This window comes from Myodes glareolus, chromosome 17 (assembly GCF_982192425.1).
Source record: "Myodes glareolus chromosome 17, mMyoGla1.1, whole genome shotgun sequence".
Taxonomy (NCBI): Eukaryota; Metazoa; Chordata; class Mammalia; order Rodentia; family Cricetidae; genus Myodes; species Myodes glareolus.
Window position 1 is genome coordinate 678,499 of NC_142042.1, and position 1,108,380 is coordinate 1,786,878.

The 1,108,380-nt window shown below is 39.6% G+C and overlaps 5 protein-coding genes, 5 long non-coding RNA genes and 1 pseudogene across 25 annotated transcripts; 6 read left to right on the forward strand and 5 right to left on the reverse strand.

Moving 5' to 3' along the window:
- Nucleotides 1-71,921: 71,921 nt before the first annotated feature.
- On the reverse strand, nucleotides 71,922-141,536 carry LOC125412735 (uncharacterized). 2 transcript variants are annotated; one of them, XR_007235682.3, is made up of 4 exons: nucleotides 141,488-141,536; nucleotides 136,412-136,493; nucleotides 76,493-76,632; nucleotides 71,922-72,162 (listed from the first exon to the last, which is right to left on the reverse strand). It is a non-coding gene; the product is annotated as an uncharacterized LOC125412735 (long non-coding RNA). The 2 variants fall into 2 exon arrangements; XR_007235681.3 differs by having other exon boundaries at nucleotides 71,922-72,548.
- A 134,697-nt stretch (nucleotides 141,537-276,233) lies between these two features.
- Nucleotides 276,234-740,830, forward strand: Lrrc7 (leucine rich repeat containing 7). Of its 7 annotated transcripts, XM_087897453.1 has the most exons (27): nucleotides 276,236-276,863; nucleotides 368,926-369,023; nucleotides 409,478-409,553; nucleotides 465,059-465,261; nucleotides 492,148-492,265; nucleotides 507,898-507,976; nucleotides 519,182-519,271; nucleotides 522,432-522,488; nucleotides 579,729-579,792; nucleotides 601,605-601,679; nucleotides 608,673-608,817; nucleotides 613,755-613,827; nucleotides 631,310-631,439; nucleotides 632,624-632,739; nucleotides 636,762-636,831; nucleotides 638,386-638,485; nucleotides 640,903-641,027; nucleotides 642,960-643,208; nucleotides 647,767-647,967; nucleotides 655,498-655,609; nucleotides 655,812-655,992; nucleotides 657,836-659,516; nucleotides 672,287-672,406; nucleotides 685,793-686,014; nucleotides 694,823-694,915; nucleotides 711,569-711,643; nucleotides 724,312-740,830. In XM_087897453.1, coding segments are annotated over exons 3-27 (4,488 nt in total). In that variant the 5' UTR covers nucleotides 276,236-276,863; nucleotides 368,926-369,023; nucleotides 409,478-409,552; the 3' UTR covers nucleotides 724,420-740,830. The 7 variants fall into 7 exon arrangements, with proteins under 7 accessions (XP_087753580.1, XP_085533619.1, XP_087753578.1 ...); XM_087897454.1 differs by lacking the exon at nucleotides 409,478-409,553 and having other exon boundaries at nucleotides 276,234-276,863; nucleotides 711,586-711,643; XM_087897452.1 differs by lacking the exon at nucleotides 409,478-409,553 and having other exon boundaries at nucleotides 276,235-276,863; nucleotides 655,872-655,992.
- LOC125412741 (GDP-L-fucose synthase pseudogene) lies at nucleotides 589,267-590,355 on the forward strand (annotated as a pseudogene).
- Nucleotides 740,831-740,917: 87 nt separating the features above from the next.
- Nucleotides 740,918-771,533, reverse strand: Lrrc40 (leucine rich repeat containing 40). Of its 3 annotated transcripts, XM_048453505.3 has the most exons (15): nucleotides 771,340-771,533; nucleotides 767,425-767,606; nucleotides 766,428-766,501; nucleotides 763,684-763,813; nucleotides 760,104-760,227; nucleotides 757,467-757,609; nucleotides 756,292-756,464; nucleotides 754,240-754,327; nucleotides 754,077-754,122; nucleotides 752,420-752,531; nucleotides 749,598-749,705; nucleotides 746,503-746,613; nucleotides 745,150-745,227; nucleotides 744,230-744,415; nucleotides 740,918-741,863 (listed from the first exon to the last, which is right to left on the reverse strand). In XM_048453505.3, the coding sequence occupies exons 1-15, from the start codon at nucleotides 771,488-771,490 to the stop codon at nucleotides 741,758-741,760; spliced, it is 1,812 nt and encodes a 603-aa protein (XP_048309462.1). In that variant the 5' UTR covers nucleotides 771,491-771,533; the 3' UTR covers nucleotides 740,918-741,757. The 3 variants fall into 3 exon arrangements, with proteins under 3 accessions (XP_048309462.1, XP_048309463.1, XP_048309464.1); XM_048453506.3 differs by lacking the exon at nucleotides 746,503-746,613; XM_048453507.3 differs by lacking the exons at nucleotides 763,684-763,813; nucleotides 766,428-766,501.
- A 57-nt stretch (nucleotides 771,534-771,590) lies between these two features.
- On the forward strand, nucleotides 771,591-799,944 carry Srsf11 (serine and arginine rich splicing factor 11). Of its 6 annotated transcripts, none has more exons than XM_048453512.3 (14): nucleotides 771,591-771,702; nucleotides 779,990-780,078; nucleotides 780,432-780,628; nucleotides 784,982-785,115; nucleotides 788,842-788,951; nucleotides 789,812-789,904; nucleotides 790,440-790,489; nucleotides 792,030-792,157; nucleotides 793,663-793,744; nucleotides 795,371-795,502; nucleotides 797,161-797,250; nucleotides 797,959-798,075; nucleotides 798,385-798,523; nucleotides 798,625-799,944. In XM_048453512.3, the coding sequence occupies exons 3-14, from the start codon at nucleotides 780,447-780,449 to the stop codon at nucleotides 798,817-798,819; spliced, it is 1,452 nt and encodes a 483-aa protein (XP_048309469.1). In that variant the 5' UTR covers nucleotides 771,591-771,702; nucleotides 779,990-780,078; nucleotides 780,432-780,446; the 3' UTR covers nucleotides 798,820-799,944. The 6 variants fall into 6 exon arrangements, with proteins under 6 accessions (XP_048309469.1, XP_048309465.1, XP_048309466.1 ...); XM_087897457.1 differs by lacking the exon at nucleotides 771,591-771,702 and adding an exon at nucleotides 773,439-773,556; XM_048453508.3 differs by lacking the exon at nucleotides 779,990-780,078 and having other exon boundaries at nucleotides 771,599-771,702.
- Nucleotides 799,945-803,122: 3,178 nt separating this feature from the next.
- Ankrd13c (ankyrin repeat domain 13C) lies at nucleotides 803,123-853,126 on the reverse strand. 2 transcript variants are annotated; one of them, XM_048453724.3, is made up of 14 exons: nucleotides 853,033-853,118; nucleotides 852,181-852,895; nucleotides 840,261-840,302; nucleotides 836,100-836,204; nucleotides 831,204-831,289; nucleotides 830,269-830,314; nucleotides 827,978-828,044; nucleotides 824,627-824,771; nucleotides 818,358-818,489; nucleotides 815,397-815,558; nucleotides 811,025-811,104; nucleotides 809,588-809,686; nucleotides 807,088-807,188; nucleotides 803,123-805,296 (listed from the first exon to the last, which is right to left on the reverse strand). In XM_048453724.3, exons 2-14 carry the CDS (start codon nucleotides 852,611-852,613, stop codon nucleotides 805,166-805,168), a joined length of 1,629 nt encoding a protein of 542 aa, XP_048309681.2. In that variant the 5' UTR covers nucleotides 852,614-852,895; nucleotides 853,033-853,118; the 3' UTR covers nucleotides 803,123-805,165. The 2 variants fall into 2 exon arrangements, with proteins under 2 accessions (XP_048309681.2, XP_087753582.1); XM_087897456.1 differs by having other exon boundaries at nucleotides 852,181-853,126.
- Nucleotides 853,127-873,030: 19,904 nt separating this feature from the next.
- On the forward strand, nucleotides 873,031-899,224 carry Cth (cystathionine gamma-lyase). The gene is made up of 12 exons (XM_048453514.3): nucleotides 873,031-873,253; nucleotides 876,630-876,711; nucleotides 877,405-877,500; nucleotides 879,123-879,232; nucleotides 882,454-882,585; nucleotides 883,282-883,339; nucleotides 883,859-883,936; nucleotides 885,622-885,774; nucleotides 886,825-886,946; nucleotides 888,852-888,904; nucleotides 895,615-895,753; nucleotides 898,700-899,224. The coding sequence occupies exons 1-12, from the start codon at nucleotides 873,089-873,091 to the stop codon at nucleotides 898,706-898,708; spliced, it is 1,197 nt and encodes a 398-aa protein (XP_048309471.1). The 5' UTR covers nucleotides 873,031-873,088; the 3' UTR covers nucleotides 898,709-899,224.
- Nucleotides 899,225-1,027,805: 128,581 nt separating this feature from the next.
- LOC125412747 (uncharacterized) lies at nucleotides 1,027,806-1,028,551 on the reverse strand. Its single transcript, XR_007235684.3, has 2 exons — nucleotides 1,028,249-1,028,551; nucleotides 1,027,806-1,028,036 (listed from the first exon to the last, which is right to left on the reverse strand). It is a non-coding gene; the product is annotated as an uncharacterized LOC125412747 (long non-coding RNA).
- Nucleotides 1,028,552-1,061,514: 32,963 nt separating this feature from the next.
- LOC146891144 (uncharacterized) lies at nucleotides 1,061,515-1,064,466 on the reverse strand. The gene is made up of 2 exons (XR_014997497.2): nucleotides 1,064,316-1,064,466; nucleotides 1,061,515-1,061,886 (listed from the first exon to the last, which is right to left on the reverse strand). It is a non-coding gene; the product is annotated as an uncharacterized LOC146891144 (long non-coding RNA).
- Nucleotides 1,061,890-1,066,889, forward strand: LOC148119306 (uncharacterized). The gene is made up of 2 exons (XR_015735236.1): nucleotides 1,061,890-1,062,163; nucleotides 1,065,803-1,066,889. It is a non-coding gene; the product is annotated as an uncharacterized LOC148119306 (long non-coding RNA).
- A 15,225-nt stretch (nucleotides 1,066,890-1,082,114) lies between these two features.
- On the forward strand, nucleotides 1,082,115-1,084,065 carry LOC146891145 (uncharacterized). Its single transcript, XR_014997496.2, has 3 exons — nucleotides 1,082,115-1,082,280; nucleotides 1,082,352-1,082,441; nucleotides 1,082,945-1,084,065. It is a non-coding gene; the product is annotated as an uncharacterized LOC146891145 (long non-coding RNA).
- The last annotated feature ends 24,315 nt before the right edge of the window (nucleotides 1,084,066-1,108,380 follow it).

The window sequence follows — 1,108,380 nt, forward strand, 5'->3', positions numbered from 1 at the left end:
AACCAAAGGATGCCGCTAGTAGGTGGAAGTTATCAGGGATGTTTGAGTGGCCTCAGATTTCAGATACATTCTGTAGAGTCACACGTTTTTAAAACCTTCCAACATCTGAAGACACTTAAAACTGTACTTGAATAGCTACTCTCACCCTAAGATGTTATTGCTAACTGCACTGCCACTGGGGCTGACACAAGTGTTCATGTAAACACAAAATTGTTTGATGCCAAAGAACCCAAAACCATGCATGGAGAAATTAAAGTGGAAAAAATAATTCTTTGCTTTAGGAATAGGAAGGGGTATGTTAATTTAACTGACATGTCACAAGGCAAAATATGTATATTACTGCTTTGCTGTTGCTAGAATTTAAATAGCGTAAGTGGTCAGTGGTATAGAGGCTGATTTAGTTCATTCAGGACATATCAAACTTCTGAGATCATATTATGCTATTAAATACACACACATTTTTCAAAACTAAATAAAATGGGTCAATTTTTTTATGTGTGTATCTGTGTGTGTGTCTGTGTGTATGTGTGTCTGTGTGTAAAGAAAAATGCACTTTTGTTTCCCAGTTACCTAGACCCAAATAATCACACAGAAGCTATATTAACTACAACACTGCTTGGCCTATGATTTAGGTATATTCCTAGATAGCTCTTGTACCTTAACTAATCCATTTCTATTAATCTAAAAATTGCCACAAGGCTGTGTCTTACCAGTAATGTTCTGGTATCTTTCTTCTTCATTGGTTATATGATGTTGCCTGGTTCTGCCTGTTCTCTCTTCTCTCTCTCTCTTTTATTCAGATTTCCAGCACGGCTTTACTCTGTTAAGTTATTGACCAAAACAACTTTATTCATTAATCAATAAAAGCAACACATATACATAGGGACATTCCACATCATGTGTGTGTGTGAATGTGCTCACGTGTGCATGTACAGAACATCAAATATCTAACTGATGTCCTATTGACCTATTGCAAGGTTTAGCCAACTGTAGTAGTTAAGGTAGTTTTCCACAATGTTTACCCCACTCCTTTATGAAACACATGCTTTAACTTTTGTTCTTCGGCACTAACATGTGACTCTTGGCCAATAAGATTTAGATAGAAGTAAGGATATACCAACTTCAAATATGTCTCAACCATAAGACTTCAGACTTGACAGACTAAAAGATGACATTTCCAGTTAAACTTGAAAGTCAGATAAATAAAACCTCTTCCAGGATAAGTACATGGTTTATCAAATTGAAGAAATTATGTTTATCTGAATTCTAGCCAGTCAGACTCTTCCTTGAACTGGCCTTTACTGTCATGTACAGCATACATACACATGATCATACGTATTAAAAACCATTTATCCCTCACAAACATTAAAGGCTCTTCCTGACATATATTAAATCTTCAAAAGGAATTCATTAAAATTTTGCTTACTTGCCTAATCTCAGAAATGAGACTGTCAGTCTTTTCATTTGAGGGCCACATAAGTTCACTTAATTTTCTTTTAAAGATAAGTAATTGACCTTTTTCTTTGTAATTATAACAGTATGTTAATAAAATAATTTTATTAGCAAAGTATGTGAAATATTTTATTATATGATTAAAGCTCTATTTCTCACTTTTGTTCAGGGTTATAATTCTCAAGAGATACTTTTGGCTTTGAAGAAAATATCCTAACATTGACTATCCAGTTATCTGTATTTGTTTGATTGTCCTTCTTAAATAAAGTCATACAGTGAAAGGTGAATAAGTACACAAGGAGAAAATCTATGCACCAAAAACAAAACAACAGAAAGGCTGGACACACTTTGATATTTCATTGTTGTTAGAAAGATTTTTTGGAAGGTTATGACTAGAATTACCTGAAACAACTCTATTACTCAAGAAAAAATATAACATTTGAACTTATTCCTAGTGGGTAAGTGTGAATCAATATTTTTTTTTGGATTAAACTGAACTGAGTTGAAAATCCTCACCTGCAACTCTTTCATCCAGAGACCTTGTACTATCACTCAGGGAAAGAAAATTTGGTAATATCACGAAATGATAACCGTTTCCAAGTTCTCTACTATCGTTTTCCAAGCTCCCCACTTCCCACAATCCCTCTAAACACCTTTCTAACTTTGATCATTAATCTCCTATCTAGAGCACCAGAAAATGGGGCCAATTCACAGATGGAAAGTTAGAACTTGGGCCAGACAGCTAATGTATTCATCCACAATGTCCCAGAGTTAGCAGAGCATGTTCAGCTGGTTGAGCATAATAGATTTATTAATACAACACAGTATCCTAATCAGTGAATTGAGACTAAAATTTCTTTCAACAGAAATAATACTACACCATCACAATTCATGTTCCACAGACTCCATGGGGAAAAGCTTGTGCCTGCTAAAACTAAGATTTCCACAGCATCCAGTAGGGACTTTCTCACAAACAGCAGGACAGATGTGTTCTGTGTTCTGTAATTTAGATCTTATTTCCTTTGGAGAACATTCAGTCAGGGTCTCATAAGAGGGTCACAGGATAGTTTTACATAGTTGAAAACAGACAGCAATGTTCAAATTTAAATACTTTGAAAATATCTTGCAGTCCAATATGAAACAAGGTAGAAAGCCAAGGATATAAAAATCACAACTATCACTTTTAAAACTCTGATTTAAATAAATTCATAGATTTGGCACATAACTTACATTGACTAAGAAACAAGCAGGTGTGGCCATTCTAATATCTAACAAAATTGACTTCAAACTAAAATCAATCAGAAAAGATGGAGATGGACATTTCATACTCATAACAGGAACAATTCAGCAGGAGGAAGTCTCAATCCTGAATATCTATTCCCCTAATATAAAGGCACCCACTTATGTAAAAGAAACACTTCTAGAACTCAAGGCAGTCATCAAACCACACACACTAATAGTAGGAGACTTCAACACACCTCTCTCACCAATGGACAAGTCAATCAGACAGAAACCTAACAGAGAAATAAGAGAATTATTGGAGGTATTGAATAAAATGGACTTAACAGACATCTATAGAACATTCCACCCAAATAGGAAAGGATATACCTTCTTCTCTGCCATAATTTTTTAATTACTAAAAAACTGTTTTGCACGTCATCCTACCAGACGACCTGCACAGGGAATTAGAGAAGAGAGGCCATTCTAAAGTTAACTAAACAAGCAAACAAAACACTTGTACTTAAATATCTAAAGGAGTTCAGGTTTAAATAAAAACAATTTAATTTTTTTCTATTTTTATTTTATTTAAAAAGTTATCTTTTTCATTTTATATACCAATCCCAGTTAAAATTCCTGCTTCTCCTCCCATTCCTTCCACCTTCTCCCCCACTCCACCTTCATCTACTCCTCAGAAAGGGTAAATCACACTACTTTGAGGAAGGACCAAGACCCTCCCTACTATATTTAGACTGAGCAAGGTATCCCTCCAAAGAGAATGGATTCCAAAAAGTTGGTACAAGCAGTGGGAATAAATCCTGGTCCCACTGATAGTGGCCCCACAGTCTGCCCCAACCATACAACTGTCACCCACATTCTGAGGGCCTAGTTTGGTTCCTATGCTGGTTCCTTCCCTGTCTGACCAGAGTTCATGAGCTCCCATTAGCTCAGGTAAGCTGTTTAAAGCTGTTTCAGTGGGTATCCCCATCATGGTCTTGACCACTTTGCTCATATTCTCACTCCTCCCATACTTCAACTGGGTGCTCTGCCGTGGTTCTCTGCCTCTGTTTCCATCAGTTGCTGGATGAAGGTTATATTGCAACATTTAAGATAGTCATTAATCTGACTACAGGGCAGGGCCCGTCCCGGCAACCTCACCACTATTAGCTGGGCTCATCCTTGTAGATTCCTGGGGATTTCTCTAGTGTCAGGTTTCTTGCTAGTTCCATAATGGCTCCCTCAATCAAGATATCTCTTTTCTTGTTCTCAGTCTCTGTCCTTCCCCCATCTTGATTATCCTGTTTCCTCAAGTTCTCCTCACCACTTCCCTTTCCCCTTCTCAATACAGAATTCTCAACAGAAGAACCAAAAAAAAAAAAAAAAATGGCTGAAAGACACTTAAGGAAATGTTTAACATTCTTAGCCATCAGGGAAATGTAAACCAAAACTATTCTGAGATACCATCTTATGCCTGTCAGAATGGTTAAGATCAAAAACACCAATGATAATTTATGCTGGAGATGATATGAAGTAAGTAGAAGCACTTTGCCATGTTCTGATCTACTCATGTCTTAAGAGACATATTGATATGCATGATTTCACATCAATTATTGGCTCTGGCTAGTGGCTTAGTCGAACTTAAGAAAAGATCCATGATTAGAAAACTGGGAACAAACAAATGAGCGGCACAACTCTGAATAGTCAAGAAATGTCATAAGCATTTGCTCTAAGTTGTGCTGAATATACTTATGTTTGAAATACCATTGTTTCTCTCTTCTCTTACGCCCTTGAATACAGCATATGATACAGACAGTTTATTCCACAATGTCTCAGGTTCTTTCCTGTTACTGTGATCAAATACACTGTTGAAAGTAACATAAAGAAAAATGACTTATGCAGTTTGCAAAAGGGAGTTGTAACCAGTCAGTCTATAATCGCAGGGAAGTCACAGAGGCATGGTCCTGAGAGAACTTGAGAGAACTGGTCATATCACATCCACAGCCAAGAGCAGAGAGTGACAAAGGAAGGTGTCCCTGCTACTGTTGGCTTCTCATTGGTTCCAGATCCCAGGGCATGAAATGATACAACCTGCATTCAAGATGAATTTGCTCACATCAGTTAACTCAATTAAGAAAATCCCCCCATATACAGACATGACCACAGGCCTACCTAATCTCGACAATGTTTTGTTGAGACTGGCTTTCCATAGTTTGTCTGTATCAAGTCAGGCATTAAAACTAAACATCATGGTACTGGAGAGATGGCTCAGAGGTTAAGAGCACTAACCGCTCTTCCAGCAGTCCTGAGTTCAACTCCCAGCAACCACATGGTGGCTCACAACCATCTGCAATGAGATCTGGTGCCCTCTTCTGGCCTGCAGCATATATTCAGGTAAAACACTATACATAATTCTTTTTTTAATACATAAATCTTTTTTAAAAAATCTAAACATCACATACAGTATTTAAAATTTATTTTTATTATGGCATTTAAATTACTGGATATGAGATAAAATAGTAAATATCACTCAATAACTCTCCTAGAAAGAGTAAGGGAATTTTTAGTTGAATGTAGAATTGTTGTACCATATTAGGTAGATTTATTAGCTGATTATCTTTGTGGAGGGGTGTTAAGGGGTGTTAAGCAGATACATATATATGACAAATTGCCAAGGAGTGGGAATTTTTTAGATCTGTCTTTAGATTATGTAAATGGTGTATTTTGTCTACAAGTATGTTTGTGCACCATGTGCATATAGTGCCCATGGAATCCAGAAGACGGCATCAGATCCCCCTGGAATTGGCATTACCATGTAGGTGCTGGCAATCAAAACCAGGTCTTTTACAAGAGCCCAAAGTGTTCTTAACCAGCTCTTTATTACCTTTTATTAACTTCCCCAATGCACACACATGCACACACATGCACACACACTCACACACTCACACACACACACACATGCACTTAGAAGTAATTTCATGCATCAACTTGACTAAATCATAAAATGTCCACTATTTCTGAGTATGACTGTGAAGATGTTTCCACTTGACTTTGCATTGGTTAATGAACTGTGAAACAGGAAGCCCTCTCTAATGTGGCATCATTCAATTCACAGTCTGATATAGAACAAGCAGACAGAGGGAGGTTGAATTTGTTCTCTAATTAACCGCTTAGCTGGGACTTAATCTTTACTAACCTGAAGTCCTCTGTGTGCTCAGACAATTCAGGCTAGAACCTACAGCTTAGTTTGGGGATATATGTCATTTTACTCCTGGTGTCCTGAGTCACTAGTTTGCAAATGGAGGACTAAGATTTCTAACATCCAGACTCATACGCTTCACCAGTTTATAGTGAGTAAAATTTGTTCCATTTTTCAGAATTTTTAGTTACAAATATGTAAAATAGAAGACACAAACAACTTTCAAAATGTTAAATGAAGATGATTTTTAAAGGCAAAATGAATTCTTCGTTTCTTAGAGTCCTTACTATTTCTGACTTTCTACGTTTTCACATATTTATGTTATCTGCTGGCTCTCCCAGTTAATAATTTTTAATTTAACAGTAAACTTAAATGATAATGACCTAAACTAAGATTTATTGTATTTTAGTACAAAGATTCAGAATAATACAAAAGGTGAAACCTGTGGAATTGGAGGAAGAAGGATAAAATGAAAGGTAATGTATAGCTAGGATAGTTGAATCTGAGTTACTGAAACCTTATAAGACAAGGAGAACAAGGATGGGAAACTGACCTGAAAGAAGAGAGTTAGGAAAAGAGACTGAAGGCGGGGGTTCGTGTACATTCCTTGCCCATTTTTGTCATTTTTCTTGTCTGGGATATTTGATTATGAATTATAGTTAGGGAAAATGGAGGCAATAGTGTCTGTTTAAACTAACATGGTACTGAGAGAATCCCAGAATTGCAATAAGCTCATCTCAGCCTCCACTTTTCAAAAGAGAAGCAGGAGAGTCCATCATGACCAAGCTGACCTGTGACAACCTCCAGCAGTCTAATCATCTGGGTCTCCTTAAACTCAGGCATTGCTCACATTTATTTAGTGGATGTTGAAGAATTATTTTCACCAAGCAGTGCTATGGCTTGTGTGTGTGTGTGTGTGTGTGTGTGTGTGTGTGTGTGTGTGTGTGTGTGTGTATGTGTGTGTGTGTGTTGTAATCCAGTTCCTAAGGTTATGGTATTTAAGAGGTGCAGTCTATAGAGGTAACTAGCAATGCATGGGGTTATTGTTCTTATCAATGTTGACAAAGCCCTAGGATTCCCTTTCAGCATGTGAGGACACAGGGAAAGAGCAGCACCCTCAAAGAACACTAGTCCTCATCAGACTACATGTAACTTTGGATTATAAAACATATTGTACTTCTTAATACTTTTTAATTATTTATTTTACTCACTTATTTGATATTTGAAGACAAAGTTTTTGCTATGTTGCTCCGGCTGGCCTTAAATTTATGGTCCTTCTATTTCATAAGTCCCCAGTGCTGAGATGGCAATATTTTCTAATAAACAAGCCTCTGTTTTAACCATTTTTAAGTATATCTCTAAGTAGCATTATAAATATTCATTTTCCTTTACAGTTGAGTGACATCTCATTGTGCATATGTGTTATATATTTCTTATCCATTCAGATATGGATTGATATCTGGGTTTATTCCCTTTGCTAGGGACTATTAATACAACCATGTAAATAGATGGAACTTGGAAGCATTATACTGAGTGAGGTAATTCGGGCAACAAGACAAATGTGTGTTCTTTCTCATATGCAGATCCTAGGTTCAAATCTTTTGTTTCACAAGGTTAACTTGGAATCAAAGTGGATTCCAGGAAAATAGAAAGGAGATTTGGGGTGAAGTACAAGTTAGAGAAGGCACATAGCAGATTATAGGCTAAAGGAATGTAGTGAGGTTGAATACTGGGGCAGAAATGCTTATACAAGGATAGGTGTGGGAGAATGGAGAAATCAAGGGATGAAGGGAAGTGCTAACTAAAAGGAAGGTGAGTATATAAAGCCATAAAGAAGTCTCTGTCTTATAACTCTGCATACCTAAATAAATAGATGTACCCACTGGGACTGGGCTATACAACTCTGCATTTTGATTGGTTTGGGTCTTTTGTAGTGGTCGCCATCTGTTGCAAAGAGAAGTTTTCAAAATGAGGAGTGAGGACTGCAGTTATTAATGGATACATCCACAAAACACTCCTACACTCGAAACTCAGGAAACATTACAGAAGAGAAGGCAGAAAGATTGTAAGAGCCAGAGTATCAGAGAGTTTACTCTGAGGTTGTGTTTCCTAGTAATATCACAAGTGACACTCACAATGTCTCACCAATATCACTACTACAAGTGTGAGCCGAACAAGTATGACACCAGTGAACATGTCAAACTGGGCAGAGGACATGTCCAGGAGGCCTCAATCTTACGCAGAGAACTGTAGGCAACTGAGGAAGGCTGAGGGCAGGAGAGGGAGAAGTGTTCTTCCTCAGGGAAAAGCACACCAATAGATTGTCTAGTGATAAATCATTAGCCTTGAAAACACTCATACAAATAACATTATACAAGCTGAGCAGGTTACATTTAGAAATACACGTGTATATATATATATATGTATATATATACATATATATATATACATGTATATATATAGTGTGAGTATTTACATATGTATCTATCTATATACACACATATATATACATGTAATAAAAATTAGTGAAAAAAGAGACCATGAATTTAAAGAAGAGTGAGAAGTGGTAAAGAGAAGATTTGGAGATAGGAAAGGGAAGAGAGAAATGTAATTATATTATAATTATAAAATAAATTTTAAAATCTGAAATAAGTGAAGGATGGTAGTACACATATTAAATAAAAACAGAAGGGGCAATGCTACAGGCAGTAAATTGTTGGAAGCAGACAAAATCGGTCATTGAGTATGTAGCCACTGGTAGGTTCCTCAAGCTTCATTGAACCGTCACAGACCCATGCACATTGGGGTAGCTCTGAATGCACTTGGGGAGTTGGGAAAAGAAGAGAGATGGGGAAGGGGATGGTGAGAGAGAAAAATAAGAATGGAAGGAAGGAGGGAAAGAGAAAGCGAGAGAGAGAAAGAGAAGACATGGGGAGGGGACGTAATGTTGAGAGCATGTGAGGGAGTTGCAAGGGAAAACCAGGAATAGATATGATCATATTTCTCAAAAATAAAGTGGTGTGGGAGAATTGTCTGTATTCTGTCAATCATGTATTTTAATAAACCACTGATTGGCCAGGCAGGCAGTATAGGCGGGAAAGCCAGACAAAAAGTAGGGGTGGAGCAAAGAGACTAGGAGTATTCTGGGAAGCAGGAAGCTCCCTCTCCATTCCTTCCCAGGCCACCGAAGAGGCAACATGTGAGCTGCCACGCTGAGAAAGGTACTGAGCCATGTGGCTAACATAGATAATGATAATGGATTAATATAAGTTACAAGGACTAATAAGAAGCCTGACCTAATGGGCCAATCCGTTTATAACCTTATGGAGTCCTGTTTGTGATTTTCCTTGGGAGTTGCTGGTTGTGGGGTACCGGTCGGGACAGAAACCCCAACAAGCCAGCCGTCTTGTTACAGATGGCACCCAACGTGGATAACTGAATCCACAGAAAGCTTGAGAAAGCTTGGAAAAGAATAGAGTACAGCATGTTTTCTTGGTAGGTGAACACAGTTCTATCCGGTAAAGCGAATGATTAGAGGTCTTGGGGCTGAAACGATCTCAACCTATTCTCAAACTTTAAATGGGTAAGAAGCCCGGATTGCTGGCGTGGAGCCAGGCTTGTGGAATGCGAGTGCCTACAGCAATTTCTCGGGTCTACTCTGCTTGCTAGAGGCAAGCAAGTGCTCTCATCTAAGAGAGGCTTCCTGATTCAGCTTTAGCTTTAACATCCTGCAGCTCTTTTAAGAGGTCCTGCCACTAAACACTTAAACGGTGTTGATGAAAAGCTAAACACATGCATGTGCCTCTAGCACACCTTTAATCTCAATGCCTGGGAGACAGAGGCATATTGACCTCTGTGACTTCTAGGGGTAGAGGTAGATTGACCTCTGTGACTTCAAGGTGTGGTAGTGCACACCTTTAATCCCAATGCCTGGGAGGCAGGGACAGACAGATCTCTGTGAGTTCAGGGTGTGGTAGCACACACCTTATTCCCAGCACTGGGGAGGCAGAGACAGAAGGATCTCTGTGAGTTCAAGGACAGCTTGGTCTACAGAGTTATTCCAGGACAAAGATATACAGAGATCCTGTCTCAAAAGTAAAAGTAAAAATAGAAGAAATAGAGGTTAAAATAAAGATGGAAAATATACAAAGAATCTTGATACTGTATGCTATTATGCTCTCTTTGAATTGTTTGAATGCTGAGGAAGGAGCAATAGCTGCTAAAAGACTTTTGTTTATAAATGCTGCTGAACTAACCCAAGATAGGCATTTTGAAAATACCTTGGCTTCAAAACTGAAGTCAAAAGGTATGTTACTTTGGAGAAGAGATTTTGCTTTTGTTTCCACAGAAAATGAGAGGCTGTGGATTCATTCTGAGTTAAGAAAAATTCAGTTTGACAAAGGACAACTACCAGAGAATCCTCCGGTAGGAACAGATGGCCCAGATGACAGAATTCTACATCCAGAACAGGTTCAAGACTGCTGCCTGAGATGATCAAGGCTCACAGGATACTCCAGTCAGAACTTGATTATAACTCTAAATTTTCTTTAGGTCCCCATAAGATCATCAGCGCCCCCAACCAGCAGGAAGTAGCCTGAAATACTATGCCCACATTCCCAACAAATGGATTATGGGTATTTTCCTTTGTTAAAAAAAAAGAGGGAAATGTTACAATAAAGAAAAAATTAAAATTTTTGAGCAACAAAATCATGAATCTTCAGAGCACTTTTCATCTTGCCAAACTAGGACTATGTTTCCAGAAGAAAGAACCTTCAAAGCCCTCTCTGCCCACCCATCCCTCAACTCTACTTCCCCAGTCCCCTCTTACTGAGTCCCCAATGCCTCAGCTCCCTCTACCCAGGAGCCAAAGCCACATCCGGTCTTCATCAGACTCCTTTCTTTCAGTTCCCTCTCCCTTATTTCCCTGTTGCCAGTTACCAATGCTTCAGCATCCATTTTACCCTTCCCAGGCCCTGGAAACCATACTTCTACTTGTTCACATGAAAGACAGTGAGCTTGTCTCTTTGTGCCTTTTAACCACAAAGAGTTTTATTCTTCACCCATATTTTTGTAGATTTCAGATTATCTTCTTTGTTAATGTTAAAAAAGAAAAGCTTCTGTCAATTTCTATATATTTGTTTATGACTTATAACTTCCCCGTGTCCCACATAACTGTCTTCTTTCATGTCACCTGATTTTTGTAATGAAATGCATAAATCATTTTTGCATTTACTTTTGTGTATGTGCTATACATATTTTATCCGTGGTAACCATGGGGATTATATTTAGTCTTTTGAAGTCATAGTGCTCTAAGAATATGCAAGCTTAATTTAAGTATTATACACAAGCTATTCTTTATTTTTCTCCTCCTACCACTTTCAGATATTGATGTCAAAAATGAAACATTTATAAATTGAATGCATTAGTTTCTTAAATTATGTAAGAAAAATATTTGCAACTAGTTGATATTGTTAGAATGCTGGATTTTAGATTGGTAATTGCCCCCTAGCACTGTACTGTCCTCTTCACTTCTTAGAGAGCAAACAGTGGAGTCACCATACTAACTTTGCAGTTGCTCGTGATCCCAAATTTCAACTTCCTGGAGGAGTCACCTCTCTTCACAGAACCTTGGTTGTTGTGTGCTGTCCTTTGATTCAGCAGTGGAACTTCCTTCTGCAACATTTTCTGCAGTGCACCCTTAATTTGAACAACTTCTGTGCATGTGACAGTGACTTAATTCTTTAAAACTTTTTAAGCATTAGTTTTTTTTAGATTCAGAATTCTTGGAAATGTTTTCAATACAGGATTTGGGACTAATAAGTTTTGTTTCTGTTTCTTTACATGTTTTGAATATGTAAACTTCTTGCTAACTCTTGTCCCAAATTGCTGTTGAGAAATCTTCCAACAACCTTAATGTAGGTCCTTTATATGTGGCAAATAATTTCCTTCCCTCAAGATTCACTTGATATTCTTTTGAATGTTGGGTCATTATGTTTATAAACATTATTTCTTCAAACAGTCTCTGTGATTTTGTTACCTTTCTTTCACTGTTGGCTCCTACACTGGATATTTTATTCTACTTGTTGGTGTCCCATGAGTGCCTTAGCTTCTCTATCGAACATAAAAAAATCTTTTATTCCCCAGATTTGATCATTTCTATTGTCCAGTCTTTAAGTTTGGCATTCCTTTTGCCTATTCAAACACCTCTGGATTTTTTCTTCCTCTCAGTTACTTTTTAACTCCAGCACTTCTTTTTGTTTTCATTCAAGCCACCTGTTCCTTCATTCCTATTATATTTTATATGCTATTGACCTTGTCCATGTCTTTGTTTACTTCATGAGCGCCCTTTTTTATTTTTGAATTTTAACTATCCTAGACAATGTCAATGTCTGTACTGAGATCTAATATAAGGTACAAAATTAAAACAATCTCAATTGTTTTAAACAAACCCATACATTCCTTAGGCATACACATTTTCTTTCATTGTTTCCCATTTATGTCTTCAAGTGCTTTGGTTTTCAATGTCTAGTTTTGAGGGAGGACAAAGTAGAGAGAAGAAAGGGGATGATCAATACTCTTTCTTTAAATATCCTAGGATATCCTGGCAGCTGGGAGGGGATGAATTACCAGGAAAGAAGACCTGCAGCAGCCATGTTACCCCTTCTTTCTCTGCATGCTTGAAGAGGACAGGTACCATTTTATTCATTCTAGGATGCAGCCACTACTCAGGAAACGAATGCAAATATTATACTATGCTTTTGTTGATGATTTGATTAGTTCTGTAAGACCACGAGACTCCACCCCCACCTTATAATTGGAGCTAAGTAAATAAAGATAGACTATGGTCTTAGTTGTCTTTTAATTCATGCTTTTTCAACCCAAAGGACAGTTTAAGAACTTGTCTTTTATTGACTCAACAAGAAAGATCACTTATAACTTTTCTTTCATAAGTTCTCTTTCTTCTATTCCTGGACATGAAGTGTTCTGGTTGATCTCTGAAACTACATCTATTTGTATCTCTGTTTATTTGCTGTTTGCTGAATTTATTTTCCAAGAAATTGATTTATTCTTCAGCCTTTTTAGTCCCTTATTTAGAGTATCTTCTGACTTTTCTTTATTCAAAGTCATTTGCATTTCTCTGGTTCTTCTTGTAGGAAAACTTCCATATTTGTCATTGTAGTATTTTTCATTCATTTTTCTATTCAGAATGGTTATTTGTTTAGCAAATCTCTAATTTTCCCAGAATTCTATCATTTTTCATAGTCAAACTGTTCAATGTATCTTCATATACTTTTTCAGTCCATTGCTTACTTCAGATGTTTGTTTGCTACAGTATAAATAAGAGTCTCCTTTTCTGGTGAGTTTGTGTCATCTCTGTCTTCTCAGTGGGTTGGCTGCTTCACTCCATGCTGATTTGAGGGAAAACAGAGTTGTGTGTCTATGTTTCTACCAATTGGCAGGTTAGTGGTTTGACTCTGAGGTACTTCCAATGACTTTCTTTCTGCTTTGAGACACATTTCCATCTTACCCCCTTGTATTTCCACTACTATCTTTTCCATATGTTGCAGTGAGATGACTGCTTACTTTATTCTCATCATATGACTTCCAAAGCCCACGTAAGGAAGAAAAAAGGATATTCAGTGGTTCTAAAAATAAAGGCTTTGCATGACATCTCTGCAGAACACTCTTTGGCACTTCATACACCTGAATCCTACACCTGGGAGGAAAAAGATGACAGAGACAGGCATTTTAAAGATTTGAATTACTTGATTATAGGGAATGGCCCCCAATTACGCAAAGCTGATTAACAGGCTGTTGACTCAAAGGTGTGATGATAATATAGTGTGAGTCCCGTAACATCTTAGAGGTGGAGATCTCTCTCTCTCTCTTTCATTTTTCTCTGACCATCACTCTTTTTGTCTGTTTAGTTTTATACTTGGCTAAATGAAGCATGCTTACATAATAGAAGATAGAGTAATTGCTTAACTCAAAAGCTACTTATTTAGATGATAACTTTGAGTTAAAAATTTATTTATACATTCATGTACTATGGCCTCCCTGGTTTGATATATAAAACTAGCTTTTCTTGTTATATGTACTAAGAAACATTTGAGTTACAGTTGCAGGAATTGAAAATCCTTATTAAGTTGTATTTTTATACTTTAAAAATACTTTTTAGTTTAAAGAATAACATCTACATTTCAAGAATAACATCTACCTAAAATTTTGGGTTTTTTTTCTATGGGATATAGGTGACACGCTAGTCACTTTTAGAAGTACAGCTGTTGCACTTTGATAACTCTGAGTGGGTTTTTCAAATTACTATTGCCTATCAATTAAATATAATATCAAATTCTCAGTCATGGTCACTGATATTCTTGAGGAAGCTTCCACTCTTCCTTGCTGCTGTTTTTTAAATTTCCATTCAAAAAAAGACATTCCATTGCCATGTCTACAATATAAAATATATGCTATTCTAAGCATATAAGTAAGTAAGCATATGTAAGTTTGTTCTCTTTTCTCTAATTGGACTTTATGGCCATGTACTTGCCATTTACTTCTCAGTAGATTGAGAGAAGTCCACTTGGCTCTGGGCTGAGATTGAAACCTTCCTTTACTGCAGTGATAGAATGTGCATAGATGTCCAAATGGAGCTTGGTGGCAGGGCTGGCTCACCTTCATTTCTTATACTTTCTTTAGCAAAAACGAAGTCTCAGAATCATATATGTAACAGAATGAAACTGGATTCGCAATTTAAATTAGAAATCTACCAGTTCTTATAACTTATAAGTAGAAATTTATAAGTTCTACTTATAAATATGAAAATGTACCATTCTACTCTCAGTAAAATTTCATCTTTTTAATGGTAAAGAAAGCTGACTTTTCTAGATGCTTCTTTGCTTTATATCCAGGTAGAGAGTTGCAACTGAAGAAGATAAATATTTGAATTATTTTTTAAAAAGAATACTTTCAGTCTTTATGTAGACAGGAAGAAAATCAGACACAGAATATATTTTCTGGTCAGCAAAGTAACAACAGAATTCCCAATCATCTACACATAAGCAATGTTTCAGAGTCTTGACAGAACATCATATAAGAATAGGCCAGGATGAGCTGCTTAAACACCAGTGATCAATACATACATTTGTCTCTCATTGTACTCTGTGGTCTATATCTATTCACGTGTTGTCTTTCCTCTGGGATCCAGGATGGTTTATCACAGAAACATCTAGTGTATAAGACATTGATAAACTCAAAGATATATACACCAGTTCTTAAAGAATCTTTTTAAAGCCGGGCGGTGGTGGCGCACGCCTTTAATCCCAGCACTCGGGAGGCAGAGGCAGGTGAATCCCTGTGAGTTCGAGGCCAGCCTGGTCTACAAGAGCTAGTTCCAGGACAGGCACCAAAAACTACAGAGAAACCCTGTCTCGAAAAAAAAAAAAAAGAATCTTTTTAAAATGAAGCATATCATTTTAGTTCTCATTTTACTGGTAAGTTCTATGATAGCTTGCCATGAAATTATCATCCTCCCCAGTAGTAGTGACAAGAAATCATAACCTATACTTTTCTTAACAAGGAACTAGAAGTCTAGCCTCATGATTAAGAGTCACTTTCAATAGTAGTGACCCCAAATATTTGATTTCAACATTTGTTTTCTAGTTATCCAAGAGGAAACAAGATATTGTGGTGAGGATTTACAGACTAGGTATAGACCTGATAGAGATTTTAATTTATCAAGAAACAGGGTAAATATTAATAATAACTCTATGTCAATGATCCAATAATCATTTCCAAACTGTATTGTTCTCAGCCAGCTGTAAATGACTTTGACTATCAGAGCTTTTCTTTTTGTAATATTTGGTCTACATTTTTTTCTTTCCTCAATTTTCACTAATATCTGCTAATAACATCCCTTACATTATCTAGTAGGAATGCAATTTTATTGGATAGTTCTGTTTAAATATAAAGAGCTTAAGAGTTTTTATTCTGACATTAAAGATTATAGAGCTTAAATTTTCAGTCCTTTCCAATAAAGGAGCTAGCAAAACCGTGACACAAAATAAGACTCGGGAAATCCTTATTCTCTGCATACAGAAGGGCTTCTAGGTGCCTTTAAGGATCATTTGACCTTTATAAAACCTAGAAGCAATGTTTTGCCATTTATAAAGTGCTTTCCAAAAAATTCAATTAATTCTCATTATTATCCTATGAATATGTATTATTACTTTCCTTTCATCATGAATAAATCAGTCAGAACTATAGAAAGTTTTAAACAAATTAGAAACTTCAACAAATAACTTACCAAGTATTTACTAAGAGGACTTTGTACAAAATTTTCAAGTTATTTCTGCATGCATATTACAATGACAAAAGTTTATTCTAGCACACTTTTGTGGTGATGTGATTTCTTGTTTGTACAAATAAAGCTTGCCTGACAATCAGAGGGTGAAGCTAGCAACTAGCTAACCATAGAGGTCTGGAGGTCTGTACAGACAGACAGGAAGTGATATGGCTGGACGAACAGAGGAAGTGATCAGGTAGGAGGAAAGTTCTTTTAAGCTGGGAAGTTGAGAGGTAATATGGCTGTGGATTTGCTCCTTTGTCTCTCTGATATCTGAGCACTTTCCACAATATCTGACTCTGGGTTTTTATTATTAAGACCTAAAAGAACTTGTGCTACACACTTTAGTATTATTATGAGAGTACATGTGTGCCTAATACCTAAAGTATTATTTTAGAGATGTCTTGATGCTATCAACTTGAGACTCCAAAGACAGTCAGCCTTATGTAAATTCCTTTATGATTCTTACATAAACAATACTGACTATACAGGATGGCTAAGAGAGACCAGTCAGTCGTATGATGATGGGGGTTCAACATCAGCCTGACCTCTAATAAAAAGGATGCTAATAAAGATGGAGTTTATCAAAAGATCTATCATTTAGTCGGTCATTCCAACATGCTAAGCTGCAATTAAAACTCTGGACCCCAAAGTCTGAGATGAGGTTACTGGATTGTCAAGATTCTTTAAAAGCACTGTTGTGTCTCCATGCTGAGAGAGGAACCATATTTCCAAGGTCACTTGTCTTGTCACTGCTTTCAATTTCTACTGATTGTCACAAAGTTGCAATTCTATATACAGTGCTGTATTAGTTACCTTTTTGTTCCTGTGAGGGATAAAAGTCCATCATGTCAGGTAATCACGGCAGCGGGCAGCAGAAGCAGCTTTTTCAAGAACTGAATGTTAGCATCCATAACTGCAAGAAGGAAGAAAAGGAAGTGAACTTGAAATGACACTTGGTTTTTTAAACTTCAAGCCAGCCTCCAGTGACATATTTCTACTATAAAAGCCACACCTCTTAAACTTACCCAAACAGCACCACTAACTGCAGACCAAGTACCAAGCCTGTGGAGGACATTCTCATTCAAACCACCCTAAGTTCTAAGTTATTAAATTGTTCTGACTCCTTTTCTCACTCATGCAAGAAACTCACTACTTCTTTCAAATTTACAAAATTGTTGATGTTTAGCCCAAAGATTTTTTTGTTGATGTTTGTTAAAATAATGTAACCCTTATACCTGCTCTGCTCCCATTTTATGGAAATCCATTCATTGGCATTTTGAATCTTCAAAATCTCTTATCATTTCCATCAATATCCACATTTGAAAATAGTAGTACTTAGTTTTCTTCATTTCTTCTATAGATCTCATAGGACTCCATTCAGAAAAATGATCTTGTTTTTTTAAACCTCTTTTACTGGATATCACATTTTGTTAGCGATTTTTTTTTGTTACTTAGAAGTCATAACTCTTCCAAAGTATTCATCTCATTTGTCTCCTTAATCTTAATTTCTTTTACATTTTTGGAGATCTGAGCTTTCCTGACATTTCCTATTATGACTGAACATCCTCCTAGTATTACATGATTTTTATTTTCCTGTGTCACCTTTCTTGAGCCAAGCCCAAGTCTTTTAAATGTTATAACAAGTAACATAAGAGGTCTATAAATACTGGGAGGAAAATCTCTCTCTTGCATCTATGACCTTGGAGTACCTAGCAGAGGCCTAGTCAGGTGGAGTTACACTCCAAGAAATCAGAACTCCTTTATTGGATTGTGGCATATAGGCATATGAGCGAATTCAGTAATGACTGAATTACCCTCCCAACTCTATTCTGTGCCTCTGTCTATTACTTTTATATCTCTGTTCTGTCTGTCTAAAGTTTCTAATCCATATGCCCCTACACTGGGATGTGCAAACCTGTAAAGACTGGATCCTGACAGGAAAATAATAACAGATGATGTAGAACTTAGTGTTGAAAAAAAGATTGATCCCTGCTAGGATGAAGTCGCCAAGGAAATGGAGGAGAACTCACCCTGGTGGTGAGAACAAGGGAGAGCTGGTGGGCTAGCCAACACTGTAACTACCCAGGCCAAGTTATGGGTTTGCCCACCCCAATATCCATCTCATCTGTGATCTGCTGGAGCATGTATGTGAAGGTACCAGTCCTGCAGACCCAAGGCTGCAGGATTCCATAACATAGAGCAACAACAGAATAAGCAAAAGGAGTTCCAGTGAGGTTCCAGCATTGATAATGTAGCAGAAACCAGAGGCCTCAAACCAGACCAATGACTCCTTGCAATGAACACTTGCAAGTAAAGATATAAAGACAAAAAGGGGTTTACTGCATGACTTACTATGGTACACTATAGCATCCACAATGAGAATTTTTTTCTCTTTTTTATTTTCTTTGTTCCTTTTTCTCTTAAATTTTATTTGAAGGAGAGGCTGCAAGGGCAGAGAGCAAATACACCTGATGGGGAAATGAAAGGAACCCAGGTACATTATGCATCAGACACAAAGAAAAAATAAAAAGAAAATTTAAAAACAAAAGGAAAATGAGTAGTGATTCAAAACTGATAATAAAAGGCTTCAAAACACTTCTTTCATAATGGAAAATTCTAGAAAAAGATAATTTTTAATGATATAATCAATAATTCAGTTTAATATGCAATATTGTAAATAGATAAATATATATGTAAATCTACAGCTGTTCAATAAAATAAACAAAATTTTATAACAACAAATTTTATAAAAAGTTATAACAAAAACAAATTGAAACATTTTTGTCAGGGCATATTCTCTGGTCATTAGGTAATCAAATTAGGAATAATTATAAAAGTTGAAATTCTTAGCAATTTGAAAAATCCCAATAAATAAATGTGAGGAAAATATCAAAAATGAAATTAAAAATTATCATAGAACAAGGGCAGGAAACCTTATATTAAAGAAGATATTTATAGAGAAACACATATGGGAATGGGGAGCCTCAGTGTCATTGATTTAAAGGCAAGATAAAAAATTAAGGGACTTAAAATAATGTAAGGATATAATTAAATGGAAGAAAAATTATGTTATAATGAAAAAGTCATGCCACAGTTTTAAATCTAAAAGCAGCTACTTTTAGATCCCTGCTTCCATCCAGAGGGCCTTCCGAGTGGTGAGTTGATTCGGGCCACGGCAGGGGCCCGGCGAGGGGGAGCTAGGACTTTCCCCGACCCCATAGACACCCAGGTCAGCCTGCCCTGCTGGCTCCACCCTGCTAGCTTCCTGCCAGCCATCCCAGCTTCCATCCAGAGGGCCTTCCTGAGTGGTGAGTTGATTCGGGCCACGGCAGGGGCCCCGGCGAGGGGGAGCTAGGACTTTCCCCGACCCCATAGACTCCCAGGTCAGCCTGCCCTGCTGGCTCCACCCTGCTAGCTTCCCGCCAGCCATCCCAGCTTCCATCCAGAGGGCCTTCCGAGTGGTGAGTTGATTCGGGCCACGGCAGGGGCCCGGCGAGGGGGAGCTAGGACTTTCCCCGACCCCATAGACCCCCAGGTCAGCCTGCTCTACCTGCTCCACCCTGCTAGCTTCCCGCCAGCCATCCCAGCTTCCATCCAGTGGGCCTTCGGAGTGGTGAGTTGATTCGGGCCCGCGGCAGGGGCCCAGCGAGGAGGAGCTAGGACTTTCCCCGACCCCATAGACTCCCAGGTCAGCCTGCAGTGCTGTGTCCACACTGCTAGGCTCTCCCGCCTGCCATCCCAGCTTCCATCCAGGTACAAATTTCTATATTTCTCCCCTCCCACTGAGGCCATAAAATTTCCCCAGTTCAGCTGCCTTGCACACTGGGCCTGCTCTGTAGGGGCATCCCGGAAAGAGGGAGTGCCTGTGCTTCAATACCCTGCCTGGGAAAAGGTAGGCATTCTATCAGTGAACTCCCTGCCCAACAAGGGAACCTGACCCGATACCAGAAGCTCCAATAGAGAGCATTGGATCGAAGAGATGGGCAGACGCCAAGGCAAGACCTCCTCCAACAATCTGAAAAACAACATGAAAATATCAGATCCCAACGACCCTACAACAGAAGGATTTTAACACTCTAACCCAGATGAAGTGGAAAAAAGTGCCATTATGAAAGCAATAGAGTCCCTTAAACAGGATATGAATAACTCCCTTAAGGAACTGGTCGAGAAGTATAACAAAAAGTTTGAAGAAATGAGTATAGAAATGGATGAGAAATATAACAAAAAGTTTGAAGAAATAAGTAAATCCGTGAGTGATACCCTGAGAAACCAAGAAAAAACAATCAAACAAGTAAAGGAAACAGTCCAAGAATTGAAAACTGAAATGGAGGCAATGAAGAAAACACAAAACGAGAACCGGCTGGATATGGAAAACCTAGGTAAACGAGCGGAGACTACAGAATCAAGCATAACCAATAGAATACAAGAGATAGAAGAACGAGTCTCAGATTCTGAAGATACCATAGAGAAAATAAATGCTCTGGTCAGAGAAAACGGCAAATCCAACAAATTCTCTTCACAAAACATTCAGGAAATCTGGGACACAATAAAAAAAACCAAATCTAAGAATAATAGGGATTGAAGAAGGAGAAGAACTGCAGATCAAAGGCCCAGAAAATATATTCAACAAATTTATAGAAGAAAACTTTCCCAACCTAAAGAACGATATTCCTATGAAGGTTCAAGAAGCATACAGAACACCGAATAGATTGGATCAGAAAAAACATCCCCGCGTCATATAATAATCAAAACACAAAACATAAATATTAAAGAAAAAATTTTAAGAGCTGCAAAGGAAAAAGGTCAAGTAACTTATAAAGGTAAACCTATCAGGCTTACACCGGATTTCTCTATGGAAACCATGAAAGCCAGAAGATCCTGGATAGAGGTACTGCAGAAACTAAGAGACCATGGATGCAAACCCAGACTAATATACCCTGCCAAGCTACTGTTCACTATCAACGGAGAAAACAAAATATTCCAGGATAAAAACAAATTTAAACAATACGTAGCTACTAATCCAGCCTTACAGAGAATATTAGAAGGAAAATCACTACCGAAGGAATCCAACATTCCCAACACGGCCTACAATAACTCGAACATCTAGCGACCATTCACAAGCACAAATTAAAGAAGAAAAACACATATACTCTACTACCTAACAACAAAAAAAAAATGACCGGAGTCAACAACCACTGGTCATTAATATCACTTAATATCAATGGACTCAATTCACCTATAAAGAGGCACAGACTTAGAGATTGGATACGAAAACAGGATCCAACATTCTGCTGTTTACAAGAAACACACCTCAACCACAAAGACAGACACCTACTCAGAGTAAAGGGTTGGGAAAAGGTTTTCCAAGCAAATGGACCTAAGAAACAAGCGGGCGTGGCCATTCTAATATCTAACAAAATCGACTTCAAACTAAAATCAATCAGAAGAAATGGAGATGGACATTTCATACTCATAACTGGAACAATTCATCAGGAGGAAGTCTCAATCCTGAATATCTATGCTCCTAATATAAAGGCACCCACATATGTAAAAGAAACTCTTCTAGAACTCAAGGCGGTCATCAAACCACACACACTAATAGTAGGAGACTTCAACACTCCTCTCTCACCAATGGACAGGTCAATCAGACAGAAACCAAACAGAGAATTGAGAGACCTATTGGAGGTATTGAATCAAATGGACTTAACAGACATCTATAGAACACTCCACCCAAATAGGAAAGAATATACCTTTTTCTCTGCAGCTCATGGAACCTTCTCGAAAATTGACCACATACTCGGTAACAAAGTAAACTTCCACAGATACAAAAAAATATTAGTAACTACCTGTGTCTTGTCAGATCACCATGGACTAAAATTAGAATTCAACAACAATGCTCCCCCCAGGAAGCCAACAAACTCATGGAAACTGAACAGTCAACTACTAAATCACCCCTGGGTCAAGGAAGAAATAAAGAAAGAAATTAAACTCTTCCTTGAATTTAATGAAAACAAAGACACAACATACTCAAACCTATGGGACACTATGAAAGCAGTGCTAAGAGGAAAGTTCATAGCACTAAGTGCCCAATTAAAGAAAGCGGAGAAAGCACACATTGGAGAATTAACAGCACAATTGAAAGATCTAGAAAAAAAAGAAGCTGATTCACCCAGGAGGTCTAGAAGACTGGAAATAATCAAACTGAGGGCTGAAATCAACAAAATAGAAACAGAGAAAACAATCCAAAGAATCAATGAATCAAAAAGCTGGTTCTTGGAGAAAATCAACAAGATTGACAAACCCCTAGCCAAGTTAATCAAACGGCAGAGAGAGAACATGCAAATTAATAAGATCAGAAATGAAAAGGGGGACATAACCACAGACACAGAGGAAATTCAGAGAATCATTAGATCTTACTATGAAAGTTTATATGCCACAAAGTTGGAAAATGTAAAAGAAATGGACATTTTTTTAGATAAGTACCATATACCAAAGTTTAACCAAGAACAGGTGAACAATCTAAATAGACCTGTTAGTCGCGAAGAATTAGAAGCTGTTATCAAAAATCTCCCTACCAAAAAAAGCCCAGGACCAGATGGTTTCAATGCAGAATTCTACCAGAACTTCCAGGAAGAGCTAATACCTATACTCCTTAACGTATTCCACAATATAGAAACAGAAGAGTCATTGCCTAACTCCTTTTATGAAGCTACAGTTACCCTAATACCAAAACCACACAAAGACACAACCAAGAAAGAGAATTACAGGCCAATCTCACTCATGAACATCGACGCGAAAATTCTCAATAAAATACTGGCAAACCGAATCCAAGAGCACATTAGAAAAATTATCCATTATGATCAAGTCGGCTTCATTCCAGAGATGCAGGGCTGGTTCAACATACGCAAATCTATCAATGTAATCCATCATATAAATAAACTGAAAGAAAAAAACCATATGATCATCTCACTAGATGCTGAAAAAGCATTTGACAAAATTCAACACCCATTTATGATAAAGGTGTTGGAGAGACTGGGGATACAAGGATCATACCTAAATATAATAAAAGCAATATACAGCAAGCCGACAGCTAACATCAAACTGAATGGAGAGAAACTCAAAGCCTTTCCACTAAAATCAGGAACGCGACAAGGCTGTCCACTCTCTCCATACCTCTTCAATATAGTGCTTGAAGTTCTAGCAATAGCAATAAGACAACATAAGGAGATCAAGGGGATTCGAATTGGAAAGGATGAAGTTAAACTTTCGTTATTTGCTGACGATATGATAGTTTACATAAGTGACCCCAAAAACTCTACCAAAGAACTCCTACAGCTGATAAACACCTTTAGTAACGTGGCAGGATACAAGATCAACTCCAAAAAATCAGTGGCCCTCCTATACACAAAGGATAAAGAAGCAGAGAGGGAAATCAGAGAAGCATCACCTTTCATGATAGCCACAAATAGCATAAAATATCTTGGGGTTACTCTAACCAAGGAAGTGAAAGACCTATTTGACAAAAACTTTAAGTCTTTGAAGAAAGAAATTGAGGAGGATACCAGAAAATGGAAAGACCTCCCCTGCTCTTGGATTGGGAGAATCAGCATAGTAAAAATGGCAATTCTACCAAAAGCAATCTATAGATTCAATGCAATCCCCATCAAAATCCCATCAAACTTCTTCACAGACCTTGAGAGAACAATAATCAAGTTTATATGGCAAAACAAAAAACCCATGATAGCCAAAACAATCTTATATAATAAAAGAACTTCTGGAGGCATTACCATCCCTGACTTCAAACTCTATTATAGAGCTACAGTATTGAAAACAGCTTGGTATTGGCATAAGAACAGAGAAGTCGACCTATGGAATCGAATAGAAGACCCAGATATTAACCCACAAACTTATGAACACCTAATTTTCGACAAGGGAGCTAAAGGTATACAATGGAAGAAGGAAAGCATCTTTAACAAATGGTGCTGGCATAACTGGATGTCAACCTGTAAAAAAATGAAAGTAGATCCATATCTATCACCATGCACAAAAATCAAGTCCAAATGGATTAAAGACATCAACATTAATCCGTCCACTTTGAACCTGATAGAAGAGAAAGTGGGAAGTAGTCTACAAGATTTAGGCACAGGAGGCCTCTTCCTAAGCAGGACCCCAGCAGCACAGACAATAAGAGAAACAATGAATAAATGGGATCTACTGAAACTGGGAAGCTTCTGTAAAGCAAAGGACACTGTCAGTAGGACAAAAAGGCTGCCTTCTGACTGGGAGAAGATCTTCACCAACCCCTCATCAGACAAAGGTCTGATCTCCAAAATATACAAAGAACTCAAGAAACTAGGCACTAAAACTCTAATTAACCCAATTAAAAAATGGGGTACTGAACTTAACAGAGAATTCACAACAGATGAACTTCGAATGGCCAGAAGACACTTAAGGTCATGCTCAACCTCCTTAGCGATCAGGGAAATGCAAATCAAAACCACTTTGAGATACCATCTTACACCTGTCAGAATAGCTAAAGTCAAAAACACCAATGATATCCTATGCTGGAGAGCATGTGGGGTGAGGGGAACACTCATCCATTGTTGGTGGGAATGCAAACTCGTGCAGCCACTGTGGAAATCACTGTGGCGGTTTCTCAGGAAACTGGGAGTCAACCTCCCTCAGGACCCAGCAATTCCACTCTTGGGAATATACCCTAAAGATTCCCGATCATACTACAAAAGCATTTGTTCTACTATGTTCATAGCAGCACTATTTGTAATAGCCAGAACCTGGAAACAGCCTAGGTGCCCCTCAATAGAAGAATGGTTAAAAAAGGTGTGGAACATATACACATTAGAGTTTTACTCAGCGGTAAAAAACAATGACATCTTGAATTTTGCATGCAAATGGATGGAAATAGAAAACGCTTTACTGAGTGAGGTAAGCCAGACCCAAAAAGAGGAACACGGTATGTATTCACTCATAAGTGGATTCTAACCATAATTAAAGGTCTTTGAGCCTATTATTCGTGATCCTAGAGAAGCTAAATAAGAAGATGAACCTGATGAAGATTATTTAGCTATCCACCAGGAGGTAGGAAATAGACAAGAGTCCCAGGTAACCTCGGGTGCATGGGGGGGAGGGAGGGTCGATGGAAGAGGAGAAGGTTAGAGAGAAGGGAGTAGGGAAAGAAAGGGGAAAGCTTGGTGGCCTGGGATGGGGGGGGGGAGGAAGGATGAACAAGGGATCAGGGAAGATTATATATCAACTAAGGGACCCATTTTAGGGTTTACAGGAGACTTGATTATATATGGGATCCCAGGTCCAAGGAGAGATCCCCCAGATTGCTCTCTGGACAGAGGAGTGGGTGCCTGAATCGGCCGTGGCCCATGTCCATACTGATGTATATTTTGCTTATCACCATAGATCCTGCATCTGACGAAGGACGGCGATACAGTCGGAGACCCACATTGCAGCACGGGACTGAGCCCCCCGAGGTCCAAATGAGGAGCAGAAGGAGGAAGAACATGAAAAACGAAATCAGTACTGCGAGGGATGCTATCACCCACTGATACAAGGGAACGGATCTGATGAGAGTTTACCAAGGCCAGTTGGACTGGGACTGAAAGAGGACGTGATCTAACCAGACTCTCCGAATTTGGACGGATTCTCTGACTGTGGCTGACCCGAAGTCTTTCTGAAAAGCCATTGACTATGACACTGGGACCTGTTTCCTCTACATATAATGGATTTTGGGGATCCAGTCTGTTTGGACACTCACCTTCCTGGACCTGGAGGGAGGGGGAAGGAACTGGAACTTCCCACAGGGCAGGAAACCCTGACTGCCCTGGGGGACGAAGAGGGAGGAGGAGGGGGAGTAGGGGGAGTGGGAGGGTGTTGGGAGGGGGGGTGGAAATGGAAACTTTTATAATTTAATAAAATTTACTAAAAAAAAAAAAGAAAAAAAAAGAAAACATAAAAAAAAGAAAAAAAATAAAACATAAAAAAGCAGCTACTTTTAATTTTCTTTATTTATAAACGGTACATGACTTGAACACTTATTGTGAAATCAATCTTATGTTCATATGAGTTTAAAACTTGAATATTTCTTCGGCAGAATTACTTAAAATCTCCTAAGCTGTCTTGCTGATTTCTCTTTTTAGGATATATTTAATGTGAAAATAATAGCAAAGCAAAACTTTATTTACCTGTTAGCCATTGACATCCTAGTTTTAGGATATAGCTAGGGAGTGCTTTTCTGGTTTATGTTGGAAGAACAGAGTCAGGGTTCCTTTTACATGGCTTTCAAGCCAATTTCCAGCTTCATGAATCCTGGACAAAATTCAAAATAGCAAGGGCTGCATCATTTCAGATTAGTTAGAAATATGGTTTATTCTTGTGTATCTTCTTGAATGAGTTCTTCGAAGATAATAAATGGCTAAATCCATGGTACCAAAGTGAAGAAAACAAATGATAGACAATCTGTGAGAAGCCATGCAGGCTACTTGGCTTAGCTACACCGTGCCCAGCACTTTGCCAGAGGAAAGGCTTGGAGGGCAAATGAGCAGCCCGAAAAATGGAGTCCCATCTGCTCTGACAGCCTGCGACTCCTAGGGATGACAGCACTGATGCAAGGGTTTGATTGATGCTGTCTCAATTGGCTCTTGACGTGAGAGGTGGCTGAGAATGTCTGAATTAGAAATTAATCTCAGGATCCTGAACGTGAGCCAAGACCAGTGGTTATGAAAATGGTGTAGCGGACAAAGAGCAGCTCTCACCCACATCAGTTCTCCTCAAAAGTAAGCTACGGAGAAAAAGGAATGGGTAAGTAAAGGCAAGAGTAAAGACTAAAAAGGAAACTGTGTGGTAGGACAGAATGAGGCTAGGACATTGTGTACATCCTTGGCCCATATGTCAAATCAGTCATGCTATCTCTCTGACTTTTACTATCTTTAAATGCTAATTTATTTGACATTACCAAGTTATTTCTTTTCAATATTCACATTTCCTGTTCTTTACGGAATTTATTTCATTTAAAAAAATTTAAGACAGCTTTAAGTAATCATACTCTAAAGAATGATCATTTATTTACATATTAATTTTCTACATATTTCCACAGTAAAAATACTTCAAAAGCACAGTTTTATTAATTACATAATGTTAAATACATCTCCATAATTAATTCAAAGTTCTTATTATATAAATGGCTTATGCATTTTAATTTGATTTTTAATTTATTTTAATTTTATGTGTGTGAGTGTTGTGACAATATGTGCAACATGTGCTGCCTGGTGCCTGAAGAGGCCACAGGCTATCAAGACCCATGGAGATGCAGTTACAGAAATTGTGCATTACCATGTGAGTGTGGGAACCAAACCTGAACTTGATAAGAGTTGTAACTGCTTTAAACCTCCAACTCTTCATTCCAGCAGCCTACACATGGTTTCTAATATTGCAGCATTTTAAGCAATATACTATGAATATATGTGGGTACATTTCTTTGTTATTTGGATTGTTTTCTTAGGCTGAATTACACAAGAAAATCTTTAACTAAAATATAACAATTTTAAATTGAATCAATGGTGTCCATTTGCTTCCCAAAATATTTGTAATATTTGAATGAAAAGAAATCTGCAATGATACCAATAAACTGTACAAATCTCCTTTTTTTTCTGCTAGCTTTTCTCTTTACTTGCTTGTGATAATCAATGCTGTATCTCACTATTACTTTGGTTTACACTTGTGAGCCAAATAAGGTTTTATGTATAGTTTCTTGTCTTGTTCCTAGTACAGAATACTGGTGAAAACAACTTAGAAAAAGAACGACTTCCTTTGTCTCACAGTTTGGAGGTACCATCCATCATGATGAGAAAGACATGGGAGCCGGAGCTGTTCTCATTGTGTCTGAGCTTGAAAGCAGAGAAGGGTAAAAGCTAGTACTTACGTTGCTTTCTTATTTTTGTTAATTTCAGGGCTTGAGCCCATGACATGAATCTTCTTGTTTCAATTAATCTAAACTAGATAGTCCCTGGTAGGCATGCTTAGAAACTTACCATCTATAGTAATCTAGTTCCCAACAAGTTGGCAGTGAAGTTTAACCATCATGATAGAGATCTATACATTTTAAAATCCATTGTTAGATTTTGGGTGACTTATTGATCCAAGTCTTGCATGTTTAACCCACTAGGCACAAAAAATAAATCCACTAAATTTTGTCATACTTTAATACAGACTTTGTTTTGCTTACTATTTAAAAGAAAACAATCTCAGTATGAAATGGCTTAATTCATGTTTCTATTTCTCTTCTTAATTTAAAAATATTATGGTAAATTGGTAAATTGTGTTTTAAATGTATTCTCTCATTTCTCAAATCTACCTCAAATTCAAAAATTAAGTGAAATGGGCAGAAGGAAGTTCACCATTTTGAGCCACAAGAAATTCTTCCATGTTTTGTGTTTTGATGAATGGTGTTATCACACAACTGTAGCATGATTAATAAAAACTCAGAGACAGATATCAGGATAACAGAGGTAGAGACAGATATCAGGATAACAGAGGTAGAGGTAAAAGCCAGTGACTGGCTATTTTGCTTTTCTGACCCAAATATCTGTCTCTGGGGTTTCTTTTTCTTAATCGTGCTACACACAACCTTTTGAATACACCAAGAAATTGAGTCATAATTTTTTTATTTTGCAAAATCAGTACCTATCTAGTTTTTGTCACTTTAAATTTCATTGTCATACTTAATACAATCTAAAATCTCAATCAATTCTTAAATAATCTGCACCATTATTTTAAGTATACCCAAGAAAAGTTAATGAATGCTTACAGTATGTACTAACACCTTTCTTAGCCAAGTTAGAAAAGCAGGGTTTCCACACTGTTAATGTCTGTGTCACCAAAGATACTTTGGCTGTCTACTACTAAGACTAATATTGCAATGATTTGAATATAAAATTCCCTGACAGGCTTATGTGCTCTACCCGATAGTGACACTACTCTGGGAGGTTTTGAAAACCTGAGGATGAATTATCTAATTAAAGAAAGCAGGTCACTGGGAATATCCTGGCGCCTTTTTGTCTCTCCCTTTCCTCACTGTAACATGTCTACAATAAAATAGTTTCTACTGCATGGTCTTAGCTGTTCTGCTTTACTGCAGACTCAGAATCAATGGAACTGGCTGGGATTGACTGAGTCCTCTTAACCTGTTAGCTAAAACAAATTCTTCCTCTTGCATTGTTTAAATCAGTTATTTTGTTACAGCAACTGAGAAACATTATATTATTTTCTAAATTTTGCATTATTTTTAGTCATTTGAATGGTCAAAGAGCAGCTAGACATGCCTACTGTTTTAAAAGATAGCACTTCCAGACACAAATTAAAATTTAAAATACGTTGTGCCTCTCATGTCCCCTATCATCGCAATAGACCAAGTTGTATTCATCCTGATTTGACAACTTCAGGGAATATCAATAGTATTATTATATTACTACCTGTTCTTTTTTCTAGTCCTGTCTATGCCTGGCATCCAGATAGCTTCAAAAACTGATTATGCCACTTATGTTGAGTCGTCCTCCTCTGGCTTATAAAAAGACTTCCTATTATATAAGTAAGGAAGAAATTTATCTTCCATCAGCTCTGTGTAGTGGGAACCCTTCTCTCCAGCTTCATTCTGACTTTTCTTCTTCACACTCTCCACCTGGAGAGCAACTCTGCTTCTCAGCTTAATCTTTACACACTCCTGCACTTTCCCAACTAAACTCCCTTCTCCTCTTAGTTAATATACTTTTTATAAAATCACAACTTAAATTACTTCCTTAAGAAAGCATTTATGACCTCTTCATCCAGGAAAAACTACACATTAATGTCATTTGCATGACACTTAACACAATTGTGGTATCACACTATTTCTGTGGTTATTTGGTAAGATTAAAAGTTCTTTATGGGCAAGAATCATGACTTTGTTCACCAATTTACTGTCAGAAAACAATATAAATTTCAAGAAAGACCAGGTGATTCCCTAAGATCTTAACATAGATACAGTTTTCTTGTAAGGACTGACCGTGACCACGACTATAAGAGTGCAAAATTGATTGTTTCAGAAGCAACACCCAGTAAATGTTACGCCTTTCTCTCGTTGACTTATAGTCTTCACCCAGGATCCCTGAGTTCATACACAGTTTTGAAGCATGAACATTTCATATATATTAAATGTGACTAAAATGAAATTACCCATGTAATTTCATTTTAGTTATATAGTTATGTTATAATTGTGCCTACCATGAAACTTGACATAGGTTGTACCAACACTTTTCTTAACTGAAAGTATAGGAAATGAAAATTGTCTGCTGTAAGCAGCAAATTTCTTTCTATAGAGGATGAGACAACAAAAGCTGAATTTACATTTAGAAAGTTCAAGGCTTCAATAGTTGATATCGATTTTAGTTTTTTTTTTTAGTTAAAGATAATTAATGACAATAATTTTTCTTTAAATTATTTGGTATGATAATATGATTTTGAGAGTATCAGAATTTCATTTTGTTCATCTCAAGCCCTTAAAATACTTATTTACCTGACTAAAACTAAATAAACTACTTTTCTTGTTATAAATTTTTTCATAAAACACATTCAATCCCAGGACTTGGGAGGCAGAGACAGGGTGATCTCAGTGAATTTGAGGCCAGCCTGGTCTTCAAAGCAAGTTCCAGGACAGACAACGCTGTTACACAGAGAAACCCTGTTTCAAAAACAAGCAAACAAACAAACCACCATTAGTGTTTGTATAAACACTAACAACATGCCTTTCAACATTATGATTTCTGTGTACATTCCTCTGTTTAATTGGAGTCTTAGATGGCTAGACCGGAACCATCATTCATGTACTGATTATCTACTGGAACAAGATTGGGCAGTACAAAAATGAAAATGAAAATTAAAGGCCTGTAACATAAGCTTGCCCAGGTGTCTACTATTTTGTCTTGCTTTTCACTTCTCAGAACTAGACAGCCTTTTATTTTAAAAGTAAATAGAAAACTCTTGCTGTTTTAATTCAAAGCAAACTAACCAAAACTTAGTGTGACAAGCCACCTAAACTTCTAACCCCTAATCTGTATATATTAGTGTGTGTGTCCTGGTCAGTGCCGTTGTTACCATCAAAGATTCCTTTCCATTCTTTGTCATATGTAACGAAAACCATGTATGTGTCCCTTTTCCAATGATGCTAGGCTTAGTCATATAATTTATTTTGGCCAAAGTAATTTTATTGGTTCCAGTTAGAGCAAGACTTCACATTGACTTGCATGGCTGCGACTACTCATTTGTCACATGAAACATATTTGCAGTATCTGAATAGTTTAGAGGAGTCAAATTTTAAATATTCTAGGGGATATCAGCTCACTTCTTGTCTTACTGCAAGCCTATAAACAACAACAACAAAAATGTCAGAAATTTTTGACATTGGCTTTTAGAATATCTTGTTTACCAGTTGCTGGATGGTAAATTTTCATGGATTTTCTTTCTACTCTGAAGACATATGCAAGATTCTAAATACCCCAGATGCTAAATAATAATGTTTTCTAGGATAGGTAATGAAGGAAGGACTCTAAAAAGAATAGGCTGCTTTGGCAAATCACTTTGGAGTCTAAAGCCAGTATACCAGCATATCTCCTGGCTGCTATGCTGTCGAGAGCCATTGGTCTTTCATCAACTTCTTTTCTCATCTATAAGGTGAAGATAGAGCAATAACATTTAACCTAGACTGTGTTAAATATTTAATGAGATTTTATTTAACATAAATGTGTAAGAAATCTTTCTATGTATGTTCTGTCTGTAAGTACTTTTATTAACACGATTATTGCATTGACTGTAAATATTTCAAGTTATAATAATAATTATCAATGCCATTTCCAAAATTGCTTTAGTATGAAAGTACTGGTCAATATCAAATTTATAAAATTAACAAATAAAAAGTAAATATTTTATATGTCCAACTTATCTATTATTCATCTTGTTAATTTTTTTTACAAAGATTTGAATATTGACAGTGTTTAAAGCTCTGGCTGGTCTGGTTTCTCTTGTGCTTTATAATACAAGAATTGTTTACATAGTGGCAGGTCACAAAACAACTCTTAGTATTATTGCATCCTATCATCTGAGCCTGGCAATTCTTCCAGCTAGGAAAAAAACACATTTGCTGAAAGAGGAAAGGTCCCTTTATAAACAAACAAACAAACCCTAGAATATTTTGAAGATATCTCACTCTAAAGTCTTTATGGGGATAATATTTTCTAGTTCTCAGTACTTTTGTACCCAGAGCCTAAAAAAGCATCCAGTATATTGATAAATTAATAAATAAATAAAATAATTAATTAATTTGTAGAATTAAAGGAATTAAAACATCAAGTATTTTCTCACAAATCACTCCCTTTAATTACAGTAATATCCTTAAGAATTGTCTCTGTTTCCCAAAAAAGAAGTCATAAGTTTTCAAGTAAGTTTTAGGAATCTAAAACCTAATACTTTTTGATTACACAGTATCTATAATTATTGTTTACATGACTCAAGAACTCATCAATTCCATATTATTTATTCTTCTGGTGGTAATTAATTGAATTAGACCTATTTGAAAGAAACTAAAAGAGAAAAAAATATTTTTATATACAAAAAAGTTGTCAACTGTAACTTATTCTTTATTGAGATCAAGATTTTGGAGCCAGTAATAGAGAAAAACTCTGACTATTCATTTTGAGTGTTTAACTTTCTTCATTCTGGTGAAAGCTTACCTATTTAGGTCTGTGTGTTTATCTGCTTGTGTTCATGGACTCATGACTTTTCCAAAGGAAAGCATTTCTGAAATTCTGGATATTTGACAGCCATGTATTGTGTTGTTTTGTTTTAAAATCTCTCTTTGTGAAAATTGGATTTCCCCAGATCACTGAACAAGGCACACCTGAAACTTGGGCGGAGGCTGTGACTGTAAAGTATGATGTATTTGATGAAGGTGAGAGATTAACCCATAATTAGTGTATTCGTGTACTTATTTAAATATAGAAATAATACACTGAAAAATAAAACTTCCTCAAAGGAAATGATTTGCTTTGGTCAAATCATATTGCAACTCATAGAAAGTCATAAATAAGCTGAATTGAACACATTAATAAGGGTTTTCTCTGCTGGAGAAAAATTACCCTGTTCTTTTGGTCAAGGCATGGGAATATATTCCTTAGAGATTCTCTGAAGCCCGCAGAAGAGCGTCAAAGTGTGCTGAATTAATTTCAGGATAGAATTTTTCATTGTCAAATTTATGTGTTGTGGAAATAGAGCCTGTGCTACTTAAGGGACATAGAAGCATCTTCTCAGAACATCTTTTGGGAAAGTAGTCCAAAACCTAGCCAAACCAATTCCTGGAGAAGTCAGATATTCCATCTTAGGCAAATGGACCCATGATGACTGCTCTCCTTTAAAATCAGGAGTATCCGTGCTTTTATTCATGGAGAGCATGATTCAAGACCCGCACTGGATGCCTGGCATCACAGAAAACACCAAACCCTATAGAGTTACTACGTGGCAACAGGAAGGGGGTGTCGAAGGTGTCAATATCCTGCTATGCTGGAAAAAGAGTGACTCATATCTTCCCTGGAAGAATGGAGTGGGATTGTGTAAGATTTTCTCATGAGAATTAGGACAGACCTGCAATTCAAAACTTACAAGTTGCTTATTTTTGAAGTTTTCCTTTTAATGTTTTCCAGATTGTACTTGGCCATGAAAAAGGAGAATTTTGGAAAATATTTAAATATGTACACATATTTATGTGAATCATATATATGAATAATTTTAAAATAATTCACTACCTGAATTGATCACTCATCTTTGGTATTGAGGGAAATAAACCCCCTTGAATTGGTCTGAGCAAAGCGAGAGAATCTATTATGAGTTCAGAGGTAGTTCACAGGCATAAGAACATGGAGTGTATTGAACTTCACAGTCCTGGGTTGTGTTATGAGATATTGAGCATTACAAACCATCAATAAAGTGTGCAATTCTGATATTTCCAAGGTCTAACAATTCTTTCAGTTGGCCACTCCTCAAAATTGTTCTAAGAGTCTGTATGTAAGTATATTTTTGCTAGTCAAACATTGTTGTTTTTGCCTTGCTTTGCTTTGAGACAGGGTCTCATGCAAGACAACCTGGATTTTGCAGTACAACTGAGGTTGGCTTTGAACTCCTGACCCTCACACACCTAAAAAACCTGGTTTGATGTTATTTGTCTCAGTCTGTGTCTTTGAAGCTTCTTTGAAATATACTGTTGACATAGGAAACTTGATCTTGTGTTAACAACTAATAAGAGTATTTTCTCTCACTCCGGTAACCTGAAGAAGCCATAATATTTACTTGCTTCAGATTGTATACAGCTGTTTTTGTCTAATTAGATTGTTTAACTCTGTCATCCTTGCCTCAAGAACAAGAGAAGGCAAGCAGCTTCTACCTAGAACAACAGTTCCTGAGTACAACAGTTCTCTAACATGACCCAGGTTGAATTCATTAATTCCTGTAATTTAGAATGAGTGTTATTTGCTCTGTCTTCAATTATTCCAGACTGACATTTTACGTATGTTGAAAAAGATTAAGAAAAACAATAAATTTAAATCTTGTAAAAGAATAGTGTACATAAGCACCAGGTGATGCAATGAAATCTTGAAAAGCTGTTGAAACATTTATGAGATACTGAACTCACCCTGAAAATCAATACTGATCCTTCAACAGGAAGTTATCCCACAAATAAATGATACAAGTGTTTCTTATTACTGACCTGAGTGGAAATATCCATTTTGTAAAATAGTGAGAGTCTCAATACAAGACCTCTCACGTGTCAAATTTTCACTGAAGTCTCATAGGTGGATGCTATTTAGAAAAATTAGTTTCAAATTTTATCTGAGAGAAAAAATATTATAAGCTATAAGATGATGAGTTCAATTCAGAAGGATATTTTAATTCAGTTTTTAGAATTTTAAATAAAAAGTATAAACATTTGGGTGTGAGGCACTCAGAAATTTGGATCTTTGGCATAGTGAACTCAGGTGACTTTCAACATATTTTTAGAATCTCTTAGATTCCAAAAGTGAAGGAAATAAGTTCCCCTTCCCCTGTGAAATGATTATGAAGAGCTGGTGGATACTTCATATCATAAGTGAATAGACATACTTGATTTGGTGAATGTTCTGATTGTAGTGTTATTATTTATTTCAAAGGGTGGCAGACAGATTTACTCCACATAATAGGATCTATGAATAACTAATTAAATTTCTATAAAAATACATATTCTTTGGCTCATTGTAGACATAAACCAATGGAAAATCTTGGAAATAGTCTAAAGTTTCCCTCTTATTAATCTATAACATGAATATTTTAAATGATTTATAGAAAAGAAGTGATATAGGATTTTCCTCTGTGTGCTGTGATTATTGTTAACAAATATAGAACGGCTTTGAGCCTATAGCAGAGCAGGGTGGGGCAAAGTTAGGCCTGGAAAATTAAGCAGAATGTTGGGAGAAAGAAGGGCAGAGTCAGAGAGAAGCCATGTAGCCTGCGGGAGACAGACGCTGGGAACTTTAGCAGAAAAGCCACAGCCCACATGGCCATACACAGATTACTAGAAATGGGTTAAATTAATATGTAAGAGTTAGCCAATAAGAAGCTAGAGCTAAGAGGCCAAGCAATGTATTTAAATAATATAATTTCTGTGAGATTATTTTGGTTCTGGGCAGCCAGGACAAACAAGTGGCTCCTTGCAACAAAGAAGAAAGAGAGGAATGGGGAATGGAGGGAGGCAAAGAAAGCAAGGAAAGAAAGAAGAAAGAAAGAAAGAAAGGAAGGACGGAGAGATGGAAGAAGGGAAGGAAGAAGGAAGGAAGGAAGGAAGGAAGGAAGGAAGGAAGGAAGGAAGGAAGGAAGGAAGGAAAGAAGGAAATTAGAAAATTCTTACTTTACTTTTGTCAAATTCAACTGTAAAGCAATTTAGAGTAAATCACTGGAATTTGTGACTTTTTTGTCAACTTAAAGTCCATGCTGATATTTTAAAATTTTCATGTTAGGTATGTTTTCATCACTATGACTAAAATACCTAAGCCCCTATGACAGCTAAAATAATTCTAGAAGACGACATTACCCCTCCCAGCAAAGTTTGTCCTCAGGGTTAGGGACATCATTTAGTGTTTGATTATGATTGGCATATGGTTTGGGGATGGGGGAAATTTTATAAGCTCAGGGGTCTTTTTGTAAAAATAAAAAAAAAGAGGGAAAATTGGATGGGATAATAGATTGGTATGGGCTTACTCACACTGATAATAATAGTGAGTAATAAATTGAATATTTGTGAGTTATTATTTATAGGTAATTACATTGCTATAGATTTTTGTATATTGATACAAAATTAGATTATACTGAATATTGTATACATACTTCTACCTCTGCTTAAAACATTTTTATATGTTGATATAAATTTAATATATTTACATTTGGAGGTTATTGTCCTCATTTATTGCACAGTTCTTTATTATCTTAGTCTTTAAGTTATATAGGTATTCAAAATTATAGATCAATAGTCATCTATGTTTGTTATACTTATAGTTAGACTAATCAGGTTCTTTAGTTTCATAGAGATTCTATTCCGTATAGATAATCTTTAACCACTTCAAAGAGCTGTAGAAAATGACATTTAAATAACTTAGAGTTCTGTTGGACTAAGACACAACTGTTCCTGGCAGCACTGATCATTTCCCGAGAAAATATTGAGAACCAATAACACTCCACTTGGAGCTTGTTTTCTTCTTGGCAAAAAATGGTCTTTAGGCAAAGAAATGCCCATACATCAACCACTGACAAAATACATAATATCTGGAAATGGATAAATAGGACTGACAAATCTTGCCAAGACAGGGTAAGGTGATTTTGAAAATTTTCTTGCCTTTGAAAATAGTCTGTCAGTTATTCTAGGCTATAGCCATAGTTGGTTGCTTCAACGTTGCAAATGTGACTTTGGGTGATTGCTCAAGTAGCGTTATTTGTTGCATGTTTTGGAAGTTGTTTGATTGCACTTCCTACTCACTCAGGTAACATTATTTTCCTTCCCGAATCTTCAGTGGGGTTGAAGACTAGTTAAGTGTAGTTACTTTTCTCTCTAGACTTGGCCAAGTTATTTATTATACAAGACTTAAGCTAGTTAGAATAAGATATTTGCTCTTATTGTATACAATTTTGAATTAGGATTAGAACTATCTTATTTAAACAAAAGGGGGAGGTGCTGCAGGAAGGTTTACAGCTTGTAATTACCTGCCTACTGGGGCATGGCCTCTTACATTTTACACCTGGTGCATCCGCATCCTGCCCTTTTCTCCTTCCCCGTGGTTTCCATTTGCTCATTCAGATTGTTTGGATTCCATCTCCATCCACTGTTCAAGCAGAAAATCCTGATTTGTAAGTTTTTCCCCTAAATAAATATCTCTCTGGTTTGATCACATGCTCATTCAGTCCCAGTCCAGCTGGCCTTGGTGAGCTCTCATTCGATCAGTTCCCTGGTATCAGAGGGTGAACGCACCCCACACGGTCCTGATTTCCTTTTTCATGTTCTCTCTCCTTCTGTTCCTCATTTGGACCTTGGGGGCTCAGTCCAGTGCTCCAATGTGGGTCTCCGTCTCTATCTCCATCTATCATCAGATGAGGGTTCCCTCTAGTCCTGCCTTTCTTGCTCACGTTCTCCCTCCTTCTGCTTCTCATTTGAACCTAGGGAGTTAAGTCCAGTGTTCCAATGTGTGTCTCTGACTCTATCTCCATCCATCGCCAGATGAAGGTTCTATGGTGATATACAAAATATTCATCAGTGTGGTTATGGGCCAAGGCCAGTTCAGGCATGCTCTTCTCTGCTGCCCAGGGAACAATCTGGGGACCTCTCCTTGGGCCTGGGAACCCCTCCAGAATCAAGACTCTTGCAAACCCTAAAATGGCTCCCTTAGTTGAGATATATACTTCCCTAGTCCCATATCCATCCTTCCTCCCCCCATCCCATTCCCCCAAGCCATCCCCAATCCTCCCCCTCTCCCTTCTCTCTAACCATCTCCCCTTACTTCCACCCCCCCACCCCCCATGCACCCAAGTTTGCCTGGCAATCTTGTCTACTTCCAATATCCAAGAGGATAACTATATGATTTTCTTCATGTTCACCTTCTTATTTAGCTTCTCTAGGATCACGAATTATAGGCTCAAAGACCTTTAACTATGGCTAGAATCCACTTATGAGTGAGTATATACCATATGACTGACATGGGGGCTGACTGAGAAGTCATTGACAGTGGCACTGGGTCTTGTTTTGTCTGCATGTACTGGCTTTCTGGGATCCTAGTCTGTTTGGATGCTCACCTTCCTAGACCTGGAAGGACAGGGGAGGAACTTGAACTTCCCACAGGACAGGAAACCCTGACTGCTCTTAGGACTGGAGAGGGAGGAGGGGGGGGGGGAGTGAGGGGAATGGGAGGGTATGGGGAGGAGGGGAGGAAGTGGAAATTTTTATAAACAAATAAATTAATTAATTAAAAAATTTCTCTCAGTTCTAAGTTAGTGTGGTATTTCTTTTAAGCATCTGATCGCTCTGACACCAGCCTATTGCTCAGGTTTATTACTTGTCTGTTCTTACAACCAAAATTAACCCATAATTTTTATCTATGTTTAACCACGTGGCTTGGTACCTTTTCTCATTAAGGCATCTTAATCTTGCTTCCTCTGTGTCTGGCTTGCAACTGTGTCTCTGTCTTTCCTCTTCCCAAAGTTCTCCTACCTTCTTCACCCTATCTATACTTCCTGCCTAACTACTGGACAATCAGCATTTTATTAAACCAATGTGAGTGACAAATATTTACATTGTGTAAACGCATTATTTTACAGAATGTTGGAGTATAAATTAATGGTCCAGTAAGTAAGATCCCTCATACACAGTCTAGGAGTAGAAAGAAGCATGTCTGACAACTTTGATGCATTAGAGTTCATCAACAGAAATGGTCATCACAAGCCCACACACATTTCAGCAGCTTTCTAATGCTGTTCCACGCCATCCCCCAGAATGTGATGCTTCTAGACTAATATTTGCTTTTGTGTCTTGTTTCTTGTCCCTCTACCAGACTCTCAATGCTGCACACATTACCTCTGGTACAGTGTTACCTACTACTTACTACCTTACTTACAGATGAGTAAGGATATGCCTATAGGCCCCTCAGCACCTCAGTGCTTTGTCTATCCTCTGCATGAAGTCACAGCCTGCCTCCATGTGGCAATGGCCCCAGGGAAGTTCACTGTTTACTTAGTATTCAACCTCTGTGGTTGATTTCTGCCAGCTTTAATTAGGGGTTTCCTGATTAACATGAAGGGACAAGAAGGCTCAATGCCATAGCTCACAAAGTTACCTCTAATCTACAGAAGTCATAAATTTCCTCTTTGCAGTTTTAGAAGAACCCAGAAATGTGGAGGAATCAATGAAATGTGAAGAATAAGCCCCAGAAAGAAATGTCTCATGGAGCAATACAAGCTCAAAGGATTTTTAAAAATGCATGGCGTCTTTGTCCTCAATCCTCTTCCAAAAACACATCTCTGTTCTTACTAAAGCTTTTTTTCTATTCCCAGACCAGGGCTCTCCAAATACAACATATAATATCTCACATACTTTCTTCTTTTGCAATAATTTCTTAGTTAGTTTAACTTAGTTTTTAAATAGTTAAAAACTAAACTTTTTGTTTGATAAGTTCTGAAATTATCAAGATATAACAGAAACCTATTTTAGTCATCCTAACTAACACAGAAATCACTTTCTGGGAATTAGCATTTACATAGAAAGAATCAAAATATTTGCAATTGACTTAGCAGTAATAGTCCAGAAGGCAAGGATATTGATTTTTTGAAACCTAAATATAGTGAGACCAATCAGATTAAGCATCTAACAAAGGTACCACATGAGATATCAAAGCCAGACATTATATGTGTTGAAATTTTTTACCTATTTCTGGGAGACTAAAACAAAGAGACCAAGTTTAAGAGTCTGTTCTGGTTACTTATGGCTTAATTTCGAAGGCATGACGAGAAAACAATGAGCTCAGGAAAAAGTGTCTTGGGTAGCAAGTATAACAGAATAGTAAAAATCCAAATCTGTGATCTTTCACAGCTGAAAAAAATTTATTTAGCATATTTCAAAATGTGTTATGATATTAGACACACTTTTTATGATTTAGAAAATTAAAGGTGAGTTTTTGCACAATAAAATAGATAACACCCAGAGCACAACAATGAAGAAGTAGGACTAAGATTGAGCTAAAAAAGTGAAAAGGCAGCAACAAGAATAAAGGGAGAAGGTGGAATGAAGTGGGTAGGAAAGACAAGGCATTTGTTACTATTGAAAGAAAACACATAGAGATAATCACTGCCGACTAGAGGAATGGGAAGGGAAGTGGGCTTGTAGATGGAAATAGACTTGTTTTTAGCTTCCTCTCCTAAGGTCGAACATCCAAGAGCATTAATTACTCTGGCTGTGTGTCAGTTAAGATACTACAATATGAAGATATTTCATGCACTGAGTAGATAATGTACCCAGGAATGAACTCAGAAGACTCTTCCCCACAGAAAATTAAAGTCACACTCAGCTTTGAAGCCAAGGCTTACATTGTCTTTTTAATAAGGAGATGTGTGTTGTAGAAATGACAGAATGGAGAATGAGAGGAAACTGTAGTCTCCCAGCCTACTCTATGTTTCTCTTACCAATGCTAGGATATAAACATCCTCATTTATATGTGGAGTACTGCAAAGATTGCTGCCTCTAGTACCTGGAAGAGAATCATAACAGATGATAAAAGTTTGGAAATGGTGTATTAAAAAATAAAAATAGACAAGCAAACACAAAAAACAAACAAACAGAAAAGCAGGACTGAACTGTGGTGGCACACTGCTTTAATCCCATAATCCCTGCACTCAGGAGACAAAGGCAGGCAGATTTCTGTGAATTTGAGGCCAATGTAGGCTATAGAGAGAGTTTTAGGACAGTTAGGTCTGTTATATAGAGAAACACTGTCTAGAAAAAAATGGAAATGTGCTAGAGAATATTGCTTATCAATTCATGACAATCAAAATTCATCTACAGCTTTTGAACAAGAACCATTAAGTAAACCCTAAGTTTTGGCTGTACTTTGAAAAATGCAATTTTAGAGTAAAATCCTCATGATTTTGTTAACATAAAAGTTAATTCAGATTATTAAGGATGTTTTTGATAATGAAGGTATAGGCTAGTTTTCATAGCAAGGAAATAACCTCACTGAAAGTTTATAATTCAAATTAAATTCAAATGCCATTTTTAATTGTGAAGTCAGCACCAAAATATACAAACACATCAGAGTTTATAGCTATACCTTTTAAAGTGTCTACAATATACCAAGTGGATGAAGCCACTTTCTGACAATGTTTCTACTCTTAATCATTATGGGAGGGAAAACCCTATTATTTTCTTCAGCAATGATTAGTTCTAGGAATGTCAGTATCATCACCTCACAGAAAGTATTGTACATTACACACTGCTCCTCTGAAGCTGGCAACACCTAACAACGGTGATTTATTCTTAAACAGCAATAAATTTCAAGAATGGCAGTTGCTTTCAGTAATGATAGAAACAGTTAATAGGTACTATAGACATCAAAATGTCACATGACAGATGTGAAAACTTGCCATGAAAGAACAGTTATACACTAATGGTTTAGTAACTAGCCACAACAGTTTCTAAATATACAGTATTTGAGATGTATACATATTTTAGGAAGGAAATGTATATGGAAGTGTTCGTTGCTGACATAAAAAATAAGATACAAGAGAACGTAAAAATATCATGAATATGTATTGTGGCTAGGTATGGCAACACCAATCACTTAATTGAACAGTACCTACACTAAAATCATTATCAAAAAACTCATATTATTATGAGTTGAGAATATTTATATTTATTACAAATGTATAGAATAGAATTAAGGATATTTGATAACTTACAGTTTATAGATATATTATATAGAGAGATATATAGTGCCATAATGTTGACTTAAATTTTCCAGAGCATAACTTCAGTTTCTATTGAAAAGAGACAAAATAGTTCTATCATAAACCCAACGGCATTTTTCTGTAGAGAAAATCTGTAGACTAAACATAGTATTTAATGTGGCATATCTCAATGTCATATGGTCATAGTTGACAGCTTGAGAATTCAGGGAAGAGGTGAGTTCCTTCAGGTAGATGACCACAGGCATTTAGGGTATTACAAGAATTCTGAAAGGAGGATGAAGTGAGAACAGAGACACCATACTGCTTTGCACTAATCTCAGGGTTATAGGATTAAGAACTACACTGCTCACAGGTTCACTACTTACTCTTAGAGTGCTTAAATACCTGCACTGATTCCTAGGGAGACCAGGTATAATCACTAGATAAAACAAAAATAAAAGTTTTAATGACAGTATGTACTATAAAAATCACAGTGATGAATACAAAAGTAATAATGTCACCTTAGGCATAAGGGTGTAGGAGGGTTTATAAAATGGAAGTTGAATGAAAGCACTTCATGTGAAGAGCACACATAAGACAAACTAGGGAAGAGCTTCTCACTCCAAGGGGTGAGGAATTACGCTGCTGTATCATCTCAGGGATGACCGACCATCCAGTAACAGCATAGCTAAACTAGTCACTTCCAACGATGGCTAAGAAATCACTGGCGCACCAAAAGGGCAATAAAGTCTACTTCTGTAAAAGACTTTCACCCGAAACTCATTCAAGAGATTCGTTGGGAGGGAGGAATCAAGAAGAGTGGCTGCCTCTGCCAGGGTGGAAAGAGGCAACTCCTAAATGAACAGGCACATGCATGGCTTATATCGGGCTTCTTAGGGATGGGGTTTCTCCAGGGTGAAGATTTTCAGGGTAGGAATTGGTGAAAATTTAATACCTGAGTTTGAACAAGCTCAAAAATAGGCTGGATTTTGTGCTCAGGGATTGGTTGATTTCATGTTCGGTGATTGGCTGGTTTTCTTGCTCAGAAACTGATTGGTTTTGTGCTCAGTTGGTCAGGGGCAGAGTGTGGTTCATTGGCTCTGGTTTCAGGGCCAAACTGTGTTTCTTTCACTGGCTTTTTTTAACCTCTTGGCTCTGGTTTCAGGACCAGGTTGTATTTATTTCACTAGTTCTGGTTTCAGGTTCAAAGTGTGTTTCTTTCACTGGCTCTGGTTTCAGAGCCTGAGTGTATTTCTTCAGTTTTTTTTTTTTTTTAATACTGGGCATCATAGTCAATTACTGATCAACCTGTGTTGTAAAGTTTATTAGTGACCATCATAGGCTGCCGAACAAGATCCTGTCATACATAAACTAAATAAAATAAAGACTTAATGAACATGAGTGCACACATACTTTATAAGATTTAAGTATACAACCGAAAGTAAGCTTATCTAGAATAGATATGTTGGTTGAGTTAGAGTCATCTTAAAGTTAAAATTAGAAGGATGAAGGGAAAATCATGGACAGAATCCCAAACTGTGTGAATACACCTGAGCAAAGTTGTGCTTTCAGTAAGAAATTTCCTCCACAGGCTAACTGTGTTTGATCATGTGGTCCCCAGTTGTTGGTGCCTTTGGAAGTCTCTGGAATTTTTAAGAAATGGAGTCTTCCTGGAGAAAGTGGGCATAGAGGTTTTATAAACTATCTCAGGATGTCCTGACCACAGATTCAATGTAACCAGCAGCCTCAGGCTCTTCTTCTATGCTGACTCTGCCATAATAGACTGTACCCCTTCTCAAACTATAAATCAAAAGAAATCCTTCTGTAAGCTGTGTATGTTTTTTGATCAAAGCCACAAGGAATAAAAACACGTGCTACATAAATAATCCTCCCTCTCAGGGTCACAGTGGAGCATGTGAATCATTCGAGAAAATGATATGTGTGGAAAATGATGAACATGTCTGGCCAGAGTATGTTGCACTGACAGCATCACTAAAAGAACATAGTTTTTGATAGTTGGGACAGGATATTTGCAATTTCCGATCATGGAAATGACATGAGATGATAACATGAATTGAAGGTCTCTGAACAAGCTGCACATAAATTAAGTGCCTTACAGATTGTCTGTGCTCAGTGACTGTGAAGACAAGGAGTGCTGGGGAGTTAAGAGCAAGAACTACTCTGAGCTACTTAGCCCCTTTAGCAACCACGTACTTTAAGTTGTACCAACAGTCTACTGACCAATAGATAAAGTTCTAACAATGTGTCATTAAGTTTAATAGGCCTGGACCTCCTCCAACCTTGAAACTGAGAAGGCTGGAACAATATCAAGAATGGAGCTGATAAGCATGACCATGCAGTTTTGTGTAACATCTTCCATGGTGGACTATGTCGTTTAGGGTAACTTGAATTCAAATTCCTGGGCAATAGTAACAAATATTAGGCTCAGAATAGCCTTTAAAAGCTCTTTTATAAAGCACATTTTTATTTTAAAACAATAATAACATGGGAAATTTGTTCTGCAGTGTTCAGATCCTTAAAAATTGTAGGTTAACTGACAGTTGGGAAGTCTTATGCTGACATCTAAAAGGTGTGAATTTCAATCCAGGCCTCTACACCACCAGAACAAACTTCAACAAGATTTTTCATCTCTCTCTCCATCTCCTATTGCTCAGTCCTCTGTCTCCTGGACTCAGATCGTAACTTTCATAAAGCAGGGCCTTTGTTCAGTGTGTTGTCAGTGTCCGACATACAAATATCAGTTAGTGGCGATGCCTATCATCACAGTCTTATTATTAATGAAGGTGAGAGAGGGTGAGACTACAGGAAAAATAAATGATCTATGTAACTGTTGTTAGGTGTCTGGCTTTTTTCCATTCTCAAGAGCAAGTCTTACTGGTTAAGTCAAAGCTGAAACAAGGGGACTTGGATAGCAATTTACTAAATAAATAGACAATTTTAAGTCATTGTCATTCGTACATGCCCAGTTGCTTGAAGGGTCCCCACTCTTACCCACCGCCAGGAGAATTTGATGCTTCACCTTCCAATAGCAGCAAATTTTCTGTAAGTGGTGCTTTAGCCAACTAAATTTTAAAGAAGTGAGCAAGGGTAGGTACCCTCACAAATTTTCATTTGTCACAAGAAGGATATGTTTGGATAGTTCACAATACCTTAATAGAGCCAGTTTCTTTCATGTCCCCGAGGGCAGTAGAGTGACCTCCAGACCTTTGAGAAAGCCCAGGTAAGTTGAGGAGGACTGGTTCCAAATGCAGGTATGATCAGCCTTCCTGGTGCATATGACCAAGATTTGATGCTGTTGTTACAAGGAGTCAAACAAAACATATTCAAAGTGTCTGATTCTTAATTTAGTGGAGGTTGAGACTGAAAAAGTCAATTACCAATAAATATCCATAAACTCCCCAAGATCCATTATACTTTAAAGTTTTAAAATGTTATTTTTTATTTCCAACAATGAAGGAAAGATGAGATTCTGTATGATACCCCAACAATAGGTTTCTTTATGTCTATAACTTTAAAATAGGTTTCCTTTCTTAAATTTTACAGATTGCCTTAAGGAGCCTCTCTTGTATGACAGGCATTAAAATAAAGGACAGATCTAGAGAAGTCCTTATTTTCTTACACTGATAGAAGGGCTTTATTTTTATTTGCATAATGGACTCAAGCAGTCAGTGATTGGTTAAATTGCTCATTCTGTCTCTTGCCTGAGGCTTTGGCTGTGAGCAAGCACCAAACACAAAATCTAACTGCATGGAACATTAAACAGGTATTCTCCTTTTTTAAACTTTGTGATCTCAATTTCCTACAGTTATTCAATAGAAAGCAGATGCAAATTAGGAACTCAATGCACAGAAATAATAGGTGCATTTATGCTGGCTTCCCATGGAGATGCCTCAAAAAGAAATGTGGAAGGCACAGTTAGCACTTCCAAATGAATCCTCATTCCTACAGTTTCCTAAATATCTTGCTTGTTCTCTTCAAATATTGACCTTTCCATGCAGACTACAAGGTGAGTGCAGACTCAAACAGGATGGAATTCTAACAGAGGCTACCTTCTCTAGACCATGAAAATGCATTGATATGCTCCAGTACTGCTTTTTCAGACTGTGAGGAGCAGGAACAGATTCCTGTAATCTGACTTGTGCCTGCTGAGCCGTGAGTGAATAGGCCTGGAAGCCTAGAAGGCTCTGGCTCCTCTCAGCATAACTGGTAAAGAAAAGCCCTGGCATTTTACGTAGTCATTGGGAGAGTTAGTTCTTGTTTGTTTTATATATGTGTTTATTTTTGTTTTATGCTTGCTTGTTCTTTCTCTTTAGTTTTCCTTTATGAGAAAAAAAGCAAACCAAAAACAGAGGTAAATAAATAGTCCTAGCTGCTCTAAGCATTTAGGATGCTTCTTAAGAAGTTTAGATCAGTACAAGAAAGATGGTTCAGTAAACATAGCGCTTGCTACATAACCATGAAGATCTTAGCTCAGGACTCCAACACCCTTGAGAAAATAAAAGCTGAGCACCTCAGCATATGGCTGTAACCCAGAGAAGAGAGGCAAAGATAAGTACATACCTGGAGTTTACTGGATAGTCAAACTCGCAGAAACAGTGAGTTCTGGGCTCAATGAGAGCTCCTGTATCAATCAATCAATCAATTAATCAATCAATCAATCAATGCAGAAAGTCATAAAGAAAGACACACAATGTCAGGCTTTGGCCTCCACATCCTCAAACACAGACCATAGCATTTGGTAAGCACTCGGGTTCCCCTGAAACATTCATGAATTTGTCATAAAAGGAATAGATGATGCTTAGGTTTTTCTTGAGATTTTTTGGTAGCACAGAAATCATCAGTTAAAATGCAATGACTTTTAAAAAGCTACCCACACTCACCTAGTTTTCAATTCTACCTCAGCTGTCTGTTGGCCTTTTATGCAAAGATGATTCATTTGTTAATAGAAGAAGCAAACACCATAATCTGTTCTGTGGAACATCCTATGACCATTATGACCACCATTTCCCCTTAAAGACACTTTAAATTTTCTTTCTTTTTATGTATGTTGGTGTTTTCTTACATATATATCTCTGCAACACATATGTGTAGTGCCTGTGGAGGTCAGAAGGAAGTGTTGGATCCCCTGAAACTGGAATTGAATTGTTGTGAGCCCCCAAATGGGTGCTGGGAATCAAACTCGGACCCTCCACATGAGTAGCTAATTAATGCTCTTAACCACTGAGACATCGCTCCAACTCCATCTTCCCCTTTTTATTTTCAGCCCTTCTTTTTCTCCTTCATTTCTCAGGTCTTATGTTCCAGGCCCAGGATATTGTTTCAGTTGAGAATTCTTTTGGTTCTGCTTCTCTTATATAATTATTGAGTTATTATTAATTATGGCAGATTTTGTAGCTGCTATAGCTAGACAGTGGTGTGGTCAGCTATCCCCTTAACAACCTCACACCATGAATCTTTGACTGTAAAAAAAGAAAATGCTGCATCAAACTTAGCTGTACACACAGACAGGTCTTAAAAATCATATGTATTATAATAGCCATGGCAATAGTGGCTCACTAGGTTATTCTGTACAATGAGAGGCAACAGTTCCCTTGAGACAGCTGTGACGGTCTCTTGAAATCATGACTGTGGATGCAGGAGTCAGTGAGCTTGCAGTAAATACCATGAAGTCACAGCTGATGAGTCCTTCTCACATCTAAAACTTGTCTCTATCATTTACTGCCTATATAACCTTGCCTATAAATTGTTTAATCTCATGAGTATTCCATTCCTTATCTGTAAACTTCCAGTAATGTTCAAAATATTATAACATACAAATCGCTGACAGAGTGTATCCCACCCTGGTGAATAAGAGTAGGTATGTGTCATTATTTTTGGTGGTGTTGTTAATTTTCTTGCTTAATCTCAGGACTATATGTGAAATTTTGAAGAATCATTGAGGTCCAAAAAGTGAAGAAGTTTGTTAATAAGCACATGGAATGAACCCAGACGTGAATCAGATGCAGATTGGCAGCAGGCTGACCTAGCAGTCAGTATAAATGAGAGCTTCTGCATGCAAGCTTGTGCACCATAGATTGGCTGCTCAATCCATGCCTGAATGCCAGAATTGTTATCAGTCTGCAACTCTCATTCATAAAAGACAATGATTGCATGTATAGAATACTGCATCCTGCATATGTGCCGATCTCTTAGGAAGAGAGACTGAAGATTTTGGTGGAAATCTGCATTATAATTCCAACAGAAAGCAATTCATTCTCACAGTGGGTATTCTAACAGTGTCATTGTACTAGTTTTAAGTTTCCGACAGGCCACGTCTGTCTGGGTTGCAATTCTAACTATACTTTTTATGAACCTTAAAACCTTCCTTGCCTCCTGTGTGAAATGAAAGAAAGAAAATATTGGTGGAGGGAGGGTTTTAGCACAGTGATTGCTACATGCTAAATACTGTTACCTAATGAGTATCAGTAGATCTCTGATGATCTACTGATGAAGTCAGCCCATTTTTTATATTAGTCATATGACACAGTACTTGCTCTTGATAGGAAAGGGCACGACCACTGAGCTACCCTTCAGTAAATTTTCTTAATATTCCAGTCATGAGGCAAATATTTGAATATAAGGATTTATATTTATATAGTTTTGTGTCTGATGTGTCCATTACATTTAATCCTAGATCTGAGTTCAAGAAAGGCAAAGTAGCACAAGAGCTTGGTCCAGGCAATCCCGACAGAGCTGAGATAAACGACATCTGATTGCCATTTCGCCACAGCTCCCAATGTAGACAGACATGTCATGTCACAGTGAACCAAAACTTAATTTCTCTTCTCAGGCAGGTCCTGTGAACTGTTTCTGGAGAGTGATATGACTCTAGGGTACCTGTTGATATTATGTGTGTGTCTTCAGGACTCTGAACTCTGGTCAGACCCAAGGTTGTACTATAGAGTCTCTCTACAGATCCAGGAACAGCGAGTTGCCTCCCTTTGTTATGCAGACATTTTGAAAATATTGAATAAGTATAACTTACAAGCTGCTGAGGAAGTTACAAAAAGTAGATTAGAGAAACAATACTAGAGTAGTGAAAGCAAACGTGTTGACTTTCCCATATGTGTTTCAGTCACTGGACTAAACAGTTCTCCCCTGTAATTGCCAAGAAATGGACACCAATGTGTCCTTCATTTCTTAAAATTGAGTCAAAGTGGTACAAAGTGACAGGCAACATGATTACAGAAGGTGTGGTTAACCATCCAACTGTAACACAGCCTTTTCACAGCTCTTCCTAATCGTTAGGCCACAAGCCAACACAACAAAATGCAGAAAACAGTCATTATTTAAGCCATAAACAAGTGCACACCCAATACTAATCTAGGTCAGAGCATCACCCTGTTGGTAGATAGTAAGACAATCTGTTCCCCAACACCTTTCGATGGACTAGAAAACTTTCCCCATATTTTATCTTCTTGTCTGAGTCTCTTTCTAACAGTTCTCCATGTGTTTTCTCCAATTCTATGGCCCAATTACAATTCTGAATTATTTATATGCAGCCCTACAGGACTCTGTACAGTCTTTTCCCTGGCCAGAATACTGTCCATTCTTGTCTTTCCATCAGAGTCTGTGTCAGCTTGATAGTACATGCCATACCTGTACAAAGGAGTAAGTGATTTCTTCTGATAACTTAATTCTGGGAGTTTGTCTCTGACATTGAGACTCACCACCTTTTTAATCACATGTCCCATGATTTTGTATCTTTTTGAAATAGAACATTTGTCCCATCTGTAGGCTGTTGTTTTCACTAATCCCACATCAGACAGAGGTCTGATCTCCAAAAATATACAAAGAACTCAAGAAATTGGTCATCAAAAAAAAAAATCCACATAATCCAATTAAAAAAAGATGGAGTACAGATCTGTACAAAGAACTCTCAACAGAGGAATCTAAAATGGCTGGAAGACACTTAAGGAAATGTTTGACATCCTTAGCCATCAGAGAAGTGCAAATTAAAACAACGCTGAAATTCCATCTTACACATGTAAAAATGGCCAAGATCAAAAACACTGATGACAGCTTATGCTGGAGAGGTTGTGGAGGAAAGGAAACACTTCTGCATTGCTGGTGGAATGCAAGCTGGTACAGCCCCTTTGGATGTCAGTGTGGTGATTTCCTCAGGAAATTAGGAAACAACCTTCCTCAAGACCCAGCAATACCACTTTTGGGTATATATCCACAGGATGCTCAATTGTGCCACCAGGACATGTGCTCAACTATGTTCATAGCAGCTTTGTTTGTCATAACCAGAACCTGGAAACAACTTAAATGCCCCTCGACTGAAGAACGGATAAGGAAAATGTGGTACATTTACACAATGGAGTACTACACAGTAGAAAAAAAAGACATCTTGAATTTTTCAGGAAAATGGATGGAGCAAGAAAATATTATTTTGAGTGAAGTAACCCAGACACGGAAAGACAACTATCATATTTACTCACTTATAGGTGGTTTTTAAAGATAAAACAAAGAAAACCAGCCTACAAACCACAATCTCAGAGAATTTAGACAACAATGAAGACACTAAGAGATATTTACATAGATCTAATCTATATAGGAAGTAGAAAAAGACAAGATCTCTTGAGTAAATTGGGAGCATGGGGACCCTGGGGGAGGGTTGAAGGGTGAAGGGGAGAGGCAGGGAGGGGAGCAGAGAAAAATGTAGAGCTCAACAAAAATCAAATCAATAAAATAAAGAAATAGAACATTTATTAAAAAAGAAAAGGGCCTGGCATTTACAAACCTTGGTTTTCCAAATTTAACAACAGTAAAAATTTGCCTTGCTTACACAGACCACAGAGTTTGGTTTCTCCTGCTTTCTGGTACCAGTCCTGTTTACTCAATGGCTGGGATACACCTGCCAGCATCTGTACTGAAGGTCTCGCAGCCAGAGACTGTATGGAGTGAGAGCATTTGAGACTTATTCACATTTTTATATTTCTTGTACATTTTGTGTCTCTGTCATCTTGGAAGCTATTTATGTTACATGCTGTCACGTGACCACTTTAACAGTCAAAAAGCAGCTAAGGAAAGAAAAGATAAAGCTGTACCTTACCCAGAGGTCACACTGTGTCATTGCGTGTTTATTAATAATTGAGAGGTACCATTTCATATGGGACAATGATCAACAAACAGGAAATGCAAAAGTATCTGTCCATGAGTGCTTTTACATTTTAATAAACTGAATAAATTTTTCCATAGAAAAGCCACCATATTCTCTTAAATATGGTGTTGGTCTTTAAATCTTGAGCCTTCGAAGCAGGATATAATGATAAATATAGGTTGTTTCAGCACTAGAGAGGTGGAGGAAGGCAGATCAAGAATTCAAGGTCATCCTTAGTTATATACTGAGTTTGAAACCAGCCTGGAGACGTGATCCCATGCCTCAAAAATAAATTATCTCATGTTGTGTGAAAAATCATTCATTTTATAATTAGGAGAATTTTGCCCAGGCTTAATTCTCCTTTCAAGTGGACATTTCGTTCATGATTACAATCAGTGTTCTCAAACGGATACAAGGCTTTGGAGCTAGAGCAGGTGAAGGCTAGGAACAATCCTATTGGGTCTTGATTTACGTTCAGACCCAGAGAGGACATTGTTAATGTCATGTTTCCAGTTTTCCTTGAAGAACCGTATTTCTTTCCCACAACCCAGACTTGCCTAATCTTGCATACTTTAGTCTGAACTGTCTTTTCTTGTCTGTCTTTTTGAAGAACCTATTTCTTGTCTCAGTGATAAGATTACAAGCTCTGCACCTATTTTAGTCTTGACACTGATACCAGCCCCAGCTGTCGGGGCTGGTGATCAAGATAGCAATCTTTATATACACACAGTACCTCTGTTTCCTGAGTGAGAGAAAGGTTTGTTATTGGTCTGGAATGGGGTAATCCTTACTAGCCAAGTTTCTTTCCTTCGATGTACAGAAAGGCATTGATTTTCACCCTAAATGGGTAATTCCAGTCATATTTATATTGAAGAATGACCAGTACTGTCCAAGCTTGTATCAAATGCCTACTGCATTACTACCAGCATTGAGACCATTGCCTTGTAATGGTCATCCTTGATTCTTTGCAAAGAGTTTTTCTCAATATTGGCCAATAGCATCTTTCTGTAATGCAAATTTCTTTATGCTGTTTTCCTAGTTAAAATATTTCAGTCTACTAATGACTTTTAGTATTAGAGTCCACAATCTGGAGATTATATGTTAGGCCTTCCATGATTATACATTAGTCTCTAGTTCCATCATCTCTTCCCATACTCCAGTCATCCTAAAGTGTATCTCAAAGTTCCCTAAGTATGCAAAAAGATCTCCTGACTGGGATTTTGCACACGATATACTATTGTTCAGGATGTTGTACATCTTTGTGGCCACTGACTCCACAAACCACAGAACTTACCCAGGCATCATCTTTGACCACAAAAACACTATGGACATAGAGTAAGAGTTCTTTGATTGCACCCAACAATACCATGATGACTTAAGTGTTTCTCAGTTACTTGAGGATCACTATTCATCCGTGTGCCTTGTTTCTTGCATTGAGAAGCAATGTGCGGACACTTGGTATTTACAACTTGAAGCTTATGAATGAAAGCTGTCCATTAGTCGTCTACTTAAAAAGTAGAGTCATCGCATCTCCACTAGGGATTGGCGTTGCACCTATATGCTGGGAGTACAGAGGACAAAGAAAGGTAGAACCCTGTAGGAAGCCACCTGGAGGCACAGGTGGTCCTGCAGTTTGGAGGTATACAAGTCCATACCTGGCTTAGCCACGTGGGGCTGAGCACCCTTGCCTGCACCCTTGCCTGCACATGCTCAGACCAGCAGAATGGCATTAACCAATCAGGACAGCGTTCAAGCCTCTCCACCGTTTAAAAGCAGCTGCCTCTGGGCTCTACTTCCTCTCTCTAAGCTTTCTCTCGTCCCTGCTCTATCTTCCCTTCCCCCAATTTTCCTCAACCAAATGCTCCGAATAAAGACGTGACCAGGGAAGGAATTCTCGTTTTTAGTGGCGTTCATTCCTGCTGGTCAGGATGCACGTCGCAGAACCCCTTTCTCCAGGAATGCACATTGTGTTTAAAACAATCTAAACAAACAAACTCAAGAACAAAGTGAAGCAGGTTGAAGCAAGAAGGTCAAATTTTACAAGGGTTGTCAGTGGTGGATTTCTGGCAAGGGAGGTATGTGAGAAATTAAAATGGCAAGTGCAATGCTTGTTTGACTGGTTTATTTGGTTTTAGAGAAAGAACATTTGAAGCAGAGAAAACAGCAAAAAAAACTTTTAGTGGGGCATGCCCATGTTTAGCATGAGGCACAAATAGAAGACTACCATGTTGTAGTACCAAGGAGCAGTGGTAAAAGAAAATGATCTCAATAATTTATACCACTCCTACTACGTAAGCAAGCACTCTCACGGAAGGGGTGCCAGTGGAAAGAATTTAAGTACCAGGTCATAGGGAAAAGGGCTGTCAAATTTGATCTTGTTGGCATGACCCAGCCATTTCAGTGACGATCTTTCAGCAACTATAGCTGCATACTCTGATTCTACACAAGACTGGACCCAAGTCAGTCATAGAGGGGAAGGGACTCAGAGTGACTTCCCTTCCCTGGTGAACTATTGACTACTGGTAGGTGTTGTGGAATGAAAAGTCATTCTCTTCAGTAGTATACCTACTAATGAGCCTACCAGGTTCCAAAGGAGAATTCCACATTCATGGTCACATGGATGACCATGATTAAAATCAGTATATCCTAAATCAAAACACTACTATGAACTTGCCTCTTATATTCATTTTGGCCCATAGAGTTAGGTATGCTGTGTATTCATTTTCATTCAATTCTAGAAAGTATTTGGCAAGCTTTCTTAATTCCTGTCAACCCATTTTTTTTTTATTCAATAATGAAATTTTCAGTGTTTGTGAGTTTGGAAGCTTTGTTTTCATTGTTGTTGATATCCAGCTTTAACTAGTGTCAGATAGGATTCAGGGTATTATTTAGATTTTCTTATATGTGTTGAGAACTGTCTGAGTAGGTGGTCAATTTTCAAGAAAGTTCCATGAACTACTGGAATATATATATACACACACACACACACACACACACACACACACACACACACACACATTATAAATACCCGTTGGACCCACTTGAAGTTGGAAGAATGGAGGGCGAAGATCTGCAGCTAGCATACTTTCCTCCCTGGTCACAGTGGCCTACAGGTTCTCAGGAAGTACTTGCTAAAATGGTGGACTCTGACAAAGCAAGAAGTTGGTTGAGAAAGGTTAGGAGAGGTAGATCTGTGGGACACACTGAAGATAGGAGCAAGGACTATATTAGGGCTCTTTAGAGTAACATTAGCTATGAAATTTCTCTCTCTCTCTCTCTCTCTCTATATATATATATTATATATAATATATAATTTATTAGAAATTATATATATATAATATATAATATAATTTATATATATAATATATAATATAATATATATATAATTTATTAGAAAGATTTACAGACTGTGGTCTAGGTAATCCAACAATGGTTACCTATGAACAGAAGGACAAAAATCTATTTGTTGTTTAGTCTATAAATTAGTCAATCTTCATTATTGTAGGATCCAGGGCACCTTTGTATACACCTGTGAAGAAAGGTCCTATAGGCCAAAAGGAATGTAGACCTGAGTCTCAGTTTACCCTAAGACAATACCAGGTTCCAAGAAAGAGCACACACTGAGACCACCCATGCTCCACTCAGAAACAAACCATCCAAAGAAAATTCCTAACGTTTCAAGCATTGTAGATAGGATCACCTGCTAGCACATACTCTTTGTTTTTCATGAGGACACCCCTAGACAAAAGTCTGCCAATCATGGGTCCTGAACCTTAAAAATCCCTATACTATTATAAAAACCCCACCCCAACTGTTTTTGGGGCTCTTGAATCGCGCCAATACATTGGACACACAGAGAGTCTGAGTTCACAGACCTGTAAGAATAAAGACTCTTTGCTTTTCTCATATGGGACTCTTGTTGATATGGGTGTCCTTGTTGATTTTTTAGAGGGACTCTGCAGATCTGGATATAACAAATATAAGATGGAATCCCAAAGTATGCTCTAATGCCAGTGAAGGAATGGACTTTCTAGTGAAGTAAGAGCAAGCAGGCAAAGGGCAGAATCTTTCTTTTTCCATGGCACAGAGTGGAAGTGGGTTTTTCCTGCTCAAAAGATCTGGATTAAAGATATATTTTTCTGCTTCAAGTTCCAGATTAAAAGTGTATCTTCTTACTTTAAAGATTTGGGTTAGAAGTTAATCTTCCCACTTCAAATTAAGCAAAATTTCCTCATAGTTCTGTTCCTCCATCTTGGGAATTTAGTTAATTCCAGATGTGGTCAATGTGGGGGCCAGCCATAATAATCTGAGTCTGGGCAGGTAACCCAAAGGAAGTTCTTTACTTCCAACCATTATCACCTGGGACTCTAGCCATCAATAAATTTAAGTAAGAGGCCCTAGTCTCAGTAGTTTACCCTGAAGCAATACCTGGTAGCAGGAAACCACCACAAACTGAGATTACCTGATCCCCACCCAAGAGCAGACCATTCAAAGGAAATGCCTGACATTCCAACCGCTGTAGATAGATAGGACCACCAGCCAGGGCACCTCACCAGGACTTCTCTAAACAAATGTCAGCCAGTCAGGGGTCCTGAACCTCAGAGATCCCTTACCCCCACCTTTACTACTATACAATCCAATTCTAATTGAGCTCATGGCTCTTTGGTTATTCCAATACATTGGACATGCAGAAGTTAAGGTCTGTAGTTAGCTGACCTGTTTCCCCGGTTGGAGAGATTTACTGGTGGCCTCCTATATCAAGAAGACACTGAATATGAAGCAAAGAGACCAGTAAAGAACTTCTGACTGCTGACACCATGGTAGGAGAGAAGGGGGTACTCAGCTGTGCTCTGCTGGATTGGTTGTGAGAGACGCTGGGAGAGCAATCAGTAATGACTAAACTTCAAGCTACCAGCTGAAATGAGGAATAGGGCAAGGAGAGCAAACTTTCACACTGTGAAGTTTTACAGTGCAGATTCAAGGCCCACAAGAAAGCTAAAGGAAAGCATGACCTTGTCGTGATAAGGACAGAGAAGATGTAGGAATGGCATCTTGGGTTCTCTTCTTCCTTTTCTTCCTGTCTTTTTATGTTTTGTTTTCTTCTTATTCATGAAGTAAAAGAAAAATCTGACACCATCCTTGTTAGGAATTTAAGAATGAAACACTTTTAAAACACTCACACTTAAATATAACACCAATTGAACTGTGCTTTTCATTTAACTTTGCATTTTAAATTACATTCCTGTTTGTTTTTTAATGGAAGACACACAGTTGTCAAAAATAAAACTCCTGATGTTTTCTCACTGGATAGATAATACTGGAGAGAGAGAGAGAGAGAGAGAGAGAGAGAGAGAGAGAGAGAGACTAGAAAAATAGCCAACAATTCCATACTAATTGTTCTTCTCTAGGAAGACAAGGGGTGATTTAGATGCTTTTGTAGATGTTCAGAAATTAAATTTAGTGAAGCACAACTAAACCAGTCTATCACATGGAGATGTCTACGGCTTCAATGGGAACAGAGTTTTTCCTGGGATCCTGAAACTCATATTTGCCTCTCTATAGACACTTAAGATGGTTGGAACATAGAGCAGATGTGTTTACAGGGACCAAATAGTGTTGGGAGCCACCTGGAGGCACAGGTGGTCCTGCAGTTTGGAGGTAGCCATGTGGGGCTGAGCACCCTTGCCTGCACCCTTGCTTGCACATGCTCAGAACAGCAGAATGGCATTAACCAATCAGGACAGCGTTCAAGCCTCTTCACCTTTTAAAAGCAGCTGCCTCGGGGCCCAACGCTCTCTCTCTAAGCTTTCTCTCGTCCCTGCTCTATCTTCCCTTCCCCCAATTTTCCTCAAGGGAATGCTCCAAATAAAGATGTGACCAGAGAAGGAATTCTCGTTTTGGTGGCGTTCATTCCTGCTGGACAGGATGGCCCCCCGCAACTGGTGCCGAAACCCGGGACGCTGAGGGACCCTGACAACTACGCCGGGGGACCCTGAGAAGGAAGTGCCCAGCAACGTGTTGCGGGGCGCGCATCCTGTCCAGCAGGAATGAACGCCACTAAAAACGAGAATTCCTTCTCTGGTCACATCTTTATTTGGAGCATTCCCTTGAGGAAAATTGGGGGAAGGGAAGATAGAGCAGGGACGAGAGAAAGCTTAGAGAGAGAGCGTTGGGCCCCGAGGCAGCTGCTTTTAAAAGGTGAAGAGGCTTGAACGCTGTCCTGATTGGTTAATGCCATTCTGCTGTTCTGAGCATGTGCAAGCAAGGGTGCAGGCAAGGGTGCTCAGCCCCACATGGCTACCTCCAAACTGCAGGACCACCTGTGCCTCCAGGTGGCTCCCAACAAAATAGCAAACCTGACAGAGGAGTGAAAACCATGATAACATCAAGTTCTCCAAGAAAATAAGTTACTGCAATCAGTGAACTGAAGGCTTATTATGAGAACTCCTTAGATGGAAGGGAGCTTCCTGAGAGAATTGTCCTCCACAGCTTTAAGACATTGTTTAGATTGTTGCCTAGTCGGATTTTATACTTAAAATTGATTTTCTTTCCAAAATAGGTTAAATATTTCTCCCTTCATTGAAACCTAAATTTTAGTAGTTATGATAAATAAAAAGTAAGATAAATGATCCATTAATCATAGGGTCTTTTTTTGATTAAAAGGGGAATAACTGGGGAATAACTGTTTTGCTGGTAGGTCCTAAGATGACCTAACCTCTCAAATTCATTCCTTTTCCCCTTGGTACAAGTTCAGCCCTGCAGATGTACTTATCAGAGAGACATCTTTCATCATTTTAGAAAATAAATGAGCACCTACTAAACTCCAATGCACAAAGTGCTATAGTCTCAGAACTTGAGACATTTTCTCCTGATACACTGTCTCGCCAAACACTCTGTGTTTCCCTTGTACACCCAGTTCTGTTGCAACAAATGCATCTCTGCGCCAGTCCTCATTTAAACACCTGCTAATAACAGGTTAATTCATATTTGTAGAAAAGATTAAATAACATCCAATATAGCTATAGCTAAGCCATTTCTGACTGTAATGTGTTTATTAATTAATCTCCATTTTGGCTGCTAAATTACTTGAGAACAGAAACACTCATCACTGACTATCCACCACACAGTGCTTTTTAAATATCAAACAAGTGCATATTAACATGGATTACCATGACTCTTTTCATGAATCACATTGAGAGGCTCTTGGATTTCAAAGTCCCAAAGGTCCCAGAGTTTATGTATTATTTTGTCTTATTTACAGTGAGCCAGCCTAAGTCCCTGCTGAAGTTACATTTTAGAGTTCATACACATATGACCACATACACTCACCCATGTGAGTATTTGACCATGTGTACTACAAGACACTTGACTACATGTACCCAGCGCATTCTTGATAATGTGTGCCTATAAGATGCTTAAAATGTACCAAGTACAACTGAGAAAACAGATTCTTAACTTGTTTAACTTGAATTTTAAAACGAGTTTTGTTCAGTTAGGGAAAATTTTAAGTATGTTGGGTATCTTATAGGTATTTAAATCAACATTTTTCTCCCTTTTATTAAATTAAACTCACATATAGCATATTTTTTTCAGAAATTCAGCATAGCAATTGAGATATGCTATGATATTAGAGGTATTTAGATTTTTGATTGTGATGTTTATAATGATTGAATGCTGAGATAATAGTGTGATCTATTACATAAAAGAGATAACTGAGTTAATTTCACTGTTTTTGTTTGCTTGTTCCCATTTTTCACTTTACAAATGTGACTGCTAGGAAGTTGAAGTTAGTTGCTATCTTCAGTACATGAAGTCAGAGAGTGCTGTTACAGAGAGTGCCTACTCCTGACTGGTTATGTACTGCTGTTTATCAATGTAAGTAAAGATCAATTTGAGTACACCTAAAATGATGAGTATGAACATGGTATCCATGGCAACAAAAATATCATTTAGCTCTATTACTTGGGTAGAATTTTAGAGTTGGCATAGAATTCCTACCTAGAACACGTTCTTGAACTCCATAACAAAACAAAAGTCACCAAATCTAAGCGATTCGCTCAATCTCTGTGTCCATGATTGGCAAGAAGATGGATATCAGAAACTGCACATTCTGTTTGAAACTGTTTCTTCCTGCTTCCCTTGCTCCCTTTTATTTAAAATCAAGTCATTTTGATTACAACTGCATATAATTGGATGTATGAACTAAGTTCAAAGTTGCATTTGGTAGCCCCCATTCTGTATAATAGTGACCAATTTACCTTTTATAAAACTACATTTTTATTGATTTATTTTTTCCCACAAAACTAAAAGAAAATTCATATCCAGTCCCATATAATTTTGATAACTTTCTGAAGTGAATCTTCCACTTTGGCTTTGTGAATCCACCTAAGTAGTAAATACCTGAGCTTCCTCTTGCCTGTTGTGCAATGTGTGGCATCCATCACTTGTCAGATGTGAGCTAATGCCCATTGTATAATATGAAATGTTTGTTTGTGATTTGTTCAATGGTTCAAAGTGGGAGAATTTCCCTGGGTACTGACAAGAATGAAAAGAGAAAAGAATTGCTGTACAGTAGGGCAACAGATTATTACAGCAGATTAAGTTTATGATTAGGGAACCTCCATGCTGTCATTATTCACTATGTTACTTAATTTAAATAACAAAAACGCACTTTGGAGAAATATTACTGTTTTATAACTAGAGACCAAGAGGCTGAGAATGGCAAATAGTAAGGCAACATCAAACCTGAACTGTTACAGCTAGATCGCCACATTGTTTTTCTTCCTACAATGTGACGGAGATGCTCAGCAGTGAAAAGTGCTTGGTAAAAAATGGAGTTTAGTTCCCAGCCCCACAGCAGCAGCTTGTAACTGCCTGTTACTCCAGTTCCAGGATGATCTGACATGATGCACTCTTCTGGATTCTTCAAGTAGTACACTCATACACACCCACACATAAGCACACACACACTCACATTAATAAAAATAAAAATAAATCTTTCAAATGGACAATTTTGATGCACTGTAGTTCTCTCTGGAATTGTGGGACTCTTAGAGAAATTGTGGGACTCTTAGGAATGAGGTAGCAGAAAGTACATATAGTAATAAAGGGTAAAATCAAGTATGTTATGTCCATATATAAAATTGTCACCAAAACCACAATGTTTTATATCATTCATAAGGATTGATAAATAACTATGACTTAAAGTACTCAAGATTTAAAGTACTCAAAATTCTCAGTATGGCATTCAAAATCTGTTTAAAATACCATTTTGCACTCATTCATTCATTCAATAAGTGATTGCTATTGGGAAATTCTGTTCTTGAATGTTTAGACATTCAAGATTCAACATGCCTTGGCAGCTGAGAGCATTTATTTCTCTTGCAGATGACTTTAGTTTGGTTTCTGGTACCCACATAATCATCCTTTCTGGCTTCTACAGGCACTAGGTACACATACTATACACATACATAAGCAGTCACACATAAGCACAAATAAAGCAAGGAAATCTACTTTTTAAATTTCTACATGTTGAGATTAATGAATAAGATTCATCAGTAAAAAGTACTTTAAACAACATTTTCAAGTTAATGACGAGAATTATTTGTTTCTTTTTATTTTTAACAATGCAATGATCTCTGTGGAAAGATACACAGATGAGAGAAATTGACTGTCCTCTTTGGGTGTTGTCAACTTGACTGACACACACCTGCACATACCTGGGAAGAGAGAATGTTATCTGAGAGGTTTTCTCTTGAAGACTGGCCTGTAGGCAGTCTGTAGAAAAATGCCATAACTAGTGATTGATATGGAAGGGGCTTATCTAGTGTAGGTTGTGCTATGCCTGGGTAGGTGATACTAACCTGAATAAGACAGAAAGCTGAGCAAACCATGACAAGCACTGCCATAGCTCCTGCTTCAGTTTCTGCCTCCAAGTTCCTACCTCAAGTTCCTGCTCTGATTTCTTTCAATGGGAGTTACAAGCTTAAACAAAGTCTTTCTTTCCCACGTTACTTTTTGATCATGGTGGTTTGTTTTGTTTTGTTTTTCACAGAAATGGGAACCCTATCTAAAACTTTGACCACTCTTCTACCTAAAAGATCAGTTAGGAGCTACAACGTCAGCCCCAGACACCCCTCACTCTTTTGCAGTCTATTGTCTTGACTGGTAGACCAGACATCCTCTCTCCCCACAACTGTTGACATGCTTTTCTTGGTGATGTCTTTGAAAGACAGCTGCAATAATCTTTTAACTCGTCCGCTGACTTCAACCTGAACCTGTTCTTCACAGTAGAGATAGGATCAGAACTCCACTGTGTGCACTCAACCATGATGCCTGAACAGCTGCTTCCCACCCCATGACCCCAACCCTGAACTCAACATCTTCAATTGTTCACAATGTCTCCAACAAGGCTGACTGATGGGGAGCTCCAGGCCCCTGATGGTGTTTCTGCCTGTCCTCAGAATTCACTTTCTCTGCTTCTATACCTAAAAGATACTTCCCGATCTTTCAAAAGCTATCTCAACAGCTTCTTTTTCCACCTCTAACACCAACATTTAGATTAAAAGTGACTTTCCCTTCAAAAAATAAGCAGAAATATCTTACTGCAGTACTACCAATGATGAGCATTTAGTTTTCATTTGCTCAGGAGGCATCCCACTAAGCCCACTTAATCTGTATTTGTATGACTAAAGGACTGTGCTATGCTCAGCTCAGTGTCTAGCATACAAAAGGCACTTCACACTTGTTTTCTGTCAAAATGAACTAACATAATCATTTTTCAGACCTTTCAGCTGATGCCCACAGAATATAACACAAAATCCATACTCTTTTTAGCCGTTCTTTACAACCTTCTCACTTTATGTAGAGTCCTCAGTTTTTGTGTGTCTGTGCATTTATTCATGATCCTGTAAATTAAAATAAACTATGCCCCAATGGGCCTCCAAATTTCAGCCTTCTAGCCCTCAGCTTATCTGAGTTCACAGCTGAACTATTTTAGGATCTACTGAAGACCAAATGAGAACAGGCTTGTGGGAGCTCTTTGTTACCTATGGATCTAAAGAGAGTGGGTGTGCTGAAATGTAGGACAGCTTAAAAAAAAACAAAATCTAAAATGTTCCAGAACCATTGTTTAATACCCTAGGCTGTGCCAATTTTGTCTTTGCTAAGTCCTGAAGATGCTTTGCCTTCTCTGGCATGTTCCTTAATGTTCCCAGCCTTTCTTTCTCTTTCCCCTTCGTCCCTTTATCATCCTTTCTCATTCCTTTTGCGTTTTGTGACATATTTTTACTCTGCCTCCACCTCCACATACAACAGGAGCTCCTGACCACCTTTTTATTCCTCATTCTAACTCCAGTCTCAGTTTCCTGTCTGGCAGGAGCCTTGAGGATCAGTCACCTCATTCCCCAAGAAACTTGTGAGTGTTTTCCCACCCATCTTCTCTCTGCATTCCTCATGAAGTTAGACGTTGTATAAGGGAAAAAAAAAACCACACACACAGCACAGGAGTTTTCTGTGTCTCCCCTGGAGGGAGTGAATTCACTGTACTAGGCTGACTCAGGCAAGTAGGAATGCCAGCACTTCATCCACTGCGAGCTCGTACTCAAATGCTTTGCAAAACATTTGGAGACATTTAGTTTCATGAAAAGAAGTCACAGAAATGAAGGCTATTATTGCTTTTGTTCTTTAATGTGACATACTTCCTTCATTTATTTAGTAATTATTTTCTTGGGGTACTTCTCAAGGCCCCGAAGAAAGAATTAAAGAATGAATGAAGGAAACCTAACTTTTAGCTTAGCTATTTTTCCCAATCTTCCTCTGTGTTCTCCATTTCTCTAAAGAAATAAAAAAAGAGATGAAAAAGTAAAAGACAATGAGAAGAATGTGCTTGGGTGGTTGGGAGTCTGTAGACAGCACTGAGCATCCTCCTCCCTATTCAACACCCAATGGGCTGTGAAAGGACTCAGATAAGCCCGGTAGCTTCGGGATCTATGTTGTCATGTCCCTATCCTATGCTACTTTCTGAGGATTTTATTCCAAATGAAATCATATTCCTTTCTTCCTTTGCTTTTCTGCTTCCCTGATTGGACAATCATTCATCCTGGAAGCTAAGAACACCATAAGACTCTCACTAGAGCAGTTCTCTATAATTTCCTGTCAAGAGACTATAAGGATTAAGGATTCCTTCCTTGGACACACTTCCCACTGGGTCAACAGCAGTTGCTTACCATCCCACCTTCCCATGAGACACATTTGGTGTTCTTTCTGTCTTCTCGATCCCTGGCACAAGGGATATACCTAAACACATCAGGACCAGTAGGCTGACCAGGCATAGCCTCACAGAGGCATGCCTACCTGTCATCTCTTTTCTTCAACTTGTTATCCGAGATGATTATGCCACAGGATAACTATCTATAGAGGCCAGCAGTTACGGTAAATCTCAGCATAGAATACTCACCTTTCTTTTCATTTTGAAAATTCTTGAAATAGATCATCTTAGGAAGTATGATTATCCATGTGTATTACTTAGATATTAAGTCCAGAACATATTTATAGTTGTGTTTCTGCACAAAAGTACCTTACTCATTGTTCATTATCTTCTGACTTATGCAGTTGAAAAGAATATTATGGGTTGCTCTATTGTATGTCTTCTTTCATCTATCAATCTATATATAAGCATCCCCATACATTGAGTAGTACAATAAGTATTGATATATCAAATAAATATGATATGTGTTATATTAAAGCATAACATTTATAACACACAAAAGACTCTTCTCTTTAAAAGGCGTATAAAGTGCTTATGGATTAAATATACAGGAATAATCTTTCAGATAGTTTAATATTTTTATTTAACATTAATAATTTCATATAATTTTAAAATTGCCCCAAGAAAAGGTCTATGATATCCAAGGTCCGACAGCAACTTTGCATACATGAAGCACTCAAAGAAAAGGAAGCACAGGGGCCAGCTTTTGCTTTGCCACAAGAGACACAAAGTTTGTGGCAATGCTTAATTACATCCTTTAGATCCTCTCAGCCTAGATTACATAATGAGGGTGATGTTACGAACAAGCAATTTTATCTAAAAACACATTCTGTCTCATTAATTAGGCAATGCAATAGCTACCTGCTCATAGAGGAGGGCAGAGGTGACCCTTCCCATGGCCTGTAATCAAATGCCGTTACATTGTGAGATCAGACTGGAAGTTTCCAAATGACACCTTAGATTTCGGCTGTTATTCTGAATGGTACATTATGTGTCATTTGATCCAGGAAAAATGTAATGCCCATAAGCACAGTGGAAATGGACTTAATAAGGGAAGATGATCCAAGTTATTATCTAGTTACATTTCATGGTATAATGTTTCTTTCTCTCCATACACATATACACACACTCTCACATACAAATACATATTTTGGTAATGTATAAATGGCCATTCAGAGAGCACAATACTAAGGATGGTCGTAGTCTAAGACACCCCTGAATTTCAGATCTTGTGCCTGTAATAAGAGATGAATAATGCTCAGATAACCACATGGCTATTGTCAACAGTAAATGAGATATTGCATATGAAACATCCTAGTACAATTATGAAAATCGCTAAAAAAATGGTATTCTTACCAAATGACAAATTGACCAGCTGTGAGTGTTAATTAAATGGACAAAGCACTAACATATGAGCCAAAGAATGATGAAAATAGGGTGATCAAAGAAATTTTTGACATGTTTATTGCAATCAATGGAAAAAAAGAGATACCATGAGACTGAATATAAGAAAGGAGTCTCCTATAAATAGCTCTCAATGCAGAATTTTAGAAGGTCAGCAGATGGGGCTCTAAGAGGTGAAATTTGCACAGAAATTCAGGATAAGATATAAGGTTATGTAATAAATTCAAAGAAAGATAAATAATATCTGTAATTCAGAAATAAATTTTTTACCTTGTTAGTAAAACAGAGAGTATGTATAAAGTCAGTTATTTGACCAGGAAACAAATAACTCAAAATGCAGCAGAAAGAGGGGGGCTTGTGGAAACAGAAATAGAGGTCACGATTTGGACCTTGGAAATAATGGCAAACAAAGAAAGTATGGAATTTCTGAAGAATGTGTGCTGAAACTATGCACATAATGTCTGTAACTTTGATCATGCAGCCTCCGACAAGTTATTCAACCTCTCTGAGTCTCATTTCCACGCAGTATAATTGCTGTAATTATATTTTAGAAGGTATTAAGGCATACCAACTCTGAAACTCGATTTCAGGGTTCAAATTCTAACTGTATACCTGAGTAAAATATTTTCTCAAATACTTCATATGTAAATAATAGTATTTCTTCTCTGCTACTCTCCAGCAGCATTGATTTCTGGGGATGCAAGCCTGACTAGAACAAACGAGACAGAAACAAAGAATACTATTATGATTCCAGGTTTAGATAGTGTTAGTTTTAATAAGAAACAAGTATTTTAAATGTTATAGCTTGGTAAATTTTACTAAACTTAATCATAATAGATACAGTAAGGAATCAAAATATCATACAATTGGAAAAAGTAACAGTTATGTCACAAAACACAAAATATCAATATTTATCATGAAAATTTTATAAAAGCAATCCAGCATTCTAGAGGAAAGAATGAGCACACCTTCATTTTATCTTCTACTCATGTTTATCTGAGCAGAAGAAGAATGAATACATTTGCCAATTTTCCCTGTGAGTAACAGACAATGTGTATTTCATTAGGATCTTGTTGGAATACTGTGCATTATTTTGTGAACTATGTGCATTTATTTTATTTTTAACCTTTAAAATTTATTATTATGTGTGTACATGACATGTGTGTGTATAAGTTTGCATGCCATTGTAAGTATATGGTAGTCAGAGACAACTTTGTGAAGTCATCTTTCTCCACTTCCTTGCATAGGTCCTGGGGCTGTAAGTCATATCACCAAGTTTGTGTGGCAAGTGTCTTTACCCACTGATTACACCAGTTCTCTCATGATATTCTTAAAATGAAAATTATGAGAAGGATCTATTTTATAAGGTTGTTATGTGCGTGGATAAATTACTTAGTGTGCCTAGAATGTCATAGGATGTACATACATGTTAATTCTCATTGTTGGTATTATATAGACACATTAGAAAAATCATTGATTGATCATAAAAAGTAGATATTATTTTAAAGTATCACATAAAAAAAGAATTAAGAAAGAACTTTGTTTGTACAGATAAGAACAGAAAAGTATCTCAGAAGAGAAGAGAATGATCCCTAGTGGATTTTTCCCAAAGTGAAATGATTTAGCCCACTGTCATAGATTTAATGTGCCAGTGTTTTTGCTACCACTGTCGCACTAAGTTCACATAACCATCCTACAACTGTTCTCAGGAGAACAGAATGTGCAAATGACAAAGCACATTATCCAGCTCCTTAGGCCAATTCTGTTCATTTCCATTCTGTTATTTTCTCTGTTAATAGGAAAACATTCTGCTTTGTGTCTATATTGCTTTTCCTTTCAATCACTGGAAACCTTGGAGTTCTCAATTCAGAAAGAATTAATAGGGGTGGATTCTTGGTTAAGAGCCTGTGCTGCTCTTGGAGGACCTGAGTTCAGTTCTAGGACTCACATCGAGAAGCTCAAAATTGCTTGTAATTCCGTCTTCAGGGAACTGAACTTCTTCTGGCCTTCAAGGACATGCATTCTCTTAAGCAGAGACACACTCACAGATACATAAATATGTATACACTCACATATAATTAAAATACAATGAAATTAAAAATTAAAAAAGAATCAGAGGGCATTCATAAAAATTCTGTGTCTACAGGAAAGATGTAAAAGGTGCAGTTCAAAACACACACCAGGCTGAAGCCTACCAAGGAAGCCCAGCATACTTCTTTCATCAGCTTCTTACTGAAGAAGCAAAATGCCCTGATAAAAGATTGGTCAACAATGGACTACGGAGAGACTAATCTCTGGAGATCACGCAAGATAACAAAGCAATGAAGCTCTGCTTTCATTGGAAAATGAAAACTTTCAGTGGAAAGTTAGCCACTCAGGGCTAGTTGTATGAGTCACCACATGCAAGTTATATAATAGAAGTGACTGCTTCATCTAGAAAGAATGCTCTGATTATTAACCAGAGAACAAAAGGCATGAGAGATCAAGATGATGGGTAAGCACTGATGACAGATTAAACAGTGCAATGATTCTTATTAGGTGTGTTTTAGAAGACATAAATTACCAACATGAAATCCCAGCTAGGATTAAAAGATACTAATGACCAGATATGTAAACAGATCTCCCTTATAAATGCAGATATCATTTTTAGTGAGCATAACATTTGTTCATGTGCAGCTTAGGATATTACATGTGGAAAATAAACTCAACTACTTCTGGAGCCATGATAAGGAATACACAACAATAAAAATATTAAACCACACATTTAGGTACATTCTGTACATGAGAATGAAAAGGTGATATGGACTTGAGCGTGTTCACAGGCTAGTCAGCATTATCAAGAGGTTAACATACTCACTAAGGAAATTGATAGGATTTATATCAATAGATATTATAATATAGTGAGAGACATTGTATTTTCTGACTATAATATCATAGAAACTGAAATTAAATTTCTCAAAAGGCAGAAAATTTGACAGAGACAAATTGGATCATATCAAATTCCCATTAGAGCAGATAAGTTACTCTTAATGATAAACAAGTTGACAAATAGGATAGATCTTTCAAAATACCCAAGAGTGGTAACATGCTTGGTAGTAAATGATATAAAAAGAGCGTTTCTGAAAAAGAAAAAAAAGTGCCTCAAATTCTAAATATGCATGTAGATATTTTAGTCCTGCATAGCATTTTCAAAATAAAGACACTGGAATAAAAAACAAATATACAAGCCAAATTAAATGAGGCAAGAGTAATAGATAGCAGGGTGATAAGAAAAGGCAAACAGATATTAACTCAACTTTCTTAAGGCATTCAACAGAAAGAATATTCAAATGATGTGTTAAGAGAGAAGTCATATATAAGACTTATTCCTTATAGAATGGTCTTAAAAGTAAGAAAAAGCGCAAGGAAGTGACATTTAGTCAGTAATTTATTCAGTTAGTCAGTAATGAGTTCAGTCAATCAGTAATGAATTCAGTCAGTCAGTAATTCCAGCATCCCCTCATTAAATCAGTAATTCATTCATTCTGTCAGCAATTTATTTATTCAGTCAGCCAATAATTTATTATTTCCTCCAGAAATTCATTCATTTATTCAGTCAATCACTCATTCATTCAGTCATTAATTCAGTCAGTTAGCCACTAACATTTCCATACAGAAACAGAAGGGTTCTTGATCAAAACTTTGCTTTGGGTGACAAGACTGATGAACACACACACACACACACACACACACACACACACACACTTTTCAAGAAACTATGAAGAGTCATGTTGGGAGTCAGTGAAACAGCTTAGTAGGTCAAAACACAAAAAGAAAAACACAAAAAAAAAAAACAAAAAAAGACAAAAAGATTGACCAGGATTAGGGGTGGAAATGAATCCAGTCCTCACCCCCATGAGCAGTTATTACATGCAGTTTGTCATACATTGGACAGAAGATAATGACCCCATATATGAGCTATGGAAGGAAAGTGGCATATTTGGGGAGTTATTACAAGAAATTCTCGGGTATTGAAAAGATTTTGAGCCATCAGAGCATGAGATGTACATCCATAAAAGTGACATTTTATTATGCTGAATTGTTCATAGAACAGAGGGACCAAAACATTGAAGAATAATACTGGGTGGAATTTGCAACAATCTGAATCACTTGTAGTTTTCAAGGGACAGGCAATATGGTAGCTAACAGAAATGGATAACAGAGTAGATTTAAAGTAGAGATGAAGAGAAAAACGTAAAGTACTCCTAAATGTAATGGCTTCTCAGCTGAGCAGGTTGGTTTAGTGTAGTCAAATAGAGAAGGCAGATGTTGAGGCAGTAGGAGTACCTGGATTCAGCCACACTCTCTCACATACTAGTGTCATTTGAGCGAGAATGTGAACACCCAGACACAAATCACTGGAGAAACTTTCAGCTATTTTATATCATTGTGATGGTTAATATTGACTGTCAAGTCAACAGGATCTAGAATGACCTAAATGACTAAACTCTGTGGATGTTTCTGAGAGAGTATCTTTGTTGGTTTAGCTGAGGTAGAAATGCCCATCGTCACAATGAACAGCACCATTCCATGTTCTGAGTTACCAGGCTAAATAAAGAAAATGTGAACTGAACACCAGTGTTTATTTCTCTCTATTTCCAGACAATGAGATCCCATGATCCTGTAACTATGACTTTTTTGCCATGACTGGCTAGTGTCTCCCATAGTTATTATCCAAAATGCACCATTCCTTAAATTGCTTCCGTCAGATATTTTTGGGAAATAAATGAGAAAAATAACTAATAACATCACTATTGTTAGAAGACCAATAAAAAGTAAGATTTAGTAAGACTTTTCTATTGATTTTTATTGAGTTCTACATTTTCTTTGCTCCCCTCCCTGCCTCTCCCTTCCCCACTTCAACCCTCACCCAAGGTCCCCGTGCTCCCAATTTACTCAGGAGATCTTGTATTTTCTACTTTCTACCTTTCTACTTCCCATGACAAACAATGCTGCTATGAACATAGTTGAGCACGTGTCCTTGTGGCACAATTGAGCATCTTTTGGATATATACCCAAAAATGGTATTACTGGGTCTTGAGTAAGGTTGTTTCCTAATTTTCTGAGAAATTGCCACACTGACATCCAAAGGGGTTGTACCAGCTTACATTCCCATCAACAATGCAGAAGTGTTCCCTTTTCCCCACAACTTCTCCAGCATAAGTTGTCATCAGTGTAAGTTCTCATACTTTATCTCAACCATGTTGGTTAGCAAAAATTGTGAATTTGCCTGTAAGATAATGTAGAATGAAAGATGGAACTAAAATCTCTCCTGGGAAGGAAATCGAGGAAGCTATAGGTGATGCTGCCAGTCTGAATGAGATCTATGCTCAGTTCTCTGAAAGATATCAGAATGGCCTTTTTCTCTGTTCTTGACTGCACTTGAAATGACGTAATGACTGAAGATGTAATGGTCAGCGTGATAAAATCAAAGCATTTAATAGTAGCATTTAAGCAAAAATGAAAGGAAGACTTTGTGAAGCAGCAACCTTGCTAGTCTTTGATATGAAAATATTTGAGAGCAGTATCTTGATCACAGTCTTGTAGGAAAACCAACCAAAAATAAAAGGTGACAAAATTAAGAGACAGTTATAAATTTAAGGCAAGAACATGTAAACATAAAGGACTAGAGTGGAGAGAAGTTGGATATTTGTTTTTGGTAAACTGGAAATTTTCTTACTACAATTATATCATGATGTTCAAATGGGTCACATTAAGGTAGGCAGTCTTTAAATCTACTGGGCGTAGAGACCAGTACCTTAGCTTTTGCTAATGATGTAACTAACATTCATGCTGGTACTGGAATTCTAAATATGGGGCCATCAGATATTTGTCTGCCCATTAGATTTCCCTCCACCTGGCATGCTCCAGATGCTTCTAGAACTGAGAAAAACTTGCATTTTATTTCTCATGTATCAAAAATGTCACCCAGGTTCTGGCTACTATGAATAATGCTATTATGAACATAGTTGAGCAAGTGTCCTTGTGGCGTGATTGAGCATCATTTGGGTATATGTCAAAGAATGGTATAGCTGGGTATTAAGGTAGATTGATTTTCAATTTTCTGAGAAACTGCCCTATTGACTTCCAAAGTGGCTATACAAGTTTACACTCCCACCAGCTGTGAAAGAGTCTTCCCTTACTCTACATCCTCTCCAACATGAGCTGTCGTCAGTGTTTTTGATCTGAGCCATTCTGACAGGTGTAGTATAGAGTAATAAAGAGTCACTTTGGTTTGCATTTCCCTGATGACTAAGGATGTTGAGAAATTCTTTAAGTGTCTTCCAGTCATTTGAGATTCTTTTGTTGAGAATTCTCTGTTTAGGACTTGGTCCTGCCTCAGCTAGATGTGCCATGCTTTGTGCAAGCTTATGGAAGGTCTGTTCCTTTCTGAATGGAGATGGAGGAGGAGAAGGGGAGGACATATGGGAAGCAGTAAGGGAAGCAGGGGAGACTGGCAGGAGAGGAGGGAAGTTGTTGCTAAATAAAATAATTGAAAATGTTATTGAAATAAAATAGAAACAAAGTCATCCATTTCCCCTATTACCTCCTATTAAATTGCTTTTTCTAACCTGTCATTTCCCTAATAGTCTCCTGTAGTTTCTTATTTTGTTGACCTCTTCTTCCTCTGATTTATTTCAACCTTTTAGAAAATCTCTTCCTACAAAATTCTTACTTTTCAAGACATTAGGTTAAGGGTGTCCTCCACATGAGATTTGTAGTTTGTTGAACTGTGAATTTTATTTTAATTCTAGTGCTTGAGCAATAAAGTCTATTATGTTGTTTGGCTCTCGTAGAAAATAGCGCAGATGCATCTCAGTTTACAGTGGAACTGTAACAGTAGCATTCCATAAAATGAAATATTTTAAATTGAAAGTGGAGTTGATGTTCTAGCTTCCGAACACAATAGCTGGGTAGCAATGTGCAGATGCAGGCGTACCTTGAGTTATCGGCAGAATCATGGACTGACACAGGGCTCCAGTAACTAGTTCAAGGGCATTGTGTTATGAATCACCAGCCTAGGAAGAGAGCAAAATTAAAATCTGAAGCCCTGTTTCTGTAGAATTCATAATATTGTGCACAGTCTGGAAGCTGAAAAGCGCACGATGAATTGTGCTTTATTAGTAAGAGTTTGCACACTGATCCTACTAGGCAAAGGGTGACTGGTTGGAGTGACATTTATAGCTTCCTCTTACGACTGTGATTATCTGGTTGATAGTTTGCAAAGTGGGAAGTGGAGGGCATGTTTAGCTTCTCCCCCACAAATTTGATTTCTGTTTCTTCCAGGTCTTCTCTTTCTTGTTTCTGGACTTCGAACATTTTAAAATTCCAAAAGTGAATAAGTTCAGGGAGGAAAATCAGCTCAGAATGTTTCTGTCTAGAAATTCATCTAGGAGGGTTGCTTCTAGTAAAAAAAGGAAAAAAATGGCTTAGAAGTGCTGCCAAATTACCTAAATGATACAGTTACTTTAACGATAGCAACTACAATCCAGAGAATAGTGTTTGTGGGAGCATTTATGTATTAGAAAAAAATCCAGGTGTTGTATATGAGTGTCTACAATGATCCTCTTACCAATCTTATGATGAAAAGATCCTTTTATCAATCTTATGATGCACCATGACTAAGAAACATGCTCATGGTAAACCTCTGGCAAACCATGGGGGATAACAGTGAAGTGTGGGCTTTCTGACTCTACAGCTGGTATGTTTAATATTGCCCTGTGTATGTGGAAAAGACTTGAAAGTGATCAAGAATCTTTCTGTAATGAGAAGACATATAGTCAACTGAGGGTGGTGAATTAGTGATCTATAAGACATTAACTCTTAAATTAGTGACATTTCAACTCACATCCAAGAAAAAACTGGAAGATTTTAAAACATATTTCAAAACAGACTTTTTCTTATTTTTCCCCATGAGTTCACCAAAATTCCTTTATTTTATGAAATAAAATACAACTGTGTTTTGGCTATTTCTACAATTGCTTAAAGCAAATTGGTGGCTTCTAATTACATTTTTTAAATTTATTTATATTTTTCTTTTCTTATATTTTTATTGATTATTTAGGAATTTCACACCATGCACCCTGATTATACTTACTTCCCAGTCCTCCCAGGTCTCCCCCTCCCCTTTTACCTCCCCATCCTCCAAAAAGAAGGACAAAAAGGTTCAGTTTGTGTCACTCTTGGGACAAAACAAAATAAGAAGGCAAAGGTATTTTTGCCAGAAACATAATCTTTTAGTATTTTAAGATTCCTGGGTTATCTTCAAAATCCAACACTAAAAATATGCTATTTGATAAACACATGAGACCTAACTAAAAGTTACCGAGAGCAAACAAAAGACCAAAGGAACTGTTTCCACTAAATTTCATTGTTAGAACAGTAATTCCCACTTATTCTATTTATTATTTTAAAAATTTCTTAAATATTAACATATTTCCTTTATTGTTATTTCATTCATGTTCTCTATTAAGATCTAAATCTGGATCAGGTGAAAAATCTCAATGTTCGTGGAATGGAATGTTTTATTTCACATCCTTGGTAACCTAAGTATAGTGATGAAAAGTGCATGATCTGGGACAAGCTGGTCACTCACAAATGAGATCTCAGACAAGATATGAAGACTCTGAACTACAGGGAGAGAAATTTAATTATTATTAATAATATTCTAAAAGGGATGTTGGACTTGTTAGCAGTAAGCATGGATGCTTACATCTTGTTACTGTTATAGTCTAACAGATTCCCCAAATGCCTTTCATGTTGGGTCGAGATTCCTGTTTCTATGGCAACCTGCAGAGAGTTAAGAAGGGTACTGTTAAACTGTACTGCAATTTTGCTTAGTTTTTCTGAAAGAAAAATGTCAGAGGAAACCATCTCTCTACCCATGGTTATAATGGGAGCTCCTCCCTCCCCACCCACCAGCTTCTGTTCTGCTGCTAAAGAACATATGAGAACTAGCAAATCAGAACTCCATTTAATAATTTACTGTCTTTTATGTGAGCTGTGGACCCTTTGGTGGGTTTAGGGCTCGTGTTTCTAGCATGTTATCATAGACATATCTGTAGGAATTGATCAAAACAGACAATGATGCCAAACAGCACGAGAAACAACAATGGGAACACCTGCAATGGCCCGATTCCTAGAGGCTGCTTTTAAATTTGCTAAAACTACTTCCTCCAGGGTGATCTTTCTCTGTTCTGCTTGCGAAGCTTTGCTATTCTTTGTATTTTGAAAGGAATGAAAATATAATGAACATTTCTGTTGTTCTGCAAGGAATCCAAATCAAAGCTCTGACAGGGGACATCCACCCACACGTTTGCTGCAGCTTTTCCTAATTCATTCATTATCCTGCCTCAAGCTTAAGACTGAGCTGTGTCACCCAGAATGACAGAGGCAGCTTGTCCACTGGCAGTGCTCCCAGACCATTGTGTTTAATGATAGACAAATGAAACAATTTTAAAACTCCATCTATTTGCATATGTCATAGAACATTTGCTGCTAATGTTTATTGAACTCCTACTGTGTTGCAGGGATTATGTTAAGTGCTTATATATATCTTCTAAGGGGAGGCTTCACAATAGCAAAATATGTGAAATATAGATAATATCCCATTTTATAAGTCATTAGATTCCTTTGATCATCTTCTACAGGAAACTATCCTAAATAATCATTAACTATTAAGATATTCTAAATAAATAGACTTGAAACTGTCTACTTCTACCTTAAGCATTTTTCTACTGCTTGAAACCTAAGTAAATATATACATATTTCTAAATGTATGTACCATTAGGAGTCTTACGGAAGCTTGGTTCCACACAGGAAGGCAGTGACTTGTGAGTTCTCCCATTGCTTACCATGTTGATGTTGGAGATCAAGAACCTATATTTTACTTCTTTCAAGACATTCTAATAGTCACTGAAATACACACATTTTTTTAAAAAGCTTCAATAAGAAGCTTGAGAACCAAGAATTGGATTGGTGGCTGCCTAGCCGATTATTCTCCATATATTAATGATTTCCCACCTTCTTCCTCTGAAATATCCACATCAGCAGTGACAGTAACAGCACAGAGGACATGCGGAAGCAGGAGTGATAGGGCATCAGGTGTGGTGAGGCTTCCTGTAATGGGGAGCAGTTACAAGCATAGCTCTTAAGAAGATTGTCTACACATGGCTGGGACTCCGTTTGCTGAACTTCCCATAGAAATGTAGTACTTTTTTGTTTCAATGTATTTTTTCCTGCTAAGCAAATGAAGCAGAACAGAAATCTGTTTACTGCTTAATTAAATGAAACTGTATTTCAAAGTCTTGTTCCATAATTTTGTTCCATGATTTTGTGATGATGCAAGTGGCAAGGGTAATTTATTTGGTTAAATGGCAATAATAAACACACAGAATAGAGATGAAATAATTCAGATATTTCAACAGTTCCTACTATTAAAGTTACTCACTATCAAGAATAAATTTTATGTGTTTTATAAAGTATTCATTTCACACAGCAGTCATCCTTCTATGCCCTGAATAGTTTCCTCCAAAATGCAGGTGTTACATGCAATTGTTGTGGATGGAATATTTGTTTAACTATGCAAAGATGTGTTTCATTTGTTTAACTATGTAAAGAGGTGTTCCTTTTTTTTTAATTATTTAAAGATCAGTTGCTGTTTTATCTTGCCTGCCTAAGACACCTGCTTGGTCTAATAAAAAACTGAACAGCCAATACTGAGCGAGGGAAGTAGTATAGGCAGGACTTCTGGGCAGGGAGCATAAGAAGTATGAGGAGGAATTTAGGCTCAGAAGAGAAACACAAGGGATGTCATGAAGATGACATACAGGAAGTAGAAAAGTAGGACAAACAGAATTGAAACAGGAAAAAAGCCCAAGGCAAAATGAAGATGACTAGATAGAGTTAAATTAAGTTAACAGAGCTAGTGAGACAAGTCTAAGCTATGGCTAAACATTTATAATTAATAAGTCTCTGTGTTTTTATTTGGGAACTGATTGACAACCCAAAGAATATTCCAACTACATGTAATTGCAATGAGATGAAGGGAGAGGGGGAAGTTAAGGAGATCTAGGCACGAGGGCTTCTCTCTCTGATAGGGTTATAAATGAGGTTTCACTCAGCCTTTAGTTAGTTTGCTTTTTCACCTTCTTTCTACTCTGTGACAACAAAGTATTTGTCCCATCAAGAGTGACTGCAAAAAGGTACCATCTTAGAAGCAAGGACCAGGCCTTGACCAGATATTCCTATCTGAAATCACTGTGAACTCCTCAGCCTGTGTAGGACTATGAGAATGGTGCTTATGAATTCAGTTGTGTTAAGGAGTTTTCTGTGGCTATAACACAGTACCCGTAACTAGAACCTTACAAGAGGGAAACACTTCATCTTGTGGCTTCCAACGTGTTAGTTATGGAGAGCTGACAAAATTGCTTTGAAGATTGTGGCATTCACCATGGTAGACTCATGTAACAGAGTAGACTGCTTAGCTTCTGTAAGTAAGAAAACAGAATAAAAGGATAGGGCTGAGTCCCAGTATTCATCCTCAATGACCTCATTAACACCAGCCCTACCTCTTGAGGGTTTCTACCATTCCAATCTAGGCACCACACATTTAGTATATTGGCTTTGGCAGTCATTGAAGATCCAGTCATATATAGTCTCTTTGGCAACAAGTAAAAAAAAAAGGAGTTCATCAGTAACCCTGGCACTCAGGAACTGAGTTAATGTAGCTATGTGAAGTAAGGCCAACCTGGTTTACATTCAGTTCCAGACTATCCAAAGCTACATTGTGAGACCTTGTATCCAAACATAAAGATGAAAGCTACAGTGAAAATTATATGTTACTATTATTTTAATATGTTAACTTCTAAAGAGAGAACCTAATGTATGACTATTTCTATAAACAGAAAGTAAAATATTCTGGTTCCCAACTCCAGCTTCATCATCTCATTGGCATGCCAAAGAGCAATGAAACTCTCTTGGGGAGAGGTTATGGACACATGACTGTTTAACAAATTGCTTAGAAATTTTCTAAAACAATGTTAACATTTCGTTAAATATCAATAAATCATTTAGTTGCAATAATATCAGGACATTCCTCATTTTACTACATTCATTAACTGACCAAAGAAAAGACCCAGGATTGCTTGAAAGTGAACTTGATCATAAGAGTAAAGTTCAGTACTCACACTTCAGAAACACATTTATTTAATCACTCATGGATATGACCCTCGCAATGACATGTCAGGGATGGTTTGTTCTAACTTAGCAAATCTACGAAAGACTGCAGCACCAAGCTTCAGAAACAGTTGAATGAGACACAGTCAGTATTGAAAATGTGGGCATACATGGCTAGAAGTAATTACTTATTTTTCTGGGACTCTAAATTTGAGGCAGTGGATTGGAACCAAGACCTCAATCTCCATTTTATTCTGCTTGCATACTGTAGGTCCCATGGTGTACTATTTTTTAGCAATGATAGAGATGATATACAATAATGTATTCAGTTTTTACCATAACCAGATACTCCTTTATATCCAATAACTACATCTTATGTTGAAAGTATAAGTCAAATTAAATTTAATACACCCAACATATCATGTACCAGACTGAGTACCACATTACCCCGTGGAGTGTTAGACATTTCCCAAGAGGCCATTCTCAACTGACTCAAAACCATGACTTTGGTCCTGCCTAAAATCAGGAGAAATTTTCTTTCTGTACTGCCAAACATAAAAACAGAGTATCTCCCCACGTACCACTAGCTTAAAAGAAGATAAAATTAAAAATTCATAGAGGGATTCTGAATTATGCATATTTCTTTATACCTTGACGAATCAAAAAATAATCATTAATTTGAGTACTTTAATTTGATAGCTACTTATAATGTGAGAGGGTGTCAGTGGTTCAATCAATTAAAGTATATTTTAAGTGACAATAGCAGTGTTCTCTTTTCTTATGATTTAATACAATCTATAGACAGATATATAAGAAGGTAAAAATCAAAATACATGTTTGAGAAGGTAGTAGCATTGAAAGGGGTTAGGTTTGGAAATGTTGGCTCTCCTTGTGCCCTAGATTCAATTTATAAATAGGCAAGCAAAGGAAAATTTGAATGTGCAGAGAGCTTGCTTACTTTTCATGAACAGAAGTCAGGTCAGGGAAAAGAATGGAAAGATAGAGAAAAATTTATGTGCAAAAGTTTTGGTTATATTAGCTCCATTTGACAGCAAATGATGTCTGTAGGACTCTGTACCAGCTTTTGATGGGAAAGGTGATGGCAGCTGATCCTGGAAGGTTTATGTATGGACTCTTAACAAAAATCAGAATGGAAGGCAATGCATATCTTAAAATAGCAAGCTAATTATGACCTCATGCATTTGTTGAAAATCATGGATTAATACTTGAGGCCCAATATAAATAAATAGCAAAAACACTATGTATAGAACTGTAAAAACAAAATTCCTTAAGACAAAACATCCCCGATTGACCTGCGATGTTTAGTTTATCTTCAAAGTCTTCATCAAATAACCATGATGGGGTTTATTGTATATAGTTTAATTCAACTTTTTTTTGCTCTTTTTTCATTCTCTGAGTATAATTTAAAGAGTACCAATATTCGTAAAAAGTACCCTTATCAGTAAGTATGAACAGAAGCCCAGCTTTACTGAGAACTCATTAAGACTGTTTATTGAGTCAGGGACAATGGGGCATCTATAACCCAAGCACTTAAAATTCTGAAACAGGGGGATTGTTACAAATTTAAGGATAGACTGAGATATACAGAAAAATTCTGTCTCAAAAACACTGAAACAAACTATTTGACTGAAAATAATAGTGGCCATTCTGAATTTGGTCCATGTTTTTCGAAAGCTGCTTCCCAAATTGTCTTCTCAACTGCACACACAATTACAGTTCTATTCCCTACCATATTGTATACCCACTATGCCTCAGGACCCTAAGTTCTTGGACCCATCCATTGTATTCCAATTTCCTTCAGCAAATGTACCATAATGTATTTTCATTGCTCATTTGTCAAGATAAGATAAGGGTTTAGTGCATCCAAGAAGTTCTTAGCACTCCTAGTCAGAGTGGTCCCTTATTTCTCTCAACCACTTTGTCTATAGCATTTCCCATGTTACACATATAGCTCAATATCTTGACAGGCTATTTGTGTTACTAACTAGTTAATGGATACAACTTGTGTATTTTACATAAGACCCTGGGTTTATGGTAAAGGAAAGGGATGTATCTTATTTGGATCAGTTTGCTTCACACATTAAGAAACAAATACAGACTATGAGTCTGATTTCTTGCATAATCAACAAGAAGTTGGATATTTGGAAAGAAACCCTAGGATCTTTGATAGAGAATTTCTCACTGTCTCTAAGACCCTGAACATTAGTGCCTCTGGTTCAAAACACCCCAGGGACCAAAAACAATTTAAATCAAAACAATAGCAATCTTCCCACTGTGGCAAAAGAAAGTCAAGTGACTGAGGGCCTGTAATCAGAGCCTGTGGTAAAACTAACCTAAGCAATTTTATGAGAGCAGGCCAAAACTTTCCCTTTTCTTCTGTGTTTCCCATTATCAGTATGTCCACATTATAATCTCAGCAGCCTAGAAAGAAGTCTATGTACCTGAGACAGTATGAACTGGATCCTTCTAAAAAAACTTTGTGTACTTTAAAGAAAGTATGACAATGTTAAATAAACTTTCCAGAAGAAGCATAGCTTGAAATCCTTTGTAAGACGTTGCATATTGCCCTTTACAGTCTGCATTGAGTGACTGACTTCCATTGTCAACTTGATTAGCTACCATAATTGTTTCCTTATATGAATTCTTATAGGCTGCATATTTCTGAGGTAGAAAAAGTCTCTTATAATCAAATTTTAGCACCTTATCCAACAGGACTCCAAGCATGTCAGTCAGACGAAAAAAATGGGTGAGTATAGATTAAATCACATCACATTACCAATCATTGACTTTAATAAGTATAGTTCATAATAACCAATACTTTATGAATAATAAATGTATATAAAGTTAACTAGTTTCATTGTAAAGCAAAATAAGTGTGTGTGTATGTGTGCATGTGCTTGTGTGTGTGCGCGTGTGTGTGTATGTGTGTGTATGTCTGTGAATGTTTAGGCTAGAGATCAGCCTTAGGTGTCATCCCTCAGGATCTGTCTGTCTTATATTTTCTGACAGCCTTTCATTGGGATCTGGGCTAGACTAGCCAGTAGATTCCAGTGATCTACTTGTCTTGACATTTCTGGCTCTGGGACCACGAGCATGAACCACCATTCCTAGATTTTTATTTTAATTCTTGGGGGCAGAATTAGATGTTCATATTTGGGTAGCAAACACTTCATCGACTAAGCCATCTCCTTAACCCCAGAGGGACATGAGAAAACAGATAGGCTGAAAACCTTTCCAAAACAAACCAATTTAAGTTAATTATCATTCATACTTTTAAGGACACATAAATATGCTCACTCTCAAAAGTTATTCAGCTCTGTAAGAAGATGGATACAATGTTGAATGGTATAGCTTTATAGTCCTGTTGCCTCTGCTGATGGTTTGATACCACACTTGCTAGCTATATGACCTTAGCTTATAGTCATATGACCTGGACCTCTGCATTTCAGCTTTCTCATTTTAAAATTGTAAGAATGATACTGTCTAATTATAACAGAATCCTTTAAAATAGTTCTAAAGTGTTGATAACAACTTGTGGACATGGTAAATATCAAATATTAACTGTAATACTTTATATACTATAAAGTGTGTGATTTTAGTGACTTTCAGGCTCACACTTGCTATGCGCCTTGTGCTTCAGTACCACTTGATGACATTGTAGTCAGGGTTGGAATTAAATGAAAATGCTGAGTACTAGCAATGGTATATATTCAAAAATTTAAAGGAAAGGTTGTTTTAAAATTACCCATCATTTGCCAGGCATGGTGGTATGCACCTTTAATCCCAGCACTTGAGAAGCAGAGGTAGGTGGATCTTTGTAAGTTTGAGTCCAGCCTGGTCTATAAAGTAAATTCTAGGATATCAAAAGCTACACAGAGAAATCCTGCCTTGAAAACCAAAAGCAAAACAAAAAAGTACCTGTTATGTGCTTTGTGCAGTCACATTCCTAGTATTATGGGATTGGGGGTTGGGAATTGGGGAAGATGTCAAATACTTTTTAAAGCTTTAGCCTAGGCCTTTTCTTTTCCATTTGCCACTGTCCATGCCATTCCTGATCCCTGGCCTCCAGTAGGGAGACTGGTGTTCTGGGTAACTCATCTAGTTGCAAGCTCATAGACTAACTGATCACCATTCCTTACTATAGATGACTATGTCTAGAATTCTAGCAACTGCTGTAGAGAGAATTCCTAGGGAGAAGATGACAAACTAGAGTCAGAGATAGTTAGGAGACACGTGGAGACACAATTAAAACTTGGATTTGGATTTAGCAAATGGGTATTAAATTTAGACAACAGTCTCTACTCTCTGGCAAGATGCACATTTCTTCTGCAGCTGGGCCTGATGGTTTTGCTCTTCTGACAGATCATGTTTTAGAAATCAGTGTCAGTCTGTTCAGAGCACCTTGCTGTGAACAGAGTGAGGTAGCCACAAACTCAGCAATCATTCAGTTCTAAAAAGTCAGACACAGTAAACACAGGCTTAAGAGAGTATTGAAAGAAAGATTTCAATGGAGATAAAAGAAGTGTTCTCAGTTTTGTAAGTGAAATTGCTATGTTGGACTTTTTTTTCCTCTGCAGAACATGAAGGCAAAAAGAGAGAATCCATGTTTCTACATTCATTGTAAGTCAGCCTTGCTTGCTATGTGGCTGAAATTGGTTCATCATCATCCAGGTTTATTTAAAATATTATTGCAAGTGATGGGATATAAGTTCTCATTATTGTTTTTTAAGCAAGGCCACATTGAAAGGAAGTTTCTCAGAAATGGCACATTTGCAAAGAGATACTTATAATATGCTTCGTGACTAACTTTCCATCCCTTTAATTCAGGAGCATAATCACATTAAAGTTTTTTAATGTTCAGATTTCAAATTTTCAAATCTTCAGTGGGTTTTCATTTCTGTTATATAACTGGAAGGTAAAATGTAGAAGCCCTCATTAAATTTGAATTTCAGATAAACAAATAGTCTTTTTACTGTAAGTATGTCTTATGTATTATACACATTACATAAAACATATTTGTATTAAGCAGACTCATCTGACATTCAGATTAAACTGAGAGTTTTATGTTTTTATTTGTTTAATCAGGAAATCATGCCTTAACTGAAACACCTGAAACCAGAGCCAAGGTCTCTGTGGTGTCTGTGATACAGATTTATTAGATGCCACACACCTTTGATCTCACTTGCTGTTCTTTTTGAGCTAATTGCAACCTTTTGTTCTCTCAGCCTAAGCAACATTGATCACACCAAAACCATGTCTCTGCCTCACCAATCAATACTTGTTCAAATCTCCAAAGTTTTCCTAGAAAGAGAGGTTTTACTTTTTATTGGGGTTTTAGTGTAGCCAATATATAAAATCCCTGGTAGTGGGTTGAATTTGTAGTCAATTGAGAGAAAATCCTTGGAAGCAGGTATAAATGAATCAAAGTTGATTGAAGAATATGATCACAAAACTGTATCCAGTTAGGATTCTATTATCTTTGAGTTGACTCGAATTGCCCACGTTGCAGGCGCCTTGAAAAACACGATCCTGGCAAGATTGAACTTCGCTCTAACTGATGAGTCATGCTAAACTAGAATCTGAAGAGAAACTAAGAAGGTACCTTCTAAAGGAAGGGCAGAAAACAGCCACATTCTTTACCAAAATATCGTAAGAACAGTCTCTAGGCCACATGCTAAAAGTCTTCTCCTCTGATACCTCTTAAGCCAGACCCTCGCGGTTCAAATCACCCTCGGAACACTGACTTCAGCATTCCTACTAGTATGGCCCATAAGCCATGCTTAAAGCATTCCGCTGCTTTCTTAACCCAAAACTTCAATGTCCACATCACTCCACCAAAAACATTGGCCTATCACAGCAATACCCCAGTCCCTAGCACCAACTTCTGTCTTAGTGTTTCTGTTGTTGTGAAGAGATACTATGACCAGATTTTAATTGGGGCTGGATTACAGATTCAGAGGCTAAGCTTTTATTATCATGGCAGGAAGCATAGTGGTGCAGAAGCAGATATGTTGCTGGAGAGGTCCTAAGACTTTTGCAACTAGATTTGCAGGTAGCAGGAAGAGAATGCCACTCTAGGCCTGGCTTGAGTATATGAGACCTCAAAGTCCACCCTCTAGTGACACACTTTCTCCAGCAACGCCACACCTACTCCAACAAGGCCACATCACCTACTAGTTCCACTCCCTATGAGACTATGGGGGGCATTTTTTTCAAACCACCATGAACCTCTTTGTCAATCTGACTACATTTATATGGCCTTGGAAACACAACTCTGGAATTAATATAAAGATGCACTGTGGAACTAAGTCCTTTGAGCAGGTTATAACCTTTTCTCTCTTGAACTCTCTCCGCAGTTTTAAACACCTGTACAAGATCTGCATGATAAATAAAGTTCATTAACTTTGCATCATTGAGGTAGGGACTGACTCACTATTCCCTCGGAAGGAATATCCCAAGGACTTTTAGAAAGTTAGTTGCTGGAGAGAGAAATTTTCCTTCAGTGTGTACCTGCCCCAAAGTTGTCCATACTTCTGTAAGTAATCCTTCTTCCAGGCTTCTGTAAGTTACTCCAGTTAAACTCATGACTTCACCAGGTCACACAGCAGTGGAATGTTTCTTTGTTTCTCTCACAGATGCCTTATTTGGCGTGAACAGACATTGGTTCTCATATCATCAAAAGTTCACAAAATATGGTGATGGCAGAAAGATTTAATAAAGGATTGAAGATTTATTCTAAATGTGGGTGGTAAAATACCATGAGTTAGGATCCTAGAGTGAAAAAAAAGAATTATGGCTATTCTTGTCTCTCTGCAGCATGACTTGGATGCACTGTGACCAACTGCCTCTTTCCCTTTCATCACACCTTTCAGTCATGATGGATGAAGCACTAAAACTGGTAGCCAAAATTAACCCTTCCTCCTTTACATTGTTCTAGTCAGGTACTTAATCACAGCAACAAGAAAACTAACACAAAGTTTAAATCCTCCATCTATTTACCAGAATACTAATTTGATTTTTAAATTCTACTTCTTTGAATCTATTCTATTATATTTCAAGATATCATCTTGATGGACTCACAGGGTTTCTTGCTGGTAGGAGTATTTGTAAATGAATTGGTATTAGATAAAGAATTTCAAAAGAGAAAGAAATATGGTTTTGTTCTATCCAGCTCATTGAAGAACATAGCTTAGCTCTAATGTTCAATCCTGGAGCACACACTTTGCCACAAGGAAAATAATTATGCACCCTCCACCTTGGCTCTTCCTTCAAAGGTGAAAATCAAAGAAGTTGAGCTCATATTCCATCAGTCATTCCTTTATTAGGGAAGGCGTGAGTTAGGTGGTGAGGAATCCATAGTATTGAAAAGCATGGAGAAGTAAAGTCCCTGTTCTTAATTCCAAATACCTCCTTACTGTGATGTGAGCTTACAGGCACTCCTCATTTTAGCTGACTTCTGAAATGAAACAGACTTGAAGTCAGGAGTTCCATTTGTTTTCCTACTCAGCACATTCTCAGAAACTGGTGTAATGTGGACCCTGGTTAAATATTTATAGAATAAATACATGGCTGCATGGTGTCATTAGTGTTGAATTCTGGAAAATCATAAACTTGGGTCACAGCAACAGACAATGATATCACCTGAAGGTCCACACTCTAAAAGAAAACAGCACGGCTCTGATATAGAAATGCTCCCTTCGTTACCATCCCCAGTACATCCTATTTCTCATAGTGTGGAATATTAGCCCTAGGGACTCATCAGTTATTCTTTCTATCCTTCTGCAGAGGCAGCAGGGTAATACTATAGCTATCTATCCCAGGAGACCACTAAAGACTTTAGAGAAATATGCTACCTCACAGAATAAATGACAAATTAAGTAGATAGCATAAATTAAAGAACATTGTACTCAATGTGTGTACTTTATTTTTCCTGTGCATCATTTTATATAATAATTCAAGAGCTAAGCTCAACAGTTTAGTCATCATTAAATATAATTTTCTTGAACTGTATATTTGGGGAATGTGATGGATAATTCGCATCCAATTTATGTTTATGAGGAGAAGTATCTGTATTTCAAAAGATATATTGTTAAACACTTTGGCACTAGAAAATGGAACTTTGAATCACAGGGTTTAGAAAGGTGAAATGTACTCTGCATTGGAAATTACCAGGGATTTTTCCTAGCAGAGAATGTAGGAATGAATGCTATTATGGTGAAAGAAGGAACCAGAGACACAGTAGAAATTCTGGTAAAAGAAGGAACATTGAAGGAGAAAATCTGGGAGCCCAGGCAGGCACAGAGATTTCATGGACAAACTTTACTATTTTATATTAAAGCTATTTTCAATATTTCAGAGTAAATATAAATAACTTACCCTAAACATTCAAAATGACATACCATACAGGCATTCACAGATGGCAGAATGAGAAGAAAAACCGGGCAAGAAGAGGGCTACAGGAAATGAGATATGATACAGGCTTCAAGAGAAGCAAGATCTTGGAAGAAAAAAAAAAGAAAGAAAAGTCGGTGCCTACAGGATATGCAGATATGTCAAAGGAGCACTGGATATAGAATAGAGTTCTGGATGTAGGCCATGTTGTTAAACTTTAAACAACAGCTGAGGTCACAAATGAAGAATGACTAGATCTACTGTCAAACAAATGTCTTTGATATGTCATGTTTCTACATGTAAGCCTGCTATGAACAATATGTCCCATTAAAACACCTTGAAAATAAATGTTAGACTTTTATGACAATAAATCAGCTCTTTACACATTTTTATAATTAAGATATTTTTGCATTTCACATAATTTATCTCTTTTATGAAATGATGTTATTAAAATTTGGGTGCCTTATACTTGAAAACTTAGAGAAATGCAGCACACTGACTCTTAATAAGTGACAAAAATAAAGTTCAAAAGGTTAATTAAATAGTAACGTTTCCACGGATGACTGAGCTAAGGGTTAAGCGTAAGTCTCTGAGACTTCACATTTCTGTGTTCTTGTATAAATTGTTTGTTTACACTGCAGTTTAGAGTCAGTTCTGATCCAGCCTCACAAGCCAAATTCCATGTGCATACGCAGGAATGCCTGCTCCTGTCACCAAAGAAGACACTTTCACTGAGATGCAGCTCACAAGACACAGAAAACCTGTCAGTGGTAGACAAAAACAAGCCATGTAGCTATCTGGTTTATTTTTTAAAGATAAGCAGAAGGATCACAACAAGAAAAATAATTCTGAAGGATAGAAAAAAAGTCTTTTTTTTTTTTGGTGAAGCAGGGAAATAGCATAAATTGCCCAGAAATAATGTTTACATTCAAAACAAAAAAGTAAAATAATCAATAATAAGAATAAAACAGAGTTCAGCTCAACCAAAGTGGTTACTCCATGCAGTAGAGCAAGTATATATAAAACCAAGTATTACTGTGAAGTCCTTCATCATAAAATCCAACAAGCCTCTCAAGGAGTATTTACATGGACATGGTCCATGCAAGCCAGCTAAGATGCTGGCTTCCCAAAAATACATTACACATTTTTGTTGGGTCTTAGACCCAAAACCTGATGGTTCATGTCTGAAACTGTGCCTTGCAAGCATAAAGACCTGAGTGTAAGTCCAAAATCTATGTAAAAAAATAAATAAATCTACCCAGGTATAGTGGTTTGTGCTTGGAATCTTAAAATCAGGGAGGCAGAGCCAAGAAGATCCCTAGGGATTATTTGACGGCTAGCCTAATTCACAGGTGGACTAAAGGCCACTGAGCCAAGCTGTTAGGAACAAATGAAACAAAAAGTATGATGGATTGGTGCTGAGGAACAGCATCAATGGTTGACCTCTGACTTTCATGTGTACCCCATACAGGTATGCAAACAAGCATATATCCACATGTACACATGCGTGTGTGCCCACTCACATACACACAATCTGTAAAAGTAATGCGAATTCAAATTTGTCTTGAAATAAAGAGACTGATGGCTAGATGAATGCTAAGGGTGCACGTGGTTAGTGGATTTTTGTTTTAAACTATTTGTCTCCTAGGTTCTTTGCTCCCACGTGATGTGGCTGTAAATGTGGTCCTCTTTAGGAATTCTCACTACATCCATAATCTGATTTCTTAGATGCTATACTTTTAAAAACATTCCATCTCCCAGGCATTTCTCAACAATTTTTGCACCAACTTACTTTACATCCCAAGCAGCTTTGTCCAAATCAATGTCAAGACCACCTGGACTCACTTGCCTGAATAAAACACTACCCTTAATTTATGCTGCCCAGTAACAGTAAAATGGATTCTTTTTTCCTGCTTCATGCAAAGGTTCCTTGTTGAGAGTTAATTCTGAACTATTAGTGTTATTCAGAAGTTATTGGATCATTCAGTCATGTTGGTCTTTACCTAATAGGATTGGAAGTTATTTGAACCTGCATTTGTCTGTATTTTAAACTCTACACATTTTCCTTACAAACGTGGTATTCTCTTATCTTTCCATTCTGCCTTTTATTCTCTCTTTCTGTAACCCTAGGTGAGTGCACACTGAGGACCAGTTTTGAGATGGCAGTTTGGCAAATTAGTTTATCTGGCAAAGAATTTTCAAGGTGTCAAGAAGATTTTCAGGCTTTGCCACAAGAATTATCTCTTTTTAAATAATATTTATAGTAAAAAGTTAACATCCAAAGGAATAAAACAAGAAGATTTCAAAATTTACAAGTTAGAGATTGCTGGAAAAAAACTTAATGTAAAACTACCATGTGATCCAGTAATACCACTGTGGGGATAGACTGGAAGGATGTCAGATCAGTCTTCACAGACTCTTGCACACCCATGTTTGTTACTGCACTATTCACAATGGCCAGAAAATTCAACCAGCCTAGAAGTGCAGCAACACAAGAATGAACAAAGGAAATGTGGTAAGTATATGTACTGGAATTTATGCAGCCATAAAGAAAAATCAAACCATAACATTTTCAGCAAAATGAGTAGAGCTGGAAGGAATTACACCAAATGAAATGAACCAGACTCAAGGCAACTGCTTCACGTTTTCTACCAAATACAGAACCTAGATCTCATGTGGGGTGTGTGTGTGTGTGTGTGTGTGTGTGTGTGTGTGTGTGTGTAGAGACAGTGACAGAGAGACTGAGAGACAGGGCGAAGAAAGAATGTCATAAAACCAGAAAGGGATGAAGAGATTTTAAAGAAAGTGGGAAATAGAGAGGCCAATGGAATACAAGTGGTCAGAAAGCAGAAAATCTACTAACTGGTGAAAGGAGGGGCCACCAAGGAATGGCAGTTAAGGCAGGGAGATATAAATGAATGCAAGTAACCAATTAGCATTCCTATGTGAAGATACCAAGATGAAACCTGTTACTTTTTCTTCCAACCTGTTTTTATCTTAAATTTTCAGTTTGGCAAGAAAATGAGCCCCTCTATGGTTTTACCCAAGGGTGTGATGATTAGCATTGATTTTTTTTTAAAGCCTGATGCTTTCCATCAACAAAATAAAAAAAGGTGTCATGAAAGTATCTCAGGGACTTGTTTCAAGTGCTTCCCAGGGTAAAGTATTAGAGTAAGCTGTGTTGTAGTGTAATGACCACCTAAAGAAACATAGGAATTCCGTTTCACCATGGTATGTTTCCTATGTGCAGCAACCATGTGGTTGTAGTCCTAGGTCAGTTGAGCTCCTGGGACTTCATGCCCTCACAGTGTGCCCAGATGTTGTTCATGAGTATTGGCATTTGGAGTTTCCTTACTTGAACTTGTCTTGATTTGAACAAATCATACTTTTTACTCTCCTACTCATTCATATTAAATGGAAACATCCACATGTGATTCAGAATTTTATTTAAGAAGAATGGAACTCCAATTGTTATAAGAACTCACAGCTGAATTTGACTTGACTGTATGTGTTTATGTATGTATGTATTTTGTGTGTGTGTGTGTGTTTGTTCTTTGACTTTTGGAATCTAAATTAGTATTTTAAATAGTACTAGATATTTAGATATTGGAGATATAGAGATCCTGGCACCTCTTGCTTTATTTCTTGTAATTTCTGACCAGGGGCACAGCATGTTTTCTCTGTCATATACTTCTAGAAAAAATTGTTGCCTCACTGCAGGCCCACAAGTAACAGGGCCAATCAAACATTGGATTGTTTGGCTCAAAAACTGTGAACCAAAGTAAACCTCTTTTAATAAGTTGATTATCTTGAGAACTCCTAATAGTCATGAAAGCTGACTGAAAAAGTGGTTCATAAACAAAGAGGTTTGTTTCTCACAATTATGAAATCTGCCTTAATATTAATAGGATTTTAATTGTTTGAGGGTCCGGAGGGTATCCTTTCAAATAACTAACTGATGGTGTTTACTCTTTCTTCTCTTTAAAGGGAATAAAAAACAGACTATGTAGTTCATCTCATAGGAGTTCTAGTCATGAAACATTAGCTTGGCCCTGCAGAAAGGATCATATCAGATTATCACGAAGTTAGGAGGGCCTCCTGACAAGATCACTTCACTAGATTGGGATGTCAGAGAGCAAGTTTGAATTCAGGTTCTCTGAAGACTAATTCACAAGAACAAATTCTAGGTCCCATATTTTGGGGTTGCTAATCCTGAATTAGCATTAGACTGGCCCTGGAAAAGGAATCATGGCAGATTATCATGATGTTAGGAAGACATTAGAAACTTTAGGAGATTCAAATGTCAGAGAACAAGTTTGAGGACAGTCTCTTTGAGGACTCATTCTCAAGAACTAATTCTGGATCCCTGAGGAGCTACCTTAATCTTCAATAATGAAAGCCCTCCAATAGGGTAATACCTCTTAAAATCCACACCAACTCTTATTGTATTACCAGAACAGGAACCACACTCTCTATACATAAGACACAGGTGTATAAATTCAATCCATATCCAAACATGGCAGACACTAATGAAACTGATGGAGACTTCACTTGGGTGACACAATAAGTCGCCTCTGGCTATGCTTCTTCAAAACTTTACTTTGGAACATCTTAATCCATAATGCTAGGGAAAATAGTTATTTTGTTATTTGATTTCTGCTTCCAGTAGCCCCAATATATATTCTTTTCATGTTCATTAGAATATTCCCAACAGTTCCCAAAGTTTTAACTTACTTCAACACCAATGAAAGATTTATGCTGTGGGATAATGTTCTTGTACCCAGTAAAAATTTGTCACTTGTATTGGTTTAATAAGATACTTATTGGTCAGTAGCCAGGCAGGGAGTATAGGTGGGGCAACCAGACTAGGAGAATTTTGGGAATAGGAAAGCTCACTTTACAGTTGTCTTTCAGACACAGAGGAAGCAAGATGAGAATGCCTCACCGATAAAAGGTATCAAGTCATGTGGCTAACATAGACAAGAATCATGTGTTGATATAAGTTGTAAGAGCTAGTTAATAACAAGCCTGAGCTAATAGGCCAACCAGTTTATAATTAATATCAGCTTTTGTGTATTTTGTTGGGAATGAATGGCTTTGAAACTGGACAGGACAGAAACTTCCATTTACAGTTTCAGTTCTGATGTTATTTAAATATTGACTAAATTAGACATGGAAACAACTGAACTTAAGATTTATACTGAAGTAAAATTGTTCCACACTGTAAATTTGTGAAACCATATTATAAGCTTCCAATATACAGTAGACATTCCCATTCTAAAAGAAAGAGAAAATGGTTACAGATTTCAGTTAAGTCTAATACCTTAATTTAAAAATCAACATGAATCTTAAGTTTGGAGAATAATCTTCCTTGACTTTCTCCTGCCTTCTGCATACACTGGGGTAATGGTTTGACTCAAGTTCTACGAAAGGCCTGATCACCATGGTCTCACTGGACATAGGCCACACTAAAGTTCTCAAATATTGTATGGGATGACTGTACTGCTGAGATAGCAATATACCTGGTGAATCAACTTCCTATGCTCATCGGGCAGTGTCCATAGTGAGGAGTATCAGCTATGTCCTTTCCCTCAGACTGTGTGTCTAAGTTTTGCATTCACCACTTCTTCTTTTGATCTCTATATGACTACACCTTCATGTCTTGTGAACTATTTGTTCAAGCATAATTTACCTTGAAATAATGTTGGAAATGTTTACTATCTATGCCTTCAGGAGAAGTGATGGTGTCTACTCTTTGGGCTTGAAGTCATGTCCTTAGTCTCTGTGCCATTATGAAAGAGTCTACCACCATGAGCTCCAAAATTGGTGTCCTTCCCCCATTGTCTTGACAAAGAACACCCAACTTGGAGATAGCTGGTCTGCACTAATTTCTTATTCTATAGTGCCTTGACAAAGCCTATTCTCTTTCAGACAGAATTTTCTTCTGTTTCCTAATTGTAATAGAGTGAGAAATTTTCAAAAATAGTAAGTTCTGTTTATATTTAAATAATAGTGTAGTTAACCCATTTTCATTTTCTTTCATTTACTATAATCACTCCAGAGAAATCAATACATATGCAATATTGTTTAGAAAATTTCTCAGGTGGTTCTCAAACTGCATGTTTCTCACAAACACTAGAAAATAAATGAAATTGGGTAAGTTATTTGCAACTATTTATACCAAGAAGTTATATTAGTTATTTTCCTTGTTTCTATGACAAAATACATAAAAAGTAATTTAAAGAAGGAAGAGTTTATTGTGACTCACAGTTCAAGAGTAAAGTTTATCATAGTAGAGAAAACATGATGGCAGGCACATGGGGAGTCTGTATCCATGTACAGAAATCAAAAACTGATGAATCCTGGCACTCAGCTTGTTTCTCCTATTTATTCAGTTCGGAACCTCAACTCATGGAATGGTGCTGTCACAATTAAAGTTGGTCTATTGCCTCAGTTACCCAACCTAAAACGATGTTGTTTATGGTAACTTTGAACTACACAGACCGTGTTTATTTAGTCTAAAGGTGTAATATGAGGAGGTAGAGATGATTTGCTTCCTGTTTTGTAAAGGTCATAAACATGGCATACATCAAAACAGTAGCTATAAATCTAAATAATAATGAAATGAGTATCAAGTAGATTTGGGAATTCCATAGAATGGGAGAACAGGTGGAAGAGAAACAAAGGTGACTTAGAAGTAGAAAAGGCTCCATGGACAAACACGAGTCAACAACAGTAGGTAGATAAAAGTTCAGTTTGAGAACAATTTCCAAAAGTAATGATTTTGAAATAATTACATAATATAAAAATGTTCATATTCATAAAGCATTAGAATAGATAGCTAAAATGCAGTAGGTGATTATTAATTTGGTGATATAAAATTGCAGGTGTGCAGCTCATTTTGAACAAGAAGAGAGACTAAAATCATATGCAATGCTTATTAACGTGACATTATGGTAGAAAGTAACTGACACACATAAATGATAACTCATATGGCAGAATATATGGATAAAAACTTAAAAGGGATAAATAAAAATGCACTTGGAGAAGTAGACAGACAGTAACTATCTTGTGGAAAGACTTTGTGGTAAGTTGAATTTACTGAGGAATGGAGAATCTGTGATTTCAAGAACCTATATGTGCAGTGTCCTAAGCATTAACAGTACCATGTATTTGCTGAATGAATAAATAAAACAGTGAAATAATAAATTATAGGAAGCAAAATCTCCATAGGTTTATTCAACAAATATTTACTAAGAACTATTCTGCAATGAGTAGTGTGCTATAAAACCAAGTAGAAATTTATTTCTGCCCTCTTACACACAAGGCTTTTGGAATACATTAGAATTTCCTAACCTATGTTATGTAGGTATTCCTATTTATTTTGTTTGCAGTTTTCACTAAGGTTTGTGAAGAATAGAGTAGGATACATGCAGCAAATAAGATCTATAAGGAAAAGCTGAGTGTGCAAAACCATGAAAAATCAAATGTTCACTGCTGAAATGTGGCAATAGTCACAGAAGTGAATAGGAGCTAAACTCAGAGGTAAAAAAGAAACAAGACCAAAGACAAAACCTTAAGTCTTAGAAAATAAATGTAAGAAGTGAATCTATAACAGCAGCAATTCATAGAAGGGGAAACTAAGCCACTAAATAAGACATGACTGTAGGACTTAGAGCTGAGTGCTTATAAACAGAACTGGAAAGAAGACTAAACTGATGTTGGCTACATAAATTGATATTAGAAATATAGATAGAATGTTAGTCAAGGTTCCCTAGAGAAACAGTATCAAAAGGACAGAAACAAATGAGACAGAAATAGACAGATAATGTATAAATAGATATATAGATAACATATAGTTCATTATATGAAATTGGGTCATGTATTTATGGAGATTGAGAAATCTCAAAATATACTTTATACAACGTGAAACCTGAATAAATCTACTAGTGTAGTTCTGGTCCATGCCTGGGAGTCTGAGGACCTTGTAAACCAATGGAATGCATTCCAGTTGAAATTTGAAAACAAGAGGACAGGAAGAGAAAGAGCTACGTCTTGGACTGATCAGAGTCACTTTCATTCAGGCACTGATGACTTCTGTGGTTAGAGTGATTTTGTGTTACTCAGTTTACCACATCAAACACTAATTTTTTGAGGACACACGCAAAGGCACACAGAGAGCTTTAACAGCCCTTTGTCATTTCAGTCTTCTGCATTCATCTTCTTCCACCCTTTGTAGACTAAAACTCTCATTCCAGAAGTGTCCTTGCAATACCCAGAGCAAAGGAATATTCTTATACTAAGACATGCGGATATGGGATGAAAGGAATCTGAGCAGACAGACTTGATAAACCCTGGGTTATTGACATTATGTCAATCCTCCTTTATGTAATTGTTCTTCTGTTACTGTCTGTTCACACTCAAATTTCTGTACATTCATACAAAGATCTCATTTCTTGCGTCTTCATTTCTGAGGTGTTCTTAGTTAGGGTTTCTATTGCTGTGATAAAAATTCATGACCAAAAGCAACACTGGAAGGTAGGGGTTTATTTCAGTTTATAATTCCCAGGTCACACTTCATCCTAACAGATGTCATGATAGAGATTCAAGGCAGGAACCTGGAGGCAGAATATGAAGCAGAGGCCATTAAGGAACACTGCTTACTGGCTTGCTCAGTCCGTTTCCTTAAACTATTCAGTATTACTTGCCTTGGGGTGCTACTGATGTCAGTGAGCTGGGTATTTCTATATTAATCACTAATCAGGAAAATGCACTAAATTCTTGTCTATAGGCTAGTTACATGGAGGCATTTTCTCTACTGAGAGTCCCTCTTTTCAAATAACTCTAGTGTATGTCAAGCTGACATAAAACTAAGAGAAAGTTCCTGCATCATATAAAACTTATTTTAAATCCATATCTTTCTTGTTATAATTTTTAAAATAGGGAACGTAGCCACAAACCTTGTTTTAGTTCCTTTTCTGTTGATATAATAAAATACTTTACAAAGTGACTTAAGGTAGAAAAGTTTTATGCTAGCTTACAATTCCAAGTTACAGTTTATCATAGTATGGAAATCAAGGTGGCAGGAACCTAAAACACCTACTTATATCACATCCATAACATATATAGGCATGGATTCCAATGGTTAGCTCACATTCTCTGCTTATAAAATAATTTTTATATATTTATCTATTCTGTGTGTTTGTGTGGAGAGAGAGAGAAAGAGAAAGAGAGAGACAGAGAAAGAGAGAGAAAGAGAGAGAGAGAGAGAGAGAGAGAGAGAGAGAGAGAGATTTGTGTTGTATGATTATTATCCAGAGGGTAGCAAAGAGGGCATCAGTAAGATTCCCAGGCAGCTGTGAGTTGCCTGATTTAGAGGATAGAAACTGAACTCACATTCTCTGGGAACAAGAGCTCTTAACCACTGAACCATCTCTTCAGTCCCCATTTTTTTTTTTATTTCTGTAATTCAAGACAGAACTTTAGAGAATGGTATCACCCATTTAGTCTGGTTCTTACTGCATTAATTATTGTAAATAAGACTATCCTCAGCAGACATATCCAGAGGTCAATCTGATCTAGATAATCCCTCACTCAAAATCTATTCCCATATGGTTATCAAATGAATCAAGTTGACAATTAAAACTATCACAGACTTTCACTAGAAAGAAAAGTTATTTCCATTTTCTCCTTACAGAATCTGCCTTGCATTATGGAATAGAAGCATGTATCTTTGTCCTAAAGATCTGCTCTCAAAAAAATCCTTTACATCACTCCACTCACCAACTTTTCTGATTAAGGAAAGCAAATGAGGTTAAAGGGGTGACTGCTTTCTATTTTTTTAAGAAAGAACTTGATGTGTAGTTACCCTTTCCAGAAAGGAAGACAGATCTTGACATTCATAGGGTAGACAAATCTGTAAAGTACTCACTCAAAGCTTTCTCACTATAAAATCATTCTTCTTTCACCTTTTCATGTATACCCTTAAATAAGATATGTGGAAAATTATAGAAAATATGTTTTTTGAATATTGAATATGACAAAACAAAATTACACTTAGGTGCATCTTAAATTCTGTATAAAGAGGATAATAAAAATAAACAAAAATACTCTACTCTCTTGGTAAAAAACAGGTCCATAGGAGTTTGTTTAGATGTTAGTAAAGATCATTCTTTTTTATCGTTTTGATTGAGCTGGCCTTCCTTGACTTCTTAGAACACTGACAAAGACCTAAATCAGTATTTCTTGGCATTCATTTAATGTGGCCTAAGGAAAAGGAAAAGCTTTCACTAGGCTTTTTATATTGACATTTTTAAAATACCGAACTGATTGAAACCAGAGAAATTGAACTACAGTTTAAAACACACGGAGGCACCTATCATTGGGAAGACGCTAAAGTATTTAAAAATTCATAGCTAGAGGTCATGTGTCATGGATTGTTCTTGATTCTGAGATCTCAAGAAAACTAAGACCAGAGAAGTTGGGTAGGCACTAAAAGGAAAAAGAGGAGGAAAAAGTGGAAGTACGTGGATAAAGGGAGAAGAAAGGAGAGAGACGATTTTAGAGTTCGTCTGAGGCCACCTCTAGAGAAAATGGGATTTTGTAGAGGAAGAGACTTCGATGAGCAATATAAACTGAGTATCTCAAAAAACAAACAAACAAACAAAAAAGCCACAAGACTTTCTAGAGGAGGAGAAAGAATGAAGTTTACTAGGCGATGAGAATGAGAAGACCGAGTACAAAGGAAGAGCCTCATGGTTTGACCACAGGAGTCCTTTTGTATTTCTCTGTGGAACATGTCCATAAACACTATAGCTCGGAAGAAAAACAGAAGGGACAGGGAGCTTTAATGAGTCTTTTTTTTTTTAATAAAATGATACATGTAGGAGGGGATAAATGAAGTGCATGTGGTCAAATAGTTCAGAGATTTTTTTTATCAGTCTTATAAGATCATAGCATAATTCTGAAGCATAATTTCCAAACTTGGCCTATCTTGTTGTAATAGGGAAGATGACAAAAATACCCCCAATGGAGATTCTATGCCTTTTCCCTGTGGAGAATCTGTTACTAAGTCTCCAGTATTTCAAGTAGAGAATAGAAATTAAATATTCAAGGTCAGTACAGTTTAGTCATTCAGGTTAATCTTTTTAATTCAGATATATTAGACAGAGAGGTGACACTTATGTCCTATCATTTTTCAAGTCCAGTTAGTTTTTAATCCTAATTATGCCTGACCTGATTTAAAGTGAAGAGAAATTCATCCTTCACTGAGTAAACAGGAACTCCCAGAGCTTTTGTTATTCATTAGAACAAGCCTCTGTCTCCATTCTAATTATTGCTTGGGGTTCTAAGGGTCCAGGTCAAGTGGAGTTGTCAGAGTTCTCTTTGTTGGATAATGAAGTAAGTAACATGAATTAATAACAACAGCTCAGGTTTGGGCCATGTTCTGAAATCTGCTGATATGTCCATTAGTTCATTTAAAACAAATAATGCTGGGCATGAAGTACGCCTGACTCCTCATCCTTTCGGTGGGAGACCTGCCCCCTCCATACTGAGTTGATAAATTTAATAAGCTTGATGCCATGCCAGGAGCATAGAAAGTAATAAATAAATACTTTCTGTCTTTGTTGATACTGCTACTGTGAAAGAGGAGGGGATGAGGAGAGACAGGAAGGACAGGGAGTAAAGTGAAGAGAGGGAGAAGTTTATACCAGTCTTATGACTGAGTGGTTCTGAACCTTGCCTGTTTGAAAAGATTGTTCAGGGCTGTAATGTATCATTAAGCAAAGTATATTGAAGCAGATATATTAGACTGGTATTGATTAACTTTGTAATATACCCTCTGTGATTCAGCAAGGGGGAATCACTTAAACTATGAATATGAATAAAGAGGTTTAAAGAGAGAAAAAATTGAAAAGCCTTAGTCTTAGACTACTGATAACCTATATGAGGTTATGTGTTTGTACTTAATCTATCCAGACACAGACTACACTCTGTGCAATGTGAAACTGAAGAAAACATTCTTTTGTGTAATAAGTATAATGAGGCTGCGGGTGTCAGAAGGCATTTTAGAGTCATTCATGTAGGTTGTATACATTAAGGAAGAAGCTAAATAAATTACACTGCTGTTTTGCTCATATTTATTTAGTTACTTCTTTGCTTATTATCATGTTGTTCATATGAATGCATATTTACATAGCTTCTGGTTTTAATTCTTCTTCTCAGTCCATCTGCTGTGATATAACATACACACAAGCTCAAATTCATTTCATCAATACTACTTTCCTCCCATTAGTGGGACAAGATTTGAGGTACTGTTCTTTTTCTTTTTTCTTATGTGTACTGGGTGACAGGGAGCTAAACTCATTATATAGCCTATGTAGGGCTCAAAGTCATACCTTGTGCCCACCTGTGGTGTTTTGAAATAAATGGGCTGCAAAGGGCATGGTCCTATTAAGAGGTATTGTGTTGGAGTAGGTATGGCTTGTTGGAGAAAGTGTGTCTCTGTGGAATTTAATTTGAAATCTTATATGCTCAAGTGACACCCAGTGTCTCAGATCACTTCCTGTTCCTGTGAGTGAAGATTTAAAAACTCTCAGCTCTTTCTCTACCACCATGTCCGCCCACCTGCTGCCTTGCTTCCCACCATGATGGTAATGAACTAAACTTCTGAAATGTAAGTGAACCACCACAATTAAATGTTTTCTTTTATAAGCCTTGTCATGGTTATGGTGTCTCTTCACAGCAATAAAAACCCTAAGACACCACTCATTTGTCAGACTCAGCCTCTTACCAGCAGTCATAAACCCTATCTAGTTTTTTAACTCAGTTTGGTAGATTTATTGTATATGTCCTTTGGTCTTAACATTTATAACTATTCTTGATGTCTATTGCTTTATGAAGATCATGCAATTGAATATTTAAAGAATAATAATTATCTCAATGCTCACTGGATTCATATAAGTGTTTATACAATGTTTCTGAGAATTTTCATAAACATTTTTAACTCTGACACTTTCAATACTCACAGATAGCATTCCTGTGCATGCACATGCATTTAAAAAAAGACATAGTAATTATTGACTATAGTTGATACATCCAAAGTTATATAACTAGAAAGTAACATATCTGATACTGGGAATAGAGGCTCATGACTTCAAATTCTAGGGCTTAAAAGCTGTATTTACTTTGAGACCCTGATAGATATGCTGATGTATGCCTATGATCCTAGCACTCAAGAAACTCCAACAAGGCCAGCAAAGATGCTTTGATTGCTAGTTCTCTGATCACCTTTATTTTCTGTGATATATATGATTTATAGAATGAAACAAGGGAATTGGGTGGCTCATTTTACTTCAGAAAAATATGGCAAAAATATAAATGACCACAGTACTCTAGAACTCTACGTATTCATCTCAGTTGCAGGAGATTAAAGATCATAATTAAATAATGGGCCCCTGTTATATGATTATTTGTTAAAAGGTATGCCAATACATTCCCTTGTACCCCATTTGTTACTCTAACTGCAGTTATGAAAACTACAACGAAATTGTAGCTATGAATGGAAATATTTCTTTAAAAATACACTATTTTGTGCATACAAGTTGCATATGCTTCAAGCAGTTTCACAGACATCTAGTGAGTGGATGTCCTTATGTCATTATGACACACAAGCTCACTGAGAGCAGTAGGGTCCTTCCAACTTACAATACAAAAGCGCTTGGCTAAACTCAACTCTCCCCCAAACAATTTATAAACATGGTAAATTCCTCATTAACACTTGATTCTTAGTCTTATGATCTGATAGAAGCTTATGTGTAAAGATTCATCCATTATCTTTATTATGTTAATAAATTATGCCATTGGCCACATATGTGAAATGAAGCCCTGACATTATGGAAAGTGAGTTTACTAAAATAGTATGATTTTGTGTTTCTTGAAGGTGAATGAGAAGAATAGAAGTGGAATGACTCAGTCATATTTATGCACTGTGAAAGGTAGAGAATTCGTTTATCACATTGACTGGTCCATGCCTTGCCCTTGCAAGCAAGTTGAACAGAGTTACCAAATCTTTGCCAAACATATTCCTGTGTAGGAAAATCTATGGCAGTTTATTCTCAAAACACTAGTTTTCAAAAGCTTAGGGGAGATCCTCCTAGATTTAGAATGTAGCTTTGTGAATTTACAGTATGTAAGAACACCAGGTAGATAACTTTTAAGGAACATAATGTAAGGGACACAGCACCAGCAGCTCCTGCCACTCAGCCCCAGTTTGTAAGTCAGAGGAGAGAACTCTCAGTGGTCATCTCTACTTGCTTATCTTATCCAGTGGTCATCTTTGCTTTGTTCTCTTATCCAGTGTGGCTTGGACTGCACAATGACTGATATCCAATTCTGACAAGATTGATAATTTTTCCTGAATCTGAAAAGTGACTAAAGGATCTTAAAGAAGTTCCTAAAATATTTTGACTTTAAATTATGGTTTGAAAGGGTTTTTAAAAACATCACATTATTAAAAAAATCAGCCTCTTTACTGATCAATGAGTTTTGAATAGAGACTATTTCTGACTTTATGTTGTCCCCTTTGATATAATTTCTGTGACATCAGTGTTAGTAACTTATATTGCTATTCATATTTTGCTGTATCATTACTAATTACTGCAATCAAGTGATAATGTAAAGAAAGTAAATGTTTATTTTATCATACCCATTCTTTTTATGTAGAGTGATACTTCCTGATTAAAAGAATGTATTAAACTTTCTTTTAAAAGCTACATGAATGGAGGGTGTCCTTGTTTTAGAGGACTTCAGAAGAGTGACTAAGTCCCCAGCTTACACACAGAGGTTGACCTGACTCCTCTCAGATGCTTTGATTGCTAGTTCTCTGATCACCTTTATTTTCTGTGATATATATGATTTATTTGGCTCTCAATGTCCATTTCCAGCTTTTTCTACAGCAACTTACTGTGTCTATAAGGGTAAGGATTATGTTTTTCAGATTTCCTAGCCATCAGGATTCTGGATACAAATTAGGTTCACCAATTAGGTGAGATCACAGATGTCTTGAAAGGCAAAAAGAAGGGTGTGTAGATATGTCCCTATCACATATACTCTCATATAGATGAACAAAAATCCTATAAACACAATGGCTTTTTCTTGACCAGTGAACTAGTGACCAAATTTGCAAATATCAGGAGAGAATTCAGATGATCATGAGAGCTACTGCCTGTTTTCCCTGACCATCTGTGATGAGTCTTCCAACAATAAGTCAGCAGGACACTCCCCCAAGAGATAATTTTGTTATAATTTTAGGGCACCATTCTTAGGGTGTAGCCTGGCTCACACTCACTTAATTACTCCTCAGTGACCCTAAGTACCTAAGTCTGTGGGTTTAAATCCATTCCTTCTAACACTGCCTGGAGTCGTTCCTGAATCCCAGCCTCAAACTTCACTGATTATCCTCATCAAGGCTCAGCTTCCTCATTTGGAAACTGGGGCAAGTAACTGCTTGCTTAATAATGGGAAGAACTAAGTCAGATGGTTTATGCGGAGTGCTTGACTCAACATACAGCACAGAAAATCCCTAATAAATATTAAAAGGAGAATATTTTGTATAGTCTGGTCTCAGGCAATCACATAGCTGAGTTAAATTCAATCACAAATGGTCAGCCATGATCAGCCAAGCTCAGTCCAGGAAAATATTACCAGCTGTGCTGTTTGTACTTCTTCTCTATGTTACATGCTTAAGTTCTGTCTGTCACCACCGTTTTACAAAGTCTTCTTCTTTTGCCAATTGCAGCAGTAAGAAATGGTTCTCTACTCAGTTAAACTATACTAAATCTTGTTTTATGTCTGTGGTACAGCAGCTACACCTGATTTTATCTCTGCCTCAGCAGTTGCCACCCAGTTTTCTTCACATAGGAAGGCAAATGTTTTAACTATGTCTCTACCTTTTTATTTTTACCAACAAAGACTCAGGAGCAAGATGCTGGAGTGAAAAGCTACTAGCTGAGAGAGGCAGAGAAAGCGGCCAGCTCAAGAACTGCCAAACTCAAAGGTACTACCAGCACTACTTTCTGAATAACTTTCTAGCCATCTTCCTGACTCCCTTTTACTCTCTGTGGCTACTTCCTGTCAACTAGTTGCTTGCCCCATCTCTTGACCAATGACTGATTTTATTTAATCCTGTTTAAAATAAACAGAAAGTTCTAGAATTAAGAGTGCATACTAGAGCTGGGCTACGCTTCAGCTAGAAGCAGATTTTTACAATAAATAATGCAATCCCAGGTTCACAGTGTGATCAAATATCCTTAAACAGATTCTAATGTGTCCATATTATTTTTATTTCAACAGTAGGAAAAACTGAGATGAGGACTCCAGATCCAGATGCAGACTCCAGACTGCATCAGCAAAACGCTATAAAACAGGTTTGGTTAGGGAAGAGAGATGTAGGTGTTAACTGAAGCTTACAGAAAAAGAGCCACAACTGTCATATATATTTTACAAGACTGAGTTTTGGAGGGCCAGAACATTATAGGCTGGAAGCCAAAATTACCTTAGACTATCTTTATTCTCTTTATGAGCAATCATTGCTCACACCTGTGTTTGTTCTAACATCCTTGTGACTATGAGGGAAAACCTTTTAGGATGTACAAACAGACCCCTGACTTCCACTAACTCAAAGGCCGAGAATGTCATCAAGAACTATGAAAATTTAGTAAAAATGAAGATTACAACAAATGATGTAAAACCTTTGACACTGGATAGCAAAATATTTTAGGATAAAAGCACTTGATCTCCCTCCAGTACCTGAAATCCTACTGCCTGGTCATTTCCTTAACGTAGAACCATTTTAATGATATTTAATCACTGTCTTAAGTAAAAACTTCCCAGAGGGTTAATTTTAAGACTCATTAGAAGTAAGGATTATGAGAGTATATATAGCGTACCTTTTAGTCATTTTTGCCATCTTTTAGACAGTCTTTAAATTAGGCACTCTTCCCCACCTTCTTCAAGTTCAGTCAATCAATTCTGCCTGAAGTTTTAAGTAGTATCTCTCTATGCAAATTAGAGGTCATGCCAAAGGTGATTAAATTAAAAGAGGCTCTACAGAGAGACTTTAATGGGAACTATTGATCTGCTCATTACTCGGCCTTGAGTTTTTAGACATCATTAGCAGAAGATAGAACTTAACTGAAAAGTTTTATTAATCCTGAGTTGAGCTTGCATGAAGAATATATGAAAGTCAGTTTCAGAGCTCTTTAGTCATATATGAAGCAGAATTTCTGGCTATATCAGGAACAAATTGACTGACATTTTCATGACTTTAATTCTATACCATGTCATTTAATCAATCATTTCATTTTCAACCTCACAGTCAGATACAATGGATCTGTCCACTGCCTAAGATATTCACAAATTTTCTTAACAATGTCACTATCAACATTTTACAATATTGTATGTGGAATAGATTTAACTTTATACAAAATTCGTACATTTTTATGTTAGTAACAGAATAACAACCCTGTTTTAAAGAATTTGAGGATTCAGTTTATTCTGAGCTGAATGGCCCTGACCTGGGAACTTGGGTTCAAGTTATACTGAGCACTCTACTCTGGAGAGATCACAGGAGATATAATAGTCAAAGAACAAATGGAATGAACCAGGAGACAACTTTACCTGGAAAATGCTTGTTACAAAAGAATGAGGACTTGAATTCACCATGTCCTCATCACCAACTGCCTACAAAAAGTTTGTCATGGTAGCATTCTTTGCTTTCCCAGCACTGGGGAGGAGTATATAGATGGATCCCTGAGGCTTCCTAGCCAACCAGTCTAGACCACTATATGAGAGCAAAGTCAATGAGAGATTCTATCTCAAAAGAGAAGATGGAGGACTAGGGAGATGACTCAGTAGGTATGTTCTGCTGAAACAGCCTAAGTACCCAAGTTAAGATTCCTAATAGGCACAAAAACATTCAGGTAAGATTTCAGATAATTGTGACCAAGTGTTTGGAAATAGGGCAGAGAAAAGAATCCAGGTTCAGTGAGATACCCTATTTCAAGGTAATTACTCAGAGAACAAAAAAAGAAGACACTCAATACCCCTCTTTGATTCCCACATTTGTGTGCAAACACATGCACCTGCCTGAACACACACACATACACACACCTTGGTGGACAAATACTGAGGAACAAATACCACCCAAGATTGTCCTCTGGCCTCTATATAGGCAAACACGCCATTGTATATGCATAAACACCTATACCCCAGACACAATATAAGGGTAAAATATTTCATAAATCAACGTATTTGTTACATACACTGATGGATTGTTGATCAGGATACTGATTACTGGAGAATAGCAAGTTTGGGTTTCAGCTATTGCTGTCCAGCATCTTGGCTGTGGGCTTGTGGAAGCTAAGGTGTTAAGCATGAGGATAGAGTATTAGAAGTTTACTAATCATAACAAGAAGGTTAAGTCAGATGTAGAGGTTGAATGTAGGAGCATTATAATCCTCCTTTACTAGACTATGCTGTTCTACTCAGGCACAGTGTTTGGGGATCTTTAGCATAGTTGAGGCTTCCTTTGAGAAGTGAAGCTTCATGTTCAATATTTACCCTGATCACAGGTTAGTTAGCAGTTCATTCAGAGAAAAATCCTGAGTGAGGCAGCCCAAACCCAGAAAAGCAAACATTGTGTGTTTTCTCTTATATGTATGTTTTCTTTTTTAGTTTTTAAACCTTAGACATGCATATTTCAATAAAAATAACCCTAGAAGTTAGGTGGCTAGCAATTTAAAGAGGGGAGAAGGAGATCTTCCAAGAAAGGATAAATAGAATTTAGTGTTATTAAAAGGTAAAGGGGAAACTAGAATAGGAAGATTAAATGACACGGAGGGTTAGGAAGAAATAAATATTAGGAGGGGTAACTAACACTAAAGGCCTTTTGAAGTCATATGGATAACTTCTACCATAGAAGTTGCTTTAAATATAAACATATATGAAAGAAATTTAAATAGAATCATGGAATAATAGAAGAGAAAATTCCTCAAATAGGGCCATCAAGTAAAACTTACAGTTTAAGGAATGGGCTATAACTTGTTGAATCCTTGAACAATGGGGTCCTATATACCTTGTCCCAAATATCACAGTCTGTTGGTTGTCCTTCATAACCTCATGGTAAGGCACACATGAAGAAAACACAATTTACTTATGTCATTGAGCATGGAGAAAACAAGCTGATGCCCAACTAGAAACTTCATGCCAGGATTCTGGAAGGTACTGTGCATACTATTAAAAGACAAAAGTAATCATCACTGTCACACAGCTATGAACCCTGAAACCTACAACAGAGATCAGCCTTCAAGATTTATTGGTGCAATAGTGGCACAAATGTTATAGGGATACACAATCACTTTTTAATTGGATTTAAGATCCATTTCATGAGCTTGAACCCATGCCTGACATTGCTAAAATAGCCAAGAACCAGAGACTGTATAGGACATGAAACCTAGGGAAAACCTACTATACTTTTTCTACAAAATGAACATAGCAATAAAATAATGCTTAATGACATATTGCTATACCCATAGATCAGAGTGTCATTCAACTCACATCAGAGAAATTTCTTGTCATAAATGTAATCAACACAGAGATCCACAACTGGACAATATATAAAAATTACAGACTTTGGAGCACTCAGCCATAAATGGGATATTAAATTCCTTCCTTCAAGTCTCAGGGAGCTATATGAACAAACATTCAGGACAAAAATTTTTAAGAGACAGAGATAATGAATGACTCCAAAGAAAATGTGTCTTGACTCTAATACATATAAGCCCTCACAGAGACTGTGACAGCATTCACACAACCTGCACAGGTTCAAATCATACTAAATAACAGCTCCGAGAAGGGGAAGTGGACACAAAACCCTACACTAGTCATGAAGTTATTTGTAACTAGTATCTGGTGGGAAAGGGATAATCAGTTTTTCACAATGAAGTGACCCTAATCAAGTAAATAACAACCTCATTCCAGGGAAGATTGCATGCCTTGGTTAATTGGCCAAGATAAAATTAACTCATTTTTTTAAATGTCCTATTTGTTTTTGTTTTGTTCTAGTACTTTTTAGTTTATTGATTTTTCTGTTTGTTTTTCTTTTCTTTTAAGGAAGAGGTAAAGAACATTAAGTTTGTAATGGGTAAGGTGGTAGAGACGCTCTGGGAAGAGTGGAGGGAAAGGTAAGGATTGTGGAATATTCCTTTACACTGTGTGAGTGTATGTCATTGAGATTGTGTTAATAAAGAATCTGATGGCCAATAGCTGGACAGATAGCCATTAGACAGGAATTGCAGATGAAAATAGAATCCTGAGAAGACACAGAGAGGAACTGAACTTGCTATACTGATAAAAGGTACTAAGCCACATGGCAGAGCATAGATAAGACATATGGGTTAATTTAAAATGTAAGATTTAGCTAGTAACAAGCCTGAGCTATTGGCCAAGCATTTATAATTAATTGTAAGTCTCTGTGTTTGGGAGCTGACCGATGGCCTGAAAGAGAAACTCTGCCTACAATATATTGTCTGAAAACACTTTTAATTAATAATAAAAAATAACCCATAAAATTATTTTAAATGTGTTTTCTATTTCTGTGATAAATATCATGAACAAAAACAAATTGAAAAAGAAAGGTTTTATTTCAACATATTCTTATACATCAAAATCCATCATTGAGGTAAAACAAGGCATAAACTCAAAACAAGAAGAACCTGAAGTCAGGAACCTGGGGCAGAATCTGTGGAGGAATGCTATTTATGTCTCACTCCCTGACGTCTATCCTGCGCAGCCAGCTTGCGCACACATCTCAAGCCCACCTGCTAGAGACGGTGATGCCCACAGTGAACTTCACTCTCTATCAAGCACAAACATTTCTCACAAATGTGTCCAATCTGGCCTTACCCCTAAGGTTCCCTATGTCCTGGTGACTCTTTGTTGTCTCAAGTTGACAATAAACTCTAAGCATCAAAAGTGGTTTTCAGTCTGGATCCCACTGAAGCCTAGGTTACCTCTTAAAGGTCTGCAAATAAAACTAAAAACAAATCTGCCCTCCATTTTTCTTGTTCACAAATTTCATTTATGTCTTTGAATAAAAAAATAAGGACTTTTATTTTAAAAAGAAAGGATAGGGAAAGTGCTGATATTTGAGACAATTCCTATCTCTGCAGCTCTCACACTCTAGAAGACTGGTACCCTCATCTATCTCCTCCTTTAGTAACATAAGACCTGTCAGAAGAAACTTGAATTAGAAATGGAAGTAAAGGAATAAGAAAGAAGTCATACTTTTTTTTTTCCAACGAGAGAATACCTTAGTGAAATTTTCTACTGTGTCAGTGCATGTTGAGATCACCCCAGTGGGAGAATCTATTCTGTTAGAATCAGCAGACGAAATGTGGAAGGCCAAACACACATCTTGTAGTCACATCTACTCAGCCAACCAATAAATTTGGCCTGAGGTCTTACCAGTGGTCTCAATTCTGGGCTCTGGGAATAAAAACATATGACTAGAATACATTGATTTCCTGGAATTTTCAGTGTCATGGGAGCCAATAAAAATAAAGAAATGAGCAAAAGCAATAAATATCTCCACTCTCCAGTTTTTATTTTTATTATGAAATACATTTGAATTTTCATCTATGATACCAAGACAGAAAGGCCCAGTGTTCACCTACATATAACTGCTGTTGTGTGGAATTGAAATGTACCACAGTATTACATGTGTTTGAACACTGGATGCCCATTCCACTGGTGAAACTGTTTAGCAAGGTTCTGGAACCCTTAGAGGTGAAGCCTTACTGGGTAAAATATGTCACTGGGGTCAGACTTTGGGGCCAGGCCCCATTTCCTTTTTTTCTTTCTGCTTCCTGAGTGCAATCTCAAGGAGATCAGCCCACTTCCTGCTCCTGCTCCTCTACCTTCCCTGCCTGTTCTGATGTCTTTTCCGCCATGATTGACTACATCTATCTGGGAATATAAGCCAAGAGCACAGCTGATTTTTTCAAAGATTTATCACAGCAGTTGAAGGGGATTGATATAATAATCATGGGGCATTTGTTAAAAGGAGCATTAACCTTTCTTAGTAAATACTACTAATGAAACCGAAGACTATTTGGATTCTTCTAGTGATCACAGTAATGTCTTTTCTGTGACCTTGCTCTGAGCAAGCAGATCTTGCTCCTAGCAGACTTCATCCTTTCATCTTTGAGGATTTCTCAGTTTTCCTTCGCTTCCAATAGCCTTGCCATATTTGGATAGTATTGATAATATTCTCTTATGGGATATTATTCACTTTGGCTTGTCAAACATTTTTCTTTATTTTGATTACAGATCCTACTTTGAAAGCATGACACCCAATTGATATCAGGAGATACTCTGTATTTCAGTAACATTTTGTTCTGTTCTTTAGATAGGAGTCTATAAATTCAGTTTACACTCAAGGTGAGAAACTGAAGCTTTACCTTTTGGAAGAAACAGTGTTTAGTATCTATAATTCTTCTCAAAGGATATATTGTCTCTTTATTCCATTCATAATAAACTGCTTTGTAAGTGATAAGAAAATAAAGGGAAGACGAGATATGGGAAGATGGGAAGCAATCCCTGCTCTCTCTGTCTGTCTGTCTCTCTCTGTCTCTGTCTCTCTCTCTGTCTCTGTCTCTCACACACACAGTGTATGCATGTATGAATGTTTACATGCACATATGTGTATGTGTACATGTGTATGGAAGCTAGAGATCAACTTCAGAATGTGTCCATCTACTATTTTGAGATAGGGTCTCTCTATGGTCTGCAATTTTCCCATTTCATTAATATTGTGCTCAACAACTCTATCGATGCTCCTGTCTCCTCCTTTCCAATGCCAGGATTTTAGGCTCACACCATTATGTTTGGATTTTATGTGGGATCTGGCAGTTTAACCTCAGGTCTCATGGTTGTATGAGAAACACTTTACAGAATGAGTATCTCCACAGCCCCAGAAGACCTCTATGAAGGAAGTTCTATGAGCATGAGATCAGCATAGACTTGTGGTCAAGAGAAAAACAACAGAGAAAATGATGGGAGAAAAGTATGTCTCAACTTATTGTTTCTCATCACCCATAACAGAGACCATTTACTACCTGTTCAGGATCGGTGGTACTAGGAGACAGCAACAATAAAAGAAAGAAGAGTAGAAGGGAGGAGAAAAGAGGAGAGGAGAGAAGAGGAGAGGGGAGGAGAGAAGAGTAGACGAGAGAGAAGAGGAGAGGAGAGCAGAGCAGAGCAGAGAAAAGAAAAAGAAAAGATTCTATTTTGGATATGAATAGAGTTCACAAACTGAAGTGATAGTTATCATTCAAAGACAGAATGTCTTGAAGGAATTCTTACAGCTATAATTTGAGCAAAAAAAGCATAGTGATCACAGTATATTTTGTTTTAGAATGTTTCTGGGATGATTGTGTCCTTGTACATTCTCCTCAATGTGTATATTAAACCCAGTTGCTGTAAAACAGCAGAATTGATAGCATGAAGTGCTTCATTAGTCTCTGAAAGTACAATCTTGGACTTGTACATATTAGGGAGCTAATTTTGAGAAAGTAGAAGGAAACAAGATGAGAAGGCTCCTTACATCTGATGAGAAGAGAATGTGAAACTTCAATACCCTTGTGAACTTGCTAGCACTACCCAGAAATTGAATACAAATATAATCAAACCAATGAAATATAAAACCACAGGAAAATTAGTATTTTTAAGTTTAAGAATTAAGACTATTGAATTAAGAGATTAAAGAGAAAAGGGATTGATTAGGTAACGGGTACCTACATACAGCAGGGAAGCAGATGAAATAAGTAGATAAAAGTGCTCTCTAATCGTGCCTGCCCTTATTTCGTGTGCTCTTAACTTTTCCACAGTTCTCAAACCTGTGCCCTATTTCAGAATCATTTCCCCCACTCATCTTCTGAACCTCAGGACACTGAGGGAATCTGATGTTCAGACATTTTATTTTTAGGATATCACATTATGTAATATCTTGGGTTGGTGTCATTCATTTCAAAAACTGCTGTTTTGAACAAGAACTGAGAAAAATGTACCCAGTAGATATCAATCTTTACATCTAAACCATAAAATCACCTCAAACAAAAAGCAATCTTCCTGGAAGCATTTTTCTTTTATCTATTAACAAATACATATGTGACTCGGGGTTCATTTTCAAAGTCAGATTCCTGCACCTTTATTACTGGCAGAAGTTTTCAATTAATTAACATTCCTGAGAGAACAGTTAGGTACATTATTCAAAAAAAGAACTTTTATTTATTTTTCTTCCCCACTATATAAAAATGTTCCCACTGCAGTATACTTTACCATTTAAAAACTGGCTTCTCTTTTCTCCCATCAAGGATAACCATAAAAGCAGATTAAGAGAAAAAAAACTTACAAATGTCAAGAACAATAAATTTTGCTTCCTTTATACTGAGGTTCCAATATCAACAACCTATACTGTGTATCTGCACTCACATTCGCTCAACATACAAAGTGCTCCTTTTACCTTAAGGAAATGTTCTGTGGTGTCACTGACAAAATCAGTGTTAATTTGAGGGTTTTTTTTTTTGCATGGAAAATAATAATGAGCTTCTGATCTGTAGTTTGTCTCCTGGTGTCACACCAAATTGTTGGTGTCACTTTGGCTTATCTCTATCAATCATTTGCTACTTTAACCAGTCTGTGGTTAGGCAGAAATGTGTGTGGCAAAGTGGAGCAGCCACCCTAGAGCACACTAGAGATGCTGGTGACCAAGTCAGCCCAGTCGTTAACTTCATCACTAACAAAGAGGAAAAGCATGTGTGTAATTACATGGATTGTAAAGCCAGCAACATGCATTGGCACCAGGGACTGGTTTCCTGCCTCCACTGTTCCATGAGGACCAGAAGCTGCCTGCAAGCTTTCAAAGGAAAAGGTGTGGGTAGGAGAAAATAAGCATGCATTCTCTCTCCTTCCACTGTAGGTTATTGTTTCTGCTTACACAATTTTCACTCTCTATTTTCTGCCAGTTCAACCAATTTTAGAAATCAGTGAACTCATTGAGTCTGTGATTTTAGACTTCTTATGAAAATTCTAATATTAATATATTAGTAGTAGATGAAAGTAATAATAATATTTGCAAGAATATAGAACAAGAAGCGAAGTTCAGAGAAATCTGCATTGTTAAATTTGTGTGGTGCTCGTTACCAGGGAGGAAATACTCAACAACTTCGTGGCTCAGGCAGTTGGCATGCCACTAAGGATCAGAACTAGGGAGTCCTATAATTTGGCCATCTTTGGGGATTATGAATGTTTGTTTTGTCTGGTTTCTTTGTGTTATGTCATAGCTCTTTCTTTTCCTGGGTGTTTGCAAAAGATAGCAGGCATTATTTGCCAGCATAGTTCCCTGACTAAAGCAAACATCCTTACTGCTGTGGATATGTCCTTTTCTCTTCTGGTTCAGTAGGAGAGTTTACCCTTATAATCTAAAGGTCCCTGACCAACAATGACTTGGGTACTAAGATTTCTCTATAACATGTAGTCTGATGCCAATTCTACTGTCACCAAAGGACAGATATTAATACTGAAGGTCAGTTGGTATATGAGAATAAAGTTGTAACTGGTAGGTGAGTTTGCTCTGGAGTTCTACAGAATTTTTTTGCAGTATCCTTCGTTTCTTTGTTCTTTCCTTCCTTCCTTCCTTCCTCTCTTCCTTTCTTCTTTCATTTCTTCTTTCTTCCTTCCTTTCTTTCTTTCTTTCTTTCTTTCTTTCTTTCTCTCTGAAAGACTAATACATAGTCTATTCTGAAACCATTTTAAGTGACTATGGCCCACAAACATAAATTTAGGTTACCCCAATTTCTAGGTTCCAATGTAGAATCAGTTTCATGAAATCATATACTTTACAGAACAAGGAAAGTCACAAATAAAATATAGTTTAAAATACATTGATGGGTATATCATAAAGTTAATGAGAAGAGAGGGCAGCTTTTTTATGGGACCAACATACTATCTGATCTTTTGGAAGTTAGTAGTCTTCTAAGTTAATAGATAGACTCAAACTGGCTTTTATTTATCTGTCACAAGATATTAATTCCAAACACAGGTGGGTAAGGAATATCTGTCTGGACGGGTTAGAACTAGGCTGAGACAAGACAATTATCCCCTGAAAGTTACTGTAGTTTCCTTCCTCCAGGAAATCAGACTTTGTTACCATCTTTGATTTTGTTTGTCTAATCAAAATATTGATTGATCATAAAAAATCATTTTCAGTGCAAAGGTTTGTTAACAAAGAAGGAACAGGTCTTGTAAGCACTGTCTATCTGGGATGTTAATGAAATGAAATACAGGCATACTGAATAATGATACCAGAGCTCCAAATGGTGTTGTGGTTTGAAGACTCCCTGTGACCACTCAGGAGTTCATAGACACATCTTTAAGCCTACAGCCTCCAAGGATGGATAAGCATTGTGAGTTACTCCATTATAGACAGAAGTTGATATACATAAAATGTAGGTCGGATCATTCTATTTAATGCCATATTTATCTTCAGAACATGGAACATGAGGATATTTCTCCCATATTAAAAAAGAGAAGTGATAAATGAATAGGCAACTACATTAAGTTTCTAAATTATCACTGAAATGTGAATTCCACAAGGAAAATAAACTGTATGTTTTGTTTACTGTCATCTGTGGTGCTTAGGACAGAGTTTGTCTCCTGCAAGTTTACTCTCAGATACATGCAGATCTAGTTATTTAGTTGATGATTCAAATCTGTAACTTTACATCAATTTATTTATTATTGTTGTTCTCTACTAAATTCATTTTACAATATGTGGGAGGGCTATGGTTTTTACTTGTACTTATTCTATGCCTAGGTGAACAGACAGTGAACAGAGTTTGAACAGTGAATAGATAAGGGACCCGTGAACTGTGGGGAGGTTCCCTCTGGACCACAGACAAGCACAGACTGCACCCAAACACCAATTTCCAAGCAAAACCCAAATCTAAAAGGTCCTTTATAAATCAAGGCAAAGAGACAAGGTAGCTGAATCTGAATCAGGCAGAAACAGCAGCAAACAGCTTTCCAGGTGTTAATTTTAAGAGGGAAAAGACGGAGGTCTTTAACTGAGGGAGCTAGAACACGTGAGTAAATTCTGACTGGGTATTTTAATTAGGTAAGTCAAAATAATGAATTTGATGACTAGACCTTGATATTTTGATTGTTGGGCCCTGGTGATCAATCTCAGGAATGAGCCAGTGGCTAAATAAAAGAATAGACCTTGGTGGCTATCTTTAGAGACGCAATCTAAAGATTACATGGTTTAGCAAGGGAGAGAAGGTAAAATCTGTCAGCACTATGTTTACCATGCTCCAGCCTGTATTTGTGATGGGCTGGCCTGCTAGAGCCTTTCAAACAAAATGGCATAAGAAAAAGATGCTCTTTGGGCTGGGAGGTATCCCTATAGTCTCAGGAGTCGATGGGCTGAGGATTCCAGGAGGTGGTGTGTATCCGGCCATTGGGGACTAAATAGAAGGTAGTTACATTTTACCCATATGCAGTTAGAATAAGAAAATGAGATATTTTTTTTTCTTTGGGAAATGTTGTTTCCAAAGATTAAGCCAGTAAAAATATTCTTCTTTTCCTTTTTCTTCTTTTTAAAGTGGTTTTAGTTGTAGTATTATTCTTTATGAGGAGGTTACTGAAGCTATATCAAAGTTATCCACCACAGATATTCACTTTACTTGTAAAACAATACATTTTATCTCTGAATTTGAATTTAGTTATGTATCCAAGTGTCTAGACTTTGGTATGTGTAGTAATACAAGCAATATGGGCACTCTCATAGATAACTCAGAGGATAGAAAAGGGAATGCATGAGGTGCTCCTGGCACAGAGTGATGGACACAGTGGCTAAAACATGACACTGGAAGAAGAAGAGTTATTAGAAGTGGGAACAATTCATGAAATCAAGGAAAGTAACAGAAAGTGAATTAGTATATGTTGCTGTATAAATGTCAGAACACAAAAGTTTAAAGATATATGTGGATTTCAACAGTAAGAATTTAAAAGAAAACAATGTGGAGGTAACTGGAGGATTGACCATGAGGAATAGTCCGATACAGTTATGTCAGGCTACAGCAGTCAGTAAACATTGCTGGAAATCCTTCGTTAGGGATGTGGAGAAGGAATTTTAGGCTAAGTAAGTGAATTCAGAGAGCTTCTAATGATTGCAAACCTACTGGACATAGAATTTGCTGTTTGCGTCTTTGAGACTCAGATATTCTACTTGTTGCTGAGATAAAATGATGTAGCCAACACTTTCTCAGAGAGATGCTAAAACATTCATCACGAATTCATTGAACTACTTGAATATTCAGGAATGTATCAAGAAGTGCTTGTCTTTTATACAAATAATCTTCTCTATATCTCACTCTTTTTTGTAAAGACAAATTTTAACTATTTAACTGCTATTGAAATATTCTTCCTATAATTTGTGAAAACAAGAATTTGAAGAGTGAAGGACATGGACAAACAATGTTTTGTGTTCTTCAAAGTGATTTATTTGGTTATTTAAAATTATGTTTATTTTTAATTTTGGAAAGGTTTGTTGTGGGTGTATACATAACTGTCAGCTGACAGAAAGAAAGTCAGTCAGTCAGTAACTGGCCACATTGAATTGGGTAGAAATATTTAGAGTCAACAGCTGATTACTATGGTCAGTGAGTGCTAATGATTGCTGTTATTATGTTATGTGCTGAAATTTACATGTACAACAGCAGTTGTTCCCCTTTAATTACAGTAAAAAATAATGACTAGAAAATGACAACAAATGAAAAATCATAAACTACCAGCTATTTTATATGCATTAAAAATTCATATGAATTATTTTCCTAACTAATTTCCTCATTCTCAGAATCTTTTATAGGAATATGAGCTATCCACACTGTTATTATTGCTATTATCAATTCTGATCATATTTCAAACATAGGAGAACTTGGTGTGGCAAGTTAGCAAGAAAACCAGGGTTGGAAATATTTTTTATCTTCTATTTAAAATCAGAAGTTAATATTGATCTTGGTTCAAGTCTAAGCCAGGCAATGGTAGCAAATTCCTTTTATCCCAGCACTCAGGACTCAGAGGCAAGCACATATCAGAGTTGAGGGCAGTCTTGACTACAGAGCGAGTTCCAGGACAGCCAGTCCTACACAGAAAAACCCTGTCTTGAAAAATCAAATATATATTGATCTTGATTCAAGTCTAAGAAGTGTACTATACAAATAAAGTCTAGAAGAAGGCTATATAATAGTAGGCAAATTCAGAGATTAAAGTTGATTCTTCTATAAGTAAAATTATTTTTGACAGATGGTTTCAAAGTTTCAACACCTTATAAAGAACAATGCCATGAATCAAACCACTTTGAAAAGAAGAGAAAGAACAAAAGCAAAGATTAAAGAAACATAGAAAATAGATGGAGAGAAAAAAGAGAAATCTCTGGAGCATATTTCTGACTATTCTGGGATGAGTTTGCGTCACTCCTCAGCTATTTCTAAATTTTGTATTTTAAGCATAGAACAATTGTTGCAGGCCATAAGGAATGTAGTTGTTTAAATTGTCAATTTACTTATGTGCAACAATGAAATCAAAATAACTTTGTAAGAAAATAATTGATCCTGGGTTTTCAGAAAATAAGTTTCTGTGTGATGAGTGTGGTATTGGGGACCCAACCCAAGGCTTTAAATGTGCCAAGGCAAGCATTGAACTGTCAAACTGTGTGTTTGCTGTTTGTGTTCTCTGTGGCCACAGGAGTCTTTATATAGTCTGGGCAATGTAAATACCCATATGCTAGGATATTGTCAGTGACCAAATTTATGAACACTGCAACTCAATATTTTCCAAGCTTTTTGAGATATGCAATATAAAATTTGAGCAGAGCAAAGCAGTCGTTTACCTTTCCAGATCGTCTATATATGGAGTCAGGTCCCTGAAGAGGTAAGCACAGAAGGTTTGTCCATGGAGATGTCCCCAGCTAGTTCCTTGGGCAGCTGAGGAGAGGGAGCCTGAAGTGGCCCTATCCTATAGCCACACTGATGAATATCTTGCATATCACCATAGAAGCTTCATCTGGCAATGGATGAAGATAGAGACAGAGACCCACACTGGAACACTGGACTGAACTCCCAAGGCCCAAGTGAGTAGCAGAAGGAGGGAGAACATGAGCAAGGAAGTCAGGACCGCGAAGGGGTGCGCCCACCGACTGAGACAGTGGGGCTAATCTACTGGGAGCTCACCAAGGCCAGCTGGACTTGGACTGAAAAAACATGGGATCAAACCGGACTCTCTGAACGTGGCGGACAATGAGGGCTGACTGAGAAGCCAAGGACAATGTCACTGGGTTTTGATCCTACTGCATGTACTGGCTTTGTGGGAGCCTAGTCTGGTTGTACACCTTCCTGGACCTGGATGGAGCGGGGAGGACCTTGGACTTCCCACAGGACAGGGAACCCTGACTGCTCTTTGGACTGGAGAGGGAGAGGGAGGGGAGGTGGGGAAGGGGGAGGGAAATGGGAGGTAGAGAGGAGGCAGAATTTTTTTTAATAATAAAATAAATAAATAAAATAATAAAAATAAATAAAAACCAAAGAGCCTCCAATTTTGACTTTTCTAAGTCCTTGCATGATGTGATGGTGATGATACCACCACCAAACACCCACATAATAAGAGACAGTCTTAAAAATCTTATTCAGCACAAGATTAGTGTGAATAATGTACAAACCACGAGTTAAATATAAGGATACAACAATAAAGGAAGCAGAACTAGTTTCAACTCTGAAAAATCTAGAGCAAGGTGCAGATAACCAGAGAGCAAAAACACCACACTGGGAGTCTTGACTTTAGAGGCCCCCTCGAGAGATATTTAGCTGTAATCACAGGATAGGAAAGAGGTTGCCAAGAAAAATGATGACACCAAATAGTCAAGTCTGCTTGAGAACACTTCAAATCAGAGATATTGCTATTCACAGGAAAACGTTTTCAAAGTGACCCTAAGAGAAAGCATTAGTTTCCTGCTAAGCACTTCTTATGGGGGAAGTTAAGCTACTAACTAATGACTAGGAGTTTCTTCCAGATTTATCTTTGTTTCATTTCTAGCACCTGCTATGTCTCTGGTTTTGTTTAACCTTTACATTTTGAACAGCTTATTTCATGAAAGTGACTTTTCTGGTTACTGATGTAGGTCCTGATCACTGTAGACAAGTCACAACCAGTAATGCATACAAAAAACTACAGATAAAAATAAATTGTTTAGAAATAACCTTAAGCCACCTACAAATAACAACATAATCAATGATCCAAGTGTAACTATTTAATTAAAATATACAATATTTAAGCAAATTTTCTATTTATAAATCATTATGTCATTAAAAAACCTTTCTGAGAGTTATTTTGCATTTTAATGGTTATATATGTTTACTCTCTGGAAGTGTAGTTTATCTAATACCAAATTTTCAAATATTATATTCTTTCCAAAATCAGTTAGCACACAGAATTTAAGCACTCTTAAAATAAAAAATGTGTGTATTTTATTAACACACATCTTTTTTTATTTCTTTTGGTTCTCTTTTTGTCTTTGCATAATGCATTTTTAATTGTTAGAATTTGTTTTATAAATTATAAATTGAGAATGAAAAATAATCCCAAGAACTATCAATCAGATAACAAGCTTACACATTTCTGAAACTGGTTTATATGAGTTTTTACCATTTCCTCCTGGGTGCTTCACAGTCTGATCTGGGAAAGATACTATTTCCAATTTATTTTAGTTTGGGCTTTTACCTCATATACTGCTGAAAATTATCTTTATAACATATTAACACCCAGTAGTGCCTTTCTATATGACGGTACCTTTGGTTAAATTCTTGGAAAAAGGGAGGGGAGGAAGTGGAAATTTTGAATGGAAAAATTAAAAAATACATAAAAATTAAAAAAAAATTCTTGGGAAAAAATTTCATCATGTCCAGACCTATAAAATATTCACAGAAACACACAAGCACAAGTGAACTCACATATACAAACAGAAAACACACATTCTTCGGTTGGGCTCCATATTTTAAATCTCATTCTTTTTTTTATTTTACAAATCCTTTAATATATTATTATGGCATTTTGGAGAAAATTATGCATATGTTTATAACACATTTATTAAAAACCCAAATGCACAAAGAAATAGTTATATTGTGTATAAGATAATAAGTTCTGTGGGAGAGAAATAACAATAGTAGGTGTCAAGAGTGCCTGTGTCAGGGGTAGCTGTGGTCAGGGTTTTTGCAGAAAGTGAGAACTGAGAAAAGTTATGAAGGTGCTGAGGGAGTTAGTAATGAGAATATCTTAGTAATTGCTTTTCTTTCTTTCTTTCTTTCTTTCTTTCTTTCTTTCTTTCTTTCTTTCTTTTTCTTTCTTCTCTATTTATATACTTACTTTACATACCAACCACAGTTTCCCCTTCTTTCTCTCCACTAATTTTCTCACCCACTTCTCTTCTAGCTCCCCCATCACTCCTCCTCCATCTCCATCAGAAGGGGTAAGGCTCCCATGGGAGTCAACAAAGCATGACACATCAAGTTGAGGCAGGACCAAGTTCCTCCCCATTGCATCACCATAGGGAATGGTTCCAAAGAGCCAGCTCATGTGTCAGGGACAAGTCCTGGTTGCACCACTAGGATCTGTCCCTGACACATGAGCTACAACTTACACAACTGTCAACCACATGCAGAGAGCCTAGGCCAGTCCCATACCGACTCCTTAGCTATCAATGCAGAGTCCATGAACTCCCACAAGCTCTGGTCAGCTGTCTCTGTGGATTTCTTTGTCATGATCTTAACCCTCCCTTGCTCATGTCCTCCTTCCTTCCTCCCTCTCTTCAGCTGGACTCCCAGAGCTCGAATCAGTGAGTCTCTGCATCTGTTTCCATCAGTAACTGAATAAAGGTTCTATGATGACAATTAGGGTAGTCATCAATCTGTTTACAGGGCAAGGCCAGTTCAGGCATCCCCTCCACTACTGCTAGGAGTCTTAGCTGAGGTCATCCTTGTGGATTCCTGGGAGTTTCCCTGGCACCAGATTTTCCCCTAACACATAATGGTCCCCTCTATCAAGAAACCTTTTTCATTACTCTCCCTCTCTACCCTGCCCCCAACTCAACCACCCTGATCTCTTATATCCCCCACTCCCTTCCCCTCTACGACTCCCCCAACTCCAGATTACCAGGTGATCTCATCTATTTCCTCTTTTCAGGGAGATTCATATATTCCTCTTACAGTTATCCTTGCTACTTAGCTTCTCTGAGGTTGAGGATTGTATATCTAATATCCACTTATGAGAGAGTAATACTGTTTGTCTTTCTGGGTCTGGGTTACATGTTGAGTAGCATTTCATTGTGTAGATATACCACATTTACATTTTCTTTTCTTTTCTTTTTTTTTTTTTTTTTTGGTTTTTCAATACAAGGTTGACAGGGTTTTTCTGTAGCTTTGGAGCCTTTCCTAGAATTAGCTCTTGTAGACCAGGCTAGGTTTCAAACTCATAGAGATCCGCCTGCCTCTGCCTCCAGAGTGCTGCCACCCAACTATACCACATTTTTCATTATCCATTCTTCACTTTAGGGACATCTAGGTTGTTTCCAGGTTCTGTCTCTTATGAATAATGCTGCTGTGAACATAGATGAGCAAACGTCCTCTTGGTATGATTGAGCATCCTTTGGATATATACCTGGGTGGTAGCCAGTGCCCTGCATAAAATACAAATACAAGTGGATCAAAGACTTCAAAATAAATCCAGTTACACTGAAACTGATAGAAGAGAAAGTGGGAAGTAGCCTTGAGCACATTGGCACTGGAAACTACTTTCTGAAAATAACACCAGGAGCACAGACACTGAGAAGGACAATTAATAAATGGGACCTCCTGAAACAAACAACAAAAAAAAAACCTCTGTAAGGCAAAGAACACTGTCAATAAGACAAAATGACTGCCTACAGAATGGGAAAATATCTTCACCAACTCCACATCTGACAGAGGACTGATATCCAAAATATATGAAAAAACTCAAGAAACTAGATATCAAAATACCAAATAATCCCATTAATTTATTTAAACAGAATTCTTAACAGAAAAATGGTCAAATGGCAGAAATCCACTTAAGGAATTGTTCAACATTCTTAGCTATCACAGAAAGGCAAGTCAAAATGATTCTGAGATACCATCTTACACCTGTCAGAATGGCTAAGATTAAAAACACTAATGACAGCCTATGTTGGAGAGAATGTAGAGTAAGAGGAACACTCCTCCACTGCTAGTGGGAGTGCAAGCTCGTACAGTCTCTTTGGGAATCAGTATGGCAGTTTCCCAGAAAGTTGGGAATCAATCTACCTCAAGACCCAGCAATACCACTCTTGGCCATATATTGCAGAAATAGATACTATAGCTGCCTCCAGGTCAGAGCACGCTTGAGGTATTTGACAGAAAACAAGGCAGTGGGTGCAGTTGGAACTGGATAATAAAAACGAGAGAAGTTGATTAGGACAGAATGTGGACAGAGACACAGGTTAAGCATAGGGAGATTTTACAGTGCCAATCTGTCTATTATGCTGAGGTTAGATTCAAAGGGAGCAGAACAGAGACAGGTCAAGCGGGGATTCCCGGTTATTGCTGAGCCAGACAGGTAAGTGAATCTACTCTTTGTGTATTTTGAGGGATCAGCCAGTATAATTCTGGAAAAAGACAAATAAATATTCTTAGAGTAAAGAATGTTTCTTCATATTGAGAAAAGTTCAATTTAATACTATATCAAGTTACATTAGAACAAGAGTAAAGAAGATAGTCTCAATTATAAATTAAAATATGACACTATTTGGACTCCCATACACAGCTGTAGTACAAATTTAAATGACCATTTGGGAAATAACTTAAAGGTATTTACTGGCATTGAACATATGCATTCTCTATGGCCCAGTAGTTTTACTTCTACCTACATGTCTCATAGAGATGTGTGTTCAGGCTCACTGAAAGGCATATTTAAGTATTCATAAAAGCATGTTTGTAAAATCTAAATTGAATTCTCCTTAGTAGTAGAATGTGAATTGTAGAATCATCACATTATGGAATACAATGCAGGAATAAGAAGGAGACATTTCTTCATGTAAAACTGTATATTAATTCTCCCCACAATCGCATGGATTCAATTTATGTAAGTCTAAGCAGGTTGATTGATTTACGGTTGACAAGTCGAAAGGAGAGACCATTTGTGTGGGGATTTGGGACTGTTGCTGCCGAGTGCCTCCTTTAGTATGCTGGTAACTACTGCCCTATGCCTGATGCCAGTCACAGGCAGTTGTTCAGCTTGTGGAGAGTTGTTTATTCATTTGTGGTGGCTTTCCTTCTCTCTGAAGTCCTTAAAAGTGATGCTAAAGCTCTTTCAACTATGAGAATGTCAGGAATAGAAAATAAGTATTATAGTAGGTTTATTACAGAATGAATATAAATCAGAACAACTTCTATGGACAATGTCTTTTTTTATCTTATCAAATACAAAAACCAACTAACACATGCATTATTTTTTCTCACAAATCTTTTCTAAAGATTATACAATCTTTGACTACCTTAAAACACAAGCAACATGATATATGTGTAAAATTATTCTTTGAAGCACTGTGTGGCTCAACAAGAAATTAAAATAACTTCAAAGTCCATCAGTGCAGATTCATTGAAATTAATCATGACAATAGTGGTTCAATGGAAAATCATGGGGCTGTGAAAGGCATGAGAAAAAGTACTAAGCTTTAACTTTAAATAACTGTCAAAGTAATATTGTTAAGTTTCAAAAAGGAGGGAATAGGTGGCCTGGCACACACTATTTATATGCAAAAAGTACGTGTTTGTACATGCATAGGGAAGTATGATAAAAAGTAAAATTTTTGGCCTCCAAGTGGTAAAACATGATGAAAAACTGATGGTAGAGGTAGAAATATTTTTATTAGCTTAGGTGAATGTATCGCCTATTTGAAACACAAATGTAATATGTACTAAAATGAAAAGTTGCTCATTGTGGAGAAAACAACCCCCCCATCACTGAATATTATGGGAAGAGCAGGGAGGTTTTAAACCTGTAAAACAACAAGGTGACTTTGGTATTATAAAATGGTATCCTTATATTCTTTAGTATAAAATTTAATAAATAATTGAGGGCATTCAAAAAAAGGTAATTTTTAAATCAAATTAAAATTATTTATTTTAATTTAATTAAGTTATTTAATCAAATACAGGGCACCCTATTAGATGATGTCCTTCTCGGTGTAAGAGCTTGCCTATATCTGTATCCATTGAATTGAAATGGGAATACATCATTTAGCTTGTAGTTAGTCTGCATTTGCCTTTTTTCAGTTCATCATAGTTTAAATGAAAATGTTGCAGAGATTTCCTCAAAATGTGTATGCTTCCTCGGTACTTCATATTGGAGTGGGAAGACAAAAGTGCTGCAGTTTTAGCTGTGTTTATTTTCAAAGGAAAACAATGTTCTGGTTTCAGCAATGCGGAGCCGCAGCTGGCATGTGTGCATCCTCAGGTTATCAGGACCAGCTGACATTTTATTCTCCGGTCACAAACACACTGGTTCTTATGGAATACACTCAACAGAAAGTCAGTAGGATTTGCAATAATTTATTAGTGTACTACATATTTCCCTTTGTTTTGGTGACATTAATTTCACTTATATTCAAACTCACATATTAAAGAAAACTTAACACACTCTGATCCAATATTTTATAATATTTATAATCTAAATTTTTAAATAAGAGTATCATCAAGAAACTGAATGAAGAACTTTTAAAATTTTAAAGAATTGAAGTAAATAGAGCAAAAACCATTTAAAGTAAAACACTGTATTTTTAAAATACTACTTTACTCAACATACAAAATATAAAGTCTTCCATGTAAATAAAATTTCACTGTATAATAAATATCTCTGACTGCAGACACGTTGCACAGCATATCTCTAGACCATACTTATCCTGTTTTTCTGAGACTTTATGCCTATTAATTAGCAATTCCTCATTTGTCCTTATGCTCTAGTTCACCCTCTGTTTGATTCCCAAGAGCAGAGATAATTTGATATCCTCTGTAAATAGAATTATACCAGATTCATCGCCTTATATTTGGGTTATCCCACTTACCATAATGTCCTCAAGGTTGACTCGTGCTTTGTTTTAGAAAGGTTTTTTTTAATATTGCATAATTTCCTTCTAAGGCTAAATACTATTTCACTGTAGTGTGTATACAGCAACATCTTTATTCATTTATCCACATAAAGGTACTTGGCTTGATTCCATATCTTTGGCCCTATTAACAAAACTTTAGTGATCATAGGAAGGCTAATCTCTCTTATACATTCTAATTTCACTGTGGAGGAGACATTTCTAGATGTGAGATTGCTGGATTTTTGGTAATTTTATTTTTAATGTTTTAAAGAACCAAGCTACGATCTCCTTTTTCTTAGTATTTGCACAAACTTAGCAGTGTATGAGACTTCCAATATCCACTTTTTACTAATACTATTTACTGCTTCATTTGTAACAGCTATCTTCGTGGGGTTGGGAGATATTCATTAAGGTATTTTTCATCTCCCTGATATTTGGTGACATTTAACTTCTTCCATTTTGTCTTCTTCTTGGCGTGTCTATGCATTACATATTGTACTGACATAGACTCAGAGCAACAGGAAGAAGAAAGACTGAAACCTTGAAACTTTCAATGAAAATAACCTTTTCAATTATTAAGATAATTTCCTCAGATAATTTATCACAGTCATAGGAACCTCACCAAGCTAAAGAATTCTTTTATTTCTGTCTTGCTCTGTTTTAACAGTTCTGACTGAGCATTTTAAAGTTCCAAGTGATCTCACTGTGGACTCCAGAAAACACAGTTAAGAATCATACTCCTCTTTCCCTCCCCCTGATTATTTCAAGGGGTATACGTAAACATGTATAGACTTTGTTCTCTTGCTTATTTAGCCAGTGTCTAGTAAGTACTTGATGGCAGAATCACAATGCTGCTATAATCTTTAAACATTATTATTCTAGTCATAGAACACTTGCCAGTTGTTAGGAATGGTTACCTCACTTGACTACCTTTTTATTTCCCCTGTTGGTATGACCATAATTTTATTTCATTTACACATCATATTTCTATGAAACTCTATGAATCAACATGAACTCCATCCTACTCTTTGGTGTAATGCCAATGCTTTTTAATTAGAAACAGGGGTAGGACTACTTGAGAGTTTTCTTCAGCCATGTCTAGGTCTTGATACTGTGTCTCACTCATATCTTCTGCCAAACTTCCCCTGCTTGAAAGACTGCTGATGTAGCAATTGCCTGGGGTGGCTTCTGATCCATCATCCCTACTGTACAGAGGTGTCTGTACTCCTCTGTTGGTGGAATGCTTTGGCAGAATTTGATTTTATGCTTGCTTGCAGCTTTTCCCACAGAGAGTGGTAGCTGTACTAGATAGATGCATGCTGGAATGCTGTTAGGCTAGATCCATTAGTAAAGCAAAAAGACTTTAAATTTTCAGTGTGGTGTTTTTATTTTGAAATAGTTATTCTGGTATATTCCTTAAGATTAAAGTAACTACTTACTGAGCTTGCAATTAGTGGTTATTAAATAGGAAAACCAGAGGCCAACAATTAAATACAATTTAGAAAAATTAATATATTCATGATACATTTAATACATAGTTAATTTTATACTATAACCATCAAACATCAATGTGGTTTCCTTTATGCACCCTGCTTTAATGAGGAACTTCTTTCAGTCTACTTGGCAGCTTGTCCATTTTCAAATGCCAAATATTATTTGCTGAAGCAATTTAATTCCTACGTGTGACATTTTTCTTTCCAAATAAAGAATACGGATATGAATGCAATCCAAAATCATCATTTTAAATAATGCTTTACTCAAAAGTCTCACTTGGGAAGATTCTTCTTCTACTGTACTGATTATATACCTCAATATCAGATAAAATTCCATGCTTAAGACTGGTAAAGTCATCTGCTAAAAAGGGCTCATTGTGAGCTGACTATATGATGTTGTGATAAAGGCTGGAGATGATTGACAGTTGTTATTTGCAGAGATTTCCTTGTTCAGCAGTAAGCAACAATTTAAACAAAGTATTTTTTATCAATGCTTATATATTAGAAATGAAAATGTGGACTACACAAACGGAGGAAATTACTCCCTTCAACTTGATATATAAAGAAAATTTTATATAGTAACATAGTCTCACCTGTATGGAGAGGCTATTTCATATAAACAGAGCATAGGCCCTTCTACAAAGAAGAAAAAAAACATGTCCTGTCTGTAACTATAGCCTGTGGGAAGAGTGTACTGAAAGTTTTGAATGAAGCGTGACCACAGCACAGAGAATATGTGAAAAGGCAAGTCAGAGAAGCCACGGAAACAGGGGAAACGAGTGAGATTTGGGGATGGGATTATGGACCCAGAAGTTTGGAGGAATTCATGAATCATGGGTTATGAGACACATAGATAACAGCACTATTTGTTAAATGAAACCAAATTCCCCAGTACAGCAATGCAGAAGACGATGAATTTGAAATGAGATGAGGAGTTGCAGCAATGCTGCTGAAAGTCATAGTGGTCTAGACTGAGCATTTACAGCAAAGCCTTTGGAACAGAGATGCAGAAGTATTTGAATGTAAAACTGAAATGATTTCTAGTCATCAAAACAATGTATATTTGTGTGTTCACTAATTCATTCATTCATTCATTATACAAATGACAGTTGATCATTCTTCATGGGAACTCCCATGACAGGTCAGCCACTGCTTCTGCTCATAGCCAAATTGTGGCTTACACGTGGGAAAGAAAGCTGAATTTAAATACCTGAATGGAGGGATAAAAGCTGATTAAAGTCTCATGTATGAGTAATTGAAACATAATGTCTAAAAGAAACAGACTACTGTAAATGCATAACTGATTGCTACATAGAATGTAATGCTGATTTCAGATATTGATATATTTCACAAGTTTGTCAGTAAAAAGAACACTGGTTATAAGTCACAAGTAGTGAACTATTTTATTGCTTTGTGGGAAATTATTTTTCAATGTTAATTATTTTCAATATTAAAAATTCTCTTTTGAGGGTGCTCATTCTGGTATGGGGAGAAGTTAATACACATCAGGAAACAAATATGAGCAATTAAAGGAGTAAATGAGATAGTTTGAGAGAGTTGCATTTTTAGGACAGAGTTTCTCATATACAGCATGGATCTTGGTGCTTTCTGTGGAGCCCATTTTTAATAAGACATAAATCATTAGCAGAAAAGAGGTGGGAAGAAGCCAATGTTTGTAAACATTTAGAAAATGCTTGCCTTTAATCCCAGAACTCAGGAGGCAGAGGCAGGTAGAGCTCTCAGTGAATTCAAGGCCAGCCTGGTCTACAAGGAAAGTTCCAATGCAACCAGGATTGTTATACAGAGAAATCCAGTCTTGAAAAGAAAATCACTGAAAAACAATAGAGTGTTAAGAACTGACACATGGCTTCCTAGATGCTGACTCTAGAGAAGGCTTGTGTGCTTAAAGCTTTTTGAGCAAAATAGAAGCCATAATTTCTGCCTTCCATGTTTATCAATATATGTAAATTACTTTAAACAAAGCTTCACACAGAGTGACTATTCTGGATTTTTCAGATCACTACAAGCATACAAGAAATATGACAAGTAGCTTCACATGGTAAAAATCTCGTAGCCCATGTTACAATTTTGGTTCTCAGAAAATATTGGCTGGAAAGAAATGAAATAAAGCTGAAAAGGATAAATGAAATTAGAACCTCACTCTTTACAAGAAAAGGGTTTTGAGGTTCAGACCAGTGTGATATACTGAACAAAATGTGCAAGAGAAAGTGACTCACTCTTTCTGAGCATGAGAACAACATCATAATTGTGTTTTGAGTATTCATTTGTTACAGGTGTACAAAATGAATTGAAATTGAGATAATGAAAAGTCATCAACATTCAGTATGTGAATGAAAAAGTATCACAGATGGGGGATAATGTGGTTAGCATTAGGATGATGAATGGGAAAGAGGAGATGACCACATGTATTTCCATAATTACTCTAAGAATGCAGAGAGAATTCTGGGAAGAACAAACACTGGTGTGAGCTGTCAGCATCGGTGATATTGAGAATTCAGGAAAATGATAACCTGTCAGTACCATGTAAAAGATGAAGATAGATGTGGCTGAGCAGAGACCATGGGCTGTAGTTATTTAATTCTTCTCTGAGAGAAATGATAGGTCTGAGATTGTTACCTAAGTACATTGACAGAAAAGGAAAGAACACCGAGTTTGTGGAGAGGCATGTGCTAGTCTAAGCACTCAGGACAATTTGCAGAATAATTTTATGAACAGTGACCACTATTTATATGCCCATTTTACAGATGAGGAAATTAAAGTCTAATGTGTTTCTTTTTTTTCCCAGTCTTTCACAGTTAATATCAAAACTTGGACCCACATAGCCTTACATTGAAGCTGTGTGCTTGCCTAATCACAAATCTGTACCACATGTCAAACAAGGAAATAAAAACAAAATAAGATAAATGAAAGCAATGGTGTTTTAATTCCTGTTATTGAAAAAGTTTAGTGATCTTTTGAAAAAGTTGAAATAGTGACTATCAGAATAAAATCCTGTGGTTATTGAATGGAAGTTTAATTACTCAGTTTCTAAAATGCACCTATCAAAACAAACCAGGATGAGATTTTGGCAGGGGGACTGTCCAGAGAGCTGCTTCTATTTGTGGTAAAGGTGGTGAGATGCTCTGGCTGCTGTCATGCTGACTCTGGTCCCTGGCTCTGGGTGGGACAATTCTTCTGTGTTGTCCTGTGAACCTTTCCCAAAGTGCAACCCTTAGTCCACAGGAGTTTCAGGTCTTCTAATGTTTTTCGTCAATATCAAATTACCTCTGTTAAATCCCTTTCTACTCTGCCTGGCTGGTGAAATTTCTGTTACAGGACCATAACTATGCTGGTTAATTCCAACTTTCAATTTCTCACAGTCTTCAATAACTTGAAAAGAGTTTTTATGAAAAGTTATTTAAATCATGTTGTGACGTGATGTGTTTTATGGATTGTAGATATGACTTAGGAGCCTTGTCTTGGTTGTTACTTGATGTAGAAAAACCCAATCCACTGTGGGCAGCACCATTCCCTGGGCAGTAGCTCCTGAATCTTGTAAGACAAAAGCACACAGGCAAGGCTGTTTTCCTCTACCTATTCTTGTCTATAGATGCAATGCTTTAAGTTTCTGCCTTTGTGCCTAGATTCCCCAGAACAATGGACTGCAACCTGGCATTGTAAACAAACAAATGAAATACCATTTCTCCCCAGTTGTTCTTTGTCAATATTTTATTGCAGAAATAGAAACAAAACTAAGATACTAACATATCTCATTTAACACAAAAGCAGTGAAATAAATTATCAAGACAAGTTTGGTAACAGTAGAGTTCTAAAAAATTTCCCAAAAATCTTTTCTCAAAGTTCTCTGCAAGACAACATGATGCATATCCAACCATTCTGGATTAAAAGACATGTTTTAAGAGTATATTTGCCAAAGGAGTAGAGAATAAGGCCATTTGTTGACAGACAAAATTTCTCATGTTTAAGATTTTTGTTTTAGGATATTATTGCTCATTTATGGAGCTTTTATGATGTGTTGGAATTTAAAGAAAATATTTTAACAAATCCTGCCCAGGAACTATCTATGATGATTCTATCTACATAAAAATAAAATCCAGGTTGCTCCAGAACATCACAGGAAGGAGGGTGCATGCCAGGCATTCCTCAGATAGTCCAGAACATACTTTGTAGGGTACCATAAAAAAGAGATATATGTTTGTTCAGAGTTCTAGTTGGAGGCTCAGTGCCTTCATCTGATCACAAGATTTCCCTGGCTTAGTCCTAAGGTGAGAGAAAGTACTATGTGGTAAGAGAAAGAAAGAAAATGAAACAAGGCCACAGTGATGATCATGGCCACATTCACTCGTCTACTTGTAAATCACATGAATAATAAGGAAGAACTCCACACAAATCTTTTGCTCGCTTGCTCTCCCTCCCTTCCCTCCCCCCATGCTCTCTCTCTCTTTCTCCCTCCATCCCTCCATCCCTCCCTCCTTCCCCCCCTCCATCTCTATTTCTCACACACACTGTATGTGCATATGTATGTATATGGTTTCAGACATAGTCTCTTGCTGGCTAGAACTTACCAAGTAGACTAAACTAGCTGATCAGCAAGCTTTGTAGTCTCCACCTTCCTTGAAATGTGGTTACAAGCATAGACTGCCATGCTCAGCTCCTTTCATGGGCTCTGAGGAGGGGAGTGTCAAACTTTGGTCCACATGCTTGCAAAAAAAGCACTTTACTGACCAAGTTATGACTCTACCCTTGCCGCCACTTCTTTTTGTGTCACGAAGGTGAGTATTTACATCCACACATCGACAGGGACAAATGTTCACACCATAGCCCTTACTGATAGAGTTTGGGATTTTTCTGTGCTTTCTATTTTTACTACACTTGGATTATCATCTAATAAAGAAGACTTGTGCTATTTCAAATTTGGAATTAAATAATTTTTCTTTGCACTTTAATTTATAGTCCATCATTATAACTATGATGACCTTTCTTTCCTGCATTTACTCAAAGATATATATTTACTTGCCTTCATTAAAGACGTTGAAATCTGTAACAGGTCTTTCTTTAGACCACCAGCTGCCAAATAATGACATAGAAACTTCTTATTAATTATGAAAGTTTGGCCTTAGTTTAGGTTTGTTTTCAACTAGCTCTTAAAACTTGAGTTAACCTGCTTATATTAATCTATGTTCTGTCACATGGTTCATTACCTCTCCTCAGTACACTACACCTTATTTCCTCCTGCTGTGGTGAAGTCCCCTCCATCGGGTTCTTCTCCTGAGTTCCCACCCCCTTCCCCGAGGTCTGCCTAGCCTCTCCTACCTAGTTGCTGACAAGTCAGCTCTTTATTAAGCCAATCAGAAGGTGACTTAGGCAGGTGTGGTAAGAGAGAGACATCTTCACACAGTGTGGTAAATATTCTGCAACAGAAATATGGTCTGTTTTACTTATCTTTATTTGTGAACCATAGCATGGATGAGAGGGATGTGTTTCTGTGTTGATTTCCTTCTACTTCTCATGCACTCCTTGAAGGCTTGACTTTCAGCATTTCCATAAGATGATATTTAAGAATATGAGATGACTATATATTATTATGGATTTGAAAATTAAAATTTTAAAATGTTGCTGTCTGTGTCATTTCATTTATCTCACACTTTTGTCAAAAGAAGCTTAAAAGCAAATACCCACTTAGGCTGATTGAGTAATCATATTTAGAAGCCAGTCAGTGGACAGTGAAATTTCCTCATCCACCAATTAGTTCCTTTCTAGTCAGCCTCCTAAGTTTCCTGTTAGAAAAGTGGCCATGCCAGGGTCATAAATTGTTTGCTCATTTTGTCACTAATATGTCCATAATTTGAGGATTAAAATTCATTTTGTGAGCTTAATTCCCTCTATTTAATCTCTTCAAAAACTGATATTTCATGTATTTTCCTTCATTTAATCAACTTGATAGATTCAAGCATTTTGTTTGGGCTTTTACTCCTGGAAACTCTTATTTTTCACCACATGCTTAAGAACCTCATAATGAATTTCTTAGTTTTGCTGAGTGTTTTTTCTAAGTCTCATTGGGAATTAAAACAGATTAATTTTACTCATCCTTAATGCTACCTTAACAGTTCATACAACTCTTAATAAACTCCAGGAAGGGGCAGCTGTGTGGTGATAAAAGAGGGTGAACTTACTAGGCATTTTCCATGACAAGTGTTTGTGACGTCACTCAGTTCAAATCTCCCCTTCTGTGCATGTGTCTTAATGATGCCACCTTCCAGCATACACACTTAGCAATCAGGTTAAAATTTTTTGGGATTTTTATTATTGCTTGCATTTGATGGGCAATCCTTACCTCTGAAAGCATCTTTTTACAAAGACAGTGTCTTCAGATTCTGCGTCAATCCTAATGATGAATGAATACATAAAATAACATGTGTAATAGAACTTGGGGAAGCTATGCTTCTATTTTTTAATGTATTTATAATTTATCAAGTCAGTTGCTTTTCATATTTATAAATTAAATTTTATTACATTCTCAATGTTCATGGTTTCAAAGTAATTCCCCTATTCAACTTAAAGTCTTAGTAATTTCAAAATCTCAGGGATGAGCTTTGGCAGTGATGTGCCCATTCCAGGTGGTTGGTTGCAGCTCCTTCTCCAGTGTGTGAATATGTGATCAGTCCATGCAAGATGCACTCTCAGTCCTAGACTGACTCTCAGTCACCTCAGAATATCCACTGAGTTCTCCTCCTCTGTCAATTTCTTCTCTGATTCTTCTGACATTGTACTACCCCAATTTCCATTGTCTGCTTCCTCATATTCTCGTGACCTACTGGCTTGTTCTTTTTGGTCCCTGATAGCTAGTAGCCAATTATTTACACTTTTCTTCTTCACCTATGATTGCTATCACAGTAACAATCACTGTGAAGATCAGCTGTAAAGTATATAGAACTGTCCTTCCTATCGCAGTTACTCAGATAAGTATAGCATTTTCAAAAGCACAATGTGAAAAAAAATGCTTTCACCAAGGCTATGTACAATATTAGTAATGAAAGCCTTCTTTCTGCTTCTGAACACTCACACTGGATAGTCAGTTGGACTCAACTTCCATCCATATATAGTAGCCACCCAGCTACACAACATAAGTTTCTATCCTTATGTTTTCAACATCAGATTTGCAATAATTGTCACTCCTAATAAATGGCCTCTTGATTATAAGCAGGCCACAGACTCAGAGTCTCTCAAGCATCCTCCTGGCCTTCCTGATTGCTTCTGTCCCACATAAATATTTCACATGTATAATCTCACACAAAAGCACTTAGAATGAGATATGTAAGCTGCTTTGGGACACTAAATATTGTTTCCCGTAAGCAAACGATGAATGTATATTTTATATTAAAAAGCCACTTTATATACAATATGCAGAATTCTAACTCACTAGCATTTTAAACCTCAAATTTTTTGCTTGTCATTAACTACCAAAAATTAAGTTTATAAAGTCAGAAGTAATGTCTTTTTATATGATTTCCAAAAGCATGTGAACAAAACTTGCTAAGTATTTTTAAATAAGGTGGAAATCAAGTCAGGTCTGTTTAATCCCCATGAGGTTATAGAGGAATACTGATAACCTGAGACAAATCTCTAAAGTGATCAGTTCCACAAAACCAACTGTCTATCAGTCTCTGAATATAAATGGCCCTCATATTCCTCTGTACTAGTCACAGCCTTGTATAATTTAAAGGAAAATTAGAAGAACAAAACAAAACATAATCTGGTTGGTCCACAGACACTTGGTAAGTTTTTGAACTGTTAGAACTTATAATATCTTAATTCAAATCTAACTTATAAGAAAAGACATAATCATGTATCTTGGGTTTCAGTATTAGAGTTTCTCCACAGCATTTCTCCCACCCCTTTTCTTCTTATTTTTGTCTACCATACCTACAGAGAAAATACCAAGGTCTGTCTGGTCTAGACATGACCACAAGGTCAATTACTTATATTTTAGTACCAAGTCCCAACCATGTGCTGGAGGACAGGTGTAAAAGGCTGTGCACATCACAGCATGTGAGGTAATGTGGTGTGTGTGTGTGTGTGTTTACATATGTGAGGTATATGATGTGCTTATCTTTGCATGCATATGGAAGCCAAAGGTTGATGCAAGGTGTTCTTAGTAGCTCTGCACTCACTAAACCTGAAGCTCACTGACTTGGCTAGATAAGAACAGGGGATCCTCTGCTTCCTACCAACCCAGAGCAGGGATGTTCACTGTTGCTTTGCTTTATTGCTGTTTGATTTTAATGTGACTTCTGTTTATTGGTCTCAGGTACTCACATTTGTGGATGCAGAATGTTACCAGTTGAGCTGTTTCCCTAGTCCCCATCCACAACCTGCATATTTCAAATATTAGAAATCTTTATATTATAAATGCCTGAGTTTTTCTCAAGGAACTATAAAATATTATAGACATGAAGCAGGAGCAGTTGTTTTAAATAAATTGTATAATTATTACACATTGGCATTAAGAATATAGTTTTGGTTATAAACATAAAATCATTTCCTGGCTTTCTTCTTAATACTGTCTAGAGAAAGGAATAAAGCTCAGAAATAAGGTGAAAAGCTGCTGAATGTCTTTTCAGTGCCACACATAGATATTGTTTAATAGAATCACAGAAATAACTTATTATTTTAGGAGAATTACTATTTTCTGTTATTTAAAACAGAGTTAAGACTATGAGTTTACATGTGAACTTAAGAAATTTTATTGGAAGAGGTGCAAATGATTTCTTCTGCAGAAAAGCGAATTCAAGGTTGACTGTTTCTTTAATTCAAGGTAAACTGATTCTTAAATCCATCTAGTCTTATTTTTTTTTTTAGTTTACAGCATTGCTGTTGTTTTTTGAGGCAGGATCTCACTTAACAGTTCAGTTTGCCCTATAATTCGAAGTCTCCCTGCCTTTGCCTCCGACGTGGTCAAAGGCAGGTGCCTCCGAGCTGGGTCTGAGCACTGAATCATAAGATGCTCTATAACTGATCTATTTCCTAAGCGCCTTCACACCATTCCTCATAGGTACGCTGGACACATTGTTCTTATGAGGCTCAAGGTTGGCACTTTGTAAGCATCATTCTTTGCGAATGTAAGTTGTGCTTGGATTCTAGACCTCTTTTGGAAGTGATCTTAAGTATCTGTGGAAAACGCCTCTGTAAACTCAGATCATTACTTCTCTGCAGTTCGGGTAACTGACAAACTTCTTCAAAATGAGGAAAAGAAGACCCCCATCTGTGAACTGTGGGTGCTCTTTATTACAGTGTGGACTGTGATCTAATCTGTCCTCCTGGGCTCCCTCACAGAGATGTCATTTATGTAGAATAGATGGAGGCAGTGGGCTGACATGACCCTGGAAGGTTCAAATGGAATGGTGATTAATGTAGCTTCCAGGCTGCCTCTGACCACCAGCTTCCTGCAGCCTTTATTTGAGTATGCTATTTTGAATACTGTTTTATTAACATTTCTTTCCTAACAGATGCTTTGATTTAATATTTTGGGGTTTATATTAGTTTCCTCCGCACAAACACTTTGCTTTCACTGTTGGCCAATTAGCTCAAGTGCCAAATGAAACTCAAAATATCACAACGCGGTTGCTAGATTCTATTTTGTGAATAGAAAGAATTCAATAGAAAACAAAATAAAGTCTTTTAAGGAAAGAAAGAACAGGTGAATAAGTAGCTGGGTGGAAATATTTTAGAACTAAGCAGGTGTATTTATTACTACTGCTAAAATTAAAAAGGAAGTTTGACTGTAAACTAAAGGCCCCAAATCATCATTAAAATGTTCCCATGGGTCAGATACAATGTTACAGGCACCTTGTACCCACATCAGTGACTTTGAAAAGCACAGAGGGTTTGAGGAATGCTTAAGTGGCTGTGTTGTTAAATCCTAAAAACAAATTCTCAATGTGCTTTGTAGAACTCCAGGGCAATTATTTACATAGAATAGAAATAAATCACTTTCTCATGTTATCTGTGTGAAACATTCCATTTATATCTTTCCATTGTGAAACAGAGGCAGTTAATTTGTTCCTACAGAATATACTTGAAGCCTTATATAAACACTTTGTGTATAAAAACAAGCCCATATGATGGAATTCCAAAGCTTATTCAGAAAATCTGACTATAGCAATTGCAGTCATCTCTCCAAGGGAACACGACAGGCATCTCAGCATCTGCTCAGTGGCAGCAGCAGTCCCTCGGTTCCCAGTCTGCTTCTGTCTTAATTTTCTGCCCTCTTTTTTGTTAGCTTATTTAACCTACAGTTTTGTAATTAAAGTACAATGCCTGTAAGATTCTTGAAAACTGTCTCACTCAATCTCATTCATCTCACCTGGGTCTTTAGCCCCAGCAGACTTGAAACAAGTTATAGTAGCACATCTGTGCCTTGGTGTTCTTCTGAGCTTGCTCATCATTCAGATTTGCAAATGGAAAGCATGGGAAGGGGGAAAATGTGCATGGTTCATGGTGTGTTTAGACCAAAGGACTTGAGTTTGATTCCTTGAATCAAGTAATCAACCTCCAAATAAACAATACCAGGATGCTGCTTAGTATAGCATTCCAACTGAGTCTTTTACTATGCCAGGCCTGGCACAGATGTGGTCATGCTTCTTCTCCATAATTGAAAAGACTGCATGCCAGAATGGAGTCCACGTTATTATCTTTTTATCAATTCCTGTGTTTAGTACTTATTCCTTACATGTTGATAGCTAGGTTTAATTCTCACAAAACACTGTTTTCTGATTTCAAGGGTTTAAAAGCATAAGTTCACTTGCAGATGCCAGTAGTATCATCTCTGTGTCTTTTCTTTTAAAATTTTATTTCTACTACTTAATTTTTCCCCATAATGGTAATCATAAGATACTTATTGATATATTATTCAGAATCCATTTAGATGTGAACAATACAAATTTTAGTAAGTTCAAGCAAAAAAAAAGCCATAACAAAATATATACATTCTGTTGGGTGGCAACCTGACTGTCTCCCCTCTAAGATCCTCATGCCCTTTTTCCTTGCTTAAATGTAGCCAGGAGGTGTCTTTTACTATCCAAACAAGCAGACTATTGTTCTGTTGGCACACACAGTAGTAAACATTGATTATTATGGTTTGAATGAAAGTGTTCCCTCAGACTCATGTGTTTGCCCAGTTGGTAACGCTATTTTAAGAGGTTGTCAAAGTTTCTGAGATATGAGAACTGGCAGCTGTGGGCACTAGTGGTGACCCTTGGAGGCTATAACATGACACCACTTGTGACCCATTTTTTTTCTGTTTCCTAGTCCTTAGAGATATAAAGAAATTTCACCATAAGTTTCCATTAATGTGGGCAGAGATGAACTGCACTCTTTAAACAATGTGTGAAAACAAGCCTCTCCTCCTTCAAGTTGTCCTGTCAAGTCTTCTCTCCCAGCAACGAGAAGAGAAACTAATTCATTAATCACCACTTCTAAGAACCACAGAGGATGGAGCTCTGTGTGCAGTAGCTACACTCTTCCCTGTGTATTGAGGATTTGTGTTTTTCCTAGCCAGATTAAAGGGCTCTTTGATTCCCCCTTTAAATTGATGCATAAATTTAGAGCCAGTCCTACCATTGTTACTGGAACTAATGGCAAGGAAATACATATTCAAAGTAAATAACGTATTCCTCAAACAAGAAGGTGTACAGAAGAGTGACCATAGAAACAACATGAGTACATAAACCATTGTCAATCCCTTCATTGCAGGCACTCACATTTTTACTCCTGCCTGCAATGATTCACATATATAGTATAGTGCACTGACCACTTCTATAACAAGAATGAATTTATTTTCTTATTATTATAACATCTTACCATCAGTTCATGATCACTGAAGGATGAGTATCACACTTGTGAGACCTTAATCCAGAGCCTCATGTTCAATTATTAACATAATCTGCAAACACCAAAGGAGAAATAAAAGTAAAATGTACCTTTTTGAGGAGTTAGGAAGATGCATCTGTCAGTAAAGTACCTGCTGCATAAACATGGAGACTTGAGCTTTATTCCCAGAACACATATAAAAGTCTATGTACAGAGGTATGTGTGCATCTGCAATTCCAGCACTGGGGAGATGACAATAGGAGATCCCTGAAGCTAGATGACAGCCAAACTGATATGCTACAGGTTTAGCTAGTGGCCCTAGTTCAAAACTTGAAATGGGAAATGACTGTGGAAGATACCCAGATATGCTCTGCACATACGTGTCTGTATGTGTCCATGCATCATTACGCACACATACATAACCATAGAAACAGACAAAAACATTTATCTGAAAAGAGGAAGCTAGAAATGATAGTGGTCTGGAAAGCTTCTCCACTCACTCAATACTTTCTGCTAATGTCATCAAGGAGCTAAGGACACAGATATAAAGCAGATTGCTGAGATGGTCTCCTCACTCAGAGGCTCTCAGCTACATAGGACTATGCAAGCTAACTGCCTGTAAGAGCTTGGTCTCCACATTGTGTAGTGAGCATAGAATGGGCCCAATGTGGGAATAGATACACAGATCAGTTAAAAGTGTGTTCTGATCTTTCAACTCTTGCACAGGACCTAAGTTTGGTTCCCAGTTCTCACGTCCATTATCTCACAGCTACTCAGAATTCTAGTTTCTAAAAATCTGATGTCTCTGGTCTATGTAAGCATCAGCACTCATGCGCACATGCTGACACATACATACATATTTAAAATAGAAAAACACAAGTATTTTAAATGATCCTAATCTTATATATGTTGTAAGGAATGAAATAATCAAAATGTAAAACTATTGAGTCTTTATATCAATGCTGGTTTTCTGCTCTTTCTCCTCCATTATACCTCCTTCTGTTTCTCCCTGCTTCCTTCACTGTCTCTAATCTACAGCCTCTAGGATTTAAACCAGATGTCATTTGAAGGTGATCACTTTGTTTCCTAAAGAAAGCTATGGATTTTTTTCCTTGAAGAAGCTCCCTTGATTAGTTTTTTAAATCTACCTGCCATTAAGCTCTGGCCATAAATCCATTTATAAAGTAGATACAGACACTTGATTTGATGTGGAAAGAAAAAGGCCACAGTCAAACGGATCTGGCCATTAGGATAACTGTATTGCTATCCACTGAAAGTATTTCTCTGCATTAATGAACAGTAATTCCTACTTCTCTCCCCTTGCCCACTCTCAGAGTGACAACCCTCCCAGAGTGTCACAGCTGTGTTCATGGTAGCAGAGCTGCTCTTGAGATGTTCTGATGACAATTTCTAGGAAACCCAACAACCCACCCCTACACAGAAAGCTCCAAGGGGACGCAGAGAGAATTAAGCCATATATGAGGCAAATGATGGCTCAGGATTCTTCTGAAACAGGAAGCAAAATTTGTCTGGTTGAAGTGACAGCTCTGCCTGCTGATTCTATACTAATATTATGAGGTTGCTTCTTGATTTTGAGATGATATTTTTCCAACTAACCCTGAGAGTCATCAAAGTCAAAATCACTTCTGTATTTATGATGACTCAGAATTTTTTTTCTATTTTCAATCACAAAATTCTTTGTAATGCAAAGTCATGACTGGTTGATTACTCTCAGCCTAGGGGTTGTCAATGACATGAGAATCCAAATACACTCGTTCTTTCATGTCTTACAGTTTCATCTTGAGTATGTCAAGCTCTTGGACATCTATTGCAAAGTGAAGAGCTTGAGTTTTAAAATGCTTAGAAAGTTATTACAGCTTCCTACAAGTTTTTGAATTTCAGGGCTTATTTTCTTTGACACTTTTGGGGTACTTGACTTATTAATAATGATTAATAAATACTGAAGTAGGTTCATGCTAATGTCGATGAAGTTAGCAGAGAGTGAAGAACAATTTTGGCTGCTAGGTTTTAAGGAATACTGTATACAGAGTTTGGGATGCGACATTTCTTTGGTGTATATCTGGACTCCAGTAATGAATTGGTAAGTCTGACTTTTTTAATAATAAGGATGCAAGTTTAAATTCACTAAGCAGAATGACAGATTTTATTTCAAGAGTTGACAACAGAAATCATGGGTCACTTAAACATAATCACTTGCATAGAAAGTTATGTGCAACAATCTGAATTATAACTTGCATAACTTGTTTATAAACAGGAATGACACACTTCATTTTTCTAGTTCATTGTTGAATCAAAGGCTTTAACAATTTTCTAATATTATGGAGAAAGATTTTGTAAACAAATGAATCATTAAAGCATAGAAGTTATAGCCTTCGTGTATGTGTGTGCCATGTGTATACAGGTGTGCCAGAAGAGGGCATTATGACCCTGGAAATAAAGCTGCAGCTGGTTGCCAGCTGCTCACCACTGATACTGGGAACTAGACTAGAGCCCTCCAAAAAGGCAGCAAGTGTTCTTAACTGATGAGCCCTTTCTCTCGTCCCTAATTCATATCTTTAACAGAGAAATTTCCTGTAATGAGATGAATATCAGTGTTCTCAGTATACAAATAAACCCACATAATGGTTTGTTTACAATTGATCTTTTTTGTTGTGAATAATAAAATAAAAATTAAGCATGGATAATGTTCACCAGTAATCATCTACTTAATAGTCTGCTTCAAAATTTCTCTCTTCTTCAGATCCATTAGGGCTCATTGAATCCATCATAGGAAAAAAGGGTTCATATTGACTTCTTTTCTGTAATTATTAACTCACAGTTGCTCTCCTTATTTTTCTTATAACACGAATAGTATTTCTTTCTATACGCATATCTTAACTTATTTAAATCTTGTATAGATATAAAGTTAATATATGTTCTATTCCAATAATTCATTGTCTCAATGGGTTTTGTACAGGAAATTGTTATGAATAAAGCAATGTGTGTTTTCATATGTGTACACCATAAAGTAAACACTTTGATTGTATTTATATCATATTTTCAAAGATTTGTTTATCTGTGTATGTGTTTGAGTGAGCGCATATACATGTGTATGTGCAGGAATGCACACCCACGAGCCTCTGAGCCATATCTCAAGAACTCATTTCATTTTTAATTCAATATTTTACTTTATTTAGTGACAAATACATTATTATAATTTATTTTTCAAATTAATTCCCCATTTCTGGACATTTTAATTATTGATGAGATGTTCATATTAGCATATATATTGCTCTTAGAACTCTTACATCAGATTCTGCACACACATCAGTAATTACAGGTTATGTATAACTTTTCCTAAATGTAACTTATGATGTCTCTGTTTTCATATTTTTCTTCTAATATCTACATTTGTCCTTTTGAACATCTAGCCCATGCCCTCAGCTTTACTGCCCATTTCTCCCTTGTCATAGAAAGCTGGGTACAGATAACCCATACCTCTTGATTCCATAATAATGTCCTTGAACTGGGGTCACATCTTCCTTTGGAAGCAAACTGCTTTCACATGTATCCACCATCATTTAAAAGACTGCTTTATTCTCAACCCTGGACTCCAGATCATAAAGTAACCCTTCTCCACAAGGGAGGTGCCCTTCTGAAGAAACACTTAGACACTTGATTGGGGTTCTGAGATATGTCTGTTGTCCTCAGAAGGATGGCAAGAGACATTCAGTGTTGAGAGTGAGTTTGTTTTCCTGTCCCAGTGTTTGCTCTTTGTTCCTCACCTCAAAATTTTCATGTCTCTTGAATGAATTATAAACGTCCACCAATCATCTAGATGGGTTAAATCCCTTTTTATTCAAATTTCTTTAGCTTAGAGACTGAGTTTTGCATCAAACTGAAGAATTTTTGGCAAAGTTTTACTATATATTGAATTTCCAGAAATTAAAACACTATGCAAATTGCCATTTTTTTCTCAAATTGCCATTTTTTTTTGCAGCATTCAGAAAACTATCTCATCATTGGCAATGTAGCTCAGTGTTTGAGTTACTTACAGTAGCCCCATAGGTCTGCAGTCATAGCTGCTGTAAGCTTTTGTGTGAAAAAGGGATTCACTTCACTCATCCATTCTTGGAAGAATATTAACTTTCTCTCCCATTTCTATTATAATTATCCTAAGAGTTTATGTATTGGGGTGAATATTGCTATATTTGTATTAATTTGTTTCTTTGATATTTAAAGGGTTATATTCATATTCTTGATATCTAAATTTTTCATTTCAAGATAAACAAAGGAAGAGTAATATTCATGTAAAAAAGGAGGTTGGAGTCTGATAAAAATAAAAACTATTGACTTAGAATAAATGTTAAATTCTTGTTTTTCGTAAAATGCTGTCAAAGTCTATATATTCTATGTTCATGAATATTGTTGTGTTTACAAACTTTATTGTTATCTACCCATCAACTTATATGAACTTTACATAAATTTATCTAATTTTTCCTTGAAAGATAAACTGCATTGCTCTAAAAATCTATGGACTTTGGTAAAACTGATTTAGGTTAACATTTTATCTTTTTCTCTTAGTTGCATATGAACTTTTTACTCTTAAAAGAGGATAAATCACTTCCACAGGCAAATATTCACAAGTGCACACACTGTAACATAAAGATTAATAAAACATAGATAATATGCCTGCTCTATTAACATAAGCATTTATTTACTATAGTAATTCCCCTTCATTTCTGTATGCTGTATAGCAGGAATGTAACTGTTCTACCTTCTCTGAGAATCTTTCTTGCAGTATTATATTAATGTTGTAAAACCATGTGACATCAGGCTAACAAAATATGGCCACGGTGATTACCACGTAGTTTTTGGAGTAGGTACTCATGGGTGTGTTGCCACAGAAGTAATTAAAAACTCCTTTAGTAATAGTCTTTTCATGACCTCTGGAGGAAAATTTTCATTACTTCTCCAATAATCTTTCAGATAAATTTGATGCTGGGTATTCACAAAAATTTTGTTTCCCATCTGAGCTGCCATTTCTACTGAATAACAAGAACTTACTTATTTTCGGCTTACAAATTGTTATGAACTGTGTTTCCATTCAATTTCCTTTCACCTGAAATGGAAATGTGAAGTATTTACTGAAAGTAAGACTATTTTTGCTTTGCTATAAATGAAACATTTCTGAAAATTAATGCAGAACTCTAAGTTAACGGCAGTAAATTAGATTCCTGCATGGATGCTGCAGACGGGACTTAGGGAGCTTAAGTCAATTCTGCTATTATTATTATTTGTAAAACTCATTTCAGAAGTTGCTTATTTCTTCCAGTTGGATTTCCTTATCTAAAATATTAATCTACAAAATAAATTCTCAGAAAGCTAATGTAAAACTTCAGGCCTGACCAGTTTCTTAGACAATGTCCTTATACTGTTAGGGACTTGTGGGGAATATTCTGCAGAGAGGATCAGACACAATTGCAGGAAAGAGAACTAGTTTGGGATGAAAAAGACAATGGGAAATCTTGTCTCTAGCTAATAATGAAGAGTTGGACTTCCTTGTAGAACCTACACAAAGAAGCATATGCTACATTCTGAGGTCACAGACAAAACTGTAAGACTCTGGATTAACAAAGCCTTGTGAGCAAAAAGGGGACATCACTCCAAATACTAAAAATTTTGAGTATTGTCTCGCATGACAATGTCTAGTAATTTAAAAACATAACATCACATATTTTGTTAACATTGTGTTGTTATATTTATATTCCAATACTATAAGTAGATATTTTTATATTAATGGGCTATGTAGAAAGACTCTTTTATTTTAAGTGTATTCCTCCAAAAGAAACAATTTTGATTTTCTATTTCCAGTTCAAAAAGGTGTACTACCAGAGATGGTGAATGACTAGCTCCCTTCTCAAGGGCAGGTCTCTAGAACACTCCAAAACACTAGAAATTAGTACTTGAGTTAGTAACAACCATGTTGGGAGTATATGATTCATTTTACAAACTTTGTACCAAACAATCAGAATGAGTTTCTAAAATTAATCCTATTAATAGAACATATAAAGTTTTTCTTTAAAATGTTTTTATTCCATAAGTTCAACCAACAGATAAAAGATTGAAGAAGTAAGTCATTTCAAACCTGTAATAAATAATTTACATGTAACACAGACTGAAAAACAAAGAAGGCTAAAGCCAATTCTTTACGTCCATTGATGGACAAATCATTTGCCATCACATACTGACATCAGTAAGCATATTTATTATATTTAAAACTAGATTGATTGTTTAGAGGCATAAATTATAAAGCAAGATAACTAAATTAGAGGAGCTTTAACAAATATTGGCGTTTGGAATTTCTTAGAAAACATCCAAAAGCCTCACTGCCAAAGCCTGTGTACTCCATATTGGCTGTAAGGCAAGAGTGCAGGTGCTGGTCCTGGAGAGCTCGCTCTCTCTCTCTCTCTCTCTCTCTCTCTCTCTCTCTCTCTCTCTTCCTCCCTCCCTCTCCCTCTCTCTCCCAGTAGAAACTAGATTATAAACTCAAAGCACCACAGGTGAGCCCAGGTTGAAGAGAATCTCCATCACCCAAGCCATATCCTACTGAAGAAGATGATGACTTGGGATATCACTTAATAAAGTCATTTGTTGACTCTACAGATACAAAAGAGTCAAAGATACTGTTTAGATATTTTGAATAACTTTTCAAAGCTATGATAAGAGAATTCTCTTTGATCAGAGAATATCAGGCAGCTCCCTTTAATCAGAGAATGTGAGTGACTAGGTCATAGACCCTTGACTTGGTTCTGCTAAGAGGAAGAATTGAAAGCCAAGGTAAAGAACATGGCCAATTGAACTAGCATGCAGGCCCCATATCAATTAGGTTGTGGCTTAAGTTCAAGGTTTCCCCATTCACAGCATCTTCACAAGTCAGTTAAGAAGTTATTGAGGACACAGTAACTGCTATTGTTGCCTCTCTGTCGACATAGTTCAGATATAGGTGAAGATGCTAAGATCATCGAGTTGGCAAGAGAACCCCATCACAATGTTATGTGAGATATGAGGATCCATTCATCTTTATTATAGATAAGGAGGACTTTTTTGTTTTGTTTTGTTGATTTGGTTTATATGGCTGGAACTGGTCAGGCCTACACAACTGGAGGCAGAAGCAGTAGATCTCAGGGAAATTTTATTTCTCAGGTATCCTTGCCCTGTTATGTAGCTGCCATACTCTCCCATCTCTGGTAGGATTGTGTTCCATACAAGGAATGTGTCCTCCATCCAAAGAAGTGACACAGAGCAGGGGACATCTTGCCATGCAACAGTATTGTAAATTTGACCCATTTTATTCAAGCATTCAATTTTTAATAAACGTGTTTAATATACTTGATTTGGGGTATTATTTTACATAAACAAACTCTACATTTACTTTAAATGTGTTTTAACTTACTGGTTTTAGGCTTAATTTTGATAATATATAAGAAAGACTCTATACTGGAAGATATAAACTGAACCCTTTCTCAAAGCTTTCTTGTCTCTAAAAGAATTGAAGTTGTACTTAGCATGATTACAAACATAATTCTGAAAACAATAAATAATTTGACCATGCATAAGGTGAATGTCCATTAACTTGCAAATCTTAATTATCATTAAGCGTTTGCAACAAGTTAATAACTTTTATAAGATTAGGATTTTATAATTTTATATCTACTAAGTTTGAGCCTTAAAACTTTATAACTTTTTAAAGTAAAGATCTTTTAACATCAAAATTTTAAACCATAAATACAGGCCATAGACAAATCAGGAACCTCATTTTACAAAATACCACAGTTTTTTTTGGGGGGGGGTTGTTTGCATATGACTCAGTTTCTGCAAGTAATTAAATCGTAACAAAGTTAACAAAGACATAGTGATTAGACATACATTTTTATGTAAGTCTCTGCTAGTCTGAACAGACCATTATAACCTTAGAAATTCATACCTTAATTATCAAGCTAATATCTACCGTAATTTATACCTCAATTGTCAAACATATGTTGTTTCTCTGTCTCATTTTCCACAAATCTTGTTCTTGGCTGTATCCTAATTTGTTATTTTTCACTCTCAAAACAAAAATCATCATATAAAATTCAGTCTAATCCAAAATATCTTAGAGACCTGCTGTTGCCTCCTTAATGTGGAGAAAAGAAAATAAATCAACATTTTTGTAGGCCTTATTTTGCTTGCTTTGTCTAAAGAAATGAGACAATAAGCAATGGGAACTCTCAGTAGAATGATGAATTTTATGGCTGCTGCTATAGTTGGTTTATATCACATGGTCATATTAACCAAGACAATGGTGAATATTGTCTTTCTTCTCTATAACCTTAGTAAAAATGGTGGCCAGGCACACTGTTGCTTTCAAACTGATGAGGTCATTAGACAAGATGGCAGCAATCCACACCACGTGGCTACTATATACTCACACACACACCCTTTTCTTACTTTTGTCTTCAAAAACATTTATTTTCCTAAAAAAGTTGAATTCAAATTGCATACATAGTATGCTGCAGCAAATTAAGATTATTTATGTAAAGATAAAAATCATCACTTTGCTACAAGTTTTCAACTGACTATTTTTCTGCTTGCAATTCAACAGATTTGTTTTTAAATCACACCCAATAAACTTTCAAATCCTAAAATACAGAAAGCTAAACTTTATACTTCAACAAAAGACTCAAAGGTTATAAATAAACCAAGGAAAGGGATGTATTTAAGGGGTTAAGCATCTGTATCATACACGTTGCCATTTGTAACCTCTATAGGAAATAGTTTACCTCTTAGCTATTGTCAAGTACATAGTATTCTTTCCTGGGTTGTTTGACGTTGTTCTCTGTCTCCATATCACAGAGTTGGGTGGCCATCCTGACCCAGGACAGATACTGTGGAGTAAGAAGGACGTCAAATTCCTGCTCTAGGGCCAGCCTTTCAGGAGATTAGAAGAGCATGAAACAGTTTTCCATTATTATCCATACCCAAAAGACATTTTAATCTCTGTAAAACTGAACCAAGTGATCTGTATAAGCATTTCCAGTTTGTGTGTGTTTGCAGTGAAGACTGAAATGCTTAACATATGTTTTCGAAATGATAAAGATAAAATCAGGCTTTTTCAGACTTGCAGAGGCAGAAAAACAGGTAGGTCAAAGGCATGCAGCCAAAGAGACATACGGTAAAGGAGTCTTGTCCCATTTCAGGAATTATAAAGGTCCAAATTCAGAGGCCCAGAGCAGTCAGGCTCTCAGCATGGTTACAAACCAGAACCTTGAGAAAGACTAAAGTAAAATGGGAGAGTTATAGGGAAAGAAGACTCATATTATGCTACCATTCTGTCTTTGGGGCTATGTAAACTCGTTCAGATATTAAAAACAAAAGTTTCAAACTTGTGTCAACAGTGTGGAGTGTAAGGTTGGACTTTTTTTGGACCACCATCTCCCAGAAGCTTATTATTAAGTATGAAACCTTGCTTGCTCCCAACTAGCAATCAGAACCTGAATTAACACGTTTATATTAAACTACATTCTGCTACGTAGTTTGTTACCTCTCCTCCATACTCTACGACTGACTTCCTTCACATCTTGCTGGTGAATCCTCTGTGCCTCAGATTCTTCCCAGAGTTCCTATCTTTGCCCGGAAGTCCCATCATAATCATAGGCATCACAAAGTGGAAGAACACATTCCTCATTCTCATATGGTGAAACTTAACTTGGACACAAGGTTTGACACTGGTGTCATTATGCTCTCACTTGAGATTTTGAAGCCCATTTTCTAACAGAGGAAAGTGCCTAGCAACTGTGCTGGGCTGGAACTAGAACTGCTATGTAAATTGTCTTCACTCTCTATTCTTGAAGCGTTCTGCCATATAGAAGTTTCTCTAATAATCTGAATTGGATAATTGGATATTATAAGATTTGTGTTAACTTAATACAATGGTGTATTGTCAGCACTAACCCTTTTAAAATTATTTCCCTCGATCCAAAATAAAAAATTATACACACACACACACACACACACACACACACACACTTATTATATATTTGTTACAAGGAAAGAGAATGGAAGGACAGAGAAAAGAAGATAATGGAGAAGGGAAAGAAGGGATAGCAGATGACTATAAAATTCTTTAAATTTTTATTTCAACAATATTAATTGAATTATCTAGAAAACAGAAATCCTGCCTCTCCTTCACTGTAAACTAATGGTCTAAACCATACTCTTCTCCTGAAAAGCATCAACAAGCCTTACATCTGGCTCCTTCTGTGCATCAGTTTCTTTATAGCATCTAGAAATTATTTTCAGATGAGATCTAAGGACTTTGTTTCATTGTTTATAGGTTTAAAAAAAACTAGAAGTATAACATGAAAATAAATGTTCACCAATTCTACAATAAAAACCTTATGTTTCTATAAGCAAAACATCACTGATCTGGTGGATAGACAGTCAGGGAATAGTGCAGGGGCTTGTTTATCAAATTATTCTTGCTTGTAAATTAAGATGCCCTCGAATCACAGTAATTATTTAACATGCACAGCTGCTCCAAGGAAGAGGAAAGAGGGCTTGAACTAAACACAGTCTGGGTTTGAAAAAACCAACCTAAAAAGCAAATGCTTCCCCTAGAAAGCAATAGGACTTTCATGCAAATCACATTCTATAGCTTCAAATTGATAATACAGTTTGATAATACAAATTGATAATGTAACTCTGTAACATCCCTTATTGTCACTAGTTGTCAACCACGTGTTAAGTAACTTTGCCAAGTCTTAAGCACAGGATAGTGACCTGCGGGGGTGGGGGTCCAGTAAGAATCATATCATTTGTTTAGGGCATTAAAGTTTTTCCATGCATAAAGAAGTGTGGTTTCCAATTATTAAATGGATTTTTGAGGTCCAGGTCATGTGTCTCTATAACTGAAGTTGCAAAAAAAACCTCAGAAGCAGAAAACTAAACATCAATTAAAAACAAGAAAAAACTATGATGCTTATGTCAGGTATATTGTTTGTTTGTTTCTCAATTGAGCAATACCTGATCTGGCATTATCAGTAAGGGGCAATGTTTCTGGGAGACATTGCTGAAGCCTAACAATATCTTGTGCTGTGGCTGTACATTGTGGAAAGAGCTCAAGTATCAGACTGTATAGATGAGGTGCTAATTTTCTTATGTACTCCCTCATATTAGTGGATTATTATGCTAAAATACTTAATCATCTTGAGATTGCATCCAAATAAAAATGATGAGGGATGTATCCCAAGTTCTGTAGTATAAGCTGAGATATTATCCATAAATCACCTGGTAGAATCTCTGGTGAAGACTTAGATCTTCAGGTGTGAGGAGGGGTGTAGGCTGAAATAGTTCACATGAAATCTGTGCAATAGAATTCCTTATATTTGACCTTTCTCCTACCAGATAACGTGTGTGGTCACAGAATGTATTCTTAGCAACATCATGTTTTTAGGAATCAGATTTATCTAATCAATAACTGAAGTAATTCATTTGCACTGCAGAGTGCAGTTTCAGTGCATGATAACAACACAGGTATTTATCACACAATCAATCAGCATCTAAACATTAGTTTATTTTCCATCACAGACACTATTGCCTTCCATCACCCTCTGCACAATCGATCAATGTGCACAGCTGGGAGTGGAACTGCACCATTTTTAGAAGCTAGAGGAATCTCTTCATGAATGCAGCAACGTTTGTCAAGTCATGCTCCTAGGATGAGCCTAGTCATTGCCCAATATGCATGGCACCCATTGGGTCCTAAGGAATGCCTTCCTGAGGCATTGGTGTGCCTCTGTGATAACACCAGGCTGGAACATCTGTAATATATATATATATATATATATATATATATATATATATATATATATTGAATATATATATATATATATATATATTCAAAACCATTCGTGTGCCAGGAGTGCACATGTTCTGTTTCAGTGTGTTCATTTCTTTTTCTGTTGCTGCAGCTGATTGGTTGTGAGGCCATTATCCGTGTTGGTTAGACATGCTGTGACATTTACTCAGTTATTAGCTTGAATGTGTTTCTTATGTTGCCTTTTGAAGTTCTTAATTTTACCTCAATAATATTTTCAGCAGTTATTTGCTTTATAATTTTTATGTTTTGTTAAAACTCTTCTTTTCCCCAAGATTAGGAAAAAAGTCCTACCATATCAGTAGGTTTCCATTTCTATTTTACTGACTTATGGTTAAGTCTTACAGTTATATAAGAAGTTCACTTAAAGTATTTTCTTTTTTTCTTAAGTGAGCCAACAGCAATCCAAAACCAGGCACTGAAAATCTATTCCTGTGTAATGATCCACAGGGCCAACAACATAGATTCCCTTCATTGTGCCCTATCTCCACTCTGCTCCCTTTGCTGGAATTCTATTCTCAGTCCAATTCCAGTCCATTAAAATCTTTATGGCTTTTTAGTAATTTTTACCATAGTGAAGGAAATATTATTCCTTATGGCTATTTTGGTTCTATACACTCTTAAATAATCTTAAAAACAGGTTTGTAAAACTTCACAGAGATTCGGTGGGGCTAAAGTCTAGAACTATTCTCCAGAAATGTTTTTGAAATTAACAGCACTAGCTAACAACATGAACACTCCATATATTTTATTCCTCTATTACCCTTTTAGATAAATATTATGATTTTTTTATGGAGGTAATAAACTTTCCTTTTGGCTTTATTCCTGGATATCATGTCTTTTCCCCTTCCCATTTATACTGCTATTTATGTAAAATTACACTTCATAATAAAGTTTAATTATTTAATTTTATACATTTTAAATGAAAATAGAATCATATCACTTACCCACTTTCCCTTTCTTCTCTTCATTCTAGGTTTCTTCCTTCCAGTTCCTCTCATGCGTCCCTGAACTCTCAACTTGATATTCTCTTTTTCTTTGATTATTATTGTTGCATACACATAGCTGTAATTTTTAATAGCAATCATCTCATCCTCTATCCTGGAAGGTTGTTTAATTTTTAATTCTTTCTCTCATCATAACTGATTTCTATTACTTTGAGGCTTACCAGACAGACCTTCAGTAAATACTGAAGTGGTAAAGACTGTATGTACTTGACTTATCCTTGATGATAAACAGAATGATTTCAATCTTTTACTTTATTTGCAGTGTCTGTTGCAGACAAGTGTTTAGACACTCATAGCTTAAGGTATTTCTTTCCCCTTTTGATCTGTATTTTCGGTAAGGTCTTCACTTGGTGTTCTTAAATTTCCAGCCTTAGAAGTGGCCAGGGAAAGACCTTTTCTTGTATGACCCTTGTGTGTCTTTGCTATAACGCTTCCTATCCCGTTCCTACCCTCAGCTTCAGTCACACTGCACCTTTTTTTTTTTACTTCTCTATATTCCAGACACTGTTGGTGCCCGTAGGCCCCAACATAGAAACTGTTTACCCTACCTGGACCGGTATGGAGGCACAAGAAAATAACGGGACACAGTTCACACAGTCATCATGAAAGGACAACTCCCACTTCCTCTAACCTGAAGATCTACCTGCTTTTATCATACAAAACACCTTTTATCCCCCAGGTAAACCAAGGTGAATCTTCATTAATATCCTCTTTCTCCGGGACTCAGGGCTAGGGAAACACCTGCAACCTGTAACTTAGTCACCAGCTTTGAAAAACACCTCTCCCCAGGCGATCTACATATTTAACAAAGGAGAAGGAGCAATACATCCTGGCCTTTGTTAGTTGGCTAACTTGCTTGTTTGGCAGGATTGCAGCTGCCTAGCAGCCAGTGAGCCTGCCTGTAAATTATTTCATAAGAAATATGGGCCCACAAGACACATATCTGTCTAGTAAGTATTTCTGCTCTGCTGTCTCCTCCAGATATCTGCAGGGCAGCCACATCTCCACATTTCTAGGTTTGGGGCCATTAGTGGAAAGTCTCATTCCCAAGATATGCGAAAGCCACTCCCCTCACCTGCACCTTGACATCTTCCATTTCCCTCCTCACTTTCACTTTGACATTTCAGCTTATTGTGACGTGATACATTTTTATCTTGCTATCGTCTTGTTAACGAGAATTTTCTCTTGAGAATTCATCTATACCTTCACAAATAAATCAACTGAGAATATGCCTAGCAGACAAATAGACTCCATTTTGTTTCTTACATGAAATGCTCACTGTATCCTGCATATACTAATTATTATTTATCAGAAAGGAAAAATACATGGAGACATCTTTCACTGATATGCATTCATCCAGAAGTAGGTATCTGTAGTCTTTTGGAGTGACATTTTCTACTTGTTAATTTGCCTACTAAGCACAACAACTAAATTAGGATTTTTAGCTGTTTTATAATTTTTATATATTTCTTCTTATAAATAATGACTGTCTCAAATATAGGAAAATATATTTCCTTTCCTAGTTAAAATGATGTAGAGTAGCAAAAAGTTATTTTTAATGTGGAACAGATTGACTGAAGCTATGTTTCTATGGCTACTAAGATCCTTGAACAAAAGATGAAATAACAAACACATTACTGAATGCTATGGTCTCCATGAATTTTGCTTTCATGAGCTTGTATATCTTCCAAGCAATAGCAATTGTTTTCATTTCAAATGGAGAAAAATGAATGAATTTTCACTTCTCATGGGGAAATTTCATAATGGTAGACAAAACACACTAGCATCTTTCTGTGATGTTGCCTTGTTGTTGGCAGTTTCACCACACAGAGAAAGAAAAGCAGGGTGAATATTGAGCAGATAAAGGGTAAACTCAGCCAAGCCTAAAGGTTGTCTTGTCAAATTCCTTCCAGGTTACTCTATGGAAGAAAATTCTCCTCCTCTCCTCCCCTCCCCTCTCCTCCCCTCCCCTCCCCTCCCTTCCCCTTCCCTCCCTTCTCCTCCCCTCCCCTCCCCTTCCCTCCCCTCCCCTCCCTTCCCCTCCCCTTCTCTCCTCTCACAGTGGTTCCACAGTTGGCCCAAATTTACTGAGATCTTACACCAGAAAGACCTGGAAACAAGGTATTCAGGCTCTGACCCTGCAGACCTTGGTAAATAAACAGCAAATGTCTTATTTTTCAATTGTGAAGTTCTCGACAAATCCCTGGAACTATCAACAGCAACTAAAGCACAGCTAGGACTACCTGTTCCACCCAGATGTGAGGAAGTAAAGACTGGAGTATCACACCGTCATCTTTTACTAACTATAAGTAAGAAGAGTGGGTAACATATAGCAAGGACTTGGAGGTGATCTACAGGAGAAGAAATGGCTGGTTCTGGAGTTCCTGGAGTGGACACAGGATGCTATGGCAGACATGGGGCATGTTGGAATTTAACTGAGCATTTTAGGGTACATTAGAGGATTTGAGATAATCTTTTGTTGTTCATCTGCCAATCTTTACTGTTTGTCATTAAATTTAGGACATGTTCGAATTTTGCTCTTGTCACCTTTGCCAGAGGTTTCGGTGATTGGTCCACATATTTCTAGTCATCAAGAGAGAATGCAAAGAAACCACAGATTGCCTCCATTGCCGTTAAACCCGGAGGAATGGTGAGCTCCTGCGGCTGGTCGTTGGAGTCCTGCATTCCATGTCAGAGATGAGATGTCAGAGATGAGATGGCAGGAAGTTGGCACTAACATGCCTCTACTCTCCATTTGAGCCTGCATCACTCTATAGCCAGAAAATGGGGCAGCAGTTCCCTGACTCCATCATCTACTTCCAAGACAGTGTTCTAGACACAAAAACACATGACAAAACTCTGCAACTATTGTCCAAAAAGATAATAGAGGAGTGCATAGCTTGTGTAAATGTCTAATCAGAGAAACAAAACTCTCTGAAACTTATTTACAGAACACATCCTTTCTATGTCTACTGACTAAATAGATTTGTTATGAAAAACCTTTGCTAGAAAAAAAATGCATTTTTAATTATGTTTCTGCTCTATTAGCTATTTCTTGCACATTTTCACAATCGTCTTGAAGGCCGCTGTTCCACATACTGACACTCCCCTTAGCTACCCTCAGTTACGTAGCTCATAGCCCAATTTAGACCAGTGGCAGTTTCCTCCTCTCTGGAATCATTGGGACATAGTCCGTCATTCTAGCTTGGCACATAATCCACCACTGGCCACTCATAGCTCAAAAACTGTTTTTGTTTAACTTTGAAATAAAAATACTTTAACAATTTTAATATTTCAGCATACGGTTTTGAATTATTCTTTCCCTTGGTATTCGTATCTAAAAATAGCAACGATTGCTAGAAAATGGATATTTAACAAATGCTTATGAACTGACTCAACAAAGTATGAACAAATGCACCTCTAGCATGTGACCAAGACTTTTATTGAAGCTAATTTATTTAGCAACTCAAATTAAAAGCCACCATACATAAAAATCTACAGAAAACAGATAAATTTAAGGTGAATATGATAAAACATAGGTTTTGAACCATACCTGAACAGAGTAAGATTAAATAAGAGAACAGGATAAAGAATTTTAGTATTTTGATAGCTACCAGGAACTGATAATTTTAAATACTGAAATAGTCCTCTTAATTTTTTTCATATTTGCTCAATTGTGAGTTGTGATCTTTAGGGAGCCACAGAACAATAAAATAGCATATAAATGTGCCCACAACATACAAGTGAGAAATCACAGAGCAGTCTTTGGACCTTTCCATAAACATGTGTGGTACACTAACTTATTCCTTCCTGGACAGTGTATGTCGACACTCTAGTTAATTTGCTAGGTATCTTTACATATAATTAAATCACCCATATAAATAGACTATGGAGAATGTGCTTACTTTGTTTTACATGCTGCCCTGTTGTGTGCAGAAAGAGTGCCTGGCTACGGCATACAAAATCAACATAAGAGCTAACCCTTGAGAAGTATGCAAATCCATAAGTGACACAAAAATAAACTGGTGATGTACTTTAAGAGTTTTGAATAAATGCAACAGGGAAATCCTTAAAACTCACAGAAGAAAATTCTCATAGTTTGGAAAAGATATCAGGGAGAAGGAGCTTTCAAATCATTCTTTCTCTGTAGCTGAGCTTAGCATGGTGAGAGGTTTTTTTTATTTTACATCCTGCCACATGTGTTGTCTACAAAGGCCACTAGGTAACATTGAATCAGAACTAGAGGATGTCTCAGGCCCTACAACTGCCATAATAAGTATCTGTGATGCCTGTTACTGTGTGTGATCATCTACAAGGGGATAATTAATTCTTGTAAACTAAAGAGTTCAAGTGCCCAACTCATTATCTCCTTTATGTGTGAGATTCATCTGATAATTATGAATATAGAGTGGACTCTATAAACAGGGTGGCTATTTATTTGAAGACTTTGGCTTTAATCAGGTCTCAGGTCTTACCTGATGAAAAAATATCATATTCTACTGGGATATCTTTTTGAAGTTTCTCAGGGTGTCAGTCACATTTCTTGATTAAGCCATTTCTTCAGAAAGCCACTGATACTGTGCACATGCTCTTACTGGAAAGGAAGACTCATTGGCAGGCTGATAATATGTTAATTGGTGCTCTGTCATGAAAAGAATATGAAGGGACAAGATCATAATTGTTGGTTTTTCTTCCTAGAAAAGGAGGGAGAGAGGTTCTAATTATAAGAAACATTTGGGGAAACAAAGAAACATTTTATTTATATTATTTAAATCACTGCTTGGCCAATCATTTATGCATATTGCTAGTTAGCTCTTATATCTTTGGTTAATCCATTTCTATTGATCTGTGTATCACCACATGGCTATGGCTTACAAGCAAGGTAAGCAGCATGTTGGTCTGTGGCAGTGGCTACATAGCTTCTCATGACTCCACCTTCTTTCTCCCTGCATTCGATTTAGTCCCCCCACCACCTAGCTCTACTCTGCCCTATAATGGGCCAATGCAGCTTCTTTATTCATTTACCAATAAAAGCAACACATATACATAAGGACTTCCCACATCATTTCTTCTCTCATATTAGATAGCAAAGTCTCCAAGGAAGTCCTAGGCATTAAATATTCCATAACATAAATATAATAACATATTGTGCAATACTTATGTACTGAGGCATGAGGCAGGTCAGGTGAACATGTGCTGTGATACACATAGGCTGTTGACTCCGGCTGACCGTGGTCTTTGAAAAAGAGAAATAAATAGAAATTCATGAGAATTAATCTTCATTGTAAAATTGAGAGGATCTAGACTCAAGTAACAGACTTGCTTCCAGCTAGGTCTGGAAGCCATTTCTAGGAAGGATTAACTGAGGGGAGAAGAGCCAGATCAGGTGGCACATTCTGCTTGTAGCCCACATATACTGCTCTAAATTGTGCTCATAGCTGCATACACACCATCATCACTGCTGTTGTCATCTTTCATCAGAACTCAGCGGCTCCACCATTCAAACATAGACTGAAGATGAAAAGCATCTTGGGTGTGCACTGGGTCTCATGCACGGTACTGGGGACGCGGAGGCAAGACAGCTTCATGGACCAAACAACTGTCAGCTTCCCAGGCTGATTCAAGTGCCTTGAAAAGTTACTATCTTGAGTGGGGCCTAGAAGCGGAGATGTCTCTCCAAGAGATCCAGGATGTTGTTCAAGATGATTTGGCCTATTGGACCTGAGAAACCCGGTTGCTCTTGATGGAGAGATATGTCTTAAATGGGTGGTATTTGGTGTTAAAATTCCTGTGTTGAATGTCAGTGAGTCTCTACAATACCACAATCTAATTTGTTTAAGACAAAGGGATCATAAAATGTGTAGCAGAAGTTTGTTATAATTGTTAATAAAGACATATAACCAATTACAGAAATGATTGTGATTGTCATGGGTTTTTTTCCATCTTATTTTGTTAAGAATGTGTTTATACATACATACTTATACATTAAGCAAGTATGTGTGTTTTCTTTCCTTTTCCATTTCTTTGTTCTGTAATATATCATCAATTAAGATAATATCAGAAGCAATCTTCTTTTAAAACAAAGATACCAAGTTCAGAAAACAGAGACACTAAAGCCATTGTGTTAACCCAGTATGTGTCGTTGCAACTATCATCCTAATGACAACCTTATGCACGTCATTTTAGTATCCATTTAAATAAAATCATACATCAACTTGACGGACTACTGTATTTGTCAGGCAGCATTTTATGGGGGATGACATAAGAATATAGATTTCAAACCAAAAGGGGCTTATAGTTGACCTGGAGACATAGGTAAATCAATTAAATAAAAGTCTGTGAGAAGATATCAACTACTCACTGAAGTAAAGATCATGTGAAATGGGATCCCTAAGAAGAAATGTTGAGAATGGTTTCTAAGAACTGATTTCTAAGCCAAGATAAGCGATGAAAGAAGCAATAAGTAGCTGAGCCCAGAAAAGATAAAAAGAATTCAGAGAAACCTGTGTAGACACTTAACAAATGCAAAGGGAGCTTCTGATTCAGGGATACAAATGATGTTGTCTCTACAGCTCAGAGGATAAAGAGGAAATGCTGGTGTTGTGTAGGTCTTAGATGCTTTTGAAGCAAGATGTAGGAACACATTGTTTCTGAACTGTTACAAATAAAGGGAGGGTGTATTATAAGCCTAATGTGATTGTTAATGAATGCGTGGTTTTCTTAGACTTCCAGAAGGAAGGATAATGGTGGCTTCTAATTCCCTTTTCATTGCTCACTGGGCTTCACTCTCCAGTCTGGCTGTACTCCCTGCCATCGCTGCTGACAATCTCTCAACCTAGAATGCTGCAACTTTATCTTTCCTTGCTTCTCATAGTGGACAAACAGGAAGCTATTGGTTTATCCCTGCTTTGTAATGAAAAACCTCTTAACGATCCATCACTGCAGCCTCCAGAACCATCATGTACCCAAGTAATTTATGCAAAAAAGAAAGAGAAAAAGGTTTTTTGGGAACCCGAGTAGACTTGTGGGAAGAAAAGAAAACAGCTGCCGCATGCTCTTCAAAACTATCAATCCCACTGTAGTCTACTAAAGCGATTTCCAAACCTTTGCCAAACAGTACTTTATTGCATATTTTGAAATATCTAGAAAAGAAGATTTTTGAGTGTTCTGACATGAAACACAAATGTTTCAGATAACACACTTAATAAATTCCCTGATGTGCTTACCAGCTTATATGTGTACAACAATCATATGTTAATAAAAGTTAAAGCTTATAAAATTAAAAATAAGCACCTAACCTAAGATGAGATAATGAGACATTTTCTTGGTTAGCAGCTTGAACAGAGACAAAAGAAGCTTAGATGATAAAGGACCAATATAGCATGGGGCTTTTAATTGAGTATTTTCCCGATTAGAAAAGGAGTTGAGCAAACACATGCATGACAACAATCCAATGAAATATGGAAAATAGGATTGTGGTTTAGGTTTCAGTACAGAAAATTGAATTCCTCAAAATGACAACGTTCTTTATCTTATTTAAACAAGAGATAGTCTTGAACTAGTTTTTTTTCCAGTGTATTTAGGATTTGCAAGTTTTCCGTGTGCTTACAACTCAGCAAGAGCACAGGTAATCATGACTCAAAGTGAGTCTTACCATGGCTGAGTCTCCTAGAGGCCCCAGAACTCCTGACACTGCATCTGAAAATAAGAAACTCCCACCAAGTACCACATTGGTCTCCACATGGTTCCCTGTGAGATTTCATTCTTCTCAGGCAGTATGAGTGACAGTGGTGGGTGGGAACAGATGATGTTCCTGTGTTTACTTTTGGCATTTGAGTTCTTATATAATGATATTTTCCTATATTTATTTTGGATTTCATCTTCTTTTCTGTATCAGGCATCATTATTGGCATTTCACAAACATCACAGTGAGAGTTAATCTTGCTCATGGAGCAGATTATATAGCATAGATCATACTGTGGTCTGACATGTCAATAAGTCAAATGCTTACAAAGTATGGAATTGTACAGACTGGCTCTTATTGTATTCAGAATCAAAAGAAAATTTTGTTTATTTTACTATCGTAAATAAGAACAGTTTAATTACCTTTTGTTAAATGCCTGTTGAGGTCCTGGGTGCTTTGTATAATGATGAATTCATATGAGTATCTTTCTTATTCATCTTTGGTTGGTATCCTAAAGCTAGGTGCAGGCTGCAGGTTATAAAAGGTTCCAATTACTACTGAGCAAAAACTTAACCCCCAAACCTTGAAGCTTCAAACAGCATTTGTATTGGGTACAGTGGTGTATGCTTATAACTCTAATGGTCAGAAGGCTGAGTCAGGATGATCACGTGTTTGAAGCCACACTGACCTGCATAGTGAGATTCATTCTGAAAGTGGCAAACAAAAACAAACTACAGAGAAATGCCTATTACATTGACAAATGCCATGGATAAATAAATTAGGTATGCTATCAGTGATTTCAGCTGTCTCCAAAATGAAGAGTGACTCAAAATGTAGGCCCAAGTAGATCAACTGCTCACTCATTCATATATCTATTCCTGTGAGAAACAAACCCAAAGTTTGAAACTGACATCTGGATTTTCCATGCTTTTTTTCCACTTGGTTTGCCTCCCCAAAGTATGGTCATCTTTCATATCTTCTTCCAAGAATTGGGTTCTGAGATTCAAGGACAAATGTTTCAGAAAATAAAACACAGCTGTACCGTGCGGATGTGACTACTGTAGCTTCCCCTAATGCTCTTGAACCCACACCGCTCTAAGGTAATATAAGCCGTTCTATTAATAAACACCCAAGTATTGATGCCACAATTTTTTGTTTAGTTTTGATTTTTGTTGTTGTTGTTTTGCTTGGTTTTTTTTGTCAAACATCTGCACGTAAAAGAAAAAATATTGGTTTAAGTTGACATAACAGACTACCACAACTATGTGGTTTAAACAGTGTTCGTTTATCTCTTAAAGTTCTTGAAGTATGAGATTCTGCAGATCCAAGGCCTAGTGGTGACACTTTTCTGGGTTAGACACAACAAAAGCTGTGTTGTATTCTCACCTCAAGTATAACACACACAGTAGAGGTGAGAGAGATTGGTATGACATCATTTTAAGGGTAATAAGCCCATTCATGGGTTCTTAGTCGATGATCTAATTGTCTCCCAAAGTTTCTGCCTCCTAGACATATTGAATCGATGGTTAAGATGTCAACATACAGATTTTAGAGAGACATAGGTATCTAGTCCTTAATGGAATTTTCATTAAGGTCTAAAAACAGCAATGGAATGAGTTACTTACCACTCAGGACGATAAAGAAAATATACAGGTTGAGTAGTTAGAGAAAGCAGCTTTTGAAGAAAGTCACTGTGCCTCTATTCCTTAACTCTGCAAAAGAATTATAAAGAGAGATAGAAGAAGCTTACTTTGTTCTCAATGACAGGAAGAGATACTAGAGAAGATTTGAGAGCCTGGCTGAGTGGTGGTAGTGCATGCCTTTCCCAGCACTCAGGAGGCAGAGGCAGGTGGATCTCTGTGAGTTCAAGACCAGTATGTTCTACAATAGCTAGTTCCAGGACAGGCCAAAAGCTACAGAGAAACCCTATCTCGAAGAACCACTGCTTTGATAGATACCTCTTGAAATTTGTGGGACAAAGTGAATGGGATAAGACTCATAGCTTTAAAGTCTAAAGCCGAGTTGTAACTAATTCACTAGAGTAGCCCAGTCCAAAGAAGTCTGAAGCAAGCTACTTCCAGAGACAAACTTGTAGGGACATTCATGCCACCAAGAAGGACCAGCTGTAATAAAAATTCTCCATTCAGAACTAAAGAGGCCTTGGCATAAATGAGGCAGAAGTGTTAGAGGGAAAAGCTGAACGGAATTGGGTAAATCAGCTGTATATTGTCACTGTTGCTATTCATTTATTTCCACTATCTAAATAAATAAATATCCAAGGAAATAAATGAATAGCATTGGTCGACCATACCTAGACAACATCAGCACAAGATTGCAAGTAAGTATTCTTAAGTCTCTAAACTTCCTCCCTCCCACCGTGTTACAAAATAACTCTTTGGAAGAAAACGTCTTACCAAAATGGAAATCCCATCCACTAGAGGATATGGAAAAAGGGCCTTTAATTGAATGGGAATCTGGGGCTTAGAATGCCTATGGACTAATGTGCCATTAAAACCTGGAGGAAGAAAGTATTCTCGGAATCCATGAGAATGACTAACATTATATACTATTTGTCAGAGATTTTAATTCATGGTTAGATTTAAAAGCTCTAAGGAACAGCGGGGAAAGCATCAAGTATACTTGCTTTCTAACTTTGCCAAATATTTCAAATAAACATGACTCATGCACATTAATTTTTTTGTAATGATTAAAGACATAGAAAATATTATTCCGTGAAGCTTTAAAGTAAACCTTCATCTGTGGCATTCTTGCATTAAGGCCTAATATCTCAGTGTCCATACATTGTATACAGGTCACCTGTGTGATTCTAGGCCATGACAATGACAGTCTTACAGAGTTCTTTGTCTTAGGATACCTTTTCTGAGATCAGTAGTGAAGCCTAATTACCTGAGAATGCCATGCCCATCTACGAGAGCCAGATGAACCTAAACTCACTTCAGACAGGTGTCAGACCAGGAAGTTAATCATTGAGAATGATTCCAACTAGCTCCATCTCCCAAAAGAGTTTCACTAAGCAACCTCAGTTGCCACTTGTCAGAAAAGAGAAATGGCCCAACTGAATCCTGTCCAAATTGATAACTCAAAAAAGGATGAGACATAGTACACATTGATGGCTATTATTTAAAGCCAAGAGATCTAGAGAAATTTTTACATATTAATACATTTGCTAAAGATCCCAGTATTATGGATAAGGAAACAGATAATATAAGACTTTCTCCAGAAAACATCTTTAACAAATGATATAAGATATTTAAAACTACTTTATCTTAAATTGCGAATTATTTTAACTATAAATAATAGCAGTGCAACTCAGATCTCCTATAACAAAATGCCTAATATAAATGTATTAAAAAATAAAGGTTTACTTTAGCTTATGATTTGAAAGGTTTTAGTCCATGGACAACTGGTCCCAAGCCTTCTTTTTTCAAGACAGGGTTTCTCAGTAGCTTTGGGGCCTGTCCTGGAACTAACTATTGTAGACCAGCCTTGCCTCTAACTCACAGAGATCTGCCTGCCTCTGCCTCCCTAGTGCTGGGATTAAAGGCGTGCACCACCACCGCACAGCTAGTCCCAAGACTTTTGAGGTGAGAGTGAACCAACAAATCATTTTGGGCTGTTTGTTTTAGAGCCACTGCTCATTACGTGTTGGCGAGGAATCACAGACAAGAGGAGCTAATGTCCCAGTACAAGAACATAGTTTCGTTGCTAAACTTCCTTCCACCAGGCTGTGCCTTTTCTATCACTCCCCAGTAGTGCCCATACAGGTCTGTTGGAGGAACACCCACCTCAATTCACAAAGACTAATGCGCACCTCACAATGTAACATGTATTCTGTCCACTGCCAAGGCTCTCCAAAGTCTTCAGGATTCCTGAGTTACTGTTGCTGCGGGATTATCTTCCGCTGCTTTGAAGCACGAGCCCACGCCAGCCAATAGCCGCTGAAATACCAGCCCACTGGGGCGTGGTGTATTTCTCTTTTAAACAGAGCTGCAGGTCTCGGCTCGGCCCTCTTGGTTCCGGCCCTTGGTTCTGGTGCTTGGTTCCGGCTCCTGCTCCCCAGCTCCTGCTCCAGCGACTAGGCTCCCTTCCTGACGGTTTATGGTGTATGCAAGTTTTACCCCCCAAAATAAATACCCCCTTAAAACATAATTGGTGTGGGATTGATTCGCCATTATACTGTAAAGTTCAAATTTATTATTTCCTCGAAGACTCAAGGCAGACCCTGTAAAAACAAGAAAGGATGTTACCTACATACTTGTCCCAACATACAATGGTGAGAGAATGGTTTGTTTTTCCAAAGAGGAAAAGCAGGGACCAAAGGACAAATGAGACCAACAAGGCAAACGCCAACACCTTTCTCCATGTTTTATCTGAGACAAAAGGCAGAATGTGGGCTCCCAAACGCTCAGGTGGTCATGCTGCAGGACCTTCCTGGTCACCGTACTTTGGTAACTCTGATCACTTTGTAAACTCTCTGCCCACCATCTCCAGCTTTGCTCCGTAGATACATTCTCCATTCCTGGCAGATCTAACTTTCTGGAGTCTTTAATGAGGCTCCAATAAACACTAAGAAATTCAAGCATCACCGCTGGGAGTTTCCTATAAGGGCTATGCACAAACAGTGTTCATTCTATCACCACAGGGTTTTTTTTTTTTGAACTCTAGATGGCACCTCCAGGAGTCTATAATTTCTGCATACTTTATTCCTGTAAAACCAGTAACAGTGGGGCAATGAAGAGTTTAACTGATGGTGTGAGCTGTTTCTGGCCTGCTGGAACCATTGGTGGAGTAGCTTGTGGGTGCTTTTACTACTAACATGGGGAACAAATCCCATGAAAAGAAGTCACTTAGGTGATTCTGTGCGAATATGTTCCCTGGAGCCCTCTTCTCAAATCAAAGTTTGTATTTTGGTATCTTTGAATATGTTATGTGTACAGTCTGTCTTGCCATTTCTGAGTTCCCCTTGAAATGTTTTCTTATTTTCATAGTGCAAAGACTTGATCAGTTTTTAAAAAGGTTAATCTCTTTAGCAACTGCACTCTCCTTGGAGACACCTTTAAAAGAGATTTGGGTTTTGTTGTTGTTGTTGTTGTTTTTCTGGTCAAACTCTTAAGTTTTCCTAAATGTTTCTATCCTTCTTGTATTCACTCTGAATTCTGATCATCAGATAAAAGCAGCAAGTGATAGCTATTATGAAAGTTTTTTTTTAATGTTGTGCTACTTTGTAATTCCCTCAGCAGAAAAATTAGTATAGCATCTTATTTCAGGACATGAATTTAAATGATTTTTGCTGAAATATCATTAGGTAGCCTATGGTAAATATCCAATAAAGTTAAATTTTCATGAATTCTCATGAGTATGACATTTAATGTCTGCATTATTTCTATGATTTCTACCGAAATCTCCCCTTTATCTCCACTTACAGCAGTCTAGTATTCTTGCACAAGCCTATCCAAACTCCCAACAAACCAACCTTGAAGATGACTATATCTTATCTCAGATCATAGCAATGAGGATACATTTCCATACCAATTTTCAGTGTTGGTTGTCAGCATTTCTGAGATGATCAGCTTACACACAGAGAAGTTGTTCATCATCTGTTTGATCATCTGGATCCTTACTTTAGGAACTCTGGAGAGGTAAAGCATCATGCAGAAACATGCACCTAGGAAGTTCCTCTCCACAAGGTAGCCAGGAATCAAGAAGAGAAGAGGAAGTCCAGGACCTTAATATTTCTTTCAAAACGTGTCTGCAGTGAAACACCTCTTAAAAGTGCCACCATATCCCTTTAGATCCAAACTGAAGATCAAGCAATTAATACTTGTGCCCTAGGAAATATCACAGGTGATAGATCCCAAAGTCTATCAAAGCAATTGATACTTGTGCTCTAGGAGATATCACAGGTGATAGACCCCAAAGTCTATCAAAGCAATTAATACTTGTGCCCTAGGAGATATCACAGGTGATAGACCCCAAAGCCAAATAGTGAGCTGTTTATTAGAAGGTCTCTGCTGTTGTCACACACCCTTATTTATCCCTCATATCACAACACATAAACAAAATCCAATTGCTGAAGTGAGGGAATGGAATAGACTCCACAAACTTTGTAGGGAATACTTTCTTTACTATTAATTATTTGAGAATTTCATACAATGTATTTGGAACATACTCACCTCCTCAACTATTCCCTCTCCCACTCACTGCCCCCAATCCTTTCTCTGCCAACATTGAGGTTACTTCTTAGTTTCCATGCTTCCCAATCAAATTTAGTATGTGTTGCCCAGGTAGTCTTGGGATTGAGGACTGTTTGGTCTGTAGTCAGACTACCAGGAGACACATCTTAAAAGTAAAATCATAAAAACAGTCTGACTATTGTTCTTAGGGGGCAGTGTTTTCCAGATACCACAGGGAAGATAGATACCCATGTGAATTCAAAAATTCAGACACCATGCACAAGACCCCCAAGCTTCACCCAGACAAAACCCTAGCATGTTGGCGGGAATGTCGATGCACCATCCCACCACTAGCTGAGGGTATACGTCTTTTTGATGTTGACTAATGACACTGGAATAATCACTTCTGTAAGGCAATTTACCTAATTCATAATTTTTTTCCATTTGGGGTAATTATTAGCTAATTTGTTAGCACATATTACATGCTATCTCACTTATCTGTGAGCTACACATTTTATGCATATAGATGAGAGATAATGACATCAAAGGAACTGGCAGAACAAGTCAATCATGCTCCATGAAAAAAAATTCTAGGCAGCAAAAAGCAAAAATCAGAAGCACTAAAAATAATAACACTTCTAAGCAAATTTATCTGATTTTTCTTCACATCTTCAAAGATTATCACAATGAACAGCAAAGTCCAGTAAAGAATTAAAGTAAAGGTGAATAGGATCACGGGTGGTGGAGCAGATGCTACTGAGAGCTGCAAACATTCTTAAGGGGAAACCAGCTGGGTTCACTGACATAGGAGATAAGTTGTGGCAGGGTGAACTGGGAATCAAGACTGATCTCAGCTTTCTTGCCTAAATAGATGCAATGGGAGTGGCAAGTAACAGAAATGGTAAGGATGGAGCTAGGTTAGGGCGACCCCATGGGAAGAGTACAATCAGGAGAACACAGCTATCCATATGTACAGAAAGAGCTGTGGCTATATCATGAAAAAACAAAATATAATTTACCAGCAAGAGAACCCAACTATGAGTACTCGTGCACTGTTAAAATAGCTGATGTGTATTGCAGCCTTAGAGTGCCATTAGATAAACAAACTATGTCAGCATTTGCATAGAAGGAGTTTTAGGTAAAGAATAAGTTTCAGCTGTATTTACAGTTCTAAGAAGAATGAGGAAAATACATAGAGCCCAACACATCGCAAATATGTTGATGGAACATATCCCAAAGAGCTGTGCTGTTCTTGGAGTTCATCTGCATGGCTGAATTCCCATGATCCCATTGATCATCTGTCTAAGTCTAGCTGGGAGGTATTTCATAGAAGTAATTAACATTTATAACCACACAGAAAGATTTTCTTAGATATTTGGATGGACTTGATTCAATCAGGTGTAAGTCACTGAAATTTTATGTGTATATATATGTATACACACACACACACACACACACACATATATAGTTCATGATAGGGCCTCTTCTGAAAGTGTGCACTTAGACCTAAAGTCTAAATATTGATCATGTACTTAGAGACCTTTAAGCAATATGCAGACAGCACTTTTACAACTCTTGTGATTTTATGATTTATGTACTTTGAATTCTACCAATGGTTATAAAATTAGTGTTTGAAAATATCATGAAAATTACATAGATTCTTAATATCACTTTCGTCTTTGCTATTTTTAGCATACCAACAAGTGAAAACATACCCTCATTCCTTCCACAGCCTCACATTACCTTGTTACCTAAACACAGCTGGGGCTGACTGTCAGGAGTAAGACAGTTAGAGGGAATGGAAGTGATGGAATCAGGCTGGTCTTTCTTTCGACTTCAGTGGGCTACAAAGCACTGCTGACGTGTGATTTCTCCTCAGCTGCAAAGTAGAATCCCTTACAAATAATTTGTATGTCTTTTAAACCACAATGAAGGCCTTGTATCAAGTAGTAAATAAGGAAAAGTTTTTTTCAGTCTCCTGGTTAGGCTGTCAGCCACAGGTGTTTTCATTCTATTTATACACCAGAAGCAGACATTGGGATTGGTTACCAGTCACCACAAATTCAAACCTATCTGGTCTCTCCCATGCCATCACCAGAAAAGACAGCCGCATAGTTGATACCCAGGTTGTTGTTAGTAAGGTTCACAAAGGAACACCGGGAAGGTCTACATCTCTCTGCTCATCACCATTTGATTCCAAGTAACCAATAATAAACAAATAAGGAGGAGTCACTACACACTGTTGAGGAGTTAGATTAAATACATATTTTAATCTGTATCAGTAGGAATCAGAAAATCAGGAATTGGTTGGGTTTTATCTCTTTCAGCAAGTTCAATAGACAATAAAAGTATTATTCTACATTCTGGAAATTTTGTTTCAAGTAATGTAGAGCAGTTCGGAAAAACTCTTTTGCCTAGAATGGACAGAAAATTTCAGAATAAAAAAAAAACCACTAAAATGAGACCTGCATGTCCACACTGCTTCTAAGCAGACAAATTTAGCACATCGATCCCAGTGATGAAGGAAGTTTAGAAACATGAGGCTCACACTTTGAGCAACTTTAATCTCATAGTTTGAAAGGGGTTGCTGAGAAACTAAGATAGTGAGAAGAACTTCTGGAAAGATCAGGTGAGAACAAAAACAGAGTCCATGAAAAGTGAGGAGGCCCAAAGTGGAAGACTCTAAGGCAAAACTTCGAAAATGAGAGTCAACCAAATACATCAGCTCTTCTGGGGTTTCAGTTCTTCATGGTCTGTGTCTACTAAGACAATCTGTAGTGATATTTTTATTTGCATTTTAATAAATAAAGCTTGCCTGAAAATCAGAGAGTAAAACAAACCTATTGGTCAGCCTTACAGAACAGGCAGTAGTGACACACATCTTTAATTCCAATTAGCACACTAGTTTACCATAAAAACTGGACGGTAGTGGTACACGCCTTTAATCCTAGCCCTAGAGAGGAATATAAAGCAGACATCTCTTCTGAGACATCTCTCAGAAGGTCTAATTCTAAGATTCCTGGAGGCAAGATCACCATTTCAAACTGAGGTAGAGGTAAGAGCCAGTGGCTGGCTGCTTTGCTTTTCTAATCTTGAGGCTGAATCCCAATGTCTGACTGAATTTTTATTAATCGTGCTATAACAATCAGCTTCACTGAGCACATATCAGAAGAAAGTCCATGGTATGTGCTAAGATCACCTACACTCCGATTATCACTACATGTTTTTCATACAATCTTTCCAATTAGCAGCATCAGGCTAATTGGATTTATAGAAAACAAAGACTGAGAATTTACTTCACTCCCATACACACAATAGTCCAGGTATTCAATAAAACTAAAAATGAAAGATAATTGAGCAAAGCTTCTGAATATTGGTAGAAGCAATAACTACCCAAACAGACAATATTGGTTGTATTGAAATTAATATTCCTCTAAGAAATGAAAGCCCAAAATGACTAAAACCACTTACCTAGAAGCTAAAATACTCCAAGGGGGTTTGTGGTAGATTATCGAGTTTCCACTAATCAGTAAGCAAAGCTCAGGCAAACAAACAAAAAAATAGACAGGAGAATTAAACAGATGCTGTCCTTTGTATATTTACAAAAGGATGTTTTAGTGTATTGTCTGAAATGTTCTGGCTGTCCTAAGAAAAGGAGTTCAAACTGATCTGCATCACCTGAAATAAAACTTTAAGAAAGTAATTTAATACTTGTATTGCCTACCAAACTTCATGAAAGAGATTAAAAAATACCAGTAAGTTCATGTTTTTCTAACTCTTGCTAATATGGGATAAAATATATATTTAAATAAAATCATCAGGCGTTATAACTAATATACCAGAACACCTAAGCAAGGCATTTTTTTTCCTGATCCAAATCCTCCTTGCTTCTGGGTGCAGCATTCCTCCCTACAGGACTTGGGGCACAGGAACCCCTTGAAGAAAGGCACTCAGCAACCTTGGACCAGATGATACCAAATCAGAGAATTTCTTTAACATCAGCACAAAGGAGAAAAACAAGTACTGACTAGACTTTTCCCTAATGCACCTCGGGGAAGAAAATTATAGCTTCAATAGTGTGCCATGGGTATGAAGTTGTAAGCCAGGAGAGGTGTTTGTGTATGTGTGTGTGTGGTGTGTGTGTGTTCATGAGAGAGAGAGAAAGAGAGACAGAGACAGAGAGAGAGAGAGAGAGAGAGAGAGAGAGAGAGAGAGAGAGAGAGGAAGATATCTGAGTTTCTATTATTAGGACTACAGAATGAAACAGACATCTGTTTTTTGGTTATGCGGGTGGGGCATTTCTAAATTTCCCAGTTAGAGGTAATTACAAACAATGGCAAAGCAAGTACATTCCCCTATTTGTCTTCTTTTTGGTAGACATCAATATGTGATTCTAGGTAGAGTCTCATATAGCCGGTTTGTTTACTTAATAGTACATGTATATGGTTTTTCCCGTTTTTTTCTCATTCTTCACCCTTTGCTAATTCAATTGTATTTTTTTCTTTTCAGTTTCTTTTCCATTTTAGCTATGCAGGGGTCTGATAATGGCTTGTAGCATACTTAATTTTTGGCATCTGAGGGAATAGTAGCATGCCAAAAAGCAGATATCTGCTACATACAATGACTGGGATACAAAATTTTGAGTAAAAATAATCCCAACTTTGGGCTGGGAAATATCTCAGTGGATAAGATCTTACAGTACAAGTGTGAAAATTGTAGTGTAGATCCCTAGAATCATATAAAAGTGGGTAAATATGATAAGTACCTATAAACTCATGAGAGAGAAGCAAGGGATCCCCTGGATAAACTGACTAGCTTAACAGACTAGCCAGACTCAGTGAATCCATGTTCAGCAAAAGACCTGGTCTCAAAAAAAGTATGCAAACATACAAAAAGAACAAAACGCCCCAGTCTTTTTAAAATATATTTGTAAAAATCTATCTCTTCACATTTTACATACCAATCCCAGTTTCCATTCCCTCCCCTCCGCTTTCTCCCTCCACTTTCCCCCAATCTCACCCCCCAGCCGCTCCTCAGAGGGTGTAAGGCTTCCCATGGGGAGTTAAAAAAGTCCAGCACATTGCTTTGAGGCAGAACCAAAGCCCTCCCCACTTATATCTCGACTGAGCAAGGTATCTTTCCAAAGAGAATGGGTTCCAGTACAAACAGTAGGGCTAAATCCTGGTCTCACTGCCTGTGAGCCCACAGTCTACCCCATCATACAACTGTCACCTTATTCAGAAGGCCTAGTTTGGTACTATGCTGGTTCCCTTGCTGTCAGGCTGGAGTTGGTGAGCTCCCATTAGCTCAGGTAAGCAGTTTCAATGGGTATCCCCATCATGGTCTTGACCTCTTTGCTCATAGTCTCACTCCTCCCACTGTTTGCTTGGACTTTGGGAGCTCAGCCCTGTGTGCAACTGTGAATCTCTGCATTTGCTTCCATCAGTTGCTTGGTGAAGGTTCTATGATGACATTTCCAGAAAAGGATAAGGAAAATGTGATATATTTACACAATGGAGTACTACACAGCAGAAAAAAATAACATCTTGAATTTTTCAGGTAAATGGATGGAGCTAGAAAACATCATTTTGAGTGAAGTAACCCAGACCCAGAAAGACAAGTATCACATGTACTCACTCATAAGTGATTTTTAAACATAAAGCAAAGAAAACCAGCTCACAAATCACAATCCCAGAGAACCTAGACAACAATGAGGAACCTAAGAGAGACATACATAGATCTAATCTACATGGGAAGTGGAAAAAGACAAGATCTCCTGAGTAAATTGAGAACATGGGGACCTTGGGAGGGGGCTGAAGGGAAGGAGAGAGTCAGGGAGGGGAGCGTAAAAAAATGTAGAGCTCAATAATTTTTTTTTTAAAAAAGACGCAGGATAACAGAATGGGCATGAAAATGGACCCACCCTTCTGCTGTATACAAGAAACATACCTCAACCTCAAAGACAAATATTACCTCAGAGTAAAGGGTTTGGAAAAGATTTTCCAATTAAATGACTAAAGAAATAAGCAGGTGTAGCTATTGTAGAATCTAACAAAATAGACTTCAAACTAAAATCAGTCAGAAGAAATGGGAAAGAACACTTTATACTTATAACAGTAACAATCCATCAGGATTAAGTCTCAATCCTGAACATCAGTGCTCCAAACACAAGAGCACCCACATATGTAAAAGAAACATCATTAAAGCTTAAATCACACATCAAACCCCACACGCTAATAGTAAGAATCCCAGCTTTAATGCTGGTAATAAGCACTTGCCAAGCATGCAAAAGGCCCTACTTTTGAGTTTTCATTTCTAAAAACTAGAGGTGAGAAAGGAAGGTGCAGTCGTTTAAAGCCCCCCCTCCCCCAAGGCTCATATGTTTAATTCTCATGGAGTGGGGAAACTATTTGAAAAGATTAGAGTATTAGGAGTGTGTCCTTCTTGGAGTGAACTGAAGTTGTTGCAGGTGTGTCACTGGGGTGGGCTTTGGGAATTGAAAAGCCCATGTCTGGCCTAGGCTCTGCTTACAAATCAGGACAAGAGTTACTGCTCCCAGCAGCTGGACTGCATGTCACCCTGCTCCCAGTCGTGATGATAATGAACTAAACCTCTGAAACTGTTAGCAAGTTCCAAATTAAATGTTTCCTTTCACAAGACTTGTCTTGGTCATAGTGTCTCTTCACTGAAATAGAACAGTGACTAAGACAGAGGAATGAAGAAATAAAGTAAGGGAGAGAAGAAGAAAGAAAAGGGGAATGGGAGATAGAAGAGAACTCCAATAATAAAATCCTTTTGTTAATTTATATAAAACATAAAAAAGAGAAAATCAAACCTTAGTGTATAATTCCAAATCTAAGATTATGGAGAAAGGAGAGTTTAACATTCTGGAGGGACACCAAGGGATCTGTTTCTTGTTCATTTTGTATGTCTTGACATGAGTTGGAGTTACATGGCTGTTTTCCCTTCTGACCGGTCATGGAGTACCTGGGTATTTTCCTCTATTATTAACCTCACGTTCAATACAGACAGTTGAATGTTAACATTAAAATTAACATTGCATCTTTCTTGCCAGAAGTTGAGTTTTAAAACTCTTCTCATTTACTTTAGATTGCAGCTCCCCAAGCACCCTGGTTCGTGTCAGCTACAAGATTAATGATTACCATGGTCATTCACTGAATGCGAAGCATTAGGACTGGGACCCAGGAGATCGCTAGGTGATTTGTGGCAGACAATAACGAAAAGCACTTCTCTGGGGTCTGTAAGGCTTCCTTTTCAGCAGTTATGAACACAAGGCTGTTTTTTACCATTATTATGACTCATTTGTATTCATTCAAATTAAACATGCATACAGGGTAAAACATGCATTCTTGTTCTCATTTGCATAAATATTTCCATAAGCTTATTTTTGTAATGAAAGTTTGCTGTGGAGCTCCTTCCGCTCCTCCAGTCCATAGCCTTTAAGATACCAGCCCACTTGGGCATGGTCTCTTATAGTATACATACATATAGCTGTATAGCCTCTGCTCACTCTCTTGATTCTGGCTCTCACTTCCGGCTGCTAGACTCTGTTCCTGTTCCCCATTCGTGCAGAGGACTGTGATCTAGGACAGTGATCTGTATGTCTCCCCTAAATAAATAACCCTTTATTATACATAATTCTGAACTAGTGTGGGATTGTTTTGTATCTTCAGTCATCAAAAGTTGATTGATATTTGAGTAAAATTGAATTTCTTATGTTTAAAATAAATCTTCTTTATAAAGATAACATAAAATAAATTTATGTTATATTTGCGATATGGAATTATTTTTCATTAATAAAAATTTTACTCGGATTCATGAAAAATTAGTTAAAATAGTAAAACCTACAATATATTAATACTGGTAACTATGACTATTGTTGACTTCTTACTCTTATATCTGGAAACAAGACTTTCACTCAGTTTACATGAGCTTTCAGAATTAGATTTTGTGCATATCACAGTATTATTATTACACTGTGTGGAATTTTAAGTTGTCCCCTAAGATTTCCGACAAACCAATGAGCATGCAATGTCTAATCCTAGGGACAATAATGATGACTGATTTATCACTGTCACTAGGTTCACAGGTAGTTGATCTTCAGAAAGAGAGACCATTTAGATGAGCCAGTAAACCCTTAGGGTTTTGTTTTGCAGGTGGCACTAAGTATCCAAGAAATGAGTCTAAAGGGAGTGAGAGTCAGCATTCATTTCATAAACTGCCAATAGAAAGAGGGGACTCAGCTGATAGCCAACAAGGAAATGAGGCCGTAACACCACAATCCCTAGGAACTGATTTCCTCCAACAGCCAGTGAGCCTCCGTTCCAGCAGACAGTTGGACATCAACAGCATGCAGACCTTGAGTTAAAACCTTACTGTTCCCTACCCAGACTCGTGACTGATGAAAATGAGTTGGAGGATGGGTCTTGTGTTTCAAACTGCTAAACCATGACAATGTATTATACTGCAATAAAAAGCCAACAAATTTCAGTGCCTAGGAGGAGAACATCATTGTAAAAAAAAATAACTAAAAATGAGGACTGACCTGGGAACTTAGCCCAAGTAAGTTGGGTTTGGGAGAAGAATGGTGAGTACTATAGTAGGAAAAACTTATGCCACCTCAAACACTTTTAGCGGAAGTGTGAATACTGAAAATGCCACTGACACTGTCACAAAGTGGAGCAAAAGTGCTGGATGCTTTGCGTGGGTAATACAAATTGTGCCTGTGTGTGTGTGTGTGTGTGTGTGTGTGTGTGTGTGTGTGTGTGTGGTGTCAGGGCAAACAAACCTTATGTAATTGATAAATATGGGGTATAATTAATATAGAGCTAAAGAGATATTCAAGTAAAATGCAGAGATAAGATTCAGTCTGGTTCTTTTTGCTGCTTATAATAAACTGTGATGGTGTTGGTGTAAATGAGGACAGGGAGAGAGAAATGGGAGGCTATGCTGGAGGTATACTTTAACTCTAGCCTAGAGAGAAGGCCTGTAATCTGACTTTATAGTTCTGTGATGAGACCTGGAAAGATCACAAGGTCAAAATAATCATCCAGAGAAGATTAAGGGTGTGTCAAGCAGACCATCTCAATCAAACCACATCCTCTGGGGAACTTTCACAGACTGTATTTTAGCCAACAATCAGAACCAAGATTGAAAATTATTATTTCAAAAACCTGTGGCTAAGGCTTTTGTCTAACAGAATGACTCTCCCATAACATCTACACAAGGTTCTTAAAACTATGTTAGTAGAAACACTTCCAATATAGACAAGACATGAAAGACTGAAAAACTAAAGAAGTTTCTGAGCCCCTAAAATTATACTGAATAAATATACAAGTTCTCAGCTGCAAAAGCTGTAATTTTTCATTATTTTCAGGAAAGCACAAAGTACAAGGTGGTCAGGGGACAGACTAAAGAGCCACAAAGCCTTACTCCCAGGGTCAGAGGCTGAGTTAAGGACTCTGAGTGGTTCTTTCCAACTGGACTCCAAAAAGACTTTACACTACTAACTGCCTTCCTTTGTCCTTCTGCCACTTTGGTCTAAGAATGACTGTAATTCCTATGTTCATCCCATGAATAAAGTTGGGAGTGTTGGAAACAGTCAATAATGTTTGGAACTTTGAGCTGATTGTCAGCTAAGAAGTCTCTGAGCTTGGAAGTTGAGGGGCAGGGAATAAACCGGAATGAGAGTGGCGTTCCCCTATTTAGCACACAAAGTAAGACAGCAAGGGGTACTCACAGAGAGCTTAAACATTTCTAAAAAGAAAGCATCCAATAAATACATTCATAAGAAGTTTCTGCCTCTGTAATGCAGTCTCTTCCTTCCTTCCTTCCTTCCTTCCTTCCTTCCTTCCTTCCTTCCTTCCTTCCTTCCTTCTTTCCTTCTTTCCTTCTTTTCTTCCTTCCTTCTTCCCTCCCTCTCTCCCTCTTTTTCTATCTTTCTTTCTTGTTGGAAAAATATTTGAAAGAGGAATCTTCCAGAAAAATGAAAGTGTGCTTGGAGATCTCACAGGCAAGTCTCACCTGTAATAGAGTATCTTGTGAATTCAAAGGTTCTGCACCTGAGATGCAATTTTTGTGTGTGATTAGTTTGGGACTGGTATCTTGGTTGGCAATCTTTACCAAGAGCTCTTTGATGTTGCAGAAATTATAAGATCCCTTTCTTCTTTGTGCTAATGTGATGTGCTAAGGGGTATGCTAATGGCTTCATGTTTGTATTTACTCCTGTCTTGTTGATTTAATCAGTACTGTGTACATGACAGCATTTTAAAGCCCCAATGATGAAAGCATTTTCTCTCTAACAACCCTTTAACTGCAATGAATGTCATTTCCCCTGGGATTTTATTGTATCATATATTAAACAATAACAAGGCCACTTCTTCCTTTGTTTAACAAAATCTAGGATTTCATGCTTTTAAATGACCACGAGTGTTATTAGTTGATTTGGCACACAATCTCTTGTGCTGTACCCGACAGTAGTGTCTCAGGGACCTATGAAGAAGCAATCTTTCAGCCTTACTGTGGATTGTGTAATTTTCTGAATGTGCTGGCTCCACTTTACTGTCGCTGCTATTCTTGCTTGTCATTCCATGATTGGCATCTCCAAAATGCCAGGATTCCTGCTGCAGTTGGGCTGAACGTTCACCAGTAGCTTCTTGTGGGCTCTCTTTGAGGTGCCAACTTCTATGCACGATCCCTTTAATCCTGGGGCTTCAACTGCTACTGCACCATTGCCTCTCTTGGCTTCTCACAGTGCCAGTCCCCAGCTCTATGACCCCTTCAAGCCTTCAAAACCAGTGCCTCCTGGTGACACTTGTCGTACCAAGTTCGGCTGCCAGCATTAGGCACATCCTTGGCCACCTCTGAAACACCAGAAGATGTTACCTTAATGGTGCCTGTGTTTTCTTAATCACTGCTAATTTCTCAGCTCCATATTAACCAGCGAAGCAAAGGTTTACTTTAATGTTTCTCCTTTTTTGTTAATCACAGCTAATTCTTCCTTCTTAGCTGATCATAGCCATAGATTCTTAATTCAAAATTTGTAACAGCCCCAGTAGAGCCTTTAAGTGACCCTCAAACTTAAGTTTAGGTGACTCTGAAACTTCACAAAAACTATTTCTGTCGTCTGCATTTCTCTGAATAATTTTGTCTTCAAACTCCCACGGAACAGCTTATGAGGCTTTGAACACTCAATAGCTTTTCTTTACCAAAGTTTCAAAGTCTTTCCACAATCCCCCCAAAACAATATGGTAAGGTCTATCACTGTCATATTCCACTCATGGTTCCAATCTATCTTGGAGTTACTATGATGAAGCAACATGACCAAAAGCAACTTTGGGAGGAAAGGATTTATTTCACTCACAGTTCCATATAGTAGCTGATTCTTAAAACAAGTGAGGACAGGAACTCAAGCAGGTTAGAAACCTGAAGGCAGGAACTGGGGGTAGGAATGTTGCCTTGTGGCTTACTTATAGTGGCTTGCTCAGCCTTCTTTCTCACAGAACCCAGGACTAGCAGCCCTGGGTAGCACCACCTATAATAGAATGGGCCTCCCATGTAGTCATTAATTAAGAAAACATCCTATAGACTTGCCTGCAGTCTTATGGAGGCATTTTCTCAGTTGAGCTTCCCTCCTCTCTTTTAACTATAACTTCTGTCAAAGTGATAGAAAAGTAGCCAGCATACTGAGTTTTAGCAAAAACACTCAACAGTGGACTCTATAGTTAATGAGAAAAAAGTTGTAAAACCAGAATATCTTATAGGAATTTTACATAGGTACACATGCCTGAGAGACCTAGGAACTACTTCCTGGGAGGACTAACTGGCAATGAGAGGGACATTAGAATGGGAAGAGATGGAGCATATTTGCTACTTATTTTATAAAGGGTCCAGCAGCAGTGAGCAAACACTAAACATGAATAATGAATTAGAAGGAGTAATTAAGACCTTGATTTGTTAAACATGATAGTTTCTTCCTTTAAGTGATTTGTAAATGTTCTAAAGCAAGTTATGTGGTAATGTAGCCAGTCATGCTGAACATCACAGTTTATTGCAAAGGAAGTCTTAATTTGATAGGTTTTAAAGAAACCATAAAAGTAAGATTTCATCCCATTCAGACCAAGCATCTCCTCTAATCCTGTGTACTATTAGTCTTCCACCTATTCTGCCTATATTCTTAGTCACAGAATATATTACATACAATTTATATCTATTTACTATAATTTCTAAATATACAAAGTATATCATAGTTTCTTAAAGTTTTGTTTAGGGATCAAACTCCTCTCCACTTTATATTATCTACACTGGACAAACTGTAAGTCAGAATATGTAAGTTGAGGGTAATGTTACAACATTATTAGCAATGTTTCAATGACATTGATCTATTTTAATGCACATTCTTCCAGAAATTGAATAAAAAAGCATTCTATTAGAAGAAGGCAGTCTTGTCTTACTGTAGTGAGTCTTGCAACTATCCCACCAGTCAGCTCCCCAAAATGACACAGAGACTTTTTATTAAATATGAAAGCTTTGCCTATTTTTTAGGCTTGTTTCTAACTAGTTCTTATAACTTAAATTAATCAATATTCTTTTGCCTGACTTTGTTACCTTTACTTAGTGAAGGCCATGCTTGTTCTGTGTTCTGCTTGTTCTGTGTCTCTGGCATCTCTGCCCTTCTTCCCAGCATCCTCTGTGTCTAGAAATCCTGCCTAGCTATTGTCTGTTCTGCTTTTTATTGAACCAGTCACAGAGACATATCTTTACACAGTGTAATTTCATAGGTATCTCACAACATTCCCTCCTTTTGTCTAAATAAAATGTGAGGGTTTTAACTCTAACATACTAAAACTATATGCAATAAGAACAGTTATCAGGTCTTGTCTAAACAGAAAGGAAAGGTATTAACTTTATCAAAATAAAACTCTATACAAGAATAATTATTAAATAAATTTATATTCATAATGTCCATTTGTATTTGTCAAATTCAGAGAAAATTCTCCATACTATCATCTCTTGATGAATCCAATATTTTTTATCTAATTTCTTTTCTAATTACACTATCTAGTCTTCAACTCCATCAAAGACCTGAGAAAGATATAATAGTACCTGAGTAGGAAGTGCAGTGCAAGTCACTTCTGAGCCTATAGAAACGATAGACAGCTGGCTTCCTGGACAGTTCTCAAAGGTTCTTTTGTAATGTTAAGATATCCATCTTTGACCTACAGATCTAGAATGTCTTGTAGACTCTTTTAAGAAGCAAGAATTTTGAAGGACAGTCCCACCTAATCTTGTTTAGTTCAACAGTCACTTTCCTGTGTATCCTGCTTGTCTAGTTTGTACAGCATACTGTCAGCAGTCAAGGCAAGAACAGTTTCTTTGCCCAGTGGCTTTGCCATAATGAAAACAGATTCTTTATGTAGTTTCTTTAATACCCATCATCTTCTCTGAAATAAATTGGTGCTGCCAGGAGCAGATGTGTCTTATCATCATGAAAATCATCAGTCAGGCCTCCCCATGGGTATCAACAAAACATGGCATATCAAGTTGCAGTAAGACTAAGCATCTTACCTCATATTAAGATTGGACACGGGAACCCAATATGATGAATAGGTTCCCAAGAGCCAGCCAAAGCTTTAGGGACAGTCCACTGTTAGGAGTTCCACAAGAAGACCAAGTTATACAACTGTCACATATCTGTAGATGGCCTAAGTTGGTCCCATACAGGCTCCCTGGTTGTTGGTTCAGTCTCTATGTGTTCCTAGGAGACCAGGTTAGTTGTTTCTGTGGGTTTGTCTGTGATGTCCTTGAAACTTCTGGCACCAAAAATCATTCCTGCCCTTTTCAACAGGATTTCCTGAGCTGGCCCTAAAGTTGAATTGTGGGCCTCTGCATCTGTTTCCATCAGTTACTAGATGAAGTCTCTCTGCTGACAATTGGTGTGGTTACCAATCTACGAGTGTAGCAGAATTTTATTAGGCATCATTATATTGACTTTTATCCCATCCAGTTGTTTGTGGTTCTATTCCAGGTCTCTGGGACTTCCGGCCACTGTGTTCTGGAAACCCAGACAGTGTCAGTGGTGGGTTCGCTCTTGTGGCGTGAGTCTAAGGCTGGACTGCCACTGGCTGGCCACTCCAGCAATCTCTCACTCTTGCTCCCCCATCCACATACCATAGACTGATGGAGGAGGGTTATCTGTCTATTGTGTTATTTTCATTGGTCAATAAAGAGACTGCCTTGGGCCCTTGATAGGACAGAAAATTAGGTAGGCGGAGTAAACAGAACAAAATGCTGGGAAGAGGGCTATGAGCCAGACGCCATGGAACCAGCCACCAGGTCAGACATGCTAAATCTTTTCCGGTAAGCCACCACCTCGTGGTGCTACAGATTATTAGAAATGGGTTAATATCAAGATATGAGAGTTAGTCAGTAACTAACTCTCTAGAGATAATGGGCCAGGCAGTGCTTAAATGAATACAATTTGTGTGTTATTATTTCTGGGACTAAGCTAGCCATGCGGGAGCCGGGTGAGGAGAAAAGCAGGCCTGCCCTGCAGCCCCTCACTACAGATGGCGCCAACGTGGATAACTGAATCCACAGAAAGCTTAAGAAAGTTTGGGAAAGAATAGAGTAAAGCATGTTTTCTTGGTGGCAGCAATTTCTCGGGTCTGTTCTGCTTGCTAGAGGCAAGCAATGCTCTCATTTAAGAGAGGCTTCCTGACTCAGCTTTAGCTGCAAAACTTTGTAGCTCATTAAGAGGTCCTGCCGCGAAACACTTAAATGGTATTGATGAAAAGCTGAACGCATGCTTTTCGGTTTTCAGTCGTAGCAGGAAAAACGCTGCGCTGTTTTAAAATGCCGTCTTTCTGGGCCGTCCTGCCAGGGCAAACTCTGACTCTTTCAGGCAGGCAGTCCGACTGAGTGTGGTCTGTGAGCAGAATGCTCCAGCTTGTTTGCTGGCAGGGACCTTGAAACGCCATAGAGTTGTGGCAGTAAAAGGCTCCAATGGTACCTCTAATATGAGTCTGGAAAGCTAAAAAATGGACTGGGTCTAACCGTCAAAGCCACGGTTTTAGACTCATGTGGTCATAAAAAAGAGAGAGAGATACAGTAAAGAGAGGTTCAAAGACAAAGAAAACCTCTAAATGGTTTACTATGTGTTAAAAATATATGCAGGCTAAAGGTTAAAGTTCTTAGGGTAAAAGAGGAAGAAAGAAAGTAGTTGGATGTGGTGGTACACACCTTTAATCCCAACACTTGGGAAGCAGAGGTAGATTGACCTCTGTGACCTCAAGGTGTGGTAGTACACACCTTTAATCCCAATGCCTGGGAGGCAGAGACAGAAGGATCTCTGAGTTCAAGGTGTGGTAGCACATGCCTTTAATCCCAGCACTGGGGAGCAGAGACAGACAGATCTCTGTGAGTTCAAGGACAGCCTGGTCTACAGAGTTATTCCAGGACAAAGATATACAGAGAACCTATGTCAAAAAGTAAAAGTAAAAATAAAAAAAAATAGAGGTTAAAAATAAAGCTGCATAAAGATGGAAAATACACAGAAAATCTTGATACTGTATGCTATTATGCTCTCTTTAAATTGTTTGAATGCTGAGGAAGGAGCAACAGCTGATAAAAGACTTTTGTTTATAAATGCTGCTAAACTAATCCAAGATAGATATTTTGAAAATACCTTGACTTCAGAATTTGTATCTAAGAATATGATACTTTGGAAAGGAGGTTCTTCTTTTGTTTTCACAGAGGATGAGACCCTGTGGATTGCTTCTATCCCAATATGGTATGATAGACCACGCCCTCCTGAAAGGTTTCTGTGAACACCCTCAAAAAATTTCTTCACTCAACTGCCGACTGAGATGAACCTGGCAGACAGGTTATACCATGAAAGACCTGATTAACTGCGCCCCTATACAGCAGGAAGAAGTTTGGAGACAAATAACTACGTCCATATTCCCAAATATTGTTTATAAATGTTCTTTTACATTTAAAGGGGGATATGATATAGATATGAATAATTTCATTGGTATGGATTTTAAGGTCAATTTTGTTATATGTATATATATTTCTGATCTTGACTGATGTATTGTGATTGTGTAGTTCATTTTAAAAATGTAATGTATAATTAGAAAATATAGGTTGTTAATGGATAATATCGATAATAGTCAAGCTTGTAGTAATGTTAGTCTGATTTTCTAGAAGTGCACAGATATATTTCAGATAGACATTCATATCTTTCAAAGACTACAGAGCATGGCATTTAATGTTTTAATAACTTAGGACTTTTCATGACAATGAGACACGTCTGCTCCTGGCAGCACCAATCTACTTCAAGAGGAAGAAGGGCATCGAAGAGGCTCCTTATGGAGTTGGTTAGCCATTTGGGCAAGAAACTGTTCTTGCCTGGACTGTTGTATAAACTGGACACAGAGAACCCACAGAGAGAGGACTGCTGAACTTGCCTAAAGGTGAGATGATATTTCGGGGTTCCTGATTCATGAAAGAGTCTGCGAGACATTCTGCAGGACACAGCAGATAGTGACTGAATTGCCTTTGAAATTTCCTGCTTCATGAAAATGTCTCTGGATATTATGGGCCTGAAGGCTGAAGATGGGTGCCCCAACGATACAGAGGAACTTTGGGTAACTGTCCAGGCAGCGAGATGTCTCTGTCATTTCTAGAGTTTTGGAAGTTGCTCACTTCATGCTTACTTAGGTAATATATCCTTCTGGAGCCTTTGATGGAGTTAAAGAATGGATAGTAGTAGTTATAGTTTTCCATTATTATGATATAGTTATAAATATTGTGACTGTAATTCTTGCTTGATAACTGTTTTGTTATGTGTAATTTTACTATGTTAAAATGAAAGCCTTTTTTGTTTAAACAGAAAAAGGGGAAATGATGGAGGAGGGTTATCTGTCTATTGTGTTATTTTCATTGGTCAATAAAGAGACTGCCTTGGGCCCTTGATAGGACAGAAAATTAGGTAGGCGGAGTAAACAGAACAAAATGCTGGGAAGAGGGCTATGAGCCAGACGCCATGGAACCAGCCACCAGGTCAGACATGCTAAATCTTTTCCGGTAAGCCACCACCTCGTGGTGCTACAGATTATTAGAAATGGGTTAATATCAAGATATGAGAGTTAGTCAGTAACTAACTCTCTAGAGATAATGGGCCAGGCAGTGCTTAAATGAATACAATTTGTGTGTTATTATTTCTGGGACTAAGCTAGCCGTGCGGGAGCCGGGTGAGGAGAAAAGCAGGCCTGCCCTGCAGCCCCTCACTACAATAGACAATACAGGCTGGAGGTCAAAGGTTGTGTGGCTGGGCTGGTTTCCCAATCACTCCACTGGAAGTCTTGCCTGATCACAGGAAATGGCCAGTTAATAATCTACTTTTTAAAATGTTTCTGTGCTGTATTGTCCCTTCTCAAAAATGTACATAAGGTATAAGAAAATCAGAGGACAACATCTTGGTATGTATTTCCAACACCTACCCCGGTATTTGTTCTCCTTTAGTGTATTGTACACAAGCCCTGCTGGGCCTTGCAGCATGGTTTTATATGTGTACTGATTTCCTAGTTGCCTCTGTCTTTTACTCAAATTACAAGAACAGGAGGGGACTTTACTTTCCTACAAAGATCTGATTTTTAATTTTCTGTGTATGACATTAGTAGCTTCCCCATTGGGAAGAAATATGGATGCCATGCCACATGCTGAGCCATGTCATTAAACAGTCTCCACTTTGCCACACCTCCAGCCTGCTGTCTTTGGTGGCACAGCAAAATAATCATGTAATAAAACTACGATCAATATTGCATGAGCTTCAGAAGCATAATAATGAATTCTAAAAGGCTACTAATAGGCTTCAGGTCAGACCACCAGTGCAGAGCAGAGGATGCGCTGGCTTATAGAATGAGATCCAATTTTAACTGATGTTTTTGAGAAGGGTCATGTACAGTGTTCAATAACAACAGTATTACAGTAATTGACTCTTCTATTGAGCACAGAGCAGACGTCAATGCTACGCTGCATCAGGATAGCATGGTAATGAGTCATTGACACTGTCTCGATCTTGTGCTATTGGACAGGGCCTGGATTTTCTACAAGAGCTCCACAAAACAAAAGGACTATGGATGCTGTGCCTCTGAGGCATAAATCTCATGTGAGATTGACCTCAAGTCATTAATTAAGTTGAAAGATTTTACCATTTATAATGGATGTACTCCCAAAATCCAGCGAAATATTTATCTGATTAGAAAAAAATATAATAAGAGAGTTAGCATGTATAGAATTAAAATGTACTTTAGACATAATGACATCATAAAAAGAGTAAGTTTTAAGTGTCAGTGAAAGGTGAGTTATCTGAGTGCTCATATCTAGTTGGAGAGATTGAAAGTCTTCACAGAAGTCATCAAACTTTCGTTATTTGCAGACGATATGATAGTGTACATAAGCGACCCCAAAAACTTTACCAAAGAACTCCTACAGCTGATAAACACCTTTAGTAATGTGGCAGGATACAAGATCAACTCCAAAAAATTGGTTGCCCTCCTATACACAAAGGATAAAGAAGCAGAGAGGGAAATCAGAGAAACATCACTTTTCACGATAGCCACAAATAGCATAAAATATCTTGGGGTAACTCTAACCAAGGAAGTGAAAGACCTATTTGACAAGAACTTTAAGTCTTTGAAGAAAGAAATTGAGGAGGATACCAGAAATTGGAAAGACCTCCCCTGTTCTTGGATTGGGAGAATCAACATAGTAAAAATGGCAATTCTACCAAAAGCAATCTATAGATTCAATGCAATCCCCATCAAAATCCCATCAAACTTCTTCACAGACCTTGAGAGAAAAATAATCAAGTTTATATGGTAAAACAAAAAAACGCAGGATAGCCAAAACAATCTTATAGAATAAAGAAACTTCTGTAGGCATTGCCATCCCTGACTTCAAACTCTATTACAGAGCTACAGTATTGAAAACAGCTTGGTATTGGCATAAGAACAGAGAAGTCGACCTATGGAATCGAATAGAAGACCCGGATATTAACCCACAAACCTATGAACACCTAATATTCGACAAGGGAACTAAAGGTATACAATGGAAGAAGGAAAGCATCTTTAACAAATGGTGCTGGCATAACTGGATGTCAACCTGTAGAAGAATGAAAGTAGATCCATATCTATCACCATGCACAAAATTCAAGTCCAAATGGATTAAAGACATCAACATTAATCTGTCCACTTTGAACCTGATAGAAGAGAAAGTGGAAAGTAGTCTACAAGATATAGGCACAGGAGGCCTCTTCCTAAGTAGAACCCCAGTAGCACAGACAATAAGAGAATCAATGAATAAATGGGACCTCCTGAAACTGAGAAGCTTCTGTAAAGCAAAGGACACCGTCAGTAAGACAAAAAGGCTACCTTCGGACTGGGAGAAGATCTTCACCAACCCCTCATCAGACAAAGGTCTGATCTCCAAAATATACAAAGAACTCAAGAAGCTAGATACTAAAACTCTAATTAACCCAATTAAAAATCGGGTACTGAACTGAACAGAGAATTCACAAGAGATGAACTTTGAATGGCCAAAAGACACTTAAGGTCATGCTCACCCTCCTTAGCGATCAGGGAAATGCAAATCAAAACCACTTTGAGATACCATCTTACACCTGTCAGAATAGCTAAACTCAAAAACACCAATGATAGCCTATGCTGGAGAGGATGTGGAGTGCTTAGCGCCCTTCTGTAGCTTTTTGTAGGTCATGAATAAGCTGTCATATGTAAACACAAACTCTTCCCTTTCTTCCTTAACCCCATTTACTGGGGAATGTCTTCTGTGTAGGTTCCAGATGTTGGTCCTTGCATTTATCTCACCAGGGCCTCCTCCACACTCACGAAGTAGCATGTGCACACATGTGGAAATACACCTGCAGTCCGTCTTCAGGTAGACTTACTTGTGGCTGTTCTGCTAATGCCTACTTATTCCCACCAAGAAATCCCATAATACTCAGTTTATGAGTTAAGTTAAACTTTTTTTATTCAACTTCAGGAAGGCATGAACTACATAGACCCTTTACAAACTTACTTCATATCTTGATTTGGGATCTTTTCTAGGGTTCCATGTATGCAGTGAAACTCTCTGGTATTGCTAAGCAGAGGCAGTGAGCCACAAACCCCAAAGGCTTTGAACACTGTGCAAACAGCTGCTACTGTAAGGTTGATTGGGAGGCAAGAGTTCTTTGGCCACAGGTGTTCAATAAAGTACACAAATCAATCAGTACTTTACTGTGAAGCAGGCTCTATCCTAGATGGATTTTTCATCTATCAGTATTCTAACATGTCCCAAAGAGGCCAGACCCCAGCATAATATTTTAAATTAAAAAAATTGTGCCTTAACAGTATTTTACAATCTTTGTGGGTTCAGAAAGCATTGAGCCTCACCTTAAGATAAGGGAGCCCTGTACACAACACTTGTTGATAACATGGCGATGATTTCTAGTTTCGTCAAGAGCAAAATCCAGCACCATTTACATCCTTTGGTTCCTTTTCTGATTTAACTACAGATATTTAAAGAGTAAGAACAGTGATGTGTATAGACTTAGGGGTTCAGATCTGAGTCTTCAGGATAGTTCCACAGAAGAGGGCACAAGATTCAGGCCCTTATGATCAAAAGAATTGATCATTGCCCTTATGCTCCCAGGAATAAGGAGAGGAGGCTTGGAATTGGGGTTTAAGGACAGACCAAAAGGAGGGCATAAATACACATCTGGGTATTTGTAATTATTGAGTCAACATCAGCCAAGTACTTCCCAGTTACCTGGTTCTGTGAGGATCATAATTGCCAAATTGGTGACTCTTTCTCGGTTCACCTGCTTCCCCAAAACTCCCTCTTCCTGCTTAAATGCTTCCCTTATGCAAATCTTGACTTTCTATACACTGACAGACTGTGTTATAATCAAGTTAGTTATTTATTTGCTGAGAGACCCACAGTCAAACCTTAAGCTGGGCTCAGAGAATCCTATGAGAGATTGGCAGGAAAGATTCTAGGAGCCAGACAGATGAAGCACACCACAAGAACCAACTAATGTGGGCTTCACAGGGGCTCACAGAGACTAAACCAATAACTAGGGGACCTGCATGGGACTGACTTCGGCCCTCTGAATATATGTTACAGCTCTTGTGAGACTCCCAACATTGAGAACAGGGCCTGCTTTTAACTCTGATGCCTGCTTTTGATACCCATTCCTCCTACTGGATTGCCTCATTCCAGTCTTAATAGAAGAGGAGGAGCCTAATCTCACTTCGGCTTGGCATACCTTGACTTGTTGATGTTCATGGGAGTCCCACCTGTATCTGAAGAGAAACAGTGGGAAGAAGTGCATGCTGGAGGATAAGAAGGAATGTGGGGAGGACTAATTGGGGGAGGGGATGGAGAGGAAACTTTGGTTGGAATGTAAAAACAAAAGCATAAATAAACATGTATACATGTGTGTGTATTAATATTTTTAAAAAGAAAGGAAAATACTTATTTGCTAAATTCCTCACACCCTATTCTTTCTTTTAAGAACCACTGTAAAGAATTATGAGTACTAAGAAAAATAAAGTATCTAATATAGGGTAAAACTACTTACCACAACAGCAAATGAATAAACATATTAAAATAAGTGAACTCAGAATGAAAACAAGATTGTGGTGTCAATGATGCTGCTTTTATTGGGTTGGCTAGTTAGACATATCTTTATATACCATTTTTAGTCTTTTCTATTATTCAGAGTAAATAAATATTAGAGATCATTTAAACTAAGTGCAAACATAAATATGGAGGTCAATATTATATCTATATTCAAACTAAAATTGAGATTATATGTAGATTTTCTACCTCAAAGCAGAATTTGGCATTAAGTCAGCCTTAGAGATATACAGACAAAAAAATATTCAAGTTGAATGCTGATATAATTCTATGTACTTGGCAGATCCTAAGGCAGTTTTGGTCTTCTGTGGCCAAGATTAAATTTTTTTCTTCTATTGTAAATTATTTTCCTACTTTATGGATAGTCAGACAGACTAGAAATTCACAATATTATGTTTGTCAAGGGCCCATGCTGTGTTGTGAATCTGGTCAATACCATTGAACTTCACATCATGTTGAGCGACCGTACAAAATATTTCCTAATTTAATGCCAAGTGAGCAGATAAATCAAATATCCTAGGAAGGATGTAGACCGACATTTAATCACTCCCAAGTCAATATTACTCTCAACCATTTGCTAAAGAAGTAGAAGATAATGCCCAAATTCTTGCTGAAGAGAGACGGTCAAAAAATTAAAAAGTCAGATGAAAAGGCTGACATATCAGCATACATAGTCATCAAGTAGAACGTGTTCATGCTTGTCTTCAGAAATACATTCATTTGGTATATTATTAGTGTGTGTGTGTGTGTGTGTGTGTGTGTGTATGAGTGTATTGTGAATGTGTGTGTGTGTGTGAGAGAGAGAGAGAAACAGAGAGAGAGAGAGAGAGAGAGAGAGAGAGAGAGAGAGAATGTGTGTGGCACAGTGCTCATAGTGTGGATAACAGAGAACAGTTTAATGGATCTGGTTCTCTCCTTTTACGGGGTCCTAGGAATTGAACTCAAGCGTGTCAGGCTTAGACAGCAGACACTTTACCAGCAGAGCCATTGGTCATTTTGTCTCACGCTTTGTTATCACCCACGTGATAGTTCATTTATAAACACTTGCATTTCAGGGTTCAATTTCTCTGTACAAGTAGAGCCTCAGAAGAAAACTCCCGGAGCTCTTTATTGGAGCCCCTGTCAGAACCTGGATTAAAGCTGCAGCACAGGTTGTCCCAACCATCTTTAGCTCAGAAAAGTGCTGAGAACACGTCATAATTTGAAGTTAAGTAAAGGATTAGTGAAGAACCTCTCAGAGTTCAACTTTATATTTAACATGCAATTTTCCGTTGCTTTCTCCCTCTGAGAAGGTTTTCTGGGTCTTTCTGTAATTACTGGAAGTATCTAAAGTGATTCACTTCTATATCTCTGTAGACTTTAGTGTGGACTTTTATCATATTTAGAGTCAAGAAGCTCAATTGTGCTGGTAGAAATTAAACTTAAGGACAATGAAGGTCAGGATTGGAAAAATGCCCTACTGTATTAGGGTGGGGTCTAAATTACATGAGTAGTCTTAGAAGAAACAGATAAAGCAAGAGTGACATCAAAACAAAATTTGTTAAGGTAGTGATAGGAAGCAGCAAGTGAGCTCCCAGCCTGATATGTCTTATGTTTGAGAATCTGAGTCAGCAAACTCAGTTCTCAACAACTCTTATAGCTAGGAAATGGTATCCAAGTCAAATGATACGTGGTAAATCCATTTTCTATGGTTTTGTAACAGTGACTTTGCACTCAGAGGATTTACATAAGGCATGAGTATGATGTCATTGTAAGGGTCTGAAGTCTAGTTGGTGCTTACCTTGCTGCTGTTCAGGGCTGTAGCTTCATAAGGATTTTGCAAAAGGAACAGCCATCATGCTAAGTGCTTCTAGGCAGCATCAATTTTTTAAGGATATCTTTTATAATCTCAGCAAACATAATCTTGCACACAGACTTGCATATATCCTGCCCCTTTCATCTCTCTAATAAATCTGAGTTTCCGCTCTTATAGAGAGGGTATTTGCAGAGATGTAAATACAGATGCAGAGGATTGCGGTGGACACTAGAGAATGTCTACATCATAACAGGACAGATGCACCCCTGCATGGTGAGAGTGAATCAGGCAGGTTGTGGAATGCATTAGGAGTGTCCTAGCTGTACAGGCAAACATGGCAGCTGTGGGTCTGGCTAGTCTGGAAGCTGAAATACAGTACTTCAGTTCATGGGTAGTACCTAATGGGCTCTCTCTAATGCAGTGCTACAGCAAATTTCGACTAAGTTTCTGCCTGGAAACCTTCCATACTATTTCTTAATTAATTTGCTTCTTGGTTCAGAATTTATGATGACTCTCCTAGCCATCTGAAGACTTTCCAATAAATACGTTATAACCTGTAGTCAACTAGATTTGGCTTTCTATTGTACATAATCAAGAACCCTTACCGATACTTACAAAATAAAAGATGTTTTCTAGGCTTCTAACCTGTGGGTGACACCTATCCTGTCTTCCGCTGTTATTGACAATACATTTGGGAATAAAATCATTTAACTTTGATACAAACAATAGCATAAGGGACATAAAATACTTATTTTCCCTTCAGAAATACCGCTGACTTCTCCTTAGACTCCAGTCACAGGACTTCCAGGTATATTCCTAGATTATCCCACCTCAGACAGTGGTTATGTTCTAAGACTCATTTTAAGACTCATTCTAAGACTTCATTTAAGAAAATAAAATCTCCACAACTACATGCAAACTAGTTTCTCATGTACACAAATATTATCAGGTGCTACCTACCTATCTTCTTATGGATCTATTTATACGGATCATCTATTTAACTATTTATCTATCTATCATCTATCTTTTATCTCTTTATCATCTATCTATCAATCGTGTGTGTGTGTGTGTGTGTGTGTGTGTGTGTGATCTATCATCTATATGTCTGGCTATCTATCAATCTATCTATCTATCCATCTATCACCTATAAATCTGTTACTTGTCTGTGTGTGCTGTATGTGTATGTGTAGCTTTTTTTAAATACTTGAAAAAAATGATAATGAGTGAATAAGACATGAGTGAAGAAAGAAAGTCTATCTCTTCATTCTTACACATGTCTGTCTGTGTCAAAAGCGTTAGAGTTTATGTTCCCTTGCATCTTTTTGAAGTTTTATCCTGACTGTATTGGTTTCAAAATCTACTCAGGGCTAAATGTTTAATTTTGCCAGCTATTCAGTGTTTAAACATGTAAATCCCCTAAATAATACTCACAACTTAATAGAGATGACATATTATGAGTTGAAATTATTTTGTTTGGGGTATTGTGAGACTATAGTGCTTTGCACAAGGTGCATGTACATATGGAGGCCAGAGCAAGACTTACAGGTATATTCCTACATTAGGTTCCCTGCCCCATTCCCTTGAGATAAGGCCTCTTACTGCATAGAAAGCATGCTGTTTCAACTGGAATCATTTCAACAAGATCTCAAGATGTATCTTCCAATATTTGGGTAACAGGCACAGGAATCTTCCATGTCTGGCGTTTTGTATAGGGGTTAAGGATTTGAACTAAGGTCCTCATGCCTGCAAAGTAAGTTCTCTTGACCACTGAGCCATCTTCTGAGTACCTATAATGAAATTCTTTCTGAATGTTTATAGTTAAATGCATCGGTTTTGTTGCTATATTTTTATGTCATATCTATATATTCCCTCTGCTTCCTTCAGGTATTCCTTGTTGTTTTTAATGTGGACCAGCAAGACACTCAATGTAGCACAACCCATTCTAGCATTCCTTTGTCTCAAATAAGCACCTTTTCTGTGTACAGTTTCCAAATACTACATATAATTCATGATGTACCCAAAATATGATGTCATCTGTAACTTCTGCCTGTCCAGCTCAAGATGTAATATTATAATTTGTGTCATGGTACATATACTACAAATCTTTAAGTATAATATAAGTTCCTCGAGTTGCTGATGACAGCTTTATCTTCTGAGTCTCTCTCTCTCTCTCTCTTTCTCTCTCTCTATTTATCTATCTATCTCTATCTCTGTCTCTCTCTATTACACACACACACACACACACACAGAGAGAGAGAGAGAGAGAGAGAGAGAGAGAGACAAATCTTGCAATGAAGAAAAATATAAATAAGATCCATTAAAAGATGACCTTGTCTTAGGATGATAATCATCTCCCAATAACAAATATCAGGTACTCTTAATTTTTTTTCATGAAAGTAAACTCATATACTCATGCCCCATATCTATGTATGACCCTATAGGATTATGTATCCTAAATAATGTTACTCACTAGTACAATATAGAAAAATACTTGAATTAAAGTTTTGTCAAACTGATCATCTCCCTCAGTTTGCAGTGACTTATCTTCCAGGAAAACTTGGGCCTGAGAGAGACACTAAGATCGTCTTGCTCAATGATGTCAGTCACTCCAGATCCACTGTGTTTAGCTTCTTCTGTAAAACTCTGAAAGTCCCCTCTTAAGGCTAGCACAGTGCTCTTCTCCATTGCTCTTCTCTGGGGCATCTGGAGACACAGTGAGGAAGAGAGTTCCTTCCTAAATGAAAGGGACACACATCATGGGCAAAGTATAACGACAAGCTCAAGCCACTGAACTGGAAATCATTTCTTATAATGTAAATCATTCTACAGCAACTCAGTTCCTTCACTCTCTTTTTCATATAGAAAGCCCCCAAAACTGTAGTAATCCAGATTTCCCATCATTTTTTCCCTTGTTTACAGGACTTATTTAGAATACCCACCATAATTTATGCTTACATAAAAGGAACTTAGAATCATTGATGGATATCATTACCAACAGTAAATTGGATATAGGCTTACTTAGTAAAAAATATAAGGATAGAATATAACAAATTTCTTTGGTAAAGAAGTCAAGGATTTACCTCATTTGAAATGTAGAGTGTCATAAACAGAACACTTTAGCCTCAAAGTCCTATAGACACAAATTGCTGTTTTTGAGAATTACTCATAAAATAAAGAGAAGATGACAAGTGAAACTAATTTGGAAGTTTTGCTTTTAGGATATGATTATAAAGGTAAATGATTCTAGGTTGAAATAGAAATTTAGACTTTTATTAGAAGAGAATGTTTATAAAGAAAATTTATATTAATATACAAACATATCATTATCCCTTTCCAAAGAAGTATAATAAATGTATCATATGTTATCCTAAATTTTAATGAATTATTTTTCTGTTTTAGAAAACTTAATTTTAGAAATAGGTAAGCTGCTTTAGTACCCAAATTCAAGCAGTGAAAGCCCACTTGGTTTTAAAATGACTTTTATATTAACAATCTGCTTTCTGATGGGACTAAAGCAATTTAATGTAATAACCATTCTCTATTGAAGGTCACGGCAGGAATCTTATTCTAGAAAATGTTGCTTGCTGTGGTTTGGATCTTAAATTTTCCCAAAGGCCAAGTCGGACAGCCTTAGTCACCCGTCAGTGTTGCTCTTAGGATACTCTGAAACCTTGAAGAAGTGTGCATTAGTGGAAAGAAGTGAGGTTTCTGGGGGTGTACCCTTGGAGGTGACATTACAACCTCAGCCTCCCCTCTCTTGCTTCCAAGCTGCCATGAAGTCGGTTAGCAGCTTCTTTGCCACAATGTCCACTTCACAAGTTTAAAGCAATACAACTAATTCCTGACTCCTGACACTGAAGCCAAAGCAGACATTTCCTCCTTTTAAGCAGCTCTTCATCTTTTTCTCCTTTTTTTGTAATAGGGATGAAAATTTATGATACAAGCTAGGTGGTGATGGCTCACACCATTAATCCTAGCAGTTGAGTGCTGAGGCAGGTGGATCTTTGAGTTTGAGGTCAGTCAAATCTACAGAACAAGTTCCAGTTCATCCAGGACTACACAGAAAAACCTTGTCTTTAAAAAATAAAAAGCAGTCATAGAGATATATAAAACATAATGCTCTGCTTCTTAATTATGATTCCATTTTTAACACATTGTGACAGATGAAGTCTAGGAAATGTGCCTTCTATATGTATAAAGAAGACAGTGCAAAATAGTAAAGCCCCAGAGTAACATATAAGTTGGTGTCATCTAAACTTTTATGGGAGCCACGAGGAGCCACTTTTCTCATTACATACAAGAGTAAGAGCTCATGAAACAGATGGAAGTATTCATAACGTCCTCTTTGTTCTAGCTACTCCGTACTCAAATAATCTCAGCACCTTTAATCCCAAATCAGGTTTCCATTTAGAGCACAGAAATTACTCTATTTTTATCAAAGGAGGTTTCACTAGAGGGAAAAAAGTTGCCTACCAAATCACTAAAAGGGCTAAAGATACAAACATCAGGGAAGACTTTGCCTGCCTATAGGCTCACCCCCACAGGTTCTGCCAAACAGGACAAGCATCCACAGGAGGCTATTCTCAATGATTACAGACAAACTACTACACACTTTACCATCTACTGAAGTGGCCAGAACCAGAGGAAAGAATGATATGACTTCTGGTTCCCTTCAGCTTTTCTATATCTTGCTCAAATGACCTCAAATGTGCTGTGCCAAAACCCTAGAACTCAGAAAAGCCAAGAGAAGCCTGACCTGCACATAAACACAAGAAGACGTCTAGGACCATTTGGCATCTTTCTAACTGCTACGTTTGATTCCCTTAAGAAAAATTTTGAAGAGAAATAGTTTAGTATGCCATGAAAATTACTGCATCTTCTCATAATCCCATCACTGTAGCTTCCTCCTTCTTCAATCACCCCATGATGGGATGTCTTTCACTCTCCTTTTTACTCCTATCTTTAACGTATATCATAAACGCACTATACTTAGCCTATATATCCACTTGCTCCATTTGGTCACTTCCACCTTTAAATTCAAAGACCAACTTTTTAATCCTTAATTATTAAAATCATATAAAGGCACATGTTTTAAGCAGAAGTAAACTGAGGGCTCTGTGCACAGAGGAAAAAAAACTGCTTTTACTGGTTATTTGATAATCTAGGATTGAAGACCAGAAGCTTTGTGTAACATATGTACAGTAACAGTAATGCTTTCATTCTGTGAGTTTTGGTAGATTATATGGGGAAATATTACGTGCAGAGGGTAGAAACTCAAGCTTAGAGTGAGCCTGTTTGCATTCAAATCTGGTCACTGGAGCTGAGCTGTTATGCAATCTAAGTAATTAACATCTAGAATAGCTCTTGTGATATTTCTGTCTCATAAAAAATGAGAGAGAGAGAGTAAAAAATAAAAAAGACAAAGATCTACCTTCCCTCGCAGAATTGAAATTTTTAAGTAAGAAGTGTGTAAATCATAATACACACACATTTCTGTGAAATCCAAATCACCAAACAAAAGAACCTTGCTCATTCTAGATGCCTCTCTTGCACAATTCCTTCAGATAGGCCTTTTAAATTCCTTCTGAATCTTTTCCCTCCTGGCGTCAGTTTGACCGTCAACATCTCTCACCAAGACTGTGTGTGGGATTTGTGTTATAACTCACCACAATTTGTCTCCTGACACTCTTTGTTTATTTCCCTACTTACCACCTACACTGCATGGGAAATGGGATCAGACTCACTCCAAACTAAAAATCCTAATTCTTTGCCAAATACCCACAAAGTAAAGTTTTATCTCTGTATCAGATTTCTTTTGTGTTTATAGAGATTCCAGAACCTTGCTCTACAGACAGTGCATCAAAGACAGTTTGAATGTTTACCAGAAATTTAATGCAATAAATTCTAAGCAAGGTTCCTAGTATCATTCTCTGAGAAAACTCTTGGGCCTCTAGTCAGTTTTTCCTTCTTTATAACCACCCTCTTTCTCTGTCCTATGCTCTGTGTCCCTTTTTCTGTCTTTTGCTCCTAGAAAATGGCAGTGGTTAAAAAAATTCCCTTCACTCTTAGACTGTAGAAGATGTCTCCCTGGAAAATCCCTCCAACAGGATTTTGGATTCTTGGTGTAGACCTTCCATGTTCTTTTCATATATCAGAAACTGAACTTATTCGACTCAAAAACTGGACAAAACCAGGGCTAATTCAGTTTGAGCATCTTCTCTGTTACCCTGTGCTCTGAATTTGGCCTGTACTTTATCTGGTGAGTTGGTCCTGTGTCCTGCCAAAGTGCCTGAGAGAATTAGCTTAAGGGAGGCAGGTTAATGTGAATCATAGCTTTGGTGGTGTGGTAGTTTGAATGTAATTGTCCCCCACAGCTCATAGGAACTGTCATTATTAGGAGGTGTGGCATCATTAGGATAGGTATAGCCTTCCTTTTTGGAGAAAGTGTGTCATTGTGGAGGTGGGCTCATATATGCTCAAGTCATACCCAATGTCACAGACCACTTCCTGTTGACTTTGAATCAATATGTCGAACTCTCAGCTACTTCTCTAGCACCATCTCTGTCTGAGTGCCACATGTCACACCACGATAAAAATGAACTAACTTCTAAAAATGTAAACCACTCCAATGAAATTTTTATTTCTCTACACTGCTATAATAGGCCTGACCATGTTTTTGTTTAGAAATTTGGACTTTTGTACTTTGGGTTAGGAAAGCAGTGGAATGTTTTAAGGATCACGCAATGGGTCATATTAGTAGGAGAATAGATGAGAGTAATTTGAACTGTGTAGAGGAGTGCTAGCTCAAGAGGTTTCAGAGAAGAATTTTAGTATGTTACCTAGAGATATTTCTTGTGATATTTTGGTGAAGATTGACTGCCTTTTGCCCTTCTCCAAAGAGTCTGCCTGAGGCTAAAGTGAACAGATTTCAATTAATTTGATTGACAGGGGAAATCTCAAAACATCTTACTATAGACTCTGTCATGTAATTACTAGTAATCATACTTATAAATATTGATAATGAAAAGGAAAAGATGAAAAGGAAAAGAACATCAGGAAGTGGAATGAAGCAAGGGGTTAAACAGATTAAGAAATAGACTGGTAACTTCAGGACAAGTTCTCACCCAGCTAAGGAATTAAAGGAAATTTTAAAAAAATTAAAAGCTTAGAGCAGAGGAGGTGGTACACACCTTTCATCCCAATACTCAGAAGTCAGAGACTGGAAGATCTCAGGTCTTGAGGCCATTCAGGACAGGTATGCCTAGATAGTGATGGAAACCATCAAAAATAGAAAGTTGGTGAAGATGTAATTGAACAATGGGGTCATATTCCAGGCCCAGTAAGCAGCAGAACTCAGCAGCTTTGGTCATGTGGTTCTGGAGTTAATGATACCAAACAGGCCTATGCAATTTGTCTCTGCAACCAAGGAAAGCCACTACGGAAAGGAATGTGTGGCAATGAATGGAGTCCTAAAGAAGCCTTCTCATGAAGCTATGAAGTTGAAGCCTGCATTTCGTTGGAGACTCCAAGATGATGGATTCCAAGAAATATGGGATACCTGCCAAGGAAGCTGCTAACAGAAAGTGGAACCAGGGCGAAAGAAAGAAGTTTGTTGCAGTCAACACAACTGAAAGGAGTTGGATTTTTGAAGACCATTTTCATATCAGATATGGAGATGCAGAGTTTGGTCTTGCTTTGGTCCAGTATTTCTTCATTATGGTCCCTTTCCTCCATTTCAAAATAATATTTATCCTGTGCCATTATATATTGGAAGTATGTGACCTGTCTTTTTATTTTATTTTACAGGGATTACTGTTAAGATATTTCATGAATATCAGAACAGTCTTTGAACTTTGGATTTTTAAACATTGTTGAGACTGTGATTGACTTTGGGGACTTTAGACGTGGGCTAAATTTACATTATGATATTGTAACAATATATTGTTAAAGCTTATGGGAACCAGGGAGTCTAATGTGGTAGTTTAAATGCAGATGTCCCCTTAAGTTCATAGGGAGTGGTACTAGCAAAAGGTGTGTCTTTGTTGCAGTGACTATGGCTATGTTGGAGGAAGTGTGTCATTGTGGAGGCAGGCTTAAGTCATGCCTAGTGTTTCTGACCACTTACTGTTGCCTTTGAGTCAAGATATAGGATCCTCAGCTACTGCTCTAGCACCATATCAGCCTGCATGTCACTATGTTGCACAATGCTGAAAAATGGACTAAACGTCTGAAAATGTAAGCTGTCCCAATTAAATGTTTTGCGTTTATAAGAGTTGATGTGGTCATGGTGTCTTTTTACAGCAACAGAACTCCTAAATAAGATAGGTGATTTTAGTTCCTACCCAGTTGTTCCCATTGCTGAAGACTGTGGTTGAGGCAGAATATCAAATTGAGGAGTGTGTGGAGCAAAAAAAAAAAAAAAAAAAGGTGTGTCTTTCATGATGACTGAGAGATATAGAAACAAAAAGAATCTGAGAACAAACTCTTGTCTTTCAAATGTATGTCCTTTCTGAGGTACCTTCTCCAAAGCAGATTCACTTCTAATGGCCTTGAAAGGTGAAATTAGAGTCTTTAGTCTGAATAGTGCTACCACCCAAGGTTCATGATTGCCATACCTGAGCCTTGATGATGGGGAAGCCTTGTTAACCAATTATCTTTAAGAGGTGAGACCAAGTTAGGGTGTGATTTTTTGGAGAAAAACAACACACAACCCAGGTGCACTCTATCTGTATGTGGTTCTCTCGCAACACAGCTGAGCTTGGACTTCTCACTCCTGTTTTGTGAGTTTTCCCCTTATAATAAATAAAAATATAGTTGTCTTATCTTTTAGCTAGCCTGTTTATTTCCTGAATCAAGTTAACTTTTACACCTTGAGGAGGAGTTTTGATATCCAAACCACAGTAGTCAGCACTGGACTTTACACAGAGTCTGGAATGTAAACAAACCCCACAGAAAAGTTGCTTCCAAGATTTTGAACATGAAAATGAGGAAGCCTTCAGGTCAGCTCTCCAGTTAAGTCTGCTAGAGCTTCACAGTAGAAGGGGTAGGAAGTCACTCTTTTTATCTTCCTCCCAAACACTGACTCACTGCAACAGCTCCTTTCAGAACCACCCCAGAATTAGTCTTTAAGACAATTTATTAAGTACAGAGAAGTGGCAGGATTTGGAAATAAAGTACCCACCATTAATTAAGGTTTCTATATTAGTTCCAAATAGGTAAGAATCTTAAAATGCTGAAGAGAACTGAGTCCTCAGGGGTAAGGTACTGCTCACATGTATTCACAAAGTCCTGGGTTCAGTTCCGGAAACAGAAGTAAGAACAATAATTGTGTAGAAATAAAGTTTAAATTACCTCTGAACATTTTTTTTTTGCCCAAATAAGGTAACTGCGTTGTGGTTGCAATTCAGGTATAGGAAGAGACATTACAGATCACTAATTATCTGGTGATTCTTAACCTATGTTATGCACAACTCATTAGGCAAATCAGTTTCTTTGACTAGTCTTCTAGGGATAATAGAGAGAAAAACTAATAGAAATAAGAATTTTATTAGAAATTTCATGGTGACATTTTAAGAATTGCTCTATTTACCTTCTCCTGGGCTGTGGTGTGCAGACATCAATGCTGAGGGTTCTACATGCACGTCAGAGTCTCAGGCAACTCCACATAGCATGGTTGATTCTTTTCAACTGCAATGTGCTAAATAAAAAGTCGTTCTTCTAGAGTATTTAGTAATTAGAACACTAAAAGGCAGCATGTTATGTATTCATTTTGTAAGCTTAGCTTTAAAAGTTTATTGTTCTTTGGGTTTGAAATTATATTTATACACAAGTAGAATATTTAGGTTCTTTAAGTTTACAAATTGAAGGTTTTATTATGTTCCAATTATAGATATATTAAGAAAATTATTTTCTGGCTCACATAGTGAAATCTTGTTCCTAAGATATATAGGTGTGATTAAAAACACTTCACTATTCCAGGTACCTTGATGGCTCTTGAAAGTGATATTTATGGTTGGCAATATGTGGGCTCATCATTCTCTGTCTTAACTAGTGTTGTCTTAGTGGAGCAAGCTACTGTTAAAGCAGTAAGGATAGAACATGCAATGAAAATTAAAAATAAATCCAGGAAATGAAAGTTCGCACATTCTACCATAACAGCAATGGGTATGACTCACAGACATGATAATACAAGGAGAAGGAGAAGAAAATAATCAGCACTATTTGACTATGAAGAGAATAAATGCCAGGACGAGGAAAAGACTGCTAAGAAGCTGTGATTGGTGCATTTAGTTTCTAATGTGGTCCTTCCCACACACTCAACACTTAACCAACTCTGGGTAACCTGTTGCCTACACATAATTATTGTCACTGGGTTAGCATTAACTTCATATTAATTTACGTTTGGGTGGGAAAGAGCTTTCCCATGAGGCTAATGTTACTTTAAAAAAAAATTTCTTTAAATTATCTAAGCCCTCCACCTATGAAAATAACATGAAACTTATTTCTTATTTTACAGGTTAAAGTTTCCTGTGAAATTTTTTAGTAACAAATTCAGTAACACCCAATTTGACTATGGCTACTTGCTCAGAGTAGTGGTTGACCCCTGTCCCCTTCCATTCATCAACTCCCCTTTTGAAAATCTATAGTAAAATATAGCCTTAGACAACTTCAAAACATACTCCAGCTCTTTTAGGCAATTTATGATCTTCAATTTGCACACGGAAAATTGGAGGCCTCAATTCCAAATAGTTACATGCGTAATTGGCTTCCCCAAATAGTTAAATAAACAAAGATGCTGATGAGAACTCTGAGTAGGACTGTTTCTATTTTCTTGAGTTGAGCCTAAGCTCTTAAAGCTAAATGCCTCTTAGATAAGAAACATAAATAATTTAACTTTAAAAAAATGCTCCTAGGAACTTTTCTTTCACCTTTCCCTTGACTCATGTGTTTGCAGTACAACTCAGACCACTCAGTGATGGCTTCCACCTATTGGGTGGCTTACACGGTGGGAGCTGCTGACCGGTCTCCAGTAAGGAACTGCTGGATGGACACAGGGCACCTGCACACTCTCAGACCAATCTTCCACCTCCAAGAAAGCAGCAGTGAACACAGGGGCTGGCACTGTTCATTCACCCTGGAATTCCTCTTTTGTAACAACCTTCTTTGTAACAGCCTGCTCCTCAATCTTCTGGTCTTTGTAGAAAGAGAGAACAGATGTAACTGCCCACAGCTGCTCATGGAAGAACTTCCTGAGCCAGCTTCCACCACAATAGATTCACCAAGTGAGCTTACTTGTATTGGGGATGGCAATGCCCACATAACACAGAGGACAGTCTGTGTTACACAGAACAATGGTGGCAGGTTGACATAAAGCATCTTATGTGAGCAGCTGGTGGTCAGCCCTGAGATCCGTCACCACTAGAAGCTATGACTATATGGATGCTGTTTGGACTTGGTTAGTGAAAATCCCAAGCAAGAAGCATCCAGCACTTGGATTTTGCCACAATAGCAGCAGCAGAATTAGTAAGACTCACTGACCAGTGTTCCCAGAGGAAATGACTCTGACATCAGCAGTGTTCCTAATGGCATTAAAACAATGCCATATGGACAAACCAATTTTAAACTATGCATAAATAACAAAGTTTAAAATGTTAATTTTATAAATGTAAATTTTTTAAAGTACAAATGAGATAATTATCATTTTCTCCAGTAAATGGATTGAGTTATTTACAAATGGAAGCATATTCCATTAAAGTTTTTAATCATATTTTGACTTATTCTTGCTTATTTTTGCATTCTCCTTTCTGGTCATATGTGATGATTAGTTTGGTTCTCAACTTGACACATCCAGGAAGAGGGAGCATCAACTGAAATATTGCCCCCCTCAGACTGACTTGTAGGCATTTACTTGATTCTAATTACATAGGAGGCGCAGCCCACTATAGATTGAACCAGTCTTAGGCAGCTGAGCTTAAACTGTATAAAAAAAGGTAGCTGAGTGTGTGCCTGGATGCAAGCCAGCAAGCAGCAAGCCTCCATAGTCTCTGCTTCAGTTCTTGCTCTGGATTCCCTGAATGATGAAGACAACCTGTAAGCCAGATAACATTCTGCCTCCAGTTGCAATTGGTCACGCTGTATCACAGCAACAGAGAAGCAAACTAGAAATGCATAAGACAGTGTATATGTCTGCTGTCAGCTTTCTCAATATTGCTCTTGCTTAGGACTTCCTGGTGGGTATGAATATATTAGGTCTCCAGGATGTTGGTTTACGTACCTAAATTTTGACTATTCCCTACTTCTTTTGATTTGGATGTAAGTCTCACATCGTGATCATTTCTCTTTATTTCCTCTCTGTATTTTAGCCTCTATTATTTAACTCATTATAATCTCTATTTTATAAAATTTAAGTCTTCAATATTCTTAATATTATACAACTTGTTAATTTTTTGCTGGAGTATTTATGTTTTTCTGTTGAATTTTAAGTATGGTAAAATTCTGTTTGTCTGTTTGTCACACAGTCTTACAGGTTGTAAGACCACCTGACTCACATGTTCACTTGTGCTGTCAGTGACGACACCGTCACCACTGTGCCAGGCAATGACTTGAGCTCTGACAGTTTTCATCTTAACATGACAGAGAAAAGTTAGATATCATAGAGACCACATCCTGATGTGGTATTGAAGACAGAAAGACAAATACCCAGGAAGACTCTTTGTAGCAGGAACAGATGAAGCAGAGGACCATGATGGAGTCTGATGATAAGCAAATCTGTGTTCAGAGCATTCAAGGAGAGGCTTTCTTGAGGATGCCAGAAACCAGGGTATGTGTTGAGTGCTTGGATCTTCGGTTGTCTGTTGGTGATGGAAGGTCCAGGCTTCTGAGCAGTGAGTCTTGGATTATCTCCTTGTTTTTCTTGCTTTGTGCTAGTACTCATGATCATTAGCCTTGCTCTGATCAGCTACAAATGTTAGTTCCGAGTACGGTGACCTTGAGTTCATTTTCCTTCTCTTGTGAAAGAACCATTCACCCTGTTGAACTTTTCGGAACAATGTTACAAGGTTGCTAAAGCTTTAAAATCAAGGCTTTGAATATAGTTTGTGTGGTTTCTAATCAGTTTACTTCTAGTTCAATTCCAGCCCTTCCTATAATTAGGTTTGAAACAATCACTGCCTTTCACACAATTCAAGAGACTAAACCCGTATGTTTGGCGTCATTGGACCCAAATTGAGACACATAGGTGGGACTTCCTCAGCTACTCCTCCCTCACTGTCACAGACTCATAAAACTGAACCAGTGGTGGCAATCAGCAGCTTCCCCATAGCTAGTCTAAATTCTTTTGTGTCTGTTGTGTTTTCTCAAGAACAGAGTGAACAGATAGACTTTCTAACTGAATTTGAAATAGGTAACATTTTTATTTTTCTTAGAACATTTGTGTCATTTTTTTTAAGTCTTTGGCTTGGAAGGAAGGTGTGTAATGTTCTCATTGCAAAAATCCCTAACTTGTTGAAATTCTCTCTTCCTGGTATTCTTTATTGTGTATTTGAAATAAATGCTGATTGCTTTTACTTAATGCATGAAGTTTTAATTTTTTTAATCAGGAGATATATAACATGAATATATTGTTGCAATTTTACGAAAAATATCAGCAATTGTTATATGTTGCTTCTTTAGACTTTGAAAGAAACAAGCAGCATAAACTTTGTATGATGAATATTTGTTGCAGTATTCCTTCATGTGTCATCAGCACTGAATAAAAAATGAGAGAGGGTAGATACAGTAATCAGAAGATATTGAATGCATATTTGAAATTGTTGAATAACAAAGTTAATAAATAAGATTTCTTATATATTTTTCTCACAAGTTGGTACATCTAACACACAAATATTTAATTGAGTATACAAATTGGAATTTTCATAATCAAACATGTCTATTAACACAGTATGTAAAAAAGGAAAAATGCAGACATCGTGGAAAAGATGAGATTCCTCCTTTGTTCTCCACTGAGTGCTTTTGTACCTTGTAAAACTTCTTTCTGTTGTGTTGGTGTGTTGGTGTGGCTATTTTCAGATTTTTCTGTAGCATTTCTTTGTTACAACTATCTATCACCAATGATACACTTTTGTGACAATGAAACTGGAAGTCTTAACAGTAGAGTGATATATTGCCCTCTAATTTGTTCCTTGCCAGAGAAATGGAGACAGCCCTTTCCATATGTAACTCACATCATGTTTCTCAGTATCCGCAAATGGCATTATTGACATTCTGGTGGAAACTGCATTAAATAGAGAATTACAACATAAACTAAGTATAAATCCTCTTTAGGTTATTCATTTATGTTTATCATCATTCTATAAATTCTATAATATGTTTTCTATATGTGATTAGATTTTTTTTCATGCATGGGTAATACCCAAGGGTTTTATTTTCTCAGTTTTTGAAAATGATAATGTACTTTATTCTGTTGTCTATGTCTTGTTAGTATATAGGGGCACTATTGATTTGGGGGTGTTGAGGTTATATGAAACTGTTGGTGGAGGCTGCTCATTCATTACCGACCACCTGACTCAAAATAATCACCAGAAACTATATTATTTGCAATACTGTTTGGTCAATCGCTTAAGAGTATTTTTAGGTAGATCTTATATCCTAAACTAACCCATCCCCATTAATCTGTGCAACACCACGAGGTCATGGCCTACCGGTAAAGTTTTGGTGGGTTCTGGCCAGAGGAGTCTGTCTCCTGAGGGTGGCTACATGGCTTCTCCCTGACTCTGCCTACTCTCTATATAAGTCTCTTTCATCCTGTCTTTACTCTGTTAAGCCACTGGCTGAAAGCAGCTTCTTTATTAACTAATGGCAACAAACATATTCACAGCATATTGCAACTCCCACAATCACCTCCCTTTTTCTGTCCAAATACAAAGGTTTTAACTTTAACATAGCAAGATTACATATAACAAAACAGGCATCAAGCAAGAATTATAGTTACAATATTTCTATCTATTTTATCTTTTGTTGTTGAAGGAAGTCACTTATTCGTTTCCTAGCTGCCCAGACTCCCAAAATAATTACACAGAAACCATATTATTTTAATCACTGCTTGGCCCTTTAGCTCTGGCTTCTTATTTGCTAACTCTTACATATTAATTTAATCCATTTCTAGTAATCTGTGTATCACCACAAGGCTCTGGTTTACCAGCTAAAGTTTTAGCATCTGTCTCTAGCAGGACTACATGGCTTTTCTCTTACTCTTTTTGTCTCACAGCATTCAGTTTAGTTTTCCCCACCTACCTTTGTTTCCTGTACAGGCCCAAGATAGATTTTCTACTAACCAATGGTATTCACAGCATACAGAGGGGAATCACACATCATTTTGTCATAACTAAGGAAAACTATAACTATCTATTTTTTAACTCCACCAAAGACTCCGGAAGGTTACAATATTGCCTAACTTAACAGGAATTGCATTGGAAGCAGCTTCCAAAACTCTAGAATTGACAGATACATCTTGCTGCCTAGTTAGTCACCCAAAGTTCTTCTGTAATGTTGTAGGCACCCATCTTCAGCCTACCGACCCATAGTATCTGCAGACTTTTCTAGGAAGCAGGAAATTTCAAAGACTGCTATTGGCAGTTTGTGAGCCACTTTTTTTCTGTATCCTCCAGAATATCTGGCAGACTCTTTCAGGAAGCAGAAATCCCGAAGGACTGTCTCACCTTCTTTAGGCAGCTTTAGCAGTCATTTTTTTTTTTGTGGGTCCTGAAAGTCCAGTCAAGCAGTTCAGACAAGAGCAGTTTCTTGCCCAAATGGCTAACAAACTCCATAAGGAGCCTCTTCAATACCCATCTTCCTCTTAAAGTAGATTGGTGCTGCCAAGAGCAGATGTGCCTCATTATCATGAGAAGTATAAGTTCTTAAAACATTTTAAATGCCATATTCTGTCAGTTTTTGAGAGTCTTGAAGAATAACTACCCATATGAAATATATCTCTGTACATCTAGAAAACCTAACTAACATGACTACAAGCTGGACTATTACAGATGACTATCTATTAACCTATATTTCTTAATTATACAGTACATTTTTAAATGAGCTGCATAAACACAATACCTTAATCAAGAGCAGAAATATACATAAAACAAAATTGACCTAAAATTTGTATTAATAAACCAAGATCCATACTAATGAAAATTTCTATAGCATAAATCTTTAACCTTGCTAAACACACAGATTTAAGTGGTGTTTTCACATTTCTTGAGAATCTCAGCATCATAATTCTATTTATGGAAATATTTTATTTATCCCTTTCCAAACTACATATTTTTTACTTCTTTTATTTTCTTACTTCAGTGAGTAAAAAGAATCTAATGTTTTCTTTAAAAAGAGTAGACAATACTACTGTGTTCCCAAATCATAAAGGGAAAGCATTGTCTGTCAGCACTAAATAAGGTTTTAATTATAGGACTTGCAAAAAATTTGTTTACCCATAAAGAAGATCTCTTCTATATTTAATTTGCTAGCATTTTTTCTGTCATTAGTGAGAATAAGATTTTGCAAAATGCTTTTCTCCACATCAGTTATGAAAATTGACTTATTGTCAAATATTCAATCAGCCTTGCATTCCTGGGATGGATAATAAATAATTGGTTGTGACATATCAGTTTTTGTATGTTGTATTAATAAACTTTTTAGGAATAGTTTTAATCTTGCTACGTAATTTTTATCTGATTAATTCCTAGGTGATAAGAACATCATAACTGAGTTGAAAAGCATATGCTCCTTTAATATTTTTATTTTAAAATTATTTATAGAATAAATAAAATTATTCATTATGAAATTATTATTTTATTATATTTTATATTAGACATTAATTATTTCTTAGAGGTTTTAGAAGTCAACTTTAAAACCATCTGACCCTGGAGATTTCTATTTCAAGAAGTCTTAAACATTAAAAAGATATGGAAATGTGATAAGGCAAGTTAGAATAGAAAACAAATTAGGTACAACTTTTTGAACTCACAAAAATAGAAAAGATAATGGAGTATTTTCTCTGAATTTGTAAAATGCTAGTGGACTAGACATTTTTAATATAATTATTGCCTTGTATATTATATATAGTTATTACTTATGTATATAGTTTTTCTTATAACATTTTTATTATTTTAGAACAAAGGAGGAAATGTGACATTTTGTTTGTGATCTAACAAATAAAGCTTGCCTGAATATCAGAGTGTGGAATGAGTCACTTGTTAGTCATAGAGGCCAGACAGTGGTGGCACACACCTTTAATTCCAGCACTCAAGAGACAGAGCCAGGCAGATCCCTGTGAGTTCAAGTTCACCCTGGGATATGCGAGATCGTTCCAGCCTAAAAGAGAAACAGAGCTTGGCAGTGGTAGGGCACACCTTTAATCCCAGCACTAGGAAGGTGGAGACAGAAAGGGATATGGCTGGGCAGAGAGAGGAATACAAGGTGGGAGGAGACAGGAGCTCATCACATTCAGTCTGAGGATTCAGTCTGAGGATTCATAGAGGCAGGATCTTGGCCCATTTGCCAACTTGGCTGAAAAGTTGGCAAGGTAAGAGGTGGCTGTGGCTTGCTCCCTTGGTCTCTCTGGTCTTTCAACATTTACCCCAATATCTGATTCTGGATTTTTATTATTAAAACCAATTAGAATTCATGCTACATCACTAGGTTCAAGTTTTTCATTGGTGTACTCTAAGGGTCTGGGAGAAATGAGGCCTACTGAACCTTTTTGGAACCAGTAGTCTCACATGTCTTCTAAATTTCTTTATTCCTGGACGTTGTCTTGCTTAGGCAAAACTGCATCTATTAAAATGTTAACCCCTGAGGAGATCCTACTCATCCTTAGGATCTCATGAGCAAGTAGCTTGGCAAGGGCAGATATAGGATTTGTAATCCTCTTTATTCACAATGTCCTATGCATATGTTATCTGTTTCTAATATAATTGCAATTATATATGCTATTTTATTGAGAGTATTTCTTATGGTTTTCTATGAGAAATTTATTTTTGTTATAATTTTGAGAGAGGGTCTAGCTATGTAGCAAATCAAACTGGTCTGGAACTCACAGTCCTATCTCAGCTTTCTGAGTCCTGTGATTATGGGTGTTCACCACAATGCATGGCAAGAGAGACTCAGGGTAATAATTTCTCTATTTGTTTTCATACTTCTAATAACTAGCACAAAATAACTGTGTCTGATGTTTCCTGAATATTCCTTGCAATTAACAGGACTTTACAGTATTAGAAAAATGTTTCATCTGTCCTTCCTCAGTAGACATTTTAACTATTGCCTCAGTCCTGTGAGAACAACCGTCCTCAACCTTCCTAATGCTGTGACTCTTTAATACAGTTCCTTGTGTTGTTGTAACCCTCAATCATAAAATTATTCTATTACTATTTCAGAACTATAATATTGCTGTTACTACAAATTGCAATGCACATATCTGATACACAGAATGTCTGGTATGTATGCCCTGTGAAAGGGTTGTTTGACTCCCCCTAAAAGGATGTGAGCCACAGATTACTGAGAACTGCAGTGTTAAAAAGAATTCTGGGAATTAGATGTTTCACTATAATTTATAGGCAAAAGAATTGAGAGTTTTAATTTCATGTTGTCACAAATTCTGGAACATGCCCTAATTTCTGAAATGGATAAAATAAGGTCTTGTGTATATTTGAGCTTTATAAAGTGGGAGAGTAAGTACATACACTTTTAAATATTTCCATCAAGAAGAATATATGAGAATCACACCAGTTAGAAAACTAATTTTATTAGATCCTTCCTTGACATGCTTGTTGGGGGTAGGGGCCACATGCTGGTTCCCAGCCACCCAGCTAGCTTAGACACAAAATAATCACACAGAAACTATATTAACTAAACATAACTTGGACCATTAGTTCTAGCTTCTGACTCTTACATCTTAATTTAACCCATCTCATCACGAGATCGTTGCCTACCAGCCAAGTTTCAGCACGTCTGTCTCTGGTGGAGGATCTATGGCATCTCTCTGTCTCTACCTTCCTTCTCCCAGCATTCAGTCCTGTCTTCCGGGCCTACCTAAGTTCTGCCCTATCAACCGGCCAAGGCAGTTTCTTTATTCATTAACCAATAAAAGCAACACATAGAAGGACCTCCCACACAACATGCTGACAACCCTCTACATGGAAAGGGAACAGTGCTGAGAATGTTTACTCTTGTTTTCCAGTCCTAGACCAATGGATTAAAGCTGGAAGTAGTTCTGTGACAAAAAATTCAGAGATGAAGTATTGATCAAGAGAGTGTTCCTTTGTCTCAAGAATATGCCATTAAAAAAAACAAAGAACGAAATGTACACTTTACTTACGTTTGTAACAGAAGTTGCCCATTTGAATCTTGGTGAGGAGTTAGGCAGACTAGAGCAGCTGAACAATTAGTGTTCTGAAATATGAAAATCAAAGTAAAATTTGCTTGATTGTACAAAAATAACATTCTGAAGCAAAGCTGTTGATTCAAGGTAGAACCTGCAACATCTTGGCTCGTCTAAATTAAATGCTTGTGTGACCTCCTTTGGGATGCCTGGCACTGGTAGTTACTAATGAATGGTGCTTGATTGAGGTGGTGGCAGAGGAGTGCACTAAGTTTCTGAAGACCCCATTAAGGACAAGATTTTTACTAAAATAAATATAACCCATTATATAATACACAAAAATTTCACTCTGCCAGTGTTCCAATAATCAACTAAATTCTATTTATACTGGGTCAGAAAACATTATGCCAAAGCTAAATAAATTTTTGAGTGAAGGTAAGTTCAGGCAAATTCAAATTATTTGTTTTAACATTTTCCTGTTTCTTCAAAATACTACGTTTTAGTCTAGGTTAAATAACAAAATAGTAATAATTATATCTCTGGATGGTGCTTGAGAAGAGCTCCTGAGAAGCACACAGCTGGTGCTTACCCCACAGGTCTAAGTAATTGTGTCTTTAATAAGATTTCTTAGGCTTTGGTGCCTCCTTGTAGTTCAGTATTGTTTAAATGATCTTTATGGCCTTATATTTCTAAAGCCAGTGTTTGCCTAACTAATTATTTGCCTCTTGAAAATGTGTCCATCTGTCGTCAAAATTGGTTCTGAGCCCCATTCCAAGTTTGTTCCTCTTTTGTTTATATGTAACTTTCAATCATCCGTTTGTGTAAGGTTTGGAGGAATTTTGACATCTTTCTCCACTAGTTCATCTTCACATGGTTCAGTTTTTTACCACCTGTCACTCAGGGCAATGCAGCCCTTTCTTGCTACCTATTATACCCCACCCCAAAACAAACTTTTGTAATAAAACAACATCTATGCATCACTTTTGAAGTGCAGACCTAAGAACATGTAGTTCTAGGATCCTCTGGAAATTGTATTCAACTTGCTTCAAAATGATAGAGATAGAATATTCTTGTTAATGTGTATGCCTTAAGTTAAATGAATTTCCAGTAAATTAACTAGGTTGCTAATCATTTTTTAAATTTTTTTATTTTATTTATTCTTTGTATTTTTCACATCATGCCTTCCGATCTCTCTCACCCACTCCCCAAATAAAACAAAATAAAATTTAAGAAAAAAAAAGGTTCAAGGAGAAAATCTTGTCATGGAAGCTACAGTGTGGCACAATGAGTCTCACAGAAAGCTCCTACTCATTTATTTTTGCATACATTCATTTATCGCAAATAAATAAATAAACAAACAATAATAAAAGGATGGTTTGAGGCCCCTTGTCTCTTCTACACCATCATCGCTGAATCCTCAGTGATCCTCTGCCTGGACATCCTTTTGATATCCTGTGTCCACAGGACCTATGTTACCATATGCCTGTGATCCAGCAGATCACAGGTGCGATGGAACCAGAACCAGGCCTGGTTCTGGGCCTGGGTGATTGCAAAATAGCTCTCTGCTGTCCTCACCACCAGAGTGAGCTCTCTAGCATTGTTCTGGCTAGCTCACCCTTTGTAGTGACAAGCAAGGGGTGGGGCCTGTTTTCCAGCTTTTTGTACTCAAGATCAGTTCTTCAACACCTACACCTACAGGACCAGCTCTACAGTGTTGCCCAGGCAAGGAAAAGCTGCCATTCTCCTGAGTGCTGCAGCTGAGGAGAGGCAGGGACAGCTCTCCTGCTCTTATGATCTCAGAGTCAGCTCTTCAACCTGCCTCAGGTGTTGTTGGGGGACATGTTGTGTAAGTGGTTGATCTCACTGACACAATCTGAGACACACACACACACATACACACACACATATAGGCACCCATCACCATCATGGCTGTACTACAGATTGCCCCTGAAGGAAAGGACTTGATGAACAACACACAACATAGAACAGTTCCATGAGTCAAATACTGACTTGTTGGGCTTTTTTTATTATTATTTTTCAATTTCTCGTGTGTGTGTGTGTGTGTGTGTGTGTGTGTGTGTGTGTGTGTGTTCCTGCTTGTCTATATGTGCACCATGTAAATACATTGCCCACAGAGGCCATAAGAGAAATGGATCTCCTGAAACTTGAGTGATAGGCACTTGTGAGCTTCCCAACATTAGTTTCAGGAATCCAACCCATGTTCTCTGTAAGAGTAGCAAGTGATATTAACCGCTGAACCATCTCTCCTGACCCCATTGATGCTAACTCTTAAGCTGGATATTTCCATGTTTTCTCTGATATCTGAACATATATTTTTCTTACATTTGTTGTCTTCACTGCTTCTTTCTTTGTTAATTATTTTTCTTTTTTTTTGACATAGCCATCACAGTTTCCCTCCCTCTTCTCCTCCTATTCCCTTCCCAATCTCCCTCCCATGCCCCCTATCTCCTTCTTCTTCCTTTAGAAAGAGGCAGGCCTCCCATGGGAGTCAGAAAAGCATGGCACAGCAAGTTGAGACAGGACCAAGCTCTCCTACCCCTTGCATCAAGGTTGGATGAGGAATGGGTTCCCAAAAGCCAGTTCAAGCTCAAGTGCCAGGGACAGGTTTTGATTCAGTTTCTAAGGAACCCCACAAACAGATCAGGCTACACAACTGCCACACATACACACACACACACAGAAGGCCTAGCGTGGTCCCCTGTAGGTTCCCAAGTTGTCCATTCAGAGTCCATGAGCTCCCAGGAGCTCAGGTCAGCTGTTTCTGGGGTTCCCATCATGACCTTGACTCCTCTGACTTGCACTCGCACAGTTCTCACTCCCTCTCTTCAACTGAACTTCCAGAGCTCAGCCCAGTGCTAGACTGTGGATCTCTGTATCAGATTCCATCGGTTACTGGATAAATGCTCTTTAATGACAATTAGGATAGTCACCAATTTGTAGCAGAAGGATAGTTCAGTCCAGGCACCCTCTGCTCTATTGCTCGAAATCTTAGTTGGAATCATCCTTGTGAATTCCTGGGAGATTTCCTGGCACAAGGTTTCTCCCTAACCCCAAAATGCATCCACCCATCAAGATATCTCTTTTCTTATTCTCCCCATTCATTCGACCTATAACCAGCCAAAACCAATCCTTCATGTTCATATCTGCCCATATCATATAATAACATCATGAAATTTGCAAGCAAATAGATGGAACTAGAAAAAAATCATCTTGCACTGCTTCTTAGAGATATTTCATCTCTCATGGATATAGTAAATATAATAATATTATGTAGTAATATAGTAAACCTGTGAGCACTGTGGTCTGAGAGAAAGCAATCTAAGTTTTGCAGAACCAGTGCAATGAAAATCACTGTGTCAACATGTAGTTTCTGTTCCGGACCATTTTGAAAACTTCTTCTTTTTCCCTCAGTTACAAGGCACAAAAAGAAAGCAGTTGGACTTGCAGAACAAAAGATTGTTAATAGATTCTGAGCTACACTAGAAACGTTATCTGGAAAGCATTAAAAGCAAAAGTATGAGAGAAATTATTGTCTTTCTATTTCAACCACTCTGTATGCAAAATGACTACCTGGTGCCTGTCTAGAAGTGGGCTAGCAACAATCATTCAGAAAACAAAAGAACTGACTTAGACATTGAAATAAGAACACACAGATAAACATAACTAATGGCAGCTATTTAGATTCTAAACTTCTATTCTGAATGTCTTCATGTTATGCAAGGTTCTGAAGTTGAGCTTCATCTTGCCAGCTATACAGTTGGGTTTATAATAACTATAGTTTCTCAATAATTGGTAACAGCAATACTAATAGCTAATATTTATCTGCATTTAGTACCTGTCAGTGTAACCAAGTGCTTACATGCATTTCTTCATTTTATCATTTGATGATGGTGCTTGAGAGGTTCTATAAGGAACAAAGAGAGGAAATGTAGGTTTATTAAATGAGACTAGCATTACTGGAGCAAAATACTGAAAGAAGATAATTCAAATGTGGGACTATGGAATTTCAGCATGTGAGTTTCAACCTCAACATGACTTCATGATGACTATCATTATTAAATGATAATACACACGTGAACGAAATATCCATTCAGATACTAAGGGTATATTAGGGTTTCCCCTCTCCTTTGTGTATGTATAATGTTAGAAAATGGTCAATGAAATATTGTTAAAAATTGTTTTTATATTGCAGACTAATATATCATGCCTATTAAAATTTAAATTTAACTTACTGTCTTAAATTGTAACACACAAACACAGAAAATAATCAAAGAAGACCTTGTGGCGACCAGGAACCTTAAAGTTGACTCTGCTGACCATCGGAAGTGAATACAAAGAACTTTGCATAGGTTTGTGGGCTAAAAAGCTGTTTCAAAAGAAATAGTGTGATTTTTCATTGATTAGAGGGAGCCTCTGTTATGATGTTCTTCATTTTCAAATAGAAATCGGGTGCTTTATTTCCCTAATGAAGAAGACTGTGAGTCGCAATGACCTACTTTATGTCCATGAGCTGGATTCTTGGGAACTCTTTAACTGCAAAAACCAGTTCTTCATTAACATCTTGATTTACATATGTCCAGCATGGTGCAGCTGCTGCTTTTTAACACTAGCCCATTATCAAACCTGTGGAAGAATCCGAGGCTAATGTTCTACTGTTTCACTGGACACACACTGCACAAACAGGGGTATTTGTGCAGTGAAAAGATATTTAATAAGTAAATTGGAGGCTGCAAAACTAGGTAGTTTTCAAATACTTCTGGCAGAAATGATATATTACTGTGAGGCCATTAACCAAAGCAGATGAAGAGAATTTAATTTACGGTTATTTTATTAACTTGTTACTTATAAGTAATTTTATCTGGATTAGACCCTGTATACACTTAGTCCAATGAAAGGTTGATCTCCACCTAGCTTCAGTCATAATGGGAGACTCATTGTCTGAAACTTGGAATATTAATACTAGTAAGACTGAGACAGGAAGACTATGAATTTGAGGACATCCTGGCTATATTCAGAGTTCTGGGCCAGCCTGGACTGCATAGTGAAACCTTATTCTTAAAAACAAAGCTAAGTAAATAATAAATAAATGTTCTGCACATATATAAAGCATGTTCAGTGCTGTACTTTTGCCATAGGAAGATGCCCTACAAATCATTATGTCAAATATCGGTACAAACGTGTCTAGATTTACACTTGTGTTCTATCCAAATATACCCACCATACACTGAAAACATGTCAGTTCAAAGCATTTAGTATGTATATGCTCTCTGACCATTCCAGCCTAGGAGCACCATGTACTCTGCCTCATAACCAACTGATCAGGTAACAAGACTAGTCTTCTCAGGATGGCCAGAATGTCCTATTACAGTGACCTGTAAAGTGTGTGGTGGTCACTGTTAATGACACTGTCTGGGCTGGGGAAATGCACAGGTCTTTAATCCATAGATGGGTGGCTAAATGGCTTTGATATAATTCATATCTTGCACAAACTTGCATGACTTCCACCTAACTATATGTCCCCTTGCCATTACCATGTAATTTTCTCTTTATTTCCTTCCACTCTTGGTTTCCTAGACATCTAACTATTATGTGACTTCCATGGTGTCTTTTTGTGGCTTGAGCAGGTCATGGGTTTGTTCCTTGATTAGACATTTTCCAGGACAATATGATGAGATGCTCTGAATTATAATGTGTGTATATTTCAGAATGTGTAATTGTTTTCCTGAGTTTATGGAGATTAAAGAGCAGTAAATCTGATTGGATCAAAATGACAGTTCATTGAAAGAAAGGCACTCATGTTCTAGGCGTGTGTGGTTGGAACCTAATTAGCTGCACATAGCAAAGTTCTGCTCCTGGGTCTTCTTCCCCACCCTACATCCATAACAACTCACATACTTATGACCTCTACAAAAGCTCCTATCAGTCATTCTCCACGGCCAGTGTTTTCTTCTGCACCTCACCTCAGTTACCTCTTCCTCTGACTGCACACAGGAATCTACAGCCATCAAAAAAAAGCAGCCACTCTGAGATCTGAATTGCAAACACCTTAATGTCTAACCGTATAGCTCTGTAATCTTAAGAGACTACTCTTCAACACGTCTTCATGATACCATGGTTTTCTTGTCACCTCAGGCTTCAGAGCAAACAAGTTAACCCATCTTCAAAACAATGAGCCACAATAACCATTTCCCTTTATCAGTAGCCTCTTTTTAATTAATTAATTAATTTTTTAAAAAAACTGTTTTTCTCATTTTACATACCAATCCCAGTTCCCATTCCCTTCCTTCCTTCCTCTCCCTCCACCTTCCCCTCATCCCACCCCCATCCAGTCCTGAGAGAGGGTAAAGCTTCCCATGGGGAGTCAGCAAAGTCTAGAACATTGCTTTGAGGCAGGACCAAGGCCCTCCCCACTACATTTAGATTGAGTAAGGTATCTTTCCAAAATGAATGTGTTCCAAAAAGCCCGTACAAACAGTAGAGTAAATCCTGTTCTCACTGCCCATGTTCTCACAGTCTACCGGATCATACACCTGTCACCCCATTCAGAGGGCCTAGTTTGGTCCTATACTGGTTCCCTTGCTGTCAGGCCAGAGTTGGTGGGCTCTCATTAGCTAAGGTAAGCTGTTTCAGTGGGTCTCCCCGTCATGGCATTGACCATTTTGTTCATATTCTGGTTCCTCCCTCTCTTCAACAGGATTTTGGGAGCTCAGCCCAAAGTGCTGCTGTGGATCTCTGCATCTGCTTCCATCAGGATGATGACTCTTGCCGTTATTTAGTTCCAGTAACAGAAAACTGACTAACACAGTTAAAAGTCATAGAGTCCATATTTTATACTCGATAAAGTTGAGAAATTAAAGAAACTATAGTACAGCAACAGGAAAAATAGCAAATAGGAGATTTTTTTTTAATAATAATCCAGCATTCAGACCACAGTGACTTAAGATGAAAGCTCCCAACTTGGGAAGGCAAGCTCCAGAAACCTCATCTAGGCTGGGTTTGCATGCCTCGTGCAGCTTCTTTCCTCTGGGGCTCCACCCTTCTGCTTTCTCTGCCATCTTGTAGTTTCAGTTTCATTCTCACGGGTCCCAACATTGCCATTTTGGGGGCTGCTTTCAGGGATTCTGATCCCACAGCATCCTTCCTGGCCCCCACTGGCCATCCAGTATTACTTTGAAATCTAGGTAAAAACGTCCAGAATCAGGGAACTTTTGGATTTTTGAGCTCTTGCAAAGCCAGCATGAAATGACCTCACACTGATCTGCAATCAGCACAGACTGGTCGGGCAGACCAAGGGGCTGTGGACACACCCTGACTGGGAATGTACAATAAACCAGAATATGTTGGATATAAATTCTGCTAGCACAAAGGCAAAACAAGCATGGTCAAAATAAATGAGTGAAGAAAATGATGAATTAAGAGGGGAAGATGACATTAATTCGCTTTGTGAGCAAAGGCAACATAGAGATTTTCTTGGGGAAACCTATACATTTTCATATAGGAAAGCCTTGAAGGGAGGAGGGACATTCCAGACCATATTCAGTTGAGGAGCACATTTCTGAGCATGCACTTGAGGTCACAGATTAAGAAAGAGGGAACACGCCTTTGTGAAGGATATGCCTAGCTTCAGACTATGAAGCATATGGTCCAATAGTTAAAATGAATAACGTAGACGCCTTTGGGTATGTTAATCTTTTCTAGTAGGTCTGAAAAAAAATTAAAGAAAAGGAAATTTTGTAGGTGTGTTAATATATGAATTTGGCCCTAAAGGTGTCTGCATTGCTTAACAACTAATGTTAAACAGAGTTACTCATCTCTAGGAATCCAGAAATTAAAAAGGTAAAGTCCCAAAATCCCATAATCCTCTCTGGTGGTGTATGTTCCCCTGAAAACCAAAGCTTCAAGGGAGCAACGTTTCTTAAATATTTCTACCACTTCCTGGTTGTGCCCAATTGGAGGACTAAGCTGCTAATACAGAGGTGTCTAATGGGTATGTGGGTGGAGCAGAAAATTATAGTTTGAAACTAGAATGCCCTTTCAAAAATATGAATTATAATTATAGCAAATACCTGTAGGTTACTTACCCCTTTCTCTTTCTGGTTTATTACCTATTGTAACCCGGCTGTAGAAGAAACTAATTATTTTTTCTAAGAGCCTGCACACTAGGAAATGAATACTTTCAGAGAACCTGCATAATACTTATTTGACTTTAAATTCATAATTACAAACTGCAAATGGGGCCCTGTTTCTCACATCAGTTCTGTGTTTTCCTTTGAAATTTACTTCTCACTTTCAAATCTCATCACTTCACACCTTGTCCTGTCTGGACCATCTGTTCTTGTTTTCCCTTGCTATGGTAGACAAGGCATATTTCTTTTTTTCTTTGAATGTTAGGCTCTGTAGCGCTTATCTAAAGACAGAGTCTTCAGGTCTGTCATCTTTCCCTGCTTCAGACAGGCGGCACAGTGTTCTGCCAACAATCCTTCTTCCTGCACCATCATTTCCTCTTTCCTATTCTGTAACTTCCTGCCAGCGTAAAAGTTATGGGATTGTCCCCATTTTGTTAAATTCTTCCAACATCATGTGTGTGTCTCCCAGTTTCCACATACTTTTTGCCTTTCTACAGCAAACTTTTTGGAAAAAGTCTTCAGCTCTCTGCATTTCTATATACCACAGTTGTTCTAGAAGATTTCCTGGAAGTGTCTAATCGACTTTGAAGTCTTTCTACATAGTTGTCCACTCTTTTTGAATGAACACTTCCTCAGTTTTTATACTACTGTGTTCTAAGAGTTTTCTCCCAAAACTTTTAGCTTCTTTTTCGGTGTTTACTGCATTCTGTATGGAAGTCAGCCATTGGTTCTGGCACTTATATAGTTATTAGGTGAGCTTATCAATTCAATAATTTTGAGAATCACTCTCTTCGTGCATACTCTCATATCTGCTTTTACAGCTCAGACCTCTGTTTCTGATACCTTGACTTATATGGGGAATAATCTGCTTCTGTTACATAATTCATAGCTATCCCATAATATAACATGAAATGATGCAATTACATTTTTCTCAAGATTCCTACACACACACACACACACACACACACACACACACACACACACAATAGACCTAAGAGATATCATCAATTGTCAATTTGGAAACCTGATAGTTCTGATAGTTCATGCCATGTTAACCTCGTGTCCCATTCATTCTCATTCTCCTGGCTCCCTATCAGGTTCATCATTACAGCTTTGGCCCTGATGGAATAAGCATCACTACCTCCAGCCTTGTTAGAATTTTCTCTCAATTTGTCATCATAGAGCCTTTTCATTCTTACAGTTACTCACTAAACTTTTGCCTGATCTTAATTAATAATGTGCTCTGGGTTATGAGCAGTTTGGAGAGGACCCATAACTTCACTCAGGAAACATTCACTCTTCCATGAGTCTTAGAAAGAAGCTGCGGTGTATACTGACTTTGAAGTCTGTTGCTGGCCTATCTGCGCACATTCCTTTTGTGTCAAGGTCTCCTTGCTTCATTGCTGCACTTCAGGTATGCCAATCTTCTGAGAGTTGTGTGCATGATAGTTCTTATTGGTACAGGCTCTGCATTTTCCTTTTCCTGGGGAGCCATTGCCCCAGTACACCTTGAAATTTGGTTTCTTCTATTCTATGCTATAGTTTAAATATAATTTCTAAAAATAACTTCCTTGTATTTATTTATTTGTATTTATTGACTTCCTTGTGCAACCAAATTCCCATCAGCCATCACTATGTTCATGCAACTTCTGTGATGTTTGTTGTTCAATAGAAGCAACTATTACTGATTTTCTCTGAGTTCAAAGTGATTTCCTTGAAGACTTGCTACCAGATAGGAAACTTTATAGACAGCTTTTTAAATAAGAAGTTCAACAAAGTTATTCAAGGCGATAATTAATGTGAGGCATTTAATTCCAGTCATTTATGACTTAGTCAAGTTGCAGCTTGTGTCTAGTTGGGAAGTGGTAACAGAATCTAATTTGTGAGATGGTTTACTCACTGCCGTGAGATGTTGCACTGTGGGCTTATCTATTAATTACACTTTCTCACTTCAGATTGACTGCTGCTGAGAACTCCAGGCAAATGGGGTTAAAGCCAATGTGGATTATAGTCTTTCCATAACCGCTGATGACACCAAGTGAATAATCAAGTGTGTATTCTGCACAAAGCAGTAAAAAAGAAAATCAATCTTATTGATAGCAAGTGTTACAGACTGCTATATTAGAGTAGTTCTACTATGGTAATAACAATTAAATGCCTGCCTTGCTTTCATAACAAGTTTTATAACTTGGTTGAAAAAAACTTATCAAAGGTAAAACTTGAATCAGCAAGACAACAATTTTATATTTATTGTTTTTCAAAGAAACAGCCATTAAAATGTGTAAACAACATGGAAATTAAAGCTTCAAGTGTCATTCAAGTGAATGAGTATTTTAGATAATCAGTTTAGTTCTATATTCTTCAATAAGGCAAAAATACTTGGAATTACCCATTCCAACTGCAGTTGGTTATAAGTGAACCCTAAGTTATAAAAGTCTTGGAAACTTGGTGTGCTTTTCTTTCAGCTTCCCTCTGATCTTTCTGCCCTACAGAGTTTCATCTCATTGACAGGAATTCTATAAACTTTATTCTTTATTTTCTCTGGCCACATACTGTATACTAACAAACTTACATATTATATCTCCATACATTTTATTAGTTTCAAGTTCCACTAAAGACATATTTTTACAAAAATATTGTGAAAAACTACCTCTATGGTTTGATTTTTATTTTTAATAGATAAATATCAAATAATCCACCATCTTAAATTATATAATATAAATTTATCTAGAGTATAAGAGCATTAACTCAAATGTAAGAATGTGTTGTAATTCTTTTTGTTTGTTTGTTTGTTTTTTGAGACAAAGTTTTTTTGTGTAGCCCTTGCTGTCCTGGAACTCACTTTTGTAGGTCTTTCCAGACTCAAACTTGTAGCACGAATAATGAAAATCTAGAGGCAGATACTGGGGTTTAACCTGAAAATTAGAAAAGTAAACCAACCAGGTTACTTGAGAGCTCTTACCTCTGTGAAATCTTCAGTCTTAAAGAGAGTGAATTCCTGCCACATGGAGCCTTATATTCCTTTCTAGTGATGAATTAAAGATATGCACCACCACTGCCTGGCCTCTATGGCTAACTAGTGGACTGCCGGAATTAGAGGTGTGTACCACAACTGCCTGATTGATGTGGGATGTCCTTCTGTATATGGGCAAGTTGTTTCAGCAAAAGGCTTATCAGAGTAAAGGCAGGTGGGAAATAAGAACAGAGAGAGAGAGAGAGAGAGAGAGAGAGAGAGAGAGAGAAGGCAGAGTCAAAAAAACTCCATGTAACTGCCAAAGTAGAGGACCCAGAACCTTTCCAGTAAACCACAGCCTTGTGGCTATATATATATATATATATATATATATATATATACATAAATGGATTAATTTAAAATTTAAGCACTAGCTAGAAATATGCCTAAGCTATTGGCCAAACCGTGTTGTAATTAATATAGTTTCTGTGTGTTTATTTGGGTCTGGGAGATTGGAGAATGAAAGAGCAGTCTCTGCTTACATGTGACCTTGTGACTGACTAGTGTGGCTGTATTGTGTTCTGATCTTCAGGCAAATTTTATTTATTAAAATGCAAATGAAATATCACTACACTAACTCACCACAGAGATCCACCTGCCTCTGTCTTCTGGAATTAAAGGCATGTGCCACTACTACCTTGCAACTTGTTATTCTCTTTTATGAATATAGTAATACAGTAAAATTAATTTAAAATTCATCTGGGATATATAATACCATCAGTATTTTTAAAAACAAATCAAATTTCCAATTATCCTTTTGTCCACTGATTCATTCATTGATCCTCACGTTGTCTAGTGAATTCTGAGCTTTGAACCAAATACAGAAACAATACACAATGTTATGAAATCAGTCATGTCTTTGTTTAAAGATGGTCATAAATTCTTTGCCATTCTCTCTATGGAACGTGTAATATAGAATAAATGCCTGCTCTCTCTGATAAAATAATAGGGATCAATAATTGTATTGATTTCTGGGCACATGCCTTAACTAACCCAGCCACAAAATCAATTCCTTCCTTTTGGCCTTCTTACCATTTAATTCTCTTGAGACTTGGTTCCATGATTTGCGGATAAACATAATATCTACCAGGACAGATAGTAGTGCTATAGACCAATATGTGAGCTGTGGTCACTACCCAGGCTTAAAATTAGCTCACAGTCAATTCTGACTTCTGATATTTTGGTGGGTAGTTTTAAATGTCAGCTGACCGCTACCTAAAACCACCTGAGAATGAAGTCTTGGTTGAGGAATTATCTAATGGAGTCTTGGTTGAGGAATTATCTAAAACAGTATGGCCTATGGGCAATTCTCTTGATTGTTAATTGGCACAGTCTACTGTGGATGACACCATTCCTTAGGCCGGGCCCTGAATTAGAGAAAAGTAAAGAAGAATAGCCATGAGAGAAAGAAGGAAGCATAGTGTATTCATTTCTCCCTGCTCTTGACCATGGGCAGGATATGACCAACTATTTCAAGATCCAGCCTCTGTGTCTTTCCTGCAGTGACAGATTATACCTTGGAAGTGTGAGCTAAGACAAATTCTTCTTCATCTATGTACTTTTTAAACAGTGAACTGATAACAGTAACTAGGACATTGTATTAACCACCCTCTGTTTCTGTCCTATGCTGACATAGGCTGAACTGTATAATATTAGGATCTAGGAGATACACCAGTAAGTGATGTCTTAGAGTAGTCATTAAAGGTTGTTTCAACTTCTTACTGATCTCAGAACCCTAAGAAACAATTCATGAAGCCACTAAAGCAGTCTGTGGAAAGACCCACAAGTCGGGAGTTAAGTCTTTAGCGAAAGCCTGTACTAGTTCGTTGTTTACATGAGTGTGCCATTTTAAAAACTGATTCTCCAAATTCAGTTGAATTTTTGGGGGGATCACAACCCCCATGGTTTGACTGGTATCCTGACTGAACCCCAGAAAGATAACCCATCTGAATCTCCCTCAATTGCTTGACCACAGAAACTACATGCATAAAAATATATGCTTATTATTTTTTCAGTTTCCAAATTTGAACTAAATTGTTCTGTGTTGATAGATAATGAATGCACAGGCATCAAGAAAGCATCTTAGAAGTGGATTTTCCCACCTCACAACTGCTGCCATGTAGAACTAAGACAAGTTGTCAATGGCTCTGACCAGAACAGCAACTTTGTACACTTCAAAAAGGGTTGTTCTTTAGAGCAACACATTGTGAAGGAATTTGTTTTGTAACAGTCAATAATGATCAAGTGATGCGTTTACAGAGGTTTAAAGTACATTTATAATAGTGTTAAAAATGAGATTAGGAAACCTCCAGTTGTCACGGAGGAGAATCTAGCCTAGATTCCTGAATGGGACTACCAAGAAAATTGCCCAAAGTGAAAACTTCCTTTGCCCTTATGGAGAGGAAACTGCTTTTATTCTGGAGTTCTGTGATGTGACATATTCTTTGTATACTATCTAATTTTTGACCTTTATTATCTTTTCAAATCCAAGTTTATAACTTTATATAAATACCGTGCAATAACTATGTTTACCCAAATAAGATTCTGTAAAAATTTTTCATTATTATTGTCCACAAAAATAAGGACATCATTTAACAGTAACAAAGACATTTAATATCTAATGCAATAAAGATTCATATTTTAGATTAAATTAATTGTTATTGCTGGGAAGGAAATGTTTCATTATTACAGTTTATCTTGATTATGGATTTTGATACAGAATGTTTGTTTTCAAAGTCCTTTGTAAATTCTTGAGGTCTTTTATGAATTCTTGTCCTCCCACTGTCCTAGCTGGGCCAGTTTCCTCAGTTTATAAAGGTAAGTACAATGCAAACACTTTAAGCAGCTAGTTTCCACATTTGCTAGGATCCCAAAGATCCTATTAGGTCCCAAGAACATCCTGTCATTCCTCTGGGAAAGAGAGAGGTCAGTATTGCACAGTCAAAGACAATATCGATGTGCAAACAAATATTTCCTATAGATATCATTTTCAACAAATTCAGAGGGAAAGCAAATATCAGATTCATAGATTTGTCAAGCACAGGTTCAGATTAAGTATTCTTTTTAAAACTGAATATCTTTCAGTGACAGCTTTAGTTGTGTTCAGGGCAGAGTTGCCTGGACCCTCTCTGTATGGCTCATTAGATCATATGTAGGTGGTTTTAACTCTCCCATTTTATACCTAGTGTTCTGTGCTTTTGTGGTATACCACAGAGGAGTCCTTTCAGTTCAGTCAATCAAATGTGAACTTCAACCACAACTACTTTAATTGTATTTTCTGTGTTGTTTAAACCCTTTAGTCGTGTGCTCTTGAGAACCTATAAATTTTCTGAAGGTTTCCTTTTGTTTTCATTTCTTTCAGCACCTCAGTTAAACATTCCTTCTCACTGAATTCCCAGACTAAGCAATCTTACTTCATCTAGTTGACTTTCATTGTTTTTCTTCTTTGTATGGACCTCCCTTCCCACTATAGTTTGTTAGGGTATCTTTGCTTTAACAAGGAGGGACATCTGACACTGGATTAACAGAAACTCCCTGAAAGAACTCAAGTATGAAGTATTCATATCGTCAGTTGTGGGTCTGTAATACTAACTTTACATGGTCAGGGTCTGCCTACTCGATCATAGTCTGTAAAGATTATGATGGCAGGAGCTTTCTTTCAGCCTTCTGAGAAAAAGAGGGAGAAGTCAGAATGTGCTGCTAACTTAAAAAGACCCAACCACTACACATATCACTTTCATTCACAATATAGGTCATGACCTGGCTGCAAAGGAGATTCAGAAAAAGACTGCATGTGGCATTCTAAAACTTGCAGGTTTAACGACAAATTAGAAAGAATAAAAGAACAACGGCAGAAGTTATTCAATTCCATGATGGCAAAAAGCAGGATTGTGATATCATGTGTGTAATTATGCTTTCTAGGGGAGGTTTAGTACATTGTTGATACTGAATGAATGTTTTTGGAAAACTACATAGTATATATACTTAATGATTGGATAAAAATATTATCTTTCTTCCTTGTGAGACAGATTTCTGAAACATTTAAGACTTTTGTTTGTTATTTTTCAGTTTCTCAGTGTAGCTTCAGAGCCTGTTCTGGAACTAGCTCTTGTAGACCAGACTGGCCTGGAACACAAAGAGATCTACCTGCCTCTGCCTCCTGAGTGTTGGGCATGTGCCACCCCTGTCCAGCAACACTTAAGACTTTTAATAGCAGAAAACAAAGATCCACTTCAATCTTATGAGTCGACAAATAAAACAGCACAAATAGAAATTCCAAGTAGAAATTCACACTACATTGCATCTCTCTGCATGGTATAAGCTGAGACTAAGAGTGTAATGTGCAAAGTGGCTTGAGATTTTTGAAAGAAGGACTGTGATGGATCATTGGTACTCAGCGAGCATGGCAGGTCCAGGAAGAGCAAATACTAGTCATCAGCATGGCAGGAGAACCCAAGCCCTACAGACCCAAGGGGAGAAAAAAAACAACACAGGCCATGCATGATAGCTACAGTTTTAAAAATATAGCCATTACCAAGAATATTTTAATGCCAGGATCTTCAGTTACCATGGCTCCCTTTCACCAGCAGTATTTGCAGAACTTTGTGTCAGCAGCATTGGTCATTTTGCTGCAAAGTCACCAAAAATATGTGTATGTAATCTTACAGTAAAATGCTCTCATACCCAGAAATATATTTTGATTTTTCTCTTTAAATAGCATATGCCCTGGTGCATTAGGATTTTCTTTCATGCACGTCCATTTATTTTTCTTGAACTCCATTCTATCTGAAAAAGATTGTGGTACTTTGCTAAATTTTCCCGTGAGCAAATGATTTTGGACTTGTCAATCTATCCAGCATGATGACTATAAAATATTTGACAGAAGACACAAAATATACTTACCAGGAAGCTGAAAATACACAACGGTGTTTTCTACTTGTCTCTGTAAAAGAGCATGACAAATTCATTGTTATCTTGACTTCACAGCTGTCGAAAATTCTACATACACTGGTCACACAGGAGCCATGGTCGTCATTAGCAGTAAGATTTGATATATTTACAAAAGCATCAAATATCATCAATTACTAAAATTAAAAGTCCATAATCCAAGTGGGACAAAGGGTATCAAAAGGCACATAATATGCATACTGAACAACTTTGACAATGTTTTGTTTAGGTTCTACTGGGACAGGTAGATTCGTGATTTTTTGTTTAATTCCAACTACTGGCCAATTTGGGGTGGGGGGCAGCAGAAGAAGCCCTGTGTGTGTATAGTCCTGAGTGGATTTGCACTATCAACATGGGTATGACTATTGAAAGACCCTAGCCTCAGGTCTATGAGAAAATGTCAAACCCTTCACTAGAGTAGATTTAGTGAAATGACAAAGCTTTCCCTCCTGGTCTATGTGCAGGTACTAGTGTGTAATAGAAAATGTCCCCCCATAGATATTTATGGCAAAAAGACTACTCTCTCACAGAGACTGCTCCTACTGAGATCAGATAAACCTGCCTCCTTGGTAAAGCTGTATACCATTAAACTGTATTTCCTTGTCTATCTGTATTGATATATTTCCTTGTCTATCTGTATTGATAGCACCACATACTTGAACAGATGTATGCAATAACCGGTATCACAGTTCAACTTTATATAATAAACAAACCAAGCCCAGGATTCTGTGTTTTCTCCACCAGAGCTGGGACTCCCAATGCCAACCATTTATGTTGTCTGTATTTTGTTTGCTTCCTCATTGCACCCAGTCAAGTCAATGCCTGGAAGCCATGCAAGGACATATCCACTTGCCTTACCTTATTTTACAAATATGTACACCTAGTTATAAAATGAAGCACATTGAGAAAAACTCATAATTATGAAAGTGTAAAACTCAAGAGCTAGGTTCTCGAGGGAGGGAGACCACCATATGCCCAGCAGCACGCATAAGGTCAGGGTGTAGATCTTACCTTCAAGATATTTATGATACATAGTAATGTGAAGTGGAAAAAACAATTTTGGTGTGGTTAGTGATGGAGTAGAATTCCACAGGGAGTTTCGGGGTCTTATGGAAATGCAGTAACTGAGAGCAACTGACTCAGATTATAAATGTCATTTGGCAGAAAGTAGGAGGTAGCACAGCACATTTTAGGAGCTGGTAAGAAACCATGAAGCAGGAATAAGCACTGGCTTTAGGAAGCCAGTGGTTTTCTGTGGTTGGGGTTTTGACTCATGGCAATCACAGCAAATTATGATGCTGATAAGGTAGGCAGCAGTCAGGTCAGAAAAGTTCCTAGACCTAAATGGGGCAGTCTATTTCTTATCCTGAAAATAACAAGAAAGCAAAGAACATTTCTGCAGACTTCTGATAGCCACGTGGAAAATAAGACTGGAATAACTAGAACTAGATTGCTTTGGTTAAGTGCCGTGGTTCTGTGACTCAGCTTTTGCTCCCCCAGGATGATTCCTACAAATGTCGCAAGACAAAGATGTTTAGTGACACAAGAACAGATCATCACCGTTTCTGCAACTGAGCACAAACAATGCAACTGTGGGAAAGGTCGGCCTTCTGGGGCACTTCTCCTTAGAACAGAGCTCTGCTGTGAAGGCACATGGGGGTTGGAAATGCAGAGTGTGCACATGGAGCTATAGCAGAAAGACATTTCCAAAGGCATAGAGCTCTATATTCCTGCTGATTAAATCTAATAACGCCTCCTGGTCTAGCCTCAGACGATGACGACCAACTGATATCGTTGTTTTCCATTTTGTCGCCACTGATGTCACATGTCTGAACTCAGACAAAATAGCTCTCTTAAACAGGAGAAAAATATTCTCAATGTATTCAATCTTGACACATACCTGAAAACAATAAAGCATTCTATGAAGACATTTAGAGGAAAAAAAAAACACTAAATGCAATTCCTACCTATTTTGATTAACGCATAGTCCATTCATTCATTCATTCATTCATTTGTTTTTGCGATAAATTTTCACTGTAGAGTACTGCTTAGCCTGGAACTTAGAATGTACACCAGGGTGAACTTGAACTCACAAAAATCCACAATCATGCCTGGTATTTGATTTTTGTTTTGTTCCTGTTTTTATGCAAATGCTGGGGATCAAACTTAGATCCCTGTGTTGTGAGACAAACACTTCACTGATTGGGCTATCTCTTTTATCCCTGAAGTTATGCTTTTAATTTTACTTTTTTATTTTATTGAAAATAGATTTCTCCACATAATATATTCTGATTATAGTTCTCCTGCTGTCTATTCCTGGCAGTTTCTCCCTACATCCCTTCCCATCTGGACCTACCCTCTTTCTGTTTTTCATTAGAAAACAAATTGACACTAGGCATGGTGGTGTGTGCCTTTAACCCCAGCACTAGACAGGCAAAGGCAGACAAATCTCTGTGAGGTTGAGACCACCCTGGTTTACAAAACAAGTTCCATGACAGCCAAAGATACACAGAAACCCTATCTTGATAAAAAAAAAAAAGAAAGAAAGAAAGAAAAGAAAAAAGGGGAAAAATGATGCTGGCATACAAGAGTTCCATACTAGCTCTCTATTGGTTGAAGGAGTTCCCACAGCGAGAAGAGGAAAAGGAGGAGAAAGAGGAAGAAGAAGAGAAAGAAAACAGACTTCTAAAGGAAAGTGATATGATATGATAGTGCATGATACAAAATATGATGATATAACATGAAAACTAAAACTAATATTTCAGATTTGGGAAAAATAAGCAAACAGAAAGGGAAAAAACACAAGAAAGCAGAAGAAACAGAGATCAACTTACTCAGGAATCTCATAAAAACACTAAACTAGAAGTCATTTTATATGTGTGTGTGTGTGTGTGTGTGTGTGTGTGTGTAAATGTGTACAAACACATTATATCCATATACACACAAAGGACCTGTAGAGTAGAAAGAAAAAAAATAAGTAAAATTAAAAGATTAAAAAAAAAAAAACACCCTGACATGGCACTGAACCTCTAAAGATGCTACTGAGTTAATTTGCTGCTGTGCTCCGTATAGTAAGGAGGAGGCCACTTGTTGGTTCTGGCCCGCTTAGCTATGAAATAACCACACAGAAACTGTATTAATTAAATCACTGTTTGGCCCATTAGCTTTAGCTTCTTACTGGCTAACTCTTACATCTGAATTTAACCCATTTCTAGTAATCTGTGTATCGCCGTGAAGCTGTGGCTTACCAGGTAATGTTCTGTCTGGCTCCAATGGGGCTATATGACTTCTCTCTGACTCTGCCTCCTTTCTCCTAGAATTCAGTTTAGTTTTCCCTGCCTACCTAAGTTCTGCCCTGCTGTAGGTCCAAAGCAGTATCTTTATTAATTAACCAATCATATTCACAGCATGCAGAGGGGAATCCCACATCAGCCGGGGTCCAGCCTAGCTCAGGTGCAGGTCCCGAGGCAGTGAAGAGGTGTTAGTGTAAGGAAAAATTCTGACCACCAAGTGGATTTCACTCAAATAGCTTAGCAGTCTTTATTTATACCTAAATAGTGTTTTTCTTATCAGGGTTACATGAACAGTTTTATTAGTGGCTTTTTAACTTGTAAGAAACATGTCATATTTTAAGGAATGCATCTTAATAATTTTGGAAGTCCCCATTTTTCCCCTTTGTGATTTCCCAAATACACTTTCCAACACCCTAATAACCTTATTCTAGAGACAGAATTCAGAACTTTTTCAGACTTAAATATCAAGCCAGACACATCCTGCTCTCACAGCACTTAAGACTGCTGGCAGGGATTTGTGGTGACAAAATTAAAAAGTAATAGACATGGGTACAATGCATTCAGGACAAAAATATTTAAACCCAAACAATTCTTTCATGTCTTCAAGATATGTTTTTATACGGTTTCATTTTCTAAAAGAAGGTTTCATATCTTGATCTCTCTGTAAAAGGCAGACTTTGATAAGCCATTCTTTTCCCATCTCACTATACCATTCCTCTTCCACCAATATAAGCTTCTGTGTATGGTAAAGATGGATCTATCCATCCCATATTTTGCATTGCATATTTTCCTCTTGGAGCATTCCAGATCCTATCATTGATTCTATATGCTTGGTGTCCAGGGAATTTACTCTCAGCAGTTGGTAATATATGTAATCTTGAGGCTTTTTCCTTATTCTGGGTATGTGTACCTTACTGTGCCTTCTAGAACTGAGAGACATTGTTATTGTTCCAAGTTTTGTTTTCTCGTATATGCCTGTCTCTATTGAGTCAAAAATGATCGCAGGATTAGGAGTTGTGGTTAGTAATTTCAGATAAGAGATTTCAAAAACGTTAGCACCCTGATAAAGCTTAGGAAAAATATTTGTGAAACATCAAATTTTTCAGGGAAAATTACAGCTATTTCTTGTGTTACTGGCAAGGTAAAACTAAAAAACACACAAAGAATCACCAGTCCAGTGAGAGAGAAAAGAGCCAGCAAGTGTATGAATTTTAGAAATTCCTACACTGTTGCATGAACGACTGGTCCTTGCCAAGTGAGAGTCCATTTCCACAGGTTCTTTGTCCTGAGGAAACCCATTGGACAGTAGTCATATACTGATCCGAGGCTATACTACACAGCTGCTGACACTGTTGGCCATTTACTACTAGGCACCCAACCTACCCTTAAGAGTAGGTGGATCTCTGTGAGTTTGAGGCCAGCCTTGTCTACAAGAGCTAGTTCCAGGACAGACACCAAAACTACAGAGAAAAGTTGTCTCTAAAAAAACCAAAATAAATAAGCAAACAAATAAACATATAAATAAATGAATAAATAAACAAACAAACATATAAATAAATGAATGAATGAATGAATAGTAGGTTTTTGCAGCCAGATGGTGGACACACACACCTTTAATCCCAGCATTAGGGAGGCTGAGGCCAGAGAATCTTTGTGAGTTCAAGACCAGCCTGGTCTACAGAGCTAGTTCCAGGACAGGTCCAAAGCTACACAGAGAAACCTGACTCAAGAAAGAAAGAAAGAAAGAGAGAGAGAGAGAGAGAGAGAGAGAGAGAGAGAGAGAGAGAGAGAGAGATTGAGAAAGGAAGAAAGGAAGGAAGGAAGGAAGGAAGGAAGGAAGGAAGGAAGGAAGAAAGAAAGAAAGAAAGAAAGAAAGAAAGAGAACTATTTCTTCAGTTGAGATTTCCTTGGATGTAGGCAGAAACTGCTCATTCGTTCCCAACTGCTCTGACCTGAAAAAATCACAAAGAAATTGTATTAATTGCAACACTGCTTCGCCAATAGCTTAGGCTTCTTATTAACTAACTCTTACATATTAAATTAACCGATTTCTATTAATCTGTGAGTCACCATGAGCTTGTGACCTACCAGTAAGCTTCTGACTGGAGGCAGGCATATTTCTCCTTTGGTAGCTACTTGGCATTTCTTTCACTTCTCTTATTTTCTCTCTATATCTCTGCTTGGTTTTCCCACCTGCTTTCCTTTGGTAATAAAACATTTTTATAGCATACAGAGGGGAATCCCACATCACATGGAAGAAACTAAATTTTCATTTGCAAGTGTTTACCAATCTGAGATTGCTTCTTGATTAGGACTGGGAGCATATATCCACTTCTCTTTTCAAATCTAGGCCCATCTTGTTAGACCCATGCAGACTCTGCATGCTCTCTCAGTCTTTGCATTTCATATGTTCATTGATCATGTTGATTGAGAGGGTTCTGGTATTCTCCCTCCCCTCTGGCTGTTACATTTTTTTCTGCCTCCTCTTCCACAGAGTTTCATGATCCTTGAGATGAATGATTTGATGGAGACATCATATTTAGGGCTGAGTAATCCAAGGTCTCTCAAGGTTTCTCTGATGATGGCTGATGCTTTCAATTTTAAAAGATTGTTATTTCATCAAGTCAAAATGAGTGTACCCATATAGCCAATACTTAACTCTAGAAATGAAATGTTATCCAAGGAAGTTATGAAAGTAAGCAAAATAAAATATAAAAGACTATAGTAACTTCTAAACTTTTCTTTACTTTGAAATTGTATCTTTGCTTTTCCATTGTGTTAAAATAGCCTTTTCCCTGGGGAAATATTTGTAGATCTAAGCCTTGGTTGCTGTTTTTATTGTCTTTAACTTGACAAAAGGGTGAGTTATTAAAGTGCTATGTGTTGGAAGAGGCCGCTTGTTTCATTCCCTGCTGCTCAGCCCGGAAATAATCACACAGAAACTATATTATTTAAAACACTGATTGGCCCATTGGCTCTAGCTACTTATTGGCTAACTCATACATCTTAATTTAACCCATCTCCATTAATTTGTGCATCATCACAAGGTTGTGGCCTATCAGCAAAATTTCAGCACATCTGTCTCTAGCGGTGGCTTCATGGCTTCTCCCTGACTCTGTCTCCTTTCTCCCAGTATTCAATTTAGTTTTCCCTGCATACCTAAGTTCTGCCCTATCAACAGGCCAAGGCAGTTTCTTTATTCACCAATGACATTCACAGCATACAGAAGGGAAACCCACATAATTAGCCTTCCTCGGTACTCCCAAAATACAATCTTTCTGTAGTCATAAAATCCCAAATGTGGATTACTATCAATGAGAAATGACAGAAAGGGAATTTAATTAGATACATTAGGAGTGGACCATATTCACTTTATATCCAACATTATTGAATTTCACATCATGTACCACAATCCTACTCACATCCCAATCTTTTCATATCTGCCATTATAGCATCCACCTCCAAGGAAGACATTTAAAAAATAAGAAAAAATACAAGTAAGAATATTAACTTAAAAACAATTAAACAAAACCATCATCAAAGAAAACAACTCACCTACCATTCAAGCACAAATCCAGGGCTTTGAGTTGACATTCCCCAACATCTACCCCATCTTTGTCCTACTCAAGCACATGAAGAGACTGGTCCTGAAAAACCAAAGCTGCAGGATCTCTATGACTGGACAACAGCAGGATACCTAAGCAGAGTTTCCATGACAGCCCAGTATTGATGGCATACCAGAAGTCAGAAGCCTTGAACCTAACCAACGACATAGTACACCATTAACATTTGCAAGGAAAGCTCCATGATACACAGCATCTCCCAGTGCCATTAAGACAAATGAAGAGGGGATGGAGAGGCAGAAAAGACAGGTGAGTGAAGTAATTTTTTGTTTGCTTTTTTGTTTTTTGGGGATTTTTAAAAAATTTTTATTTAATAAACCCTTGCTCAGAAATTTTAACTTAGTTACTACATTAAAAGACATATGAAGTTACACTTTAATATTTTAGTAAATTTAAATTAAAGCATTTAAAAAGCTCATGGTTTGTTATTTTTAAAATTTAAAATCAAATTAAATTAGACATTTACATTTTCCCTGAATAAACTTCATTTCTAAATTTAACATACCAGACATAGTGGTTTCATGAGAAAATTAAAGATATACACAATAAATTTTATGCTTCTAAGTTCTTTAAAAACCTATAAAAATTTAAAAGTTATTGTATATTTTATTTTGACAAATTTCTCTTCTTGAGAATATCAATAAACTGTTTTGCTATGAATTAAATTTGTTCAAAAATTTTACAATATAGAAAAAAGTCAATTCAAATTGATTACAACAACTGGAGCAGCAGCTCCAGACCAGAATACCAATAACAAGTTTGTTACGTTATCTTTCTTTACAGAAACATGTTTACAGAATGATAACTGGGAAAACCTGTTTCCCAGTCAAAGTCTGTGACCCACTTTATCTAGAAGCTTCACATAATGTGAGGGATTCTCCAGTGCCCAGGAAAACAGCTGTTCCCTCTTTGCCAAGTTGTTACAGAAAAAGAGGAATATATCAGTATGTATAAGTGCGGTGATACTTTGTGCTTTAACAAAGCTTTCCTGAAGATCAGAGTGTGGAACTAGACACACTAGTTAGTCAGAGAGGGCAGGCAATGGAGGCACACACCTCTAACCCCACTACTCACGGAGAGAGAAGCCACCCTGGACTACAGGGGATTGAGTAAGTCTAAACAGAAGCATAGCCAAGTGGTGGTGACCCATGCTTTTAAGGAGGTGGGAGAGAAAGGGATTTGGCTGCGTAGAGAGAGGAATATGAGGCAGGAGGAGACAGGAGCTCACAGCATTCAGTCTGAAGAGTCTTAGAGACAGGATTGCCCATCCTGTCTGAGGATTCGGTAGAGTAAAGAACTAGTAGCTGGATGCTCTGCTTCTCTGATCTTTTAGCATTTAGTCATATATCTGACTCGGGGTTTTTATTAAGACCTATTAGGATTCATACTACACTGTATTGCTGTAATTATGGAAATTTTTCCAGTAGATCTTTTGATATGAAGACTTTAAAACTGATTTCTTCTCCCCTAATATAATATGACTTACTTTGTTAGCTATCAAGAGAAATTGAAACTGAAATAAGATGCACTTTTATAATTATTAAATCATCTCAAATTAAATATTATATAATTTTGAAGTGCTAGAACAGCTGCAATAAAATCTAGCAATTATGTATTGTAGGTGGTATTGGAGAAAGGCATAATTCTTCTGAAAGGTTATCAAGAAACACCTTTGCTGAACACTTCATTGTTCATAGCATTTGAAACATTAAAAGATTTCTTGCTCTTGGAAAATTGTTACAGAAAGACATACAGAGAACAAGCTGCATGAATTAAGATGTCTAACACAGAGTGTTTAAGAAGAAGCCAAGGATGGAAGCACATGCTCATAATCCCAGTACTTATTAGAATGAAACAGCAGGGTCATGAGTTCAATTCCACCCTAGGCTACCTACCCTGGTGATTCATGCCCAGGAAAGGTTAATATGTATGAATGTCCCTTTTCTGTTTGCCTCATAGTATAAATGCTAGAGGAACTCCTATGCCTTGTTCCTGACAAGATGAAAGAGTCCATAATTGGTCTTTGTTCAAATAAAATGAGCAACAATAAAAAATTCACATTAGAACTTAATCTGAATTATATTCTGTTTTCCTACTTTATCTCTGAACCATCTTACTATAGCTGATAATTCCTCATCCATTTACTCTGCATCCATAGCTCTTTCACAAGCTTCTGTGATTAAAGTATTACTATTCTGTGCTAATACTTTATCCAATTTAAAAAAAGATAAGTAAAATTGTTTGCATTGTGAAAATAGACAAAGTTAATTAACCTCATTGAATGTGTCTTTGCTTCTCTGTAGCATGAATAATAACACAAGTTTGCAGTCTCTGTGAGCAACACAGAAATCTTGTAGCCGACAAACTGCAAACATTCACCACCTGAAGACTGGTTCCATCTAACCACCCCATCTTTTGAAAATTTCTGTTTAATGTCTGTATTCTTTGTTAGAAAATTTCAGAAATTTCTAATGTTTATAAGATGGTGAAAGTAAATATGATTAGTTATAAGATGTCTGTCCCCACGATTTTATCAACTATAAAAAGGCAATGCCATCAATATTCAACTCATGGGGTTGGTGTAGAAATTCACTGAATAATTTATATACAAACCCATAAAAGATTTCAGGATGAACAGTAAGCTTTCCATAATATGCTTTTATTATTCACAGTGCATAACCAAAGTTCACAAGAAAACACTCGGAGGCAACAAAGATGAACATTGAAAGTATTCTTTTGTTCTCATTACACAAGATTAGTATGTTTTCTCCAGTGAATGTAGCCAAAATTTTTGGGTATTGACATTGAGTGAAGATTTGGCTTGCACAAGACAGACATATTTTATTTTCTCTATGTAGTATATTTGACATGTAAACATCTTTGGTAAATTTCCCAAACATAATATTTAAAAAGTGTCAGCCCAACGAGCTTTAATTTGCAGGAAATAGAATAGAACTTCCCAATTAGAATCCATCAGCTCTGAGACCTGACAAAGAAAAAGTAAAGATAAGAATTATTTATTCATAAACTCAATTTTCATTTTATCTCTATTGTTAAATAATTTCAGAATCATAACATGTGGCTGTGTGGCCTCTATTATTGTTTCCATTCTACATAATAGACTCTTGAGAAGCCCACATATTTAGCAAATATTATGATGTTGTTGATTTGTACTTAAACAATCTCATCAAAAGTTCACTGTATGGGCCCTTTCTCAAATCTGTTGGTATTTTCTCAAATGCAGAGTTCCTTCTTCTTATTAGTTTCTTTAATTCTAGTCAGTGTTCTGTCTTTGGGCCTATTACCTTGTAAGAGGTGTGCTGTGAGGACATTCCTTCACTGCGTATCAAGAGTGGCTAGTGGAAGGCACCTGGACTTGAAAATAAAAATATTGGTTTTGTTTTCCCATATACTTTTGTATACTTCTAATAAGATGTCTTACATTAAACAAATTTGAATACGCATATCAAAAGGAGAAATTGTAAATCAGAGGACTTCTTAAAAATTTAATAAGGTGAAAGGTTGTTTCCTAATTTTCTGAGAAATCACCACACTGACATCCAAAGGGGTTGTACCAGTTTGCATTTCCACCAGCAGTGCAGAAGTGTCCCCTTTCCCCCACTACCTCTCCAGCATAAGTCGTCATCAGTGTTTTTGATCTTTGTCATTCTTACATGTGTAAGATGGAATCTCACAGTTGTTTTGATTTGCATTTCCCTGATGAATACGGATGTCGAACATTTCCTTAAGTATCTTCCAGCCATTTTAGATTCCTCTATTGAGAGTACTGTGTTTAGGTCTGTACTCCATTTTTTACTGAATTTTTTGTTCTTTTGATGACCAATTTCTTGAGTTCTTTGTATATTTTGGAGAACAGGCCTCTGTCTGATGTGGGGTTAGTGAAGATCTTTTCCCATTCTGTAGGCTGTCGTTTTGTCTAGTTGACCATGTCTTTTGCTTTACAGAATTTTTAAAGTTTCAGGAGGTCCCATTTATTTGTTGTTTCTCTCAGTGTCTGTGCTGCTGGGGCTATATTTAGGAAGTGGTCTCCTGTGCTAATGTGTTCAAGTGTACTTCCCACTTTCTCTTCTATAAGGTTCAGTGTGGCTGGCTATATATTGAGATCTTTGATCCACTTGGACTTGAGTTTTGTGCATGGTGATAGATATGGGTCTATTTTCATTCTTCTACATGTTGATATCCAGTTATGCCAGAACCATTTGTTTCATGTATATATCAATAGAATGCTCAAGCATGCCACAAGGGCATGTGCTAAACTATGTTCATAGCAGCATTGTTTGTCATAGGCAGAATCTGGAAACAACCTAAATGCCCCTCGACCGAAGAATGGATAAGGAAAATGTGGTACATTTACAGAATGGAGTACTACACAGCAGAAAATATAACAATATCTTGAATTTTGCAGGAAAATGGATGGAGTTAGAAAATATTATTTTGAGTGAGCTAACCCAGACACAGGAAGACAATTTATCACATGTACTCACTAGTAGGTGGATTTTAAACATAAAGCAAAGAAAACCAGCCTACAAACCACAATCCCAGAGAACTTAGACAACAATGAGGACACTAAGAGAGACTTTCATAGATCTAATCTACATGGGAAGTAGAAAAAGACCAGATCTCCTGAGTATATTGGGAGCATGGAGACCTTGGTGGAAGGTTGAAGGGGAGAAGGGGAGAGTCATGGAGGGGAGCAGAGAAAAATGTAGAGCTCAATAAAAATTAATAAAAAAGAAATATTTTTTAAAAATTAATAAGCAGTATACATTGGGAATCTCCATGTAGAAATATAGTTAACATTATTTTGTGAAATTATTTTGGCTAAAATGCTTTTTAGAAACTCAACTTCATGAATTTATTTTCCTCTGAATACAATTTGGACAGAAAGTTTCACATAATCGATGGTCTGTTGTGAAGACTGTGCAAATTATCTTTATGTAATTCACTCTGGATCTTTTCTTATTTTCTGAAGTTTTGATGTTTTTACTTAGATGAAAAATCCTTTAATTGTAAAAAAAGGAAGAAAATAATACGTTATGTTGTTGAACGTGTGTGTCCTAATGCATAGTCTGGACACACCTGGGAAGTTCCTCCTCAGGAGATGGGGGTTGAGTAACACAACGAGGCTGAAATCATCCTTTTAGTAGCGTAGTGTACCTTTGTGCAAGTTGGTGCCTCCTCATTCTTTGGTTTCTGGAAACCCCCATTGCTCATCTCTGACTCCCTTCCTGTGTCTAGCTGATTTCTCTACATACCTGTCTAGATACAGTGAGATGAAAACGCCAAGCTTTTCCAGAGAATTTTCAAGTAGCAGTGTCCTCTGGCACTGAAATAATTGCCCTACTGGGAGTGCTGCAAAGCCTTGCAACATAGAACATACATTTCTGAAATCCAGTAAGACGTCAGAAGTGTTGTTGTTGACCAAATACAGAAAAAATACCTTGTTCACTGGTAAGTAGAAAACAGTTATAATAATCTGAAGAGAAGTATTCAAAATGAAATATTTGGAGTCCATCGTTTTCTTAACTCTCTCACACACAAAATACTATCCAAAATTAACTTTAAAGAAAAGCAAACAATCCTAGAACTGTAGTTTGGTGAGATTTACAGCTCAAATCCTTGAAATCTGGAGCCTCAGTCCAAGACAGTCAACATTCTGATTCTATGTTCTATTTTGGTAAGAACTAGGAATTTCTTTACAAGCTGTATTGAGTGTCTGCTGTAGATACTCTATCCATCTCATCGAGCTCAGCATTTCATAGACAAACAAGTCAGCAGTTTATACCTTGACATCCTGCCTTGCTAATTCAGACCATCACAGATAGAAACTTATAAGACTCTTGAAAAAAAAAAGAAAGTTTTCAGCCATTCTGTAGAACTAGAAAGATACAATAGTGATTTTACTTGTATAGATTACATCATTGTGTTCCTAATGGTATTGGTTCTAAAACCATCTGGATGCCCTGATATACCAAACCCCTGTTTGGAAAGCCTTGTGTATCAGTATTCACTGTTTGAAAAGTCATTCAGGAAGCTGTGTCTCTCTAGTTAGTTAAGGTAATATTGCAATCAAATTTCTGTGTGACAGAAGACAGTACTTATGAAAATTACGTGGTATTTGGTCAAGGTTAATTATTCCAATAGTTTCTGAGAAGTACTGCATATTTATAGACTAGCATTAAGCATACAACTTCCCAAGGCTGGGAGGGAAGGTATGCCTGTGTTTCAGCATGTACAGTCACTCATCTTAATTTCCTCCTTCAGAATGCTTACTGAGGTGTTATATTTAGACAAGGCAGTTATAACTGCTCCCCTGTGGTTATATATATTATGAATTATATGAATTATATAATTCATAGGAGATACATTCCATACCACTCATTTCCTCTACATATACCTGTTTTTTACCATCCTTCCTGTAACTATATAACTATTTAAAGATATTTTTCTCTATAAATATATTTTAATTTTTTTAATTGACAATTTTCTGTCATTAAACTATTAAGTGATGGTGATGTCTATTCAGACATTAACTATCTGTGATCTGTCACTAACCTAACAAAATCTGTAAAAAAAAATTAAATGCCTAGCTGTTATTGTTCTCTTAATACCAATTGTTGGGTTTTAAAATAATTACTCATTCTATATTTATTGCATGAATGCCTCAGGGTGAAAGCAAGTTTCTTCCAAAAATATCCTACTCTCTTAATGAAGGTGGTATTTTCTTGAGGCCCCTTTTGTGTAGTCTTTCCAAAAATACATCCTATTACTTTTACATAGACAGGTATTAGAACATGTCAGAATAAAGTAGAAAAAAAGACAGCAATGAATATACCATGGTGTACAGCAGTGGCATTAATTGTAGACTGTATTCCCAGATTATTACTTACAATGCAATGCACATATAGCAAAACACAGAAGTAGACTTCACTTTATAATAATGAATTTGGACTTTATTTTGAAAGTACTATACTTTTAAACTTTCCAATTTCCTGATGCTTAATAAAAATTCACAGACAACGGAAGAGAATAAGTGGTCACATAGAAACAGACACACATCTTTCGAGACACTGCTGCTGTGGAACAAACAGTGAAACAGGAGCTCTTGTGTGTTCACAGAACTAGAGGGAAGTGTGGGGATCAAAGTGGTCCTTTCTTAAGAAATAAGCACAAAGAAATGTTATGCGAGAAGAGAATGATGGAAATAGAAGCTTTTTGGATATGTTGGGACACATTAGGTCCTGCTAAACAGATAACAGACAATTGGATGATGGGCTGGTAAAGTATGCAATTCAACAGTGAGAGGAAAACCATGAAAGTGAAGGAGACATGATGAAAAGATTTAGGGCAATGTGATGGAGGTCCTAAAAAGATGGGGACAGAAGGAAGGAGAGTAATTAATATGGGGGCCTATATTGGCCAACTAGATCAAGTCCATGTGACTCAGACTCCCATGAATCCCAGGAGGAGGTGTGAGAATTGAGCTCTTTGGTGCCTAATAGTAAACATGCTTTTAAACACACAAAGAGAACTGAAAACTAAGAGCAGAGAAAAGACACACTGCTTCCAAAGGCACATCCCTGAGAATGACAACTGACTCAACAGGCAGTTTCCATAAGCTAAAGACAGCTAAACACAGCGGGGAAGGGCAGCAAGCAACTGCCAATCAGAGTTTATACTTATCAAAGTTATCCCTTAGCCAAAGTGGCTGAATAGAATAATTTTTAAATAGAGATGAGATAAGTTATTTTCACCAGACATGCACTTCAAAAAAACAGAGGTGCAATTTTAACAGTGAGAACACAATCGCAGATGGATTCAGAGGTACAGAAACGAAAGAGCCTCAGAGAAGGTCAATAACAGAAAACTCGTTTGAGATTTTAATATATTAATCAGGATATTCTCTGGAGTCTGAAAGAAATTCAATTGTTAGAAGAGAAATAAATTAATGTAAATAATTATTCACTAGGCAAAGGAAGGTGTGAATAAAGAAGGTAAAAGAGGGTCTGAATTTCACATGTGCATCTAACAAAGAAAGGCAAAGGAAGGTGTGAATAAAGAAGGTAAAAGAGGGCCTGAATTTCATATGTGAATCTAACAAAGAAATGCAAACACAAGACATTTCCATACTGAAGAAGAATGGAAAATAGATACCGAAGTTTCAAAAGACAGCTTCGCACACATCCCAAAAGCTGGAAAACAAGGCTACCCAGGCACATGTTGCCTCCAAGATGTAAGAAAATACTTGAGAAGGTAAAGTTCAGAACTGACATGTCTAACCCTTGTTGGAAAGTGTGTATCGACTGGAGCTGGTCGTGAAAAAGCTACTAAGAAGGGAGAAAAGAGTTCCTCCAGGACTTGAAACAAGCATGACCGAGACTCTGAGCAAAGCCAATCTGGAAGAAAGCAGGACCAAAAGTGGTGAGAGCTGGTCTGCAATGTGACTTAGGCAGCATGCACCAAAGAAACAGGAAGGTCCACGCACCAATAAAGAAAGCCTATCCTCTCTGTGTTTGTCAGCTATTTTTCCTATAGCACCAGGCCTTGTCAAGTCTTATACTATTCCAGGCCACAGGAGCAATGTTCAGAGAGCAGCAGGATCCAGGGTGACCTAGCAGGTGAAGAGGGATGAGATCTATAAAATGATAAGCAGATAAGGTCTACACTGGGGTCCAGAAATCTGCATTATTTACTTGTTTTCGAGTAACTAATGATAGGCATAACTGCAATATATGTTTAAAATACTGTAAAAGTTAGGAGTGAAGTAATGAATGATGGTTATAAGGATTTTATTACACATACAAAATGGAAAATAAACTATAGTATAACGTACCACATCAAAGATATTTATTATTGTCTCTGAGGAAGCCACTAGAAGGGTTATAAAAGACAGTGTGACTAAGAAACTCTATGGGGAGAGAAATAGTGAAATAAACTTGGTCCAACAAAAAAAAGAAAGGTACTATGGAAAAAAGAACAAAACTAATGTGATTATAAACTGCCTAGTTACAAGGAAATATTTTAATACTGGAAGCTCATAAAAATTGATTAAAATTGAAGTAGAAACACTATTAACTGACCATTAATGACTGACTTATCATTATATCAAAATGTTAATGCACCTTTTGATCATCATCAGAGAAGCTTCTTTTGTGGTAGACAATGGTTAACGCAGAGATCCAGTACTGGCCAAGATTCAGAGAATAAGAGACTTCAGAATGCTCAACTTTAAATGGAGGATATCTAATGTATCCCTTCCTATCAAGGCTCAGAGATCATTGTGAAAGAGGGGGCAGAAAGAGTATAAGAGCCAGAAGCAGAGAATGACAAAGCAGTGTCTTCTGCACATAGTGGAAAAGCTGCACATATGAACTCTATGAGTAGTACAAGCTCAAGACAAACCAGATCTCTATGTAGGGAGCCATTGGCATTGTCAGCTTCTAGAAAGAGAAAGTTAGCTTCTTTCTAAGACTGTAGCCCCTGGTAAGTCAACCACACTCCAGTAGAAGGTGATAAACCCAAGAATATTTGGCCTCACAAATTGATCCTAATGGGTTAAAAATAAAAGAAACACAAAGTTGGTTGGATGGATAGGAAGGGAGTAGATCTAGGAAGAGTTGGGAGAAGAGGGTGAATATGATCAAAACACCTATAAAATTCTCAAAGAAATATTAAAAATGTATTTTAAAAACTGAAAATGAAATAATACAGAAAGATGCAATTTAAAAACTCAACAAAGACAAAACCAGATGAGTTATCTTCTGAGAGGATAGTTTGGACTTGAAGGCAAGATGTCATGACTGAGGATGTAAGGAATTTTCCAAAGTGATGAAATAATTATTTTAATAATCACATGATATTTAGTAATTTGTATGGATCCAAAATAGTCATTAAATATCTAGAATTAAAGAAAAATTAAAATGTCCTTAATTGTAGCCAGACATTTTATATCATCTCTATCATTAACTGTAGAATAAAGCAGGACAAAAACTGGAAGGGATAAAGATTTAGAAACTATGGTTTATCAAACATCCTAATCCACATGCTTAAAGGACAATATAGACAAATGTAGGAAGCACTATGTCTGGGTGTATATTGCACATTAACCTAATGGACTAATTATGCCATAAATTCAAAGAAATTTGCTGATCACATAAAATTTAACTTACTACTAAATAATAAATAAAATTCTCTAAAAATTATAAAATATTGATAAAAATCAAAGCACTAAGAAAATAACGATGTGGGAGCCCATAGACTGATAAAATCTCTGCTGCAAAAACACTGTTTCCTACTAAATAGTGTGCAGATCAATATAACCCCAATTTCAACTAAAATTTAAGAGATGTTATTTTTCTTTTCCTTCTTGGATAGAGGGTGGAAATGAAACTAAGCAGCCAGTATATAAATGTGCAAAATATAAGATAACAAATACAGTATTAAAAAAAAACAAGATTGGGTGAGGCTGTAGAGTCCTAAGGAAAAAATATACTATTGTGTTGTCATAATTAAAACTGTCATGTAAATGTCCAAGGAGAAACACAGCCTGATGAAAACAATTTCAAAGAAAGTCCCAAACATGAATCTTTAGGCAGGGCCTCATAATGGCACCATTCTGAATAGTAAAGGGATAACAATGGTCAATGTGGGGTCCTTAATGTCCTTACAAATTTGCATAATTCATATGTAAGTTACAAAAGCAAATGAAGCTTATACAGAGTATTAACCTAAACATGACGTCCAGAAGACACCAGAAAAAAATATCTTTGCTATATAAAAATACTGGCAAATATTTTTAAAGTAGGGAACTAGAGCCGCCCATTATTAAAGGAGAAAAGTTGGATTTCATTGAGATGAAAAAGCATTCATTGTTAAAATAAATAAAATAAAACACTCCTTTAACAGAGTAAAGAGTTCAGTCACATTGTGAGAAGCAGCAATTGTACAAACAATGGAAGAGATAATTGCTGCAATAGAGTCTCAGGATAATACGTAAACAAAATGACAACATCAGATTGACTAGCACCCTGCAAGAAACTCAGCTTCGTTAATCTTGGGGAAATACAAAGAAACTTTCAGTAAGCTCCCATTCCACTGTATTTTTCAATGTCTATTGACCTCTCTGTGAACAGGAGAGCAGACAAAGCCTTTACTTGTCATACATGTGGTAGATGGTGAGAAAGGCAAGATATAGAAAGTACATGTTGCAAACTTTAATGTACCTAATAACAGCCATAAAGCCAGATTGATCCAGTCAGTAAATCAATAAAACTATTTATTGGATTAGTAGACTTGAGGGATCTATCTGTTGATGTGTTCCAGACTACCCCCTCAATGGTAAAACGGAGTAAAGTCAAAATCCCAATGATTCAGAAGAACTGTTCAAAGATACTAAAGCAAGCAGTTTGTTTGGAGCTCAATCTTTTATCCTAAAATTGTACATTTATTTTTCAGGTATTCTGTCGTAGGCTGTGCTTGACTTAATATGAACTAGTGCTTTGTATTACATAAAACATTAATAGAAGGTATGAGAAGCTATGTAAAGTATTGTAATACATATATACATCTATGCTAGCTGCCCTGACAACTTGAGGACAATGATAAATAAACTCTTTAAAATATTAGCCCTAAAATTTACAAGGGTGTTGTTTCCCATCACTGTTAAGGAATTTTTTTTATTGTTCCATCATTATGTAGTAAACAAGTAAATTTGGAAGACAATATGCAGTTGTGAGCTCTCTGCTCTAATGGGGGATCTGGTATGCAATGAACTAATTCCTAGCTGCTGACTAGAATATTCTGAGGTTTCTATCTTTATCTTCCTGGGATTAGCACAATTCAGGTGTTTATTTAGCACTGATTCCTGACACTGGGGTTTCTGAACAATAAAACCTTAAGTCTGTCTCAAGGAATCTCTGGGCACTGGGATTCTGTCCAACTCAAGAATGAGAAATTCTGTTTGGATGTTCAGGTGGGTACACAACTGTCACTATAAATACTGTCATTAGAGAAACAGAAACTAATTAAAAGTCAGCTCAAATGTGAATCAATACTCTTTCTAAAAGGGATCCCTACAAAGTTGCCTAGGTGACTAATTTATCAATTACATGTAAGTTTGGGGCTCAGGGAAAGAAGGCAATTACTTGTCAGTGTGAGATGGATAGTACACTGGGGGTTGGGTGCCTTCCTAGTCATTCACATGCCTGAACAGAAACAGCTTACATAAATGATGACTTGCTGTTATAATACCCTTGCCTCTCTCCAGTCAACAGCCCAAACGAATCTACAGGATGGTGAATACTAGCTAAGTGTATTCCAAAATAGAAGACAGAGTAAGGAAAACCACAGAAGCAAGAAAGTATGGGCCATGGTTGGAGAATGGTGACTTTGACATAAACAGAAATTGTGTTCTGGAACCTAAAAGTAAAATAAAATACCATAATAACAGAAGTCTACAAATGTCAGACTGCATTGAAGGAAAATGCTATGATTCCATCTTAAGTAAAAGTGTTGGGAGCAGGTAGAAGTTCAAAAGATAAAATAATTGTTTTCTATGCCCGTAAGGCAAGGTGAGTTATGAGAAAGAGCAGGTATGTGAAAAAACAGCCTAAGTAGATAACAGTAGGTTGCTTCATAATAACACCTGAGACAGAGATATACAATACAAAGATAGAGAGGTAGATAGATGAAAGATAGATAGATAGATAGATAGACAGACAGACAGACAGACAGACAGATAGATAGACAGACAGACAGACAGGCAGATAGACAGATAAGAGATCATGAGACAGACAGATAGATGGTATAATATATATAGGCATGTATGTGACGATATGTACACACATGGCTTCACATACACAGACAAATGCACATGCAGAGGTGCACTAACATATACACACACGCAAGAGTAGATGAGCATGTAGACACATATAAAGGTATTTATACACATATGTACTTTGCAGAGGCTCAGCAAAGCTGCAAGAAAGAAAAACTGGACACTAGTTGGGAATCTGTAAAATGAAAATGAATTATAAAATATACAATAGATTGTTGAATCACAAAAGTTTAATTTCGTAAGCAGCTTAACATCTTCATCAGAATCATGATCTCTATAGTTAGACTACAGGTCGGTCAACCCTGGTGCTTCCACTTACTAATTTTGAGGCCTTTAGAAAGCTTCAATTTGTTTACCTACATTCCTGTTGAGAAAGTGGTATTAGTAACAGCTCTTTAATAAAGTTATGAAAGTAAATGTAATAATGTAGGAGAAGGAGGAGACCACTTGTTTGTCCTGGCTGCCCAGAACCAAAATAATCACACAGAAACTGTATTCATTAAATCACTGCTTGGTCCATTAGCTCTAGCTTCTTATTGGCTAACTCTTACATCTTAGTTTAACCCATCTACATTAATCTGTGTATTACCAGGTGGCAGTGGCTTACTGGCTAAAGTTCCGACATCCGTCTCTGGTGGAGGCTCCACAGCTTCTCCCTCTCTGTCCTCCTTCTCCCATTCTGTCCAGTCCTCCCCGCCTACCTAAGTTCTGCCCTATTTCTGTTCTGTGCAGCCAGGACAAACAAGAAGTTCCTTGCAGCACATCAACATATTAAAATCATTGAGAATAAAATCAGGGACTCACAATTAAGCACATAGAAGTCTATTAGTTTGCTAGAATCAGTAACTTCAGTAGAGTTTAGTCGTTGATATTGGGCAACAAAAAGAGGGGATTAAAAGATGTTTCTGTGGGTAGGTAGGGGCACTTGCAACCCAGTCTGATGATCTGAGGTTTTTGGGTTTTTTTGGTTTTTTTACTTATTTATTTATTTATAAAAATTTCCACATCCTCCCCTCCTCCCCATACCCTCCCATTCCCCCCATTCCCTCTCCTCCTCCCTCTCCAGTCCTAAGAGCAGTCAAGGTTTCCTGCTTTGTGGGAAGTTCAAGTTCCTCCCCCCTCCCTACAGGTCTAGGAAGGTGAGCATCCAAACAGACTAGGATCCCAAATAGCCAGTACATGCAGACTAAACAAGACCCAGTGCCATTGTCAATGGTTTCTCAGTCAGCCCCCGTGTCAGCCACATTCAGAGAATCCAGTTTGATCACATGCTCGTTCAGTCCCAGTCCAGCTGACCTTGGTGAGCTCTCATTCGATCAGTCCCCTTGTATCAGTGGCTGAAAGCACCCTTCGTGGTCCTGACTTCCTTTTTCAAGTTCTCCCTCCTTCTGCTCCTCATTTGGACCTTGGGGGCTCAGTTCAGTACTCCAATGTGGGTCTCCATCTCTATCTCCATCCATCGTCGGATGAAGGGTCCCACTGGTCTTGCCGTCCTTGCTCACGTTCTCCCTCCTTCTGCTTCTCATTTGGACCTAGGGATAACAGTCCAGTGTTCCAATATGTGTCTCTGTTTCTATCTCCATCCATCGCCAGATGAAGGTTCTATGGTGATATGCAAAATATTCATCGGTATGGTTATGGGCCAAGGCCAGTTCAGGCACCCTCTCCTCTGCTGCCCAGGGAACAATCTGGGGACCTCTCCTTGGGCCTGGGAACCCCTCCTGAATCAAGTCTCTTGCAAACCCTAAAATGGCTCCCTTAGCTGAGATATAAACTTCCCTGCTCCCATATCCATCCTTCCTCCCTCCCCCCATCCCATTCCCTCAATCCTCCCACTCTCCCTTCTCTCTAATCATCTCCCCTTACTTCCACCCCACCCACTCCCGTGCACCCAAGTTTGCCTGGCAATCTTGTCTACTCCCAATATCCAGGAGGATAACTATATGGTTTTCTTCAGGTTCACCTTCTTATTTAGCTTCTCTAGGATCACGAATTATAGGCTCAAAGACCTTTAATTATGGCTAGAATCCACTTATGAGTGAGTACATACCATATTCCTCTTTTGGGGTCTGGGTTACCTCACTCAGTAAAGCGTTTTCTATTTCCATTCATTTGCATGCAAAATTCAAAATGTCATTGTTTTTTACCACTGAGTAAAACTCTAATGTGTATATGTTCCACACCTTCTTTAACCATTCTTCTATTGAGGGGCACCTAGGTTGTTTCCATGTTCTGGCTATTACAAATAGTGCAGCTATGAACATAGTTGAACAAATGCTTTTGTAGTATGACAGGGCATGCTAAAGGTATACAATGGAAGAAGGAAAGTATCTCTAACAAATGGTGCTGGCATAACTGGATGTCAACCTGTAGAAGAATGAAAGTAGATCCATATCTATCACCATGCACAAAACTCAAGTCCAAATGGATTAAAGACATCAACATTAATCTGTCCACTTTGAACCTGATAGAAGAGAAAGTGGGAAGTAGTCTACAAGATATAGGCACAGGAGACCACTTCCTAAGTAGAACCCCAGTAGCAAAGACAATAAGAGAATCAATGAATAAATGGGACCTACTGAAACTGAGAAGCTTCTGTAAAGCAAAGGACACTGTCAGTAAGATAAAAAGGCTACCTTCTGACTGGGAGAAGATCTTCACCAACCCCTCATCAGACAAAGGTCTGATCTCCAAAATATACAAAGAACTCAAGAAACTAGACACTAAAACTCCAATTAACCCAATTAAAAAAATGGGGTACTGAACTGAACAGAGAATTCACAACAGATGAACTTCGAATGGCCAAAAGACACTTAAGGTCATGCTCAACCTCCTTAGCAATCAGGGAAATGCAAATCAAAACAACTTTGAGATACCATCTTACACCTGTCAGAATAGCTAAACTCAAAAACACCAATGATAACCTATGCTGGAGAGGATGTGGAGTGAGGGGAACACTCATCCATTGTTGGTGGGAATGCAAACTTTTGCAACCACTGTGGAAATCAGTGTGGTGGTTTTCAGGAAACTGGGAGTCAACCTCCCTCAGGACCCAGCAATTCCACTCTTGGGATGATCTGAGTTTTTATCACCAAAGCCCCTGTAGTATAAGAAGAGAGTTGTTCTCTGACCTCAACATATGCACCTTTGCATATGTATCCCAAATGAATGAATGAATGAATGAATGAATGAATGCCGTCTGCTTTCTTTAAGACTGAAGAATGGTAATCAACACAACTTAAGCCTGGAAAGTAAGAACATTTGTTTCGCTAGTTGTCAAAGTCTGACAAAATTTCACCAAGAAAAGCATCCACAGAACATGGAAATGTATGCTAGACTATATTAGATATCTTGTGAGTTTCTCCCATAAGCTCATGTGTTTGAACTCTTTGTCCCAGTTGGTGGTAAAGTTTTAAGAATGAGTGTATCATCAAGGACGTAGAACATAGCTAAATAAGATGTGTCACTTGGGAAGTGGGCATTGTGGCTTACAGTCCAACTTTAATTTTGCTCTCAGTTCACGGCTTCCTGAATAACTGAACAACTAAGATATGAGCAAGCTGCGTCATGTTCCTATTGTCAAGGGCAGGAAAATATGAGGGCTGTGCTATTCCCACAATGATAGATTCCATGCATCAGCAGCAGGTAAGGAGATAGTAGGATTAGAGAAGATTCTTGAAGGAACTAACATTGGAACAGAGACTGACAAAAATGTGTCACTTATAGGAGTGTCTAGATATGAGTCTAGGGAGAGGTATATTAGAATAAGAGGAGTAGTGTGACATATTCAGAGCATCCAGTAAGAGAACAACATGATGATTGTTCAATGATGAAAATTATGAGGAAATGATCAAGGTGTTGTAACAATGTGATGAGGGTGATAGACACGCACACAGATAAAAGCAGTTGAATACCAGATAGGATGAAAATGTTAAAAGGTCCTAGAGTAGGTCTTAATTCCATAGATGAGAGTAAGGATGTACAGCTAACTTCCATACATTAGTACAAGAATAGAAAATCTTCATTCCATGCCTCAGTCTGAGAATTGGAAGGCTTAGTTCCAGGCTTAAGTATGATAATGAGAGGCTTTAGCTCCATACACGAATGTGAAGATGGGAGATCTTAGCTCTATACACATGTTTGAGGTAGGAGGTCTTGCTTCCAAACATGAATGTGAGGATACGTGGTCTTTGACCCATACATGGTTATGAGGTTTAAGAGTCATGATCATGAGGATGGGAGTTCTTAGCTCCATATATGAGCATGAAGATGGGAACTCTTAACTCCATACGTGAGCGTGAGGTTGGGATGTCTCAGTTCCATACATTACTGTAAAAGGTCTTAAATTTCATACATGAGTATGAGCGTGGGACAGGTGAATTCTGCTAATGTGCATTACTCAAGATTATGCAAAAGGCTCAAGAAATGTGTAACCACAGAGGAAAGGGTTTACTTTTTATTACTTAGGTAAAAAGTGTGATGTTTATGACCAGGTACCATGAAATCAAGGACTCTTTACTTGTAATGCGTTGCTCCTATATGTGTAAAATATCTTGAACACCAGAAATGTTACAAGAAACATGGATGGCTTTGCTTCTTCCTAATAAGGGTATGAATTGCAAATCCCTCTTGCCATATCAAGTTACATTCTGTTTATCAAAACTTTACTTAGTGGACTCCTTCACATCTGTACCTGCAGGTCTGGAGATAGGATGTTTATTTTAGACTGTCCTTACCTAATGAGGAAATCCATGGAAGGGGATGAAAATAAATATACAATTCATAAAAAATTATTCAAAATTCTAATAATTTAAACTACCAATTATAACACTGTTTAAGTTTCTGATATAAAAATTTCAGCTCCATTAAGCACTTAAATATTTGAATTCACTTTGCAGTAGTGCTGCAACCAACTTTTCTTACAATTAGTTTTGAAAACACGAATTAGTCATATTCCTCAACTTATGGACTATAGCATGTTTGAATTAAGGGGGCAGCTCTTATCTAAAAACAAATATTTCATAAATTCCCTGTCAGGTTCCAAACTATACTAAATGAAATTTTTATTGTCTTTTTTTTCCCATCCCCATCATTGAGGAATTTTAGGAATTTCAAGTTTGTTTGCTTATTCTTAATTATTTCCAAGGGTCTTCTAGTCAAATTTGATGGGCATGCATAGTATACGAGGCATTCTGTATTCATGTTCTGTGCAAAGACCAGAAGTTGACGGAGTTGCCCCTGTCAGAGAATAGCTGTACACGCCACGATTTCTATGATAACTGTAGCATGTGCAGGGCTCTTGGCAGCAACCATTACAGCAAGCAACACTCACTGATCTCCGTTTCAAGGGAGAAATTCGTGTACTTTTTGATAATAAAACTTCTAGCAGCATCACAACAGCCAAATATGTTTCACATTTATAACTCCTAAATAACTCGTTTTAATAATTCTCTACAAACACTCATCTTTAATAAAATTTGTCTCTCTGTGTCATTTATTTCAGACTGAAAGTTAGAAGAAATTTAAACGTCAATTTCAACTTATTGGTCTGTTGTTGTGACCAGAAGGCACCATTGACAAAATCCATAAAGTCAAATGAAAGCACTACTTTCTAGATTTTAAATTCTATAAATAACATGTATTTTATTTTATTTATATTATATTTGTAATATAAATTACAATACAATTTAATAAAATAATCCAAGGAAGGATATAGACATTTTAATAATCTGGTAAGTCCCATTTATTTTGGAAACTGGTACTTTGAAATTGAAGTATAATAATCAAGAAACTATCACAGCAGAACTTCCTAACTTACAACTTCTCCAGGCCAAGTTATTTTGAAAAAAGAGCTTACAATCTTTAATTAAAATATATCAGAAAGATCAAACATTGGTGATAAAGGTTAACAGTATAAATATATATCCATTAGAGAAAAAATAAATATTATGAAAGCAACAACTAAAATAAGAATATTCAAGCTGAAAATGAAAGAAACTACCATCAACTAGGGGGATCCTAAAAGAACAAAGATACAAAAAAACAGGAATGAAAAGATGCAAAATTAAGCACTCAGCATAAAGATCATGTTGAATAAGACAAGTTTTAATAACAATAGAAGAAAATTTATGAATATATTACCAGATAATAAACAAGAAAGGATTTTTCAGAGCTAAAGATTCAAAGTTTCTGTACCGACAAAGAAGACCCTCCAAAAATCCAGTGTACTGAGTAAAGAAACCTTCCCAAAGCACAATTATAAACTTTCAGAAAATGCAGACTGAAAAACACAAATGAGGTCCAAAGGAATGGAACGATGCAGACCAGCGGCCTTCGAGGAGCAGCTACAGGACCAGCAAGTAGTCAGCGACACCTTCCAGGGATCAATAAGGAGGAGATATAGAAGTGCACCTCCAAACAGACTTTCGATTAGGAGTGAGAGCAAGATTTTTGTCATTAAAAGAGCAACAAATTTATATCTCAGAAACTTTTGGTGAACAACTACTTTGGGCTTCACCAAAACTAGAGAAGGAATACCTAAGTTGGGAAGAAGAGAGGGTGAATGAATCTCCTAGTGATACTGATTTCAACGACTGAGTAAGACGTGTGTCCAAATTAGGAGACTAGAGAAAAGCTCCAGAGAGTAAGGTACTCACTGTGCAAGTATGACTAGAGTTTGGATCCACAGCACTCATCAAAGGCCAGGCACAGCAGCAAACGCGTATGACCCTAGTGCTTTGGAAGCAGATAGGATGATCCATGGAGCCCGTGCGTCAGCCGTGGCTGATGACTGAGCCTCCTGTTGAATGTGAGATTGTGACTCAGAATAAAGAGGAAGTCTTAGAGGAAGAGACCTAATGTCAACGTCTGGCATCCTCACATACACAAATACTCCATCTGCTTTTGTTTGCACATCCCACACCCTTTCTTGAAGCAACTTGGATTATTTCTCCTTTTTATTTTCTCTTTTGGGGGGAGTGTATGTATAGGCAAGGAGGTGGTGTATACATGCATGTCTAGAGGTCAGAGATTGACACACACTGATTGCTGATTCCACCAAAGACCAGAATGCCTTAATGTAGTTAAGATGAAAGGGACCCATTAGCTGATCCTAGCTCTTTACTATAACATAGTTAATAAATTTTGTCAGAATGACACAGTCAATATAAGCCAACTTCTGCATAGTGTTTAGAAATACAGGTTAAAATACATGCACCTAAAATCTAGAAATCAGCTTCCACTAGAAAAGAAGACTAAAAGATGGAGGTAGAGAAGGGATATGGCTGTCATCTGGGATAAAGCTCTAGTTATTTATGTTACAAAGTTCACTAATGTACAAACAAAAACAAAGGCTCCGATTGCTCTTCTAAATATTATAAGCAACACTTAATACTTTTGGTATAATCTTCAGTTGGTTAAGCTATTCTTGTACAATAAAATGCTTGATCATTTATAGATGCCAGTATGGTGGCTGTAATGTAAGTCTTTTATAGTCTCAAGACTATTATTTTGCTAGGGAATCAGAAAGACTGGCTGCTGAGTGCAGAGCAAGAAAGCTTCATATCTGTTTAGAATGTTAATTTTTGTTTTATTCTGTTATTTTTCCATTTCCTCAACACTTTTTTCTCTCTCTTGTGGGTGGGACACCTTTGCAGGTATCTTCTCTAAGATTAGTCGGAGCTTGTTTGCACATAACAAGAGTTCTCCCCTAGTTGTCGGTCCTTGGGATTGCCTTCTCACTTTTCTGCATCCACTGATAAGAACCAGGTGTAAGAGTTCCTGTGTGAGGCTCAAAGGAAGGCTCACTCCTTAAAAACAAATTGGGAACGCAGCTTATGAGGTTGCCTCCCTTTTCCATTCTGCTCCAAGGCAGAGGACTCATCCCCAACTTTCTACCTTCAGTCTTTCCAGTGAGCCCCTGGAAACAGTTCCTGTGCTCTTCTGAAATCCACGAGAGCTCCAGGCCTCTCCTGGGGGCTGAGAATACTCCATTTCCTCACCTTGTAGAGGGAAGCCCCATATGTGGGTATCAATACTCCAACAATCCTCCCCCATTGCTGTTGGTCTTCTCCTCATGTGGTAAATTCCCAGGTCTTCAAGCAACACATTCCTACGTGGTCAGTCAGTATAGTGTGGGTACACAGAGACCAGCTTCAGATTACAGGGCCATGTGAGAGCTGTGGCTTTATGCCTGAACTTTTTGCATCAAAAGTATCTTTAGGGTCATTTTATTGTCTTGTTGCACATTTTAGTAGAATTTGTTGAACATTTTTATTTGGGTGAAAAAAAAATGAAAGTTCTTTTTTTTTTTTTCTCAAGAAGAAAAGATGTGGTAAGACATTAAAATATAAACTAAAAATAATTTATAACATTAGGTCTTTTGTTGTGTCTACTTTCCCTGTCATAGGGAAACTTAGAAACAGTATCTATCAACATGAAGCAACAAGCCTCCAGTGGGAACCCTGAGTCTAATCTGTAAGTAACCCAAAATCTGGTGTACATATAAACAAGACAAATAACACGCATGAATGAAGTAGTGATACGCAGATATTCCTTACTGTGCCCTGTAACTGGCCTTGATGTAACTGTGGCACACAGCTGCCACTCAATGACTCCTGTGACTGTGGACCACTGCTATCCTTCAATATACTACAGCTATAGCATATAGACAACCCTCCATGCTCCAACCCCTTCCCTTACAGGTACCCAAATTCACAGATGGTCAGGTCATATGTATAAATAGCACAGTACCTTAAGTCATTTCTTGAATACTATACTACCTAACAAAATGTAAATGATGTGTAATTATGTGTTATACTGCTGTGCATAGAGAATAATGAAATAAAAAAGTGTACATGTTCAACACACAGTCATTCACAGGACTCGGTGAATACTCTGATAAGTGGAGTAAATAGTGAGAGGTGGAGATCTAGAGTTGAGGCACAGCATGTGCCCTCACATGACATTGTGGATTATGTACCACACTCAGAGCATGGTGACCTAGAGTTTGGTTTAGGTCTGTACATCTGGGCTCTTCTTTCTGGGTACTGTTGTCCATGCTGGGTTGAATCACCGGTAGAGAAGCTCCATCCACCAAAAAAGAAAATAGAGAGTAACCTGAAACTTATTTGTTCTCTGTTCCCATTTCCTGGCATAGAGCTATTAAAATTCTCAGAATTCCCTAAATGACAGATTTCTTGAGCTTAGATCTGAGGTTATGCTTCTGAAATGATGGAGCTGAGGCCTCAGGACAAGGCTGAGCACAAGAAAAACCTGAAAGACCAAGTGTTCAGTGGGCAGCACCTTTGAGATCCAGAACCTCAGCTCCAGTGCGGTCCTATGTGAAACTCTGGAAAACCTCCTGTAGAGCACAGTTGCTAAGCACACAGGCTTGCTGGAGCAGGAGTAGGGCCTAGAGAGGCCCTGGAAGTTCTTTACCAACTCTATACCTTACTGGTGCATCCCATTCATCTGTCCCAAGTTGTGTTCCTTACATGTGACTATAAATGTTCTCTGAATGTGGGAAAGGTCATAAAATCCCCAAACTGTAGCAAGTGAATGAAAGCTACAGGTGTCCTGGCATCTGGTGTAGGGAAATCTTGAGGAAATGGACTTTTAAATTTGTAGGACCTGATGTTAACTCCAGAACTGGGTCAGATATTTGGATACCCAGAGGGTCGCAGAGGACTTTTGGTGCAGAACAAATCTCAGAGAACCTTTACCAAAACTTGCAACTCCAGAAAGATATGAACCTGAAGTGAAAGTCAATATCTATCACTGTGTTTCAGCCAAATCCTAGACAACTATTTTAAGTATTAATATCTGTAAGAAACTAAATTTATTTGTGCTCTCTTAAATCTGCCAGCATGCTCTGAAAAGGTGACCTCTGAATACAGTTTTTTTTTGTATGATAGCTGCTGTGTATGAATGTTGTTAAGTGTGTAGGTGAGATACTCTCTTTTCATGCTACTATAAAACTTCTGGAGTATAAGCCCTGTATTGCAGAGCCACCAAAACCAAGGTCAGTGATTCAACATTAAATCATTTAATAAATGTATATTAGATACTTATTATATACAAAGGGATTTGCTGGTGCCTACATGGGCAACTGCATCCACATAAAGCCTAAGAGAGCTTGGGAAGTAATTCTAGAGAGAATTGTTTGAATGCTGAAGACAGAGCAACAGCTTCTAAAAGACATTTGATTATAAATGCTGCTGGATTAATCCAACATATATATTTTGAAAATGCCTCGAACTTATAAGCCAAAAGATATGTTACTTTGGAGAAGAGGTTTTGTAGTGACGGCTGTGGGCAGGCCTGCTTTTCATCCTGCCCAGCTCCCACATGGCTAGCTTAACCCAGGAAATAACAACACACAAATTGTATTCATTTAAACGCTGCCTGGCCCATTATCTCTAGAGAGTTAGTTACTGGCTAACTCTCACATCTTGATTAACCCATTTCTAATAATCTGTGTAGCACCACGAGGTGTGGCTTACCAGAAAAGATTCAGCATGTCTGACCTGGTGGCTGGCTCCATGGCGTCTGCCTCATTGCCCTCTTCCCAGCATTCTGTTCTGTTTACTCCACCTACCTAATTTTATGTCCTATCAAAGGGCCAAGGCAGTCTCCTTATTAACCAATGAAAATAACACATAGACAGAAGGCCCACCTACATCAAGGTTTTGCTTTTGTTTCCACAGAAAATGAGAGACTGTGGATTCATTCTGGGTTAAGAAAAATCAGGTTTGATCAAGAAAGACCACCTGAAGAAATCTCCGATAGGAGCAAATAACCCAGATGTCTAAGTCCTACATCCAGAACAGTTTCAAGACTGCTGGCTGAGATGATCAAGCCTCACAGAATATTCCAGTTATGACTTGACCTTAATTCAAAATTTTCTTTAGGTCCCCATAAGATTATAAGTGCTCCCAATCAGCAGGAAGTAGTCTGGAAAACTATGCCCACATTCCCAAAAAATAAATTATGGATATTTGCCTTTGTTTAGAATGTTGGTTACAAGTTGTTATGGATAATGGTCAGGAGAAAAGCTAAACAAAGGAGATTTGTTTCAGAGTTCTTGCTTTGTTTAAAAAAATGGGGAAGTGATGTGGGATTTGTACTACAGTCTTGTACTATGTAAAGACTTATCACTTGTATTAATTTAATAAAATGCTTGTTGGCCAGTAGTCAGGCAGGAAGTATAGGTGGGGCAACCAGGCAGGAAGTAGAGGCAGGACAATGAGAACAGGAGAATTCTGGGACGAGAAAAGTTCAGTCTGGCGTTGTCATTCAGACACAGAGAAAGCAAGATGTTACTGCGTTGCAAAAAAAAGGTAACAAGCCACGTGGCTAACACAGACAAGAATTATGAGCTAATATAAGTCATAAGAATTAATAAGAAGCTTGAGCTAATAGGTCAATCAGTTTATAATTATACAAACCTCTGTGTATTTTTTTTAGTGCTGAACAACTGCAGCATCAGGCAGAACAGAAACCCCAGCCAATGCAAAGAAATAATACAACACAATGATACAGAACAATGAAGCCTTCCTTTCTGTGACTATTAGTGTCAACGTTCTGAATCAAATATCTATTGTGTCATAGGTCAAATGTATAAAAAATGCTATAATAAATAAAAAACCTTTCTGGAAAAGTCATAGATGAAAATTAAAGTATAATCTTGACCTAACTATTTTACAGACCAATAATAAATTCTCACACAGAAAAGATGTATCTTAACCCGTGTGCCCCCAGTGACTGGCCCGTGTTTACTCACACCTTCTCTCATCGCACATGGGCTGCCTGCTGTTTACTTCTAGGTCTCTGTTCACAGGTTTTTCTGATGCTGCTACCAGTTTCTTAGGAACACACAGAAGTCCAGACATGCTGCCCCTACTTACCCAGGACTTTGCTACAGAGTTCAGAAGCCCTCATTTCCTTGCTCCTGCTAGAGTAACTCAGAGATGCTGTCTCCATCATTACTGATCTGCCCTAGAAGATTGCTTTCTGCTGAACTCTGCCCTCTCATTTAACCTTGTATTTCTGTCCCCACTTCCTAAATTCCTTAAATGTAGACATTTAGTTTCTTGGAGTAGAAAGTAAGCCATTTTGGTCCTAATAAACAACCACAAAGGGGTCTAGAAAGCAGTTAGTTTATTGTCTGTTCTGAAGATCTAAGTCTCAGTTGTCTGTGGGATTGCTATCTTGTAAAGCTGTGAAGTAGATGCTGTTTGTCTCTCATTCCTAATTATTTGACAGCAATCTCTTTTGTTCCTGAACTTTGTTCTCAGCTTTCAGATGCAAAAACTATTCTTGTACTCATGTACCTGAATTTTCTCCTTATAAATCTGCCATACTGAATTGTAATTTTAAGCTACACAACTTTATTCTCATTCCTTATATCTGCAATGAACGTATTTCCAGATAAATCACTAGCAATTAGTACTTAATCATCTTTGAGGAAAACACACAATTCAAAACTTACTAAAGCCTTTTTAACATAAGAAATATAAATCTTGTCTGAAGGTCTGCTTTCAGGAAGTCCTGTGTCTATTATAGATTTAATAAAGTATTGCTTAGTTGCAATACTTAGTATTTACCAGAAAATTGCTGTTCAACTAAAACTGACAAGTAGTAAAAACAATTTATCTGATTATGTAAACAAAAAATTTAAATGAGTTGTATTTGAAGCATAATTTAAAGAAGTTATGAGTCATCCAACAACAAGTTTAATTGAGTCCTGACTGTGGGCTGCATTTTAAGCTATAACAAAAAAGCAAATAGAAGCATTTCTGGAATATTCAATTAAGAGAAGACAAAATTAATATGTAATATATATATATATATATTAATTTAGATGATGGTAATGGTGTTGTAAAAAATTAAGCTGTAAATGAATAAGGAAATGTTTGTATGTGCATGTTTGGGAGAGGAAAGGATTGCTTTGACAGTTTGGTCTTGACAGGGTTCACTGAAAACGTAAAATGAATAAATACAAGGAAGCAACAAGTGAAGGATTCTTAGGAATGTCTAAGCAAAGACAAAGTATCATGAGAAGACTGTAGGTGAACAAGGATCTAGGATGATATGGAGCAGAAAAGAAACTATCTTGTCCTTAACAGACAAAAATGTGAAGAGAGAAATTCTAGAGGACATTATTCAGAGCATGAAGAAGTTGTCCGTTTGCAGAACTTTGGTCTTACTCTGAATCATTGCAAAGTTGTTAGGCAATTTTGAACTGAGAAGAGTGGAATGCACACTTAGACAAATTGTCCTGCATCTGAGATGAGCGCTGAATGGGGACAGGGAAGCAGCAGCAGATTGAGGTAATAACCAAGAGCTGAAGGGGTTTGTGTTCCAGCATGGTAACATATGTTTATGTGGTCAAACTGCTAATGATTTTAGAGGCATAAACAATGGACTAACCTAGTCATCACTTTCTTAGAATAAAATGTCTTCAAAGACCGTGGTTACCTTCTCAGCTCTCCCATCCCAGAGCACTGGGTATATTATCAAGTGGCTTTTCTCATGGTAGAAACATACTTACCCTAATGTTTACTTTGTATACAAGCAGAAAAGAAACAATTCTCCCTCTTCAGCTTTATCTAATAATGACACAGTGCCTTCTATATAAAATAGTTGAGGTCAAATGTGCAGTTACTATAACAATATTTTTTTAGAAGATAGCTTAGGATCCATCTTTAAACCAGAACTCTTGACAGGAAACAATAGAAATTCCCTAAGTGACCCCAACTCACTGTCACTCTTAAGTGGACAAAATTATTGGACTAGAATGTCTGTTATAAAATAGAAAAGAGATACAAAAAACTCTACTGTAGTGGGCAGTGAGTGTTAACTGCAAATGCAAATACATGGCTTCCGTGTAGCTTTAACATGACACACCCATGATTTACCAGGGATATTATCAACTATGAAGGAACAAACACTTCCATAAAAAGTCCCTTGATGTGATGAAGTATCAAATGTCACAATAAAGAAGCAAGGCAAAGTCACCATGGCTATTGCCCAATATCTCCTTGGAAAATTCCTGTCCTCCCATCGTGAGTATCCTTCCACCTTTATTGGGAACGGAGTCACATACAGAAGAATGAGAATGGAGGAACCAAATCCAACCCGATGAAGTAAAAAAGTGTTTCTGGTCTTGTTGTTTTGTGTAAGGAACCTTCATCCTCAATAAACACTTGAGTTTACATTAACTGAATGTTGATATTACCCTGAATTTTGTCAACCTTCCTTAAGATACTGGGTTAAAACACAAAACATTCTAGAAACCTTAGACCGTTGAGGTCCACAGTATCACACTTCTGACTTGGCAGTAGAAGGGTTTAATATTTTTCTTCATGGCAAGTTAACATGAATTATAAAAGCATATCAATTCTCTAACTGTAATTTTATTTAATGTAAGGGCTTTCAGGCACAGAGATCTAAACTCTTGTATTGTATATGTAAATTGTATATTAGGTAGATGAAGAATAGAGGTGCTGAGTGGGGCCACACATACTAGACTGTGGGACAGTGATGTCTGTTTGTTTACATCCTTGTGGTCACTTCATGTAGCATTTCATCATCCTGAGTGTGGGAAAAGATGCCTTGTAGATTTTTCTAAGAGAAATGACCTTCCTAAATTGAATGATTTGCTTTGGAGAAAGGTTCTAATTTCTATGACTCATTTACAGGGAGGACAGAAAACAGAACAGCAGGAGGGGGTTTGAGAGAGACTTTGCTTCTGTGACCTACTGGCCTGAGAGAGAAGGACTCAGCAAGCCAAAGTATTATATTTTGGACTATCATTTCCTGAGCCCTAACAAGACTAATAACTAAATTTATGTCTGTAGGCAACAACACTTGGTTTCAGTTGCTACGTTACACATTAGTTTAATTATCCTGTAAATCTTTATCAGCTAAATAATTTAGTATACATGTGCTTTCTGCAGTTGATCAGGAGAAATAAGCCAACTGAAAGACTTTGTCAAGGTTACTAGCATGTCAGGAAGAATAGAGTCATCACCGGACAGAACATTGTAATAGGTGACTCAGTTATTGCTAACTACCTCAAGCACTTTTCTTAGACTTCCATATATTCACCTCATTTCCTGCTCAGATTCAGGATAAGGTCCTCCAACAGACACAACATGGCAAAGAATGTCATAGATTCATCCAAAACTAAAGGTAGAGACTTTCACCAGAGCATCCAGAGTTAGCTTTCACCTGGTAGGCAGCTAGGGAACTTCCAACTTTACTATTTGTGCTTCTGTTTCAGGAGAACTGGTATGGAAAAAAATAAATGTATGTGTTATCTCTGATTTTAAATCTATAAATAATATGAAATCTACTTTTACAAATTTAATATTAACTAAGCCCTGTTGGTTCTACTGACTCCATCACGTGATGCAGCCATATTACAAAACTAGTTCTCAAACTTAGCAGTTGTGTCACCTAAATAGACACAAGTTGATCTAACCAAATACAAATAATTACCTTTTAAATTTTTTGGCTTAACAATAAACAAAATAAACATTAACTTTTTACATTTCATAATTTTGTCTTTTATTATTCAGTGTAGAAGGGAGGCTGCTTGTTGGTTCCCTGCTGCCCAGATAGCTTTGACCCAAAATAATCACACAGAAACTTTATTACATAAATCACTGCTTGGCCCATTAGCTCTAGCTTCTTATTGGATAACTTTTACATATTAATTTAACCCATTACTATGATATATATGGTACTTCCTGTTTGCCTGCCTAGTCCAGCATAGTGGAGTTGCTTGCACCTGAGGGCCATGCGCACAGCCCCATTCTTAGGCACACAGCCAGTCTAAGTCACCATTAAGCAAGCTGCAACAGTCTGCTCACAAACCCCATCCAAATGTTGAGTCTCCTGAAAGAGTTCGAAGTCATACAGGCAGCAAGGCTCAGAAAACAAGCATTTTAAAGTGGTCACGGCTGAATCAGGAAAACTTTTCTTAAGGGAGCTGTGGCACGTCACCAGCAAACCCCAAGAAGCTGTATTTTTGTGTCTAGAAGTCTTTTTCAAGATTTCTCAGGTTTTACATGGATTTTTGTCTACTACATTGGCATGCCAATTTGTTGGAAGAAGTCTGCTTGTTGGTTCTTAACCACCCAGGTAGTTTAGACTTAAAATAATCACACAGAAATTATAATAATTAAATCACTTCTTGACCCATTAGCTCTAGCTTCTTGTTGGCTATCTCTTACATATTAATTTAACCCATTTCTATTAATCTGTGTATCGCCACGTGGTAGTGGCTTACCAGCAAAGTTTTTTGTTCTCTCTTCTATGACTGTTCTATTATCCAGAGCAGTATTAGGTTATTTAATTGCTCTGGGAAGGAGTTTCCTCTATGATGGCAGGAAACAACTGAACCAGGTTTGTCTTAGAGGCCCATGAGAGGCCCCTCAAAGAGTTTCCTGACAGCAAAGGATTACCTTGAATGCCTCTTACTAATCTACATTCATTAGTCCAATGCCTGCCTTTGCCACACCTACTGAATGATCCAGAAGGGAGGAAGTATGGAATTTGCTTAGAAAAATATTTTTTTTAAGAATGCCCTGTTTATAATCCCTTTTAAGAAGACCTTGTTTGCAACAATGAAAACATTTGACATTTCAATTTTTTTCTCAAATGACTGGAAATCACCTCTCTTATCCAAGCATCATCATAGTCATGAAGTTCTATATTCATGTTGTTCATATATTCAAATCAACATCTGAGTTGTATCTCAGATCCATTTCTCCAAAGGTGCTGACCGTGCCTTTAAAGGCCTAATTATTCTTTTGCATTGAGAAAAAGAATTTTCAAAAGACAGAAATTCCATGATAATTACTCTAGCTTCTGAATTTGGTATCATTCTACTTAATGCTAAGGTCAGTCTTTGTAAGAAATCCATAAAGGCTTCCTTTGGGCCCTATATAACTTTAGTAAATGGCTCCATTTTCATTCCTATTACTCATATTCTGTCCTAAGCATTCAAAGCTACTGCATGGCATAAGGCCAGGGTTGGTTATCATATAAAGATTGCCTTTCTTTACTATCATAACCAACATCCTTCTCCAAAACGTTGATCTTGGGAAATATCCATACCTCTAGCTTTACTCCATTGTTCAACAGTTTTAGCCCCTTCTCTGATCCAGGTACTCCATTGTAATTGTGGGCCAGCTTCTAAAACAGCTTTAACCAAGTCTATCCAGTCTTTCTGGATAATTCTATTACAAAATGACCATGAGTTTAAAATTTAATTCACAAAAGGTAAATGCGTGCTATATGAGACTATTACTTCCTTGAATTCCTTTAATCTAACATTGGCACAGGAGTCCAATTAGCTCTTACAGAGTCTTTATCATTTGGCAATTCCTGTGAGGTTACCCACACCTTGATGTATTAAGGTTGGTTGCTTGAAAATATTAGGCTGTTCCCCTCTAACTTTATACTGCAATGCTAAAATTGGTTCTCCTTTAAATTCTTCTGTCTGGATCTAAATATCTCTATGATCTGTTTTTAAATTATTCTAAGGCCTGAATCTTGGCAGTCAATCCAAACAACTTTTTAAGAGATAAACTAAGAATTACCAAAATGACAATAAGGACTATTAAAATGATAATTAATAGTACATCAGTCATGATTAAGTTTATTATCCCTTCATTTAGTTGTTTCACTTTTAAATATGCATTATGTAATCATATGGAGACTTAACTTTGTCATAATTGTGTCTTCCATTTTTTATTGTGGAAAAAACTCTTCCTTTTAACTAATTCCTCCTTTTAAAAAAATCCCAATTTTCTCACCAAATCTGCCTCTAATTATGATGAAGATGAAAGGCTTATTGCTGCTTCATAGAAAAGAAAAAGCCTGATTGGATTTCAAGGCAAATACCTAGTTTGACAGCAGCCTGAGGAGGGTGTTCGGGCAGAGACCACTGGGAGGAAAGAAAAATCTTGCCAATAGAGCAGTGATTCCAATCGCATTAGCTCTGGCCTATGTGGGTGGATGTAAAGCCACAGGCAAATGGATTTTTCATGAATTCATACCCTAAAAAACTTGGTGACAGATGTAGCATGACTAATAAAAATCCAGACAAAGATATTGGTGTAAGCCTGAATATCAGAAAAGCAAAGCAGCCAAGACACTAGAGAGCTTTTACTTCTATGATATCTTCAGACTGAAGAGAGAGAGAGAGAGAGAGAGAGAGAGAGAGAGAGAGAGAGAGAGTTTCTGTCTCACCCCTGTTTTATACTCCTCTCTAGTGTTGAGATTAAAAGTGTGGACCACCACTGCCTGGCATCTATGACTAACTAGTGTGGCTGCTGGGATTAAACATGTATGTCATCACTGCCTGGCCTGTATGGCTGACTAGTGTGGCTGGCTTTTCACTCTGATGGTGAGGCAAGCTTTATTTATTGTTAGGGGAGGGGCAACTTGTTGGTTCCCAGCCGCCTGGCTAGTTTAGACCCAAAATAATCCACAAAAACTATATTAATTAAATCACTGCTTGGCCTATTAGCTCTAACTTTTTATTGGCTAACTCTTATATTAATTTAACCCATTTCTATTAATCTGTATATCTCCACATGGCAATGGCTTACTGGGTAAAGTTCCCAGCGTCTATCTCCAGTGGCTTCTCTCTAACTTCATCTTCCTCCTCCCTTGCCAAAAGCCAAGCTAGTTTCGTTATTCATTAACCAAAAAAGCAACACATAGACAGAAGGATGTCCCACACCAATTTGTTAAAACAGAAGGCAAACTTTATTTGTCAGATCATAAACAAACTATCATTATATTTCTTCATTTTAAACTTTTCTTAGTCAATTACAGACTTTTAAATCAAGATCAACTATAACTCTCTCTAAAAAAAAAAAAACCAACCTCATAAACACACACCGGAAATGAGAAGTGTAACCTAGATGATCCTGGATCTAACCATGTTAACAGTGATTACTATTCTTTACAGTGACTTAATCTAAAAAGGAAAATCCCAGAGGCAACCTTTGATAATTTAGCTTCATTTTTATTTTGGAGAATTATATACATCATTTCTACTCTTCCCTTTTCCTTCTAACTCATCCTCTGTCAGACTCCTCCCCCCAAGTTATGACTTCTTCTTCTATGAATCTTATTGATATTATTGATCACACACACTCACAATCTACTGACTCCATTTGCTGTTTCTCACATGCACATGTGCTTAGAACAGATCATTTGGGATTGGATAAGCTACCAGCGAGCTCAGCCCTGGAGAAAACGAGTTTTCCCACTCTCAGCGGCCATTGAATGAGTGCAACTCTTTAGAGGGGAGCTTCTGTAATTTCCCCCTCCCCACAGGCATGTTTGCTAGTAGGTCTATCAATATTCCAGCCTTGTTTAAGCAACCCGTATGTTGTTTTTACATGGGTGCAACTTCCATACCGTATGGAAAAGAAGCTTCCCTCCTGGAGGAATAATGGAAGTTTTCTTCTCCACTGTAGAAGACATAGCAGTTTTCCCACACTGTAGTGTTGGGGAAGGAGGACTGGGAGTGGAGTGAATGTTGTCTGTGGAAGGAGTATACTATGATTTAGGGCAAATACCAGCCAAAAAATAGGGGAATAGACAGCTCAGCTTCATTTATCTCACACAGAGTTAGAAAGGGAAAGGGATCTTAACATGACAAGGTTATCTTGCAGTGTGTTAATTGTGTTTTCTTCTCTCATTTGCAGCCTAAGATGGACCATTATCTATGATGAGGGATAACTTACCATAGAGAAGGAGAAAATTTATCTAATTCTCTTGCCACATGTTGCTCCACATATGTCTCTGAGTTTGCTTTCTTTCTAACAATGGACACATTTTCCTGACGTTTCACATTCTTCAACAACACTGACACCCTGGTGGCTTTATAATGGTGGTTGTACACCTGCTTTAGTTATGTCCTAGTGTCATGGCTTCCACAGGTTGCAGCACCCACAATACAAGGATAGGTATGCATTGGCTTAAAGCCTGTTTCCCCACTATCCTAAAATCCTCACTGAAATTGCCAAATCTGTAGATTCATCAGCACCTCAACGTGAGCAACAGGCTCTAAAGCCCACATTGTTTTCTCTGAGGATTTAAGTGGCTTAACTAATAACTCTATTGACTCCATCCTCTATTAACAAGTTGTTGATTCGTGTCAATGCAACAAGCAAGTACACAAAGACTAAAGAGATGCTGTCCCAGACTTCAGAAGATGGAGTTTGTGACTGAAAGACATTGCAGAATGGAGAAACCTATTTTATCACATTGGAAATTTTAACTCTGACTTAACACTGAGAGATAATAACACCCTCAGACCACTTCTCATACACTATTTTCCCAGTATTTAGGACAAATAGGACCTTACAAAATTTTTTTAAATGGAGGTTTTGTGATGCTTCCTTGTTAAGATGTCAGAAAGGGAATTCATTATCTGAGGGAAAGTTGATGAAGAGGAATCACACACAGGAAATCAGTCAGCATAACTTACAGCTTCAGTGTCAGTGCAATGATAGTGGGCAACTGAAAACCTGGATATGTGGAAACCAGGTCTGGATATGAAAACCCCAATCAAAGTTGCACAGGTAGCAGGTCATTCTGCGCATACCAGACTTCTTAGAAAATCTGAAATGTATCTTTAACTTAGGATGTCCTTTTAAAATTTTTTTTATTTATGTTTCAAGTGGCATCTAAGATGCCATTAGTGATTCTTACTGTTAAAAGTAACTCTGGGTATTTTGAAGAATTGCTTGGAGAACAAAAAACAAATGTATGATCACATTTCTGAAATGTAAACATTGAAGTAACCATCATTTCACTCATTTTAAACGCATTTATTACTCATTATATCACTGGTCCTTTGTCAGGAAATACACTTCTTAAGGAAAAGATGAAGATTTTTCGTGACGTTAAATTTAGGAGAAACCAACAAGAAGCAAGATATATAAAATATGTTCAAGGTTCAGTGCTTAGAGAAATAGACCAAGTGGAAGAGGAAAATGGGAAGTTTGCCCATGAGGTTGAGACACATACCTGTTGGCTGTGAAATGTCTTAGGATATACAATTTTTGATAAGCAATCACTAAGTAAGATGAGCTCTGTAGGTATCAGAAAAAGCCAGAGTTCAGGCATGTCTTAGGGCTTCTATTGCTGTGAAGAGACACCATGACCATGGCAACTCTTACAAAGAAAAACATTTAATTGGGGTGCCTTACAGTTTCAGGGGTTTAGTTCATTATCACGGTGGCAAGAATTGGTGGCACACAGGAAAATATGGTGCAGGAGAAGATACTGAGATTTCTACACCATGATTCATAGGCAGCATAAGGAATTCATGATCCACACTAGATGTCGTGTGAGCATAGGATTCCTCAAAGCCCACTCCTACAGTGACACACCTACTCCAACAAGCCACACCTCATAATCGTGCCACGCCCTTTGGGGGTCAGTTTCTTTCAAACCACCACAAGGTATAAGGAAGCAAAAATGGAAAAGTTCCTGAAAGGAAATTGTGTTTGAAATAGTATATATGACAGTAAAGTTCAGCAAGAAAAAGAATGGCAAAATTAAAAAAATGAGATTATGAGAAATGTGTATGTCATAGATACAGATATGCAGACTCACAGTATACACACCTCTGCTCTCGTACGTATCTGTGTGTTGTGTGTTTACATATATATATATGCTTTTATACATATGCATATTTATATATATACATCCAGAGTACACACATATTTATATACACTATATATATGCATACAAGGACTTATCAAATATATTAATCAGCTACTAGCAATTAGTTTTACATTAATACTAAGTAAATATCTTCTTGCTAAGATTCTTACAGGTTGTATTAAGTGCAATCTCCTTATTTTTTCCTGAACCTACGTCTTTTAATCTTGATCAGATCAGAAAATTAAATCTAACTTGTGATTTTGTACTGAAGAATTCACTGTCCCTTTCATTGAAGTGACCTTCTTGGTGTTTTCATTACTGGAAAATAGCCATAGATTTATCTCAGGTAATGTGGTTCAGAATAGAATTCAATAACATTTTTTAAGTATTTAGCTACTGTCCCAATAATTACCCTGTGCAAATGTATTCTTTTACATTTTTGTTTGAAAACATTGATGTTGAATAAGAGTGCTCTAGGAAATAGAAATGCAGTTCATTGACTGGCAGAGGTGTGCATTATGGGGATACCATGGTGCATCATTCTGCATCCCAGGACGCTCATAACTGTGGTAATGGTCTAGTTATGGCTTTGAACCGTAACTCTGTTATTAAAATTAAAATGTTGCTTGCTAAATCAACATTCAAGACTGACAGGGATTTCTTCCAATATACTGCAATATAACCTACTCTCAACTTCTCAGACTAAGTAAAGGTCTGAGTATGTTCTCACTGCCTAGCACACACAGACGTGTTTGTTTTTAATATGATATTCTTTGAGATTCCATGCATGTATACAAGGTATACTGAGCTTATTCACTCTCCACACCTCCTCCTGGATCAAACCTCACTTTCCTGTCCTCTTCCCAACCTTGCCTCTTCTTTCTTTATTTTTGTAACCTGCTGAGTTCAACATTTGCTGCTGATATACTCGTGAGTATGGGACCACTGGAGTGTTGATGGAGCTACTGAGAGCCACACCTCTAAAGAAAAGTTTATTCTCCTTTCCACAGAAGCTATCAACTGTCAATGGCTTCTCAAATGGGAATGGGGGTCATGCATGACTCACTTTATGTTGTGATGACTTCTTTTATTGTTGTTGTAAAAGGTGATGGGATTAAAAACTTAATATTTTTTAAAGTTCTATTTTCAAATTCTCCGCCTGAAGAATGTATGCTCAACAACAAAATTATGCTGGACCTTGTAAATGGATTTTTGGGGGGTTGCAGTCAGTTTCCAAATAATTACACAGAGACTTATTAATTATGAGAGCTCAGACTTAGCTGAGGCTTGTGTCATTAGCTCTTACAACTTAAGCCCGTTTATATTAATCTACATTTTGCATTGTGGCTTTTTACCTTTTTTTCATTCTTTATGTCCGACTCCTTCCATGTCTTCTTGACTTCTGACATGTGCCTAGATTCATCTACAATTTCCTTTTCTACTGCCCAGAAGTTCTGTCTGTACCTTCTGCCTAGCTCTTCGCTGTTGAACTCTTTATTAAGCCAATTACAGTACTATATCCTCACATAGTGTATAAATATCGCACAAGAGAACCAATTTCCTATGTACAAAACACTCCAGGTACAATGAAGAGTTTAAAGCACAATATCATGGCCAACAACAACTTCACTGATACTACAGTCTATGAAAGGACAGACAATGTGAGGATCAAAAATTCACAACACATGGAACTTACTCAACAATCTATATATTTGATGCATGCCTATGCAACCTTGCTCTGGGATCATGCTAAAGAAAAGCTTTACACCCAGAATGAAATCAACTAATGGTAAAAATCTGAATGAAAGAATCTTTATTTGAGTCATCAATTTATGATTGCAGAGATATTTAGATATACACAATGGAAACAAGAACATATAGTTCAATTTAAATTTACAGAGATTTTAATGCCATAACTCTGCTACATTTGTAATATTTTGATTTATTTCTGTTGATGTTGTGCTTCTTTACATTTAGTATATATAAAGATATTTACAGAAATATAATACTTAAAGGTTAAGTACTAATGACAAAATTTTCCTGGTCACTTTAGGCATGCAAGTAACATCATACAATGCCCAATTAGACTTTCGGCAGTAATATTTGCATGGAGATTCAATATCAATGACAAAAATATATTGACTGTCATTTTTGAATAATACAATTGCATTGCTTCCATAATGAGTTTCATATTACCTAGTCTCAAACTATTTTCATACCTATTATTTTTAAATGCTCTGTGCTAGTTACAAAGGGAAATAATTCTGTTCATTTTTATTTGAAATAAAATATCAGTGTTAAATCAAATGACTTGTGGTGAACAGTATTTATTTCTTTTTTCTTCAGCAAGATTGAACGCACTAAAATCTTTCAAGCCCAGAGACATTGGTCTGTGGCATTCTCAACTAATGGAACTCAGAAAATGTCACTGAGTTAAAGAACAATGATGCTCTGTGCATCAGCACCTGATGAAAGAATAAAGTTATCAGAAACTCTTTGATTGAATCTGTGTAATACCAGGTGTTTGAACATTAAAATATTCTTTTACGTGATGGAGTGAAGTTTATCTCTGCAATGTGTGTACCGTGGAAGCTGTCAGAGATTCTCAAATCTGTGACTTTTTCTGGGGAGGAATATGGAAGAGCTGGGTGTTGAGATGGTGGTTGTGATGAACTGAAAAAGCCACGTTGCCTTTTGCTGTTACGACTAAAGGCTCATGGAATCCACTAAAACTGATTTTTGGTTGGGAGGATATATATATATATATATATATATATATATATATATATATATATATATGCATCTTACTTTCAGTTACTTTTTGTCAGAGATTTAAAAATGTATTGAAACAATAAAATTTTGTCCATTCTTTAACAAGGTAAATCTTATGCATTTCATTATTATATGTACATATATTCATTAAGTAACATTTTCTATTAAATTAAGGAGATTTCAATGATCACTACCTAGGGTTAATATTGATATAGAAATAGGAATTCTGACAGATAATGATGAGAACCTTAATTGGCTTAATATTTGTGAAAGTGAACTAACAATATTTTTTTATTGTGCATGTGTAACTGTTGTGTGTGTGTGTGTGTGTGTGTGTGTGTTCTGCTGGAATTCAAACCCACCACTTCACATATACTAGACCAAGCTCTCTTCTGGTGAACTACATCCCCAGCCCTGTCAATAACACTTCTGAAATATATACAATAGAAGTCTTACATACAAAGACAAACACAAAAGCATAAGAAATTTTATTGTTGCAAAAGTTTAAGTAAAGAGTTCAAATAAAGAAAAATATGGAATTTATTCTATGAATGATAGTACCTCTCCAAAGCCTGTGAGAATGTACAGGAACTATGCTATTTCTGAAACATGAGGATTTTAACAGTATGTTGTTCAGCAAGAAGAAATCTGCTAAAGGTCACATATAAATAAGAATGTATTTATATACATAAAACTTAGCAGCATAGTTGTATGTTACTATATGCAAAGAATTATTTATGAAAGTGTATCATATTTGCAACTGGTTACTTCAGGGGAAATAATTATACAGAACTTCCAAAAATTTCTGTATCTCCTAAGATGTTAACAAACATATTATATATTGTGTGTGTTTGTGTGTTTGCATGTGTGCAGAAAATATGATACAAACATGTGAGTTAAAAAAACAAGATATTCTTTCGACAGCACTCTAATGCAATTTGTTTCTTTACCCTTAATTCCCAGTATATTGAAAACATCTTTACATCAAATGTCCAATGATAATTTGTTTTCTTTTCTAATTATCATTTTTCAAATTTAAACTCAGAACTACAAGAAGAATTTTGGGAAACTTTCATGATTTCAGTTGTTTGTGCATGCTGCCATATAAACCTAAAGAAAAGCATTGGCACGTGAAAGCCTTTCTGAACAGGACACTGATTGCTCAGTCACCAAGGCCAACAACTAATAAATGGGACCACATGAAGCAGAAAAACTTCGGTTCAGGAAAAGAGACCATCATTTGGACAAATAAACAGCCTACAGAAATGGGAAAAGGTCTTCATCAATTATACATCTAATAGAGGGTCAGTATCTGGAATACATACAGAACTAAAATAAACTGAACATCAAGAAAAAATAACCAACCTGAAAAGTGGGATTCAGAACTAAACAAAGAGCTCTCAAAAGATGAAACAAAAATGGATAGAAAACACTCAAAGAAATGTTTGGCATCCTCATGCTTAGTCATCAGAGAAATTTGAATCAAAAGTTCTTTGAATTTCATCAATAATAATGATCAGGATGAATAAAACTTAAAAGTTCATGCTGTTGAGAATATGGGGAAAGTGGAGCACTCATCCATTGCTGGTAGGAGTGCAAACTAGTACAACCAGTGTACCAATCAGTGAGGCAGATCCCAGGAAACTAAAAATAGATCTACCTCAAGATCCAGCTATACCAACTTGGACTTAAACCCAAAGTACTGTATATCCTACTACAGAGATACTCAATACTGATTGTGAATTTATATTAGTTAGTTCAGTTTTCAGTCCAAAGAGGATACAAGTAAAGATGAACGATCACAAAGGCAGCAGCCCAAAGCAGGTCAATGAGTTGAACTGCATAAAAGATGACTCAGTAGTAAACTATGAAAGAGAGAATCTATGAAAGAATTGGAAAAATTAAGAAATTTAATCTCTGCTTTACTTCATATAGAGAATAAAGTTCTTATACTGAAAACTCTAAGATCTGAAAATATTTAAAGCAAAAAATTGAAACTTTTAAAATAGCACAGAAAATTTATTAATACATTTATAACCATAAAGTAATAAAGCATTCTTTAAACTATCGATTCAATACAAAAGTATCAAGATAATAGATAGCACTCATTCAAGCCTTCTTTTTGTAAAATGCATCACATCAAGGGTAAGAAAAAAATCAAGGATGATATTTAACTAGCGCAGGATTGAAATCCAGGATAAACACATTCACATACAAATTAAGATTTAAAGAACTACATTGATTGAATGAAAAATTACTAAAATATGTAAATGAATCACGAGGAGAAATGTGAATGATGGTCATTCTAAAAGTCATTCTGTCTCATAAGGAAACAGAAAATGTGAATTTAACCCAGTTGGTAAGATTTAAAATCTCATACATTTTCATGCAGCAACAACATGAAAATGGTTGAAACCAAGCATTGCCATGAAGTGAAGGAGAAACTCTTCAACTAAATAAAAAGAAACATAAACATAGTGCACATCCATGGGACGCCATGTAATATTTTGACACACACACACACATTGCACACGTTGTGTAATATTTGAACATGAGTAAACACACGGATTTCATCATCAGGGATGGAACCTGAAGGGAGGAGCTGATTCAGAGGCCATGGAGGGATACAGTTTACTGGCTTGCTCATCATGGCTTACTAAACCTGATTTACTATAGAATCCAGTGATGTCACCACCCACAATAGGCTGAGCCCTTCCTTATCAACACTAATTAAGAAGAAAAAAGTTCAGGAATATCTTATGGCGGCATTTTGTTAATTGCGTTTCCTTCCTTTCTGGTAACTGTGTTGTATCGTGCTCGCATCAAGCTCTCCAGCACAAATGACTCCACGTCATCTTGACAGATAAACAGAACACTATTAAGTCACAATCTTTCCTTTCCTGTTCATCTCCAAGATCATACATTAATAGCAACATTACAACATAAAATATCTTATAAACTTAAAACACCCCACAGTCTTTACAAATAAAAACACTTTAAATGCAATCTCTGGAACTCTGAAGTCTCCTGAAAACCTAAAATCTCTTTTAAAATTCAGTCTCTTAACTGTGAGCGCTTGTGAAATTAAAAATAAGTTACACACTTCCTTACTTCAAAAGGGAAGTGCCAGGGTACAGTCACAAGCAAATCAAAACAAAACCAAGCTCCAACAGTGTAAGTCATTCAATGTGCAATATCTAGGATTTTCATAAGAACTTCTGGGATCCTCCAAACGGGTTGGGTCACTACTTTGGCTCTGCCTTCTAAAACAGACACAGATTGTCTTCTAGGCTCAGTCTGGCTCCACTTCTTACTGCTGCTGCTCTTGGTGGTCACCCCATGGTACTAGCATCTCGAAAATGCTGGGGTTTCCTGTAGATAATGGGCTGCACTTTCACCAAAAGCCTCTCCTTGGCTCCCTCAGGGCCAGGCCTCAGCTTCTTTCCACCACCTCTTAATGTCTTCAAAACCAGTACCACCTGGGAGACTCTTATACATTACCAAGTTTGTACCAGCACAAGGTACAACCTAGGCCACTTCTAGAACACAGCTTCTGGGTGCTATTAGGAGCCACTTTCTCAAAGACTTTCACCTCAGTGATGCTGGTCTCTTCTTAATCACACATGATTCTTCAGCCCCAGCTAGCCAACACCCCAGCAAATCAAATGTTTGCTTTAGTGATTATGGTCCCTTGTTAATCATAGCCAGTTCTTCAGCTCCAGTTGACCAGACACTACAGAGTTTTCACACAAATGCCACAGAAGAGTCTTTACTTCTTTCTGAAACTTCACAAGCCGGCATCCACTGTCTACACTTCTCTCAACATTCTTACGTTCTAAGCCCCTACAGAACACTCTTTGAGCTTTGAACACTCAATGCCTTTTGCATCCCAAAGTTTCTAAGTCCTTCCACAAACCTCTCAAAAACATATTATCTAGTCTGTCATGGCAATACCCCTACAATCTTTGTACCAGTTTGCCTTAGTTAAAGTTACTATTGCTTTGATGAAATACCATGACTAAAAATCAGGATGAGGACAAAAGGATTTATTCATCTTATACTGCCACATTATAGTCCATCCCTGAAGGAAATCAAGACAGAGAAGGAATCTGAAGGCAAGAGTTGCTATAGAGGCCTCGAAGGGATGCTGTTGATAGACTTAGTAATCATGGCTTGCTCAATCTGATTTCTTATAGAACCCAGGACCACATGCCCAGGGTTGCCACCTCCCACCATAAACTGAACCTTTCCTCTTCAATCACTAATTAAGAAAAGTTAAAGAAAATATTACAGTTAGATCTGTAGAAGCATTTTCTCAATTGCTGTTCCCTCCTTTCAGGTAATTCAAGCTTGTGTCAAGTTGATACAAAATTATCTAGAACATCCTTTTTTCTGGGAAAATATTAGTTTCTTCTCTGATTTTTATCAATTTTAGCACTGATAATTTAACCTGTACTGGTTTAGTTTTTGTCCACTTGACACAAACTATAGACATTTTAGAAAAGAGAAGCTTAATGGAGGGATTGTCTCTATCAGACCAAATTGGGGGTAATTTTGTGGGTTATTTCCTTAATCAATGATTGATGTAAAAGAATTCAGTGCACTATGGGTGAAGTCTCCCTTGGGTAGGTGGTCCTGGGTTGTTAATAATGCAAATCTAGCAAACCATGGTGGGAACAAGTTACTAAGCAGGATTCCTTTTGGTCTCTGATTTCATTCCTGCCTTCAGGTTCATTCCTTGGGTGTCTACTCTAACTTGACTTCATATAAATTGTTAATTATCAGAGGAAGCAAATGCTTTTCCCAGAAGTTGCTTTTGGTCAAGGCATTTATTAAAACAATAGAAAACAGAACAGGACAAGTCTGTTGTTTAATATTTATTTGTTATTACAATTTGTGCAACTTATTTTGCTATTGATATTTAGTGTTATTCCACTATAACCTAGAAAGTTAGGATAAATAATCTGATTTACTTTTAATAAATTAAAATAATTTTTATTAATTTAAAATAAGTAATAAAATTAATTATTAAAAATAAAATTAATTTATTTTTCATTCCTTAAGACTTAAGTCTTGTTTTGTGGCTTTGCATTCTGTTTTGAAGAATATTCTATGAACTTCTGAGTACTATGTACATTTTGGGTCCAAACTTGAGATAATATAGTTTAAATTTATAGTTTATCAGTCATTTTTTATCAAGATGATATATTTATTAATGAGAATAAAGTGTTAAGGTCTGTCACTATTTTTATACAGTCCAATCTTTCCTTTTACTTTTGTAGTTTATTTTACAAAATTATGTACTAACACATTTAGTGTATATTTAGTCATCATTTTTATAACTTCTTGATGAACTCTTTCCTTTATTAATAAGTAATGCCCTTGTTTACATGCTCTAATTACTTTTTACTTGAAGTTTGTCTTTCCCAATACGTGAACAGTATTTCTACTCATTTCCTGATTCCATTTGTGTGGTGCATGGTTTTCCACCTCCTGACTTTCGATCAATCTTTGCCAGTGAGGATAGCTTCTTACATACAAGTGTTGGGACTTGTGTTTTGATCCAATCATCTATTTTATATTTTATGACTGAAGAGTCAAAAATACTAACATTTGGGTTATCATTGGGATATTTAGTGGTTCCTATAAAATTTTTCATTTTTTTTTCCTGGTTAATTTGAATACTGCTTGTCCTTTCTTTCTCTCCTCTCTACAGAAATCTTTTTAGATCTGATAACCTTGGCTGGCAGTTATCTACCTTCAGGATTGAAATATATCATTCTATGTTATTTGACTTTTAAGGTTTCTGCAAGATGCCTGGTGTTATTATAATAGGTTTTCCTTTGAAGTTCGTGTTTTTCTCTGGCTACTTCTTCTCTGTGTATTTAATGTGACACAGAGAGGCTCTTTACATTTCTCTTTGAGGTTCTAAATGCACCCTGCATTTGCATGACCATATCATCCCCAAGACTTGGGAAATTTTCTGCTACAATTTCACTAAATAATTTATTTAACCCAGTAATTTTTGTCTCAGTTCCTTCTCCTACCACATGGAATCTTGGGTTTAGTCTCTTGATCATGTTTCAGTATTTTCTTCATTTTCTTCACCACTGTCTGAATGCAATCTGTAGCCACCCTTCTCTTGTATACCTGATACCCTTTCTGGTCTCTTGGTAATGTTTCTACTGTGTTTTCATCAGACCCATTCATTTCCAGTATTTCTTGTTTATCTTTCAAGAAACCAATTTCCTTGCTGAATTTTCATTATACAAAGTTTGGCAGTACTGCTGGACATTTCTTTCACATTGCTTTTTGATTCACTTATCTAGATCCTGAATTTGTATCTTTGCTTCATTCATCTGCTTATTTGAATCCTCTTTGAAGTCACCAGACATTCTTTAAAGTGGAATTTTGAATTCTTTACTCAGCATCCAGTTATTTCTTGATTATTCGAGTGTGAGATCGGTGGGGGAGGCACATTCATTTTTCCATAGCTTTCATTTTTGTCTTGTGATTTACACATCTACCTTTCAGTTCTTTGTTTCTTCTGCTCTCCATTGTTCCTAGAGTGTTGGGGGGGGGGGTGTTGCTTCTTAATGAGCAGTCTTTTCTTGTGCTTCCGAGCTCCCCTTTGTCACCATCTAGTCTCTTAAGAGGTTATATTGACTTCTCTACTAAGATCCATCAGTCTTTGTCCGATTATACACAGTTTAGTATCTTTAGAATTCAAAATGATACCTAAATTTAAAAAGTAGACAAATGAATTTAAAGGAGTAACATTCTCTTTTGTGAGAACATATTGCAATGCAAGAGGGAAGTTTCACAGCAAAGACCATCTAACAAATTTAGCTGAAGAAGTGTGTTAATGACTGAAGCCATTTCTCCCTGTCTTCCAACAGCTAACCATGACAATGCTGATCTGTCCTGACATATTCTACCAGTTCTGATATTATCAGACCTGTATCTCCATGAATTTTAAGTCAAAAAGTTTTCTCTTATCCCAATTACCAATATCTAAGCAAATCTTTTCAGGGTATTAACAATCCTTAAACTTGAAACATTGTCCTGTCTGTGGTTTTACCTTAATTGGGAATTACTCCAAAGAGGATATCTTTGAAGACATTGCAGACATCAAAAGAGATTATTAACAAGGTTTTTGGCACCTGACAATTTAACATCATCATGTCTTTTATTTTCAAATAACGTTAGACCTGCTCATCCCAAGAGCAGATCATCATTTCAATGATTTTAATAGTATGAGTCAAAGAACTGATTAACACCTCATAAAATTTTATAGCTTAATGTCTAACCATGCGTAGATGCATACTGAATAGCAAGTCTTAAAACTATCTAGTCTAACTTTGTAAGCTGTGATTGTTTTGATGTCAGTTAGACATCTGCAGGAGGTTTTCAGTAAGTTGTCTGCATGTGGTTAGAAGTAGGGTAGGTGACAGGAAAAGCTGGAGTTTGAAGACAGAAGAGCATTTGCATTTCAATAGTTTCATGATTCTGTGAGACCACTGAAATCATCAACAGGCCTCATTGTGTGATTACTAAATGTGGCCTAGTTTCCTTCAAGATTCCTATATTTTGGGGGAGGGGCAACCTGATGCATTGTATTCAAAGTGTACCCTGGAGGGAATGTCTCTTCTCTCCCATTTATAATGCTCTACTTGTGTCCGCCAGGAACATCTTCTGTCTGTCTGGATGCTTATGGCCCAAAATGAGATTATAAAATAACGGACAATGGGAAGGAAGGTGTGCAGCTTGAAATACACTATTCGGTGGTGTTGAGTTTTAGTTTGGGGTGCTGTAAGCTCTTTCTCCTACCTCATGGGAGGAGTTCCTTTTGTCTATGAAGGCCAGAAGTTACTCATAACCAGCTGTGATGCTGCATAGTATGGCTTTGAAATGTTTCCATACACTAGTGGCTCATGAAGCTAAAGTTAGAAATTCTGAGTTCTGATGCAGGACAAAAGGGACATTGCTCGCATAAGCTTTCTATGTCTTTTTTTTTTTTTAACAAGGGCAGGTTCAACATAAAGCTTTAGGAAAGAAGTATGTGAAACACCTTGTGAGAAAGGAAGGTGTAAGCGCTACTGAAAAGAACTGGAACTTTGCAAAGGGTTTCTGTAATGGGACAGACGCTGTGATGAGCTATTTTTAATAGATTTCCAATTCCTATCTAAAAATTTTCATAGCACCTCCTCCAGCTGAGACACTGAAACTTATAGCAAGATGTTCACAGAACAAAACTGGGCAAAAAAAAAAAAATTAAAAAAAAACAGAGTTCAACAAAGGTCAGTTTCTTAAAAAGTGCCCTTTCAACATTTTTCCCATTTCTTTGCCATTTTCAGAACAAGTTTCACAGTGTTTCATGATGCTTTTTTTTTAAAATTATCTTGCTTTCCCAAATGCACTCCCTTCCCCTTATGCATGTAAATGAAGGGAAGCCTCCTAAGAATCCACCCACCTATCTAACAGGTGCCCAGAAAAAGCAGTAATCTTCCCTATGACTTCAGATGAAATCCCAGTGCCCAATCTCTTTCTAGACAATCCCTGGCAGTCAGGAAAACGGTCTTTCAACCCTGAAGATGGTTAGTGTTCCAGATCTAAGAAACATGCCAATACTTTCACTTTTCAGTAAATTGGGAGCTCACATCCATAGAGCTTTGAGTGGCATTTGAATGTCACACAGTCTACTAGCATTTGAGAAAGAAGGGGAAGGCTCCTATGGCCTCTAAATCGCAGAAGAATCCTAGGGTAGAAGGAATTTGGCTGTGTCTAGAGAACAGAAGTCTAAATATAGCATAAGTTTCACCAGTATGCTTTTTATATCTTTTTGTCCATACATGTGTTCCTGTGTATGCGTTCCTGTGAATGTGTGTGTAGGCGAATGTTTCTGAGTTCAGGACAGAAAGAGCAGGGTAGTGATTAGATAAAAGGAAGTTGGGAAACCCTTCTCATTTTTTCACGTTCCCAGAGCAGTAATCCCAGACCAAAATGAAGAGAAGGGGTCTTGAAAGCTGCCCTTAAGTCTCAATGACACTGCTAAACCAGCCACAAAACCCAGAGACCTTTATATCTCTTGGACATCCTGCAACCTGCGGCAGGCAACACGGGCAGAGAGGAAACCCCGAGGAGGCGCTCCGGGCCGCCTCTTTGCTGAGATAGCAGGAGCGGCAGCCTGCGGAGCCACGCGCAGCGTCACGGAACTGGCGCGGGAGCACCCGGCGCGCAGGCCTGGAGCTGCTGCTGTTGCTGCTGCTGCTGCTGCTGCTGCTGGCGGGTTTCTGGCGCTGCAGAACACGCTGTGCGGCCGGCAGGAGCGCCTGGGGCTGGTGGGAGAACACCCCGAGGAGCCCGCACTGCCCCATGCAGAGCCTGCTAACACCTGCTTTGTGCACTCCAGACAACCCAGGGAACACTGGAGAGCTTGGTCACTTGTCTAAAAGCTCCGGTGGTAAAGAGAAAGCTAGAACATCTCATTTCTCCAAGACTGGGATTTTGTTCCTCCAAATTGCAGAGAGTCCAAGTAGAGGTCATGAGGGGCAAGCAAGGATGTCCAAGAATGGCTGAGGTCTGGGAAGGTGGTCATCTTCTCTGAGCCCAGGAAAATCTCCTTGACATTTTTCACACTTTGAAGCAGCTGCAGCTGGTGTCGTCGGAAAGGGGGGTGGGAGGAAAGAGAGGGGGCGGGGAGATTGTGGAGTCACGGGCGCGAGCCAGGAGCAGCGCCTCGTCTGCCAATCCTGGCACCTGTGCGCCAAGCCGCGGCACCGCGGAGGACCCCGCTCCGGGCCAACCGTGGGCTCCGAGCCACGGCCACCCAGTCTCTGGGCCAGCACGACCTGCAGCTGCCCACCCCGGGCCCCCCGCCGCCACCCACAACTGCGGGAGCGCACAGCCACAGCCAGTGCTTGCTGTGCCACGGGCCACGGAGACCCTCGCCCCTTCAGAGCCGTCGTGGCCGGTCCGGACAGAAGCCGAGTTGGGTACACGATTCGCCCGCGCTGCCGTTCTCTTCTCCGCCCAGGATTTATTGTCTGTGGAGCCTTCTGGGGGCGGGGAGGGAGCTGCGCCTCCGCCGCCGCCACTGCTGCTGCTACGGTCGCTAGCGCGGCGCGCTGGGCGGGCGGAGGCCGGGGACTGGCCGCGCTGGTGTTCCCGGCGGTCTCCCGGCTCCCCCCTGGCACATCTCCAGCTGTGTACCTGAAGGGCAGTGGCATCATGGTCTGACGCGGCACCTGCCCGGAGTCCCCTCTGCCTTTGCTTTGGAGGACTCCCGTACCGGCTTCACTGCGGACCCCAGAGCACTTTAAGGAGTAACCCTCAGCAGCTGGAAGGCCTTCACTCCCTGGACCCTCATGGGTAGTTTCTGCCTCAGGCGATGTGAGTAGAGCACTAGGGGACCTCTGCCTGCGGTCCAAGAGCGGGTATCTGGGAGGCTCAGGTGGCCGGCAAGCCGCGGCGCTGGGGCGGTTGCGGGGCTGTGGGAACCCGGCGCTAGCTGGTTGAGTGCTTTGGAGCAGGGCGCTTTGGATGGGCAAGGGACCCTAAAGGGTTACATATTGCGAAAAGGAAAGGTGAGGGGCGAATGTGAGGCATTGGTGCTGGGACCGCGGACTCCAGCAAGATTTGGCTTTCTCGATTTTTATTGTCCCGGGGTTTTCAGTCTTCTTTCCCCGGAGGTGGTGTGTGAGGGATGGAGCGAGTGTGATCTCCACACACACATACACACACTTGTGGCAGCTCACACTTGTGCTTTATCTTGGAAGGTGTTGTATCATTGTCTTGGTATCTATAAAGGAATTATTGGGGTGTATGTTATAGAGGATGGAAAGAAAAGGGTGCGGTTTGGGAACATGAAGGGGATGGGAAAGCAGGAAAGACTAAAGGACAGAAAGAAGTGGGGAGCAATGGGGCGAATGCTTTCATTTGAGTCAGGGAAGATGCCCCTGTATCCCTAAAGCAAGGCAACTCCTTTGTGTTCCGCCGTAGAAGCTAGGGAACCTCCTTGCTCCTGGTCCAGTGCGGCTGTCCCTGGGCATCCTCTGGAGTCTTTAGGGATTCAGGACGCGCTTCAGATTGTATTTGGGAAGGGAGGAAAGACCGCCAACATCGGGTAACCGTGGCACCCTAGCTCGCCAACAATTAGCTGGGCTACCATAGATCTCCTGTATCACCAATTTTAGAGTCAAGATGGGGGCGGCATGGGGGTGCGGGCTGCACATATTGTCTTTAAAAACAGTGACTTCATAAGCGAGATGGCTACAAAATTGCTTCATTACACTACTTGGCCATCAGGGTTGGGGGCAGAAAAGACCTGCCTCCGCCCTCTCTCTCTTTGCTGGTTGCCCCTCCCCACCAAGGCACAAAGCAAGTGGCACCTCACTCGGCAGGGAAGGGGTTACTTTCACAACTCCTGGGAATCGGCCTCAGGAAGGAACCATCTGCGACTCCCACGTTCCTTTCCAAGTTCTCCATCAAAAGGAATCTCAGAAAGCAGGAGGGGGTGGGTGGGAATCGAGGCAGCAGCGGGCCTCCACCTGCTCTTTGCCATTACTTTCCCAGTACACTTCAGCACATCGGAATTACCTGCAGTGGTAATTGGGTCAGCAGGAGAGCATGTGCACCGGAGTCTCTAGATGTGTTTCTGCTGATGGATGAGAAGCAATTTGTGTTTGGGCATATTTTAACCTGGGCAAAATTTCTAAGCACAATAGAGGTTTCATCGCGTGGGCGAGCAGAGTGCGTACCAGCGAAAGTGAACACGTGATCCCTCCAACGCAAGAGAAACAGTATTAGGAAGTAGATTTTCTTTGTTCCAGGCTGAGCCTATTAGAAGCTCAGTATCCCAGTTAGTGAAGTTCCCCTTTATTTTTAATAAAGTTGACCAGAGAAGAAAGAAAACGAAAAGAAACATAGCCTGAATGGCTCTTAGCTAGTAACCTTTGACATTTCTTTGTTACAACCTACCCTCCACCCCTACACCTGGTCCCTGCTGGCTCCTACTTTGAAATGATGCATTCTCTCTGAGGGCGTCGGGGGAAAGTTCTTCAGCCCCTGCGCAGGCACACGTGGGTGCTCTAGAGCCTCAAAAGCTACTGCCTTTAGGAAACACATACAGCTGCCTTTGGTTCAAGCACTCCCATTTTGGGGGGTCTGGGAAACTACCTGGAGATCTTGCTGGAAATGAATATGGAGCAATCTGCCAGGCTTCCTTAAAATTACCCATCACAAGGGGAACAGTGGAATGCAGGGTTCAGGGTGATCTTATTTTTTCCTAACTATCTGAGGCTAACTTAAGGTGTACTTAGCAATATCTGTATTTGAATCACTCAGGTGCCTCGAGCTTGTGAAGTGTCCAGAACTCTGATAATTTATTTCTTTAATGTAAGTAGAGCTGGTTCCCTACCCAACAATTAAGACAGCTACCTAACTTGGAGATTTCTTACTTCCAAGTCACCTTAGAAAGCAAAAGGCTTTAAAATTTGAGCTATGTCCCACCCTGCCAATACCCTTCCACCACACCAAGATGTCATGGGAGAAAAAGAATCCTTGATTTCCAGAATATACTGTGAGCTGAGAGGACTTTGTGCACATTTCCTTTAATTTAACTTCTCTAAAAGATGTGTGCTCACCATGGCAACCCTTGCCTCCCACATCCAGGCTCTTGCACATATGCGGCTTCAGAATTAGAACAACTTCATAAGAAATGAACTTGGTCCAATTACAGGAGCCATGTTTTATTCAGAATTTTTAGCATTGCTTTAGGCAGGCATGAATATTTTCTTAATTAAAATCACATTCCATTTTATTTTGTAAGCTTTTAATTTTTATAATTTCTCCATATATACAGAACATAATCATAAACTGTTTAGTGTATTATTTTTAATTGTTTTGAATTTTTAAAAACAGTGAAGACACTGTCATTACAAATTTTTATTGCATATGAATCCTATATTATTGTCAGAGTGATAATCTGGGTTTTTTCCAGTACACAGTGCACGGTCATATTTGCTATTTGAAAAAAGTCTCTTTAATTATGACTTAAAACAGCACTTTTTAGAATAGTTGAAAAGTTTTAGGTATTATATTTTAATTGATGTTAGTATTTTATTGATGCTGTGACTTCATTTCCTGAATGCCCATAACATCTGTGTAAGAATGGGTCACACATTCCAGAGTACCAACATTTCGCTTTACACCCACACCAAGAGTGCATTTAGAAGGATCAAGTGCTCATAAATTTCCTGCTGGGTTGTTTCCTCCACAGAAATTATTTTATGTTTTAGAAAATTCTAAATTTTAGCAATATATAGTGTTCTTAAAACTCAAGATTCACAGCAACCACACACACCAACAGTAAAAACATCGTTTTGTTCTCCTCAGCCGTAACTCGGTTTGCAATGTGTCCTCTGCACTAATTCTTGGGAATGAAAGAGTTCTGTTTGTGCATTTGCAGCTTGACTTCGGGAACGACTGATTTTACTCTGTGACACAAAACAGTTATTCAGTTTGTGTTAGTCTTTTCTGACCCTAACGTGATTGCTATACTCATGGAATGATAAACTGAAGATGTTTCTAGGATCTTCTGAGAAACTTGAAGTTTGCTTTAGGAATCCCTAAGGACCACATCAGTCTTCAGTTGGGATATTTTACTGTTTCTACATCAGAACATGGAATTTGAACATTAAAATAATGACTCCAATGGTGTGATGATATCATTTCTGAGGAAGCAACAAAGCAGAAAGGAAACAGGTGCATGGGCTTCTTGCATGGTCTTTAAGAATCCCTGGAGCAGGAGTCACTGAATCTACATTCACACCACAGGCAAAGCTCATGCTAAATTTACATCAGGATTCACTCTGTGTTGCAAATTATGTGAACTTTGTCAAATTCATAATAACATCTGTCAAACATTTTAATATTATACAAAAATGTTTTATTGCCCTGAAAGTCCTTCTTTATGTTATGTTTACTCATCTTCCCACCATTGAAACTTTGTGGATACTGGACATTTTATAGATGCCTTGGACTGGCATATGTTCAGGTCAGCTTCTTTAACATACCAATATTTGCATATGTCTCAAATCATCAAATTATGATTTTGCATAGTACTCAAAACTAAAAGTAAATGCACCATAAACCAATAGTGTGTGGAAGGCAGTAAGTACAAATCAATATTCTTTTTTTTAAAAAAAAAACATTTCTTATAGTTTATTTAACTTTTATTTTATGTGCATTGGTATGAAGGTGTCAGATACCCTGGAACTGGATCTTCAGACAGTTTTGAGCTGCCATGTGGGTGCTGGAAATTGAACCCTGGTCCTCTGGAAGAGGAGTCAGTGCTCTTAACCACTGAGCCATCTCTCCAGCCCCACAAATCAATAGTCTTGCTCCTTATCTTAGGGTTTCTATTTCTGGGAAGAGAAACCAGGAACATGGTAGCTCATAAGTAAAATCTCTAATATTGGCTTGCTTAGAGTTCAGAGGATTAGTCCATTATCATCATGGAAGGAAGCATAGTGGTATACAGGCAGATTGGTGCTGGCAAGGTAACTGAGTAACTACATCCAGACTGGCAGGAAGCAGGGAGAAGTGCACTAGGCTTGACTTGAACATTTAAAACCTCAAAGCCCACCCTCAGTGACATACTTCCTCCAACAAGGCCACACTACCTAATCCCTGTCAAACCTCTCCCTAAGATGACCAAGCATCCAAATATATGAGCCTATGGGGCCATTAATATTCAGACTACCACACTCTTCTATGTTTTTAACCCTTCTGTTAGTCAGGTTTAAATCATTACAAACTTTCATTTCAATAGAGGCAAGGTAAGAATAATCAGAGCTCACAAGCCTCCAGAACAAATATTACAATCACAATGAAGAAGTGTCTTTTAAAATTATACCTGAGCTGGAAACTCAGCAGATTGGTGCTGGCAAGGTAACTGAGTAACTACATCCAGACTGGCAGGAAGCAGGGAGAAGTGCACTAGGCTTGACTTGAACATTTAAAACCTCAAAGCCCACCCTCAGTGACATACTTCCTCCAACAAGGCCACACTACCTAATCCCTGTCAAACCTCTCCCTAAGATGACCAAGCATCCAAATATATGAGCCTATGGGGCCATTAATATTCAGACTACCACACTCTTCTATGTTTTTAACCCTTCTGTTAGTCAGGTTTAAATCATTACAAACTTTCATTTCAATAGAGGCAAGGTAAGAATAATCAGAGCTCACAAGCCTCCAGAACAAATATTACAATCACAATGAAGAAGTGTCTTTTAAAATTATACCTGAGCTGGAAACTGTTTCCAACTGAAGCAAATAATAAAAGAATTCCACAAGGAAAGTAGACTGTCTGTTAGATGAACACTTGTCAAAGCTTTTGATATAAATCATTCTTCCTGTGGTAAGGAGTGTCCACGTGTATACATTTATATATAGTGGTAGGACAGTGAACTTTAAAATAATGCTATTGAAACAGTGCACTGCCCTGGATTAGGTATATATGCTAAGTAGTGAGTGAGTGTGCTAACAACCCTTGGCACTTGCCTTTCCTTGCACTAAACGGTGGCTTAAATGCACTCATTGCAGTAGACACCAGTCACTAAGCAACCAGGATGGGACAGGAGTGGAACTTCAAGATAATGCTGGAGGAAGAATCACGCCAACCATCTCAAATACTGGAAGTTTGAGGCTCAAACAGAGTCATAGAAGTGAACTAAAACTTGTGGAGTCAAAATTCAGAGCATGTTAAAATAAGCTATTTATTTATTTACTTAGTTAGTTAGCTAAGTAAATTTTATTTTTTAGAACTACATTCATGATTACACCCTGTTTACATATTTCTACTGTGCCCTCACCGCATTCCAATTCCTCTCCAACTCCTCAGATTCATGATCTCTTATTCTCATTATTTTTACATTCATGCATACATTAAAAATATACACAAACTACATTTAGTGTTTCTTGTATGTACATGTATTTAGGTGTGACAATAAAATTTCTATATGGCTGGATGAACAAAACTTACTTTTTCTTGATAGTTAAAAATATATATGTATTCAAATCCAGATTTTCAAAAATTAGCTAAATATTTGTCAATGACATATATTACTTTGTGACCACTTTACAATAAGAGATACTTTTGTTTGTATTCTAGTAATAATTAACTCATGGCAGAAGTATTTCATCACCTGTTAGAATCCATTACGCTGAAATGTATTAATAAACTTTCAGTAAAGTGTGCACTGAATCAATAGCTGTCATCTATTCTGAAACTTTGATGGTATATTTGATCAATGTCTTCTTGGGAAGTGACAGATAGGTTGCTTGCATTACTTATCAAAATAGGAAGTTTATCATTTGCCCCTCAAAGACACGTGGAAATTTTATTAAATAAATGCATCACTGGGGGGTTTCCAATGTGAATTCAGTTTCATTGATTGTCCATTGCTTTAATAAGCCTAAAACCTCCCACCAAATGTCATTTTAATACACATGAAATTAATAGCAGTGATCAGGCATGAAATATTGAAGCTTATATTAGCTTCAACATAATCTATTTGAATACTTTAACTATGGAGTTAATGTTTATATTGACTGGCTTTGAAATGATATGATTTCTCCAGTGACCCTGGTTATCTTTGCTTTACACCAAGTTCAGTAAGGTTTTAAAATTACAAGAGAGTTGTAGTATGCTGAAAGTCCAAACCATAACACACTTATTAAGCAAGAGACGTAAGCTGTGCTTGCACACATGTATGTCTGTGTTTTCATACAAGGACAGAATTATACTTGGTGGAATTAGAGGAAGGAGGGAGGGAGGGAGGGAGGGAGGGAGAGAGAAAGAGAGAGAGAGAGAGAGAGAGAGAGAGAGAGAGAGAGAGAGAGAGAGAGAGGTCTAACCTGAAAAAGAAACTGTTCTACTGGTTTTCTTCATTGCCACTTCACCACCAGATTATCCTAGGAAGGAAAGAACGTGATGATATAAACAGGAAACTGGAAATCGCATAGAAAAGTGGGGAAGGAGCAACAGCTGGAAAAGAAAAGTTTGACTTAATCTGATGAGAAAATGAAGGGTTTTATGTTATTTTCACACTTGAAAGAGATAGAAACATCCTTTTTGAGAGGCAGAGTATTGTATAGAAGGCAGTATTCCCAAGCTATGTGATGATAGGTGGAAAGCAGGAAGGGAAACCTCCTGAAATACCTACCACCTGCCATGAAGGCATCACTGCATTAAGATGGTGGGCAATGGACAGAAAGCTGAGATATGGCAGCTGAATTTCAAGAAACGCTGTAACACAGATGGTGTGACTAAAATAATTTAAATTGTGTAGATAATTAGATTTCTTGAGTAGTAAATGATCAGTGCTCTGTATTCACCAGAATAGGCACTTTCCAGAGTCACAGAAGATGGAAAGGTATATAGGACCACTTTTACCACGTGTGATGTACCCGTTGGTGTTATTCAGAGACAGTGTAGTTCATGACATAAAATCTTTTTTCTTCTCCATTTCAAGTTAATTAATTTCGCAAGACAATTATAAAGGCTATGGTAATTAAGTTATGCTGCTCATTTAAATTTTGAGAGAGTATTAAACATTTTCCAATGTCTCCTGGGATAAATCTGAGTATTGCACAACATATACAGGGCATATATGCAAATACAGTGTATAACTGTTCTGTTCCTTAGCACATGTGATAGAAGAATCCTACTCTTTCACTGCTTCCCGAGACTTCAGAGCTGGACAAGATCTCAGAAGTCTCATTATATAAGGAAAGAGGTTGAGGTCCAGAGAAATTTGCTTCTTTGTTAAAAATTAAAGATCTGTAAGTGGTACCAACTTCTGGGTAGCAGATCTTAATGTCCAGTATTTGCCCATAAAAGCAAATCCATAGAAATGTTGAAGCAGCTTATACCATAGGGCCTGAGTAAGACTTCAATCCAATAGATAAGATCAGCTGAGCCAGCCAATAGAATGGCACCACACATTTATTTTTCATTTAGTTGGCCTAAATTTTTCACTAAGATTATATTTAGCTTGAGGTTTCTGAACAACTGCCTTATATTTTCCTTTTGATTTAACCACATAAAAGACTATAATGCCTTACATTTAACATCCATTTAGTATTCCATTTTAAAAGATGCTTTTTAAAAGAAATATGTAATTAATCTTACTAATATTGAAGTATTCTAAATGTAGTTGCTATATCCTATCTTAATGGGAACAAAGACTTTTCTCTTAAATCATTGATCTTTCCAGCTAAATGAATATTGGATGATGAGCAATGTTCAATTTACTGTGTATAAGTAAATTATTTTCTAAATTTGTTGATTTCATTAACGGTCAATTGGTAAATTTTCTTACCAAAACCAAAACTATTTAAAATATTGAAACATTATATAAAATATTACCTTAAATGTCAATTAGGAAGTCAAACCAATTCAGGAAGATAAATGAGAGTCAATTGTAGTTTGTACACATGCCACGTTCTCTACTTTGCCTACCTTTCTGTGGCTTTCATATTAGCCTTCTCAAATCCAAAACCTCAAAGTTTACTTCCAAAAAATTTCAGTTTACATTTGCCCCTTTCAATGTGTTTGGTCTTATTGTTCTGTCACAAGACAAATTATAAACAATGTTCCGTGTGTTGTTCTTTCTAGAGCCAATGTGATCACTGCACCTTTTCTAGCTTTGTTTATCAGGAAACTAGGGGGAAAATCATGCTCTTCCACAGACCAAACATACTAACAGTTTAAAGCAGTTCTGAAATTTTGATATAAGCCACTTAAAAATAAGCATTTGCCTTATAAACAGTGAAGCACAGAAACATTTGCACACAGAAGCATTAAGGAAATTAAACTTATATACCCTATTTCGTAACTATTTTTAAAAGCAAATTAAGGAACTAGGAGGCAGCTAAGTAGGTAAGATGCTGGTTGTGCAAGTGTGAGGGCCTGGGTTCAGGCCCGAAGAATGTATGTAAAAATGCTAAGTGTAGTGGAATGTATCTGTAATCTCAGCGCTGTCAAAAACAGAAGAAATCCCTAGAGCTTGATATCCGGTCGATCTAACCACATTGGTGAAATCCAGGTTCATTGAGGGACCTGTCTCAACAAACAAACAAAGTGGAAAACAATTGAGGAAGACACCCGATGTCACCTCTTGCATCCACACATAGGTACACAAACAAGTACACAAAATGTAACACACATACACACACACACACACACACACGCACGCACACACACAGGGGAGGTGATTAATTCTTGTTGAAAGATGTAGGATCCCATAGTGAGTAAACTACAGCATTGCATATCAACACAAATGTCCACCATGCCCTCTCTGATCAGTTCTTACTCATTCTGGCCTCCAGCGTGCAGGTATAAGGCTCATGGGTATGACAGAATGGAACATATTTCTGCACCTGTCGATGCAATATCACATGCCATTCTATATGACACAATCTGAATGTCCTACAGCTGTGTTAACAGGAAGACAAGATGCCAACCTCCCCTTGCCCAGGCCTCCACTCACCCACATAGTAACAACTGCTGTATCTTTCAGGTCGAGTTTTATCTAGTGGAATAGGATACAAAGATCCTATATTTTACATGCGTTGTGTTTCCTTGCTCACACTCAGCATACTCAAAGTTTTCTTCCTCCAGAATCATGTATCTTCAAACTGATTGCAGTTATGATAATGATATGATTATTAAAAACACATGAACACAACTCACTTGAAAACATCTTGTAGGTTTTAAATGCCTTTATTTTCTTAGTTTATAATTTTATGTGTGTATTCAAACACAGCAGAAATCTAGAACTAAGCTACTGTCCTTAGACTACTAAAATCAAAGTCAAAGTTATTGTATTTCTTATTCTTTATATTTTGGGGATAATTTTTATAACAAAAATCAGGCTGAGATTTTTGTAGTATAAATAGAAAGATTATGATAGAACTGTGCCTTAGGTCCATTGCTGAATTAATTAGTGAAAAAAAGTGTGGAGTCAAGAATTATTCCTACTCTTCAGCTTGAGAAATGAGATATGTGGAGGTACAAGTAGCAGATCATAGAACCATGGAGAAGGAGCTAGTTTGTTCACGTGTAACTAGGACAGTGACGTTAATAAGAAGGAAACCGAGAAACAGGATAACTGATATAAGCAGTGTAAATCAGATAACCAATTAACACAAAGTAAATGCACCTATGAAAAATTACTAGAAATGCATTGAGCATTTTTTTGGGGGAAAATAAAGCCTCTTTTTAAGAAAAAAAATGTGTTTTCAAATAAATGAAAATTGGGTATGCAAAAGAATGACTCATTTTATTTTGCTATCTTGGTTTCCTTTTAATTATTTTTTGGCATGAAGAGAAAGCATGAATACATACTCTCTTCTTCTGAATACTAATTTCTATCCTCCTTTACAGTTTACAGTTTAGAAAGGGTGCTCCAGTCCTGGTTCTTTGTATACTAATTTCCTGAAATGAGCAGAGCTTTGGTTCCCATGGAGTGTGTTTCAGACCCAGCTACACTACATTAGCCAAATGAGTCGCATGAGCAACCCAGGAAAACAACCAAATAGCTGACTCAAATCCACATAGGCATAAAGGCCCAGTGATAGCCTGAGGGTCGTGGGTTCTTTCCCGATTCATATCTGATTCTTGTTAGGTTCATATTCATTTTCAGAAAGACGGATTGTATTCTTAGCAAAGCTGCCTCCAGGTGTACTGCAGTATTGGTCCCTGAAGTAGTGAAACCCACCTCTTGGGTATGGACATATTTTTCATTTTCTTTAAATTTAAATGAATTTTTCAGATTTCCTGGGGTCTTTCTTTTGCTATGTCCTACTATACCCCTAGGTTGTAGAGCTTGAAAATACAGATTACAATCATTTAGTTCTTACTGAAAAAGCAAGTCATATCTTTTGAAACATTGGAGATTAGTTGCATAATAAAATTTTACCTCCCTACCAAAATCTGGAGTTTGGTGTCATTTGGTTTCAATAATGGGTGTACTTTATGAGGTATGAGGTACTTATCAGTTCATAAAGCTTGCATTTCCATTTGATATTTAAAATTGAATATATTATGCCTTAAACTCTGGATTATATGGTTATTTTGTGAATCTTATTTTCAATTAGGAAAGTTTTTGTTTTGAATATGGATGGAATAAATAATTTTGAAAGATTTTTAAGTGTTCTTATTAATTTTTGAGAATTTCATATAATGTATAAGATCATATTCACTCCCCACTCCTTTCCCTAATTCTTTAGAGACCAACACTTTCCCTCCATATATCCACCAAATTCATGTTCTTTAAAAATGTAAAATAAATTATGAAATCCAGTTTGTGCTACCCATATACTCTGGGCTGAGAGCCATCTGCTGGAGTACTGTCTGCCTACCAGAAGCCACATCTTTAAGAAAACTGACTCTCCCTCCCCTAAAGTCATCAACTGTCTGTAGCTCCTTCGCTAAGGAGGGAGTCTATCTGCCCTTCCCACTCCGTGATAGAATGCTAACTGGTCTGGTTTTAGGAAGATCTTGTGCATGCAAGCTCAGATGCTGTGAATTCATGTGGAAGTGGTCCTGACATGTCCAGAAGATACTATTTTGTTCCATTTCTCTTTGATGCCTGTAATCTTCAGTCTTTCTATCTCCTCTTCCTAGATGGTGCCTGAGCATTGTGGAGTGGGTGTCATATACATGTCCCATGTGTGGCTAAACAATCCACTCTGCATTTTGACCAAGTATAAGTTTCTGGATTCACCACCCTCTATCACACTGAGAAACTTATCAGGTCTGAGTGCACACTAATTTATGGGTGTAGGGATATAAATTTAAAGGACAGTTTTACATTATATCCATTTAGCAGAATGATAATATTTACTCCTGCGCCCTCCAAGTTCCCCAGCCATGAGTTCGTAGACAGACTTATAGTACCAGGCATGAATTTCACCCTGTGAAGCTGCCTTTAAATCCAACGAGAAAGCATTTTGCAGCTCTTCCACTAACAGGCACATCTTACCATGCTGATCATTGCTGCAGTTTTAGATCAGTGATTCTATAAAACAGTATACTGTAACCCAAACCCAGAAGGACAAACATCACAGGCTATTATTCTTATGTGGATCTCAGCATTGAATTGGCAGATTTGTGCGTTTAATTTGGATTCCTCATAGAGTCTAGGGAAACAGAAAGAGACTGTCAGTTGGGGGTGGGGAGAAGAAAGATTTCAAAGGAGAAGGGATAAGAGAGCAGAGGTTAACACGATGGAGTAAAATAATTTCTAATGAATTATATTTTTTAGAAGTACGAACATTAGTCCATGTTTTGTTTCTACTTCCATAGTGGTTGATTTGTTGTTGTTGTTTGCTTGCTTTCTTGCTTGCTTGTTTAAATAAGTCAGATTCTCAATTTTAGGAATAACAAAATAGTCTCTGGAACAGTGCTTTCCATTTTTTTCCCATGATTTGGTGTCCTTTTGCTAGATAAAATGTTATCGAGACTTCCAAAGATCGGTAACAAGGCTGTGTTTAAAATGGTTGTTTTATGTTCAAGAGTTATTATGTAAAAGCATGATTATTTTATAACTCCCCTCTTTGTATTTTAATAAAAATATCTTAACACCACCAGTTACCAATATACTCAAGGCTGTACAAAGCAACTTGAATTGTCTTGTAAATACAAATGGTTACATTGTGCTGGCTCTCATCTTTTGATTGATTTATATACTCTCTACAAACAGACTTTAAGAGAGGTTCACTTTATCACACTGATTATTAATGTGCACACAAAACAAGCGTTTGGGCTTCTCATTTGCCGCTGTTTAATATGCTATGTTCTGCTAAATTAGGAAAAGTCGGAACATATGAAATTTCAGAATTTTTCCTATATGACACATATTTACTCAGCCCAGAAAGAAACCTGTGAAAGATCAAAGTAATGATTACAACAAGGTCCAACTTGCTAAAAACAATTAGTCTTTACTGGGGCTTCTAGCAGAAGTACATGTGTGGGGTGTGGGTTACACACAGGAGCTGGAATGAATCAACAGCATGTGCAGACCTACAATGCCCACTCTCTATGGAAGATGGTTTGCAAGACCTCCAGCCATGGAACCTGTTCACAGGCATCTTGTCAGGTTCACAGATCTCCTCTCAACACCTCATCTAGACTGTCTCTTCCTTTGCAATCAATTACTCCTAAAAATCTGTTCTGGGTCCTCTGAGAATCTGCCAAGATTCCACTTTCCCAGACCTGGGATATCTTTTTTTTTTCCACCTTTTTAAACTCATGAGCATGCCATTTCCTTCTAGAGGGAACATTTCAATTCAGAGGAAACTGCTGTGTAAAGTGAATCACAGGGCCAGGATATCTCTTTGGCACACCTTCGGTTTTCACCTGCCAGCCCCTAGGAACTCCTCCTTTGTTCATTTCCTGTTGAGATTGGCTACAGATTATGCAAAATTTGTCTTTGGCCTGGTCAGTAAAAGAAATTGTTCTAGACGCAAGGGTATAGAGACAGACAAGAGCGCTCAGATTTCACATCTCTTATATCTTGAGACAAAAATATATGAAGGTGTTCTGTGGGAGCCTTTGCATTAGAAGACATGAAACTCAGGCATTCTGTGTCATTTTGTCTATATCTCTGTCTTGCTGTCTGTTACCCTGTCCTTTTAAGCATTAAAATGTAACATGAAAAGGTCGGGCCTGCTTGTTGGGGTTTATGTCCTGCCTGGCCCCCCAGTTGTTTAGTCCCAGAGAAAAATCACACTGAGATCTCTATAAGTTATAAAGCTGATTGGCCCATTAGGTCAGGCTACTTATTAGCTATCTCTTACATCTTGATTTTTCTGATCTATTTTAGCCATGTGGCTCAGTACCTTTTTCACATCCTGCTGCTTTGGTGATCTGGGCAGGAGAGAGAGGAATCAACTTCCTCCTCTCCAGAATTCTCCTGCTCTCCTTGCATCATTTCCACTTCCTGTCTGGTTTTCCTGCCTACACCTCCTGCCTGGCCAATCAGTGTTTATTTAAAACATGATTGACAAATTATAGACAATTCTCCCACACCATTAAAATACCCATTAAAATTGTATTTTTTTTCTGGTAACTGTGTATCAGTGGCATGTGCATTTGAATGTAGTTAGCCTTACTTAGCTCAATGATAGGTTTTAGAGGTTTCTTTTTTCTTCCTTTTATTCTTTCTTTTTTCTTTCTTTTTTACTCTTCTCTTTTTTTATTTTCTTCTTCTTTTTTTTTTTTTTGACTTTTTTGAGACATGTTTTCTCCAGAGTTTTTTGGAGCCTCTCCTGGACGTGCTCTGTACACCAGGCTGGCCTTGAACTCACAGAGATCCACCTGCTTCTGCCTCCTGAGTGCTGGGCTTAAAGGAGTGTGCCGCCACCGCCTGGTGATTTTAGAGGTTTTCTATTGTTACTTTTGGCTAAGTGACTTTAGGAAAGTTAGTTGTTTTAACAAAACACATCATAATGTATTATTTCAAATAAGTACAATAACAATCATCTTGTGCAAATTCTATAATGGTGTAATAATTTAGCTAAAATATAATCTAGTACAGTATTCCTTTATGATACTTTGCATAAATTTGTGACCATCTTGTCTCTCCCTCACTGAAACAATTTATTCATTTAATATTTATTTGAAGATTGAGATAAGATTTGCCTTGTTTCCATCAAAGTCCAGTATAGCTATTGTTAGAATGATTTCCCAGCTTTACCTCTTACCTCACCAGGAAAAGGCCTGTTCGCTGTAGTCTGAGGCCTCTCCATATGGTGTTCAGGACACTTGGAAAATTCTTTTTTCTTCTTTACTGAACAGAGTGGTCACATCTTTAGAAAGCTCTCTCAAACGATTCTCAGGGATGTCATGTGATTACTGGGAAACCACATACAATGTCCAATATATGTTCACAGAGTTGCTTTTCTAAACTCACAACCAACCATTATGATCCTTGGTAATGTTTTATCTCAAATATTTGTAAAGCTACTTCTTTGAGTTTACATTTAAGCTGAATAAGAAAATATAAAAAGGCTGGAACTCAATGAGGCATAATATTTGTATTTTTTGATATAATCCTCACCAACTCTGTGAGAGATTATGATGGTCAGGAAAAGAAAAACTATATAGTTATCATGTAATAATACCATTATTGTATGATATATCATTATATAATCACTTTCACTATTGAATTATTTGTGCCAATTCATGAAGAAATAGACATCACATGCAATTTACAGACTTAAAAATAAACCTTTTGTAGGAAAACTAGAAATGTATATAAATGTTTAAAATGCCAGAAAATTCCATGTTATAGACTATTCTAATTTTTATTTTTAAGATGCTATATTTGATCGTTCTGTAGATCAGGCTAGGTAGCAATAGTCTAATTCAGCCATGAACCCTGTAGATTACAATATGAACAGCTCAGCATGATGTGCCCACTGGTGCAATAATGACAAGACTGTTTATGGGATAACCAACCATCTCTCGGTTAGATTTTAGGCCGTCTCCACAGGAGGAAATTCATGTATGATAATGTAAAAAACGTAAAAAACCCATGGCTAGTAAAGTCATAGACCATAGGGAAAAACATATTTATGATGTTTTTCTAAATGATCAAGTTATCAAACTGCCTTCTAACTTTGTTTTATATTTTGTTTTTGTTTTGTTTTGTTTTGTTTTTTGCTTCTCCAAACCTTGATCAGAGAGGCATCTTGTTTCATAAGATAGTTAATAGATTCATAATACTGTTTAAAGTACCAAGAATAAACCACTTTGATGTGGGATTTCCCCTTTGTATACTATGAATATGTTTTATTAGCATTGGTTAATAAAGAAGTTTCTTCGGCCTATGGCAGGGCAGAATAGAGCAAGGTGGAAAATTCAAGCAGAGATAGAAGAGGCAGTCTGGTCAGATACCTGCCAGCTGCCAAGGAAATAAGACATGTAGAAAAAGAGATAACACCATGGCCACATGACAATGTATAGAATAATAGAAATGGGTTAATTTAAGATGTAAAAATATGCATATGATCCAATAATGTATGTGTGTTTATAAGTTGAATTGCTGTAATGAAAATTAGTCTGCATTTGGAAATAACCTATGATATCCATTTGTACCACAAGTACAAAAGAAGAAGCTTCCAAACAGGCTGTAGATGTCAAGAATAAGTTGTGGACAAGCACAGTAAACATTTCTTGGAAGTACAAGATGTGATAAAACATTTGCAGCCAGTTAAATGAGGGCCACTGACCTTGTCAGAATGACACAGCCACCACCAGAGAACACAGAAAGAACTGCATGAACTATTACCAGGAAACACTGGCTTCTAAGAGTTTTAATTAGCAAACTCTCCCATTGTTCATCTTAAACATCTTACAAAATAATGTCTTTGGTTCCTTTAAGCCATAGATGAATATCAACCCCTAAAAGTTTTGGGTACAAAATGATTCTAGAAATAGAAGGACACAAAGTATCTATAAATCTGTGGCACAGGAGGACCACTCTGAGCTAGAATTGTCATTTATACAGCGGAGAGGTTGAGTTTGTCTGACAATAGACTTTACTTTTTACGGTTATGTTAAAAGATAATTTAAACTTCCGAGATAAAATTAAGCTCATGTAGTTTAAAATAATCAACTTATTTAAGAGGTTTTTCTTTCCCTGTCTTACATTACCCATACGTAAACTTTGAATATCATTGTACTTGATCAGTCTGATTTATTCCCCTATCTGACCAATTAATATTTTTGAGTGTATATGTACGTTTGTGTGTATGTGTTTGTATGTATGTGTCCATGTGACAGCATGTTGATGAAGAGGCCAGGCATCAACCTAGGTTCTCAGCCATTCTTTGGCTGCTACCCTGCTCCCTATCTCCCCCACTCCCTTTCTCACTCTCTTCTTCCCCCCTCTCCTCTCTCCTTTCCAACCACACTTAAAAGCCTCAGTTTCTTAAGTTGTGGCAAGTTTCTTAAGTTTTTAATTCCACTTGTGACATTTTCAAATGACTCTCTGAATCTGCTATAAATAATGTCCCACTACATTTAAAATGAGTTGAGTTTCCTTGAGAGTTATATTTTCATCTAGAGAGGGATAACGACAAAGAAGATAATGCAATCCATCCATTTTTGTTCTACTGACACCTGCGGGCTGTAAGTGTTCAAGCCAGGTCCTCCGTTCTCTGCAGAAGAGAAGTCACAGCCATTCCACTCATTAGCTCCCTGAGGATGGCTTCGAGTTTTGAAGAAGGGATGGAGTGATACATACAGAGCCCCAAATAAGGGTCCTGATGCTGCCAGTGGAGACAACATAAAACCCAGTCTTCATTCTTCTTCCTTTATTGAATTGCTACTTGTTTTAAAAGTATCAGAAAATTGCCTGAGGCCACAGTGAAATGTGTCCTATTGATTGTGAAGAAAAGGTGTGCAGAGAGGCAAAGGAGGATGTGTGGTGAGGAGCAGGCTCTCTGGCTCCACCTGGTTCTCATAGGCCCTCACTGTTTTGTACCAGTAGGGATACCTCCGTAAAGGTGGGTTCTGTTAGCCTTGGTTTTCATATTTATAAAATAAGCAACATATTCTGTTCTAGGGGTATTCAGGTGAAGGGTTCATGAGACACCACTGACTAAAATTGCTTCTGATAACCCTTGATAAAGGTTTATTTCTTGTTCTTGTTATGGAGAAATGGAATACATTTTTCAGTAAATTTAATTTCTTTGGGGATTAGTTGAATTTGTTACAGAAAAAGAAATAGTATTTTATGTAAGTATGTATTTTCTATGTTTTATTATTAAGAATCTGATAGTTATTCTTTATCTCTAAAACACTGTCATCAATTTCTAATGAAAAATAATCTAAGATCATAAGAAGTCTAATTTTTGTTGAAACTCAAGTTTTCATTATTGTAAAATCTGTACAGTAACATGGATCCTGAATAACTGCAGTGACTCAGTAACTGTGGAAGCACATGTTCTTTAGTACTGTGGCCTGTGGAAGACCTGTTTTGTTACTTGTGATATCTGCAGCACGTGTATGACATGTCTTTTCTCCCCTGGAAAATCTTTAAGTATGTAAATGGGAAAAACAGTATGATGTCATAGTGTTTTACCTATATAGGAAATGTATTCCTCTTAAAACTCTCCTCCTGTTTACTGTTTATTTCTCTTGTTTCCATACTTTATATCTGTCTTTTGCATATTCTTTTCTTGAGTTTCATGATTGATTCATAAATAGTTTTCAAATTCCCACTCGTTACCGTTTCCTCTTTGGCTCCCCTAACTTATGACTTCTTAATGTCACCTCTGACAACCTCTAGTGGTCCAACCCTAGTTCCTCTTTTGAGTATTTAACTCAACTTCATCTCTTTTTCTCTGCTATCTTCCCTAAACCACCCTAAGAAGAAAAGCCAGGTGCTCATCCTCTATTTTGAAGGTGATTGTCAGATTGCAATATGGTGGGACCGATCCTGTTTTATTCTTTTGTGTGTGTGAGTGTGTGTATGTCTGCTTATCTAATTTTTTCATTGTGATGAGCATTGAATTGTAGAAATAGAACTGTATTCCTGTTGTTTGATGGCTTTTTGTACATGGCACGTGTTAATAAATATTTGAAAATAAGTTAATAGCAAAAACCAGTGTGCAAGGCTGGCACGAAGTTTCATGATAGGTGTGAGCAGATCTACTTCCAAACTATCTTCCTTTCTGTTGTTAGATGTAGATGATAGGGTCGAATTTCCCAAACTGAACTGTAAAGGCTAAATATATAATAAAGCCAATGCACAATAAAAATTTGATAGACCAATATATGGGTGTAACAAAATATAACATAGATATTTGTTTTTGTATCTATTAAATTCCTATTTTCTTATAAATTTTTCAAGTTGCATTCAATCTAAAACAATATCTTCCTTTTCTTTTTTTTCATACTTTGAGGTTGCTGATGTGCGTGTGTGTTTGTGTGTGTGTGTTTGTGTGTGTGTGTTGGTGTGTCTGTCTGTGTAGGCGTTTATGACTCACTGTGAAAGAGCTTCTAATCGCCAATGTTACACCCTCTTCTTCCTCTGCTCTCTGTACACGAACTCTCACTGAAATTTCCATGCAGCACCCAGCACCCCCCTCCAGTATTAGTGGATGCTCAGTAACAGTACTCTGTATTATCCTATTCTCAACTCAACACGTTTTTAGAACTTGCTGTAGCTCTTGCTCACCCTAGAAATCTTGAACTTAGAAACTTCACTCTTCAGAAGAAGTCTATAGGGCCCGGATCTCTGGTCCAATGTCTACAGAGGCCTCCTTTAGTCTTCAGTCTGCTGAAGCAGGAACTCCTGAGGACCTGAATGTTCTGAGGGACTTTCATATTTTCAGACCACTATAGGGAAAACAACATAAAACTCAAACAAGGGACTCTACTTGAGCTTTGTGGAGATCCACATATCTACTCCATGCTTTTTTTCTTAACACTAGGCCTCTTACTGGTATCTGTGGTGAACAAACTCCGGTTGTCTTCACTGTGTCTCATTCTACATTTCTATACAGTCAAACATTCACTCCCTTTGAAGGGAACATCAGATATGTCAAATCAAACAATAAGTTCCTTTATTCTATAGTAAAAGAATCTGTGTCCATTTCTCCTAGTTTGGTACTTAACAAGAAGCTTTTAAAATTCCAAGAAGAAACTCTCTTTCAGCAAGAATTTTGTTTTTGAACTGTGTTGAACTCTGTTTTCTGACACTTAAGACTGAGTAACAACTTCTTTTTTAGCTCTATTCATCATCTTTCTCTGTAATGAAATCTACCAGCTGCAAAGTTATATGGAGATTATATGAACTGCCCCCCAATGTTATCTGTTTAGAATAAATTTACATCACTACCTATTAATAAAAATTCTAGTTTCTTTAAATTAGTTGTTGACTATATACTAAAACTTATCAAAAACTTCTATAACAAAGTTGTTTATTCTGTGTCTCCAACTAGACTTTAAGTAGAAGACAAATCAAGTGTCTTTTTGATGTGGTCATCAATATTAGACTTGATAATAAAATGGAATAACCAACAAATCATTAGTACATGGTAGAGGTCGTTTGTGGAGTTAGAAGCCCACTATTTCATCCTGTTACATTCTATTCTTCCAACAAATTTAGGTGGGTTAGCTGGCAACTCAAATCAGCAAATACTAATGATGTTAACAATAGCTAACAAATGTTGTGCATAGCCATCCTCTCTGCACACATTTCTGAGAATATAGATTGCATGTACTCAGTAGTGAGGGTATTCTACATCTGCCCCAAAGTGCCTTTGCCAGAAATCACTACTCCCCATAAGACACAGTGCCTGAAATATGCTCTGGTGTCACAATGGCAGTGGGCTTTTAGTAGCAAGTAGTTATATAGATTACCTCTTTGACAAGAATATCTGGCAGAAACAAGTTAAAGGAGGAAGAGTTCACATTATCTTATGGTTTCATAAGTTTTCTTTCAGCAGAGCAAGGAAAAAAAGGGCCAAAAAAGCACCTATCTGTGGAGGCAGGACCATTAATTACACAAGAGAAAACAGAGAGAATTGGACCTGAGCCCAGGGTATGACCTATGCCTAGTGATTTGTATCTTGGAACTGGGTTCTATCTCCTAAAGTCTCTACACTGTTTGTCAAAGGAGTGATGTGCTGTGTTCCTGCCGTGATCCCGGCTCCCTGGCTAGTTTACACCTGAAATAATTACACAAAAAAACTGTATTCTTTTAAACACTGCCTGGCCCGTTATCTCCAGCCTCTTATTGGCTAACTCTCACATCTTGACTAACCCATATCTAAGGAACACTAATAATTGTAGATCAAACTTTCACAGCATGAAACCGTGGGGGACCTTCTGGATTCAGGCCATAACAGCAAGGGCCACGCTCTACTATTCTTAGTGCTTCCAAGGAACTGGGAAAGTGAATTGCATTCACTAAGGAATCTCAGCAGGTTATGTCGCACAGTAAGGCTGTAAAATCCCAACTAGTACAGCCAGGTCATTCTCCAGGCTTAATATTATATATAAATGATAGGCACCAAAGGTAAATATGGGTAGAAATGAAATCGCTGAGTTCTATTCAGTCTCATCTACATGTAGCAATGTAACATAAAAACATTATTTTAAGTAAGAATCTGTAATGTATAATAGAAAATTACTATTAAGTATTATTAATTATGTTAAGAAATGGTGGTTAGAAACTGTAACTATTTTGCTCAAACACTAAGAACTTATATTTCATTTCACCTATAAAATAAAGTTTAATCTTAAGTATATTAAGTCATAAGTAATTAATATATGAAATTAAATGCTAAATAATAATAGCAAAATGGTAAAATATCCTTATAGTGTTTCTGAGAACTCTTAAGAGGAAGATGGTTAACTAGTTTTATGCCTCAAAACTTCATAAAGATGTCCTCAGATAAGCGTGGAAAACTTCCAGTGAGAATGCTGAGCAGTAATTTGGTCTATCACTGAAGTATCCTACTTCATACACATTGTAGTTCCCTTAGCTTCCATCACATCCAGGGTTACCAAGAAAATCTTAGGTCGGCACCTCATCAAAAGGGCAAGGGGGCAAGAAGTTGCTCTCAAAATGTTGTGTAGTAGGCTTTCATTTGGGAAGTCAACCAGCTCCCAAATCATGACTCAGAGATTAATTATTAATTATGAATGTTCAATCTTAATTTATGCTTGTCCCATTAGCTCTTATAACTTATTTTAATGTGTTTCTCTTCATCTACATTTTGCTTCAGGGTTTTTTACCTTTCTTTCGTTCTGTATGTCTTACTTTTTTGGGCAGTTGCCTGCCTGGCTGGCCCTGGGCATCTCACTCTTTTTCTCCCTTGTTCTCTCTCCTCCTGAGCCTAGATTTTTCCTTCTGTTTATTCTCTCTGCCCACAAGCCCCACCTATCTCTCTAGTGCCTAGCTAATGACCAATCAGCATTTTATTAGACCGATTAAGTGATTTAGGCAGGCAAAGCAACACATCTTTGCATCATTAAACAAATGCAGCATAAAAATGTAACACATCTTTACAGAGGTAAAGTAATATTCGTCAACATAAATAAATGTTACACACCTTTACATAAAGCAGTATTCCACAACAATGGTGTTTGCCTCATAGAAGTCAAGAGAAACAATTTCTCTGGCTAGCATAATAAATCACACAGACTCTGAAGCAAGGCCACTTGAACCTTAAGTAATGCCCCTATGGAAGGGACAATAAAATAGGATCATCCATGGTGGATTACTTCCAGGGAATGGATTAATTGGATCTTTAGTGTCCTGACAGTTTACAGTACCACATGTTTTCATAAAACATATTGTCAAAGTGTGTGTGTATAAATACATATTCGTATATATTTATATATGACCTGAAAATTAAGCAGAAATTGATCTATGATTCAGAATTCATGGATCATCTGAGAACTTAACTTTTCATTTTTGTTGTTGATTTGAGACAGGGTCTCCTGTAGTTCAAATTGACTTTGAACTTACTACATGATCAAGGATGACCTTGAACTCTTCATTCTTTTGTCCACACTGAGGTTCTGTGTTTACATATGTACACCCCCATGTCTAGTTATGTGATGCTAGGGTTCAAACCCAGGGCTTTGTGTTTGTTAGGCAAGTACTCTACACTGAGTTGTATCATGTGTTTCCCTCTGTATTTTTCATCTGATGGAGCAAAGACTGGACATTGGAGTGTCTATCAGTCTGTCTGTGCAATGTGTCCCAAAGACCCCACCATTCTTATTTAGAATTTTGTTCTTCTTTCGTTCCCTTTTACTTTTGGGGCTATACACACTTATTCAAGAATTATTGAGCCATGTGCCCTGTCTGAGAAACACTGCAAGCGCAGTGGTAGGATTTAATTCCAATTTCTTTATCAAAGGTCTACAGGGAACAATGGCTATTGCATTGTATCCTGACTTATGGATCAGGGGAACCCAGGCTCTCTCCATTCATGCTACATCTTTCCATAAACACACACACACACACACACACACACACACACACAAGCACCTGCACATGATCACACACACACACCTGCACATGATCACACACACACACACACACACACATACACACACACATATTCTGCAGTCTGCCACATTGAACAGATGCTTTAATTTAATGAAAGGAAATTAAATCATAACATGAAATCTACTTCAAAGGACCTAAGAACGCCATGTGGAATGGACCAGAACAGAAATTCCAAAAGGTAGTCTTGTAACCCAAAGGCACTGGTCTATATTAAAAGAATAAAAAAGGTTTCCTTTTTATTTTCTCCAAGAGCAGACGTTTTGGAAACACTTGAACGTTTCAATGACCTTTGAGTTTTAATCCATTATTTTCTAAGACCTATGCTAGCCTCACACCACTGTAAATTTCCCATCTAGATCCCAGGCAAAGATTATTTTGAACATTGGACTTAAAATTCACCAGTTTTCTGCCTACTAAGACTTTGGCTATAGCATAACTTGGTGAATAAGGAGTTTCTGGAAATTTTAAGATTTCATCTTATGAATAGAATTGCCAATAATGAAGGTGCAGATATAATTATCAGAGCTAATATCTCCACTTACTCTATGTGCTTTTATCATGCATTTAAAGTGTATTTTGTGTCCCAACATCATTGGAAAGAAGAAAATTTCATTTTCTAAGCAACAAACAAGGAAACTCTATAGTTGGGGTAAATAAGGATTCCCCAGCATCTTACAAAGCAGAATTTAGGTCTAAATCCAGGAATTTTGACCTTTTAATATCACAAAAAGGTTTAGCTTCTTGTTTCTCATACAAATTTTATATGTAATATTTTTAAAATCAGTTTTATTTTCATTTTTTTGAGAATTTCATATGAGTACTATATTCACTTCAAACCCTCCTTTTCAACTTCCCCCCAATTCCTCCTGTGTCCTGCCTACTCCTAAAATTCAGAGTTTTTATTTTATAATTATTATATTTGCATATATTTGTATATAAGTTTATAAATACAGCTCACTGAAATTATTTAATGTTGCTCATATTTGTCTAGAGCTGACATCTTGAGATTGTCCAACCTGTCAGGGGTCTCATCTTTGAAGAAACTTGATTCTCCCTCTCCTAGCAACCATTGACTGCCTGTGCAGTTCCTCCAGAAAAGAAATCGTGTAAGAACATGCCCATCCATGTTGGTAAATTGACTATGTTCTCAATTGGTCCTATTTAGGCAGCCATTTTGTTCTTATTTAAAATCAAATCCACCAATTTTGACACATATAGCTTAGAAGATGGTCTAAGGGGAATATAAGAATAGGCATTTGGTGATGCAGATTGCTTAACAATTCGAGTATTCTTGGTATTTAGTTGGTAAATAGTATCTCTTATAAGCAGATTAATGACATAATAAGGTCATTAAAAAGTCACAGTAAAACCTAATTTGTTTTAATAATAAACTTGTAAAGGTATATTTAAACATCTAATGCATACTTTAATCTATTTTATATTTTTTGTTTATAATGTGTAGTTTTTATTGTCTTCATGATTGACATTCTTTATAACTGTCCAGCCTATACAAGCACCCAAAGTGATTCAGACATCTTCTCTTTTATCAGTAATATCACAGTACATGTTTATGTGTATACTTTATCCCTTTGGTAGCTGGAATGAAACTGGTCCCAAAGACTCAGGGAGTGGCATTATTAGTGGTGTCGCCTTGTTAATGGAAGTGTGTCATAGGGCATGGGTTTTGAGGTTTCAGAAGCTCAAACCAGGCCCAGTGGATCACTTTCTTTTCGTGCTCCCTGCTGATCCAAACGTGGAGCTATCAGGTACCTCTCCAGTGCCATGTCTTCCTGAGTACTGCCATGCTTCTCTCCAGGACGATAAACTGCAAACCACAAGACAGCCCCAATTAAAGGCTTTGCTTTATAGGAGTTGCTGTGGTCATGCTGTTCATTCACAGCAACAGAAACCCAAACTAAGACAACCCCTTTATTGAACAGCTTCATTCATATCATTTATGCTTATATAATGTATAATTTATTATACGTGAAATTGAGATATAATAGATTTTGAACCTTTTGTGCCTATCTGTATATATTATCATTTTATTTTTAGAAGGGTTTTGCTAACCATTGAAATTTGAAGTTTTAGTTTTATATGGTATATATCTTGAAATGCAAACAATCACATTAGTGGTTTCTGTATGTTCTTCAGAATCAGGATGGGAAATGCTTCTCTGGTCTGAATGGCTCTGTTAAAATTTTTGTCTGTCCTGGAAATATTTGGAATGATTTCATAGTCACCTTCTGTGTCTTCACATTGAATCCACCCTTTCCTTTTTCCCTTCATTCCTCAGATCTACCCATAGTCCGTCGACACAGAGTTTCACACTCACCCTGAATTCTCATTATATCAGGCCTGAAATAGCCCAGCATCATCTCAGCAGATTTTCCTGTCACCCATGTTATACCCCCAACATCATAGTATGCGCTGACAACAAATATCTTTCTAAAAACTACTAATCCGTTCATTATGTCGTATCTCTTCATTGCCATACCATCTCAGTCTTCCTTTGGCTTGAGTGAGCCCCACTCAAAATGAAAACATTGTTAGCTGAACCTTCCCAAAGAATGGGAAGGTGTCTGAGGGTAGTCTCCCTTACAACCATCTGTTAGAAAATGGTATTATTGCCCCTACAGACATCTTTGAAAAAATGATTGTTACTACTTCTGTTGAGAGTTTCTCTATATATTTGGCATTGCATTAGCCATTTTCTACAGACTGATTCATTTAAGCATAGAGCTAACTCCATGGCGGGTACTATCATGCTCACACAGAACATAGCTCACCTGGACTAGCGTCTTGGTGGCTAGATGTGGTGAAGGATTCTTTACTCTTCTATCCACAGTGAGAATACAGATGCTACATCAGTAATGTGCTGCAATATGATATTTGTGTGGATACTCTACCATTTGCTCTTTGAAATGTTTAATATTTAACATCAACTGCATTACTTAAACACTATAATTTTTCTTTAACTTAATCTTTCACAATAAAGTACATTTTAAAAATAATCTATAATTAATAAAATATGTACTAGATAATTTCTTATTCCAAAACTGTTAAGTTGCCTTATATAGAGTATACTGTGTTACTTAAAGTCTAATTACCTCTCATGTGAATCTTCTGTATCATCTTTAAGCACACAGAAATGGAAGCATATGACAAGTCCTAATTATAAGACCTCTTCATTTGTGGATGGTTTTATCCCAGCTACTTGATTAAGATGGGCTAATTTGTTCTTTAGGTGACACCAACATTCATACCTTTTGAAGATTGAAAAATTGAAAAGCTAGGGTGGTTGGGTGATTGTTTTTTAAGGTGATGTAGCACAGTGATTGATAAGACTAGAATAAAAGCCGTGGGGATTTGTCTGTAGGGTCATTGCCGCTCACCACTGTGTGAAAGTAGCTTTTCCATTCAGCATCCCTAAACTGGATTTCTCCTGGAAATGTAAAACGTCTGTCCTCTCCCCCTGTTTCTAGGCGTCTCAAGCAGATCTGTAGTTGAGATGTTTTAAATCTGTGTTGAAAGTACGCCAACTGATGTGAGAAGACTTAGCCTTAATGCATCTCCCAAAGAACAGTGTTCCATGATTGGGTGGTGACTATAAACACAGACAGTTACAGCTTGAAGCTGAACAGACACATTTCTTCCATCTCAAGTGAACAAGAATCAATCACCTGATCTAGTGGAAAAACTGGACCACTTATGTCCTTATTTAGAAATAACCTTTTGAAAATTTTGAATAATTCATTTTACATACCAACCACAGTTTTCCCTCCCTCCTCTCCTCCATCCCTTCCTCCCACCTCCTTTCTGCCCCCTTATCCACTCCTCAGAAAGGGGAGTCAGCATATCAAGTTGAAGCATAAATAAGCCCTCCCCCCACATATTATGTATGGCTGAGCAAGGCATCCCACCAGAGGAATGGGTTCCAAAAAGTAAGCTCATGTGCCAAGGACAGATCCTGGTCCCACTGTTAGGGGCCCCATAAGCAAACCAAGCTATACAACTGCCAATCACATGCAAAAGGCCTAGGTCAGTCCCATGCAGGCTCCCTAGATGTCAGTCAAGGGTCCCTAATCTCCCAGGAGTTTGGGTCTACCATTCCTGGAGATTCCTGAAGGCATGGATTGACCTGAGAAGGGAGCATAGATTAGATCTCCTGGGTAAACTGGAGCCAGGCGAAAGGGTACAGGAGAGGAAATGGAGAGTGGGAACATAACGGGTTGGGATAGACATAGCATTTTAAACATATCTTGCATCGGATCAGAGAATAGGAATGGTAATGGCCAATATTAAATGAATTTGCTGGGTTTATCCGCAAATGTGCCTTGAATTCCTCCCAGAGTGAATGGAGAGTAGTGATGTGTACAGTATCTTCTCTTCCTTTCTTCCTCTGGAGCCAGAGCTCTGCAGTGCACCAAGAGCTGATAACATCATAGTACTGGTAGAATCTGCAGCCAGTCCCATGGGATGCTGGTAACACTACTCAAAGTAATCAGTTTCAGAAAATTTCATTGGTTATATTATAAAAATTAATGATATAAACCAATAAATATTTGCTGCCTAAATTTCTATTTCTAATATCTTTCCCCATGGATAGTATTTTAGGTGAAGGATAAATTTAAAAAAATAAATAAAAGACTGTAGTTTTAAGAATTTCTATTGGATTTCTTCAATCTTTAAATAGCTTCTGTTTCTGTGTCCCCATGAAATAGGAAAGTTTACAAAAGGGAATGAGGACCTGTGACTGTACTGGCTAGCTGTATGTCAATTTGATACCAGCTAGAGTCATCTGAAAAGAGAAAATGTTTTCTTAAGACTGGGGTGTAGGCAAGCATGCAGGGCATTTCTTAATCAGTGACTGAAGAGGGAAGCCCTAATCCATTGTTTATGGAGCCTCCTCTGGATGGTTAGTCCTGAGTGCTATTAGAAATCATTCTGAGAAAGGCACAACCAGTAATCAACTCTCCTCCACGGTTTCTGCATTAGGTCCTGCCTCCAGGTCACCACACAGTTTGCTTTCTGACCTTAGCTTTCCTCAGTGGAGTGTGATTCAGGATATGTAAGTCAAATAAGCTTCTTTGTCCTCAAACTTCTCTGGGCCATAGTGCCTCATCACATCAATAGAAACCTCAACTAAAACAGTGACCTTCCTACTAGTCATGTGCCATCGCAGACTAGCTAGCTTGGATGCACTAGTTAACTTTGCTGAGTTTCAGGTTCTTTATCAATAAGAAAGATTACACCCCAGCAGATGTAATTGTTGGGAGTCACAGACAACAGATGTAAATGATGTGATTTATTACCTAATACAAAATCCATGAGGTGTCATTTGTGATTTTCTGTCTTTTCCCCTTCCAGCTACCAGAAGTTGTAAATAAAGGTTTGTTTTATTTTGCTGTGTTGGTTTTTGTTTTTTGGGTTTTTTTTTTTTTTTTTTTTTTTTTTTACTTAACAGGGGTAGCCTCATCAGTTCCAATTTTAGTAATGTATCTTCTAGATTGAATTTGAATTCCACATTAAATAGTGTGCCAAACACCCAGGGAAATGCCTGGTGTGTAATAAATATTCAATAAGTTGCTGTCCACTAAAATATCTATGGTCCTTGGTTTGAAAATGCCTGCAGAGAAAGTGCAGAGAAGAGCTTTCTGGAGACAAGCCTGGTCTGACTGCCTTGTTCCACAAAATGTCTTGGACATTAACTCAAAGAGTTTATCTCGTACAGTGGAATAGGTGGCATTGATGTTTTTTCACAGTTTGCATCTTTTCAAGTATTTGTGTTCCTCAGTGGAGCATTTCAATCATAGCTGTGGAACACAGTGGGAAATGAAGTCAGGCAATCTGACTCATTGCCTCCAAATAAATAACTACCAGAGATCTTCCTGAAGACCTAAAGTTAATGGACAAGGTGAATGGATCTAAGTTTAGTGTGTTTTGCCATTTACTAAAGCATACATGAAAAGATGTGTTTAGCCACAGTGATATAAATTCAGCTTCCTAGTAAAGCCGGGTCTTTTCTCTGTTGCCAAGAGTTGGCAGATCTCGAACCTTTGTTTCTCCGTAATCCTGAGACTCAGTTTCCAGGAATATGTAAAACAGTGAAATGATAAGCAGAATGCCTTGATCTAGTTTAAAAAGAAAAACTAAAACATGCAATGATGGTGATGTCTTGTGCTAACAGCACAACTCAGGACAGGTAGAATTACAAAGCCTCTGACAATTAAAGTTGGCATGTAGTAAGCACCAGGGAAAACTCACTATTATTCAGCAGATATGTGATATTCTCTCATTATGCAAGACTTTTTAAAATAAGAATATTGCAAAAGACAGTTTAGATCTTGACGTATATGCCGTGTTCCTCCAGGGAAATCTTGTCTTCTCTACCAAGTTTCTTCTAGGAGACACTGAGAATATGTCATTGAATGTTGTGGCTAGCAATATAACTGATGCAAAATCCAATAGAATAGTTTTAATTACCAGTATAATAATTATCTTACAATCAGAAAGTATCTCCCACACACTTTGTTGTACATAGCACTTCTGTGAGCAAGATGAGGCTCCTCCTATATGCTGAAAATGGTAGCCAGGGAGTGGGTGTAGAGATCAGAGGCAACCAAGGAACATTATCACGAGCCAGGATTCCTGGCAGAGAGCGGCCTTTGGTTCTTCGTGCATGAATCTTTCCATATGTCGTGAAATTAGAGACAGATATTGAGATGGGGGGAGGGAAGAGGGAAAAGGGGAGAGAGAGAGAGAGAGAGAGGGAGGGAGGGAGGGAGGGAGAGAGAGAGAAAGACTAAAAAAGATGGCAGAGAGAGAGAAATTGAGATTCAGGATTTAGTTAATGACTAGGGTATGAAGAGTCAAACTGCTGGTTCTGAAAGGCAAGAAATGAGATACAGGTAAAGTCTGAGCAGTCTTCTGGCCAAATTCCTCCTTATGAAGGAAATATTAAAGTTTTCTCTTCTTAAAAATTTTTAGGCATATAATTCATATTGCCTGGTGCACAAAGGTCAGAAGAGGGAACTGGATTACCTGAAACTGAAGTTACTGACAGTTTGAACTCCATGTGGGAGCTAGGAACAGAATCTGTTGTGCTCTGCAAAAGCAGCAAGCACTTGCTCCTAAGCATCTCAAGCCCAACACTGAATTTCCCCAGTAAGAGTTTCCACAGACTGGATGAAGCTGCCATACTACAGAAAGTAAATTTCTTTATTCAAAGTACATTGACTTAAGTATGAATCGCATCCTATAAGCACCTTGATGAAAGCAAATGTTTAGGTAGCTAGCTACAGGAGCACAGTGGTCTATGCAACATACATATAAATCAAACCTGTACATGCTAAAGTATTTTTTTGCAACTACGTACACAGGGACACTGAATGCAATTACTTAGTTTGAATATACCAGTCATGACCTCCAGCATCTCAGCCAAGCTTCGGGTTCAGCATTAGGACTGACCCATCTGAGCTTCTTAATCTCTTTAATGTCTACCAATCTTCAGACTATTTCAGGTCACAGCTGAATTAATATTATTTGTTCACTCATTTCTTACCTGACTTAGCATGGTAAATGAAGCATGACTCTTAGCTTATATGTGTCTGATACTCTAGGAAGAGGCTCATTAAAAAGAAAAGAAATGAAATGAACGTAAAATTATCCTAGAGATGTTTGCCACATCTGAGTGTTATGGACCACACAGGGAGGAAGTAGAGCGTATCTCAAATTGACAAGTGGAGAAACAAAGTCAATGAGAAGGTCAATAACCATCCTAGTGGTTGATGCTCACAACTTTCTTTCAATTTTCCTACATGTGCCTATAATTCCATGCTCTGAAGACTAAGATAAGCAGCTCTCCTGTTTGCTACAGTGTTGTTCTTTAGTCTGTAAGACCACACAGGGTAAATTTTCTCTGGGAATTTCTGGGAGTATGTTACTTCAGTGTTTACTTTATAAACCTAGCCACAACAATATAGAATGAATTCTTTATTTCCTAAACTATGTTGTAAGTTATTTATCAGAATTTTAAATTGGTCACAAGATTGGTAATAACGCAGTTAGTTTCAAAAGCTTTAAAAAATAATTATTTCATTCATCATGAAGTTCCTCCAACTGATGAGAAGGAATCTGGTGGTCTTGAAAGCTGGGTCTAGCCTTGGCTCTTTGTGCACTAGATAATGAGATGACGTCAAATGCAATGACTGGTTCCCATAGCACCCAGTCCTCTTCCTCCCTCATGGCCATGTTCCATGACCATGCCTTTACTGCATTGCCTACAAGCATTAAAGAAGGATGTATCTATTTCCAGATGCAGAGCTGAACAAGTTTGCTTCCTACCTATAATGACCTTTCAACCTCTTTGTCAATATTCACTTAGGCCTAGTTCTGAGACATGATAGAAAGTCTGCAAAACAGCTCATTGCAAGGAAAAGACAGAGCAAGTGCCTCTGAGCAGAACAGGAAAATGGCAGCCAGAAGGTTCATTTTAATATTCTAGAGCCACTCTGACTCTTGATATGATCATCTATGTCAGGTAAAATGGCAGTCCTTATTTCTTGCTAAACAACTATTCATTTTGTAATTAGCTTAGATTTGTAGAAAACTTGCAAGGTAACAAGTGGGGTAAACTTTTGCCCACATCAACTCCCTCTCTTATGGTCTTGTATTAATTTACCATAGTTAATTGACCTAAATTGATACATTACTATTAAGTACAGTCTATACTTTATTTAGACTTCCTGTTTTTTAATCTAACATTGATTTTTAAGTTATTGATTTCCATTATTAATTCAAAACCTTTATTTTGTGGTATTGCACTAGTTTTCTGAGGCTGTCATGGCAAGTACCCCCACACCAGGTGACTTGAACAGAAATTTGTTACTTTAATATGGTGAGGCAACAAGCTATGAACTAAGGTGTGATACAGTAGCTTCCTCTACATGGTCCTAATAGAATATTAGTCCACTCCAGGCTTCCCTCATAGTGGTTAGGGCCCTGGAAACCCATGGTAGTACTTGGCTCCTACCACATAATTCCAGTTCAAAGTCTCCTCACAGGGCTAGCCTTCAGTGTCAGTTCCTTTCCTTTCAACCCGTGTCTTCACAGAGGTTGTTCCTTGAGTTTCTTTTCCCTTTTTCTGTCTTCTTATATTCTAGCTCCTGATTACAAATAGGATCCACCCTAAGTCCACCATGTTGTCCGATCCAAAGATGACATTTCCAAATAAGGTCCTGTTCAGTAGTAACATTTTGATGTATGTTTCTACGCCAGTGTTCACTCCAGTGCAGATATATAGCCTAGAAAGTAAAATTCAGATGAGTCAGAAAATAATATACATAATTTTTCTTGTGAATAATTTGTCATGCAAAAATAAATATGTATTATAGCATTTTGCACTGCATAAAAGGATAATCCCTATACCTACTATAATTTATGTTTATAATGTTTCATTACTGGAATAATTTTATGAAATATTCGCACACATAATTTTTGCTTAACTAATATCTTGATCCTCAAAGCAAATAGGAAAATTAACTTTTAAGAAAAATAAGTAGAAATTTCCCATTTCATTTATTGGATTGTAGATTCTAGGGACTACATGTTTAGTAATCTTTGTAATAACTCTTTAGTATCTTTTACATTTCATGTTTTAATTTAATTTTGTGATGTGTTCTTTGGAAAATCCAGAGTGTGGTGGCAGACGAGGCAGCACCATGAATTCCTGTTCTGAGCTTCACATTATCCTTTCTTTCATCCTTAGGAGCCCTGTGTTTTGTGATATTAAATGATAATTCCAGTTTTCACTGCCCCCAAAGTTGATTAGAAAATGAGTAAATTCTTTCTTCAAGCATAAAAATATTTATAAAAACTCAAATACCAGACTCATAATTGCTTTCTTTTGCCTTTTCATGTTTTTGATATTGTAAGATGTATGTTAATTTTTTTCTTTTCTGTGGACCCTGGTAAATAAATCATATTCTTGGGACTTTTAAGGAGGGAGGAAGTTGATAAAATTCTATTTCCATTAAAAATATAATTTTTTAAAAAATTTAAATCATGGCTTTTATATTGTTGTTTCTAAGAATTTTCAAAGATACACATTTTTTTTCAAATTCAAAAAAATCTATAAAATAGTTTCTCTCAAAAATTATCCAGTTTACTAATTCTATTTTATATGGCCTAGCCATTATTGATTTGATTCTAGTCCACATCGCCAAATGCCATTGTTTTACCTTGGGAGTTCAAAACAAAATCATTTCACCATAAATAAGTGGCCTTTTAAAAACATCATATCTTTTAAAGTCAGCCAATAATCCCTCTCGTGGGTAAGTGGCAGATGAGTTACAGAAGTGATGTACTAGAGCAAGACCGAACACCATTAACACCTTAGCTTGATTTAGTGGCCTGAATTATTGGATTATCTGTAACAGAAAGCAGGACCCCGGGGCAACAGCCTTCAGGACAGCTTTTGTTTTGTTGAAGTATTGCAGTATTTTGGCAACACTCTCTGTGGTTCGATGGGTTCTGCTGTAATTATTTGTAAGTACTTCTAAATATGCCAATATCCCTGTTTTACCTCCATTATGATATCTCACTGGCAGCAGGTTTTAGGGTGACTTGGTCGCTGTAAGATTTATGAGATAGAATAGCACAGATTTAAAAGTGCCAATAAATGTTAAACTATTGACTGTAAAGGATGTTAGAGAAGTAAAATAAAAATGACAGATCATTCACATAGGTTCTAAACTTTCTAGAACGTGTGTACTTACTGCAAGGCATCCAATTTACAAAGATTGTTAAAGCTTCCCTTGAGGGCTGGAGAGTTGATTCAGTTGTTAGGAGCACTTTTTACTATTGCATTGGACCTAGGTTCAATTTCTAGCATCTACATGGAAACTTAGAACTACCTACACCTCTAGTTCCAAGGATTCCATACCCTCTTGTGACCTCTACAGTCACCAACCACTTATGTGGTACACATCCTGCAGGTAAAATACTCATACACACAAAATAAAATGAATTATTATTAGCCAGGCAGTGGTGGCACAAACCTTTAAGTACTTGGGAGGCAGAAGCAGACAGATCTCTGTGAGTTTGAGTCTAGTCTGGTCTACAAGGTGAGTTCCAGGACAGGCAGGACTGTTACACAGAGAAACCCTGTCTCGAACAAATAAATAAGTACAAAAACAAAATTTGGGTTTTTTTATTTATAAAAGTTTATTAATTTATAAAAGTTTCGATTTCTGCCCCTCCTCCCAACACCCTCCCAATCCCCCCACTCCCTCTCCTCCTCCCTCTCCATCCCTAAGAGCAGTCAGGGTTTCCTGCCCTGTGGGAAGTTCAAGTTCCTCCCCCTCCCTCCAGGTCCAGGAAGGTGAGCATCCAAACAGATTGGATACCAAAAATCTAGTATATGCAGAGAAAACAAGTCCCAGTGTCATTGTCAATGACTTTTCAGAAAGACCCCGTGCCAGCCACATTCAGCGAATCTGGTTGGATCACGTTCTCGTTCAGTCCCAGTCCAACTGGCCTTGGTGAACTCTCATTAGATCAGTCCCCTTGTATCAGTGGGTGAACGCACTCCTCACGGTCCTGCCTTTCTTGTTCATGTTCTTCCTCCTTCTGTTCCTCATTTAGACCTTGGGGGCTCAATCCAGTGCTCCAATGTGGGTCTCTGTCTCAATCTCCATCCATCAACGGGTGAAGGTTCCCTCTGGACTTGCCTTCTTTGCTCACGTTCGCTTTCCTTCTACTTCTCATTTGGACCTAGGGAGTTAAGTCCAGTGTTTCAATGTGGGTCTCTGTCTCAATCTCCATCCATCGCCAGATGAAGGATCTATGGTGATATGCAAAATATTCATCAGTATGGTTATGGGCCAAGGCCGTTTCAGGCACCCTCTCCTCTGTCCAGAGAACAATCTGGGGATCTCTCCTTGGACCTGGGATCCCCTTTATAATCAAGTCTCTTGTAAACCCTAAAATGACTCCCTTAGTTGAGATATATACTTCCCTGCTCCCATATCCATCCTTCCTCCCTCCCTCCCCATCCCATTCCCCCAGGTGAACTCAGTCTACAGACAATGTTAGTGACAGAGCTTTGTCTCCTTTATTTTAAGGAACATTTTTTTTTTTTTAGATTAAAACAAATTTTTAAGTTCCCTATGGAGGGATACCTTGCTCAGCCTAGATGCAATAGAGAAAGCCTTGCCTCAAGTGATATGCCAGACTTTGTTGACACCCCATGGAAGGCCTAAACCTCTCTGAAGAGTGGATGGGGGGTGAGGTTGGGAGAAGTTGGGGGAATAGGAGGGAGAGGAAACTGGGATTGCTACGTTAAATACGATTGTTTTAGAAAGAAAAAGAAAGAAAGAGAGAAAGAAAGAAAGAAAGAAAGAGAGGAAGAGAGGAAGATAGAAACTGGAAACTGGCTGGCATTCCCCAAACCTGGTCAAATAATGAACATTAAATTTGAAAATAAAAATGTCCTAAAGAGTTGTGAATGTGTTGTGTGTGTATATGTGTGTGTGTGTACTTTATTCATCATTTTTTATGGTGAAGTCTTGTGTTTTAATTAAGTATTGCTCCAGAAAGCATTTAGCTGTTATTTATTTAGAACTTCATTTTGTACACTGCCCTCCAGAATATATTTCCATATTTACTCACACATACAAAGCAAGGAAAAAGAATGGTCAAAGGGGTCTGAGTATCCTACAGCAAGTTTAGCTACAGTCATGGTTCTGTTAATCTTGTTCCATGGAGACTGGCTAACATTGACTTGTTCAAGGCATTCTAAAAATAAATAAATAAATAAATAAATAAATAAATAAATAAATAAATAAATAAAATAATGACATCTTGAATTTTGCAGGAAAATGGATGGAGCTAGAAAACAATTATTTTGAGTGAGGTAACCCCGACACAGAAAGACAATTACCACATGTACTCACTCATAGGTGGTTTTTAAACATAAAGCAAAGAAAGCCATCCTATAGTTCACAATCCCAGAGAACTTAGACAACAATGAGGACACTAAGAGAGACTTACATAGATCTAATCTGCATGGGAAGTAAAAGTAGAAAAAGACAAGATCTTCTGAGTAAATTGGGAGCATAGGGACCTTGGGGGAAGGTGGAAGGGGGAGGGGAGAGATAGGGAGGAGGCAGAGAAAAATGTAGAGCTCAATAAATATCAATTTAAAAAAAGGAATCAACGTTCTATTAATTCACCCGCTGCACTGTGGCGTGCAACTTACAAGGAGAGCACTGGAGCTTCTGGGATGAGTTCTTGCTTCTTTCTGGTAGAAGACACAGGGCCATTTTCCCTCACCCATTTTCTGTGATCAAGATTTAACTAATCCTCTGTAATGTTGTTTAAGCAATTGGGTATCCTTTTTGTTCTGAAATACTGATGGTTAGACTGAAAGTATAAAGGGTAAGAAAAAAAGTAAATTTGGTTTGGAAGAGTCTGAATATTCCTCTGATCTACCACGGGGATTTTCTGCGTTTTGTTTGCCCATTTTCATTGTTACTGTTCTTGGGATCCAGACTCTTGCCCTTCAGTATATATACCTCCTCTTATTCTCTAGCTTAATTAGGAACATGTTTTACATTTATATGAGTTTTAGATTTTTAGAAGTCATGCTTATTATCCCTTTGACCTAATTATCCTATTTAACTTTGTAGTAATTATAAATGTAATTTAATAATAAAAAATATATTGCTGCAGTCAATTCTTGTTATTGATGCATATTCCATGTAGTACAGTAAAGTTACTGCTGTGAGTTGTGACTTCAGAGACTGAGTCAGGGAGTTCCAAAGCAATGAATATAAGGGAAATATTCAAGAAATGAATATGCTAAAGACCACAAAAGGGATCTGTGTTTCATCATGAGTTAGTCATTGAAACAAGAAAGCAAAGAAGCCTCATTTGGACATCTGCACACTGAGCCATCAAAGTCAGCAGCTTCTCTGTACACAAATGGCTACAAAAGCATGACAGGCATAGGTGTTTGACAACTGAACTTCTGCAAGTAGGTAATTTCAGAAACTAGGGATTATATGCCAACTTTCATATTGTGATTTCTTTTTCTTTTTTCTTTTCTCTATCACCAACTATTAATAACGTCTGTTGGGAGAAGGCTGCTTATTCATTCCAGGCTTCTCAGACCTGAAATAATCACACAGGAACTATATTATTTGCAATACTGTTTGGCCAATAGCTTAAGCGAATATCTAGCAAGATCTTATATCTGAAACTAACCCATCTCCATTAATCTGTCCATCACCACGAGGTCGTGGCCTACTGGCAAAGTTTTGGTGGGCTCTGGTGGAGGCCTCTGTCATCTGTGGCAGCTACATGACTTCTCATTGACTCTGCCTACTCTATCTTTTCCAGCCTGGCTATATTCTGTTAAGCCATTGGCCGAAATCAATTTCTTTGTTCATTAATCAATAAAAGTGATGAATATACAGAAAGACTTCCCACACCAGATGTCTTAAAGATTTTTCTATGTTGCTTTTATAACATTAGACACATTTCATTAAAACAACTTTATTTCAACAATATAAAATTAAAATAAAACATAAAGCTAGTGTTTTCTACAATAAAAGAACATCTGATAGATTTTTTAAGATCTTGGGAGTTAAAACAACTTAATCAAAACCTGATCTTATGGTGCGGGAGAATTGTCTGTATTTTGTCAATCAAGTTTTAAATAAACGCTGATTGGCCAGGTAGGAGGTATAGGCAGGAAAACCCAGACAGGAAGTGGAAATGATGCAAGGAGAGCAGGAGAATTCTGGGGAGGAGGAAGTTGATTCCTTCCACTCCTGCCCAGATCATTGAAGCAGCAGGATGTGATCTGCCCCACTGAAAAAGGTACTGAGCCACATGGCTAAACTAGATCAGAAAAATGGGTTAATCAAGATATGAGCATTAGCTAATAAGTAGCCTGACCTAATGGGCCAATCAGCTTTATAACTTACAGAGTCCTGTGTGTGATTTTTCTCTGGGACTAAACAGCTGGGGGGCTGGGCAGGACAGAAACCCCCAACAAACAAGCCGGCCCTTCATGTTACAGAATGGCGCCCACATGGATAACTGCATCCACAGAAAGCCTGGGAAAGCTTGGGAAAGACTAGAGTAAAGCATTTTGGTTTTCAGCCGTAGCAGGAAAAAAGCTGCGTTGTTTTAAAATGCCAGCTTTCTGGGCCGTCCTGCCAGGGAAAACTCTGACTCTTTCTAGGAGGTAGTCCAGACTATGGAAACACTGTTGCAGCTTGCTTCCTGGCAAGGACCTTGAATCGCCTTAAGAGCTTTTGACTGTTGTTTTCTCCACATTCCTTAGCAAATTAAAGACCCATGTGGTCAGAAAAAGAGAGATATACAGTAAAGAGTGATTCAAAGAGTAAGAAAACCTCTAAATAAGGTTAAAGTTCTCAGAGTCAAAAAAAAAAAAAAAAGAAAGAAAGAATGAGTAGCCTGGGAGGCAGAGACAGACGAATCTTTGGGAGTTCAAAGATACCCTGGTCTACAGAGTTATTCCAGGACAAAGATATGCAGAGAACCTGTCTCAAAAAGCCAAAAGTTAAAAGTAAAAATAAAAGAAATAGAGGTTAAAATAAAGCCACATAAAGATGGAAAATACACAGAGAATCTTGATACTGTGTGCTATTATGCTCTCTTTGAATTACTTAAATGCTGAGGAAGGAGCAACAGCTGCTAAAAGATATTTGCTTATAAATGCTGCAGAATTAATCCAAGATAGGTATTTTGAAAATACCTTGGCTTCAAAATTGAAGTCAAAAGGTATATTACTTTGGAGATGAGATTTTGCTTTTGTTTCCACAGAAAGTGAGAGGCTGTAGATTTATTCAAAGTTAAGAAAAATTATCTTTGATCAAGGGAGGCCACCTGAAAAATCTCCGACAGGAATAGATGGCCCAGATGTCTGAGTTCTTCATCCAGAACAGGTTCAAGACTGCTGTTTGAGATGATCAAGACTCACAGAATATTACAGTCAGGACTTGATGATAATTTTTTTTAGGTTCCCATAAGATTATCAGCGCCCCCAGACAGCAGGAAATAGCCTGGAATACTATGCCCACATTCCCAAAAAATGGACTATGGATATTTTCCTTTCAAAAAAAAAAAAAAAGAGGGGGAAGTGGTGCGGGAGAATTGTCTGTATTTTGTCAATCATGTTTTAAATAAATGCTGATTGGCCAGGCAGGAGGTATAGGCGGGAAAACCCAAACAGGAAGTGGAAATGATGCAAGGAGAGCAGGAGAATTCTGGGGAGGAGGAAGTTGATTCCTCCCACTCTTACCCAGATCACAGAAGCAGCAGGATGTGATCTGCCCCACTGAAAAAGGTACTGAGCCACATGGCTAAACTAGATCAGAAAAATGGGTTAATCAAGATATGAGCGTTAGCTAATAAGTAGCCTGACCTAATGGGCCAATCAGCTTTATAACTTACTGAGTCCTCTGTGGTTGATTTTCTCTGGAACTAAACAGCTGGCTGTGGGGGTCCGGGCAGGACAAAAACACAAACAAACATCCCCTCATGTTACAATCTTATTTGACACTTAAAAAAATCATCGCAGCCAGGCATGATGGAATATTCACATAATCCTAGTATTCCAGAGGCATCGGCAGGTGGTACTCTGTGAGTTCTTGGTCAGCCTGGTCTACATAGTGAATTCTAGCCCAGCCAGAGCTATATCTCTTCCATTCTAATCCTGAAAAATAATTGCATTTTATATGTAATTTTCTGGTTTTTTTGCTTCTTGCTTGAAAAAAACTAGTAAAGCTAATTAATAGCTTAATAGAAAGTATCTGTATACTTAATAAATTAACTTTATTAAAAGTTTAAAATATGTTATTAAACATTTGACTTGATGGTTTAATTAGTAGGAAGTGACCATGAGGAGAGTTAGATATAAGTCATTATGAAATATTTATAATGGGAAAACTTGATTTTCTCTGATAGGTTTGTTACTGACTGTCCTGATTATTTTTCTATTGACTTGACACAGCTAGAATTACCTGAGAACAGAAACCACAATTGAAAAAAAACATACCTTCATCATATTGGTCTGTAGACAAGTTTATGGGATGTTGTCTTGAGTAAGGATTGATGTGGAAGGACCCAGTTCACTGGGGGGCTTTCCCATCCCTAGAAAGGTTGTCTTGAGTAGTATAAAAAAGCAAGCTGAACAAGTCATGGGGAGAAAGCCAGTAAGCAACATTCTATGTTCTGTGTTTGAGTTCCAGGCTCCAGGGTAGTTCCTGGAACTACCCTGATGGAATGTGATCTGAGAGTTGTAAAACAAACCCTTTCTTCTCCCAAGTTGCTTTGAAGTAAAACTCTTACAATGAAGGAACAGGACAGGGCTGTTCACTCAGTTTTTTGATTTTATGCTATATAACTTAATTTTCATGAAATATTCCTAACGTTTTTAACTTAGTTTTATAAGCTAAGTTTTTCAAATTAAAGTTTAAGGACTTAAATGACTTAAATCAAAGACCTTGCCCAAGGCTGAAGAACAAGTAAATGATAAAGCCAAGTCTTGACTTTCTACGCCTCACAAAATAACATCTTTGCATTAAATAGATCTTTGCTGGAGCTACTTCAGTCTCAACTCTTGACCTGTCTACCTGAAAGTTCATCTTCAATACTGTCATACCCACCTCTCCTATAGTCAATTCAAGAATTGTCTTCTTTCTCCTGACTTGTTCTGACTTATACACACACCATAGGCTAATTAGTTTAAGGCACTAAACTTTCTCATAGATCAGGGTCCAGTAGAAAGAAGCTTCCCGTGCAGTGCTACTGAAGGCTTTTTGATTCCTCATTCTATAGACTAGAAATAAGCTTTTCCAGGTATCATTCTATGAGAATGATAATTTTAAACAAGAGGGATGCACCTTTATGATCTAGTTACCTCTCAAAGACCCTGCTGTTAACATCTATGTCAACAGTTCATTTCATGATAGTTAAGACTTACACAGGAAGTTGGGTGGTACTGGCGCACACCTTGAATCCCAGAACTCAGGAGGCAGAGATAGGCGGATCTCTATGAGTTCGAGGCCAGCCTGGTCTACAAGAGATGGTACCAGGACAGGCTCCAAAGCTACACAGAGAAACCCTGTCTCAAAAAAATGGAAACAAAAACAAAACAGAAAACAACAAAAAAAGATTTACATAGGAGTCTGTCATTCATTGCTTATATACATAAATACACGCGAGAATTTATTATTTATCTTCGTTCTTTAAGTGACCTGTGGGATGCTAATGCAAATTAAAACTAAAGAGGTAGGTCTAATTCTTAATACTTTCATGTGAAGACAAATGTGAGTAATGATAATAATAATGTTTTCATTGCTATAGTGATAATAAGAATAATGTTTTCATTGCTATAGTGATAAAAATAATAATGTTTTCATTGCTATAGTTTTCAAACCCAATGTCATGTCAAGTTTATTCCAAGCAGTACTAAATACAGTCAAATAAAATCCTGAGGTGCAGGATTACTGTCTGCTGCTTCTATACTACCAAATGCAATGCAGATCAGCTGGAAAAATGTGCTCCCTGTTGGTTGTTAGCACTGGGGAGATAAAGCTTTGGTTTTGTCTTGGCTGCTGTGACTGTTGCCATCATTGACTAAATGCCAATCTGAACTGTGTTGTTTTGCACAGGAAGGATCAGGAGCAGTTTGAAATTGCCCGTGGGCAGCTTTCATTGTCTTGCTTCATGTTCCCTCTCTTGCACTGATTACTTATCTCAGCTCTCCTATTAACTTCCATGTGACCTCAGGGATACAGAAATTTAAGAACTTGTGTGATCTGTCTTATTTGTAAAATGCAGCTAATCTACTTACTGCAGCAATGTGTGGAATTGCTAATTACACCAGGCGACTCTAATTACTTGACTGACTAGAAACAACTTACAAATTTGGGCAGTACATAGGGGTTATGTAAACCGCCACCCAGATTGTCTCTGTGGACACAGTGGAACCAGTTGAGTTTATTGCATTTTGAATTTTAATTATATGTAAGTGTCTGACATTTTAAATTTTTCTGATTGTTTCAACTTTTTACCAAATAAGTAACATAGAACAATCAGACTAAGTATAACTACAGTGGATTAAAATCCACACAATTGCCATTCCTGTTTCACAGTCACAGTGAGATTTCACCACCAATTTCCTGTTTTATAAAGAGCAAGTAAGCACATTTGTAGAAATCATCTCATCCTCTGCTCATTCGTCAATTGTATATGCAAGTATTGAAAGCAAGCTTCAAGTTTTGTTCAGACTTCCTTACAGATGCAATTGGCGTTGTGCATTCATTCTGATAAATAAAACTTTTGCAGAAAGTTTCTGGGTGTTCTTGGATTTTCCTTGCTCATTTTCTTTTCATGATGAGGAAAAGATGCAAAAACTACCCTGAAGAAAAATATCAAATAACAGAGAGCTTAGGACAGGTACCAGTGACTTACTGTGGCAATGCTGACATCTTCCTGACTGCTGAACAGTTAGAGAAAAATAAGTCTTTCTTAAAATCTGAAACCACTGTGAGTGCATTTATTTTAACTCAAACATGTTCTGGAAACAAGATGAAAGAAATTGATACATGCACATAAGAACATGAGTGAACTCTCAGATGAAGCATGGAAGATGCTGGCCTATGGCAGTAATGAAATCTACCCGGGTAGGATATGAATATCCCCTCCTGGTGTTAGGAGTAGAAGGGTGCTATTCCTTATATAGACTCTAATTCTACTCTCTAGTAGAGAGCAATTTTTCCTTTCCAGAATCCTGACTCTATGCTCTGGGAAGATCTTGCTTTTCTTCTTTCCTTCACTGCCAAAGCTGACAGAGCCAGTGAGAGTGTGCCTGACTGGGTCCTGCCACTCTTTCACCCTGATTCTGCTGCATACAGAATCAGATCAGAGACAGAAGAGACAGATTCTAAACAAGGAAGACATCTGGGGTCCCAGTTTCCTTAGCCATCCACTTTCCTTGAAAACTTTGTGAGCTTTAGACTGGTTGATTTCACTCAATCCTGTGTCAATGACTCTACCTAATTTTTTTTCCTCTGAATTCCAGTTTCTCTCCAGTTGTTGAGAACATCAGACACAGCCAAGAAGACTCACTCCTAATCTGCTCATGTATTAAGACAAGTTTTGTCAGACATTGTCTCATAGATAATTTTTTTCTAGGAAAAAAATTTCTCAGAGGTAATTGTCTAATATTCTTCAAAGAATCATATTTATAGGATTTATTTTTCCTACTATTTCTACCAAAATATCTGACAACTGTTGCTTGAGCTTAGCCCTTTTTATATTTATGAAAAAAACAACAGAAGCCACACATATGTTCATGTTTGTTCTTACTCATGACTCCACTAGAGTTGTGTTCTCTGAGATCAGAGGCCTACATTTCACTTGTCACTGGTAATAGTTCTAGGAAATAATTTAACAGGCAAAATGAAAACTTATTATCACCTCACTCCTTACCATTTTGGCTTAAGCAAATAGTATAAGCTTCATGTTCCATGTTTTAGTTTTAAAAGTATTGATTAGTGAGTCTTACTGACACAGTAAACATTCATAAGTGATTTAAACAATGAATTTATTCCTTCTCACGTCACAGTATAGAGCTGTCTTAGTGGAGGAGTTACCTTATGCATGGTCTCCATGGAAATCTTTCAAAGACCTTAAGGACTCACAGTCAGCACACAGTAGAGACACCCATATTCTAATGCTTATGGCCTCACAGAGTACAGTTGCCAAGTTACTGTAGATGTCGCTTAATCAGGGACTAAATAAATTCAATATGGTACCTATGTACAATAGATTATTTTTCAGTCAGAATGGAGAAATGGTTATTTGTTTTGGAAAATGTCTGGAAAATAATCCAAACAAGTCAGTTTCAAAATGACTGACATGTCACATATTTTCTCTCTGATGAAGAATCTAGATTTTTTTAATTGAATACATAAAACTAAAAGATAGTAGAAAGAAATGGCTTAGCAGTTACAAGAACTCCATATTCCTTGAAGAAGACCCAGATTCAGTTCCCAGCATTTGTGTTAGGAGCCTCACAACCATCTGTAACTCTAGTCCAGGGATCCAGTTACCCCTTCTGGTCAACTCATGCACCAGCATTCACATGGTGGAAATAAACTCATGAAAGTATGTAGTCAGAGACTACCCTTTTATTCATTCCTGGCTGCTCAGACTCACATAATCACACAGAAACTGTATTAATTAAAGCAATGCTTGGCTGATAGCTTAGGCGTATTCCCAGCTACCTCTTATATCTTAAATTAACCCATTCCTATTAATTTTCTTATTGCCACAAGATTGTGGCTTACCAGGTATGGTTCTGTTCTGGCGTCCTTCTACTTGGGGAGCTACATGGCATTCCTTTGACTCTGCCTTCTCTATATATACATTTTTGTTCAAATTTCCAGCCTCACTTTGCTCTGCTAAGCCAATGGCCAAAACAGCTTCTTTATTAATCAATGCAATAAAACATATTCACAGCATACAGAGGGGGATACCACATCAAAAGTATACAAACTTACAAATAAATAAAGCTAACTCTTAAAAACAGTGGACAGGGGTGTAGGGAAAAAGAGAGGGATAAGTAGGAAGAGAAAGGTGGACCAGATCTAGTAATGAGGGAGTATATATGATCCAACTGTGTTATGTATATGAATGAAGACATAATAAAACTCATTCTATACAGTTAATTCCCCTGTAACTTTACTTCTTCGACCTCTTCAGGTCTCCAGCTATGGGTCCATGGACCTTTGGGATGGTATTGGTTTTCTTGGTTCTATTTGAACATTTGTGTCTGTTTTCAGTGAGCTGACATTTGCGTCATGAGGACAAAGGAAGGAGTGAAATGGAAGTGGTCGTCACATAAGTCAGGACAGTGATCTTGCACCACAGAAGCTGCCAGTGCTCTACTTGTCATCGCTGGCTTACATGAAATGCTGCTGTTTCTCTTTAGTGTGCCAGGAATAAAGGAGAAAAGCATTGATTTTAGGTAGAATATTTTGATTGATTGTCAACAGATTATATCCTTTGTGTAGAAATGTTTTTCAGTTTTTTGAATGAAGAAGTGGGATTTAGGGATAACAGAGTGTTATTGCAAACAGAGGTATAGTGTTTGATCTCAAGGAATGTCCTTGTGTGATGATTTGGGCTCAAATGGATCTTGTGTCCTTCCTCTGCCAATTCCATTTGGCTTCTATAAGATACAGTTTTTACAATTTAGAGTGAACTATGTGGTTTAAATGAGCCCACCCCTGAAATCATCTTAAATGAGATAATTCCATTAAGGACAATAGCTGACTATACTTATGGCAAATTGTAAAATTTTAGGTTTCTAGTAAAAATTAGAACAATTGGGAACTTACTTGCCACTAAGAGCTTGAAAGCTTTCCAGTAAAGTCATTACCATGCTGTTGTTAATAGTAATATTGATGGAATACCTCAGTGATCCAATATCTGAAAGATTTATAAAACTGAGCAAGTAATTCTGGGCAAATGACCACTATATCATATTTCAAAATTAGGTATTAAGTGAAATGGTTCACTCAAAATGTAAGATAATTCTGTAGATTTTCATATAATGGAATACAAAAATCCATCAGTATGGTTTTAGATTCTATACTGCAAAAACAGTTGGAGAAACAAGGATTTTTTCATAGACTATTAAAGAATATCCTGAATCATGGTAAGGTATTTTTGAATCAGGCATGGTGGCATGTACCTACAATTCCAGCACTCAGGAAACTGAGTGTCACAGAATCAAGTTCTGCCTTATTTAAAGGGCTTGATTAAAGGATTAAAGAGTCTACATAGTGAGACTATCTCTAAAAAATATATTCTTTTGATTTCCCAAATATTTATTTGGATTTTCATATGCTGAAGCAAATGTGAAAAGATAGTTATATGAAGTCATATAAAGAGAAATTTACAAAATGTACACTAATGCCTTCACTGCCTTTAAATTTATAACTGTTTGGGTGAAAATGTCATTTAAGTTAATATGTAATAACTTATTATTTTACAATAATAACTTACTGATTCTATCAATTTTCATAATTGTAAACACTATAAATATTTACAATGTCATAAATATCAGAAGATATATTCCACATTAAAAAATAAATAAACTTTTTGAGTGCTGGAGAAATGACTAAGTTAGGAGAGTACCTACCAAATGAGCTTTAGGACCTGAATTTTGATCTTCATTGTCCACAAAAATATGTCAGACATGGAGCACGTGCCATGTTAGGAAGACAGAGACAAGGAGATCCCTCAAGCTAATTGGCCAGTCAGTCTTGTCAAATTGTTTATCTTCACACTAAATGAAACAAGTGAACTAAGTGAAAAGCAATATAATGAGCCACAAAACATACTGGTATCTGGGTGTCTGGTGTCTGATGTTGAGCCTGCATGAACATATGCATGTACAGAGAGAGAAACTACTTGAGCTCCTTGTATGATCAATAACGTTGAAGGGTATAGAAGAATTTTGATGAAAATTTTACCTTTTGCTCTATACCTGGGAATCTCAACCTGTGACTGTAGGTCCCTTTGGGGAGTCAATGACTCTTACACAGGGGTTGCCCGAGACCATCAGACAACACAGACATTTATATTACAATTCATAACAGTATCAAAATTACAGTTATGAAGTAGCAGTGTAAACAGTTTTATGGTTGGGCGCCACCATGAAATGAAGAACTGCATTAAAAGGCCACAGCATTAGGAAGGTTGAGAACCAAGAGTGTCTTGTTCAAGCAGTGATGAGAAAAACAAACTACAAGCATAGACGGAAATAGTTTGGTACCCACGAGTCCCACTTTACACAGCTCTCTTCACCAGCAGACACAGTTGCAATGGCGCAAGACAAAGAATGAAAAGAAGAAGAATGGTCTGAGAGCCACTAACTGCACTGAAACTGGAAATTATACTTATATTTTTTGCTATTTATTTTCTACTGATGTTTGCCTATCATGCAAATACTTAACTTTTCTGTACATTTGTGGAAGTGAGTTCATACAAATTTTTGTACATAACGCCTCACTATGTAAGCCAGGCTGTACTCAAACTAATGATCTTGCAGCCTCAGCTTCTAAAGTACAGGGATTAAAGCTATGCATTACCACAGAGCTATGAGATGATCTGGGGTTAGAGTTTTACCTGTAATCATTATTACTGTTTTTATAACATAAATAGCCCGTGATTACAATTTTTCATATTCACTTCTCAGAAGTGAAGTGTTATGTAAATGACAATGATATAAGTTACCAGTGGTCTCTATAATCAGAATTCAAATCCAAATTTAATCTAGTCCAACTTTTCTTTTTCTTCCATATTTTCATGATGCTTTATAAAACCATAAATTAGTCTAGATCAGAGTTTTGCCCTTCAATCTTCTACAACCATTGACTTGTGTTCATAGATTCTCTAACCAGACTGTTTGCAGTCTTAGAATTCAGCAAATTCCTATGAGTGAGTTTATATTTCTTGACACAAGTGTGCAGGAGATATTTTTCCCTTACTAGAAAATTTCCTGGTTGAAATATAGCTGTCTCATAATTGCACTCAATATTTTTCCTAGAATTAGGGGCTTATTTTTCTACTTTAGAGTGTTATCTTGTAAATTGCCTTGTCAGGTTCTATCACTTTATTTGTACAAATATGTCTGCACTGCAGTTTCTAACTAGTCTAGTAGAAGTGGCTGTAATAGCTTCAGTCTTTGAAAGAGGGAAATTGGCAATGCCCTTTCATCAACTGCTGCTGTTCTGTATGTCGAGATTTCGTCTTCCTCCTCTGTGACTGTGACAATAAACACCCTTCACTATTCCCCTGATTTTCTTCTTATCTTCCATTTCCCATAATCCAGTTTTTTTGACACGTGACTGTGAGTGCAAACTCTTCCACAGTTCTGACATCTGGTGCCCACCTGGTTTACCACCTGTCCTACTTTCCTTTCTGTTGCTGTCATAAAACACCATACAAAAGCAATCTAGGGCAGAAAGGGTTTATTTTAGCTCATAGCTCAACGTTATGGTCCATTCCTGTAGGGAAGTCAAGGCTTCCCTACTTAGGAATGTGAAGCAGCTAGTCACACCCAGTTAAAAGCAGAGATTGTGATTGTGTTTGTTTGTTAAAGCTTAGCTTACTTTCTCCTTCCTCTTGATTCAGTCCAGGGCCCAACACATGAAATTGCACTGACTACATGCAGAATGTGTCTTCCCAGTTCAATTAACCCAACAAAGAAACATCCCTAATGGTCACAACCATTTGCCAACCTAATGTAGATAAATCCTCATTGAGACTTTTCCCAGATAGTTCTAGATGCTTCAAGTTGACAGTCAACACCAACTTGTGATTGTATTCAGAACATCTTTCTAGATCTTGTCATTTCACATACTGCAATATACTTTCCTTGAACCCATGCTGTAATTAACCAGGCTTGTTCTAACTTGCAGTGCATCTACCTTTGTTCTCCAGTGCCTCTGCCTGTTCTTCTAACTGTTATAGTCTTTCCATCCAATCACATCTGGCTGGCTGGATGCCATTGATTCTTCTGCATCTTCCAGAGTCAGAACTTTTCTCCAAAATTCCTTTGGGTTGTTGTACCTTTTTTTCATTTGTTCATGCGGTCTTGATTTTGTGGTCGTACAGCAGACAGACCGCTGAACTTTAAGCATGTAAGACAAGACTCTGAGCTAAATCTTCATTCCCACATTTCCTTATTTAAACTTGCAGGTTGTTTTTTGTAATTTGCATCTTTGAGAGGTTATAATGTTTTTTTTACAGTTCCATCTACTTATTTGTCTTATCCTGAACATGGGTTATTACTCTCAGAAAAAGAAACACTGCCTTGGTTATATTCTACCTGTGTAATGTCCCCATATAACTTATATTATGTGTCATTGTTATTGTTCTAATACTTTCAGACTATGAATTAGTAGATACTACATGGAAAATTCTGCAAGACTAAACTTCATGTGGGGAGTTTTTATAACTCATTGCTCTCTTATTCCTAGTTTTAGAACAGCACTTTGTCTGCATGTGATTCATACACTCATTATAATCAGTTACCAAATGGCCTTGTGTTCAGATAGTCTTTCCATCAATTCAAGGCCATTTCCCACAGGCCAGTAGTGTATTTAGAATGGTGAAAAAACATTAACAATTCCACAGTGTCTAAGAACCCAAAGATGATCTATTAGTTTAGCCCTGGTGTCCCTGGTATGCACTCCAGAACAACTCAAAGATATTCTATAATGTTAAATGATGATAAACTTTATACATAAATATCCAAACATGTGGAACTCCTCAGAACTGATGGCCCTGTAGAAAGCCATGATCTGAGGTTAAGTTGAGAACAGAGATATTTAAGGAAACTATATAAAACTCATCTTGATGTTAAGTTGGTAAAAATAATAATAATAATAATAATAATAATAATAATATAGGACTTTAAAGAAGGGCAAGGTCTCAAAAAGACATTTACCACATTTAAAAAAGTTCTTCCTAATACTTTTTTACAACATATAATATACCACACATTATTGAATTTATTAAGTGAAAACAAAAGGTGCGTACTAAACATATTCATGGATATAGAGCTTGCAATTCCATTCTAAAAAGCTATCCATAGAGACTGCAGACGCAGAGCCCTTCTCACCATTATAACTGAGAAGTCTTTGGCTCCTTGTTCCACCTTTCCTGACCAGAACCAACCAATTTATATGCATCTGTGAGTGCTCTCAACATCCGTACATATTAGTCCAAGTTTGATGCCATATGGGCCTTGGAGGAAGGAATAAGTGCTTCATATCTTTTCTGGCTTCTGATCTCAGCTGAAGGTCAATTGTTTCTTGTATACAGGGCTAGAAATGTACATTCCTTCAGGGAAAATGCAGCCTCAACCACAGAAACATGATCTTAGAAAATCCTCTCTGAAGGACAATTAAATTAAGTAATTTTTAGTTGAGTCAGTTCTTTAGAACTTTTAGTATTTCAAGTGTGCCCAAGACAAAGGATGTCTTTCTCTCAATCTTCAGAAATTTGGAGATATTGTGATGATACATTGTCAAAGTTAATCTACTCATTCAAGAAAATGAGCATTTTGATCCAAACACCAAAGACATGGAATTTTGCTGAGAGATACAGGAAGTTTATGTGACAGAGTGTCTAATTTCCTCAGCGTAAATTAACTGCTTAGCCAAACTGAACTACGTTCTGTCCCAAGAGCTGGTACTTTAAATTTGGTCTCAGTATTTTTTGTCAGAACAATGGGAAAATCTGGTATAAATTTAAGTTTCTCCTTTAAGCATCAAATGACTTTAAAAAAAAACCCAACTTCTGCTTGAGTTTTTTGTTATTATTTACTTGAGAACACTTAAAGAAAGGTTGAAAGAAAAGCTTTACCCATAAGTATAGATTTATTTTTCTTATCTTGTTTTATTCGTTGAAATTCAAACATAGCACATAAAAGTATGGAACTGGAGCTGAGTGATTCAAACATATCTGTATGACTAGCCTAATGCTAGTGTTAGACACGGTACTCACTCTTTGGTCTCCTAGCCTTGCCCTTCCCGTAAACTCTGCTGCCTTTATCTCCCTAAAGATACTACCAATTTTAGGTTTCAAAGCTTAATTGATTTGCCAGTTTGAACTGTATGGTGGAAAACACATTTCTCTTATCCACCTTTTCCTCGATCCTGAATTTATGTTTATGTTCGTCTTTTAGGTATTCCATTGTTTAAGTGTCCCCACCTGTTGTTTGTCTGTTCAGAAGAATTTCAGTTTGGCAATGATCTTTAAGACACAACACTAAAGATAATCCATAAAAGATAATAGCTGATACATTAGCCTTTGTTAAAACGAAGACTTTTCCTTTCTGTGAGCAGCACTATCAAGAAAATGAGAATATATCACAGATTGTGAAGAAATAATTTCCAGTATCTGTTAAAAAGGTTGGATAGAATATTAAAAAAATGTTAATGCTTGACAGGAAGAAATAAATGTTCTGATTAAAAAAATAAACAAATATGTGATAAAATACTTCATCAAGTAAGATATAGTTCATGTATGGTAACTAGCCAAATGAAAAGATCTTCAACTTTATATGCTATGAGGAAACTTCTAGCTGAAACAATGAGATGAGAATATATACCTATCATAATGATAAAAATCTAAACATCAGTGCTGCTAAGGATACAGAGATCAAGGCTCTTCACAGCTGGGATCTGCGAAATGATACAATATTTGTGCGAGGCAGTGTGGCAGGTTCAGCAAAACTAAGCATGTGTTTATCATATAAAATCTGACCCACAGGTGTTCATAGCCACTTTATTCATAAATGGTCAAAGTTGGACGCAACCGAGATGTCTCTCAGTGGGTGAATGGATAAACAAACTCTCATATTCAATCAAAGGAAGAGAGCAGCAATGAAAATAAATGAGCTGTCAGCTAGAGATTTAAATGCCTATTTCTAAGTGAAAAGAGTCAGAATGAAGAGACATACTGCATTATTCTAACTCTGTGAGTTTCTAGAAATGGCAAATTTGAGACAGGAAACACATCAGTGATCACCAGAGACATTAAGCTTGATGATGGTTGAATAAGAGGAACCAAGAATACTCAGGGCAATGAAACCACTCCCTAGGATTCTGTAATGACAAATGCAAGTTATTATAAACTTGTCGAGATGCACACATTTTATTTTTGCTTGCTTAAAGAAAGTTCTTACCATACATAGATCTAATCTACATGTGAAGTAGAAAAAGACAGGTCTCCTGAGTAAACTGGGAGCATGGGGACCTTGGGGGAGGTTGGGAGGGGAGGGGAGAGGCAGGAAGGGGAGCAGAGAAAAATGTAGAGCTCAATAAAAATCAATTTTTTTTAAAAAAAAGAAAGGTCCCACTATTATGGCCTTGAGCCTATGATGCTTCTGCTTCAGCTGCCTGAGTGAGGAGGGTTGTTAAGTGTATGCCACTGTGCCTATATGGTAAAATACATAGGTCTTTAAAAATAAAGTCTGGTGTGTGACTTCAGCGGTACTTGTTTGTCGATGTAGATCCATCAGCTATAGGAAACAGATCCTACTGGTATGGGACAGTGACTAGTGTGGGAGTTTTTTATTTTATTTTGTTTTTTAATTGGTTTTATTGAGCTATACATTTTTCTCTGCTTCCCTCAATAGTGTGGGAGTTTAAGGGTCTGTGAGAGATGAGACTTAGCCTTCCACTTTGTTCTAAACTAATCACTCTTCTGAAATAAACAAAGTCTACTTTTTTGAGAAAATCTATTTGCTTCCCAACCAAAAAAGTCAAGATTGAATGTGGACATATGTGGGGCTGTATATGAAAAATCAGAATCTTTGACATATTTACAGAATTTAGTGCACTATTATCATAACAAATTTATCGCTCACACACTGATCTTATCAAGTTGAAACAAGAACTTCTTGTAACTTACGCTTAAGTATTCAATTTTCAAGAGCATCTATCTATGGTCACCCACTTGTTTGTTTGATATCCCTAAAACACAGACATTTTGCCTTAATTTTTTTCGTACAAAATCTTCTCTTTTTTTCATTTTATTTATTTATTTATTTATTTATTTATTTATTTATTTATTAAAAATTTCCACCTCTTCCCTGCCTCCCTTTTCCCTCCCCTCCCCCCCTTCCTCCCTAGTCCTAAGAGCAGTCAGGGTTCCCTGCCCCGTGGGAAGTCCAAGGTCCTCCCCTCTCCATCAGGGTCTATAAAGGTGAGCATTCAAACAAATCAGGCTCCCACAAAGTCAGTCCATGCAGTAGAATCAAAACCCAGTGCCATTGTCCTTGGCTTCTCAGTCAGCCTTCATTGCCAGCCACATTCAGAGAGTCCAGTTTGATCACATGCTCCATCACTCCCAGTCCAGCAGGCCTTGGTGAGCTCCCATTTGATCAGTCCAACCGTCTCAGTGGGTGGACGCACTCCTTGTGGATCTGACTTCCTTGCTCATGTTCTCCATCCTTCTGCTCCTCATTAGGACCTTGGGAGCTCAGTCCAGTGCTCCAATGTGGGTCTCTGTCTCTATCTCCATCCATCACCAGATGAAGGTTCTATGTTGATATGCAAGATATTCATCAGTGTGGCTATGGGACAAGGCCAGTTCAGGCACCCTCTCCTCTGCTGCCCAAGGAACAATCTGGGGACCTCTCCTTGGACATGGGAACCCCTCTAGAGTCAAGTCTCTTGCAAACCCTAAAATGGCTCCTTTAATTAAGATATTTACTTCCCTGCTCCCATATCCACCCTTCAGGCAAAATCTTCTTTTCTTTACACTTTGAACCAATTTTGACTCTTTGGTATTTGATTCTAGCTACTATATTCCCAGTAAACCTTCAATTTCTTCATCTTTGTTCTCCACAATCATTGATCTGTGGTCTCTCTAGTCACCTATATAGACAGGTAATGGAAAGAGATAACCCATAGATTAATACAGTTTGACAGTTTGCTATTGATCCCTTGTTCCTATTTTATTTGGTCACGATTTCTTACCTAACTCCATATCTAACTAGATTTCAACTTTTGCTGTTCTCAGCAGCTAAGAGTATTCCTCTAAAACTGTAGGGAATATAGACATGATCCATGTGAAACGTGTCCGTTTCTTATCACCAAGTCCACAGCTATTCTGGCTTGGGCACCTGTTTTCTTCCTTCCTGTTTCTGCTTACACTGGTAACTGCTTTGCTTTTGCTTCAGACTGTGCTGTTCTGCCTCCACCCACCCATTCTCTGCACTGATGTATCTCAGCATCTCTCTTCTTGTCCCTTTCCCTCTCTTATTGTTTGACTCTGTCGTGACCCCCTCAGCTTCCAGGATGTAGAGCTGTTTGAAGGCTTTAAAACACCTAGAAGGTAGGACTTGACCTACAGAAGTTGGGCTTAGGAGAAGAGGCTGTCAGGATTCAGGCTTATGGTCTGTGTGTCCTGTGAGCAAACCACCACCTCACATCCACCTGCAGGGATGGACCACTCCCCCCTGGTTTCCCTTTCTTGATGGTCTATTCTGAGATTATGAACAAGAATAAACCTTCCATTCTTGAGGTTCCTTCTGTCAGGCATTTGGTGACTAATGTGAAAGTACCTTGAACTTTAATAGAGTCTCCCATTACATGCAAGCTCTTAGGACTGTGGCTATTCCTACATTTGCTTCATCTTTCTTCTTTCCTGATGCCCACGCATCTTTATAAAAAAAAATTGTCTGCTTTCATACCAATACACTGTTTCAGTAGTGTACTCTCTAGAACATAATTCTGAGAGGGAGATTTTTTTGTATTGGTTTAGAGATTTGATGTTTATGAACTTTTCCAAGTGAAGTCCTCAAGTTCATATTTCTCATTAAGTGACAAGTGGTTCTACTGACAACCTTTATTTTGTAATTAATAAGTTATTATGCTTAAATTAAAGTGCTAAAATTGATTATTGATTTCATCACTTTAGTGAATAATAATAGTTAACAGCTTCATTTTTTTAATTTTGATTTTTGATTTTTCAAGGCAGGGTTTCTCTGTGTAGCTTTGGTGCCTGCCCTGGAACTAGCTCTTATAGACCAAGCTGGCCTCTAACTCAGAGATCCACCTGCCTCTGCCTCCCAAGTGCTGGGATTAAAGGCATGTGCCGCCACCACCTGGCTCTAGTTAATAATTCCTCAAACTCTCATTGATGATTCCTTTTCCTAATAATCACTTTTGTCCTTGATCTTTTATGCTTATATTCTAGTCACTTTTAAAGAAATAATTATTTTAAGTACTGTATTAAATTTCCAATTTCCCGATAGACATAAAGTTCAATTTGTAATGTTTTCTTCCTGGATTCTGTATTACATGCTTTTAAAACATTTCCTTTTTTGAGAGAATTGTTGACACAGGCTGCTTACTTACATTTACTGAAAATCCTAGTAAGCTGCTGTCATACTGATTTCTCTGATCACTGGTGCTGCTGCCACTGTATCTTTCACAAGACACTCTTCTCCTACAGATTTTCCTGACACTGTTCACTGCTCCTTCTACCCTGGTTCTTTATAGACATCTTAACTCAGATCTCTTAGTTGTTGGTGTTCCTTAGATTTTGGCCAAGAAAACTTAACCTTTCTCATTTTAAACAAGCTCTGACTTGTAGTTACAGGGTTGTTGCTGTTTTTGGTGATTCACGCACAGGGTGAAGATGCACACAGGGCATCCATGCACCAGCATCCTGCCCTAATAATTCCTCTTTTCCCCTTTCCATTATACTCTGAGATCTGAAGACAAGAATCTGTCCCAAAAGTTTGTTTTTAAGGCTGGGCAGATGTCTGATGGCCCTCAGGTCGCAGTTCTCCTGACTCGGATAATGGAACACCATCCAACCTGTTGCTCTTATCTTCCCAAAAGTCCTGACCTCTGTCATGGGATCTTCTGCTCAAACTCCCAATCAGCTTGTCCAGTGGATCACACTCTCTCTATCCAGCATTCGTCTTATTTTTAAATCTGATCATGTCTGTATCCTCCTCAGATATCACCAAAGCCCAACATTAACCCAACATCAAAATCCAAAACCTTTACAATGTCTTACCAGACATTTTGACTGACTCTGATCCCCAAAAGATTCTCCTTTTCTTTTGTGACATTTTAAACTTTCAGTTATCGGAAGTGTTCTCTGTGGATTTTATGACAGAACAATGGCTCCTCCATCCCTATAACAGTTCCACAAAGCTATGCTTCCTTAGACGCTTTCTGTAGCTCTCCCACTACAGTGACCATGTGTAGCCAAACTCTGTTCTTACAGCAGCAGACAGCCCAGAAATGCTACACAGTCTATCCATAGCTGTTGAATTTGGAATCAACTCAATGCCAAGCCTCTTTGTACACAAATTTAATCTTTTACACCTCTCACTCTTATTTCATGTACTTTTGACTAATGTTTTATAACGTGTGTTATATAAATCCCACCTGATTGATTTTAGTCTCCAGAGAATCGTTTTCTATCAGTCTTTCCTTTCATGTATCCTAGCATTTAAGTCACTGTTCTGTGTGGCTTGTCTTGGTGTGTTCCCACTTTGAGGATTTGATGCTTGTCTTTCTGCTGAGCAGGTGGATGAGCGAATGAGTCAGTGCCCTCTTCTCTTCCAGGCAACCAGCTCCACCCCAGGAAGAATAGGTTGTTACGTAGATAAGACCAATGAATGAAATGTCATTTTAAGAGAGTAATTGTCAAAAAGTAAAATTTCTTCTTTCTAATATTTTTAATTTGTATTGTTTTTTCAGTTTTTAAGGCAATGAATAACAAATTAGACAATTTAGTACTTGTACTTTTGAAAATTGATTTCTATTCATTAGATGATATCTGATCAGTATATTTTAAATTTGTAGTTATTTATTGTTTTCCAACATGCAATATGTAACTTAAAACTGACATATTATAGTGACTAATTCCTCCCTTCTTTGTAGAAAATAAGTTAATTTCATGTCCGAGAAAATGTTTATAAATAAGTGAACTTTTCCATTTTCTTTAAGTTTTGTGCATTTCTAGTACCAACCATTACATATTACATTTTAATGCATAGTTCTTATTATTTGAGAAATCACATTTATGGATTAAATGAAGCTTTCAAAGTTAGATGACCCATATCTGTTTAACCTTAGTTTATTTCCATTATATTCCACTATTTAGATAGTATCTTAAGGCTTGACTTCATTTTCCTTCCTGTTTGCTGGCTCATTTCTGCCTAATCCTTACTTTTAATCCCTTTCATTTTGTATTGACTTTGACCCTTATAAACAGCTTATAGTTGGAATTTGTGGCTCAGAGAAGATTTAACTCTTCTTAAGGTCATATGAACACAATACAGTGCAGTCACTCTACCTCAGACTCTGAGACTATGTCTCATAATATATTTTTAAATTTAAGGATGATCATAGGAGCCAGCACATCCAATAATTCAGGCAACACAACTGCAAAATGAAGGAAATACAAAGAAAGCAAACAAGAAATATTGCTCCAAGTGTAGAAGATTTAAATTTGATAAATGAGATTAATTCTTGATTACTATAAACAAAGATAAAAAGAATGATTTTAAAGTTAAATTAATAGTTCCAATTATGTCTAATTGTTTCATTGCAGTAAATTTAACAGAAGTGAAGGACATCCAGAGAATTGTTAGGTCATATTTCGAAAACCTGTATTCCACAAAATTAGAAAACTTATGGGAAATGGACAATTTTCTGGATAAATATCACTTACCAAAATTGAGTCAAGACCAGATAAGCAAATTAAATAGACTTGTAACTGCTAAAGAACTAGAAACAGGTAGACATTGTTAAGAGATGTGCATGACATTAGTGATGAATAATTTTAGGCGATCCTGGAAGATTTTAGATAGGATTAACTGAAGGTGAAGACTCACTCAGTGTTTGAGGCACCATCCCATAGGCAGGACTCCTGAACTGAATGAAAAAGAAAGAAAAACCATCTGGGCACAGATATTCTTTCTCTCTCTGCTTTGTGCATGGCATCCTGGGACAAGATGCTCCATGCTCCCCACCTTTCCTGCCATGGTAGACTGTGTTCCTCTGACCCTTAAGACAAAGTAAGTTCTGATCTTCAGTTGCTTTGTAAGGAAATTCTTTGCTCAACAACAAGAAAAGTAACTAATACGTGGGACTAAAGAAATCCAGGTATTCCCAGTCTTTGGGAATTAAAGTGTCAAAGTTATATTTATTGAAAATATTTCTAAAATATATTGAGATAAAATGCATGTAATACTGTTTTTCCCTTTTAATATATTCATTGGAGGAATTATAATAATAGACAGCCTAAAGTTAAACTAACCATGCATTCCTGGAATAAACTCATACTGATTATGAAAGACATAAATATTTATACCTGACTGAATTTAGTTTGCTAATATTTTATTCATGATATTTCAACTAAGTTTATGAGTAAAATTAGACTCTCGTTTCTTCTCATATGTCACTTGTCTTGTTTATTGGTATGAAGGTTAACAGTGACTTCATATTAACTGGGAGAACATTCTGTTTTTTCTCCCTCTCTCTTCATTTCTTACTTCCCTTCAAACTCTCTTTTCTCTGTGATCGTTTATGTACGATGGGACATCTGACACCATATAGGCTTAGTTTCGATGTTGCTGTGATGGTTTATTGATGAATATCACAATTTGTTGAGAAAGATTTTGAGGTACTAGATAAATGTGTTTAAATATTCCTAGTTCTGTTCTTTGACTGTCTACTGTTCATCTTTTCCAAAAATGTTGCCTTTCCTTTATATTTTCAGACTTTGAAGAAGAATACCATCATGGCTTTCGACTATTAGTGTGCCAACAGCTGCACATTCTGTAGGGAGGAAGGAAAGCAGCAGTACAGTCTTGAGAGAAGCCTTGTTATAGCGTCTTATTACTTTTACCAAATATGAGACAAGCAGAAAATATACTCTCAGTTTTTATTTCACCTATATTTCTGGAAATAATCCTTTTAACTAATTGAGATGATTCAATTAAAGTATTCCACACATACTTCTCAAGAAGATGACACAATGCATGCTAGTTCTGTTTCCTTTTTACATTTCATATCAAAATTTACAGACTTTTTATTTCCATAAATATTCTTCAATAATCTCTTTGCCTATATAATGTGTCTCACTACCACTAACAAAATAATTGGAGTGTTTATTGTTATTACATAGAATAAGTTATATGTTTCAAATGTTGATTTTCTAAAACATGAAGAATGCTTTTACACCATTAGTAAAGAAATTTGACCAAAAAAAAGCTGAGTTTTATAACCCTGATGGAATTTTAAAAGCTTTCACCTTGACACAGTCTTAGTAGTACCCTAAGATAAGAAGGTCAGAGGAGAATTTTTTTAATTTTTGAGATTATAATACAATTACATCTTTTCTGCCTTCCCTTTCTTTTCTCCAAATCACATATATGTCCTTTCTGCCTCGTTTCGATCTGTGGCCTCTTTCTATTAATTGTTGTTACATGCATATTTGTATACATGATGGGGAATCTTTGTCAACAAATTATCTTTAAGATGTGGGACCAAATTAGGGTATGGATTTCTGGTACCCAGAGAAAAAACACCATGCAGCCCAGGTGCACTCTCTCTGTGGTTCCTTCACAGTATAGCTGAGCTTGGAATTCTTGTTCCTGTTTCATGGGTTTGCCTCTTATAATCATAAAAATGTAATTATTTCATCTTTTAGCTAGCCTGGGTATTTCTTGACCCAAGGTAATTCAACAGTTGGCACTCAACGTGGGGCTTGAACCCAAACCCTGAGTTTAAGAGTCTTATGCTCTACCGACCGAGCTAGCTAGCAGGCATCACTTTACTTTTACAGGATCCCATAAAAAGAACCTCGCCCCATGACAGCTGGAGGCAATTCTAAAAGATGATATCCCCTCTCCCAGCAAAGTTTGTCCTCAGGGTTGGGGACATGATTTAAACGTTGATTATTACTTGTATAAGGTAGAGGGTTGGGGTGGAAGCTATCTAGGCTCAGAGGAAAAGTTGAATGGGATAATAGATAATTTAGTGTGAACTTATTCACACAAATAATAATAATAGTGGGTAATAGAGTGAATACTTGTGAGCTGTTATTTATGGATAATTTACATTCTTATTGTTTTTGCATATTGACACAAGTTCAAATTATATTTGTTATTTCTGTTTACAATATTTGTACACCCATGCAAAGTTATTCTGCAAGATTGTACACATGCATGTTTTTACCTCTAAGACATTTTGTATATTGATACAACTTTTAGGATATATTTTCATATTGCATTATATATTAGTCTTACCTCTGATCAAGATTCATATACATTGTTTACATTTTGAGGTCATTGTCTTCATTTGCTACACATTTGTTTGCAGATTATTTAATATTCTGATATGAAGTCTTAATCTTTAAGTTATACAGGTATTAAATATAATAGGTCAATAGTTATTCATGTTTGTTATACGTATAGTCAGATAAATTTGGTTCTTTAGATACATAGAGATTGTATTCTGCATAGATAGGTAATCTTTAAGCACTTCAAGGATCTGTAGAACATGGCATTTAAATAACTTAGGGTTCTGTTGACATGAGACACGAATCCTCCTGACAGCACCAATCTATTCCTGAGGCAATGTTGAGCACCAAAGACACTCCACTTGGTATTTGTTTTCTTCTTGGCACAATTAGGCCTTTGGGTAAGGAACTGCCCATGCCTTAACCACTGACAAAGTACATGGTATCTGGACTGGATAAGCAGGACACAAGGAAAAGGACTGCCAAACCTTGCCAAGACAGGGTAAGACGGTTCTGAAATACTTCCTGCCTTTAAAAGTGGTCTGTCAGTTATGCTAGGCCTTAGCCAGAGTTGGTTGCTTCAACGTAGCAAATGAGACTTTGATTGCTCAGACAGCCAGTTTGTCTCCGTCATATACTGCTCGCTTTGAAAGTTGCTTGATTGCACTTCCTGCCTACTCAAGTAATATTATCTCCCTTCTCAGGCCTTCAATGGAGTTGAAGATTAGATAGTCTTAGTTACCTTTCTCTTATGATTCAGCCAAGTCAATTTCCAATACAAGACTTAGATTCTTTCGAATAGAATGTTAATTAAAACATTTATCATGTGTTCCTTGCTTAATATTATTTATGTTGGTTGTAATTTTATACTTGATAACTGTTCTTATTGTATATAGTTTCATATTGGGTTTGGATTACTCTTATTTAGCCAAAAGGGGGAGGTGATCTTTGTCAACCAATTATCTTTAAGAGGTGGGACCAAGTTAGGGTGTGGCTTTCTGGGACCCAGAGAAAAATACTATGTGGTCCAGGTGCATGCTCTCTGTGGTTCCCTCACAGCACTGCTGAGCTTGGACTTCTTGTTCCTATTTCATGAGTTTTCCCCTTACATTGTGTGTGTGTGTGTGTGTGTGTGTGTGTGTGTGTGTGTGTTTTATCTTTTAGCTAGCCTGGTTATTTCTCGACCTGAGGTAATTCAACATATATGCATATATATTTTTTCCAAATGCAGCTTGCTCAATCTGTAAAATGTTACTTGTATGTATTTTTTTAGGAATCATTAGCTTTGGATAACCAATTGAAGTGTCTTCTCTGAAGAAGACTATTTCCCCAAATTCAGATTCTTTGGTTGCCTGTGTAGCATTGAGGCCTTACAGGCTTTTGTCTATCAAGTTTGTCACATCTACTTTTGTTGTCTTAGTTCAGTTCATGTTTAGTCAGTCATGTTATGAGACTTTATGGGTGCAATTCTGACAGTCAGAGAAATACTCATAATGAACTTCTTAATTCTTTCTCACACAGTCTTTCCATCTCCTCTTCCATAGTATTCCCTGAGTCTTTTCAGGTTCTGGCTATTACAAATAATTCTGCTATGAATATAGTTGAGCAAGTATTCTTGTGATATGATTGAGTATCCTTTGGGTATGTGCCCAAGAGTGGTATTGCTGGATCTTGAGGTAGATTGATTCCCAGTTGTCTAAGAAAGCACTATATTGATTTCCAAAGTGGCTATACAAGTTTGTATTACCACCAGCAGTGAAGGAGTGTTTCCTTGCTCCACATCTTCTCCAATATAAGCTATCCTCAGTACTTTTTGATCTTAGCCTTTCTGACAAGTGCAAGATAGTATTTCAGAGTTGTTTTGATATGTATTTTCCTGGTGATCTAGGATATTGAGCAATTCTTTAAGTATATCTCAGCCATTTAGATTCTCACCTTTTGCAACGTTCAAATGTTATTTCATCGGTGAAAACCTTAAAAGAGAATTTCTTTCCTTTTATGTGCTGTTTTATACTATTTTATAAATCTCTATAGTTTCAAAACTCAAAAAAAGATTCTTCTTTTGAGAATCTCTGTTTAGATGTGTACCCCATTTTTAATTGGATTATTTGGTATTTAATGTCTAGTCTATTGAGCTCCTTATATACTTTGGAAGTCATCCTTCTGTTAAAATGTGGGGTTGGTGGAGTCCTTCTTCCATTCCGTAGGCTGATGTTTTGTCTTATTGATAGTGTCCTTCACCTTACAACTTTTCTGTTTTAGAAGGTCCCATTTATTAATGTTGATCTCAGTGTTCACGCTACTCCTGTTATATTCAGGTAGTAGTTTCCTGTGCCAGTGTGTTCAAGGATACTTCCCACTTTCTCTTCTATAATGTTCAGTGTAACTGGATTTATGTTGAGGTTTTTAATCCACATGGACTTGAGTTTTGTGCAGGGCCATAGATATGGATCTCTTTTCACATGCAACATCCAATTATTCCAGCACTATTTGTTGAAGATGCTTTCTTTTTTTCTATTGTAAAATTTTGTCTGTGTGCTCTATACTTTATACATACTGTATCAGGTATACAGCTACCCAATTTTCAGATCTCTTTTATGGTGTGAAAAAATAAATTTTGGCTGAGGAAATCATTTTAATTCAGAATTACACTTGACTGGGTGAAGTTTAAACTCAAATAGAGGCCACTGTCTTCCTTGTGCATTAAAACTGGCCATTTTTCCTTCAAGGAAACAAACTTGATTAACTGAACTAGATTCTGGATAATATCAAAGGCACCACAATGTCAGGTCTCAGTTTCCTGAAGTAGTGCAGCCTGTTTAAAATGTGATTGTAAGTAAGAGAAACCCAAAGTTTCAGTCATAATGGTCACATAGTGTTGTTGAATGACATTTTATATTCAGTAAAAGCTTGATGATAATTATCACTATGCAATGGAACTTTAAGTCCAGAGGCTATCTAGTGTACATAAGAAAAGAGTTTGCAGTTAAGAACAAGCCATTGGATCTAATCACTTCTGCAAAGAGGACCTGCCTTTCAATATGCACCATTTCATTTTAAGCTTCGTCTTCCCCAACAAAGGACATTAAAATGCCATTATGTTAACAGAAATTACAATTCCTCCATTTAAGTAAGTAAAACACAATTTAGTTTTATAGAAAAAATTCATGAGTTCTAGGGTAGCAAGAACATGTCATAAACTATGCGAACTGCTTAATTCGCAGAGCAATGAACACTGTGATTGCCCCTGATTTGTGAGAACAATGGAGCTAAGAACCCAAAACAAGTCCTTTGACAATGTCATTGTGTGCAGTTCTCAACAGAGAAAAAAACTGATCCTAAGGAATGTGTGGACTCTGAATATTGATACAGAGAAGACAACTGCATGTTAGGGATGTGTGGAGGTGGAATATTGACACAAAGAAGACAACTGCATGCTAGGGATAAGTGGACTCTGAATATTGATACAGAGAAGACAACTGCATGCTAGGGATGTGTGGACTCTCAATATTGATACAGAAAAGAAAACTGCATACTAGGGATGTGTAGACTCTGAATATTGATACAGAGAAGACAACTGCATGCTAGGCTAGTGTGGAGTCAGAATATTGATGCTTGACTTATATCTAAATATTACAGAAAGACTAAAATTTATATTCTAAGTTTGTAAATTAAGTAACTATAATTTTGAGTTAACTAAAATTTGGGGAATGAATCACAAAGGGAATTCTACTATGCGTTCATTTCTCTTATGAAGGGGGAGAGATAATTTAGGGTGAAATGATGTATTAACACTAATTTTTTTGTATTGTTAAATATGAAAAAGAATAAAATTAAAGACTGTTAGTGGAATGGCATACTAATGGAAGTCATCATATCTGCTGTTGCTTTATCAAAATTCTGTTACTATGACACAGTACACAGTGATTACCAGAAACTAACTCTTCTTCAAAAGTGGGGGAGGGGAGAAAATGATTCAAAATCCAAAAATGATCAGAAGGTCAAAGGATGTTTTTCTATGTGAATAGAGAAATTGGAGAGTTCATGAAAAGAAAAATCAAAATTGCAAAGTTTTTCCTTTATATCTTCCATGTAAACCGTGTGGAAGCCCCTGTCATTCCAGTAATAAATTTTCTAACACTGTGACAAAACTGGCAAAAAAATATAGAGAAATTACCCATAAATACTAAAACTTAAACAAAGAGATAGCTTATTTCCTATCTTTTATATGTATAGTATATCTTCAAATATATCTTCTACTTTTTTCTGTTGATTTCAGTCATATGTATGTGTATTTTGATATAGACACAGATACTAGACATTGAATGTATATTTCCAAGATTCATCTCTTATAAGTATAATATCCAAGTTCTTGTGAGGACTTTGGGAAGAATTGAGATCAGATAAAATCGTAAGTGGAAAATTAGTGAAAACATTGATGACTTTATAAAAAGGGGTCATTTACACTTGGCACAATTCCTCTGATTGCCAGGAGGTGGCCTCCTGTGTGCTGTACAGTCAGGAAGCTCTTGCAAGATGCTAGACAAATGTCAGTGCCATGCTAAGTGATACTATCAACAGAATAACAGCACTAAAAAACTGGACTAGTTTAGAGACCAAATATAAAGCTATTTTTCATATTAAATAATTCTGCACAAAATTAAAAAGAATCTTGTTTTGGGATTGTTGTACCAGTGATTCACTGTATCATAATACTTAAATGTTGTTATCAAGCTCTGAAAAGTTCCATAAAAAAGAAAAAGACAGAAAGGAAGTAGAAAAAGAATATTAAATTGGGTTACCTTCAAACAAAAGAAAGGGTTAAATAAGACAGAGGATCTCTTCATGAAGATTCTCTCCAAATTTATGATTTTCATGATAGTGTCTGAAAAGTACTCAAACTCTAGACTTCTACGGCTCCAGGTGTTTTTGATGAATTTATAATAGTTCAAAATATGCATTTTATAGATTATCATATAAAGAAAATATGACCCGATTAAGTGGTAAGCAAAAACAAAAACTTCATGAGAACTGTAGCTGTCACTGTAATAATCAGCCAACTGCATAAAGGGAGAACCCATTGGAGAATATATATTTATATACATGTATATGTGTCTGTATATATGTGTGTGTATATATACATATGTATATATACACAGACGGATGAATAGACAGTAGATGTGATAGATGATAGTGAGATAAATATATTATAGACAGGTACAAATGATAGACGTCAGATAAACAATAGATTAGTGAACCGTATCTTGTTTAGGAAACAGATAAAATACAAACACATACACTCTAAGCATAAAACAGCACCAAAATGAATCTAGCAATAAATAAATGGAAATGTACTATGTACAAGTAGTGTTTATCTGAGTAAATGATTTGAGTAAATGAGAAAAACGATTTAAGTAAATCGATTAGCAGAATATTCATTAATTGATCACATATTGCCATAATAAAGGAGGAAAATTATAACCATTGTGCTTCAGGTTGCTTTCTATCACTTTGATAAAGACAACAACCAGAAGAAATGTGTTTGCTATTTCATCTTGTAGCTTATAGTCAGTCATCCAGGGAAGTCGGGATGGGGAGCTGGATGCAGAACTGGAGTGGAAGCCTGGAGGACTACTGATTACTGCATGGTTCTCTAAGGTTTGCTCAACCTGCTTTCTTTTTTTTTTTATTAATTTATAAAAATTTCCACTTCCGCCCCGCTCCCAATACCCTCCCACTCCCCCCATTCCCTCTCCTCCTCCCTCTCCAGTCCTAAGAGCAGTCAGGGTTTCCTGCCCCGTGGGAAGTTCAAGTTCCTCCCCCCTCCCTTCAGGTCTAGGAAGGTGAGCATCCAAACAGACTGGATCCCAAAAAGCCAGTACAGGCAGAGGAAACAAGTCCCAGTGCCATTATCAATGGCTTCTCAGACAGTCCCCTTGTCAGCCACATTCAGAGAATGTGGTTTGATCACATGTTCGTTCAGTCCCAGTCCAACTGGCCTCGGTGAGCTCTCATTAGATCAGTCCCCTTGTATCAGTGGGTGAACGTACCCCTCGCGGTCCTGATCTCCTTGTTCATGTTCCCCCTCCTTCTGCTCCTGATTTAGACCTTGGGGGCTCAGTCCAGTGCTCCAGTGTGGGTCTCTGTTTCAATCTCCATCCATCATCAGATGAAGGTTCCCTCTGATCCTGACTTCCTTGCTCACGTTCTTCTTCCTTCTGCTTCTCATTTGGACCTAGGGAGTTAAGTCCAGTGTTCCAATGTGGGTCTTTGTCTCTATCTCCATCTATCGCCAGATGAAGGTTCAATGGTAATATGCAAAATATTCATCAATATGGTTATGAGCCAAGGCCAGTTCAGGCACCCTCTCCTCTGCTGTTCAGGGAACAATCTGGGGATCTCTCCTTGGACCTGGGAACCCCTCTAGGATCAAGTCTCTTGCAAACCCTAAAATGACTACCTTAGTTGAGATATATACTTCCCTGCTCCCATATCCATCCTTCCTCCCTCCCCCTATCCCATTCCCCAAAGCTTTCCCCAATCCTCCCCTACTCCCTTCTCTCTAACCATCTCCCCTTCCTTCCACACCCCCGCCCCGTGCACCCAAGGTTGCCTGGCAATCTTGTGTACTCCCAATATCCAGGAGGATAACTATATGATTTTCTTCAGGTTCACCTTCTTATTTAGATTATCTAGGATCACGAATTATAGGCTCAAAGACCTTTAATTATGGCTAGAATCCACTTATGAGTGAGTACATACCATATTCCTCTTTTGGGGTCTGGGTTACCTCACTCAGTAGAGCGTTTTCTATTTCCATCCATTTGCATGCAAAATTCAAGATGTCATTGTTTTTTACCGCTGAAAACTCTAATGTGTATATGTTCCACACCTTCTTTAACCATTCTTCTATTGAGGGGCACCTAGGCTGTTTCCAGGTTCTGGCTATTACAAATAGTGCTGCTATGAACATAGTTGAACAAACACTTTTGTAGTATGTTTGGGAATCTCTAGGGTATATTCCCAAGAGAGGAATTGCTGGTTCCTGAGGGAGATTGACTCCCAGTTTCCTGAGAAACCGCCACACTGATTTCCACAGTGGCTGCACAAGTTTGCATTCCCACCAACAATGGATGAGTGTTCCCCTCACTCCACATCCTGTCCAGCATAGGCTATCATAGGTGTTTTTGAGTTTTACTATTCTGACAGGTGTAAAATGGTATTTCAAAGTTGTTTTGATTTGCATTTCCATGATTGCTAAGGAGGTTGAGCATGACCTTAAGTGTCTTTTGGCCATTTGAAGTTCTTCTGTTGAGAATTCTCTGTTCAACTCAGTACCCCATTTTTAATTGGGTTAATTAGAGTTTTAGTGTCTAGTTTCTTGAGTTCTTTGTATATTTTGGAGATCAGACCTTTGTCTGATGAGGGGTTGGTGAAGATCTTCTCCCAGTCAGAAGGTATCCTTTTTGTCTTACTGACAGTGTCCTTTGCTTTACAGAAGCTTCTCAGTTTCAGGAGGTCCCATTTATTCATTGATTCTCTTATTGTCTGTGCTACTGGGGTTCTACCTAGGAAGTGGTCTCCTGTGCCTATGTCTTGTAGAGTACTTCCCACTTTCTCGTCTATCAGGTTCAAAGTGATCAGATTAATGTTGAGGCTTTTAATCCATTTGAACTTGAGTTTTGTGCATGGTGATAGATATGGGTCTACTTTCATTCTTCTACAGGTTGACATCCAGCTATGCAAGCACCATTTGTTAAAGATGCTATCCTTCTTCCATTGTATACCTTTAGCTCCCTTGTCGAAAATCAGGTATTCATAGGTTTGTGGGTTAATATCCAGGTCTTCTATTCGATTCCATAGGTCGGCTTCTCTGTTCTTATGTCAATACCAAGCTCTTTTCAATACTGTAGCTCTGTAATAGAGTTTGAAGTCAGGGATGGTTATACCTCCAGAAGTTCCTTTATTATATAATATTGTTTTGTTTTTTGGGTTTTTTTGTTTTTCCATATAAAGCTGATTATCGTTCTCTCAAGGTCTGTGAAGAATTTTGATGTGATTTTGATGGGGATTGCATTGAATCTATAGATTGCTTTTGGTATATGCCTCAGAATCACAGATATAAGTCCTCAGTTCTAAAAAAACAGCCTTTCTACTTTGTGTGTTCATTTTAAAATTCAATTTGTATACACACTTAACTACCAATAGAATATCTGTCTTTCTTTTTTCTAGTCAACCTTCTAGAAAGTTTCTTTATATCATAAATCATTCTTTGTATTTTAAAGCTTTGTAAAATGAGGGGTAGAGGTCTTGAGAAACTTAAGAGGTTCATGAGGCTAATCTGAATTTGACAGCTCTCTGTGAACAGGACTCTAATGCCACAGCCCATGCTCTGAGTCACTTTTTTCTTTAGAAAGTTTTTATATTGCAAATAACTTGATGTTTAATGAGTAATTATACCTTATAAATATGAGAAAATGCAGAAAATTTAGTATGGCTTTGTGATATTTTGCGAAAAAATAAAGGCCAAGGTTATGGGTGTTATGCTATAAAAGGTTCCGTCTGGCTTGGGCATCAAAACCAGATAAATATCAGTTATCTAATTTGATTTTCCACTGAAAATTTAAATTTGAATGTCCTAAATTGCAAAATCCTAAGGGTTAAGAGGCTGTTATATTAAATTTTAAATTTCAGAATAAACAAATTATAGTAGTACCTTGTGGCATGATCAGATCTTGGAAATCATGACAGCTGCTTGAGCAATCGAAGAGGGGACACTGTGTGCTACAAACCACAATTCTGAGCAGATTGACAGAATTACAGCTTCATGAGATAGAGAAAAGAGTGGGTAGCTCACATCATATGATCTAAATTTGATTTTGTAAGTACCAAAAAATTATTATTAGTGTTGTATAAGCTCGTATATTTACCTCAATATATCCTCCCTTTTTTTTTCATCTGCTGAGAGATGTTTGAGAAAATGATCCAAAGTTCTAATGGAATTCTTGCACAGATTCCCATTAAGCCATTATTTCACTTTTCCCCAACTTTCTGGGGTACAGCAATAACATAATAATTTTTATTTCTTTTGTAGTCATCTGGCCTCTCTCTCAAGGCAAATGCAATGTGCATATTCATACATAAAAGACAGTGGATAGGTTTCTCTAAACACAGATGAAAATTCTTTAAGTTAACGTGACACTTTTGTAAGGTTTACTTTATAATATCTGTTCCAAATTTATTTCAGTGAACTTTAATAATTCCATGTTGTTAGGTTTTTCTAAGTTATGTGTGTCCCAATAGATGTTAGGAGCTACAGCAAACACTAATTTAATACAGAAAAATAACTTGATAGACAAATCCAGGTATTAGAATCTGGTCTTTGAAAGTAAGTAGAAGCCTGCCTCAGCAATTTCAGGCAAATTTACATGGTACACTGTGTGTACCACTTAGTGATGCCCTCCTTTATTGATTATAGTCTTTACTAGTTTCATTAGAAAACAATGCTTGCAGAGTTACAAGAATTTAATTGTATGGCTTGGGGGCAGAAAGTAAGAAGAGCTAGGAACCTTCAGCCTTGAATAAGTAGTCATGCTGAAGGCCTGTTAGCTGGCTTCCAGTTAGACCTACCTGAAGGAAGACCTGAACCGAAAAAAGCAAAGCAAGTCACCCCTACTCCCTGCCATCTCCATGGTGATTTGTAGTTTCTGCCTCTACTCAAGGAACTAACACCCTGGTCTTTCCCTTTCTTCCTAATCCCTTTCTTCCCCTCTCCATTCATTAGCAGTAATGACCTTCCCTCTGTTTTTTCTCAGCAACACACTCTTCTGTGTCAATATTTTCCCTGTACAGTGTTTCTTTATGACTGTGTATGAAAAATACTTGACTTTTTGTTGCTGTTGTTCTGGTGTCATCCAAGACAAGGCAACAAGACCTCTACCATATTGTGCTAATAAAAACTAAAACAACAGCAACAAAAGCAAAGCCAACAACAGCAACAAAATAACCCTCTCATTAGTCCCCATGCAGGCAGACCTTTAAACAAAGTACCCTTATGCAATTACAAGGGGCATCGAGTCTATACTGTAAGCTGTGTAGACATTGTCATGGACTTGCCAGGCTGGTATGAGGAGCTTCACATGAAAGATGGAGTTGAATTGTACTCCCTCTGAATGTAACCTGTCCTTAATTACAGCTGCATGAGCCTCAAGCTCCCAGGTGAGGATTTCACAGATTTGAAAACTTCCTGAATGATGACAGGCAAGTATAAATAAAAGATTGCAAGATGCAATTAGAGAATGCATCAGCATAAAGTAAACATTCAAAGTGAGTATTAATTTACTACTTCCCTGCTCTCTGCCAAGGAAAGGACATATTGTAACTGCCATACTATTTTTTCATTATTTATTTTTCTTACTCAAGGAAAATTCATTTTCATGCATCTTACTATTAATCTCATTTATTCCTCATGAATAGAGAGTAGATTTACTTTTAAAGACCTTTGAGAATTCTTTTTTATTAATTTATTTTTTAATTTCATTGTACATTTCAACCACACTTCTCCCTCCCACTCCTCCTCCCACCCCTGCCTCGTCTTCCCACCTCCCATCCACTCTTCCCAACAGGTAAGGACTCTGGTGGGGAGTCGACAAAGTCTGGCACATTAAGTTGGGGCAGGACCAAGCCCCAAAGCCCCCCTCCTCCCTGCATTAAGGCTGAGCATGGCATCCCACCACAGAGAATGAGCTCCAACCTGCTAGCTCATGCACCAGGGATGGTTGAAGATCCTATTACCAGGGGCCTCTCAGATTTCTCAAGTTTCTCCACTGTCTCTCACATATAGGGGTTTGGTACCATGGAGACTCCACAGCTGTCGCTCTAGAGTTCATGATTTTCCATAAACTTGGTTCAGCTGTCTCTGCAGATTTCTCCTTCATGATCTTTACTTGCCTTCTTTACATGTTCCCTCTTTCCTCTCTTTGACTGGATTCCCAGAGTTCAGTCCAGTGCTCCATTGTGAGTCTCTTTATATGGTTATATTAGTTATTGGATGAAGGCTCTATGATGATAGTTGGGGTATTCACCAATCTGATTAATCTGATTACAGGAGAAGGCCAGTTCAGGCACCCTCTTCACTATTGCTAGGAGTCCTATTGGGGTCATCCTTGTGAATTCTTGGGAATTTTCCTAGCACCAGGTTTCTCCCTACTCCAGAGTGGCTTTCTCTAGCAAGATATCTCTTTCATTGCTCTCCTACTCCATCCCTCCCCACCTCTACCATCCTGTGCTCCATGTTATCATCCTCTTTCCCTTCTCTTTTACTGCCTGCCCCCAGTTTACCCAGGAGATCTCATGTGATTCTCCTTCCCAGTTTGATCCATGAGTCCCTCTTAGGGCCCTCCTTGTTACCTAGGTTCTCTTGAGCTGTGGATTGTAGTCTGGTTATCCTTTGCTTTACAGATAATATCTACTTACAAGTGAGTACATACCATGTTTTTCTTTCTGAGTATGGGTTGCCTCACTCAGAATGTTTTTTTTATAGTTCCATCCATTTGTCTGCAAATTTCATGATGTCATTGTTTTTTGTTGCTGAGTAATACACCATTGTATAAATGTACATTTTCTTTATCCATTCTTCAATTGAGGGGGCATCTAGGCTGTTTCAAGGTTCTGGCTATTACAAATAATGATGCTATGAACATTACGGAGGAAGTGTCCTTGTGTTATTATTGAGTATCCTTCGGGTGTATTTGCCCTGGAGTGATATATCTGTGTCTTGAGGTAGATTGATTGCCAATTTGTTGAGAAAATGACATACTGACTTCCAAGGTGGTTATACAAATTTAAACTCCCACCAGCAGTGGAGGAGTATTCCTTTTACTCCACATCCTCTCCAACATAAGCTGTCATCAGTGTTTTTTATCTTAGCCATTCTGACAGGTATAAGATGGTATCTCAAAGTTATTTTGATTTGCATTTCCTTGATTATTGAGGATATTGATCAATTCAGGATCAACATAACAAAAATGGAAATTTTATTAAAAGCGATTTACAGATCCAACGTAATCCCCAATCAAAATTCCAATGCAATTCTTCACAGATCTTGCCAGAACAACACTCAACTTCATATGGAGAAACAAAAAACTCAGAATAGCTAAAACAATCCTGTACAATAAATGAACTTCCGGAGGCATCACCATCCCTGACTTCAAACTCTACTATAGAGCTACAGTAATAAAAACAGCTAGATATTGGCTAAAAGAAGACACGTGGACCAATGGAACTGAATCAGAGGCTCTGATCTTAATTCACACACCTATGAACACTTTTTGACAAAGAATCCAAAATGGTACAATGGAGAAAGGAAAGCCTCTTCAACAAATGGTGCTGTCATAACTGGTTGTCAAGATGTAAAAGATTGCAAATAGATCCATATCTATCACCATGCACAAAACTCAAGTCAAAGTAGATCAAGATAATCCAAGATAAATCAAAATAAATCAAGATAAAACATAAATCCAGTTGCTCTGAAGGTAATACAAAAAAAGTGGGAAGTAGCCTTGAACGCATTGGCACAGGAGACCACTTTCTGAATATAATACCAGTAGCACAAACACTGAGAGGAAAAAATCAATAAATGGGAACTCCTGAAACTGAAAAGCTTCTGTAAGGCAAAGGGCACAGTAAATAAGACAAAAAAACAGCCTACACAATGGGAAAAGATCTTACCTAACCCCACATGTGACAGAAGGCTGATCTCCAAAATATATAAAGAACTCAGAAAACTAGATATCAAAATACAAAATAATCTAATTTAAAATGGGGTACAGAGGTAAACAGAGAAGTCTAATCAGAAGAATCTCAAATGGCAGAAAGACATTTAAGGAATTCCTCAATTCTTTTATCATCATTAATGATTAATTAATCATTAATGATTAGTTAATTATCAGGAAAGTGCAAATCAAAGCTCTTGAGCATTCTTAAAAAGCTTCTTCATACACAAAAAGCTCTCATTTGTTGTAGAGGAATGCATTGTTTTATACATGTATAGAATCCTCATCAAGAATACATGGTGATGGGCTGGAGAGATGATTCAGTGGTAAAGAACATGCCTACTTTTCCAGAGGACACAGGTTCAGTTCCCAGCAGCCACATAGAAACTCACAACCACCTGTAGTTCCAGTGTCACTGGATCCAATATCTTCTCCTAGCCTCTCAAGGCACCAGGAATGCACAAAGTACATGCAGAAAAAAACAGTCATACACACAAAATAAAAAATTAAATATTTTTGAAAAATGAATACACAGTGGACTGCCTGAAATTTAGACTATGTTTGATGTCTGTGCCTTTAAGCTTTGTGTTCAATTACTGCCTTTAACAACGGGTGCCTTTTTAATAGAATATTGTACAATTTTTTACAGTGGGAAGATTTTAATTCTTCCTTTTGCAATGTGCTCCGAATGCCCTGTGATTACAGATATTCCAGCAGAGTTGAGGAACATGTCGCAAGCATCATTACTCTGGCTGTTGTCAGCTTACCTAATTTAACCGGTGTATCTTCCCACATTTTTCACCCCATTATAGCTGCCAGTAGGAGCAGTACTGTCCTCATATAAAAGTTACAACAGCGTTGACAGATGCAATGCTGAATTCTGAGTTATGGACTCAAGCTCCAGCTACATCACTCCCACCAAAACCCAGACAACCGGGTTTGTCTGGATTTATGAAATTAAGTGGTGAATGCCAGCTCCTCGGAAACAGGTCACAACAATATCAGCTTTTGAAAACTTGATATGAGGAAGCGTGTTGTGTGTGAAACATAAGCAATCATAACTTTTATGGTTGAGATTAAAATGATACACCCACTTTGTGCATAACAGAACTTTGAAAATCCAGCTTCACCTGTCAACCAAAAGACAGTTTTAATTTTGCCTTACTCTAATCATTTTAGAAAACATTAGCAGATAAAATTAGCTGAATACTGACTTTAAAAGTCAAAGCACTGTGGAAGGACTAACGTCAGAAAGATGACATCTAAAGTCCCAATCGTTGCGCACCACAGAAACATTAATTTAGCCATGATATATGGAAATAATCATCACTATGAGATTATTAAAATTCAATTAAAAGCTGACAGTATCCCAAGTAAGCACACAGATGAGAATGCTTAAGAGCAATGTCATTTTCCTTTCAACAGCAGCTGTCAGACCCTGTGAGAATGCTCAGCTCACTAAACAAGCCTATGTTAAAGAGAATGAGACAGTGAAATGTGCTCTTAAACTTCCACCTCTTTGGAGTGCTGCCCCAGGTTTTGTTTCTGTCTTATTTCATTGAGATTACTGACATCCTTAGCACAGTTTATGTGCCTTGGTTGTAGAACCAAAAGGAGAAAGTCGCAACCAGCTGTGATAGGTGTTTTGGCAAGTGCATATGGAAGGGACCAAACTTGAGAATTCTTCCTCAAAAGTGTATGCAGAATGAGAAGCATACAGCATGGGCTAGCATTTGTTCCCAAGTAAAGACACTGAATGGGAGATGAAGAATGTTTAAGTGCCATGGTTACTCAGAATAAGGAAAGTGTGATAGTGCATCCTTGTAGAACCAAAGAATTTGCTACTAGTATAGCAAAATAAACAAGAAAAAAAGGGACTGCAAGTCCCTGTGAAGGAAATGGGCCAGACTCACTAATTGAGGTATTACACACATAATTACATAATCACATAATTACATGCATAAGCCTATGTAAGATGCATCCTCTCCAAAGTTTCAGAATTAATGAAGGTTGACCATGTATAAAGCAATCTATAATGAATGAGAGAAATTGCATATTTTCAAATGCTAAGATCCCTACATGAAATTGTCAACATAGAACTTCTCATCCAGCAACTGACGGAAGCAGATACAGAGATCTACAGTGAAGCACTGGAATGAGCTTCAGGAGATCAGTCCAAGAGAGGGAGGAGTGATAATATGAGCAAAGAGGTCAAGACCATGATGATGATACCCAGAGAATCAGCTCACCTGAGCTAGTAAGAACTCACTTACTCAAGACTGATAGTGGGGCAACCTGCATAAGACCAAACTAAGCCACTGAATGGGGGGGGCAATGAAAAGGCTTTGGCAATCTGTAGGGTCACTGGCAATGGAACCAGAATTTAACCCTAGTGCTTGAACACACTTGGAAAGCATTCTCTTTGGAGGGATACCTTGCTCAGCCCAGATATAGAGGGGAGGGCCTTGGTCTTGCCTCAAAATGAAGTGTCAGACTTTGTTGACTCCCCAAGGGAAACCTTAACCATCCTCAAGAGTGGATGGGAGTTGGGGAGAGAAGGGTGGGGTAAGAGGAGGGGAGGGAGTGGGAACAGTAAAATAAGAAAATATTGTACTAAAAAATTTTAACCAAAAAAAAGAAGAAAGGAAAAATAGAAATAAAAATGACCCTGAAATATCAAATAAGGCTCCGGATCCTCAGTCAAAAGAACTGGAGAGATATGAAGTACACAATAAAGACTCCAGAACACCCATTGGAAAAAGGCCCTAAAGATGTCTATGCTTAAACAGGGCTCAGACACATAGGAAAGAACAAAATGGTGAGCCGAGGCACAGAAAACCTGACTAAAGGGCTCACACAGAGGAGATTTGTATCACGAATGATCCAAATGAAGAGAATCAGGGACCTCAAAAAGTGGTCATTTAAAAACGTCCAGGGAGAAGCACAAAAACAACTGAATTAAAACTGAGAAATTTATTGACTACATTCAAGTGGACCACTACCTACATCTTAACAGTTCCAAAAGACAGGAAGGAAGTTCAAAACTACAATGACCCATCTTGAAAAGACTCAGAGGGAAACCTACTCCCAAGTACATCATAATGAAAGACAAGCGGCCACATTTCCACTATGGCTTCTACTTTCCTTCCACTTGTTAGCAAAAGGGCAGTGCTGACTCCTCCCCTCACCTAAGAGAAACACTCATCTCGGTGGGAGTGGACTGGTGGTACACCATAGAAGTCAGCAGAGCAGAAGGGAGATTCTTAACTGAAAGACAACTCTCTGTGTTCAGATTGGCAACTGTGCATCTTCACTGCCTTGCCCATGTAGGGGGGATGATGAAGACCACTTGTCACATGTATTGTGAGATGTCACAGCAACAAAAAACAGCATAATTTCTGATCATAATACAAATTCTGAAAGGAAAAAAATCAATGGGGTAGTCAGGGGTAGGGTTATTACACATCTTTACTTGCCTGTATCTGCTTAAATAAAGATAACACCATCTTCAGCTTACTTTCATATTTTACCTTATTTTCCTCTTGAATTTATATATATAGCTTATTTGTGTAAGAGTAAAACTAAGGTAAACTGAGGAGAAAGGAATTAAGCAAGCTTTTGGTGTGTGTGATGTCAAATTTCAGAGACAAGGTATTTGCAAGAAAGCAAAACAACACGTGTAACAGAAAGTTCATAAGATAAGGGACAGATTTTTCCAGCAAAGTTTTGTAGATACAAGGAGAAGATATATTCAAAGTACTTTTTAAAAAACTACCAAGAATATTATAATTCATAGAGAGAAGGAGGAAAGGAGAGAGGAAAAGAGAGAGGAAGGGAGGAAGAGAAGGGAAGGGAGAAAAGGGAATAATTAATTCATTTCTTACAGAAATGAAACCACAGGGCATTTGTCTTCACTCTAACTGCTTTGTAGAAATTATACCTAGGTTCCTTCTGGTTAGAATGACCAGGAAAGGCATCCTGACCTAATTAATATTCAAGTCTAGAGGTCAAGACGAAGCTGAGAGTAAGTGATGAGCTGGTGTGTCAATAACTTGGATTTGGGTGTTGAGTTTTAAACAGTGTAAACTACTCCCTACATCTAAGATATGCTAGTAACCACAGAAAACCTACACCTAAGATACGCTAGTAGACACAGAATCCCTACACCTAAGACATGCCAGTAATCACAGAAAACCTACACCTAAGACATGCGAGTAACCACAGAATACCTACACCTAAGATATGCTAGTAACCACAGAATACCTGCACCGAAGACATGCTAGTAACCACAGAACATGCTCTGCGAATTGTGACTTCGGCTAGAGTGTTAACATGGCTGTCACTTATAAATGCTAAGTTGTTTTAATGACAAATTTGTTCCACTTCTCAGAAATAAAAATAATTTTATCAAAAGCATTCTATTGATGATTGTTATGGTGATCCAGACCAGAAAAACTTGTCAGTATTTAAAAGAGATCGACTTCAACTCAGGAACCACACACTTTGAATCAAGTTTTTTTGTTTTGTTTTGTTTTTCCCACAAAGGTGCAGTATGCTCTCATAGCTAATTGAGCTTCTCTCACTAGCAGGCAAATTAATCCCTATAGCATGTTAGGCATCTTAAGAAAGCTATGAATTTGCTCTGATTTCTTTGATAAATCACTACTTTATAAATATTTAATGGAGTTAAATAAGGAGTTCACAGACATCCTTGAATACTCTTACAATCAAGATATTTTTTTAAGTTATGGGTTGTATTCATGTGAGGAATATACATCACAAACTGTCTCAAACCATCAAGCACTCATTTCTCTACAAGCACCTCCACCATGGCCATTGCACCCCCATTACAAGCAGAAAAAAAGTCAAAAGGCAAAGAGAGCAGCAGAGCCTTTTAAAGACCTTTCTAGAGTCCCCTGGTGGTTAGGTAAGACAGCCAGCAACATCTTCAAATTATAAAAAGACTGACAAAAATATTCAGACATTTTCTTGTACATTAGCTGATAAATGAGGGATAATTCATCTTTCATTTGGGAACTAAAATCTGAAAATGATTTAAAGTGAGCTTTCTCCTGTAGCTGCTTCCTATGAGTTAAGCCCTCAGCTTAGGACCAAAAATATGAAACAAACACCTGACCGAGACTGGAGATGTGATATTTCACATATTCCCAACTAGACCACACCAGTTGCAGAGACTGACACTTCCTGCTTGTGTGTTGGCCAGGTAAGAAGTCCTTTGAGCTGAGCACTCATTACAGCTCGGGTACCTTGTGTGTAGGTGGGCATACATAAAAGAAGTAACAAGTGACTATTGAATTTATATTGACTATGCATCGAAGAGGTGTACAGATGAACCAGTTAATGCATTCTTTAAGTTAGAAAATAAAGCAGTGATCAAAGATATACACAGTGCTATAATAAAATGGCAACTTCCCCTTGTGTGTTAAATATGCACAAAGTTAGCTCTGCAGTTAACTGTCACTTTAAAATTCAACAGTATTCATATTACTGAAGTAATATGCGGCATTTCAACACACACACACACACATATATTATGTTTAAGTTTATATATTATTTAAAGATATATATATATATATATATATATATATAAAAGTTTATTATTTTTTCAAGGTGAACATTCAAACTCCTTTTTCCAGGCTTTGAAATTGTTTAGTTTCTCACTGTTACTGATATTCACCCGGTGTGAAGGAGCTTGCCAAAATCTCGTGCTCTCACCTTTTCCCAGGGTTCATCATCAATCTGTACTCCTCCTTCCCTGCCTTCATGTTCACCAGCCTTTTGTAACAGTCATAATTTCTCAACTTCTGTGAAATCGACTTTTTTAAAGATCCCACGTATATATGACATAATGTGCGGTCTTCCTGTGTCTGCCTTATTCCACTTGACATGGTGGTCCAAATATCCATTCACATTGCTGTGAGAGATCAGATGTTCCACTGTGTGCAAACCACATGGTCTTTATCCATTGAGCAGGCCAGGGGCACCTACTTGTTTGCCATTTTGTGACTGTTGGCCATTGTCACATTGCATTCTGAGTGTAAAGAGTATGAATTTTTCTTCAAAGTCCTGACTTCATCTCTTCTAGGCTTATGCCTTTGGGTGAACACCTGTATCAAACAGTTTAGAGGACTTCTCCATCTTGTTTTCACAACGACTCTACTGATTTAGATCCCTTACAATAACAAGAGAGTGTTCTATTTTCTTTTGTTTTTTTTTAATCTTTTCATTGTAGTAATATATTTAATCGGTGGAGGACACACCACAGTATACCTGTGGAGATCAGGTGACAGACAAATTTTAGGTGTCTTGTCTCTCCTTCTGCCACATGATTCTTGGGTTTGGCACTCAGGTTGTCAGGCTTGGCAGCAAACACCTTCATTCATTCTTGCCAGACAGAGACCTCTATTTTTACCACATCCTCCTCCGATTGTTAGCTTTAGTCAGTTTTACTGTTTAGTAGATAGTAAAAATAAATAAAGAAATATAAAAAAATAAGGGTTGGTGGTGAAAATGTGGTATTTAGGGCAATGGGGTTAAATACAAGAAGATACTGGAGGAGGAGAATTCTAAGTTCTTGCCTGTGATATTCGATTGGTTTGAGCTGTTAATAGTGTCTGAGGACTGGAAAATTTCTCATTTGCTACATCTCAAATAGTCATTTTTTTCAATAGTTGTTCTTACAGAGGGAGGTGATACCTCACCATTGTTGGGTTCTAATTTACCTGCTGGAGAGTGATGTTGAGGGATTGACCCCATTACTCCCTTGGGCATCTGCGTGCTTTCTGTTTGTTTTTTTAAAGAATGTTTTAAGGTTTGTTACTCATTTTCAATTTGCATGAGCCACTTTGGTTGGCATTGAGGATACAATAGGAATTATATTTCTATTTATGCTCTTGAGGAGCTGAGAGTCTGATCCCATACTGATAGGGGTTTATAAGCCAGGATCACAATTCCATAAGCCATCATCCATACAACGTACTAAATTAAGGACAACACCCTCACCAAGTGAACTACAGCGATTTTGTTCTTCATGCATATCTGGAAAATGATGTTTTTCTCAAGGAGGTGGGGGGATGTTACTACATAATATTGCTTTTGGGGGTTAAGTAAGGAGACATACATGCATTTTAAAAGGACAGTAACGTTCAGCTTTGGGGAAATATTCTGACTTTATCATTCTCTAGGTGTGATAGAAGGTGTTTCCTCTTCTGTGAAATGCTAACCATAATTTACAAAGGACCTTCATAGGAGAACAGAAAAATTAATGAGATGTTTGATTCATACAATCAGACATTTTGAATAATTTTGATTAATAGCTTACTAATGGAGACTGGAATATTAAGCCTTGGAGTCCATTGTATCAGATAGTGTTTGATGGATATTTTCCTAACTAAGCTATATTATTTTGATTTGTCTTTGTCAAAAAATATGGTAGCTATAATTTAAGCCTTCCTTCATTTTAAAAGTCATGACAAATCTAGAGACTAATAGAGTGAATTAACTCAGGCATCATGAGTACTTACTGATCACTAGTCAAATTTGTACTATATAAGCAGGTGTTCTCCTGGTTTCATAACAAAGTTTATTGCTATGGGACTTAGAGTTTTTTTAAATTTGTTCTTGGTTTCTTTGCATAGACTGTTAATTCAGATAGTTCAGACTTCTTAATAAACGGATACAGAACAAGGAACGTGGATTTTTAAAAAACCTGCAATGGACACTGTAGTGCTTGTACTAATATTTCACATTTTTCCCAAATAAATGTGGTGATTTGAATAAAATGACCCATAGAGACTCATAAATATGAGTTCACGATCACTAGGGCGTGACACTATTAGGGTGTGGCCTTGTTGGAGGAAGTATGTCACTGCGGTGTGCTTTGAGGTTCCAAAAGCCCAAGTCAGACCCAGTGGCCTTCTCCCTTCCTACTGCCTGTGGATCCAGATGTAGACCTCTTGACTCCTTCTCCAGCACCATGTTAACCTGCATGCTGCATGCTTGCTACCATGCTGATAATGAACTAAGCCTCTGAAGCTATAAGCAAACTCCCATTAAATGTTTTCCATTGTAAGAGTTGCCATGGTCTTGCTGTCTCTTCATGGTTGAAAGGGAAGCTGTGCTTCTGACCTTTCTAAAATGACTTAAATCCCATCCCAGTGAGGTATTTAATTTACCCCTTGTAATGATTATTGCTCTTGATACATGGAAAAACACTCAGCGCATTGCTTAAGACAAATGTTCATTCACCGCAGGTGATTAAAGATCAATCTAAAATTCTAAAGACATATAAGAGGTTAAGAGTTAAACAGCATTTTTATTTTCTAAACAAGTTGGCATATGCCTATCTGTCAAGAGATGGGTCATTATTCTGTCTCCTGTTCAGTCCAAAGTGACAGAGACAAGTTCAGAAACTAGCTCCCCCTCTTGGCACTGATGAGACCATAGAAGTTCAGCAAACAGAAAAATTCACTTTTAGCACAAAATAAGATTAAAAAAAACATTAGCACACAATCTTACTGTGCTTTGCAGGGACTGTTATAACAGTTTAATGTATGTTAGAATAACAGAAATTGGTTTTTTTTCTCCAGTCTGGAGGCTGGATATCGAAGCCCATGACTGACTAGTGTGATGTCTACTGAGATCTCTCCTTGGCCTATGGGTGCCTCTTTCTCCTGTGGCCTCACTCAGTCTCTTTTTGTAAACATGGCTGGGGTACTGTACTGCCTCAGGTGAAAATTTTCTCTTCTTATAAATACACCCAAATTACCCAATCAGTTTGGTTTTAATCCCTTCATTAAAAGTCCTACCTCCCAAAGCAATTACATCCTGTAGCATCATCACTTAGACTCCCACATATGAGCTTTGACCAAACACAGTACATCTCATAATAACCTATTTTGAGGTCCATTTATGGATTTCTGTAGTTGGACATCAACTTTAATGCAAAATCCACAGTAACATGAGATGCTTTGTCTTTTCATGCTTTATCAATAGGTAATAGTCTTATGATTGAAAATCTGCCTATTATCTTAACAAATTCAGACAACAAATTAAGTAGAAGCTCTAATAAAATCTTCATCCTGGTGATGTGAAATATCCCAAATCAGATATATGTTTCCCTCTGGATATAGAATATCTTGTAAGTGCATCTGTTTGTCTAACTCTATAATTTTCTGAAGCCTACATGCATAATGAAGGCAGAGTAGAAGAAAGCACCACTTTAGGATTAAAGTTTAGGAAAGACGTCATTCCCCTTCTCCCCAGACAGCTGCTGACTGAAAGCTTTCATAGATTCCTACTGGAATATCACTGCCAAGAGGATGAACAGAGAGAATTTTTGTAAATCAAAGCACACTCCAAAAACAGGAAGTGTGTCATTTTTTTCACTGTTTTCATTGTCTGACTTTCCACTGTAATGAAGCTGAATTTATCAAGGGAACTTGCTTCTTCCCCCATGCTTCCAGGTGAATTTTGGCTGATAGTGTCCTTGGTTCCTATTACTAGTTCAGTTACTAGTATTTGCTGGGTCACTAATATTCCTTGGTATAAATTACAGACACCATTTTGGTGCTTCTAGGCAGATTGTTTTCCAATCCCATGCATTGTGCAGATTGTCTGACAAGATATTATGTCTTTGGACACACCCACCCCCATTTACAATCTGGGATTTTATTTATCAAATGTTCACTCAGTCCCTGCCCTTAGAAAGCCTGTTATATACCACTATGGTTTGGGGGAAATACACTCCCTCTATATATATCTAATCTCACTTATTATGGGTTTGGCTTGCACATTGCTTTTAAGCCAATGGCAGGGAAGGTTTGGGAAGAGTTGCTCACAACCTGGGATGTGTGTACAGAATATGGTAGAATAGAGGAGATATTCTTGTACAGGGCCAGGCAAATCATTCTTGGACGAGCTGTCTGTGACCTGCTTCTTCCAATGAAATTTATTTCTTACCATTTTCTCCACTTGCCAATGATGCTAACAAAATACAGATCTGTTAGTGTATGAAGCTGTCGGTGAGGTCAAAGTCCTCCTGATCCAATGACCACCTTCTGCGGGCGCCACACTTAAACAATACAGCAATGGGTACCAAACTTTTAACATGGGAGTTCTCCAGGGATGTTTCAGATCAGCCCTAAAACCACCATTTTATGAGAAAGGACATGTTAATTCTAAAAAGAAGCCTAAATTAAAGCTTCAAGAGATTGCTATTTTTTTCTCATTTCTTAAGGGAAGACACACAGTCCAAAATTTAAGTCACTGACCTAAAAAGAGAAGATGTGAAGAGAAGCGGTATTGCCTAGAATGCTAGATGCAGACCCTCTCATAGGCTAATGTGTCCCGCCTCACCATGCTAATAATTTGGTAGCACCCAAACGAATGGTTGCAGAGACTAACAAAAGTGAAATTTGGATATTTTACTAGACAACAATAAATAAATGGAAGATAAATTTTTTAAGTATTTTTTATGAAGTCTTCCATTTGTTGTTTGTTTCCTAGCAACACCCACCCACCCACCCACCCAGTTTACTTAATAAAACCTATAGTTCATACATTCCTCTAAATGTAAAATAGGCTTTCTTCAAGCTTTTCTTTATTACAATAACACTTTCCAGGCCAGAAGCTGATTAAACGTTGATCAATGCCCATCATCTTCACTATGCCATAGACAAGAAACAGCAGTCCCAGAGCAAAGAAAAACATAAAATCATATGCTTTCCTGTCTCACCACAGTAAGTCACAGCAACAGCTGAGAAGGAAGAAGAGGAATAGACAGAATTGAAAGAAAGGAAAAGAAAAAAATGTCCAGTGACAAAACCGTGCAGCTCCATAAGGTGAAAAGACCCATGACTGATTATAAACCTCAGACTGGGTCATTGCAGTATGTGTGTTCACCAAAGTTTGCATGATACTGATTACTGACCTTGAATCGCTCTAACCCAATTTCTCATTAGCACTTCTGTGTTACTGTGTTACTCTGATAGTAAAGAATATTCTGGAATTTACCCAAGGATTAATCTGAATGACTAAAGGCACTATCATTTTAAAGGAAATGACAAATCCATAAGTTCTGATTATTTAAGACAGTTCATTTGTCAGGCCAAAGTACTGTTTGTGAAGAGATGATATTTTTTCACAGAACTACCAGTGTTCCATGACTTTCTCTCTATGTAGATTTATTCCAGAATAAGCTACACATACATGGAAGATTAGAAGGTAGTTTACATTGTCTAGTTTAAAAAAAAATCCCCCTCGTTGGAGTATAGTATATCTAAATCACCCAAGGTCATACATTCGATTCCTGAGGTATGTTCTACATATAAAATATTATAAAGAGTAATACTGAGCGTGTTAGTGTGTTAATCACAGAATGTTATTGACATGCCAAGGAACCCAAAGCATGTTGCCAAGATAAAGGTAGAGAAAGTATAACAAGTGAAGAAAATTGACAGAAAGAGACTGAGGGAACACTCAGATTTTCTTATATTTAAAATTTTGACTAAAATAGTTCTGCAAAACTAGCCAGGTTTTTTTTCCACATGATCATTCAGGCCTTTATTTTAAATTAAGATTTTCACAAGAGTCACAGACATAATTATATATTTGCTTGTTGATAGTCTGTTTCTGTCAACTGAAATGAGGGCTTTTGGTAAGTTAATATTGAAAGTGAAGGGAACCTGTTGGTTACTACCCATACATTCTTTCATTGATTCTTCCCAATGTACCTGGTGGTAGCTAGTTTTCAGTTCACCATTTTTGTATGAATACTGGAGCCTTTAATGGCTCTCACTTTAGCCTGAAGTAATAATGTATAATTTTGATGATATTATTCTGCTAAGAGAGGTCTTAAAGCTAGAAACTTAGGTACTGATGAAATGGAAATTCTATCTCCTGCCTGCTTACCAGTTCAACATAGTTAGCCAAGATACCTGAGTTCTGCTTGTTCCTGCTCTGTCCCTTGTGGTTCAGCCTGAATCCCTGTAAGCACTCTGATGTACTCTGCACCTACCTGCTCTGAGGATCAGACTATTTTGCGTTGGATTCAACTCTCCTTCAGAAATGGCCACTGATGAAGAAAGACCCTTTCCACTGTTCCTTTAACTCTTTTTTGAATTCAAATCTAAGTAAAAAGACTTGGACGACTAGGGAAGTGACAGTTTAAGGGATTTGTAAACATTAATGTTCACAGTATGTTACCACTGTCCTTTTTGACTTTATATTTTTCTTTTTCCTATAAGAATATAAATCTCTTTTCACTATTATTTCTAACTATATGTAACAATCATCTTTTTATCTGCATAATTATGCTGCCCTTTCATTTTTAGTTCTATTCTGTAATTTATTTAGTTTACCATGGATTACTTCTATCGAAGTGTTAACCTATAGAAACATGGAATATTTTGGACTGGCTAGTTTTATTAACTTGACACAAACTAGACTCATTTTGAAAGATAAAACCTCAAAGAATAAAATGTACCCCATTAGACTGGTCTGTGAGCAAGCCTGGGAAGCATTTTCTTGGTTGATAGTTGACATGAGGGAGCATAGACCATGTGGGTTGTGCCACCTGTGGGTTGGTGGTCTAAGGTGCTATGAAAAAACAGGCTGATCAAGTCATGAATAGCAAGCCAGTAAGCAGTATTCTTTTATAGTTTCTGCTTCAATACCTTCCTCAAGACTCCTGCCTTCAGCTCCTGCCCTGTTCCCTTCGAAGATATCCTGTGATGTGGAATTGTAAACTGAAATAAAGCCTTTCTTCCCCAAGTTGCTTTAGATCATGGTGTTTTATTACATAAATTTAAAAAACTGAAATGTCTATTTCCTCTGGTTTTGCAAATATTAGATACTTCTAGATGCTGTGTGCAAAACTGTAGACATATGTGGTTACTGAAATTTCCATTGGAGTAAACTAAGACTCAATAAATATTAAATCCAAAGTTTAGTTTCTCTGTGACATTAGCCAGTTTAAGATCCACAGTGGCTGTGCATGGCCAGCAAATGGACACCAGAGCTGCCCTACATTCCCATACTCTCAGAAAGTTGTATAACAAAGCCCACATCAAAGGGAGACAGATCTAGATCTAAATATCAAAAATTTCTCTATATGACCCTAAGCAAATCACTTGCCATCTCTGAGGGAGACTATTCAGAATGAAATGATCATGGAAGGAAAAATATATAATGCAACCTACCTACAATAAACATTGAGGACACTTATGCTTGAAAACTTATTATTTCCCCCAACTTTCATGTTCATCCTGATCCAGTCAGTCTCTTACTTTCTCATCCAATATAAATCTACTTCAACCAGATTTTATTCTTAGCCACACTCTCATTCCAGGCCACAATTCAATATCAATATAAGTATGTATTCTATTCTAGATAAGTCTGAAGTCAAAAATCATTTTACTGTAGCAATCACAAGTCTTTCAAATTGATCAGTGGCTCTGCTGATAGACCACCAGGCAATGAAGCAAAACTTCCCACTATCTCTTTGGTCATTCCTTACTTTTACAGCATCCATCCTACATGCTGTCTTGTCCTTGGCCCTTATTCCACCTCTCTATTGGTCAATGACTTTATTGACTAAGTGAATCCATTTAACTCCCCCCCTTGAATTTTCAAATATATAATTGACGTTTCTAGGAGTTCTTAAACACTGAACAGTATCTGAACAGAATCATACAGAACTTGACTTCACTGACTACTGCATCATCAGTAAGCATCTTTAGCTTTGTAATAGGGTGAAAGGTTATTTTAAACTTTCCCAGATGGTTGAGATGGGAAGACACTAAACAGGTTTTGGGGAGACACCAAACAGTTTGTAGATACCTTTTTGCTTACAAATTCTAAATATCCATTCATGCTGTTTGATATTTACACGGCTGCAACATACTTCTCGGGCATACTTCCTAGAGATTCTTAATGAGACCAACCTTCTGCCTCACCTGTGGTCCTCACACTTCATCTCTCACTGCTGAAACTATTAACACACTCCACTGGGGGCATGCCAAACTGGAGAATAGATGGTACAGCTCGTTTTCAGAGTCCTGGAGAAACTTTCATCCTTGGAAACTTTGGCCATCTAATGCATGCTGTGCATCATAAATTTCACAGATTGAAGAGTTTGCATAGACAGCAGCGTGGTCCTCAGATGACTGGAATGTCAGTTATATAACACTGTGTACAGGAATGTGTGTCTCCCAGTGGGCACAACATTTACAATTCTAAAGAATAAAGAGAATTTTAATGTCTTCAATGTTTGCTTCCATGACCATGTGATGTACATAATTTATTGAAAGTTTCTTTGGCTCTGGTTAAATCTTTAGCAGTTCTTGAAAGAAATATCACTGAATGAAGCAGACATTTAAGTGGCACCAGGATAGCAGTCAAAACACAACCTAGAATCAACATATTAACAAACAAATACAAATATATTTATGTAGTGTTGTTTGATGCACTGAGTAGCTTATACATATAACGTTCATATATAGATAGAGAGCTAGTAATTTTGTGTTTATGAGGGATTTTACATCAATTAAGGATATCTTACTCAGAAGAATAGTATTCATATAATTTCCATATAATCATGGGGTAAATGAAGTAAAAATCAGAAAGCAGGGACAGGAAGGTATGGTTATACCTTCTACATCCTGTGTGCTGTGAGTAGGTCGCTGAGAATCTCCACACCTTCACTTACTCAATTAAAAAATTGCTCTTTCAAGAGACTTCTCTGTGCCTTATAGAAACGAGGGTGAATGGTAAGACATGAGAGATGCTTCAGTATTCTTCCTAAAGTTGGAGAACAGTACTAAACTGTGAAATATCTAAACACTCTCAGAAATGATAAGGTGTTTAGCTCTTGAGATATTACGATGTAGATAACAGGGCATTTTTATTTATCCAAGTGTTCTTAGGTTATCATATGTGATCTCTTAAATTAAATTGATTTATTAAAGTGCATTATATTATAATAACACTTTCATCTCAAAAAACTGGCAGTTGTTATGTATGGATATTCCTTTTTTCTTTTCATATATACCTCGTCTTGGTTAATCATCTTCCCATTTTCCTGTCTTTGGCTCTGTGTGCATTCTTCTGGTTCTTCTCAATCCTACTTTCTTATCACATGTTCTAAGACCTAACCCATCCCTTTCCTTCTTCTTCTTATGGCCCCTTTCTCATTTCTTGATCACTACCCATGCTCATTCCTGCATGGATGCATGTGCATAGAAAATAAAAGCCAGAGAAAGAACATGTGGTTTTTTGCCTTTCTGAACCTCACTTGGTGTAATTTGTGCCATCCATCTTCCTGTAAATCTCATTTTTCTTTATAGCTGAATGAAATTCCATTAAGCATATGACCCACAATTTCATGTTCCATTCATCAGTTATGGACATCTAGGCTGACTCTATTTCCTGGCTATTGTGAATAGCAATGATATGGCTGTACATTCTCTGTCGTGGGATGTGGAGTCCTATGGGTTTATTCCCAGAAACGGTACAGCTGGACCATATGGGAGAACTATTTTTAGTTTTTATGAGGGCACACACACTCATACACACACGCACAAACACACACACACACACACACACACACACACACACTGATGTCCATGGTGGCTTCTCTAGTCTGCGTTTCTACCAATGGTGAATAAAGGCTCTCTTTCCCCACATTCTCTTCAGCATTTACTATAGTTTGTCTTTCTATTGTGGTCCTTCTGGCTTGGATGAAGCGGGATCTCGAAGCAGTCTAATTTGCAAGTCTGCAATGGCTGTGGGTGTTTTCTGTTTCCACAATGACTGAAACGTTTATTTCTTCAGGTATTTTTCTCCACAAGGCCAAACGTTCCTTTTCTTTAATGGATAAAAGGCAGTTTTGACATTTTTTTCTGGCACAATGGGCACAATAGTGTTACTTCATATTTTCTTTTCTATTTGCCAAAATCGTGATTCATAATCATTTCTTCACCTGCCCTGTTGTTCTGTGACATATCACAAACCACCTTAACAGCGATACCATGTCTACTCCTCCCAGTAATGTAGTGAACGTGACTATTGCTTTACTGATGAGAAACTGAAGCACAGACTATGTGAATAGGCTTTCCTGATGCCGTCTTGTAAGAGAAAAGATTTTAACCTGGGCCACACGGCCAGCAGTTGGCATGGAGCCCCCCTCCTCTTTGTCTTGCTGTACTCCTATGTTGTGTATCCCTTAGCTTCTGTTTTGTATTCCCAGAATGCAGCCTCTGGTCACTTGGTCTTTGGATGCCAATTGTAACCATGCAAGAGCGAACTCCCTGACTCTTGAAAGCATCTTACCTATTCCCCACCACAGGTGCATGAAGATGGAATTCTGTTCTCACATATTAGAGAAAATAGTTTTCTAATCACTACCCATTAAATTATAATTAGATTATCATGGAAATTCATACATTTGCTAAATGGTATCACCAAATTTTGTTGAATTGATTCAAGAGTCAGAAACTAGAAAACCTGATACAATTTAGTTTGCAGGTCTAACGCTCAAGGCAAAAGTTAGGATCTCCTGCTACACATACAATACTAAAGCAAATGGTATCTCAGCTCCTTCAGGTGCCTCTTGTGTTCCTGCCATGGTACCATCATGATCTCAAGATCAACCTTTTTCTCACCAAAAGTAAATTTCAAATAGAACTAAGATTCATGTTATAATTGCATATCCTGAAACATTTTCTTGTATTTTATAGACATGTCCACAAGCAGATTAGTATGTATATATAGTAATAATTAGTTTTATCAATACTAAAACAATAGTAATAATAAGAAACAAGAAGTCTGTTGTTGGAGACCGCTTGTTTGTTCCCGGCTGCTCAGTCCTGAAATAATCACATAGGAACAATATTATTTGCAATACTCTGACCAAGAGATTAAGCATATTTTTGGCTAATTCATATTTTAAATTAACCCATCTCCATTAATCTATGTATTGCCATGAGGCTGTGGCTTACCAGGTAAAGTTCTGGCATCTGTCTCTGGCAGGGCTATATGAATTCTCACTCACTCTGCCTTCTTCCTCCCAGAATTCAGTTTAGTTTTCCCCATCTACCCCTATTCTGCCTTGTGCAGGCCTGTGACAGTTTCCTTATTAACAATAGTATTTAAAGCATACAGAGGGGAATTCCACATTAGTCCATTCCTGAAGACTAATCTTTGAAACATTCAGGACATGCTATTTCTTCCTACAGGGTGACTTTAAGTTTTTTGAATAAATGTGCTTACCTTCAAGTGATTACTCTTTCTTAATAACTTCCCTTTGGAGTCATTGCACTGTTGTGGTAAATTATCATAGACTGAGTGGCTAAATGAGGGACATATACAACTCATAGCTTTGAGGCTGGAATGTTGTATAATTAAAGGAGGTCAACAAGAGCCCATAATAAAAGATAACAATGTTTATTGGGGATTATTCACAATAGAAAGCCTCTGCTATGTGGGCACTAGTGTTGTGAACTTAACTCTGACCACCAACCAAGTGCAAGGAAAAAGATGGATGAGCATGCTTCCTGTATGTGCTTATAGTACCTCAGACCATCCCCTAATGGACTGGTAGCTCAAAGGCTATTGCCTGAATGAATTCCCACAACACCTCCTCCTTTTGTCTAAAGAAGAGGGTTTTAAACTTAAAACAGTATTATATACAATAAGAACAAATATCAAGTATTGTCCAGAAAAAAGAAAAGGCAAAAATATATATAAGAACAGAACTACAATCAACATGAACAAGATTAACAAGAAACATGTGTTAAATGTCTAGACTAAGGAAATTAGCAAATAGCAGATTATTTCTGTTAACAGTAGCTTTCCTATCCTGAGTAATCTAAGTCTTGTACTGAATGTCTTATCTAAATTATGAGAGTAAAGTAGCCATAATTATCTAGTCTTCAATATCATCAAAGACTTGAGAAGGAAAACAATATTACCTATGTAAGCAGGAAGTGCAAGAAAGCGACTTTGAAAATGTACAAAAAATGACAGAGACGGTTGGCTACCGGGGCCAATCACCCAAAGTCTCATTTGCAATGTTAGGACAACCAACTTTGCCTAAAGCTTAGAGTATCTGGCAGATCATTTTCAGAGGCAGGAAAATTTGGAAATCTTACCCTCTCTTGGCAAGGTCCAGCCGCCATTTTTGTTTGTATTCTGCTTGTCCAGTATGGACAACCTGCATATTGTCAGCAGTTAAGACAAGGGCAGCTTTTTGCCCAAAAGCCAGTTTTGCCAAAAATAAAACAAGTTCCAAGTGGAGTGTCTTCAGTGCCCAATATTTTCTTGGGAAGAGATTGGTGCTACCAGGAGCAATTGTGTCTCATGTCAGCAAAATCCTGAGTTATTTAAATGTGATATTTTAGAGTTCTTTGAAGTCTTTGAAGATTATTTATCTATGTACGATGCAATCTCTGTGCATTTAGATAACCTGACTAGTCTAACTATAAGTATGATTAACATAGTTGACTATTGACTTGTAATTCTTAATACCTATATAGTTTAAAGACTAAGGCTTTCATTCTAAAATGAAATAATCTTTAAAAATATGTGCAGCAAAGGAGGACAATGACCCCAAAATGTAATATGTGTGTGTGTGTATGTCTGTGTGTGTATATCTTGATCAGAGGTAGAAATGTATAGTGCAATATAATAAATACATCCTAAAATTGCACCAATATACAAAATATCTTAAGCAGAGGTAGAAGTACTCATGCATACGGTATGACAAAATAAGTTTCCATGTTCAGGGTGCAAGCATGTTTGTTTTGGGGCAAAGCCTTCTTCATTGTGACAGTTTCTCACTGACCATGTGTGGAAGAGAGAGATCTCTGTCTGTTCTTTCTCCCTACCTTAAGAGAATAATTATTTCATTCTTAATACCCCACCTTTGTACCATTCTCTAAATCTACTTCTATTTCTAATTACTTCCAAATACCTTTATATTGGGGGTAAGATGTAAACATTCAGTCTTGACATTGTCTTTTAAGACTGTGTATGAACCTTGTCCACATAGTTGTGTGTGTGAGAGTGTGTATGAATGTGAATGTGTATGTGTGTGTGCGCACACGTACATACACAATTGATGTACAATTCAGGTGGATGCCAGAAGACAAAGTCAGTTGTCATTGCTCAGGTCTACTTTGTTTTCTTTGTTGTTGTTGTTGTTTGTTTGTTTGTTTGTTTGTTTTGAGATGGGGTTGCTGTCCTAAAACTTGTTGAGTATGCTGGGGTGACTGGCCAGCAAGCCCTGGGGATCCCTCTGTCTGCCTCTCCAACATTAGGACTGCAAGAGACTGACAACACACCTAACATTTTTTTAACTGGTTTTTGAAAATCAAATTCAAGTCCTTGTGCTTATAGGACAAGCACCGGCATTACTGAGGTGTTCCTCTAGCTTTACGTCATATTTTTTAACGTTTTAAATCAAAATGCCTTTTAAAAACAAAGCACTCTCCAGTTCACCATGCTCCATGCTTCCTCGCCATCCTATCTTAGATACTCCCAGTGGTATGGACTACAAAGTTTCTGTTGGTATTTAAACTTAAATTTTATAGTTTCATTATCAATCAAGATTCAGGTATTAAAATATTCTTGGTCTTTCTCTTACAGGATGGAGAGCCTAATACGGGGAAGGCATCCCCCACAATATCAGCGAAGTCCTTATAAGGAGGCTCGTGCGGCACTGCGGAAGAGACCCGAAGAGGAGTGTAAGTATGTCTAACCATAATAACCATGCTCTACATAGATTTTTGGTGAATGGTACAAAACAAGAAATTAGAGAGGTATTCAATAAACATATACAAGATTGACCTGATTTTTTTTTATTACAACAAATACAAGTAAGTGCTTTGAACCCTATTTTTCCATGAGTATTCCTCTGGTACTTTAGGGACTTCATGTGGCATTCGGATTTTGTGTGAAATGGGAACAGAAAAGTCCACACAGTACTCTAACTCCTTTGAGATTTAGAGATACACCATACATACAAATGTTCTGAGGAGCCTAAAGTAAAGAAAATTATGAAATGTGCTTAAAATCAACATTTTGCAATTTCCTTTAGGCTACAGTTCTCTTTTGAATATTTTTTTCTTTCTTAAAATGCCACACTCTTTGAAAAACACCAGCTACTGGAGAAATAAACGCCTAAGGGTAAATGTATACCCATTTGTCAAACTGAAAATTTTAATTTAATAGAATTTAGTAAAACGTTTTGAAAGATGGATGGCATTGTAAAAACACTTTAATCCAATCGCAAACTATTTCATATTAGAACATATAGTTGTCTGTAGATATTTTCTTTAAATATTTATATCCCATAGCATATAACAGATTTTTGGAGACTTTTGATGTGATATTCATATTTGAAGTTTGTAAGATGACTCATGAAACTAACTTTCCTTGTGGTATTTGCATACAGTTATTTTTGGCATACTAAATTGTGCTCCATTATGACAAACATTCATCTAAATTTTGTCCAATTTTAAGACTTACATTTCTTAACTGTGAAGTTTGTGCTGAACTCCACAGACATAGATAACACAGTAGATTGTTAACTTTATATTTGCATTTTAAATTAGATTAAAGTATAGCTAAAGATCAAACACACTGCCTGCACACTCAGCCAGTGAATAGTCTCACTGTGTGCTGTAGTCTCACTCTGTGCTGTGTAGTGAAGTCAGTGTATACCTCTTGGCAGTAACTTCTCTGTCATTCACCAGAGGGTTGAATTTATGTCCTATTGCCTTATAAATAATATCCAATAAAAACTAAAGTGTGAAAGTGAAGATGCTTCTCAACAATAAGCACTTATGGAAACATAGGCATCACGTAGTGTTTAGATGCTCCGCAGAGCTACCTTTAACTTCACAGAAAGACTCAAGTGCCCACAACTTAGGCTAAATGTTCCACAGAACCAGTCCAGAGTCATTTATCTGGTTCTTTATCAGAAAATTTTTATTTATATATTTTATTTTTGTTCTTTGAGATAAAGTTTCGCTAGGTGTCCTAGACTGGCTTCCAACTGATGGCATCACACAACACTTAGGAAAGATATAAACTCCTATCTGAAGTAGTGGTTCTTAAATTGTGGCATCTAAGTCGGCAGCAAATAAATCATCTGAGAACTCACCAGATGAGCGGAGCCAAAGGCTTATGCCAAAACTTGCTTAATAAATAACTCTTAAGACTAGAGTAGTGGTCTGCAGTTTAAGAAGCAATATTAGGAACTGTGATGCAAGGTTAAGCATGAAATCATCAGCTAAGCAAGTGATTGATGGCAGACAAGAGTAAGTCACCAACTTCACAAGACTAATGATGATGGATATACTATCTCATGCTTAAAGCTTATTTCCTTCTGGTATAAACGATGTGTATTAAGATACTTCATATGTAGCTAAGAGTTTATTGCTATAATTGCTACAAGTCTTCACAAAAAGACTTCCACATACATATAGATATACATATAATCTTCCCCTGAGATCTAGATTGCCCCTTATTAATGCAATGAGAATTTCTCCTTCTGCTCTGATAGGGGAACATCATCTCCCGATAAAAAGACACCATCTTTTTAATAGCAGAGACAACATTGTGATACTTATTTAATTTCGAGGCACACAAAAAGGTCTGTTCTGAAGCACAACACGTGTAACAATAACCCGCTGCAGAACACTGTGTTGCCTTCATGAATGTCTCAGTTTATATACTTCTAAAATTTGGGTGATGATGTGTCATGCGACTACTGTGAGATGAAGATTTATATGAAGTGTGTTGCATAGAACCTGGGACACGAAGTTTTACTCAGCCTTTTGATTTCTTCCCCTTCCTCTTTGTCTCTTTTAGCTTGCTAATATTACTGTCATATGTCAAATAAATCTTTTGTTTGAGGATAGTAGAATAAACTTTTTATCAAAATTTCATTGTATTCAAAAATTCATGAAGCTTTCAATCGCCAGCACTGCCAAAAACTGAGATTTTGTGTTATTCCTTTTTATAGAAAAATAATGTGTGATACAGTAGACTCTCCACACAGATGGTATCAAGCTGACCTTGCAACAGCTAGATTATAATTCATGTTATCTGTCAGTGCAGCTAACACATGGTATAGTTATATTCTTTTGATTCCTCAGGTTCAGCCTAGGGCCCATTCCACATCTTCTGCTCAGTTCCCAGGGAAACCTGCCACCCCAGAAAAGCAGCACCACAGAGAGCTCAGGAGCATCATCTACCTGTCAAAAAAAAAAAAAAAACAACAGAGAGGAATGTGGAGTTTTGTTCAGATGACAGGGTCTCTTTCTGAAGGGAGGTTTTGATAAATGGAATATTTCACACGGCTATATTTGATAACCTATAATCTTTTATAGTGTTTTCAACATTGAGATCAACATTAGGTCACCAGACACTGCTCTTAGCTGGCTATTAAATATTAATCTCATCTAGCTGTGCTATAGCTAGCAAGACTGTGCAAATATTCAGAAAAAATGAGTTGATTCTTATACAAACAAATTTTTATACATGCCCAAGTTATTCCTCATTTTAAAAAAGTCAAATAAAAATCTGTTCTCAAACCACATCCCTAATCAGCTAAAAACACATGTTTATGTTCTGTTCCAAAAATCTCTTTAAAGAGTGTTCTATGGCAGCCCCATTTGCTTGCTTCATGCCTTCTCCTTCAAAAAACCCTGATGCAGCTCCCAGCCTGTCACTCGCCTAGGCCAGCTTCCAATCACATCACCAATAACCTCTTCGTGCTACTATATGACTTTTCTATTTCCACATCACCAGTCATAATAAATCCACTGGCTAAAATATTTGTTTATTGTCTCTCAAATATGAGTTAAGAGTTCAGTTCTAGATTCTCTGCTTATGTCTTACCAGAAGCTCAGCTTGGGAAGGATCCATTTTTGAGTGCTTTCAAGCTACCGGTCTATTTTATTTCCTATAGATTTGAAGAACAACTACCACCTCTTTTGCTGGATGCCATCTGGGGACAACTTTGAGGCTCCAGATGCCTTCCAGTTTGACTGCCTGGACACTCTAAATATGGATGCTTATTCTCCCTCTTCACAGTCAGAATCTTGCTCCTGTTTAAATATTTTCACCTGACTAAACCAGAACTACCCATGATAATCTCAAACTTTTATTAATTCAAAATATTTTCTGGAGACATAGTGTCAACCTTTGCCATAGTATCTGTGCCATAGTCTTTTGGCTAGAGGAAGGTCACAGTTCTCTGCATTCCGCAAAGGAGTGGTTTTTATAAGAATCCAACATCAGAAGGTACAATAATATTCACAACACAAGCTTAGAGTTCTACTTGCCACTTGCTAAACTCATCAAGCATTTTTAAGTGCTTTCTGAAAAATAAATAATCTGAATGTTTACATTCTTTCTAAATTCATTTGTTGAAATCTGATTACTGATGAATGACAGAAGGGACATGTTTTGAGACAGAGTTAAATGGCTAAGAGAGGATCATTGTAAATGGGGTTGATTACCTCATAAACAGGAACCACTGAGGGGCTTCATCCATCCTATGCTGTGATCACACATGGAGAAGGAGCCGCCACGAACCACAAAATGGCCTTCACCAAGGTCTCAAATCAACTGCTCCTTGATCTTGGAACTGTGAGAAAGGAATTCTTCTGTTGATGAGTCTCCTAGCTTGCCACAGCTTGTTTCAGCAGGAACAGATTAACACAGATGCTTTAATGGTCATGACCCTTTTAACACTATACTCCTTTAATTTTCTTCCAGTGTCTCAGGTTACCCTCTTGCACACTCGACTGTCTCTTTACAGCCATAAATACTACTTTCTGGAAGGAGTGCGAAGTCGTCTTTGTTCCAAATACACTGCCATATAGTACTGCTACAGCCCACCTTATCACAGTGTCAGCTAGCTCCATAATCAGATGACTCACAGTTGATACCTCCAACCCTGGCCTCTCTCCACTGATCTATATGTTGACTTAACACATCTTAGCTGGTTCAATTACGTAAAATCCACAAATTCAAACCTGAATCACCCATACCCCCTTCAAAGCCTGAGCTCTTTCCAATATTTTTGTTTCACTTTTAAACGATAATAAAAATAATTTAATCTGAGGGTCATTTCTCATTTCCTCCCACCCATTTTGCAATCTATTTTGATTTCAAAGTCTTTCAATGTCACTTTGTAAGTACAATTTAAATCTTTCCACAAATAAATTTTGCAAAGATTGCAAGGTTCTAAAGAATACTCCCTTAAGTGATTTCCCTAAATACAGTTCAGAAAGTCTTTCATCTTAACATTACCCTAAGGTTTTACCCAACAAAGACAAAGGCCTTCCTGTATGTTATAAGACCTCACAGAGTCCTACCTCTGCTCACTACTTTAACTTCGTCATGCACTTAGCTCCTCCTCTCTCAGTTCCAACAACACTAGCTTGCTTTTAATCTTTCAACATATTTAGTAGCACAAACATAGAGTATATTGTTGTAGAATATTATTCTAAGATGTGGTACATTTGTTTATGATGTAGAACATTTGTTTTAATGATGCTAATGTGTGTTGCATTCTTTTATATTGCATTTCTTTAGCTCTGTGAAGCTGCATTACTTGACCTTTCCAAAATATCTGATTGGTCTAATAAAGAGCTGAATGGCCAAAAGCAAGGCAGGAGAGGTATAGCTGGAGTTGACAGACAGAAAGATTAAATAGGACAAATCTGGGCAGAAACGATCTAGGAGCAAGAGAAGGGGGAAGACGGTGGGCAAGCCACCCAGCTACATAGCAAGCCACAGAGTAAGAAGAAAGGTATACTGAAATAGTATAAAGGTGAAAGTCCAGACACAGAAGATAGATGGGATAATTTAAGAAAGCTGGCAAGAAACAAGCCAAGCTAAGGCAGGACATTCATAAGTAAGGATGAAATTCCATGTGTAATTTCTTTGGGAGTTGGGTAGTGGGTTTCCAAAAGAGAGGGGGAAAAAACTGGTCTCCAGTGTGTATTTTTTATATCTTGGTTAACAGTTAAATGATCAAGCTGTGTGGGACTCTTTCTGAGCTTCTGCTATGTTCCATTCGTTTGCATTGCCATGCTGTCTGAAAATGTGGCTCTTCAGCATAAATTGAAGTTGCGCATTTTGCATATATATACATATACATATATATAATTATATTTTATACCTTTAAAAAAGAAAACAATCATTTTTCAATTTACATACAAAACCCAGTTCCCACTCCTTCCCCTCCTCCCATTCCTTCCATTTCCCTGCCCTCTCCCCACTACTCCCCATCCACTCCTCAGCGAGGGTAAGGCGCATTACTTTGAGGAAGGACCAAGGCTCTCCCTACTATATCTAGACTGAGCAAGGGATCTACCTCTAGCAATGTTCTTTTTGCTTAGGATTTCTTTGACTATCTGTGGTCTTTTGTGTTTCCAAATAAATTTTAGGATTGTGTTTCCTACTTCTGTGAACAATGGTCATCAGAATTTTGATGAGGATTTGTACTGACTCTGTATATTAGTTTTGATAATATACCCATCTTTGATGATTCAGGGGGATGAAAGGTGCTTCCAACATGTGTCTTCCTCAAGCTATTATTGTTGTTATCTTTATTATTATTATTATTATTAATTATTATATCTTAAAGTTATCACCTCCTTGGGCAGGTGAATTCTTAAGTAGCTTTTGAAGCCATTATGAATGTGATAATTTTCCTAATTCTTTCTGAGCAAGTTTTTTGTTGGCTTATTTCTTACAACTTTACTAAAAGTGTTTATCATATCCAAAAGTATTCTGGTAGAGTTTATAAGTTCTTTTAAATATAGAACCATATCATTTGCAAATCCGGACAGTTTGACTTCTTCCTGTACTGTTTATTTGCCTTTTATATCTGTCTCTTATTGTTTTAGTTATGATGTAGTATGTTAAATAATACAATAAAAAATGGAGTACAGACCTAAACAGAGAACTCTCAACAGAGGAATCTAAAATGGCTGAAAGACAGTTAAGGAAATGTTCAACATCCTTAGTCATCAGAGAAATGCAAATCAAAACAACTCTAAGATTCCATCTTACACCTGTAAAAATGGCGAAAATCCAAAACACTGATGACAGCTTATGCTGGAGAGGTTGTGGTGTAAAGGGAACACTTTTGCATTTCTGGTAGGAATGCAAGCTGTATAACCTCTTTGGATGTCACTGTGGCGATTTCTCAGAAAATTAGGAAACAACCATCCTCAAGACTGAGTAATACCACTTTTGGGTATATATCCAAAGGATGCTCAATCGTGCCACAGGGACATATGCTTAGTTATGTTCATAGTAGCATTGTTTGTCATAGCCAGAACCTAGAAACAACCTAAATGTCCCTAGCCCGAAGAATGGATAAAGAAAATGTGGTACATTTACACAATGGCGTACTACACAGCAGAAAAAAAAAACAACGTCTTAAATTTTGCAGGAAAATGGAGCCAGAAAACATTATTTTGAGTGAGGTAACCCAGACACAGAAAGACAATTATCAATGTACTCACTCATAAGTGGTTTTTAAACATAAAGCAAAGAAAACCAGCCCACAATTCACAATCCCAGGGAATTTAGACAACAGTGAGGACACTAAGAGACTCATACATAAGTCTAATCTACATGGGAATTAGAAAAAGTCAAGATTTCCAGAGTAAATTGGGAGCATGGGGACCTCGGGGGAGCATTGAAGATGAGGGGAGAAGCAGGGAGGGAAACAGAGAAAAATGTAGAGCTCAATAAAATCAATAAAAAAAGATTTAGTATGTTATATTAAATAGTAGTAGAGAGAATAGAGGTCCTTATCTTATACTAGAGTTTAAAGAAAATATTTGAATAAAATAAAATAATTGGATATTTTTACCCATTTAGTATGTTGTTGGCAAGAAGTTTGTTATACTTTATTAACTATGCTGAGATATATTACATTTATTTTTTATTTCTTCAGAACATTTATTATGAAGACACTCTGAATTTGTGAAATGTCAATTCTGCATTTCTAACAAGAAATCATGTGATTTTTGAGACTTAAACTTATTTGGCATATTAACTTTTTAATTTTATGCATATTGAACCAACAATGAATTACTCAGATAAAACTCCCTTGGTTATGATATGTGGTCTTCTTAAATTGTTTTTAAATTCAATTTACAAGTATCTTGTTGAAGAATTTTGTTCCATGTACACCAGCGACATTGTCTTAAAGGGATTTTGTTTTGTCTTGTTATCCAGTTTTGACATCAAGATTAACATTGAGTCTATGGAATTACGTTGGTACTGTTTCTTTCCTTTCTCTTTCATGTAACACTTTGAGAAACTTTGTAGTGTCTCATCCTTAAATTGAGCAGAATTCAGCAATAGATCAATTCAGTATTGGGCTTATTTTTATAGGGAAACTTTTAATTACTGCTTCAACCTCCTGGATCTTTATGAGTCTGTTTATGTTACTTATAACTTTAAATTTAACTTGACTTTAACTTCTTATGCTGTATATGTTTCTAAACTGATCCATTCCTTCTAGGTTTTCCAGTTCACTAAACTATAATATTTGATGTATTCCTTAATGATCTCCTGGATTTTTTTGAAGTCTGCTCTAACAGTTCCTTTTCTTTTCTACTTTTATTAGTTTGGTTTTTAACTCTTTTTCTTTTAAATGAGGTTTTATTGATTTTTTTCATTTTTTTTAAAAATCAACTCTGTTTAATCAGTTTTGTGTTTTATTCTTTCAATCTCAATCTTATTAATTTCTTTCTAATCTTTATTATTTCTTGACATCTAGTGTATTTGGACCTGAATTATTGTTTTGTTCTAGAATCTGAAAGTTCACTATTAGGTTATTTATTTTAACTTTCTTTTTTTTTGATATTATAGATATGAACTTTTCTCTTAGGACTGACTTGGTTGTATTCCAGGGGTTACTGTAAGAATGACTACCATTCTTATTTAATTTAGGAGTTTTCAGTTTTCTTCAATGACTTGTTATTAATGCAGAGATATGTTGTTCAGAATGTAAATACACCTGTTTTTTTGAGATTTTTGTTACTGTTGAGTTCTAGATTATTCTACCCTTGGCTGGTAAGAGACAAGTAATATTTCATTGTAATTGTTGTTGAAGTTTGCTTTCTGGCCTATGATGTCATCAGTTTTAGAGAAAGTTCCATTTGTCACTAAGAAGAATGTGCACTTTCTATCTGTTGGTGGAAATATTACAGGTACATCTGCTAAATCCCATTGGCCTGTGGTTCTTTGGCTCTTTGTTGGTATTTAGTTTGGGAGACCTATCTAAATATGGAAATGTGGTACTGATGTCTTCCATTGTTGTTGTATCAGGATATATGTGACCATTTGTACCCCTTATTATTTATTTTATGAAATTGGGAACCCCCAAGATTCAAACAGTGCTAGCAAAACTGAATATGTACTTGACCAAATATGAATGCAGACTAAATTTCATCCCAACAAAAATCAACTGAAAATAGATCAAAGATTTTAAAACTTGAAAAACTAAAAACATAGGGAAAATATTTCAAGATGCAGGAACAAGCAAGAACATTTTAACAGGACTGCAGTTGCACAAGGAATAACTCGAATTGGCAAATGGGAATGAATGAAATTAAAATATTCTTCCACATCAAAGGAAACTATCAGAAAAGTGAACAGGCATTCTACACAATGAGCCAAGTGTTTTGTGAGCCATACTTCATATCATAGTTAATTTTTAGAATATATAAAGAACTATAAAAGTTATCACACACACACACACACACACACACACACACACAACTGTCAATCAGTCATTGGGTCAATGAACTGAATATTATGTTTAAGAAAACTACAATAACCTTACCAAACTAAATACTTATATCTTGCAATTCTTTCAAATATCAAAATGTCTTAACATTAGCCATTTTCATAGTGTTATAGCATGTAATTATGTTAATATCTTCTTATGAGCCACTGGAAGTGAAAGGACCTGGTCTTACACTTGGGATGGCTTTACAAACTCCTGGGATTGTCAAGTGAAACCCCAGAGTTCTGACTGTGTATTTCCCACCATACATGTCATTTTGCTTAAATTGTTCTTGTATTTCTTTTTCCTCCTACCACTCCACTACAGAGGATAGAGCCTAGAGTCTCATACATAATAAGCAAGTACACCAACACTGAGTTACATCCCACCACCTCTTCCTGTTTTTCCATGTTTTTTTTTTTAAAGAAAAAAAGAAGATCTTGATAAGTTGTTTAGGTTGGTCTTGAAGTCATTCTGTAGTTCAATTCAGTCCTGAACTTTTTAGTCTTCCTGACTCAGCCACCTAAGCAGCTGAGATTGAAGGTTTATGAAACAAATCCAGAATCAATTGCATCATCTTTTTACATTGTCTACCATTTAACTTTTCTCTTTCAGAGATTGGGAGCTGCAACAATTACCCTTGATAAGAAGTATAGATTAAATATGTTAGTGAATCAAAAACTTAAACATCAGTACAACTTAGTACTCTATGATAAATAGAGGGAAAACAGTGCAGAATATAAATACAACATAGGCTTCTCTGGTGGAAAAGACTTCTCTGGTGGAAGTTTGGAATCTCAGCACGAGGAAAAGAAAAGCAGGGTAGCAAATCCTGAGCTAACCTCAGCTACACAGTCAGGCCCTATCTGGAAAACAAAGCAACAGAAAAGTGAATCTGGAGCTCTGGTCCTCTAGTCAGCTTCATCTCAGCTGTGCTAGGTGAAAAGAGTTCTTATTTTCAGAGCGTCTATATTTCTATGTGATGCTCACCTCTGTTCAGCAGTTCAGCTTTGCGTTCATATGAGGGGACAAGGCCTCCCCAGTCCTTATGCAAGGATCCTTTCTCAGATGACTATCACATACACCAACGGATTAGAAAGCTGAAACTGTACTCAGTTGAATTCTCTATGTGCACACATATAATCAACATATTCCACGGACTACTTGCTTTATCACAGTACAAAGTAAGATTCAAGAGTGGTTAGATAAAGTTGGATTCACAGCTTGAACTTTCTTACACTTTGAAAATCAGTAAGACTTACTAAAAACCTGGTACCACCCTGAAGTATTTCAGATGTGTTTTGACAGTTTTATCACTCAAGACAGGACAGTAATAAAAGGAAATATCGGCAAAGAGCATACTTAAAGAACACTGTATCCTTGCTTGGATTTAGCTATCTTGTTATTTCTGCAGCATCTCTCCTAAGATGATGTATTAGACAAAGTTAGAAAACATCCATCATCATTTACTTTTCTCTCACCTGTGACCTAGCTACTCACTTGTTTGTGTTGAACTTGAACCTTCACCAGACACACCCTGTAGTGCAATTTGTTCGGCCACATAGCACTTCACTATGAATGTGTTTCAACCACTGGCATCCATGACATAGAGGAACCAAAGAACAAGGGATCTTTGACAAGAAAGAACAGGTAAAATACAGAAAACTGATAGTAAAGCTTTGAAAAGCAAGTGTCATCTAAGACATTTTAGTAAAGGGTTGATTTGTTGTCAGATAAAGGACTTTTCAAATAACATCCTCACTGCTTAGAATTGTTCTGTTCTTTATCTCTCCTTCATGGCCACATTTCTGGTGCCTCTCTGCCCTCCTGGAGTGTCTCCTAACAGTCTTTGGACAAGACAAGCTTTTCATGTACTTCCTGAAGTCTTTCTGTAGTAGTTCTTGTAGATACTGGTTTGTTTGTGTGGTATTTCCTGTAGTACTTTTTGTAGTTCCTGGGTTGTTCATGCAATACTCTTTGTTGTACTTCTTCCTGTAGTTCCTGGGGTGTCCGTGTGGTACTTACTGCCAAGCGTATTCTCCTCCTACCTGCATGTCTTCTAGCCCCCTCGGTTATAAGCAGCTTACAGGTAGAACAGATAAACTTTATGTATCATTTTATCTCTAGTATTTTATCTCTAGAATTATCCCATAACATTAGACATATAATCACTTCCTTAGACAGTGAGTAGTCATGAAAGATACAGCTTAATTACTACTGCAGTAGGTACAGTTAAAAGGATAGATTTCTAAAAGGATAGAGTTTTATGACATCCAACAGACTACTTGTATATTCCAGTAGCAATCTTGGCAAAGTGCCTTGCAGTTAAAGATTATTTGTCATTCCTATGATTTACAAAGACAAGATTGGAGGACATGCTTGTGATTTTTGACAATGGAGTTCTTTACAGTAAATAATTATGTAATGTTTCTTTATCAAATCAACTCCATGTAAAGAAACTGATGCGGGGACTCCTCCAAATCTTACCAATTAAGCAAACTGCTCCCCTTTCTAACTATAATCAGAAGTGCAATTTTAAAATGTCATATAAGGAGTTGGAAAGATGGCAGCTGTTAAGAGACATAGCCCTTTTCCAAAGGACCCACATTTAGTTCCCAGCACCAACACTGGGATCTCCCACCCACCTGTCACTCTAGCTACAGGTCATCTGACACACTTCTCTGGGTTCCATAGAGACACACATACAGTGTACATTCACACAGACACACACACACATAAATTTTTTTGTTGTTTTTTTCCAAGACAGGGCTTCTCTGTGTGACTTTGGAGCTTGTTCTGAAACTAGCTTCTTGTAGATCAGGCTGACCTCTAACTCATGGAGATCTGCCTGCCTCTACCTCCCAAGTGCTATGATTAAGGGCTTGTGCCACCACTGCCCAGCAATGTAAATATAATTTTTAAAACTTTGACTTTTTCATATAAGTGTGTAACAGTCTGATAATCAGATTATCATAACTATGGCAAATAGCACAGGTAATTGTTATTTCAGATTATCATTATTAAAAGCTCTAGTCTTTTAATAACTGGCCCCTTGGCTCTAAGACCATAGGGAAGCTGCACACCTTAAGAGAAGCAAGTAGAAGAACAAAACTGCTCATTTCATGGCTAGGAAATGAAAAAGAAAAGTGGCAGCAGACTGAGTCTTATCATCCTTATTGACAACCCAGTCATCCCAAACCAATCATTTGGCCCAAGTTTTCCACCCTACCCCTCCAATAGTGCCTCTCTAGGAACAAGTCTCTACTTCATGAGCTTTCAGGGTCTCTTAAAATATAAACAGGAACATAATGTTAGGAGGCTAGATAAGAACAGAGAAGACTCTATGTCTAAGGTTCTCCATAATTCTTATCTCCCAATCTATTCAGTGTAATCATTAAGCCTTTCACAAGCTAAAGAAGCATTCCATTTCTCTGTAGACATCAGACCCTTCTTTCTATTAAGTCATTTGAGGATCAGAAAGGAAATGCACAATAAATTTTACTCCAAGAAAACTCTGAATCAAAGTCTTGACACATCATATCATGTTTTATTTTCTTCTAACATTATGTCCTATATATCACCACATGTCACCAAGATATGTTCAAATTACATTCATTTACCAAATACGCATCAAGGGTCTGTGTATGCCTCGCTCTCTACTCCCTGGAGCTTATGATACATAAAGCTAAGGTCCATCTTATATGCCAGTTTTATACTCAATGTTTAGCTAAAGATTAATTTTATGTGTGTATAGTGTTATCTTTCCAGACGAAGTCATCCCTGTTATTAGTAGAGTGAGTAAATCAAACTACCTTTCTCTACACTTGGTCGGCACCATCCAACCTCTGATGGGCTGAAAAGAACAGAAAGGTGGAGAAAAGCTGGATTCTTGATGTCACATTGAGGGCATGGAGCCATTGATTTTCTCTGGTGCTGTTCTGGAAACAGAAGATACAGCATTTCTGCACCTTGGCCTCTGTTCTCCAGGCATTTAAGCCACTTTGCTGCCCACTCCAGGTCTCCAGCTCACAAGCAGAGGCACTTGTAATTCTCAGCCTCAATAACTGTTGTAATAATATTATAATTATTTTAATGACTCTCATTATATGTGTAATATATTATATATTCTATTAGTTCAACATTTCCATAGAATGATTGATACACAATGAACAAAAGTTTAAAGACCAAGTAGATGAACACCACTATTCTTGATGGAGTTGGAGAAAACAGACATAAAACAAAGGAAGTTATGGAACATTCATAGATAAATCACGCTGTGAAAAAAATGGAGTAAAGGCACAGATTTAAGAGTGAAAGCAATGTCAATGAGGGGAACTGAGATGCTTGGAGAAAGGATGTTGTCTACATATGGTTGAGAATCTATGAGTTGTGCTTGTATAGTCAACTAAAAGAACTTTCCACTCAGAGACTGTTTGCAACATCTGGGGAATTACCTAAAACACTGGTTCTGTTTTGGAAAGGGTAAGATATCCCTTTGTTTTCTTTTGTTTTTGCAAAGTTTAGAAACTTGCAGTATTGGACACTCGGGTCATCAGGGCTTATTTTCAGTGTTTTCTGTTCCAGGTCATGTTTTCAGAATTCCCCTTTCCTTGCTTAGAAAATAGGCATTCTGAATATTTGTTTGTCTGGCGAGCCAGTGTCTCTGATCCTTGAACTCCAGTGGCCTCTGTCTTCTGTGTTGCTGTAGAACTCAGGACCACTCAGCTTCTGCCATTCTTTTATATTCCATGGGGAGAAACAACCTCACCATGAGCCTGACCTAAGGCCATTGTCCCTGTTTCAGAATGTGTGTCCCAGGAAACCTGGCGGGGACTAGAAATATTCCTTCAAGAAACCTACTTTCCACAGTAATGGAACTTCGTTCTGTTGCATCTTTTTTTCAGTAGGAAAATGGGCAAGTAACATTATATCACTCCTTGTTATATCTCAAGATGAGGTTGCCATGAAAATTTCAAGATTTTTAGATAGGTAATAGTTTTTGGTATATTTCTCATACGATATTTACAACTTATACATGTATGTATGTGTGTATGTGGATGTATCTTTATTGTCTATCCAGCACATGGGATTCTGAAGAGAAAGTGAACAGACAGGATATGTATATATAGAAATTTATTTTCAGGAATTGGCTCGCCCCATTGTGAATGTTGCCAGGCACAGTAAGCTGGCAGGCTTGAAACCCAGCATTGCAGTTCAAGTTCAAATAATATCTGCTAGCAGAGGAGAGCTCAATCTTTTCCTGCTAAAGCCTTCAACTGACATACTCAACCATATTACAAACTCAGTATGTTTTACAAAAAACCTATCAATTTACAAGTTACCATATTCAAAACAATTTCACAGAAACATCCAGACCATGGGTTATCTGTCTATCTGTCACTTTGGTCTAGTCACACTAGCACATTAATCTTCATAAGAGACATGTGTTTACTTACTCTGTCTGACCTCTCTCTTTCCAAGGTTCTGAACTGAGCTTAGCTTAAATGATTCCCCTTGACTTAAATTCTAATTCTTCCAATCCATTCCCTGCTGTAATCTTGCCATGTTTGTGAGTTGGAGAACACCGTCCACAGGAAACTTCCCACTAATGATGAAATCCAAGCCCAGACAGGACCTCTCATCGCTGTGCCTGTCCCTCTCCATGAGAATTCTCTGGTGCTGAATCTCTTCTTTCTGGCAGCTGCCCACTTTCATAAATTCCTCAAGAGCTCCCTTAGTCAAGGCAACATGAGAATCCATAGAAATAATGATTTTGAAACCTATCTAAGAAAACCCTGCAATTTTTTTTATTTTTATTTTTTTTTGAAAGTAATTTTATTAAATTATAAAAAGTTTCCATTTACGCCCCTCCTCCCAACGCCCTCCCACTCCCCCCCTCCCTCTCCTCCTCCCTCTTTGTCCCCAAGGGCAGTCAGGGTCTCCTGCCCTGTGGGAAGTCCAAGTTCCTCCCCCGTCCCTCCAGGTCCAGGAAGGTGAGCATCCAAACAGACTGGATCCCAAAAATCCAGTATATGCAGAGGAAACCAGTCCCAGTGTCATTGTCAATGGCTTCTCAGAAAGACTGCAGGCCAGCCACATTCAGAAAATCCGGCCACATTCAGAGAATCTGGTTGGATCACATGCTCGTTCAGTCACGGTCCATCTGGCCTTGGTAAACTCTCATTAGATCCGACCCCTTGTATCAGTGGGTGATAGTATCCCTCGCAGTCCTTCGTCATTTTCTTCCTCCTTCTGCTCCTCATTTGGATCTTGGGGGGCTCAGTTCGGTGCTCCAACGCGGGCCTCCATCTGTATCGCCATCCAACGCCAGATGAAGGATCTATGGTGATAAGCAAAATATTCATCAGTATGGTCACGGGCCAAGGCCGGTTCAGGCACCCCCTCCTCTGTCCAGAGAACAATCTGGGGATCTCTCCTTGGACCTGGGATCCCATCAGTAGGACAAAAAGGCTGCCTTCTGACTGGGAGAAGATCTTCACCAACCCCTCATCAGACAAAGGTCTGATCTCCAGAATATACAAAGAACTCAAGAAACTAGACACTAAAACTCTAATTAACCCAATTAAAAAATGGGGTACTGATCTGAACAGAGAATTCACAACAGATGAACTTCGAATGGCCAGAAGACACTTAAGGTCATGCTCAACCTCCTTAGCGATCAGGGAAATGCAAATCAAAACCACTTTGAGATACCATCTTACACCTGTCAGAATAGCTAAAGTTAAAAACACCAATGATAGCCTATGCTGGAGAGGATGTGGAATGAGGGGAACACTCATCCATTGTTGGTGGGAATGCAAACTTGTGCAGCCACTGTGGAAATCAGTGTGGCGGTTTCTCAGGAAACTGGGAGTCAACCTCCCTCAGGACCCAGCAATTCCTCTCTTGGGAATATACCCTAGAGATTCCCAAACATACTACAAAAGTGTTTGTTCAACTATGTTCATAGCAGCACTATTTGTAATAGCCAGAACCTGGAAACAGCCTAGGTGCCCCTCAATAGAAGAATGGTTAAAAACCCTGCAATTTTTATTGTTGTTGATGGTTTGCTGTTTCTCCACTCTGCCCAGATTTTCTCATTCTTACTGCCACTGTTTTTCAACTTATAGTACCCAATTGCTGTTCACACTGCAGTTTGTTTTTTTTTTAGCAGTGGCCACACCATCATAATTTCCTTCACTGTCCCTCTAGGGGACTCCTTTCAGAATGTTCTTCAAAATTCTACCTCAGCTTCTGTAGATTTCTCTAAGTTCTGTGTCCTCCTTTCTACATCTCTGTTTCAGATTGCTCAGATTTTGATCTAATCCGTTTGCTTGAATATCTGTTTTTCCCCAAGTTTCAGATTACTGCTCTTTTTATATCTGTCTAATCTAGATTATGAAATGCAAATGTTCTCCTAAGGAAATTTATGTTTTCCTCCAAAGTAAACAGTTTTCTTTTATTTTCCACTGGTCCATTCCAAGCATATCACTGAAACTGTCTCATTCACTTCTGTGCACTAAACCATCTTATTTACCCCTGTGCATCCCCTGTTAGCCTCAATGTAATAATTTCAATAAATGATTTGACATTTTTAATTCCACTTAAAACAAAATAGATGTTCTTCACCATAAGAATTGGCCATCGCTTTTTATTTTTATGTTAATTCATTGATCTTTGACAGGTGGTGGGAATTCACACTGAGTATTAGTTTTGCCTTAGAAGGACACAGAAATCAATTTCAGGATATAATATTTCAAAGATCTCAGTGACTGGCCCAACTCCACCAATAGAGACAGAACACTGATGACCAAACAGTTCTGTGTACTCAGAGATAAATCTTCTATGAGTTACAATCTTCTCAAAAGTCAAGATCCTCTGGGCCAGCTTACTAAAGCTGAAAGCCCTGAACTCATCCATAAAAACACCAAGTATTACTTCAGTTACCAAAATTATCTTTTGTAGATTTATATTTATTGATGAAAAAAACAACTATTGGAAGATGTGATTTGGGTACTTATTTCAGTGATCTACTCAAGAATTCGTGCCATGCCTTTTTTTAAGCCCTTCCATGGAAGAACTTCTCACCTGACCTCTGTGGATGTAATATCCCTTCTAAAGGTCCTTGCAACATCTTGTGTCACATCTTGTAATAAAGGATGGCCCTCAAAGTTGTTCTCTGGGGGTTCATCTAGTCTACCAGACAGCTCTATCTGCAGAACCAAACATGGAACCTCCTAAGTTCACTCTCAGGTGTGGCCTGTTTCTGATGAGCAGGGATACCCTTATCTTACTTGCTTAGAGACACTGGGCTTGCATGGAGGTTGATACATACTAGGATATCTAGGAACCTGGGCTTACTTCTCTCTAAATGTGAGTCAAGCATCAGTCTTCGGTTTTGTGTTCAAGAGATAAAGTACAAGTTTTCTGAGGAGTCCTGTGAAAACTTGCCTGCCTCCCAAAGCTTAAAAAGAGAGAAGATAGTATCCTTCTCTTGAGTAAGATGTGTCCTCATGTGAGAGCATAACAAATTCTTCTCCACAGATCCTCCTGCCATGTGATAATCTGATGCTCATGTAGGGCCACAGCCTTTGGGAGTAGCTGAAACACAAAACTGTCCCAAGGTGTCTGCAGTTGATTGACAGCTTCACTCATGGCTAGCCTTGTGACACAGGCAATTTACTCAATTACTCTTTCTGAGCTGTTTCTTATTGGGAACAATAGTAAAGATTATTTGAGTTCATGCATAGTAAATCCTGAAGAGAATTACTTACTGGCATGCCGTAAATACTATACTAGTCTATAAGTGTCCCTTTGCTAATTCACATCACAGTGATATGGCTTCCTGTTTGGTGACCTTCCTAGGAAAAGTGAATAACTTATATTCATCTAGACAGGACACCAACGCTAGACCAAAGAAAGGACTTCTGGGGTCTAGTTTGGGAAACCCATAAGTTTATTTAGGATGACTTACAACAGGGCTACTAACAACAGGCTACACAAGTGAAGAAAAATATCTCTCTCTCTCTCTCTCTCTCTCTCTCTCTCTCTCTCTCTCTCTTTCTCTTTCTCTCTCTCTCTCCATCCACCCCCCTACACAACTATTAACTGCTTTGGGAGAGGGGAGGTAATAGCCTTGTGAACTCCTTTTCTTCCCCATGAGGAAACAATGGGTCCAGTTTTGTGTGAGTTTCCTAGTAGAAGCTACATTAACCTGGCACCTTTGCATTTTTTCACCCTATAGTAGTGAGTAGGAAATCAAGGCTGGGAAGCATCTGCATGTGTAAAGTTGAATTCACGGCTTCCTAGAAGAGCAAAGCAAGTCCCTGGAAGAAAGACATTGCCATATCTTAGTTTTGACCTTTAATGCCAGCCAAGAGATAAAGGGAAGCAAATAGTCACAGAAGACACAAAGATCTAGAAAAGTCTAGGATATCAGTAGAGGGAGTGATCTGAAATCACCAACTTCCCATTTCAGGATTGCAGACAGTTCCAGGTAGCTTTCTCACCCCTGTGGTTGCGTCTCTGTTGTCCTATGCAGCTCCTAAGCATCTACCTGCTACATCTGTAGCTGTAAAGCCAAGTATACTGCATTCATCTTAGGACATTTTCTAAATTGAAATAGACAAGATTGTCCATGTGGTTTAAAACAATGGATAAAAGATAAATATCAGACTTCCTTTCTGAATTGTCAGATGAAATCTGTGTATAAGAAACTCAGACTATCAATTAGGAAACCACAATGTGTTAAATACGTCAGCTTCCTGAAGTGAGTAGGTACAACCACAGCCTCAAGCAGAAAAACTCTTAACAAAATGGTAAGGTGCTAACTCTTTGCTCTGAGGAAGCAGGGACAGTTCCCCCACGACTCCACGGTTACCAACAGCATGAAGCCCAGGGGTGTGTGTCTGAAGATTCTTGGTGAGGTTCTGTCCGTTGCATAAATTAATTAATGACTAACAAAATAATCTTTATTTAAAAAATACATACTTCCATTTTTGTTCTCTTCCACATGAAATAAAAAGGCAAATCATTAAGTTGATGGCATTTTAAGCCACTTACGTATTTATGAATTCATGTCTCTTAGTGGTTCCTGATGGATCCATTAACAACCCAACCTCCAAACAGCAGAAGACTGTTTTCAAGTCTAGAATATGTAAGTGTCCCCTGTGAATTAAAAGTTTTGAAAAACAGGAAATGCTTTCTGATATATTTGGAATATTCTATCTTTATTAAATTAAACCTTGGTGTTAAATCAGAGTGGATGATTTTAAGATAATTGAAATTAATTCATTTCAAATTAGTACACAAAGGTTGCTTGTGTTAAGAGATTTCAAAATGTTACCTGGGATACAGGCTGAAGGAAAGGGTCCGTTCTAATATTTTAATTGATTGAATTAATGTTGTTCCCACACAAATAAAACTCATGAAATCTTTGCATTAATAATTTTTAAGTCATGGTTGTAAGTTCAACTACATTTTATAGCTGATGTCCAAAAACCAGGCATTGTGTTGTATTTTGTGCAATTCTGGGCATCTGTAGTACAGAGCCCAGACAAATACATCCTTACTAAGTTAAAAACCCAAAATATATGTGACTTTTGAGCCATTCGCTTGGGTACCAAAGAGTGAATGGTGTTACCTCTCTCTGCTCGGAAGTCATAGTGTTTTCACTTGTAGCATTTGACACACCAGGTGTCTGCCAGGCACTGTGGAATGACACAGAGCACGTCACGTGCACCTTGGCCCTTAATGCTGCCTTTTGATGTCAATACTGCAGAGCAAATGCAGCAGTTCTGCACTCAGCCGCACTCTGGCTGGCACCCACAATGTTTTGGCCAGATGCCACTTCCAAGCAGCCTCTGACATGGAATGTGTTGGCCACAAATTTAGCTTAAAGCTTTTTATAAACCATTATCTTTTTCATATTTTTCTACCTGTAGAAAAACTCTTTATTTAATTTATTTATTTATTTTACACCCTGACTGCAGTTTTCCCTCTCCCCCCCCCCACTCCTTCCACTCCCTCCTCTAACCTCCACCCCCCCACATCCACTCTTCTTTTGTTTCTGCTCATCAAGGGGCACGACTCCCAGGGCTATCAACAAAGCATGACATACCAAGTTGCTGTAAGACAAAACACCTCCCTTGTGTTAAGACTGGGCAAGGTAATCCAGGATGAGAAATAGGTTCCCAAGATCCAGCCAAAACTTCAGGGAAAGCCCGTGCTCCCATTGTTAGGAGTTCCACATGTAGATCAAGCTACACAACTGTCGCAGATATGTGGACAGCCTAGATCAGTCCCAAGTAGGCTCCCTGATTGTTAGTTCAGACTCTGTGAGTTCCTATAAACCAGATTAGTTGTTTCTACGGGTTTTCTTGTGTTGTCCTTGACCCCTTTGACTCCTACAATCCTTCCTCCCTCTCTTCAGCAGGATTCCCCTAGCTTGACCTAATGCTTGACTGTGGGTTCCTGCATCTGTTTCCATCACTTACTGAATTGCTCTCTGATGACAACTGGGGTAGTTACCAATCTGATTACAGGAGGTAGCCAGTTCATGGTACATATCCACTACTGCTAGGAGTCTTAGCTGGGGTCATCCTCTTTTATTTCCCCCTCCCATGGAGATACATGCATTCACCCTTTGGGGCCCTCCTTTGGGGCCCTCCTTGTTATCTAGCCTCTCTGGATCTGTGAATTGTAGCATGGTTATCCTTTACAGCTAATATCCACTTATGAGTAAATACATGTTTGTCTTTCTGGGTCTGGGTTACCTCACTCAGGATGCTTTTTTTCTAGTTCCATTCATTGGCCTTCACATTTTCTGATGTCACTGTTTTTAACATCAGAATAATACTCTATGGTGTAAATGTACCACATTTTCTTAATCTGTTCTTCTTTTGAGGGGTATCCAGGTTCTGGCTATTATGAATAAGGCTGTTATGACCATAGTTGAGAAAGTGTCCCATGGTATGATTGAGCATTCTTTGTGTATATGCCCAAGGGTAGTATAGCTGGGTCTTAAGTTAGGTTGCTCTTAATTAAACTTGTTATAAAATTAATTAGAAAGGGAAAGGGGAAAAGGCAATTAAAGCTAATTCTTTTTAAGGATAATTTTATGTTTTATTTTAATTTTTGAGAATTTTATATATGAATGATGTATCTATATCTATTCCACACCTCCCTTTCTCCATGTAACTTCTCCATTATCACTCACTTCCTCTCAATTTTTGACCTCTTCTCCTTTATTATTATTACATGTGTAATCAAATACATGCTTATATACATACATGTCTGACTAAATCCATTTAGTATACAATGACCAAAAACAACTTGGCAGGAAAAGAATTTATTTCACTTATACTTCTGAGTAAAAGCCCTTCACTTAGGGAAGTCAGGGTAGAAACTCTAATAGGACAGGAACCTGGAGGCACAAGCTGATGCAAAGGCCATGGAGGAGAGCTGCTTACTGACTTGCTCCACATGGCTTTCTCAGCCTGGTTTCTTATAGAACCCAGGACCACCAGTCCAAGGATGGCATCACCACAATGGGCTCATTCCTCCTCCATCAGTCACTAATTAAGAAAATGCCATACAGCTGAATCTTTAGGAGGCATTTTCTCAGTTGTGATTCCTTCATTTCAAATAACTATAGATTGTATCTAGTGACATTAAGCTAGCCAGTACCGTGTGTGTGTGTGTGTGTGTGTGTGTGTGTGTGTGTGTGTGTATGAGAGAGAGAAAGAGAGAGAGAGAGAGAGAGAGAGAGAGAGAGAGAGAGAGAGAGAGAGAGAGACTGAGTCCTTATAACTAGACAACCTGTAAGGTTCATCTCTGGAGAAGATCATTTCTTCTCTCAGCAGTCATTGCCTGTAGCTCTTCATCTATGTGTTGGTCCTTTTGAAATTTTCCTCCAACAAACTGGATGCAGCTTACCTATAATATATAAAAGACACTATATTATATCACATGTCCTGACCCTCTGGCTCTTACAATATTTCTGTCACCTCTTCTGTGATGTTACCAGAGCCTTAGGTGCCTAGTTTGTGTTATAGAAGTATCAATTGGGGTTGGTCACCCAACTACCCATTGTTCTCCACATTTTGACCACTTGTGACACCAGCATAGTCTCCCTCTGCTGCAAAAGTAGCTTCCTTGACAAAATGTGAGAACTACACTTACCTCTGGATAAAAGAGTACATTTTGGAAATGAAGTTATAAACTATTGGTTTAGGAAAGTGATAGTAGCAGATTCTCACTTAGAATTCATGACATCACCAATCACTGACTGGGTCTATATACAACACTAGGATTGATATCCCACCTGTTGATTCAGCATTAATTCCAAATAGACAGCTGTTGGTTACCCCAAGAGCTACTATTACATTTTGGGGTATATTTTGCCATTCTGGTAACTACTGTGGTTCATAGACTTTACAGCTGGATCAGATTATTAATTGTTTTCTCCCTCAGCAGCTAATATAGAACTTTCAGATACCATGGATATAGTCCTTGGAGTAGGGAGGCTTACAGGTTCGTCCCAGCTGGACTTCTTCAAGTCTAGTCTGAAGTACAGATTCTCAGCACTGATTACCCCCTGGTCTATGGGAGACACATGTGTACTGAAGGTTTATGTAGAATGAGTATGGCAGAGAAATAAATTGAAGAGAAAAAAATTATAAACACTGGAAGTGATTTTTATTGAATATGCAGCTATAGCACTTGGGAATATATTGCTGATTTGATGGATGAGATGTGAAATACAGAGCATCTCTGGCATAGGATAATATGCATTAAGTCGCTTTAATGGCTTTTTGTATTTACAAAGAAATCAATAGCAGCAGTCAGGAAGGGTTGAACAAGTGTATGAGTAGCTACCGCCCATATGTATTGCTCTCTCTAGGATCAATGGCTTTGTTTATTAAATAAACATAATTTATATTTCCAATGCTACATATTATCTACTCTTTTATTAAGTAACCTATGATGTGTCTGTTTTCCAGTTTGCTCTTTTGTCTGCCTAGAGTTCAGCTTCTAATTGCTTGATGAATTTTATTTTTGTCTTTTTCTAATTTTGAATGTTATTACAGAAATAAGTCTCTCATGGAATTGCTTTTGTAAGTAGTTAAAAACGCAACTTTCACTTTCAGTAATCATCTAATGTCTTAAGACAAAGAAAAATAAATATTTGTCATAAAACTCATTTAGTATATTATGTTAACTTTTTAATGTAAATTTTTCTGTAACTTATTTACTGTAACACTTAGTAAAATTTAACTTTCTGATATTTTATTCCAAATTATGGGATTATGAGAACTAAAAAAGAAGTTTCCTTGTATGTATTTAAGAGTGGTAAAATTTAAGATTTCTTTAATTTGACATTAGTCAAAAGTTCACCCATCTACTCTAAGACCAACTGAAGTACTGTACCTTTATCTGTGGGAAGAAACTTTCAACAGTCTATATAATCATTATTCCAAATACACAAAATTATGCAAATATATATTCATATGTGTGTATTTTGCACCCTGTATCTAACATTAAAATATTTCAAAATACCATCAATTTGAAATTATAGTTTATAGGTAAATAGATGATAGATAGTAGATAAATGATAGATAGATAGATAGATAAATAGATAGATAGATAGATGATACAGAAGATAGGTAGATAGATACATAGATACACAGATACACATAGATGATAGGTGACAAAAATGTGATAGGTGATAGATAATAATAAATAGGTGATAAGTAGATAAATATATGGTAGATAAGTAAATATGATTAATGGATAGGTGATATATAGATGTAGATGAAAGATAGAGATGAATAAATGCTAATATATATTCATTTTAGTCACTATTCCTTGTTACTTAATATATATGCATTTTTATTTTTTTCTGGAAAAAAACTTTTGTTGATGCTCTTGCTTATAGATACCTTAATTGACAAGATGCCTAAGTAAATAGGCCAAACACCTTTAATTCTGGAATAGATGAGTTCTCCTATAACAGAGATTTTTACATTTTATTTTCTTTCATTGACTGTCACTCATTTTCACTAATATTAATTCATAAGTCTCTTAGTCTTAAATAAGGTATTTCACTCTCTTTTCCTTATAGTTTTCCTGATTATATTTTCTTTATCAAATATTAGTTTATATCAATCTTTAGTTGTATTTCAAGTTCTTTCCTGAAGAATGGATGGGAAAAGCAAAAAATAATAAAATAATGTTTATGTTGTGTACATATTCTTTGTTAGGTCAATACTCAGTTACTGGGCACTTACTATGCACATAAAGTTTTTAAATTAGCATTTTATGTTGGCTAAATCTCTTCTTAAGGAAAAATATAATCAGTTGGGAAGGAAAGAATTTCCAAAAGAAACATTAGCCAATTACCAATTTTCTTCTACTCTAGCAAGATCTGAATTGTGTGACCTTATCTTGGGGGACATGAACAAATTCACTTATGAGCTTATTGGAGAGCATGATGACCCAATGAGCTTATTGGAGAGCATGAATGAGAATTAGTTACTCAAGCCTGCATCCTTGAGAACTCCATTTCCCCATGGATGATGGATGGCTCATAAAAGCTGAATCCCTGGAGTTTCCTGCACAACTCATAGACAGCTCCACCTGAGTCTCCTCTACTAGCAATTGTTTGTTGCTTAACTAATCTTGGTGATAATCCTCATGCCTTGTAACTTTCTCAGTTCTCTAAGACTCTTCTTTCCCTCCTAGAGACTTCTGAAGCTTCCTTCTGCTTAAAAATTTGTGCTTGATTAGAGGACATTTTTGTATTTTGGATACAGTTTTACTATGTAGTTGTAATGACTTTGAAACCTGTGCTCCTCCTGCCTCAGCCCCCTGAGTTCTTGGATTACATTTGTTGAATGGTTACTTTTCTATTGCTGTGAAGACACCAGGACCAAGGCAAATTTGAGAATAAAGAGTTTATTGGGGTTTACTGTTCCAGAGGGTTAGAGTTCATGAATATCACAGTTGGGAGCATAGCAGCAGGCAGGTAGGCAGGAATATCATTGAAGCAGTAGCTGAGAGCTTACACCCTTATCCAAAAGTAGGAGACAGAAAACCCACCTTCAAAGATACACCTCCTCCTCTTAGTCCTTTTTAAATAGTTCCACTAACTGGGGACAAAACACTTAAACATATGAACCTGTTGACCCATTCTCATTCAAACAACTCAGCCATGGTCTACCCTCTTGGCTGTACAATTTTTGCAAGTAAATTTACATTGAGTTTTTTCACAATTTTTTATTGATTATTTGGTAATTTCACATCATGAACCCTGAGCACACTCACTTCCCAGTCCTCACAGGTTCACCCCCACAACTATGTAAGTTCCCACCCACTCCCAAAAAAAGAAGAAGAAAAGAAAAAAAAATGCATCCAATTTGTGTTACTCATATACTCACTGGAGCATGGTCAGACTCCTGGTAGCCAGTCCCTTAAAGAAAACTGAGTCCTTCCCTACCCACAGTCCCTCCAGCAGTCATCAGTTGTGGGGAGCTACACTTCAGCATCCCTATAACAATTTTAAGAATTCTCTTCTATGGCATTCTATCTAGGTTGTTACTTTGAGGGGAGCTGGGGAAACTGGGAGGTAGAATTGTCATAAAGCCTTGTATGTCCCTTTTAATCACCTGTGAATCTGCAGTCACCAATACCTTAGCAGAAGTAGATTCCTTGCCCTAATACCTGGTTTCTGGCAGATAACCAAATGGTCTCCAGCATCATGACTTGCCATGAACCTTGACCTCAGCATGGTCTCCAGTAGCAGTACAGACCACAGATACCGACACAGCCCTCTGCTGCTGCATGGGTCATAGACACCATCTCAGTAGTCCTCGACAGGAGCACAGACCACGAACATCCACATGACCCTCAGTGGCCACATGGGTCACAGACATCAAAACAGACTCCAGCTATAGTAGGACCACGAGCCCAGACATAGCCCTCGGTGGCAGCATGGACCTGGTCATCACCATGGCCTTAGGTGGCAGCATAGGTCATTCACATCAACATGGCCCTCAGTGGTAACACAGCCCATAGACATCAGCATGGCTTCACACTGCAGCACAAACCACAGACATCACAAGGCTGGTAACAAATGCCGCAGACTTTAACACAGACCCAGGCTGCTGTAGGACCACAGACCCATACATGGACCTCAGTGGCAGAAGGTATTGGGGGTGGGAGGTCCTGAGTCATAGTGCAAGCTCCAGGCATATGCACACCACCTTGTCACCCCTACTCGGCAACATGTTGCTCCATCCACTGCAAGTTTCTCTCACACCTATCACCTCTCTAGTACCAGCTCTCTTCACCACTCATTCACTGCTAGCTCCATTCCGCCATCCTTCCCACCTCTTCATCAAAGAGTAATTTCATCATCGTGGCATTGGAAACTGCAGCATGTCCATATATGTATAACCCAGACAGTTTTGTGTGTACATATTCATTGTAATGAGTTGTTAATCTGGTTCAAGGTTTCTGAAGCACCATAAATACTGGATCATTGCTGAGACTCATCTTAGATATCCTGCTGTTGTCTAGAATCAGAGTGATGGTGAAGCTCGACAGGGTGTCCTGTGGCAGGTTCTGTGCCAGTTCCTAACTGCTACACGCCTCCCTGCTCTTGGTATTTGCTGCCATGAGGCTCACTAGACTCACCCTTTGTGTTTATGGCCCGCACACTGCTGCTCTACACTCTGTCTCCCAGCAGGGCAAGAGGCATAGGCTGTAGCCACAGCGGCTCCATGTTGGTGGGCAGCCAGCCAGCGGGCCTCGGGTCAGCTCTACTCAGCAACAGACAAGTCTCTGCAGGAGCTTCAGGCCACTGTACACCACCCTGTCCCCACACACCACCCTTGACTCAGTATAAGCATGAATATTGTGCCTGTAGGCTGACGGCATTGCTGCTGCCCTACACTTTCAATCTCCCCCCAGGGCAAGCAGCATAGGCCTGAATCCAGTTAGGGAGCCTGGGCCCATCCCTATTTAGCAATGAGCTGTTTCTGCAGGAGCTCCAGGGAGCCACACATCTCCCTGTAGTTGGTGCTGGCAACCCTAGAGCTCATCAGGAATCAGGAATGACTTTTGTTCTTATAACCTGCTGACTGAGATATAAAAGCAGAAGGTGTGCTCCTGGCCCTGTTCTGCCATCTTTCCTTCCAGTTTTTTGAGTTCACGTTTTAAAAGCATCTTCCCGTAAGACTTGCTTTTTTATTATTTATTTATTTACATTTTAGTTTTACTGGATTTATTGCAGGCCCCAGAGACTCCTCTCCTGCCATCTTGTCTCCCTCTCGGAGACTCCATGGGTCTCTCAGACTCTTGGTCCCTCAGATCTCAGACCCTGGGGGATAATGGTGGGCGCTGGCGTCTGTCACCATCTTTGTTCTTCTGGACATTGATGTTTAAAACCCAAAGAGAAAGGATATAGTTTAGAAAACATTTGAAAGCCCATTAGTAAATTATAGAATTACCAAATTGATTAAATTCCCTTGAGTTTGGCTCTGGCAATGTGAGCCTTCATTTTCCCATCTATAAAATGTGAAATTTCTCACTGTGTCACCAAGACCTTTGTTCTGAATTTCTAATGTTGTAGAAGGGCTTTGTGCCTAGGAAAAACCTCAAATCTAATGGAAATTTTTATTTTTAAAATTTAAAATTTTTCAAATTAAATTTTTTTAATATCTTTAATTGAACTGCAAAATTATTGTGTTTCTAAATCTGTCAGTGTTAAATTATCTCTTTAAGACTTATGTATAGGCTTTGCTCCATTTTAAAAGTATTTTCTTTTGTTCATAAATATAATACACTTGCTTTTATTTATTTATTGTACATTTCAAGCCCTGATATAATAAACAAAACTCCCAAGGACTGAAATAAATCCCATATCTAATCAGTTATGTATCTGTGAGTATAGAAAGCAAAAGTTCTCTTAAACATAATGAACTGTTACTAATCATCAGAATAGAATTTTCTTGTTTTTTAATTAAAAACATAAAGTAATTCATGTCTCACTTTATTGGAATCATGAGTCCTCATGTACTAATAGGTCAAATTCATTTGAATGTTAATACATATAATATCATTTATACATTTTTCTTTTATTAAACTCCAATTTATTCCTGGAAGATATTTGTCTTCATAATTTCAGTTCTTTATTTATATATTTTTTTTCTTTTCATTTTACATACCAGGCCCAGTTCCCCTTCCATCCATCCCCTTCACCATTCCCCACCTCCCCTCATCCCACCCTCCATTTGCTCCTCAAAGGGGGTAAAACCTCCCTTGGGGAATAAACAAAGTCTGGCATAACCAAGTTGAGGCAAGACCAAGCCCCTCCTCCATGTTCCAAGGCTGAGCAAGGTATCCCACCATAAGGAATGGGCTTCAAAAAGCCAATTCATGCAGCCAGGATGAATCCTTGTCCCACTGCCAGGGGACCCCCAATATATCAGGTCACAGAATTGTCACCCATATTCGGAGGACTTCCTTAGGTCCCATGCAGTTTCCCCAGCTGTCAGTACAGAGTCCCTGAGCTCCAACTACCTTGGGCTAGCTGTCTCGCTGGTTTTCCTTGTTATGATTGAAGAAGCACTCTTAAAAGAAATCCCACACTAGCTCAGAATGGAGAATAATAGAGGGTTATTTATTTAGGGGTAGACTCACAAGTCACAACCCTCTGCTGGAACTGAGAATGGAGAACAGCAACCGAAAAAAAGGCCAACCGCAGCTTTATATCAGCATAAATAGTATAAGAGGCCACGCCCAAGTGGGTGGGTAACTTTAAGGCTTCTGGCAGTAGGAATTCCTACAGCATATGATTTTGATCTCCCTTGCGGATATGATCCCTCCTCACTCTTTATGACTGGTTGGGAGACTTTTGATGACTGCTTCTCTTTCCTTAGGGATTATAGGTCTATTTAAATTGTTTATCTTGTCTTGATTTAATTTTGGTATGTAGTACCTATTCAGAAAATTGCCCCCCCCTTTTTTTTAAATTTTCCACTTTTGTGGAGTACAGGTTTTAAAAGTATGACCTAATGACTTTCTGAATTTTCTGAGTGTCTGTTCTTGTGCCCTCATTTTCATTCCTGAGTTTATTAATTTGGATGTTCATTCTCTGTCTTTTGGTTAGTTTGAATAAGGGTTTGCCTATCTTGCTGATTTTCTCAAAGAATCAACTCTTTGTTTCATTGATTCTTTCTATTCTCTTTTTACTTTATTGACTTCAGGCTACAATTTGATTATTTCCGGTCATCTACTCCTCCTGGGAGAGTTTGCTCCTCTTTGTTCTAGAACTTTCAGGTGTGCTGTTAAGTTGCTAGTGTTAGCTTTCTCCAAGTTCTTTATGTAGGCACTTAGTGCTATGAATGTTCCTCTTAGCACTTTCATACTGTTCCTTAAGTTTGGGTATGTTGTGCTTTCATTTTCATTGAATTCTAGGAAGACTTTGATTTCTTTCTTTATTTCTTCCTTGACCCACTTACAATTCAGTTGAGTATTGTTCAATTTCCACAAGTTTATAGGCTTTCTGCAATAAGTGTTGTTGGTGATTTCTAACTTTAAGCAATGGTGATCCAATAAGATACAGGGGGTTATTCCAATTTTTTGTATCTGTTGAGGTTTGCTTTATAACTGAGTGTTTGGTCAATTTTAGAGAAGGCTCCATGAGTTGTTGAGAAGAAGGTATATTCTTTTGTGTTTGAGTGGAATGTCCTATAGTTATCTGTTGAATTCATTTGAACCATAACATGTTAGTACCCTCATTTCTCTGTTAAGTTTCAGTCTGGTATACCTGTCCAGGGGTGAGAGTGGGGTGTTGAAGTCTCTCACTATTAGTGTGTGTGGTCTAATATGTGATGTAAGCTTTAGTAATGTTTCTTTTACAAATGTGGGTGTCTTTTATTGGGGAATACACGTTCAGAATTGAGATTTCATCTTGGTGGATTTTTTTCCTGTTATGAATATTAAATGTCCTTCTCTATCTCTTTAGGTTAATTTTAGTCTTAAGTCTATTTGGTTAAATATTAGGATAGCTAGACAATCTTTATTCTTAGGTCCACTTGATTAGAGAATCTTTTTCAGCCCTTAATCTGAGGTAATGTCTGTCTTTGAGGTTGAAGTGTGTGTGTTTCTTGTATGCAGCAGAAGGATGGGTCCTGTTTTCATACTCATTCTGTTAGCCTGTGTCTTTTTATAGGTGAATTGGATCCATTCATTGTAGTGATATTTCATTTGTATTTTAATAAATTAAGTTTGCCTAAAGATCAGAGAGGAAAACAGCCCCACTGGTCAGCCTTACAGATGAGGCAGTGGTGACACACACCTTTAATCCTAGTAGCTAAACTAGTTTGCTTTAGAAACAAGGTGGTAATGGTGCACGCTTTTAATTCCAGTTCTAGAGAGGAATATAAAATGGGAGGGGACAACTCTCAGACCTGGTCTCATTCTGAGATCAGCCAGTTGGCTGACTGTTTTTGCTTTTCTGATCTTCAGGTTGAAGATCTGACTCTGGGTTTTCATTATTCATTGCAACTCATATTATGTGGGATTTCCCTCTGCATGCTGTGATTACCATTGATAAATATGGAACAGAACTATATGGGGGAAACTAAGCTGAATTCTTGGAGAAAGAAGGCAGAGTCAGAGAGAAGTCATGTAGCCCCACTGGAGACAGACACCCAGAACTTTACCCGGTAAGCCTCAGCCACGTGGCAATACACAGATTAATAGAAATGGGTTAAATTAAGATTTAAGAGTTAGCCAATAAGAAACTAGAGCTAATGGGCCAAGAAGTGTTCAAAATAATATAATTTGTGTGTGATTGTTTCAGGGCTAAGCAGCTGGGAACCTACAAGCGGCCCTCCTTTCAACAGATATTAATAACCAGTAATATTTTTGGTTTTGTTGGAGGTGGTGGTAGTTTTTGTGTTTCTTCCTTCTTTGGGCTTTGCTGGTATAAAGTTATCTATTGCCTTGTTTTTGTGGGTGCAACTAACTTCCTCGGGTTGGAGTTTTTCTTCTAGTACTTCGGGTAGTAGTGGATTCATGGATACATATTGTTTCAGTCTGGGTGGTCATGGAATATCTTGTTTTTTCCATCTATGGCGATTGAAAGTTTTGATGAATATAGCAGTCTGGGCTCACATCTGTGATCTCTTATTGCTGTAGAATGTCTGTCCAGGACTTTCTGACTTTCAAAGTTTCCATTGAGAAGTGGGTGTAATTCTGATAGATCTGCCATTATGTAACTTGGCATTTTTCTTTTGCAGCTCTTAATAGTCTTTCTTTATTCTATATACATAATGTTTAAAATATTATATGGTGAGAGGACTTTCTTTTTAGACTAATTTATTTGGTGTTCTGTAAGCTTCTTATGCCTTCATAGGCATATCCTTCTTTAGGTTTGGAATGTTTTTTCTATAATTTTGTTGAATATATTTTTTGTGCCTTTGAGCTGGACTCCTTCTCCTTCTTCTATTCCTGTTTTCCTTAGGTTTGGTCTTTTTATGATGTCCCAGATTTCCTGTATGTTTTGTGTTAAGAATTTGTAGGATTTAACATTTTCTTTGACCAATGTATCTATTTCCTCTATCATATCTTCAGCGCCTGAAATTCTCTCTTTCATCTCTTGCATTCTGTTGATTATGTTTGCTATGGTTCCTGTTCATTTACCTAAACTTTCCATTTCCAGAATTCCCTTGATTTGTGTTTTCTTTATTACCTGTATTTTAATTTTCAAGGCTTAAATTGTTTCCTTCACTTGTTTGATTGTTTTTCCCCTTGGTTTTCTTGGCTTTCTTTATGGGATTTATTGATTTCTTCCACTTTTTGTTTGTCTTTTTGAATTACAATTAATAAAAACGCAGAACAAAAATTGGGGTTCAACCTGATGATCTGAAAAGCAAAAGAGTGAGCCACTAACTCTTACCTCCACCTTAGTCTGAAAATGAGTCGCTCCTAGAATCTCAGAAGGAGACTGCATTTGAGAGCTGTCTCACCATGTTTTATATTCCTCTCTAGTGCTGGTATCAAAGGTGTGCGCCACTGGAATTAAAGGCATGTATCACATATTTCTATGCCAATTGGGGTGGCTACTGGGATTAAAGGTATGTGTTACCATAATCTTGTCTGACCAGTGGAACTGTTTTACTCTCAGATCTTCAGGTAGTCTTTATTTATTAAAATACATGTGAAATGCCACTACATCTTCTCCTCTATTTCTTTAAGTAAATTTTTCATTTTTTCTTAAGAGCCTCTATCATCTTCATAAATTTATTTTTAAGGTCATTTTCTTCTGCTTCATCTGAGTTGGGATGTTCAGGTCTTGCTGTTGTAGAACCACTGGTTTCTGGTGCTGCCATAATGTTCTTTGTGTGGTTGAGTGTGTTCTTACACTGCCACCTACCCATCTCTTCCTCTAATCCTTGCAGGTAGGGCCTGTGGCTCTGGGGGTTCCTCTTCCTCCAGGTGTAGGCAAGTCCTATTGCTCCTGGTGGTCATTGATGTGGCAGGGAATGCTTAGGGGTGTCAGGGAGGATGCCACTGTCTGGTCGCTGGGGCCATGGTAAATGGAGGTAAAGCACGGGATGTGCCCTGGGAGATAGGACATAGAGAGCAGGGCTCCATAATTTCAGTTTTTATTTTGCAAACTTTCCCAGAATCTGAAAGACATTTTTATAGTTGATGTGCAACTTTACAACTATATAGTAAATAACTCTAATACCTCAGTGCCAGATCAAAAGTGCATTTTCCAGGATGATGACACGCTGACTCACATTGGCCCCCAGCTCAGATCCACGTTACCTATGTTACATAACCATTTTTTTTAAATGGAGTCCACAGCTGAGGTTTGCCATAGATAGAAAGAGCACCGAAGGATTAAAGCAGATTCTTCAGGATTCCATTGGCTTATGCTTCAGCTGCTAGAGTGAATTTCTTGCCTAGAAAACACAATGAAGACAGGAGGTATAATCCTCCCACCATTAGGAGAAGAATAGCATAGAGAAATGCATCAAATAATTTCTTTTGGAAGAGGGTCTCATGTAGCCCTGGATGGCCTTGAACTCGCTATATAGTTGATGGTTACTTTGAACTTGTGCTTCTCCTGCCTCTGAGTGTTGGGACTAAAGGGATTAGCCAGATGCCTGGTGTGTGTAATGCTGAGGACCAAACCCAGAGCTTTGTGCACAGTAGGTCAGCACTCTACCTACAGAGTCACTTCACATCTCGTTAAATACTTTTAGTCAGTAGTTGCTGTTCATTTCTTATCCTGTCTCCTTTCAAAAATGGTCATGTCCTGATTTAATTCTTGGGTGATTCTGGTCTCCAAGACTCAGCCTAAGAGCTTTTCTTTCAGTCATTGTGTTTCATGTCCTAATACTAAATTATTTCCTTGCTTTTGTCAAGGTATGTGATCAAGCTAATGACTCTCTTGAAGCTCCCATGAGGTACCTGAAATGAAATTATCCCTGTATCCTGAGCAATAGGAACAGTATTACATTATCTTATTCTCTTGCTCCTGTCTTCATTATTATCAATTCCATTTTGCTTTTATATCTGTGTGGTTTGTCTTCAGACCCAGCCATCTAAACCAAAGTATCTAGTATGTGCAGGAATAAAAAAAAAAAACTGCATTTCTCTGTCTGTAGCACTATGCATGCCCCTGTCTTTTGTCTTCGGAAACGGCTGCATCAGTTTCTAGTGTTCATACCAAATCCCAAACCCCAACCTCCATTGCCCTACTAATCACATTCACCCTACTGCAGACTTTTCACATCAGTATTTTGAGAGACTAGATCATTCTGCTTCCTAATATTAAACTACTTGTTAACGGTAAGCCACCTGGGAAGTCATTGTACCATGTAGCTTTCAGCAGCATTGATTTTGTCCTGTAATGTGTTTGTTCAGTAGCTTTCCATAAAGATGCATGAATAATCTAACTGTCCAGATTACAGAAGGATTTAAAAGTCAGACAGAGAAGTTTAGGTTTAAATATGAAGGAAATATGAAATAACTAAGCTTTCTGAGGCAGGAAATAGAAAAAGGCATGGTGTCATTGTCACAGTAGGATGGAATGTATAGGATTTCATATCAGATCATTATGAACTGGAATCGTATCGCTGAGCCTGGGGCCTTCTCACTGAAGAGGATCTCACTACTTCCTCTAGAGGAGTCTCAACCCTGCATTGATTTGAAAAACATCAACTTCCCTCTTTATAAGAAATGTTGGCAGGCAAAACAACTGTGCAACGCTCAATTTAATGACAAAAATTAGAATCATTGAAAGAAAAGAAGCAAATTCATCACGAACAATTTTGAAAAAGTCTCCAAAAGAAATAAACAAGCCGCAGTGAATTCTGATAAGAGACTTCTAAGAGAAATTGGTGACAACAAGAAATCAGTGAGAAGAGTTTGTGCTGAGGATTGCCTCCCAACCACTTCCTGGACCTTAGCATCCAGAGTCTCTCCTAGAGTCTCTCAGAACAGAATCTCAGTTTCCAGAGCACAACATTCCTTCCACAGATTACTTGTATCTTTTCCTTTCCTATTTTGTTCTTTTATTCTTATATTTGTGTTTTCTGAGAGTCTCATCCAAATAAACTTAATTCTTCAAATTTGGTCTCAGAGTCTGCTTCTAGGAACACTAACTTGAATGGGATAATTTGTACTCACTTGAGGTGAAATCTGAATTCTCAATAAATGTTACTTCTCTTTTCTTACCCTTGTATCTCCCTGAAACCCAAACCAAGATTTTGCTGTCAGTTCTGGGTTATCACTGTAGTTTTTTTCCTTTTGCCTTCATGTCTCTCTGACTTTAACTACCAATATCCAAGACTGTTCTGTAGTCAAGCAATGGCTTTCTAAAACAATTTCCTCAAATATCTTGAATTTAGGCACATTCAAACCATTACTGATTTGTTGTTCTGAATCCCTCTATATACCCCAGCATGTGTCCAGTGCCCCTTTTCTGGGATCATGTAGTACCAAGGCCTGTACTATGTCGAACTTTATCCAGATTAAATTTAAATCAGCTTTGTCTCTTATCCCTCCACAGAGTCTTCTGTAGGGTGTCCTAATATTGGATCATAAACTAGGGCCTAGTCACATATAATTCTGTTTCCCATATTTATTGGCAGATCTTTTGCCATACATGTTTGCTCTGCCCAGATTTTGCAAGTTCAATAATAAAGTCTTGATTTTATGCTCCTGGGGAAATTTCTCACTCTCATTCTTACAGGTGTGTGATATCAGTTATAATAAGTTTTATAAACCTACAAGTGACCTTAAAACTGTGGTTAATTTTTACTTGTTGAGGATGGACAAGGAATAATTTTTCTTAAAATAATGAACTGACAATGGATCTTTCACATTTTTTTTTTTGCACCTGTGATTCACTCTAAAAAATGCCCTTTGCCATAATACTTGCTTGGTAAGATGCTCATCTGTTGTGGGATATTTTGATCATACTGGGGACACTCCAAGACTGTTAAATGAATAACAGTTAAATGAAGTCTACTTTGAATCAGGTTAGAAGAATAGGAAAGGGCTGGGGCCATGGGACCAGAAGACCTGATCTATGTTGGGTGCCAAATGATGTTTTTCTATCTGTTTATAAGCCTATAAATGAATCTACTGATATTTTAGTTATTGTCTGAAGCCCCATGGCCCTACCCTCAGTGCCCAGCTGGCCACTCAGGCCGTGGCCTGGCAGAACTTCTGGTCCCGCAGCCGTGGCAGAGTCACAGACATGATGTGTTGGTTCAAATTAAGTCTCTGTCATTCTTTTTGTCAAGACTCGAGAGTGAAAGACTGGGGTGAAACCTGCTAGCTCAGAGAGGTTGAGTGGCAACAAGTTGACTTTACATTTTGGCTGAAGACACTACAAAGGACACTTGTCTTCCCTCTTCCCAGAACCAAAGGAAGCTCAAACTCTAGTCCCCACCCTTTCCTTCCTTTGTGTCTTCTTTATCAAAATTGCTGGTCTCTCTATGGCTAATTCCAGTCAGCTGATCAAGGGTTCAGGGTCAACTTCATTTACTGTTATTCTCTGAGAATTGTTACAGAGCAATCAAAACTCTCTTAGAATTTCTTAGCTATGCGGTGTTTGTACTTCATCAACTCCTAGGATTTTATCATCTTTATAAAATCAATAACAATTAGTAATCATGTCACAGAAACCCTAAGAAAATATTGACCATGACATTAACTTTAAGTTTTCAGACAAATCAATATTTTTTCAAAGCATACTTGACATTTTACGTTCTCTGGACTTTTTACTTAAGCACCATTTTGGGTCCTAGGTTTTAAACTTTGCAATTGGCAGGTAGACCCCCTCTACCCTATGGTTTTCAATAGATGGATTTAATGATTGCTTCAATGTTTGCGATGAAGAATCATATTTAACTATAACATTAGGCAATGGCAGGTTTTAGGGTTTAGCATCCAGGTCTGGTCTGTTTCCCTACACTCACACTAAAGCCTGCGGCAATGTGTGTTAAATATTGCAGTCAGACCAGACATGCTGATTAAAAGTGTAACTGAACAAGGCTTTGCCCCTGGGAAATCATGTGTTAAGTAGGAACTTGCACCCAGAGGATTTTTAACTTGTGCTTTCTACTTTTGAGTAGTTTGTCAGAAACGCAGGTCAAACTACGGGCAAGTGCTGATTGAAAGGGCACTCCAGGGGACTGTATTCAGATACTGCAGTGTGCATGTTTCTTCACTACCATGGTTTACATATGTCTATGGCATCCAGGGACATGGTTTGATTTCTAGAATGTTAAGAAAACAAGAAACGGAATCGCCTCAAAAGGAAGTATAGCCCGAAGCAAGGAGCCTTCTAAAAGGTTTTCAAACAATGTGTAAGCGCTCTCAAAAAGTCTCTGAAACAGGTTCCCACCTCAGGCTCAGGCACTCAGCTGAGAACACCCTGCACCAGCTGGGACTGGGGGAATAGAAGAAAATTTCCACTCACATACCTTAGAGCATTTTATTTTATTTAAGGGAAGGGACCCATGAATGCTGGTGTGCTGGAGACTATTAATACAAACTGGTGCTTTTGTCTGTGGTCATTGTTTTTCATTTTGAAATGTCAATATCCCACTAATCACATGAATCATGACAAACATTCAGTTCTGGTAGAGACAGAAGCAAGTTTGCTCAAATTTGAAAATCCTACAGGATTCAAACACATTTTCTTATATGTGTTTATATATATATATATATATATATAAGAATATATATATTCTTATATATAAATTCAAATATGTGTTCATTTCAGCATAGCAAATAGTAACTTGGTGTGAATAAAAACAAACACTTTTTATCTTAAAAATGTCAACAATGTTGGGGTTCACGCTTGCAATCCCAGCTGTTGAGTGGATGAGGGACTCTGGCTTAAGAATTCTCATTCATTAAAGGCCCAAAATGAGCTACATAAAAAGACACGCAGAAGGTAAAATGGGCATCAAAAAATAAAACGTATTGCTTTTTGGTGGTACAATAATGTATTTTGACACAAATTTATTTGTCATAATAAAATAAAAATGATGGCTTAGATTTTAACAACATATTAAATGTAAACAGACAGTGAAGTTCAAATATTGTCACTTTTCAGGAAACAAAATTAAAGTAGCTAAACCTAACCTTTATCAACAGCCTTTAGATGACTGTAGAATGACCATTTCAGTAATACCTGATATGTTCCTGGTCAGTGCAGCTAAATCTTGCTTATTAAAATTGGACATATTTGGAATCTGTATGAGCTGTAGTATAAAACTTGTCAAAGACTCTTCAGTTTTATGGAATTATTAAGCATTAATTCAGCATTTTATTCTTCAGAAATCATTCCCATTACAAGATGTTAACCACAGCAGTTCATGATATGTGTATGACTACCCTAAGAGCTTTGCTGGAACACACTTCTCAGTAATCTTGCTAGTGCTAGGACTGTCTACTTTGTCAAGCTTAATGGTTAGCCAACATCTTCATAGCAATATTTTTTAGAAATTACAAGCATGAAAGCATATACAGATATTTGCTATAAAGAGGAACCACAGCCTTGTTATAAATAGGTCTCCTTGCTTCCCAGCAGTGTAAGTCAGCTTTCTGTTGCTGTGACAAGATATCTGAGATGATCAACTGATTTTCAGGAATAGCTTATCTGGACTGTTAGTTTCCGCTCATGACCAGTACGTTTTGTTGTTTGGGGTACTGTTGTGAGAACAAACATTGTGCTACAGTGCATGGAGAAGCAAAGCTAGGATGTTAAGAGAGAAGAGAGAGCCAGAATGCCAAAATTCCTTCAGGTTCAACTCCTAGTGGCCTAATTTGTCTTAACTGAACCTAACATGTTAGAAGTTCCTTCACCTTCCAACAGTTCTATTGTCAGGTAACCAAGACTCAAACATGGCTTTTGAAGAAAAGTTGAAATCCAAACAACAATACTAACCTTCCTCTCCCATGGAGAATATGATCCACAAACACACTGCTGCTCAGGGCCTCTGCTCCCCTTTGAGAGGACAAACTCATAAACACCAAATACCTCTTTAAAAGAAATTCTCATGAAAATATAAATTCTTCACCCAAAGATAAATTAATAACCACTGTATGGAGTGCACAGAGTATTCAATACATGCTCTTAAGTAGAACTCTGAGGGTGGGTCAGGGAGAGCAGTCTAGAGGAAGTAGCAGTCAGTTTGATTACAAGATGTAAATCTGATCATCCAAGGGATACAGAGTTTGAAGGACCAAAGGGCCTGTAGAGTATGCACTTGATAACCAAAACAGACCCAAGAGAGGAAGCCCATGTCCAGAACTTTGAGGTGGATTGTGCACGTTGGCCTGCAGATATCTGAAGAGCATGAAAACCAAGGAAAAATAAAGGACTGAATCAAGAGAATAGGGCCCTGACTTCATTTCTGTGCAGAGAAATCCTGTTGCTGAGTCAGTATTTGTGTGTCATGAAAGGAAACCTGGATTTCTTTTCTCTGATACAATGGCAAGTCTATAAAGAGGTTAAACCATAGCAACTCTAATGTCTTTCTCATCTTCTGTTGCTGTTGTTTTTTATGTTTAGTCTAATAGATACATGGTATTTCACTTTAACGATACATATATAATCAGAAAATTGCTTGAGCCTAAACACATGTTTGTTAAGCCTTAGTTCATCTAAGACTGAACATTTCAAACAAATAAATAATTCTGTCAATTAAATGAACAAAATCTTCATCATTTTAATTGCTATTTATACACTGTCTGTATGTTTTTAATTTTCCAAAACACACTTTAGAGTTCTCTCTGGAGATGAGCCCTTAGTACCTAAGTTCTTCTGTACACAGTTGTCATAATTAACTAAATCTTGAACATTTCCTTCATCTCCTCACCCCACTTCTCAAAGATTTGATTGCAATATTAACTAAGTTAAAGTAACAATAAAATCTTCTTGAACTCCCTAAAATCCCCCAGCCCTGACTAACTCTGATTGAACTAGATACTTCTCAGTTCTATCATAAATGGTAGATTTGTATAACCTGGATAATTTAATAATTACCTAGATATTGTCTCATATAAGCTATGAATGGAAAGACTTTATAGAGAGAGTGTTCAGCTGAATAAGTTTAAAGTACATTTTTATTTCCCATGTCAACCATGGGTAAGACATATAAAAGTCAAATAATTATGTAAAATGAATGTATATAATTTTATTCACCCCATGGAAACTATTCTTCAAAATTTGATTATTACAAGTGCATAGGAATAGGTTAGGCTTGATTTTCGGGTTTTTTTTTCTTCACTGTGAATAATACATCGAAGACATCAGCCATAGCCACTTCTGCTTGGGAATGGACCACATCAAAGCAGATTATTTTGTTTCAAGATCACTAGAAATTATTAAATCGATGTTTATAGTAGTGAGAACATAGAATTTCACTCAAATAGAATTATTGGAGGTTCCTCTGATCTATAGGAAACAAATTATATGATACTTTTAAAGAAATTATGTTTTTTATAGTTTCCCAAATAAAGGAAAGTACACTTTTCATTCATCGTTCTGTTAGTACAACATGAAAGCCGCAAAGGGAATATTATGGTGTGTGCAGTCTTCTCATGGGGATGAAGTGTCACTTTGAAAGGGGAGATGCTGTCACACTCTGAATTTGCACAGCCATGGCTCAAATGTTTGGATAGTGTTTGGGGGAAACGCTGACAGGAAATGTAGCAACTGGCAGCTACTCTGTTCTTGCTTACTATGTTCATTTAGATGCATTTGTCGATTTATAAGTATAGTTAATTAAAATTGTTTAAATTTTCTTTTTTTTTAAGGAGCCCGCTACATGAAAAGAATGCAAGTCAAAGTGCCCACAGCCTAGACGTCTTCAGAGACAGGAGTGACTAGCAAGTAGATACTGTGATACTTCCTATGCCTGAGTGTGCAGGGTTCAGTTGTGTTCTGGGATTTAACGCTATGGTGACCAAATAGTCTTGCAATTTTAAAGAGATACTTAGCAATATTTGTGCTAAACTCTACTACACCAGAAAAATAATTAGGAAGAATAATGGGCATTGTGGGTTTTTGGAAACTCATTTTTTGTCAGTAATAATGAATTTATTTTTTAACATAAAAGTGAGAATTAAGTACTGTATCTTCCCCCAGGCCTTACTTTTATATTCCCAATTCAATATTTATTCAGTCATAAAAAGAGTAAATGGATCTCATAATTTCTAGTGACATATTCAACCATGGCACAAATGTATTAATTCCTGTCAAACACCATTTGAGGAAATAATTTTGAAATCATACATTCATTTTTAAGGTTGTATTTCAAAACAGCCAAGTATTATGAAATGAAACACAGGCACAAGGCAGTAACTGTGTACTTACCATAACACCCTGACATTTGAAAGAGATAGAATCAGAGATTCAATGACAAAACTATGCAATGTGTAGATAAAAAGATTAGAAAGGAGGCTCCACAGAGAGAAAAGGATAAATAAGATTAAGTGAATGGCAAGAGAAAATTTTGAAAATCTCTTGGATTCATGTTAATGTGACCAAAGTTGCTCATTCTCTAATTTATCTTAAAGACTACAACAGAATTAAATGTTTAGGCCAAGGGGGTTTTAGAAAGCACATACATCAATATTTTACTGCAAGTAAATTTGCAATTACAAACTGTATGTGTTAATATTTAACATACATAGACACATAAACACACAAACATCATTTCAAGATAAAAATTAGTGCCATAAGTTCTTAAGTCTTAAAAATAAGAGCAATAAGTTCCAAGTCTTTCTCAGTATTAATTGTGATTGTAATACATTTGCCAACAGAAGTATATAAGAATTATGGTGTTCACAGTTGAAATTTTAGAAATTGTGCTTTGGTATTTTCATACTCAAAATCCTATAGTAGAATAAAGTTCTAAAATAGAAACTATATAAAATATGTAATGTATTTGAGTGCCTTAGCAATACAGATTCCTAAAGAATTATACAAGTCAAGAAAAGAATCTTCCTTTTCAAAATTCTGTAAAAGTTTTATGAATGAAAAGTTGCAGAAGATAAACAATTCATACATAAAATCCATCAAATATTTATATAGTTGAGACCACAGGATATGAGAGGAAGGATACTTAGAAACAGCTAAACCAAGATAAAATTTTTATAATGTAAATTATTTGTCTTTAAGGCATTTGCTTACAGATTTAGAGATTTTATGATGGACTGGCGTAAAGCTATACTATCACGGTTTGAGGAGCTTTGAAGGAACGCCTTCAAGATTTAGAGTCTTTTCATATAGTTCACTAAGGCGACCCTCATATTTAAGGGAAGAAAATGGTAAAAGCATGCTAAAAATACCTTTGTATATGTACTAAGAAATAATTCAAGATCTCCGTGATTTTTAAAAGGCATTAAAGAAACTAAAAGCAAAATTGATGTTTAAATAAAGGGAGAAGAGTAAGAGGCAGATGCAACTGGACTCTTGGGAATATGGGGCTAGCCGCCAGGACACTGACACTTAAAGGAAACCAGGTGTAAATAGTAAAAGCCCAACTAAAGAGGTCGTGATAGAGAGGGGAAGTCCTTAATTTGAAAGGAACATATTATGCATGTAATCCCAACTTCATGTGTTCATATGTGCAGCTGCCATGTTGTGTCAGGGAAAACACTTCTTCCTTGTAGTCGTCCATGGCCTCTGGCTCTTAACAACTGTCCCAAGCTCAGTCCAGACAAAATCCAGCATGCAGAGGGGAGGTAAGGATGAAGTCCTACCTCTAGCTAAAGATCTTGGTGATTGATGTCTGCTGAGAGAGGGGAAAGTCAGTTTACTTCAAGGTTGTGACCCCTGTAGGTTGACCATACTCAGCCAACCTCACTCAGTGCAAGGCCACATATACAAGAATACACAGGCAACACAAATTGTATTCGATGTGCTTTAAAAAAAAAGGCACCAAATTGTATAGATAGGGAAGGGAGGGTACATGTAGGAGGAGTTGGTGGAGTGAGGTGAATACAATCAAAACATACTGTATGAAATTCACAAAGACCAAATAAATATGCACATTCCCGGTGCCACGGTAATTTTGGATGATGAACTGTGACCTGGAACATTAACAAAAGGGCCGTTGACTTCCAGTAGAGGTTGTTACTGTGCAACTGTGTTTAGAAAGGTAAAGTCTCGGGCCTCTAAATTCAGTAGGCTGAAAATAATCGCAGTGGGGCTTGCTGGAGTCAGGCCTGGGAGCTGAATTACCCAGGTAGAAATTATGTTTGAAACCACAAGAATTTAACCAGGCAAAAGACATATTACAAAATGAAAGGTGAACATCACCCCAGTACAGTTCTGAGTCTCACGACCCAGTCATCAGGATTCTGTTTGAAGGAAATGAAGTATAAAATAAGAGAAAACTGAAATCAAACAAGTAGCGTAGAATCACACTGGTATTTAAAGCTGATGAAAATGTGGTTTTTTTTTTTATTGATTTTCGCTCCCCTCCCTTTCTCTACCCTCTCCTTAAACCCTCTCCCATGGTCCCCATGTTCCCAATTTACTCAGGAGATCTTGTCTTTTTCTATTTTCCATGTAGATTAAATCCATGTATGTCTCTCTTAAGGTCCTCATTGTTGTCTAGGTTCTCTGAGATTATGAATTGTAGGCTGGTTTTTCTTGATCTATGTTTAAAAAACACTTATGTGTCAGTACATATGATAATTGTCTTTCTAGGTCTGAGTTACCTTACTCAAGATGTTTTCTAGCTCCATCCATTTGCCTGCAAAATTCAAGATGCTGTTATTCTTTTCTTCTGCTGTGTAATACTCCATTGTGTAAATCTGCCACATTTTCCTTATCCATTCTTCAGTCAAGGGGCATTTAGGTTGTTTCCAGGTTCTGGATAAAACAAACAAAGCTGCTATGAATATAGTTGAGCACATGTCCTTGTGGCACAATTGAGCATCCTTTGGATATATCCCTAAAAGTGATATTGCTGGGTCTTGAGGAAGGTTGTTTCCTAATTTTCCGAGAAATTGCCACACTGACATCCAAAGGGACTGTACCAGCTTGCACTCCCATCAATGCAGGAGTGTTCCTTTTACCCCACAGCCTCTCCAGCATCAATGTTTTTGATCTTGGCCATTCTTACAGGTGTAAGATGGAATCTCAGAGTTGTTTTGATTTGCATTTCTCTGATGATTAAAGATGTTGAGCATTTCCTTAAGTGTCTTTCAGCCATTTTAGATTCCTCTGTTGAGAGTTCTTGGGAAGGGTGACTGGCAGAAAAAGACTTAGTAATTGAATTGGCTTAATTAGCCAATTCAACATTGAGAAAGAGATGGTCTACAAAGCCAGTATGGTACCTTTGTGTTCTGGCTTCTTGTATAGACCCAATGGGAGATTTTTCAGATTTACCATGGGAAGTCCAGTTTTAATATCCTAAAACTTTCCATAATTTAAACAGCTAATTCAATTTAATATATATTAGTTAAGAAAACCTTCTTCTCTGCTAATTCTATCAAATATCCATAGCAAATACTATTTCATTTGTTAATCTCAATCAATTTTCCACATGAGGCTGCCAGTGTTCTGTTTGTTTCCCAGTAATTCCAAGCAGTTCCTGCCACACAGCAGGTGAGCTTCTAAGAACTAGCAAATGGATGAACGTCTCACTATCTTCTTTCCCCTGGTCATTCCCATACTTTTTAAAGTAATGCTCAAGCATTGACCTGAGGAGAATGGGCTCAGAATAATTTTATTATTTTTGAATCCTTAATAAATAAATATCACTGAAAGCAATATGAAATCATGAGACTTTTTCATATAATCCTTGATTGCTGTAGTTCTGCTTCTCCTTGTAGACAATGCTTCTCTCAGTGTAGACAATTTGTCTAGTTGCAATCAGTGCAGAATTGGTAAGATTATTTTAGATGTTTTGTTTAAGTAAAGATAACTCTTATCATTTTGTGTTTTTTATTCATTTTTCTGATAAAAGTAAAAATGTCTTTACTGTATATATCAGGTTATAGAAATAATGTGAGCTCAATGTAAAAATTTCAAACAGTACACTGAAGTGTTATAAAGAATAAGAAAAAATGTTAATGTTGAGAGCGGATTTTTCCACAACAATTTTCATAATCACAAGATTTCTGTTCTTGAGCTTATGTAAGCAGTGTATTACATTTCCTGGTTTACGTATATTGAACCATTCTGATACCTCAGAAATAAAATCAACTTGATAATGGTGAAAAAAAAGAATAAAAAACATTGTGCAAAGCACCTTGATAACAGTCAAAGTGGGAAGTTATATGACTATGGGCTGACTACTTCACAAAAATATGCCTTTTTAATCATTAATAACATTTAATCATTAATAACATTTAATCATTAATAACAAATTTTGCTTTAAAATTTTGTTGTTCTTCAGACACTGCCAGCTTCCCTACAGTTACCATCTGCGTGTATTTATACACACTCTCATCTCAACCACCATTCCCATAGTCAATGCCTTCTTGCAGTCACCAGTTATTTATATTTTCTGTTGCTGTTCATCTTTTCCTGAATATCTGTATCTCAGATAATATCTTCTTTATGCTTGATGGAACCTCTCCAGTGGGCCAAGAATAAATTTTCCGTTTTTGTTTCTCTTCGAAATGCCACGTTTTGTCTTCCTTAGTGAACTTTGTGTCTACAGGCTATGTGATTTGAGCTCGATAAAAGTCTTTTCATGGTGTTTCAGCTTCCACGTTTTATATAAGTAGTAAATACATTACTGTTTTCCGTGTTTTATTATATAAAGGATTACCTTATTCGGCTGTAAAGAATTAAATTATGTAATTTCCTGGAAAATGAATAGAATTGGAGACAACTGTATGAAGCTAAATATAAACAATTATTTTACATGTGTATTGATGGGCATGTATGCTGATTTCTAAACTCAGGGGTGATGAACAGTGATGTGCAAAGATCTTGTTGGCATGCTAACGTGGAGTCCTCCCATATATACACAGAAGTGGTAAAGCTGGAGTTCTGTTCTTGAAATTTTAGAAACCCCTATTCTGTTTTCTGTAGTGGGTAGACTAATGCTCATTCCCAGCAAGACTGTATGAGAGTCACCTTTCCCCTTCTTTCTCACAAGCGTTTGCTATAAATATTTTCTGGTAGCTATTCTGACTTGGATTAGGTAGAATGTAATGAATTTCAGTGTGCTCTTACGCTGTATTTTCCTGGTGGATAAGGTTATTTACTGTATTTTATGTGTTATTGGCCACTTGAACTTCATCCTCTTAGAGCTGCCTGCTTGCCCATTTCATTGCTCGATTTGTGACAGGATTGTTTAGACTTGGAGTATCTGGTTGTGTTCTCTAATTATTCCATATGTTAATCCTCTATCAGATATAGAGTTGACAATGCCTTCCTCCCATTCTGCAAGTTCTCTCTTCACTTGATTGTTTCCTTTGCAATGCAGTAGTTGTTTGATTCATGCAATCTCAAATTTGTCAATTCTTGTTAACCATTCCCTGAAAAATGGAATCCTTTGATGAAAGTATTTTATTATGCCTGTATCTTGAGTTTCTTTACTATGTTTTTCTCTAAAAGCTTCAGAGCTTCAGGCAAGACTTTAACCAATTTTCTTGGTTTACACTGAATTAATGTTTATACATGGTGAAAGATGGAAAGAGAATTTCAATCATTTCTATGTGGACATTTAAATTCTCCCAGTTCATTGTTGAAGATGTCATTTCTCTGATGATTTTTTTGTTGTTGTTTTGTTTTGTTTTTTGGCTGTAGCATTGTGGGTTTGATTCTAGTTCTATTCTTTTTGTTGGTCTGTAAGTCTGTTTTTGTACATTGTTACCCTGTTTTTTTGGGGGGGGAGGGATTGTTTTTTGTTGTTGATGATGATGGGTTTTGTTGTTGTTGCTGTTCCTTTTCACTCTGGAGTCAAATCAGTTATCAGGTTATCTGAAGCAGAGATCTTTCTCCTGAAAAGAGGTCTGTGTGCATGAGGTCTTGCTGTGGAATAAATAATCCTCTTGTACACTGTAAAGATTTGTCACCCAAATTAGTTTAATAAAATATTGATTGTCCTGTAGTCAGGTAGGAAATATAGGTGTGGCAATGAAAGCATGATGGGAAGAGAAGGGCCAAGTCAGGCATCGCCAGCCAGACAGAGAGGACAGGAGGTGAATGTGTCATTCACATGGTAAAGTCTAGATAGAAATATGGGTTAATTTAAGTGTAAGAGTTGGTAACAAACCTGAGCTATTGACCAAGCATTTATAAGTAATATTTAGCCTCCAAATCAATTATTTGAGAAGCAACCACTGGATATTTGGGAACAGGCAAGTGAGAAAGAAATGTTTGTTTACATACGGCATCCAATGTTGGGAGTCAGATGCAGCAGGATCCTAATTAGTCTTATCAATGAAAACCCAGAGTCAGATATGGAGTAAAAGCTAAAAGATAAGAGAAGCAAACAGCAGCCACCAGAGACTTCTAGTCTCTCGGAATTCTCCAATTAAATGGGCCAAGACCGTGTCTCTGCCCCCTTTTTATCACTTCCTCTCTCTGTCCAGCCATATCACTTCCTGTCTCCTGTCTGCACAGACCTCCAGACCTCTATGGTTAACTAGTGGCTAGCTCCACCCTCTAATCCTCAGGCAAGCTTTATTTGTCAGAACACAAACAAAATATCACACAACAGGGTCTTTTGAGCTCTTCTAGGAATTTTAGAAAATAAAATTCTATTTCTGTGAAGAATGTCATTAGAATTTTGATGGGAATTATACTGAATCTATGAAACACATTTGGTAATATAGCTATATAATATCACCACATTAATTCTGCAAAACCATGACCATGAGAGGTCTTTTAATCTTCTGGTATCTTCATTTATTTCTTCTGTGTTTGAAAATTGTAGAGTACTTTTGTTTTTTTGATTACGTTTATTCTTGGGAATTTTTGAAACTGTGAATAATATTGATTGCTTGATTTGTTTCTCAATGTGTTCATTATTGGTGTACAGAAAAGCTCTTAATTTTTCATATGTTAATTTTGTTTTCTGATATTTTGTTTTGTGTTTGTCAGTCCTTACTGTTTACTGCCCTTACGGCCTCTTGTCCAGCAGCATATTATCTGCATCAGGAATAATTTAGTCCTTTTCCTTTTCTATTTGTACCTTTTTTTTTTCTTTCCCTTAACTTAGTTTTATAATGAAGAATTAAAGCACTGTTTTGAAGAAGGGAGGAATAAACACTGTTATTTCATTCCTGATTTTAGTGGGAACACTTTTGAGTTTTTCCTTACTTAATAACATATTAGCTATTGGTTTGTCACACATAGAGTTTATTATGTTAAGTTACATTCCTTCTATTCTTAGTTTCTTTGAATGATTTCTTATAAATGGATGAGGGCTTTGGCAAAGACTTTCTAGGTTTCTATTGAGATGATCATGTGATTTCTATTCATAAGTCTAATAATATGATATAGAAACATTGATAGATTGGTGTTCTGAGTTACTCTTTCATTCATGGCACACAGCCTTATTTGTTATAGTAAATGGATTTTTATTTGTTTTTGAATTCATGTTCAACTGACAGATTGGTTTATAATTTTTCTTTTCTGTTGTGTTCTTATCATCTTTGATGACAAGCTAATGCTGGCTTCAAAACTTAGTTTGGTAACATTCTTTACCTTGCTAAGCTATGGAATAGTTTGAGTAACATTGTGCTATTTCTTCTTTAAAGGTTAGTAGGATGTGTCCTAAAGTGTGGTTTATGTTTTAGAGAACGCTCTATGAGCTACTGAGGAAAATGTGTATTCTATCATGGGTTAGTGAATTTTTTGATTACCTGGATTCTTTTAGTGGAAATATTTGCAACGTTAAAGTGGAAATAGATTGTACTAAGATTGAGGTATCCTTTCTCTCTTCTGGATTCAGACACAGTTCAGCTGCTAAACACTCAGTCTGTATTCTCAGCATGTAAGGCTGGATCTTGAGCACTATCCAGGATAATGCTCTCAACAGAGATCACCAAAACCAACAGATATTGCTAACGGGAAAATACAGTAATAACCAATTTAAAACAAGCCCCTTCAGCTCCAGCATTATGGAGGGAAAGAAAAAAGTAGATAACAAAATACTAATGATGAAAGCTATGACTAGGAAGGAGATAAGTGAGACTAGCTATTACTATTAGAGAAAAAGAACAGAAGGGAGAGAAGCAAAAGAAAATTGGAGAACAATAAAGGGAAAGGTGAGACAAAGGGGTCCTGCCTAAATGTAGGATACAAAAGAAGGAACTTCAGAAATTAAATCAACCAAACTAAAACAATCCCAGCCTTTAGAAGACTGAGAAGACACTTAAAGCCCAGGCCAATCTGTGACTCTCGGACACACCTTTTTCAAAAAGAAAAAGAGAGGAAGATCAGGGTGGTAAAAGGCTTGCCCAGTAAATTGAAATTAAATATTGAATAAGGAGAATACAAAACTGAAAGAAAGGAAAGTAGGTGAGGTGTAGTTTGTATGGAGCTCCTTGCCTGGATGCAGGTGCCAGACTCTGCCTGAAATCCTTTCTGTGGACACAGGTCCTGGGCATGTCTCTATGTGTCATTGGCAAGTTGAGGGTAACCAGGCCTGTCTCTGTGCAGTCCTTCACACGGAACCATGTCCTTGGTATGTCTCTGTGAGTTCTTAGAATGGCTGTGAGAGCCATACTTGTCTCTCTGGGTTTCACTCTAATTTATGACTCACAACGAGTTTGTATCCTACAGTTCTGACTTGTATTAGCACTGCATCCAGTGGTATTCTGAAGGATATCTTTAGACTACAGTCCAAAAATACTTTCTCTGTGTCCCCAGAGTGAGTTCTAGAGGTATCTTTACCTCTAGAGCCTTCTGAATATGAGATGACTTTTTGGTACTGTTCTGGTTGGGTGTGATTTAAAAAAAAAAAAAAAAGATGTTCCCCGCTGCCAGTGCTACTGAAATCATGGCTTTGTTCTATCTGCCTGCTTATGTGTATATGTATGTATCTCTATCTATCTATCTATCTATCTATCTATCTATCTATCTATCTATCTATCTGTCTGTCTATCTGTCTATCATCTTTTATCATCTTTCTATCTGCCATCTATCTTTCTGTTATATATGATTGGTATATATATATATATATATATATATATACCAATATATATCCATCTCTATTTCTATCTCTATCACCCCCTGTGTGTTCTTTCTGTTTCCTATATATGTGTGTTCTCTCTCTCCTCCCCTCTTTCCTCCCTCCCTTCTCTCTATCACCTCTCCTTTCTCCTCTTTCTCCTCTATTTCCTCTCTCTTCTCTCACCAACTCAAGCACTCACTCTCTTGCTCTTGCTGCCCATAAAATTGTGTTACTGAAAAGACTTTCCCAGCCCTTATCTTTACATTCTCACACTGCGAAAAGAACACTCTTGAGGACTGAGGCTCCAGAGAAGGACCCCAAACTTTCTTTCCTTCTGTTCATCTCTCTAAAATTTCCTTTGTGTCTTAGCAAAGCTGTCCACCGTCACTCTCTAGGTCTCTACTCTCCCTCTGTCACGGGATTCTTCATAGAGGTTCTGGAATCCCTGCACAGTCTGGGATCTGTCACCCTCTCACTGTAGTTTGGGCCTGCAGTTTCCTGGTAGCTAATCATGCTTAGCATACTTGTATTTGTTAATTAGTCATTTACTGAAGAAATGTCTATTTAAGTTTAATTTTTCTAGTCTGGAGATTTTTTTGTTTCTGATTCATTTACCTGCCATTGGATAGTCCCCCTTTATTTTTCATTTTCAGCATGTTACTATGTTTTGAGGTGTGACTTTCTTTCCATTTATTGTTTCTGCTAGTTTGGTTTTTGAATTGGTAGGTTTAAGCCTTCCATCAGTTTAGGAAATTCATAGCCATTGTTTCATCGGCTATTATTTCAATTTTATTCTTTCTGAGACCCCAACCTTAGCATGTCCTATTGGTTCCCATTCTGCTCTCACCTTTCCCTCTGCATTGGAACTTTTCCCTGCTGTCCTTTAGGTTGTTTCTATTGCTTTACTTTCCAGTTCACTTTTCTGGATTTCAAATATGGTTTGAAATTTACTTATTAAGTTCTGAATTTAAGATATTTATTAATCCAAGTCCACTTGATCTTCATTATATTTCAATTTTCTGATGATTATATTATGTGCTTTTTCTCCCACCTGATTGAGCACAATAATGTAATTTTTTTAAAGTTCTTTCCTAATGACTCTGAAGTACTGGTTATTTGTAACTTTATTACGATCCTGTCTCTTTAAATAAGATTCATGATCTTATTTTATTTTTTATTGATTTTTATTGAGCTCTACATTTTTCTCCCTGCCCCTCCCCTCCCCACTTCAACCCTCCCCTAAGGCCCCCATGCTCCCAATTTACTCAGGAGATCTTGTCTTTTTCTATATCCCATGTAGACATGATCTTATTTTAAAACAAATATTTTAAAATACTTAACAAAACTGTGTGTTTTATTGTTTATAGTGCATTCTTTTAAACTGTAACTATTCTGCTGTATTCACATTCAAGAGAAATGCTTGGCAGCGTTAATTAGCATACACATGACTTCATATACTTACTATTTACTTTTTGTGATGAGTCTTTTGTACCTATATCTTTAAGTAGAGTTTTATTGAATGTCAGACATTGAGTGCATAAAATTTTACAATCTCTGGGTGATAAAAATCCAGACAAGTACAATGAAGAGCAGATGATACCTAACCCTTCAGATACTAAGATAAGCAGAGGCTGGAACCCAAGTCAGTCCCAAGGTATACAAGGAATTGATAGGCACAGTGGTATGCCATTTTGTAATTCTATGGATTTTGTAAAATTGTTCATCATCAAGACTGTTTCATTTTTACCACTATTCATACTGTATATAGCATTGCACTTAAATTCTCAGCTGGTTTCCTGCTTCCCAGGGCTGTGTGCATCCTTCTGTTCTTTGGCGTTCCATGTGGGGAAGGATCTCTTCCTTGCCTTACTACCCAGAAGTAGGCGAGGCAACAGTCTTCCTTTCCAGTTTTACTGATTCTGCTGGGTAAAAAGCAGTGTCTTGAACATTGCCAATGTTTGTTTCTTTTTCTGCTAAAGAAATCAAGGCTTTCATATAGCTCTTTCTGTCTGTTATATTGTCTGTCTGTTATTTTATGTTATTTTTCATTTTATCACTTCATAACTATTCTCTGTATGTGCCACAGGTCTGCCTTATTTGCTTTCTAATGCACTGCAAATGATTCCTCAGTAAAGTTAGATTTTATTTATGTTAGTTTTTGCCCTTTTAGTTATGTGTGTCAAAATGCATCTATTGTTTTGTGCTGCATGGGCTAGTTTTTATATAACTCTTCTACATATAATTTATTTCTGTATTTAATTCCCCAGAGCAGTGGGCTCTTTCTTGTAGCTTATAATGATGATGGGTTCATAATTATTTATTTTCAACTAAATTCACCAACGATAATGAAGAGCTCAGTTTATATAATGAGAGAATCTTTTATCTTTAATCTAAAGCATACAAATGACTTTATGCTTTTATATAACTGTTCTGAAGTCATTTCCCAGATTAAGAGATGTCAATGGGGGCTGGAGAAATGTCTCAGTGGTTAAGAGCACTAATTCCATTTATGAAGGTTCTGCCCAGAGAACCCAATACTCTGCATAAACTCTCATCCCAGTACCTTACTGTATGAGACTTTCAACTCATGAATTTGACATGTTATAAATGTTCAGTCCATTGCAGATTAGGATCCAGAATAGTAAAGGCATATTAGTCACGAAACCATGAGACCCAGCTGTTTTTAAAAAAAAAATTCTTTAAAAGAAAAAAAAACTTTCTCTTCTCATTTTACAAGCCAAATCCCACTCCTTCCCTCCTCCTGCTCCCTCTACCTTCTCACTACCCCTATTCCACCCCCATCCACTTTTCAGAAAGGGTAAGGCTTCCCAAGGGGAGTCAACAAAGTCTAGCACATTGCTTTGAGGCAAGATCAAGGCCTTCCCCATTATATCTAGGCTGAGCAAGGTATTGCTCCAAGGAGAACGGGTTTCAAAAAAACAGAATAAGTAGTACGGATAAATCCTGGTCTCACTGTCAGTGACCCCACAGTCTGCCCCAGTCATACAACTGTCACCCACATTCAAAGGGCCTCCTTTGGTCCTATGCTGGTTCCCTCGCTATCAGACCAGAGTTGGAAGGCTCCCATTAACTCAGGTAAACTGTTTCAGTAGGTGTCCACATCATGGTCTTGACCTCTTTGCTTATATTCTCACTTCTCTCTCTCTTCAACTGGACTTTGAGAGCTCAGCCCAGTGCTCTGCTGTGGTTCTCTGCATCTGCTTCCATCAGTTGCTGGATGTAGGTTCTATGATGACAATTAAGAGAATCATCAATCCGATTACAGGGCAAGCCCCGTTCAGGCTCTCTCTCCACTACTGCTAAGGGTTTTTGCTGGGGTCATCCTTGTGGGTTCCTGGGAATTTCTCTAGTGCTAGGTTTCTTGCTAGCCCCAAATGGATCCCTCAAGATATCTCTTTCCTTGTTCTCTATCTCTGTCTTTCTCCCATCTTGATCATCTAGTTCTCCATCCCACCTTCTCCCCTTTTCCACCCCTTCTGACTTCCCTTCTCCACCCACCCTCATGATCCCAATTTTCTCAGAAGATCTTGTCTATTTCCCCTTCCCAGGGGGATCTATGTCTATTTCTCTTAGAGTTCTCCTTGTTACCAAGCTTCTCTGAGGTCATGGACTATAGGCTCCTTATCCTTTGCTGTATAGCTAGTATTCACCTATGTGTGGTCACAAACCATTCTCATCTTTCTGGGTCTTGGTTACCTCACTTGGGATGGTTTCTTCTAGTTCCATCCATTTGCATGTAAATTTCAAAATGTCATTGTTTTTAACTGCTGAGTAGTAGTACTCCATTGTGTAAATGCACCACATTTTCTTTATCCATTCTTCAGTTGAGGGGAATCTAGGTTGTTTCCAAGGGTGGTATTGCTGAATTTTGTGGTAGGTTGATACCCAGTTTTCTGAGAAATCAGCATACTTATTTCCAGAGTGGTTGTACAAGTTTGCATTCCCACCAGCAATGGAGGAGAATACCCTTACACCACATCCTCTCCAGCATAAGCTATTATTGGTATTTTTGGTCTTAGCCATTCTTACAGGTGTATGACAGTATCTCAGAGTTGTTTTGATTTGCATTTCCCTGATGGTTGAGGATGTTGAACATTTCCTTAAGTGTCTTTCAGCCATTTGAAATTCTTCTGTTGAGAATTCTCTATTTAGATATGCACCCCATTTTACTTGTATTATTTAATATCTTGATATCTAATTTCTTGAGTTCTTTATGTATTTTGGAGATCAGTCCTCTGTCTAATGTGGGGTTGATGAAGATCTTTTCCCATTTAGTATGTTGGCTTTTTGGCTTATTAATTGTGTCCTTTGCTTTACAGACACTTCTCAATTTCAGAAGGTCCCATTTATATATTGTTGCACTTAATGTCTGTACTACTGGGGTTATATTTAGGAAGTGGTCTCCTATGCCCGTGCATTGAAAATTACTTCCCGTGAGGGGGGAGGAACTTGGACTTCCCACAGGGCAGGAGACCCTGACTTCCCTAGGGGACAAAGAGGGAGGAGGAGAGGGAGGGGGGAGTGGGAGGGCGTTGGGAGGAGGGGCGTAAATGGAAACTTTTTATAATTTAATAAAATTACAAAAAAAAAAAGAAAATTACTTCCCACTTTCTCTTCTATCAGGTTCAGTATGGTTGGATTTATATTGAGGTCTTTAATCCATTTGGACTTGAGTTTTGTGCATGAGAATAGGTATGAATCTATTTTCATTCTTCTACATGCTGACATCCAGTTATGCCAGCACCATTTGTTGAAGATGCTTTCCTTTTTCCATTGTATAATTTTGGCTTCTTTGTCAAAAATCAGGTGTTCAAAAATATGTGGATTAATATTTGGGTTTTCAATTCAATTCCTTTGGTCAACCTATCAGTTTTTATGCCAATACCATCTGTTTTCATTGCTATAGCTCTATGATAGAACTTGATGTCAGAGATGGTGATGCCACTAGAAGTTCCTTTATTTTACAGGAGTGTTTGTGCTATCTTTTTTGTTTGTTTGTTTGTTTTTCCATATGGAATTGTGAATTGTTCTTTCAAGGTGTGTAAAGAATTGTGTTGGGATTTTGATGGGGATTGTATTGAATCCATAGACTGCTTTTGGTAGGGTTGTCATTCTTATTATGTTGAACCTACCTATTCAAGAGCATAGGATGTAGTAATATGGAATGGCGGGCTGCGTTCCCACCCGGATCCCGGCTAGCTTACCAGGAAATAATTACACGGAAACTGTATTCATTTCAACACTGCCTGGCCCATTGTCTTCAGCCCCTTATTAGCTAACTCTCACATATCAATTAACCCATTTCTAACAGTCTGTATATCACCACGAGGTCGTGGCTTACCGGGAAGATTCTAACCCTCCTCCATCTCGGAAAGGAGAGACTCATTGTCTTCTTCCCAGCATTCTGTTCTGTCTACTCCACCCACCTATGTTCTGACCTATCAGGCCAAACAGTTTCTTTATTAATTAACCAATGAAAGCAACAGAAATACAGAAGACCCACCTACATCAATGGGAGATCTTTCAATTTTCTGATACCTTTTTCAATTTTTTTCTTCAAAGACTTAAAACTCTTGTCAAACAGGTCTTTCACTTATCATCTGCAAATAGCAAAAGTTTGACTTTTTCCTTTCTAATTAGTATCCTCTTGATCTCCTTTTGTTGTGTTATTGTTCTAGCTAGAACTTCAAGAACTGTGATGAATAGATATGGAAAGAGTGAACAGCCTTGTCTTGTTCCTCATTTTAGTGGAATCTCTGGTGAGGAAGGTACTTCTGTCTATGTGTTGCTTTCATTGGTTAATGAATAAAAAAAACTGCCTTGACCTGTCGATAGGACAGAACTTAGGTAGGTGAAGAAAACTAAATGGCTTGCTGGGAGAAAGGGGGCAGAGTCAGAGAGACACCATGTAGCCTGCCAGAGACAGATGCAGGAACTTTAGCGGTAAGCCACAGCCATCTGGCAATACACAGATTTCAAGAAATGGGTTAAATTAATATGTAAGAGTTAACCAATAAGAAGCTATAGCTAATGGGCAAAGCAATGATTTAATTACTACAGTTTCTGTGTGGTTATTTTGGTTCTAAGCTAGCTGTGCAGGTGGGAACCAATAAGTGCCTTACCTCCTTGCAACAAATCTCTTTGAGTTTCCATTTCATTTGATGTTAGCTGTCAAATTGCTATATATTGCCTTTATTATGTTTTGATATGTTCCTTGTATCCAAGATCTCTCCAAGACCTTTATCATGAAGGGGTGTTGGATTTTGTCAAAAGCTTTTTCAGCATCTAATGAGATTATCACGTTTTTTTTCTTTCAACTTATTTATATAGTGGATTACATTGATAGATTTTCATACATTGAACTATCCCTACATCTCTGGAATGAAGCCAATTTGATCATGGTGGATGATTTTTTTATATCTTCTTGGATTCAATTTGCCAGTATTTTATTGAGTATTTTTGCAGTGTTTATGAAGAGTATTAATCTATAGTTCTCTTTCTTGGTTGAGTCTTTAAGTGGTTTCAGTATCAGAGTAACTGTAGCCTCATAGACAGAGTTTTGCAATGTGCCTTCTGTTTCTATTATATGGAACAATTTGAGGAGTATGGGTATTAGCTGTTCTTGGAAGTTCCAGTAGAATTCTGCCCTGAAACCATCACAGCCAATGACTTTTTTTGGTTGGGAGGTTTTTGATGACAGCTTCTATTTCTTTGTAGGTTATAGGTCTATTTAAGTTGTTCACCACTAGATCCTGATTTAATTTTGGTATGTGGTACCTATCCAGAAAATTGACCATTTCATTTACATTTTCCAGTTTTGTGAAGTACAGGTTTTGTAGTATGACCTAATGATTCTCTGAATTTCCTCAGTGTCTGTTGTTATGTCCCCCTTTTCATTTCTGATTTTGTTAATTTGGATGTTCTCTCTCTGCCTTTTGATTAATTTGGGTAAGGCTTTGTCTGTCTTGTTTATTTTCTCTAAGAATCAGCTCTTTGTTTCATTGATTCTTTATATTATTTTTTGTTGCTATTTTATTGATTTCGGGGGCCCAGCTGTTTAAGATACATGTTCTCAAGTAGGTTAATCTGGTTTAGAAGTCAGTGCCATTCATGGTAGTTTCTGACTGATCACTTGCTGTGGGACAATGGTTTGACCCTGTAAGATTTGTTTCTTGTACTTGTTTAATAAAAGGCTGGTTGGCCAGTGGCCAAACAGGAAGTATAGGCAGGGGGACCAGCAGGAAGTAGGGTCTGAGCAAGGAGAACAGGAGAATTCTGGGAAGAGGAAAGACACACTCTGCAGTCGTGATCCAGACGCAGAGGAAGCAAGACGAGAATGCCTGGCTGAAAAAGGTCCTGAGCCTAGGCAAAGCCACCTTATGGCAGATGAGGGGTGGGGCCATATCTCCCACACTCATGTTCTCAGGCAGGCTCACCAAGGCCCAAGCAACAGGGTCAGCTCTACTGCACTGCACAGGCAAGATGCAGAACCCACTTTCTTGAGTGCTTCAGCTGGCAATGGAGAAGGTCAACTTTGTCACCTGTCACAGGTGGTGAAGGGCAAGGGTCTTCGTGTTTTAAAAGATGTGTGTGTGTGTGTGTGTGTGTGTGTGTGTGTGTGTGTGTGTGCATACATCTTAGAGGACATAAATGTCAATGTGTCATTTATTTGTTTATCATGTATATTATGCGCATAAATTGGAAACAGTTTTAAATCATACTTTTAGTGTACCCCCCATACTGTGAGTGCAACCTCTATGAGGTCACACACAATTTTCTGATTGTGACACCAAGTTTGTACTCAACAATTCTTAAATTTTGGAACATTTGGGACTTTCAGCCTGTAGATGCTCAGGCTGCCCTAGCACTTCTGCCTATAAGGAACAAAACAAACAGGGTGGGCAAACCCCACCTTGCGTAAGCACAGCCCTTTATCCCTTATAGGGAATAGGAAAGCAGGGTATGAATATCCTGTCACACAGAGCAGAAAGACACAGGTCACACAGGAAAGAAATGCCCACAGGAATGGCAGGTGCTGTTCAACCTTCCTTGGGGAACAAATGCACTTAGCACACCTTATATGCCCAGAACCCTGGCTTGGGGACCCAGGACATGGTAGAAAGCAAGCTAGCCATTTTCCTATGCTCCCCAGCCAACTCAGAGCTAGATCTCCTTGCCATTCCCTAACACCCAAGACCTATCGTGTCTTGCCAGTGAGAGAAAAGATGGGTGCTCAGATGCTGAATTATGGTTTCCACTGATACATTTTTACACACTCCCAAAGGGGAAAGAGGCTAAGCCTAACCCGCTATTAGTGTCAGGGACACTTGGGATGTCATACAGATCAAATAGAACAAATGTTGTGTCAAACGAAAACACACATGGAACTTATTTTTATTTGAAATTCATTAGCCTATTCTAAACATGTTCTGAAAGAAGTTGTCATTCATAATTTGTGAAGGCAATTATATAAAAAGAGGCAAGAATACAATTGTTGACAAAGATTCTCCAGAGTCTGCTGAGGCACTTCGGTGCCCGCATACAGCTCAAGTGTCCTTGTGGAATAGATATTGTGATATGAAGGAACATTCTAGAAGGCTCTAGGAATCATAGGTGGACTGCGGGGCTACCAGCCCAAGAGAGGGAGGCTCGAGATGACCAGAGAGGTTGGCACACATGTGCTTGGGTTTCACCAGTAGGCTGATGAGTGGAGGCTGTGGCCAGACACACACCCAGGCTGATAGCAAGGCCTGCGCTTCTCTCTCTGAGCTAGCACTGCAGGTCCTCACGCAGAGGGCTTCCTATGGCAGGCATCCAGACCCCACGACTGCTGTGTCTGACTATACATCTCCTCTGTGAGCCAGTAGCATCACAACTGCCACTGAGGAATTGAGTTAGATGCTTAAATGATCTTGAGAAACGTGTGCCTGTAGAGGGAAGGAAGTGCTGAGCGGAGGGAAACCGACATTGATGGGAGAAGTTCTCTGTAACCCAAATGTATTTAGTCCCATACTTTAACCCCCATGATGTTTCTAAAAAAAAAACACAAGTCACTGAGCGATGGGGAGGTGTCTCCTGATTTTGCTGTGGCTGCCACAGTTGCAAAAGGAAAACCCACAAGTTCCTGCATGGTGGGAAGGACCATTCAATCTCTACCGTACTGCTATGATGAAAGCATTTGCTAAATTAGATGCAAAGAGTATTGTAAAAAAATTATTACTCCAGTAAACTCTATAGAGTGATACATTCTTGAGTTAAAAAAAAATAACTAAAATCTTCTTAAAGCAAGAACAATAGAACAGCAGTGACAGCAGAGGCTCTGATGGCTTTGAATGTGGTGTCTTTGGCTTGAGTAGGGGTAAGGACAGGGAGGGACCACAACAGACGGCAGAGGAGAGGACAGCCACCACAGCCGTGAGGATGTCAGTGGTTCTCTAAAATGTATCAGAGGGGTCTGGAGTGAGATGTGAAGTCAGGAAATGAGCCACAGAAGCAAAAAGTGCCAAAAAAAAAAAAAGGGTTATGAGAATCAGAGGCTGTGAAGCAAGAGCAAGATATCTAATTATCTGTGGAATCTAGTAGTTTTCAGCCTGGAAGGCTGGACAATTGAGTGAGTCTTTGGTTGGGCTCCATAGATTTGTGGGGGGGGGGTATTTCTGAGCAGCAGAGGTTAGAGAGAGAGAAACCAGGGTAACCTGAGGCTTCAAGGGTCCACTGCAGCTGGGAAAGTCCATCGGAACAGAACCTGTGTGAACAGAACTCAGGGCTGAGTTTCTAAGCCAGGAGATCGTATCATGAATGAGGTGAAATTGCAAGCTTAAACGACAGCGCCCCTAGAAGGGTATCCACGGCCGTTAGTGAAGAGCTTTATGGCAACCCGTGGCTGTATGGATGATGAATGAGTCCATTTTACAAGGAAGTGTGAGGTTCTGGGTTCCTCAGAGCATGATGGGAAAGCTAGGCTTCTGCGTGCACTTTGTTGTAAAGCAATGGTTCCTAATGCTGAGACCTTTTAATACAATTCCTCATCTTGTGATGACCCCAACTATAAAATTATTTCACTGATACTTCATTATACTACTGCTATGAATCATTATGTAAATATTTGATATGCAAAATATCTGATATGCAACTGTTGTGAGAGGGTCATTTGACCCCTACAAAGGGGTAGCGACCCACATGTGACCCACTGCCGTAAAGGGAGGCATTACTGAAGCCCCCCATCGCCCTCTCGTGTTAATTGGTATTTCCATTTACCCAATTTACCCAGCCCCTCACTGATAGATCTTCACAGATAGAAGCTTCGTTTACTCACGTGTTCTCTGGTTAAGTAGATCTCTTACCTTTCCTGTTCTCACTGATCCACTGCTTTAAGTTTACCTGAGCCACAGGAAACAGGATAGGTAAAATTCATGTGGATTCCTACAGCCAAGCCTGTTATCATGTGTTATATAGAAAACGAATATATTTTACAGGATTATTTTTATATCAATTAACATTAGAAAGGAGGTTTTCTGTGTAGCATCTAGGTTAAAAATTTCAGAAGTTACAAGCTAAGGCAATAAATCATTTCTGAGCTCTGACTACACAGAAGAGCCTGGCTTTGCATATTTTATGTATGGCTTTGTTTTTCCTTCAAAGAGGATGCTAAGTGAAGAGGCTGCATCTATATATATAAAATTTTAACATAATCTCATGCTCATGAATATAGAAAAGGTTAATAAAAAACTGTTAATCGTTCTAGCAATTATTAATTTATGGCTGCACTGAGTGTTGCAATAATGTAAAATAGTTCCCAGGAGGGATTTGAGTCAACACACGCACTATCCTATCATATTTTTTTAACACCCTGCAATTTTATATTTTCTATAGCTACTTAATGCAATACCAACTACCTTCAGTTATCTGCAATATGTACCAAATGACAGTTCTCTCATGGATCAGATGATACTAGACCATATTTTGTCTGATTATCAGTAGAGTAAGTTAAAATTTATTAGTGACAGGTGTTTTTCTGAAACTCTGAGGTTTTGGGGAGCCACTTGTACCTCCTGGTATAGATGTGAATTCAGGAGTTAAGTTCACAAAAGCTAAATAATAATAATGATAACAATAATAATTAATAATAATAAACAAAGAAAGTCAAGACAGTCAAGGGCAGAAAAGAAATCTAGCAATGTATGGAACCTGTAGACAGTGCATCACTTGGCATTTCATTATGCCCTGTCACTGAAAACTCCCAAAAGCATATAATAGCTTCATTGAGTTATACACCTGCTTTGGAAATGGCACACATACTCACACCCCCAGTTCCAGCCATCAAATTGCCTGTAGAATGTAATTAGAATATAATTAATAAAAAATAAAGCTACATAAAAGCTATAAACATGCAGCAATGGAAGTAAAAACCTTGGCTACCGCTATTTTGAGATATGCTCCTTGAGAGGAAGGCCCAGTTGGTACTTTCCACTGCCTCGGACTACCTGCCATCATAGAGAATCACAGAATTGGAAACACAGAACTTGGCTCCCAAATCCAATCCTTTCTGTGATTGTTAGCCAAGGAAAGGTGAAAATTAATCACATTTTCTTTAAGTTCAAGGAAGCAAATCTCTATTGTTTCTGCCAAGCAAAATGAAAACAAACAAGAGGAGACCTTTATTTGTGGTTGGGGAGCTTGCAACTATTAAAGTCATTACAAATTGACAAAGAAAGATTTAAAAAACTAGCATTCTTCAGCTCTGCCCAACAGGAACAGTAAAGAACACGGAAAGGTGCTGTGAGCTGGGTAACGGCATCTGCGCGCGCAGAACTACTGTTTTACAAAATGTGGAATCAGCAGAGACAATCAGGCGCGTTAGCGGATGAAACGTAACCACACTGCCCCTTTCTCAGCCCCTGCAACAAGAGGCGCCATGAAACGCCTATGTTCGCCCTTTGGGAAGGTAGCTTTTTGCTTGGATGATGCTTCTGAAAAATGTTCCCTTTGCTATCAAACAACAAATTGGAAAAACATTATGTGAGACAAAATGTACCATGTCAAACTTAGTGGATTTGGTCTCCATCTGTGAATGTTAGCAAATCTATCCAAGAACTCTGTTGATGCATTCTGAAGATAGCAGAATAACATCAGATGCTAAGAACAGTTTATTGCCGCTTATGAAACAGGAACCACAGCCGACAGAACCTACTTATAAATAGTAAGAAATAATTTCATACAGAGAAATAAAGCAGGAAAGAGTTCCTCTCTACTGTCCCTCATCTTCTACTTTATAATAAAAAGAGTGATGTCTTGTGGATAATTGCTTGGAAACGCCAGAGACTTTGAATCTATTCTTTGAACTACCTAACAGTTAGAAGATACAATCGAGCAGGAGGGGAAAAAAGTGATATAAGTTACAAAATAATTCTAATTTTGTACTACCTAACAGTTAGAAGATACAATCGAGCAGGAGGGGAAAAAGTGATATAAGTTACAAAATAATTCTAATTTTGTGATAAAATTATCAGATAACTTTTAATATACTGATTTTTGAAAAGTCTAGAACTATTAAGAACAGCTAAGTGTTTTTTAATGAACCAAACATTTAACGTTGTATCAAAGAAACAGAATGTTTCTTTGTAAATGTTATTTAAAAATTCTAAAATATGCAGTTTTTCAAAGGAAGATACAAATGATTATAATAAAACCTCTGGGCACTAATAAACACCAGCAATTCTGATCAAGGCAAAAAGAATGTGCTATTAAATACTTAAAAGACCTCAATATCTTACCCAAGTTGAGTTAATGTAAAACAGCAATTGTTTTAAGGCCTCTATGCCAGAAAATTAAAAAAAAATACTGTTTTGTGTTGATAAACAAAAGCCATGATCTAGAGAGGAATTGTATTAAGTAAATGTACGAACACATCCACTTCTGGAACAAAATAAGGAGATGTAAGCTTAATATGTGCTTGTAATGTTTGACTCTAATTTTGACTAAACGAATGATGAGTTGGTTCTGTCTCCTTATTTTGTTGTTTTGGTTTTAGTTTTAGACAGAATCTTGCTATGTGGCAAAGGACACTTGAATTTGCAGGAGGCTCCCTATCTCAGCCTACTGAATGCTGGAATCCCAGCTTGTGCTAACATATCTGGCTCCGTGTACCTTTTAAGAACAAAAATACTTGAATTAAAATGTAGATGTGAATGGAGATTAGACTGCAACAAACACGATCCTCTGAAAGTACACTTCTGTAGAATGAGCTTTTTGAACATCACACGGGCACCACTACAGTGGTTAAATGGGTTCTGTAGAGTCTCAGAATGACTTCGCATGGCTCAGAAGCTGGGACAGAATCTGTGAAGCAGAAAATGTAGAAAGGTAACTAGTTTCTAAGAAATATTCCAGGTGAAAAAAAGAAAAGCTTAAGTAAATTTCTGCTGAAATAGTCATTTATAGACCATGTATTGTGTATTTAGGAAGCAATAAAGTCAGGCAATCATAACAGTCTGAAACTGCTCTATTTATAGATGAAGACATATTTAGAAGAGGTGATTTGGCTTAAACCATGTGGCCGCTTGACAGCAGAAATGGAACTAGAGTCCAGATCTCCTGACTCTTAATCCAAAGACCTTCAGTGGAAGCCTGGCAAGGATCCTGCTGCCCGTTAGACATGCAATTAAGCTCATAATTGGTCCTTGTTCCTGTCTCTGTGAAAACAAGTTTCCTCACAACCCATGAAATGACATGTTATCCACTGTGAGGTAAGGGAAGAGAGTAACTCAGTGAAGTAATTTTATTTAAATTATCCAGAAAACAAAAATAATGTGATTTATTTGTTATTTTAAATTTATTTTTCTTTATCTCTGTTAATTAAGAACCTGATTTATCTATGTTAGGCACAAGTGACTCCAAAATTACTTTTTATTTTACTGACTAAGAACCACAGAAAATTTGTTATAAAGTGGGGCAAGTGTGACAGAAACACCATCATGCTATACATGTCTATAGTCAAATAAATTTAAAATATCTGCAATTCAGCAGTGAAAACAAGTGTATTTCAGACACCTCAGTCTGAACACAGACATACATACACACATGAAAGGGTAAGTCTCAATATCCATCTTATTTGTTTTTTTCTTATTTTAGCCTAATCTGTGTCCCACACCATGAAAGGGAGTCCATGCCTGAGACTGTGTAGATAGTCAGGAACCAGAGGCCGGACAGCCCATAGGCCCAGGAGAGAGCCAAACGCAACTGAAAAGAAAATGAATGAAATTGTTCCTGATGATATTCTGTTATAGTCATAGCTTGTCCTTTGCAAGGATCTGAGCTAGGTCTTCTGCATACACCTTGTGGTTGTGTAGCTTGGTATTCTTGTGGGAGTTCCAACAGTGGGAGTTGGGGTGGTGTCTCTGACTCTTTTGTCTAAGCTTGGAACCCTTTTCCTCCTACTGGATTGCCCATCCAGCCTTGATAGAAGGGTTTGTGTCTAGTCTTACTGCATCTTATTATGCTGTGTTCACCTAATATCCTTGGGAGGCCTGCTTTTTTCTGAAGGAAAGTGGAGGGGGAGTGGATCTGGGGGAGAGGGAATATTGGGAAATGGTGCTGGGAGGAGTAAAGGGAGGCTGTGATCGGGATGTAATATAGGAGAGAAGAATGAAGTATATTTTCCAGGATCCATTTACTGAAGAGAGTAGCTATTCCTTGTTGCTTCCTCTGGTGTCCTGATTAAGGTCATGTGATTGGCCTTTATTTTCCCCTTGGTTTTTTGTTTTGTGCCATTGATCTGTATTTCTCATTTGTTTCAGCCCTGGATTATTTTGATAGTATAGCTTTGTGATATAACTTTAATTCAGGATGTCTAATGTCTCCAACTTTTTTACTATCCCAGTATTATTTGTTCTATTTCTGCAAAGAATGATGACAACATTTTGACAGAGACTGAGTTAAATCTGTGTAGTATCATGGTGTAAATGCTCTATCAATGTTCGTCTTGCTTATGAGCATGGAATAGTTTATGTTGTCTTCAATTTCTTCTAAAATGTTTGGTTATTTTAAGTATATAGCACTTCTCTTATTAAATTTATCCTTGGGTGTTTATTTATCTTGATATCCTTGATGTTATTATAATAAAATTATCCCCAATGTTTTCTTCTTACCTAAGTCATTACTTGTACATATATAAAATGATTTTATATGAGTTCATATTCTGTGACTTTAATAAATTTATTTCTTAACTATAACATTCTTTATTGAATTATTAGTGTTTTTCATGTACAGAGACATTGAAAGTAATTTTAGTTTTTCTTTCCATTTTTGACACATTCTTGCTTTTTATGTGTTTATTTATCTAATTGTTATGGCTGATACTTCTAACACTAAATCAAGCAGATAGAGCAAGATCAGAGCTAAGTGGGAAAGCTTTCCATTGTTTCCCGCTGATAATGGTGTTATCTTTGGAGTTTTCTTGAGTGGAGGGTACTAGGCTGAGGAATTTTTCTTCTATACCTACAACATTAAGAGTTGTTTCAAAGACATGATGCTGACCTTTGACAAGGGGTTTTCTACACAAGTTGGAATGAGCCCATGGTTCTGTTTCTCATTCTGAGCATGTGAAGTAGTCCATTGACTGTTCTACATGTCTGTAAATGACTTTACATGGGGTATGTTCTGGTTATGATGTAGGATCTTTCTGATGCTGTGAAATTTAGTTTTCTAAGGTCTGAGCATGAGTGTAAATTCTGGAGATTGACATCAGTTGTCTTCCTGAAAGTTTTAAGATAAGACATGGTCTTTCACAGAACTTGGAACTCAACATTGAGCTAGGTCAGCTGCCAAGTGAGTCCTGGGGTCTCATTTTCACATCCTGAGCACTGGGAACTTGGCTGTTACCCATAAGTTTTGGGCATTGAATTCAGAATCCTCATGTTTGTATGACTTGTACTTTATCCAGCTGAGCTGTGTTTCCAGCTGTGCTGTGTTTCAGATGTTTTTCAGAGATATTGACCTATAGTTTTCTTCTCTGCGTTTTTTGTCTGGCTTATGTGTCATGATGTTCCTGGGCTTGCTGCATGGTTTTGAATATGTTTCCTCTAGATATATTTTTTGGAAGAATTTAAGAAGAATTTAGCAGTACTTCATTGACTGGTTAAATTCACCTGTCAATTTCTCTGGTGTTGGGTTGTTTTTTTTATTGTTGTTGCTTGTTTACTTTGTTTTGATTGTTGTTGTTGTTGAAGGCTTTTGAAATTATTCCTTTAAAGTCTCCTGTTTTGTTATTGACTTAGATGTAAAATGTGTTTGGATATTTGTCCTCACCAAGTAATGCTGTTTGGGGAGGCTTTGGAACCTTTAGGAGTAGTACCTAGTGGGAGGAGGTAGGTTGCTGGGAATAAACTTTAAAGGTAATGTAGCCCTGACTCTCCTCTGCCTGACTCTCTGTAATTCCTCTCAAATATCTACCAATTTTTGCCACCACACCTGCCCTGCTGTGGTATACAGTACTCTAAAACCCTGAACCAAAATAAATCCCTTCTCCTTTAAGTGTCTTCTTGTTAGGCATTGGTCATAGCAACAAAGCATGTAGAGACTTTCTTTCTCTGCCTGATTGTGTTTTTGACAGGTTATTTTTTTCTAAGAATGAATCCATTTCTACGTTAACTGGTTTGCTGGTGTACGATTGTTCCTAATAGTCTCTCATGATACCTTTTGTTTCTAAAGAATTTTTATAATGTCTCTACTTTCACCTCTGATCTTCTGTCATATATATATATATATATATATATATATATATATATATATATATATATATATATATTTTAGCACTCTAGCTAAGGTGTTTTCATTTGTGTTTTCCAAAGACCCAAGTCAGTTTTGCTGGATTGTCTCTGTGGTTTCTCTTGTTCGTTATTTGGTTTGCTTATGTCCTGATCTTTACTGTATCTTTACTTCTGCTGGCTTCCAGTTTAGTCCATTCTTTTCTAGCTCCTCCAAGTCACCCTTGTTGTGTCTGTACACCTCTTGAGTGTTTGCATTCATTACTGCAAAATTCCATCTTAGTACTTCTCATGTATCTCATGAGTTTGACTTCTTAAATTCACATTGTCATTTGTCTAGAGAGGTTTCAAATCTTTCCTTTTATTTCTTCTTTGATCACCAAGTATTCTTAATGTCACCTAGTTTCCATATATCTGTGGATTTCCCAGAAGCCCTTCTGATTTTTGCTTGTAGCTTTATTATTAAAAATGATGCTGGACAAGATTTTAGTCTTCTCAAATCTGTTGAAACTGTGTTGGTGACCCTACTGGAGTAGATTCCCTGTGCAACAGAAAATGTGCCTTCTGTTTGGGGGTGGTTTATTGTTATTATTTGTTTGCAGACTTGGCTTTATGTTTGTCTGTTGGTGGGTTTTTTTGTGGGGGGGGGATTCTGTTTTTGATCTTGGATGAGAAATCTCTATACATCTTCTGAGTCCGTTTTGGTCTAGAATGCAGATTAAATCCAAAATTTCTTTTACTGGTTTTCTGTCTTGTTCTAGCCTTTGTCAAATGGAGTATTGAAGGCCCTTAGTCTTGTTATATTCTGTTCCTTTCTTTATATCAACTAGCACTTGCCTCACATGCCTAGAGGCTGTGATGTCAAATTATGTGTGTATGTATGTATATGGGTATATATGCACATGTTTATATATGTTTTTATTAGGTCACCTTGATAAAATGGTGTCCTCCTTATCACAATGATCAACTCTATCTCTTGTAACAGCTTTTGACTTTGTCTATTTTCTTTACTGTATTGCTTTTGTACTCTTTACATGAAAGGACTTCCATCCCTTTGCTTTCACCCTATATGCGACCTTACAGCTAAAATGAATCTTCTTTATGAGGAATGTGGTTGGATCTCCTTTCTGGTTATTTAAGATTAGATTTGTTTCTCTGGCAGGTCAAATTCCTTTACATTTTGAGGAGTTCCCTCTTGGGCATTGTGCTGTTTTCTTATTGACCTGTGGATCTTCTGTGATTATTCCTCTTTTGTTGTTTAACTTCATAGTTTGGTGATTTTTCTGTTGTTTCATGCTTAAATTCTCTTTCCTTTCTCATTTCTGTATCTATTACCATTTCTTGCTTTGCATCTGCCATTCCTTACAAAAAGTCTTATAATACTCTAGACTATTTTTAAACTATTACAATTTTGATTGCATGTAGTCAATGCTTACCTTCCTCTCCACAACTTATTGTTTCTGACATGTTGCTTTTTATACTGTTTTCTTTTATTGTTGTAGTAATTATTTTCTAGCCTTTTTACTTTTAACGCATATACTGGAGATTAGAAAAACATTGCCCTCGAGGTAATGCAGCATTTAAAGTTTGATTTGATTATGGATTTACCTCTGCCTGTGGGTTTTATGTTTTCAGATATTTTCTTGGCCATAATATTCTTTACTGCCAGGTGACGCACCCTTCTAGGAATCTGCTTACACTGGTCTGGTGATCATGAGTTTTCCCACACTTTCTTGTCTGAGAAAGGCTTTTTCTCTTTCATTTCTGGAAGACAGCTTTGGTAGGTATGGCTTTCTTGACTTGTCAGGAGTCTTCTTTCCACACTTTGAGTATGTCAACCCTTTTTCTTCTGACCTGTGAAATCTGCTAACAAAATAATGGGGACTTGCTTATTTGTGACTTCACAATTTTCTTTTGGTACCTCCATGGTTCCACTTGTTTGGTTTGGGTTTGTTGCTGTTGTGGTGGTGGTGTTGATGACGGCGGCAGCAGTGGTGGTGGTGGTGGTTTTGGCTTCAGGTTTTTGGTAGTTGATTATATCTAAGAAAGGATCTCTTTGGGTGTAATTTACTCTGAAACTTTTTATCTTCCTGTTTCTGAATATCCATTTCTCTTTCTCATTGGGTGACTTTCCAACCAGGCATGGAAGTACATGCTGGTTACCCTAGCAACCAGAAGGCAAAGGCAGAAACACCCTGAGCTTGGGACCAGACTGGGCTATGCAGAGAGTTATAAGCTGAACTAATCTATATAGTGCCTAACTCAAAAGGGGAAAAATAAATTTAAAAAATGGGAAACTTTTAAATAAACTTTCTTTGTTTCACACTCTCTCCTCCCCATCAGGTATTCCCATAATATAAAAGTGTTCACTTAAGGGTATTCTACAAATTCTATATATTTCCTTCACTATTTCTAAACTTCATGCCCACTTAGATTGTATCAAAAGATGATTCTTCAAATCCAGGAAATTTTCTCTGCCTGCTCTAGTCTGCTACTGAAGTTCTCAGTTGTACTTTACTTAATATGTATTCCCTGGCTTCTTCAGCTTCAGACTTCTTTTCGTCTGTGATATATCTGTGGAATTTCTCATTCAGATCATGACTTTGATGATTTCATTGAATCATCTGTTGATTTCTCTTGCATCTCAAGAATTCTTCATAAGATCAGGGCTTTAAGTCCTTTCCTTCAGGGTAATTTGCTAGCTGATGGTCGGGCTTCTTGTAGCCTGTTTCTGCTGTTACTGTATCAGTGTCTGGCGGGACAGCTGCCTCTTATTGTATTCACTAGTTTTACAGGGGAAAACATGCATGTCTTTGAAAGGGTTCTCAGGTCAGTGGTGGGGATGCATGGTTTCAGGTGGGTGCATTGTGTAATCTCTGTGCAACTTCTTTAGTATTTCACATGTAAGCCACACCTGTAGGGCTTACTGACCTGGAGACTACAGAAGCTTGTAGAGGTGGTTGCAAGGTCAATAGGGGTTTAGTGACATTGCTTTATAGAACACCCACCCATGTTTTTCTTACAGTGGAGAGATTTAACTTAAGACATCTATATTGATGTTAGATCTGACCTTGTTAAAGGCAAGCACAGAGCACCATGTTCTAGGCACAAAACTGATAGTGTCTGGCAACTACTGTGGTATCTGGGATATCAGGCAGGTTCACCACTCTGTATGGTAGATGTAATTCTCCCACTAGCTATTGTGTTGAGTTCCTCCCCAGTAATTCAAGTAGTTCAAGCCTAGTAGAGGGTGAATATGGCTCTATCCCATTTCTAAATGAGAGCAGGACACAGCACTACTGTGGTTCTTGTGTAACAAGACAGTGCAAACTACAGCTCTGTCCTGGCCCTGCATGCCAAGAACACAGCAGCCACTCAAATGAGGGAAATGGTAAGCTTCCAGGCACTTGTCCTCTGGAAAAGAGAGCTGCAGACCCAGCCCAGGAATGGCTGTGTGTGACTATGGCACAATGGCCACACAGCATCTTAGTGACATAGAGAGAGAGAGGCCTTTTTCTCTTGGAGAGGGAAACACTCCAGCAGGGAATCCTGGAGCCCTGTGGCTCGCCAGTGCTCTCAGTTGGAAACTCTTGATGGAAATGCTTTTGTTTTGGTCCTTCTTGTGTGAGGAACGCTAAACACCAGCCACCTTCACTTGGCTAGCTTGCTGAATCACAAATATCTTATTATTATCCCTCTGTAATATCATTTTAATTGCTGAATAATATTCTATTAAAAGTGCATTACATATTCATTTAATCAATCCTCTATCACTTCAAATTAAACTTTCTGTATTCCCTTTGCTTTTTGAAACAGTCATGAGCAACTTTTTACATGCTTAATTCTGGATAAGTTTTTAAAGTTATAATTATTGTTTCAAGTAAAATATTTATATCACTGATTTGAACTCTTTTTGCCTATTTACTTCATAGTCTCATTATCACTGTATTCTTATGAGTTACTCTTTCTACATGTCCAGTTCCTGCAAATATAGACAAAATGATGGCTTATTAACATTACATGGCTAAATAGCAACAGAAAGAAACATTGTGACAGTAATAATTCTTTTCTAAATTTTCAGAAACTTTCAAATCTATGAAAAATAAGTTTTCAGGTATCATTTACCTGACATTCTCTCATTGCCAACTGTCAGCCACTTTAGCTTTCTCTCTTTTAGATGCAGACACTATTACCTTAAGTATTTAAATATTTCATGTGACCCTCATGAAATAAATACAAATTTTTATTATTACCACAGCGCCAATATTGGGCCTAGGAAAATTTGTATTACTTCCATATTGTTCAATATGTGCTCAATTCAAATTTCAAATTGTCACCAAATGAATTTTGGCTTTTTTGTTTTTAATCTAATCAGTGTTTATACATTCTATTTAGGCATGATATCTTTGAGGTCTTCTAGTCTATAGCGTTCCTGTCCTCTTGGGAACGTGTTTGGTCTCGGTCACTCATCTTTTCAAGGTCCTGGTTGATAATTTATTCATCATGTCCTCATCATCAGGTTAAGGTTTTCTGTTAAGATGTGACTATTACATTGTTAATCTTGTACATTTCTTATTCTGTCACACCAGAAGGCATGCAGTGTCCATTTTTCCATATCTGATCCCTAGATGTGTGTACATGTGAAGTGTGAATATCCTGTCTCGGACAGCTATATCACCAAACACAGCAGCATGCATACGACAGCCTTGAGTGAACTCTCTTACCGTTGCAAGCATATTCATCACCCATCTCCCCTCACTGCGTTCATAGTCCTTGTGTGGCTTTCTCTCCGTACCTTCCTTGTTCCTTTCCTTATGCCACTGATCACCACTATGAATATGAGATTCATTTTTGATTCGTTATGTTTTAATTTAAATTATTTAATTTAATTTAAAAGCAATAATTTTATCATAAGTCTAGCTTAATCCGGAAAATAAAATGACTGAAAAGTGTGGTATCACAAAGAACACACACATTTAATAACTGGCACTGTTCTGTTATTCTTAAGGATAGTTTGTCCTGATTTTTATCAGAAGAAGTGCATTCTAGCCAGTTCACAGTCATTCTTAACTAAAAGGAAACCACTGTATATGATTAGTGTGTTCCCACAGAAGTCCTCCAACAAATAGGTGTACTACTAACAACATTAAAAACACTTTGTTTAGCATATCTAAGGCTTAATTCCAATCCCCAACACTATAAAACAAATGAACAATAAAAGTCCCCAAAGCAATCCATTTAAAATAAAGATCCAAACACAGTGTTCTGCTACAATCATTCCAATCTGAATTCATCCGGGAATTTAGCGAATGCAAAAAGAAAATCAAGCAAAATGAAAAACCTATAACTGGAGTAGACACCCAAAGAGGGGGGAAAAAACCTACAGAATTTGCTGATGACATAAAATTCCAAGACTCTGTGTTTAACAAGAGTATCAAAATTGCTCAGAGAATATAAGAATGGGAGGCAGTGTGGTTGAGAGGATACACACATTGATAGTTTTTAATCTAAGAGAAGGCATATAGAAATTCAACAGGGAAATATTTTATTAAAAAGTAGCAAACCATTTGAAGTCTAAAAAAAAAGGAAACTCAAAAGTCAAAGAACAGAGTCTGAACAAACAGAAAACCCTAAGTTTCGGAATAGGAAAAATTATCAACTTTAGAACTTTGGTATGTGGCACACACCTTTAACCTCAACACTCTAAAGGTAGAGGCAGGGGGATTTCTTCTGGTTGGAGGCCTGCCTGGTCTGCACAGTGAGCTCCAGATTAGCCAGGGATACAAAATGGAAACCCTAAGTAAATAAATAAAACTTTATCCATTTTCTGAAGGAAATATACACATTTTATACAATTAAAATTACAAGTTTAAGTGAGTACAAAGACAAGAGCATAACCAAAAGAATTCAAACTTCTGTGGAGGACAACGATTCAAGGTTGAAAGGCAGGAAAAGGTTGAAAAGGGGTAAAGTACTGAAATTTCAGGGACAATGCATTCAATCAGCAGAGAAAGGCAATTTTTGCTGAGTGTTAAGACCTGAGTTCAGTCCCAGAACTTACTGAGTGGAAGAAGAAAACCAATCCACTCCACAGAGTTGTTCTTTTGTCTCCACACTGGAGCCATGTATATTTGTACTTACACATGCATACATGCACACGCAGACACACACACACATACACACAGTAAAATGTAAAATAATGATATACTACTTGATTTTTTAATTCCTGTGAGAGTTGATTAATTTTATGACTCATTCATTAAGATTTGTTTATAATTTCGGCATTTATTAACTCACTTTGTAGTATCTTAATATCTTAGAGAAAAATAAAGAACTATTTTTATGGGTTTCCTTAGTTTTATACAAATTCAAAATATTTAACATTTTCTCCATATATTAATATCAACTTATTTAAATAGTGGTGGGCATTTTAGGTAAGCAAGAGCCTATTTTCAAAAATCATCCATCAGTGTTAATGAGAGTGTTATGATTCTCTTCCAATGAAATAAAATATCTTCAGAGAGAGAAAAATGTCTATGTAGGAAGTTTGAGTGAATTTTGATATGAATGTCTCTTCTTTTGATAAGAGAGGAGCACAAGTCATGGATAAACCTAGACTCAACTCACGAACTCCTTTGGGGACTCAGTTTCTTCATTTTTTTGAAAGACAATAAACCAATTTTCTTAACACATCCATCATAACTCTTGCCAAAATCAGTATGGCTACCCATCTTTGACATCAGCAGTGTAAAATTTGAGGCTGTCATTTTGTAAGCTAGGTTCTAACATCTGCAAGGTGGAATTTTCTCTCAGGTTTCTGCCTAGATTTCATCTTCACAGCAGTGTAGGAGTGTTGGCTCAGAACGTTCCCATGCCAAATTCAAATTACTTCACCTGCAGCTCCTTTCCTGTAGTCTACATGAGCATCCTTTGTTCCTTAGAGCCTACCTGCTTGGTCTGTACGATCCACACAGCTTCACCTAACATCTGCTGGCCATAGATAAGCTGAGCACAGTGGCTACCAAAGTCTTCACAGGACTGGGATCCTCAATAGTTTCATGACTCTTAGCTCTGTTCCCCTTTCCTTCCCTAAGAGGATAGTAGTCCCTGGCCTCCTGTCTCTAGGTGTCAGTGTAAGGGAGCTCCCAGCTCTCTTGCAAACCTGTTCACAGGACACCCAACAAAGTTGATTGTACAAGCCTGCCACCTTGTGGGCAGGTCTTTTCTTAAACAGGTCATCTGTTAATTTTTGTACTCCAGTCTTTATACTTTGTGACAAAGACATAAGAAGTTGAGAAACATTAAACATGAATGTACTCTTTTGGTTTTTAAGAAAAGAGTATAAAAACAAATGGAACTCAAGTCAACCCTTATTTCAGTGGTCACTGTTATTCTGTTTGGGGAAAACTTCATTTTTGCCAGAAGAGTATCAAATCCTGCACGAACTTACTGGAAACTCACAGGTGCCAAATGAAGACTAAAATACCTATGCTAGGCCCTCTGTGTCTTGATGAGACCACAGATAAAGAAAAATGTGCCTCATCCTAACAAAGAATGTTGCAGTGACTGTTGAACCCTGTGTTCTGAGAAGGTAGCAGGGATGGCAGAGCTGGAGTTGGAAGACCTGATCAAGTGGGCCCAGCATTTGCCCCTCATCATCTGTTTCATGTCCCAAACTGGTTCTGACCAGCCTTTGAGTATTTTATGGGATCTCTGGTGGGCTTTTGTCTGGAAGTGTTTTCTTTCTTTTCTGTTTAGTCTTTTATTGTGTACTCAAGTTCCTAAATAAATTGAAATCGACAACTCTTTCTAAGTATTATCTGTTTTAGTGTGTGCAGTGTTGGTCTGAGTTATGGACTTTTGTTGTACTCATTTGCTTAGAGGAAGTGAAGAGCAGTTTTTGGGAGGAAATGGAGGAGACTCTTTCTGTATAAAACAGCATACTGGGTGAGAGTGTGTCAGTTGTAGAGGCAAGCCTCCCCATCCCCAAGGACAGCTTGTGTGAAAGGAAAGGGGGCATAGAAGATCCTGGGGAACCAAACTGTTTTACTTAATAAGCTAACAAGAATTACAAATTTCAATCTTGGCAATTTAAGAAGTAAAATGTACAAGTGGACCCTGGAAACTCATGAAAATATGAAGGCAAGAAGAGGTTTTTGAAGGAACCTTAACAGTGTTGGGAATAAGCAGGGCCTAGGAAAAGATGCCTAATGAGAAATCCCTTAGAGAAGAAAATCAGACTATAATTGTGCCTAAAATAGAATATTTTAAGTTACTGGGTATAATGCAAAATTTCTGTGTAGAAAAATAAATGGGGGTCAAGGGAATTTCTAAAAGCATCATAACAGTAGTTGGTCACTATGGCAACCAGAGGAGACGTGGTGCTGGCAGAAAGTAATATTTCAGATTAGGCCAAAGAGATATCACACCAAGTGTCTTCCATATAGTCTCTTCCAAGTTGGAAAAGGAAGGATAGATATGGGAGCCTTAAATAGGTTTTCGCCTTTGAGACTCCCTTTCGGGGTTCAGTTAAAGATGGCATGGAAAGCTAAAGAGGGAGGGCTAGAAATCTGAGGGTAAAGATCTGAAGGGTAAGAAATCTACTCACAACAGGAATCGTCTGTCCATGTTTCTTTATTCTTCTATCCTCAATCCATCATTTCTCGTTGTTCCACCCATTACTTGTTCTCCTTGTTCTTCATTGTTCTTAGCTCTACATCGTTCTTCCTTGTCCTTAGTTCTACCCACTACAAACATTCCCAGTCATGCATACCCCTAATACCAGTAATTCCCCAGCCCTAGCAGATTCCAGGGCTGGAATGCCTTTGCCCCATAGAAAATCAGATAAGAGCTTTCACACACACTCACACAGATCCTTGGGAGTGGCTAGGACATGTCTGGTGAACTCCTTAAGGGAGAAAGTTAGTTAAGAAAGGAATTAAATCATCAGGAAATTCTGGAGGGGAAGGTTGGTGTGCTACACTTCGTTTTTAGGTGGTTAGTAAAGAGCTAAGGAGTTTATTTTCAGTAAAATTATGAATAGAGTAAGGACTGTTTAAATTAGTGTGCCACTTCTCCCGCATGCATAGAGGCTGCCAGGTAACTAAGAACCTAGGGGAAGCTGATGGCTCTTGATCAGAAAACACATACACCAGATGCTGCAGTTTCTACAGGTGTAGGTCTGAAGTTAAACTTACTGCTCAAAACAAAGAACAGACCCAGGCCTCTAAATTATCAGTTCCAGACTAATCCGTTATCAGTCATTCTGATCGTGGGTGTTGTGAGGTAAAACCAGAGCAGCAACTTGGGCAGGTAGTAATTCTATATCCTTGGAGATCTGTGAATATCTTAGATGGGATGCTCTTTGCCTGGACCCTAAACTCTGACCAGACACCTGCTGGTAAAGATAATTGTAGGAAGGCAGATCTCTGTGCTTACCTAGAAGAGAGGAACAAGGCTTTGGCAGTGGGAATCTGTTTTCACTAAACAGTTCTGAACTGTGAGAATTAATTCCCAAATATGGAACAGAAGAAGAGTTAGCTACAGCAAAAAAAATCTACAACAAAGGACAGTCACTTTATTCACAAAGTAATATCATCAAAAAGCCTTGCCTTCTGGTTTAGCCTTTACTTTAGCCTTGGTTCTGATAAGTTGCTCATGAAGAGATGTCTGAGCAATTACTGTTTAATGTTGAGGCTTGTAGCAGATAGAGATTGGCCAGTGGGTCAGACGCTATAATGATGGGACTCTTAGAGTTTTCAGCATATGGGACTAGCAGAAGACAGGCTAAAATAAAAATAAGCACAAAAACTAAAGATATTAATCATGCAAGGGTACAACTAAGGCTTCAGTGGACTACCAGGGATATTCATAAATCCAAGTGTCAGAATGAATGAAGACCACTGCTCTTCCATCAAGCTGCCTTGGCAGCAACATAATGGCTGAAGCTTCATAGGCTCAAAGGGCATAACATCAAAGAGCACAAGATTGTCAATTAATTTTCATGTAGGTCTTTGTGTTCAGTTTTTCAGTTATACTTAATAGTATTTATATTTAAATTTAAAAAGAGAAGTGAGCTATTTACTGACAGGGCAGCTGAATGACTCATTATGTAAGATAATTCATAGTTCATTTAATTTAATGAAAACAAAGTTGCCAAGATATTAAGTCATATTTGTGTGTTTGTATGTATATGTGCAGGTGTGTCTGCATGTGTATACATGCCTATGTGTATATTATGTGTGTGTGTTTGCATGTGTATGCATATGCCTGTATGTGTTCATGTATGTCTACAAGTATGCGTGCATGCCTGTGTGCCTGCATCTGTGTCTGTGTGTGCATGGGTGTGTGAATGCCTCTGTGTGTGTGTCTGCAGGGGTGTGTATATGCTTCTGTGTGTGAATTTGTGTCTGCATGTGTGTGCACAAGCCTGCATGTATATACACATATGTGTACATTACTGTGTATCTGTGTCTATGTGTGCATTTGTGTGTATATACTCTGTGTGTCTGCAGGTGTGTGTACATGCCTCTGGGTGTGTGTATGTATGTGCATGTGTAAGCCAGAGAACAATGTCAGATGTCTTCTTTAGTTACTCTCTGACTTAATTTTTGACACAGGTTCTCTAACTAAACCAGGAACTCTCCAATCTGGGTGGCCAGGCTGGTCAGTAATGCTCTGGGACCTAGCTATGTCTGCCCCACCCCCGAGTTTAAGAATGTCTAGGTGTCTGCACCATGCCCAGGTTTATATATAAGTGCTGAAGAGATCACCTAAGGTCCTAATGCTTCCATAATAAATGCTTTACCCATTAAGCCATTTCAGTCACTCAAGTTATATTTTGCCAAAAACAAATTTAAATTGTGCACAGTAATGTCAATGAATTGGATTATTCAAGATGTTAATCACTAGAGAACACACCATGTCTGGTTTCTGCTTGTAAATGGGGAATTATTTAAAGGAAAATTAAATTCTATGCATAGTTATAGTGTAAAAATGATACCCTCAACCTGCTAGTCAGAATTGGGTTTTAACTTACCAATGTTCACATTGTTCTGATGAACAACATCAGGAAAAAAAGCCTCTCCTTCAGAGAATCATCCCGTGGAGAACACAAGCACTAGGGAGATCACAGGACCTACTGCATGCCAGTCACGTAGAGTAGTCACATGTGCACAGGGTTGTATCATCAGCTGGGCTGATTTCGTGGTTTGAGTGTGGCTTAGCCTGAGACTCAAGAACTCATGTTGAGGTTGGTCCCTGTGCATCAGTAGTGAGCAGTAGGGAGGCTATTAAGGGTGAGTTAGGTCTTAGGAGAGGGTCTTCTGTTCGAGAAATGGTTCAGTACTGTGTCTCAGACTCCTGCACTCATCCTCTTACTTCTGCTCTCAACCATACGGCCTCCTCTTCCACACCCAACCTGCTTCCCTCCCCACAGTGCAGGCAAGAGCAAGAGGCCCTCACCAGAGCAGCATGCCAGGACAGGGCCTTGAACTTTCAAGTCTGGTACCAATAAAATCTATTTCCTCTTAAATTACCAAACACAGGAACTCTGCTAAAGCAAAATAAAATAAACTAAAACTGTTGTCATCATGAAAGAAAATGATCTTGGGGAGGGGGTTGGGTAATCTGAGAGCTCATTTGCACCTGGAGACAGAAGTCAAGCTTGTCTGTAGTTCTTTGGGAGTTACCCACTTGGTTTTGTGATGCACGGTCTCTCATTAGCCTGGAGTTCAACAATGAGACTAGGCTGGCTGCCAGAAGGCCCCAGAGATTGCCCTATCCCCATCTCTCCATTGCTAGAATAACACTGCTCTGGCAATCAAACTTGGGTTCTTGGACTTGCAAAGTTAGTACTTTATTAACTTCAGGAAGTCATTGTATTTAATCTTAAATACTTTGTTTTGAATGTGTTGAGTGTCTTTATATTAAATTGTCATTGGAAGATATTTGTATATGTTCAATGTATGTGTTTGAATATTATACAATATCTCAGCAAATATCTATTAATAATTTGGGGTATGAAGCTCATTTATTTAATAATGTTTGACAAGTTTTACTCTCAAGTTAGCCATTCAAAGATTAGAGCATATTTTGAAGAATTATACCATAGACATTCATGGTTTAAATCTTCCTGGGTAAAATATTATTAGACTAAGGCCTTCAACTTTGCCAAACATCCCTATTTCTCCTCAAAGTATAATTGTAACGTATCACAGAGAAATTCTTTTAAATATCATTCATTCCTTTTTCTGAAGCCGAAAAGCACTCTGAGTCATACATTCACTAAGGAAGACAAGAGAATCTACTGTGACAGGAAGTCAAACTGGGGTATGGTTGTGTTTATTGCATCGTGAATTATTTACAACATAAATGTTACTGTGGAAGACTGTAACACTTTGGAAGGATGATTCATCGTTTAGATGTCACCTATATATGATGTCTAGCAATGTACATAAAAACACTGAAAACTTCTGTCTTGTTTAGGGAAGAGTGGCTACATTCACAGTAAGTACTCAGACTGAACTCTGCCAATCCGTACAAGTCTAGGTTCTGATCTGAGAACGAGAAAATCTTACAGCCTGGGGAAGGTGATGAGATTTGCTAAAGGACTGACATTTGAACTATAGTGAAGTTGGGTGATCAAGATTTTTCCAAGCTAAGGAGACAATGATGAACCTTCTTGGCAGAGAAAAATGTTTGCAAAATGTGTAAAAGATGTGGAGGCTTCATACTTAGGCACCAGCCAGGAAGAGGCTGACAGTTTTACCAGACAGGATTCAAGGAACCCAACAGAAAATCTGCTTAAGTGGGGACCGGAGGGAAAGCAGCACCCTCAGCTATGCTACAAAGAGAAGAGTCACATTTGCAAGTCTGAGTCATTCCTGACATGAAGTGGAGAAGAGAGAAAATAGAGAGTGTGGGATGATTCCCACAGCTGAAGGATGAGGTGACAGCTGATAGGTGAACAACAAAGAGGGCAGTATCATAGAAGGGTCATATTTGGGGACAAGAGAGGGCATGTGTAACCCCTTGTCAAAGAGCAGGGAGAGCCTTGGAGGTGATAGTTTGTAGGGAGACATAAATTCATATGGAAAAGTCTTATGAGAAATGAAGTAGAAACTAAAAAGAAAATATGTTCATTTATCTTTAATGTAAAGGTTATACAATTGCATGCATTTATTCTTTCTACTTAAAATCTAAAATGATGGAATGGAATGTTTCTTATGCCATATTCATATCTATTATAAGTTTTACAAAAGAATCTAATAATATTATTGGTAACTATTGAATAAACAGAAAGATATAATAAATACATTCCCTTCACTATGCTAGGAGAGTTATCTCCATTTGAAGTAGCAGCAGGGCAGAAAAACTTGGTAATATTTCCCTCTACATTTATTCATGCGTAGCAAATATGCCTCCCGTCTAATAAACCAACTAGAAAAGTATATAAAGAAATGCCATGTCGGTTCTCCAAATGCTCTGATTTAGCAGTTATCTGATCATTGCAGGGCTCTCTCACAATAAATTAAATTACTCCAAAGCCATGGTAAATAGCAAATTTCCAGAACTTCCATCTGGGTTATCCACATTCCATTAGAACAAAACCTAAGAGTGAGACTAGTTATCAACATGCATAGTAGTATAAGACTTTTTCCTGAGAAGGCATAGAGAAACTGTATTTACCATGTATGAGACAATGTCAGAAACAAAGAACCATTTCCACCCACACCTAGCCTACTGAGCCAGTAAGTTTGGATAGGGTGACTTATAAGAACATGAGCAAGTTAGAGACAGCTACACCACTTCCCACCAAAAGTCTCTTCCAGCAGCTGTTAATGCCTATTTATACTCTGAGAAGGTTTCATGGATTCTGTTTCTTAGCAGCCTTTAACTGCCTGAAAACCCTCAGAGAGAGGCAAGACATCATGCATCCTTCCTCTTCTCTATGGGCCAATCTGTGTTGATAGCCTGCCGAGATTCAAGAGGACAACAGCAATGTCATAGCCAGAGAAGAGTGTTGCACAGCAGATGGTACAACCAAAACACTGAAAACCTGTGAGACTGACACATATCCTCTAGAAAGGAAGTAGGGAATCCCCGGACTTGAGGTTGAAAGGCAGTGAATGATAAAATGGCAGTTTCTTGTTTTATATTTATACTCCTTGGAATTAAATCCATTCAATAGACGGATCTTTTTAATCCTATACTTTAGAGGACATCACTGCACTACATATATATCTAAATCTTTGTTATTATTGTTTTTCACTGATAGTTTCCTTCTTATTGAAAATAAGTTCTTTTCTCATACAATATATCTTGATTATAATTCCCCCCTCTATTCCTCCCAGTTACTCCCCACATTCCCTCCCTCTGGAGCCACTCTTTCTCTGTCTCTCTATAGAAAAGAACAGGCTTCTAAGAAATTGCAAGCAAACACGACAAAATAAAATATAAGATGAAGCAAAAGCTATCATACCAAAGTTGGGCACAATAACCCAACAGGAGGAAAAGAGTTCCAAGAGCGGGCACAGGCATCAGAGGACCACTTACTCTCACAGTCAAGAATCCCATAAAAATACTATGCTAACAACGAAAACATATACGCAGAGGACCTGGTGCAGATATATATATGTGTGTGTGTGGGTATATGTGTGTGTGTGTGTATATATATATATATATATATATATATATATATATATATATATATATATACGTATGTATGTATATACCTGTACGAGGCCCACTGCTTGCTGCTTCAATCTCTATGTGTTCATATGCACCTTGCTTAGTTGATTCAGAGGGCCTTGTTCTTCTGGTGTCCTTCATCCCCTCTGACTGGTACAATCTTCCTTCCTGTTCTTCTGCAGGATTCCTTGAACTCTGGATGAAGGGGTTTGATGGAGACATCCAGTTTAGACTCACTCTTCCCATAATGCAATAATCTAATATTATATTCATAACCCAGAGAAAACACTATTGAAGACAAAGATTTAAAACCTTTTATTACCATCTGCATCAGCAAACTGAGGGGAGTTGAGAATACACTGATAACAACAGCTACTGACCGCGGGTATAAGATGGGTACACATGTGTCAGTTGCACAAAGAATTAACTCTGCAATATTTCTTGGTAGTGAAATTTCAAATCCTTTTCATGCAGTAGATGTGAAAGAAGGTGTGTTTGTAGCAGTTTATCAGGACATGAATTAGAATGTGAAGAAATGATAATTTGTATATGCTCCTAGGATATGAAGAACATTCTTCAAAAACTTGGTAGATATATCTGAAATCTTAATAAATATACTTCAAGGAATATATGTGAGAATGATATGTGAGAATGTTCACAGTATAATGCTAAGTGAAAGGGCATATCACAAAACAAAATCTTTTTTCATTTTTAATATGTTCTAATTAAAATAGAATTACATCATTTTCTTCCTTCCCATTCCATTTCTCCGTTCACTGCCTCTCAGTTACCCTCCCTTGGACACCTCCTATGCCCCCTACTCTTGCTGATAGCCTCTTTTTCTTCGACTATAATTTTTTCATATATACATGTATATGTGTGTATATAAGTGAAAATATATATATATATATACATGCAGTTTACTGAGTCTGTTACTGTGTACATGGTTTCAAGACTCCCCATTCTATTTTATCTTAACACTATATGTGTCTGGCAAATTAGGTGTATGTATTTAAAATATCACCTTATGTAAACGTAAGTATGTATTCCACTGTATCAGTGCCCTCTTTATGAATGTTAGAAGTATAGGGAATGATATATTCTTGTTCATTCTGTACTTCCTAAAGTTTTATTTGTAAACATACTTTACTTTTATAAATTAACTAAATAACAAATAATTTTAAATAAGAAAAGGTTCTGATTAATCAAAGTGATGTGTCTTACACACCTAAGTAGTTGTGTGGTTATTGTTATTTCTTTGGTCTGAAAGACAATGTTTCCTCACAAAGCCCCCTACTGACCCAGCTCGCAGGCTGGTGGTTGGCAGTGTGCTTTCTAAAGCATGTGATTTCTAACTTCTATCTTCATTCTTCATCATATTTAGCAGCCGTGTAAAGCTCTTGCTTCTCATGGGAGCTACCGTTTCAAGCTAAGACACCCTCCTTTCTGTATGACATCTGTCAAGTCATTTTCAAAACACTTCTAGGATCCATTTAACTCTTTGGATTAAATTACTTACGTGCAAGTGGTTTATGACAGCCACTCTGAGTTTGCTTAAGGACACTGGAAGTCATCTCTTTTCCTGGATGTGCGTTTCTGAGAATAAGTGAGCACAGTTTGTGTCGTTTTTCTGTGGTCTCACACATGTTCTTCCCAGTGTCTTATTTTATGTTCTCACTGGACATTTTTATCTGCTCTGAAATCATACTCGTAAGCCATCTCTAACAAGCTGGTGAGCCTAAAAACAATAAAACTTTCATCTTTACATGTCCAATTACCTATAAAAATGGCGTCACTCACTGTTTGACTGTTGTGCAATGCCTATGATGTGCTAAAAGCAAAAATTAAGAACTTACAGAGTTCAGTTAAGAGCTGTTACCTCAAGAGACTGACTAGCGGTCAACTGCAGCAAGCCCATCTTCAGGGGACCATCAGCTTTGTAGATGTCAGAGAAGTGACCTGATTTGTATAGGGAGCTAAAGAACTGATTGCATTGGTTCCTTGGGGTTTCCATGATTTAATAAAGTTTCATCTTTTGGGGAAGGTGGTCAAATATTTGTTGGTAGTAAAATTTCAAATCCTTTACATGCAGTAGATATGCAAAAAGGCAGGAATGATAACGTTTATATGCTCCAGGTGTTAATACCGCTTCTTCCTTTGAGGCTATGAGAGGATCTATTTTTAGCTTTGTTGATGGTCCCCCTCCTTGTTCCTTGTGCATCTTTCATCCTGTCCCTCCATGACCTTTCACATAGACTTCTATTAATAAGGACAATGGTCCTATTGGAGAAGGGTCTCCCTTACTGCAGTATAACCAATCATAACATTACATCTACAAAATGACATCTTCCAAATAAGGCCAAAGTTTGAGGACCTGAGATTGGAAGGTTGCGGCACGCTTCCTGACCAGCAGGAATGAACGCCACGAAAAACGAGAATTCCTTCCCTGATCACGTCTTTATTCGGAGCACTTGATTGAGGAAAATTGGGGGAAGGGAAGAGAGAGTGCAGGGACGAGAGAAAGCTTAGAGAGAGAAAGCAGAGCCCAGAGGCAGGTGCTTTTAAACGGTGGAGAGGCTTGAATGCTGTCCTGATTGGTTGATGCCATTCTGCTAGTCTGCGCATGTGCAGGCAAGGGTTCTCAGCCCCACGTGGCTAAGCCAGGTATGGACTTGTATACCTCCAAACTGCAGGACCACCTGTGCCTCCAGGTGGCTCCCTACAGAAGGTAAACATTTTATCAGGGGTGAGGCGCTTCAGACCTTATTAGACCCTCAATTAATCGAGTATTTAGGAGAGAATTTTTGTTTGAGTTTAATCCTTGGCCTTGGTTGAACAATATTATTCTTCCTTAGAAGGATAACCAAGGAAAGGTGAGTATATAGGAGACCTCAGGACAAGAGAGGTAGCACTGCATGAACACAGAGTATGAGGGCATATGGGGTTCGTTGGGGTATTGTTCAAGAGGTGATTACCATCTGGGTCCTCGTGTGCAATCAGTGATCAAAGCTGTGCAATTGACAGTGAAAGCAACAGGGAGCTGGTGAAGAGTTTTATACACGTCTCATACGAGTTATAAGACCGATTAGACCTGTAAAGTTATGGTTACACGGAGCACGTTCTGTCTACTGGCAGGACCTGTCATAAACTTGTCGTTTTTAGTCTAGGAGCCACCTCCCTTCTTTAGCTTTTTCAAGGGCTTTTCAAAGTGTTTGCTCCTGAGTGTATTCTCCTAATTCTCTCAAATTCTGTTGGATTTTAATCATCTTCTAAATAATTTAATTCAGTAACAATTTTCTTTCACTAAGAAGGAACCAATTCTGCTTCTGGCATTTATTACTTACAAAATGAATCAAGATGGGTGCTTAAATATTCAGAATATTGTGAATTGCTTCTTGAAATTACACTTTTTATCCCACATCATAGACTAACAGTGAAAAGGAACTCCAATTCTGAATCCTAACCAATTCTTCAGCTTTACAATGAGCTCTGATTCAGCCATTTTGTGTTTTCGTGAGCTTTTCTAGTGGTTGCTCCGTTTGGGGCTGCATTCTCTATGCCTGGGCTTCTTTAAATTAATTCTTGTTTTAACTCCCCTTTTAGCCTTAGGGTGACATGAGGTAGGCTTGTACGTTCCATGACTGTTAAAATTTTCCCAATTAAAAAGTAACTGCCTAGATTTATACCCAGAGCAATTTAATTGATTAAAAGATTATCACTACAAGCCCTGTTTATTTTAGTAAGTCTCACAATTGCAGTGTTTGATCTAACTGTCCTGAAGGCACGAATACAACCATCATCAGCATTAATTAAAATGTTAATAAACACAAGCAGTATCAGAAATTTCTTATTGTGATTGAAGACTGAATATGAAATACCAAGAAATATCGTTGAAACAGTTTTCTTTCAGTCATTTGCACAAGATCAAAAGGAAGGAAAATTTTTACTCTACCCTGTGAAAGGGATCATGGGAACAGGGTCCTAGCCTCACAAAAGGAAGAACACTTGGATAAAACACCTCGGGCTGAAATGCTTCCCAGCTCTGAAGCTATCACTCCAATGCAGGGAGATGTGGAGAATCCCACAGAAGCATATTTTCTTCAGAAAATAAATAATAACTTTTATATAACCAAGTTTTTATTTAGGAAACTATTTTCACGCTTAATAGACTTTAGCTGTCTCTGACTTCCCAAAGACCATATTGAAATGGACTTTCTCATGATAGCTTTCTAAAATGAGTCATCAGCTTGACTTTTTACTATAGCTTAAGACTACTCAAGAGATATTAAGATACAACACAATCACCTGAATAATTTATTCAAGGACTGGATAAGTGATTAGGCTGAGGCTTCTCTCAAACACAAGATGCTACCAAAGAAGCAGCCTCTTTCAGACAAAGTTGTTCTTTTTTTTTCTGTATCTTAAATTTAACAAATCTTTGAATACTAGGGCACAACTTCATATCTTTACCTTAGAGAAGTTAACTCCCTGAAAAATCCTAAGGTTAATTTTTTTCATTTTGCTCTTAGATGAAGTTAACTGTTTTCCTGAAAGCCAATGTCTTTCAAGAAACACGACTGGAACCATTTTTTAATGAATCATAACTTTCTCCTGACATTTGTGTATTTTTAATCTGGCACTGAGCTTTTCTTTGTGCTGTCTTACAGCTATATTTTCTGAAAGCACCACTGATTTTCTGAAAAGACACCCACCTCTAAGAACTAAGCCCCAGCATGGATTTTAGAGGGACACAAACATTTGAACCATAGCAGCCTCTCTGAAATCTTAATATTCTAATTTTTATACTTATTTAAGTGCAGGAATATGAGCTCGGAAAAACTGTCACTGAAAAATAAAGACTAGACTGGAGATGTAGTCTGGTGATAGCCCCATGAGACCTTGAATTTGGTACCCTCCACCACAAATTGAATTTTTTTAAAGGAAAAATATAGATTCAGTGAAACTTTTAGACCTTAAGTATACAAGTAGTTTTTTGAAGACAATATATTTATTAATACATGAAATCATATTTTAATTTATTTTTATTTCACTAAATATGTTAACTATATGTCAATATATAAAGGTTTCAGACTCTGATATTTCATAGTAGGTAACATAAAAATTATAGGTTTAGTTTCTTGGCTCTCTGATAAATATTTATTTCATGTCACTCTTCTATAAATTAATTAGTTCAGGGAATGCCTTTATTCCTTGGTATTTCCCAGCATATAACCAAATACCTAGCACAAAAGGGGAGCAATAAAATATGACTCTGAGTTGCATAGACATGAACAGTAAAGCACAAATTAAAACGAGAAAAGAAACCATGAGAACACAGACTCTAAGCAGAGACTTAGCAAATACCTCCAAAGCCAGCTGTAAAGGAATGACTTTTGTTTAAATTAACCACCTCATTAAGCAGTTGAAGATGAAATCAGAGGTGAAGGTTTATACTGGGAATCACCTTGGAAAAAAAATCCTTTGAAGTCAGTTGATGAAGGTTCCTTCAGAGAGCACAGAAGCTAAGTTCTGCTAAGAAGGAGCTTGTCTACAGAAACTGGTAGAGGTGTCCGTGAGCACCCCTTGAAGCCAAACACTCAATCTGCTCTTCTCCTTGATCATTTGTTTTGATTACTGATGGCATCATCATTAAAGTCCAGGAGAAGGGCTGTCCAACAGCCCAGTGATCCAGCCAAGATGATAATGTTTCTTGGGATGAAAGAAAAACAAAACATTTAAAACTTAAGTATTATAATGTTAAGATGAAAATTATCCTACAGAAACCTAAAGAGCATTTCAACAGTCAAAATCAGAGTCAACCTCTGACACTCAACTCAGTATCCTGCTCCTCACAGAGACAGCCCATGATACACGTTTCAGATATGGACTTGAGGTTGGGTAATGGTTATAAAGATGTCTCTTTCTAAGTAGGGCGTGGAGTGAGCTTGGCAGATTTCCATGTCCCTGTGGCACAGTTAGTGAGGCAAAATGTTTCCCAGAGGATAAACTAGAAACATTTGTCTCTTGAAAAGTGCAAGACTGTAGAGATGAATAAAAACAGAATGCAGGTCAGGCAGTGGTGGTGCATGCCTTTAATCCCAGCACTAGGGAGGCAGAGGCAGACTGATCTCTATGAGTTCGAGGCCAGCCTGGTCTACTAGAGCTAGTTTCAGGGCAGGCTTCAAAGCTGCAGAGTAACTTTGTCTCGAACAAAAAGAAAGAAAGAAAAGAAAGAGAGAGAGAGAGAGAGAGAGAGAGAGAGAGAGAGAGAGAGAGAGCATGCATATCATAGAAAACCTCGGAAAGACTGAGCCTTTTGCCTTTCATCTTACTAGGAATGGAATCTTAGACAAGATCAACTCAGAGACCATCTTCGGTTATAGAGAATGAAGAGACATTAATAGGCACTAGGCACATGTATTCTCACCTTTAGACTAGTGCAAGAACGATTCTTTATTTTATTTAAATTTTCAGTGGTATTGGATTTACATAATATAACAAGATGAATCTTCCTACCGTTTCACCTGAATTTGGCCTGGCAAGGAAGCCCCTGCTGCTCATATGATCATGGTAGAGTACTGAAAGAGAGGCTGTGGCTTTAGACTACATGCTGTGATTGTAGACAAGAAAAAATCCCTTGTTGACATTCAACTCAGACTAAAAAACATACACGATTTAAGAGAGAGGGAAACCATGCAGTGTTGTGAGAACACAGAAAGGAAGTTCTTACCTTTGACTTCAAAGAAACATACTGTACCAACCCTGCCAAAAGAAATACATTCCTATTTTCTTCTTGACCTTTTCAATCCCTGTTTAAAAAACAAGAAAAGAAAAGAAGAAAGAGAAAAATGGATCTAAGAAATTTTTTTCTGCCTTTGTTGAGAGCAGGTCTCCCTGCATAGCCCACACTGGACGTGAGCTAGTGGTCGGTCTTCTTGCTTCTGCTTCCCTCATGCTGGGATGACATTCACCCCCATGCCTGACATAACTTCTTTTCCTTGTGTCTAAATATTGGCTAATGCTGAAAATCATATTGTTATTTAGTCAGTGTCCAAAGTTCTAGGTGTGGGATTGACAGGCTTTGATGTGTTCTAGGCTCTCACCACAGTTACAGAAAAACAGATGTGTGCTTATGTGGTGTGTGTGACAAGTTCGTGAGTCCTTGTCTTGTATTATACTCTATTTCTAAACCACATTCTCCTTCTGACTTTTCGTTGTCGTAGTAGTTGAACAAAGTAGTTGTTTTCTTAGAAGTTATTTTAAACTGATCAATTAAATTAGCAACCAAAGTAACCTCCCTTGGTGGTATCTCTGTTTTTTTTCGACACTGTATCTGTATTCTATTTTTTCTACACATTGTCTGTATTCTGTGCATAAATCACCCATCAGATGTGTTTATTGTTCCATGTCTTAGTGAGAAAACGACAGTATCCTGTGTTTGGATGTTTAGCTGGTAGCTGGTTCCCATTGAGTTGGTTTAAGGCAAGTGAACTAACTTACAGTGGCTTTGTCCAAGGAGATGTGAAGTTCCCAGCCAGATCTGTGAGCATTATATGCATTACAGATCCACTGACCCTTAATAGTTTTATCATTAAAATTAAGAAAACACATGAAACAGAAATCCCCAAGATGACAGATACAGTTTCAGAGAGTCTGAAACTGTAAATACTATACAAATTTAGAAAATTAAATCATATTTAGCACCAATATCCATTTATTTACAACATTAATGTTTTTATATTTCTCCTTTGAAGCTAATGTTAATTAATTCTGAGAAGCATCATGTTGAACAGGCCAGATGTAGACCCAGCCCACATGCGGCATCTGATATAGGTCACAAGATTGAGTTTTGAGTGATTAAAATGTGGTCAAAGTGACCCACAACATGTAGTTGTATGGCGTTTTCATGCTATAGAAAACATAATCTATTCCGGAAAGAGGGAGAAGCTATTTAATTTGAATTTTTAAAACATAAGGTAAAATGTACCTTTGTTTCCTGCTCAGACGTAGGCATAGCTTACCTGGGGCCTAATGTAAAAATATGTGAATTTAAGCTCTCTGCAAACTGGAAGCAGGACCCTACCCCCATTGCCAAGGACAGCACCCATACAACTCATTGAACTTGGAAGAGTTGAGCTGGTGCCTACGTGGATTCCTCACCCCTATTATTCTAGTCTCTTTGCTATGCGAAGATACTCTTCAGGCTGCTGAAAGAGAAATGTGGACACCAACCCAGCCACAAAACCCTTGACATGTAATCTGTCCTGCCTGCAAAATATGCTACAGCAATGGTGGCACAGAGCTTATGGGAGTAGCTAACCAATGTGTGGTTTGACTTAAGGCCCACTCCACAAGAAGAAATACATACCCTACACTGGTTGGGGAATAAGAGATTAGATATCCCAAAGAGCTAGGATAAAAACAAACACTTTTGTTCTAAAAAATTAATAAAATGCTTCATAATAATATTCTGCTAGATTTATACAACAGTGCTCTACCTAGTCATCATCAGAAAGTATTCCTTCAGCAGTAGATGGAAACAGATGCAGAGACCCACAGTCTGACACTATGAGGAGAAAGTATCTCAAAGGGAGCTCTCATCAAATCCCTCCCCTCCGAGCTCAGGGAATCCTACAGAAGAGGAGAAAAAAAGATTGTAAGAGCCAGAGGAAAGGAACATGTGAACTCACAGAGACTGAAGCAGAAAACAAGGGCCTACATGAATCTGCATCATCAGGTCCTCCACATTTAAGTGATTAGCTATTGGTGTAGTATTTTTATGGGACTCATGACTGAGAACCAATGGGTCACTAATTATTGTGTCTGTTCTTGGGACTCTTTTCCTCCTGTTCACTCATCATGTCCAACGTTGATATAATAGCTTTTACTTCATCTTATTATGTTTTATTTTGTCATGTTTGGTTGTTATCTCTTAGAAGCCTGTTCTTTTCTCATGAGAGACATAAAAGAGTGGTTCCAGAGGGAAGTTGGGGAGTAGCTGGGAGGAGTAGAAGGATGGAAAACTATAATCAGAATATACTGTATGAGAAAAGAATCTATTCTCAATTAAAGGGAAAAATCAGAAGGAGAAGGAGGAGGAGAAAAGAAATTAAAACATAGTACACAGGAAATGATGCAAAAAATGGGGCCAAGTAGGGCTGGTGCTGAGTGTGGGTGTGAAAAAGTAGGACCAAATCATACTTAGTAGTGCCGCTGTGAGCATCATAGTTTCCCCTTGAGATTCTTCTTGAGATCTGTAAAGTAGCTACACTGCTTTTTAAAGGAGTTTGGTATATACATATGCATATAAATATATACATATATATATATATGTATGTATATATATATGTGTATATATATATATATAGTGTGTGTGTGTGTGTAGAACCATTCTCAAGAGTCAATTTTTTCCTTCAGTTTTCATGTGGGTTCAAAGTCAGATCATTAAGCTTCTGTAAAAAGCACTTTTGCTCACCTAGATGCCTAGCCCAATATATGTTTTCAAAGTATCATTGAACTGTGGAAGGACAGGAAGACATACACAAATATAGAAAAATATTTGTGGCATGAGCTGGAAATGAGGGACTCTCAAGACAGACAGGCATGGTTCAGCAAGCCAGGTTATTTAGTAGTTATGACTTGGTGATTGCAAAATATGAGGGTAAGGAGGTATTGAAAGAATTAACAAAAACCCTAAGATCTCTGACTGAAGGAATGATGTACATGGTAGAATCATCCTGAGACTGGGAGGTATAGGGTGGAACAGTGCTGGCTTCAAACTTGAAGATTTAATTGTTTACACTAGATGCATACTGAGATTTTTTGGATGATAAAATTAAGGGAATTAGTATAATGTGCCAAGTCTCTCTCTCTCTCTCTCTCTCTCTCTCTCTCTCTCTCTCTCTCTCTCTCTCTCTCTCTCTTTCTCTCTCTCTCTCTCACACACACACACACATCCAGGCAGCCTGTTCTGGAGTCCAAGGTCAACCGCAATGAGATGCCTCACATGAACACCAGTTTAGTTCTGAAAGCATTATTGTTTGTAATATCTTTGATGGAAAATCTGTTAAAGACTAAATTTCTATAGGCATCCACTTTATACTTAACTTATCTCACTGAAGTAGGTATTGGGAAATGTGAACAAGACTGTGTAACTGGAAGAACAGCATGTCCAGAAAAAACTAACACCATAGAGCACATCTTCAGCATAGATGCCTGACCCTCAAAAGACTTAAAGACAAGAACCTCTGTGGGAACCTATGCTGATCAGAGCAATGGAATACCAAATGTGAATGCAGGTGTGACATTCCCAGTTTAAAAATAGAATCTGAAGTCAGAGTGTGACATCACGGAAGTCAACAGAAGAGAATTTTCCCAAAGAGGGTTGTGATGTTCCTGCTTAGAACTAAACACCACTATGGACCACCAGGTCAACTGGGGAAGAATTGAAAAAATAAAACGTATTGACAGAAAGCTCCCTTAGACATGCCCATTGTTGATTTATCTATTCTTATAAGCAAGACTTCACTGGACTAAAAAGAATTTAAAGTGTATGTATATGCTCCCTACTGTGTAGACATGAGGAGAATGCAACTTTAACATGCTTTTACAAGCTAGGGTTGGATGTAGAACACACATACACGTACATGCACACACACATTATATATATATATATAACAGGTTTTATATATATATATATATATATATATATATATATATATATATATATATATATATATATATATAACCTGTTGCTAACTACATTATACAATACTCTCTAAGGTAAAGGAGTTGATTTTCCAGCTCATGAAAATTGAAGACAACAAATAAGATACAAGAAACTAAAGAGTAGCTAGAGATAACTTGGTCAGTTAGTGTTTTCTGCGCAAGCATGAGGTCCTGAACCCATGTAAAATTCCCATATGAAAATACAGGTATAGTTAAAGAATGCTTACAATCTCAGGTTTAGGGAGACAAAGACAGGAAGATCTCTAGGCCTGACAGAATAGCTAAATTAGTGCTTTCCAGGCCACTAAGAGACCTAGTCTCAAGATGCAAGGCAAGTGAGTCCTGGGGAACAATATCAGCGGTTAACCCCTGGCCTCTATATTCATGTGCACTTATGCACACATATACACAGAAACACTCATACATATGACCACAACACACAATCAAGGGGAGAGTTGTTGCCAAAAGTAGGAAATTGCCTCTACAGAGAAGCATTTTTTCCAGCTCAGGTAGATGACCAGAACATTCTTTAGAATTTTCTTTGGCTTGCTGACAGTTTATTCTGAAATGAAACCTGTCATGCACACAGAGCTTCAATTATCCTTTCAGAGGATCACCCGGTATGAGAAGACAGTCACAGATCACTAGATGTTTGAGGAAAGCATCTATTCTGAGAGAAGAGGACCAAAGGACACAAAGTGGAACTCAGGAGCTACACAAGCACCAAATAGGGATAGATAAATCTACAGTTAATATCCTCTGAGAGAAATGAAGAAGACATGGATCCCTGGCACACAAACAGGGAGCTGTAAAAGCTGAGCATTCAGAATGCATCACACAACTCTCATAAAGTATAAAATACACTGTCAAATTTAAAGGAAGTCATTACATGGGATTAGAAAATAAACTTGAGGAAACTTCCAGGAAAATAGAAACAAGGTACAGTGACACAGAAATTGCTAGGGAATAAATAATTTACTTGTAGACTATATCTAAGAAATAGTTCTCTCATCCAGTTAGTGAGGAATTGCAGGAAAGGAAACCCATCAGAATCTAGCACAATTTAAGAAAACTCAAAGCACGTTGTCACGAATGTTTAAGACCAGAGATAAAATTTTAAAACTATCTGCTGCAGAAGTTGAGTGTGAAATGGGACTTTAAATAGGAATGAAATTGGGCTTTCTTACAAGGTACCAAAATGTTCCTCCACATTTATAAAAAAAAAAGTATTTCTGACCTAGAAATGTATATCCAGATGAACTTTTCAATCTTTTGTAGGTAAATAAGCCATCTTCAGACTGCAAGATCTCAAAAAAAAAAAAAATACCTACTCTACATCCTGTCTCAGTAAAAAAATAGAAGTCACCTTCTTCCAAATTGAAGAAATAAAATCTTGGAAGAAGGCATCCAACCTAGAAAATAGAAGCTCTAACACAGGAAGGAAGCGTAGACGTCACAGGGCGATGGTGAAGAGGAGCTCTGCATAGGTCTGCAGAAGCAGAAGCTCCAGATGAGAGTAGAGAGAGTGTTCTCAGAGTACTGATGCACAGTGGAGCATCCATCCAGGAGAAACATCCAGGGAACTGAACCAGTGAAGGGCACATAGAAAACAGGCAAGAGATACACCAAGCAGAAGCTGGAAGGATGTTTCATTGATTAAGAGCCCTTGGTGTCCAATCATGAAGGCTGGAATTCTGCCCCTAAAGATTATTTACCAAGCCCCATGCCTATCAGTTCCCCATCTCTGAAGAGGGCAGAGACAGGATTGTTGGGACTTGCTGGCTTCCTGCCTAGAGAAGAAAATGCAAACTCCAGGTCCCAGGAGAGTCTCCACCTCAAATGTATAAGATTGATTAAGGAGAGCACCAGACACCCTCATCCAGCTTCTGTGTATTTACACAGGTCTACACACCTGCACACACATACATATGTCCATGCACTCACATAGATACACACAAAAATAAATATTTTTTAAAAAATAAAACAATGCAATTTTAACTCTTTCAAAAAGCAAAAAATTATCCTCCACACCACAACTTTGCTGCTAACCACAGCCTATTATATTTACCTTTATAACGGCAAAGTACTCCATACATGTTTATCAGGTAACAAGGGCATGCCACTCGCTTATTAGGGCCATTATTGGATGTTTAGTATGTGCTAGATTCCAGGTAGAGACGAGATGTCCCACAAGCACAAAATTTCAATAAAATTTGGTAAAACAGTAGTTGCCTAGTCTTGTGACTCATCCTTTTGGAATGTGTCAGACATGGAATAATAAAAGTTGGTGGAGAAGGCTTTCAGTTAGCTTTCTACAGATTTCCATGTGAATATAGATATCTATAGGTGTTCATTCACTAACTTGTCCCAGGAATATCTTTGCAGTAATTTCAGAAGTTAAAAGAGACATAAGGACATCCTTGAATGAAAACCCTGCAGCTTTTAAGTAAATTGTACCTGGTAGTTTCCAAATCTGATTCACACTATTGCAATTTTAAAAATAAAATGCTATCTAACTTTTTAATAAATGTCTTTAATTTTTTATTTAAATAATACACTTTTAAAGACTGTGTGTGTGTGTGTGTGTGTGTGTGTGTGTGTGTGTGCCTGCAGAGCCACCGAAAGTTGGTGCTGAAAGCAAAACACTGATCCTTTGCAAGAGCAGAAAGCATTCTTAACTGCTAAACTATCACTCCAACCCCTCAGCAATAACTTTCTATTCTACAAAAATCTAACTAACAGCCTAGGGAAATACATCAATTGTAAAATGCTTGTCACACAAACATGAGTTCCTGACTTCAACTCCCAGAACCCATACAAAAAAAAGCCAGGTTTGACAGTGTAGGTTTGCAATCTCAGCACTGGGGAGGCAGAGACGGGGCAGGTAAGATTTCCTGTGGTTTTTCTGGCCAGTCAACATGCCTTCTCAGCAAGCTCCAGGCCAAGGAGAGCCCCAACTCAAAAAAAAAAAAGTGAATGGCTCCTAAGAATCATGCCTGAGGATTGCCTCTGACCTACACACACACATACAAATATATGTATATATGTATAGACATAAAAAAACTACAAAGTAAATGCCAAGTTTGAATTAATATTCATTTAGTACTAATTCTATACTCATTAAACTATAGCAATGTATACTTAAAATATATAGGCAATATATAATTAAGATATTTTATATATCTTATATGATGTATATTGATATAAATATAAAATACTATATATTTAAGAATATGTAAGTCAAGATCTCCTTGAAGAATTCAAGATCCTTATGTGTAGAAAGAACACACAGTTAGGAAGTAGTGTCTTCCTTGTTCCCAGAGGGCACATTCACAGGGAGAGGAACCTTTAGTTAGAATGAGAAGTTTCTCAAGTTAATTACCCATAACTGATAGCGATCAGGATCAGAGTTCCAAGCGTTAATTTACTCATTCATACATTCACCTCTCACTCTGTAGTCAATAAACATGAATTGCCAGGCACTAAGACAGATACCAGAAGAAATAAAATCCTGCTGTGGCCCTCAAAAGCTTATCCTGGGAGTATAAAATAAGCTTAGTGTTGACGAAATCATGGTGTAAGCCTGCAAGGCCTTTGGTCATTTTAACTTAAAGGAATAAGAAAGAGGTATGTCAGGGGTTTCCTAGAAATTTCTAATATGATTATAAATCCTTTTTTTTTCTCCACGTGAATCAGGATTCTATGCTATCAAGAGAGTAGACTTCATGAATATACTATTTAATGAAAATGTGAAACATTGGTGGGCCCCAATAAAGTCATTCATAGAGTTCGTCTATGGAGCGAAAAGGATATCATAAACTCTGGGGTGCAATTTGACTGTTTTGCAGAAATGGGATACTCTTCTGAAAGAGTCTATGGAAGTTGCCCTGGACCTGATTCCACTTAAAGGGCTCAAAAGTGTGATGCTTATGTGTCCTGTATAAATCATATGCACCGCAGTATTGTAGCCAGCCGTTTTGGTTGAGGATGCAGCCTTCCTTGAGTGTCAGGGCTAAACACCTCTGTGTGTTCTCTCCCAGTGCAGTGCCTGGAGATGACCACCAAACGGAAGCTCATTGGCCGCCTGGTGCCATGCCGCTGCTTCCGCGGCGAGGAAGAGATCATCTCAGTGTTGGATTACTCCCACTGCAGCCTGCAGCAGGTGCCCAAGGAGGTCTTCAACTTCGAACGCACGCTAGAGGAGCTCTATCTGGATGCCAATCAGATTGAGGAGCTGCCCAAGGTGAGTTCTCACAAAGCAAAGACATACTGTCAATGCCAAGTTCCTAATGCCAAGACTCGGCATGGAGGTAGTTAGCCTTCCTTCAATACACATAACTGACACACTGTGGCCTTCCAACCAGTAATCAGCACATCACAGCCTCTCACACAACAGATTTCCATCACAGCCTTCTATCCAGGTAACAGACACAACACAACCTTCCATCATTGTATTTGATGCACAGCTGCCTCCCATACAGGAGACACAGCAGGGCCTTCTTCCATATTGGTAACTAACAGCCTGGAGTGTTAGTGAATTCTTCTAATATCTTTTTTAATCCTTTTTTTAATTTTTTTGAGACAGGGTTTCTCTGTTGCTCTGGTGCCTGTCCTGGAACTTGCTCTGTGGACCAGGCTAGCTTCAAACTCAGAGATTCACCTGTCTCTGCATCCCGAGTGTTGAGATTAAAGGCATGCGCCACCACCGCCCAGCGAGTTCTTCTAATCTTAAAGTGAAATCATGTAGTTCCCTGATCACTTTTTTGTTGTTGTTATAAAATTTTTATTTTATTTTACTTTTCAGTCGGGTTATTCATTTTCTTAAACTATAAGCATTACTTCATTAATGGCACCATGGAAATGTATCAGCAAGATTTACACTTCTCAGATCAAGTCTTATAATAACAGCTGCTGGTTCCTTGCCTAACTAAGAAGCAGGTGTGAGACCACTTAAGGTACCAGCTCAGAAAATTGCCTGCCAACACTGGTGATGGCTTTCTTTGAGGTGCCATATAATGCTAGAGAGAGGGTTACAAGCTCAAGACAGATTGCTGAGATGGTGAAGTTTTTTATTGTTTTTACTGAGCTATATATTCCTCTCCTCTCCCCAGTGTAAACAGAGACTGCTCTTTCATTTCCTGGCCACACTGACCCATATATAATCACACAGAAACTATATTAATTACAACACTGCTTGGCCAATAGCTTAGCCATATTCTTAGCTAGCTCTTACATCTTAAATTACCCCATTTCTGTTCATCTGTGTATCCCCACAAGACTGTGGCCAACTTGGGGCAGCTACATGGCATCTATTTGGCAGCTACTCTCTCTATATGTATCTCTGTTCCCATTTCCCCCAGGATTTACTCTGCTAAGCCATTGACTGAAACAGCTTTATTCATTATCCAACAAAAGCAACACATGTACAAAAGAACATCACACATCACCCCTTCTACCCTCTCCCATGATCCCCACGCTCCCAATTTACTCGGGAAATCTTGTCATTTTATACTTTTCATGTAAAATTAGATCCATGTATGTTTCTTTTAGGGTACTCTTTGTTGTTTAGGTTCTCCAGGATTGTGAATTATAGCCTGGTTTTCCTTTGCTTTAGCTTAAAAACCACTTATGAGTGAGTATATATGATAATTGTCTTTCTGGGTGTTGATTACCGCACTCAATATCATGTTTTCTAGATCCATCCATTTGCCTGCAAATTTCAAGATGTCATTACTTTTTTTCCACTGTGTAGTACTCCATTGTGTAAATGTACCACATCCTCTTTATTCATTCTTTGGTCAAGGGGCATTTAGGTTGTTTCCAGATTCTGACTATGACAAATAATGCTGCTATGAACATAGTTGAGCTCATGTCTGTAGGTGGGAGGCTGCCCTTTCGTGCCTGGCTGCCCAAACTCCCAAAATAATCATGCAGAAACTATATTATTTGCAATACTATTTGGCCAATAGCTTAAGCATATGTCTATCTTGCTCTTATATCTTAAATTAACCCATTTCTATTAATCTGCCCATCATTATGAGGTCTGGACCTACTGGCAAAGTTTCAGCAGGCTCCAGTGGAGGGGTCTGTTCCCACTGGAAGCTACATGGCTCCTCTCTGACTCTGCCTACTCTCTATATAAATCTCTTTCAGTATGGCTTTACTCTGTTAAGCCATTGGCTGAAAGCAGCTTTTTTTATTAACCAATGGCAATAAAAGATATTCATAGTATATATCACCTCCCACATCACATGTCCTTGTGGAATGATTGCTTATTCTATGGTTAATACCCAAAGGTAATATTGCTGGGTCTTGAGGTAGGTTGTTTCCTAACTTTCTGATAAATTGCCATACTGATTTCCAACATGGCTGTGCCAGCTTGCACTCCACCAGCAATGGAGGAGTGTACCCTTTACCCCACATCCTCTCCATCATAAGCTGTCATTGGTGTTTTTGGTCTTGAGTATTCTGACAGATATAAGATGGAATCTCAGAGCTGCATTTCTCTGATGGCTAAAAATGTTGAGCATTTCCTTAAGTGTCTTTCAACCATTTTAGATTCCTTTGGTGAGAGTTCTCTGTTTAGCTCTGTACTCCATTTTTATTGGATTATTTGTTCTTTTGATGACCAATTTCTTGAGTTTTTTTTTTTGGTATAATTTGAAGATCAGACCTCTGTCTGATATGGGGTTGGTGAAGATCTTTTCACATTCTATAGGCTGACATTTTTTTTGTTGTTGTTAACCATGTCCTTTGCTTCTCAGTTTCAGGAGATCCCATTTATTAACTGTTTCTCTCAGTGTCTGTGCTACTGGGGTTGTATTTAGGAAGTGGTCTTCTGTGCCAATGCATTCAAGTGTACTTCCAACTTTCTCTTATATGAGACTCAGTGTGGTTGATTTTATGTTGAGGTCTTTGATCCATTTGGACTTGAGTTTTGTGCATGTGATAGATATTCATCTATTTTCATTCTTCCACATGTTGATACCCAATTATGCCAGCACTATTTGTTGAATATGCTTTCTCTTATACATTTGATATTTTTTGCTTCTTTGTCAAAAATCAGGTGTTCATAGGTGTGTGGATTGATATGCAGGTCTTCAATTCAGGTCCAATGGTCCTCCTGTCTGTTTTTATGCCAATAAAAGGATGTTTTCAGTACTGTAGCTCTGTAGTAGAGTTGGAAGTCAGGGATTGTGATGCCTCTAGAAGTTCTTTTAATATACAAGACTGTTTTGGCCATGCTGGGATTTTTGATTTTCCATATGAAGTTGAATATTGTTCTTTCAAGGTCAATGAAGAATTTTGTTGGGCATTGCATTGATTCTATACATTGCTTTTGGTAAGATTTCCATTTTTGCTATGTTAATTCTACCTATGCCAGAGCATTGGAGGTCTTTCCATATTCTGGTGTCTTTTTCAATTTCTCTTAAGGGTGGCATGTGTCAAGAATGTAGGAAGAGAGGACAGATAAGACCAGATAGCACAGCTGTCCCAAGTTACAACACAGCACTGTTAAAATGTAAAGGCAAAATAAAACGGTTGAATTCTGCATTATGTGATTCACCAGGACCCTAGGTAGTCTTGGAAACAAAATCTAGGATAGTTTGTCTATCCTGTTAATTAAAACAATCAATTAACAATAATAAAAGTAGCATAAGTGCACCAAACAATATATTTCCTGTGTACTTAAGCAGAAGAGAAACCATTAATTGTCTCTTACTCTCCACATATTTCAAACCTCTTATGTAATCGCTGAAGGTCTGTAAAAGAGACCTGCCGCTAAACGAGTTGTTACTCCCACAGAGCAGCTTCATTGGTCTCATCTGAAGTATATAATGACCTGAAGTGTTTGACATTTGAGATACGATCATAACAGTACAAAAAATATATTTATAAATTGACAAAACACAGTAGGAAAATAAGAAAAAAAATCCAAATGACAATGTAAGTCAGGATGCTTTCTTCCCTTTAATGGCAAGCACCATCCAAACTGACTTTTCAAAGATGTTACATAACAAGAAGAGAACAATGAGTCGGGGCTGATGGGGTTTGCAAAGATATGTCAAGAGTTATGAGAAAAGAAGCAAAAATAGATTTTAAAGAACAGAAAGATTCTAATTCGAATAGTTCCCTCTATGGGGCTTAGTTTCTATAGTAGAAGGTAAAAGTGTTAAAGCTGGTGCTATTAACTGCTGAGCCATCTCTCCAACCTTAAAATGTATATAGCCCAGACTGGCCTCGAACTCATAATTCTGCCTCTGCCTCTGCCTCTGCCTCTGCCTCCTTTAGCAAATCCTACCAGAGTGTGCTGCCACAACCAACAATTAATAAGTAAAGATATAGACAGAATAACAAATTGAAATGGGCATATAGTAGATTAAAGTAATTTATGAAGACATACATGAGTAAAATAATACAGTGAAAATTACCAGCTAGTTCTTGACATTTAAAATCTCTGCAAAAGAGAATAAAAATGTTTTTTATTTTTATTAAAAAGACATTGTATGATCAAAATTATAATAAAAGGGGAACTTAGTGAATTAAATCAGCTGACCATATCTAAAATAGAATAGGTCTAAAGTTGAAATGTTTTACTTTGAGAGTTTCTGGATATTTTAGACATTGAGAGCTTATATTTTGGACCCATATTGGATCCTAACAGTGTCATTTGGCTCAGAAGGCATTTACTTCCCAGAAGCCTCCGTTTTTCCATCAGGAAAATAGCAGCATCTCTTATACATAAAGTAAGATGTGGGTACAGAGTGAAGGGAAGTTTAGTTTCCTGGGCAATAACATATGTGTGAGACCTAGAACTAAAACTATCAAAAAGCACACATGACTCCAACCAGACCTGGAGTGTATATGATTCCCTTAGAAATTATGATGAGTCAAACTAAAGTTAGATTTAGTGGCAGCCTGGGATAGTTCTAAGTAGTGAATACCCAACGACAACAACAACAAAAAAAAAACCCATGTAAACACATGTCAAAGCCCTGACTTTGTACATCTCAGTGAACCTCTCTACAGCTAGAATGGCCTCTCTAAGGTCATGGAACTGCATGTAGCATTTTACATCTTCATAATCAGTTATAGTTTTATTCATTCATCCACCACAATAAAAGGAAAAACTAAGACTGTTGTGTATCCTCTTTAATGACTAGTATGTCCTTCTGTGTGAGGGAGAACATTGGGTTGCATTTTACCCTATGGGTTTAAATTGTCACTTCACTTATTATTATATGTCTAAATACACCTATTTCTAGAAATTTTGTCACTTCATTTTTCTTTATAGCTGGTTCAACTTCCAGTTTGTATATGTACCATATTCTCACTATTCATTCTTTTGTAGATGAACATCTAGGCTGTTCCATTCCCTTATCACCATGAATGGAGCAGCAATAAATGTAGATGTGCAAAAATCTCTGTAGTGAGATATGAAGTTCTCTAGATACATCCAGGAGTGGAATAACTCGTTCTATTTTTAAATTTTGAGGAACCTTCCAATTAATTTCCATTCTGTCAATAGACAAAAGAACAAAAGTAAACATTTATAGATGGAAATACTTTGCCCCAGTTCAGTAACTGTAGTTGCTCAGAACTCCTCTATATCTCTAAATGTGAAACATGTGGGATAAGAAAATGCCCAGCCTTTCATTCCAGAGCTGCAGGAATATTTCAATGTATGAAAATCTGTCAATGTAATCTACCATATAATCAAACTGAAAGAAAAAAAGCCCACATGATCATATCATTAGATGCTGAAAGAACCTTTGACAAACTCCACCAACCCTTCATGATAAAGATCTTGGAGAGATCAGTGATTCAAGAAACATACCTAAATGTAATAAAAGCAATATAAAACAATCTGTCAGCCAGCATCAAATTAAATGGAGAGAAGCTCAAAGCAATTCCACTAAAAGCAGTAACAAAACATCTCTGTACACTCTCTTCAACCTATTCAATATACTACTTGAAGTTCTAGCTAGAGAAATAAGGCAACTAGAGGAGATCAAAGGGACCAACTTGGAAAAAAAGAAGTCACAGTATTGCTATTTGGAGATGACTTGATAGTACACATAAGCAACCCCAGAAATTCTAGCAAGGAATTGCTACAGCTAATAAACACCTTTAGCAAAGAGACTGGATACAGGATCAACTAAAAAAAAATCAATAGTCCTCTTATATGCAAATAATAAAAGGACTGAGAAATAAATCAAGGAAACAACACACTTCACAATAGCCACAAGCAATATAAAATATCCTGAGGTAACTCTAAACAAGCAAGTGAAAGACCTGTGTGACAAGAACTTCAAGTCTTTGATGAAAGAAATTAGAGAAATTATTGGAAGATGGAAAGATCTCCCATGCTCATGGATTGGTAGGATTAACATAGTAAAAAATGGCCATCTTACCAAAAGAAATCTACAGATACAACGAAATCCCCATCAAAATCCCAACACAATTTTTACAGACCTTGAAAGGACAATAATTAACTTCATAAGAAAAAGGGCGGGCTAGATAAGACAATCCTGTACAATAAAAGAACTGCCAGAAGTATCACCATCCCTGATCTCAAGTTGTGCTACAGAGCTAGGGTAATAAAAACAGCATGGTATTGGCATAAAAGCAGACAGGTGGAACAATGGAATCAAATTGAAGACCCAGATATAAATCGCCACATCTGTGGACACCTGATTTTTGACAAAGAAGCTAAAATTATGCAATGGAAAAATAAAAGCATCTTCAACAAATGATGCTGGTATAACTAGATGTTGGCTTGTAGAAGATACAAATAGATCCGTATGCTGCACAAAACTCAAGTCCAAGTGGATCAAGGATGTCAACATAAATTCAGTTATATTGAAGCTGATAGAAGAGAAAGTGGGAAATAACCTTAAATACAATTTCCTGAATAGAAAAACAGTAGCACGGACACTAAGATCAGTAATTAATAAATTGTACCTCATGAAACTTAAAAGTTTCTCTAAAACAAAGGATATTATCAATAGGACAAAACGGCAGCCTACAGAATGGGAAAAGATCATCACCAACCCCACATCTGACATAAGGCTGATCTCCAAAATATATAAAGAACTCAAGAAACTTGACATCGAAAAAGTAAATAATCAAATTAAAAACGGGGTACAAACCTAAACAGAAAATTCTCAACAGAAAAAATCTCATATGGCAGAGAAACACCTAAAGAAATATTCAACATCCTGAAGGAAGTGAAAACCAAAATGACTCTGAGATTTTATTTTATACCTGTTACAATGACTAAGATCAGAAACACAAATGACAACTTATGCTGGAGAGAATGTGGAGCAAACGGAACACTCCTCTATTGTTGGTGAGAGTGCAAACTTGTACAGCCACTTTGGAAATCAATATGGTGCTTTCTCAGAAAACTGGGACTCAATTTACCACAAGACCTAATTATACTACTCTTGGACATATACCCAAAGGATGCTCCATCATACCACAAGGACACTTGCTCAACAATACCCATAACAGCTTTATTTGTAATAGCCAAAACCTGGAAACAATCTATAGGTCCCTCAACAAAAGAACAGATTAAAAACATGTGGTACATTTTCACAACGGAATATTACTCAGATGTTAAAAGCAATGGTATCAGAAAATTTCAAGGCAGATGGATGGAACTAGAAAAAAATCATCCTGAGTGAGGTAACCCAGAACCAGGAAGACAAACATGGAATTTACTCACTTTTAAGTGGTTATTAGCTAAAAGTAAAGAATAACCATAATACAACTCACAGACCCAGAGAGGCTAAGTAACAAAGAGGGCTCAAAAAGGGACACATCATGGATCTCCCTGGGAAGGGGAAACAGATGAGATCTACTGAAGATTGTGGGTGGGTGGGGAAGGGAACATGCGGGACTGGGTTAGGGGTGAATGAAAGGGGAGAGTACTGAAACAGAAGACTGAAAATGGGGTGCATTTCGGGGTCATGTAGAAGAAAAACTGCTAGGGATGTGCAATAATGACCCCAGCTAAGACTCCTAGCCTGAACTGGTCATCTCTGGTGATCAGATTGGTAACTATCACAATTATCCTCAGAGAGCCTTCATCTAGCAACTGACGGAAACAGATGCAGAGACCCACAGCCAAACATTAGGCCAAACTAGGGACATCTTGCTGAAGAAAGGGAGAAAGAAGTGTAGCAACTGGAGGGGTCAAGGTCAACACAAAAAACCCACAGAAACAATTAATCTGGTTTATAGGAACTCACAGAGTCTGAACCAACAACCAGGGAGCCTGCATGCGACTGATCTAGCCTTTCCACATATCTATGACAGTTGTGTACCTTGGTCTACCTGTAGAACTCCTAACAATGGGAACAGGGGCTTTCCCTAAAGTTTTGGTTGGCTCTTCAGAACCTATTCCTCATCCTGCGTTGCCTTGCCCAGTTTTAATACAACGGAGGTGCTTAGTTTTGCTGCAACCTGATATGTCATGCTTCTTTGGTACTAATAGGAGCCCTGCCTCTTTCTGAACAGAATCAGAGGAGGAGTGGATTGGAGTAGGTAGTGGGGAGTGAATAGGAGGAGAGGAGGGAGGGGAAATGCTGTTGGAATGTAAAATAAATTATTTAAATAAAGTCTAAAGTAAGTGATTTAAGGCTAACTCAGTAGTAACCATTGAAATATAAGAGCTTTGTCATGATGAGAATAGAAAGGCCAGGACTTTTGTGTCCTTTGTGCCATTGTTTCCATGTACTCTATCCTGCACAATGTTTTGCTAATAACTAAATCCACCAAAGAATGTGAAAAAAAAAAAGAAATGACCAGCTTAATGAAATCCCTGACATTTAGTACTCATGTGACTCAGACTGGTTGAGTTCCTAAAGCCACAGCTTCTTCATCTATGGCAGATGCGAACAGACTTTGGTTCTTTCACCTACAGTTATAGCCAAGAAAAGATAATACAGAACATATTAACTGTTTTTTTTTTTAATTAAGGCATTCTGTAACTCCTAAGCTGAGAAATAGTTCGACACTCTCTTGAGAAGCCCGCTTCTTTACCTTGGATTTATGAAACTCTTTCTTCAGCATTTCTTCTCTCTCTTTCTCATAATAACCTATGCTTAAATCTATGTCAGAGCTATTTCTTAGTATACTCCAACTTTACTACATAAAAGAAATAAATGGCTTTAGGGTCTAGGGAGCTGATGGCTCCATTGATAAAGTGCTTGCCACATAAACAGAAGGACCTGAGTTTGAATCCCAAGCACCCGTGTAAAATTATGGGCACAGGGCATGAATCAGTAAGTTCAGAACTGGAGGAGTTGAAACAGACAGACTCCAGAGACTCACTGGCCATCCAGTCAGGATTACTCACTAAGATCCAGGTTTGGTGAGAGAACCTGTTCACTCACTAAATAAGAACAATGAAGAAAGACACCCAACATTGACTTCTGGCCTTCGCACGTAAATACAAATGCACATGCACCAACATGTAAGTATACACACACGGGGATTCATTTTAACATGAAAACAGACTTGTTTAATGATGTTTATTTGCTTCTTCAAAATAATAACAAATTCAGTATTGCAGTAAACAAAAAAATCCTACCAGTGGTTATGGGTTTATGGTGTATTATGGATTTACAGTTGTGCCTATCGTGTTTGTTATGGCCATGTTAGATAAAGATGAACATTGGCTGGCTCATAAAACTAAGAATAGCTTGAATAACTTTATGTGGGAAGTACAGAAAACAGAATTCGAGGTGGCTTCCTAGTTTCTGCAGTACATCAACAATCTGAGTCAGCTGCCCCTAAGACCCTATGTAACCATGGTGTTTGCTCAAGACTCAAAGTCCTGCATCTTCAAATAATACCTAATAAAGTTGTCTTATAAGGAAGGTCATGGCCATGATGGAGTAATGGAGTAGTTTGCACACATGCATGCAAACACACATACATTATACTCATAAACAATGTATACACCATGCACACTCAAGCACTCATACACAAACACTCAGTTGTTCTCATTCTCATGCATGTACACACATACTTATCACACACAATGTGTTCTCCAATATTCCACATATCACATTTCTTCAATTATATTGATTTCCTTTTAGTTCTCTGAGAGTTGCTACTTTAGTCTGCAGCCGTGTTTGCTAAATATTTAAATAAAATTATTTGGAAACCAAGACATTCTCTTGTACCATGAGAAGTTTAATGTCACCAACAGAACCGTGGATGCAGGATGACAAATTGAGAAGTGCTAAGTAATAGATGTGACTATAGTTAGTTTATGGAAGCTTGCGCAGAGGCCAAGTTTATGGAAGCTTGAATGATCATTGATTGTTTCTTTCCACTACTAAAAGAGAATCTTTTTTAAATAGATGAAACTACTCTTTACTAATTGGTTAAACATTCACCATGATTAAGAACTAGCATATGATTTTCTCAAGTTCAAAAATGACCTAAATTTGGAACAGAGAGCATAAAAACTGCCATTTGACCAATGGTACTATGATGACTATAACTCTTTTGAGTGTCTCCCATAAATATGGAACTGTCCATAGTTTGGCATTTTATATAAATACTGCCATCCTCATGGGTATAGAAAGGCCTCTGAATTTTAAATAAAGATGAGGAAAAACACATATTTTACTTCCTTGCTTTCTCTCAAAATCTGGGGCACATTATTCTCACTTTTAGTGTGGAAAATACAGTGTTTTCTGGATATATAAAACTACATTCAGAATAAAACTGTCTCGTGTATTGTGTAAATAATAAAGAAGTAACAAGAACTGACTGTTAGTCTCTTTTTTGGAGTATCATTCTCCAAATGCCTTCTTAGAGTCTACAGATTTTGATATTCATGTGGGGTTTTTTTACAGCAGTTGAGAACTTAGATGGAGTTTGCAGGTGTGTGGCAGAGGAAAATGGGGGACAAGTGAATAGAAACAGCTCTTGTAGAGAAAATCGGGTTCAGATTTCTCTTACTCTGATACCTGTTGTTCAAAATGTTTCACACAGGAAATTTAACATGCCTGTTTCTCTTAGACATGTGTGTCCGTAAATAATGTAGTCACCTGTCTACTCCATAAGTTTTCTGGATATTTTTCAGTCTTTCAAGAGAGGACTCACTTCTTACACATTTCCCAGCTGCATCTGTATAGTAAATCTAGTGGAAACTTAATAAACAACCCCTTCACTAATCTTTGCTGACATTTGGGGAAATCATATATAATCCCCTAGATTTTAGGTAAAGTGTATGAATTGGCAAGCTTGTCCATTGTGCGTGCTTTCTGCAGATGCCATTTTCGGTGCCAAAGTTCAGCATCGGACAAACCAAATTCCTGTTCTCGCAAAATGTATTTCACCTTAACAAGGAAACATCTTAAGCAAGGAATGTTAGGAGCAGCAAGTGTCCTGATGAAGATAAAGTGAGGGCTTTCTGTGAGTCCCCTTAAGGCTGAAATGGTCATACCTGCAGCTGTGAGAAGTGACACTTCGTGTTCCGTTCTGACTGACAGGGAGAGGTCACTAGGAGAGATCTGAGAATTTGCATGCCAAGTCAGTAGCTCAAGAACTTGCAAGAGGATGAGTGTACGGTGAGTGGAACAGACCGTGCAAGAGGTTAGCAAGAGCTGGTAGAAAAAAACTTACTGAAGTTGAGATCTTATTCTCAGTGAAAGTGAAGGACTTTATGAAAAACAAGACTATAAATTCACTCAGTTTTTTAAGTGCCATGTTTGGTGCAGTGTGAAAAAGCATGACCAATGTGAAAAACAAAAGCAAAGAGACTGAGGCTGGTGTAATTCAGGGAAGAGATAGGGGCTTAACTCCAAAAATGTAGAAAAACAAAACAAAAGAAACCTTCAGCCTAGGTTTTGTTGGTGAAGGGATCAGACATAACTAAGGGAATGAGAGATCTGCAGAGCTGAGTATTTGCAGAGCTAGACTATAGACATAAAGGACCACTGAGGATGCAGGGGGAAGTATGTGTTGTCATGGATGCTGAGAAAAAAATAGGAAGTGTTTTAAATAGAAGAAGTGTAGACAGAGACTTATGGAGCTTTGTATTAGTAGATAGAAATAATAAGTTTCTTCATGAGGATATTAGCTGAAGTGAAGTATAAAAAGGGGCCTGAAAAAAGAACAAATACAGATTCTCTTGCAAGACATTCCTACAAGGGAGAGAGAAGTGAAGCAAACGACAGAAGCCTGTGAGAGCAAGGTGCTCCGTGTTCTTAAAAATCGGTGACACTTGGGGCTGGAGAGATGGCTCAGGGGTTCAGAGCACTTGCCGCTCCTGCAGAGACCCCAGGCTTGATTCCCAGAACCAACATGACAGCTCATAACCTTGTCTAATTCCAGTTCCAGGAGATCTGACACCTACTTCCGGCCTCCAAGGACACTAGGCCCTCACTTAGTACACATACATACCTCAGACAAAACACCCACACATCAAATAAAAATAAATACATTTAGGAAAGAAAAAAATAGGAACTTCTTTTTAAAATCAGTGACATTGACGCTCATCTGTGTGCATAAAATTGAAGACAGAGAAAGAAACTGGATGCAGGAAACTGCTGTCTTAATTGGAGGAGCCTTGTTCTGCTGGTAAAGAATGTGGATTTGCTGAATGTGTGAAAAGCTGGCTTTGAGAGAAGCAGATGCCTCCAGTTGTTGTAACTAGAAAGAAAGGAGAAAACACAATGCAGACAGTCACAGTTTGTAGAACCTGAGGGGCATGGTGCACACACTGAAACTTGGTGTGAATGGCAGAGGTGTCAGTTTCGGCGACAGGAAGTTCTGGAATTCAGTGAACTGAAATGGTGAGAGGAGGCGACCCTACAATGTGCTGATAACATGGATTCATGGACTTTAGCTTACAGAGGAGGGTCACATGACAGGAAGTGAGGGCCATAAATGTGTATGTCAGCCATACTTTGCAACGTTTCTACTTTGAGTTGCAGGAGTGACCATGCGTCTGCTGGGCCAAAGGTGTTCCTTCGTCAGGACAGCTCTGCCAGGTGGTTTTGTTAAGCTTCTCTTTATTTTGTTGTTAGCCTCATTTTGAATTTAAGCTTCCTGAAGCACAATGCAGGCAGAAGATGACTAAAGGGTATAGACTTGGAAGACAGAACAGTTTTTTAAAATAAGGCTGAGAAAGGCATTCCACCATAGGAAATGTGCTCCAAAAAGCCAGTTCATACACTGGTGATAGATCCTGATCCCACTGCCAGGAGCCCCTCAAATAGGCCAAACTACACAATTGTCTCCTACAGGCAAAGGGCCTAGTTTGGTCCCAAGCAGGCTCCACAGCTGTTTGTCTGAGTTTGTGAGTTCCCTGAAGCATGACTCAGTTCTCTGTAGATTTCTTCCTCTTGCCCTTGAATGCCCTTGCTCATATAATTCCTCCTCCCTCTCTTAGACTCGGCGTGGTTCTTGGGTGTGGATCCCTGCATCTGCTTCCATCAGTTATTGGATGAAGGCTCTGTGCTGACAATTAGGGTAGCCACCAATCTGATCACAGAGGAAGACCAGTTCAGGCACCCTCTGCACTATTGCTGGGAGTCTTAGCTGGGGTCATCCTTGTGGGTTCCTGGAGGTTTCCTTAACACCAGGTTTCTCACTAACCCCATAGTGTCTCTCTATCAAGATATCTCTCTTTTGCTTTCCCCTCTGCCCCTCCCCCAGCTCGACTATCCTATTCCCTTAAGTTGCCATCCCTTGTCTCCTCCCCTCTACCATCCCTCCCCTGCTTCCAGTTTACCCAGGAGATCTCAGCTATTTCCCTTTCCCAGAATGATCCATATGCTCCTCTTAGGGTCCTCCTTGTTACCTAGCTTCTCTAGAGCTGTGGGCTGTAGTGCAGTTATCCTTTGCTTTACATCTAGTATCCACTTATAAGTGAATACTTACTATGTTTGTCTTTCTGAGTTTGGATCACCTCACCCACGACACTTACTCAAATATGTTCATGGCAGCACAGTTTGTCATAGCCAAAACCTAGAACAACCTAGATGCCCCTCAACCAGGGAATGGATAAAGAAAATGTGATACATTTACGCAATGGAGTATTACTCAGATGTAAAAAAAAAAAAAAAAAAAATGACATCATGAAATTTTTAGGCAAATGAATGGACAGCACAGTTTTTAATACAAATTAAGTTTATATCACTTGTGTTTTTCAAACGTGGGGTCTTGTACTCACTTAACAACTACTCTACCAACTACTCTACCACTAAGGTACAATCCAACCCAGAAATCTCTCTAAAATTTAATATTTGACCTGACTTGTGTATGAACCGAAATATAGAATCAATTATTATAAGATTTATACTAAGAAAGTTATAATATTCACTTTTGAAATAGGCTCCCATTTATTAATTGTTGATCTGAGTGTCTGTGCTATCAGTGCCCCTCTCAGAACGTCCTAACCTGTACTAATGAGTTCAAGCCTATTCCCCACTTTCTCTTCTATAAGGTTCAGAGTATCTGGCCTTATGTTGATGTCCTTGATTTATTTAGAGCTGAGTTTTATGCAGGTGATGAGGATGGATCTATTTTTATTCTTCTACAGACAGCCATTCATTTGACCAGCACTACTTGTTAAAGATACTGTCTGTTCTCCTTTGTCAAAAAGGAGAATATGTATGGAATTATGTCTAAATCTTCAGTTGTATTCCACTGTGATCATTAAATCTGTTTTATGCCTATGCCATGCTGTTTTTATTGCTATACCTGTAACACAACTTGAAATCTGGGGTGGTAATACCTACAGGAGTTCTTTTATTGCTGAAGATTGTTTTAGCTACTGAAGGTTTATTGTGTTTCCATATGAAGTGTAAGATTAGTTTTTCAATTTCTGCAAAGACCTGTGTTGGAATTTTGGGGGGTAATTACATGGAGTATGTAGACTGCTTTTGGTAGGATGACATTTTTTTAACAATATTAATCCTGAAAATCTACAACAATAAGAGGATTTCTTTCCATTTTCTGATGTCTTCTTCAGTTATTATTTTTACTGTCCTAAAGTTTTTATTATACATGTCTTTCTTTGCATGGTTAGAGTTAATGAAAGATATCTAATTTTTGAGGCTCTTGTGGAAAGCATTGTTTCTCAGATTTCTCTCTGTTTGTCGTTTGTATATAGGAAGGCTACTGATTTTTGTGTGTTGATTTTGTATTCTGCTACTTTGTTAAAACTGTTTATCAGCTATAGAAGTTTCCTGGTAGATTATTTAGGGTCTTTTATTTATATAATAATATCACCTGCAAATAAGGAAACTTTATCTTCTTTCTTTCCTATATGTTTCTCCTTGTCTCCTTCAGTGATCTTATTGCCCTATCTAAGACTTGAAGCACTATTTTGAATATGTATGGAGAGAGCGGGTATCTTAGTATTGTTCCTGATTTTAGCAGAAATTTTCTCAGTTTCTCTCCATTTACAATTATGCCAACTGTAAGTCTTTTGTAAATTATCTTTATTATGTTGAGATATGTCTCTCCTATCTTCAGAACATGTATTATGAAAGGGTACTAATGGCCTGTTACGGAAAGAAGCTTGGTAGATTCTATGTTAGATGCAAAATATGGGTTATCAGTCCAACATTTCAATTAATGTTTTAAGAAGGAGTGAGCCCTGGGTCTGAGTCATTCCATCATGGCCAGAAATGCAACCCAGCTTTTATCCTGATATCAGAAACAAGTAGTGGAGATCGTTTAAGTTTGAGACATCTTTACAAATGAGTTAGCAGATAGCCTATAGCAAAATTAGATTTCACTTTAAATTCCAGATTTGTGCCTTCTCTTTTTAAAATCACATGACGATCTTGTGAGGTCCATAATATAAGTTGTTGACAATGTCAGATGGGGCTAATCATTAATGAAGCCTTACAGTGAGCAAGTGTGCTTTGCCATGGACTTCAGGTAGGCTCATTGTAGCACTGAAATCTACTGTTTAGATACTGGAAAATAAATGTGTTCAACTCAACATGTACTTTCTTTAACAATAATATTTAGTTTAATAATAATAATAATAATAATAAAATCACTGGAACAGTAAGCATCAGCTATGTGTCAGGTAATTTTCTCATTTCAAGGGATCAGGGATGAGAAAGTCTTACATGCTTGTTAGCATGGAAAACATGGGTTCAGCAGCATCCCTATCAGATATGTGTCGGCTAAGAAGTACAACCAAACAGTGACCCTTTAAAAAGCTCAACAGAGCACCCTTCCTAAGGAATAACATTGCAAGCAAGACATAGGAATGTGTAGTAGCTTTTCAGAAAAGAAGTGAGTACATTCCTGAGTGTAAGCAAGGACACTAAAGAATGAAAGTTCCACATCATGTATGTTCATAAGACAAGAGAGAGCAATGAGGCTGAACTATGCTAAGGTGGAGAGTTTGAGTTTTGTCCTGAAATCTGTGGAAATCCATCTAAAAGTTCAGCTGATAATACCAAGATCAGATAATCCTTTAGAAAAACAGTCTAACTGTACCAAGAGTAAACTATAAAGAATCTTCTCTTTATAGAGAGGCAGAAAGGCCTTGTACCCTAAGCCTGAGGAAATCTGTGAAATCTAAGTTGACTTGGTCCATTCCTGAGCAAATCTAAACTTCTAAAAAGAACATAAGATTACTTGAGAGCAATTGTGAGTCTGACCGTCCATAGAACTGGTCTCTCTTCAACTGTGTAAACCACGTTAGCCTTTAGAAGCTAGTGGACTATAAATGAGAAAACACAAGTCTATGTGTTCTTCATCCTGCCATAATGACCAAAAATTGAAAGGCTTCTAAGACATAAACATGAGTAAATTGTGGATGTCATACTGACCTGAACACTATTGCCTGGTCACAAGTATGGAGTACAAAGGTTAAGAGACCCCTGAATAAACTTCAACTAGAAATAGTTATTCCTTAGACAATGTGAGTGCACATTGGTGTTGAGCAGTGAAAAACACCCCTTGGAGTCAGCCATCTTAAATGTGAGCTCTAGTCTAGAGAACCCTCTAGCATGGCTTCTCTCCTGTGAGAAACAAAAAGGACCCTGTACTTTGCAAAAATATTTTGCCTGTATTTCAAGTTTATTGTCAACTTGTGGCAATTCTCTACTCTTTTAGATTAAGTAATACAACACATGGATGAGAGCTGACATGCACGTTTTAACAAGCAGCAGTGACTCTCATTTACGATCACATAAACACGTGAACAACACAAAACTGTTCTCATTTTTTCTCCTATAAATTGAGAGATGACAGTTCTATGTTCCAGGAATTAAGGGACTTTTTCTAAATTAACAGTGATCTAGAGCAAGAGAAATTTATTTTACAGGCACTCCTTCCACAATTTATGGAAATTTGATGTAAATGAATTTCTGAAACTAGCTCTTCTTTCCATGCAAAGAGGCAGCATGGTGTTTCAATGTTTCCGTCATAGCCTGAAGCGGCACTGAATCAGTCAGAAGAAACTATGAAGGCCTCTCTGTAGAACCTCTCACCACTTCCTGCTTTCCTGACAACAGTGAAGTCTTACTGTTGATTGGTTGAGAGGGAGAAGGGGGTGGGGAACCTATCACCCAGGAAGTTTGCTGTTTCCTTTCAATTTTAAGTGGATGAATTAAAGATTTGTTTTCTTTTGGGGCAATACAGGTTAGTTGTGCTGCATTTAATTTCTATGGCCTCAATAGTCTTTCTATGTCAGCCGTCTCCAACAGGAATAATGGCTCTTTTTCTTTGTTCTAAATAATTAAGGGCTGACTACAGAAAACCTTGTAAAATATGCTCATCATGCCAGTGTTCTCATTAACATTAATAACAGCTTTTGCAGTTGTCAGTGAAGTTGTGTCAAGAGCCTGTGAAGAAACTGAATTCAGAGATACGGAGCAGGGCTTGGTGTGGAAGACCCTAGCAGACAGAAATCCAAACTCTATTTACAGAAAAAAGACAGAAACAGGAAACCTGGAGAGTTCCAAGGAAAGTGACTGCACTGACAAGTAGAATATGGACTGGATCCTCCTCATACCAGGAAACGAAGCTTAGGTGTGATGTTTCCGGTCCTGCCTCAGGTGGGGGAAAGGGGACCTTTCCTGTTCTGGCCCAGTTCCCATAGTATTGATTTTAATGCTCAGCACCAGACAAAAGGCTTGGAAATCTATCACCAGCTCAACATTGCCTAAGTCTTCAAAAGTGTCTGCCCTTTCTGATCTCTTCATACTCGACATGCCTAACTGTCTCCATATCTTACTCAGTTCCTCCCACCTCAGAAACCACTCCTGAGTTTGGGATGCTGTCTTCTCCCACCTCAGAAACTGCTCCTGAGTTTGGGATGCTGTCTTCCTTGACATCCTCTCAGCTCACCTTCCAAACAAAACCATGTCTTGCCATTTTTTTGTTTTCTAGCTACTTGTTAAATGTCTCTCTTCACTCTTCTCCATTCTGATCCATTTGTCTGGCCCTTGTCATCTCTGGGACACTGATAGAACAATCTCCTTGTTGATAGTTCTTAAATCATCCCGTCTCCTTGTTTTAGTCTCCACAAAGCAATCAGTGATATATTTCCAATGTAAATATGACCAGGCAACAGTTGAAGTTGAAATCCATCCCTATCTCTTCTCTGCATCCTGGGAAAACCTGTGTATCTGAGCCTGGCCTAGGTCTGGAGTACTAAATGAGGTCTCCATTGTCTGGTTATAGTGGCCCTTGTACCCTTAGCTTCACAGGATTGATCTTGATCTTGAAAAAGGAAATGGCATTTCCTCTTTCTCTCATCCACTCTGCCCCTCATCTCAAAATCTCTTCTTTCATGACCTTTGTCGAAAGAGAGAGAGAGAGAGAGAGAGAGAGAGAGAGAGAGAGAGAGAGAGAGAGAGAATGACACCTGTGGAAGTCAGGACAAGGTTGGTTCAATATTTGAATCAACAGGAAATAGAGGAAATAGCACAGTATTCAGTCTAAAGCTCTGTTCTTACTACCTACTCACTGCACAAGTAATTATAATGTGATTTTTGTAAAGGGGAATCATGGCAATATACAAGGTTAAATGAAGTAACAGTAGATGCTCTACTAACCAAATACCAAACTCTGTATCAATTGCCAAAGAACCCAACTGTTGATATACTAATATTGATTGTTCCCCTGAGACAAAGCCAATGCTCCCTTAAATATCCAGATAACCAAATATCACGTAAACTTCTAGTCAGAAAAAAATATATAACAAAAGAGAACTCCAAAATGATCTACACACGGCACACATACATACTCTGTACTTTAACATAATATCAGAACCTACCCTAGGCTGCATTGTGGGGCAGGGGTAGAGCACCTGCACCTGCTTACGAAGCAACACCTTAGCTTAGTCTCCAACACTGACAAAACAATACAGCCCAAATATCCTGAAACAGTGAAACTGGAAAAATTAAAAACAACTAAAAATATGATTTTTCAACTCAGCATGTATTTGTTTCTGGGTTTCATCAGCTTGATACCACCAAATAATCACAGAAACACAAGATTTTTACTTTAAATTTAAGTGCATATGACTATTGAATAGGATGGGTCTGGAAATGTGTTGTGCCTTCTATCTTCAAACCAACAGCTGTTATTCTCGCAAACCAATATATACCCTTTGAAGACAATGACAAATGCTAAAATTACCCTGCTGTTCCAAAAGGGAAAACGGCCTGGCATCTTTGCACAAATTGTTGCTGAAAAGATCTGTATTTTAGAAACAGCAGACACAGTATTTCTCGTTTCGTAGGATGAAATGCCTGGGAACTTCTTGTTGCAACTCTTCTGCAAGACACAAGAGAGATCCCTTCCTTGTAGCATATTCAATACTGCAAATCCACTAGGGAGAACCACACTGCTCCTCTTTCCTGCGGCTGTAATCTTATCTAATGCTGTCTGACCTTGCCAAGCCCCACACCTGCCATCCTTACGCCCACTCACTGCAGAAGACCCTGGGGTTCTGTTAGAATATAAAACCTTCCCTTCTGTGACATCCAGTCAATAATTCTCCTTTAAGCTGCCTCCCTGCTTGTCCACACCAAAAGCACCTGACATGCTGCTCTCTTATTGTTCATACTTTGCTTTCATCTCCCATTATCCCATTCCAGTCACAGGAGCAGTTCTTTCTCACAAACAGAAATTTGAATAAATAAATTAATTCATTGCTAATCAGCACTTAGGAATGGGTAAGGTCAGGCTGGAACCCAAAGGTGTTCTAACTGGTATATCTTCTTAAAATTCCTTTCTCTAGAATCCTGTTTACTTAGATATATGACATTTCTCTGAATATTTGAGGAAGGGCATTTTTGTTATCTCTTTTCAAGTCCTGCCACTGCATAGTTGTTAAAGGGGTGCTAACTGAGCACCAGCTGTCTGGGAGGGAAGGGTGGGGAGGATAAGTAGAAGAAAGGATGAGAAGGAGAGGGGGGCATTATTTGGGAGCTTACCATTTCACAAAATACACTTATAAAACTGTTTTTACTCTATTATTTCTGAGTTGCCACTTTCCGAGATGAAGCTAATTATTTACATTTGTATGAAACTAAAGAATTTTTCATTTTCTTGTAATGCACACGAAGTAATGATTTCCTTGAAAGAGCTCTCCAACCAAGTTAGGAGAATTACTGCTTGAACATTTGAAAGCAGGATTCAAGGAGGAACTTCTTAGAAACAAAACATTTAGAGATACCAGTTAATGAACCGGTATTTGGTTCTTTTTCAGATTCAAGCCTGCCCTGTAAACACAATGGCACCCACAACCCTCTTGTTGAAAATTTACAATTTTATGTGCAACTTTCCAGGAAAACTAAACTAAACTAAAGTCCTCAAATAACAAATCCTCTTACTGTGGTGGGCAGTTAAATGGTTATTTTTCTATTTCTTCCCCTTAGAAACTATGTTTTTGCATACAGTCATTCATATGCATGTCACATCACGTCCTTGCTGTGGTGGCCATGAATCTCCAAGGCTGCATGTAAAAAAATACCAGTGCGAAGCACTTTGGGCTGGCCCACGTGCACTTGGTGCTCCAACTGCACATTTGTTGCTGGGTAGTCACCGGTGAGCTTCCTGTCAGTCCTCCTGAGATGGATCACTGGTGCCCCTGGTCTTGCTCCCTCTCCTTACTCCCTCCTGTCAGATGTCACTTATCTTTCCAAAACATGAATCTTTGAAGAATGGGGAGTATGCTGCTTTGGAAACAGCTTGGTACCCACACAGATGTGTATGTGAATGTTGACTCTGACCCTTGCTAACTATATACCATAAAAACTGTATTCTTCTCTACAAAATAAGTTAATAATGACACATTTCCAATACTGTTGTAAGAATATAATTTTTATAGTGAAGCTTAGTGATTTGCCCTTATGCAACAGGTACTCAGGAAATGGGACTTCTTCTGTGTTATATTATTGTTCCTCATAACAGTATTTAGAAATACTATTTCAAGAAGATGAATAAGGACCTTGGATGACACACTATCAAAACTACAGGAACAAGAAAAGCCTTCAGGGCAGCCCTCACACACATGAACATAAGTGCTGCCACCTCTGCAAAAGCAGTAAGACTTACACAAGGATAAAGGCAGAGCATGCAAGCTGAAGAGAAGGCTTGAGCACAAAGGAGAAGACAGGATATGGGGGAAGGACAAGAGAGAAAGCAGCATCAGCTGGAGACTGGACCCTGAGCAGCAGGCAGAGTGGGCTATGCAGGATGATGGAGGGAGGTTGGAGGAGGCACAGGCAATGACGGATGTGGTAGGATGAGTATATGCAGGGATGAGGGCCTCAAAAGCCACAATGAAGAGTCTGCACTTTTTCCTGAAGAACAGAGAGGCCCTGGAATCTTATGAGCAAGGTTACATTTTAAAAGTCAACATGTGGTAACTATCAGACCATTCTCTATAGATAGATCTGTAAGGTTAATTAGCAGAGACGTTTTCATCTAATCATCTTTCTCTTGACAGATCTGCTTCCATTCTTCAGAATTTTAGTTATGCCATGTTTATTAAGCCAATTAATAATTAGCACGTTGTTGTTGCTGTATGGGGTTAATGACTACTTAGATCTACCTATACTTTGCTTTTTATATTTTTTTAATTTATTGAATCTTTCTTTCCATGCTGACATCTCTTCTGGAATAAATTTTTCTTGTCTTTACAGAAATCTTCTGACAGTTGTTTTGGTCTGAGACTCTTGATAAAGAACTCAGTTGGTCTTTGTCTAAAATGTTGCTGTTCTGTACTTTTTGGTTTGAAAAAAAACTGTTAATAGAGGATTATTCTTGCTTCTTTAAAGATTAATAGCTAGCAAATCCTCACTCTAGTTGCTGTTGGGAACTCATCTTTGTTTTGCTTAATTTCTTTTTAGTTTTTTTTCTTTTTAATTGACATGATATTTATCCATGTAAGCGAGTGACTGTGAGAAAATTCAATACATGTCCACAGTAAGCAACAATCTAATCAGGGTAATTAGCAGCCTCATCTCCTGCAACATTTATGGCTTTTATGTGCTGAGAACTACCAAGTCTTATTTTATGGTTTTGAAGCATAATCTAAAATTGTTGTCAACCACGGCTGGAGCCAGTCTGTCAGCTCCCAATTAAATGACAAGGAGACTTCTTATTAATTATGAAAGTTTGGCTGATCACTTGGGATTGTTTCTAGCTAGCTCTTATAACTTAGGTTAGTCCATTTCCATTAATTGCTTTCTGCCTCATGACTTTATTACCTCACCTGTAAAGTGCCCATCCTGCTTGTTCTCCATCCCCTAGTGACTCCTCTCTTCTTCCCAGCATCCTGTGTGCCTCAAAATCCTGCCTAGCTATTGGCCATTTAGCTTTTTATTAAACCAATCAGAATGACATATCTTCACAGTGTACAGAAAAATTATTCCACAACACACAGCTGTCCCCTGTTGCTAGCACTAGTCCCTCCAGCCTCCGCACAACTTACAAAGGAAATCCTTCTTCCTGGCAGCTTTTAAATGCTCTGGTCCTTGCACTCTAAAATTTCATATAAATCTATGTGTGGTTTCTCTCTGTCTCTTTCTCTTTCTCTTGTGTTGAATTTGTTGAGTCTGTGCCTGCTGTAGATGAGTGAAGATTGCCTTTCCCACACCCTTTATCACCCCATGCTCTTCCTCTGCACTCACTTTTCTAGTGATCCAACACAACCTTCGTGTTCTCTCTTCTGTGGCGTTTGCGAGTCCTTTTGATTATCTGGTGTCTTTCTTGCCTCGTTTATCTAATTGCTCCCTATTATCAGATCTGCTGTTACTTTCTCCATCTGTCTTTAATCTCTTTTAATCTTCTCCTTCGCTGACTTCTCTTTGATAATCTCGCTTCATCATCATGCTTTCAGATCATGCCTTCATTATCTAGACATACTGAACACATTTACTCTGCAGTAAAGTTTTGCTATCGCAGTTCGAACAACTTTCAACACTTGGCAATTATTCCACGAATACTGAAACTTTGTTGGCTGATAAAGTCCTGTCTATTTTCTGACTTCAGACACAATTTATGTTTTCTTCAGCTTGGCTCTTAAGGGCAACACTGACATTCAGCATATATCCAGTATACACACTTTAATACAAATAGAATCAGGGAACTTTCAAAGATCCAGATCCCCTCATACTATCAAGTGGATGTCTAAAACTCGTTTGAAATGGCAACCAAGAGAAGTACGACATGGCCACTCCTCAGTCCCACTCCCAGCAGATTCCTTCAAGAAACCTTCTGTTCATAACTCCTTTAAGAGAGGCTTCCTCGGGTTGCTGACATTCTGTCCCAACCCATCAAGTGCCCAGATCCTGTGTGTGCATTTCTGGTACCCCAGTACAAATTTACACAGGACATTTGCATATGTGTCTGAGTATTTGAGCAGAGTCTGTTCCCCAGGGGATGGCTCCTTGTATCTCACATAATGTTCCCTTGTACTCACAGCCACATAGTTCTAGTTTGTAGCAAGCACAAGTAAGAAGATTCCTAGAAATTAATGAGTGAAATAATACTTTACAAAACTTAGGGAGCAAGAGGACTTTGTGCTCACAGATAAACACTAGGAAAACCAGGAATATTACACATTCATAATGGTATCTTCAAGGGAAGAGATACATAACTTGTTTTTCACCCAGAAGGCTGGCAACAGATGTAGTTAATAGTTTGGGGATAGTGACCTGTGTTACCTGAAGGGCCAGGTCACACCTGATTTCCTCCAGCATTTGTGTTTATCTCAGTCTTTCTCCCTAGATCCTTGTAGTTAGCATTCTTTCTCGGTCAGCCAACCCTATCTTTATGGAAGAGGACATATGTACCTTGTAAAGAGTTTCAATATAAATATGTCTTAAACTTTGTTACTTATCATCATGAGATTGAGTTAATTATTATCAGAAACTTTCTTCCAAAATTGTGTTGTACTTAAATATGCCTAAAATAAAGCAAACAGCCCAGGATCAGACCCTAGAAGTTTGAACCAACACCAGCTACTGAGTTGTGTTGAACTAGACTTCCTTCTTGCCTCAAGCAGATCATTTCTCTGCTGGCTGTGGAGTTTTAAAGAAACCCCAAGAATTTCTTCAGAGTTGAATTGCTCTCTTAGTTAATGAGAAATTGCACTCTATCACAAATGCATTTTCAGAATCAAAACATTTCTATTGTTTTAAAATGTGAGCTATTAGCAAATGAAAATCAGGATAGCCATATAGTTAACAGTTTGACTCTAAGCAGCTATTATGTTCTTTTCCTATATGTTGAAGAATACAGCTGTATTATAATGATCCAACCTCATTTTCCTTCAGAGTTTGAATCTTGAGAAGGCCCTGCAAGGGCTCTTAGTTTTGTAGAGGGCATGACTCATGGGAAGAAGTTCACTCAGATAAGGAACTTGATCTAGGAAACACAGACTCCAGTGACACTGTTTACCTCTCTGAAGCTTCCTGTCCAAAACTGCCTGTCTCAGCAGGAGTTTGGCACTCTTCTCATCTTCCCTTTAATTATCTGCACTCTCAGAGATATTGGCTCAGCACAAACTGTGGACAGGAAAGCGTTCTGTGGTAAATGGCAAGGAGAAATATGTGATATGCAAGCAAGCTGAGCAGGACTCTGCCTCCAAAGAGCCTGTTTTGTTTAGAAAAGTGGCAAACAGACCATCAGACTGTACACGGGTGGACTTTTAATTGCTAACTGTCACCCAACTTTCCTGGACAGTATAGTTTCAGAAGTACTTTATTTACCCAATCTAAAACCAAATCTAAAATCATAAAACAAATTATGAGGCAAATCATTAGTGTATATAATAATACTGTGAAGAATATCTGGGAAAAAAAGGATAGCCCTCAAAAATAACTTACCCTTGATTTTATGGTCCATTGCAAATATCAAAAACATTAAAAGAAGAAAACTGTGAGGTTTAGAATTGATAGCCTGTATTAGCATCTGTCATTCTCTCGGGTCTCAAGTTGTATGGCTTAGCATCCCTACTCAAAGGCAAGAGAACTGCTGGGTTCAGTGATAACATTGCAAGAAGAGTCAGGATTGACCAGATACTGCTCTTGCTTGGATTCTCCCTGGTAGAAAAGACATTTCTTAAAAAAAAAAAAAAAGGCACTAGGAACACTAACTAGGACTTCTGCTAAATCTCGACTGCACTTGAAAATTAGTTGCTTTAACAAGACATAAAAGACTATAACTTAAAAATCTTTAATTTTACCTTTCGTTAAAATGGTTATCACAATCAGCAGAAAGAGTGGTTAGTAAGTCTTACCCAAGTCAATAGTGAGAAAATTGACTGTGAAGCTGTAAATAATGACAGTGAATGTTCATACAGCACATCACTGTATTACTAGATCACACAGACTGGAAGGGAGTTGGTGGTAACTTCTGGGACTGTAACCATGTGTTTCCTATTTAGTTATGTGAAATGTCTTTTAAAGAATCCATTAAATGTCTCTTTCAAAGTCTTATAAAAATAAGTCCATTTCTGTACAGGATGCTGAAAAAAAGTGATTTTGACATCATGTTGAGTAGCAAATAATCTTTATAAAGAACCCAAGATGACTAACCCAAAGCAAGAGACTTCATATTTCCTCTTATGTAAGAAGGAAATCTTAAAAAAAACTAATGAGTTAAGAAATAATATCCGTATGCTACATTGTTTTTCCTATAAATAAGAAATTATGTGTAGGAAGAAATGGTAGTTAAATATACCTTTGGCCAACCGCATAGTCATGATTACCAGACTTCATCTGTGGAAGTTCAGGAAAGCAGAATTAGAAAAGTCAGAAAAGATCTCGTTAAGATAATTCTCCTAGAAATGAATTAGAAATTCTCCTCCAACTGTTCATGTCTTTAGTAGTCAAGTTGAGTTGAAGAGCTTTGACAAAAATTAGAGTTGTTCTTTTTCGCAGTGTGGTACTGGGAACATCTATACCAAATCATCCAAAATGATGCCTTGCTGAAAATGCGGGTAGCCTTACCCCACTGCTAAATTGTCAAGTGGATCAAGAAACTGCATCTGAAACACACCTCAGCCCAGCAGTGGTGGTGACCATGCTGGGTTCCACCACCAATTTAGCACTCGGCTCTCCCCCGCCTAGTACTTTGGACTGACGGAACTGTGAACTTAGCCTGATTAATTTTTGTTCCATGTTTCATTTACCATTGATTTATGAGGCACGGCAGGGGGACACAAAGAGAGTGAGTGTAGGTATTCTGACGTGCCCTAGCTCTAGATAACATACAAATATTTATTCAGAACAAAGAAATTGAAGTAAGACTTTCTGAAATCTAACATAACATCAAAATAAAGAGAACTAAAGTGGTCCCCTTAGCTGTAAGATTGGAAAGGGTAACTCCTGAAGGTTTTTGTCTGCCTGGTTCTCATTTTGTTCTGTTTTGTTTATGTCTATATGAGAGAAGAGTGCAAGGCACTATAGCTGAATGGGATGTGAAGTTATTCCAATTTGGGTGTGGAAGAAAATGAGGCCTTATTAATGGTTCTTTTACTGTCACATTGATTTTAAAAAAATTTAAAAAAAAAACGGTAACTTCAAATTTGCTACTGAGTTTATATATGTGTGGGTCTAACCAAACTGTGGCCTAACTAGTGAGTTGTTCTTTTCTGTTACAGCAATTGTTTAACTGCCAAGCTCTGCGGAAACTCAGCATCCCTGATAATGACCTCTCAAGTCTGCCGACCTCTATCGCTAGCCTAGTTAATCTGAAAGAACTCGACATCAGTAAGAACGGTAAGACTCCAAACACCTTCATATCACTTTACTGATGATATCTTCTAATTTTTTTCTTAGTGAGTGATCACTTTTTCTTTGACTTTATTAAAGTTCTATTTAAGAGTTAAGTTGTGCTTGACTGTGGATCACTGCATCTGCTTTCCATCTGTCTCTGAATGTGGATGACAGTTCTGTGGCTTGATCTGTTTGTGGGGCCCCTGGCCATGGTACCAGGACTTATCTGGGTGTATGAAGCCCAGATCTGGCTTTTTGGAGCCCATTCCCTATGATGGAATACCATGCTCAACCTTGATGCAGGAGAGGGGCTTGATCCTGCCTCAACTTGGTATGCCAGTCTTTGTTAACTCCCCATGGGAGCCTTACCCCCTCTGAGGAGTGCACGGGGGTGGAATGGGAGAAGATAGGGGGTCAGGGGAAGGATGGGGTACTGTGGTTGGTATGTAAAATGGAAAAAAACTTTTTTAAATAAATATGAGTTAAAGACAGCAAACCTCCCTTCCCCTCTCACAGTATGACTGACTTTCCCAGATTTTATTCCTCTCTGAACACAGACACATATTCTAATTCTCTAAACTATTCCCCATCCTCTGCTAAGTTTATTCCTCATTTTCAGAGTATTACATACTCAATGAGCTTTGTTTCTTTCTGGAAATAATCCTCCCATTTACTTCCCTGGGCTCCACTGTCTGATTGGCACTCACCTCTGCACAGAATTCACTTACTCACCAGGGTTATTGGCTTTCTCTCCTGGCCCAGATTGCAAATTCTATAATATGACAGGAGGGGCGTTACTGTTTTGGTTATTGACACATCCCAAATGTCTTGAGCAGAGCCTGAAAAACTATCAGGGCCCAGTCATATCTGTTGTATTTTGAGCCAGGTCATACACCTGGCGATTTTGTTGGCACTGGTGTTCATGTTAATATTTTCGCTGAGGTTTCCTAGAGGAGGCTGGACCTATAGATGGTCTCATGTGTCCTAAGTCATTCAATAGGACCTCATTCCTTCCCAAATGGGTTCAGCTACATGGTTTATTAGAATAAATCAAATATCTAGCCCAAAGAATTGTGATCAGGTAATTTGTGAATGCAAAGCTCAGCCTCATCATCATCATGTTGCCAGATGGAAAACGTGCCAGTGGTCACACACAAATAGTGAAACTCTACTCAGATTGTTGGTGCCAAGGTCACAGACATGAAAAAAAGTTAGTTCTCCCACACAAAACTTGCATCTTAGAAAGTGGTTTAGATATTCAAATAAGTAGCTATAGAGGATTGAGGAAATATTTGTATGTAAAGTTATGTTAAATCTAAAGGCTATCCTTAGGAGGAGGGTGGATACATTCTCAATAAATATTTACTGAATGAATTCATGAGTGAATGGTTGAGAGTCATCATTGAGTTCACAGTGTCACTGGCAAGATAAGACAGGCACTCAGAAATAATCAGTCATCTCTAAGTACTTGGTCACATGCATTCTTAGAGAATGGGAAGACTAATTAAGACTGTTGTATTAATAGAAAAGGGTTCCGGATTTAACTTGAAAGAGATGATAATACATGTGTCAACCAGACACTAAAACAACCTTCCAGCTAAGCTAACTGGACACTCAGAGGGTTTTCATGAAGAGAACTCTCTATATATAGAGAGAATAACAACCAGACTTAGGCCCATGAAGAAGGGCCTCCTCGCCACTTTTATTCTTGTAGGAATATAATTACTGGATGTGGAAAGATGGCATTTAAGAAAGTATACAGTTCTTCCTGAAGGTCTTATTTCAATTTCCAGCACCCCCATCAGGTGACTTGCAACTGCTTGTAGCTGAAGCTCCAAGGGATCCAACACCTTCTTCTGGCCTCTGTGAACACTGCATATGTATGGCATGCACACACAAATAAAATAAAGATAAATGTTTATAAAGTAATAGATTAATAGGGCATTCCCTGTGTGTTACTACTATCAAAATGTTCAATTGCATTTATATTTCAAATTCAACTTTCACAGTATAATTCTAAGAATGTAATATGATTAATAACACATCTGGCCTTTGTGTGCAAGTACAAGTAAATAAAAACTTACTTTGTTTTTAAAGATGATGAGACAACATATCATTATTGTAACATGAGGAGGCCAGGCCTGTTTGTTGGGGTTTTTGTTTTGCCCGGACCCCCAACTGTTTAGTCCCAGAGAAAAATCACACATAGATCTCTGTAAGTTATAATGCTGATTGGCCCATTAGGTCAGGCTTCTTACTGGCTAACTCTCACATCTTAATTAACCCATTTTTTTTTAATCTATTTTAGCCATGTGGCTCAGTACCTTTTTCAGTTGGGCAGCTCACATCCTGCTGCTTTGGTGATCTGGGCAGGAGTGGGGGAATCAGCTTCCTCTTCCCTAGAATTCCTCCTGCTCTCCTTGTATCATTTTCACTTTCTGTCTGGTTTTCCCACCTACACCTCCTGTCTGGCCAATCAACGTTTATTTAAAACATGATTGACAGAATACAGACAATTTTCGTGCACCACTTCCCCCTCTTTATTTAAAAAAAAAAGGAAAATATCCATAGTTATCACTATATATAAACCTAAAGTTCCCAAGACGCAACATTATTGAGAGCATATAATAAATCCCAGTGCTGTTTTTACACTAAAATTTACAAGTTACATTTGTGTTCCCCCAAAGGAAGTCGGTAGGCATCTTTAGAAGACGTTGAATCAATTACTTAGCTTTACCTCCATATCCTGGAAACATTTACGCAAAATGGCATGCGAGAGATGTCAGGCCACTGTAGGGTACACATTAAATTACAAAAGTGTGAGGTGACAATGCCCAGACCACAGCTGGCAAGCACACAAATAGCCCTTCAAATATTCTAGCTGTGCTGTGACAAGGACCTGGGCAGTTACTTAAGGACCTTAATTCATCTTTCAGGAATCTGTCCAGTGAAGAAAGAACAGGAGTCTGAAACAAGAGTAGAGTCAGCATTACAACTGGCAGCTAAAATAACCCTACCCAGGAGGGGAGAAATTACAGCAGAGCTGGAGCACAGGGATAGAAGATAGATCGTTATCTCTAGACAGACCCGTGCAACCTGAGCAAAAACCTGAGTGAGATAAGTTTGGTTTGGATGAGAGAATCCTGGATACATGAACTCACTCTGAGCCTAAAGTTGCTTTCGACCATCCGTTTGTACCCTAATCTTACTTCTGCTGTCTTCTTGCCACATCACCCTTGGTCCTCGCAAAGGCATCAAGCTGGCACCTTGTGACATAGGAGCTATACAATTTCCTCAGCCTAGGTTCTTTCCTCTCTAGTTGAATACCATAATCTCAACAGAGTCCTCTGTACATTAAAAAAGAATTCCCCAAGGGGACGTGCATGGCTTTCCCTGGGAAAGGGAAATAAAAGAGATCTACAGTGTGAACTGGGAAGGGTGGGGATGAGAATTTAGGGGGTTGGGTGAGGAAGTAGATGATGAGGGAGAGTGTGGAAAGACGTGGCTGGAAAGAGGGTGAGGGGTGCAGGTAGAAACCTGGTGCAAGGGAAACTCACAGAAATCTGAAAGGATGACCCCAGCTAAGACCCCTAGCAATAATGGCTACATAGCTTGAACTAACTATCTCCCATCATGAGACTGGTGCCTATCCTAATTGTCATCAGAGACTTCTTCCAGTAAGTGATGGAAACAGATGCAGAGTCCCACAGCCAAACATTAGGCTGAGCTAAGGAATCCTGCTGAAGAGAGGAAGGAAGTATTATAGGAGCCAGAGGGGTCAAGTTCATCACAAAACAAACCACAAAAACAACTAAACCACAAAATCTCAGAGTCTTAAACAACAACCAGAGAGCCTGGATAGGACCAATGGAGGCCCTCTAAGAATGTGTGACAGTTGTGTAGCTTGGTTTACCTGTGGGACTCCTAACAATGGGAACAGATGTTGTTCCTAAAGTTTTGGCTGGCTATTGGGAACCTATTTCTCATCCTGAATTGCCTTGGCCAGCCTGAATACAGGAGGAGGTGCTTGGTCTTACTGCAACTTGATATATCATGCTTTGTTGATCCCCATGGGAGGCCTGCCCCCTTTCTGAGGAGAAACAGAAGAGAAGTTGATTGGGGGAGGGGCACAGGGAGGGGAAGTGGGGGAGGGAACGGGAGGAAAGGAGGGAGGGGAAACTGGTCAAGATGTAAAATTAGATAGATAGATAGATGGATGGATGGATAGATAGATAGATAGATAGATAGATAGATAGATAGATAGATAGATAGATAGATAGATAGATAAGGAGGTGAAAGAGTACAAGAGTACAAGGGGGCCCGGAGAAATCAAGAGGAATAATGGAAAAAACTGTATCTGAAAATGCCAAAAAAATTTCCAAGTGTACCTGCAACTACACACACACACACACAAACACACACACACACACACACACACACACACACACACACTTTAATACACACATTACATACATGTACAGAAGAAGACATTTCAAATGTTGTATATTCTGGAATTTTCTTTCCATCTAAGCAAAGAAAAATAATTATTGTGTACTATAGTTTCCTGTTCTATGGTAACATTTGCCTTGTAAACAGTTTTAAAGTTTCATCACCTTTTCAGGTGGACAGGTAACTCTAGGGATCCAACGTGGGGTCTTGTATTGCTAATTAGGCATTACTTGTCATTTAGGGTTTTTATATATGTGGTACATTATGCAATCTTTGAACTTAGAGACTATCTTGCTCACTTTTCTGTTTGGAGCTGTGAGCACAATGTTGAAGGCATCTTGTAAGTTTTGGTCAGGTAAATAACATTTATCCTATTAAAAAGTACAATGATATTTATGTGATATTACATTAGATGTTACATTGATATGGCATACTTTGTTGATCCCCATGGGAGACTCTTCATAAAATCCCACTTGGCACACTGAGAACTTCTAAACATTTTAACTGAGTGCACTGGAAAATACAGAAAAGGGCTGAACCTCACCAGAAGATGGAAAGAGGCCATGAAGTTCTGTTCACAGACACTTCAAACATGATACATTTAAAACCATACTCTTCACCACCCCAATGTGCTCATCCTTCATTTGCTGGCTTCTGCTTATATTACTGTTAGCCATGAAGGTAGTCAATGAAAAGACTTGTTCTTGCTGTCTACTTCTTGTCCACTCAGTTACTATGCCTGCCATGCCCTATGTCTGTGGACAGACTGTTCCATGCTGTTGTAGTTCAGTTCTGTCTCTGGTCTGTGCTACCCACTTAAACAGCCTCCTAACTGTGCTCATCCAAGCACTGCCAAACAGGTCCTCCACTAGTAGCTCTAGCACCCACCTAAGTTGCCAGCATGGCTATGTTTCTCTCCCCCTAAGGAGCTGCAGAGAGCTAGGACAAAGTGCAGGCTCCTAAAACAAACCTGAGAGTCTCCACAGCTGACTTAATAACACTTCCATTCCAGTGCCAAGCTAATCACAGGTGACTGGCAATTTTTGATCTTTATGGTCTGGGTACAAGAAAACTTCTTCAAAACATTTAAGAGAGCTTCATGATCTCCTTCCCTTTTCTTGGATTATTTCCTCTGCACAAATCATTTTGCATGCCTCCTTCTTCTGGCTCACTTTCTCTCCATGCAATATTCAAATGCCATTGTTTCAATTTCTAAATTAAGTCAAGAGTTCAACCTCTCTATCCTAACATATCTTTTATGTTCCTTCTGACAATATTTTATTAAAAACAGTTGGTAATTAACTGTATTAAACATTTGTGTGATTTCAAGTTTCAAAGTAGTGTATACTTTTTATAAGGAAAAGAATACTGGACAATGTATCTATCATGGAGATGGAGTGTTAACATTCATTGTGGATATCGTATTCTTTTTAGATGATAAAACTTCACAGGCACACATAAATGTTTATGATCATCACTTCACCCTTCTTGCTGACAGAATTAAGGTTTAAATTGTCAGCAATGAACTACCACATTTTATAGATTATTCTTCAAAGGATTCTTAATTATTTTTATTTTATTTTTATGTACGAGTGTTTTGTCTATATGTATGTCTGTGTGCCATGTGTATGCAATACCTAGAGAGGCCAGAAAAGATCACACAATCCCCTGGACCTAGAGTTAAAGATGGTTGTGATGAGTGGTCATGTGGGTGCTGAGAATTGAACCCAGGTCCTCTAGAAAAGAGTCAGAGCTCTTACCACTAAGCAATCTCCCCAGCCCTCTATTCTTCAAGTTTGTGCCATGTTGTCCTTCTGAACTTACTTCTTGAAGGTTGAACAACTGAATCCAGCTGTCTCAGCAGAACTCATGTTCCTATTGCCTCTCGTCCACTAATTGGAGGTCCATCAGATAGACACACTGGAGCGCTCTTACTTGATATTTCCCTAATAGCAAACATTTTGCCATTTTTATTGGTCAGGTAAAATTTTCTTTTTTCTCTACAAATTTTCTTTCATGAACTACTTTCATTTTAGGTAGTCTTTTAGGTTCTTGATGACTTGAGATTCACGTCTTTAAACACAAGTTTCCTCTTCCTTGTAAGATCTGCAAAGATTATTCCCCAGTTTGTGACATGTCTTCCCACATTGTTTGGAAAGCCATTTTTCATAAAGAAATTGCTGATTTTAATGTGTGAGCTTCAACCTTTTCTCCTTTGTGTTGCATGCTATCACATTGTGTTGAAGATGCTCTTCCGTACTTGGTGTCCCAGACAGTTTTTCTGTATTGTCTTCTTAAACAATTGGCCTTCTTTTCACATATTGGATCTTTACTTAATTTGCATCTTAGTTTTGAGCCTAGAAAAGGCCAAAATTCATCTTTCCTCAAGTGAATGGATAGTTAATTGTTCTAAGAACACTCAGCAGCCTGTCCCCCACTGACTATGCTGGTCTCCACAGTTCTTCAGCCTCTTTCAGCTTACTCAACTGTCCCTACTGGTTGAGACCTGTTCTTATCAATACAGTGTCTTGCTGAGTTTCACTAGCTAAATGTTCCCATCAAAGAAAATTTCCTTTCTTCATTTTACATGTCCTGATGCTCTTAGTATTCACTCTCAAACTTTAAGTCAAGCTTGGGATTGAATACCAATAAACAGCAATCTGATATAATTTTAAAAATTGATTCGAATTTAGCAGTTAACTGGGAAAGAGCTGATATCTTCAAGTGGTAAGTACCAGCAAGAGGCTTCCTATCATTATGTCTTACTTTCTGGATTTCAATTGAGTTTTTAAAAAGTCTTTAAAAAAGTTTGCACACATTTTTAATTGCTTAGTTTCATGTGTGTGGGTGTGTGTGCACATGCATGTGTGTGTACATGTTTAGCACTTGATGCAGCACATGTGTGGAGGTCAAGGACTACCTACAGGAGTCAGTTCTATCCTTCCACTGTGTGGGTCCCAGGATTGAGCTCAGGTCCTGGGGCTCGGCAATAAGTTCCCTTACGCCCTGAGCCATCTTACCATCGGGTTTGCGCACATTTTGTTAGTTACTGCATGTGGGACAGCTTCATCCTTTCTAATTCTATTATCTCTGTGTATTTTGGAGTCATTCTTTACAAGGTACAACTGAGCTAGTAACTAGCCCACTCCATCATTCATATTTTCAATTTTATTTTTCTTCTTTTTCATAACTTTCTTTACTCCAATTTTTATACTCTTTCACGATATCTATGGTCACTTTGTCCTCTGCATTTCTAAACTGATTTGATCATTGCACCTAATCTTTATTGTTATCAGTCTTGAAAAGTCTTTCTTTGCTTTGTTGGTCTCATTTGTTATTTGTTTGATTTCCAATTCATTAATTCCTCTTTTCCAGTTCTAAGGGCAGTTACTTTTATCATGCCCTCCTGCAGTGTCTTGTGTTTACTCAGGTGCATTTGGTACAATCTCAGTCACATCATCGTCTTTCCTGGTGTATGGCAAGCCACATTGTCCAGATGATCCCAATTTCTTATTATTCACTGACTTTCACATTGTAACCAAGTCATAGTAAATGTTCAAAATGTCACTGTAATGAAAACACGCATTCTCCTTGGGTGGGTTAAATTAAGGACATACTAGTAGTAGGTTACAGGCCCTGATGTCAGATTCTCTTTAATGAATACATTATGTTCATAAGTTTTACACACTTAAGGCATTGAAAGGATGAGGAGATGGTTACCAGGGGAACTTAAACTGCAATCACATACAATGAGCAGTTCCAGGCTCTGATGCGCAGGGGGGTCTTGAAGGATAATAAAGCATGAGATGTTTCAAAAATCAAGAAGAAATGAGTTCAAATGTTTGCACTAATGAAATGATAAATATTTGAGGAGATAAATGGATGTAAACTGGTCTCATCACTGCCCAGAGTACACATGCATCAGACTATCACAGAATTCCCTGTCTAATGTGAAGGTTTTATGTTCTCATCTTTCAGTTAGAAGATAAATTTTAAAAGAGCTCATTACATAGAATATTTACCTACATGGTATAATCAAAATACCCAGTTAACTGAGAAGCAATGAAGTGGAAAATGAGGTTACAGCTTCTTGTTGTCAATAAAAAACGTTCTTTTTTATTTTCTTAAAAATAAGTTCATTAGCTTTGACCTTCTAGAGAAGTTTTGGATAATTATAGTAAAACTTTGTCATTTGTATAGCCAGAGATAAATAAAAACAAGCCCATGCTTTTTATGAATCAGCTTTCCTTTCTTAGCAATTATTGTTCTCTGATTGTACGCAGTGATCCAAGGGAAGTGTGCCACTCTCCATACCAATGGAGCGTCCATCTGTTACCCTCTGGGATGGCTAGTTTTACGTCAGTTTGACACAAGTTAGCATTGCCTGAAAGGAGAAATCTCAATTGAGAAAATGCCTCCATATGACCCAGCTGTAAGGCATTTTCTTAATAAGTTCTTGATGCGGGAGGACCCAGGCCATTGTGGATGGTCCTGATGGTTCTGGGTTCTATAAGAAAACAGGGTAAGCGTGCCATGGTGAACAAGCAAGTAAATAGCCCCTCTCCATGACCCCTGCATCAGTTCCTGCCTCCAGGTTCCTGTTCTGTATGAGTTCCTGTCCCAACTTCCTTCAGTGATGGACTACAATGTTGAAGTGTAAGCCAAATAAACCCTTTCCTTCCCAGCTTGCTTTTGGTCATGGTATTTTATCACAGCAACAGAAGCCTTGATACACCATCACACCTGAATTCAATAGGGAAATAAAATCTATGTGAACCAGATATGAATGCATTTCATGAAATTTTAATCTCCAGATAAATAGTCTAAGTTTAAATTGATACATGGCCACTGTAGAGTAAACTGTTTTATATGGTGAAGTTAGGAAATGAATGATCAGGTCTAGTCAGTGATTTTATTTCAAGTTTGATTGTTGACTTGTCATAGCTTCTTAGAGAAGATGATACCATAATATAAGGACTGTAATGAAAATGAATTAATTTGAAAGTGCTTCCTAATTCTCCAGCAATTAAGTCATGGTTTTTCTCTCATCCTCTGGAACTTATTTCTATACATGAATAGATTTGAGCAGCACCATGGTGGGCAAAATCACTATTGTTAGTTATAATAAGAGGCAATCATAGTTGAAGGGTTATTATGTGTGATAGTGATGTGCCAATTATTCCACCCCCTTCCTGAGGCACTCATGAAACATGGAACCAATCACACTCCCCATCTGCAGGAAGAAAGGGAATCTCTCTGTTCTGGAGTCATGGGAAGAAGAAGTTAATAGATTTTTAAAAATCTTTAAACCTTTGAGAATATTGGAAGAGAACCTCTGGCTGTCTGTGCTGTAAATTCTCCGGGAATTTACCTGGGGATGCTTTGAATGGGTTAGGGAGCAAATGTCAGCACATGATCATAATCATTATGCAATAACTGTGCCCGTGGGTACCCTGCCCTATAAAATTCCTTCCTTCAACACCATTACTGTAGAACTCATCGAAAATCACTATCTCTTGCACCTTAGGTCTACTTTCCCTGTCTTTAGAATCTCTTCTGTTCACCACGGGTCAAATAAACTCAAAATCTCTTTTGCTCCATTAAATAACTCCATGATAATGAAAATCAAATCTGTTTCTCTTGTCACCTCCACAGTCCAGGCTTTAAACTCTGATGTCTTCATGGGGACACAAAGCGTGAAACATGCCAGCAGCCAAGTCAATACAAGGAAAAAGAATGCCATCCCACCACCCTCTGAAAGCCCTCTCAGAATCCCGTCAGCTAGGGCTCAGGGTCTCAGGGTCACTGCAGGACCTTTTCAAAAATATATGATTAATAAACTCCCTGTGGTCTGTACATCCTTATGAGTAATTTGAAGAGAATGAAATTGAACTTATAAGAGCCGTTTCGAGTCTTCCCTCCCATGCAGCATCCTTCACCAACTGTGAAAAGGAGCTGAACCTTCCACTGCCCTCAGGGCCACAGCACCTTCTATCAAAATATTGGTGGATGGAATGCTCACTGAAGCAGTCTAGCGAAAATGAAGAGAGAAATAAACATTAAATACAAAATAATATTAAGTAGACCAGTTCATGAAAATCGCACTCAAAACCTCTATGATTGGAGTAAAGAAAGGAAACACAGAATCGGTGTCGTTCACTGCATTTGGACAAAGTCACAAGTATCCCTCAATGAATATAGTATGTATGGGTCAAGGTCATCAAAGCATAATATATTTTTTCCAAGATATGTCCCAGAAGCAAGTTTAGTTGTGTGACTGTGTCCAGATACTAATTTCACCAGCATTTGGTTTTTCTATGTAATGCTACTGAGGCAGGCAGGTTCTCACAAAGAAAGGGTACCTCCCATAATGTGGTTCCTGAATCCCTCTTTCCTCTCCATGGGGGTGAAATGCAAAGCATCCCCAGCTCACTAACCCAACAGTTATACTGTCACTTTTGGCTTGGCAGGATGCTGTAAACTGTCCTCTGAAGTCTCCTTGTCAGTCCTTACTTACCCGGTAGACTGTCACGTGTCCTTAGTAAGCTTCTATAGAGACATGTATAAAGTAAAATTAACGTTTACCTTCTTAGACATCAAAATTTTAAATTTCTTACAGTCCTAATTATTACAAAAATAGTTCCAATCTCATTATCTTCTTTGAACAGCTCTAATTGGCCAGTTTCAGAGCTCACACAAGCTCTTTTGTGCTGCAGAACTGACTTTTTAGAAGAATAAAGAGTCTCCATCAAGCAGCACTAGTCGGTGGGAGGAGTGTTAGAGACACTCTGTGGGTCTCCTGTCACCTCCCCTCTAAACAGACAGTGGCTCTAATTTCTTCTGACTGGCACCCTGAAGAGAGCAAATTTGGATCAGGCTCTGTGCGGATTGCCCTGTCTTAAGTACTACACTATTGACTATATATAGCTAGAAATTATAAAATCCTAGATTTCATTAGTGTTTCTGAGAATAGGCAAACATGACAGTATCTGAGATATGCAGATTTGGAGTCCTGGCCAGTCACTGAATCTTACTTGCTTTGTTAGTCATATTTTAGAAATTCTTCAGACTGAAATAAAGTGTATATAGCATCTTTCTCTGTGCATTTTAAATATTTATCTATTATCTATTATTTTTATCTATTTATTTTATTTATCTCAGGGTCTAACAATGTTCAGCATACAAGTAACCTGCCTGTTCTCCTCAAAATAAAAAAGCACAATTTCAAAGATCAGCAATAAGTAAAATTAAAATGAAACATTTTATTAGCTATGTTTCTGTTGTCTTTATTATGTAAGACACAGCACTGTAGATTTTTTCTCTAGCATTTAGCACTTATAGCACAGAGTAAACTATATGATGTAAATATGCCATTCAGAAAACAGAAGCATTCAGTATATATCAACCATACTTATGTATATTCATCTGCACAAAAAATTATAAGCAAGAAATGCTTCTTATAAATTTGAAGCGGCTCTTGATCATTTAAATTTGGCATTTATAAAGTCTGTGGCATTTTGTTTGTGTGAAAAGAGATAATTATCCTTTTTATCTTAATATAGGTAATTAAAATCTACATCCTCCATATCAAAATCAACTGCTTCATTCCGTATCCTAAATGTATTTTAATTCAGTGCTTCAAGTTATTGGTATGGAATATAATTTAGAGGCAATTTAATAGGCACTTGCCAAGTTGTCATTGTTTCTTTAGGTAGATCCTAGGAAATTAAACATTAATGAACACCAATGTCTGACTACATTATGATCTTCCTACTCATTGCTAAAACACAGTATATATTTACATTTACATATATATATATTTCACCTGATAAAATATAAACTCACAAATAAAATCCCCCATCTTTCCCATCTTTTCCCCCATCTGTTTTCTCAAAGTTCAGCACTTCCCAACACAGTAAGCACTCAGGAAAACCTGTTAAATGTGTGAATGTTCCCCTTCTTCAGGAACCTAAATTAAAAATATATTAAAGCAAAAATAACAATGTCCTTAGCACATAATCATGCATGGTGGTATTTTATTTTGTTGTTCTTTTTTCTGTTGTTTTGTTTTTTCTGGTCTCATTCAATTTAAGATGCAATGTAAGCTACAACAATAGGCATTAAGAAGTAAGGGGATTAGTTGGATAAATCCTCATGCAAACGTTAGAATTTAAATTTCCCTATATAGGTGGTATTTAGACCTGGGTTTGGGTGAGAAAATAATGAGAACAGGCAAAACTTGCACCAAATAAAGCAAATATCAGGAAAATGAGATAGGAAGACAACTTTCATGTCACAGAAATCTCTCAGGTAGGTTTCCCTCTGGGTGGTGTCTATTTATAGACTCAGGGATCAATGCTCTATTGTTGTTAAGCTCAGTGCTTAATAATGGTGAGATTTTTTTCCTACATCTGGGTTCCAAACTTAGCTTCTGTTCAGAAAGAAATGTTTCTTTCCATACTTGGACATACATTTAAAGCCAATTTTAAAAATATAGATTGACTTCAGAAGCCTTTTTATTGTTAGAGAAAGCTGAAAGCTCTTTTAACTACAAGCTTAAGAGCTTCTGTAAGGGACAGGGATACAATTCAAATAGTTAACTCTGAGCTCTGCTCCCCAACATCAACTTAAAATGCTAGGTGTGGTGGCCTGCTGTGATCCCAGCACTGAAGATGTGGAAATAGAAGGGTCTTGCCAAATAAGTGAGCTTTGGGATTAGTGGCAGATCCTGACTCAAAAAATAAAATGGAGGAAGGTTGAGGAGGACATTCAGTATCAATCTCTGGCTCAATGGTGAGTTTATCCATGCAATCAGGCACATGTGTGTGTCACGCGCAATCACATATGAACTTGGGTAGATGATGTGACTTTTATTTAGGGTATCTTGTCTGCGACAGATAGAAAAGCCCAAGAAAAAGCAAAAAATTAAACCTCCTAACCTGACATTTATCCATGATTTTCTGTTTCCCCTCCTCATACCAGGTATGAATGATAAATTGATTAATCTCAGATTTCTTTATTACTTTATATGTACTGTTTCCTGATAGAAGAATGAACAAGCATGATGGTCAAGTGGAGATATGTTTTTCCTTTTGAGACAGGGCTGATGTAGCCCTAGCTGCCCTTGAACTACTAAGTACCAAGGTTGACCTTTCTTTTTCCATCTCCCAGTTTTGCAGGGATTGAAGACATGCATCGCTACACCTTGTATATATGGGGCTGGGAATCAAGCCCAGGACTCCCTGCTCTTCAGCAAATGCTTTGCCCACAGAGCTACAACCCCAGCCCAAAGCAGGAACATTAAAAATGTTCAAGCTTCATATTTTTTAATTTTTTTATTCTTTTTTACATACCAACCACACTTCTCTCTCCCCTCTTCCTCCTCCATCTTCCTTCCCCCTCATCCATTCCTCAGAGGGTAATCCCTCCCATGGGGAATCAATAAAGCCTGACTTATCATGTGGAGGCAGGACTAAGCCCCTTCACCCCACCCCATCAAGGCTGAGAGTGGTATCCCACCATAGGGCATGAGCTCCAAAAAGCCAGTTCATGCTCCTGGTCCCACTGCCAGGAGCCCCTCAAAAATACCAAGCCACCCACATAACTGTCACCTACATTCAGAAGGCCTAGTTTGGTCCCCAGCTGTCAGTCCAGAATCCATGAGCTCCCACTAGCTCGGGTCAGCTGTCTCTGTGGGTTTCCTCATCATGATCTTGACCCCACCCCACCCCACCCACTCCACCCAATCCCTGCTCATATAATCCCTTTTTTCTCTTGACTGGACTTCAGGAGCTCCACCCAGCGTAGGCTTCATGGTTTAAAAGCCAAGAGCTTAAAGAACAGAATTAATTAGATGTAGCAACTACATAACCTATTGTATCTATCTTCTTCAAATAACCAATAATTTGTTAATACAGATTTTATTAATTCTGTGATGTTAAAAGATTTATTTCTAAGATGCCTTGAGATCAGAATGTAGAAATTCTGTTTGTTTGGTTTTTTTTTCAACAATTTTGTGAATACAATCAAGTTAGATTTTGTGGTACATTTACTGAAATGAATACATTGGAGAAGTATCAACATAATGTCCTCAATTGGGGTATAAATATTAACTGATGTCATTTGCTGCTTGTGAGTGAGGAAAATGCCCATTTTTAAAAGCAAACATACCATTTTGCATATAAAACTCAATGCCCCATATAATTAGTGACCAGTGAAAGCTCTAATTGTGAAGGCCAGTTCATCCTGACTCCAAACCCAGCCTACACATAATATTGAATGCCAGAGATTCCCAGAAGTGAGCTTGGGGTGTTCTTACAGGGGAGAGCAAACAGTTCCGTGTTCTCAGCTGAAAAACCACTGTTGGGAGTGGGTGTGAGGTGCTGCTTCTACAGTCAGAATCCTGACAAGGTGTGTGTGTGAGGTGCTGTTTCTACAGTCAGAATCCTGACATGGTGTGTGTGTGAGGTGCTGTTCTTACAGTCAGAATCCTGACAAGGTGTGTGTGTGAGGTGCTGTTCTTACAGTCAGAATCCTGACAAGGTGTGTGTGTGAGGTGCTGTTCTTACAGTCAGAATCCTGACAAGGTGTGTGTGTGAGGTGCTGTTCTTACAGTCAGAATCCTGACAAGGTGTGTGTGTGAGGTGCTGTTCTTACAGTCAGAATCCTGACAAGGTGTGTGGATGAGGTGCTGTTTCTACAGTCAGAATCCTGACAACGTGTGTGTGTGAGGTGCTGTTTCTACAGTCAGAATCCTGACAACGTGTGTGTGTGAGGTACTGTTTCTACAGTCAGAATTCTGACAATGTGTGTGTGTGTGTGAGGTGCTGTTTGTACAGGCAGGATCCTGACAACGTGTGTCACCAGGCTACTCTTATTTTCATTCCTGAGAGGTGGTCAAGGGCCAAATACAGTTGTCCTTGATGTTACATGCAACTTCTAGCTATGACTATCCTAAAGTATTATTTGATGTTCATTATATAAGGAAAATTGTGTGTATACCTGTCTTTTTGTGTGGCTTTGTCACAATCAGTTATCATCTCTGCTTGAATGTTTGCCCTACATGGTGTTTAGAGCCAAAGTTGTGGTTTTGAAAGTTTGTTCTCACTGTAGGAATCAGAGCTTTGATAAACTTTTTGGGATATCTTCATGAACTCATGTCTTCATTTTTTTTTCTGACTTTTTAGGTGTACAAGAATTTCCAGAAAATATAAAGTGCTGTAAGTGTTTAACCATTATTGAAGCCAGTGTCAATCCCATTTCTAAGTGAGTATAAATTATTTTATTTTTACTTATATTCTACTTGTATTTACATTGGCTTATGGTGTGCTTAGAAGGAACTTTTGTGATATTAGTTTTGAATGTAAAATCAACTGTTTTAGTTAACAGAATGATAGAAAAGCTACCAAAAGTTTAGGGTTTCATTAGACGATTGAAAAGCATGAATGAGAAGGAAGACCCTGCTGGCACAGTATGGTGTTGCTTTGAGCAGCCACGGCATTGGTTTTCTGTAATTCTCAGCAGTATTCCAGGGGTGAGAGTCAAAATCAAGAAAACAGATATTAGTTGCAGTCATGGTAAGAAATTATCACCATGGACCTGATGGAAATTCAAAACAGAGGAAATTTAAAGGTGCCCACAAATGCTTTAAGAGTTGAGTGTCCCCACCAAAGAAAATGAGTCTGACTCCAAATAAGATGCCTGGGTTGCAGACATAGCAGCTAGAGTAAACGAAAAAGCCTAAAGGTGTAGTAGATGGAGAGATGGGCATGATAAAGAGTCTAACAGAAAATAAAAAGGTTGTTTGTGGTTCAGAATCTATTAGCTAAGAAATCGCATGGGAAAACAAAACTCAACATGTGACTATGTTGCTGACTAAAATTTGTCCTGGAGAGAGAGGTCTGTGGAAACATGAGGAGGTAAGATGGAAGTAGAAGTAAAACCCAGAAAGGCTGCTGTCGACTTAGTACCTGAAAGAGTCTGAAGCAGACTGGACCTGGAATGCAGACGGTGGTCTTCAGAAAGAGGCGCCATCTTAAGAGCATGAAGCTGATAGTAAAATCCTCCAGGACTTTGTCCACATGAACAGAGGAGGCTAGAGTTCTCAGATGGGGGGATATTCTCAAAAGATGCAAAGGCTGGTCAGAGTTTTGCACCAGAGGACATAATAGAATAAGAAGGAAATTTACAGCGAGTAACTAAAGAAACAGTATGCAGGCCCTAGTAGAAAATACGATACATCAAACAAAGTGATATGCTTCAAAATCAGAGTTTCTACCTCAAAGTAAAATATGGAAGGGGAAAACAAATCCAGACCTTGAAAACTTTCCCAACTCTACAACAATTGCATTTTTATCAGCATCTTAACGTAATGAAGCTATCAGCCTCTCATATCAAGACTGACACACAGGGTGGATGAAGAGCTGGTCTGGTTTATATATTGTCTGTTATTTGTTTGTTTTCTTTATTTTCTAGATTCTAAGACAATGTATTGTTTAGTAGTTACAAGTCTTGGGGCTTGAAGTCATATTAAAATTATGACACTGAGAATTTAAAAACTAGATTTATCAAGGTACTCCCAAACTCATTTCATAAATTTAAACTTGTGAAACATTTTAAATTACCTATTTCATCAAAATACACTTAACACTTTAAACATCAACCAGTTTGGGAGTGTATAAAAACACAGTCAATAGAGAAGCAGATTTAAGTAGTATGTCCATTTTCAAAGTCAGACTTTTTAAAGCTATATGAGTAAAATCCCCTCATTTTAGGTGTGCCACTGAGAAAATTCTTACAGGTGAGTAGTCACTAGCTGTACTCAATTAAATCATTTCAACACCCCCCAGGACTCCTCTAGGCCAACTGTCTTTTCCAGAATGCATTAGGAATGGCTGGTGTCTGTGTCCGATTGTTTTAATTCATCTTGTTGGCTGTCGTCTTGTCTACATACCAGTCCCTTTATGGCAGGAACGCCCCATAGCAGAGGAACTACAGGTCCCTTGATGGGAGCTGAGATTGTTTGTGAACACCACTGGTAGAAACTGTGTGTAGACATTGGAGAAATTCATGCCCAGATGTCATTTAGGTTGCTCAAATGCCTGGGGCAGTTCAACGGGGAGTACAGAACTCATGTACTTGAATTTAGGAGACACAAACTTTTGCAAACGGTGGCTGTTTCTTTGCCATCATCCACCATTACAAGTTCTCATTTCTTCGATTTCAGTCAGTCTGGTAGATATGCCACTTCCTTGTGGTTTTATTTTACATTTATAGTGTCCAATCAGCATATTTCTCTGCATATTAATTAAAGGTATTGTTTCTTTGGCAGCGATTCAATTTTTTTCTCTTGACTTGCCTTTTTAATGCTGAATTATAAGTTATTTTCAGATTCCGGATGCAGTATGAGTCCCAGTTCTGTGGCTTGTTCCTTCAAACTCTAAATATCACCCTTCACAGAGAGGCTTTTACGTTTGTATGAAGTCCATTTTAATACCATGCATCCCAGTTTCCTGCCTAATAAACTTTGCTAAGTTCAGAGTCCTGCTTGGTCTTCTGAAGCTTTGCTCTGTATCTTTTGTAACTCCGGCTTTTCCTTTGGCTTATGGTTCTCCCAAGAGCAGGCTTCTGCAAATCAGCAGGGTTTAATGGTCATGAGGCTTTTCTCTGATGTGTGTCCAATTGCTCGTGATCCATTATTAGGAATAGTACCATCCTGAATAGGGCTGCCAGGTGCCTCTAATGAAAACTAACAGGTTATATGTGTTTGGGTCCATTTGTGCTTTCTTTTATGTTTTTACACCAATCTATATGCCTGTCTTTACACCTCTGATACTCTCTCAGTTACTATATATAGCTGCATTGTAAATCATGAAGTCATGTAATATAAGCCCTCATTAACTTTCGTCTTTATCACAATCACACAAGTTAGTAGATGCCTTCTACCTTTCTATATAAATTTCACAATCAGCTTCCCAGTTTCTTCAAAGATATAAATGTCTGACGGAATTTTGACAGGGATTACATTGAATCAGTTGGCCAATTTAGCTAGAAATATTGAGAAACTGAAATTTGGAAATGGTTCCAAGCCTTTTTCATATCTTTTAAATTTTTTATCCATTTTGTAGATTTTCCATATGCAAATAATACATATCTTTTTTTACTCACATGAATTTACGCTCTGTGCTATTGTGAATAATTTTATTAATCCATATTTTTGCCATGTATATTAATAAAATGGATTTGTATATATTTATGTTATAACTTGTAAAACTACCTAAACTTTGTTTCTTAATTCTACTGGACAGTTTCTAAACTTTTGGGGAGAGGTTCTGTGTAAGCAACTATGTTGTCTGTGAATTTGTCGTATTTCGTTGTTTTTATCTACTTGCTGAACATTGACTTTTTTGCCTCATTTGTCTTGTAGGACCTCACACTGAATAAAGAAGTGAAAACAGACAGTGCTGTCAGTTTTTCATTCTGTGTTGCTTCTTCTTTTCTCATATAGACCCTCTGTCAAGTTAAGGGAAGGTCCCATAACCGGCCTTCACTTCCTTTGACACCCTCACTGGCAGGTCTTCCAAGTGAGATTCATGCAGGGAAACGCAGTCTCTGTCTGTCATGGCCTGTATTTGTGGTTTTTTTCTCTCTGGATTTGAACAGTCTTCTCTTCTGTGTTACAAAGCCACATTTTTTGGGAGGCTGTCACAGCAGAGATCTTATTCTGAGTACCAAAATCTATATTACTTTCCTTCTGGGTAATAAACAGCCCTGAGCTCAACAGCTTGTTTACTGGCTACCATCATTTCCCAGAGTTCCTGGTTCAGGAACTTGTACATGGCCAATCTCAGCTGCTGGCTCACGGTGTCACCTCCAGAAGCCAAGGAAAGAGTTATTTTTCAGAGGAACAAGAATCCACTCCAGAGCTCAATTGGGCTGTTATAGAATTCTCTTCTCACACAGGGAGTTGAAATCCCAAATTTCTGCTGGCTACCCCTAAAGATACTGAGGGAATCTAAAGGGAGCATCTCCCTGCTGTATAATTATCTCCAGATGCAACTTGTTACCTAGCATCTGGCTTCCTCAAGGTCAACGCTAAGTGAGGGTGAGTCATGACAATAATTGCGAATGAGGCATCCCACTACACAGCCATGTTCTGTTAGCTAATAAGAAACCCCCAAACCTGACATCGCAGGAAAAAACAGGTTCTCCATACACTAGAGTTGTCACAACTTTGGTATCTGTTTTGCAGAGTGCTTATTTTCAGTGGGTGTTGAATTTAGCCATAGCTGATTTGTAAGCTCTGTGATCACTTGGTTTTATGGTAACTCACATTCTTCAATGCTTCCTGTCATTCATGCTCTCCAAAGGACAAACTATTGAGTCATGAGCATTGCTCACTTATATTTTCAATTGCTCTGATTTATTAATATCTATTAATGCTCTGTCTGCTGATTTCATGAAATATACCCATTGTGTGCTTCTGCTAATTCCTTTGTCCAGTTTATTATCAAGGTAAAACCAGTTTCATGAAGTGAGTTGGGAAACGTTCTCTTCAATTTGCTCTAGTAATTTGCAGACTTAGTTCTATCCCTTCAGTAAGTGTTGGTGGTCTTCTTCCGTGCAGCTAATAGGTCTGAGGTTCCCACTGTGGCTGTTAGTCTTCACTCAATAGCTAATAAACTGCCCAAACCAGCTATTTCTCCTTCAGGGGTGATAGCAGCAACAGTTTTTGAGAAACTTGTGCACTTTGTACAAGTCACGCCTTGCTGTTTTCACTTAGGTTTTCTTGGTCCTTGACTGTTTCTATTTCTGTATCCTGGTGTTCTTCTCTCTTACATCATTGGCTTTGAGTCTTATTGTTGGCTTGATCACTCTAACTAGCAATTTTTAAGTTTTATTGGTCTTTTCAAAAGATAGATTTTCTTTTAGTAATTTTTATTCATTTATTTTTAATTTTTTTCCATAAAAATTATGAAATATTAAAAGTGAAAACACTGGAAAAATAAAATTTTTGCTTTTTATACTCACAATTTTGGTTTGCTCTCAGCTGTTAGTGAATGTAATTAAAATAAACCTAAAAGTAACTACTCAGTAAGAAAACAGAACTGGACATTTACAAGGAAACCCCTGCCTCTCTGGTCTCTAGCTGTATAACCACAACCTCACAAAGTATGTAACTACTTTTATTGCCATTTACCATAATAAATAACTGGAACTAGTGTCTAATTCCCTGGTTCTTTTCACTATGAAGCACGTTTGCAATAAATCAAAGATATATTTTCAACTCTTAAGAACATTTGGAACATGTCTGTGGAGAGGGGCCAATGGAACACTTCTTGTGCAAGCATGAGGGCCTAGGTTCAAGTCCCCAGCACCCACACAGCAGCTGGGAGTGCCACCCTGTGCCCATAGCTCCAGCTGTGGAGAACAAAGACAGGAGCATGCTAAGAGCTCTCTGACAGACCAGACTGTCAAAATGGAGAGCTTCAGGTTCAGGAAAAGACAGTGCCCCAAAAGAATAAAAGAGAAACCAATAAAGAAATGAACCTAATGTCTTCATCTGGCCTCTGCATATGCGTTTATGTACATACACAAAACATACATATAAAATATAAGTAAATTAAAATAAATATTCAGAATTCAATGACAAGGAAGCCAGTAATATGTCGCTGTGCGGAAAGGCTACACATCATGATCTCTGCTTGTCATGGTGTTCATTCCAGGGTACAATCAACACAAACCCCTCTTTCACGTTCAGAAGTGTCTGAAGATGTTCTAGAAATTATTTAGCCACTGTTTTTACAAAAAAACTGCAAAATAATTGTAAGATAAAGGAGAAATAAAAATGCAGTTAAAACAAATTTTCTTATTTAAAAAAAATATTTTTTAAAGAAAAAAACAGGTGAAATGCACATCATAGCTATGTGAAGGGGGTGGGGTTGCAGTTCATTTCTATTACTTTTCCAAGTATTCTGTAATATCATACATCAATTTCTTAATTTGAACCCAAATAAATGAAAGTATTTATATACATAATGTCATCCCAGTTAGAGTCTATACATTGACACTTTAATTACAACATATAAAACTAACTTTAATGGAACTTAATCCATAGGAAACACCATCCTATTATAGATCAGGTGTCTAAAATACATTTTTAGTTAACTTCTAGAGAAAACACAGTAAGAGAAAAGAAAGCTGAAGCAGTAAACCTAAAAATTCTTGCTCAGTGATGAAAATAAGTGGTTATAAAAGGTATTTAAGACCGAGTTCTAGTTAATGGGAGAATACACTAATGAGAAGAACGGTGATTGTTATCACATTGTTCTTACCATAAAACAAGTGAGCGTTTGGTTGTGGAATCACATCTGAGTAGCTGGTGCTAGAATCACCATTCACGAGTGAGGAAACTGAGTCTGCTGAAGAGAAAGTATTTCAAAGGTCACACAGATATTAGCGGAATTGCAGTTCAAACCCAGAACTTTTAGCTTTAGTTCCAGTACTGAGTGTCTGAGTGTCTCTTCATGTATGAGTATCTGTGTCTACTGTTGTCTGTCCTTTATGGTGGGAAGAATACATTCATTTTAATTCAAGAAATTAAAAAAGAAATGTTTATGTAGGAGAACTGTTTAATTTTTAACACTTTTATTTTTAACAAATCAATCAACTGTGGAAAACCATCAAATTATTTAAAGAGTGTAAAGTCATTTTACTATCAAATTATCCTTATTGTGTATGATACTGACTTCCATGACTTCTTTGGATGCTAATGAGAACCCATGAAAATCATCTCATCACTTTCTAAGGGATTTCTTCTCCCTCACAGTTTCTAAGGCACTCTGACAAAAACAGAAGAATTCATCAGTGAGATCAGTCCCTCAGAAACTACAGCTGTGACATAAAGTTAATAAAAGCCAAATGCTTTCTAGAGTAAATTTATTGGCTACAAATATCACGAAGATAATGCCTAGCCCACCTTATTGTCTATATTTTCACAGTACAGTATGAGGCAGTTTAGAAGACTTCTTATCCTGAAGTAATATGTGATTTATCCTTGCTAACGATAAAAAGTTCCTCAGTGCTACTACAAGCAATTGCTAGACGCTTCCTGCCAGATAATTGAGAACTTTGTGATGGAAACAAGAAGACGACATTCTTTTTTCATCTCGTGTAGAGAGATTAGTTAGTTATTCTCTATTGAAGTGAGTTGGGATAAAAATACAGCCCTGATAAATTCAGGACATCACGCCAACAGCCCAACTCTGTGTTTTTAAGTAAACTGGCCCATGTAACATGTCATCACATATGTGTATAACTAGGTTTAAAATATTACTCTGTATACTGTTTTTTCATACAATTTATGTTTATTAGTCCACGTTTTTATTTTAAATCAGCTTCACATGGTCAATTTTAAAACCTATTAGAAATTCTCTATCATTATGAGTTTCCAAGTTGTGTAAACATTGCCATAGAAGCAGCGATAGGGAAACAAGCTGTTGATCAGAGTGAACAATAAGATCCCATTTATTGCCACCTACAGAAAGAAGACTGAAGAAGGCTCACACTTCAAATATCCCATAACTAGAAAGTTCATGTTTTATGCTTTTTTAAAAAATTAGCAATGACTTTCCCCCTCTGGTTTATTGAGATAGAACCTTGCTATATAGCTCAAGATAAATTCAAATTCATAATCCTCCTGTCTCACCATGAGTTCAGGTAGTACAGGAGTGCACCTTTACTCAAATTGGCAGGGTTTGCTTTTTCTTTCCTTCATTTTTGCATGTGTTTAAGCCTCTTCCTTTCTCTAAAGTCGTAACCAATTCTTTCTTGTGATATCAAAGAAGAACAATGGCTAAGTCTCATTAGAAATCTGTGTAATCTCTCTGCCGCTGCCAGAAACTACCATGTAGAAGGCATGCAGGCTCCAGTGCACACAAAAGAAGACATGAAGAACAGTAACTATTCAATGGAGTTGCTTTCTGTAGGACCAAGGCCACACCTTTAGGGTGAGAAATCAAAACCCTCTAAGTTCCATCTCCTACAGATTATTCTCCAATGTCGACTCCTGACACTGTTCCATTAACTCACCTTGAACTAGGTCTCTGTCTGGGATCTGTACTCATCTGTACACTATAAAGCCCCCATCAACTCCTCTCCCCAATTCCTGTTTCCATTAATCCCTCTTTCCCAAAGAGTAAACTTATGCAAATACCCTCCTGGAAGCTATATCCAAAACCAAACCCACTCTAAATTTAAGTTAAAGCAAGATAGTTGCAGAATGAAATAACCAATTAAAAATATCAGTGTCCTAAGAATTTTTAAAGAATCACTACAAGTCCATGTCAAACTATTGTATGTAAAGTTGCAGCCAAGGCTGCTGTAACATGCCAGTACCCCCAGTACTGGTGAGACTGAGGTAAGGAGACTGATTTGACTTTGAAACCAGCCGGAACTATACAGTAATTCAAGGCCAGGCTGGGATGCATAGCCAGACACTGTCCCAAAAAAGAGGCGGGGTGGGGGAGACAGAGAGCTGGCTGAGTGGGTCAAGCATTTGACCCATATATCTAGAATCTTGAAGCCAATCCCCAGAATCTATGTAAAATCAGAAGGAAAAAATGAAGTTGTTCTCTGATATCCATACACACTGTGGCATGCATGTCCTCCACAATAAATAATAATAATTTTTAATTTTTAAAAGTAATGAAACAATAAGTTGAAATTATTTGGGGAAAGCTTTAGGCATGAATAAAAAAATCCAGAAGACTTGGAAGTGGAAGAGAAACTGTTAGAGACCAAGAAGAGATAGAGAAAGGGGCAGGAGGAGAGACGACCAAATCTGTAGATAACATTTACATGGAAGATGTCACTGTTAAGTCGGCCCATCTGCATAATCAGTGTGCTAATAAAAAATAATGAAAGAAAATTATTTCCAAGAAGGGAATTCTGTGTTTAGTTTGGGTTGACAAAAAGCAGCTGTTAGAATGAATGAAGGCAGAATATTCTGGCAAGAGTCCCAGGAAATGTGTTGTCAACCATTCAAGAACTCCGCTGGACTCAGTCTCAGGGGAATGCTTCAAGGGCATAAAATTCTCCAGAGTTGTAGACACAGCAGATGAGGGAGGAGGCTATTTCACTCCTGCTCCACTGTAACTGAGAATTGCCCCTAGATTATTCTGAGGCCCTAGCTCAAGACATCATCTTGCAGGGGACATTGCCAGGCTCAATATACAAAAAAAAAAAAAAAAAAAAAAAAAGACCACAGGGTGAGAGTCAGGGTAGAGATGTAGGAAAACAACAAAAATGAATAAACACGTTTTCCATAGAAGATGAAAATTAGAATCTATCATAAATCATTTAAATAATCATAGTATTAATAAGAGGTAAACTATCTTACATTACCAAGTTTACAAGCGTGATACCAAAAAATAAAACAACAACAACAAAAATAATAATAAAACCAAGAAGGATCAAGAAGAACAGAGGGACTGGAGAGACAGCTCTGCCTTAAGAGCATAGACGGTTCTTGCAGAGGACCTGGATTCTGTTATGGGAACCAAGTCTTTAACTCTGATTTTAGGGGATCATAGCCCCCTTCTGGTCTCTTCAGGCACTGTATTCACAGGGTCTACAGATACATATGCAAGTAAAACACCCACACACATGAAATAAAAAGGACACACAAAAAAAGGAAGCTCTTATGCAGATGACTTGGGTTATAAAAGGACGGAGCTATGAATAAAATTTGGCTATCCTGAGTAAATTTAAACTTGCATTCCCTACAACTCAGTAATGTCACTTTCGGGAACAGCATTTATGCAAACCTCTCATAAAGGAACATTGGGTTATGTGCTCAAATGACTTCACCAAGAAACATTTGTGACCACTAAGGTAAAATCTGGAAATAACTACCCTTCGTCTTCAGGAAAATGCTAAGCTGTGCTGCATAACGGCAGAGTTTCCCAAGACAGACAAACATTTACCATCCAAATGAATGAAACTGAAAAAGAAAATACGTAAAGCTGTTTTTTAAAAAGCCCAAGGAAAATATAAACAATATGATTTTATTGATATAACATGATAACACAATAAACGGGTTTCTTTTTTAGGAAGTTAAGTAGCTACATATTAAAAGCCTTCAAAAATAAAATAATAAATATTTAAGAATTTGTAAGAAAGGCCAAAAATTGACACGAGCCTCAGAACTTGGGAGGCAGAGGCAGGTGGACCTCTGTGAGTTCAAGGACATCCGGGTCTACAGAGAGAGTTCCAGGACACCCAAGGCTACATAGTAGAGAGACAAACTGAAAGGAATGATCAGGGAAAGGCATGGATGACATCCACAGTACTAGCTCTGCTTCTCCACTCTGTTGCATCTGAACACTTACTCTTTTCCATAGAGAAAACATTTCTTAGGAAAGTTTGAGCAGATGGAGAGAAAGAATGAGGGGAAATCCACAAGTTATGTTCTAGAAGTGAAGTGAGGAGGCTGCAGTAGAAGCAAGGTCTGTTGAGGAAAGCAGTGGGTGGCCAGCCTTAGATGCAGAGTGAATGGCCAGTAAGGTCTGGATGACTGTAGGCCAGAAACAATGGAGTAGTCAACTTTGGTGAGTACGGGCAACCGTGCCCATGATGTTGGCAGTCACCACAGGGAAGCAAATTACAGAATGAGAAAAAGGCAATTTAGAAACATGTTATAGGAGAAAGAAGTCCAGACTAGACTATAGATAAGGATATTAAAGGGTTAAAATAGAAATATAGTTATAGGAAAAGAAATCCAATGTTGTTCCAAGAAAAAGTCTCCTGGAGAATATTTCAATTAAAAATAAAAAGGGTAAAGATTTCATGTTTCAAGTAATTATTTCATCTAATTTCTAAAATTCTACCAAAGATTATTCTCACTTTTCACTGTCATCTTTAATTAACAGGACTTAAGACAACTTTGCATCTATACACACATGTAAAGCTGGCATTGGAGTGGGAGTCAGCTTAGTCCCATTTTCACACGGGGCAGGCTTCGCCGTCATAGTGATAAGCTGTAGGGAAATGCTAATGAGAGTTTGAAATTGTTAGACTTCCACTGAGAAGTTCTTGCCTGACTTGATGTGACTGTTCTATTAGGAATAGCCTGTTCATCTCAAAGTCACATGGTCATTGAGCATGAGATTCCCATAAGAATATCTTGGCTGATGCAGAAGGTGCAGCCAACAGTATAAGATCCCAGCTCTCAATGACATCAATGCCAACTCAGAGAGCAGCATGGATGGGGGAAAGGATCATTTATTTTAATAACAGGCAAAAAATTTTAAAGTTCCAGCTATAACTGTAAGCTCAATAAATTTTTTCATTACTCATACCAAAGGAGAATTTGAAGACACACTTCATTTCTCTTTCTCCGTCTCTAAAATAGATTTTTGTTGTTTCTATAGCAACATTGATGCAGTGACTAACTCTTTAACTCCCTTTTAGACTACCCGATGGCTTCACGCAGCTTCTTAACCTGACCCAGCTCTACCTGAATGATGCCTTCCTTGAATTTCTTCCAGCTAACTTTGGAAGGTAAGCATAAGAGATATAACCTGTGTAATCTCACTTTGCCTCTGCTAACTGCTTCACCAGTATCAGGGTGTGAGTAACAGCGTTGATTTAAAGTTGGGTCTTTTTAGTACACAATAAGTGTTAACTAAATGTTCTATAATAATTAGCATAAAATTATGTATTCACATATTAGAAACAATTTTTAGGTGAATTAAAGTCAAATATAAAAAAGAAAGTTCATAAAAAAAATAAAAAAAAAAGAAAGTTCATGCCGGGCAGTAGTGGCACACGCCTTTAATCCCAGCACTCGGGAGGCAGAGGCAGGCAGATGTCTCCGAGTTCAAGGACAGCCTAGTCTACAGAGAGAGTTCCAGGATGGGCTCCAAAGCAACACAGGGAAACCCTGTCTCAAAAAACCAAAAAAAAGAAAGGAAGGAAGGAAGGAAGGAAGGAAGGAAGGAAGGAAGGAAGGAAGGAAGGAAGGAAGGAAGGGAGGAAGGAAGGAAAGAAGGAAGAAAGGAAAAGAAAGAAAGGAAAAGAAGTCCAGATAATATTAGCAAATGGAGGAAGCCGCCCATTACTCTTGGGTTGCAAAATTGTTTTATAGGCAGGAAACAAAGGGCAGCATTGTAAATATGTAGACAGACTATGCTTCTCATCTAAATGTTTTTCAGATAGAATAAATGATAAACACAAAATAAGGCAGAAAAACATTTTCATTATTTAAGAAAAACAAACACCTTTAATGTATAAAGAGTCCTTACAAATGAGTATGAAGCCATGACTCTCGGGAGTATGTGGGTGGTTGCACAGGCAGCTTGTGATAAAATGGAAATAGGTAGTGATTACAGGAGAAATGTCCATCTCCACAAATATTTGATACAATACAAATTAAACAAGTCATTTTACTTGTCCTTGCTTCTGAAACCAATTTACATAATATGCTTAAAGAACTTCAAAAATAGTTATGATCATTGCCTTTGAAATTTGTTAATAGAAATGGCTCATGTCATCTTTGGGTTTTGTAGACAAGTATACTTTTCATTATTTTAAAAATTAAAACTTTGAAATCACATAGGAGTTTGATGAACTCTACAGTTATGCTCCTATGTGACAGTGATGTGCAGAAATTAATGGTCAAGGAAAGCACTTTCTAACTCTAGATCAGGCTAGAAAAGTGGCATAGCAAATATATAAACTGTTTTCCCAACACAAATACATGCAATAGAGGATAAAATTCTAGATGACTTTGATTTTTATTCATATTTTGTTTCAGAATCTTTCAAGAGTATTTGCTTGGATAGCATTTATGTCATTAACACCAAAGGCATTAACTGGGTATGATCAGCACCTGTTTCTTGACAGGGATGAGTAAGACATTATGTGGGGTGATGAAGTCACTTAATGAACAGAGATCTCTCTTACCCACTGTAAATACAGTAACATGTCCCTGACTCCTTCACTTCTATGGATGAGGATATCACAGCTTCCTGAACCATACACATGAAGGGAATTTTTAGGTTGTACTTTTATAATTGTTTCCCCAGCTCCATCAGCCCTTATAAACTAAACTTATCCTTTGGGTATCAACTACAAGACAATATGTTTTAAGATGAGCAAATCACAAAATATTTATGATCCCCTAAGACAGTTTTTGTCATGAATGTTTTGTTTTTGTCATTTCTCTTTAAGTAGTCCTAAAATGAGTATGACGTTTAAACCCAGAGGACACAAAATACCAATACAAAAGTTACTTTGAATTAGAATTTAAGTTTTGTGTAAGCTGTCAAAATATGCTATGTTTAATAGCATAATGTTTACTTATAATAAATCATTACCTAAGCATTTTTTCGGCCTTCAGCTAGGTAGTTTGACAAAAGAATGCTCAAAATCTCTTTCAGCTTGAAACTTGGTACCCTTAAAAGACTGAATAGGTCTATAACATCATATTAGCACAATCACTGGCATGTGAGGTTTTCAGATCTCTAAGGAACTCTCACTAGTTGAGCTTTTGTGCACTGAAGCATGTTACTTCATAGAGAATTGAATTAAATTAAAGTTAACTTGAGAGGAGGAAAAGGAAATGGAAAGAGGTTTAGATAAATACCTAAAAGCATATTAAAGAGAGATGACAGGTGAAGTTGTTTAAGTAGTAAGGTTTTCTTCCTTAAAGATTAAGATTTTTGGCAAATCCAATTAGTATTTTTTTTTACAGAGCTTTGTGGGAAACAAACATAAGATTCAATCTAGTTGTGTATAACAATGTGTTCCTACCGCAAACCTCACTTCATAATGTGTGAGGTGCCTTTGGGAGCACAGTTGTAACCCAAGAGGCAAAAAGATGAAAACAGCATCTTCCGCTCAACACTCACAGGTGGAAGATCCTTGGGTTCCCAAGCACAAATCCTTTCAGAAATGGAAAAATGTGAATCTTGGAGTCAATAAACATGGTGCACAGAAGTGTTTCCACTGTCCTTTAGTGAGATCATAAAGAACAAACACCATAACTTCTGTTGTGAGGAATTGCGCATTATATGCATGGCAGCATTTAAAGTATTCAAGTCGAGGGTTGAATGGTATTGGCAAGGAAGCTATAGTTAGGAGGGCAGTGGAGCTGACTAACTTGTATAATGTCATAGAGAAAGAATGTGCACTCATCTCACTTCACACCAAGCTGAAGGCTCTTTCCTCTGGAATATTCTGTCTGCCTTTCAGGTCTGTCTACAGTCTCTTGATGAAAAACATTGCTATATTCCAATGAACATAACACCTGAAATTTCAAAGACAGTCAGTCAATAGCCTGTTCAACACATGTATTTATTAAATATAAAAGATAATGTACTTTTATGAAACATTAGAAATTTAGAAAGCTGGGATTCAACGATATAATCAAATATCTTTAGTTTTACTAAAATGTTTTGTCATTGGTCAGATGCAACCCTGCTCTTTATTGACTTGCATATTTCTTTAAAACTGGCCAAACACACTTGGTATACAAAAACACATGCAAGCAAAATACCCATACCCATTAATAATAATAATAACTCTATCTGATACAATTCTAAAAACAGCTGAGAATTTCTGTCTAATTAGTGGCCGTGATTGTTCACCTTGCCATGTGAATGTTTTTATATAGAAATAGTGATTTTAAAAACGTAATTTTCAAAACTCTTTTCTATAGACTTGTCAAATTGCGAATCTTGGAGCTAAGAGAAAATCACTTGAAAACTCTACCAAAGTAAGTGACCACATCTTTTTCACAGTTTCTGTTGTGATGTTTTGCTACTAGAAAAAAATGGCTCTCACATCTATTCTGGCAGCTTTGCCATTTTCACAGAATTGTTCCACACGTTCTCACTAAAGGTCAAATTCTACAGTAAACACTGTGCATTTGTATGAAATAGTAGACTTCTTGCTTTGCAAACCTGCTCACTGGCAGAGGTCTTGCTCATGGCTGAAGAACCTTGCCAGGAGTCTAAACCAGCATCTCTGTCATTCTGACAACGGTTTCCCAAGCATCAGTCTAGGGTGCTCACTCTGCAGATTACACTGTGGGTTGTGATCATTTACAGTCTCACGTCAAAGCCAGAGATTTTTAAGATAAAAAAGACTAAAATTTTTCAAGAAATCCTAATGTGGTTTAGCAAGTGAAAAAGAAAGGGTTATACTCACATTTTCATACATACTGTTTTTTTTGCCAGTCTATTTGAAAAGATGATTTATATAAGTATACAGGTCATTTTAAAGCAAAAGCTAATTTTATACAGCTTTGTAAAATGCTGTTTCCCCTGCTTTTCTTCATTCATGTATAGTGATATGATTTGTGTTGCGTAGAAATAACTATTTTCAAGATCAAAATCTATTTGTAATCTTTTCTCACGCACTTAAAGTTGTATACTTTGCATGTGTACTGCGTTAGTACTTATTACTTTTCTTCTGTTCTGTATACCAGCATATTTCCAAACTTTCAACAAAGCTTAGCCATAGTCCTCTGCTGTATAAAAACTTAATTTTTCCTTTATAAATGTAATCCCTGAGCAAATAAGCCTAAATACATTGATAAATTAACTTAAGTGCAATTATGTGTGCAATGTATGAACATTTCGTGTATGTGCATTGTATGTGCATGGGTTTGATGAGGAGTCCCAGCCACGCCTCAAATCTACTAAGACAGACACATGGAGTACTGGAGAACCATGTGGATGATTATTCTCCCCGCATGACAGTTAAGATGAAAGTTTCAAAGGGAGGTGTGTGCTCCACCCCACAGCACCCTGTGTATAAGTAATGCCTTTCCTGGACTGGAATCCTAGACAGGTAGAAATGAGGGGGTGTGTGTTCAAGTGCTGATCTCCTGCACAGAGAGCTATTGCTACTGTTTTGTCTCGACAGCTTTTGCTTGTCACCTTGAAAGCAAAACTACAGCTAGGTAGAACATAAGCCAAGATGGAAGAGCAGTGAATGCTTATCTGATTGTGCACATCCAGTTCTAGGAGAAACACTGAGTGTACAGAGGAGCAACTGCAAAAGCAGCATATAAGGGTTTCAGTCTGAAATACAAAATAAACCTGATACGCCTTGTAAGGATGTTTTTGATGTAAGTTGTAATATATAAATTATAATCTAACATAAATTGATAATATGGACTTTGTAGAGATTGAGTAGCAGTCCTCTTAATTGATGTGTGTGTTCTGTAGGCCTTCAGCATACTCCCAGTAGTAAGTAAAATTAAATTAGATTGAAGAATGTGTCTGGACTGTTTGGAAATGTAAGACTTTGTAACTGTTTCTTAGAGAAGGACACTGGGTATCTTTGGTAGACTGTTATGTATATCACAGCTATAACTTTTATATTTAAAAAACATTTTGAGAGGTATTTGCAATGCAGAATGTTTGTTTTATGCTAAGTCAACAAGAATCTAAGAAGAAAAATATAGACCGAGAATGCATGCTGCTTCAGTTTTGACATCTATGGAATGGAAACTACATAAAGACATCCGCAGAATAAAGAAAACTGTTTCTATGTATAGCCTATTTGAATGCCGTCTGAATCTATAACCTAGAGGTACATGAGAGTTTTGTACATTCCTTTAGTTTGCTTTTCTAATAAAATAAATCTAATGTACTTCTAGGAAAAAGGCATTTTAGTTTCAAAATAACTGCTCAAGAATTAAGAGTTTAGGTTTCCTTGGCATCTCAAGCAAGCTGCAGGCCATTGATGGGTCTTTAAATTTTTCTTGCCCTATTTTGTCTTAAAAGCTACAAATTCCTGGCAATCTGTAGAGAATGCCAGAGTATATAAGAACTGTGATATAGCAAAAGTTATAATGCACTCCTATAGCAATGTGATGAACTTTATGTGCGCAAAATCGAGGCTCTCTGTGTCTTCGTTTAAAACACATGTATAAGCCGTCTATCTCCTTGCAATGCCCCTGTGGCTCTCCTTTAGGTGTGTCAGAGTGGTGAGAGCTAAGGCTTCAAACATTTGCCTAAAAACTCATTGAAGTAGTCAGATCAGCCCTGGATGTGATAACAGAGAACACCAGACATCTGAAAAGAATATATAATACTAAGTAAAAATCTTGAGATTCAACAAGACCATTTTTCTTACAACACAAATAATTATCTGCTTAACTGAGTGTTCTGAATGGTGATCAAATAGTGTGGGACTAGTCACTCAAATGAATGTTAGATGTGGTGGGAAACCTGCCTTTATGTGCTCCGTTTCATTCACGGATATTTACCTGTCCGTTCCTGCCGTTCTTCCTTTGTTTCTGTTACTGGTGTCAACTTTGAGCAACTGGGTGTCAAAATGGAAAAAGCAGTTTCTGACTGGTTCAAGGCATCTCAGAATGTGAGAGCCCAACTGTTGACTGGACTGCAGCTGCCCAGAGTTCTCTCTGTCTGGGATCTGCTTCTGTGCTCTCTAGGGTGCTTGGCAAGTGTGTTTCTGGCTGGCTACGGGTGAGAGGTTAGGGTCTTGGGCACATAAAGCTACTCTCAAGTTGCAGTTAGCTTCTCTCAGAACTGTGGGTAGGGGAGTAGAAGAAAGAGACAGGGGAAGCATTGATTCTTTTATAATTTGATCTCAAAGGTGAGATACCATAACTTCTATCATATGCTGTGATCTACGAGCTTTGGTACCCTGGAGTAGGCAGAAGATAGGAGTGGCTCCAAGAGATGGGATGACCAGGGCCACTGCAAAGTTGTCTGCTGCTCAGCATGGCTGGCCTACTGTTCAGTTATGACGGTGAATTCTGAGCATAAGATATAGAAGGGAAACTCAAAGAGAACATGCTGGGATCATTAGCCAGGAACAAAGCTTCTGTCTTCCAGAGCTCATAGCCTACTTGTGTGTCTGTCCAGAAACCATGGCACTGCTGCTTCTGCATCAGAGATTGCCTTAGGCCAATCCCACATGGCTGATCACCCCACGGACAGTGCTGTTCTTCAGCGTCGTCCCCCTCGTACCACATGAAATCACCCTAATTTGCTGATCACTTCACTCTGCCATTTGAAATTCTTCCTATGATTTGACCCCTCACTTACTTGTAAATGAGATCATCAGAAGATACCAGTGCCCCTGAGGAAAAAAACTTTGTTTCTTTGTTTTTCTCCTCCTTTATCACTGATGATTTTTTTTTCTGCCTGCATCATGGTGGGTAGCAGTAAATAAGCAGGATGCTGACTTAATGAATCACAGAGGGGATATTACCATATGAACTGAATATTGATGTCTCCCAAATGTTTCCACATAAAAAATTATATAGGAATTTGATGACATCAAATGAGTCTCTCCTGAGCCATGCAAATCCAGAAGTAAGCCTGTGAACAGCTAAAAAATGGAAAAACTAATGAACATGGTAGGTGAGAAGGCTTAGAGGTCATTGAAAGCAGGGGCTTAATGACAGAGGCATCCAACACAAATCCATGTCTTCTGGGTAACAGACTCTGGTGAGAACCTGAAAAGGGCTGTAGAATATAGAAGATCTTAATTACAAACTTCTAATCTTGGCATCAACTTAGGGTATTTCTGTGGCCCACTGCTAATTTTCATGTTCCTATTGTCACCTAGAAATAATTTATTTAGCAGTTTATAAAATAAGACACACTAAAATACCTAGTATACTATAGGGAAACTCCTCCCCTTCCCCCAAAAAATCCTCCAATCTCTGACTAAGGGCTAGACTTGTCCAGAGGAAAAGTTAAACGAAGAATTGTTTGTTGGCATATCCACTCAAGAAGAGGCCTTTCTTTAGGAAAGTTCCCCTGGTGCTGATAATAATATTAAGCCCCATTATCATCTACCACATCTTTAATTACCTGTAATTTAAAAGGTAAATCTTCAAGTATGCAAAGAATAATCTGAAAATGTTCAACAGTTTATGCTACATAAACTAGTAAATGGAGGGTCTCTTGTTTATATGGTTTCATCCCTTCTGTATCGCTGCTGCTGTTAAGTGTTTCTCCCACTGCAAACTGAACTTCAGAAACACTACCTCCTTCCTGATATGTGAATGCTTAGCAACCTTCCCAACACACACACCTCCACATACATATACATAACACGTGCACAATACACACACACATAACACAGGTATACATGCATGAGCATTCATGCACATAAGCACACACACTTCCACGTACATATACACAACACGTGCACAATGCACACACACACACACATACACACAGGTATACATACACGAGCATACATGCACATGTGCACATAACACACATACACAACACATGTACTCAGATGGAGCTGACATTTACACCTTGAGTGGACTCAGTGAACAAAATGATTCACTATGACTGATTCGGGCATGCAACAAATCTACCCATTCTGCCACATATAGAAGAATGTCCTTCTTAAAGGCTGAATGAGACTCTGTCACATTGCATACCACTTTGTCTTTAAACACTCACCTGTTACTGAACATCTGAGTTGGTTCCATCCTAAGACTCTCTTAAATGTTGATGTAGCAACGTGAGAGTTCATGCATTTCTGTGAGGTCTTCATTTTGATTCATTTGGGCATGCTCAGAAGTAGATTTACTGGGTCACATAATAGGTCCATTTTTAATTTACTGACAAAATTGTACATCACAGTTTACCACAATGATTTATATAGTGGCTATAACTTTTTACATTATACCAGATAGAATATTAAGTTTTACTCTGAAAAGTTATTTTCAAAGACAATTTCTAAGAATAAATGTTTCTTATAGTCCAGAGAATTATTTATTACATTTGCACTTTGGGTTTTAAATGAGTGAGTTTATACAGCACTCAGCAAAGCAAAAGTAAAAGAATAAATAGCAGGCAGCAGATGACATCATCAAGTCAGGCAGTTGTAACATCTAGAATAAATGCAGAGAGAGCAAGCAAAGGGACCATCATCAAACCAGGAGCTTACAGAATCCCAATCAACAAGGAATAAAATTTCTCTGTTATAAACTTCCTGCTTCCCCTTCCCAGTGCCAGAGTTTCTATCACTTAGGATAAGTACTAATCTCTATTGGAAAGGGTGCCTCCCACTGACTGTTCTCAAGGGCGCCATGTGTTTAACTTAGCTATTTCCTGTTATCCTTTTTCTCCCTGTCACAGAGGTAAAAGGTCGGTCAACCATCCCAAGGATGAAAAAAGTTTGGGCAGATTCTTGAAATAAACGTGCTTGAGTCTGAGGCAAAGCAGGGGCATAAAAACATTGAAGTCTGAGACAAAGGAGGCCTCCTCACTATAGGCTGTCCTTTCAACAAGTTTATGTAACAAGTGACAATTCACCAAAGTAACGTATAATTGCAGTTGTTCAAATTTCATGTAAGAACTTTCACTTTTTGCTAAGGCTACTTCGTTGACAGATTTGGAGTACATGCACTAGCTGTGTTCTCATTCCCTTTCAAACTCTTCTTTCCTTTGTCTTCTATTTTGATATCAGCTATCATTGTCAACACACTGGAGGAAGGCTGAGAAGCAATTGTGCATTCTGATCTGGGCAATAGGACCATTGCCCAGAAATGGCAATAGCAGCCATTTCTGCTCTCTGATCAATGTCTTGTGGATTAATGGTACTTGACCTCCATTGCAGTGAAACACTTTGAGGGTTCTCTAGTGTTTTGCTGAAAAAAAAAATTCCCTTGTCAGGCACAGCTGCTGTCTTTATCAAATCTGATTTTGTAATTATTTTCTATTAGTAATTTGTGATCAGATATTTGTGCTTTATAATGCTATTACCTTGCATTCCTACCACTTTGCATTGCATTGTGATTTTGTTGAACATAGTAGCATCCCATTTTGGGTTTTCTTTGCGGAGCAGACAAAATGGCAAGTTAGCTTCCCAGGGGAAGCCATGCCAGTTCTTCTGACCTTAAAGAGCCTCAGATTTTCTCACTGACATTCTGCACATAATAGCATCTCATAAACTTCAATGTAGTGTAATCATACAATTTTTAAACTATCCTATAAAACATAAAGTATAAACTGTGCATAGATTCATGAAGAGAAAGATCGTGAGCTGCCACATGAACTAGTTTGCATTTCTTTTTAGCTGTCCTGGTAAGACTGAGATTTGGGAATATTGTGGTTATCTAAGGGATGGTAGGATGCATGTGGGATACAGTACAAAAAAAACAGATAACACCTGAGAGCATAAGTCACTCTGTTCGGAGTACTCCAGTCGATTGCCACTCTGAGCCCTGTTCATGTCATTCACCCTGAGATAAAATCTGCAGGCTGATAGAATCGTGAGGCTTCAGAAGAGCACCAAGCTTGGTGTCTCACGGAGTGATTAGCTGGAACTTTGAGTTCTCTTTCGTCTAAGGAGAGTGGGGATGTCTGTGAGGAGCCAAATGCTTTACAGCCAGACAGCCTGGGTTTGTGGTCAGGCCCTTGTGGCTTGTTGGAGTTTTTACCTTCTCTAAACCAGATAATTATTATTTTAAGAGGGATTGGGTGTCATTAATTCTTCTAAGCTGGAAACATATTTTGAGTAATTGGTGATGAAAGTAATGCTTGGGTAAATTCATAATTAAATATTTTATAACAGAGTTTATAATATTTAGATGTATGAAAGTACTATGAATTACATGATTTTTATTTTATCTCTTAAAATATATCACAAAGGGATTAATATTAATTTTTAGTTATTTCTTTATAGAAAAAGTCTTAGTAGGATATAATGATAAAATACATTCCTTGTTTTTAGCAGTAGTTAATGAGAACTCACTTAAGAACTCTGTGTCTCTTATCAATAAAATATTTTTAAAGTTTAGGCATCAAATTATTAAATCTTAAAGATTAACTTTTTCTGCCTTTAGCTTGGTAGTTTCTTTGGGTAAATATTGAACCTAAGTAGTAAAGGACTTGATAAAGTTAACAAAACATTCAGCAACAAAAAATATACATAAACAAAATCTGTGTCTTCACTCCCAAACTTAGCCTCCATAGATGTGAAAGCTCAGTTTAACGTGACGCTGTCTCCATAGATGTGAAAGCTCAGTTTAACGTGACGCTGTCTTTCTCTTGCATGACTTCTTAATGACTGGATTGTCTGCAAACACCGTGCTCTGTACCACACAGCAGTATTACTCTGTTCTCTGCATCTTAGGGAAGGAAGAGACGCAGAGATCCTGTTTGTTTGAACTGACCCCATGCTCTTCCATGCTAAGCCCGTGCTAAGAATCACCAGTGTTTTAAATGAAACCTGAGCTGTGGCCTGAGTTCCTCTTCCACATCTCCATTGTCAGACCTCAGACAGAATATCCACTGTGGGTCAGGACCAAAAGCATCTTCACCTTCACGTCAACCCGCAGTGAAGCAACTGAATGCCCAGCCCCTACCTGCACACAGCACCACCCCCCCTGAGAAGTGACAGCTGTACCACTTTTCCTACCTGGAGACATCAGCTTCTATCACCTCTGAGCACTTCCCTTCCCCTTATTGCCTCCTTAAGCTCCACAACACTTCCCTTCGTCCTAGCCTTCCCCTCGTCGTCATCTGCGACTGTTTCCAGAACTTACATTCTGAAGCATATCATGGCCTCTATCAGTTTGGAAGTTCACCCACTTTCAGAGACAGCCATGCCAAGGCCCTAAGCTAGTCTGTGTTCTTGCCTTCCTTCCAGTACTTTCTCGAGGATACAAAACTATATCACATTACGTATTAAGTCAATGCAGCTTCTGATCCCTGAGTACATCTCTTGACACATTCTCTTTTGGTCTGAAAAATTTTAAATCATACTTTACCTTCCTGGTTGTCTTTGTCATAAACTTTAATGATGAATTCTGAATTGGTGGAAATTTATGTTAGTTTTCCAAAGCAAAGTTTCCACAAAAACCAAACCAATGAAAACCTTCATCTTATTGTAGTTCTTTTGTTTTGTTTTGTTTTGTTTAAAGAGAACTAATTTGCTAGTTTGTGAAGGTTTTGTCAGCCTAGACATACCATCTAACACTCCAATTCCATAGTTTCTCGCCAAGTAAGTGGGCACTAACGTGCCTTTCCTTTGCCTAAGCTGTCTTCCAGCAGGCTGGGGAACTGGTCTCTCTGGGCCCTCAGAAGGCACAAAAAAAAGAACTGAATTTCAGAAAATCTGTTTTCCCTAACATTTTACAAGAATTCATGTTGCCTGTTCTTTGGCTTGTACTTGTAACATGGATTTCTCGTCAGTAAACGACATGCAACTGCCTATCCCTGGTAGCCAGCTCAGTCCAAAGCAGTAAAAGGTACAAGCTTTCCAACTCTGCAAGTTCTCCATTTTTCTCTTGTCTCCATTCTCGCTGTTCAAATCGGGATTATTTCAGGTCTTGCTATACACAAAACACATCTTTAAAAAATCTTTATTTTTGAGAGGCCCACCTGCCCGCTGCCAAGTATGTGGTGGTGAAAAGGAAAACAAAGGAAAGCAGCCTGGTTCATGTGCTGTGGAAGGGGCTGAGCTAGAGACATGAAGAGGTGAGAAAAACAGGCTGATGTTAGTGGCCTGAGCTCCCATCTGAGGCCACGTGATGTCCTATCCTGTGCTGACACCAAGGACATGTCTAGGTCTGTGTTGATGTTCAGGGCCAATATTACCACCAAAAGTCATGTAGATGTCCATGGACTGGGCTGCCAGACAATGCCATGTTAATGTCCCAGGGCCATGCTGCCAACTGGGCCATACTTATCTGAGTGGCCTGTGCTGCCCCTTCAAGGCCATGTGGAAGCCCATAGTCTGGACTGCCACACAAAGTCATTTTGATGGCCAGGGGCCACACTGAGTAGGCCCAGTTCCTTGCTGGCCCTGGGAGAGCTGGCTCTGTCCCTCACCAGTCCTGGTCTCCAAAACTGGCCCCTATGACCTGGGCACAGGAGAGTTGTGGCTCTGCCTCTTGCCAGCTCTAGGAGAGCTGGTCTCTCACTCTACAGGAGAGTTGGTCCTGATGGCAGGTTCAAGTGAGAAGCCCAGGTGATGGGGGCATGGGAGAGCTGGCTCCAAAGGCATGAGTACAGGGGTACTGACTCCAGATTCACCCCTTGCTGCTGGCCAACACAAGGGGACCAGTGTGGGAGAGCTGGCCCTGCCCCTCACCTGAAGGGGCGGGGAACTGACAGAGGCCAGGGCTGACCAACTCAGTTACCACCCAGGAGGTCCGCATTCAGCATTGTGAGTTGGTCCCTTCCAACACAACCCCACCCAAAACCTTCTTGAGCCCTTGAAGGGACCAATCCTGCAGAACCATAACAGCAGAATATACAAGAGGAGTTTTGGTGAGTGTTCAGTTTTGATGATGTAACAGAAACCAGATGTCTTGAAGAAGACCAAAAACTCATTTGCTCAAGTAAAACTGTTTGGACAAAAAGATGTACTGCACGATACACCGTAGTTCCCAGTGTCCCCAGCGTCATTACAGTGACTGAATATGACGGAGAGGTGGCAAGATGAAGGAGTGAAGTGCGTTTTCTTCTTCTTTCTGTTCTTTTCTTTTGGGAGGGAGCTACGAGGAAAGAGAGTAGACATGGAAGGATTTGGAAATGAAAGAATCAAAACATTATGTTAATAAAAACAATCTTATTTTCTACTAAACAAATGAAGAAAAATATTTCTAAATTGCTATAGTTTTACGTGGTTTGTATGGCATTTAGGATCAGATCTGAGCAATATTAAAATAAAAATTTATAAAAGTTATTAATTATATGACTTTAATTTCTCTGCATCATAATTTTCTGTTTCCTTTTGGTGGAATGATGTTTTATTTTGTATTTTCCTATTTTATACGGCTTTGAAACATTGTGGGTTTTTCTCTGTCAAAGTACTTACTCTGTTGTGCATTTTTCAAAATAAAACACATATTTGCTTTCTTAAAAATTCACTAAGAAAAGCCCAAATCTGTTCCTCGAGTATATTCTAATTATATTTCTTTCTCTTTAAATTTAAACTTTGTTCATAGCCTTAACTGGATTTCTGTTCACATTGACCATTTAATGCCAATTTTTCCAACTATAAAATAAATCTTCTCTAATGTTATGAACAAGATTAAAAATGAAATTACTCTGATTGAAAAGCCATAACTCTTATCAATCACTAGCTTTTTAGATTTATATACATTATAAAAAGATGGAATATAATAATATATCTTGGTATGTGGATTGATTAAAAAGCATCAGTTATAGTCTCTTGGAAATGTTCAGGGGCATTTTGACAATTTTAATTTATTTTGTGTTTTAATCACACTAAAATATTTTTAAGGATAAATTTTGGCTACTGATTTTTGCAAATCACTCTTAATTAAACATCTTTAGGAACAATTTTTTCATTTTGTTTAAGTGTGTCAAGCAATTTTCAAAAGAAAATGGAATCATAATTCTCATACAGTGTTAAAAAGCATCTCAAATTATTACATCCACTTTTAATGGATGTAAATTTTAAAATACATACTTGACTTATAAAGGGAAGTTTTGATATCTACATTTTATTTAAGAGAAAATGGATGGAAAGGCTTTGCTTTCCCATTGCTCATTCAGCACCATCAAAACCTATAAATGTGGTTATTGCTCACAGCACTGTCAAACTTATAAATGTGATGCTCAGAACAATAAGCCTTTCCTCCCGCTGTTAGACCTAAACTCTCTCAACAGAACCTGTAGGCATGTACCTCTACATGAATCCTAGAAAACTCTCACTTCATATAATATGCTAGCCTTTTAAAAATTGCTGTAATAGCTCAAGTACCTAACAAGAGTTAGATTCACTTCTAGGTGGTAGGGAAGCAATAGAGGACAGTAGAAATTGATTATCTGCACTTCAGTGACTTTATACTGGGGTGGAGGGAACCAGGCAACAAAATATGAACAACTGAGACTTATACACAGATACTCTGAAGAAATTAGGAAAATATTTGGGGGGTTGAGTATCTATAGGTTTGGGGAGAGGTTGGCCAATATTTCTGTTTTAAATTCGGGTAAACTGCTTCTGAGAGTCCTTTCTAGAAAAGGTAGTTTGTGTTTTGAGGTAAGAATGGGAAAGATGGGCTCTAGAGAAGAAGTCAAGGAGACCAGCAAGTGTGAAACTCTTAAGTTTATACAACCTAAGTTTGATGTGTCTGAAGAGTAAGTTACAGCATTTTGCATGTGGTGATCATGGAGTGAGGAGGTATAGAAATGGAGGAAGCAATGAGTGGAACAAAATTATAATTTTGTGAACTGTGTTTGAGAATTAGGGTGGATTCTGTTCATAACAAGCCACTAAGGCTTTCAGCAAGAGAAAGCTGTGGCTGGATGTAAGATCTTCAAAGATAAGCCAGCTGCTCTGTGGAGAAGTGCAAAACTGAAAGAAGGATAGGGCCAGGAAACCACTGCAGCAGAGAAAGTTTAAAAAAAAAAGAAAAACTATCACCGCAGGTAAGGTGGTGGCTCTGGAGACAATAAGCATGAACAATTGGAACCATGTTGGAATCAGAGGTTATTTGACACACAGAATTGGGGTGAGAAGGAAAAACAGAAACTAGGGAATATCCTGAAGTTCAGGTTGGGCAACCTGCAGGGACAGTTTCTGGATATGGAAAAAAATAAGAAGAGGAACAGTGGAAAGAAGCTGGGCTTTGTGGTGCTGGTAAGGTGATCAAGCATATACAGTTACAAACATTGTCTGCTTACTGGGGAAGAAATGCAAACCCAAGAGCTATCAGCACATAAGTGACCTTCTAAATCATGGTGCTCATTGAAGCTGTCAGTGGAGGGAGTATAAGTAGACAAAAATGAGACCCAGCACAGAGCTGGGAATACATGTATGCCTGAAGCTTTGTAAAAGAGTCTATAAAATATCATAAGACTAGGGAACCAAAGAGTTTAAAAAAAAAGGGGGGGGGGTACAGAAAGCGCAGCAGACATCCAGTAAAACACAGGAGAGAGGGATCAATTGTACCCATCACTGCTGAAGAGTCAAGTAAGATGGGAAGATGGAAACAGAAAACTGCAGATCAGCCTCAGCAAGATGGGTCGTCAGTAAGAGCTCGATGGGAGTTGTTTCAGGAGTGCAGGGTGTGCCACTCTCTAGAGACGTTGCAAAGTACAGATTAGCAGAAGGAAAGTACAAGGAATTCCTTCAGGCTTAACTACAAGACCTAAGAGTGAGGTGTAAGCAACTGGACAGGGACAGAGTCTCAGGGAAACTATTGGATTAGAGTATCCTTGTAACCTAGTGGGATGGTCCAACAGAAAGAATTAATGATGCAGGAGAAAATTCAAGCAACTGTAAGAATAGAAGCTTGAAGAAGAAAAAGAATTGGATGCAATATAAATGAGGGAATGGTATAAATGTATCCCCCCAAGAAGACTATATGTACAAAGGAAGAAGCTGTATCTTTCTTATTTATTTATTTATCTATGTATCTATTTCCCCTGATATTTCAACAATGTGGGAGTTCTCAAAAAATTCTTGCTAGGTGAAGGCAAGTTCCATGACATGAAGGACTTCAGTCATCTAGCCTTGTTATGGAGCTGGCTACCTAGCCAACACTTAAAGTTTTTAAGGACAATAAGTCAAGTGTGTTTAATAATTTGTCTATCACAAGTGGCTCTTGGTCATTGACAACTTAATGGTTCAAATAGAATGTACATTCTCTTTGTCTCATATCACTTGACAGTCCACTCCTCTGACTTTGGGGAAAGCACACCACATGTTCAATTATTATTGATAACTTTCATTTTCTAGAAAGGTTGGTGATGGCTTATTTTTCTTAGGTTAGCTATATATATTCCCAATTTTAATATAAGAAAATAAGCATAAACTTAGAGTAGATTTTTAGATTAAACTTCCTTATAAAATGTTTGTTGGAACATTTTCCAAAAAAAGGAGTTTCCATGATGCTCTACAAAATGCAAATACATTCAAAAGAAAAAAATAGCAAAGCAGGGCTGGACAGTGAAGCCACATAGCCTTTTCAAAATGACCTAACCCTTACTTGGGAAGCAAACCAGTTAAAGCCCTTTGTAGCATACAGTTTCTGTCCTACCCAGTACCACAGCCGTTCAGTCCCAAAGACACCCAAAGAAGCTTATATTAATTATAAACTGTTTGACCTATTAGCTCAGGTTTATTATTAACTAGCTCTTAGAATTTAAATTAACCTATAATTTTTATCTATGTTCAGTCATGTGGCTTGGTAACTAACTCAATGAGGCATTCTCATCTTGCTTCCTTTTCATCTGGCTGATGACTGCATCTCTGAGTTTTCTCTTCCCAGAATTCTCCTAGTCTGATTACCCGCCTTTACTTCCTACCTGGTTACTGGCCAATCAGAGTTTTATTAAACCAATACACATGACAAATCTTTACAGGGTACAAAAGCATTATACCACAGCAGCCCTTTGAATCAGAAAACCCAAATTGTAACTATAAATTGCTGTGAAACCTTTTGCATAAGTTTCTGTAGCTCGTTAACTTCATTTTGATGGGAATGTTGCAAGCCCTTTAAGTCATTCATAGTGTAAATGCTCTTCTGTTGTCCTGATAAAGCAGATAAGAGTTCAGGATGTACCTAAAACTGTAAAAGCCAGTTTTCTGACGTTCTGCCTGATAAGTTTCTTGTAGCATGATTAATAAAACCCAGAGATAGATATTCGGGTTCAACTTGAAGATCAGAAAAGCAAAGCAGCCAGCCACTGGCTCTTACCTCCAACTTAGAACAAAAAAGATGATCCTGCCTCCAGGAATTCTCATAATGAGTCTAAGCCTGAAACCTGTCTCCTCCCGATTTATATTCCTCTCTAGTGCTGGGATTAGAGGTGTGCATCACTACAGCCTGGTTTCTACGGCAAACTAGTATGTCTACTAGGATTAAGGGTGTGTGCCACCACTGCCTGGTCTATATGACTGATCAGTGGGGCATTTTTACTCTCTGATCTTCAGGCAAGTTTTATTTATTAAAATACAAATGAAATATCACTATACTTCTCAATAAAAAATCAGCCCCTTCATTTTTTTCGCTTTGTGTATAGTAAATGATAGAAACTTTTTATTAGAAGTGAGGATGCCAGCTGTTGTGGAAAGAAACAGACAAAAAGACTCTGTTTCGATGAAGGAAAAGCAGAGTCTTGGCACATAGTGGGGAATAGCGGGTGATTTGTGCATTTTATAGGAGCAACAAGAAACCTAAACTCCTCATTCAGTTGCATACATGTTTAAACCTTTTAATCAAGTATAATAGTGCATATTTAACATCAGTTCATAAAGTTATCTCCTCACAAACTCTGGCAAATAATAAATATTAAATAAATCAGCACATTTCTGTTTTAACCACGGCATGTCTTCAAGCTTAGATCCTTGGATATAATGGTAACAATAATAACTGACTCTCCTCAAATGTCTTGTTTTTTATATCAAAGCTTACCATTTGTAACTTTAGATAGCAATACATACTAACTTTTGCTCTAAGATGACTGAACAAGAAAAACAAAGCAAGAATATGGACTTTGAGTATATCATAAGTTATTTTAAAATAAATTTCTTTGAGACAACCCACTACAGTAGTAAAACAGAGATCTTTACAGTCTCATATAGAAAGGAGTTATTGTTTAAAAGATATATAATACTAAATAAGCATTGTTTTTGGACAAAGTAACTGTTAGATTGTGACAATAGTTTAACAACAAAATAAAAACTATTCTGTTAAAATCCAATATAAATTTCAAAAATATACAAGTAGGTTTTTGTAATAAAAAACTTTGGGTTTTTTAGACAGGCAGTGGTGGTGCACACCCTTAATCCCAGCCTTAGGAGGCAGAGGCAGGCGGTTCTCAGTGAATTCTAGGCCAGCCTGGTCTACAGAGTGAATTCCAGGACAGCCAGGACTGTTACACAGAGAAACTCTGTCTCAAAAAAACCAAAAACAAATAAACAAACAAAAGCTTATTTTTTTCAGGTTAATTAAAAAATAAAACAACTTAAATTGTTTTCTTATCCAGACCATGATTTCCTTTTAACAGAAAACCACAGCAAGGGAAAGGGCTTGCAAATTACAGTGACGTGAACATGAATTCAGGCACCTCCAGGCCCAAAGGCAGTCACCCACCCTCTTTGAACTAGTTTGCAGCCTTTAGACATTATATTAATGCTGTATGTACATTTCCCTGATAGTTTATTATGCTGTTTTATGTATAGTAATTGACAGTGCTTACTATGTTTGCTTCAATGGAAACCAAAAGAAACTGTGAGGAGCTTAAGTTTGACTCTGGGGTTATCCGTGCTCTAGGTGGCGATGGGTACAGAATGCAGGAAACAGCCTGGGGTGGTGGTTGCTGTGGGGGGAGGGGACATAATTGTGTTCTCTCCCTCTTGCTTGACATCCTTCAAGTTGGAAATTGTGACCAGACCTCTGAGTTCAGAATATACTAATCCTGACTCCGACTTTCCTCTGTCATTCACAGTGGCAGTTACACTAGTTAGTAAAAAGCCTGCGCAATAGGTCCAACAGTTTATAATGAATAAAAGCCCCTGTGTGTTCCTGGGCCTGAATGGCTGACGGATCAGCTGGGACAGAAACTAGTCAGCACCTCTGTCCTTCACAGTGGCAGTTACACTACGTCCAGATTACATCTTCTCGGGCAGCAGAAGAATGATGTTAAAACCAAACCTTCTTTCCTCTAAACCATGAGTCAGAGACATGGGACTGGATTGCTTGGGCTTCAAGGACCTATTGTAATCTCCTGAGTTGACTGCACGCTGACTTTAGGGAGGTGTCCTCGGAGTCCATTCATGGTCGTCTTCTCAGGAACCTCCCAAAAGCTTGAAATTTCATTAATTACATAGTGATGAAAGATAATTCAGTAGGAAGCTGCAACAACTGTAACCATGTCGGCATGGTATCAGGACACCCATATCCTCAGCAGGAAGTTGTAACTGTAATCATGTCGGCACAATATCAGAGCACCTGTGTATGTAAGGCAGAGACTGACAGATCTGAGGGAACAATAGCAACATATGTATTCTTTTATTTTATTTTATTATTTTCTATTATAGAAATTTCTTTTTATTTATTTTTTTGGTGTCTTTCACATCATGCATCTCAGTCCAATTCATTTCCCTTACCTTCGTATCTGCCTTCTGCCCTTGCAACCTCCCCATAAAATAAGATAAAATAAAATTTAAGAAAAATCTCATCATGGAAGGTGTAGTGTGTCATAATGAGTCTTGCATTAAATGCTTTTGTCCATATATCCTTACATGCAGCTGTTCATTGTAAAGAGTCCTTGGTCTGGTTTGAGGCCTCTGATTTCTGCTACACTATCAATGCTGGGCCCTGTTGGATAACTATTGTTGCCCTGTGATCCTGTAACTTTAGGCTTGCAGAACCAGTTCCTTGACATGCTCCAAAAGATCATAAACAGGTGGGTGTTGGGGTGGGCCAACTCATAACCCTGGTTCTGTGCATGAGTAGTTGCAGGGTTGGTCAACCCCCCCCCCCCCCGAACTGTTCCTTGTCTTCACCACCAGAGTGAGATCTCCAGCATTTTCCTGGCCAGTTGACCCCTTGCAGCAGTGAGCAAGGAGCAGGGCCAGATCTCCTGCTTTCAGACCCTCAGGGTTGACTCATTCATGCCTACACCTTCTGAGCCAGCTCTACTGTGCTGCCCAGGCAATGGGTAGGAGCTACTCTCCTGAGTGCTGCAGCTGGAAAGAGACAGCGACAGCTCCCTCACCCACCACAGGTGGCAGGGGCAAGGGGGGGATGGCGTCTTTCTCTTTCCCTCACTACCACATGGCTGACCTTCAGGGCCAGCTCACCTGCACCTCTGCCAACAGGGTCAGCTTTACTATGCTATCAAGGCAAGGAGGAGGGTCAGCTTTCCTGAGTTCTACAGTTGGTAAGGAGGACAGTAGGCTCCCTCATCTGTGACAGGCGGTGAGGGGTGAAGGGTAAGGAGGCATCTTTTACCCTACCACACTGCGGCGTGACAGAGGAGTAGTGGGGCCAGCTCTCCCCACAAGTTGGGGACTGGCTCGCCCACACCTCAGACAACAGAGTTGGCTCCATTGTGCTGCCCAGGTGGGATGCAGGGCCTGCTCTCCCTGAGTGCTGCAGCTGGTGGGGGGCAGGAGCAGTTCTCTCACTGCCTCCGGCATAAAGGGGTGAGGAGTATCTCTCCCCCACCATGTGACCATGTACGTATTCTTAATCCCAGGTAACGGATCAAGAATAAACACCACTGTTTAAATTGGAAAGAAACCCTCCTCCGCTGCCCCCTAAACACTGGGAGATGCCTGGTCCATCTACAGCCCATAATAGTCCATGTGTCTGCTGTGTGTGTATATGTCATCTGTGCAGATGAGGGTTATGGTAATATGTATATTAGAAGGGAAAGATTTGGAAGTTTCTTGTAACCAGAATGAAGATTTTAGTTTACAGTAAATATGTATTTGGGTTCTAAAAGTTGACGTTTCCTCTAACTTGTTATTTTAGCACTGCTATCTGTATATGCATGTGTGCATTTTTACATATTTATTATAACATATTCGATTATGATGTTCTGATCTAATGTGCTGTCCATAGACACCAGTTTGAATGTTCTATCCTCCTCTGTTAGGACTAGCTTTTGTTATGATTTGAATCAAGAATTTTTATTCTCTTTTATTTGTTGTGATAGAATTACAGTTAATGGATCCTGATATTTTTAAATCTCTTTTTTTGACAAGTAACCATAAAATGATCACGTTGGAAAAAGCTTTTTCTTGGTTAAATATGAAAACTGAAATGCTAACCTCTCTCTAACAGTAACAAATTGGTTTTAAGTTAACAAAGCTGGTACGGGTATAAGGAATTCAAATTAGTATAAAACAGTTTCTTCAAACTGATAAACAGGATAAGCTCACTTTTGCTAAATTGAAAGAAATAAAAGCTTTCCAGCCCAGAGAACCTACTCAAATTAATTCATATTTAATAACATATAGCTACTTGGAGGGATATTAATCTTTATTTATTAAAAAGCTAACTTGAACCAAGTGATGTGAGAATTTGTACTGAGTGTGTCCGTTTCTGCCACAGCTGATGCACTGGTTCAGCAGGTGTTCCAAACTTAACTGTTTGTCTTCCGTCTTCCTTTGTCAGTGTGACATCGATTTTCTTAGTAGTAATTTTATGTGTTCCATCTTAATTGTTTTTTAAGCTTTAAATTTAGCTCTAGATAATAGACACCCCATTGTTAAATTCCACTTTTCTGCACATTCGGTTGTCGTATTTTGCAGTGTTCTTTCTCTCTCAGGGTATGTGCAGACTTTTCATCTTATCATTGCACAGACTCTGCGTACATTTTATCAGCATGCTCAGCTCACAGTGTGTCACCAGACCGTATGTCAAAATGTGTGGTACACATAGTAGGTGTGCTATCAATGCCCACTCTATAATGAAGAAAGTGGAAGTTAAAGGGATTGAGCAGATTTCCCGGTGTCACACAGCTCTCTTCCCCCTTTTTTATCTTACTCCTTATTTATCTTCCTTTGCAGAGCTGAGGCTTAAACCCAGGCTTTGTCCACATCAACCAGGTGCTCATCCCTGAGTCTCAGCCACAGCCTCAATATTGTTCAACTCTTATACGTAGGAGAGGAACCAAAAAGGCTCTTCCTGGCTTGTGACTCCAAATGAAAATAGTAATGGTTGCGTCCTTGCTGACATACAATCATTGTATGCCCTGGCAAATCTGAGAGTTAATACACAAGTAAAATAAATAGCAATTGTTTTTCAGTTATTTTATGTGTATGCCTGTTTTGCCTGTGTGTATGTATGACTGTGTGTGTGTGTGTGTGTGTGTGTGTGTGTGTGTGTGTGTGTGTGTATGAACCATGTGCATGATTTTGGAGGACAGAAGAGGGTGTCGGGTCCCTGAAAGTGGAATTAAAAGTGCTTGTGAGCCTCCGTGTAGGTGCTGGGAATCAAACCCTGGTCATACACTGATCCATTTCTTCAACCTCAGAATAAGAATAATTTTGCAAGATGGTTAGAGATAATATAAACACAAGAATATCAATAACTTTTATTTATCTTCTAGAAAAAAATATTAATAAAAGAAATTGAAATAAATATTGCATTCCCTAGAGCAACAAAAGCTAAATAATACAGAGGAATAAATTTCACAGAAGAGGTACAAAATTCTTGAAATAAATTATTGTTGATAAGCAAAGAAAATATGAAAAAATAATATTTCTGTCATAAGATTTAATATATCAAGTGATATTTCTAATTATGAGGTTCAATATCAGTTTAATTAAATTCCCCTGAAGGTACCTAAGGCTTTTAATTGAATGAGACAATCTGTGTTCACATGAGAAAATAAATGATATATGTCAGCTATGAATTAACAAGTAATATTAATGATAGAAGACTTACCTTAACATACATCAGAAGACAGTACTCAGACTTCCTGACAAATGAATATTGTTCTAAAATAAAAGGTAACTCAGTAAAGGCCTAGGAAGTCCAACGTAGATCTCAGTATTTGTAAGAAATTAAGGCATGACAATGTTGGTCATTTAAGTCACTGAGAATTTGTGAACTATTTAGGAAACACAGTTGTCACAGCTGGGGATTCACTTAGTATAAAATGTGATTAGACTGACTAGGACATGGTGAAAATAGGTACCAGGCATATTACTTACCAAGAAAATAAGACAAAGAAAAATCCATTATTAGAGTTAATGATTAACGATAATAGTGTAGAGAAGTTATAATCCACATCTAAAAGTTATTGTTGAGAGAGAGAAGGGACATCCAAGTACATAAACGATAATATACTTTTATGGACTGACATCTATATAATTTCCTGTATTTGTATGTATTTTGCACACAATTACACAACTGCATAGAAAATGTGGTAGAAATGTCCTGGCTTATGTGCTTGGGTCGGCTGAGAGTGACAGGCAGGTGAAATATTAACAGATGATATTTGAATTATTTATAGCTACTGAAAAATACAGATATGATACAAATCACGCAAATTTACAGAAGTCATACATACTTTAATTTTACAAATATACACGGCATCAAATCATAGAAAATTTGAAAGACTTTCATTGATGTATTTTAAGTATATTCAGAAATATAAGATTTGTTATAATCCACTATTGGATTCACACCCTAAACAATGCTGGAACTTTTCTGTGATGCTCTTTAGATGTACGGCATTAAGTAGATGTTCAAATGTTCACACCAGTCAGGGAGCACAGGGTAGCATGACCCTTGTGTCAAATGCCTGCTTAGCAAACCACAAGTGATCCAATAATCACTAAGAGTTTCTGGGGAACTTTGACTCCTAAAACACAATATATTCAATTTGCGTTTTGAAATCCTCTGGGCACACACACACACACACACACACACACACACACACACACACACACATAAAATGGTTGTATAGGTCCAGCTTACCGAAATCTGGAAGTGAAAATAAGACAGAAAAACAAAAGTGCAGCCAACACAATAAGCATAATGCACTGAGGGAGATTAACTACCAAATCCAAACTGTCGCTCAAGAAGTGGAGCACAGGGTTATAAGAGGAACCTGCTGGCGGTGGATGGTTCCAGCTACGATAGCCACGTCCAAAAGGCTAATGGGGAACTCGGGCTAGCTCCCAGACCATGATTGTTTGTTTCCTTGTCTGTGTGTGGTGAGGCTGCGATCATGGGCGTGTCTGGAGTTCACAATCAAGTGTTTACGTCTATCAGCAAATCAAGTGCATATATCTATCAGTACTTGAGAGCATCACTTGCTAAAGCCTAGCTTTCTGACACCTTTTGAAGAGTATCTGACAGGTAGGGCAACTCTCTAAGGTCTCATTGCTTGTGGAGCCATCTCTACTGAAACAACATTCCATTGTAACCTGCATTTGCAGGATAGTCTCAAGCATGTCAGTATGCATGCAGACCCTCTACATCGGAGGGTCACTAGTTAGCACAGTGCCTTCAAAATCAACCACAAAGAATAATTTAGCAAAGAAGTCAAATCATTGACCTCACCAGGATGTAAAGGGAGCAGTATGTGATCCAAGCCAGTATTGAAAAGTATTTACTTAGAGTTTTTGTGGATCTAGCTTACCAATGAGAGCTTGTAAGCTCTCCACAAAGCAGGAGGGCTAGTTCAGTCTCTCGAACCTGCATAAAAATATACTAAGAATGACAGTGAGCTCCTATAACCTCAGCTTCTTGAGGAAGCAGAAATCAATGTCTTGGAATTGAGTCAAACCAACATGGAAAGTTCTAGACCAGTGACATATCATGGTTAGTAAGTGTGAGAGAAACGCCCTAAGAATAATGCCTGACAAGAAAGGCCAGAAATATTATAAAAGTAAGAGAATCAGGACACCTTCTGTGAGGTAGTATCCTCTATCTACAACAGAGAGCTGCACCCTTGAAATCTCAGCAATGCAATCAAACAAGACCAAGTACAGTGACATCAGCAGTGGATATGCCAGTGTGGGTGGGGAAATTCTCTCAAGGCCACACCTTTACATGAAGAGCTATAGACAATGGTTACTGAAAAAGAAAGATTCCGTCTTCTTCAGGGAACAACACCCTTGATAGGTACTCTAGTCACAGGAGGTCAGCACATATAAATATAAGAAACAGTAAATGAACTCACCTCTGTGTGTGTGTGCATGTGTGTGCATGTACAAGAAGAGGTCATGAATTTGAGAAGGAGTAAGGGTACAAAGGATAGAAGCAGGACAGTGTTTAGCAAGTGTAATCAATGGGAAATTTGCAGGTTAAAAGTGGATAGCCTGGTGGCCACCCTTCATCCAAGACCCAACCCCTTATGTCTTTAGTGGGCACATCTTGGAGCATCTCCATCTTAAGTTCAGCACATTGCAGGTGCTCTGAAGTCAGAGTGGGACAGTCAGGCTCGTCCTCCACATCACTGTCTGCACTTTGTCTGGCATTTCCAAACTCAACTAATAGAAATAACATTTTCTAGAACCTGTGAATCATCTCAGTCCTATTTCTTACTCCCACATTAGTCAGTCAACAAGCTCGTTAAATCTGTCTAACTCGCTTATTCATTTTCTTCTGTCTGGAACTCACTTTCTCCTTTTTATCATTCAACTCTCAAAACAAATGCCACTTACCCCAAAAGGTCTTTGGTGGTCCTTGTAATATTAAGTCGCTGCTCCTATGTCTGGAATTTTCCAAGCACACAATTGCAATTTCTATGTTAACATAGATGAGTTTCTCAGATTTCTCTGTGAGAACCAGAATCTTCTCCAGCCTGTTCACCACTCTATACTCACTGTGTGATAGACTGCCCAGTGTATTGGATACAGAATGTGACTGTCAAGTTCTTTCGTTCTTTCTTTGTGTTTGTTTGTTTGTTTTGTTTTTTGAGACAGGGTTTCTCTATAGCTTTGGAGCCTGTCCTGGAACTAGCTCTTGTAGACCAGGCTGGCCTCGAGCTCACAGAGATCCACCTGCCTCTGCCTCCCGAGTGCTGGGATTAAAGGCATGCACCACCACCACCTGGCTCACTCAGCAACCTCTTAATGAGCACTTCCATAGCAGACACTGACTCAACGCAGGAAAAACAAGTATGGATAAAACAAACCCTATCTTTCACCTCATGAAGCTAATATGTAGAGGCAAGTACCTAATAACTCCTAATAACTGCACAACTAAATGTCAAATCACAACCATGAGTGGTGTATCTTATTTCCCCTTTTCTAAGTGTCCATTGCCTGTGCTTTACATCAGTTTATCATCAGGATCACACACTTCCTGCCCTCTGTTCTCATTAACATCTGCTGTGCGTCCAAGGCTACAATACGTATCCACAACTCCAGTGTCACTTCTGACAGCAAAACCTCTAATTAAAAAAGAAACCCTTAATGACTTTACTTGTTAACAATTTCAGAAAAAAAATTGTTTCCTCCTCCTCACCACCCTTCCCCTTTCTTACAGCCCGTACTTAACCCATAAGTTATACACTTATTCCTGGACTTTTGTATATATGATATCTCAACCCGATACAGCTTTCCTTACTCTTTCACTTACTTATTACCTATGACTCTAGAGATAAGAGGTCCTAGAAAGCCTCATGCAAGCCACTCAGGCTAACAAAAAAGCCTCATGTATAACATAGACATAGATAGACATAGAAGATACAGATATTGACATATCACCTTTGCTCTGCTCATTCATTGTCTTGGTTATTATTTCCCTTGAAAACCTAAGCGTTTCTTTTGGAAAAATGTGTTTCACATACTCATATTTATTGCCTAAAGTGGTGGTTTGTATATAAAGTCTGTGAAAGGGTGGCTCAACAGATAAAATTTTCTTAGAAAAATTAAAACTATGCAATGATATTTGATAATAGAGCTTCAAATGTATACCATTAAGAATACACTTGAAGGGTTGGGCAAATGCATAACATAGTATTAGAATGTTTACTTGGTATGTAAGAGGCCATGGTTTTAATCCCCAGTACCATTTTAAAAATTAATAATAAAAAAGGGGTACAAAAAGGACATTGGTAAGAACATACAGCTAGAAGCCTAATTTAAATCTTCCCAATACTCAGAAATTTGAGCCCTAAATTTTGCTATTGATATTAAAAACAGCAGCTATCCATAGCAGTCAAGGAAATATAGCAATTATCGTCACACAAAAGACACTTTGCAAGGTTTCTACCACTGTTGAAATCTACTCAACACAGTATGTATCAGCAACCCCTTATTCATTAGTGAGAGACTTTAACAAGTGAAGAATGGGTGTGCTTAGCGACTTCTCCTCACTGTTCAAGGGGTGCAGGAAGAAGAAATATTGCTTTGTGTGCAAAGAAAACTCGAGTGTTATGGCAACCAGTAAGTTCTAATGAAGACCAGGACTTGATGTGGCTTTTGCTGTTCTAGGAATGTGGGCTTGTTAGAGAGGTAAAGGAGAGAATTGGCAGAAAGGTTAATTGGCCCTTGACCAAATGTCAGCATCAATTTGCAATTAAAATATTGTTTGTGCCATTTAGCTATGAAGGACAGAATTAGTATTTAACAAAAGTGTAAAAATAAAATGATTCTAGTCATTCTACCTAAGGACATTGTAGCTGAGAGGAACCACTTTCAACCCACCTCCAATGGCCCAGGGGAACCAACATTTTTTGCCACAAAAGGGTGCAGAGAGTAATAGTGTAGGGTTTTACACTTTAGTCTTGATGTTAACAAAGACTTCAGCTGCCCAGCTATAGAATGTGTACCCAGAGTTCTGCAAATACTCATTAAACACCTACTGTATTCCAGGCAAAAGGCTCCATGAAGTCTAACTGTTGGAAGCAAAAGTTAAGGATTGTTGGTGGAAAAGTGTCAACACTAGTAGGTACAAGACTGATCCAGGCAGGGAGCAAAGGTCCTGAAGAATATCAGAATAAGCCAGCCACTGAAGAAAACTCCCTGTGTAAAGATAGCACAGAAAGGCAGTGCTACCAATACCATACCAGTTATCTCAGGGGTGACCTGGATATCAGCTGTGACCAGGACAACTTTAGACTCTTTAGTAGTAATGGGGAGGGGGAGATGGTCTGGATATTATTTTTACCAGATTGAAAAGAAGCCTTCAGTGGATGAAAAATTTGAAAAGAAATTAATATCTGAAGGTATCCATCTAACTATCAACAGTTGATTGACACACATTCCCTAAAACTGTCATTCTCTACTTGGAAAGAAGAAGAGAGATGAAACTGGAGACAAACTCAAGAGGGAGCTATAGCTTCAGCTGTGTTGTTATTTCTGTCACTGTGGTGTCAGGGTGGAAGGGTCACTCAAGGCCTTCTTCTGGCCAGATTGTATTTGCTTATTTTTTCCATTGGTAGATCTAAAAAGAAGAAAAAAAAAAACAGGAGAGTGGAAATAAGAAAAAGAATCTCAGCCCACCTTACTTTCTCTCAACCAATACCACAGATACCTTCTAGAAGCTATGGCTCCCCAAGAATCCAGGGTTTCCATGCTAAAGAGGAGGAGACAGCAGGGACAGATCTTTCAGTGTAAAACTGGAGGGGAAAGGATGCTCTCTGGTGTTGCACCACCACAGCTCCATGATGGAAAAGTGCAGGCTTAACACAAAATACTATGTTAAAAAATCAAAGAAGTTCTAACGCTAGGCAGGCCTTTCAAACATGGACCCTCTGATTCACGGTTGTTAATCATATTCCACTCGTGAAACATAGGTCTTAAGATGACACAGTTATCACCAGCAGACTCAGGAAATGAAAATACCAGAACATTCTTAGAACTATAATCAAACCCTAACAATAACCAGACTTCATGATACTGTTATTTAAAGCAATGTGTCTTTCAATTAGCTTTGAAATTAATTGTTTAGCATAGAATGTCAACTGTGCATCCACGATCCTTTGGTAATTACTGCCTGCTGTTAAGGTGTCATTAAGTTCCCTTAATGATGAATATTTCAAATTCCAGGACTTATTCAAAGAACAATCATGCTTTTAATAATGTGTTCATTGTCTTTGCCAATAGCTTTTTATTGACTAATCTCTAAAAAGTTTATATATTAAGGCCCCAATACAAATAATATGTCACTTTTCCATACTCTTTGGAAACACTGGTATAAGAATTTTTCAAAAACTTTTTATTTCAGTTCTGATGAAAATTCTGTTCCAAATTCTTTGTTCTTTTGTCTTCTGCCTCTAACTTTTCGCATATAAAGAATAATTTATCAGCATAGGTATCGAGACACTTTATTAATACAACATCTAGTACATATCCCAGTCTCAGAAAGAACCTTGATTTTGGAGGATCCAAGATTTACTGCAGAGCACTAAGCTGAGCAACGAACAAATGTAACAAATTCAAATTACAAAGCAAATTTGAGAGATAAGGAATTGAGGACTCTAAAGATAGGTTTATAGTGTCTGAGCGCCAAGAAATCATAAGAAGCAATTCATATCGATGGCAGTGAAGTAGATTAGACATAAGACACACTTAAGAAAAAGACTCAAACACTTTGTTGACTAACTATATTGGAATCATGCAAGATTGAAGAAAGGGAAAATAAAAGAAGGGGAGACTGTTTTCTATACTGATGAACGAAGCTTTCAGTGAATTACTCTGTAAGCATTGTAAATGGTATTTGGAGGTAGGAGAGATGCAAAGAAAAGAAGACATTAACTTAAACGTGTTAAGCTTTATTGAAATACCCAAGAGGCAGTTGCAACTGAATGGATCCAGTCTGATGATGTGCCAGCAAGACTGGTTTCTCTGCATCCACTTTTCTGGTTTTGCAGAGAACCTTGCTTTCCCTGTGCAAATGTGTAGTCTTTCTTCATGTAGGTGAGCACTAATCATCTCTTTTTGCAAGCATAGCCAACATACTACATTAATGTTCACCTTGATAGTTTCATTTTAAATAAATGACTTCTTTAAAATCAGCCACATTTTGTGGGTGCAAGAAATTAATATGGTTAAATTAAGGTTTAAAATAAGGAGATGCAACTCAGTCCACATAGAAGGACTGCATACCCTTTGATAAGCACACAGAGTATGAATTTTTTTAAAAAAAGAGCTAAATTGACAGGTTATTATAGCAGGTCAGGTAAAAATCAGTTTATTGTATATAGCAGTGAGAGCAGAGGTGGAGAGAAAAGAACTGACTTCTGAAATATTTAAGAAATAAGATTGATCAATCAACACTTAAGAGACAAGCAAAGAAAAATCACTGAGAGAAACTGTACTGCATTACAGAAGACAAACAGAATCAGCAGTTCAATGGAAAGGAATTAATCAATATTGAAAACAAGCAGCTCCCAGTGAAAAAGATAGAGGAAGGAGTTATAATGATTTGTGGATGCTGGCACCTCACAGCGATGCCCCTGGCTTTTGTTTGCTGGACACAGGTAAAGACTGGCCTGAAGTGTGCTGCAATTTTAGCATCACAAGAAGTTAAGAAAAACATCCATGTCATATGCCTTGCCTAAGGTTGGCCCAAGAAGAGCAGACGTGGGGCCCAACCTATAATTTCTTCCACATCACCAAAAAAAAAGTAGATCAATGGGTCCAGAGCTCTGTCGGTTGAAAAGAAGAAGGGTTGTAAACTGAAATAGGTCATGTGTTGTGGTTTGAAAGAAAATGTCTCCCAAAAGGATTGGCACTATTAGGAGATGTGGCTTTGATGAAGTAGGTATGGCTTGTTGGAAGAAGTGTGTAACTGTGGAGGCAGACTTTGAGGTTTCACATATACTCAAGATACTGTCCAGTGTCTCAGATGACTTCCTGTTGTCTGGGAGTCAAGATGTAAGACCTCTCAGCTCCTTCTCTAGCATCATGTCTGCCTACAAGCAGCTCTGCTCCCCATCATGATGATAATGGACTAAACCTCTGAACTGTAGGTGAGCCACCACAATAAATGTTTTCCTTTGTAAGATTTGCCATGGTCATGGTGTCTCTTCACAGCAGTAGAAATCCTAAGACATCATATATGTAGCATACACCTTTAACATCACCACTGTGATAAGTAGATTGCCATGTGTTTGAGGCCAGCCTGGATGATATAGTGAGTTCAAAGACAGCATAGTCTTTTTATCACAACTCTGTTCCCAAAACACAACAAAAAGAAAAAGACCAAGAAAAAGGATAGATGGTTGCTTTCAGAAAACAGCTCTTGCTGTTTCCCTTCACTCTGCATCATTGTGGGCTTGATTGTACATAGTGCATGCTCCATAAGAATTAATCAATGAGCAAGAAATAAATGTTGACTGGTACCAGCTTTCAGGTAGACATGTAAGTTGTGGGATGGGAAGCAGCAGGCTGTAGACTGAAGGTAGCCTGGAAGTCTGGAGCCAGTCAAGATGCTGACAATGAAAAGACTTGCAAGGAAACTTCAAGACAAGGTCTTTCTTGCAGGGCTGTGATGAGGACACAAGTAGAGACTGCTCCTGTATTAAAGGAAGAAATACTTACTCGGGCATTAAACCAAAAGAGTGGAGTTTAGAGACAAGCGTGTAAGGAAGGGAGGCTGTCAAAAGTTGTTCATTTGAAGCCTCAGCAGGACACTATGCCTGGGATTCACTCCTTTCATTGTTTCATGAATGATGGTTAAAGGAATAAAAAATTCCTTCTTGCATCCCACAGGTTTTCTCACTCTATCTCTTCCCTTACTACCTGTCTTATTCACTCTGTTCTGAAGACACTTGCAGGCTTTTCATAAACAACCTCATAATTATTTATTGATCTCATTTTGTAAGATCTTAACAGGTATATACAATATTTAGAATGTTATTATGTGTATTCTATAATAAAAGCATTTCAAAACTTGATTTACCTAGAACACAATTGCATTCACTTAAATCATCCTCTTAGATTTTTTTCAACTTACATTTTTTTTTTACATTTTCTTGCTTTTAGCTAAAGACTACCTGCAAAGGACTCCATTTTATAATAAAAGCGTACTCACAGTTCATTGAGCTTTATTAATTTCATGCATCTAGTAAGATTATAGGTTGTAAAAACTTTTAATGTAATGTATGTCAAGAATAAAATGCTGTTTGCCTAAGTAGATGTATCTACAACACAACTCCTGAAAATAAGGTTCATAGATCATTCAGGGGAGGGGGGAACACAGAGATTGATAAGAGTTTGAGGGACAATGAGTTTGTTGTGAGATTTCATCTCCCAATAATGTTAGAAAAATTACACACACGAAGTCTCAACAACACAGCTGCCTAAATAAGACCTGAACAATGAGGGCACCAATGTTCACGCTAATATGCATAGTGGTATATTGTTTGTGTTTTAATAAGTAAAGTTTGCCTGAAGATCAAAGTGCAAAGAAAACACACTAGTCAACAATACAGGCCAGGCCATGATAGAACACAGCTTTAATCACAGCAGTCACACTAGTTAGCCACAGAGCCAAGAGGTGGTAGCACATGCCTTTAATCCCAGCACTCAGGAGGCAGAGACGGACGGATCTCTGTGGGCTTTAATTCCAATACTAGAGAGGAATATAAAATGGGAAGAGAGAGGTCTCAGTCTCAGTCTGAGAATTCATGGAAGCTGGGTCACCCATTTTGGTTTGAGGCAGAGGTAAGAACCAGTGTCTGGCCACTTTGCTTTTCTGATCTTCATCTTGAACCCCAATATCTGTCTCTGGGTTTTTATTATTCATGCTGCATCTATGGAAGGGGAAAAGCTCATGTGCCCTCAATGCTAGTCAAAGAATTACAGGCAACTGGGAAATGCTGAGAGTGGGAAAAGTGGTTGTTCCCACGGAAGAGTCCCTAGTGTGTTATGTAATACCAAGTGATAAACCCTGAAATCATACACGTACAAATAGCATTATAGGAACCCAGCATGTTGTATCTATGTATTTAAGAATGTGAATGCAAGCATGTTTGTGTGTGCATGCATGCGTGTGTGTGTGTGTGTGTGTGTGTGTGCTTGTGTGTAACAACTACTAAAGAAATAAAACTCATGTATTTGTGAGTTAGCAAAGTGGGTATATAGGAAGGGTTGGAGGGAAAAAAGGAAAGGAGGGAGATGATGGAATTATATTTTAATTTTTTAAAGAATTTTTAAGTGCAGTTACATATTTCAAATCTAGGGAATCATTTTTCTATAATATTTTACGCATGGCCTTTTATCTTTTTATGACAAAATAAGAATGTGAATCAATACACACACATTTCCATATTAACCTGAAAATAAACATTTCTTTTAAATAATGGCTTATTATGTCTAAAAACAAATAAATAAAATCAAATTTCTTAGAAAATCTGAATATGAAATATACACGTAATGAATGCACATTGCCTGTTAAACACACCAGCAAGACATTGACTCCAGTAGTGTGCTGTCCTAGTGTGCTTTAACTTTTAAACCATTGCCAAGTTCTATTGTGTAATAATCATGTAGATTTGGAGTTTCTTCTTGCCATCTAATGTTAAAATACTTGAAGATTAATGTGCACTAATTTTAGTTCTATGCAAAATACTCTAAATAAATATTAACTTTTTATTCTTTTTTTAACTTTTTATTCTTTAATTGAAATCACAAAAGTCCTTTTCCTGTAAAGAGAAACTTCTAATATAGCTTAAGGTATGTGACCATGATTTAATATTTTATAGAACCATAATTGTGTTTATCTGAGGGCTCATAATTTGCTTTGTGGTTTGTTATTTGAGCATACCTACTTTTTAAAATTATTTGCATTAATAAAAGGGCAACACTTACTACAAATAAAATACAAAACATCAAAAATTGTGAACAAAACAATGTATAAACCGTTCACTGAAATCTTGGATTTGTAGTCTCCTGGGAGTAAAGTGTAAAGGAAATAATTTGACTGACTGACTTAGAACGGCTTCTGTGACAAGCTCTGCTCAGTCATAATTCCGTCATAATTCACGCTTATTTGTCACTCTACCATATCCGAAATGTGATAGATCCAGTACAAGTGTCTGTGTGAAAAGGCCAGGTTTCTTTACTTCTAAACAGTCATGATGCACTGTGGGTTCTAGAGATAGTAAATGATTTTGTTTTAATATTTACATATTACATTCAAGTCTAAAAATTTTTTCAAGACACAGTGTTTATATTTCATCAAAACATGAGGAAACCATCAAAATTTTTATGTAAATGTTTGTTAATAAAGAATTGCTTGCTCCAAACCCAATATAGTGTTAGAATCAGAAATTTGATTATTGTTTTCTGTTTGTTTGTTTGTTTGTTTATTTTTAGAAACTAAGTCTCAGTGTATACTTCAGTGTATACTGGCTTTAAATTTGCCTCCAACTTACAAGTGCTACCAAGCCCATCAGTCAAAAATTATTATTATTAATTTTTCTAGACAGGGTTTCTCTGTGTAGCTTTGGAGCCTGCCCTGGATGGAATTCACTGTGTAGACCAGGTTGACCTTGAACTCACAGAGATCTGTCTGCCTCTGCCTCAAAATGCTAAGATTAAAGGCATGCACCACTACCACCCAACCAAAACTAATTTTAATATAGTGAAATGCTTTCCTATGCATCCATATATTTCTGCCACTGGTATCTTTGGCTTTTTGAACATAAAACCTTTTCTAAAGCACTTTAAGACTGAACTGATTGTTCCACAGTGATGGGGCTGTACCTGGGAAGAGGTTTGCAGAACAGAACAAGTGCCTGAGAATCTTTTCAGAGACTTCCCAGTGGCACACTTGATAAAGTATCAACGGCTCTGGACTGGTTTAATCAGCATGCATCACCGTTGCTTGAGTTACAGAACAGCCTGTTTAAAAGAGCACAGATATTCTCAGGAGGATAAACACAATATTTGCTCTAGAGAGTTTGACATCACTCCGATCATCCAGGGAAGCCTGGCACTCTCCCCCTTCAGGGAAGGAAGCACACAAGCATTCCACCATCTAGTCTTTTCCCTAAGTTTAGTGACTGACATTTTTCCTAATCCTAGACTTGTTCTTCTATACAATACCGTCCTGAAGTCCTGTTTGAATGCAACCACATTAATTAAAGCAAGTCAACATTCTGCCTCCCAGTCATGTAGACCAATTTGTAGTTACGATAGTCACCTTCTGCCTCAGAAGTTCTGTCTTTTGGGCATTGAAATTGATTTTTCTCATCTTAGCATCTGAAGATCCTGTGTGTTCCCCTTGCCCAGTCGCCTGAGACTGTACAGTGGCACCTACAGCCGAGGAGGAGGCGGCAGCAGCAGGAGCTTCAGCACCAGTAGACTTTGGAGAGGTAGTTCTCCCAAACCCTGTTACGAAACCAAACATTTGTGGTGTGCAACCTGCCAACAGGGACAATCTTCTTACTGCCTCTCTATACACAATACACAATGTTTGGTCTTTGTTAAGATTTAACGATGGTATTCCTGACTAATAGAGAAATTAATTTTTATCCCAGTGTATTTTGTTACTATCACTTACAGTAGCTATTAAATTTTATCAGTTTCAGGAACCCACAAACACCATACTTCAACTTTATTTTCCAGTGTGTTGTACAAGGCTGCTGTTGGTTATTTTCAAATAGATTAAGCTATCATTTGAAAGCTATCTAAATATCATAAATAAGAGGGTTTCTCTAGCCCACCAATTTCTTCAGTGACTGAATGTGCCCAGTTCTTGAGCTTATTTTGCACACTGACAGATTCCCAAGTAGGAATGATCCCATAATTCCCATTTCCTATATAAACATAGAAGTAGGACTTGTGTGTTATTGAAGCTTTCACAAGTATGCTGTTCAGCAAATAAGGGTCTTCAGTAGTGTACATTTCAGCTCATTCCTTTTGGGAAGAAGGAAAAACAAAGAATTTATAGCCATTTTTTAAGGAATATTACTTGACCAAATACCATTGGAGGGGTCTTTCTGTTACAAATGGAATGCATTGAATTTAAAAGCTTGTCCTCTATATTGGTTCTATTTCATTTTACTGTCTAGGAAATAACAAAATCTGGCACTTCATTAAAAACCTATGTTATAGGACCAAAATGAATCTTTCTGAATGTTCTGGGCTTGTCTTGTGCATTCTACTATGGAAATTTCGCAAAATATAAATGTGCTCTAGAATGCAAAGCCATTTGTATAAACCTCTTGTACACATAAAAATGGATTTTGATTCCTTTGTTAAAATTATGTATAGCATTGTTTGCCTATGAATACTTATGAATGTGTCTGTAAAGTCCTTCAATGTGTACGGCTTATTTTCAACTGGGTGTGCTGTATGCTGACGCCTGCCTTTTTCACAAAATTGTGCATATCTCTCAAAAACAATGTTCTGAAAATCATGTTCTATTCATAGAACCTAAGCCATCACTCTGTCTCGCTTCTTTAATATAAATCATATGATCTTGGTGTGGTTATGTAATGTGTTCTTATGAATTTTCAATGCCTTTCAAATACCACCAACATTCAGCTTCCTCAAAGTTACTTTATAGATAATGTAGACCACTTGGCATGAAAGTGCTTTAGAGATTACAGAAACATCACTCCTCTGTTTCTATGATGTCCTAAGAAAAACACTGAATTTCTCATTGTCAAAGCTTAAAAATCTAATAAAGCTGTGACTGCAGTTGACAGAAGTGTCCAGATGGTGGGATAATTATTTTGTGGACATGTCCTCACTGTAGTAAGCCAGGCTGCCCTCTGGTTTCATGGGAACACATAACCGCTGAAAGATTAGAGAACAGAAATTGGTGACTCAGATAGCTGTTGTCAAAGCCAAAATGGTTTAAAACTGACCTGAAGGAGTGCTTGAGCCAGGGCTCAAGCTAATGTCACAGAATAACTTCTGGCCCTTGTTTGCACTGCGCTTGAGTGTGTCGGTGTTAGTGTCTCAACAAGTGTCAACAATCCTAAGTCTGTCTGTGTCAATCAAATCTTCTGTCACACGTACTAACTGAACAAAACAATAAATGTGTTTACTTTATAAAAGTATATTTTAATGATAATATTTGGTTTTAAGAACTAGATAAATTGACAAGAGAATGAAATGTATTAATATATATAGTCATTAAAAAACTTTAAGTGAGGGCTGGAAGATAGCGCAGTGGTTAAGAGCACTGACTACTCTTCCAGAGGATGTGGGTTCAATTCCCAGCACCACATGACAGACAACAACTGTCCGTAACTCCAAGATCTGAAACCTTCACACAGACAGACATGCAGGTGAAACATGAATGAAAATAAAATAAGGATTAAAAATATTTTTAGTGAACGACATTTTAGAAATACATTTCTTTGTTATTTCTAGAATTTTATACATGTGTACAATGAAATGTAGCCGTATAGTCATATGTAACCCCATCCACTCCAGCTCCCCCATATTCCCCCAGCTAAGTCATCAGCTCTACATTACCAGATTTGCTCACATACATATGATATCAGTCCTTCCACTGGAATATAAGTAACTGGTCAATGACCACACCCTCAAAATAAAATGATTATTTCTCCCCCATCGATTATCTACTGCCAGTAGCTTCTCAGTGTCAGGTGACTGGGGATAAGCACCCCGCCTATGCTGGGATTTGGGCAGACTTGATCTTCTGTAGGTCTTGTGCAGATAACCACAGCTCAGATAACCATGTGAGTTCATGACCAGGATAGCCATGCCCTGTCCAGAGACTGCACTTTGAAGTCTTCCTATCCCATCCTGTCCTTCATTTACTCTTTTCTTATCCTCTTCCATGATGTACCCTGAGCATTAACTGTGGTACGGTTAACATAAAAGTGCCTTTGAGGGCTGAGCACTCAGTCTTTTATTCTCAGATTTCTGATGTCTCTGCATCTCTCCATTGCCATCTGCCCACTGCGAAAAGAAGCTTCTCCAACCAAAGCTGAGAGCCGACCAGGTCTATGAGTATAAACTTAAATACTTGGAAGGTGATTAGATAGTATGAACATTAAGCAAAATAACAACAGCAGGTTCCATCTTAGGACCAAGGACCTCCTCAGTTGTGGATTTTCTGCCAGGATTACAGGGCCAAACAAGATATCCCCTCCTGGAGAGCAGGCCTTAAATAAAATTAAAAAGCTCTTAGCTATCCCATAACATTCATGTTACCATTGCCTCTTCCCTTGGGCAAATCTTGCCCAGAAGATCAGTGTGTCTCCCTAAGCAGTCTTCAAGCACTGACTGATACTCTGAAAACTAGCCAACAAAGAGGACATTTTTAGATTAGTTTAAGAATTTGAGTGTTTTTCTATGCCCTATAGACAAATTGTATGGTATCATCAGCAAATAGAGTCCTATCATGTAGTTGATGAATGACCAAGGTCAATGGTCCTGGTCTGTGTTACTTTGGAGCCCCAAAGAGTCTCCATGACTAATAACTCAGAGAGATATTTATAAATGGAGACTGCTCATTGGTTTCCCAGCCTCTCAGATCCAAATAATCACACAGAAGCTATATTAATTACAGCACTAATTGGCCAATAACTTAGACGTATTACTAGCCAGCTCTTACATCTTAAATTAACCTATTTCTATTAATCTATGTATCACCACGAGGCAGCTACATGGTGTCTCTTTTACTCTGCCTACTCTCTCTATTTATCCCTGCTCAGATTTCCCCACCTGGCTTTAATCTGTCTGCCATAGGCTGAAGCAACTTCTTTATTAACCAATGGTAATAAAACACATTCACAGTGTGCAGAGGGGAATCCCACATCAGATTTTGCATGTCTTCTACTTTGATTTTCAATTAGCAACCTATGTCTTCTGGGAAAAACATTGTTCACCCATACAGGGTAAGTACATTCAGACACTTTTTGTTGTCATTGTTATATTTTAAATTCACCTTACTATCAGGATTCCATAAAGTGTTTTTCATATATCCATTGAGTTAACCCAGTAGCCACTATGTCCCCCTCTACCACATCCCTGTTTAATCCTTCAACTCTTGGTACCCCCAGTCCTTCATTTCACCTGTGTTTCTATCCTTCAATTACATTCTTCTTAAGTTCATGTGTGAATTATTAGGCTTCCATATGAATTTTCATCCCTCCTTCCTTTGGGTTGTCCCTCTCCTTAAAGCTTGATCAGGGAGGGGGATGCAAGTGTTGGAGATTTAAATTTTCTCAAGTGAAATGTATGATTTTTCTACAGTATTATTGTTTTAAAAAAGAAAATATGAAAGAGATACACATATGACTTGTTTAATTTAATTCCTGTTTCTGGCATTAGCCATTAGGGTAAGTTAGTTAAAGATTGACAGTGTGTTTATTGGCATAATAGGAAAATGAATGCCTAATGTCATGACACATAGGTATAATCCCAGTATATAGGAGGATTGCCACAAGTTGAGGCCAGCCTGGGCCACCTAGTGAGACACTGGGAAGCCAAGGCTACATAGCAAAGCCTGCTGGGGTGGGACACAGATGTATAAAAGCTGGATGCACAGAAACAGAGCTACCTGGTGATGTAGAAACAGCCTAGTAGCTCAAAGTCACTTTAAGGTAAGGTCATCTACCAACCCAGAAATTCCTACACACACACACTCACACCATATGCACCCTGTTTTGTTATGTGATGTAATATATATACATATCTGAAATTTAAACTTCTTTAAAATCGATGTTTTTACTAATGCTTTAAGAATTTCATACAATGTATTTTAATATTTATCCCACCTCATTTTCTCCCAGATCCTCCTCCTCCACCCATCTAACTTTCCTACTTTCTCTCTCTCTCTCTCTCTCTCTCTCTCTCTCTCTCTCTCTCTCTCTCTCTTTCTCTCTCTCTCTCTCTCTCTCTCTTTCCTCCTTTTGTCCCTCTTTCTGCCTCTATGTGTCTCTAACTCTGTCTTTTTCTGTCTCTGTCTCTGTCTCTTTCTCTGTCACTCTATCACTCTATCTATCACTCTATCTATCTATCTATCTATCTATCTATCTATCTATCTATCTCTATCTCTCTCTCTCTCTTCTCAGTCTGTGTTGACCAGACTCTACTCCTGGATGTAGGTCATACTCTGGCATCTATCCAATTATCAAAGTGTCATATCATTAAAGAGAGATAACCCCCAACAGCAGCAAAATGAAATGACTACCCAGCTAGAAGTGGTACTTCATGCCCACTCCCCTTCTCCATGCTAAGATCTTGTTTGCCCTGAGAACATGAAGGTCTTATGCATGCTGTCACCATCACTATGAGTTCATGTATGTTTCTGCCTTGCTCTGTCTGAAAAACATTGTTTCCTTGAAGTCACCCACAACCTCTGGCTTCTATACTCATTCTACCCTATCTTACACAGATCCCTGAGCTTGAGGGGAGGGCTGTGATAATATGTCCCACCTCAAAATAGGATGAGCGAGGAAGGAATAACTTTCACAGCCATGAAAAATTCCCTGTTTTATACTGTAATGTTAAACATTGCTTTGTAGACAACAGTGTGATTACAATGAAAACGTTTTAGTTAGAAGAAATTAAACCAGACCTGTTAGTGGTGGGATTGACTTTATGAAGAAAGAATTCATAGGCAACCTGTCTGCTAAGGAACCAAAGAACATACACTCTTCCACATTTCATTTCTTTAAAATCAGTTCATTGAGATTTGAAGCTGTTTTCATTAAAATGGTCTTAATGATGCATGTATGCTACGAATATAAAATATGCCCATTTTAACTGCACAAGTTAGTGCTGTTCAATAAAGTTATAGAACTGAACAATTATCACCAGAATCCAATTTTTCCAATCAATTCCCACTGTTACCTTCTTTGTAATCCCAGTCTCCAGGCAACCACTTGTCTATTTTCTGACTCAATTAAATTTCCTGCTTTGTACATTTTGTATAAATAAAATCATATTCAATCTTTGGTATTTGGCATTCTGTATTTTTAATATTTCTGAGGTTCCTGCCAGGATGCTACAAGACAAACAAAATAAAAATATTTCATGCCAAAATAGACTATAAACTATGAAGAAGGAAGGCATGATAAGAATATCCCTGAGCCTGCTCAAAGATCAAGGCAGCCAGGGCAAGAAGACAACAAAGAACTTGGATGAAGTCGAGAAATCATCCACTTTGTGAAGAAGCTGGTTTGAGTGTCCATGAAATTAGAAACACACATCGCAGGAGATGCCGGAGTGTGGGAGATGAGTAGACCTGATGGCTGGTATGAAAATGAGAATTCTTAATACAGAAGAGTGAGAATTTCCTGTGAGGATGCACTGTACAGACAATTAGAAATATTTGTAAGTACCATTGACCAAATAACTAGAACCTTTTCAATCACAACTAATAACTGTGTGGGGAAATTAAATATCCTTTCCAACAGCTGTATTGTAATGAATATGGTGGGCAGTGATTACGATGTTCGGGGAGGCAAGTTGCTCTAATCGGGTCAAAGAGAGTGAGCACTGTGAGAACAAAGAGGAATAAAAGCAAGTAGAATTGGGAAATGAATTTGGAAGTGAAATTCAAGGAACATCCAACAATAGGTGCTTTATTTTCAGTTTATGTAGGAGAAAAATCAATGTACTCAAATATCATTTCTTAATTGGGAGCTTCACTCTGTAGCCATGAGATTTAATTTGAGAATTATTTTGTAGACAGAACTTGTAGGCATATTCTAATATAGCCAAAGTCAAGCAACAAGGCCTGAAGCAGATTAAATCCCTGAGGTTTCTCTCCCACCTACCAGTTCCCGAAAAGCCACTCTGAGACAAACTGTTTAGCTTATTAGCTCAGGTTTATTATTAACTAGCTCTTTCAACTTAAATTAACCCATTTCTATGATTCTATGCATTTTGTCATGAGGCACATGGCTTTTAATCTCACACCTTGCTTCCCCAGCAGCAGCTGGTGGTATCTCCCTGACTCCAACCTTTTTGTCTCTGTCTCTCAGCTTGGATTTCCCACCTAGCTCTATTCTGCCTGGGTGTTAAAGCTGCATCACATGTTAGTTCCATTTTTAAAATTTTAGGAGCCTTCCCATTGATTTCCAAACTGGCTGGAGTAAGGCACGTTCCCTCCCATGGTTTATTATGGATTCCCTTTTTCCTATTTCCTCACCAGCAGTTGTTGTCATTAAACTTTGTATTTTTTATGATAACCATTTAATCTGAGCGAAAAAGAATGCCAATATAGTTTTGATTTGTATTTCCCTGATGAGCAGAAATGCTAACACTTCATCATGTGTTTATTGACAAATTTTTCTTCCATTTGAAAGGTGTCTGTTTAAGGTATTTGCTCTTTTGTGGAAATAAAGAACTCAAAAATGTTAAATACCATAAGAGCAATTAGTACCTGCTTCTTCTTAAGCATTAATGGCTTTCCTTTATTATTTTCATCAGCTTAAACATCAGTACCTGAGTGAGGACCTTCCTGATTTTCAACCTCAGTCATTCTGCCATAAAAGCAATAGGATGTTAGGTGTGAAATCCTACACTGGTACCATGTTATAGGTCATTCCAAGGTTGGCCTTCTTGGGCTCTTCAGAGGTAGGACAACCTTATTCAGCATTGTCTCCAGTAACAGGAAAAGTGATGTTTCTAGAATTGTGTTGGTGGATAGATAGAGGAGCTGTGGAAATTAGAGAAAATAAAATTCCTGCAAAGTTTTCAAGACTATTATATAAAATATAAACATTATTAAAATATCTAAGGGTTATTTAATGTGCCTATTCACAAAATTTTTAAACTATACCCAGAATTATTCTCATCAAATGCCTAGTACATTTGCTAAGTCCATTTCTGTCATACTGTGATGGATTATCTCCTGACTGAAATGCATAGAAGAAATTGTTTGAATTTTTTATTTTTTAGCTTGGACTATTAGCACGTTAGCATAATGATATATCTTGGAGATGAGACTTGAAACTCAACATAAAGTTCACCTACACCTCACAAACACCTTTTACCCTAAGGCTAAGGACAATTCAATATGATGTTTGTAGTGAGTATGAGCTTTGATTGTGGCCTGTCAGTTGTGAAATTTTTCACTTGTGACATCATATAAGGGCTCAGAAAGTTTAGGATTCAAAAGTATTCTGTATTGAAGACCTTCAGAATATGATTATCCAACCAGTGGAACACTATTGTGACAAAAATGGTTGGCATTCTGCCACAAGGAAAGGTGTAGGGACTAATTTACTTTCAGTTGGATTACCATCATGGCAAAAGCTCACAGACACAAAACAGAATAAAACAGATGGTGTTACATCCAGCGGAAAGAAAATCATCACTTCGAAGAGACATCTGCTCTCCTGTATTCACTTCATCAAACTGTAATAAACACACGTGGTAAGGGTGGGGTATTGCACGTGCTCATGAACAAGGAGTGGACGGGAATGCCAGAGATCACTGCCAGTGTCTTCTTCAGTCACTCTTCATCTTATATTTTGAGACAAGTCCTCTTACTTGATACCTAAATCTCATGGTTTTCACCAGGTCCCCATACCTCTTCACCAGCCCTGAAGTTGCAGAAACGCCAGGCTTTTCACGTGGGGATTTGAACTTAGGTCCTGTGCGTTTACATCAGGCATGTCACCAGCTGAGTCATCTCCCCAGACTCTTGATAAACATTTCAGTTTCCATTTGAACAAAGAATGTCTCCATTGTGAAATAAGCCTTCTTAGCAACCTTCTCAGTGTACTCCTGGTTTCGTGGAAGTAATATTCTAGGCCAGGGATCGTCTTTTACAAAAGAAATAATGAACAGAAAGCTGATAAATTATGAAAACACTGGAAGATTCTTTTGTTGGGGCTGATCAGTCAGTGAGAGAAACATCTATTCCAGACAACACGCAGTGCAATCACTAGGTCAGAAAAAGATTTTAAAAAGCCTCATTAAGGTGAATTGGCATGAGATAATGCCTTTTGATTTTACCTAATTTAGGTGGGAGACTTTTGACTCTGGTAATTAATAGAATTGCTAATATTTGAATTTGAAACTCTTTACATAGATTAACGCCTCTAGTCCTCTCAGGAACATCCTCTCTGAAACAGAGGCTCTGGTAACGGTCTTTTACATAAGAGGAAACCAAGACACTAAAGAACGTCTTGCCCAAGGTCACAAGGATAACAAGGTAAAGAAGAAAGGATTAAATCCAGCAGCCTGGCTCTTAACTACCATTCTGCAGGTGCCCACCCAAAATATATTAAAATTCTAAAGATTTATGGTATTTTCAGAAGTGTAACTATGCTGAATATGTATTAATTTCAGAAAGGTTTTAACAATATTTGGCAGTAGAATTAGCAATCTTCCTTTTCATTGCAAAGAGTTTTTGTTGAATATTATATAAAATAAATTGGACATTCTTAAAATTTATAAATTCTTTTTTTTTTTTTTTTGGTTTTTTCGAGACAGGGTTTCTCTGTAGCTTTGGTGGTGCCTGTCCTGGAGCTAGCTCTTGTAGACCAGGCTGGCCTCGAACTCACAAAGATCCGCCCGCCTCTGCCTCCCGAGTGCTGGGATTAAAGGCGTGCGCCACCATCGCCCGGCTAAATTTATAAATTCTTAATAACCAATATAACAAAGTAACTCTAAAGTCTATTAACAGATAAGGAAGGTGGAGAACGCATCTTCTTCTTCAGTTGACTGTGTTAAAGTCCTGCTTTTCTCTCTGTCTGACACTTGTTCACTAGGTCATACACTACAGAGAGTTCCTCTTAACCTAATACTTGGTTCTGGGATACATTTCTCAAAATAGCCGTAACATTAATTAGCACATGCTATGGTCATCTAAGTATTTTACAACTATGAGCTCATGTAAGGATCATTCTGCAACCATCCTGTATTTTTCAAACCTGGAAGTTCTGAAGGTGAGGGTTACAAAATGCATTTTCAGTCTGTGATGTGTGTTGGAATGGAAAGTCATGAAGCATCTGCACTCAATGTTGCCAATGTAAAGCCAAAGCAGGCTTTGACAGGATGTAGGAAAATGTTCATGTGTCTATGGTGCTGGGGTATAACAGAGTCCTCTTTGTAATTCAGGTGTTAATCGTGTGATAGGAAAAGATGGAACATTAAGCAAAAATTAGACTATTGGATCCACCCCTTTCCTGACAGGATTAAGAACTCTGAAGAAGTTTCAGACAGCATCTCCAGCCTTGATCTTAGGATCATCTGCCCTCTGGAAACTGAATTACAATGCAACAGGAAGCTCTGGCAAGATGATGGCATCTTGATCTTGGCCTTTCCAGTCTCAGGAACTTAATTGAGTTCCCACTCATGAAGAACAATTAATAGAAACTCAGAGATATTGGGGTTCAACATAAAGATCCGAAAAGCAAAACAGTCAGCCACTGGCTCTTACCTCGACCTCAGTCTGAAATGGAGATCCTGCCTTCCAGAATCTCACAATGAAATTGTCTGTTGAGAGCTGCTTCCTCCCATTTTATTATCTTCTCTAGGGCTGGGATTAAAGGCATACACTGTGGCGGTCATTCCACACCATGGGGTCTGCATCACCACCCACCTGGTATTCCATACCTTCCACGAGCTGGATAAGGTCCTAGGGGTTAAAACACAAGACGCACACACAGATACAGAGAGTTCGAGTCATTTTCAAGAGGAGGAGAATGCCCGTTTATTCAAACTTAATCCAGGGTTAAATACTTTGGCCCCAGAAGTGAGAACCTCCTCCCAGCCAGGTGTGAGATCACAGTGTTGAGCGCCTGGCAGGAGCTTCCAGGCAGGGGGTACTGAGCTGGGAACCCTGACAGACAGATAGGAGGAGATTCAGGGCGCCTGTGAGAACCCTCCTTAGCAGGTGAAATTACCACACCAAAGACAGAAACAAGGTTCTGAACTAATCCCCTCCAGCTGGCAGAGAAAGCTAGGCTGGTTAGCATAAACAGTTCTCGCATCCTGTGCTTGGCCTCAAGGAACAGGGAAGACAGGGCCTTACAATACACCACCATGATTAAAGGCATGAATCACCAGATTTTCTATGGCAGCTAGTGTGTCTACGGGTATTAAAGGTGCATGTCACTGTGGTTACTGAGATTAAAGGTGTGTATTACAATAACCTGGTCTATGAGGCTGAGAGGGGGACTGTTTTACTCTCAGATCTTCAGGCAATCTTTTCAATTGAAATGCCACTCCACATTCCCTGTTACTGTGTTCAAGCACAGCTATGCTCTGGTAAGAATGTAATGCTGTAAGAACTTCAGGTCATCTCTTATGATTGGTATAGTGTTCTTCTCTTGGTTTTTCCAACTCTTCGAAAATGTGAAAATTTTCTAATTTTTAAGTTGTTGCAAAGGTCAGTGGGGCAGTCTCCTCTAACTAATATTCCACATTGTGGATAGGCGTCTGTGACCTTTATGAATTTTGTGGTATAAGAACCAATGAGTTTTATTGGCTTATCATGTGGAGTTAGAAGTCACTATAATAGAGCTTCTACTCATCTAGGCCCTCATGGCAGCATTCATAACTATCTGGGGCCACAGATTTCAGAGCAGAAAGCAATGATGAACTCCCAGACCTCATCATTATTCTTAATTGATTTTAAAGCACAATCTTCTTCCCAGGGATTCTTAAAAGCACACGGTCTATTTCTTGGCTTTGCTTGAGAGCCTTCACATTGAGTGCACATGAGTCAAGAGACTTCATTTTGTCTTGACTGTGGTTTTAATCTAGACAAAATAGCAGATTTGGTAAAAATATAATTTTCTTCTAAGAAGTCAAATATAATATTTCCCCTAGCAATTTCTCATTAAGAAGTGATTATTCACAGTTACATTACTCTTCTTGACTTTGTAGGCATCTTCCGGGTGTGTGTAGAGGACTCTTTAATCTCTTGACCTTGAGTTTAGATCTGTCTAACCAGGGCTGCATAAGAGAACCAGACACCAGAGATGCTGTTGCTGTTTCCTCTGGCTGAGGATAATGTGTCAGGAGTGTTGTGGCCATAAAACTAGAAAGCAAATTGTGGTCAAATTTTAAGGTAGTTTGAGTTCATTGTCCATGAATTAGGAATTTTTCCTAAAGTATAATGATTTCTAATGCCAAAAGCTACAGGATCCAGCTATTTTAGGAACTATTTCAGTTAGAGTGATATCCAGATTGGAAGGATCAGAAAGCCGAATCTCATGATGAAATGCTCGCAGATGCCAGATAGCTATCACTTAAGAAGGGTAAACTAAGACATTGGCAGACCATCAAAGATAGCTGTGTCAAAGGGTCAGAATAACCAGGTCTGTGACAGGTTGCTTGAAATATGGCAGAGAAATGGCAGCATCCGGGCTTCTATTTTTCTGACTGTTGGGAAAGTGGTGATGTTTATGGAGAGAGAAGATGAGTCAACATGTTCTAGCGTGGTTTCAGTGAGGCAAGCCCTCCTTTTCCTGCAGAGACAGGAACTTTATATTCTGGTTTGCCTGTGGCCACTATCCATCCCTCACGAGTGACTCTCTCAGAGTGATGGTTTGTCCATGAGAAGATCTGCTGTGGATGCACAGGAGAATAATGCATTGAGCCAAGATCCCTCAAGAAAGCATGAGTCATGCCTGTTCATGTTTACATGAATATAAAAAGAAATGAGAATGCCTTTGATATCCATGTAGCAGAGAACTTTACTGAGAAAATATGTTGCTATTTCTAGAATATGCCAGATATTTTAACAGCTAAGAAAATGACATTAATGTTGTCTGCTGTACTCTCATTCTAGTATGATCTAATCCATAGGAAGCCTTCTCTAGGTTGGGTACTGGAGTACCAGTTCCTTAGCAATCTGTCTTCTCCTAGGTTGAATGAACCCCAGTACAATAAATTAAGATATTTCATGATCACTTTATTTCTGAATTTACTGGTTCTCCTACATAAGATTCAGAACAGGACTGTACCAGATTTTCTACCCTTGCTGTGCCATGCTTGCTAAGGCCTTATAGCAGCCATCATTACCAAACAGGGGTTTTTATATGGATTCCATGATGCTGAATCACAGCTAGATTGCAGTGCCTAGCATCTAAGCATACAAAGGAGTTAGTTAAACTAGCAAAAAGTTATTCAGTTAACAAATAAAGGCTTAATTTATAAAGGATTTGGTGAGTGGCACAATATATCAGTATGGAATGAAGGCAGAGAGTTTAGACAGTGAGTTTGTTTTGTCCACAGAGAAAACTGAGATTTGAGGTATCAGAATTAGTTCCCTTTGACAATTACCAAATGTTTCTCCTCTTGAACAAAGTTAATCTTTCTTCAATTTAGTTCTACTTCAGAATGCAACTTTCACTGAGAAGCTGTGGTAGATTCTGTAGCTATTTTAAAACAAGATTTACTTTATGCACATGTAAATTTACATAAGAATCAGTTTTTAGTTGTTATTGTTAAACTGAAGTCAAGTCAATTTCCTTATGAAGTTCATTCACAATTTTCTCAGTTCAAGATTTCTTGCCTATTATTATTATTATTATTATTATTATTTTAATGTGCAGTTGATTATTATTGATAAGTATCCTGTTAAATTTTATTTCAAAACTTCAAAGTAGTAGGTGTTAGGATCTTATTTTAGCATGACAATCCTTATGCCACATTACATCCACTGGAAAAATTAGACCTAGTTGTGGCTGGAAGTTTTCTCTGTCCCACTGGTCCCCGTGGACCAGATTTCTCTCCGCCTGCCTGGTCCTGAAGCCGCTTATGAATTAATCATCCTGAGGTTTAATATCAGTTACAATTGTTTGGCCAGTATCTTAGACTTTTTTACTGACTAGTTCTAACTATAAATTAACCCATTTCTATAGTTTATATTTTACCATGAGGCTCATGACTTGTTACCTCACAACCTGCTTCTTGGGCAGCTACAGGGCATCTCCTCAACTCCAATTTCTCTATCTATCTATCTATCTATCTATCTATCTATCTATCTATCTATCTATCTATCTATCTTTGTTTTAAACTTCTTGCCTAGCTTTACTCTGCTAACCCATTTGCCGAAACAGCTTTATTCATCAAACAATAAAAGCAGCATATATACAGAAGGACATCCCACATCTCCTAGTAAAGGACAATTGAAATTACCCTAAATGAAATTCACTCGTAAATTGACATTGTAAACAAAATTAAAAGTTTTGTAAACATAATTAAAGTTTAGCATCCAGACCATAAAAGGAGAACCTCAGTAAATACTTTGCTTGAAGGGCTGAGTCAAAACTAGCGGAATCTGGGTCGGTTGCATGTTAAAGAAAAGCAAATGAACAAAACGGTTTCATTGCCTTTGACAGTATAATAAATATAAAGGTATAACGATGCATATTTCAAAAGCACTAACATCTACATTTCAAAAACTATAAAGTAATACAATGTAAAGAGACTATGTATTTAGACTTGCAGACACAGTTTCTGAAAAGCAGTTATAGAAAATACTAGAAATCACAAAAAATATGAAGAATGCTTGATGAAAATGAGATAATTAAAAATGGGAATCTAGAATAGTAAAGATACAAATGTGGGAAAGAAAAATAAGTGAACAATGTATCAAAATGCATTCTTATATGTGTAAAATTAAAAGACGTGTGTGTTCTTTCAATTTCTTATTTAGGGAACGTTCCCCCCCCCCATGATCCTATGGGCATGTTTTATGCTAAATTAGTAAGTAATCGACTTTGGTTTTGCTTTAGGTAAGCTTTCTTCATAATGTTTTAATTTGTATATATTACCAAAATACTTTTTGCTAGGCAATAAAAATGTTAATTTTTTCCTTTTCATTCATTTGTTTTGTTTAGCATTTATTCAAATTCATCATTGGAAGCAGGTTCTTTTCTTCAATGTGCAGTACATCTCACCCCATTGAGGAGGTTTGGTTCACATCCTGGCTCCACCACCAGGCACCCTCCACAAGGCTCCAATTTGTTTAGTAGGTACATATGTTAGGAAGCATATTCTCAGCTGAAATAGCAGAATTTTGAATAAAAGCAGACTTTTAAACACTGAGTAGACTGTTTCCCACAATGAACTGTCAAGAAACCATCTCTGATTTGGCTCAGGGGTGTGGTTTTGTCTCCCTGATCCATCCCTCTTTGGGTGTCTGGCTTTCCTCATTTGGGTTTGGTACATCTGGTGGCATAGTACTGAACAACTCCAGGTGTTCCCTGTTCATACAGCATGAACAAAAGGAGAGCAGAGAAGAAAGCATTTGTTCTTCCCTTTTCCTTAAATAGGGGAAGAAAATCACTTTCCGTTCCAGGGGCCAGAACAAGGCCATGAGCTCCTATCCAAGTGGGAAAGCCTGATACATACGCTGGTTACTTCCTGTCTGTGATGTGGTACATACTTGCTGGCAAGAAGGGAAACCGCTGTGGCTGCTTTGTGGGATTTTGAAAACCCTCAGTTGGTATCTCATGTGCTAATTCTCTCTCATCTTAGTTGTGGGGTCGGAGCTTGTTTATTTGTGGGGAAGGTAATCAATAACAAGTCTATATACATCGTGGATGAGTTTTAAAATAAGGAAACCCAAATACAAGGGACAAATTTTTCTATGAAGTATAGCCCAGAAGCATTGATCCTGGTCTGCCTCTGCATGGTTACATAAGCACACACATGGATATATAAAACAGGAGTCTATGAGTAAAAGGAATTTGCTGTTGTTTCCTGCCCAGGTATCTGCAATCATTCCAAACAGCAATTCTGCTAAGATTGTTCCAGTAGTACCCAAATCTCTTCCTAAGAATAACAGAAGCTGCAGCATCTCCTAGTGAAGACCGACGTATTTGTAGCTTATTATGTTGCCCACAACCTTTTGATTGGACCACTACAGTGTATGACAGAAGATGTAATTACTGAAACCGGGCTCTGGAGATGATTGCCAAAGTTCTTGATTACACAGCACCCCTAGCCCAAATGCCCAGCAGGCCTTGCAAGCTTTCTTGATTGCCTTCTCTGTACCAAGAGTTACAATTTGCTAGTGGAAAAACCTATGTGCAGGTGAATGAGTAATTGGTTCAGGTTCTTAACCTCAGAAAACTAAAGCGTAGTAACAAAACCCAAGACTGTCCTCAGCCTAATGAGATAAAGCAGTGATCCAGGATTTACCTGTAGACGGCTGTTCTTCTAAAGGTGCACTTGCATCATCTAATCTTCCCATGTCTGCCAACTGTACTCTGCTATATAAAGTGGAAGGGCCCTGGGCATCTTCCTATGGATTTGATGCATCTAACAGAATATTTCATTAAACTTGAGATGAGTTATTACAGGAAAGAAATGTTTCCAATAAAAAATAATAATAAAGTCAACTAAATTCTTCAATGTCAAGTTTTAATATTAAAAATAAAAATATAAAGACTCTCAAAATGGAAGACAACTTGATGGAAATTATACATTTTAAATGTTTGTTATATTTTAAGTCCACAAAGAGAAATATCTTGATAAATAAGCATTAGCAAACTGGTAAAAGAAGCAGATCTTCCCAATATTCCTTGAAAAAAAAATAAAAACATATTTAATTTGCCATCTCTTCTCCTTCTGGAAGACACCAAAAGACAATTAGGTGACTTTTGGGACTAGAGAAACCTGGAATGATTTGGATTACATGAAAATCATAACTGTCACTGACTCAAGATCTAAAATAATAAGCAGAATTTCAGGATTGGGAGGATGGTTCAGTGGGTGAAGTGCCTGCCACTCAAGCATGGGAATCTAAGTTTAGACCTCCAGTAACTAAACTAAGAAGCCAAACATGGCCGTGTACACCTGAAGCCATAACACTGGCTGGAGGTAGGAGACACAGAAACAGCAGGACCCCTAAGGATATCTGGCCAGAAAGTCCAGCTAATCAGCTGGTGCCCAGTCCCTTAAGAGATCTTTTCTCAAAAGATAAGGAAGAGACCAATAGCAGAGGATATCTGACTTGGACCTCTGTCTACCACACCCACACACACCAGTCCATACACACACACACACACACACACACACACACACACACACACACACACTTATGTGTGCACGTAAGCACACAAAAAAAATACAGGCAATTTTTTTCTTTAAGAAATTTTGATCATGGAAATTAAATTTTATTTACCATAAGACACCAAATTTATGTTGTTTCCAGATTTGTAGCATTATGTTTTATGTCTTCATAATGAGGTGTACTAGTAATTGAAAATTTTTATTTATTTGTATGTGAGCATGCATGCACACATGGGGAGATCAGAAGATACCACATGGAAACTGATTCTCTCCAGCCATCTGATATGCAAGGCTTGCATACAAACATGTCTCCAACTAAGCTATCTCATTGGCCCAGTGGTTGCATTCTCAAAGAATGTTAATTACTAGATTTTCTAGATTCTGGTATGTGTACTATAAAAAGAATAACAAAATCATGTATGATATGGGGTTCCTTAAATGTGTAAGTTATTACCAAGAGCAAAACATGATCATGTGAAGCTGGCACCTGTAAATTATGTGTGTCTACCCAGCTCAGTGCACACCCAGGTGAAGTGTGGAAATCTTTCTCCCAATTCTGATAGAGAAACATGAGAGTACATTGAGTTTCCCTGTCATTGTGCCACAAATAGCCAGTAATAGGGGGAAGTATGCACGTTTCAAGGACAAGTAAATCTGGAATGCAGAAGCCCATGCCAAAATCTCACAGAATCCTGTAAATCAGTAACCAAGGGACTCATTGGGGACCCAGGGGATGCTGCAGTCCTGCCAACTTTATATGGCTCAGAGGTCATTGTACATTCGAACAGAGAAAATCTCTGAATGAGATGAAAAGAAAATCATAGATTGCACTATTCAATCAGTGTGACGGACCATGGAAATATCACATTGTCTTTCATCCTGCGCCAGCTGGAATATTTGCAGTGGGTAAATGCTACAAAGGGATGGCATGCTGGGATGTGCTTGACTTTAATAACCACAACCAAAGGATGGCATTGAGGACCAGTGTCACAGACACATTAACATATACAGCAAGAAATGACTATTTCAAAAGTACTTATATAATTATCAAAGGAAGCTTCCTAACAATCCATGGCTCTTCATTTATCTGCCCTTTGTGAAGAATTCGAAATCTTCACTGTCCTTCGAGAATAAGGCTGATGCCCAAATCTGTAATGTTATCTAGATGTGAAATTTTAAAGACTGGTACACCAAGTGATGAAAACTTTGGCAAGCCTGTTTTTATAAATAAAGCTTTATTGTGGGGCTGGAGAGATTACCTGGTAGTAAAACAAAAACACTCATGGCTCTTGAAAAGAACCCAGATTCAATTCCAAACACCAACAGGGCAACTCAAAACCACCTTCAAACAATGTACCAAGAGATCATCCCATGTCCTCTTCTGTCCTCCATGGGCCCCAGGCATGCATGTGATACAAATACATACATGAAGACCAACCACCCATACACATAAAATAAAAATATAGAGAGATGGTAGATAGAGATAGATGATAGATAGATAGATAGATAGATACATACATACATACATAGATGATACATGATAGATAGATAGATAGATAGATAGATAGATAGATAGATAGATAGATAGATAGAAAGATAGATAGATAGATAGATAGATAGATAGATAGATAGATAGATAGATACTTACTAGACTACAACCATTACAACCATGCCTAGTTATTGACATGGCATCTATGGCAGTTTTTAATAGTGGATTAAAGAGATTGAAACATAGCCCACATGGGCCCCAGAGCCTGCAGCATTGCCTATCTAACCCTTTACAGGAAATGTGTGCTGACTCCTGGAATAGACTATAGTGAGCTGCAGAGCACATTTGTTTTTCATTAAAATTAAGCATTGGGCATTTAAACCATGGCCGAAGTAAACAAAAGAAGTCAGGTTCAGATTCTTGCCTGATGCTGGGACCAGAGAAAACAATCCAGTTCCATCACTCATTTTCTGTAGAGTGCTGACACATCAGCTAGTCTTCTCTCCTGAGACAGAGTGCTTCCCTTTAGTTGGGTTGCTGTGCACAGTGCCAGAGGGAAAAGCAAGACCATCTCTTGGGGGCATCATGGAAGCCAAACCAGTGAATGATGTCCAATACAATCACATGGGCAAGAGCCTGTTCTGGGCGCTGGGCCCTGATGCAGAGTCAGACAAATCAGTAAGATATGACAAATGGGGGTGCACTAATTAAGTTTTAATATACACAGTAGCCCTACTTTCATGAAATCTGTGTGCCTGTGAGTCTTAAACACATTTTATGGAGATACCAAGTAAGCAGGAAATAGCCCGTTTCCATCTAGTGGAGAGTCACCATGAGCATTTGTGTATTTTATCTGTGAATTACCACAGTACAAAATGTATTTCTAGTCAAGTATTGTGGCACATGCCCTTTATCTCAGCATTCAGGAGGAGAGTCAGAAGGATCTCTGAGAGTTCAAGATCATCCTTTCTACATGGTGGGTTCCAGGATAGTCAGAGCATTTTGGAGAGACCCTGTCTTTTTTTTCTTCCTCCAAAAAGCTTTGCCAAAACATACTGGCCATCCAAAATCTAAAAATAAAAAAAAAACAACCACAACCTTCTACAGTGTCTTTCAAAAGAAAATTTGAGGAAATAATGACTTACAATATCTTAAACTGAGCTGACATCTATAAACTGTTTGCATGTATGTGCAACTGTTCTAATCACTACAGTGAGCCTATGACATAGAGGAGCATGCCTGCCTCCTCACCACGCAGTTGAGAAAACTGAAGTGCAAAGTAGATCGTGGACTCCAGCTTCCCTCTTTCCTAATAACTGGGAAAGCAGGTGACCCTCTGGTTATGTCTGGAGATATCTTGCTTATGACAACTGTTGGGTGCTACTGCTACTGCTACCTGGTAAGGGAAGGCTTCTGACCCAAGTTCTCAACAACTGAGAAATGCCCCCAGACACCTCTCCTGTCAATAGCCAATAGATGATGGACTCGGCATAATTCCCTCGAGAATTTCTTCACCTTGAACCAAAATTTTTCACCTCCTTGGAGAGACATGTCCCTATTACATCCACTACTATTCAAGGTACAAACTCAGAAGACTAGAATTCTATCTGTGGCCTAGATGTACTCTTTCGATGTGTTCATTGTTTCTTTTCAGATAAAGATATATTCAGAAAAGATATATTTCTTTTCACAAATATATATGATTCACGTATCAAACACTTCAAACCCCAATAGACATGTCACTGCTTACTAACATTACTCCTAATTACTGAATCTTTTGTTCATCCGACCTCCTGTGGCAATCTATACACATCCTTTTCCTCACAGTGATCACCCTGTGAAGCAGTTACTCACCGAAAGGTCATTCCCATTTAGAAGATGAGCCCTTTCGAGAAGTGACTGTGTAGGGTGTGCTAAAACTCCCACACCACAGTTGATAGCCCTTGTGTCAAAGAAGAGGCTCTCTCAAAGCCCCAGTAATGCCAGGTTAGAGGAATCTCCTTCTTAGAAACTGTGGCAGCTCCACGGCCCAGTGTGTTGTCTGCCAGAAAAAGAAGTAATTGGAACACATGAATGAAAGCTCACAGTGGACTACTACCTTAGAAATGCCATTGGTCCTATTCACTTCTAATTAATACATGTAAGAAGTCAGTCATACTACATGGATCCATCTAAAAGGGAAATGTGGGGGCAATTCAAAAGAATGATTAGAGTTTAGTTAGCATCTAGCACATGAAGGGAAAGGGTGTGAGGAGCGTAAAAGAATGAGGGAGGAGAGAAAGAGGAAAATACATGACATACTTGAAAAAAAGTCAATATTTGCACTTGTGTGTAATATATATTACACACAAACATAGGTACTTACCTAGCAACTGTCTATACATTCTTATAGGTGTAGTTGGAGGCTGTTCATTCATTCCCAGCTGCCCAGGCCCAAAATAATCACACAGAAACTATATTATTTGCAATATTGTTTGGCCAATAGCTTAAGTGTATTTCTAGCTAGCTCTTATATTCTTAACTAACCCATTGCCATTAATCTGTGCAGTACCACAAGGTCATGGCCTACCGGCAAAGATCTGGCAGGATCCAGCGGGGGTGTCTGTATCCTGCACTGGCTTCTCCCTGATTCCTTTCCTCCTCTGTCCTCTTGGAATTCCCGCCTAGCTCTATTCTGCTAAGCTACTGGCCAAAACAGTTTTATTTATTAACAATAAACACAATACATAGACAGAAGGACTTCCCACACCATGTAAGTACTAAATATATGGATTTTTTACTTATTTACTTTGGGGTTTAATTTAAATATTACCTGAGAAATAACAAAAAACATGGTGTTTTATTAATGAAAATATTATTTTCTGATTATTTTTCTCTCTGTCATCTCCTCCCAGATCCTCTCAACCTCACCATACTTCCAACCCCATGCCTTTTTTTCTTGTTTTCTCCATAGAAAACAAACAGGCCAGTTTTTTTAAGGCAGAATAAAACAAAGAAAACAGACAAACTGAGAAGAGAAAAAAGAGAAGGAGAGAGAAAGCACAAGAGACACATACATAATTGGAGACACACCCACATACACAAAACCCACAAAACACAAAATCAGAGACCATAATAAGTAAGTAAAAGTCAATCAAGATTTTTAAAATGCCCAACTAAAGAATTATAAAACAAAAAAATCTCCACAAATACCACTGAATTCATATTGTTTTGTAACATCTACTGTTAGGCATGAAGCCTGCCCTTACGTGTGGTTTGTATATTCAGTGAAACTCCCTGGGAGAAGCCTAATTTTTTCTTTGGGGATGTTTGTCAGTTGGAGATAGATTCTGAGTTAGGAATGAAAGCTTCTATCCACTTCCCCTCTCGACACCTGCACCTCATCTGTCTTTATAGATCTATACAGTCCTATGCTGGCTGCCTGTCCCTGTGCAGGCTGCCCGTCTCTGTGAGTTCATATTATGTCAATCTTCCCATATCTATAAGGCCTTGTTTCCTTGGTGTTTTCCATTCTCACTGTTACAATTTTCTCATCTCTTTTTTTCGTAATTCTCTAAGCCCTGAGGAGAGAATTTTGATGAAGACATCCTGTTTAGGACTGACTGTTTAGGACAAGGTCTTTTATTCTCCGTACATGGTCCAGTTGTAGGTCTCTGAATTTATTCCCATCTACTGCAAGAACAACTTTTTCTGGCAATGACTGAGTAAGACACTGACCTAAGAGTATAACAAAATGTCATTAAGAATCTTTTTTGTTATATTCCTGTTGTCGAGGACAATGATCTGTAAGTTTTTTTTCCTTTTAAATAAATAACTCTTTTATTAATCTTAATTCCAAGTTGGTGTGGGATTGTTTTGTTTTGTCACTTACTCCAAGAAGAAGGAGAAGGAGAAGAAGAAGAGGAAGAGGAAGAGGAAGAGGAAGAAGAAGAAGAAAAGCTCCAAACACAGTCAGATGTGGCTTTCTAGAGATCAGGGTTTCTCAAATAGGCTTGCTGCTGTGATATACAGAGACATAGCTCCATTAAAAGTCCTGTTGTGCAGCAGAGCACTTGAATAACTGGACTGCTAGGTAAAAAAAAAAATGCCAACTGCATCTTGGGCTCAGCAATCTCCTAGAGTTGGGACTGTAAACATGGCCCCTGCCAGTACTGCCAGCATGAAGCTAGACTCTCAGGGAACCAAACAGGGAATAACCAGCCACCAGAACTTTGAGGAGGTAGCCTAGGCACTTAAGGTTTGGCTCATATGGCCAGAGAAAACTTTAGACATGTAAAAAGTCAGGTCTAGATGAAAAATCCTCTAAACAGGTACAATATGTTTTAAAAAGAGAGTAAAGTTTTAAAAAAAAATTCATGTAACAATGGGAAATACATGGTATGTCTAAATCCTATATGTTATTTGTTGACTATAAATTTTCTAAAAGTCTAATAAACAAAAAACAATAGCTCCTGGGAGACATTGGATTCTGGAAACTGCTAAATTAAACCAACCTGTATATTTTAAGAATGTCTTAAATTCAGAATGGAAGTCAGAAAATATGTTGCATTGGGGAAGATGTTTTGCTTTTCTGACCTTCAGGCTGAACACCAATTTCTGTCTCTGGGTTTTTATTACTCATACTACAATCACAGGGCCATCTTTTATCTCCTCCTCACACATCTGGTGATTCATGAGGTCATATTTCTCCCCAAAACATGTGACCTGTGTCACCATGATATCCAGCTCACCAGGTTATGTTTCCGGCCCCAGTCATGAACCCCAGGACACTCAGGTGGTTTCATTGCTGTTACTGTCTCTCCTTGCTTCCTACAATGTCTCGTGATTCCAAAGTGAACATCTGAAATTAAAACCTAATATCTCCTTCCTATAGAAGTATTAAAAGTTTATGTTGCCTTTAGACTAAAACTCAGACTTTATGCCTGGGTTTATGGCTTTGTGACTCTATTTCTTAATTTTTAATTAATTTTTTTCATTTTACATACCAACCCTAGTTCCCCCCTCCCTTCCCTTCTCCCTTCTCCTGTTCCCCCACCTCCCCCCATCCCACCCCCACATCCATTCCTCAGAAGGAGTAAAGCCTCCCTCGAGGAATCAACAAAGTCTGGCGTACCAGGTTGAGGCAGGACCAAGCCCCTTCCCCCTGTATCAAGGCTGAGCAAGGCATCCCACAATAGGGAATGGACTCCAAAAGCCAGTTCATGGTATAAGTCATGGTCCCACTGCCAGGGTTCCACTGCCAGGGTCCCCTGCCCAACAGATCAATTCATGTAACTGCTGCCCACACTCAGAGGGCCTAGTTCAGTCCCATGCAGGTTCCCCAGCTGTCAGTCCAGAGTCTGTGAGCTCCCACTAGCTTGGGTCAGCTGTCCCTGTGGTTTTCCCACTCATGATTTTGACCTCCCTTGCCCATATGACCCATATGCCCATAAGATCTCCCTCTCTTCAACTGAACTCGAGGAGCTGAGTTCCGTGCTTGGCTGTGGGTTGCTTCATCTGCTTCCATCAGTTACTGGGTGTAGGTTCTATGCTGACAATTAGGGTAGTCACTAATCTGATTATAGAGAAGGCTAGTTCAGGTACCCTCTCCACTATTGCTAGGAGTCTTAGCTGGGGTCATCCTTATGGATTCCTGGGAATTTCCCTAGCACCAGGTTTTCCCTAAGCCCATAATAACTCCCTCTATCAAGCTATCTCTTTCATTGCTCTCCTTCTTTTTTCCTCCCCCAAATCTACCATTTGAAGTCTTCATGTTCCCATTTGCCATCCTCTCTCTTTTACCCCCACTCCCAGTTTACCCAGATCTTAACTATTTCCCCTTCCTGGGGCCCTCCCTGTGTGTCTTTCTTGTTTTTTGAATTATTTCTTTAATATTTCACTCTTGGCTATGTCCCCCAGCCTTCAAATAGCTCGACAATCTACCCTAATCAAAACCTCAGTTAATCCTTATCTTTCTAATCGTACCCTCAAGACTGAGGAAGCACCACTCTGTGTATCTAGCAACATACAAACGCATTTTCTATGAGTTTCATCCAATTGTGTCAGAGCTGTTCCCTCAAGTCTGTGGGCTGCTTGTAATGTGGGCAATGCCTATCATCTTGATGACTTGGGAGGTAATAGAGAATCTAAATATTTAAATTCTTAGGAATCTCATCTTGATAAAGTAGAACTTGATCACCTTATTGAAAATAAAATCCCTATGAGAAGTATCCTTTTTGTCCACTACCTCTGCCTAGGTTTCCCTTTAGCACTTTAGCCTAACATATTATTGTGTTTTGTTTGTTTTGGTTGCTGTCTTTCTCCTCCAACTAGATATAAAGTCCTTTGGTGAAGGAATTGTAAACCTGTACATACTAATACCCCAGTAATTGCAGCTATAAAAGACTCATGCTGTTTGAGTCTAAACTGCAGTATATTTTCACTTAATAGTTATAAGAATTTAATAGCTCCTATATCCACTTGGAGATGAGGAAACCAAAATTTCTAAGATTGTTGTTTCTGAAATTTTAACCACCTCTATGTAGATAGGATTTAAGGAGCATATTCAAAATTGGGGGAGGATAAAAATATCTTTTCAAAAAATCATTATCTTTTGTTATGTTGGATGCTTGCTTAGTAATGATTTGAGAAATGCTTGCATACTAGGAGTGTTCTAGAATACCTTTGAAGCAAATTCTTGGTCAAGGGTCTCACACGTGGGTTCAGCACTATTGTAGCCCCAGCTCAGTATATTTAGGAATTGGTGAAAATGGTCTATCTATAGCAGAAACTCCCGAAATGGTGAGAAACGACAAAGCTGATGACACACTCAAGGCAAGAGGTAGAAGTAGGATTCCCCTTACTAGGATTGACTTCAGCCATTTGTGATTAACAAATCACTGCAGTGATCCTTAAAAATAAGGCAGTGGACCTATCCTAAGCCTCCTGGTATAGATGTTTAATGGGATTCCCAGGGTGTGAAACAGCTGGCCCTGGAGACCCAGTGCTCTGAACCATGGTCTGCCATGACTGCACCTAGGTGACCACACACGCTTCTCTGTGCATCCATGGTCAATCTCTAGCTGAGGAATATTGTGGTATTTTGTATGTGATACAATCAGGAAAATAGGTCTTTGTGGGTAGTCCCTCTTTAGAACGATATGTAAAGTGCTACCTCATAATGGCACTTTTCTCCATCTGTTACAGGTCAATGCACAAACTGGCCCAGCTGGAGAGACTTGACCTAGGCAATAATGAATTCAGCGAGCTGGTAAGCAAACGGGCTTTTTAAACTTGTCAAATAGACTCTAGGGGATTCTTTCTGTTATTTCTTCACAACCCAGGCATTAAAGCTTTAAGTGCATAAGTGTGTTTGCTAAACATTAAAACAATACAAGCTAGGAGTTATGTTGATTGTTCAACTGTGTAATAAACCACAGGAAACTGTATGTTTCCTATCACAGAAAATCAGAATTCTAGGCTGTGTGTTTTGACAATTGAAGTAAAAATTGGGTAGCAAGAAAAAACAAATATGTTGCAAGCTTCATTTCAGCTAATCCTAACCTGACATGTGGTCACCTTAACATTATGTATTAACCTGAAATGGTAACTGATAAATAACTGTTATGTGACAGGTGAAGGGTTAAAAAGGTTTGTTTCAAGCCCACACCTTGAAGATTACTGTGTTGGTTAAGAAGTTAGACCAAGGGTCAGCACCCTTCCAACCGTAATGAAATGTCTTTCCCATGAAGAAATGCTAATGCCTCCCTTTCTGAGAGACTGGCAGTGTTCTGACAGCCATTTTCCAGCTTTTTATATTAAAGTATGCCCAAAGACCAGAATCACAAAATCAAATTAGAAAGAAAACAGACAGTCCTTTGTAAGAAGACCAAGCATACTGTGTGCAGAAGTTTCCCATTAGACACTGTCAATCTCCAAATCTATAGTTAACTGAAGGTCTCAGAATAATCAATCAGCTTTTCCAATCCTTCAATTGTTGATTAATTTGGGGAAAGTGACTTAATCTCTCTAAACCCCATTTTCCTGATCTATAAAATGGGGGATATAGTGATTGCTATCTAACCCCCATTTTCCTGATCTATAAAATGGGGTTATAGTGATTGCTATCTTAAAGGGCTTCTAGAGAATCAAAGAATAATGCATATATAAGACCTGGAAAAAATGCTCTCAGGCAGTGTCCTGTGCAAGGGTGGCAGGGGTCCCATTCATGCTCTAAGAGAACACATAAGGAATATTCACCGTTTTATTTTAACATATCCAGCAAGTTATTGTGCTGCCGTTTAGGGCTGTTTTTTCAACGGCAAAAGCGTGTTTTTATCTGTCTGTGACTGAAAGTCTCAATCTGTCCTTAAATAAAAATTACCTCCCTAGAGCAAGAAAAAAGATATCTTAATAAAGGGAGCCATTATTTGTTAGGGAGAAATCTGCTTAGGAAACTCCCAGGAATCCACAAGGATGGCCCCAGCTAAGATACCTAGCAATAGTGAAGAGGGTGCCTGAACTGGCCTTCCCTTATAATCAGATTGATGATCACCCTAATTGTCACCATAGAAGACTTGGTGTGTCTAATGCACCCTGGGCGCATTTTTCCTATAAAGGGTAGTGCCAGAAGAGGCTGTCAGATCCTCTGGAGCTAGAGTTACAAACAATTGTGAGCCACCTGATATGGGTGCTGGGAAATGAACTTGGGTCCTCTGTAAGAGCAATAAGCATCCTTTACCGCAAACCTATCTCTCCAGCCGTGTATCTTGTCAATTTTAGGGAAGATATGTGTGGTGGAGACAGAGATTGGTGAGGGTGGTAAATAATAAATAGTTGCAAAGCTAGGAGTATGTATAGATAGACTTGAAGTTAGTTGCTAAGGCTTTAAGGAGGGCCCTGCTTGCCCATAGCACACATGTCTTCATGTCATGGGAGAAAGGACACAAACAGCAATTGAGGTCCTCACCTCACTTGTAACTGCATCTCCCTCATCATTAAAATAAGACCATTACTCCCATCCATTTCATGGGCTTTGGGCAAGTTTCCATGTAAGAACATCTGCAGTAAACATTCCATACATGTGTTTAAGAATTTCAGTCACCAAGGACTTTGCAAGCTTTTCACATGGAGATATATATATATATAAACCAGTACTTAATTTAAATATTTACATCAACAAAAATGACTAGGTACCTTAGTTAGGGTTTCTATTGCCATGGAAACATCATGACCATGGCAACTCTTATAAAGAAAAGCATTTCGTCGGGATTTGCTTACATTTCAGAGGTTTTATCTATTATCAGCATTGCCGGAAGCATGGCAGAACACAGGCAGACACGGTGGTAGCTCAGAGTTCTATATCTCGATCTCCAGGAAGCAAGAAGAGAGGGAGACTGATGTGGGATTTCCCTCTGTGTGCTGTGATTACCAATGATAAATAAAGGAACTGCTTTGGGCCTCTAGCAGAGCTGTAGGGGAACAGAGGTAGGCCAGGAAACTAAACTGAATGCTGGGAGAAAGGAGGAGGAGTCAGAGAGAAGCCATGGAGCCTTGTTGGAGCCAGATGGAACTTTACCCAGTAAGTCACAGCTACGGGGCAATACATAGATTACTAAAAATTGGTTAAATTTAATATGTAAGAGCTAGTCAATAAGAAGCTAGACCTAATGGGCCAAGCAGTGATTTAATTAATACAGTATCTGTGTGGTTATTTTGGGGCTGAGCAGCTGGGAACGAAACAAGCGGCCATCTCACAACAAGAGACACTGGGCCTGACTTGAGCATTTGAAACCTCAAAGCCCACTCCCAACAACACACTTCCTATAACAAGGCCACACCTACTCCAACAAAGCCACACCTCCTAATAGCACCACTTGCTATGAGCCTGTAGAGGCCATTTTCATTCGAACCACCACACTAGGATATGTTTATTTTTATCAAATTATACTTATTGAAATTTGATTTATGATTACTATAATGTAAGCTCTCCATGGTGTGTAATAAATCATACTCCAGATCAGTGATTCTCAACCTGTGGGCCTCAACCCCCAGATATCATTGGAAAAAACAAATACTTACATTGTGAATCATAACAGTAGCAAAATTATAGTTATGAAGTAACAATGAAAATAATTTTATGTGGGGGTCACCACATCATGAGGAATTCTATTAAAGGGTTGCAACATGAGAAAGATTAAGAAGCACTGCTCTAGATGGATAGTTTTACTCACTGATATGCCAGCTATCTGCACTGTCATCATGTTTCTCAAAAAGAAAGCTGACATTTGCTCAACAGAGCACTGGCTCCACAGCTCGGTATTCAACTGACATCGACATCTCGGTTTTATCCTAAAAGTTCCTGCATATGTTTAGTTTCTTGCTTAGCACATCATCTTTTGGATGCAGTTACAAATGTCTTTTTCCCAGGTCTCCTGAGAAAATTGGAAGTTATGGGGACCATGGCAGAGGGTCAAAGGGGAGAGAAAAGGAGGGGAGCAGAGAAAAATGTAGAACTCAATAAAATCAATTTAAAATGACATAAAAAGTCTTCAACAATTAAAATAGTCTCCTACTTCTGACTACAGGTCATTGGGTTTTAACTTCTACATAACTCATAGATCTGCTTATTAAAAATATGAAGCTTTCTACAGATTCTTCACGAATTTCTCTGTAACCATTCAAATAGTCTGTGGCTAAATTGGTTTCTTGTTCTACAATGTTTAAACAATTTATGACTCTGAATTTAATTAGATAATTTTCTCTTCAGTGTGTTAGTCCTGTAGGTTTATGGAAAGAACTTCCGGTGTAAAACTTTTCCACTTCTTAAATAAACAGACCACAATAAGGAAAATGTGTGTGTGTGTGTGTGTGTGTGTGTGTGTGTTTCTGTGTCTGTCTGTGTGTGTGTGTGTGTGTGTGTGTGTGTGTGTGTGTGTTGATAAAATAAAATGTCTTAAACTGGATATTTTGTCAGCACTGGAAAGCTATTCTCACAGTTGTGAAAACATTCCAAGATGTAGGTACTGGAGGATTCAGCTGGCTTGGGGTCCATCCTCCCTGCTCCCTAGATGCACTTGTTGTGTTCCAACATGTTGCCTTCCATGGCAGAAGGCAAAGGGACAGAATAGGTGACGTCTCTCAGAAGCTTCTTTTCAAAATACATCTGTCTATTCATGAGAAAGTTTTTTATCTTGAGATTCAAATGGATTTCGTTTCTGTTTGGCTTTATCTCTTGCTTTTATAAAATTTTTAAGATAAACATTTTAAAAACAGATGAAAATTCTTGGGTTGGAGATACCTGATCCACATAACTGAGGAGGTCGGTGGTTGGCAGACTGTGTGCTCAGGCAGAGTACAATGAAAATATTCTCTGAGAAATTTGAAACTGTTCAGTACTTTTCTTAATGTCCCTGCATTTAATTGAAATTGACTGGACTACTAATTTATTAAAAGCATGACAGTAAATACCTCCATGTCCCTAATTTTCCAAGGCTTGCTCATTTTTAATTACCTAAAGTAGATGCCGCGGTGAGCGGCATTCACATAACTATTCATTTCCTCCATATGTAATTATGACACGCTTCCTACCTCTAATCAAATTTTCCCAATTGTTCTCCTAGTAAAGATTACTTTAAAAGAACAAAATAAGAACGAATCGTTACATAACAAGCCATCCTATCTTTAGGCATGGCATAGTATTTGAAAAACATCCTGATTAGTAGCCTCTGTTTCACTGCATGTGGAACGGTATCAAGACTTTGAATCACGGACACATCAGAGACATTGCCAGAAGTTATTAACCTAACAAGAGAACTTGAGAACTGAAACTCACTTTGGCTGCTATTGCGAGCATATCATTGTCTGTCTCCGTCAGGAGGGCCAGGGGTGCAAACTGTATCAATTATTTCACAGGAAAAAAAAATAGAATAAAGAGTTGCTAATTGCGCCCCCAGAGAAGTGAAAAAGAAGGAGAGGACACAGAAGTGGTAGCCCCAGGAAGCACCAGGAGAAGAACAACGAGAACCTGAATCAGGGAATGTTGGGAGGAGTGCCTGTCCACTGGTGCTGTGGCTCCGAAGAGCATCACGACTTCTTTTTTAATCACCACAGCATGAAGAAATGTTGCTGATGTAATAATAATGAAAAGAAAAGTTGAAAATTCCTTGTTTTTCCAACTTCTCGTTCTCTCCAAGATACCCCATTTAATGCAGGTAACGCACAACACAGAACCACCTGTCAAAAAAAAATGTGGTAAACTCCAGATTTCCAAAGGGTGAGTTCCTCTTAGAAAGCCAATAACTTAATAAGCAGAAGGTTAGAAATCCTTGATGACTAGACTTTGGCAACGTTTTTTCCAGAAAGTTCTCCTTGGTCTAGCAGAATACCCAGTTCCCACTTGGCACTTGTAATGAATCATTTGGTTTTTTTTTTTTTTAAGCAAACAGTTTAGTCCATTCTAATTATCAGAATTATGCCTAATCAGTAGGAAATGTTTGATTCAAGCTAGACAGTAATGAAGGTGAAAGAAACACTTCCATTTATCTGAAAAGCAATCATTTTGCTATAATCTGTCCTTTGAGAAATCAATCCCCAGAAGCAATATTAGACAGTCTTCCAAATGGGTTATGTAACAAACTTCATAATATAAAACTGGCCATTCCTGCTATGCTGGCTAGTTCTGTGTCAAATTGACATAAGATAGAGTCATTTTGGAAGAGGAAACCTCAGTTGAGAAACTGCCCGTTGTGGTGTCATATGAACGTTGAGCAAGAAAAGACATTGAATGCTGAGAACACAGTGGACTATTCTGGGGCCCTTGGAAGATAAGGATGTTGAGAGGAAAGCAGACAATGGAGGCCTGGTTTGTGAAGTTCCAGAGGAAAGTAAAGACCCTATTAGGGTCATATAATTGGTATTTTGAATTAAGATTCTGTGGTTCCATGTAAAGCTTTTCTTATTTTCTGTGTTAAAAACAAACAAGCAAACAAAAACAAAACTGTAGTTCTAGTCCACTGGGGATGAAGAATCAGCCATGATTAACAAGAGACCAACACCACTGAAATAAAACTTTGGCTTTACTGAGAACATTGATGCTGATTGTTAGCTGGAACTGAGAAATTAGACATGGTTAAGAAGAGACCAGCATCACTGTAGATCATAAATCCTGGAGTATTTCCTCAGGGTCCACACAGATAAGCTGTAGTACAGAGGGGTCTGAAGCTATATCTCATGCTGGAAGATAAACTTAGTAGTGTAAGAATCACCCAGATAGTGATAGTTTTTGAAGGCTTGAAAAAGTTATGGAGAGCAACTAAATCTTGACACCATGAGGCAGAGCTGGAGTCCCTGGAGAAAAGCTGGAAGAGCTCATGCATGAAGGTGCATCCTCAGTTGCAGTAGAAGGGTCAGGATCAAAGGGGTCATGGAAAGAAGTTGAAGCTTGGCACCATGTGGTAAGGTCAGAATCCCTGAAGAGATCCGAAAAGAGGCTGTTGGTAAACGTACATCCAGACCAGTTGTAGCAGGAGACCCGGGTGTTTTGGAAATGTCAGTACTGTGGGGCTACTACCAAGAACAGCAACAGGTATGGAGTGGAGCTGGCCTGAGCCTACAAGGTGTGTTTTGTGTGTTGTGGAGAGCCCTTTGGAGCCCAGAAGATCATGAGTCCCAGAAGTCTGACAGTGAGGTTTATACAGTTGGGCTTTAGGTTTGCTTTGATCTGATTGTGTCTGTGCCCTGGATCTTTATTCGTGTAGTAAGAAAATGCTTACTTTTTATTTTACTCAAGCCAATGCTTGTGTAAGACTTTAGAATTTTAGAGAGATTTTGGGACTTTAGAAAGACTTTGGGTATTTTTAAGTGGTTGAACTTTTAAAGTGTTTGAATTTTTAAAGACTTTTTATGACTTTTAAAAGTTGTGATGTCTTATACTGAGTTGTTAATATTCACATACCATCTTGGGGATAAGTGGAAAAGGAAAGATACTAGCTGAATAGTATCGAGTTTTTGTGTCAAATTGACAAGAGGCTAACTGTGCTGGCTAGTTCTGTGTCATCTTGACACAGGGTAGACCCCTTTTGCAAGTGGGAAACTCAACTAATAAAATGCCCCCACTAAATTTGCCTGTGGGCCAAACCTTAGTGCATTTTCTTGATTAACTATTGACGTGAGAGGGCCAAGCTCACTGTACATGATGTCACCCCTGGACTGGTGGTCCTGGGTACTATAAGAAAGCCCAAGGAACAAGCCGTGAGGAACAAACCAGTAAATAGCATTTCTCCCTGGTCTCTGCATCAGCTCTTGCCTCCAGGTTCCTGTTTGACATTTTAGTAAAGCCCTGGAGTTGATAAAGGAGGAAGCCGTATAGATATGTAGTGGAAGGATACCCCATGCTAGAGACGACTGTATGTCCCTAAGACAACAGCAAGGCTGAAAGATGCAAGACCAAGAGGACACAGTAGAGCATGAAGAGGAGGTGACAACGAGCCAGGAGTGGGCAAATGAGAACCCCTGACCTTTGGAAAGTGAATCAGTAAAGCTATGCTGGGATTCTATTAAATCTTCTTCCTTTTGACATATGCTATACAGCGTTACTGTGATCAACTTGACTACTATATTAAACATGAACAAAAAGTGTTTCAGGGAGAAAATTGTCAAGGTGGAGTCAGGAAAGCTGGTAAGAAAATTTCTGCCGTATCTAGACAAGAGCAAGAATGCCTGGGGGTCTGTGGTAGAGAGGAGAAGGGGTCAGTTTCTATATCAGTTGTGAAGATATTGCCTGTGGATCCCACAGAGTTTGAACTCTAAATCAAACAACTCCCACTAAGCATCTGAAGCAATTACTGCAGAACATACAAAGACAGCCTGCCAAATCTGTGTCTAGGTATCCACCACCCTAGAAATTCCTTTCAGACAGCTCCCCAGAATGCCTGTGGATAGCCCACCATATCATAAAAGAAATTAATGGAAGTTACATTAAAATTTCTCACGTTCACTCATCATGCCTGGCCTAAGCATATAACTATATTGCTTTCCTGTTGCTGAGCTGGACAGGTAGGAACGCCATGTATTTTTTGTGTTAATAGACACTGAGAATTTTCCCCTCTCAGCAAAAGTAGTAATCCCCATGGACTTTTGGAGTTCATTGGGGAATCAATAACTCTGTTTTCCCAAAGAGTCCTTTGGGTTTATGAAGTCACAAGTGGATGACACTATTTTCTTTTTGATTTTTTTTGTTTGTTTTTTTGTTTTCTTTTTTTGAGACAGGGTTTCTTCGTGTAGCTTTGGAACCTGTCCTGGAACTAGCTCTTGTAGACCAGGTTGACCTTGAACTCACAAAGATCTGCTGGGATTAAAGGCATGGTCTTTTTTTTTTCAAGACAGGGTTTCTCTGTGTAGTCTTAGCTATTCTGGAACCCACTCTATAGAACAGGCTGGCCTCAAATTCACAGAGATCTGTAACATGAGTAACAAAAACCCAGAGACAGAAATTGGGGTTCAATGTGAAAACCAGAAAAACAAAGCAGCCAAGCCACTAGAGAAGTCTTACCAGTCTACCAAGGCTGGTGACTGCAGACTAAGCAGACTAAGCCTCTCTCTCCTCTCATTCTATATTCCCTCTAGTGCTAGGATTAAATGTGTGAGCCACCACCACCTGGATTTGTTTCTGTAGTGATCTTGTATAGGCCAAGGTGGCCTTGAACTCACAGAGATCCACCTGCCTCTGTCTCCCAAATCCTGGGGTTAAAGCTGTGTGCCCCCACTGCCTTACCTCTAGTGGTTTAGCTTTGCCTTTCTGATACTCAGGCAAGCTTTATTCATTAAAACATAAATAAAATATCACTATAGAGATCCACCTGTGTTTGCCTCCCAGGTGCTGGGATAAAAGGCGTGCACACCACTACCCGGCACTGAAATTTTTAAGACAAATTTGCTTTATTACGTCTACAAATTCTCTCCTAAGTTTCTAGCCTCTTGCATCTCCTGCTCACTAGCAGCAGCATTTTCCCACTTTATTGCTTTCAGTTTAGTTTTGATTTTGTCCTTTGGGCGGGATTTAGGGAGCAATGGTAGACAAATCCCTCTGGTGCCTCGAGTCAGCTTGCTGTTTATCCATGCAGCACACATTTGACCTATGTTTGTTTATGCAGATATTATGTAAGAACTAGAGATCCAAAGATTAATTAAACACAGTTTGGCTTTTTGGAAATCCAAGCCTATTAAGAGGCATGCAAATGAGTAAGGCAGCTAACTGAAAGCAAGACAGAAAAATAAGATAGGAGAGATGAAAGCTGGCTTCCACTGGGAAAGTCATAAAAAATTCAGAGAAAGTAGAAGGGAAGGGAGGAAGCCCTAGGGAAGGCGCAGCGGTGAGAATGTGAGACAACTGGGAAAGCTGTGTGATGGTGGAGCCACAGAGAGACCCTTATGCAGAATAAAATGAGGAAGGTGGTGAAAGAATTGCAATCAGGGCAGCTGTGCCCTTAATACCATAAAACATTCAACCTAACATCCAACCATGGATGGCAGCCTCCGTCAAAGGCCAAGACCCTAATGTTCCATCTGCACATGAAAAAGTATTCTGCCTGCATGACTAAGATTCCATTTCCCAGAATTCCCCAAGAGGGCCTTGCCTCTTCCACCTGGACCTCAGAAAGCTGGAGAATTGTGCACCGGAAGCAGCTCTAGCACTGGTGAAACCCGAAGCAGGTGCAGACACAATAGGTGAACCCTCCCAAGATCCATGAGGATCCTTGTGATGGGGGGCTCTGGACTGCTGGACAAAGCCATCCAGAAGGTGGTCGCAGAGAGGACCAGCTTACCTGGGGAGGAATGGGTGTTTGTCTCTTCCAAAGATGCAGATCTGACAGATGCAGCACAAATGCAAGCTCTGTTCCAGAAGGTACAGCCTAACCATGGCATCCATCTTGCTGCAATGGTAGGCGGCCTTTTCCGGAATATCAAATACAATTTGGATTTCTGAAGGAATAATGTGCACATCAATGACAATGATTTGCATTCAGCCTACGAGGTGGGCACTCACAGGTGCTCTCCTACCTGTCCACCTGTATCTTCCCTGACAAGACCACCTATCCTATCGATGAGACAATGATCCACTATGATCCACCCCACAGCAGCAATTTTGGGTATTTGTGTGCCAAGAGGATGATTGATGTGCAGAACAGGGCCTACTTCCAGCAGCTTGGCTGCACCTTCACTGCTGTCATCCCTATCAAGGTCTTCGGGCCTCATGAGAACATCAACATTGAAGATGGCCGTTTGCTGCCTGGTCCCATCCATACAGTGCACCTGGCCAAGAGTAATGGTTCAACCTTGACTGTATGGGGTGCAGGGAAACCACGGAGGCAGTTCATCTACTCTGTGGACCTAGCCTGGCTCTTCATCTGGGTCCTGTGGGAGCACAGTGATGTGGAGCCCATCATCCTCTCAGTGGGCAGGGAAGATAAAGTGTCCATCAAAGCAGCAGCCGAGGCTATAGTGGAGGCAATGGGCTTCTGTGGGGAAGTCACTTTTGGTTCAACAAAGTCAGATGGACAGTCTAGGAAAATAGCCAGCAATGGCACACTTCAGGCCTAATTGCCCAACTTCTGTTTCACCCCTTTCAAGCAAACAAGCTGTGAAGGAGACTTGTGCCTGGTTCACCAACAACTATGAGCAGGCCCGGAAATGGAACACGGAACAAGCAGGTGCTCAGCTGGCAATACCCAGTCAGTGGTCACCTCAGATCTTGCTGAGAACTGAGGCTAGCATCCAGCAACCTAAGCCACATGCTGGCCTCTCTGCCAAGTGGCTCCATGGAGCTGTTCAGTAGGGTCTGTGTTTGTCCATCTCGGGGAAAGGCCAGACCAGCACTTTGTTTGTCTGCTTTCACCCCAACCTCTGCATCCATGTCTGTCCTGCTGTCCCTTGTGTAGAAGCCAATAAAATTGATTTTCATAGAAAGCAAAGAAAGAAAAAGCACTTCAATATGAAACTTATCAATAACTGTTTACTACTAACTTACTATAGGTGTCTCAAGTTGTGAACAGAGCTACAATTTCAGTGGGAACATACAAAAGAAAACAGTAATATGTGAAAGTCATAGTTTAAGAAATATTGTGCTTCTAGAACCAAAGAGAAAAGGGAAGGAGGTGGATTTCAGAACATGAGGAGGTGGGGAGAGTTAGTGTGTGGATTTGGCTGTCGTCTGGATAAAAGGTAGAGGAATATAGCGGGAGAGGAAAGTGAACTGGAGATAAACAGTCCTGGAAGCTGTTTGAGCACCTTTGAAACACACGGGGAGGGGTGGGGGGCTAGCCGAGAGCTGGAATATAGATTCAGGACTCGGGAAAAGGCTCTGAGCTGTGCGTGACATCTGAGGCTCGCCAACAGGGCTGGCCTATTGTACAAAGAAAGGTATGAAAATTACACAGAATTTATAAAAAAGTGTGCACAATAACAAACACACAAACAGCATAGTTGATAACGGTGCTACATGGTTAACAAAACTTTACAGTCTAAGTTCCACAGTGTCGGGAGCTCCTTCTCATTTGCCACTGGGTCACACGGCAGTCTCTGACAAACACAGGAAGGGTTTTCCCGGAAATAGCCCCCCTTTTCTGTAGTCTATTTGCCGCACAACTGGGACACAGCATTTGTGGCAGAGGTGAGGGAGGGATCGTGACTTTCCCCAAACTCTCTTCTACAGCCATACTGTTAACTTGATCCTTCCAGTCCCTCAACTCTGAAGAAATCACTTCATCCTTGTGGTAATGGCCCCACCTGCCGTCACAGCTGAGATGGCCTCTAGCTTTGTGGGCAGCGGCTCCTACCCATCCCAGGTGCCCATTTTTATATGACAGTAATAAGACAGAATTACAATGTAAGAAAATATTTAAAGCTAACAAGACAAAAATATATGCTTGTCATAAGGTTACCCTGGATTGGAACTCTCTATTCACTTTCAGGCTCAAAGATCTCAGCATAATAATGTCTGTGTCAGCTGTGGCAAGTGGCAGTCTTCTCATCTGCCCAGCTGAGGTCAGCAGAATACAGAAAACCCAGGCGATGTGTTGACCTTCTGTTTGTTTGAACCAGACACTGTCTCCATCCTGAGAGACTTACAGAGTCTAACGTATGCCCTTGCCCTTAGGTAAAGTTTGTTTTCTGGAGAGACAGGCCACTACAAGCATCTTAAGAAAAGGGCCTATGACCACCTGGACATCTCACTTCCTGACTATATGGGCTGATTACTGACCACAGTATATCTGGGCTACTTGGAACTGATGTGTTCACAGGATGAAATATGAGTAAAGCAAATACATTCTTCCAAGTTCAGGACTTTGCAGCTCTTGAAAAATGAATTGTATTTACAATGAGTAGAGAAGAGAGCGCATGCTGGTCAGGAGATTGGCAGAACCAAGGGAAAGGGTTGAGGAGCCCACACTGAGGGTTGACGAAGAGCTCAACAAGAGCCAGAGGTGGGGCAGGGGAATAAGACTCGTGGCCCTCCCACTACATAAGCTCTAATTTCATCTTCATGCAATAAAAGAAAAAGTAAGTGTCTTTGATGTGACTGATGACCAACACAGGAGCCATAAAGATGACTTGGCGTTTATCCACCACAGTGGCACAAGCAGAAATACAAGACTGATACAGAAGTAACCTGTCCGAGTGTGTATTCACAACTCCACATGGAAGGGGAAAAAACAAAAGAAATATGGGCAGCATTTTTCATATGATATCCACAAGAATTAATCTTTTTAGTAGACTCTTACTAGCTTGCTCATGCTAATTAAAACAAAGCTTTAGAAAAAAATAGTAACATCCTAACAGATGAAGAAAAAACTAGATTGCTACAAAAGGGTTATAAGTTATATATACACACATATACTAATATATATATAATATATAATTAAATATACAAACATAAAATCCTTTGTCACTAAGACATAGCAGCAGTCCATATGTCTATGATCAACTCACCCATGCTTTCAGCAATCGGTGGGCTGCTGCTAGCAACTGACTGACTGAGTCTTATGGACAACATGGGGCAAAGACCAAGTTAGCACTTGTTCTTACATGATGTCAAAGGTCAGAGTCATTAAGCTTTCATTCACTCATTCATTAATCTATTAATTCATTTAGCAATTGTTGGATGAATTGATAAAGCTTCCTGTCAATATTTTGTTCCCAGTTGTACTGTTCACACTGAGCAGAACAGTGTTTAAAATGTAGAAGTTTATACTTGGTGTAGTTCAGATGACCACACTGATTCCTCTCACAAGCTCTAAGAATACAAGGTAATGTGGAAAGAGAAATAGTGCTGTCCCACTCACCTAGAATTTGGAGGAGAAAACACATTTTAACAATTGGGATCAGACTTGTAGGACTCTAGCCATGACATGTGTCTGAAACTTTCTAGTGAAATTTGCTTTAGCAAACAAAGGTTCCCCTGGAGAAGTGATCTTGAACTGAAACCTGAAGGGTGAGTGGGACTTGGCACAGCAAAAATAAAATAAAATAAAATAAAATAAAATAAAATAAAAGTAATAATGCCTTAAACAGAGGCAGAGGCAGGATACAAGGTTTCTGCTACAAGCGAGGGCAAAAAGATGGATAAGATTAAAACATGTGAGGATAGCTCTTACAGAGTTCTAGAATTATAAATACCAGAAAAATTATGTAGCCAACATATAATATTTAATGACAAAATGCAAATTGGAACAATAAAACTGATATGTTTGTGATTGGCATTGGCAGAAGTTACAACCCAAAAGCTCTTTGCTCATTTATAATATAGAAGTCTGACTAAACAAGGAAAAATTATTATAATCAAAACAATGGAGCATGTAACTTTTGAGTTGTATAACCTTGATTATTGTAAATTATGCCAATAAAATTATAATTTTACTAACTCACACAGCAACAATTAGCCCTCAAATGGGGGTTCACAAAAGGGTCAGTGCAGCACCATGAGGGTGGCTTAGGCACACCGATGTAGAACTGTGTTGACGTTAGTACACCTGGCAAATAGTTCATTCAATTCTTGTTTAAAACTGAGTTTTAAAATATGTTATTAAATGGTGTTGTTCACATGAGAGTATTCATACAGAGAAAGGTAAGACTGGGGCTGTGAAAGTGGTGTGGAAAGAAAGGTATGTTAAAAAAAAACATGCAGAGGAGGGCACCCTTTGCCTTCAATAGCTATGATGGAGTGTGGAAAGAAAGGTATGCTAAAAACATGCAGGGGAGGGCATCCTTTGCCTTCAATAGCTATGATGGAGTGCTTCAGCAGAGTAATAGTATTCAGTCAACTCATTTAGTGTTTTATTTTGCACTTATGATTATAACATTTGCCACAATCTCTGACTCTGAATTACATAGCTATCTCCATTAGTCTGTCCACCCCGTGCACCCAGAGGCAGAAAAGTTACTGCAGGCGCATGTGTTGCTCCTGCTTTCATTCAATGAGATGCTCGCTGATCCGTAGATTGGTGACACATTTCCTCAGAGATTTTCTGTTCCAGTAATTGGTCAACATGCATATAGATTCATAGAATAAGCACTTATGTGTCTGACTGCTTACTTTAAAAGAATTCCCGTTCTGAGCTGCAAAGTGCTCACTGAACAGCAGTGTCTCATGGTTCATAGGTATCTTGTTTTCTCAGTGCATCTCCGTGACCTTCAGGGGTCACTGCCAGTAGTTTTGCAACAGGTACATGGTTAAGTGCAGGGATTCAGAGAGGCATGCCTTGCTCCAGAGCTGTGACTGACAGTGGGAACTCACAGATAAGGTAGGGTGAAGGATGTGCGTTGACTCACCAATAAGAAAATAACTGATTTTTTTCCCTTTGTTGAACTATCTAAATTGGAAAAAAAAAAGTTCTTTGGTGCAGAAGAAATAAAAGTTTCTATATTTTTGGAGGTTAGCTCTTAGGAATGTATAGCAATAAAAATGCTTATAAAGTATATCTAAATATTTTGAGTATTTCAAACATTGAGATGAAGAAAACTAGTCTACCCCAGAAGCCATATAGCTTGCTCTAAATATACCTTTCATTACTGAGCACCTATACACTACCTAAAGGTTCTAAAACCAAACATTGCCCTGGCAAGTATAAATTTTCTATCTTGAAAGAACAATCCTGAAGTTTCCTTTAATCAATTAGCTGTCACATAAGTTGTGTTTATACATTGAGATTCCCATTCCTTGTGCTCTTTTTGTCTGGTGTTGCTAGGTAGGCACCAGGTCTGACTTACACAGATGATTTCTGGGTCCAGCTCCAGTATGGAGGGGATAGAGACTTCTGCAAGACTCTTTCCATGCTGTATCAGAACAGGTTAAGGGTGAACAGGAAACTGAGGTAGAGCAGGCACAACACTTTTGCCATGTTCCTGTGAAGAACAACAGGCGGCAGAGAATGGGTAGAAAGAACAGCAGAGGCAATGATGAATGAAACGGGAGTTTGCATTACTGGAAGGTGCCTGGTGGAGACATGGCTAGGAGGTGAACTCAAGACTGGAGTCTCTAGAGACAAGAAAATGTTGAGAAGAGATCAACAGACCAAAAGACAGGTGATAAAGGAATACAAATTTGGGAAGGCTAGATGTAGCGAATGAGAATAAGAAAAGTTGCTAAAAGCACATAAATACATTGCACTAAATTCAAACCAGATACACACCCAGCTCAGCTTCAGCTAAGTCCTGTGTAAGCCAATTCATGCCACAAAAATTAATTTTGGGGGAAAGGGGCAATGTTTGGGTTTTTTGTTATTGTTGTTTTGTTAGGATTTTTATGTTCTGCTGTTTTCGTTTTGTTTCATTTTTAAGTCAAGATCATACTCTGTACCCTTAGCAAACGTAGTAGAATTCGAGGGGTGAACTACTATGCCTGGCACCAGAGGAAGATAGGCAGGAAATCTGTGCTGCAAGAGAAATGTCTTGGCTAATTGTCTTTGAAATGTATCTGCTAATGCACACGGGAGCCTAATCTCAAATTTCTGATGCTTAGAGTCAGTCTGCTTGGACTGTGACCACTTCGGGGAGCAGTAGTGAGAGTGGAGGCAGAATAAAGAGACGACACTTTGGACAAGGGAAAAAGTCATCATCTGCAGAGTGAGAGGCGATTTCCTGGAGAACAACCGTTAAATAGCGAGCATCCGGTCCCCACCTGAGGCATTTTTCAGGAGTATAAGGGGAAATCAATAGCCAAATTATAGCTTTCGCTGACACATCTTGGTACAGTTGCAGAGGGGGCAGAAAGTCCTGATGAACCCATGCTAAGCTCAGAAGACTGTGCCAAGAGTTTACTAAATAGATACGCTGAGAAACTGTTCATAATACATCTATGCTTGGAAAGGAAGACGAGAGACCAATAGAGGACAAGAACAGCTGGTGATAAGATGTCCTGGTACCTGCTGTATGGGTCTTGTGGGATGCTGGGCTAAGTTAAAAGAGCTTGTAAGGAGGGCTGGTCAACAAATGGTGTCTTCACAGCTGAGACTGTAGGAGTGATAACGACCATTGCGATGACCATCTGTGTGTTATCTTAAGAGCGTGACTAAAATGGGTTTGAAGAAACTATCAGTTTTGAGCATGGGTTGCTTCTCTGTTCAATTCAGATGTGCTTTCAAGAGCATTCCCACAGATAAGCTGCTTTGGGAGAGTGACAAACAGAGGTGACAAGGGAGTTCAGATCCAGGCTTTCTCCATGTCAGAATATCAACAGTAGGAAGGAAGTCTGTGCCCAGTCAGGGACCAACAAATAGCTCAGGATGACCAGATGGGAGTAGTAGGCATAAAAACTGCAGGAAATGGGCTTTTCGTGCCTAAAGGACTCAGGGAGAGGGCATGAGGTAAGCACAGGTGGATGTGACATGTTCTATATAATCTAAGATTTGTAATCTTTCGGTCATGGAAGACTTTACAAACAGGAGTGAGAACATTGGCATAGCTCCAACTGCAGTAAACAGAGAAGCTGGAAGATATAAATGGCTACAGTTTTAAGAGAAAGAAAATAAAACCAGTTCACAATATGAGAGGAAAGTGCATTTCTTACATGATTTTGACTAATAAATTTAGAGTCTTGCTAGGTCCACAAATTTGAGGTCTAAGTGGATGGCAGGCTGAAATTGCTTTCCTTGACCAAGCCAGGAAACATGAACTACCTGAGCATAACTCCCAAGGGGACTACTCTGTGTTGTTAGTTCTCCATTCTGGAGTGTAATAGGACCTAATAAACACTGAGTGAATTTGTCAAAGAATTCAAAACCAAACTCCGGCATCTGACCTCTTCCTACTAAGAGTCTGCCTAAGAAACACCTTGTACATGTGAATCACCTGTCATTTTCCCCACGAAGATTCTCTGCTCCTGAAATATAGTCGTCATAATTCACTTAACTTTCAGATCCAGCTAGCATTCCTCATATGATAGTTATACAACTTGGGGCATATTCATTTGTTCCTTTAGGCTCACATCCATATGAAATGGAGATTAAAAGTAACTCACCAGCACTGAGCACCAAGTGGTTTGGACATGGATGAGCCATTTTCCCCAAAGGTTCATCTTTCAGGAGCTTAGTCTGGGTGTGACAGTGCTGAGAGGTGACTGAACCTTTCAGAGTCAGAGCCTGACTGGAGATAATTAAGTCACTGAAGGCCTTGCCCTTGACAGAAATTAATGTAGTTCTCAGATGGAGATGAGCTGGATCCCAGGAGAACAAGCCGCTGTTGAAGAATCCACCTTGTACTTTCCCTCCCTTCATCCTGTGGTTGGTTCTCTTTTTGCTTCCTCTATGTTGTGATACAGCCAGAGAGACCTTGAAGAAGTGGAGGCCCGCAGCCACCAGAATTGGGAACTTGGCAAACCTCTTTACTTAATAGATGACCAACTTCTGGATATTTTTTTGTAACAATAGAATTGGATTGATGCAAACAAAAGCTCTCAGAACTCTCCCCATGATGGTACGGCTGCTGTCATCATCAGTACTGATGAAGAATATGAGCCAAGAAAGTGACATCTGGGTTCTGCACACCCCAAAGTCCACGTCTTCAACGCTACTCCTGCTGCCCATCAGCAATGACCCCTCCCTCAAAGACTGCTTAAAATACATTAGTGAAAACAATCTGGGAAAAAAACACCTTGACGGTGTTGGTGCTGGTGTTGATGCTGAGTTGATGAAGTTTCCCAAACATGCATAAGGACCGTAGCCTCCAAGCATCATATAAATTGAGTATGGTGGCACATGCCAGTATCAGAAATTCAGCATTATCCTTAGCTACACAGTGAGTTTGAGGCCAGCCTGGTGTTTTTGAAGCCCTATCTCAAAAACACAAACCAAAACTTTTAAAAGTCTTACTATAATGAGTGCCCAACAAGTGTTAGCTTTTGTTGTTGATTATTTTATTATTCTTGCTTTCTTAGGCAGTTACATGTTTATTTGATAGAGGGGTCACTGTATCTGAAAGGGGATTATATTATGTCATTCGGACACATCTAACTGGAAATAGTCCCTATCCATTGATGCAGACTTTATTCTGTTCCTGTGACTCTGATAATTATTTCTGGTCCACCTGCGGAATCAGATGAAACCAGTCCTTCTTTCTTATAACATCTGTGCTATATTTAAAGATGAGTGTCTGGAAGCAACAATTAAAAATTGTGACCTCCTGAAACTGAGAAGCTTCTGTAAAGCAAAGGACATGGTCAACAAGACAAAATGGCAGCCTACAGAAGGGGAAAAGATCTTGATCAACCCCATGTCAGACAGAGGGCTGATCTCCAAAATATACAAAGAACTCGAGAAATTGATCATTAAAAGAACAAATAATCAAATAAAAAAATGAGGTACAGACCTAAATGAAGAACTCTCAACAGAGGAATCTAAAATGGCTGAAAGACACTTAAGGAAATGTTCAATATCCTTAGCCATCAAAGAATGCAAATCAAAACAACTCTGAGATTCCATCTCATACCTGTAAGAATAGCCAAGATCAAAAACTCCGATGACAGCTTATGATGGAGAGGATGTGGGGTAGATGGAACACTCCTGCATTGCTGGTGGGAATGCAAACTAGTACATCTGCTTTGGTTATCAGTATGGCAATTTCTCAGAAAATTAGGTAACAACCTTCCTCAAGAACCAGCAATACAATTTTTGGGTGTATGCCCAAGGGATGCTCAATCATACCACAAAGACATGTGCTCAATTGTGTTCATAGCAGCATTATTTGTAATAGCCAGAACCTGGAAACAACTTAAATGTCCCTCGACCAAAGAATGGATAAGGAAAATGTGGAACATTCACACAATGGAGTACTACACAGTGGGAAAAATAATGGCATCTTGAAATTTGCAGGCAAACAGATGGATCTAGAAAACATTATAGTGAATGAGGTAACCCAGACCCAGAAAGACAAATACAATAGGTACTCACTCATAAGTGGCTTTTAGATATAAAGCAAAGCAAAACCAGCCTATAATTCACAACCTCAGAAAATCTAGACAACAAAGAGGACCCTAAAAGAGACATCCAGGGATCTAATCTACATGGGAAGTTGAAAAAGACAAGAAATCCTGAGTAAATTGTGAGCGTGGGAATCATGGGAGGGGAGCAGAGAAAAAATAAATAACTCAATAAAAAAATAAATAAAAGGAACCATGGAAAATTAAAAAAAAAAAAGATGAGTGTCTGTGGCAACCATTCTTCTCCACTCCAGACCATGTGGGCCGCCTTAGCCCTGTGTCCTCCAGCGCTATCTCCAGACATGCTACATACGTACACCTTGTTGAAGATATCTTTGCAGTTGGTCATCCAGAGGAATCAAACTTCTGCCACTCACATGTGATTTCCTGGCATCTACAGACAAGGACATTCAAAGAAACAGACACAGGCCAGCCCTGCCCCTGTCTGATTTCACTCCCAGGTGCTACGGTGTCAACTTGTGTGGAGGAGTTGTCTGTAGACACTGAACACCAACTGAACACACTGAACACAAGCTCACTCTAGACTTCAATTCTCAATTTTATTCACTGCTTCTGAGCTTGGTCTAGGCACAGAAGACTCCGCGTGAGCCTCTACTGTTACTTCTTGAGAACTGGCCAGCATTCCAGCATCTTTTGATCTGTGCTATACTAATTTTTATCATTTCACATATTGGTGCTCCTTCCCCACATCATGTTATTTTTCCCCCCATTCCATCAATAGACTCATCTGAGTATTTAAATGGGATATATTAAACTCATAGACATTAAAATATTCATAAGAGCTTATGGCTTAAAGTATTTCAATTAATTATGAATCAATTACATTTTCTCAGCATCGCTTTTCATTATTGTCACTGGAATACCTATTTGTTCTCTCAACAATTACTGAAATATAACATCATTTTCTTCCTATATATTAATGCAAATGGGTGTGTTTAAACAAGGCTCTAAATTTTTATGGGCATTTTAGTGGGATTGATTCTGAAACAAAGCAGAGAAGAATAAAATTAATGTAACCTTGAAAAAGGCTCAGACCCTATGGAAGTGACCTTTCCGTCTCCGAAGAAATTAACTGAAGAGGTTAGACAATCTCAAGGCATGTTGTACATCACGACTGAGAGAATCATAAGTAGGCTTTTCATCAAGTGCTGAGCAATTTCATTCATCCAATTTAGTGTATCAGTGTTTCAAATGAGGGCTATGAAATTCATGAATAAAACATTTGCCACTCGTGAGAGCCAAAGGGCTTGTAATAAAGCAAGTGTGTTGTTAAATAAAAGATTTAAGTGAGAGTGGAAGAAAGTTTCTTAATCTGAAGTTAGGTTTCCTTTGTGTGTTGCAGATTTTTAGATGTTTCCCCCAAAACTGAAAGGGTAAAGAGTGAAAAACAATTTAAGGACCAGCGGTCTGAGCATTCAGAAGAAACCAAGTCATTTGTAAAACTGCATCTAGTGAATTCTGGCTTGAGATTGGAATAAAATTTCCAACATTTAAAAAAAAATGGCTTCCATTTTCTAGGGGTGTGTGTAAAGCAACATTCTTATCATTATTATAAAATCAAAATACCAATCAACTCTGAAAAACATTGAAGAGGCTGTACATTTTACATTATCACATATCTGGAAGCTTAATTCCTTATTTTAAAATAAGCATTCTGCTATTGTACCCATTTGCTTTAACCTTTACCTTAGTCCTAAAATCATGCGTGTACCAAGAAATGTTTAAGAATAAATTTTTATAACTATTTATCAGTAAACTCCTAATTTCCATCCCCACATTATAGATCTATGTACCCAGTATCACCTAGGTTTCTCAGGCAAACATGGCTTGGATTGGGGAAGTTTAACCAGCCCGACCTACACAGAGAAGTGTCTCACAGGTCACTTCATAAACAGTAGTTCTTAGGTGACAAAAATGAAGGGATAGAAAGAAAAGGGCTCTGACTATCATGTCACAGTTCTGTAATGTTGTGTGCCCATGGGCATATGTGTGCAGTACACAGACACACAAAAGAAGAAACTTTTGTGTGCAAAGAGCTACAGTAAAAGTACAGTTTTACCAAAGAGTAGTGCCTTGGCTCTCAAATGCTGATGTCACTTGGGCTGGAGAGATGGCTCAACAGTTAAGAGTACTGACTGCTCTTTCAGAGGACCCAGATTCAATTGCCATCATCCACACTGAGGCTCAAAACTGTCTGCAACTCCATTTCCAGTTCAGGCTTTCTAGTCTCCACAGGTACTACATACATATGGTGCACAGACATACATGCAGGTAGAGCATTATGTGAAGAATAAACTTACCAAGTAATTAAAGAACAATTAACAATACAAAAGATAACTGGACTATATTAATGAAATCTGTTAATATCCCTGGGTAATAAATCTTAATTTTTATAATTGTTCTGATAATTTCCAGGTAATTCTAGGTCCCCTATCCCTATCCTGGATTTTTTGGAGGTCTGTTAAACTTGCAATTTTTTAGACTGATAATAGATTCCTAAACAAAAGCTCAAGATTCAAGAAGTGACATTTAATGTGATCAGGGAAAACTGATTTGGTTTGTCTCTTCTCTCTTTCTCTCTGCCTCCCACCCAGCCTGAAGTTCTGGATCAAATACAGAATTTGAGGGAGTTATGGATGGATAACAACGCATTGCAGGTGCTGCCTGGGGTAAGCTTTGCCGTGAGTGTGTTCTGACCTGCTGCAGGTTGGTGATGTTTTGAAAAACATTATTAATCCCACATCTCCATTCTCAGTGCTTGGAAAGCAAATTAACACTTTTTTGGGGCCTCAGTCACCAAGGGCTTCTCATGAAATTGTTTTAAACGTTCTATGTTTATAATGAACTGCAAAAAGAGAAAAGCTGAGATTTCCCTGGATGTCCCTTATTCTTCTCCCTGGGTTTAAAAAACAGATAAGTTCGTCGTTGACTTTTTAATACACATTTTGTTTTACAAAAGCAACCTTATTTTCACAGATAACTGTACAGCTGGGTTTTTTTTCTCTTGTGGTTAGAGCTCTTCTACAAAGTAAATGGCTTTCTCTGTTTGCTTCTTGTCTGGTAGAACCCATTTATACCTTTGGTAGTCACAAGGATTGCGCAGCATCCAGCACAAGCTGAACCCGACTCGGGTTTTTCTTCTGTGGTGGGGTGGCTCCATGACCTTTGCTAGGGCAGGATCAGCTGTTGCCTTTTTAGGTAGACTTCTGCTGAAGTCCCCACCACCTGCCTTTCCTGGCCATCTCAACACACATGTTGGTGTTGTCACTGGACTAAGAGTCCAGACAAGTGGAGGGAATCATTTTTCATTCAAACCAGAAATTTCAATATTTCCTCAAAGCAAATTTTACTCTTCTTTTGAATTTTCTTTAAATTACTTCAAGAAAGCAAGCCAATGACATTTGTTCTCTGTGAGCAAACATGAGGCCATGAAAAAGGAGATATCTGGGCAAAGACTAAGGAAAGAACATTTTTTAATTTGAAAGGGTTGCATCTATAGCCTCACAGACATAGACAGAAGTCTGTACATCTTGTACTTACTAATTCATACAAAACCGTTTGCTAATGTGATCAGAAAATCACAAAGATCATACAATCAACTCCCTCAATTACACTCTTTGGAAGACTCACATAAGAGTAATTCCAAAAATGAAAATGTATGAATTTAAGTGATTTGTTAATTTTATTTATTTATTTTTGTTTTGAAACTAGCTCTGTAGACCAAGCTGACCTCAAACTCAGAGATTCACCTGCCTCTGCCTCCTGAGTCCTGAGATGAAAGGTGTGCACCATCATGCCTGACTCGTGTAATTTTTTAACAGTCCGTTGTTCTGATGTTTCATTGGCAGCTGTTGCTGTTTACTTAATCAATTTTATTAGAGGCAAATACAGAGAGAAAGCCACAGTCTGTACAGGACTGAGTCATAAGCACTGCTTCCGAAATCCACAGGACTGTCTTAGCACTTATCCCTGTGAATGAAAGAGGCCAGTGTATGTACAGTTTTTGGAGAATGAAGATAAAATGCCTCGTAGCTCCTGAGTAGATATGGAAAAGTCAGAATGTTACGTAGATGCAAATTTATACCAGCTTCTTTAATATATTCATTTCCACAAAGCCACTTACTTTGCATATACTGTGCCAGGCATTGCCTAGCTGGCTTATAAATATTCACTCTTCGGGTCCTCAGAGAAACCCTAGGAGAAGGTTCTGTGCAGCTCGGGTTCACAGACCCAGTAAGCCCTTAGGCCTGTAAGCCAAAGCAGCTGCTTCTGTACAGCAATGCTTGACCTCACGGTGTGTCGGTCAGTGCATTCTCTGGAACCTGCAGAAGGCACAGGTGAGAACTGGAGTCATGACACTTTCTGCAGTAGTGATGTTTGCAAAATCCAAATGTGCAAATGAGTAGTGGTGTGACCAACAGTCTTGTCCAACCTCTTTTGAAACTTCTGCATCTAATCCAGTAGCTCAGCTGTGGTCCATGGATAATTTTATTTAGTATGCTTTAATTTGACATTTTGCAATGCCCTATGTGTGAATACCCCACTCGTCCCAGCTTATCTGACCTCGGCCTGCTATCCAGTTCCATGTGACCTTGACTGGCTGCTCATCTCCACTGCAGTCAGAAGTGCTACCTGTCAGTCATCCTCAAAAATGAATCACCCTCAGTATTTGCCGTGAAAAAATGTGGGAAAAAAACAAATCCACTTTTTCCTTTGCCCTTGCATCCTAACATATTAAAATATATGTTTAGAAGTCTTGTGTTTTACTCATTTTTCATACCTCAGAGAGGTAAACAGAACGACCAAATATTTCATCCTCTACAAAACTTCATCTTATAACTACCAATCTAAAGCTTATATAGCAAACTCTAACCAACTGGTGCATGAACTTCTGTTGTTTCTGAATAGTCTGGCATCTTCCTCATCTGTGATTTCCACTCTGCCCATCTGTCACTCATTCCCCCACCATGGATCCATCCACACCTAAAATGGTGCTGGACCAGGTTGACCTTCTCAAGGCCTAGAGACCTTTGCTGCAGGATAGGGTGCTGGTAGAAGGTTTGAAAGACTCAAAGTTAAACACCCCAGTGTTGTTTGTCTTCCACAGTATGTTTGGAAACTGCACAGCAAACGCTGGTCCATGCAGTAAATAGCAAGACAGCATGGAGAGCAACTTCAAGGATGAAAGCCTTCTCCTGATTAAAGAACAGAAAAGGGAGTACAACAGGAAACCAAACAGGGCCCTTTACCTCTGGAAAAGAGAGGGCTACCACGGCTTATGCGTCCTTGGGGTGGGGCATCAATAGGAAAGTAGCAGTTTTATCAAGTGATGTTCTTCTGAGCTAGGGAAAAGACACCTGCTGCTTTCTTTCCCTCCTTTCTGGAGGGCCAGCTCCTCTAATATCTGCTTCCACACAGCTTCACAGGGATCTAAAGATGCAGGACGGGCCCTGAGTTAATGAGAGGTGTGGGGGGATAGGAGGATCTTTAGTCCAATCCAAGCAGATTCAATTTTATCTTTAGCCCTCATTCTCAGAGCAGCCTGGGAAGGTCACACAGAAAGCATGTGCTTATGTATCCTTCAGGAATGAAGAACTTTATTTGCCAGCTTCTGGAAACACTGTGTGCAGCTTCTTTGGCCTCTTCAGATTCACTGTTCTGATGAAAGCCTCCTCACTCAAGGTCAAAACCCCATTCTGTGTAACCTTCCTCCATTAATCCACAAAGGCAGGATGCAAATACCCAGTCCCTCAGCCCCTGCTCAGACACCTGAGGGTTGTGGGGCTTAGCCAAAGAACTTTTGGGAAGCTGTGCTAAGGACTACCTCACGACTTCCTCTCAGGACAACTTCCTTAGATGTCCAGGTCAGCTTCCTTCCTTCCTCCCCTGCCCCTCCTGTCCTCTGTCATTGATTCTAAGAGGACTCTATCCTGAACTTATCATTGCCTTCGCTTCCTAGGGAACTTCATTCACAACCCTAAGCTCCAAGCATGAGTTCCTGTTAGAGGCAGCTGTGAATAGTGATCTGAGGCGGGGCTGGAGAGTCTGTTTTTCTGTAAGGCGCAGGGCGAGGGGAAAGTGCAGCGCTACAGCTGGTGTGTCTTGCAAATTGAGTCAAAAAATGTAGAATATTAAATAAAAAATGTTTAAAACCCTTAGCTCAGGGCCAAGTGTTTGTCTGTTGATTAATTTTGCTGATTTATTTAGACTCTGCCAAATAAGTAAGGCAAACGGTAAGGTGTTCATAGATGGATCAAATGAGTGAGTTGCTGAGCAATCAAAGTATGAGGCTCTTGTTGGCAAACACCCTGACACAAAGCAAGAAGGAGGTTTTTACCTGTTTCCTGTTGTCCAGCTATAAGTTGAGTGACCACTGGTAGGAGCTGATCCCCCTCCACCCTGTGCAGTCAGTCAGAAACCCTTCATTTCACTTCATCTTTTTCTTGAGCCCATCCCTCTTCCTCCTTGTGTCCACAGTTAGGTACCCTGCTACTACAAACACAAAACACTCTGTCCAGTAGTCAGTAGTCCCTTGATGTCTAGGGGATTCTTCCAAGATCCTGCAACCACAGGATAAGATCCACAGATGCTGAAGTCTCTTGTAAGAAATGATGTAATGCTTGCCTATAACCATTTGGACCTTCTGAATATCTTAAATCTCTCTATATTATGGATGATAGCCACTACAATGCAAATGCTATGCAACCATGATATTAAGATATACTAGCAGGGGGGAACGCTCAACAGTTTCTTTTTACATGTTTTTTGTTTGTGTGGGGACAGTTTCCCCAATGTATCTTGAGCTTGCCTAGAGTCTTCATTGGCCTTGAAACTTGAGTTCCTTCACCACACCCAAGAACTTTGCATATTTTGGATGCATGATTTTGTGTGAATATGGAAGTTTCTGTACCACCTAATTCAGCAACTGTTCAGTCCCAAATAAACACGCAAAGGCTTATATTAATTATAAACTCTTTGGCCTATTGCTCAGTCTTATTACTGACTAGCTCTTACAACTTGAATAACCCATAATTCTTATGTTTACCTACATGGGTTGGTACCTTTTCACAATAAAGCATTCTCATCTTGCTTCCTCTGCGTCTGGCTGGTGACTACGTCTCTGCCTTTTCTTTTCCCAGATTTTCCTAGTCTGGATGCCCTGCCTAAGCTTCCTGCCTGGCTACTGGCCAGTCAGCATTTTATTAAACCAGTATGAGTGACAAAACCACAGTGTACAAAAGCATTATTCCACAGCAGTTGTGAAGTCCTCAAGCCCACAGTACAGCAATTCTACTTGGCCTCCTTGATTCTAATCATGAATCTGTCATTTTGAAAGCTCCCTGGAGGTTGGTTTTTTTTTTTAACTTAGATCTGACCAAGTCATTCCTTATATTACAAACATTTTAGTAGCTCCTCTTGCCTGCAAGTTAGAGTTTTCATGCCCTCACAACATGACAACATGTGGTTCCTTTTCGCAATGGTCATCTTCCTGAAAACCTGAACTCAACATAAACTTTAGTCACTTTAGTTAAATCTATTAACATGCCATGCTTTTCCAAGCTTCTCGATAAGTATGAGAGTCATTATTTCTTGCAAGTTCCCACTTTTCCTTTTTTGTGTGCTAGTGTGAGTGTGTACATACATGTGTACACACATGTAGAGTCCTGAGATGAATATTAGGTGTGCTCCTTAATCAGTCTCCATCTTCGGTTTGGAGACAGCGTCTCTTGCTCTACCTGGAACTTACTGATTCAACTAGGCTGGCTAACAGGCATGTCTCTGCCTCCCGAGCTTTAAGATTGCAAGCACACATCACCATGCCAGGCTTTCTGCATGGGTGCCAGGGATTGAACTGGGGTCCTCAGGCTTCTACAGCAGGCACTTTACTTGCTGAACCATCTTGATACCTTTGGGTTTCCTCTTTCTTGACAAATGACAACTACTTGGCAGTCTTTGTCCTTCCCCCTTTCTTCTGTGGTGTTTCCCACATGAATTTTCATGCACATATCAAGAGTGTCTTTAACTGTTTCTTTGGGTGTTGCCTTCACTATTGTAAACTACCTAAAGATAAAAACCTTGTTTTGTCTATCATGGTGTTGAACAGTTGTGATCACAGACATAGAATGGAGGCAACAGAAATGTTTTGGGTTGAAGTCAAGCATGCACTTGGCAATGATAATTGGTTTCAAAATTTTAAAATGCCTTTGTCTTTATCCAGACAAGTTTCTTTCCAGACTGGCTCATGATGCTGCCTGTAGTATATAATACAGACAGTAGCATGTAATAGAGAGTCTCAGAAAGGGTTAGTGAATGAGAAGAATGTAGAATCTCTAATGAAGGTATCTCCATGACCACCATGGTCAACATAGTAATGATCTTTGAGAGTCAAGTTCAGTTCAATATGACTAAGTAGCCGATGTTGGTCCAAACTTCAATTCAAATGAACTGAGTAGTTCATTTTAGACATATTTAAGCACAGCACAATTTAGTGAAAACTTTCCTGGTAGTAATTAACTCAATTCTATACACACAATAAAGCACACATGAATCTCCTTGAGGAAGAAAGTAAGCTAAATAAGGGCATGACTATATCAAAGCTCTTTGTAAAGTATATGTGATTCCTTCCATAAAGATGGTTTCTGTAGATTGACTGAAAAAAATGAGCTTTTGATAAGGTTCTGGGGGAGGATCCAGGGTAGCCTTGGCCACACAGATAGCACACAGGTCACTAGACTGTTAATCACATCTTCTCCAAGACTTCTGGGTGGGTGACAGGTTATGCTTCCTTTCTTTGAAGGAACAACCAGAGTGTTTAACATTCCAGGTTCCCATAGTCCTTATCTGTGAGTACAAAGACCTCCTTGCCTCCCACATTCTAATTAGCAGAATCAAGTTCAAATTGGAAGTTTACATTTGTCTGAGACATCAGAACCTTAAGGAGACTCTGCAATGTTCCGTTCTCCACTGGCCAATGTGAGAGCCACTGGGCTTTGACTACAGCATTCACCCAGAATTTATCTATAACCACAACAGTGAGATATAATTTAAAGGCATTTCAAGTCAGTGGATTTTTTTAGCAGACCCACAGTTCTCTATAAACATCATCACAACCTAAGTTTAGAACATTCCCATCACCCTTAAAAGCAATACTAAATTTTTGGCAATCTTTTCTACTTTGTATCTGTAAATGTACCAGTTCTGGACATTGCATATGAGTGTAACCTTACAATGTGTGGTCTTTGGGGACGTGCACCTTTCAAAGTTCATCTATTTTGTAGCATATTTTGAACTCCATTCGCTGTTACTGCCAAATAATATCCATTCTGTGGGCAGGCCACTTTTGCTTACCCATGCAGTCACTGAGGCAGGTTTGGGCTGCCTCCACTCGGCTGCTGAGAATACCTCATCTGTGACCATTTGTGTACACGTGTGCTTTTATTGCGTGGAATAGGTCTTGGGGTGTGTAGGTAAAGTATGGATTCTGTGTTTTGAAATGGATGCACCAGTGTCCTTTCTAGTCAGTGTACATTTAGCCAGTGATTCCATATTCTCCTGTTGTCATGGTGACTTTAAAATTAATTTCACCACATTGTGGTTTTTACAGCTTCATGAACCTTGTGAAAGTTCCCCAACTAACCCTGAGTTTATGCACTGTCTTCAAGTCTATAGGGAAGTTAAAGATGTTGGTATACCTGGATATGTCAAAAAACAGGATAGAAACGGTTGACATGGATATTTCGGGATGTGAAGCCCTTGAGGACCTCTTACTATCCTCCAACATGTTACAACAGCTGCCTGACTCAATAGGTAAGGAGGTAACATTTTATCGTGAGTAATTATGTCAAGTGTCCAGTTTCTTTTTTGGCAGTATGACTTATTTATGCATATAGGTAATATACTACTAGCCTGACATTAATGAATTACCAAATTTACCATGCAAGATCATAAAAACAGTGTATTATAGATACCTTTAAATGAACTGTTAACTTTAGCATCAAATTCAACTTTCCAGTGAAATGCTTCTATAAGTAAGTGTGTCTTAAAATTTTCAAATCTCCTGAATTGCAGTGTTGTCATGAAAAGTAAGTGTGTAGATTTAGAGTTATTTGGTGACAGTGGGTACATTGTAACATTAGTATCACAGGTAAATAACACAAAATGTACAAATATAAAACAGATTCTTAGTTACATTATTTTTTAAAAGACACACTGTCATTAATATGTTGTAAGATACTTGCCAGAAAAAAATTGTATGTATAGCACGTACTAGGTCTTTTATTTATGTATTTTATGGGTAGAGTTATAAAAGACTGAATAATGAGTACTTTTATATTATTTATGATTATAAGATGTCTCATCTAGGAAAATAATCATAATTCACTTCTTTGAAATGGGAATTTTAACCTGTCTGGAATAGATGTTTCATGTATTCAGCAACTTGCTGATGCTTCTGAACACTGTCACAGATTAAGTAGCCCAACTGAAGGATAACTATGACAAGGTAGTTCTCACGTTCCCTTCAGTATTTTATTACTACTTTAACCATTCGTTCAGGCTGATGGAGAACATTGGTTTTAACAAAATCACACAAGCTGTCCTCATAAATTTGCTGACTTTTTATTTACATAATCATACATAGCAAACAATGTTTCTCCAACCATCAGGTGTTACTGGAAGCTTCATTAGGCTTCTCCCATTTCCCAGCTGCATCCCAGGAGCGTCTGGTGCGGACAGCACATTGGGCTCCGATCTGAACATTAGTCACCTTAAATGAAACTCGTGAGCAGATGAGTGTGGGACGAGCTGGTGCGTGTGTCGCAACACTGAGGAGGCTCATTAGCTACAAAGAGACTCATCTGATCAGGACGACAGAGTGGTAGTTTGTGACTCCACACACCCAGCACCACTTCACACAACTGAAAATGCAGGCAAAATGCATTGATTCCGAGAACAAAGGTTTGCCCATAGCTGACTTCTCAGTGCTAAGATGGTGTCTGGCCTGTGCTGTGTCCTGCTTAGTAAAGGAAATGATTTATTCATGCTAAGAATGACTATTTACTTGACAAATAAAGACCTTCACAAGTATGCAGGAAAATGAAATTAAATAAGCATGCTAAAAATGAAAATGCATCCACTTAAATAAAGATAAAATGTGTACCTTGTAGAGTACTAGAGGGACAGAAATTGAAAAAAAAATCCATACTCAAGATGAAAGAAAAGAAGTGAAAGCAATCATAGAATAGAAAACAATGAAATTGTGTGTCATAAATCACAGCAAAAGAACAAATGTAGTTAAATAAGCCTGTTTTATTTAAAAGAGCCAGTTATTTCAGAAGACAAAGCATTCTTAGTATAGCAGGATTATTTGTTAACTTATCTTTCCTTAAAAAGCAGCCCACAGAGTCACCCTCCACTTGGAGTAAGACATCCCATTTGAGTGACACAGAGCTGGGCCTGTAGCAGCAGAAGCAGACAGACCGAAAGATGGGTCTCATTGCTCTAATACCTTCTTCCGGACCCTAAAGACTCTCCCAGGATGAAAGCAAAATTAGGGACACCAATTACTCACTGACCTGTCCTTTGTGTCTCACTGAATTCCAGGGGAAATTGTGTCTGGGTATCTGCTCAGGGCCTGGTATAGACACAAATAGGCCTTCCTCAGGACATTCCCCTGTTGGCCAACAGACACGAGAGCTTTGTTTTGGGACCCAGAAAGACCATGGACACTTACTGGATGAGAAACGGCTCCTCATCGTTCTTATCGGAATGTGGATTATCTATTGGGCCACCAGGAATTTTAAAAATAAGAAAAGAATTTCCATAGAATTAATACAATAAAATACAACTAAAACAAAATTGCCACCCTGTCACACGAGTTCTGCAGCTGGAAGTCAGCTGACCGAGAGACAGACTCCACAACCAGCCTGTGCTTGGTCTCTCCCTGTGCTGTTTCCAAGAGTCAAAGGCCTCTCTTCCTCTTTCAGGTGGTTTTAATAAAACTCTTCTTTGGGTAGCAAGGAAAATCACTAGAGGAGGCTGCGTAGTATTTTACTTTTCAAACTATGTTCACTAAGTGATTGGAGCAGAAGCTCCACAGTCAAGTTACCTGAGTTCAAGTTTCTTGCCTGGCTGTGTGACCTTCAACAAGTTACATCACATCTCTGTGCTCCATTTGTTCATCCCCGCGTGGGAGTAGTGTTACCTCCACCACATGCCCATGTTGAGGAGCTCACTCGTCAATCCAAGGTGCCGAGTGTTCAGTCAGTTCCTGTGAGAACTTTGAGGCGACAGAGTCGTTTGCTTTCATAGTACTATAACAATGTGCATAAATGCCAGATAAACATTGTCTACTTTGAAAAGAGCTATTTTAATGCTTAATGCATTCACATTAATTATGTATCCGTGCAAGAATATCTACAATCACAATAATAGTCCTCATTCTTTTTGCCAGTGCTTCAATGCCAAGAGTGGGGAGGGCAAACACAAGGGAGGGAGAGGAAGACACAAACCACATGAAGCTGGTGCTCGACCCACTATCAGAGTCCTCCTGAGGCTCTCTGTCAGTCCAGACTAGACCCGTGGGTAATGCGTGAGCGGCTAAGTGACTGGGTCTCGGTGAGTTCCTGTAAATCCAGACTCGAGCTACGCAGGAAAGCCTGGCTTGTTTCTGCTGTAAAGATTCCCGTGAAAGCCGCGCCTCCAATCCGCACAGACAACTCTACCCGGAGTCCAAACCTGCCTCAGGTTTTCCTTAACATTACTTCCCAGCAGAAGCCTTAGATCTTCTGGAAATGCTAGTGGTGACCTGGTGTCGGCTCAGCTATCGCTCATCCAACCCACAGCCTCTTGTGACCCAGTACAGTGGTGAAGAGACTCAACCCTCCCACAGCTCCCCTTGTGGGCTAGATAGAGCACAGCAGTCTGATGGAGGCTTCGAGCTACAAAAATTTCTACTGTACCTCATGCCCCTGCTCATAGCATAAACAAGCTCCAGTGTCCTTTGACATCCCAGAGCTGATGGCTTCAAAACACACACGAGGGGAGCTAAAATGGGTCGGACACCTTTGGAACAAAGATGAATGGGGCAGGAGATGTTCCGACCAGTATGGAGAATATGCACCAATATGTGGGAATGCCCTGCTTTCCACATGCTATTGTTACCAAGTCGATGCCTTAGGCTCCCAAGTTGCAGGAATTTCATTGCAGCAGTCTAATAGCAAGGGCCGTTCTCTTCACCTGCTTCTGAAGAAAACATAACTGTACTGAAATCCTAAGTCAACCACAGCTTTACTTCAGACTCCACGTGCCTTCCTCTGGCTTTTAAAAAATTACCAGAATACTGAAAGGGGTGGACATAACCTGACACCATGTCCACAAGGCATGAATGTCAGCGGATGCTCCACACTCAAGTGTGTGTGGACACACACACACACACCAGCTTCAGAATGGTTTCAGAGGATCACAGTTTCATGTAACTATATCAAAAAGTCCAAGAAAAACTTTGTTTAATTTTCTTTAATTTGACACCCCTCAAAAGACATTTGGTCATGAATTTAACATTTTCATGATAAATTTTCTGACAACACAGTAATCTACAGCATATATACATAGTTCCCATATAAAACTAAAGCTAACCTAGTGCTAATATTTTGTCCTTGGGTTTGACTAGTGAAACCCCATTGATTTACGAGGTTTTTGATGGTTGGGTATGAGGGATAATTGTGCCAAAGGCAGCTGTTCTCCCATTACTGTGTGGTGACTGCACATTAAGGTAATAGAAGGAGAACAAGCTGTAAAAAGTGTGGAGGGCACAGATCAGACAGTGAAAAATAAGTGGCTGAATGGTTGTGGAGATTGTGCAGTGGCTAAAGCACTTGGTAGATAAGTGAGAACCACACCTAAGATCCAGAGCACCCGCATAAACACCCAGACCCACAATTCCAACCTCGGGAGGCGGAGATGGGATCCCAGAGCAAACCTGCAAACCAGATAAGTAAAATAAGCTGTCTCTGTGCAAGACAAAAATAACTGGCCCCAACAAAGGAAGAATGTGTAAGAGCAATCCTAGAAGACTCCAGATGCCAACGTTGGGCCTCCACATACATACATACAGCCAAACACATGCAAGTACATGTACACAAAAGCACATACACCTCTCACACAATGAAAAAGACAGTTTAAGTGTCAACTCCTGGCCAGCTCAATGTGAGGCTTTACAAATCACAGCCTTGTTTGTGTCTAACACTGATCAAGTTCACCATTTCTGGAATCCCAGCACACAACTCATGTGTGGTCACTTTCCATGACTTACAATCATAAACTTTTTGCTGCATGACTTCCCACTTTTTGACTGTTACATTCTTATTGTAAAACTATTTCTAGGCTGTAACATAAGAAAATAAGTTATCTCTGCTTAGGAACTAATTCAATATAAAAACTCAGCTGATTCTGAATGTTTCTACTGGTCTATTTCCTGGAAAACAGGAAAACGAGACGTGGATGCATCAGTTGACAACTGTGTGGGCCCTAAGTTTGTTTACTTAACTGCTCTGATGCTGTCTACTCCCGATGACATGTGAATTCTTACAACAAAAGCTTAAAGCTAGCCCGTGTCTGTTTGTGTGTTATATCTGCAGAACATAGCCAATCGAAGCATGCATGCGTTCATCGTGAATGACCCCTTTGATTTCTTTCAGTGGCATTTCCTACTCTGGTGTACCAATAAAACTTCTTCTCTGTTTCAGGACTGCTGAAAAAGCTAACAACTCTAAAAGTAGATGACAATCAACTCACTATGCTACCCAATACAATCGGAAAGTAAGTGCCCACACCAGCCCATCAGCCTTTGTGCAACTAGAAATTAAAGGTTGAGCTGTGTTTTCTATCACAAAATTGCTGCAAATTCTTCCTTTAGACTGTATTTCATTCAGCTAATGTTTGTATACATCTTAACAACTTTCTGTCTGAACAGAGAATCCACTACAGCTATAAAACATAATGAGAAAGAGTCAACCATGACCCTTTCTCAAGCAAAGTGATTACCAGACCTGCAATTACACTGTTAATGGTATTTTCCAGAGAGTATCAATCTGATATAGTTTACTGAGTAGCAGCTATAAATTGACTTAAATAATTCTTGTGAAAAGGAAATCAAGTTTTCAAGTCTTTGCAATATGTATATATTGAAATTACATTCTAATAGCTTTGTATGGATAGAAGCTTGATTTTTTTTAGACACCAAAGAGAAAAGCATAACCACCATTAAAAACAAATAAACTTGAAGATAAAATCTGAGCATTGTCTTAAGGATAAAAATACTTCACAGTTTTTACTAATTGATTTGAATACAAATTACTAATAGCGTTTAGTTTATAATTACTTATGGACTGTGAATGTTCTATGTTTCATTGAAGTGACTTTGTTGATAATGTATGAAGTGATGTATCAGAACAAGCCATCTTAAGCCTGAAATCACGTTAGACCCTTCTTGTAAAGCCATTCCATCAGACTCTGACTACCTTGTCCCAGTATGATAGTGTATATAATCCTTTCTCTTGGCAGAGTTCAGTACATGCAAGGAGAAAAAGATTCAGTTTTTAAAAAATAGCTGTTTATTACCATTAGGGCTAACTGACAGAAAACTGTCTGTTAAACTCTTCGATAACGTAAGATCTGGCCTCAGAGCCACCACCGCTGCTGGCTAGATGCTGAACTTGTCCCTGCCTTCTCCCCTCGCCCCATCTGTCCTCTGCCAAGTGGAGAAACAGCCAAGTCTGGAAAGTTTCACTTCTAAAGAATAGAAAAGTTCAGCAAATTTAAATTTCTAATTCTAATTTGGAGAACAATAAAAGTATCAACCACTAACATAATATCCAGACCATCCAGAGTGTTTCTGTACCCGCTTACTTCCATTTTCCTCAGCAGAGCAAAACGTAGGTTTTTTTTTTTGAGGTTGCAAAAAAGCAATTTTGTTACTATTATTATAGTTATCAAAATTCTTCTCCCAAATTCCCAATTACATTCTCAAGCACTAATCTTTCCTCACTGGGTCAAACCATGGGGAATGAATTCAAATTCATTTATCCCTAAAAGGCTGTGATTGGTACTTTTGCCTCTTAGTTTACATTTCTGGGGGAAAAAACCTAATATATTGATTCTTTGAAGAGAAAGTTAAGAGGTTGGATAAGCAAAACATGAGCACAGGAGAACTGCTTTCTCAGTAGGAACAGACACTTCCTGGCTTTGGTCTCCCTGAGAAGCAGCTCCTGTCTGTGCATGTGGTTTTCAGCCTCTATTGGTCCCTTGTTCCCTTAAGGGACAAACTGGATTCTGATGTCTAGCTTAATTCCAGACACACATTGGACCAGTTCCTGTCCTAGGCTAGCAGTCCACATCCCGAGAGGATTTGCTTCATGCTGGTAGGTGCAGGATTAAGCAGCCACACCTCTTTGCTTCCTTCCCAGAAAACAAGGAGTGTTGCACCAACTAAACCAGAATTGGTGTCTGGGTTTAGTTATCATCAGAATTACTCAAGTCCCTTGACTTATAAACGTGGATAAGCATGAACTGGTCAAATACTGACTCAATGCAGTCATCTAGACTACTGTGTTCAACAGGACCAGGCCCATGATCATGAGGGTTCTAAGATTGTAATTCATCCATGCATAAATCCATTTACAATCTTAGAACCCTCACGATCCAGGTGTTTCCCAGAGCTCTGCCGCTAATACACTGCACAAGAGCCCCAGCCTTCAATGCTTAAAGAAACATTCCACATCCAACCACAATGCCATCTTCATGCCTCTATGGGAAATGATGTAGGCTTTGCCCCACAGTTTCCTGAAAGTCCATAGACAGTTAGTGGTACTGGTGAGATATTATCCTCAGTGGTGTAGCTTCTAATAAGTTGTCCAACCTCTGTGAGGACTGGTCATCCATACTTCTGGAGGGATCTCTAATCAAACTCTGTTGTTCCCAAAGAGAGAGAGAGAGAGAGAGAGAGAGAGAGAGAGAGAGAGAGAGAGAGAGAGAGAGAAGGGGAGAGAGAGAGAGAAAGAGAGAGAGAAAGAGAGAGAGAGAGAGAAGGAGAGAGAGAGAGAGAGGGAGAGAGAGAGAAGGAAAAACTGTAGGCTTTGTTGCTATGCAGATTTTGTGCCATTACTGGAGAAACCACTAGTTAATGTTATAAAATTAAGAACTCTCTTGAAACAATGCATAAACACAGTACACTGGCCTGATTATTATACCTGGCACACATCAGTCCCATTGGTCTTCGTGTTTCTAGGCTTCCCTTTTTCTGAACTTCCAATGAGACAAACTGTCCTGACTCCTTGGTCCTGTCTCACTTGTTACCTGAAATGTCTCTCCTAATTTTCCTAAGATGGTCTACTTGCATCTTTTAAGTCCTTGCTTTTAAACCACAACAACCATCACGCACACCTGAAAATCTTGTTTAATAGAAAAGCTCTCGTCTATTAGCAATGATACCTGAGAACTTGGGGTTCTGCACCATTCCCAGATGTCCAGGTGACATCACAGCTTCTGATTCACTGTTAGTCCTGAGTAGCAAGGCTCCGGATCTGAGTTTAAACACCACCCACATGTGATTCTCTTATGTTCCTTACCAAAATGTACACCTGAAAATGTTCTGTCTCCCTGTGGTTACCTTCATGGAAGTGCTGCCAAACCTGGCTTGTTACATCCCACTTCACACAGGTTATAATGGCTCTCTTCATAGATTATTTTACGCTTTAATTCCAGCTTGCAAATTGTATAACAAATCTCAATTAAGACAGTTTTTAATCCCAGCTCTAAAATTGCATAAAGGTTCTAAAAACAATGGTACCAATTTGTTCTTGGTAAACTGTTTCTCTGGAGTTCTCTATGGGGCTATGCTTGCTGTTAAGAGGTTGAGAGTATCAAGCTGAGAGGGTGGGTAATAGATGTGTCTTTCTATTTAGAATGCTAATGTTCCGACTTTTCACTAATTGCCTTGACTCAGAGTGAAAATACGAAGTGAAAAATGGGGAAATTATGCAAGTGAAATGGGTGTCAGGTTATCACAAACTTAATTTTCTTTTTGCTAAGATTGGTAACTCTCTTAAAAGTGTGGAAGATATTTTTCTAAGATAAATGGGACCACTTAATTCAAAGGTTGATGACGGGCTTATAGGGTAAAGGTCAAAACTTCCATCATAGTAACTCATTTTTTAGAGATTTTTTAGTGTTATTATGTTTCTTTGGTTATTGTTTCAGAAAAGAAATAAGAAAAGTGCTAGATTAGACTAACTCTTATAAAAGCTAGCTTGAAAATCAGTAGTGAATATAAAGGAAATAAAACAATATCACTAGTACTAAGTTTTTGGTTTTAGTTTTATTGGGGGTGTTTGTTTCCTTTGCTTCAGGAAAATGTGCCTGCTTTGAATGTAAGTGTAATTAAGGGCTGGAGAAACGGCTCGGCCAGTAAAGTGACTGCCATCCACACCACCCAAGTGTGAGGATCTATCCTCATCATCCACAAGAAAAATATTCTGTTTTCACTTAGGAATGTAGTGATGATGTATGTGGCTAAAACAGCCGGCATGCATTTTGGTGGTTCTAGAGTTTGTACCCAGCAGGGCAGCCTTCATCATCAGAGTGTTCTTCTCTAGGTCTGCTAGCAGTTGCCTTGCTATTGTGATCATGTGACTTCTCCTTTACACATGGAAGGAAGTGGGAAAATGCTCTCTTCAGTCTATGGCTATATCCAGTTGCATTACATCCCTATGCTTCCATGTCTCAGTCCCATGACCTTGTGGAACAGGACGTTAGTACATGAGCTTCGGAAGAAAACAACTATTCAAACTCTAACATGCACATTTGAAGCCTTTAAAATGTACTGTTAATAAATGAAATATACAGTATTTTCCAGGATTTTGTGTAGGTGCATATGCATGTATGTGAAACTTTGTGAGAGGATGTGTGCTTGCATGTCCACCTGCATGTGGAAGCCACAGCATGATCTCGTGCTGTGCCTTAGACACCCTGTCGGTTTGTTTACTTTTTTATTTAACACTGAGTCTTTCCTTGGCATGGAGTTTACTGAATAGAATGCACCGGCTGTATGAAACCCCAGGATCCTGCTGTCTTATGTCTCTGTGGGTAGGATTCAAGCCACCATGCCCAGCTCTTTTATATGAGTGTTAGAGATCCATATTCAGGCCCTTATATTTGAGCAGCAAGCTCTTTACCCACTGAGCCATCCCCTCAGTCATCCAGGCTTGTGTGAAGTCCTCAGGCACAAACTGTTCAGAGTCATGGAGCAACCAAGAGTTATTTTGGTGTGGGAAAATTGTCTGTATTCTGTCAATCATGTATTAAATAAACGCTGATTGGCCAGGCAGGAGGTCTAGGCGGGAACACCAGATAGGAAGTGGAAATGATGCAAGGAGTGCAGGAGAATTCTGGGGAGGAGGAAGTTGATTCCTCGCACTCCTGCCCAGATCACCAAAGCAACAGGATGTAAGCTGCCCCACTGAAAAAGGTACTGAGCCATATGGCTAACATAGATCAGAAAAATGGGTTAATCAAGATGTGAGAGTTAGCCAGTAAGTAGCCTGACCTAATGGGCCAATCAGCATTATAACTTACAGAGATCTGTGTGTGATTTTTCTCTGGGACTAAACAGCTGGGGGGTACCGGGCAGGACAGAAAACCCCCAACAAACAAGCCAGCCCTTCATGTTACATATGTGATTACAGGGACACACATTCTATGATGTGTGAACATCATAGAGGCACTTCCTTGAACAAGTGCAACAGTGAACTTTTGAAGAAGTCGAAAGAATACCCACCAAAATACAGATAAAAAAGCATAGCCTAGTAAACGCTTTACACAGTAGGCTGTTTACTGTTCTTGCCAAGGGCATCTGCTGCACAAGCTTGCACATGTTGCATTCTGTGTGACTAGCCTCAGAATAGGTCTGCCTACACCAGCATTACCAACTACCCAGTGCAGAACCATACTGTGTGTTAGGGTGTCACCAAGCAACAAGGGTTTTGCTTTGTTTTGTTGTTTATTTTGCTTTGCTGTTTCATTTGTTTTGTATGCTAAGGACCAGTCAAGTGGCTTCACACATGCCAGGCAAGAACTACGTAATGGAGCCACTCTCCCATGTTTGCAGCAAAAATCCTTCAGACCCATTATCAACTTTTAACCGCTGTATTTGATTACAGGTCAGAAGTATTAGAGAAACCTGAAACACGCGTGTTGCTTTTAATGATAGATGCTCTCACATTCGCTCACAATGATAAGGAAAAACACAAAAGTGATCACATGGAATTCACTGGTGATTTTAAAATGCATTTTTAAAATTTAAAGTACAAAGGCTGTCATGATACCTATATAGAACCATTCTTCCCCACAACCCCCACCAGGCCTCAGCAACCTACAACTGTTGTGTGTGGGCTGTGGCTCAGCTGAGATTGTGCTTGCTCCCACACGCATGGAATATTTCTGCTGTTTCAACTGGTCAGACAATGCTTTAGCATCTTCATTTGGAACATGTAGAATTTAAAATAAAAACTGTCTTATCGAGCAGAGCTATTTTCTCCATTCTCCCCTAAAGAGTTGTTTAGGGTAGTATTTTACATTTTGATGATAATTTTCTCATGCAATCTAAAGTAATTCTTCACAGTCTTCCTTTTTAATTGATCCAATTTGCTTCCTAGAGAGCGAGGAAAATGAAAGCTTGTCGCTCCCCTGGGTGTATGGGAAAGCTGGGTGGAATGGAAGTGTGCTGTCTGTATAATGGCAGGAAGTTCTAGGAGCTGGCTAGCACTTCTAGAAGGCACAGCTTCCGTCTCAGTCTTACCAAAGCCAACTTAGGCTTCTTCCAGTAATGATACAGAGTTATTCTGACTGAGGTCTGTAAAAGCCCCACAGATTATGTAAGATTAATGGAAATATAAAAGATGTGATTAAAGACTTAATCTCCAGCCCAAATTAAATGATTTTATTTATATTATTTGAAACAAGAATAGTGGAAGTCGTTTTTCTCTCGTATGTAGAACTGGGATTTAAGAAAGAAAGAATGAAAAAGTAGAGAAGGGACTATCTGAGAAAGGGACGTGGCCAACAGAAAGGGTAAGAATAGCAGAGAGGGGTGAGTATGACTAACATATGTTTTGCATATATATGCATATATATGTGTGTATATATGTGCATGTTATGACGAACTCATTATTGTATGCAAATAATGTACACTAAGAGAAACACATTTAAAAGAATAAAACTAAATTAACTCAGTGTCCCTCTTTTACTTCCTCCCTATGCTCTTAGACCTTACAGACATGGCTAAGCACTACCACCACCTCTGCCACCCATTTATAAAGCTGACAATGGACCAATTAAACAACTCAGCTAAATACTCCTTCTTTTAAACAGAGATTGTTGTCTCATTTTCTGGCCATCCAGACCCAAATAATCACACAGAAACTATAATAATTGCAACACTGTTTGGCTAATGGCTCAGACGTCATATTCCTAGCTCTTAGATCTTACTTACATAGTTAAATATTGTATAACTAATTCCTGTATCTTAAATTAACCAATTTTAATCAGTGTATCACCACAATGCTGTGGCTTACCAGTAAGATTTTGGCGTCTTTCAACTTCAGCAGCTACATGGCATCTGCCTGACCCTGCCTTGTTTCTCCCTGCATTAAGTTTAGTTTTCCTGCCTACCTATATTCTGCCCGTCCATAGGCCAAAGCAACTTCTTTATTAACCAGTGGTAATAAAACATATTCATAGCATACAGAGGGAAATCCCACGTCATCCTCTGATGGTCAAGAGTGCAGACTCCAGCTCAACTCACTGCCTGCAGCTTGGTATATGCCCTGGGCTACGTCAAAACCCAGAGTCTGAGCATTTGCACCTGCAGTAGTTGTTTAGCAGATCTCTCTCTCTCTCTCTCTCTCTCTCTCTCTCTCTCTCTCTCTCTCTCTCTCTCTCCCTTTTTCCTTCCCTCCTTCTCTTCCTCCCTCTATCCAAAATATATTCAGACACACAAAATTCTACAGACATACCTAGTCTGTGTGCCTCCCACAAACTACTAATCAATTGCTGATAATTTATCGACAACTTTATTTTATGACACAACCAAGTTTAACTACATCAATTTCCCTTAACAATATCTGCATATTCAGAAGGAGATTGCTTAGGCTTTGATTCCTCAGTGTGTTATCTACATCCTGCTATGTAGTCTTAATGGAGTCTGACCTCTCTGCCGGGGGTTAATATGCACATAACCCTTACTGAACCTGTATAGATTGAGTGTTGCCCTCTACAGCTGAGAAGGTTATAGTATATGGAGTTCACTCAGTTCCCAAGGGCCACATTACTTCTGTTAAGAGTTTAAGATGAATCCCCAAGTCATTTGTTCCTATTATTAGTAACTACATTCATTGTAGTTTCTCTAGTCATAAATAATGTTCAAGTGGATTATAGATTATCTATGTGACATGTTCATATCCCTTCCTCCAATCATTCTGTAACTAAGAGCCAGGAACACAAGATCATCTTTCCAGCCAGGACTCTCCTGAAGACCAAACTAAACTACAGAAAAGCATAGAGCACATCCTCAGAAATGGGGAGGAGGCATTTCATGCTGTTCCTATCACTGATGCTGTCAGAACTGGGACCCACGCATGACTCCAGTTGTTAGTGGCATGCCTGTCACATGTGTGTCACACCTTGCTTTTGAAAGATTTGCAAGAGCTTTATTTTGCACCTTTCTGTCCCCACAGCACTTGTGTATCCCAGGAGATGGTTACAGGTGCAGTGTGGTCCCATCCCTAACCACAACACCAGAATCCACATCTTAACAGGTTGTCCTGGGGATGCGCATAATACTGAAGTGTAGGAAGCACTATTGAAAACTACTTTATGCTTCTGTTGTTTTCACTTTTAACCTGTAAAGTTATAGACATAGTTTCTACATACTGTCTGTTTTGTCTACTCTTTTGTTTTTCTTTTTTATTTATTCTTCTTTCATATATTACACCCTGACTTTTTTTACTCCTTCCTCTCCTCCCAATCTATTCCCCCCACCTCCCTTCTCCCCCAAAGCCACTTCTCCTCTGTTTCCTTTCAGAAAGGGTCAGGCCTCCCAGGGATATCAACCAAACAAGGCTTATCAAGTTACAATGAAACTAGGCACATCCCTCATACTAAAACTGGACAAGGCAACCCAGTAAAAGCATAAGGATCCCAAAATCAGGCTTAAGTGTCACAAACAGACCCACTCCACTGTTAAGAGTCTCACAGAAAAACCAAGATACACAGCCATAACATATATGGAGAAGCTAGGTCAGGACCCCTCCAAGCTCCCTGGTTGTCGGTCCAGTCTCTGTGAGCTCCCATGATTCCTGCTAGGTTGCTTCTGTGGGCCTTTTTGTTATGGTGTCCTTGACTTCTCTGGTTCCTACATTTCTTTCTCCCCCTCTTCTGCAGGATCCCCTGAACTCCACCTAATGTGGGTCTCTGCATTTACTCCCATCGTTTGCTGAATGAAGCCTCTCTGATGACAATTATGCTGGGTTCCACTGTCTATGAATATAGCAGAGTATCTATAGGAATTATTTCATTTTTTTTTTTAAGCTGGTCATGTTTGCTTCTATCTTAGGTATCTAGGCTATCCAGACTCTGGTTCCTGGCCTTCCAGGCAGTGTCAGGTTTGGGCTCCCTCTCATGGCATGGGTCTCAAGTTGAACCAGTCATTACTTAGCCACTCCTACAAGTTCTGCAACCACCTTTACCCCAACGTATCTTGCAGGCAGGACAAATTGTAGGTCAAAAGTTTTGTAGCTAGGTTGGTGTCCCAGTCTCTCCACTGGAAGTCTAGCCTGGTTACAGAAGATGGCCAGTTCAGGTTTTATACCCTCCATTACTAAGAGTATTAGCTAGGGTTACCCTCATAGCTTCCTGGGAATTTCCGTTGTACTAGGTTTCTACCTTGCCCCTGAAATACCCCTTATTTCCAGTCATCATGTCTCCTAGTACTGTCTCACTCCATGCCCTCAACCAGATCCCCACAATTCCCATCCCCACCTGTTCCCAGTTCACACATGAAATCTAATCTTTGTCTCCTCCCCAAAGAGATCCATATGTCCCTTCTTGAGCCCTTCTTCTTACTTAGTCTCCCTGGGTCTGCGAATCATAGCATGAGAGTCTTCTTTAGTTTACAGCTAATTTCCACTTACAAGTAAGTACATACCATGTTTGGTATTCTGGGTCTAGGTTACCTCACTCAGCGTGATTTTTTCTAGTTCCATCCATTTTCCTTCTAATTTATTGGTGTTAATTTTTTAACAGCTGAGTAATACTCCATTGTGTAAATGTATCACGCTTTTTATCCTTTCTTAGGTTGAGGGACATATAGATTGCTTCCAGTTTCTGGCTATTATGAATAAATCTTCTATGAACATAGCTGACCAAGTATCCTTGTGGTATGACTGATCATCCTTTGGATATATTCCCAAGACTGGTATAGCTGGATCTTGTGGTAAATTGAGTCACAGTTTTCTAAGAAACCACCATATTGATTTCCAAAGTAGTTGTCCAAGTTTGCACTCCCACCAACAATGGAGGAGTGTTCCCCTTGCTCCACATCCTCTCCATTATGATCTGACACTTGAGGTTTTGATCTTAGCCATTCTAAGATCAAATGTAAATGAGATTCAGGTGTAAAACTGAATCTCAGAGTTGTTTTGATTTGTATTCCCCTGATGACTAAGGATGTTGAACATTTCTTTAAGTGTTTCTCAGCAATTTGACGTTCCTCTAATGAGAATTCTCTGTTTAGATCCGTTTTCAATTGGATTTGTGGTTTGTTGATGTCTAGTTTCTTGAATTCTTTATATATTTTGGAAATCAGACCTCTGTCAGATATGTGGTTGGTGAAGAACTTTTCCCATTCCATAGGCTGCCATTTTATCTCATTGATGGTGTCCTTTGCCTTACAGAAACTTTACAATTTCATGAGGTCCCATTTATGAACTGTCAATCTTAGTGTCTGTGATACTACTGTTCTATTCAGAAAATTGTTTCCTGTGCCAATGTATTCAAGACTAATTTCCACTGTCTCTCTTGTCATGTTCCAATATATCTTTATTTATGTTGAGGCCTTTGATTCGCTTGGACTTGAGTTTTGTGCAGGATTATAGATATTACTCTATTTGCATTCTTCTACATGCCCACATCCATTTACACCAGCACCATTTGTTAAAGATGCTTTTTTCCCATTATATAATTTTGACTTCTTTGTCAAAAATCAGGTGTCCGTAGGTGTGTGGATTTATGTCTGAGTTGTTGATTCCATTTCATTGATCCACCTATCCATTTTAATGCCAAAACTATGTGATTTTTGTTACTATAGCTCTGTAATAGAGCTTGAAATCAGGGATGGTGATAGCTTCAGAAGCTCTTTTATTATACGGGATTGTTTTAGCTATCTTGGGTTCTTAGGTTTTCCATATGAAGTTGAGTATTGTTCTTTCAAGGTTTGTAAAGAAAGAATTTTAATGGAGGTTACATTGATTCTGTAGATTGCTTTTGGTAAGATGGCCATTTTTACTATGTCAGTGCTATTGATCTATGAGCCTGGGAGATTTTTCTATCTTCTGATATCTTCTCCAATTTTTTTTTCTAGGATTCGAAGTTTTTGTTATACACTATAGGTCTTTCACTTGCTTTTCTAGAGATACACCAAGATATTTTATATTATTTGAGACTATTGTGAATGGTGTTGGTTTGATGATTTCCTTTACACCCATTTATCTACTTATTTTTTGAGTTAATATTTTTTCCAGTCACTTCACCGAAAGAGGTTATCAGCTGTAGGAATTCCCTGGTAGAATTTTTGGAGTTGCTTATACTGTCTAGTATATCACCTAAGAATAGAGATTCTTTGACTTCTTCCTTTCCAGTTTGTATCCCCTGCTCTCCTTTAGCTGTCTTGATGATATAGCTAGAACTTCAAGTACTATATTGGATAGATATGGAGAGCATGGGCAGCCTTGTCTTATTTCTGGTTTTAGTGGAATTGCTTTGAGTTTCTCTCCATTTAATTTCATGTTGACTATAGGTGTGCTATAAATTGCCTTTATTAAGTTTAGGTATGTCCCTTGTATCCATGATCTCTCCAATACTTTTATTATGAACAAGTGTTGGATTTTGTCACAGCCTTTTTCAGAATCAAATGAGATGATCGTGTTTTTTCTTTTAGTTTACATGGTGGGTGGCAAAGACACATTTTATTGAACCATCCCTGCATCTCTGGAATGAAGCCTACTTTTTCATGGTGTATGATCCTTTTGCTGTGCTCTTGGATTTGGTTTGCAAGCATTTTATTGAGTGTTTTTACATAAATGTTCATGAGGGAAATAAGTCTGTAATTATCTTTCTTTGTTGAATCTTTGTGTGGTTTGGGTACCAGGGTGACTGTGATCTCATAAAATGAATTTGACAATATTCCTTCTGTTTCTATTTTGTAGAATAACTTGAGGAGTTTTGGTATTAGCTCTTCTTTGAAGATCTTGTAGAATTCTGTGCTAAAACTATCTGGCCCTTGGCTTTTTTTTATTTTTGATTGGGAGACTTTTAATGATTGCTTCTATTTCTTTAAGAGTTATAGGTCTATTTAAATAATTTATCTGGTCTTGATTCAACTTTAGTAAGTGGTACCTACCAAGAAAAATTGCCCATATTTATTTTAGATTTTCCAATTTTGTGGAGTACAAGATTTTGAGGTGTAACCTAATGATTCTTTGGATTTTCTAGGTGTCTATTGCTATGTCCCCATTTTTTATTTCTGATTTTGTTAATTTGCACATTTTCTGTGTATTTTGGTTAGTTTAAAAAAGGGTTTGATGATCTTGTGGATTTTCTCAAAGAACCAACTCTTTGTTTCATCAATTCTTTATGCTGTCCTATTTGTTTTTCTTTTATTGATTTCAGCCCCCTTGTTATTTCCTCCCGTCTACTACTCTTAGGTGTGTTTACCTCTTTTCATTCTAGAGCTTGCAGGTGTGCTGTTAAGTTGCTAGTGTGAGATTTCTTCAATTTCTTTACAAAGGCACCTAGTGCTGTGAACTTTACTCTTAGCACAGCCTTCATTGTGTCCCATAAGATTGGGTATGTTGTGAATTCATTTCATTGAATTCTAGGAAATCTTTTTTTTTTCTTTTATTTGTCTTGACCCAGCAGTCATTCAGTAGAGATTATTCTGTTTCCATGAATTTGTAAACTTTCTGTTGTTTCTGCTTTTTGAAATCCAGATTTAATCCATAGTGGTGTGGCAGGATTATTTCAATTTTTTATCTGTTGAGACTTGCTTTGTGAGTGAGTATGTGATTTATTTTGGAAAAAGCCATGAGGTGCTGAAAAGAAGGTATATTCTTTTGTGTTTGAGTGAAGTGTTCTATAGATGTCTGTTTGGTTCATTTGGTTCATAATGTCTGTTAGTTCCATTATTTCTCTGTTTAGTTTTGACCTACTCATTGATGAGATTAGGGTTCTGAAGTCTTCCAGTATTAATGTGTGAGTTTTGATGTGTGATTTAGGCTTTAGCAATGTTTCTTTTACAACTGTAGGTGCCCTCGTATTTCAGACATAGATGTTAAGAAATGAGACATCATCTAGGTGGATTTTTCCTTTGATAAGTATAAAGTGTCCTTCATCCTATCTCTTTTGATTAATTTTAGTTGGAAGTCTATTTTGTTAGATATTAGAATAGATATACCAGTTTGTTTCGTTGGTCCATTTGTTTGAGAAATCTTTTTGTAACCCTTTACTCTGAAGTAATGTCTATTTTTGATGTTGAGATGTGTTTCTTGTATCGAACAGAAGGACAGATCCTGTTTTTATATTCATTCTGTTAGCCTGTCTTTTTATTGGAAAATTAAGCCAACTGATACTGAGAGATATTAATAACCAATGATTGTTAATTCCTGTTATTTTGGTGGTGGTGGTGGTAGTGTGTGTCTGTGTTTCCCTTCTGTTGGTTTTATTGGTGTGAAACTATTTATTTCCTATGTTTTTATGGGTGTAGTTAACCTCCTTGGGTTAGAGTTTTCCTTCTGGTACCTTCTGTAGGGATGAATTTGTGGATAAATATTGTTTAAATTTTACTTTGCCTTGGAATATCTTGCTTTCTTCATCTATAGTAATTGAAAACTTTGCTGAGTATTTTAGTCTGGACTGGCATCTGTGGTCTCTTAAAGTTTCTAAGACGTCTGTTAAGGCCCTTCTGGCTTTTAGAGTCTCTTTTGAGAAGTCAGGTATAATTCTAATAGATTTACCTTTATATGTTACTTAGTCCTTTTCCCTGGAAGCTTTTAATATTCTTCCTTTGTTCTGTATGTTTAGTGTTTTGATCTCATCTATTTAGTGTTCTGTAAGTTTCTTGTACCTTTAGAGGCATGCCCTTCTTGAGGTCATAAAAATGTTCTTCAATGATTTTGTTAAAAATGTTTTCTGGGCTTTTGAACAGAATTCTTCTCCTTCTATTCCTATTCTGCTTAGGTTTGATCTTCCCAAAGTGTCTCCTGGATCTTTTGTGTCAGAAATTTTTTTAGATTTAACATTTTCTTTGATGGATTATCAATCATCTATCATATCTTTTATGCCTGAGAGTCTCTCTTCCATCTCAAATGTTCTGTTGGTGATGCTTGTATCTATAGTTCCTATTTGCTTACCTAGATTTTTCATCTCCAGGACTCCCTCGGTTTGTGTCTACTTTATTGTTTCTATTTCCATTTTCAGGTCTTGAACAGTTTTATTCATTTCTTCTTCTGTTTATTTTTTCTGCCACACCTCCTTCCAATAACTTCATACAGTCGGCAGTTGCAAGCTCTATGAACCTGTCTTCTTGGGGTTTTATTCAGACTTTATTTTGTAGCCACGATTGATTATGTCATTGCCCTTTGGTGAACAGTTCAGCTTCAGTCTTTTTCCCCTTCCCAGAGGTCAGGAGTGACTGGACATTCTAACCCTAAAATCACATCGTTACCTAATTGGAACACACCTCTTCTGAAGCTATGCAACAATCCTCAGTCATAAGTTTTCATATTAGTATTCAAAAAGACACTTGCTTTGGCCATGCCAAGAGTTTTAGGAGCTCTGTGCCAGGAGTTGACTGACTATCAGAATATCAAATACATATTTCTCACCATAAATCACATTATAACTGTGGCCATAAAAGTGATGATGCATTTTGACACTGTGTGTGACTTTTCACCAAAACCTCATTTTTCAGATCTGTCTATTGAGACATTAAATATTAAGAAAGTGGAAAACAATGAGACTAATATTTACTTAGCACATTGTTCATTAAGAGCACTGAGAATTAAAGTTTCGTTTTGTTTTATAAAAACCTACCAGAAATAATTTGATCAATGACTTTGATACACATGAGCCAACATCTTTTCTTTGCCTTAGTGGATTGCCATCTTTCTTAAGAAGTCTGGGTCCATTTTCAAAGCTTAATTCTTTGTTGTCTCATTGTCACGACATATCTCTGAGAGCACCTCTCAGATGAAGTCCCTCACCAGTATCACTTCTCCTGGGTTACTTCTTCTATAATGTGGGTTACTTTGTCCTCATGAAGAGCCTCTGACAGCCTACTAAGGTTCTCTAATGATTTCAACAATCCTGTGGGCATTTATTTCTCCTATAGCTCTACTTGCATTCCATTCAAATGTTTCGGCATTATTTCCACAGCACACAATACATAACAGTAGTTTCTGTTATACTGCACTCATATTTGGGAGATAGTATATGCTATGCGTGTGTCACTACAGTCGTGGGGTAGTGTAAGCACGTATGTACATATGAAGACCAAGTCAGCTCTGGGTGTCTTTTCCTCAGAAGCTGTGCACCATGTTTTTGGAAACAGGGTCCCTTACTTGTCTATAGTTCATCAACTAGGCTAGACTGGTTGGTGTCAAACTTGAGAGATTCTCCTGTCCCTGTGTCCCCAGTACCAGGATTATCACTGTGCCCCACAATACACCTTTTCATGTGGTTACCAGGAATTTAACTCAAACCCTCCCTCATGCTTGAATGAGAAGAACTTTTCAAACTGAGCCATCTTCATAGCCCGAGTAGTAGTGTTTTAACAATAAAATTGTTTTTCCCAAGTGTCTGCCTACTTCTGGCAGACAAGGAACAAACAGAACTATTTGTTTTGCTGTCTGTGTGTGAACTTAGAACAAAGGCAAGTCACTGGAGAATTTCAAGAGTAATCCTGACACTCATCCTTATTCACATTGTGATTTTTAGGTGGAGGAAACTGTGATGCCCTGTGCAGTGAAAAAAAAAAAAACAAGTAGCTGAGATTAGAATGGTGTTGTTGAGGGACTAGCCTTGTATACTGAAGCATAATAGCTTTATAACAGAAACTTCACATCGATGGGAGCCTTACTGCCACTCAAAACTGACCTCTGAACATGTATAAGAAAGAAAAAAATGAAAATGTCAGCTTTCTTTTTAAATTACTTTAGCACTGTTTTTTTAAATATTTATTTATTTATTTATTATGTATACAGTATTCTGTCTACGTGCATGCCTAAAGAGGGCACCAGGCCTCATTACAGATGGTTGTGAGCCACCATGTGGTTGCTGGGAATTGAACTCAGGACCTTTGGAAGAGCAGGCAATGCTCTTAACCACTGAGCCATCTCTCCAGCCCCTTTAACACTGTTTTTAACTCAGCTAAATATACAGTTGATTTTTTTCCTAAACTATCAAAAGAAAAAAAGGCACTATAATTTCATGACTATTTTCTGAGAATATGATCCTAGGTTCTTGACAGAAACCTTTCGTTCTTGTGATGTTCGTGGTCCTGTAGGATCGCGGCGGCCCACAATGTCACTGACAGGAAGACACCAGCTGTCTTCTGAGCTCTGGACTGGACTTGGCTCCTAACTGTGTTATTAAACTCACTCTGCCATTCCTGCTGTGTAAATCTTGCTCACCCATTCTCACTGTCTACCTTTTCTGCAACGTTTCATCCACAGAGCACAATTTAGTCATGTCTTCCTTAGTGTGTCCCTTTGCCTAAGGAGGTAAATGAAACAGCTTTGTCTTTGGGGCTGTGTGGGCTTTGGAATCACAGTTGTGCATCTGGTAAATGACTGAGGGGGGCACAAATCTGATGAGTTTCAGCTCTGTGCTCCATGTTCCTGAGGCTAAGTGATTGAAGTGAGAGTCAGTGAAGCTAGTGAGCTTTAGTGTGTAAAAAGGGAAGCCATTCCTTGACCTTGCTCCAACTAGTTCATCTTCCCTCTGCAATGATGGCCTCCTCACCCTTGGGAGTTCCTTCCTGATAACAGTGCACTAAGTGTTAGCAGCAATTTCAGTATTGCTGTCACTTACGCTGTGCTAGGTCCTCTTTATCGTCAACCTATGCCCAAAAGTGATGGGGTCATCTTGCTGCCTCATGATAATTTCAGAGAACATTCCCACAATGCCTTTCTGAGGACAGGCTAATATGACTAAGTTTGCAGAGCTATGGACTAGAACAAACAGAAAAGCTTTGCCCATTTGAAAACAATGCCTCTGATTCCATTTCAAATGCTGATCATGGGCAGGAAAAGGCCCGTTATTTCAAGAGGCACTGAAATCTACACCATTGTGTGAAACTTGGTAGATTTTATAGTACTGTGTAATTCAAATGGCAAATCCTTCCATGCTGGATGTGTCCTGCCTGACAGGAGCAATGACGAAGTCAGACAAGCTGTATTGTCATTGCTTCAACCCAGATTTCCTGCTTTGTGTAGCTAAGGTAACATTCCTTAGTCTCTGTAAGCCTCATCTGCAAGATGGGTTATAAAAATAGATACTGTATACAGTTGTTAAAGGGGGGCTATTTGTTTGGGGGGCTAATCTCAAGGGGCTTAGTAAAGTCTGGAGCAGTTTACCTGTTTATCTATCTATCTTGCCCTCTGACCCCCTCACCCTCTTCCCCTTCAATTACAGGTGCTCACTCCAAGCCTCCCTCTGTCAATAACATATAAGTTGTAAACAAACTGTCTTTGGTGTCATCCCAAGTGGTTCAGATAAATGACCAATACAGCCATGCTTGTGATGGCGTTTGATCCATTTCACTGTACATGCTGACTGGGTTGACTCACATAGTATTGTACCATCCTAGTTGGTACAATTTTTGGTGAATTTGGACACATCATGTTTTCAAAACTTTTTCATTTACCATGTAACCTTTTAGAATATCTAAAACTACTGTGTTTTAACTTCTCAGCTTATCTTTGTTAGAAGAATTTGACTGCAGCTGCAATGAGCTGGAATCTCTTCCTTCCACCATTGGCTACCTACACAGCCTGCGAACCTTAGCAGTCGATGAGAATTTCCTCCCAGAGTTGCCCAGAGAAGTGAGAAACAAGCTCTTTTCTATCGGTTAACTTTCAATGACTCTGTTTTGAATTGAAATTCTGACTGGTGCAATCTCAGAGTAGAAATATGAGTTGAACTTTGAAAATATGTAGGCATTGCTGTTTAGATAAATATATGCTAATTGCTTTTTTGAGTGGTAAACTCAACTTAATTTTGCATGTAAAGAATAGTAAAAATATGTTAATCAATGCTAAGGGATGAAATTTTGAACCATTTATTTATTTTGCTTTTAAGAATTGCTATACACAGCACTTAGGATAATTGTATTTTTACTTTTGAAGTAAAAGCATGGATTTTACTATAAATATGTCTCTGAAGCTTAATGTTTCTTATAACATCATTTTAGTTTCTGGATACACAAAGAAATTCTTTTAATTTTATTTCTAAACCGGATTTTATTTTTTAATGTCCAGAAAAAAAAATGTAAAGTGTATTTCTAGTCTAAAGATTTCTACTAAAAATTTCCACAACAATAGACTAATAATAAATACATCATTATTTTAGAGTCAAAAATTATTAGTAAAAATGACAAATGTCATGTAATGTGACATAAAATCAGGCTTGCTAAGGAACTGTCGAGAGTTAAATATGTGTGCTGTCCTGTCTTAAGCACAAGTATATTGGTAATCATGTAGAAAAATAAATGATTTGTGAAAACAGCAGTGCTACCAAGTGTTTAAAGATTTACACTATTTAAATAATTATTCTTAATATGTGAAAGAATATGAAATGTGCATTATCATCACATCTGAAATCATCAGTCAGTGTAAAGAGCAAGGTTATTAAAGCAGAAGTCAGAAAACACACTACGTTACATGTGTTAAGAGACATTAAGATGGTAAAAGAATCTCTAGGCTAAGTGTGGTGGCGCACTCCTACTGTCTCAGTGCTCAGGAGGATCACCTCTAGTTCAAAGCCAGCCTGACTAATATTGGGAGCCTTAGGTTAGCCTGCACTACAATGTGAGACACTGTCGAGAGAGAGACAGAGAGAGAGAGGAAGAACATATCTGTGACAAAACTGTTTTGTGCACTAGAGAAACTAATACATAGTAACATCATTTTGTGGTTCCTTTCTAAAACATACTTTTGTTTATTCTTCAAGAATTTCACACAGTAGACAACCCAACATTGTAAACCCCACTTCCTTTTGCCACCTACAGATTGGCAGCTGTAAGAATGTCACTGTGATGTCTCTACGCTCCAATAAGCTAGAATTTCTCCCTGAAGAAATTGGGCAGATGCAGAGGCTGCGAGTCTTAAATCTTAGTGATAACAGGTATGTAAATTATTTAATAAAAGTAAATTATGGAGCCAGATGTGGTGGTACACACCTTTCATCCCAGAGGTCAGTCTAGCCTGTATAGTGACAGGTAAGATTGTCACTAGTCAGCTCTGATACAAAGCCGCAGGTTAATTCATTGCAGCAAGGATGAATAATTTAGTCATACTCAGAGTAAGAGGGACAAAAAAAGAAGAAAAAAAAGGATAAACCCTCTTCTTATGGTGTGTTATATTGTAAGTTGCTAGAAACAACCATGCAACTACAATTTGTCTTTTTTTTCCCCCTCATCTTCTCTATTAAAACAACTGTCCTCATAGGAAATGGAAAGAGTAGATCCTGGAGGGCAATGCTTCTGTTTGGGCACAGTGTCTACAGAGCAGAGAGCCTGAATCCTGCCTCTGCCATTTCTATCAGATGAATGACAGTGTGAGTAGCTCCCACTTGCACTGGGGCCATCAGAGACCAGAGTTTAGGCAGTCATGAAGAATACTCACAAAAGTTTCATAATGCACACAAAAGTTTTCATTTGTTTTTTAGTTTCATTTAGAAAAATAATGTCAATTAAAAAAAAACTACTGTCTTTGTAGTTAAGCCATGCTCCCACATAAGGAAATACAGTGTTTTATTATAAGGTCTGGGATTATTTTAATTATAAACCAAAGGGCAATGTGACAGCAATGCTTTCTTTGTGTTGAGACCCAGTCATGTGCACCTCTGGCTTGGTGACCAGATTGGCAGAAGAGGCAATGTCTTGAATGCTACATCTGAGAAGGCCTTTGTTGAGATCTTTAAAGAAGTTCTTAGGAGCTAGATTAGGAAGTGTGACCATAGAAACTCCATAGAGAATGGGCTTCTACTGACTTCAATGAAATCACCGTAGAAAGATGAATTCCTAAAGCTTCACTAACACCACAGGGGAAGCATCACAGAATTCATTATTTAAGTGAGGCTAAGTGCTTGTCAACCTAGAAAAAGAATCTTCATGACAAGCTATAGAAGTCTCTCCCAAATACTCATTTCCCTAAACATTCTGAATATAGCAAATATTCCCTAAAAATATTCCCTAAACATTCTGAATATAGCAAACAGACTTACCAAGCATCACGAATGACCTATAATAGAAGTATTGATATGTTGGTGGCCTTTACCTAGCAAATCAAGCAGACTTCAACACTTACCATGGGTCAGATACATTTGTGGATGCTTAAAAAATATATGAATAAGACATCAGTGACTCACAAGGTCAGAAGTTTAAAATACCTCATCAGAGAAAAAAATACACATCTGTAGTACAGTAACAACAACATAGCCAAACTAATATCTCCAGCTAATTAGCCCATCAGTGAATCAAGCTGGCGGAGGTAGACAATGCATAGTGAACTCTGAGGCCAAAGTTAACACTGCCACAGAGAACGAAATGCTTACAGGAATTAAAGCAAGAAGCGCTATCCTAAGTAGTGAACCACTGCAATTCTGTGTTTAAGATAAAATCAGTTGACAGAGTGTGGCGTTGTAGCTGGGAACAGGGACTGCTTTGCTCTGTCAGCTACAAGGTTGTGCCTTCACCAATGCTCTACTCATCCATCAGAATCACTGGGGGAGTACAACGCAACACGGCCCCTGCTCTCCATCACGTTCTTCCTTCTGTGCAGCACGTTAGGACTGCATCACAATGACTCCTCAGGGACATGCATGAACATGGCATGAATATTACACGAGCTTCACTGATGCGGAATTCAATGGCAGCTTTGTATTTAACCATGTATAATATCAAAAATGCTACCCCACCCCAATAACTTTACTTCACAATTTCTAGTATCTGTGAATTTAAACAACTTGTGTGGGTAATTCAGTTTCTGCCAAGAAAGAATCATGATATAAGTCAATACCTGCTTTTCTGTGTTCTTATTTATGTTTCACAGATATTCATTCGTTCATAAGTTTAGATAGTCTCCTTAAGAACTCTACCACACACCTTTAACATTTACAATGGTGGCCAACCTCTTTTCATATTTACTAAATTATTTGAAAATGCTTGACCATTTTTGGACATAAATTAAGTCCTTATTAATTATTGTAACATTTTTCACTTCCTCTCTAAAAGTACATTTGTCAGTTGACTCATAGCATTCCAATATACAAAAGACTTACAGAAATTTCCATTACAAGTCAGAATGTATACACAGGGATGAGCTGCTGAGGATGCCACTGTGTTTTTGCTGCTGTCTCTGAAACTGAGAGGATGATGGTGGCTGAGGTCATCAGAACATGCCGATCACACACAGGCTCCGTGACACCAAGAACACACTGACTGGTACATTTGTCGGTCTGGCTCTCCAAAGGTGGGAAGCCACACTTTTATTGAGTGCTACAGCCAAGGCCAAACTTGACATAGCTCCAAAATACTACTTTTAAAGATTCCTTCTTGTAATGCCTACTGTGCAATGTACAAGAGGTGAAATTTCTGTAGATCAGCATCACTTTGGAAACTATGAAGTGATTTAGATGTAAGGTATCATGGCCCTTGCCCTTTTGGGAACAACAGTTTTGTGAGGATATCAGATAATAAACAAATGACTGCAAAAAAAAAGTCACATACAAAAGCTGTGAAATAGTCTGTGTAGGCGAGCACATGCCACTCTGAGACTAGACTGAGGGAAGGAAGCTAGTGGCACCCAGAGAAACCTTTCCTGTGAGAAACTTAAGCCCTGAAGAACTGTGGGATTTAATCAAGCGAAGCAGAGTAGGAAGAATATTCCAGAGAGGACCAAGCTGAAACTTCTCCTAAGCTGGTAGAACAACACTGTGCACTCCAGCTATGAGAAAAGGAGAATCAGTGCTGGGATAGGAGAGCAGCTTTGGGGGTATTGAGATTTTATTTTATTTTATTTATTTGGATTTTTGAGACAGGGTTTCTGTAACATGAGGGGTTGTTTGTTTCTTGGGGGTCTCTCTCCTGCCCAGGCCATCTAAGCAGCAGGATGGACTATGGATATTTTCCTTTGTTTTTTTAAAAAAGAGGGGGGAAGTGGAGCAGGAGAATTGTCTGTATTCTGTCAATCATGTTTTAAATAAACGCTGATTGGCCAGGCAGGAGGTGTAGGCGGGAAAACTAGACAGGAAGTGGAAATGATTCAAGGTGAGCAGGAGAATTCTGGGGAGGAGGAAGTTGATTCTTTCCATTCCTGCCTGGCCAATCAGCGTTTACTTAAAACATGATTGACAGAATACAGACAATTCTCCCGCACCAGGTTTCTTTGTAGCTTTGGAGCCTGTCCTGAAACTAACTCCCGTAGACCTGGAGGGCCTTGAACTCATGGAGATCCGCACACCTCTGCCAGTACTGGGATGAAAGGCCTGCACCACCACTGCCCGGCTTATTTTTTCCATTTGTGTGTGTGTGTGTGTGTGTGTGTGTGTGTGTGTGCAAATTTGTGAAGATCTACTGAAGTTGGAGTTAAAAACAGTTGTGAGCTGTCCGGGATGAGGACTGTGAACTGAACTCACGTTCTAGGGGAGCAATAAGTTCTCTGAACTGCGGAGTCCTTTCTCCAGTATTGGGGTGCACATTGCAGAGCCTGACCTTGGGTACCAACAGGGTTTTTATTTTCTTTAGATACTGTGGGAAGCATTTGGAAGATTAGAAAGATTTTTGTTGTTTTGGACCTGGGAGATGGCTCAACAGATAAAGGCACTTGCCTCTAATCCTGGTGATCTGCATTTGATCCCCAGGACCTACATGGTGGAAGGAGAGAGAAAAACCCGGAAGTTGTCCTCTGGCTTCCACAGGCTCACATGCACAGAAACACACACACACATGCACACGCGGACACACACACACACACACACACACAGTAATGAATAACAAAGAAGATTTTCATTCTCTTAAGATTGTTTAGGCACTCAAGAGAAAGGATTGAAGTGAGCAATGAATCAACACAGTAGTATGTCTAAATGTTCTTAGAATTAGTTTGGCTGTCTGTGTCTATGCTATGAGACATCCCTTGTCTCTGCAGGTTGAAGAATTTACCATTCTCGTTCACCAAACTCAAAGAGCTTGCAGCATTGTGGCTTTCTGACAATCAGGTAAAAAAAAAAAAAAAAAAATGTGCCCTGAGTTATCATGTTTCTTAGATGAAATGTAATTGAAACTTTGGATTACTGAGTCCCAGTAGATACACTTGACAACTATTCTAAAATATAGATTCCTTATGCCTGAAGGAGGGTTTTGCATAAAAGTCCATCACATACTGTGCTGGGGAAACAGTGCCATGGTCTCCATGCTTCCTCAAACACCTCTGTTCCCTACCTACTTCAGTGTCAAAGATCCAACATACAGATGATGGTTTGTGCAGCTTTTCAGCTCCTGGTGGTGCACATGTCCTTAGAGGAGACGCCTTAATTATAGCTCTGAAAGTAAAAACAGAAAAGCCATTACCACAATTCCCACAAGAGGGAATTACCAGACGCTATCTTCCTTTTCCCTCACTGTTTTTAATTATGATCAACTTAATTCTAAAGCTTTATTCAAGACCTTTGCTGATATACTGATAGCTATCTTCAGTATTTTTGTGGTTATCTTGATATTTTTATATACTCATGAAAATAGAGTATAGTGGAATCAGGGGTTGCATGTTAATGAATAATTTTATTAGCTGGAAAATAACAGGAAACAGAGAGAGGTGTCTGTGAGTCATGTCAGCAGAATTTACTACTAATCATTTTTCTAGTATTTCTAAATCTTTGAAACCCTTACCCCAAAATATGAATGGCCAAGTAAAAACAATGCACCTTCAGTTCAATAGATCAACATTCCCTGGGCACCAAGTTCCTATTTCTAGCTATTTGGAGACTTTGATTGCAAATTACAAATGATTCCTACAAATTTAAAGTGTAAGCATAAGAGTGTTAGTATTCCTTCAGTTAAACACAGCTCCTGCTTCCATCTGCTGGTGGAAGTTTGGATTGCCATTCAAGCTTACCGATGGTCATTTCCAGAGTCTGTGAACTCTGCTTCTGGGATGGTAGCCTTACACTGTGGGAATTTCTTAACATCACAAGTATTATTCTGATGGGAGAATAACCATAAAAGTTGCTGCAATGTGTCTAGATAGCTTCATGAAACCCTTGCTTATTTCCTATTAATAAATGGTATTTACCTATTCTTATGAAAATAATACCTATCTTAAAAGTCTTTAAAAATAGTATTTCTGGTATCACATTTGTGATGAACAATAAAATACAGCATAAACATCAGATATGCGCATAGCTTTTATTCTGATGCAGGCTGTGCCTTGCTCAGTGTGAGCAGTGCAAGCACCACATGTCTGTCTGGACCACACCCTGTGAGAAGGAACGCATGCACAGGACTACACTAAACCCTCATTCAGTTGAACAGTTTAGTACTCTCTTGCCTCCTCAAGATTAGAACTGAAGTGCTCAGTTGAATATGTTTTTGATTAGCTTTTAAAGAGTACAGTAAAGAAGACCAAACATTGCAAAAACCTTAAAATCTGGAAAGAGCCTCAGCAATATCTATGGTATGTCTTCTTATCCAGTCATCTCTGAGAGGTCAGACTATTAGTTATTTCCTTATGTAAAATCTTGGCTAATCATCTCACTGGTGCTCATTGCTTCCAGTCCAAGGCCCTTATACCTCTACAAACAGAAGCCCACCCAGAAACCAAGCAAAGGGTACTGACCAACTACATGTTTCCCCAACAACCCCGTGGTGACGAAGGTAGGTTGTCAGCAGATTCATTCTTTAATCTTTAACGATGTTGCAGATAAAAAAGGAGTTTTTAATTCTAATTTCTGTTCAGAAATACTGGTTTACAGGCAATAAAAGAAAACTCCATAGCACACCATATGTGTTTGAGTCTCGGTGCTGTAATATTTTAAGATTCCAAAGGCAAGGCTCCTTCTGGAGATAGCTCAGTTTGCAAAGTGCTTGTCATACGAACATGAGAACCTGAGTTCAGTCCCCATAATCCCAATGCTGGGAGCAGAGACAGGAGAGGAGGATGCCTTGTGCCTGCTCTTCAGCCAGACTAGCCGAATTGGTGAACCTTAGTTCCAAATGAGAAAGCCTTTTCCAATAATTAAGGTAGAGATCAAAAAAAGAAGAGACCTAATGCTGATCACTGGCCTACACTTGCATGTGCACACACATGTGCCCAAACATACATGAACATATAGGCGCGCACACACACACACACACACACACACACATGCACGCAAGGAAAAGTATAGCTCACATGAGAATAATGTAAACACTCTAGAGTTAACTTCTTCTTTAAGGGTTAGACTGCAGAGTATGGGACCTGGCACCAAATGTGGTACCCAGCGACTGGCAGCAAAAAGAAGGAGTTCAGAGCTAAAGAAGGACTGGCTGGAGAGGATCTTCTCTTGTGCTCATATATTACAGAGCATACTTTAAAGATCAGGACAACCTTGGACCCCTACATGCGAGTTAGTCATAGGACTTCACTTACAATAATGACATTTTTTTCCATGACATTATTTTGTCTTTACGTTGAGATTCCCTAAGCAATGTCAGCAGTTATGATTAAAAACACTTTGTAAAAGCCTAAGCCTGTTATAATAAGCCTTCTGGCCTAGAAGCACACTATTATACAAAGCTTTAAAAAGCGTTGCCTTTTCCTGTTTGAAACAGGGCTGTCTGGCCTGTGTTCTCTGTGGCCATGCAGAATCGTGGGGGTTCTATGACAATGAGCCCCCTTTAACGCAGCCACAGATAAACCCATCCTGTCTGAGAACCGTTTGCTTGTGTGTTCCTCATTTTCAAGAGTAATGACGATAAATGACTTTAGTCTTTGACTTCCAGATGTAAATGAATCACTGTAGGAGATGTAAAGATACTTTTATTAAAAGTTTTGACTTGCAGAAATAGAAAAGGGGAATTAATTTTCACATCTGAATAAATTGATCTTTTGATTTTATAAAAGAAATGCCACCACAGTTTTGTATCATAAAGAACCAAATAAGGACTGTTTTATTAACATGAGTTTATTTTCTCTTCTTCACGACATCCCTGGGTTTCAAAATAATGTAAAGAAAAGATAAAGAATAACCCAGATCCACAAGCCATCCCTGGGATCTAGTGTGTCACATAAACCCCTGGTCAGTTCCCAGGTATGAAGTCAGCAGTCAGGTGACCTAAGATGCAAAAGCATTTGCCTTTGCTATCTTGACTTTTCAGTTTGTTTTTCTATTGAGGACATAAAATTTGGTGTAATTATTGAAAAATAATTCTTAAACTTCAACTCAGCCAGTCAACTTCTGTCTGTTGAAAAAAAGAAAATCATAAGTGAATTTTAAGAATCCTGTAAGACAGAGAAATATGCAACAAAGCAAAATTCTTTGGGAAAGGAGTTAGCGTCAGCTGAGCACCTGTTATTGGGCTTTCACGCAATTTTCATTATTATGTTACAAAGCAGGTACCATTAGACAACATTTTGATGTAAATTGGAGATTTTATAAATCATCTTCCCTGCTTATTTGAGGCACATTTAAGGGAATTGAAAACACCGCATCAAAACTGAATTCTCCATGTGTTCACTACTTTAAAAATGAGGTTACTCAATTCACATGCACACAAAGAACCAACAAGAATGTCAGATTATTGGGTACTTGTGTAGTATCTTGCTTGGTTTCAATGTGACATGGGCTTCGTAGTCACCCAAACATGGAGTAGGAACTGGGACCTCAGAGACCTGGGGCAGAACCTGAAAACTGACAGCTTCTTCATAACAAAGATGGTGTCAATGTGACTGAGGATTAGAGAGACTGAAATGCTTCATCCAGTCTCCAGGCTGTTACTGTGGGCCCAGGGGAACCCATTCATATGCTAGGAAACTTCCCAAGCCTCATGACTAACAGTAAAATACAGAAGACATAAGACACACCGAGAAGAATGTTCTACTTCCTGTCCTTCCTGCCCTCTCCTTCCTTTTCCTCAGTATCTCTTCCCGACCCTTTTAAATGTATTCATTATTGTATTCATTGAATTATTCAATTGAATTATTGTATTCATTGGTGGTGCTTTCTGTCTCTTTTTGCATAATATATTAAACTTTATTAAATACATCGTGTATCTAAAAGAAAAGAAAAGCATTAATACTTTGGACTCCATAGATTTCCAGTCAGACAGCGACAGCTTCAACCCCACCCTGTGGGAGGAGCAGAGACAACAGCGCATGACTGTTGCCTTTGAATTTGAGGATAAAAAAGAAGATGACGAAAGTGCTGGGAAAGTTAAGGTGAACTTTTGGCCTTTGTTTCTCTTGTTGTTCTGTCTGTCCGCTGTTACTCTCCAGACAGAGAAGGGATCCACTACGCGACCTCTCTGGAAGGTCACAGTCATTTTCTAGTCTCGAGAAGATACCCCTATCTCGAGGGCAAGTGTTTGGGCAGCATTGGTGTGATTCAGATTGAGACGAATGTCCCAGTTCTGACTGAGCAAGTCTGATTTGTACACATACTCCCCAATATAACAACATGCGAGAGATTCAAGCTGAAAGTGAGGGAAACTCTAGGTGATGAACCCTGCCTAAATCTTCATTTCTCTGTATCGCCGCAATAATCCTTTTGGTCACTGGGCCAGGCCCCGTGCAGACAATACCAGCCGAACTACATCTTTGTGGAAGACGAGCTGATTGGCGGATTGCAGTGGCATTGCGTCCCTTAAGTCTTCTACATGGTTGGGGTATTTGAAAAGAACTTCTGTTTCTTTAGGTTTGGGTGTGAAAAGGAGGTGAGTGTCCAATCACAGGTGAAGATCTTTAGGCAAAACAACTTCTTTATTTTAACTGTATTTTTAAGAAATATTTTTTGTGACTAATCTGAGTGAAGTAACAAGGTTACACATTTGAACAAATATTTTCCATTATTTAAATTCTCAAATATTAGAATTAGCTGAAATTTCATTAACACTTAATTTTTCATGTTGTACCATGATGGCACCTTGAATCTCTCGTCGATTTTTATATTATTTGTGTAATTTTTCAAAAACATCGTGAATACTAACAGCTTTCACTTGTAGTGACTAATCACCTAAGTAACTATATATGCACTTTATTAATAAATCAAGATTGTGTGGTGTTCCCTGTCTCCACCTTACCACATTTTCTAAGTGTTACTTCTTAAACCATTATTCATGATGACTATGTCATTACTGAAAACTCAAAATGGAGTCATCAATCCAAAATCGCATACTTTCTTTTAAAATTTCTGATTGAAGAAACATTTATGGATGATTGACTATTGCTAGCTTATGACTAAAGAGACATTTTTAAAACTTGTGAATTTTTGGAAAATAATTATGCTAAATTTGATATAAACCTTTAAAACAATCAGTTCCCTCTTCAAGGATTTTGTGTTAAATCAAGATCCAATGGGTGATGCATTCTGTGTTGGACTCTTGATTCATTTTTATATTTCATTGAATTGTCAAAATAACTACATGCTTTCTCTTAAAAATATATAGTGAAGGATCAAGAGAAAATACATTTAATATGCTCCCTAGATGTGTTTATAAAATCATGAAATATAGAAATGGAAACAATGACGTAATAACCCTGTTTGTGTGCTCTGTGATTAGTATGTCTATGCTCATAATGGGTTCCATATGCTTTAGCGTGGTTATTTTTCTCTGCATTTATTTACATTCACTTTATTTGTATTTTGGTAAAACGATATGTTTTCCCAAAATCACCAGCTACTTGGCTTTGACTAATTTGGCTGTTTCCGATGCTATTGGCTCTCAGACAAATTAGAGGAGAAACACCCGTAAGTACATCATCATGGGAGATGATGAATGGAACATCCTGAGGTCGTACTAGTTCACCCTCTCTTGGTTCATTACATGTACATTAAAGTTAGCATCATTTTAATTTTAATTGACCTGAAATTTAAAAAGGAACCACAGGCCTATGCCATCAACTTTCAATGGGAAAAGCATACAAAGTCCTGCTTGGAGTGTGTACAGTGAGTGTGAATGCTGAGCTGTGTGAGGAGGTTGCCACCCATGGCTTCATGTTATGCTGTTTTATTACATGCAGTTAAAATTTGTTGTTTTAAATGCATTGCCCAGAATGAAAGAAAAAGTTATCCGAGGGTAGAAAATGGTCAAGCAAACATGTTGCTGCAGCACTCCTGTTTCTCCCAGAAAATGGAGATTCCTTCTCCCACAGGCTCTCTCCTGCCAAGCCCCCTGGGACAGGGGCCAGCGTGGGATTACTCTCCAACCTGCCAGGCTGTCTGGCGATTGCTGCACACCATGGGCCAGGTGTGATCAGCAGATCCAAGACATGCCCGTCCCCCAGAGTGACCCCCAGCTGGCATGGGGTTGTATAAGTGGCCTCCAGCAGGAGAGGAGCATGTGTGCTCCCTTGCCAGTGGCAGCACAATCCACCACTCTTCCCTCTCTAAGTGGCAGACAGGTAGGCCTAGGTGTCTGGGGTAGGAGAAGCCCAGTAGAGGCTCCCTTGGAACAGTGCTTTATGGGGTATGTGCTGCATGATTAGGGGTGAGAACTGTTGTTGGCATAGCAGCCTTCGGACTGCCAGTGTCTGAATCCAATTTATCTTTATTGACACTGGCAAAAGGGTGGGGAGCCTGATTCAGAGGACGGGGACTTCAGTTTAAGGTGCCTTTTCATGGGGTGTCTGGCATGGCTTTGAAATGGGGGCTTTGCTTTTGTTTACTATTCTTTGGCTCTTTAATTTAACGTGTGGGGATACAGCCAGTTGTGCAGAATGCTGACCAGACTTTGGAAGTGATTGGAAATGTCCTGTGAACAAGCACGCTTCTCAGGGTCAGCTTGGGGGAAGCTGGATAAAACCTGACTTGAAAACACAGACGTTGAAATTGAGATTTGCTGGGAACGGACTCTGAGCAAACAGAGACTTCTGTTCAAAAGCAGCAATGTCCCTTAATCTGAAGATTCAAATTTTATGAATTCCTGTAAGAGAAGTGGGGTTTGGGAGTCACGGCAGCAAGGGACTCCCTTTCTCAGGGCTGGGTGTCTAAGAGGATAAATGATAGGAGGAAAAATACATAGGAGCACTGTGTTTTTATAAATGTTGCCACCCACATGTAATGGACTAGATTCTCATTCTATGTCTTATATTCTCTCCACAATATAAGACAAGCTGAGAATTCACCTTCCTGACTAAAACTGCCCTGTTTCCTTTTATGTAAAACGTCCCCACTAATTTCCAGAATAATATGATATCTAATAATCACTGCAAAACTCTATTGTTTCTCTTACTGGAATTTACAATCAAATTCAAATCTAATGGCCATGTAAAGTATATTATATTATGTGCCTATAATATAATATATGAGAAACAGTTCTGTCTGAATCCAAGACACCATTTCTGAATGCCCACACTATTATAAGTAATTCTTTCTTTACTGTACTTTTGGGGTCTTCAATGCCTTGAAGCTGCTATTTGCCTTTATTATACTTCATTTAGATATTAAGAGTCTTGTGAAGCATTTTACCTCACAGAATTAATATATATATGTTTATATTTTAGTAAAAGTCTTGCATTCTAATACAATGTGTGACATGAGCAAATACTTTATAGTGAGTGACAAATTTAGCAGCGTTATCAGAAGGAATTCTGTAGAGTTTGCCCACCTCTGTATGTCCGAAATTCACTTACGTTTTATACCATAATAGGACGGGGGATGTTTCTATCCCAGGTGTTTACAAATAAAGAAACTGCTTTTTGGTATGAATGCCACTGAACAAGTACTATAACTCTTATGGCCATGCTGGCCCACTTCTGAAATACTGAAGGCAGAAACTAAGAAAGAAGGGTATCAATATGTCTATGTAGAGCTTAAAATAGAGTTGGGTTATAAAACACAGTTTCACTTTGAAAGAAGTTACAACTTAGAATCTCTTAGCTTTATTTCTTAAATTGAAGTTATCTTATTATTTAACAGTAAAATTCACATTTTACTTGCAAAGCACCTTTTCCACAAAGTTACACAAGTCCATGTCACAGTACACCAGAGAATACCTCTTAACTAAGCAACAGCAGTGTGATCTGAACCTTAGAATCCATAAGACTTAACTTTTAGCATGACCACAGAGAAAAGTTAACCAGTCCCACATGGATACACCCTCCATAAAGTCACAACAACTGCTTTCTAAAATTTAAACATACAATTTCAAATTGATAACATTCTACAGTATGTAATATTTATCATTCCATGTACATGGTAATTTGTATTAAAGCCTACATGAATAGTTATAAATATTATCACATATTATATGGCTAATCAGTAATAAATTAATTATGCTTTAAAATATTCAGTGTCATGCTTGGAACATGGAAAGCACTGGGTAAGGGCTGCTCTATACAACCTGAAAGAAAGACTCGACATTGAGTTTGACATGTGGGGCAGAGTCTACATTACCAAAGGAACTCAGAGCTTTTAAATAAACAAGTCAACTCTGACATGAAAAACAAGATCAAGCTGGGTGTTGTGGCGTTCACCTTAATCCCAATAATAAAGAGGCTGAGGCAGGAGGATTGAGAGCATGAGACCAACCTGACTTACAAACTGAGATCTCTGCACCGACTTAATACATTTTCTAGGTCCCTTCACATTTATGCCGTTTTAGCATTAAATAAATGCAAGTACATGAGAGGCACTAGATTTCCATTGTTCATAAGCAGAAGCAACAGATTAGGGGCTAGTGTCTACGCTTGAATTGATACTTCATGAACCCAAGCCCAAAGTTCTGTGAAAAGAATAGTAAATAGAGGCAGAGTGGTTATTTTCTAGATGGAACTAAGTCAAGTTTAGTGATTCCTAAAGATCACTAAAAATATATAAAAGGGAAAAAATAGATAAAATGGTCCATGTAAATAAATAATTTAAACAGCAACCTTCATTGCCTTGAATGTAACAGATAAATAGTTTAAGCTTTTGTGACACACCTGTTTCACATTTAAATACTTCCACAACATTAGAATAACCAAACTAAGGAAACTACCACATCAAGTTGCTTTTAAGATGGCCAAATGTGGACGCTTATCCACACCACGTCTGTTTAGTGGCCGTGAGCCATGTAGGGTGAAAAAGCGTAGAACTTGGGGAATAACAGGGCAGGTGTCCCCTACCTCAGATCAGGAGAGCATGACACCGCTGAGGACATTTGAGCTGCAAAGAACTTTTATTTAGTGTCTAGTTTAGACTCTCTTTTAACAATCTACCGCTAGCTATTAAAAGAAAAACAATGCTTTTAATTGGCCAGATGGACAGTCCACCCTACAATTCATAATTTATGAATGTAGATTCATAGGGTTTTTTTTAACTTTTATCCCCCTGATATTAAATACCTTTAAGCAAGTTCAACCCTGTAGCTTAAAAGTAAATATAATAAATATAACTGAGAACTAATGTTTCTAACGTGGAGTTAAAGAGCAAATCCCTGCGTATGTACATCCCCGTGTACTCTGGCTAGACGGGCACTGTTGTTTGGTGTTTACTGAAGAATGCACTATAAATTAAGCTCCTGAAACATATTAGTATTAAACCATAAAAACTCACTTTTTCCCGTGAAACCTACTTTTACCTTGGGTTCTTACAGCATTAACCTTTATTTATTTGGTCTATTCTCATTTATTTGAGAACATTAAAAAATAGATTACAGTTACCCGAGTTTATCAAAAGCTGATGTTTCTCTGCATTCTAAATATGTACTGAAAAATAATTGCATGCTTTTAATGTCAAAAGACAATTTTTAAAAATACATCGTAGCATCCAATCCTATCACCTGTTTAGAATACCAAGCCACAGAGAATCCTAAGAGTAACACCATTGGTGAATTTGCTGAATGAGCAGATTAGCAAAAGTGTTTGAGTCCTTCATACTCTCCAGCCTCTCCTACATGCCATGGACCAGATGGGGAGCCCCGACTGGCTGCCTTTCTCTGTTCCCACCCCTTCCTCCTCCATTCTCTTCCACCTCCTCTGCTCCCACCCTCCACCCTCACACACCTGCTTTCCACAAGACATACCTCAACCACTCAAGCCATTCCATGTTAAAACGTTGATTCTACTCAGATTCAAAATGACTCAGTCATTGGCACAAGTCAAACTGGGCACACCTATCTCTTTTTGTGAGTCCGTTCAGTCAACATGAATGGCTATGTAATGACTCTCTTTTAAATATGTAATAATGAGTACTCTCATGGTAAAATATTCTGCATATAAGAAGAGTCCTTCAGATGTGTTCTTGAAAGTTAGATTAACACCTGCAAATGAAAGAAAAATATCTGGATAACAACATCCAAAACATGTACATTTGCCTAAGACATATTTTTAAAAAGTGACTTTTTTATTTATCTTTATATAAACTATTACTCTAGAAGCATATGACCTTTTAGTGTAAAACACAAGTGTGAAAGCCACCCCAGAGACTTTTTTCTGAAGTCTTACAAAGTATAAGCCACCCTCCCTTTTGACACTTTGTGCTAGCTATAAACCTGGGCTAACACCTGTTTGGGTTTTTTATTTCTTCACTCTGCTTGTAAATCTTGTGAGGTCTCCTCCCTCCCAATACCTGCACTGAACTCCAGAGGCATTCTCATTATGGAAATTATTAAATTTTAAAATTATTAAATACCAAAGAGAGTAAACTTCTAAGATATAATGTAACTGGTAATACGTTATTCCAATTTTTTTTACATTAGCAGTCACTTAAGAGTCTTATCTACTGCTATTTCACTCATCAAAAGATAGAATATAATCTAAAGAAATTGTCGATGATGTCTAAGGGTGTGAAGGAGTCAGGCCAGTCCCACAAGGTTGACCAGGAGTCAAGCCCCACTCCTCACATCAAGGGCAGTTCCCTGGACAGCCCGACACTCACTGTACTGCATTTGTTTTTGGTGAAGCTTGTACCATGGAGTAGCTTGGTGAACATGCTTTCTGAAGTCATTTTTATGTTCAATTTCTTTTTATAAACTTCTAGGTTGAAATAAACCTAAAACGCTATCCAACTCCTTACCCAGAGGATTTAAAGAATATGGTAAAATCTGTTCAAAATCTGGTGGGTAAGCCAAGCCACGGAGTGCGAGTTGAGAACTCAAATCCAACAGCTAACACGGAGCAAACTGTGAAAGAAAAGTTTGAGCACAAGTGGCCGGTGGCCCCAAAGGAGATTACAGTGGAGGTATTTGGAGGTTCTTGGTAATTGCCAGTGTGGTTTGACTTTTAGGCTTCTGGGTGATAATGTTTCTTCTGAGTCGATCGCTTTAGTAAGCAAATTACACATTATTTCCTCAAATAAAAATTACTGGGTTTTTTTTGAGATATGAGGGTTATATCTAGTAAATCAAGAATGAGTACCACCATCATGACCAACATGATTACTATGTCTTTAATATGTACAGTGACTCATTGGCTGCCTCAGATAGCCAGGGTGTTATATCCTTGAGAATGCTGACCATCCCAAATCTTATCTGATCGTCTGCTGGGGAAACTAATGGGACATTTTCACAGTAAAATTCCTACTAAGTTTAGCATGAATTTTTTTTCTTTTTTGGTTTTTTAAGACAGGGATTCTCTGTGAAACAGTCCTGGCTGTTCTGGAACTTTTTCTGTTTTGTTTTGTTTTTTTTTTAATATTTTTGTGTTTGAGTTTCAACCAAAAAAAAATTTAATTAAAGAAAATAAAAACTCAGGCTTGTGGGATCCAATCATGAGAAGTTTGTTCCCTATGTTTGAGAATAAACTATAAACTCTGCCTTATTGATTTGTATGGTCTGAAAAGAATTCAACTACATTCTGCCACCTCAACTGTCTCATCAACCCCTCAACTAATTAGCTGCATCTTTTACTCCACTAGAAGCACAGTAGGAGTGAGCATGTCTGCTCCACATTCTCTAAAATCTAGACTGACAAAACTCTTTTACAAATCTGCACTCCAAATAATCTCCTTGTGGCGTTTGAACACCAGCTGTATAGGTAGCACTGTGCTAAACACTGTGAGAGGAATAAAACAATGAAAACGTGCACCAGGCTCCCAGGTGACTCAAAGCTAAGCTGGAGAAACACGTGAAGTGATCACATGATCTCTTGTCCTGTACTGGGGCCTGAGCACATATTAAAGATGGCATGATTCCCTTAAAATAGGAAGCAGTGGAGGACATTGCAAACAGAAAGAAGACCTTGAGCAAAAAGCAGCCATAGACACTTGGGAGGCAGAAGCAGGAAGATGGTTGGGAGTTGAAGGCCAATCTAGGACACAAAGTGAGACTCTTTTGTAAAAACAAAACAAAACGAAAATAGTTACAGATTGCAGACCCACCTGAAAGAGAAGTACACTTTCATACCTAAGGAAGTAAAACCTGGGGTTTCCGAGGGTACACCAGTGCACCCGAAGAAGTAACTCTCAGCTTAGTTTTCTTTTCCTTGCCTTCTAAGTGTCTCTGTACTCCCTTTTCCCAGTGATACCACATTCCCATCTGAGATACTAAAATAGTACAAACAGGAGAGGAAAAACTATTTAGCAAGTGCACACACACACACACACACATACACACACACACACTTTGTATTTAAACTTCATGGAATGACATATTAATATTCTTTGTTACATTGTGGTTATGAAAACCTAAAAGTAAGTAAATTCACTACAAATGTAAGAAGATTCTATAATTGCTTAATTTGGGAATTTGAGATGTAAAAAGGGAGAAAAAAATCTGTGGTTACAAATTTAATAATAACCCTATGGTAGATAAAATGAAGCTAAAGTCTTCCGAAAAATGTATCCATATAAAGAACATGCCAAAAATAATACATCCAAAATTAAATTTTGCATTTCTTCCCCAAACTTGTTCCCACTTCTGCCCTAACCTTAATCAGATTTCACAACATTAACTGCCAGCTCTTTGAGGCTGGAAATTGGGGCAATAATTCCTTCTTTCTCTTCATTCCTTGTCCCTTCCAAGTAGTTTCCCCAACCTGGATGCTTTCGCCTGTGTTTCCAGTAACTCTGTCAGCACTGCTACAAAGCCATTGTTTCCTTGCTTTACACGGTTCCCAGCCTCCTTGTTGCCTTGGCAACGCTTTTCCTAAAAAGAGTGCAAATCGACTCATTTCCTTGGTAATAGCTTCTTAGTGCTGGGAGAAAAGCCTGAGGTCCTTCATTAGCGAGAGAGGCCACAATGAAAGCTGACTTCCAACTCAGTATTCACCTGCCGCATCCCTTTCTTAGACTTCTCCATCCGCTGACGTGATCTCTGTGTAAAGAAATTCCACAGGAGATTTCAGTGTTTTCTTTGAAATCGATACTCTGTATCTCATTTTCCTTTTAGCCTACTGCAGGCAATCTTCGTCCTCTTGAAAAGAGTCCAATTAAGGGCATTTTATTCAGTGTTTGTGGACAACTAAGCATCCTGTTAATTACGAAAACTTAGCATTTATTATATATTTTGCATCCATATATAGTTTTTCATTTTTGTCTTTCGATGCAGGTTTCAATATTTTGAGATTATCCCAAACTGGCCACAAACTCAAGACCTTGCTGCCTCTGCCTCCTGAGGACTGAGATCGCAAACTTATACTACTGTGTCTGGTTGTATGCATAGACTGTGCAGTAGAAAACTGCACACTTCATGACAGAATCAGCCAGGTAATTAAGTACCTTAACCAAGGGAAAGTAATGAAGAATTGAGGTAATCAAGACTGAAGAAAGTACAGGAGAAAGACAATACACGATACCTAATATGCTGGTGCACTTGGAAAGTAAAGGCAAGAGGATTAGGGGTCCAAGATCATCCTTGGCAACTCAGTAAGCTCAAGGCTATCCTATGAGGTACTATCTCAAAACGGCAAAACAGAACATGGTAGCTGCTTTTCATAAACAGCAAAGTAAGTGAGAAAGGAAAGCTGGCCCCCCACTTGACCTTTAGAGACTTCACATGGGCTATGCTAAAGAACAGAACCAGAGAGCCATAAGAACCAAGAGAGCTGATGACAGGAGGGCTTCTCCTTCCTTCCTTCCCTCCTTCCTTCCTTCCCTCCCTTCTTCCCTTCTTCCCTCCCTCTTTCCTTCCTTCCCTTTCTCCCTCCTTCCTTCCTTTCCTCCTTTCTTCCTTCTTCCCTCCCTTTCTCCTTCCTTCCTTCCCTCCTTTCTTCCTTCCCTCCCTCCCTTCTTTTCTTCCTTCCCTCCCTCCCTCCTTCCTTCTTTCCTTCCTTCCTTCCCTCTCTCCTTCCTCCCTCCCTCCTTCTTTTCTTTCTTCCCTCCCTCCCTCCTTTTTTCCTTCCTTCCTTCCCTCCCTCCTTCCTTCTTTTCTTCTTTCCTTCCCTCCCTCCCTCCTTCCTCCCCTCCCTCCCTCCTTCCTTCTTTTCTTCCTTCCCTCCCTCCCTCCTTCCTTCCTTCCCTCCCTCCCTCCTTCCTTCTTTTTCTTCCTTCCCTCCCTCCCTCCTTCTTTTCTTCCTTCCCTCACTCCCTCTCTCCTTCCCTCCCTCCATTCTTCCCTCCCTCCCTCCTTCCTTCCTTCCTTCCTTCCTTTTCTCTTCCCAATGCCCTGTGAGATTCATTTGCTCACTCCGCAGCTCTCTACATGGCTACCCCTCCCTCACCCTTCCAATCTCAAAGGGTTACCCCGACCAGTTTAACCTTCTGGCTTTTTCTACTGTGTCACTGTTTACTTGCATGGAATGTAATGAGAACATTTATGATGATTTTATATATTACCTTCAGACAGTTTCAGAGGATAAGGGCCATTTCTATCTTGTCTAGTATGTACAGATGATAATTCAAGTTGGGATTTTTCAGCTTTGCACTGCTGTCAAAACTATCAACTCTTAGCAAAAAACCATACTCCAGTTTTGAATTGTGACCTTTTGCTGGCCTAACAATACACTCACATACTCAACAACAAGTCGCATGCCCTTCAGCAGCTGCAGAATCCCAAATATGTACCACATCTACTGCAGCATATTGGGCTGCTGGGCTGCGAAACACAGAGTCTTCAGAATATCAAAAACATTTTTACTTGATGATAATTTCGACTTATGCTATGTTTATGATGTAACTACATCATAAGCGGGGAGCAGCTATATCCCCAGAGTCCACCACCGAGAAGACACATTAGTTAAATCTAGTGTTATAGTCTGTCCCTCTGTCCAATTAGAAGTTCATGGGTGTTGGGAGAATCTCTGGGATTTGTTGAATTGATTTATCTTTGTTGGCTGCCTTGTATAGCCAGTCTTCATATGTGCGTTGAGAAAATTCCTAGCATATTTATACCTTCTGTATCTCAGCAGTTTTTGTTATAATGTCCATGTCCATAGACTGAAATAATTCTTAACATCCAATATCCCCACAGAAGTAGCAGAAGTAGAAATATTAGTAAATATACTTATTCTCCTTTGAGGTCATTGGAAAGATAAAATGCATAGACTGGAAAAGAAAATATTTTATCTTATTTTTAAATAACCAAACCCAAAATATCATCAGATACTAACCAGTTTTTCTCAAAACTGAAAGTCACAGTACACATGACAGCTGTCAGATGCCATACACTAGAATTCAAGTTTTACTCTTTGGTTATAACAATTACCAAAACCCAGATTCATGAGAACCGATACCAAGAACATGCAACCAAATGTTGAAACCACGTGCAACAGTGATCCAGAAGTTCACAGCTGTCTGGTTGATCTCAAGCATTGCTTCCCTAAGACACACTCTACAACACAGCATATCCCTGTGAATTAGCAGTGGCCTCCGTGGATGCCTCAGAACACAGTCTAGGAACCATGGGAGGACTTTTTAGTCTAGGAGGCAAGAACTGTTCTCTTAGACCTTCCTTGTTGTTGACCTAAGCAAGGGAGCTGTTCCAGGCCACAATCTTTTCCTCTAAAAATCTAGGTGCTAAGAGACCCTGTGGAGATGGACTAGGGTAACAACAGGTAACACAGGAAGGGCCGAGAGTAAATGATAATTTCAGACCCCTCCTCGAGAGAATAAAGCACCAATTCCTCCCTCGTTCTCTTTAGTGTTCAGTGTATTTCTAACTGGACGCCTGTTCACTGTGTCTGCTATAGTCGAAAATGATACAAATCTTTTTCATCGTGAGGAGACAGCCTATTTTCCCTCTACAGAGAAGTCCTACCTTCTGCCAGATAATGGAAAACAGTCAACTGTCCCTGAAATTCTCCCTTACTGTCCTTTTTAACTCTCCCCCTAGACTCTCAAAGGCTTGAAAATGAGCTTTTATCCTTCTTGACTTTTACCTTAGAATTTTCTTTCTCCATGTCACCAAGAGCCAAGATTGTGTTTAAATTAAGGAAAGATAATAGGATAAAAAGAAATGAAAAGACATTTTACCCACCACCACCAACTCTACCTCTGTCTCCTCAGCAGGAGACACATTTAGATGAACTTCTGGTGGACCACTTAAACCAAAACTGATTGCTTGCCAACAGCTTCCGCTGTTTACCACCATGAAAAGAGGCTCATGGACTTTTCTTTGCTCAATTTCTGAGCAGGGTCAGAAACTAGTACCCTAGCTGGATCATGAAGAGCCCTGGTCACAGTTTTGAAAAGCTGGTACATATAAGCATGATATCCTAAGTACTGGATGTGTAGAACATGAGGTAAAAGAAGTAATATTAACATTCTGGGCAGATCCAACTGCCTGATTTGGTTCTTGTGTCTCCTTTTATTTTATTTTATTTTGATGTGTCTTAAAAAATAATTCTACTTGTAGTAGGTTCTATTTAAAACTTTCTCCTTTCTCGGTTGTTTCACACAAATAAGTTACCTTTATCTTCATATGCTGGTTATAAATTAGCACTAATTCTTTTACCCACCACCTTCATTTGACAGATATGTCAGACACAGGTCTGAGAATTGCTTCCCCTTGCCCTGATTAGTAAGTGATGAGACAGAAACAGGATGAAGAGATAGCATCATGTGATTGACAAGTTGGCATCTCTTGTTCTTTCTCCAGCTCGCATCTTCTTATAAATATATGCCTTTGTTCTTTATTATGCCACTTCAAAATTTTACTGACCATTTCTTGTGCTGAACCTTGAAATTCCATGAAAATGCAGATTTCTTTCTTCACACCAGGCACTTCATCGTCCCTTTGTCTTTAGGATCCCTCTTCAAACCGGGTCCTTCATTTCAGGTCCCTGAAACCCTCACTGGGAGCCTCACACTGGAGGAAGGACTAGCTCAGTGGGAACTCGGGAGAACCATACTCCAATGCTGGATCTTTGTTAAGTGGTTTTTGTGATCCCCAGGTCAGTGAAAGTGTTGAACTCGATGGTCGTTCAATCTTCATCAACTGAAGCAAATATTCATCAAGAAGCAAATATTCTCATACATCCCAGAATAAGTTCAAAAGATGAAATTTCAGTCAAGTATTAAAGAAACTGAAGCTTCTCTGCAATACCAAAATCCTTAAATCTGTCCCTTTGAGTGTTTCTATCCGTTCATTTCTCCAACAAAACACTAGACAAGTTTTCCAAATTCCTGATATTTTTCCAAGTATATCCTTCTCTGATTCAACAACACATTTCTACTTGTGTTAGTCAAATGCTACAACTTAACAAAATACAAACAAACAAAAGCCCCTGAATGTTCTTCTTTGAATTCAAATTATCACAAACAGGTTAAAAACACAGCTGTTAAGTATAGAAAGTGGGAATTTAGGTCTTGCTCTTCTTAGTGTTCTCCTGATATATGCTTAATTGGGAGTTATCTGAATTCTGGAAATTAACATTCATGGAATTTTTACACTGGTGAGATGGCTCAGTGGTTGAAAACTCTGGTTGCTCCTGCAGAGGACCCAGGTTCATTTCCTAGCACCCACATAATGTTAACTCCAGTTCCAGGAAATCTAATGCTCTCTTCTGGTACCCATGAGTACTGCACGCAAGTCTTGCATTTCCATGCTTGCAGGCAACACACTAACACATAAAATTAAATAATTCTAAGAAGAGGGGGGAAATAAATTTTAAAACTTGTAGGACTTTTATATTGTTCATTCTTCATGGAGTTGTAGTCTTGTACCGCTGCTGATCAAATTCACTCAACATTTGACATACAGTAGATTAAGTAGGTTGGAATGGGCAGGAGAACAGTAGCAACCTCAGGAAGGAAGCACAGCAGACCCACAGTGGCTGCAAACACAGCCACCTGGGACACAGCAAGGACAGGAGAGCAGGGGCCGGATGCAGGATTACTGGACCACCAGTGAGATAATGTGTGTAGGGGTGGGACCAGCATCCCACTGGCTTGCAATGGCCTTCTCTCCTGGAACTCTCAAGAGTTTGACCTCTAGAATTCTCACACCCAAGTGTATCTGACTGTGAGCCACACTGCCTGTGGAGGGTGTAGCATAATTCAGTGCTGTGCTGAAGTGAGCACTGTTTCATCTCAATTAAATTGGGAAATCCCAGAAGACCATGTTGTGTCTTTCTGGGGGAACCTCCACAGTTCTTTGCACAGTGCCAGGCATACAAATAGCATCCAAAAATACATCTAGTGAATAAATGAGTTCACATAAATTAGAAAAATAATTAGCGCTCAATTAGAGATGCGCAGGGTTCCTTTCACAATGCCCTATGGTGAATCAAACTCAAGGGCTGCATCTTTGAGTCTGAGCCAAATAAGATATTGCCATCTTGGTTAACCGTTATTTAAATGTTTACTTTCCTTGTCCTGTATTATTATATCTCTCAGGATTCTTTTGTTCATCCAGCTAATGAAATGAGGATTGGGGAACTTCACCCTTCATTAGCTGAGACCCCTCTGTACCCACCCAAACTTGTTCTGCTAGGGAAGGACAAAAAAGGTAACATCGTGAAGCCGATGTGGAACTGTGACCGATGCATGTGCATGAAAAATCACCACTTATACATTATGACATGCCGTAGTCCATAAGTACCCGCAGATGTGTGCTTCTGACATTAATCCATGTGGAATCTGCTTTTCATGCTTCTTCTGTATCCATCCGTGTTCGTAGCATTGTAATATGTTTCCCCTTTGAATTTCAGAATCAACTGATGAGTCTGAAGTTGACAAAACTCACTGTCTGAATAACAGTGTCTCCTCAGGCACCTACTCAGACTACTCGCCCTCTCAGGCTTCCTCGGGGTCCTCCAACACCCGCGTGAAAGTGGGGTCCTTGCAGACAACCGCTAAAGATGCCGTCCATAACTCTTTGTGGGGTAACAGGTGTGTTGAGAATTCCCCCTTCTATGTTCCCAAATGCTCATTGTCATCAACTTTGACAAAGTGGAATCTTCTTAATGTTGGAATTGTGTTTGGCACGTGAGTGGCACAGAAGACAAAAGATGCAGGTAAGCATGTGGGCTCACCTGGGATTTTGAAGGACATCAAAGCCACCCTCAAGGGCCCATCTCAGATGAGATTATGGGAAGTCACAGTAGGAACCAAAAGCTTGAAAGTGAAATTTTGAGGCAATCTCAAATTTGTAAAACACGTGGGCTTATCACATCCAAAATGGTGTAAGCAAAGTTGGGTAGAAGTAGCTCAGGAGTGGGGCTAAGTGCTCGAGGCCCTGGATTTGATCTCTACTTACACAGAAAGCAAAATTGTTGTGATAGATTAAAATGTGTGTACTGGAGAGACTGCTCAGAAATTAAGAACACTGGCTGACTTTCAGAGGACCTGGGTTCAATGCCCAGCTCCCATTAATACGATGACTCACAAGGGTCTGTAACTCCAGTTTTAGGAGCTCTGATACCTTTTTTCGCTTCTATAGGTACCAGACACTCACGTGGTATACAGACATACGTGCAGGCAAAACACAAAAAAAATTTTTATATGTATATACACGTTTTACACATAAAATAAAAACAGAACTCCAAAGAAAGCAAGGGAGGGTAAGAGAAGGTGAGAAAGGGTCAGAGAAGGCCAGAGAAAGCCAGAGAGAGCAGGAGAGAACGAGAAAGAGTCAGAGAGGGTTAGAGAACATCAGAGAAGGTCAAAGAGAGCCAGGGAGAGCCAGAGAGGGTCAGAGAGGATCATATAGAGCCAGGGAGAGCCAGAGAGAATCAGAGAGAGCCAGGGAAGGCCAGAGAGGGTCAGAGAGAGCCAGGGAGGGTCAGAGAGAGCCAGAGAGGGTCAGAGAGGGTCAGAGAGAGCCAGGGAGAGCCAGGGAGAGCCAGAGAGAGCCAGAGAGAGCCAGAGAGGGTCAGAGAGGGTCAGAGAGGATCAGAGAGAGCCAGGGAGAGTCAGAGAGTGTCAGAAAGGATTAGAGAGAATCAGAGAGAGCCAGAGAGAGCCAGAGAGGGTCAGAGACGGTCAGAGAGGGTCAGAGAGGGTTAGAGAATGTCAGAGAGAACTCAAGAGGGCCAGAGAGGGTCAGGGTCAGAGAGAATCAGAGAGGGTCATAGAAAGTCACAGAAGGTCAGAAAGAGCCAAGGACAATGCCAGAGAGAGTCTGAAAGAGTCAGGGAGAACCAGATAAAGACAAAGTGGATCAGAGAGGGTCAGAAAGAGCCAGAGGGAGACAGGGAGAGCGGGGTAGGTCCAGAGGGCCATCTATTAATTCAGTAGGCAGCAGCATGTCTGCTGTGTCTGAGGTCCCTGTCCCCTCCTCTTTGGAATGTGTTATGTTCTCTCAACTGGAAACTTGGAAACGCTCTGAATCAGAATCCCAGGGATGAGTAGTGGAGATCCCCTTGCCAGCCCATCTTCAGGACCATGACTGAAAGTGCACTTACTTCATGCATTCACCCGTTAGTCAATATGTGTCCCGGTCCCAAAAAGGAAAAGACCTCTCTCTCCATGCGTGCATTCTATGGAAGGACCTAAGGTGGCAAACAATGAATACATCAGGCAGTCAGTTCGCTAGTGTGCTAGAAAGCCATGGTTACTCAGAAAATGTGAAAGTCAGAGCAAGTTAAAGGGGTTTGTTTGTTTGTTTTTTAGTAGTGCTTTCCACATAAACCTGGTGGGAATAGATGAGCTACACAAAGGTTGGTGGCATTCTTCCTCCAGGAAGGTCACCTCTTCCTCTCGGTCATTCTTCTCCTTCTGTTTGTGTTCACAGGATTGCACCACCTTTCCCACAGCCTCTGGATGCAAAGCCATTACTCAGCCAACGGGAGGCTGTTCCTCCAGGGAATCTCCCCCAGCGTCCTGACCGGCTGCCAATGAGTGATGCCTTCCCTGACAACTGGACCGATGGCTCCCATTATGACAACACAGGTTTTGTCTCAGAGGAAGCTGCCGCCGAGAATGCCAACAATAACCCTCTCTTAAGCGCCAAGGCTAGAAGCATGCCTGCTCATGGGCGCAGGCCTTTAATCAGGCAAGAAAGGATCGTCGGCGTTCCCCTGGAACTGGAACAGTCCATACACAGACACACGCCAGAAACAGAAGTGCCTCCTTCCAATCCCTGGCAGAACTGGACCAGAACTCCCAGTCCATTTGAAGACAGGACTGCTTTTCCTTCCAAATTAGAAACAACCCCTACTACCAGCCCCTTACCTGAAAGAAAAGATCACATGAAGGAGCCTACAGAGACGCCAAGTCCCTTTTCTCCAGGAGTGCCGTGGGAGTACCATGACCCCACCCCCAACAGGAGTCTCGGTAATGTCTTTTCTCAAATCCACTGCCGCCCAGATTCATCGAAAGGTGTTATTGCGATGAGCAAAAGCACGGAGAGGCTCTCCCCACTCATGAAAGATATAAAGTCCAACAAATTCAAAAAGTCTCAGAGTATTGATGAGATTGACATTGGTACCTACAAGGTTTATAACATTCCGCTAGAAAATTATGCCTCTGGGAGTGATCACTTAGGAAGCCACGAGCGGCCAGACAAGTTGTTGGGACCGGAGCACGGCATGTCCAGTATGTCCAGGAGCCAGTCGGTACCCATGCTGGATGACGAGATGCTCATGTATGGAAGTAGTAAAGGGCCACCCCAACAAAAAGCATCTATGACGAAGAAGGTCTATCAGTTTGACCAAAGCTTCAATCCGCAAGGAGCGGTGGAAGTTAAAGCAGAGAAGAGGATTCCACCCCCTTTCGCACACAATTCTGAGTATGTGCAGCAGCCCAGCAAAAACATCGCCAAGGATCTGGTCAGCCCCAGAGCCTACAGAGGGTACCCGCCCATGGAACAGATGTTCTCCTTTTCCCAGCCATCTGTAAATGAGGATGCCATGGTGAATGCTCAGTTTGCCAGCCAGGGGCCCAGGGCAGGCTTCCTAAGGAGGGCTGACTCCCTGGCCAGCTCCACTGAAATGGCCATGTTCAGAAGAGTCAGTGAGCCCCATGAGCTGCCCCCTGGTGACAGGTATGGCCGAGCAGCCTATAGGGGAGGGCTGGAAGGCCAGAGCAGTGTTTCAATGACTGATCCCCAATTCCTCAAGAGGAATGGCAGGTACGAAGATGAACACCCTTCGTATCAAGAAGTAAAAGCGCAGGCGGGAAATTTCCCCGCTAAAAACCTTACGCAGAGGAGGCCTCTGTCCGCCAGGAGCTACAGCACAGAGAGTTACGGAGCCTCCCAAACAAGGCCAGTTTCAGCTAGGCCTACCATGGCAGCCCTCCTGGAAAAAATACCATCTGACTATAACCTGGGTAACTATGGTGACAAGCCGTCAGATAACAGTGATATAAAGACAAGGCCCACCCCTGTGAAGGGAGAGGAGAGCTGTGGCAAAATGCCGGCAGACTGGAGACAGCAGCTGCTTAGACATATAGAAGCTAGAAGGTTAGACAGGGTATGTCTGGCCTTTCTCTGTAAGAATTCCCCTTCTGCCTTGGGTTTTCCTTTCCTGGCGTCTCTAAGCACATGTGGTGGTGCATGAGTTACAGGAATGATTCTCCCAGGATTATACTTATATTAAGCGGGGGAGATGGATTACAATAGTTTATTGTAGGTATTGCTTAATGCTTATATGCTGAGAAGTCATAACCAGCAGGTGAATTACCTATCAAAGCTAGCCTAAATATGGTTAGTAAGGAAGAATTTGACTTGATTATCTGAGATGGTGCTTCAGTGTCTTTCTAGCCATGAAAGCAAGGCCGCCTCTCCCAGGACACAAAACTGTTCCCTGGTGACCTAAAGAGTGTTATTTTTATTGAGTCTATAAAAAGTGAGTATTTCACCCTTTCCACATGGACTCACTTATATTAAACTTGGGCTTAATTTGTTTATAAAATTTGTGCACAGCTAAGGAACAACTGAAGTTATTACCTCTAATGAGCAATAACCTTCCCAGCAAGGAACAGAAAAATAAAATAAGCAGAGATTAAATGCTCTCCTACACACTATTTTATTTGATTAAAAAATCCTGACATTTAGAATATTGGCTTTTATGTAGACAGAAATTCTACAATTCAAGTCAAGCTATAAACAGCAAATGCAGATGGTGTCTCAAGGAAGACTACAAATGTAACAAATTAGTATGTACAATGTAGCAAAACAAGGAAATAAATCCCAAATTAATCCTAAATCAGTTAAAAATTAAGTCATAATACTGTGTAGAGTGAGCAACCGTTGGAGAGTTAAAATCCAAAAAAAAAAAAATCAGGAAAAAAAGCAGTTCAAAGCATAGAATCAGTTCCTGTTGCCTGCTTGAATCTCTCTAAAAGAAACCAAATATTTCATTTTCTAGAGCCTTTGCCCAAAGGCATCATCATTTGCTGGGCCTTGTGGCTCTAGTTAAAAGTTTAATTCTTAGGTAAGTCTGTGTGACCCAAACTTACCTCAGAATTAAAGAGTACGTCACAAGCATGGGGCCTTTCCCTCTCAGGTCCTCAAGTTAGGGGTTCTGAGTGAGATTATGCCATCAGGATGTTTCGGTCAATGAGTTCAGTGTTATTTGGGACTCTGCTTTTATAAAAGCAAGGTCACTATATTATGTATTTCTTCAACATGAAATTCGAGTTTTCAGGTTTATTCTTTTAAAAATAATGATTTGTAGGTTGTGTCTATGTGACAAGGAAACAGTTTTCCTAGGGAGAGAATGAATTAACAAATGTGGCTGTGGGCATTAATTTCTCAGCATGAAAATTGTCTCTGTCTTGCAAATCAGAATGTTTCAAATTGGTGCAACCCATCCCATTGAAGCAAACTTTGTCAAAGTTTCATGGCTGGCATGGGCAGGAGATACCTGATCAAGTGGCACGTGCCTCACCTTGAGTTATATCCTCCGTGTAGACAGGTAGCATTGAAGGGTGAAAATACTTAGGGTTAAATAATATAGAACAGTTGGAAACTCTGGTTGCTGACAACAACCATATTTAACATGGCAATGTGAACTAGCTAAGGAAGGTTCCAAACAGGTGTAGGGAATGTATTGCGATGACTAGTGATTCGAGACATAATGATGGGTGGAAACAAAGCACAAGGTGGAGATGTGCTCCGCCCACTTTGAACAAGACAAGAAGTAGGTGACTCCTATAGCTGCAGAGCATACAGGGCTAGGGAAGGGTTCGGATAAGTAAGTCTGAAGGCCCTGCCTGATCCAGAGAGCTAAGGTGAATTTACTGTAGTTTTTAATTGTTGTGATGACACTTCCCTTTTCCACTGAGCTCTGTCTGTTTGTAATTCCCCGGTTCTAACACTAACTTTTCAGAGCAATTTTGATATATATTTCATAGTATCTCAGTTGAGTTACTTTAGACTACTGCCCCAAGCCCCAAGCCATGGTTCCTAGGAGCTTTCTTCTAGTTTACTCCAAGTGACGTTTCCTTCCCCACTTAGCTGAGTTTCTCAGCAATAACGCAAGATGCATGTCCTGTGAACTCTTCCATCTATCCTCCCAGATAAATTCATGGTTCCAGAGCACATATCACAATTTCATATAGTTTTAACAGAGCTGTCCTATTAACACTCTGCCCATCATCAGATGGCACCAGAGATGTGGGGTACTTTCCTCCAAAACTCAGTTAAGCAGTTCAACTTTGAGCGAACAGTGTTACCAGCAGCTACAAGATGTCTGCGATTTCACATAAAAGTCAAGTACCTACAGTTCTGTTCACGTTATAGGCTTAACAGTCCAACGTGGAGCTGGCAAATGATCTCAGTATTGGCCTTGTAGAGACAGCTCCAAGTACTACACTAGAAAAAGGGATATGTTTTCTCGCTTATTTTAATCACAAATGCTACTATGATAGGATAGGGTCCCACTGTGCCCAAAAATTTAAAACACGAGCCCATGTGTCTGAGATTGCTGATCGTCTATGGGGCATCAAGGGATTACCTCTGAACCAGAAGGAAAGGTTAAGAGTCTTTTTCACTTTTGACATGGTGGCAATGAACTAGTCCTTAACAAATAGAATTGGCAGACAAATGTATCACCAGTGATCTCTCTCCATAGCTCACAAAATGCTAGTGATAAAAATCATTACTTTGGAAACAGTGCTCTCAGAGCAAAAATGATATCCAGTCATTTGTTCTCAGTGATAGCTAAGAAAAAGTCTCCTGCATTAAATAAGAGAATTATTTATAGAAGCAAGCACTGCCGATGGTTGTGTTTCCACTGTAAATTGAAAATTTGATGTTGGGTCATTTTAAAATGTCTTAATATTTTAATGAAGCCCTACAGAGAAGAATTACTAGTTATTAGTTCCTGGCAAAGGATATCCACAATATAAATATCACCAGTGTTATTTGTAGTTGTCAGATATTTGATGCATACTAAAAATAGTAGCATTTATCATCTTCAGAGTATAACTGCCCTTAAGGTTGCCACACTTTAGCTCAGGCAGAGTTAGAAGTTAACATGTGTCTTTCATAGGCACAGATCTCATAATGTGAGACAATGAGATTTATAGCTTATGGAATCTGATTAAAATCTGTTTCAATTTGCAAAACTTACAAACTACTACAGGTGATCAATGCTCGTCTCAAGCCAGGATCACCAGGCCATCTAAGAGACAGATACAGAGATTGATCCTTTTCATGAGAGCAGGCATAGACAATGTATCTCTGCTCTTGTCCTTTCTGTAGCTCTGGAGGGTACTCATTTATGTGCACAACTAACACTGTTACTGTATGCTTTTGTCTGACGGAGCGCATGTTTATAAAAAGTTACTGTTTGCCCGCTTACAGTTCAATGTGATGAATTTAGACGTGTTCATGTAATGATCTGTTTGTGGAGCCCGTGTTTACATCCTGTCACATGGTTATCTCCTCTACTCAGAGCGCTGCTTACAAACACAACACAGTTAACCTTGGCATGCTGCCCTATGGAGGTATTTCAGCAATGCATGCAGGCAGAAGCATGACTTTAAACTTGCAGACTAAGTCTAAATTTGACCTTCAAGACCCACCTCTTCAGAAAGTAAGTATGGACCGCCCTACATGTGCCAGCATTCCAAAGTCACTTGCTGTCTGTCCATTTGGTGTATTTAGACTGTACATCTAGCCCTGCTTGTTACGGACCCCCCCCCCCCCGTAGTCCAAAAGCACCAGGGAAAGTGATGTAAAGCCTGAATCTGTAGCTGCTCAGTGTTTATTGTAGCTAGACTGATGACCAGACTCTTGCTTTTTGGACTGAGCAGGTACATGGCTTTTGAAGTAGATTTAAAGATCATCTTTCTACTTATTCTTCTATTTTTCCATGGTTTTCTTTCTTTTGTGTTTACACATTTGTTATTTACTTTTTTGGACACCACCCCTGACCTCCCTTGGTAAAACATTCTGAGAACAATGCTGAAAACTGTTTTGAGATTTGGGTGGGTCCCTTAGAAAGCATAATATCCTGAGTAAGCATGGAAGTTAAATGTTTAGCCCTGTAAACGCTTTCTTGGTCCACTTTCCATGTGGGAACAGAACACAGCAGGGAGAGGTGTAAGTTTGAATCTTATCTGACAATTTGCTCTTCTTGGGTTAGTAGAAAAGCCACAATTTCACATATTTTAAACAAAATTGTAGGCATATTAGCAAGGAACTGATACTGTATAATAAAGAGAAGAAGAGTTCCCACTGTTAACGAAACATTTGTCTTGCTCAGTCAATATGGGGAATGCCCATTTTACCTGCTTAAACTGATTAATGCTTTTCCTTGGTTACATCTCAGTGGAGACTAATGAGTCATCTTCATACAATGTCATTATGACTGTATGTTAATGTAGTCATTAGCCTCAAAAGGTTTTGTGGATAAAGAAGTACAAAATAGGAAAAGAAAATGACAGCAACCCCTAACATTTCTTCTTTCTGAAGAAATTTGAATGTAAGACAAATTCCCATGCTGTAATGCTTCACAGTTGCTGTCAAATGTCTGGTAACATTTCCTAACTCTATACCTAACTCTGTGTAATTTAATTCAGGCTGTGGATAGCACACTTAGCTAGAAATTTTTATATCCACAGGTTTTTCCTCTCTCTGTTTCTCTCTGTCTCTCTCTCATCTCTCTCTGTCGCTCCTCTCTCTCTCTCTCTCTCTCTCTCTCTCTCTCTCTCTCTCTCCCTCTCCACACACACGCACACACACACACACACACACACACACATACACACACACACAGAGCAACCAAAGCCTAACTAAATTGGGAACATTTAAATACTATCTTATTTGTTCTCAGTCTCCCGGGGCCAGTGGTGCGTGATAACTTTCTCTGCTGGTATTTCCTGATGTCAGCAGTAACTCTCATCATGTCCGTGTTCATGGCCCAGCTCACAGTCTCTCAACTTAGAATTAGGGCTGTGGGCAGTTCATTTTATTCAAGTCAGCACAAGTTAGACCTAGGGATTCCATAAGCACAACCATTTTCTTGAAACCCTCTTTAAGACAACCTGTTCTTCATGTCCTCCCAGAAGTCCAAAGCCTTCATCCTCCTTCCATCCCAAACGAACAAATCCCCACACTCAGGGGTGGATGAGCCGTCTCAGGGATAGACGCCTCTGCCAGAGAACTTGGGAAGTAATGCAAACCAGACTTTGAAACTAAAATTAGAAGATTTCAAAAATAAAAATTATGAGCAGATTAAAGAACCCTGCTGGGCGGTGATGATGCACACATTTAATGACACCACTTAAGATTCAGAAGCAGGTGAATCTCTGAGTTCAAAGCCAGCCTGGACTACATAGTGAGTTCCAGGACAACCAGGGATTCACAGGGAAACCCTGTCTCAGAAAACAAAGAAAAATAAATAAATTAAAGGAATCGTTGTATGAAGAAAGCTATTTCTGGAACCCTCTAAAAATATCTAATGACAACAGCCCTAATTTGACTAAGTTGGGGCCTAATTACTCTTTGATCTACACAGTGATCTGGATTCATGCAGTAACTGAACAACAGCAGTGAACTTAAAACTCTGTTTCTGGTGTCTCAACTCCTCTCCAGATATGAGTTAGGGACAGCTGCCCTGTTGTGTTCATCTTGTAGTGCAGTGGCCCAAGAGAATAGATTAATTACCTCTCACAGTCACGATACCACATAACAGCCATAGTGCAGAGCTATCTTCCAGGGCCTCAGGACCATCCTTCCTTGGGCAAACACAGGACTCACAGGAAATCCCTTTGGAAAGGAAGTCCCTCTAGGAAGCACAATAAATTGCAAACCAACTATTTAGACATTGAAAGACTTCAAAGTCAGTTACTGTCAATACATTATCTCCTATGTAAAGAAGGAGAAAGAGGAGGAAAGGAGGAAGAAAAGGGGGGATGAAAACCCATTTCTAAGATTTGCAGCTTAAAGTCTATGAAAAGCACAAACTATTCTACCTGACATGTAGCGAGTTCAAAATATTAATTCATAAGCATTTGAAGCACAGCCAAAGCTGTGGCTGTGGTGGTTCAGCCTGCACTCCACCCCATTGGTTCCACCCTGAGCTCTGTAAACCTCATGGGGGAGGCTTCCTGCCAAAGGATAAAACTAACCTTTATTTGCATATTTTTGATTAGCATACAAAGAAATGGTTGCTGCTATGGCCCTTTCATCTAGACCCCCTTCCCCACTGGCCTCCTTCTCCCCAGAACAGTCCCCTCGTGTGTTCTATTATCCTCTCTTTCTGTTTTCTCTACCCTCTTAACAGTTCCTCTTGCTCCCTCATGGTCCCATACACATGCACAAAATTAACTCTCAGGCATCTAGATGAGGAGCTTCCTAAGGAATATAGAGGACTGTGCAGCACATATTTGTGGGAATGGTGCCCTTCCGAGGGGACACGTGGGCTGAATCACACCTTGCAGCCTTCTCCTCAGACGCCCAAACCTGGCCACTAGCACCAGGAAGAAGGAACACTCTTATTCCCTCCAAGCACTGATATTGTCCTTAAGCAAATTTATGATAAGCTAATTAAAGGACACAACTGATTGTAATGAAGAGCCCTGGCACCTTCGCACAGTATGCAGTCAAGGTCATGGGAGGCAGGGGCATGCTGATCTTGCTGTGTCTTTGGAACATTTTTAACTCACCCATGTTTATTGCATGCCAGGTCAAGCGTACATTTTTTTCATGAGTTAAAAAATAATTATAGTCTTTCTTTTCTGTATACGGGAAATGATATTTTATATGATAATTTCATGAACGTCTTTAAGATATTTTTAAAATTCCACCAAATACAACAAAATTAATATAAAAAGTTAAGATTGTTCATCAATGTGTTGACCTTTTGCTAAACTTGAAAGTCTAACAGTTTTTATGAGCTAAAATGCCAGATATACAAGTTAGGCTTAAATTATAGGATACCAATATTTCCTATTTATTTATTCATTCATTCATTCACTCATTCATTCATTTATCATTTATTTGCTGCCTTTCCAAAAAGCAATCAAGTCAACTTTCTATGATGTTTTCAATGGTTTATGTGCTTTTTCGGATGTGTTCTACTGTAATGAGCTCAGCTATTGTCTTGAGATGGTATGTTCCTGGGAAAAGGACAACATTATAAGAGAATGTCGGTTCAAACTGCTATTTTTATTGCCTAGATTAATGATACAATGATAAATATTTCTATTGGGAAAAAACAAAGATTGAGAAATACTGAAAACCCACTCTGGCTGGTACCGCAAAGTACCTGAAGGATGGTTTTTCTTGCAACTCACAAACCTACACGGACACATTTAGAAGGTGAATGAGAGAGATCTGAGTCTGAGGCTCACAACCCACACTGATGTATCGTGTGCTTTGACTTTATTGTCATGACTGTGATACCCAGTGTAAGCCCTCTCTGCATTCGGTGAAGTCTTTCACAATTTGTAACACCTGATATTCACACATGACTCACAGTAGTTGATACAGTTCCTTCATTCACATTATAATCCAAATAACCATAATATTTGATGACATGGAAAATTTTTAGAAAGAAATGAATGGTGTATCTTCACTGACCCAAGAGCACATGACCACGTCATGCTGTAGAGACAAGTGACTCAGGTTATCTGAACTAGGTGAAAGCCAGTGATCGCTCTGTGCCTTGTTAGATCCACCTGTCCTTCCTGACCACTCAGTTTCACCAGATTGTGCTTGATGACAAGAATATTACAGCCCCTGAGCACCATATGCTAATCATGCTGACAGTTGCCAGTACCAGAGAACATCAGACCTGGGGAGGGAACTCTAGCCTTTGCTAATGCCTGCCCAGGACATGGCTCCCAATAGAAGTACGGCAGCTTCCACAGAGCTAGATTGGTATTGGCTGCCTCTTCTTTTAGTGTTTATTACTGTAATTTTACACCATAGAATCTTTTGCTTGTTGTTTATAGAATTGGACAGTATTATAAATTATAGTTTCAGAGATGGAAGGCCTAAGTCGTATATATATGACATATATAAAATAATTGTTTCTTTAAAGTTACCTGGGAGAAACTGTCCTCCCTCCCTGTTTCATTAGTTATTAAATCAGTTGATTCATGTCTAAGAAACTCCTAGGTTAGGGAAATTTAGACAACAATGTTTGCCTTGACTGTGTTTGAACTTCTGGTGTCCTTTTTCCACTGGACCTATGCAGATGACCAAGATCAGATGCACCATCATCGCTGTGCCTCTATTCACCCTAAAGTCAAGAGTCGCTTACTCAATGACAGCTTTTCCTGCTAAAATTAAAGCAAGATCTATGCTGTACTCCAGGCTAACTTGTGCCTGCAATTCCTATCGATTCTGCTATATTTATTACTGACTCTTTAGCCCTCCAGAAAGAGCTATCCACCATTCTAATTATGAAAAAAGTCACCAGCCTGCCAGTGCACACAGTCCTCACAGACAGGGACTAAAATGAGCAAACAATGTATCAATGTGGATCGTGTCTCATCTCTGCTATGGCTAACACAGTCTTTAAAAATCGTAGCCACAACATTTTCACACAGTGTATTTGCCTCTGTCATAAGTATCTCTTCTCAAAAGGATTTCTGGAATACTAGGGCAGCAATAAGTTCACTAAAAATACTTTTGGCAGCTTATTTTTCTAGCATTTCCTGGTTTTGTTGTTGATTTTTATTTACTGATCTGTATGTTTGCTCCAGTTTGGGTGTTTTGTTTTGTTTTGTTTTGTTTTGTTTTGTTTTGTTTTGTACAAGGTCTCAGTATGTAGTCTATGCTGGTCTCAAAGTTTTGAACCTCTAGCTTCAGCCTCCCTCCTCATTGCTGAAATTATAGACATATGCCACCATGCTGCTTGGACAAATTATCTTTAACGTTTCCTTAAATCTATGAAAATTGCCTTTGCAAGCCATGTGGCAATTACCTCATAAAGCAGATCCTTGCATTCATCAAAGATGCCACAAGAACTTGGCAAGGTATCAAAGTCCAACACCACTCGTATATTTTCTTCAGCAAGATGGCATTACATATAATTTCACAAGCATACTGTACACCTTCATCTAGCAGATGATCAAGGCCACTGGTTCAGTTATGTCCATTTACTCACGTTAATACTATTTATATATAGACTTAGACAAATATACATCCATGTGGATACGTTCACATACATAAATATACATACAAATTTACTCAGATATATGGAGAGGGATTCATAGTGAAGTCCCAGCCAGATTAGAAATTGCTTCTTTTGCTTGACACTTACCACCATTCCAAGTTCTGAGAATCATCCACACTAAGACTACCCATAACCACAGCAGATTTTGGAGCCAGGTTTTCCTAAGCTATAGCTCTTATCAAAATCCTTGCTTTTCTACTAACTCACACTGGCCATTTCCTCTGCTGCTCTAATAATAAAAACCTGAGAGCCCATCAGCCAATGCCCTGTGCGCTGTGTGTTTCCTTGGCTGGTATGTGAGATGAGGAACATCAGAAGCCATCCTAACCTCGAGAGCACTGACGGGATGTGAGCACCTAGTTTAGCTTGTTTTCTTAGAAATAAAACATTATAACAGCAAGGGCTTCAATTTATATCATGCTTTCCAGTTGTTCCTTTTTATCTTCTGGAGAATTTTAACAACCAGAGGACAAATTTACTTACAGCATACATCCTACTTTGAGAAACAGTGTGAGCACACTAAATATCTCACTTTTCAGTCATCCCCCACCACCACCCAACATCAATAAGTGTTTCTGTGACTTTCCTGTTTCTCCGGACTCTAGTGCCTCACCTAGGAAAATCAAATCATAGCTCATTCTTGAAATTAAGAAGGAAAATTACTTACAGGAAGTACATTAATTTTACTATCCAGTGAAAAAGAATCTCTTTTAATGATCCTGCATGTTTCTGCTTCTGTGTCCCCTGTATATGAAAGAATTAGTGTGGCAGATAATTCTAATTTTTAAAAAGAGACAAATTAATTATACATTTATGAAGAACCCAGGGTCACAATGCCAGGGTTTTGATAGAATGGAGTTACACCTTTATTGTGGGCCATAAAGAACTGTGCCATTTGGAATAGCTCTCAGTGACTATTCAAAATAGGGTCTACTCATTTCTGGGCAGGTAAGAAAATGCATAAGAGAAAATTTATATGAAGATGAGAGTGACCTGAACAGAAAAAGAAAACCTATGCTGAATACTGTCTACCTCACAAGAATGTGTCTTGCACAGAGAGAGCCAGATGGCAGGTTGAGTTGTACCCTCAGGGCAGAGGACCCAAGAGAAAGAGACATGGATTCTGAAAATCCATAAAGAAAATACTACCCAGTGGTTCCTGAGTGCATGATTTCCTTCTGTCTACTTAATCTTTGTATTCTTGTTTGCCATATTTTAATATCTAGAAAGGTTGGGTGTGGGCACATGTAAAGATGTTAGTCTAGAAACAGTAAAGACTAGAAATCCAGGCAAAACTCATCAGGGAGATATCTCACTACTTCCAACCAACATGTTTTTCATGTGTGTTACTCTTCATTTGATTTTTAAAACACATATTCACTCAATATGAGAGTTCGCAATCAAAACATTTTTCCTCCATTTTCACTTCTGATGGGCTTGTAGAAACATAATTTACACAGTCAAAGCAAAAGGTGAAATTTGAGCTGTGACCTTTTCATTGTGTCCCTCAGAAGGGTTGTGAGACAGTCTCACTGTGAACTCTATTACACACATTGAGATACTAACCCTACTAGACACACTGAGATACTAACCCTATTAGACACACTGAGATACTAACCCTAGTAGATACACTGAGATACTAACCCTATTAGACACACTGAGATACTAACCCTACTAGACACACTGAGATACTAACCCTACTAGACACACTGAGATACTAATCCTATTAGACACATTGAGATACTAACGCTATTACACACATTGAGATACTAACCCTACTAGACACACTGAGATACTAACCCTATTAGACACATTGAGATACTAACGCTATTACACACATTGAGATACTAACCCTATTAGACACACTGAGATACTAACCCTACTAGACACACTGAGATACTAACCCTACTAGACACACTGAGATACTAACCCTATTAGACACGTTGAGATACTAACCCTATTAGACACATTGAGATGCTAACCCTATTAGATACACTGAGATACTAACCCTATTACACACATTGAGATACTAACCCTACTAGACACACTGAGATACTAACCCTATTAGACACATTGAGAGACTAACCTTATTACACACATTGAGATACTAACCCTATTAGACACATTGAGATACTAACCCTATTACACACATTGAGATACTAACCCTACTAGACACATTGAGATACTAACCCTATTAGACACATTGAGATACTAACCCCATTAGACACATTGATATACTAACCCTATTACACACATTGAGATAGTAACCCTACTAGACACACTGAGATACTAACCCTATTAGACACATTGAGATACTAACCCTATTAGACACATTGAGATACTAACCCTATCAGACACATTGAGATACTAACCATATTAGACACACTGAGAGATAGTCTCACCTTAAACCCAATTTTACTGTATTTCCTGGCAGTCCTTTAAAAACGTGCATGTGGTCAGAATACAGACAAAATGGATACTGAGTTGCTTTTTAAAAGACCATATTAGGACTACTCCATGTAGCCAGATGAGGCCTGGCAAGCACTTGCTTGTGACGCATTTGAAAGCAGCAACCCAGCTCAGCACGAAAAGGCTGAAGGACGCACCTCACACAGAGTACCAGAAAGCACAGCCTCTCTAGCCAGGTCTGCTACCAGGGATTCTTCAAAATGTGGGCAAGCCTAACATGGGCAGCTTCTGACTCACACGGGGATTCCCAATAAAACATACAAAACTCATGCATCCTGAAGGTTAGAAGAGAAGAGGACTTTGTACACACACCCCACTCTGTCTATACCACCAGTTACCTCTCCAGTAGAAGGTACAGGTTCTCCCTTTCCTATATATATAACTGCTTAATGTTAATCTAGCTAGAGTCTGGGTCATCTTAAAATATCTAACATCAGTATTAATAAAGACAGGATATCCTATTTGGTAAAAAAAAAAAAACACAAGCAAGAATATTTTTAATATTCTTAAACTTATGAAGGATTTAAATTTAATATATAAGTGATACATAAGTAACTGAATTTAGTAGCCAAAGCAGTCATGGCTTTCTTGAATGGTTCTAGCAGCTATCTGTAGATAATGCACAACGCCAAGCATCTTTATCCGCCAGTGCATATTCTGCAGAGGATTAGTGGAAAATCCTTAAAAAATTCACATCAAAGTCTCAAAAAATTCATGTTAGGCTTTGACTTGGAATACTGCACATTCCAATCCACGGATTGCATGGTTTCAGTTTATAGTCTAAATGGTAAGCGCATACTAAAGAGATAAACTAATCAAGCTTTAAAATGTTGTGGGTATTTTTAAAACATTGATTAATTTTATTCTGATTATCTCTATTCAGGTACTGTAGAGAATCTAAACTTTAAAATTCAGTAAATAACTCTGAAGTGGTTATTTTAATTGTATTTCTCATTGTTTCCAAAATAGCTGTCAGTTTAGAATTCTTACTCGGTAAATAAAATATAATAGTGTTTCCAGTTAGGATATATGTTTTCTATAATCAAACAAAATTAATTTTACCATAATTGTTAGGGACTCTTTTCAGAAAACTATCGTAAACATCACTAAAGAATGCCATACCATTTTCGCAATAGACCCCGTCCCAGCAAAGCAACATTTTAGACAATGGACAAGAAGATGTCTCTCCTAGTGGCCAGTGGAATCCTTACCCACTTGGGAGGCGGGATGTACCTCCGGACACCATTGCTAAAAAGGTAATCAATGTCGAGTTGACACAAACCATGAACCTCACGCATTCATCATAATATGTAGTCCATTCTTGTGTCTTAACATCATTTCTAACTTCATGGGAAATTCAAGCTAAATATTCTGCCACTCAGGGGTTTCTGGTCAACTGTCAATGTGTTGAAAAGAATGGAAATAAGCATAGTGTGGTGCTCAGTTAGTAATGGCTGCATGTAAATAGCCTGCAGACTCACCGTTTGTAAGAGCACCTTAGGACACACTTTGAAGTGCAAGTCCGAAAAGATGTGTTGCACACACTTCAGTTAGCCTTGGCTTCAGCGGTACATATAACCAACATCCATAAAATTATATTTATCATAAAAAAGGTTGAATTGCCACATCTTAAAGTTATAGCTGGGTCAATGAGATGCCTCAACGTGTAAAGGTGTTTGCCTTCAAGACTGACTACCTGATTTTGATGCCCAGAACCCATGAGTAGAGAGAGAGCCCATTTCCTTCAGTTGTCCTTTGACCTCCACTCGTGGTTTAGGTTACACATATGGTCACAGATGTACATACATGTACACACATAAATCGATAAATAAGTACAATAAATACAATAAAATGTTTAAAGTTGTCAAAGTTTGTCCAGCAAGCACTCACTGGGCAATGGTGCACACACTACATGCTAAGCACTTGCTTGGTGCTAGAGAAACAAAGATGAATACAAGCCTCAAGATGTTTTTAACCTCATGGGCGTAGTGAGTGGGTCAGACCACGAAATGTCACCGAACACAGTGAAAGGAAAGCTGCAGTGTGTGGAGCAATGGATGAGGAGAGGGGATCTGTGGTCCTCACTGTATTTTGCAGCTCTTACAAATCAGTAACAAGGGCACGTAATTTAATTTTTTAAATTAGCAAAACACAAGCAGCATTGAGAGGATAAATCAGGAAATAAGCATGACATCCTTTGTAGCAATCAAGGAAATGGGCCCAATCCCATCTTTCATCTACAGCCTAAGCAGAGAATTCTGGGATACACAAGCTACTTGTTTTGCACACAACACTCTTTCTGTGCCTGTAGGAACACAGGGCACAACCACTGTGGTAACAAGTCACATAGTGCAGCTGAGCAAGTACACTCTGAAGCAAGTCTCTAAAATCATAACTAAACTTTTAGTGTCATTCAAGGTCATGTAACATTTACCTGAAAACTGAACAGATTCAATTGTCTGTCAACAGGAAAGTGTCTGTTCTTCTGCTTGGATAAGGAATATTTTACCAAACTAAACAATGAGTAAATTTGGTTATTATAGTGGACATAAGCCCTAAAATCATAACCAGAAAAGTTGTCAGGTGATAATCCCAAGAAGGAACAGATTTGTTCAGTTCTAAGAGATAAGAAAAATTGTTTTTGTGAAGACATGATAAACATTGTATTTAAAATTATGCATCCTTAGAGGGAGAGCAATGGGCGAGACCTTTCCACCCCACTGTGGCACTTACGCTACAGTCTTGAGGCTCCAGTCACATTATATTGTAACTACACTTCATAATTTACATACATTGTAACCTAAGAGATTTCCACCCCTCTCCCTCATGAGTTTAGTCGGTTTTAAAGATGGACATTCTTTCTCAGAAGAACTGATGAGTTCTTACCTCCAAACATCACCTGTGCCTTAGGTGACACTCATCACGTGAGCCCCACAATGTGATACCTGTTGTGAAGGTTTACAGGCTGCGACCATTACTAGAAAGGACATCATTTGGGGGAAATAAAGAGAGCCGAGGACAGGGTCATAGTGTCCAATAAGCAGGATAAATAAGCAAAAGTCAGATCATGTGGGCTGTGTCTTGTAGGATATGGGAAAAGAAACATGGAGATATTTTCAAAGGGAAATGACATAACTCAATGTTTATTTAAACAGCTCTCTAGTAGATTTTCAGAGAACATACTGCAAAGGACAGAGATTAAAACCAAAGAGCAAGCTAAGAAACTTCTCTGACTATTCAGAGGAAAAAAGCTGGAGGCATAGTTTATAAGAAAAAGGCTTAGATGCAATAGAAACCTGACAGAGTCAGAAGTCTCTTGTGAAGAACCCTTTTGTGTAATCAGTAAGCAAACTGGGATTGAGGTAAATTAAATGTACTCTTTTAGAAGAGTCGATTATATATTATCTTTTCAAAAAAATACAGGAATGTCTGTCTCTTTCAGTGCCGGGGAAATAGGAATGAATCTGCTAGGGCTAGAGAGATAGATTGGCAGTTGAGAGGATTCACTGCTCTTGCAGATGACATGAGTTCAATTTCCAGAAACTGCCTGTAATTCTAGATCCAGAGAGATCCAGTATCTCTGGTCGCCTGTGGACCCCTGCACATGTATGAACATGCCCACACAGAGACACACGCCTGTAGGCAGAGTTTTCTTGTCCTGCAGCCCCTCTCAAAAGATTTCTCAGAGGCTTAATATTAATTGCAAATGCTTGGCCAATAGTGCAGGCTTGTTACTAACTAGCTCATACAATGTAACCCAGTTCTATTCATCTGGGCTGCCCTGGGGCTCATGGCTTTCACCTCAGTCACATTTTGTGTGTCCAACTCGTTGTCCATCCGGCTGGCGACTCCTCTGCCTCTGCCCTTCCTCATTCCATCATTCTCAGTTTGGTTTTCCTGCCTAACTTTATCACGCTCAGCAATTGGCCAATCAGTCTGTTAAAGGAACGTTTTTAAAAGAATACATGTGTTATTTGGGTTTACTATGTCTTATTACTTTGCTGTTAACATGAGATAGAGGGACCCTAGAGAAGAAAACTGGAGATTGTAAAAGAGATGAGAAAGAAGGAAGGGAGAGGAAAAGGAACTGACCTGCTTATCAAGTAAGAGTTATATAAAGCCCAAAATTCTATGAAAAAAAGACTCTACAGATGCAGTTCCATTGTAATAACTGAGTCAGAAAGATAGTTTTGAAGAAGGAATAATTTCCCTTTTTACTGACCCATTTCAAATATTCATTTTGATAATCCAAAAGACTAGGGTGATATAGCCCTGTTGATGGCTTTTAATGTTAATTAGATGGTGTAAAAAATTTAAAAGCTTACTCTTTGTATTGTGCATTTCACAAAAGTAATGTGGATAGGAGCTTGTGAAAACATAAATTAAAATTTCTTTTAAAGCAGAAGTTGCAGGCAAATGGCAGGTGTTTAATGTGACGAACATTGTCCTGGATTCTTACATGGTATGTAATTATTCTTAGCAGAGAACATTTCTTTATTTACCGATGCTGGTGTGACCATGCTGTAGCCAAGAAGTCAGGGGCTCCTTCTTGCCTCCACTGACTCTGAACTATCCCTTTAATAAAAGTCCAAATCTAAAAATTACCTATTAGATAGCAATCAAGTCAGTGGTGGAACATAAACCTGTCAGATTAAAGCAATGGAAAGAATCAGGTTAAAACATTTCACCCATCAATCTTTGTCCCATAAAGCAAACAATTACTCTTTTTCAGAAATTTGACATAAATCTATCATGTTCACATTATCTTTGCTTTGATAAAAGTCTAGAAGAAAAATATAAAATTAACACAACAGCACAAAAATGCTCATGGCCAACTCTGTAGCCAGAAGACACAGACAGCACAGCAACCGGGGCTCAAATGTCTCAATTTCTTGCCATGTGGTTATTAGCCCTCTCACCCCAATATGCATTAGTTCTTAAAAGCATTAAGATGGAGAAATGGCTCATAGCTTTTATGGCTCACTGTTGCTCATGTCTGTCCCCTGTCTCAGCTCTCTATTGGGGAAATGTGTGACAGCAACATCAGAAAACACTGCGGGTTTAAATGACCCGACGTGCCCTGACTTTTGCCACATCCCACGCTTATGGCTGCTCTATTGTTTCTCCCTTACGTTAATAACTTCCAATTCCATTGCTGTGCTCTGTAGGTTGACATTTAATCATAGAACAATGTGCTGATAGCTATTCAATAAGACAGAGATGAGTGCCCTCATATCAACCAGCTGCCGCCCTATGGTACGGGGCACCAAAGTGAGAAACCTTTACCTACCTTCCATCTGTCATTGGAGACAGAGCGGTGTGTCGCCTGCATCTAAGTAAAACCTGCAAGATGAGCAAGACCTGTGAATGTCCCTCATATTGCTGACATGCCAACAAGCTCTGTGAGGTAACACTCTAGCGCCCAAGTGCAAGGACAAGTGTGGACACCAAGTAGAAATTAAAGAGAAGACATAGTCTTCTTAACAATAGTTTTATAGAATTGTCATAATCACAAAAATGTGCAGTGTAGAGAAGGCACTGCAGTGCCTGATGGGAGGTTTTATGTCATCCTCACGACGTCATTGGATAAGGCCTTGGCCATATGGAATTAAGGAACAAGGGCTTAGAACCCAGCACTGTGTCGGCATACGTGTGCTCCTATTGTCCATGTTGGTATATGTCCATTGTGCTCATGATGGGTTAAATATGGACATGTATTTTTGAGCAGACCCACACATGCCTTTCACAAGCCCCCTCCCTTTCCCAAGAGCCTCATGGGCTCTATACAGTCTTATTTCCGCTTTCACGGCATATAGACGTCCATGATTTTGTGCATCTCTATAAAATCTAGAAACCAAAATGAGAGAAAACATTTCTCTCATAAAAGAACATCTACTCCTCGTGACTGAAAAGAGGATCCTGTTTGCATATAAAACATATCTTTTTTGTTTTTTACCCATTCCCCTGTTACTGGATGCCTGGGTTGGTTCATGAGTTTAGCTGTTGTAAATGGGGTTGCAGAAAGCTTTGAAGCTCAAGACTCTATATGATATGTCCACTTGGAATTCTTTGGTACAGCTGGGTCATACGACAGGTCTGTTTTCAGTTCTCTTAAAAACCTGTATACTTATTTCACAGTGGCTGAACTAGTTTAGATTTCCACCAGGGTGTCCTCACCGTCATTGGCATGTGTTGTTACTCTCAGAGGTTCTCATTCTGACTGGGGCTAGGTGGACTATCAATGTAGCGTTGATTTGCATTTCCCTGAAGGGTGGTGAAGGTGAATATCCTGTTTATTGGCCATTTCATAGTCTGAGAACTGTCTGTTCTTTCATGAGTCCCTTCACTGACTTGGTTGTTTGATTTCTTGTTGATTAGGTCTTGTGTGTGTTCTTTAAGTACTCTAGATATTCTATCATGCATATAGCTGGTGAGGTTTTTTTTCTCATTTTTCTAGCCTGTCTCTTCACAGATCGGATTTAATTGTTTCCTCTGCTGAGTAGAATACTTCTAATTTCATTTTTCTATTGTTAGTGTTATTTTCTGAGCCACTAGAGTCATTTTCAGAAAGCCCTTGCCTATGCCCAGCACCTCCAAGTGTTTAGTCTTTTTTTAAATTTTTATTGCTTTATAAATAATACCATTCAAAATTTCCGCTTTCTCCCCTCCTCCCATTCCCCTTCCGCTCCCACACTCACCTCCTCCCTCCCCCTCCAGTCCTAAGAGAGGGCAAGGTACCCTGCCCTGTGGGAAGTCCAAGACCCTCCTCCTTCCATCCAGGCCTAGAAAGGTGAGCATCCAAACAGACTAGGATCCCAAAAAACCAGTACATGCAGTAGAAATAAATCCCAGCGCCATTATCATTGGCTTCTCAGTCAGCTCCCATTGTCAGCCACATTCAGAGAGTCCAGTTTGATCACATGCTCGTTCAGTCCCAGTCCAGCTGGCCTTGGTGAGCTCCCATTAGATCAGTCCCACCGTCTCCATGGATGGACACACCCCTCGCGGTCCTGACTTCCTTGCTCATCTTCTCCCTCCTTCTGTTCTTCATCTGGACCTTGGGAAATCAGTCCAGTGCTCCAGTGTGGGTCTCTGTCTCTATCTCCATCCATCGCCCGATGAAGGTTCACTCCGGATGGATCTCCTCAGTCCATGTGTTTAGTCTTAAAGCTCTTGGTCTCACTGACTTTCTCCACTGCCCCTGAAAGGAGCTGCCCATGTCTGTCTGGCAGGTCCGTCTTAGCTGTCCTTTGCTGTGTCCCACAGAACTTCATGCATCATATCTTCATGTACAGTATCCGATGTACTGCCTTACTTGGCATGGACTTGGATCTATGCAGTGCTTAGGGAGTGTCCTTCCATCCTTCTGTTACTGGCCTATAGTTTAAGTGAATTCTGGTTGGAGACCATCTTTTGGGTGACTTCAGTTTAAGCCAGGCTGAGACAGATTGCTGTAGTAAACTGAGGAAAATTCTAGGCATGACAATTAGAAATTGATGACAGAAGATTCTGTTCCATCTAGTCCCACAGCCATTCAGTTCCAAATAAAACCACAGAGTTTTATATTAAGTATAAACTGTTTGGCCTATTGCTCAGACTTTTTACTAACTAGCTCTTACAAGTTAAATTAACCCATAATTCATACCTATGTTTAGCCACATGGCTTGGTACCTTTTCTCATCTTCTTTCTTTTGTGTCTGGTTTGTGACTATGTCTCTACCTTTCCTCTTCCCAGAATTCTCTTACTCAAGTCACCCTGCCTGTACTTCCTGCCTGGCTACTGGTCAATCAGCTTTTTATTAAACCAATATGAGTGACAAATCTTTACAGTATACAAGAGCATTATCCCACAGAATGAAATGGTTGGTCGAGGGTAATGTTGGGTTCCTCTGTATTTTTATGTTCTTGATAATTTTCAATCCAGTTTTTCTATCAGTTATTACATAAATAGATATTCATAATTATTTAGTTCAGTTCTAGTTCAATAATTTTTTGCCATATCTGTACCTCTGTGGTTTCACTATATTATAAGACTGTCCCAACTTTTTGATGAACTAAACTTTCATAGTATAAAGTTCCAATCTGTCTCTGGTAAATTTTTTTTCGTCCTGACATCTTTTTTATTCAATTCCATACAGTCACTTTTGTTTTCCCTTAATTAATGCTCACACAATGTAATTTAATAGATCTGTTTTTCCTGCCTTTGTACTTAAACTAAGAATTGAGGGACTGAGGAAATGGGTCAGCTCATAAGGCCTTGCCACACACACAAGCCTGAGGATCTGAGTTCAAACCTGCAGAACCCAGGTGAAAAGCTAGAGGCAGCAGTGTGTGCTTGCAATCCTGGTGCTGAGAAGGCAGATAAACAGGATCCCCGGATCTTGCTGCTCAGCCCAGCTGAATCAGTAAACTCGGGTCCAGTAAGAGACTATTCCAAAGAACTAAAGTGGAAAGCAACTGAAAAACACTCCCAACATTGACGTCTGGCGCTCACATGCACATGCACACATGTGCCCTCATGTCCTCACTCAAACGTGGACACACAGACACACACAGATACCACACATGCACATACAACAGCAATAAGTTAAGAAATGACACATCAAAAGCTTAATTTCATTTGATTTTTTTTATTGTTGATTGTGGGTTTTGTTGCTTCTGTGGTTCTTTTTCTGTTTCCTATGAATTATTTGAACACCTCTTAGAATTTCAGTTTAATTTATCAATTATATTTTTAATGTGGCACTCTACATAGCTTCGGTAGTGCTGCTCCTAAGGTATACACACACACACACACACACACACACACACACACACACACACACACACAGCTTACAAATCTCCTGGTGTCAGGAATTCATGGCTGAAGCAAAGTACCTGGGCCTGACCTCCCTGCTTTTTGGGCTTCCATCTGCTTTGTGTGGAGCACACTCCTCTTGCATCTGCCCTGTGTGTGTCTCCGTGCAGATGCATCAGATTTTGTCATAATTTTGTTTTGATCATAAAAGAAAGTTTGGCAATTTAAGGGAAGGAAAGTCGATTTGTCAGCCAGCAAATCTTTTGGCAGTGTTTTTTCTTCCTTTTTAACCCAACAAGGTTTCTCTTTTCCCATTTTTCTTCCTGCTGCTGAGGTGCTTTACGACACTATTTAAAGAGAGCTCTTGGGACAGCAAATGGCCCTCATTTTCCTCATCTGAGACTGTCCTGATTTCCCATCCATTGCTGACAAACACCTGGACCATTAGAGGGTTGGGAGCTGACAGTGAATTCCTCCCAGCACTTGAAAATTATGTAATTTCCTTCTGTCACTCATGGCTTCTGGTGAGACATCTGCTGACATTCAAATTGTTTTTCCTTTGTAGAGAAGGTGTCATCCTTTCCTCCAGTAGCTTTGAAGGTTTTGTTTGCCTTCATGTTTAGTCATCAAATTAGGCTGTGTCTGCACATGGCACCTTGTTTTTCTCTGCTTCCTGAACCTGTTAAGTCTTGCCAGTTACCAAGTTTCCAGGCTTGGCGGGAGGTGGGGGGGGATTGTTTTTTTAAGATTTATTTTATTTTTAATTATGTACGTGTGCAGTGCCCATGGAGACCAGAAGAGGGTGTCAGATCCTTCTGGAGCTAGAGTAGCAGGGGGTTTATGAATACCTGCTGCAGGTGCTGAGAATGGAACTCTGTCCTCCGCAAAGGCAGAAGTGGTCTTAGCCACTGAGCCATCTCCCCAATCCCAGGGCATTATTTCTCCTGTTTGCCTTTTAGCTCCACATTCTTTCTCCCATCATTCCAGACGTCATACTCATACAATTGCTAGAAGAGTGTGTAGTCCTCGGGTTCTTGAGACTTTTCTCACATCTTTTCTGTGTGCTTTCTCTCTGTTAATCAGACAGTGATTTCTGTTGTCCTACTGTCCAGCTTCTGTGGTCCCTTGCTAAGTAGCTCCACACGCTCGCACACATTAGGTAAGATCTGCACTTGTCTGTGGATGTGGATGTGTGTGAATGCCAAAGGACACTGTCTTTTACCTTTGTTTTTGAGACAGAATCTCTTACTGTCCTGGTACTCCCTTGCAAATCCAAGACGCCCATCTACACCTCTTCAGTGCTAAAGTTGCAAGCATATACTGCCACACATATTTTCCACCTGGCTCTGCTTGGGAAACATGGCTTCTAGGGATTGAACTTGGGTCCTCATGTTTGGAAGGCAATCACTTTATTGACTGAAGTGTCTCTCCATCCCAATTTGGTCTTTCTGCTTTAGCTAACTTCCTCTAATTCCGTTTTAGTTGTGGAATCTGACTTGTAATCACAGGGAAATAGAAAGAAAGGCTTTGGAGATGAAGAGGTGGCTCAGTGGTTAAGAGCACTGACTGTTCTTCCAGGAGACCTAGAAACAGTTCCAAACATCCACATGATAACTCACAAACATCTGTAACTCTAGTCCCAGGGGATCTGATGGTGCACAGACATACGTGCAGGCAGAACACCCATACGCATAAAATAGAAATAAATAAATCTTAACAAAAGTCATCTTTAAAAAGGAAAGTTTCCTTGGCCTTCACTGAAATCCCAGACAAAGGATCCTCGATGTTACTAGGTTGAGATGGAGACTCCAACTCCCTGCTGATACCCTCTGAGGCTGTGGTCCATACAATTGCCTCACTGTCACAGGGTCAGATGGAAGTCTGGCTCTACTAGGCCTTCTCCAACATCCTATTAGGAAAGCAGAAGTCTTATCGTGTCTGGGTTGGAGGGGGCATTGAGTGCTGTGCCACCCTACTTGTGGTCTGGGTATTGGGGGTTGGGGCATTGTACTTGAAAGTCATATAGCGTGCTCTGCCACATCCCAAGAGAGAAGAGACTAGTCTCTCCACTTGGCCTTTGCAGGCATTGCTAAGCTAAGGCTGTGGCGTGTTCTATGGTATTGAGCTCTGGAAAATAAGTCCCCATCTAAAAGGATTCTGTCTACGTACTTCCTGATCCTTTACTGAACAGAGATCTTTGGGGTTTCTTGTGGGATGGTTTTTCTTGTTATTGTCTGTCTGTGTTAGGTTGCCTTTTGAACTGACCGTTCATACAGCTCCAAGTCTTCCTACAATGCAAGGAGTTCACCATCAAGTTGTAACTTGGTCCCTTCCAGAATTCTTCTAATTTTTAGTCATCTTACATGTGATATGTAATGTCCAAAGATTCTTATTATATTTAAGTTTGGGATGAGTGAAGGGAATGTAGTGCATCAACAAGGAAACAAAAGAATAGCTAGCCTAGCTTTTGAAGCCTAGTCTGCTTTTTAACAGGGAAGGGCACCAGTGCAAAAGGGTGCGACAGAACTGGGCTTTTGCTGTTTTACAAAATTACTAAAATGTTGGTTATTTAAATGCAAAGGAACTCCTTGGAACAAGTCAGTGCCTGTCTGGGAGAGGGTCTATAGTTAAACTCTTGCGACTTACATTTAGAATATAAATCATGCCCTTTTGAACTCCCTAAGCGCCCTGAGCTGTCATCTATTTAAGTTGTGTTTGGTTTTTCCAAGCAAACTCCTGTTGTTCAAAAGCCAAGATAGATAGTGAGACAGGCCCAGCTGGTCCTCCCAATGTATGTCCCCACCTCCTGTGCAGGTCTGGAGGAACGCTGTGAGTCAAACCACCTCAGTGGCAAGGGAAATTTTCTTTGATGTATGAACCTCTAAACACTGAACAGTTTCCCATAATGAGTCCAATTAGCTTCAGGCTGCTTTTGGTGGGTTATAGCATGGTATCAAATCAGCATTCTTTTCTGTTCCAGGTGTAAATATTTTCTTCAGTTCTTTAGATGTTAGAGTTTTTTTCCATGTAAATTTTAACAGATAGTTTTGGAGTCAACTGGAAAATACCGTACTCTAACTCGGTTACGGAATATGTATGACCTTCTCTGACCTCCTCTGAAAAGCTCCAAAAACACGGACTCCTCTGCTTCCTTTTGTCATCGCAAACATATCACGGTGTCTTTGCAGAAACCTTCGTGTTTGCAATCCCATACGACGAGAGGCAGTGTGCACATGGCTTGCTTCCCAGAACCCCCGCTTGCTTAGGCAAACCCAGCCTCCAACATTCTTGTTCCCTCAGTGTATTGATCTTCATTATCAGTGTCCTTGTCACTTAAGGAAGCTTTTGTACCACTCACAAAGTCCCCTTCCCGTCCTTCTGAACTACATCCATCCCTCTCCGTGTCTTGTCGTTTGTGTTTGACTTGACACAATTAGGTGTCTGTTCTTTGCTTTCTACAGCCGTCCACAACTACACTACACTTTCTACACTACATCCACAGCCTGCAGCCCAGGAGAGTGGGTGGGTAGGCAGTCTTTTGCAGAGTGATTGCTTGCTCCTTCCATGCTCACCATCTGAGAATATAAGCTTTATTAACTCACAGTAAGGGAAATCTTACTCAACACAACAGCACCATCTTATTGCTTACCTGTCAGCTTAAAGTCTCAAGCAGAGCATCTAAGACAACCCACAGGCCATGATCCACTGAGTGGTAAATACAAGGGCTGCTAAGGAACTGACCGTGGACACTAGCCAGACCCTGAGAGTCCTCCGCCTGGTTCCCTGTCTGTTCTCAATTGAACTGGGATTGGAGACAACAATGCAGTCTAATACTGCAATCAAGAGGATGACTTTGATAGACAGTTTTGCCAAATGCTGGTTTGAAAGTTCCCCAGTTATATGAATTATTTAGGAATATTGTATACTATTGCCCAACCTTAGTATCCTCTCCAGTAAAACAGGGTAATATTAATAATCACCTCTTGACGTTGTTGTGAAAAATCACGGAGGTAATGCATAGGAGATACCTCGGGACACGCTTCAGCACCACCTTGGATGACAGCTATTGGCTACTAAATGTGTTTACTGTGCCTCTCACTGAGAAGAGTGAGTGGGATATCTACATGTCCTCAAAAATTCAAAAATAGGAGCAGAGTAGATGGCTCAGTTGGTAGAGCACCTGCCACATACACAGGGACACCTGAGTTCAAATCTCCAGCACCCAGAAAAAATCTAGAGATGAGGGATAATTGTAAGCCCAGACGGGGGAATCGAGGCTGACATTTCCTGGAACTCACGGCACACAAACATGAACATGTACATACACCACATGGAAACCATTCAAACATCTATGCAATCCTGAACTCAAACTGGCCTGTCGGTAGAAAAAATACACCAGAAAAAACATAGGTCTAAAGTTAGAGTTCTGCACAATAGAGAAGCTGTTTCACCTTTGGACAAAGTCGCTTCCAAATAAATCAGCAGCATAGATTCCCAGCAGGCATTATTGGTTTCCTCATACAGGTTATATACTAAGATGAAGTTGCCAAATATTTTACCAGTGGAGGTGAGAACCAGGCAGGAATGCAGAAACCAACCCCCCTCAATCTGCTTCCTCTGACCCCAGGAGATCATTCTGTCTGATATGTAGCTGGCAGTGCCAACTGATTCAGGAAATAACCCTGGGTTTGCCAGAGCTTCCATTTACACAAAAAGAGAATGAAAAAACTTGTGACAGCAGAGAAAACCTGAACTTGCCATTAGGACTTCCAATCTTTTAGACTGGCCAAAAATTGACAAGTTTCTGGAAGTTTTCAAAAAGAGAGATGAGTCTGAGGAGCAAGCATTTGCCTTTGAGGTTATCACACTGTGGTCCCTCTTGTGGGTAACTGCACCTTACCCCAGTACAGGCTCAAACAACCACACCTTTCCCTCTAATTTCCCCTGACTGAAACATCTTTATTGTTCATAAAATTAGAAAATGGTTCATAATGCCAAGACAGCTAATTGGACATCTAAAACATAATCTGAAGGTTGTTTATTTTGCATTTATATTACCGATTAATGGAGTAATTTATTTTTAAATTGCCTCTTGTTTGGAATCCAGCAAAGTGTTTCCCTCTAGATGATGTTCTGTTTTCACTGTGGGTTTCTTTATTTTCCACACTCTTTAAGAACTTTAAAACAAAGGAGTGTGCACGGCTCATTGTAAATGCCCTTCCTGTCCCCACAGATGGCGGATACTTACAGGCCCTTATCACATGATTGACTTCTAGTGCTCTTGAGCTAATAATGTAACAAATTAATAAGCATTTATTATTTTCCCCTGAACCAGCTCACTGTGCACCTGTGTCATAGAACTTAAGCAATTCTGTTGTTTTGCCTTAGGAAGTGGGATTATAGTCCCTCTGACGCTACACAGCGTACATTTTTCAGTATAAAATATCAGCTAGCACTAACCTTTATTTTTAAGGTTTGGATTCTTTTCTTTTGAGATTCTTATCGGATGGATTTTGCTACCTTATAATCAGGAATAAAATAGTCTTCGGCAAACTACCAGATGACTGCAACGATATCAACGTCTCTGCCATCCCCATGGGTGTACCCCTACCTTTCCTTTGTTATTTTTCCCAGCCTGGGCTGGGAGCCCACATGAGGGCCCCTCACCCATGGAGTACCTTCTTTCAGCCTGGGCTGGGAACCCATGTGAGGGCCCCTCACCCGTGGAGTACCTTCTTTCAGCTTGGGCTGGGAGCCCATGTGAGGGCCTCTTGCCCATAGGGTAGCACTGGTGCTTTCTGCTTGGGTCACGGGGAACTCGGCCTGACAATTCTGCTCTCTACAGGCAGGCAGCCACATTCAGACCCTGATGGGGTCACAGAGCCTTCAGCACCGCAGTCGGGAGCAGCAGCCATACGAGGGGAACATCAACAAGGTGACCATCCAACAGTTCCAATCACCGTTGCCCATCCAGATCCCTTCATCACAGGCCTCCCGGGGACCTCAGCCTGGACGGTGCTTAATACAAACGAAAGGGCAGAGGAGTATGGATGGCTATCCCGAGCAGGTAAGGGCGCTCTCGTAACAGTCAATGGGCATTCAGGAGTTAAAACAACTCCGTGCTACACGGTAGTCCTCGACACACAATGTTTTTCATAGGAACTGATTGTTGCTGCCAGAGGCTGGGGGCAATGACACACTGGTAAAATGCTCTTTTATATGCAAAATACAATGGTTTTCCAGTCCTGTCCTTCCTTCCCACTGCCCATTCCAATTCAACACCAGTTTTGAGTGTGATAAAGAACCTCTGTGGATGGGGTATGTTGACTAAGGTCCCTAGTGAAATAGAGGGTCCTAAAGATGAACTACTATGCCATCTTCATTTGCAGAAAAACATTTTTAGTTCTATTTTCTCGTTGTTAACTATGTCAGAGTATAGAAAACCCTAAAGAATTATTAGAAGAGAAATTTTTGAATGTTCCAAAAGCTACCGATTAATGCAATGTATCAAAATTATAATGATGAGTACTATTCTGTCCTGACTAGAATCGGGACTTACTCTCCACTGCAAAACATTCTCCGTTCTTGAGACTACAAAAGATTTTACCCGGTAGAAGCTTGAGGAGGAGACAACACAATCTAACACGTGCAACTAATACTTCTTACTTCATCATTTGGATTATTAGGCAAAGTTCTATGGCATTCTTCAGCCCTCACATGGCTTGTTAAGGTTCCATGCTGTTTTTTGCTTATCCAAAGCTTTACACAGGAGCCAACTATCTCTTCTACACACCGGCCAACATTAACTTCTTTCTCCAGCTTTTTCTCTGTATGTTGCTCAGAGCCATTTATCATGGGGATACTAGATGCATCAAGCATTGTCTCTTTGTTACATCTGCCTTGTATCAATCATTCTCAGAATCACAGAAGCTCAAGATAATTCTCTTTCGCTTTCCCTAATCCAGGCCACATGTTTGGTTTAATGTGTAACAAGCCAGGTAGGCTCCTAGAATCAGAAAATGATGTGCAGCTACTGACTCTTCAGAGTCTAAAAAGTTAATGAGGTTTAAATTATGTCCTAACAAAGGCTGTGTTCATATCTGACTCCACAAGAAAAGCGACCCTCACCCAGTTATCTGATTCAGCTATTCCAGTTACTACCTAAGTGGGCTGTTGTTGTTCTTCCCAAATCACGGCCTTATTACCACATGAACCTAGTTTACAATATTGTAATTGCTTCAGAGAAAGAATCTACGGTAGCTTTTCACTGTTTGGTTCCATAGCTTTGATAAACCTGATGCCTTCAGAGAGGTAGTGGTTTTTGTTGTTGTTGCTTTGTTTATAGGTGTGTTCTGTTTGTTTGTTTGGTTAGTTGGTTTGGTTTGGAGGGCTTGGTTTTTCAAGACAGGGTTTTGATTGTAGCTTAAGGACCTGTCCTGGAACTAGCTCTTGTAGACTAGGCTGGCCTCGAACTCACAGAGATCTGCCTGCCTCTTCCTCCCTAGTGCTGGGATTAAAGGCATGCGCTACCACCATCTGGCTCAGAGAGGTATTGTTAATGGATTTAAATCCAATCCATTGACTTCTTGGCTTTTTGCTTTGATCTTGGATTGAAACAGCACAGAATGCCAAGGTCGGAGCAACAGTAACTGTAATGGCTTCAAAGCCTTTAAACAAGTAGACCTGGTTCCAAAACACAGCCCTCTGCCCCATTACAGTCCTAGGAACTCTGCTGGCCATGTTCACTGTACATAATCCTGCTGGCCTTTACTGTGCAGTGCTGGGAAATGCAGATGGCTGGCCACTGTGAGTACCTCCTCCCCGCTCCTCCTGAGGTGACACGCCATCAAAAAGCCAACACTGCAGCAGTAACTAAACCACAAGACCGGCAAGCACCACAAAGCGGAGTGTGCCCCACCTGATCAGCGCAAGACTCACTCTGAACATGACTATTTCTACACTGCTTCTCCCCTGTTTCGCCTTCCATAACCTCTGTCCTTCCTCATGAAGTTCTGTCTTTAGAGAAGGATCACCAAGCCAGAGACTTAGAATCTGAGATTCTTTTTTTGTTTATTATAATGAGCCATGTGACCCTGGCCAAGTCAGTTACTCCTTTTAAGGTTCTGTGTTTTTTACTTTAAAATGGAAACAATACCACCTGTCAACAACTTTTGGATGGTTTTGGTAAAGAACAGGAGGTGGCTCAGTCCATATAGAATGAGGAAATATGAACACCTGAGTTCTAGTGATAGAACCCAAGCAAATTCTACACATGATTGTAACGGTGACTCTATTGTTGTGAAGACACACACACCATAACAATGGCAACTCTTCTAACAGAAAACATTAAACTGAGGTGACCTGCAGTTTCAGAGGGTCACTTCATTATCATCATAGTGAGACATGGTGGTATATACCCAGACATGGTTCTGAAGAAGTAGCTGAGAATTCTACATCCTGCAAGTAACAGGAAGTTGACTGTGACACTGGACAGTATGTTGAGCATAGGAAACTCAAAGCTTGCCCCACAGTGACACACTTCCTCCAACAAGGCCATACCTACTCCAACAGCCATACCTCTTAATAGTGCCACTCCCTTTGGGAGCCATTTTCTTTCAGACCACCACAGACACCCTTGTAATACCAGAGCTGGGGAGGGAGATTCCAGAGAATCCATCGTTCTCACTAGTTAAGATTCCTCATTGAGTTTCAGGTAGACCCTGAATAGTAAACCCTAAGGAATTACTCGCAAGATTAGCTAACTCCTTGCCACTATGTGCATGGACACACTTACATATGCACCCTGCACACACACGTTTCCCCCCACATATTCAGATTTGCCCCTAAAAGGCGGTGTGAGAGTTAAGTGACGGAGTCCTATGCAGTCAAACATAGGACTTCTCTGAGAGGGGAGAAGTAGAAAAGAGAAAGAATGGGCATAAAAGTTTTTAAGAATTAAAATGTTTGAAAGAAAGAAGATAATGGTTATCAATCCCAACCTTCTTTGTCTACGAAAAAGAAGCCAGAACTAGACATTGTTGGGCTTGTGTGAAATGCCACAGCATTTAAATGTCCCCAGTATTAGTTGCTCTTATCTCTTGTCTTCCCCGCCACAATATTGTGCATCAGGTGTGCTTAATCTCATCTGCATATTTGAAGCTGGTCTGGGGCTCTTCAGCAAACACTGACACCTTGGCCTCCTTCCCAGGTCAACTTATTCCATTCATCTACCTGTGACCTGGATAAAGGGAATTTTGTGGGCTCCTCATTGAGTCTACGCAGTACAGCCAAAGTTGAGAGTCACTGCTGAGGTAGTCTGCGAACCAGCAGAGCCCCAGCTGGGCAATGGACTGATGTCATCACTATCTAGAAGTCACACAAATTGAATATTTTTAAATAAACAGATAGCATCTTTTATCTTTCTTTATGCACACTTTTAATCCAAGGCATAATGTGTTTACATATGTAGAAGAGAAATACCCAAACAGCCATGGGAAGAAAAATTCAGGGCAATGCTAAGACCTCCCAAAACTCCTCAGGAATTCACCGGTACAGTTCAACTCACAGTTCTGTGAACAGGTTACCAGCGTCTGTGTTGTTGAATAAGGCTAAGAGTAACAAGGCTCCTCAACTATGGCAACACAGCAGCTTAGAAGTCAGCCTGGAATCAGGATCTGGTTTTTGTGAGTTTTTGTTTTCTGTGTTGTGACTTGAGGCACAATAAGATGTCTCTAAAAATGTCTGAGAGCCGGTGGAGGTGGTGGCGCACACCTTTAATCCCAGCACTCAAGAGGCAGATGCAGGCAAATCTCTGAGTTCAAGGCCAGGCTGATCTATGTAGTAAGGATACTCTAGGACACCCAGGACTACCCAGAGAAACCCTGTCTTGGGGAAATAAAAAATAAAGGTGTCTGAAAAAAATAACATACCTTTTAGTCATTTGGTACATGTTATCTTAATTAAATTGTCTTTTAATCTAAAAAAATATGAATTTTTCTTTTATTTTCTCACAGAGGGCAAGCAAACAAGGACTTATTGAGAACTACAAGAGAGTCCTGAAAATGTTTGCTCCTTATTTTTCTTATATATACTAATTGTATATATTAGCAGGGTTCAGACACAAACTTCACTAACCTAATATGGCTTTATCCCCTTCACCCTCCCAATACCCAGACTCTAGAAATCACTGTTTCATGTTCATGCTGATTGTTTTAGAGTCCCAAGATATGAAAGAAAAAAAAACCATGTTGTGCTCATCTTCCTGTGTCTGGTTTATTTCACTTAGCATGGGGTTGTCTAGTTCCACCCACCTTGCTGCAATGTCATGGTTCCATTCTGCAGCGCCCAGTAACATTCCACTGTGTGTAACTGTGAGTCTCCTACTTCCTTTGTCTTAACTCTGAGGTAAGCATGGGTGTGCAGGCTTCTCTCTGGTGTGATGGGTGCACTTCCTTGGGTTATATTCCAAGAAGTGGGACAGGGACAGCTAAATCAGAGGGCAGAGACTTCACTCTGATCTCTGTAATGCAATAAATTATATCCCCACACATGGCCCAAGAGCGTCTCTCTTCCTACCATGGTTTATTAGTTTGTTGTTGTTTATAGCCACTATTCTTATGAGAATGAGGTGGTACTTGTAGCTTTTGCAAAATCATATGTAGTTTAACAGGCTTTTCTAGCCTTTCTTCTTATGTCATTCTACATGATATAGCTTTCTTCAGCCAGTCCAACACCTAAAAACCTCCCCTGAAGTCTCACATGCACTTCCAGCAGCTGATAACAGAGCAGCCAAAGGAAAGAAAAGTCTGAGATCACCTTCTCTCAGGACTCAGTGTATCATGAAATCATTTTTCCAGGATAGCTCACGACCTTTCATCATGAGATGATTATACCTCTGCTTCTCTTGGCTAAGTACTGGAGTGACCCAGAATCCAGCCTTTCAATCCGCACCCCTCAATGACAGCATTCAGTCGTGGATGGTTCTCAACTCTTTATCCCCAGCCCTGGCCCTCCCTTCTGCACTCCAGCTGTCTGAACACACTGGCTGAGCTGTCTTCTTTTTCTCCACCTGAGTTTTCCGAGTGCTTGACAATCGTGGTTTAAAGAACTGTTAACTTTCTGCCCCTGCCTTTTCTCTTGCATCCCTCTCTATTTCCAGACATCCACATCCCATTTAAGGACCTTCTACTCATCATTTTGCGACCAAAAGTGTCTGGTTCTCCTTTCTCTCAATCCATCTCCAATCAAAACACCTCTATTAGGAACATCCTAAATTTCACACCTTCCTCACCGCTCACACCCCGACTCTGACTACTTCTGAGACTTCCTAAATCCTAAATGCTCTTTTTCCCCTGCACCTCACTCTGATCTGTTCTTCTTCCAGAATTATCTTTTCAGAATGATAGCCATACCATGTCACTCCTCAATTTAAAATGATTTATTGGTTTCCTTGATGCCTGGATAAGTTTTTTACAAAATAGTTTAATGTCTCCACGGGTCGAGCCCCTGCTCACACAATTACAGAATAGTATAACGTCCCTGTGGGTGTAGCCCCTAGTCACATTGCCTTCTCTGCCTTACTGAGTTGTCTTCCAATCATGATGATCTTGCTGTTTTTAATTACAATGTAGATATAATTTACATCCTAGAAACTTGAGTATTTAAAGTAGACAAGTTGTATACTAATATTTATATAGTTGGGTGTCCATCATTGAAACATAATTTTAGAACCTTCTCACTCTTCGAAAGGAAACCCTTAGCATTGACTTTCCATGCTCCCTCCCTTCAGTTCTAGATGATTGCTCACCAGCCTCATCTCTAAAAGCTGTCTCTTGTTGACACTGCATCTCTTGATGCTTGTCTTCACCTAGCCTTCTGTGTTCCAGGAGCAGATTTCTCTAAGACTTACTGTTCTAATTTCAGTGATATCTGAAACTAAAAACCCTAAAACGCAGTTCAGAAGTGTCCAGTCAAGCAGCATGCAGGGGACAGTCTCATAGTCCCACTGCTGACTGAGCTGATGCTGTGCTTTAGACAGACATTTCTTTTCGTCTCTTAAGAATACTGATTTTTACTAAATAAGTCATTTATTAATTTCTGGGCCTTTTGCAAAATCATTGCATCCCAGATCCTTTCAACCTCTCTTCCCTGTGAGGTTCTCTCTCTCCTCTTTGGGCCTCGACAGGCAGGTGACACACCTCACTACAAGAGAAGTTTTTCCTCCCACAGTTTTGAGGAGACCTCAGCCCCCTCTCTATCTGACACGCATGATCATCCTAGGAAATCACAAGCGAAGTCTGTTTGTCACGTTTGTGAAGCAAGTGTCACCTTTATTGTGTCTGTTGTTAAAAATGTATTGAGACAGCTCTTTCCAGACCTGGCACCAGCCGCTCTGGTTTTCCTTAGCTTTTCAGCACATTCTAGATTTTCAGTAATACAAACTGAATCTAATCAATTCCTTGACTGGAATCTACTTGGAAATTTTCTACGTAAAGGAAATTGGTGCTATAGTTCCCGGTTCTGTAGCGACCTGAGGGAAGTCAGTAAGCACACCATCCATGCTGTTTGTTTCCACACGAGATAGAACCAGATTTGTTGTTGTGCAGATACATGTGTGCGTGCCCATGTGTACATTCATGAGTGTGTATGTGTGTGAAATTTCATGTATGTGTGTGTGAGTGTGCATGTGTGAGTATGTGTGTGTCTGCGTACTTCATTGTACACAGTTCTGGGGTTTCACTACAGCATTTTCATATAAGAATATAATACACCTGCAGTATTTTCGTATCCTTAACCTCCCTTCCCCTTTTCCCACCTTGCCATGACCCCTCTTCTTCCTTTAGAGCAGTGGCTCTCAGTGGTCCTAGTGCTGCAACCCTTTAACACAGTTCCTCATGTCGTGGTGACCCCCAACCACAAAACTATTTTGTTGCTACTTCATAACTGTAGTTTTCTTACTATTATAAATAATAGTATAAATATCTGTGTTCTTTGATGGTCTTACATGACCCCTATGAAAGGATTGGTTGAATGCCCCAAAGGGGTCACAACCCACAGGTTAAGCACCTCTTCCTTAGAAGATTCTGCATCTACCTTCATTTCATATTACTTACATGACTTATGTGTCTCTATAAAACCTAGGATCCATAAAGGAGAGAAAATGTGCTATTAGGTTTTTTTAGACTGACTTAATTTGCTTAATTTGACATTTGAAAATGCGTGCATCTGTGAGCAAAGACAAAAGGAGAGATTTTAATTACATGGGATGCTTTCTTGTCATTTTCTAATTAATAAATAAAAGCCAAGAGGCAAAGTGCTACATAGAATAAAGCTACAATATTCCCTCCAGCTGCATCAGGCTATTCTGTGTTCAAACTCATAGGCTGCGAGGCATGTAAATTACAGACTATTATAAACTACCTTCGGCTACCCTGTGAAAACTAGTTTTAACAAGTCTAGATCAGTTGAAGGAGAAGTTGTAATTAGTGTATTTTTTTAGGTGACTGAAAAAGTACTCTTGGCAATTGCACTTACTCGTAATTTAGAAATTATTCCAGATGACTTGAAATTAGAAACCACAATAGTGGGTGAGTTTTGCTCTTGGGTTGCACGTGAACCCAAAGACAGTCAGATATATTCTAGGAACGAGAACAGCCCACTAAGCATGCTGCTACTAAGTAAGATTAGTTCATCCAAAGTCTGGTAACTCAGGTGCATGTTAAGTATGAAATGTGATTCATGTTTTCTTTGAACCATCTAAGAGGAGAGACTAGGCGTGTATTTAAAATAGAAGGATAGAAAGTGCTTTGGGCATATTCACATTTAACCCGGTTCAGAGGCTGAATGAGCGGTGGCCAGAGGCATAAGGTTGCTTAATCAGCCCACAGGTCAATCTCCCTTAGGAACTTTTTCTCTGTGTGTTTATTTAAATACAAAGCACATGCCAGTGTGGTTTTCATCATTTTTTTTGTCTTGACCTGTCAGTAAGCTCACTATTGCCCTCTGGAACCTCCGGGTTCCCCTGCTGCCAGTGCCTGTTCTGTACCTAACATTTGTGAGTCTCTTCTCTTCATTTAACCATGAAATGCTGCCTCTTAGTTCAAGATTGCCATCATCTGGGGACCCCCTGTCCCACCCTCAGCACAGAACTTCAGATCTCATCTGAGGTTGCTCAGGTCATCCTGCCGACTTCCTGTCTGTGAAAACTCTCGCAGTCAACATTAACAAAACATTTTGTTCCTCTTCACTGCAGCCGCAGCACACAGTAGACCATCCATCTCATGCTCATGTTCCCGGGATGGCCGATCAGAATGCCAGACCAAATTCCCCAACCCCTGAGACTGCCCAGTCTCTGTCTGGTGGACCACACTCTCTAACCTTGTGTCTGTTGAGGTTTGCCTTCTAGTCTTCCAGCTCCTGCCTCAGCAGCTGCTACAAAATTCAGTCCCCGTTTCCCTCAAACTAAAAACCCTAATAACCATACCACTACTGTAACACTAGCCGTAACACAACCATGCCTTCCAAGGGGTCCTCCCTGACTGTATTTAAATTGCTGTCTCTGCTTCCTCTCACTTGTCTGTATTTTTCCTAAGTAGTCTAGACATAGTCTAGACATGTGTGTCGTCTAGACATAGTCTAGACGTGTGTGTACAGTGGCAGATACTGTTTCACCTCCAGTGTGCTCATGAGGCCTGGGCTTCTAAAGGTAGCTCCTGACATATGGAGGCATAGAGAGACATTACCCCTTTGGTGGAGTTTATGTTGCTTACCCCAGATCAACATGGTCTCACTAAAAATATGAGTGAATTGTAAACTTTGTTTGAACTGTTTACTTGTAATGGCTACTTGGTTTGACTTTTCTTATCTTCTTTCTTAGTTCTGTGTGAGAATAGAAAAGAACCCTGGACTTGGATTCAGTATCAGCGGTGGAATTAGTGGGCAAGGAAATCCTTTCAAACCTTCTGACAAGGTAAGAAGTGAAGTCCTTGTTGACAATTTTAGTTTCAAAATGCTGCCTTCCACTGTTTGTTGTGCTGAGCTGATGAAGCTAACGATGAAGCCAGTCAGGGAAAAAAACACGTCTGTACAGGGAAAAACAAATCCAGCATAGTGCTTGCCAGAAACGGAGTAGGAGGGACAAATAGCCTATTTGAAAAGAAAGGGGTTTGGGGTACCATTCTCATATTTGGTTTTCATGGAGTTATTTTTTGCCTCTTTATTTTGACTTTACAGTTGTATGTGGTAAAGAAATCTATCAAAGCAATTTTTTTATAAGAGAAATGTTCCAAAGACTTATTTGTGAACTGCTCACTTGTTGTTTAGGAAAAGGTTTTCTTATAGTGACAAAATGGTCCCACTTTGACTGGGTGTTTGGCCAGCCAGCAGCTGACCCTGACCTACAAAACTTGTTGGGTGTTCAGGCCAGCCAGCAGCTGACCCTGATCTACCAGACTTGCAGGTAGTTTCATTAACAGAAATTTTGGAAATGAAAAATCACAGAAAACAAAATTTATAAGAAAATTAAAGTTGCATTAGCAGAAGAATCAGACCCCCATCTCGTTGGATAAATAAGTACTCTTCCTAGTTCCATTTGGACCCCTGTCTCCCAGCAGGCCAACCTGACCCCAGGATGAACCATCTACCCTTCTACCTTGAGCTATGTAGCCTGCCCTACTACCTCAACAATCTTATATTGAAACCAATGTGGATGAATTCATTGACAACTAAAACGATCTACCTTTGGTCTCACCAAACAGAACTGCCTTAAGTGACATCAGGTCTAGACTTTTCAATTCACTGTTACTATAAAAGTATCTCGCAGAACACTTTCTGAAAATAAAATCTAAAGTACTAACTTTGCAAGCCTGTAGTCCGGAGTTCGGATTCTCAACACCCACATAAAAGCCAGTAGGCATCACAGCTAGCCTGTAATCCCCAATGCAAGAGGCAAAGACAAGTTCACCTAGAGCAAACTGCTACTGGGAGCTGAATTTGAAAACTCTTGGTTCAAGGGTGAGACCCTGAGTCAGTACATAAAGTGAGGTGATCGAGGAAGAAACCCAAAGTCAACCAGCCTAACAGGCACACATACACAAATGCGGCCCACACACAAGAAACATACACACAACAAACACACACACACACACACACACACAAACTAACTGCTCCTATATGGCTATTTCTAAAGTCTGAAACAGGACCTGAAGGTTGGGATAGAATTCGTGACATGGTGATGTATATCAGGAAAGGTGTGTAACAGTTTCCAGTCACTGTAAGTGAAAGGACCCATGGCCAGCAAGCTGTAGCAGCTACCTCCATGAAGGCCTGAACATGAGCAGTAGTACAGCATTGAAGACACTGGTCCACCTGTATTTACATTTTTGATATGATGCTGACTTATAAAGTTAAAGTAGTTGACTTTCTAGTTGGGACAACCTCTTCTTTAATTTGATAAATTAACAATAAAAGTTCAAATTATCAGATACATGTATGATGCATTATTTAAACTCCGTGCCCTCATGTCTTATTCATCTTGATCCTCTCTTTTTAATTCTTTTTTTGGTGTGTAGTTGTTATATAAAGAGATAAATTTTGATATCACTCTCTCTCCTGGTTCCCCTTTCCACCCTGTTAGTTTCCTTATTCTTCCCAAATACTCCCTTTCAATTTTTGTATCATACACATTATGTGTATGAAAAACATATAACTTGAAGTTATACATATGAGAAAGCATGTACATGTTTGTCTTTCTGACTCTTATTCCTTTAATTATGTGATCTCCAGTTCCATCCACTTTCCTGCAAATGAGATGATTTAATTCTTTACAGCTGAATAAATAAATCTCTATTATGGGGGTGGGGAGAGATCTGTCTATCATCTGTCAATGGACAACTGGGCTGGTTCACAACGTTACTGTGAAAAATGCCACAGAGAATATACGCGTGCAAATATCTCTGTGTTGTGCTAATGTTCCTTCAGATGTAGTTCCAGGCGTGATACAGCTGGGTCATGAGCTAGCTCTGTTTTGGGTTTTGTTTTTTAGCGGAATCTCTATCTTGACTTTCCTGGTGCATTCGTTGCTGAGGGGATGTTTAATTTTCAGGTCTTTGTAAATGTGGCTATGAAACCTCTGTCAGAGGTGTTGGCAAAGACTTGCTCTGCTCTGTAGGATGTCTCCTCTCACTTGAGATTGCCTCCCCTGTGAAGAAGCTTTAAATTTCGTGTGATATCACTTGTCATTCCTCAGTTCCGACTCCTATGTGATTGAAGCCCTACCCAGAAGGACCTCACCTGTGTCTATCGGAAGAGTTTCCACTGTGTTCCCACTATCTGTTTCAAAGTTTCAGTTCTTACATTAAGGTCTTTGATCCACTTTCAATTTATTTCTGTGCATAGTGAAAGATAACAGGCCTATTTTCACATTCTGTGTGTGATGCCCAGTTAACTCAGCACCATTTATTACAGAGGTCTTTTCCCCAGTGGACTTTCTGGCATCTTTGACAGTAGCTGTGTGGCTGACCACTCTTCTTGCCTTTGGCCTCATATCCTTTCCCTGAGTGGACTCCCTGACCATCCTTCGGGTGGCTGCCATTCAAGAGATGCACTCCTCTCCTTTCTTTCGGCAGAGAAAATTTTTCACTCTGCTTTTGGAAGATAGACAATAATGGTTTTTTTTTTTTTTTTTTGGATTTTTCGAGACAGGGTTTCTCTGTAGTTTTTGGTGCCTGTCCTGGAACTAGCTCTTGTAGACCAGGCTGGCCTCGAACTCACAGGGATTCGCCTGCCTCTGCCTCCCGAGTGCTGGGATTAAAGGCGTGTGCCACCACCGCCCGGCTGACAATAATGTTTTTAAATTAAGAATAAACTCATTACTGTATAGGGTGTTAGAATAATGTTTCATTTCTGCTGTTTCCAAGTGCGAAACCTGAGAACTCAGCCTTCAGCATCATTTCCTTCCACCACAGTGACTACAAAACTCTAATGCGCATTCATTTAATTATTGTTTGGGTGGCTTTACTGAGACGCAACTGTGTCTGTGATCTTATAACTCTTTTGGTTAAATGTCGCAGAGAGAGAGTTTGTATTGTTTCATGTGGCTGGTGAAGGATTCTTCCTTGAAAGTACATTTCTTTGCCTGATTACACTGCAAACCATTTTGCAGCCTAAATCATGCATCTCTGTTCTTGCAGAACTGATAGGAGTAACCAGAATTTCAAATCTACAGAACATTGTTCAAGTTAGCAATACTTTACTTGGAAATCTAAACTTGTGATAGATTCCTGATTAACAATATTCAAATGGTCTAAAGATGTCGACGCCAACAATTTACACAGGAATTTAGCCTGCTCCCTGGGGGAGAATTCCTCATCTGCATCACCTGGTTTCCCTTCCTTAGCCTCATGCTCCATGCTGATAGAGACTGCACATGACTCAGAATAAAACCTAGGGCTTGTGGGGAAGACATGGATAAAGTGTTTGTCTTGAAATCACAAGGACCTAAGTTCATGTCCCAGAATGCACATCTTCAAAGCTGGGCTCAGCAGCACATTTTTCTAATCCCAACACTGGGGAAGGAGAGGCAGACAGAAACCCAGAGCTTATAGCCAGTTACCGTAGCTAATTTGGAAGCTGCAGGCCATGAAAGGCCCCATCTCAACAAAAGATGGTGGGCTGCATGAGGAATGAATGACATCTGAGGTAGTCTAGCCTTCATGCACACATCCACACATATGTATTTCATATGTACATAATGCTCAAACATGCATATACATACATACATACACACTCGGGGGGAGTACTTATCATTACCTCTGAAAACGAATAGTGAATGGATGAAAATATACTAACGTTCTCTTTTCTACCATGTTGAAAAAGAAATTACCTTTTCATTAGTGGACTAATTCACAGCTGGAGAAGAAAGGTACCAAATTAAGTAGCAATTTAAATTCAACAGATACTGCCTTTGTCTGAAGTAGACATGTCATAGAGACCCTAGTCTGCAGGGTAATGCATGCTCCCTTCCAGTGAACAAGTCATGCATTAGCTATATTCCTGGATATAGACTGTATTGCTAAGTTTGTTGTTCATGGAGCTTTGAACTTTTGACTGCTGAGAATCTTTGACCATCTTGAAGTCTTGAAGGCACTGAGGAGTTTGTATGCTACAGTTAGCACTAAACGTATCTCATTGTCGATGCTGTTGCGGTCAGTTCCAAAGGCTGATGGGTGTGAAAGAATGTGCACACTGGTAAGAAGCAGGGAGAGCATGGAGAAGTCCCCGAACAGAAGGCAGGAGTCGGTGAGCAAACAGGCACTGAGCTGCTCAGGGCACGGAAGTTGTCAGCTAAGTTCTGACTTGTATGAGATTCCTGCGGTAATCACCTCAGACAAGCCCAGACGTTCACCTAGCCTTTAGATGGACTTGGGATTAACTCTCACATGACAAGCCATTTCACACAGGACTGGAGTGTTTGGAGCAGCATCTGAAGCAAAGTTGACTTCCCTCCAAGACCCAAGGTGATACTGAGTAAATATAGTCCCTGGGGATAAAGGAATCCATGTGATTAAGTCTGCAGCTGACACTGTCAAAACAATATTTAGTGTATGTGTGTATATATATATATATATATATATATATATATATATATATATATAAAGTCAATGCAAAACTTTGGAAAACTACTTTATGTGTTTATCAGGAGAAAGTGGTGGGCCACGGAGTGTGAATGGCCTTTTATGAAACCCACCTCTTCCCTCTCAGTTAAGGGGATAGAAACTGTGGTCCAGCTGATCAGAGAGAAACACTGCTGTCACAGTAGCAAGATGCTGTTTAGATGAAAGATTTCAACCCAATAAATCAATGACAATGCAGTAAAAAGCAAATATTCTTTATTAACAATGATGTGTCAGGCACTGTAAAAAGCTTATTTTGTGTGTAACCTCGTGTGATCTTTAGCATCAGGTAGAACTGTCATCACCATGTTACTGAGTCCCAGAGGGATTCACTAACACAGCCAAGGTCGTTTAGCTAATCCGTGACAGACAAAACCTGAAACCAAATTGATCTGACTCCAGATCTTTTCCTTTTAATAAGCTCTAACACACCCTTCCAACTGCAGATGCTACTTAGCGGCAGAGTGTGTGATGAGCTCGAGACCCGTGGTGTTGAAACACGTGCGCTCTTCTAATATTGAGAGTATTATAGATCCCCTAATTAGTCAAAATCCTCACATTTGCTTCAACAAACCCATGGAAGTCGGAATACTTCCTCCACTGGCCCTCAGTAATCAGGAACCTACAGTAGACGGAGGACTGCTGATCAGTTCTGTAACTCGTGCACTGAGGTATCCTTAGCGATTCTGTCAAGGAAAGAAACGCGCTATGCTTGTACTAAAACACTCACACTGATTCGTGATTGCGAAATCCAAGGAATTTCCCACTGTGAGTTCCGCTAAAGACTGTGAGAAACAGAGCACCAGAGTAATAGACAAATGATGCCAGGCTTTGCAACCATTCATAAAGCAACCCCAGGTCCTTTGAAAGATCTGATGAAACATTCAAAGCTCATCACTAGGGACTAACTCATTCCTTGCTCCACTGGATGAGAGGACTAACTGCCTAGAATTTAATGTTTTCTCAGGGAAACATGCACTGAGATCTGGCCGCTGTCTGACAGGAGAGCTTTGTCGTAGACCCAGGTTGCCCACGGGGGCTTACAAGAGGAGACAGCCATAGGGAGTCACTTACTCTCCATAGTTCCTCAAATGTCAAAGCTAGGCCAACACCACGGAGTTCAGTCATTTTTCCACCTTGGGAAATCTGAATGTCACCTCAGAAGTGATGGGAGAAATGAATCCTTGTTTATTTGTTTGTTTGTTTGTTTGTTTGTTTGTTTTAATTTGATACAGGCAAAAGTCCAAGCCCTGGGAAGAATGTTGAAAAATAAAAAGCAGTCGCCAGTGAACTTTAAGTAAATGTCATAGGGTCTCAGGGTTGTCATCAAGTTATTTTCAGATGATTGCTTCTAGATGCCGAGATGAGCTGCAGCCCCTCTCACCCTGTCTTCCATCCCTGGAAGCAATAAGGCTTTTCCTTTTGTGTAGATACTGGTATTGCTTTGAGTTAAGGTTTTCATAAGGTCAATATTAAAAGAAGAAAGGTAGGCACAAAAGTAGACATTTTTCAGACACCTTTACCCCAGGATATCAATACCAGAGACATCTGTGGTGACACACACACACACACAAAAATATTTTTCTTATCCTCATGTTATTGGATGATTCATAAGCTTGTTTATTAATCACAAATACATGCTTTTAAATTCTGAAAGAAAATAAAACAGTCCGTGTGTTTCTCATGTCTTCGTGGATATGAAAAACACAGCAACAAATATATCTGTCTGGAGCTTCTCATCGCGTGTGATTTATACTTACATAAATATTCATCCACACAGAACACGTTCCTCTCTTCCCTTTGTGTAAGTGCCAGATAGATATGATTTATTGTCTATATTCATAAATTCATTTTGTAATATAATTTACATATCTGCCCCGCTTTTACTTCTACTTCAAGACGAAGTGATTATGGAATGGTTTTGGAGACGCTATCAGTTAAGTTGAAAAGAATAATGAAGAGAGAGGGATAGATTTCTTGGCGCTTATTAACTCAATTTTGAATGGCATTTATTAGAAAGAGGTTGAAACGGACAGTATTTCATGTGTAAACTCGAATTCTTTAAGAGGAGGGTTAAGCATGTGTTATTTACAACACACTCCCAGTTATGTCTCAATCCATTGCAACTTGAGGTTATTGCGGGACAGTAAAATAAAACATAAGGATTTTTTTAAAAAAATAAAAAGTGAATTATTGCCCATTTCCTTCAGTGTCTCAATACTGGGTGGGAAGCTCTGACACTCTTGGCTAAAAGTTAGTCCTTATGATCAATAGGATACCTGTGGGTGGGACTCCTGTCAAGCTTTACCAAAGAGCAAGTGATGCCTGTTAACCTATTGGAAAATGTCGGCATCTACACACTTAAACATTAAGAACATGTAGATTCTGATTTAGGAAAACAACCAACATCACTTGGTGCAGTCTCAGTTCTTGGGAAAACATACAAAGGCGTGCAGGTAAAAAGAAAAAAAAAGTGACTAAAAAGTAGCATATTAGGATCTTACAGAGACTATTCAGCAATTAAGAGCACTGGCTGCTTTTGCATAGAACCAAGCTTAGTTCCCAGCTCACAGCCACCTGGAGCTTCAGTCCCAGGGATCCAGCACCCTCTTGCGGCCTCCACAAGAACTGCATGCATGTTGGACGCGTTCTCATATTCAGACAACGGCAGTACTCAGGAAGCTGAGGCAGGGGGTCTTCACAAGCTCAAGCCCAGACAGCTTAGGGTACGGATTGAATTTGAGGGCAGCCGGGGCTACACAGCAAGACCCTGTCTCAAACTCCACCACCACCAAGGGTTTTTATGTTCAGCTGTGCTACCAAGGACACTTATATTATTGACGTTCTCTCTGACGCCCCTTGCTGGCTAGCTAGCATGGAACAAATTCAGCCTAAAAATAGAATGGCAAAGGATTTCCAGACTTTACTTTCAAGTTTGTTTCTATTCATTGAAAAATGTCAGATACTTACTATCAAAACTCAAACACACTTTAAAGCCACTCCTAAATCATGTCTTACACAATTCTAAGAACTGACATCTGCCCCCAAAAAGGGGAGCTGCTGAGAGCCTGGGCACAGGAGGTATGCAGACTCCACCACACTCTGTTTATAGAGTGACCCCATTTTAGGCTGTGTTCCAGAAACTCATAATGTTCAGGCCTCCTACTTAAAAAGACATTAAACAATGTAGAATATTCGGAACAATTATGAAACCTTATTACTAAAACTAGAACATAATGAATGAATAGAAAGTAATCATAGTAAGTTCTCTGCATACAGCAATATTAGCATTTCATTCAAATAATATTTGTGATATGCGTGATATATTCATATGCTCTGTTTTCCCTCATTTTTCCTTGAAGTTCTGTGCTAGGGGAGCTGGTGTTTTGTCTCCTGCCCCTGTCTTCCAAAGAGTCACTGGGAAACAAAGTCTGTGTGTCATGCTGAACCTTGCAGTCTGTGCTTGTCTGTCAGAGTCTAAGATGGGGATCTTTGTCATCACTCTTGGGTGGAATCTGCCAGGGAGCTGAGGAAGCAGGGAGGTTGGGGAAGGAGAGTGTGTCGGTAGATTCTGGTCCCACAGGCTGTTCTGAGGGCTGTTGCAGATCCATCACTAGCCCCAGAGCTGTCAGGCTGTCCTGAGCGACAGGCATCACTAGAGAGAAGGGTGCAACTCCCACATTTTCCGAAAGGGAGATTGCAGGTCAAGGGTGGTTTTCTAACCCTCAGGAACTTCCTGTAGAACTCCCAGGGGAGCCACTAGTCAGGAAATGGAGTCGGGATAGATCTCTACCAAGGTGTTGTCAATGAGATTCTTTTGTTTATTTGTTTTATTGTTCTTATTGAGGTATATATTTTTGAACCCCACCCCCCCTAAAAAAAAAACAGAAAGAAAAAAGAAAAAAGCAGTTTGTAAAACCAAGTATTTATAGGAAGGCACATACTTCTGGAGCAAACACCCTGGGAATTTTCTTAAAGCCAAGTGTGAACTTTAATGAAAACCAAACATGAGCCAAGTGAACACCAAATACATTCTCACTGTTTGTGGCTTTGCTCCAATTCATCAAAAAAGCTCTTGGGAGCCAACAAGATGGCTTAGTGGTCAAAAGACGCTTGCCTCTGCCTGATGACCTGAGTTCAGTCCCCAGCACCCACGTGGGAGAAGGAGAAAATCACCTCTCACGAGCTGTCCTCTGGCTTCCGTGTGCACTATACTCACTGTGGTACATTCACAAGTCATGTACACAAATTAATTAATGTAAAAAAAGATAGAGTCAAAAAAAGGAAAGATCTGAAGGACGTCGTCATCTTTAACATGACATTTTCCATTTTCCCTGAAATGATTTACATAAATTCAACATAAAGTGCTAGAAATATACTCAACAGCTAACCAATACAGTTATTCTTTATTTCAAATATATGTAAATTGTATATAAGTTTAAAATGAAACCAAGATTAAACTAAGAAACAATAGTTAAGCAACAATAAATGCAAAATACCAAATTATACACGTATATATCATCACCTTTCCAATGTCAGTAAAGCACATGCTTGTACATGCTCTTAGAGACTAATAGAAAGAACTGTGACTCCTACTTGAAATCTCTATCAAACTCAGACTAGATTCTTTGTCACCATTATTTCACCAATGAGAACATTAATAATCAACTCCCTTTGGTGTTGAGTTAAATGGTGAAGTGGGGAAAGAAATTCCTATCTAATTTTTAATTTCCTTCTTTGCTTACGGACACCCTCTACTCGACTGAGAGTGACTAATTAGGTCTAGTTCGTAGATTTGGTGTTTTGGTTTCCTTTCCAGTAACTAAAAGTACCCTGACTGAGCAATTTAAGGAAGGAATGGTTTATTTTTGACTTACAGTTCCAGGGGGATGTAGTCCATCACAGCAGGGCAGGTAGTGCCATGGGAAGCCAGCAGGTCCCATTGCATGGAGGTAAGGAAGTAGGGTGAACAAGAAAGTGGGGACAGACTGTAAGATCTCAAGGCTGCCCTCCCCTCCCCTTTACCTTCTCCAGCAAGGCTCCACCTCCTAAACTCTAGGATGGAGAGGTTCCATTACGTTCCCAAACAGGGCCCCTAGCTGGAGACCAGTGTTGAAGCCTCTGAGTCTCTGCAGGGCATTTCTCACTCAAGCCAACACTTGGGAAATGGTTCCCTTATGACAGGAAAGTTACACAAATCTATAAATTACACGGGGTCAAATGGCTAGGTTCAGCGCCCTGAAGGTGACCGTCTCAGATTCGTAACTGAGTGCAATCTGTAGGACAAGAGGCCCAAGGACCATTTTTGCTGACTCTTCTGTGAGTTCTGTTGGGTGTGAGCTGCACCCATTGGCTTACCAGGGCCAGGACATGTACCTGACCTGACTGGTGGTCCTTCAGACAAATTCTCAGTCCTAGATGTGTAAGCCAGAGAGCTCTTTTTTCTTTGACCTATAACTTTTATAAAAGCTGTACATGTAGTAAGTGAAAACAGTTGCTTTTCAAATTTCATGTACTCCAGGATGTGAAGCTAGAGATGTGATTAGAACATTAGTTGGTAGAACGCTTGCCTAACGTGCTTGTCCTGAGCTCTGTTTTCAACACTGCCTAAATCTGTTGTGGTGGTATACACCTGGAACCCCAAAGCATGGGAAGTGGGGGTTGGTGGGTCAAAAGCTCAAGGTCACCCTCAGCTATGTAGTAGGTTTGAGTCCAGCTGTGGATAAAACAGATCCTGTCCCCAAAACAGCATGCAAATATAGACTAGAACTGAAAAAGAAGACAGAAAATTGCACTCTCAAACATTGTGTTGAGAGCCTCTTCACCCAAGAGCACCAGGGATTCTCAACTGTGGTGTCTATGAGATAATTGTCGTCAGACATTTTGACCTCTTGATTTCAATGTCACTTCTAAGAAATATCTCTAGAATGGTCTCGCTACACAGCAATGCATAAACTGTTCAAACGTTATTAAACCTACAAGAAACATGACTTGATTTTTATATAACTTATGAAAAACGTTTTCTCACCACCAAAAATTTAACTTAAGTGAAAAGAAAGTTTAACTAAATTCATCACTTTCCAGTTCATGATTTTGAAATGATGCATACGGTCCAAAAATAGCACATTAACGGGGCTTTGGGGGAGTCTGTAGGGGTGATAGGTGGAACCTACACACTACCACTATTTTAGGAAGAGCCTAGAGGAGAAGCCACAGTCACCTCTATTTATCTCCTGTCTTTTGTAGTTTCGGGAACCACTAGAGGCTTAGACAGAATCAGTAACCTGTGCGAAGCTAAACAGTCCAGATTTCTACCACTGCCAAGGTTTCATAGCACACATCAGCTGTGCAGGACACAAAGAGTAACACTAGTGGATGCCACCCCTGCCCCATCTCCCTAGAAGTCAGACATCTGGGCCAGACATAGCTCTTAGTAGATACTGTGTCATAGCAATAAGAGAAGCAACTATTATAAAGATGACCAGAAAGGAGAATTACTTTAGACACCTAGAAAATGTATGACAGAGATTCAAACTAAAGTTGTACAATTGGCTATTGTCCTATCCTGGGAGGAGAGACATGTGCAGTCTGGTCTTTGGAGTAGTCTCATTCTACCCTCTTTTATCAGTCTAAAAACCTTTTAGTGCACAAATAAAAATAAAGGACTACTTAGAGCACCACAATATAAGCAACTTATTCAATTTTTCTCTGAGGCCACTTTTAGAAATGATAGACCGGCTCATAGAATATTCCCCAGACTGTGGTCTTTTGGGGAACTGGAATAGAAGAGCTAAAACGGCACCTGATTTGGGCGGTTGTGTGATTATGTGTTTAATTTTAGCAATTGTTCCAGGAATCCCATTGCAGTCTCACAGATCATCACCTGAGAGGCTCAGAGGGATGTTTTCGCCGTTGTGTGTTTTTTAGTGAAAATTTCGAGCTGAAATCAGTTTCCTCTGGTATTTTCTCAGGGGTCTGAAAGGGCTGGTTCTAGCTCAGAGTTTGAGAGCCCCATCTCTTGTGGCTGGAGGGTATGACAGAGAGCGAGAGTGAGGTTCGTGGTCATATTGTATCTTTAGTCTGGAAACAATGAGAGATGAATTCTGGCATTCAGTCAGCTTCTTACTTTCTTACTTTTCTTTTCTTTTCTTTTATTTATTCTGGAACTGACCCCTGCTTATGAAATGGTGCTGCCCACATATAGAGTCTTGTTTTCTCAGTTAACCTCTCTGAAAATACTCTCACAGACCGGCCTAGGGGTGTGTCTCCAAATGATTCTCATTCCAGTCAACTTTACATCAAAGATTAATCACCAGTTTTTTTTTATTATTATTATTATTATGTTTATGTTTATTATGTTTATTTGTTGTGTGTGTGTGTGTGTGTCTATGCACCTGCACAAGTGTGTGTGCACTGTGACACACACGCAGAGGTCAGAGAGCAATCTTAGAAGTTGGTTCTCTCCTACCATGTGAGTCTAGGGATCAAACTCAGGTTGTGGACCTGATAGCAGACACCTTTACCAATGAGTCATTACGCTGGATCCCATCACAACCTTTTATTTTAAACTTCGCTGTTTGGGGAGAAGCACCCTATTCGGCTGCTGGTGACCTTCCTTTTTTCTCTTCCCTTTCCTTTTTTTCCATCCCCTATCTTGGCGTCCTCTCTTCTTAGTTCTAACGGCCATGGAACAAATCTCTTTCCTTGCTCCACATAAATTCTTCTGTTACTAAAGGAGCAGATTGTTCAAAGTCTAAGACCTGACACATAACGATTAACTTTAAGAGAGTTGATCATCACACAATATCATGATGTCTTTGTTTTTGGAGTGTCCATTACAGCCATTACAGAGGCTGTACTGCAGAGTGATCTAACTTTGCTTCTAGAAGCCTTGATATAAGTAAATCTAGGTTGCCATGAAGCTAGTACTTAATCCTTCTCTGGAGAGAAGGCAGTGTCCCCTGAAACGCTATGGCACATCCAGTTCTCTTTGCTACTTTAATGAGTCATTTTCCCTCTGGAAACTCTCTCTGAACTTTTATACTTAAAGGAAGACATGAAAGACTATATTCTAAAATATATGATGTAAAAATAAAATATTCTGAATTGTAACATATATAAGTAACATATATAATTTTTACTTGTGATATGGTCTTCTTAGAAACCATTTCCAAGTAGTAACTAAAGGTAATACTTTTGGTAATTTAAAAAGAGGTATTTCATGCATTGAGGTTGCAGGTACCTTAAGGCTAGTTCTATTTTTGTGTCTACGTTGACAATAGCTGAGATTGTCACAGTCATTCACCTTCATCATTAAGAAAACCATATAAAGTTCTGTTCTCCTCAAAGTTAGAATGTGAAGTGCTGGCCTTGCAGACTTAACTTGGTAACTCCTTGGATGGTATTCAGAGGCTAGATAACCAGAATAGTTCAGATCTTAACACTGAGAAATCTCAACTCAACCATTTTGCAAAAGTGTTTGTGAAAAGCAAATGCTATCATAAGCCTGTTTATGGACGCGTCTTGAAGATCATATAACTTGCAAATAGACAAATTTTAATACAGGACAGAAATATAGAGGCTGGAAAGATGTCTTAGTCGTTGAGATCACATACTGCTTGCAGAGGACCCAAGTTCAGGTCCCAGCATCTATATCAGGTGGCTCACAATCACCTGCAACTCAAGCTTCAGGAAGATCTGATACTCCAAGTCTCTGAGAGCTCTTGAACTCATGTGAACATACCACATTCAGATCACACACACACAATTAAAACTATGTGATAACAGGTCATGTCAAGTGGAGTAGCCAGCGGGCCCTAACAGGATTAGCAATGTCAAACATCTACATGGTCTCTGATACATGACTCTTTGGGATCTAAGTAATTATCACATACACCCAAACGTTAATATCTACAAAGAACAAGGATTCCATCTTTGGAAAGAACTTTATAGCACCCATTGTATCACTCTGCTCTGAGACAGCATTTAGCATCTAGGAGGAGTACCAAGTTAAACCATGTGTCTGAGTCACTAGGGAACCACAGAGAAGTCACTAGGTGAGAGACATTAGTCAAACGTAGTCTGAGATGCCATAAACTAGAGAAGAGTCTGCCAGGCATATGAAGAACTGCCGATTCTGTCTTGGAACAACAATAAAAAGAGTTTCCGGAAGTCGTCAAGAACTGGAAAGCTCCCCAGACAGAACCTAGGTCCTTTATGGCCAATAGCCAGTGATTAAAGCCATTGTCACAATGAGCCACCACAAGGAGTCCACAGATGTGGCAAAAAGAACTTTCCAGCACGCCTTTCCGACGTATGAAAAGCTAATCCCTTTACCTGTGGGATTCAAGTAAAGAGGGCAAACGTTGGACTTTAATATGCTCGCTGAGATGAGTAACTTTCGGCCAGTGAATCTAGGAATGACCTCAATGTGGGCTTTGCTGGATAAAAGATATTCAAATGTAGCTCAGCCTTAAGACCTTCAAAAACTATAGTAGTAGTTATTGATCATCTATGGAATTTTCTACTGTCCCATGTGCATCCGCCCACTTAAGACATCTCTCTCTTTGTGCCATTTCATACACATTTCACTAGTGAAGAAACATAATGTATCTAAAAATGAACTTGTCAGCTTTTAAACATTACACACAGAAGGCTAACTCCAGAGCAGTGTTGGCTATAGCTACAGTGTGCCAGACAGAAAATGTGATTCCCCAAATGTGACCACACTCTAATTTCCAGGACCCATTAACATAGCATGTTCCATAGCAAAGGGGACTTGGAATACGTAATGGCTGCGAACCTTGAGACAGGACTACCCTAGGTTATCCAGATGGGTCCTTGGAGGTGGGACATTTCCCCCGGCTGTGGTGAGAGGAAGAGATGGTCTATGCTCTCGTTGAAGAAAGAAGCAAGGAGGAGGGCATCAGCCAAGAATCTGCACATCCCTAGAAGATGTTCTAGAAAGGATGAGAAAGTGAGTTCTCAACAAGAGGACCCTTGGAAGTATTCAGTTCTATCAATGTCTTCATTCTGGAACCATGACAGCCAGGTCAGAACCCAGTACTGTGAGGTCATCAGCTTGGCAGTGTTTTCAGTCACTAAATCTTTGGGGATTTGTTACAGCTGCAGTAAAACGTCAAATATACATTGTTCAATACAGAAGAGATGTGGGGTGACGGGAAAAGGTCCCTTCCTGGGGTGAAATGCATGTGGCTGTTGCTTCAGATGCCGGGATATTAGTGTACTTTCTAATGTACTGTTTGATAGTTTGCGACATATCTTCATGTCCCCTCACATGTCAGGATCTGAACATGCCCAAATCCTCTCAGCACACCAATGAGTTGCTAAAGCACCAACCGAATGGCTTGCTGTGTTCCCAAACCTTAGGAGATACGATTTTTTTTTTACCAGAAAGAATATTGTTCATGTAATTTTTTTAATGCAAGAGTCTAATAATGTCAAAATACTCTCTCAAGTCTCAGAACAAAGGGAGCTGTTGAAAGATGACATGTTGTCACTGTTTTTATCTCTGATCGATCCCACTGTCACGGAGGCTCAGATCGGCTTGGATTGATTTAGAATCTTTTCCAAGCAGTGGAGAACTGAGGCACTGGGATCCTGAGGCAGTCTTAGGGCAACAGCACACAAATACAAATACAAATACAAATACAAATACAAATACAAATACAAATACAAATACAAATACAAAACTGGTATCACAAGGCACCCTCGTGGATCACTGGTTTCCCTAATGTGGTCATATGCTGGGAATCGGACACAAAGAGAGAAGGGAGCTATAGCAATGAAAACATCTTAGTCTGTGAAATATATTGACTGGAAATAAATAGCAAAGCTTTAGGAAAAAGCAATAAAGGCCTTAGAAAGCTCAAGCCTCCGTAAAAGTCAACTTGATAGCAAACCCACAGAACAGTGATTGAATCCTGTAGTCATGATGCCACTTCTGATATTAAGCATGTTGCAGATGCCAACTTCCCATTCTCCAAGCAGCCAGGTTCTGCGCTGTGAGAGCTCCGGTGTTGTGGATGTGGATGTATAACTTAGCCCCTATGGTTTGGATTTATGCAAACCTTATTAAACTGTCGCTGCATGGAAAGCCGAATAGAGGCGATCAGGGTCACCTGAGTGGCAGTCGCTGGAGGCAACCAGAGACATGGTGGCTTGTTTGGGACAATACCATCATTCTGCCTGTCACAGCACGGTAGGAGAGAGGGAGGCTTCCAAAGGGTGCTAACTAAAATCAGTAGCAGTCCCCCGGATAGATGGTACATGCAGGCTGCCAGACCAAGGGGGAGATGACTGCAGGGTCTGAGTTTGTCATCACAATGCAGATGCCTGCTGTGATCAGGGGAGCCAGGACTGCCTTTCATCCCCCTGTCTTTTCTATCAAAATATTCCACTTTACAACTAACTTTGCCAAAGCTGTTTTTGTTATTGTTGAGGGCTTTGTTTGCTTAGTTAGTTGGTTTGATTGATCTTTCATCAGTTTGTTTGCTTGCTCACTACTGAGATAAGGTCTCACCCTGCACCCCAGCCTGCCTGGAACTCACTATGTAGCCCTACTTGTCTCAAATTCATATCAATCCTCCTGCCTCAGCTTCCTGATTGCTGGGATTACAGCCTGTACCAGTAGTTATAGCAAATTCAGAATTTATACAAAAAGGCATTTCTATTGATGGCTGTGAGGTTGGTATATAAATTGCAATTGTACTTTATAAAAGACAGGGTAATCTTCACATTAAATGTGGCTTTTATTAGACTTGACTGTAGAGCAGTTGTAGTTAAATACTATAACCCTTGTAAAGCTTACTTGTGTAAACTGTGATTTTTTTAAAAGCTGTTTTTACTGTTTTCTATATGAATGGAAATGTATTTAAGTGCACCTACTTGTTGGGGATAAACTCCTAACCTATGTCACTTCTGACTTATAGGGTATCTTTGTTACTAGGGTTCAGCCTGATGGACCAGCATCCAACCTACTACAGCCCGGGGATAAGATCCTTCAGGTAAGACGAACAAAAACTGGCATGCAGGGTTGGGGACTTGAATCTAACACTGACAATAAATGTCACCTACTTGCCACTGTGGGTTTAAAGCCCTATCTGCCATGAGTAGTGTCTGTCATGGCCACGCCATTTTGTAAAAAACTCTTCCATTTTAATTGAATAATAACTATTCCTGAAAGTAAATAATTTGGTGGCTAGAACCAAAGTAACTTATTCTAGATTCTTGCCCTACATACAGGGTAACAGAATCCCTCACCTGTATAACAAGGGTCCAGCACTTTACCATGTGGGCCTGAACGCTCCTCAGAGCCCCACTATGCTGCTATCTGTGGCCTTAATAGTCCTTCTAGCAAAACTTTTACCCAAAAGGACAGTCCACCTCAGTTCCCAAACCCAAAACCTTTCACTGAACGCCTGACAAGCTCTCAGTACGTGGCAGTATCCTGCACATTACTGTTGCACTGAATGGAGTTACACAGTAATACAAGAGTGTACATACATGTAAACACATGAGCCTGCGTGGTTACAAACTAAAGGTAAGCACGATTGCCTGTGAGGGGCGTCTGTGTGACTTTACACGCGTTCACAAGAGTGAACTTATTTCTATTTGAAGGCTGTAACACACAGTTGTCGCTCTCTCTTCTCCTGTCCAGAACACAAGTTAAGCTTTTTGGTTTGGTTTGGTTTGGTGTTTTCCAAGACCGGGTTTCTCTGTAGCTTTGGAACCTGTCCTGGAACTAATTCTTGTAGACCAGGCTGGCCCTGAACGCACAGAGATTCACCTGCCTCTGCCTCCCAAGTGCTGGGATTAAAGGCGTGCACCACCACCGCCTGGCTCACAAGTAAGCTTTTTAAATGTCATGTGGAGAAAGGTTTTCTCAAACTTAAAACTGTACATATAATCAGAAAAGAATCACTGAATTAAACAGTTAAACATGCACTTGGCTTAAAATTATCCATTTGATTCTCTTTTCCTTCTCCCCAAATTTAACTGCCACATAAGAGGTGTTTAATTATCTCCCACGCTATGTGAAAGACCTTGAAGGAGACCCAGTGTGCTCAAAATTAAATGATTTAGCAGAAACTCTCATTATATAAATGATGGAACTGCCTGAAATTGCTAGTGCTTGGCTCAGGCAGCCCAAGAACAAGGCACATGGGAAAGGAAACTTGGTCCTCAGCTCTGTGCCCTTCCCCTGCTTACACTCCTGCTCTTCTCTTCCCCCACTGCACTTCAGAGGAATCTCAGAATTTGAAGGAAAAAAAAGGGCGTAGCCAATTAATTTCCGATCTCTGAGCTAGTAGGACGGCAGATTGGGTAGATTCACCTTCTACAGCTTCAGACCAGGTGACAGGCTCCCCGCTACCCGTGCCCAAGTTAGAAAAACGACTTGTCGTCTGCTCAGGTTAAAAAGAAAGAACCACCTCATTCCGTGGAGAAGAAGATACTCATGTCTCCTAATAGGATGAGCATGTGTTCTTTCCTGTGAAATTCTGCCGCTGAACGTGGGGCAGGAGGAAAAATGTGTGGCATTTCGAATCCTGAGATTTACACCCCGGCTGCCAAGTACACAGAGTGGGCTCCTAGAAAAAGAGGTGGGAAGGAATTATGAGTCAGTGAACAAGAGGCAAGAGCGTGGCTAAATCTCTCCTCTCCACCAACGACATCAGAGGTGTGACATTTCGTTTCCCCTTTAAAATTCCTTCCACAGTCCACTGTCAGAAAAGGGGGGGGGGACACATAGACCTTACAGCTTTGCTCATAGTAACTAAAAATCAAAAGTGGCCAATTGCAGTCTCTAGAAAAAAAAGAGACTAATTCTTTGATGGTTGTCAATGTCATAAGCGAGAAAGTAAGCAATATTCTTGATTTATTTTAATGCCTTTGAACCCTTAAGAACACTGGGAAATGGCTCTGTTACCAATCACAAAGTTGATCACTTGGATTTTGTACTTGGACAAATACATTTACAAGGCTTAATAACAATGGAAATCCTGAGAAATATAAATAAACAGAAGAAAAGTGTAACGAACAACCATCCTGAGCACTGAGGTTACTGGGTTTGACAGAAAAGAACAAAGGAGGCACAAGAAAGCAAAGAGAAGCTACTCCCAGGCTCCCAAGCCAAAATGTACCAGATCTGCTCTATCTTTCCTTTCCTGTGACTCTATTTTATGCATGTGTGTAAGTCTGTGCAATACATCTGTGCATGTTTGTAACATGTATGTGTGTAGTGTGCAGTGTGTGGTGCATGTGTGTGACATATGTGACCCATGTGCATGTGTGTAGTGTGTTTGAGATACACGTGTGTAACATATGTGTACGTGACCTATGCGTATGTGTGTGACATGTGTAATATATTTGTATATATGTTGGCTATGAGCAAAAGGCCAGAGCAACATCAAGCATCTTTGCATACCTTTCTCCACCCTAGTTTTTGAGATGAAATTTCTCATCGAGTCTGAGTCACCAGCTGACTGGACTGAATGGCCAGTGAGCCCCAGGGATCTTTGTGTCTTTGCCCTTCTCCATCAGAACTAGGGTTACAGACATGTGCTTCCCTGGCTTCTCTGTGGTTGCCTGGAATCCAGACTCAGGTTTCTGTGTTGTTATAGGCACTTTACCAACCGAGCCACCTCCCAGCTCTACATGACTCTGCCTACCACTGCCTTTTCCTGCTTTGAGAGGAGCAGCTGGTTTGAGTTACAGGAAGATGTGTGCTTGAGGAGAGGGTGCTCATGTAAACACATTTGCCTGACTTTTCTATATTTTACATTTGTTTGCCCAGTATAGATACACTACAATGGATGAGTGTGTTAAAATGACTCAGTCTATGCTGCTTTAAAACACCGCAGAGAGAACTCTTTGATCAAAGGGTTGGCCCTTTGCACCTTACCTGGAATAATTTATAGAAGGAAAGACAAAGAACTGAAATTACATAAATCATTTAAAAAAATTAGATTGAACCCTGTGCATTGCTGATCTGTAACCATTATCCAAATGGCAGTTTTGTTGTTTTCACAGCTACTGCTCTTTCTTCTTTGCAATGTTCTTCCTACTTGGGAAAAAAAAAAAAACTTCAACCGAATTCATTGCATGCCCTGCAATCCTAGATGTAGCTGTGCACAGAGAGACAGCCATTGGCTGAAGTTGCTTTGTTGAAAAGATGAGTAGATTGGGGAAAATTACACTTGCTACTGAGCAATAGAGTTCACAACTACAGCCTAACACTTGGGTGCTTTCTGCTCTGCTCTGCCCTGCCCCCATCCCCATTTACACAGTCCTAACTTGGGCAGAAGAGAAGTACATAACTTATAGAAAATTCACAATAGCATCTATATTTTACCAGTTACTAAACCTCATTATTTTTTCCAACATAAGTCTTATCAATGTGTTGCCCTATTGAAGATAATTGCAGTTTCTTATACTGTCTATTTACTCTATAATCAATTAGTGATAAGTACTCCTGGTCCAAGTCTGTATTTCTTTTCTCTCCTTCCTTCCTTCCTTCCTTCCTTCCTTCCTTCCTTCCTTCCTTCCTTCCTTCCTTCCTTCCTTTCTTCCTCTGTCCCTCCCTCCCTCCCTTCCTTCCTTCCTTTCTTTTTTCCTTTCTAGATAGGGTCTCATTTTGTCTCCCTTGGCTACTCTGGAACTCTATATATAGACTAGGCTAGCCTCAAACTCCTGGTTCAAGACTACATTTCTAAGAGACCAAAGTAAGATAATTAAGATAACAATAATATACACCAAGTATTTCGCTCCTTTTTGCTAATTTTCTGATTTTTACTTATTTATGTATGAGTGTTTTACCTCCATGTATGTATGTGTACCATGTGCGGGCCTGGTGCCTGTGGAATTGGATCCCCTGGGACTAGAGTTGCATATGGTCATGAGCCACTGTTTGAGAACTAAAACTCTTAACCACTGAGTCATCTCTCCAGCCCTTGTGCTAATCCTTAAAACTGTGGTTGAATTCATATGGAAATTTGAAGAGTAGTTGTCAACCACTGTATCTACCAGCAAACACTCGGGCTCTTTGCAGGTGTAATTAGGGTTATGTCTAATGCTTCAAATTGCTGTTAAAATTTGATCTGCACCAGACCTGTTACTGCCCTTCTCTCTGATGACTAACCGCTTGGCCCTATGGCCCATTCACTAGCGTCTTTTGAGTTGTTTGTGTTAGATGCTTCTCAGTCACTGCTGTGACAAAAGACGCGTTTGGTTTCAGCTTCAGAGGCTCTTGCCCAAGGTCCCTTAGCTTCGTTCTGAGACAAAGCATCATGATGAGGGCACACAGGAGAGTAGGGCAGCTCAATGTATATCCGACAGGAAGCTGAAGGAGATGAGAAGGAGAAGTCAGGGATAAGATGTCAAAAACACACTCACCTCTGACAGTGGCTGGCTTCTTCCAACCAACCCCCACCTTTTAGCCTCCACCAGTCCCCAATAAACCAAATTCCCAACATCCCTCCAGCATTTGGGGAATACTTCATTGTTGTATGGAGGCCGTTTATTTGTTTCCCGGCTACCCAGCAGCTCGGACCTGAAATAATCACACAGAAACTGTATTAATTAAATCACTGCTTGGCCTATTAGCTCTAACTTCTCATCGGCTAGCTCTTACATTTTAATTTAACCCATTTCTGGTAATCTGCATATCGCCATATGGCTGTGGCTTACCAAGTAAAGTTCCGTCTGGCTCTGACGGGACTACATGGCTTCTCTCTCACTCTGCCTCCTTCATCCCAGCAGTCAGTTTAGTTTTTCCCACCTACCTCTATTCCCTGTGCAGGCCCAAGAGAGTTTCTTTATTAGCCAGTGGTATTCACAGCATACAGAGGGAAATCCCTCATCACCTCATGTCCAAAGTGCAACACCAATATCAAAATGGTAGACAAGTCACACGTCATCTAAGGAGCTTGGAACTAAGGAGGCAAATGTATCCAGGTGCCCTGAAATGCTAAGAGCTTAGTTCTGTGATACATTCATGGGGGGTAAAGCAGGATTAAGACCATGAAGTGACTGAGAACAGGCTGTTTCTTGGTCACTCACAAGAAAAAATAAAAGCTCACATGGCGACTCTCCTCTTGCTACCTCACTGAGCCAGTGAAGAGCATGACGGAGCACTGGAGATCTTGGGGACCTCAAGACGTATGAAGAAGAGAAAAGGATCTTCTCCCCAGTGACAGAGCTCATCCCAGCTTCACACAGGGAGAAAGAATGAGCCAGGGCAGAGGGAGTGTAGGAAGAGGAGCACCCGTGGGAAAGACGCAGGGCAGGAACTTACAACAGAGTGGACACGGGGTACAATCAATGAAGGGAAAGCTAGAGAGACTCCTGAGTCCTTGGTTAGAGCTGTGGAGAACGAGACCCTTAAGGCATTGAATGTTCCCTACAGACTCGAAATATGCAAACATAGAGGCAAGCTGAAGTAGGTGGGACATAGTAACATACAACTTCAGAGCACAGAGTGGCAGGGTAACCATGGATTCTGCGGAAGTCTGACAAAATGTCTGTGGATGAGAAGATCTGGCTCTACAGATCTACGTTACTGGCAGTCACTAAAGAGACAGATTGTCCTTGTTGGAGTGAGGTTTTGTGTCTCTTTAATGACCCATGGGTATGATGAGGTAACAGAATCATCTTAAGTAAAGCTTGTTTACTCAGGAGCCTCCAGATATCATTAATAAAGTGTAAAGCAGATAAAATAAATAAAACTGCTTCCAAGAACCCATAGCTAATACAGCAAAGGCCCCACATGGAGTCCCATGTCAGTGAGGACTTATTTCACACTGGGAGTCTCTTACATAACCTTCCAGGACACCCAGAGGAAAGCCTTGAGCTCTAAGCACATCGCCAGAAGCAAAGCCACACAGCTTCCTGTACGGGGAGAAAGTGGAATTTTCGTTTTAAAAAACAGAAGAAACAGTATTCAGAAGTTCAAACCGCGTTAAGCCACTAGCTTTCTGGTAGTTCTTTTCAAATATCGTTGGTAAATGAGTTCTTTAGTCAAGTAAGTTGCAAAGCCAACTTAAGCCCTTCCTGTTTTCAGGATTTCACAAGGCACAAAGCTTCTTAGGAGAGTTTACCAAGCCTGAGCTTCCCAGCAGGCAGTCCGTGACCACCCCCACACAACGTGGAGTTAAGAAAGAAGCTGCACCAAAGCCCACATTTCTCTCAGCTCAGCAGGCTCACAGTCATTACCCTGAGTCATGAAGAAAGTGTAGGAGCATGTTCGTTTTTCTGAATTTTAAAAATTTCCCCCTAAAACACTATAAAAATCAGAAAGTGAAAAATATTTTCAAAGTTCAGATGAAGAGCTGCGTCCTTAAAGAGCTAGTTAGTTAGGTATGGTTTATCCTGGCTTTTAATTGAGAACCACAAATGTCAGAGACCCTGATATCAGGGGGACCACTAGCCACATCTTTCATTATTGTATATATTCCCAGAATGCTTTGCATGAAATAAATATTATTTAAAGACAATTTGATTAGAAAATAACTAAGCTGTTTTTAGAACACGCACGGTTTTATGTGCCAGAATCTAACCGGGTACGGCTGCTTACTTAGAAAGCCAGTCAGGCTTTCCAACGCTGCTCGGAGCTTAGCTGATGTGAAAATAATGTTAATTAAGCATGTATGTGGTGTCATTTAAATCACACAGTGCTGGAAGTGCCTGCAATTGGTAGACATTGCATAACCTGCTTGAGCACTTTCCACTGAGCAGGGCTGATTCTACTGATATATGTCCTTATTTGGAATATGGACTCATTGTGTAAAAAAATATTGAGTCAAACAACATATGTATAGTATAATAGGAAATATACCTAAGTCCCTGCTTTTTTTTCTTTACAAACTAGACATGCCCTGGTTACACAGCAGAAAGTGAAGAAAGACAGGAGGGTTTATTATCTAGCATTTGATACTAGATCTGGGGTAGAGTTCAGAGGTACTACTGCCCTTGCCCAGCCTGCCCAAGGTTTTGTGACAGATCCCATCACCATAACAAAAATAATAATAATGCAATGAACACTAGTCTGTCATTATTTGTTAATGGGAATGAAGTGAAACCTATGACCTCACACAGGCTAGACCAGCACTCTGCCACTTAGCTCCACCCCCAGACCTGAGTCTGACATTAGCAATGAAACAAGTCAACCCATCCACAAAGAATGCCCTCAGAATAGTCAATTTTCAGATGCCATAGCAAATGTAAAAGAATAGAATTCAGCTTCTTGAGAAGCTGTCTAGTAATCCACACATTCATTTGCTAAAGATTTAGCATTCATGATAGAAAGAAAGCCTCTCTAAAGTCAGAGGAAGCAACAGTCCTCAGACTTGTGTAGATCCTTAAGTCAGAAGAGAAATTCTTTTATTCTTTTAGTCTGTGTTTTTTTAATACCGGTAAATGCTGCTAGGATGTCGAGTTCTCTCACAAACAGCAACGTTTTTCATGAACAGTTTCAGAAATGAAGGTCTGTAGTTGAGATTTGTGGCAGAAAATGTTTCATAATTTTTCAGTCACCATGGTATTGATTCTATAGTGTATTCAATTGGAATCACCATGGTATTGATTATATAACATACAGAGTCAATATGGTATTGGTTATATTGTATATTCAGCTGGAGGTGATGTGATATTGATTATATAGTGCATTCAGTATTAAATGTAGCCCAACATTTAACAAGAATACTCTAGCAAGTGAAAACTCTAAAACGGGGTCAGGCATGGATCATTCCGGTAATCCCAACACGAAGCAGGTGGAGACAGGGAGAAGAGCTGAGTTCAAGGCCAGCCTGGCCTATACACACTGATGTCTCCAAAGAGAAAGGATGAATGGGGAAAAGGAAGGAAAAATAGAATCAACAGAAAAGATGAACCAATAAAACAAGGCAATTCTGAAATGGAAATTAATTCTAGGAAGTTAGTATGAAGCACAGTAATTATCTGTGATGGACTGCTTCCCAGGATGCCTAGCGGTCAGAGCTGGGCTCCATTAAGGATTGCCCACAGAGCTGGAGTTTGCTGGCTGTGCTTTTTCATTTTTCTTTATCCCACCAGTTGTAGGCATTCAAATTTTCAAGATACTGATACACAAATATGTATGCCCTGGCTCTTTAAGTGTTTTCTCCTCAAGATGTGTTTGAACTAACCAAAAGTACATGTCAAATCTCTAATCTGATTTCCCTTTTAATGTGTAAGAGGATCCACTGTCCTTGCCCTGTACAGCAGTTCGAATTCAGCACCAGTATGAAGGTTTAGAGTCTTCAGTTCCTTTGTCCTCTGGACAGTTTCTGCAGACAAACATCTATAACGCACACATTTAACAAAGGTTTTACCAGAAGGAAGCCAAAGAGAAACCCAGGAGAAAAAAAAAGGGGGATGAAAAACCATGTGTATTTTACAGTAAATTAATGTACTACATCCTCAATTGTGATTGGGCAGCAGATCTTACTTTTATTAACTGGGGATTTTTGTGTATGAATCATGACAAGGGAAGATTAAAAGCATTTTGCAGCACAGGAGATGTGAGATTAAATTAGGGACACTATCTTTTGGAAACAGCATAAAGACTATACTGGAATGGCCTTCCATATGTTCAAACCAGCTCCTGCTAGAAGCCTATGAATTACATATCTTCAAAGCATAATATTGTCTGAATACCACTTTTAAGATTGTCTCCTATTAACTTCACTGGAATTTAATAAGCATCACCTTTGTTTCTCACATTTCATTAACTTGCAGCTTCTTCAAAATTACACACATTTTATGTGAGTCCGGTAATGTTTATATAAAACATATATACATGCAACCAAATGTGACATTTGAAATGTTATCTGATTTAGCATTAATCCTTGTTATTATTTGCATTTATGTTGTGGGCATATTCAAATGTCACTCGTGTAAATGCTTCCTCTGTATTTATCTTTCAAAACATCATTGAATTTGTGTTCTGCAGTTGACACCGCCATAGAACAGCCTTCCTCTGGAACTGCAGACTCTCCAATGTACATACAAAACAACCACAACCCTGAAGGTTGTAGACTAAGGGTTTTCTCATCTTTATTTAAACATAAAAATCACAAATTCAGTGATCCCTTGAGACCCTATCTGAACTATCCAAGATGAAAGCAGGTATCCAATGCTTATCCAATGTCAAGCATTAGGATGGCCGAGTAGGTAAAGGTGCTTGGTGTCAAGCTTGATCCCAGAACTCACAGGGTGGAAAGAGAAAGCTCGCTTCCACAATTTTACAATCTATCATAAATTTATTACAATAAAACTGTAGTAAATTTAGAATGAAAGTTTTCTTAATGAATAGCTCAATTACTATTTAAAAAATAATCCATAACTCTGGGAATAGTGGCATATAACTCTAATCCCATGTATTTGTAGCAGGTGGAATATGAATTCAAAACTTCCCTGGGCTACATAGTTAGACCCTGTCTCAAAAAACAAAAATAGACTAATAAAATAACAACCTTTTTAGTTTGGTAAAACTAAAAAGAGCTACCACTTTTACAACATCCAGAAAAACTGTGTCAAAGCCAACTGTGCCAAAGTAGAATGTTAACTACTGTGGGGTAAGATACCTGCTTGCCAGCGCTAATCTCTAGTGGGATCTGTGTATCTAGGTCTCCATTAAGTACCTCCCTGTCTCCATTTACCCAGATCTCAAGATCTGTCTGTCTGTCTGTCTATCTCGTCTCTGTCTACCTCTCCAGAAAAGTTTTGATCAAATTTATGCAATGGCAGCCGAGGTGGGAAGAGAACACGTTCCAGAGGAAGTACAAGGGGGATAAGAAGGGAAAGGGTTGAATATGTTCATGACACAGTACACACATGAAATTTTCAAAGGATACTTTAAGTTTAAAATAAATGCTTAACATGTGGAACTACCTCTCTTCCCTTTGAAACTCTTCCCTGTCAACTTCCCAATCTCATTATCTTAGGTCTTAGCTCCAGTGCCTCCCACAATGCCCTGGTTGGTCAACTCACAACAAACATTTTTAATTAAAGAAGTGAGGAAGGAAGGTCATCATGGAAGGGATCAATCCTCTTTGAAGATCTCCCAATGAACACATCATTCAGATTCACACCTACTTATTTGACTACCCATCCCCTCAACAGTGACACTGCTGATTTTTCAGCACCAATACTTACACAGTGGATAGAATGGTGAACAACGTATGATTCACGGTCTCCAAATCCAGAAGTCCTTCACCCTGACACTTGGAAATATAAAAATATTGGACAATTCATTGAAAATTTTCAGAGGGTATTGGGTTCTTTGCAGAAACGTTCCATTATTAAATTGTAATTTTCTAACTAACATTTACCTTTTGTGGAAATAAAAGAGATAAAAACAGTGAAAAACATTTTAACATTTAAGTGAATGGTTAGTTAAAATATTAAAAACATTAAAAAGAGTAAGTATCCCCAGATTAAGTATGAGTGCACTGAAAATTGGAAAAGTCCAGCTAGGGAGCTGGCTCAACAGGCAGAATGTTTGCTGTGTAAGCACAGGGGCCTGAATTCGGATCCTCAGCACCCAGATAAAAGCCAGGCACAGCATCAAGTAATCCTAACACTCTAGAGGCAGAGACAAGAGGATCTATAAGGTTTTCTGACCAGCTGGTCTAGCTGAATCGGTGAGCATCAGGTTCAGTGAGTGACCCTGTCTCAAAAGGAAGGTAAAAAGCTATTGAGGAAGGTACATGATACCATCCTCTGGGCCTCCACATGCACATATGCAAACACATATACACTCATGAATACAGACATGTACATATGTGCACACATGCAAGAATACATATAGAACACACACTCACACACAAGCACACATAAACAAACATGCACGCACACACATGCATGCATGTCCGCACACACACACACACAAACACACACGCACACACACACAGAAAGTTACCCAGTGTCTATACATTGCAAAGCAGTCCAGTAAACTGTTTTTCCAAATGCAGTGTGTCTCATCCTGCAAGGGAGTAGTTATGTAGCTGTCAGTTACCAGGTGACAGAAATTTATTCCAAATTTCAATAATTCTGTGTTTTAATTTAGTCTTAATCTTTCAGAGGCATATAGGCCTACCTCTCCATTAAATTATGTGAAAACAATTCCAGTAAGACAGTTTGTTGTTTAATATAGAGAAAATCAAGGACCATGAGCACTCGTTACAAAGAAAAATGTACATTGTGTGACATAAATATCAACCAGTAGCCAGCTGGGTTCTGAAATTCCAACAGGCTAATTATGTTTTAAATGAATTTTGATGTCTTGCCCTGATGACCTTTACCTAGAACACTGCAGGCTTTCTTTTGTAACTAATATCACTGGGTTTCATTCCGAAGATGTTGATTCTTTGAACTAGGTTAAAAACCAATTTGTAACCAGGCAGTGGTGGCACAGGCCTTTAGTCCCAGCACTTGGAAGGCAGAGGAGGTAGGTAGATCTCACCAGCCTGGTCTACAGGGTGAGTTCCAAGACAGGCTCCAAAGCTACACAGAGAAACCCTGTCTCAGAAAAAAGAAAAAAGAACCACGGAAACTCTGGCATTTACTAACAGGGTTTTTTTTTTTAATTTAAAGAATATATAGGGCTGGAGAGATGGCTCAGAGGCTAAGAGCATTGCATGCGCTTCCAAAGGTCCTGAGTTCAATTCCCAGCAACCACATGGGGGCTCACAACCATCTGTAATGGGGTCTGGTGCCCTCTTCTGACCTGCAGGCATACACACAGACAGAATATTTATATACATAATAAATAAATAATTAAAATATATATATATAAATCGGCTGGGCTGTGGTGGCACACATGTTTAATCCCAGCACTCGCGAGGCAGAGGCAGGCAGATCTCTGTGAGTTCAAGGCCAGCCTGGTCTACAGAGTGAGCTCCAGGACAGGTCCCAAAGCTAGAAAGAAATCCTGACTTGAAAAACCAAACAGAATATATATATCAACTATTTTCCAGTGGATCAAAATGAGATTAAATAGCACCATAAGTGTCCACTCATATTTGGCATGGTTACAGTATCTAACATGGAGCCAGAGAGATGGCTCAGTGGTTAAGAGCCTTGCTGCCCTTGCTGAAACCCTGAGTTTGGTTCCTAATAACCATACCAGGTAGATCATAACCACCTTATATCCAGCTCATAACTACCTATAACTCCATTTCCAGGGAATCCAATGCCCTCTTCTGGCCTCTAGGTTCCTACATACATATAATACAAAGACACATACACATCAATGAAAACAAAAGTAACTTTAAAAATTATGCTGGTGAGTTTGTGTCAGTAACGCTGACTAAGTGCCACCTCAACTAGGGAGCCACAGGACTGGCATGAGGCTCTGCGGCAGAGCGCATGCCCAGCCTGCACCAGGACCTGAGCTCATCCCTAGTGAAACAAAATACAGATAACTGGGACAGCAGGCAAAACTGAATCATGTCTAAGTACTGATCTTACCCAGTAGGATATCATGATTGCATACAAGCAAGGAAATACCGGGCACTTGATAAATGCCTGTCAAAACCGTTTCACTCTGAATCTTACAATCTTACTGTACTATGCTCCGTTGAGTCCTGTGATTATGATGGTGCAGAGGGAGAGAACTGTTGGCATTGACTGACCTGTTTCATTTGTGTGTTTTCAGGCAAACGGACACAGTTTTGTGCACATGGAACACGAAAAAGCTGTTTTACTACTGAAGAGCTTCCAGAATACAGTAGACCTAGTTATTCAACGTGAGCTCACTGTCTAAATGTTTTTATATAAATAGTGAAGATATGTCAGGCCAGAGCTAATGTTCAAAAATAAATTTATACATAGAAACCAATTTTGCCAGTTGCTGGACCAATGGCAAACATCAGTGCCAGGTGTATAATATTGTACGTTAGCCTTGACCACCCTGGAAAATGTTACCTATAAACACGGCGTTCGTGCGTGGCTCTGTATCAGTTCCAGCGGCAGCCTCTGGCTGTGCATTGGTGCGGTTTTGTTTCTGTTTTTGTTTTTTAATCAAATAAGTTGTCTTCTCAAAGTGGATTTCCTATCATTTCGGAGCACGGAAGCACACACAAGCTCTTTACAAATTCTGCTCTCCATCAGAAATACTGCCTCAAAAGTTGTATATAAAGAGTTGTAATCCCCATAAAGTATTTCTAGCACAAGGTATATGTTGGCATATATACAAAAAAAAATATAGAAAAACGATATTTTCGTAAACACCTTGGATTGAGAAAGAAAATATATCTTAAAATAAGACTTTACTATATTGAATCTTTTTCAATAAAAATTACATGATTACGCCTTATGGAAGCAACTGTACATAAAGTATAAAGTATTTATATTTGGTTTCCACAGCCATTTGCTAAATTCCCATAGCAAAGTGAAATAGTTCATAAATTATCATTTATCTCTGGGACCTGAGTAATTATCGGAGAAGGTAAATCTGTTCAATGCCTTTAGCTAATTAAAAGAACACAAGCAGACTTTAGAGACAGACCACAGGCCGCGGTGGACCAGGTTCTTCACTACAACCAGAAGCAGTGAGTGACGGGTGGCAGGGAAAGCTTAAGGCTTTGATGTTTTGTTTCCTCGGGGTTACGCTGACTATAAATCGCGGCCCCTGTGATCCCTTTACTGTAAATGTGGAACTTTTCCGTGTGCTGCTTTGTTTAATTTGCTACTTTTAAATCATTTTCAATGAATTTTGGGAAATGATGACATTTATTACAGAGAGAGACTTGTTTGAAAGCTATGGTGGGTGATTTCAAAACTTTGGTATTGAAATATGAAACTTCAGATATAATTTCTCAGAGCTGTGGTCTAACTGGTGTCATTAATCTTAATGCCTGTTTTTTTTTTGCAGACAGAAATAGATTAAATTTTTTTTTCCAAAAAAAGTTTCAAGAAACATAAATATGAATGCAATCATAACAGAGAGTGGAAAAAGCCTAATGTGCTTTACATTGTGTTTCCCCTGTGAAAGTTCAAAATATGTTTTATAATCCTTTAAGTTACTTCTTTTTATAATAGTTACTAATTTGATTAAAATATTAATTTGAAATTTCAGATCAACTTTCCATAGTTGGTTGTATGCATTCCCTCATATACCCACATCACTTTTTTATGTAACAAATTGATCTTATATGCTAGTGTTTGGGATATTCTATGAAATTTTACAATAGGATCACATGTGGATTGTCACCGGAGCTCTGAGGATAATATTTGTAAGTTTATGTTTTATGGGGACATTGAAAATATTGTATTTTTGTAGGATCTATTAAAATGAGTGCCACTTATTAGAAGTACAGTGGTGTTTTTGGCCTAGAATTTGTCACGTGGAGACAAATGCAACTCCATTTAGCAGGTGGTGCACTGGTTTTGTTGCTGATTTATGTCAGGATGACACAATACCGTGATTTTATAGGCTTTGACAATTAGCTACTGATTCAAGATTGGCCTTTTTGGCATATTACACAGAAGCGGCTTCTAAGTGCATTTTAATATATTGAGAACATCTAATGAGAGGCGCCTTTTAAAGCGTAATTTTCTCTTCAAAAGCTCATAGCACATCACTACAACAGGTGTTCTAGGCTCAGTCTTAGTCAAGAGAAACCAACCAGGCTCAGAACATAATACTGCCGCTTGGAACGTCCAGAAAGCACCCATCAGGGCTGCACAGCCTTCTTCCGGAAAGCAAGAGGCAACCAGATGTAGGGTTCCCACGTACTTTCTTGTGTAGGAGCGTCAGGTGCTCCTGAGGCCATCAGCTGAGAGGTGGTGACCTTTCCTTGGTGGACTACATTGCCAGGGGTCTTGCTTTGACACTTCCTTCTGTGAAGCTCAGTAATGGGGAAAGGACCTCTTGGGGAAAATGTGGATATACTCCAGGCTTCAGACTGACAGGCAGGTGGTCACACAGAGGGACATTTTCTGTTTTAGGTTAACGCAGTGAAATCATTAATCACTTGTGACTGGGGGAGGAGCTTCTCATTGATTTTAAAGGTGACCCGAGCCAGTAATTCATTGATCTGGGGTTATTTTTATTTTTGAGTGACTAACTTGCTGCCGGAAACTAGAATCTGGTTCAAGTTAACATCAAAAATGTAAGTTAAGAGTGTGCCTTTAAGAAGGGAAGAAAGAAAAAGAAAAATCTACAGCACGAAGGAATGAGTGCCCGGTGGCACCATGAAATCTCTACCTCTCGGTGGGTCCTGGATCTTCCTGCTGAGAAAGCTGTTTGTAGACCTGGGTCAAGGGTGATGTGGAGTAGAGTAGAGACAGTAGAGACAGAAAGAACAAATACTGGCAATTAATACCCAAACTCTGTGGGTTTGCAAGATAAATAGATTTAAAGGGACATTCTTCAAAACATCTCACGAGGCATCCACACTTTATTAAGGTGATTCCAGCCTGCCAGGCAACACAAGCCACCAAGCATGCATGCCATGCTGACTTGAAGCCTGTGGAAGTGTGTTTTTCCCTCGGCATTGTAGTGAATGCTGTCCGGGCTTTAGCTTGTGTCCCTACCTCCACAGAGAACACCTCAGATCAGGTGTGTGAACCAACACTGACTTGTTTGCAGAGAGGAGTACATGTAAAGTGGGGCTGAGCTACTTACGATGTGAGTGGGAAAAAGAGAGAGGATAGAGGCTCGAAAATGATGAAGGACTTTGATTCACATAACCGAATATCAATAGAAAAGTTTCCAGACTTTCCAAACTATTAGAAGGAGAAACTCAGAAACGTATAATTTTTAGTCTTAAAACTTGCCAAGTGTAAACACCTCAGTGTAAAAGTTTGGGAAACAGTGTTCTTCTCAGCCCTTCTTTCCACAGGGTTTGAGTCATCCATCATCATTTTCTGCTTCTCATTGGCAGGAAGATTGAGGATGCCTATTCCCATGAATGCATTCTTGTGGAGAGCAAGAATATGATCTAATCAAATCAAAATTCATGTTGGTATCAAACTGACATCTAAACCATTAGTGAGTTCAGTCATGACATGTCTGACTGATTCATGAATCCACCCACAGATTCACTGGAACACTAGAACAGCTAAAAGTAGCAAGTTAGGGAAATAATAAAGTCCAGTCAGTTATGATGGGTCCTTCAGTACAAGACCAGCAGCACCGAGGGGCCAGCCAAAGCCTGTGGCAGAAATGCTTCTTTCCGAGGTTTGACCAGATGCTCAAACAACAGTCAGTCATGCGTCCGCTTTCCACTCACAGGCGCAGCTTCTTGACAAATCACAACTTTGGTGAATTTTCAAAATTCAAGATTACTTAAACAACTTTTTTTTTCCTTAGCAATCCTAGGAGAGGCACTCTGCCCTGGCTTGGAGCATGAAAACATGCTATGTCACTCAAATAGAATATGGGCTGAGGGTAATTGGGTATGCACTGTGGAACACACAGAGAAAATGTTACAAAAGGTGTGGATGTTGGCTCTCCTGCATGTCTGTCTAGCTCCATTTTAGTCCACAGTATGCAGTGAGTTTCCCACAACACCCATGGACAAGACTAAGGCAGATACAACCTCGTTTTTAATTCTGCTCGGGCGCATCTGGGGATATTTCTGCTTCTAGTGTGCAAAGGTGGTCTCCTCTCATAACTGTTGTCCTCCTGTAGACTCATGCCCGACCCACACTTGCTAGTCAAAGAAAGCAGGTGTAGGTTTCCATCCCACTGAGGCAAACACATGGAGCCTCCAGGGCTCTAGCTGCCAGAAGATCCCGAATATCATTTGAGGATTTCCACCCAAGTTTGAGAGGAATTCTTCCTAGGGGAAGAGTCAGTGTTCACCATACCACTGACAGCAGCAAACAGCTCATGCACAAAGGTGTGTGAGGGTGTCAGTGCCTTAACAAAGCCACGTTTTCACTTCTGTGTTTATTTTGACTGTTTGCTTCTCTATTCTAAAGTGTTAGATTTTTGCCATACTGAGGAACTTTCTCTAAGCTGCTTGTATGCATATTGGGGTACCTCTTAGTCTTCCCAACCTTTAACACTGTGAGGAAATTATCCAGAAACACTCTCCTTTGAGGACAGAAACTCCTGCCTTCCATCCCAAAGAACTTGAGGGTTCTGGAACAATGAAGGGAAAAGATCACGTTAAGAGTTTATTTTATAACCAACAGTGAAAATAAAGGATTCTGGGTCCCCTTGCTTTCTCACTATGTGATTGTCTTGATTTTCCTAGAAGTCATTTTTTGGGGGGTGGGGGAGATAAGGACATAAGAACAGATGGTTTTAACTCTAGCCCCATCTTGACCGCCTGGGATCTGCAGATGGATTCTGTAACATTGCCTAAGTAGGGAGCAAAATTAAAAACGACAGGGTCTAGTCCCAGCATGTGCAAGTAGCCAGGAGACCTGGGGTACACCCCTTTCAATACACACTCTTGTTTCGGCTTGACTTTGTTCAGGGTGACACCATAGAGAGTTAAATATTGGGAAATTTCAGGCAGCATTTATGTAGAAAATGATAAAATCCCATGACTCTGTCTAACACTGGACTGATACAGACCTAACCAAAGCAGAAGCAATGGACCAGACCTCAATATATGAATTTCCAAATCCAGCATAATCCTTTCCTTTATTAAAAAAAATGGCTTTTACTTCATCCTTTAAGCTGGTACCATTTGTATATACCCATGTGTATATAAACTGGTGAGGGGAGAAGGGTTTAAGAGTATCATTCAGTATTTCCCTCCTTTGAAAGTTTTCCCCCACTTTGAACAAGTGTATTCTTTGTAGGGTCCCCTCCATTTTAAAATAAGTGATAAGCATATATCACACCAGACAGACAGACAGATGTCTCTCATATAGAGGAAAATAGATCACATAGGGTCTTGTTTCCAACAGTAAACGCACATACTTCCTTCACAATAGCGCAGCTGATCTCAGAAGCCTAGCGTAAATTATACATTTAAGGCATTTAGAGATATGTCACTGAAGACTGTAACAAAAATATAAAGTGCAGTGATCATAAATTTTATGATAAATATCTGTTGGGTACCACTATGCATCAGGCCTGCCAGGGACACAGCACAAGACGTTACAGTTGAGCAGAAAGAGAAGTTGCAGACGGAATGAGAGAGTGTGCTGAGTCCTCTGTCTCGGCCCTTACCCCAACCCATGGCGGATGGATGGCATCCACTCTGCCTGGGTTGGAACAGTACTTCAGTTGGAGCTATCTGTACATCTCCCTACCAGGTCCTAGGGCCACTGGGAGGCCATTTCAAATGTTTGTTGGGACTTAGAGAAACTTCTGAAAGACTGGTCATGACCAGATTGGAAATATTTTTGGACCAGGGAAACCGAACCCAGAATCTCTTGGATTTTGGAGAAAGGGCCATGTTTTTGTCAGTTTGTTAGCATGAAAGAAAGCAAGGGTTGTCATGAGGACAACTGTCCCTCAATCTGGCCCAGCACTCGGCACCATGCTCTGGCATCAGTGAATGCTAACCCTTAACAGACATAGGAGTGGACACAGACACAGAAGTCCTTCCTGTGTCCACTGCCTTGAGGACATACTTTTAGTGTCCAGTGTCAGAATTATCGACTCAGAAAGGCAGTGGATAGCTGAGTGTGGTGGGAGGCAGAGGCAGGTGGGTCTCTGTGAGCTCAAGGCCAGTCTGGTCTACATAGTGAGTTCCAGGACAGCCTGATCTACACATAGTGACACCTTTCAGATCTATGTATTCCCCTGTGAATTTAAGAAGGCTGTCACTGCCTGGCCTGCTGTTTAGGCCAGCCCGTGATCCAACAGTTTTGTATGCTGTTGGATTGTGGATGTCTACACATCAAACCAACCATCTGCTTGTCCTTCCCAGGAGATCTGGGGCCTCTGATTGTAGGAACAGCTTGTTTCTCTTCCTTGCCTTACCCAGACTGGCTAAGATTCTTCACCTTCGGAGTGTCCCTGTGCTTCATGGCCTTTGCACCCACTGGCTCTTCACTGGCAAGCTTCCTCCCCCAGCCTCCTTTCCAAGTTACCAAAATCATGTTTGGTCTTCAAGGTCCTGCCTACTCGGCACAGTGACCATGAACCCTCTGTAATCTTAATGAGGAAGCTCTTTCTCAGTTCCACCAACAGACTGTTGTCTTCCCTCCACCTGAGCCCTGGCAGCTTGGTCTAGGCTAATTCTCTTCTGTCAAGCTTAAGTTCCTTTGAGCGACAGGGCCAGGCAGTACTGAAGAGCCTTCTGGACAGCACCCGAGGAAAACGTATAAATCCCTCAGCCTTTCTTAGTGCCACAAGCAGCGTGTGGCACACTTGACAAATCATGACTTAAGCGGACGACTGACGCTCCTCTGTGTAACCTTAAATGGTGAACCTTTTACCTTTGGCCTCCTCTGCTGATTCATTATTCCCATTTTCGGGGGTTGGGAAGTCCTCTATGCCGAATTCTCCCCTATCCTTACCATTTCTTCTCAAAGTCTCCAGAACCTTTGCCCTGTTCAGCAGTTAGGTTTCATTTTCTTTTTACATATTCTAAAGATATCAACACTGCCCAAAACATTTAAATGGCCTTGTTGTTCAGTGAGAAAAACACTTTTACATCCTTTTAATTAGTTTGGATTTGTCTCTTCTGGGGAAAAATCCTGTATTTAGTTGTCATAAACATCCCAGAGACATGAAGGATGATGTTGAATCACAGAGCTGTGGTTTTAAGCATCTTCGAGACCACTAGGCCCAGAAACCCATCCTGGCCGTAGCTCTAGAACCCTGATAGAGCTGTGAAGGCTGAACCTTAGACTCATTTAATAGAAAGACCCCTCTGCCCTGTGCTGTGACTAGGAAGGTTGTCAGCTTGAACTATTTCTACAGTTGTGAAGATGAGAAACAGAGTAAAGGATGTCATAAAAGAAAATGGCGTGAGAAATTCAGAGAAGAAATGAGGTCCCCATAGTCAACAGGTCAGGACCAGTGTCAGACACACAACCACAGGAAAAAGCCCCATAGAGAAGTTCAAGTGTCTGCCACTCCTGAGACAAGTGAGAATCTGGAAGGGACAATTAACACATTACCCGAATTTCCCAGAGAGGGGGTCTCTCAGTAAAACTGAGGAAGCACCAAATTATGTGTTGCTTTTTCCCCAAAGCCCCTCGTTTTCGAGTTCCTGGTTTCAAGCCTGAGATAACAAGCTATCATTTGGACAAGGCCACAGGACTTTTTATTTACAATTACATATTTGTATTTGTATTTACAAATTTGTATACAAATTACAAATTTGTATTTGTAATTACAAAGAGTTACCACTAGGTGGAGAGCGTCTTCCTAGATTTAATGCCAGTCTAGCGAAGCCTTCACAACCGGTTCTTGTCTCTGTGCTGATGGAGTAATACTCCTTTCCACTCTCTTCATTAACGACTATTTATAATCATGCTCTAAGCTTAAGCGACGCCAATGGATTCTGTATCTTTTTTACTAAAACGCTCAGGTTGAATCAACTTCCCAGAGTGCAGATTTCTCTCTTTTTCAGCCCTGGACCAGTGTGTGCTGAGATTCTGTTCCTTAACTGTTCCGTAAACACATCCGCCAGTTTCACAGTTTTTCCCTAGCTTGCATGAGTCTTTCAGATACTTTATGCTAATCCCCCTTATTTTATCCGCACTTCCCATCAGTTGACATGGCAATATATTTGTTTTAAATCATCATAATTTACTCTGGAAATTATCTCTGCAAGACTTAAGCACCAGGAATCAAGTTTGCCTGAACGGCCTCTGTTCTGAGAAACTTATCAAGGTCCTGCTTGAATGTACATTTCCAACAGATATCTATAAACTCACATTTCACCTGCACAAGAATTAGCATAACATAATGGAGTTTATTACAAAACGAATGCATTTTAAAAAGCATCTCATAACATGAAAATTGGGTTCCAAGAAAGGCCTAGTTAGGTAAACCCACCCCAGCCTCTTACAGTCATAATATCCATGTATCGAAAGCGGAACCTTGGCCACCTTGGTGACATACTGTGTTTCAGAGATATTGAGAGTCCCAGGGCCTCTGATGGCTGAATCCTGGTGAAAGAAATCATACTTGAGTTAACTGTGTCTTCTTCACAGTGTGCTCTGCCTGGGCTTCTACCTTGATGATCCCATCAAAATCCTCCCCGGGGAAGGGGGGCTTCAGACTCCGCTCTACAGACTCAATCTTGTCCTCCTCCAGCAAAAGTAAACAGAAGACAGGATGTTCTTCCCTGAAGCTTATTAAAACTTTAAATCCTGGTGTTTTTCTCCAAAGGGAGCTGCTTTCTTCTGGCCACAAGGTCACCAGCTCCCGCAGTGAGCTCTTAGCAGAGTCTGGTCAGCCTCCTTAGGGGGCTGGGGACCAATCCCTGTGGCCTCAAGCCTGCTGGTTTTATGGCACCAACTCAGGTAGGATCACCAGGCTGGCTTTAGTTCCTCTCAGGAGGCAAAGCACCCATTAGCCAGCCTGAACTTGAGCAGTGTGACCTGCCAGCAAGCCGGGAGTGCCAGACACAGGTTCTCTTCTTTTGAGAAACATCTGGCTTTGTAAATTTCTTTTCTATTCCATCACTATCCTCCTTGCAGACTCTCATGGGCTCCTAAAGGTCAGTTTGGTTGTAAACTAGACTGGAGAACGAGAGGCTTCCCATTAGCTCAAGTGCTCTCCCTAGTGCTGCCTTGTCTGTCTTGTGCATCTGGTACTGGACCAGCACTCAGTTCATGGTACAAACCATTGAGTATATATTTTGTTGCTATCGTTGTTTTACTTGTTCATATGGTAATCTTGGTCTTTCATTCCGGGAACAGTCTCTCCGCCAGCACATCCCCCTTGTGCTGAGGTTATGATTGCCATGATGCTGAGGGACCATGACTTTCGCTTTCTAGCCTGCCAGCTCTGCTGTAATGTGAACACCTGTCTTGGGCTCTGTAGTGTGACGGGCCCAGGGATATGCTTTTAGCTGTGTAGGATGGCAGCGTTACCCAGGTTGGTTTGTGGGGTAGCCTCAGGGTGGGAAGAGGAGCCTGCAAGAAAAACTTCACCAAGGCCTTCCCTAACTGGTCCAGTTTGTCGTCTCCTGAGAGATAAGTGAGTGATTGTGAGCCACAGCTTCACTTCACTGGTGTTCATTAAATTCTAAAAGCAGGAAAATCATCAGGAAAAGCATTCCTCCTGTTTGTTTTAAACCAGCTGGCAAACACACATGCATGCAGTTCTTCAGTCTTACTGTGGAATCATTCAACTTGGCAATAAGTATTTTGCACTCGATAGAATCTTGAAGATTTCTTCTAACCAAGAGAAGCACCAGAAAGCACTCCCCTCATGGGTGCTTTATACAACTGCAGATGCTGCTGCTTAAACTGAACATCTCTGTGCCTGCCTCCCAGGACAAGTCAGATGTGGGACCCAAACCCCTCCAACTACACACACACACACACACACACACACCTCTATCCCTCTCAGAGAGTCAGGACTGCTTTTTTTTTTCATTTCCACACTTGTCTACAAAATCTGGGCCTCTGGGATCTAGGATTTTAAGTCATCATAAACAGTTCAAAAATAAGAAAGCAGGCCTTTGGGTTACCTTTCCAAAATTATTTTCATCAACATTCCCACATGTCCAATCATACTACGTTATAGACTTTTATTTACTTACTTTTTTATTGAGAATGCTTCCAAACCTGTTGTGTGAAGAGATGCAGTTCAGGGACGTGGTTACTGTTGTTTCTGGGTATCCTACCTGCAGAACACGCAGACGCCCCACCCTGAGCTGCACCCCAGCTCCTGGGGAAGTGCTGAAGTGGCTGTCTCGAGAGTACTCTGGACCTTCTTCAGCGCAGGCTTCCAGCCTGCAGGGTAATACTTTTTTTTTTTAATTATTATCAATGGTTTTTAAGACTTTTTCTTGTTGTTCTTTCATTTAAATCCATGTGGGTGCTGGAAGTTGAACCTGGGCCCTCTCAAAGAGCACTCTTAACCTCTGAGCCATCTCTCCTTTCGATTAAATCCAGTGGAGGCATATGTTCAAAGTTTTACTGTGGGAACAGCCAAACATACAAGTAGGTATCAGCCTTTCCCATTAAGAAACAGTCAAATGGGAAGATGGTGCTTAAGAAGTCTGACAAGCGCCTGTGTCTGAGGAAACTGAGGGCAAGCAGAGAATAAGAATATCCTTGCTGTCTGTCACGCTGACAAAGCAGCAAAGGGTGCTTTTCAGCTTCGTTGACTCACAGTGCGGGTATGGAACATTCTGGAAGGCCAGCTCCCGTTTCTCATTTGTATTTATTGTCCAGAAAGGACAAGTCTTTGAAGACAGTTGAGGCAATACCATCCAGAATGAGTCACATCAGGCCTGGCTTGCTGCTCATTTTGATGCAGTCCTTCAGTGAGGTTGTCCTCAGGGATCAAAGTCAGAGAGAACGCAGGATTAGGGCATCTAAACATTTTCTAATCTAGCACACAGATTCACTAAGTCACTACAAGGTGAATTCCACATTAGCTCCTAAGAAGCAGTACCTCCTCAGGTTCCCATGGGGAAGTTTCTCCTGCTATTGCATTACATGGCAAGAACGGGTGGATTTTATGTTTTTTACTACCAGAAAAATGCCAGTTTTTGTTTGTTCCTTGAGGTTAAAATTAGGGTCCCCCACCCCACCCCTCTTCTTAGGATCAGTCTGGGTGTGGGTTAGCAGAGATACAATCATGCATTCAGGTGTGGCGGCACAGCTACCCTTGATGGTAGTGACTTAGTGAATCTGTGTATTAAATTAGAAAATATTTAGCAGAAACATGCAGCATAGCTGCGTTTGAAAATGAGATTGTGCAGGCAGATCTGTGAGTCAAGGTCAACCTGGCCTACAGAGAGAGTTCCAGAGACACCCTGTATCAAAAAAAACCAAAATAAAATAAAATTAAAACAAGAAAATGAGATTGTGTTTTGAAAATACTTATTTCCTGACCTCCAGGTGCCACTTTGAGCATGCTAGATATCCAGGAAGGGAAGCAGTGACACCCAACAGGTGTACTGGCCAGTAGAGAAAGCCCAGCTGTAGAAAGCTGGTAACGCCTGCTGCATAGACATCATCAGTGCACTCCTAAGTCAGTTCTTCGAATTCCCAAATGTTCATGGCAGTGAAAAGCAATAAATATCTTCAGCTAAGGAAACCGGTTCTTTTTTAAATAGTCTACTGCTATATGACAAATGACATGACCACAAGTCACGTCTGCCACACTAAGATACAGGACATAACAGAGAATCTCCTAAACAGCCACACAAAGAAATGGAGAGATAAATCAAACGTTTAAAACAAAAAACAGGAGTTTGGGAGATGGCTCAGTAGGTAAGGAGTTTACCACACAACTCTGAGGGCCTGGTTCAGGACTGTCAGAACATATGAAATTCTCCTGGCATCCCTTGGCTCAGAAGGCAAAGACAAGTGACTCCCAGGGAAGACTGGCCACCTGGGCTAGCTCTGGCTTCACGTGGAAGGCCCTGCTCCTGTATATAAGGCGTAGAGTCATTGAGGAAGATCTTTGACAATAACTTTGAATCTCCACAGGCACATGCATACATGTGCAGACATGCCCAGAATACACACATGCACTCTCACACAAGCAAACACACACGCAGAAGAAAGTGGAGTAGGATTTTAGCGCTTAGTACCTTACAGGGGTTCTAATATAATGGAACGCTTGTTGGCGGGATGGATGTGGTAAAATTACTATATTATACAGTAGACGGGTGGTCTCTGAGAGGAAATCAAGTTTGCCCAAAGAAAGAGCTACCCAGAAGAGGGTGAGTTAAAGCTTTTGAAGCTAGTCACTCTTCAGTTTAACACCCGCGGCTAGTCTTCCTCCAGACAGGAAATGATTTTAGACACCAGACATACAGAAATAGAAGCAGCAATGTATTCATTGTGCCATCTTCATAGCTACTTCTGAAGACCCCATGAAATGCTTGGCTCTCAGAAGAGATCTGCCTACTGCCTTTAGTCCCTTATCAGATTATTCAGTCCTGATCTTCATTGGGTATTAGTGTAAGAAATCTAGTCTGCATACACACAGACTTCATGCTCCAACCTGTTTAACCACCCTGAGTGTCCAGGTCCCTCGTAGATTTCCGAACTCTCTGAAGGACTCTGAACACTGCGGCAGGCTTCAGAGAGGAGCTCTAACAAACAGATCAGGAAGTCACTGGTAATCATGGCTTCTAGAGAAATGCTTCCCGGGATGCTGCTTCCGTTAGCTGGGAGGACAAGAGGGCTGGTTCCCAGGAGCACAGACACATACCCACCTCCTTATATCAGGGTTGAAACTGCTAGGTGAGCCCTCACTGCCAACTTTCCAACATCCTGTCTGGCTTGAGGCTGAGAACACCAGAAAAGGGTATTCAGGAAGGCTTTGATCAAGTGAAGAGAAATACTTATTTTTGTGAGAAACTACTTATTTCCATGAGAAACAAAGTCCTCAGTTACTTATGATGGTTGTCTGGCTGTGGGGGAGGGGTGAGGGATTTATAAATCATGGCTTTTGTTGCTGTTCTTTGGCTTTTGATTTTGAATTCTTGGGAGGCCACTTCAAGCAATAACATGAGGTGTGCAATAATCCTGTGAGGTGTGTGCCTGGGCTTTCAGTTAGAGTCTTTTGCAGGTTGCCTGTTTACCACACAGTCCACATGGGCTAAAAAGCTTAACTTATCAGGGATGGAACTAGGTTTCACAGAGTTCCTTTAACCAAATAAGCTTGCTACTTTCTCATTTCTTCCTGCATCTGCCTTGGGACCACTAACTGCTAAGTCATTCTGGCCATTTCCATTGATGTCATCAGACGAGAAACACTTTCTTTAAATCCCAAAGGCTTAAACAGCAATGCAGACATCAACTCCCTGTCATTTTTTTTTTCAATTTAATTCCTCACTCTTTGTCATATTTTAATTTTCCTGCATCAGTTCCCATGGCAACAAGTTTGCTTATAGGCAGAGACGGTAGAACTCTGCTTTTAGCTTTCAGCCCAACGTAAAATCACTTTTAGGTAGGTGCCACACAAATAAGCAAACTGGAGTCCTCTTGCTAAGACATTTTCTTATCTCTTTACTCATTTCCCCAAGCAAGGCTCTCCTGTGCAGAGGCCCCAGGCAATTGCAGCTTCAAGGACTTAACCTTTGGGATCCTGTGGCTTCCCTCTTCCAAGTGTCAATAAGGTGAATGCATCCATCAAAACTGCACAGAAAAGCAACTTTCAATCAATTCCTAAAAAAATGCCCTCAGTATATTTGAGGAAACACATATGTCCTGAACTGAGCCTTAAATCAGGTCTAATGACAAGATAATGAGAGGCATTTAAGCAGATTTCCTCCCAATAAAGTAAATGCAGAGGCCAAGCTTTAAGCTCTGGAAAAGACTCAGGTCTGGAAAGCAGACATGGTCCTGGCAGTTGCCTGCACATAGGGAAGCTTCAGCAGAGACAATTCATTACCAAGTATGAAAAGGCAAGCAATTGCATCCAACTTGGTGAAATACGCCTATGATTCCAGCAATGGGGGGTAAGGCAGAAGCATTACAAGTTTGAGGTCAGTCTGGGCTACATAGCAAGATCTTGCAAGGACTGGGGTTGCAAGGTCCTAGGTTCAATTCCTAGCACCTCAAAAACCTACTGAAGCAAAGAAGATGGAGTATGGAGACAGAGAGAGGGGAGAGGAGTCTGTAGAAACCCCAACCCCAAGCTGTAATGTTTTAAACTTTAGGTTCCCCTGTGGCTCTGGCAGCCCCAACTACTGCTGCAGGGCCCAGGAAGCAACAGGCCCACTCTCAAAAACTAAATAGGAATTACCCAAATATGTGCAGTATTTTTTTTTAAAAAGAATTAATTCAGGGGAATGAAAATAGATATTATCTCAACTCTAGTTAGAAAAATGGTCAGATGTAAATGATCTCTTTCTTGCTTAGTCTTATAAGACACTTAAGCACCAAGTTAGCTGCTTATATTGTATAAATGTATTTTTTGGCTGTTCAAAGGTTATTTTCCTATATTAAGAAGTTTCTTATATTAAAACCTTTTATTGCAACTCAGGTTTTGTGTCTCTTAGACGCACATTTTTCTTTGCTAGTTTGTTTTGCACAGCTGGAGTCTGAGTTTTGAACTGCCTGATAGCTAGACTAAGGAAAGCACTTGATACATGGACAAACCAGATTGTTTTCCATAGCTTTCCATTCTGGTACTAAAGAAGAGTTCCCTGGCAAATGTTAGATGATTTTATTTATTTTTGAAAGTCTCTGGAAAAACCAAGACGAATCTCTCAGGCAGATAAAGAATTTCCCGTATTTGCCCGAATGTACTGTTGAAATAAGTATTATTTTCAACATTCATTTTTCCACTCAGAGGTACTCACAAGTCTTAGACCAAGGAGAGGGCATCTGGCTTACATAGGACCGCTGAGTGCTACTTAACGCTTAGGACACTTTGTTTTGCTTTGCTGACAGTGTGAATGGACTACAACAAACACTTTGCATTTCTGCTCTGATAATTAGACATTTCCTTTGCTTCCCTCAAGAGAGCAGGCCTTATGTGATGTCCGAGGTAGAGAAAGGTAGCTGACAGGCAGACAGCACTTGTGTTGGAAGAGGCCATCAAGTTCTTGCACTCAGTGGATAGAAGGTGACACTGTTTACACTGGAGGAAAGAACTCTCCGGGCTAGTAAGGTCATCGCAAGGTCACTACAGGTTATTACAAGAACCAGGTTTTTCTTCCCGACCAGCAGCCACCCAAGAGCACCCCACACACAGCTGTGTACGAGAAACTATCAACTGTGGTCTCATTCTTTTCAGGAAGGAAGTATTAAGCATCAGAAAAGTGATTCTGATGGAAGACAGTGGGGGGGGGCGCTCCAAGAGGTTTGCAAAGAATTACACAAACACACTGTTTTTAAATATTCATCACATTTATTTTTCATTTTCAAAATTATTTGATCAATGACTTTTGCTCTCAGTAATTTGTGGGAGGTAAATCTATTTCTTTATTCTGTTAGTTCTAATGTTTTATGTGTCAAGCACACAGACAAATTCCTGAGGTCATATAAGTCAGTTAAATATTTCACTCTCATAAGGTATAAGAGAGATTCCTAAGTGGTGGCACAGCTTCAGGTCTCTAGACCAATACTCTGATGGGATCTGGTTTCACTAGTTAAGTGCGGCGCCCAGATCACACATCCACAGTAACCAGGGCTCCTCCCGTCAGAGCTTAAAACTGGGACCTCATTCCTAAAACTCTGCTCCAGCTGACAACACTCACGTGGCAGGTGAAGTGCTCCTTCCGTCCATCCTTTGCCGTCTATGTGGACATTTCGATGTGTGTCAGTGAACTGGCATTCTACACGCTGTATATAATTGCATGCATTTCATTGCAGTCTATGGACACTCCCTTTGTAGAGCTTTTACAAAGAACCAAGAAGCCAAGGCAGTTTAGCAAATGAGGCTCAATATTTATAAACTGGGGCCTTTTCCGTCTCTTTGCTAGCCTAGGTGGCTCTATACAAACTGGGTGGGAGGGGCAGTAAACACCTCACACATCACATTTAGATTTTCTACTTGGGTGTACTCTAGCCAATTCAAAACAAATTGCTTACTTTAATAATAAAGTTTACCATTTTATATAAAAAATCAAACCATGATATGTTTAATTGAAATGGCTGTATTGTAATTAATATTTTGAGATAATTGTGATTTTGAGCTTAAAATTATATATAAAAGTTGTCATTTTTGTATGTGTTAAAAAACAATGTACCATGATTAACAGTACTTTTTAGTTGAACTACATATTGATGTAAATAAAACTGAATGAAGAAACACTAATTTATTAACATAGATTGTGAATGTACTTCATGGTTTTTTGCCATATGAGACCATAACAACCTTGAAAGCTGTTTAATTTTATGTGCAAAGTCCCACTAACCTGTATTTCACCTCTGCAGTGTGGTCTGTGCTCTCCAGCTGTCTTACACTCTAGCACGGGTTAAGGGTAGGGAGGGTAGTCTGGAAGCATCTGCAGATGCGCTCTGTACAGAGAACTGCTGTATGGTGTACAGCAGAGCCATTTTCAGGTTCTGTTGTACTCAAATTTTTCAGTATTTAAAAAAGTGTTTTGAATAACATAAAAGTCTCTTTACTGTATAAATAATAAAACATCACCTTATTACGTGTGTCTGGTTCACTATGGAGCAGACTGTGAGATAAGGAGCTGTGACATGGAGAGGCGTGTTTCTCTTTAACAAAAACACTGTACTAATATCTAAAAATGTAACTTTATTATGGACATGAAGCATGTATCTTTGTTAGCACTGACTTTTCCTAACATCAACAGCCTCAATCACCTGCAAGTTCTCTACCTCCGTCCTCCGCCCGCTGACACACGCTACTACTCAACTGGCTTCTTGACACAATCATATGGTGAGCCTGGATGGCTCATAACCTGCTTTTGATAATTTCAGTGTAAACAACAATGTTTATATTTGGTTTTTATTAAATCAAGCTTGCTTATAACTAATTCCCTTTTAGAAAATTACTGTAAAACTGCCAGTTTAGCTTTAATCAGGCTGTAAGCAGATTTCAGAATCATGGTGCTAGAATAAGACGTACCAGGTTGGAATAAAGGACACCCATACACATATATGAAGTTAAAAAAATAAAAACACCAAAAACCCTAAATATAAAATGCATTGACCACACAGAAAGCTTAAATTCCTGGGCAATAAAAAGCCTGATTTTCTTTTAAATAACAAAGAATAATACTTAGTAAAATTTGCTCACTTACAGCTAATACAGTCTTGTTCAGTTCACATTATATGGAAAATAAAAAGAAACCAGGAGGAACCCCGATCTAAAAAGATGGTTGCCTTATCATTATGAAATATTAAATCTCATAAAATAAAAAGTTTTTGCAATGTCATAACGAATGAGTTGACAAAACATTTAAGATGTGTTGCAGCCAACACCATTATAAACGCTCACAGTACTTCACAAACGACACACTTAGTGGAGTGAACACAGCGACACTTGGAATACGGCAGCACTGGAGGCTGGCCCTTCCTATTCAGAATGAGCACCAGGGTGAGATGCCACTGACTCAGGCAGGGATTCGGTCTCTCAAATACTCCAGCACAGCAGCTGTGCCTTTCATCAATATGGCTGCTCGAGGAACTCGGAAGGGATTTCCATCTAGCAGTAGTGTTCTAAATAGAAGAAACAAGAAAATTAAGCATTCCTATTAGTGATTCTCTTTTCATGAAATAAAACTATCATTTGCAATTTTATAAATGTGTATTTTTACTTATGTGTCTCTTACAAACCCAACTAAATATGCAGACAGCTGGAATTACAATACCCAACAGCACAGGTGACTGTCACATGAGAGGCACATTACGGAGTTTACATTCACTGGCTCCATTGGTTTTAACAGACTTATGGTATAGGCATCATTAATATTTCTGATTTTAAAGGCAGGGCAATACAGAACTGGAAAAACAAAGTCGTACCTAGGATAAAGAGTTGCTAAATGATAGTGCTATGATTTGAACTACCAGTTAGTCTCCTCTCGATTTTACATGACCACATGCTAAATAATAAAATAGATTTAAGCAAGTGAATGAGCAAATTGACAATGACCCATGCCAAGGACACTGCAAACACTGCAATCACAGCTCACTCTACACCCAAGGGCACTGCAATCACAGCTCACTCTACACCCAAGGGCACTGTAATCACAGCTCACTCTACCCAAGGGCACTGCAATCACAGCTCACTCTGTACCCAAGGGCACTGCAATCACAGCTCACTCTGTACCCAAGGGCACTGCAATCACAGCTCACTCTGTACCCAAGGGCACTGCAATCACAGCTCACTCTACACCCAAGGGCACTGCAATCACAGCTCACTCTACACCCAAGGGCACTGTAATCACAGCTCACTCTGTACCCAAGGGCACTGCAATCACAGCTCACTCTGTACCCAAGGACACTGCAATCACAGCTCACTCTACACCCAAGGGCACTGCAATCACAGCTCACTCTACACCCAAGGGCATTGCAATCACAGCTCACTCTGTACCCAAGGGCACTGCAATCACAGCTCACTCTACACTCCAAGGACACTGCAATCACAGCTCACTCTACACTCCAAGGGCCATCCACACAAGTCCGCCCTCCCTGACCAGAGGAACATGTACAAAGTTCACTTACATGTTTGGAAATAAGACTCAATTTATGACTAAGGGTAAGTTCTTTATGGAATTAATGAAATATCTTCAATCAAAAGACTTTACTAACCTAAGTTTTTATGTAAACAAAAATGAAATGGCTCACACAGCATTATAAGGTTCATCTACATTTCTTCAGATATTTCCATGTTACTTGGAAATCTTTCTAAAAACTTAACATTCTTAGCTTCTAGAAAGAAAATAACTGCAGTTGATTTTCGTGGTGCATATGTTCTATATCTTCAAATCTATCCACTCCAAATCTGTCTGTAACTCCAAATTATTGGATTTGCAGCTATGCCCAGAACTGGAGAAAACTGACATCACTCAAGGGGGCGAGACCATGAAGTCTGATAGGGCATCTGCAATCACACTGCAATCAGGCATCCTTTCTTGCACTTTCCTGTTCCAAACAGGCAGGGGTGAAAATCTACACCTATAACCCAGCCCTTAGGAAACTACGGCAAGCAAATACAGAGCTCAAGTCTAGCATGAGCAATATAGCAAGACTATTTTGTTTAAAAAAATAAAATAAAATAAAAAAAATTAAACAGTCTCCACATGCAGTTCTAAAAAACTGTTTGGTATCCATGGGTACAAATGTACTTACAGAAAAACATGCTAAGTTTCTTTCAGGCATAAATTAGAGTGGTATATTTATGAGGAAGTAATAAATTAAGGTGTCATACTGAAGGGGTTCATAACTACAGCAAACTGAGGCTTATTTTACAAATACAAGCAACTGTATTTGTTTCTTACAATTCACTAGAAATAAGGAGCCAGGGCTACCCCAGTGAGCGGCCAAAAACTACAAGCTGCTTTCCAGAATGAAGTAGCTTTCTGCTGACATCTCAAACTCCCTTCTATTTGCTCAATCAGAATTTAATTAGGTGCCTAGCACAGACAAAGCTTTAGTACAACTTATTTTTGGATTACAAAAATCCAAAAGAAAGTGGCAAGGGCTGCAGGAGAAGCAGTGAGGAGAGGAACCACACAACGGGTTTCCGAGTAATGCTCTATACTCTGACCTCAGAAATACCGAGCAAGGCTAAGGAGGGTCAGATCTTCCCGCCCTTTGTCCCAGTGCAGTTCTTGATGTTAAGCATATACCAGGACAAAAATACTATGAGATAGAGTCTATTTATACATATATGGTGTTATATAAGGTCAGAAATTATCTGGTGAAATTGAAAAGAAAAATTAGGTGTTTGGTTAACTATTATTGTTACAAGGTATTAAGTCTGTTGTTTCAATTTCCTGCAAAAAAACAAAACCAAAAACAAATCAAAACAAAAAACCCATACAATCAACAAATCACTCGGAAGCCCCCAGAAGGGAAGTTACCGTAGCTGCACACAGTTCCCGAGCTCGGGCGGAATCTGCAGGAGGTCGTTGTTTTGAAGGTCCAGAGTGCTCAGCTTTTCCATCAGCTTCATCTTCTGAGGGTCCACAAAGCCAACCTGATTGTTGCTGATCAGAACTGCTTCTAATGTGGGGATGTGGTACAGAACTGGAGGCAGCACTGTGAACCTATTGAGATATAAAAGGACACCTCCATGTACTGAGCTAAAGGCCAAATCATTCTCAAAAATAGATGACTCAAGTGTGGTTTAAGTCCTATATTCGACTTTTCCAGAAAACAAGAAACCAATTTTAGAATATATATTCAGCAGACAGAGAAGGTACTGTTGATTGTAAAAATCAAACAGAAGATGAGGCTAAGTCCCCCACTCACGAATGTGACAGCTCTGGGGCTCTAAAGGCTGCTCTTGGGAGGGTACTCTTTGTCAATTTACTTTTATTTATCATTAATCACCTCTATTTAAGTAAAATGTGAGGGGTTTTTTTTGTTTTTGTTTTTGTTTTTTTTTAGTTTGTTTGCTGGAGGCTTCCAGACAAAAGCACTCTGAGTTCTTCCAGAGATGACTGACTGTCACAGACACTGGCTTCATTGTCCAAACGAAACTGTCAGATGCCAGAGACAGGTGTTCCTGGCTAACATCGGATTTTCAGTGTTTACCTCAGGCATCTCAAAAGCTCTCCACACTTGCCCTACAACAACCACAATTAGTCAGGTGTTTCTCTTCCTTCTATACTGAGTTCTCGGAGTGGTGGAAGGAATAACAACCACAGCCAGCTCAGCATCAGTCATGAGAATTCTAAGCAACAATACATTCAAGTAGAATGAAATGAAAATAAAACCTGCCAGTGAGATACGGTAAAATAAAGGATTCTTATTCAGCTGGCTCCAGATGCTTTCTTACCTGTTAAACGAAAGATTGATCGTTTGCAGTTTTGTCAGTGATGACATCTCTTCAGGCAAAGAACTTAAAAAATTATTCCTAAATTGGAAATCAAAACATGGGTTTGAAACTTTGCAAACTTTTACAACTTTAAATCCTAGGAGGAATAAAAAACGCAAGTGTGCTTGTCAATTCTTATTAATCTGAGCATTCTTCTGCATCCTTCCTTTTCTATGTACAATTCTGTCTGCACAAGCTGTGCTACACAGCCCAGTCTTTGTGCTGTCAGACATGAGAGAAGATTGAATCCTCCTAGTAGAGACTTCAGAACAGTTACAAAGAGACACACACACACAAGTCTAGGACAAAAAAAAAAATCCCACAAAAACAAACACAAACAAACAAACCAGACAGCAGCCAGGGGGACCTCCTTTCTCTCTGTTCCATCAGCTTTATACTCTTGACACCCCAGAACAGAAAAAGCTCACACTTAGTGCAGGCAGATCCTCCTGCCTCAACTATACTTTATGCCAACTAAAAGCATTCCTGCTAGTAGGACGCACTAGGAGAAGCGCAGGCAACAGAAACAGTCTACAGCAGATAATGTCAAGGCCCAAAGACAAACGCTATGTAACCGAGACACTTGGTGTCACTCTATGAGCTGTCTCAAGCTTGCTAAGATTCCCAAAGAGTATAAGGGAGGTTCTAGCTCTGTTCCAGTCAGGGCTCTTCTGCTTGGTTCTGTCTCTTTAATGTCCCAGTGGGAAGCAAGCAGGCTCACAGGCCTTGTGCAACCGTAGAGCAGCAGAGGGGAATGCTGGGCAGAGGGGAATGCTGGTCTGGTCTCCAGCATTATCTACTTCAGCAACAAACAACACAAAGTAGACATTTTCCATGTGTTAACTGTCACTTCCCTTAGGCAAGAATTTAAAGAATATTGATTAAAAAATATCTTAGATAGGGGACTGGAGAGATGGATCAGTGGTTAAGAGCACTGGATGTTTTTCCAGAGGACCTGAGTTCAATTCCCAGCAACCATATGGTGGTTCACAACCATCTGTAATGAGATCTGGTGTCCTCTTCTGGCCCGTTGTAGGCACAATGCAGACTGAATATTGTATACATAATAAATAAAGTGTGTGCCACAACACCTGGCTTAAAAAAATTTTAGATATTTTTATCTCATCATCTAAGTTATAAAATATTTACAATGGGAGGCTGGTTAAAGTATCTAAATATTTAATTTTATATTTCCCCTAGCATTGTTAGCACACTGAAGACCAGGTTCCATATTCACCAATGAAAACATGATACGAAAACTCAGAAATCAATCATAACTTTTAAGGTGTCAAGTAACAATATATTTTCAAGTACCTTAAATCTAAAAATGTCAATTTCTGAAGCAAGCATAACTCCTGGGATATAAAGGAAAGCTTGTTAAAACTAAGGTTGACATCTGATACCATCTCCTTCAGCTCAATAATCCTGAAACAAAAACAATTATAACTGTTAGTACTAATTCAAAAATGAAACAATCATAGGAGAAGGAACAACATCCCTTTTGCCTTGCCATGACTTTCAGGATCTCAGTTCCTCACAGAAATTTCAGACTGGCTGTGTAAACTCAAAATTAAAAAGAAAAAAAAAGTCTTACAGTGATCTGACCAAGGCGTCAATCTGACAGTAAATGCTTAGTGAAGTTTAATTTAAAAAAATCCACTGATTATATATTTAATGTAATTAAGAAAAAAAATCAGACCTACCATAGTACAATATTTCATTTTGGCAGTTAACTGAATTCATAAAATATACTGCTAGACACTAATAATACAGCATTTTAGACAACACACATACTATTCATATGCAGGCATCTCAAACTAATTTTAGGGATTGGAGAGACAGCTTTGTCATAATACTGGCTGCTCTTTCAGAGGACCCAATTTTGATTGGCAGTACCCACGTGGTGGCTCACAACCGTTAACTCCAGTTTCAGGGCATCCAGCACACTGTTTTCCACTGGTACCAGACATTCAAGCGATTTCAGGCAAAACACCCATACACATAAAATAATGTTTTTATTTAATTTGACATACCACTTTCTAATAATATTTGCTATGTAAGTTATCATTAAATCCAATCATGGTTAAAACAAGATCTGAAGCTGGTTTCTAGGTTTGACAAGTCTTTACTGCTAAGCAGCTTAAGTTGAAAAAGAAGGATTAAACATCTCTAACTAAGCCTAATCAAGTTTGGTCATTTTAATTATATGACTGATAAGATCTACCAAATAAAATTAAACCATAACAAGCATTTTTTGGTCCATCACATTAGCAAAGAAAAGAAAATAGAAAACCATCATAGCTGGTGCTTAAGACGTAGGGAGGAAGGGAGCACCAATGTGTAACCAACAATCTTTAAAAAAGTAATTGAATAGACATGCATCAAGGGTCATATCCCTCAACACAGTAATTTTTCTGGAAATTTAGCCTCAAGAAACAGTGTTTTATTTACTCCTATAAGTAGTTAACCTAGTACATGCTAAAGTAGACTTTAAAAATATTACTTATGAAATATTGAAATACAAAGAAAAAAGAAATTGAGAAATACATGTTGTAAATAAAGCATCCAAGAACAAATTACACATAAAATTGCAAATATCGAATGTCACTAAGATAACATCTGTATCAGTGATAAGACAATATGCCATGTCCTTCCATTTCATTTAACATTTTATGAATATTCATTATGAATTATAAATTTTATGTAAGAGAGGGAGAGTGGACTAGAAGCACTCTAGGGCAAGGCAGTATGTGCTATGTCTTCTCTGGCTTTCTAAGCTGCTTTTTAAAATCAGCATCCCTGGTAAGAGAAGACGATGACTGTGGAATAAAACAGGGAGAAGCCTAAGCAAGTGGGTGAATCCAGGGCATCTCTTTCAGTATCCACCTCTACTCCAGTCAAGTATGAAGCTGCTTAGTACACACATGTGATGTGGGGTTCCCCTCTGTATGCTATGACTATGTTTTATTACCACTGGTTAATAAAGAGTTGCTTTGGCCTATAGCAGGGCAGAATATAGGTAGGCGGGAAAACTAAACCCAATGCAGGGAAAAAGTAGGCAGAGTTAGGTAGATGCCATGTAACTGCTGAAGGTCAAAGATGCCAGAACCTTACCAGTAAACCAGTCTCATGGCGAGATACATATGAATAGATATGGGCTAATTTAAGATGTAAGAGCTAGCTAGGAACATGCCTGAGCCATTGGCCAAGTAGTATTGTAATTAGTATCGTTTTTGTGTGACTATTCAGGTCTGGGCGGTTGGGAAATGAAAAAACAAGAGTCTCTGTTTACACACATGAACAACTAAAAAAAACCAGAGAAAGACAAAACACAAGGGAACAGAGATGCCACAGAGGCCAACTGATGTATCAAAAACACTGAACGGCTTTCACACAACTGCCCAGATTTTCAGATGTCTAAAAGGGCAAAATATAAAATGTATTTTATTTACAGAGAACTCTTGGAATATAGCTCTTGAAGCAAGATAGCCCATTGCAAAAGGAGACCTGTCCCTCTTCTGGTTCATTGATAGACTAGAATATCTGATTTGATGTCAGATACATTTGTGTTTGGGCAGACCTGGGTCAAACTGGCTAACAGAGAAACAGCACATACAGCTGTACTGCTGAGCTTCGAAGTGAAACCACAATTCCTTGCTGCGGGCCTGGTAGTGGGTGGTCTCTTATGAGTCTCACTGTTATACTTCTCTATACAAGACTAGTAATTTTAGAGTTAATGATTCTAACACCTAATTCCCCAGTTTACAGCATAAAGCATGGAGTATTAAGATCCTGTGCATCTTTCAGAGCAGTGGAACCATAGTTTGCAGCCCCTCTATCACTAACTGTTGGGGAATATTTTAAGGTGTGCAGCTTCTGTTTATGCTGCACTTGTTTAACTCTGTGAAGCTGGGATTCTTTGCCTGCTTAAAATACCTGATGGTCCTAATGAAGAGATGAACAGCTGATAGCAAGTCAGGTGCAAGAATAGGCGGGGCTAGCAGGCAGAGAGTATGAGCAGAAGGAAGACAGGAAAAGGAAGCGCAACCAGAGAACAAGGAGAGGACATCAGGGGCCAGTCACCCAGCCAGTCACGGAGTAAGAGAGAAGACAGATAGAAGTAAGAAAAGGAAAAAACCCAGAGACAAAAGGGAGATAGACAACATAATTTATTTAAGTTAAGAAAAGCTGGCAAGAAACAAGCCAAGCTAAGGCCAGGCATTCATAACTAAGATTAAGCCTCTGTGTGTGATTTGTTTGGGAGCTGGGTGATGGGACCCTCAAAGAGTCAAAAAAATTAAGAGCAAAAACATCAAACAATTAACAGTTCAGGAAACTAACACCTACTTTCCAAGATGCAACTACAAAAACAAGGCCAACCTGAACAGCGCAGCATGAGGCCATCCTACCTTTTGGGGATCTCACACAGTTGGTTCTTACTGAAGTTGACGGAAGTGATGATGTTGCTTTTTGTGGCATCAAATATGTCATCAGGAATCAAGGTTGCTTGCTTATCACTAAGTAAAAAGCAATTCAAAAAATAAAACATTCTCAATTGTCCAGAAAATATGTAATCTCTAGTCCCTACTTCTAAAGGCCTTTACAGACTTTACCAACATGTTTAAGGTATCTATAGATGAAGCTCTGTTAGGTCAGTATGCCCCACTCCTGCTCAGTCACATGAACAAGACATACGTACTTTCAAAGTTCAGACACTTAGAGAATGCATGGTCCATTTCTCTGCCTGTGATTGGAGATGAATCTGATTTTAAAACCAAGCTTTCTTTAAAAATTTGTAAGATCTGTCAGCTTTGAGGGCTGCAGGTAAGGAGTGCAACCCTGTACTAAGTTAGTGTCTGTAATCACCTACACACACCCCTTCTTGCTCCTCTAGTGTGTGGCAGAGACACAGTAGGAGACGGGGTGAACTGACTATCTGTGGGACCACACTGATGACCTTTGCAGTTCTTTCCTGCTCTGGAATCAGAATCTGAAAAGCAGCCTTTGATATTTATGTTATGGCTTATGCAAATGTAAGCATATATAACAATGCCATATGATTGGAGGAACACAGAATAGGTACAGGAGATTCCAACTCACATATTAAAGGGTGGAATAAGAATAACGTGAATGGAGATCTTCACTGCTGAAAGGGGTCCTCCCAACACATATGGGTGAGGAGTCACATGAGCTCAGACTCTTTAGAGGATAGTTATCGGTCTGGAGTCTGTACTCCTTCATCTCTCCACCCCAACACCACACAAGAAAGAGTGTGAGCAAAAGGGCTGGCAGCGTAGTTCATCCTCACTATAAGAGCACCCGACGAATTCTTACACTCTGCAGGATACACCTTCATAATATAGGAACTTAATGCTTTCCGTTACTCTGTACACGGACACCATCAGTGCTTCCATGTTACTGTGTTCCCAGAATGCAGTGCAATTCTATGAGACATCACCTCAGTTCCACTCACAAACATGAGGTAATCACTTCTCAAACTGCTTGTTAGTTCAGTCAAGCTTTTCATTAACTAAATGATAGTTCTTATTTAACGGACTCACTCTCAAACATAAAATTTTCTCTAAGAACTAGTTAGTAAATTTGAGAAATTAAATACTAAACTGTCACTCATATTCTTGTAATAAAATATCACCATAAAAGTGTTAACATTAATCCAGACATTTCTCTCTCTCTCTCTTTTTTTTTTTTTTTTTTTTTTTTTGCAACTAACATTGTTTTGAGTCAAATAGGGGAGGCTAAGCAGGAAGAAAGAGAATGAAAGGATGCAGCAGCCACCGCCTCCCAGACACTACCCAGAAAGATGGAACACTGCCTTTAGGCCAAAGCCCACCTCATTCCCAGTGAGGGCAACTGTGTCCTTTAATAAAAACCACACAAAATAGAGGGCTGAAGAGATGGCTCCGTCTTTAAGGACCTTTGGCTGCTTTTCTAGAGAACTCATGTTTGAGTTCCAGCACCCACATGGTGGCTCACAATTTTCTACATATTCTAAAATAAAATTTTTAATAAGGTCCAGGGAACAAGTTCTCTCCTTCGTGTGCCCTTCCTTTAACTTCACTGCACTGGTGTAACAGCCTTCTTCCCATCTTCTACCTCCTTCCCACAGTTCCTCTCCCAGACACTCAGCCACTCTATCTCCTTCCCACAGTTCCTCTCCCAGACACTCAGCCACTCTACCTCCTTCCCACAGTTCCTCTCCCAGACACTCAGCCACTCTATCTCCTTCCCACAGTTCCTCTCCCAGACACTCAGCCACTCTACCTCCTTCCCACAGTTCCTCTCCCAGATACTCAGCCACTCTACCTCCTTCCCACAGTTCCTCTCCCAGACACTCAGCCACTCTATCTCCTTCCCACAGTTCCTCTCCTGGATACTCAGCCACTCTACCTCCTTCCCACAGTTCCTCTCCTGGATACTCAGCCACTCTACCTCCTTCCCACAGTTCCTCTCTCAGATACTCAGCCACTCTACCTCCTTCCCACAGTTCCTCTCCCAGACACTCAGTCACTCTACCTCCTTCCCACAGTTCCTCTCCCAGATACTCAGCCACTCTACCTCCTTCCCACAGTTTCTCTCCCAGATACTCAGTCACTCTACCTCTCTGACTCAAGATCCTCTTTGAACCCACTTTTAAATTCTTCTGAGGAACCTACAAAGGGGAATCTGCTTCCATGACTGTCTTCTCCTCACTAGCTGTCCTTTGTCAAAAGTTTCCTATGGGCCTTGCAATGGTGGGCTACATATCTGTACTTAGTAGCTTCAGCACGACCATAGCACGGGCACCGAATGCATCTCCTATGCTATACAGATGGACTCTGATAGTCTGAATGAGAATGGCCTCCATAAAGCCATATATTTGAATGCTTGGACCCAGCTGGTGGGACTGTTTGGAAGGATTAGGAGGTGTGAACTTACTGGAAAAGGTGTGTCACTGGCAGTGTACTTTGAGGTTTCAAAAGCCCACATCATTCCTGTTTCTGCTCGCGCTCTCATTTGCTCTCTCTCCCTCCCCCTCCATTTCCTCCCTCTCTCCGTCCCTCCCTGCACTGCATGCTGCTCCAGACTATGCCTGCCTGCTTGCTGCCAAGACTCTAACTCTCTGCAACCATGAACATAACTGTGAGCCCCGAATTAAACAGTGTTTCAGACGCAGCCTTGGTCATGGCGCTCTGACACAGCAACAGAACAGTAACTAGGACAAACTGCATACCTGTAGTCTAGCAGCTTTAGTGTGACTATGGCATGGACATTGACTCTGGATTCACTTGGTAGCGTCATGGCAGTCTCAGGAACAGAATCATTTTGACTGGTCCCATCATCATCTGGAAAAGTAAGTTATATAAAGTGAATATTACTACTACAAAGCCATCTTTAAATTGGTAATAATATATAATAAAAGTATACATGATTTCTATATAGCATTAATAATACTGGTACATAGTCATATATTTATTTGTATAATTTATTTTATGTTCATTGGTGTTTTTGACTACATGTGTGTCTGTGTGAGGGTGTCAGAAACCCTGGAACTGGAGTTACAGACAAGTGTGAGCTGTCATGTAGGTGCCAGGAATTGAACCCAGGTCCTCTGGAAGAACAGCCAGTGCTCTTAACTGCTGAGCCATCTCTCTAGTCCAATAGTCATATATTTTAATCCCAACAACTCAGACCTCATTTAAGAACATATTAATAGAAAATAAAGTTCTACAGTGTGGCTTCAAATACTACCTATCCACATCACCCAAAATCATCCTACTGTAGGGCAATTCAGTTCTTTCTTTCTTTCTTTTTGGTTTTCGAGATAGTGTTTCTCTGTGTAACAGTCTTGTCTGTCCTGGAACTCACTTGGTAGACCAGGCTGTCCTTGAACTCACTGAGATCCGTCTGCCTCTGCCTCCTGAGTGCTGGAATTAAAGGTGTGCACCTGCACCACCAGAAAGCTATTTCTTTAGAAAGAATCTTCACAAGATAACTACAGCATCTAACAAGAAATCCTTTCTCTTCAGCAAAATAATGGTCCAGTGGAAGGGTCCGGCCAACATCAGAAAAATACTATTTCCCTCAAATGTCTACCAAATAATATACTTATCTTTTCATTTGTAACACAATAAAGCTAATTATTTCCAATCATTTAAAATCTGTCAATTTGTATAATAAAGCTTTTGGATATTACACCACGAGGATGTTTTCCTAACATGTGAACATACACATTCAACTTTCTTACTAATAAGCAGAAACTGAAGTCATCCTACAGCAAAAGCAACAAGAGCCACAGCAGCAGGAGTACAACAGAAGCACATGACAGATTCACACTACTGTGAATCAAATAACTACTTTTGAGAAAATTGTCAAATAATTATACCCCAAGCAACATAATATGAATATTTCACTCATAAAAACAGAACAAAAGACAGTAGCAACAGAAATAAGACCAAGTGAAGCATTAGTAGTATTAATTAAATGTTTTGTTATTTAGAACTTCCCTAGGAATTTGGTCATATTCCTTTATAACTTTTTTTTTAAATATTTATTTATTTATTATGTATACAATATTCTGTGTGAATGTCTGCAGGCCAGAAGAGGGCACCAGACCTCATTACAGATGGTTGTGAGCCACCATGTGGTTGCTGGGAATTGAACTCAGGACCTTTGGAAGAGCAGGCAGTGCTCTTAACCACTGAGCCATCTCTCCAGCCCCTCCTTTATAACTTTAATTGTTTTTTTTTTTATTTTTTTATGTGTGCATGTTTTGCCTGCATGTATTACTGTCAGAGTCAAGAAGAGGGTGTCAGATCCCCGGGACTAGAATTGCACATAGCTGAATTAAATCCTGGTCCTCTGGAAAATACAGGAGAAAATGGCAGTACCTTTGATCTTGCTCCGCAGATATTTTAGGACTTCTTGAGTTCCTTTCTGAAAGGTGGAGACAGAGGCTCACTGTTAGCAAGGCACACTTGGAAGGTTTGTGCATCAACATGTATACCTCAATTTTAATTTAAAAATAAAGTGCTAAATTCTAAAAGAACTTACAGCTATAATTTCTCTTCGAATGGTTCTTAGAGGATTTCCTTCTAGTGCCAGGAATTTCAAATGAAGGTTTCCCAATGAGCAGGGCAGACTACAGAACAAATTGATTTCAGGGAAGCATTACATGTATGTCTAAAGCAACCAAAGGCATGACTATAAAGTAACAAATGACAACAACATACCAAGTAATAATCTCAAAGAGGAACATGAACAAACCTAAAATATTTCCCTTCAAGTTCTAAACATACAAAGGGACAGCCAGACACATTTCCAACTTCACACTAAAGCTGCTACAGGACATGACTATAGCATCTGCTCTATCTGCCTGGTGCTCACACAGATGCTAAACAACCAGCCACTAGCAAGCCCAGCCCAGTGATAAATCAGACTTCACCCAATTACAGAAGGGCACCTCCAAAAACTAGAACAAATTCTAGGCCCTAGTGTATAAGATTCTAATTCAGTAGTAACCTTACAATCTGTTTTTTCCTTCACTGCTTCTTAAGTGAGCCCAAACTCACCTAGGAAACAGCTACCCACTGGAAAATGATACAGTGTTTCAGACACAAGAAGGCTGGCAACCTCCTGGCAAGCAGCTCCAGCAGCAGTGAGGAATTCCATGTTACAAAGTCTGGAGGGCGCAAACAGCTACAATGGCTGGAAACCACATACCCTTTCATCATCCCAATCAAAACCTACTGTGTGTCTTTGCTGTATAATGCTGAGAGTTTCAGCCCCTAAAGATCTGCAGGCTAATCCTTCCTCCCTCTCTCCTCCCTTCCATTTATTTACTATGTATACAGAGTTCCGCCTGTAAGTCTGCTGCAGGCTCCATTACAGATGGCTGTGAGCCACCATGTGGTTGCTGAGAATTAAACTCAGGACCTCTGAAGAGCAGCCAGTGATCTTAACCACTAAGCCACCTCGCCAGCCCCAAGGCTAATCTGTTCTAAACAGTAACTTTCACCATTCTTTCCCTATCACTCTGCTCTTCTTCAACTCCAACATAACCAGCCATCAGCTACTAAAGACAACTTATCCTGGTTCATCTCCCTCATTTCCATCCCCTTCTCCCCTTGGCCACTGCAGCCACATCACAGGCCTCATCACACAGTTGCCAACAAACTGCACTGAGAAATGATTTTTAGTGACAAATATGACTGCGCTGACAGGCCATCTTTAAAGCCTACCGCCCACAAACACCCCTTTCCAGAGCACCGTACTCGCCACCATCAACGATCTGCTTTAATGAGTTTGCACTCAAGGGCAGTGTTGTCACCGTGTGTTGGTGGCTCTGAACTAATTAAAACTGATAATTTGGCCTAAATTCTTAGACTTCTCTACTTGGACCCTATTAAGAATTCCAAAGTTCTGTGTGTGTTGTTTCCTCCCGATGTACGCACTGATCATACACACCAACTTTCACATGAAATTAAACATCCCAATTTAAAGATCAGCTGCTGGAACTCAGGTGTGTAGCATCAAGCAACTAACCTGCTTCACTCTAGTCTTGATTCTGCCTAAGTTCTCTAATTATAAACCATTTGTCACCCAAGCACTTATGTTTCTCTCAATTCTATGTTCATCATCCAAGCCCAATAGATACCTATGAAATATTTGTTCTGTCAAAGCATGAATAATAACTATCTGAAGATGAGGCCATGTACGAAAATGATTCAAAACAGCCCTTAAGAGTTCTTAAATAAGCCAGGTGTGGTGGTGCAAGCTTTAATCCCAGTACTTGGCAGAGGCAGGGGGAATCTCTGTGAGTTCCAGGCCAGCCTGGTCTATAGAGTGAGTTCCAGGACAGCCAAAGATACAGAAAAACCCTGTCTCAGAAAACAAAAACAAAAACAAACAAACAAAATTCTGATATGTACCTACACATCTGCTTTCACTAATGTATTAACTTGGCTGTCAAGGAAGAAAACTAATCTTTCTCTGTATACAGTATGAGCTCAATAGATAACTAAGAGTTTTTTTTTAAGGACTTACAAAAACACAATCCAATGCAGAATGAGTTCTAATTCCTAGCCATTTAATCTTTAAGCATACCTACTGATGTCGTTGTTGCTCAAGTCGAGCCTTTCCAAAGACTGCAGCAGGCACATTTCCTCAGGAATAGACCGCAGTTTGTTGCCCCTTAGGTCCAGCACCAGGATGGCCTGCAAGTGCTGAAGATGCTCTGCACCTAACATTTCGATCTGGTTTTCACCGAGATGCAATTCCTATGAAACCACATATAAGAAATTTCATTCAGCTTTACACTACACAATGAAAATAAGTGTGAATACTCTTGGTTCTAAATCACAGCAACACAGAGAAAAATCAACATTGTAATGATCATGGTATTTAGATATAACCTATTTTAAAGCTAAAATATGATGAAAGGAAAACATTTTTTGACAATTTAAAATAAATATTGTTCAACCTGGCAGAAACATTCTTTACAACACTAGAACAGAGAAACAATTTATTAGTTACATTTATATGTATAAATCTATACAATACTGATGAAGAACTAGTTTCAAAACAACTGAATCCAATTCAAAACTGTTTCCATAGTAACAAGTGCTAAAGAATTATCACTAGAGACCATTACATACACCACCTTCCTAACAGACTCTAAAATTATCAATAAAATCTTACCATAGTGAATGGAATTTCCCAGCACTTTAAAAAATTCACCATTATGATTCAATTTAAAAGCCACTTTCCTGACACCAAAAGAGAATTAAGGCAGAGCAAATCGAGCAGGAGGCAGCATTAATGTTACACCAAATGTTAGAGCCAAAAGATTAATTCTGGAAATGTCACTGCAATCAGGAAAACCTGAAACGTGGCAGCCTGAAGAATGAGGCCCACACCTACCCCCGCTGCAGCCAAGGGCCTTGCACAGCACAACCTGGCAGAGCTCCTCACCTCACTACGAGGCCTCACACAGCACAGCACAGCCAGGCAGAGCTCCTCACCTCACTACAAGGGCTCCTCCAGCCACACACTACTCACCACGTGAAGCACACCAAGTCCTACTCTGGAAAATAATTATCTCTTTCCATCACCAACAAATTATCAGTACTCTCAGTAGTAGACTGAAATGTTGAAATACATCAACAAAGAAAAATACAATCTATAGACTACTTATGATCAAAGAATAGCTACTCTTTAAAAACCTCAACTTCATAAATAACTTTTGGGAAACATACAATGGTGTATTAACTAAATAGTACCTTTAGTTGTCTAGAAGAAGGAAATTCAGGTAGAACACGTAATTTATTCCTCCGCAAATAAAGCAATTCCAGTGATTCCATGCTGCCCACATCAGGGGGCACAGTCTCCAGGAGATTGGAGTCACAATCCAAATGCTTCAATCCTACAATACATATTCAAAGACAATAAAAAACACTTTAACACAGAAAACTCGCAGACCTAGTAAACATGTCACAATGAAGACTTCTGAGTTTGTTCTCATAGATACCAAAAACATGCATGTGTCCTTGAACTGAATGAGTGAAAATTGGTTTTTACATTTAATTAAAGATAAATGGTAATGTTAAAAATCAATATTGAATAGTCCAGACCATCTCTGAAATACAGTTAAAAATACAGGTTCTCTGCTAAACTACTCTTAAAGTATCTAAGTGGTATAAGCTGTACTGCTCTCAATTACAGTCTTTAAAAGAGCTTAGTGCAATTAAAAGTGTTTAAAGATGCATATATTTGTTGAATGAGGAAATGTAAAGAACCTATCCTATGGCAAGCAGTGGCTTAGATTTGTATTTTTATGCAAGCCTTGGATTTCTATATACTCTTTCCCATCCTTTTACCTATCCATGTTGCCTCTTCCTTTTCTCAATCTTCTTTTCCTTGTTCAATTTTGTGTGTAATGTACATGTGTTTGCACACAGGTACACATGCTTGTGCATGTGAAGAACAGATGTTGCTGTTCAGTTTCTTCTCTTTTCCACCCACTTTTTGAAGGTTCTCTTAATGAACTCGGACCTCAATGGTTTGACCAGCGAGTCCCAGATCTCTTGCCATCACTTCTCCTGCACTGAGATCTACATGTGTGCCAGGAATCCAAACTCAGAACATCATGCTTGCATGCAAACATTCCGTCATGAGCTTTTGATGATGTGAGATATCTTTCTGTATGTGCATTAACATTTGGCAAATTAAGAAACGTACTCTATCATCTATCCTATCTTTAAAGTCTAAAGTTTTATATTTTATCTTTTATCCTAACTAAGAAAAACTATCTAGTCTTCAACTCCATCAAAGACCCCAGAAGGATATAATATTACCTAAATAAACAGAAAGTGTAAGTAACTTCCAAATCTCTAGACTTCACAGAGACATCTCGCTGCCTGGACAGTCACCCAAAGCTCTTTTGTAACACTGGGGCATCCATCTTCAGCCTACTGGCTCATAGACTTCCCTAACTCCAACATGGCTTCCCTAATATCTAAGCTAATCTGTACAATAAGATCAAACTCTGTATTTCAAGAATGTCTTTACTTTCAGTATCTTCATCTCCTGGATACTTCTTCATTCGATTCTGGAGACAGGGCATCTGTCCTCCTCACTACATTGTCCTTCTCATTATATACTGCTTAGTTCAGTGTAGTGACATTATTGAAAATGGCAAAGATAAGTAGGATCTTAAGTTCTGGTATCTAAGGTCAAGGCCTGCCCAAAATAATTTCTTTAATAGAACAGTAGAACATCAAAGATTTACAATTTAATTCAAACTTATCGATAATCAGTTGTATAAAAATCACATCTATGTGATTTTTCATAAAAATCTTCCATAAAATAGAGACTTAAAAATATGAACAGGAGGGGGCTGGAAAGATGGCTCAGAGGTTAAGAGCATTGCCTGCTCTTCCAAAGGTTCTGAGTTCAATTCCCAGCAACCACATGGTGGCTCACAGGCATCTGTAATGGGGTCTGGTGCCCTCTTCTGGCCTGCAGGCATACACACAGACAGAATATTGTATACATAATAAATAAATAAATATTTTTAAAAAAATATGAACAGGAGCGGGGCATGGTAACTGTCCTGTGTAATCCCAGCACCAGGGAGGTGGAAGCAGGAAGACCAAGGTCAAGTCTGAGGCCATGAGTTACATGAGATAGCATAACTCAAAATCTTTATCAATTTCTCATTATATAACTTTTAAATTATATTTTCTCAAAAAAACATATTATAGATTATTAGCCAAAAGACTAGCTATGGTAAACAGTCTATAATGAGTGCTGTAGTCCAATCATGAATCCAGAAACACTGTTTTCTGCTTTTAAACAAAAAAAGTTTTACACTCTAAATTAAGAGCTGAGATAGTCAAGAACACAAATACAGAGGCACCGAAGTGCACCTGTCCTTTAATGTTATCTCTGCAACACTATACACTGGCAATGATGAACGAACAAAAGCACTCACTTTTGATATTTCATTATTTAAAAAAAAATTAACAATCTGGGCACTCAAGCAAAACAGGGCTCCCACTTGACATCACTACTCCCAAGCTGCGAAGAAGCTACAGTTGCATCCCCACACATCACAGGTGGAGACAGCTGAGGAGAAGATGGTGAATAAACTAAGACAGCATGAAGCAGAATCTTCATCAATTGCCCAGTATGTACTTTTCCTCTACTCCCCAGTCACATTTCATTTTGTCCTATGCCTACATGTGTTTTGGTAGACATTCTTTAGGCAAACCCTAGATATAATAGTCTGGAGAAAATCTTACTAAGTCGAGTTTGCATTTATAATAAAAAATTACTTTCTCTATAATTATCCTCTTATTTTTCTAAAGAAAGCTGCACAACGTTGAATTCATACAGTACTTAATATGGAGATTTACTTTTCATCCTGCTTATTTCTGCCGGCAAACTTTTCAGCTGGTTACTGGAAAGATTGAGCCTCAGCAGACTGGACAGCAAAGCAAAACCAGCAGGCACAGCTGCAAGACGATTGCTTGAAAGATCCTTTAAAGAGAGGAGAGAATAATCTATCAGTGACTAAATAGCAGTAAATATATATCCATGAAAGATTTCAGAGTTATTGGTCAGGGAGGTCTCAAAGACACCCCCCCCACACACACACACAGCAACACAGGCTGCTGCCATTGCTTTTGGCTGTCCACCATAACTACATGATGGTAAGACGCTATTGCTGAAGACACCATATACTGGTTGTAAAGCAAAAATAATCTGGGTTCAATAGAAAACCCATTGGCTAGCTTTCAGAATGCCAGAAGGTGCAGCCACTGGGGGAGAAAGGATACAACAAGCTTACTCAGTACTGGACTGTGCGTGCTGCAATAATGGCCTGCTAGGCAAGATGCACCTACAGTAGTGGTTTGATTGTTATGAGGGTAACAACAGCTTTGTGCTTGGATATGAGGCCTGCTCTACAGAAGAGAATTCAGGCTGGTATTGTGAACACAGTCAAAAGCCCAGGCTGGAGAGATCATAGGCCCTGGAGGTGAGATACAGGATCTTACTACTGTGGTACTGCTAAGTGGCCACACTGTTAAACCGCCTTCTAAACGTTTATAAGCATAGATAAGTGCTACTCCCAATCTTGACTACAAAAGTTTCTTGGGGTAGGCCACAGTTAATATAAACACAACTAGTCAAAGTGCTGAGAAAAATGAGTGCTCAGTCCTGAAAGAGACACATATAACATCCCCTAAAGTTCAGGAGCACTGGGGAAGAAGTGGGTAGAATGAAATGTAAGAGCTGGAGGAAGGGAGGGACATTGTTTTCTGGACATGGCACAGCCACTGAACTCACAGCAGCTGTGGTCAGCTGCACACAATCAAGCCAAGTTAAGTCAACATTCCAACAGGCAGCACTAACTGAACTCACCAGGTAACACACACACACACACACACACACACAGGAAATGAAAACGTGAGGGCCTAAATTGGGCAGTGGTGGCACACGCCTTTAACACCAGCACTCGGGAGGCAGAGGCAGACGGACCTCTGTGAGTTTGATGTCCCCCTGGCCTACAGAGTGAGTTCCAGGACAGTTATGGCTACACAGAGAAATCCTGTCTTGAAAATCCAAACCAAACCAAACAAAACCAAAAAAATGTGGGGCATGAGATGAAAGTGTCCAGGAAGGAAAAGTTGAGTGGGCATGATCAAGATATCTGACAAACATGTATAAAATTTTCAAAGGATAAATAGATATTCTAAAAAATTGGAAGTCAGGTTGAAGGGCATTTGGGAACTCTCCTCACTGTAATTTTACAGCCTTTGCATAATCCCAAAATTATTCCAAAATGAACTAATTACTGACAAAGAAGAGTTTCTAACTAAGAAATTCTGAAACTTCTAAGCAGTATTAAAATGGCCAAATATTTAATTATTGCATAAGAATATTTGTGACTGGAGAGATGGCTGAGCAGTTAAGAGCACTTGTTGCTCTTGCATTGGACAGAGGTTCTATTCCCAGCCCCGCATGGCATCTCACAACCGCCTGTAACTCCAGGACCAGGACCCACTTCTGTTTCTGCAGGCACCAGACACAGACATGGTACACAGACATACATGCAGGCAAAACACCATACTCCTAGAACAAATTTTTTTAAAGCAAAGATGATATATAAACTGATCCATATTTATGCCAAGCCATTCTTTCATCAAATGTTTACTTAGTATTTTTAGGCTAAGCAAGTTTGACATAATGACAGGAAATATTAGCCTAAATGATTGCAGGTGTTTATATTTTAATCTGTTTTGGTGGATTTCACACATTGGTATTTTATTTAATATTGCATATTTAAGAAAAATTCTCAATTGAAATATCCTTTTATTATGCAAATAACTTCTGGTAACACATTAAGTAGAAAGAGAAAACTTCACTTATTACAAGGTTTCTTTTTTACTTTCACCTCTAAATAATGCTCTTTAATTAAAAAAACAACAACAAAACAAAACAAAAAAATTTTGGAACTGCAGAGTTGGCTCAACAGTCAAAAGAGCGAGCTAGCTGCTCTCAGAGGACTCAATTTAGTTCCCAGCACCCAAATCCACCTGTAACTCCAGCTTCAAGGACTCCAACACCTTCTTTTGGCACCTGGATAGATATGGCATACACTCACTCAAGAAGACACACATGAAACCAGGCGTTAGTGGTGCACGCTCTAAATCCCAGAACTAGAGAGGAATACAAAATATAAATGGGAGGAGACAGCTCTCAGTTCAGCTGCATTCTGAGGTTTACTGGAGACAGGATCACCATTTTCGTATTGAGGTCAAGGTAAGAGTCAGTGACTGGCTGCTTTGCTTTTCTGGTCTTCAGGGAGAACCCCAATATCTGTCTCTGAGTTTTTATTAATCATGCTTCAGGAAGGTATACATACAGAATAAATACTTAAACACTCAGAAATAACTTGTCCATTAATAAGAAATAAAACTTAAGGCTAAAATAATAACTCAGTTTTCTAAAACATGCCAAGGACAAGAGACCAGTACACAATAACGAGAACACATACTATGGGTTGAAGCCTCTCGGTCAGAGGACTGAGCCTTCCCAGTGAAACACCTTATGGTAGAATCTCACTCATTTATAGAGGAAAAAAAAAACAGGAATGTGTTTTGGAAGCAAACTACCATCTTTAAATTTTAATTTCATTCTTTTTCAGTTGCATGACTTAGGACAAATTTCCTGTTGTTGTATAAGCCTTAGTTTCTTACTGTATTAAGGGTGAGACCTACTTATCTTGCCATATATAAAGTCAATATAAACTGTCTATGGTTTTATTCTTAAAATTATTAAAACAACACTGTACTGACTCATGGCTGACTGTAGTTGAGGAAGATGAAACAGGCAGCATGAAAGCTTTGCCAGTTTGAAAGCTGGAGTCAAGTAAGCACTGAAGAGATTGGAATATGCAGGGCAGCCGGGTCATCGGCTAGCACAGAACATAGAATATATTATATAGAAGACAGGAACAAAGAGCTGACGTACTTTGAAGACTGCTCTCCTCTCTCTATTAAGGTATAAAAGACTCTGGGATAGGGACTGGGTGGGCTGTTCAGGGGTTATGAGCACTGAATGGCCTTGGAGAAGGCCCAGGTTTGGGACCCAGCACCTACATGATTCACACTTTCTGTAACTCCAGCTACACTCTGGTATCCGAAAGAGAGTTGTTGGATACTCTGAAACTGTAGTTATGATTATCTGATTGAATAACGAAGGCAGACCCATTGTTTCTCTTCCAAACTCTATTCTTGAAGTATAACTTAAAGTTCACTTGATAAAAGAAAAACCAAGTTTACAGCTAGTAACTTAGCAACAATTTCTGATAAGCTACTCACAAAGTCAGCTGTCTGTGTCCTACAATTTGAATCATAATTTATTTCTTCAGTCTAGTAAAAAATGCCCACCAGCCCCAAATCATGCAAACATCAAAGAATCCCCACTTACTAAATCTTCTAAGCTGGAAAGTTGCTCAAAGCCTTCAGGTAGGCACGTCAGCTCATTGTGTTGGAGGTGCAGCGCCTTCAGGTTTTTTAAACTTATAATTTCTTCGGGAAGCATTTTCAGTTTGTTATGGCTATTGGTTAATAAAATAAATGCTGAGTGACTTGGTAGACTATACATAAGAAATACTTAAAGGCATTTTTGTCAACTAACCACATAGACTCATCATAAAAATCAAATGGTGCTATCTGTTCAAGTGTTTATCAAGAGCCATATCTACAAAATATACACTCATCAGCAGAAATCTAAATCAACAAAGTTAACAAGTAATTTGTAAACATTTGGTTGTTTGCTTATAATCTGCCTACTTAAAATAGAACGTGAAAGGGACTTATTGGACTCTTAAATTTTTATATTGTTTGTGAAAAAATGTTTGCATACATATTACAACAAAACTTACATATACATATATATTTTCCTAACATTTATTTTTATGTGTCTAGGTGTTCTGCTGCATGTATGTCTGTGTGTCTGATATGGACAGATGTGAGCTTCTGTTGTTCAGATCTCTAGCAGAGTACACAATTTTCTTAACTGTTGACCCATCCATCTCTCCAGCCCCTGTTATTTCTATCTTCAGGTCTGGTAGGTTTGGCAATACTCAGTTTGTCTCTATACTTGCTTGGCCTTTGTATTTGAACTCTTCTGAGGAGACACTCAACCTATTGATGTGAAAGTTCCAGTAGGACAGTACACATCCTGGTGATTAGGAGACAAATGAGGCCGTGGTGCTGTGGCTTAGTTAACGCACCCGTGTAGTAAACAGGAGATCCTGGATTCAAATCTCAGCAGTGCCTTTGATTTTTGTCTCGCTGTTTTTCAAGACAGGGTTTCTCGGTAGCTTTGGAGCCTGTCCTGGAACTCACTCTGTAGACCAGGCTGGCCTCGAACTCACAGAGATCCACCTGTCTTAGCCTCTTGAGTGCTGGATTAAAGGCATGTGCCACCACCACCCAGCCCAGCAGTGCCTTTGTTCAGCATAAAAATTAGTGCATTTTTCTGTTTTTAACTGGAGTTAACCGTTACCAATTGCAGGGCATGATGGTGCAAGCCTTTAATAAAAGTACTCAGGAGGCAGAACAGGTGAATCCCTGAAAGTTCGAGGCCAGCCTGGTCTACAATGGAAGTCTAGGATAGCCATGGCTGTTACACACAGAAACCCTGTCTTGAAAAACACCAAAAGAGAGATGCATGAACAAGTCTTCAGGTGCATCACAGCTTAACTATTTAATTATAAAATTTACCCGATTTTCTTATGTTAGTTTACATATAACAGAGGAAAAGGAAATACCAGGAACTTTATATTTATTATATCAAAATAAAACTACATAGATGAATACCCAAAAGGTGTTCATAAAACATAAATGAGTAGTTGTTACGTTTCTGACTACTGAAGGCTGCTGAGCTGAAGTCAGAACATTGACAGGACCTCGTTAGGGAAGGCAGTCAATCCAGCTGTCTGCTTTATTTCCTCCATTTCCTTTCCCTACCCATCACTCTACCTAGATGGGTTAAGCCCACCTTACTCCTTGCACGCCCTTGTTCTTGTCCAATTCTTTCTTCCTGCTTTGAGGTCCATATGCCTGGCTTTGTGGGAGGAAAAAGCTCCAGTGCAGCTTCAAATGCAGCAGTCTTGCTGCAGTTCATTAAGTTTTCACCAAACTGTTATTAAGGAGTTGCTTTTCCTCCTAGTTAATGTATCACCAAAAACCACCTTCAAGTATATTATGCCCAATATATCAGTAACAGTATGTATTTTATAAACAAGTGAGTCAAACTATGCTTAAAGTACCTTTTGTTTGTTCTTCTGAAAGAATATCAGAGCTTGACTCTATATAACATAGATAAGACAAAGGGACTTTCTTAATCTGGATGTGTACTGACAGCAAAAGATTAGTTACCACCTTGGGTGCCTAGCCTCAAACACATTAAGCAATGTAGTACCAGAAATATGCTTATGCAGCCCAAAGGTGTTTGGACACATTTAATTACTAATAGTAAAGTCATGCGTGCTGCAGCTTAGTTCAGTTGCACAGCATGCATGAGGTCCTGAGTTCTCCACCAGGTACCACAAAACCAAAAGCTCAAACCAAAACCAAAACAAAACAAAACAAAAAAAAGCACAAAAGTCTTCACCATTAGTGGAAATAATGAGTATTTCTAACCTAATGTGTAATACCTAGATTTTTAGGCTACCCTGGTAATTTAAAACCTGAGATTCTGATGGCTTAGTAAAACAAGAGTCAACAGTATCTCCTAAACATAAAATATAAAAATCAATAGGCCTTTAATTTGTAAAATCAAACAGGATGTAATAAATTCTAAAAACCAATCAAATATACAAATAAAGTTGCTGGGTATGGCCCCACAGACTTGTGAAGCTAAGGCAGGAGTCTCTGAGCATAGCAGTTTGGAGTCACACTGGGCCAACCAGCAAGACTCCTCTACAGAGAAAAAACCGTAACTGAATCATTAAATTCTTGTTCTTCCTTCCGTAACTAGTTTCTGGGATGATGCAAAGATCTGGTCTTATTGTTCTGCCTTTGGTCTAGTGTAGAGTCTGGTAAGTGTTCAACCTTGCTTCCCACTGGGCCACACTGTGGCTTCAGGTGATTGTCATGTGAAGAAAAGGGATTTCAGGTTCAGACCACTGTAACTGCAATCTTAGAAATAGGTGCACACTTTACCTGACGTTAAGTTTCTGAAGATTGTCTAGCTCTCTGATAGCTGAAGGAAGCGATGTCAGCTGATTGTCATGTATCTAAAATTAATACAAGACAAAGTCAACATTCTTAGTCTGACAATTAGTAATATTTGAGTTTTGACACTGAACAAAATTATTCACTAAACCTATTCTTCAAACTCAATGGCCATGTGTTGGGTGATTAGTAATCTGCTCTGTGTATACTGATCAAACTGTTACTCAGAAATCGTGAAGTAACAAGTTAGGAATTTAAACATTACCAAAATGAAAAGAGACAACAAACTTGACCTGAGTAGAATTTTGGAAAACTCGAGAGGTGGAAGCTGACAGCAGGGCCCTGATGGTCTGTGCACGTCACACACAGAGCAGACACGAGCGGGGAGAACAGCTTCACATTCTCAGACGTATACTGTCTTCACAGCACAAAGAACCTCAGAGTAGGACAGACTATTGTTTGTTATTTTACAGACAAAACAAATACACCTCCAAGAACGGCACTGCTTACATCCATCGTTTCCACATGAACAGAAGGGACACTGCGCCACTGCCAAGTACACTAAGAGCCTAAAGATTCTGAAATAAATCCTTTGTACTTTACTTACCCCATGACAAGAAAACCCGCACTACAAAACAGACTCAGTTAAACACACAAAGAATTCGGGTGAACAGTTTCAGTCTGAGGGCAAGTAAGAAAACCAGAATGTAAGAGGCCCCAAGTCCTATACTTGCTTTAGTGACTAGAATAAAAGGTGCCAGGTGCCAGTTCTGTTTGTACACACTGACTCATTTAAACCCAGGGTCTCCACCAGGACTCTGTGCATGGAAGATGCAGCCAACCTTCTGACTCAGACTGTCATTTATCTTGCATTCTACATGCTCAGCAAGGAAGGTTTCCTGTTTAGCAAAGCATAAATTTAGCTCTTCCATTTGGCATAAACTAAGTCTTTTCAACTAAAATACCATAATTATAGTCAACTTACATCAAGAACAGTAAGGGCAGGCAAGAGCCGGAGGTCGTCAGAGAGGGACTGAAGTTTATTGCTGGAGATGATGAGTTTGGTCAGATCTGTCTGCTCCCACCATCGTTCAGTAGAGCTGAATGAAAGATTCTGATTGGCCTCCTCAGGGATGTCCACATTTATTCTCCAAACACACTGAGGGACTATCTCCATCACCAGCATATCAAAGAGAAAAGGGAAAAAATAAAAATGAAATGAATACTAACAGACACACTCATTGCATACTTAGCTTACAAATGAACCCAAAAAATTCCCAGGGCCCAAAGGACAGCTCAGTGCATGTATCAGTTACTTTTCTATTGTTGTGATAAAACACTATGACATAGGCAACTTACTAAAACAAAGTGTTTAAGTTAGGTAATGGTTTCAGAGCACCAGAGTTCATGATGGTGGAGTAAAGATCAACTGAGAGGTTGAATGGCAGCCTGAGCCACAGCCACGAAGCAGAGTTTGATTATTAGCACTGAAAACACAAAATACAAAACTAAAACCTCCCAACAACTCTGAGACACATGTTATTACCATTCCCATTTTGTAGGTTAAAAAAAAAAAATGAGTAATCAAGAAAATGAACTCAGGGTTCAACAGCTATGTCGGCACTGCACTCCAAGCCCTGCAGAGCCATTTCCCAGCACAGCCTATGAAAGGTATCCAACCCTAGCAGCTACTCTCCATTTTACCAGACATTATTCTTTCTTATCTGTAGACAGAGACTGCTCGTTTGCTTCCCAGCCACTCAACCCGAAATAAACACACAGAAACTGTATTAATTGCAATACTGTTTGGCCAATAGCTTAAGTGTATTTCTAGCTAGCACTTACAGTTTAAATTAACCCATTTCTATTAATCTGGGTATCACCACATGGTTGTAACCTACTAGTAAGGTTCCGTCTGGTGTCCAGGTGTCTGTCTCCGCCTACTCACTCTCTGCATCTCTGTTCAGATTTCCCCGCCTAGCCTTACTGTTAAGCCATTGGGTGAAAGCAGTTTTATTCATTAACCAATAAAAGCAACACAAATACAGAAGAACTTCCCACACCATTTCCCCTTTTCTGTTTAAAAAGGAAGATTTTAACTTTAACACAGTAAAGTTACATATCAAGGTATCAAGCAAGAATTACGGTTACAATAGTTATATCTACTTTATCTTTTATCATAACTAAGAAATGCTATAACGATCTAGTCTTCAACTCCATCAAAGACTCCAGAAAGACATAATATTACCTAAGCAAACAGAAAGTGCATTGTAAGCAATTTCCAAAACTCTGGAATTGACAGAGACCTCTCGCTGCCTGAACAGTAACCCAAAGTTCTTCTGTAACACTGGGCACCCATCTTCAGCTTACAGGCCCACAGTATCTGGCAGCAAGAAATTTCAAAGACAGTTCCACCTATATTGGAAGTTTGTCAGTCACTTTCTTCTGTGTCCTGCTGAATGTCTAGCAGACTCTTTTTGTTCTCTCATGAAGCAGGAACCCTGAAGGACTGTCTCAACTTTAGACAAATTCAGCAGTCATTTTTCTGTGGGTCCTGCTTGTCCAATTCATACAGCATAACATCAAGCAATCCAGGCAAAAGCAGTTTCTTGCCCAAATGGCTAATAAACTCCATAAGGAGCCTCTTCAATACCCACCATCCTCTTGAAGTAGATTGGCGCTGCCAGGAGCAGATGTGTCTCACTATCATGAAAAGTTCTAAGTTCTTAAAACCTTTTAAATGCCATATTTGGAAGGCTTGAAGATTATCCAACTGAAATAAATCTCTGTACATCTAGAAAACCTAACATGACTGCAAGCTTGACTATTATTGATGACTATCTATTAATCTCTACTTCTTAATTTATACATTCCATTTTTAAATGAGCTGCACAAACATAATACCTAAATCAAGAGCAGAAATATATATAACAATATATATAACAAAACTGACCTTAAATTTATATCAATAAACCAAGATCCATACTAAAGAAAAGTATGAATATCTATAGCATATCCCTCCCCCCCGTTAAATGTAAACAATCATTTAGGGAATTTGGGTGTTGTTGTCTAGACTACTTCCTGCTTACTAAGGGCACTGTCAATGGCGTTTGAGAGACTGGACCAGGCGGGGCATGCATTAGCAACCCTAACTATGACAACCAGTGATGGTACATTAGTGAGCAATAACTGATTTTCAATGCATGTATATCTTTATGGTTTAATGGTTTTGAAGTCATAGCAGTCTGTTTCTTCCTTAATAAGAGGTATTGGAGACTGAGCCTTCAAGAACAATCTATTCATTATAAAGACATCCTTCAAAACTCCAGACTACATATCCAAACCAACTGATGTACAAACTTCATCACAGAGCTATAAAAAAAAAAGCATGAAAAAAGCAAGGAAATATGAAGCCTTAAAAATTGCAACTGCTCTTCACAGATATTGAAACAGGCAAAATGCCACATGAAACTTTCAAGTTTCCTGGTAGGACATTATCAATAAATTAAAATATACAAACAAGTAGATGATTTCAATCTAGCCTTTGTTATCCTTTTGCGGTCACTTTAAGAGCTAGCCACGCCCACCCCAGCCACTTCTGACCTCGTTGCCATCTAGGCTTCCCCCTTTTCTGTCCATCCCTTGCCGTGTGCACACGTGTTTTTTTTCTCTCTCTCTCTATGTTTGTCTATATCTCCATTTCTTTAAGTAATAAATGTTTAGCTTTATGTATAGCCTTATGTCCATTTACTCTGCTGTCCACCGCATCCAGCCGCCTGACTCTGCGGTTTGCCCGGGGACCCTGCACTGCTCTGGCGGCGGCCTCTGCCTGGCTCGCAGGCCGTCCGGGGCATCCCATCATCATAATATTTTTAAAGAACAATAGCCTTAGAAAAGAAAGTCAGTGGAACACATGAGAACATTAACAATACGGATGGAAAAGTTAGCAACATGGAAGAAAAATTCAGAAAGGGTACTAAGATTTTAAAAAGTCAATTAGCATTGTCAAGACAATCCCCCACAGACCAATGCACAAGCCAACCTGTGCTGACCCTAGCACTGTAACTATTACTGTCCCAGTGCAGGGGGCTTCTCTACAATGATATTGATCCTATTATCAAATATGACTGCCTTTTCAGCACCAACCTGAATGCTCTCATCCTAAAATTGCCTCTTGCAGGACGGTGTTGGTGCATGCCTTTAATCCCAGCACTAGGGAGGCAGAGGAAGGATGGTCTCTGCGAGTTCAAGTCCAGCCTGCTCTACAAGAGCTAGTTCCAGGACAGGCACCAAAGCTACAGAGAAACCTTGTCTCAATAATAATAAAAAAAAATTGCCTCTGCCAAACAAACCAGTAGTAGCTCATCTTGAATACAAACTCGTTGAGGTACTTAGGACATGGGTAGAAGAAAGCCACATTCTTGCCCCAAACACAATGCGAATGGCTGCTAACGAAGTCCTTGTCTCCTTATAAAACCTCAAGGGTCAGATCTCCACTGTCTGCATTTGTCTGCATCCATATCTTCCAACTCCCCATTAAAAAAAAATATAGCACATTAAGCTCTGCCCACAGCAGTCAGTCTTTCCTAGACCTACGTCCCCAAATCTTCCACATTCCAGCTATAAAACAGTTCGAATGTCATAGGAACCACACAGTTTACCACAGCAATTTCTCCACTTTCTGGGTGGTTAAGTCTAAATCAAGAGAAAGGTCAAAGTACCTGCCTATCATCTATCTCATAGCTAATTTACTCCCAAACGACGATGTTAATCCCAACGAACACTCCGTGCAAGCCATGGCCACAGTCCTAGCAGGGCCTCTTCCAAGAGACGCCGCGAGTGGGTGCCCAGGGGACCCGCCCGCCTAGTCTCGGGAGAGGCCGTCTACGCGCTACCTCACCTTCCCCGAGGTTCCTTCCCGCCAAGTTGAGCTGCCCGCTGCTCCTCGCCGCCTTCAGGAGGCCCTGGGGAACTGAGGGACGGCTGTCCTTGCCCTCCGCGTGAAATCCCGCACGAGGGTCAAACCTTGAGGTTCTCAGCTGGCGCGACATATTCAAACCCTCGGTCGGGCAGCCCCGGGCGCGGCCGTGACGTCAGATCACCGCGCCAGAGTTGGCCGCCCCGCCTCTTCCGGCTTGCCGTGCTCCGCCTCTCGCCATTACTGCGCGTGCTGATGTCGTCACCACCAGCTCCCGGGGCCGTCGGACCGACGAGCTCTTCCGTTGCCCTCCCCAGCCTCGCACTGCGGCGAAACTTCTTTCGGGTAAGCGGGTCTCTCGGGCCGAGGGCCCTCCGGGTGTCAGGGGCGCCTACGCGTCGCGGTCGGGGATGGACTGCGCTGCCCACCGTCGCGTCAGAACGTGGCGGCGACGAAACCCGAGCGGCGGTCAGGCCTGTGGCCTCGGGCGCCCGGCTGGAGGGTGCTGGGCTCTGAGAGTCGGTTGCCTTGAGTCGAAACCGCAGCAAGGGAAGGCGAGTGGCACGAATTGAACCTTAAAGACGTATGCCCACCTGACAGCGGAACGCTGCGGTGGATGACGAGCAGCTCGGACTTCGAATGCCGCCCGCGTACAGACTGACTTTATTCAATTGAGCCCACGCTTAGGAAGCTCATTTTTCACTCATTTGTGGATAGTGCAGTCTAGTGAAGTTTTAAAAATTCCTGACAGTGGAAGTGTAAATATTGAGCCTCGGCTGGAAATACGAAATGAAATTTTGCTTAATAAGTAGCTATTTCCTGTTTAGTTTCTACCCGGTATTAGAAGGTATTGATTGATTCCTCACTTAAGAAGAGCTAGCCACCTGCTTCCTCGGGCCGGGGATGTAGCTCCAGGGTACAGTGCTTTCCTAACGTGGGCAAGGCCGTGAATTCAATGCCCGGCGCTGCACCAGACTTCTTTGTCTGAAATTGGCTTTATATTACATTCCTCTAACTTTAGTGTGTGATTTGAGCGCGCGCATAGGATTTCACGTGCCATGGTACCTCTGGAGATCAGAGAACCACTTGAGTAGGTCGGTTCTTTTTCCACCAAGTGGGATGGAACGCAGGTTGTGCATGTCCGTGATAAACGACTGGTTTACCCGCTAAGCTATCACGCTGGTGTGGAAGTTTTTATGGGTCCGGGATCATTCAGATCTTTACAAGTCTGACCATTAGTAATAAGTTTTAACAGGAGGCTTTTGGGTACTGGTGTCAGGTCTACAACTGATACTCGGGATTGCAACGCTCAGCCACCTCAGTCAAGGATTTGCAAAAGCAAAGAATACAAAGTTATAATTTGTTCTGGTGCAAGCAGAAGATTCCCTGGAGAGAGAGAGAGAAAAAAAAATTGTTTAGAAGTAGAAACAGCAATAAAAATTTAACCCTTAACATCCTGTAACATTTGGAGGTCTAATTTTGCTTTATAGTTTCCTTAAGCACAGAGATTTAAAATTTTTTCAACATAGCCATCAGCATAACGTTAGGATCAGAGAAATTATTTTTATTTATTTATTTTATGTGTGTGGGCATTTGCCTCTTTGTCCTAAGAAGGTATCAACCTTTGAAACTATAGTATGGATGATTGTGAGTGCGGAATTGAGCCTTGGTGGTGCTCTGAAAAAAACAGGAAGTACTCCTAACCGCTGGGCCATCACTCCAGCTCTGATTTATTTTTCTTTCTTTCAAATGTAAAGAACATATGTAAGAAAATGTCTCCATAATCCTTGTCACTCTACAGAGGACAAATGGTATTAGTTGAAAAGCAGCTGTGCAGCAGGGTGGTGGTGGCAGCCCATGCCTTTAATCCCAGCACTGGAGGTGGGGGGACAGAGGCAGGCAGCTCTCTTGTGTATTTGAGGCCAGCCTGGTCTACAATAACTAGTGCCAGTATAGGCACCAAAGCCACACAGAGAAACCCTTCCTCGAAAAACAAACAAAGACAGAGAGGTGAGGTGGTCTGGCAATTCTGCATTACTATCAATTTCACCCAAATGTATTTTGGATTTTTTGTTTTAGAGTCTACAGAATCTCACTGTGTAGCCCTAGCTAGCCTGGAACTTGAAGAAATACACTTAGCGTGTCAAGTGCTAAGGTTAAAACTGTGCCACCACACCCAGCATATTTCTATATTAATAGGTATGAACTGACATAAGGATCTAACTAGTATAAGTTTATAATACTTGTATTATGTTTATATTGCACTGAAGAATGAATACATGTTATCCAAAATTCTTGTAATTTCTAAAATTATCTATTTGTTGTTAATTGATGGAAACCGGAAAGTAATTCATGAATTGGGCTTCTTTATAAAATATCTATGACTATAGTCTTGAGAACTAGCTCTGTGAATTATGAATCTTGAATTACTTTAATGCATTTAAAATTAAACAACTTGTCCTTTTTTGGTGGTGACATCTAAATCAAAGTACTTGGTGATTTAAAAATATGGGACAAATGGAAGGCTTTTGGTGGTTAAAAGCACTTAATTGCTCTTCCAGGGGGCCTATTTCAGTTTATAGCACCTACATCAGGCGGCTCAAAATTATCTTTAACTCTGGCCCCTGAAAGCACCAGCACACACGTGGTGCACATAAACTTATATAGGCAAACACATATACATAAATAAAAATATTTTTTTAACTAGACATTGTGCATTATTAAAGTTACCAAAATCTTCTGGGACTACAGTTGAGTGATAGAGCACTAGCATATCTTGCAAAGGGTTTTGGTTCTATCACCAGCTCCTTGGAATAGTGAGAAGGAGTTCTCTCTTCAGCTGAAGAGTAGACACACCTACCTTTTATTATAGAGGTGTTTGGCTATGGTTTATATGCATTTTATTTAATGTCTTAACAGAAGAAACCAAAAACACATTAGCAATCAAGTCATCCAGAAAGTACTACTTTATTTCATGACAGAAAGTAAGATTTATTATCAAATAAAGATAGGGTGATCTGTTCTTACCATTACAATTTAATCAAACATTTTCTAAGATGGCGTCACTCCTGAAAATTTACATATATATTAGACTTTTCTCAAAGATGAAAGCTACAATTGATGATGGGTTTATTGAAATAAGTAGTTTCAATTCTAGTAAGAGAAAAAGATAAATTTGTGCAGATTTTTCAAACACACCTGTTTGCAAAATTCAAGCAAGCACAGAGAACTTGATTTGCAGACTCAGTTTATTTTTATAAAAGCCTGTTTTGAACCAATATCATTTTTGTTCTAGAATATTGCTTATATTCTATTATGTCAAATGTTACTGAGAGAACATTTTGATTTTCTTTAGAATTTCAGTTTGCAGTTCAACTTTTGATGTCTTTTTATAACAGCCAACTTCTAAAAGTAGTCAATAAAATACATTCCTTGCTGCTTTTAAAGACAGAACATATTTAGTGTGTTTATTCCCAATTTCAAAATGTAGCTTTGACTTGTATTTTGTTATTGTTATTGAAGTTGTGACCATCTTGGTTTTTATGAGGAAAATGTGTTGTTTAGGATTTTTTTGCTTGTGTGTTTGTTTGTGTTTCATTGCTTCTCTCCATACTTGTGAATGGTGAAACAGTTACGCTGCTCTAAGACAGTCACCATGATTCTAATCTATGGTCTGATACTCTTCTCTACCTTTAATACTTTTTAGTTCTCTAGCGTCTAGAAAATACCATTTTCATTTCCTTTAATAAAAAGGATTTTTATGTTTGTTCTTTTCTCTTGAAAAAAGTGAAGGACCTTAGGACATTTAAAATAATATCTTAAGTGCATGTTTTTATTTGTATTGTTATTTTTTATCATAAAGAAGAAAGGAAGCTAAAACCTGGGTGATGATGAGCTTATGCCATTTAAGTAAAGTCCATCTGGTATTGAGATTTGTTATTCTGAAAACATTTCCTCTTATTCCCAATGATTATTACTCCCAACTGTTAACAGACAGTATGGTATTCTTACTTTTCCCCCTAAGATTAATATTAATTATATAACTTAAAAATTTTGTCTTTATATTAGTTATATGGGTGATACAAATTTTGACAGTGGCTTTAAATTAATGAAATAATGTAGAGGTAGATTTGGGACACTATCTTTTATACATACAAAACCACTAGAGTTATAATGTTGATAAAAAGGGTTTTACCCATGATCCACTGTTGATAATCAGACTGCCTATCACCCCTGTAAAGAATTTTATTGAGTTAGATTCAGTTTACAATTTGGTGTGCTTTCAAAAGAGACAAGTAAATGTTTATAATTTTTCAATACAAACAGAGAAGTCTTATTGTTCTAATAAGACATGATATGTTCTCTGAAATGTTTCTACATCAATTTAAGTTGACAAAGGAAAAGATATAAATAATGTGACAGTTCATTGGTTATCCCAGACAGTCAGTATTAATTTAAGCTTTGTTAATCAAATTTCTATATGTTTTAGTCACCTTTGTATTTTGATAGATAATAATTCATAGTGACCCACCATTTCTTTTCTACTTGAGCTGTTTTGTTTTCTGCATTGTTGATAATCTTACAATAACAGTTATAGCCAGGCATTGTAACTCATGCTTACAACCTCTGTGTTGAGAGACTTAGACAGGAGGATAATCCTGAATTTGAGACTAGTCTAGGCTACATAGTGATCTCTAGGTCAGCCTGGACTGCAGAGCGAGAACCTGTCTCCATAAACAAACAGATCAACTCACGGTTATATTCACTCAGATACTGATACATGTTAGTGAACATTTAAAAACAATGCAAATGTATAAACTTCCTTGATGTCCATTATTTCAGAAATACCTGTTCTTCTCTCTACACTCAAATTAATACATTTTTTCCTCTACCATTAATACAGATGCTCATTTTCCACCTTGAGCATCCTAACTCCTGTTACTCAGAAGTGTTACCATCATCTCTTCTCTCCGGCAAACTGCTTAATTGATGACATCATCAGAGTGCTCTAGGCTTTAGCCTGAGCAGATTGTAGCTAATGTCATTTACACATATTACTTACTGTGTCTATCCTTTGCCAAAAGTTGAGATTGCTTCAAGTATGTATTTTGTGTGTTCATGCATTGATCATTTGAGCATGCTCTAACCATGCTCTAAAAATAGGGAAATAACTAAAGCCTTCTTAAGAAATGTTCTTCATGTATATCAGAGCTGCTTGTTAGTAGTTGTCTAACAACTACTACAATACTACAGAATTGTCAGTCAGATGGCTGGACATCCCAAATCTGTTCAGAAGCTGCCCTGTTTACCGTGCAGCAGTCTCGCTGGAAAGAGGGGCATCTTCATTGTCATTTAATGGCTTACAAGTATTACCAACTTTTGACAGTATTCATATAGCTTAAAGTTTTAACATTAAGTGCATAATCTTTGTAGTAAGAAGTTTACATTGTCATGTTAAAATGTGAAATTAGAACTAAAGTATACTACATGAATTAACTTTTGCATGTAAGCGATAAAGCAGTATTTCTCTAGGGTAATGTTTTTAAAGATTTTGTCAAATAATAGAAGAATCCTGAGACTAATGACTAGTCTTTCCTAGTTTCTAAAATTTTTCCAAAATTACAAGTGACTGCCAGACAACAGTGGGGATAAAAGTTTTGAGGTAAGCTACTAGGTTTATTTGGGGTTTTAGTCCCTGCTGGCACCACAGAAATAAAGCCATGGAACTACGGAGATGGCTCATTCAGTGAAGTTCTTGTTTGGATCCCCAGCACTTGGGTTATCTGTTAGTCAAAATACTGGTAGAGCAGTGGTTGTTCTCAGCACTGGGGAAGGAGAAACAGGAGGCACTCTGGAGCTTGCTAGCTGGCTAACTAGTGCTAATGGTGGCTTAGCTCCAAGATTCTGTGAGATACTCCATCTCAAAAGTAAGGTGTGCAGAAATATTGACACCAGGTATCACAGAAGAGCTTTCTGTGTATCAAAGATAGTCTGTGTATACACACTTGTACCCATTTATGTATACCCATGCATTCATACGGTCTGAGTTACTGAATCAGGCACTTGAGAATGATTATCCTCATTATGCTAGTGTGGCTTAGCTTCCAGATTGTCTTTGCTTTTAAAATTTTTTACAAGTCAAATTTAAAGGTGGGGGTGAGGTAGAAAGCAGTTGAGAAAGGCATATGGTATCAGCCTCTGTCCTACACACACATGAACAAACATACACAAACATGTACAAATACCACCCTGTTGAGTTTTGCTTTTTAGGGAAAAAAATTTCACAAGCCCCCTCTCAGTATTTATTAGAAATAAACTATTAGTAAGAATGATAATATTTGTCCTTCAGAAATAATTTGATTTCAAAGTGTAGTTATTTATGCCTGTACTCTTATGTTTTTGAATACTTGGACAGGAAATTTTGTAAAGTTCAATACTAGCCTGGGCTACAGTCCAGTATCCTTGTCTCAAAAAGAAACGAACAAACAAACAAACAAACAAAAAAAACAACCCAGGATTGGGGACTGGCATTTTGATCCTTATGACCTAGAGTATACTGTAATCTCATCACTTGGGAGCAGAGGCCGGTCTTTTTCTGTTGCACAGTGAGTTTCAGGCCAGCCTGAGGTATGGGAAAACATCTCACAATCAGAATCAAAGTCTTCCCTAATTTACCTGAAAAGATGGGTCAATGACCTTCTTTGTGTATAGATCTTGAAACTTTCATACTTCTAGGGTTAGGGTGTCCCACTTGCTGTCTGCACGTCCTCTTAGATAGCTATGGATGTGACCTAACATGAAAGCATACATATTTAAAGAATGAGAATTTTTTTGTAAATTTTTGTGACTGAATTATGCAGTTTTCAGGTGCATACTTTTTAGATGACAACTAGTGATGTAATGCAGAAAGCTGGACATTCCTGTAGGACCTAGAAAATGAGAAACTCACAAGGCAAATGCCTGGCTCTTTCTGTATTCTAAAATCTAAGCAGGTTCTGCCTCTAGCCTATCTTGTTAACACATGTTCCTTACATGTTTGTGTTTGTTGTAGAGAGTTTTTAATAGACTTAAAATTTTTAGGAGATTGGGTGCATTGGCTGTCTTTTCTGTTATACTTCTACCATCTTGAAGATCTGGAATAAGCAGATATATAATATTTGAAGAAATTTGAGTTTGGGGTGCCTTTTATGATATTTGGGAAATGGTGAAGAAAAGAAACTTACTGCCTGTTTACAGATTCTGTATCCCTTTTGCCCTATTTGGCAAATCTTAAAATCACTTGAACTAGCATAGATTGATTGCACTTACTTTTTGTCTTAATATTTTTGTCTTCTGCCCTTAGCTATATTATTTCTGTGATAGTCATTAACAGTGCTAAGCATTTCCCTATTTGACTTAGATCTTTAGTGATAGTTAAAGTTATTCAATTACTTATTTGATTGACCAGAAAAACAGTAGATTTTTAAAATGAAATGTATTGAAGCCAATCTTTCCTGAAGTTTTCGCTTTTTATTTTGGAACTGCTAAATATATGAAAATAATTCATTTAAATAAAATTATTTTTGCTAATCTCTGCATCAAACACCATCTATTAGTATGTTCAGTAAGCTATACATAAATTAGATTCTGTGATATTTTTATCACAGAACTCTTTCTTTGTTTAAATATATAATTTTTATTACAAAATGCAAAGCATATATATGAAAGTGTAGAATGGGGACTAGGGAGATAATTCAGCCAACACTTATGGAAACAAGTTTGACTGGGGAAGGGGAGAACCAACTCTTGCAAGTTGTCCTTTGACCTACTCGAGCACCATGATGCACACATACACAATAAATAAATGTAATAAAAATGTTTGAAGTGTAGAACAGTGTAAAAGATTTCCATATACCTGCCACAACGACTAAATCAATGTTAAGTAACATTGAGAAACAAGAGACTCTTGAGCTCTTGTCATTGTGCTCTTTGTTCTTCTATCACTGACTATTATAATGTGTGGTGCATTGTGTGCACCCCTGAGATTAAGAACCTTGAGCTATGAGAGTCTGTAATTAGCAATGAGTGGTAACTCAGATTCAATTAGAAACCATTTAACACTATCTTGGAAGACACATTGGTGAGTGATGGTGTTTTCTAACTCTGATGAGGCACATTAATCAGTTCCCCCCTTCTGTGCTTAAGAACTAAGTCACTGAACCAGTGACTGGACCTAGCAAGCCAGCCACAGCTTTGTCTATAAGAGCTGTTTGCCAGTGTAGAGATTTGTGAAGTCTGAGATTTTATTTTATCTTTGAGAACTTTTGAGTCAAATAAGTTATTGCGCCCTGTAGGATAAATGACTAATTAAAGTAGGCTGGTGTGAGTGTTAAGGTGTTCAATACTTCCTGGACAGAAACTTCCTTTCAGACTTTGTGCAGTCCTGCAGTCTGGGGAAATACATTTTGATAACAAACAGGCAGTGTTGTTCTAGCAGACAAGGCTGTACAAGTGGCGACAGTGAAATGAGATGAAGGAACTTCATAGCTTATATAAAGGCATAGAGAAAATATTTTTGCGTCTATGTTGAAGAATAGTTCAGATGAAGCTGAAGAAATAAGGCGGGGGTTTTTGTTTTGTTTTGTTTTTGTAGTGAAGAATACGCGTGTTAAAGCAGGTGTATTTCAAACTGCTGACCCTATACTGTTATATATTGGAGAACTGTAAAACTCTCTTTTAAAGGTAAGCTAAAATTCAATGAGTATTCAGAGCGCCAGGGCGTGTGTGTGTGTTAAACTGCCTTTACTGGAGGTCTCAATGGCCAGGTGAAGGGATTCTGCCTGAAAATGCTTCGGGTGCTGTGTGGAGTGCGGAGGAACCATTTCTGTGGTGGCACAGCTGGGTGGGCTCAGCCGAGACTGTTGCGGGAGCACGAACTGGCCGCGTACTTCCGGGCTCGGGGCGCAGGCGCGGGCTGGAGGGCGGGCGCGTAGCATTGTGGGCCGGCGGCGCTGCGCGAGGTCGGTGGCCGTTTGTGTGCGGCCGGCGGCCGGTGCCGCGCGCTCTCACTGTCGTGTGTTTGATGTGTTGAGCAGGAGGCAGCCCGCGCCATGAGCAGCACAGCCGTGGTCCCCAGCGCGGCGGGCCCGGGCCCGGGCCCCAGCGGCGGGCCAGGCGGAGGCACCGAGGTGATCCAGGTGACCAACGTGTCCCCAAGTGCTAGCTCCGAGCAGATGCGGACGCTCTTCGGCTTCCTGGGCAAGATCGACGAGCTGCGCCTCTTCCCGCCGGAGTGAGTACCGGGGCACTGCGGGCCCGCGGCCCTTCCGGTGAGGCGAAGCGCGCGGTCCGGTGGAGCCTGGCGTGGAAGATCCCCGGCTCCGCCAGGCCGAGGCCGAACATGAACACCTAAGTGGCGTTTCAGTGATGTTTTTACTCTTGACATTGTTGACACACCATCATTTTACTTTGGGCACTTAATCTTTTGGTCCCCCCCCACCCTTAAAAAAAAACTAATCACCAGCTTTGATAGAAAGGAAATGAAATTGGTCTGTTCAGTTGGTGTAAATATTTGTGTGCTATTCACAAATCATTAAGGATTGCTCTTCAGTGTTTTTTGAGCTCGGGAAGAATAATATCAGAGATCAATTACCCTATTGATAGACTAAATTGATGGGCCTGTATGCTAAATTTTTACATAGTTCAGAAATGCATGATAGCTGAATCTCGGGGTGTTATTTAAATAACGGACAGATTTATATATATAAGTAACCGTGAAGGGGTTTTACGGAATGTTAAAGTTTGAATTAGGTTTTATGTGGTTTTTGTCTTATTTTGAAAGTTATTTTTTATTGGAATAATATTAAATGAGTGTGTTCACTGCAAAGAACAAAGAAATTATAAAGTTAAGTTGAAATATATGTACATAGTTGAAATCATTGTGTGCCCTCTAGGAAGAAATAGGAAGTTTAGTGAAAGCGATAGTGGTTACTCTTAGTAAATGCTCCCAACCAAATTTTAGGGTTTTTATGGTGTCCCATAAATTCTAAATAGGAAATTAGAATCCTCACAGTCTGTTGTATGTGTGATCATTAATTGTGCCAAAGTTGATCGTATGGCCTATGTGTTAAATATTACATGTTCCTACTTGTAATATTTTCGTATAACTGTTAGTGTTTGACATTGGTGTGTTCTTAAATTTTAGAGAAAATATACAAGGTTCGGTTACCAGTTTGCGTGAAGTGTGTAGAGTTTTAGGAACAACCGTTATGTTGAGCAGAATCTTGGCTTTGGAAATCAGCAGGGCAACTCCTTATGAGAGCATACAGATGCTCCCTGTTCCTCGGTTTTCTCACACCACACTGTGTGGTTGCTAGTAAAGCTGCAGAAAATCGTATGTTCAGTTTGATTTCAGGTTACTGAAAGTTTACTACCACAAACTTTAAAGTGCTCTGTTTATTCTCTAAAGCTACTCTATACTGTGTTTAAAAGATAACAAAGAACAGTAGGTACTATATTGGTCATTTCTTGTTGCTGACCTAGTTAGTGGACAATTCCTCAAGGAGGGTGTGATAGACTTGAGTTTGGCCTTTTTATGGTGATGTGGGTTATTCCCATATAAGATGAGTAGTTGTAGGAGTTCATTCCTTGAGGTGATCTGGGTTACGTGTACTCAGCTTCCTCTTTAATCTATATAAAACTGTGACACAGCAGCTATCACCAGTTCACAGGCTAAATTCAGCCCTCCTGCCTCTCATAAGTCGAGATCCTTGAGTTATCCAGCCCCATATACAACTACTAAAACAGTTCAGAGTAGGGAAGAGTTTTCTTGAGAGGGGTGTCAGTGTAGCCCATGCTGACCTCAAATAAGGGTACTCCTGCTTTTACATCCCAAGTGCTATGATTATAAACATAGTGTTCATTATATCATTCTTGAAGTGGGCAATAAAGTGTTTAGTTTTAAAGGAATTTCATAGTGGGTTGTTTTGTCCAGGCAAGGATCCCAGTGAAGCATGTCAGCTTTACACTGCACTTGAAGGCTACAGTCAGTAGATAGATCATTCCTTGGAAACTTTCACAGACCAAGCATGAATATTTTAATAATTTTATAAACAAGATAAATGGAAGAATTAAATTCACTTTCAAGAAAAATGTGATTTAATGGGTTACTGTGTATTCCTTCTATAGTTAGGAAGAGGCATATGAAGTCAAAAATCGTCCTCAAGTGAGTGTTACTCTTGTTACCTGTACTGTTCTTGGGGCCTCAGAGATGCTTTATTTATAAGCTCAAAACTCTGCTGCCTAGAAACTACTGACATAGTTCTAAGGTGGAATTAAAAAGTTAGTGTGATGACCTAAACCACAAGTTCTTATACTTGTGTGGCCATAAATAGGAGGGTCTTAAGAATGAATTTTCTCCTGAGAAAGGAATTCTGATTCAGAATTGGGCACTTAGTGAACACCAGGATTCACAATTTTCTATATATATCTTAGAAGATATTTTTAAATTCTTTTAGCAGACAGAAACATCAGGGAAGTCTTTTTGTCTTATCTTTTCCTTGGGTACACTTTTATACGTGGTCCTTACACAAAATAAAATATGTTTGATAAATGGAAAGCAGTTACCTTGAAGGTAGTGTTTTCTGATTTTCTTAAAAAAACTATTTTGCATAGACTTCAAGAATGTTTTTTTTTTAAAGATTTATTTTGTATGTGTGAGTGTTTTGCCTGCATGTATGTCCATACCATGTATATGCCTGGTGCCCATGGAGGCTAGAAGAGTGCACTGGATCCCTTGTTAACTGGAATTGTGGCTGTTTTAAAAGTAAGTGGGCATGTAGGTGCCAGGAGTCGAACTTGGGTCCTCCACAAAAGAAAGGACCCTTAACTACCCATCCATTTCTCCATTCTAAGGACTAGTCTTCTTTCTTTCTTCCTTTTCTTTTCTTTACAGTTACCAGTGTTGAAGACTAGGAAACATGAATGCCTATGATTTCCTAAGGTTGTGGTCTGTTGGGATTTAAGAACAAAAGAAAACACCATTTTGAAGAGCTTTTAAAATTTATTGTCTAAAATAAAAATCAGTGACAGGAAAAATAAACCAAAACAGGTGCCTGAGCATTTGTGATAGAGCATTCTTTTCATTGTCTCTGATTGAAAATCATCTCAAATTTTAGACACATTTTTTAAAAATGTGTACATTGCGTCACGTAATCTCAGTAGCAGGAAGATGGAGGCAGAAGAATCAGGAGATCTTCCAAGGCCAGCCTGAACTTATGTAACACCTTGTCTCAAAAACAAACTCTTACCCTTTTGGAAACATTGAGATTTCAGCGTTGTGGATACAGTTGCCTTGTTTCTTGGTTCCCTACCCAGAGTTCATATTCACAGAATCGAAAGAATTAAAGAAAGAAGAGATTACTTCAGCAGACACCTTGATTTCATTGATGCTGGTACTATCAGGTGGCCTGGGTAGGGTTTTCCTCGCTGATGGTTTTCTCATAACCAAGTTCTATTATTGATATTGTTATGGTCTGGAAGTTACTTGTGGTCTGGGTCTAGGATGCAACCCTTCCTTTACAGAATTTTATGGTAGGAATTTGAGCCATTATATCTTTTCATTTGTTTGTTTGTTTGTTTGTTTTGGTGTTTGGCCTGCATATCTATGAGGGAGTTAGATCCACTGGAACTTGAGTTACAAATAGTTGTGAGCTATTATGTGGGTGCTAGGAATTGAACCCTGGTCTTCTGGAAGAGTAGCCAATGCTCTTAACTGCTGAGCCATCTATCTCCCCAGCCCCTGTTATATCTTTTTAAAATCCTGTTGTGCATTATCATCTTTTTACTGTCATAATTTACACTTTACCATTTGCGTGTCTGTGGAAGCAATGTGCTCTTGACTTGCTGAAGTGTAGTGTGGGGAGGACATGCTATATACTACATAACATGTTCAACTGGCTGTGTATATGCTTACTTTTTTTTCTTTTCCCTGAAAGTACTTCAGATCAGGTGCTTAAAAGAATTCTATATTCTATAGGTGTAGAGTCAGGATGTGGAATGAATTATTGTTCAGATCAGGAACGCTTGGTGTGGTTTGATGTTTTTGAGCCTAAGCTGGTCTGTAACTTAAGTTTCTGTCCCAGCCTTTTGGGTGCTAGAGATTACAGACTTGTGCCATTGTGCCTGCTTAGATGTACTTTTCTATGGTATTTTACGTGTGAAATAAACGATTCTTAATCATTTTTACACTGAGGTATAAGTTATAATGAAAACTTTCTAAGCCAAAACTCTTATGTGTATTTAAAAGTAGTTGGTGTTAAAACTGAGGATGAGGAGCTGTGTGGCTCAGTGCCTGCCCTGGGTTTGAGCAACTCAAGCATATGTGTGCATAGTCACTTATATGGTATGTCATTGTCTATGACTTAAATGGTTTTTAAACTGCTGTATTAACAATTTAAGTGTTGATGATAGGAGCATGTCTGCACTGCATCTTATTCTTTCAGGTCATCAGGATGTTCTTTTTTTAATTGGTTAAATTAATTAACGTGCATCTATGTATTTTTGCCTAAGTGTTATCCATTTGATGATATATCTGTGTTGAAGCCAAAAAACTATTTCTCTCTAATGTTATTCGTTTATCTTCTAGTGACTCGCCTTTGCCAGTCTCCTCTCGTGTCTGCTTTGTTAAGTTCCATGATCCAGACTCAGCAGTTGTGGCACAACATCTGACAAACACTGTGTTCGTTGACAGAGCTTTGATAGTCGTACCGTATGCTGAAGGTTTGTGCTTTGTTTCACTACCTATGTGGGCACCCCTGCCTGGCCATCGGCCACAGTGTAGGTGTAGAGTAAGCATCACTAGCTTGTCAGACTCTGAGTATTAATTTGAAACCCTTGTTATACTGCCCTTCATAATTCTTACTTGGAGATTTTTTTCTTACTCTAAAACTTAGAAAATAAGGTCTGTTTTATAATGTAATTAACTTTTTACTATCTTTCAAATGGTTTTAAGTTTATTAAAACAGAATTCCTAATTGAAACTCTGAGATATATTGTTAAGAAGTCCCAAAGGTAAAGAATCATACCATGTCATTCTCACACAGAAATCCTCAAATAAATGCATGATGCTTTTGTTCTAAGTCAATAGTTAAGTCAGTTTTATGTCCTTGATTCTCTCACTCGCTCCTAACTTAAAACAAAACAAAACCCCCACACCGAATTCCAGTATACCAAGGGTTACAATAATTTTAGTTTTTCGAAAGTTTAAGATTTCCTATAGTTTAGGTGCCAGATGGGCACTGGGTGTTTGTTTTTATGCCAGATTTTCTTGTTCTTGTTATATTTTCTAGAATATCTCAAAATAATGAACTCTTCTCTCTGTTGTGTGTGTGACTTTTGTAGTGGAGAAGGCACATGCAAACCTCCCAGATGGCTGGACACAGTGGGTGCTCTGCAGCTGCAGGCTCTAGACTCTAACTAAACCAGCGAGCACTCGAGCCCCCAAGTGTTCTCCTGCTGTCACCATTTGTTAACTGCATTTCTCTCTTTTTACATTTTAGGCTGTTAAAGTAATTTGACAGAAAAAAATGAGCAGGTTTTTGGATCTAAAAAAGCCGCAGAACAATTTTAATGCCACTTTGTAAAACTTTTCTAAGGCATATTTTACAGTTAGTTTGTTCCCAGTGAACTGCTGTTTGGTTTGCTTTTGGTAACTATAAATATTTATTGGGGAAATCATTGCCATGATATACTTACTGAATTCTAACATAATAGCTTAATATACTGTCCAGGATCTACATGCTTTCCCCTTCATTTAATAAACTGGTCAGTGGAAGCAATATCTTATAATTGTTGCTTTTTAGATGCTTCTAAGATAATTGAAGACAAATGTGAAGATTTGCCATCATAACTTTGTGAAAGTTGTGAAATGTCTAATCATAGAGAATTGCCTCGTCTTTTATAAAGAACTTATATTCAGAGATGAGTTACGGCATGCTATTTTGGTAACAGTATATCTATCGCCAAGGTATTAACATATATGAGATGTGAGGCTAGTTCAATGTTTCTATGAAAGAAAAGACAGAAGCTGATTTAGTGTATTTTGGATAAGCAATTCCTTTTATTTCAGTGTGCTTCTTATAAGATAAGACTTAACCACCACCTTAAATCAACAGAGAACTTACAGAACTCAATTCAGGATGAGTAAAGTAGACAGTAGGTCTTGAAACGGTCATGCCATGTGAGTAATGTGCAGAGTGCTTCAGTTAGCCTTAAATGTATGAGCCTGGGATGGAATATCTATGTCATATAATTGGGGTTTTATGACTAAATATTTTAAGCCATAGTAATTTTTGTAGATGTGTTTTTGAACGTGAAGTTTTGGGGAGTGTATATAGAGCTATAGAAATATTTAGTTCAGAAATCTGATTTTGCTGCTTTTAATTTGTGGTATGTGCTGTATTAATGTTACCTGCACAAGTAAACTGATGTGTTCGATCCCTTTGTCGCCATTCACTCTGGTTTTAGCCTTAACACTTTGGTGTTGGCTCTTGGTCAGTGTGTTAGAGCAATAGACCAAAAGTATACGGTAAGAATAGTCTTACTTGGTAAAATGTAGAGATAGCTGTATATGGAAGGTGCTCTTAATAGTAATGGATTTGGGGGCATCTAGGTTCCTTGGTTAATGTTTGTTTCTTTTGTCTGTTTCTTTTTCTTTCATTTCTACACATTCATGCAGTATTTCATGGTTCTATCAAAGCAGCAGTAAAAAAAATACTCTTGACGCATGAAAATTAACTGGTGAGGGGCCTCATTGCTATTTTTAAATTGTAGTTTTATTTTTAGTCCTTTTTTAATCAGAGGATCAGATGCATGACTTTTTTAATGGATGCAGATCTTCTCTCAGGTGTCTCACAATAAATTCAAGAGGATTTTAGTTTGCCAGAAATGTTGCAAATGCACTAATTTGAGTAAGATGTTGATACTTAATATATCCTCTTGAGACATAATTTTGCATGCAAAATTACCCCTTAATCTTTGTAGGTTTGTTAATATTGATGCATTAATGCCCTATATCCAAATGATCTTCTCCCCTTCCCTCCATAACTCTTGGTATCTAAATTGATGACAGCTCTGACACAAGCAAGATAGCAGTGCTGTGTAGTATACATTTGTTTATATTATCGGCACTTCTCAGTGTAGGTGGAAGGAACCATTACCTTTATTTAACAGTGGTTTTTCTTTTTTGTTGTTGTGTTTTACAGTTCTTTTCCCTGGTTCAGCCTGAACTATATACCAGGCCCTGCTGAAAATACCACCCAACAGTTTTCTTCTGCAGCTTATCCAGTTTCTCTTAAGTGCCCTGTACATATTGTATGTTTTATGATGAGATGCAGTTTCTTAATATGTATTACAGAAATACTACTGGTATTTGCAAATATGTAGTTTAATTGTATTATTGAACTCTCATTTTGGGGGCTTGGGCACATTAACAGATTAATCCATCTGTATAGGGCTTTTGCTGTTGGATAGAATTTAAATTGTCTACATAATTGTCTTAGGACCTTTAGATTTTATCTGAATACACAGATTAGGCTTTAAAAGTAGGCATACATGTGGTTTTGGGCTTAAGGAGTTTTGGACAAGTGAGATATTGAACTGACACTACATAGCAACATTTTTTGATATGGTTAGCATGGCACATATTGGAACCTAGAGCATTTTACCATACAGGTAAGGAATGTGCCATGTTTTACCTATTCTCTCTCTCTCTCTCTCTCTCTCTCTCTCTCTCTCTCTGTCTTTCTCTCTCTCTCTCTCTACCTCCCTCACTTCCCCCTCTTCCCCAAACTCCCTCTACACACATTTCCCCTGTGTATTCAGAGACCTTCAGAAACATTCATATTCATGTCATGAGTCAGCAAAAGCCCTACTCTTGATTCCAACGTAATATTTCCTTTACATACTTTCCTTCTTTTAATTTTTACAAAATTTGTATGGTAGGTGTAAAGAAAATCATAGTGACTGTACCATATTATTAACCCCTAAATCAAACTTTTTTTGTCTTGTGTATCTTGATTTTTCTGTGTGCTTTATAGTGAAGCAGCCGACACGAGTCGTTGTTCATAAAACAGCTTTTGAAAGTTGAGAGCACACCCCTGGAGAACCGACTGTGCTTGCTTACGTTTGGTTCATGACTTAAAAATCGAGTACAGGTGATGAAATCTTGGCAGTGTTAACAAAACAGTAGTGTGTATTGTGCTATTTTTTTTTACTCTAGAAACTTAACCATTGTAGAGAAAAAGGAAACAAATTTTCACACATTGAAGTTTCATTCTGACATAAATTAATGATAAATAATCATAGAGATCAAACTTTATATTTTAGCGAACATAAGTACTTTCAACAAACTCAGGTGGTGTATCAGGGAGACATTTTTCTGGGTGTTTTTGTGTGTTTTCTGTCTTAAAAGAGGGTGTGTTCTCATGCTAGAATGTTTCTCTGCAGGAGTTATTCCTGATGAGACTAAGGCTTTGTCTCTATTGGCACCCGCTAATGCAGTGGCAGGTCTTCTGCCTGGTGGTGGACTCCTGCCTACCCCCAACCCACTTACCCAGGTACATACGCTGTTGACTTCTGGAAGGGTGGTCATATCTGGTGTGATGTAGTGATTGGCAGTAGGTGAAATTCATCATGGGTGTGTGGAATGTAAAACTGTAAGACATTCCATGTTTGTGTTGGTTTAAGTGTGCTGTAATAAAAATTGTGTCCGGAAGAAGAAGACAAGTTCTTAGTAATATATATATATATATGAAATAAGGGATGAGTAGTGACTCGGAGGAGATTACTACACATCCGGGGAGAAACAGTACTGCAGAACAAGAACACAAAGAAACACAAAGTTTTGTGCTGAGATTTGCACTTTGAAAGTATGCCTGAGTATTTCCTTGGGGAGTCTGCTCTAGAAGGTAGTGCTAAAACTCACTGGGAGGACAGGACTCAGCCCTCTACCGCAGTGTCCATAAACAGTCAATTGACAGCAGCCAAAAGAAGAGTACTTAGGGTCCTATCATCATCATAGCACAGAGCAAGACAGAACAGCTAGCAAGTGTGTGTATTAAAGATACAGTGAGTACTTAAAATTGGCATACACTAAGGCTCTGTTGAAGGGTTCATTTTTCTTGTAAATTTTCAAAGGGGTAATGTTTTATAAAGGACAAAACACTAGCCATTATATGAACAGGTGTGAGAAACTACAGGTCACAACGCTTATTTCTGTCAGTATATATTTTACTGGGACATGGCTATTTTTTGTTATTTGTATATTGTTTCTCATATCGTATAGGACAGAATTTGAACCATAGCAGTAATGGTTTTATATCATTGAGCTGTTGCAGCAGTACACATGTAACCTGTAATACTGTCTGATCCAGTACAGAAAGCTAAGTTTGATATCAGAAAACCTTGACCATTGCAGATTGGCGCTGTTCCCCTGGCTGCATTGGGAGCTCCAGCTCTTGACCCTGCCCTTGCTGCTCTTGGACTTCCAGGAACAAACTTGAACTCTCAGGTATATCTCACTACCTTTCATCTGTAAGCTTGTTTTCTTAGAGGATGGTTTCGTTAATCTTCAGTCTGCATTTCAAAGTAAGGGTTGGCTGCTTGTGTTGGAGTAATTTTATTCTGTTAACTTGTTTGAAAGGAATTTAAATGACGACTGAATTACATCAATCATTAATCCTTTACACATTTAAAAAATACTTTGTTTCAAAGTCCTTATTTTTTGGAGATGTTCTGTTGTAAGGAGTTTTGGATTTTGTTTTCTGGTTCTTTGAATTATTTTCCCTCTTACGTCTTTAGAATGATCAAGAGCTGATTCTGTAAATCCAAGCTGCTCAGTCTTGCTCTGGATAACTTGCTGCCTTCCTCTTCACAGCTGTAGCCACAAACATCACCTTTTAGAATTAATAGCTTGAATTTGTTATGGATGTACACAGAGCATTACACTGCTGTCAGTTTGTCCTAGAACTTTAAAACACACTAAGAAAATAAAATAGCAATCACTTATCTCTGTATGCTCATTGTACTTTTTTTCTCCTTTTAAGTCTCTTGCTGCAGACCAGCTGTTGAAGCTTATGAGTACTGTTGATCCCAAGTAAGCTTTCTCCTTTGTCTCCTTGGTTATATACTGTGTGATTGTCTAGGGAATACTTATTTTGTTTCTTGTTGAGATAAATCTCACTATGTAACATCACCTTGCCATTTATTCATTGTATGATCTAGCCTGGCCTCAAACTCCTGTCTTTACCTCCCAAATGCTGGGATTCCAGGCAAACACCGCTAAACCAATGAGTGAGGAGAGGTTACTGTTAATAGAGAGTAGCCATTCTTAGGACATAAATCATATGTTACATTGTAGAACAGATAGAGTTAACAGAAGAAAGTTAACCATTCTTAGACATTCTTAATACACTTTTATGTATCGCATTGTAGAAACAAGAAAGGAAATCCAGAAATAGGCCCCAGTATTAAGGGGTCTGTTTTGGGTGTTTCCAGATAGTTGTAAGTAGCTTGTTACAGAGTGATAGCATGAAAGTTGTTTTGATGATTCATACACATTAGAGCCAGCATGGTGGTACACACCTTTAATCTCCACAGTTGTGGGACTGGGCAGAGGCATGTGACTAGCCTGGTCTATATGGCAAATTCCAGACCAGCTAGGGCTACATAGTAAGTACTCAAAAAATAAAAATTAAAAAAAATTCCAATAAAATACACATTTTTCTGTTGTCAGTATTAAGCATTCATTGCTAACAGAGTATGTGCACTCAGATGGGGGAAGTACAGGGTTGCCACAAAGAGAAAACTTGGTTATTAAAGCAGAGGTTAAGCCCTCAGGGTGGTGCCAGAAGGAAGCACCTGTTAGGTGACTAACATTGGCGTGTTGGTTCTGCAGTCACTCTTGCACAGGACGTGGAGTTCGTTTCTATGTGATGGTGACGTTGATGGGGCTTTTTCCTCATAAACTAAATTGAAGCTGTATCCCATGTCCCCTGAAGTTGGTTAGAGTCACATTAAGGTGGGAGAGCATGGCAGGGAAAGGACGTGTTTGGTGTGGCTTGACAGCTGCTGTCCTGCAGTCCAGCACACCAGCAGTACCATTGAGCCAGGGCCCTATTTATAGCCTTGGCTGGCCTCGAGCTCATGGAGATGTTCTTGCCTCTGCCTCTCAGGTGCTAGGATTAAAGGACTATGCCACCACACCCAGCACTCTTTAAAAAAGGAATTTTTTTTTTTAAATCAGTTTGGCCAGGTACTTTGCATGCATATAATACAGTGCAGTGTGTGTGAAGGTTAAGACAGTTTTAAGGAGTTGTTTCACAGTTAGGAGATGTGGCAGCAAGAATGTTTTGCCTGCTGAGCCATCTCAAGGACTATTTGTGCCGGTTCTTAATGACATTTCAGTCTCCCCATAGATTACTATTGTCTAGATTTTTGGGTTTGTTTAGGTTTTTGATTTTTTTGTTTGTTTTTTTGTTTTGCTTGGCATGTGTTAACAGTTAAAGGCAGATCTTAAACCTTTGTTGTCAGGATTTCATGTGCATTTTGTGAGATTTGGGCTACTGTCAGTTTCTCCCAACCTGCAACCTAAAAGGTAAATTTTAAACTATTTCTTTTCTCATTCTTTGTTTTAGATTGAATCATGTAGCTGCTGGTCTTGTTTCACCAAGTCTGAAGTCAGACACCTCTAGTAAAGAAATAGAGGAAGCCATGAAGAGGGTGCGTGAGGCCCAGTCCCTGATTTCTGCCGCTATTGAGCCAGGTAATGTGTTCATACACATTTTCCTTGGATGTTGGTTGAATTGTGGTTCTTCGTAAAGCTAGTAATGGCCTAAATGTAGAAGTTGTTGAATAATGTTCTTGGTTTTTTTGTTTTGTTTTCGTTCTTGTTGTTTTAAGACTTTCTGTAATCTGATAGATAAATCACGTATAAGAGTTTTTCAATCAGGTTCTTTTGGGTGTGTGACATGAGAAGGAACCTGCGGGCTTGTGGATGCAAAGCAGGTATACCACACTAAAGTAGCTCTGATAGATTGTCTTTCTGAGATTGATTAAATACATTGTCTTAGTGTGTGTATGTTACGTATATCTGAATCTGTGGTCATGGAGCACATTTTGCCAATTAAATAATTGATTCAAGGTTTTTTATTCTTATTCCTTAGTAAGTGGAAATGTTCTTATTTATCATTTACGAAGTAATTTTTAAGTAAAAGAATAAACTGATAGCAGATACTTTAAGGGTATCATCTGATAAGGCGTTAAGTAATTGATAGGGGTCTTAGATGTACAGCTGGGTTCTTTAGAGTTTTTTATGATTTAATTGCTGCTGTTAAGAACTGAGACTGAAGTGACTGTGATTTGCCTAAAATGAATTTTGTGATAGGGCTTTATTTGTGAGATTCACAGTAAAATAAAGCCTGTGAATGAAATGACCTAAACTGAATTGGTGGCATCATTTTATTGGCCGTGAGCGTGTGAAAACAGCAGTAGCTTTAGTTGCCAAAGGTCTTGAAGAAAGAAATTTGGTATGTTGGGACTGAGACAATTTTACTTAAATATTTGGTAGAGCACGTTTGAAAATGGCAGTAGAAGAATGGGAATGTATCAGGAAAAAGCTAGCTTCCTAAATTCAGTCAGATTCTTCTGTCACTGAGGTACAGTGACAGGATAATGAATCATGGCTTTGGATTAGAATTTTTACAAAAATACTTAGGAGGTAAAGACTGTTCTTGGAACCCTAAAGATACCCACACACAAACATGTGTGATGAGAACATTTCATTGAGTCAAATTGAAAACATTTATATTCGTACTTGAATTGAACGTATTTTTGTGGAACAAATTCCAAAAGGAAAAAGGATGCAGTAGAACCTTCTAAAGAACAAATCAGAAAATCAAAAAATTAAAAAAGATAGCCTTTCATATATTGACTTATGGGGTCATTTGGGCCCTCCAGAACAATTCAGATTAGATAGTGGAGGGAATCTTAGCTAGCAATTACAAATTGCCATAGGATTTATTGAAAATTGAGGTAATTCATACCACTGGAGCAAGCTTAAGCTTCCTGGTGAGTCTGGTATATAAGATGATCACTTACAGTATTTGAGGGTATCTTATAAAGACAAAGAATTCTGGGAAGGTCAGCAAGATGGATCAGTGGGTAGATGTGCTTCTAGACAGTCAGAGAATGGAGTTTTATTCCTGAATCTCACATATATAACTCTGGTTAAGCACTTCTTGGTACAGTTTCCTTTTCTTTTAAATCCAGACAAGAAGGAAGAGAAGAGAAGACATTCGAGGTCAAGGTCGCGGTCAAGGAGGAGGCGAACCCCTTCGTCCTCCAGACACAGGTTAGCAGCTTCTGTCCCTTAAAGACTACTTCCTGTATAAAATGGGTCTCATCATTTATTATTGCTGTGAATCCTCGAAGGGAAAGTTGCTTTGAGTATATTAGGAGAAAGGTGTAAGGTGAGCAGGTGGTTCTTACTTAAAACCAAAGCAAATAAAGACCTATCACTGGGGGGGCTGGAGAGATGGCCCAGTGGTTAAGAGCATTGCCTGCTCTTCCAAAGGTCCTGAGTTCAATTCCCAGCAACCACATGGTGGCTCACAACCATCTGTAATGAGGTCTGGTGCCCTCTTCTGGTCTGCATACATACATACAGACAGAATGTTGTATACATAATAATAAAATTAAAAAAAAAGACCTATCACTGGTAGGAAAGGTAGAAAACAGTGAAATGCCATACTTGTATGAAAAGAACATACAACTTGAAACGTGTTCTATTTTTGACTTTGGAATTGTATGCTGTCTGCCTGGCAAGAGTTAAGGCTAAATCTGTTCTCATCTTGCACATTAGTTACACACTTTTGTGAATATGTAAATTTCTCTGCAGCAGAGTAAGTCTCCCTCCAAATTTTGGAGTCTCTAGCTTTTCAAAAAGATAAAGGCAATGTACTTTAGTTTATGTGGGTTATATCTGACAAATTGAAGCTGTCAGAAATAGCTAACCCATCTCATTTACAGAGCTTTGAAGAAAAAAAACTTAACCACCTCCAAAACACCTGATAGTGAAAAAGGTTTGTTATACTTCACCAATCTAAAGTTATAGCTTAGTAGAAGAAACAGGATTTTGTATTCTAATTTTTACACTATATTTTTGTTCACTTTTGTTATTTTCTTTTGCTAGGGCAGGCTGTTATTTGAAATAGGGTCTCAGTACTTAGCCTTAGATGGCCTGGAACTCATGATGTGGACCAGACTATTCTCAAACTCATAAAGATCCACCTGCTTCTTCCAAGTCCTGGAATTAAAAAGACCACATTACCATGTGTAGCTCACATATTTTTAATTCTTTAAGAATTTGATACAATTTATTTTTATCATAACCAACCTTGTTCACACATATTTTAAAACCAGGTTCATGGCTACGCAGTTAGAAAAAGGAGAGTTAGTTTTAATATTTTCAGGTAATTATAATCATGATTTCTGACTGCTATCCAGTTCTTTGACAAGGCATTTGATATCACCTCAGATTTCATCAGAATACCAAAGAATCAGAAAACTCTTGCCTACCAGCATCAAGTTTTCATATTTTTTATTTTCTCTTAGAAGCCAAATTTTATTATTGACAACAGATTTGTTTTCCTTAAGGGATGTGATATGCTTCATTCATCTTCAAGAAAACATCCTTCACATATTCAGTTTAGATTACCTATATCTGTTGGTTCTTGGGCAGTTATGTTTTGTTATGGAGTCTTCTGGCATCAGCTTGTAGAGTGCATTGTGCACATGCATAGACGTGAGCATATTCATTAAAAATTTCTGAGGTCTAGAAGATAGCTGGGCTAAATGGCGACAGCAGCTGAAGGAAGGGGAAATCTTCTACAGTGTTTCATACTTAACTCATCTCTGAGGTGAGTGTTTTGTGCATTTTAGATCTCTACGCACATGTATTACTCGTTTACATTTTTAGGCGGTCACGAAGCCGGTCAAGGAGGCGATCACACTCAAAGTCCAGAAGTAGAAGGAGATCCAAAAGTCCAAGACGGAGACGATCTCATTCCAGAGAGAGGGGTAGAAGGTCAAGGAGCACGTCCAAAGCCAGGTATATTTGTGTAAACAGAGAGGCAGCAGCCAAAGTTCCTGAAACCCCAGTGCTATGCTTTCCATGTTACAGCCTAGGTAAGGTATGGGTAGGGGCTAAATGGAAAAGAAGCTATGGCTTGATTATACTGTTTCTGGTTTTCTTGTCTCTTGCCAAGCTGAAGGTGTGACTTTTTTACATTTTTAAAAATTTTATGTATATGAGTGGTTTTGTCTGCATGTTTGTGTCTGCACCATGTGCATGTTTGGTGCCCACAGAAGCCAGAAGAGCTAACTGCTAAGTCTCTAGCCCCTGTAACATTTCTCAGTAATAAGTTCTTTTAGCTACCCTTGTTACCTACCCTCTTGTCTTGTCTTTCCTCTTTCCATTCAACCACTGACGTGGGTCTGAGTTCAGGACTCCCCGGCCTCCCTTGTGATGGGCCAAGGAGCTCCAAGCAGACACTTAGTTCTATATTCATTTATCTTCATGTTATCATCAGTGATTGGAAACATTCCTGAAGGATCATTTATGGTCTATACATGGAGCCATATTAGAGAAAGTCTTTTCTTCCATGATCTGACCTATAAAATTTACCAAGGACTTATAAAAATACATTTTTTTTTTAAATTAAAACTAGTCTGGGGACTGAAGAGATGACTTAGCAGTTAAGAGTACTTGCTCTTAGAGATGACCTGGCTTTGGTTTCTGGAACTGACATCAAGTGACTCACATCTGCTTATAACTTCATATCTAGTACATCCAACACCCTCTTCTGGTGCACATAAATTCATGCAGATACATACAAGTTTAAAAATAAGCAAATGCATCAGAGAAGACATCTTTTCACTCAAAGATGGGTTCTTTAAGTCAATGGGCTAGTCTTGAAAAACTAAGAATATAGTAGTTTCCTTTTGCTCCCCGCCCCCAATCGTTTATCACTGGTGAACACGTACCTTAACCGATAGGAAAGGAACTGTTTCCATACACAGAGAATAGTCACAAGGGAAGGACCAGTGTTAAGTGAGAGCTATATAAATTCAGGTGTATTGATGGGTTACTGAAGGAAGGTCATTGTGGTATAGCACACACAGAATGTATGGTATGGTGTAGTGGAGAGTATACACTGAAGCCCAGTAGGAGAGTTGGTGATAGAGAAGATGAGTGCTGTACTGGAGCAGAAGAACCAGAGGAGGAAGGAGACAGAGTGGAGAGCACGTGCTGGGGGATTATAGAAATGAGTGGGAAGGACCTGCAAGGAGTTGTGCACTTGAGTGTGGTTGTGTACCTACCTATCCATTGTCACAGGAAAGTATTTGGATGCACTGATTAACTCAGTATGCAGTAGCAAAAAGGGGTAGAAACTTTGGTTAGTCTGTGATCGGTGTTCTCTGAAGGAGTGGTGATTTGTTGTTTTCTGACATTGTGACAGAGCTCAGGAACTTGTAATCAAGTGAAAAGGACCCAGCGACAGCGATTAAACCCATTGAATTCTGCACCAAACACAAGAAACTAGCCAGCATTCTAAATACTTTCTTAGCATTTAGGCCACTTTACTATTGGAGGTAATTTCTAGGTGACCTATCAGAAAATATGAGGCTTAGAGAAATTATTTTATCACACATAGAGTGCGGTTACATAGAATGAAGTGTTAGTTCACACTTTATTATGTTTGTTAGAGACAAAAAGAAAGAAGACAAAGAAAAGAAACGTTCCAAAACCCCACCAAAAAGCTACAGTACAGCCAGACGTTCTCGGAGCGCAAGCAGGTAAGGGCACCTCCCTGGGGCCTGGCGGGGGGTGACTGTTTTTCTCTAGGCCACAGATGTTCAAAATACCTCAACGTTGAGAAAATGAGACTTGGACAAGTTTTGATGACTGGCGCATACTGCATTGTTAGGGTAGTTTTGCTGTGATGCTTAACCATATTCATGTATTTTTCTCAAGAATGTTTACTTCCCATATAGTGGTTTCATGATAAATGAGTGGGAGGCATTTTAATGTTCAACTCCAGTTCAATCAGATGTAGTTCAGACGTGCTTGGACTTATCTTATATGAATGCCCCAGAAGGTCTGTGCCATGTTTTTCAAAAACTGAAAAGTAGATTTGGAGAAGAAAATGAAAATAAGTTTTGGTGGCCTTGAATTTGGCACTGGTTCTGGTGAGGCACAGAAAACTGCAGCACTAGATGAAAGGCTATCTTTGCCTTTTAAAGAACCACCAAATTGTATGGCAGCACCCATAATAAGCCTAGCTCTTAGGAAGCCAAGACAGAATGCCAAATTCAAGGCTAACCTAGACTGTATTATGTGACCCTGTCTCAAAAAAATACCATTATGAAAGTAAAAACAGCCAGGTGGTAGTGGCGCACACTTGAGATTATTTTGGCCTAAAACAACATTGTGAAGCAGGCAGGTCTTGCACGGTAGAAATTTCTAGTGGAGCTGGTGAGACCACACTATATTTTAAAGCCTAGTCTGCACATTTGTGATTCTAGGGAGAGACGTCGGCGGCGGAGCAGGAGTGGTACAAGGTCTCCTAAAAAACCCAGGTCTCCTAAAAGAAAACTGTCCCGCTCACCATCCCCACGGAGGTAGGGGTATCAATTGTTTATACTTTGAAGTTTTTAGACTGCTACATTCACTTTGTCTTTGGGGGAAGTACAGATATTGTCTAGAGATTTTCAGTAAGTACTTTTGGGGGGGGGGGTAACATTTTTTAGGCCTGTGTCCAGCTTAAATTCTTACTTTGAATGCCTGATATTTCAAATTTGGCTCTTTGTGATCTTTCTATTGAGCTTGGTTAAGCTCCAGAGTTAAGACCTATTGCCTGCTTAGGAATAAAACTGCCGGAAGTTCCTGCAAAGTAGCTCTCATAAGCACATTTTAACTGTTCTTTCTAGACATAAAAAAGAGAAGAAGAAAGATAAGGACAAAGAAAGAAGCAGAGATGAAAGGGAACGATCAACAAGTAAAAAGAAGAGGAGCAAAGACAAGGAGAAGGAGCGGGAAAGGAAGTCTGAGAGCGACAAAGACGTCAAAGTAAGTACACAGGCCAGGGTGCTGCCACTAAGGCGGCTGCCACTAGTTTAAGAAGTGCTTTTCCTTTGAAGAAGCTTATTTTCCCATTCTCCTTGGCAAAGCAGGTGACACGGGATTATGATGAAGAGGAGCAGGGCTATGACAGCGAGAAGGAGAAGAAGGAGGAGAAGAGACCAACAGAAGCAATGTCCCCTAAAACCAAGGAGTGCTCTGTGGAGAAGGGGATGGCTGACCTGCGAGAGTCCAAAGTGAATGGGGATGATCACCACGAAGAAGACATGGATATGAGTGACTGAGCCCCTGAAGCTGGCTGCAGATGGGCCTCGGTATCATTCCTCATGATACCTAATGCTGTGTGTGTTCATCTCACCTAGGTGTATACAGCTGCACATTACCAATGGCTGCAGAACACCCAGTTGTGATCTCTAGTTCTTTACAACAAAAGCTTTTAGAAAGTGGTACCTGGGTGACCAGCACTGCCATGGTGATAATCCATTTGCGTGACCAAGCAGCTGTGCAACTGCTGCTTCTAACACAAATGAACAGCTGCATGCATCTCCAGCAGGCATGGATTTGTCTCTGTTGTATGATCCTCAGTGCGTTCACTTAGAGTATTTCTAGAGTTTGAGTCCTTGCCGTGATAGAGCCATGTAGGGAATGCACTGATTGCATGTTACCCCAAATGTCATGAAACCCTCCAACACAGTGACCTACTTAATGGTCTTATTTGTTGACATGACAAATTAACATTCTTAGAGTTACATCTGGAAACAAGCATTTGTGATAGATAAGCCTTTTGAGCCTTGTGGCTAAATTTTTGTGGCTTTGTTTAACTTTCAAAGGTTATATATGCACTAACCTTTTTTTGATGGCTAAGTAGGCTTTAAATTACAGAAAAAAATTTTCAAATAAAACTGGCTGTAAAATATGATGTTTTGAATTAGAGTTGTTCACATTTTCATAGCTACTTTTGTTCCCAGTAATTTATTTCACATCTCTACCAGTGAGTACAACCTGCTTATCTAGCCCATCACTAGAAGAAAATGACCTCGTCCTGATTTTCATTTTTCAACTTTTTTTAGTTTTAAAGCTCACTGTTTGAAAAGAGGAGGTGGTGGTGCATTTTAAATTGACCTTCATGTGCTTTTAAAATATGACAAATCTTGATAATGTACTATTATTTGATCTCAAGTTGTACAAAACCAATAAATTTGTGTTACTTTGATTGCAGTAGTATCTTATGCACAGTGATTCCATGTTATATGCAGACTAGGTAGGTAACTGTTTTCTTAGTTACAGAAGTTAAAAGCTTCACTTTTGTGCAGTACAAAACAAAAGTAGGCTACCGTCTGTGCCATGTTGATGTACAGTTTCTGAAATTGTTTTACAGGACTTTGATAATAAAACCCTTAAACTCACAAGTCACGCTCCTGTAGAACTGCATTGTGTTTATTCACACGTTGATGTACGTCATTACTTCATCAGTCTCCACATCAGTTTCTTCCCTTCTGCATGTTCAAGCATAGTAGCTACCACCTCAGGGTAGATACCCGCAAAATTGTCAACAGAAACCTGAATTATGGCTTGTGTTTTGGATGAAGGACTGGGGTCATGCAACAGTGTCTTGGGGGATAAATATCTCACCTATACCTAGTAAATTTATATTTTCATTGAAATTACGGAAATTTGCCTTTTCTGAAATAGTATGGAAGTTGTTAATCGAATGTTTGTATTGTATTGCCATACTAGATAATGGCTAGTGTTGGGTGGCTGAGAGATTGAGACTGGGATTTGTAGTATTCAAGTTTTGAATATAAATTATTAAATAAATTGAATGCTCTATAGAAAAGTAGCATTTGTACAGTTTGTAGTTGAGTAACTTTTTTAAAAAAGATTTTATGAACAGGAATTTGGTCTGTGACAAATGCATCAAATTCCATTCATGATCTGAATAGCCAGTACATTTTTAAAACAAAGCTGAATGTAGGTGACATTTGCTTAAAACTTTAGCTGATAAAAGGACCATGTGGTGGCATGACCAGGTCTGTAAGAAACAAGTAAAATACTAGCAGTTCCCAGAGCAAATCAATATCCAAAGTTCATTCCGTTGCCTGTGACCTCTTAATGCAGACATTCACTTTTCTACAGTTTCAGTTTAAAACTAGTGCTAGTGACTTAAGATGTCACCAGAAGGCAGCTTTATTTAGGACACTTCTTGGTTGGTGCTGCTCTGGCAGCTCATGCCTCTTAGCTGACGAACAGTTGGATCCAAGTGGACACTGCCACCACATTGAGTTCTCTTCTGTATTTGGTGGTAAACCAATTTTAAAAATAAAGTGGTTTTGTTAGAAAAATATTTGTCCTTATTTATTTTGCTTATTTTTAACTTCAGGCTATGTAATTTGCAAAAGATGATGGCCCCATGGTAAGTCTCAATGAGCTAGGGGACAAGCATGGGCTGTAGAAGCCATCACGTTGCCAAGATAAGCCTGGGTTGGTCGATGGCAGCTCATATTTTAAAACTTAACGAGTAACAGAGAAGTGCCAGAGATTGCACCACCAGGTTCGAGGTGTCCAATTCTCTTTGAGTGGCAGCTACACCTTGGGAAGATGAGTGGACTATGTCTGAGAAGGTAAATGTAATTTTTAGTACTGGATGTAAAAAAACAAAAAAACTTAATTTAGCAAGCTCCCAAATTAGTGTCCGTCATTACACAGAATCAGTATAGCAGCTATCAGAAAATCAAAAGTTTTAGTCTTTAGAGAGCGGTTTGACTTGACTGGGGTTTTGTTTTTTGCTTTTTTTTTTTTTTTTGTAACCTGGTGCTGCAGGTTGATCTGCAGTGGAAGGAGGGGTTGGCTGCTGGAATAGGCTGGATCCCACATGGCAGACTGAAAATGCACACATCTTGGTACTTGTGACTTTGGAGCATGGGTTTCCTGCCAGGAGGAAGACTAGGGAGCTGAAGACATCTCAGAATGGGTACACAAAACCTGAACTTCACATTGCTGTCCAGAACCCACCTCCCAGTCAGCATTGTCCTTCACTTGGAAAACATCAAATAACTCAGAATAACTGACCTGACTGAATGCCCGCAGACTTGCATGCACTGAGGGTGTGGCAAAGGGGTTAGAAGTACTGTTCAGAGTAAGCTGAAAGGAGCAGCTTTTTGTTTTTACCTGGAACTAGATTTTAAAACTGACTGCAGACATGCTGTAAGTGTAAGAAACTTGTAAGTGGCAGCTAATGCTGCCTGAGGTTTATGTCACAGAATGTTTTTTATAAACATTCAGCTTCAGAGTTTACGAGGCCATGCATAGTTTTGGCTGAGCTTCATTTTGCTAGTTCTTTGTGATCCTGTCCCATTCTATGGACAAATTTTGATTATTAGTTGTCTGCAAAGTGGGTCCACTCTCCACCAGTCTCACTGGACTCAGAACCAGATCTCTATCTGCTGTAGACTTAATGGAAAGTAGAGGTTGAGCCTAGCATCTCAAACAAGGCAAGCACAGCCCAGGGTGCTGCATCTCTATAACCACTTCTAACCGATTTTGACATCTTGATCCTGCTGCCTCAGTCTCCCTGATAGCTGGAGTGAACTACATCCATGTACCACTACACATGACTTGAAAACCCAATTTTATTCATGAGCTTTAGTTTTGCATTCAGCTGCTTGCTATTAGCTAATAATCATGTAGGTTTCCAACCACCAACATGGACTTAACTCAGCCATGGCACCACACCTTTTATTATCTGCAGCCTTTTTTTAATTCTCTAATACAATTACTGCAGTTTCCCCTCCTCCTCTCCTAGCAGCCCCCTTTCCCCAAGCTCCTTTCTCCCCAGATCCACTGTTCCTTTCCCTCAGAAAAGAGCAGGCTCCCAGGGTATCAAACAAATATGACAAAACAAGTTACAGTAAGACCAGGACCATACCCTCATATCAAAGCTGGAGAGGCAACCAGTGGGAGGAAAGGGGACCCAAAAACAAACAGGAGATAGCCCCCACTCACAGAGTGTCTCACAAGAAGGCAAGCTACAAAATCAGCATATATGCAAAGAACCTAGAATCATACAGGCTCCCTAACTTGTCACTTCCATCTCTGATCCCCCTATGAGCCCTGGTTAGCTGATTCTATGCGGAGTGTTTTTGTGGTGTCCTTGATACGCCCCCCCCCCTCCCCACTCTGGCTCCTAAAATCCTTCTTCCTCCCCAGATTCCCTGAACTCTGCCTAATGTTTGGCTGTGGGTTTCTGTATCTGCTCCTATCAGTTGCTGGATGGATGCAGCCTTCTCTGATGATTATGCTAGGCTCCGGTCCACAAAACTGCAGCTCTTTGCCCAAGAATGTCTACTAAGGACACGTCTCAGGAATGGTTTCTTGAAGATGGGGAACCATATTTACAGATGTCACCTAAGTGACGAGGTATCACACCTTTCAGGAATTGGGCCCCTACTACTTGTTTAAATTTTTTAAATTTACAATATAGAATTTTACCTATCTACATTTCAAAAGTGATCTGCATGTGAGACTGTAAAAAAAATACTGATCTTAAATAATTTCATTAACAGGATTAAAAGGCACATCATGAAAATCTAATATTGTGAAAAGTTTATTTGCATTAATTATTAACTCCTTTTTTCCCACCATCGTAAGAGATACAGTTTTCTTTGTGATGATCAGAGAAAAAATATTTTGGAATGGAAAATCTGATTCTACTATTTGTTAGAGAAAAATTAAGTCTTAAAACAATCCAGTGCAACAATTTTCAGTAGTACAATCCAGTGCAACAATTTTCAGTAGTACAATCCAGTGCAACAATTTTCAGTAGTACAATCCAGTGCAACAATTTTCAGTAGTCCTGCCTCCAGTGTGATCCAGCAAAATAGTCACATAGTAAGAAGTTCTAAGTCTCAAGCTACAATTTACTGGTTTGTACTACATGGTCTACAGGGCCAGGGAGCCTACAGCAGTAGTGGTCACTGCCTTTCTGAACCTCAGACCTTACAAATGACAACAGAACCTAAGTCACTGGATCAGTCATTATCTAAATGCCAAGGACCAACAACTCTCCATTCCATCAAGCTAGCTCTGGGCTTCCCAGTTATTAAAATTATCTTACTGGAGTGGTTAGGGCTTTGGATTTTTAACTCTTGATTATTTTTCTTATAAAAAGTAATAAAACAACATATGCAAGGTGGTTTCACTATGTGAGATGTAACCGTACAGAGATAAATATCTGATGGCTGATGCTTTGGATTTTCTTAAATAAGTCATCTCTTCAATAAAAGTCTCTAAAATATTGGTAAAAGTTTAAACTACGGGTCACTCTATAACAACCTGACAGGTGCATCCTTGACACATTTCATCAGGACACATTTATAAATATTTAGATAAGTCTTTAATACAACATGATTCCTTATGACTCAGACATTAGTATCCCTAATTTATTTTTATTCATGGACCTTCAAAACATCTTGTAATAAATATGAAAAAATTTAAGTGCAAAAATGAGTAATGCATGATTTTAACACTTTGGAGACAGAAATCAGTAAATATTTTCCTGTGACTTAAAAAAAAATAAGAACTCAATCTTGCATGTTTCTGGACTTTTAGCCTATAACAAATATATTGTAGCATATAAAATGTTTTTACCTTATTTTGAAAGCATTACATACATAGTTGTCCAAAATATGTATTTTTAAAATCGACACCAATGCACTAATATTCCATTAAAAATAATCTTGACTTATGTGCACTTACTAGAAAGCAAGTTTAAAAATTTGGAATTTGTTTAAAGTGCTGATACTTAGGAGAGGGCTAGCTGTAAGCATGTTACCGTACCTATCAACACAACAAGAACCTTTAAACTCAAGGTTAGGAAAAAAAAAACCAAACAAACAAAAAAAGAGGTTCTATGAAAGGAAGATCAGTAACAAACAGTTTCCACTGAAAAGGGGGTTCAGGTAAAACAAAGAGCACCACGATGAGCTGCACACAGGTGCTGGGGGCACCGCATTCCCTGCAGGGAGCACTCCCACTGGATGCATTGCAGCTGTAAATGCAACTGTTACTGAGGTGCTGGGGGGCGGGGCACCGCATTCCCTGCAGGGAGCACTTCCTCGGAATGTATTGCAGCAGGCTGTAAATGCAACTGATGATTACCATTGCTCTGTTCACCTCAGAAAACTCATTTCCTTCTAGTTCACTGAACATTCAAATTACAGAACTATACACAATAATGAAAACAAAATTTAAAGGAACATTTATACATGCCGCCCTGGATAGAGGTGACGCATTTCAAAGGGTTTCATATCTCTTAAGACAATGAATTTACATTAATGGTCCAGGAGTGTTTTAGATATAGCTATAGATATATGCATATATATTTCAACAGGAAGTGTAAAAATCTTTAAAAAGAAATCACAGCACTCACAGCTGCTTTACATAGGAAGGTCTCAGGGTCACTGGTGTCAAACTATTACAGACAGGAAGTGACTTTAAAAAGATGAATGGCACATCAGGAAGCTTCGGACATTTTATTAGAGGTCCGTTTCTCATCACATCACTGATGTGTCGACCCTCCGCTTACAGAAGCAATGTCCCTGCCACCTGGAGTCTCTTGCTCTTCTGGATCAGTTAAAGGTCAGGAAAACGACTCGGGTCTTCCTTGTAGTCTTCAGGGATGGCAAAGATGGACCCATCAAATTCATCACATCGGAACTCCTGAAAAGTCACAGTGGCTGTGATCGTGGGAAACACAGGGATATCTGGAGAACAAATGGTGAGACACTGTCAGATGCCATCTGTGACAGTCCACTCAAGTCCATTTCCAGAGGGACCCAATACACACCCACCCAAGCCTGTGCAGTGGACTCCAGTGGCTTTCATAGAGGAACACAGCCCTGGTTTCTCTTTCAAGTGACATTACTTGAGCACAACAATCATATAAGAGTTTCTGGCCAAAAGGGTAAGTGAATCTGGAGAGTATGTTCACCCGCTCTACTCATTTGATTCTCCCTGAGTTCCTGGGGACAGCATAGGCCAGGCAGAAGCTGGTCTGATTCCTAACCCTCTTTACTCAGGGGCCCGAGATTTCATCCATGAACAGCCTCTGAAGTAGATCTATCCAGCCCAGGAGTCTAGTCAAAGTGAGAAACACAGTAAAGTTGCTGTTACACACTTAGTATTTTGTTTGTAGAATATTCTCATGCCAGAAACATGAAGGGAAGGTTTTCATGAGAAAATTGTCACAGGCACCCTGGACCTCCCAGTTTCCACGGCTGTCTATTTTTGGAGACAGTCTCAGAGAAGTCAGCAAACTCAGGCCTTCTGGTGAACTATTCTGTATAGTTTGTAAGACTTTTTCTAACATAGATTTCTTTTAAAATTTTGCTCATTTCTTTAAAAAGTTTAATAATTTTACATTTAATGCTATGACCTTTGACTTCTGTATAAACTGAAGTAGGGAAGGTTCATTTCCCCCCATCCTTTGGGTTGTCATTGTTATAGCTTTGTTCTTCGAGACAGGGGTTCTCTTTGTACCCCTGGCTGTCCTTAAACTCAGAAATCCACCTGCCTTTGCCTCTAGAGTGCTGGGATTAAAAGTATGGGCCGTCACACTCTGGCTAGCTGTTTCCATCACTCTCACCATGTGTAGTAGAAAATTCTTAACTGCACTTTGTCAGACCAGGAATGTGTTAAAAGAACTTCTGGTTCCTCTGACCATGAGCATACCCTGCACAAGTCTGCTGTGCTGGAGACGTGCCAGAGAGACATGGAGTTAGGATCAACCCACGGGGAATAACTGCGAATACATTATGGTTGATTCTTTGTCAAAATAGTTCAGCTGTTATAACCGAAGTCCCACCTCTTAGGGTCTCTGCAGGAACATCAACCCAAGAATCACAAAATAGTCCCCGCCCTGAGAAAGAACATCAGAAACTGAATGCCACTTCTCAGCAAGTGAGAATCTGTTGAAGCTGGAGACATACCAGGTTAGAAGTCAGTAAAATTATCACCTGATAACAACGCTGCTCTGATACTCCAGCTCCACAACTACCAGACAGTGGGTTCTTGCTGCAGAAGGCACTCTGTGGCAACTGCTAGGAAAGCTTAGTAAACTGATGCAGAATTCTACTTCCTGACTTCCAATGTGAATGCTAAATGGTTTGTTTCCTGCAATCTGCATAGGAACCAGTGTGCAGCAAAGGTTTCTTAAATTTCTCCTACTGGTGCTGTGCAGTCTGCACCTGGTTCAATTATGTATCTCTGTGCTTCTTTATTTTAGTGACTTAAATGTTCACACACACTCTCCTGCAGGAGGCGCTCCCATGACCTTTATATTTCATTTCATTTAAATCACAAAGAAATCAAAATCAAATCTGCTACTGTTATTTCTTAGGCATTTTAACAGAAACACCAACGCACTTAAATAATAATTTTTAAAAACCTTAATAAAAATGAAGCAACTGGTACATTCATTGCCCTTTAAAATATATCTTACTAAATTTGATTTTAAAAAAAAAGAACACTACAATTATACCTGAATTTTGTCTTACCTAATTTTACAGGAAAGCCTGGAGGAAGCTTCATTTGAACAAATTCTCTAAGCTTGTTAAAGTGCTTGAAGGGTGCTATTACTTCTAGAACATTCAATAATCTGAAAAATGAAAGAATAATGTTTTCATGGTTTATGTCCTTAAGGTTATTCCTGAACTGCACAGCTCAAACAAGATAAACCTGTTTATCTGAGGCAGACTAGGTTCTCAGTCTTTCTGGGAGGCATCTGTTTTCTTCTATTTTCATGACTGACTTCACTTTTAGGTAAGAAGGGTTAATCTTAGTAGTTAGGATCCTGACTCACATAAATTTCAGATCACATAACCAACCCCTTTGCCTAGATCCCAGAGTTCTTCAGTGTCCTATACAACAGAGTCACACAACAGCTCCTTCGAGCCTCCGGCTGGGCTATTCCAACACCTACTATTACTTTTCTTTCAAGGGGGCGTATCTTCCAGTACCTTGCTGTGTACGCAACAGCTAAACACACATTAAACCTTAACTGCTTTGCTTTCCTGAGTAAGCAACAGCTGGACACACACATATCACACTATTTTCTTTAACTTACTTTATTCTGGGGCTGAGAGTTGGTCCCATGATCTTGTGTATACATGGTCAGCACTTACTGCTGAGCTTAATCCCAGCACTTTTTTTTTTTTACTTTTTGAAAATTCTTGAGACATATATAGTCTCAATAACTTGTCCAGGCAGGCCTTGAAGTTCTGATCCTCTTGCCTCAGTCTCCAAATAGCTGGGATTGTGAACTTGAGCATAATTTACCCTTTCCTGTGTCAAAAACTATGGGTGATTGATTGCTATGCTTTCTCTGCTCAAATCCCTTAAATTTGTTTCTTAATAACTGAGAGCTAAGCTAGAGGGGCCATGGTAAAATATTTGTCCAACATGAGCAAGGCCCTAGTTTCAATCACACGAGAAAAAAATAAAAAAAAAAAAACAGCAAAACAAAACAGAAGTTTCTTTGGAACCAGGGAGAGTAGCTTACACCTGACCTGAAGGAGTCTGAAGCATGAAGACTAGGAGAGTTCCAGGAAAGCTGGGCTGGAGTGAGGCCCATCAAAACAAAGAAAACTTGTAATTTAAAGGGGTAATTTTCCATTGTGATAGTTCTGTACCCATTTTCCCATTTTGGAATCAAATGTTATCTCACAGACTCTGCCCTTTCCTACAGAGACATGTCTATCACATCTCAAACACTAGCCCAGCCACTCCTGGAGGCTAGTAAGTGGATGCCAGTTCTGTACTCAGTCATGACTCTGACCCTTTATCTCCTGTCAAAATTTAATTTCAGCCACATCTACTCTTGTCATCCGTGTCTGATGTATTTCTCTTGTGGTTGAGCTGTTCTCTGCTCAGTTTAGTATTCCTTTGGCCTTTCCATCTCTTCTTCATTTCATTCTTGTCCTTCATCTCAGGAGTGATCTAGTTCACTGATTTTATGTTCTCGGTGTATTTTTCCAAAGCAGTAACAGGACATTTCTTCTGCTATAGAGTGGATTCTTGTCTATTTCTGTATGCAGTATTTCTTGATTTCCTTTCTCCTAGGACAGTGGTTACAATCATCACATGTACTAATACATCTATTTCTCATGTGTTAAGGATCTCTGGAGTTAACTCCAAGCACACTATAAAATCAGCTGCATTCCTTTAACAGAGACCAGAGCTATCTCTCCATGTTTGTTAACTCCCTTCTCACATTGCCTCCAGCTTCTACCCATGTGTGACCTCTAGCTTACATAGAGGCTCTGTACAATATCCTATCTGACCTTCTAAAGCTTCAGGGTAACAAAGGCAGGGAGTGTGAACAGATTTTGTTGAAAATTATATCTGGGCAGTGGTGGCACACGCCTTTAATGCCAGGACTAGGGAGGTAGAGGCAGGCGGATCTCTGAATTTGAGCTTGGTCTACGGGGCGAGTTCCAGGACTGGCTCCATAGCTACTGGGAAATCCTGTCTCGAAAAACCAAAAAAAACCAAAAAAAAAGAAAAAAAAAAAAAAGAGGAAAGACGAAGGAGGAGAAAGAAAGGAGGAGAGAGGAGGAAGAAGGAAAGGCAGTAGTAATAGTAGTAAAGGAACAACAAAATAAATGACAGGGGGTTAGTACTATAAATTCCAAGAAAAGGGAAAAGAAAGACAAATATATGATTTGACATAAATATGATTACTGTTGGAATCCAAGACACCCTGGCTCATAAAGCACAGAAACTTGTGTGGCAAGACTAGGACTATTCTCAGGCTCTGCATTCAGAAGCATAGTCGAAAAAACAGTCTAACTAATGCGCTGGAAGAAAATACCTTTTCATTCCACAAATGTCTAAGCTTTCTGTTTTTATAAGCATGTATACTTATGTAAACCAGAAAGTTTATGGGCAGGTGCACACACTCTTGAACCAAGATCTGTCTCCTTTTTTCACATTTCAACACCTCAGATGCAAATAATGGTGCCTGTCAGAACCTTTTGTAGTCAACAGCACACTTACGACTCAATCCCCAGGGGAAACTCCTGGCTCATGGCTACAGTGGCTTTAAATGTCTTCTTGCTCTCTTTGCACACCAGTTCTCTGCCCAGGTGTGGTGCCCTGCAACAGGAAGAACAGTTAGGGAGCCTTGCTGAGAACTCATCACTCTCTATCAATACTCACCAATCTTCCACTTATCTTACCCTGTCTACAGAAATATTATTATGCTAAAAACAAGATATATATAAGAAATGAGACCAAAACAGAGCTTAAAAGAAACAAATGTTAATACTCAAGAAATTTCATACTGAATAAAACAATTTTAATAATAAACATTATTTTTAGGAACAAAGAAAATCACTATGAAAATAAAAATTAATCTCTTTCATTATCTACTACAGTCTCAGCACTCAACAATAAAAAGTATTGTGATTGAAGAACTGTGTACATATGCACTGATAAAGCTATAATAAATTTAAGGCTCCTTCTTTTGGTGTCTGTGACTGCACTGCGGCAAACACTCCTTCTATTAACACAGAGTGAGCAGAGTGGACACGCTGAGACCTTCCTTCCTTATTCCATTTTGTGTGACTGGGCTTTCCTGCCCTGTTTAAAAGTTCAAACTATCTAGCACATGCCAGTGACTACACGATGGTTTCCTCTGACCTGCTAGGGTATCTAACAAAGACTATGCAAAATGATGGTCGCTCGCAAAAAGACTATGCCCAACACTGTAAAGTTATGTTCATCCAACACTTTAACACTAGAACAGAATGTGGAAAACCTGTAATCACAGCACGCCTTTCAGTAAGGAAAAAACAAGGCAGCTTCTTCCTGAACACAGTGGAGTGGGTGGGAGTGGTGGGTGCAAGGGAGGCTATTTTATTCTCCACCAAAAGGAAACATAGGTGAACCAAAATAAACATCCATTCATCTATTCCAAATCACCTTTATTCACTCAGTTCTCCTCTAATCAATGCACAGTAAAGGGAGAGGGCTGCTGTGCCTACTCCTCTCCACGTTAGTGATACAGAGTAAGCACGAGCTTATGGAAAGATGTTGAGCAGTCAATGAAATGAATGGTGGGGTGACAAGACCCAGCTTGCAAAGGCAGAGGGGAAACAAACTGGATGGCTAAAGCATCAGCACAGCTTAGGATAGTCTGCCAGACAAGGGGAGCTGAAAAGCAGCACTCCCTTAAACTAGTCCTACAAGGTTCTTGCTTATTGGTGTGTGTGGTTGACAGAAGGGATGTAAAAAGAAGGCTCTAGATTCACAGCGCACACACAATTTGGGGTTTTCTCATGCTTACTTTATATTTCTTAAAGTTGTAACAACAGCTTTAGATAAAAATACATCAATAGTATGCTCTCAAAACTCTTATATCTAATAGATTGTTTTAACAAATTTTCTTCTTAAGGTCCAAAGAAAACATAAACCAAAGGGAGGGGCACCTACTTTCCATTTTCAGCAGATATGTATTCTTCCCACGTAATAGTGTTCTGAGGAGGAGGAGTAAGGGACTGTCTTCTTACCGGCTGCCAATAAGAGAAAGAGACAAGGTAGAACATGGAGTAAGAATAACACATCTAAAATATAAAGTTAAAACATACTGAGGCGGAAATCTTAGCAACCCACAATCCCTCACAGCATGAGCTACATGCACCCATTTCCTAACCATGCTCTGGGACCCCCACGCACCACTCTAAACAATACATACAGTGGGCCCCTCCCCAGCAACCCTTTCATAACCCCATGACTCCACTCAAACATGTCCTAGAATATATTCAGCTTGATAATGAACAGTAAACAAACTGTCATTGAGGGAACTTTTTGTGAGGCTTTTTGTTTTGTTTTGTTGTTTTTTCAAGACAGGATTTCTCTGTAGTTTTTTTTTTTTTTTTTTTTTTTTTTTTTGAGCCTGTCCTGGAACTAGCTCTTATAGACCAGGTTGGCTTCAAATTCATAGAGATCTGCCTGCCTCTGCCTCCTGAGTCCTGGAATTAAAGATTTATGCCACCACTGCTCCTGAGTGAATTTTTTGGGAAAAAAATTTATTTGCTATCTGAAGCCAATGCATGATTAGACATGCAAAACACTTAAGATCAGATACATCATCGTAAAGTACAAACACAGGTAACTCAAGCAAAACAAAAACCATCATACCGCTCCTCTAGCCACCAATTTACCCTCTTCACAGACTCATTAAAAGAAAGCTCCAAACACTATCTGTGACTCCTGGGTACTCTAGCTCAAGTAGGCCACTGCTCCTTTCAGTCTCTATTACTGTCTCTAAATAAAATTTCTTGCTGCTTTGTTTTTGTGCTTTCTCAACTGAGTAAGATGTCAATGGCTTGGACACACTGGACCCAAACAAAACTGCATCCCAAGATAATGAACTGGGGTCGGAGTGTTTCGTGATAGAAAGCGTGCTAGCACACCTCACAGAACAGCAAATCTGTTTAGCTTCTTCTACATAACAATGACGACAATCCCAAGGTAGTCCCTGACAATTTAAGCATCAACACACATATTTATTAATAATGGCATCAAGTAACTACCTCTTCTTCACTGCTTCACTTATCTAAAATTCTTCCAGGAACTATGCTAGATACAGAAGCACAGACAGATACGCACATACTTGCTTCAAAAAATTTAATGCAGCAGAAGAAAAAAAAATATCAACAAGCAATTCAGCAGGAAAAACACCTAAGAGTCATAGTCACTAGAAAGGCCTAGATGTCTGGGAAATGGATGAAATGGATGCACAAGGACCAAGGTCATCCTCAAGGCCATTCTGAACTACTTGAGACTGTCCCAAACAGGGAAAAAGACAAACAAAAATACAAGACCGGGTCTATTCATACTGTTGAGGGTACAGGGCTGAATTTTCCTGCAGGGTTCTCACAACCCAAATGCCTGGGTTCAAAAGAGCCTCCAGCAATAGTCTCCCAAGTGCCTGAGTTATAAATGCACAGCACTATGTCAGTTCAAAAAACAAAACAAAACAAAAAACACAAGTTGGAGAGACGGCTCAGAGGTTAAGAACACTGATTGTTCTTCCTGAGTTCAATTCCCAGCAATTACATGGTGGCTCACAACCATCTGTAATGAAATCTGGTGCCCTCTTCTGGCCTGCAGGCACACAGGCAGACAAAACACTGTAAACAAAATAAATTCTTAAAAACAAACAAACAAAAAAACCAATCACAGGTCAAATAAAACCACAGAAAGCAGCTCTACAGACTTGTGGAGGGTTCCACCTTTATGGTTTTGTTTTTGGAGATGGGGGGGTCCCTCAATGTAGTCCTACCTGTCCAAAAGCTTGTTCTTTAGACCAGGCTAGCCTCGAACTCAAGAGATTCACTTGCCTCTGCCTCCCAAGTGATTTAATTAAAGGTGTGCACAACTGCCCAGCTTATAATAATTTTTAAAGCAAGGAGAATTACCGTGAAGAATGTGAATCGATGTATTTATTTCAACTATGGCAGGAAGCAGCATAAGGAGAAATAACACAAGGAGTTACCTGTTGACTGTCTTTAAGGTCAAATTTCAATGCCTGTTAAATATGACTTTCGATCACTGTAGGATGGGCCAGTAATAGTAACTAAACTAGGGAGAGGCAGTGCAAACTGAAAACTGCTAGGGAGAAATAAGGTGAATGACAGTCAAGAGGAACACCACTACACTTTGGTTAAAGAAGGAAAGAACTTTTGTTCTGAGTTATTTCAAGGACAGACCTTGGGTAGCCCAAACTGGCCTCAAATTCACTATGTACCCAAGATAACCTTGAGCTCCTGCTGCTTCTGCCTCCATCCCCCAAGAGCACATGCCACCTGGCCCACCCCCACCCCGTTTCTATTAGTATGTCCCCATCAAAGGGATATGTCCCACTAAGAACTGGGGTTGGTAAACTGTGGCTTGTTTTAGCAGGTTAGTATGTCCCCGTCAAAGGGATATGTCCCACTAAGAACTGGGGTTGGTAAACTGTGGCTTGTTTTAGCAGCCTGCTAGAGACTTTACAAATGCCTGGAAAGGCCAGATCCTTGCTTTAAACTAGCAGTGACCATGCAAAAGAAAGACCCATCCTTTATGACAGCCTATAGAAAACAGGAGCTGCTGCGAAGGAGCTAGATAATGGGAGAGCACTGGTAGCTGGGACTAGCCAAAAGCCGTGGTGCACACAAAGCCCCAAGTTCTAGACCCAGCAACACATACATATAAATATAAACAAAACTTCAAGAAGCGTTTTATATAGTAATGGATTTATCTATAAATTCAATGTCACAATCATCAAAAGCCTCACATACACTTACATTAGAAATTGACAAACTAACTTAGATATTCACCAAGAATAGAGGTTCTTAACTGAGTTTGGTGTGCACAGCCACAAAGCTGAAGCAGGAGGATCAGAAATCTGGGGAGAAATCTGTTTCTCCTACTTAGGAAAAACAGAAGATCCTGTTTCAAAAAAAAAAAAAGAAAGAAAGAAAGAAAAGAAAGAAAATAAAAGAAAAAGAAACCCCACAAAACTGTGTTTTTCCTGTCCCACTATGATCTGCCTTCAGCAGACATTCACAGCACCAGAAATTAAGCCAACATCTGCTCCACTATGCCAGAGCCAAAATAAGCCTATAGTTCACAAGGGCTTCCTTTAATTTCTGACTAAGTCTATGTACTTCATGCATATTATTCTGTTCTAGTCTATAGTTACATCCAGTAAACTATATTTTAATTTCGAATTTGAAAAATTACAGCTTCTTAAAATGTCATTTAAAGAGCCCTTAAGCAATTCAAATACATTAGAATACATTTCATGTTATCATACAAAAATCAAGTTGTCTCCATTTGAATAGGCATCAGTCGGGTCTGTAGACTTAACACCAGATAGTTTTTTACATACATTTATGCAGCAATCGGCTCATCAGAGCTAACTGGCAAACAGCCCATTAATTTCTTCTGTTTGATAGTGTTCCATGTATTCAGCCCCAATATTAAACAGGGGTAGCAATAGCCACCATCACAACAAAATCCATTTTTAAATCTAGTCTATCACACTAATTCTAAGGAAATCTGGTCACTTTGCTCTGACTGTAGCTTCCAATCGTCCTGACTGCCGTTCCAGCACTCACACATGCACAAATGCTTACAAACACATGCCCAGCTCTGGGACTGCTGCTTCCCAGAGTAGAAGATGACTGTCACTATGTGTGAGATGTGCTTTGGTTGCTTTCAATCAATCTTATTCAGACACTAAAAAAGGTGCCCATGATCTACTGGACTAATTCCATTCTTTTTCAAAGGATCCGTACTCTCCTGTTTAGAGAGTAAGTTAACATCTGCAGATACTGACAGAGGGAATGGCTGGAAGAAAATAAAATCTTAGAACCTAGAAGAGATGGCTCAGAAATCAGAAGCACTTGCTGATCTTCAGAGGATCACAGTTTGGACCCCAGAACCCCTATCAAGCAGAACTCCAGTCCTGATCTGACACACACGTCTGGCCTTTCCCCATCCTGCCTGACCCCACACTCACTGCACCAGTGTTTCAACAAGCAGAAGCTGACTACACAGTTCCCAGGCTGGACAGGCTAGAGGTGACCTATAAAGTGGTGGACCTGAGCTGGATCTTAAAGGCAGCAGGCAACAGGATACGGAATAAGAATTAACACCAGCTTTCATGCTTACAAAATGGCTTTAGTCTATTGACTAATGAATACCCAAACATAGAGTACAGATTCAAAAAATACCAAAAGTCTCCCCCCACCGTCTATTCATAAGCATCAAAGACAATAAAGATACACGGTAGACAAAGGGAGTAGAAGCGCACCTCAAAGTTCTGCTCCGTCAGGCTCCCACCTTTACTCAGGCTCTCCATGATGGCCTTATTCCGCAAAATGTCCTCCTCGCTGAGGTGCTCTCTTCTTTTCCTTGATTCTAGAACAAGTCCATTCACCAGATAAAAGTCTGCCAAAAAGTTTCCTACTCTTTCCTAAAACAAAATCAAATATTCCAAAATGACAGTTTAAAGGAAGGTTGATCTCAGGTTTTTAAAAAAGTGTTGAGATCATAAAGTTCTCCATAAACATGTACCATGTTGATAAAACTAAATATTCTGCTAATATGTGAAATCATCAAATATTTTCAGAAGTTAAATATACAATCATTCATTTCCAAACACAAAGGGAAATTTAAAGTACAAAAGATGTTTGCTAATTAACCTGCAACTTAGGCAGTCTGAACAGAAGCATGAACGGTGTTCATTCACTACCTACTCCCAAGTAGCACAAAACAATCTGAGAACCTTACTAAAGAGTCAAATCTGAGTAACAAGGAGGGGTCAGGGGTAACACTGTTCCCATTTTATAGATAGAAAAGCAGAATTAAAATCTATAGTCCATGCCACACTAGACCCTCTCTGATCTCTGACAGGATAAAACTTCAAGTTACGGCTACTCGCTGATTTAAAAAAGGGGGAAAAAAAAGAGTAGCTTTGCTCACTAATACATTTAAATGTTTAAATTATAGATGCAGGCGCAAAAACTCAAATGACAAAAAAGGCAGCATGAAGAAAGCGGGCAGTTCTTTCCGATGAAGTCTCAAGTATAATCCGACGCTGACCCGCACCTCTAACACCCACACAGACCCGTGTAAAACTATCTACTTATTATAAACTTACTTGACCCAGCTTCCCATTTCCACCTATGTCCAGATTGACTATTCCACCTTGATGTGCCCTGGTATTCCAAAACTATATGTACAGCGCACCTCCAGTGCTTCCGTACCTCCTTAAAAGTGACCAGGAAGCCAAGCATTTTGCACCCGTTTCTACCTACAAAATGGGAACCATGGCAAACTGACTCCCTCCTTACCTGTCAAAGACTTAAGAAGGTCACCTAGCCGCTGTTCAAGAGTTTTTGGCTGCTTAGTGGTAACACTAGGTGGACAGCAGTTTCAATTTTTATCTTCTCTTGAAGTGATCCGTCTAATGCTGTCCAGAAGAACAGAGCACAGACAAGTAAGACTTCAAAGCAACAAATGCACTGCAATAACTGGACCCACATCCTTGAGTCCTAAGTGCCAATTGTTGCCAAATAGGCTTTGAGGGCTCAGAGGTAGACTTCTGTATGCCAGGGAGGTGATTAACAAACAGGTCTTGTGACCATATAAAGAAGCAGCATTTATCAAATCTAAATGCTACTCATGACCCAGCCACTGCTGTACCATGCTGTATCATTCCTGCTGCCTGTACTGACACTACAAAGGCATGAGGGAAATGAATGAATTCAGTTACAATGGAGAAAATGGCAGAAACATGTGCTAACACTAAGGCTGTAGGAAAAAGTTGTAGTATGCTTACTTTACTATGTAACACACAAACTGCTAACAAGTAAGCAGCACTTATGTGAGAAGTAGAGGCTCCCACCACACACTCATGAAACAGCCAGGTCCAAAGCCTTAGCCACCATTATATTAGTATCAGGACAAAACACTACACATTATTTACAGATATATATTTATGTGTGAGAAATGCTAAAAAGGTCTGCAGGAGGGCCAGGATTATAGATAGTGGTCACTAGAGTCTTCTGGCTTCATATATGAGGTTATTTATATATGGTATTTAATTTTGTGATGGTCAACATGCTGCTGTGGTGGCATTTTTAATACAATTATCACTGAATTAACAGGCTCTGGAAAAATAGATATCCCTCTATAAACTGTGTGGGTCTCATTCAGTCTCCTGAGCCTTAACAGAAAACATAAGGATTCTAGAAGAAAAAATAATTCTTCTTTAAAACTGCAATACAAAAACCTTGATATCCTAGGCATAGATTTCTGATTCCAGATGGTAGTAACTCTCCCCATCAACATCCAGTCGGCTGTAACAGTTCAGACCTACAAATTCCCAAAAGTACACAAGCCAATCCCTTAAAGCAAGAAAGCCCATATGCCATCCTCTCCTTTTCTTCCCTTTTCTCTCATACATTACCTCATTTATCCTCAACAGCCTTCATTGCTATCTCCTTTGAGTTACAGTTTTAAGTGAATGTAAGCTTTGTTTCTCCAATGTGAAAACATTCACTTACTATATTCAATAAAATGTTATCTAAAAAAAAAAACATTAAATCTTCGCCCCTTACCTGATACAGCTCTTATTGTTACATTTATAGTTATTTATTTCATTAATTTACAAATAATTATTTATTGATTAAAATGTTTCATTTTCCATTTCATTCATAATTACATAACTCAGGTCAGTTTCAAACCTGAACCTCCTGGCTCAACATTCCATTACAGGCCATGCCAGGTGAAACATTCTTAGCATAATTTTAGGTAGTTCATATGTTGCCTCTTGCTGACGGATGTGACGGGAAGTATAGAAACTTCCACTGAGATTTAAATTCACCATAGTTTGTAGAGATGTAAGCTTAATATGAACAGACATAAGATACAGGAGCTCTAAAGGATGAAGAAAAGACCCAGCAAAATAAATTCAAGTGTGCATCTCTTCACAGGCCTCTTATACACAAACCACTAGAAAAGGAATGGAAACGTGCAAACTCCCCTTATGAGAGGGCAGACAACAGAGTTCAGATGAACTATACTTTCCCTCTGGGCTTTTCCAAAAATACATGCAAACGATGTAACTAAGAATTCTAACTACTTATGTGAATTCAAAAGAGAGGAAAGATCAGCCTAAAAGATAATTCCTATATTTTCATCATTATTTTGGTGATATTAGATATCAATTTTTTAAAACTTAAAAAAAAAAATCTGTATTTTTACATACTGTTTTATCTTCCCGAAAAAGCCATCCAGTTTGGGCACGTGTGAAAGAAATCGATTTGGTTGATAAAGTTGCAGAATAAATGTCACTGCTCATTAAAATATCAACTTCTTCTTCTGTTTCCATCTCGGACTCCTAAGTTGGGGAAAAAGTTAATATCAGAATCTGGGTTTCCTTCAAAGATGTAACAAGTTTCAAAAGACAAAAAATATAGTTTCTAGATAATGTGAAGTGTTACTTATTCTAAAACTAGATGTTTACATTTCATGTCTGATATCTTCTCTAGTAACTAGGAATTATGATTAATTATGAATCTTTTAAACCATGGCAAATGAAATATAGCATTTTCACATTATTATATAAATAAGTAATAAACTCACTGTTACTCATTATAGAACTATATGGCTGTGAAACAACTTTTAAAAATGCTTTTAAGAATCAAATAGAAAGACTTGAGACAAATCCTATACAGAGGTTTTATTTACTTTATATGCAGATAAATTGGCCTTTAGTTATTGCTAATATTAAAAAAAAAATCCAGGGGCTGGTGAAATGGCTCAGGGGTTAAGAGCCCTGCCTGCTCTTCCAGAGGTCCTGAGTTCAATTCCCAGCAACCACACGGTGGCTCCCATCTGTAGTGAGATTTGGATCCGATGCCCTCTTCTGGCCTGCTGGCACCAGAACACTGTATACATAACAAATAAATAAATCTTTTAAAAAAAAATCCATCACTGTTATCTGAGTCTTTCTCAATATTTAATTTCTTTCTTCTTTTTTTTTTTTTTCTCTTCAAGACAGGGTTTTTCTGTAGCTTTGGAGCCTATCCTGGAACTTGCTCTGTAGACCAGGATGGCCTCAAGCTCACAGAGGTCCTCCAGCCTCTGCCTCAAGAGTGCTGAGATAAAAGCTGTGCACCACCACTGCCTGGCCTCTTTTTCAATAATTTCTAAGTAGAACAAGGGAGCTAGCTGTGGTGGACAACTTTTATTCCAGCACTTGAGAGGCAGGAAGATCTGTAAGTTGAAGGCCATCCTGGTCTCCATAGCAAGTACCCAGCCAGAGTTAACATGGTGTTTTCCTCAAAACTTATTAGAAAAGTCATAAATATGACTTCTAAAACTTACCAACAGTCTTGCTTAAGCTCTGTCTTTTTTTCTTTTAAACCATTTTTCTATGCATTTGTAGATGCATGATGTGCATGTGGAGATGGGGGAAACGTATGTCATGATGTATACATAGAGGTCAAAGAACAACTATCAGGTGTGTTCTATCTTCACATAGGTTCTAGGGACTGACCTCAGGTCACCAGACTCACATAGCTAATCTCTGCACTTGTTTCTAGGACAGAAAACCACATGCTGGGAAGCTGGAGAAATACAAAGAGGTTCTCTCTCATAAAAACAAACAAACTCCTATTAGATAGAGAGCAGGGAATGAAGGCTGTCCAAAGACAGCAATGGTTACAGGCAGATGGGTATTTTCTATTCAATGGGGTATCACTGTGCCTGTGTCACTGAGTTCACAGCAATCAGCACCAACAGCCTGGAACTATACCAACACCATCGTCACCACCCTTACAAACAAAGGGTGCAAAACCCTGACATTACTGCTAATGTATAATGAGTGAAAGGGGATTCCTGGGTAACACAAATACTGAACAGTTTTCTAAAGAAATATTTTGGTTCAATAGGTTGAGAAGAACATGAAATATTCCACTTCAAACTTTTTAATAGGTCATCTTGGGTACTGAACACTGTAAACCCTTTTTCTGTGTGTTCAAACAAACTTTAGGAACAGAAATCTATCTGTAAAGCAAGGACCCATCACTGAAAGAGATCTGCTGTTAATTATATTTTTATCAATAAGCATTTAATAAGCAATCATTGCTTATGTTTGCATATTACAAAAAACAACTGGTTTCCTCTCTTAGTATTTCCAAGAGCTTGATTCTGGAACCTGAGATGCTCTAGTGTCTGCCACAAAATGGCATGATGTCTAACATCGCCTACATGCACCCTCACATGACATTAACACCATTATTTCAGACAACATAAACACCACACTAATCTACAAATAGGAGGACCTACTGTATTCCTATTCTAAGAACTGCTGTTCAAAATCAAATTTCCCTGCATCTTCAGAATCATGAACAAGGACACATCCATATATATTAACCCTGGGCATCACCACTCAAATACCTCACCGAAGGACACACACACAATCCTAAGCATCACTGCTCTGGTAACCACAATACCTATGTCAGCTAACACTCGCTCTACTGGCTCATTTCTGCTTCTCTTTTAGTGCTGTGTCTGTGTGTCGAACTGCCTACAGATGCCACTTACACAAAGAGGTCAAATTATCTACATCAGCAGTCTGCAGTTAGCAAGTCAAATTCAGTTGCAGCCTTTTTACACTGAGTTGCACTGAACATGGCTGTACTCACTTACTCAGACTGTGCCTGGCTTACAACACACTACGTGGTTGTAATGTTCTGTCCAGATCAAGAGTGTATCTAAAAAGTCCCAATATGTCCCAGATTCTTTAACAGTCTTTCAATCTATGGTGTAAATGTTGTATTAGCTACCAGATGATACAACTAAAAGAACCTCATTGCCTTCAGGAAGATTCACCAAATAGAGAGGGAGGTAAAAAAAGGTTGGGGATAGGGATGGGACATAATAAACAAAGTTTTAGATTTTTGTTTTGTTTTGTTTTAAAGAAATAGACAGCCCAGGCTGCCTCAAACTTGCTAAGTAGCTTTAACTCCTGATCTTCCTGCCTCATACTGGCAAATGCTGGGATTGCATATGTTTGTTTGGATTTTTTGCATTTGTCCATAAAATTTATTACATTTTACTGATTAAAAGCATCCTAAGTGAATCTTTGCAACTTTACTGCATTACTTGATATGGTTTTAAAATATATTTCTAACATTCTAGCAAATGAGTTTTTATTTTACATTTACTTTACTATAACAAAATCCCTGAGAGAAACATTTTACAAGCAGGAAAATTTTGGGTTGACTCACAATTTCGGTAGTTTCAGTCCATGGTTTCATGATTTCACTGCTTATGGTGGGGAAAGGCAAAGCATACAGCTCGTGGGAGCATATTTGGACTGAGTCTGCTCTTTAAACAACCAACAGAGAAAGTGATAGACTAAGGATCAGAGAAACAAATTTTACTCTTCAGAGGCAAAGACTAGCTACCCACTTCGTAATAGTCCATTGGTGTCATAATAATCTATTGATCAGGTGTCACCTTAATGATTCCATAGCTTTTTTCATCCAATGGCTGGAAAATCAGCTTTCAGGATATATATGGCTGTAATGATTTTATGGTTTATTAGAGCATTCTAAGAAATATTTCACTATTAACTTGTAAATTAACAATAACATATTTTAGTGCCAGAACATAATAAAATAACACCTTAAAATTATCATTGTAGATAATGGCCAGGGAATATGCTACTGGTACGTGTGTTTTCAGAATCACTTGACACTGTCTTTGTATAGCTCATTTTTAAGTAATCAGAATGCTAAACCTTTTTTGATCTTCTGACATTCCTAGCAGAAAGAATGCTATATCAAACTCTCTGAAACTCTGGGACTTTCTGCTTTTCCACTCCTCCTTCCACAACATCCCCGAGCCTTCAGTAAGGGAGGGTCTTGTAGATGTTTCTGTTGGGAATGGGATCCACAACTATATTTTGATTGATTGTGGTTCACTTTTTTTTTTTTAAACAATCATTCTGTTTTATGTGATTAAACCCAAGGCCCTAAGCTGCTGACCAACACTCCTATCAACTAAATTACAGCTGGTACCTGAAGTGAGATATAGTAACAGCATAAATATAGCAACACTGGCTACTCTTGCAGAGGACCAGAGTTCCATACCCAGAACCCACATGGCAGGCAGTTCATAGCCATCTGTAACTCTAGTTCTAGGGGATCCAACACACTTGTCTGGATTCTAAAGGAACCAGGAACATGGTGTGGGAGAATTGTCTGTATTCTGTCAATCATATTTTAATAAAACGCTGAATGGCCAGGCAGGCAGTACAGGCGGGAAAGCCAGACAGGAAGTAGGGGTGGAGCAAAGAGACTGGAGTATTCTGGGACACAGGAAGCCCCCTCAGCCACTCCTTCGCAGACCACCGAAGAGACAGGATGTAACCTGCCCAGCTGAAAAAGGTACCAAGCCATATGGCTAACATAGATGAGAATAATGGGTTAAGATAAGTTATAAGAGCTAATAAGTAGCCTGACCTAATGGGCCAATCAGTTTATAATATTATGGAGTCTTGTGTGTGATTTCTCTTTGGGATTTGCTGTGGGGCACCGGGCAGGACGGAAACCCCAACAAGCCGGCCCTCATACTACAGGAACACATCTGGATACCCAAACATACACGCAGGCAAAACACCCATACATATAAAATAGTAAAAATACTTTTTAAATTAGAACAAAAAAAGAACATAAATGCAATGGTCACTTGGCACAGAAAAATAAACACTAAGTTGGTGCCCTTGGATATAAGGATGCAAAAAGGGCCTTTCGGGTCCAGGAAATAGAAACGCCAAAAACAAAAAGGAAGCCTTAAATGACCTGACACATGTGGATACCCCAGGTTTACTATGAGGGTTATCTAAAACAGCAAGTCAGAAAGCCTGAGAGTGAGTGGAACTAAGGCTGCACGAAGGAAGCCAACGGAGTCGCAGCAATGTTGCCTTCAAGTGATGCAGTCTCAATAAAAAGGGGCCGTGACCTTATTTTCAAAGTTCAATGTAGAATTAAAAACAGACAGAAAAGGAGCCAGGAAGATCACATATAAGGCTTTAAAATAATTCAAAGGAGAGATATTAAAAATCTAAATTCTAGAAACAGTGGGATGAACATAAATGCTGACATAATGGCGTCAAGGAAAGAGATGAGCGGGCACATTCTCCAATCAGAATCATGGAGTGTGAGAAAAGATGTCAAAAATAATTTCTCGGTTTGTAAGATAATGATACCATTCACCCAAAGAGAGAAAGTAGGAAGCAGTTTTGAGGAAAACAATGAGTTACGTGGTTTTTTTATACAGTATGTAGCTTAATTTACCACACAATCCTAGTATCATCATTCCTCAATGAATAACTAAAATTTCTCACATAATTTCGTTGTCTCCAATTTCTCTCCAATTCATCTCAGACACCGGGTAATACTGGAGTTGTCACCTACCACCTATAAGCATCAGTTTCCTAATCTATGAGATAGATACTAATTTGTATAGGTTACTTGTGGCATAAAAAGCTGTAGAGCACTTAGATTATAACCCGACGAAGGGTCAGAAACCTAGAGTGACTGTTATTGCACACTGTTACCCACAGCACCTGGTAGCTCCTAGCAGTTATTCCATGTATAATGGAGGAGGCTGAGAGGGAAGGCAACTCTGGGAGCAGGTGATGGGGGAAAAAATTTGGTCAGATCAGTACCTTATTTAAATATCTGTGACCCTCTGTTGCCGACTGCATCAGATTGTGAGGTAACTTCTGGCTCCAAGGCCTTAACACTCACTCACTTTTTTTCCTAGTAGCTTGTTCCTGACTTCACTCACTCACTTCACTCCTCTCCAAAGAAAACCTTTTCTTCTTTTTCCTTCTTTTATCCTGTAAATCTGCATTTCTGGGTATGAGTTGGCAAACTATTGCATTAGTGCACATACAACATCGACTATAAAGTCCAATCTAAGATGGTAAGTGAAGAAGCAGCAACATGATGGGGAATGCACAAAACAAAGTAACCTAAAGGGAAGAACTCGAAAATCATCACAGCACACGCAGGAGGCTGAAGCATGAGAAGCACTTGAGCTCAAGAGTCTTTCCTACCTCAAAGAAACACAGAAACTATCTGTGGGACTTGGTGGCATGCGGATGTTGAGAGACCTCTTGTTTAGAGGAAAAGAAGAAAATGAGGCAGCAGACAGTGTGGCCAGCGGGAAGAGGTGGAAAGCAGGCAGGGCTTGTGTTCTGATGCTGTGCAGAAGTCAGTGACAACAGCAGCTCACAGGGCCAGTGAAAACTAGAACCAAGGTCACAGGCCCAGGGAGCAACTGAACTCTCAAGGTGAAACAAGATGACGAGGAAGAGGAAGGGTGCAAGAAAGAATGACAGCTTTGAGAATTAACTGTATCAATTACACTTTATGCTTTAAATAAAGCAATTCTACAAAGGGTTTGCTAAATGCACATTTTTAACCCTTTACTGAAATATTAGTAATACATGCTCACCTCATGATGTATTCGCTGATAAACTTTTTGTTCATTGTCTAATACTACAAAAGACTCAGAGGGTGCAGCATCCCCATTGAAGATGAAGCTTAGATCCCCTCGTTGGCACTTCATGTCAGTAAAGTCTATAAGAGTTGTGTCAAGCCTATAAAAGATGGACAGGTAAAAACAGACAAAATTTGATAAAACTTTATTAATAATTTCGTAAGTTTTGTGCCTCCTAAACTCAAACTAAGATGTTAATATCATAGCCTAACTTAGAAATTATAGCTTAAAAACTAAATTTAAAATGTTATTAAAATATTATTTGAATACATACTCTATTATCCAAATTTCCCTTTTCTGAGCATTTAGTTAACCAAGCAAGAAAGAAAAAGGTCCCCATGGCAGTACTATCCCCCATCCTGCACCACTGCTTTTTCATTCCCTGTGCTGTACCTCCACAGGCAAGGCAAAAAAGGAGACCTCTTCAAGACCATGTCTCTAGCTCAGCACACTACTCAGGGAGGCACCAAGAACACCACTCTGATTATAACTGTATCTACACCTAATCACATATGCAAACCTTTGTCTGCCTTTCACACTTACCAATTGTGTCTACCTATGACAAAACTCTTGGCCTTTTTTGTTGAGCTTCCCAGATTCAGCCAACCACTGTCTTTTTAAACAATATTACCACAGCCTGAAAGCCTTGTGGAATCTAAGGATCAGTTTTAGTTATCAACCTGACACAATCTAGAATCACCTGGGAAGAATTGTCTAAATCAGGTTGGCCTATAGGAATGTCGATGAGGAACTGTCTTGATTGCCTAAATGGATCTGAGAAGACCCATCCTGAACTGGGAGGCACCATTCTCTGGTTTTAGGCCCTCAACTGTCTAAGAGCAGAGGACGTAGCTTAATTCTAAGCACATATACATTTCTCTTTGCCCTTGTTGTATGAGTGGCTGTTTCAACCTTCTACCACTGGGACTTCCTTGCAATAATGGGCTATTCCCTACAATTGTAACTAAAATAAATTCTTTCCCTCCTAAGCTGCTGTTTTCAGGGTATTCTTTTTTTTCTTGATAAAGTTGTATTTATTTCTATTATTTTAAATTATATGTGTGTGTCTGTGTGGGGTATGTGCATAGGAGTGCAGGTATTCAGAGGCCAGGGGTACTGGATGAGCCTGGAGCTAGAATTACAGGTGATTATGAGCCATCTGATGTGGTGCTGGGACTTGAACTTTTTGTTCTTCTGAAAAAGCAATATGTGTGCTTAAACACTGAGCTATCAATTCAGCCCCAGCCAAGATATTCTTATCACAGCAATAGAAATTAAGCTAGGGCAGAAGTCAATCTCTACCACACGTTTGGTTACTGATAGAATCAGTCTGGCTGACTGGGGCAGTCTCTTGACATTCTACAGATCATTACTTGGGAAATACTGGGATTAAAGAGTTTACCACCCCCTTCAAGTATTCAAGTCTTATATTTTATATATATTATATTATATTATATTATATTATATTATATTATATTATATTATATTATATTATATTATATTATATGTTACTAGTCCAAGATCACTTACCAGCTGCTCAACAGTCTTTAATCTCAGAAACTCCTTAGCACAGCTATCAAGAGTCATCCCACTCCCAGAGTGAGAGAGCTACTAATCTAATGATGGTGCTCACTCTTTTGTCTACTGAAGTTCATATTCCTCTTTGACCATATTTCCAGCAATGACTTGGATAACATAAGATAAGCATAAATTCTACAGATTCCTCTGTTAATATTTTATAATTCAGCTTCCTCTAGAGTAATGCTTAGAAGGACTATCTTAAAACATTAAAATATTTACTAGATGTCAATTTTCCTTTTTAAATAAAGTCTTATAATCTAGGAGGAGAAAACCTTTGCCAATCCAGCCTCAGCATTGTTCTGTGCCACTTCTTCAGCCTAAGGCTGGAGGAAGTCCCATGCCCGGGATTTCCCTGAACTGCTTGCTCTCACCCTTCAACTTCTACCACAATCCTCCTGTCAGACTCTCACCCAAGTCAGCATCTTCACAGTTTAGTTAGTAACGTGCTTTCCATCATTCCCATTTTTGTCCCCACACCCCCAGTGTTGTTGATCAAGTTCAGAACTTCACACACACAGGAAAAGTATTCAGCCTTCACATCATTTGCTGAGAATAGTCACACATAAATGTGAAACAAATTTTAAAATAGTTGTTTCTGAATAAACAAGAATCAAATACAACTAAGACATAAAATGATATTTAAAAATTATTCAATTTCTCTGAGCTTTCTCACCTATAAATGAAAAGTGTATATAAAAAAAAAAAACCCTCAGCCAGGCAGTGGTGGCACACACCTTTAATCCCAGCACTCAGGAGGCAGAGACAGGGAGATCTCTGTGAGTTTGAGGCCAGTCTGGTCTAAAAGAGCTAGTTCCAGGACAGGCTCCAAAGTTATAGAGAAACCCTGTCAAAAAACAAACAAACAAACAAACAAAAAACACCTCAAAACATTTTTAATAAACTGGAGAAATAGAGATAGATATAGAAGGCTATCTACATATATACACTTCATACATATATCTATGACCATGTATAGATATACAAATTAGAATATTTATTAGTATTAATCTGTAAATATACAATTTTAAAAATTGCTATATTAGTAAGCTAAAAATATAAGCAATGACAAAAGTAAAATTTTACAATTAGTAAAATACATTTACTTCTCATAAATTTAATTATCAATCATAGTTATGAAAGGAAAGGAACAGAAGAAAATTAAAACCATCCTTAACAGCTGGGCGGTGGTGGTACATGCCTTTAATCCCAGCTCTCAGGAGGCAGAGGCAGGCGGATCTCTTGAGGCCAGACTGGTGTACAAAGTTAGTCCCACGACAGTGAGAACTACAAAGAAACCCTGTCTCAAAAAACCAAAAACCAAACAAAAAATTCATCCTTAACATGTTGACTGAAATGGAAAGAAGACTGAAGACAGGAGCAGGGAATGGGTAGATGTATGGACAGAAAAGAGGGAAACAAAGGGTGTGGAAGACACAGAGGAAAAGGCAAGACGTGGGTGGGGTCTTCCTGAAGTGTCCTTATTCCTAATGCAACCCAAGACCAGAGAAGCATTGCAGCATGACCTTCCCTGGTGCTAGAGTCTACTTAGATGACAAGCTCATAACTCCAGGAGGATTCCTTATCTGCAACAGGTCTTACATGAGTAAAGTATCTGAATATATTACAGTATGTTAAGTTACTAAAGACAAGCAAACTATGACTGCCAAAAAGGTTTCCTCCAGATTTAGCTTTCTTTTACTCAAAACACAAAGCACATCACCTCACCTGATGTTGATACCTTGCTTGTATATTTTACAGGCATCAGAAGGCAGAATTCGGGAAAGCAAAGGCACTGCAATTTTAGAAACAAAAAGTTAAACAGTAAAGTCTAAGATATTTGCAATTTAAAAAAAAAACAGCAGAGCAAACATTTTACTGACTCACCAAATGTTGATAATTGTCTTTAAGATAGTATCTCCCATTCAAAAATTGCTCAACTGAGGAGTCAATTTACTTTACTAGGTATGCCCTTAACCCTGTCCTGTAGTATTATTTTGTGATTTAACAAATAAAGCTTGCCTGAAGATCAGAGTGTGAAGCTAAGCTACTAGAGGACAGGGAGTGGTGGCGCAAACCTTTAATCCCAGCACTCGGAAGACAGGCAAAGGGATCTCTGTGAGTTCAAGACCACCCTGAGCTACACAAGATTGACTCTGTCTAAAAGAGAAACAGAGCTCTCGCAAAAGTGATTGATCTTAGCACTAGGGAGGTGGAGACAGGAGTGATTGGCTGGTGGAGAGGAAAGAAGGTGGGAGGAGACAAGGGTCGTGCAGTGTGAGGTCTGATAAGGACAGTTGCCGTCTAGGACAGGATCTTCACCCCTTTGGTCTGAGCGCTGGCAAAAGTAAAGTCTAGGGGCAGACCGCAGTGCTTCTCTGATCCTTCAGCTTTCACTCCCTAATATCCAACTCCAGGTTTTATTTATTAAGACCACCCACTTCCAAGAGTAGCTAACTCCATCCACTTCAGGCTGCTGTGTGATATACAAATGAAAAACACACCCTGAGGTCACTAAACGTTATTCAATAGTAAACAAGTGATCATGGGTCTTATCTACTAGATCCCTTAAATATCATTTGGAAAAAATAGCAGAAAAGTAACATTTAAGCAAGATCTTTGAAATGAGGCCACTAAATTTAAGTTTGAATCCCAAATACGTACCCTTGCTCTTAGGCTGACTGCCTGTATAAGAGCCTGTATAAACAGAGAAACCACACCATTTGCCCACCAACTTCTATCCTCCTAGGTGTGCACGCATGTAAAGGTCAAAGGCTGATGGTGAGACAGGGTCTCTCACTGAAGTAGGAGATCATCAATTTGGCTAGAATGTCAAATCTCTGGACCCTCCTACCTCTACCTCTTTGCGTGGGATAACAAGCATGCACTGCTGCATCCAGCAAAGAAACAGAACTCGGGTCCTATGCTTGAAAAGCAGGCGCTTTACCAGCTGAGCATCTCCCAGACTCTCAGCTGCACTGAGTGATGACCTAAGGTAAGTGTGCACACCCAATGCACTGTGAAAGTGTAATTTGCATTAAAGGGTTTCAATGTCAGAATGTAACTCTTCAAATTAAGTTGTTTATCAATCTTCCATGACCTCCAAACTGTAAAATGTCTATTATTTTTCTACTACTTCTGAATAGATGTAGCACAGATAATAAAGACCCAGAGACAGATATTGGGGTTTAAGATCAGAGAAGCAAAGCAGCCAAATCACTAAAGACTTCTTACCTGTACAAAATCTTCAGACTGAAAAGAGAGTTCCTGTCTCATCCCCCTTATATTTCTCTCTAGTGCTGGTATGGCTGACTAGTGTGGCTAGCTTTGGACTCTGATCTTCTGGCAGGCTTTCTTTATTAAAACACAAATAAAATGACACTATAAATAGTTTTTAGTAAGATCTAGAATGACCTAGTTATGTATAGTAATAACAAAATGTACTATGTATTATAGAATATGATTACAGCATACAAATAAAACATATATAAATATTATTTAACTTCCAAACTGCATACAATTATATAAAATGGAATATACTTCACAGTTTTGTCACTGTATGGCTTCAATAATTATTTTAGGGATAAATACCACTAATCATTTAGGTAACTTTATAACACAAATGTTAACTCAGATACCAACAAAAATATGTTTATTGTATTAAGTATTAAATCTTTAATAAAAATAAAATTAAGCTGGGTAGTGGTGACGAATGCCTTTAATCCAAGCACAAAGGAGGCAGGGACAGACAGATCTCTGTGAGTTCGAGGTCATCTTAGTCTACAGAGCAAGTTCCAGTGTGCCACCTGGCCCAATAATACATAACTTATTTTAAGTTAATTTTCCATCTTAAAAACTAGAATTTTGAGAGCTGCTTCTCTAACAGGAAATGGAATGTTACTCGTAGGTTTACAATGACTATGCTAAATACAATAGACATTTTCTCTAAATAAGTATCAAATATGTCATGCTAACATTTCTATAAAGCCATATTTTATAACAAGACATAGCACTCTTACCCCAGCTTTGAAAATCCCAGTGAAGCTCTAGGTAAAAATCACCTAGCTGAGAAATAAAATATGAAAAATTATTAAATATAATTATATTAACTTTATATAAACTTAAAGTTTTATATAAACTTTAGTTTAGTTACAAGCTCTGATACTTATCATTTTGCACTCCCTGAAAAATACCTGATATCATTTAAGATCTAAAGACTAGAGGAGAAATGAAAGATTATTCTATTTCTTATGTTTAGAGTTTGAAAAGAATGAAACTAGCCAGGCAGTAGTGATGCACACCTTTAATCCCAGCACTCTGGAGACAGAGGCAGGCAGGTCTCTGTGAGGTCAGCCTGGTTTACAAAGAACTTCCCAGGACAGACAGGGCTACATAATGAAACCCTGTATGGAAAAACCAAACAAACAAAAGACAAAAAAAGAAAAAACAAACTGTCAAAATACCTTCGTAGAGCAGCAGCCTCAGGATGTGGCTATCAACCATGATACCACGACATACCTCTTCTAGAGCACTTGTCTAGTTTACTAAACATAGTAACATCGTCCCAGTTCAATGAAAATAAGTTTCTAATGTTTCTACCAATAACACAATCACACATTATAACCCCAGAATTTTATTTCAATTACTTGATTTAAAAATGACTTTCACCATTTACTGATCCTTACTTAACTGGGGAGGAATTTAACTGCACTTTAAAAGACTGCTTAAAGGGCTGAAGAGAGGCTCAGAAGTCCTGCAAATAAAGACCAAGTTCAGTCCCCAGCACCCATGTTGAACAGCTCACAACTGCCTGTAACTCCAGTTTCAATGCCCTCAGACTCCTTGGGTACTCTACGTATCTACACATACTTACACATGCACATCTTAAATGCTTTTTAAACCTACACTTATAGTTACTGTTTAAGTAAAGAATCGGCAAAGAAGCCTAGCTTACCTCTTTTAGGGCTTTTAATAACCGAGGTCGTTTTTCTCCAACACTCTCCCTAGATTGCTGCTTGAGTTTCCTTAGAAGAGCTGTGACTGAAGTTTAAAGAAAATAACTGATTAGTATTTTTCCTTATTTTTTCTATAATTGTTAATTTTCTACAATGAATGTCACTGCTTTTTAAACTTTTTAAAATTTGCATTATATTACTGGGAAGTGTGTGTGCGAACATACAACATGTGAGTGCACCTTGTATAATGTGTGGTGTATATGGATATAAAATATGTATGCAAAAGTCATAGGCAACTCTGTGGAGCCATTTCTCTCCTTCTACCTTGATATGGGTTCTGTGTGTTGAACTCAACACAAGCTTCAACTGCTAGGTGGCAAGTGCCTTTACACACTAAGTCATCCTGCTGGCCCTCGTTCCTTTTCTTTCTTCTTTCTTTAAAAAGAAATAAAAGTTGTGAAATTTTAAAAATCCGAGTAGCAATAAATAAAACTCCCAAATATGAAACTTTTTATAAGATTTTCTTATTTATGTGTATGTGAGGAGTGTGTGTGTGTGTGTGTGTGTGTGTGTGTGTGTGTTGTGCTGTGTGCACAGAGGAGGCCAGAAAAGTGTTGGATCCCCTAGAATTGGAGTAATAGGCATCTGTGAGCCAGCCATATGAGGGACAGGTCCTCTAAAAGAGCACCAGGAGCTCTTACCTGCTGAGATCTCTCTCCAGCCCCCAACACAAAACTTTTAAGAAGAACTTGATTAGTGGGAAAGAAATCCTAATATAGTCTCAATTTATCTTTGCCTTTTTTAGTCATCTATTGACAGATTAACTGAGTAAATCTTTAGTAGAGATAAAAATCTGAAAACAAGTCAGGTGGTGGTGGCACGCTCATTTAATCCCAGCAGAGGCAGGTGGATCTCTGTACGTTCAAAGCCAACCTGGTCTACAAGAGCAAGTTCTAGGATAGGCTCCAAAGGTACATAGAGAAACCCTGTCTTGAAAAACAAAAACAAACAAACAAAAATCTGGAAACAACACACCCATAACAAGATCTCACAAAGTTAATACAAACACTAAGAATACCAGATAATTAATTAAAAGTGTGCTAAATACACAACTGGAGCGCTCTGAAAATGTGTCACACACAATAAAATTCTCCTCTCTTAAAAAAATAGAAAACTCAGGTCTGGGTAGATGGCAAATCAGTAGACTCTGGTATGCCAAAAATTTGACAGTGCCCAACAGAATACTCAAAAGTACCATAAAATCAGTATTCCATGACACAAACTATAAACAAGCCTAGAGACCAAAGACAACCAGAAAACAGGACAAGCCATAGCTGTCTACATCAGAAAAGGCTGGGAACTTTGGGACACAGGTTAAGATGAAATAGTTATATTCATTTTCTCCCTAGGCCATCATTGCTCACCAGGTAAACACTTTAAGGGAGAAAACCAACATAACCTTGATATCTTAAAGTGAAACTAAATGGTCCCTGATAATACTAATAGTGGTTTAGCATTATCTGATTTTGTTTTTTCTTTTCCTTTCCCATTTTTTTGTTTTTCGGAGACCTGGGCAGCCTAGAACTCACTATGTAACAGACAATGACCTTAACTTCTGATCCTCATGCCTCCACTTCCCGGGTGCTCAAATGCTCAGTTTTACAAAGTGCTGGAAATCAAACTCAGGGCTTCATGAATATTATATAGTCTATCAACTGAGCTACATTCCTAGTCCTGACTGCTTGTTCTATAGCACAAAACATTAGCAAAATTAGCAGAAATTAAATTAAAAAGACAATTACATAGCTTTTGCTAACAATTTATAATAAATTTTCTGATTCTCCCCAAAAATGTAATCATCTATGCCATAGAAAATTTCAAGATAATGCAACTAAATGAAGACTTTGTTTATTTATTTGTTTGTTTGTTTTTGGTTTTTCGAGACAGGGTTACTCTGAGTAGACTGCCTCTGCCTCCCAAGTACTGGGGTTAAAGGTGTTTACCACCACTGCCTGGCCTAAATAAAGAATTAAAAGCCATCTCCTTAAACAACATCACAAATACAACTTCACACTGACATTTCTAAATAAATACCATTGGTTCAATTAAGTTAAATATTTGAGCTTTCACTTCATTTTGTTGTTTGGGTTATTCATAAGGTAGGACCTGACAAGAAGTACAAACTAGCTTGAAACTTACAAACTCCTGCCTCTACCTTCTATGTGCTGGGTTATTGAAAGTTAAATATTTATGTGATAGGTTATAGTGAAATATAAAATTGAATATGGAGATGTCCTGAAATTGGCTTTCCATTAAGAAATATTTCCTGGCTCTCGTCACAGATGACAAGCTCAAAATGACCAAGAATCATGCCTTATTTTCTTTAATGCACAAAGTGGCTTTGGTGTGGGAGAATTGTCTGTATTCTGTCAGTCATGTTTTAAATAAATGCTGATTGGCCAGGCAGGAAGTATAGGTGGGTAAACCAGACAGGAAGTAGAGGCGGGGCGATGGGGACAGGAGAATGCTGGGAAGGAGGAAGCCCATTCCTCCCAGTCCAGCCCAGACCACCAAAGAAGCAACATGTGACCTGCTCTGCTGTGAAAGGTAGCAAGCCATGTGTGCTAACATAGGTAAGAATAATGGGTTAATATAAGCTACAAGAGCTAATAAGAAGACTGACCTAATGGGCCAATCAGTTTTATATCTTAAGGAGATCTCAGTGTGATTTTCTTTGGGGCTTGCCAGCTGTGGGGTACTAGGAAGGACAGAAATCCCAACAAGCAGGCCCCCTCATGTTACATGGCTTTACACATATTTTTACTGTGAATAAAAAATCCTTGGAAATCTCAAAGTCCTCACTAGTTTCCCTTCAAAAAAAAAATCAAAGAAAGTCCTTCAGACAAGCTACTACTCCATCCTTAGTCCTTTAATATGTACACTTTACCTTTGTCCCCTGAAATAATTCTATGCTGAGGCCTGTTTCTTGATCTCATAGGGGTTTCTGATTTTGTTCAAAGGACAACTGTCAATATGTAACAAAAAATACCACATAACAATTTTGCTGTTAAAATTCCATAGAAGTCACATCACATATTACATTTTACAGTCAAATACAGGCTCATCATTCAAAGTTGTCCAAGCAATTCAGGCAACTCACATATGTAAAATGTGGATTACACACAACTAAATCCCAAGAAAGTTTCCAGAAAAATCTAAAACTTAGCACAGAAGACTGAGTCCACACAGCAGTCTGAAAGTATACAATGCTACATAATTCTTCAATAAACATGATTTTTCTACAAAGCTGTTTTTAATTGATTTTCCCACATGAACTATGAAGTAATAATAGTACCAGTCATCCAGATTAAATCCAGATAATTGCTTCCAATCATCCAGATTAAAGCCTGCAAAAATGTGATCTGTTTATCAGGCATGATGGTTGTTGTGTAACAGTTTCTTTGAAGATTAAAACATTCCATCCTGCAGGAAATTTTTTTAACAACTCAGAATAGCTTCAGAAAGTCCCTGAAATTGACCAGATTCACTCTAAGAGTAAGTAATAAAAGCTGAGAGTTCCTCTCATATCTAGCTAAGTCAAGCTGCAAAGAAGATTCTCAGATGGAGGCTGAAGAGATGGCTCAGAGGTTAAGAGCTCTGGCTGCTCTTCCAGAGGTCCTGAGTTCAATTCCCAGCAACCATATAGTGGCTCACAACCATCTAGAATGAGATCTGGTGCCCTCTCTGGCCTGTAGGAATACATGCAGACAGAACACTGTGTATATAATAAATAAATAAATCTTTAAAAAAAAAAAAAGACAACTCAGACAAGCAAAGCTGCAAAGACAACTCTTAACCTGCCAATCTCTTCCTGGAAGAAACAGAAACCAGCTGAGCTGCCTAGAAGAGGTTTAGAACAACTGAGACACCTGGAAAAGACACTCTCCAACCTGTTGACCTGCCTGCAGACTGTGTGCTCCAAGTTCTAAGCTTTGGGAGCTGTGGGGTGGGGGTGGGGGGGACTCTGGTGATGCAGCTGTCTTTTGGGTCATTTCTGCTCCTTAAGTAACCCCTCACCCATATTCCTATAAGGAGTAACAATAAAACTCATTGGTTCACCAAACTGGACTTTAGTGGTATCTGTAGCTAAGGGAAAAAAATAGTAAAATTGTATGCTAAGGAGCTCCGGGGAGGCTTTAATGCCTAAGCAGCAGCAGCAGCAGTTCAAAGAAGACACCCATGTAAAACAATAAAAGTGAAGACGATCAAGCCTGACCCAGGGGTGGGTAATTACCCTCCCCCCCCACTCCAGTCAGGAACTCACCCAAGAGTCAGGTATAATGAATGAGAAGGGTACAGTCACTGTGCCAACTCAGGGCCACTCTGACTGAGGGATCTAGCAGGCACAGAAGGGGAAAGCATTCACCTTTAGCCCTGACTATATCTTAGCAGATTAAGACAGGCCCTGAATTTAACAGGTGTGGAAAAATGTAGAGACCCCTTCAAAGAGTTCCAAGATAATAGAAACATAATGGCTGAGAGACTAAACTAAGAGACAGCACAGTTCTTAGCTTTCAGGAAAGTCTACATTCACTGAAAGTAGGTAACTGCTGTTAGCACCAAATCAATAGTTAAGCAGAAATAATAATTTGCCAGAAAAGACAACTGATTCTTGACTTCAAAAAGTAAACAGCCTTAGCACCACAACTATTGAAAGCTTCAAAGGAGGACATGAGCAGGCTTTCCCACACGACTCAACTCTTCCTGTTGCTCAATGTTCAAGTATTCCCAAGTTATGGATAATTCACGTGTAGGTTTGCAGACTACTGAGTAGAAGTCAAACCACATAAAAACTACCTCAGCATATCAATCTGTATTTCTAAAGCACTGCTTACTCATCTGTCTGTCTCCATAGCTGATGGCTTCCGCCAGAGGGCTCCATCCCTGAGCATTTTTCACCTTTACGGGAGCGTTGTGAGCCAACAGTAAATGTGCACATTCTGCAACATAAAAATTAGTAATAATTATCAGACATGCAATTTTTAGAATATTTAAATATGAGTGTTATGCAAAAGTTCAAGAAATCAGATTACTACATTTGTGAAGTAATGCCATTCTATGTATAATTAGTAACTTATAAACTCCCATGTATATAATCAAATTCCCCAGATTCAAAGGTACCCAACCTAGCTAAAAATAAATTGGATTCTCTCTAAAAATAAAGTATTGTTTTCTGTCTCCAAAGAATATTTGAAGCGAGTTTCCAAAGACTACAAGCTAACCTATGAACCTCAAGAGTTATTTTATATAAATATCTACAATTCAGCTGAGCACAGTGGTACATGCTTTTAATCTAAGCACTTGGGAGGCAGAAGCAGAGGCAGGTGGATTTCTCTAGAGTTGTCTGAAGGCTAGCCTGATCTGCACACTGAGTTTCAGACCAGCCAGGGCTACATGGTAAAACCCTGTCTCAAAACAAAAACAAACAAGAAAATATCTAAAACCCAGAAAGATCCAAAGAAGAATTTACATTCCTGTCATTTCAATGAAATGTTAATTCTTTATTTGAGGGAAAAAAAGTGTTTTCAAAATAAAGCACACTGAGAGCTGAAGAGATGGCTCAGAGATTAAGAGCACTGGCTGGCTGCTCTACCAGAGGTACTGAGTTCAATTCTCGGCAACCACATGGTCGCTTACAACTATCTATAATGAGATCTGGTGCCCTCTTATTGGGTGTCAGCAATACATGCACGCAATACACTGTATACTTCATAAATCATTTTTTTAAAAAAAATGGCTACCATAGTAGACCTTTATCTCTTTGTATGTAAGGGTCAATTTAAAGCAATTTCCTCCCCGAGACTATTTATGGAACCTATCTTTATGGATGATATCACTTGGATTTTTTTGTTTGTTTGTTTTTCGAGACAGGGTTTCTCTGTGTAACAGCTCTGGTTGTCCTGAAACTCACTATGTCGACCAGGCTGGCCTCAAACTCACTGAGATCCGCCTGCCTCTGCCTCCCAAGTGCTGGGATTAAAGGTGTACACCACCACTGCCTGGCTTGCTCTATACAATGAGTTTCAATGTAGTCATCTTAAACACTGTTGTGCACACACGTTTGAATTAATTATTACCAGGAAACTTTTTTTCCAAATTGTATATGTCTAATAAGCTACCTGTGGTCAGACTCTCAAAGTCTGAACCAATACAGGCTGAGTGATGCTAAACTGAACTATCTTCTTTTCTCCCATGGATCATTACTCTGCTAGTCTTAGTGGTTGCACACACACACACCCATTAAATACTTAACTAAGCAGTTACTAGATGTCTATTTACGTATTTTTTTAGTGGTGGAAGTGGTAAGCATGTGCTAGGCAAGCATCCCATCCCCAAGCTGCATCCCCAGTCATTCCTAACTACTAGATACTGAAAACAGAAGTGAAGGAAGATAAGGTCTTATTACCAGAACTTTTATTCTACGAGGAAGACAAGTAAACCAATTTTTAATAAATGTACCAACTACTGTGAAGGAGATAAAAATGTTACAGTCACATGATGGGGTGAGCTAAATGGCTTTACTTCAGCATTATTCTTGGTGATAGAAGGAACGACAATAGCAGAGAACTTCATTAGAATAACATAAATTAAATATAGACATTTCATTTCTCAAAGACATTGAAGAAAGTCTGTTCAAAGTATGTGAGAACATGTGATATGGAAGACTGATTATTTTGCAGAATGTGGTGGCTTGCCCTTTTAACCCCAATATTCTCACAGAGGCAGATGGATGCCTATGAGTTCCAGGCCAGCTTGGTCTACCATAGTGAATTCCAGGCCAGCCAGGGCTACATAGTACAATTGGCTCAAAAAATAGATTCTTTTTTAATACACTGATAGCAAACTAAGTGTTCATCATGGGTCCTAAGGACACACAGATCCACATATACTGCTAGAAAACTATGCAGTTCAAAGAGGAGCACTAGAGCCAGGGACAGGGATGAGGGAAATGGTCAGAACACATGGAAGGAAGGGGTGAGCTCTTTTCAGAAAATAATTTACTGCCAGACAAGTGATGCAACCAGAGAAGCAGGTTACACCATCCAGTGTACTGGACAGAGGAAAAGCTCTCCGTGAGCGTTCACATGGTTTCAAAGCGTCACTCCAAGACTATTTACTAATTAGAGTAGAATGTCTACAGAAGCCACACCTACAGCATCACCAATCAAGTGAGAGAACTTAGAAACTGACATGGAAAAGCACAATATGGAAACATAGCAGGCAGAACTTCCACTTGGGTGAACCCAAGCTGAGGTCGTACTACGGAGAAGGCTTAAAGGTGAAAAGATACCCTTCGGATAATACATATGGAATTAATTTTTATGGGTTTGTTTGTTTTTTGCTTTTTCCTTGGGGGGACAAGGTTCTTCTGTGTAGCCCTGGTTGTCCTGGAACTTCTTTATAGACCAAGCCGGCCTTGAACTCACAGAAATCTGCCTGCCTCTGCCTCCCGAGTACTGGAATTAAAAGTATATATAACCACTACCTAGCTGGAATTAATATATTTTTTAATACTATCAGAAAAAGAAATGGAGAGAGGCTTCTTGCTCATCTCTTACAATTGTATTCTACCTGAGTCAGTGTGTTTGCACTCATTAGCAAAAAAGGTTTTTATTAGTAATTTATTTATTTTTATGTTCATTGGTGTTTTGCCTACATTTGTGTCTGTGTGAGGGTATTGGATCCTAGAGTTACAGACAGCTGTGAGGTATCATGTGGGTGCTGAGAATTGAACGTGGGTCCTCTGGAAGAGCAGTCAGTGCTCTTAAGCACTGAGCCATCTCTCCAAACCACAAAAAAGATGTATTTTGTTACTCGTGTGTGTGTGTGTGTGTGTGTATACCTGTGGAGTATACACGCGCATGCATTTAGTGTCTGTGTGTGTATACCTGTGGAGGTCAGAAAAATGTCAGATCTCTTGGAGCCAGTTATAAACTCTCAAGCCCTAAAGCAAACTTTTAATTTCAAATGCCTAATCTAAAGTATATTTAAGGGACTAGAGTGATGGCCCCACGGTTAATACACTTCCTGCTCTCCCAGAGAACCTGGGTTCAGTTCTCAGCGCCTATCGTTGTGACTCACATTTAACTCTGGCTCTATGGAATCTCACACCCTCTTCTGGCCTCCAAGTGCACCAAGCACAGACATGGTACACAAGTGTACATGCAATCAAAACACAAACACATAAAATATAAAAAAATTAAATGTTTTTAAAAGAGAATATCAACACTGTTTGTGGGTCCTGAAATATATCTATTCAAGTCTGTCCCAAAATGTTTTCCAGCAGACACTTATCTCTTATAAAACTCATGAAGAAGTAGGAATATCAAATAACTGTGAGACACAACTCACCACAATCCTATGCTTGCCCCAACTTCAAAGTCACAGCACAGGCTAGTTCATTAAGACTCTGGTTTTAGCAATTTGAGTTTTCTCAAATGGATTTTACCTGGAAACTATATTTTCTTCTGGCAACTTACCAGTATTTCCTGAAACTAATATTTTATGAAATTTTTGAACATGTATTCATTTATTTTATGTGCTTTTGCCTACATGTATGTCTGTGCACTATGTGCCTGCTTGGTACCCACAGGTTCAAACAGGACACTGGATTCCCTAGAAATAGGGTTAACAAATGGTTGTTAACCACTATGTGGGTAATAGGAATTGAACCAAGTTCTCTGCAAGAGCAATTAGTGTTCTTAACTACTGAGCCATCTCTCTAGCTCTTGGTTAAGTAATTTTTAATGACAAAACGGGGGCCATCAAGATGGCTCACTGGGTGAAGACTCTTGCCACAAAACCTGATAACCTTACTTTGATCCCCAGGAACAACGTGACAGAAGAAGAGAACCAACTTCCACAAGTTGCCCTTTGATTTCCATACACATACAAAGGCATGCATGAAATCACATACATACACACAAATAAATACAATGTTTTTAATGACAAAACTGATGTGTGAATGAAGTTAAACATTAAAAATATTTACTAACCTTTATTTCCTAACATCACAGCAAGATGTAAAGGAGTGTTTCCTAAAATTGAAAACAAAATTAAATTAGAAGCCACAACAACAACGTAAGTGTGAGTTCAGCTCCTTCAGAATTGTTGTCAACAAACTTTAAGCAGAAACAACACGTTTGTTTTCTAAGACAAACTCAGAATGGGGCAAAAGTGAAGCCCTGAGTACCTTTCCTGCCCTGCCCAAAAGTAACCCACAGGGCATTCACTCTCTGAGATGTTCCCACAGGCTTCAGATTCCTTTCGCTGCTCATTTATCATATCAGTCTTTGTCCTTTTAGCAAATAATTCACATATCTACTGAAGCAGAGACAGGAAACAATCATCAGTCCTAGTACTCAAGCAGTTCAGAGTCCTTTTACCTGTATGAGACAGGATTCTTCAATAACTCTCAACACCAAAATATCAAGAATCTCTTCAGGGAGCTGCAGAGACGGCTCAGCAGTTAAGAGCACTGCCTGTTCTTCCAGGGGATCCAGGTTCAGTTCCTAGCACCTGCATGGTGGCTCAGTACCATTGGAAACTACAGTTCCAGGGGATCTACTGCCCTCTTCTGGCTTGGTGGGCACTGCACACATGAGGTGCATATGCAAACATGCAGGCAAATACTCATACACATAAAATAAAAACTTCAAACTTAAAATAAAGCTAAATTACTTTCAATAATAAGCAGCATAAATGTGCTCACTGTACTGAGGTCCGGCAGGGAAATGCTCAGGGGAAATTGGCAGGATGCTTTCAGCTCCTCTCACAACTTGTATACATTCACTCCTTGGCATCCAAGGGTCAGTTCTAGAACTGTCCACTGCAGACAACCTCCTATAAAATGACCGGTATCCACCAATGATCCAAGTATGGCTTCCGCATGCCTTACACCTGGAGACTACATATCTAAAGACCAGTAAGGCAGCTATACTAATTGTTTAGGGAAGTGATAAGAAGGAAAGTGTCAGCAACCAAAGGATTTCTAGGTGCTCTGGACTATTCTTCCAACTTTTCTATGAGTATTTCTATGAAATATTTCAAAATAAAGTTAAAATTTCATTTTCAAAAAGTTTTCAAAAAATAATCTCTTTTGGACCACTGAGGTGGCTCAGTAGATAAAGATCTTGCTGCCAAGCTTGACAACCTGAGTTGGAATCCCAGGAACAGATAGGGTGGAAGGAGAAAACTGACTCCTGCAAGTTGTACTCTGACCACATCTGTACACATAGAAAATAAATGTTTTAAAAATTCTCTTTTCAATACTTCTTCTCCCTAAAATACAAAGGTATCTCTGCCTTTGGGGTCACATCTAATTTTAGATCAACAGATTTCTAATGTTGCAAGCCTGTAGCACAGCAACAATGAAGCCAAGAGAGGATCCTGAGTTCAAGGTCAGCATGAGTTTCATGCAGCTGTGTCCCAAAAAAGAAAAGAAAGCCAGCAGTGGTGGTGCATGCCTTTAATCCCAGCACTCAGGAGACAGAAATCTCTGTGAGTTCCAGGACAGCCAGGGAAACACAGATAAACTCTGTTTTGAAAGACCAGGAAAAAAAGGGGGTGTGGAGACATTTCCCTTTAATCTTTAAATATTCTCTAATCAATTGTTCTTATTCTCATTTTCAAGTAAAATGTACATAGGACCCTCCAAATATTTATTTTTCATCTTAACAATTTACTACAATTCTATATCACTTATTTTGAGTACATTTTCCACACTACTCAATTGTCTACGTATCAAGATATTTCTGCATTTAATTTTCATGTCAAATGAAAGAACTACATTTAAAATTTCCAATTTCTTTGTACACTGAATTATTTTCTTCAGTTTCAGAGAAGTAATTCTTGTAGTGAATTAATGAAAAATCAAACAATCATTACCTAAATCTTCTGTTTCTCCCAGTATTATTACATCTATGACAATGAACTTTTTTCTTATAATGAATATTTTTCACAGATATCAAAAATGAACTTTATTTTCTGCTCACTCATCCTGCGATGAAGAATTCAGGTCTCATAAAAGAAAAGAAAAAGCACTGCCCTTTATTTTCTCCCCCATTGGTTCAAGGGGATATTCATAGCACTTTCCTGTGAGAGTCTATTCAACAGTGAATTGAACTGCAAAAATAAGGTTTGCTATACAAAAATCAAAGATAAAAATAATAAAAAACAAACTCTGAAAAATTATTTAGCACTGATAGAAGAAATTAAGTACCTAAATATAAAGAAAGCACCAAATTTACAACATCAGATTGTTGTAAGAAACACTCAACGCATTAGTTGGTCAGACACATCTTTTTTTTTTCCTTTTGGGGTTTTCAAGACAGGGTCTCTGTGTAGCCCTGGCTATCTATCCTAAAACTTACTATGTAGACCAGGCTGGCCTTGAACTCACTATCTGCCTGTCTCTGCCTTGGCGTGCTGGGATTAAAGGTACGGGTCACCACGCTCCACAGGTCTGATACATCTTTGTTTCCAGATTGCATGAACAAGTGGGTAGCACCATTCCACAGGTAGGAACCCTGAACTAAACAAAAGGGGTAAAGAAAAAGCCCCTTGAATGTGGAAATTCTCCTGTACCAGGTTCTTCAAACTGTGAGCAAGCAGTGCAGATTGCTGCCACCACAGCTGTAGCAGCTCCTGCCCTGCTACCATGCTCTCCCCAGCATGGGCACAAAGGAAACCCTTTCACCTTCAAATCGCTTCCAAGGTATTTAATGGCAACATGAAAGTAATTTAATACACCACCAATACTACTCAAGCTGGCCAAGTCAAAGCAGTCTCTGTGAAAATCCCCAGTAATGTTTCTCAAACTGACAAGCTGGTATTAAAATTCATATGAAAATTTCAAGGAACCCAGAACATCATCAACTCAGAGTTGGCAAATGGCAAAGCTTTCCTGGACCCTAGCCACTATCTCTTGTGAATGGTTTATGGCTGTTCTCAGAACAGCCTGTAGAGCTGGCAAGCCTAAGATATTCACTTGTTGCCCCTGAAGTAGGTGTTTACAGACCTGCTCTAACCAGCTATCTTCATTTGGTTTCTCTGACAGAGCCTAGACTTTCTAAAAACCATCACATTACAGCGTATTTAAATGTCCTCTCTTAGCTAAATTTACTTAACCCTGGCTTTTAATATACTGTATTTTATAATGTCAGAATCATCAAAAACTAAAACACCATATAATAAAACAATCTCACTCTGGAGTATATATTAAAGCAGTGGTTCTCAACCCTTTTGGTAGTCAAACAACCTCTTCCACAGGGCTCACCTAAAACCATTGGAAAATACAGATATCTAGATTACAGTTCATAACAAAAGCAAAATTATTGTTCTGAAGTAACAACAAAAATAATTTTATGGTTGGAGGTCACCTCAACAGTAGGAATTGTATTATAGGGTCTCAGTATTGTCATTCTGTCAAAGAGACATCTGCACGCTTGTGTTTACTGCAATACAACAGTGAAGATAATGTCAATCAAGTGTACACCAAAAAAAAAAAAATGGACTTTTAAGTGGGCAGTGAAATACTACTCAACCATAAAGGCTTTTTTCTCTTTTCTGTAAACATGGATAGAAGTGGAAGTAAGGGAGATAAGCTGGGAGCAACAAGACAAATAGTGCTGTTTTTACACTTGAGGAAGGCAGAAAAGCAAGTAACACAGCAGAGACAAACCCAGGTGCTCTCACATCTAGATGCTACAGGAGCTAACCCAGGACATACTGAGTGCCAAGTGGAGCCACTAGAGGACAGGGAGGGGAGAACACAGGAAACAGTAAGAGAGACAATGACACCAAACATAACTGAGGTGTTGTCTGGTACAATAAAGCAATGACAGCCTAGAGATATGATTCAGAGTAACTGAAGGTCAGAGTCTGATGGCTCTTAAGACATGGAAAATGAAAACAAACATCTAAAGAGATAGAAATGCTAATTTATGCTGACTTGGTCATTGAAGAATGCATACACGTATCAAATTTTATTCTTTTATTCCATAATTATGTGAACATACTGTGCCAATGGGGGAAGCTGCTACTAAATAATACAGAAAACTAAGTGTATTGTCCAAACTAATGACAAGAGCAGTTTACTTAAAATATTTTAATTAAAAATATGAATTTCTCTAAAGTATGCTATATTAGAATGGAACGTATTTTAAGATCTGTTTCTGTATTTAATTAGGGATAAAACATTTTTACCTACCCTGAGCAAAGGATGAATTGCCATCATCAAAAATAAAAGCTGGTTTGAAGTATAAGAAGAAAATATAGTTCTACAAAGTCTCACTGTTGTTAAAGGAAAGAGTTTTCAGAGCCTTTTTGGATAGCTGTGGGAACTCTTTGACACTGTACTAAAACTGATTTGTTAAAAAGGCATTTACAATGGGAAATCCAAATTCTATCAGGATCTCTTACACTGAAACACATTGGTTTCTCTTGTACTGTAGGCAGAATTTTTACTTTCTTTTTCTTTCAAAAGACACTTTTTACAAGATTTATTTGTGTATGTTATGTATATGAGTATTCTATTTGCATGTATGCCTGCATACATGAAGAGAGCAAGGGATCCCATTATAGATGGTTGTGAGCCACTATGAGGTTCCAGGGAATTGACCGCAGAGCCATCTCTCTAGTCTACTGTGGGTAGAATTTTTATGGTGTGTGTGAGTGTGTGTGTGTGTGTGTGTGTGTGTGTGTGTGTTGCAAAGGACCAAACTTGGGGCTTCAAACACACTAAAGTCTAGTACTCTACCTATACTACACTCCTAACCTGAGCGAGACATGATTACAGAATACACAGCATCATGAAAAGCATGTCTAGAAAAGTCTCATGGCCATCCAGATACTGATACACTCCAATAGACAGTACCTAAACAGCATGTTATATGTGACCAGAGCAGTGGTTGTAAGAACTAGGAATCTGGAAAACTTAAAATGGCTGAGCTAAGTTTTCAAAATTCTTTTATTATTTACAAGTTTTTTCTTTTAAAGTTTTTCAACAGTTTTTTTGTGTAGTCTTGGCGGTCCTAGAACTCACTCTGTAGACCAGGCTGGCCTCGAAGTCACAGAGATTTGCCTGCCTCTGCCTCCAGAACGCTGGGATTTAAGACGTGGGCCACCACCACTACCTGGCTAATTCTTCTTCATTTAATTAGCAGCAAACATTATTTTGTACTGAATGGGATCAAGCTTACTCCATTCATTTACCAGAGAAAAATCTGCTGAATGTCTAAATTGTCTATAACCTGTTGTCTTTTTTCCCCAAGAAAAAAAATGCTCTGTGGGAAAAGGGTATGTAGTTCCTCTCATAGCCAGTTTCAGAAATATTTTTCCCTCATTTCCCCTTAGCATGCAAAGGACATTGTACACAGCACCTGAATGGCAACAAGAGTCCCCAAAAGGCAGGCATTCGTTCAGCAGGGCTTTTGTGCTCAGTGAACAGGCCAGCAAACAGAAGGCAAGCGGTGACTTGTGTTATCACGAGACACTTTTGATCTGTACACCCTAATTATAGAGCAAAGAAAAAAAAAACCAGATCCAGCACAGCACTAAGTTCTACACACATATCCAAGTCCAATCAAGTCCAATCCACAAACAAGAAGAAATTCTCCCTCAAAAATGCTACTACTGTAGTAAACGTACAACCCCCATATCCCCTCCACCCCTCACTTTCATTAACAGCTATTTACTGTAGCAGTTATCCATGAACCTGTGCCTGCAGACACCTGCTTCATAGTCAGACATCTGATGAAAATCACCTGATTGCATTCCATGTTGCTACGTGCAGACGCCTCCACAGGGTCTCAGCAAGCTTACAGCATGGCTGCCTCTCAAGTATTCAAACTTCAGCCACATTTCCATTTTCTGCCCACTTCATCCCACAGTGATCTCCCTCTGAGTTCCTGATGGCAGTACCTTTGCATTTTACTTATCTCTGCTTGAAACTCTGTTCTAGACTCTCTTGTTAGTGCCCCCCACATACACGCACACTCGACAAGATTCATTAGCAGTCACACCACACATTCACTGCTTTGTCTACTGTCTGGCTCTTCAACTAGCATGCAACCCCACAAGAACAGAAATTGGGTTAGTCTGCTCACCTCCGCACTCCCAGCATCAAAAACACAGATATTAGAAGCTCCATGTTTATCTGTTGAATGAATAAATCAACTAATTTTAAAAAAAAAAGAAGCCATTAAGAACCAAGAGAACAACTTCAAATCTGTTTCTACTCTCAAAAATGCCCTACTCTAGAACAAGGCAGATTCCCTTGAAAACCAAACAAAAGAAGGACATATAGGGACATGGTACAGGGGTTTCCTAGAACTCAGTACAACTCTGTAGAGCCTGCAGTAACTGCTGCAGATCTGTGCACCTAAACTCTAGCAGATCCAGTAGTCCAACAATCTTGCCCTCTACTGTTCTGATAGGCAGTATTTAAACACCATCAAATTAAATCCTCAAAAATCTACCTAAATGTCAAGAACAAGGCAGCTATTACAACCCACAGAAAAGAGCCTGTCACACACCAGTCAACAGAATCAAAGGCAGAGTTACTAAATCTCCAAATTCACCAGCAACTTCTTGTAGCTATGAAAGGTTAGGGAGAGTACTTCACACATCCTGCACTCTCACTACTATCGGTCACATCAAAGTTACTAACAGTTGGGAAGAGCTGATTAACTTAGGGAGAAAAAACTCCATGTTTAACAAGCAGGAAATGTAATCCAAACCAAGTCTTCAATCTATTTGTACCATTTTCAGTTCTGAAGTACTGAATAGTAAAATCACTAATGTCCATTATAAACATGAACAATCCAAACTACTCATGACTCAAAAAAATCTTGACACTCAATGTAAAAGTCTAGACTATCCGTTTTTCACATTTTTACATTATTTATTTGTGTGTGTGCATACAGGTATGCGTACCTACAGAAGTCAAAACATGGTATCAGATCACCTAAAGCCAGACTTGCAGGCAGCTCTGAGCTACCCAACATAAATACTGGGAACAAAACTCTAGACCTTCATAAGAGCAGCATGTGCTCTTAGCCACTGAGGCATCTCTCTGGTGCCTTAACCTTTAATTTTATATTAAAGAGAAAAATTATTTGAAGATACCATAAAGATAAAGGTAGGGGGCTGGAGAGATGGCTCAGTGGTTAAGAACACTGACTGTTGTTCCAGAGGTCCTGAGTTCAATTCCCAGCAACCATGTGGTGGCTCACAACCACCTATAATGAGATCTGGTGTTCTCTTCTGGCCTACAGGCAGGACACTGCATAAATAAAATCAATAAATCTTTAAAATATATATATATATATATATATATATATATAAAGGTATGGTAATTTTGTGTACTGTTGTGGTTTTAAGGAAAATCCCCCCCCAAAGGGAGAGCCTCCATCGGGAGATGTGGTCTTGTTGGAGGAAGTGTGTCACTTTAGAGGCAAGCTTTGGGGTCTCATATACACCCAAGCCACACACAGTGAAACAGTTCACTTCCTGTTGCCTTTGGATCAAGATGTAACCATGTCTGCCTACATACTGCCTTGCTTCCTGAGATTTCAATAATGGAGTAAACCTCTGAAATGTAAGCAGCCACCCCAGTTAAATGTTTTCCTTTATAAGAGTTGCTGTGGTCATGGTACCTTTTCACAGCAATGGAAACCGTAACTAAGACAGTACTTTTAATGTATTATTTCCCTCCTATTCCCCAAAAACTGTTATTAAATAATCCCCAAGGCACAATCGCTTGGTATACTTGATCAAAAGATGTACATATTTTATCATGTTTAACTTTTAAAGCAATGTTTAAGCCCAGAATACAAAAATTCTGAACATATTTAGCAGATATATTTGACCAACGTCTCATCAAGGAAAAAGCAGTATATAACAAAACATTTATCAAAGATCAATCCAAACCAATGGAGCTAATGAATAGTAAACTTAAGCAATGACAGACTAGACATCAACAAGCTCTCCCCATAAACCAAGGGTCAATAACAAAAGCAAAACAAAATACCTGAACTGTAGAGCATTGTGTTTGAAAAGTAATTGCAAGTTTGGATACGAGAGTCTGAGGCACGGAATTTCAAGCTTTAGGACAGAGCTCGGACTACACAATGAGACCTGTCTCAAAAACTGGATCAGTAGGTGACTGATAGGTAGACAGACAAATAAATGCAAGAAGGGATAAGGAAGAAAACCACCAAATTATTTGAGAAAGGCAGCATTAAAAAGTTTTCATCTAGGGCTAGAGAGATGGTTCAGTGGCTAAGAGCACTTGCTGCTCTTCCAGAGAACTCAAGTTTGGGTACTGCACCTATACCTATACCAGGCTACTCACACCCAACTGTAAGCTCCAAGGGAAATGATACCTCTGGCCTCTAAAGGCACCTACCTGCATCCACACATACATAACCACATGTAGACAGTCAAGACACACATACGCCCCTACCTAAAGTAACAAAAATAGGCCAGGTATAGTGGTACATGTCTTTAATCCTAGCACTTGGACTTGGGAGGCAGAGGACAGTCAGTGGGTCTCTCTTTATGAGTGAGGCCAGTTGGTCAACATATCGAGTCCCAGAACAGTCAAGGCTATATAGTGCGACCTTATCTCCAATAAATAAGCAAATACAAAACTTTTTAATCTTTAGGTCTTTTTAAAAATATATTCCATTGTTAATTTGTATTTATGAGCACGTGGGTGTCGACATATACCACGTATGTTCAGGTATCTGGAGGCTAGATGGATCCCCTGGCAATAGAAGCTGCAGTTGGTTGTGAATGGGTAGATATGGGTGCTGGACTGTGTACTCCGTGACCTGAAGTCTAGGGCCACTTCCCCAGCCCTGTTTTGGTCTTGTACTATGAGGCTGTGCTGCTGTAGAATTGCTGTGCAAGGCCATCCCTGCCTGCACAGCCACCGCACTGTTCTCACAGGGAAGGGGAACAGATTAGGATTCCATGAACAGCAAGTTTCTACAGTTTTAATTTACTTATTTAAAACACTCAGTATTTGCTATGTTCTAGGAAAACCATCTTAAACTTTTCACAGAGCACATCATATGACAAAAGGCTACAGAAGATGTGCTGACTGGAAAATAAGGGGTAAAGAGTCTAAAGAGCTACATTGGGGATTAATAACCAAGTGCTTTTATTTGTGCCATTGCATCAAGAAATTTAAAAACATGAAAAAAATTCTACAGAAACTGAGAGCTATCTAGTGACAGGATCTTGATTTTTCCATAGGCTCCTATATAAAGAATACAAGACTCCTAATAACTGAAAAAATAAACTGGGGCTACAAACTTTTAACTTCTATTATAAATACTAAGTGAGAAATATGCATTAAAGGACTCTACTGCAAAGCAAACCAAACATTAGAACTGACTTTCCTAAAATACAGTGAGTCTCAACAGAAATTCACAAGGAAGGTGATATGCACTTAGGGAATTTCTTTCTTCCTTTCCTTTTTTTTTTTTTTTTCTTGAGACAGGGTTTCTCTGTGTAGTCCTGGCATTTGCTCTGTCGACCAGGTTGGCCTCTGTAGGGCTGTGATTAAAGTTGTAGGCCACCACTGCCCAGCCATTATTTCTATTTCTAGTCTCATGGTTTCTATTGTGTATGCAACCTTAGCAAAGTTCTGTGCCTCTCTCAACTCTTTTCTGATAGAAACCCAATAAGAGCCTTTTAAGAAAATCATTTAACAATGTCCATTAAAAGTAAAAACACAGAGCCAGGCAATAGTTGTGGCACACCCCTTTAATCCCAGCACTCGGGAGGCGGAGGCAGGCAGATCTATGTGAGTTCCAGGCCAGTCTGGTCTATAGAATGAGTGCCAGGACAGACTCCAAAACTACAGAGAAACCCTGTCTTGAAAAACAAACAAACACAGTAAAAGCACAGAGCTGGACTGAGTTGGTAAAATGCCTGCCACACAAGCATGAGGACCCAAGTTTGAGTCCTAGGAAAATTGGGTTGGTGGCACTGCTTGAAATCCCAGAGTTGTGGAAGCAAAGACAGGCACAAAGCACCTAGAGTAAAAGTAGCATTCGAAGAATGAACAGGTAGCAGGCAAGATGGCTCTGTACATAAAGACAACCTAAGTTCAATCCTGGGACCTACACAGTGAAGGAGAGACATGATATTCTAAGCTGTCCACGGATCTCCACACACACAGGACCACAGAACTCACTGACTTCCACGCACAGAAGAGCACAGGGGAGCACAGTGGTGGCCTTCTTCCTTAGTGAGAGCGTGCAGGAGGCGGCACAGCCACTTTCACAGGCAGGAGACACTGAGGGCAATCATCCGAAGTGACAGAAAGGCAACTAAACAAAATACACACATTCCACTTAAAAAGTGAATTGTGGTACATAAAGAGCAGAAGTGTAAGGGTATATGGAAGTCTAAAAACCTGAACAGAACAACAGAGGCTAAACACAGCACTGGAAGTCTAACAACCTCAGTAGTCCTGGGAATTCCACTCATCCCTTACCTTAAAGAGCATTAACTCTCAAAGAGAATGTTGTGGACACTTTCAAAGCAACGTTAAGGTAATAGAACTAAATTTTAAAGGCAAAGATAAATCACAGTTACTGGTGGACCAAATTTAAATCACTTCCAAATAACCAATAAACTAGGAATACAACTCAACTATTTGTCAGGATACAATTCTCAGCAGCAGTCAAATGTGCTTGTTACAACAGAATTAAATAAAAAGTAGAAAAATGAAGACTTGGAAACAGCTTCAGAGCACTTTTTTGGTATTTAATGGTGGTGGCATTGTGACTATAGTACTGTGAATCCAGGAAACAAGGGCTGCTACAAAACTGAAAGAGAATATGTGCTTACTTATTTTCTATTTTTGTTCTACTTTTAGATAAGAAGTCTACAAACCAATGAAATTCAGGGTGTTTATTTCACAGGTGGTATTGCACTAATATGCAATGCCACTTTGAGCAGCTTGCTTTATAACTTCCATGTTAGGTTAAAAACAGCTGCCAAGAATATTTGCTAACTATTACAAGTTTAAAATGGCCTGTTAATAAAATGTTGAAAAATAGTTATTACTATTCACATTAGTTTCAACTATTTGCAATTACACATTAACTGTAAATTAGGTACAATCCCCAGCACCATGAAAAACAAAAATGGATGCAAATCAATCTTAAAACTTGTTATTTAGAGGGGAAAAAATCAGCTGACAAGATGTGACCAAAAGTAGCTACCATCCAGTACCAAATAAACTATGCTTTCTCAAGCATACCGTAAAGACAAGACTTTATTATGAAAATTATAGTACTGAATTTACCCTCAGTCAAGATAAAACATTGTTCCTAGTGTGAAAAAGGAAACAAAAATAACAGCTACTGACAAGTCTCTTCAATTGCTTTGGAAAATCAAACGCAGACACATTTCTGTGTGGCTTTCAAAAACCAGTGTTTTAAATATCCTGAAAGCAAAGCCCCTCCCCTCCCCCCCAAAAAACACGGTGACAAATACAATTCACACCTAGCTGCACTGGGTGATGAAGACCAACAATATACATGTACAAAGTTAAAGCTTCAAGAAGGAAGGGGAGGGCAATAAAAGACAATTCCGAAAACCAAGAAGACCTGCTTGGATATGAGACAGCTTGACTTTGAGCACACGAAAGGCCTGCCGCAGAGACAAGGCAACCTATCCCGAGAAGCTCGTGGGGGGAGGGGTACGGGGTGGGGGAACAAGAAGGTAACATTCCTTCTGAGCCGCACTGGGCTCCTGACCCCGGGCACGATGAAGCTGAAAAACTCGAGGGTTTTCCCCGCTGCGCTGCGCCGGCCGGAGTCCAGAACCCCGAGGCTGACGGTCACCCCCCCAGGGAACCGAAAACAGGCAAAGCAGACAGACAGAGCTCACCGTGATTATCTTTCTGTCCGATATTGTGCGTGCGGATGAGCGAGGACAGTCTCCTCACGTCCCCCTTGAAGACGCACTCGTGCACCGGGTAGACCGAGGGGCAGCTGCCTCCGTCTGCGACCACAGCCGCGGGGTTGCTGCCCAGGCAGGCAGGGGCCGGGCAGGTGGCGGTCACCGCGTTGTGTTGCAGCGGGGCCGGGGCTCCGGGGCTGGGCGCGGCGGGCGCCTTCAGCTGCAGCCGGTGATGGTGGTGGTGGCTGAAAATCTTATGGCAGGCCTTGCCGCCCTTGCCGCCGCCCGCCCCGCTTCGGCCCCCGGTGAAGGCGCCGCCGAGAGCGGCCGTCGCCTCCTCCTCGCAGGGCTCCAGCACGTCCCCGTCCTCTTTGCTGGGCTTGTGGTCCCTCCGCAGGGAGCGGATCTTCTCCCCGGTCATCGCCGCCGCGACGCGCAGGACGGGCTCCGGGAGGCTCACCGCGGGCCGAGCCGGAGCAGCGGCGGCGGCGCCCTGCGATTAGAGAGGCGGCCGCGACCCTCGCACGCAGCATGAACTCCCGGGGCGACCGCGGACCCTCCACACGCGCATCTCCCGGAGGCGGCGGCCCTCGTCCGCGACGAGGAAAACCGCGGCCACACGACGCCGGGCGCCGCTGAAGCCGCCTCCTCACACGGAAAGACCCGGCGCGGCCATCTTTCCCCGTCTCTTCTCGCGAGAGCCCTGGAGAAGACACCGCGGTGGGTTAGCGGGGCCCTCCTGTGCTCGCTCCTTTGTCCGGGCGGCGCCCCGCTCCCCTAGCACAGGGTTCCACCCCGAGCCCTGCCCTGCAGCTGGAGACCCGGACTCAGAGCTCTGACCTGGTGCTACAAAGAAGGAGGCTGACGACAGTTACAAACTCTGGCTTAAACCCTCAGGTTAGAGAACCTCCCTAAGAGCGAGGTGGAAAGACACCGGGGCACGCCGGATGTGACGTCACTGAGCTGCGCTGGCCACTCATGTTGTAAGCATTTGCTGAGCCTCTGTTTGGGTCCCTGAGCTGTACTGGTACTTGCCCTGTCTGACAAGGCTGTAGGGGAGGAAAGATGGCCAGGTTACAGGAAAAGAGAGGTAAATTTAGTTTTTGGAGGGTCTGAAGGGTGATCTTGGAGGAATATAAGGGCTGACTTTGGAATTTAAAGGCTGTGCTTTACACCAGGAGGGGTGTAATGACTTTCAAACATTTGTTAGTTCGGTGTATTTGGAACAAACATCAGAGTTAAAGTATATGAAGGATGCTTACTTGAAGAAGTGGAGTAATTTTTTAAAATAAGTGGGCAGTAATCTGTTAGAAAGACCCTAAGTTGGAACTTTGCTTCCTCTCTTCCTCCTTAGTGAGGAAAATCCAGGTGAGCGATGGTGAAAGCATGCACGATTCTGGAAAAGGTTTAAGACTTTAAGAATAAGTTCAACATTCGCATATTGAGTTGAAGGTCCTTGCTGTTTGATCACAGTTAGTTATCGTACGTTTTGGAAATATGGGGATAATGTCTTAGGAAGTAGAAGACAGAATTTGGATAAGATTCAGGAATTATACACTAGCCCAGAAGTGGTTGGCTTCTCCTAAAGAAAAGTGTGTGGAGTGAGAAATAGAATGGTGTGGAACAAAACCTTGAAAACACCATTATATATACAATGATGGGAGGCTGGAAAGATGACTCAGAGGTTAAGAGCATTGCCTGCTCTTCCAAAGGTCCTGAGTTCAATTCCCATCAACCACATGGTGGCTCACAACCATCTGTAATGAGGCCTGGTGCCCTCTTCTGGACTGAAGAAAGAATATTAGATACATAATAAGCAAATAAATAAAATTAAAAAATATAGAATGACTAGTCAAGATAATGAGTGGGCATCAAAGCAGTGTCTGTGTGTGTGTGTGTGTGTGTGTGTGTGTGATGAAACTGTGAACATTTAGAAGCCTAAACTGAACATGATGGCTCAAAATGATAAATTCTAGCACTCCAGAAACTGAAGCAGGACAGGAGGATCACAAGGTGAGCCTGGGCTGTTGGGTGAACTCTGTCCCAAAATTAATAGATGGGCCAGTGAGATGGCTTGCCACCACACCTGAGGACTGTTGATGGGCCAGTGAGATGGCTTGCCACCACACCTGAGGACTGTTGATGGGCCGGTGAGATGGCTTGCCACCACACCTGAGGACTTGAGTTCAATCCCTATACATGGGCCAGTGAGATGGCTTGCCACCACACCTGAGGACTTGAGTTCAATCCCTAGGACCCAAATGGTGAAAGAAGAGAACCCACACCAACACTTTGTACTCAGACGCCTATAGAGAAATGTACAAATAAAGAAATGTTAAAAAATTAATTATTAGCAGATAAGCAGTTCAGTCATGTATCTCATTACTGGCTGCTATCTCTCCATGACTCTAAAATCTCCTAAGTGTCCTTCCAGTGACATCAAACACCATAAACATTTCTTAATTCAAACAATTAAAAATGTATTAAAAATTATTGTGGTGGTGTGTGTTTGTAATCAGCACTCAAGAGGTACAGCAAGTGACCATTTTCAAACACCAAACATATATTCATCCCTATTAACGAATCAATCCCACACCAGTTATGTTTTAAGGGGTTATTTATTTGGCGGGGGGTAAAACTTACATACACCATAAACCGTCAGGAAGGGAGCCTAGTCGCTGGAGCAGGAGCCGGGAGCAGCAGCTGAGACCGAGCACCGGAACCAAGAGCCGGAACCAAGAGGGCCTATTCCGGATATGCTTCTCTTTTTAAAAGAGAAATATACCACGCCCCAGTGGGCTGGTATTTCAGCAGCTATTGGCTGACGGAGCGGAAGTCGCTCCCCGCTGCACTGTGGGCTCGTATTTCAGCGACTATTGGTTGAGGCAGCGGAAGTTACTCCCACAACACATCCCTAAACTTTAAGGGCTTACATTATGTAACAGAAGGAAGTGACATCGAAATGTGAGTGATGTGAAAATATCAGCTCAAGAAAAACAGAAGATCTGAAATCTCTAACACCCCAATATAACATAAGAGGAAACTATCAGTTTGTTACTGAAAAAGAAATCAAATTATCAGAAAGTCTTTGTGGTAGAGTTGGAGATGTTGAGAGCACTCCTGCCTTTCCAGGGAACTCACAGCTGTCAGTAACTCCAGCAGTTCCAGGGGATCCAACACCCTCACACAGATACACTTGGCAGGCAAAACACCAACCACATAAAATAGAAATAAGTAAATTTAAAAAAAAAGTCTTTGGGGATCAAGTCATGTCTGAACTAGGTTTTAAAGAACTATGAAAACCACTCTACTCTAACAGGCTAACGTTCCCACCCTAGCAGGCCTCCCTGCCTTCTCATGGCTGTTTGTATGTCCAGAGCTCCTTTCCATTTCAGAATTAGGTCACAGTTTTTCTCTTCTCTACATGATGACTTTTGTTAACTAGGCGTACAATTTGGGGTCAGGAAATTACACTCACTGCTACCCTAACATAAAATGATTTCCTTTTATTCTGAATGTCAGTCAGAAACTACAGTTGTATAAACATTAGCAGTGTCCATGATTTGCAACCAGTTGAAACGAGCAATGTTTTCAAATTCTATTATGGTTGTTGCAGATAACATTTAATATTCATTACTAGCTAAAATTTATATTAAGGTCTACTACTAGATCTTGTTTCTTAATGGTTTAATAAAGATGAATGTATGCATAAAATTTGTTTTTTTAGAGTATTCTGTAGAAGTTTTGATACACTTTATGATTCATTTTATGCTCCCAGAAAATCTGTTCCAAAAATGAGTGACAAGAGTTTGCTGTAGCATTGAAGAGGTCAATGGAAGAAAATAAACACTAGGACTCCTTGGAAATCACTTCTCCTAGCAGTGCCCCAGTCTTCTGAATTGTTTCCTCCCTTTTCTTCCTCATTTTCTGATACAATTTCCACTCTCCTCCTTCACATTCTTGTCCTTTGAGTTCTGTGAGTAGGGAGCTATACCTAGCACTGTGGTGCCAGGGTTCCAGACAAAAAGCTCCACAGAGCCACCTGCAGCAACCTGAGGATTGCTTTGCAAAGCCCTAGCCTCTCCTGAATCCTGGATTTGTAACTGCAACACAAAACAGTTCAGACCAGGAAGTTAAAGCAGAATTGGGAGTTTACTAAGAGAGTATAAGATGAGAAAAAGAACCACGTAGGAAAAGAACCCAAATGGGCTTCTTAAGAGTGTCACATTTAAGGATTTTAGCAATCGGCAGGTCAATCCTTAATTTACATTTTTCAAAGGGTTTCCAAGAGTGTTTGTTTTCAACACAGGCTTTGGCTTTGGAGCCTGTCCTGGAACTCACTTGGTAGATCAGGCTGGTCTCAAATTCTTGGAGATTCACCAGTTTCTGCCTCTCGAGTGCCGGGATTAAAGGCATGTGCCACCACTGCCTGGCTTCTCTTCTTTTTAAACCCTAGGGTGGCTCCTGAAAAGTTCACATAAAGAGCCATCCTCTACCTGTCTCAAGTTCTAAGCTTGATTCACTACTATTTAACCTTCTTAGTTGAAATACCTACACATAGTATCTTCTCTCTGGGCAACCTTCCTAGAAAATTCTGTTAGTTGTGCTGAAATTGATTCTTGACTCTCAGTTTATGGGAGGCTTCAGACTCTGGAGTGAAGCACCACTTTCCCTTCCCGGGCCCCGTGTGTTTTTATCCTGCCTCAGTTTCAGCACAGTGCCTTCCTTACAGATAACAAATGCTTACGATTAACAATAAAGTGTTGAACCAATATGATATTAAACCCTGAAGTATCCACAATATGCTGATATAAGTAAGCCATTCTAAAATATTAAATATAAGCTTTTTAAGTAATCGCAGTCTGGCACTGAAGTGGACTACTGCTTTATGCTCAAGTATACATATGTTATTAGTACTTTTTGTTCCATTTCCACTTAGAAGTAACAATAAATTAGAACTGCCTTAAAGTTATGTAATAAGTTGCATAACAAACTCAGACAAATTCTCAAGAGTAGCCCTTCAAACCCCACATCCATGTCCTGGTGAACCCCTCAACCTATCCCAGCCTTCGGAGTGACTCCTCAGGTCAGTCTCCAGTAACACTCTCAGCTTCCTGAGTAGGAAGGTGGATGACCTGATTAGTGTTGACCAATCAGGACTCATCTCTGAGTAGGTGTGGCCAAGTTCTTACAATAGCAGAACTATGCCATAATGAGCATTAGATCTGAAAGATGGAGAGACAAACTCCAAGAGTCACTAGCAGACATTAATACCCAGACATCGAGTGGGGAACAATGGAAGTCCTGGGATAGGGAGAAGGGGAGGAAGAAGGACAGTTAGCACAGTTTGCTTTGGGTTGAATTTAAATTTAAAAATTCTGGAAAAAATCTATATCTTACCCATGTCCAGTGCTGATCTCTTAAACCCCACTTTTAAGGAAAGGCAGCCTGTGTACATGAATAAAAAGTCTGGATGCATAGTGAACTAGTAATTTCACAAACAACATATTGACTTTTTAGTCAAACATTAGTGACATAGGTTTCAATTCATAACTCAAGTATTGAATTTGCTATACAAAATCACCTGTTTTTACAGAGTAACACTTGTTAATTTCCTTCTGGTGTGGCTAAGAATTCAGATTATGACAGTTTTTTTTTCCACCACAGCAAATATGGAGGTCAGAAAATAACTGGTCCTTCCCTTCCATCACGTGAGTTCCAGGGACCAAACTCAGGTGCCCAAGCTTAGAAGCACACATCTTTACGTGCTGAACCATATCACTCGCCATCTATCAGCTATTTTTAAACAAAGCCTTATATGTTCATGGACAAACAGAATAGACTAGATAAATCTATTCTAAACACAAGAATTTCTGACTTTTATGAGAAATATACGTATCGTTGTTATGATAATCCCACAGATGGGAGGAGAAAGACCACCACACTGAATCAGCATGTCCAAATTAATTAAAGCAAGCTGTTTTTATTTGTGTACACAGGCTGCCTTTCCCCAAAGGTGGGGTTCAAGAGATCAGCATTGGACATGGTAAAGATAAGGATTTTTTATAGTTCAGGAATAGGGGTTTTCCAAGTTGGGAGGCAAATAGGAGGAGTTATAGAAGCGTAACAAGTTGGTTATAACCTCTTGAAAGAACTATATGGTTACAAGGTAGTCATAACAGCAGGTGGTCATAATAACCTTTAGAAACAAAGGCTTGGTTGCCATTTCCCCCACCAGAAAAGTGATTACAGAACCATTTGTAGTTAAGGTTGCTGGTGGGGCATAGCCCAAATCTTGAGAAACATTTAATCATATAGAGGAATGAATCTAATTTGTCTTTACTATAAGATGACTTTCAAGGCTAAGATGGGGGCTGGTTTATCAATCAACTTGTTGATGAGAAAAATAGTTCTCACCTAGAAGAGAATAAGAGAGAGTTGCTCTGGGCCTAGGTGGGTATTTCAATTTGGGTTGTTCTGAATGACCGGTTCCAACATGGCTGAACTTCTGGAGATTCAAAGCAAAAGTCATAAATCAATGCATTTGCCAAATATATTGATGGAGACATCAAGTAGGCAATTATAGCAAAGTGGGAAAAAGCATTGCTATAAATTTTGGAGACTGTCTGTTGTTTTGTTTTGCTTTATAACTAGTGGAAGTTAGTCATCTGCCAAATTTATACATTCCAAATATTTTGCTTGATAATTACCAGAAGTGAGAAATGAATGACTATTAAGGGAACTGTGGTCGTTTGAATGGGAATAACCCCTATAGACTCCTTTGTTTGAATGCTTGTTCTCCAGAGAGTGCACTATTAGGAAGTGTGGTTGAGTAGATGTGGCATTGTTGGAGGAAGTATGTCGCTGGGGGTGGGTTTTGAGGTTTCGAATACTCAAGCCAAACCCAATGTCTGTCTCTTCTTGCTGCTTGCTGCCTATCCAGATGTAGAACTCTTGTCTCCTTCTCCAGCACCATGTCTGCCTGTATGCTGCTATTATTCCTACCATGATGATAATGGACAAAAGTTCTGAACCTGTAAGCCAGACGTAATTAAATGTTTTCCTTATAAGAGTTACTGTGCTCATGGTGTCTCTTCACAGCAAGAAAACCCTAAGAAGGGAGCAAATAATTTGGCTCTGCAACATTTCAACTTCTCACAAGTTGTTAATTGATGCCAATCAACTTTATAGAATCTTTAACATATTTGTTGCTCTTTTGTTTCTGGAAACATCACAAGCCAGAGACAAAGCATTTTACTTTGGGGGTGGGGTTGAGACAGGGTTTCTCAGTGTAGCCTTGGCTGTCCTGGAACTTACTCTGTAGACCAGACTGGCCTCAAACTCACAGATATCCATCTGCCTCTACCTCCCAAATGCTGGGATTAAAGGCATGTACCACTCTTGAACTAATGTCTTCATTGCAATAAAAGCAGTAATCTCACCACATTGTTTCTTGTTCAAAAGTATTGCTGAAGATAATTTTTAAGGGGCTGGAGAGATGGCTCAGAGGTTAAGAGCATTGCCTGCTCTTCCAAAGGTCCTGAGTTCAATTCCCAGCAACCACATGGTGGCTCACAACCATCTGTAATGAGGTCTGGTGTCCTCTTCTGGCCTTCAGGTATACATGCAGACAGAATATTGTATGCATAATAAATAAATAAATATTTTTAAAATAAAAAAAAAGATAATTTTTAAGTCTCACAAGTTATATTTTACAAACACATTAGACCTAGAGTTAAGAATGATGCTACCACCTGAAAGCATGCCAATGCCCATGGTCTGTACTACCGCTGAGAGCCATGGTAGTGTGCATGATCCCTGCTGCAGATGAAGGCTGTGTGGAGGCTGTGTGGAGACTGTGTGGATATCTGTCGTCTGTGCTCCTGCAGGGGGCCATGAAGATGTCCATGCCAATGTTACCACTGAAGGCCGTGTGGATGTCCATGGTGTGTGCTGCCACCTGAAGCCATATTGATGTTTGTGGCCTGTGTTGCCTCTGCCAAGGACCACAGTGATATCCGTGTTCCATGCTGTGGCTGAAAGCCATGCTGGTGTCCCTGGTATGTATTGCAGCTGGAGACCATGCTGAGGTTCATGATCTGTGTTTTCATGAGAAAACATGCAGAAGTTCATAAACCATGTTCCCACTCACTGAAAAGGGCAGGAAGCTTCTTTTGCAGTGGTCTTGATGACTGCAGACTCATAGTTGAGAATGAGAGACATAGAAGTCTTCTGTGACAATCTCTCTCCCCATGGTACCCCCCTCCTCAAAAAAGAAAAGGAACAAAAAACAGTCTATACAGGAAGACATTGGAGGAAACTCATTAAAATTGTGATATGGGTCCTGAAGTATAGCTCTTCACAGTTGATGGCTCCCAAATAATAGAATAGTTAAATGTCTTCAAATTGTCTGAAATGTTGGTCCCTCATCTTATGGTAGAGAATAAAATCTGGTGGGGTGAGGGAAGGACTCAGTTTGCCTTAAGGGTTAGCCCCTGAGAGTTTGACCATGCTTTAGTGAGTGTATGGCGAAACAATTGGACTTGGTGGGTTTTTTTTTTAATTCCTTTCCTTCTTTTCTTTAACGGAGATCACAAAAAAGAATGAGGGTGGACCTGGGAAGATTGGGTAGTAAATGTGATTGGGGTACATGTTGTTGTTTAATGTTGGCATGTTCCCGAGCGGTCTGCAAGCCAGGCAGAGGGGTGCAGGTTCCCCAGGCTAGCGGCAGAGCTGGTCCCGCCATACAGCCAGGAGAGTCAGGCGGGCGGGTGCGGCGGATAATAGTAAATAGACATAAGACTGAACATAAAGCTAAACATTTATTACTTAAAGAAGAGGCAGAGAGACAGAGACAGAGAGACAGAGAGATAAAAACATAGAGACAGAGAGAGACACGTGTGCACACGCCGAGAGAGAGAGAGAGAGAGAGAGAGAGAGAGAGAGAGAGAGAGAGAGAGAGGGAGGGACAGAAGAGGTTAAGATGGCGGCCAGGAGGTCAGAAGTGGCTGGGAGTGGGCGTGGCTTGCCCTTAAAGGGACCAGACCAAAAGGAATAACAGTACATTATGTGAAACTCCCAAATAATTGATTTAAGATGTTGGGGAAAAAATAAAAAAATTAAAAACGTGGTGGCTAATGCTCTCACTCAGTTCTCCTTGCATAGTGTTGGCTTCTAATGTGAACATTAGTGCACTTAGGCTACATCTTTCCCTCCCAACCTTTGGGCAGGTTTGTATTTTAAGATGTCTCAACTATCTAGATATGGTTTCCCATCCCCCATCTTGTTGAGGTGGGTCTAGGAACAGTTTGGTTATAGAGCTGCCATAGATGCCTGGCTAATGAGGTTGGCCTCTTCAGAACCTCCTAACAACATCACCACACCAGTTCTCTAACAAGTAAGGAAATCAAATGCACACAAAACAAAACCTTCTCCACATACTTTACTCCCTTTCTCTGTGTCTCTCTGTGTTTGCTTTCACTTTCTTCCGGTGGTCGGTCAATGCTTTTCTTTCTAATATTTTTATTCAGTAGAAATCTGAGAGGCAGGGATTTCCAAGGAAACCAGAGCCCATTGGTGCTTAAAGCTATTGTAGGAAGCAATCTTCCTGAGACAGATAAAACACTCATTGATCTGGAAACAGAAACAGAAAGAGTGCCAAAAACCTGATGAGAGCCAGGTTAGAAGGTCAAAAGAAAAGTTAAATGTCAGCAACACACACACAGTAGTTTGAGTATAAAAGGGGGAATATAACAGAAAATACTTAATCTTTATTTTAATATATACACAGGCTAGTACATAGGTCTAACTTATCTAGTAAGCATGTGTGTCCACATACAGAAATGTAAGTCCCCCATACAAGGAATATATAGCATACATCAAGATCTCTCCTTGAAGCAAATGCCCCCAGAAGTAGACAGTGTACCTAAATCAAATAGATTCATCGGTCCTATTGGTAACATGAAACCCAAGTGAAAACAGCCCCAGCTATGGATGAGCACTCAAACCATAAATAGAAGAGCAAATTTAAAGGAAATCCATCAATGTGTTCCAAATAATAGGTTAGTTAATTGTCACCAAACTAACTGAGAAGTTGGTCCCTCATCTCATGGCAGAGAAGAAAATCTGAAATGACCTTCAGATGACCCAGTTGGTGAATTGTACTTGATATTCTGGGAAGAGTTTTACAGTTCCTAATATTCAGATCAGGCCAAACCCAAGATGCCATCACAGTTTAGTCTCAAAGGGCAAGGCAGACTGACAGTAACAAATTGGTACATGTACATCGTCTGACCTGTTGCTTGTTTCCTTATCCACAAGATGGGAGTTATAGTAATCTCTGTCTCACATGGTATTGCAACAATTTAATAGAAGTCAGACGGTGGTGGCTCACACCTTTAATCCCAGCACTCAGGAGGCAGAGGCAGGTGGATTTCTGTGAGTTTGAGTCCAGGTCTACAGACAGGTCTCTACCAGAGCCTGGTCTACAGAGTGAGTTCCAGGACAGTCAGAGATATACAGAGGAACCATGCCTCGAAAAGCCAAAAAAAAATAAAAAACCAAGAATTTAATAAATGCCAATGAGCCACTTATGAGTGCTATGTTTAATAATCACTAAGTATTATTATGGCAATTACTGAAAAAAACCCCAAAAAACAAAAACTGTAGGGCCCGGGTCTACCCCTGCTCCTGGGGTTCATCTTGAGGACAGATTCTGGTCAGCCAGCTAAAACATCCTGTTTGTTTTTGTGCTCTCTCTGACCCACCTGGTGATTAGCTGTAGGGCATTGTTTACTCCATCTTGGGTGTGGCAATTTCCCACCTGTGTGTGGCGGGGGCAGACACAACACTCCTTGTGCAACACCTAGGTACACAAGGATTTCCCCAAGGTTGAATAAACTGGCATTCCTCTGATCTCTGTTCGAATGACCTAGGTCTCTTGAGTGTTCTTTCAATCTCCAGGCCCTTGCCCAGCTCGCATACGGTACAGTGGTTCACGAACTGTACCAAGAGGATAACACAGAATCAGGTGGTACAATTGGAGGCCCCTCTGGGATCTCAAGAATTACAGTTGGAGGCCCATCAGCGAGATCAGGAAGTAGGGGACCCCTGAGAGATTGCCCTCGGAAGGCTGGCCAGCAGGTAAGGAATTGAGAGGTGAAGGTGAATTGAAAATGGGTGCTAGTAATACAATATTGACAGGCCAATTGATTGACAGGCCAGTTGATTGACGGGCCAATCGATAGTGCTTTTAGAGAAGCAAGGCAAGGAAGGCACTGGTATTATAAAAGTAGACAGCACAAGAGTTCTTTAAGACACTTTTCTTTTGTGTAAGGTAGATTATTGCCTAATTTTTGAGAGAGTTTAGTCCCTGGTTTCTACACGCAGGGGGCTTTAATATTACTGACTGGGAGCAGGTAAAGGCTGACTGTTGAGTCTGTAAGGACAAAATCTAGATGAGTCTGTAAGGACAAGTCTGGGGCAAGTCCAGGAGAAACAGCACTAGCAGACATGTGTGCAGTGATGCTAAGAGTGATGTATAGGCAGGCAGGAGTGTTAATCTGGAGTGTGATGAAGAAAAGGGTGAGGTAATGCTGAAGAATAGTATATAAACTGAGACAAAAAGACCAGAAGGCATTCTCAAGATGAACTGCTAGAGACTCTATCGGAGAGGCGCCAGAGAAACTCTACAGCATAGAGAATCAATCAAGCAATCAATCAATCAATCAATCAACGAGACATTGGACCAGAGATCTTCCAAGAGCCAGAGAATCTTGCCTGCGGATCAAGACTTGCTGATCTAGAGGTCTATGTCAAGAGCCACGAACCATCATCAGGTTGTATACCCCAATGCCTTATTAGATAGAATATAGTAATGCCCTGCCTAGGATTTAGAAATATATGATAGGATTGAAGTGGGAGTGAATACGCACTTGTGTCATAATGTATATTTGTTTGTGATAGTGATACTTGCTTATTGGCTGTGCCAGAACAATTATAAGATCTTGAAGTGCCTATGCAATAAACTTAGTTCGGACAAAGCAGAGAACTGCAATCCTGAGTGTCATTTACTTGCAGACCTCCAAGTAAGGCCAGAAGGCTCACTCAGTAAGGCTCGCGACACTGACCTTCAAGAAGCTCTGAAAGAGCGAGGGCCGGAAGAATTCTCCATGGCAATATTTTGTCAGAGATGGTCTTCTCAGTGATGATGTAAAAGTAAAAGAGCAATTAGAGAACTTGAACAAAACTTTTGAGGAGATTCAGGATGTATACTCTGTGGGTTCTATTAAGAGTTTTGAGGAGTGGGAAGTTAAAATTCATAAAAGGGATATAAAAGAGAAAAAAGAAATTTTAGAAAAGGAGATTGCACTGATAAAAAAGAAGTTAGGAAAAGAAGGAAGGCAGCTTTGCAGAGCCTGTCTTTTGGGGGGGGGAGATTATTTGTTATAGAGAGGCAAAATGCAGGAAAATTGCAAAAATACTGCACTGAGTAATGCCACAGCTGGTTTCTCCCAGCATAACCTTGACATGTTAACTGGTGCTGGACAGTGTATGCTGGCTTAGCAGCACAGATCACTTCCTGTTACAGCTGGAAAGTCGCATTTTGGGGGATGTGGACTCAGCTATGCTGGTCATAAACCAATTGGCCTATGAAAATGCTAACAAATACTGTCAAGAAGCTATATGCCCCATAGAAATGGGAGTTTAAATGACTTTATCCGGTTATGCAGGGACATTGATGGCACTCACATGATCCGTCAGGTAATTGTTTCTGCCTTTAGGGAGAGTTGAGGTGGAGCTAGATCAAAGAATTGTTTTCAATGCAGATGGTCAGAACTCATTAAAAGGAATTGCCTTGTGGGTGAAGGGATGGTTAAGAAGCCCAGGGAAAAAGCCAGGTGTGGTGGCACAGGCCTTTAATCCCTGCACTTGGGGCGGTGGAGACCCACAGATCTCTGTGAGTTCAAGGCCAGCCTGGTCTTCAGCATAAGTTCCAGGCCACGTACTGCCATCCACTTCTCCCTAGAATACTCCTATCTTTGTTATTAAAACAAATAAAATTTGTATAGAGATGTGTGTTTCAAACTCTCACCAACATGGTATATAAACCTCTGTCTTTGGAAAGCCATTCACCTCCAATTACAGTAGTGGACTTAGTGCCTGTATTTGTATCTCAGGAATAGATCTGGTCACAAAGAACCTTCTATAAGAAAGGAATTGTCAGGTGTGGCAACACACTGTTGTATTCTTGACACTTGGGAAACTGAAGCAGAAGGATTAGGAATTTGAGGGTAGCTTGGGCTACATGAGACCCCGCCTCAAAAATAAAACAAGACAAAAGGTTAAAGGATTTTACTATATAAGCATACAGTTATGAATGAGGGAATCTGCTTTCAGGTCCAGTTGCTTTTAAATTTTTCATGTTCCGTGGGGCATTGAATCTAGAGCCTTGTGTATGGTTAGCAACCGCTCCACCACTAAGTGCACAGCCTTCTTTTTAGTTTTTATTCTGACACAGGGCTTCACTAAGTTTTCCAGGAGGGCCTGAACTTGCTTTACAGCCCAGACAGGGTTCAGTCCTCCAGGCCTACCTCCAGGCCTGTGTGTAAGAAAGAACATTGTGCTAGGTAGGAACTCAATAGTGCTGAAGTTCAGTTGGATGAAATTACCTTGACTCTCTTTAAATGGAGTGGTTTTCTTTGCTGCTGATTTTACAAGGTTGCTTCAGAGGAGGCACAGCAGGAAACAGCCCTGTACCCCCCCCATTCCCCTACCTCCCCACCCTTACCCCCATAGCCTGGAAAGTTTCCTTCCCTCAGAGGGTCCTCCATCCGGGAGATAGATAATCAATCCTTGATTTTGCTGCAGAAAAGAAGGTCAGGAGCAGTTACAATGAGGCAGAACTGGAGTTCATTAAGAAGATTTTTAATGTTGATCTAAACACTGGAGTTAATAGGAAGAGGCACCCAGGGAAAGAATCACATATACTGAGGACAGGGATGTCAGCCTCCTAGAGGAAACGCCCACTTAGATGTCTTAGCAATCACCACGTCATTTTGGTGGCTCTAACATTTTATATTAAAGGTCACCAGAAGCCGTTTTTACTTCTTGTGATGAGTGGACTATGGTGGGCTCTGGAGGTACCTCAGATGGGTTTATAGTCTGGTAAGATGAATTGTGGGTATAGTATAACATTAGGCCTAGAAATGGCAATATTGGGTGATAAGGAAAGATGGCGTGCCAGCAGAGGGACGCATGAATCATGAAAGAGGACGTAACCTAACGTTTCTCTAGTTTCAACTTTGTCACAACTGTTTGTGGTACGTAAATGAATAAAATGTAATTGAGGTAGGTGTGGTGGTGCACATCCTTTGATCCCAGCACTTGGGAGGAGGCAGGTGGATCTCTGTGAGCTCAAGGTCAGTCTAGACTACTTTAGAGACCCTGTTTTTTTTTTTTTAAAGTGATTGACAGTAAAAATGTAAAATACTGGGGCTGGAGAGGTGGCTCAGAGGTTAAGAGCACTGGCTGCTCTTCCAGAGGTCCTGAGTTCAATTCCCAGCAACCAAATGGAGGCTCACAGTCAACTGTAATGAGATCTCATGCCCTCTATTGGCCTGCAGGCACACATTCAGACAGAACATTGTATACATGATAAATAAATAAATCTTAAAAAAAAGAAAAAGTAAAATACTAAGCAAAGTTCCATGACTTCAGAATGGCTTTTTTAACTATACAGAAATTTCCTGAGCTGTACAGAGTTTGTAGCTGGACAAGTATTTGTCTCCTTTAATTTAATTGGATGCTGTTTTTAATTTAATCACTACAATTGGGTGATTTTTATCTTAAAATTAAAAAAAAGTAAATATGGGTCACAAAGTTGCACATGGGTGGGTGAGGACCTGCCTTTACCATGTGGGACTTAATGTAAAAGCCCAAGAAAACTTCAGGTTTGCTGCTGGGAAAGGAAATGGCCATAGTTGGCAGGATACACTCAGGCCTTTAGCATTCTTTTTTTTTAATGATTTATTTATCTTTATTTTATGTGCATTGGTGGAAAGGTGTCAGATCTCATGGAACTGCATTTTCAGACAGTTGTGAGCTGCCAAGTGGGTGCTGGGAATTGAACCCAGGTCCTCTGGAAGAGTAGTCAGTGCTCTTAACCACCGAGCCATCTCTCCAACCCCGGCCTTTAGCATTCTTTACTGCGGTGTCAACATTTCTCACTTAAAACACCACTGCTAAGAGCTGTATTTTCTCTATACAGTCAAATGCCACAGCAAATATTTCCTTTATTGGCGTTCTTGACTCTCAGCTGGTGAGACAGAGACTTCAGCCAGACTCTGGGGGTGAGGACTCCTCTCTCTCCCCAGGTCCCTTAGTTTTCTTTACCTTTCTGTCCTGCTTCATTCATGGGAAGGAACAGTATTCTGTATTGTGAGTGACAATTAGAAGGGACAGAGCAAGGAGCCGCTGTGCTGTGCCCGCTCTCCCTTGGCTTCTGACCACGGGCAGTCTATAGGGTTTCCTTGTCTATTACTTTCCTTTCTCTTCTTGGTTTTGTTGTTGTTATTTTGGTATTTTGTTTGTTTGTTTGTTTTCTGTTATATGATCTCTGTACGTGGTCCATGCTGTAGACCAGGCTGGCCTCAAACTCACAGAGATTTACCTACCTCTTCCTCCTTAGTGACTGGATCAAAGGCATTCACCACTATGCTGGCCATATCTGTTACCTTCTATGATCCAATTTTTAGTTCAAAAAAGTCATTTTCTGAACTTCGCCAGGTCTCTGATATCTTCAGTCTCTAATATTCTCATACATTGTTCAGTTGGTGACACCATTTTCTCCCTAAAAGGTCAGGGCCACTTAAAAAACAAGCAGAAAAGTCAACAATGGGGAAATGCAGTGCACTTCTGTTATTTATCTTCCAGCCTTCCCAAGGACAGAGACCAAGTCATAGTACCTCCTCAGTTTCGTAAAGTTTATCCCAGCACTTAGGAAATACTATTGATCAGTGTACTTGTGCCGGAGTCAGAGCTAGTGTGAGTGACATGAAGATAAACTTTATATCTTTTTTTTCCTTTTTCCAGAACATATAACCAAGCAAGGCACATCCAAACAAGCAAGTACAATAAGCATTATGGAGGCCATATAAGTCTGGGGACAGAGGCTTCAGACATATTTTACCAGCAGAGAAGCTTGAGCTAAGATATAGAGAACCAGAGGACAGCTAGGGAGACATTTGAAAGGATATTTGAGGATAATAATACGCGTACAGCTGTGAACAGATGTGGGCATCTGCAAGGGAAGGAGTGCAGCACAGTCTGGGGAGGACTCAGAGTTAGAGGTGAAGGAGTATGACCTCACCCTGGTGGACCCGATGCTTATGGTAGGAGTCCACTGTGCTTCTGTGGGTTCCTTTTCAAAGCCCTCTCTGCTAGAATGGAGGCAGTGAAGAATCAGGACATGGTGATGGCCCTGAGTCAGGGCATGCCATCATCCTTGCCCATACTGGGACTGAATGATTGTTTGTTGATGATGGATGAGTAAACGTAGATGAAGACAGCTCAGCACTGTCATTTTTGGCGCACCTTGTATATATGTAAAGCGCCAGGGACAGAGAGCTCACGGAATTTCTTTCTTTGTTTGACACACTTGAGAGCATTTTCATGATAAAAGCAACTGTAATGATCTGTCCCTTTAAGAGACAAGCCACGCCTACCCTCACTCTCCCACCTCCCCACCCCAGTCCACCGAGGCAAGCTGATCTTCAGCTTCCAGCCTGAGTTCCCTCTCTCCCCCAAGAGGCAACTTCTGCCTCTCTCTCTCTCTCCACTCTCCCCTTCTCTTCTGCCCTTCTCTCTCTCTCTCTTTCTCTCTCTCTCTCCTCCCCCTTCCCTTCCATAACCCACTAAATAAATATCCAACCTCACTCTGCATGGCGTGCCTATCTGTCTGTCTCTTGCCTGCCGTGTGGCTCCCTGCCTGGGACCAGCTGGTGGCCTGCTGCAGCCACTCAGGGAACTGTGCCCTCCCTGCCTGGGACTGACTGCTCTTGGGACCCGTTGCCCACAGCCGCCTTCAGAGACCTGTGGTGTGGTCTTGTGGCGTGCCCATTTGTCTTCTGTCTTCTTGGGCCTTGTGTCTGTCTCTTCTTGTGGCCTGCTGCAGATCCATTACAACAACAACAACAAAACTGCACAAAAAATTGGAAAATTATTCTGACCCTACATGCAAAATGAGTCAAAAAAAAAAAAGGATCAGTCCTGAGCACACATTAACTGTCTGGCAAAGGACAGATCAGAAGCTTGGGAAGGGGCTGGGGAGGACAGGGTGTGAAGGTCAGACACTCCACTCAGGCTGTGTTCCTGGGGAAATGGTATTGGCAGAATTCTTAGACTTCTCAATATAAGGCAGCTAGAACGGTCTGTTTTCTAAGGCTGTAATGGGATACCCAAGGCTGGGTACTTATTGACCTCACGGTCACAGCAGGGGCGTTGACCAGTCTGCTAAAAGCAGACAGCATTGCATGGGTGGGCAACATACGTGTGAGAGAAACATCACACATCAAGGCAGAGAGCAAGACCGAGACCAAGGGACAAAGAAGAAAGTCTCTGCTTCTTCCTGGGCAGCACTCCTCCTCCCCAAGTGACCCAGCTACCTACTATTCAGTCCTGCCTCTTAAAAGGCCCATTATTCAAGGAACCAGGCTTCCACCAAAGGCGTCTTTGGAAACCACACTAATTCTAGAGCCCTAGCAATGGCTTCCATGATGTAATTACTGCTGTGAACATATACCTGTCTGTCCTTAGAAGAAAAGCACCCAGGGAGCTGGGGAAGCTTGGATGCTGCTGGGATCACCTTCTCTGTAAAGATGGCAAGCAGAGAATGAGGAAGGGATTTCTGGCATGGGGATTTAAAAGAGAATGACACAAGCCCAGGATGGTGGCATTGCCACTCAGGGAGGAAATGGCTGGCAGTATACCTGGTTCAGGTCTGTCACCCAGCACTTGGAAAGTCAAGCCGGGATACTGGACTCAAGGCAGCATTCTCTATGCAATGAAACGGCCCCTCCCCACCTGGCTGTCCTGGAACTCACTCTTAAACCAAGGTGGTCTCTAACACCCAGAGATCCTACTGCCTCTGTCTGCTGAATGCTGGGATTAAAGGCTGTGCTACCCTGGGTTCTCTTTTCTTTTTTGAGACAGGGTCTCATGTAGCCCAGGCTGGCCTGGAACTTACCAGGAAGTTAGTTGAGGTTGACTTTAAGCTCCAGATTCTCCCTCCACCGCTCCTACGCGTGAATGAGTCACTTCCCTTCCCTTCCCTGTAATCGGCAGTGAAACAGAGCCCGACAGCCGTTGGCTAAGTTGTTCAACTTTCTTAGTCTCAAAAGATGGCTATTTTTAAAAATTATTTCCTATTTAAAATACAAAGTTTCTTTTCCTACTGTTTTTTAAAAAATATAGATGGGACTGGAGATGTGGCGCAGAAGAAAGAGTGCTTGCCTAGCATGCAGGAAGCCTTGGGCTCTGTCTCCAGCACCACATAGACTAAGGTGGTGCACGCTGAAAGCGGGAGGTGCAACTTCCACATCATCCTCGGATACATGGCCTGCTTTGAGAAACTTGAGTCCTTGTCACAAAACATACAGCAATCACAAACACAAAGTAAGAAAAGAACATGTGTCCTTCCCGAATCTCATCCCCGAGAAGACTCCATGGCTTAGCAGTATTGCTGATTTTAAGATGCTGTTCACAAGCTGCTCGAAAGGAAAGTCAGCACTCGGAGGACACTGACTGTATTTAAAGTGGCCATCTCCCTTCACTCACAAAAGGCTTTTCTAGCCGGATGCCATGGGGGTTACCGTGAGTTTGAGGTCTGCAAGGGTAGTGCAAGACCCTGTCTCAAAAAACCAAGAAAGCAGAAGAAAATAAGATTTTACTTTATGCTTATGAAATGTAAAGGAGTTTATTTTCCCCCGTAGACTTACAGTTTCTGCTACCACGATTGTTTCAGATGTCAAACCATACGTGTGTTTAAAGTCGTGCAGCACAGGATGCGCTCCTGAATCCACACACGGTTTTGCAGCTTCTTTTGTTGTCTTGGGAATGGTCATGCCCGGTCTCTTCAACTCTTCTGCTCATTGGCCACCTCATGAGTTTGTCACAGAACTACCTGAGCTTGAAGGATGGGTCGTTAGGCTGGTTTCCATTAGTCTAGAGGCATGTAATCACTCCTGTTCACTTTTGTACACACATAAGAGGAGGCCTGAGAGAGACACTCCTGAGTGGAAGGGAAATTCAGAGTCGAGTGAACAGAGAAACTTAGATCTTGTGCTGCCACCCCATAGCCCCCTCTTATCAGAGGGCTTATCTAGAGGGTCTGCATAGGGACCACTCTTCAGAGAACTCAATGACAGTTAAACCAGAGGAAATCGGGAGAGAGGATGGCTCAGTGGATAAAACTGCTTGCAGTACAGCCCGACCCTCTGTCCAATCCCTTCCATCCACCTTTGCGGTGCTGCGCATCTGTAATCACAGCACTCCTGCTGTAGGAGGCAGAGATAGGAGAGTCAGCTGAAGCTCCTGGGCGGGCTAGCCTGAGCAAGCAGTGCAGAGACTTTGCCTCATCAGGGCGGTAGTGACTGACTCCAGAAAGCTGCTCTCTGACCACATGTTCCTCTGCACTTGCACACTCAACAGATAAATAGAAAACGTTCATCTTGTGCAACCCAGGGTTTATCAACTCTACCTAGAACTGGAATCTGAACGGTTTCAGGGTCTTCTGCCCCCACCTGTTCTGAGCAGTCACATCAAGATGTAGCACAAGGCTGTAGAGATGGCTCAGATGTTAAGAACACTGGTTGCTCTTCCGGAGGACCAGGGTTTGGTTCCCAACACTCACCTGTCAATCACTGTTTATAACTGTTTATAACCTGTTTATAACTGCAGGTCCAGGGGATTTAATATCCTTTCTGACCTCTGTAGACACGGTGCAGACAGATAAACTAAACCTCAAAATAAATTAAAAGATACACACATATTTGCATAATCGTTGACTTGTCTTCAGGCTGAGAACGTATTTTAAGAGGAGAAATAGTAATCAAATAGGCATTGCAACCCATTTGTGTTTCAGAGACAATCCCCTTCGCTATGGGCACGGTTTCACTTGCCTCCTGCTGCTCACACTGGGTGCTGGAGGGTGTCTCTGAAGCTAATTTGAAAAGTAAATCGACTGTGTTTGTTCTTCGTAGAGTAAATCGTTTGTTTTTTTAAAAATATTGTTCGTTCCTTAATGCCTTCTAAATTTGTTCTACAGTGTTTCAGAGTTTTAGGTTAGAGTTTCAAGACGGAAACGCCTTAAACTCCCCGGTGCCCTGACATGGTGTAAAATTAGGTCAAGGTTGTGTCTTTTGGGAGCAAAACTTTCGCCTTGAAGCCTGATCTTGGCGAGGGTAGGGTCGCAGTCGCTGGGGAAGCAGCTCCAGAGGTCCCCGAATCCGAGCAGACAGGACGACTGAAGCTCATCCCTGCACGACTCCAGTACTCAGGGTCCCGCATGGTGACTGGTGGCCGGAGGAGGCCCGCACCTGCGTCTCCACCCTGCGAACAAAGGGTGCTAGATCTGGACTCTGCTGCAGCACGCTGTTGAGGTTTCCGCCACCCGAGGTCCCAGTCTGCTCACTAAGTGGGCGTTGCTCGGCGCCACTGGGAGGCGGGGCAGGGACACTCCCGGCAACACCTCCGTGTCGGCCAATGGGCAATGGCTTTGCCTCGGGACCCGCGCTAGTTGGCCGCGTCGGCCCCGCCCAGCCCTGGATATAAACGCGAATCCCCGATAGGCAACAGGAGATCTCATACTGGGCAAAGTCCTCCTCTCTCCGGCCCCAGCATGCAAAAGAACGCATCTCCGAACGGCTTCCTGCCCAGCTTCCAGCACTTTGCCACGCAGGCCATCCACGTGGGACAGGAGCCCGAGCAGTGGAATTCACGCGCCGTGGTGCTGCCCATCTCGCTGGCCACCACTTTCAAGCAGGACTCGCCTGGCCAGTCTTCTGTGAGTGGCAGGGCGGGTCAGACAGGCAGGACGGGCAGGGCGGGCTGGGCGGGTTGGGCTGACTGCGGGAACACTCGGGACTCGTGGGTGGTCTCTGCGATTTTAAGTTAAAAAATCAGAGTTGTAATTTGGTAAATTCTGTAGCAATGAATCTGCCTGTAGCCAATCCTCCTTTAAAAAATGAAGGGCCCTGGGCTGGCGAGGAGGCTCAGCAGGTGTGCTGACTAGTTTTATATCAAAACTAGTTTATATCAAAAGTTATAGTTCTCTGAGAGGAGGGGAACATCAATTGAGAAAGTGCCTCCAGAAGATTAGTCTATAAGCAGGTAGACCAGTAGGACATTTTCTTATTTAGTGATTGACGAGGGAGGGCTCAGCCGGTTGTGAGTAGAGGACCCTCCTCCACCCCTAAACTGGTGATCCTGAGTTGTGTAAGAAAGCAGGTGAGCAAGGCAGTAAGCAGCATATCCCCATCAGCTCTTGCCTCCAGGTTCCTGCCCTAAGGGCTTTCCATGATGAACCCTTTCTTCCCCAAATTGCTTTTGGTCATGGTGTTTTATCAGAGCAGGTAAAGGTGCTTGTCACCAAACCTGACCACTTTAGTTCAATTCCATAATCCATGTGGTGTAAGAAGAGAACCAGCCCCTGTAGTTGTTTTCTGACCTACACAGACACACTCAAACTCAAACGCACACACACACACTTAAACACACTCACACTCAAACACACACAATAAATAATGAAAGTCCTAGAGAATTAAATCAGTTCCAATAAGTGTTCAGTTAATAGCTCTTGAATACTTACACACCAAATGCATACTTAGAGTCTATGTGTTTTATGTAGTTTTATCCATTGTTAACAAGAAGGAATCTAGCCTGAGCTAAGGTCTCAGTGTTCAAATTGAGATAACTGAGATATAGGATGACCAGCATTATGGTAACCTAGGGTTACCAAGGCTCCTGAGCAATGAAACTAGGCTTTCATTTATCTCGAACCCCTCTATTCTGCACATGGCCGCATGGGGCTGCATTATAGCTGTACTAAGCAATAGTTCAAATCATTTCATCATCCAGGAGAGTGGTTCTCAACACGTGGATCACAATGAGCCTTTCTCACAGGGGTTGCATATCAGGTACTTACTTTGAAGTTCATAATATTAGCAAATTTGCAGTTATGAAATAGCAACAAAAATAATTTAATGGTTTTGGGTCACCATGACAAGTTGAGAATCACTTATCTAAGCTGTGATTACAAGTACAGAGGGTTTACTTCTTACATCAGCTCTTCTGGCTAGGTTACCTGGAGGAAGCTATTTAAGCCTTGAGCTGACCCTCTGTAAACTGGGATAATGACAGAACACAGCACATGAGCTGTTGCACATATAAACTTTGTGGTACACACTCATTACTCAGAAGTACTTTGGTGTTTGTAGTCTTCATGTCTTGCTATTTCCATTTGACTGCCACAGCCAGGTCAGAGAGGGTAGGTGCTAAACCCTTTTTATAGAAAAGGAAACTGACCCAGACTCAAACACAAGCGACCAGTAAAGCCTGTAAGACGTAGTCTTGTGGATCTCATGTCATCTTCCTTCTTGGTGGCTTACTAGATGGGTCTTGGTGTATTAAAAGTCACCCAAGGTTCAGAGGACAACAGTTAGCAAAGCAATTGCTGCATATTCTCGGGTCTTGACTGCTCTGCAGACTACCTCTGTGTGTTGCAAGTCAGGTAAAGTTCTTACAAACGGCCCTTGTTCTGTGAGTCAGAGTTCCAAGGGCATCACTATAGGATACTCCTAACTGGTGATTTGCATTCAAAATGCATGCATCACCGTCTTCAAACAAGTGGAGGGGTCTCTTCTGTAGACCTGCTGGCTGCCTGTTTGGAACAGTGTGTAGAAATTGAGTATTTGGGTATGGTATTGATGTTTAAATGGTTCCGAGAGTAAGCAGGGATGGTTAAATCCAGTCTGTGCTCAGAATCTCCAAAAGATAATAGCATTGCAACCATGAGAATTATCAGAAATCGTTAGTTCCGTTTAAAAAGCCATGGAATGCACAAGGTAATTTGCCAATGAAATAAGCTCTCCTACCCAGGATGGTAGACATCTGCCTGCTTATGAATATTTATGGAAGCCTGGGGCTGCTCTAGGAACCAAGAATTTTAGAGGAGGTTTGGTGAATTTAGCAGCCAGTGACAGTGGTAGGTGTTAAAGACAGCTGGAGCCCTGTGAACTCTGTGTGTCCAGTTTATCTATGCAGTGGAAAACTTTTAAAATAATTATTTTTAATACTAGAAATTTCTGGGTCCAAAACAAGGTTGTAAGTAGTGATGTGTTGTATGAGCCAAGGGGAGAAAAGTGTAGGATGTTTTTGTGTGTTCGGGACAGCCTGATTCTAAGTAGCCCAGGCTGGCTTTGAACTCACAGATCCGACTTTGCCTTTGCTGGGATTGCAGGCGTGTGTGATCACACCGGCTCATAGGATTGCCTCTTAAGTCACATTCCCCAGGTCTTACGACATTTGGCTTTGCTTTTCTTCAAGTAGGTCACCAGGCTAAATAAAGGGATTAGACGAATCTTAAGTATAAAGGAAGCCTGACACAAGGTTTTATGAAGCAACTCATTGAGGATGTTCACTGAGAATTGCTTCCTCTTTTTGGGGGGCGGTCATTTTTATGGGGTTAACATCTGAGCACCTGAATGACTCGTCTAACCCTCTTGTGTGTTAAATGAAGCTGCATCGCTTACATTTTGGCAAGAGAAGCTCAAGTTAGGGTCATGCAGTTCCCTTTTCCTAATATGTCCCTCTTATTAGGGAAGGGTGAGGCTGACATACTTGCAATGTCATGCCAACATAAGGGCTGCCACCTACCTAGTGGTTAGCACACATCGAGGGATAGACAGGGAATTTATGCCTTACTCCATTTCATCCTCACAGATAGACGTTGCCTATTAGAATGTCAAGGCATTTGCCTACTACTACTAAGCTAGGAAGTGACAGGCATATCCTTCTAGCCCGTGGCAGGTACGTCATTCTTGCTCGCTTTTATTTTATGTGTATAGGTGTTTTGCCTGCTTGCATGTCTGCGGACCACATGGCCGGTGGAGGCCAGAAGAGGGCATCAGATCCCTTGGAACTGGAGTTCCAGATCCAGTGAGCAGACCTAGATAGTGGTCATCTTTTGACCTCTCCGTATTGCCATAGCCACAATGCCACACTTACGTCTTATGTCAAAATACGCCATGGCTAGGTCATAGCAAGTCACTATGGTGGGATTGGCCTGCGGTTGTGGCCATGTTTTTATCAGGCTCTGATACTAACCAAGAGCTCTAAGACAATGAATAAATCCTCCTCCTCTTCCTCTTCTTCATTTTCAGGGTTTTGTATATGGCCGATCTGGAAATCCCACAAGGAACGCCTTGGAAAAAGCAGTGGCTGCTCTGGACGGGGCGAAACACTGTAAGAGACTCACTTCTACGGTAGAGGGAACACAGAAGCACAGAACGTAGGAAACAGAGATAGTCTCATCCCAAACTCCCGTTTTCCTCAAACAGCGCATCCTTTGGCTTTGGTTTTCAGCTTTATATACACGTGTGTTCTCACTGGTTATCAGTAAATACGGCTTTGCTTTCCAGCTTTATATACACGTGTGTTCTCACTGGTTAGCAGTAAATGGGACAGGGCAGCAAGGCAGAGCTTATTACTCCCTTCACCTCAGGCTATCACTATGGCTCATTCGCCAAATCGAAACCCTTCATAATATGTCTCAGAGGAAAGGAAGTCACTCCCAGGACCTCTTCCTGGGAGTGAGTTCTGGTTAAGCCATCTTTGTATTTTCAGTATAAATGATGCTGAATGATCAGAATAGTGAGGAGAGAAAGTTTCATTATCTATGATCTCTCTCTCTCTCTCTCTCTCTCTCTCTCTCTCTCTCTCTCTCTCTCTGTGTGTGTGTGTGTGTGTGTGAACACTGTGTTTTAAATGTCATTTTCAAACTGAAATGGGTAGAGAACCTCTCATGAGCAGCAGTGGCTCAGTCAGCCTGGGGAACCGTGGTGCATGCGGGTGGCACTAGTTTGTTGCTAAGATTTTGGGGTTTTTGGTTTTTGTTTTGTTTTATTTTAGCCCATTTGAATTTGCTTTTTATGGTAGGTTTGGCCTTTGCTTCAGGCCTAGCTGCCACCACAACGATTACCCATCTGTTAAAAGCCGGAGATGAAGTCATTTGCATTGATGAAGTATATGGAGGTAGGTGCCCTCTCGTTCCCAGTGTGTGCAAGCTGGTACAGATATAGCAATGAGCCTTGAACTATGTGGGCACTGTTGCTAGTTTTGGAGACTGTGTTCTTTTTAAGGTGTGGCAGGCACCTCGCTGGGTTTCAGATTCCATGTTCTGGAAGTGCCTATAAGAGCTTATTTGATAAGAATTGTGTTTAAGAGTTGGAACAAGGGGCCCGGGTGGTAGTGGCGTATGCCGTCAATCCCAGCACTTGGGAGGCAGAAGCAGGCGGATCTCCTTGAGTTTGAGGCCAGCCTGGTCTACAGAGTGAGTTCCAGGACAGGCTCCAAAGCTACACAGAGAAACCCTGTCTTGAAAAACCAAAAGAAACAAGGATATACGACTTGATCAGCTTCAGACATACCACAGCCTTGGTTCTGAACACACAACATATATGCTCTGGACCAGGCATGTTGTGATGTCACATGCTACCAATGAGCATCACAGAACAATTTCTGAGAGTCAGTTCTCTTCTTTTACCATGTGGGTCTCAATATCAAGTTCAGGTTGCCATGCTCGGTGGCCAGAGTCTTTAACCTGTGCGTCTCTCTAGTGATGTCTTTAGACTTGAGTGCTATGAAGAAACTGCTAACAGTTGCTCGTGCCCATGATCCTAGCACTCAGGAGACTGAGGCAGAATTGCCATGAGTTGGCCAGCTTGGGCTGCATAGCGGTTTCATGTCAACTGGGCTACAGGGAGACTCTTTTTCATACATTTTAAAAGAATTATAATTACATCATTTTCCTTTTCCTCCCTCATGCACACATACATGTACCCTCTCAAATTCATGGTGTCTTTTTCTTTGATTATTGTTACATATATATGCATGTATATATGTATGTGTATATGTGTATATTCCTAAATACATAAATACAAATTGCTCAGTCCAGATAATGTTAAGTGTATGTTTATGGTTTCAGGTACCGGCTAACCAGCAGGGGGCTCTTTCTGGGGAAGACCATTTTTCCCATTCTCAGAATTCTTCAGTTGTCTGAAGTTTTTTGCCTAAGGCTGAGACCTCTTTGGTTTTCCCCTTCCCATGTTAACATGTCCATTGGTTTCACTGTTGTTGAGGCATTGCTTAGGGAGCCACATTGATGAGACTCCATGAGTTTAGGTTCTCAACATTTCTAGGAAACACAATCTCACAGCAAGCTTCCTGCTCCTCTGAGTTTTACTATCCCCACTCTTCTGTGATGATTCCTGAGCCCCAAGGGCAGGAATTGTGTTGTAGATGTATCACTGGTTCCAAGTCCCTGTCTTGAACATAAACATACGTGCTTGTTCGTGCAGAGATCTCTGCAGAAGATGCTCTGTCAGGAAGCTGCTCCTTGTTGGAAGAGAAAAAAAAAATGGGAAGTTTGGGAAATGGTTCTGCTTCTTCCCACTTGTGGGTATCAAGTATGTTTTATTTGACTCTGGGGTATGTCAAAGAACCATGCTACTTAGTTATACTGAGCTTGCTTTCAGCTGCATTTTTTTAGAGGGTTGTTTTCATTTTGGGAGTGGACAGGTCTGCAGAGAGCAGACACTTCCTGACGTCGTGTTCTCTGCTGATTATCTTTAATATCTGACTGTGTTCTGCCTCAGGCACCAACAGGTACTTCAGGAGGGTGGCATCTGAATTTGGACTGAAGGTTTCTTTTGTGGATTGTACCCAAATCAAATTGCTAGAGGCAGCAATTACACCCCAAACCAAGGTAACCAGCTGACTTTTGATTCTGTCTGTTTTCTCCATGATGTTTTAGTTATGTCCTTTCTGTTCACTAGAGGATGTAATTTAAATCCAAATGGCATTTTATTGAAGCTGTTGGAAACACTGAGATTGACATGGGTTAGAGTCTCTGTGGGTTGAAAGCATAATTATCTGGAATGCACACACAAATTTTGAGGTGGAATTCCAACTGGGTCTTGAGGTAGGTGGGAAGAAAAGAGTATTAGACAGAAAATAGTAAATACATTAAAAACCACATTATAGGGCTGTAAAAGGAAGGAGAGATTTCCCTTTAAAACTTGGAGTGGGCCGTGTTGGGAAGATTGTTCAGTGGTTAAGAGCTCTTGGAGGAGAGGGACTTGAATTTGGTTCCCAGCACCTACACTGGTTGGCCCATAAACTGCCTGTGACTTCAGCTCCAGGATATCTGATGCCTTTGTTTTCTGCTGGCACCTGTGCTTTCATGGATAGACTCATGTATGTTCACAGGAGAATGAGGGGATAGGGAGGTGGAGAGAGACACACAGGGATAGATGATCGCCAGGAAAGGTATGGCAGGGTGGGGGAGAGGGGGAAGGCAGGGGAGCCTCTTTGAAGTCAGTCCCCAAAGCAAAAACAAAGGAAATATCAGCTTTTATAAGTTTGGTGGGGTTTTTAGGAAGTTTCACATCAGATGATTTAGTCCAACATTTTATACACAACAGAGAGCTTGAATGACCCAGATACCATAAACTAGGGACTGAAGTTAGTCATGGGACCGCCTGCTTCTTAACACTGTCCCAGAGAATGGCATGGGTTTTTGTTTTTTCTTTTTGATGTTCGAGACAGCGTTTCTCTGTAGCTTTGAACTCTGCCCTGGACCTAGCTCTTGTAGACCAGGCTGGTTTCAAACTCACAGAAATTCACCTGCCTCTGCCTCCTAAGTGCTGGAATTAAAGATGTGTGCCACCACCACCCAGCAAGAGAGGCATGGGCTTTTCAAAAGGGCCCCTGTCTCTTAGGGTCAGATCAGTGTTCTAACTATAAGTTTCATTTTTTTATGTGCATTATATTAGAAGCTAGTGTGGATTTAATCTCTCAGCTCCACCCATTATTTTTTATAAAAAATTAAAATTCAAAAGTACATGGTTCTCAAACATACCAAGCTACCAAAGCATGGCATCGTTCAAAGAGCACAGACCCCCTCAGTTCAGGGACTTTGATCTCAGCTCTGAGAAGCTTGTGTGCCGTGGAAGGTATTTGTGCCTGAATAGCAGATGTGGTGTTTGGGGACCTCATTTAAATTCTGCAGGAGTGAAAGGCCACTGTCTTTTATGAGTGAACCTTTCTAACTCTGTTAAGGATTAAAATGCTAAACTTGTACCCAAGCACATGTGGCAGGGAATGCTAATAGGTAGAAGTCCTTCACACAAAGGAGTCTTTCTAGATTAGAACCGGGGCAGCTTTTACTAAGTAAAGTTTGCTCTCAAGGAAGTTGTACTTTTATATTGTTTGAGAGAAAAGGGTTTATTCAAATAGCTGGTCTGAGACTTCCTAAGGAGGATGATAAATTTTGTCAATACAATTTTATTTGCTGGCCCTTTAGTCACTTGAATTAAAATATTTTCCCCCAAAATAGGGCTCTGCTTTTGAAGTAATATATATTATATTTATTTATTTTATGTGTATGGACATTTTGTTTCCATGCACACACGTGTACCATGTGTATGTCTGCTATCTGTGGAGGGCAATGAATCCTTTAGAACTGGAATTGCAGATAGTTGGGAACCACCATGTGGGTGCTGGGAATCAAACACTGGTCTTCTCATGAATAAATGCTCTTTACTGATCCATCTCTCCAGACCCTGTTGTCAAATTTTAAAGTCATTATAAAACCTGTTTTGTACTTAGTTACTTTTTTCATTTTCTTTAATTTTTAAATTATCTTGATTAGAATTTATTATTCTTACCTAGAAGTCATTTTTACAGTTCTTTAAGTAAATCAAGATTTTCAAACTACATTTAAATAGTGAACTGCCAGATAGGGAGTGTATTTAACTAGACATCTCTTCTATCCATATATGTAATGAAAAGTCATTAGTTCATATAAAAGAAAGCTATAAGTAATACATTTCAAAGCAGATACACCTTATTTACAGAGTTCTCACTTGGTATTTGTCGGCCCTGTGGAGAGTGCGCGTCATGACTGGATTGGGGGGTCAGAGCTCTGTCAGTGAACCTCGCTTTCCGCATTGGCTGTCTCTTCTTTTCCTCAGCCTAACGCACTTCCTCAGGTTTAGAGTTTCTAGTGCATTTGTTGTCATTCAATCTGAAGGTGTCCTTGGCATCCTGGTCATAATCCTCATTAATGAAACTTCCAGGATGTGTAGAGTAGAGTTGCTTGTATTCCAGACTCTTAGGTAGCTGATGGTAACCTTGGACTTGCGATCCACCTGCCTCTGTTACTTGAATGTTGGGAAGGTGGACATCACCCCTCAACCCCCAAAGTGCTGGTTTATGAAATACTAGGGATTGATCCTAGGCTTCATGAACACTAGGAAAGATCTTTACTGAGCTACTTCCCCAGAGTGAGGATATATTTTTATACAATCTGTTGACAGAAGTTTCTGTCCCACAGCCGTTCAGTCCCAAAGGAAATACACAGAGGTCTACATTAGTTATAAACTGGTTGGCCTAATAGCTCAGGCTTTCTTATTAACTAACGCTTACATCTTACATTAGCCCATAATTCTTGTCTGTGTTAACCATGTTTTATCAGTGAGGCCTTCTCATCTTGCTTCCTCTGTGTCTGGGAGATTGCGCCTTTCCTCATCCCAGAATTCTCCTGTCCCTGTTGCCCCGCCTATGCTTCCTGCCTATACTAGCCAATCACTGTTTCATTAAAACAACACACGTGATAAATCTTTACAGGGTACAAGCAACAATCTATTTTATTTGTCTTTGAGAACAGAAGCTCCAGACACCATGCCTTTGTTTTGTAAGATAAATATTACTAACCATTTTAGGCAGAAGAGGACTTGAGGAAGACAGAAGGAATTTATGAACAATGGTCCATCAGTAATTTAGCTAGGATTCAAACCTGACCATTCCACCTTCATTATCTACATCTTTCCAGGATGAGAAGTAGTAACCTTCTACGTTGTGGTTTGTAAGATGTATACATGTGTGGTATATTTTTACATACTGTTGTTTGCTGAATTACTGTAGCTTGTCTGGATTGAAACACCCACAAACCCAACCTTGAAGATGACCGACATCGAAGCCTGTGCACGCATCGTCCACAAGCGTGGAGACATCATTTTGGTTGTAGATAACACTTTCATGTCTGCATATTTCCAGGTAAATGAAAGGAAGAGTTTTTGCTGTGATCAAAACCCCACATACTTATCTGTAATTAGGAAAGAAAGAACTACTTTATAATAAAATCATTATCAAACTCAAAATAGTTATATATCAAAATATAACTATTATTGATTAGAAAAAGAATCAGATTTGGACTTTTTTGCATTAGTTAATATAATTTTAAAACTGTGTTACTATCTCTTTGGAGGCTTTGTTGGGAACAGTGAACCCCAAACATAGGCATTAACACATTCACCAGGCCATATTGATAAGAATAACCCCTATGGACAGGAACATGTGGATGGATTCTCAGAGTCTATGCATCTCAGAAGTAATGAGATCCTTTGTAGCAGTAAAGAGACATTACCTGGCTTCCTTGCCTCTTTGACCATACAAAAGAAGATGTAGGGAGATTTGGCCTGAGCCTACCTCCTTTTTCCATGGAAGCTGAATCTTCAGAGTCTGAGCCTAGTCTATTTTTGTTTTCTATCTTACTTTGGATGCTTCTTTGGTAGAAGTATATGGATGGGTGGATTCAAGATCTTAGAAAAACTGAAAATGTGTAGATTCTCACACAACAGGGTTGAGATGGATTCCGCCGGGCTCTAAGGCAACAGATTCAAGTGGATGGACCGGCGTCTTTCAGATGGTTTCTCATTTGAAGTAAAAATGTCTGTTTTTTTTTTCTTTCAGCGACCTTTGGCTCTGGGTGCTGATATTTGTATGTGTTCTGCCACAAAGTACATGAATGGTAAGATAAGTATAGCCTGCATCTCAAATATTCTTTCCCGTAGATAAATGATGGTAGCCAGGGCTAGGCATGTTGGGCCCCTCTGCTATCATGTAGGATTTATTTGTGACTTGTGTTAAAATGTAAAGTAAAAAAAATTTTATGTAGATGAGGCTAGTCTGGAACTCACTACTTGCCAAGGCTAGCAGTGAATTTCTGATCTCCCTATGTCCCAGGCACTGGGAGTACATTGCCACACTCAGAATCTCATTTCTCATAAACAAAACTGCATTCATGGCTCATAGGGTTTACTGTAAGGGGTTACACTTTCATTCTGATGGCAGTCTGGAGACTCTGACTCTTTATATGGCTTTTACTTTACTGCTTTAGGTATGGTCACTGCTATAAAACTGGGTAAAGTTCAAAAAAGAGAAGACATTCCCCTTAGGATTTTTTTTCAAAAGAAGAATCACAGTTTGGAAATTATGAATTGAAGAATAAATACGAATTGTTGATGGTGATGTTTTTGTTTTGTTTTAGGCCACAGTGATGTTGTCATGGGCTTAGTGTCTGTTAATTCTGACGACCTCAACAATCGACTTCGTTTCCTGCAGAATTGTAAGTGGTCAGAAGCCTGAGGTTGCTTTGTGTGTGTGGGGTATGTGTGCAGTCTAGAAGAGGGCACTCTCCACCTTAGTCCTTGAGATAGGGTTACCACTCAAACCTGTAGCAAAGTACCAGTGGTCCCCCTGCCTCTGTCCAGCACAGCACTGGGGTTACAAAGCCATGCCTAGCATTCTACTTGGGTGCTGGGATCCTAAGTGAGGCCCTCATTCTTGTACAGCAAGCATTGTTGTGCATTGGCCCATCTCCAGCCCTCTAAGACTGGATTCTCGTTATGTCACCAGAGATTACGCTTGATATTTGTACTTTGACAGAATATTGTGAAACATTTAGGGAGAGATAAGGAAAAAAGGTTATAAAAACATAATTATACCCAAGGTTTGATAAGCAGATAGGCGGAAAGATCTCTGAGAGTTTCAGGACAGCCTGGTCTACACAGGGAGGTTCAAGCCAGTTAGAGCTACAGAGTGAGAGATGCTGTCTCAGACAAATACATAGAGTTACAGCATAACACAATCTTATGACTTCATGACATCATTTAAGGAAGGAATTTTGTTTTCTGCTTAACAAAATTGTTAAAACTGAAGTGAGTTTTTAAGACTCAGTGCAATATTTTAAACACTGAAGTGTTGGCTTCCATGTCCGTAAGTACCTGGAATAGCAGTTGGATTTGAGTAGCACTGGAGACCTAAACATACACCTCTCTATACATTAAATTCCTTCCCTGGTAGCTTGCTCAGTTTGTCTCAAGTATAGGTGATTGCTGCACTCTGACAAATAAGAGACAGACATGATTAAAAATTAAAATACCCTTCTAGAAATTGTTCTTAAAGTAAGCAAAGGGGTTGAGGAGGTGGAGTTGATTGACTGCTTGATAAATAAGAAGGAAGGAGATGGCTCAGCTGCTAAGCACTGGAGCTGCTCTTGCAGAGAGCCTCAGTTCAGTTCCCAGAACCGACATGTTAGGGTTCACAACCACCTGTAGCTATTACTCCCAGGATCCGACTCACTCTGCAGGCACTGCACTCATGCACCCACACACACATACATAATTTATAATTAAAATAAAACCTTTAAAAATAGAAATAAGGTGTGTGTTAGTTGATTGTGCAGCAACAATCATGACCACACTGCAGATTTTCTCTGTGGTGCATCTCAAAGACGTGAAGGCCTGCACTATGTGAAGTGCCATGTCGTGGAATCGAACAGGACAGTCTGCTCACAATGGCCTCATCCTGTGTGACGTGCCATGTCATGGAATCATACAGGACAGTCTGCTTACAGTGGCCTCGCCCTGTGTGACGTGCCATGTCGTGGAATCATACAGGACAGTCTGCTCACAGCAGCCCACACTGTGTGACGTGCCATGTCGTGGAATCATACAGGACAGTCTGCTCACAGCAGCCCACACTGTGCGATGTGTCTATCTCCTCACAGCTAAAGTTTCATCTTGGTTTCCTAGTTATAAGACAGACAATTCTCTTCTTTAGAGCACATTTCTCTAAGTGCATTTTTATTTTCATTCCATGCTTCCCATTCGACAGCAATTTCTCCCTAAAACACAAACATTGAGCTTCACAGATAGATGTTTCTGAGTCACTATGTTGAAAAGGAAGAATCAGAGGATTCCTTGGGTCCCGTGGTACCTTCAAGCTAACCCAATATTTGTTCTCTTCCAGCACTTGGGGCGATTCCTTCTCCCTTCGACTGCTACCTCTGCTGCCGAGGCCTGAAGACTCTGCAGGTCCGAATGGAGAAACACTTCAAGAATGGGATGGCAGTGGCTACTTTCCTGGAGTCGAATCCCCGGGTGGAGAAGGTTATTTATCCTGGTATGTCAACCTGAGTTCTAAGCAGTTCTATCTAGGTTAAGACTTTATGTGGGTCATTCTTTGTGAGTTTCTGTTTTCATGTAATTTTACATTGTTCATTGGTTATTGTCCCTGTGTGTCAGGCCCTGGAATGAACATGGTGGACAGTGGACAGACAACATAAAAGCTGATCTGGGGCAGTGGAGTTCAGGTGCTAAGAACAGCCTCACATGCTAGATGCTTCTGTGGTTTTAGCTCTGAGGCTGTGTATACTTCAGTCACAGGATAATTCTTGGTTGATTGATGGATGAGACCCTGCTGTCGCTTTTTCAACATGATAATTGGACATTATCCCACTGAAAATTAATGTATCAGAATCCCCCTCAGGCTCTTTTCAGTTCACCACCCTTTTCAGGAAGACGAGCAGAATCATCCTCACTCCTTGTTATGCTACCAGTTACCAGCTAAGCTGTTATGGGCTCATGCAACCTTGTTCTTAGAGCCTGTGGCTATGGGATCATGAGTGTAGGGTGGTTAAGATTTGTCTTCAAGGAAATTGGATAAGCTGAAGTTGAAATATATGAGCTCAGATCTCCACCTGTCATTTGATAAACAGTGCTTGCTGGGATGCCTTTTAGATCCAGGGAGAGATAAAGGCTCTGATCTATGCCCCAGGGAGTGGGTGGCACTTGTTAAATGCTCACTGTTGAGTATTTCCAGAGACGTCCAACAACTCTTAGGCCTGGGTTTTCTTTAGGAATATGAATCCAATATTAATAAAATAAATCGATTTGCCCTCATGGAGACAGTCTTGTTCCTAAAATACATGAATCAAGGAGTCCCAGAAGGATTCAATTAACAAGGGAGTCCAGACATGCAGAGGTCCTGAGTGAAAGAGCTCATACTCTGGAGTCGAGAAGGGAGGTTGGCCAGGGCATGGGAGGATGTGGGAGAGATGTCTGTAACCCTGCTGTTAGGCTTACCTGAAGCTAACTTTGGGAACAGAGGACTTGTCCCCTTGAAGTATGTGTGGCTCTAGAATGAGACTGTTTATGTGCTTTGTGTTTCCAGGGCTACCCTCTCACCCTCAGCATGAGCTGGCACAGCGCCAGTGCACAGGCTGCCCGGGGATGGTCAGCTTCTACATCAAGGGTGCTCTGCGGCACGCTGAGACTTTCCTCAAGAGTCTAAAGGTGAGCTCAACATGCATCCCCTGAAATTTCCTTGTGGCTCATACTCACGCCCAGCTTTGTGCTTCCAGGCCACTCCCATCAGACAGAACAAAGCTCTCCTGGCTCAACTCTATCTCTAAGATTTGAAGGATAGTATTAACTTCAGACATGTAGTAAAATTAAGCTATGCAGTTCTAGCTACCTGGCACACTGAGGCAGGAGAATCATGTGATCCTTTAGGTCTGAGACGAGGATAGGCAACATAACAAGAATCTGTCTCAAAAAAAAAAAAGGAATAAATTTTATGGCACTGTAATACAATCTTAGTCCTTGTTGCTGCTATAATACCCAGGACTGGATATATTAGCCTGTTTTTCATTACTATCACGAGATGCTAGAGACAGGCCACTTTATAAGTAAAGGTTTACTTCATTGGCTGTTCGAGACCAAAAACTTAAGGTCAGAGTTAGTTGGCCCCTTCCTTGTGCCCTCTAATGAGGGCCTAGTGTCAGATGGCATCCCGTAGGAGTAAGAACAATCACCAGCTAGGAAGACCAGCTCAGGGCAGGCTTGCTCTGATGGCAATCGACAGTATCTTGGTTAGTTCTCCCTCCGTGGCCTCAAAGTCTCCCTCCAAGCCTCACTTCTTGAAAGCACGTCACACTGAGGACCTCGACTCCAACCCATGAACTTCGGTGGGACCCACCTCACCCAAACCAGGCAGGTCACTCAGCATACCGTTCTGGAGGTTGAAGAGATCCAACCACCTGCCGGTATCCATGTAACAAAGATAGAAAGGGTGTGTGGGAGCAAGAAGACAGGAGCAGGTCCAGGAGTTTTAGGTACCGCTCGTCCAGTGAGCGCTAATCAAAGTGGCACCACTGACCGTTATCCTCCAAGAGACGCTTCTCTGCAGGACATCCCCAGTCCCACAGGGAACCCAGGACAGACCACATGCAAACTGAAGCAACCGTTGGACTAAGAAGTTTCCCTTTCTCTGGCAGTTAAAGGAGGTGTTAAGAGGCGCCCGTAACTGGGTGTGGTGGCACCGCCTTTAATCCTAGCTTTCAAGAGGCAGTCGGCTGATCTCTGTGAGTTCAAGGCCAGCCTGGTCTACAAAGGGAGTTCCAGGACAGCCAGGACTGTTATATAGAGAGACCCTGTCTTGAAAAAAGAAAGTGTTATATATGGATTAATGTAGATAATGGTAGACATTCAGAGGTATTTGCTTAGAAGGAGACATCAGAGGCCGGTCTAAAGGTAAACATTTTAGGGTTCAGAGCTCATGTAAATAATATTTAAGTATGATGTGTATATATTTGTTGTTGCTTATATGAGGGCCTTACTCATTCTATAGTCTAGAACCCTAGCATTGACTCTATAGACCAGGCTGGCCTTGAACTTGCGCAACCATAGCCTTCATCTGTCTTCAGCAGAATATCAACGCTTGCAGATTGTGTAGTTATCATCCAAACCAGGGTGATGTAGGAAACTGACTCTGGTCAGTTTCTTGTTTATTAATTGAAGGATTGACTGACCGACTGATTGATTTTGCAGTTCTGGGGATGAGAATCAGGGTCTTGTGCTTGCCAGGTGAACTCCCTACCACTGGGCTACAACCCACCGACTTCTGTAAAGTCCACTGAAACAAGGTTGCTATGTTGCTCAGGCTGGCCTCGGACTCACAGAGATCCTCCTGCCTCTGTCTTCTGAAACTTTTCATGTTTTAAAGGTGTGAAGGCGGTACATCTAATTGTCTTAGACTTTACTCTGACTTTTTCTTAGTATCTTGCCTGATTCTTGGTTTATTCATAGTTGCTATCACTCTTCATCCCTCCTGAGCCAGAGAAGTTTCATCAAAAACATTTATTTTCAGAATTTAGCACTATGTTTTCAGGCAATCTAAATTCCTGTTTTCTTTGCTAGCTGTTTATTCTGGCTGAGAGCCTGGGAGGATACGAGAGTCTGGCCGAGCTTCCGTAAGTATGCTCTTGTTTTTCTTGGTTATTATTGCATCTCATTTATTTAGTCTTTATTTTTAATAGTTGATTATTTTATCTTGATCTCTTTGTGTTGTGTCCCATGTTGAGCTGCCACATCTGTACCTCTCTCATCGGTTGACATAAAAACCACAGTTCTCATCTTAAATGGAGTAAGAACATGGACCCAGGAACAAAGATAGAGTGGACCCAGAAACACAGAGTTAACCCAAATTCTGTGTTCCAGCGTGGAAGCAGTTTCACAGGGTTTTTATAGTTTTACAGAGCAAAGAAAATCATAAGTCAAGGCCAGTTTAAAATACATTGGTGGGTGCCTCAGAGAGTCGGGTGCAACAAGAGGGTGAGAGCTAGTTTATAGTCTCAAGGTGCTATTGATTACATTCTTAACTCTTGGATTGATTGGTGGAAGCTAGTGTTCTGCTAATAACATCTAAGATATTTTTATTTATTATTGCAAGACATTAGTTCAGATACCAAGAAGGACAAGGAATGGCTCTTCCAGAAGGCTAGTGCTAGTCCAAGATAAAGCAATTAGCCTCTGAAGCGAAAACAAATTCCAGTCTCTCCACAGAGTGGAACTGGAGTTCACTCCACCAGTCTCTGCAGACATGGACTCCTTTGTAGTTGTTGGTTTCCTTTTTACTCTTTGGCTCTTTGGGGACCCACTACCCAAATAAATACACAGAGACTCATTCTTACTTATGAATGCCTGGCTTAGCTTGGCTTGATTCTAGCCAGCTTTTCTTAACTTAAATTATCCCATCTACCTGTGCCCCTGGGCTAAGATCTTTCTCTAGTCTATGTCTCTTTCTTCCCTTCTTACTCCATTGCTGGTTAGGTAGCTGGGCCCTGATGTCCTCCTCTCCTTCTCCTTTTCTCTCCCCTTTCTTCTATTTATTCTCTCTGCCTGCCAGCCCTGCCTATCCTTTCTCCAGCCTTGTTATTGGCCGTTCAGCTCTTTATTAGACTAATCGGGGTTTTTTTTTTTTTAGACAGACAAAATAACAGCTTCACAGAGTTAAACAAATGCAACATAAAAGAATGCAGCATTTCTTTACAACATTAAACAAATATTCCACAGCATAAATGAATGTAACACCTTAGATTAATATTCCACAACACCCCTTCCAGATTTTTGTTTACTGACAGACACAGCTTGGTTTCATGGTTCTCACTCACACACCTCAGCTTTCTGAGGGTATGGACCACAGGCCCATGCCATCCGCCAGCGTTCAGGAGCCAAACCTGTGGTGCCTAGGCAAAGGAGTGAGTTATGCCCTTCTCTATGTTGACTCCACAGCAGTAACTATGTGCTGTGCTGCTGTTCTCCCCTCCGGCCTTGGAAGGATGTCTAGATCCCCTGGGGAACAGAAAATATGTCCCGTGCCCTTGGCTTTCAGAGAGAGCCTGACTGTACAGATAAACCCGTGCACTCTCTTAGTGTGTTGCGTCTTTGATGGTATGCTATCTGAATAGATATTCAAGCTCTGCCTGGTACTCCACACCCTTCATAAACCAACAACAAGCCAGAGGATTTTAGGGAAGCATTCAGCAGGTTACATTACAGACAGGGAGACCCACCCAGTGAGCTTGGCTGTTATACCCAGGAATACATGCCAACTTCATTCTTGAGGCTTTACACCAGGAATAGTGTGGGTTGTGACTGGGGCAGTGGGTCAGAAGTTCAAGTGCTTGCCACACAACCGTGAGGACTTGAATTTGGCTTTCCAGTACCCATGTAAAAAGCTAGGCACAGTGGGGCATGCCTGTAGTACCAGTGCTGGGGAGTGGGGGAGAGAGAGGAGGATGCAAAGGCAGTTTTCATGAAAAAGCATCAGTGAGCTCAAGATTTGTGGTTGGAGCCAATTGAGGTGGACCTCAGTTTCCAATGCTTGTGCATGGAACAGTGCAGAGAACTCTTATACATTCCTGCCAAATTCTGCAGCACATTTGCCTTCATAGGATGAGACTGATATTAGGACACTCTGGTTACTGCTGACTGCTTCCCTGACCTGCTGATCAGTTTGGTATAGGCAGACTTTTCTTTCCTATCCACCAGTTCCCAAATAACTGACACAAAGACTAATATTACTTATAAATGCTTGGCCAATAGCTCAGACTTGTTACTAGCTAATACTTACATTTAAATTAACCCATATTTCTTACCTATGCTTTGACACATGGCTTGATACCTTTTCTTAGTACGGCATGCCCATCTTGCTTCTCTCTGTGTCTGCTGGCGACTCCTTTGACTCTGCCCTTCTTCTTCTGAGCACTCTGTTTGGTTCTCCCCATGACCTTATCTTGTCCAGCTATTGGCCAGTCAGCTTCTTTACTAAACCAATCACAGTAACATATATTTGCACAATGTAAAGGGATATTCAACATTTCCCCCTTTTGTCTAATTGAAAAGAAAGATTTTAACTTTAATATAGTAAAATTATCTATGACAAAACAGTTACTAAGTAAGAATTATAGCTGCCATATCACGACCATTTGTATTTTTCAAATTTAGAGAAAATACTCTATTGTTTATCTTTGTAACTCTGAAGTTTTATACCTAGTTTGCCTTTTATTATAACTTAAAAAAACTTTAACTATGACTGTCTAGTCTTCAACTTCATCAAAGACCCCAGAAGGGTAAAATGTTACCTAACAACAGGGACAACTGGCTGCCTGGACAGTCACCCTAGCTTCTTCTGTAAGGTTGGGGCATCCAGCTTTGGCCTACAGGCCTAGTATATCTGACAGACATTTCTGAGAAGCAGGGAATTTTGAAGGATTGTTCTACCGTGTCTTGGTAAAATTTGTCAGTCACCTTTTTTTTTTTTTGGTGTCCTGCTGCTTCAGTTTGAACAGCATACTGTCAGCAGTCGAGGCAAGGTCAGTTTATTTGCCCAAATGGCTAGATTTTTGCCATAAAGAAAGCAAATTTCTTATGGAGATTCTTCAATGCTCATCGTCATATTTTGAAGCAAATTGGTGCTGTCAGGAGCAGACATGTCTCGCTGTCATGAAAAGCCTTTGAAGTATTTGAAGACCACCTATCTATCTATCTATCTATCTATCTATCTATCTATCTATCTATCTATCTATCTATATCTGTGTATGACCTTGAAAACGTACCTAACTTGACTCTAAGTTTAACTATTATAGATGAGTATTAATCTATATTTAATTAAACATTACATTTTAAGATGAGTTGTCTAAGCACAATACCCCAAGCAAGAGTAGAAATATATATTTAGCAAAAATAATTTTAAATTTGTATTAATAAGCCAAAACTTATACCAATGTGAAATATTTAAGATCAGTAGTTGCTTTTTTAGTTTAAAAGTCTCACTGAGACTCCTCAGACTCCACCTTTATTCTTCCCAGTGTCCTTAGTCTGGTTCTCCCACCTAACTTTATTCTGCCCAGCTATTGGCCATTCAGCTTCTTTATTAAACCAATCACCACGACATATAGTCACACAGCATAAAGAAATAGTCCATAGTCTGGAGCAGGGTGGCCATTTATTACAGCTGTTACCACAGGAACAAGGCATCACTGCTTCTCTTTGTTTACCTGTTATCAGTGGACATGATTTTGGTTGGTTTTTACTCTTTTTGAGGTAGTACAAACAGCTCGGTTTGTCCTAAAACTTGTCCTGCAGGCAGGGATAACATTGTATTACTAACCATTTTGTATCTAGCTCCAAATGCTTGGTTTGTGTATGTGGACCACCACACTCAGCTCCTATGAGAAGTTTTTTTTTTGTATACATTGAGCATTGACTGTGTCTTGGAAGCACTGTATTAAAGATTCAGATTCCTGTGTGTAGGCATACTTCCCATTTACAGGTAGGGCAAGTCTGACTAACAGAGTTTAAAGAAATATATCTCAGTCAGATGAAGTAGGTCAGATGGCATGCTTCTTCCCTGGTCTTTCAGGAAGATACCTGGGAGGGGATCTGGGAGGGGCACACTTTTGTGTGCAGTCAGTTTGCTTCTCAGAGAAGAAGAAGGAAATGTTTATTGCTTTAACGCTTTCTCCTTAGAAACAGATGTTTCCTGATATATTAGGGATTGGGTTTAACATTGCTCAACCCCCCAGACTGGATAAGTATGTTAGGTCAGGACTTGTCTGCTTGGTCACCCTTCGTTCTGGGCTTCCCAACACTGTTGTGACTGGAACAATATAGGAGAATAAGTAGAGTCTGCATATTGGGTTAGTCTCCCACCCTGATCCGTATGTTAGCTCTGTAGCCTTAGAAAACACTTCGTACCCGTCTCAGTCAGGGTTTCTGTTGTTGTGATGAAACACCATGACCACAAGCAAGTTTGGGAGGAAAGAGTTTATTTGGCTTATACTTCTACATCATAACCCATCACTGAAGGAAGTTAGGACAGGAACTCAAGCAAGGCAAGAACCTGGAGGCAGGAGATGATGCAGTGGCCATAGAGGGGGGCTGCTTACTGGCTTGTTCATCATGGTTTGCTCAGCCTGCTTTCTTAAAGAACCCAGGACTTCCAGTTAGGGATGTCACCACCCACAGTGGGCTGGACTCTCCCTCATTAAATACTAATTAAGAAAATGCTTTAAAGCTGAATCTTAGAGAGGCATTTTCTCAATTGAGGTTTCCTCTTTTCAGCTGACTCTAGCTTGTGTCAAGTTAACATAAAACTAGCCAGGACATTATCTTTTTTAAATCTCAATTGAGAGTATGGGGAAAATGCCTGAGTTAATGCTCTGACTCGTATTACAACATTAAATGTATATTGTGGGCTGGAGAGATGGCTCAGAGGTTAAGAGCACTGACTATTCTTCCAGAGGTTGTGAGTTCAATTTCCAGAAACCACATGGTGGCTCACAAGGATCTCTGTAATAACATCTGGTGCCCTCTTCTGGTCTGCAGGGATACTTGCAGGGCAGAACACTGTATACATAATTAATAAATAAGTGTTTTTTAAAATGTCTGTTGCTATGAACTACTTAGACATGTCACATTTTAAGTACTTGTGCTTCCCATCTTTCCTTCTTCCCTCCCTCCTTTCTAATTTTCTTTGATTTTCTGTTTTTGTCTCATGTATTGGAACTATGAAATTGAGGCCAGCCTGATCTTCATAATGAGTTTCAGGACAGCCAGGGCTACACAGTGAGACCCTGTCTCACAAAATAAAACAACAAAAGAATTCACACACCCCACGTCTTGGTGCTGCTTTTACTAAAGAAAGCAGTATTTAGCTTGGATGACTTTGAGAGGAAAGCAGGGATTTGTTGTTTCTTGTTTTGTCTCATTATATAGCTCTGGCTGGCCTAGAACTCACTATATAGACAAGGCTGGCCTTGAACTCACAGAGATCTGTCTGCCCCTACCTCCCAAGGCAGAGGATTAAAAAGGCCTGTGTCACTACACCCAGTGAGGGAGTGCATTTCTTAATTTTCGCTGTTACTGTGTGTGAAGCATGATGTGTGTGTTGGGGGTGGAGGGTGTGCCAAGGCTTACAAGTGCTAATCAGAGAACAATTTTGTTTAGTTATATTCACGTTATGTGGGTTCTGGGGGTGAAACTCAGGCCATGAGGTTATCATGGAAAGAACTTTTGAGACATCCCAAGGGCCCTGAAATATGGTTCATTCATAAGAGTATTGCTCTCTGAGGCTCAGGACTGTTTGGATATGTGCCTGTTCCCTGAGGGAAGGAAGAACCTGTGGGGGCAGAGTGTTTTCAGGAGCATGTTAGTGTGTAAAGACTTCCTGTCTTAGGATTTCTGTTGCTGTGATAAACGCATGACCGAAAGCAGCTTGAGGGAGGAAAGGGTTGGTTTTAGTACACAACTCTTAGGTCACCCCTCCATCGCTGAAACCTAGAGACAGAGGTGATGCAGAGGCTATGGAGGAGTGTTGCTTATTGACTTGCTACTAATGGTCTAACTCCTCTGAGGTTGCGTTTGGAACTTTGTTGAAAGGGAGTTGATCTTTTCCAACTCAGCACTGCGCAGCGCTACAGAAGGACAGAAAAGCGATGTGTTAAGTGGAGCGAACTGGTCATTTCACAGGAGGGCTGCCCGAGGTAGAGATGACGGAGACTCCCTTAACCATCTTGCCTAAGTAGGTTTGTCTGCTTTTCCTCAGGGCTCCCCTCATCCTATAACATAGGGAGAACACCTCCTCTCTTCCAGGTTCTCCCCATAGTGCATCATGCAATGGAAGCCTGGTTTTACACCTGCTATGGATGATCAGCTTCTGGTTTGGAAAATCCTTCAGGCCATTCTTTCATGCGTCTAGAATCTCTGTTGCCTGCTGCTGACTTAGAGGCCTGGTGTTGTGTTTCATGGATCGGCCTCAGAAGTGTATCTCTTGGAAAGAGCCGTGTAGGAGCGATTTGGTCTTCAGCTCAAGACTCACTGGGGCAGGCGGTTGAGTCCACCGGCATGTGGTCTCTCCTCTACCTGGATACTAAACTGCTAACTTTAACCCATTCTTATGACTTATCAGTAATGGCATAAACAGTCCTGGTTTTAATTTAGGATCATAAGAAGAAGATATTAGCTTGATAGTTGTTTATTTTCTGTTTGCCTTTGAAAAATCATAAAGGTTTAAAAATAGCAGCCTAAAGAGACCTGACGATAACTGCCAATATTTAAGCTAGAACTATGCCTCCCTTGGCACAATCTAATGATAAAATCTGTGCACATTTACTTCCAGAGCAATCATGACCCATGCATCTGTGCCTGAGAAGGACAGAGCTACCCTGGGGATCAGCGACACACTGATTCGACTCTCTGTTGGCCTGGAGGATGAAAAGGACCTTATTGAAGACCTGGATCAAGCTTTGAAGGCAGCAGTGAGTTGTGTGTGTGTGCAGGCATGTGGTCTGCATATGCCCTCTTTTTTTCTTTTATTGAAAATAGATTTCCCACACAATATATCCTGGTTAGTTTCCCCTCCCTCTACACTTTCCCGTTCCTCCCCACCTCTCCTCCTATTCAGACCCACACCCTTTCTGTCTCTTACTAGAAAACAAGGGCATTTAAGGAATAGTAATAAAAATAGAATAAATAGAAACAAATTGGAATGTGACAAAACAACCAACTGAACAAAGAGGGCCAAGGGAGAGGCATAGGAAATGCATGTAGACACAGACACACTGTTTGCATGTGCAGGAGCCTCATAAGACCCTCAAACTGGAAGCCATAATATAAACACAAGGGACCTGTAAAAATGGAGTGCTTTGTTTCCCCAATGAGACGCACTTGGAGAAGACTACTTTTTACTAGGAAGTGGTTATCAACTGGAGTTAGTTTCCAGGTTAAGAATAGGGGCGTGTATCGCTCTTCTCAGCTCTAGGACCCCCCTTTGGTGCACACCCATGCAGGCACTGCGCTTGTCGCCACAGTCTCTGTGAGTTCATGTGTGTGCCAGCCCTGCTATGTCCTAAAGCCCTTGCTTCCTGTCTGTCCTCCATTCCCTACAACTTACCTTCTTTCTGCCTCCTTTTCCACAGTTTCCCTGAGCTCTGTGGGGAGATTTGATGGAGAACATCCATTTAGATCTCTCACCCTGCATATTATCTGCCTGTGGATCTCTGTGTGTGGATCATCTGCCTTAGGAGGTGGCTTCTCTAATGGCCAAGCAAGACTCTGGTCTATGAGTACAGCAGAATGTTGCTAGGACTTGTTTTACTCCTAAGTTCCTTTATCAGAAGAGCAGTAGTTGTTTTCCCTTGCTAATCTCAGGTTCTTGGCCACCCAAGCAACTCTGGGCATAAGTTCCATCTCACAGAGGGGCCTTAACTCAAATCAGGTATCGGTTGGCGACTCCCACAAACTTCATACCTCTATTGCACCAGCACATCTCGTAAGCAGGTCATTCTCACAGATCAGAAGATTTGTAGCTGGGCTGGAGTTTCCCGTTCTCCTTTGGTAGCATGCAGAGAACCTGCCAGTACTACGATGCTGGTCTGTAGGGGTGAGAGCTACACTCTCCACATTCAGTAAGTTGTCTAAGTGTTGTCTTCAGTGACGAGACACTTGCCTCGTATTGCCAGTTTGCGGAGAGCTACCAATAGCCTTGGCAATAGCCTGGGTGATTTGGGGGTTCTCGTGCCTTGTCCCCCAAAGAAGTCACACATCTCCTGGGCACTTGCGGAACTCATTTGGCCCTAAAGAATTCAATTAGAAGCAGCCCATTCCCAATGCTGGAAGCTTCATTTGATAATGAGACATGTCCATCTGGGGCTCTGTCTACCCTGTTATTTCGCGATTTTATTTAGATTGCTCTCATATATGTGTGTATCACAGGAAGCTTCTACTGTGTTAGGTTTCAGTACAGCCCCTCAGACGGCCTTGGTTTTACTGTCCTTCCTCATATTCTCTTTCTTGCTTTACTCTCCCTGTTTGATCCTTCCAATGCAGCCCCTACCCTCACCCGTCCATAACTCTCTATTCTGTTTGCCCTTCCTAGGAGAGACCCTAGGTGATCTGTCCCTTCTCTAGTCCCTTACACGCTGCCTAACCTCTGTGCTTATGCACTTTGTACTCTGTTTGTCTGTGACTTCACAGTGAGCATGCACACTTAAGTGAATACATACCATAGGCGGGTCTAAGTTACCGTACTCTGGATGATTTTTTTTCTAGTTCCATACATTTACCTGTGAATTACTATGTGATTTCATTTTTTTAATGGCTGGATAATACTCTATTGTGTAAGTGTACAATTTCTTCATATCCCTTCTTCTGTTGTGGAATATCTGGGTTGTTTCCAATTTCTGGCTATTCTGTATAGAGCAACAAGGAACATGGTTGGACAAATGACCTTTGGGTATATGCGCAAGAGTGGTATATCTGGATATTGATGAAGATTGATTCTCATCTTCCTGAGGAACAACTGCACCGGTTTCCATAGTGACTGTACAAATTTACACTGCCACTAGCAATGGATGACTGTTTGCCTTATTACACATCCTTGCCAGCATGAGCTGTCATTTGTTTTTATTGATATTGGCCATGCTGACTGGTGTAGGATATAATCCCAAAGTAGTTTTGATTTACATTTCCATGATGATTAAGGATGCTGAACATTTCTTTTCTTTTTTGTTTTGATTACTCAAGACACGGTTTCTCTGTGTAACTCTGGCTGTCCTGGAACTCACTCTGTAGATCAGGTTGGCTTCAGACTCAGAGATCCGCCTGCCTCTGTCTCCCAAGTGCTGGGATTAAAGGCCACCACCCAGCTGAACATTTCTTTTAAACGCTTCTTTGCCAGCATGTGTCTAATCTTGAGGGTAGGTGTCATCGTGTTTATAAAGAGTGGGCTCACCAGAGATCTGTATTCAGGCGTGTGTGCCTGATCCTCACCTGAACAACATCTGTGACCTTGTCAAGTCCCATTGGTACCTCAGTCTAGAGTCAACTTCATCTGGTCTTTACCCCTCTAAAGAAAAAAAGTCCCGAGTCACCCAGTATCTCCTAGCACAATGTCAGCCTCATTGGGCGCATTTGATGGTTCAGGCTTCTGGGCCTCGTTTGGTATCATCTCCATCACCTCAGGTTCTCACAGTATTGGGCATCTGACTGCAACTCCTCCCTCCACCCACCACAAACCCAATCTAGAGCCACCCCAGTTCCAATCTGATCATCACCAAAATTAAAGAGAAATGGCCTCACTGTCACCTCTAAAGGTGTCACTTGCGGACAGTTGACATGGGTGAAGGTGCAGGAACCGCGGAACGAGCTCTCGGGGTAGGAATGTGGAGGTCACTGACATCCTTTTTCTGTTGTTATTGATACAGCACCCTTGAAGTTTGAGCTGAAGCTGGCATTCCAGTGCTGCCGTCAGGAGCTGCATCCAAGGGATCAGGTCTTCCAAGTAACTGGACAGACCATTAAGGAGCATTTGCAGAGTTTCCCAGAGAGCATTTTAAGGCATCTAATGACTTTTACAGAAATAATCATCCGGAGATCTGTCTTCTGTTTATCTTCTCTTGACAGGTTGGTTCTGTTAGTATCATTTTGGTAGTTTTGCTACATTTGTATCCCAGGAAGCTAGAATTGTGCTGTTTGGGGAATTACATTGCTGGGTTTTTTCTTTCTTCTGTAGCCCAAGGTATATTTTAATCATGGTTACAATGTCATAATTTAGTATTGATGTTTTCTGAAGTTAAATTATTAAATGAATGATCTTAAATCAGTCGTGATTTTTTTCCATCCTGTTGAAAAATTATTAAAAGTGATTTTTTAATTTAATTACTATGAGCCAAAACTCAAATATTTGAAATGCCTACTGTGAAATTCTAGTGATTAAAGGTTGTACTTGATATTTGTTGTTTTTCTTAAATAAACCTAATTATCAAATGTACCCCTCCCTGAAACTGCTTTTCTAGTTCTGAATTCTTTTTCATTTCCAATGATTGCTCTAGAGGTCTCAAACTCTATTAATTTTTATAAATATAACTGAGTAATTTTTATTCTTAAAGTTTAATATTTTATACTTTTCTTATTTTTACCTGAAATAGTAAGTTTTTTGAGGTAAAGGAAGTTGTACTTAAAACCAGATTATTTTGGGTATTTCTCTCTCCACAAGAATTCTTTCTAATTTTTCCTTAATAAATCTACATGCACCCTGCTATAAGACAAAACAAACCATAATTTTTCATAGTTAGGCACATTACATCATGAGCAAATGATCATGAGCAGGAAGTGAGTCCAGCAAGCAGAATTTTTAAACGGTTTTAGCAAAAGCTTTCTGTCTTATCAGGGATATTACAACTTGCTGAGGATCAGGTGTGCACAACACAGCCTCTTTGCTGCAGCAGCTGGAGGCTCTCGCTGGAAGCAGGCTTTCTTTGTGGTTTGGTGACCAGCATATGTGGCCAGCCGTTAGTTACTTACCAAGTCCTGAGCATTAGGGGCTGAGTGGTAACTAAGCTCTTCACCTTCTGGGTGATCTCTGAGAGAGCAGTCTGACTTCCTGCACGTCCAGCTGGCAGGATGGCTTCCTGCATTGTAGAATGCAGGTAAATGGGGTTGATTTCCTGGCGGATTGGCCCAACTTCTTCTGTTTACATAGGGTCCAGCCACCGTATATTCAGTGTCTCAGAACTTCTGGGGGAATTAAATGACTATTATTGTGATTGTTAGGGGTCACACAGACTAAGAGGTGTGTGTGCGTGTGTGTGTGTGTGTGTGTGTGTGTGTGTGTGTGTGCTCGCGCGCATGCATTTCCTCTGCATGTGTGTCTGTGTGGTTCATAGGATCACAGACATTGAGTTTCAAGTCTGCAGCACATTCCAGCAAACGGGAAACAGGCAGAGTTTAGGTGTTGAGGATTTGAGGCAAAATCATTTTTCTTTAAGGAAACCAATTTTTGGTCAAAAAGTCCACCAGTTGGGGAAAGCCTCTGTTGTATGCAGGGGTTAATATCCTTCATGTTAACAACAGCATCTAGCTTGGTCTTGACCAAACAACTGAGAACCACAGTCAACACTTAAGTAACCCCCACAGCCACGCTGTGGATGCTGTTCCTCAGTCTGCCTTCATTAGAGACACATTTTATCTGCAGCGTTGGGTGACTGTAACCATGTCTGCAGTAGCAGTTCTCCCCGCCCTCCCTCTTAGGAAAGTACATCTGACTGTGGAGGGAATGGTTTGCTGAGGTTAGACTTCCAGAGTGTGTTTTCACTGAGCTGTTTCATACAGCATGCTGTATGAGACACCCTTCAGACCTGAGGTGCCTGCCCTCCCGGAACTATTGAAATACCACACATGAAGCTCAGATCAGGCCGCAGCTTGTCTTGAATGGACCCTCCAAGGCATCTGTGTTCTCTGGTGGAGTTGGGGACTTCGTATGTTCGATATGCCCATGTCAGGGAACCCGATCTCTCCCTCTTTACTCCTAGAAGAAACATATCTTGCTTCTCAGTGCCCTTGAGTCTTTGCACATTAAAAAATTAAAGTTTTCTAGTGATTTCTATTACAGGGAAATATATAAAATGATCTGCTGTTTTGGAATTTAAGTCAAAGTTTGTCCTGAGATGTTAGGGTTACACGAGGAAAAAACAACAGCGTGGGGGATTTTTATTTTTCCTTTTTTAAATAACTTTAACTTGTTTTTATTATTATTATTATTATTTATTTATTTAAGTACACAGTGTTCCACCTGCAGGTATATATGCAGGCCAGAAGAGGGCACCAGATCTCATTACAAATGGTTGTGAGCCACCATGTGGGTGCTGGAAAATGAACTCAGGACCTCTGGAAGAACAGTCAGTGCTCTTAACTTCTGAGCCATCTCTCCAGCCCTGGGAAATTTTTCTTTTAATTAATGCTTTTTGTTTTGTTTTTCTGAGATGGGGTTTCTCTGTGTAGCCCTGGCTGTCCTGGAACTCACTCTGTAGAGCAGGCTGGCCTCAAACTTAAGAGATCCTCCTGCCTCTGCCTCCCTAGTGCTGGGGTACAAGGTGTGAGACACCACTGCCCAACCAAATTATGCATTTTTATCAAAATAGTTGGTCTTAACTGACCTGATTTCTTTATGGAAACAGGAAGTAGCCTGGGACTACAGAGCTGTCTTGCATAAGGAAAACTCTAGTTTTTATGAGGCAGGGTTCCTCTGCGTAGCCTGCTGTGGAATAATCCTTTTGTCACTTGGATCGGTTTAATAAAAATCTGATTGGCCTGCAGGCATTCACGTGTGCTTGTAGCAAGGCTTGAAGTACAGCTGGGGAATCAGAGAGTCTGGCTTTATTACTGTTTTTATGGTATCTAGTATAAGTTTCTTCAATTAGGAAAAGTAATTCAGGCCTGATTTTCACCCCTCACATACCAGCTCAGTTGTTTGCACCCCTAAAATACCGTTTATCCAAAGATCTCAGTGGTCACAGTACTGGAATTTTGGTCTTCTGACCTTTCATCCCATTGCCCACCACTGTGTCCTTGGTCGAGTGTAGATGATTCTCAGCAGGGTAGCAACCACACTCATGAAATCTCACGACTTAGGCTGGGATAAGAGCCTCCCACTAAAACCCCTCAAGCTCCGGTTGGGAAAAACATAGGCTGGTGACTAGTTCTATAGAACAAGTGTGTTTTCTTCAAAGAGCTTTCCGCTTTGAAAAACAGAGCAAAGTCTGGTCGTGGTTTGCTCCTAGGAGAGGCAGTCTCTGAAATAAGTGCACTCAGGTGTTGGGGACACAGCTGCCTGATAGCAGAAATGTCTCAGAGAAGGGACAGGACAGGGGGAGGGGTCACAGATGACTGCCGTGGGAAAGCAGCTCTGGACAGCTGAGGTGTTTGTAGACGGTGGACACGCACTGTTCTAACAAAGGGCCCTGATTAATTCACACTGCAAACAGTGCTTCATGCTGTGACCACTAAATTCCAAATTTTCCAAGTTAGTCTAAAGACAGCAGTCATACTGATGATGTCTTAACTGCAGGATACAATGTGGTCTGTAATACATAATATACATAATACATAATATAGGTTGTAAATGATGTATGATATATAATATATACATGGTATATAATGTATAATACACAATATATATGTGATATATAATTATTCCCCTCTCAACTTCCATAGTGTTTCTTTTCAGCAAAAGTAGGGTTTTTTTTTCCCTAAAGAGATTAAGGAGTCAGAAGGAAATGCCAGAAAAATGCAAATTTACGGAGATGTGATGTTAGTTAGTTTTATGTTCACCTGACACAAGTAAGGGTCATCTGGGAGAAGAACATTCCCGCCTGACTGGTCTGTGATGTATTTTCTTGACTGATGATTGGGGTGGGAAGGCCTAACTCACTGTGGGCAGAGCCCCCCCTGGGCAGGCGGTCCTGGGCTGACCAAGCAATGGTGAGCCGGCCAGAGAGCAGTGCTCTTTCATGGCCTCTGCTTTAGCTCCTGCTTCTAGGTTCCTGACTTGAGTTCTTGCCTTGACTTCCTTCCACGAGTCTGTGTCGTGGAAGTATAAAGCCAAATAAACCCTTTCCTCCCCAAGCTGCTTTTGGTCATGGTATTTTATCACAGCAGCAGAAATCTGAGAATCAAGAATTACAACAGTCAATGAAGCCTTTCTTTCCTCCAGCTCTCCAGCTGTACATCTACAGGTTTCTATGTATGTAACAAAAAAATCTCCCCTTTGAAAAAAAAAAAAGAAAGGAAGGAAGAAAGAAAAGGAAAAAAGGAAAAGAAAAGAAAGGAGAAGAAAAGAAAAGGAAGGGAGGGGGGAGGAAGTCCCATAGTCCCAAACCCTTTTTGTTTGTTTTGTTTTGTTTTGTTTTGTTTTGTTTTGTTTTGAGATAGGGTTTCTCTGTGCAATGGTCCTGGCTGTCCTGGAAAGCTCTCTGTAGATCACACACCTCACGAGATCCGCCTGCCTCTGCCTCCTGAGTGCTGGGATGAAAGGTGAGCGCCATCAGCCACCACCCTAAACCCTTGTGAATCCTTGTGGTTTTCAGTTTTACGTATCATCTTGTAACCCCATCCAAGGCATCGCCAAGAACCGCTCTATAATTTAACTTATTAAAAAGAGAGAAAAAGAGAAAAAGTTGTCAATCTTTTGAGATGTATCTTGAGCGTGAACAAAATGACATTTATGGCTGATGTTACGATGTCTTCAGCTTCTCCTGGGGAAGCCTCTACCCGCACTTGGTCATGTCTTGTTGTCTCCCTGAGCAGCTCTTAATCCTTGTGCATGAAATCAATGTTGAGGGGCTGAGATAGTTCAATTGGTGTTTTTCATGCAGACATGAAGGTCTGAGTTTGGATCCCCTCAAGCTGTGTAAAAAGCCAGTGTGGCAGTGTGTGACTATAAACCCTGTGCTGGGAGACAGGCAAGCGAATGCCAGGGATCTGCTAGCCAGCCAGCCTAGCCACATTTGCCTCCAGATGCACATGTGTGCACATGACTCAAGGCACACATACTGCACACAAACAAACTTACACTTAAATTGTCTTTTAATAAATTGCCTATCTTTTTCTCTAAAGTCAGAGGATAAATAATACCTCTAACATCTTATTCATAAAAATATTGTAAAAACCAGGGGTGGCAGGACAGTTTTAACTACAGCACTTGTTAGGTAAACCTCTGTAAGTTCAAGGTCAGCATAATCTACATATCAAGTTCCAGGCCAACCAGGGCTACATATGGAAACCCTGTCTCAAAAACACAAAAACAAACAACAAAAGGGTTGAGGTGGGGTTCAGTGGTAGACATGCACCCAATATGTGCAAGACCCATAGGTTCAATCCCCAGAACTGCAAATAAATAAGTAAATAAAGAAAATATGTGGGGGCTGGAGAGATGGCTCAGTGGTTAAGAGCACTGCCTGCTCTTCCAAAGGTCCTGAGTTCAATTCCCGGCAACCACATGGTGGCTCACAACCATCTGTAATGAGGTCTGGTGCCCTCTTCTGGCCTACAGACATACACACAGATAGAATATTGTATACAAAATAAATAAATAATTAAAAAAAAGAAAATATGTAATTCCAGGTATCCTCTTGTAGTTTTAATTCTCAAAATCAAAAAATGTTTGTGGGTGCTTTGTGTGTGTTTGTGTGTGTGTGTGTGTGTGTGTATGTATGTGTGTGTTTCGAGACAGGGTTTCTCTGTGTATCCCTGGCTGTCCTGGAAATCACTCTGTATACCAGGCTGGTCTTGAACTCACAGATCCACCTACCTCTGCCTCCTGAATGCTGGGATCAAAGGTGTACGCCACCACAGTCCAGCTTCAAATACCCTCTGTAAAAGGCAAAAATACCCCAAACTGTGGAGTGGTTTTGTGAGCCAAAAGTGTGACTTTCCCTGTGTTGACTAGAGTTCATCTTCCATTCCTTGGGCAACATATATGATACGCTAGCAGTCTATTCTGTCTTGGCAGTCTCATGATGAGCACAGATATTCAGGAACCCATACTGTTGGTTTCCTGTCTATACCAGTGGCTGTATCTGAACCTTTGTCTAAGATCTCAGACTCTTACAGGAGTTATCAGAAAAGGCTTAGTCTCATCCCCTGTGGCGTAAGCCTGCCAGGGTATGATGTGTACCAACGGAGCGACCTCCCCACTGTGAAGGGTCCACTCATCGAGATAAGGTGGTATCTCTAAGATGTGGAAAACTGGGCTCTGGTAGATCCATCCTAAAACATAGACCAATGCTGGTGCATGGGTTGTTGTGGAACATTAATTGAAGATGTGTTATATTCATTTATTCTGTGGAATATTTGTTTAATGAAGCAAAGATGTGTTACATTCTTCTATGTTGCATTTGTTTAACTCTGTGAAGCTGTGTTACTTTGCCTGTCTAAAACACATGATTAGTCTAATAAAGAGATGAATGGCCAATAGCTAGGCAGGGAAGAAAAACTGGCAGGACTGGAAGGCAGAGAGAATAAAGAGAAGAAGGAGAAAGAGAGGAGAGAGGAACAAGAAAAGGAAAAGAGAGAACACCAGGGGCCAGCCACTCAGCCACATGACCTGCTGCGGAGTAAGAAAGAAAGAAAGGAATATAGAATAGAGAAAGTTAAAAGCCCAGAGGTAAAAGGTAGATGGGGTGGGATAATTTAAGAAAAACTGGCTAGAAATAAGCCAAGCTAAGGTCAGGTATTCATAAAAAAGAATAAGTCTCCTTGAAGTGTGTTTACTTGGGAGCTTGGTGGCAGGTCCCCAAAGAGTAAGAGTAAAAACAACAACTACAGTGTGGGTCTCATGAGCAAGCCTCTCCCAACTCCTCCTCAGTCTTCCTCTCTTCCTCCCGCCCTTCCTTTTCTCTCCTCTTTCCTTTCTTGTTCTCTCTTCCTCCTCCAACTCTTACTCCTGCCTTCTCTCACCTTCTCATTCCTCTTCTTTTCCCCTTCCCTTCCTTCCTCTTTTTTGTTCTTTTGTTTTTTGTTTTTACCTTTATTAAGCCAATTTTCCTTTATATTTTGTTGCCACTGCTCTTAATAACTGAAAAGATCTCTAGCTCAGTCGGTAGAGTATGAGACTTAATCTCAGGGTCGTGGGTTCATGACCTACATTGGGTGCCATTTCTAAAGGGATGTTTCTCCCCTACCTGCCAGATCCTGAATAACCACTGAGACTTCATATTAATTACCACTGTTTAGCCTATCATCTCAGTCTTACTGTTAACTAGCTCTTACAACTTAAACTAACCCATTTCTATTATTCTATATTTTACCATGAGGCTCATGACTTGTTGCCTCACATTTTGGTTCCCTAGCTGCTGTGGGCATCTTCCTGACTCTGCCTTCTTTTCCTCTTTATCTTTGCTTGGATTTCCCTTCTGACTCTACGCTGCCTGCCTTTGGCCAAAACAACTTCTTTATTAACCAATGGTAATAAAGCATATTCACAGCTTACAGAGGGGCATCCCACATCATCCTGTTATTGAAATGAAGGAAACATGTACTGTACGATTAGACTGAACTCACTAGCTCTTGTAAGAAAATCTGATCTTCCATCTCAAGATGCTTAGCCTCAATCAGTCCTTCAAAGGTGTTATTTTAGCCACATAAAAACTTTCCATGAGATGTATAGCTCCACCACTGGGACTCCAACCCTATAACCTCATGTAATCCTAATTATTTCCCAAAGGCCCCCACCTCAAGTCTCCTAACATTGGAGATTAAGGAGGGTAGGAATAGGAATAGTAATGAAGGCAAGGGACATTCGGTCTATAACATAGAATTCAGAAAATATTACTGAGGGATGGATTAACATTTTCCTGGTTAAAAATAATGCTTATTATTGGAGCAGGAGACCACTTTCTAAATATAACCCCAGTAGCACAGACACAGAGAGAAACAATTAATAAATTGGACTTCCTGAAACGGAAAAGCTTCTGTAAAAGCAAAGGACACGGTCAACAAGACAAAACAACAGTCTACAGAATGGGAAAAGATCTTCACCAACCCTACATCAGACAGAGGTCTGATCTCTAAAATATACAAAAAACTCAAGAAATCAGTCATCAAAAGAACAAATAATCCAATAAAAATGGAGTACAGACCTAAACAGAGAACTCTCAACAGAGGAATCTAAAATGGCTGAAAGACACTTGAGTAAATGCTCAACATCCTTAGTCATCAGAGAAATGCAAATCAAAACAACTCTGAGATTCCATCTTACACCTGTAAGAATGGTCAAGATCAAAAACACTGATGACAACTTATGCTGGAGAGCTTGTGGGGAAAAGGGAACAATCCTGCATTGCTGGTGGGAGTGTACACTGGTACAGCCCCTTTGGATATCAGTGTGGTGATTTCTCAGAAAATTAGAAAACAACCTTCCTCAAGACCCAGTAATACCACTTTTCGGTATATATCCAAAGAATGCTTAATTGTACCACAAGGACATGTGCTCAACTATGTTCATAGCAGCACTGTTTGTCACAGCCAGAACCTGGAAATAATCTAAATGCCCCTCAACCAAAAAATGGATAAGGAAAATGTGGTACCCTTACACAATGGAGTTCTACACAGCAAAGAAAAATAATGGTATCTTGAAATTTGTGGGAAAATTGATGGAACTAGAAAACATTATTTTGAGTGAGGTAACCCAGACCCAGAAAGACAAATATCATATGTACTCACTCTTAAGTGGTTTTTAAACATAAAGCAAAGAAAATCAGTTTACAAATCACAATCCCAGAGAACCTATACAACAATGAGGAACCTAAGAGAGACATACATAGATCTAATCTACATGGGGAGTAGAAAAAGACAAGGTCTCCTGAGTAAATTGGGAGCATGGGGACCTTGTGGGGAGGGTTGAAGGTGAAGGAGAGAGGCAGGGAGGGGAGCAGAGAAAAATGTAGAGCTCAATAAAAATCAATAAAAAATAGTAATGTGTATGGAGGTGTGAAAGACAGGAAAGGTAGCTCAGACTCGTTGTGGCACAGGCATCTAATTCCAGCGCTCAGGAAGTAGAGGCAGGAGAATCTGAAATCCAAGGTCGTCTTTTGTATACGCATGCACATTCAGATTAAAGTAGTAGGGTATCATTAAAATCTTGGCATGGGGGAACTGAGATTGGTATGTAAAATAAAAAAGACAGGTTTTTATAAAAATGGCTCTGTGAGTTTGAGGCCAGCCTGTTCTCCAAGAGCTAGTTCCATGACCAGGCTCCAAAGTCTATGGAGAAAATCTGTCTCAAAAAACAAAAACAAAAACAAAAACAACAAAAAAAAAAGAAAAGAAAAGAAAAGAAAAAGTAAAATAAAATCTTTCATGGATCTCTGTGTTTCTATTTCTCTTCTTCTTCTTCTTCTTCTTCTTCTTCTTCTTCTTCTTCTTCTTCTTCTTTTTCTTCTTCTTCTTCTTCTTCTTCTTCTTCTTCTTCTTCTTCTTCTTCTTCTTCTCTCTCTCTCTCTCTCTCTCTCTCTCTCTCTTTTGGTTTTTCAAGACAGGATTTCTATGTTCTCTGTGTAGCTTTTTGTAGCTTTTGGTGTCTGTCCTGGAACTAGCTCTTGTAGACCAGATAGGCCTCAAATTCACAAACATCTGCCTGCCTCCTGAGTGCTGGGATTAAAGGAGTGTGCCACCACTGCCTGGAGAGACTTTCTTGCAAGACAAGGAAAAGGTATATGCTTCTGAGATGGAGCCATTCAGGTTTGAATACAATGGCTGCTTATAGAACTTCTTAGTTGTTCAAAAAAGTTTAGGGAAACAGCTAAACATTCAAAACATTGATAGAGTAAACACACTTTGACTTACAAACACAAACTCAATTTATCAATTATTTTTTTGTTTCAGGACAAGGTCTTTTATTTATTCATTACTCAACACATATTTATTAAATTTTTCCTATATACCAGGCCTGGACCCAGGTGCTAGAAGTGAAACAATAAGTAAAACTGAGAATTTTATTTATTTAACTATGTCCAACCCAGGAGTGGCGTGTGTGGACAAGCCTTGAGAATGCTTGTCCAGACTTCCCACAGCAGAGAGCAGGGAAGAGGGGAAGAGAGTGCTGCTTGATTGGATGGATGGCTTTGTGAACATGGAGGAAAACCCTGCACCTGTGTGATCCCTACCAGGTAACCTCCGCTGCTACCCCTGCACCTTCACCAAAGCCCGCCACAGAAGTTGTTTGTCTTTTCTGTTCTGTTTTTCATCTTGTGGAAAGCAAAGAAATAAATCCAAGTTCCCATGACGAAATACTTAGGTCATGAGAGGTGCTAATGAAGAGCTCTTAGGATCAAGATGTCAGTCCTAGAATGCATGGAAACCCTGCAAAAAATCCTGGCTGGGTATGCAGTGGGTTAAAATCGGGCTTGATTGTGTCAGGAAGGATAATAAAGCAAGTATGTTTAAGATGCCAGTATTTTGCTCGAAAAAGTTTGTCTTATGTCATATTCCAGAAGGCAAGGAGCAGGGGCCCTGGGTGACCTCACTGCCTGGATGCCAATGAGGAAAAACCTGTGTATGAGGCATGGGCTTTCTAGCCATGAATGTAGAAAGTACGTGACTACCCAGAGAATGTCTGTAAATGTAGCAACCCTTGGGTGCCTTCATGATCTTATTAGTAAGGTGACCACAACAATGACTTCTGCAGATAATCATCATTTCTAGGCCTGCAGATACTGGTTTCAGTGCCCGTTTACTCTGAAATGTACTTAAGGGAAAATGGGATCGGTGTAGAATCTCTCTAGGAATTTTGATCCTTATCCAATCGCTTTAATGACATAAAATGTATGACTCGTTTTTGTGTGTCTGCATTTGAACTGACTGCCTCTTGAGCCAAAATCATCGTAGTCAATAAAATTTTAAACCAATTCACCCCAGCTATGCTGCCACTAAGGAAAAATAACTTTAGAGCCCATAATTTGTCAGCCTCGTTAGTTTTTAAATAAAACCGTAGATCATAGTAAACAAAACAGTTTCGCTATCGAGTGAGGCAAGGCCAGTTTCTACCTACGCAATCCTGCATGCTCTGTATGACCAAGTCAGAGCCAGTTATTAAATTCTGTTACTCCTCAAGGAAGGTAAAAATAGAGGACCAGAGCCAGCCCCTGTCCCATGGCAACCCACAGTTCTGAAGTAAAGACTCAAGGTGAAGGTTCTATTAGCAGAGACCTCCCGAGGCACAGCACATTGTAAAGCAGCGGTTCTCAACCTTCCTAATGCCGTGGCCCTTTAATACAGTCATGTTGTGGTGATCTCCAACCATAAAATTATTTTGTTACTACTTCATAACTTTAATTTGCTACTGTTATGAATTGTAGTGTAAATATCTGATATGCAGGATATCTGATATGTGACCCTTATGAAGGGGTCATTCGGCCTTCAGGGGGTTGAGTCCCCAGGATGAGAAACACTGCTTTAAAGTATTGGGACATCTTAGGGGGCACATTTGCTGTGATTAGATGGCATTTGATCTGTGCTGGATTGAATAATTTCCGTCTTTGAAGAAGACTCATGGCCATGGTCAACACATCAGAGCCCTGACCTGCTTTCTACTACAGACACGGACTTGTTTTAAAACTGACATCTTTTACAAATACACACTAAAGTTTTTGTATATAAAACTGCCTAGTGCTTTGGATTCTTTGAGAACATGGCCATGTGTGGCCATTTCAATCTGGAATGTTCCCCAAAGTTTGGTACTGTATCCTAGAAAGGTGTTATCAAGAGGAGGAGCTACGCCTATGCAGCCAGCTGGCCTGTGGAAGACCCTAAGGTTATCGGGGGCATACCCTGCAAGGGTATTACGAGACCCTGACCCTTACTCTTCCTCTACTTTTTTCTCTCTCTGTCTCTCTCTCTCTCTCTGTCTTTCTCTGTGTGTGTGTGGTCTCTCTCTGTGTATGTTGCTGTTCAGAGGCTGCAGTTTATCATGGCCTGGTAGCTTTCTCCAAAGCTTGACTCCATGAGGGTTCATCCCCAGTGAGACTTCCTGCAACTATCGTAACTAAGTACCAGTACAGGTCTCTTAGAGCTTTACTTCAGAACCTCACTGCCACATATGAAGCGTTATGATAGGAACATGCCACCTAATGCAAATTAGGGTTTATCCCCAGGCTCCCTAACCCTTTATATTTCTTATACTCTGGAATAAAGCTGAGCTGATTCACCAAAGTCATCTCCTGGAGGATTGTCTCCAGTGTAGCCATAGCTGTTGGAACCCTGTTCCCCACTTCTTTTTCCTTCACCCTCCAGGGCCAATGCATCAATGATCCCGAGGAAGAAGTTGGGCCGTGTGTGTGTGTGTGTGTGTGTGTGTGTGTGTGTGTGTGCATCTGGGCATGCTTGTGGAAGCACAAAGCTGATATTGGTTTTCTTTCCTCCATGACTCTCTGCTTTATATGATTTTGAGACAGGTCTCTCACTGAACCTGAAGCTTATTAAATAAATTGTCTAGACTGGCTGGACAGTGAACTTCAAGGACCTACCCACCTCCCCAGAGCTAATGTTCGGACATGTACTGTCGTGTTGGAATTTTACATTAGTTTTGCAGATCTCCACTTCACAAGATAGAACCCGTACCTTGTACTGCTTCCAGGGCCAAGATCCTGGGGCTAGACAGCTCATAGGCCCTAGCCGAACCTAATGTTATTTTTCTGCAAAATGAACATAGCCTTAAGATGACTCCTCATGACTCGCTGCTATACCCATAAATTAGTGTGTCTTTCAGCCCTTGCCGGAAAAGCTTCGTCTTCCAGTAGACGGCAATTAACAGAGAGATTTTACAACTGGCCAAGGTGCAGAGAAGAGACTGCAGATCACTTGACCCCAAATGGGACCACGTCTTTCCCCTGAAGGCTTAGAAGAGGGGACAGAAAGATCATAAGGCCTAGAGGTGGTGGATGACTACAAGAAAGCCGTGTTTTCCAGATGCAACAGGGAAGTTGAAGTAGGAACTCAGTGATTTTGACAGCACGTACAAAACTTTTGCAAGCTCAAGCAAGACGAAACTCGTAGCATGGAGGGTGGGAGGAAGGCATGAGGTCCCAACCCTAACTGAAGAGCTATTGGTAATTGAAAGCTACCGGGAGAGGGAGGGTCAGTTTTCTTAGGAGTGTGACTACTGGCAGGTTGATCATAGTCCATGGCAGGCCCTGAGCCTAAGAACTGAACTCAGTGGATTTTTAATTTTTAAAGCAAACAACATGAAGTAGGGTGGATAGAGAGGTGGGGGGTAGATTGAAGAGGAGTTGGGGGAATTAAGTGAATATGATTAAAACACACTTTGTAAAATTCTCAAAAGAGTTGATAAAAATATTAAACATTACCAGAAACAACAAAAAACACAGGCAGTGTGGCAGGTACACCTCCCAAGTTCACAGTAATAGAAGTTCTTGGAAATAATACTTTTCTAAAACATAAAGTTATTTCAATTGCACGGACAAATGCTACCAGTTTTTAAAAAAATTACCTTCAACTCAAAATGCTTATCAGGCCAGTGGTGATGCATGCCTTTAATCTAAGCACTTAGGGAGGCAGAGGCAGGTGGATCTCTGTGAGTTTGAGGCCAGCCTGGTCTACAGCGAGTTCCAAGACAGCCAAGACTATACAGAGAAACTCTGTCTTGAAAAACAAAACAAAACAAAAAATGTTTATCAGTGTGTAAGGTATACGTTTTGTAAGGAAACAGACTTAGCACAAATCAGCCATACCCTGTGTGAGCTTCCAGCTTTTCGGCAACACATCTCCAAGTTCACATCTGTCCACTGGAGAATCATGGTTCTTTTATATGGTTGTGGAAAGCAAAATTCAATAATTTATATAAAGATTTGTGCATCTTCTTCGACTAAAAGTAAAAGCTCCCAAGTGGAACTTACTGTTATTCACAAAGATGTGTCCCTGTTTGTGTACTCATGTGAGTTCCAGCACAGATGAATCAGAATCACAGATTGTGAACCCGGTAGGGAGAAGACGCAGACTTGATTTGATGAGTTTACTCAACGTTTCTCATGCAGGATGAGGAGTCAGTTCCTCTCTTAACAAGTTAAGAAAGAAAGCAGAGACTGTTGATGCCTCCAGGTCTACACAGAGGACGGCCAGCTCCAGAGACCCCTCTCACCTCTCGGGTGCAGTCACATCTTGTCTCCACTCCTCTTGAGTCCCTTAACCCTTCAGTGGTCGGATGAGTCTCCATGTGCTCGACCCCCCATCCCCCACCGTTACCCTGACTTATGCGGAACCTGCAGCAATCCTCCTGCCTCCACTTCCTCAGAGCCGAGATTCTAGGCAGACACCGCCACACCCAGCTTTAGAGCTGATACTGATATCCTATTTAAGGCAAAGGGCCGGCTCCACTTTGAGTGGCTGAAGTGAGCAGAGTGAACAAAGAGGGTTGAGACTTTTTGAAGTCTTTAAGCTGGGGTTCAGGAACACACATCCATATGGATGCTTTGGTTAGAAAGCTCAAATCTGTAGTTTTCCTAGTCTATGAGGAGTTGGCCACTTTGATCTGCAGGCTGTACTACCTCTTAAGAGGTGAAATTTAGCTATGCATGTGCCTGAACTCTGTTAAACCTTTTCCTTCTTTGCTTTTTTCTTCTCATACTCTGAAGGGATAGTGGTTGTCAGATCTCTTGACTAACTCACCTGGAACAGGCATAATTTCCCGCTCTCTTGGGTGTCTATTCTTAGGCTGGGTCTCCAGCTTTCACGTTTCTGACTCAGTTCCATGGAGCAGTCTTTCCCATCAATCCTGCTTCAGAGACAGGAAGCTCTGAATGACATGCTCCATCGCCAGGCCACATCAGCTCTGGGACTTGACCCCGGTGCAGTGTATGGGCTTTCTGAGGTGTCAGTAACATACAACTGTCCTATCAATGAGGCACCGCAGCTCAGAGCTGCTATGATACAAACTCCTACATCACCACCGGGGAAGGAGGCAATGACTGGAACCAGACGAGTTTATTTGTTTTACAGTTTTACTCTTCATAGGTTCCTCCCAGACAAACTGCTTGGGGGAACCCGGCACAGAGAGGTAGAGTTGGGACCGCAAATGTCCCATGGCCCCAGCTTAATTCTGCTTCTTGTCTGTGTAATTGTCCAGTTGTCTGGAAGTCACTGCACAGGGCAGAAAACTGGCCTTGGTTCTAGGCCAACAGACTGTTTGGGCTGCTTTTACAAATTTTTATGTACGTAAAACTGAGAAAGAACACTGGGTCCTGTCTTGTCTTCCTTTTGGCTCCACTTTAGACTCCCTTGGCATTTTTCATCCAACACAACCCACATGGAATTATTAATGATATCTCTTTATACTTAGATATCTGGTCACTTTTGAAAAACAGTTTATCCTTTAACATGCTGAAAGTTATACATTGCAAAAATATCCATTTCTTCACCTATTTCCCTAAAAAATAAAAGTCAGCATCGCACCCACATTCTGTAAGGCGTAACTTGTTCAAGTTCAAAGCAAACACATTTGTATGTCACCGTATGATACCGCGGTGGGCGGAGCATTGTACTATGCAATGGGCATGGTGTCCCTGACCTTTTGATACTGCGGGGTTTATGAACTCACGAGAGATCAGGAAGGATGTGCATGGGCATAGGTCACCATGGTGTGAACCCAGTCGCAAAGCCTAAGGAAGGGCATAGGTGGGCGGCAACCACCGCTGTGTAATAAGGTCATGACCTGTGAGGAGGGACATATATGTGCAATGCTCAGCTTCACTCTCCCATTCAACCCATCAGCAAAACTCCAAAGTCTGGTCCTGCAGTGGTGGCACACACATCGCTGCTCTCGGAGGGAGAGGAAGGCCTATATCTGTGATTTCAAGCCCAGCCTGTTCTACATAGTGAACTCTGGGACACTCAGGACTCCATAGGGTCTGTCTCAAAAAACAACAAACAGAAAACCCGATCAATAAACAACAAACAAAAAGAAACCTAAATGCAACAACAGCAAAACGAAAACCAAACAAAAACCCCTCCCACCTCTCACAGGGGTCACTTGGGGTACATTGGCAATGTTGAGCTCTGGCTCACATGGGCCCAGCCATTGCATTGTGGGTATCCCTTCCGCGCCATTGCATTGTGGCTACTCTTTCCGTGCCAACTCATCTTACTCCCCGTGACTCATTATTTACTGGCCAACATGGGATGTTTTTAATTCACTACACATGCCAAACTTATTCCTGCCTCAAGGAGTTTCTCTTTGCTGTGCTTTCCCAGAACCCTTTCCGGTGATCAGGTCCTCTTTGGCATTTGCACCGAGGCTCCTCGCCAGCATTCTGGAAGGTCAGCATGCTGGAAGGTCGTATCTTCTCTGTTGATCGACTGCTGGGAAGTGAAGATTCACTTCTCCTGTTATTTAAGGAGGCACTTGTTGGGAGCTTAGCAAACCCAAGGCTTGTTTGCTTCTGGTCACGTGCCCCACCCCTCCCATGAGCCTTCCCTTTGTTCACCCCAATAGACAGCATGGGAAACAGGAAATGGCTGTGCTCCCAGCATGCCCACCACAGGCCCCGGCTGTCATGCTTCTCTAGGGCAGGCGTGGTGAGTTTCCTCCCACAGCCACCCTTCAGAAATAGAAATGAATACCACCGATTTTACAAAGAGAAAACGGCTCAAGTTTGCACCCGGTCAAACCTCTAGAGCAGCAGAGTCCAAAAGAAACTTCCAGGCTAAGGGCAGCCTTTCACAAATCAACTCCAGGGAAAATCTTTTCCTGGAAAGTTGTTGTTGTTGCTGTTGTTTTAATAGAAAGGTGTTTGCATCTGTGGAGTTAGAAATTCTACCCCCCAGATTTTTAAATGGAGCTGATTTATCCACTCCCACCAGCTTCCTACATTCCCACAAAAGATCTGACCACCCCAGAATCCCTACCAGATGATGGGAATCAAGTACATGTGTTGGTCCACTAGATAGACAACTATTTAGGCTGGTAGCACATTCAAAAAGGTTGGCCAAACGATTACTGGTAACTGTAAACCCATTAATTCAGTCAAATTGGTTTGGTGTCTGCCTTAGTCTGTTTCCTGTTTTTATAACTCAGTACTACAGTCTGAGTAGTTTACAAAGCATAGAGACTTTCTTAATCCATGCTTTTGAAGGTTGGGAAGTTCAAGATCATGGGGCTGACATCAGATAAAGGCCCTTTTCCTGCATCAGAATATGGGGGACCATACCCGACAGAGAGTCAGAGCAAGCTTCACAAACATGCTAATCTTTCTTTTCATAAATCCAGTAAGGTAGTCATCCAATATGTATGAATTTGGAGCTTAAGTTTCCAGCACACAAACTCTAGAAGTATACCCGCGCAACCTAGGCAGCACAGTGCCAGGCTCTTCAGGTAAACAACAAATAAACACAGTTATTCACATTTCTTAGCGTTTTAAAACCATATTTATTTAGTTTATCTTACGTGTGAAGTGAGTTGTTTTCCTGCATCTATGTCTGTGCACCATGTCTAAGACTGTCAGAAGGGATGTCAGATACCCTCTGGCTGTAGGAACAGATGGCTGTGAGTCACATCTGGGTGCTGGGAATTGAACCTGGGTCCTTTACAAGAACAGCAGCTGATTCTAACCTCTGAGTCATCCCTCCAGCCCACCCAGGGCCCAGTTTTGCTGCTCTTCCTATTCTCACTTAAGTACAGGGCATTTTCTTCTCCAAAACCTCTGTTAAAAGACTTGTTTCTATGTTAAGGAACAAATAAAATGATTGGCAGTTACTTGAAGACCCAGAACCTTTTCAGCATTATTTCCATTTAAATGAATATTGGTATTTGTTAATAATATAGAAAACGTTGAGGCTCCACATTTTCCCAAGTTGTAAAACCGCATTCATTGGCCACTTATTCTATTTATGCAAAAGCCACGTTCATGACTCCAATACAAGACAGAAAGGTGTTTGGAGGGTCTCTAAGTCCGTAAGAGGCACTCTAAGGACATGGGCAGGCATCTAAGGCAATGGGAGAATCTCTTGAGCCCAGAATTTGTGGGTTTTCTTTTCCCTTGGACTCTAAGGTGCTAGCCAGAATCGACTTTCTATTCCCATGGTATTTATTAATGGGAGTCCATTAACTGGCGTTTAAGAGTATTATAATCAAGGGCTGGAGCGACAACTCAGCTGTTAAGGATGAACATTCACAATCAAAGCTTCAAGAATGATGGAACTGGACTCCAGACCAGGTAAAGGAATTTTTCTGATGCGCCTGACAGCCAGGGTTGGAGCCCCAGGACCTACGCAGTAGTGGCAACTTATCTTCTGACCTCCACATGTGCGCCTCACACACACAAAATAAAGAAAATGAACGCAATGAAAGCAGAATCATGGAATCCAGAATTTCATTTTATTTATTTATTTTTAACTTTTTATTGATTCTTTGTGAATTTCATATCATGAACCTCAATTCCACTCATCTCCCCGCCCCTCCATATCTGCCCTCCATCCTTGCAACCTTCCCCACAAAAGAAAACAATAAATAAAAATAAATAAATATCTTGCCATGGAAGTGGCAGTTTGTCATGGTGTCTCACCCAATATACCCTTTGGCCTAAACAGCTTTGCCTGCAAACGTTCATTGCAATGAGTCATACACTATCAGTACTGGAATCTCACCAAAGCTCCTCTCGGATATCCTGTTGTTGCCCTGTGTCATGGAGAACTTGCTGGTTTGCTTCTGCAGGGCCAGCCCTTTCGCAAGCTTCAGCAGTTCTTAGAGGGCGTAGATGTTGGGGAGTGCCAACTCAAAGCCTTGAATCTGAGCCCGGGATGGTAGCTGGGTTGGTCAGGCCGCCTACTCTCCTACACCCATGCCTTCAGGGCCAGCTCTCCTGCTTTGCCTGTGTGAGAGGCAGAGCCGGATCTCCTATCCTGGCAAATGGCAGGACCGGTTCTCTCCTACCCATGCCACATGACCAGCTCTGCTGCGTTGCCCATGTACCAGGTACGGGGCCTCTCTCCTGAGTGCAAGGCCGTCAAGGGGTGGGACCTGCTCTCGGAGCTCACACCCTTGGAGCTGGCTCACCCACGCCCCACCACCAGGGCCAGCTCTCCTACGGTACCATGGCTTGATGCGGGTCCAGCTCTCCCGCTCTCAATCCCTCAGGGCCAGCTCTCTCTCCCCCACTGCCCAGGAGAGGGACAGGACCAATATTCCAGAGTGACCTCAGTCCATGAGGGGCAGGGCCAGCTCTGCAGCTCAGCGGCTCTGCGGTCCTTGGACGTGGCCCCAAGCTGTAGCCCAGATCAGGGACTTCCCCGTGGCCTTTGGTGGTCTTATGGGTCACAGACATCGACTCAGACTGCCGTTGCTGCAAGGCCAGGACCCAGACATGGCCCTGGGTGGCAACACAGTCTGTTGCTCGCCGCCCCCGCATCTCCAGTTCTGCCTCTCTTCATAGCGCACAAGACATTCCACTCGTCTTTCTCCACCACACCATGTACTTGCTCATTGTAGTGGCACCCCCAGTATCTTTCATGCCCAGCCCAGTCCACGTTACGTGACTACGGGTGGGGGCTTCTCAGTGTTCTCTACCTGCCCGGGGTGTCCTCTAACACTGGCCTGGGCCTAGCAGCACAGGTTGCCATGTGGGTTTGTTTCTTCCACCTACCCTGTTCTAGCAGCTCTGGGTGGGCCCGTGGGTATCCTCCACCTGCCTGGTCCCAGTGTCACTGGGCAGTGAGTCCAGAATTTTAAATGATTGAAAACTTTTATTATTGTTGTTAAATTTTATTTATTTTCATTTTATGTGTATGGGTATTTTGCCTGTCTATATGTGTACCATGTGTGTTCAGTGTTTGTGGGGCACAGAAAAGTGTGTCAGGCCTGGAGTTGCAGATGGATTTGAGCCACCATATGGGTGCTGGGAATCAAACCCAGGTCCTCTGAAAGAGCAACAAGTGTTCTTAGCTGGTCCTTATTATTTTTTCTTAAAATAATGCAATGGTTAATCTAGGTAGTCAGCTTTACCACATCTGGAGTGAAGTAAAACCCAAGTAGCTGAACGCTGAGGGGTTTTCTTGACTGGATCCTTTGAGGTGGGAAGACCTGTCCTAATTCTGGGCCAGCCCACACCAAAGGACATGGAAGAAGGAAGAACTTCACTTTCTGCTGGCTTGCCGTCCCTTGTGCTTTGGCAAGTTTCTTTACCTTGCTGCTGAGGCATCCATTCGCTGGTATTAGAGTCTGCTTCTTCAGGGTTCCGGAGTCATAAGACTTCAGTACCAGATTGCCGCTGAAACATCAAGTCTCTTGGACTGAACAACTGGATTCCTGGTCTTTCTGTTGGGAGACAGTCATTGTTGGATGACCTGGACCATAGCCTGTGAGCCTCTCTAATGAATATTCATTCTCTCAGTTCTGCTCCTTTAGAGAGTTCTGACTGATACAAATATACTTTGATTTCTTTTTACTTAAAAAGAGAAAACAAACAAGACCAAACTCTTTGTTCAGAAAGTGCTCACTGCACATCTGTTGCTGTGTTCCAGTCAGTCTACCGTGTGCTGCAGAAGCGTGTGCCATATTGAATCTCAGCATGGGAATTGTTAGGTCTCAGTCTGCTGAGTTATCCAGAAATGAGCTCAACCTGGTCATATATGAGGATACCCGGTGATTTAAGAAAAGCCAGCATTCACTTAGGAACTTGTGAAACTTGTTCCCATCTGCCAAAAGGAGTCATTTCCCTTACCTCTGACAGAACTGAATTACGGCTTCATTGACATATACCTGTGGCTGCATACCAAAGTTCATGCTAGCCTCCAGGCTCCCCCAGGACCAGGAAGCTCCCAGGCTAGTCTCTTGGCCCTCCCCTCCCCACATCTGCTCATCCTCTATAACCTGCCCCTCTCGACTATTTCCACACTTTGTCTCTCTTATCCTTATTCTCTCTTGCTGCTCTATTTTCTATCTCTTACTACATTGCTGTCTCCATGACTCTCCCCTGCTCTCCTGCTTCCCTGGCGGTGCCCGGTCTACTTTTTCTCCTGGTTCTGGACTCTGCCATAATGCCTCTGGCTGTTCTCGCTCTCAAGTCTATAACAAAGAGCTCCCCCAGTCATGGGTCATTTGTGCAGGGTGTTTCTTGACTGTACCCGCATCTCTTCCATCTGATGCTGAAGTCCTCACACAGAGAAATGACTGGCACAGACCTCTCCTAACTTACAGGAAGGTTACCGTGAAGACAGAGCCCGGGGGATCTCTTAACTCAGAGAGTGAAGAGAGGAACAAGGGTTTCTGAGACTTTGTCTGAATGGTGATGCAGGACCTGGCTCTCAAGGGGCGAGGACAAGTTAGACACACAAGACATTTTGAAGGCAAAGCTTTAGAAAATCTTTCTCAATAGGAAAAGGTTATCTGAAAATCAAGGAAATGCTAATTTGGATAATCTGTGAAAGCAACATTTCTGTAAGACAAAGCTTGCATGACTATTGCTTCTCTGTGGAGACCACTAGGTGTTTATTTTCAGGAACCTTGCTAAGTTTAGTCCATTCTATTGAACTTTACTGCAAAAAGTCAAACGTTCTTTGAGCAGCAGTTAGCTACTGGAACCTTATTCACAGACAATTGGGCTTGATTCTAGAGTTGTCAGACTTCCCTTAGGACAAAATAAAAACGGATGTAACTTATGATAGAGTGAATAATAATGATGACTCAACTTGGCTCTTTGTCAAGGAAAAAAAAAGAGCAAAACAAGTTGAGCTAGTTCTCAAAATTCCATCTTTTTCAGAACATCCTTGTCTGGTTTCACACGGAGACAACCTCCATGCCACCAACCTTAGGGAAGCCACATCAACAGAGCAGAGGGCGACACCTAGTGGCCATTGAGTCAACAGCTGGACGTGACGGGCTGTTTTGCAAACTCTTGCCGATCACACTGTTTCAGTTTTGCGCTGAATTACTGGAACAGCGAGAATCACGCAACAGTCCTTGTAATTTCCTTTTACGTTGTCAGGTTCGTCCAGAGGTGTGGCTTCAGGTGATGGGAGTAACCAAAGCAGTGGTCTAACAGCGGCTCTGCCTGGTCCTCATAGCAGAGGGCGGGGTCAGCACGGTAGCAGCTGAGGATCTGCCCTCTGGGCACCAGACCAGATCTTCCCAGAGTAAAGCCTGTCAGGGTCGGTCTAACACTGGTCCTCAAAGCCTGTGTCCATTATCATCACCTTGAAGGGACTCGGGCTCAACTTGGAATGAAGGCCAATCTTTGCATGTGGGTCAGTTTCCCAGGTGAAACCGAGGCTGTGAGTTGAGGAAACGTGTTTTGAGAACCTCGATAGCTTTCCAGACAGGAGCAACCTTGAAAGGAGAACGAGAACAACGTGGAGGCAAAGACAGAGCTAAGCAGAAGACATTCAGGAGTACGTCGCATTTATCACTCATTCATTCAGTCATTCATCCATCCAGGCATGCGTGCTTTAGTAAATATGTGGAAAATATGTGCCAGAAATTGTTTTAGGAGCAACTGCATATATTGTCATCATGAGACGTTTGAGGACAAATAACTTTCAACTAAGTGTTGCACACTCAGTCAAACTTGCATTTTGAATGAAGGGGCAGATGCAATTCACTTAGGGTGTGTGAGGTGTGCTTTTTTTTTTCTCACGGCTTTTATTTTCTAGCAAAGAACCATGAGAATATGCTCTCACAAGTAGATGAAAGGGAGGAAGGATGAATCTGAGAAGCAGTCTGTTTCTGCAGCTTCTACAGATCCTAAGGCAGTGCCTCTGATGTCTTTGCTGCCAAGATGCTAAGCACAAATACCAGACATATTTCATATTTAATATGGAAGGTGGTGCAAACCATGCAGAGGAAAGGCTAACTACATTTACTAGAACCAAGGTCAGATAAGCCTCTGTCCCTTTGTAAAACAGAAAAACTAAGGCACCCATACCTTAGGATTGCTTAGAGGCAATACTTACCAATCCTGGCTGACTATACGCTGTGTGAAACATGAAGATATTCAGATGCCTCCACATCTCCCCTGAAGAGTAGGCTAGAGCCCCACTCAGAAGATCAGAGGTGTAGCCAGTGACTCCACATTTTCCAAGAGCACTCGGAGATATTTATGATCAGCCGAAACTTTGAAAATATTGTTCAAAGACAATGGCTTCAAAAGGAACCGATTGAGTCAAAAACTCTGCAGCCTGTGATTTTGTAAACACCCTGGGTGATTCTGAGTGCTCTACAGTTTAGGGCACACTGTTAGAAGGGGGCAGTGCTCTACAGTTTAGGGTGCATTGTTGGAAGGGAGTGCATCTTTATAATCCTAGCACTTGGTAGGTAGAAGCAAGAGAATCGGGACAAGTTCATCCTTGGGTACAGGAAAAACCTTGTACTGCCTGAAGCCCCATCTCTCCCTACCCTCCCAAAAAACTATTGCTACAGGTCTTAAACTATTTAATCTATGTTTGGATCAAATTAGAAATATTGGTCTGTTGAGATGGTTTAGCTGGCGGATAAAAGCACTTGCCATGTAAGCCTGACAACCTGAATTTGATCCCTGGACCCCATGGTGGACAAAGGGAACTGACTCCCACAAGTTGCCACTGACCTTCACAAATGCACCGTGGCCAGTATGAACCTCCACTCACAAACAAGTTCCACACACAATTCGGAGCAACAACAACAGAAACAAGTTGGTACAGAGGAGTCCGCTCAGTGGTTAAGAGTGCTGGCTGCTCTTCCCAGAGGACCCGTGGCTCCCAACTGTTTATAATTCCAGTACCAGAGAATCTGATGCCCCGTTCTGGTCTCCTCCAGCACTGCACAGAAGAAGCACAGATACACATAAAAGAAACCAATCTGATAAAGTAGTGAATTAGATATGCTTAGTTAATACCAATCTAAAACAATTCTAATAATTATTAATTTTTACAGAAAGAATAAGTCAGTTTGTCAACTTCTAAAATGGTGAATGAATTGGTTTTCTAGTTTCCAGGCATTTCTTCAAAATTTTTTTGTATGTTCATGTGTATGCAGAGGCACAAGTGTGCAAGTGCTGGTGTGTGTGATCTTACACAGGGAGGCCAGAGCACAACCTCAGCCGTCATCCCTCAACCTTATAGTTTCTTTTTAGATTTATTTATCTTATTTTATTAGTATTACTGTTTAGCCTGCATGTACATGTGTATACAACATGCATGCCTAGCATTCTCAGAAGTCGGAAGAAAGCACTGTGTGCACTGAAACTGGGGCTATTGAGGGGTGTGAACCAGCAGATGGGTGTTGGGAACTGACCCAGGTCCTTTACAGGAGCAGCAAGAACTCTTAACCACTGAGCTGATGCTCCAGCCCCGACCTTTGTTTTTTGAGACAGATTCTCACTTGGACCTAGGTGGGATTTGCCAGTCTCTGCCTCCCCAGGACTGGGGTTACAACTGTGTATCACCAAGCCTGACTTCTTTTGCACATGGGTCCCAAAAGACCCAGGTCCCTGTCCTTACAAGTCAGTCACTTTGCTGACGGAGCCGTCTACCTGGCCTCCTCCCTGCAGTTTGCTCACGTTGCTTTACACAAGCCCTGGAAAGAATGGCAAAAACAGACGGGGTCTAGGTGTCTATTAATCTTTGGATATGTATCTGCGGGTACCAAGATGTTTGAGACAGTTCTTGTAATCAAGAAGTAGAGAAGCAGGTTGACAAAGGTCAGAAACACTTGTAAGGGATGGGGAACGTATTAGCCTTTCTTCAGCCCTTCCCCCAGGATGTGTTAAAATAACCATCGCAATCTGTTGATTCTTCTTCTATAAAACTTCCTGTCATTTCTCTCCATCTACACAATTGCCTCCCTAAATCAGACCTTTTGCTCTTTGTCTTCCTAGGCCTTCCTGCCCTGAGGTTCTTCCTTCCTCTTGTGGCTAGTCCGATGTTTATAATAAAAAGACACTCTCCAGATGTCTTCCCTCTGGACTCGGGCGGGCAGTCTTCTAAGAGGCAACTCTCACTTGTCGTTTCCTTGCTTGTAACCCACAGGGCTTTTTCGACGTGATGCAGTATAAACTGTTGGATGCCTGCATAGGTTTCTCCTCCTTTGGTCAAGTTTAGAGCTGGACACAAGACCGCAACGGAACAAGCTGGGGTGTGACTTATGTGGTGGACTGTAATTAAATTTCCAGGTAATATAGATGACATGCCAGTATCTAAGCACTAATCAGCAGGTGTGGAATTCCAGGCATACCACATAGCAGCGATGGCTCTTGAGAAGGCTGGGTAAGGATGTAGAAATCTTGGAAAATGAATAGGATTTATACAGCATCACGGCTTATTATACTGGATAATTATTGTACGAATGATATTTCTGAACATTTAAAATGGTGTCTGCTTCAGTGATGTGAAAACCGAGGGCTGGGTGGCTTTTCTGTGGCCGCAATGAAACAATATAGAAAGGTTTTATGAAATCCATCATGGTGGGGAAGACATGGCTGCGGGAGCAGGAAGCTGGCTGGTCACACTGAAGCCATGCTCAGGAGGCAGGCTGTGTCCTGGTAGCCCCTGCTGATGTAAACAGCTGTCAACCGGGCTCTTGCAGATGGGAACACTCCTAAGTTCCTAGCCATGACTGTGGCAAACCACCAGAGACGTGCTGGCAAGGTGTGGTGTGGTACCTGGGGAAGATCCAGGGTGTCAGTGGCTGCCTTCTTGACAGCCACACAGAGAGGAGGCAGGTGCTGATTTTTCTGATAAATGCATGGATTTCATCATGAGGATCTGCCCTTAGGACCCAGGTACCTCTTCAAGGCTGCCATTTTCAAAAGCCTTCGCATTGAGGTTCTAGCAGGTGAAACTTGGGGATACAAACACTCAGTTCTTAGTAGGTGTTCCAGGTGATTGAGTGGCCCATCCCTCCCCTGCTAAGGCAGGCTGATCCCTGTATACCCCGCCGCCTCTTCCACGTGTGCTCTCTTTATCCTTTGCTTCTATGACTTCTGTTGTTCTGTTTTATTTGTTAACACTGATACTTCCACTGCCTCTCCCTCACCTCTTAATTCTGTTGATATCTATTTCCGATTTTTTTGTTGGTTTTGTTTGTTTTCTTGCTAAATTAGTGTACAATGTATAATGCAAACGCTTTTTCCTTTAAGAATTGCTGCCACGTGATCTGTTTTCTAATGACTACAGCCAGCTGGTTTTCGCTACTAGACTTGGGTTGATAGGACTTGCTGTCCTTATGTCTTACTGTGTTTCGTGTGGTATCTGAGGGGGATGGGGTTAGCGTTATTGTCTGCCTGTTGTTTTGTTTTAGTTTATTTTTTCTTCGTCTTTGTTTTTGACAAGGTCTCGTGTATCTCAGCTTGGCTCACTCAGACTTGCTATGCACCTAAGAGTGACCTTGAACTCCTGATCCTTCTGCCTCTACCTCCAGAACACTGGGATTACGATTTCCACTCCTCCCAGTTTATACCTTGCTGGGGATGGAAGCCAAGGTTTTATGCACACCAGGCAAACATTCCACCTCTGAAGTTACATCTCCAGAACAGGACTGATTCTTTACAAGTAGAATTTCCAGGGAGATGAAGTAGATGAAAGTATGCCTGGAACTGACTTGAATTCCTTCTCTCCTGTGTTTATTGCTGTGACTTTTGGTAGAACTCTGTCCTGGCTTGTATCTGATTCTGGGACACTGGCGCACACGTACATCCTCCAAGAATGTCACTTGCTTGTGTGTAGGATGTGAAGGCTGCAAACTCTTTGAAATTCAGCACTGTGCTGTATTGTCAATGACTGCCTTATTCTCTGAAGACTCACGGTTCAAAATCCTGGACCTGTAACTTTCCTCTTCCCCTACATCTAATCCTTTAGAATCCCTCAGTTTTATCTGTTTCGCTCCCCACAGATGCATTTTCAATTCCTTTTCTGCTGCCGCAATCTGGTTTCTGGTTTCTTTACTAGGCATTTGTATTCCATTCTCGGTTTCTTCATTTACATTGCTGTGGTTTGAATGTGAAATGTCTCTACACAGACTTGTGTGTCTAACACTTGGTCCCCATCTGGTGGTGCTGTTTGGAAGGCAGTGAGACCTCTAGGAGGCGGAGTCTCTGAAGGAGGTGGGGGTGGGGATGAAGCTGGGGTGTTTTATAGTATGACCTTGCTTTCTGGTCTCTAAGGTGAGAATTTTTTTCCACCCACTAAAGCAAAGCTGAAAAACAAGCCAAAATCTAGTGGAGATATATCTTTAAATTTGATTGCTTGAAAAGGGTGATAAAACTTTTGTATTTCCCTCCTCCCTTTTGAGCTCTCTCAAGGTTCTAATGAGAGATCTCTGTGAAGCTGACTCACCTGCCTCGGGAAGTCCCGAGAACAAGGAGCAGAGGGTGGATTGACATTGACACAGACAATTCCTGGCTCTCAACTGCTGTATTTTCTTTCTTCTTTCAGTTAGGTCATAGTACAGACTTCCGCCCATCTCTCAAATCTTACCTTGAGGCATTTTTAAATCTGTGTTCATATTTCATTTAATTTCAAAAAGAGTTTAATATGATGTATTTTAAATTTAAGGCAGTGGAGTTTGTGCTCTAATGAAGTTGGTTTATTTACCCCCCTCCCCCTCTTCCTTCCTTCCTTCCTTCCTTCCTTCCTTCCTTCCTTCCTTCCTTCCTTCCTTCCTTCCTTTCTCCCTCCCTCCCTCCCTTCCTTCTTTCTTTTTCTTTTTTCTTTTTCTTTTTTTGGTTTCTCAAGATGGGGTTTCTTAGTGTTACAGCTCTGGCTGTCCTGGAACTGGATTTGTAGACCAGGCTGGCCTTGAACTCATAGAGATCTGCCTGCCTCTGCCTCCTGAGTGCTGGGATTAAAGGTGTGCAGCACCCCCTCCTGGCTCACTTATCCTTTAATGCTATTTCTTTAACGAAATTTTATAATCTGATTTTCCCATTGTTCAAAAACTGTAATTTGTAATGATATGTGGGACTTGGTTCTAAAATTAAGTGAGACTTTGACCCTTTAGGTCAGACAAGGTAAAGACGGTTGTTTTTTTTTTTTTCCTTCCTCACAATTCTTTCTTTTGAAGCAAATAGTTTTGATGCGGGAGAATTGTCTGTATTCTGTCAATCATATTTTAATAAAACGCTGATTGGCCAGGCAGGCAGTATAGGCGGGAAAACCAGACAGGAAGTAGAGGTGATACAATGAGAACAGGAGAATTCTGGGAAGCAGGGAGGTTCCTCTGCCATTCCTGCGCAGACCACCAAAGAGGCAACATGTAAACTGGCCCAGCTGAAAAAGGTACCAAGCCATATGGCTAAAATAGATCAGAATAATGGGTTAAGATAAGTTATAAGAGTTAATAAGTAGCCTGACTTAATGAGCCAATCAGTTTGTAACCTAATGTAGACTCTGTGCTATTTTTTGTTGGGAGTTGTCAGTTGTGGAGTACTGGGTGGGACAGAAACCCCAACAAGCCGGCCCCACATGTTACATATGGCGGCCACGTGGATATCTGAATTCACAGAAAGCCTGAGAAAGCTTGGGAAAGAATAGAGTAAAGCATGTTTTGTTGGTAGCAGCGATTTCTCAGGTCTGCTCTGCTTGCTAGAGGCAAGCAAGCACTCTCATCTAAGAGAGGCTTCCTGACTCAGCTTTAGCTGCAAAACCCTGCAGCTCTTTTAAGAGGTCCTGCCACGAAACACTTAACCAGTGTTGATGAAAAGCTGAATGCTTGCTTTTCAGATTTTCAGCTGTAACAGGAAAAAAGCTGCGCTGTTTTAAAGTGCTGGCTTTCTGGGCTGCCCTGCCAGGGCAAACTCTGACTCTTTCAGGCAGGCAGTCCGACTGAGTGTGGTCTGTGAACAGAATGCTGCTGCTTGCTTGCTAGCAAGGACCTTGAAACACCATAGAGTTGTGGCAGTAAAAAGCTCCAGTGGTACCTCTACCATGAGTCTGGAAAGCTAAGGAATGGACTGGATCTAGCCATCAAAGCCACGGTTTTAGACTCATGTGGTCAGAAAAAGAGAGCTATACAGTAAGAAGAGATTCAAAGAGGAAGAAAACCTCTAAATGGTTTACAGTGTGTTAAAAATATATGCAGGCTATAGGTTAAAGTCATTAAAAATAAAAAAGAAAGAAAGGGAGAAATAGGGTGTGGTGGTACACACCTTTAATCCCAATCCTGGGAGGCAGAGGCATATTGACCTCTGTGACTTCAAGGGGCAGAGGTAGACTGACCTCTGTGACCCCAAGGTATGGTGGTACACACCTTTAATCCCAATGCCTGGTAGCCAGAGACAGATCTCTGTGAGCAGGTGTGGTAGCACACACCTTTAAGCCCAGCACTGGGGAGGCAGAGACAGAAGGATCTCTGTGAGTTCAAGGATAGCCTGGTCTACAGAGTTATTCCAGGACAAAGATATATACAGAGAACCTGTCTCAAAAGCCAAAAGTTAAAAGTAAAAAATAAAAGAAATAGAGGTTAAAAAAAGCTGCATAAAGACGGAAAATACACAGAGAATCTTGATACTGTATGCTATTATGCTCTCTTTGAATTGTTTGAATGCTGAGAAAGGAGCAACAGCTGCTAAGAGATATTTGTTTATAAATGCTGCTGAATTAATCCAAGATAGATATTTTGAAAATACCTTGGCTTCAAAATTGAAGTCAAAAGGTATGCTACTTTGGAGAAGAGATTCTGCTTTTGTTTCCACAGAAAATGAGAGGCTCTGGATTTATTCAGAGTTAAGAAAAATCACCTTTGACCAAGGGAGGTCACCTGAAAAATCTCCAACAGGAATAGATGGCCCAGATGTCTGAGTTCTACATCCAGAATGGATTCAAGGTGCTGCCTGAGATAATCAGGTCTCACAGGATACTCCAGTCAGGACTTGATTATAACTCTAAATTTTCTTTAGGTCCCCATAAGATCATCAGTGCCCCCAACCAGCAGGAAGTAGCCTGAAATACTACGCCCACATTCCCAACAAATGGACTATGGGTATTTTCCTTTGTTTAAAAAAAAAAAGAGGGAAATGATGCGGGAGAATTGTCTGTATTCTGTCAATCATATTTTAATAAAACACTGATTGGCCAGGCAGGGAGTATAGGCGGGAAAACCAGACAGGAAGTAGAGGTGATCCAATGAGAACAGGAGAATTCTGGGAAGCAGGGAGGTTCCTCTGCCACTCCTGTGCAGACCACCGAAGAGGCAGCATGTAACTTGCCCAGCTGAGAAAGGTACGGAGCCATTATGGCTAACACAGATGAGAATAATGGGTTAATATAAGCTATAAGAGTTAACAAGAAGCCTGACCTAATGGGCCAGTCAGCTTTATAACCTATAGAGATCTCTGTGTGATTGATTTTCTGGGGCTTGCCGGTTATGGGGTACCCAGGTGGGACAGAAACCCCAACAAGCCGGCCCCTCATGTTACATAGTTTCTACTCATAAAATTATATTTATTCTGCATGTAGTATTAAAATGCTAATCGAAATGAAGAATTTAAGCTTCTCCTACAACACCAGCCCACCAGGCGAGGTGTGCCCACGGCTGCAATAGTGGCCTGACTCACTGATGACAGCTGAGGCCTGAGGAGATTTGGGACAGTCTCAAAAAAGGACAATTTTACGATGTTTCAGATACCTGTGAGATTATTGACAAGACTAGCGAAAACAGTGACTTTGAGCCATCCTTGTCAGTGTAAGGGCACACTGGCCCCATCAATGGGAAATCTTGAGTCATTTTTCCAACAAGGATGCCACGCCACTCCCAGATTTGGGTCCCCATTTCCACCCTCATGTCTTGGATCTCCAGGTCCTCCCATCTCATCCCCCACTGTGTGAGTCATCTTCCCCAATGTGTCCAGCCTCTTATGGAAGTTGACATAATGAGCCTGCATGTTAGACTCCCTGTTGCTTCTTTACAGAAAGAGTATGAATCAGATTCTAAGAGCAAAGTGTGCTCTTATTTTTCCCTGGAGCCCGAAGAAGGGAAATTCTTATAAATTCTAATTCATTTAAATTGCCGCAAAGATTGCTCTCCGTGGCTTATTTCAATTTTATATAAAATGTTTAGAAACCAAAATAAATAGAGTGAGGAGGAAGGATGTCTAGAGCCTCTCCAAGGAGCTACAGTGAAATAGTTGATTGCCGAATCAATTTTAAAGTGCCCTGAAATCTCTGCAATATTTGATGACGAGTGCTGAGTCACAAGTCACAGGAAACTTTGGAAGTAGTTTTCGTGAGATGAGCTTAGGGTGAAAGTGGGTTGTCAAAGCCGTGTGTTGGAGAGTGCCATCTGCTTTGCCCCCAGATGCCAACCAGTGGAAGTACTATGCGCTTAGTGAAATGCCATTGTGGTCCTCCACAGTGGGGCACACACCTTAGCGAACATAAAGTAGTGGTGTGTTCAGTGTTTATTTAAATCATTGTCCTAAAGCTGTCATGGTGCAGTGGTGATGATGATGGGCCTCGACCGGGTGGTGAAGAGAGCGGCCGAGATTTATGTGTTAGGAGAGTTCCTAATCAAGAGAGTTGAAATCAAGCCAGTGTATGGTAAGCAGTGTCCTTCAACTGACTTTTCACTCACAAATCTTAGCTGAGTTCAGACACGGACTGTTAAGTGGAAGGACGACGACTTTGTCAGTCTTCCCTTGAGAGTTCCAATGAAGATGAAAGCAATAAAAGTATCACCTAGCCTTCCAAAATGGTGAGGTATTGAAGAGCAACAGGTTTTCTTTGCTCTTCAAAGCAAAGAAAACAGCAGGGAATGTTGGGGATCACAGGAAGAGAGACGGGAACCACAGGTAGAGACAGGACACGGAGAGACTTTTGAACAAAGGACCTAACTCTGAGGTCCCAGCATAGATACTTCCGTTCTCCCTTTAAAAATCACATTCAATTCTTAAACAATATTACAGCTATGAAGGAAGCTCCTCCAGTCCTTCCTTCTGCCTTATATACTCAGCCTCTCCAGGCCTTGCTCTGGGCTGGTACCAAACAGGGAAGTAGGCAGGGTCAGGGGAATGGTGTGGGAGGAATGTTGGATGTCACTACTCAGGTAGTGAAGTAAACATGAGGATGCGTTCTAAAAGCTTTCGGGACATTTTGTAACGCTCCGGAAAAGCATTTATCCCTTTCCTTTCTTTGGAAGAGGCTCACATATTTTGTTCCTAGCAACTAAAGTCTGTTTTCTGTGCAAATGGATCCAAATGCAAATTGAAAGCCAAAGGATCAGAGTCCTGTTCTGATATCTTTAAATTCTGGGTTTCCACTCTGCTCCCTCTGAGGTGCTACCCTGAGGCCCCCTTCCCGTGGGAACATTAATTTTACATGCAGGTTTTTTGGTTATGTTACAGCTCATGAGGTCTCTGCAGCTGGTTGTATCGTAACTAACAGTCCAGGAAAGCATGGCCAATTTCCCAATTGCTGCTAGAATCCCAGGAGTCCTCCTCCCTCTACTCAGCAAAGCAAGGACTTGGTTTTACAGTTATAGGATTAAGTTTTCAGTTAAAGCCTGGCATGATGGTGCACACCTTTAATCTCAGCACTTGGAAGGCAGAGACAGCCGGATCTCTGAGTTTGAGGCCAGTCTGGTCTACATAGTAAGTTCCAAGACAAGCAGAGCTATGTCTTAAGTCTCGGTCTAGAATAATTAATTAAAACTGAAGTGAGTTGTAGCCAAAGGAGATAGAATTAGTTAATATTTTGGTTCTCACCTAGTTCTGGAAAGCTTGCAGTAGAAAGAATCATTTGTTTGCTTAATATTTTAGTGTTGGGGTTTGAATCTAGAGTTTTCTTCATGAAAGACAGACGCTTTCACACTGAACTACAACCCTGGTATTCTCTTTTCCCCTTCTCCCCCTTTGACTCAGAGTCTCTAAATTGCCCTAGCTGGCCCTGAGCTGACTCTGCAGTCTAGACAGGACTTGAAGCTGATTCTCTTCCCCAGCCTCTGAAATGACCAGGATGATGGGTTATGTCCTACAGGCCTGGCTCTTTGGATCATTTAGAAGCCGTCTTCTCAGTGCTTTATCCTCTTTACAGGAGGGAGAAGCCTGGTTTGCCCACAACTGAGGACATCCTAAAAGCTTCTGTGAGAGGCCGTGGTAGGCAGGTATAATCTAGCCAATATTCTGTATTTATTGATTACGTAATTGTTACCCTCAGGCACTGATGAGAGATGATGCTTCTCAACACAGTCTGACTCACTTGAAATCTTTGGCTTCTTCACAAGCCAGGAAGAGTTTGGAGAATCAGGCTGAATCAATTACCACAAACTTCACTTAGTGTTTGAAATTCACAACTGCTTTCAGGGGAGAAACAGCATCCTCTTCCACTTGGCACCCAATTGCTGATTGAACCAATAGAAAGCAATTTCCTTTGTGTTAGCACCTCCACTTCCTCTGTGAGCTTCCAGGCCAACTCTCCAGCCTCTTATCCTGACTGAGGTCAGCAAACTGCTCTGTGAAAGGCCCAGTAATGACAGATTTGCAGCTCCCCCCTCATCTCCTTCCTCTATTCTTGTCCTTTGGAACACTTCAAAAGTGTGTAAATCATTCTCAGTCCCATGGTTGAATAAAAACAGGTTGTTGCCTAGGTTTTGCCATTGCCCTCTCCAGCCCATGGTTACCACTAAGCTCCAATAAGGATACTGTGGTCATAGTGACATCATCTTGCTAGAGTCGTAAGTCAAGAGCTGTGTGATTTGGACTTCAACACTCCTGTGAGATTCCAGTCTTCCCCGTTTGTGTGGCACTGGAGGTAGGGCTTGGGGCATTGTGCCTGTTACGGAGTGAGTGCGCTGCCTACTGGGCCACATCCCCAGCCCAACTTGAACCCCTTCCATTGCTCTAGTTCTATCTCCGAGAGTTGATCCTTGATGCTGATAGTTTTATTTCCACATAGAGCGAGCCTTTGTAGACAGCATAACATGACCAGCTACTGCTAGGAAGGCTGTACCACTGTTGATTTCAAGGAAACTGAAATCACTGCATTCAAATTTTTCATTCTTTCCTGAATGAATTTAGTGAACATTATCTAACTGCCACCACATCCTAGCACTTTGCTGAGAGCTGGAGCTAAGGCTGTACATAAGACAAGCTTGTTCCATCTGCTACAAAGATTACACATGACTGAACGCTGGGAGACGAGAGTCATAACTGAGAGTTTGGCGGCTTTGAATTCCTGATATTGCCCCGTCTAGGCAATCAATATATGTGTTCTGTGGTAGCTGGATTGGAGGGATAGTAACCCGGGGTTCAGAAGAGAACTTAGCTAAAGGAAGAGTTTTAGATTTTGGTTTATTGAATTAACTTACGACTATGCACTTCATCCAGTTCTCAGATATTTTAATTAGTCAAGGCTCCAGATGTTGAAAAGGGCAACTTTAATACAATTATCAGAGTCTGTGCTCAGTGATGCTCTAATATTGCTTTGAAGGCTTATTAAGGGATAACTTGTGAATACACCAGTTTCTAGATCTCCTCTCAGAGATTCTGGCTGAGGATGGAGCCAGGAAGGTGTATTCTATTAAGCTCCTTGTATATTCTGAAGTACATAGTTCACAGTGTTTACTTTGATAAATTACTGCTTAATATAGAAGACAAAAGTGTACTCCTTCCTCAGTCCTTCAAGAATGCAACAGTTGTTACTAGAATCCGACTCTCCAGGCCCACCTTGGACACCCCTTAAGGAGCCTTGGTCTTCTGCTTTATCTGCCTGTACAATTGCCCAACACATGCTTCCTCCTCTTTGATTCTGACTAGAGCTGTGTTTGGGTTTTCTTTTTAAAAAATTAAATTAAGCCAACCCATTTTATGTGTGAGTGTATCGCCTGTATGTATTTATGTGCACCAGGTGTGTGGTTAGTGTCTGTACAGGTCAGAAAAGGGCATAAAATCCCCTGGAAATGGAGTTCTGAGAATTGAACCCAGGTCCTCTGCAAGAGCAACAAATGCTCTTAACTGCTGAGCCATCTCTCCAGCCCTGAGTGTTCTAGCTGTGTTTTCTTGATTTATGATGTTTTCTTGTTTCTTGTCATGACTCTTGAAGGCTAGATCCTTCAGAAGTTTCCCCCAAATAATGATAAGACAAAGTTGAATTATGTGTACGATGGTCAGGAGAGTCCATTGTTGGCAGCGTCTTAGCTTCTTAATGGAAGAACACAGAGCCAGGGTGCTCATGAGTACTTTGAAGCAGAATCACATCGACTCCTTTAAACAGGCACTTAATTGACAAGGTATGCTGTGAAAGTTTTACGTCTGCAGATTTTTGAGGTGAGGAATGTCAAGTGTCTTGAGATGCAAACTTATATTTGTGTTTTCTTCTTTTTCTTTTTAAGAGTTGATGGTCTTTCATGAGATTCTTGAAATGAACAGAAAACTTATTTTCAGTTTTTATATTCCTGGGTAAGAATTTTCTGGAAGAATGATGTCACGTTGATAGCAGGGATGGAATGATGAAATCATAGTAATGTAGACACTGAGTGAGATGTGTGAAGATGGTTGGGGCTCCCTTTTTCTAAATAAAAATGTTTCTAATTATATAGATCGTACAGTAATTTCTAGATTAGCTTTACTTTCAGACAGTAAAGTATATGCTTGAGTTTGTAGCATTTCCTAGAGTCAGTCAAGATGGGAGATGTGTGCTCCTTTTTTCTTTTAATGTGGAAAGTATGTTGTTGGGATATGGTGTTCATAGAGACATTTTCTTTCTCTCTCTCTTCTTTCATTTTTGGAATCTCTCTCTACCTAGCCATGGCTGTTCTGGAACTCACTATGTAGATCAGACTGGCCTCAAACTTAGGGAGTCCTGGGATTAAAGGCATGTATCACTAAACCCAATTGGATTGCTTTCTCTTAAAAGGGGACACCAACTTATTTCTAATATTTCTTATTGATTAGATACAGGATCGTCAGAAGTAAGTGGTTTGATTTTTTAAATATATATATCGAGAGATTTCTTTTTCTTTTTCTTTTAATTTATTCTTCTTTCATATATCCTGACCTCAGCCTCCCTCTCCCTCCACTCTTCCCAGCCCCACCCTCCAGTCCACTGCTCCTCTGTTTTTATAAGATTGAATTCAATCAAAACGTTTAACATTTAGGCCACATAATTTATTATTATTATTATTATTATTATTATTATTATTATTATTATTATTATTATTGTTGTTATTATTGTTGTCTCAAGAGGTGTTTGTGTAGCCCTGGCTGTTCTGGAACTCACTCTGTAGACCAGGCTGGCTTCTAACTCAGAGGTCCTCCTGAATGCTGGGATCAAAGGCATGCGCCATCACTCCCAGCCTGAGTTTACATAATTACTGCTTTTGTTTCAATTTATGTGTATGAGTGTTTCATCCATATGTGTGTATGTGTGCCATGCCTGGTGACTACACAGGTCAGAAGCCATCAGATCTTCTGGACTTGGAGTTAATGGTTGTGAGTCACCCTGTGGATGCTGGGGATTGAAACCAGGTACTCTGCAAGAGCAGCAAGTGCTTTTAAATATTAAGCAATGTCTCCATCCCATAATTTTATTTTATTTTGGTTTTTTTGTTTTTTATTTATTTGTTTATTAAAAATGTCCACCTCCTCTCCACCTCCTATTTCCCTCCCCCTTCCCTCTCATCCCATAATTTTAAAGGAAAAAAAGTAGATAATACTGAAGCAATTTATTTTTGCTTTCTAACCATGAGTCTCATTATTCCCCATTTTCTTATTATTTCTCTATATAAGAGTACTTTTGTTTTGATTTAAATCTTGGTTGATTACATTTTAGTATTGAATATTTCTTATTTGATTGTCTGTCTTCCTCTTTTCCTTGTTTGGTTCAGAAAAAGTGAGATACTTTATTCTTAAGGTCCTCCACATTTGAAGGTTATCTATAGCAGTTTCTTTTGCTATTTATTGTAAAATAAAACTCAGGGATAAATATTAAAGATAAAGACCCGAGATAACTGCAAATGACCATGACACCCCTTTTCCTGACTCGAAAGGACCACTCTACCTCCGGTCCTGCCTCTTCCCTTTCTTGTCTGGAGTCAGCCAGGGAACTGTATGATCCATTCCAGTCAGCTGAATGAGAACTCCACCTCTTGAACTCCACCATTGATTGTCAGACAACTTAAGATAAAACTCCTGTAACAGTTATCTACTAATATTCTAAAAAATTTTTAATTTAGATTGTTTATTGATTCTTTGGGAGTTTCACATCATGCTTTCCAATTCTACTCTCCTCCCGGTCTTCTCCTCAAATCTGCAGCACCCCCGCCCCCCCCACAAAAGAAAACAAAACAAAGCAAGCAAGCAAACAAACAAAATAAGAATATCAACAACAAAGCCTCTTTGTTTCTCCTTCTTCCCCATCACACCTCTTCATTCATCCTGGTAGCACTGGGAGCCTCGGTGTGTCATATAGTATATGTTTTTGTCCTATCAGTTTTCCTAGGATTGCATTTCCTAGAATGCAATCATGTTCATTGCAATGAGTCACCGGTCTGCTTCAAGGCCTCTGGTTGCTGGTACACCATCATCACTGGATCCTCAGGGGAACTCCTCTGGGATATCCTGTGGAGATCCAGCAGGAATTGTTCCACAGGAGGAGTCCCTTTACGAGCTCCAGCAGGTCCTCGATGGGATAGAAGTTTAGGGTGGGCCAATTCAAGGCCCCAGTGCACCTAAGAGATGCAAAGTTATCTGATACCTTAATACATGAAAAGGAAGGGATAAGCATATGAATTTCTAAGTGACATTTCCTCGAGACTGTGGATATTAAGTTTCTTTCCCTTGGACACTTGCTTCAACCTTGTCTGGTACTAAGAAATCTTCAGATGTACAAGGTTGACTTAACGTGTCTCCCTCTTCCTGTGCTTCTTTTCTTTCCCTGGTGAATGAAGGAATGCTTTCCTTTGAAATTCTATAACTTAATTGTGCTCCATTATTACTTAGACTATTTAGTTGACAGTCTCCTGAGATTTTTATTCTATTTCCCACCTTAGCTCATAAGAGCCATTAGTATTTCCACATTAATATGGAAATAAATAGGGTCTGAGGACACTGCTCAGAAATTGTTACCTAGCAAGGGTGATGCCCTCGGATTCGCTCATCAGTACCAACCACAAAACAAACAAGTGAGCAAGAAACATGAGTGCTGAATCTGAAATGTCTCTCATAGCTCATGACTTGGACGTTTGTTCTTCTACGGTGGAGCTATTTCCAGGGAATTTTGAGCCTATGGTAGGTGGGGGTCTAGCTGCTTTAAATGAGTGGTTTTGAGGGTTCTGGCTGTGTATTCTGCTTCTGGGTCGATGGTAGTGAGGAGAGTCTCCCACATTCCTTTCCCCATCAATGGAACTGCTCCGATATGCCTTCCCCGCCAGGACAGACTGAGACTCTTCTTTGTTCTCTTGGAATTGTACTCTCAGAAGTTTTCAACAACAGGAAGCTCTTCTTGATATGAGTGGATTAATGAGCATTTGATGAGGGACACTCGAAATTCAGCACTGATTTCCATAACTGAGAGCGTCTGCTACTTTTGACAAATTCTATTCCAGGCGAGAAAGACAACCAATGTCCCTGATCTTACTGTAGCATTGGAAGTCAGTGTACTGTGCACAGTTAATTGATATATTTTCTATATGATGTCTTTCAGGTAAATCCAGGGCTCATTAGTCAGCTCCCAAAGTGGAGGCCTTTTTTTTTTTATGATATGGTCTAGCCAGTGATGGAGAAGACAAAGCAAGATCCTAAGCCTCTCTGCAGCTGACATTCATGATTCTAATGAGGACTAAGGGGGAGGATGGGCAGCGAGGTAGAGGTGCTGATACTCACTGGTCCAGAATGACTGTCCTTAGGACTTGGTAGCTGCATAGGGTAGTGATGCTTTCAGGCTGAGGCACATTTGCTGTGCAATTTTGAGTATTATTTCTGGAAGATCAGCCTCATTCTTGTTTATCAGACTTCTCAAAATCTGACCCTAATCAAAGTCTTCTAATAAAGTAATTTTCTGTAAAAGTAGGCAGATTTGGTTAAAAAGATACACTGGTAAAGGAGGTTTATGTAACGGATTGCTTTTGTATTCAGTATTTCTTTTATTTTAAATTTACTTGCTTGGGCCTTTACTGTTTTTCTCTTTCTCTTCTTTCTTTTTCCAATCTGTAGAGCCGGAATTTTGAACGTGGAATCCTCCTGCCTCAGCCTCCTAAAGATGGTATTATGGGCCTGTGCTATACTGCCCAGTTCCACTTTTTCTGATATTTAGTCTTCATCAAAGTGAAGTTTTATTTTGTGCTATAATTGGTCCTTAACATATTGTTTGCATTTGGAGCTCTCAGAAGTCAACCTGCCCCTGTTTTTTAAGTGTTGAGATGAAGGTGTGTGCCACCACAACTGCCTAAATACTCATTGAAACACTTAAAGTTTTAACTTAGCAAATAAATACTCAAGAAAATAAACAAACAGAAACATCTGATGAAATAGAGACTCACAAAGGTTTTATACTTTTATGACTAGTGATTTTAATTGACAACACATTTGATGTACATTGTAGAAAGTATAAAGCACACTTAGAGAGAAGTATATAAGTATATAATCGTTTAAATATCCATGTGATTCTTGTACGCAGCTGCTTCCCACTTGGACTCTGCGATTATCCCTATATATCAGTGGCAGGCATGGTTATTGTAAGGCCAATTGCTATTTTTGTACCTGATTATTGAATGGATGGTGCTTTTCCTTATCTCTCCCCCCCGCCACTTTTTAAATAGGGTTTCTCTGTGTAACAGCCCTGGCTGTCCTTGCTTTGTAGTTCAGGCTGGTCTTGAACTCACAGAAATCCATCTGCCTCAGTCTCCCAACTGCTGGGATTAGAGGCTTGTGCCATCACTGCCTAGACCTTTATTTTTCTTGATGATACTTTGGTCATTGTCCATAGCTTTTCTACATATTTTAATAGAAAAGGAGATGATGAGCTCTCATGCACCCAATGCTGTTTTAAAATATAAAAAAATACCAAACTGGAGGGAAGAAGGGGAGGAAAGAGGAGAAAAATGGATAGCTCAATAAAAACAATGAAAAATACAAAACTGTCCCAGTTAGATAAATTTGGTGAGTTCATAAACATACTTGATAGACCAAGGAATAATGAAATGCTTCTGAATGATGCGAACACCTTGATCTCATTCCAAGTAAGAAAACGTATTTTTTTTCAAGGGTACGGGAAGCATAAACACTGGCCAGGTATTTGGTCTCAAGGAAGTCAATGAAGGCTAAAATGAGTCATCCGAGTGTAGAACATAAAATGAAAAATCAAAGCAAAAATCATTTGAAAAGACTTCATGGAGTTGTAAATTAAGAAAAAAACCGGTTACATAAGTGTCCAGAGGAGATCACCATGGAGATAACAGCCTCTCTGGAGCTGGATGATAATGGAAGCCCTACTCATCAAAACTGCTGAGAGGATGAACATAGGCCAATTTGTAGATAAGTGGGCTATGTGCCAACTCAAAGAGCTAAATAAAACTGATGAAAGAAAGGTTGAGGACAGGAAAAAAGAATAAAACAAAAAATAGAAATAGCAGAAATCAATGAAAGCAAAAATCAGACTTTTAGAAATTAATTCTGTGTGTGTGTATTCAGGTACATACGTATACATGTGTGTGGGGGCCAGGGGTCAATATCAGCTGTAGTTCCAGGTGCTGCCTGCCTGGAACTCACCAAGCAGACTAGGCTGACTGGCCCATAAGCCGCAGGGATTCCGGTCTCTATCTCCATGTGCTGCAATTAGAAGTGTGTGCACCGGGGGTGGGGAGTGGGAAGGGCCTGGGTCCTGCCTCAATGAGGATAGACTTAGTTGACTTTCTGGGGGAGGCCTTACCCTCTCTGGGGAGCAGATGGGGAGTGGGGTGGAGGGAGTGGGGAGTCGGAAGAGAGGAGGGAGGAGGAACTGGGATTGTTATGTGCGATGGAGCATCTCAGCAGGGAATTGATGGACAGGGTCTTACAACAGGTGGGCTAGGCGAATGACAAACAGACACAAGACTCAAAGGAACTGCATCTGAATGTGTCTTTGCTAGGCACGAGGCTCATCCTTTATACAGAAAAGATTGATTAACAGCATGTATTGCATTTTCATGCGGTACAGATTACTCTTAGAATCATTAATCAGATACATGAGAACAGATTTTCATCAGACAGATGTCCCTGGTGTGAGACTGTGTTTGGTTATGCTAGACATGGCTTGCCATTAGTTTTGATATAAATCTTTAACTAGACTATGAGTTTATGACATTTTGAGCTAAGGGCAAGCAGTTGTGATTAACAGTCACACGTCTACAATCTTTTTATATTTTTGCAATCTATGTAGAAGAATTTTTCTTTTTTATATTTTTAACTCCTTTTAAAGCATTTTTCAAAACCAATTTTAAGATGCTATAGGCATTTATTTCTTTTTTATTTTATTTTTGTTAAATTTATCTTACTTGCTTGAGTTTATCTTTTGGGTTTTTTTTTTTTTAATTTATTAAGCACCAGATTAAACCTGGAAACCTTTTTTAAAATGTTAACCCATCTTTTTCCATTAGCATCATATACTCCTGTATATGGCAATATCTCATCAGTAGACTCTGGGAACTTAAACATCCTATCTTCCCTTCCAGAAGAAACCAGACTGTGTTCCCTAGAACATAAGCAGGTAATGCCAAAGGTGCAAGGACTCTGATGCAGGAAACACAGCGCGCGCGCGCGTGCACGCACGCACGCGCGCGCACACACACACACACACACAGGGAAGTGCCCTTCCCTGTGGGCACTCTTCCTTGAATCTTGTGCCACAGCCGAGGTGAGAGATCACGCAGACCCCACAGGAGGCGGTGTGACAGTTATGTAAAAAATAAAATTAATTATAAAAGGCAAGTAGGTGTCACCACGCCTAGTTTTTTAAATTACTTTAACGTATGTGGGTGTTCTGCTTGGATTTATGACTGTGCACCACGCACATATAGTACTCTTGGAGATCGAAGAGGGTGTCAGATCTTCTGGGACTGGAGTTACAGACGGTGCTTGGAATTGGACTGGGATCCCCTGGAAGAGCTTCCAGTGCTCTTAACTGCTGACATCTCTTTTTAGATTTTTAGGTGGGTCCTCAAGGTTAAACTCAGGTTCTCACACTTATATGGCAATTACTTCACTGACTGAGTTATCTCTGAAACCCTAACATCTGGTTACTTATTAAGATCTTAGGCACCTATAAATTTTTGTGCATGTGAAATTCTGTCTCCTGAATTCTGCCAGAGAAGAAAGGGAGAGAAATGTATCTACACTCCTTAGAATGTGTAGTCTGCTATATCATCCCAACGTAGAGATGTCATACTTTCTTTAGCTTTTACTGCCTGCTTATATTCTGAGAAACAAGCAAATATTGCCTCTTAAAATTCACATAATAATAAATTTCCTAACATGTATTCTAAAGCATGATAGTCCTGTTATACATTTGAAGTAATTTTCTTGTTTGTGGTGCTGAAGATCAAACCCAGGACCTCACGCATGCGAGGCCAGCACCGTACCATGGGGTCACTCTCGCAGCCTTCAAAGCAGAAATATTTGAGGCAAATTAAATACAAGTGCATACTCAAGGCAGAGACAACTTTACGCTTCTCACAGGAAAGTGGAGTAGTGTAGCAGGCTTTCTTTGGGTTGCTAACCAGCTACCAAATCACGACATGAAGACTTATTATTAGTTATGAATGCTCTGCCTATGTCTAACCTGTTTCTCTTCATCTATATTTTGCCTCAGGACTTTTTACCTTTCTTTCCTTCTATAAGTACTACTCTATGCCTGATTGACTGGCTGACTGCCCCCAAGCATCTCCTTCTCTTTCTCCCTTGGTCTCTCCTCTCTAGTCTAGATTCACCTTCCTACTTTATTCTCTCTGCCCATCCATCACGCCTGTCCCTCCTCTGCCTAACTATTGGCCAGTCAACTTTTTATAAGACCAATCAGGTCTCTTAGGCAGGCAAGGTACAACAGCAACACATCTTTACATCATCAACAAATGTAGCAAAAGACAAATGTAACACATCTTTATCTAGTTAAACAAATGCAGCCTAAACAAATGCAGCACAGCTTTACATAGTTAAGGAAATATACCACAACAGAGTAGAAAGCGTGTGTGGCAGAACCAGAGTCCCTATGTAGTGTGAGTGAGGGGCTTGCTTCAAACACACATGAGATCTGGTGCGTTGTATGTCTCTCTCAAAATCTCAGGGCTCAGGCTTTGTTTAGTTTTGGTTTAATGTTCGGCAGCTGTGTCTACTCTTTCAGAGTCGACTCTGTCCATGCTCAGGATGGTACCTCCTGTTTTATTAGTTACTTGTGAACTGTTTGCATAGACTTTTTATTTGAAGCACTAACAAAGGCTAGAGAAAGGCCTGTATTTTATTGAGTAGTTCCATTTATATAGCTGCAGTTTCTACTATTTTTATCCTCTGGGAAGGTCTAATTTCCTTCTTCAACTTGCTCAAAACAGGTTGCTCTTGGATGCTGTAAAATGAGTAATGAAGAGAATTTTTCAGTCAGATATGTTGTGGCCTAATTTAAGGCAATCATCGTAGATGCTAAATCAGATAGGCTCTGTCTCCTCATCCATGCCTTGTGGTTAAGGAAAAATAGTGTTAAAATTTGACTGTAGAATAGTAATGCTTTGTTCTTTTTCAACTCAAAATGCATACTCTGCCTTTTTTTTTTAAATTAGAGTTAGCTTTGCTATCCTCAAGTTGGCCTTTTTGTCTTCAAGGCCAAGCTGTATTTAAGTCATAGCAGAGTAAAATTGGTTTTGCTAATTTTTGTGAAAAAGAAGTGGGCAAGACTAGAAATTATGTTTAGTTAGTAAATATTTATTGAACATCTATTTTGTTTTTCTATTTTTATTTTTTTAGACAGCATTTCTCTGAGTAGACCTCTTGTCTACTTGGAACTCACTTTGCAGATCAAGTTGGCCTCAGACTTGGAGATCTGCTGCGTCTGCCTCCTAAGTGCTGACATTTAAGGTGTGTGCCACCACCATGTGGCTGAATGTTTCCCTGTGTGAAAGAAATAGAACCAGAAAAGGTATTTTGCCTACTGAAATCATGAGTGATGGATGATGCAAAAGCCAAGAGTCCCAATGGACAATTCAACAGCGTCAGCAATGGAAAGGCTGGATTTGACCCAGTCACGTGACAAACGCTTGGGGTAGCACCTATGTCTTGGGATGGGATACATATGTGAGGGCTGGAGGGACGGCCTAGTAGTTAAAGCCTTATGCTGCTTTGGTAGAGGACTGTTCATTTTTCAGGCCCCATGTCAAAAGGCTCACAATCTCCTATCACACCAGTTCCAGGGTATCTGATGCCCTCTTTTGGTCTCTGCAGGCACCTATACTCATGAGCAAATACTCACATAGACACATACATGTAATTAAACATAAATACTAAATCTTAAAGAAGCTTTATTGACTGCAGTGTCTCCCAGTCTGCAACTGCTTATTTTTATAATGAGTTTCCAGCAACTCAGAGTCAACTCCAAGTTTCATGTCTAGTTCTCACTCTTTGTTATTTCTACGATCTCTGCAGCTGTTTGCTCCACTGAAGTTTGAAAACCTCCCAGGCCACGCATCCAATCTGAAGGCAGCTTTTTCCAAAATCATCATAGCGTTTGGTATCTTGATTACCTCTCATGAATCATTAATGGTCTAAATACCATTCAGAATGATAAACTCTTTCCAGAAGAGTTTCAATAGAGAGGAATCACAACCTCTGGCAGCTATGGCCTTACAAAAGACTTAAGTAAGTCTTGACAGTCAGAGTTTCTTCCTTTCTCTTGGGCTGCGTAATATTTGTTGTTGGGTTAGAGACATGTAAACAATGCTAAACTCACTGTGTATTACACTGGAACTCTTGGATAATCAGGTGTATTATCAATGGCAATACTTTAAAAAGAATCTTCTTTTCTGAGCAGCAGGTATCAATAGTGGGCTTATAATATTCCCTAAACCATGCTATAAACACACTCAAGCCATCCAGATGTTCATGGCCCATTTTTAAAGCAGTGGCAGAGTAAGTCTAGGATTATTCTTAAGGCTGTAGGGTTTGGGGAATGTTAAATAAGTGTTGGCTTCAACTTGAAGTCTCTGGCTCCATTCATCCCTTATTAGGAAGTCACACTATCCTCGAAACATTGAAACCCACCATTTTATTAACTATTTACTACTTAGAATGTGACTTAACTTGTCATTTTTTTTTTTAAAGTCAAGAAAGTCTGAGATGACATCTTTGTCCACTGGATAGCTGATCCATGCAAGGTGGAATCTGATGGTTACTGTGGTCCTTGCCATCATTCATTTTAGCCAGATCTGGATGCTCACTTGCTGTGGGACAATGGTCTTGTACCCTGTAAAGATTTGTCTCTTGTACTTATTTAATAAAATGCCGATTGACCAGTAGCCAGGCAGGAAGACCAGGCAGGAAGTAGAGGTGGGGCGACCAGGTAGGAAGTAGAGGCAGGGCAATGAGAACAGGAGAATTCTGGGAAGAGGAAAGGGTCAGTCTGCAGTTGTCACCCAGATGCAGAGAAAGCAAGGTGAGAATGCCTCACCGATTAAAGGTACCAAACCACGTGGCTAACACAACAAGAATTATGGGTTAGTGCAAGTTATGAGTTAATAACTTAATAGGCCAACCAGTTTATGATTAATGTAGACCTCTGTGTGTTTCTTTGGGACTGAACAGGTGTGGGACCAGGTGGGACAGAAATTTGTGTCAACACTCCCTGGTACCAACATTTGCTGTATCACCTGCCCTTTTCCTGTGTGGAGTCAGACTTTCCTCCTCATCAGCCAAGACATTACAGCCTTCAACTTCCCTTCCAAAGCTTCCTAACTTCCCTCAGCTCTCAGATAACAGAGGGAATTGGGACTTTGCTCAGTATCTGACTTGGGCTTAAGGAGTGCTGTGGGCAGCCAGATTGTCTATCCAGATCGCTGAAGCTTTCTCTGTGTCACAGCTGTCTTGGTTTCTATCCCTCATAAGTTCCCTGGAGCCCTAAAGACTTTTCTTTTGCATCTACAACTTGGCTATTAGTACAAGACACCTATATTCCATCCTATCCCAGATTTCCATCTGCTTTCTTCTCAGCAAATAATCATTTTAAATTTTGATCTGAAGGGAGAGAACTGTGGTGCTCTCTCTCCTTTTACACTGAGAGCCTATTGTAGAATTATTATTGAGATAACACTATTATTTTTTTTCTCATGAGATAGGGGCACTGAGGAGAGGAAAGACCAGATGATATCAGGCAAGGCACACAGACAGGACACACAAATTTTCCTAAGCTTGACATCTCAGAAAACTGAACTTGGTGTCTCCAAAACAATGGCAGTAGTCACATCAAAGATTTAGTTTCAGATCAGCACATTTGCTAGAATAACAACGACAAAAATACTATGACAGTTACAGGTGTGACATGAAGAGAGTATGCACTGTTGGGAAAACGATACTGCTAGACTTGTCTGCCTCAATATGTAAAGACATGAACACCTGTGATGTGTATGAACTGGCACCAAGCAGAGATATGCTTCTATAAGAAGGAGAAAGATACTGGCAAGGACCTGAAGAAAGAAGAACTGAGAATTTTTTAAAGTTAAATATAAGCACTAACCATAGATCTAGGAAGCTCAGAGAACAGGAAACAGGAAAAATACCAAAAATAACTCCTTTGAGGCATCTCAAATCCAAATGGAAAAAGAAAACTCTGAAAACCAAAGATAGAAAACATCTTGAACAAAGTCAGACAAGAAAAACAACAAGAAGAACTATAAATAAATAAATACATACATATATAAATAAATAAATAGCTCCAAACCCCCCTCATAACCTTAAGTTATTTCCAGAGAAAGAGTTAGTTGCCCCACTTTTTAGAAACTATAGAAACAAGAAGGAGTTGAAAGAAATAAAGTGTTGGGGGTGAGATGGCAGCAGTGAAATTACCCTTTAAAAATCAAAGGAGAAATAAAAGATATTGTCAGACAAACTGGGAGAAATTGTGAATATTAGATCTATTTTGTAAGAAATGATAAAATAAAGTCATTAGCAGCACATTATTTAGATAAGGAACTTGGATATAATTAAACAAAAGTATTAGAGAATAAATGAAGATAGCATAATTTTGAAAATTTCTTTTTTAATTTTAAATTATGTTTTAATTTTTTAAAAAAGATTAATTTGTTTATGTATGAGTGCTCTATCTACATGCCAGAAGAGGGCATCGGATCCCACTGTAGATGTTGTGAGCCACCACATGGTTGGTGGGAATTAAATTCAAGGCTTCTGAAAGAGTAGTCAGGGTTCTTAAGCACCAAGCCATTTCTTCAATCCCCAAATTTCTTATTCTTAGTTGACCAAACAGATGATGACGAAATGAGTAATCCAATAGTGTGTTCAGAAATTATAGCTTATAAATATGTACATGGAAGACAGTGTTGGAAGGGACAGAAGGAAAAACTAAGATGTTATAGGTCACTTGAACTATTTGAAAGAGGGTGTAGACCAGCTGTAAATGTATCCTGAAGAATCAAGGAGAGCAGTTGTAAAAAAAATTCTTAAAAAGTATAGTCATTTTATCATCATCTGTTTGGTCAACTAAGAATAAGAAATCTGGGTATTGAAGAAATGGCTTGGTACTTAAGAACTCTGATCTTCATTTCCAACTTGACAGGATTTAGAATCAACTAGAAGGTATATCTCTAGGTGGTATACCCTACATGGTATCCATGTGAGTATTTTTAGAGAGGCTTAACTGAGGAGAGAAGATATATCTTGAAGGTGATATATCTTGTACTATCATAATATCTGGGTTCCAGATGACCAGTACATAATCTAACTACATCAGTAATCACCTTAAACACCAACTGTCTAGATACACAGTTAAGAGATGATTGGTGGCTTTGAATAGATGAAAAAAAAAAACAAGATTCAATTGTAGGCTGTCTAAAACGAACCAGCTTTAAATGGAAAGACACTGATGAAGAATAAAGGGATACAGAAAAATAGAGCACAGGAAAGGGGAACCAAAAATGTTGTCTGGATGTAGAGAAGCCATCTTGTGGTCCTAAGCATGCAAACGCCTTAGGTCTTAGGTAAATTTCTCATGTACTGCATCCCAAGACTTTGTGCCTTCATCCTTGCTATGTTATAAGAAGAAATACCTAGTATGGTTGGGTTAAGCACAAAACCTTAACACTCTTTAATGGACACTGCAGGGAAAATTTATCAGCAATTCTCTTTCAGAAGCTTCACACATTTTATTTAATTCCACAACAGTATTTTTAATATAGAGAACCCAAGACTCAGAAATTAAGAATTTAGCCTAAGGTTATGTGGCTGTACATTATATGGAGGAGTTTGGCTCTCAATCCAGTCTTTGATGAACTCCCATACCCCAAATAAGCATTGCCATCCCTATGAGATTGACATTCCTTCTTGGCTCATTAACATTTTGTGGTAGAAGTGGATAATGAAGATATGGATAATTCTTTGTTGTTGTTGCTGGATAATTCACTGTTGCTGTTGTTGCTTTTGTATTTTTCTTTTTTAAAACAGGATCTCACTAGGTAGCCCTGGCTGGCCTTGATCCTAATATGTTGCCCAAACTGGCCTTGAACTCAAGAGACTCACCTGCCTCTGCCACCTTAATAAGTGCTGAGTCTTGGTCATAAAAACTCTTTAACGTAACTTTCAATGCATATGAATGAACTCTTGCTTTTATTTGGGATGGAAAGTTATAAGAAGTGAGAAAGGACACAATCTTTTCATTTATTTTTTGAACCCCAAAGCAAGAGTCAAGCTAAGTGTATTTCACTTGGCTTCTATGCATGGTTGTCAGTACAGAACTCCAGTTGAAATGAAATCACAAAGCAATGAATATAAATCTTTAAAAACTTTTATTTCAAGTTGTAGAGATGGCTTAGCTGTTAAGAGCCCTGACTTCTCTTCCAGAGGACTTGGGTTCAATTCCAAACACCCACATGGAAGTTCACAATCAGTTTTAACTCCGGTGACGGGGATTTGACACCCTCCCTCTTCTAGCCTGCATGGGTACTATGAGTACATGATGCGCAGATATACATGCAGGCAAAACACCCATATAAAAATAATAAAAAAACTATTTAGAGAAGTAAAAAAAACCTTTTATTTCTCTCTATTGTGAGTTTGATTACCAAGATGTCATGATGCTAAGCCCGAGAAATGTGCAATTGGGAAAGAGCTGGAGAGGTTGGATCAGAGCAAGGGAGTGCACTTACTTGGAGAAACATCTTGAAGGGTCATAAAGAAGAGAGATTACAGGCTGTATTTATGTGTTCTTTGTCAGAGTTGAGTCTAAATGGCTTGCACTATGAAGTTGTCTTGTAGAAGTTTCTGGAATGCATTAAATTCAAAATCACGAGTTTTTGTTTGACAGTTACCTTTGTTTTAAACTGAGAAAATCATCTCTGATTTGTAGAGAACATCATTTGTTTATGCTTCAGCCTCCCTTTATCTGTTCACTGTAATCTCAGAATGAAGGGCTTTGGGAAAAGCTGAACTTGGGTTTTCCTTTGCCTGGGCGGGTAGATAATCAGAGTCCAGAAGTTCTACTCTACAGGTTATAACTGGTCTCTGTGAATGTTGTTTCAGGTGAACCCATTTATTAAGGTGATGTCCATAATTCACAATTGACACTGGGGTTATCTTTCTCACAAATTTACTTCAATTACACAGAGGGAGTAGCGGCTTGTCTCATTGTTGTGGCTGTGACGTTACAACTGGACAAGAACAGAGAAGGAAGAACTTATTCTGGCTCTCGTTGAGGGGTGCATTTCACTAAAGCAGATGAGACATTTTAAATTCATTTTGTTTAAGATTGATTTTAGGGGCTGGAGAGATGGCTCAGTGGTTGAGAGCACTGGCTGTTCTTCCAGAGGTCTTGAGTTCAATTCCCAGCACCCACATGGTGGCTCACAGCCATCTTTAATGAGATCTTGAACCCTCTTCTGGTCTGTAGGTATATATGCAGACAGAACACTGTCTACATAATAAATAAATCAATAAACAAACAAACAGACAAATAAAAAAGATTTATTTTAGCGGGGCGTGGTGGCACATACCTTTAATTTCAGCACTCAGGACGCAGAGGCAGGGGTATCTCTGAGTTCGAGGCCAGCCTGGTCTATAGAGTGAGTTCCAGGACAATCAGGGCCATGATGAGAAACTAAGTATGCGCCACTTACCTAAATATGACACTTTCCGAAGTACAGTCAGAGCTGGGCAACAAGTCTCCGAAGGCTCCCTTCCGATTGGGTGGAAATCTAGATATTGTCCCTACCTCAGATGGAGATGGAGGAGCTGGGGATGAAGTCTTCCTGCAATCCCTCCAGGGATAGCGATTTGGGGCTGAAGCCTCAGGCGCTGACACGGAAGTCTTGTTGTTCCTTCCAGCAACCGGAAATTGCTGCGCATCTCGGAGCGCTTGTACCTCAGAAGGCTGCAGTTGCTGGGCGGGCTCGTGGAGGTCGCGCCCAATCTCAGATGCCACCAGGAGTTTGAGCGGAAGTCTTGGCAGATTCCCATCCTCAGATGGTGGCGGGATGTTGAAGGGTAAGCAAGGTCCCTGTCTCAGATGAAGGTGCAGTTGGTGTTGAAGTCTCAGGGCGCTCCCTACCTCGGATGGTGCTTGGAGTTATGGGGGAACCCGTGGGAAGATTCTCTACTTCAGATTGGGGCTGAAGTATTGGCAGGTTCCCTGCCTCAGATACTACAAGCAGCGAGTTGGAAGTCTCAGTTGATCTCACACCACTTAGTTGGACTCCAAACGTATTTTTTTAAAGGTATACCAAATCATTTAAAAAATATTTTTATTTTTAAAAACTGTATGTATGTGTGAGTGCAGGTACCCACAGAGGCCAGAGGCGTCAGTTTCTCCTGGAGCTGGTTGTGAACCTTCTGATGTAGGTGCTGGGAGTCAAACTCAGAACCTCTGGAAGACTAGAACACTGAGTCATCCCTCCAGCCCCAAGTGGATACCAAATTATAAACCATGATGCATAGATTGCATGCAGTGATCTTGAGAAGCAAATGGACATGCTTTGCACATATGTATATTTAGTGTTGAATCAAAGGAGAGGTTACATGGAATAGAACGGGGGTGGGTCAGGATGTCTACTCTGTGTCAGCTCAAATAGCAAAATGCAGCATATGAACAAGATTTTTTTAGGTGCTGGGAATGAACCTAGGGCCTCATTCATGCTAGGCAAGTGTTCTACCACTGAGCTTTCTCTCCACCCTTACCTTTTCCTAAAGATAATTAACTAAAGCAGTGGATCATTTTACAGAGGCAGACAGATGAGAAACAATAGTTAAAATAAAAATTAAATTATTTCTAGGCATGGTGGCATGCCTTCATCCTGACTCAGTAGGCAGAGTCAGGAGAATCTCTGTGAGTTCAAGGCCAACGTGGTCTATGTAATGTGTTCCAGGTCAGCCAGGGAAACACAGTGAGACCTTGCCTCAGAAAATTAAATTGTCTAATAGGGTATTTATGATAAAGTTATCAGAAAGGCAGAAAAAGGAAGTAAATGACATATTTTTAGTTTATCTCTAGAAAGGGGAGTGTGTGTGTGTATGAAAATACATTTGTATATGTATACATAGACCACACAGATACACATATACCGGCCAAATGATCATATATACATATATGCCAACAAAACACACCTGTATTGACAATAAAATTCAGATTAAATTCAGATCCCCAAAGCGTAAAGATTCTGTGTATCTAGTACTCACACCTGCAGCCTTTCCTCTTCTGAATTGGATATGGTCAGCAGTGTGGAGATACCCCGAGACAAGGCAATTGATCTCTCTGAGCCTCAACTTTTGTATCAATAAGATGACTCTGTTTATTTTGCTATCTAATTATTGTTATTATTATTACTTTGCTTTTTAAAGACAGGGTTTCTCTGGGTAACCCTGGTTGTTCTGGAACTTGCTCTGTAGACCAACCTGGCCTCAAACTCAGAAATCTACCTGCCTTTGCCTTCCAAGGGCTGAGATTAAAGGTGTGCACCACCACCGCCCAGCTGATAGTATCTATTAATGATTATTGTGAAGGTTGTGTAAGTCATTACATGGAGTGAGGGTTCTCCATAATAGCACACAGTTGGAGCTTATATGTATCAGAGACAGAGACAGAGACAGAAGAGACAGCGTTTCATAGACTTTAGTGTACAGGGCGATGTTTCATGTGCTGACGCCGCATGGCAAATAAAACCCAACTTCCTATCGTGTGTTTCTCAAGAGCTACTCTACAGATGGCAAGTTCTGTAGTAATGGGATGTAGAAGATATAAAGTCTGCTAATTTTGCATCTAACTCTACTGAATTAGAGAGAGTTTATGTAACTTCCCACAAGATCAGCTAATTAATGTGACCTAGGCACGGGGTAATGGGTCCTGTGGTCCTCTGGGTCCTGAGGAGGATACTGAATATCTTTGCTCATGTATCCTGGAATCTTCTGCCTTTCTTAGGGCATATATAAAAAGTTAAATTCAAGACATTTATGTTCAGGATAGGTTGGCAACTTATTATTAATTTTATTATGCTCATCTAGCCGCAGAATGGCTCCCTTAGCCTGGGACAATTGTCACTGTAAGACACGTTGATTTTTAAGAGTGAACACACAGTCATCCTGGCTGTCTTCTCTCAGTTATCTTTATTTGGGATGCAGTTAGCTGTCTTTGGTAAAGGTTGTTATTTGCAGACTGTGAGCTCAGCCTGAAGTCTCTAGAATGAGGTAATTTGAAGTTGAGGTAGTCGGGAGATTGCTTAGGACTAAGCTGCTGGGAAAGGAAGGTAGAACAAAACTTGAGAGGCCTCAACTTTTGATAATCTAGCACTTCGGTAATCATATCTGGTGCAACCTTGTAGTCCCTCCAGAAACTGAGAAATGGATGTGGTAGAAGAACAAAAGCGAGTGGAATGTCCTCAAGTAAGAGATTTCCAAAAGCAAGTACAAGCCAAGGAATTGAACATTATATTTCTTCTGATCATTGATATATGGGAGGTACTATGAGAGCTGACGATATTGAAGTTTCTTACTGCCTAACTAGGTTTACTTTCAGGCATGTTTTAGGAGGAGAAAGCTTGAGGTTTTATTAATATACTATGAAATAACTCCCTTTTCTGCACCACTAGCAAATGTAATACAAAAACAACCTGCTGTGAGTATATTGTCACTCCAAATAAAGATTTTGGAATATCTTTTGGAGAAAGTTAGCTGCTGTCCTAAACTAAATTGATTGAGGTAGATCATCAAACACCAACACCCAAATTCTCATTTCTCTTGCTGCCCATGGCCTTTCTTATTAGTTCCCCAAATGAGACTTCAAAGTTGCAGAAGAATGGACCCAACTCCTGGATGTTGTTCTAGTGTGTTCTTTGAACGTCTCTTTGAACCACAGTCGTATTTTATTATTTTTGTTCCTGAGGGCAACCCAGAAATCTTTCTGTGACTTTCTTGTTCACAGCAGCTGAAAGAGCCAATAAACCAGAAGCTGCTCTGCTTAGACATTAACCTTCTCCAGTGCTTGAAAGCACATTGGGATTGCTCAATAAAAGCATAGAAGCATCTCCCCCTCATAACCTACTGGAAAAATAATATCAGCTATACAATAAGAATGGCTATGGCATAACTGATTGGAAGACAGTCTCTCCCTAACTGATCTTTCTTTTCAGGACTGGATTTCTGAGTGGTGTTCATGGGGATTTGCTGGAGACTCCTGTTAGTTTCCTTGTGGAGATCAAAGAGTAAACATCTCATCACTAATGGGATGGCAGCAGATAATACACCGTTCCTATACTAAGCCAGCATTTCTAAATGGCTTATGCATATTCATGAGACTTTTATTGCAATGTTATTTAGTGGTTTTTGTCTGCCGTCCACCATTTCTATTTGCTATAGGCCCTTGTGTGGAAGAAGCTGGTTGTGGAATAGTAGATTGTCCTGTGCGTACACAAGAGGATGATCTGATGGGACTGTGGGCAGGCATCTAATTTTTGTATCATTCTTTGTATATTTTCAGGGAAGTTAACTTTTGAAGACTCAGCATTTTCCAGTTGTTTAATGGGAATCACAATAAGAACTTGGAATTGTTCTGAAAAAAAGTGTGTGTGTCTTAGTTAGGGTTTCTATTTCTGTGAAGAGACACCATGACCATGGCAACTCTTATAAAAGAAAAACATTTAATTGGAGTGGTTTACATTTTCAGAGGTTTAGGTAATTATCATCACAGTGGGACATGGTAGCGTTCAGGCAGATACGGTGCATCTTGTCCCACAGGCAACAGGAAGTGGCCTGAAACATTGGGTGTGGCTTGAGCGTATATGAGATCTCAAAGCTTGCCTCCACAGTGACACACTTTTTCCAATAAGACCATAGCTACCCCAGCAAAGCTGGCAAGAGCACCACAGAGCCCCAGACATGCACCAGGGCACTTTGTCATGATGTTGCAGCTCCTTTCAGTGAACACCTTTTCTCCACTCTGTTCTACACACTGCATCTGGACTCAGGACAACAGTGAATAACACAGAAACAGCAAAGCTCTTAGCTCAGGTGTCAGTGATGGCGATCACTGAAGGGAGGGAATAGTAAGGGGTTCTGACTTTGAAAGACTGATATGTCATGTGTTTGGAAGGTCTGGTGGAGATGGCTTTTATGTGCCCCATGGCCAGCATGACATCATGTCTAGCTTGGGCTCATCTTTTTAACAAAGGCACTCCTGTGCTTCCGTGTTTCTTTGCTGTCTAGCATTAGTACCTGCTTCATGTCTTTGGTGAAGCGTGCCGACAGCTTCTGAATAACCATTTTGTGCAGAGTGGCCTGTAGCAATAGCTTTCTCCAGTGCCTTGTGGGAACGAAAAGTAGAAAGAGTACAGAATGACGTGTGCAATTTTAAGTAATTTTTAGCAGGACGATGTGCAATGCCATTACTTCGGTTTTTGATCTTGTGAGTTTGGTCCCAGGGCTGTGTCTATAGTGACATGCTTTTCGTTGAGTTTCCTTTGATTCTGCCTGTTGTATAATGGCTCCCAGCAGAACTTCTGTGGGCAGTTTACCTATAGCTGTAACTGTTCGTTTATAGTTGTTGGGGCGCTTAGCTGGCTGCTTGGTTCAGCTGTTGTCAGTTGCTCATCAGATGTCCTGTGAAGAAAAAAAAAACACATCAGTTCCTCTCTTCCTCTCTCTCTCTGAAATGTCTCCCCAGTAAAGCTAAAAATGATTTCTGCTTAAGAATTTTCTCAGTGCCATGGCATACACAAACATATTGTTGTTTGTACCACGTTCACTTGAGTTTTGTGGAGTGTGTCGGAGGCATCTTTTTTTTTTTTAGCCTGAGAACAGGGACTTTGTTTTGCTTTCTGTCTCCTGTAATCCCCAGCACAGTTCATGAACCAGACAAATTTAACAAAGCAAGTGATCCTGTTAAATTCAAAGATACCAATCTGAGCAGCATGACATGTAAAACTGACTGGCATGTGCTGACTGAAGCAAAGCTAAACCGACAAGTTAAGAGGTAATTACTGTGATTCGTCTTACTGTTGGGTTTCAGAGGGCAACAAATCTGAGGACACACACAAATCAGCTAAGACGTCAAGGTGCAATTCCTCACGAAACCCCTGCCTATCAGAGTTAAGTATGAGAAAATAGTTGCTGCATGGGCTGTCGATCCAGACCCTTTCTGAGGCAGATCAAGCAGAGTCCTGCCGGGTGGCCCCCAAGACAGGTGATGGGCATGGCTGGCATGCGCCATGTCAAATGCAAAGTGTACAATACATGCTAGTTTTTATTGAGCACTAATAACTATGAAGGTGATGTCCAAGGAAGCAGAGAAATTAAAGGTAATAGAGAATCTTCCTAAGGTAGGAACCCTTATGGTCACCAGATGACTTAATCTTTATTTCCAGACACCATCAAACACCCCTCAACTTTCCATCCACTTAACTTCTTTATTCTTTGTTTGTGTTAGCTGCTAAAGTCATCCTGATGCAGACTACATTGAGTACTGTGTCCTTTTGACTGAGGCTAGGATTTTCTTTAAACAGGAAACTGTAATTTTAACTTTGAGATAAATCTTAAGAAAGACACAAAAACATCCCAGAAGTCAGTTTTGTGAATGGTAGGAGACGTGTGATGAATTTTATTCTTACTTGCATGTGGATGCCTAGTTATTCTAGCATCATTGTTGAAGATACTATTTCCCCCCTCATTGTTAGTGTTCTTTCTTTGCTGAAGGTCAGGTAACCATATTTATGAATCTATAGTGTTCTGTTGGTCTGTTTGCTTATTCATTTTTCAGTAGCCCACTGCACTGTTTGCTGTAGCTTTTAGTAAGTATTGAAGTTGGCTGGTTGAGTAGTTCTGTTCTTCCAGCTTTGTTCTCACTGAACACAGATATTCAATGATAGGTATTCTGGCAGGGATCCTTGGTATGACATATACATTTCTCTACTATCTGTCTATCAGACTATTATTTATAGCCCATCAATCATCTGTACATTTATTTCTCATCTATCATCTGTCTACCTACTTGTCTACTTACCGTCTATGTTACCTATCATCTGTCGGCTCTCATGCTTCTGTTCATTTCTCAACTACCTTTTTATTTATTATCTATTTATCATCTATCATTCTCATCATCATCACCATCATCTATTTCTATATGTCTATTACCTATCAATTATCTGTCAATCAGTGTCTATCATCTGTCATCTTTCTATCTATACTCTATCATTCATTATGTATTTATCTATCTACCCATCTATCCATTCATCTATTATCTATCTGTCCATCCATCCATCCATCCTTCCATCCATCCATCATCTATCTATTTACTTACCTACCTACCTATCAATCATCATATATTTATAAAATCTCCCATTCATTGTGCTTCACCAGAAAGCCTGGATCAATACAGGTGGTATTTCTGGAAAGTTATTGTCTCCTAAAGGTGGCTATGGTGCTCAGTAGTTACCTAAAGTTAGGAAACGTGCAAAGGATTAGAATATAATTAAAATCACAGTAAAATCTGAGGTTGGAGAAAGTAGTATATTTAATGTAATTTACTCTTTTATAAGGTATATTATTCTTTTATAAGGTATATATATAAATGCTCAAGTAATCAAACATTTTTATATTTAGGTTTTTAGTATTTGTATCTTTTTGGATTTTGCAGATATTTAATCAGGCCCTTAGTCTCATTTTTATTGTGCACAATCTCACTTGGCTGTTGAAGGATTTAGTTGTACTTTGGTTGTCTTACGTCCACCGTCTGGACTGGTCAGAGTATCCCTCTGTAGTGGGTCACCGTTTGTCATCAGCTGCTACCGTCCAGAATTTACCTCAGTAGACCCACCTCAGAGCAGCCTTTCTGGAGCTGCCTTCATCATTCTTGTTTTCCCCAGACATTGGTAAGGTTTTGTCAAGGTATGTGAGCTTGTGGCAGAAAGTCTGAGAATCAGCTTCATCTGTGGCTACTTCTGGTAAGTACTTAAAAAGCTGACAGTTGATAATTCGTGTTTACTCTACCATGCTCTTCCGAGGCATCATTCCCATGGGAAGCCCGAGATATCGGTCCCTTTACTTGTACCTGTCTCCTTGACTTCCTGTCCTGGTATTCATACATCCCTGTACATACTTCCCACTCTCTATCCAGTTAACCTTTGTTTTTCAAAGACTGGGAGTCCTTTATTATATATTATTAGCTATGCGTGTTGTAGCATAAATAATAAAAACCCAGAAACAGATATTGGGGTTCAACCTGAAGATCAGAAAAGCAAAGCAGCCAACCACTAGAGAGACCTTTTACTTCTACCAAATCTACAGACTGAAAGGGTGAGATCCTGTCTTCATGAATCCTCAAACTCCACACTCCACTGAGTTCTTCTCTCTTCCCCCTTATATTCCTCTCTCTGCCCAGCCATATCACTCCTGTCTCCACCTTTCTAGTGCTGGGATTAAAGGCGTGTGATCCCAAATGCTGGGATCACCTTTGTGTGAGCTCTGTTTCTCTTTTAGAAAAATTCAACCTTATGTAACCCAAGGTGGCCTTGAACTCACAGAGACATGTCTGCCTCTGTCTCCTGTAATTTGGGATTAAAATTATGTGTCACCACTGCATGGCCTATATGGCTGACTAGTTTGACTGCTTTGCCCTCTGATCTTCAGGCAAGCTTTGCTTTATTTATTAAAACACAAATAATATGCCACTATAGCATGTAACAAAGTTGATGCTCAAGTAGTACTGCCTTGTTGATGGCTATACCACAGTGGTGGGCGGCAGGCATGGGGGTGTAGACACTACAGAGCTCAAACAAGGCAGTCAGATGGTGGGCAGCAGGTATGGGGGTGCATACATCACAGAGCTCAACATAAGGCAGTAAGATGGGTTTGTCGGCGAGGTGCTGAAGGCTGGTGAGTGAAAAGAGCAAGACTCCTCTTCTGATTTGGTGATAAATCAAATCAGGTGAGTAGAATCACCTCTGGGAAAAATTCCAAAAAAATGAGATTAAAATGATCTGTTTCCATCAGTGGCTTTCAAACAGGGATGCACACTGAAATAAGATGTTTAAAAAACTCCATGACTCTTTCCTTTGGCAACACTTTTACTCGTAATTCTTTCTAAAAATAATTTATTATAGCTAGTATTCTTTTTGATTGACACCATAACTGTATGCATTTTTCTCCTGCAGTTATGTTTTCATTTAGTAGTGGGTCATGACTTTGGCGTATTTTAAATGTGCTTGGTAGAAGCAGCTGAGGCCGAGGATCTTGAGTTTTAACGCTCCATGTTGCAGTTCCTCCCACTGCTTCTCTGACCTGCCCTGCTCCCAAGGAGGCTATCTGGGTTTACGTGGAGGGTTTAGGGGATTGAGGGAGTCAGGTGACTTAAAAAGCACATTCATTATAATCAGCAGTTTATTTTTGAAAGAGAAAGTTCTTATTTGTGTAACTCAAACTATGAAAAATAAATACTCGTAGGAAATAAAAGATTGCTTTTCCCAATGCAGGTGTGTTCCTTGTGTGTGCGTGTGTGTGCGTGTGTGTGTGTATGTGTGTGTCTTTTTTCTTTTTCTTTTTGAGACAGTGTTTCTCTATGTATCTTTGGCTGTCCTGGAACCCTGTAGAGCAGGCTAGCCTTGAACCCACAGAGATCCACCTGTTTCTGCCTCCCAAGTGTTGTGATTAAATGCATGCGCCACTATGCCTGACAATGTGTGTGTGTGTCTTAAAGTGTGAATAATTATCAAAAGATGGTGTGTGTCTCAGAGGTTGGGCAGGCTGTTAGAGGGTCAGTGTGTGTGTGTGTGTGTGTGTGCATGAATAGTGGTCAAAAGATGGCATGTGTTGCAGAGGTTGTGGAAGGCTGTTTGTTAGAAGACCGTGCACTCTTTCTCTGGTGTCCTTGTCTTGTCTTAACCTTCCCACAGCACGTGTTGTCAGGACGTCTCTCTTCCTCCATTAACCTACAAGGACATTGACGGGATGGCAGTGTGTAGCCATCTCTTTATTCCTGTGTTTTATAGCCAGTGGCCCTCAGTAGAGTTTGTGAATGAAAACACGAGAGTGATACTAAGTGATTTGCCTGGAATGTGAAGCAAATGTAGTCGTAGATGTGAGCTCAGACTGGATCATTGCCAGATGGTCACTCGGAGCTGTTGTCTCATGACCACAGAGCTGCTCCTCAGTCTCAGACAGATGCTGTGCACATGGTGTCGCCTCAGAGAGAAGGCCTGCCACCGTTAGCAGTTCAGGGAGCAAGTCCAGCAGCATGGGTCATGACGACTGACCTCATTTTTTCTGCTCTGGAGACTGCAGATGACACTGCTCCTTGTGGGGGTCATGAGTTGCCATTAATGTGCCCATAAGAAAGAATTCAAGTCAGAAAGGGTAGAGTGTCCTGAATTTCCCTCGGAGAGGAAATTCACAACAGTGTTGACATTTTGACAGAAACAGTTAGGAAGGATCAAAAATGGAAAAGTTGTTGGACCTGTGAAGTTAGGTCTCAGTCATAGCTGGGATTCTGTTGTCTTCTGTCTTGTCAAAAACAAGGCAAAGGTCGGGGAAGATAAAACATTCACTGATTCTCTCTCTGCCCATCACTGCACATTCATGTTCTCTCTTAGCACGCTAATGCTCTTATTAGAAGTCGTGACTCTACATTTGTTTATGTATTTACACATGTACAGAGTACAGTAAAAATTATATTATTTGTGTGTACATGTGTGTACGTGTGTGTGTGTGTGTGTGTGTGATTGTGAGCATGTAAGTGCCACAGGCCACACGTGGAGGTCAAAGGACAACCTGAGGTGTTGATTCTTGCTTTTCACTTTGGTTTGAGACAAGGTCTCATGTATTACCTTGCACCCCAGGCTAGGTGGCTTGTGAGCTTTTGGGGATTCTCCTGCCTCTGCTCCCCATCCAACCACAGATGCACTAGAGTTACACCACCGCCCCTTGCCTTATGTGGGTGCCAGGGCTCTGAACTCAGGTCATCACACTTGTGTGACAAGCACTTGACTCACTCAGTCATTTCTTCCAGCCCACTAGAAATTACGTTTTGTTCCTACAAAAAGCTCTCTAGTATTTGTTCAATGAATAGATATCAGATTAATTAATTCATTAATTTTAATGTATTTACTGATGCCTGCTTTCAAGAGACTCAAAGTCGATTAAGGATAGTGCTCATTAATTTATTCATTCATCTATTATGGATATCTTTTCATGGAAAGTAAGTATTATAAAGTTTTATATCTGACCATTTATTTTTTTCTAACCCCTATTTCTATCATGCTTCATGGAAACTTGTATCACATTGAGGAAGGTCACTTCAATATGCTGGACATGAGGTCCACAATTTCCTTATTTTTTTTTAATTTGTCCCCTATCACATTTGTCATAGACCAATTTTTTTCAGATATCAGATTGTGATCTGTTAGTGAGTATTTAAAATAGTCTCTGTTGTGTAAAAGTGAGATTCAAAAAGAAGTAAATGTATTAACCAAAAATGTAAACTTCTGTTCTCTTGGAAGACTGGTCTGAAGGTCTGTTAAATGTGACTTTCGGCTCGCTGCTCGTGACACTGGCGGCGCCACCGACATCCCAGTCCCAGTTCTACTCTCTTGTCCATTCCTGTTCCCTTCTTACTGGGGGTCCATCTCCATGTTTACCCTGCATAGACCTCATTACCCAAGTACATTTGGCTTTTAGGGTCTCTTAATCCCCACTTCTACCCTTTTCCAGGTTGATACCAAGGTCTGTTGTTGGCGACTGACCCCAGATTCTTGATCTTTCTCACTCCTGTTTCACGTAGCCGCTGGAACCAACGGTCTGGCTCCTCCCTTTTGATCCCAGTTAGCCTGGAGAGTAGCTGCTACTCTGGTGGCCACTTTACCCCTGTGTTCCTTTGAATCCCTGCCTGTGACTCTCCAGTGAGCTCTCAGAACCACCCAGTCACCTGGAGAGGCTTCCCTGACACCTTTGCTCCAAGGCCAGTCTCACCCCCATCTCCAGGAGCCCCCACCATCAGCTGTGCTCTCCACACCCACACGTTGAACTCAGTTACTGACGAAGTGAGGATGGCTGTTGTGCAATCAAAATCTCTCTGCTGTGAAATTCCTAGGGCACCGTCATTCCCAGAACTCTTCTCCCTCCATGACTCCTGATGTCTCCCACTGCTTCTGCCTAAGGTCAGACTCGTCCATCTCCTGACACTGCCGCTGTAAGTTCCCCAAGCCAGCTCTTCAGGTCTTTGCTCCCAGTCACAAGCTGCTCTGAAGAACACTGTAGCTGCTTGGGAACAATGGTGCGGTGGTGTTGTCTTTGCTTCTTACAATTCATGCCTTAGCAAGAGGACTAAGTCGGGGGATACTCGTGGGTCCTGGTGTCACATCACAGTATGTCACTTTGAAGAGACCAGGAATGACCCAGTGCCACTTGGTGCCTGTCTGCTATTTTATTCTGTCCCTTATTGCTCCTGTCCTACACCAGTATTTTTCAGACAGCGGATTGTAATCTGCTAGTATTTTAAAATAGTGTAGTCTCTGCTGTGTAAAAGTAATATTTGAGTAGAATTAAACATATTAAACATGTTTACTAAAAATGTGAAACCCCTTTCTTTCAGAAGACCTATCTGAAAACTCCAGAAAGGAGAACATAGAAAAGGAGATATGGTTTGGAGAGAACACACTTCGTTCCTTAGCTAATCTGAGAATTTGCCTTGCTGGGATGCATTTTCTAGTACAATTGTCCAGCAGTTGTGGGAAAATATAAGAAGATCCTTCCTCTTCCCCCTGAAGCTCCAATTTTCTTTTTGAAAACAGTGTTTCTGCACTCTTCCCACAGTTATTATCCTGATGTCAGCAACAGGGAAAGTTAAAAGGTCTTTCTCACTGGGACCCTGAAGCACTAATTTGCAGCATTTATGGAAAAAGCCCCGCTGCTGGCCTTTTCTGGCCATGTATTTCCACTCCCTGACCTTTTAGAATTGGCCTTTAAAGAGGAACAGTTGTCGGAATGGGAAGTAATATGGACAATCCAAAAATTTTTACCATTTTTTTGTCAAAACTGACCTCTTGATCATCTCTCTGAGGATTGCTGATGGCCAGTCACCTGCGGGAATTACAGGCTGCCAGGATTCCCTGCAAACAGTGGCAGAAAGTCCTGCTCAGTTCTCCTTCCCCATACATGTTGCTCATATCATACAATTCCATGTGTGTGCGTGTGCACGATACACACACACACACACACACACACACACACACACACAGACAGACAGACAGACAGACAGACTGAGAGAAACAGAGAGCATTTTCCAAGGTCTCATTCATTTTCTGATTCTATATTCCTTTCCCAGTTGGTCTCCTGGGAGCTGGTGGTTATCAGCCACCCAGATGTTGGTCCCAGGAGCTGGTGGTTGTCAGCCACCCAGATGTTGGTCCCAGGAGCTGGTGGTTGTCAGCCACTCAGATGTTGGTTCCAGGAGCTGGTGGTTGTCAGCCACCCAGATGTTGGTGCCAGAGGAGCAGTATGCACTCTTAACTACTAAGCCATCTCTTCAGCCTCTCCCCACTTTCACTTTCCACAAACATAAAACTATTTCTTCCTGAACTTAGCAGTGGCTTAGATGGAACATTTAGAAGAAACAGAACAAGTCCAGTGCCTTGGCAAACCTTATCTTTTGTCTTCAGAGATTACCTTGCTTATGGGAGTCCGTCTAGGTTATCCTACTGGTTCTTCTAAGTAATTTAAAATAAAAAAATAAAAGAGCCACAGTTATAAACAATTTGTAGTTTGCTTGAAAAGTTAATGTCTAAAACACACATACAAATAGAATGTGTGTATGCATAACATGATTTGGTAATAATTTCAAGAGTTGAAACTTCAGGTTTCCTGCACAGGTGAAGCCCAGAACGCTGATCCTCCTGTAGTGGTCGCTCTGCCCAGTACCCAACCTCGTGTGTTGGAGGGTCAGGATTTGACTCTGCATGGGTGCTCGAGTCACAACTCCTGCTGCTACACAATGAAGTGATGCTTTTTTCTTTTAAATGTTACACAGCAAATGGTGAAGGCCATCCCGGGACAAGAGCGATACCGAGGCTCACGTGCTAGGCTTATGCTAACTAGGCAGGTCCTGGCCCTGCCTTGCTACCATCGAGTCCTTGTTGTGCACCTAATGGTACTTATCAATTATCAAAGGTCTGACTGTGTTCTCTGGTCAATCAGATGCTTAATGACTTGTCAGGGATTCTTTTTTCTTTTTGTTTTTGCCACAGTCAGATGCCTGGCAGGAAATTTCAGTCTCCTCCAGTAACAAAATGTTTAATGGACGCTGCCTGAGGCTGTGCATAGATGGAGTCAAGTATTGCATGGATTTTGTGTATCCTAAGAAAAGGTGATAAGAGGGTAGTTAGGAACTATGCCTGAAATGTTTATGGAGGTTACTCTAGGGCATTAGATCACATACATTAAAGTTACTATGAATTTTTTGATGTCTGATAGTCAGAAGAAGTAGGAATGCAGCCTTTGGATTGGGACTTAATCGGGACTCACAGCAGCTCTGTGTTCATGCGTTGTTACCATCAGGCGAGGCCCTTATGTCTTTCTATGTGGTGTGTAACAGCAGGCCTAATGCAGGCAGGCCTGGCCACCTCAGGGGCCCGGTGCTTCCCACACTGGGCAGCTGATTGTGTTGGTTGACAACAACTTTCTAGTAAAACTTCCAGTAAACCAGCTTTCCATCAGACACCTTTTCCCAGCTCTCCCCATGACTGAGTCTGCACAGGCTTCACAACCAAATTGCAGGGGGAGACTTAGGGAATAAGGCAGACATCACACAACTCCTCACTGGGTCATGATCAAAAAGATAAACTAAGAGCTAATGGATGCAGCGTAAACCAACAAGAATGTTTATTGTTGTAACAAGTTTGTAAATCTCTCATCTTTGTTTTTAGCTTTTACTCACTTAGGAAGCCTGGGATTTTATAGGCTACTTGGAGAGAAAAAACAACTTTCGACTCTCTCCAATGAGTGTCCGTGTTTATTTCTATTTTATTTTATAGTTTTCAGTAATAGTTAAGAGCTTTAAAAAGGATGACAATAAATATTTTTGTTGATATGTGCAATTCATATGTGTTAATGTTGAAAAGGAATGTGGGAAGACTCAGTGGGAAAGCTGACTCTGGTTCCCCCATCCTCTTCAGAAAGTAGCCTATCTAAGTGGCTGGAGGCTGTAGTGTTTTATCCTTGGGGCCCACTACCCAGCTCCCGAATAAATACACAGAGACTTATTCTTACTTATGAATGCCTGCCTCAGTTTGGCTTGTTTCTAGCCAGCGTTTCTAACTTAAATGATTCCATTTCTCCTTTACTACGTTTTGCTTCTGGGCTTTTTACCTTTCTTTATCCTACCTATCCCCCTTCCCTTCCAACTGTGGTTGGTTGTGTGGCTGGGTGGCTGCCCCGGATATCATCTCCTTCTTTTCTCGCTCACTCTTCACTCTCCTTAGATTTCTCATCCTGTTTATTGTTTCTGCCCATTAGCCCCACCTATTTCTCACTCCTGCCTATCTATTGATCGTTCAGCTCTTTGTTAGACCAATCAGATGTTTTAGGCAGTCAAGGTAGCACAGCTTTACAGAGTTAAACAGATGCAATCTATCTGTGCATCAGTAAACAAACATTCCACAGCTTGAGCGAAGGTAACACATCTTAAACTAACATTCTACAGCAGGAGACCCTGGAGAGGGAACTACCCTAGGTGTCTTGAAGGTACTGGGTAGAAAGTAGCCTGCTAAGGGGCACTTGATAAGCGTCACTGTAGACTCTTCTGCGCTCATGTTAGGGGAGCAGGTTAGCCCAGCGCCAGTGCACCAGGAACCTCAACAGTCCTGTGTTTCACAGCCTCCCCCAGGGATTCACCTCAGACAAGCCTTCCTGATTTCTTAGGCCCCAGTTTCATTATTGTAAAACGGTATGTTTGATTTTACCTCTAGTACCTCCTTTAGCTTTAATCTTTAATTGCAGTTTCATAGGTATTTTTCCCTTCACATCTTAGAATATTTTTCAATATTTTTGAGAAATAATTCAAAAATCTACCTTAGCTCACTTAGGAAGCTTAAGAATAGGGCATATAAATTTAAATTTTGTAGGGATATATAACCAGGATCTTTGTAATGCATGATTTGAGATATAATAATTACCAGACTGACTGAATTCCCCTCAGATGAAAGAGACAACTTAGATTTAATGTCAGGGCATTCCATTCCTCAAGAACACTGTGAACAAAAGGCTGAAAGAAGGGCTAAAACAATTGGGAAACATTTTTTGAGCATATTTCAGGATACCTTGAATTTTTGCCTAAAATAATAGTTTCAAACAAAGATGAAAATTTATAAAATAACCCTGGAAGAGAGATTCTGCAAATGCACAAGGGAATTCAAGAATTATTACAGAAATGGGAAAGTTGCAAAGGATTTCAGATGAAATAGAACATAGTCACGTTCCTGTGATAACTCTGGACCAGGTCTGAGGAGGATGGAGTACACAGGTTGTAGAGAAATGTTTCCTGAGCATTGTATTTAGGGAAATAATAAGCAACTCTTAAAAGCCATCCATCCCTTGCTTATTTAAGAAGTTACGTCCCACTACCCCCAGTCAGACTCTTTACACCATGGCACAGAGAGAAGTTCAGGGGAATCCGCTAACATTTTATGCATTTTCAAATAGAAGAAGGATCAAGAATTTCAATAAGTTTTTTAAAGATTATTCATTTTTTTTGTCTTTTTGAGACATATATTTGACATGCTGACCTCAAACTGTCAACCCTTTTGCCTCAGGCTCCCAAGTGCTGACATTACAGGTATGTATCACCACATGGCCTAACAGGATGTTAAAGAGATGAACGGTGAACTAAAACTCAATAGATTGCTCCAGTTCTGAAGTTTGGACTGTGATATTCTTCTCTAGTCCCATCTTTTGGGTTCTGAGTACCCCTTGTGTTTGGATGTCAACTTTCACCTCCATCTCTGGAATTTGCTCTTTCTCTTGGTCTTGCTTGTTGATGATACTTTCTGATATATTTTTGCTTGATGGATTAATTCTTTCATTTCCACAATTTCTGTTTGGTTCCTTTCCAGTGTCTCAGCAACCAAATATTCTCAGGTTAAAAATAAACATTTCATTGATGACCTTGTGCACATTTGTGGTGTGTCTTTGGGAAGGGAGAGAAGATAAAGATTGGACTGAAGTAGTGGTGTCTTTGGGAAGGGAGAATGCTGGGCAGGCAACAAAGCAGTGGAAACAGTGAGGCTATGCTTTTGCTCATGTGCTTTATGTAGGAGCATTTCTACCTGGACACGTGGTGTGGGAGGCCCTTCTGTCCATGTGCTGCTTTTACTGGTTAATGAATAAAAAAATTGCTTTGGCCTATAGCAAGGCAGAACTTAGCTAGGCAGGGAAAACTGAACTGAATGCTGGGAGAAAGAAGGTGGAGTCAGGAGAAACCACATAGCCGCCAGGGACAGACGCCTCTGCAGCAGCCTGCTGAAACTTTGCTGGTAGACCACGACCTCGTGGTAATGCATAGATAAATGGAGATGGGTTAGTTTAGGATATAAGAACTAGCTAGCAATATGCTTAAGCTATTGGCCAAACAGTATTGCAAATAATATGGTTTCTGTGTGATTATTTCGGGGCTGAGCCGCCAGAAATGAACAAGTGGCCTCCCTACAATAGATTCGGGCATTTCCCCCCCTCATATGTATTATGGTAAGGCTTAGGGAAGATTTTAGAAGTGAGTGAGAGAGACTCAGTGTGGAGTGAGGTTGGTGACATTTGACTTTCATTAGTCTGCTGTGCAGACAGAGTCACATGACTTTCCTTGGGCATGACTCATTTTGTCCTCTATAAATGGTCTCTAAATTTAATAGTGGTATTGTGTAATCAATCATATGGATCTTGTCAGTAGAGAAGACACTGAATGCTGTGCTCTCCCTGTATCCAACGAGACTTCTGAGCATCATGACTCATTATGGCTGCAGGAAGGCAGGAAAAAGGATGGTGCAAAGGCCTTACCTAAATTGCCTTCTCCTGAGCTGTAACTTCAGAGGCAATTTCCAACTCTTCTTCAAGGACAATACATTGTCCCTGTACCTCACCACACAGCTTGCTCCCTCAGGTTCTGATTTGAACTCCATTCCTACCACTCAGTCTTGTACCATAGATGGTTGTTTAGATTACATCTTTTCAGTAAGCCTGAAAACACCATGGAGCCGGAAGAAATCCCGATCCTATTTCTAGAAACAGAAAGACATAGAAAATTAATACTGATGACACATTTTGAATAGTTATTAGAACTTGAAATATGAATATTTATGTCTTTTTAATATGACATGGTTTCCTAGAACCATAAGAACCATTAAATTAAGTTCTGAGAATTAAAGTTAGAATCACAATTAAAATACAGTAGACCCTCACATTGACTAAGCTGTTGAAGAGTTCACAGTTAATATTATGTTTGAGTATATATTTGATATTTATGAAATTTCCAATTAACTAAGTACTGCAAACTTTATGTGCATTGGGGATTTTATTTTCTGAATAAAATGAATTTGAGAAGTCTGTGCTTACATTTATATAAGAATGACTTAAATGTATATAAGGATGCTAACAACCAAAGGGTAGGTATGGCCTGAGCAACAGTTACTAAAAGTATTTACTGTCAGGATATGGTGACACAGCCCCATAATCTCAGCACGTGGGAGGCCTAAGTAGGAAGAACTTCATGGTTTTGAGGTTAACTCAAGCTATATAGTGAGACCCTGTCTCAAAAGACCAATAATATGGATGGATGAATGGATGTGTGATTGGATGAATGAATGAATGAATGAATGTATTGATCGACTGAAAGGAACCAGTTAGACTAGCACAAAAACCTGGATGGAATTGCTCAAAGCAGTTTTGTTTAGGATCACTAAGAAATGCAAACAACTCAACCAATCAATGGAATATCAGGAGTTACATCTGTGCAAAAACTTCTCAGCAATAAAAGGAAAATCCCTGATTGATGCATGCCACAATATGGAAGAATCTCAAATGCTTTATATCAAGTGAAAAGCTGAACACACAAGACCCTGTGGTGTGTAAGCCTGATCACATGACTTTCTGAATGAAGCCAGTCGTGTGTCCAAAGGGCAGACCGGGGGATTCCAGAACTGGGACTTGGTTGACCATGAAGTTGCACCTCTGGGGTGATGGACCTACTTTCTATCTTGATGGTAGTGTAGCCACAAAACTGTGTATTTCTTCATATTTATATTCAGAGCTTGCATCAAGGAGGATGAATACTGTTGCATACTAAATTTTTAAAAATGTAACTACCAATAAGTTAATGTTATAAAATCTGTATTTTTTCAATATAGTAATTTATTGCATTTTAAGTAGCTAATTATATATTTCCAAATCCATAATATTACTTGTAGATTTTTATTCTGTAACGTCATCTGTTAATTTTTTTATTAATAGACTTAATTCACTTTATTTTTCTTGTATAAAAACCCTTATGTGGTGGCCACAACTGGAGCCTGGGTCCTATGAACAGAGACTCTGGTGTGGGTTTTCACAAGATGGTCAGTGAATTCCTGATAAGGAGACTTTGTGAGGTCAGGGGTCAGGTAGTTGTAGGTCTTAGAGATGACATCAAAGGTGGCCTTGGCAAAGTTGCCCAGCGTGGTAGTGCAGCCCCTGGCTGATGTGTAGCAGTCATCAATACCGGCCATCATCAGTAGCTTCTTGGGCATAGGAGCGGGGACTATGCCAGTGCCTCTGGGGGCAGGGGTGAGACACACCAGCACAGCCACAGAGGCCTGTCACTCTGCATGGGACAGTGTGGGGCTTGCCAGTCTTGTTCCCCCACTAGCCTCTATTGTCCCGCACAGGGACAATATTTCTATTGTCCCGCACAGGGACAATATTTCTATTGTCCCGCACAGGGACAATAGAAAGCTCTGATGGCAGTGGCTACCTCCTTGGAGCACTTAACACCGAGAGCAACATGACCATTGTAGTCCCAATAGCAACGAAAGCCTTGAACCTGGTCCGCTGGCCTGCCCTAGTCTGCTTCTGCCCTGGCGTGATCTTTAGAACCTCATCCTTTAGGGATGCTTTCAGGAAAAAAATCAATAATCTCGGATTCCTTAGTGGGCAGGGAGAACAGGTAGATCTCCTCCAGGGACCTGATCTTCATGTCCTTAATCAGGCGGCCCAGCTTCGTGACCGGAACACTCCTTGTCTTCAGCTTTACCTCCGCGAGCCCCGTGGCCTCGACCATTATGACCATTACCACCTCGGCCCCCAGGCCTTGCCGAATATCCTCCCTGGAAGCCACCACAGCCTCCTAATCCGCCTCCCATCCCGCCTCCGAGTGCTCCCGGCCCTCCAGCTGCATCAGCGTCACCCACCCGCCATTTGTTGTTTTCCAGAAGAAGCTGTTAAAATTTATTTTAAAAAATCCGCCTGCCTCTGTCTCCCGAGTGCTGGAATTAAAGGCCAGCCTAGATCTACAAGACAGGCTCCAAAGCTACAGAGAAACCCTGTCTCGAAAAACAAACAAACAACAACAAAAAACCCAAAGCAAACAAACAAAAATTTATTTTAAGAAAATCATGAAATATGTGAAAAACCTAAAGAAATCCCCCCTCCTCTTAGTACGCAGGGTGCTTCCTTGTTTTTATTTGCACTTCTGTGTTTGTTTTCCAAACCACAATCTTTCTGTTTACCAATTTTATGAGAAAAATAAGATTAATATCCTACATTGGTTGAAGAATAGCAGATTTTCTATTCTTTTCTCGAGAGACACACAAAGCCATCCGTTTCTGTGACCTTTTTGGAAATAGCTTGAGACTGAGTAAAACCAGAATTTCTATTGCTATGAATAAATAAACAAATTGAAATGAAAAATATGGTTGCTAGGCAGACCATTCAGTGAGATCTGGCTTAAAAATCTCTTAGTACATTTTGCAGTTGGATTCAGCTCCAAATTTTCATGCTATTAATTCAGTCCTGACCTAGAATCTTTACATGTTTAGTGTCAGAATGTGAAAAGCTAGAACTTCAAATTTTGCCCATTCTTTTTCTTGGAAGCATAAAGTTTTGAAGTCAACCCAAACTTTTCATTCTTTTGGGTTGATTTTGATTTTGGCAAAATGTTCTTCTTAGTTCATAAAGCTCTTAAGCTTTCAAACTCTCCATTAGACATTTCAAAACAATGCTTGGCTAATTAAAGACAGATGGATGTAAGCCAAAAGAAACTCTTAAAAACAGCCACATATCTTTAAAAACATAAACTGGGAGGGAACTACAAACTGCGCGAATGAGGTGAGAAGGGGAATGTTTGTGGGTGAGATTATTTGTGACAAAAGCTGTAGATTCAGGTGTCTTCCTCTGTTGACACCCTCACCATGACTGGGAGCATCTCTTGTGGACAGTGCTCAGCACAGTGGTGTATTTGCGAACAAGATCAATACTTAACCTCTTTTTGTGATAGACTTACATTTATACTTAATCAGAAACGGGATCAGGTGGGGTCCATCCTCAGGTATTTTAGTCTGTTCACTAGTATCTTTTCCTAGTCAATTCGTCTCCAACGCAGACAGGAGTTTTCTTATCCACAACTGTTTGTTTTTCCCCTTAGGTTCACAGTAGGAGACCTGGTTTCGGATCCAAACAATCTCCTGATCTCCCAGATACAAAATCCATGAACTTGCTACCTTCTCCCTCTATACCTTTTCTCAGCCCTTCATTTGGGTTCTGGGTCCAGGCCCTCTTGCCTGTAAATGTGTGCTCCTGACTTACCGACTGCCGTTCCTGTGTAATGAGTCGTCCCCTTGCATAAACATACAACATTTGTAAACTTGCATAAGATGCCATCCCACAATGCCACTTATTCCTTCCAACTAAGAACCTATGACCTATCCTTTTACGGAAATCTTGAAGACGTTATTTATAGAGTCTGTGCACTCCTTGTCTCCCAATCTCTCTTGGAGCCATTTTGCTTAATGACTCTTATTAAGATGACCAAAGATCTTCATGTTACCCAAGCTAGTGTCAATGTTCAGTTCTCATTTCAAGAGTACTTGAGATAGTTTCTTTTTCTTACTTAATTCGGTGATTGACTTTGGAGATGTCCCAAATGAGCCTGTGGTTGACACTAGAATTTGGTTTCTTTGCTACATAATCTTGCATCTTAATTTTTATAACTTTAAAATTAAAATATAATTACATAGTTTTTCTCTTTCCTCCAACCCTTCACATACACCTAAATATATCAATGCAACGTGTTTAGTCTGTTTAATGTATATATTTAGTCTTATATGTATATGTTTTTTTGGGCTGACCACTTGGTATTAGTGGTATTAGGTATCAATTGGTATGCTCTTCCCGGGGGAAGACTATTCTCCCATTCTTGACATTCCTTGGTTGCCTGTAGTCCTATGTCTAGGGCCTCATGAGATTTCCCCACTCCATGTTAGCACTCTATTGGTGTCGTCCTTGTTCAGGTCTTGTTTGGGCAGCCGTGTTAATAAGGCTTCCTGGGAATAACTTCTCTGACATTTCTAGAAGATGTAATCTCACCATAAACTTCTGTTCTTTAGTTGCTACAATCTTTCTTTCCTTCTTCAGTGACAGCCCATGAGCTTTAGGTGCAGGGATTGTGTTGTGGCTGTGTCAGGAAGAGCTAGATACTATCCGGTCATTTGTTCTCTGCATTTTGATCTGTTGTGGTTTTCTATAATGGTCTCCATCAATTGCAAAGAGAAATTTCCTTGATGTGTGGTGAGAACTACACTTATCTGTGGGTATAAGGATAGATATTTATAATGTAGCTAGGAATTATACTGTTTTTTATTAAGTTTTTTCATTTTGCATACCAACCCTAGTTCCCCCTCCCCCCTCTTCTTCTTCCTCCCCCACCCATCTCACCACCATCTACTCCTCAGAAGGGGTAAGGCCTCCCTTGGGTCGTCACCAAAGTCTGGATTACCAAGTTAAAACAGGACTAAACTCCTCTCCCTGTATCAAGGGTGAGCAAGGTATCCCACCATAGGAAATGGGCTCCAAAAAGCCAGTTCATGCACCCAGGATAAGTTCTGGGTCTACTGCCAGCCCCTCTCCAACAGATCAAGCCACATAACTGTCACCCACATTCAGAGAACCTGGTTAGGGCCCCTTGTAGGTTTCCCAGCTGCCAATTCAGAGTCCATGAACTTCCACTAGATCAAGTCAGCTGTCTCTGTGGTTTTCCCCATCATGATCTTGACTCCCACCTCATCCCTTGCTCATATGATCCCTCCTTTTTCTCTTCAACTGAAGGCCAGGGACTCAGCCCAGTATTTGTCTGTGCATTTGCTTTCATCAGTTACTGGGTATATGATGACAATTATGGTAGTCACTAATCTGATTGTAGGGGAAGGCCAGTTTAGGCACCCTCTCTACCATTGCTAGGAATCTTAACTGGAACCATCTTGTGGACTCCTGGGAATTCCCTTAGCACCAGGTCCCCCCCCCCCAATCACAATATCTCTTTCATTGCTCTCCATTTCTGTCCCTCCCACAACTCAGTCATTTTCATCTCTCATCCCCTCCCTTCTACTTCCCCCAGGTTTACCCAGGAGATCTTCTTCCTGGAATCTTCCATGTGTGTCCCTTTTAGGGTCTTCCTTTTTACCCAGCTTTTCTAAGGTTGTGTATTGTAGCCTAGTTATTTTTTGCCTTATGTCTATTATCCACTTATGAATGGGTACCTACTATATTTGCCTTTCTGAGTCTGGGTTACCTCACTCAGGATGGTTTTCTCTAGTTCCATCCATTTGGCCTGCAAATTTCAAGATGTCATTATCTTCTACTGCTGAGTAAATATACCATATTTTATTTATCCATTCTTTGGTTGAGAGGCATCTAGATTGTTTCCAGGTTCTGGCTATTACAAATAAAACTGCTATGAACATAATTGAACAAATGCCCTTGTGGTATGATTGTTCATCCTTTGGGTATATGCCCAAGGGTGTTATTGCTGAGTCTTGAGGTAGATTGATTCCCAGTTTGCTGAGAAACTGACATACTGATTTCCAAAGTTGGCTGTACAACTTTGCACTCTCAACAGTAATGGAGGAGTTTTTCCATACTCCACATCCTCTCCAACAGAACCTATCATTGGTGTTTTTGATCTTAGCCATAGGACTGCTTTTATTACATTTAGGTATGTTTCTTGCTTCCCTGCTCTCTCCAAGACTTTTATTATGAAGGGGTGTTGTATTTTGTCGAACACTTTTTTAGCATCTAATGAGATGATCCTGTGTTGGCTTTTCTTTCAGTTTGTTTATGTGGTGGATTACATTGAAAGATTTTCTTATGTTGAACTGTCCCTGTATCTCAGGGCTGAAGCCTACTTGATTATGGTGGATGTTTTTTGTTTTTTTGTTTTGTTTTGTTTTGATGTGTTTTTGGATTTGGTTTGCCAGTATTTTACTGATTATTTTGTATCAATGTTTATAAGGGAGATTGGTCTGTAATTCTTTCTTAGTTGCATCTTTATGTGGTTTGGGTATCAGGACGATTGTATCCTCATAAAAAGAGTTTGGCAGTGTTCTTTCTGTTTTTATTGTGTGGAACAATTTAAGGAGTATTGGTATTAGCTCTTTTTTGAAGTTCTGGTAGTTTCTGCACTGAAACCATCTGGTCCTGGGGATTTTTTTGCTTGGGAGACTTTTGATGGCTACTTATATTTCCTTAGGGGTTATAGGTCTATTTAAATTGCTCATTTGGTCTTGATTTAATTTTGCTATGTGGTAGATATCCAGAAAATAGTCCCCTTTTTTGTAGATTTCCAATATTGTAGAGTACAGGTTTTCCAAGTATGACCTGGTGATTCTCTGGATTTCCTCAGTGTCTGTTTTGATGCTCCCCCTTTCATTGTATTGATTTGGATTTGGATATACTCTCTCTGCCTTTTAGTTTTGATAAGGGGTTGTCTATCTTGTTGATTTTCCTAAAGAACCACCTCTTCGTTTAATTGATTCTTTGTATTGTTCTCTTTGTTTCTATTTTATTGATTTCTGTCCTCAATTTATTTCCTGTCATCTACTCCTCTTGCGTGAGTCTGCTTCTTTTCGTTTTGAAGCTTTCAGGTGTGCTCTTAAGTCGCTGGTGTGAGATTGCTCCACTTTTTTTATGTAGGAACTTAGTGCTATGGACTTTCCTCTTAGCATTGCTTTCTTTGTGTCCCATAAGTTTCAGTATGTTGTGCTTTCTTTTTCATTGAAGTCCAGACAGTCTTTAATTTCTTTTTTTCTTCCTTGACCTAGTGTTGATTCAGTTGATTATTTTTCAGTTTTCATGAGTTAGTAGGCTTTCTGCAGGTAGTGTTGTTGTTGAATACTGACTGTAAGTCATAGAACTGTAAGCCATGGTGATCTGATAAGATACAGGGGGTTATCCCAATTTTTTTTGTGTGTCTGTGGAGGTTTACTTTGTTACTGAGTATGTTGTCAATTTTAGAGAAGGTTCCATGGGGTGCTGAGAAGAATGTATATTCTTTTGTGTTTGGGTATAATGTTGTATAGATGTTTGTTAAGTTCATTTGAGTCATAATGTCTGTTTGTTCCTTTATTTCTCTGTTAAGTTTCTGTCTGGCAGACTTGTCCAGTGGTGAGAGTAGGCTGTTGAAGTCTCCCACTATTAGTGTGTGGGGTTTGATGTGTGATTTAAGCTTTAGTAATGTTTGTTTTACAAATGTAGGTACCCTTGAATTTGAGGCATAGATGTTTAGAATTGAGACTTAATTTTGATTGACTTTTATTATAATGAATATGAAATGTCCTTCTCCATCTCTTTTGATTAATTTTAGTTTGAAGTCTGTTTTGTTAGATATTAGGATAGCTACAGCAGCTTGTTTCTTAGGATCTTTTAATCGAAATTTTTTTCCCAACCCCTTTCTCTGAGGTAATGTCTGTCTCTGAGGTTGAAGTATGTTTCTTGTATGCAGAAGGATGGATTCTGTTTTCATACCCATTCTGTTAGCCTGTGTCTTTTTAGAGGCAAATTGAGCCCATTTATATTAAGAGATATTAATTACCAGTGATTGTTCCTTCATGTTACTTTTGGTTTTGCTGTTGATTGTGGTAGTATTTGTGTGTTTCCCTTCTTTGGGGTTTGCTGGTGTGAAATTATCTATTGCTAGTGTTTTTTTGGTTGCAGCTCACTTCCTTGGATTGGAGTTTTCCTGATAGTACTTTCTGTAGGACTGGATTTGTGGGTAGGTATTGTTTAAATCTGATTTTGTCATGGAGTGTATTGTTTTATCCATCTATTGTGATTAAAATCTTTGATGGATATTTTAGTCTGGGCTGGCATCATGGTCACCTAGTGTCTGCAGAATGTTTGTCCATGACTTTCTGGCTTTCAGAGTTTCCATTGAGAAGTCAAGTGTAATTCTGATGGGTCTGCCTTAATATGTTGCTTGGCCTTTTTCCTTTGCAGCTCTTAATAGTCTTTCTTTATTCTGTATGTTTAGTGTTTTGATTATTATTTATAAGGCAAGGGGCCTTTTTTCTTTTTTTTTCTTTTTTTTTTTTTGGTCAAGTCTATTTTGTGTTCTGTAAGCTTTTTGTATCTTCATAGGCATACCCTTTTTTAGGTTGAGAAAGTTTTCTTTTACGAATTTGTTGAATATATTTTCTGTGCCTTTGAGCTGTAATTCTCCTTCTTCTACCCTTATTTTTCTTGGATTTGATCTTTTCATGGTATCCTAGGTTTCCTGGATGTTTTGTGTTAGGAATTTATTGGATTTAACATTTTCTTTGACCAATGAATCTATTTTCTCTACTGTATCTTCAGTGACTGAGATTCTCTCTTCCATCTCTTGTACTCTGTTGGTTATACTTTCATCTGTAGCTCTCTTTGTTTACCCAGATTTTCCATTTCCAGAATTCCCTTAGTTTGTGTTTTTTTTATTGCCTCTGTTTTAATTTTCAAGTCTTGAACTGTTTTCTTCACCTGTTTGATTGTTTTTTCTTGGCTTTCTTTAAGGGAGTTACTAATTTATTTCAATTTTTTACTTGTCTTTTCTTCTGTTTCCCTAAGGAATTTTTTTATTTTCTCTTTAAGGACCTATCATCTTCATAAAGTTATTTTTAAGGTTGTTTTCATCTGCTTCATCTGCATTGGAATGTTTAGATCTTGCTGTTGTAAAACCACTGGTTTTTGGTGCTACCATATTGCTCTTTATTTTATTGAATGTGTTCTTACACTGCCATTTTCCCATCTCTTTCTCCACTCAGTCCAGGTGGAGTCAGTGCCTCTGGGAGTCTCTCTTTCTTCAATCAACACAGGTGGGGCCCTTGGCTCCAGTGGTCGCACCCTTGGCTCCAGTGGTCGCTCTTCCTCCAGATGCAGGTAGTGCCTGTGGCTCTCGTGGTTGTTGATAGGGTGGGGGATATGGTTGTGGGGGCAGGGAGAATGCTGTTACCTGGTAACTGGGGCTGTGATAGGTGGGGGAGGGACACGGGGATGTGCCCCCAGGGGGTAGGCCTAGAGAGCAGGGCTGTCCAGCTAGGAGCTCAAGACAGTCAGTTACCTCTTCCTCCAGCTGCAGGTGGGGCTTGTGGCTCCAGGGGTCACTGATATTGTGGTGGGATATGGTTGTAAGGGGCGGGAAAGATGCTGTTGCCTGGTCACTGAAGCTCTTCCTCCAGGAGGAATTATGCTGTTTTAATAAGGTGGAAGTTATAGGTTGTGCTCCACTAGTCCTGGATAACTGACTAGGTTTCCAGGACCTGGAATAATTTAACTCTTATTGAGTAGACCTTAAGTTCAATAGGAGATCTGTTGGCTACTGCCAAGTAATGAATGCCACCGTTGCACCCCTAGGGTTATGCCATTCTGGTTGTTGTTGTTGTAATTTATAACCATCATAGCTGGCTATGACTATTGTTTGCTTCCCTCTAATGGAAGCTTGCACGATAACAGCTAGTCCTCAGGGAGAAGGCTTTCAGGTTAGCTCAGGCCCCCTGGGTCCTGTGTCTAAAGTACCGGATGTCTTCAGAAATAAGGTTTACACACTTACCTTCTACCTTTGGGTAACGACCAAGACTATTAGCAACAGTCTGTAATGTTTTGAGTGACTCTTGGAGAAACCTGATTAACAACTCAACAGGGGCTTCTTATGCCTGTTGTTGAGGGTTTTGTTGTTGTTGCTGTTTCACTTAATATGGTCTTTTCTAGCTTCATCAGTTGGCCAAGCTGGCTCTGGTGCAGGGTGTTCCAGCTTCATCAGTTGGCCAAGCTAGGCTCTGGTGCAGGGTGTTCCAGCTCCATCAGTTGGCCAAGCTAGGCTCTGGTGCAGAATCTGGCTGGGCGGAGAAGTTGGGATGTGATTTAAAAGGAACCTGGAGGTTGGTGTAATTTCACCCTTTAAGATTGTTAAGTTTTGGACTCAGGACTCAGTTCCAAATCTCTTTCTTTCTGTCTGTATTCATTCTCTATATGATCTCATCTCAAGATTTTAACAGCAGCCCTACGCCACTTATACTTCTGAGGTCTAATCTGTGAGTTATCTCACAGATATCGCACGTGAAATATCTACATGTGAATTTCTGATCGCTCAGCCTCCTCCAATTCTATTCCCCACCATAACAAATAACGTTTAATTCACTGAGTTGCTCAAAAGTCTTACAATAATTTCTCACTTCTCTTATCCTTTGGCACCTCAGACTCAATCAATTAACGATCGATGTCCTGCAGCTTAGCTTTTCTCACTTCTTATAGCCCAATTTTCACCTCTACTACGATTGTCCACTGTGCACCTGCCTGCCTTCCCACTAGGCTTCTTCTATACCAGACTGTGCCCCCGCCCCCCATTCCGCTTCCTGTGTAACTGTACTCAGTGTTTTACTATCATTCACAAACATCTGTGCAGTCCTGACCTCCAACCTCATTGACTAACATTGCTCACTGAGTTATTTTTCTTCCCCCAGCTCCCACGGGACTCTCAGATTATAATTCTCTAGGGCTGTTACACATCCTGTTGAATGTGACTGGGATACTCCTTCCTCGGCTATGTTCTGGCGGCTGCTCTGTTGTGTGGATGAGTGGTGTATAACATCTACGTTATGAAATACAGCTGTCCAGTTTGTACAGCTTGCTTCAGTTTGTTCAGGTTACACATCTCTACCTGATGTATCACTTAACAGTAATGAAGTTCCCTAGGCAAAACACGCTGTTTCTGAGACATGGCCTTACTCTGTTTGGATCATAACTGTATTCTAAGGGTCCATTACATAGAATGGTTCCCAATATATATTGACAAAGATGCCAGATATAGCAATAAAATAAAATATGCCTACTTAAATTTTAGATCAATAGCAAGTAATAGTTTTAGTGTAAGTATGTCCCAAACATTGCCCAAGTTTTATTGATCAGTTTTATGAATTCTTCATCACTCACCGAGAACAGTAATGAACTACCTCATATGCCTTCGGTATTAGTGGCTACAGTAACACATGAAGCCTGGAGAGTTTGCTATGCTTGGCCACTCATCACACCCACTGCGCTTTCAGAGAAAACCATAAAAGCTGGAAATTGCTCAAGTTGGGGTATATTTTTGAGGAACACAGTTAACTTAACATAAAGAATGTTAGAGACAGCATCTACAGCTCCCATGACTAAGAGATCACAATATGGAAGGGTTTGGGCCGCTTAATGGTCTGTGAACATGTGGGATGATCCATCTGAAGGTGAGGTCACTCAGCGTATTATGTACATTATGTACAGATGAAGTGAACGTGGATGAACTAAGCTTTGTTCATTAGTAATTTAAGGGAGACAGTGAGAAACACAGGCAATACTGCCAACTTGTAGTGTGTGTGGAGTCACTGCGGTACTGTTGCCATGGTTACTTATAGACTGACACATGGAGGTACAATTTGGATCAATGACTGACTGATCTTGGGGGAATGAACATCCACGTGTCATCGCTTCATTTGTCGGAGCTTACTATCTTTATGAAAAGCAAGAGTTTACTTCTTGTGACTTTAGCATGTTTGGGAAATGAAATATGCCTACTAGGGGCCAGGCTGTTGTGAATATTGTCAGATAAAGCTCACAGCTTTCCCATGGGAGGAAGCTGCATGGACGATAGGACGAAAGGCTTTCAAAAGCTCACAGATATGAACTCACATTAGGTAATCGAACATTTCAGGGAAAGACAAGGTACAGTCAGAGCATATATTAGCAAGATGGAGAGGTGTGGAAGGCTGCTAGCTATGGTGGATACAGCTTTGATGCTGTGTTTCTTCTTCATCAGCACTCTAAAAGTCAGAGTTGTCTGTGAGTTGAGTTTGTGGTAAATGCTCAAAGAAGAAAGGAGGCCAGAGATCAAATGGGAGTCCCATAGCCTGGAATTTCGACTCGAACCCCATGCCTGAGAATGGCAAGAGAACACACTGATGGACAGAGTGTCTCTGGATCAAGGGGCCTATGCAGGCTGAAGTCAAAATACTGCATATTGCCAAGTGTTCAGATAGAATGTTCCAGAGTGGCTGATAAAGTCCTGAGGATCCAAACCTCAATGAAAGCTCCCAGTACTGACCATAACTCAAAGATGCATTTGCTTTTCCTGCAACATTCTGATGTCCTTCTGTATATGCTTTTATTGGTTAATGAATAAAGTTGTTTTAGGCAGAGATGTCATGTAGATCTTGAAGGAGAAAGACGGCACCACGGAACCTTACCAGCAGGCCACAATCTCGTGGCAATGCACAGATAAGAAATAGGTTAATTTAAGATGTAAGAGTTAGTTAATAAGAAGCCTGAGCTAATAGGCTGAACAGTGTTGTAATTAACACAATTTCTGTGTGATCTGTCAGGTCTGGGTGCCCGGGAAATGAACGAGCAGTTTCAATAGGACATCCTGCACTGTACTAGCCTATGTTAAACTTCAGTTAGCAAGGCTTGGCTCCCCCTCTCTGTCAGGTCTGTCTTTCCCGTCCAGGAACTCTGGTCTTACTCATCATCCTCACATGAGTAAGCTGCAATGCTGTGTCCTCCTGGCCTTTACACTCACAAGAGTCAGTCAGAGCCACAGCAGCTGTGAGCAGAGATCTGCAGCTGTCTTGCCTGTAAAAGGGCAGGATTCAGAGGTCAGTGGTGGCAACCACAGTAGGGTGGACACCATTAGGGCAGTTAACATGATACTCCTAGAGGTCATTTTCCTGTGAGCTTTCTGCTGAGACAACTAGTGGGTTCACCGTTTTCACTTACGAATCTGACTTGGTGTGACTTTCCTTTCCCTCATGAGGCCTTACATGCATATTACCCAATAGAATATATCTTTATTAATTCAGACAACATACAGTCATAGGGGGTACACAATAAATATTTGACACTTAGAAGAGCCGGCTAAGTATAAGACCTCTTCCTTCCTGTAGATATGCCTTTTTGGTACCATGCTTATTCCAAACCTTTCAGACTCGAGACAACAAATCCTGGTGGCCTCACCCTGTCCCTGCAGTAGATCGGTGGCGTCATTGCAGTGGGTAGAGGAGCTCAGGACTTTTCATAAGATTGCTGTAAGAGTCGGCAGATGCTGCCGCCACCTGAAGCCTAGGTTAGGTGGGAAATTGTGTTCAAGAAGGCCATTATCAGGCCTCAGTTCCAAGTCAATGAATCTCTGTAGTTTTTGTCAGTGTTGTTATGGCTGCTGATCCATCCCTTGAACAAGTGGAAGGAGACATAGACAGAGGTAGAGAGGACACAGAGTCCCAGTCACAGAGACAGAGAGAGACACAGAAAACGAGGCCATGTCATAGAGGGACTGACCCAGGGAGAGAAAGTGGACCCATTAGTGCAGCCTGGTCGTGCAGTCTGACATCATGTACCATGGTCTACTAACACAGAAGCATTACTGCAGCCTGGTCGTGCAGTCTGACATCATTGTACCATGGCCTACTAACACAGAAGCAGAGAGAAATTAGAGAAGTGAGAGGAATGAGACTCTGCTTTTGAAGACAGGAGCTCCAACTTTTTAAATTATTTTTTTCCCCTAAATTAGATTTTGGACATGTTTTTCCTCCCCCCAGTACCCTATCCCCACAACTTGATGTTCTTTCTCTTTTTCAAAACCAAACCCAAAACCTCACAAAAACACAAAAATGAAAATCAACGTAATCAAAAGACCAATAAAACAACAAGAAACAGTCTAAACCTAAACAAGATGAAATCAAAAGTCCATAAAATTCAAAAACAAAAACCTGAATTTTGTTCTCTGTTGGTTAATGTTAATGTATCTGGTAAGACTGTATTGGAGAAAACCGATGTTCCCTTTGTCCGTGGGTCTCCTAGGTTGGGGCTGGGATCCTGTATCCACTTCCCCTTCTCAGGTCTGGGACTCTGGTTGGCTGGAACGTGTGTAGGCCTCATGCATGCTACAGTAGCCTCTGTGCATCCACGTTCTGTTGTACATCAGTCCTGCTGTGTCTAGAAGACAGAATTTCCTTGGAGTCATCCATCACCTCTGGCTCTTACAATATTTCTTCCTCTTCTTCTGCATAGACTCCTGAGCTTTTGAGGGAGGGTTTTGATGAAGATACCCAAATTAGGACTGAGCACTAAGTCTCAGATTCTCTTCATATATTGTTCGCTTATGGGTCTCTGTGTTAGTTAATCTACTATAAGAAGAAACTTATCTGATAAGGGCTGAACAAAGCACTGGTCTATGGGTGTCTCAAATGTTACTAGAAGTCATAACTCTATTTCTTTATCGCAATAATAGTATTTGTTTTTCCCCTAGGCCCATACCTGTCCAGTCTCAGGTTCTTAGATATTTTATCAGTGTCACATATGGGTTCCATATAATGGACTGGGCTTTGTATACAGTGAAAAGGTGGCTGGTTACTCTCAGAACACATATGCCACTATTGTATTAGTATATCTTGCGGGCAGGCCACTGTAGGACTCAGGGTTGAAGCTGATATTGGTGACTAACATACTGTTGAAGCACGTCTTCCATTTCCTTCTTGAGTTTCTACCAGATGCTTCTTCAGCTCTTTCCTTTGCAGTCACACCCAGTAATGATCGGAGAACCAATACGCCCAGCCAAAATATCATTTCCTAGCTCTGTGGAGTTCAGATGGGTCATAGTTAAAGGGCCATGAGGCTGTGGATTCAGAGGCTGTAGACCGGGTACTGTTTCTGTCCTTTCCTTCCTCTGCTCTTCAGTGTGTGAACACAATGGTGGAGACAGGCTCTCAGGAGAGCTGAACCGAGAATGATCTTGAGAAAATGAGGAAGAAATACACAGAGCAGAGAATGTAACGCGTGTTGACTGAGGAGCCGTCAAATAAGCTATCAGCAAGCTGCCCCCTTCTGTTTTATTTATACTAGTGAGATACTGGGTCGAACTAATGCCAGTACACACGGCCCTGAGCAAATGATTGGAGTTCTCTTTTCCTGGGAAACTGTCCTTTCCTCAGCAACGCATGGGCAGAGATTCTTGGGGCTGCGTTCCCAGGCTGCATGACTCTGATCACTCCTTCCTTTACCAGGAACTTTGCTTCTTCTGCGATCTAGCCCTCCCTTCCATCACCAGTGGTTACCTTTTACAGGTCACTGGGATAAGCCTAGATTCTTTTAGCCTGCAAGATCCTTAAATTAGCAACAGCTTTAAAGTATCTTTTGTTATAATAACAGCAAGTACCAGGGCTTAGGATATGAGACCATTACTCAGCTTGCAGAACTTTGTTTAACCTTCTGTCTTTCACAATAACACATCATTTAGACTGACTACACAAATGTGCTATGTCATTCTTCTTTTTCTCATTTATAAAATATCATTCCTCTCCCCCGCCATATATTTTTTCTCTCTCTATCTCCCTCTCTCTCTGGGTGTATGTGTGTGCGCACATGGGTGTTTTTGGTGTCCCCCCCCCCATATATTTTTTCTCTCTCTAGCTCTCTCTCTCTCTCTGGGTGTATGTGTGCGCACATGGGTGTTTTTGGTGTCCCCCCCCCATATATTTTTTCTCTCTCTAGCTCTCTCTCTCTGGGTGTGTGTGTGCGCACATGGGTGTTTTTGGTGCCCATGGTCAGAGGACTACCTTCTGCTCTGTGATCTAGGGGTCACACTCAGGTTGTCAGCCTCTGTGAAATACACATTTGCCCACTGAGCAGTCTCCTGGAACCTGTGAAACAGATTCAGATAGGATCTTTGAAAAGAAGTGGTTTGGAATATGGAACAGAAGACCTACAGCCCCTGAGTGGGAGTTCAGACAGCACATCTACATCTGCTCTCCTAAAGCTGCTGCAGAAGCCACAGACTCCCTCAAAGGCATTTGGTAAAACCTCCCCCATGGACTGTTGGTCATATCCCTTAATTAACCACACTGTCTTGAGTAGCATGTATTTATCTGTTTCTCTTCTGTCCAGAAGAATGATAAAGCATAGGACTCAAGTTGGAGAGGAAGCAGAGGCAGGCTTGAACCCTAAGGCTCTCTAATAAGCTCCCTGGGGACCAGGAACTGGGCGCATGCAATTGCTTCTCCGTGCAGTGAGGCTCACTTTGCTCCTGGAGCCTTGTTTGCTCGCTTCTAAGAGGGCCCCGGGGCCTCACTTAGTCAGATCTTGGGATTTCCAGGGTCAGCAGCTCATCTTCTCGGTGACTTCTGTGACTGTGTGATTTATGTCTCAGCCTGGTTGGACTGTGTCATGACAGAAGAGCTTCCTGGTCAGACAGATAGCGTTGAATCTCTGACACACCACTTACTGTGCTGCGGTTTTTGAACTCTGTGCAACGTAAACCTGTCAGCAAAACATGGAAAATAATGCCTTTGCCTTTGCTAACCATGGAAAGTGGTGGATGGAACACAATGGGAGCTGCATATTGTGAGTGCCCACTCTATTCTCTGTCCTCTTGGCACCCAGCAGCCTTCTCACTGGCTACCACTGGCTGCTCATAGAGGGACTCTGTGAACCTTACACAATACATTGCCAGCCGGTCTCTGCTAACTGTGTTGACATTATCCTTTTTCCCTGTAACGAGTTCAAGAGTGTGCTTGAGGCTTGCTTTTGGAAGATGAGACCCAATAGAAGCTTTCTGGGGGATATTCAGAGAGAGAGAGATTTCATTTCTGCGCTTCTCTAATCCGTCCTGTTCAATGAAGGGAGAGACACATTCCCTCCCCACAACTACTAACTGGTTGGGTGAGGCTGTCAGCACTTGGCTAGTTATAAGTTGTCGTAGCCCAGGTCTTGGGAGAGGAGAGGCTGTCCTACTGACCAAGACCTTATGGAGGTTGCATTCTGAGAACAGAACCAACAGCTCTGGGCTAAGCCAGACAGACCTTATCATACAAGAGAGTAGGGTCCCATGAAACGTTTTCATGGGCTCACTTGAACAATTCTGCAAACTTTTAGGGAATGAATTGAAGCCATTGCTACCCAGTAGTCAGCAGAACCATCTTTGTAAAGGAAATGATTTGACTTTGGGGCCTGATCTGTATGGCAAGGTGTGAACTAGGACTCTTTCCTAGTTCAGCTGTCAAGACTGCACATTACATGTGACCTGAACTCTAAACTTTACGCCATAGTGGCTACCCCCTTTCTGTAAGTGTTCCTTACCAAGAAGGTCTCTCAATGAATCCTGGGCTTTCATGTTCAGACAACTTAGCAGCCAAAGTAATAAAGTTTTACAATAAAGTCCCAAGATTGACTCTGCCCCTGGGGTGGTACCGTCTGTAGTTTCTCAGTTCTGCATCTTCCTTGGACGTTAGTTTGCTCTCTCGATGTTTGAAGTAGCAGCTATTTTTCCTAGTTACCGTCTGATAATTCCAAATCCTGGCTGAGATCTTGGAGCCTCTTAGTGTTGTTGGAGGCTGTTCCAGAGAGGAAGATGGTAGGACGTCTACTGTAGCTCACTCGACTCTGTGAGATTGGGAGAAGGCATGTATTTCTAGAGACTCCCCTCCCCCGCCCCCCGGAGAGCTGTGTGGGCCACTGCACTAGTCCTGCCTTCTTCCTCTTGGGTAGTACTCTGAAATAAGGAGACTTTTGCCAGATGGTTCAGTTCTCTTCAGGCCCCTTAAAGGAGCCTCAGGATCTTGCAGGGTTGTAGGCAGTGTGCAGCAGTGGGGGTGGGGGAGAGATGGGACAGACTTGAAGCAACTCTTCCCCCTTAAAGCATTTTTATTTAAAAGTGTCTTTAGGTAAATTATTATATATGTGTATACATTTAGAAAAATCAGAATAGAAAATGGTACAAAAACTGGTGCCAGTCTGTAATTCCAGAAAGAGCACATTTAATTCACTCAGTGCAACTTAGTGAAACTGTTTTCCTAAAATATATGTATACATATGCTATATAAGTATGTATATAAGCGTACATAGGAATACTTGTGCACACATGTGCCTATATTTTTGTATACATAGAACACACATGTATATGCATGCTATATATGTATGTATACACACAAATGCACATCCATACATGCATGTACACATACACAAACACTTCCAAATAAACCACAACTTGATAGTTTTGGAGTTTTTAAGGTCAAATTTCTGTTAGGATAGCAGTTGAATATTCTAACACTGACTGTGGTCATCTCATCAAATTAAATTTGTTGAGGAATGTGTAATTTTGTGTACCGAGTGATGATTGGTTGGTATTGGGTATTCTTGGTCCAGCGGTGGAACTCTCTCAGGTTTGGAAAGCAAGCAATGATGAATTCAATAAGCCTGACATTATGTATGAACCTTTCCGTGAAAAGACAACAATGCAGAACCTTTGTTATGAAATTGTAGAGGATTTGATTCCTATAACCTATGACTTAAAAAAAACTTTTTTTTTGTTCAACACTGTATTTTCTAAGCACTAACATATTCAGCCATCTGAATTGTGCAGCAGGCCTGCAATTCCAGCTCTAAGGAGGCTGAGGCAGGAGGATTTCTAGTTTGAAGGCAGTGTGGTATACAGGATTCACGTGACTGCTTAGAAGCTGTGGGAATGCTGTGTCTTTAACCTGTACCTTTAACTTGATTTACTAACACATACTATATAGGCAGGGTCTCACAAGTGTAGCTCTTCACAAAGCACACAGCCCTCCACCTCTGTGGATCATGTTCGACTATGAGAGGAGAGGACCAGCGCTAATGGATGCCAGTGTAAACTCTAAAGCCTGCTGCAGGAAAGGAAGCAGTGCAGCATGTGAGGAGGGCTGGGAAGCTGTGGTACAAGTTAGAGCATTTATGTGATGCTACTTCACATATTTGTTCAAAGAGAAGGTCACAAGGTAAATCCCGAGGTCACCTGGAAGAAGACGTTTCCAGGTGGAGAAGCAGGTGAAAGGTGAGAGCGTTGGTGGTTAGCACAGCCGGGCTAGAGAAGCTGTCTGGGGTGGTGAAGGTAATGGTGAGAGGCTAGGATGGGACAGAAACAGTACCTCCCCCTCCATGGGGCCATTGCTTCTACTCAAAAGGCGGAGGGAGATCTCACAGAAACTAGATTTTAGACAAGCTGTAAGATCTGGTTTCTTACATCTTTGGAACAATTGCTCTGGCTGCGATCTGTAGCTGGTCTCTTCCGTTCTGTGCAGGGTTATCTGTGAGTTTCAGGGAAGCATGACTTGAGCAGTGGGTGGAGGCAGACACAGATCATTCATTTCGTGCAGCACAAGGGACTCACCTGAGTTCATAGGGTGTGGAAGCAAAGGTTCTGACTCGAGGGATCCTCTAACAACTGTCACAGGACCATGGAAAGATTGGAAAAAGGAGGATCCCATTTTGGAAAGCGGATCACAGATACAGTCTGTCCTTAGTGGATGGGGAGAAGAGCATTTAAAGCAAGACAAACACCACTTTAAAAACATCACCGTCACTTGTTATGTACTCAGATTGAAAACACAGACTAACTCACTAATGTTTATTAAACATCTCCATGTTCTAGGTTTCTAAGGACTGAAATGTGTCAGGGAATTAGACTGACATCATTCCCAGCACTCCCCCTCCTGTGGAGCGTTCCTTTTAAATCTGAGACGGAATAAAACAAATGAGTAAATTATTGTTATGTTTGATGTTGTTACGCACCATGGTGCTTGGGAGGGAATCAGACAAGGAGCTGGAAAAGCAGATGCAGGAAGATGAGGTTCAGTGAGGTCAGTGCTGTGGGGAGGCTTTGGCCGAGCAGAGACTTTGTGGGGCTGCCTGAGGGGAAGTGCTGCTTTGGCAGAGGAGACAGGAGATGAAACAGCCCAATGTGGGGTGCGTGGAACGGGGAAAAGTATCTGTGTGTCAACAGCTCAGCGAACAAGGGAAAGCTGAAGCTGTTGAAGACCTAATGACTCTCCAAAGGGAAAATCAAGCATGAAAGCAGAAAGTGCAAGCCACAGATTACAGAAAATTACTGACTGGAACAGGGAGAGAAACCAGATGAAGTGTCAAGGAATGTTTATAACTTCCCACCCGCAGAACTGAAATTAAAACAAAAAGCAAAACGGTTCAACCCAGAATGCTAGCTGAATGGGAATTCGCGAAGCACTTAAGAGACCTGAGTTACAGACATGCAGGTCTGTGAGACAAAGCACCAAGAACACGTAGTCAAAGGACATGAGGAAGCAGGGAGATGGTACCAGCTGCTGATGTCTGGTGGCATCTACTCATTTCTCAGTAGCTTTGAGCAGACTTTTATTATCTTGGTGTCTATGGGTTGTAAGTCCAGATGCCCCTTAACAGGCCTCACAGGTGTCACAGGCTGAAGTCAGGGCATTGGCGGGGCCATGTTCCTATCTCAGGCTCCATCTGGGGACGGCCCTTTCCACCAACAGCGGCAGGGTTTGTTTCTTTGGCTATGGGCAGAAGTCCAATACAAAGTCTTCAGGAAGTGTACACACTGGTTCTTGAGTGTGAGAGCTGTAAATTACCTATGAGTGGGTACATATCATGCCCATTTTTCTGGGTCTGGGTTACCTCACTCAGGATGGGTTTTTCTAGTTCCATCCATTTGCCTGTAAATTTCATGATGTCATTGGTGTTTTTTCTGCTGTGTAGTACTCCATTGTGTAAATGTACCACATTTTCCTTATTCATTCTTCAGCTGAGGGACATCTAGATTGTTTCCAGGTTCTGGCTATTACAAATAACGCTGCTGTGAACATAGCTGAACAAATGTCCTTTCGTTATTTGCGTGAGGAGGGACATTAGATGGCATGAGTATGGAGAGCCAAGGACGACTTCCAGGATTCCATCCTCTTCCATGTTATTCTCTGACATGGACTCCAGTGGAGGCTTGACAGCAAGCACCTCGACCTGTTGATCGATCTTACTGGCCCTGAACTTTTTTATATGTCACAAGCACACAGCACACACACAGAGAGATACACAGACACACGCACATACACACATACGATATTCGTTATAAAATCTGAGAGAGGATCTGACATCTCTGAAGCATTTATAATCATTTGTTTGTTTGAGACGGTCTTTCTTTGTAGTCCTGGAACTCACTATGTAGTCCAGGCTGACCTTGAATTCACAGAGATCTACCTGCATCTGCCTCCCAAGTGCTAGGATTAAAGATGTGTGCTACCACATCCTGCTAGCATTTTAATCTTAATGCAACCAATTTTGCTCACCCCATTTTCTCATTAACAATGATTAATTTAATAATGCTCACATTCTACACAGAAGTATTCACTAAGTATTAACTAAGCACCAAGCCAGATAGGAACACTGGGGATACGATGGGAAAGTGTTGAACACAGTAACTAGGTTTCGTGTGGGACTCCACCCCCCACCATTGTATTTGCTCCTAATCTAAATTATCTCTAGATTTATACAGAATGCGACAGGTGCCATTTCTTTTCCTACATCGCATTTCTTGTTTCTGTTTACAAGGAAAGTCTAGCTTTGCAGCACCAGTAGCCATGGTGCCATTCTCAGGGAGACATGACCGAAAAACTTCATTTAAAATGAGATTGTGATCTCCAAACAGTTACATCATCATGGCACCAAGAGATAAAGAGTGGATCCTATCAATGCCTCATTCATTATCGGAACTCTTAATCCTGACTGGAAACAAATATGTGACTGCAATGCCAGTGCATTTCATTTAACCCCTAACAGGACTGTCTGGTGATGTGGTCTCTCTCTTCTTTCTCCACCAAAAGTTACCAAGCAGCTTGGACTGGACCACTCCCTCATTCGTTACCTAGCCGCTGGGGTCTTTGCAGTCTGCTGCTCATCACAGAGGGTCAAGGAGTAAAGAAGATTCCGGAATCAGAAGCCAATAGTGTGGAAGACCTGGGAGCAGGCACCACATCGTGTTCCTGGAGCTCAGGCAGCTGTGTGCCACCTGGAGCAGGCGCCACATCGTGTTCCTGGAGCTCAGGCAGCTGTGTGCCACCTGGAGCAGGCGCCACACCGTGTTCCTGGAGCTCAGGCAGCTGTGTGCCACCTGGAGCAGGCGCCACATCGTGTTCCTGGAGCTCAGGCAGCTGTGTGTCACCTGGAGCAGGTGCCGCACCGTGTTCCTGGAGCTCAGGCAGCTGTGTGTCACCTGGAGCAGGCGCCGCACCGTGTTCCTGGAGCTCAGGCAGCTGTGTGCCACCTGGAACAGGCGCCACATCGTGTTCCTGGAGCTCAGGCAGCTGTGTGTCACCTGGAGCAGGCGCCACACCGTGTTCCTGAAGCTCAGGCAGCTGTGTGTCGCTTGCTCAGTCTCATCCTTTTATGTTTTGTGGTTTCTCTAAAGTGTTGGTACCTGGGAGAATATGATCCCTCTTTTCCATAGTGTAAACCATCATTGTTCATTAATTATTAATAGCTTACAATTGACTGCTATTACTAACACTAGGGCAAACATCTAACAAACACAACTCAGTGAATTTTTGGATTTTTTTTGAAACAGTGATTTGTTGTATAGCTGGGCTCACAAGTATGTGCCATCCTCTTTTGTTTTGTTTTGTTTCTCAATACAGGGTTTCTCTCTGTAGCCCTGGCCATCCTGGAACTCACTCTGTAGACCAGGCCGACCTCAGATTCAAAGATTCTTCTAGGTCTGCCTCCCAAGTGTGGGATTAAAGGTGTGTACCACCACAACTCAGATATGTACCATCCTTTTTGTCTTAAGTACAGTTCTTGATCTCATAGATTCTTTCTAGCTTTGTTGTTTCACTAGGTAGCATCCTGGCTGACTTTGAACTCAGTAGGTAGACCAGGGTAGCCTCACTTGAGTGCCTCAGGTTCCTAAGTAGTGGAACCTACTAACATCAAACAAACATCAGCCTCAGTGCCCAGCGTGAACTTATATCTATGAACAACCTAGGCACAGAAAATTGGAGTTATAATGACTTATGAAACTAGCATTTTTCAAATGAATCTTTCCGTCAACATCCAGTTAAAACATCCCTGGCCACCCCTATGCCCATATAATTCTTCTCACCTTATTCTCCCCCCCCACTATTAAATGCACACATTATTTTATATTTGTTTATCTTGTTTATTGTTTACATTACTGCTAGACTTCAAGCTTATGAAAACACACATTATCCTCATTAGTCTATATTCTTAGAACTGGTATTTGTTGAAAACATGAATAAATGAAGGAATAAATGAATTATTCTTTGTGAAGCAGCCAATCAAGTGTCAGATATGCCCACTGCATTTATATTTATTGTGGGTATCCTCATCAAGGAGAGTGAGAAACTGTTGCAGAGAGTAAGATCCTTGTTTAAGTCAGCATAGCTGGTCAGTGATAGAGGCGTTTGGGTCAGGGCTGTCCTCACCACTAGACTCTATGTAGCGTGTAAATAAACTAGTGGCTTACAAGAAATGGTGATGGGCTGTCACCGGTCACTGCCCCACTGTAATGCTCATTTGCTTGGTAATTGTGTAAATCTGAAACAGAATTTGCTTGAAGAAACAATCTAAATGGCTTATTCTACTAGGACATTCTTGGCTCCAATTCCTTCTTGCCTGCCAGATTATTTTTTTTCTGGAATCTTGAAATGCATCTAGGTTGTGTACTAGATGAGTGTATTCCTTTTTGAGACTTGGGCTCAGGTATTTGGAGTGAAAAAGAACACCCTTCTTTTAAATGAATCAACATGATGGCAGTAAATCAGGAAGGAAATGTTGTCTGTAGCTTGCACCCCTTAATTGGTGTCAAAGCATCCATGGGCTGTGGAGGCTGCCCTGAGATTCTGGAAAGCCTCTTGTTCCCATCAAAATGACAGAATGCAGTTTATAATAGGCTGACAAACCGTGACTGCCTTAAGCCCAGGATTGCTATGACCCTGCCCCGACCAAAACCAAAGATACGTGTTGGTTTTAAAACAAGTTATAAGATACAAAACAGATAAAAATAGTATTTGTTAGATACAAAGAACATATACAATACTAAAATGACAACTTCTCACATGAAGCCTTACTCCAAGGAGAACACCAAGGCAGTGCATATATACCTTGGAAATGGCTGTTGGTAGAATGTTAGTTTAGATGCCCGGTTCTTTCTCCTAGTTAACACTACATCGTTGCTGGCAACTGTGAGATTAAATTTAGCAAAATGAGTTTGAGGATGTCATTGGACTTACTGAATGAATTCTTGTCCTTTCTCTTTTAATATTGTTGATTGCCCAGTAGAGTAGGTTGGCCTTCTTGATTCTTGGAGTTTTCCCCTTCCTTTGTCTTTATTGCAGTGAGTCTAAGGAAGTGGTACTTCATTTAATTCTATATCAGTAAATTCAGTGTTATATTCTCACAAAATGGGATGTCAGCCAGCTAATGAATTCATCTCACCTTTGGACATTTTTCATTTCTTTCCATTACATCAAAGCACAAAGCCTCTCTCTCTCTCTCTGGAGGCAGACATAAGTTTATAATAGCTTGCAGTACCTATTGTGGTTTGAAAATGTCTTCCACAGAGGCTCCTGTCTCGAATGCTTGGTTCCAGCTGGTGGTGCTATTTTGGGAAATTATGGAAAGTTTTGGAGGTGGAGTTTCATTAGTGGGCGTGTGTCACTGGAGCTTGTTCTTGTCCATCTTCCATGAAATTAGTGATCTCCTCTGCCACACATTCTTACTACCACCACCATGATGATCTGCCTAAACACTTGGCTCAAGCCTCCATGGATTGAATCCTCTGAAACTGAGTCAAAACCAGTCATTGCTTGCACTACAGGTCTGTTGGTCAAAGCAATTCGTAAGGGTAAGATCATTACCAGTGGAGAGAGGCTATGGTGAGCTTATTGCTGCGGTCTTGTACAGGAACAGGTACTTGTACAGGTCTTGTACCATGTAAAGATTTGTCACTTGTACTGGTTTAATAAAATGCTGATCTGCCAGTAGCCAGGCATTAAGTATAATTGGGGCAACCAGAACAGGAGAATTCTAGGGAGAGGAAAGGCTCAGTCTGCAGTCATCACCCAGACACAGAGGAAACAAGATTAGAATGCCTCACTGATAAAAGGTACCAAGCCATGTGGCTGACACAGACAAGAATTATGGGTTAATGTAGGATGTAAGAGTTAAGTCGAAGCCTGAGCTAATAGGCCAACCAGTTTATGATTAATGCAAGCCTCTGTGTGTTTCTTTGTAACTGAACGGCTGCTGGACCAGGTGGGACAGAAACCTCTGTCAACAGCTTACCAAGTCACAAGGGGAAAACGTGGACATCCTATCACAAGTTGAGATTGAGGGGTCGGAGGCAGATCTAGTCCACATTGATCTTCGTGTCTCAGAGCACTGTGACCATATCCACTTTATTTATCTCCTGCTGTCAGAGATCAGAGAGAGCTAAGGGAGAGCTGAAGAAAACAGAATCCTAGATAATACAAATATATTTTAAACTCTGTCTTTTGATGTGAAGAAGATGACAGTGTTTCAAGAGGGTCTGATCACATGTCATTGGAGTCCTGCCCACCCCTACAGGGAGAATGCCCCAAGTGGGTCTTAAATGCATGCACACAACTTTTGCTAACTAGTGAAATGTGGTGAACACAATGTAAACTATTTGTGAAGATTATCACTTTAAGTCCATGAAAAACCTGTGATGTTTACAAAGGACCTGAAATGTGGGAAGGTTAAATGTTTCCACAAATGCTGGAGAAGACTAATCATTCTGCAGCCCTGACAACAGCTGGTCGGTTGAACTGGGTTTAAGTCCAATCACTTGAACAGTTGCTGAGTGAAATGTTTTGAGAACCAACTGATCAGGAAAAGCCTTTCCTTTCTAGCAACCAATCAGGATCCACTCCAATAAATTCATCAAACACCAAGTATTAAATAAAATATTGCACTAGCCTGTATCTGTGCTATTTGGAAAGCCACATTATGAAAATGCAGTTTAAAAACTTATTTTAGATTAATTTTGTAAGGAGAGGGAGTGGGGGGAGTGGGAGGGTGTTGGGAAGAGGGGCGGAAATGGAAACTTTTATAATTTAATAAAACTTACTTAAAAAAAAAGAAAATAAAAAAAAACAAAACTTATTTTAGATTAATTTTGTAAGTTTTATACATGAATATGCAAATAGATCGTAAGAACATGCATCCCAGTACCCTCTTTTATCTCCCCAACTCCTACCTGCATAACTAACCCCTATTGACTTAACTAGCTTCCCCATGCATTATTTTTTTATTACAGGTCTTGTGTAGGTGGCTGTAGCTTCTGATTACATCAGCCATGTCATACCCAGAAGACAACATTTCAGAGCGTTTCCTATCCTCTAGGGCTTACAGTATTTCTCCCTCCTCTTCTGTGTATTCCCTGGAGCCTTGGCAGGGATGATGTTGATACCCTACTTAGGGTGAACAAAGTGTCTGTATTAACTGTTGCACACAGTGGAAAGAAGCTTTTCTGGCCATGAGAACAATCAGTAGTCTAAGGTATAAACATAGATATTTAGAAAGCATTTTGATCACACAGCTTAGTAAACAATAAAAGTTGTATGTAAGAAATGTTGTTTTCTGTTTCTAGCACCAGAAACTTTAGCTCTTATTCTCAGCAAGTACACTTTCAACTGTCAAATATAGCATGCCACAGGTTTCCTAAAAGGATTGTAAACTAGGAAATTTGGTAAAACAGGCGCTGGTTTAGCAAGAAGGTGATGGCGGGGGTTGACTGTCACCTTGACAGGACCTGGAATCACCCAGGAGCCAGGCCTCCAGCCACCCCTGAGGGATGCTCTAGAGTAGAGTAGCCTCTCGGTCAGGCAGACTGAGGTGAGAAGACCCACCTTATAGAGCATGGAATATAGTCAGAAGAATGCTGACTGAGCAGAGCATCCGTCTCCTGCTGATTCCTGACTTTAGATGCAGTGTAACCAGCCGCATAAGCTCCTGCCTACAGGATGGATAGCCTACCTCCCTGGAACTGTGGCCGGAATGAACTATTTCTTCCTGAAGGTGCCTCTGTCTCAGTAAGGAGAAAAATATGATGGAAGACAAAACTCTAAAAATGATTCCCAATTTCATTTAGACAGATTCTTTTTTATTTATTTGTTTATTTTTGTGTGTGTGTAAGACTGTCTTTCTGGGTTATTTTACCCTTTTTTGGTGCTCTTTACTAGTTTTGAAATATGATGTAACCAATGAAGTTTTGTGCATCAGGGAAACTCTCTGTGGTTTATACAGAAGCGTCCTGAGCTTCAGACACAGCAGCAGTGTTATCATTAGCTCTTGATTAATGGCTGGATAGGGACTTAGATTTTAGTACTTTTCTTGCTATTCCAAAAACAATACTGACCTTTGCTGTTCCATTTTTTGGCTGAACTAAGAGCTACTGCAGGACGGCCACTCTCGCTGTGTGGAGATCAAGCTTCTCCATGTTGGCTGACATCTGCTTAGTTACCACCATCAGTGCCTGAAAGCCAGGAAGTATGCCTTAAAGGCTCACCTCACACTGTAAAAGCCCGTGAGGACTGTTTGCCTGACCCCTTTTTTCCCAGTGGCACTCCTGTGATTTAATTCTGGTTAGCCACCAGTGCCTTTTTCCTGCCCCAGGGCTCTGTGCAGGAGATACTCTCTGTGTGACCTTGGTGTGTTGTGCACAGATCCCCTGTTCCCGTTTCCATTTCTACTGTGTGACTCCTGATAGGTTTAGCTTCTAACTGGTCCACCCTCATGGCAACCCTACACCAACTCCAAACTTGATTAGTTACCCTGCCGCAGACTTAATCCAGCTTTAGCCTAGTCCAAGTTGCTCTTGGTTGGGACCTTCCATTAGAACCTCTTCTGACACGCACTGGCATTTGGACCTTCCCAACGGTGGCAACTAACATCCTACACTTTGTTCTTTTCATTCCTGGTACCAGCTCCTTCGTTCTGCAACAATCCCGAGAAGCAGCAGTTGATGTCACTACCAGTGTGCACATGACCCCCAGAGACTCAGAAATACTCATCCACTTATCCAAGTGGCGAGTGGTTAGCTGGAATTCAAACCCAGACAGGCTGGCTCCAGAGAACACAGTCTGAGTACCGCCCTCTTCTCCTTCGGCTTCTAGGCCTCGCATCTTTATCTAGCCCTCACTTCTCGTCAATCTCAGTGTTTGTTTATTTACTCTTGTTTTAGCGCAAGTCCAGACAAAACCAATGCCTGTGTGCTAGATAATGGGGACTTAGAACGTAAATAAATCATCTGACAGCAGTGTGCTCAACTGCATTCCCAGACACCACTGGGTTCGAAATGCATCCGCGAGGAGGAGTTGGCTTCTGTAAAAAGAGCACAGGCAGGGCGGGCCAGGATGTGTGAGCAGAATACTAGCCAGGCTGATGTATGAGCTGATTGGTCAAAGGAATAGAGACAACATAGACCCAGCCCAAGCTACGGCGAAGGGAAGGAGCCATAGGAAGAACTTGAGATCTGAGAGCCGGAGGGCTCTGGCTGTGCTGGGATGTGATGCGAAGTCCAGGTCAGTTTCCGGGAGCAGTGGTTGGGTGCGCTGAGACTGTACGTAAAGCGAAGCCTTTAGCGGAATGAAGTTCTTTACCAATATGGCGTGTAGACAGCTCAGGCCGGAACCAGCTGTCCCGTCGCGGGGCTGGAGTGGCCTGATCACCCCAGAGAGTTATCAAGCTCCCCTCACAGGCATAAGTAAAACATAAACTCAGCATTTACAGCACACCAGTTTCTTTTCCAAGTTAAAACCATTTTTAATGGCTAGGTGGTGGTGGTGCATACCTCTGATCCCAGCAATCAGGAGGCAGAGGCAAGTGGATCTCTGTGAATTTAAGGGCATCCTGGCCTACAAAGTGTGTTCCAGGACTATTACACAGAGAAACCCTCTTTCGATAAAATGAAAACAAACAAACAAACAAACAAACAACCCGATATTTTTTTTGAAAGTAATTTTATTAAATTATAAAAGTTTCCAAAACCCGATATTTTTAATTAACACATAAGAACAAAATTGTGTTTTCAATGGAGGTACCACTGACTTATTTTGATATGTCATAACTAGGTCATGGTTAAATCAAGTTATACATGGCTGTCTCCTTCAAATGTAAATAATTTCCCGTGGTTAGGTGACTCATAACTCTACATTTTTTTCAGGCCCAAGATTCCATTTTGCTATTTTTCTCTCTACTGGGACTTTCTGTACTCCTGTTTGCTTTCAGTAGGCTTATAATTAGACATGGTTATCTATGCTCTAAACCATTGTCAGAGAATTCCTTCTCAGTCATCACGGTATTGGAATCTAAAGATTGTCTTTTTACCCCCATTCATTTGAGATCTGTGTTTTGAGATAAGAGATTTGAAAACTAGAAATAGCCTTTTCTTCTTAAAATCTTCCTTCAGACAGAGGCTCCCCACTAGGCCCCCAAGAGCCCGAGAAATGCTTGTGCACAGGGGGTGTGAAAGGGTTCCCAGATTTTCTGTGCTATCTCTTGCTGCAATGGAACATTTACGCTTCTAAAGCACATTTCCTCATTCTTGGAAGGCCATTCTCAAGTTGTTTAGCCAGAAAGAGTGATCTTTGTTCCGTCTTTTCTGTCTCCACACATTTGCTGTTATAGGTTTCAGGCCTTTGCAGCTCCAGGTACAGGTGTGAAGATTGAAACTCACTGCCAACTTAAATGAATTTAGGATTTCCCAGGAAACTGTGATGTGTTTGCAGATATGATTAGCTTGAGTCTGGAAAACTCACCCTGAATATTCACAGTACCATTCCTGGGATGGAAATTCAGAGGAAAAGAGGAAGAAGAGAACTTGCCTGCATACCTCCGCCCCTTTGTTTCCTCCTGTATGTGATGACCCTCTCCATGCTACCAGACTCGCTTTGTAACGGTGTACTGACACCTTGAAGTTATGAATCAACATAAATCCTTCTTCCCTTTATATTGTTTATTTTGGTATTTCTCTCCTGGTTAGAATTTTCTGAAGTCTTGGCTAATCCAAGATATTATATCAATCAAAACAATTGTAACACCTGATGCTATGACCCATCAGTTTTCTTACTTCACATACCTGAAGAGATTGATAGATGTCTGGAAGCGCATACAACGGGTGCAAGCGTGCAATGTAGGATCTTGGGTGTAATTATGCCTAGGTCTCTCAGACTGATAACTCATGATGAAATACTACTATCTACCTCTAGGAGTATTGATATTAGAGTGTTTGGCACAAGGAAAGATTTAATAAGCATTAACTGTTGTACTTACGTTAGAATGTTGTTAAAAGTCCTGAGGTCACATTTAGAGGACATAAGTTACCTTCCTGTCTGATATCTTCATGTAAACTTTTGCCCATGAGTTCTTTAAACAGTTTTTCACACTCAAGTTGTGTTTATGTATATGAAACACCCAGCTTCTTAATTTCCCTGGGACCCTCAGACTGAAGATACATAAACAGTGTTTATGTATCAGACTGAGACTCCCTCTGATGACAGCGACTGCAGATTCGTAGTAGGTTCCTTTGCCTCCCGGGAGTGTTCCCAGCACTAGACCCCTCTCTTCACATCACTGACTGTCTCCTCGTAGTACAGTGGAGTAACTCTACTTGCATTTCTCTAAATCAAAGAAATACCCGCTTTGCATACGATAATTTAACATGGAATTCATGAAAAAAATGCCTTCTTATGTTTCAGTTCTCATTAGAGATACAGGTTTGAGAAAAGACACACTCAGTGCCGATGGAAGTGAACCCTCAATGACCTTGGCAGGTTCCCTCTGTAGTCACATTGCCTTACAACACTGAGCCTTAAGTATATTCATATGTGTGTTTTAAGTAAAACTGAATATTGTTTTGAGTGGAACAGTACTAAACTGTTACATGACTGTTATTTTCCCGTAGGGCTCCGCCATCTGGAGCAGGTCTTATGGCTAGTTCTGTTTTGGTTAAGGATATTTGGGTTCATGGAAGAAAAGATGATTAAGGCAGATAAAACTGAAACAATAGCCCACGAATGCCAGCATGATTTGTGCTTTATATTTGTGTGTGTGTGTGTGTGTGTGTGAATCAGATTTGATATCATATTAGTTACTTCTGTATCACTGTGATCAAAATACCCAACAGAAATAATGGAGCAGAGGTCCATTCTGATCCACAGTTTCTGAGGGTTCCAGCCCATTGGAGTGGGTGAGGCATGGTGATGTTCAGATGACTGGGGCGTGCAGTTCCAATTCAGGGGCAGAAATAACCTTCAAAGCCCCACATCTGTGACCTACTTCAGCCATCATGGCTCCACCTCCTAGAGGATCCATGGTCCTTGAAACAGCTCTACCTAGAACTGGAAACCAAGCACTGAAGGCGTGAGCCTGCGGGAGGCATTCTTGGTTACAGCCATGGTGGTCCTGCAATTAGGGATCTCTAAGCCCTCTGCTACCCACATACCACAAACATTCATTGATGGTTTTTTTTGCTCTTATTCATTTAAAATATCCCCGAGTCTCATTTGTGAATTCTTCTTTTGCACATGACTTATTTATAAATAGTGTGCTTTAATTTTTAAGAATTTGAGAGTGCTCCAGACATCTTTGTGTTATTAACTTCTGGTTTAATTCTGTTATGATCAAAGTGCATATCTGTGTGATTTAAATAGGCTGTGTTGATGTGGTTTGATTTATTTTCTAAATATGATGTATGATGCTGAACATCCTGTGTGGATGTGAACTGTACCTTCTGTGTCTTTGGGATGGTAGTTCTATTAATAGCAATCAGGTCAAGCTGATTTTCTGTGTCATTCAGTGTTTCATTGCCTTTCTGATTTTTCCATCTTCTTGATTTATAAATTATTTAGAGACAAGTGTTGAAGTTGCCAACCCTAAGTGCAGATTTGTCTGCCTTTTCTTTCATTTTTCTGGCTTTGCTTTGTGTCTTTGCAGCTTTCTCTCAGGGACTTGTATGTTTGGGGTTGTCCCTTTCTGTAACTGTGTGGTATCCTTGTCAGTTACTAATATAATAATTCTAGTTTTTGTTAGATTGTGCATGCTGCATTTCTTAGTATATTTCATTTTCACTCAGAGTCTTTGTATTTGGAAGTGATTTTTTTTTCTTTTTGAGATTATAATTACATCATTTCCCCTTTCCTTTTCCTCTACCCAAACCCTCCAATATACCCCATCTTGCTCTCTTTCAAATTTATGGTCTCTTATGAATTGTTATTAAATGCATATATCTATATATTCCTAAATATACCCTGCTTACTCTGTATAATGTTCCCTGTATGCGTGTTTTCAGGACTGACCATTGGTATTGGATAACCAATAGTTGAGATAAGAGTTCTCTTCTCTGTGCTTTCTCCCGCTCCCAACATTCCTTAGTTGCCTGAAGGTCTTTGTGTAGGGTTAAAGCCTTTTGCAGGGTTAAAGTAGCAGGTCTTTCCCCTGCCTACTTTGACATAGCTGTTATCCTCCTGTTCAACTCTTGTTTGGTCAGTCATGTTGGTGAAGCCTCTCAGATCCTCCCTACCTTCCTACCCATTCATCTCCATGACTTCTTTCTCTTTGGAATAAAACCAGCCAAATAAAATAAACAAACAAGAATAGAATAAAACAACAGAGGAAATAAAAGCAAAAACAAAACAAAGAAAAGGCATGAGAAGCACATGCATAGAGAGAGAGACACAGGCACACACAGAAAACCCATAAAAACACAAAATCAGAAACCATAGTGTAGAAGCAAATGACCAGGAAGGTGAAAAATGCCAAAGCAAAGAATTATGAGACCAAAAAAAAAATCTCAAAAATACAGTTGAGTTCTTTTGGAGTTTGCTTTTTAGTGCTGAACATGGAGACTACCCTTAAGTATGGTTTGTTTACCCAGCAAGACTCCACTGGAAAAGACTAAGTTTTCCTTTGTGAGAGACTGGGTCATTGGAGATTGCTTCCTGATGAAGAATGGGGGATCATGTCCACTTCCCATCTTAATGCTGGGACCCCATGTACCTGGGCCTGTGCATACCTGTGCATGCTGCTACCATCCTTGTGAGTTTATATGTGTGTCAGTCTTGTTGCGTCTGGAAGGTCTTGCTTCCTTGGTATTTTACATTCCTAGTGATTCTTACAGTTCTTCCACCTCCTCTTCCACAAAGTTCCCTGAAGTGAGAGGTTTGATGAAAACATCCCATCTAGAACTGAGGATTCCAAAGTCTCTCATTATCTGCACAATATCCATTTGTAGACTCTGTATTTGTTCCCATCTACTGCAGGTGGACGCTTCTCTGATCATAGCTGAAGAAGACACTGATCTAGGGGCATAGCAGAATGTTGTTAGGAGTCATTAGAGCCTACATTTCTTTAGCACAGCGGTAGTATTTTGTTTTTCCCAAGGTCCGCAGCTCAACTGAGCAGTATCAGGCATGGGCACCATCTCATAGAGTAGACTTGAAATCCAATAAAATAGTGTTTGGTTCCTCCTACAACATTTGTGCCGCTGTTGCATCTGAATATCATTTAGTCAGGTCACCAATGTAGACTGCAGTGTTCAGAACTGGGTTGGTGTTTATCTTTATCCTGTGGTAGCATGCAGAGTACCTTCAAGTACTGTGAACACTAGTCAGTAAGGATGAAGGTTCTCGACAGGCACCAGCTTGACCTGTCTTTAGTGACATAGGCAGCCCTTATTTTCTGCAATAGGGCCTTACTTTCAGTTTATGGAGAACAGTTAATGGCCTTGACAATAGTCTGAGTTGTTTGAAGGCTTTCATAGGGCCCCTTTGACCAAGAGCATGATTAAGTGGAACCCATTTCTAGCATTGGAGGTTTCACTTGGTGTCAAGAGATGTCTAGTTGGCCTTTGCCTCTCCATTATTTTGTGATTCCATTCAGGTTTCTCTCTTTTATGTTTATTTGTTAAGAAGCTTCTATTGTAGTAGGTTTCTGTGTGACCACTCAGATAACCCTTAGCTGATCCTCCCCGTATTCCTTCCCACACTCTTTCTTCCCTCCCCCCTCTCCATTTGACCCTCCCCATATTCCTTCCCACACTCTCTCTTCCCTTCCCCTCTCCATTTGATCATCTCATTTCAGTTCTCGCCCCATGTTTCTCTGTAACTTTATATTCTATTTCCTCTATTTTAGGGACTGCCCCACCCCAGTCCCTTACTATATGATTAATCTCTTTGGTTATTCAAATAGTAGCATGTCTACCCAAAGTTTAAAAACTAACATCTACAAAGAAGCAAATACATATCATATCTTTCTTTTGGGGACTAAGTTACTTTACTCAGGATAAGTTTTTCTGACTCCATCCATTTACCTGCATATTTTATTTTTAAACAGATGAGTAATACTCCATTGTGTGAATATCACACATTTTCATTGTCCATTCATCTGTTGATAGACTTGTAGGCTTTTTCTGGTTTCTGCTGTTATGAGTAGGAAGCAATGTATATGGATGAGCAAGTGTCTCTGTAGTATAATTATTAATATAATCTGATCATGTCTGGTGGTTTTAAATTTTGTATTTAGAACACATAGCTACTTATATACATGCTTGTATTTTGTTTGTTTGTTTGTCTATGTAGTTCTGGCTGCTCTGAAGCTCTCTATATAGATTTGGCTGACCTTGAACTCAGAGAGATCCTCCTGGTTCTACCTCTGCCTCCCAAGGGCTGGAATTAAAGGCATATGCTACCACACCCCAACAATGCTTGTATTCTTAAGATTTGACTAATATCCACTATCTTGTTAAATTTTTTTGCATTTTGTTTTTCCCCGCTCAGTTTCAGATTATATTCTAACTTATTTATTTATTCAATTTTTTATTCTTTCCTATGTATTTATTTTTTTTAAGACTGGGTCTTATGCAGTCCAGGCTTCAGAATAACTGTGTTGTGTTGGTCTTGAACTTCTGATTTTCCTGCCCTCACCTCATGCCTGCCTGAAGTGAGTGGTATTAGGGATTCAACCAAGGGCTTCACGCATGTTAGGCAAAACTTGACAAACTGAGCCATATCTTTAGTTCCTCAACTGAATATTTTATAACTGCATTATATTCCTGCTATTAGCTTTTTATTATTGGGATTCATTTTTAATTTGCAAGATGCCTTTGTGTTTATAATAGGATTAGTTTAATTAAACATCTATCTTCAAGTGTGATTTTTCCCAGTTTACATGCAGTACAGCAAACTAAGACAACACACTCACCTTCTCTGGTGTGCATTGTGTGCCACTGTTGGCACACGTTCTGAGTTTACATGTGTTCTGAACCCACAATGCTTTGGTTATAGTGACTTTTCATATCGGTGATATTTTGAAATAGAAAATAAGGAAAGTTAATACTTTCTATTATGCTAACCATTTCCTGGGATCCACTTTTTCTTTCTGGTGTCACATTTCCTTACCTTGAAGAATTTACTTTGACATTTCTTGCAGTTCTGATCTGCTGCTAATTAAGTTTCCTAGATTTTTCTATCACTGTAAAAGGCTTTCATTATTTCCTTATTTTTAAATGATGCTTTATGTGGAGGGCTGACAGCTTTTCTTTGAGCATTGTAAAAATGTCATTGTATTTTTTTCTGTCGTGTGAAATCTCTGCCAGGATGACTACTATTAATAAATTTGATTAGTATGTAATAAAGCTAATATAAGATACAATGTCATATTTTCTCTACATTGTTTAATATTTGACTCTGGGCAATTAGCCTCTCTATCACATTAAGCATGAGATATTGTATGGTGACATCGTTCAAAATCTTTCCGGCGTCTTGAGGTATACCATTGCCGATGCTGGTTATTTGCATACCCACCATGCAGTAGGAGACCAGAATTCTTTTCTCTTCCCTGCAGCTCTGAACTGTTGATGAGCCTCTTCCTTATCCCTCTTCCCCCAGCCCCTCTATCTCTGGAAATCACTGTTCTTTCTATTCTGCAATGCACTTCTCTTTATTTGCATACCGAGCTGTAAGTAAATTAATTTTGTTTTCCTGATTTATTTTTCTTTCCTATCTCGGCTTCTCTGAGCTTCCAGGAACAATGTTTTTCTCTTCCAATATTTCTCTAGAGCTCTGCTTTTGGCCCTGTCCAGTCTTCTCATTTCTGCTACTGTGATTTATTTCTTTAGCATTTTATTGAACTCTTTTTTTATCTTTTACATTTCTCTTCTGAAACTCCCCACCTGCTCAGGCACGCTGTCCATTTCCTCTGCTTGGTGACACGTGACTCACGGTTATTTTAAACCTTCTTTAATAAAGACACCATCTGGGCCATCTCTGAATCTTCTTGCATTGATTTCATTTGTCTTCAGAGTGAATTGTGGGGTTTTGATTGCTTGCTTTGCCTCTTTTGTGCCTTATAGCTTTTATGGAAAAATTGTGTTAGTTGGGATTAATCTTCATTTTGCAAATTCTCATTATTTTTCAAGGAAAGAAAGTATGTATTTATAAAAATCAGAAGAATTGATTTTAAGCCAAGAAAGACACAGCTTTTTTTAATGTTATTTGAGAACAAGGTTGCATGCTTGTGCTGGTTCAAACGAGATCTGCTGCTGCCCTGTCTTCTTCAGATCAGCTGCTGCCCCTGTGTTACAGGAGTGTGTCAAACAGCTGCAGATTGTACTAGTTAGAAGTCTATTTAGAAGTTCTCAGAGTGTGGACGGGGCACACTGGCGGGAGCCCATGACTTCAGTGGTCATGTTTCCGTGGAAAAGTTGTATAGGATAGATGGCAAAGACATAAGAAGTTCATTCCATGGTCATTTCTTATGCCATGTTATATTTTGTGTACAAGGCATAATTTTAAAAAAATATCAAGGCCTCAGAGAAACTCCAGGCAGAAATTACTGTGTGTGTAATGCAGATCGTGAGACCTTGAGTAAGAATATTTAAAGATGATGAAGGACAGTGGGTGACTCCTTTGCAGTGAAATGTTTATTTAGCCCAGACACACAGGGATATCTAAGCCCAGGAATGTGTGCTGCACTAATTCTGTTCGTATTTCAGGACTCGAGAGACCAAAGTTGGGCTTCTCACACAAACAATATCCCAGATCCTATTGATTAAGATTGTCAGTGATGAAGAGTTAGGGAAATGTGGGCTGTGCTCTTGAGGCTGATTCCTTATTTATTGGCAATTTTTCTGAATGGAAGACAAATTGAGGAAATAGGAAGGTTTTGCTTGTGTAATTTCCCTTCAGCAATCCCACTCAGTCGGTCTGATTCCAGAGGAGCCACACTGTAGTCTGGTTAGTGTAGACAAAGAGCCTTCTTTGGCTTCCCAGTGGGGAAACATAGATCTTTGTAATACGCTTTCATCTCAAGTAAGTTAAACCCATGGAGGATGAGCTGGACATCCAGGAAACACACCCTTGAGCCATTCTGATGTGATTGCCAAACTTTCCACCCTGGCCCTGTACAGGGCAGATAAAAGCTGTGCTTCTGTGATTTAATAAACGAGAAAGGCACAAACGTTTCTATTTAAGTGGAGCCTTCTAGAATGTTTGCTGGAAACTATGTTGCATTTCGGTTCTGGATCCTTTCACATCTCAGAGTGATCAGCTGCATTGAGGGTGAAGTGTTCATTATGGCCCTGTGAGGAAGTGTGGTGTCCGGGTGTTATTGAGTCCAATATAGAGTTCATCCATAGCACGACAGTGAACTTGGTTTCTGAGGGGAAAGAATATTGTGTGTATTTCGTCCACACTGAATGCCAGTTCCTTTGGTAGTATGCACGTATTCTCCTGGTTTAATCTCACAACAGATCTGAGAGTATCATCTGAGAGTAGATAAAGAAATGTCCCTCTACCACACAGTAAGGATCAGGCCTGGAATTTGAATTAAGACCAGTATTTTGCTAAAGTATGTTCTAACAAGGAGTGATGGAAAATGATGTCTGAGGAAAAGTCTCTAGAATCTTCGGTTGTGAATTTTAGGTAAGAACTACCCTTTGTTGAGGAATAAGAGTCATGGGTAGAAAACTGAGGTTAGAACACGGCTAAAGTCACCCTGTCAATCTCCCACATCCTGTAGCAGTGAGAAGGGGTGCTGAGAACCTTCCCCTCTGACCCCGAGTTTCCATCCATCTCGGGACAGTGCAGATGTGGGTTTGAGGGACTGCTGCTTTGGCTGCCATGGTTTCCAAACAGTGCAGTGTCCCTGCTGTCTGTGATTGCTTAGCCAGCCCCACCCTCACCTTTGACTGCTGCTTTGGCTGCTCAAGGCATACATGTCAACTACTCCTACTGTGTGTGTGTGTGTGTGTGTGTGTGTGTGTGTGTGTGTGTGTGTGTGTGTGTGTGTGAGAGAGAGAGAGAGAGAGAGAGAGAGAGAGAGAGAGAGAGAGCGCATATACATGCCAAGGTCAAAGGACAACTTTGTGGAGTCTGCACTCTCCTTCCACTTTTACCTGGGATTCCCTAATGTACACAGTGTCTACCCACTGAGCCATAAAAAATTTTTTATTTGATATTTCTTTTCACTATCCCCTTTTAAAAATATTTATAATTGTTCATTTATTTTGTGTATAGAGTGTTTTTATTCTGTGTGTATGGCCACCATGTGTAAAATGTGAATGCTTGACCTCATTCACCTCCTCCTAAAATCTTTATTTTCCTTTCTTTTATGAAATTTGCTAGTATCACAGACAGAACAAAACTGTACTATAAACCAAAGAGATGATCAATTGAGTGTGTACATTTGTAAGTTTGTGTTTTCTGAAGATTTAGCCAAGGGCCTTGAGCATGCTAGACCTCTGCTGAGTCATTGAGCAGTATCATCAGTCCTTTTGAACTTTGAGTTTGAGAAAGAGTATCCCTGACTCACCCAGGCTCTTCTTGAACTTGGCTCAGGAGGGACTTGGGATTGTGTTCCTTTTGTGTCAGTCACCCAAGGAGCTGGGATCACAGCCAAAAGACTGGCCATACAAAAGAGAACATTTGGACCTTATGAAGTTGGAGGTGTGTGTAACCAAGACAACAGAAAAAAATCCACCAGAGTAAAATGTGGATAAAATCCATGTGTAAGAAGTAGCAAGGTTAAACTTTGGAAGATGGTTCTAAGGTTAATTCTAAAAAGTAAGGTGAGGATAAAATTAAGGTTCAAAGCTAATAGGATATGAAGAGAAAGACAGTGTTAGCAGATGAATTGTGACAAGTTGAAATTGAGTGAAGTGTTGGAGTCCTGGTTCTCATGGTGATAGTTCACAGTACCCTTCCAGGAGTGAGTCTCTGTTTAGTGTTGTATTAAATATGTGGTCAAAAGATTCCTCACTGGGGCTTCTTATGGATAAAACTTGGGCATTTTGTTGTTGCTTTGACCTTGGATATGTATCAGAAATAGAAGCGGAAACATCTTAATGATTATTTTTCTTTGAAAGAGTATATGATAATTTAACTAAGAATGGTCCCCATAGGGTCATCTGTTTGAGTATTTTAATAGGTTCACCAAGGAGTGGAACTGTTTGAAAAAGTTAGAAGGATCAGGAGGTGTGACATTTTAGGAGGAAGTGTGGCCTTGTTAGAGGAGGTGTGGCCTTGGGAGTGGACTTCGAGGTGTCAATCACCTGAGCTAGCTGCAGTCTTGCTCCTCTCCCTGCTGCCTGTGGCTCAGGACACTGTACTTCTCCAGCACCGGGCCTGCCTCCAGCTGTGCCCCTATCATGATGCTAATGGACTCGCCTCTGAGACTATAAGCAAGCCCCCAGTTAAATGATTTATTCTATAGAAGCTGCCTTGGTCCTGGTGCTCTCCCAGGAATTGAACAGTGAGTAGCACAGTCATACATGCATAAATCAGAAAGTGTGACGTCATGAGACCAGAATTAATCTTAGAGAAACCTTTATGTCTCACTTCTCTTATTTCTGAAAATAAAGTGAAAGAGAAACAGGTCATTTTCTATCCTGAGTGAGGGGTTACTAACATGCTGAGCACGGGCATGTTCCCTCCACATCCCTGATGCTTGTCTTCAAACGTTAGATGGGAAAATGAAATTATTTCAATTAGCCTTCTCTGATCCATGAACAATTGAGTTCATTTCAAGCAGAGAAATATTATTCAATAAAAGAAGGATGTGGTGGCTCTGAATGTCAGTGTGGGGGCAGCATGAAGAGGTTAGCTTCCTTCGTGCGGATGGTGTTTCCTCGTGCTGTCCCTGCGGGCTGAGTCAGAGTGAAGCTTTACTGAGCTGAAGGAATGTCCACAGTTGGCTTCTGAGCCACAGGTCCCGGTTCAAGAATGAGCAACCCAGTCAAGTTGAGCATGGATTCACCCAGCTGTCCTACGTACAGCTTCGGAGGGCAGCAGTGGAGAAGGTGTAAATCAGGAAATGATGATTTGAGTTGAAAGTTTCCGTGGTTTACTGGAGGGCAAGGTGGTAGGGAAGCACATTTTTTTGATTGCTAGGCCAGAAATGAAGAGGAGGTTAGCTATTCCAATATGCACAAGGAAAATAGATGCATAGGCTGAAGCTGTGTAACATCTTAGTTATTTTAACAAACTGTAAAACTTTTACTATAAACCTTTTACAAGGTACTATGGTTATTCTTAAAATTTGTTTAGTGTAACAGTGAACTAACATTGCTTCAAATATAATTGTTTCTTTGAAAACAAAGCCTGGGAGGCTTTCCTGGTTGCTCTGTATCTCTGTCGCAGCAGCACAGCCAGCTGTGGGAAGCCCCTGCTTTAGGGTGTTTAGTTGACAGCGGGTTGACCCAGCTGTAGGTAGAGAGTGAGACAAGGTTGAGATGTCACAGTAAAGTGTTCTGCACAGGAGTGAATTTATTTTTTGAAGACCTCTCTCTCAAGAAACTGGGACAGTAAGTTTCAAAGTTTTCCTGAAACATTTTTGTGTAGAGAGACATACACCAGAGACCTCTCTCCTGATTGTGTCCTTACAAATGAGCCTAGTGCAGAATAACAATAAAGGTGGAAAAAAACACAAGACCTTGTTTACTTTGAAATCTGTAGGCATCAGCCATCCAGCCCTGTTTACTATCAATGTTACAGCACCAGCATCTGATTTGTGATGGGGGCAGGGATGCCATTATATACTGTTGTCTTCATAAAGATGATGGAAGAATCCTGAAAATTTCATTCCACAGAGAAGACAACGTAAGAAGGCATTCAAGAATGGCTTCATTTCTTTCCCTACAGCCTTGAGAAGGAAAGAAGCGGCACAGGCTAGGGGAGGGGCTGAGTGAAATGATAGCATTGGGGCGGCAGGGATACTGGAGGGCCGGAAGCAGAGAAGTGGTCCTACTTGTTGGCAGAGAGATGTTCCAGAGGGATGCCCATGCTTTCTCTGCTATTTTCCTAGTGATATGTAAATAATGAAAGAAACAATGTAAAGCAGTGTGATGGGTGTTTTCCAGGCAGTCACATGTGCTATCGGTCACCACTCTCTCTCCGAGAGAGAACAGAGTGGGATGTTTGTACCCTAAGAGAGGTGACTTAGAAACTGTGGCAACGCAGAGTCGCAGATGGACACCCAAGACACTTAGGGCTGCAGAGGAAATGACCCGGGGTACCAGGCGGTGCCACTTTGGGAAGCATTCTTAGGCAATGTCTGCTCAGACACAGATGTCTGCTCTCTTCCTGTTTACAGCCAGAAGAGATTTCAGCCATGGAGTCAGCTGGCAATCAGACCAGAAAAGCCCCTTCCTCTGTGCACACCCTGAAAAGCAGAGGTGGTGGATGAGAGATGGAGACACGTGACTGTAGGAGTCTGTCCTTCCCAATGGATACCCACGCCCGACCCAGGCTGTGCGCTTCCTGAACTCAGGCCCACGAGAAGGGACGATTGTCCTGAGGGTTGGAAAAGAAGACACACACACAAAAGAGACCTGGCTCATCTACAAGAGTAAATGGCCACTTTATTAAACTCAAGTCAGATATTTATACCAGTGGGCTAGAAAGACCGAAAATGCAAAGCCTCCTCCTAACCAGGAGCAGTAGGGAAGATTAAAGCCTTCCCGGCGCCTCGGGCAGGGTCAGCTAGGGGAGGCAGGCATGGGCCCACTGCTAAGACCTTGAATTCAAGTGGAATTACCACAACAAAGAGAACCAGGTTCTTGCTAAGTTATCCCCTCAAGCCAGAGCTAGTGCAGTCTCCAGGAAGTCGGAGGTCACACGGCCCTGCGAATCGCCAGGAGAGAAGGGAAGAAACTTTGGTAGCTACAAGTCTCCCTTTATATATATATAAAATATGACGACACAACCTGTCTTAGGCATCACCGGAAGTAGCCAGAAGAACAGGTCCGGATCCGTCTTTAGGATAACGCCTCAGGTCCGACGCTCCCTGTCTTAGATTGGAAATGTCTGCCCAGTGATTTAGACCCGTCTCTGGTTAATGCCATCCTCCAATACATTCAGCCAGTTTATGCTGAAAGACATTCCGAGGCGAACGCCTACTAGGGCCAGGCCGTGGCGGACCTGAAGCCACTGGCCAGGAGAAGACACTCCAGCGTATGCATGCATAAGCATTCCTGGAAGAGACAGTGCTTGCACAATGTTTGAAACGTTGGCTCAGCATATTGCCTTGAGTAGGGCTACAGCACTGGCAAATGGGACCCCTGGTGTGACTAGCTAAACTAAATTAGAGCCAATTAGCAATTTTGTATTCCGGTGTCCGAGAAAAAGCAGCACAATCTCAACCTGTGACCAGCAGAGGTTAAAATTCACACCCAGTTGTAAAGATTGACTACAACGTCCAATTGCGAATTTGAATAATATGGTAATTCCGTGTATCTGGCAAGATTTTAGCCTTGAGCATCCAAAGCTGCTATCAGGGCAGGGGGAAGTAGCTGTTTTCCCCTCAGGGGGCCAAGCAACCTTGGCTGAAAGGGACAAATCAGGCAGAGAGACAGAAAGCTGGGAAAGGGGTAAAATCAGGCACTGGATCATCTCTCAGGAATCTGCCAACTCCGCTGTCGCCTCTGCCGCCGTGTCCGTGGAATCTCTCGACCTCGCCTCGTCCTCAGGTTTCTGAACAGAGGAATCCACGGTTTGCACCAACCGCTCTGGGATGGGGTGCTTTGCATCCTGTGAAAACACACAAACCACTCCTCTTCCCCAAATCAAACCTAGTCTGGACCATGTACATCAGTACATGACCTGGACTTTGTCAGACGCTAGTTGAGGCCAATCCTGCCTGCATGTGCCATTGAAATTGGCTCCCCTCGTCAGTCTCTGGGAGCAATGTGCTTAGCTGTTTAGGATCTAAACTACAACCAAGCAGATCTTGGACATACAGAGATCTGTAGGTCTCTGTCTCCAAGGAGCAAATTTTATTGGCCTGTGTCACTGCAACCGGCCTAAATATTGGCCTGAATTAGCCAACCTCAAGACATTATTTTTTATTGGCCTGCACCATCATAGCAGGTTTTGAACTGGGCTGAATGGTCAGCCTCAAAACATCTTTTAGAATCAGTTCCACCTGGAACTTTTCCAGGGGCAGAAAATTATTATCTGATCTAGTACATGGGCACTTACATAACTGGACAGAATTATAAAAATTATCCTTATGGGGGCACATTGCCTCCCACCAACATTAGAGAAATAATTAATAGGATCGACATATCTGGCTATAGATTTGGAAATCTTTATCAGTCATCAATCCATATAAAAAACATTAGGACTCCATAAATTAGTCCTCCAAAGAGCAATTAATAAAATTAAAATACATGCAATAAATCTAAACTGAAAACTCTCAATAGACAAACTTAAAATGACTGAAAGACATTTAAAAAATCCTCAAACATCTTTAATCATAGGAGAAGTGTGAATCAAAATAACTCTTGACTCTTATCTTATCCCTTAAACATGATCAAGATCAAATATTGCTCATAACTTTTACTTAAGAGAAACTCCTCCACCACTGGTGGAAATGCAAACTAGCACAGTTTGAATTTACAGAAAATTAGGCAACAAACCATCCCAAGATTTAGCTAACCTCTTTTGGGTCTGTAACACCTTTGAATTTATCACAGTCTCCACTTAAAACTGCTAAAGCTGCGCTGCACAGCAGGGGGCGGGACACAGACCCGCTCCCTCCGGCTGCAAACTGTCATCTGAGATTTGGCGGGCGGATTTTAACTATTCTTTGTACCATCAAGGCCTTGCTATAGTCGCTTTTTGTGGGCTGCCTCTGTTGTCCAGGCAAGCCCTCCAAGCCAGCCCAGATGCCCACCAATAAGCTGCGGGCCCCGCCAAAAAGCCGAGCGCCACACGCTGTGTTGCCCTGTGCCTTTCTCCCGTAGCCCCCGCCCGGGAGGTGCCGGAGTTTGTGAGGCGCCTAGCACTCTCTTTTTTATCTGTTTGCTCAGGCACCGCCACAACCGGCATAGCCCTGCTCCAGGTACCTGCAGCCCGCTGCTCACTGGCTGCCTTGGGCGAGGAAGCCGTGCAACTGCCTTTCTGTGTCTGATGAGCGCGGATGTGCCTCCCGAACGAGTTTGCACCCGCGGCTGAGTGTACTGACACACCGCTGTGTTTACCCTCCTTGGCCTGTCTGTAATGGCCCCGCCATTCACAGGCAGGACCTGGTGGCTGTCTGTGCTTCTCCCTGCACGATACAGCTGCCTGTTTCTCTGTTTTAAGTGCACCTTGCAGAACCTCAGCCACAGTGAGTGACCCAGTACGGTCCTGTGAGCCGTACTCAAACATACATGGGAGCTTTCTAGTCTCCCTGAAAGACAAGCTCTGTGAAGCTTTTGTTTTGTTACTCAAAAACTCTTAATAGAACTTACAAATATATTTTTAATCCTCTCTCAGCCCGAGGTCCGCACCTATGTGTCCTCGGCTATGTATTTTGCTAGTTACCAGTTGACTAGCCCTGTTGCCTTGGGAACGGATTCCCGCTGAGAGCTAACTGCGCCCAGCCTGTGTTCTTAGGCAAAAATTAAAGTTCCCTGTATGTGAGAGCCAGGGACCGAGTTAAATTCTAAGCAGTCTCTAATGCAGTGTCATCTTTGATCTTGGCGCCTAGTCTCTTTAAAGAATTTTAGCAGCTGATTTGCCCATTGGCCTTCAGCTCTGGATCAGACCTTTCAGCACCCATATTCCTAAAAATCAAACTGTTCAACCTCTTCACCCCCTTATCACCCGTGCACAACTGCATGTTACAAAAACTGCAAAATCTGGCCAGATTCCGGATCGTGGGGGAATGCCCACACCTCTATTTGGGCTTCTCATGGTGGATCCACTGACGGCAGGACGCGACTCTTCAATTCTTCTTCAAAGCCAAGCCCACCCAGGGACGCCATCTGTAGGAGTCTGTCCTTCCCAATGGATACCCACGCCCGACCCAGGCTGCGCGCTTCCTGAACTCGGGCCCACGAGAAGGGACGATTGTCCTGAGGGTTGGAAAAGAAGACACACACACAAAAGAGACCTGGCTCATCTACAAGAGTAAATGGCCACTTTATTAAACTCAAGTCAGATATTTATACCAGTGGGCTAGAAAGACCGAAAATGCAAAGCCTCCTCCTAACCAGGAGCAGTAGGGAAGATTAAAGCCTTCCCGGCGCCTCGGGCAGGGTCAGCTAGGGGAGGCAGGCATGGGCCCACTGCTAAGACCTTGAATTCAAGTGGAATTACCACAACAAAGAGAACCAGGTTCTTGCTAAGTTATCCCCTCAAGCCAGAGCTAGTGCAGTCTCCAGGAAGTCGGAGGTCACACGGCCCTGCGAATCGCCAGGAGAGAAGGGAAGAAACTTTGGTAGCTACACGTGACCAGATACCCACAGAGGACCGCCACTTCTGATGATGCTCCTGTGGTCAGGTACTGAGGTGATAAAGGACACTCACCGTCCTTCCTGTTCTAGAGGCTTTCCTGCCTCTGCACTCACTAAAATACTGTTTTGAAATGCAATCTGTGCCTCAGTCTAGATACCTACTTACACCCAGAGAAGTTTTGTTAAGTGGACACATTTCCATTTTTTTCCCTTTTCTCACTAGGATATAAGCACTAAAAAAGCTGCAGACCTTTCCTTGCTAATTAGTGCACATCCGCTGTCTGAAACAAAGCCTAACATGTTGTAGCCATTAAAAACCTGTCGAGTGGGTGAGGATGGTGATGGAGAGCTAGTTACTGCAACTAGAACCTGACTCCTTTGTTTAAGGGACACTGGGTGAGGATTGATTTTAAATATCAGTTCCCAGAGCCTTGGTTTCATTTGGAATATGGTAGATAACTGACCTTATTGCTACAAGAATTACGCGTTTCTTTTTCCTTTGTCGTTTTCCTCCCTCCTTCCCTCTTCCTCTTCCATCTTTCGTCATTTCTTTCCCTTTTCCTTTCCCTCTCCACCTCTCTGTCTCTGCCCCCACATCCGTCTGTCCCCACGTCTGTCTCTGTCCCCACGTCCGTCTGTCCCCACGTCCGTCTCTGTCCCCACGTACGTCTCTGTCCCCACATCCGTCTCTGTTCCCACATCCGTCTCTGTCCCCACGTCCGTCTCTGTCCCCACGTCCGTCTCTCTCTGTCCCCACGTCCGTCTCTGTCCCCACGTCCGTCTCTGTCCCCACGTCCGTCTCTGTCCCCACGTCCGTCTCTCTCTGTCCCCACGTCCGTCTCTGTCCCCACGTCCGTCTCTGTCCCCACGTCCATCTCTGTCCCCACGTCCGTCTCTGTCCCCACGTTCGTCTCTGTCCCCACGTCCGTCTCTGTCCCCACGTCCGTCTCTGTCCCCTTGTCTGTCTCTGTCCTCACGTCCGTCTCTGTCCTCACGTCCGTCTCTGTCCTCACGTCTGTCTCTGTACCCACGTCTGTCTCTGTACCCACGTCTGTCTCTGTACCCACGTCCGTCTCTGTACCCACATCCGTCTCTGTCCCCATGTTTAATTTATCTTTATCTCCCTGTGTATGTCTAGCTTTATTTCCACCTCCATCTCTGTCTCAGTTCCTATCTGTCTGAAAAGCCTTTGGCATTGGAACAAACTTGAATCTTTACCCTTCCCCCATTTCAGATTCTTCAAAATGGCATGTGAGAACTCTCAAAGTTTAGCCTCAAATTTTCTTTTACATTTGATCTGTTTCTGCTCTGGACCCCATCTGCAGTCAGACACATTCTATTTGCATGAAACTGATTTTACTTTCAAGCTTTACCTCAACCTGACTTTATTATTACAGGAAATCCTTGTTCAGGAAGATGAAGTGGAAAAAAATGTCCTGTTTATTTCAGAGCCTCCTAAATTTTATGTGAAAAATCAATTTGTTCTCATTAAATGAGTAACCTCTTCTCAGAAAAATAGATCACCCACTGGGTTCATAAAAGGAGCATTTGCTCTTTTAAGACTCTTGAATCGCCTGCCCTCACTGTGCCCATTAACCTTACACTGTTAAACTGTGAGCTTTTTCCAGAACCAAGCACATCATTTGGCTGAGATACATGGCAGGCCTTAAATATGCCCCCAAACTTTGAAACGCCGCTTCCTGAAAGAGCACAGAAGCACATAAGAATGTTTGCAAGTTTTTGGACAGGACCCTCAGACCACAGGAAGCAAAGATAAAAATAGAAAAAAATTAACTTTCATCAAATTACAACGTGTCATCCTCAGTCTCGGAACCAACAGGATGAGCAGACAACCCTGAAGAAGTAGGGAAGGTGTTTGCGACTGAGGGCTGTGTCTAGCATCTGTAAGAACACCAAGAACTCAGTGTCTGTAGCAGCCACAGCAGTGGCAATAGTCTGATGGAGAACAGGCAGGAGATCTGAAGAGACGTTTCTCAAAAGTAAAGCACTCATGTGAACAGTGGGCATCAGAAAACAAAGCTGAGGATCTCTGGTTATCAGAGAAATGGAAATCAGAATTGCTATTATCAGAAAGCTTGCAGCTCGTGCTGGCAGGGGTGTGATGGGGATAGAAAGTGGTTCAGACATTACGGAAAGTACCATAGAGGTTCATAAAAAAGGTAAAAATGACAGAGCAACCTCACTTCTAGGTATAAGTCTGAAGTAAATGAATTCACTGTGTCAAGACATTTATACCCCTTTCTTTATTACATACAAACTTTAGTTTCTCCCAGGGAAGAGATAGTGACTGATTTGTGGGTTCCAGGCTGCAGTCAGGTAGGGACAAGAATCCCTGTTGTGTCTCTGTGCAGCAGGTGACTGTAGACAGCAGAAATGTAGTGTCTGAATATTTCACAAAACCAGAAGAAAGGACTTTAAATGTCTTCTTCTTAACTATGAAGCAGTGGTAAATACTTGAAGGGATAGATATTCAATCAGGTTTAAATATTTCTGATGTGTATAATGTGGAATTTGCATGTATCTATAAAGATTAATTTAAGTGAATTCTTTAGAACGAAAAGATAAACACCAAGAGGCACCTAGCTCATTTTCACAGGAGCTTCTCTTGTTCAAATGTTACTTTGATTTTAAGAAATCTTTAGACATGTTGGGTATAACCTGAGCTAACTACAGTGGGGCGCTCTCGATGCATCCAGCTCCTCAGACGATCCCTTCTCACTTTGTTTCTCTCAAGCAAAATGATCAGAAGGCTTTTGTCTTCTTTGAGAAGAATTTTACTTTCTTTATCATTGATCTGGATGTAAATGTTGTCAGTTTCATGATCTGAGACAGAGGAAAGGATTTGGTTTGTCCTAAGCAGGAATGGCAGATGGACCAAGCTTACTAGGGCTGTGAACCCACCGCACCATGACATGGGGCCTGGCTGTAGTCAGGCCTTACTGCAGCAGTGTTAGTCTCACGAAAACACTGTGCACTTGAATAGCTGCAATCATTCCAGTACTTAGACTGTTAGGGTAGATTTAGACCATAGCTATTTAGCTTGTTATGCCACCAACTAAAATCCAGATGCCCCATGAAAGTGCCAGAGCTTACAACCAGCAGCTGTCGATAGGGGCTGAATGAATGTTTGCAGCACTTGGGTTCATAAGTGGTAATATCCCGAGACACCAGTGGAGGTGCTGAGGAGAAATACTAGGGACCATCACAAACTAGATTGATGTGATGGGAGCCTGTTTGCAGGCGTGGCAAGTGATGCCCCGTGGCTTGGTTTCCAATCACCAAGAATCATTAGAGCTATAATTTTCTAGTTGTTTAACACTCAACAGTGGACCCAGCTGTTTCTATCTTTCCTTTGTCATTTAAAAGTCAAAAGCAAAATCCCTTTTATTACAGAGTGAGCCAGATACCCCTCTATATTCTCACAGCAATAAGCACAATGTGATATTTGTGTCAAGTTCCAGTGATCTAATTCCTGTGTGGTTTATGTCAGTCATATTTTCCAGGATCATGGGTAGTAATCACAAAGTTGATTGTAATTTTTGCTTTAATATGCATGACTCTTGTAAGCCCAAGACACCCTGTGCATTTGCAACAGGTCCATTTTATAGAGATGATGGTTTCCATCCAGAAGATTTGACTTTCACACAGTAAATCACAGAACCAGAGCCAGAACTCAGAACTCCTGTCTCCCAGAAACACTCCCCTGGTTCTACAATACCCAGATCCCCACTAATATATTTAAAAATAATTACAGAAGAGATGTTACAGACCTATCAGATAGAATCTGACCAATGTTCATTTTGAGGAAAGTGAACTAATCCGACATTAATTTTTAATTGCATTCTCCATCTGAGAGCAACAACCATGAGAAAGAATTAAAAGATGGAGTTCAAGATTGATTTTCTTGTCTTTGTTGCAAGCTCGGAAGCCTTGGGAATCTTGAAGCAAGTCCTCCTCTGGGAGTTGCTTTGACTTTCTTGTGTCAGGGTAGGAAAGACAAGCTTGGGATGCATTCCTAATCACAACAGGCTCCTACTTAGACCTTTCTTGGTGGATGTTCCATACTCTGCAAACAGACTGGGCAGAAATGTGCTCACATGTGACACAACAAATAGTAACAGAAATCACCAGGTTCAAAGTACAAATGTGCGTCAGGGATGATACAAGATACTTGTTTCACATATAGATAGTGTCTCTATCCACTATACATCCACATTATGTGTGTGAGCACAGGCTTCCTGGGCTAAGGGATGATACAAGATATTGTTTTACACGTAGATAGTGTCTTTATCCATTGTACATCTACATTATGTGTGAGCACGGGCTTCCTGGGCTAACGGAGCTTATCTTAGTTCATGCAGGTGTTTCTTGCCTGAGTCTGAATTTGTGCACAGGTCTGTGTGAGTCTGAGGTTGTGCTTCTGTTCCTGCTGCTGCTCTGTCTTTGAGCTTTGGAGGGAGAAAGAAATGAAGAAGGGTCCTGTGGAGAGGAGGGAGATGAGGGAATAGAAAGACAGAGCTTGGTAGGGGAGGAGTTTAAGCTTGTGGGCATCACTTGAAGAGAGGTCAGATGTGGCTCTGATCCACGTCTGGCCTGAAGGGCAGGGCTTTGAGATGTCACCCAACTTTACATCATTCGCCTGCTGAGCCTTCATGCAGTTTTCTAGAGAGGATCTGCGAGTCTCAAAGACTGAGGTAGCATGGTTTTAGGAAGCGGGGCTCACCTCCAAGGAAAGAAATGCTGGACATGAAAACCAGTTTTGTTTCCACAAACCACATCAAGCCCTTTCCTCAGCCTCTGCTATGTGCTCTATGTTTGCTGAGTTGCAGAAAACATTGTTTTCCAAGTCAGGAGGATGCAGTCCATAAAGACATGTGCAGTAATAAATGTGGAGCTATGAACTCTGGTAAACACTAGCTTTAGAAGGTCAGGATGGGCCGGGCAGTGGTGACACATGCCTTTGATCCCAACACCTGGGAGGCAAAGGCAGACGGATCTCTGAGTTCAAGACCAACCTGGTCTACACAGTGAATTCCAGGACAGCCAGGGCTACACAGAGAAACTCTGTCTCAAAACAAACAAACAAAAAATTTGGGATGGTGCTGGTCATGAATGCATTAATCCCAGCACTCAAGAGGCCAAGACAGGAGGATCTCTGTGAGTTTCTGGCCATCCAGGCTATTTAAAGAGATCCTGTTTCAAAAAAAAAAAAAGGTTTCAGAATGTGAATTTGTAGCAGATGATCTAATTTAGATTAGTGTTGGCATGGAAAGTCTTTCTGTGGGAGTGCCATTTAAACTAAGAGCTGGAATAGTGAAGGGAGAGACAGAGAGAGGCAGGGGGAGGAGAGAGAGACAGAGAGGAAAGAAAGAGACATTCAAAGAGACATACAAAAAGATGGATACACACAGAGATGCAGAGAGGGAGAGACACACACACACACACAGAAGAAACAGAGATGAGAAAGAGACAGAGACAAACATGGACAGATGGACAGAATATTCTAGGCAGGTAAGTGTCTGTAAACTCTGGAGGATGGGAAGAGCCTAGATTGTCATAGAAATTTTTTGTATCAGACCTAGCTAAGGTGACATTCACATTCACTGGGATCCCCTCAGCTCCTCTTGTTGAGATCCAGCTGTGTTCTGCTTTCAGTCACTCTTTTTGTGTGAAAGTAGCTCCAGGCTGTGCCTGCTCCCAAGTGTTAATGCAGAGGCAGGATGCTCTTACAGGTCACAAGCACCATCAAACATACAGAATCAAGGAAGGCTGAAACACCCCCACTTGGACTCCATAAGAAGAAGGACTCCTAATCCTGGGATGACATGAGTCCTGCTGATCTACCATCTGGATACCTGGTGTACAGCCCAGGGACTACAGCTCAGTACTGGATGTGGTTCATTCAAGTTACCATCCATCCATCTGTCTGTCTGTCCATCCGTCTGTCCATCCATCCATCCACCCATCTTCTGTCCATCCAACCGTCCCCCATCTATCCTTGTGTTCATCTACTCCTCCATCTATCTACCCACACACCCATTGTATGCCCATCCATCCACCCATCCATCTGGACCTGGTCCTGCACTTTGCCTTAATAACCCTTCACCCCTGTCATTGGGTTTGTCCTGAAACCCTGTGCCATGGCTTATACTCCAGCAACTCTCCAACTAGGATCATTAATATATAACTACCTGCATTAATCCTCTGCATCTGAATTAGCGATCTGCCTCTAGTAAGGTCTCTTTGAGCTCTGCAGCCTCTTACTTCATTTATACTTATCCCGCAACCTTACACACACACACACACACACACACACACACACACACACACACACACGAGTCAATGGTAGTGATTATGACTGTAATCTCCTTCAGATCCTGGACCCATATGCAGACCTAACTCTTTTTTTATTTTTTATTGATTTTATTGAGTTATACATTTTTCTCTGCTCCCCTCCCTTCCTCCCCCTTCCCTTCAACCCTCTCCCATGATTCCCATGCTTCCAATTTACTCAGGAGATCTTGTCTTTTTCTACTTCCCTTGTAGATTAGATCCATGTATGTCTCTGTTAGGGTCCTCATTGTTGTCCAGGTTCTCTGGGGTTGTGATTTCTTTGCTTTATGTCTAAAAGCCACTTATGAGTGTGTCCATATACTTGTCTTTCTGGGTCTGGGTTATCTCACTCAGTGTGATGTTTTCTAGATCCATCCATTTGCCTGAAAATTTCAAGATGCCATTATTTTTTTCCTGCTATGTAGTACTCCATTGTGTAAATGTACCACATTTTCCTTATCCATTCTTCGAGACCTACACTCTTAACGTGTATTCTTGGGCATCTCCTATGCCCACACATCTATAACTGAAGTCATGGCTTTTACTCCCAGGCAGTTATTTTCATTCTTTCTGATGAAGACAAGTTGAGAGATGAAATAGCAGTGGAAAGTGGAAGCTCAGTATTGCTGCTGTGCCCACCAGGAGGGCAGATTGCTGGAGTCTTCCTCATCCTGTATGTGTTCTCTTCACACTCACATAGCAGGGAGGAGCAGGGAGGAGCAGGGAGGAGCAGGGAGGAGCAGGGAGGAGCGGGGAGGAGCGGGGAGTAGCGGGGAGGAGCGGGGAGGAGCGGGGAGGAGCAGGGAGGAGCAGGGAGGAGCAGGGAGGAGCGGGGAGGAGCAGGGAGGAGCAGGGAGGAGCAGGGAGGAGCAAGAGTAAAAACCATCGTCCTTTCTGCTTTCATTTGCTGCCCAGAGTAATGGCTGTGCTTTGTTTCAGGAAGCCACATGCTCAGAAGGAGGGGTGTTTGGGGATCTCTGGTGACCGCGACAGGACCTTCCAAACTTAGCAGTATAGCATTGTCAGCGTCTGTTTTCTTGCTTTGGTCAGCTGTGGTCAGCTGTCCGTCTGTCGTCCGCCTTCCAGATCCCACCCCAACCCTAACCCTGCAGCCTGTGAGCTGAGGCCTAAATCACAGGGTTTCAGCCTGGTGTTCTCCTCTGTGGCCTTCCTCTCTTTCTCTGGATGTTCTGTTATTCTCCATAGACTCTTTCTCACCTGACCCAATCAGTTGTTCCTCCACATTTTAGCTCCCAGTCGTCAAAAGAAAGTTTTAGTGTTCAGAAAACTGCTTTCTTCTTTAAATCTGGCTCTCAAGACCACTGCCGCACTGTCAAGTTTAAAAACAAACCCCAACAATGTATCCTCTGTTCTAGACGCAGGGACTGTACTTTCCCTGGAGGGAATAAACACTAGTGTTTTAATGTGTGAGAGGTTACAGGTCAGTGCTCAGAAGGAACTGAGAAGACACCAATGTCATTAATAATGTTATGACCACGAACCTGCTTCTCCCTCAAGATTCCTGAGACCAGGAGACAAAGGGTCTGAGCCAACACTGCTGAGTTAAAATACAATGTGAGTGGAATGGGGGAGGGAGGGGCATGAAGAGTATTACCTCCCAGAGCAGATTAGTAAATTACATAAAACAGCGAGGAAGATGTGCCCCTTTGCAATTTAATCTAAGCTTGCAAGTTTGTCTCAAGAAATAAGAGACCAGGGAGTGCTCTCTGCCCCAGGGGACTGATGGTGGTAGAAAGACCTGAGGTGCATGGGCGCCTAACTGTGGCACCATAACCTCAGGGCATGGAGGTCCTGTGGGATGTGGAAGGAATTGCTGGGATGGTTTGGACCCAGCAGGGGGATGTGTGCTAGGTCCCCTGAGAGAGGTGGGGGTTGGGGGACAAATAAGAAAGCACATCGTTTAGGGGTATTTGCCCAGAGAGAGGAGCTTTTTGCCATGAGTGGGCAGGCTGCAGAGCTGTGGGGGGTGAGGGGGATGCTTTCCCAGAGAACCAGGTGTCAAGTGTCGGGTGGTGGGTGGCTCTGGCTGGAGAGTGGTGAGGACCCCACAGTAGCAGCCAAGTCCTCCAGCAGTATTGAAGCAGAAGACTGGGTCTGACAGCTTTGGGATCACAACCCACTAGGGAATGAGAGGAAATTCAGAGAAGACTGGAATTCCCCCATAATGAGGTCCAGGCAGAGGCCATCAAGATACTCTATACCCGGAATTGTCCCCAGGGCTGGGAGACTTCAGCAAGCCAAGGTCATACATGGAGGTTAATTGCTCCATCCTAGCAAATATCTTTCTCCTTGGACAGATTCTTGTGAGAGGGAAATGCTACAAAAACTGTCTAAGGAATGTTAGGTTTCAAATGACTAAGGTGCCTGTTTAACACATCAAAGCGGACCTGGCTGCCAGGTTCCCCCAGCATCCCTCAGTCCTGACCAGGTACAGAGCATGGCTGACCTTATGAGCTATGAGAAGGTAGTTTGCAAGTATTACAATTGTGATGGTAAACATACTTCTAAGTGCCTGTGAGGAGGTTTTGAGGTTCAGCTGAAGAGGGAAGATCCATTCTAAATGTAAGAAGCACCATCCCATAGAGTGGAATTCCACGCTGAATGAAAAGAAAAGGCAAGCAGACCACCACTGTTTGTCTCTCTCTCCTTCCTTTCAGCAGGCACAGTGTGACTAGGTGTTCCTCACTGCAGCAGCCTGCCTTCCCCACAGTGATAGACTTGACTAACGCCAAACAAACCCCGCCTGCTTTAAACTGCTTTTTGTCAAGTATCTTATCACAGCTGTGGGAGAAGTACAGAACACACACACCTCGTTGAGAAATGAGATCCTTGATGTGGCAAACCTGACTGCGTGCTGCACAGGCCCTTGGAGCTGGTTTGCATGAGAAAAGTGGAAAAGTTGGAAACTGCAAACCAGAGAAGCCCCAGAAGACTGTAAAACAGCTTAATAGGACACTCTATTGGGGTTTGGAAGGCTAGGGCACTTAAAAAACAAACAGCAACAACAACAAACAATCCACAGATAGCACATGAGGCTTGGCTTATGAGATTTCAGAGGGGAATAAAGACTTTACCAAAAACTGGGTAGAGGCTACTCATGTTAGGTTTGACAAAGACCTTTGCTATATTCTGTCCATGTTTTTGTTTTATTTTGTTTGTTTGTTTTCTGCCCATGTTTTGAGAACGTGAATAATGGGATGATTTGTTTGGTGGAGGAATTTCCAGATAGGATAGCATTCAAGCTATGCCGTGGTTACCACCCACCACTGTCCCCGTCTACAGTGGTAGAAAATACTGAGAGGAAAAAAAACAAAAACGAAAAGGAAAACGAACAGTTTGGTGAAGAAAGAGCAAAAACTAGTTTAAAAATTCAGACATAGTAGCAGTAATTGTTAAACAGTTATCATCACTAAAGAGAACCCTCCTGCTTTGCACTGAGACAAAAAAGATGTCTGGAGGGTTAGACGCCACCCACCAGAGGTGCCAGCTTATGTGAATTTATCCTGAGAGCCCGATGCCACTGAGAAGCAACCACCTAGAGTGAGCCATGAAGGAGCACCTAGAGTAGGAAGCAACCACCTAGCGTGAGCCGGGAATTGACAGCTTCCAGGTCCAGGTAACAGCACAAATGCAGTGTGTGGATGTGACCGTGGCTTTGCAGGCACGAAAGATGAAGGACTGAGAGGCTTGCGCCTCTCAAGGTTCCAGATAGCCACTGAGACCTGGTAATAAGAGCAAGGGTCAGATTTCCTGCAGAGCAGCCCCCCAGGGGCTGCTGTGTAAAGCTGTGAAGGTGATACCCACGACATGGAGATCCCAGGATGCTGGAGGTTCTAGACTGTGAGATGCTTACTGAGCTGCAAAGCATGAAGCAGAGAGAGGCACATGCACTGTAGGCAGTGGACCAGAAGGACAGGACTCCCCAAGACTGTTAAGCTTGAGGAGTTTTCCATTGTGAGTCCAATACAAGTCCGCCTTGTCACCCGACATTCAGACACGTCACATTACGTCACAACATTGCACTGCTGGCCCCTTAAGTCATTTTTATCCCATAATTCAAAGGGTATTTAGCACTTGTCTAAAGTTGGTTGACCTCAAATATTTATGTCAAGAATAACTATTCTGCGTATATTTATAGAATGTAGATATTTGTTTTATCTTCAATGCACATAGACATGCTGTTTTTATTTTTTGAAAAATTTACTGAATAATATTAGGAGAATATCTAGAAATTTAAAATTATACAACTTTAATTATTTTAACATTCCTTTTCACTTCTGATATGCTTCACTTTGGAAACAACTTTATGGTTAGCCTATGTAATTTTCTCTATGTACCTTCCTAAAAACCATTTTTAAAAGACTTATTTACCTATTATGGATGTAGTATTCTGCCTGCACGTATGCCTGCATGCCAAAAGAGAGCACCAGCTCTCATTATAGATGGTTGTGAGCCACCATGTAGTTGCTGGGAACTGAACTCAGGACTTCTAGATGAGCAGCCAGTGCTCTTAACCTCTGGGCTCTCTTTCCAGCCCCCATAACACAGTTTCTAGTCAGCTCATTTCACAACTGATTCTCCATGCCTGTGCTCACCAAAGTTCTTCAATACACCAGTTCTACATCTCCCTTGCTTTCTATTCTCAAAGTTTAGCTTCCACCTATCTTCTGGTAATTAGTCCAAATGAGTGTGTATGTGCATACATGTGTGCTGAAAGATTTCACAAGTGTAAACTAGAGTTACATCGTCAGTGGAATGAATTAAACTAAGGCCAAACTCGGTTCTGAAACCATGCTCTCCAGATAATGTTGAATACTGTTCTGTGTAGGTGCCTACATCCCAACTACAGTCTGACTTACTGATAACTATACCACCCCTCATTTATCTGCATTCCTAGGGGCTAGTGCAGTGCTACTGTATGTCTACCAAGTACTCATCTCTGAACACATAATAATATATGAATAAATACATAGACATAAGAATAAATGAATGAATGGAGATTAAAGAAAAATATTTCATTTTCCCCTAGTTCTTCATCAACCTCTTAGCTATTTTCTCCCAAAATAACAGGAGAGGAAAATGATTTTGCCCCCAGTTTCACACGGGGGGGGGGAGATTCTTTACTTATGCCTTCTTATTTCTGGTTTCCCAAAGGATGGGTGCCAGTGAGTGTATCATGAGTGACAGAGAGCTTCTTGGAGCTGTACCGTCAGAGTGTGTCCTATTCTTGGCTGCTACTCAGGCATGTTTCCTCCACTCACATTTGTTATAGGAAAGTAGAATGGGACGTGTAGGGAATAAAATAGCCTTCTCTCTGACAACCTCAAGACAAGACAACCCAGAGCCTGGGTCTGTCTGCAGCATGCGACAGGAACTGACTGATTTAAACCTGAGGGCAACAGTCACATCCATCAGGTACAACGCAGTGCAGCGCTTGTTATGCTTCAGTAGCTTTTACTGTTAACACTTGCTGTTAGCACCTGGCAGATGTTTGCTCGTGAAGGTCGGAGAATTGGAGTTCATCTCATGCAAAATTTCGGTTGTTGTTGGCAAAGGGTCTCACATATATCCACTCTTCTGTTAGTTGCGTACTCATTTATGAAGATTTGGGGCCATTTATGCCAGGCTTTGTGGAGAGGAGTCCATGTGCCAGTGAAGTGTAAACCCAACCCCCCTCAGATCAAAGGCAAGAGGCAAATATCCATCAAGAGAATGATAAAGTCATCAGGCAGATCATCCGGGAGTCTCTGAAGATCACCAGTGTCATCTTGACTGAGATTTTTGGAGCATGTAGACCATTAATACTCTTAATGGGGGTTTCAGAAAGAAAAGTCAAGGTGTCTAATTATAAATTCCATTTCATAGTCTGTTCTAATTGCTATTCTGCCATGACCAAAATGCCCAAGAGAAAGAAACAATGCAGGGTCTATTTTGACTCAGTATCTGAGGGGTTTCAGTTCGTCACGGTGGAGAAGGCAGGGTGGGGTGTCTCAGACCCACAGCAGTAGGAGTGTGGGGCAGGGGATTGAGAAACAGAGTGGTGGCTGGCATGGAGTCCAATAGCCTATTCAGTTACTTCCAGCCAATGCCCATCTCTTAAAAGCTTCACAGCCTTAGAGATAGCACTGTGATCCAAGACTATGAACACAAGCCCCTGTAAGACATCCCATACTCAAACCCTCACTGATCTTTTTTAATTAAACAAAAGTTAGATTTATTTTATTTTATATGTATGTGTTTTGCTTGTATGTGTGTAAATGCACCATCTTAGTACCTGGCAGTCTTGGAGGCCAAAGGAGAATGCCAGACCCCCTGGAACTGAAGTTACAGGTAGTTGTGAGGCTCTATATAGGTAGCGGGAGCTAAACTTGGATTTTCTGGAAGAGCATTTCTCCAGCCCCTGTAAGCCTACACTTTTATTAGAACTATTGACGAAGGTGGAAATTGAATTCTAGTTCATAAATCTCTGGTGGAAGGGGAAAAATTGGAATTAGTTAAAAAAGTAGCTTTTTATTCCTCTATGATTTTGTCTATATAGAAATTTTCAATCTAGAATGAAGAGTTTCTGCATGGTAAATTTTGTCTTTAGTTATATCATTATTCTCAGCTGTTGTCTTTTTGATTTAATTGGTCTAGATTGAGATTTGGACAAAGAGATTTTAATTTAGGTTTTTCTGGATCTTTCTAACATGCCAGTGTTAAAACCCAGCAAGGTCAGTCAGTTTTCCAAAGAGTGATTTGTTACATCCAAATTTAAAATTTGATGGTGATAATTTTTAAAGTACATTACAGAAATATGAAAGTAGCTCATTGTTATTGTTTCTCAAGACAAAAAAGTCATAAAATATGTATTTATGTAAATGCTCATTATTCTGATACAGCTGGTCAGGTTTGCAAAAGCGGAGCATTAATGACTGAGCTTAGACAACCTTAGTCTAGATCCTGATACACAAGAGGAAGGATAAGAGAGCAGAAAATTTGGAAGGCAGAAGGAGATGTTAAACCCACACTGGTAGAGAAGTCACTTCCAGGGGAAGGTGGGTAATTAAGATCTTAAAGGCATTTGCCAGTGGCTGGAAAGTCCTCGTGACACCACAGCTTCCTCTCTCACTGGGGTCTTCAGTTGGCAGTGGTGAGCTCTCGGAAGACAGTGTTGATGAACACCCTTCAGCGAGGCTGCGCTCAAGGAAATGCGTGTTTCCTTCACTCTAATGCTAGGCAAGAGCACAGATGACACGGGAGAGTGACCACGCTAATCATGCTCTCCTTTCAGGAGTTGATTAATGTGCAGCTAAGGCACTAACACCCAGAATAATCATCCTATAAGGGTAAAACTTGGCAACATAAAAAACTATGCCAAAAGATGGGTAAACACCTCTCTACAAGGAATGACCAAAGATCCTTGAACTAGCACTTTCTAGTACTGACTGCTGGTGCCTGCTGGCAAAGGTCTTTGCACTGTGTGCCTAAAGGAAGTCTTCCTGTAAATGCTGCCCTTCAGTTGTTCTGCCCGAGTGCTGCCTTTTGGGTTACGGACTAGTCTTTCTCCTGCGTAAGAAGCAACATGAATCAATATTTAATATGCCCTCCATAGCTTGCAGTGGGGTTACATCTGACACACCCACATAAGCTGAAATGTGGTTCACCCAACCTGCTGAACATTGGCCTAGCAACAGGGTCCACCAAGAGCTCTGACTGGCTGTTTACCCTCACAGTCTCTGGCTGATGGAGAGCCGTGGCGCTCTGCCATTGCCCAGCACCGAGAAAGGGCTGCCCTTTATACCCTTGGCTCTGGAAAAACAAATCAACATTTAAATTCCAAAGTACACTTCCTACTGATTGCATATTACCTTTGGGCCCTTATGAGGTTAAGAAATTCTGAGTCAAGCTAATGTCATTCAGGTGCCATTTGCTCCGCCATGCTCCTCATGGTTCCAGAACTTTCTTGTGTGGTCTTATCCTTTGTTCCATAATTCAATGTCTGTCCCCTAATCTATCTATCTGACTATTAAATTAGACAAGTTTGGAAATAAAATTATTTTTAAAAGCAGTCTTTAGAGTTAGCTGTCCCTGGACACTAATTCGTAATTTAATATAACAATAAAGACACTGAGTGATCAACCTGTCTCTCTGTACTGGGAAACTTATCTCAGACATCTGTTTTCTAAGAAAGCTCGAATATCCTGTTATGGGAGAAAGACAAGTAACATGACTAAAGGATTCCAGATCCAGATGTTAACCCACAAGGGCTCTCTGGTTGCTGCTCCCAGGCTGAACTGTAGCTGTGTTCGACGCTCTGAGAGACACAGGTGGAGTGGAGACTGTAGATTATCTGCACACATCCCCACCCACACGCTTATTCTGATGAGACATGTAGATTATCTGCACACACCCCCACCCACACGCTTATTCTGATGAGACAATCTGTGGTTCATATTTGGCACCAGCTACACCAGTTTTTAAAAAGGCATCATCATCATCTCTCTCTCTTACACACACACACACACACACACACACACACACACACACACACACACTTATATGGTTTTATTTAAAATAGACACACTTATCTGCACTGTGTACTGAAAAAGGAAAAAAAGGGACACAGAGGGCACGTAGGAGGAAGCCCTGGTCTAAATTTGGAAGGAGACAGGACATCAAAGAGGGCTTCTGGGGAAAAGTACAGTATTGGATAAGTTCTGAAACTTGAGTCATCAATAACTCAAGAAGACTGAGACTGTCAGGGTGTGGGTGTGAGGAGAAAGAGAAGGAATCAGGCTCAGGAAGAGCCTCCCATCCACATTGCTGGAAGGGGTCTCTGTGACTGGACCCCAGAGGTGATGTAGGGAGAAGTGGCTACAGATTGCAGACAGTGCCACGTGACAGGGTCTACTGAACTGTAGACAAGGAGGAAGCATAGATGGGTTTCAATCTGATTGGACACTTGAGTTCTGTCCTTTTTCTTTTCCTCCCCCACTCAAAGATTTATTTCTTTGCGTGTATGCCTGAGTAAATTTGTGTGCCACAGAGACCAGAAGAGAATGTTGGATCTTCTGGAACTGGAGTTACAGGCACTTGTGAGCCACCAGATGAAGGTGCTGGGAACCCAGTCTGTGTCCTTTGCAAGATCTTGCAGCAAGTGTTCTTCGCGCCGGAGCTGTCTCTCCAGGGCCTCTCTTCCTGTTATAACATAGACATGATGCATGTTACAGAAATTGTTTGGATAGATTGAATTTCTGTCTGTTCACTGGGAAGTTTGGCAGCTGAGCGACTCTAATGAAAAACACTTGATTCACAAACGAAACACTGGGCCCAAGGAACTGAGGTCACAGTGAGCGTCATGGAAAACAGTGATTCTCCTCTGTTGGGGCTTCACAGGCTGCCCCACTTACCTACAGGAGGAATTCTTGGATGGGATAAAGAAAGGAGCCGCTTTGCATCTCTCTGTTGAGTGTGTCTCCTAGTTGCAGGTCAGCTCACTGTGGCCAAGGCGTGAAAGAGAGTTTGTCAGTGCAGTTGATGGAAAGGCTGGGGCGATGGACGTCAGGCATCGTGACCATCTCTCTGCAGCTGGCAGTGTTTCTCAAGTGCTGTTTCTATGAAGATGAAGGAGACAGTCTTCTCTGATACCCGTTAGCTTCATTGTGCTGAAGCAGAACTCCAACAAGATTCCCAAAGAAGGGTTCATAGGACAACCTGGTAAGGAAGCAGAGATGAGACACGGGGGAAGTGAGGGTGCAAAGTCCAGCAGAACCAACAGGCAGTGACTCTGGCTCAGTCACCAGAGGTCTAGTAGACTCACACCAGCCATTCCCCTTAGCACTGTTGAGATGACCAAGTGAAGACTGGTCATTAGAGCTGAGGCCAGATCTCTGCCCTCCCTCCTCTGCCTCCTGTCCCTTTCTAAGCTGGCTTTAGAGTCATTACCATTAGCCTGACTGGGTACAAGAGTACAAGCCTTCCTGTTTGCCCCTCCTCCTCCAGCATTGTTCTTAGAGCACACGTAAGTCTTTTTTGTTGTTTGAGACAAGGTTCCATGTTACTTAGGTTGACTTTAGAGCCCTGATTCTCCTGCCTGCACCTCCTAAGTGATGAGACTACAGGTGTCCTCCTCCATACCTGACAGAGGCACTAACTCTCCAGGGTTTAGTTACTTTACGTGAAACTGCTTAGCTTTGACGCATGCACTGTTTATCACAAATGAGTGCATCCATTACCATCTATGCTCACCCCTCCCCTCTCCTTCCCTCTTTCTCTCTCCCTCTTCTTCTGCCTCTCTCTCTCTCTTTGTGTGTGTGTGTGTTGAGGACTCAAAAGCTCATGTCTTAACTATAACAACAATAAACAAATCAACCGTACATCAGTACTGACTGTTCACTGCACCATAATCAGATCTCTGTGACTAACTAGTCTTGTCTGTGGAAGTTGGTGGCTGTGATCAAATTTCCCCACCCCCTTCCCAGTTCTTGATAACCACCAGCCAACTCCACTCTACTGCTCCGAAGGTGGCATGTTTAGACTCCCAGACGAGTGGCATCACACAGCTTTCATCTTCCTGTGTCTGGCTTTTCTCACTCGGTCTTTTTGTTGATGCCACCCCCTGCCCACACCCGTCCTCTGCTTCCTAGCCACCCTCTGCCCACACCCCTCCTCTGCTGCCTATACCTACAGCCTCCACTGCTCTGTCCTCGGTGATTCCAAGGCAAGAAGGGGTAATGACAGCAGGAAGTCAGGTCCCCAGTTCAGGAATCTGCACTAAGGAATATGAGCATCAGTGGACTTCACACACTACTTACCTTCTGTGTGTCAGGAACTTCTCTGTCTTCTCGTCTGCAAAGTACAGCCCTGCAGAGAGGAGGTTATTTCCTATACTTCAAAGATGAAATGGGTCTGTATTTTGCTTGAGGACATTATTTCTAGTAATTAGAGAAACTAAAATTGAATTTTGTTGCTAAAGTTTCTCTTTCCTTGTCCGCTGCTACATTACATTAAATGCAGACACCTGGGACCAACACTTAGTTCAGAGAAGAGACCTGAGAATGTATATTGTTGGCAAATCCTGTGATTCTTCGGATGTGCAAATTTGAGAAACACCTACAAAGCATTGTGGAACATCCTCATAACCTGTCTGGCTGCGATTCCACAGCTTCTACTTCAACTTGCCAAGTCCAGTGGAATCAATAGCAGACCATTAGCCATGCCTGGAAACCCTGGGCATTTCGCAGCTCCAACTCTCACGGTTGTTCTGCCTTTGCAGAATGCCTGCCACATGCTCCTGGCTCTAGTGAGCATTCTTTTCTTTCCCCTGAAGCTGTGGATGTCACTCACTTCCTCCTGTCCGTTTTCCCGATACGTATTCTCACTTGAAAGGTACGCTTGCTCCAGCAGGCATACCGTCTGCCTTGCTTATCTCAGTGCTTCACAGAAGCCCTTCTAGATGCAAAGGAGATGGAACATACAGGAAAACTAGGTATTTCTTATTGATGATGTAGGGCAAGGAGAAGTTGTGGGTGCTAGTCATAGACAACTGTCTTCCACACTCTTCCATAACCCTAGCAAAAAGAGTCTATTACTTTGATATTGTTGTTTGAAGTCAGCATGAGGCTCAGCAGATTCTACCTGTGGGTATTTGGTGAATAACTTAATGCTCAATGCTCCAATGTCTTTTCTGTTTTTGCAAACAGAGATATCAGTAGTCTCTCTTCCAGAGAGTTGCAGACCTAACTAAACAAGTTAGTACGACCCTACGCTTTGAACAGTGCTGGCCACATGGCCAGGATTTTGTAAGGCTTTATTTGAGTTCGTTTATTTCTCTTAACACTCTCAAAGAGAGGCTACAGGAAATAGAAAAAGTTGGGAAGCCAGAAATAATATGAATGGTGTTAAGTCACACCATGAGGTGGGACAGAGTTCTCCCTTCCCTTTTACCCCAGCTCATGTCATTCTGGGGCTTACCATCTTGATATGGTCCTATTGTAGCCACAGGTCCACTGCATGTATGTGCGGCACACCAAGCAGCCAGCCCACCCACAAACAGTTTTTAATCACTGTTGGAAATCTAGAGGCTGGAAATAACTGCAGGCAAGACAGCGATGGTTCCTCAGGTGCTGCTTATAATGCAGTAGGAAATGGCAGGATGAGAGAGAATCATCTGTTTATCTGCTAACATGCAAAACAGAAAAGTGTTTTAGTCCTAGGAACGTGTGCTGAGAAAGTGTTTGTGTTAACACAGATATTAACCCAGAAATTGATGAGGTAGAGAGGCAATTGGGTAGTAGGAAGTTCTAGAAGAATGCAGGTAGTGTGTTACAGGTGTGTCTATAATTGGGGATTTAAGCTTGTATGGTGATGTTATTGCTTTGCTAGAAGTTCTAGGCCAAGAAGAGATTAGTCAATATCCAATAAATACCACATTATGTAGACATAAGTTTCTATTCCACCTGGTCCTGCAGCCATTCAGTGACAAATAAATACACAGAGGCTTATACTAATTATAAACTGTTTGGCCTATTGCTCAGGATTATTATTAAGTAGCTCTTACAACTTACATTAACCCATAATTCTTGTCTATGTTTAGTTACGTGGCTTGGTACCTCTTTTCAATAAGGAATTGTCATCTTGCTTCCTCTGCTTCTGACTGGTGACTGACTTTCTGCCTTTCCTCCTCCCAGTCGTCCCGCCTATACTTCCTGCTGATCAATCAGCATTTTATTAAACCAGTATGAGTGACAAATCTTTACAGTGTACAACATTATTCCACAGCAACAACACATGGTGGAGAAGCTCTAATTTCTCAGGCATATCAGTACTGACAATGGCGCAGAGAACTTTGTTACTTAGTATCACTAGAAACATAATAATCCATAATTCATTCACAACTGAATATTGATAATATTTCTTCTTTATGAGATTCAAAACATTGAAATTTTCACTACTTGAAAAATGAGAGAAAAAAATGAGTTTTAATCTTCAGGACTAGAATTGACTTAACATGAAGCAAGAATTTTACTGTTTCCTCATTGACGACTTGCATCTTAACGGTATCAAGTCCTCTGACCAAAACAACCCATTTTCTCAGCTGTGTGGCTGATCAGTGCCATACAGTGCATTTCTTCCCTGAACTGTATCCTTTCAAGGGAAAAAATCACCTGCATATTAAATCATGTAATGACACGTGACAGGATGTATAAGTCAGGTTAGACTCCAGGAGATCAAGGAGCCGTTAGTGCCATGAGTAGAGAGTCTCTTCCATATTAGGCCATTAGGTTGACATGAAGACCAGAGGTGTCTCCCAGTATCGCATGTGTAACATCTTAGGCTGGGTTATTGGTACGACTTTATAATGGCTTTGTACATTTGAATTATTTTTTGGACAAATTTCTTTAGTATGTGAAGTTTACAGTTCACTTCCTAGTGGCCCCTTAGGTCTTCTCCAGGCTGGGTGTCCCTATTTTCATTGGTCTGAATATTAGACTGTATCACCATTCTTAGTTGCTCAGAGACTATCAAAAATAACTTTCAAAATTTTAATTTCAAGGATATAAATATAAGTATGGGAAAGATAGCTCAATCAGTGAAGTACTTGCAAGGACCCAAGTTAGATCCCCCAGACCCACACTAAAAAAGTCACATTTGACCAGCCAGCCTAACCTACTTGGTGAGTTCCAGCCAGTGAGAGACCTGGTGTGGTATAGTTTGAATGTAATTGGCCTCATAAGCTCATAGGGAATGACGTATAGGTAAGTATGGCTTTGTTGGAATGGGTGTGACATTGTTAGAGGAAGTGTGTCACGACTGTGGATGTAGGCTTTGAGATCTTATATATGCTCAAGCCCTGCCCAGTATCTCAGATCACTTCCTGTTGCCTGTAGGGTCAAGATGTAGCTCCTTCTCCACTCTCAGCTACCTCTCTAGCACAATGTCTGCCTTCCTGCTGCCATGTCCTGCCATGATGATAATGTACTAAACCTCTGAAACTGTAAGCCACCCAGTTAAATGTTTTCCTTTATAAGAGCTACTGTGATCATGGTGTCTCCACAGCAATAGGAGCCATAACTCAGACACATAGTCACCCAAGAATGACATCAGAAGTAATTCTGTGGTCTCCAGACCAGCAGAGCTCTGTGGACTCAGTGGTTTAAAACTAAGAGCACATGAAATTGGGAGGAAATAGTGGTGGGAATAGGGGAGGAACAAAAGGGGACAGAGTCGGGTGGGCTTGATCAAGGCACAGTCTATGCATGCATGAAAGTATCAAACAATAAAAGTATCTACGTAAACATACTATTTGAAAGCAGAGAATAAATTGAATGTGTTTTTTCACTGTGGGTAACACAGGGTTCTCTTTGGCTCATAGCGTGATGACGCAGGCTGTGATGGTGCTGGAAGCATGCTTGAGGGAAAGGTGAGGTGGGGGGTCACATCAGCAAGCAGAGACGGTGCTGGGCACTCACCTCATTCTCTTTGTTCCCAGTTCATTCACTCAAATTTCAGTTCATGTGACGGAGAAACAGTGGAATTAAAATGCTGCTGTAGTGTCTACATAGCACAAGAGCAGGGAAGAGTGGAAGACTAAGGGGACAATAAGAATATAAAACTCAGGAAATAAGCAGTACAATGTCAGACATAAAATCCTCACCTATGGTTGGGCAGTGGAAGTGGTGTCTTACATAGCAGCACTTAGGAGAAAAAGGCAGGTAGATCTCTGAGTTTGAGGCCAGCCTGCTTTACAGAGCTGTTGTGGGATATTTGTAGATTGTGTGAAGATGTGTTGCTGTGATTGGTGTAATAAAAAATTGAATGGCCAATAGCTAGGCAGGAGAAGAGAGGCGGGATTTCTGGGGAAAGAGAGGAGGAAGAGAAGGAATCTAGGTGCACGGGAGACACCAGTCAGAAGAAACAAGGAACTAGGAAGTGCAGGATGGAAGAGAGGTATCACCACATGACAGAATGTAGATTAATATACATTGGGTTAATTTAAATTATGAGCCAGTTCAGACAAGCCTAAGCTAAAGGCCAAGCTTTAAAAATTAATAATTTATCTCTGTGTCATTATGTGTGATCTGGTGGTCCCGGCAAGAAAGCACTACAACACAGAGCAAGTTCCAGGACAGCCAGGGCTACACAGAGAACCCCTCTCTCGAAAATCAGCCCCCCCAAAACCTTAAAAAGCAAAAGCCCCTCAAATATCAATAATCATGTATCAGCAATTAGATGTAGAAAAATTAATTGCCCCATTCAAAAGTAAAAACTGGCTAAATTGAACTTAAAAGCCACAGTCAGAAAAACTAATCATATTTAGAGAAAGCATAGACCAACTTTCTGATCAACATGAAAATGCATTAAAACATTTGCCAGCCCTTCTTGAGTTTCTGCCTTGGTTTCTTTCGGTGACTGACTGTTGTTGCCTTGAAAGTGTATGGTGAAATAAACCCTTTCCTCCCAAAAACATTTGCAACATAAATTCTACAGAATTTGAAAATGTGCTGCCCAATAAGCAAGAGATGTATTAGTGAAATCAGGGGCTCAGAACTGCAGCTGTGAGACAAGAGCCCCTAAAACTATAGCAATCTATAAAGGGTATATAACAAAGCTGAGCATTATATGACTCTTTCATAGTGGGAACTAGAAGGAAGTTTTCTTTGAAAGGTTAAAAAAACACCATTGCATCATCTCTGCCGTTGTGCACACCTGCTTCACACCTGCATGTCTGTAGCACTCGTACTTGGTGCTGAAGATGCAGAAGTGAAAATTATGACATCATTCTGTATGAAAGCCTGGCAGTGACTGTCTAAACCCCTCTCAGCATTTGTTCATATTTAGAGGCCTTCTCACTAAAGTTGAAAACAGAGATGCCAGGACCTGGTCTTCAAAGGACTGTTATGTACAAGAGAAAGGCTTGATTTGATTAAGGGGATCCTTCCTCTCAGATTTATGTGGTACACAAATATAGCTTACATATGTTGTGGTTAACTTAATTGTCCACATCTTGGTACCATTGCTCTCCTGCCACTGGGTTTAATTACATTACATTATGACAGTAATTAACAGAGCCAAACATCATTACACCATTAATTGGTTTTATGAGCCTTTTGCTAAGAGCTCTTGTATTTAATACAAGCTCTCACCACCGTGAGCAGTTTCTCCAGAGGATTTCTCTCAGTCCCTCTGTTGTTAGGTACATGGTGGCAGTTTGCTTGGAATTCGAGCTTTGGATGACAACAGCCAGTACCATTCATGACACCATTTTCATTAGTCCTGTTTAATTGCTCTGTCTCAATAGGGTTCTTAAAGATTGAGGGCACCCCTGCCCAGTTCATTCCCACTGATGACTGTGTGTGGTTAACATAGAAGCAGTTGCGTTCATAAGACTCCCAGGGTTGCACTGAGCATTGATTTTGCTGACAGAGGGATGGGAGTGGAAATACACGGGAGGGACGACATCTAGGACTACAACCCAGCCCTGTACAGTGCACATCTTTCAGCAAAGCCCTTTCAACGGTGTGCTTGTATTTTGGGACGTGTTTTGCCCTCTCCGTCTATGGCCATACTTGAAAGCTCTGCTACTACGAAGCTCTGCAATTTCTCAAAGGATGTATAAGCCATATTGTGAGATACTACTTCTCCACAGGGACTGGTTTGCCTCTGTGGTGTCATTGAAATCTCAAAGCTACCATGGACACCAGCTCTGTGATGGTTACTATCAGTTATCAACTTGGCAGAATCTGGAATCACCTAGGAGACAGAGAGAGTGTCTGTCAGGGAGTTCTAAATCAGGTTAGTCGAGATGAGACACACACCCTCAATGTGGGCAGCGTCATGCCATGGCCCCAGTTAGTTGAGCACATTTATCTCTCTCTGCTACTTGATCGTGGATAGAACGTAACTGTTGTCCGAGACTGCTCGTTCATTTCCGGCTGCCCAGACCCGAAATAACCACACAGAAACTATTAATTAAAACACTGCTTGGCATTGTTTATGCTGGAAATCTGTGCCACGCCTTCTACTGGAAGCCTATATAAGGACCTGGACAAAGCTTTGCTCTTTGCTTGCCATGCTTTGCTAACAAGACAATTCCTTCATTGGCGCTAGAGCCTACTTCTTTGGGACTCTGTTGTATACTGAAGACCAGCTGAGACATCCAACCTCACCTCACGGACTGAACAAGGGCTGGATTCTTAGGCTTCCTGTCCATATCCAGCCATTGCTGATTTAGCTGGACGGCACCTTGTAAGTCATTCTAATAAATTCCCTTTCAATATAGGCTGAGCCATTGTATAGGTTCTGCCATTGCAGATAATGCTGGCTAATAACAACAATTAATTCCCAGACAATTTTACAGTGTCTGTAGCATCTTGAGATGCTAATTCACAACAGCTGTCTGCACATTGCCAGAATTCGACTAGACAAAGAGGTCTAAATCATGTTATCCTTGTTTTTATGGAGATTGTTAGTACTTTAACCTATCATGCTGAGCATTATATTACATCACTATTGGAGGGAGGTCACCTGTTGGTTCCCAGCGCCCGGCTAGCTTAGACCCAAATTAATCATACAGAAACTATATTTATTAAATCACTGCTTGGCCCATTAGCTCTAGCTTCTTATTGGCTAACTCTTATATTAATTTAACCCATTTCTATTAATCTGTGTATTGTCACATGGCTGTGGCTTACCAGCTAAAGTTCTGCCATCTGGTCTCTGGAGACTCCATGGCTTCTCTCTGACTCCACCCTTCTTTTTCCCAGCATACAGCCTAGCTTTCCCCACTTAATTCTGTTATTCACTGCCATAGGCTCAAAACGGTTTTTTATTCACTAACCAATAAAAGCAACACAGAGACAGAAGGACCTCCCACACCACATCACCAATTTCAAAAGCCCTATTTGAACAGTATAGCATCTAATTAATCCAATAATAAAATATTCGTGCCTCATGGAAATGTAAAAAAACCACTGCTTGGCCTATTAGCTTATACATATTTCTATCTAGCTCTTATACCTTAAATTAACCCATTTCTATTAATTTCTATTAATCTGTGCATCGCCACATGGTTGTGGCCTACAGTAAGATTCCAACAGGCTTCTGGTGTCTGTTTCCTGCAGTGGGTACATGACTTCTTCCTGGCTCTGCCTTCTTTCCTCTTCTATCTGCTTGGAATTCCCTCTTTTCCCTATTCTGCGCTGTCATTGGTCCAAGGAAGCTTCTTTATTAACCAATGGTATTCACAGCATACAGAGGGGAATCCCGCATCACGTAACCAACCTTCAAACTATGAGACAAACAGTTCCTTAACTTATTCTTATGAAGTGTTTTGTCTCAAAAACAAGAAAAGAAATAGTCTCTATCATCACAATTTCAGGTATAAGAATACTGATAAGAAATACTTTGCTTTCTGACCTGACTTTCTAGCGCTGATTTCCTAAGGAGGGATACCTTGCTCAGCCTAGATGTAGGTCAGAGGGCCTTGGCCCTGCCTCAGTGTGCTGTAACAGACTTTGTTGACTCCCCATGGGAGACCTCACCCTCTCTGAGGAGTGGATGAGGGTGGGATGGGGGATAGGAGGAGGGAATGGAAGGAGGGGAAGAAGAGGGAACTGGGATTGGTATGTAAAATAAAAAATACTGTTTAAAAAATAAGAAGCTTTCTGGAAAAGGACACATCTGTTATTAACTTTTGAGAGGTTGTAACTTGATCATTCTGTCTCATGTACAAGTATTGAGTCAAGCTGGAATGCAGAGCAGAGCTGGGGTGTGTGTAGCAGAGGAACAGCTCTGTGTCTGTAGTTTGGAATCTGCAGGAGTGTAAGAAGTCAGTGGTAGCCAGTGAAGCCAGGTATCTGAAACAGGTGCTTGCTTCTTGTGAAATTCACTAAACTCCGATGCGGCATCGCTGAGATGCTCCTCTCAGCTTTCTTCTCTCTCCTATGAAGAGCGCCGTTGTCCAGTTCACATGATGATATTAGAAGAGGAGCCCCAGGCATCTCCCCAGGCTGTCTCACCCTATCCACTGTCCTTCGGGCAGGGTTTGCCATGGATCTACTCATAAAAGTCTCTAATGACTGTATTTCTTATTTTTTCAGTCCTTTATTTCAGAGTATTTTTATGTTTACACAAGAGTTACTAATGCAGTGTACAAGCTCCATGTAAACCCTGCCTCCACCATCCTCTAACTTCAGAGTCCTTATGACTGCAGTGTTTATTGAAAGAGAGATTGCTATTGATAGAGTGGGCTAGTATCAACTGATTCCAGATTTAATTCAGATTGTGCTTCCTTTTCTATCTTTCTTCTTCACTTCCAGGATTGGTTCAGGATTTTATGTCATACTTAGCCAAACAAGACAGTTTTCAGCCAGGCAGTGGTGTCTCATGTCTTTGATCTCAACACTCAGGAGACAGAGGCAGGCAGATCTCTGTGAGTTGGAGGCCAGCCTGATCTACAGGGTGAGTTCCAGGACAGCTAGGTCCTTTTCTCAAAGAATGCTGTCTTGAAAAACAAAACAAAACAAAACAACACAACAACAACAAAAACAAAAGAAGAAGAAGAAGAAGATGAAGAAGAAGAAGAAGAAGAAGAAGAAGAAGAAGAAGAAGAAGAAGAAGAAGAAGAAAAAGAAGAAGAGCCAGTTTTTGATATTGAGTGATAGTCACTGAAAAAAATAGGCAAGGATTGGTGAGATGGTTCAGTGGTTTAGGGCATTATCTGTTCCTGCCCGGGATCTGGGTTGATTCTCAGCACCCATAGAATGGCTCATAACCATCTGTAACTCCAGTTCCAGGGAATCCTATGGCCTCTTTTGGCCTTCTTTGGCACTACACAATGTGGTGCAGACACACATGCAAATAAAACACCATACACATAATAATAAAAGAAAAAATGGACAAGCCTTATATAGTATTCCTATGGAGGACAAAGTTCCTTGTGGAAGTATGGACATTCTCAGAATCAAAATGGAGTTCTCATATAAGCTAACACCACAGACACCCAGGGATGAGAGTGATAAAGGGCAGCCCCCTGCATCATCACCTGATGGAACCTGTTCTAGACCTGCGGAGGCCACGACTCCCGGGGGTTCGAGGACAGCCCAGCGACTTTCTCTTCAGCCTCACACTGATACCGCTGCAGTTCAGGATTGTTGTTTCCCCTTCCGTTTGTCTTTAAAACATCTCCGAACATTCCTCTGAGTAAGAACGCAGTTGACTATGACACACAGGTGTCTGCATTCCCAAATATTTGCCGTCAGCATTAGTATTGTAATTTAAGTTGGCATGCAAATTATGGAGCCAACTTAAATTACAGTCAGAATTCCACAGACAGGAAATCCCCAGTGCTCTCTCCAGGACAGCAGCTGTCCACCTGTGGGCTGAGACCCCTTTGGGGGTGGATGACCCTTTCACAGGGGTCTCATGTCAGATATTCTGCGTGTCAGATATTCACATCACAATTCATAATAGAACAAAACTACAGCTGTAAAGTAGCGGTGAAAATAATTTTGTGGTTGGGGTCAGCACGACATAGAAGCGGCACTGAAGGGATGCAGTGTCAGGAAGGTTGAGAACCACTGCTCTAGGAAGAAGCAAGGTGGGAATGTCAGCCTTCTTTACTGCCCTCTTTCTGCCCCTGAATGGTGAGACTGAAGAGGTGAGCATCTACTGTTGTGCAAGGTGTCAACCCCTGCTCCAGGGACCTCTCTGCCTGCTGTAGCCTGGGTGGGGGGCAGCTCCAGGTGCTCCCCAGCAAGGAAGGCATGCATCAGTTTACCTCAGGGACTACCAAGTAGAACAACTTCTTTTCTCTTTCTTTCTTTCTTTCTTTCTTTCTTTCTTTCTTTCTTTCTTTCTTTCTTTCCTTCCTTCCTTCCTTCCTTCCTTCCTTCCTTCCTTCATTCCCTTCCTTCCTTCTTCCTTCCTTCCTTCCTTCCTTCCTTCCTTCCTTCCTTCCTTCCTTCCTTTCTTCCTTCCTTTCTTTCTTTCTCTCTTAACATAAACATGCCAATATCTAAAAAAGGCTACAGTCTTTAACCTCTGTGCTATTTATTGTTCGAGTTAAATCACAGAGGCCTACTTAGCGGTTGCACAGTCTGCACAAAGGGCTTATTAAGGTTGTCCTCAGCCCCTGTTGCCTTATCAGCACAGAGGATCAGAAAGAGCTGTATCAGCAGGACTTTTCCCTGCTGTGAAAACCCAAGAGAAGCAATGGAGGAGGAAAGATTTATGTTCGTTGCAGAGAGTTCAGTCCAGGGTTAGAGGGGTCCTGCTGTTTTGCGTCTGAGGTGAGAAGAAACATTACCTGGTAGAAATGCATGGAGGAGGAGGGTGCCTATCTCATGGCACCCAGGAATGGGAGGAGGTGAGAGGGAAGGGGAGCTAGTGCAGGGCATACAGGATGTATCTCTTCAGAACATACCCAACTTCCTCCACCTGGGTCTACTGCCTAACAAAGTCATCAAATTATGATCGATCAGAGGACTAACTCACTGATTAAGTAAAAGGACCAAGTCTTCTGTATATGAGACTTTGTGGGGGTGGTTTATATTGAAACCATAACAATTTCTAGAGAGAGAGAGACTCTATGTAACCCTGGCTGTCTTGGAACTATGTAGGACAAACTGGCCTCAAACTCTCAGAGATTTATTTGCCTGCCTCTGCTTCCCAAGTGCCGAGTTTAAAGGCATGCACCACCAACATCACACCCAGCTTGAAATTTATTTCTTTTAAAGGGCATAATTATGAAGTCTTTGGGTCTTGACTTTATAGGGAGACTCTGTCTCAAAAACAAAAGAAAGGAAGGAAAGAAAAGTAAGGGAAGACACTCTGTTCAGTTTTGCTAATACCATGCTAACTATATAATTAAAATCTGCATCCAATCTAGTGACTGTGCATGCATCGAAGTGCAGACAGGTGTACACGTGCATGCATTGTGCATGAATATTCTAATGCAGTATAAATATAAATATATGTGTGTGTGTGCGCGTACCTATACAGTTTTCGCTACATGACGATGTATTGCTCACTGGTGGCCCATATTATGTGGTGGTAGCTCCGTAGACTACATAATGCCTTGTGATATTATAGCTTTCTTAGTTTGTGTAAGTGTCCTTTGTTCATGATGTTTGTGTAAGTGTCCTTTGTTCATGATGTTTGTGTAAGTGTCCTTTGTTCATGATGTCTGTGCAGTGGAAAACCCAGTGGTAAATTTCTTGCCTTGTATACAAATTTCTAAGTGACATGTGACTGCCCATATGTATAGATACCTATATATAGATCTACATGTATGTGCACATGCATGCAGACACAGACACAGACGCAGACACACACACACACACACACACACACACACACACCCCTTCTAGTATTGTGAAGCCCTATCCTCAGAACAATCTATCATATGTCTTATAAAGCCTTCAGGAGTGAGCCTAGGGATTGTTGGCACTTCCTCAGAGAAGGCAGACCCTCACCTGAGAGTTCAGCCAACTGTCCCAGCCATCTGTATGCACTTCTGCCCTAACTGCACACGCAGGAGTGTCTGGGGAGGGACCAGAACACGTGCTGGAGAAGGTTAGCTGATGGGCCTTATCTATATAGCTGCTGGGCGCAGACTTTCAGCTGGGAGACTCCACCTGCCGGTTTGGTTTTGTGGAGTCCTGGCAGGAAGCACTGGGTATGAAGTTCCTGTTCCAGGTAATGGGGCTACACCTTCAAGGCTGTTGATGGCTGAGAAGTGGTCATCAGGCAGGGGCAGCGCCTCACCTCCGGGCTACGATGAGGTATGTCCGGCTGTCAGTTCAGCCGCTTTGTCCTCTCTGTCTGAGCCCTGTCAAGCTCTGGGGGTGGCTCAGCCCTGTGAGCAACACAAGCTGATTTTCTAAGGGAGGAAAAATTGCTTCCTGATGCATCATCGTGGTGGAGGAGTAGTTCTTAGTCAGCACAGCTTCCCTAGGCTGGCAAGAGCTACCATAAAAAGGAGTAATTTGAGTTTTGTAAGAAAAGCTTACCCCGTCGCTCAGCTCTGTGGAGACCGTTGACCCTTTCATCCCCACACGTTTGCTGTTGCTGGGCCGAGACTGTGGGTGTCTCTTGTCTTGGTTTGTACTGTTCAGTGCTAAGCACCACCAGCCTGAAGTTTGCACTTCTTCTCCCCTTTCTTAAAGAAACAAAAGTTAGCTTGGCTTCGTAATTTAAAAATTCATGAATAACTCATAGTTTCATGGATAAACCATAATCCATGAAGCTTCAACCAGGATTTGCTTAAAATTATGTGAGTACATTTAAATATTATACAGAACTCCGAAAAATGTGTACAAATTTGTTTGAGAACTACACTATTCTCCCCTGTCTTGGATGTGCCAAGAGAAAGTTCAATCCTTTCCCCTTATTCTAGTCTAGCTGTAAACCCTTCCTAACCTTGGGCAGGAATCAGGGAATAGAACATTAGGGGCTGCTGCAGAGCAAATAGCAACCCGTTGTAAAACCAGAGCCTGCATCTGAAATACAACCAGGAACCCGACAGGCATCTTGTTTTAATGGCTCTGCCTGTGTTCAGTTTCTGAAGTCACCTGATGGCAGGCCCAGGGTTATTCCTTCCTCACCATGATGAATGCACCTCCCCTTAGCAAACTGCAAAGAGAAAAGAAGAATATTGAACAGGGACAGATGCCAGGAGCCCCATTTATAATCTATTAACAGAGGAACATTTGACCACGATCCATAACCTTCTAAGTAATAAAAGCATTATGACTAATTCATCATAAACACAAGCAGGGCTAGATTTGGATAAAAATTCACTCACAGATTCTAGGAGCAAAGGGAAACACCTGGCCAACCGAGCCTGCGCTACTCACAACCTGATGTCCTGACACATCAGTGAACTTAAAGGATAGGTTCATTCTAATGATAAAACTGCTCTCTGATGGCCCAGTAGAGGGTACAGACACTTTGGGGCAGGCCTAATGATGCGAACTTGATGCCCAGATCTCACAAGTTGGTGGGAGAGAACCTTCTTACAGTTGGCATCTGAATTTACTCCCATGCCATTGCATGCAAGTGCCTGAATGCACACATAAGCACACTAAATAAAAAATAACTTCAAATATATTCTGCTCTGTGTTATTTCCGAATGTTCCTTAGAATCACCTACTTGCAGTTTGAGAACACATTGTTCAACTTTTATAAACCCATTTACACGCTCTGTGAAGCTACTGGGTTGGAAGTTACTGGGTTAGAAGTTACTGTCCTTCAAAGTTCCTTGTAGCACTAACCACCCAGTCCAGTTCTTACTCGGGACGCAGAAGTCGTAAGAGTCAGGAGGCACCAGTCTCACAACAAACAGTCTGTTAAGTACATGTGCCAGGCTTGATCAGTCATCATAAATACAGGATGGAAAGGGTCCAGAGAGAGGGAGGAAGGTAAGAGTAGGGACAAAGGAGGAAAATCCCTAGCTGAGCTTTAGTACACAGAATAGGATTGTGTCTGATAAAGAGGTTTCTACAAAGGCAGACCATGTTTACTATGGGAGCTGTTTGTGTGTCAGTGCTTCAGAAGTGGAGATGCTCGGTCTAGAGGTTGGAACGGTGATTAAGGAGGGACGAGTGGTTAGAGATGCAAATTTGGAAAATTGAAAGTCTCATGCAGCAGGCTACCTGGTTCTCGGGCTGTAATGATCGAGAGTAGGAAGGGAAATAGTTATTAAGACAGACATGGAACTAGCATAGAGGAAATAGAGACAGAGAAAGAGACCAAGATAAGGGTAGAGAATGTGTTGGATCACTAGAGAGAGACACAGAATAGAGATAGAGAGTAGAGACAGAGTTAGATACAGGAGTGACAAAGACACAAAGATAGAAGAGGGAGGAGAAGAGGGAGGGAGAAGATAGAAATCACAGAAGATTATTTAAGAACCCAATGTATAATAAATACACAGGGATCATTAGCTAGCGATCTCACAGTTCATTAAGAAATTCATATGTAATCTAAGAAAGAAATCATCAAATTTTAAGACGGCTGGGCCCTGAAGAAAACCAGATGATTATTGATAGATAGGACTTGGAAAGTTTCCAGGTCAACATTTTAGTCCAGAAAATGCAAAATAAATAATGAAACATCATTTCACATGATCAAGGGAATCTAAATATCATCAGGATCCACATGGATGCACATGGTTACATATGGGTGTAAGAGTCTCATGCCCTCTCTTGCAGAATTCCAGCCCTGAATGTATCTGTTAGAGAAATAGCTAGACAGGCATGAGCAAGCACAGAGTGGATTTGATTTTTCATTTTTCAATCCTGTTTATTTTGGTAAAATGGAAATTATTTTCCTTATCAGCAGATGGTTGAAGAAGGTTATCATACTTTCTCCATATCCTTATAGCTGTTCAAAACCAGTTCAGCGTTTAGATGACACTTGAGGAGAACAAGGTGACAAACCACAGGTACAATATGAAAATACATGCAAGTACTACGAACTTAAAACAGCAAGAAATAGATTAGTAGACACATATTGCGCTGTTTTCCTTGTCAACTTGTCATAAATTAGAGTTATATGGGAAGAGAAATCTCAATTGAGAAAATGTCTCTCTAAGATCACCTGTAGGTAAATCTATAGGACAATTTCTTGATTAGATATTGATGGGAATGGGTCAAGCTTCCTGAGGTGGTGCCACCCTGGACTGGTCGTCCTGGATCGTATAAGAAGTTAGGCTGAGCGAACTGTGGGAAGCAAGCCAGTAAGCAACATTCTCCCATAGCTCTGCATTACTTCCTACCTTGAGTTCCTGCCCTGGCTTGCCTCAGGGATGGAGTGAGACTTGAGAATTGTAAGATGAAATAAACCCTTTTCTCCTCAAGTTGCTTTTGGTTGTGGTGTTTTATAGAGCAAAGGAACATAACACACATACACACGTGTTAAAAGTAGAAAACATGCATGAAAATGAAGTGTGTCAACACCTATAGGAGGAGGAGTAGAGAGGAAGAGGTGGGGACCTGGGCTGTGTCTGTTTTTCCTTTTCCTTCATATAGGGTATGAATGAATGATGTGGTCTTGACAGCAAAATAGGTTTTTAATTCTCTAAAAGTTCCTCCTGAAAAATAGACCAAACAGAATGGCAAATGGGACATTTACTGGAGGTAAATGAAACCAGAAGGGAGTCTTCATCCACTTCAGATGATGGTCAGGATGTTTAGCCCCTAGAGAAGGAGCATTGAGGACTGTTTGTGCACTGTGTGAAGATGTGTCACTGTAACTGGTTTAATAAAGAGCTAAATGGCCAATAGCTAAGCAGGAGAGATACATGGGACTTCCAGGGAGAGGAGGGCGGGGGGAATCTAGGCGTGTGGATTATACCGGGGACGTGCCTGGAGACTCTGAAGAAGTCAGACAAATGGAACAAAGCGGAGGTAATTGAGTCACATGGCAGAATGTAGACTAATAGATACAGGTTAAATTAAGTTACAAGGGCTAGTGGGACAAGCCTAAGCTAATGGCCAAGTTTTCATAATTAATAAGAAGTCTCCATGTCGATATTTGGGGGCTGGTGATCCAAAGATAGTCTGGCAAGAAAGCTTGCTACACAGAAGAATAAAATTAAGTTGATTGATAGAATGGTGAGAAATTAATGGGACTATCAGTAGAACCCACAATCCCAGAAGACAAAAATAGTACAATAGACATCTATTCTTACTCTAGATGGAAGCCAGAGAAATATTCCTGAGAAGATTCAGGAGGAGGGAGAGTCCACTACAGCTGCAGAGATGTGGGAAAGCCTACATGAAGACCTGAAAAGAGTGGGCAGGATTGTAAAGAAATTTCAGCTTAGAAGTCAGTGACAGTAAATTAAACCACCAGCCAATTTGCATTTAAGATTAAATTATCAGTAAACAACTAGTAAATAAAAAATGTAAAATGTATGTTATCTTATAGGCAACCTAGCCTAACCTCTGTAGGGCAATGGGTATGGGGAACAGGACCCTTGTCTAACTTTCCTTTCTGAAGCATCTTGGCAAATGGAGAAGACCCCTCAAGGGTGGGAAGTGAAGGCAAAAGTGTTTTTGCAGCCTTGGTTAATTTTTCTATTCATCAGGAGAAAAAGAGTTAAGTCTGAGGCTTTCCACAGAACCAGTGAATTAATTTCCAAAATTTCTACTTAGGTTCCTTATTTTCCTGTGTGAGCTAGTAAGAACATGCTTGTTTGCTGGACTTTAAATATCACCTAAAATACTTAAAACGCCTATATTTTTTCACAACTGTAATTTGTATCTGCCAAATAGGCTATGAACAGAGTTGCTGCAAATGGACACATATCCCACCCCATCCAGTACACACAAACAGTGCCCTGTGGAAGACCATATCTCTGCTACTTTGTTAAACATCAAGCATCTGTAAAAACTCAATACAGTGAACGATCAAGAAGAACTGGTATGTTTTTCTGAGCTGACTCTGAACTCTGTAGCCTTAAAAGATTCAGTTAATCACTTTGGAGTGTTACCAGAGTAGTGAGGTCAAAGCCCAAGTCCTGGTAGGTCTGAAAAACTAAGCTTGGCTGTTATGATTAAAAAAAAAAAAAAAAAGTGGGAGAGAGAAACATACCATACAACAGGACTCCATGGGAGGTTTACTGGAAGAAGAGAAAGAAGAGGCAGAAATGGGGCAGAGGGGGAACAGAGAGAGCTGGGTAGAGAAAGGGGTAGAGAACTGGTTCCTGGGGACAAGAGAGAGAGAGAGAGAGAGAAAGAGAGAGAGAGAGAGAGAGAGGAGGTGAGGAGCAAGGCCCACCTTTTAAAGGGGAACATAGCAAATGCTCTCAGTGGCTGTAACTGAGGATATGTCTTGTCAGGCAGGACCCCAAGGGCAGCCAGCACAGATGCCTAAATAAATACTAACATTGGCTCCCCCTCCTCAATACATCAATTCAAGAGAAAACTGATAAATAGTGAGAAGCTGAGAAAGGAGATTTATTCAATAGTCTCATTCGTAAGAGGAACCTGGAGAGAAACCCAGTGCCTGCCCCTCCCCTAACCCATCCTTAGGGTCCCATCAGGAGTTAGGTTCAAACAGAGGCTAACCAACCCTACTGGCAGATACAACCCCTCCTGCCACCACCTTTGTCCCTGCTCTCATGTCTGAACTGTGTGTCAGAGTTGCATGACCCTGCTTTCTGGTTACACCAGGCTCCCTGCCTGAGGATTGTGGGGGGAATCCCCATTCCTGGGGTCCATAGGCTCAATAGTCTGATACCACAGAGGGAGGCACCAGGATCTATCTGTAGTGTGTCTTCCCTCCCTCCAGGACCGCTGTTATGGTTCCCATCTCTGTGCAGTGGAAGCAGAGTGCAGCAGGCCTTAGGTCACTAAACGTAGCTGCTCCCCTTTCTGATGTATCATGGGCGTTTTTCACTTCATAGCATATCCAGAAAGATTATAGAAAAAGGGAAAAATACAAAATAAATGTATCACTTTGAACTTTGGTCCCTAAATTAACCAGCAATTCTAATTAATTTATGCCTTGTTACACTCTGAGACCTTCTCCATTGTGACTTCAGTTCTTCTACTATGAATAAAGACATTTACCCTTGACCTTTAATCAATGCCCAGCATGGTGAGAGCTGGGAGGGGTCTCTACAACAGAGTTGTGGAGCTGGGAATGTGTTTGCCAGTAACTTGGGTAAAATTTAGTTAAGCTGTTCTAACCTGGCATCTCTTATCTTCACAGGTAATTGTAGGCAAAAGAATATGTCTTGTGAGATGGTAATGACAATTAGAGCTACATTACTGCCAGATATATGGTAGGAAAACATCTTTATTGACAGGCCTGAGGTTGGGCCTGTGTTCTGTCTCTGAGTACCTAAGTGGCCAGACCCTGGCAACTGTGGTTGTCCAAGCGTAAAGCAGAGGTGGTATCTGTTTGAGCTACCCAACACAGCTCTTCACAGAAAAAAAGCTAACAGAATTACCTCTGACTATTGCAGTAGGCATTAATGTCCAAAAAAGTTCTGGTGCAGTTTTGAAATCACTGGATTATTCTTTCTCGCACTTGATCACTTCTACGTAAGTTGAAACTTTGATAACTATCAACCAGATAGCAAATATGCACAGTGAGATGTTACACCAGCAGACTTTGAGGCTGTGTGTTCAGCTTTTTCCACTTACCTTGTTGACGGGGACAAGCACCCGCTGCCTTCCAGCAGAACTGAGAGCAGGGAAGGCTGATCTTTCAGCCCCTGAACTTTTCAGAGAGGGAGATCTCTCTGTGAGACACACCCTCACACTGAATTCCAGCTTTGGTTCCTTACTCCTGCAAATCAGCAGGTGGAAAGTGAGGCGTGAACTGAGTAGCCAAGCAGATAAAATAATCACAATATGCAGCGATATCCCTCTAAATTATGCAGCATCACCATGAATTTGGTCAATTTTTTATGAGTGCTGGAGGACTGATCGCCTCATTTCCACATCCATTCCATGTTCTGAGGATCTGGCTTGTCAAATGCTGTTAGTTTTCTGCAGTTTCTTTCTGATGGCTTCATCTATATGTCATAACTCTTCAGCTTTGTTTTCATCAACTTTGTGAAGTTTCAGACCTTTCGCAAGTTGTGAAATTTCAGGTGACACACTGCTACAATGGCACCGGAGGCCCATTCAGGTAAAGCTGTTTCTTTTTTTGTCAAAAAGAACTGTGTCTACCTCTGGGTGGAGACAATGGTGTTCCTTAAAAGTTAATCCAATTGGACCAAAGGACCGCCCCTCAGGAAGGCAGATTCTCCTTCAGTCATGCTAAGGCGGTGTCTTGATGAGATAATTGTCCCAGTTAAGGTTCTTATTGTTGTGATAAAACACCATGGTCAAAAGAAAGTTGAGGAGGAAAGAATTTTTTTGGGCTACATTTCCATGGTTATATTTGTAACTGAAAATATTGTGTCTCCTTAGTGTGAGATTATGAGTTTTTAATAACATGATATTTTTTCTCAAACCTGGAACTCTCAGTTACACTCCTGTTATGTTGTTAGGCAATAGACATCCAACACTGGGTGATTCCTGTGCTTGCAGAATACAGGGAAGCGAGTGGCACGGGTTTTAACACAGTATGATGGTGAACTTCAGAGCTCAGGGAGGGCTAGGCAGGGCCTCAGGGACTTAGTGGACCCAGGAAATTTCCCACAGTACACCAGGATGTGGTGGCTTAAAAGAAAAGTAAGAGCTGTGTCCACAAGGGAGGGAATTTTCCAGATACTCCTCCCTATATAGACTTGTCTAAGATACGAGTTCAACATTTTGGAAACTAAATATCAGTTGGAAAGGAAAAGTATAAAGAGGGAAGAAGACAGAAAAGTCTAGGGAGGATTTTGCAAGCAACTTTAGGTTCTGTTTTGGTCTTTCTCCTAAAGGGAGGAGCAGAAAAACGATTGTTCCAAACAGGTCAGCCATCTTTTGAGATGCAATAAGAAAGGTGTCAAGTTAACAAATTAAGGGCTAGGAGACCAGTGGAGAGGAGAGGTTAGAAACATTCAGATTTCAGTGACTGGAAGAATGCACCAAGGGAGGAGTTGGAGCAATGACTGAATTTAGATTGTGGAGATTGGGTATCTAGGGAAATGTCACAGCTGTGATCAGCTGGTAATAAGCTGTAAAATAATAATAAATAATGAGAGTGTAACCTGAGACAGCGTAAAAAGCGAAGAACCTTCACCGTTCAGGATTGCAATGACCTAGGGGCGGAAGAAGTAAAATTTAAAATGAAACATTCCACTTGAACACTAGGCAAGATGTAAAACAAGCCTGGATCCTTTGGGGAGTGGTTTTTACAAAGATATCCCCTGGTATAATTTTAAAGCCTATCTAACTGCAAAGGTCACTTACTACACAGAGGAGTGATAGCTTTCCTTAGTTTGTCATAGATTTACTTGCTAATGGATGTTCTCTCTCTCTCTCTCTCTCTCTCTCTCTCTCTCTCTCTCTCTGTCTCTCTTTCTCTCTCTGTCACTTAGAGCTGGAATACTCTGCCTCATTCATCTTTGCTCAGGGTATGATCCAGACAGCTCAACACAAATAGTGACTCCAGTTCAGACCGCGGATAGCACTGTGCGAAGTGTGATAGCGTCTAGAGATGAGAAGGCACAGCTGACTGTCCTTATGTCCCCACAATCACAGGTCCACGCAGAACCTCACCTTTCCCTGGTGACAGAATTCAGGTGAGGCAGAGAATTCAATCACAAAAAAAAATGCCTTCCAAAAGCACAGCTCTTTGTAAACTGTTTCAGGCTGATGAGGACAGTGTTTTCAACTGAGACTCGAGATCTATGAATGAGTTGTGAAATCATCTTGGTGAATAACAACACACTTACTTTGAAAATAGCCTGGAAAGACAAGAATAAAATAGAATAGGAAATGACCTAAAACAAATGAATGTTGGGCAATCCTCAAGCATGGCCAGGACAGAGATGAAAGGTGTCTTTGGTTAAAAAACAAAACAAAAACAAAAACAAGTAAAAGGTGAGGAAATTGAAAGACCTGGATAAATCCAGATCCCCCTAGCAGGAAAACATAGAGCCAAAAAATGTAAGCAGGGAGGGAAGAATCAGAAATCTAGGATTAGCCGGTTCAGTGTTTCGGGAACTAGCTGAAGATAAAGTGTTACAAGCTGGGAGATTTCAGCTCCAGGTTCTTTTCGAGTAATATCTATGAGGACCCTGTGCCCTTCTCCCCAGAGAGCGATGAGTGACCAGAGCAAGCAAGAGAATTGTTTTATAATGATTCTTTACTAGCATCTTCAATATCCAATACATCAATGTGGTTTACAATCTTAATAGGTATGGGGGACTGATAATAGGCAATCACACAGGTAATTCAATATCACAATTATTAATCCTAATAAATCTAATACATAAGACCAATTCATAACCTTAATTTAACTTATCACTTATCCATAAAACACTTCTTTTTTTTTTTTTTCGAGACAGGGTTTCTTTGTAGTTTTTGGTGCCTGTCCTGAAACTAGCTCTTGTAGACCAGGCTGGCCTCGAACTCACAGGGATTCGCCTGCCTCTGCCTCCCGAGTGCTGGGATTAAAGGCGTGCGCCACCACCGCCCGGCTTCATAAAACACTTCTTAACCTTAATACAACTTATCTATTACTTATCTATAAAACACTTCTTAACCTTAACTTATCCATTAACATTTCCCAATCTTATCAATTATCTATATGTCTTAATATTTCACACACTAAACATATGTATTAACATGTCTGTGCTCTTCTCTTAACATCCCGTACATGCATGAAATAGTATCATATGACCTGGTATTCTTCAGCTTAAAAAGGGCCTTTTGAATTTCTTCAGGCTGGACGCCTGACCGCACTGGGGGCTGGATAGCAAGGCTCTACTCTTGACCCCGTAGTCTGCGCTCGGGAGATAAGGTTCTGATGTCCTGTTCCAGGCTGGTATTGGGTGCTGGATCAATCCTTGACTGCATAGTCTCTGGCCTGGTGCTAATCTATCTCAGAATGTAGGGCCTTGGGACTCGGCTTTTCGGGTGACCGAGTCTCGGGAGACAAGGCTTTTAGTTCTCTATTCTCGAAGACGAAGCTTTGCTCTCGGGATGGCAAAGCGTTCTGTCTGCTTAGAAGATGAAGCTTTGCTCTCGGGATGGCAAAGCATTCTGAAAGGCAGAGTATCTTGTCTGTTCTCGGGAGACAGACCTTCAATGTCCATTCTCAGGGAATGAGGCTTTGCACTCGGGATGCAAGGTATTACATGTCTGTTTTCGGGAGATGAAGCTGTGTACTCGGGAGACAGAGTATTAGATATTTAGGCAAGGCATTTAATATTTCTGCCTTTCGGGAGGCAGGCTTGGAGGATCTCTCTTTCCACGAAGCCAGATACCTGGGCCATTGTGAGAAGTGAGATAACCATCCTGCTTCAGCTCCCTCTTTTTTTTTTAAAGTTTATTAATTTATAAAAGTTTCCATTTCCGCCCCTCCTCCCAACACCCTCCCACTCCCCCCACTCCCTCTCCTCCTCCCTCTCCATTCCTAAGAGCAGTCAGGGTTTCCTGCCCTGTGGGAAGTTCAAGTTTCTCCCCCCTCCCTCCAGGTCCAGGAAGGTGAGCATCCAAACAGACTGGATCCCAAAAATCCAGTATATGCAGAGGAAACAAGTCCCAGTGCCATTGTCAATGGCTTTATAGAAAGACCCCGTGCCAGCCACATTCAGAGAATCCGGCCACATTTAGAGAATCTGGTTGGATCTCGTGCTCGTTCAGTCCCAGTCCAACTGGCCTTGGTGAACTCTCATTAGATCAGTCCCCTTGTATCAGTGGGTGATCGCACCCCTCGCGGTCCTGATTTCCTTTTTCATGTTCTTCCTTCTTCTGCTCCTCATTTGGACCTTGGGGGGCTCAGTCCGGTGCTCCAATGTGGGTCTCCGTCTGTATCGCCATTCATCGTGGGATGAAGGTTCCCTCTGGTCTTGCCTTCTTTGCTCACGTTCTCTTTCCTTCTGCTTCTCGTTTGGACCTAGGGAGTTGAGTCCAGTGTTCCAATGTGGGTCTCTATCTCCATCCATCGCCAGATGAGGGTTCTATGATGATATGCAAAATATTCATCAGTATGGTTATGGGCCAAGGCCGTTTCAGGCACCCTCTCCTCTGTTCAGAGAACAATCTGGGGATCTCTCCTTGGACCTGGGATCCCCTTTATAATCAAGTCTCTTGTAAACCCTAAAATGACTCCCTTAGTTGAGTTATATACTTCCCTGATCCCATATCCATCCTTCCTCCCTCCCCTCATCCCAGTCCCCCGAGCTTTCCCCACTCCTCCCCTACTCCCTTCTCTCTAACCCTCTCCCCTTCCAACAACCCCCCACCCCCCCCCCCCATGCACCCGAGGTTACCTGGGACTCTTGTCTATTTCCAATCTCCAGGAGGATAACTACATGATTTTCTTCAGGTTCACCTTCTTATTTAGCTTCTCTAGGATCACGAATAATAGGCTCAAAGACCTTTAGTTATGGCTAGAATCCACTTATGAGTGAATGCATACCATATTCCTCTTTTAGCTCCCTCTTTCAAGTCAGTTCGAAGCAGCCCTTCGCTTGATCCTTCCGATAACCAGGTGTCCTAGGTTATCAGTATCGACTGACCACAGAAGGGTGGGAGTCCCTCTTGTGTGGCAAGATTTTTTCATTACCATGGTTGCTGGGTGCAGCCTCCCCATCTGGCAGGGCCAGATGGGTGTGGCAGCCTTCAAGCAGGCAAATGTTCTCTTAGTATTTCACTTTAGTAATTTTCCATACCACACACAGGAAGAAATGCTTTTACATTATACTAAGTTGTATTCATTCTTATTCTATAAATTTCCTGTTCTATCTACACTACAGATTCCCCTTTTTTTATTCATTCAGAGGAATCTGGTTCCATTCTCATTACATAAAGTTAGATTGTAATCTTGAGAATAACCTTGAGAAACAGGGAGTTTCCCCCCTTGTGATTATCATTGGTATTTTTGGGATACTGTGTGTGTTTCAGGAACTATCTGAAGATAAAGTTAGATTGTAATCTTGAGAATAATCTTGAGAAACAGAGAGTTTTCCCCCTTGTGATTATCACTGATATTTTTGGGTTACTGTGTTTCAGGAACTAGCTGATTATAATCTTGAATAACCTTGAGGAACAGGGAGTTGCCCCCTTGTGATCACCACTGGACCTCCCTACCCCTTTCGGATTACTAGGTTGTGGTTTCTTCCCTTAAAAATCCCTTCTCCCAGCTACTCAGGGTCGAACTCTTCCCCTGCGTGGGTTATGAGTCTCGGCCCTCGTGCACTGGTTCCCATCTTCCCGTCGATTAAACCTCATGTGATTGCAGTAAGGTCGGTCTCTCATGAGTTACTGGGGGGGGGTCGTGTTATTCCAGGACTTGAGTGAGAGTCTCCCCCACTGGGGGTCTTTCAAAATGAGTAGTGTGTGGGAGCGTTAAGAAGGTCAAAATAGCTGTGCTCAGCATGCATAGGGATGGCAAAGGAGGTGACACAGGACCCTGATCAGGTACTTGTATTGAGCTATGAGTAACAACCAAGATGTTAACACATTCTTCCATGGACAACCACGAAGGCTCTTGCTCTGAGAAGCATCATAACAGCATGTCTGAGAGCTGTGGATAAGGTTAATTTGTGCAATAGTCAGACAGCCATTGCAGGTACCCAGACACAAAGAGCAAGATCTGTGCACGCTGACTTTCTTCCTGCTGCAGGATAGCCCATGTAGCCATGCCATCTAGGTCTGTCGCGGCTTCTCTGACAGTGCTCTGGTTTTGAGTGTCTCATTGTCCATATATTAACAAAGTTTCTTGACCCTCGAAGTCCCTAATTTGTCTGCCATGCTCATGACCAGATAACTAGTGTGCTCTTATTTGACGACTGTGTCCTGAAGATAGAATCTGTCCTTGCTTCAGATGCATCTTCACAATCCAGCATGTCTCATACACTGCTGTTTAATAATTGTTTATTGTGTGAGTGAAGGGTTAGTGACAGTTACTGTAGAAAGAAAACTTGAGTGCAGGGGCTTGGAAAGGTAAGCCAGAGGGATTCAGCAATTACTAAGCAAAGCAACCCACAAGGCAAATATTAAGCCTTTGTGTTTTTAAATACACATCATTCCCTCCTCTTGGCCAGGTACTGTGCTGGACCTGGGCAACCAACATGGCTGAGCGTGGTGTCCTAACAGGACATTGATGTGGGAGAATTGTCTGTATTCTGTCAATCATATTTTAATAAAACGCTGATTGGCCAGGCAGGCAGTATAGGCGGGAAAACCAGACAGGAAGTAGAGGTGATGCAATGAGAACAGGAGAATTCTGGGAAGCAGAGACGTTCCTCAGTCACTCCTGCACAGACCACCGAAGAGGCAACATGTAAGCTGTCACACTGAGAAAGGTACTGAGTCCATGTGGCTAATGTAGATAAGGATAATAGGGTAACATAAATTATAAGAACTAATAAGAAAAAAAAGAACTAATAAGTAGCCTGACCTAATGGGCCAATCAGTTTTATAATCTTATAGAGTCCTGTGTGTGATTTTTCCTTGGGGCTTGCCAGCTGTGGGGTACTGGATGGGACAGATACCCCAACAAGCCGGCCCCTCATACTACATATGGCGCCCATGTGGATAACTGAATCCACAGAAAGCCTGAGAAAGTTTGGGAAAGAATAGAGTAAAGCATGTTTTCTTGGTAGCAGCAATTTCTCAGGTCTGCTCTGCTTGCTAGAGGCAAGCAAGCACTCTCATCTAAGAGAGGCTTCCTGACTCAGCTTTAGCTGCAAAACCTTGCAGCTCTTTTAAGAGGTCCTGCCTTGAAGCACTTAAACAGTGTTGATGAAAAGCTGAACGCATGCTTTTCGGGTTTTCAGCAGTAGCAGGAAAAAAGCTGCACTGTTTTAAAATGGCGACTTTCTGGGCTGTCCTGCCAGGGCAAACTCTGACTCTTTCAGGCAGGCAGTCCGACTGAGTGTGGTCTGTGAGCGGAATGTTGCAGCTTGCTTGCTGGCAGGGACCTTGAAACGCCATAGAGTTGTGGCAATAAAAATGGCTGCAGTCGGTACCTCAGCCACGAGGCTGGAAAGCTAAGGAATGGGGCTGGATCTAGCTGTTAAAGCCATGGCTTTAGTCCTACCCATTAAAGGCTCATGTGATCAGAAAAAGAGAGATATACAGTAAAGAGAGATTCAAAGAGGAAGAAAACCTCTAAATGGTTTACAGTGTGTTAAAAATATATGCAGGACAAAAGTTTTAAAGTTAGTTCTTAAAGTAAAAAGAAAGAAAGAAAGTAGTTGGACGTGGTGGTACACACCTTTAATCCCAACACGAGGGAGGCAGAGGTAGATTGACCTCTGTGACCTCAAGGTGTGGTGGTATATGCCTTTAATCCCAATGCCTGGGAGGCAGAGACAGATCTCCGTGAGTTCAAGGTGTGGTAGCACACACCTTTAAGCCCAGCACTGGGGAGGCAGAGACAGAAGGATCTCTGTGAGTTCAAGGATAACCTGGTCTACAGAGTTATTCCAGGACAAAGATATATACAGAGAACCTGTCTCAAAAGCCAAAAGTTAAAAGTAAAAATATAAGAAATAGAGGTTAAAGTAAAGCCACATAAAGATAAAAAATAAACAGAGAATCTTGATACTGTGTGCTATTATGCTCTCTTTAAATTGTTTGAATGCTGAGGAAGGAGCAACAGCTGCTAAAAGACTTTTGTTTATAAATGCTGCTAAACTAATCCAAGATAAGTATTTTGAAAATACCTTGGCTTCAAAATTGAAGTCAAAAGGTATGTTACTTTGGAAAAGTAAAAATAAAAAAAATAGAGGTTAAAATAAAACTGCATAAAGATAAAAAAATAAATAGAAAATCTTGATACTGTATGCTATTATGCTCTCTTTGGATTGTTTGAATGCTGAGGAAGGAGCAACAGCTGCTAAAAGACTTTTGTTTATAAATACTGCTGAACTAACCCAAGATAGGTATTTTAAAAATACCTTGGCTTCAAAACTGAAGTCAAAAGGTATGTTACTTTGGAGAAGAGATTTTGCTTTTGTTTCCACAGAAAATGAGAAGCTGTGGATTCTAAATTAATTCTAAAAAAAAAAAATCAGGTTCCATAAAGGAAGACCACCTGAAAAATCTCTGATAGAAACAGATGGCCCAGATGACAGAATTCTACATCCAGAACAGATTCCAGACTGCCGCCTGAGATGATCAAGACTCACAGGATACTTCAGTCAGGACTTGATCATAACTCTAAATTTTCTTTAGGTCCCCATAAGATCATCAGCGCCCCCAACCAGCAGGAAGTAGCCTGAAATACTACGCCCACATTCCCAACAAATGGACTATGGGTATTTTCCTTTGTTTAAAAAAAAAGAGAGAAATGGTGTGGGAGAATTGTCTGTATTCTGTCAATCATATTTATGTACATTAACCTGAAGACTTTATGAGGCAGGCAGGGGCTGTTATCTCTATTTTATAAGTAATAACACTAAGCTACACCAGTAAGTGCCCTGCCCCAGCACCACCATATGTGGCAGAGCTGAGGTCTGGTCTTATCTTTAATGCACTACACTGGATCCCCAGACTGAGATTGGACACAGGTGGGAAACAGACACTCTTGAGATGACACACTGTCAGCTGTGCACACACCAACCACAAATGCCACACAGAAGATGACTCACAGGGAGTCTTAGAAGGAGCCCTAGGGATGCCATGTGTAATGGAGAATTTAGGGAGATATTGAACTTTGCCTAGTGAGAATGACAGTAATGGGGACCAGGATTTCCAGACAGGAGAATCAACTGGATATTGGGTATGAGGTGCGTTTGTCTTTCTGGTTCTGGGCTACCTCACTTAGGATGATTTTCTCTAGTTCCATTCATTTGCCTGCAAATTTCATGATGTCATTATTTTTTTACAGCTGAATAATACTCCACTGTGTAAACATACCACATTTTCTTTATTCATTCTTTAGTTGAGGTGACATCTAAGTTGTTTTCAGGTTCTGACTATTACAAATAATGCTGCTATGAACATAGTTGAGCAAGTGTCCTTGTGGTATGATTGAGCATCCTTTGGGAGTTTGCCCAAGGGTGGTATTGTTTGGTCTTGATGTAGACTGAGTCTCAATTTTCTAAGAAACCACCATACTGATTCCCAGAATATGGAAAGCTCTCCAATGCTCTTGACTAGGTAGGATCCATATAGTAGAAATGACAATCTTACCCAAACAATCTACAGATTCAATACAGTCCCCATCAAAATCCCAACAGAATTCTCCACAGACCTTAAAAGAACAATACTCAACTTCATATGAAAAAACAGAAATCTCAGTATAGCTAAAACAACCCTGTATAATAAAAGAACTTCTGGAGGTATAATCATCCCTGACTTCAAGCTTCACTATAGATCTATAGTAATAAAAACAGTTTGGTATTGTCATAAAAGCAGACACATGGATCAGTGGAATCAAATAGAAGACCTGACATAAATCCACACACCTATGAACACCTGATTTTTGACAAAGAAGCCAAAAATATACAATGGAGAAAAGTAAACATCTTTAACAAATGGAGCTGGCATAACTGGATGGCAGCAAGTAAAAGAATGCAAATAGATCCATATCTATTGCCCTGCACAAAACTCATGTCCAAGTGGATCAAAAATCTCAACATAAATTTAGTTACACTGAAGCTAATAGAAGAGAAAATGGGAAATGACCTTGAATATACAGGCACAGGAGATTACTTCCTAAATATAACATGGGTAGAACAGACACTGAAATCAACAATTAAGAAATGGGACACTGTGTATTTTGTCAGTGGTTGAGGCATAGGCAGTTCCTTGCCCAAAGGCCAGTTTTGCCAAGAAGAAAACAAGCTCTAAGTGGAATGTCTTTGGTGCTCAACATTCTTTCTTGAATAGATGGTTCCCCCTCTGTATGCTATGAATGTTTTATTGCCATTGGTTAATAAAGAAGCTGCTTTCAGCCAATGGCTTAACAGAATATAACCAGGGTGGAAGAGATATATATGGAGAGAGTAGGTGGGGTCAGGGAGAAGCCATGTAGCTGCCATAGGAGGCAGATGCCTCTGTTAAGCTGCCAAAACTTTGCCGATAGGCTACAACCTTGTGATGATGCACAGATTAATAGAGATGGGTTAGTTTAGGATATAAGAGCTAGCTAGAAATACGCTTAAGCTATTGGCCAAGCAGTATTGCAAATAATATATAATATAATAATAAATAATAATAATATGGGAGTCAACAAAGCATGGCATATCAAATTGAGTCAGGACCAAACTTCTCCCTCTTGCATCAAGGCTGGGCAAGGCATTCTACCATAGGGAATGGTTCTAAAGGGCCAGCTCATATGTCAGGGACAGTCCTACTGCCACGTATCCCACAAACAGATCAAGCTACACAACTGTCACCCAGATTCACAGGGCCTAAGTAAGTTGAATGTCAGTTCCCTAGCTGTTGATCCAGAGTCTGAGCTCCCATAAGCTCAGGTTGGCTGTCTCTGGGTTTTCCCATAATAATCTTGATGCCCCTTGCTCATATAATTCCTCCTCTGTCTCTTAACTAAACGTCTAGAGCTAAGCCCAGTGCTTAGCTGTGGTTCTCTGCATCTGCTTCCATCAGTTACTGGATGAAGGCTCTATGATGACGATTAGGGTAGTTACCAGTCTGATCACAGGGGAAGACCAGTTCAGGCACCCTCTCTAAGATTGCTAGGAGTCTTATCTGGGGTCTCTTTGTGAGTTCTTGGGAGTTTCCCTAGCACTGAATAAAGGCCCTGTTGGAGGAGGCTGATTGTTTATTCCTGGCTGCCCAGTACTGAAATAATCACACAGAAACTATATTATTTGCAATACTGTTTGGTCAATAGCTTAAGAGTATTTCTAGCTAGCTCTTATTCCTAAACTAACCCATCTCCATTAATCTGTGCATCACCACAAGGTCGTGACCTACCATTAAAGTTCCAGTGGGCTCCAGTGGGGGTGTCTGTCTCCTATGGCGGCTACATAGCTTCTCCCTGACTCTGACTTCTTTCCTCATCTCTCTGCATGGAATTCCTGCCTTGCTCTATTCTACTAAGCTACAGGTCAAAACAGATTCATTCATTAACCAATAAGACAGAAGGGCTTCCCATACCATGGTGGGGGGAGAGTTAGAAGGGAGTTTGGCGGGGAGGGAGCAGAAGGAGAGGAGGGAGGAGAAACTGGATGGTATGAGAAAGGAAGGAAGGAAGGAAGGAAGGAAGGAAGGAAGGAAGGAAGGAAGGAAGGAAGGAAGGAAGACCCTCACTAGCTGTTTCTTGGTGTAAACACCTTGGGACGTGGTTGGTATTGGATAGACTCTCTCAGAAAGAGCCACTGACAACCTATTGATTCAGTGCCAGTAGTTAATGCTTCTAGAAGGAATTATTCTCAATCCTACAAATAACCCATGCTGATCTAACTTCTCACACATCCCTTCTCCTGTTAACTGTCATGTGAAATCCCATCTTCTTGCTGAGACCATTACTCCTTCCAGGAGTTCTCTTCTGCCATCAGTTCTGAGCTGAACTTCCATCAAAGCTCCTCCCACCCCGAGGATTGATTAATTGTGCTTGTATGCAAACTCCTGTTGCATAGACCACTTAAATGGTGATCATGACCTGTTCACATCAGCATCTCAAAGCAGAGGGAACTAAGCATTCCCAATGTCTTGATGAACTGTGAATGGGGCAGCTGGTGTGGGAGGTCCTTCTGTCTTTGTGGTGCTTTCATTGGTTAATAAAGAAGTTGCCTTGGCCTGTTGATAGAGCAGAACTTAGGTAGTCAGGAAAACTGAACTGAATGCTGGGAGGAAGAAGTGCGGAGTCAGGGGATGCCATGGATCTGCTGCCAGAGTAAGACATGCTGCCAAAACTTAACTGGTAAGTCACTGCAACATGGTGATACACAGATTAGAAATGGTTAAACTAAGATGTAAGAGTTAACTGATAAGAAGTTAGAGCTAATGGGCCAAGCAGTGTTTTAATTGATATGGTTTCTGTGTGGTTATTTCAGGGCTAAGTTAACCGGGAGGCCAGGACAAACAAGCTGGCCCCCCTTACAACAGGCAGCTATCCTAGAAAGCCTAGTGCCCTTGGGAAGTTAGGTTGAGGAATTAGATGGCTCATCAATACATAGGCCACTAGAGGGTGCTGGTACTTCAGTCAGACTAGCTGTTATCGTAAGACCACAAGGTTGGAGATGTTTGAGACAAAAGCAGAATTTGACCCTGGATCTCCATATTTCCTTCAGACAGTAGACAAGGTGGGTGTCCTTATTTCTGACTCAGCTTCTCTGCTGTGAACGCAGTCCTGGACTCCAAATGGCCATCTGCCACATCTCTAACTCGAAATGTGTGCTAACCCCATCAGAGGTGTGTTCCCAAGCAACCCCCGTGAAGCTGTTTAGTAAGGCCCTCTACAGCCGCCCCTCCCACTCTGTCACAGCCTGAGATCACTTAGGCCACGTTGCACACTCCTTTTCCTCCTCACAAGGCCACTCCTACCTTCCCAGTGACCCCAGCTCAAAGGTTTCGCAAGGACACATCAGCTGTCTCTGCCGCTCACTGTGGTTCTGAGCACTTCCATTGGTCGTTTTCACAGTCTGTGTCTTTTTAAATCCATAGTTCCAGACTGACAAAATGCTGCCAGCTAGCATTTCTTCCTTCCTGCACTACTATCTAAGAGATGCCGCCCCCACCCCCAGGGGGAAGAACGTCAGATGAAGGGGTCCTGATGGACACAGTGAGTTTAAATGCAAATGTTAACCCGAGCGTGGGTAAAATGGGATAGAGTGAGTAGATAAAAGGTCAGATTACCCACATCTTGACCTGGCCGTGTACTTGGAGACAAATGACTCAGCTTCCTCACTAAACCCCCAGGGGGTGTCATTGATTTCTAAGGTGCTAGTTCAGCTTATCAGATATCATGGGATGTTCCCCTCCCTCCCACATTTTGCTTGGGAAGTGTACCGGTCCTGTGCATGTCAGTCCAGGTCACCAGCCTGCTTGTTAACAGTTTTAGTCACCAGGGAATTGCAAGAATCTTTAGCCTAACATGTGGTTGTGTGAAGGAAGGAATAGAAAGGAAGAGGAGGAAGTGATGTCAATATCTTTAATACCATTGACTGCTGGGTGCCCTGGATGCTTTCTCGACTGCTCTTCTCCAGGATCCTGAAGTACCGTGGACACACGATGTAGGATTCGGTTAGTGCTTGTGAACGAGATTGGCGTTCTTTCTGCAAAGGGTGGTGATGTTTTCTTGTCTTGTCATTCTGTAGACAGCACACATGGCAGATGGAGTTTCCATCTTTGCAATTGTTGCCCAAATGTTTGGGGTCAAAATTTTGTCACACTTGTAGCAAACTCTTTGTCGTGGCTATTCTTGGTTGTCAGTTTGACTATATCTGGAATGAAGTGCGATCCCTAAATGGAGGTCACACTTGCGTTCTTCAGGCCGGATGACACATCTAGGGGTGGGAAGACACACCTTTAATCTGGCCACACCTTCTGCTGGGAGTCTATATAAAGGCATGGAGGAAGGAAGGGCTCCCGTTCTCTCATTCTTGGCCTGCTTGCTCTCTCGCCTGTCAGCACATCCATTCCTCACTGGCATTGGAGCCTACCTTCAGTATTCCAGAATATACAGGAGACCAGCTGAGACACCCAGCCTTGTGGGACTGAGCAGCTACTAGATTCTTGGACTTCCCATTCCAGCCACAGCTAGCCATTGTTGGACTGCAGCCTGTAAGTCATTCCAACGAATTTCCATATATATGCACACACATACACACCACACACACGCAACCACACATATACACTCATGGGAATTTGCACATTCTTAGTGAATAACTGACTTTATGTTTCTGACCCTATGGAAATATATGGATATTTATTTTTGTCACACTTCTAGTAAACTAGAGAGGTGGGGAGAGACTCATTCCATAAGTTCTGTGACTCCAGAGACCCCTGACTAATGCACTCATTTTCAAACTGAGTAAGATTAGTGACTACTACTGGCCGCTCGCCATGCTCTAGGGGCTAAACAGCATGTGTGCAATCCTTGCTCCTAACAATTCTAGTGGACTGAATTCCACTTTTATCTCCTTTTTAAAGATCTTGCAGTAATTAACTGAGCTGATTCAGAGCTTTTGTGGGTGGTGTGATACCTACACTCCAAACAGGGATGGATGTAATAGATAAACAGACAAGAAAGCCACCATAAAGTGAGCTTTTGTGTATAAAAGCCAGCTATGGTTCTCCTGATCTGGTCTGCTGGAGGGACACAGACCGGAATGTGACTGCCCTTGGGACACTGTGCTGCATCTGCAGAGCTGGGAACATCACCTGAGTGCTGGCTCTCCAGGTATGGCTGTGGTCCTCACTGCTGCCCACAGTGTGACCCTTCCAACCTGGTGCTCCACCTCACACTGGCACAGCCAGGTGCTCTGGTACCCGCAGTGCCATGCTGTCAGCTGGCACACCAGAGACCCGTGCCGTGCCCACACGAAGTGCTACATCTGCTGCACTGATTTGATTCCTTCTCTGTTCCGGGAGCCACAGCTCCCATTTCACCTTCCCCGGTTTTTCCAAGTGATTCTCTGCCCCTCAGTCTGGACCATCACAGCATAGCTTTGAGTTCTCATTTCCATCGGACCCACACAGAAATCTCAACTTTTTTTTTTTTGTTTTCTGCTCTGCAAAAATGAATGGCTTCCCCCACAGGCCTTTCTGTATTTTACTAGACAGCTGGTGAGTAAGAGTGTGTACCCACAGGTGGAGAGCGACAACTTCAATGATTTTGCTTTCCCTGGCGAAAATATTAGACAAGTGTCATTTCCTCTGATAGTCCTGAGACTAAGTTTCTAGACTGCATTTTATGAGTCAGAGATTTAAAACTAAAATTCTGCACCTTATTTATCAGATATAGAAAAATATATTATCTTGTTATCTAGCTCCTTTAAATCTTAATGTTTCTAATTTTTATTTTGAGATTACAGATTTTTCTCATAAAGAAATACTCAGCTACTATTCTAGGGCCCTTTAACAACCAATACCATAAGTATGAAGCAGCAAGGAGCACAATGTAAGTCTCCATCTTTGTCTCTTTCACATTTGCTTTTTCAGTGGAACTGAGAAAGCCAGAGTCTTGTCCTGTCCTGCCCTTCCCTCTAGCCCCACCCCCGCTCCCCCAGTTAGTTAGGGAAAGTCAGGATAGGGCCTGGTGCCCATGGAGCCCCATGGTCTCCTGGTCCCCACACCAACTGTCTCCTAGGCAGCTCCCTAGCTGTGTTCTCCAGCTCTGCAGAGCTGGAGAGAATTGAATTTGCTTCCACTTAGTTCCCAGTGGGTTGTCATGCTCCCTGTGGGTCCTCAATAAATACTTACTAAATTGAATATTGCCCTGTTATCTCCCCCCCTCCTTGGTTCTCAGGTCATCCAGTCTCTGATTCTTTATTCTTGTAGTTCTCAATTCCTCTTGCTTTTGTCACACACACACACACACACACACACACACACACACACATGCATGCGCACACATGCACGCGCACACATACAGACACACAATGCACGCATATGCACGCATACACACACGCACGCACACATGCATGCAGGCACACAGGCATGCATTCAAGCACGCACACATCTTTCTTTTGTTCCCTTCTGGAATCATTGCATTTTCCCAAGAAACTTGATGATGCACTAGTAATGGGAGGACGACTACAGGAACAGAGACTCAGGGACTGGCTGACCTGAGAAACAGAGAGCAGGAGGTAGCAGGACAATATATTGTATATTCCGAATAATCTATTTCATATTTTCTTGGAAACAGTTTTTAATCTTCAATTTTTTCCTGGAGTCTCCAGGAAATGTGAAGTGCTCTCTCTTCCCCACATACCGTCGTCACAAGTCAAGCACTGGGCCGCAAGGTCTGTCGTCCTCTGTGCTTTCTGCTCAGCTTCTGCCCAGACAGACTGCATTCCTCCGTGCTGGGACAGCAGGCACACTGAGCCCACAGGGAATACCCCGCCTCTCCTTCCTCTACTGTTTTAAACTCCACTCCGGTTTTTTTGGCCTGAGATGCTGGCACAGGAACACGGTTACAAAATCCTTGGAGCCTTGTGCTTCTCCCCCCCCCCCCACCTCCTGTGCCTTGATTTCTTAAGGACTGAAATGGGTGTGGTGCTCTTGACTCCCTCCAGCTACCATCTGCTGAACTCGGGAAGAGAGCGATGGCCCTGCACTTCACTGTGTTGCCCCTAAATAAGCATTTGTGCCTAGGAAGGTAATGACCTAAATGGCACTAAGGGCTGAGGGTGTCGTGTATGTCCAGGAGGTATCACCTCTGATGTCTTTAGGAGACACATGCGGCCCGAGTGCTTTATCCCAGTAATGCATCTTGTTTAATTCACTGTGTATACATGTTTATGTATGTTCAGTTATACACGTGTGTTCATGTGTTTGGGGACCAGAGAACAACCTCAGGTATCTTTCTCAGGAGCCATTCACTTCGGTTTTTGAGACACGGCCTCTCACTGGTCTTGAGGTTGACTTGCTGCCTAGCAAACCCCAAGGCTCTGCCCATCTCCCTCTCAGGACTGGGATGACAAGCGTGTACCGTGATGTCCAACTTTTTTGGGTGGGTTCTGGGCACTGACTGCGGGTTCTAAGGTCACTGTCATGGCTTCCTGGTAGTTGAGAAAAGAGGCTGGAGAACTCAAGTGGCACATACCCAACAGCAACACCACACTTGTTAAATGTGAGTGTTTTATGTTCTCAAGGGCAGTGTTTATGCCTCGAAAAAAACTCTTCAAGGTTATTTTGGTATAAAACGTTTCTCATGTTTATGCATTAGTTTGTGGTTATTATTAACACATTCATAAATTAGAAAATTTACAATTACTTTGGGGTAATTCTTTTAATTTACAGTCCAACTTAATTGAGTCCCTTAATATTTAACCACCTTCATTAATGTAATTTATGTTTGTTTCTTTTTTTAAGTGCATCAATCATCTGATTTAGCAGACCTCTTAAGACTTTCTTATTCTCATAAACCTGGTAAATGAACTTACGGTGTGTTAGAACTCAGATTCTCATCAGTGTTCTGAGTAAGATTTCTGTCTGAGGTTGTAATTCTAAAACAACTACTCAACTGAACAGTTAAACTTAGAGCTGCAAAGCTGGCTGTCCTAAAAGTCTGGAGTTTTCACAAATATTCTTAAAAATTAAAACTGTAGGTGAGCACACCTTCCTAAATACAAATATTTCAGAATCACCACATGGACGCTTGGATTCTCAATATGTAATAGTAATTATATATTGTTATATATGTCATCAGCATAAGAAGACAAATTCTACCATCCAGGGTGACCGTTTCCTTTGCAGGGCTGGCACCCTTGAGTAGTGCTGCTGGGTCTCAGGGAGTGACTGTCACCTGAGCCGTATGGCTGAGTAAAGACCATTGGAGAGTCAGTCACCTGGCCTGCGTCACCGTCCAGTTCTCTCTGCTGTAGGCAGAGTGTGTGAGCATGAGGGTCTCTCAGGTCAGTGGTAATTACATTATTTTTTCAGAGGAATTTTCCACATACAATCGAAGCTCCTAATCGAATTGGTTTGGGGTTAATCCTGATGGCAGATTAACCTGGAGTCTAGCCTCAAACAGGTGAGGCTTTAAAAGAGACTAAGAAGGAGCCAGGGACTGAGGTGGAGCCTTCTGCTGCCCTCACGTGATGGTGATGACATCACAGCTGACTGTACTCTGGGTTCCCGCCTCGTGAGAACCTGAGCAGAGAACCTGCCGACCCCAATATGCACTTCATGAGGTTTTAAAGTCCAGGCACTGTAAGTTCCTGGGCTGTGGTGGTCTTCTAGAAAGTAGTAGAAACCACGTACACTCCCAGCCTGGGGTGTTCTCACCGCTGCCGTTGAACTCCACTGTGCTGGGAGTTCTGTAGAACTCTGTTTAGAAATTCTCCACCTGTAGAGGCAGCACCATCCTGCTCCTAAGCTCTTACCAGTAGGGACTGGAAGCCTCTCTCCATCCAGGCCCCCGCGTTCCTCTACATATTAAGGATGTCACATGGAACTCTGTGTCTCTCATCACTGTATTTAGCTCTCCTGAGGTCATTTTCCAGGAACTGTGGAGCCCAGTCAGCCTGATTCTGAAGAACCAGACTCCACTTTGAGTGACAGAAGTCGGTCAGTCCCTTTCCTGTGAGGGGATTGGGAAGCTCCTCTGCCTGTGTTTCTGTGCTCCCCGGCAGCTTTGCCGAAGCAACAGGATGCTGACATTATCACTCACCTGCTCCAGTAAGGAGTCTCACGTTTCATGAAAGGATTTGAGACATTTCATCAAGTCCAGTTCATCAAACCTAATGACAGTTAAACCATACATATGCATACCAGTGAAGACTATTTCTGTTCTGTGAGACTTTATGTTCAGATTGGAAATAAACTTTTAGATGCAAAGCTATGTGTTTAGTATGCATCTCTAGCAGGGGCACCCTCGGCGTGTGACTGGCAGGAAGCTTCGATTCTCAGGCCCTAAGGGCTCCTGACATTTTCAGGAACAGCTCTAGTTTATTTTCTTTCCATTCAACACTCTGCTCTAATATGATAGATGGTTTATTATTTTTGTCCATACTTTCTAATGAAGTGTCTAAATAATTTCTCTGTATATTTAAATTTTCAAATTCTTGAGATCTTATAAACCAGAATAAAAAGAATCTGTTTTACATGTGGGCTGGCTGATTTATATAATCTATCATGTTCTAGCTGGGTGGCTATGTTATTTCGTAATGTTTCAAAACTTATATTCAAGAACAAACTATAGACTGGTATGTAAACAAGAGCAGAGATCAGAGAAATAGTTTCTTTCCTTTGGACAGAAGATTCTATTCCGTCTTACCAACTTAAAATGAATGTGTGAAAGGCAGCTTCCGGCGGTTTTAAACCAACTGGGAAACAGTGAAGTGGTCCAGCCTCTCTATTCGGTGCTGTGGGTGTGGACAGTTTGAAAATCAAAAGAACCAGCGCACGCAGCAGGCAGGACCAAGCAGCCTTTTCCAGGCTGTGCTTCCGGGAAGCCAAGAGTGCCCCACAGTTCTCTGGAAGTTGCAGGAATCCTAGATACAGTACAGGAGGCTCCCCTTAGTCAAGAGGGACAAGGAAAACCCAGACCAGGTGGGTGGTGCTTTGCATGGGGACACATAAAAAAAGATTTAATGATCTGGAAAAAAAAATAAAGAAGCTTTGTGCGGATGCAGTTCTAGCCTCTGCTAGTGGTGGTCTCTTCTCCTGTGGTTCCTGCTCCATCCTTTTCTTCGTGGAGTTACAATGTGTTAGCAGTCTCTGATGTTTTGGTGAAAACAAGTTCAGATAGCAAACTGCCCGCTCTTTAACCTCTTTTGAAAGGCACCTGTGAAGTCTCCTCTCCTTGGGATCGATTTGCTGTCTGTTGGGATTCACCTTTCATCCTATTCGTCATAGATGCTTTCCTGTCCATCCCAGAATGCTCCTTTCTCACTCTCACTGTGTATGAAACATTCATGGATTCTTCACCTCTTTGGGAAACCTCATTTGAGGCTTCTGTGGTGCTTCATTCAGTCGGCTCAAGCTGATCCTTTTTCCCTTGGCCGGAGGACAGAAGGAAAGGAATGTAGGCCTTCCTTCCCCTCAGTGAACATCCTACACATACCTGCACCAGAGTCCTAAGGGCGGCTTCCTCTGCACACACACAGGGCATCTGTCTGTCACTTTTTCTCCTTTTGGCCTTCCTTAGGACAGCCTTGCCACAGGAATGCTCTTATATCATCTTACCAGTAGCAATAGTAGATGCTAAGTGGGCTTCATTGTGGAGCCCCTGCAGGTGTCATACAGAAATGAACCCCATAAAGAGATAAGAATGAAGACCCAGTGCAGATTGACCTTGTCAGCCAGCTCAGACCTTAGGGAGTCTAACACCAGGTGATTCATTGTCAGCTGTGACAGACTTACAGAGTCAATCAGCTGTGACAGACCTACAGTCAGCTGACACAGACCTACAGTCATCTGTGACAGACCTACAGTCAGCTGACACAGACCTACAGTCATCTGTGACAGACCTACAGTCAGCTGACACAGACCTACAGTCATCTGTGACAGACCTACAGTCAGCTGTGACAGACCTACAGTCAGCTGTGACAGACCTACAGTCAGTCAGCTGTGACAGACCTACAGTCAGTCAGCTGTGACAGACCTACAGTCAGCTGACACAGACCTACAGTCAGCTGACACAGACCTACAGTCAGCTGTGACAGACCTACAGTCAGCTGACACAGACCTACAGTCAGCTGTGACAGACCTACCGTCAGCTGTGACAGACCTACAGTCTGATATGACAGACCTACAGTCAGCTGACAGACACTGTCAGATGTGGTAACCAGATGCCCGTTAGGGCCCTCAGGGCTGATGTTCCTCTACTCTCTTTCCCTTTTGTTTTGTTTCTGTGTCTATGTGTGTTGTTTTTATTTTTTGTAGATGTTCTCTTACTCTCATCCTCTAGTTAACTGACAAATATGAATATTAAGAAGACAAGAAAACAAAAGCCTCTCCATTTTTTAAATTCAGTCACACCCACAGTGGTCTGTGATCACCCACATGAAGGAATGGTCTCCTGGAGTGGGGCTGTGTGCTTGGCACAGCCTCCTTGTTTGGGTCCTTGCAGGCTTGCACAGCATTCTTTAGTTCTAACTACAGCAGCCATAAAAATAGCAAGGACGGAGCCCAAGAAAGGGACAGTGCAACCTTACACCTATGTTAGATTCCCAAAGGAAATCGCAGGAGATCCAGGTACTTCGCAGATGCCTTATTCAACATGGAAAATGGTGTACAGGAGGAGGACAGGACAGGCAGTTGCAGCCTGAGTCTTGGGAAAGGGCCTCTGAGTGGCAGCTCGCAGGGGCACTGACGCATGTTGTATACTCTGTGACTCAAAATCCCACTCAATGAGAAGGGAAAATCAAAACCGACAAGTGTCAGTGCTCACAAGAGCTTCCTAGGCCAGGCGCTCTTTCTCAAATCATCTACGAATAATTTGGGGTCCACTTTAGTGTGTGTGACCTTCAGGATAGGTTAAAGCTTGGATTTGAAGTGTCCCCTAAAGCTGATGGGTTAAAGGCCTGCTCCCTGGCTTGGGGTCCCGAAGTACCTGGGTCACAGGGGTGCCAATACCTCCGGCACTTTGCTTTAGTGGATTCTGGGGCTGTGCCCTTAAAGGCAATATCCAGCTCTTCTACGGCTTCCTGTCTCCCGTGAGGTGAGAGGCCAGCCTCTGCCTTGTCTTCCTGCAGCCCTGACGTGCTTGTCACGGGCCCAAAACATGGAGCCAGTCAATGTCCAGCTGAACCCACAAGTGCCAGCCCCCACCCCCATGCCGCTCCCCACGAGGAGCTGATTTTGTTGGGTATTTTGCGCAGCAGCAAGGCTGTGCAAATAAATGCTCAGAGGCGAGGCAGCAAGCGTGAGTTTCTGGGGAAGAAGTCTCGGGGAAGACAGACTTGCACTTTATTCTCAACGCCGTCACTCGTAGGTTGCGGCTGGGCTGTGTCACACCTACGGTGTTTCTGATAATCCACAGGTTTGAGTAAGATAAGCGCCCCACACAGTGCCCGCCACAGAAGGACACCAGGTGCAGATGGTTTCCACTTGCTGACGTGTGTTTAGCACACCTGCACTAGATCTGATTAGCGCTGAGGGAGAAGGCTCCAACTGGGAGCGAAGGACGTGTATACGGGTTCCAAGCAAAGGTACATTCTTACTCTAGTTTTCTCCTGCTGCAAGCTGCAGCCTCCCTGGATGGAGTTCACCTTTGTGTCTTTCTAGCAGGCAGCAGATCCTGAAATCAACATTGGTGAGAGTTTGACTTTAAATAACGATCTCTTCCTGGTGAACAAAGAACAGAGTCAAGCCTCCCAAGCATCTCCACTACGAGCTCAAGCCCACAGCTTCTCAGACTGTGGTCTGCTTTGCATTCCGTGATGCAGTGCAGTGACCCGAGGGTAGGAGCTGGTGGTTTCACCACCGTGTGGTAGATTCCTTAAATGCTGAGCAATCTTCATGACAGCCTGTGAGTAGCTCAGATGCTGGGCTAAGTCGTGGCTTAAGCAGAGCCAGGAGTTCCGGGATGCACAGCCATTTTCTCCCCAGCCTCCAGCTCTGCCTGGCTTCAATGTAAGCTCGAAGTGGTAATGAAGGAGTTGAAGAGGCCTGGGTTCAGGGAACGGCAGTGCAGGCCCACATGGATCTGCTGCATATACACTGTTTTCTTGTGGTTGATGATGAGGGCTGTCTCCAGCCTGCCTGATTTAGCAGGTGACAAGACCACAGAGAGAAACCAAAATTTTAATTTTTTTATTTAAATAACATTTTTTTCATTTATTTTCTATACCAACCAGTTTCCCCTCCCTCCCACCCTTTTTCTTTCCCATCTACCCCCCCAAATCCTCTACTCCTCCATCTCATTTAGAAAGGGGCAGGCCTCCCACAAGCTTGCACAAAGCATGGTGCATCAAGTTGATACAGGGCAGAGCTCCTCCCCTTATGTCTAGGTGGGGCAAGGCAATCCAGCATGGGAAACAGGTTGCCAACCACTAGCTAAGCACCAGGGAGAGGCCCTGCTCCCACTGTTAGAAGCCTTGCTAAGAGACCAAGCTCCAGGATTGTCACACACATGCAGAAGACCTAGGTCGGTCCTGTGCAGGCTCCCTGACTGTTGGTCCAGTGTATGTGACCTCCCACGAGCGCGGGTCCACTGGCTCTGTTGTTTCTCCCACCATGGTCCCCTGGCTCATACAGTCCTTCCTCCCTTTCTTCCACAGGACTCTCAGAGCTCAGAGCAGTGCTTGTCCGGAGAAACCAATATTTTAATAATAGTTTAATCCAGCTGGGTGCAGTGATATGTGTATAGTCTAAGCACTTGGGGGGTGAAGGAAGGAGGATCTCAGGGTTGTCTTTGACTACATAGAAAGCCCGAATCCAGACTGGGCTACTCTAGACCCTAGAAAAATGGTAATTGTGGTGGTTTGAAAGAAGATGACCCCAAAGGGAGTGGCACTATTAGGAGGCGCGGCCTTGTCAAAGCAGGTGTGGTCTTGTTGGAGGAAGTGCGTCACTGTGGAGGTGGACTTTGTGGTCTTGTGTATGCTCAAGCCACATCCAGTGTCTCCGTCCACTTCCTGTTGCCTTCTCATCAAGATGTAGCCAGCACCATGTCTGCCTGCACACCGCCATTCTCCCCATGATAGACTAAACCTCTGAACTATGAGCTGTCACCTCAACTAAATGTTTTCCTTTTAGAGTTGTTGTGATCATGGTGTCTCTTCACAGCAATAGAAATCCTAAGACAATGATGATGATGATGATAACAGCTTAATTTAGCATCATGTGTTTCCACATCAGTGTTTGTATCCAGTGGCTTTTGCAGATACGTGAAATGCTTTGTGCATGACTAAGAACTAATCTCTAAGTAGTCAGTACTTTCTCATGAATAATTAAAATTTTATTGTATAAAGTATTAAAATAATTCAAGGAAAACTTTTAAGAACTACTGTTTCAATAAAATTCTTTAACTGTTCCCAAATCCCCTTGATTCTGGATACAAAAAGACTACAGAAGGCAAATTTGATGATCCCTAGTATTTGAATAGTATTTTCTATGTTCTTCAAATCTCTTAAGTCTAACAGTTTTGTTCTTAAAATAAAGATTATCTATACGTAATGAGAAAATAGGTACATATTGTTTGTCTAATTTAAAAATGAAAATGTTTATACCAAGAAGCATACTTTGCTTTTGATCAAAATGGAAAATAATGCTTTGAAGAGCCAAATAAATTTAATTTTCTTGTGTAGTTTTGAGATTATCATCAGTTTAATCCTGTTAACTAGCAAATGGCATTTTGATCCTGCAAGTCTGCCAGAAAATGACATCCAATTCTCAGCTTTCTAAATGTCCTCGACCACTGTGACACTTCTCAGAAGCTTCTGAGTGTCTGCTATGGAGGGTAGCTGGTTGTCTTCTATGGCTATAAAAGACAAATTATATTTTCTTCCAAAAAGTATGTTATGTTGTTGTTCAAATAAAATTAGAATATTTTGATAAAATGATGTCACAAATTAGAATTCTTATGGGATGTGGACCACTGTGTCCTTTTGGGCAAAAGTATGTTTAGGTTTCTGTTTGTTTCTTGATACTTCCTCCTCTAATTCCTCTCCTGCCACCAGAAGAGATTATTTATCATACTTCAGTGTTACAAACACTGTTGATCCCCTTTTGTAGACAATGAAACTAGGATTATGGAGTTCAAGCATCCTTTCTCCACCAATAGGAGGTGGCCACCCATACCCAGTCTTCCAGCTATGGCATGCCATCATTAACATTCCCTTGACTTATTTGTTGACTTGTAAACATTGAATACAGAGGATAAAATTTGGGGAAAAAAAGACTAATAACATAAAAGAATAAATGATATGGAAATGAAATGTCTACTTACTGTTTTCTTTTCCTCAGATCTATCTGAAAATTGCCAGTGCACTCTTCATTAGTAAAGGTTGCTGGGCATGTATTGCAACTCAGGTTAACGCGGCCCTCTGAAGACCTTGCCACCTTGTCCAGAGTGTCAGGAAGAAGGTGACCTTAACAATTTGGTAGCATTATGACAGCCAGCTACAAGCTCTCCACTATGAAAAGAATTCGCATTGGAAAAAGTCCTTCCTAGATGTGGAATTTAATCACCACTAAATAAACTTCGAGTGAGAAAATAAGAAAAACAGCCCCCAAGCCAATGATGACAAATAGTGAATGTGGTACTTAATATAGACAACCACATGACAACCTAGAGCCACCCAGGAGACAAGCCTCGGGGTGTGCCTGTGAAGGGTTGTCCAGATTAGGTTCGTGGACGTGGTGACAACCACCCTAAATATGGGCATGAGCATTCAGGGAAGCGGGGTCTGAGCTGAATATAGAGGAGAAAGTGAAATGAGGGTCAGCGTTCATCTTCCTCTACCTTCTGACTGCAGGTTCCACGTGAGCAGCTACCCTATGCTCCTGGGGTCATTCTCTCTCCGCCATGGTGGACTGTATCTTACAGTGTGAGACAAACTAAGCCCTTTCAAAGCTGCTTTTGTCATGGTACTTTTATTATGGCAGTAGGAAAAGTAACTAATACGGTAGGGTTGGTAAAGAAATGCCTCAGCGAAGAGTGTAAGACAGATCAACAGCACTGAAGTAAGGCACTTCAGCTCTTGTGAGAACCTGGCATGCTCAAAACATGGCTATGAAACAGAGGCAGTGTCCAGCAGGGCGATAAATGAGTCACTATCCAAATGCATGGGTACTTGTTCAGAAATGCAGACAGGCATTCAGCTGTGACTGTGAAGGTCAAGACAGAAAGTCGAGAGTTTAAAAGACTTACGAAGAAAAGTAATTTCACAATGGCTGCTGAGTCCGACAGGAGAGAGTGAAAACCAGCAAGATTCAGAAAGAAGAGAGGCAAGTGGGAGACGGGGAATAGAAAGAAAAAGCTTGGGAGAGTGTGGGGAGCATTCTGGAATGTACAGAGTCCTACGCTGGCAGACATGGTAGGGCCGATAGGTGAACCAAGATTTTAGCTGCTGTGGTGAAGATTTAGGACAATCTATGAGCAAGGAGTAATTAGTTACTCAGATATGCAAGGAGTTAAGTGTTGTTCCCCCAGGCTTTGTGGACTTCCTATGGGAGGCTTCACCCTCTCTGAGGAGTCAGGTGGGGATGGTGTGGGGAGAGGGTGGGAGGGGTGGGAAGACAGGAGGGAGAGGGAACTGGGATAGGTATGTAAAATAAGATTGTTTAAAAAATAAAAAAAAAATAGAATGTTGGTCCCCAAAAGATGTGCCCACATGCTTATTTCTAGAAAAGTTGGTATTAAAGTACTAGCAAGTATCATCTTGGCAGTTGTAAAGATCTTAGCCACAGGGGTCTGAGATAGAATTACCCAGCGGGTTACTAAATCCAACCATACATGACCTTAAGAGAGAAAAGCAGAGAAGGATGTGAAAGCTGAAGGGAACTGTGAAGCCAACAGGTCGAGACAGGAGTGGCTGGCACAAGCAGGGCCTCTTAGCTGGAAGAGGCAGGCGCTCCTTTTCTCCAGCCTTCAGCGAGCTGTGGGCCTTGAGTTCAGCTTTGGCTTTCCAGAACTGGATGAGAAGACTTTTTTTTTTTTTTTACAATTCTAAGTCATCAAAGCTGTGGGAGCTTGTTGCATCCCTGAGATTACCACAGCCCTCAAACTTGATCATCATGAGAGGAAGAGCAATGGCACAACACCCTCCATCTTACAGAACTCCTGTGCAACACAATCTTACTCTAATTATAAAACAGTGGCATAGATATGCGATGCTCAGGAACCCGAGATTTAAAAACATAAAACCACTCCGCAAGGTTTTTCTTCTATCTCCATGTTTCTGTTCTTATTACGAACTCACAGCTCCTTACTAATGACTCTTTCCTCAAGCTCCTCCTCCTTGCCATCCATCTTTACTCAATAGTTCTGAATGCCATTCAAGTGGTCCTTGCAGATGGACTGGGAAATACATCAGAAGACGTGGAAGAGTGGAGTGCAATAGATCGTAAATTAGGATGAGGCTAAAGGGCCCTTTCCAAATTCTCCTGGGTCTCCGAAGCTGGTTTTGCAATATTGGGTTAAGAGTTTCAGACTCCTTGAGTCCCACTTTTTCTCTTTTATGAAATAAGAGTGTTGGTTCCTACTTGGTTTGGCTTAAGAATTAAAGGACTGCATAAAGCAATGTTCAAATCTGCAAGGACATTACACAATTCCACTTAAAAGGGTAAGAGGAAGGAGACACAGCACTCCCAGGGGAACTCTTAGAAACGGCTTGTGCCTACCCTGTACTCCAGAATCATTAGACCTCAGCACCATTATTTTTGTTATAAATCTTCTCGAATGATTCTCATGCCTGCTGCCAGTTTTGAGAACTTCCACTGAAGTGGAGAAAGATGAACTAGGGAGTTAAATTTATCCAGGAATGATTCCCCCAAACAACAGAAAGTTCCATTCTGTAAATTGAATAATATGAGGAAAACAGCAATTATTTGTGAGTTAATCTTGTTGCCAGCTCATTAGGAATTGGGATCACTATGGAAATGTACCTCTGGGTGTGTCTGTAAGGGTGCTTTCAGAAAGATTCAACTGAATAGAGAAGACTCACCTATTTTTATTTTATTTTTTGAGACTGAGTTTCACTCTATGACTTTGACAGGTCCATAACTTGCTTTATAGAATTTAGGCTAGCTTTAGATTCACAGAGCTTCACATACACCTGTCTCCTGAGTACTGAAAAGAAAGGCATGCACCACCCGACTGTGCCAGGGAAAACCCATCTTGATTGTAGGTGGCACCATTTCAGGGTCTGAGTTCAGACTGAATACAAAGGAGAAAGTGAACTGAGCAACCTTTCTCTCTCTCTCTCTCTCTCTCTCTCTCTCTCTCTCTCTCTCTCTCTCTCCTGACTGTGGATGCAGTGTGACCACATACCTCAAAATCCTGAATCTAAGCCTTCCCTGGGTGATAATAGACTGTATCCCAAAACTGAGAGTCAAAATAAAACCTTCCTTCTTTAAGTTACTTTTGTTAGGAATCTTGTTACAACAAAGCGAAAGCTTACTAGTACAAACCCCTTCAAATCTCTGTTTCTGTAACTTTGAAATGGAAATATGACCAGCTAAGTATTTTTTTTAATTTGGTCTTTCTTTTCTCTCTCTCTCTCTCTCTCTCTCTCTCTCTCTCTCTCTCTCTCTCTCCCTTCCTTCCTTCCATCCTTCCTTCTCTCCTTCTTTTCTTCCTTTAATTTTTTGAGACAAACATTCTCTATGCAACAGCCCTACCTGTCCTGGAACTAACTCCGTAGACCAGGCTGGCCTCAAACTCAGAGACCCATCAGTCTCTACCTCCTGAGTGCTGAGATTAAAATTATAGTATAGCTCAATTTTTTGAGACAGGGTTTCTCTGTAGTTTTGGAGCCTGTCCTGGAACTAACTCTTGCAGACCAGGCTGGCCTCGAACTGACAAAGATCTGTCTGCCTCTGCCTCCTGAATGCTGGGATTACAGGCATGCGCCACCACCGCCCAGAAGTATAGCTCATTTTTAATTCCAGCACTTGGGAGGCAGAGGCAGGTAGATCTCTGATTTTAAGTCCAACCTCGTCTACAGAATGAATTCCAGGACAAGTAGAATGATGTGGTGAGACCATGTCTTGGTTAGGGTTTCTACTGTTATGAAGAGATAGCATGACCATGACAACTTTTGTAAAGAAAAACATTTAGTTAGGTGGTTTGTAGTTTTAGGGGTTTAGTCCATTATCATCATGGCAGTGTGGTAATTTGAATATAATTGTTCCCTATAAGCTCATAGGAAGTAGCACTATTAGGAGGTGTGGCTTCATTGGAGTGGGTGTGGCCATGTTGGAGGAAGTGTGTCACTGTGGAGGCGGTCTTTGAGGTCTCATATGCTCAAGGCAGCCCATTGTTTCAGTTCACTTCCTGTTTCCTGTGGAATCAAGATGTAGAATTCTCAATTCCTCCTCCAGTGCTATGTGTGCCTGCTTGTCACCATGCCTCCCCACCATGATAATAGACTAAACCTCTATTAAATGTCACCCCAATTAAATGCTTTTCTTGATAAGAGCTCTTATGGTCATGGTGTCTCTTCATAGCAGTAGAAACCCTAAGACAACAGTTGGACTGGGGTGTTGCTGTGAGAGGCCTGACCTTGCTTTTGTTTGAAGGAATATGGACCTTGGGACTGTGGATTAGAAAATCAATTGAACACTTTAAGTGCTGCCTAATGAGACGTACTAGTAGGATCATGGAAGAGAGTGGTGCTGAGTGTAATTTGAACCATGGGTACCTGGATCAAGAAGTTTCAGAAGAGAATATTAATATGTGACCTAGAAATCATTCTTGTGATTCTCTTCACATTGTGAAGAATGTGCCTGTTTTTTTGCCCTTGTCTGAAGAGTCTGCCTGAGGCTAAAGTGAAGAGTTTTGGATTAATTGCATTGGCTAAGTTAATCTCAAAACAGCCTAGTATAGACTCTGTCATGTGGTTGTTAGTAGTAACACTAATGAAGATTTATAATGAAAAGGAGCAAGCTCAAAAAGGGAAAATACAAAATACACAATTTGAGGAGAAAAGGAGTACCAGGAAGTAGAATAAAGTTAAGTTCTGTGTTCAAGAAGATAAACGGACTAAGAAATAGAATAAAGGGAGTTGTGACCTCAGGGCAGGATTCCATCAGCTAAGCTTCCAACTTGTAAAAAGGAATTAAAGAAAATGTAGAGTCAGGTGTGATGGTGAATGCCTGTAATCCCAGCACTTGGAAGGCAGAGACTGGTGGATCTCTTAGTTTGAGGCCAGCATGGTCTACAGATCAAATTTCAGGACAGCCAAGCCTAGACAGTGAAGGAAACCAGCAAGAACAGAAAGTTGGCAATGGTAATTGAATGAGGACGACCATGTTCCAGCCCCAGAGAGCAGCAGAACTTGGTAGCTTTGGCCACGTGGTTCTGGCTTTAGAGTCAAGGATAGAAAAAAATACATTGTAGAACCTTCCTCAATGACTAAGGAAAGCTCCTGAGGCCAGGCATGTGTCAGGGGTGTCCTGGAATGGAGGCCAGAGAGGCTCTTGTGTGAAGTTGTGAAGTTGAAACCTGGATTGCCTTGGAGACCCCAAGATGCTGAAGATGCCAGAGTCCTGAGACACCTGCTGAGGAGAGCTGCTAACAGGGAGTGGAACCACCAAGTGGAACCAAGTGTGTTAGAGTCAACAGAGCAGAGAGGACTTAGAGATCTGGAGAGCATTTTGGCGTTGGACATGGGGGTGCAGAGTTTGGAGTTTGCCCACGTTGATTTTGGCCTTGCTTTGGGCCAGTATTTCCTCCCTATGCTCCCTTCCCTACGTTTTGGAATGGTATATCCTGTACCAGTATGTCTTTCAAGTATGTGTTCTGCTTTGTGATTTTGATTTTATGGGGGATTACTTTGAACTTTGGACTTTAAACATGTTAGACTATGGGGACTTTTGAAGTTAGACGGTATGGATTTTGAATTATGATATTGTTACAAGTTTATGGGTTACCAGGGAGCAGTATGTGGTTGTGGCCCCCATAAGCTTAGGATGTGGTACAATTAGGAGGCGTCGCCTTGTTGGAGGAGGGATGGCTTTGTTGGAGGAAGTGTATCACTATGAAGACAGGCTTTGGGGTCTCTGGAATGGTCAAGCCACACCAGTGAAAAGACTTGGTAACTCAGCATGCAGTTCTAAGAACTGTTTTAAAAGTATGTGTGTGGGGGCAGGAGAGCTCATCTGGCATGGTTCCTTACACCCTTCTTATGTCTGGTGCACCAGAAAGCTGGGAACTGGGGGCCCTGGTTAGCCCCTTATGCACCTGAATATCAATCCTGTGCTACATCTTCTCAGAGGTGAGGTCTTAGGAGGTGTGGCTCTTGTGTGGAATATAGACACCGATCACATTGGATTGATTTCTTATAAAGTCAAGTAGGTTCTCTTACAATTATTCACATTAGCTAAGAGACTAAGTGTTTCTGCATTAATCAGTGCCCGAGGAAAATGCCAGCTGTTTCCTGTGCATAGCAAGCTGGATTTGATTGAAGTCACAAGATGCCCCTTTCATCATCAAGGACATTTGTGGTCACGGAGAACTGGATCCCTGTGAGAATCAAGTTCCAATGGTGGAGAGGTTCAGGTACTGGATGTCAGCAGTTCTTATGACAGATTCACTTCATCTTGCTGGGCATCTCATGTTTGCTTTTGTTCCTTAGTCTGCAAAGAATTAGAAAAACCACTTATATTTTTCCTAAGGAATTTCTGACCACTCCCAGGACACACTTACCCAGACCCAAGGAGCCTCATGCCATGTACAGAATGAGCCATATTATAGCAATCTAATTTGTAATTCGAGCTAATAAGAGGGCACTTAAGTCTATGTAAATATCATACAGGAAATACTGATTTCCAGTAGTTATTTCTGTCTGTCTGGTGTCAGAGGGTCACAGAAGCCCATCAAGGGAGTGGGTCACTGTGAACAATAAAATAAAACAATATTAGATATGACCAAAGTGCAAAAGTAACATCCTCATGTCCATATTTACATAAACAGATAAATTAGTGGGCAAAAATGACAATCTGTTGAACAGAACATTAAATCCCTTATAGAGATGCCTCATCCCAAGGACGTGGGCGTTCATCCCCTCTCTGTAACTTTGCACAGTGACTTCCTCTCAGAGTGTAGTGGATGTGAAGACAGAGAAATTAATGAAGACACCTGAGCAGCTAATCAGGACCTGTTCACACCTGCTATGCAAGGCCACACTGACAGCATATCCCTCCACTGACAAGAAGACGAACCTCTACCTTTATGATTTTCCTCCCTAAGATCCATGGCCCCAATGTAATAATGGGACAATTCAAAGAGAAGAATGTTTCAAAACATACCACAAATCCTATTTAAAATTATAGTGTTAGAAAAAGCAAGGGACTCAAGAAATTGCAGGGATGGTTCAACTGCATCCCCCCATCCTCACCACAAGAGTATCTTTCTGTAGTAGACTGTAGGTACAGAGACCTATAACTGGTCAAATCGCTCAGTTCTAAATGGGTCATTTACATCACATCTCCTCCCTGCAAAGCTCAGGGCTCATCACAAAGGAAGCAGAAACTTTGTAAGAGCCAGTGGTGTGTACATCTGTAGAGAAACAGTTTTTGTCAGACATGAGAGCGCACTGCACACACATGAATGCACTACATGCATGCGACCTGCACTAGAGCAAGCCAGTCAAAACTCTCGCTTGGATGGGGAGAGCCTCATAAATCCCACCCCTTGCTGAGGAGCTGTCGGCAAGTTACGGTTGCTGCGGGGTGAAGAGTAAGTTTTCTACAAGGATGTGACCCCTGAAAGGCTACCCATGCTCCAGTAGATTGTCCTGTACCTACGTGCACACAGGCGTCACTAAATGGATTCAGTGGGTTCGAAAATACACAAACGCACACACAAAGTTGGGAGATAAAATTGGTAAGAGGGATGGGGAGAAACTGGAGAGGAAGTGATGAGGAGTGGATTTGATCAAACACATTATATGCATGTGTGAAATTATCAAACAGTTAAAAAAAACCAGAAACTGTCACTGCCTAGAGAAAACATGACAGAATATAATGCAGTATTCTGGTTGGAATCCTAGAGCAGGAAGAGGGCGTAGGACAGAGGGTGTGAGGACGCCTGAACAAAGTGTGGGCTCAGCTAATGATGACGCATCAGTTCTGGCTTCTAGCTGTAGCCGGTACCAACGGAAGACAGCATGATGGAAGAACTCTGAAAATTAAAAGCACGTCTAAAATTTGTTTAAAAATAAAGGTAAGCTTATGTAATGTGTTTGTTCTCAGAGAAGGAAAGAATGGTAAAAACACCTACTGTACACTAGGCACCTCACTGTGTGCTGAGGTTTTTATAACTGTCTTTATGACAACCAAGACGGGAAAACAGTTGGAAGTAAGCAAGCATCATTTCCTGAAAATCTGATTCAAATTTAATTTACTTATAAGAATATAGGTAGATAATGAAAATAAAATAGATTAGTAGAAGAAACAGAATTATTTTTGTAATGGTATTAATGGGGATATTTTAATGAACATCATTAAAAATTAGAAATATTAAAGACAGGCTTAAGTTGAAACTATAGAAAAGAAATCTTTCAGAAAAGCAAAAAGACCCATAAACACCAAACAAGAAAAATGGAAATGGAAAACAACTTATAAGTCATTAGAGTAGTTTCCTGAGTAGAGAGAAAATTTAAAAACACATCAGAAAAACGGCCAACTAGGCAGAAAGAACAGTCAGCATTGCCAATTAACATCTACAGCGAGAAGCCTGTCAGTAGCTTTCATTCAAGTCATAATATATGCACTTTCATGCAAGTGAAAGAAAAGCGAAGTGCTTCAAACACCCCAGAGTCCCGAAGACCTAGTGTCTGGTGGTACCCTGAGAAAACGAGGGTGCACGCAAAGAAGATGCAGGACTCAGGATGGAGCAACTCAGCCGTGTGGTAGCGGAAATTCTCCACGCCCAGCCTGGACCCTGTGCCCTTAGGTTTCTGCGTGGCCTGGTTTCAAGATGTAATCACCCGCTGAACTGCAGGGGAGTTGTCACCAACTTATACAACCTGCCCAGAATACCATGCCCGCTAAGGATGTGGTGAGAACTGTATAGATGGTGGAGCTTTCTGGTGGCTCTTCATATCATCAATATATTGAGAAGAAAATATGACAAGCTACCAATAGGAAGTGATCTGAGCATTCAAAAAGCCTGGGGTGGGGTACCGAGGGACTGTGTGACCAGGTGGCTCGCCGTGCGGTCTTTGCTGTCAAGTCCTCCAAGCCATTAGGTTGTACAGGCACGGCAATATCCCATTATACAGTGAGCGGGTGCCAAGCTTGTGACCAGCTAGGAGTATGTCTGGAGGGGACAACTAAATTATGTCAGCTGACGCCCAGCTCCACCCATTACCCAACTTGTTATGGCAATGTCTCTCCCTCAGGACACACCTATGACCTCACAGAAGGGCTCCTATAAACATCTGTCAGAAGATAAAATTCACAGGGCAGATTCATAGATGCCTAGTCTCTGAGCTGAGAGCAGACTGCTTATACCAAGCAGTCCCTTTCACTGGTGGCCATGAAAGACAGCAGACAGGGGAAGCTGGTTCGTGGAAAGAGCTTCAGGAAGCCCCTCTGGCCATATGCAGACAGACAGGGTGAGTTGGGTGGATTCCAACCCTGCAGATGTGACCAGTGATCTGACCATGTTCTCTCCACTGCCTTCCAGCTGCTTAGTGCCTGTGTGGCTGCCACTCTGACCAAAGCAACCCAGGTCTGCACAGGTCTGCCCTAAGAGGAGGACTATTCTACAAACCAGGTATACAGAGCTTTTCTCCCACAGCGACCACAAACATCTGGATGGCTTCCAGCTGTTTTGTTTAAAGGTGTCTACAGATTATTGTTGGTAGGTCACTGGCAGCTGTGCCTCTGCTTGACCCTTGAAGTCACTGCTCCTAGAGAGGGTCATCAGCCAGGGAGTGCCCCACAAACCTGGTGTGATGTGGGATTCCCCTCTGTATGTTGTGGATATCATTGGTTACTAAAGAAACTGTCTGGAGCTCGTGATCGGGCAGAAAAGAGCTAGCTAGGTGGGGGAAACTAAACTAAATGTTGGGAGGAGGAAGGCAGAGTTTAGAGAAGCCATGGAGCCGCCGCCAGAGACAGACATGCTGAAACCTTGCCGGTAGGCCACAAGCCTCATGGTAAAATACAAAATACTGAAAATGGGTTAATAGTAGATGTAAGAACTAGCTAACAATACACTTAAGTGATTGGCCAAGTGGTGATTTAAATAATATAGTTTCTGTGTGATTATTTCAGGAGTCCGGGCAGCCGGAAAAACAAACGAGCGGCTTCTTACTACACTGGTGTTCACCCTGGGAGGCATCTAGACAAGTTTCCAGAGTCGGCTGAGCAGGTCTGAACTTCACCACACATAAGAATAACTGACCTGCAGTGTGCCCTCTATTGAGTGCCTTCCCTTCCCTGTCTCATCTGCCTTCCCATACTGGACTCTTTTACCACCCAAATAACCATGTGCATTTAGACCCGTGTTTCAGAGTCTGTTTCTAAAGGAACATGGTAAATTACCTTAGTAATTTTAATTCTAGGAATTAGCCTCAAGCTACGTGGTAGTGTTCCACATTACGGGACAGTAAAATGCTATAGAGACAACTCTGTTCCCAAGTGATTATCTTGTCCATTGATGTCATAGCTGTAGTGTATGTACATTCTCAATATCCACGCGCAGACTGTATCTCTACCACGGAGTGACATATAACTGCACTCACATCTGTGCCCAAAGGCATATGCTCTTTCAAATAATATAAATATTATCAGGTGCTTATGATTCAGGCAATAAGGTACTTCATACATAATAACTTGATCCTCAAAATACTCACTTAAAGTTGCTATTCCCCATTTCACACAAAGGAAAATCGGAGCGTGTGGAGGCTAAATAGCTTTGTAAGACTGAGTAGGACAGATCTGAAGTGCAGACCCATGGCTCATTCTCTTCCCCACTCTCAATGCATGAACATCTACTGGTCTGCTCACTGAAGCTCCGTTTGCTAACAGGTGCCCGTCAGTGGGAGGATGGCTACGTGAGTTAAGGTACGCCATATTGTAAAGTGTTCACAGCTGTTGTAGATAAAATTGGCACACTTATATTGAGAGAAACCCTAGAAACTCCGAAGTGAATAAAAGCCAGGCACAAATATGAAAGAACAAAATGGAACTGTAGTAGGTCATCAAGGGCAATAAGGTGCAGAGAGACAGCTGTCCAATATCATCTTACACTTGTGGAACCTCATGGAGAGATGACAAAAGTAAAAACAGGCTGTTTAGGAAAATTAAGAGATCACAGCAAGGGAAGGAGCAAAGGGATAAGGAAGGTTGACCAAGGCACATCATATGGGTGTAATAAAATATCCAGAAGTTTATCATTCTGTGTAATCAATCTGTGCTATTACACATGGGGACAAGATAAAACTGCTGATAGGGTATAAACCTTAAGTTATCAAAGTATATATGAATTAACATGAAAAGAACAATCCACCATGTCCAGAAGAGTCTCAAAACCCCTGAGAACATTGTACCATGAACCCATTCAAGCAGAAGCATGTTTGAGAGGTAACAGACCTCAGGATGGGACCTCACCATGGTGGAGGTATGTAATAAATTTTATTAGAGTCATGGTGGGGTTAGGTTTCATGAAGGCTCAGGTTTTCATGAAAAAAAACTTTGCTCTTCCTCAGCTTAATTCCTTGCTCCATACACCTTACCAAACAACCAAAGTCAAGATTGTGTCTGGTTTGGTTGGTGAAATGTGGCGTCTTTAAGGGTCAGTTGCTGCTCACCCCACGAATCTTAGCTTTTAAAAAAATCTGGGTAAGTTTTGCTTTCTCTGGTTTCTCATTAACAATGTGTAACTACAAGCTGTGCTGTCTACTAATGGCAAGTTATTGCTCGTCGATCTGGATTCAGCCTCAGCTCAAATATATGTTTGAGAAAGAAACTCTTGAAGGAAATCCTGGGTCCCTGAAGAATATCCTGTGTCCATCATAAAGGATATTTAAGTGTGGAAAAAAGGATATCCTGTGTCTACGTGTGGAGAAAGAAAGAGAGTCATGACCCTGGGAATCCCAGTGGACCTTCTCCCCAGTTCCTTTAGAGCACAGCTTGCAGGGTTTCTTATGGGCCGAGTGTCTCCTGGAACAACGGCTACTCACACTTCCTCCAAGGTTTAGTTTGCTTTGCAGCAATAGCAAAATGCCTGTAGCTAAAAGTACCTCCCAACTTTCTTCAAGTTGTGCCTAAGGATGTAGTAGAGACATTTGGAACAGTGCAGGACCCATGACACACCTTCTCCAACAAGGCCACACTTTCTAATCCTTACCAACTGGGGACCAAGTATTCAAACATATGTGCCTATGGGGACCACTCACATTTAAATCACCTCAGTTACAAGATGACTCTGATAATGATGGAAAGCCCGTTGTTGTCATTATAAACAATGGGTGTGAACACTCATAGGTGTGCAGGCCCTTCACACACCTGTTATGCTCCAGACACTGGGTTGGAGACTTGTTTACTGGTGTGGGAGAATTATCTGAATTCTATCAATCATATTTTAATAAAACGCTGATTGGCCAGGCAGGCAGCATAGGTGGGAAAGCCAGACAGGAAGTAGGGGTGGAACAAAGAGACTGGGAGTATTCTGGGAAGCAGGAAGCTCCCTCCGCCATTCCTGCACAGACCACTGAAGAGGCAACAACATGTGAACTGACAGCTGAAAGAGGTACCAAGCCATGTGGCTAACATAGATCAGAATAATGGGTTAATATAAGCTATAAGAGTTAACAAGAAGCCTGAGCTAATGGGCCAAACAGTTTATAATCTTATGGAGTCCTGTGTGTGATTTTTTATTGGGGCTTGCCGGTTGTGGGGTACCGGGCTTCATGTTACATATGGCGCCAACGTGTGGACAACTGTATCCACATAAAGCCTGAGACAGCTTGGGAAGTAATTCTAGAACAAAATAACAGCTTTATGCATGGTTTCTTGGTAGCAGCAATTTCTCGGGTCTGCTCTGCTTGCTAGAGGCAAGCAAGCACTCTCATCTAAGAGAGGCTTCCTGACTCAGCTTTAGCTGCAAAACTTTGCAGTTCTTTTAAGAGGTCCACCACTAAACACTTAAACTGTGTTTAGGAAAAGCTGAACGCATGCTTTTTGGTTTTCAGCCATAGCAAAAAAAAAAAAAAAAAGGCTACACTGTTTTAAAATGTCGGCTTTCTGGGCCATCCTACCAGGGCAAACTCTGACTCTTTTGGGCAGGCAGTCTGACTGAGTGTGGTCTGTGAGCAGAATGCTACAGCTTGCTTGTTGGCAGGGACCTTGAAGCGTCACAGTTTGTGGCAAGAAAAATGGCTCCAGCGGTACCTCCGCCATGAGGCTGGAGAGCTAAGGAATGGGATGGATCTAGCCATCAAAGCCACGGCTCTCCATATTGCTTAGTAAATTAAAGTCTCATGTAGTCAGAAAAAGAGAGATATACAGTAAAGAGAGATTCAAAGATGAAGAAAACCTCTAAATGGTTTACAGTGTGTTAAAAATATATGCAGGCTATGTTATTCCTTTGCGATGCCTTTAAGGACTAACCACGCCCACTCCCCAGCCACTTCTGACCTCCCTCGCCGCCACCTTAAACTCTCTCTCTCTGTCTCCCATCTCTTGGTGTGTACACACGTGTCTCTTTCTCTCCCTATGTTTTTCTCCATGTCTCTCTGTTTCCCTCTTCTTTAAGTAATAAATGTCTCCCTCTTCTTTAAGTAATAAATGTTTAGCTTTAGGTATAGCCTTATGTCCATTTACTCTGCCGTCCACTGTATCCAGCCGCCTGACTCTGCCGCTTGCCCGGGGAACACTGCTCTGGCGGCAGGCCGCTCGGGGCATCCCAGCATCATATCTTTTTAAAGAACAAAAGGCTAAAGGTTAAAGTCATTAAAAATAAAAAATAAAGGGAGAAATAGGGTGTGGTGGTACACACCTTTAATCCCAATGCCTGGGAGGCAGAGGTATGTTGACCTCTATGACTTCAAAGGGCAGAGGTAGATTGACCTCTGTGACTTTAAGGTGTGGTAGCACACACCTTTAATTCCAATGCCTGGGAGGCAGAGCAGACAGGTCTCTGTGAGTTCAAGGTGTAGTAGCAAACACCTTTGAGCCCAGCACTGGGGAGGCAGAGACAGAGGGATCTCTGTGAGTTCAAAGACAGCCTGGTCTACAGAGTTATTCCAGGACAAAGATATACAAAGAGCCTGTCTCAAAAAGTAAAAATAAAAGAAATAGAGGTTAGAAAAAGCCACATAAAGATGGAAAATACACAGAGAATCTTGATACTGTATACTATTATGCTCTCTTTGAATTTTTTGAATGCTGAGGAAGGAGCAACAGCTGCTAAAAGACTTTTGTTTATAAATGCTGCTGAACTAACCGAAGATAGGTATTTTGAAAATACCTTGGCTTTAAAACTGAAGTCAAAAGGTATGTTACTTTGGAGAAGAGATTTTGCTTTTGTTTCCACAGAAAATGAGAGGCTGTGGATTCATTCTGAGTTAAGAAAAATTCAGTTTGACAAAGGACGACCACCAGAGAAACCTCCGGTAGGAACAGATGGCCCAGCTGTCTGAGTTATACATCCAGAACGGATTCAAGGCGCTGCCTGAGATAATCAGGTCTCACAAGGATACTCCAGTCAGGACTTGATTATAACTCTAAATTTTCTTTAGGTCCCCATAAGATCATCAGCGCCCCCAACCAGCAGGAAGTAGCCTGAAATACTACACCCACATTCCCAACAAATGGACTATGGGTATTTTCCTTTGTTTAAAAAAAAAGAGGGAAATGGTGTGGGAGAATTGTCTGTATTCTGTCAATCATATTTTAATAAAACGCTGATTGGCCAGGCAGGCAGTATAGGCGGGAAAGCCAGACAGGAAGTAGGGGTGAACAAAGAGACTGGGAGTATTCTGGGAAGCAGGAAGCTCCCTCCGCCATTCCTGTACAGACCACTGAAGAGGCAACAACATGTGAACTGACAGCTGAAAGAGGTACCAAGCCATATGGCTAACATAGATCAGAATAATGGGTTAATATAAGCTATAAGAGTTAACAAGAAGCCTGAGCTAATGGGCCGATCAGTTTATAATCTTATGGAGTCCTGTGTGTGATTTTTTATTGGGGCTTGCCGGTTCTGGGATACCGGGTTTCATGTTACAGTTTATGGTATGATAATTTCTTTTTCTGGCTCAAAGAGTTTATAACATTAAACAACAATAAAAAGATTACTAAGGAATTAATTACAAATACAGTGTATAGCATTGCAATAAATAGCCTTAGAAACATTTAAATTGAGGACACTATGGCAGTACCACAATTTTCATGAGATGTAGAGCTTGATTTAGAAAAGTATTATGCTGTGTTTTTAATAAAGGATAATCAGCCAAGAGTAGTGGCACACACCTTTAATCCCAGCACTTGGGAAGTGAAGGCGGATGGATCTCTGAGAGTTAGAGGTCAGCCTGGTCTACATAGTGATTGAGTTCACGGACACTCAGAGTCATAGTGAGATACTATCTCAAAAAAGCCAAATTAATAATGATGATGATGAAAGAATACTATGTTAAAGTTTCCAAATTTTAAGTCCAAATTGGCCAAATTTAAGGACATCAAATTTTGATTAATGCAGCAAGGTGATGAGACAGTTTAAGCTGGTAGACCAATCGCTCGTCTCTTCTTCCAATTGGTTCAGGCAGTGCTTGTGTCCCTAGAGGCTCTGTTCTTGCAGGGGATGTTTAACCAGGGGAAGAATGATGGGGTTCAGTGGGTTTGGGTGGCAGAGTGGGTCCAACGGATGGGACAGTGGTGGAGCAGCCTGCCAGCAGGACTCTTACCTGTGTTCATAGGGCCTCACAGAGACTGAACCAACACCCAGGGAGACTGCATGGGACTGACCTAGGCACTCTGCAGTGTAGCTTGGTCTTCTTGTGGGACTCCTACCATTGGAAGCCGGGACTGTCTCTGACTCTTTTACTGACTTTTGGGACCCTACTTCTCATACTGGGTTGCCTTGCCCAGTTTTAATACACGGGAAAGTGCTTAGTCTTACTGCAGCTTGATATGCTATGTTTTGTTGATATTTTTGGGAGACCTGCCCCTTCCTAAACAAAAAGAGAAGAGGAATGGACTGGGGGTGGGAACAGAGTGGGGTGGGAGGGGAAGGACTGGGAGGAGAAGAAGGAAAGGAAGGGGGTAATTGTGGCTGGAATATAAAATAAATTTATATATAAATATATATATATATACATATGTATAAAGGCAGTATACATAAAACATTTCATGTTCTGAGATACAGAGGATTGGAAGCATTCTCTTTGACATTTTTAGTGGCCAGTCCAAGGTCAGCAGCAGTAAGGACTAACACCCCTTGATGTACCTTCATTCCTAACCTCTTCTGTGACATCCACTCTCAAGGGAGATTTTCTTGTTTGCCTTTGAAAAACAAGAGCTGTGCCTTCATATCCATTTTTCTGCTGTCCGCTGTGAGGGCTCAGGAAGGATGAGTGTCAATGAAACTGTGAAGTTAAGTCTATCAGCTTCTCTTTGGGTCCTGCTTTTCTTACTCCTCCGCTTCACCTCTTTCTCCTTCCTCATCTCCTCTTCCCTCTCTCTCATCCCCTCTGTCCCTTTCCTCTTTCTCTCCTTCATACTCCCACCCCTGACCTCTCTCATACACAGTTCTTAAGAAGAATGGGACTAGGTACAGGTGTCATTTGATCCTTATTCTGGCCTTGGAGGTTGACCTTATAATTTAGGTAAATTTATGTAAAGCATCAAAAGTGTAGGTGGGGAGAGAAGGGAAATAAAGTAATTAAAATTAAATGAGCAATAATGGAAGGCTGGTGAAGAACTGACCACATCATTAACTTAGTCTTGGCCACCCTGGTTAATCAATCACCCTGTGACACATCTGGTATTGAAATAGCATCTCTCACCCTCAGTTAGGTCTTTCTGTTTACAGTCCAGTGGTGAGCTGGAAAATTAGTAAGGAGATAATTCCCTCTGAGTTCCCAGAAGTCGCAAGGAAGCGTCCTTATCTCAGCTGCCCTTTAAGTTCCTGGTAACTGAGAAATAAATAATGCTTTACCACTCCCAGGACTTTATTTAGCCTTCAAGAACTCCAGCAGAAAGAGGAGGGAAGGTTTTTGTATGAGTTTCTCTACCGGGGATCAGATGGTTGGATCACAAGGGTAAATGAAATGCAGCAAGAGACAAAGATGCTGACTTCTCATGCAGGGTGGAGGACACTCCTCTCCAGCTGCTGTTCAAGAAGTATTTCTATTCTACTGTTTTATATTCTCTGACTTTGGGACCCAATCACATTTATGTCCAAAGATCAAGCCAGCTGTTCACTACAGTTCATTTTGCTGTAGTCGGGAAACTATGGTGCCTGAGTAGGGGAGACAGAGATGACTTCACATATGGGTCGAGATCACCTTGCAAGGCCCTGCCTCAGTGAACCTGAGCTTCTAGAGGTGTTGTACCTATCCTAAGTCTTGATGTATTTGACTTTCTCTTCTTCATGTCTAACCCATAAGCGAAGCTTTGACCTCATTCCCTCATCTCCTCCCCAACCCCATTCCTTAATACCTACGCACTTACCTACTATTGTATGTGTGTTTCATGTATCATGTGTCTTGTATTTATTGTCATCTTTCTATTAACATTATTATTTACTTCCATGAACATGCATTCCATCACTGAATTATGGACTCCTAAGAGGCAGAGATGTGTTCTTGTGCCTCTGATTCTTGCTATCTCATCTTGTGTTAGAGTTCAGCAAAGGGTTGATGGAGCATAGATGGATGGATGCCCATTGTCCTCAGGAACCCTGTGAGTCTCCCTTGCCTCTGCAAAGCCTTGCACTCTATTAGTCTAAGATAGGAACAATCTCCCCCCCCTCTGTTCTCACATTTTATTTACTGCTTGTTGCTGTCATCGACTTCTCTGTTATTTGGTTTAATTGGATCTACCCTGTTCGGAAAGGCTCTGCCTTTTCTTGTCATCATTGCTGTGTGTAGTTCTGGGCTTTGTAAAGGTCTCTTGTTGGAATAACTACACATTGACTTTCTCCCTCCACCAGTAGACAGTCCAGAGGTAGCTTCAGACCCATATCTTCAGAGACAAAATAGACAGGTTCTGGAGACAGAAAAGGTGAGCAGCTAAGAGGCTTCAGAACTCAGGTGGTGCTTCCTGGTTTTGAAGGTATTCATCCTTCACTGTTTTGCCTTCAGGGTCTCCTGGAAATAATAATTTAAGAAAGCATGGTAGCTTTGACAGTTCTTTTGTTTTTAACTCAGTATGTAGGGATGAGTTCATTTTTGGTATATATTTACTGCACACTGTACAGGGTTTCATCAGATGGTTTCTTCAACTGTAAACAACATTTCTCACACTCTTCCAACCACATCCCCAACTCCTATTCCTTTGAGTTTCCTTCTTCCCCATCTCTTGCTTGCTTTCATGGACTGCAATATATGTGACTTTTTGCGTATTTATAAAAATCTGAAATCCACAAATAAGAGGAAACATTTGATGATGATGTTTCTGAGTCTGTTTTATTTTTGGTTAATGTGATACTACATTACCCCCCCCCACACACACACACACTCTTAAAGAGGGCAATAGTTCCAGATACTGGAAACAGTCAATGCAACATCTTTGACAGATGACTGAAAATTTAAGATAGGCTCTGAGTGTTGAAATCAACAGTCACCTGGAAGAGCATGATGACTCTAGATACTGAGGATCAGACCTGTAAGCATCTCATCTTTCTGCACGTTACATGGAGAATGTCTGCGTTCTAGACTCAGGCCAATCTCACAGAAGTTCTTCACAACACTGTGAGCCAAGTATCACCTAAGGATGAGAAAAGTAAATCACGGAAATGTTCAGTAGTTTACCCAATGTTGTGTAGTTATCACATCATCCCAGTTGACACAGCATTGGGTATTATCACAGGGCCCAATTCAATTGCGATCAAAGCTCACAATGGAAAATCAACTCCTTTGAAGGACCTACTGTGAGTGTGAGTGACCCACACTAGTCACAGTGGCTTAAAACATGACTTTATTCACCCTAATTCATCCAGGCAGAGAAAAACATATGCAACCAACTCTTAATTATCTAGAAAAGGAAACTCAGGAGACCGCACACTGAATTAACCACGAAACAAGGTAATACCTACTGACCCCAGGCAGCACTGACTAAAGCTGGAAAATTAGCCCATCGGATTATCTTCCATCACTTTTCTGCCATCCTACACCTCTGAGAATAGCAACCACGAGGAACCGATATCAGTATCAACATGTTGAAGTATGAAGGAAACACACACCTTGATGTTCTGAGTTTCCCTTCACTCACGCTGAGGAAATGCAGTATGGCAAAGACAACCTTCCTGTAATCTGACAGATTCCCCGGCCCCACTGTTTTCCTCAACTCTGCACTTGGGAACCTTGGTACGTCGTTTCCACATCGGCAAAGCGCCTGTTTACCTGCAACGTAACTTTAAATCTGCAAACTATAACCATACTCATGATCAGGTGTAAGAACACACAGGCCTCTTTATAGATGTGTGACTGCAGATCACATGCTCACTGATGTAAAGATAGACATGTGTGGTCACTGCATAAGATAGTCTGTCACCCAAAACGTGTGAAGTGTGCTTTGCAAAATACTCCCCAGAATGCTTCTAATAATAAAACTATCACAAGAGAAGTTAGTGGAGTTTCTTATAAGCCAGTGGTTCTTGCCCTTCCTAGTGCTGTGAACTTTTAATACTGTTTCTCATGCTGTGGTGACCCCCAACCATAGTATTATTTTTTGTTGCTTCTTCATAACTGTGATTTTGCTACTGTAATGAATCATAATATAAATATCTGTGCTTTCTGATGATCTTAGTCAACCCTCATCAGTGGATTGTTTGACCCCCAAAGGGGTCTAGACCTAAAGGTTGAGAACTGCTGTTTGTCTCTGCCATTGAAATGAGGACTTCCCCTGGTTGAGTTTCTCTTACCGACTCTTTGAGATGCATTTTGACCACTAGACCAAACAGATCTATCTCTCACACAAAACATCATTAAAGCTAAATGTGGTTTATATTTTAGAGGGGAAAGGAGAAAACTGCCTACAGTAGAGCCACAAAAATGCCTTCGTCTTAAAATAAAGCAGATTCGAGGCAAACAATTTAACGAGTGATTGAGGAAAAGCACATTAAAGGCAGAAATCATTCATAGTCCAGCAGCCCAAACATCATCTCACTAACTTCCCGTTGGATTGTCTTACATGTGTGGACTGCAGCAGTGTCTTTGTCCTTTTTGCCTGCTCTTTCTCTTTCTGCTCAGTTCTTATAAACAGAAATAGCAATAAATATATCATCCAGCTATTTAGTGTATTTTAGCTTAAGTTGGAAATAGAACCTGGACCTGTGCCCTGTGGAAAGACTGTCTGGAGTAGTTGAATTGATTTTTAACTTTGATCATGAAACACTCACAAGTAAGTTCTGTGTTGAGCATGTCCTTGTTGGTAATGTTTGTCCTTGGCTTTATTGCCTGTTTCGTTTTCAACTTGTCATTATATTTTACAGATAAGAGGGGCATCAGAAGACACCTTTAGCGAGGCATGGTATTGGTACTTGGGATATAACTAGGATTACCTTTGGGCATTCAGAATCCACTTGCACAGGTGTTTTCAGTGATGTTGATGGGCCTTGGGGTGAATGAATGTAGGACATTTGAGGAAGCCTCTACAGAAGGAAGGCACAGCTAGGCTTCAGTCTTTACCAGGCTGAGAAGAATGGAAAGCAAGCTAGGAAGAGGAAAAACAAAGTCTCCAAGGTGTGTGTTTTCCAAGAAGAGGACAATAGCAGCAATGCCAGGACAGGTTGTAATTTGGATCGTGTTCTCCAGTGTTCTCAAGTGCTCTGAATAGATGCTCTCTGATATTCTGAATGAGTGCTCTCCGGTGTTCTGGATGGGTGTTCTCTGGTGTTCTGGATGGGTGTTCTCTGGTGTTCTGGATGAGTATTCTCTGGTGTTCTGGATGGGTGTTCTCTGGTGTTCTGGATGGGTGTTCTCTGGTGTTCTGGATTGGTGTTCTCTGATATTCTGGATGGGTGTTCTCTGGTGTTCTGGATGGGTGTTCTCTGGAGTTCTGGATGGGTATTCTCTGGTGTTCTGGATGGGTGTTCTCTGGTGTTCTGGATGGGTGTTCTTCAGTATTCTGAATGGGTGTTTTCCAGTACTCTGGATGATGGCAGGGAGAGCAAGGCAACATGGAGAACAGGCACTGTTGTGCTTCATTCTCTAATGACTCATGACTGAATCAAACAACAGAGCATTAACTGTAGCTAAGTAGCTCTACCCAGGGACTTTAATTCCATAGTGTAATTCCAGAATTCAAAACATTCAAACTCTGTAAACTTCTCATAGCAGAAGAAGAGAGACTGAGTAGATAAAATCCAATTGAGGAACAGTAGGAGAATATTTCACTCCAAAGTACACACAAAGTGGCAATGCCTTTGTAGATTCTTCAGCTACAGAGTAGAGAGAAACAATCTGCAGGATTTTAGGAAACTGGGGTTTCAGTTTCAAACCACATGGCAGAAGAGAACAGAGGAAGCTCAGGTATTAAGTATTAAGTTAATGTGTCCTGAGTATTAAGTCATGCTTGTCATAATGGGACTGTGTTATTTGAAAGGTGTCAGGGATGACCTCATCTGCCAGGAATATCTACTGTATACTTAGCACAGGCCTCAAAATTACACCATGGCAGAGTCATGTGAGGACTTGTTTCACATGGATTACTGGGTAACAAGTCCCCTATCAACTAAAATCTAAGAAAGTTGATATCTCACAATTAGTTGAAAGTAACATCTCCATCAGGAAAGAGAAGAATAAAAGACCAAACAAATAAAATAAAATAAAATACACTTTCAGAAGATCTTATCCAAGATGTATCTTCCCATTTTACATGTTTGACCAGGGCTCCTTTGGCCCCAAACACGGTTGGGATAATTTAATGATACAGTTTAAGGTTAGAGATTGATGCTGGCATCAGAGTAGAAATGACTGTTATTATAAACACATTAAGGTTCAGAGGAGGAAGGATTAGCAGGTGCATCATGGCAGCTGCAAGTTGAGGCTGGAATTGGTATACACTAAGCTGCTATGGGGCTTATTTATTATCACTAAGGAAGACTTAAATTCTATTTTTAACATAGCATGCAATGTTCCTAATAAACCATAGGACATCAATTATTTACATGCCATTAAGAAGTAAGCATTTGAATGTCTGCAACCTAAGTTAGTACTTATAATGTCGCATGAATCACTAAGACTAAAGAGACTCTGAAGCCATCATCACTTATGAGCTTAGGACAGTGTCATTTAAGCCATCATGTCTCCGACTAAGTCATCACAAACCATGCTTACTCTAAAACACTTTCCCAAACACACGGAAACCAGAAAGAGGAACAAGTGGTGGGTGGGGGGGAGGGAGGCAGCAGATGGGAGGAGGAGAAAGAGGAGGGAGAAAGGAGGAGGAGGGAGAGGAGGATGAGTAAGAGGAGGAGGAGGGAGAGAAACAGGAGGGGAAAGAAGAAGAGGAGAGGAGGAGGTAGAGGAAGAGGAATGGGAGGAAGAGAAGCAGAGAATGAGGAGGGGAAAGGAGACAGAGAAAGAGGGGGAGAAAGTGGAAGACGGGGAAGGGGACGAGGAGATTTAATCTTACAAGAGAGTCCTTTCTTAGTCACGTTACTCTTTTTAGGTCTTAATAGTTAGCAGGGGATGACTGTTGTTTCCTCAGGCATCAAGACAGAATAAGGCTGGAGTAAGTCTTCTGCCTTCCCCCTCTATCTCTCCAAATTCTCTAGGTTAGATTCATCACTTGTTTTCTGTTTTATACAAGGGAAAAAGAACAAATTTATTGGCAGATTTCCTAGCAGGTTCTGGTTATTGTTTGGACAATTTCTTTAAGGCCCTGAGTTATTCTTGGTAACAATAAAATGACCGATATTGTCTCAATTTTTCTTTATGGAAAAAATGAGATTTAATAGAAACACTTTCTAGTTGGTAAAAGAGAGGTTTGGGAGAAAGTGCATGGAGCAGAGATATTTCCTGCAAGCTGGATTAGGGCCAGGACACAATACAGTGCTAGAATTTCAGCAGAAAACAGTCTCCTTGTCTACAGTCCTGCTTAGTTTTATGATCATATGAAACACTTGAACTTAGTAGACTATGTTTCACTTTAACACACTTTGACTTTGTTTCTGGTGGATGGGAATGGAGGGTTTTACAGACATCTTTGAGACCATGATTGCATTTATGGATTTCATTCCTAACAACAAGTCAATCACAAACTTGTACCTCAAACCATGTCACAGGGTTCTCAGCCCCACTAATGTCCATATAGAGACGCACAACAAGGGCTTTACCTACTGATCCAACCTTCCAGCAAGTGTTCTGTTCTCTTTTACCTTAGAGACTAGAAGTTAATTCTACAATTTCATTCCCACTATATGGGATGCTCTAGCATGAATCTGAAGTGCTCCCCACAGGCCCTATTTTTGTGGAGCGTAGACCTTTCAAGGGTATAGTCTAGTCCCTGGCTCCAGTCCAACCACCACGTGAAGAACTGCTCTATACTCCACCCACACACAACCAGCCACATCTGCACAACCCCACCCCATGCTTCTCTGATGTAGTGAGCCAAATTAACCTTTCTGCCTCTAAATCATCCATGCCATGGGTCCAGACATCAGAAACACAGAAGTACGTGGGGTAAGTAAATGCTAACTTGAATGTAGGATATGGGGCCTTTAAATATGAGACGAAGTATGACAGTTTGGAGCCAAACTCCAAACCTACAGCTCAAACACTACATAGGATGAATTGTCTTGAGAAACTCTTTATACTCTTTTTATTTGAAGCAAAAAAAAGAATAGATAAGGATTATAAGGAATATTTTAAACTTTTTTATTTTATTTATAAGACAGTACCATGTTACTCACGCTGACCTTAAACTCCCTATAGCAAAGGATGGGTGTGAAGCTCTAATCCTCTTGCTTCACACCCAACTGGAGATAAAACCAAGGTCTGTGCATACTAGGCAAAACCTCTACCACTAGCGTTATACCTCCAGGTTTAAAAAATGTCTTATTTAAGACACTTTATGGTATTAAAAATAGGAAATCAAACTCAGAAGAGTGGAAAAGAATTAATACCCAAGAATCAGTGCTGAAACATCTCTGAATAGATGTCAGGTTGGATGAGTAAAAGATGATATGACTACAGGGGCTTTCATCACAATTCAAACATAATTTGTAGGTGATGTTTGCTGAGTTATGATGGTTTACATAATTTACCATACTAATCCTCTCCAAAATAATTATTTGGGGAAATACTTGATAACAGTGCTATTTTAAAATATTTACATTTCTTTTTTTTAACATCATCTGAAATGTCAAACTTCCTCTAACATCGGGACAGTGTGTAGGGTTTTGATATTTTTCATTAACAGTCACTCGTGACCGTTCTCTACATCACATGACTGTCTCCATGGACACATGACTATCTTTACTGACCTCTACGTGGAGGGAGGAAGTGGCCTCCTCTACGTGGAGGGAGGAAGTGGCCTCCTCTACGTGGAGGGAGGAAGTGGCCTCCTCTACGTGGAGGGAGAAAGTGGCCTCCTTTATGTGGAGGGAGGAAGTGGCCTCCTCTATGTGGAGGAGGAAGTGGCCTCCTCTACATGGAGGGAGGAAGTGGCCTCCTCTATGTGGAGGGAGGAACTACCCATCTCTCTGTAGAAGAAGGAAGTTGGCATCTCTATGTGGAGAGAGGACATACCCACTCTACTTTGTTTGTATACTTATTGTTTATTTTATTTTCAAATTCCTTTTCTATTTCTTTGACCTTATTTTTCACTTCTCTATTTTCTTTTTCCTTTTCAGTGAGTTCTTTTTTCTTTCTTTCTTTCTTTTTTCTTTTTATTATTTTTTAAAAATTTCCACCTCCTCCCATTTCCCTCCCCCTTCCCCCATATCAGTGAGTTCTTATAAGAGCAGGTTTAACGCTTAGAAACGCATTTTGTGAGGACACCTACACGTGACGGTACTGCATAGACAGTAAGAAAACCCCCTATGGTGACTTATTATAGTATTTGAACCTCAGATTTTTTAAAGGCATGCATTTTCTCATTTTTTTACATTAAATAATCGGAAAATAGCTAAAACTCTGACTTGTAATTAGGCATACTCAAACGGTCCCTTTTGACTCAAGAGCCATTCAGTTTAGACTTAGCACAAGAATTTTGAGGCAGTGACACTCGCAGAGTCTGTGGGCACCGTGGAAATCATCACTTTTCTGATCACTGTAAATTTTATTTTTCTTTCATGATAATCTGATTCTGTATTCCAACTCTTGGACAAGCCATCTAGATCCTTCCAAGGCCTCAAACTCACTGTGTTTTGCACTGAGCCCTCTCCCCTCTGTTCCCCTTCAGTAACATTGCTAAAATATTATTGCCCAAGCCGGAATCTGTGGGTTTATAGAATCTTCCTTTCCACACCTCCTCCTAAGATATCAGTAGTGGTCCCAAGAACTCTACTTCTGAAGGTCAGTTTCTCTGGTTCAAAATTAACAAAAATGCCTGGCTTGCCAGCGGGGCGGCAGTAACACACACCTTTAATCCTAGCACTTGGGAGGCAGAGGCAGGTGGGTCTCTGTGAGTTCAAGGCAGCCTAGTCTACAAAAATTAACAAAGCCATCTCTGGGGATCATGTCTCTACTTTGAATCTTGCTCTATGAACCTGTCTCCATGTGCTAGCAGCAATGCATTTTAAAATTAAATGGAGGTGGGTGGAGTACCTCATGCCTGCTGGCAACCCAAGCCCCACTCAGAAGCTGTGGAGGAGGAAAACCTACCTCATTCACACTTGTTGGTTCAACAACTGCTTTAATTACCCTTACAACTTCATCTCTTTACTAGTCTCTTTCTCTCATGTGTCCTAAGCTCCACCAAACCAAACCAGGCAGCATTCCGAGCTCAACCATGCATACTCTTGTTTTTACACCTTTGTTTCTGCTCTTCTGTCTGTGGGAACATACCCTCCCCGCATGACCCTTCAAGATTACTACTCTGGAGATTTCCTCTCGTCCCTTGTTTGGGCTAAATTCTATATCCCTCCTAAACTTCCTAGGGTGGAAGAAAGCACTAGACGGAGCTATATATTAAAAAATGGCTTGAACTGATGGAATTGTGGTTAGACAGGCCTGAGGTCCTGACGAAGCTCATGTGGGGACATGTGACAGTCTTCAGATATTGCCCAGGTGTCTCAGGGAAGGAGACAGCTTTGGGGATTAACATTCCAGACGTAGCTGAGTGTACCCCAGCCAACTGTGGGGTACATGGGTAGGAAGTCAACCACGAGTGTCTCTGACTGTGGCTTCATTTGGAAATACAGACTTCAAGGAGGTAACTGAAGTTAAATGAGGTCTGACTGCTATCCTCATAAAAAGGAAATTTGGATGCAGAGACACACAGAAGATGGACAGACACAGGGTATGGAGAGAAGGCAACCCTCCATGCCAAGTTCAATTCACAAGGGGAACCGGACATGTTGACATTTGATCTTAGGCTTCAGCCTCCATGGTGGTGGGAAGCATTCGGCCTGTGATATTCTATAGTGTAGCTATACCAGCTCACACCCGCCCTGGGGGGAGCATCGATCCTCTCTGCAGCTCAGTGTCCCCAAATTTCCCTGTTCCCACTCACTGGTGTCCTTGTCTGACTCCCTGACTAACCTGTAGCTGTGGGAGAAGCTTCCTCAACCCCTGAGCAGTGAAGACATTCAGTGTTGACATTCCTCTCACTGTCTACCTCACCTGTACATCTGGTCTGGGTACCAGACAGCACTGACCTGACAACCAGGGACCATGTTGGAGTCTCTGCCTGCCTCTCTGCACACTTCCTGAGTTGAGGAGAGGAAGGTCAGCTTCTTAGCAACCAAGTTCTTTCTAGTAGAGGTGTTGATTGTTGTAGTCAATTGCTTCTGGGTGTTTTCATCAACATTCTGTTTCTGGGTAGAAAGTCTAAGGTGAGCATACCCTAAGCTGGAACTTCCACACCCGGGGATTGCTTTATACACAAGCTCTGTGCCCCATTTGGGTGGTTTGACTAATAAAATTTTATATCACAAAATTTGAATTGAGAGCTAGAGAAGCTAATATTGATCGCTCCAGGATTCTGGGGCAATTCTGAGCATTTGAGAAGCAGCGACACCTGACTGTAGGGAGGCATACATATCCCTCTGCAGAGAAAGTACAGAAGTGACACCAATAGGGGAGGGGGAAGGAGAGGGCTCACTTTTGTTCTGAGGTATCACACTTCCTGCTCTCATATTCCATCAGATTCTTCGAACAAATCTCACTTTGCTGTAAGCTACTGCAATGGATTTCCATTACTGGCTTAAGCCCATTGTTTGGCATAGCTGACATCTGAGACTTTGAACACCTGATTAATTCTCCCAGGAGTCTGATAACCTAATTTCAGATGTTCTTTTTAGGTCATTTTACTTTGCAGCACAAAGTTCACCCAGGACCAAACCTGGGGCAAGTGGGCAGCTCACAAAGAATTTATAGCCCATGCTGAATCAATGTTTTCACCAGTAACATTTAGAGGAAGTACTGAGAAACTGTAGCAAGTGGAAATCCTTCTGAAACTGTTTCAGTGCTCGGGTGACAGCCTAGAGCAGGGACTTGATTCTCTTTGTCTTTATCCAGTGTTTATATTCTGATACCTGTGTGTCAGTCCATGTTTAATTCACATGACTCAAGCTGTAAACCGAGACAATCTTAGCCCCCTCTGGCTTGGAGGGACTGGACACAGTGAAGTCTGCTGCCTGTTCCTGGAAATGCACACCCATACATCCCTGACACACTGTGTCCCAGGGACACTGTAACTTTGTGAAAAGCCACAATGTTTTCTAGGCTGTGATCTTTACACAGATATACATAGTAGCTTTATATGATTTGACTTGTAACAGTTTTTTTGTTTTGTATTTTAAATAACAAAACTACATAGTAGCTTTATATGATTTGACTTGTAACAGTTTTTTTGTTTTGTTTTGTATTTTAAATAACAAAACTCAGCATTCTCAAATACTGGTGATAGCAAGCAGCTTTGCTATACATTGCTATGATATCTTCTGATCCATATCCAACTGAAAAGAAAAACTCACAAGCAAGAAAAATTCCTAACAGAAAGAGTCATATTTACCATTTGAATTGCCATTTGTGGAAACATTTATGGAAGAAAAGTCTTAGCACTCTCGAAAACCCCATTCCTCGATACACATCTAACGCGTTTCTCTTGGTGCAACTGAAAAATCTACTGTTTTTCTATCATTGTTGATTTTCTGGAAGCTGCAGAGCACTGAATATTAAGTTAAGACGGAGGTGGAGGAGGCTGGAAAGATGGTTCATCTGTTAAGAATGCCTCCTGCTCTTCGAGAACCTGAATTCCAGTCCCGCACCCCGTCTGGTGGCTCAGCACTGCCTCCAGCTCTAGTTCTGGTGAATCCGATGTTCTTTTCTGTTTTTTTGAGGGGACGCATACACATTCGCACACACAAAACACATCCTAGGGCTGGAAAGCTGCAGAGGTTAGGTGCACTGGCTGCTCTTCCAGACAAACAGTTCCATTCCTAGCATCCACATGGTGGCTCACAACCATCTATGCCACCAGTTCCTGGGGGTTTGACACCCTCTTCTGATGTCCACACACGCATGGCGCATAGGCATGGTAAAACCTTCAGATACATAAAATAAGAATAAAACAAATCTTAAAAACACAAGTTTTATTTTAAAAGGTGGAGGTGGAATCAGTAATGCAAAGTCAGAGATTTTAAGCGTATGGTGAACACTGGAATGGGTTTGTAGAAGGGACGTTATGAAAAGACCTTCAGGTAGCCTATATTTCCATTGAGATGGTGTCCAAACTGAGGTAAAAGAAATAAGGAATCTTGAGATGGTATTGGTATGTGACTCCCCTGACACCTTCTCAGGGAAGATTCCTGAGGTCTCCCATTTGCCGACTGATGCCTCTTGAATCTTCCCCTTCAAAACCCATGCTGTACAACGTGAGCTAAAAGCAGGATCTCTGGGTTTGTCCTATGAAGCTCTAAGTCCCCACTTCCACCACACACTGCTTTTAAATCAGTTTCTCAGTTTTCTCCTTTGCTTGCCATGCAGATACCTAGAAATTCTTGAGACAGGCACCATTTGAAACTTTATTATTTTAATCTTAGAAGAAAGAAAGAAGAAAGAGAAAGGGAGAAAAAAGAAGGAGCATGATTTATATCTCTCAGCTCACAAGTGAGTAGATACAGAAGGAGCAGCAGGCACAGACCTGGCAGCTCCGTTCCTGAGTGTGTGCTCCTTGTCCTTATACAGTCTGTTGTGCTAAAGCATGGCAAACAATCAGATAATTGTGCTTCCTCTTGGCTATAGGTCGCTAACTTCAGATAGTTTGTGTGCGCCTGGCTATCAAGTGGGACCCGGGTGTGCACAGGGGGCCTGTCCTGCCAACATGACCTTCTAAGGCTGTTTACACACCTGGACTTCTTCTCTCATTTTTCCGCCTGTCCTGTTTTCAGCGGCGTGTTCCAGACTTACCCCCAGCTCATTTGGCTGGAGTCCTGCCTGTCTTCAGTACTCAGGTGTACATGGTCACAGGTCTTGTTTTTCCAGCCTTGCTGTACTTTATTTATTTTCAGAGTGGTTCTCTGTGTCCTTGAGCTGCTCCATTCAAATACAGCAGACTGAGATGTTATTTTCGTTGTTTTCTAAGTGCTGTTATGGGCACCCCAACTCTTTCACATTCCTTTCTAGAACTCAGCTGGGACTCCGCTAATGCTTACACCACAGGATCCAGCTATGGCCATAACAGAAGCCACAGGACTGCACAGCCCAGAAGAACGTCACAACTCCAGATAGAGCTACATGCTTGAATTAAAACATTTTCTTAGAGTAACTTCAAATGCATCTCTAGTTTGTCGATGGGTCTGACTATGGTCTCTTTTTTGTGGGGTGAAGTGTGGAAAGAAAAGTTTTCTGTGTGGGAGAGTTTTACATACAAACAGAGACACACACACACACTCTCACACATACACACACATGCACACAAACACACACATGCACGCACACAGGCATATACACATGAACATACACACACATGCACACATACATGTGCACACACATGCACACAAACACACACATATACACATGCATACATACACACATATACATACACATATATGCACACATACATACTTGCAAATATACATGCATACATACAAACACATACACAAATCTACAGACAAAAATGCAGAAGACAGAATTCTCGCAAAATCCTGGGATCAGTCCCCTTCCCCAGGGATCAGCTGTCTTTCCTTATGAAGTGTTCTATAACATCCTGTGTACAAAGTACATCCAACTCTTCTGCTCCAAGTTGTTTTCTGATGTTAAATTGCATAAATAGCCAACCAGTATTAAACGAGCATCACACTTCTATGTTTTCTGAAGGGATTAAGGGCCTCCTCTAGAAATGTCCCATAAAATCAGAATTGAGACCCTGAGGAGATGAGATTATTCCAGACAAAGTGGCATGAGATGCCGAATCGGAGCCAAGAATTGGGGTGGTTGAGGAGTGAGTTCAGGGAAATCTTGTAGTTGGATGGGTGCTAAAGACTTGGGTGGATTATAAGCTGCCAAGGACATCAGTACCAAGACTAGCCAAAGAGTTTTACTGATTTTGGTGCACTCTAGCCTGGACTGATCAGACTTGAGTCAGTTAGTCAGTGCTTTCTGTTCCTATTTAAGACAACTGGGAAATGAATATATAAATTGAAGAGATTGCTGATAAAAGTTCAGAAACCAAAATGACATTAAAATTCTGACAAAAAATATTAAACTTGCAATGAAGGTTTAATATTTAATCATTTTAGACACATCAGAATCAGCTGATAGCTAGTGTCTTGATTTACAAATAGAAAAAACAAACTTAATAAACAGCATAAACTGTTAGGAGTTAGTAACAGGTGTCATGTACAAAAGGTGAGCCATACTTATGAAATTTAAATATTTTACCTCTCATTGGAACTGAGGCCAACTTTTTGATCTTGTGCATTTGATTTTCTTACATTCTTTAAGTCTGAGTTTGGCTTTGTTGGAAAACAGTGACTGTCAGTGTAGCATCTACTTCCCCACCAGGGTGGGAAAATCTGCTTGATGAGTTTCTGATGAGAAACTTGTGTTTGGGAAAGGTGAGAAGTAGTCACACAGTCTTGCTACACTCTTCATGGTCCCCTCTTTTATCTGGGGTCCGCCTCTTCAGGTAGAGGAACAACTGGAGATGGACTTTTCTGTCCCACCAGCCAGTTCCTAAATAACCATACAGATTAATAGAAATGGGCCAATTTAAGATGTAAGAGTTAGCTAAAAAATGTGCCTAAGCTATTGGCCAAAAAGTATTGTAATTAATACAGTTTCTGTGTGAATATTTTGGGTCTGGGTGGCCGGGAAATGAATTAACAGTCTTCACTTACAAGGAAAATATTTAATTTTTTAATTATTTAGTCTTTAACACCATTAAAGACCCAAGAAAGGTGCAATATTACCTAACAACTGGGACATTTGGCTGTCTGGACAGTCACACAATATTCTTCTATAATGTTGGGCATCCAACTTTGGCCTACAGGCCTAGTATATCTTATAGACATTTTTGAGAAGCAGGGAATTTTGAAGGACTGTCCTACCTTGTCTTGGCAAAAGTTGTCAGTCACTTTCTTTTGCAGCCTGCTGGTCCACTTTGGGCAGTATACTGTCAGCAATTGAAGAAAGGACAGTTTCTTGCCCATATGTTTAGCTTTTTTCATAAAGGAAGCAATCTCCATACAGAGGTTCTTTGATGCCCATCCCTTTTTGATGTAGATTGGTACTGTCAGGAGCAGATGTGTCTCACTGTCAAGAAATGTCTAAGGTTATTAAACCCCTTAAATGCCATATTCTGTAGGTGTTTGAAGTGTTTAAAGACAATCTAGCTATCTAAATATATCTCTTTAACTTTGAAAACATACTTAATCTGACTACTAACCTATATTTTAAAATTATACATTATATTTTTAAATGAGTTTCATAAGCACAATTCTATAAGAGTAGGAACATACATATAATATAGCAAAAATAACTTTAAATTTGTATCAATATACCAAAAGTCATATCAATATAAAATATTTTAAGATTAATTGTAGTTTTTGTGGATTAAAGTAAATTCAATAATCTACCTTTTCTCCTTTCCTTTCTAGATCACATCCCCTTTTTTTTCCTTTATAAAGAGATCTTTGAAATTAACTCTTTTGTTTAACTTTTAACTATTCATTTGAAAAGAATCTTTTGTAGTTCTGGGTGAACTTCAAGATGACATCACTGCTGGGGCAACAGTTTCTATAATAGCACTATCCCTATCTTTACCAAATAAAGGTCAACCTAGGCTTTATAGATTTTGGAAGTTTAAGTATTTTGCAACTTCAAGATTTGGAGTTAGGGGGTTGGAGAGATAGCTCAGTGGTTAAGAGTTTTGCTTGCTCTTCCAAAGGTCCTGAGTTCAATTCCTAGCAACCATATGGTAGCTCACAGCCATCTGTAATGAGTCTTGGTACCCTCTTCTGGCCTGAACTGTATAGATAATAAATAAATAAATAAATAAATAAATAAATAAATAAATAAATATTTAAAAAAAGATTTGGAGTTAGAATATGCTAGACCTGCCCAAAAAATTTAGATACTTAGTTTAAAAATTCAAGGCCTTGGTTTATTGGAAGGGTCAACAAATTGACCAAGCATTCCAGGTACTTTTCTTGTACACAAAATAAATTAAAGTATTCCTAAATTTCTTCCAGTTGGGGTTGTAATAGCACCATGTATCTGAACATTTTCCTGTTGCATTCATCTTGACAACTCTGAACCCACCCTGCCCCTACCCTAGGCCTAAACTGGGTTGTAAGTGACCAGCTTGTTTTTGCAGCTTTGCTAAAAATATGCCCAGATCTGTCCCTGTTCAAAACATCCCAGGTTGCTGACCTGCTGCCCTTTGCCACGTTGTTTGGCCCTGAGGTAAGTGGGCTTGGAGTTGTTGTTGCTCATCCTTATTCTGTGTTTCTGGTGAGATTTGGGTGTGGCTTCCCACTGCTCAGGACATTACATCTCTCCTTGTCCTCAGCCCATGAGATTTTTGTCTTTCCCATCTGGCACATACACTTTCTCTCAAGTTGGCAGGGTACAGTGTATATGGTGCTAATCCATCTGGAGTCTGCCCTTGCCATGTGAAGATGTCTAGTGAGGTCTGACGGCCCCTCTTGTGTGGCTTCAGCCTGCCCACCCAATCCCAGCACATTCTCACATAGGACTCAAGAGCATTCATCATTTGCAAACAAGCAGGACATCTCAGTTTACTATGTGTGTTATAGCCTCAGCCATTAATCGCCTGGTCCTGACAGCACAGGCCCCTTCACACTCAGCATAGAAAGGATGTTTAAATTGTTACTCTATGTCAGAAAATTAGGGTTCAGGTTAGGTTTGAATGGCCCTGGTTTAACATGTCCTTATGCCCCTCTTGCCCTCTGAGCTGAATCTTCTCATTGTAAACTGTCAGGGCACTCAACTGTGCAGGTCTTTAGAGACAATTTGAGGAGACTTGTATTTGCTACAAGTCCACAAGATGTTGGCAGGGACTTCACGGGACCATGAGGATGATACTGCCGTGTGGCTCTGGTGTCCTAAGAAGTAACAGAGCCTCATCTGATGTTTATATTGGTTCTCACGGCCATCTGCAGAGCCCATGCAAGCTGTGCTGCAGGGAAATGGTGCCAGCTCATGGCTTTTAAATCACCCACTTCACACAGAATAAGTGGAAAAGTTCAGACCCCAAACTAGGACCTCTGGTGTCAACCTTATTACCCTCTCTCTACCCTTACTATTGAATTTTCTTTGTGTCTAGACAAGAAAATTCAATATTGTCTGGAAAGTGTTTTACTCTCAGAGAGCAAAGACAGTTCTTGTTAGTCACATAGTGGGAAAGTGTAATTCTATTTCCTATATTTATCCAATGGCTTAAAAAGACAAAATGAACAAAAGGGAGAAAATAAACTATAAATAGTTTCTTGAAATGATTTGGAGGTGTAGTGTCCATCAGGGATCTATATTGTGGCCGATAAGAAAGAAAGGATAGAAACGGAGAAGTCTGTTCAAGATCTCAACATTTCTCTAAAAAAATTATCGACGTATTCTAATGACTGATGCAGTTCTAATGGCCTTAAGACAGGAAGTAAGATAGCATCCAAACGAATTAAAAGTTGGTAGGTTTTAAATATTAGGGACACCTTGAAAGTTACATTCAAAACAGGACTTGGGTTGGGAAGTGGGAGTGGCACTCCTGTGACCTCAGTACCCAGGGACTGGGGCAGAGTCTTAAGTGTGAGAAGGACACAGTGAGACCTTGACTCAGAACAGACAGATAGAGGAGTTTGGAGTTGGGCAAGTGGGCTTACATTCTTACTGCATCGTGTAAAGCTGCTGACCTTGGGAGAGGAAACGGGTCAGACCCCGAGTCAGAGACAGATCCAGAAACAGAAGTTTCTAACAATGACCTCCTAGAAAGGTAACAATTTGGAAGAGAGCAGCCATGAGCCATCTATTCAGTGGGATTTAAATGCTGAATCGTGTGGTTTAGGAGTCTCCCTTTTCCAAATAATATAGGACAGATTGGATTCCATTCATTTAATAATGAAAGGAAGAAAGAAAGGGAGGTGGAAAAGACAGGGAGAGGAGACATGATGGAAAGAGAGAGTCTTTCCCTGTGAAAGAACCCAGGACCTTTCACATGCTAGGCAAGTGCTCTACCCCCGAGGGGCAGCTACAGCCCCAACTGTTGGCTCAGCCTGGTATCAGAATATTGCTGGCTAGTATGGGGCAAACACAGTGACTACTGGGAACACAGAAGGACATGTAGATATAGAAAGAACTTTACTAATGTGCTCAAAGCATCTTTATTTTTCCGAAAAACTTGCATCCATTTTTAGGATAGTACATGTATTTCCAACTGAGATTTTTGTTTTAAAAGTGGGGAGCGGAGTACATAAATGTGCTGAAATGGACAACAAATGCAGAAAGTCTTACAGACACACACAGAGTCAGATGAGACCAGCAGTGTGTGTGTTAGACACGGGGAGCTGTGCTCTGTGTGGCTCTCAGTGGCTCTCTCGGTGGTCGTCAAGGCCACAGGAGGAATTGTTGCTGGAGGCTGGAGGGCCTGGAAGAGGGGATGATCAACCTCCAGAGGAGATTTGGACCTGTGAATGCAGTTTAGGTGTGAAGAGGTGCAGAAACGTAAATTGTAAACCCAAACATCTAGAGAAAACAAGGCAAAATTGGGCCTCCACCGCCTGTGCACCTGGCAACAGCCACACCCCCGGAGCCCAGAGCTCTTTAGTTGTCCTCATTGAAGTATGTGGCATCGGTTCCCTTCAAACTGCAGCCCCTACATGAGAATATGGCTCTGACATCACTCCTCCTGGCCTTGGC

Bases quoted from the DNA above. Each gene is read 5' to 3' on its own strand.
- Lrrc7 (XM_048453497.3), top strand. The intron at 579,793-601,604 runs GTAAGCAAACGG...CCTCCCACCCAG, and splicing joins ATAATGAATTCAGCGAGCTG to CCTGAAGTTCTGGATCAAAT. The intron at 608,818-613,754 runs GTAAGGAGGTAA...TCTCTGTTTCAG, and splicing joins ACAGCTGCCTGACTCAATAG to GACTGCTGAAAAAGCTAACA.
- Lrrc40 (XM_048453505.3), bottom strand. From the start codon at position 771,490: ATGTCGCGCCAGCTGAGAACCTCAAGGTTTGACCCTCGTGCGGGATTT. The intron at 766,502-767,424 runs GTAAGTTGACTA...TATTAATTTTAG, and splicing joins CTGCCCTTACTGTTCTTGAT to ATACATGACAATCAGCTGAC. The intron at 749,706-752,419 runs GTATGCAGTTTG...CTTTTTACTTAG, and splicing joins CTAAAGCTGCTAGACTACAG to TGATAAGCAAGCAACCTTGA.
- Srsf11 (XM_048453508.3), top strand. From the start codon at position 771,613: ATGTCGTCACCACCAGCTCCCGGGGCCGTCGGACCGACGAGCTCTTCC. The intron at 780,629-784,981 runs GTGAGTACCGGG...TTTATCTTCTAG, and splicing joins CTGCGCCTCTTCCCGCCGGA to TGACTCGCCTTTGCCAGTCT. The intron at 798,524-798,624 runs GTAAGTACACAG...TCCTTGGCAAAG, and splicing joins AGAGCGACAAAGACGTCAAA to CAGGTGACACGGGATTATGA.
- Ankrd13c (XM_087897456.1), bottom strand. From the start codon at position 852,613: ATGACCGGGGAGAAGATCCGCTCCCTGCGGAGGGACCACAAGCCCAGC. The intron at 824,772-827,977 runs GTGAGGTGATGT...CATCTTTTATAG, and splicing joins AAGCAAGGTATCAACATCAG to GCTTGACACAACTCTTATAG. The intron at 805,297-807,087 runs GTAAGACAAAAT...TTTGTTCTCCAG, and splicing joins AGGCTTTCCTGTAAAATTAG to ATATCCCTGTGTTTCCCACG.
- Cth (XM_048453514.3), top strand. From the start codon at position 873,089: ATGCAAAAGAACGCATCTCCGAACGGCTTCCTGCCCAGCTTCCAGCAC. The intron at 876,712-877,404 runs GTAAGAGACTCA...TTTTTATGGTAG, and splicing joins TCTGGACGGGGCGAAACACT to GTTTGGCCTTTGCTTCAGGC. The intron at 883,937-885,621 runs GTAAGTGGTCAG...GTTCTCTTCCAG, and splicing joins ACTTCGTTTCCTGCAGAATT to CACTTGGGGCGATTCCTTCT.